The 1,151,278-nt window shown below is 29.9% G+C and overlaps 4 protein-coding genes across 8 annotated transcripts; 1 reads left to right on the top strand and 3 right to left on the bottom strand.

Moving 5' to 3' along the window:
- Positions 1-34,256: 34,256 nt before the first annotated feature.
- LOC142321285 (atrial natriuretic peptide receptor 1) lies at positions 34,257-285,822 on the top strand. The gene is made up of 23 exons (XM_075359283.1): positions 34,257-34,508; positions 134,231-134,396; positions 154,527-154,604; positions 208,302-208,458; positions 210,737-210,856; positions 214,138-214,247; positions 225,755-225,943; positions 227,275-227,410; positions 236,431-236,667; positions 245,168-245,252; positions 247,298-247,415; positions 250,099-250,206; positions 252,263-252,340; positions 257,691-257,867; positions 262,313-262,472; positions 268,321-268,479; positions 270,742-270,910; positions 271,120-271,266; positions 272,925-273,048; positions 275,522-275,590; positions 276,620-276,794; positions 283,494-283,592; positions 285,581-285,822. The coding sequence occupies exons 1-23, from the start codon at positions 34,297-34,299 to the stop codon at positions 285,820-285,822; spliced, it is 3,315 nt and encodes a 1,104-aa protein (XP_075215398.1). The 5' UTR covers positions 34,257-34,296.
- On the bottom strand, positions 283,379-343,018 carry Gcn5 (Gcn5 acetyltransferase). Of its 5 annotated transcripts, none has more exons than XR_012755824.1 (16): positions 342,917-343,011; positions 342,017-342,345; positions 336,817-336,962; positions 335,479-335,616; positions 333,909-334,042; positions 331,470-331,661; positions 329,721-329,830; positions 325,428-325,560; positions 323,057-323,186; positions 321,421-321,635; positions 316,473-316,693; positions 308,823-308,983; positions 303,788-304,012; positions 298,107-298,197; positions 294,516-294,769; positions 283,379-283,583 (listed from the first exon to the last, which is right to left on the bottom strand). XR_012755824.1 is itself a non-coding variant. In XM_075361371.1 (15 exons), exons 2-15 carry the CDS (start codon positions 342,339-342,341, stop codon positions 294,573-294,575), a joined length of 2,418 nt encoding a protein of 805 aa, XP_075217486.1. In that variant the 5' UTR covers positions 342,342-342,345; positions 342,959-343,018; the 3' UTR covers positions 292,327-294,572. The 5 variants fall into 5 exon arrangements, 3 of the variants coding, with proteins under 3 accessions (XP_075217486.1, XP_075217485.1, XP_075217487.1); XR_012755823.1 differs by lacking the exon at positions 283,379-283,583 and adding an exon at positions 286,843-288,573; XM_075361371.1 differs by lacking the exon at positions 283,379-283,583 and having other exon boundaries at positions 292,327-294,769; positions 342,959-343,018.
- Positions 343,019-358,975: 15,957 nt separating this feature from the next.
- On the bottom strand, positions 358,976-393,050 carry Rab19 (RAS oncogene family member Rab19). Its single transcript, XM_075359072.1, has 5 exons — positions 392,738-393,050; positions 382,493-382,577; positions 372,916-373,014; positions 372,142-372,299; positions 358,976-359,319 (listed from the first exon to the last, which is right to left on the bottom strand). The coding sequence occupies exons 1-5, from the start codon at positions 392,951-392,953 to the stop codon at positions 359,215-359,217; spliced, it is 663 nt and encodes a 220-aa protein (XP_075215187.1). The 5' UTR covers positions 392,954-393,050; the 3' UTR covers positions 358,976-359,214.
- Positions 393,051-410,704: 17,654 nt separating this feature from the next.
- On the bottom strand, positions 410,705-1,073,104 carry LOC142322365 (pikachurin-like). Its single transcript, XM_075361369.1, has 12 exons — positions 1,072,992-1,073,104; positions 927,541-927,816; positions 745,633-745,834; positions 675,530-675,674; positions 532,280-532,469; positions 488,287-488,423; positions 438,114-438,337; positions 431,035-431,263; positions 424,179-424,426; positions 420,897-421,130; positions 417,571-417,674; positions 410,705-411,705 (listed from the first exon to the last, which is right to left on the bottom strand). Exons 1-12 carry the CDS (start codon positions 1,073,050-1,073,052, stop codon positions 411,566-411,568), a joined length of 2,190 nt encoding a protein of 729 aa, XP_075217484.1. The 5' UTR covers positions 1,073,053-1,073,104; the 3' UTR covers positions 410,705-411,565.
- Positions 1,073,105-1,151,278: the final 78,174 nt, after the last annotated feature.

Below are 1,151,278 nucleotides of genomic sequence, written 5' to 3'. Positions count from 1 at the left end.
CATACAAAGGAAAAGTGGAAAGGGTAAAAAGTTGGTAAAAGACTTTAAAGTTTTTATCCTTCCCAGTTTTTTAAAGGATGAAGCTATTGAACGGAAATGTAGAATGTAATACATTGTGATCAAACATACGGAATGGAGGATGATATTAAAGGAAATTGATAAGTTATGATTAAATATACAAAATATCTGGTGTCACACTAAAATAATGATTTTAGTACAAATAAAATTAAACGTTTTGTACATAGAATAAAAATAAAAATATTAGCACTAGTAATATTCTAGAAAGAAAATGGTATAAGATATTCTACAGTAAAATGTAATACTACAATCAATAAATAACGTGGGTCTATTGTATATAAATTATCATAAAGTACATACATATATGTAGATAAGCAACCCTTCCGACTGCATACAAATAGGCAATTTAAAAAAGAAAAACGGTTAAAAGGAACTTTATATTAAAGTGAAGTGATTTTACTCGATGGGGGACAAAACAATAACAGTGAATTTTACTATAATGTAGTCAAAATAGAATTAAATAAACACTAGAAAAGCAAATAGACAATTTCATCATAGTGCAGATGAAATTACTTATTAGCCTAAGAAAAATCCGTGAATTATTGGTGATAAATACACAATAAACTGCCATATTACGAACAGTGTAAAAATGAAACATAGTTGTTTTTATTCATCAATAGTTCATAGTAAAATAATCATATTTAGATATAATATTATATTAATAACAATTATAATGTAGGATTGTAATGTATAAATATATGTTATTCTTATTTATTTATAATTTATTAGTAATTTTTTTTTGATATTAGCTTTTAAAAAAATAAATTACGAAGGTTATCTATCTTGAAAACGAATAGGTACGATCAATTTGCCGGCCTCCGTTGCGCCGAGTAGTAGCGTCTCGGCCTTTCATCCGGGGGTCCCACGTTCGAATCCTGGTCAAAGATAGCATTTTTACACAGGCTAATTAATTTTATTTGATCTGATTTTTATTGTTATGCTTTTCACGTAACGAGAGTGTCTCCCTTTAATATCGGCCAAAACTGATCGTATTATTTTACCTGTATACGGATATCAAAAAACGCAAACTTACAAATAAATATTTAGTTGAATTCAAAATGAGAGAATAAAATTTAAGCGTAAAAACGAATAAAACAAGAATAAATAAAGCAATTAATAAAAATAATTATTAAAAAAAAAATAATAAAACTGGAACCGGCATCAAAATTGCGCTAAAAAGTAAGACATAATTTCGTCCAATACTTAATTCCTTTTATACTTTTTTAGAATCGACGACATGATCATACTCGTGTAGTATGGACCTATAGATGACATATTTAAAAATACATAAGAATCTGCAAACGGAAAAGCTATCAAAGCACATAAATATAAACTCCATTGGTGTAATGTCGGTACTGGTTTTTATGAAATATACATATATAGTATTACAGTACAAATTTATATTATATCTAGAAATTAATTCTGTAGAAATTAATTCGGGGGCAGGCGCCGATTCAGAAAAGGGGTATTTTCTGTTTCTCCCCCTACAATGGTTTCTTTACGTTACGTATTACATTAATCAGTGGGTATTTGGAGGTATTTGCAGAGATTATATATATAATATAACCAAACTTAGTCTACACTCACTTCGCTCGCTAACCTTCGCTTACTAGTAAAGGTTAGCGAGCGAAGTGACCGTAGGTTAAGTTTGGTTAGATATTTATAATTTTAAGCATATGGGATATACTGGATCCGTCTGAGGTACATTGACACAAGATTGAATAAAAGCGAGAGTAGAAATAAAAAAATACGTTAGCGAGCGTTAAGTTTGCTTAGAATTTTATAGTTTGTCTGCAAATACCCACTGATTTAGAAGAAAAAATATAAAAGGTAACGAAATAAAACCATTGTGGCGGAAAACAGAAAAGGCTCCAAAAAAATGTCTAAGGAATTAAGTATTTGAAGGAAATTATTTCTAAATTTTTAGCGAATTTTGATGTCGGTTCCATTTATTAAAAAAAAAAAATTATTTCATAATTTTCTGTGTCTGATTAATAATAGTAAGTAATTCGGCGGAATTAATGTGCTCAACATCACGGTAACTCCGTGAAAAGCAGCTGCGTCGATTGCAAAAAGATTTATTTCAATCGAATTAATAGGAAAAAAGTTATGCGCGATCAAAAATAAAAACAAATATACGGGTCAAATATAAAATTTATTACCTTCTTTTTTGAAGTAAATTAAAAAGTTTTGTCCGGTATAAAAATTAAATAAAATTTTACTCCTAACAAAATTCGATTTTGTGCGGATGATATTTAAGCGATAACTTTTTTCTGTAAGTGTAGAAGATCAAAACTAACATATAAATAAAATTATTAGTTCTACGAAAATTTAATACTCATTTTAATCAATTATTCATCACTTATAACTACGATCAATCTCAAACAAAAGAAGGATTACAAGTAATAATGCAATGCACCTACTTTAATACGTGCTGATTACGGTAATTAAATCTGATATAAAAAGTATGTAAATAAATGGAAGCTAAAATCAAGAAAATAGTGATTTAATAAATAATAAAAGGAACTTTAAATCAAAATATTTTAGCCAAATTATATTTAAAATATATTCATATCGATGTATGTTATTTATTATATAGGCTGTAAACATATATAATTAAATTATTTATTACAATTAAGTATTTATTTAATCATTCATATACATAAAATGTAAATTATTTATAATGTAATTTTAACAATGTATGCGTGTGCAAAAATATAAATATATATGTTGAAAGGACTAGTCACCAATAACGTTACCTGGAAACTTTGGATTAATCCACTCGATTATCTTTATAAACAGAATTCAACATTATAATCTATTTTAATTTTTCAAATTTTGGAATAATACTCGTAATAATAACAAGAACTTATATTTCATTTTTTATACCACGTAAATAAAATCTACATTTTAAAATTAGGTAGATTTTTTTTATTATTTAAAATCTATACCGAATTTAGATAAAAAGTTATTTTTAGTTATACCTAAATGTAACGAGTAAATAATTTGCAGCTTCCTTGTAACTTTAATAATAACAAAACGTGAACAGAAAATTGGTTTCAATTAAAAAATAAAAAAAAATCGTTTTTGTGGTAATTAATAGCTATAATTGTATGGAATTAAGTCGACATATATCACTTAAATTCCAAGAGTTTGGTCCGGTAGCGGGCCGACTAAAAAAATTTATAATTGCATGTATAATAATAATGATGTCTTGAAAATGTCGACGTTTTTAGTGCCTTCACTATTGTACTAGATACGATACAGTTGCTCTACCTTTGACATCTGATGATAAACGTTTCATCATACAGAATTCAGAAAAAGCCAGTTTCCTATATATATTTACTTCTTATAATTGGGTTCTGGAGTCACGTAAAAAAAAAATCGATTCCCAACAAATCTCTTTTGGTGTATGTTTTCAAAGGTTTCTTTAATTTCAAAGGTTTACAGCGGGTGTTTGTTTTAAAGCATAACTGAAAAACTGAAACCCAATGTAAAAAAAAAAATAATATAATATATTTAATGCGATTAGTTAAAAATATTACAATTTTTGTGCAAAATAATATTAACATCAAAATTTTTAAAAATAAATGTTGAAAGTCTCCTCCCTACTTTCATCAATGCAAGTCTTATCCTTTTTTTTCATATTCCGTGCAATCTTTAAAAGTGTATTCTTCCCATTTCTCATAATTCTTAAGTTATGTTGGCTTTCCGTTCTTCAATCTTGTATGGATTATTTCTTAATACACAACTTTTTAGATATCCCTAGAGAAAAAAATCATCAGGAGAAAAATCAGGTGACCTAGCTGTCTACAAGCCAGTAGATACTACTCTTCCACTAAAGAAATTTCTCAAAAGGTCCATTGTTACTCTTGCCATGCAGCCCCAACTTGTTGAAATTACGAATCTCTCTCATTTAATTCCAGATTTTTAATAAATTCCGTTACAATTTCTTGTTAGACGTCTGCGTGAAGAGTGTTTTCAAAGAATATGGGGCCAATTATTACCGCCTCGAAATTGTACACCAAACACCAAATGGATGATATGAGGATTGCAGGAATTCCAGTAGCGATCATTTCGACTACTAACGTAACCATTCAAAATAAATTAAGCAACATCTGTAAAAAGTACATTATCCAACACTTTAATGCTCTCCAAAAAAAAAACTGATTAAACCACGACAGTAATGAAGCAAGCAGCATAATCAAATACGTGTAATCATGTGATACATGAATTTGGTATGTCTTTAAGTTAGGAAGCCGGGCTCTGTTTTCAAAGCACTATAGTCCTTTTTGTTGCGCAAATTTTTCGTTATGATTTGTTAGGTGTGTTTAAAAAGCTTACTGTACTTCTGCCAATGTTTCGTCATTAAGTAGTGAACGTTTCAGGTTGTCTCTGATTGCAAACAGAACCAATATTTCTTTATCAAACGATGAATTGAAGATTTATTTAACTGCATTATTGCCCAGGAACTGCAACTGAAAAGCTTCTTGGTTCAAAGCAATGGATTTAATTGTTACATAATTTTCTACAATAAAAACCCATTCTTCCGTATTAAAAACGGTTTCTCCTTAATAAAAAACACAAACAAAAATAACTAACTGTTCACAAAAAAGAAATAGAAAATTATATTAGCTGATTATAAAACAACATTTTTCCCGTCTTATTAGGTAATGCTGCCAACTTCTTCATCCGAAATTATTGTATTAACTTTTCTAAAAAGTATTTTGCATCGGTTGCGTTTTAAAACAAACAACCAGTAAATACATATATATATATAAAGTTTATCATTCTGCGTATTTGTACAATGTAATCAGATAGCCTACACAAATACTGTAAATTTTTGTATTATTATTATTATTTTTGTAATATTTATGAAAATATTTATCACCATAGCCTCTAATTATTGAAACACTTTTATATTATTCATTATCCGTTTTCATTACTGAGGAAAGAGTATATTTCTTCATTCAACTTTTTGGTCCTACAACTTCCAAATCACTTCTTTTTTTTTAGAAAATATTGTAGGAATGACAATGCTGAAGATATTTTTTTTTTTAAATTTGACATTTTCAATGATACTAAACGAATGATATCTGCGTGAAATACCTAAAATCTTAATACTATAGGATATTTCCTGTTTTTTCTTTCCTTTTTTTAATATAAATATATATTTCAGTTAAAAATTAGTGATAAAATGAATTTAAAACTCTAAATATTTACATCTTTTTATTTAAATCCTTCACTCAGTTTTTAATCTGATTTTAAAGTCGTATAATCGCCGGTATTTTACAAAATATTTTAATCATATTTTTTGTTAATAGTTATCACAAAAATTATATTTATGTTGTTTATTGCTATCAATAAATAAGAAAGGTTTACCTAACAAGTCCATTTAAATATTAATAGTAGTCGAAGGAACTATTATTTTGGTGATATACCGCTTAAATCAATTAAATAATATTATATATATATATATATATATATATATAAATGTATAAATTTTAAAAGAAATAAAATATATATAAATATATTAGTTTCATTTTCTGCTGAAGTTGTTGGCGATAAAAATATAGGCTACTTAATTTACATTATACAGTTAATAATAATTTAAGCCTATCTTATATTTAGCGAAGTTGAGCGTTGGGAAGAAACACATTAATCTTATTCATTTCTGCACCAGTGAGTATCAGTTATATCGATTATTCCCCGATCTAAGCTACTTAAAAAACCTACATAAACTACCACAACTTATTCATGTCTTATACATACGACGTTAGTTCATGGATTTCAGTGCAAAATTTAATTTTCTTTAAAAAATTATAGTAAATAAACATTTTTCTTCTGCTTACAAAATCGATCGACTAAAAGGATATATTTCATTAAAACTTTAATTTTATCATGAAAAAAAATACAATCAAAAGTAAAGTTGCTACTTTCCTTTTTGTTTTGTTATTTGCTAGATTTTCCGATGAAAATCACACATTAAAACTTAGATTTATTTTACATCCTTTTTCTGTGTAAGTTTTCCTAAACCCGTTAATTCTTCACTATTTCTATTTATCTGTATAATTTACCGAATAGTTCAATAAAGACTATTAACATATTTTTAAATTGTTTCAGTATCATAATTATTCTTCTTGAATCTTATTTAACTAACTTTTATTTCATTTAGAATATGAAAATTAAAATTTACATCGGTTACAAATTTCTAATAGGTTAATTAAACGCGTTTTAAATATTTCAAAACAGAATTTTCAAATTTTTGGGATATAGTTGGATCATATTCTCAAAGCGTCTTTTTTTATCGTTAAAAATATATTTTAGTTTTGTAAGTAAATTTATGAGGTTCTAATCAATAAAAAATATATGTATATCGCATAAAATATTTAGATTAATTATAAATATTATTTTACTTTTAAAAATACCAGCTGCAAATTACTACTGATTTCTTGCTTCCAGTAGTTGTAATTTTTTTTTATCATTAACTTAATGAGATATATTTATGAATTATTGGTTTTTTACGGGTATAAGGATTGGTTTATTAAATGTTAACGTTGATTACTTAATTTATTTAAATAAAATAGGTTCTGTAGATCTCCAATTATTCACTTATTCTGGAAATGTAAATTTGAATAAACTTTGATGTTACAGTAAATTACATAAATAATTAACAATGAATCTATAATAAAACTTTTATTTTATTACGAACATATTTTTTTCTTTAAATCCGTACAGCTAGCTTGTTATAAATACTATTGAAATGAATGGCAAAAGTCATAAAATACTATAAAAACATATAATTTTACGAAGAAATTTATGAAAAGGTGAATTATTCGTAGTAACCAGATATTATTGACGATTGGAATTTTACAGAATCTAATGAATGTATGATGTTTAATATTCTTTATTAATTAACCATAATAATAGTAATTACATAATTGTATTAGATAATTACATAACTATATAAAACAATTATACATATTATTAATTTGTAAATAGTAAGCAAAACTTATTTATTTATTCAATATATTATTTATTTATTTTATTTATTGTAATGTTAATATACATTATCAAATAATTTAAGGATGTTGAAAATAAAAGTGATTATGTATTTTCTTCTATCTTTTTTTCATTTAATCTATTTAATCTAAAAATAAGAATAAATTAAAATTGACTGATCTGAGGTTTTTCACACAATGTTGTTATTTTGATCGATTGATTCTTTTAACTCCAATGATTTTAAAGATCTTGTTTCAAAATCCGATTGAAAGTTGAATCTTTTATTAGGGTAATGAGTAAAGACGAATTGTAATCTGTAGTCTATAAATCGCCCGGTTGAACGGTTTGTTAACTAGAAGGTGGTCAGGAACAGTATCAAGATACCATTAGCGTTAAATGTAACAGCTTAGTCAAGCCTCAAACCTCTCACCCAAGATGGTACATTCTTAACTATCTGGCCGTTCCGATTAAAAAGATAAACGTAATAAAATTATTGTCGTTATTTATAAAAGCGACAATCTTTGAAATGAATGTGACGTCAGTGGTTCTGAGTAGTGTAAACATCACTTAAAACAACTTAAGAATAAATATTTTCAGCCAAGTATGATCTTAAAACCAGACTGTTTTGGATTAATAAGCTATTAGGAATATATTCATGGATTACCAGTTACAAACAGATTTTCAAACGGATATTTTAATATAATTTCTTTTGCAAGTCAAACTCATACCAATTACTTACAATCTTCAAAAAATATATATATTTTTTTCTTATTTTCAGTATATGAAAAAAAAAACATTTCATACAAAATAACATACTGGCATGAATCGCAGATTAATAATGTTACTGAAAACAAAAAAATAAAAGTCACCTTATTATCACAAAAATCAATCAAAGAAAACGCAATTTCAAAATGTATTGAAAACCAATAAAGACTGATGAAACATCTCAAACCAACTCTCTCTCACTAAAATAATACAACTTTTAGAATCGTAAATCACGGACCACTAAATACAGCAATGTCAAGAGAAGTTCACGATGATAAACTCAATACTGTAAAATCACATATAATTCGGAACGAAGTTAAATTGAAAATAAGCGAAAAAAAGATTGGGCTATAATATAAATAAATTTCTAATCTTGTTGCCAACAAATCAGAAAATCGATTGAAATGAGAACTATGTATTAGTATTATTAACTAATATTTTTTATAACTTTATTTAAATTAAATATTAATTTCAAAATCGATCAATTATAATGGAGAATCACAACGAAACATAATTTGTAGTACACCTTTTTTATTTAATGAGGAGATTTAATTATTAGCCGGCCTCCGCGGCGCGAGTGGTAGCATCTCGACCTTTCATCCGGAAGTCCCGGGTTCGAATCCCGGTCAAGCATAGCATTTTCGCACACGCTAAAAATCATTCATCTCATCCTCTGAAGCAATACCTAACGGTGGTCCCGGAGGTTTAAAAAAATTATTTAAAATTAATTAAAAAAACTTTTTATTTTCAATTAAAATTAAATTTCAAAATTTTTAAATTCATATAGACTATCGTATCAGTTAATCAAACATTAATAAAAGAAACTACAGTAGCTGTTTAAAATGGCGATACTCATTCAAAATAAAGCAGCCAGGCGTTTTTTCATCGATTAATGGACTCTCAAAGACGTCAGGTTTCTGACGAATACTTTCAATTCCATTTAGAAAGTTTGTGCGCAGTTCTATGGTATCCACGGGGTATCGTATACAAGTGTCTTTAAATGGCCCAATAAGAAAACGTCAGGAGGATTGAGATCGGAAGATCTTGCAAGCCATGCTACTGGTCTCCTCAAGCAATCCATCCATCTGTTTGGATATCCATTAGGCGATCTCGAACTTGTAACCTGTAACGAGCCGGAGCCTATTCAGCATGGACCACATTTTGTTGCGAAAAACAGTTTTATGTTATCACTGCCCGGAAAACAAAATATGAAATATAAATACAAAACCTAATAGAATAACAAAAATTAAAACGAAATAAAAACTTAAGTAGAAATTTAAAAACAAAATCAAAAAAAAAACTAAAATAACAAAAAACATAAAATAAAAAACTTTAGTAAAAAACATAAATAAAAAACACAAACTAAAATATATAACTAATGTACAAAAAAAAGTTGGAAAAACTATTAAAAAGTATGTACTCCGGAGAAACAAAAACAGCTGCTCCAAAACTTTATTGCCCAGGATTTGACGAAAATTCCTGGACAATTTAAATTTACGACGCAAGGTCACATAACACATGCATTCCACAAAAAGGTGGCGCACAGTCAAGTGGCAGTTGCGTCGTATGCATATTACGTATATGCATATTATGTCCTATCCAACATCGGCAGAGGACCACTTCCTCACGACGAATTTTCATGTATGAGGAGTCCCTTGGTAACACACAACCCTTAATGTGCCGGAGTTTGTTATCTACTGTAGTCGTCCAGTCATCTTGCCACTTTGTGCGAAGAGTGAGCTTCACATAATTAATAAAGCGGATGTAGATTACGAGTGGATGATGAATATAAAGAGAGAGAAAATTTGAAAACTGGAGAACGTGTACACAAATTAAGGTCAGAAGAATTATATCAAACCAAAGGGCGATTAAATGGTTGCCAATAAAAATCAAATAAACGAAATGATGATCAACTCCGACTTAAAAAGAATATTGTCCGATAATATCGGAGAAGTAATGAATTAAAAGATGAGAATTTTTTGCAATTTATTAAAGATCGGGCTTCTATGCCTCAGTGTATATGTTGTTCTTGTGAGGGTCTATTTTTCAATCACTCTATAGTTAACTTTAATGTAGATAAAATGAAACTAGAAAATCCAAAAATAATACGATTATAAATTATAAATTTATTAATATTAAATAATCAGATGTTTCACAAACTCTGTTACATATACACATACGTAATAATTCCTATTAAATTACATATACACATTTTTTAAAGTACATAGAATTTTATTTCATTAATAACTTATGATTTGTTTTTTTATTATTGAATAATTATTTATTGTAAAAGTATTTTTACAATCGCGGGTTAATAATTATTAACAAATCTAAAACATCCAATTAAAAAAATAAATAAATAAAAAAAAAAGGAGATGAAATCTGATTCAAAACGATGATATGCCTTCCCCTTACACGAGTACATCCAAACATTTCATTGATTAAAATTTCATTTGGCTATAACTCTGGAACCAACGAAAATAAGTACCACTTATGATATATCGTTGAATAACTTTCAGTGAGGTCTTATTACTGCAGTTAAGAAAAAGTCCAAAATCCAAAATCTTTTTTGGACACTTTTGGTTCAGTCGATTGCAAACAAAAGGAGGTGCACAACTAGATGTTAACAACAGTCCTAAATCAAAAATTTCAACATACTGCGGCTAATCGTTTTTGAGTTATGCGAGATACTTAAGTACATACATAAACAAATATATATACATATGTACGTACAGACGTCACGCCGAAACTAGTCAAAATAGATTCAGGGATGGTAAAAATGGATAATTTACGTTTAAATCTGAAAACCGAAATTATTCGCTATCACAATACTTCCTTTCCTTCGTAGAAGGAAGTAATAAAAAATAAAATAAGTATAAAAATAAAATTCAAGTTTAGTATACTGTTTTAAAAGTATATATTTTTTTTTTTAAATACAAGAGAAAATTGTTTGAAAAGGAAAAACAGTGCATCAAGAGCAATGGTAATGCCATTGCTATACATACCCAAGATTTTAATTTTAATTTTTTTAAATACGTCGTAAAAATTCAATTTTAGGGTTGATAATTAAAAATTAATTATTTTATTACTCAATGTCTTACTTTTTATTTTATGATAATTTAACTAATACAAATATATTACCATAATTCGGTAATATTGTAATTTATAGTTGAATACTACCAAAAGAAAAAAATTCATTAGTACAAAAATACACGCATTTAAAATAATATATAATAATAACGCAAATAAAACTGCGCGTTTTGAATTGGTGAAATTATAACTTTCTGAAGTGGTCAATAAACAATAAAACTTTGTGGTGGTTTTATCTCTCTTACCCCTCATCTATTTCTTCTTCTCTACTGTTACTTTCTATTCCCTTGCGTTTTATTTTTTTTAGGAGTTACTGTTATACTAAAAGAAAAATTTATATTATGAGCCTGAAATTTAATTATAGGAAAATTTACTTAATTATACGTAGAATACACGATAATTTAAAAAAAATGTAATTAAAACTTTTAACCATAACACAACAGAGTCGTTTAAAAAGTAAAAGGAAATTTTACTTAATTAAAAGAAAAACACTACAGAATGTTTCCCGGAAATAATAAATAAAAAATGTTAAAAAAGTTATATAAGTTAAGTTATTCCTCCCGGAATAGTTTTTTTTTTCAACCATTTCTTGTTGTACGTTTACAGAGAATCTTAATTAAATATTTATAATGAATTTAAAGTGTTATTTTCTTTATTTAAAAATTAATAATTTAGAATTAATATAATGATAATACCAAATAAGTTAAACATTTAAAGAATTGGATATTTTATTTACAGTTCACCCACTAATAAGGAAATTTAAATAACTCAATTATTATCATAAAAAGAATTTCCATTAAAAATTGATCATTTTGAAGGACATTGATTGTAGGTACAATAATTAAGGATGATTAGCAATTTTACGTAAAAGAATGACGTTTTCACAATTGAAATAAGTAATGAAACAATGTTTCTATACGAAAAACACACAGATATACGTACTTACGCGCACACACCTACAGAGGACTACTCGTCTCAAAGCGCTCTATATCCTTTTTACTTCAATTTTCAGCTAAATTCAATTTCCAGAACTTTTTTTTATAACTGTAAGCTTTCGCTTAACCTACTAGTAACATAAGGTCTGTGTCCAAAAGTTCGTTTACAAATTCAATTTTCTATAGTGAAACAAATAATTTTTATATTCAAAGAATATTTGGCGCATCATCAATTACGTTAAATTCGCAGAAAGTTGTAATTGAATTTAAAAAGTAATAAATAAGGTGTTTTTGTATGCAAATAAATAAATTCAATAAACAGGTGAGTTACAAAATATTAACTAAAACAAACCAAATAAAGATATATTTAATACGAAATGCAATTACAACGGAATAACGAAGAAGTTAAGTTCATTTAAAGATTGCATGAAGGAATCATTTGTTACATAATTAAAAACTTCAATTTCAGTAAAATGAAATTCATTATTAAACCTCAATATACGCGATACGAAACATAGACAATTCAATAATTCATCCGTACTAATAACAAAATGGAATTTCGTAATTTAAATACAGCAATTTAATTTGATGCAAATCATAATTAGTGCCAGTATGAATATTTCTTCAGTATATTAATATAACTTCATGAAGAAAATATTGCGTAATTACAATATGAACTGTTAAAACATTACATTCAATTACGCACGCGCGCGCGTGTGTGCTAGTTTGTGTTTGCACCAACCAGAAGCGTCAAAGAAATTGAGGATGTTATAATGATGCGCCGTGATCTTTCTGAACTTAGTTGGAGATTTAAACAATTTTTTACAAAGGACGAGTATAACAATTCATTTGTTCCTAGTAGGCTAGACATGTAGCAAGATCATAACATTAGAGAGACGTTTTGCAGCTAAGATCATTTTTCTAATATTTAAATTTGAAAAAATATTTCCAGAAATAATTATTTATTAACATCCAGTATTTAATTGCTGTATAGTTAATATAATTATTTAATCTACCTTTACAATATACATGAACTAATTCTCATATTTTTACAAATAAATTATTACAATTATATATATATATATTGTCGCCGAAGGACTTCGACGGCACGTAATTCATAACCTTGTGGTGGCCCTGAAAAGAGCCGTTTTTTGCGTTAGCTCTGAGAAGAGCTGTTGGCTCGGGAAGCTGGTCTCTGGAGAAGTCTGAGAGTTGCGGCACGGCCATTGAAGTGTGAGCGGGCTTTATCTCAGCGGCAGTTTGGTCTCCACTACAGCGTGGCAGTGATGGCCCCCAGAGCCCCGTAGTGTCGGCCGTCCTTCGCCGGCCCGGCAGAGGCGGTTCTCCCCGAGCGATTCCACACTGAGCCGGCTCCTGCTGATGAGTCCGCCGGGGCCAGCGCGATTTAAGCCCAGCGTACTGGAGCTGAAGCGGGAAGATAGCGTCCGCGTCCAGCGGCTACCTCCGGTGGAGATGTTTGCATCCGCCGGGGAACTTCTTTCTGTCTTCTTCGTCTTCTCCAGGTGATAGTGGACGATGAATTGGAAATTCTCTTTCGTGCACGTTCTTTTATTGGGCCTGAGAGTGGTGGGGCTACTGCGCCGCTATGGTGGGAGAAATGCGCGGTGGTAATGATGCTTGAATTAGCGCATCCGTATACTGTCCGCAAGCTCGCATCTGAGTTGCCATTGTGTTCGCCCGCCGATATTAAATTAAACATATATGTGGTAACAATATATATATACACACACACACACACACAAATAATTTTCTTGCTAATACCAAGTCTTTTTGGATGACATGAAATGCGTTCGTTACAATAAGTGCAGGGGCTATATGAGGATGAGAGTTACAGAACGTACCCATTTGACATCTTACTGATATTATATTCTACAGTGCTGAGCTTAGTTATCCTATTTCACTCTTTATTTTGTGAATAACCACACTCAGAGACCGAAACTCCAAAACTGTTCTTTCCGGATTACAATATACATATGCAAGCACGAAAACCCTTGTGACCGAAAAAAGAGAAATCAACTTTTCGTTTATATTAGTAATAAAGAAATGAATTAAAACAATTATGAAAGAGAAATTCATTCAAACGAAGATGTTTGATTATAATAATTATTATCGGAATAGAAGTACTTACAGATCTCAAAACAAAAAACAAAAAATGTTCTGAGCAAAGTTAAATTAAATTAAAACGTATTTTTATTATAGCTAAAGAAAAGCTAGCCTATAACACGAATCGCACTTTTTTACAGAATTATTACATATTAATTTGAATAATGATAATTTTTTTAGAAATTAAGTACAATAAAAATACTACGGAAAAAACACTTAAAAAAACACAAAAGATTTCTAATAACTTATATTATAAAAAAAAAAAAAATGAAATATCGGACAATAAGGATTCAGAACTAAACAATTCAAAATTATATTGTAAATGTACAAATAGTATAATTCCTAAAACTTATGTTTTACGTACTAACTTACTCTGTTCTTCACGAAACAGTTTTTACACACAGACAGAGTTATTACCAGTTAACTTTATATATATATATATATATATATATATATATATATATATATATATATATGCTTCACGAAGAAACGGGAAAAACCTTTTAACGTACTCCACAATGAAAATAAAGAAAAAATTCATATAAAAACATGGCTCCGGAAATGCTTCCTTTTCGAGCTGTAGCGAGCGAAACGTAAACTTATTAAACTTTAATAAGTAGTGGTCGCCGGCCTCCGTGGCGCAAGTGGTAACGCCTCGGCCTATCATCCGTAGATCCCGGGTTCGAATCCCGGTCAGGCATGACATTCTCACAAACGCTACAAATCATTCATCTCATCCTCTGAAGCAATACCTAACGGTGGACCAGGAGGTTACATATATATACACACACACACACACACGCGCACACACACACACACACACACACACACACACACACACACACACACACAAATACATAGTGTTCAGATTCAAATCATTTCTTCTTTATTAATTAAATGAACCGCTTTCTTCTCACTCCTCAATATATGAAATTCACCATATCTTTTGGTACTCCGGGTCGGATACTGCATAAAATTGCAAGAATCCTCATTTACAACTTATATAACTAGAGAACACAACAGCCAGTTCTACACTATCGTAATATTTTCAATTTACTGTACATATTTTACATTATTAACATCCATTATTACTATTAATATGAAAAGGGAACAATTCATTAGACAAAGAGAACTAATAAAGGCCGCCGTAACCAGGATTCACACATTCATTCATAAGTATGATCCCTCATTAGGTGATATTCATATTTTAGAAACCTTACTGAATTGCGGAGTAAGTATGACATTATTCAATCAGAAATTGAACTAATATTTAACGATGAGACTTTAGATTCAGATCGTATATTAGTCGAAGATTTATGTAATACAGAATGTAAATTGCAACATTTAATTAATAGCCAGAAGAAATCTAGTTAAGAAGTTAGTTTAATTATATCGATTAAACAAACACAATTACAGCCTATAAATTTACTTATATTTGAAGGTAACGTGTTAGAACGGCAGCATTATTTTAAAATATTTATTGATTCGGTACATAGCAGAGATGACTTATCTAACATCCAAAAATTACATTATGTACATTCTTCTTTAAAAAATGAAGTCTTAGCTATTAAAAGATCTCCCGACAACAAAGGAAAATTATGTTATAGTTCTGGATTTGTTAGAATCATGATTTCACAACAAATAAAACTGTATCTCATAATGCTAATTGCATCATAACGTCACATTCTATAAAAAGAAATCAGTTGATAATTTATCCAAATTTAAGTATTACTCATGTGTCGATTAGACTCGAATCAATGCAACTTCCTGTCAACATATATGAATTTAATGACGTCCAATTTCTAACACCCAAGCTGGATTATAACAGTTAAGATTAAGAGATGAGAAATTATCAAATTAAAGGTTTCCCACCTTTAACTACTTTATCGAGCTTCTTAATTCCAGACAGCTTTAGTAAATACTAACTCATTCACTTCAAACAAGCAAATAAATACAGAAAATGTAACCAAAGATCGTTATAAAAATACAACCAAACCTTTAACTAAACGCTTTAATTTAAATCATAATAAACAATATAAAAACTGTTAATTATTATGCTAAATTTACCTTTAATCAATGTTCGTTCTGTAACTCAAATCTTTTATATAGGTGTAAGGAATTTTTAAACTTGTCCACTGAAGATCGTAAAGTCTATCAGGAAAATAATTGTCGTTGTAATTGTCTGCGTAAAGGCCACTAAATTAATCAGTTATTCAAGAAATCGATGTTAGATTTGTGCTAAAAAAGACAATGATTCTAAATTAGAAAGTAATAACTCTGAAATTAATACTAATTATCCAAAAACCAGTCAGAAAATCTGGTAGAGTTCATTCATATATATCACGTGTTGGCAATGTAATGAAGCAAAACATAATCGAAGGAAAGTTAAAAGAACATGATCCATGCTATTCTGGGCATCAACAAATCCGGGTGACACAACAAAAGTTGAATTTCGAAAGACAGTTGGTTACTGAGAAACCACTACCTAAACAAACAATTTTACAATAAAATTTTTTACATCAAACAATTTTACAATAGTAATAAACAATATTCACAATATTCTAAGAATAAACAGAATCATTCAAATATCAATAATAATCATAACTATCTATCGCAACAAGGTAAACAGTACTTAGCTCACCTAAGTTATCTCATGAAAATATTCCTCAAACGAAGCATAAGCATATACGGTATTTCAAAAGGGAACCTTTTCACAACCGTTAAAAAACGATTTGACTTTACAAAAAACCTACAGATGCCAACGAATCTTAACATTAATATAAATTTAAATGCATCTTGCTGACAAGAGGAACAGAATATATGGAAATATAATATTAAGAAAGAAATGTTTAAAATAATTCGAAACGAGAATATTGTAATGAAAAATTAAAATCATTATAGGAAAACTTTGAAAAGAACGAATTCCAGAGATTTCTGCCAGACTCAGGACATCAGAAAATCTCAAAAGGGATTCAGGACATCAAAAAGGGATTCTTAGCGTTCTTTCGTCAAAGAGAAACAAAATTAGGATCCTTGGAGAGTTGTATATAGAGTTCTACGGCATAAGCGTAAGAAAAATATTCTGCTGTTGGCTCTCTCAACCCACCAGGGTGTTGTTTCTAACAAAAGATGAGATTTTAAATATTCTACTGAATGATTTATTGCCGGATGATGTTGTGACTAATGAAACCTCGTATCATCTGTGAGTCCGAGAGGAAGTTGTTGTTTAGCGTTCGCATGATTTATGTACGGAATTTACAGTGGCAGAGGTACATCAGGTAACTTACAAATCTGGTAGGAATAAAGCAACCGGGTTTCGATGGAATCACGGTGGAGGTCGTCAGAATTTGTATTGGTACATAACTAAATTTTTTAATAGGTTATTTCCCTGTTTGCTGTAAACAGGTGTTCTAAATTGTTGTTCAAAAGTGGTGGCAGAGACCTCACTGCGAGATCCTCTTATAGGCCTTTAACTCTCCTGCCAACTATTGGAAACGTTTTTGAGAAGGTTCAGTATCTTCGAATTACTGATAGATTGTTGATGGAAGCAGAAGCACGTAAAATGTTATTGTTAAGGTTATGAACACTGTTTCTATAACTGGGTTTGTGTATGTCTTAGTATCTTTTTGGACATATCAGGACTTTTAATAATTATTGGTATTCCTGCCCTACTTCAGCTGCAGAAGCGTGATTGTAAACAAAATGACTTGAATGTGTTACATAGTTATTTCAGCAGTCGAGACGTCGTTCTTCTATATGGCATCTCAGAAGTAGGAAAAATTCTATCTAAAGGTTGTCCGCAGGGTAGTATTTTAGAACCCTAGCTCTGGGTTGTTGAATTCGATTTTTTTAAGGGACCACAGGATACCACGTCATCGTGTACGCAGATGATGGAGTTTTGCTGATTAATGAAGATTAGAGGAATGAGATCGAAGCAGCTCAGGCTTGCAATATACTCCAATCATAGAGTTTGCAACATAAGATGGTGTTTAGCTCACAGAAAACAACGATGATGTTGCTTAAGGGCAGACTAGCTGTTACACGACGATCTCGGGTATCAATAGCAGGTCGTTTAATTAGGGATGTCTCACTGCAGAAGTATCCAGTTGTTATCCTTGAAAAAATCTTCAATTCAAGGATCACTTTCAATATGCTGCCAAAAAGGCTTGTTCTGCTTTCTTCCGTGTCAGAGAGCAGTTCACCCCGATTGGGGGCTTAATTTCGGAACCGTGTGTGTGTTCTATACATGGGGGTATGCGAAGCTATAATATTGGCTTGTGTACGGCATGTAAGGCCATTGATAATGTGCGCCATGCTTTATCTACCCCAGGTACGAAGCTGAACGTAAAGAATTAGCTAAAGGGTTCGGGAGTATCAATTCTGCTTTTGATCTGCAAGGGAATTTGAACATAGTTGCTGGTTTCCTTACATTCTTAGCCCTGCGGAGGATAGCAAAGGAGGTCTGATGTTGTTAGAGATGTAAAGATAGAATAGCAACACAAGTGGCTAGGGGCCCGCCTGGGTACTTACTTCACCAAGATAGGCGTTTTGGTATCGAGCTCCGGTTAGCATCGATGTTAAGAAGAGAATGGATGGTGGAAAACACTGTGATGGAGATGCGGTATGGAAGGGTGTACTCATTGAACCTCGTTCCTGAAAGCGGATCATAGCAGAGAGAGAGATAGGATTTGTTTTTATTAGAAACTTATTAAATTTGTGAATCTTTTCTTAATTTTTAAGTAAATAAAGAGGACTTTGAGTAAACTGGATTGTACTACAAAATTGTTGTTGTTGCGATCAACAATCGTTTGGGCGGTATGAGGATAATATTCATGGTGTTTTTAAGGCTCAATCAAGTAATGATTTGGGTGCATAGTCTAATTAAAGTTAGATACTGGAAGAGTTTTTGTGTGAAACCTTCGGTGTTAGAGGAAGGGGGGATCGTGCTTCAAGAAACCGGTTAATTTGATAGTTGAGGGTTGTAAGTTATAGTAGGTAGTCATGGTTGGAAGAGGCCACACGAAAGCGATAATAAGTAGCCAAACCATAAGCCATAATAAGAGCCAAACTTATGACTGCGCTCTGTGATCAAGTTTAAAGGGTGTAAAAGACGACCTCCGGTCAGGATACTGCATTAAATGGATCTAAATACTTGAATTTCTTTACAAAAGAAGGAATTGGAAAAGTGGTAAGAAAGAAAAGAAAAATTCACGATCCGATTCTAAAGGAAGAATTTATAAATTTAGAAAAAAGAAGGGAGAAAACTAATCATCTTTTGATAAAAGAAGATTAAAATTTTACAGAAATTATAATGGAAAACAGTAGATTATCAAAACAAGTAATTAACATTATTGAAAACAGAAAAACTAAAACCAAATGGTTTCAACAAATCGAAAAGGATCTTAAATGGCTTAAGATATCAAAAGAATATATACTAGACAGATGACTTTTCAGAACCTAGATTTCAGAAGTTAAGCTTTCAGAGGAAAAGTACATTTTAAAAACCTATTTTCTCGAAATAAATTACATTAAATTCACATATCGCATCTGCTACCTTCCTGTTTAAAAAGAAAATAAGGTTTGATTCAATATAGCGAATCCAAGATGGCGGACAATCACTTCAAATACACCATAAGGTAATAATTTTGTAACTATGTAGATATGCACTTGTCCCAATCTTTTATTATCCCTCAGTTCTGAAATATGAAGCCTAAATCACTTTGTATGTATTTTTAAATACAATTAGGTAACTTTTTGTAACAGGAAAATTAATTATATATCAAACAGTATGTAGTAGTATTCTTTTCTACCAAATCCGGTCGATTAAGTGGAAAAGAGGACAAACAGATTTCAACTTTACAAGTCCTAATAAATAAATGAGGTTGTCATCAATCAATCTCTCTCGCTCACGCTCTCTCTCTCTCTCTCTTTCTCTCTCTCTCTCTCGTTGTATATGTGTGAACACATTCGTTCGTTGATAGTAGGAAAAATAAGCTACAGTTAATGACATTCTTTCCACACATTTTTTTTCCTAATGTCAGTCGAAATACTGCGAGAATTTTATCAAAATTAAGTCATAACGGAAATTATGTAGAATGAATATGTTTCTCTGCGGTGGATGAAAACATTTTGGATCTCACATAATAAAAAAATTCTAAATTAAAAATTCCATTACACTGTATTTTTAGAATTACTAGCGTACATTAGTATTTATATGCCAAACACTTGTCACATGCGCAATACATATACGAGTACTAAGAGACTCAGTTCGTTAAACCGAATACAAAATGAAGAAATGTAATAATTACAGAAATACCAATTACATTCAAATTTAATTTTCAGTTCCCGTTATCTGTTGAACTTCATTTATCTCTTGTTAATACTTTATGTATCTAAAATAATAGTAAAGTAGCATAATAAATCATAAATGTTGTATAATTAATAATAATTGTACCGTAGTTTAAGTTTCTGAAATATGGCAGTAAAGCATTACCGCTCTAGGTAGCTTTAGTAATTAATTAGCGGTTTTAGTAGCTGATATTTCATAATTACTAACTAGATACGTACGACAGATATAATTTTAAATACACCTTTATGAAAGTGTAAACTATTTATAGACGTATTTAAGTATATTTTGTACATTCCCGTGTTGTAAAATTATTATTAGACGATAGAACTAATTTGTTTCAATATAATTTTGTTTAACTATAAGATACATTATTTGCTAGAATATTTTCAAAAAATATTTGAATCTTCAAAAAAAACCACATTGATTTTAAAGAGTAATTTTCCAGTTTTGGGCCAAATTTCAAAATTTGTTTTATTTAAAATGTATTAAATTTTAACAAGGATAATCTTCAATTTTTTCTTCCTTGTTTGAAGTACAGGATGTTTTGTGATACCGAAAAATTTAGGTTTTCAGATTACAACGGAAACATTCATTTTGACCATCCTGGATCCATTTTGACTAGTTTCAGCGTGACATCTATACGTACGTATGTATCTCTCATAACTCAAAAACGATTAGGATGTTGAAATTTTCTATTTAGGACTGTTGTAACATTAGTTGCGCACCTTCCCTTTTGATTGCATTCGATTGAACCAAACGTGTCAAAAAAGGCCAAAATCATATGTGGTACTTATTTTCATTGGTTCCAAAATTATAACCAAATAAAATTTTAATTAATGAAAATGTTTGGATATTACAAGGCGAAGACACATCGGTTCGAATCAGACTTCATCTCCTTTTTTTAGCTTTTTTTTTTTTTTAATTTAATTATATTGATTTATTCATAATTTTTTTCTCTCTTATATAAACACACCTAAGGCAACCAGTCCGGCAATCAAGTACCGCTCGATCACCTCAGGTGTTTTGGCAGCAACCTGCTGTCCCTATCTAGCCACCTGTAGGGCCATCCCAGCGGGGTCTCCCTAGCGTCATCAGGACACGCCGACCTCCTCTTCTGTACAGCCAGCCCATCCGTCAACTAGAAACCCCTTCCCGTCTATAACCTACGAAGCACCGATAATAATTAACCTCTGATTGTAAAACCTTTTCACGATACATAATTCAATAGTAACAAGAAAAAATATCAGAAGTTATTAATAAAATACAATTTTATGTATTTTTCATGTAATTTAATAGGTGTACAAGGAAGTCATGTGCTGTTGGCTTCTTTTTTTTACGTGAACACGAAACAACTAGACAAAAGAAAGAAAAAAAAATAAACAAACTATTAATGAATTTACAAAATGAATTCATAATATTAAAAAATCAATGATTTACTGTTTTATTCGTTAAATATTTAATTTTTCACAAGTAGAATAAAAAAAAAAAAAAGAATTGTTACTACGTTCCTATTCTAAAATATCGCTTTCGCATCATGAGACAAAGAACAAAACTAATATTTAGGAAATATAACAATAAAAATTTATCAAAATTGAACATAGTAAATATTCCGGGATATCTTCATTTTTTATAAACTCCTACAAAGATTATTTCGATGAAGTGATATTTTGATGTACAATAGCAAAATTGGGTCAGTGAAGAAGGCTCAGGACACTACTTCACCGCATTCTCCCTACAATGTCTAGTATGAAATGCTTGTTATTCCTAAGATCTTAAGAATGTCATTTCGTTTTTGGGCGTGGTCTGGATCACTTATCAGGTCATCCAGAACACTTTTCGGTTATTATGGCCTCTAACAGACTAATTGTACTTTTAAACATTCTTATATAAAATTACTGAAACTTTAACGGTATGCAATTTTTTGTATGATTTTTTAGCGCTATAGTAAAGCCCATCGGGCTGGTCTAGCGGTGATCTCATCATCGCAAATCAGCTGATTTCAAAGTCGAAAGTTCTAAGGTTCAAGTTCTAGTAAAGGCAGTTACTTTTATATGGATTTGAATACTAGATCGTGGATACGGTGAACTTTGTTGGTTGGGTTTTTTTTCGCTGTTGCAGTGAAATACCACTTATGTACCCCCCCACAACTGGGATGTGTGTCGAACTCGCATGATAGTTCGGCTAGATGTTAATATTAAGAGACTATGTAAGCCCGCACCCTACCGACTAAAACTCCTACTTCACCGTTCCTCACCACCCGGGGCCGGTTTTGCAATTAAGTATAGTACAACCCCGAGTGCGCCAAAGGAGAGAGAATCAGGAGTCCCACAGCTTCACCACCGCCACCCACCCACCCGCGCAAGCACGTACAGAAGACAGCTCCACTGAGGGCTGTACCCCACCCCCCACCCACTATTGATTACATATTGATATGTAATCAATAGCACTGAGACTATTGATTACACCTCTGACTGCGCATTACGATCTATAACTGCAATTGTACTCACCTTAAAATTGATACTCACATATTTGTATATCACTGGACACCTCAGTTTGGATACTAGTACTGTCGTCACTTGCTCAGAGGTTAGAGGAGTCACCCCGCTTCAACACCACCACCCATCTGTATAAACACAGACGAACGTCAGCTCCACGAGAGGCTGTTCTTTGGTGGTTGAGTTTCACTTAACCACACATCTCAGGAATGGTCGACCTGGGACTGTACAAGACTACACTTCACTTACATTCATACAAATCATCCTCATTCATCCTCTGAAGTAATGCCTTACGGTGGTTTCGGAGGCTAAACAAAAAAAAAAAAAAAAAAAAAATATATATATAAAAATAAGAATAAAAGTCATTTACAAAAACTAAGATTACAAAAACTATATTTCTAAAGTAACTGTAAACGCAGGCCTGAATGAGGAGGTAAACATAAATCTAGGTTTCAGAAAAATTAAATAATATAAAAAAAATAGATAACTATTTATTTTAAAGATAATTTTAAATGTAAAATACTCGTTTGCAGTGTAGATAAGAATATATCACGTCCCGACATACGAACGTGACTATATCGTAACATTCCGCTTTAGAACTTACACACTCATTTGAACTGATAGGTTACAATACAAGAAAGAAATAAAAAAAAGAAATGTTAAAAATAGTCGTAAAAGAGTATACCAATACTAGAGAGCGCATCACTTTATTTGCATAAAAATAATGTAAATACAAATTAAATAAAAAATATCAAGAATATAAACAAATGTTTAGCAGTAAAAACACAAAACTCCAACAATAATTTATTATTTAAACTAATTTATAAATTATTTTCTGTTATAACAGTAAATTATGCAAAGACTGTAATGGTGCCCATTGAAGCACAAGTGCGAAGTAAGTAATGAGGCGAGCCTTGGCGACTGTCGTAAACTTCGCAAGATTGCATTAATGGCTATTATAGAGAGTTGCATACCGTATTTTTTTACGGCTGAGAAAATATCGGCATTATTGATTTAAATCAATGATAGAATAGATCGTTTAAGAATAGTTTTTTTTATTTTTTCAAAAAATACATTAAACAACACATTTCTGTGCAACAGTTAATTCATTTATAGGTTATAGGTCATAAGTTATGCCTTTTCTTTAATATCGATCGGTGCTAAAGACATTTCTTCCTCATAATCCGTCAAAATTAATAAAAGGATAACCAGTGTAATATAGAAACTTAGTTATCTATCGGTGTACTTTAAAATTAACTTCTGCTTGCTAACTAATAAATCAGATTAAAATGAAAGTAAAAAACCTGCTGAAAACATTAAACAATACTCGCTTCTGATTGATCAGTGGATGAAAAGAGTAGGCTTTTGATTGGTTGAACCTCTGTATCAAAATGATCCTCATTAGGATGCAACTTTCAGCCGCGTAATTCAAACATAATACAGCCGTAGAAAAAAAAATTCTTAACACATTTGACAAAAATATCTCATCAAATGAATTTATACAGAAGGCATATATCTAATATATTATTTAATTACGCAACAATTAGCTGCAATTTTTAAGACTGCAAATTACTAATGACAGGTTCTGTGGTTAAAAATTTCCATTACTTTGAAAATGAGACGTTTGATTTTTAATATTTGTAGAATATTATACATGATGGATGATAAATATACCAAGTGTTTCTGGCTGGCTATACTTTTTCGGATTCTACTTGCAAACTAAACAAAAAATATCCTTACGAAAAATATTAATTTCTCCTTCGTTCTCCCCCTGTCCGCCATTTTGTTATTTTTAAATAAACATTTATATCTCAAGTTCGGATACATTAATCACATTAATATTTGGTAAGCGTCTTGGTAATAAAGTTTTAAAATTATCAAAAATCAGGAATTAAAATACCTTTGCAAATTACAAAATGGCGGCCATGTTTATTTTTCAATCCGTTATATCTCCGTAAATATTATTTTTATCAAAATTTATATTTTTATATTTCTAAAATAATAAGCGTTTTATTTAAAAAAAAAAAAAACATTTTATTTTTTAAAATTGGATAACAAATAATTGAGTTACGGAAAAAAATTGATGTTGTAATTTTGTGTCATAATTATTAGGTCTATTATTGTGAGAAAATTATTACTTAATTTGATACTAATTTATAATACTAGAATTAATAATAAATAAAAACAATTCATATTTAATCGAATTAAACGTAAAAAGGAGAACACGAAAACAGACACAAAATTACAACATTAACCTGTGCTGCGAAACATAAGGTTAAATGGAAAGACAAGGCATAATTAATTTAAGATGTACATATTTACAAAAAACTAGGCAAGTTAGATCGAAGCAAAGAAAAACATAATTTTTAGAAAAAACTTGGACTTATAAAAATTTAAATTTTCAAAAGTTTTGGGAAAGTAAAAATGTCTTGGGAACACATAAAACCACCAGTGCGTCCAGTAGGCTTGTCATCGTTCACACTTCTGTGGGATTTGTTGAAGATGAATAATTAATATTTCAAGCAGGTTATGTATATGGTGATAACCACAGGCAAATGAATGCCGCAAATTTCGAACCATAGATAAGAGAGAAAATTAATCCAAGATTCTGAACAAGAAAGTGTTATTATGGACAACGTCACGTACCATGTAAAGCAAGTAAATAAAGTACCAGTTAAGTCATCTTAAAAAGAAAACATGATCAACTATTTAAGGCAAGATGAGAAACTGGGGAAAATTGACCTAGTTCAGTCGACGAAACAATTCCCGCCACAAGAGAATGAAAACAAAGTTGATAAACTACTGCTCCCGCATGGTCGTTCCGTAATTCGAATCCCCCCTCCTTACACGTGCGAATTAAATCTCACGACGTTAGCTTGGACAAAAATTAAAAGATACATCAAATCTAGTAACACAATCGGTGACATATCATTAACCAGACTGGGAGAATTAATAACCGAAGGTAATGAAAGTGTCACCCCTTAGTACTAGTCATCATAGTGTAAAAATGTCATCAAATTTGAAGATTAGTGTTGGACTTAAGATGGTATTCGGGAAGATGCGGTCGACAAAGTTATCATAATTCTAATTGATTATGATATTACTGAAGACCAATCGGAGAACAGTGATGAAAAATCGGTTGAAGGTGACTTGGAGGAAGAGGAAAGCAGTGAAGATGAAGTTCTAGTGGTTCCGTTAAGTGTATAAGAAGTTCAGAAAATCTTGACTTTATACCATGCACAGTACTTTTTGAATCTTATGAAATACTGTACGGGTATTGATGATTTCAAGTGATAAAATTAGTGCCGTAAGATTTAAACGTGCGCATACGTTTACTGTTCATGCATTCAACAGGTGTGAGTTAGCCAAAAAAATCCGAATTTGTGTGAAAAATGTGTAATGCAGTGTGTTAGATGAAGGGATGTGTTGAAGAAATAAATGATAAACTCAAAATTGTGTACAAAGAATTATTTTAAATACTGTATATCCAGGAAATGGAGTACTAAATTGGCTGTGTTATTATGAGTTACTCGCGAAATGTTAGTAAAAAAATAAATTCTACTATTATGAAATAAATTCTAATATCAGAAACCATTAGTATACGATAAGAAAAAATTTGTTTTTATCTTACATTAATAATGAAATTATAATTCGGGTAAACAGTAAAAATGTGTGATTATATTTATAAGTCAATGTTTTTAAAACTAATTTAATCTGTTTACCGAGAGACAGAAAATTATATCAATCGCTTTCACTGTAATATTATTTTTCGTACGGCTTATCAGTACAGCTAGCAATTTTTATAACTTTAAACATGTTAGCGTAACTGCAGTATTAAATCACAAATTTCAGCAATATTTAAAATTTATTTATTAATTTAAAACCAAAATCAATTAAGTTATATAAAAGAAAAAAAAATGTAAAAAAAAAATAAATTTCTAAAATAATCTTTTTTTCAATCTGAAATATCAAATTAGTATACACTGATAATAAAATTTGTATAAAAACTCTGATGTGGGCACCACATGACTTCCTTGCACGTTTATTAAATTACATAAACACATTTTAAAAAAATTAAAAGTACGTAAAATTTTATTTGATTAATAATTTCTGATATATTTTATGTTGTTATTATTAAATTATTATTTAACGTTTTTTTTTTTCAATTAGAGGTTAAAAACTACGAGTATTAATGAATCAATAAATATATATAATTTTTTTTTCTCAATAACAATTATAATTACAATCGGCTTTCCTGCGTAGCCATAAGTAAGTTTCCTGATAAAAGCACGTGATAAGGGGGTCCTTAATGAACCCCCAAAATAAGTAATACTTAATAAATAGTTGCAAATAAATTTTAAGTGCAATAAATCACTCATAAATCACAAAACATTAATTTCAGCACCACATAGTTTACAAGACCAAACATTAATAACAAAGAATAAAAAGAAGTAAAAAAGAAATTACATACGACACCACTAAACTTGACGGTGTTAGATTCGAAACTGTTACGTAGACCTTAAGTCGAGTACATGGGCAAGTCTCAAACGTCGGACGTCCCTGCTGTTATCGAGTAGATTAATTGCAAAGTGATTTACATGATTCCCAAGCTTCTGCAGGTATTTGACACTGCGGAGTTGTGCAATCCCACGAACAGATGGGAACTCCAGATAATCATGAATTTCATCATTTCGCGTGAACCATGGCGCTTCGGTAACCGCTCTCGCTACTTTGTTCTGGAATCTTTGTATAATTTCCACATTACTAGTACTAGCCGTTCCCCACAATTCTATACCGTACGTCCAAACTGGGTGCAAGATAGCCTTATAAATTAAGATCTTGTTGGATTGCGTGAGGCCTGAATTCCTCCGTAGCCAATGAAGTTCCCTGTATCTTGCGTTCAGCTGTTTCCTCTTCATCCTCATGTGACACTTCCAGGTCAAACGCCGATCCAGGTGAAGTCCCAGGTACAGCACAGTTTCAGTTTGCGAGATCAAGACACCATCCAAGTACACACCGGGACAATCACCCCTCCGCATGGCGAATGTGACATGCCTCGACTTACCTTGATTAACCTTAGTCTTCCACTTTACTGCCACGCGCAGACACGGTCTAGCGCCATTTGTAAGTCCTGCTTCGTTAACGGTCAAGATAGCAATGTCATTGGCAAACGTGGCGACGATGCAATCACTTAAGGCCGGAATGTACGCAGCAAATATGGAATACAACACAGGGCCCAGCACAGATCCCAGAGAGACACCCTACCCAAACTCAAACAATCTTGAAAACTCGTCATTACATTTCACCTGAACGAAACGCCCCTCAAGATAATTCCAAAAGATTAGGAAGTAGGGTTGAGGAAGTTGTAGCTTTAACTTCTACAGCAAGCCAGGTATCCATACCTTATCAAAGGCCTGTTGGATCTCTCCAACACAGACCTAAGGCTGTGCAGTAGTAGCTTCTCAAACAATAGGTAAGATTGGTAACAGGCTAATTGATCTGTAAGAAGAAACTTTCTATGTAGGCTTCCGTAGTTTCAAGATCATCAACACGTGCGACACCTTCCATTCCGCTGGGAAGCAAGACGTCCGCGGAGGGCAGTAAACCACGGACAGCCTAATAGACCCCAACCAGTCTGTAATTTCAATCGGGGTTGCCTGAATCTGGTTAGTACAGAAGTCCGGAAGTTGGTGATACCGCAGAGAACTCCGAACCAGAATCGCAGTTTCTCCATGGGCCCTCCCATCTGGATGGGCCCATTTGAAATAAAGACATGTTTTACTTCAATCAATATATTTAAATGAAAACAAAGTTAAAAAAAAGATGATGTCTGATTCGAATCGATGTGCCTTCCACTTATAAGATCCAAATATTTCACTAATTATAATTTTCTTTTGCTATAACTCTACAACCAATCAAAATAAGTACTAAAAATATATTGTTGAAACGCCTTCAATGAGAGCTTATTACTGCAGTTAAGAAAAAGTCCAAAATCCAATTTTTTTTTATTTTGGGCTTTTTTGGATACATTTGATTCAGTGAAATGCAATCAAAAAGGGAGGTGCACAACTATATGTTACAGCAGCCCTAAATCCAACATTTAAACATCCGCGGCTAATCGTTTTTTATACATATCGTATGTATCTAAAACCGAAATTTAAAAACCGATATTTTTCGCGATCACAATACTTCCTTTACTTCGTACAACGAAGTAAAAATTGATAATAGATGCCATAATTGACGTGTTTCATAATCAAAAAACACATCATTTGTGTAGCAATACAATATCAATGTGGGAGTAAAATAACATTATAAAGCAAAAAAAATATCTTTTTGAACGTAGTATGCTAATTTTATCACTTATCAGTGACTAGTAACTATCACGTACCAGAACGAAATATATAAAATCACTGAATTAGTTTGAACTATCAAATCGCGAATTACGATAAAGTAATTTTCTATTCAATATGTTTGATAAATAATAAGTTCATTTATTTATTTTTTTTCTAAAAATAAATTCTCTAACTAGTTAACAGGAAAAAAAGTTTTTATTAAAAAAATATATTAATTAACTGATTAATTAATTGTTTAATATTCTGTCGCTTTTCTTGTAGTCCTTTTCTTTCCTAAATCTTCATTAAATTTGTCACTTGCTTTGAAGTCAAACTTAATTTCAAAGAACTGTATATAGTATAACAATCAGCTACCTCTTCCATATTGCAGGCTGAAATTATTTTTTAAATAAACTATTCCAAAAATTAGAACTAAAAATAAATTTATTTTTAAAGACAATTTTATATTATTTACAATAATTTTGACACCAAGCTGACAGAGCTCACACATGAGATAACAGCAGAAATATATATATATTTACACAACAGTAGAAATATGTAAACATCTATTTAATTATAAAAAAAAACCTTCCTGTTGATAAAGAAAGCGATTTAAATAAAAGGAATGAAAATAGTGTTATTTAAAATTAAAGTAAACTATTATTTTCCACTCTTCTTACGTACTGTATAATAATTATAAATGATATAACTTTACATTTGAAAGAAGTAAATATTCTTCGGAAAAGTGTTTACTGGTAAAAATCTTGTGTTAAAAAGTAGATGATTATTTTAAAGTAACAAAAAATAAATTTTAGTTTATAAAAGATCTTGATTTTTGAAGCTATTTTCTAGACAATGAATGAACAGAATTTTGTCATAGGCAGGATACCAGCCAACAAATAACCTCCATAAATCAAAACAGATAAACGTTCTATCATATATCAACAGATAAAACAAAAGTAATGGCCTTTAGAGGGAAGCAGTGAATACGATCAAAGATTGTTTGGAAAAGTAATGTTCAATACATTTAAAAATAATGTTGAAAATATTTTTTTTAAAGTTTTTACAAAAATTACGTTTTTAAAAATAAAAAAATGGTGTTTAATATTTGCCTTCAACTACCCCTTTAGGATAGATATGGATATATACAATCGCCGCCAAGTAACGGCAAGCTTGGAGTGGCAACGATTACTACCCAACGTAAAAACATGTTCCTCGATCTTAGTAATCCCCCTTCCCAAATAACTATTCTATTTTTAACAAAGAATGCAACAATTTTGAAATGAAATACAGTCGCCAAATTTTGTTTTTACTGTACATTGTAAAATTTAATAACCAATGACAAAATATTTATTTCTTTTTCCCGTTTAGTCCCCGGTAATTACCATTCAGATAATACTTCAGAGGATGAATGAGGATGATTATGTATGAGTGTAAATGAAGTGTAGTCTTGTACAGTCTCAGTTCGACCATTCCTGAGATGTGTGGTTAATTGAAACCCAACCGCCAAAGAACACCGGTATCCGCGATCTAGTATTTGTATCCGCCTTTACTAGGATTTGAACGTTGAACGAAATCTCGACTTTGAAATTAGCTGATTTGCGAAGACGCGTTCACCTTTAGACAAACCCGGTGGTGGGTTAACTTTAATTACTTACTGGAAAATTAATTATCCGTTTTTCCTCAGCTAGAAAGCCCTCCTCGCTATCATCACTATCTTCATTGTAATTGTCAATAATATCACTGTCACTACAGTGATAATATTAAAGATTAAAGATACTAAAAATTCATGGCTCCAGTATTCAACTTCGATTTTAACATTTTCACAGTAAGGTTTCCATTGTTCGTGGCTCGTGGAATTTATTTTACCCTCACACATTTTTCTGCACTTCTGACAACTTAAACGTTGTGTTATGGCTCGCAACATGTCGTTTTACCTCTGAACATACAATCTGGATTGTATTTAAATCAGGATGGTAAGGGGAAGCCGCAGAACTTTCCGACAATTCCGAAGAAATTTTTTTGTCTTTCCGTGGATGCCCACTCTTTCCGACATTCATCAAATCGGTATCGTATTTTTTACTTTTGTTCGACTTGTCTGTTTTGCATCGCTTAAAACCTAATTCTTTCAAAATTCTTTTTACGAACATTTTGGCCCCTCGGATCGAAGTTCTATTTTTTTCTTTTCTTAGGCTTTAAACCTGAGTCTTAGAAATGCCACAGGCAGCTGCAGTTCTCTCTTTACACTTCTGTATAGCAATTAAATGCTTGTCATTTTTTAATTTTCCTACAGCTAAAGATACTTTCTTGATGATGTATGAAATGTATGATTGATGATGTATGTTCTTCGTGTAAGATATCATACAACGTGTATGAAATCATACACGTTGTTTACAATTTCGGGCGCCTGTTTTCAAAGTTTTTTACCTTTCACAACAGACTTAAATTCAACCATAACTATTCGCACGTGAACGAACTACTTTAAAAGGTTTGATCCGTAAACCACGATAAAAACCTTTTACAAAAAATTGTATTGTAGATTGACTATGAAACAAAATACACACAAAAGAACCGTACCGAGAGGCAGAACCACAGCATTTTAATTTATGTATATGGAAAGGCAAAAGAGAAACAAAAATAAAATATAATAAAATTAAAATAACTGTTTTGTATTTAAAACAAGATGTAACTTTCTTAATACTGTAAACACGTAAAAATACGTTGCTTCGTAAACACCAGTTGCATCATATTTATGCTAGTAAGAGACTAATCACGGTGTGCTAATGCTTCAGACAATAGAATAGCAGCGATGGGGGCTGATCATCCAAGCTCGCCGTTACGTAGCGGGTACTGAACAAGGTGAACAGATTTTAATGATTACGAGTAGTTATAAATTACAACCTGAAGAAAATGTTCTGTAAGAAAACGTAATTAAAATTAAATGAGTTACTACTGGCTGCTCTCATACTGACTTACAATTATAGGCACAGAGAAAAAAATACGTTGCAGGCAACAGAAATGAGATTTCTTCAGGCTGTTAAAGAATTAGTAGGTGAGATATGCTTAAAAGAGAGGGTGTTTGAGCAGAAATAAGAATTTTGATCTTAATTGATAAAATTTTTAATCATACAGAAAAGTAGAAAGAAGATATGGAACGAATGACATATTGAAGGATCCCTCTTAAAGCTATGAAATAAAAACCAAAAGGTATTAGGAATGTACTCGTATACTATCCTTATCAAAGGTGAATGAAATAAATTCCATAAATTTAAGGTGTGGGCTGGAATAAACATGAATCCCTAACTATGGACGAAGGCAAAGGCCACGAAAAATAGGGAAACTTTTAAAAGAAATTGATAAAATTGAAAATTCTGTGGCTGTTAATGAAAAAAAATTTAAACTACTTTGCAAACTTATTAATTTATTAACGTAGCGTCACAATTAAAATGAAATATTATACGGCTAACCAAAACATTAATATCCTTTTTTAAAACCTCATACTTAAATATTAACCAGAAATTAAAATCGGAATATATCAAATTAAAAGTCGTCGAAGAAGAAAATCAGATACCTTAGCCACAGCTGTAAAAGAAAAAAATACATAGTTGGTTTTAGAAAAGATACGAACTAATTGCTTAAACTTCACGCCTCTTACATGTCATTAATTTCTAATTACATGTAAAATATGTAAAAATGTTATCTAATACCAATAATTTTTTTGTAGGTTTTGAAGTTAATAATTATTATTTATTGATTTTTTTTTATATTAAGCATTTTTTGTTCGGCAAAAAAGATGAAAAATAAATTGCTGATCTGTTTTAAAGAAAAAATAATGCAAATACCACAGGAAAAATATACAAACAAAGTAACAAAAAAAGATTTTACTTCAGCATTAATTCTTTTAAACCGCAGTTTATAATCTTAAAGGTGTTGCAACATTTAAATTAAAAACGTAAAACGCTGTCAATACGTACCAGCAAAATTTAGGATAATAAAATAAATACATTACACCATTTTAAATTATAAAGAGGAGAGGTCAAGTTAAAAATATGATTTCACCTTGAGGAAAGATAAAGTAAAACAAGCATGATAGGAGACAAATTAATTATGATAGCAGGAGGAATGACGTCAACTGCATAGCAACAAGCAAATTTAACTGATTAAAACGAAAAGATATATTTAAGTTTTTATGCAAATCCCAGTAAATTAAACCTACCAATACACCAAATTAAATTTATCGCGTATTCTGATGTATTATATTTCAACAGAGGAATATATTAAAATATATACAGAATATATCGCTAACCGTCCAGTCAAATGTGAAATCAAGTGGGTTTCAATTATCCACCATCCCTCAGGAGTGATCGACCTGAACCTGAATCTGTTCCAGACTACATGTTTACCGGTGTATTTACACGACATCTGCAGCTACGTCAGGCCTGATAAGCCGGTAGTAGTAATTATATTTGCACACATGCACACATACACACACAGAGAGAGAGAGAGAGAGAGAGAGAGAGAGAGAGAGAGAGACCTGGCAGTAATTGGAAAACTTATATATATATGGTTATAATCTGATACGAAAATACAAATTACCGACATCAGGCTTCAATTTTATTAGATAAAAAAAACAAAAAAACATTAGATTGTAAGTTTAAAAAGAGTTGTTAACTTTATAACTGAGAAATGGTTTAAATTTTAAACTTCATGAAAATAGCTAAAAAAAAACAGTATAGTATCACTGAATGCCAGATTTAAAAAAATTAAATTATAAATGTTGAATTAAAAACATTTTATTTTATTTTTTAAATTCCTAAGACACACCTACTGAAACAGATAAACATTATTGTTAAGATCAAATTTTTTCTGAAGAAAATAAACCGGCTAGATTATAAAATATGCCATTAATATGGTATAGTTATATATAGTATATTTTTTTTTTTATAGTTATAAACTTTTTAAGATCATCGATATGGTTTTAATACTGGCTTTAGCATTAGAAATTATGGATCAATCAACAAGTGAGGATGCGCGCGCATTTATGAAGGCAACACACTCTAGTTTTGCGGCGGCAGTACATCAACAGAAACAGCATCCAAAACATCGCTTCTCGTCGGGGGCGGCACATGGCGTTGCTGCTATGGCTCGGCTTCGTCGTGTCCGCCGCGGCGTCAACCACCGTAACAAAAGTCTACAAAGTAGGTGTCTTAATGGCATCCCGACTCGACTCCCCTTTTGATTTGGAACGATGTGGTCCCGCCGTTGATATTGCGCTTGAAGAAGTCAATGAAAAGTTTCTTTCCGTTCATAGTGTATCTTTAGAAAAAGTTCAAGCGAGGTAAGATGTTTAAACTTTAGTTATACTATAAAATAAGAATTTATTACCCTTTACTAAACTTTAGTTTATCACGAAACTTTGGAAGAAAGTTTTCATTATGTTAGTTACCACTGAAACTTAAAATATTATCAAATAACTAAATGCAAATAAGTGTTTGGGAATATAATAGTGATTTGTAACAAAACTTAAGTAAATAAACAAGAATTTTTCGCGTAACTTCAACCAAGTAGATCAATAATCTTAATTTACAACACATTCATTTTTTTCTAAAATAATATATTATAGGAGAAAATGTATTTAAGCGATTATTAAAACAAATTCAGTTTATGTAAAGTCAGAATAGCTTAATAAAATTAGTTACAAAATTGTATAAATTATATTATGCGTGTACCCGTAAAATTATAATAATAAGCACATATAAATCATAAGTAGTTATTAATCAATTTCATAATTTAAAAAAGAAAAAAGAAGTTAACGTTGTAATTAATAAACACATAAAAAAGAAGCTAAAAAGATACTGTATGACTTCTCCGAGTTTGAATAATAAAAATTAAACCAAACGAATAAATATATTTTTTTAGAGGTGAAGAATAAATTTTAAGAAACGTTTTTGTAAGACTTTTCATAAATAGTTAAGTGCAAAAAATGTAAGTAAAGTTTTCTCTAAATCTAACCCCTCTTCAATAAAAGCTAAAATAAGAAAAAGTAACTTTGCTGCATTTTAGGTCCGATGATAATTTAAAAAAAAAAAAATTATATACTTTTCTTGATGTCTCTATATATTAAGTATAAACTTAATAAAAAAAAAAAAAAATTAAAACGGAAGGAAGGTAGAGCAAAAGAACAAAAAAAGAATATATATCAATTTTAAGAAGTAGAGGTTATCTTTTTGAATATTTTTACTTTCTTGAACGAAATAAAGGAAGTATTGTGAGCGCAAAAAATTTCGGTTTTCAGATTTCAACGAAATTATACTTTTTGACTATCCCTGAATCCATTTTGACTAATTTCGACGTGACGTCTGTACGTACGAATGTATCTGGCATAACTCAAAACGATTATCCATAGGATGTTGAAACTTTGGGTTTTGACTGTTGTAAAATCAAGTTGTGCACCTCCCCTTTTGATTGCAATCGACTGAACTAAAAGTGTCCAAAAAAGCCCAAAATCCAAAACCTTTTTCTTAACTGTAGTAGTAAGTCCTCATTGAGATCTTTTCAACGATATATCTTAAGTGGTACTAATTTTCATTGGTTCCAGAGTTATAGCCTAATGAAATTTTCATTACTGAAATATTTGGATCTTACAATGCGAAGGCACATCAGTTCGATTCAGACATCATCTCCTTTTTTTTAATTTAAATATACTCGTATTGGTTTATTAACAATTATTAACCGCTGATTGTAAAAAAAATCTTTAGGATAAATAATAATTCAATAATAACAATTAAAAAAAATTTGAAAAGATATCAGAAGTTATTAATGAAATAAAATTTGATGTACTTTTCATTAAAAAAAAATGTTTATATGTAATTTTAATAGGCGTACATGGAAGTCATGTGGTGTTCACATCAATTTTTTTATTATATATGCGTTGTAGGTAATAAATTTTTTTTCATAAAAATGTTCTCTAAACGGCCTCTGAAGAAAATGAAATCTGTTTTTTTCGCGATCTCTCCTTAATGATTTTTGAAAAATATGAATTTGATTAATATAACCAACGCCCCAAGTATTGAAATACTTGAGCCAAATTTGAAGAAAATCGGCTTGATCGATCCTGCGATATAAGGCCAAAAACAGTGCAACACATACGTACACACATAAATACATACATAAGTAAACAAATACATTGGTTTTTGTTGTCTTGATGAACTAGATCCTATAACTAGTTCGATCCAAAAACGTAAAACTTAACTGACACTATAAAACGTAGATTTGCAAAAAAAACCCGATACCCATTTTTGAAATGATTTTCATACTTTCCCTTTAATATTCCAGCTCTTTAACACTGAAGCTAGTTTCGCCGGGAAAGTAATAAAGATAAAATCAACCTAAAATGTTTATTTTAGTAAAATACAATTGAAAAAAGTAAAAATTAAGCGCTGAGGAATTTTTAGCATACTATAAAAATAGGAAAATGTTCTAATTGTTTTATTTCTAAGTCTTACTGTCGTCCAAATGCATTGTTTTCTATGATTATGTTTTTATTTTGAAGAGTAATCGCCTCTGGTGAACCCGTAATGCATTTCTTTGTGATATCAGTGGAGTCTTTGTTTTAGTGAAAAATTATTAGAATTACACGTACGATTTAAAGTTGTTGTTATCTGTTTATTGTTACTACTGCGAATAACTGAATCTTTGTAAGCATAATGATATTTATCCGGAAGTCCAAATGTTAAGAAAAAGAAAAACTGATGTGGACACCATATGACTTCCTTGTACGCCTATTAAATTATATATACACTTTTTTTTTTAATGAAAAGTACATACAATCTTGTTTCATTAATATCTTCTGTTTTTTTTTTTATATTGTTATTACTGAATTATTATTTATTGTAAAACTTTTTTTACAATCAGAGGTTAATAATTATTATTATTACATCAATAAATTTTAATTAAAAAAAAGGAGATGAAGTCAGATTCGAACCGATGTGTCTCCTTACTCTCAAGATGCTCCCCTTGTATCTCCGACCACTTAAATATAAATTTTCTATATATAAAATATAGAAATATATGAACTTAACGGTGGAATATTGTATTGTCACTCGACTTACATCCGTGTGTAAAATTTCACCATTGTATGAAGTCGGGAAATGAGTTTAATTTAAAATTTTATAAATCAAATAGATTTCGAACTACCACTCTGAATAATTTTTGTTATGCAAGAAAGGGATTTCTGTGTTAAAAATTGGAAACGAGAATATCTTATAAAATCTATTATATTTTACGTCTAATTTTTCATTAAACTTTGTTTTTATAATAAATCATGAATGAATAAATCGGAAAATAAAACAGAGGCGGAAAGCTTTATTTGAAATTTTACGAAATATTCCTACAAAAGTACGTGTAAACTGAATGTTCTATTATTTAATTATACGTTCTACGCTGACTATTTAAATGCATTATGAGCGATAAAATAATATTTTTTAATAGCCAATAAAGGAAAATTCCACCGTAAATATTTTGTAATAAATGATAAGGAATTTTTTTATTAAATTTGCAAATGATAATTTTTGTTTTCTTGCGCGAGTTTTGTAGCAGCAAATTTAACCATATTTTTATGTGACATAGTATCGATCGTATTTCTAATTATTATAAATATTTCCTTACATTTGATTTGATAGTAGCCTGTCAAAGGCTACTATCTAAACTGATAATTATACAACAACAAAAAAACCTGACAACTGCTATTGTCTGAAAAATAGTTCAAAAACTCGAATAGTGTGAATGGAAAAACGGTTAATTTAGGACAAGAAAAAAAAGAGCATATTTCCTTTGGCGCATTTTTTCAGGCGCAAGATAAATTAATGATTAGTAAAATAGAGTACGTTACTTTGTAGTTTTTCTATAAAATATACAGAGAGAAAATATTTAGTATTACAACTCCATGTCATATTTTAGTAGAAAAAGTTTGGGAAATGAAATAAGATCACTTTTTTATCTCTAATATGATACCGCTTCGTTAGGATGAAACTCATCGGCGAAGAATTAAACGTAATTATTAGAAAATAGTCCCAAACTAATTTTTATTTATTTATTTTTGCCAGAGAAAGTAAGAAAAATCGTAAGTCAGTCCAACGACATTACCGAATGTAAAAGAGTCTACGAAAGAATAATTTGCTATTATATATTTTACAAGAAAAAGAAATTTAAATAAATTTCACAATATTACCTCCTTGGAAATTTATTCAACAATCTAAATTTTCTTGGAAATGTTTCAGTAACTTATTAATTAAAAATACTTTTTTTGAATAATGAAAAATGTCAAAGAATAACATAAAGTTAAAATTGAAGTACTTTTTTTTAATAATGAAAAATTTCAACGAAAAACATAAAATTAAAATTGAAGTTTCATAATTTCATGTGAATGCGATATAAAAACAATAATCCAGAACTATTTTAAAGTAAAAGAGATGAAAAAAAAAAATTAATTAAAATTAACGTAAGAGAATGTTTTTAAATGGAAATTTGATGAAAATTATTATGAATTTTTCATTGAAATAAACAGGATAAAGAAAAAGTAAAAATGTTATAAACATTTAATTAAACCTTTTCTATATGTCAGCAAACTAATTTATTCTAGAAACTCTAATGCCTTGATTAAACTTCGACTTTCGATTTAATAGTTAGTCACTTGTTTTCTTAAAAAGTAGAGCTAGTGAAATATTAATTACAGAATAAAGATTCCATGTTAATACTATTTTTTATCGTCTCAATATTCTCTTTCCTCTTACAACAATGATTTCAGCATTTTTCAGATGGCCTTAACTGAAATTCTACTGTGAAATATATTATCTCTTTTGTTTTATTCCTTTGTCTAATACGGTAGTTATTTATTTTTACAAATTTTGCAATTTCTTTGCCTTTGAAGTCGTTTACCTGTCCTTATTGTTCATAGTTACATATTTTACTAATGTTTTATCAACTAGACAGACCGTTTTGTCCAATTTTATTTTTTTTTAATTTGCTTCCGTCATTCACTAAAGCCAAAAGAGTATAAAAACATTTAATTACAATAAAAGTAGCTGTTGTAATATTGCTCGTATTCCTGGAATTTCTGCAACTCCAGAATACGAGATACTAATGTGTTTCTGTAATGATCCTGGGATACTAATGCGTACAGTAATGATCATAGATTCAAAAAGACTTTGAACAGGATGATTATGTGTTTATAAAATATGAATAAAACGACAAAGTAGAAAATATTCAGTTTCCATAAAGATCACCTCTCAGGTGGTCATTTCCAGATGATCAAAATGTTATTCAATTTATCTTGCCCATGGTCTGGAAGGAAAAAAGCGCATACATAAAAATCCTGAATTCGGTAAAGGAATAGTTATAATTGTAAATTAACGTAGAAATTATACTTTTGCAGCAACAACTAGATGTGCAATAATTATCAATGTTTCTCGAAAAATGAAATTTGCAAAAACTGCGGAAAGGCAATTTTGCTAAACTTTGAAGATTCAAAAATTTAAGCCGAGACAAGAGGAAAATATTTGTGAAAATTCCTGATCTCCAACAACACATATTTTTTGCAAAAAATTGATTTTTTCTGTTATTTTCGATGGTTTAAACGCTAAATAATTGATATACTCAGGAGGTCTTATAGGAACGTAAGCGACGTATATGAATTTTTTACTGAATAAAATAAAAGACTCTTACTACGAGAACGTAGGAATTAAGATTAGCTTTTAAATACTTCAATGAAGATAACAAACTACGTATCATTAGTCAGATACGCGAACATGAGACATTTGAGAAGATTTTCGTTTATTAATGTAATATATTATGAGAGTGTATTCCAGAATAAAAAAAAAAGAAGAAATAGTCATTACAACTCAATGTTTTTACTGGCGAATGATTACTTTTCACTTACGTACTATGTCGCAAAGTTATCAGTTTACCGAAACCTTACACGTTATATGTACGGTAATGATTCCAGAGTCAAAAAGACTATTTGAGTAGGATTATGTTCATAAAAGTTTAAATAGAACGACAAAGTAGAAAAGATCCGGTTTCCATAGACAGAATCTCTCAGGGACCACTTCCAAATGATCAAAAAATTCAATCTTTCCAGAAACAATTCTTCACCCAAAATAAAAAACACAGTTGAAGAAATACGACAGGTATACAAAACATTGCATAAATGGTGCTGCACCAGACAATAATTAATTGAATTATTGTTAAAACCATCTAAAAGATACTTTACTTATTCAGACGAATTTACTACTTTGTAGGAAGAAGCCAAACCAACATGATGTCAATCGGAGAATATCTTTTTCAAAATGTGTAAAGTTTCAGGCTTTAAAATAAATAAACAGAAATGCAAAATTTTCTCAAAACCTTGTTAGGAAAATTTGTTATGAGGAATAATGAAACCTGATTGATTTTTAAGTGCCCAAATACGTCTCTACGAAATGGCATAGAAAACAGTTAAAGAAATTTTTTAAAACTATGTTATGGAAAGAAAAGGTTTTCAAAAAATTAATTCTCTTATTCACACTGTGTATTTCCTGTTTTTAAAAGTCTTATAAATGTTTAAAAATTTTAAAAGAATAACTTTGATGCAATAAAAACTTTACGATGAAATTTATGCAAAGACATAAATGGAATTACGCATTGATGAAGGGCGTTCAAGATTTCTGTTGTCAAATCCCCGCCACAATTTAAGTTTTAAAACGGCATTTAAGAGCTTGGTTAAAATGCTTTTTATTTTTATCTTTGAGTACTTTTTTTTGTTTCTATTTTAGGAAGTCACTAATTCACTAGCACAAGGTTAAGTTGCTGTAGACAAATCATAAGATTCGCTTTTAGTAACTATACATGCAGCTTATATTCGCAAACCTATTCATTAATTACAAAGATTGGCATAAATCAATTTATTTTCTCCACTATCTAAATCCCAAAAATTTGTCATGATATAGATATTTCCGAAGAAAACATATTTCCTTCGGGGAAGAAAGTGGTGATATTGAAAAGATGGGTTGTTTCCTAAATTAATGTAACGGTAAAAGATTATTGTTAATACATATACGCTTTTATATACAGCGTGTCCCATATAAAACGCGACCCATCAAACACTCATCCATGAAATTTCAAAAGTCAAGCTTACTCCCCTACTCGTTACTGAAATGGACTCGTCCAATATCTGAACATCGCGGCGACGCAGTAGAACACTACCGATAGTAACAACAATGCAATCATAACGTTCAGTGTATTGCTAGAGACAAGATGGTGTTTTCACTAGATGAACGTGTTTTCATTGTCGAGTCGTACTTCAGTACGAAATCAACGGTTGCAGTGCAAGATTTGTTTCGCCATAAGTACCCAGATAAACCAGCTCCAAGTACCAGATAAACAAAACATCAGTATTAAGGTTAGTTGCAAAATTTAGAGACCGGTTCTGTTAATAACGAGGAACACAAAAGATTTGCGTCAGCGTTGAATTCAGATACAGTCACTGAAATCAAAGACCGATCACAGATGAAGCACGGGTTCATTCGGACGGATACCTAAACAGCCAAAACAGTAGAATTTGGAGCGCTGAAAATTCCCACGTTTATCACGAAAAACAATTACACCCGCAGAAGTCGGGCGTGTGGTGCGCGATACCGCGGAAGAAAATAATCGGTCCTATTTTTTTCGAGTACACCATTAATGCAGAACTATATCAGGATATTTTATTTCAGTTCATCGCACCCTTGGAAGAGGAAGACAGACACTGCTGGCTACAACATGACGATGCGACATCGCACTACGCAGGTTCAACTTCTTATTTCGTCGAGGAATTCTTTGGTGTTATCGGTCGAGGCTTGTGGCCACCAAGATCTTCAGATTTGACTAAGACGGATTTTTTCTACGGGGTTACCTCAAAGAAAAAGCCTACAGCAACAAACCACGAACACTTGAACAATTGAAAGTCAATATTGAACAAGCTGTATTAAATATCCAGGCACAAACTTTGAAAAAAGTTGCAAGAAACGCTGTAAAAAGAATTGAATTGAAGCTTGTATTCAAGAGGATGGCAGCCACTTCCAACATTTACTCTAAATGTAAGGTAATGGATGGTAATAATAAAAATTGCATTTACATTTACACATGTCTTTTATTATTTCAATACCTACCAATATAAGGTTGGGTTGCGTTTTATATGGGACACTGTATATATGAGGCATATTCATAAAGAGCCGTCGGCTTATATATAAATATTAGCGGGTCTGAACACAGTTTCTAGCATGTAGGGTCATATATCGGCTATTTACGAAGCCGCTGCAGTTGTTTTGATTTCGTAGTCGTTTGCCTGCCGGTGAATGCAGATCGCAATGTCCGCGACAACCGTTTTTGAAGTACGCGTTGTGATTTGATTTTTGTGTGCAAACGGGTCTTCAGCTGTTGAAATTCTTCGGGAATTGTGCCTAGTGAAAGAAAGGTTAGACAATGGTGTCGAGACTTTAAAAATGGCCGCACAAATGTGCACGAAAAAGAGCGGAGTGGTAAGCCCAGTATTCAGACCGACGAAATCGTTGATAAAGTATCACCGAAAACTTCGATGTGATCGGCAACTGACGATTAGTGCTCTGACTGATGAATTTCCGCATGTTTGACGCACCTCTATTTAGACGACTGTCATAGAAAAGCTCGGATACCACAAATTGTGTGCAAGGTGGGTACCGAAAATGCTCACCGACCAACACAAAGAGCAAAGAATGTGCAAAGGACGAGCGTTTTTGGACCGCTATCGACAAGATGGAGACGATTTGTTTTCCCACATTCTTACGGGCGACGAGACGTGGATATCCTACACTAATACACTAACGCAGAATCGAAACAACAGTCGATGCAGTGGCCCCATTCAAGTCCCCCAAAACCGAAAAAGTTTAAGCAATCTCCGTACTCGAGTCAAAAAATGTTGGCTACCGTTTATTGGGACGAAAATGGCGTTATTTTGGTTGATTTCATGGTACGTGAATCGACAATTACAGCTTACGTGTACTGCGAAACCCGGCTCACCAAACCGAGATGTGCGATCCGAAATCGACAACGCGGGAAACTTTCCGTCCAGCGTTATCCTCCTACACGACCACGCGTGTCCTCACACCGCTGCCTTAACCAAGAAGTTTCAAGATTTTTGTTGGGAACCTTTTACCCACCCTCCATATATTCCCGACCTAGCACTTAGACTACTTCTTGCATTTGAAAACGTGGCTTGCTGGACGACGGTTTGAAAACAAGGAACTCAAGACTGCCGTTGTTAACTGGTTCAATTCCCAGGCCGCGAAGTTCTATGCAGAGGGGTTAAAGAAACTAGTGTAGCGTTACAAAAAGTTCTTAGAACTGATACCGATTATATTGAAAAGTGAAGTAGATATGTGTTAACTAAAACTAAGAAAAACCTTTTCTCACGAGTAAATTTTTTTAATGACCTAACGGTCCTTACTTTATGAATATGCCCATGTACATGGGCACACGTATGTTACACATATTAAAACATGTATAAACAAATATACTTTATACATTATTTTGTAATCATTTTGATTTATATAACTGTTAATACTGATAAAATTACAACCAAAATGTAAGTTTTTACATTCTAAAATATACTGATGTACGCTCTTCCCTCTAGTTTTTGATTTGGTTGTCAAGACGGTACTTACAGTATATAACTTGTTTTTTGTTCGCGTATTTTATTAATTTTACAGGGCTAGGCGGAAGTGATTTTCCTATGAATTTCTAGGTAACTGCTTGTCTTGTCAACTTGCTAGAGGGAATGAAGTGTAATAATCTTTTAATTGTTTTTAAAAATCCAATCCCATACGGGATTCAATCCTTCCGAAGGAAAGGCTTAGACGGTATTAATATAATACTTTTGGTAGTACTTTACGTTACATTAATCGGTTAATGAAAACGTATTTCTGAAAGTTGAGCGAATTACAAATGAGTTTTTAAAATTGTAACAATCTTAAATTATACTAAAAATGTTCATTTCTAAGAGCTTAAATTTTAATTCAAATCAATTTTATCAATAACTTGTTTTTACATAGATAATCAATCGATCAATCACTTCTTAAATAAAATAATGGTTTCTATTACTTTCTCTAGATGTTCAATAATGTTTTGTTTCTACCATTTTGTGTTACTTTATTAAAATATTTCTTAAAATATCTTAAAGCTAATATGAATTTTAGATTAAAAAGTGTTATAAAAATTTTGTTTGGTCAATATTAATTTTTTACCATTAATAATATTAACATACCAGCTTACAATAATATAATTATTAGTTGCAACACTATATTATTTTAGTTCTAAGAAACATGTTATATTACGAAATTAATTAAGAAACTTTGTGAAGATAAACGATTTTACCTAAATGGAAATAGAGAGGAAAACTAGCTCTGTTTTCTTAAAATTAACCTTGAAGTATAGATGAGATTTTAACAAATTAATCAGTATCAATTTTCTTTTAGAAAACAGTAATAAATTAAGTAATAAAGTTTCAGGTTTAAAATAAATTAACTCCGAAACTGCGTATTCTTATAATTGTGCTTAGGCAGTACAGGATAAATTGTTCTTTATTTATTTGTTTATTCAACTGCCAAATGTTCAGTAAATTCTTTCCTTGTATCTTGATTAGTTATTATTGATGAATTAGTTTATTTATTTTCAATCTATACCCAAAAAAATTATTATTATTATTATTTTAAGGAATTTAATAATAATTGAAGATCTTTCTCTCGCTTAGTATTTCCAAGTTCATGTTGGGCAACTGTTTTTCTGGTTCTGTCAGAAAAATTATGTTTGTGATTTACATAATTGCAGGCCGATTCGTTTTTATCATATCTTCTAAATTATTTTAAAAATTTATGCATACAGACATAATTTTTTTTTTGCTATTTCATAATGTACTCACAAAATTTCAATACAGTTTGTTTTTTTAGAAAAGTATTTCCACTACTTCTAAACTTATAGAAAATATTTTAAACAGCAGTAATTAAAACATATTTCATTACTCTCTAAAACATTTAACTTATTTACATACATATTACTAGAAGAACACAGTTAATATGATATTAAAAGAGTTGCATACGACTGATCAAACTCATGTGTACCCAACCGTAAATAGTTAAAGTTACATTTATAGATAAGGGCATCAACATAAAAAGTAATTCTATACGTCAAATTGTAAAAGACAGGGTACTTAAAAATTTACGCTATTTAGTTTGATCTTTGAGATCTTCCTGAATATCTCACTGATATCTTCATCAGAAAAAAGAACTCTTAATAATTAAATAATCCCAAGTTTAGCAGTTAAAAAAATGATTATTTCAGCTGATGATAGTATGAAACTTTTGTTTGATATAACAAATTCTCGTGGGACAAAAAACGGGTTTCGTTTGCAACACAATAAAACCGTATTGGTTGTTTTTTACAGCAAGTTAAACTACAAAGCTATCGAATAAGGAAATTGCCAGTAGATTATTGGGTACCGATATTAGTGTTGAAGGCGTTAATCATGATGTAATTAATAACATTAATCAACAAAGAAAATCTTCGCGAGCAATTAAAAAACTGGCAAAGTATTGTATGACATTTCCGACTACGCCGATCAAGTCGTGATCATCAAAACAACAGATTTTAGCAACAAAATTCTCACATTTCGAATAAAAAAAATTGTTGATTTTAGGGACTTCCTTGCTCTATAGAGAAAATTTAAGTCTATAAATAAATGATTCAACAAATAAAAAGTAATGATCCGTAATAAATAATATCCCCAATAAATATTAGTCACCAATAAAAAAAAAGAGTTGTTCAAAAATATTGAAAAAGTATAACTTTTATGAAAGTATTGAAAAATACTTCCTCAAATTTTGGGTCCGGAATATAATACAAGTGCCAAAGCTACTTTAATTTTAATAACTGTTTAAGTGATGAAGATTACAAAAATAACTTTTTTAACAAAAATTAAAAAAATTACAAGGGAAAAAACAAAAAAGAAAACAGAATATATATATATATATTTTTTTTTTAAAGTGGGGAATAAATTAAAAAAAAAAACTAAAAATAATATATAGGTTTAGCCTAACAAATTTATTTAGGTAAAGTTTTCTGTAAATCTAACATCCCCTTTATTGAGTCTAAAAAAATAAAAAGAAAATTATCCAAAACCTTTCTACATTTAAGGTTAGGGATAAATTAATTTTAAAAAAATTGTAGACATATCATGTTAATACTATATATGAAGAATTAACTTTCAAAGAATGTTTGAAAAGTATTTAATCCGAAGGGAGGTAAAGCAGAAAAACAAAAAAAAACATTTAAAATTTAAGGTGATGAGTTGACTTATAGCGAAAAAAATTTCTTTGAACTATTTATATACTCGTAAACATGGTAACAAATTTATTTTAATAAAGTTTTTTCTAAAATGTCTCCGAAAAAATAGATTTTTTTTTTGGTGACATTCCCCCTTAAAGACTTTTGAAAAAAATTAATATGAATAATGCTTTAAATAATGTATATATATGTATATATTATCTGTAATATATATATATATATATATATATATTTATTTATTTATTTATTGTTAGTATGTATAAATATTTGAGTCAAATTTGAGGAAAATCGGTTTGGTTAATTCTGGGGTAAAAGACCAAATACAGTGCAAAACACTACGGTACATTTATATGTTTTTCTTTTGTCTAGCTGAACTAGCTGAATACCTTAAACTTAGAAGATTTGGCAATATCCCGATACCTCATTTTTGACATGATCGCTATACTTTCCCCTTTAATATAGCTATTCTAGCTATATTATCCGAGAAAGTAAAATTTTAACTCTTTCTTTTGAATATATATTAACATCTATTTTTATGATATATTTGTATTTACCTACTTCGATCACGCTACAAGAAAATATTTCTTTTGTGTAAGAAAATTTTTTCGCATATCACATTTTAGAACTTCAATTAACCGAGAAAATAGCATTATTATATTTCTGAATAATTTCAATTAAAAGATCTAACCATTAAATTAGAATCTAACAAATTGTTTAGTAGATTAAATAATAATTTCTTACTCACTCTCTAAAGATTAGTATTTTTACACTTGTGAACGTTTTCCTATCTGCAACATACAAGACAGTTGAATTATTTATTTAGTCTCGTTATAGATCAAAATAATTCAGCCTACGAGAAGGATCTTATTAGGCTTCAAAATCTAATTTTAATAAATTATCTAAGTATTTAATAACTAGTAATTCGATTTAATGAATAGCTCAAAAATTATTTCAGCTACATTTTTAACAAAGGTCACTGAAACTTTTATTACTTATTCTAAAACTTCCCGATGAGTTAGAAATCTAAAACTTAAAAAGTAAAATCTAAAAAAGTAAAAAAAAAACGACTTTGATTCTTAGACTAACAATCTAAGTAGTTTAAATGAAGGAGTTAAAAAGGATCTCCGAAGAAGAACCTTGAATCTTGGAATCTTGAAACCCAGCGGTGATGTTCCTTTTCAACAGGGAGTAACTGGTAAAAAAGAGATTTTTTCATCCTTACTTCTGAAAGGGGGGCAACAAAACAATTTTTTTTTTAAATGCGTATCATGCACGCCTCAGATGAGGTATATTGGTAATATTTAAAATTATTCTTTAATATTTATTCCGAGAAGAATAAGAAAATTTTCTACAAGTTAAGGAATTTATTTTAAAACCATACAGAAAATGATTACATACTATTACGTTATATTCCGTTATTTCTTTGTATGTTCTGAGTCTTATAGCGATAGAATCTTGAAATTCACCACAGATGATACAGCTATTATTCTACAGATATATATCTAAGGTTTTCCCTTTAAAACATCTTGGTAACTGTAAAGGTAAATGAATAAAAATGAACTTCATTATGGACGTAGATATTTCTCATATGTTAAATTAAAATTAAAAATTCATTGCTGATGCTGATTATGAAATTCTATGTAAAAACATTTTGGCAATTCTCTTTAAACCACGTTCGGAGGGTGAGTTTTCTACTTCTAATTTATATTCTATAGTGTGAGAAACATTTAAACGGAAAAATACGTTAATAACAACTTAACTTTGCATAATAAAACGTATCCGTTCTCAGACTGAATTTCAAACCGACTAACCATTCGTTCTCAAAGTGGGCAATAACGCACCCTTGTGGGCGTTGGAGACTTCTGGGGGGACGATAGAAGGCGCACAGAAAATTGGGGGCATTCAGATGGTCTAGGAAGGCGATGGCACATTAAAAAAAAGCAAAAATTATAAACCTCTGATACTTCAAACCAAAATTAAATACCTACTATACCAGTGCAAAAAATTAAAGGGACACCTATATTTATGATAAAATTATTGTATTCAAACTACTTTAACTTTGCAATAAAGAGGCTTAGAGAAACGAATAAAAACAAAAATTAAATCTTGAACAGTCTACGTTTTGACTGTATACGTCAGATTTCAAAAATAATCAAATTTTTAAAAAAATCAGTGAGATAAGTTTTAAAACTTTGAAAGTGTTTCTTCGTGTTTGATACAGCACATGGGGGAAACGAAATTTTTTCAGTTAACTGCATTAAAATCGTTTGAAAGCTTAAGACTTCAGCTTTATTTCTTTCTTTTGTATGTCATTCTACGATTTTTCTGAACCGAAATATTCCACATTAAAGAGAAAAGCCCACTTATGTGTTTAACGCTGCAAATTTCCCGATCTAAGCAACATATTGATACAAATAAATATGGATTATTATCCTTGAACAATGAAAACTTGCTTGTTTACTGCCAACACTTGCACCTCCACGGTGATTTCAAATAACGATTCCAGGCCATTTTAAATACGGTCAAACCAGATTGGGTGTTGGATCTTTATAAATTTCAGCACAGTAGGATCATTGCAGTAGGAATTATCCATTCTGACCATCCCTGAATCCATTTTGACTAGTTTCGGCCTGACGTCTGTACATACGTACGTACCTCGCATAACTCAAAAACGATTAGCAGAATGTTGAAATTTTGGATTTAGGACTGCTGTAACATCTAGTCGTGCATCTCCCCTTTTGATTGCAATCGACCGGACCAAAGGTGTCCAAAAAAGCCCAAAATCCAAAAAATCTGGTTTTTGGACTTTTATAACTGCATTAATAAACCCTGATTGAGAACTTTTCAACGATATATCGTAAGTGGTACTTATTTTCACTCCTTTAAGAGTTATAGCCAAATAAAATTTTAATTAGTGAAATAGTTGGGATCTTACAAAAGGAAGGCATATCGGTTATAATACAATTTTATCTCCTTTAAAATAGATTTTAAATTATTATTGTACTTCTTATTTTTTTCAATTTTTATTCAAAATCTTTTGCGTGTTTTTTGTCGCAAATTTTCGGACGATCATAACCATGAAAAACGTGTCTATTTTTTAATTTATTTTGTTTGATTTAGAATTCAATACAATATTTTCCGATCTCCATGGTTGAGAAGTTAAGGTGGTGTCTCGGCTTTTTGTGCCACATTTTCGTGCTGGCATTTCCCAGGTTCGAATCCCGGTCAGGCATGGCGTCTTTTTATAAGCTACAAATTTCAACCGGACTAATAATGATGATAGCTGTCGATGCCCGCTCTTTAATAAAAAAATAAAAGTAAAACAATTATTATTATTATTACTTTATTCTTAATTAAAAAATTAAAAATAGTCGTAAGACAATTTTTAAATAAAATGTGACAATACATCAATAAATATGAAAGCTTCTCAAAAATGTTAATACACGTTTTTAAAAAGTAAATATTATTATAAGATAAATGGTAGATAAATTATACAAAAACAATAAAATCAGGATGTAGACTATAGCGTACACAAGCATATAAAATTGAAATGTTTGTCTTATGTACCCAGTATTTAGAAAACCTTTGAGCATAAATTAATTCCAAAATTGGTTTTTAAATTAATTAAAAATATTTTCCGTATAATTATGATCCACGTATCTTGGAGAACTATTTAGAAGAAAAAATTACGACGGAAGAGAAATGACAGCATGATAAAACACTAGTTGACAGGAAAATCTTGTTTAATTGATTATAAATAAATCTAAATGAAAAACAATCACTATTACGCGGTCAGTTCAAAATCTTTCCTAAGCCACGTAAAACTCAAAAATCCTCAATATAGATAAATAAAACGTAAATATTTACTAAAAAAAAAGCAAAGAGAACAGTTCCTTTCTATGATGATGTATTTTGTTTTATGCGTAATTAATTAAGATACAAAAACGAACAAAGCAGAAAAACGTATTCTAAAGTAAGGATTAATTATAGATGAACTATATGAGAAATGCATTATTGCAATCTGTTTGAAAAGATCCTGTGTTTAATTCAATGATAATTTCACTTGAAGACAAGGAAATTTGGAGAATGAAATGGAAAATCGAGTATAAGACAAAGTACAAGGATTGAAAATGAAATGCTTAATGCAACAGACAGTTCATATTTGTTTCACTCGTATATAATAGTAAAGAAACAAATAGTAGTAAATTAACAGTAAAATCGTACAAATGGAATGAAAAGAAAAAATATTGAGGAAAAGTTTTATAAAAATAATAAAACTGTTGCAACATAAAAAGTAAAAGGGTAAAAGAAATCTGGAGAAAAAAGAGAAAGTAATTTAGTATGAGGGAGTTTAATACTGGTTGCGAATGCGAAACTTTCCAAGTTTGATTATACCCTGAATTCAGAACTTTAAATTTATTTCTGATTTGAATACAAGTAGGTATACTGTGTATATATACATACTTTCTACATAGCTTTATTGTATGCCAACAAAGAAACAAAAATTTAAAAACTTTATAATTCATTAAGAATTGATTTATGAATAATACAGAATATAAAATTTGCTAATTCACAATGCAGAAATTTTTAATCTACTTTTGTATTATTTATTCTATTTTATTAAATCATCTTCAAATTATATAATAAGATTTAAGTAACAAAACGTTAACGTACATTTTAATGAATAGACTTTTTCTTAAAATATATTTTGTTAAGATGTAATTTTTTCTATAATTCTTTTGAAATTGTGTAATTGCATTATTTAACGAAAAATTATAAGATTATTATTGCAAATCATACAATCATTTTAATGACTTATTTACTAACACTCAAAAGATACGAAGGGGTTATTTCAAAAAATTTTCTCAACCTCCAGTTTTATAAAATATGTTGTGTTCCGAATAGCGTGTTGCTCCATGACGTATGACATTTTACCATAACGATCTAAATGTTTTTTGTACAACACAGTAAGAATACGGTAATGTTTTTAGATTGTGTATTCGCGAAATAGGCATCAATAGATCTATCTCTTTGGTATGTGTGGAACAACGGTATGTGAATAAAATATAGTGACCGATAATGGTCCCGATAAAAGTACTGGAGAGAATTTAAAAAAACTAATCGTGCCAATATTAATAAAACTATTTTTACGATGATTATTATTAAAGATATCATAATTAAATTTTCGCATCGTTCAAGAATAAATCATTTAATAAATGAAAACTATTATAAATAGATTATTAAAATAAATTTAAATTATTTACGGGATCCTTAAAATATGTAATTCCGAATTAGAAATTGAAAAAAAATAAAAAAAGCTGCCAACATAGTTGTTGCTTACACAAACTACTTAATAAAATATTTATAATTTTATTTAAATATTCAGTACTAGCGGCAACGGTCGACACCAAGTAATATAATTTCACAAAAACAAATTTCGCTTGTACGGTAGGCAACTGGTGTAGCCGCGAGTCTTAACACACCAGATATTGAGTCAATCGGGCGATCGAGTTCCAAACCCAGCCAGACCGAGTTACTTTTTTACACTTTAAATATTAATTATCACTTTAATCGTTATTCCAGCGGTCTCGGGAGGTAAAAAAAATAATAAATAAAAAATTAAATAAAAAAATCATTTATTTAATTTTACCGCTCACCTGTGACGTCACAACATAGCAGTAGTTTAAAGCATTTATTGGAGCAGGGGTGCGATTTAGAAAAATTTTTTTTTTGTAAATTGTTATTTTCCATCGTTAACAAACGTGCCTAAGAAAAATATGACCTTAATTAGGCGAAATCTCGACCTTAATATGACCTTAGTTAGACAAGATACTGACGGTGACCTTGCTCTACAGCCTCACCCCCTTTTAAGTTGAAAATTTAATGGCATCAATGTATAAAAATACAGAAAAAATTTGACCAAGTTTGGTCAAAATCGGCCCAGTAGCTCGAGAATATATAAGGTGATTTAGACTCCAACACCGAATTAATTCATTAGAAAACGTTGTAAAGAATGTAGCGCGAATTGGCATTTAATATGAAAATAATAGTTAAATACCTATGGAGTAAAATCTAAACCTCTAGATTAAACAGATATAGATTAAAGTTTAAATATTCTTTGTGGATTCATTTAACAATTTCCTAATTAAATTAGAAAAAAATATAAAATATAAAATTAAAAATAATAAATTACTATGAACATAATCTACGAAAAAAAGATACAGTTTTATTATACATTTACTTAGTGAACTGACTGAATTAAAAATAAAAATAGATAGAATTAATCGTTAAACTCGAGACTATACTTCTATAATGAATTAACTGAACCCAATCGTGACTTCTAAATACACATCATTAAATACTGATATTATCTAAGTTGCTTTTCAATAATTTTTGTGGTTTTTTTTTTATTAGTTTTCCCCTCCGATATCTTGAAAAAAAAAATTTATTTCACAATAAATTATGTTCAAACATTGCATTCTATTTCCTTTATCTTACTTATAAATTAACTTTTCAGTTCCGTTTTAAAACTCAATTTATTTAATTATGTAAAGGGATTTTAAAAATCGAGCGCAAAAAATTGACCGATTGTGCTGTCGACGTTGATTTTTTATTTTGGTACTTACGTATTAACGCCACCGCAGCTACGGCTTTATTTAAAAACAAAGTAGTCAATCGGATTTCGGTGGAAAATGGGCCGATATAGAGTTTAATATAGATTCTCTTTATTAATTTTAATAAATGGTTATTTATATTTATAAATATAATTTAATCAAACTTAACCTACGCTCGCTTCGCTCGCTAACCTTGACTAATTAACACCGTAATTTTTTGAGTATTTATTTAATAAATTCAGTAATTATTGCAATTGTTTATTATTTAAATAATCAAAACACTCTGTTAATTAGTCAAGGTTAGCGAGCGAAGCGAGCGTAGGTTAAATTTGGTTAAATTATATTTATAAATATAAATAACCATTTATTAAAATTTATAAAGAGAATGTTCATTTTCCACGGAAATCCGATTGACTACTTGTTTTCAAATAAAGCTGTAGCTGCGATGGCGTTAACACATAAGTACCTTTAATTTTCAAGCGCCATTTGTTTTCGATGGTTTATGACAAATCATGAAATACCTATACTCCTCAACAAATTTTACGAATCTTTTATCGGTATATAGAACCTAGCTACGTATCCTGTACTTCGCCATATTTATGGTATAAATAATAGGCCAAACTAATGCACATTTCACAGTTTGGTTAAAAAATTTGTTGTATTTTTTTTCTCTAATTTATGTAGAAACAATTAATAAAAAAATATGCAAGAATTCAAAAAAAATATTGATGCTATAAATGCAAGTGAAATAGACATTCACATCGGAAATAGACATTTCCGATGTTCGTTTATAAAATTTGGGTCTTTATTCAATAACAACATGGCGAATTTTGCGTAAAAATATTTTTGGTGCTTTTTCTTTTTACGACCACCCACCACTTTTTTCACATAAAAAATTCTTAATATAGCATGTTTTATAATAATTGATGAAAAAAATTAAAGAAAACACACTAACGTGCTGTTTTATATCAGTCATTTTAAGCATTCTCCATATTAACATATTAAAAAAACAAATACTGAATTTATTATTTAAAAAATCAAAACGTTACTGTTAATCAGTCGAAGTTAGCAAGCGAAGCAAACGTAGGTTAAGTTTGGTTAGAGAACGCTTGCAATGCGAGTTGATTACTGGGCCACTAACGGTGGAGAGTATCGAGAGCCGTATGTTGGCGAATAAAGTAAAATTCCGTACTATATCTGATTTTATTACACGAGTCCTTCAACAGGATAGGACTGCTGGGGCAACCGGCGGATGAGGGACACCCTGCTGAGCTGCTATTCGTTTGTGCATGCACAGATGGAAGCAGTGATGAGGCACGGAGACTCTCTCGTCCTCTTGTAGAGAAGACCGTAGTCCCGGCGGGAGTGCTCTTTTGAGTGTTCTAGTTAGAGCCAAATAAGGCATTAAGACCGAGTCCCGGCTCCTAGGGTGTAGGATCAGTAATGACATAGTCGGTCCTGGTAACCCTACTCTAAGAGTTAGAGGTAGGCATTAACAGTTAAGATCCAGCCGGCTTATAAAAGGACACCCTCCGATTGTGTTATTCTTCACTGTGGAATCCTATTCGAGAAAGAGGGGAGGAAAAGAAGTTTGGTTAGATATATTTAAAATTATAAGCAATAGTTGTTATATTTGTAATATGTAAAATATATGTTAATATGTTTAAAATAAACGGTATAAAATGGCATGTTAATGTGTTTTCTCTAATGTTTTATTTGGCAATTACTGTTAAGACATGTTATATTAAGTAATTTTCATGTGAAAAAATGCAAAAAAAGTGGGGGGCGTAAAATAAAAAAATCTGATGTGGACACCATAAAATGTTATTTCATTAATAACTTTTGATTTTTTAAATATTTTTTTTGTCGTTATTATTGAATGATTATTTATCGTAATATTTTTTTTTACAATCAGAAGTTAATAATTATTAATATCAATATATTTAAACTAAAAGAAAGAAGAAAAAAAGTAAAATAAAAAGGAAAAGAAGTCAGATTCGAACCGATGTGCCTTCCTCTTGTAGGATCCAAAAATTTCATTAAGTAAAATTTTATTTCTCTGTAGCTCTGGAACTAATGAAAATAAGTACCATTTATGATATATCGTTCGAAAGCTCTCAATGTGAGGGCTTATTACTGCAGTTAAGAAAAAATCCAAAATTCAAATTTGTTTAGATTTTCAGCTTTTTTTGAACACTTTTGGTCTAGTCAATTGGAATCAAAAGGGGAGTTGCACAACTAAATGTTACAACAGTCCTAAATACAAAATTTCAACATTCTAAGGCTAATTATTTTTTTAATTATGCGAGATACATACATACAGACGTCACGCCGAAACTATTATTTCCGTTTAAATCTGAAAACCGAAATTTTTCGCGATCATAATACTTCCTTTACTTCATACAAGGAAGTAAAAAGTACCAAATTTGTTGTACATCCGTTTACGATTCAACTATCTTAAGTATTAAAACCACGGTACCAATCATGCGTCAACGGTTGGCCGACTAGATTCTACAGCATTTCGAAGTGGATTCAAATTTTCATCAAAAAACTATCTTTTCAGATGAAGCTCCTTTTTGACTTAATTGCTTTGTAAACGAACAAAATTTCCTTATCTGGGATGATTCCCATCCAAAAATGATTGAAAAGCAACCATTATATACGAAACTTAAAAAAAAAAATGTTCAAATGCAGTTTCAATAGATGATGAACGCTAACGTGATAGCAAATGCAGCCTGAGATGAAATAAAGAGAAATACGATAAAATTAACGACCTGAATGTAACATAAGAAGGACAAAAAAAAAACGACGAAAAATTGTCAAAACAATAGTATAAATAAACAATTAAAATTTACTTAATTTATTTAATTTATATAACTTTTTTGTTTACAATAACAATTGTATCAATAAACAATTTGTAAAAATAATTGTACTATTTAGACCAAATATTTAAAATTTCTTGTAATCAAAAAAAGGGGGGAAATTGGTTCTGTGGTATCTAAAACGTGAGTTAAATCCTTTTGATTGAAATCTCTCTAAATATCTATAAAAATAAAAAAAACTCTGAAACATGCACGAAATTGGTTATGCGCTTAATAAAAAATTATGTTTTGAAGTACTGTACTGTCTTATGCTATGCATACGTAAACATAAATTTACTCACACACACAATCATTGAATTACTCTTCAATAATACTTTTCACTATTAGAACGATCATGTAGTTAATAAATACACTGAAAGATATGTAAAGTATTTACACAAATAACTACTCGAGTACCGAGCAGCAAATATAAATATATTAAACATAAAACGAAACACTGCCAAACACAAAAGGCACGTAACTGGCCTTCACATAACTGGCTAGTTCTGTCCCGCTCGGACAAATTCGGTTCTCCCGAAGTTACCCGAATGATCGTATCACAACAAACCTTACCGATCATGCTTACCCACCTGACTTCCTTCCTGACTCGGCTCCCAGAATTTGCACGAATGAATGTTATCAATACCCATCCAAAAGTGCGTGGTGCGTCTAGAGAAGATTTTACTACAAAAAATGATTTCAGAATACAGATGAATAGGAACTTTTAGAAAACTATAAATTAAAACGTTATTCAATGTCCACACCTAATTTTTATAAATATAATATTAAAAACTGCTTACCAATATTATTCGATTTCCTCAAACGTTTTTTAATAATAATTTAGAATAAAAATAAATAAAAAATATAAAATTCACATAATAAAATTAGAGACATAACGATCGATAAAAATTAAGATAAACATTGTGTAAATGTTAGTTATAAGGTATATAAATAATTATGTACGTCCGTTTTGTAGAAGTATCAAAATTATTATGTTAGTTGTTAAAACGAGGCTCGGCTGATAAATTTTGCACACTAGCGTGCTACACGCAAAAAAGCGGTTAAAAAAGCGCGCAGTGATCGAATTTTTAAGAGTAGAAAATGTGAATCCTACGAATATTTTTCATCGTTTAAATGTCAAAATTCTATAAACACATGATCCGAATGAACCAATCACGGCTAAACAAACAGATTTTTGATAAACTCTTGAACTACAAATATAAAGGTGGCTAAGTTAAACATAGCAAACAATTTTTAACGAATTTTTGTAGTTAATTTATGAAGGCTAAAAATCATATTTCCAAACTTCTTACAAAAATTAAACTATTTTTTACTCAAGAAGAAATAAAATTTATTAATTTATATACATAATTTTGTTTGATAATTTACCTACGAAAAAGCAAACTTTTAGAGAATAATGCAATTAAAATGAGAAAAACGTTTGGAGCGAAAATATTACATTTTTGATGGAAATAAAAAATTGTAACATCTTCATTAAATGATAATAGATTATCTAACCTTTTTACTTATTTCAATTCCTACAAATATTTTAATCGTAATATTCAACCAAAAATTAATAAAAACTGACATCAAATGTCATTTGGCATATTAGTTTTAAATAACTTTTCTTTTATGAATTTTTCTAAGAAGAATTATTAATTAAAAAATAAAGAAGAAAATAATTTCCTCAAAAGTGCAAAAGATTGGACGTTGGTACATTATAAATAAAATTTAATATATCAGTCTAAGTCAAAGGACTGTTTCAGAAATATACGAGTAATAAATTTTCTGTTTGAATTTCTATATCGATCACAAGAATATTGTGTTTACATCATAATATTACTAAGTCGTGTAGAATAGAGAAATCTGTGGACAACACATGACTTCCACGTATGACTATTAAATTACATGCATACATTTTTTTTTTTTAATCATTAAACTTTTTTTACAATCAGAGATTAATAATTATTAATAAATCAATACATTTAAAAAAAAGTTAAAAAAATATGAAGTTGATTCGAACCAATGTGCTCCTACCCTTTGTAAGATCCAAATATTAATTAAAATGTTATTTGGCTATAACTTTGGAACCAAAGAAAATAAGTACCACTTATGACATATCGTTGAAAAGCTCTCAAAGAGGGCTTATTAATGCATTTAGAGAAGTACAAAAAACAGATTTTGGGATTTTCTGCCTTTTTTGAACACTTTTGGTCCAATCAATTGCAATCAAAAGGGGAGGTGCACAACTAGATGTTACAGCAGTCCTAAATCCAAAATTTCAACATCCTGCGGCTAATTGTTTTTAAGTTATGCGAGATACATACGTACGTACAGACGTCACACCGAAACTAGTCAAAATGGATTCAGGGATGGTCAAAATGGATATTTCCGTTGAAATCTGAAAACCTAAATATTTCGCGATCACAATACTTCCTTTACTTCGTACAAGAAAGTAAAAAATACTGGTTTTTCCATTCCAAATATAAAATGCACTTGTCGAACACATAATAAAATTGCACTTTATCTTCAAACTAAACAAGATAGTGCTAAACTCAATTAAAAAATCACATAAAAAAGGAAAATCAATTTATTAGTCTCTTAAAAAAAAAATATCAGAATTTTATAGTTAACGGAAAGCAAATTAAACAATTACATTATATAGAATTCAATTAAATTTAACAAAACTGCAATCTAATAAATAAAGTTCATCTGAGATAGACATACACATATATAGTGTGATTCATTGTCAATTCAACAGAATAGATGTACTGATATTAAATGGAGACGTTAAAATGTAACGTGCAAGAGAATTACAACAGAACATGCAATGAATAGATTATAAAATGAAACACTTATAACGTCACAGTAGAACGTTACAGTTTGACATAACGTGCTTATCAACTTCAGGTCTCCAATATTGAACTAACATTTGAAACTACTTATGAATTTAACACTTCAAACAACAAAATCATTCACAAGTGTTAATGTAGTCATAAATGGAGATATCAAATCTATCAATTATAATAAGTGAAAGGATCTGTAGACGCACGTTCACCTAATATTTTCATCCCTAATCTATTAAAGAAATAATAATTTAAATTCAAATAATACTTTCTTAAATACATTATAAGTGATCAATATCGCCCAAAAAATTAAAAATCTGGATTTCTATCATACGTGTTCTGGTGTATTAAAATTTCTGTCACTTTTGTTTGTTTTTCATTAAACTACTTAACTACTACTACAAAGAAAAATTTACTTCTGTGACGGTGTTTTTACGTTTTGTACTTTTTACATGCTACTAGTGAAGCTACTTTTCTTTCGAAAATAATTTTAAAAATCTTATAAGGACATCACAAGACTTCATTGTAAACCAATTAAATTAAATATACACATTTTTTTCTGCACTTTAATTAAACTTATTTCATTTGAAAGTCAGATACGATCCTCCAATTTTTTAATAAAGTGGACAGTTAGATAATTGCATTGTGGTGAACACCACATTGCATCACATTTTTTTGAGGTATCCTTATCACCATTTTATATTAATGTATATATTAATTTAGTTTCACTTCGCTCAAGGAATTATGTGGTGTAAGTGAGAACGTGTCGGTTCCGTAACCATGCACACATCGGTTCGAATCTGACTATATATACATACATTTTTTTTTAAACCAATTTTTCTTTTTTAATTAAATATATTGAATTATTAAAAATTATTAACCTCAGTAAAAATGTTTGAATTAAAATGAAAATTACATAAAATTTTATTTCACTAATAACTTCTGATTCTTTTTCATATATTTTTTCAATCGAAGGTTAACAGTTATTAATAAATTAATACGTTTAAATTTAAAAAAAAAAGTTAAAAAAAGGAAATGAAGTCGGATTCAAACCGATGTGCCTTCCCCTTGCAAGATCCAAATATTTCATTGATTAAAATTTTATTTCGCTTTAACTCTGGAACCAATGAAAATAAATTACGTCAAATTAAAAATAAAAGTGGCACACTTATATAATTGAAAATCTCTCAATGAGAACTTATTACTGCAGTTAAAATAAATAAAAAATTGGGCTTTTTTGGACACTTTTGGTCCAGTCGATTGCAATCAGAAGGGGAGGTGCACAATTATATATTACAACAGTCCTAAATCCAAAATTTCAATATTCTATAGCTAATCATTTTTTATGTTAAACGAGATACATACGTACGTATGTACAGAGGTCATACCGAAACTAGTCAAAATATACAAAGGGATGGTCAAGATGGATATTTCCGTTGAAATCTGAAAACCGAGACTTTTTGTAATTACAATACTTCCTTTACTACGTATAAAGTAAAAAGTGTGACCGGTGAAGCATACTCGACAGTTCAGCGGTACAGAACATTACTGCCACTGCTATGTTTCACCGACATAGTATATTCGACGGCTCCTTGTTTTACATTTTTCTTCTTTTCACATTTATTGTTTTTGTTTTATCACACTTTCTATTTTAGCGTATAATGTTCTAAATGTGTGAGAAAATAAAGATGTAATATCACTGCTTCTACGAAGTACAGTGATAGCAAGAAATTTCGATTTTCAGAAAGGAAATATCCATTTTGACCATCTCCGAATCCATTTTGACTAGTTTCGGCGTGACGTCTGTACTTACTTACCTATGTACCTCGTATAATCAAAAACGATTAGCCGTAGAATGTTGAAATTTTGGATTTAGGACTGTTCTAACATCTAGTTGTGTGCCACCCATTTTGATTGCAATCGAATGAACCAAAAAGTCCAACAAATTTTGGATTTTTTCTCAACTGCAGTAATAAGCTCTTATTGAGAGTTTTTCAACGAAATATCATAAACAGTACTTATTTTCATTGGTTCCAGACTTAAAAGCCACATAAAATCTTAATTAATGAAATATTTGGATCTTACAAGGGGAAGGCACATCGGTTCGGATCAGACTTCATCTTTTTTTTTTTTAACTTTTTCTTAATTAAAATGTATTAATTTATTAATAATATTAACCTCCAATTATTAATCTTTCATATTCTGTGATATAACGGCGTTTTTAATAAACAATTTTCAAAAGAATTAAAACATAACGTACAGGTTTTATTTTTACATAACATTATATTAATTACTTAAGAAAACAAAAAATTGAAAATAAATAAACGAACCTTCACACGGAAATGTTGGATACAAAAGGGTTTAGAAAGAGCTACAAAGAACAGAGTCGCTCTATTTACCAGACTCTTTAAACTGACAAAAAAACGTCGCTGCCGTAAACATGAGAGTGGTTAGTATATTTTCGAAGAACGAATGGCGCTGGAGCTAATAAGTACATAACGTGTCATATAAACAAAGACATGCTACAACAAAGACGTTAATAATTTTAAATAAAAGTAAAATTTCTAAAACTTTTATTTGTTTTTAGATGACCTGACTTATAAAAATTTAATAAGAATTAAATTATCTATAGATTTAAAGAGAAAGAGAATAAATAATTCTCTTTCTAGTAATTTAACAATAAATATACGCCAAAAAATTGTTTAAAAAATGTCTTTTTATTTCGGAAAAAAAAATTTCTGGAGCAGCACCCTCGCCAATTTTAGCTACGAGCCGTCATTGTGTATTTATATATATATATATATATATATATATATATATATATATATATAAGATATAAAATAGTGTATGTAACAAAATTAGTTTCGATCATTTCTTCTTAAAACAAAACATGAAAGCATTTTAAAGGTATAAAGCACATTAAAGATAGGTAGTAAAGAATGATCGGCTTCACTTAAATATTGCTCAAATCCATTACTACTTCCGATGACTCAACGTTTTACTATGCACACAATAACGTAGTAATATAATCCAATTTTAATATAACAATTTATTAAAGATCAATTTAGTAAATATACATGTAGATATTAAATATTTCAATCACTGTTATTTAGTAATGAAAGAAAATATATCTATCTAAAAACAAGAAAGTAATACTAATGTAATAACAAGTAATATTACAGGGTTATTATAAAAAAATGGTGCGGTTTCAGTAATTCATAGGAAGATTGTAGGGAAATTTCTAGGTGTTATATTGGTATCCCTGAAAGCCTCCAACCCAAAAGTTTGTTTATCAGCAGTTGTAACCACAACGTCAGTTCTTATATTGTTGTTGCCGTGAGTTTAGTGAGTTACTATGTTCTCGGATAAAGACAAAGCAAAATGTGTTTTATTGATATCTGAATTAAAATCCGTAACTTTAGTTCAACGTGCGTTACGACGTGAATTCGGAGGAGATCCACCAGACAAAAATAACATAACACGTTGGTTCAAACAATTCGAAGAATCTGGATCGGTTAAGAAACAGAAATCAGCCGGCAGACCAAGTGTACCAGACGAAACGGTTCAACTAATTAGATAATCTCGGCAGTTAGAAGTCTGGGAAGTCCATCTCCCGTCGAAGCGTCGAATTAGGTATTCCAAAATCAACAGTTCACAAATTTTTACATAAAAAACTGAAATTACACGCTTATAAAATCCAGAATTGAAACCCGATGATGGTGTAAAACGTTACAATTTCGCTGTTGAAATGTTGGACAGAATAAGTGAAAACGAATCATTTTTAGATATTAAATTTTACAGACGAAGCTACATTCCATGTGAATGGATGTGTTAACAGACACAATTCACGAATATGGGGCTCTGGAAACCCACACGCAATTATTGAGAAACAACGCGATTCGCCTAAAGTTAATGTTTGGTGTGGCGTGATGAAAAATCGTGTAATAGGGCCTTTCTCCTTCACTGAATAAACAATTAATGGAGTTGTGTATCTTGACATGTTAACCAATTATTGCTTTCCTCAGCCGGATGAACTCGAAAACATTCATCGACTTAATTTCCAACAAGATGGTGCTCCCCCGCACTTCAATGCATCGGTCACGGACGCTTTGAACGAAAAATTTGGAGATCGATAGATAGGCCGGCAAGGACCCATACTTTCGCCTCCAAGGAGTCCAGACCTGACACCTTGCGACTTTTTCTTGTGGGGGTACATCAAAAGCGTTGTTTATACACAAAAAATTCGCGAACTAAACCACTTAAAAAACAGGATTAATGAAGCAATGACAAAAATTAACGAAGAAATGTTAACCAATGTTTGGAGAGAATTTGAGTATCGTTTGGACATTTGTCGAGCGACTAAGAGCGCACATATTGAAATTTATTAATTATGTAAAAAAATGTTTGAGACGACAAATTTGAAAAATAAAAAACATAAACTGTAAGTAATTCTGTTTTAATTTAAACCATCTTCAAAACGATAAACCATTATTTTACGATAACCCTGTATTATAGAACAGCTATCACTAGTGAAGCAGTTAGATGTAACGACTAATCATAGGCTCTCGTCGATAAATTCTTTCTCATTCCCAGTAATGTGTACCTTAGGTGGTTAACATAGTAAAGGTTCAGGTTTATTTTTTATTTTACGCCTAATGTCATCTGTTCTTTCCTCAGCATGGTTTATAGAACAAATAAACTAAATTTTTATCGGAATACAATTAAAAATTGTCTTTTTGTAATCAATAAATAAGATCTGAGTAAAGACAGAGATAAATTTAAAAAAGTAATTCGAGAATAAGTTTCCAGAGAGAAAGAAAAACAAGGGTATAAACCTGAATAGATGGACGGAAGAAAGGCGACAACAACATTGCAAAAGAATAAAAACCTTTTGGGAAAAGAAAAAGAAGTCAGAAACTATGCAAACGTGATTTGTAGTGGTCGGAACGAAAAGTAAGAAAAATACAAGTTATGTTAGAATATTTTTAAATCAGATGTTTACGATAAGAATAAAACCTATCCACAATTTAAATGTGATGTTTAAACTGGAAGAAATTGACAGGACAGAAATTTATCAGGGCAATAATGAATCTTTCGGTACTTATTTAATAAAAATATTAATTTAATACTTTAAATATAATGTTGTACATTATATTTTGCAAACAAAAAAAAAAAATTCTTAACTTTTCTAACAATTCTTCTGTAGTAAAGGGGTAAATTAAAAAAATATAGGAACAAAATTTACTAATATTTCAACCCGTTAAATAAATAAACAAAAGCCATTCTACATGTTTACGGTCCAACAGAATATATTTTGTATCTAATATCTATGTTTTTACCCACGTATACATATAAACATTTATGGATATTTACTATAAATTTTCATTAAATTTCCATATTATTATTCAAATCCATGTAAAATGTATATTTAATGGGCGTATAATAAAACCATATAATATTAAAGCGAAGTAATAACAGAGAAATTGATAAGTTCAACTGTAAAATTTCCATTTATTGCGCAAATAACATAACATTTAGAGATATCGAAATTAACTCAGAGACCATTGTTTCTAGTCGTGCAATACAATCCAATTTTATTACGGTAAAAAGATTAATATTGTACTCATAAATTACCAAATGATAAAAAATATAAATCGGCCAATTGACTTAATTATTCAATTAAGTGAGTCGATGAACTTCATATTAAAAAAACGTGATGTGGACACCACATGACTACCTTGTACGCCAGTTAAATTACATATACACATATGTATTTTTTTTTATTTTTATTATTTTTTTTTTTTTTATGAAAAGTACATAAAATTTCATTTCATTAATAACTTCTGAAATGTTTTCATTTTTTTTTTTTTTTTAATACAGGGTCATTCACGGGAACCGGATGTTTTTTAAAATAATCATAAAAAATTGAATATTTACTTTAAAAAAGTTTTATTGGTAATGGAAACACTTGTTAAATCAAAGCATTTGTTACTTACTCATGAACGAAAAATTATGTCCAGCAAGTGATGTCCATTTTGGGCAATACATTGTTGTAGCCTTTCACGGTAACTGACCTCAATTCTTTGCAGCATGTCTACATCAATCTACGTGACGTGATGACGAATTGCGATCTTTACGTCCTCAAATGTACGCAGTTTATTGCCGTACACACGCGATTTCAGAAACCCCCACAGAAAAAAATCACAACTACTCAAGTCGGGGGACCGAGGGGGCCAAGGAATGTCGCCGAATCTGGAAACGATCCGTCCCGGAAATAAGTTGGGGAGAACAGCCATCGTTGCCCTCGCTGTGTGCGCTGTAGCTCCATCCTGCTGGAATAACACATTTTGAAAATCGATTCCCCGATTTCGTAACTCAGGGATGGAAAACGTATTCAAAATCGCAATGTAACGATCAGCTGTTACAGTTACGGCAGTCTCATTTTCTTAAAAAAAATATGGTCCAATAACACCGACCTTTCCTATTGCACACCAGACAGTCACCTTTGGGCTATGAAGTGGTCTCTCGTGAAGCTGATGTGGGTTTCTTTCTTCCCGATACCGGCAATTCTGTTTGTTGACGAAGATGAAAATGGGCTTCGTCACTCATTAACAATAACAAATTTACATTTTCTTCAAAAATGGTAAGCATTTGTCGACAAAATTGTAATCGCTGCGTGAAATCTTGCTCGTTTAACTGCTTGCTGCACGACGACTATCTTGTAAGGATGGAAATGCAGGTCTGTACGCAGAATTCGTCTTACCGTACTTGTGCTCATTTGAAGCGCTGCTGAATGCCTCTGAATAGAGCGGCGTGGGCTTCTGACAATGGCTTCCCTTACTCGTTCGATGTTCTTCGGAATGCTAGCAGTTCGTCGGGGACCCGGTGGTTTTTTCTTCAATATTGAACCGCTTGTTCGAAGTCGCAATATTGTGTTACGAGAAGGGACACTTGCATTACGATGGATATTAAACTGACGGCGGAAATCTCGCTGAACAGCAGTTACGGATTCGTCATTTCGCACAAAACTGTCATACGCGTACAGGCGTTGGTCTAGCGTCCACGGCTCCTTCTCAACGACTAAAATGTAAATGCTATGAACAAAAGAAACGTCAGACACCAGCCACGTGCCCCTCCCACCAAGTACAACCCACTTCAAAAACATCCGGTTCCCGTGAATGATCCTGTATTATTGAATTATTATTCATAATAAAAGTTTTTTTTTTAAATCAGAGGTTAATAATTATTATTAAATCAATATATTTAAATAGAAAAAAAAGTAAAAACAAAAGGAAATGAAGTCAGATTCAACCCGATATGCCATCCCCTTGCAAGATCTTGCAAATATTTCATTGATTAAAATTTTATTTGGCTATAACTCTGGAACCAATGAAAATAACTACCACTTATGATATATCGTTGAAAAGCTCTCAATGAAGGCTTATTACTGCAGTTAAGAAAAAGTACAAAACCAATTTTTTTTTTTATTTTGGCCTTTATTGGTTCAGTTGATTGCAATAAAAAGGGGAGGGGCACAACTAGATGTTACAACTCCTAAATCAAAAATTTCAACATCCTACGGCAAATCGTTTTTGTTATGCGAGATACATACGTACTACAGACGTCACGCCGAACCTAGAAAAAATGGTTTCAGGGGCAATAAAAATGGATATACCTACTGAAATCTGAAAACCGAAATTTTTCGCGATTACAATACTTTCTTGTACACAAGGAACTAAAAATCGAATGTATGATATATTCATTTTACATCTGAAAGATCTAAACTTTATAATTTAGTTTAACAACCTACGTACATTCCTAATGCGGACCGCCGATCGAATGCTCATACAGGCGCGTATTTATGTTATATATATGGTGGAATTTATGTATGTGATTGAACTTTTTTATTATCACGAAAGAGATGAATTATAGAAGTTCTGCATGAATTCATTCAATTGAAAACTAATTTTACTCCAGTAAAATTAATAAGTGTACTAAAGTTCTAAAATAAGTAGATAATATGCGTACTGATCGTCAATAAGTAATGTTAACATATGGAAATTAAATGGCAATTAACTTTTTACTTCCTTGTACGAAGTAAAGGAAGTATTGTGATCGCGAAAAATCTCGGTTTTCAAATTTCAACGGAAATATCCATTTTGACCATCCCTGAATACAATTTGACGATTTTCGGCGTGACGTCTTTATGTATGTACGTACGTATCTTGCATAACTCAAAAACGATTAGCCGTAGGATTTTAAAATTTTGGATTTAAGACTGCTGTAACATCTAGTTGTGCACCTCCCCTTTTGATTGCAATCGACTGGACCAAAAGTGTCCGAAAAAGTTCAAAATCCAAATGATCTGGATTTTGGACTTTTTCTTAATTGCAGTAATAATCCCTAACTGAGAGCTTTTCAACGATATATCATAAGTGGTAGTTATTTTCATTGGTTCCAGAGTTATACCAAACTGAAATTTTAATTAATGAGATATTTGGATCATAAAAGAGGAAGGCACGTCGGGTGGAATCAGACTTCATCTCCTTTTTTTAACTTTTTTTTTTTTAATTTCGACATATTGATTTATTAATAATTGTTAATCTCTGATTGTAAATAAAATTTACGATAAATAATAATTCAATAGTAATAAAAAAATATGAAAAAATAAAAGAAGTTATTAATGAAAAAAAATGTAATGTAGTTTTCATGTAAAACAAATGTGGATATGTAATTTAATACGCGTTTTTTTTTTCAATAAAAAAAATCTGATTTTTTTATAATAAAAAATATTTTCTTATGTAAAATAGATAAATTTGTAAAAAAACGAAGTGGGCATTTAATCGATCCAGTGAATCGATTGGTAAAAAGACACAATTATACAATGAAGTAATTTGAATTTTTTTACTTCATTGGATGGAAAGCCAAAGTGCGTTGTTTACTTCCAAATCCTCTCCGATAAATGCATGAAGCCATCAAAATTAAGTCGACATTTGAAAACTAAACATCCGGACCACAAAAGCAAACACTTGGAATTTCTTGAAAGAAACTGATAAACTTTGAGAAAACTTCTATTTGTAAATCAATACATACTGATAAAAGTACACTTGAAGCATTTTATCTAGTATTAAGAGTAATTATGATGTCAAAACCTGATACAATGGGAGAAAATTTCTGTGGCGGACTACTAGCGTCTCGGTCTTTTATCTGGAGGTCCCGGGTTCGAATTCCTGTTAGGCATGGCACCTTTCATACGCTAAAAATGTCCATTTCCATTTCCCAGCACAAGCTTCAAGCTTATATGGTGATATCACCAAGCAAAATAAGACAAAAAATCTCATACGGCCTCCTACAATTGACATGGTCAGTGTTTTAATAGGTGTTTGGAAGAAATCAATTTTAAAAAGCTAATCGATTAATCGATGACATGGCTGCTGATGTTCATGATCAGATAATTCAGCAAGTGAGTTCAAGTGAATTTTTTAGTATTAAGTTTGACGAATCAACAGATCTGGCAAACATTTCTCAGATCTTATGTTTTGTGAGATATGAATGCGATAGGGACAGATCAATCTAAAAGAATATGATGTTTTGTAAATCAATATCTCATGCAATTTGATATTGTATTTTTGATGTTTTTTATAAAGCTAGTAAAAACTATTAACAGAGTGGATAAAATATATTGCAGTAAGTCTTGATGGTGCAAAGGCAATAACAGGAAAGAACATGGATTTTTGAAAAAAATTAAAAGACCGTCCTATACCAAAGGCGGAATCATACGGATACTACTTCCTTCACAGACATGCTCTTGCCACAAAAAAAAGCCGGAAAATCTCAAAAAAATTCTTTGTAGAGCTGTAAAAATGATTAATTTTATCAAAAGTTGAGTATTAGCAGAATAGGCTGTTTATTAAACTATTCCATGAAATGAGCGAAAAGAAAAAATTTCTTCCATAAAAAAGTCAGAGTTATCGCGGGAGAAAGTGTTATGCCGGTCACTGAAACTGCAAGATGAATTAAAATATTTCAGGATAAACAAAGGCCAATTTCAATGTGTAACAGAATAATGAGTACATGCTTCTGCTGGCTTGCTTAGCTGAATATTTTCGCATTTAAACGACCTGAATGTGAATTTACAAGGATGTGATAAAAATGTTTATTAATGACAAAGTTCAAGCTTTCATTAAAAAGCTTCATATCTGGATTATTCACCTTCAAAACAAAAATCTTGGTATATTTTCATTCACTCCCGTAAACATTGAGAAAAATTTGGATGAAGAAGACACTATTATTCACCACAATTTGGATATCATGAAGATGTATTTGCGTGAGCTAAGAATTCAGTTAGCGGAGTATTTCCCGGAAGATAAAAATGATTTCTCGAAGAGATTGGTATTGAATTTAATTAGTGAAAACGTTGTTGCAGCTGCTAAGTTACCAGTTCAGATTCACGACCACCTCATCGACAATTCACATTTGAAGAATTAAGGCACATTTTAGCTTCCTCGTCAAAGTGAATATAGAAATTTACGCCTACGGCTGCGTCAAAAACAAAATATAGGAATCGTCATTTATCACTTGAAAAGAATTTGCTTTTGAGTGTTTCTAACATAGATCCACGTATAGGGAAGTTTTTAAATGAAAAACAAAAGTAAACATCTCATTAATTTATTTTCTTTACATGTATACTTATAAATAAGTAAAATATTTATAATAATAAATAATTTTTTTCTCATAAAAATGATTTCATTACTGTTTACGTGTAAAGTTGTAGGCTAATTCCGGACCCTCCAGGTTGAGAAACGCTGATATAGAGGAAGGTGTAAGGCTCGAATATACCAAAACAGATTACTAAGAATACAGATTGAAATAAATAGCAGTTCTGTGAACAACAGAGATCGTTAATTTCGTTCTAAATTTAACAAATCTGGCTCTAGAGAATTTGCTACCGGAATTGAACCCAATTAACTGTGAAAAGAACAACCGGTGCTGTTAAGTATTAATATTATATTTTGTTCAAATTTAAATTACTGTAATGGTAGCTTGATTGTTGTAGTTCCATTTCTCGCCGCTAGGGCTCACCTTACCCGTTCACCCCCTCTATGGTGGACACTCGGTTGTAGGCACACGACGCAGGATGATATGTATTAGTTCTGTTATATTCAATGTATACAGCTACTCGATTTATTATTTGTATTAATTATATTCAATGTATTACAACTACTCGATATATTATTTGTATTATTTATATTCAATGTGTTACTATTCGATGTACTATTAAATTGGAATACAATTGGAACAATCAAAGCTACCAGATCTATCTAATCAAAAATGTTTCTTTTCAATCAGTCAATAAATAGTGCATAAACTTAATATGGATTCGTTTCTAATTATTCAAACTTCACATATTCAACAGGTGCCAAATATAATCATATTGTGTTATCAGTAACGTACGCTCTATTTCCAAACATTACTAATTGATGACTGTCGAGGAAGTACTTTCACTATATCCCCACGTTTTTTATATATTTTTTTATTAATTTTTTTTGTTGTATTTATTACATTTTTTTTTTTGTAAATAAGATGCCCGAAAGAAATTATTTTTCAAAGACAGTTGATTAAAAACTAACGTAAGAATAAGTACAAGTTTTAACAGAATACTGTAAAAGTCACAATGTTGAACTTTATACCAGAAGAAAAGCCTCAAATGAGGGATAGCCTAAGAAGCAAACATGTGGCTTATAAATGGAGTAAAATGTGAAAAAGTGATGTATCTGACGCGTACCTATTGAATGTCAGACCGGAAATGGAGTTCGACATCAATAGCAGGTCGCACCAGGAATAAAAATGATCCCACTCGCTGACTCTGCAGTGGGATCTTTTGGCGGAGATTACTAATCATATGCCTTACCACTTCTTCCGTTCTCTGTCAATTAAGGTAACAACCTACACCATTGGAAAATTTCAAGGAAATTTTGTGAAAGATTATTAAATTTTGAGAAAAATTATTACACACGCGTCTTTTACCCTGATATTATGAAATCACGCAGGAAAATTGTTTAAAAGCCAGTAAACTAAACTGCGTCACATAGAAATTAACTGTTGAACTGCAAAGACTTAACGATAAAACGATAAAAACAAGGCCTTTCCACTCTTTGTCGGAAATTTTCAGGTTTAAAGATCACTAGAAATCAGGAAGTAATGCAGACTGGTATGAAAAATGAATTATCAGGTGAATGATGACAAAAAAAATTGTGAACAATCAAGTTCACAATGAAAATTAATAGCATGTTTTGATAATGTTAAAAAAATTAACCAATGGAAAAACAAAACAAAAAAAGATAATAAAATAAAACATAGTTTCACAAAATCAAACATAACGAATGAATGTATTTTTTTAATCCTTTTATATTTGTAAACATTAAAAAATCTTGGTTATTTGTTTCTCTCATAAAATAATTTTTAACATATTAATATGCGTCTTTTATTACTGACTTTAAGTGATTAACGAAATTAGAAAAAAAATACAAAAATATATTTGATTAGATATAAAAAATTATTTTTTAAAAAAGCTTTTATTTAACTAATATTAATATTAACCTTTATAAAAAAGGAAACAAATTAGAAAAACCCTTTAAAAAGTAAAAAATAAGAATTAAATCAAATGGAGAATTTTAAACAAAAAAGTATAATATATTAACAAATATAAAAATGCACTGAAAAGAAAAAAATAAATTATATAAATATCTAATAAATAACCATTAAATAAAATATGAATAAATGTAATAATTATTCAATTTAAAAATTAAAAGTAATGAAAATATTTAGTTAAAAAAAAGCATGGCGCAGTTTTTATAACAATTTTTTCGAATAAGTATTTATAGACATTTGCTGTATTTTAAAATATATTTTTTGTTTAATGAGGATGTTTAGTATGGGGTTGTTTATTTAATGAGGTTAAAGTATATGTATATACTTTATTTATCTGTAAACTCAAGTTTTAATTCTCTGATGGTTCAAATTTGTACCGAGATGACTTTTGAGGATTAATAAGATTAAAAATAAAAATTATATTTAGAAATCTTGCACAAAGGTATTACATTTTGACGGTAATCTGAAAAATTATTAATTATTATCATTATTATAATTGTAATCGTAATTATGAATTCGTTAAATAAAAATTCATAATTAAATAAAATGAAACGTTTAGAGGAAAGAGTGCGTTCAATTTGGCTTAGATTACAAGCAGAATTCGAAGATGAACTTCAGCTATGTGAGAACACGTACAAAGAAAGCGAGTGGGTGGATTTTCCCATATTGTTACTTATAGCCAGTCAGTTTCAACTGGAGAGGTTCCAGCAGACCTTTCCGCCTCCTCGCGTCGTTATTTAAAATGAAAATGAAGATTAATTGTTGTAAAAATAAATGTTGTATTGTTTTAAATAAATTATAAAAATTGCGCTATGATTTTATTTAACTAAATATTTTCATTACTTTTAATTTTAAAATTGAATAATTATTATATTTATTAATTTTTTATTTATTAGATATTTATATAATTTATTTTTTACTTTTCAGTGCATTTTTATATTTGTTAATATATTATATTTTTTTTGTTTAAAATTCTCAATTTGATTTAATCTTATTTTTTACTTTTTAGACGATTTTTCTAATTTGTTTCCTTTTTTATTAATGTTAATATTAATATTAGTTAAATAAAAGCTTTTTTAAAAAATAATTCTTTAAATGTAATCAAATATATTTTTGTAATTTTTTTTTGTATTTTTTTAAGACTAAAAAAAAAAGCAAAAATATTTATTTTTACACATCGAAGTTACATACTTTTACCAAATTTCAATCATTTTCATACGATAGTTCATGAGAAATGAAAATTTTCAACTAAATGCATGAATTTAGCGTAGGGGAAGCGCGAGGAGTCGTGGGGGATGGATCATATCAAATTCCGACACCGTAGTGCTGTATTTTCATCAAAGTTACATATGTGTACCAAATTTCATTGATTTTCATAGGATAGATCAAAAGATATAGCAGTTGCAAGATTTGATTATTCATAAAGAGTGTTAAATAAAAGCTTTTAATTTTGTTCGCTTTTTACGTTATTAGATAAGTTATTAGACAGTAGCTATTCTAGTGAAGTTATAATAAGAAATTCATTTATGCAATTTGATGTAGTAAAGGGTAACATGCATCGCTCCTTGTAGTAGGTTTGTAACGAGGTAAATTTTCCGGAAGGAAAACTTAATACTTTTTTCATACCGAAGAGATAGTCTCATATGATATCGTTAAATGACTTTAAGGAAGAAAGAACTCTATATTTTATGAACACGGGGAAATTTCCGCATATAAAAAAATTATATCTATAAAACATAGCTTTAATAACAATTGTACTGTTTCTTTTTTTCATATATCGAAATAAAATAAAATTCAAGGTTACCAGGAAGCCTTCCGTAAACAAAATACTAATAAGAAAAGTTTTCAAAGAATAACAAAAGAAGGTGATATAAATAAAGAATAGGATCTTATCTTCCCAGTTTAGAAATATTTCCACTAGATAAGCTAGAGTTGTAACATATGTTTAAAAGTTTTCTGAAAGTTGAGATTCTACTCTCTTGAGAAACCCAGCACGTATCATATTTATTCTTATTTTTTTCTTCGATATACTCTTTCCATTTATATATATAACGGAACAAATATCTAAAAATTGTTGTTTTTTGAAAATTCATACAGTAAATACAAAAAAAAAACAGCAAATAATAAAAAATACAATAGGTTAATAATTAGAAAGATTACCAAATTATAAAAAAAAAAAAAATCATCAATTAAGTTTTAAGTTAGGTTCTGTTTTTCATTCAAGAATAGTTAATAACAAAGAATGATCCTTTCGTTTAGCATTATTTGTTCTGCAAATCAGAAATTTACATGATAAATTTTGTATAAATTAAAAGATTTTTAAAAATTTCAAATAGAATTTTTGCTACAAAATCATGTTTATAAATATACATTAGTGTTTTCTGATAAAATAGTGTGTACATTATTGTACGGAAAAAAGCTTTGAATAATACATGTTTACGATACTACACCAATATAGCTTTTACAATGTACAATGTATCCAAAAAAATTACAATAAAATTTTAAACCGTACGGTAAGAGTCTCGCAGATATCATTTCTTCCGCTCAAAAAACAAAAATTTCTGTAATATAAATTACTGTTTTTAATAGAACGATACTGATATCAAAAAAGGTAAGACAATACACTTCTATTATCAAAATCTTTTATTAATTTAGAATTTGTTTTTAAAAAAATACATGTTAAATATATGTAATATACAATAATAGATAATAAACAATGTTTAAGCGTTCCATATAATAAGCAAAAAATAGAAAAAAAATATTAGAAAACTCTTACCGACCCGATTTCATTTATTAAACAACGAATAATTATTATAAGAATTGTATTATTTCTGTAAATGTGATATGTATTACATATAAATAAAATCGGGCCGGTAAGAGCTTTGTAACAAATTTTCTTTTTTTGCTTAGTGTATGGAACGCTTAAAGATTGTTTATTATCTATTACAGTAAATCTATTGTTTATTACATATATTTAACATGTTTTTTAAAAATAATTCTAAAGTAATAACTGATTTTGATAATACTTGAAGAAATGTAGTGATTCACCTTTTTTGATATCAGTATCGTTTTGTCAAAAACAGTTTTATTTATATTAAATAAACGTTTGTTTTTTGAGCGGAAGAAATTATATCTGCCAAACGTTTACTGTACGGTTTACAATTTCATTGTAATTTTTTTGGTTATCACTGCCTTTTGTTAGATTATTTTTTATTTTTTTTTTATGAATTACTGATTGTTAGCTTATGAATTTATCATTAAAATTATTGCCTTTCTAGAACAAACAAATTGAATTTCACGGCGAATTTTTTTTGTTGATAGATATATCATTCACTTCATACCATACTTTTCCTTTTTTAATAAAACTAGTATAATAACCTTAACGAATCGAAGATCCGTAATGATATTTCCTTTTTCCTGTTTTGCCTCCGGGAATTACCGTCATGTATTACTTCAAAGGAAGAATGAGGATGATATGTATTAGTGTATAATAAAGTGTAATTGTTTGGTTAGCTGGCTGGCATCTCTCCCACCACCACCCCATTCGGTCGCCCTAGAGCATAGACCAAATGTCCGTGCCAAGAAACGGCTATTGTGCCTCTAAATAAAGTGTAGTCTTGTACAGTCTCAGGTCGACCACTTCTGAGATAATAATAATAATAATAATAAAAAGTGTTCTGCCCAAAGGCAGGTTTTCACATGGCCGCCCTCCATTCTGCTCGATTCTGTGTCATCCGTTTCATTTTATAGTAGCTCCTTCCCTTTTTATATTGTCTATCATTTTCATTCGTCTCAGACCTCTTGCTTTCCTGCCGGTTACAAATCCTTCCAATGCCGCCACCTACAGGCAGTCACGTCTCAGCCAGTGTCCCAACCAACTGCATTTTCTTCTTTTATTAATTTCAATAATCGCCCTCTCTTCTACTCTACGAATCACCTCCTCATTCCAAACTCTCACCGTCCAGCTGATCTTTTCCATCCTCCTCCAAACCCACATTTCAAAGGCCTCCAATCTTTTCTCCTCTCCCTTCCTAATAGTCCAAGTCTCTGCCCCATAAAGGGCCACAATCCACATAAAGCATTTCGCAAGTTTTTTCCTTAGTCGCAGATCTAGTTTGCTACATAGAACTCTCCTCATTTTGCTGAATGCTTCCTTTGCTCTAGCAATTCGTACTTTAACTTCCTGATTACACTTCATATCTTCCTTAATGATGCACCCCAGGTACTTAAAGGATGCCGCTTGCTCAACTTTATTTCCCCCAATCCTAATCGTTGCTCTTTTGGTTGATGTGCTAATTATCATGCTTTTTGTCTTCTTTGTATTTATCTTCATCCCATGCTCGTCGCAGATTTGATTTGTTTTTCTCAACATTTCATTCATCATGTACTCACTCTCTGCCAACACTGCCATGTCATCAGCGAACCTAACGCACTCTATCCTCCAATATTTACACCCTTATTACCAATTAGACTCTTTTCAATTATCGCTTCTAGGTAACAGTTGAACAGAGTCGGTGACATGTAACATCCTTGCCGCACCCCTCTCCCAAGTCTGCTTTCCTCCGATAACTCATTCCCAATCTTTATTTTTACCTTCTGTGACAAGTATAAATTTCTTATTAATCTCCTTTCTCTTCAAGCGACTCCTTTTTCCTTTAAGATTACCTTCCCTTGATGCCTTGTTTCCTTCCCCCTTCTATTCCCCGAACTGCACTTCCCCAATTGATCTCTCTAGTCTTCCATAAAGTCTTCCATTCAACACTCTTAGTAGTATCTTAGCTGCATGCGATGTAAGGCCTATATTCCTCACATTTCAACTAGGTCTTTTTGATTGGGACCATAATAGTAGTCACGAAATCTTCCGGCAAATCACCACTCTCATATATCAAATTACACAGGTTTGTGATATCTCTAATACCCCTTTCCCCTAAACCATTCCATAGCTCAGCCAGTACTTCATCGACTCCACATGCTTTCCTGTTCATTTCCTTTAAGCCTTTTTCTACCTCTCCATCCATAATGTAACAACCTTTCTCCTCCTCACACACTTCCGATTCATCTTCAATTCCTAGGATTTCTGGTCTCTTATCTACTTCGTAAAATCATTCCACAAATCGTTTCCAACTACCTAGAACCTCGTTCTTCCCATCAACCACCTCCCCATCTTCTGTCAGTATTTCCATTCTAGTTTTACCTTTTCCTTTTTTAAATACCAGTTCCATAACTACTCTATACATCTCTTCAAACTTCCCTACCGTCTACAATTTCTGAATATCTTGCCGCGCCCTTTCTATCTTTCTTCTTAATTCATTGTTTAGTTTCCTGTTCATCTTCTTACCCTCTTCTGTTCTGATCTTCTACTTTCTTCTCTGATCCATTTTATCCAGCATCACCTCTGTAACGTACTCTTTCTTTATCCTCTTAGTCTGCTTTTTACCCCCAGCATGTTTGAAGGCATTTATTAGATCCTCCTTCATATATATCCATCTCGTGTTTGGGTCTGTCTTCTTGCCTTCTCCCTCTATTTATCAAATAATTCTCCTTTAGCCTTTCCCTTTTGTCTCCATCTTTCAGTACTTCCCTATTTAACCTCTCTACTCTTTTCCCTTTGTTCAATCTTTTCATCCTCACCCGTAACTCTCCCACCGCAAGATTATGGACCAAATCTATATATCTGCACCTAGATACGCTTTTGAATTTTTTAAACAATTCTATACCTGTTTTCTATCATAAAGTAATCTATCTGGTACCTCTCTCCATTTATTCTTGATGTCCATGTGTATCGGCGGCTCTTGTCGGCTTGGAATAGTGTATTACCAATTACCAATGAGTTCGCCTTATAGAAATCCATCATTCTTGCCCCTCTTGCATTTCTTATACTTAACCCAAAGCCTCCCACAACATTTCTCTCCGATCCTTCTCCTACCATTGCATTCCAATCTCCCATCACTATAATGCAAGCTCCTCTCCTTTCCCCATCTCTCAGTTCCTGAAACTTATTATAGCATTCTTCAATCTCGTCATCTTGATGCTGGTTTGTTGGCATATAAACGTTTATTATCACTAGATCTTTTCCTTTGCCCTTCAATCTCAACAACATTCTTTCATCGACATATCTTACTACTATCTTTCTACACTGTTTGTCATCTGTGGGCTCAGAAAAATTCCCACTCCATATTCACCACTCCTTTCTCGGCCTGAGTAAAAGATTTTGTACCCTCCACTCTGTAACTCCCCCCTTCCTTTCCACCTCACCTCACTCAAACCCAGCACATCCAACCAATTCTTTTCCATTTTTCTTTTTGCATTCTCTAGCTTTCCTGCTTTAAGTAACGCCAAAAGTTCCAATTCTAATTTTATCTGCACGTCCCCTGCCGGAGGACCGATTGAGGGGAGGCTTCAACTCCGGATTCTTTATCATTGAAGACCATCATGTGTGTTCCTGGGTAATAGGTGGTAGTTTCCCGTTGCTTTCCACCTAGGCGTATGGTTGCCCAACCATATTAATAGGCCGCCCCTAACATGAGGTACAGACAACCCTAACCTGGAGAACAGACACTGCCTTACCAGTGAGCAAATAGCAATCACTGGAGACCCTCACTATGTTTAGCCCATGGACCAACATGGTTTACCAGGGTGTGGCCGGCTACAATCCTTTAGCCTTCTTGGAGCCAAAAGTGAGAGTTGGCTGCATGTAGGAACCAGTCCTGCATGACCATCTTGAGATGTGATCTCCATGCATAGCAAAGGTGCTATCCCTCCATGCAACCCATACACACCAACTTCTGAGATGTATGGTTAATTGAAACCCAATCTCCAAAGAGCACCGGTATCCATAATCAAATCCGTGATGTAATATTGTACTTAATACTTTGTGACGGTAACCCTCGATTTTTATCGTTAAATTCGATTTTACCAATCGAATTCATTTATGTTTTATTTATTCCTTTTTTAATAATATTAGTATAATCTCTTGTAAAAATAATACTAAAATGAAGAATCGTTTCTGAACTTTGTAAAGACATGGGTGCAGTACATTCTGACCCTGTAGAAGAAGACAGCTTTCTTTGGCAGTTTCGACCGCTACGCCTCCTCTCCGTACCGAGCCCTTATGGGTTTTATCGAAGATCATCTTCAGATCAGCATTACTATTCTCTTGCGAGGCAAGATGATAATCACGGGGGAAATTGTTGCAACGTGTTTATGAATTAAAGAGATGAAATCGCCATTTTTCTAGAAGAGGAAAACCGACGAAGTTTTCTACTTGACTTCTAGGAGCCAAGAAGTTTTGAGATGGTTTATTTGAGATGCAATTGAGCTACTAGGTCGACATATTCGAGAAATTAAATAACTTGAATCTTTTGCTCCAAGGAGCAATACACATATATGTATTGCTCCTGTTGTCACACATATGTTAGATATGAGTGATAAAGTTAATGTTTTTTATGGAAAACTGGAATTGTAAAGCAAAAATTTAAAGCAAAAAAAACCTAGAAATGTTTGCAAATGTGGATGATGTGTTAAAACTTACAAGGATGAAGAAAAACAAGTGAAAGTTGTTTTAGTAACCAATGAAAATCATTTAGCCATGCTGGCGAAGAATTTTAAAAAGTATTTTCTTGCTGACGACAATTTGGTAGCAAGTTACGAGTGGGTTAGGGATCCGTTTCAAAATACTCCCGAAGGGCTCTCAACTGCTGAGGAAGAACTTTTCATAGACATCACGATAAATGGCGAAATCCAAAGACAATTTAGTAATAAATCACTCTTTGAATTTTGGGCACGGGGGGATGATGAATTTTCTGCACTGAAAACAAGAGCAATTTTGTATACTATTACCATTTTCAACATCCTACCTTTGCGAACCGGATTTTCTGCGGTGGCTGCTTTGAAGAAAAAATATAGGTCTCAGCTAAATACAGAAAAAGAACTCGGTGTCTATTTCTAATATTAAACCTTCCTTCGAGAAACTTTACTCTGCAAGACAGGCCCAAGAGAGTCACTAATAATTATTAAATTTGTTTTTAATTTAGTATTTAGTAATTAGTAAAATAACCGCTAGCCGTTATATATAAACTTCTTTACTAATTTACTCTTTAAAAACTAATTTACTAATTAGTAAACTCTTTACTAATTTCAATAAATATTTTTTTTGTTATATTTTGTGAAGAAAGTTACTTTAGTAATTCGTTGAAAGAAATTTTCTAATAGGGGTCGATTTTAAAAGAAAAAAATTTTCTACGTTTACTATTAAAAGATATTTTTACTTCTCTTTATTTGAAATAAATACTGGATTGCCATTTCGTAGTAATCTGTAATCTTAGGGAATTCTATAATTAAAAGTTTTTTCAAGCAAAAACTGAAAAAAAATTTACTTTTAAACAAAATAATTCGTTTTTATTACTTTTGAGAAACACAAAAAAGTAAATTTTATGTTTGTCGCGCTTTTTTCAAATAAAGGAAAAGTTTTCGTATTGGGCTTTTATATTTTCAATAAAAATAAAATACTTTTAACAAAATATCTTACTTTAAAAAAAAAAAACCACTGTAGTTTAAGACATAATACAGTTTATTGATTCTTTTTTAAATTTCGATTTTTGTATTCATGCCAAATTGTGTGTTAGTAAGTTGTTGGCAGTTGCTTTATTTCATAGCACTGCACCAAATACTTTTAATACACTGTTTAGTAAAATCGGTTTTATTTATGATATTTTATTTTCTAATCCGTGTCTTTGGCAATGATGAAAATACATTTCTTTTTTTATTAAAACATTTCTGGTAAATGGATGATTGTCTAAACAAATATATATTTTTTTGTAGTACGTATAAATAATAATATTGTAACGTACAAAATAATAATTTTGTACGGCTGTATAAATAACCGTCTTGATCGTTATCATCTGCTATATAAACCTCATGAAGTACTACGTAATAACTATGATGTACAGTATTTCAACAAGAAATTATCACTCATGAAAGTTTATCAAAGGATAAACATGTAGATGCGCAGTAGTACTATCTGAAGGTAACATATCAGGTAGCATGAAGCAAACATATCCGTAGGGTGTCTGAAGATGTGTTGGCACTGCTAACAGTAAAGGGATTTTGTACGGTCAGGACCAAATTTATTCCCACCTGCGCATCAACTGAGCTTTCTAAACTTTTATGAGTATAATATATTCATGACCGTTCTACCTATGGATCGACTCAGGAAATTCTTTTCTTGTGCAGGAACTGAAGAACTAGCCTAACAGCTGAAATGTCCTTTGGTAAAGCCACCATGTAAAGTTAATGTAGCTAACTTTAAAACGAATATGCTTTATATAAATTATATATACATTACTTCTTCATACAATATACACTGCTATATTTAGTTCCTGTTGAACAATATTATTATGCTTTTCAAAGTTTTCTAAACATTACCTAAAACTTTTGTCTGAAATAAGTTTTGATATGACCATCCCTTACGGCAAGGGATGACCAAAATGTTGCTGGAGTTGTAAGATGGGGCTTGTCGTATGCTAAATATGTGAAACTTTTTTCCCATATTGAGTAAATTTGAAGTTTTTCTTAACTTTAAGGTGGAAATCTTTTTTATCTCCTACTTTCTTTCTTTTTTCTGTTTGGCCTCCGGGAATTACCGATCAGATAATACTTCAAAATGTGGATGAGATGTATGAGTGTAAATGAAATGTGGTCTTGTACAGTCTCAGTTCGTCCATTCCTGAGATATGTAGTTAATTGAGGATGAATGAGGATGATATGTATGATTGTAAATGAAGTTTAGTCTTGTACATTCTCAGTACGACTATTCCTGAAAGGTGTGGCTAATTAAAACCCAACCACCGAAGAACACCGGTACCCACAATCTAGTATTCAAATCCTTGTAAAACTAACTGACTTTACTAGGAAGAACGCTGGAACTCTCGACTCCAAATCAGCTGATTTAGGAAAACGCATTCGCCACTAGACCAACCCGGTGGGTTATTATCCCCTATTACATAGCACCGGTGAAATCTACCTCCGTCTTTTGGCGTGCCAAAAGGGATTTTTTAATTGTGTAAGAAGATGGGTGTGTGTGTGCGTGCGTGCGTGCGCGCATATACGAGGTGTGTGAGAAAAGTAGTGAGATTGGTAACGCAGCGATCTGGCAACGCAGTGGCTACCGGTCTGTGCTAGACGTGTATGTTCATCCCTTCCACATGTTCAGTACAAGTTTCAACTCCGTTCAGCCAACACACTATTTTTGACAGCGCCATCAATGAAGTTGTGTTTTTTATTGTGTGTTACAAAAATGGAGCATCGGAATTTAGAGAAACGTTGTGCAATCAAGTTTTGTGTTAAACTTGGGGAATCCGCGAGTTTGATCTTTGAAAAATTGAAGCAGGCCCATGGAGAACATTGCTTATCAAGAGCACAAGTTTTCCGCTGGCACAAATCATTTTTGGGAGGCCGAGAACACGTTGAAGATCAACCTCGCTCAAGGAGACCTTCAACTTCAAAATCTGACGAAAACATTGAGCGTGTGAGGGTTCTGGTGAGATCAGAACGTCGTTTAACAATAAGGATGATGAGTGAACACAGTTAAATTTAAACACTTTCACAGTACATCAAATTTTGCCAGACGATTTGGACATGCGAAAGCTTCGTGCGAAATTGGTGCCGAAAAACCTCACAACGGAACAGAAGGACGATCGAAGAAACGTGTGCGTTGATCTTCTTGAGAGGATTGACAATGACCAAGAATTCTTCAATCGTGTGATCACAGGTGATGAATCCTGGATATCTGAGTACAATTCTGAAAAAAAGCGGCAAAGCGAAGAGTGGCACACTCCGAAATAAAAACAAATCTCCTCGACCGAAAAAATATCGAATGAGCAAATCAAAGATCAAAACCATGTTGATTTTCTTTTTTGACAGTAGCAATATCGTGCATAAAGAATTTTTTCCTCCAGGACAAACTGTCAACCAAGTATTTTCCAAGGGTGACCTAGAAAGGCTCAGGAAAAGAGTGATTCGCGTGAGACCAGACACTGTAGACAAGTGGATGCTTCATCATGACAATGCCCCGTGATACACGGTCATTTCCATCAGAGAATTTTTGACCTCAAAACGCATTCCTACGGTTCCTTGTTTCAAACATAATCCAGTCTTTTTTTCCTGTATTGTTTTTATTATATACCAGAGCTGACAATAAAGAAACGAACTGCTTTATTTTAAAAAGGATTTATTTGGAAATTAACATACTATTTTAGATTATATCCTTTAAAGTACTTAATGCACTATTACCGCATTTTCGGAGACTTTTTTTTTTACAATTGGTAAGCTTCCTGGAGCATCCATCTGTGTATACAGAATAGGTTTTTCGAAAGAATTTTCCTTAATCTCTTGGACTGTTTATAAAAAAATCAGCCTTCTCCAGGCTGAATTTAAATTTAAAAAGAATAGGAATTGATTTTAGAAAGTAAAAGTATTGAAAAATAACAGTTGTAATGTACTTTGCAAAAAATCGAATAAGTACACGAGAACGTACAGCTCCATCAATTGTTCCACTTGTTTCTTTCTCATTGCCTATCACAAACTCTCCATTACCGTTAAATAAGATTTTTATTCTATAATATACAACAGAAAAATGAAGGTAACATATCCCAGGCTTCTGAGTAACTTTGTCGCACTATTTTTTCGGTCGAGATGGTAATTTTTAAACCGTTGCAACGATTGTGTTCTAGTTTCTACGTTGACAAAGTATAGCTATGTCTCCGTTACGGTATTTTTAAAAACATTTCCCTTGTTATTACACTTATCTAAACGTCTCAACAAGCAAAATACTTTGATTATATTTCTTAGTTAGTAGCTGTGGAATACACTTTCCCGTAATGCGAAACATTTACAGTTTTTAGGTCGACATCAACACAAAGTTTCCATTTTTTCTGAATTTCACAGGGAATTGGGCAACAACTTTCCTGATAATAGCGCGTAAATTGTTGGTTGTCGTTTACAATGTAGTCGTGTAGAAATGAATATAGTACAGCTAGCTGACGTGCGTATGTTTGTGTTTATTATTCCTCCTGCATTCTACCGGTCCAGCAATCCGTCCCCACCCAACGCGTCAACCGAACTTACTAAATTTTGGAAACATGTTTTTCTAGATTTAGGAGATTTATTCTTTCTTAACGAGTGAAGGCTTGAATCCTAAACTGAATTTTTAAATATTTATATTTGTTTTAGTATTTATTTGATCTCGTTTTATGATTTCTCCCGATATTTTCATATAACTTAAAATGTTAACTCTCCATCACTGATAAAAGTTGAAAATTATTTTACCCTAATAACTTCTTCATATTTAAAGAAAAATAATAAACCGATAATAATTAATTATAATTGGATAATCTAAATTATTTATATTATATTATAATATAATTAATTTATATTCGAATAGCACAAGCGAAACGAGCCTTCAGTAAGAAATATAATTTGTTTACATCAAAAATTAATTTAAATGTCAGGAAAAGATTTTTGAAAGTGTATGTTTGGAGTGTCGCTTTATATGGAAGTGAAACTTGGACGATCGGAGTATCTGAGAAGAAAAGATTAAAAGCTTTTGAAATGCGGTGCTATAGGAGAATGTTAAAAATCAGACGGGTGGATAACGTGACAAATGAAGAGGTATTACGGCAAATAGATGAAGAAAGAAGCATTTGGAAAAATATAGTTAAAAGAAGAGACAGACTTATAGGCCACATACTAAGGCATCCTGGAATAGTCGCTTTAATTTTGGAAGGACAGGTAGAAGGGAAAAATTGTGTAGGCAGGCCACGTTTGGAATATGTAAAACAAATTGTTAGGGATGTAGGATGTAGAGGGTATACTGAAATGAAACGACTAGCACTAGATAGGGAATCTTGGAGAGCTGCATCAAACCAGTCAAATGACTGAAGACAAAAAAAAAAAGATAATCTAAAAAGATAATAACTTTCTTCCTACTGACCAATCTGTCACTGTCAGCGAAGCTTCTCATATTAAAAAATGAGGTATTCCTATTATAAAATACAGATGAAAATATTATATATTATTTGAGTAAATAATAGTTTTTTTTTTTTAATTTTTAGGCAATTAAGTTTATTCCTAATACAAAGGTATATGTAAAAAATACACACTGAAATTTTTGTACCTTAAAACACAATAGCCAATCAATTATATAAATTTATAAAAATAGTATTTTTTTTAGGAGTTCGGATTTATATATTAATTTTTTTAAATGTAATTTTTTTTATTTTTCGTAAAATGATAAATTTTTAACTTTTCGAGCTGTTAAAACTTTTAAGACTTAGTGTCTTTTTAACTTTTGAGATTTTCTTAATATTTGAAGACTTGAGTCCTAAAAATAAACTTTTTAATACTTCTATTTTGTTTTAATATGTCTTTGTTCGTTTTTTTTTTGTTTTCATTTTATTATTTTTAAATGAATAAAATTAACTTCGATAAGATTATTTCAAAATACAGAAATCCATTATTTCTACAATCATAATGTTTTTTTTTTATCTTTTTTAATTGAAATTTCTGTAACGGATAAGTCAGTAATTAAATTTTATAATTTTAAGCCTCACCATTTCCAAGGTAAAAAATGAAATATATAGTAAACACATTTAAAAAATATGCTTTCAACTCTAGGTACTTTTTGATAAAGGTGTTTATAAAAGGATAAATTTAAAAAATGTGGAAATTGCATCATATAGATCATACAGTAGTACGTTCTTTGTGTAATCTATTTTTTATAGAACTATTACAGCATAAAAGCTAGAGAAACAAAAACTGTTCCTCTAAAATGATCCTAACGAATTTTAGATCGGGCATTTTTCAGGCACGAGGATATGTATAATGTTTCTAAGGTCGTTACACTGAATATGTATGTAATGAATAAAAAAAATATATATATAAGCTGTTACTGTGTTAATGGATATATAAATGACATATGATTACGTGCTTAGAGAATTACTGTCGACGGCTTTACAGGAAAAAAGGAAAGATAAATACAATTGACCAAAATCTTTATAAAAACGAAAGTAGGTTTCTCCGAGTATTTCAATGCTATTTACAACCTATATTACAACCAATTTGTAACGGTAGGGATTGTAGTATCATCATTTTGTTTATAGTAGTGATTACGGAATCAGTAAAAAGAGGAAGGAAAGAAAAGTAAAGTAAGAAGTACGGGGTGTAGTAAAAAATAAAGGTTACAGAATGCTTAATGTTTATTGTGAAAAGATTGCAACAACGAGTATAAACGTAATACATGAAGAAAAGAGGAAGACACGGTAATTTTCAGTAAGAGAGTAAAACTTAAGCTACAACATGCAGTGTCAAATTCTAGGAAATGATAAGAAGATAGAATAGAATGTTAGTTATAGTAAGGAGCAAGAAAAATAACGGAAATGTACACAAGATATATTCACATCATTTCTGTATGACACGAAGCATGGGTTACAAAAGGACAGGAAGAAAGTGAGCTAAGTTATAGAAACTAAATTGCTTAGATGCACGATATATAAGAGAAACATAAAGAGAATCGTGGAATGTAATATAAACTTAAACCCTGACAAAATACAGAAAATACGTCGGATAAGGTATTCAGAGAACGAACGACTATGGTGGCATGAGTACGTTAAAAGAATGAAGGGAGAAGGAAGAGTAGTATTTAAAATGGTGTATAGGGAGATAAATAGGAAATCAAGAGAAAAACCCAGAAGTAGTAGGCTTGACAAAGTTAGGAATTTACTTAAGCAGGAAAAATAGAAAGAGTTACAGAGGGAATATGGTGGAGGAACAGAGTAAGATAGATGATCCATAATCTATCTAATGACCCAGCAGGATACTGGTTAAGCGGAAAAGAGTTTTTGAAACTTTATTTTTTGAATATATATTTTTTTCTTTTTTATTAATATTTTAAACCAATTTTCGATCAAGTTTTTTATGTAACTTGAATGTCAAATTATACGTAATTATTACCTGTTTCTGTAATAATTTTTTTTTTAAAGAAAATTGTTTTGTTAATGGAGTTACAAATCGTAAAATTTAAAACAAATAAACAAATTAAGATTTTATGAGTATTTAAACGTATATTTATTTCATCAGGATTCATACAACAAAACAAAATAAATGTTTTTCCATGAAAATTTAAATAACAATTAATAAAACTAAAGAAAGATTAAAAATAAAGGTCATTTAAAAACATTTCTAAATGACTTGTTGTAATTATTTAACTTCATAATAAATAAGAACATTTTTTTAAAATAAATTGTTTAGAAATTTAAAAGATTCATTCAGAAAAACGTTTTGCATTCTCCCGCGCAATAATATTCATTGCAAAACCAGTGATCATAAGAACTGAGATACTACAAAAAATAAAATAATCTAATTATACTTGAAATAAATTTAAAAAATCGAGAATATCCTATAAAATTTGTTAAAAAGAAACTCCAAACTCAGAAATAATTGATGATATTGAGAGGAAAAACCATGTAAATAAAATAATTAGGAATATGTAATGGAATTAAATAGCACGTCGCTTTCATTTTCAATTAAATAACAGTTTAGAAGGAAAAAACACTAAAGATTCACTTAAACGTCGGAATAATTGATACAAGTAAAATTAAGTGATAAATTTAAATTAAATCAAAATAAAAAGTCGTAAAAACCAAATAAAACGCATAGAGATTTTAATTACATACATTTATTTCCTAATTAGTTGAAACGAAAGCAGCAACTTAATACAAACATTAAAAAACGAAAAAATGACAAGAATGCAAATTACATTCTACAAAGAAACAAAAAAAAAATCATTAATTTAAATAAAACAAAAAACACTTTCCCCGTTTGAATCTATTAAACGGAAAATCATGTGGACACCATATGAATTCCTTGTGTGCATATTAAATTACATTACACAATTTTTTTTTTTTTTTTTTTTAATGAAAAGTACATAAAATTTTATTTCATTTATAATTTCTGATATATTTTCTTCTTTTTTTTTTCATTGTTATTATTGAATTATTATTCATCGTAAAAATATTTTTTTACATTTATAAATAAATCAATATATTTAAAATAAAAAAAAAAAGGAGATGAAGTGTGATTTGATCCGATGTAAGATACAAATAGTTAATTAATTAGAATCTTATTTGGCTAAGTCTCTGGAACCAATGAAAATAACTACCACTTATGATAAGCTCTCAATCAGAGCTTATTACTGCAGTTAAGAAAAAGTCCAAAATCCAAATTATTTTGGAATTTGGGTTTGTTTGGACACTTTTGGTCTAGTCGATTGCAATCTAAAGGGGAGTTGCAAAAAAAACTAGATGTTACAACCGTCCTAAATCCAAAATTTCAACATTCAACGGCTAATCGTTTTTGAGTTATGCGAGATAGGTAAGTACGTACAGACGTTACGCCAAAACTAGTCAAAAGAGATTCAGGGATGGTTAAAATGGATATTTCCGTTGAAATCAGAAAACAGAAATTTTTTGCGATTACAACACTTCCTTGTTCTCGTTCAAGGAAGTAAAAAATCACAATCAAAGATATCATATGTTTAAAAAACACAGTGACTGAACGATAGGCATTAATAATCCCTTATCATAGTTATTAATAGTTATTACATAACTCGGTAGTACGATTTAAAAAAACTAACATAACAAACAGCGACAGAATGAATGAACTTATAAACGATAAAATTACGGTTTAACTGCAGGACTCAGTAACTGTGATACTCGCATCGACCACTTGTACCTTACCGAACGTAAATATTTGACTAGAATATGTATTATCCCAGTTTAGTATTCACGGTCAATTTTTTCTTTTGTAGATCTTTCCTAAAAATTTCAGAAAAATCCTTTTACCCCATTTTATGACGAAACCCTTAATTAAAATTACTCCATGAAAATTCTTTTGACAATAGTAAGAACAAATCGTCCACAATAAATTTTTACAACTAACTTTAAAAAATAATAAAATCGTTGCATAATGCCTGAAGGTAGAAGCACTAATGCAATATTAAAGATCAATACCTAATCAAAGGGATATTATTCCTATTAACGAAACAGTAGTACTTTTTTGTACATAGTGTAAAATTTTTGATATCTTGGACAATTTCATTTCCATAGTATGATCAAATTGATTTCGACTGTAACAAAATCAAACCACATTGTTTCACTTTGAAAAATCTAATAATAGGATAGGCTCATCACTGTTGTTACGTAATTAATGCCTAAGAATACTATTCCTACACAATAGTATAGGTTGAGGGTTTTTTAATTCAGAATGAGTTTATAGGATGCAAGATTGAGCTACCAAATCATTGTTTTCTATAGTAAGAGTGAACTTTGTTTAGTAAATGTAAATTATTTACTTACTTACGTTCGCAATTACAGGCCGACGCCCAATATTAAAATTGCCTTTTTTTGAGAAAGGTGAATGTGAAAAGTGAATTTTGTATGAAAGGATAATTTCGTAGTATATAAATGTATTATTATTAACATAAAAATTACACGCACCAAAAATCAAGTTGATACCTTGATTTGTTCCCGAAAAATAAAAAAAGTAGTAAATTTCATTGTTACTCATTTTTAACCATTTAAACGCGAAATTTCAAAAAATTATTTCTTAGTGTGCACCGATAACGTACGAAAAACGTGTGTATAAATTTTCATCAATTTATCTGCAGTAGTTTTTGCTGGGCGTTTATTATGAATGACTCATGTTGCTATTTTTATATATATATATGTTACTTATTTATAAACTAAAACGCATAAATGCTGTAAACTTTTAGGATTTGGTTTTGTACTCAAAAAACCTTTCCGGTTTTAATTTACATCCTGCGAAAATATTATTAATAAATATTTATAGACGAAAACTAATCTTGTGATACAACTTATGTAAGTACTTGATATATATGAAGGGTAACGAACCCATATTTCTACTTTCTCTTCGTTTCTACTACCTACAACTTGCTGAAGAAAAATGAAGAGAAGCACGTCACTCAATTATTTGTCATTCTTCCAATGATTTCGTTTCGTGACTAACTGATTTCTTTTGTAAGATACAATTTTAAATCATCTAAGTTTCCATCCAGGAAGAAATTCCATTCTGTTTCCTTTTTCACACTTCAGTGCGAGCTGTTAAATATTTTAAATGTTAATTGTGTCGTTTCTTTACAATTTTTATTTTTTATACGCTGTAACATAATGCGGATGAAATTAATTCAAAGTATTTATCGTTCGTAAAATAAATAAATAAGGGTTTTGCTAATCTCAAAACATAATTATATAGGTCGCATAAAGAATTACAAAAAGAAACTGTTATTATTTCATTTATCTGAAATGATATAGAAAAAAAAAGGAAAAATTGATCCAAGTCTTAAAAGTATGTTTTAAAATTTAATGTAAAAAGTATGTATATAAATATAAAAAAATCATTGTTTTTACGATTATGTGATAGTAATAAATAAATAAAATCAATACACATTACAACAACAAAAATAGAGGCGGTATTTCAGTACGTTTGATTTTTACTTCCTTGTACTTAGTAAAAAAAAAAAATATTGTGATCGCGAAAAAATTCGGTTTTTAGATTTTAACGGAAATATCCATTTTGACCATCCCTAAATCCATTCGACTTGTTTCGGCGTGATGTCTATACGTACGTACGTATCTCGCATAACTACAAAACGATTAGACGTAGGACGGTGAAATTCTGGATTTAGGACTGCTGTATTATCTAGTTCTGCACCTCATCTTTTGATTCCAATCGACTGGACCAAAAGTGTCCAAAAAAGCCCAAATTAAAAAAAATGGATTTATGACTTTTTTTTAACTGCAGTAATAAGCTCTCATTAAGCGTTTTTCAACGATATATCATAAGTGGTACTTATTTTCATCGGTTTCAGAGTTATAGCCAAATAAAATTTTAATTAATGAAATATTTGAATCTTATAAAAAAATATGAAATAAAATTTTATATATTTTTCAATTAAAAAAACTGTGTATATGTAATTTAATAGGCGTACAAATAAGGTATGTGGTGTCCACGTCAGATTTTTTACAATCAGGATTCAGAAAACAAGCTTAATTACTATTTTTTTAAAACTCGAAATTTTCTGTAATTCAACCTTGAAAGAGTGATGATGAAAGGTATAAAATTTTGAACAATAATTGGAAATTTTCCCCATTTCCGATTATACTAAACGGAATATTCAGTGGATTTGGGCTTGCAAATACTCTTTAAATAAATACCTAAAAACCAATTTCGGGTTTTTTGAATTTCAATTTTTTTAAGGAGTGCGACGGTGTATGGCACACGGCTCAACCAACATAGCCACTCCCATTGTTTCTTTATGTACGACGCGACTGGCTGTACCTGCCTCCGGTTACTTGACCAAAAAACATTAAAAAGAAATTAACCAAGACGGCAAAACATATAACCATATAGAGCGGGCGAAGCCGCGACTGAGATGCTAATATGTATATATATATATATATATATATATATATATATTTGTACACAACGAACAGAATAAAGATGGCACTTGTAGGGCTGAGAATCAATAATATTTTTGTGGTATAAACTTACTAATGTATAATTATTTTCTCCTTCGTCAAAAGAGAACGGAAAACAGTACACTCCCCACTTTTTCCGTATATTGTTTTTCTTAAAAAACAAGAATAACATAGAAACGAGAAGTGGTTATGCGTTTTCAGGAAAATTTTATTCATATCAGTCAAATTTATACCTTTATGATTTAAACAGTTACGGCTTCTAACACACAAATGTATATTTATAAGATTACTAGCAGACCCGGCAATGCTTCGCTATTGCTAGATTTGAGTATATCTACAGATTAAATGAACACAATTGAAAGTTTGATAAAACATTAACAAAATGAACATTACGGAACTTCACAAAATTTAACCTTTCCCTTTTACCCTTTCTCCTTTCCCGTTATCCTTTTACCCATTTTCATGTTTACCATATTCCCTTTCCATTTCCATTTCCCCTTTCTCAGCGCGTAAATCGGTTCAGTAGTTTTTTAGTCTATAGTGAACACATATATGGGAAATATTTAAATGGAATCGTAAAATATTTAGCATAGCGTGTGTTGCTTTAACGTCCAACCGATAGTGCTGTTTTACAAAAAAAGTATGTTTTTACCTGTCACAGGTGTGACATCTTAGGTGTATAAATAATAGGTATATAAAACACGCGCGTATTCGAATGCAACGTTATGTCAAAATTTCAAAGCAATCGGTGAAGAACTTTCGGAGATTTTACGATTTTGAACAAACGAACATTTATTTACATTTTTACTTCTATAGATTAATGCCTATAATACAATATTATAATAAACATAACATGAAAAATACTGTACAGTGAAGTTAAAGAATTCCGATTTACCACAATCTTTGTAAATTCCAGTGGTGGTTGCTTCAACGGTTTATAACAAAGTTCGACACTTCTATACGCAACAAATAATAAGCAAAGCTGTTCCTCGAAGAACCCTACACTGCTTCTAGAATAGTTTTCTAATTTATCGTTAAAGAAATTATTTTCTAAAGCAAAAACAAATTAACAACCCAAATGCTTGATCAAATCTCTGAGAGATTACGTGCGGGTAGGACGACATTGTCTGAAGGAGAATTTGAGTTTATGTATACCTGAAATTTTTTATTTCCGTGAGTAGATCCCCGTTTTTTAAACCCATCCCTTTCTTTATTCTTCACTCCTTTTTCTTCATTTTTTGATTATGTATGCGGTGCTAACAGATTTGACCCTCTTTCATCCTTTTACTAAGACCTGAAGAATAAGGCGTCTTTAGTAAGATCAAGTGGAGAGACCCCCTGTGTTCCCCCCATGAGGGACCCCCCCATGTGCCCAAAGGGCACATTCAATGTGCCCCTTGGATAAAATAGGACTCCCGTACACTTCTAAAATACAAAATTCTAATAACGCAGTTTTCTAATGAAGATAAAAAACAATGATAAAGATTAGATTATATTTATAAACTTTTGTTTAGATTAATAATTTTGATTATTATGTATAATTACTTCTAGTACATTCAAAACAATTTAATTATGTAAGTTACTACATCTAGTGCCACACAATAATAATTTTCTGTAACAAACTTTACTTTATTTGTTTTATATTAATAATTTTTAATAATGAAGAGAAACTAAGTTAATTACAAAAGTTGTATCAGTTACAGTAAAAAAAATTATAAAAATGAAAAAATCGAATGTTAATTACAATTTATAATTAAACTCGGATAAGAACGTTGTAATGTTTGACGAGAGTAAACAGCACACACAGATCATTGAAATAAACCTTTAATTTAGAATCTAGGTTCCGCTTGTTGTGTACACAGAACTTAAAAACGGAAAGAAACTCGTGGTGACATAATAGCTAAAGTACAGTCTCTATACCGTGCTAAAAGAAAAATAAATAAATAAAAAATGTAATCAACTACACAATAAATAATTCTCTGATATATTACATCCTAACCCGCTACAGTTTTCTGTATGAAAATGTCAAAATTTAAATGATAATTAAAACAATTTTATGATGATAAATAAAGTTGTTTTCAAAAACAAAATTTATAACTGCGTCTGTAAAATATCAAAGAGCTATTGACATCAAATAAGAAAAAAGTCTTGGGTCAACGTAAATTATTTATATCTTAAAAAGGAATATTTAAATTATTAATACTACGCATTAAGCTATAGAGTACACATAAGTTTTAATAAATTACTCGCGAAATTGTATTAGTGGTTACTGCAGCAACATTCAAATAATAATTCAAAATTAAACAATGGCATTCAACTTGAGTAATAGCTGCCCCTTATTCTGCATCCTTACTGTCTGTAAAGAGTACAAGGATAAATAATACCTCATAGAACTAAATAATTCACGTCACAATAGATGTCCCAAACAATAAAACCGTAAATATAATTCCGCTTTACTTTATATAAAAATTCAATCCTCTGAGTCAATGACGTTATATACTTTTGTTTTTAATGAATTAGTTTGTAATACTCTGTATATATGCGCAAAAAATTAAAAAAAAAAAATGTTTATAATACAACCAACCTTACATACAAAAAAAAGAATGTACTTTCCATTGATTTTTTTCTAATGAACTAAGCCGAGTTTTATAACCAATGCTGTGTAAACTCTATCCAATCAGTTCTGTAAAAATGGTATCTGGTGTTCGTATATAAACAATATGCAGTCAATAAAGAGGGACTTACTGTTATATGTTGGACAATAAACAAACCTTAATTGTTACATTAGGTATACGAATAATTGTTTATAGGCTACAACGCTGGCTTAATAAGCACAGTCTCATTCCGAACGCCTAGTTCGTGTACATATGCTTCACCCAACATATTTTACAGAGTGAGAGTAATAAAATTAAAAGCTGGCAACGCAGTTGTGGCACTTTCCTGTCACGCGCCCTAGAGCCGTTTCCGGGAAAACCCTACTACAGTGGGTTGTTTCTGATGCACGGCTCACACACACATAAAAACACAACTTAATTTAGAATAATTATCGTTTTATTTAAATATAATATTTTTTGTTTGTTTAATTCAATGATTCTAACTAAAGCGCGCCCGCATACATATTTAATTCGCGCGGGTGTAGTGGTACTAGCGGCGACGGCCACCAATAACTAAACTAATGTAATCTTACAACTGACATAAAAGAAATTTCGCTTATACGGTCGGCAGACTGGTGTAACGGCGAGTCTTAACGCATCAGGTACCGAGTCAATCGGCAGATCATGTTCGAGACCCAGCCAGACCGTGTTAGATTTTTACACTTTAAATTTATTCATTTATTTAATTCTACCGCTCACCTGTGACGTCACAACGTAGCAGGTAACTACAGCAGAATTTTTTAAGGTGGAAGTATGATTTTGCAAAAATGTATTTTTTGCAAATATCGTTATTTTTTTTAATTTTAACAAATGCGCCTAAGAAAAATATGATCATAATTAGGTAAAATTTCGAGATACTGAGGGTGATCTTGTTCTACAGCCTCACCCCCTTGACCTTTTAAGTTTAAAATTTAATGACATCAATTCCCCATATTTAGAAGTAATCTGACCGTGTTTGGTCAAAATCGGTCCAGCAATACTGCAGATATAAGACGATTTAGAGGCCATCACCGAATATACACATGTACATTAACGTAAAATTTCCATCCGGTTTTTTTGGGTTCTTTAGGTGTCAAAACGTCATGATCCGGTGAAAACCGCATACGCCCAGATTGGACCGATTACAATATTTTTCCTTCTAGAGCTACAGCGGTATCTAGACGGGAAAGTAACTAGATCGGCGACGGTTGAGGATAGACGTTTTTCAAACTAAAAACTTAAAAGATATACAAATAAATAAATTTAAAAAAAAAAAATATTTAATTCAACTAAACATTAATTAGGAATAACTAAAAAACGAGTGTTTCTTACAGAACAAACAATGTCGGTACCCTTGTCACTGACAAGGATTTATTGGTACAACGTAACTATCATTAATCCTTCAACATAATTCCAATCGAAGTATAAAGTTAGGTTAAAAGCATCTATCATAAAACTACAAAACCAAACTGTACATCAAGACCTAGTGAACATCTCTTTATATATGTTCGGGTATGATAGAAATTTATTACAAGATTACAAAGATACTATAAACCTTAAACCTATCAACAAATATCCCCTCGTGTAAAAAAATTAAGGAAGTATATATAACCTTTATTAAATACTATGATCGAAAAATTTCTTCAATAAATTTTAAAAGATATCGGTAATAAAATTGTTGAACCGTTATTGATAAAATAACTGTCTCAACCGTTTAATCCCTGTACATTTTTAAAGACAAATAAATAAATTTAACGATGCTAAAGATTAGTATATGTAGTTTAAAATGAACTAGTGAAAATTCTTTAACAAGGATTCAAGGATTTGAATTTACAGGAACACAAAAAATAAAACCAAATTCGTTAAAATAGATTCAAGGCTCTATTGAAACGCGAAATAAAAATAAAATTTTAAAACCCCGATGTTGGTAGTATACAATACAAGGCGGTCAAGCAGCACTGATAATAAATGTACCATCGGTTACGTTTGAAATCGATATATTAAAATGTTACACTTTTTAGAACTTGCACTACTGTACGCGATATACATATACTATACGCAAAATATTAATTACAGCATTTTATCGTTAACATCTCGTAAAATGCGAGACAAGAAAATAAAAGAAAGTGGAGATGAAACTGAAAACAGAATAAGTAAATACTGGATGTTTGTTTTTAAACGCAACCCAAGTAAAATATTTTTTAGGAAAGTAATACAATAATTTGGGATAAAGAGGTTAACCTTTTGTTGTTTTATAATCAAATGATATATTTTTATTTTTCTTTTTTGCGAACAATTAGATATTTATCGTTACCTGTGTTTTTTTATTAAGAAGAAATGGTTTTGAACACGAAAGCAAGGATATTTATTGTGGAAGATTTTTTAACTAAATCTCTTGTCTTATGCCAAAAAGCTTTTCAATTGCAGTTCCCGGGTAAGAATGTACCAAATACATCTTAAATTCACCGTTTGATAAAGAAATATAGAGGGACTGATTCTGTTTGCAATTAGAGGCATAGTCGGAAATGCATATTATTACGAAAACCTGCACAAAAAAGGGAATAACTCTGTATAGGGTGCCTTTAATGCTACCCGACTACATAACATAAAACCATAGAGAATTCACGTATCACAGGAATTACACCCGCTTGATATGCTGCTTGATCTGCTATTGTCAGTGGTTTAATCAGTTTGTTCGGAGCGGATTAAAGTTTTGGATAATTTTTTTTTTTACGAATGAGGCTTGGTTCATTTGAGCGGTTACGTTATAGTCGGAATGATCGCTACTGGAGCTCTGGTGCAATTAGTTCAAAATACGTCAGTATGAAAGGAAAGCATCGAAGGAATTACATTATCTGCAATCAGATTCCTAATAAAACCATCACACGTTGAAGTTCAAATTCCATTAACAACGGTTCATAAAGTTTTGCGTAAAAGATTTTAGTTGTATCCTAAAATCAGACTATCGCAAGAAATAAAACCGTTTTATATAGAAAACGTTTCTAGTTCGTTTTTCAAATTTTAAACAAAATTAATGAAAACGAATCGGAAAGTACTTTTTACGTTAATGAAGGTGCTATTAACGAATATGGGGATGTGAAAATCAAAATGCAATTTTTGATATAGTTCACATCAGATCAAAAGTTAATGTTTTCATGCAGTTCAATGAAAAATAGGATAACTAGGGCTTTGTTCTTTGCCGCAAAGATATTTTAATGGAAATTTTTATTTTCATATGTTAAATGAATTTTCGAATCAAAAATGTACATCTAATTTAATTTCAACAAGATAGTGCAACCTTACGTTATGAGGAGTGTCATGAGGAGCTATACAAATATTTATATATGTATAATTAATCGCAACTAAAAGTCCATAAAAAATCATACATACGATTGTAAACAGATAATCGATAGTATTTATCGCCAAATTAACTACATCAGATACTTAATTTGCCGGTAAGGCGGATTTTCATTTTTTAATAATTTATTAAATAGATCAGCGGTAACCGTGTTTGAGAAATAGAGAAATTTGAAAATATAAAATAAAATTAATAATAATTTACGCTTAAAAATTAAATAAAATAATTTGTAAATCAATTGACAACGGAGTGCTTCTAGTGGGAGAGAGTCGTGGAAGGAGCCGGGTGCAGCCTTCCGACGCACCGCCATTGGTCCTCCGCTCTGCACTACAATTTTATTGCTGAATGTTAACTAATAATCCCTTTCTTTTATTAATAAAATTAAATAAATAAAATTAATAATTTAAAAGACTGCCCAAAAAGGAGTGTAATGTTTTAGAATGTTAGGTATGTGCGTTTGTTCCACGGCAGCAGCTCAACTTGACTTAGATGAATTACCCCGCGTTGGAATCTTTTCGTTTACGGAAGTTTCATAGAATATATAAATATGTGTATAAATATATTTATTACATATAAGTATATATATTTATAAAAATATTTATGTAGCAGTGGAGATTTTCCGGTTGAAGCATAAACTTTACTGAATTGAATTAATGAACTGTGAGCCTGTGTAACTGTGTTTGAACTGAATTATTCGAATCAATTGAATGAAAAAAATTACAAAAATAATGGAATTACATTTACGTTATATAAAATACAGTAGTATTAAATAAATTTAAAAAAAAATCCTATTTAATAATAATGGGCTTCCCGTGGGGACAGCGTGAAAGGCTAGAGGGTGAGGTTCATGCGAGGCTAGACCAATCATCTCCAAACGAACTCCCCGGGTTGGTCTAGTGGTTAACGCGTCTTCCCAAATCAGCTAATTTGGAAGTCGAGAGTTACAGCGTTCAAGTCCTAGTAAAGCCAGTTATTTTTACACGGATTTGAATACTAGATCGTGGATACCGGTGTTCTTTGGTGGTTGGGTTTCAATTAATCACACATCTCAGGAATGGTCGAACTGAGAATGTACAAGACCACATTTCATTTACACTCATACATATCATCCTCATTCATCCTCTGAAGTATTATCTAAACGGTAGTTACCGGAGGCTAAACAGGAAAAAGAAAAAGAAAGACCAATCATCTCCAATAACTGGTAACAAACGGGGTACCGCCAGGGCACTGTTTTGGGAGGTGTAGTGGGTTGTTCTTATAATATCTCTGCAAACAAACGTCGGACTTTCAAAATTCCAACGGGGTATCTGCTAGTAAATTACGATGGAACCAACCCGTAACAAAAGAGCAATCTTCTTTCAGTCGTATTTTTTAATTTTTAATATTTATACTTAATGTTTTTGTTTTTTTTTTTTTTTTTTTGACAATGAGTGAATCGTCTTTATACAGTCGTTAAAAATAATCTATCAAATGTTCCCGAAAATAAGCAAAAAGTGTAAAGCAATGAAATTTTTATGATGCTCGTAGGGACTGAAGATGGCACGGTTGCAAATGGATCGTCAATAAACCCATATTTAACTATTATTTTTAATTGCAGCGAAGAAACGAAGCACGGGCACAAGTGGCCTAAGAAATACATAGTAAAATAAACACGGACGCACACAACGATGGGGAAAAATCCATTTAACAAATTGTATTAATATTACTACTTATACAACTTTTCAAATAAAGATATCGAAATGACAAAAAATAATAAGAGAATGGAAAATTACATCATTCATTAATAATTCATAAAATAATATGTAAAATTATAATATTCTAGTCGTGATTCTTTTTATGCTTACTGTTATACATGAATGGGTAATATACGTATATACATATCATTTAACACAAACGTTTTAGTTATCAAACTCTTTTTTTTAAATAATACGTTAATCTGTCAAACTGAAATATAAATGTAACGATAAAATATCTGTAATCTTCTCATAAAATTGCTAAGAAACTAAGATAATAAAATCCAGATTGTACATTATTATAAATAAATACGATTCATTATAAAAAGCTCTCTACGATTAATGATATATAAAAAACAAATACAATTTTTTATTAAAAAGTTACATATAATACTTCTGCATTTCATTAAAAGTTTTAACCCTGTAGAAATTTAAAAACTATATCTGTGCATTATATATTTTTATTTATTTTCAAAAGTTATTACAAAATAAATGTTATAAGTGTGAAGAGCAAGTGTCAGTTTGGTTTTTATTTCATATTTTATTGGATTTAAGTCAATATAATATGAAATGACACATATATCGCCTAAAGCTAGTAGGTTTCTACACTTCAGTTAACATTCAATGAAGCAGAAACATATTTCTAACGCACTGATAACGAAACTCTACCCTTAAAAATACACTTACAATCTCGACGCAACCGTACTAATGTCTAAACTACGGTTTCAAATAATCCGTAACATGGAGATGTGAATGCCACATTAATCGCTGTATTTCAAAAAAATTATTTATTTTCTAGAGTCTCATTTTTCAGTCGGTAAATGACAATAATTTTATTCTGACATTGACAAAAAATATTGAACGGCAGTAAGTGACGCACGTAAGTAATATGTGTGGTAAGCGCATAAACATATTGGTGTATAAATGTTGGCTACCGTAACCGTAAATCCTGATACGTACGTAATAGGTTTTATAAGATCTGTAATTTAGTTGCATACACTGTATCTACGTAAAACTTACGGTACAAAAATATACATCTTGCTTTCGATCTCCATATGAAACATAAAATTCAAAAATTTACCGAAATCTAAATCTAGATGTATCTACACATTAAAACGATTCAATCTGTTTTCATATTTTTGAGAGATTTCTTAAGTTATCACCTCTTAATATTCTGGTTTTTTTTTTTCTTTTTTTCGCTTTGACCACTGTTACAGTATTAAAAAATTATTTAACTTAAACCTTAAAGTTAATCGACAAAAGTATTAAAATTTTCTTTGAAAGTTTAACTTTAAAGTTAAAAAGTATAAAAAAAATATAGACTTTATTTTATTAAAATTATAAAACTGAAATTAAAAAAGCGTTAACGTATTTACGTAAAATTACTTCGCAAATATGATAAAATTATTTTTTAAATATATAACAAAAACCATACGCAGACCAATATTTGTATCATCGAAGATTCTTTTCATCTTATGCAATTTAAGATGACAGCATTTACTTTTTCAGTGCGTACAGAGTAAATCGAGTACCGCTTGATATGGAAGGTTACCGTAGAGAAATTATATTAGACAGCTGAACTCAATGGTTTAATAAAAATATCATTAATGGCATACAAAAGTCTAGAATAGTGTTTACAAATTGATTTGCAAAGACAATAACTGTAATTTAAGTTACACAAAATACACTAAAGGAAAATAATTGAAACTACAAGTAGAATAATAGGGCAACTATCTCAAATAAATTGAAAATCGTTTTTAGTCAAACGCTACTTGAGAACTAATCGCAAAATTACTTATTAAACACGACAGTTTTAGGAAATCTACGTAATAAAGAGAAATTAGATAGTAGGAAAAATTACTTTATCAAAAGTAAAGCAAACACTTCATTGTTGAACAACAAAAGAGGAACGATATCCAATAAAGCCTAAGATTTAATTTCGTTAAAAATCATTTTCTTTCTTTTTCCTGTTTAGCCTCCGGTAACTACCGTTTAGATAATACTTCGAAGGATGAATGAGGATGATATGTATGAGTGTGAATGAAGTGTAGTCTTGTACATTCTCAGTTCGACCATACCTGAGATGTGTGGTTAATTGAAACCCAACCACCAAAGAACATCGGTATCCACGATCTAGTATTCAAATCCGTGTAAAAATAGCTGGCTTTACTAGGACTTGAACGCTGGAACTCTCGACTTCCAAATCAGCTGATTTGGGAAGAAGCGTCCGGGTTGGTCTAGTGGTAAACGATCAAAATCATTTTATGAATCATAAAACATCACTATACGATTATCCCTTCACTTAAAAACTTTGATCATGAGCGACATACATTTCTTTGATAAATGAAAGATTCATGCTGTCTTTATCTTTCTTTTACCTAACCAATCTTTAAAAAAGGTGTATATAAATCGTGGTAGCTAATCAGAATGGAGGTGTAGACGGTTTAGACGCAATGTTTTTATATTAGATTTTAACTTCTGCTGGATTTGCCTACAAAGAAAACTTATTTGTATGCATCTTTAATTTTTTTTCATTTTAAAATCTCGACTAAAAATGCTTATTTAAATAAATAGTATTTAAAAGCACTTAAATACTTCTTTACTATTGAAAGCAGTATTTAAATACTTGTTTAAATACTGCTTTGAAAATAGAATTTTTTTCTTTATATTTTTACAAATTTTGTTTGAAAATTTTTCTTCTCCAGTGCATACCGATGACGATTGTTTAACAATCGAAATAGGCATGTATGTTTAAATTGTAAGTATTTTTTTTTTTTTTTTGTAAACATTTTCGGGAGAGTACAATCTTCTTAAACAATTTATGAGTATTTCAATAACCGTTTTGCACAGCTCTCTATATTATTATACTATTTCTCCATTAAAAAAATTGTTTTTCATTGAAAGTTTTTGATACATTAGTATCACAGCCAATCTGACTGACACGAGAAATTCTTATCGGATTCTTATTCTAGATTAAAAAACGACACCAAAACAGTACAACTGCTAATATAACATTTTATTACTCGTACAAACGAATTAATGTTATTTCAGTGTTTATATTACATAATTTTATAAAAAATTATAAATTTTCAAAAGAAAAGCTTATCAAATAAATCGATGTTGAGCTTACTAATTTATGATAATACACTATTTTTTAGTCGCAACAACTCCTTGTACAGATGCTTGTAAGTATTTTGTTTGTTAAAAATCAATTTGTCCTTGTATTTCTTTGTTTTAAGTAGGTAGGATATGGCAAGTCTGATAATGTCAAATTTATTAGAAAAAAAATTTAATTCGATTCAGTCAACCAATACGATTTTAACCATATAATAACAATCATACCATTGTAAGATATCAAATTCCTACCAGACAGCAACTAAGAAAAAGGTAAATGTTCTTCCAGTAATGCTTTTTCGTTCTATTAAAAAAAAAAAAAAAAACAGATTGCATTTATTATTTAAGAGTCCATAAAAATCTGCTAACTAATTGCCTATAATTTAAAGTAATTAAATCAAACAGAATAGAAGTCAAGCAGTTTTGTATAGAATTGGTTACTCAGTTAATCTGGTTAATATTAATCATGAAACATTGAGACGGTTAAAATAAAGTCAACCAATAAGAATTCAAGAAAATATTCTCGATTTATCATTTCTAAATCAACATCAGATTCGCTTCATCTCCACAGATCCATCTGTGGAAGTGACCACAATCCAAATTTGGTTGACAAGAAAGTAATTTCGGCTTTTTAGCGTGAAATAAAACGCTTACATTATACAAAGAATGAACTTTAATCAATTATTATACATTTTCCATTTTGTATGATAACCTTTTGCTATTTTTCTGGCTAACTTCATGAATCCACGCTGATAGAACGTCTGATCCTTATCAGCAAAATATGAACCAAATGGATTTCTGGTCCATATAAATTAAATATTATATAAATTGGTAGGTAATTATGGTACTTTTTCATAAGCTTAACCAAACGTTACGTAATATTATTTGTTATTGGCAGTAGCCACTAACTAAAATTTGGATGAAGCCAGCTCTAAAAATGATATCTTGCCACTATTCAGTTCAGAAAGATCCTGTACTGTTAACACGTTAATTTGCTGAGTAACTGCTGAAAAATTTGTTTCATTCAGATATATTACGTGTAACGGCTATATTTAAAAAAAACACACTGAGGACAAATTAATAAATTCTTTATACCGTCAAGTGTATTTTAATATTTTCTCCACTGCTCAGAGGATACCAAAATTTATTACTTACTTAATTCTGGAAATATTAATGTACGTACCACATTTTTATAATTTTGTGAAATTTTTGGTAAAAGTCATATATCATTTTTTCCCCTAATTTGTCTTAAAATGTTTTAATTTTGGATTGTTTTTTTTTTTAATTTTTCGATATACTACCGTAACATAATGATTTAAAAGCATCAATTTTTTTTACTCATTGTTTAGTAAACAATTTAGCTTTCGTAATGCACTACCATCTCTATTTCTGAATTAAAAAATTCTAAGTTATCCGATATATGTACGCTGGGTGAATTAAAATAACGGCTACAGATTACTAATACGCAGCTAAAACCGCTCCAGAAAATTAATAACCATTTCCAAACTAAGAATTTCATATCAACTTTACAAGGCAAGTGAGGAGTGCAGAAATTTCTTGTTGTTCTCTTTATTGAGTGGAATAAACTTATGAACATAAGTATGCCAAGCTCACCGAAATGCAGCTAATGCACACGTGATATCTTCTCTATTCACCACAGGAACCGGCTAAATAATGAATTTTATTACAACGAAGAAAAATAACTCGTACTAATGCCACTGTATCTCAGAAACATTGTAGACGTCACAACTATACGAAAAATGTCGTAGTGTAAAACAGAAAATTATTGTATTCTTTTCTGTGGGAAAGAATATGTGTTATACACTACATTTTTTTAAGTAGAGAAAATTATTTGAAATGTACGAGGCATGTTTTTAAATTGAAATTCCGCTGCTGCTACGCTGCGGTCGGCATTCCATACATGCGCACTGTGTACCCGCATTTGTTGGCAAGCCACACACGCCATTACGGAAATATTAGACTGTGTTTACGTTTGTTTGCGGGTATTTAAAATGCTTTCGCTGATCGAGAATCCCGCCAACTGGGAAATACAGATCAGTGAAGTGATTATGAGCGATGGAACGGTACGAAAATGGGTTACAGCTTTTAAAGATGGCCGCCAGAACGTTCATGATGAGGAACGGAATGGACGACCTTCTATCATTACTGAAAATTTGGTGCAGAAAGTTGACGAAAAAGTGAGAGAGAACAGACGCTTAACGATTTCTTCGCTATCTGAAGAGTTTCTTCAAGTTTCAAAAAATGTTGTCTATGAAACTGTGACCGAACGCTTAAATTATCGATGATGTTAGTGTCAAAGCGACCGTGTTGTAGTAGTTATTAAGTCAGGCGGCAGACTTCGACGACGATGGTGTTCAAAAGCTTGTTGCACAATGCCTTAATATTGGTGGCACTTATGTAGAAAAATAGATCAACGTACAGGATTTCACGCAAAAATATAATTGTTAAGAATAATTTACTTGTTTTTTTTTGGTTTTTTTTACTTCAAAACAGTACTTGCATTAAAAACATGCCTAGTATTTTAAATTATTTAAAGAAGGTAAAAATCAGGAAATTAAACATTATGAAGGAAATCCAAAATTAAAATAATTTACGAACTGAACAAAATAAACAGGATAAAAATAAAAATAATCATATTCAGGTTACTAACTGTGCAATTACCGATTGTATTAAAAATACATAAGAACCCCATTATTAATTATATCACAGCAGTAAAGTTTATATTATCCTTTAATTATTTGTAAATAAAGAACACATACTAAATAATTGACGTTGTAACGAAGTAACTTCTCTAGTGAAACTTAAACTTAAATAAGACAGCCATTAACAATATCCCCCTGTGTAACTTAATTAAAGTTTATCTAAACATTTTGCAAATTCTTCCTTAATCTAAAACGTAACAAACATTCTTGTCAGTCGAATTATTCTCTACGTTTAAAACTTTATAACCGTAGGCTACATCTATCCATTTAACAGATAATATTATTAAATTGCTTATAAATAAACTAAGATGTTTCTACAATCACGGTAAATTAAGTCTTGAGACTTAGTAATACATTATATACGATATGTAGTAATTAAGTTTAAACGGTAAGTAAAATGAATCCGTACTTGGTAATTAATTTTGATATATACAAAAAAAATAATGAAATTCAAATATTAAAAGGAAAAAATTTTGCTGAAGTTTCCCGATATAAGGCCAATAACGTAGTAGAAAACCAATAACGTCTTCAGTTACGTTTTTTAAATAAAGCAACATGTATGAACATCTTCCATCCCTTCAAAACACCACCACCATTCATTTCTCAACCGCCTAATGCCGAGTACGATTCAGAGATCAGGAATGGATGAAGGATAACATAAATCCTCCAAAACCTTAGTGGATAAAGGGGACCCAACAACCAAATACTGGATCGTTTGTTCCACCACTATCGGTTAACGACAAATATATTTTATTAAGCGACAAAAGTTTCTGGTCTGGAATGAAAATCTTAGAAAATATTAAAAATTTCAAAAGTTTTGATGGATGTAAGCAGTGTAAAGAAAAAAAAGAAAAAAACGTATGCAAATCTTTGGTTTTAATGAGAAGCTTCATTAACCCGCTTGTTGTGATAAAGGAGAAAATGTTTCCATCCTTACAACAATGATTAATGGAACAATAATTTTTAAAAATCAAATCGATAAAGTGAAAGTTATAAATTCAGTTATAAATCAAAGGGTTGAGATGCTGTTATTAAATGAATTCATAAATAATGTTGATTTCGTTTTCCAAAAATTTAAATATAACATTTCCTAACAAAAATTACATCAAACTTTCTCTCAACCATCTTGAAAGAAATCGCCTAGTAATTCTTAATATTTATTCGCTAAGTAATCGGTCTAAAACTCATAATGTATAGTTAAACCCATTGAATAAATGTATAATTTATGGATACTCACCTTCACTAAACCGGTTGAACTTTCAGGCCCTAAACAAGGATTGCATCTCCTTTTGACGGTACCGTTTACATACTTCTCGGTTAAATTGAAAAATCTTTTAGGTGGGTTTTTATTTTTTAGATAATTCACGTTTGGCATCATATTTTTGCGATTAATTCCCATATTTTAAACGGATAAGGAATTTATTTTAAAGGCTATTAGGAAGACAATTAATATTCTTCTATTTAGAAGGGCGCTAATTGCAGATTATTAATAACCGTTTTAAATAATTTTGACTCATTTACAGGTGCCAGAAATTTTTACGAGTGTCATTGATCCATTATGGATTCCATAATGGATTGATTATTCGTGCGTAATTCATCCAAATTGGATGAATTATGGATCATTCTCACTAATAGTACTTGCAAGTTAACTGATACAGTTTCTTATGGTTCATTTTTCAGCCATATCAAGTTTCAGCCACAGTTTCCAGAAATCAGTTCTAAAATACGTCATATGTTTCTAAAAGGATATTATTATCTTTCGATAAACTAAAGCAGGTTTTTTTTTCTTAAATTATTCAAATGTATACTTAAATATACTCTCGTGTGTGTGCGTGTGTGTGTGTGTGTGTGTGTGTGTGTGTGTGTGTGTGTGTGTGTGTGTGTGTGTGTGTGTGTGTGTGTGTGTGTGTGTGTGTGTGTGTGTGTGTGTGTGTGTGTGTGTGTGTGTGTGTGTGTGTGTGTGTGTGTGTGTGTTAATATGTAAGTTTTATTACCATTTTTTCGAAGAAAAGTACGGTATTACTTTCGATCGCACAGTGTGATTGGAAGGTGAAATTGAATTTTCTTTACGTTTTTAATTATAAGTACGAAAAAATCACTCATGTACAAAATCTTGTGGCTCTAAAATTTCCAAAATTACTCAATAAATTTCACTGAAATTTAGATATACTGTACTGGCATACCTGCAGCGTGCATGTGAAAATTTGATGAAGATTAGTCGAGTCGTTCCTGAATTACGCTAAATTTAAGGTCGACAACATGCATTTTGGTTACGTTGACAGTGTAGTTGTGTATTTTTCATACGCGCTTTCCAATGAGTCACGGTCATGAGGAGAGCGAGTTGAAACTTGATACTTGTGTGTATGGTCTTCAGCTTAATCCAACTTATGTAGTGCGTTATACTCTAAAAATCGGAACGTTTTATACTGCAAAAGGTGAGACCGTCGGAAAAGAGTGAGGGAAAAGTCAGTCTTCTTGTGCAGAATGCGCAAGAGTTTTTTTTTATAATCTAATTTATCCTATCTCTTTTTCCTTATTATAGTTTGAAATTTATCTTTTTGTTTTATTTTTATAACGTGTTTGTTATTTGTAGTTACGCATTTTAAAATCCAGTATCAAATAAGAAATTCATCGGTCAGTCAATCACCAACTTTAGAAATATTTCATTTTTTAATAGGAATCCCCGTTCCATTTTTGTTTTCTTTTTTTACATTTCCAGTAATCTTCTCACACAATCCTATCTATCTTCTTAATAATCCATTTAGGTTTATAGCATTGTAGTAAATAATAATAAAACTTATATAAAATTTAGTCAAGTCATATTATAGGTAAACAATTTTTCACGAAACACAAAAGTAGTGTCCACCGTTCATAAAGCTAATAACATTATAGTAAATAGTTACTACAAAAAAATAAACCTTAGTATGTATTCACGAATGTCTTCTGAGCCAATAGTTTGAATGATATATTGTCAAAAACAAAGATAATTATTATTATATATTTATTTTAAAAGATTGGTCATAAAATATCAAATATCTTTTAGGAAGAGAAACAATTTCTAATTTTTTTTATATAAAAAATTAAATGAGACTGAAAGTTCATTGTAAATAGATTACCTCCGAAATAATACGTACTAAAATATTTATACATTCCTTCGGAACAAACGGGAAAAATATTGCAATTATAATATATAAGTATATACAAAAAAAAAAAACAGAGCCATATTTAATAAAAATAATATTTCAATAAATTAGGTTATTATAAATAATCATACTAAATAATAATATGTTCATGTGCGCCTATGTAGTGTTATTCTATTTATAAAAAACGCATTATCTTTGTCAAGTTGTTGAAAAATTCATCAGTTTAAACGGTGAAAATGACCTGGAAATTTTTGTAAGACTTCTTTAATATTCCGTGACCTTGAAGAAAATTAATTTAATCTCATTTACATTAATTTACATAAGAAGAATAAAAAGTAAATAATAATAATAATATTTTCCTTGAGCAAATAACACTATTGTCTTTATTTAGGCGATAAAAAAAAGAAGTGGACAAAAGTAGTGAATAAATTATATTTTACTTATTAATAATTTTATGGAAAAAAAATCCGTATAAATTACATTAATTTTTCTGTATTTTAATTGTTTGTTGTATTATACCAATGATACATCAATATTTATTGTTACCAAAACGTAAAGAATCCGGCTCTATATAAACCTCTGTTGTTTTTCATCCTTGTACGTATTCCTTGTATTGTAATCGCGGAAAATTTCGGTATTCAGATTTCAACAAAAATATCCATTTTGAACATCCCTGAATCCGGCGTGACGTCTGTACGTACTCGCGTAACTCAAAAATGATTAGCCGTAGGAAATTGAAATTTTGGATTTAGGACTGTTGTAACACCTAGTTGTGCACCTCCCCTTTTGTACTAAAACTATCTAAAAATGCCCAAAATCCAAAACTTTTTCTTAACTGCAGTAATAAGCCCTCATTAAGAGCTTTTCAACGATATATAAGTGGTACTTATTTTCATTAGTTCCAGAGTTATAACCAAGTAATTAATGAAATATTGGATCTTACAAGGGGAAATCACATCGGTTCAAATCCGACTTCATTTCCTTTTTTTAATTTAAAAATATTGATTTATTAATAATTATTAACCTCTGATTATAAAGTATGTTTTACAATAAATAATAATCCAATAATAACAATAAAAATAAAAATATATAAGAAAAAAAAATCAGAAATTATTAGTGAAATAAAATTTTATGCACTTTTAAAAATGTGTGTATGTTACTTAACAGGCGTAGAAGGAAGTCATGTAGTGTCCACATCAGATTTTTTCAGTTTCTGTAAGTTTGTGTACCGATTTTATTCAATTTTATAACTTCTGTTTAACAAAATATAATATATAAAGTTTGGAAAACAGTTACTGATTTTAAGTTACTTATGAAAAATTTAACAAATAAATGTTTAAATTCTACTACGAAAATAGCCATATAGGTATACAAGAAAAGTATATTTTTTAAAGATAACTCTCAATGTACACTGCGACACAAATTAAATTTTTAATAATTATAAAAACTTGTAAAAAATTTTAGTCAAAAATTTCGGTATTCATGATGTAGGTGATCATTGCTGTAGTTGGATAGTTCTTAGATGGTGCCACTGAAAGGCTATACTGAAATAAGAAATAAAATAAAATTATAAACCAAACTTAACCTCCGTTCGCTTCGCTCGCTAAACAGTGTAAGTTAAATAAATGACTCGATGCGACGAAACCCAATGTAATGAATGTTAATCAAATAAAAAAGAAATTTAGAAAAAAACTCTTGCGCAGTTCTTCGCAAGTAGACCGATTTTTCACTACCGACGCGCTTACTATTTCGCAGTCAGAAAAGCACAAATTTTCAGAGTACAATGTTTAACCTCAAATGAGGTTATGTTCTGCTGTCGACCTTTGATTGAGTTTAACTGAAGAACGACTCAACCAATCGTCATCAAATTCTGATATGCACAACTTCAAATATTCTACTTCAGCATATCTACTAGTAGTCTTGTAGTTTTTTTGAGCCACAAATTTTATACTCATATTTTAGACACAATTTTTAGATTTATATATATAAAAGAAATCACTTCTTTTTAAATGTGAATGGTATTTTCGTATTCCTCATACCCCAAAACGTTAAGACAGTTCAGTTTCTCCACCCCCCCCCCCCCACCAGTCCCACCGTGCGCCGAAAGTAATTAGGTACTTTTCTTCGAAAAGTTGCTAAAAAAAAAATTATAAAAAATTTTTCGATCTTCAATTTTGAAAATGCTCATCATAAAAAAATACAAATAACAACGTTGGTGAACCTTTTTATTATAATAATAACGTTTAAGGGCAAATGGTTAAATTATAATTATATATAAGATCTTAATTACTTTTTTAACTATTTATTTGAATGGTTCTGTATAAAAGGGAAAATAATTGTACCAGAATGTTCTAAAATGATTTATTTAACCAGTAAATTACTGTCACTAATTCAGTCCTGCGTTATAGAGTATCCTTTAGTGTGTCAAAATATTCTTAACGACAATACCTACGCCATTTGTAACAAAAATAAGACGTAGTTAAAACTTCTAGAGCAGATTTGATTACAAAAAATTAAAAATGAATAGATTCAAACACCATACACATATTACAATAAAGTAAACTGTTTGCATACTGAAAAACCTTCGTTTAAGAAAATAATTAGAAAACTTTCAGTCGTGAAATTGAAATCTCATACTTAGGAGTCAAATTAATTTTGTAATTTTTTCGGGACCAAATACCAGCATTAAATAGCATATGATAAACGCCTCACCACTCGGCGTTTACTCTTAGAGCTGGCGTGCAGATACCCTATCCCGGTGTTGTCACAGAAAATATTCTTTCTGTGCACGGCTCCTACCTTGGATAATGAGCGTGGCCTTTAATAATTACGTATGGTATCGCGTAATTAACTTGGGAATAAAAATATTTTAACTTTACAGAGCTACACCGAAAAATTAAATAATTAATTAAATTTTTGAGAGCTGAAAATTATTTGAAAGATCTTGTATAAAACTGAAAAATTTTTTTCTTTTAAATTTTACTCCTTTTCTTTTAGAGCATGATTTAATAATAAACTCAATGATTTCCTTGATAACAAATATTAAACTCCTTGATTAAAATTTAAACTGAACTAACACCTATCCAACATTATAGAGTAAACTTAAAAAAATTTTTTTTTTTTTTTCAATTTTATTTAGAGATTTGAAATTAAAAATCCATGTTGCGGATGTAATACCATGAGGTAATATTTTTTTCTTTTTGCACAGAGTTTCTTTAAAGTCTCTAAATACTGATGTCCAAATTAAGGTATATTTATCTTTTTTTATGAACCAAAACTACTTTCCAAAAGCCTTCTAAATGTCCTGGTCTCACAATTTGATATCAATATTTAAATTTTTTACAAAAATTTGCGTTAAATATAAACGAAGATAAGTGTTTGTGATTAACGATTTCAGTAAAAGGCATAATAATTTCTGGAAGAGCTTTAAAAAATACATAAAAGAAAACAACGAAACGTGGAAGGCACGTTACATGAGATCGTATGTTAAGAAAGAAAATAAACTTCTAAAAATAGGACTTGATTATTTCGACTTTCTTTAAAAGGTAAATATTATTTAATGCTTAAAAATAAATTACACATAATTTAGTTTATTACAAGTTGTGACAGTTGCTGTAAAATTTGTGCAGAATCCAAACTCTAATACCGATATATCTGACCATTTCTTAATAGCAGCCAACAGTACGAACTGAAACGATGATCCACGAGACCCTATAAAAGAAGTTCACGTAAATCTTAACCTATTTTAAACACAAATTGCTTCAAAAGAAATAAGTTATTCAATCTAAAAAAAGATTCTTCAAGATCGAGTTTATTTTATGTTTCACAGAGTATATATATATATATATATATATATATATATATATATATATATAGGCTACTATCAAAGAACCTTCACTATGTCAGTGGATAAATTTAATAGATATTCATTTTGCAGTCATAAACATAAAAAAATATATCTCCTATATAGGATAAGAATATGAAGCTATAAAATTTACAATCGCAAACTTCATTTGTTACACGCATTTTACAGTTCTATACATAAACCGAGATAACAAGGAGAGATTCACATAAAAAAAGGATATCGTATGATAATCTACATGATTTAATACCGACCTTGGATTCAGTGTCATTTTTCTGAAGTAATAATTCAGATCTGTATATATGATGCTTAATAATAATTGTTTTTATATAAATTGCTAAATATACTATAATGTTAACCATAAAACGCTGCAGTATATTAAAATTAATCTTAACTACTTAATTTCTTTTATTATATTTCTCAGTTCAAAAAAGATTTCAAGTGAAATTTTATATTATCCGCTTGAGTATAATTTTTAACTTCCTAATATTTATAATAAATACAAAAGGAAACTACACTAACCCTTTGGATTTTTAAAAAAATGTTCATGTTTTGAGATGTCCAAAATTACTAAAATGTATGTTTTAAAATCCACAAACATATTATTCTAATTAAAATAATGAAAATATCTGATGTGGACACCACATGACTTCCTTGTATGCCTATTACATTACAAATACACATTTCATTTTAAATGAAAAGTAAATAAACTTTTATTTCATTAATAAATTATGATATTTTTTGATACAATTTTTTTTTATTGTTATCATTGAATTATTATTTATTGTAAAACTTTTTTACAATCAGTGGTTAATAATTATTAATAAGACAATATATTTAAATTAAAAAAAAAAAAAAAAGTTAAAAAAGGAGATGAAGTCGGATTCGAAGCGATATGCCTTCCCCTTGTAAGATCTAAATATTTCATTTATTACAATTTTATTTGGTTATAACTTTGGAACAAATGAAAATAAGTACAACTTATGATATCGTTTTGATCCAATCGATTGCAATCAAAAGGGGAAGTGTAGAACCAGATGTTTTAGAACAATTCTAAATCCAAAATTTCAACACCTTATGCCTAATCCTTTTTGAGTTATGCGAGACACGTACGTACAGAAGTCACGCTTCTAGTCAAAATGGATTCAGGAATGATCAAAATGACTATTTCAAAACGAAATTTTTTGCGATCACAATACTTCCTTTACTTCGTACAAGGAAGTAAATACGTTATATACACGTGGATCAGAAAACTTAAACAAATACATGCGTTATTAATTTATGAAAAACTCTAAGGCATTTTTCTTTTAGAGTACATAACATAGCCCATCGAGTTGGTCTAGTGGTGAACGCGTCTTCCCAGATGACTTGGAAGTCGAGAGTTCCAGCGTTCAAGTCCTAGTAAAGACAGATACTTTTGAACGGATTTCAGTACTAGATCGTGGATACCGGTCTTCTTTGATGGTTGGGTTTCAATTAACCACACACCTCAGGTATGGTCGAACTGAGACTGTACAAGACTACAACACTTCATTTACACTCATACATATCATCCTCATTCATTCTCTGAAATAATAGCTGAACGGTAATTCCCAGAGGCTAAAGAGGAAAAAGAAAGAGTACATAACATAATTACTGCGAATATTGTTTAAAAAAAGCAACTACTTAAAATAAAGCAAACTACTGATGCAAGTTTGTTACATAACTTTGTATTCACATTCAATTTTATAAAAAAAGTTATTTTTCCGCACCGATGAATAAAAGTAGTATCTCACTTGAAATACTGTAGAATACAATTACTAATCCCATGTAGTATTACAGCATCCCTAGCGACAAAATAGAACGCTACTAAATCATGAAAAAATCAATTACTCCGGAGAAATACAAAATTCAGCGTATGATTGCGTTTATTGAAAATATAATTTATTTATTTGTTCTAACGGCTGTATATTCTTAATTGTGTTGACGAGGTAAACTAACTTAATATCCAAGTAAAAAGGATAGTAACTAATTTATAAATAAATGAAGAAATTGGCTTGTGTTTAAAAATACAACCGAGACTGTCATTAGTTATCTTGTACAAACACTATTCTGCATAAAACTGATGAAAAGACGATTAATTCTTTCTACAAACAAATTTCAATGAAAATTATATCTGTATTCATCAAATAATACTGTAAACTATATATATATATATAAAAATAAATACAAATTGGTACGTAACTACGATAGTAAATATAAATATATAAAAAATATTCAATTTGAAAAACAAATTACAAATATTCAAATGAATAAACAATACAAATAAATTAATAGTTGAAAAAATAAATTAGAGTAATTTGTAAGCACATCATTTGTTCAGTCCAAACAAAAATTGTATAATCAAATAAATAAATAAATCTTTTCCTCTTATCAGTAAATCACGTAATACAAGGAATATAATATAAGGAATCGGTAGGTATGTTACTGCTTAGATAAAATAATAAAGTCAAGCTTTCTCATATTTGCCAGAATAGCTTTATGAAAAATTGCGAGTTTTAAAATCTTAATTACAGCAGCCTCACAACAGCGGAAAACAAAGTGTAATCGCTAACTCTGAGCTGTATGCCCCTTAAGAAATTGTATGACTCGTAAAAGCATCACTACTTGTTTTCATAGTTTACCTCCGTATCATATCATAACTTATGGAGTAGTTTTTTTATGCTTATTTGAAACAGAAGTTTCATTAAGAAAATAAATAATTCCGCAAAATGAAAGAAATAAAGTATTGTTATTAGTAGGCTTGTTTTAATATTTTTTCATATGAAAGAAACAAAAATATATAGCGCCGTTTTAGCAAGGTGCTTTCCCGTCTACTTTTTTTTCACCCTTCCTCTCAAGACCGGACCCGCATTTCTGCATAACTCAGCCTTGGGAGGTGCCATTGCCTCTAACTGCTGGGACGGTCACGATGGGCCCGGTTATGCCGTTCCCGGCAGAACCACCTGAACAGCCGGGACTCGGTCCTTTGAATCGCCTGGCCTCTAGTTGGAGGACCCCCAAGGAGGGTCCACCTAACGGGACCCCCCCTACCGAATCTATGTCCCATAACCGAACAATATTCGGTTATATTACCCATCCTACCGAACCTATGTCTGCCAAAATGAACACGTCTTCTTACACACGTCTCGAACTGCAAATCCAGAAGTTCCCAAAAATCTTCGACTTCTTCGGCTGTTTTTTTTTTCTTCATAATACAGATTACAGATCATACCCCAATTTCTCCTTCCATGTAGCATCGCCGCAATAATACTTTCCGGTGAAACCATCCTTATTCTTTCCAGAATCTTTTCCTGTCTTCAACCCATCTTTCACACTGAAAAAAAAATGGTGTGTTCTATTGTATCGCAATGCAGGAATCGATCCTCCTCCTCTTCCTGCTAAATAAATATTTATTATAGCAATCATGACCTGATAGGAACAGTGTAACCTCAAAGAATAACACCCCATATTCCCTCGTCAGTCACGGTTTCAGAGAAGGGATAAGCCTTCTTGTCCATTCCGCGTGCGGACCCCCGACCGCACCCCCTCTGCCATTTCTCTATTAACTCAGTGCGTGTCTGGCTCTTCCCTTTTCCATTCTTTCTTCAGCCGCTTCTTCTGCCAACAATTCTAGTGGTGGGATTGCAGGTATTACCATAATGGCTGCAGTAGAAACCGTCCTGTACGCGCATGTCACTCCAATGGCTAAGGACCTCTGTAAACTCTCCAATCGGCGAAGCGGTATTTTTTTCTGCGGTGCTCTTCTCCAGACCGGGACCGCATAGAGTATGACGGACCTCACGACCGACGCCAACCCTACATATCAGTCTGGAAACAAAAATATATAGCGGAGCCGTTCTAGCAAGGCGTTTTCCCGTCTACGTACAACCACATATCTACTCCTCTTCGCAAGCGCTTTGCTATAACTGCTGGGCTATACTTTAATAATCACAAGAAATACGGAAACTGCGAGGACAAAACGAGCACTCTGATAAAAAAAAGTTACAAACATCCGAGATAAGATATCTACGGATTTCTTTGACTATAACATCGTAAAAACTTTTCCGACAGATACATTTATATTAACAATATAAAATATCATTATGATATTTTATATTGTTAACCGATGAGAACAATGTAAAATATCATAGATATTGGACGCATCAATCCCTCGGTAGAGTTTAGTATGATACGTTAACGAGTCATTAGAGCTCAATATGATATTAATTAAAAATATAAATACATAAAAATAAGCAGCGAAAAATTAAATAGATCGATAAAATAACTGCAACATAAATCACAATTCACAAAGCATTAATGAAATCATTTGAGTTCATATTTATTATCTATGTACGTTAAAATGAAACGCAGAAAATTCAAGATTTCTTAATATATTTAATTAATATTTAAAACCACAATCCGTGATATTTTTGGTAAAACAAAATCTTTAAATTTTATTCACAGACACTGGTTCGAAGATTTTTTTTAACGGTTCGGCAGTTTATTAAAAATGGGAATTGAAGGCTCTTTCTTTAAACCGAAGTTTTGTGCAAGTTACACGAAAACATTTCTATCATCTGAAATAGAGATGAATACGATTATTGTTTTAAGAATAAGTGACTATTGTTTTTAGCAAAGATTACATATTTAAAAATATATCAGAATAATTTAATATTTTTAATTTATTAAAAATCATTCAACACGATTCATAACTACGGGCACCAAACAAAGGTGTGACACCGCATTTTAGTGATAAAAAAAGTCGTTCAGACATTTTCACAGAATATAAAAAGTAAAAATAATAATATGACGTTTAATGAAAATGTCATATTTCAATAACGGTTCGATGTAAAGCTCAAGTGTTTTTATTCAGATGCTGCAGATTACAATTAATTATGCAGTGATAAGGAACTCTACAAGATAGTTCCACATTCTACATTCTTAGCCGCGGAATACATATAACAATTAGAAATTAACACATCAGACACTGAGAGTTAACAAAAGGGATAATTACAAGTTTAAAAAATGTGGCAACGATGTTTCTGAACTTTCCAGCCAATTTCATTAATATTAGAAATTAATCTCTTTTTACTTCCTTGTACGAAGTAAAGGAAATTTTGTGATTGCGAAAAATGTCGTCGGTTTTCAGTTTCAACGGAAATATCCATTTTGACAATCCCTGAATCGATTTTGACTACTTTCGGCTTGACGTTGTACGTACGTATGTATCTCACATAAATCAAAAACGATTAGCGGCAGTATGCTGAAATTTCGGATTTACGTCTGCTGTAACTTCTAGTTGTGCAACTCCCCTTTTAATTGCAATCGACTGGACCAAAAGTATCCAAAAAAGACCAAAATCAAAAAAATGTCGATTTGGACTCAGCAGTAATAAGCCCTCACTGAGAGCTTTTCTATCATAAGTGGTACTTATTTTCATTGGTTCCAGAGTTACAGCCAAATAAAATCTTAATTATCGAATTCAACTTCATTTCCTTTTTTTAATTTAAATATATTGATTAATTAATAAATATTAACCTCAAATTGAAAAAAATCAGAAGTTATTAGTAAAATAAAACCTTATATACTTTTCATTTTAATTCAAAAATTTTTACAGAGATTAATATTTATTAATAAATCAATATATTTAATTTTTAAAAAATGTTAAAAAATATATCTATTTGAAGTCGGATTTGAACCGATGTGTGCTTAATTACGGATCCGACACGTTCTCACTTGCACCACATAACTACTTGAGCGATGTGAAACAAAATTAATATAAAGTGCTGATACGGACACCACAAAAGAAATGTGATGCAATGTGGTGTACATCACAATTGCAAACTGCAATTGTGCAACTGTCCACTTTATTAAAGAATTGGAGGATCGTATCTCACTTTCAAATGAAATAAGTTTAAATGAAGTGCAGCAAAAAATGGGTGTATGTAATTTAATAGGCGTACAAGGAAGTCATGTGGTGTCCACATCAGATTTTTTATTTATTGTTATCTTTTTATGACTTGAAGCAATGGAGTGAATGTGTTCCAGCGTACTGTATTACAAAAGAAGGGAAATATTAATTTGTTTTACATTATCTGCCTCAATATTTGTCATGGGTGTAACTGACATAAATCACCTAGGTACAAGAAACACAGGCGAAAATGCTTTTACTGACAGTATTTATGTTTTTATACAATCAGCATCTGTCGAAAGGAGAGTAAAGTACCACTTTTAGATCTGAATTTTACCCGCGATTCTTTAAGCTTATCGTTCCGATATGCAACTGTTCGAGAGATAACCTCACAATCACAAGACATCTAGAAATATCCTCACAAGGGAAAATGAGGATAGTCGTTTACTGGCCTAGCATGTTTGTTACTCTTCCACCGGCTTCATAATTTTTTATTTAACCTGCGATTCATTTTAGGACACCTTCAACTATTGGTTATTTATACCAAAAAAAACCTTTCTTGTGAAAAGAAAAAAAAATTTTAAGTTGCATAATTAACTGTTAATTACCAGAGATATATCTAAAGTAAATTTCTCTCCTTAAGGTTGGCGAACCTGTGTCGTTCATGAACACCGCTAGTAATGTACACACTGCATTGTTGTCTATAAGTTGTCGCGTTGTCGTATCTTTGATGACGTGTGAGTTATTACGGTATAAAATGAACAGGAAAATCGATGTTGCCGCCGACTGTGAAATACGTGGGGTCATACGTTTTTGAAACCAGAAAAACGTTAAGCCAGCTGAAATTCATAGACAGTTGGTTGCTGTGTACGGTGATAATGTAATGAATGAATGGAACGTCGGAAAATGGTGTGAAAGATTTAGAAATAACAGATATATATGTACGATGAAGAACGTTCGGGGAGGCGCTCAATAATCACCGAGGACTTGCTGAAACGCGTCGATGATGAAATCAAAAAAGATCGTTTCTCAACGATTTTTGACCTGGCCCTTCTTTTACCGGATTTTTCAAGAGCTGTTATCGGTCGTATTGTTCACGACCATTTAGGCTTCAGAAAAGTTTGTGCACGTTGCGTACCGTACGTCTTAACGGAATGTCACAAAAAACCGAATGGAATCTACTTTGGAATTTTTGATGCGCTACACAGAAAAGAATGATGAGTTCCTTAATTCAACTGTTACCGGCGATGAAACATGGGTTTCGTATTTACACGTCAGAGAGAAAACGGTATTCAAGTGAATGGCGTCATCCTTAATCACCAACCAGACCGACAAAGGTCTTGCCACATTTGGACGCAAACTGATGGCCACAGTATTTTTTGGGGTGGGTTTGGCATGCTGCTGATTGATTTCATGCCTTGGCACGACTATAAACGCAGAAGCTTATTGCGAAACGTTAAGTAAGTTACGATGCGCCGTTCAAAATCGGCTAACCGACGGCGACGTTCTGCTGCACGATAACGCACCTCCGTCTGTTGTGGGTCCGACACGTGATTTACTAAGAACATTTGGATAGGTAATTTACGATCACCCACCAACTTAGGTACATAGTCCGGAGTTACCTCCATCTGATTACCATTTGTTTGGGAAATTAAAAGAATTTTTGAATGGTAAGCAGTTAGCGGTTGGCGATGAACTTAAAAATGCTATTAATCAGTGGCTAAATAAACTGGCGTCAGAAGAATACGACTAGGATAAATTGGAGCTGGTGTATCGTTACGATAAGTGTCTTAATTCACGTGGCGATTATATAAAGAAGTAGTATAAGGTATGTAGTTTAAGAATAGAAAATATTTATACAGTTTTCAGAATAATTTTTTTTACAACGAAACAGTCTTTTCTTTATTGATAACCTCTCGTAACCATAAAATTATTAAAAACTTAAATCTTCTATAAATATAAAGAAGAATATTTGTATGTCCGTTTGCCTTTATACAGATGTACAGTTTTATTCTGATCGTGATAAAATTTTGCCCACTAACAGTTCCAAGCAACAGTTAAATTGTTATATACATTTCATCTAACCTCTTAAGCAAAATTTTATCATACAGCTTTGCGGCATTTTGCAAATATCTCGAAAATGGTGGAGAAATTGGCTAAAGTACAGCGGTGGTCTGAAAGCCCGAAACAATTACTACAAAGTGTAATTTGCCTGTCTCTGATAGCGTTCTTATTTCCAAAATTATTAACAATCAAAGTTTAAAATTGGTACACAACCGTTTTATTCTTTACTCCGTTTTAAGTTTGAGTCACCATTTCATCTGCTAGGATGAAGAAGGAGTTCTCACCCGTTTTTCACCACATGATCCGGTCTCACTTGTTCAGTGTTAGTAACACCTTTGCATCATACGCCTTCTTCCCCACACCCGCACCCTGACCCCTTCCACCACCCTATTCCCGCACGTTTACGCCGGAGCGTAGATTCACGTTCGGTTCGAGCGTAGATACGCTCGGTTCAAAATCGAGTTCAACCTTCGAGAAATATTTTAGGTATCAAATCAGTTTTTTATTATCACTCTGCAATCGACTACCTGAATTTGAAACATATTCAAATGGATAACACGATTAAAATATGTAACCACTGCAACACCTAAAATAAAAAAATAAATTATGAAATTCCTGGACTTTGTTGTGCCGGGGGCAAAGTAATTTTTTGAGAAATTTCAACATCCAATTGATTTCATTAAAGATTAATTTTGGCCACACATTATTTATCAAAACATTTTTATTTATCAAATAAGTGGTGAATAGCGATAACTCTGACAGCAACAATAGCCCACACATAATTACTAAAAAAAAATTATTTTTAATTTTTGTATATCTACTACGAGGGTTCTTATATAAAGATCCTCTGATCAAAAAACTTACCGTGAATAAATTCCATATTAACGAATTCTGGATATTTTCAAAAGCTTCTTCTATTTCCAAACTTAATTCATAAAGTTTATAAAATAATTCCATCCTAAAAACGGTTTGTTTAGAAGTAAAGTAATCTAATTCAACCTTTTATAAAGTCAGTACTAAATAGAAAACAGCTACCATCAATTTTCTAACCTTTAGCGACGACTCCAAAACTGGACTTTAAAATAAGGATTAAAAATGAATCACTTTTTACTTTTAGCCTGTTAAAAACCCTACATCATATTTTTTTTTGAATCAGACTTTTTAAAAGATGTTTTTTATTGTGTACTTTTAGTTACATTTATTTATATTATTTTATTTATATATAAAAACTAACAAACATTTTATCATGAATAAAACCCGTTCCAATAAATACCGTTCGAAAAGTTTCCTTGAACTAAATTGTTTTAAACGTTTTGATTTAATACTTTGAATATTATAATATTTTCAAATAATATAGCGCCAAAAAAACCAGTGTTAAGCAATGATGATAATGATGATAAAATATAAAAATTAATCTTAGGTGGGAGATAATAAATTTCTCGTTTAAAAAATGTTTTTTTAATTTCTCTGTAAAATAAACAGTTGGACCACCAAAGGAATTCCTCAACTAAATAATAAAAAGAATAATCTTAGAAATCGATCCGTTTCTAGAACCAAACTAAAAAGAATATACGTTGTGAATATAAATAACCCTTAATTCTAATTTTGTATCAATTTAATGGACCACAAGGATATTAAACTGAATAAGTGTGTTATACTTTAAATGCGCTCATGATGTTTTCCTAATTGGTTTCCACCATTTGATGCAAACCAGCATTGCTATTCGTTGTAGTTCTGTAATAAAAATAAGGTTAAATAAATTAATAATATATGTTAGTAAAATTAGAAAACCTGAACAACGAAAATACATTTCCGTAATGTAAAAATAATCCAATAAATTAATTAATCCGAATAATGATACTGATGCGTATTTATGCATCACTCTGATGTGAATTTGCACATCAGCAGTTAACACGCCTACAAAAAAAAATTATGCTTACACTAAGCATTTTTCTAACGATACTGTGTTAGTTTAAGAACTACAACCCTAATGTATATTTTCTATGTTTAATTAAAAGTAAATAAAATAACACAGAGGCTTTTCCGATACTATTTTATTTCTCGCTAATATCTCATGTGTTTATTTTTTTTTTTTTGTTTTGAGTCTAAGTAGAAAACAATGTATTTAGAAATTAATACAACAGCCAAATTAATTTAATTTTGAGTGATAAAGTAAATGGAATTTGCCGATAAGTCTCATAATGGACACCCACCGGGTAGTAGCGTTTCATAAATTCCGGCATATTAACATTATTATTTATTTATTCATAAATAAAATTAATTTTTCGCAAATGAAAAGGAATATGTATTTAATACGATAAAATATTCATTAATTTTTTTTAAATTAATTAAACGGGCCATTCTGAAATAAGCTTTCCATATCAAACTTACTTTTTTTACATCAATTCTTAACAGTAAAATTTTACTGTTACTTTATAAAAACTACTTTCAGTTACTTTCCTTATAAAAATTCGAAACAGTAAATATATTTTCCTCATTAAATATTAATGTAATTACATCTGTTTCGTGCTGTAAAATTTTATTCCTTTTTTGTATGTGTGTGTGTGTGTGTGTGTGTGTGTTTAACCTCCGGGACCACCGTTAGGTATTGATTCAGAAGATGAGATGAATGATCTGTAGCGTGTGAAAATGCCATGCCTGACCGGGACTCGAACCCGGGACCTCCGGGTTTATTTATTCCTAAACTAACATAACCTAATTGAACCTATTTATTTTCGCTAATAAATGTTTAATTAAACGTCCCCATTAAATACAAAAAAAAAAAAAAAAAAAAAAACAGTCGATTAAAAACAATAATACCATTTCAAAAGTACTATATATTTTAGGAAATTCAAAATGGAGAAAATAAGTGAGAAAATAATGAAAATAAAAAAATATTTTTTCTTATCAATAAATACAAATGAATCTTGATTTCTATTGAATCCTTAAAGTTTAGCATTTCAGGACTGAATTTTTTTTTTGAGTTAGGAATAATTTTTATATTTTATTAATAAAAATATACGGCTGGTACTTCAATTAAGAGTGTTTTTATTTTTCAACAATAGAAAAGCTTACTCTCCTCGGATGAAATACACTCATTCAAGAACTGAGCTTAATTTAGCAAACACAATCGTAAAAATTAATCTGGCAAGCTATGCAGAAAAGGGAGATGCAGGTAGATCAGCTCTTTCAGAGTCCATCTGAGATTCAACATCCGATTCTGGTTAACCGTACAAAATCGATGCTAAATTTCTTCTTTTTTCGACCTCCGAAGCAATACCCGGGTATTGCTTCAGAGGATGAGATGAATTATTTGTAGCGTGGTGTGTAAAAATGCCATACCTGACCGGGATTCGAACCCGGGACCTCTGGATGAAAGGCCGAGACGCTACCACTCGTGCCACGGAGGCCGGCAACTGAGTTGCTTTTACCTAACAGTAAATATAAATCACATGGAAACAAACTGACGTTCAACTCATTGAAAAAACTGAGTCCGTACGAAAAAAAGTTATCACTATAATTTTTATTATTATTAAAAGCTTTTATTTAACTCGCTTTAGGAATAATCAAAGCTTACAACTGCTATATCTTTTGATCTATCGTGTGAAAATCAATGAAATTTGGTACACGTATGTAACTTCGATGACAATACAGCACTACGGTGTCGGAACTTTATATGACCACCCCCACGCCCCCACGCGCTACCCCTACGCTAAATTCATGCATTTAGTTGAAAATTTTCATTTCTCATGAACTACCGTATGAAAATGATTGAAATTTGGTACAAGTATGTTAACTTCGATTGTAAAAATAAATATATTTACTTTTTTTTAGTCTTAAAAAAATACAAAAAAATTACAAAAATATATTTGATTACATATAAAAAATTAATTTTTTAAAAAAGCTTTTATTTAACTAATATTAATATTACCATTAATAAAAAAAGGAAACAAATTAGAAAACCCATCTAAAAAGTAAAAAATAAAAATTAAATCAAATTGAGAATTTTAAACAAAAAAATATAATATATTAACAAATATAAAAATGCACTGAAAAGTAAAAAAATTAATTATATAAATATGTAATAAGTAACCAATAAATAAAATATAAATAAATGTAATAATTATTAAATTTTAAAATTAAAAAAAATGAAAATATTTAGTTAAAATAAAACCGTAGCGTAGTTTTTATAACAATCTTTTCCAAGAAGTATTTATAAACATTTGCTGTATTTTAAAATAATTTTTTTGTTTAATGAGGTTGTTTAGTATATGTATACGTATACTTTATTTATCTGTAATAAAATAACTCAAGTTTTAATTCTTTGATGGTTCAAATTTGCACCGAGATGATCCTTAAAGGGTTAATAAGATGAAAAAATAAAAATTAAATTTAGAAATCTTGCACAAAGTTACATTTTTTTTATTACATTTTGACGGTAATCTGAAAAATTATTAATTATTATCATTATTATAATTGTAATCTTAATTATGAATTCATTAAATAAAAATTTATAATTAATTAAAATGAAACTTTTAGCGAAAAGAGTGCGTTCAGTTTGGCTTAGATTGCAAGCAGAATTCGAAGATGAACTTCCAACTATGTGAGAACAGGTACAAAGAAAGCGAGTGGGTGCATTTTCCCAGATTGTTACTAGTAGCTAGTCAGTCTCAACTGGAGAGGTTCCAGCAGACCTTTCCGCCTCCTCGCGTCGTTATTGAAAATGAAAATGAAGATTAATTGTTGTAAAAATAAATGTTGTGTTGTTTTAAATAAATTATAAAAACTGTGTCTCGCTTTTATTTAACTAAATATTTTCATTACTTTTAATTTCAAAATTTAATAATTATTATATTTATTTTTTATTTATTGGTTATTTATTAGATATGTATATAATTTATTTTTTACTTTTCAGTGCATTTTTATATTTGTTAATATATTATATTTTTTTGTTTAAAATTCTCAATTTGATTTAATTCTTATTTTTTACTTTTTAGAGGGTTTTTTCTAATTTGTTTCCTTTTTTTATTAATGTTAATATCAGTTAAATAAAAGCTTTTTAAAAAATATTTTTCCCTATAATAGAACAGCGATTTAATAGCCTCTTCCACATAGGTCTCTAATCACCTTCATGCTTTTGAACTTTCAAGTGGAAGGCTCGATTTTAGGATTTTGGCCCGGCTTTGTATATTTCCTACGCTACAAAATCTCAAATGAGATTTTGTATCATATTCTCAATGCGAGTGGTTTTGTGATGCACTACAAAACCTTTAGAGATTGAAGAAAAAAAACAATTATGGTAAAATAATTTTAAAAACATCGTTCGTACGGCCAATTTATATGTTCACAGTAATATTTCATTTTTAAGGAAAGACTTAATCTACATATTTAAGAGTTAGGTCAAAGCTCTCTCTCTTTCTACAATCTGTATATTCCCAACCCGATTCCTGCGGAAATTCCACAGATAATCCAGGTCACCTGGGATTATTTTTAAGTTTGGAAAATTTGTAATTTTGATTAGTTTTATTTTTGGTAATCCCAAGATAAAAACACGGTTCCCTGAGCTATAAGAATTGGTCATATCTTATAATGTTATACAATTAAATCAAAAAGTTTCATTATAGTTTTTAATAACTTTTCTGGAAAGTTTAATTGTCGAAACTGTACTTATGCGTTATACGGAACCCATACTGAAATCCAGTTGCTTTTTCGTTTTATTTGTTCTAGTAAATCTGCATCATTTATCTATTAGTTTATTATTTATGATATGAATTTGGAAGTATAAGATAATAATTATACATAATGTTAATCAGATGAGGTTAGCGAGTGAAACGGGCGTAGGTTATGTTGATATACGGGCGCGATTCGTCATTACACAGAATCGCAAGATAATTTGCAAGATAATCTAAGCAAACATAACCTACCCTCAATTCGCTCGATAACCTTGTCTTATAACGTTAAGAATAAAAATAATAAATAACAAGTTATACGTATATGTCGCAGAAAAATTATGTAAACGGAGATTTGATCAAATCCCTAAGGTAGATGATCAATTCACGGTAGATGTTGAAATTACAACTTTGTGGGGTGATTTCTCTAAAGAACTTAACATAACAATTAAGTTAAGTGATTAAGTTATAAGTTTTTTTCATTTAATTTCGAATAAATAATTTGTGTTTCAATGACTATTGTTGTATTACCTACTATACATTTAATAATGCATGGTTTACTAAATAAATACTTTTAATATCTAAACAATATTATTTCATCTTTTTACTAAAACAGTAAGGGATTTGATCAAATCACTTATTTTCTTTAGGGAAATCACCCCACAGAGTTGTAATTTTAACAGCTTCCATGTTAAATTTTCTTCATTTCCCTGCGACATATATAAGCTAAGCTTTACCGTGTCGAGTTGCGTACAAAGGTTACGTATAATTATTATCATATACTTCTAAATTCATACCGTAAATATACTAAAACAAGTAAAATGCAATAGACAATTGGATTTCAGTAGAAGTCCCGTATAACCGATAAGTATCTTTGAAACTACTGAGGTTCAAGAACTGCCAAATAAACAATTCAAAATTCAGTAAAAATAAACATTCTATTAAAAGTAAAGTAGAAGTTATTGTGATGTTTTGAAACAAAAAACGAAATTGGAAACACAAGTCAATGTAGAATGTAAGGTGGATGCCAAAAAATACATACATATTTTTAACTATAACAAATAAATAACAGAGCTCGATGTAAAATGCATTGTTCTACAACAGAAAGATGTACATTAATTTGTTATTCCACCATTATCTGTTTCAATCTTTTTTATAACAATAATGTAAAAATCGAGATGCAAAAGCCACCATTTATAATTGATTTTTCTGAAAGTAATGATGTTCATTATACAACCAGTTCCTCTAGTAAGCTATAAATGCATTACTTTTAGGTTATGTTTGTGGGTGTTCAAAAGCTTACATGCAACAGTACAATTGGCTTAGGTAAGAAGCCACGAGAAAATCATTTCGATCACATTTTTTCTAGAAAGTATAGCATAAAATGTTTGTAATTCTTGAGATTAATACAGTGTTTTCAAAAATGATTCACAAATCAACTCAAATCGGTTAAAAGTGATATCGTTATACGAATAGTATACTTATTGTAATAAAAAAACATGCAACATAACTTAAATTCAACCGAATACTTATTAAAAATTGACAGTCGTCATTTGTATGTATTTTCCAGTTATTTCTAGGGAATAATCAAAAAACTTAGATTTCAGATCGGTAATAATCTAAATTAAAATTACGATTTTATATTCATAAACCAAACTTACGTTCGGGTAACAGGTAATTCAAATTAACAATATCCAAGGCCTCTGGCAAAAGTGGTAGAGTCTCGGCCTTTCATTCGGAGGTCGCGGGTTCGAATCCTGGTCTGGCATGACATTTTCACACGCTACTTGTAATCCATCTCATCCTCTGAAGCAATATCTAACGGTGAAAAAAAAAACAATATATATATATATATATATATACAATAAAAACAAGATAATATCGGTTAAAAAATACAAATATTCAAGTAATTAATGGGTTGTTCCTTAAAAAGGTTTTCATTACATATAAATACAAATATAAACCGCACTTGCTCGAATCTAAGCCGGACTTTTCGCTCTTTTTAATATCCAAAAAATCGAGTGCAGCTTAGACTGAACTTTTTTTTTTAATTCGAAAAAGGTGTATTACAGATATTCTTTTATCCTCTTAGTCTTTTGTTTTTCGATTACTTAAGTATCGAAAACCATTATGATTAACATTTAGAAAAGTTTACAATTGAAAATAAAAATTTCCTTTTCCAAAGTTAATAATTTTTTTTCACTGAAAATTTGCAGTTTTAACTTGTTTTATTAGTCAGGTACTTTTTGAGAATGCCGTTAGTGCAAGGAAGGGACAACAATTAGTCCTTTCACTTAGTTAAGAGGTTAGCGATCCTTTAATAATTATTTTAATAATGAACTGGAAATATCATTGCCTGTGGTAAACTTCAGTAGGTATTTAGTCTATCTAATAACTTGGTTTGTGTGTACTTATCTATTTCCATTTTTTGATATTTGATTTTTTACATACTGCATTTTTTCGTCCATATTTTTATCAATTTTATCACCGCCGTACTTGTACTAGCAATGGCATCAAGAAGAGTTCACTACGAAGCCAGTAAAAAAGGAAGGCGAATTTATACGGAGTTCAAGAAAACGAGATCAGAACAGCTGCCAGAAAGTTCAAAATTGAAGAAACAGATACTCGTCGGTGGCATAAACAACATGATTTGATTTTTACTTGCAAATTTTCGAAAAAGGGTTTCACAGAACCAAAAACAGGAATATTATCTCTAGTAGAAGATTATGTTGCTCAATTTATAAAAAATTGTAGACCTATAGCACTGCCAGTAACAATACATATGTTATAAGTGAAGGTAAGAGAAACCATTGATAGGTTTAAAATTACAATGTATCAAGAGTGTGGTGTAGAAAAACTATGAAAAGGGAGGATTTTTCTCGTAAGTGGAGAAATTCAATCTACCAGAAAATTCCAGAAGATTTTGAAGATAAGCTCGTTCAATTTCAGTACATATTACACACATGAATTTAAGAATATTGAAAATGCGGATGAAGTTCCCGTCTATTTTGATTTACCGTAAATCTATACAGTAACTTCAGTAAGTGAAAAGAAGTTAAAATAGTTAATAAAGGATACGAAAAACAACGTGTCACTGTAATGGAATGTATTACGACAGACAGCCAGAAATTACCGCCATTTTTAATATTAAATAGGAAAATAATTGTCCAAAAATGAGAAAATTCCCAATGAAACGAAAATGTGTGCTCACAAGAATAGTCGGATGACTTCCGAAATTATGGAAGACTGGGTAAATGCCGTGTAGAACATAAGACCAGGAAGTGTTTTAAGGACATTTAGCAGATTCACTGAAAAATAGATTAAAGAAGGAAAATTACGACTCGGTGATAATCCCGGCGGTATGACCAGCCAATTACAGTCACTAGCTGCCTGCACTACGTAGCCTTTTAAAGAGCACGTAAAAAATGAATAAGAAAAGTGGTTTCATTCAGCAAATCATCTTCTAATTTCTGCCGAAGAAATAAAGGCCAATTATTTAACAATAGTTGAATGAGTTTCTATGTCTGGAATAAAATCCCGAATTAAATATCTCACTCACAAAAAATGTAGTATCATAATTTTATGGATGGAAGAAGACGACTTAAAAGACGGTAACAGAGAGTAGTGATAGTGAAAGTAAGTGTTTGATTATAATTAATATTATTCAATTTAAATTATATATATTTTTTTTTTGTTTAACCTCCGGGTCCGCAGTCAAGCAATTCCTTCCGCAGAGGATGAGATGAATGTTTTGTAGCAAGTGTGAAAAATGCCATGCCTGACCGGGATTCAAACCCAGGACTTCCGGGTGAAAGGCCGAGACGCTACCATTCGCGCCACGGAGGCCGGCAACCTAAATTATCTATATGGAATTATTTTTCGGGAGCGGCTTAGATTCGAGCTAATTTAGCATATGTACTTCTTTTTTTATGTTTTGATAAATCTGATAAAAAAATTATAAATATAATTTCTAGTCATTAATAATATCACTACCAACTTGATGCGAGAGCGTAAATTATGAATTGCTTCACAACGAAAAGTGGCACAATAATTTTTGTTTTAAAACGATCTATTTCAATTTTTCCGAGCAAGAAGCAAACATTTATGGCTGCGCGCTGTTAATTAAGGTACGCCTTGTAAATAAACAAGAAGCAGGCTATAAACAGCTTTTACAAAAAAATTTACAGAGGTCAGACATAATCGTTCCAGATGACGCCGCTTGAAAAAAGAAACTGACATGAAAAAAGTCGCTTGACGTTCTCCTAGCGGGACAACCGCGTTACTACGGAAACTACGGCTAATGTAACTCGATTCCGGTTATTTTCGGGTACCCTCACGTATTCAACTCACAGAAGAAAAGTAAAACACTTTACTTTCTTCACATCCCATTTTATTGGTTGCTTATTATATTAATAATAAAATAATTATTATATTTAATAATTAGGAATGGTTAAGATCGTTTTCGGAGGAGATATGATTTAAATTTAGGTTGCCTTACAGTTATTATAAATCAATATTTAAGATTTAAGAATTAATTAACTATAAATTTTCATATAATAATAAAATTATAGAGTATGTTCAGATCATAACGATAAATAAAAAATAAATAAATTTTATTAAATTTAATAAAAATTTTATAAATTTTAATTTATAATTTTAATAAATTTTACTTTATAAAAATTTAAATTGTTAATTTTTATAAATTTTATTAGTACAGTTATGTACTATTAAAAATTAAACAGGAGCGAATCTCGGTTTAAAAAAAAACACTGTACGGATCTCGGTTGAAATAAAGTAACTTAATTTGGACCGATTCCCAAATGTAATTGAATTACTAATTGGTAATTTTTAATACTAATAAAAATCGTAAATTTTAAAATATTTTCACTTACATCTCTTATTTTGCCTGTAAAATAGGTATACTCAAAACTGCAATCACATTATGAACGTTTAGAATCAATTACTGTACTCTTATTACCGTAACGGTACTTCATTATACTTCACAAATCATCAATTTCCTTCACAATCGACGAACAGACTTGTTATCCGGAAATTATTTAGCACATCTATATGTATTTCCCAACAAAGTTTAAGCAAAGCTTTAATACTCTGAAGTTCCGTTATAAAATTTTCTGAGTACTCGTCTATTTGCGTGCGTGCTACTTTAAACTATAAAACTTGTTTATTTGTTTGTTGTAATGGAAAAGTATTTTAAAATAACATCGTTACAAGTTTCGTGATATTTCATTAGAAGGATATTATTGAACAGTAATAGTAAAATTACTATTACAACGATTAAATATTATATGCGGTCAAATTTTAGGATATATCTCGGAGATAGACCAACAAATTTTCATAAAGCATACTGCCGTTAGGCAGGCGAAACCTCCAACGTAACAAAAATAAAATTTTACATAAGGGGAAAACGCTAACCAAATTACTACAGTAGAAGTGTTTATCCGCTCGCGGTCTCCCGTACTAGTCAGTATTTTTTTTTCACATTTTTTAAATGAGAGATGGATTAAATGTTAAGTAACAGCAGCGGTTGATTGGTAAAAAGTAACCGATAGTACCACTCACTACGGGCGAGACGTAGGCGTCTTACGAGACAGACTACGAGCGGTTTGACAACGTCTTCTTTTTTTTTTGTACAATGTAGATATGAAGCGACGTTTTATGGAATTTCACATATGTTAAATAATTTTTTAACTGTTAAAATAAATAAAACATTAAAAATGACTATATTACATCAATTTACTGTAACTACAACATAGTTTATACGTTTATACTATTAAATAGCATAGTACTATTTAAGAATGCTGAACTACAACAGAGTGCGTTGCCCGATTAAATCCTATAGGGCACATTCAAACAACATTATTTAAATTTATTATACGAAATTTCAGTTCACTTATTGTACTGAATATTTTTATTATTTAAATGATATCTATGCTAATGTTTTAATATATGTTTATAAAATTTATAATACCAAAAATTATAGCATCGGATTTAACGTACTTTTATAATTCACAAACTAACAAACAAGTAACTTGGAAATAAACAAACGAAATATATTTTTATCATATTTTCATCTAAAAATAATCTATAATTAAATTGAATAAATTATATACTTATTTTTATAAATAAATTTATTATTTAAACACACACCCCCACGTTTAAAGAAGACTTCATAAAATTAAGGAATATAAGAACAACAGAAAATAAATGGAAACAATCATAAAACAAAACAAATAAAGACACAACCATATATTTTTACAAAGAACAATTATTCTAAAACAAATTCGGTAGATACGTTGTAAATAAAAAAATCACCAGAACGTCGATATGTCGTCATACAATACAAAGTAAGTGGTGGACGACAAACAGCCATCATCACAAACGGAATGGGCTAATAAAAATTTATGAACCCGGTTAACATCACAATGTAATAAAGGTCGGAAAAATGTAAAATTAAGTTTTAAATGCAATCTCGTGGCGGAGGGATAGCAATTTTGTCTTTCATCCAGAAGTTTCAGGGTTTGCGAAACCACGTTAATCATAACATTTTTCATACGCTAGGTTAATTTATTTTCCCGATAATGTAAAATAAAATAATAAATAACTGTATAAGTGTATCAAAACACATTCTGTCAACCTTAAACTTCTACATAGTTTCATTTTTATCCGAATTTATTTTCAAAATTTATGATTTTTATCTTTTACAAAAAAAGATTATTTAGGAGCAACTATGACTTTATGGTCCAAACTATATGGAATTTTTTGTTAAATACATCTTTTTTTTAACAAAAATAGCAACAGGTGAGAGACTAATTAATACAATAAATTGAAATTGTATGACGTTCAAGTCGGCACCTCTTACTTTGTTAGCATGTCGACTACTTGCTGCTCGTTTTAATAAGAATTATTATTAACTGTAAATAATATTAGCTGTATGCTATAATAAGACGTCGAAACTAAATATTTTTAAGCTATATTAACTTATATTATCTTTTTGATAAGAATTTCAATTAATATAACCTCTTCTTGTTTGTTTCAAAGTATCGGCTTCGCTCAAACCTGTGCCGCGAAAAAACAGCGTGCAGTGATAAAATGTATATTTTCTGACAGACTGAAATTCACTAGCGGATTTTAAAATATGAGGATGAAAATTACATAGTCGAGGAAATTTTTGTAAATGGATTAAGTAGTTTAAATCGAGAAGAACAATTGTCACCGATTTTCATCGTAGCGGAAAACCGGTACAGGTTTCGACTGATGCTTAGCAAAATCGCATTAATGATCTTATCCACAAGGACAGACCAATAAAAATTTGGGAAACCGCTTAAATTTGTCGTGAAGATATCACCTATCTTCCATTCCATTAATCATGAAAAGCTGAATTATAACAAAATGTTCTAAGTTGGATTCCAACTTACAGACACAACATAGTAGACCCAACTTACAGACACTCGAATTCACATTTGTATGAAATTTACAACGCTTTAAATCGCGTAACAACTTATGAAACTTCAACTCATCCTTTTGAACGGAATTTAAACTGTTAAGTATAATTGGACTGTTTAAGTATCCATAACTCTAATGGTAACGCTGCAACTGGATGTAGTAGCAGTGGTACTAGTATTTTAAGATCAGTGACGGGTCGCGAATAGGCACTGTAGAACTGCTGTAACCCTATCTTCACTTGATTGTCGATAATATTTAATATAACGAGTCCTTTTTTTCTTTAATTCTTTCTGTATACTTGTAAATATATAATCCTTAGCTTAATGTCGGTAGCCATCACCCAGTTTATGAAAAAGATACAAAACTCTTTGTATGAAAGTGTGTGTTCTACAGTTCCAAAGGCTTAGTGTTTGGCTATTGTGCGCATGCGCACATAGGAAGCTGCACCGAGGCTGCGAGGGGAAGAGAGCACTGTCGCTCCAGCAGTGCCGACCCTTGCGTGCTGGTGGAAGGTATTTTTTTTTTACTCCGCTGTGTATGGAACGTTCCCTGTTCGTTACCTTTTCTACCTTTTCTTTTAGTCGGTGGAAGGAATATGAGAGCGGTTTAGTTGTTTTTTCAGTAGTGATCTGAAAATGGCGGAAAGCAAGGGCTCTTTGATTACCAAATCTTTCCAAAAACACGCTGGGGAGGGCGAAAAAAAGGGTAATTAGTAAAAACTAATTATGTATTTGTTTCTGTGTACGTAGAAATTTAAATTATGTACACAATTTATTTATTATTTTACCATTGGACTACATCGTTTTGAGTGGACATTTTATTAAGTTATTATCTAATAACACTAAACAATTTTATCTGTATTGATATTTTATTACTTATTCGGTTAAACCGCGTACCATATTCTTGAATGCAATAAAGTGTAGATTATTATCCTGCTTCCCGCTATTCTATTTGATTCATTTTTTTCGGTTCTTTTATTTTACATAAAACTTTAACCGTGGCCTTGAAAAGGCCCAAAAGAAAATATTCTGGAGCAGCACCCCCGTTAATTTTAGCTACAAGCCGCCATTGTTTACGTTTAATATTGCGAACATTCTGATTAAAGAAATTATAATAATACATTTTTGTGATTATTTCCAAAACTAAGAGATTAATTTTAACCAAACTTAATATGTTTCAGCAGTGTTTATGTTTATTCAACAGCTTATTACTTTTCAACTTACGTAAGTAATAGAAATTTCAAAGAAAATTCCATATAAAAGACAGAAATAAGTACATATTGTATATCAAAACAGTTTATTTTCATTTAATGGTTGTTCATTATGTATCATGCGGTACTGTATAACGTTAAATATTTTTCATCCTGACTTTAAACAGAAAGTTCAAATTTTTTTATTTTGTAAATTAAACATATAAATGTTATTTATTACATAATTGAATTTCTTCTTTTTTCAGCTACCCTACATGTTCCGGTGACAGAGCGCCTGGTTTAGCGGCCGACATGCATTTCCAAGATGATGTCATTGCGTTTATAGGTCCCGCATGTGCGTTTGCGTTGGAACCAGTCGCACGTCTGGCAGCATACTGGAATCGTCCAATAATAACTGGAATGGGTGATCAGGTAAAATATTAATTATCTATTTTACTTATTTTATTAATTAATCAACTAATCTGGAGGCGATACTTGCGATAAAACGTCAACAAATGCCGTAAAATTTTTCAGCAACATGTTTGATTAAAGAACCAAGAAGAATAAAAAGCAAATTTCAGGAAAAGTAAAAGGATATTTAGGGCCAGAAAAATGTCCAACAAAGATGTTTTGAAAATCTTAATTTACTTCATCATTATGTTTTTTAAACAGAAATTCGTATTCAAGAATGAATTGAAATAATCTATTCATACAAATTTTCATGTAATCGAAGTTATAATATTATTTATATACTAGCGGACACGACAGACGTTGTCTTGACGCGGCATTATTCTGTAATAAATGCACACACATAAATATAAGTAACTTAATTAAGTTAAAATTAGCAGGAATGTGTTCTAAATTTCATTAAAATAACTATTAGTATGATATTATCAATTTGTGTATTATTGTAATGGGTTTATTGATTAATTATGTGTACTATGGTTAATATTTATTTTCACTAAATATTGAGATGTCCGATGAAAATTGAATTAAAAAATCGAAACGTCGTAAAATTAATAATCAGTGTAATTAATAAATTTTCATCCACATTACTACTAATCTTCACTTAACATCATTCTAAAAAAGTACCTCCTACATATTTCTTTTTTTATTTAATAATTTTGATGTTTCATAACCATGTAACAGCGTAATTAATCAATCAATAAAAAAATTAAAGCGCTGTAAAAAAGCAACGTAGTTAAAATTTTAGTAGAAATTTTTATCATTTTTCTCATTCTTTATTTTAACATCTATTTTACCAAATTTTATATAATTGTAAATTAAAAATAATTTTAGAAAACTTTTTATAAAATTAATCAGCTAAAACATTATAAATTCAATTTTTTAAATATACTTTAAACTATATTATAAGTAACTTATATTTTAATTTTATATATGTTATAATTTATTTTACAAACTTAAATTTTTATTTTTAAAGAGCCGTTCAATACTTCATAAGTTGCAAAGAATCAAATGAGAACTGGCAATTTAAACTTGTAGGTTGTTGATTGTTATTGAATTTACGTGTATACATAATTAAAATTCATGAAAAATCATGTAAAATACTCACTTCAATACTGCACTTTACAAATCTGCATAATGTACATTTTTAATTAAACTTTAAAACGTTATTTCAATAAATAATAATATAATATAATATTCTCAATAAGCGCGCAATTCTAAAAGACTCGGCAATGCTTCGCTATTGCTAGATCTGAGTATACATACAGATTAAATGACAACAATTGAAAGTTTCATAAAACCTTAAAAAACTGAACATTAGCAATTTAACTAAATTTAACCTTTCACTTTATAAAAGTCAGAATGTAAACAAATCCAATTGGCAAAACAACAGCACTACCTATCGGATTTAATTCACACCACTCTCTAATCACAGTATTCGGTGAAAAATAATTTTTTAACGAAAAGTGTTGTAGCTGCAAAATCATTACAATTAATACTGAACATTAAGAAACTTACAAAACATTACGGAACCTTATAAAATTTCACCTTTAACTTTATAAAATTCAAAATGTAAATAAATCCAATTGTCAGAACAGCACTACCTATCGGATTTAATTCAAACTATTCTCTAAATACGAATTTTAATGTAAGAACAACACTAAGCTACGACGCAAGTAACTGATATGCGAAAAAGCAACAAAATAAAAAAAATTCCTAGAATCCGATCGCAGCACCACCTACTGGGTTTGACTGATAAACCAAAAATTTAAAAAAATCTTCTAAAACGCGATCGCAGCTCTGCCTACCGGACCCAATTGTGAACCTTAACCATCCCAAGATCAACAACACATAAATAAATTAAAAAAACATTTTCACTTCAATACTGTACCTTACAAATTTGCACAATGTATATTTTTTAATTGCACTTTAAAACGTTATTTCAATAGATAATAATATAATATTTCTCAATACGCGCACAATTCTAAACGCATCGCAGTGCTGCCTACTTGTTACTTAATCAGTTGTGATTTTGTTTACATTGGCAACGGCCATACGGGCTCTTTGTGATTGGTCGTTGTGTTTGACAGCGGCCATCTTGCATTGATCTGATTGGTTTTCCTTTGTGTGCATTTCCATCTGATTTATTAGCTTCTTATTTATTAAAAAACTGTTTTCTCGCGATTTTTTGTAACACAATAATAACACAAAATTACGAAATATTTTTCTCAATTTGATCGCAGCACCAAGTGTCGGGACAAACTAAAATTAAAATAGAATATTATTGAATATTCGATACTGAGATGGTAGTGCAGTCGGCCGGATCCAATGTAAAACATTCCAAAATCAACAACAACTTATAAATAAAAAATTAATTAAAAAAAACATTTTCCATTGTACCAAATTGTGAATCTAAATCATTCTCGAATCCCCTTGAACACACACACACAAAGAATTTCATCAAAATCAGTCCAGCCGTTTAGGAGGAGTTCACTTTCATACACACGCACACAAAAAAAATATATATAAAGATATATATATATAAAGATATATATATATATATATCCAAAATAATTATAACTTAATTGTAAACCGTACGGTAAGAGTCTCGCAGATATCATTTCTTCCAATCAAAAAAAATTTATGTAATATAAATAAAACTGTTTTTAAAAAAAAAGATTCTGGTAACAAAAAAGGTAAGTCACTACATTTCTATTATCAAAATCTGTTATTAATTTAGAAAAAAATTGTTTCATCTTCCGTACTTTCATTTACATAAGAGCATTTACTATTAAAACAAGCTGTAATATATTTTCTTTTAAATTTTATAATTTCAAGTACATTATCAAGTTTTTGTACGCTACCTAGTACAATAACGTACTGTTATCTAGCGGCGTGATTCGTAAAGTCACCTTAAAAAAATGACATATTCGAGTCCCACGGTTCTTCAAACAGAAAAAAACGCGTCTAACAAAATTCGAGATATTTTTTGAAAGTATTCTTTATTAAAAATCTAATTGAACTGAAATGTAATTTTATCATGCTTATTTTTTTATTTTTTTCCCTCATTTTCATTTCACTTTTAAGTTAGGTTATGTTTAGTACTGTAAACGTAGTTCGTTGACTTCGCCGTCTGCGGACTCTTACCGGCGAAGTTCTAAGGAACTCCGTGATATATATATATATATATATATTTTTTTCTTTTTTTACTAAAACCAAATATAATATTAATTATCGTCTTACCACACAGTTAGGATAAATGTATGTTTCGCCGCATCAAGGTATCAACTTCTTCAGAGAATGAGAATTATCCACATTAAGTTTCCTTAGTCTTACATACAAAAAACACACAACATCACACAAAAATACTACACAGTAAGTGTATATTTACATTAAGAACGCTAGAAAATTGCCTCTTATTCAGTCTAAGTTTAGGCCCGAACCTATGTAAGATGATAATAAAAATTATATATGTGTTTTAATAATAAATATAAAATATATATATATATATATACACCATACAATAAAATAAAAAAAAAAAGCCGATCAAAAAATTAATCTATACAAAAGAACATGTCGTGAGTGCTTCATAATCAACGCCCAGAAAAAACTACTGCAAATAAATTTATGAAAATTTGTATACACGTTTTTCTTACAATGAAAAATTACACTAAGAAAGAAAGGACTTTTTGAAATTCCGAGTTTGAAGGATTAAAATAGATTTTTGAATTTTTTAGAACCCCGGCTACTTTTGTAATGTCTCGGTAACAAATGAAGATATAAATTTGATTTTTGATTATGTAATCTTAATGTGAATATCTAAAAATAATTTTCAACATTTTTCAGAATTCGTCCTTGAAAGGGGTAACAAAAGGTAAAAATATTTTAAACAATGACTGCAAATTTCCCCAATTCCTACATTAGTAAAGGAGGTATTCACTAGATTTGGGCTTGTAAATTACTATTCACGTAAATGTCGTTAAACCATTTTCGATTTTTTAATGGATGAGTCGGGTGGCTCAACCAAACAACCACTGCCACTGTTATTGAATGTACGACGCGACTGGCTCCACCTGTCTTCGATTACTCGACTAAAAAATACAAAATAAAAAAAAATTGACCTCGACGGGAAACGCAAGTAAACATACTGCGCGGGCGAAGCTGTGATGGGAAAGCTAGTATATAAATAAAGTCGAATTATACACAATAAATACATTTTTAAATTGAATAAGCGAGTTTAATTTTGTTTAAAGTATTTTACGTTTTAACTAATTAAATATTTGACAGAGATAATGATTCGAAAACTTAAAAGGTTAAAAATTTTAAAGATTTGAAGATTTTAAAACGGTTGGTTAACTTATTTGGTAGAAAGTGTCGTATTAAATAACTTCATATTATTGCCAACCTCTGTGGCGTAATGGCACGGGTTCCAATACTGAATTAACTTAACAAAATTTCAAAATAGTAGTTGTTTCAATAAATAAAAAAATAAAAACATGTGTCCTAATTATTTAAATAATATTTTAATTAGTTTTGAAATTAATTTCCGTTTAAAAAAATAATGCAAGCAGATAAATGGTAAAGGAAGCATTTTCGGGCATATATTTATATGAAATTTTTGGCTAATTTAGTATCCCAAATTTATGACATTTACTATTTATACGTTCTGTATGTATGTAACTAAACAAGAAACGAGATTCAACGCGAATCCAGACGCATCAGTTGTTTAAACACGTGCATTATTCATATGTGCGGATTGCTGATAAATCTAATTAATAAGCAACCATTAGATGCGAAAAATAAATTGGATCTTGCATATTTACATGGAATAATTTCTCATACAGATTGTTTTGACACATCTTTCAATACATCATGTGCAGCCTGTATAAAAATTTAATCGTTTTGTAAAATTTATAAAATAATATTTTATAATTGGTTTTTTTAATTTCATTAATAGATATTCATAATAATGAATATGACAAAAAGTTATATAAATAAAAAATTAATGAAAGCACTGAATTTCAATCACGAATTATTACAAACATAAAACCGATTATTAACTATTAAACTACGCATAATTATTTAGTTATACAATTTTCCCAAAATATAAAGAATTTATCATCCCATTAATATGATATTTAACTATTAAATCATATTGTTATTAATAATTTCAAGTTATACACATTTACACATAAATGACCTTTTTCCCGTAGATTCAAACATAATAAATAAAGGTTCTATTCACCAAATTTAGTAAAAAGAAATTTATGAAAGCTGCAGAATTTGCTAATTATCGGAATACTACATAAATAAGTCTTTTAGTGATTTTTTAATCACAGTCTTTTAAACCGATCCCTCTAGTAAAGGAAACTTAATATTTCTCATCTCGTATTAAATTGGAAAATGTAATTTGATTATTAATTATGTGAGATAATGGAAATTCTGGATATATATACTTTTAATCTGGATAAAAATTATTTGTTAGCTTTATTTATTAGGGTAACGTGGTCTCTAAAAAATATCTAAAAATCTGAAATTTGTTTTCATCAAATAACAAGCCTGATAAGAAATAAGTTTTAAAATTAATTACCATTTATGAGTTTTAAGCAGTAATGTTAAATGTTGACGATGGTTTTAGTGTTTTAATAATCATTTCATACTAACGATAAAAATTTTAGAATGAACTTATTTCTATTACCAATAGAAATTTGATAAAGTAGATAAATCAAAAAGAAAAAACCCCGTTTTCGTACTTTAGAACCTAATTCTTCTACACGTTCAAGGTGAAATACGAAAAAAATTAAAAATATGATTTGTTCAATCCCTAACAAAATATTTTTTTCCTCAACAAGCTCCCACAGTTTTGGAATTTTTTAAAAAACTATAGAATTACCACCAATTTTTCAAATTATATTTTACCCGGGGATGGTTAGTTTTAAAAAGTAAAATATTCCTACTGATAAAGTTAAGTACAAAAATGCATACAACAAATAAATAAACACACCAATTTACATCCCGAATGAAGTAACATAACAAAAAGCTTAAATGATTAACTCCCGAATAGGGACAACGTAACGTATATTAACTCGGCAAAACATAATTAGCCGGCTTATTGACTTTCAAGCAGCTGTTCCCAATTGAAGAAATATAGACTTTTTCCTTTTTTTAACCTCCGGGACCAACATTAGATATTGCTTAGAGGATGAGATGAATGACAAGTAGCGTGTGAAAATGTCATGCCTGACTGGGATTGGAACCCGGGACCTCTGAATGAAAGGCCGAGACGCTACCAATCGCGCCACGGAGGCCGGCAAAGAAATATGATCTAGATTACCAATAGAGAACATTACAGTATATTCTTTTTGTTAAACTGGCTATAAAAGGTGTATTTTTCTTCACTTTTTTTTTTTTTTTAAAGAAAAATACGAATAATCTTGTACGTTATCAAATTTGTAATAGGAATATAAAATAAGACCAATCTAAACTCTTAATCGTTAATATAAAACAATTACACATCAAAACCATCGTCAACAGTACGTTTTCGTTTCTCCCCCGCCCCAAAAATTTGCAAGTTTTTCACCTGGAAATAACTCAAAAGAGCAGGAAATACTGAGATTAACCACAACCAGGTTGGAGAAATAATTCGATATAACCATTTATATTATCATTTTTATAACCATTTATATCAATTTTTTTATAATATAACCTAATCAAACTTAACCTACGCTCGCTAACCTCGACTAAGTAATAGTAATGTTTTAATTATTTAAATAATAAGTAATTGCAATAATTACTGAATTTGTTATTTAAATACTCAGAATATTACTGTTAATTAGTCAAGGTTAGCGAGCGTAGATTAAGTTTGGTTAGAATAAAATAAATGTTCATAAAGACGATAATATAAATAGTTATATCGTGTTATTGGGTTATTTCTCCAACCTGGTTATTGTTATATCAATATGTCTTGCTGTTTTGAGTTATTTCGTGTGAAATCTTGCAACTATTAGGGGAGGGGAGAAACAAGAACGTACCTCGTCAATATATAACATTACTGTCAACCTTATAATTACGAGGGATATCTCTAAAGTAAAGACCGCTGGGAAATTTCTCTCAAGGTTGGCGAACCTGTGCCGTGCATGGCAACACTAGTAATGTACACATTGCATTGTTGTCTGTAAGTTGTCGCACTTCAATAACTTTGATTATGTGAGTTATTACGGTATAAAATGAACAGGAAAATCGATGTTGCCGCGGACTGTGAAACACGTGGAGTCATACGTTTCTGAAACCAGAAAACCGTTAAGCAAGATGAAATTCATGATTGCTGTGTACGGTGATAATGTAATAAATTAATGAAACGACCGAAAATGGTGTGAAAGGTTTAGAAATATCAGAATTAATATGTACGATGAAAAACGTTCGGGGAGACCTTCAATAATCACCGAGGACTTCTTGAAACGCATCGATGATGAAATCAAAAAAGATCGTATCTCAACGATTTCCGACCTGACTCTTCATTTTCCAGATCTTTCAAGAGCTGTTGTCGGTCGCATTGTTCATGACCATTTAGGCTTCAGAAAAGTTTGTGCACGTTGGGTACCGCACGTCGTAACGGAATGTCACAAAAAATCCGAATGAGATCTGCTTTGGAATTTTTGATACGCTACACAGAAAAAGTTGATAAGTTCCTTAATTCAATTGTTACCGGCGATGAGACATGGATTTCGTATTACACGTCAGAGAGAAAACTGCATTCAAGTGAATGGCGTCATCCTCAATCACCAACCAGACCGACAAAGGTCAAGCCACAGCCATTTGGACGCAAACTGATGGGCATAGTTTTTTGGGATGGGTTTGGCATGCTGCTGATTTCTTTCATGCCACGTGGAACGACTATGAACGCAGAAACCTATTGCGAAACTTTAAGTAAGTTACGATGCACCGTTCAAAATCGACTAACCGACGGCGATGTTCTGCTGCACGTTAACACACCTCCACATGTTGTGGGTCCGACAAATGATTTACTAAGAACATTTGGATGATTAATTTACGATCACCCACCATACAGTCCAGACTTAGCTCTTTCTGATAACCATTTGTTTGGGAAATTGAAAGAAGTTCTTTGCGGTTAGCAATTGGTGGGTGACGATGAACTTAAAAATGCTGTTAATCAGTGGCTAAATGGACTGGCAGCAGACGAATACGACGAAGGTATGTTGAAGCTGGTTTATCGCTACGATAAATGTCTTAATTCGCGTGGCGATTATACAGAGAAGTAGTATAAAGTATGTATTTAAGGTAAACAAAAAATACTTATAGAATAAATTTTTTACAACGAAACGGTCTTTACTTAGAGATAACCTCTTGTAAATGGTAATTAATTTCAATATTATTATTGTATCGTAAAACTTTACAGATTGCTCAGGCTTGTTATTTTATGAAAACAAATTTTTGTACTAGCGCGCACATTCTTTGATCAACCGACTTCATTTTTTGTTAAATTGTTCATGCTTCAATAATGACATTTTAATTTTTATTTGTTTTAAGAATTACTTAATCGAGTTACTAATGCCAGCTACTGAGCGCTGAAACAAAATTAAATGCTGGTTGTCTACCTGTGTTAATGTGTTTTGGCGACAGAATAATGTCGTGCAAACTCTACGGGAAATTTCCTAAATTCTGCAGCATTTTTTTTTTTTACTTGTATTACTTCACCACAGAAGCTTAAACAGAAACTTGTGCATGGGAATATGTAAATAAAATTTTGAAGCGTGAAAAAACCATGCCTGACCAGAATTCGAACCAGACACCCCCCGGATGAAGCCCGAGATGCTGCCAGTCCGTCAAGGAGATAACTGTTAGATTAAATTTTTTAATGATTTTCTTAAAAATTTTCTGGCATTTATATTTTCCTTAATATTTTCTAACAAATATTAATAATATTTGTTATATCCGTGGCGGAGTGGTAGCGTCTCAACCTTTCATACGGGGTCCTGGGTTCGAATCACGGTTAGGTACGGCATTTTTCATCTGCTCCAAAAGTCCATTTCCATACTCCCAAGCGGAAGCTTCTGTGGTGAATTAATTCATCAAGCAAAAAAAAAGGATTAGTAATAAAGTTATCTTTTATTTTTTTAAATAAGTACAATCCAATATATTCATGAAGCATTAGCTTCAATAAGTGAAAATTTAAATCAAGGCAGAGGTGATGGTCGTATAACAAATAAGGATCCTTTCTTCTCTCCGCAATACATATTGAACACTTAATTTTAAAAAAAAAATCTTTATTTCAAACACTAATTTATCCCCATCGTTGTAATGGTTACTGTGCGCATTTTTACATCCTTGTACGAAGTAAAGTATTGTGATCGCGAAAAATTTCGTTTTTCAGATTTCAACGAAAATATTCTTTTTTACCATCCCTGAATCCACTTGAACTAGTTTCGGCGTGAGGTCTGTACGTACGTACGTATTTATCTCGCATAACTCAAAAACGATTAGCAGTAGAATGTTGAAATTTTGGATTTAGGACTGCTGTAACATCTAGTTGTGCACCTCCCTTTTTGATTGCAATTGCCTGAACCAAAAGTGTCCAAAAAAATCTAAAATCCAATAGAATCTGGATTATGGACTTTTTCTTAAGTGCAGTACCGTTTTTCAACGATATATCATAAGAAATACTTATTTTCATTGGTTGTAGAGGTATAATCAAATAAAGTTTTAATGGAATATTTGAATTTTACAAGGGGAAGACACATCGGTTTGAATCAGACTTCATCTCCTTTTTTTTTTAATTTATTAATTTATTAATTAACCTCTAACTGTTAGGATAAATAATAATTCAATAATAACAATAAAAAAAAATTCACAAGTTATTAATAAAAGAAAATTTTATGTACTTTTAATTTTAAAAGAATATATATATGTATTTTAATAGGCATACAAGAAAGTCATCTGGTGTCCACATCAGATTTTTTTCGAAAATGAGGAAAGCTGGAAAATGAGATGCTGTAATAAAAAATGATGAACGCTATCCAGCTATGATTCGAGATTTTTTGTTTCTAAATGTTAATAGACTTGGCTATGTCAAACAATGCTGTGGAACTATCTGATTGGTACTGTTTCTCGAACATAATATAATGTTATAAGGTTAAAAAAAAATTGTTAATATTACACATATTTTCTATTTTATTGCAATTATACGTTTAGCGCTGAAAATGAAAGATACATTACTGTTATCACTGCCACCTAAATATTGCACTGATTATAAACTAATCTTCGTACCCAACATTTCAACCCGATTTTCCTTCTGAAAAAAATTAATGGAACTTGTTTCTTTGTATACTTTACACACCTTTATTAGTAATCCTCTCCTTTAAGAAATAAACTGCCGGATTAATCTATTGGTAAAATCGTCGTTAAAAATCAGTTGATTTTTGAAGATTTTTTGAAGGTTCTTAAAATCAATTCATAGTAAACGTTGCTTTTATACGGATTTGAATATTAGACAGTGGATGCCAACGTACTTAATTATTGGGGTTGAATTAACGGCATGAGTCTGTACAAGACTAAACCTCATTTACATGTCATAAATAACATCCTCATCACATTGCGCCAAATTTTATTGTTTATTAGCTGAACAGTTTGCAACGTACGTATTAGGAATAAAAAAAAGAAATAGATTTTTTCAACAAAAAAAAACCAAATTCATATCTTACTTCCAATCATAGGCGACTTTTCCACCGCTGCAAAAACTAGTAAATTTAAAAATACCAAAAAAGATTGGACCGATTAACTATTAAGCTATGTCAGTATTATATTTTAAAAATCAAGCACATTTATTAAATTACATTAATAAAATAGAAACCAGGTCGGTTATATTTATTTATAACTATGTTTAAATTAATGAAGTATTTATTACTGGAATAAATCCTCAATATATTTTTTAACAGTAAAATGAAGATAACACATTGAAGAAATAAAAAGTAATTTTATAGTAAAATATTATCACGAATAACAAAGTTAACAAAAACCTTAAATGGTATCTACAATCTGTATCTAAAGATATTAATCTAAGCGACATTTCAGTTAAATATTATTAGTGTGCTCAAAAGTAGCGTAACATTTACTTTTATAACTTAACACATCACCCCTCTGTTTATATCACAATTTTCATCAATTCCTTTTAACAACTGTAATATTAAGAGTAAGTATAATCCAAAAAATAAAAACTGAACTAATCAAGAGAATAAGAATATTGTAAAACTGATCAAAAAGATTGTCACATAAATACGTCAGTCACGTAGAAACAATTCGTTACGTACCCAACGGAAATTCTATGTCACCCAAAACCACTAATGGATTTTTTAGAAAACGAATTATTTTACTTTCTCGGTATCATAGCTCTAGAGCGATGCTAGAAGAAGAAAAATTTTAACACTGAGCCGTAGCCTCCACAAGATTTAAAAAAGGATTTTTTTGTAGGCGAACATTTTGGTGTTAGAACATTTTTATAGCAGCATGCATTACCGTCGATTTATAAAAAAATAATAAATTAATTAACGATTGTAATTCTTTTGTAATCAACAAAATCCTGATATTTCCAAATTTTATAAGCGACGTCTATGTTATAAAATTGTTTTTTTTATTACTTTGAGTAACGGTCACCGTGACGTATTTTGGGGTTAGAAAATTGAGAAACTTCCTTTATCAATAATGATGCAGAACGCTCATTTATGTAAAACTTTTGCCAGATTTTTTTTAAATTTGTTAAAAATAGTTTATTTTTCAAGTGTTCAATCATAAGAATTAAGTTGTCATACTCCCTCAATTTTTTTATAGATGGGGTACTGAATGATCATGCTGTTTTTAATCTTTCATGAAGTTTTTTGTACCCGACCTGTAAAAGAGGCATGTACTATCCCGTAATAGGCAGTGTGGATTGGAAGTTTAAATGGTTTTGATGTTTTTAAATTAAATTTACGCTTCTATTGGGATTGCCTAGAATGAAAAGTTTTTTTTTTACAAATAATTTTCTTAGCGTCTAATGAATGATTGTTTAACAATCGAATTGGCCCTCTACGTTTAAATTTTAAGAAAAGTTTTTGTAAACAGTTTATAGAGCAAATTCATTCCAATTATGAAAATATTTTGTACATCAAACTTTATTAATGTGTTGATGAATATATATATTACTCACTAGTATGTATTAAAAAAATGTAATGTTTCGTTTCAAAACGAAACATACGTACGCTAAATTTATATTTAAACAGCTTTTGAACCGCTTTTATAGCAAATTTCTTAAAAAAATTGTCTTACAATTTTTGTAAATATATAAATATCAAATCGATTAATTTTCGTTTACCGCTGTATTTCTGTATTTACGGACTCAAAATTAAAATGATATCTACACAAGATCTGCCAGATAAATTCCTTCAGTTCCTTCATAAATACACAAACAAGGATTTCAATCTTTTTCTATTACGTAAGTTTGCACGGACCTTCCACTATAACCCTAATTTTCGATAATAAAGAGCGGTTCCTTCTCCTCCTTTCTTGAATATCGTTAGATTACAACCCTGCCTAATTTATTTATATTTATCCTTATTACCATGAAATATTTATTTAAATAATGCATCCATTTTTAATGCGATATTTTTTCACGTACTTCATAATTCGCCAATCAGTCCCACCTGGTCCTTGACCCTTGGTGTTCATCCGCTCTTTAATTAATTTTCCCGTTGTTATCACAGTTTTATTATCATAATATCTACAGACCATCTAATCAAGAAAACCGTTCCCATTTTCATTTATAACTCATTTCTCTACCAAACAGAACAGCTCTACCAGAATCCAACATCCAATTTAGATCAGTACAATTTTATAATGCTACCGGTTCATATATATATTTATTCATTTATACATTTCACACTAACTTGACTCTTCTGATTCTAAATTACTTACTAAATGACCTTTGTAGATTCAAAAGAGCCTACACGCGTCCAGAACAATGTAGTTTACTCTAGTTTACACCTAAACACACGCTAACACAAAAACGAAAATAATGAATCTGATTTTTTTTTTAAATTAAAAAGGTTATATACATTAAAACTCTTTACTCAACCTCTTTCTTTAAAGAATGGAGTGTATTAAGTACGAAGCAAAAATAGTGAACATAATATTAAATTTGATATCTTCGTTTCAAGTATAAACCTCTTAGATATTCCTTCCTTTAACATAAAGCCGTACGTCTGATCCATTACGATATGAAAGATGTTTCATATTGTAAGATTCTAAATAAAAGCGCTATTCTACTTCTAATGTTACACCACTCAAATATCTTAATTTTAAAAGAGGTAAACAAGACATATATAAAAAGAGAAATAGACTTTAACGTGATACTTAAAATATACAACAACAATAGCAATACAAAAGAAGAGACGTATTTCCTTGAATCAGAAGAACAATATCATACATTACTACATGAAAATCCTGATAACAAAAATAAATATCAACGCAGTCTGGAATAGCTGAAAAAAGTTTAATTTTGTTTAATTTTGAAAAAGAAAGACAGTTGAAACAAATATATTCCAATCCTGAAATACGCGTTCTAACAATATGAATGATGCTGTTCTTGGTAAACTGTAACGTACACAAAGTCGAGAAGGATTTCTCAGATTTAAAATAATTTCACATGAGAGAACGGCTGTAATTTTATAAAGAGGAGTGGTATAAAGTTGAAGCAGCGTATAGCAGTATGCTATTTTTTCTACAAATAAAAACTGGAAATCGCCATGAATCGGTAAATTAATAATGGAAACCTACGGTATTTACCATCGAAGGTGGTTTAAAAATTTCTGCAAACTTTGTATCAACGTTGACTGCCGAGAAAAATTCCAGCTGGAAGAAGCATTAATTGTTCCGATATTTAAGAAGGGAAGCAGGCATTATTAAAAAATTATCGAGGAATCAGTCATATTAAATGTAAAACATACAACACACGCTAAAGTGCTAAAGAACGGATGGGCTTTAAGAAAGGAAAATCGTAAATGGATGATTTTCTTTAAAAATAATATATAGAGAGAACACAACTGTGCCACATAACTATTGTTTGTTAACTTTGTAAAAGCTTTAGATGGAGTGGACAGGAAAAATTTACGAAAAATATTATGTAAATATCCATAAACATATAATACAATATCTTAAATTACATCTTTGATGCAACAGAAATCTGTGTTGTTACCGAGACAGAGGAGATTTTATCAGAAATTACAAACATTTTATTACGACGCAGCTTGTTTTCTATACTTCACAAAATAAATTTTTCAGTACCGTATGACAGTGAATAATCGACTGCACGTAATAGTTACAAATTTCAGGAGGAATAAAGTTTCAGTTATAATAGTCATATATGACAACCAGATTGCGACAGACCATGAATACACTTTACAAAGAGCTACGTAAGAATGATAATATTTAAGTACAATTTTGATTTACCTGTCTCAAAAGCAATGGGATATAAGGATTTTCCACCATTCCTTATAAATTAATGTCGAATAATTTGCCGATCCAATGCGTAAATAGATTCATGATTTTGAGTAATGAGAAATTACATTCACAAAATTGGATATAAATTTCGGAATTGAACAATTCAGTAGGATGCATGGAATCAAATAACAAACACTACGAAATAACGTGAGGAACAACAGATTAAAAAAATTTTACAACACTATAGGTATTGCTGCTAAATTGTAAGGAGGCTAACTTTAAAGGCAGAAAGCAAATTCAGGTGACAGAAATGAGATTCCTAAGATTAATGCTCGACATTATTCGAACAGATTGGTTAAGAAATTATTATACAAGGAAATATTTATGTAAACTCAAAAAAGGATGTTAAAAATAGAAAAATTTATTTAGAACATATGTTCTAATAAGACCAAGGAGAAAAAGAAAAGAGAAGTTACGCCATACAGGTGACACTTAATAGATGCCGGTACAGTAAAAACAATAAATCTTTTAAATATAATGAAATGATTAGAAAGCTTTTTCTTCCTAACAGAACCGATAATTTGTTTCACTGTATAAAACACAGTCGATATCTCGTTTAGCGATAGCGGACTACTGTACGCGCGATTAAATTTTAATCAAATCTATAAATATTGGGACGATCCAAACGAATTGGTGGATAGAATGTATACGCTTGTGAGTGAATACGATGCCGGAAACACAACTGTTTCAAATGAAATTATATCCATAATTGATGAATTGAAAAAAGGTTGAATTTGAATAGAGTATTTGTTTTGAAGTTTATGAAAGATGCAATTACGTTGCTTAAGTTGTAAACTATATAGCTGATGAGATATATAGCCGATTACAAAGATCTTATGAAAGCTACCATCACTACATATGTATAACAAAATAAAATGCAAGATTAAATCAATTATCACAGAAATGATTCCCTAAAACGAAATAACGAAATTAAAAGATATTCATCAAAAATAATATAATACTTTTTTCCACTACTGCTTTTTATTCCACCAATCATGTTTCATTGATAAATTTATTGCATTTTGTTGCTTTATATGAAATATTTTGGGGGTGGGAATTCCCATCACTTAATTTAGGTACATTAAAAATTCATTAACCCTGAAAATGTTGTAAAAGATAGCAATCTTTTATAACAAAAAAAAAAAATGTAGTTTAAAGTGTAGTTATAAATGTCGTTTATTGTAAAAATGTAGTGAAAAAATTACTTTATATGAAATATTTTGGTGGTCGGAATTCCGGCAACCAAATTTATATATATTAAAGAATCAATAAGACTGAAAATTTTGTCGTTAAATGTAATGTTTTTTGTAAAAAAAGTAATGAAAAAATTACTTTATATGAAATATTTTGGTCAATCGAATCTGAGGGGCGAAATTAGATACATTAAAGAATCATTAACCCTGAATGTTGTTAAAGATTGTTGTTCTGGCCAATGAGTGGATGCATAGTTTATTCATAAAAATCTTTAACAACAATAAAATATTAATTTTACATTAACTTTTTAATATAGATGTTTAAAAATGTCTGAAATGGAAGTTAAAATTAAGAAATGGATTAATTTTTTTTTTATTTTCTCAAATATGTTACCGAACAAAGCGCGGTTTTAGATTTAAAAATAAATTCATCTGATTATCCATATGAAGATTTACGGGGTGGATAAAATGTTAATGTATAGTATGTTTATAGAATTTAAAAAATAATGTGAATAATGTGAAGATGAATCTATAAGTATACCGTAGGTGTTGTTGATTTAAACATTAAAATTGAAACCGAAGAAAATTTCAAGCCCAACACAACAACAGCATATTTTTAACCTCGGGGGCCGCAGTTAAGCATTACTGTACAGAGGATGAGAGATGAATGATTTGTAGCGTGTATGAAAAATGCCATGCCTGACCGAGATTCGAACCCGGGACCTCCGGGTGAAAGGCTGTTGTTTTGAAACAACAGCATATTGCTTATTAATATGGCAACGCAGTCGTGTATTCACCATTAACCGATAAAGTAGTAAAAGAAGAACAGTCGATTAGGATTGTTTTTTCTGCTGCTGTAAATCGAAAAGATTGTAAGGGATCAAAGGCCAACTTAACCCGAAAATAATTAACATTATTGTACGATTATATTTTTTAACACGCATACGCTATTGTTGCTTCTGTACAAGAAAATATTTAGTAAAATTTAAAATATATATAAAATAAAAAAAAGTGGGAGATAATATATGTATATAGTAGCGATATGAAAATTAACCGCATTCGCCATCGGAGTTGTGTTCAAGCTGCCGCTGTGCAGCGGCTCACACGATCACGTACCAATCCCCTAAGCGATCACCTGGTTAAAGGATTCAGACCGAAACTATTTTATGCCTTTCGATCGCCGCACTCTTTCATCGGCCGCTCTGCGATTCATTCAGCGTTTAATAAAACGCTTATTTATTTTAATTTTTTTAGATAAATAAGATTAGATAAATAATTTTTAATTAATAAAAAATTATAGGTTCGAACACTGCAACCTACCGAATTGGTCTAGTGGTGAACGCATCTTCCCAAATCAGCTGATTTGGAAGTCGAGTGTTCCAGCATTCAAGTCCTAGTAAAGTCAGTTATTTTTACAAGGATTTGAATACTAGATCGTGGATACCGGTGTTCTTTGGTGGTTGGGTTTTAATTAACCATACACCTAAGGAATGGTCGAACTGAGACTGCACAAGATTACACACTTCATTTACACTCATACATATCATCCCCATTCATCCTCCGTACCTGAACGGTAATTCCCGGAGGCTAAACAGGAAAAAGAAAAGAAAAGCTGAACACTCTTTGCGATCCGAGACAGAGTACTCGAAACGACACGTTGTGTCATGTGCGCTCTACCACATCTAATACAACAAATTGTCGATTTTAACAAACATATTGATGTTATGTTTATTACAGCTGTATACAATGCGAGGAATCCCCAACTAATGATGATGACATCATCAACAAGCTATAGTATGTTATAATAAAATAAGTTAAATAACAAACTATGACTACTGGGCAGAACGTCAGGATATATTTTCCATGAAGAATATTCGTTCCTGTTAAATTTACGTAGCAAAAGAGTGGATTTACTGAAAAAAACAGTAAAAGAGTAGTTCAAATAAATTGGTATCCCTTGGACGCGCCAGCTTTCTCTGAGAGTAAGGATAGCTGAGGTTAAAGGTCATTTTGACGTACTCGGATTTTCATACTACTGTCAGGCTATGTACACATTTCCAGATTAACCACAGATATGGGAATTAATCCTAGCATTCTGTTCTGACAAGAGGATGGGATAATTGTACATTGTAGAACATTCAACTGCATCATTTATAGGTAACACATTGCAGCTAGTATACACAATAGTACACTTTAACATTATTCTTTCAATCTAACAACAATTATCGGTTAAATTCAAACTTTTTCTTTTTACACAAATATATATAATCTGTTCCCTCAAAACAATAAATAGATGGTTAAATATTTATACCTAACTTCAAGAGGAAAAAATCCAACAATAGTTAACGCCTCTATATTCCATATATTCTAACTGGCAGCAGAGCTGCTAATAACAGCTTCCAATGGATGATAATGAAATGAATTTGTAGCGTGGAAAAAAGTTGTACGTCTGACCGAGACACGAAACCAGAACCTCCAGATAAAATACATAGACGCTACTATTTCGCCTATGAGATCGGCAAACCTAATTAAGATATACATTTTTTATATTACTTTATTATACATTAGAAAAATAATATGCTTTTGCAAAAACCTTAGTTTTATTTTTTTTATACTCCTCTAGTAAGTGTTTTTGATTATATATCTGAAAATCGTATGAACAATACCATTTTTTTATAGAATTAGATTATGCAATAGTAACAAAAATAAAATTTAATTTCGTAATATTACTTCTGGTGTTAAAAATAATACAAGCGATTCGTAATTGACATGATACTAGTGGATCCTATATTTTTATTACTTTTTCAACAAAATTTACAGAAACACGTTAAGATATTGTAATATTATCCACTGAAGATTATTTCCTCACGCATTTTAAATGTGCTTATATTTTGAAATTAATTATTTTTTATAGATAAAGTTCACTAGCTGTATTTAATCTTATCCGAATGTTACAAAAGATGACTTAGAACATTATGTAGTTAGGGGGTAATTTTATTTTATTCCTGATTATTATTTTTCCTGAAATTGTTTTATCATTTTTACTTGATCATTTTATGAAATTATTCTTCAAAAAAACTGAAAAATTACTCTTTTGACTACATTTATCCATTGTTTAACATTACCCTTATCCAAAACACGCAAAAAATTAAAGATACTAACTGTCTTATGTAATTTAAAACTTTTTTTTCTTAAAATTTATCTTTTTTTTGTAATGAACGGATATGTTTAAAGCGCAATTAACTTTTTTCCATGCAGGCAATTTATAGTAAGTTAAGCCAAAAAAAAAAAACATGATCATATAAACTGTAGTCTGACCCAGTAGGTTACAGTAAACGTTATTTCTTGACTTTTATAGTACGCTTTTATTATCTCCATAGCAGTTTACGGAGCAATTATTTTTTAAATGAAATACCTCAAAATCCCCGACGAAATAATGGTTATATTTTATTACTGCATACGTTTTGCTTATTCAGCTAATCAAAACGAACGAGGTAATTTTTTTTTTAATTTTACTAGTAAAAATAACTTTTACTGAAAGAATTATTTGGTATACAGCTGATAACTGGTAAACCATTGACTGAAAAACGTCAAAACTGGAAAAGAAAAATGAGAAAATATTAATTAATAGGGTACGTTTTCGAATCCATTTACGCGTTTCACACGGACGCAAACTCTTATTACCTTTTGATAAAAGGTAGTCAAAATAAAGTATATTTATAAGTATTTTGTAAATTTCTTCATAATCTTACTCATTAATTTACGTGGATTAATAGAAAATTAAATGAGAAATAAAGTAAGACTACTCAATATTGGTTTTAAACTCAATTGGTTTTAAACTCATCTGCTATCATACTGTGCATCTGATAGAACCCAAGTTACATTTTTTTTTGCCGGCCTCCGTGGCGCGAGTAGTAGCTTAACGCCTTTCATCTGAAGGTCCCGGGTTCGAATCCCGGTCAGGCATGGCAGTTTCACACGCTACAAAAATTATCATTCATCTCATCCTCTGAAGTAATACCTAACAGTGGTCCCTGAGGTTAAAAAAAGTTATATTTTTTAATTCAGAATATGAAGCTGACTACAAATTTATTTTTATCTAATAAAAAAATAAAGTTTTTGTAATAAATATTAGACGCCCGAAACTGTAAAAAACTGTAAACATATTTAAGCCTAAGTTTATGGATGTTAGGAATGAATTCCTAATTTTGAAATTATTCTTTAAAATTTATGCAATTTTTAAATCAATTATTTACCAAAAACTGCTTTTGCATGTATTGCATATCTTCTATGTAAAAATGTTTGTCCAGTTCTACTATAATTTATTGCTTACAGATGTATCTTATTGCGCACGCAGCCCCCATCGGAAGGACAATTATCCGTGACGTCTGGTATACTGGGGCGACTTAACCGATGGAAAAATGATTCATCGAACGTAAGTAATATTAATAACAGTTTTAAATTATTATATATTTTCACTAAGTATTTACATTGTCTTATATAAAAATAATTTTTAATTTAAATACTACTGACACATTAGACTATTGTAATTCAATCTTTTCCTAATTTATCTTTTGTGTGTATGAGAAGTAGTAACAGCAAAACATGATTTCTGATTTTTATGAAAATTTTGGTATGAGGTTCTTTGATATTTAGCTAAACGACGTGTAAGTAATAAGTCTTAAATATTCCTTTCATAGCGGCTACGAGAGCTGCTGAGAAGAACCCTGATTGCTGATCCTGATTCAGTGAGCACTGTCTGATGAGTCCTCTTTGCGCACGTATGCTTCTATTTTTTTTTTTTTTTATACACCGTAGCTAAAACGATTAAATAATTAAAAAAACCTTCATAAGAATTTTGTTAAATTATCTTTCAGGCAGTCGTAGTCAGAGCCAAAGATTGTTTACGATAATGTTAATACCATGATTTTTAGCAATTTTTACACAACCGATTAGGAACAAAAATTCTGTTTTGTATTTCATTCGAAATGTTTTATTTATTAATTCAATTACGTTGTGAAGCTTAATTTTTTAAATTCAGTGTAAACTAAACTTACAAATTTGAAAACTGAATTTAACTAGTATGTGTAAACTTGTTAATATCAAATTTATATTAAAAATAGATATCATAAAATATTGTAACAAGATCGGTATAAAGGACCTGAGTAACGGATTCCTGCCAATTAACACGAAAGTAGTAGAAAATATAATAATAGGAAAAATCCAGAAAGGAGCTAAAAGAAACCCTTTTACTTAAGCTTACAGGGCCGTTTAACAATCGTCCTTTGTAATACTGTCCCCTGACACACCTAAATAGATGTTGTTCAATGAAAAGGGGTTACCGGACCAGGGTAGGAATCTCATGGGAAAATGTGAGGGCGGGCGGACGATCATTCTCGCGTTTCGAGTTGGGTCTGGTCTTGCAGGTAAAGGGGATAGGAATATAAATATTCCGATGAAGACCAGTTGACGGTCAGTCTGCAAGAGTTATAAGCGAAGGGTTATTCTGCGAGGAGGAGCGAATTTTTAATGCGTACACGTTCGATGCGATTAAGGTGTCATCACAAGTAATTTTAGTGTGGACAGTACATGAAAACAAATGGTTCGGTGAGTTACTGTTAGACTATAAGTGAAAGAGATAATGTACTAAATTTCATTTATAAATTGTTACGGTAGTTTTATTGGTGAACAGCAAAGGTATTTGGAGTGAAAGAACTTTATACTTGTCTTATCTATTGTAACACTGTTGTCAATACAAGACTAGTGGTTAAAAGTGTTAAGATTAGCTGTCATGCTAAAGTCTTTCGTCAATGGGACTGAATTCTGGTTTTCAATATTTAACTACCTGTAAATAAGTCCCGAGGATTACTTTAAATTCTGTTTTGTATGTGATCACTGTTTATTATTATTATTATTGTGGTTGCGATTACTACTTTTATTATTTGTTTATTACTGTCTATTTAATAATAATAATTATTATTATCATTATAATTATTGATTTGTCGTGTTTTACTTGTGTTTTTAAACAAACATATTGTAATTACACAACCATTTTCAATTGTCAATCTCTCAATATCCTGATCGAGCCGCGAACGAACACGCAATAATATCTTTTCTAGTTAAATCAAACTTGAAAGAAAAAGGACGTATGGTTATACGTGAAATATAATAAAATCATAAAATATATATATGCATATTGTAAAATCATTTATGCTGAAAAACATGCTCGTAGATAAGATAAATTAGAAAACAAGATTACGCTCAAAATTCTTTTACAAAACTTTTCCTTTAAAACTAAAACTTCATGGCAATTTTGATTTTTAAAAAAAGACCCCCCTGAATCACTAGTCTCCATTTTTTTTTTTTTTTTATTATAAAATTATACTACTTTTGAATCACTCTACATATACGACTACAGTTTTCACCAAGACTAATGAATGAATTATTACGTCATACCTGATCGAGAACATTTATGTTTTTTATTACATTATGTAAAGATTATCTTTTACTTTACTTGTATTACGCAAATAAAATTTTCATAGGATACATTAATCTCCGTAAAATAAATTCAATGCATTATTATATTAATTACTGAACATATAGTACACATTTAGGCATGTAAAATCAAAAGACTGAAGAGTGAATAAAGATTTTTTTCATTGCAGTCCTGTAGAAGCATTTAAACACACTATCTAACGTAGTTTTCAATACACTTGAAATCTGTAACTGTACAGTAAAAAAAAAGAGAGAATTTTAAATTCTGTTACTACTCGCATAAATGAAAGTGTGGAATTAGAGGTATGTTTGTTAGAGCAAGATTTTCTAACAGAATAAATACTGACATTATTAAATAGAGATTAAAGTGGTTTATCTAGTATACAATTCTTATCCTATGAATGATTAAGTACACACGCATGCGCATGTATACAGAATATATGTATATCAATGCGCGCACATACAAACGCAATTTTTTTTGTTGAGAAAACTGCAATTTTATGGAAATAATATTTGTTAAAATTCAGAAAATTTTAATTCGTGGTTTATTCCAACTATATTAAATCTAAAAATAAATAAATTTTATAAGAAAGTATGCGGTTTTTTTCTTTTTAGTCGATTTAACTTTAGTATTCAGATAACAAACAGGAGTCACTTCATCCACAGCTGAACTATAATAAGGGAAAAAGTTCAATCTGCTTAAGTGGCTTCGATTTTCTACGCAATAAGCCTAACTTCCACCTTTCTATTTATAGCTTCTTTTATCAAGGAATAAAAATAAATCGAGTAAAACAATACAAGTAGCCTTCAGTATATAATAGAGTAAATTTTATGAAAATTAAGTAAAGAAAAAACCATTAAAAAAAACCGTAATACATTAAAGTAACTATATATACATGTTATATATATAAATACGTTTTCCCAAAACATCTTTCTAAAAAGTATATATTACGTTCTCATATAATTATTATTATTTTACTTTGGGTCATTCGATTGGTGTGATATTATTGCCAGTTTCTTTTTTCTTCTCTGTTAAATATTTAAATATTAACACATTTAATACATCCAGTCTCTTCCTTCTTCCAAAGCTTTCTACCCTGTTCACATCCCTCTATTACAGAATTAACTAAATTTGTACGTTTAATATGTGTAATGCTAAATTAGTTTGTTGCATTACAAAATTTTGCCCTAAATTTTTATTTTTTCCACTTAGTCCTTTACAACTTTCATCGATCCATTTAATCTTCAACAAATTCCTGTTGTCAAATAGAGAAAATATTTTACAACTGAGATATTTTTTCTTCTCAGCTTTACAGTTATCAATATTTACTTCTATAAAGTTTGACATCCCAAGCAAACATTTCTAAGATTTTTTTCCTAACTCTCTTTTGTAATAGAACGATTTTACAGTAGAAGACTGTAAAATCGTTCTATGGTTACGAAAGAGCATTACGAGCATTAAATATGTATTTTTTTATAAATTTTATATTTTAAATGCTTCGTTTTAGAAATTTGAGTTAAGTTATAAATAATATCTTTAAAGGTAGAAAGGTACCTTTTTTTCGAATAACTACCTGAAATTACTTGCTCGATTGAATTTTAGAATCCCATAGAATTTTTTGGAATAAAGATTTCGTCTTGGAGTAAGATAAAGATACAAAGGTATGCAAAGGTAGGTATGCAAAGGCTTTACATATTCTTTGACTATTTCATTTATAAAAATAATAATTTATTTTTTCATATTTCAATTAAATTATGGATAAATATTTCTGCAATGTTTCAAAAACTTTTGTATTTTAAAATAGCTTTTATTCCAATATCTATTACGATAATTTTATAGAAATAAATTTAGAAGTTAGCAGTATTTAGATTTCGAACGCCTGCTTTTTTATTTACGTAATCTAACAATTTGTCAAAATACAAAAGAAAATTCCTTAAATATTTCTTTTTGGCCGGTTGAATTTTATTATATCCTATCAAGTTTTATTCTTCTTCTTTGTATACGAATCTAATATATACTGAATTTTCACGATCACCCTGGTTCTCTTGGGAAATAATGGACGCGTTTCTTGTTGCCTTCCTCAAACTAAACTCCGCCCACTACCATTGACTTGACCATTCTTCCGCCACTGCGCGTGAGGGATATGTAAAATTATTTACTGGCGGCCGATACTCGCCAGGTCACAGTGTCCTGTACAGCTTACACCATTTTATAGGTGCATTATCCATCTCCTTCTGATAATAACCCACCAGATCTCAGACACTATCGCTGCCTGTCCACCACTGCTTGTTCAAAATATCTCTATTCGCAGTTAACCAAAACATCTGATAGCCGTTCCCCTATCCGCAGCTCAAGGAATCGCCCTAATGTTTACAATTTATGCTCCTAATTCTTAGGGCAGGGATTAAGTTCAATAACTTTTAAATAAACGTCTCATTTTTCGGTTTAGTTAAATTATGGCTGTAAAGATAATCGACATTTTGGAATTTTATATCACAATTTTTTTTCTATATTTACTTAAATAAATACGAATATTTTCAAAAATCTTTCTAATTTGTTTGACTATTTCATGAACTTTATTATTGTTTTCATTTGGATTTGATATTTGAAAGAAAATTGTATGAAACGATTTAAATATATATATTCTGATTATTTGTATATTAGTTATATATTAGATGATAATTTCGAATAACTACCTGAAATTACTTGCTCGATTGAATTTTAGAATCCCATAGAATTTTTTGGAATAAAGATTTCGTCTTGGAGTAAGATAAAGATACAAAGGTATGCAAAGGTAGGTATGCAAAGGCTTTACATATTCTAAACGTGGCCTGCCTACACAATTTTTCCTTCTACCTGTCCTTCCAATATTAAAGCGACTATTCCAGGATGCCTTAGTATGTGGCCTATAAGTCTGTCTCTTCTTTTAGCTATATTTTTCCAAATGCTTCTTTCTTCATCTATTTGCCGCAACACCTCTTCATTTGTCACTTCATCCAGCCATCTGATTTAGCACCATTTCAAAAGCTTCTAATCTTTTCTTCTCAGATACTCCGATCGTCCAAGTTGCACTTCCATATAAAGCGACACTCCAAACATATACTTTCAAAAATCTATTCCTGACATTTAAATTAATTTTTGATGTAAACAAATTATATTTCTGACTGAAGGCTCGTTTCGCCTGTGCTATTCGGCATTTTATATCGCTCCTGCTTCGTCCATCTTTAGTAATTCTACTTCCCAAATAACAAAATTCTACCTTCGTAATCTTTTCTCCTCCTATTTTCACATTCAGTGGTCCATCTTTGTTATTTCTACTATATTTCATTACTTTCGTTTTGTTCTTGTTTATTTTCATGCGGTAGTTCTTGCGTAGAACTTCATCCGTGCCGTTCATTGTTTCTTCTAAATCCTTTTTACTCTCAGCTAGAATTACAATATCATCAGAAAATCGTAGCATCTTTATCTTTTGACCTTGTACTGTTACTCCGGATCTAAATTGTTCTTTAACATCATTAACTGCTAGTTCTATTAAAAGATTAAAAAATAACGGTGATAGGGAACATCCATGTCGGACTCCCTTTCTTATTACAGCTTCTTTCTTATGTTTTTTCAATTATTACTGTTGCTGTTTGGTTCCTACTGTATATTATGGTAACCATGCTGTAATGGTATATCATGGTTAGCTTCATCACCAACATGTGAAAATTTCTTAACATTTGATTTTATGATTGAAATTTTAATTTCATATTGTTTTTTTGTTTTTTTTTCACTGCGAATTCTTTGAAAATATCTCCACAACTTTACCCTTTACACATTACTCTATTAGATTAAATTAACTGAATATCTAAATCATATAGCCCAAAAATCTAGACTAGTTACAGGAATTTACTACAAATTTACTCCTGTTGAACTTTCTTTCGAATTCAAAATTATCAATTCTTACGTGAACCTACCTTTCTTCCAATATTTTTGTACATCAAATCTCTACAATACATATAAATATTTTTTTAGGATTTCTTTCTTATTACATCTGCGTATGATAAATAGCAGGGTTTTTTTATAAAATTGCTTTTATACCAGTCTGCATTTAATATCTTCCTTATGTTAATTGTCTATTTTGATTTATTAGTTATAATTTAAGATTTAATTACTTTCTATCATATTCCAGTATCCCTACTTACATTCTTGATGTTTTAAACTTTATTTTCCTCCTAGCAGAGAATTCACGCCACTAAGTGTTTCTTCTAGCTTATTTTTATCTTTAATTATAAAATAACAATACTGTTTGTGAACTATTAAATCTGTACTTTATATTCTTGTATTGTTACTCCTTTTGTTCAGAATCCTCTATTAACTCTTCTTGTATTGATTCTTCTTCTATATAGAAGTTAAAAAGGAAGAAGGACAGATTACATCCTTCCACACTTCTTTTTGTATTTGAGCTTGCCTTTCTTCTTATAAAAAGGCTGCAAAAACTTCCTTCGATGGTGAGGAAATTAGATTTTGTCATTTCAATCGATCTTTACATCCGGACTCTCTCGAGGAAAAAAATATGTTTCTTTAGTATTTAAACAACTTTATATCCTATTTCCATGCTTATGCTAATTTAAGTACATACGCGATTAATAAATTTCTACAAATATTTTCTGTTATTTTATTAAACTTTTGTAAATTTTTATTCGCGCTGTTAAGTACTTTAAAGTCTTTGCTTTTTCAAAAGATTATTTTTTTGTAAGAAAATAATTTAAAATTTTATATATATATAATCCTATGTTTATTATTTTACCTATCGAATTAAAATGAACTAATCCGTTGTTATTAACATCTGGTGACATACGAGTATATACAAAGTACGGTATGTATATCATATCTGATATGCTCTGTATATCATATTTTCTTAGTGGCGAATATCCTAAAATATGAAAATAACATGGAACTTGTTTTACATTCCACATCCTGAACGCTATTGGAAAATTTTTAATCGGTTACTGCGTATATAGTAGAGGTAATCTTCCTTTTTATTTCAAGTACTATACAATTTTTTTGCTACCGTATAAGAAAAGAACTGGTCATTACCGTCTAACTCGAGATTTATTATACCTTTTTTTTTCCCTCTACTCCCCTGGGCCGGACCGACTTGGTGGTATTACGCCACCCAGGGGAGTGTTCGTTACTCTAATTAACCCTCCCCACCTACCGGCATGGCAGGTCGGGCTAACCGGTGGCTCTTTTGAGGTTTCTTTCATTTTTGTCCTTTATGGCACCACACCATATCTCAATGCCGTGGTGTGGCCCACGGATCTTTTGTTATTTTTTATTCCTACCAAACACACCCAAGGAGTCCTCAGCAGATCATTGAAACTAGCACACCTCAGCATGCTGGCTCTCACTGTTGAGGCTGTCCACCCCACCTAACAAACTAGTACCCCATATTTCTTTCATCTATGCTCTTTTGCTTTAAAACTGTTCTTATGTAATCAGCAACCTTTTTCCATTTTACCTCACTATCAAGCATATAATCAACTGTTTCCTTCGGCGTTTTCCCTCTAATACCTGCATACTGCCTTAACTCCTGCCATTTGTGGCACCTGAAAATGGTATGCTCAACATCATCTTGTTCTACACAGTACATACACATAGGCTGATCTCATTTGGCAATTTTATGAAGATATGCATTGAAACAACCATGCCCTGTTTAAAATTGTGTAACATAATAATCTATTTCACCGTGACGCCTACTTGTCCATATTAATATGTCAGGTATTAATAATCTAGTCCAATTAGCTACCCCTGCATCCAGCCATCTTTGCTGCCATAAGTTATATATCTCTTCTTTTACTTCATTATCTGTTCTTTCTTTCTTTCTTTTTCCTGTTTAGCCTCCGGTAACTACCGTTTAGATAATACTTCAGAGGATGAATGAGGATGATATGTATGAGTGTGAATGAAGTGTAGTCAGTCTTGTACATTCTCAGTTCGACCATACCTGAGATGTGTGGTTAATTGAAACCCAACCACCAAAGAACACCTGTATCCACGATCTAGTATTCAAGTCCGTGTAAAAATAGCTGGCTTTACTAGGACTTGAACGCTGTAACTCTCGACTTCCAAATCAGCTGATTTGGGAAGACGCGATAACCACTAGACCAACCCGGTGGGTTATTCATTATCTGTTCTGCCTAAGTATTTCTCAACTCTGTATTATACCTGTCAAGCGCTATCTAATTTTTATAGTAAAACAGATGTTGGTAGGCATTGATGAAGATCATAACCAGTAGCGGCTCGTAGTTAAAATTAGTGGGGATGCTACACCAGAAAATCTTTTTCTGGGCCTTCTCAAGGCCATGGTTACAGTTTTCTGTAAAATAAAAAAACCGAAAGAATTAATAAAATAGAATAGCGCGAAGCCGGATAATAATTAACTGTACACTTTATCACATTCAAAAATATGGTACACGGAATATGATATTCGGTTTAACCGAAGAAATAATAAAATATAAATACACAAAATATTTTTTAGTATTAATAGGTAAAAATAAACTGTCCGTTTAAAACACTATAGTCTAACGGTACTTAATTTAAATTTCTATATACACAAACAAATACATAATTAGTTTTTATTAATTATCTTCTTTTTCGCCCTTCCAGCGTATTTTTGGACAGATTTGGCAATCAAAGAGTCCTTGCTTTCCGCCAACTTCTGATCGCTACTGAAAAAACAACTAAACCGCTTTCATATTCCTTCCACCCAATAAAATAGAAAAGGGAACGAACAAGGTACGTTTGATACGCACGCAGAGTAAAAAAATCTACGTTCCACCAGCACGCCAGGGTTGGCACTGCGGGAGCGGCAGTGCTCTCTCTCCCTCGCAGAAACGCGTGCAGCTTCTTATGTGCGCATGTGCACAACAGCCAAAGACCGGGTCGCTGGAACTCTGATGCGCACAGTTATATACACAGATTTTTGTATCTTTTCCATAAACTGGGGGATGGCTACTAACATTAAGCTTAAGGATTATATTTTGTACAATTATAAAGAAAGAATTAGAGAAAAAAAGGATTCATCATATCAAATGTTGTCGATAATATCAAGTGGAAATAGAGGGTACTGCAGTTCCACAGTGCCTATACGCGATCCGCCACTGGTCATTACTGTCTTCTACTCAATATTTTATACAAAATTATTGATGAAATCAACATTAAGCTTAAAAAAATTAAATAGATGAGAAGAGTTTTTAAATAGTTATAATACATTAGTTTATAAGTTCCTTTAACATTTCAACAATAATAATGTTTTCATCATGACTAATTTTAGAGACGTTTTATATGTTTATACAGATTGTAACATAACTACAAATTGTTCATGAAATAATAGACAAGTGAGGAACAGTAAATAATATTACTGTTTAATATTACAATATTAGGCATATTGATGTACTAAAACATTTAAAACTAAGTCATTTAAAACGGACTTTCTTAAATGAGATGAAACTGACTACATATATATATATATATATATATATATATACACACACACACACAAACAAATGTGGGCACAAACACACACACACAATGACAACATTTTTAAATTATACATTAAATCTCAATTCTTTGAAGTGATCTCAAATAAAAAATCAGAACGTATTTTTTTTAATTTTGCCCAGAATTAAAAAAACTTAAGTTTAAAAGTAAAACTGGAAAAATATTGTTTCTTGTGAGTTCTTAAAGTTGGTTTAATTTTTTTTTGTGAAAAAAAATGTTATTTTTAATTCTGTTTTCGTTAAAGAGTAGTTAAGATAAAAACATAGCTCGGTTGAAAAATCCGTTTCCAAGAAACAGGAAGGTTAGAAACCTGCAGCTTGACAAAATAAAAAAGAGATATTGAGAAACGAGGTAAACGCGTGGAAAACAGCTTAGATTACATGGAATGTAGTTTATATATATATATATATATATATATATATATATATATATATATATATATATATATATATATAGTATATATATACTAAAATAATATACGTACGTATAATAATATACGTAAATAGTATATATACACTATATATATACACTATTTACGTCAAGCTGCTTTCCATATCATTTCCTAACTTTCGCATGAAGAACTTTAAATGTCACTGTGTTATCAGGTTACGTATCATTACGCACTGTGTTATCAGGTTACGTATCATTAAGCTACATTAATCCAGTCTTTATCATTGATACAGAAAAAATCTTCAAATTGTCGATGTTGACTAAATAGTTTTTTGTTAATAAAATTATCTATTAAAATTATTTGGGATAAGTTAATCTCCATAATAACTTTCTTCATAAAATAAACAAAAGCAATCATTAAAATCAGTCGATTTGATGAATAGAAAGGTTTAACAAACGTTAAATGCAGGTCGAATTGACAACTTTAATTTTTTTAAATCTGTTAAAAACTGAAGATATTCTCGTTCGATTCCACACCTACTTTTTACTTCCTTGTACGAAGTAAAGGAATTATTTGATCGCGAAAAATTTCGGCTTTCAGATTTCAACGGAAATATCCATTTTGACCATCCCTGAATACATTTTGACTAGTTTTGGCGTGACGTCTGTACGTTCGTACGTACGTATCTCGCGTAACTCAAAAACGATTAGTCGTAGATGTTGAAATTTTGAATTTAGCAGTGCTGTAACCTCTAGTTGTGCACCTCACCTTTTGACCCCAATCGACTGGACTAAACGTGTCCAAAATAAATAAAAAATAAAATTTTGCACTTTTTTTTCTTAACTACAGTAATACGCCCTCATTGAGAGATTTTCGACGATAAATCATAAGTGGTATTTATTTTCATTGGTTTCAGAGTTACAGCCAAATAAAATTTTAATTAATGATATATTTGGATCTTACAAGACGAAGGCACATCGGTTCGAATCCAACTTCATTTCCTTTTTTTAACTTTTTTTTTTTTTAATTTAAACATATTGATTTATTAATAACTATTAACCTCAGATTGAAAAAAAAAATATGAAAAAAATGAGAAGTTATTAGTGAAATAAATTTTTTTGTATTTTAATTTTAATTCAGACATTTTTACAAATTTTTAATAAATCAATATATCTAAATTACAAAATAAAAAAAATATATATATGTATATGTCACATTCGAACCGGTGTGCGCATGGTACGGATACGACATGTTCTCATACCACATAACTACTTGAGCGACGTGAGACAAAATTAAAATATAAAATGCAACGTCACATGGAGGGTGTCTTTTCCAATGGGGTCAGGATGACACGGACACCATAAAAAAAAAGTGATGCAATGTGGTGTCCACCTCAATGCAATTCTGTAACTGTCCACTTTCTTAAAGAATTGGAGGATAGTATCTCACTTTTAAATAAAATAAGTTTAAATGAAGTGCAGAAAAAAATGTGTATAGGGCAATTTAATAGGCGTACAAGGAAGTCACGTGGTATCCACATCAGATTTTTTTCATTATTGTGAAGCGGATTATAAGTTTAAGCTTCTAACTAATCCTCAAAGATATAATGCGACCAGAAAAATATTTTATTTAGATGATATACATTTCCGTTATTATAAATCATGACGCAATCGCTTATAATGAAATTAAATCGACAACAAATATCAATAATTAATAAAATGTTTTCGAAAATGAATACTCTTTAAAATTATTTGCACCATTTAATTTTGAATTAATTATTGTATCTCATTAACATCAAATGACATAAATAGCTAAACGTAGCTTATATAACAGTATTTTCCGTCCATCCAAATAAACTAATAATAAATTTATACTCAATTTAACTTTTTTTTTAAATACTCAGCCATTCCCAATTAAAGGAAAAATCATCAATTACAAATATTAAAGTACAAAATTTTAGATTAGATAAAACCAATAGCTACTATTAAATGATGAGAATGTATTATCAGCAATTTTGAAAATATAATCAAATGAACTCAACGTTAATAATTACTATAAAAAATAGTATCCTCTTTTTGGTAAGAGTAATCACCTTGTATAACGCTGGCGACTAGATAGTTTTAATTTTCATATAGTACTTCTGGATAAACCAGTCACGGTTCAAAAGTAATGATAATTTTAATATACACCCAAAATTGTTTTTAAAATTTCACATTATTTCAAGGTGTAGTCAACTTTAACAATATAGTTTACCACTAATTTTTGGTAAGCGAAATTGTTAGAGGTTAACTTAAAAATGTTTAAGTTAATTATCTTTTTCATAAAAAAGGATGGTGCGTGGGTTTGTTTGTTTGTCGTATGACCTCACATTTTTATTTTAGCTGCTATTGACGCAAAGCAGACCAATGGTGGTGTGCCGGGTGACTCTCTCCGATTCTCTCTCAGTCGCTCTCTCCCATAAGAAGCAGTCCGTTATCAATTAATTTATAGATTACAAATTATTTCTTAGAAATTTCATTTCTAAGCGTAGATTACTTTTATTTGTATTTTTATTTACTTATTGTAATTCATTCATTTTATTTATTTAATTTTATTAATAAAAGAAAGGGATTATTAATTAATATTTAAAAAAAAAGGGATTCTTTATTTAGCAGGAGCAAATCGTTGGCGCGCATTCAGCCGGCGCATCACGTGGTCCGCTCTGCGCCAACAGCAGCAGCAGCTGGACTTGCAACTAACACAGCCTCACACGAAGACACACAAGACTAAACGGAATCAGAAGGCGTCCCCAAGCCAACTCCCTGTTATCAGTAATGCTAGCGTTAAACATTATATTTCTATTAAAACCTATTAAGTTCTATATCCTCTCACTCCTTAAGTCTATTGTAATGTAAAAAAAAACCAAAATGTTCCGAAAAATATTCTCTACACAGTAATATATCTTTTTTAAAGATATTTTTATAAAATACTTAATATTCTCATAAATTTGAGGATAAACACGTATCGAAGATCCAGAGGCAGAGCCCCCTGGTTAGACGGTCCAGAGTGCGCAGCGAGCCCAGACCAGCTAGTATTTAAAAAGTAATGGATTATTGTCGGCCGACTGGTAGGTAGCGTCTCGGCCTGTCATCCGGAGGTCCCGGGTTCGAATTTCGGTCGGGTATGGCATTTTCACACGCTACAAATCATCCATCTCATCCTCTGAATCAATACCTAATTGTGGATCCGGAGGTTAAAAAAAAGTAACTGACTACTATTTACAACACAATATTCTTCACTGAATTGAATTTTTTTTTTTTTTTGTTTAAAAACTACCCTATTAATTTTTTTGGGTGACAATAGAAGGATTAGTTTTCAATCATTTTCAGTTGTGACCATTATATTCGGCTATTTTCTTAATAGGCATATGGATGAAGAAAACCCAACTAACAAGGAACGTATCGTCTTGTCCAACTGATAAATTAGAATTAATACGATCTTTTAAAATTTAGAAAATTATTTTCGAATAATTATTTTAAGTAAATGAAATTAAACAGTAATTCACAAAGTTAAATATTATATTACCAAAAAGTAATTTCAACATTCTTCTGTACGGTGCGAAATTCTCTTTTTCAAGGATAAAAAAGAACCTGTCTGTTTCAAAAAAAAAAAATTATTAACAATTATTAAGGTTTAATAATACAAAGAACCCTTACTACAATTATTTACATATACCTTACTATATTAGAAATTATTAAGGGATAATAATACATACAACCCTTACTATTAACATTTACATATAGTTTACTATATACAACAGTTTACTATGTACATAAAAAAATAACTGAATTTACCTATTACTTATTTTAAATTTTACATGACAAGTTTTCTTTTTTTATTTAATATTAAGCTGTGGAAGAGTAGCAGATTAATACAAAAAATACAAAACTTTATTTTACACATTTACCAAGTTACGAAACAAAAAACTCCCAAAAGAAAAACCCAAATAAAACCCAGAGAAGAGAATTAAGGATCCTAGTTCCTAACTAGGAGATAAGCTCTAAAGTAAGTAGGATTAATAAGCTGATAAAAATGCTTCACTTACCGGATTAAGAACTTAAAAGTTGTGTAGGACTTAATGAAAATACTAAATTTTATAAAATTAGAAAAAAAAATTTTTTAAGACTATTCCGAATAAATCATTCCATTTTAACTTTCATAAAATAAATTTGTGTTATTTAAAAAAATATATAGAATTATATTCTTGCTGCAGTTTTTTTAATATATTTAATCCTTATTTATTTTAAAAGAGAAAATTATGTCATTATATAATTGGGTTAAGACGTGAAATCCCACAAATTTAACAGATTAAGAAGTAGCAAGTCGTTAAGTGAGTGAGAGAGAGAGAGAGAGAGAGAAAGAGAATTAGTAAGAAAGAGAAGAAAAGTTTTTCTAATGTAAATTATTCTAAAAAGACCGCGTAAAATCATTACACTAAACAAATTATTTTTTTGACTTCCACAGTAATATTTTTAGGTATTACAACTGTTTAGACAGTGCAGAAATTTTTAAATAAGCAATTTCATAAGGTACATAATTTGAAATAATTGGAAAATTTCGGAATATTCTTTACCATACGTTGAAATAAAGTAGACTAAACGTTTATTTTTCGTACTGTACACAATGGGAGTCAAATAGGGTGTGATGACTAATCGAGGTGAAAAAACTTTGGGTGGTAAAGACTATATTTAAAGATGATCTTTTTCTTTCTGATTAAACTTCACTTAACGAGATATTTATCATTAATTCTTAGCCGGTTTCCTATTTATATGTAATACACACAAACTCTTTTTGTACTTCTTGATATGTCTTATTATACACGTTACTTTTTTTTATTTTATGAAGATTTCTTTCTTATTCCGTTATAATTACTGACGATAATTATTTAAAATTCCAAATACGCATTTATTTATTTTTGTTTTTACTATTTATAAACGATTATCGAGTCTGATTTTAGTTACTTTATAAAAAAACTTTTTACACACAAAAATGTTGAATTTATTAATCTTTTACTAAAATTATACTTGCAAGTAAGAAAATTATGTAAAACCGATTCTGACGTTGGAATATTGCAAAGTTTGAATCGGAGCGAAAAGATCAGGCCAATCAGCCAAAATCATATAGAACGAATAAGATAACTGGACTGAAATCACAACCGTTCTATAGACACGATAGATTTTCACGTGCAGAGAAATGAGATCGCTTTTTTACTCTAGTTAATAACATAAAATGATATTAAATATATTTTTAAATTTCAACAACTTATTTTTTAGAAAAACTTACCTCTCCAAACTAAGTTACCTTAGGGTAAAAAAGACAGTTAAAAAAGGACGGTAAATTGAATTATGTATTCCGAACAGTGAATAAAATTTAATAATGTTAAAAACTTTAATAAATATCTTATATCCTAATTCCTTACGAAGACATCCTCATAATAACATTTTTTTGATCAATTCAAAAAATAAATTTCTTATACATATTTACACCCGATAATAAAAATTAACAAAAGAACTTTTTAACATTTATTAAAACCCATGATTTTTCAAAATTTTTGTCGTTACAAGATAAACTTTGAGGTTCCGTCACAACCCGATGGGGGCCTGAACAGGCCAAGCTAGGGGTGGAATCTGCTTCCACGTCACTACGGGTGTAACGTGAGGTAATGCCGCAAGGTGATGCCAGTTACCCCCGGGGTGGTTAAGAATGATAAAAAAAAAAAAAAAAAGGTTCCGTCACAAAAAAAATTAGTATTACTGTTCCTCAAAAAGTGTTAATTTTGAAAAAAAATCTGTTTTTAACTTTTACGATAATCCGCTACAATTAATTTTTTTTTATATCGAGCGTAAATTTGAGGTCAATTGGGAAGGAAAAATTGTGATTCCCATTTTTATTTTTCTTAGGTGGTAGATTTAAAAAAATCAACATATGGTTGTCTGAATGGCAACCAAAGCTTTCCATCGACTTTCCAGATTCTGATATAAGAATCTAAATGCCGAGGTAACACCTGGAACTTAAAATCATGGTAATTTTACTGAATGTAGATTTAGTTTCAAGCTTTTTACTTTAGGAAAAACAGGTAAACTATGATTTATCTTTAAAGTTATATTGTGCATTAAGAGAGGTGCAATCGTGCACAACTTTTCTTAATTTTAATAAAACATTTTTACAAATCGTATGAATTATTTTTTTTATTGTTCATCTTTGATATTTTTATGGTTATTTCTTCTTATAAAGATGTGTAATATTTTCAAACCAAAACCTATTGATTTGGGAACAGAAATATGAACTTTGGAACAATATTAAATAATTTACAGAAAATTTAAATTTACTGAAAATTCAGTAAAGTAAAATCGTATTTCATTTCAAATCGTCCAATGTTTGAATTTTTAATAGGCAATCGGATCTATTAAGGTGATAAAACCAAGACTGAGTTAGTGGGTTATTACATTGACAAAATAAATTTAATTTTAAACAAAAATTAATGACAGTAGTACATATAAATTCTCAAGCAGACAATATGAAATTCCATTAAAATTACACGATTACTATTAGAATGTTTACTCACTGTTAAACTTATAGAAAAATTTAATGTAAATTTTCTTACTGTGGAAAATGTTTAAAAATACTAAAACATGAATAACGAACGGAAATACTAAAAATTGTAAAATTATACACAATAAATTATCCTCGGTATTCCCTATAGGATAAACGATTGTAATATATTCAAAAGAAAATAAAACATCCTTTAAAGGTTTAACATAATAACCAATAATCCCATTTATATGCTAATTTTACACGTGAATAACTCGCATCGTTTTCAAACTTCAAGAGCTTATGCGATCTTTTTAACATTTTAATTTTTTGACTCCCAACATTATTTGAATTAAATAATTTATCTCGTAGATTGTTTACGTAACTATATTTTACACGTCTATATGTACACACAAAAAATACATATTTTTTTAGGGATAAAAAGTAATTCTATCCTCTTATCTTGAGGATGGATATCGCCATGCGGGTGAGTGTGTGTGAGCGTGCGCGCGCGCTAATAAATCTGTTACAACTGTGACGCGTACAAGTATAATGTAACAAAGGTACAAGAAGTATAACACAAAGTTGCTTAGTTAATGAGTAATGATATTCAGTACACAGCCCTGTGAAGAACAGAGTAAAATTGCCACCTACGTGGTTGAATGGTATAACCACGTTTCAGTTACTGTAACGTTTGAAGAGAATCTCGTTTGAGTTATTATAAACTCCTGGATTTCACATTTGCGCGATCGATTTTGCTTAAAAACTCGTTCGACTGAAATGTAATAAAAAAAAGTACTTTTCTTTAGGTTTTTGAAGAAATTTCGTTGGATTAAATAAAAGTCAACTACAGAATAGTAATCGGGAAACAGGATTGAGAAATTGGTAGATAAATTAAATTAGGTACTGCCTTTAAAGTAAAAATGAAGTAGGTACAGGCCTCCGTGGCACGAGTGGTAGCGTCTCGGCCTTTCATCCGGAGGTCACGGGTTCGAATCCCGATTAGGCATGGTATTTTCACACGCTAGAAAAATTGTCATTCATCTCATCCTCTGAAACAATACCTAATGGTAGTCCCGGAGGTTTAAAAAAACGGTATCGCTCTATCTCGATCTGTTTATTTTTCATGCATAAAGATAAGTGCTATCTCTACCATCTCGACGTAAACCGACATGATTTTTCATTTCCAAATTGTAATTCGCTCATTTTATCTTTCCCGATGAAGTTGAAGCTATTAATAAATTGTTTTATAATAATAAATTCGGCAATTATAATTTTATGGATTACACATTTGCGCAATCGATTTTGCTTCAAAACTCAAAAGTAATTTCCTCTAGGTTTAGGTTTTTGAAAAAATTTCAGTAATTAAAAGAAATCTTAGAGGAAGGCAGAAATCCGATTAGGTACAAAAATAAGACCACCTAAAGTTTTCCTAAAATTATTTTGCGATTTTATTTTATCGGAGAAGATAAAGCTCAATAAATTCAGCACAATAAGTTTTCTCGTTTAGTACGATCAAAATCAATAAGGTATAATTCATAACTAGATTATAATAGATGCCCAAAGATAGTGTGTGTGTGTGTGTGTGTGTATATATATATATATATATATATATATATATATATATATACTAGCAGACCCGACAGACGTTGTCCTGACGCGGCATTATTCTGTAATAAATGCACACACAAATATAAGTAACTTAAAGTTAAAATTAGCAGTAATGTGTTCTAAATTTCATTAAAATGACTATTAGTATGATATTATCAGTTTGTTTGTATTATTGTAATGGGTTTATTGATTAATTATGTGTAGCATGGTTAATATTTATTTTCACTAAATATTGAGATGTCCGATGAAAATTGAATTAAAAAATCGAAACATCGAAAAGTTAATAATTAGTGTAATTAATAAATTTTCATCCACATTACTACTAATTTTCACTTATCATTCTAAAAAAGTACCTCCTACATATTTTTTTTTTTTATTTAATAATTTTGATGTTTCATAACCATGTAACAGCGTAATTAATCAATCAATAAAAAAATTAAAGCGCTGTAAAAAAGCAACGTAGTTAAAATTTTAGTAGAAATTTTTATCATTTTTCTCATTCTTTATTTTAACATCAATTTTACCAAATTTTAGATAATTGTAAATTAAAAATAATTTTAGAAAACTTTTTATAAAATTAATCGGCTAAAACATTATAAATTCAACTTTTTAAATATACTTTAAACTATATTATAAGTACCTGCTATTTTAATTTTATAAATGTTATAATTTATTTTACAAACTTAAATTTTTATTTTCAAAGAACAGTTCAATACTTCATAAGTTGCATAGAATCAAATGTGAACTGAAAATTTAAATTTGTAGGTTAAGTTGATTGTTATTGAATGCACGTGTATACATCATTAAAATTCATGTAAAATACTCACTTCAATACTGCACCTTACAAATTTGCACAATATACATTTTTTAATTAAACTTTAAAACGTTACTTCAATAAATAATAATATAATATAATATTCTCAATAAGCGCGCAATTCTAGCAGACTCGGCAATGCTTCGCTATTGCTAGATCTGAGTATACATACAGATTAAATGACAACAATTGAAAGTTTCATAAAACCTTAAAAAACTGAACATTAGCAATTTAACTAAATTTAACCTTTCACTTTATAAAAGTCAAAATGTAAATAAATCCAAATAGCAAAACAACACCACTACCTATCGGATTTAATTCACACCACTTTAAATCACAGTATTCGGTGGAAAATAATTTTTTAACGAAAAGTGTTGTGGCTGCAAAATCATTACAATTAATACTGAGCATTAAGAAACTTACAAAACATTACGGAACCTTATAAAATTTCACCTTTAACTTTATAAAATTCAGAATGTAAATAAATCCAATTGTCAGAACAGCACTACCTATCGGATTTAATTCAAACTATTCTCTAAATACGAATTTTAATGTAAGAACAACACTAAGCTACGACGCAAGTAACTGATATGCGAAAAAGCAACAAAATAAAAAAAAAATTCCTAGAATCCGATCGCAGCACCAACTACCGGGTTTAACTGATAAACCATAAATTTAAAAAAACGTCTAAAACGCGATCGCAGCTCTGCCTACCGGGCCCAATTGTGAAGCTTAACCTTCCCAAGATCAACAACACATAAATAAATTAAAAAAACATTTTCACTTCAATACTGTATCTTACAAATTTGCACAATGTATATTTTTTAATTACACTTTAAAACGTTATTTCAATAAATAATAATAAAATATTTCTCAATACGCGCACAATTCTAAACGCATCGCAGTGCTGCCTACTTGTTACTTAATCAGTTGTGATTTTGTTTACATTGCCAACGGCCATACGGGCTTTTTTTGATTGGTCGTTGTGTTTGACAGCGGCCATCTTGCATTGATCTGATTGGTTTTCCTTTGTGTGCATTTTCATCTGATTTATTAGCTTCTTATTTATTAAAAAACTGTTTTCTCGCGATTTTTTGTAACAAATAATAACACAAAATTACGAAATATTTTTCTCAATTTGATCGCAGCACCAACTGTCGGGACAAACTAAAATTAAAATAGAATATTATTGAATATTCGATACTGCGATGGTAGTGCAGTCTGCCGGACCCAATGTAAAACATTCCAAAATCAACAACTACTTATAAATAAAAAATTAAAACATTTTCCAGTGGACCACATTGTGAATCTAAATTATTCTCGTATCCCCTTGAACACACACACAAAATTTCATCAAAATCAGTCCAGCCGTTTAGGAGGAGTTCACTTTCATACACACGCACACAAGAAATATATATATAAAGATATATAGCATGGAATTAGAATCTTTAATGGTTAGTAGATTACTTGTAAAAACATTTTCCGAACGTTTTCATATTGATTCTTTTGTAACAATTCTTATGAAGCAATTTTGTAACAAATAATAAAGAAATAAAAAATCGATGTGTGCATTTAAAAAAAAAAAATTTTTTTTTTTTAAATATGTATTATCCTTTCTGTTCTTTATCTTTTAATCCCAACAAATTTAGTTAAACTAAGATTAGACCATCTCTTTTATACAGCATGTCCCACGAAGAAAAGAGGACACAAAAGGAATAAAAAGAGGAAAAAAAGAACTTTCAGGACATGTTCTACTAGTGAGAATAATGAAAAATGTTCAGATAAACAGGTCTGGAAATTTGTTTTGTTTTGATTTCGGCCGGATTTCAGCTCTTCTAATAAAAAGAAGCGATTTTGTAATTTTGGGACCCAAATTAAGGAGTAAGGTTGACGGTTTCTTATGTAATTTGAGTTGGAAAATAGGATAAAACAGGTCTAAAAACTGTAACTTGAATAGTTTTCAAGATATTTGACGTAAAACACAATGTTGCGTGTCAAATAACAAGTCTTTTTTTTAAGTTTGTGGTACAACAGCTTTGTTAAATAACTAATAAATGCGGAAGATTTACGAATAAAACTTGTAGAGGATTTAATTTTGAGAAAATTTATATAAATACAGCCAATAGTAGATAAAAACTTTTAAAAAATCGTTTTTTTTATTGAAGCAAAACAGACGAAAAATGCTATTATTCTTGCTGAACCTAATAAAAAAATAATTTTTTTTAAACATTCTTCGTTGAATCAGTATTTACGAACGAAAGAGTCATTTAATACGCGTTCCTCTTCTGTTGAAAGCCAAGTAAATCATCCGATTAACGGTGAACACCGTATGATTCAGCATATTCAGCGTAGTCCAGATACTAGAACAAGGCGAATTTCATGTCGCACTGCTTTGTCAGAAAATAAAAGAGTGGCGCATTGTACGAAAAGAAATCTTTATCCTTTCCACGTGCCGAAGGTTAAAAATTTGCAGTCAACAGACTACCCCCAGCGGTTAAACCTTTGTCGTTGGTCTTTAGACAACGCCGATAAGGTAAATTCAATTTTATTTACTGATGAGGCCACTTTTACGAGAAATTAAGTCTTCGATTCTAAAAATAGTCGTTTATGAAGCGAAGACTGTGGGAACTAGTTTCCAACAAAGATTTCTCATTAATGTTTGATGCGGTATTATCGTCAAAATTCTGAGACCGTTTGTTTTCAATGAAAACCTTACGGGAGATGTATACGTTCATTTTTTTGAAAACTAATATGCCGGCTCTTTTGGAGGATGTACCTTTACAAACCAGATCGCAAATGATTTTCCAGCACGATGGTGCAACGCCACATTTTTTTTTTAGTAGCTAAAAAAAATTGAATGCTAATTTCTTAAATTGTATTGAAAGTGATGGACCAATCAATAGGCCATCACGATCACCTTACTTCATTTGGAAGCCACATAAAAACGACAGTACACCGACAAAGAAGAGTTACACCGTAAAGAATAGTTACTAATTAAAATACGAAATGCTATTGAATTTATATGAACGATCCTGAGATAATTCGGAAAGCCGCGAGAAACATTTTACATCGGGCAGAGGGCTGTGTGTACATTGTGAAGGAGGAAATTTCGAATAATTACTGTAAATGAGGTTTGTTATTCTGTTATCATTTATCATTTCATATATATTTTTTGTTTTGCTATATTAAGAAAAATGTTTATCAAGTACAAAAAGAATAATAGGATTTTCTGTCTATTTTTCGTTTGTTTTGCTTCAATAAAAAACCTATTTTTGAAAGTTTTTATTTTGAAACAAAACGTTTCCAGATCTACATTTATATGAACCTTTTTCATCATTTTCACCAGTAGAACATGTCCTGAAAGTTTTTTTTCTGTTTCTTCGTGCGACATCCTATTGTAAACTTTATCTTCAGTTTTACAATCTATGCGTCCCTCTATTATCAAATTAAATAGACTTAAGTGTGTTAAATACACCTTCCTAGTTCGTCTATACAAGATTCTGCCACAAATTTTCTCCTCTTTAATTTTCTTAAGACCTCTTTACTTCGAAGTTTACCGTACCATTGACCCGTTCATATTTATAAACTATAATATAAAATTACTACCTCCTAATAATATAATTAACGGTATATAATGGAACTACTGTTTCAAACATGAAAGTTCTATTTTTTCTACCGTATAATATCTAAACTAAAAAAAAAACCATTCGACAAAATTTAAGTAAATATATATTACAGTTTGTTCGGAACTTTGCAACTACTAATGAAAAAAAACAATTAAATTTTTTTTCAGTATTTACGCAAGTCATCTTTGAAAAACTAAATGGATTTGTGATTTCCTACATAAAAATATTGTTTGCCAATTACAGAAAAAAAAATACTATGAACGGTTTACATTAATAATTTACGTAGATAAAAGTTATAATTTACATAAAACCACGACCACAATTTAATTTTGTTTTTCTTCCAGTAGAACATTCATATTTCCTTATTACTGTACGTAGTAATTTAGCTGATATCACAGTTACCGAATTAATAAAAAATCTGATAAATTACAATCATAAACAACTATGACGAATTTGAAGAGATTGGTTGCATCTAACCTAATAATTCACAACAGGCTTTCTGACGTGTTTTGTATTTAGTAAATAAAACGAACTAGATTTTAAACCAAGTATCTCGTCCATTTAAATTCATAAAATTTTTATACATGCTAGTTTTAAAGGATTTTTTTAAATTCACGGAAGCAGAAAGTATTTTATTAAATTTAGTTGGAGACTTTAAAACTAGTAATGAAAAATTCTTATCCAATCTTTTACGTAGGTCGTCTTTGAAGTCAAATGATATTTCCAATTTCCGTTATAAAAATTAAGCTTTACATGACGTATTCTCTCATATTTTTTTCAAAATATTTCAACACGATTTCATATTCTGAGTTTCAAAATTTAAAAAAGATCGTTATTTCCGTTTCGAAGATCCAAAACGAAATTGTTAAATATTTCGTTAAATAACTTTTAATACATACTTGTACCAATACGTAAAAATAAGAAAAAATGCGAAAGAAATTACGTACACCGAAAGGGTTTTTATCAACCTACATATTTTTTTTTTAATTAGATAAAACTATCAATTTTGTTCAATATGATACACACAATTATAACCCATAAATCCATAGTAACTTTAAAAATTACTAAGTACAATATGTTAAATTATCTTACGGCTTTTAAAAACAAGTAGGGTAAATGCCGTAGCGTAACGGTTAAAAATAACTGAACAGAAGACAAAAGACATACACGAAAATCCCTTAACTTTCAAGAACAACAGACATTTCATGCTGCGCATACTATGTAAAGGAATGGATGAAGTGGTTTCCGATTCCTTCATCACTAAGCTAAATGGACACTCTCCGAACCTTAAAATACCTTCACTGTAGATATTACTACAATAAACGGATCTGTGAAAACTTTGTCTCTCAAATTAAATATTGTATTATTTTAATTAATGTGTGGGTTATTTATAAATTTTTGTTTTCCTCATTTTTACATTATTGAAGGATTTTAGAATTTATTGCATTCATTCATATATTTGTATTTCTCTTTTTAAACTATACTATGCTTCTGCCTCAATCACCGAACAAGTTACGATTTATGCTCATAGTCCCTTAAAATCATGTTACAATTTATTTTTAAGCATATTACACTTTGGTATATATTTTTTTATTTTTGTTATAAATTTGTCTTATATGTGACATCCTTCATGTTATATATTTTTTTGGATTTTGTATCGGGCAATAAACCAATTGTATTCTATTATATATTATATTATTCTAGGGATGAGGTGAATAATAAACGTTATTTTCTTCAGAGAAATCACCGACTTTAAAAAAACTGATGTAATTGAACAAATTGAGATATATATATATATATATAACCCGCCGTGTTAGTTTAGTGGTTAAATTCATCATCACAAAATTAGCAGATTTTCGAGAGTTCTAACGTTCAAGTCTTTGCGTGGCAGTTGCTTTTATACGCATCTGATTGCAAGATACCGGTGTTCTATGGTGGGTTGCTTTCAATTTACCACACTTGTCAGGAGTGGTCAAATTAAGTCTGTTTCAGACTTCATGTTTACCGACACGTTTAAACGTGCTTTGCACTATATCTGCAGCTACGTCAGGCCTGGTAAGCTCCGCCCCAAAACCGCGATCGCGAATAGGTATCACCATTTTGTAAGTTCCCATTTCCTTTCCTTTCAAGAAAGAAGAAAGAGGGAATGAGCCCAGCAGCCATCAGCCCAGCAGTCACCTGCCCAGCAGCCACTGACAGCACGGAAGAACGAAGAAACCTGCACTTTCCCCCGTTCAGCCCTTTGGGGCCTCGGGAATTTTAAGGTTAACGGTATGTAACTTCGGTTACTACCAATTCTCGGAAAGTGCAGGCCAAAGAAGAATGAAGAGGTCATCGGAAGAAGAAGAGGGAGAAGAAGAAGATGAAGAAGAAGGAAGACCCTCTACTCGCCGCAACATCACGGACTGGAGTCCGGAACAGAGCCCAGCAGAGATGCGTCCTGGAAGGCAGCCATAACAGAAGTGGATGAAGAACTTCTACACAACCTCTCCTTTTTAAAAAAACTTACAAGTTAGATAAAATAAACCAGCAACTGCGACTCCTCCGGAGTAGGGGTCACATTGCTCCCTCCTTATAGTTAGTGCTCCGTTGTGGCGTATTCCTGCTAGCCTATTAAGCGTTAGCACCGAAAGGACTTCAGTGGACGGTCTGAAGGGAAATTACGTCGGGAGGACAGGCTCTATAAGCCTAGCCTTCCGCGGTAGGCCCATAAAATGGGTTCGATAACGCTGGTTCAACAACGGATTGGAATGCAACTAAATCCGTCTTAAAATCACTAAATAAAAAAAAAACAAAACTTAAAAATTAGACCCGCCATTTAAAATAACCCTTTTAAAAAAAACAAGCCCGATTAGAATCATCCAGCAGCAAGGACTCTGTCCAGGTTCTGCGATAAGTAGGGAGAAATAAACTCCCGCCAACTTTGCATTCCATTCCATTCCCTGGTAAGCTGGTAGCAGTAACTGCATTTGCTTACAGACACACCCAGAAAACTGGCAGTAGCTGGAAAATTGGTCGGAGGAAAAAAATATATATATTTAATGGATCGTAAAAGAAAATATCAGAAAGGAAGAAAACGGCATTTGTGTCAGGAAGTAAAAATTCTAACTTAGTTAACGAGAACCTCGCCACACGAGTAAAAAAAATCTTGCAAAATCCTATATATATATATATGTGTGTGTGTGTGTGTGTGTGTGTGTGTGTGTGTGTGTGTGTGTGTGTGTGTGTGTGTGTGTGTGTGTGTGTGTGTGTGTGTGTGTGTGTGTGTGTGTGTGTGTGTGTGTGTGTGTGTGTGTGTGTGTGTGTGTGTGTGTGTGTGTGTGTGTGTGTGTGTGTGTGTGTGTGTGTGTGTGTGTGTGTAGAGTTACTCAGGAGGGAAGGTAAATAATTTGGGAACTGATTCTAGAGCTTGAAACAATGAAAAAGGTTTACACAAACATTTGTCCAAAACGCTTTAATATCGAGTTACAACTAGCAAAAAATTTCACCTGGATTTCTGTTTCCCCGGTGAAATGAAATCATACTGAAATTTTTAAAGCGTCACATAAGTAGTAACTATTGACCTGAAAAATCAAAAAAACAGGTTTCAGAATTGTTCTCCCTTAATTTTTATGATATCAAACGTAAAACAGAAAAAATATGTGACGAGAATTACGTTTTTTTTAGTTTTAAATGTTAAATGACTAATAAATGCTTAAATTTATTATCAAACCTTGTAGAGAATATCATTCTGGAAATAACTGATGTAAAGTTAATGAAAAACAAAAAAAGAAAACTTTTTTTTAGTAAAAACAAAACAGAACGAAAAAACAGAATTCATTTTTATTTTTCAAATAATAGTAATTAAAATCAAGAATAATATTTTTTTTTTAAATTAAAAATATTGGTATGTTTATTTTGATAAATCGTAAAAGAAAATATCAGAAAGGAAGAAAACGGCATTTGTGTCAGGAAGTAAAAATTCTAACTTAGTTTAGTTAACGAAAACCTAGCCACATGTGTAAAAAATATCTTGCAAAATCCTACCGCCTTAACCGAGAAAACTGGATGAGGAGTACTAACATTAAAAAAAAAATTAAATTACCTTTACAAGTAGATCGGATTTTCAATACAACAAAAATTAATGATTGAATTACGGTATATGATAATCTCGGTGTTAATCTAAACGAGGATGCTGCTGCTCTGTTCAAAATGTATGAAATATAGTAAAATATAAACATCTTTATAATGATTTTTCTATACTGTAACGGTACATTTAAGTTGATTAATTTATGATTAATAAACGCAACTTGCTATTATTTCATAATAACAATGTACATTTATATATTATAGAAATTTTAAAACAAAACGTTAATAATGGATGAACTATAAAAAAAATATATCAAATATCTTTTAATACGATAATTTTATAAAAATAACAATGATAATAAAAAAAAAAAAATAAGAGTTAATATTGAGAATAAAAAACAATTTGATAGGTCTATTTATTACAAGACGGTATTATACTAACAAGATTACGCATCGCTGTCAGATATATATAGATAAGTTTAGTTCATCAAACAGCCGGTAGACTATTTTCCATTGCAATTATATAGATAATATGATTATATAACACACAAATAATTTCACAGAGCATGTACGAGTATTAAATCACACATATAATAGAATTACATCCGTTCTGAAACTGTCTGTTTTGACGGCTTCAAAAACTAAATATTATTACCGTACACTGTAGTTAACATTAATACGATATTGTCAGTCAATTTGAAAACTGGTAGAAGGAAAAATAAATAAATCCCCTTTCAGCAACTACGATCGGTTAATCCATCTGTCACAAGTTGTATCAAAACGAATGAAATTTCTGAAGGGATTTCGATACAGAAAACTGATTAATTAGATTATATGTCACAGGAATTTAAATACTACGATATTATAACCAAATTGAACAAGTTATGTACGAATTAACGCATTTACAGAGTTACCGCAGTAGAGAGATTACGGTATTCATAACCAGTTCTAATACAATATACCGAGTTAAAAATAAATCTATTATAAAATTAATTACTAAAATTACATTTTAGTTTGACACCACTTCTGAAGTAAACTAATCTCCGCCGTTACTGTCTAATTTCATATTTAATTAAACTTTTAACTCTTTTATGAGGCTAGTTTTAAAGACGAACTATTTTCAAGTTTTATCTAACTACGTTAATAAATATACTATATCTCTCTTTCTCATATACCTAACTTTTTCACATATAAAACTAAATCAAAACAACTATAATAAAATGTTAAAAATGTATTACCTCTAGAAAATATTACAAATAACATTAGATTTACGAACGTATACATTCCAAAAACTTTCGTGCAATCTGAATCTTATTTGTTGAAAAGCACGATTAAACGTGAAAATGATTTAAAATTATTATACATCAAACTATTAACTTTTATAGTAATGGAATTATTTTTTTTCAAATTAAATTCGAAACTAATTATCGGAACCTTCTTCGTGTAATTATCAGTAGCTCTGATGTAAATGACGTTAATCAATGTAATTGTCGGTTGACACGCATTGATGAACACAATAAACAGGAAAGTGTAAAATTAAACTGCAACGATCGGATTAAATACTTCATTAGACAGAACTGGTCGTAGATACGCCCACGGGTTCAAGGAACAGATACTATATTCTACAACAGAATTTAAACATTTTCCAAATTATATCATAGAATCGAGACGCATGCAAAAATAATTAACTACAGCGAGGAATTTTTCACATAGCACATAAAAATGATTTCGTACGTATTAGAATAATATAAAATTTACACACACTAATTAAACGAAGATAATATGTTAATTGAATACAACGCGGATTTTGTTTGCAGATTTTCCTTAAGGTCCTTAAGATTGTCCTAAGGTAAACTGACATTAACCTCGTTTCTGGAGGAAAAACAACTTATTTCATTTATCTGACATGGAAAACGTAAAATAATATATCGCTAGTAATATACTATTAATAGATATTGTTTACCATTCTAGATAAAGATACCCCGATTTCTTAATATATTCTCGGTAAGGTGGGTCTCCACAACCTGAAAACGTTTTAAAAAACCACTTTAAATATATATTTTATCCAATTAAGCGTTCCTTCTGCGAGTATATCGTCTCTTTTGCACTACCCAACTCTTTCTTTTATCTTTGATTTCTTCTACCCCGACATGTTTAGTGAGATTTGAATAAACAACAAATGATTTCATGCAAAAGGTGTAGGAAACTGTACAGTTACTGCGTACTGCGTTTTTGATATTTTTAATACGTGGTTAGGCCACCTTAACCTACGAAGCCATCGGAAATGTTTTTCTTATCTGATAAAATTTATGAATCCTTTAAGTCACGCAATCCTAAAGGATGTCACGTTGTCCAAAAACGATATTAAATATCAAACGCGATTCATTTTTTGTATTTAATATACTCCTTAACATTATTTCCTGTGTTTGTATTAAACTAATTGATATGATGAACATTAAAAGATTTATCTTTTATCTTATAATTAGTTTTTATATTTATAATTTATTTGATGTATAACGTATTTTTATGTACTTATAACAATCAAGATTAATTATTTAAAATGATTTTTTTTAAGTACGATGGATCGAAGAGACTCCAACAAAGTTATAACGTACAAAACAGGAAGAAATTAGTAACAATTAATTGTCACAGAGTTAAGCTGTTAAACGTATTTATCTTTTTTTACATTTATCTGAAGTCTGATAAATATAAATATCTCCTATCTATTAACAATGTAAATATTCTTTTTCTGATATCGAGATAGCAGCATTTTATAAAATTAAACGAAAGTTTTACGACAAAAAATAATATATAAATACTTATCTATATTGTAAAGACGAAATAAAAAAGGACTGCCTTACTGAAATTTGACCGTGAAACGAAGAAATTAAATTAGGTAGTACTGGGAAATATCAATTAAGCACAACAAACCAAGAGTAAGTTCCCCTCTGGAGACAAAAGCTGTCTCCTCAGAGCCGGATGGAGTAGTTATTAAGAAAAGAAAGCAGGAAGAAGTTTACTTAAAACTTTGTAACAAAAAGAACTTGTCACCAGTAACGTAGGATACAATTTAATTTGAAACAGTATCCGTTTTCATTATTTCTTAATAATAGCCAACTCAAAGATACAACAGTATATACTTTTTATTTTTATTATTTTCTTCCCATATCAATGAATTTAAATTATTTTAAACAGATAATTATCAACTAAAAAATATGTATTACACAAACATTAAACATGAAAAAACTAAATTCAGAATAAAAAAGAACCACATTAAAAAGTAAAAATTATTTTCAACCTTTTTAGGTTTTAATCTAAAATTGGTACTGAATTAAAAACAATTTACCAACCCTTAAACTAAAAAACTCGATTTTATTTATTTATTAATCTTTCTATTTTATTTTTCTAATATAGATGAGCTTAAAAAAAAATCTTTTTTTTTATATAGGGATACAAAGCTTATACCTTGATAAAAATTGACACCATTATATAAAGAGGAAGAGAGTTTTGTTTGTTCGGGTTAAACAAAAACCTACCCCGATCAATCGTAACCAAATTTTTACCCATATTTTTTGGCATAAATGAGAAGGTTTTTAGATATATTTCATCTCCAAAAATTAAAATATATATATATATATACATATTTAGTTGTGGAGATTTGCTGGTTGAAGACAAACTTTAATGAACTGAAATAGTGAACTGTAAGTGTCTATCACTATGTAAGCTGGTTTTGAATTGAATAATTATGAATTTCTAAAAAGCAATTCTAGATTTTTAAAATTCCGAGTTTCAAGGGTTAAAATTGATTTTTGAATATTTTTCGAAACCTATTATTTTTTTTAATTTCTCGGTAACAAATGAAGAATCGACTTGATTTTTAGCAAGTGCAGTGTTCATATCAATAAACCAATTTCTAGATTTTTGAAATTAGACCTTGAAAGGGGATGAAGAAAAGTAAAAAATTTTGAAAATTTTCCAATTCCAGTAAACGACATATTCAGCAGATTTAGACTTCCAAATACTCTTCAGATAATATTTAAAAACAATTTTTTGATTTTTTTAATTCCGATTTTTTTAAGGGGTGCGAAAGTATACGGGGCTGTGGCTCAACCAACACAGCCAATGCCACCGTTACTACACCTGTGACTGACTGCACTTGCCTCCGGTTACTTGTCTAAAAAACATAAAATAAAAAGACTGACCGTCATGGCAAACGCAAGAAACTACATAACGCTGGCGAAGCTGCGATGGGGAGCTTGTGTGTGTGTGTGTGTGTGGGGGGGGGGGAGCGCGCTCTCGTTATAGTGAAAGACCGATATCTGGCAAATTTCGATATTCTCCGGTGAATGTCGACACATAACAAATACGTCGGTGAAAGACGGAAATATTTGCTTATGCGGACCTTCGGAGGTATATGTCGACAAACACAGATAAGCTCTGGTGGGGTCAACTAGAAATTAAAAAAAAAAAAAAAAAAATCACCCAATACCAATGTTAAAGGTAAATAGGATTACGAAAAATCCTAAAAAACGGAAGTTTGAATTTTAGCCACACAACAATGCTCGCTAACCTCGTCTAATTAACGATAAATTTACAAATTATACATGTTATTTTCTAGCATTGGAGTTAATCAAATTCACCACATTTATAAAAAGATTTAACCAAATTTTCAGCATTTTATAAATTGAAGGGGCCGATCAGGTTATACAGAATAAGTTAACTGTATGAACGAACAATAACGATACAAATAAACGGTCAGATGGTTGGCGCTTTGTTCAGTTTTGTTATAAAAATATTTTTGTTTAACTTTCACCAACAGTGCGTGCCAAATGCGGTGATTTGATTAATTGTCTCTAGTGTTGGAGAATAACATATATAAATTGCATATTTGACAATAATTAGATGAGGTTAGCGAGCATAGTTGTTTAGGGATTTTTGTAATCTATTTACCTTAAAAATTGGTATTGGGTGATTTTTTTTTTAATTTCTAGTTATAGTTTTGACCCCCACCAGAGCAGCTTATCTGTGTTTGTTGACATATACCTCCGAAGGTCCGAATCTATTATAATATAAGCAAATATTTCGATCTTTCACCGACGAATTTCGTATGTGTCGAAATTCAACGGAAAATATTGACAATCTCTAATTTCGGTTTTGCACGGGAACATTTATAAATATGTATAAGGGAAAATAAAGAAACAGAATAAGAGAATAAATATAATACTACTTATACTACTTAAGAGGAGCTTGTTTTTCTTTTTAGCCTCCGTAAGGTATTACTTCAAAGGATGAATGAGGATGATACATATGAATGTAAATGAACTGTAGTCTTGCACAGTCAAGGTCGAGCATTCCTGAGACGATTGGTCAATTGAAACCCAACCGCATGAGACGATTGGTCAATTGAAACCCAACCGCATGATCTAATACTCAAATCCGTATAAAAGTAACTGCCTTTTCTAGGATTAGAACCTTAGAACACTCGACTTCGAAATCAGCTGATTTGCGATGACATGTTCACCACTAGACCAACCCAATGGGATCTACTTAATATGAGTTAAGGCTCTTTGAAATGAAGGAATGTTTATAATTATTTTAACCTTAAGTTTCTTAAATAATTTTCTTTCAGTTTTTACGAAAAAAATTATTTCGAAAATCAGAATACATCGAATTATGTAACTATGTGACAACAGGTTATTACTAAGTAATAATGACAAAGATTAAAAGCAAATAAATAGTTTAAAATTTCTTCCGGTAAGTTATCCGGGGAAAAATTGCTGCAAGACAAAACAGGAACTTCCACAACAAAGAAAAGCAAAGCATAGAAATCGTTAATTTGGTAATTATGTTTTTAACATACAAAAGAATTATATAGGAAGTAAAATCTTCCCTTTTTTTACTTCCTTGTACGAATTAAAGGAAGTATTATGATCGCGAAAAATTTCGGTTTTCAAATTTCAACGGAAATATCCATTCTGACCATCAGTGAATCCAGTTTGACTAGTTTCGGCGTGACGTCTGTACGTACGAATGGATCTGTATGTACGTACATATGTATCACGCGTAACTCAAAAACGATTAGCCGTAGTGGGTTGAAATTTTGGATTTAGGACTATTAAAACATCTAGTTGTGCACCTCCTTTTTTTATTGCAATCGACTGAACCAAAAGTATCCAAAAAAATCCCAAAATGTTTGGATTTTGGACTTTTCTTACCTACAGTAATAAGCCCTCATTGAGAGCGTTTCAAAGATATATCATAAGTGGTACTTATTTTTATTGGTTCCAGAGTTATAGCAACATGAAAGTTTAATTAATGAAATATTTGGATCTTATAAGGGAAGGCACATCGTTTCGAATCAAACTTCATCTCCTTTTTTTTAATTTAAATATATTGATTTATTAATAATTTATTAACCCGCGATTGTAAAAAAAAACTTTTTACAATAAATAATTATTCAATAATAAAAAAAATGAAAAAAAATCAGATGGTATTAGAGAAATAAAATTTTATGTACTTTTAACAACGTGTATATGTAATTTAATAGGCATTATTACATATGTGTATATGTAATAGATTTGATGAAACATATTATTATTTAATGTTAATTGAAAATTATCATTTAGAATCGTATTATTTTTGGATTTTCTAGTTTAATTTCTGTTTAATCGTATTTAATTATTGTGGAATTTCTGTTTAATCTTATCTACAATAAATTTAAAAACAGACCCTCACAAGAACAACATATACATTGAGGCATATATGCCCGATCTGAATAAATTTCAAGATATTCTTATTTTAGTTCATTACTCTTCTGATTTTTGTCGGATAATATTATCCCTAAGTCGGAGTTGATCATCATTTCGTTATTTGTTTTTTGTTGCCGATCATTTAATCACTGTTTGGTTTGATATAATTCTTCTGATCTTAATTTGTGTACACGTTCTATAGTTTTCAAACTTTCTCTCTCTTTATATTCATCATCCTCTCTTAATTTCTTTATTCTTTCTTTGTTTGCAACATTTTCTTCCTGTTTATTTTTTTTGGTTTGCAACATCTTTTTTCCTTTTTTCATTTCCTTTTTTTAACTTTTTTTTTAATTTAAGTATATTGATTAATTAATAATTTAAAAAATAATAATAATTAAAATTAACCTCAGATTGTAAAAAATCTTTTACAATAAATAATAATTCAATAAAAATAAAAATTAAAATTAAAAATAAAAACATTAAAAAAATCAGAAGTTATTAGTGAAAGAACATTTTATGTACTTCTAAAAATGTGTGTATGTAATTTAATGGCAGTAGAAGTAAGTTGGTGTCCACATCAGATTTTTTAATTTGTTAAAAATTAATAGCGATAAAAATGGTCAAGAAAAATGACAAAATTCATTAAACTTTATTGAAGTTAGTTTTTTAAAAGAATTTAATAATTTGAACTTGGTAAAACTAATTAAATTGACAGCTTTTATTCATCGAAAAGCAAATTCTTAGTGTGTCACATTCCAAAGATCACTCATGCATATTATTGAATGATAAAATGTTTAAATAATATTATAAATGAATGATACAACGCGTAACTTACATAATGTAACCACATAAAAACAAAGAACCTTTCTCAAACTTTATTATCCGAATAGAGACCTGGTCCCATTACTAAAATATTTAATCAATACCGCAACACAGAAACTTTTTTGATTAAGCTCTATTGTGAGGATAGGAAAAAGTTGATTACATTCTTAGAGAAGAGGGAATATAATTAAAGGATATCGTTTCCATAACTTATGCTTCAATTTAGAAGTTTTTTTAACCGTATATTCCTTACAACAAATAAGGTAAAGATATATGAATCGCGTATATTTAATCTTAAAAACATAATAATAATTTATTCTTTATTTTTTAATTCACTTACACCACCCCTACAGTGAACCCTTACAACCCTGAAAGGAACTGAAGATGCAAGGAAGCAAGAGAAACAAAGGGAGGTCGGGATGAACACAGAACAGTTAAATAAACCTTTGTATTCTGTGTACGCAACATTATATAATGATGTGCAAAGTAGAAATAAAATTAGACTTAATGAAAGATTTAATGAACTAAACTTTGACGTGTACAGTGTATTAAAATCCGTAAATATACCCAAAAAATTAAATGTTTCATATCATAAAAAACCAATGTGATGTTTTTCATAAATAAATGAAAAACCACTAAAATAATTAATATTTGTGGAATCTTACTCATATCGACTTCCTTCATTCTACCTCGGTTATAGGCAATTTTGTGTTTGCACTGAGTTTTAGGAGTTAGTCACTAAATATTAAACACGACAGTATGTACGTTTTCGACGAGTACGTACCTTGTAAATATTTTACAAGCATAAAAAACAACAAAAGTTTTGCTTGTTTTGCAATGTGGAAATTTTTTTTATAAATTAATTCACTATAAAAAATAAATAAAATATTTAAATAAATAAATAAATATTTTATAGCGTATGAAAGAAACTGTCGTGCTCTAACCGAATTTGAACCCGGGACCTCTAGATTAAAGATCGAAACGGTACCACTGTGCCACGGAGATTGGCGGGTATTTAGAACTGGGTGTTCAGAAGGTCATAATAGCATTTTGGCAGGTTCTAAACAAAGATACAACTATTCTTTTCACAGTTTTGTTCCACTACATTTAACAATGATTTTATAACAGTTTTTGTTTTTTTATTTAAAAAATATTGTAGTTTTTATTCGATCATATTTCATAACAGATCGTACCTTTTTAGTTGATTTACACTGGAAGTATAATACGCAATATTTTTCTTTTGTTTTATTTAGTCAAAACTAATTTCCTAAAAACTGTGGTTTGGAAAAATGATTTGAGTATGTTACTTGTACAACCAAAACGTTTGGAAGCAAATAGATGATATATATATATATATATATATATATATATATATATATATAAGTTACGTCTAAAACACAGGTACCCATTCCCGACATAACAAGCATCCCAGATTAGATCTAATTAGAATAGTGAGAAGTGAAGTGGTTCCAGTTACTATCTTCATTGAGCCAAATATAATGTTCCATATCAATATGCGAAGCCCACTGAAATGCAAGTGTTCAACTCTACACGAGACACCTCAGAGCTGGCTGAAATTCATCGACGAATAAGTAATGTGTACGGTGAAACTTCAATGAGTGACAGCAAAGTGCGACAATTGTGCAGGAACTTTAAAGCAGGACGTACAGATGTTCATGATGCAGACGATCAGGGAAGGAAGCGAGTGTCAACCGATGATCTTATTGAGCGAGTGGATGAGACAATTCAATAAAATCGTAGGTTCACAATTTCTGTATTGAGTAATTCGTTTTTCCTGAAATTTCAAGGTCAGCTCTCTCCACCATTGTGAGTGAGAGACTTCAGTACCGCAAACTGTGTGCGAGATGAGTTCCCAAGATGCTGTCCGACCATCACAAAACAATGAGAATGGACACCTTCCTAACGTTTATCCAGCGCTACCACAATGAAGGAGAAGATTTTTTGAACAAAATTGTCACAGGGGACGAGGCATAGGTCCATTTCGAAACTGAAGAAACAAAAGAACAATCCAAACAGTGGATGCATTCTCATTCTCCCAGTAAACCAAAGAAGTTCAAGCCAACCTTTTGCAACAGAAAGCGTATGGCTACTGTGTTCTGGGACCGGAATGGAGTTCTCTTGGTGGAATTCATGGAACGTGGCACGACCATCACTGCAGCCTCATACTGCATGACTCTTCAACGTCTACGAAGGGCAATTCAGAATAAGCGGAGAGGAATGTTGTCATCAAGCATTGTCTTTCTCCATGACAATGCTCGGCCGCACACTGCAGCTGTAACATTGAAGCTCCTGCAGCGTTTTTGTTGGGAAGTGTTTTATCACCCACCGTACAGCCCGGACTTGGCTCCATCCAATTTTCACCTCTTTGCTCACATGAAACGCTGGCTAGGAGGACAACATTTTGGCACAGACATCGAGCTGCAGACCAGCGTAGAAACATGGCTGAAAACACAGGCGGCTCCGTTCTCTGACGGGGGTATTGGAAAGTTGGTACCACGCTACGACAAATGTCAAAATCGGAGTGGCGACTATGTAGAGAAATAGCGTAACTATGTAAGTACTTGTTACAAATAAAAAATTTTTATTTTCACTGTGGTTATTTCGTGACCGATCGGACCTTGAAAAAAAATAACCCTCGTATTTATATGCCTAAAATTCAGTTTAATTAGCAGATTATACTTTTATCATTTTCTTTTGCTCAAATAATCTTTCTATCTTTTAAATATTCTCTGGCTATTAAAATATTTTGATTAGTTTAAAAGTCTTTCCATATGATTCTACAGTAACAATCTGATTTTTTTAAATTAACTATACTGAATAATATATATTTTTTTTTTAATTAAGAAATTTCCATATAATATACTTTTTATGAAAAAAATTCTTTAGTGGCTTTAAGATTCTTTCAGAAGAAAAGGTGCACCAAAATAAAATTGGCAGCCATCATTTCAAAATAAGCTTTACGCTGAAATACGAGGAATATCCCATTCATGCAGATTTTACCTTCTAACACAAATGTACGTTAACGTTTCTATGAAAGTATAATCTGTATATGTGTTTGTATGTATGTGCATGTGTGTGTGTGTGTGTGTGTGTGTGTGTGTGTGCATGTGCCATTTTAAAATAGTGCTCTTTTGAAATCTCCTTTACAATTCAGTTCTCAATCTGTTCAATGGGAGAATATATATGATATGAATATATGAAAACCCAACGAGAATGTGCAGTAATATTTTCCAAGCAGTTTCGCATATACGAGTATTCTCTATCCGATTCCAAGGATGTAAATTTAAATATTGGGATTCAGAATTATACGGCAGAATAACTATTCTTAATGTAAAAATTATAAAATTTCTATAAATAATAAAACAAATTTAAATACCACACCAAAAAAAAAATGTACCAATTCATTTTTAAATTTTTATGAATCCAGCGCCTTAAAAGAAACAACTGCCATCGACTTAGTAATCTTTAATTTGGTGAAAACTTTCAAAATGTTCACATTTAAAGGAGAAATGTGCAAGTTTTAATTTTTAGGACATATTATCATTATTATTATTAACAGTTTTTGTTTTAATTCTGTTTAAAATTTCGAAAGATCTAATAAAACCTACTCATATGAAAAACTGTTTGAAAGAAACGTAGAAGTAAAAATATTTTTAAAAATGCAACTAAATTACGTAAATACAACTGAGCACGAACTTTTTTATACATTCTATTACTTTTTGCAGCACCAAGATAAAAAAAAGAAAACAAATATGACGTAAATAACTGCTATGGAATATGGAATATGGAAAAAATGGCTCTTTGAATTACAGGAGTATGTATTATTTATTCCCTCTAGATTTTCCAACTAATTTCTTGAATTTTCGCTTGCATAATATTAGATTTACATCATGTTGCAAGATTTACTCTATGAAAATTCAATACTAAGTAATGATACAAAAAAATATCTACGAGTAGTCTACGTGGACCATGTATTTTTTTCTTTTGAAAAATTCTTCCATTATTACGAATAATAGCAGGGAGAAACAAACAATCCTGCCACCAGATGACCGTTCTTTAAAAAAATAAAAGAATCTTTTACAGAATCCACCCGCAATCCGCATTTTTCGATTTTTACAAGTTTTTTAATATTTTTTATGGTTTCAGTCGTGAATCTGGCATTTTTAAGGAATTTTTTCCAGTTACATCCTGACCCCCGTAGGGGAAGACACTCCCTCGTGACGATTCCGGACGCCACACCATCCCCTTCGTTACTAGTTTTAATGGGCTTTACCGGAGGTCGTCTTTTAGACCCTCTAAAACTAACAACATATCACGGTCATCAGTTGGCCTCTGTGTACATGCCAACGGTGCAAATTCCTCGGCAGACATACCTCAGTGTATTTACCCAACTTACTATCGCCTTGGTTTCTTCCACCCACGACCACTTACCAAACTTAAAATTATCAAATTTCTAAAGTTCTTAACACATCCATTCTTATCCTAATTTTGAATATCTCAGCTACCTCGGGTTCGATACGAAAATGCCTACCTTAGCGAAGTAGGCTCACAGGCGGGCCCCAATCCAATCGGGATGCTACTCTAACTATGTATCCGTAACAACATCAGATACACTCGCCATCCTCCATAGGGTTAATAATTTGAGAAAGCCAGCAACTTTGTTCCATTCCCTTTCGGTTTTCCAATTAACTTGCAGATCAAAACCAGAACTGATCCTCGCAAGCTCTCTAAATACTTCGGTCCATTCAGCTTCGTACCAAAGATGGACAGATCTGGCGACAAGCATGTAAGAAAGGCACACATCATCGATGACCCTACAATCCGGATAAAAACCTGAATTAATCAAACCAAACCTGGCCAAACTATCTAAAAAAGAATTTTCAGAAAGAAACTGTAATATGCAGATTGGGGGAAATCCATTTAACAACCTGCATCCTACTCACATTAAAAAAATACGATTCGTGTAACAGCTTTCGGACGATTCAGTCCATATGAGCTGCCATAGATGGAAATCTTGTTCGTCTATTTCTTTTATGCGCCCAAAGATAAGTTGGCCTACCTTCTTGGTATCGTAACGTAATTGGCGCTATCATATAAGCACCAATCACAGATAACAATAAGAGAAGCTGGGGTCTCGACAAAATATCCCTACAATTCTCCCTCAATCGATGAACTCAGACAGATGCAGCATACAGCATTATAGCTTCGACTAAACCCTTATACAGAACACCATGGTTCTAAAATTAATCCCCAAATCGGGGTGAACACTTCTCCAAAAACTGAAGAAAGCATTACAAACCTTTTTTGGCGTTATATTAAAACTACTCCTTTAACCGAACATTCTCATCAAGGATAACACGTAGATACATCTGCAGCGGGACATACCTTATTAGATGACCTGCTATCGAAACACGAGGTCGTCGTGTAACGGTCAGTTTGCCCTTGAGAAACAACATCGTTGTTTTCTCTGGGCTGAACACCATCTTACGTTGCAAACTTAACAACTGGAGTTATCTTGCAAGCTTCGACTGCCTTGAATTCCATCTCATACTTCGAATCTCCTATAACCAGCAAAAGCCCATCATCCGCATAAGAGATGACGCAGCATATACTGGGTGACCTCAACCACACCAATGAATCGAATTCAAAACCCAGAGCAGAGAGTCTGCGATGCTAAATTTAATATTACTTCTACATTTTATATCGTATAAAATAAGGTGCCTATTATTCTTCGCAAAGTGGAGACCATTGAAGTCACCAACTCATATAGCATACACAGGCACTCGACTACAACATAAAATGTATAAGTATTATTAGATTTCACATCGCATACTAACTTACTGTATTCTGAAAAATGGCCTGTAAGAAAAGAAAGAAAAGCTTGTTTAACGATTTTTTGTTCGTTTCTCATGAACACGAGATGTATAAATGTAAAATGTGTATAATTAGTAGTCGGGTTTTTTTATTTTTAATAATTATTCTATTTAGGGTTTTTTTTTTTTATTTTGTTTCCATAACTTTACTATTCATAATATTAATAACGCAATAGTTGCAGAATGGGTAATTAAAAATAAGAAAACCACAAAATCTCACAGTTCAATTAAAAAAGACAATTCAGAAAACCAATATCGCCACCCAATTTCTTTCACAACTCACTCAGACTCAGACAACTCACTCGTCACAAACTTTCAGATTCTACAAGAAACAGAATTAACAAAACAAACCTATACTACACACAGCCACAACTAGCTAATAAAAAAAAAACGATTACACGATCACATACAAATAACAATATTAATAATAATGATAATTCAATATAGTAATTGCAGAATGAATAATTATAGTATTAATAAAGACAGCTTAAATAATCATAATTTTGATTGATATTTCCCGCTAACATGAATGTTAGCGCTAACATGAAGTAATGTATTACGCCCAGTAAAGGAGACAAGAAAGCTCTTTACTTCGCACCTTTCCTAGAAAGTTTTGCAAAGGATGATCGTTATTCTCGGGACTGGTAATTCTACTGTTGGGAGTGATTTTTTTGTTAAAGAAAGAGGAGGAGGTTTTTTTTTTGTTAAAGAGGTGGAGGAACCCCATAAACGGGCGCCACATCAGTGTCGAGCTCGCTAACAGCTTCCGCAAGATGTTATTAAATGCGTATGTGTTTCTGCGCACTGCGATTAAACTTCCACCCCTCCTGGAAACCGCTTATGTGGCATTACTTCATTACTGTTGGGAATGACTAGTCTGTCTCTTATGACATCCAACATTTTTCTTTTCATGGAAATCAACATATAAACAGTTATAAAATAGGCTACAGTCAAAAAATTAATGTGTTGTTGAACTGTATTTGGATATTGTATGTGGAATTATATAAACGTAGAAGTCCATAACCGTATTGTCTGCTGTAAACAATTTAAAATAAGTCATAAGCTAAACCGAAAATTGCACAGCCATTTTAAGGTGTAACAAATAAATCATTTAAAATTTACTAAGGAAAGTGAGGAGTAAAGTGGTTTCCTGTTACCTTTTCTATGGAATTAAGTACAGTGTAGCATATTCCCATACCAATCTCACTGAACTCCAGATTATATTCAGCTGTACTGATGACACCCTTCATTCACTATGTCTAGTGTCTTAAATTTTGTTGATTATTTTATATAAAAATAGACTAAGCTGTTAAATTATAATAATAAAAAAATATCAATTGCAATTTTTTCATATTCTTAGAAAAAAACATTATTTATTCTCATATAGCCTTCGTATTATAAATAAAATTAAACTCTTCATATCTTTTTAATTTATTTTTAAAGTTAAGTATACTTTAATCCAATTTTAAAGTTACGTGATTCAGTGAATATGTCACTTCTGGTTTCATTGAGTTTCTAAATTGCTACCGTGGTTTGAAGAATTTTTATCTAATTTTTCAGTTGATAATGTTTATTAATAAATCGTTAAAGTTAAAATCATAATACTAAATAATCAAAGCCTAAATTTATCGATGGTATTATAATTTATTTTAATACTTATATGAGAAACGTTAAGAAAAATGTATATTTTTTAATTTAAAGCCTAGTTTGCTTTTATGGTAATATTTTTCTAAATCTTATCCTTTTGTTGCTTACATTTTGAACTTATGTCTGCCTTTTCGTATGCATTAATGTGTATATGTATACTATGTGTGTATGTGTGTATATCTCTCTCTCGCTCTCTCTCTCTCTCTCTCTCTCTCTCTGTCTGTGCGTGCGTTGTGTGCGCGCCCTCGAGAGAGAGAGAGAGAGAGTGAAGTGAAAAAAGGATATGTGCGCGCGAGCACTCTCTTTCGCTGTTTCGCTCTCAGTTCAGAACTTAACTTTTGTGTTGTGCTAAATAAAAAAAGACGACAATTTATTTTTACACAAAATATTAAAATAAGAAAGAATGGGTTTTGTTATTTAAACGATGTTTCCTTTCTACATTTGTTTCTCAATTTTTATCTTCGTAGACCTGACTAAAAAGGAGATTCTCTTTGCTTTTCTGAGCGTATTTTGCATAATTTTACAATGAAAGTATTTTTTTTTAATCAACCTACAAGTAGAATTACGAAGAAATAAAGATTAAATTTACATGGATGCAAATGTTAGAATAGTTTTATTCTATAAAAATAAAATTGTATTAATATTATCATTAAAAATTGTTTCAATAGAAAGTATTTCTTTTTTATAATAGTAATAAATTTTTTCCTATAATTAAGCTTATTTAGGCATAATTTCTCACAGTTGTAACTTTTTATTAATAAATACACCAGGAAGACACTATTCTTAGGTGGTATGTTCGTTTCTTTAACGCTCTTGTCCAGAACGTCTGAACTGATTTTAATTAAATAGATATGAAAATCGTTATCTAATTTCGAAAGTAATATTGGGTATTTCATGGTTTAAATAAAACAAAATAATAATGAATTATTCGTTAACAAATTTGGTTCCCTTTCTGATAAGAAAATACGCATTATAATATATAAGAACGATTGTAAGATAATTATAATTTTCAACTTTATCAGTGGGAAAAGCTGTAAAGTTTAAATACATAAAAATACATTTACTTTACTGAGACGATACAATAAATGTAAAGAATGGAATTATTTCACAACAGAAAAGGGTAAAATAGTTTGCTGCTTTTAAGTATTTTTCAGCGTTTCTTATAGGTGCAATATTTTTAGAGCAATTAAGATACAATACAAACTAATCAGAGTAATTTCTCTTCAAGTAATAATATTTATAATACAAGCAAACCTTTTGAACAAAATAAATATGTCATCATTACAGCTGAATATAACATGCAGTTTAGCGAGATTGATTAGGTAGTATGCTACACTGTGTTTAATTCCATGAAAAAAGGTAACAGGAAACCACTTCACTCCTCACTTTCCTTGGTAAATCTTAAATGATTTATTTGTTACACCTTAGAATAGCTGTATAATTTTCGGTTTAGCTTCATTTCACATTGTTCACAGCAGCCAATACGGTTATGGTATTATATAATTCCACATAAAATATCCAAATACAGTAGAACTTCAACAACATATCGTTATCAATGTTTCGTCTGTAGCTTATTTTATAAATGTTTACATGTTGATTTTCGTGAAAAGAAAAATGTTGGATGTCATAAGAGACAGATTAGTCACTCCCAACAGTAGAATGACCAGTCCCAAAAATAACGATCATCCTTTGCAAAACTTTCTACAAAAGTTGCGAAGTAAAGAGCTTTCTTGTTGTCTCCTTTACTGGGATTAATATATTACTTCATATCAGCGGAAAATATCAATCATTATTTATACTTACGATATACAAAAAATATCATTACTCGCATAATAAGTCGTTATGGAGGTGGGAATCACATTCAATCCTCAAAACTTAAATAAAAGGATTGTTACACTACTAAAAGTAAACGGCTACAAAATGTTAAAGGTTTTACTAAAATTTTCTTAGTTTAGAAAATAAGCAAGATTGTAAGTGAGAAAATATTTTTCAGCTTTACTTTCGAGGGAGGAGTTATACCTTAAAGTAACGGAAAAGTTTAGGAACACAGTTTACTTCTACTTTTTATTCTTTAATGGTGCTTAGTAACTTGTTTCACTGAACGGAAAAAAGAAAGATGAAAACTTTGTTGCAGAAATAAGGTGTATTACTAGTACGTATTTACTACACGTACTTTAAGAAGTAATATTTTTGCATGAACACATTTTTCCAGATTTTAGATTGTATAAATCTTTATTGCAATTTTAGACGATTCAGGTGATTTATCTAACTATCGTTTTAAAATACTAGTTTTCTTGATTTAATGTACAAAATGTCCCGTAAGTTTCAATACATAGAAAAATAAAATATGTTTTATGAATTCCAATTTTATTTATATATTATGCTCTATATAACTACCACTGTTTTGAAAACACACTTCGATGCGTGTCTACTAACGAAGAACAAGTAACCTCATAAGTTTCCATACATAGGAAAAAAAGACTTTTTATTAAAGCCATATATCAGGAAGAGATATAAAACAAAAATCATCTAAAGAAACGTATCACTAACGCCAATACAAGCATATCTCTGAGTATGAGACACCTTGTAGTTATGTTAACGTGTAACTTGTTCAGAGGCATGTTGTATGATTATAATTGCATAAAAGAGTTTCTAGAACACTTTTTTTAACAGTATTTTTCTGTAATGTGATTATAATATAGAGTGGTAATCCTGAAAGTAATGGCTGAAAATTAATAGTGCCTGGGACTTTCGTGTTGGAACTTTTAACACTCTACAGAACGGGAATAGGTCATTTCCCGATTTGTTACTGGAGGGGGGCATGAGTGTTGCGTAGTATTTCCAAGACGAACCGCCAATTTCATGATCGGTGTAACTTTAAACCACTGATGAAACATTAAAGTACACGCAAAACCTGACTGCTCGTAAGTTGAAAGCCGTGATTTTTTAGGTGTCCTGTTGTTCGATTTCAATTTAACGGTTACTCACTAGCGAAACGTAAAACGTTCTGGATATTGCACAACGCTGTTTAAAGTTGGCTACGGCGATAGTTGATTAGACCGTTGTGTCATTCTCCAAAAACTCTTCTACATTCTGTAAAGTATTAAAAGATTTCTATACGATTTTTCAAACGGCCTTCCTAAAGTGACATGTTCCTATGTGGCTCGTATTAAAGTGCAACCAAATCGTCCAGCCTTTGATGCGATATTCTTCAACCAGCATGTTAATCAACAGTGAGAACCGAGTTTACAACAGAGTACGTGTAGTAAATACGTACTAGTAATATACACCTTATTTCTGCAACACCGTTTTCATCTTACGTCTTTCCGCTCAGTTAAACATGTTACTAAGCACCATTAAAGAAAAAAATAGACGTAAACTATGTTCCTAAACTTTTCCGTTACTTTAAGGTATAACTCCTACCTCGAAAGTAAAGCTGAAAAATATTTTCTTACTTACGACCTTGCTTATTTTCTAAACTAAGAAAATTTTAGTAAAACCATTAACATTTTGTAGCCGTTTACTTTTAGTAGTGTAACAATCCTTTTACTTAAGTTTTAAGGACTGAATATGGTTCCCACCTCCACGACTTATTAAAAAAATAGACTTATTATAAAAAATTTGAAAAAGTTAAGTTTTGAAATACTCGAAAAACAGGAAACAAAAACTCCAGCTATTAGCGAAGACTTTTTAGGCTAGTAAAAAAATATTCAATTGTATTACTTCATATATATTTTCTTTACAACAATTAACTACTTATTTAACAAATTAAAAGTCAGGGGTAAGTAACTGTATTTAATTTCAACACTCCTACTCGTATACTATTCCGTTAACATAAGCCCGTACGATACTTTTAAAATAAAAATTAATGATCAAGAAACCACATGATTAGTTCAAAACAAATTTTTTGCATGCACAAAAACTTTGAAAACGTGACGTTAGATTGTTACGTTAATATATTTTGTAAACATTATTAAATAAAATGTATAATTTTCATATAGAACACTGATTATTTACTACATTACTATCAATTTTTCGTCGCTTCATTATAGAACAAACAATTTTCAGGTTATCACAAACCATTTACAGCACCCCCTGCCCAAAAAACTACCCCGTAACTTCCAGCATGATAAAATGTTACAATTGTCTTACTAAATTTAAATATTACTTAAATTTTATTCAATATGAACCACTCGTACTTAACGCGTTCTTGTCGAGTGCCTCCATGACAGTATATATCATTAACAACGGTACTGATACTGAAAATTCAGTTTTCTATTGATCCATTACATTACTTCCTCAACTGTGTGAAGATTCTCTCCCTCCCTCTTTCTCTCTGTAATTAAAACATAAAAAACGTCCGCCTCCTCTCTTGCAATCACACGGCCGCGTTCACACACACACACGCGTACGTACTAATATATATATATATATATATATACAACACACAAAATAACACGTTCATATAAAAAAGTTTCATAGAAAATTAAAATGTCGTCCTTCTTCTGTTATTCTTTATTTTTACGTTTCTAGAGAAAATTGAATGAAATAGAAGGTAATAATAAAAAAAGTAATAATAAACTTTTGTAAATTTAATAAAGAAACTACTGTAAAAAGCAGGCTGTACGCAATATTTGTATGTTATATAAAGTATATTAACTGCGATTTATTTATGTTTTCCATAGTTATTACTATTTAATATATAAATATTTATTTATTTACTCTAATCTGTACTTCTAGAGCAAAAGTAAACCAAAATAAAATTAATCGCAATATAACATTACCAACGGTAGGTAAATCTATGAATAAACATTAAAATTTCCATTCCTCCAACTATCTCGTCTGTATTTTTCGATATTAGACTATTATTTAAACCTAATAAAATTAACAGAAACAAACCGTATTTGAGGTGAAGAAAATATTCGTTACAAAAAAACTTAGCTATATTCTTTTACCTGCATGTTTTTCAAACACTAGACTGTGAAAAACCTATCTGTGACAACGCCCACACATTTCCAAGATTAAAAAAAAAACTATGCCTTATCGTTTAAAAGATTATCTCTTAAAATAAGATTATTTAATTTCTGTTAAGAAATTAAATTTTTTAGGCCTCATTAAGTAGATGACTAATTTAACTTTTTTTTTAATTTGGAAATTTTGTAAAATATTATATTATTAGTACAATTAAATGTTCATTACGACATATAATTTTAATCTTACAATTTATATGTTGCACAATTTCTATTTAAATTTACATGTAAACCCAAATAAATATACACATAAAACAAGCGCACAAAAAATCCAGGGCACATCTGCAACCATGCAAAATAGAAATAATGGTATATGTTCGTCAACAAATAGAACGGTATTACGTATGACCACAAAAAATCCAGCCCAACACGTTTATGAAGTAAAACATAATATATATATATATATATACACACACACAGAGAGAGAGAGAGAGAGAGAGAGAGAGAGAGAGAGAGAGAGAGAGAGAGTTAGAGATTGGGTGGGGAGGAAGATGTGTGTATCACGAAGTTCTCCCAGGACTTTCACGACCTGTTCTACTCGTGAAAATAATGGAAAAAGTTCATAAACGTATGTTCTAAAATGCTTCGTTTGCAAGTTACGGTTAGTGAAAGATTTTGCTCAGTTTTCAACTACCGCGAGATGAAATGAGGTCGTAGTGAAATGTTTAAAACGTTAAGAAGCAGGATTAGAGATTTCTTATGGTCTCTGGCCTGAAAAATCGAATAAAACAAGTCCCAGAACCATAACCCACCTCTACTTGGTCACGTGGTGGACGCGTCTTCCCAAATCAGCTGATTTATAAATCGAGAATTCAAGCGTTCAAGTCCTTGTAAAGTCAGTATTTTTTTACGGATTTGAATACTAGATAGTGGATACCGGTGTGATTGGAGTTTCAATTAACCACACATCTCAGGAATGGTCGAACTGAGACTGTACAAGACTACATTTCATTTACACTCATAATATCGTCCTCTACATTAATACCTGAACGGTAATTCCCGGAGGCTAAACAGTAAAAAGAAAAAAGGTCCCAGAACCATATCTGCAGTAGTTTTGACAAATCTGGGGTGAAAAACTAATAAACTGGAGGTAAAAAACCCCTTATATTTTAGGGCATTTCTGATTATTTATTCATATATTTCATATATATATATATATATATATATATATATATATATATAAGGACTTTTCCTTTACTTCTTTTTATAAAGACTTTTTTTGGTGAGTTTCTGTATATCTTTCACCAACAGTTCGTATTTGTCTAATCGCATTCATTGTCTCTTTTCCCTTCCTGAAAGCTGTTCTACAACTTTAAAACCATATACTTGATATTTTTTACGTAATTTTCCGTTCAGAATTTCCAAAAATAAATTTTCTTTGAATGCAAATTAAAATATTGTCTACTGATATTGATAATTAACAATAAACTTGGTAAAGACTGTAACCATGATTATTTTGATGAAAATTTCTTGAGTTTTTTCTAGAGTTTGTTTTTTTCTTTTTAAGAAATTAAATTTCCCATTTTAATATAATTTCCGATATGTAAGTCAACTCCTTCTTTATTAATTATACTTTTGCTTCCAAAATAGGCCGGAAATTACTGCAAATTTATCTAACTTTGTTTTTAATCCATGTTAATATCAGATTTTTGTTTCTATTAAGATTTTGATATGAATAATATTTAAACATATATATATATACATATGTTTAAATATTATTCACAACATCGCGTTCGTCATAGTAACATACTATATTTTTTTAAGAAAGCACTTTTTTATAGATAAAGTAATTAGAAAATAAATAATATTTTTAAGGGGTAAAATACCATCAATTTTCTTTAATAGAGTAATTCTATAAATTGACCTTATTGGTAATGCATAATTACGTTTTATTTTATTTTTCTGAGTTAATAAATTTTAGACAATGATGAGAAATATAAGTAATCTTTAACAACTCCTTTGATAAGATTAATGTACTTACAAGTGATATAGTAGTCTAAAAAAAAGGGATTAAATTTTCAAAAAAAAAAAAAATAATAAATTTTAATTAATTTTTAAAAATTACCGTAAGAAATTCATGATTTTGACAAGTATGAAAATTTATTTTAGAGGTAAATAAATATAAATTTACTTCTAAAATAAATTACCGTAAGTGAAATATAAAACAAAATAAACTTAATCAATAAATATATCTGTATGATAAATGTAATTGTATAATACGTATAAATTGTTTTAAAAATAAAGAGTTACTATTAATTAAAAATGTTTCAAAAAACATCGTGATCTTTTTTCCAAAAGATAAAAAAACACAAACGCAACAAACCTTGAAAGAAAATACAGTTGTTTATTTCTTTTCACTGGACATTTCCATTTGTAACAATCAAGTGAAGAGAAAAAATAAACTAATAATGAATCAAAGTCAGATGAATCTACTAGAGTGATGCAAAAAAAAAAGAATAAAATAAAAGTCTTGTTTACGAAGATGAACGCTTTAATTTATTCTACTTCACCTATACTTAACGTATAATTCAAAATAACAAATAATTTTTCAATCAATATTCAGTCCTACTTTCTTTATTTCTTTTCTTTTTATAAAAAAAAAAAAAATAAAGAATTAGCATAACTAATTCATTATTAACTTATAATCAATTATAAATAAACAGATTTCCATTTAAAATTTGTTCAGTTTCTCTTAATCCTTTTAATCAAACATACGAGGTTTGATTAAAACCTGTTTTCTTATAAAAATGTGTTCGTATAAAACGCATTTCAAAAATCGGATTAACTATATTGAAAAAATATTTTTTTTTTATAATTTATCTGAGCTAAGCGCTTATCATTATAAGAAATTTTACTGGTTTCAACCGAATTAATCAATAAAAAATAAAAGTAATTTTTTTTTCTTTTTTATTCGTAAAAGGTATAATTAATTCCATGACACGTGTTCATTATGGAATAACTTAATGGGAGACACAAATCACTACTGAAAATATCGGACTTACAAGAAAAAACCAGGAATGGAATGGTTTCTAATGATCTTTTTCATTAACTCTTCCCAGACAAAGATATCATGGAAAATTATAAGTATTTTTATTTCACTTATAATGTCAAATCACAAGCTATTTTCAATAGAAAAAATTATTACATAATTACACATTAATAATTAATCGAGATCATTAATTCATAATTCAATGAAGTAAAAAATCAACAGTAATAGAGGTAATGCGCACAACAGACTCCACTAAACTAACGATTAACAATTTTATTAATGTATTTTTTAATTGTAAATAAAACATTATAAGAAATTGGTCGTTATAATAAAAACATAATGCAGCGCACTTTAAATAATTTTTAATGTGAAATATGTAGCCTACCATAAAATCAAAATAATTATAAAACATATCTTAACTAAGAACAGAATTCACATATCATTAATTTCTATTTCTTTTGATAAAGGATTTAAAACAAACCAAATTACTATGATTTTCAATAATTTACTTGTCTGGAGGGAAACAATAAACTAGAGCTGGGGGAATGGTACGCCTCTAGTTTGTTTTTAAGGGCAACGGGAGCCCAGGTGTTGTCCAACCACGCGAATTTGTACCAATATTTGTTTCGTTTCCACTTGTCAGTTGATGAACTGTGCGTCTGTGGGGAGGTCCAGTCGAAGGAACACATGATGTGTTCAACTGCCCAGCTCTTGGAGGGGCCAGAACTCAGGCCACCCTGGAACTTAGTGGTCAATTGGCCACTCATAAGCGGCGAGTCAATGTGGTGTGAGCCGCACTGTCGGACCGTGTGGGAGTTCCTTGATGCCGTTGCTTTGTTCAACCGGCATCAGTAGTTTAAGGGATATAAAACTCCTACCGCTAGCCGTAGAACCTAACTTCGAGAAATGGCTGGCCATCGGTCAAATGTAGCTCCAAGCGCTATAATATGGTGGACAGGTACTTGCTGGTATTCAGTGACCTAGGCGTGGCAGCAAATTGCTGTCCTTGGCAGAATAAATTTTTATTTATTGACAAGACATATATTTTAGTATGTAGACGGGGTGCGCCTGCCTACCCATTTTAATAATAAATGACAAGTGAGCGATGGGACATGCAAGCGAGTGGTGTAGGGCACCATGCACTTAGGTAAGCTCTAGGAGCTAATTAGGATATTGGTCGCTAAACCGTTTTGAGGAACAGTCACCGTTTGTGGTACGGACATTCAGTCTTATGCTTTAGGGCGACCAAATGGGGTGGTGGTGGGATAAATTCCAAACAAACCTAGCCTAGTAAAAAGCTGCTAGCCTAAAAACCCCACGAGAGCGTAAGATGACAATAATTTTAATTACTAAATATCAGACAACTTTAATTCGTTTCTTTGATATAAGTATAGTAGTTAGGTTAATGCAGTTATATTAGATTTCTCAAGTAATACGTTATATTGGTTCTGTGGTAGGTGATAAAAATTTGATAAATCAAATTTATTTATTATCTATCTATTTTGCCAGTATTTTTTGAGCGATAAATATTTGATGTCAAAATCTGTTATATGCCCACAACACTTCCATTAGTTAGTTAGTTCTTAGATGGAGCCACTGAAACGCTATACTGAAAATAAATAAATAAAACTATAAATGTAATCTAACCAAACTTAACCAACACTCACTTCGCTCGCTAACCTTGACTAACAAACCAGGTTAGCGAGCGAAGCAAGCATAGGTTAAGTATGATTAGATTATATTTTTATTTTCTTATTTCAATACAGCGTTTTGTGAGCATATAACTACAGAAGTTTTGTAGACATATAACACATTTTGACCATATTAAATTATTCAAATTTATAAAATTATATAATAATAAGTAAATAAAAGTACAAACGTAAAATAAAAATTAAAATAATCTAAGCTTAGAAATTATAACAAAGAATGTTAATAATAAAGCATTTATATATAAAATAGAATGTGGCTTCGATAATTGTGATAAATTTTACGTAGGTATGACTAATAGGACATTTAAAAAGAAATTTCAAGAACATACACAAGCATATGAATACAGAAAAGAAATCTAGTTATGCAGATCACATACATGAAACATCATTTTCAAAATTAAAAGATATGAGCAATAATAGAAATAAACAATAATAAATCTATAACCAGAACTCTTTAAAAATACATATAATATAAAATAATTATATTATAAATGAACAAGGAAATTTTGATAATGATGAATGTATCAGGGAAGTAATAAAATTTATTTAAATAATTTACTTAAATTCATAATTAAATTATGGCCGTAGATGGGAGCATAGTGAGCATTTTGTTGGTAATCAAGTCAAAACCTGGAGCTTTAAATGAGTTTTGCTCCTTCATCATCATCATCATTAGCACCTCCCTAGTGAGAAGGCTGTTATTTATTTGATTCAGCTATTTAATAGCATCCTTCAAATGTAAAGTATCCCAAAAAAGTGATAGTCCCTTATGGTCAGAATTAGATGAGAGACAAGTTATTCCTGACCACCAGTTTGGCAGCAGCGATCACTCTACCATTGAAAAGATACACAGAATTATTCATGTTATCATCAAATGCTTAGAGAAGTTTTTGTTCTGCTGAGTTTCTAGATGTCCAGCAAGCATTTTATGAGGTCTGGGCTACCTGGTCTGCTATACGAACTAAAAGCAAGTCTATGTCAACCATTATATCTCTGATACTGCATAGTTACTTGGACACTTGCCTTTCCCAGATTAAATATAAGGAGTTACTAATTTCTTTGTCACCAACTCGGATGTTCCCAGAGCTCAGCGTTGGGGCCTACCCTCTACTCTGTCTTCACTACGGAATTCCTGTTATAGAAGATACCACCTATTGCATTGTTTGCCAATGTCACAACAATGATGATCTAGCTCAACCCTCAGCAACATGGCAGTCAGGATTAAACCTTGTAACTAAGTAGTTGAAGAAATGGAAAAACATGTGAATCAAGCAAAGTCGGCTCATGTGACTATCTCAATGAGAAGGAGTGACTTCCCAGGAATCCAGTTAGATGGAGTTACATCCTGCGTGTTGAGAGTGTACATTATTAAGGAAGCAGATTGATATCAAATTTAAGGAGCTGTACTGGCGTTAATAGGCATAAAATCGGAACTGTCCACTTTTAACAAACTGCTACTGTACAAAGTGATTATAAAATCAATTTACAAACATGAAATCTGGAACAGCAAGTGCCAGCAATGTAGAGACTATTCAGCACGATAAATTTGTGAAATGTAACCGTTATGGTAATGCAGACATTCAGAATGCTGAAATTGATCAGTACTGGGGTTACTGTGTGTTCAAGAAGAAGTCAATCGATTAGCAACCAGATAAAAAATAACATTTAATAACTAAGTGAATCGTTTAACAGTTAACCTCTTGGACAATGGCGAAGATGTTAGATGGTTACAGCTGCTACATGTATTAGACTAACTAGGAACCTAACAGTGATAATCTGGAAGACGCTTCTACTCTTGAGTTGTGTAACATCTAAGTATTTATTTTAATGTTTATGATTGCTTATGTTTTAGGTATCATACAATAAACTAATAGACAATTTTCATTTTAATATTACAGTAATGTAACAAAATTACACCATGTGGATGTTTATTTTAATATTTTTAATATACAGTTTAATTAAATAATTCAATCATGACAGAATAAAGATCCCATGAAAGTACTTTCATGATAAAATTAAGTTGTCTTATCTCAATATTCTGAACTAGGTGGTATATATTAATAGTTCTTTTATATATATATATATATATATATATATATTTGTTAAAGACAAATATAGAAGATTTCTAAATACATTTTTAAACTTATGCACATAAGTTTTTCTCTTTGCAGGTAATGTTTAAAGACAAGGGAGAGTATCCAACTTTAACAAGGATGTCTTATTGTCAATGCAGATTAAAACTAGTATTTTCCAGTATATTTCGTCAATTTAAATGGAAACATGTTGCCCTAATATTAGACAGATCAGATCTCTTCTCATTAACTGTTGGTAAGTTATCAATTGATTTAATTTTTTTATTAAATATTTTTGAATATTCAGAGTTGAAGATTCTTTTATCAACTTAAAAAAATTTTTGTCTTATGGCAGTTTTCATAGTGACAAATGAAAAAGCATCCAAGATACAATATATATTAGTCTGAATTTTTTATTTCTTTGAGAAAAGACGTTATTCAGTATATAGCTAGTTCCTGACGTAGACAGAATAAAAACGTTACTTTTAACTCTGAATACCCCCTGGATTTTTTTAACATCATGGTATGCTCATACGTTACAGTATATTCAGCTCACTGAAGGTAATAGGAAGCCACTTCATGTCTTACATTCCATTATATGAAAACATATATGAATGTTCTTGAAAACAGCTAGACCATTTTCACGAATGACTTGAATCGTGGCTCAAATTGTTTATAATCTGTGTTTATAACCCCCAACATACAACCTTTTACTGGTTAAGTGTTAGCTTTACATTAGTAGGTTAGAGATAGTTTTTGTATTAGATTCTACATAATTTTATTATTTTTTGTTGTTAATATCTTTATAATTATTTTTTGTTTAGTTTAAAATTAGATAAGTCTGAAATATTAATTATTTAATATTTATTTATAAAATTATTTCATTAAATGCAGGCAACTTAAGATCCTGAAAACATAAATTTAGTTTCCAAATCTATTAATTTTACCTCATTTTAAAGTGAATAATATCAAACTAAAAACCACAACTACTTCTTTTTGTATCTCCTTCTGTAAAGCCTATGATCTTTTTATTGTTTTAACATAAATTAAATCAGCGTTTGGGTTCAAACAATGTAATACTATGAGTAATTAACTTACTCGTAATATTAATTAGTTATTGAATAGATGAATTTAAAATAACGTTAAACATTAATTTTTAACCAGAGCATAACATTTATATCATAAAAATAACATTTAATATCATAAGGTCTAAATCTATAGATTAAGGTTAGGAGGTTTAATATATAGGTAATAGAAATCTAGAACACAGATCACTGAAGCATAGGTTTTTAGAATATAAAAATTAACAAACTATTAAATTTAATAAATAATTTTACAGTAAAACAAAGATGATAATTTTCAATTAGATTTAGTAAAATTTATTTCATAAGTTACAGAGGTATTTTACCAGCATAAAAAATAAAAATTCTGAAATAAATATATAACATGAAGGGTTAAAGTACATTTAACATATCAGTTGCTAAAGTTAAACAATTAGTTTACATCAGCTGTTTCCAACCTGGGGTCCAGAGTGAGCCTCAAGAAATCCGCAAGAGCAACAAAATAAAAAATTCAAAAATAAAAAATAATATCAATAAGAAGTAAAATAAGCTATAAAATTATTTTAAACGTCAGTTTATCACGTTCTCAGATTATAAAAATATTTTTAGTTCTGCTACAAGAATTTCCAGCCTCAGAACTGACAAAAGAATATTTTGTTAGCAATAGTAACAACCTACTTCCTACAATTTTAACTACTTTGGCAGAGTTTGTTTGTACTTTGTAGCAACTTGCCACTATTTCAAATGTTTTCTTTTTAGTGTGGTTGGTTCAGATTTGCATTCATCATTCTTTTGTAAGTTCAAAACATGGTACTTGTGATTTAAAGTTAACTTTGCTTTGAACAGTATGGATCACTGGTTGAAATCAGGTTTGCTATATCACCCAAAGAATGACGACAGCAATTCATGTACCGCTTCAAATTAAAAATACAGTTAAAGAAATGCCAAAAGTATTTTGATAACTACTTGGAATTTGGATTCACAGTATTAGATAAAGGCAAAGAGCAGAATCCATAATGGGTTATTTGCAGTGAAGTTATATCAAATGAGTCACTGAAATCTTTAAAACTGTGGTGGCATTTACAAACTAAACATAGCTACTGCGCAAATAAAAATGCCCTAATATTTTTAAAATAGGTTTCCATAATTTATTAAATGATTGCAAGAAATTTTTGCATTAAGTTCAAACAATGAAATGACTATTCTAGCTTCCTATGAAGTTGCTCATATATTGCCTAAAAAAGGACAACCACGTACAATAACATAAGTGCTAATTCTTTCCACAGTGAAGAGATAACAACTATCATTTGTTGAAAATTGTACACAGAAAACGTCTTCAATATTGCCTATTGTCTTCAATAGGGAAATATTTTGCAGATTTAATTTATAATCAATATAAATAACCTAACAACTAACAGATAAAAATAAAAAATAAAAGAAATTTAATATGCTTTTAATACAATACTGTTATAGGTAAAAATCTAGAAAATGGTCTACGAAAATTTGGTGTGTTGAAATTCGTCCGTGAACTTGATGGTAACGAAGAAGAAGATTTAGAAAAATACCTAAGAGATGCAAGCATGTATGCCAGGGGTTAGTATAAACTTGAAAATTAAATACATTAAATAAAATCAGAATAACTGTTACACCACAACTTGTAAAAAAAAATAGGGCATTATTATATTTAAATAACATTAACATCAAAGTAAAACAAATTAAGGCATGAAAGTATAACGTTTGCCTATTGGTAACACTGAAACAGAATACAGTTTCAGAAAAAAGAATGTCTATACCCTAGATTTTAAATGACTACATTCTCAAATTCTACCTCATACTGGTAGTGCTGCCAACTTTTATTCATTGTTTGAGAACTGATTCCAAGTTTGGCTTATTATTTTTCATTTGTTATAAATTTCAGTGCTGTAGGATTATTGCAACATTAAAGCCTAAATGGGTTGTGTATATAATATACAAGCCAATGAAAAAATATGTATATATAAATAAGAAAAATAATAATATTTTTTTTTAAATTAGTGTATAGGTTAATAATTAATTAATAACCAGGTTAATCTTTAAGTATACATTTTTTTTTTGCGTCTTCAGTCATTTGACTGGTTTAATGCAGCTCGCCAAGATTCCCTATCTAGTGCTAGTCGTTTCATTTCAGTATACCCTCTACATCCTACATCCCTAACAATTTGTTTTACATATTCTAAACGTTGCCTGCCTACACAATTTTTTCCTTCTACCTGTCCCTCCAATATTAAAGAGACTATTCCAAGATGCCTTTATATGTGGCCTATAAGTCTGTCTCTTCTTTTAGCTATATTTTTCCAAATGCTTCTTTCTTCATCTATTTGCCACAACACCTCTTTATTTGTCACTTTATCCACCAATTTGATTTTTAACATTCTCCTATAGCACCACATTTCAAAAGCTTCTAATATTTTCTTCTCAGATACTCTGATCGTCCAAGTTTCACTTTCATATTAAGCTACACTCCAAACGTATACTTTCAAAAATCTTTTCCTGACGTTTAAATTAATTTTTCATGTAAACAAATTGTATTTCTGACTGAAGGCTCGTTTCACCTGTACTATTCGGCATTTTATGTCGCTTCTGCTTCGTCCATCTTTAGTAATTCTACTTCCAAATAACAAAATTCTTCTACCTCCATAATCTTTTCTCCTCCTATTTTCACATTCAGTGGTCCATCTTTGTTATTTCTACTACATTTCATTACTTTCGTTTTCTTCTTGTTTATTTTCATGCGGTAGTTCTTGTTTCTGACTTCATCCATACCATTCATTGTTTCCTCTAAATCCTTTTTAATCTCAGCTAGAATTACTATATCATCAGCAAATCGTAGCATCTTTATCTTTTCACCTTGTACTGTTACTCTGAATCTAAATTGTTCTTTAACATCATTAACTGCTAGTTCCATGTAAAGATTAAAAGGCAACGGGGATAAGGAACATCCTTGTTGGACTCCCTTTCTTATTACGGCTTTTTTCTTATGTTCTTCAATTGTTACTGTTGCTGTTTGGTTCCTGTACATGTTAGCAATTGTTCTTCTATCTCTGTATTTGAACCCTAATTTTTTTTAAATGTTGAACATTTTATTCCAGTCTACGTTATCAAATGCCTTTTCTAGGTCTATAAATGCCAAGTATGTTGGTTTGTTTTTCTTTAATCTTCTTTCTACTATTAATCTGAGGCCTAAAATTGCTTCCCTTGTCCCTATACTTTTCCTGAAACCAAATTGGTCTTCTCCTAACACTTCTTCCACTCTCCTCTATAATAGAATTATAGTTAAGATTTTTTATGCATGACTAGTTATACTAATTGTTCTGTATTCTTCACATTTATCTCCTCCTGCTTTCTTTGGTATCACTATAACACTTTTTTTGAAGTCTGACTGACCTTCCCCATTTTCATAAATATTACACACCAGTTTGTATAATCTATCAATCGCTTCCTCACCTGCACTGCGCAATAATTCTACAGGTATACCATCTATTCCAGGAGCCTTTCTGCCATTCAAATCTTTTAATGCTCTTTTAAATTCAGATCTCAGTATTGTTTCTCCCATTTCATTCTCTTCAACTAACTCTTCTTCCTCTGTAACACCATTTTCTAATTCATTTCCACTATATAACTCTTCAATATGTTCCACCCACCTATCGACTTTATCTTTCGTTTTATAAATCTGTGTACCATCTTTATTTAACACATTATTGGATTTTAATTTATGTACCCCAAAATTTTCCTTAACTTTCATGTATGCTCCGTCTATTTTACCGATGTTCATTTCTCTTTCCACTTCCGAACACTTTTCTTTAATCCACTCTTCTTTCACCAGTTTGCACTTCTTGTTTATAATATTTCTTAATTGTCGTAGTTCCTTTTACTTTCTTCATCACTAGCATTCTTATATTTTTTATGTTCATCCATCAGCTGCAATATATCATCTGAAACCCAAGGTTTTCTACCAGTTCTCTTTGTTCCACCTAAGTTCGCTTCTGCTGATTTAAGAATTTCCTTTTTAACATTCTCCCATTCTTCTTCTATTGACCTTATCTTTACTACTCAGACCTCCTGCGATGGCCTTCTCAAAAATCTTCTTTACCTCCTTTTCCTCAAGCTTCTCTAAATTCCACCGATTCATCTGACACGTTTTCTTCAGGCTTTTAAACCTCAGTATTTAAGTATATAAATATTAAAAATGTTGTGAATAGTTTATGCAGTAGTACCTTATGGCATTAATACTATAATTTTTTTTTTAATTTATAGGAATTTAGGTATTTTTGGTTCAACAAGAACTGACCAAGCTTTCAAAATATATAATGTAGGATCATTTTTACACAATTCACCAAACAATAATTTAGATTTCAACATACAATTTCTTTTAACATGAATCCATTTAAAACCATTATTTAATGTAAACAATATTTTAAATAATGAAAATGTGAAATTACACTTGGGTCCCGGACAAGATAGTAAATCATCTTGCTCTATTCATAAGGTAGATCATCCTTTACACCACCTACTGCTTTTCCTTATCTTTGATTCCTTCTTTCCTATCATATGTTGTTCTGCGGATGTAGATATAAAGAATGAACCTATATATTTAAAATATATTAATATTTTTGACTCTTGAATATTTAATGTTTTTGAAAACAAATTCACTAAATAGTTAAACTGGAATTCGTATTATTATTACTTACTCATTAACAAATTCCAAGTAATTACAGATGAAAATACCTGTCAGATGAATCAGGCAGTAAAAATCAGTAATACAATGCAGTAATGAAATATATATAATAAAAAATAATTATTATGGACAAAAACTGTTCATGTTTGCTTATTTTCAGTTGTCATCTTAAGTGTAAGAGGAGTTCTAGTAAGAAAATTTATGTTAGCTGCTCACACGCTTGGGATGACTAGAGGTGACTGGACATTTCTAGATGTTGAAATAGTACAGGTAATTAATTATAATTCATTAAATCTATCAAATTATGTTTCACTATTTTGATATAATTAACACATCATACCATAATAAAGAAGATTTTCCTAATTTAGCAGTTATGAAATATTTTTATAAAAACTTTTCAATTGTTTAAGAAGAATGCCTGATCAACTAGTAAGCAGCTAGTTGGAATAGCAAATTAATGATTTTTGTTCTATTAACCAGTTCCATATCTGATTTCTAGGAAGTATCTAGAATTTTACTTCATGTAATGATAAAAACTGAAAACAGATATATCACCGAAAACAAATATAAATAAATAGTTCAAAGAATACTTTACAAAAAACCAATTAAGACAGATTAAAAACAAAGAAAAATAATTACAACAGTACAAATGCACCTCTGAATATTTATATTGTTATTCTTATCTCTAATATCAAACTAAATTTATCATATTAAAACCAAATAAATTTTTTAAAAAATCAGAAAGCGCTTAGAAATGATTACAACCAAATGTTTATGTAAATTTTACTGAACAAAAATAGACATCCATTTTTAAAATAAAATAATTAAAGATATCAATTAGAAAATAATTTTACAAATTAGATTACTGAAAATAAATTCTTTAACAAAATATTGGAAACAGTAATACTCTTGGATTGAAACTTTAGATATCGCACTCAACCATATAAGGCTTTGAAACTGATTGGCATAACATAACAATTACCATATAGCAGATATTGTAAGCAACAAATAATGAAAAACTTTTAAGAACTATCAGTAGGATCCTGGGACTTAATGAACTGAACAGAATGCAATATGAATTAAACTAAAATAAAGACAATTATAAAAGGAAAAACAAAAATTATATCAGATAGAACCCAAACCTCATATGATATCGCAGTTACATTCTGGAAATAGTGACATACATAAATTGGATTTCCCTATTAAAAAACATGTATTTGATAGATCAGATTGTAACTCTACTACGCAAATTTCTTACAATAATATTAAAACATTTAAATTTACTGAAAAACATGTTAGTACTAAGATTTTTTCTTAACTGGTAATACATTACTTAAATAATTATACTTTCAAAGTTTATAAAATATAGCCAACTAGAAAAAAGTTTATTCAGCTGAAATTTTAAGTTTCCAATATTACCAATTTGGAATTTAACTTTTCCTTGAAAAAATGCACAAGGGTCATTCAATAGCTTAAATTAAATTGACAAATGACTACATGAAAATTATTACTTCCTCAATGACAATGAAACTAATACTATTTTTCAACATAATTCCTGACTACATTTAATCCAGTAACATAACTAATGTGTACAATGACCCCCTTGCAACTAAATAGATGCGCCCATACACTCACATTCTTTAACTTAACCACCTTCCTTCTAATAATCGATGTAATAGACTGTACATTGTACAATTCAAACATCATTTGTATGAGTAAGATATGTAGAGGTTATTTGGGACTATTTATTCTTCAATTCACACTTATCTACAACCAATTACTGAAATATGCAAAGCAAATCAACATTTTAAATACCAAACATAATTACAGAAAAAAATATATATTTGATAAAATGACTAAACTTATATACTTTTTGAGATAAAAAACACTAACTTTTCAAAAGATTTTTTCTTTTTTTTTTGGTGATACACTTCATTTACAATCGGTTTCATATTTATTTACATTCAAAAACATAAATAAATGTATTGAAAAATTAATGATACAAATGAAAACACCCAGAGATACTGCTTGTAAAATACAGACACCAATAGTTTAAACAACTTCCCTTTATAACGAGTAGTAACAACAAAACATACAAAAATAATCATAATGAAAAAAAAAAACAAGAAAAATATCAGACTACAATAGGAAACAAAATATTAAGAGTCTAAAAAACAAATTACCTCAAGAAATAAACTCAACACAACACAGGGCCTGGAGTACTTACAAGTATGATAGGATATATCATCCTGGTGGGGGCAGCAGGTCATCCAGTTTCATCTAGGTCATCCGGTTTCAAATCATGGTTTTTTCTTACTGTGAGAAGCATGTCATTGATGAGGTTGTCGAGGGCACAATGATAGTCCATTGGAAAATTGAGTAGACCTTGCCTGCGCATGAGATACAATTAAATTTTAACAGTAATTACAAAAACAAAAGCGTAAAAAGATAATAATTTTTGAAAGAAATTTTATAATAACAGAAGTTAATGTAAGAATAAACAAACATTAAGAGATCAGTATTCACTAGCTTTTAATAATAGTGCATTTTTGTGAAAATTTTATTTTACTTTTGCCCCTTCACAACAATCACCTAACATACGTAAAAAAATGAAACATGACACAAACACGATTCTAATCCTGCCAAAGAAAGCCAATTAAAAATAAACCAATGGCAATACACATACATCTTCTCATATCGCATATTACATTTATGTTTCACTGCCACCAAACATTCAATAACTAACTAATCAGAATGCCGTATTTTCCTAACCAATCACATGTACAAATACGACTGACCAATCAAAAAGTCACTACTCCACACTACTCAGAACTTAAAGGAACTGACCAATTATTTAATCCAGTAACATAGCCGTATTTTCCTAACAATCACATGTACAAATACGACTGACCAATCAGAAAGTCACTACTCCACACTACTCAGAACTTAAAGAAACTGACCAATTATTAAGCAGTAAATTCCAACCAATCATAATCCCTGTTTTTATCCTTAATCATAATTTCCTGTAAATTATCCTTTCCAATTGAAATAATAAAATTCTGACCGATAATATACGTACCATCCCTGAATGCTGCTAACACTACATTGTATACAATCACAAAACTTTACATTTCATCAGATACAAAGACTGAAAACCACCCAGACAACAATTAACCATCGCCAAACAAAAATAGAGAATCGTCACCACCATTTTTTTTTTTTTATCTGATAAGCATAACAAAAATATTTGTTAACCAATCCAAATCCATTTATATAAATATATACAGAGTGTTTCTAAAATGGAGGGTTGGCTATACTTTTTTGAATTCTACTTCTAAAAGTAAACAAAGAATATCCTTATGAAAAATGGCAATTTCTCCTTCGTTCTCACCCGTCCACCACTTTGTTATTTTTATACAAAAATTCATATCTCAAATTCGGGTAGACGAATCACATTAATATTTGGTAAGCGTCTTGGTAATAAAGTTTTAAAACTAGAAAAAAATCATGAATTAAATACCTTTGCAAATTACAAAATGGCGGCCATGTTTATTTTTCAATCCGTTATCTCAGTAAATATTAGTTTTATCAAAATTTATGTTATTTGCTAAAATATTAAGCCTTTTATTTTGAACAAAATGACATTTTATCTTTTAAAATCGGTTAAAAAATAGCCGAATTATGGAAGAAAATTGATGTTCTAATTTTGTCTGTTTTCATGTCCTCCACTTTACGTTCATTTTTATTAAATATTAATTATTTGTATTTATTGTTAATTCTAGTATTGTAAATTAGTTTATAAATTAAGTAATAATTTTCTCACAATAATATTTAATATTAAATAATAATAAAACAATTGATATTAATTTTTCACTTTTGAATAATTTTACTCAGCAACTATTACTGTTGATCATGTTAACAATGTAAAAATTCCTTCCACTGAAATTCCTTCCTTCAACTGAAATGGTGTTCAAAGGAATCACAACCATATCTGGAACGACAAGAATCCTCATGGTACCTTCCAAAGTAGCCATCAACAAAAAGTTTCCCTGAACATATGGCAGGTATTTTCAATGACTTATCTTTTGGGTCCTGTTATTCTACAAAATCGTTTAAATGGAGAAAATTATTTTGCTCATTTAACCAAACATTTTCCACATTTTTTGGAAGACCTACCTCTACAATTAAGAGGAAATATGTGGTTTCACCACGATGGAGCTCCACACATTTTAGTCTGTTGGTATCAGATTTCCTGAATGAAACTTTCCATTAAAAATGGATAGGCTGCGGTGGGCCAGTGCCCTGGCCTGTTCGATCACCTGACTTAAACCCTCTTGACTTCTATTTGTGGGAACATTTGAAACATATTATTATTTATTCAACTCAAAATTGAGGATCTTCAATAAAGCATGCAAAATGAATTTCAAGAAATTAGGAATACTCCAGGAATTTTTGAACAGTTAAGACAATCTCTCAGAAAAAGACCGGAGACTAGTGTAATTTCTAATGGTAGACACTTTGAAGATCTCTAATAACTATTAACACTTGTTAACTGTTCATTTACACCTAATGTACTACAATAATTAACGTAAGATTATCACAGGTAGTGGTTTTATTTTTTAAATTATTATTTAATTTGATACTAATTTACAATACTAGAATTAACAATAAATAAAAATTAATATTTAATCAAACTGAACGTAAAGTGGAGGGACTGAAAAGACACAAAATTAAAAGATCAATTTTCTGCCATAACTCAGCTTTTGTTAACAGATTTTAAAAAAAAATGTCATTTTGTTCAAAATAAAAGACTTAATATTTTAGCAAATAACATAAATTTTTATAAAACTAATATTTACGGAGATAACGGATTGAAAAATAAAAATGGCCACCATTTTGTAATTTGCAAAGGTATTTAACTCATGATTTTTTCTAATTTTAAAACTTCATTACCAAGACGCTTACAAAGTATTAATGTGATTCTTCTATCCGAATTTCAGATATGAATTTTTATATAAAAATAACAAAATGGCGAACACTGGGAGAACGAAGAAGAAATCGCCATTTTTCCTAAGGAAAGTATCGCGGGAGTCGGCGGTTGAGGCCTTTGCGAATAGACGTCGACGGAGTTAGGGTGGTGGAACAGCGCCGAGCAAAATACCTTGGTGTGTAGATTGATTGGTCGGAGCTATTCACCGCCCATTTGCAAGAGGCGACTAAGAAGTGTGAGCAGGTGATCGCGTCATTGGGATGGATGATGACGACCCAAAAAGGACCGAAGGCGAGCAAACGAAAGATGTTCATGACTGGTCGCGTTATTTTGCCTAATGTACGCGGTCCCAGTTTGGATTGAGGACTTGAACAGGAAGCGGAATGTGAAACGGCTGTCCTCCTTGCAACGGATAGCGGCAATCAAGGTGACCGCTGCACAGAGAACGGTGTCAGGAGTAGCGCTCGAGGTCATGCGGGAATTCCCCCGGTTAAACTTCGTGATAAAGAACTTATTAGGATGCAGGAGGGAACACCTAGAGGAGATGCATGCAGACTACTGGAAGAGGAGTGGCAAAATATATAGGATGCCTCTTACAAGGGTGCGTGCACCCGCTGTCTGATACCACGCATCTCCCCGTGGCTACGGAGGAAGCACGGAGAGGTGACGTACTGTTACACAATTCCTCTCGGGTCACGGGGAGTTCGGCACGTATCTTTACAAATTTAGGGGACGAGACACACCACACTGTGTATACTGTAGCTCATTGCACTGCACAGCCCAGCGGCTGCAACGGGAAAAAGTATCTAACCTTGTCACAGGCATCCTGAAAACCAAGATGGAGGAGTATGCTGAATGACAACACTGGCAACGTTACTCACAAAGTTCGTTATTTGGCGAATGGCTTGCAGTATAGGATTAGATGTTTTGCTATGGTTACCTTACTTTTGATTGTTATAATGTATTTTATTGTTTGTGTGAAAGGAAATCTTGGACTGGTCGCCCCGGTTTTCGGACAACGAAACGTGGAACCGTGTAGGGCCAGGGGACAGCCGTATTGCTGAGGATGTCTTAGTTTTAACCACACGCAAGAGTGGATAAAGTCGGGGCGTTCGATGAAGCATTAGGGACCTAAAGGTTTGCGACGAGGGTGCGCTTAACGGGGGGGGGGGGGGAGTATGCGTGGAGAGCATACCCGAACCTTGTGTAGAAGTAGGATGGGAGGGTAGCCGCCCTCTTGCGGAGGAATTTTCAGGCCCTCCAGAAACGGAAGGTGAGAACGTTCCGGTGATGTAAGGAAGACCCCGATGGGGTGGCCTGCTAGGACCCCAAGTTAGGGTGGGTTTTAGTTACCGCCACGACTCATAGGTGTGGCGGCAACTAGGTATAGGTTTCACTCAAAAGAATAGCAAATGTATTTTCACGGAATTGAGAATTTAATTTACAAATTTATAGTTCATTCATATTTTTTTTACAAGTCGAAGAAACCCACGGCATATAGTGGTGTTTAATTTGTATTGTACAAAACGGAAACGTTTAAGTTGGTCGAAACACGGGATCACGTCACTAAAACGTAAATGTCGCAGATTTTACACAATGATACGACGGGATATTTACTTTTTACTAAAGAATCTCGAGAGGCACAAAATAAACGCTGAAAATTTTGCATTCATCCCGCAAACACAATCCGACTGAGTAATCACTAGTCTCTGTATGTTTATTAAACAGGATTGAGATATATAGTCGCTTGATGATCGATACGTAACAACTCAAATATAATAACGAAACTTATTATCTTATTAAAAAACTTGCTTTATAACATTTTGAAAATAATTTTGGACTTTCGTTTTGCAACTACATGAAATTTTAATAAATGAATTTGTTTTCCGTCTTAAATTATGAACCGAATTTTTATCACAATTTATCCGATTTAATAATCATTAAATGTATATAGAGTATCTTTTTGAATCGACTGCCTTTCAAAACCACCTCCAACATGTTTAGCGGGAATTCAACTTATCAATCATAAAATAAAACGGCAGTGTCAATACTCGCACTAAAAATTTCAACAGTTTCCAAATTTTTATGCATCTGTCCTTGAGAATAAGAACATTAATGTAATTTAGTAAACTGTTGGTTGAAACTTCCACCAGTTTACGATGAAAGCCTTTTGTTCTGGCCGATTTAAAAAATTCAATCCGCTTATAAAATATTTACGGTTAGTATACTATTATCATATCGTTTTAATATACTGTCGGTTTTACAACTTCAGAAAATCTTATTATAGCACACTGTTCTTCCACATGCGTTAATGTAAAGTACGAACTTACTGTAACAATATGTCTTCATGTTTTCAGGATTAGGATTACAAAGCTGAATTCAATATTTCTAAGTATTACAGATACAGTACTTTATTTTATTTAGATACTAAAAAAAAAATTATGTAAAAGTTGAATCTTATGCAAAATTTTTATATTATTCATTATTTTCCAGCATTATAATAATATAAGATTTATATATCATGTTTCATTATTTTTGTACACGTGCCAAATAAATATGTAGTACTAATCCAAATCCAAAAAGAATTATTATATCTACACAAACAAAATAGGCTTAAAGCCAAAATAAAACTGGCACGTAATACACATTAGCATTAATGTACATATTTAATGTGTAACGCTAACTTAAAATTACAGCAATTTAGTTTTGTTACACAAAAATAACCCAATGCTGCAGAAAAAATTCACGGTATATTCATACAACAAAAAAATAAAAAGATAACTAAATTAGTTAAAATTATTAAACTATACCGTGTAAAATGTATAGAAAATTAAAACAGTATTAACTAAACAAATAACTTTTTAACTTTAATTAATAGAAGAAATATAAAACAGATGAGCTAGACTACATTCAAACAGTAAAATAATAATAAAAAAGCTGATAACTGTGGGTTGTTTCTAATGCACGGCTTACACACACAATTTAATTTCAATTATTTATAATTTTATTTAAATTTAATACTTTTCCGTATAATTAATTCAATGATTCTAACTAACGCGCACCACATACCGTATTTAATTCTAGCGGCGACGGACAACATTAACTAAACTAATGTAATTTCACAACTTAAGCCTCGCACCCGGTGTAGCCGCTAGGCTTGACACACTAGGTACAGAGTCATGCAGGCGATTGAGTTCAAGACCCAGCCAGACTAGAGTTACTTTTTTAAACTTTACATATTATTCATTTATTTAATACTACCTATGACGTCACAACATAGCAGAAGTTTAGAGCATTTTTTGGTGTGGGAGTGGGATTTTGAAAAAAAAGTTTTTTGAAAATATTTTTATTTTTTAATTGTTAAGACCTTAATTATGCAAAATCTCCAGATATTGTGGGTGACTTTGCTGTACAGCCTCACCACCCCCTTGACCTTTTAAGATGAAAATTTAATGGTAACAACGCCCCATATATACAAGTAATCTGACCAAGTTTGGTCAACATCAATCTAGTAGTTCTGGAGATATTAGGTGATTTAGAGGCAAACACTGAACACATACACACATATGCATACATATGAACATTAACATCTGGAGAACTTCCATCTGGTTTTTTGGGTTCCTTAGATGTCAAAACGTCAAGATCCAGTGAAAACTGCATATGCTGAAACTGGACCGATTACAATACTATAGTTCTGCTTTAGTTCTAGAGCTATAGTTCTGCTTTAGCACTATCAAGATGGGAAAGTAAAAATTAGATAACAAAATAGAAAATCCAAAGAAAATAAAATATACCTATTTTAAATTAAAAAAATAGTAACAATTATTTTTATGAAAAATAATGTAAAGATAACTATCAGTTAAAAAAAAATGTTAATATAAAATTTAATTAAAATTGCATAACTAAAACGTACAAAACTGACAATTAATGAGTACACTATTGCTTTATATAACTTTTAACCTTCTAATCCTTCACAACGCAAACCTTAATCCACATATTTCTTAACATCCTTTACTACTGTAATTTAAGAATGATATAAAATCATGAATTACAACTTATTATTTTCTAACAAGAAAACAAAGCCGAGTAATAAATTACAGATGAATTAGAATCAAGGATTAAGATAAATTAATAGTTCTGTGAACAATAGATCTTGCCCATTTTGTATTGAATTTAACAATTTGAATTCTACAACAGATCTGAATTAATGAAGTGAAAATTAAAGTACAAAATAAACTGATAATCATAAGTTATTAAAGATTAGGCCAGTATCAAAAATAATCTTTAGTATTTCCAGTATTGTTAAGGACTATTTTGAACAGATGTCACTAATTTATGAGTATTGAGGTGGTTACTAAATTCCTATGTACTTTTATATCTTTAAAAATTTATTTTTGTACTTTTCAAATGTACTTAAATACATGGCATACCAAAAATAGACAACAAACTTAATACTTAGAAAATACATAGAATGAATATCAACCAGGCAGTGATTTGGTGAGTAAGGACTAATAATCGGTGCTCTTCAAAATATATGAAATTGCTATCAAATTAAAATGGATAATTTTGTAAAAAAAAAAATAATAATAATTCTGTTAATTAGTACGGAATATTACAACTAAAAGTAATATAAATAGAAACACAATAACTAGACCATAAACACACAAAATGCCAAAGTGTATTTAGGAGTTAAAACAGGACATTGTTTTGTTAAACCAATTACAAAGCTGAAATTGAAGAAGAAAATATTTAAAAATAATAACAATGATATAGCAGTATTAAACATAACTAACTATAACCACAGGTCTAGCATCTCTTTGATACTGGTGGTTTCACTAGCTACAACATAACACGAGAATCATCATGAAAATAAATAGATGTGAAGGAAGGATAAATGCCAAATTTGAGTTAAATAAATCCATTTCATGTAACACCACAGTTAATATTAATTTGTTTCCCTTTCTAAGACTACTTGACTGCTTATGGTATAAAGTACAAGTTAATTCCACTAAACAGCAAATTTGATATGTACAAGACTATTAAAAATGTTTACTAAATCTTAAGATTAGTATTACTAGTTAATTGTTTTTACATCAAAGATATTCATAGCTCGGTTTATAAACGGGATCTAGCCGTAAGTTTTGAAAACATCAGAACTTATCAGACTTCAACATCTAACTTCCTTAATAGGAAGTTGAAAAACTGCAATAAATACTTATGCTTAAAGTGACGCCCTAAAAAAATTGTACAGGTGATACAAAAAAAAATAGGATAAGGAGTGGTAATGTATAGATACTGTCAGCTATATGAAAACATCTGTTTGCATATTGCTCACATACTACCACAGATGTTGTTAGAGGTTTCAAATGAGAAATTTTAACCCTTTCTTGGATTGCTGCACATATCTATCCCTGAGCAACTAACACGTTTAAAAAGCTGAAAGAAAATCTGGCTGGAAAACCACTATATTACGGTTAATGAGGTTTAAATACTGGTGGTTAAGATGGTAACCCTTCAGGCAGGGAGCATGTGAATGTCATGCACAAATGTCAAGTTGTATGTATCGGCGGGTGGACATGACAGTCTCGCAGCGCGCAGTGCTTGCTTTAAAACTTAATAACACTGCCATCTCGTAATTTTTTTTGATCAACTGGCTCTGTGTTATCACGAGGCTTCGTTCTTCCCCTCCGTGTTTTTATAACTGCATGGGATCGCATATAGGTAATGAAATACGATTTTGTTCTACGAAGTTGAATGCTCTTCTTTCAGTCAGTTGCATCAGCTGTGAGTAAATGAAAATGGCCGGGTCAAGCATGTTGCGTAATCTTACATCGAAACACATTATTGAAAGTTTAGATGAGACGTGTGACAGTAACATTAGAATATTTGATAGTGGTAGTGAATTTGACAGTGACGAAAGTGATGAAGATTTTGTGACAGAAAATCGTAATGAAAATAAAGAGGATTCTGAACAAGAGTAGTGGCGATAGTGATGACGATATTGATATACAAGTGAAGCCTACAAAAAAAGACATAGATTGGTGATGGGAAAAAGTGGATGATTCTTCTGCTGAAAATTTGGTTTAAATTGGTGTAATAGTTTTGAAGCTATCATTTTTTACTTTTAGTACTGTAATACTGCTGCTGGTTGGGCATTTAAATTACCGGCAGTAGGGTAGGGCTTTAAAAATTTAAATACCAGCTTGAAGGGTTAAGATAGCAGAAGAGAATCTTTTATGTTGCAAGAATCAAGAAACTTTTCCCGGCTAAGCAAATAAATTGAAGTTCACTGTAACAGTTGAAAAGGAAATAAAGTTATGTTGTTTAAGATATTATAATTGGGTCACTTAAAAAAAAGTGAGGCAAAAAACACTTAAAAGAATTTTCTGGCTTTTATAACTCTGCTTCCTGAATCCACTTTAATTTAATTTAATTTTAAAAGAGACACCTCCATACAACAATTTTTTGAGATAGATTTTATTAAATTAGTTCAGTTTTTTGTAAAATGAAAGAATAGAAATATTCAAATCTGTATAATTAGCAACCGATGAAAAAGGAATTTTGATAAAATAAGGTAAAATGTTATTAACTGAAAATATAAAAGAAATAAATACGTGTGGTTAATTTAAATCTTACTAATAATTTGCAAAATGGAAAATCAAGGTCCACATGATACAGTTTTTGAAGTTGTAAATATTAAAATAAATAAATAACAATTATTTATTCTTATAATTTGTATAACTGCAAACAAATTCATAATTTTTATTCATATACTTTTTACTTTCAGGGACCATATTGGGGAGATCATGACTGGGAAGAAGGTGATGAATATGACAGTATAGCAAGAACAGCTTATGAAGCTTTACTAAGAGTTTCACTACTTCAACCATCTAATCCTAAATTTCAGGATTTTGCAGTAAAAGTGCGTCAGCGCGCTAAACAAGATTATAATTACACATTCTCTCAAAGGGAAGAAGTATGTAAATATCTCCCTTTTTTTTACTGCTTCCTGGAAAAACAGGATAGCTAAAGATATAACAATTTGTATTAGCAATGAATTGTAACTGTTGCATTACATGCGTAAAATATTTATTTATTTTCTTTTTAGCGTTTATAAGTTTTCCTGAAAGAATCTGTGTACTGAAATCACTGCCATGAGCATGTTTTTAGGGGCTTCAGAGAGAATTCCATACTTTGATGATTTATAAAATCGTTATTTTCAATGAATAAAATAACTTTAGTTGAATCCTAAATAGATTATAATAAAACAATGTATTTGTCCATTACATTATTTTCTCTGCAACTCATACTGAAATTTATTAAACAAGAATTATATAAAATGCTAAATAAAACTTATTTCTTTAAATAAATCCTACAAAAAAGGTAAAAAAATAAGTAAACACATTATTTATATTGTACATAATAAAAAAATATATATATTCTGCAAGTAATTAAAAAAAAAACACTTGAGGTACGAAAATAAAATCCAATCTGTTAATTTATTTAGAATACCATCTTTTTAAACAAACCATTCATGGTTTTTAAATTAACAATAAACAATAATTCAACATTTAACAGCAAAAGTTATTATTGCATTTTATTTTTTAAACAGAAAATAAATCAAATTGTAATCTTTGGCAAACAAATATTTATAAACCATTTTAATAAAATTAGTTAAAAAAAATAATAAATAAATAAATAAAATAGTATTATGCTTTTACTGTCACTTTAATTATTAAGTCATTTACATGGTTTCCCATCAATCTATTTAAAATACAAATTCTTTATTTTTTTTTTTTAATATATCCATTATTACTGTAATAATTTTTGTTTAAATTATACTAACTAAAAAATTTAAATAAGAAAGTGATATACTTTGACTATTATTTTTTCATATAATATATTTAGTAATTTTAAATATTAGCATTTAGTTTAACCTTTTCCAATTCTATTTTTGTATTAATAGAGTATTCTATGATGATGCACTGATGTAGGTTTATCATGGTTTCCCATGATCCACTTATGTAAATGCTGTGGCAATTCCTTTTTTATTATGTGGAATAACCTAACCATTCCTGACATGATGTACAGATATAAAAATTTACTGATCTGAATAAAATTATTTACAAAGTATTTAAAATTAATTAAATTACTTAAATATTAACATAAATGCAATCTTGAATCTTTTTTTTTTTTAATACTTTGATCCAATTTTTTAGTTATGGTGTACCTAAGTGACATGAATTAATTTCAGCAATATTATAATTACTTTAATAAAGATGAAAGTTCCAAATTTCTTTTGTGTAGGTTAACTTCTTTGTAGGTGCCTTTTATGATGGAGTTTATTTGTTGGGAATGGCATTAAATGAAACTCTAAGTGAAGGAAAAGATATAAGAGATGGTGTAGCTATAACACGGCGTATGTGGAGCCGTAATTTTCATGGTAAGTACAACATAGTTACATAATATGTAAACAACGTAATATAAAAAATACATAATTTAATAATCACGTTTACAATTACAATTATATATTACATTACTCAATTATTAAGAGTAAACATTTTATCCAAAATTTATAGCAGAAATTTATTTAATAATATCCCTGATTTAGCCGAATTATATTTAATTACATAATGTGCATAACCGGTTTTAAAAATTAAGGCACCAAAAAATGTTGGAACTGAAAAATAACATGAGAACAAGATTATAATAGTTAATAATAATATTGATAACTATTATAATATTGTCAATAAAATTCTATTTAATTCAGATATGTGTAGTTCTGAATTACTCTGTGTATAGACAGAGTAATTCAGGAGGAAAGGGAAATAATTTTGAAACTGATTTTAGAGATGAAATAAGGAAAAAATTTCATTCAAACATATCCCTAAAAACACTCTGTTTTCAAGTTACGGCTAGTAAAAGAAATCACCTGGTTTTCCTCCAGTGAAATGCGGTTATTCTGAAATTTTAAAGGCATTATATAAGGAGTAAACTTGACAGTTTCTTAATATTTATGCTTAATATTTTCATTTGTTACACCAAAAGTATGCTACAGAAATATAACTGAATTCCCATTAGAATTTCCCCTTACTACTTTTCTCTTCCAATCAAGATTTACCCGCTTTTACTTTATCACAAAATGCATTTACTGCCATCAAAACAATTTTTAATGTAGTTCTCTTTACATAATTTCAAAGCTAATTCTTTTAGAATTTTACTTCATGTTTTTACATGAAGTAAAAACATGTAATACATTTCATGTACTCATGAATTAAAGAGCAAGGTGTTTTCTTTATTCCCAAAAAAATATGTAATATTGTGTCATATATGGTTAGGCATTTGGCTTTCTGTGCAGAAAGCACATAGTTCAAGACATGTCCAAACCAAACATATTTTAATGCTAATGGATCCTTGATACTGTCTCCTGACCACTATATCATGTTTGGGTTTTAATTAACGGAAGATACTGATGAGATATGCAGAATGTAATAAAATACAAGCACTCACAAACAAGGGATGTAGCTATCTATGCCAGAAATTAACAAGTTGTGCCAAATATCTAAACTTCTGGAGAGTAATATGAATCAATCACTAAAACCCAAAGGAAAATATTTTCTACCATTCAGTTCATATAACAATTCTTCAATCTTTTCTTAAATGATTGGGTTACACGTTTATCAAGTGGCTGTAATACCATGTCCCAGGAAAGATAACTTGGTTACCTACCATTATTATCTTCTTCTAATAACTTTGAACTGTTAATTCTAAAAACTATCCGTAGCAAGCATATATAGTTTTCATTCCAATGGTTGAGATCTCCATTCCCTAGCATACTTAATTAATCCTGAACCACCAGATTACCAATCAATTCTACTTTGTATATTCTCAAACTCCCAAAAAAACTTCATTCTTATACTGCAATCCTTCTTCCAAGTATAAAACATAATAGTAATACTTTTCCTTTAACCAATATTTCCATAATCAGAGAACATCTTTGCTTTTTTTACACACTTCTGTACAAATTTAAATAAGGAAAAGTTTAGTAACTTTCCAACGTTCAACTTGTAGGAAATTATTTATAATCTTAACTCGACTGATGATTTTTAAATATGTTAAACATATTAAACTACTACTTTTGGAAAATGTATCTTGCAGCCATTAAATGCGACCCTCTTATTTATGTTAAAAATAACTCAGACCTTCCAATTCACTGAAAGTTTCTGTTTTTTATATATATTCATTCACATCAAATAAACAATGACAGTTTAGAAATGTGACATCATTTAATAATCTTACATTTAAACATGGATACAAAATGGACATATATTAACATTTTTTAACCTACAAATAATGATAATTATCTGAAGTGACTTCACTGAAAGACGGTTTTTGCTATTCAAGAACATTAACAATGAAACTTTAAACATGACTTTGACATGAATATTAAACAACTTTTTACTCTTGTATGGACTTTTCCAGTTTCCACCCCCAGTATTCACTAGTTTAAGTGTGTTTAATTTTGTTGAATAGTTTTGATTAACAATAATTAGTTTGAATATACATTCTTTAAAAGAAAATTTATCTATCTATATATATATATATATATATATTATAAGAATCATATTCTTGCTTTATTCTTGCTTTAATTATCATATTCTTCTGTACTAATATACAAATTACGTTTATTTGATCACCCTAAGTACAGAATAATAAATAAAATAGGATGACACTTACCTTAATTAATTTTAATATTTGCCTGTATAATGTAATAAGGTAAGTGTCACCCTACTTTATTTATTATTCTGTACTTAGGTTGATAAAATAAAAATAATATATATATATATATATAATAATAATATATAATATATATATATATATATATAATAATATATATATATATATAATAATATATATATATATATAATCCTCCTCTATGAATCATGAGACCTTGCCGTTGGTGAGGGGGCTTGAGTGCTCAGGGATACAGAGTAGCTGGACCGAAGGTGCAACCATATCGGAGAGGTATCTGTTGAGAGCCAGACTAAGGAATGATTCCTGAAAGAGGGCAGCAGCTCTTTCAGTAGTTGTTAGGGGCGTGAGTCAGGACGACTTAAACGGCCGTATCAACATCACTCAGTCCTCGTACTGAGTACTGCGCAGCTGAAAGCAATGGAAAACTACAGCTGCTTTTTTTCCAAGAAAATGTGGCTCTGCATTTTCACATAGCAATAATGGAGGCGCCTTCCTTGGTAAAATATTCCGGAGGTAAAATAGTCCCCCGTTCGGATCTCCGGGTGGGGACTACTAAGGAAGGGGTCACCAGAAAATTAAAAAATAACATTCTACGAGTCGGAGCGTGGAATGTTAGAAGCTTAAAAAAGGTTGGTAGGCTAGAAAATTTAAAAAGGGAAATGGGTAGGACAAATGTGGATATAGTAGGAATTAGTGAGGTTCGGTGGGAAGAGGAAGGCGACTTTTGGTCAGGTGATTTTAGAGTAATTAACTCAGCGTCAAATAATGGGCAGGCAGGAGTAGGTTTCGTGATGAACAAGAAGATAGGGAGGAGAGTGGAGTATTTCAAAACGCATAGCGATAGAATCATTGTAATAAGGATAAAATCAAAACCTAAACCGACAACGATTGTTAACGTCTATATGCCTACAAGCGCCCATGATGATGATGAGGTAGAGTGTGTATACGAAGAGATTGATGAAGCAATTAAACACGTAAAAGGAGATGAAAATTTAATAATAGTTGGAGATTGGAATGCAAGCATTGGAAAAGGCAAGGAAGGAAATATAGTGGGTGAATACGGGCTGGGCAAAAGCAATGAAAGAGGGGACCGACTTATAGAATTTTGCACGAAGTATAATTTAGTAATTGCCAACACCCAATTTAAAAATCATAATAGAAGAATATACACTTGGAAAAAGCCAGGCGATACTGGAAGGTATCAGATAGATTATATCATGGTTAAGCAAAGATTTAGAAATCAACTCGTTGACTGCAAAACTTACCCTGGAGCAGACATTGATAGCGACCATAATTTGGTGATAATGAAATGTAGATTGGGGTTTAAAAACCTGAAGAAAAGGTGTCAGATGAATCGGTGGAATTTAGAGAAGCTTGAGGAAGAGGAGGTAAAGAAGATTTTTGAGGAGGACATCGCAAGAGGTCTGAGTAAAAAAGATAAGGTAGAAAATGTAGAAGAAGAATGGGAGAATGTTAAAAAGGAAATTCTTAAATCAGCAGAAGCAAACATAGGCGGAATAAAGAGAACCGGTAGAAAACCTTGGGTTTCAGACGATATATTGCAGCTGATGGATGAACGTAGAAAATATAAGAATGCTAGTGATGAAGAAAGTAAAAGGAACTATCGGAAATTAAGAAATGCTATAAACAGGAAGTGCAAACTGGTGAATGAAGAGTGGATTAAAGAAAAGTGTTCAGAAGTGGAAAGAGAAATGAACATTGGTAAAATAGACGGAGCATACAGGAAAGTTAAGGAAAATTTTGGGGTACATAAATTAAAATCTAATAATGTGTTAAACAAAGATGGTACACCAATATATAATACGAAAGGTAAAGTCGATAGATGGGTGGAATATATTGAAGAGTTATACGGAGGAAATGAATTAGAAAATGGTGTTATAGAGGAAGAAGAGGAAGTTGAGGAGGATGAAATGGGAGAAACAATACTGAGATCTGAATTTAAGAGAGCATTAAAAGATTTAAATGGCAGAAAGGCTCCTGGAATAGACGGAATACCTGTAGAATTACTGCGCAGTGCAGGTGAGGAAGCGATTGATAGATTATACAAACTGGTGTGTAATATTTATGAAAATGGGGAATTTCCATCAGACTTCAAAAAAAGTGTTATAGTTATGATACCAAAGAAAGCAGGGGCAGATAAATGTGAAGAATACAGAACAATTAGTTTAACTAGTCATGCATCAAAAATCTTAACTAGAATTCTATACAGAAGAATTGAGAGGAGAGTGGAAGAAGTGTTAGGAGAAGACCAATTTGGTTTCAGGAAAAGTATAGGGACAAGGGAAGCAATTTTAGGCCTCAGATTAATAGTAGAAGGAAGATTAAAGAAAAACAAACCAACATACTTGGCGTTTATAGACCTAGAAAAGGCTTTCGATAACGTAGACTGGAATAAAATGTTCAGCATTTTAAAAAAATTAGGGTTCAAATACAGAGATAGAAGAACAATTGCTAACATGTACAGGAACCAAACAGCAACAATAACAATTGAAGAACATAAGAAAGAAGCCCTAATAAGAAAGGGAGTCCGACAAGGATGTTCCCTATCTCCGTTACTTTTTAATCTTTACATGGAACTAGCAGTTAATGATGTTAAAGAACAATTTAGATTCGGAGTAACAGTACAAGGTGAAAATATAAAGATGCTACGATTTGCTGATGATATAGTAATTCTAGCCGAGAGTAAAAAGGATTTAGAAGAAACAATGAACGGCATAGATGAAGTCCTACGCAAGAACTATCGCATGAAAATAAACAAGAACAAAACCAAAGTAATGAAATGTAGTAGAAATAACAAAGATGGACCGCTGAATGTGAAAATAGGAGGAGAAAAGATTATCGAGGTAGAAGAATTTTGTTATTTGGGAAGTAAAATTACTAAAGATGGACGAAGCAGGAGCGATATAAAATGCCGAATAGCACAAGCTAAACGAGCCTTCAGTAAGAAATATAATTTGTTTACATCAAAAATGAATTTAAATGTCAGGAAAAGATTTTTGAAAGTGTATGTTTGGAGTGTCGCTTTATATGGAAGTGAAACTTGGACAATCGGAGTATCTGAGAAGAAAAGATTAGAAGCTTTTGAAATGTGGTGCTATAGGAGAATGTTAAAAATCAGATGGGTGGATAAAGTGACAAATGAAGAGGTATTGCGGCAAATAGATGAAGAAAGAAGCATTTGGAAAAATATAGTTAAAAGAAGAGACAGACTTATAGGCCACATACTAAGGCATCCTGGAATAGTCGCTTTAATATTGGAAGGACAGGTAGAAGGGAAAAATTGTGTAGGCAGGCCACGTTTGGAGTATGTAAAACAAATTGTTGGGGATGTAGGATGTAGAGGGTATACTGAAATGAAACGACTAGCACTAGATAGGGAATCTTGGAGAGCTGCATCAAACCAGTCAAATGACTGAAGACAAAAAAAAAAAATTTATATATATATATTGCTTGATAGATGGATTTTTTAAAAATAATAATATATTTTATACACCTCACGTATACATATGAGGGTAAGTCAATTATTATCTCCAATTTAGTTATATTCTTGTTTATGTTGGTAGTACTGTTGTGTTGCATAGATGATGCATGCGTGGTTTAATTGTTGTTATGTCTGTGCAAGTTTGATGCTACTAGGTTACTTCCATTATCGCTGCCCTGCCGTTAACCATGGCTGCTCCGCTTTCTGTTTGCACCAAAGAAGAGCAATGTTCAGCGATCCGTTTTTTGTGGTCAGAAGATGTATCAGAGGCCAAAATTCATCAGAAGACTTTCGGTACAGTACGGAAACAGTGTGTTGCCACAACGAAGTGTCTATGAATGGATTGAAAAATTAAAAAATGTCATACAAGTGTTACGCACGACGAGAGAGCCAGATGACCATTTACCGCCACAAATGAGGAAAACATTGCGTGTGCACGTGACATGGTTTTCGTAGACAGACAAGTAACTATCGATGAAGTGGAACATTGTCTCCAAATTAGTCACGATTCTGCCTACGAAATCATCCACAACAGACTTTGGTTTCATAAAGTCTGTGCAAGATGGGTCCCAAAACTACTCACACAGTTGCATAAACAAACGCGCTTGGACATCTGCCAAAAACATTTGGATCGCTATGGTAACAAACGGGACATCTTCTTAGACAGAATCATCACTGGTCACAAAACATGAATCCATCATTACAAGCCAGAGAGTAAATGGCAGAGTATGGAATTGAAACATCCAAATTCACCCTGCAAAAAAAAGTTCAAGACCCAACCATCTGCAGGAAAAACTGATGCTTATGGCTTTTTGGGACTCACAGCCCAGTACTAGAACAGTATGAGGAAAGGGGCACAACAATAAACAATGTGCATTACAGTGAGATGCTTTCTGACAAAGTGAAGTCTGCAATTTGAAGCAAACACTGAGGACTGCTGTCGAAAGGTGTTGTGTTGTTGCACGACAATGCCCATCCACATACTGCTGCCCACACTGCTGAAACGCTCCAGAAACTCAACTTTGAAGTACTGGCTCATCTTCCGTATAGTCCTGATCTTACCCCTTCTGACTACCACTTGTTTGGTCCACTCAAAGAGGCATTAAGGGGCCGTCGATTTACCTCGGATGAAACAGTGAAAGAAGCGGTGCATTCCTGGCTCACAGCTCAGCTGAAAACCTTTTTTTATGAGAGCATGAGGAAGCTTGTGCAACGATGGACAAGTGCATTGAAATGCAAGGGTACGATGTTGAAAAATGATGTACATGTAAGTTTCCTATTTGAATTGCAATAAAATTTATAACTACATTCCGGATAATAATTGACTTATCCTCATATATATATATATATATACACAAGGGACATTCAATAATTAAAAAGCTAAACTGATGTAGTAAAAAACCTGTATTTTTACAAAATGAGACTTTTACTACTTCTCAATATAATACCCACCAATATTAATACACTTGTCCCAACCATGAACTAGTTTTTTTATACCTGATGCAAAGAAGTCTTTCTCTTCTTGTTTGAGCCACTTTCCCACAAATTCTTTGATCTCCTCATTGTTGCTGAACTTTTTTCCATGCAATGCCTCCTAGAGTGGTCCAAACAAATGAAAATCTGAGGGAGCCAAATCTGGACTGTAGGGAAGAGGTAGTATCTCGCAATGCATTTTTGTGAGTGTGAACATTGTCATGTAGCAATATCATGCCTTTTCTTTGAGGTCCACAATGTTTTTCTCTCATTGCTGGCTTTACTTTTTTCATCAGCATTCTGAGTAGTATACACTGTTTATTGTATGCTGATTTTCCAAATAATCACAAAAGACGACAGCTTGGGCATCCCAAAAGACAGTCGTCAACATGACTTTTCCCGCTGATGCTTGCATTCTGAATTTCTTTCGTACAGGTGAGCTGGTGTGCTTCCATTCCATGCTTTGTCTTTTGGACTCTGGTTCAAAATGGTGAACCCAAGTTTCATCATATGTTAAAATATTGATTAGAAAAGGGTAACATTCCCTTTCATAGCATTCTTTCAAGTCTGAACATATTTTCAGTCTTGCTTCCTTGTGTTGTTGCGTTAACTCTTTTGGGACCCACCTTGCACTTCTTTTGTTGTACTTGAGCTTGTTACTGATAATGTTATGAACTGTGCCAACACTTATTGCAGCTGTTTTTGCTATATGTTCAACTATAATACATCAAGTCTTCACAAATAATGTTGTCAAGCGGGTTTCAAGCAAAGGTGTCAGTCAAAGTCACTGAGGTTCAACCATTTTTTAACTGTTCTACCAATTATAAAAATTTCCGCAGTTCATACAACTTTTACCATACTGTAAAATCATTCGAGAAAAGATTTTAGCTGGTTTTTCATCTTCAGAAAGCAAAAAAACAGATCAATGAATGTTGTTCAAGTAATGTGGAAACTTCAAACAGATACGCCATCGTTAAATGAAATATTGAGGTTATAAACAATACATTTTTTATCTATCGGCTGTTCTAAGCTCATCCCAGTGATGCCAACCTAAAGTCAAAGTACAAAATTCCTCCTACAAACTGTTTCATTTCTACATCAATTTGTCTCTTTCATTATTTAATGTCCACCATACTCAAATACATACTTTAATACATACACTTATTGTATTTTAGACAATAAAAGCTTCTTAAATAATAATAATAATAATAATACTGTAAGTATTTAGTCTGAGATAGCTAATTTCTCTTATTATTAATTAAAAGTGTGAAATTATTATTTCACAGTTATAATTCATAGCTACAGTAGCCTGTTTATAAAAATTAAAGGTAAACAATTATAGAAGCTCATTTTTTCAGTTTAATAATATACTTTTCAAGAAGTTTAAAAAAAACAACCATCAGGTGAGGTGAAGGAGTTCTTCACCTTTTAGTGAAGTTAACTTAGCCTGCTAATTGCCATATCTTTCACTACCTGAATAGTTACGAACAGTTACCTTTTTATAATTAGTGTAATGAATTTGTCCTAATAAAAAGTAGCTCTTCTAATGCTGATCATAACAATAATAAAAACTGTCATCTGAAAATATATTTTATGAAATTAATGTTTCTGTTTAAACACTGATACACAGTAATAAAATTAAATTACAATCAGACAAAAATTGAAGGTTTTTAAATTTTAAATTTAAAATAAATATTAAAGAAGGTAATAAAAAAATGATTAATTTATTTTAGGTATAACTGGTCATGTACGAATTGATGAAAATGGTGAAAGAGATGCAGATTATGCTGTATTAGATTTAGACCCAATAACAGGAAGATTTGAGGTTATTGCACATTATTATGGTATGAGACGTATTTATAGTCCGGTTCCAGGTAAACGAATTCATTGGCCAGGAGGAAAAAATGGTCCACCAGCAGATGTACCACCATGTGGATTTATGGCAAATGATCCATCATGTGCTGCTAATGGTAAGAGTTGAAAACAAATAATTAGCATTACCAGGCAAACTCGATTGTATTTTACTTTATAAAATTCTCTAATCATGACTGAAGATGAAAAATAGATTATCAGGAATTTGCTCACTTAACAATGTATTATTTTATCTGACTAAGTACATTATTATTGTTATTATTATTTTCATCGAGTACTCATTTTCCTCCTAGCTGAAAGGAAGTAGTTTCCATAATACTTAAGCTAATGTACTTTTCAAAATGTATAGCTTATTGGAATTTATATAACACATGATGGTAGTATTAGCAGGGTTCTTAAATCCTTCTTTAAGTAAATAAATAATTTTCTGATTGTGTGTAAAATTATCCAGCTTCACATAACTAGTGTGCACTAAAGCTTACACTGAAAGCGAATACTATTTTACAGAGTCATTTCTCTTAAAGCAATTATTTTTAAATCCTAAATAAATCAATAATAATCCAAAACAACTCAAATATAGTTTTCATTGTAAAAAATAATAAACATTGACAGATCTGCTAAAATTCTACTGTTGTTTACATGTTTATAATCACTTTTTATCAGTGTTTTAATCACTGATAAAAAGTAAGCCTCAAATCATATATCATTTGAATACTTACAAATTTCATGTATTCAAAATAATACATGAAAAATGTTTTATGACCTACTGGAAACATAAAAATTAGTAAAAAAATTGTCCAAAATTTATACACCAGTACTATTAACAAAAAATTATTTAGTTTATTATATGCTAAATGATGTAACTCAACCACTTAATAAGACTGCACACTCATACATTAATCCTTACTACACTGACTGAGAAGTCTAATGGGACTAGTGTCAACTAAGTTGGACTTTGTTTACAGATGAAACGCAATTTTTACACATCAAAATAATGTACTTTCATATTTATGTGCAATGATTTATATGCAATGGACACTAGTTTCATCTAATTAATATTCTAAATTCACCAGAAATTCTAATGATTTTTCCTGTTAGTAATGTTTCATTGACTTTTTGTTAAGAAGAAAATCAATAAGCCAATAAAAATCAATGGAAAACCAGTACAATGAAATTTTAGAAAAATATTTTCGTAAAACCAGCTTTTTTACAAAATCAAATTTTATATAACATGTAATTCTTATTGTGTTTTAACACTGATTTCAAATATGTAAGTAGTTTTTTTTTCTAGCGAAAGTAGATGAATATCTGAGCACAAAATATGCCGCATTTTATAGCCTAAATTGAAAAAATGGTCTAAATTGTTTCTGAAACCTAATAATTAAATAAGATTGTTAGTTGCCATACAGCACAACCAACATGACCAAGCAACAGATAAAATAACTAACTTTTAATTTTAAAAAAAAATGATTTTCAGAACTCTTTTACATGAGTACGTGTAACAAAATTTTAGCTAAAAATGACAACACTAACTATTAGAACCACATACATCCCTACATCATAATCAATTACATTAAAGTTAGGACAGCCAGGTCACATCCTGGGGAGTTCAAATTAGATGAGGACAATAATAGCGATATCAATATAGGTGAGAAAGAATGAGGGGAGGTCAAATGAGGACCAGTTTATATTAGATGAAAGGGTTTACATTTAAATTTACTGATTTAGATTTTGACTTTTCTAAGAATCTATCTAGGAAGTTTATACTTAGTTATAGACTTAGATTCTTACATCGCACGCACACGCGCGCGCGCGCACACACATACACACTGAATTTTTTTATTAAATATTTAAGATAAAATGCATATTTTTTATTAGAGAATTAAATTTTTAAATTGCCATTCTAAAAAGACAAGCAATTTCTAATAGTCTCCTATCATGGGATAGCCTATGAGATCTAATTACCTTAATACGGAACAAGTACACGTAATTCTTACAACCATTAATTTGCTTACTATATACTACCTCACTGAAACAAATAATTTAATAATAAATTTATAACATTCAACCTTCGGTAACAAATTTAATTTGAATATTTCTTAATTAATTAATATTAATCACATCAGGTTTAAATGTTGATTACAAAATATAATGAATAAAAAATAGAAAGTTAAAAAAATAACCGAGTTTTACAATACAACGCTTAACATATGTTTGTGGAATATTAAGTGTGAAGAATGGTTAAAATTTAATTTAATAAATCAAATTAAAAAGTAAAGTTATAAAATTAAAAAAAATTAAAAAATGAGAAATATGAAAGTAACTAGATCAATTCACAATGAAGAAATATTTAAGGACTTATCCCCATGGCTAAAAAGTAAGTACTATAATGACTTTACAGAATAAATGATAACAAAATTAAAAATTAAAATCGGGTGAACTTAACTAAAAAATATTAATAATTAACTGTTGTAAATAATTAGCTTAATTTGCTGGTATAAATTGATTTATGTTTACCGTTGTATGCAGAAATTATTTTTAAATAGGTTAAAGTTCAATAAATCCTTTTTTAAGATGTGTTTCTCATTTAATAAAATGATAACTTTCAATTATGAAGGGTGCCTCACATTTATATACCATCTCTGCTTTTTTTAGTTACCCAGCCCACCAGACTGACCAAGTAGTTAACTCATCCTCGCAAATCGGTTGTTTCAAAGTCGAAGGTTGTAAGCTGCAAAACGTAGTAAAAGTTGGTTGTTTTTATATGAATTTCAATACTAGACAGTGGATACAATGTACTATGGTGGTAGGGATTCAATTAACCATACGTCTCAATAATGGTCAGCCTGAGTCTTCACAAAACTATGCCTCAATTGTAATCATAAATATCATCCTCATCTCATTGGGTCACAGGGCAGGGGTTTCTTATTGTTCACTACTTGAATAGACTCCAATGTACAAAAAGTTAGTTAAAAAAAAAGTAATCCTTAAATTGTGCCTGTTCATTCTCCTATCTTTCTTAGAAAAAAAATAATAAATAACAAAATTATACAAAACGGTTATTTTAAAATATTTAATACAAAACTGCATATCAAGTTAAATATGCAGTCAATTAATTTAATGTAAAAGTAGAAAAACAACTTATAAAAGGATATCTGTTCATTAATTGATCGAATTAAAAACTAAATTATCATATCAAAAGTTTAATTTGTGTGCTGGTATTAGTAAAGAGAAAATTATTAATGAAAAAAAAATTAAAAGTAATATGGGACTTTCAACAGAGCCAAAATCTATAGTGTGTGTGTATATATATAAATTAGAATCTATATGAACTTAATCAAATCATTATGCAAAGTGTAAATTCTTATTTCTCAATTAAATTTATCTAATAATTTAATCACATTAAAAATAATAGCCAAGTTATGAGAAAATACATTTTACGTAGAATTCCATTTTGTTTGCATAACAAAAAGCTGTTTATCATTTATTTTCAAATTAAAAAATTTTTTTTAAAATGTCAACAAAAAATCAAAGGAATTTCTACAGATTTGAATACTAGACAATGTTCTTTAGTGGTTGGGGTTCAATTAATCACACACCTCAAGAATGATCAGTCTGAGTCTGTACAAGACCACACCTCATTTACATGTCATACATACAAAGTCATTCACGGGAACCGGATGTTTTTGAAGTGGGTTGTACTCGGGCGTTCGTGGTGGGAGGGGCACGTGGCTGGTGTCTGACGTTTCCTTTGTTCATAGCATTTACATTTTAGTCGTTGAGATGGAGCCGTGGACGCTAGACCAACGCCTGTACGGGTATGACAGTTTTGTGCGAAATGACGAATCCGTAACTGCTGTTCAGCGAGATTTCCGCCGTCAGTTTAATATCCGTCGTATGCAAGTGTCCCTTTTCGTAACACAATATTGAGATGGGTAAACAACCTTCGAACAAGCTGTTCAATATTGAAGAAAAATCCACCAGGTCCCCGACGAACTGCTAGCACTCCGGAGAACATCAAACGAGTAAGGGAAGCCGTTGTCAGAAGCCCACGCCGCTCAATTCAAAGGCATTCAGCAGCGCTTCAAATGAGCACAAGTACGGTAAGACGAATTCTGCAAACAGACCTGCATTTCCATCCTTACAAGATAGCCGTCGTGCAGCAGTTAAACGAGCAAGATTTCACGCAGCAATTACAATTTTGTCGACAAATGCTTACAGTTTTTGAAGAAAATGAAAATTTGTTATTGTTAATGAGTGACGAAGCCCCCATTTTCATGTGAGTGGCTTCATCAACAAACAGAATTGCCGGTATTGGGAAGAAAGAAACCCACATCGGCTTCACGAGAGACCACTTCATAGGCCAGAGGTGACTGTCTGTGTGCAATAGGAAAGGTCGGTGTTATTGGACCGTATTTTTTTGAAGAAAATGACGCTGCCGTAACTGTAACAGCTGATCGTTACAGTTACGAAACCGGGGAATCGATTTTCAAAATGTGTTATTCCAGCAGGATGGAGCTACAGCGCACACAGCGAGGGCAACGATGGCTGTTCTCCGTAACTTGTTTCCGGGACAGATAGTTTCCAGATTCGGCGACATTCCTTGGCCCCCTCGGTCCCCCGACTTGAGTAGTTGTGATTTTTTTCTGTGGGGGTTACTGAAATCGGGTGTGTACGGCAATAAACCGCGTACACTGGAGGACCTAAAGATCGCAATTCGTCATCGCTTCACCCAGATTGATGTAGACATGCTGCAAAGAATTGAGGCTAGTTACCGTGAAGAAAGGCTACAGCAATGTATTGCTCAAAATGGACATCACTTGCTGGACATAATTTTTCATTCATGAGTAAGTAACAAATGCTTTGATTTAACAAGTGTTTCAGTACCAATAAAACTTTTTTAAAGTAAATATTCAATTTTTTATGATTATTTTAAAAACATCCGGTTCCCATGAATGACCCTGTATATCACCCTCATCTCACTGCGCTCTGGGGGGATTGCTTATCGCTCACTAGTTAAACAGATAGCAACATACATACCAGGAGAAAAAAATAAATAAAAACAGTATTACAAAAATATTATAATGTATTAAGATTATAATTGCTTTTAAAGTTTTTTAGTAAGAATTTAGGTCCCACTTTACTCCTTGCTTGTCAGCCCTTTCATACATAATTTTTAATGAAAGCCACAACTTGAAATAAGAGGTAAATGTATATCAGGAATTATAAAAAAATTATAATATCCTTCAGGTGGGGCCCCCGTTTTTGGTGGCTACAGACAGTTCCTCTTCATCACCCAGAAACATAATTTAAAATAGTCATACCAAACTTGCAAATTTGGAAAGGAAGTACTTGCACGTTCGTTTTAAAATGAAAATTTCATATTTTACACCTCTCAAGTATGCACGCTAACAATTCTATCAAGTTTAAAGTATTAAATGTTTGGCATGCAATATTTTTATTACACTCTATTCACTTGATGAGCTATACTGTTGTAATCAAACCAGATGGCGTTGTAGAACTATCCTTACGTCAAACACAGTATTTGAACATATGTTGAACATAGCTCTTTTTTTGCTTTATGTAGTAAGTTCAGCTGTGTAGTAAGAAATAAAGTTAAGTGATACCATAAGCTTACTAAGTATTAAAAAGAATTGAGCATTATCTATGAATTTTTACTGTCAGTTGAACATAGAAAGATGTAAATCAAAAGGATTGATTAAATAAATGAGAAAGTTACACTCAGATTAACCTATTAAAAGAATTAAGGGTAGATAATCCTGAAGACTTTAAAAATTACTTGAGAATAGAAAGTGCTGATTTTGATGATGTGAACATCCCATTTTACACATTGATTGTTCTACCTTCTTAAATTCTTTTCGAAAACTGCCATGTATTGTCTGAACTTATTTCACAACAAAATTTTCATCTGTTTTATCATATAATTTGTTTAACCTGCTAGAATGGTCTGGTAATAAAAGTTGTCATAGTAAATTAGCTAATTTTGAAGTCGAAATTCCCAGGTTTGAATCCTAGTAAAGGTAGTTAGTTGCTTTTATTCAGATTTCAATATTACATCATGGAGTGTTCTTTCATGGTTGGGTTTCAATTAACCAAACATCTCAGGTTTGGTCAGGCCTGAGGCTGTACAAGACTATACCTCACTTACATATCACAAATAAGGGGCTGTCTATGGGCCCTGAATCCAGAAAGCTGCATAGGATATCTGGAAACTTTCAGAATATTTATAAGTAAACATGGTTGTGTTCACATGTACATATGTGTATGTGTGAAGATTTGCGCCTGCATGGACCATGCAGGCGCAAATCAATTAATACATTCATTAATTGATAATTTATCAATTAATACAATTTGATTGTTTTTCAGTTATACCCAAAAAATAAAATTATATATTTACAGAATTTTAATGAATTCAATATAACAGCTTTCTCATTAGTTTCAAACAATTAATAGCTCCAGTTATCATAAACTCATAAATTTAATGACAATACAGAGAGTAAAATCTACAACTCTCATCTTTTATTACGACCTCCTGCAACAACAAATTTTGGTTTCAGGTAAATAGCACAAATTGAATAATTTCATAACTGATAGGTTTTTGTTATTAACATGAAATAAAAAATTGAAGAATTTCATTTTGTAAGTGGTAAACTATTGAAATATACTCCACACTTCCTAAACACTAATTTACAGATACTTTACATGAAAATGAAAAAGTGGAAATACTAAACAACATGCCAACATAACTACATGTATTTTCTTTTACTTTTACAATTAAAAAATCAAACTGTTAATAAGTTAAATGATCACCACAAAAAAAATGTTCTTCTCGACGACAACTATAGAAATGTAAAAAATCCATCCTGTTACTTCCTTTAATGTATTAAATTTTAAGTCAAATTTCATATATACATATACATACAAAACAGTAATTGGTTTTGTATTGGTGAATTATTAACATACAGAAGTTCTTATTTTTCCTTATCAGAAACTTAAATGTGGAAGTAAGAAAGGCAGTTTTAAATTTGGTTAATCTTTCTGTTACCTGAATTCTTATACCTATAACCTTATTGGAAAAAAAATTTTCTTTATCGATTGAGATATTATGTTATCAGCACTAATACCATGATTGGTCAAAGTTTGGTACATTGCAAATGATCAGAATTATTTAATCTTGTGATTTATTACAAAATGAGTTATTTTGATTGGTTGAGATTTGGTGAGTCATAAACCTACTTTCAATTTTAAATATAATATTCTTTCACATAAATTAATGAAATACTTTTATTTTGGCAACTTTGTGTTTTTATGAAAATTAATATAATGCTATGGTAAACTGTAAAAATGTTATTAAATGAATATCATAAATTACATTACTGTTACTGTGGAATATATGTAAGTGATTTACATTTTAATAATTAGTTTATATTGTTATATACACAAATATCTGCAAACATTGTTTCTCATACTTTAGCAGAATTTTTAATATTAACAAAGTTAGGTATGACTACAAGTAAGTATAATATTAACCCACCGGGTTGGTCTAGTGGTGAACGCGTCTTCCCAAATCAGCTGATTTGGAAGCCGAGAGTTCCAGCGTTCAAGTCCTAGTAAAGCCAGTTATTTTTACACGGATTTGAATACTAGATCATGGATACCGGTATTCTTTGGTGGTTGGGTTTCAATTAGCCACACCTTTCAGGAATAGTCGTACTGAGAATGTACAAGACTAAACTTCATTTACAATCATACATATCATCCTCATTCATCCTCTGAAGTATTATCTAAACGGTAGTTACCAGAGGCTAAACAGGAAAAAGAGAGAAAGAGAGAAGTATAATATTAATTTCTTTTATAATTTAATATAAAATAATAAAGTTAACTCTCAAACAAATATACACTGGAACTATTTTACTTTTTCTATTTATTCTTAACTTCAGTTCTTTAAATTTTTCAACCACATCAAGATTCAAGGCCAGTGAGTGGGGCAGAATTAGAGCATAAATCTAATTCCAACATAAAATTACTGTTTGTTTAACATTTTATGGTCAGGAGAGTAAACCAGAACAATAACCAATCTGATAAAATTTAAATACACAAACTAATTTTAAATTTAATTTAAATTGCTACTAATTATAGATTCTGTCTTTCCTCACAGTAGATTTTTTTCTAAATGTTTTAAATAAACATTAATAAATTAGTCAGACTCTGCAGCTGTTACAAAATTTACTGCAGAGGAACTAACATACAATAAGTTCTTTACTAACTTCCACGATATCCTGTCAAGTATGATTTCATTCTCATTACATAAATTTTAAGATAATTCCTCAAACAGGTTCTTCTACAGAACTTCAAGAATTCCGTCCCCAAAGAATAAATAAATACAATTCTTTAAACATAAATTGTGTAATTGATACTGGTATAGATTTAATAATACAACCTATAAAAATTGAGGGCCATATATCACCATAATGAGTTTTACAGTTGAATTTTACAACAGCAGCCTAGTTAATTCTTATAGTTAAAATAATGCAAAAACATAATTTTTTTTAATAAGTTTGACATTTTTAATTTCAGAAGCACATATGATGGCAACTTACGGGTTGGCAGCCTTCAGTATATTTGTAACTCTAGCAATAATGCTGATTTTTATAGTAAATAAGTAAGTATTAACAAATATTAGTTAAATTATAAATATCCCAGAATGCTGATAAAAATATTTATGCAAAGAGATGTTGTGTAGATGTGAGACCAATAGGCAAAATCATAGAAAAAAGTGCCTAAACATGTTTAACACTAGAATATCATAAATAATTGAAATAAAAAATTATTAGGTTTTTAAAAAAGCAGATAAAATAACAAACAAATAACGTAATGTAATGTAATTTTATTAGGAAAATTTTGTGAAAGTTTGCTAAAGATTATATAAATTTTTAAACACACTATATTTTTAAATAAGTTAAGTTGTCATTTTAAAATTTTTAATCTTCTTTATTACTTAAAAAGCTGAAATCGAGAATGCTATTTTACACGAGTCAAATTTATGAACTGATTACCAACTTGTATGACAAAGAAACAATTAAGCGTTTAATAGTTCCAAAAAAGTCAAGAGAAATGCAGCTGCAGCTGGATAAACAATAACTTTTCTACAAAAAATTAAAATGGACTGAAACTAATGAATGTTCATTTTTTTTAACATTCCTAAGGATAAAAGATGACCTAGTACTGTGAGTGACTTAGGTTCCTTTGGGAATTCTTTATCTATTAATAATTATAAAAGGAAAATGGATTTATTTTTAGCGAAATTATATTCAAAATAACTCTATTTACCTATTTAATTGTGAGATTATTTGTGATTTTATTTAATACACTAGATTTTATGGATAAGAGTTGTATCTTAGAAAGATTTCACTTGAAATGAGATTTTTGGTGGAAGAAAGATTGCTTTGAGTAATCAAATACACAGTACAAGAGGCTTTATTTCTTAAGAACTATTAAAAAATACCAATAGGCCAATAATTATAATTTATATGGATGAGACTTTATTACAAGGTTCACATCTATTCCTCTAAGTAAGAGGAGGAAGAAGGTATGGTAGCTTTTATTTCAATTTGTAACGGTTCCTGATTAATTAGTCATGCTTATAGGGGTTACATGGGTTTTATTCTTATGGGACAGACAATTGACATTCTAGTCATTATATAGAGGATTATCATAACAGAATAACCTCTAATAATCACTCAAAGGGACTTCATAAAAAATTTTCCAAAACCTACCTTCTCAGAATACTAATAAACAACATTCAATTTTCAGAAAATAAAATCCATTAATTTTAATACATCCAAATGGGAAGTGCTGAATTGAATTTGGTTGAAAAATATTCTATTTACTGAATCGTGCTAAAAAATTAAGTTATCATTTAATAAAATCAGCAGAGGGCAGCAAACAGTGCAGCTATAAAGTAGGCAAAGTTTTTAATGAATATGGTCATTCCTTCATTTGTCTTGAGTTTAATCCCATAGAATACATAGATTGAGTTAAAAAATAGGTTGGTATAAATAATATTCCTTGAAATAAAGAAAATGTGGAAAGACTGTCACATTTGAACATTTTCTTCAATTATTGCAGGAAGGTAAAAGAAAAAGTATAAAATTAATGAAGAATCCATCAAGACAAACTGAAGAAACTATGGATGATCTTTGCGATCTATTTGTAACTGAATTAGCTCTGAATGGTTCTGTTAAAATAAGCTTTTAAAAGATGAATGTGACCAAAATTGGTAAAAGAATTTCAAATACTACACCAATTTAGGCAATCAGCATCATAACCAGAATGAAACACATACTTTAAAATTATATTTTTATAACAGATATATTTTTAATTTGCATAAATTAACTGTAATTCAAGTACTACTATTCAAAAATCTATTTACAATAGCAGCAATACAGCATAAAAATTTTGTAGGAAAAAAATTAATATAGATCTGTGTAAGAAACATTATATAATTTATGTTAAATAACTAATTTATTATGCAATGATTTAATTGAAATTATAATGTTAATTTCATATCAACCTAAAATTCTTTCCATGCTAATTGTTTTGTAAATGACAATCTTAATAGTTTCTGAAGTACATTTTATCCTAAAAAAAGAGACTGTATACCAAACATATGCAAATGAACTAATGAATGCCTTACTTAAATTTCAGACACATGCGCATGGCAGCAGATTTAAATAATATGTCTTGGAGAGTAAGAACAGAAGAAGTCTTATTGGAAATTGGAAAGCCATTTTCATCAAGACTTGCACTACAAAAAAATTTTGAGGTAATCATTAAAGTAAATGCAAACAGAGCAACTAAGTAAACTCAGATAAAGTATTAAACGCTAAGCCTATTCAAATAAAAGTTCCAAGAAAATATCTAATTCAGAAAATCAATAACTGAAAAATTGAAATTGATAATCACTCTGCCAAAACTCTGAATTACAATCTTTGATTCAACACCTACCTACTACCTACTACCTACTACCTACTACCTCAACACCTACCTCGCTGCTAATGCAGCACCACTCACTGAACATATGACAATACTATACAAATAAATAAGGGAAATTTGGCAATAAATATTATGAAGTTAGTAAAAATACTGTATTTGAAAATTTGGTTCAATTTATTATTTCAAACATTTGGTTTTAAATTATACAATCTCATCACTAATCATGTGAAATGTGGCTTATAATATCTGATTATGATATCAGCAATAATTTTTATACATTTTTTTTTTAACTATTGGAAATATTATCTCAAGGCATCACTGGCTGTTCTAATGTAAAAAAATATTATTGTCCTATTCTCTCAAATACACATAAGGTAAGGTTTACTTATTAAATTGTTTTTTTAATTTTTTATTTTTTGTAAATGATGTTCCTGAAAATAATAGAATAAACAATAATAATAAAAGATTGGTCTTCCAATCTTCCATGTCTCTACATATATAAAAATATGTTTTGCTTAAATAGAAATAATTACTCCTGCAACCGTAAGCAAGATCTGTTATTACTTTTTAAAAATGATTAAATAGTTAATCAACTACACATTCAAGTAATTATATAATAGATAGTATTGTTACTGGTAATACTGAAAATTGATGAATTTACAAAACTATTTTATTAAAGTGTTTAAAATTAATTAATCTTGTAATTATACATGTACTTTTCCTCAGAATCTTATACTTAATTTATTATAATTAATGTTCATATAACTACTATACTTTCAATTAACTATACCAAAATCTTCAGTAGCCAAACACAACCACGTACAGTTTTTAAGCACCATAAATTGTAATAAAGAATTTTCCATTAAAGGTACTACTTACCATAAGTAGCTTAATACCATGTACATTTCAATTTTAAAAACACACAATATCAATTTAATTACTCTTACCTTTTCTAGATGTCATTATTTTTTAAAGTCTTCCAAATTAAACTCTCTCCATTAATCTCTGTGACAAAGTAATAGCATTTCACTCTGAAGGTCTTATGTTAAAATCCTAGTCAGGCAATGAAATTTGTAGGATATGTACATTACAAAATTTCCATTCAATATCCTCATTGAATTTTGTACAAGCACTGACCATATGTGGTGAATTAATCATCGCCCTAAAAGAAAAAAAAATTATATATTTTATATATTATTCTGTCATATGCTGCATGTTCTTCTGCACAATTAAAATTGATAACCATGTTTTGCTGGTAAAAAATCCAGCTTCTTCAACATTGGCTGAAATCACATGCTTTAACTAACAATTAACTGGCCATAATATTTCTAAATCACCACACATCTGAAATCATTAATTGTTACCTTTCTAACCAGTCTCTAGCAACTTGTTTTCTGCTTGTTGCTTCACTGTGAAAGCAAGTGAGTAAAACAAATATGACATATGTAGTCTGACAATTACATTTCAGGCAAATCCAGCCCTCCCCTCCCTAACAGAATTCATTGTTAAAGAATAGGTTTTAATTTACATATGAAGCCTCTGCATAATTATTTGTGTATATAATTATTTAATAAGTTGCCTAAAATAATAAATTTTACTTATTAACTTTCACAATTTGCTTTATTATTAACTTTTATGTGTTTTTAATAACATTTTTCACAGTATGTAAGTGCCACTATGTTGGAAAATTGATATGGGGGTATTAAGTGTTTGTAATAGAACATGTTATAACAGATATATTACTACTTTCCAAACAAGACCAATATTATTTCTGCAGTGGTACAGTATATGTTAAATCATAAGTAAAATGGTAACAAGTCAAAAAATATTACACGTGTTATTAATAAAAAGTGTGTAAATAAAGAATACTCAACATGGTACAAACCATCATAAAAGTCTAACCCAGAAACCTTTGTAATATTCAAAATAAATAAGAAAAAATTATCTAAAACTAGCTCCCCATTGCAGCTTCACTCACACTATATGGTTACTTGATGTCATTTTTTGGAAATATTTTTTATTTTAAAATTTTGAATGATATTATAAACATAAATGAACTTGTACTGTCGAGTACTGTAAAACATTAAAAAGAATAATTTTTAATATAATAAATATAGAATTCAATATCAACTGAAGATGAAGGATACTGCGAAAACCGGTTATTGGAAATTAATAAGGTAAGTTTAACTTTTCTAATTACTGTGTTTTTATGGTTATATTTCATTTTTCTTATAATATTAAATACATAAATAAATAAATAACAAAATATATATATATATATATATCATTCAATAAGGTATAAAGTGGAAGGTTATACTAGAACACCTTTAATTCAACACAGCAAAATGGCTAACACCAATTCCAAATCCCTTTTACTTCTCCAATGATAAAGAATGCCCCTTGCAGCTAAACAGGAAAATGTTAATTACTAAATAATAATAATATGAAAATTTACATAATTTTAAATAATATTTCTTATTATTGTTTATTTTAATCAGTCTGGTTCAAAGCAGGGTCTGGACATGTGCGCAGCAGAACGATTAGCTTACCGACGAACATCAGTTGAATCTAATTCTTCTCTTTTGCCAGCACAAGTATTCACCACAATAGGAATTTATAAGGTAAGTTTGTTGTTTTTTTTTAATATGAGGCTATATATATCAATTAATTGATTTACATAATATTTCAAATGTCTCTTGATATTCTAGCAGTTTTACTGAACTGGGGTCCATAAGCAGTTGCATCCCTTGTTACACCTCTAAGGAATGTAGCTGCACCTTGTTATATCCATGAATCACCAAGCCAGGATACTTTTATTAATTATAACCCAACAAAAATATAATGACTGACAGTATTAAGGAACTGATAGCTTTAAAACATCCAATTTTAAACCGATTGTAAACACTAACAGTCTGTGATACCCCCAAACCATATGTAGATCTATGTAAATGATTTTTTAAGAAATAAAAAAATTGATCAAACAATTTTACATTCTCTTAGGAAATTCTGAACACAGTATAATTTTACAATTTGTTCAATTTTTTTTATGTTGATAATTGCACATGCTGTATGGTCTCAAAAATAACCAGTATGAAAAAAGGAATATGAATTGAAAATATTTTTTTCCTTTAACAAAAATTAGCTTGTATAATTATTGTATTTGAATAAATTTAAAAAAAGATCAAAGTTAAAATGAACCTATGCATCAAATTAGTATAAATTTGAATCTGGCTTCAAATATAAATACAATAAATGCAAATCTACTTATATTTGGAGTAAACTTCTCTCTTCTTTCACTTTGTGGTTTCAATTTTAACAAGTTAATAATTTCATTTTGGAGGTATTTATGAGAAACCATAAGAGACATAAGTATGTTGCAATTTTTTTTTTAAATGCACCAGTGGAAATCCTGAAAACATTTTTTATTTTATCTATCTGTCTATTGTATTTTATACATTATTAATAAAAAATAATTTAGTGAACTCAGTTTGTGTTTCCATCGCATTTGACTCAATCTCTTATTTTTTTTGTTTTTTTTTAATTTGTGGGTTGATCCTAGTAAAGGGTTCACTTTGAAAATTCCTCTACCACCAGATATCCAAAACTTATACAGATCTATATAAAAAATATGACTAGAATGAAAAAATAACTCCAGTTTGGAATATTTGGAAGATTTTCAACAAAATTTTACACTGTGGATTTTACTACTACCTCTAATTATCTATAACTTTATTATGTCTTAACCCACTTGCAAAATTTAAAATTTTTGTCCATAAAATTTCTAAGTAGACCACTGTAACTAAATGATATAGTCAACATAAGATGTTATTATTCATTTTGGTACTTCTTTTATGTTATGCTAATATGTATAATGATAAAAAATTAATTTCAGAAAATGACCACTAAAAATTAACAACCATCTCATGCCAAACTTACAAAGAAAAGTGAGTAGTGAACTATATTCCCATTATTTTGTCTGCAGAGCTGAATAAAACCTTGTACATCAGTATGTCATGTTCAAAAAATGAAATTCAGGTGACTTTCAGCCCTACAAGTTAACACCTTCATTATTTTCACCACAGTAATAAACTGTCTAATGAACATTATTATTCTCAGAGAAAGCAAATTTTATTGTTGTTTCTTTTCCCTCTGCTTTAAATGCAGCCATAAACAACACTGCCATAAGAAATGCAATGTTACAACCATAAGAAACACCGCAAAAAAAAATACAAGTGAAGCAATAAATTTTTGTTTTACTCTTTTGGAATTAAGACTGTAAGTAAGGAAATTTTGGGCTAAATCTGATAAAGGTTTTAGAAAAACATTCATTATCATTCTAACAAATATGAAATGTATTTGAGTTTTATAAAAAATATGCCTTTTTTGGATTCAGCCCTATATCTGCATGAAATTAAAATAACAAATAAATCTGTTTAAATCTATACTTGACGGTTTGTATCTAACTACAAATAAACTCAAGGCATTTTATTTTAAGTAATGCAATGTAAATATGGTATGTTAGCAAATACTTATTGAGCAAACACAATAAATTTAAATCTTTGTGGAGGAAACAAGTATTTTATTATATATTTATGTATCAATGGTGGTTTTCATTAATACACAAATATCAATTCTATTATTTATAAATTAATTAAGTTTGTATATTATATATTTCAGGGAAGCAGAGTTGCAATTAAAAAAATAGTAAAAAAGAAAGTTGATATTAACAAGAGATTACTATGGGAAATAAAGCAGGTAAAATTACTACAATAAATAGTGCTGTTAGTACTGAATACAAAATAATTATAATAAATTATTTTAATAGTACATAAGTCTTAAGCATGCATAGATTATAACAAGGCATATTCATAAAGGGCTGTCGGCTTACAATTAAATATTAGCAGGTATGAGCACAGTTTCACATATGCAGAGCTGTCATCTATTTACCAGCTATTTAAGAAGCCACTGAAGCTGTTTTGATTCAATAGTCATTTGCCTGCTGGTGATTGCAGATCACAATGTCCATGATAATATTTTCTCCCGCTAGTTGTGAAGTGCACGCTGTGATTCGATATTTGTGTGCAACAAGATTTTCAGTTCCTGAAATTCATCGGGAATTGTACCTAGTGTATGGACCTACAGTAATGAGTAAAGGAAAGGTTAGACATTGATGTTGAGACTTTAAAAATGGCTGCACAAATGTGCATGATGAAGAACAGAATGGCAGGTCCAGTTTTCAGACGATTTCGTTGAAAAAGTGAACCAAAAACTGCGATGTGATTGGCAATTGATGTAGTATTCTGGCTGATGAATTTCCGCATGTTGGATGCACCTTTATTTACTATTTGCACGATTGTCACAGCAAAGCTCGGATATCACAAATTGTATGGGCACAGAAAATGCTCAACAACCAACACAACGAGCAAAGAATGTGCAGTGGACAAGTATTTTTGAACCGCTATCAAGAAGATTGAGATGATTTGTTTTCCTACATTGTTACAGGTGACTAGACGTGGATATCCTACCCCAACGCAGAATTGAAACAACAGTCAATGCAGTGGCACCAATCAAGTTCCACAAAACCAAAAAAGTTTAAATAATCTCTGTACTTGAGTCGAAAAATGTTGGCTACCGATTTTTGAGAAGAAAAGGGCGTCATTTTAGTTGATTTCATGAAACGTAGATCAACAATTATGGCTGACATGTACTATGAAATGCTCACCAAACTGAGACGTGTAATCCAAAACTGACGACGCAGGAAACTGTCGTCTAGCTTAATGCTCCTTCAAGACAACACACATCCTCACATTGCTACCTTAACCAAAAAGAAGATTCAAGATTTCATTGGGAACTTTTTGACCACCCTCCACATAGTCCCGACCTTGCACCTAGCGACTACTTCCTCTTCTTACACTTGAAAAAGTGGCTTGGTGGGCAACGGTTTGAAAACAACGAGGAACTCAAGACTACCGTTGTCAACTGGTTCAATTCCTAGGTTGCGAACTTCTATGCAGAGGGGTTAAAGAAACTGATACAGCTTTACGAAAAGTACTTAGAACTGAATGGCGATTATGTGGAAAACTTAAGTAGATATGTGTTAAACTAAAACTGTAAGAAAAACCTCACGACTTTTTTTTTTAATGAACAAACAGCCCTACTTTATGAATATGCCTCGTACCTAGTTCTTAAATTTAAAGGCTAGCAGGGCAGTGTTTTTTTTCAGAAAATAATTAAAAATGAGTCATTAATCAAACATTTTAACAATATTATAAAAATAATTAATTAGTGACATCAGTGAACACATGCAAGGGCCTAGAACTTTGGATAAACTTAGAGAATATTAACCAGGAAACAATACAGACTTTCCACTCAAAGGTGAGAACAAAACTGTCAACATTTCAAATTGCATTGGAATTACCATTCACTATGTCGAGTCACTTAATAACAATGCCAATGGAGCCATGAATCTACAAAATAAGTTTATTTAACTTATGCATCACTAAGACTGTTTTACTAGTGAAAATATAGAGCTTGTTTAAATAACTTATACGTACTAGCATTTATGAATATTTGTATGTAGTTAAATCTAGCTAAATTGGTAAAAAAAAAATTATTAAATAAACAACTAAGTCAGCCAAACTTATGCCAGTTAAGATGTGGACAAAGTGATGAATTTTCTGCAACATAGGGAAGCTTGCTGAAGAGAATTCAAAGTGCTTTATACCCAAACATCATGGGGTCTATGATGCAGACCAAATTAATGTGGTACATGCACGGTACTCATGACGTTGGTCAAGATTGTCCATACGAAGATGGCAGAAGTGCAGTTTGTGAATAATACTCCCTTGAGAATGTGTTCAAATTAAAGCAAGTCCGGCCCCAAGGTGGAAGTAACTTATAAAAATTGATGGATTTAACCTTAATACAGGTTACCAGTTTTAAATACTCTTAGGGACTTTTTTTTTTTTTTTTTTAGTTAAATATTAAAATTTGTTTAATATCACAAATCCCAGAAACTAATTCTTTTCTATTTGCAATAGCAGCCTTATTAAAATTAAAGTTTCAAATATAGTTTACCATTCCACATAAAAAGTTTTCAAGTTTTTAAATAAACCTAATAAAAAGTTGTTGCTAGGAATTCCTAATTACAATCTATTAGATCCAACCACTTTCTTCCAACAGATTATGAAATTATGTGATCTAAAATTTGATCTTTTGAATTTCTATTTCAAAAGAAAAGAAAGGAATTTTTCCACACCATTGGTATATTTATTACAATCAAATTTTCAAGAAAACTGATATTTATAACATACCAAATTAAAATAAAAAAATCATTAAAAGAAAAATTATGAACTAATTTTTTTTTTTACATCAGAAATTGAGATAAAATGGGTAATTAATGAAATATTTTTCCCTAAACTAGACAGACCTCCTGTATCAAGATACAGTAAAACAGCAAAATAAGTTTCAATCAATTGAATGTCTGAGTAGGAAATTTATATTACCATTTACAAAATGTAATTTACATCATTATCCTCTATCAATATTATCACTAATTCAATCCTGGAAACCAATCATTATAATTAGAGATATGATACACACTCTAAAAATAACCAGCAAAGTTAAAAAAACTCACAAAGTCATGTAACTTCAGTATGATGTAATGAAAAAAAAACCTAATATGATTACCAGATGAGTAAATCGTGGTGATTAAAGTGGTAACTAAATCATTACGGTAAGCGAAAAATTGAAAACAACTCAATTTTTCTAATTTTGATAACCAAATAATTTCCAAAACTTCTTTTAATTATTAACAAACTTTCTGAATAATAAGTAACAATTCATTCATGGAGGCAAGTAATGCTGTTAGTTGGAACAAGTATTCAATAAAAAAGCATTTTCATACAGTTATAGTTGTCACGTAAAACATAAATTCAATTACATGTTTATTGGGAGATCAAAATTACATAGTCTTGTAAATAAAGATTATATCATGAAACGATCATTAATTTTGTGTAACAAGTTCCTTATGCTAAAAACTAAGTTTTAAATAAAATTTTAATGAAATAATAGAAAAAATGTAGATTAATGAATTTACTAATTACAAATTATATTTTTATTACCTTTTATTTGTAGAAGTTTAAAGTTATTATTTGCTAAATACTGTTTAAAAACTAAATCTTCACATTTCCCATGCAAGTGATAATTTAACTATGAATAATATAAAAAAGTTACTATCAAGATGCAAATAAATCACCAAGTGTGTGGTCCTCGTAGACGTTGTTATATATTGTGACTGTAATGAGAAATAATCCTCTTTAAGATAATCGTTTATCCTATTTTAAGAGTAGAGTGTTATTAACTACACATATGCAAACTGTCGGAAAACAAACACAGTAAATTCAGTTCTTTTAAACTATTGAATCATATTAATGTGAAAATAATATACTAAAAAAATAATTAGTTAAAAACCTATAGAAGGATTGTAATAATTATGCAATTAAGAAACTGGTAATTTATTTGAACCATTAGTGTAACCCAAGATCAAAAAATGAAAACCATTTTACTACCCCTTAAATATAACTTTCAATTTTTATTTTACATCCAATTACAACCCACACCCTTATGAGTTTCAGAAATAATCATTTATGTTGTAGAATTATCAGGTTAATGATATCAAGATTACATGATTTCCTAAGAAAAAATAAATTTAAAATGTAATGAAACTTTATTATAAACATGCGCACGTGCATGTACACACACACATACACATCTTATTTTCAGTCATAAGACCTGAATTTGACATAAATGTCAAAACAGTTGAAAATGGGATGGTGAAATCCTCACTCTTTTCAAAACTAACAGAAAATCAAGGATTATTGTGTAATTTCACACCACAATGTCTTTTGTTTGGGGGGCTAAAACGGTAAATGGTGAAGTTTAATGTAATTTAATCTGACAGTTTATTACACAGTAAAACAAAACTATCAAGAATGTTAGTTTTAGCTAGATGGTACTACCTGTTATAATGCTGATGAAATTCAAAAATGCCGAAATATAAACAATTTTGGTTATTGCTTTGTTTTGAATGAGCAAAAAATTTATGGCACAAAGATCTCTAAATCTTATAATATCAGATTTTTTCTTTTGGAATTTTTAAAAAGATAGAGATTTTCAAAACAATCCTCATATTCTTCATGGACTACCGTTTGAAAAACTACCATTAAAAAACTGGAAACTAAGCATAAATATTCATATATCAAAAAATAACAATAACCTAAATCTAAGTCAACTAAAAACACGTACAACATGAATTGAAATTAAAGGATATAAAATCTTAATGTTCCTGTAATCAGGATTTATATAGTGAAAAAATAGGTTATAGATATACATCAAAATTTGAGTTGCATCCTTTTTTAAACATTCTCATTTTAATATCTTATCTAGCTAGATATTAAATTACTCTGTAATCAAATGAATATTCTTAGCCAATATTTTAAACTTTAATACATTTTTGGCCAAAATTACTTCAAACCAAAACTTCTGTTTTGATTTCTAAATACTTTTGTAAAAGTTCAAGAAAAGTTAATAATTTTAATTAAGTTTCTATCCAGCAATAGACAACTAGAAACTTTGTCGATGATATTCATGTCAATAGCAATACGCTTAATAAATAAAATTTACATTATTAGGGGCTACAAAAAATCTAAAAATGTTAAGAATTAATAAAGAGCTGATCTAAAAAATAATAATAGAATAACCTCTTTTAAAACGCTGTACTTTAAATTTATTTACAAAGTTTGAGATAATTAATTTTACGTCAGTAAATTATTTTTTTATGCTGAAGAAGCATTAACCAATGATGGCATTTTTTTTCAAAAATGAGGTATGCAAATTACCATGTGCTTTCACAGTTATCAATCAAATTAAAACTTGATTTTAAAGTAAAAAAAAATTGGATATTAATAAATTGGATAAATTAATACTAAGTTTGCTTAGATTTATAACAAATATATATTTATATGATACATAGTTTATAAGTTACTTAAATTTATTAGCAATTTTTTTATCTATAACAATCAATTATTTATATTTGTTATTTAAGGTTAGAGATGTAACACATGAAAACACAGTAAGATTTATTGGTGCATGCATAGAATGCCCAACAGTATTAATATTAACAGAGTATTGTCCGAGGGGAAGTCTTAAAGACGTTTTAGAAAATGAAGCAATTCGCCTTGACTGGAACTTTCGTATGTCATTAATACACGATATAGTTAAGGTAATGAATTAATTTTATTCTTTATAATAATTAAAAATAAAATAGTAAAGACAAAAAAATTCAGTTTTGTTTTTGTTAAAATGTACTTTCAAAAATGTAATGTGATATGTTAATTTTAATAAACAAAAATTATATTATTCATTTATAATTTAAAACATGACAGTTTCATATTACACTTGCTCAACCTACAAGTACTGTTTTAACTAAAGTACAACATAATAAAAGTATCAGAAACAAACAAAGACAGATATTATAACTCGAACGTTTTTTGTTTAAAAAAAAGTCAGTTCTTTTATCATTCAGTACCTAAACTGTTTATTTTAAAAATTAACATTTTTAAGAATAACGTTTATAATTTAAAAATGTCACTTCAAGTTGTTATGTCAATATCCCAGTTTGTCCCAGTGGATATCACATATCTTATTTGTAGTGAGATTTATCATCTCACAATTCTATCTCACTTTATTACCTGGTTAAAAATCTAATAAGATTATTTAGTCTTGACTCAAAAAAAAAGAAACAAGATTTTGGAACCAAAATCTTTCATTGGATATAGTGAATGGAATAGTACTAGGAGATTGATAAAATTATTGGAACTTTCCTAATAATCCCAACCAACTGTAATTAAGAGCAATCTATGATCTAGAAAAAGATCGAAATACAATCCTAATCTTCCCTTAAAATAAAGTATGGTTCAAGTACAGTATAACACAGTTCAAATAAAAAAAGATAGGTAGTATTCTTCAGCAGGACATGCTAGGCCAAACTGAGAAGTGAAGGATAAGGGAAGGACAAATCAGTTAGTATGCTTAATGTAATTTTTTTTTTTTCATGTAAAACTGAATCCTCAAGCCAAACTTCTGCATTTATTTCTCAGTTAGTGAATGTTTATGCCTTCTCTTCATATTTATCTTTTTAGTTATATCATAACTTTTTTAAAAAGAACTAATTCGAAATTGAAATTGCTTTGTATAATGAATGGTATCTGAAACCATTCTCCAGATAAAGAATGAATCATTCCATTACAAAATATCTTGAAATATGAATATCTCCATAGAACTAATTTCTTTAAAATACTATCAACTACATTAAAATCACAAAATAAAATGATGCTTATATTCTATTTGTTATCTTTTACAAATATAAAGTAGAATATGTCTGTTTGTCTTTTATACAAATCTACAATTTTATTCCAATTGTGATGAAATTTAGCAAACTAACAGTTCCAAAAAAGAGAAAAATTGTTACCTACATTTAATTTTAAAAAGGATACCCCCACCCCCTTTTTCAATCCTCTTAAGCAAAAGTTTAACATGCAGCTTTTTGCGAATATCTCAAAATCAGTGAGGAAATCAACAAAAGTGGAGGAAATTTTCTGAAACCTCATAAAATTTGCTACAAAGTATATTTTACCTGGCTTTGATGGCATTCTTAGTTCCAAAGTTATTAACAATTAAAGCTGGTAAACAACTGTTTACCAATGACACTCAAAGGTGTTACGATTAGTGACACCTTTGCATCTTAATAAATATAAAAGTCATTGTAATGTATGTTGACGGTAATGTATGTAAGTGTTTGTTTTACATGTCATCGTAAATTATATGACCGATTCCAACCAAACTTGGGACAATATTAAATACTAACTAAGCAAAAATAATGTAGGTATAAGACATCCCTACTACAACCGCTCAGGAAGGGTGAGGGGTGAAAACTTTAAAACACTACAAAAGGTTAAAATTCTGGATCATTTGGTAATATTGTAGAATATTTTTGAACATTGGAAATTTGTGTAACTTCCTGTTATACAAATATATAACAATATTGTAATGTTGTAAATGTTTCTACAACATTTTGAAGCATTCTAAATTCTGTAACATTATATAACATACTTTAACTGATTTTTGTACAACATTCTGGTGTATTCCTGCAATAGAGAAGAATTCAAAAGTTCTTTAACAATATAAAAGGAGGTGTGAGATGTCAGTTACTTCAGTTTGAACTTAATATCGAAGGGCGAGGTATAAAACTATTTTCTTGAGTTGTATGAAACAACTTCAATGAGTGAATTCAGATCATAATGTTAAGTGAAATTTCCAAAATATTATCATTGAGAAGTGTATAAACGTTAACGTAGTGATTTGACGATGTCTAAAAGGAAAGTTAACATTCATCACTCAGATTCAACTGACAGCAAAGAACGCAAAGTTTTTGCAAACAGACAAAATCAATGACAGTAATAACTTCAGGCTTGCAGAAAGTTAGTGACAAGTTACATAAAAAAGAAATGGAAGGACCTATAAACAAATTATGATTCCTAACAATGCTGGGTATATAAGGTAGTTAAGATACATATTTTAGTTATTAAAAATAATGGCTACACCAATGAGGTTTCTGGAAAAAAGTAAATAACCTCACAAGTCAAAGCTACTTAGAAGAAATTGATATAAGACATCAGGACAGAGATAACACTTCTTTTTTACAGATTGTTAACCTAAAATTTAATTAAATGAATTATAAAAGTCCTTATTTTAAGATAAGAACTAAGTTTTTTTTTTGTAAAGTATACAGTAGTAGAAGAATCCTTTTTACATTGTACTTGTAATAACTGCATTACAGTCTCATTTCTGACTATCTTATCTTATGATTACTACAGAAATTACATTAATGATAACTAAATATATGATTTCTATTGAAATGACTTTAGTAAATCAAAAAAAGAAGAAAACTGAACATCTTTAGTCAATCATTACATACCAAACAATAAAAAAGGAGAAAAGCATTACTGAATATCAATATTAATATGAAATTAGCAAGCACTGAGTTCACAGTTAGCAATTAGGTAAGCAAATTCATAGCTAGTTCAAAAAATTCTTAAAGTCTATTCCACTTATATTTTGAATTGAAATAATCACTCCATTCAGTTATTGGACCTACATCTTTTAGCTTACTAAAACTGCACAGCTCAGCACATTTCATTAATCATTCAATACTCTTTTAATTAACTTTTTTTTTTCAATATTAAAAAGTTTATAATTAGAATCAACTGTAGGTATTCAATGTGTTTGAATATACATGTTGATCTCTTTTTAGAACTTAATGTAACAGGAAAATAAAATGTTTGATGATTTTCTAATTTTAACAGTCTAGTATGATGATATTATACAAGAAATTAATTTTTTGTTATGAATGTTTTACTTTATAAACTGATGAAAATATTGCTTTCTGTATCTCACACATCATCATAAAACTGCTCTAAAAATGAAATTAATAAATGAATTATATGAAAAAAATTTATTTCTTTTCTACCACAACTGAGTTTTTCAGTTCCTCATAAATTAGTTTTTACTAGCAGACATGATTCAGAGGAGTATTGGATTCTCCTATATTCACTGATGATCAGAGGCAGTAATATTATTTACATTGTAATTTGACAACAATCAATCAGATTAGTTACTTACTATCAAATACTCTAGATTTTTAAGGTGCAGATTAACATTTACAAAAAAAACCACTTTCATCACCAGTTTTAAACAGCTACTCTCACTTAGTTTTGTAATAAATAGATCCCATATTTCAATTATTAGTCCTATATTTCTTATCACTGATGTCATCTTGTTATATCATGAGAAAATACAATAGACAACATATACAGACTTCTGTGTGTTACAGTAAGAATAATAATTTTGCTTAGTCCTAAAATGTACATAACTGATTAAATGTTGAATATTTATAAATCTGTGAAGTCATACCATATATTTATGAATGCAAAATTACAAAAGTTCAAGCAAATGCTTTCATTTCTGTATTTGCAACAAAAGGATAAATTAAATAAAATTACCTTTTCCCAATTCATTTTCAATTTTTAACTAAATGACTCCTGATCAATGGAAGATGGTTCTGTATGCATAACTATTTCTGGCATCTTACCTTTTTTACCATTTCTCAATTGAAATTAATTTATTTCACTAAAAAGCAACTAATACATTTAGTTTTAATTTTTTTTAAAAATCAGTTTATTTCTTGTAAATGAAAATTACTTTTTCATTTAGAAAATGTTTCAACATTTAATACAATTCTATTGTTCTTCTGACTAAAAGACATCATTGTTTATGATCATATAAAAAAATTATGAGACAAAAAACTGGATTCTCATATCACGTTCTCATTACCACCAGGGCATATGAGTTTTAAAGAAGAAAGGTAAAAATGTCATATTTTTTAGTAGAAAATAGATCATATTTATAAACATCAGTTTAACATACAGTGTCATTTTGATAACAACAAAAGAAATAAAATTAAATAACTAAACTTGACAGAGTTGTAAGTGCTTTTCATTCTGACTTCATATTAATAAGATGCTTTTGTATTTGTTTTGCATATACGTGAGCATAAATGTGTAGTAAGTTTAGTTACTAAACTGAAAGTAAACTTTTCTGTTTAACTAGGGTATGTCATTTCTACATGGCTGTGAAGTAGCTGTCCATGGTAAACTACGCTCTGGAAATTGTCTTATAGATAGTAGATTTGTATTAAAATTATCTGATTTTGGTCTTCAAACATTAACAACTCCATCAGAAATTATAAAAGATAATACATTTTATACAAGTAAGTAAAAAAATCCATAAAATAAAAATACTTATAAATAATTGTAAATGTACTTGTCTGCAGCAAAAATAACTGAAAAAATTGATCACTAACTGCAGTTAAGTTTTATTTACCATAAGAAAAAATGTAGCCTGGATAAAGAAAATAAAAAAGGGAAGGAATAAATTAACTATAAAATTAAGAAAACTTACAATAATTGTTAGTTCCAACACCAAACATTATGAGAAAACTCAGTAAAAAATATATTACAATGAACTCGTACGAGGGTTATTTTTTTTCAAGGTCCAATCGGTCACAAAATTAAAACCACAGTGAAAATAAAAATTTTTTTATTTGTAACAAGTACTTACATAGTTACGCTATTTCTCTACACAGTCGCCACTTCGATTTAGACAATTGTTGTAGTGTGGTACCAACTTTCCAATACCCTCGTCATAGAACGGAGCCGCCTGTGTTTTCAGCCATGTTTCTACGCTGGTCTGCAGCTCGATATCTGTGCCAAAATGTTGTCCTCCTAGCCAGCGTTTCATGTGAGCAAAGAGGTGAAAATTGGATGGAGCCAAGTCCGGGCTGTACGGTGGGTGATAAAACACTTCCCAACAAAAATGCTGCAGGAGCTTCTTTGTTACAACTGCAGTATGCGGCCGAGCATTGTCATGGAGAAAGGCAATGCCTGATGACAACATTCCTCTCCGTTTATTCTGAATTGCCCTTCGTAGACATTGAATCGTCACGGCTGCAGTGATGGTCGTGCCACGTTCCATGAATTGCACCAAGAGAATTCCATTCCGGTCTCTAAACACAGTAGCCATACGCTTTCTGTTGGAGAAGGTTCGCTTGAACTTCTTTGGTTTACTGGGAGAATGAGAATGCATCCACTGTTTGGATTGTTCTTTTGTTTCTTCAGTTTCCAAATGGACCTATGTCTCAACCCATGTGACAATTTTGTTCAAAAAATCTTCTCCGTCATTGTGGTAGCGCTGGAGAAACGTTAGGGAGGCGTCCATTCTCATTGTTTTGTGATGGTTTGACAGCATCTTGGGAACCCATTTCGCACACAGTTTGCGGTACTGAAGTCTATCAGTACCGTACTCATTCACAATGGTGTAGAGAGCTGACCTTGAAATTTCAGGAAACGAATCACTCAATAAAGAAATTGTGAACAGACCATTTTCTCGAATTGCCTCATCCACTCGCTCAACGAGATCATCGGTTGACACTCGCTTCCTTCCCTGACCGCCTGCATCATGAACATCTGTACATCCTGCTTTAAAGTTCCTGTACCAATGTCGCACTTTGCTGTCACTCATTGAAGTTTCACCGTACACATTACTTAATCGTCGATGAATTTCAGCCGCATTACACCCCTCAGCCTGAAGAAATCGAATTACCGCACGCAGTTCATACTTGGTGGGAGATGCTATTGTTGTAGACATGTTTACGTGCTAGCTGCGTGTTCAAAACTAAACGAAGTGACGCGACCTTTTACACGGATAGTAAAAGTATATCTAGTATATCTTTTACACGGATTTGGATACTAGATCGTGGATACCGGTGTTCTTTGGTGGTTGGGTTTCAATTAACCACACATCTCAGAAATGGTCGAACTGAGAATGTACAAGACTACACTTCATTTACACTCATACATATCATCCTCTAAACGTATTATCTAAACGGTAGTTACCGGAGGCTAAACAGGAAAAAGAAAAAAGATACGCTACGCAACACATATGCGCAAAGGTTTATCCGATTTTTGAACGGGTTTTTATTTCGCGACCGATCGGACCTTGAAAAAAATTAACCCTCGTATGTGAGGATCAGTGACCAGGAAAAAATTATAAATTCAGTTCCATATAAAATCATTATTCTAACCTAAAAATAAGATAAGTGAAATAATATATATATATATATATATATATATATATATATATATATATATATATATATATATATATATATATATATATACTACGTATTTAGTTATAGTTTGCTCAAAATATACAGAAAAATAAAATAAACCTTTTTAAAAAATATATCTGACTTAAAAGAGAACTGCACTAAAAACTAAAAAATATTTCCTTCAGTTCATTTTTAAACATAGAATACCACAAGTTGAAATTTCAACAAAAGGATTTAATTAAGAATTGAAATTAGTTATTTGTTATTGTTTTTTTAAAGGAAAGAAGAAAATGGTAGACTGCGAAAATACGTCAGCAAAGGATCTGTAGTAGAACTTCTCCATTATTGTTTTTAGTATGTCTTTGGAGTATATTTTCACATACACAGTATGCCTGAAAAGTCTCAAACTAAATCAAATAAAAATATAAATTTAAAGATAAACGAATTTACTCACATCAGCCCTCTACACAGAACCCTTCTCTAGTTAAAACACTCGTTGCGCGCCGGTAGAGCCCGTCAAACCTCTGGAGAAATCACATTGTGGGATCGCCTTCAAATGCTCGGTGCAAGCTCTTTAGATGGCCGGAATGTCGTCCAAAAAAAGTCTGCTGGGGCCAAGTCTGATAAATAGAGCGGGTGGGATAAGACGGTGATTTGATTTGGGGCGTAATAACATGTTAATACTGTTGCCATGTGTGCCCAGGCATTGTCGTGCAAGACAGTCCTACTGCCCGGTTCCCCGTACTCGGACCAGATTTGACGATTGCGATGGATATGGCGTTTCATTACTTCCAAACAGAATTCACGGTTTGACTAGTTGGTACAGTTTGGCCAATTACAAGTGCACTCTCGCAACATTTTCGTCATGAACAGCTGCTGACGGCTTCCCGCTTCGTTTGTCGTCAACAAACGACTCTACCGTCTTAAACCGCTTCCACTACGTGTCTGTTGTAGTACGAAATGCAGCTTATCACCGAATGCTTGCTCTATCATAGAATAAGTTTCAACGGAAGATGTTTTAAGTCGAACACAAAATTTTATCGTGCTTCTGTCCCATGTCGCGAGCTCGTACAAGGTCACATGAACAAAAGGTACGAGACCGAATATAACTCGTGACTGGAGTGACAAAACGTGATAAAATTTTGTACACACTCGTCAGACATCTTACTACATAGTTCCTTGGCTGTCCGAAAGATGGCGCAACGGTGATCAAAAATATATTCAAATAAAAATGTACGTAGACAATTAAATTTTCATTAAAAAAATCTTTCAATTAAGTTATATGAAAATATTTACAATCAGTCACCAAAGTAACTTCAACAAAATAAAACACTTATTCCATTTTGGTGAAAAATAAAATTTGAACACATTTAAAAAATTTTAAATGAACATGGAATTTAAAACATTTTGCTTCTTTAAATTGGTTAATAACAATAAAGGTTCTGAGTAATTTTAGATTCTCTGACATCTCACTTGTATTAAAAATAATATGCATATTATATATAACAGATTTTAAAATATTTATGCACATATAGAAAAGCAGCTACTTATTATATCTATGTACATATCCATCTAAGAATCATGTTCTAACTCGCCTTCTTCAAAGACTTGTCCTTGAACAAGTTTTCAGAGTATAGAAAAATGGGAAGTCATATTACTGTTTAGGATCAGTAAACACGACTGATGTAAGAATGATAATCAGAAAGTTAAATTTTCATGCATTTATAAATGTATTAATCACCTTTGCTAATTTATTAAAAATTAAACTATAAGAATTCCTTTTATATAAAAAAAAATTGTGCCTTTTTACACTCTAGCAATGAGCCATAAATAATAATTAATAGAATAACCTGAATTTTCCGCAACTTGAGTGATGATCTATTTATCAAATTTTCAATTAAGATCTTTAAAAATTAACCTTTTTTTTATTGATTTTTGTAAACTTAGAATGTTATTTTAACTTTTATGAGCTTTAATTTTATACTCTATTTGTTTTAGTTTACAATCAGCATTTTCAGACATACTTTACAAAAAATACTGAAATCTCATATTCAAAAAAGCAAAAAATTGGGCTACCTTAATAGTTAATACGTATGCTTTTGAAAATTATGTCACTCTTTTACACATCACAATAAAGATAATTTTTTATGGGATAATAATTTTATAAAACAACTTTTAAAGTATTTTCTAATAACTATACTAATCTCATGTTCGTGATGTTTTACTGCTTAAATTAGAAGATTTAAATATATTTTTAGAAATAAAAATCCATTGGTAAATACGTAGTTGCAAAACTACTATTTGTTTGTTTTGAATTATAAACTTTATAAATATTACAAATTTTATTACTCTAATTCTTGCTTCTATAATTAGAAAATTAAAAAATCACACAAAACCTACCTAATTTGAATGAATGGGTGGCTCCCCATTCATTCAAATTTCCAGAATCTTATGGGGGTAGTCAACCCAAATTTTTTTTTTTAATTCTTTCACTGATCTGGCCTGAAAATGAACTAGAATATAAATGGAAATTATGCTACAAAAAATTCTTATCCATATATGATTTACAATCTCTAAAATTGCGGGTGGGGATAAATAATCGGCATTTACGAGAACCGCTTTATCTCAGATCTGATTTATCATAGAACCTAATTCTTTAACCAAAATAAACAGAAAGTTTTGCTCTGTGATATATAGACAGTTTTTGTTTGCCAGTTTTCACTATGTCAGAAAAACGTATTGCGAAAATTAACAAAAATAATAATGTTTCCTTGATATTTTATTTAATCTAAGCAATTGTTTTTTAATTCATCAAAATATCATACATACAAGTTTAGTTATAACGTTTAATCCTGGAAAAACTAAAAAACATTTTTAGGACACAGCTGTTAAATTCAGCTTCAACCATCATGAATTTCTGAAAGTTCTAATTTTTGAAGATCAGACAACCGTATACTAACATTTTCTACGCTAATGTCACCTGTACTTACATGAGAAGGATCCTGGCATTGGTTCATTATATTATCGCAGGAGCTACGAGGACAACTAGATTTTTTGTCAAACGTTTTCGTTCATAATTTGAATGGCCATCATTTTCGTCATCTTACATTTTGCTTTTGTGAAGCACATTTTGACGATCCAATATTAAAATTTACTTTATACACTAAGAAACTAATAAAATAAAAATTATAACAAATATCAACAAAAAAGAAAAGCAAATTTTGAACCAATAACTAATGGCCAAATACATAACCTAAATACTACAATCACATGTGAACAATGTTTAAAAATGGCGCGTTATTTATCCCAAATAACTACACAACGTCAAAAAAGAACAGTAATTAATGATGCAATGTAAATAATTGTCACAAATCCAGAAAATCGAAAAATCCAGAAGTATTTGTCAAACTATTATACACAGTAAACCCAAGTATACGACACAAACAAATTAACTATACTAATCAAAATGTAGTGCTATCAGGCGGAAAAAAAATTGTACTATTGTTCATTTAGAGTCCTAAATGAACTACTTATCATTATTGAATGCCGAGAAATAAATGTTTAAAAATAGACAACTCTTTGTTTAAAAAGAAGAAACTTCATCTAGCACTGACCTATAAAATATATTTTTATAATATTTAGGGTTAAAATATAGAAAAAATAATTATATCACATTAAAAAGCACATTTTAAAGAATCAAAAGCTGAAATGTTTTTTTCTAATCAAAATTTGAGTTATCTACCCCCTTAATTATTGTGAACTAAATCTGCTAAAAAGAAGACATTTACCCTTAATCACTTTCTGATGCAATGTCTTTATTTTTGATAGAATATCATTCAAACCAAATGTACATCAAAACCAAAAAAATTGCAAATAAAAATTGTAAAAGGTAATAAATTTTTACAATGTAATCGAAGAGAGTTTTTCATTTTTTTTTTTCTCCTGATAGAATTGCTATGGGTAGCTCCCGAACTCCTGCCACATACAAGTATACCTGGTAATCCAGCAACTCAAAAAGGAGATGTTTATAGTTTCGCAATAATTTTAGAAGAAATTGTTATGAGACGAGGTCCATTTGAAATAGCAAGACAGAATCATACAATTCAAGGTAAGTTTTCCTTCCTTTACTCAAATTTATGAATTGAGCAATTGCTAAAAGAAAATGTGGACAAGCATTCCACAAAAATCAACCACAAGTTCTTAAAAGCTATCATAATATTTTACCTATTATGATACGATATTACCTTTATATTGTCTTTTATGTTGCTTTGTATAAAATTTCCTTCAATATTGTTTTGGTTTATTTTAATTTAAATTTTCTAATTAAACAGTGTTTTTACATGAAAACAAATATGCAATTTTTTTTTAATAATTTTTTACAAAAGTATCCTCCAAGATAAATTGCTGAGTGAGCAATTAGTGTTAGTAAGATGCAGATTGGTTTAATGTACTACCTTAATTTACTAATGGGCAAATCCTCAAATTCTCTCACGATCTCTACATAACTGGATAAGGGATCCTTATGGCATAAAATGCAATTAAGTGTTCAATATTGAAGCATACACCAGCACTGCAGAATGAGATGTTGGGAACTGAATAAAACCATGGTATATTTGTACGACTATAATCGTGATGATAGGGATGTTTATTTTACTCAAGTCAGATAACCGAACCAGCCTCTGTGGTGCAACTGGTAGTGTCTTAGCCTTTCACCCAGAGGTTCCAGGTTCAAATCCCGGTCAAGCATTCCATTTTCACACACGCTACAAATCACTCCTCTCATTCTCTGAAGCAATACCTAATGGTGGTCCCAGAGGTTAAACAAGAAAAAAGTTTTAAAAAATAACTGAATTTGATAATAGTTTTACAACTGCTGTATATTATTTAATCAATAGTTTTTATTACTTATAAAAACGAACTTATTACAAATCCACAATTATTATGCAAGTTTTGCAATTCTTACATTGTTATAACTCAAATATTACATTGTACTTACTTAAAGAAAGATACATTGTTCAATTTTGGATCTTTTGTTTTACAAAACACATACTTCTGCATGAGTTTTACTCACAAATTTATTTTCAATTTACAGGTATTCACAATCAGTTGTGGTTTTTTAATGAAATAAAAACTGGTCATTTTATTCAAAATACAAAATCAGAACACTTCTACTACATTGGTTTAAATTTAAAATGTAATCTTATCCCTACTCTTACACTTACATCTACACATGCACAGATGTAAGTGTGTGTGTTTCATTTTATTTAGTTCTACCAGTTCTAAGATTCATTTAGTGGCGCCAGTTTATGCTTCAAATTTACCAATTCCAATATACGGGATCCTTTATCCAGTTATATAGAGATCAGTGAATTCTCTTCATTGTCCTTCAACAATGGACCGACACCATATACATTTATATGGTGTCAGTATACATTTATATGGTATCATATACATTTGGTAGCATATACATTTATATGGTATCCAGTATCGCTTGATATTGGATGCAGTTAAGCGAGGCAACAACTTTCTCGATGGACAGTTCTACTTGTGAACTTATACAGAGATTACCATAAAAATTACAATTAGGAGTTGAGATGAGGTTAATCATCTCAATTTGAGATGAGGTTAAGCTAACAATAACATCACCTAATAATAACTTCACGAAGTTAATCTCAATTTAAATTTCATTGGGTAAATTGAGATTTAACCAAATTTCATTAATTAATGAAATTGATTATTGGAAAAACATAAAAGTTTCAAATAAAGTAATTTTATTAAATAATCAAAGAAAACAGGAAAAATATATTTTGATACATATTTATTATTATTAATTAATTATCAACACATAGAAATAAGCCAAAACATATTACAAAACTAACTTCTCTTTATTTGTACTTCAAAATAAACAATGAACAACAACACATAATTCTTTTACATTGATCTGGCTAATTCATTCATAAAATTCATAAACTAATCTGTGATTATAGAATGCCCATTTCAAAACATTATTATTATTATTATTATTACTTCAATTATTTTACTTATCACAAATTTTATTCCTTATTACAGCCTTTTGTTTACTTTTACTGCATTATAACAATAATTCCTACCAAGAAGGACTTTATAATCAATGCTAAATTTACTTTAAATAATTTCTTTTTTTACTATCTATGAGAACCATTTTATTAAACATGGCTTTGGTCATTAGCATCTTACCCTAAATTTATACTACATTTCTAATCTTGACAGCACTTATGGTGCTGATGCAAAACAATTAGCCTGTAGGGGTTGCACTTATATTTTTATTCAAACCTATAATGGTATTTTGTTTATTTAACTAAACGAAATATATTTAACATCTTGTTAACAGAAATTGTAGAACGAGTACAAGCTAAAGAGAACCCACCATTCAGGCCAGATATTAGTGGTAGAGACTGTCCAGATGACCTACTTGATCTTATGGAAAGGTGCTGGACAGATAGTCCTGAAGAAAGACCTTCTTTTGAAGTAATTAGAGGAATTATACACCGCATAATGAAGTGAGTATTGAAATAATTTATAGAAGTTATTAAACTTCCAGTAAACTGCAATAACATTTAAAAATAGTAAAAATGTAGAATGTAGATATAATTAATACTTTAAAAACATTAAATTCTAATAGTCTAATATACTGCAACAGGGACATAACAGAGAGAAAACCTGGTAAATATAACTATAAAATAATGGAATATTTTTGTATTTTTCTTAGGGGCTACTGTGAGAACTTGATGGATGATTTATTACGACGAATGGAACAATATGCGAATAATCTAGAAGCTTTAGTTGAACAAAAAACAGAGCAACTAAGTTTGGAGAAAAGAAGATCAGAAGAATTACTCTACCAAGTTCTACCAAGGTATGACATACAACACAGTTTAATATAGTTTACACTCTCAGTTCAAAAAATATACTCTCTTGAAGTTTTAACTAATATAAAAACATACAATCCAACAATGTTTATAATTGTACATTTTAAACTTTCACAGTTCAATTACAAACAATCAATTTAAAATACAATATTACATAATTGAGATCCTAGGTAAGACAGGAAACTGAATCTCCTACAAATTATGGATCTAGAATACCTGGAAAATCTCAGGTAGTAGCATTCCAGAGATTGAAAGTAAAAATGTTATTTCTACTTTGAATGTTAGTTATTGAACTCCTCATTTAATAAACTGAATAATACCATCAACACTCATAGATTTTAATAAAATTTAAACAATGTTGGATATAGTGTCATTGAATGAAGTTGAAATTTATTAAGGGCCAAATGATCGTAAAAGTTCAAGCCAATTAAAATCTGCATTTGATGATCATCATAACTATAAGAACAAAAAATAGAGTGCAGGAGTAGAAAAACTCAATGTTTTTATTAGGTATTAAAAAATTAATTTGTTAAAAACTTTGCAACCAATTAAAAGAAAAGTCAGAAAAAACTCATATTAAACATAAAAATACTCTAAAATGTGTTTGTTATATGTTATCTTTGGCAATATCATAGATATTTGTGTTTCCTTTTAATAATGACATTCTGGGATTGGGTACAAAAATATTTTGTATATGTTAAAACATACAGCTGAAATCAATACTGCTTTTTTTGAAAGAAGCTTCAGGTATTTAAACATAGAATATTAATTGTAATAATAGTAATATCCTAACCTCAAAAATTGCAAAATTCATTATATCCATACACAGACCAAAATACTAATAATTTAAGTATATTATCAGATTATCCTACATAATTAAAAATATTTTTTACCAACTAGACTTGCTTATAGTAACTTTGAAATTACTTATGATTCTCTGTAACAGTTGTTTATAACTATTATGGAGAACAGTATTTAAGAGTAAATTTTCACAAAATCTAATAATCTGTTGAGTAAAACATATACTCTACAATATTTGTAAAAATTATGTATATGTCCATCATTAAGAAAAAAAGTATTTTAATATTTTGTTATGCTTCACAATAAAATTGGTTTTAAACAGATTCAGTTTTCTTAAAGTTTGTTTTAATATGCACATGTAAAAATTTTATTCTTGTTACTCTAGTAATGAGATAGATAACAAGAACAAATGCCAAAGGTATAACTAATGAACAAATGCCAGACTTTACTAAAAATAAATAAATAATTCCCATTCCATTATTTATTCCTTTTTATTCTAAGCTAATCTGTTAATCTTTAAATGTGAAAGCTTATTGTAATAGTATCTTCCAATTCATAATCAATATTCTCAATGCCTGCTTTTGTTAATTAGGCTCTTCGTTAATTCCTATATATGTACAAAGAAATTACATACTTTTGTATTATTATTTACTAAAGTCAAATGTAGGAAAATTTTACCCAAGAGTATGGCATCATTTTTCACTTAATAAAAAAAGGAATGAAAAAATTATTTCTTAAAAAAAAATACTGCTGTAGTTTCCAACTGTTCTCTGCTTGATTCTTACAGATACCAAAATATATTTTTTTTTCTTGCTTTTTAAATTTGCTTAATATAACTTTGCAGGCCAGTTGCACAGCAGTTGATGGCTGGTGAAATGGTTCAACCAGAACAATTTGAGTGTGTCACTGTATATTTTAGTGATATTGTCGGATTTACAGCATTGTGTGCAAACAGCACACCCATGCAAGTAAGTATAACTTTTATTAATTATCTAAAAAGCAATACCAATCTTTTTTTTTGTTCAGTAACATAAGTTTAGAATGTTATTTATTCTATTTTTCAAAAATTTAAATATTTAATTAAAATTTTCATCCTCATATTGTTTGATTATTTCTGGAGGTTTATTTGGGTTACATAAAAACATTTAGGATGCAATATAGTTTGTTACCATATTTATGCCTAATTTAATATCAGCGGACAAACATGGTAGCAACTCAGATGTGAGCTGGTGCACAGTATACGTACGCGCTGATACAGCATCACTACTGCTGCACAGTTCTTCCACCATAGTGGCGCTGCAGGCCTACCACTCTCAGGCTCCAATAAAAGAGCTTGAATTTTCAATTCATTGTAGACCACCATCTGGAGAATACCAAGAAGAAGAAGATGGAAGAAGACAGAAGTTCCCTGGCCATTACAATGTGGGACCTCCTGCAGCAGGCCTGGCTGGCCCGCTGCTGGACGCGGACACTAGCTACCTTCCCGCTCCAGTTTGCCAAGCTTCAATTGCCCTGGCTGGTGGACTCAGCAGCAGAAGCTGGCCTAGCATGGGATTGCTCAGGGTGAACTGCCTCGGCCACGCCTGCAAAGGACGACCGATGCCGACCCAGCACTCCAGGGCTCTGGGGGCCACCACTGCCATACTGTAATGGCGACCCAACTGCCACTGAGAGGAAGCCCGGTCTGACTTCAATGGACAAGCCACAACTCCCTGACTTCGCCGGAGACCAGCTCTTTTCAAGAGCTAACGCAAAAAACAGCCCTTTTCAGGGCCACCACAAGGTTATGAATTACAAGTCGTCAAAGCCATTCGATGACAGCAGCCCTTCTCAGGGCTACCATAAGGTTAGTAATTACAATGAGCTGTTGAAGCCAATTGACAACAAAAACGGCTTTTTTCAGGGCTACCATAAGGTTAGTAAGTTCCAGGTGCCAGCAAAGCCATTCGGTGACAGGTTAAAGAGTCAGTAGGGTCTTAATTGTCACTCTTCTTTAGTATATCAATGTTGTATGTACATTTATTATGTTTAACTTTGTTAAGGCATGGTCCTATTGCATGTATTTGTGAAATATGTATTTGGTAGCGATGTTTTGATTTGCAGATGCAAATTATTGTGTCTGATGACTATGCAGTCTTTAATGTTTTTTTTTTACGTTGCAAGTTGTACACACTGACTTATTAATATTATCTGTCACTTTAAACCAGGCGCACTATCTGTTTTTAGAAGTGTAATTCATGACTACTTTAACACACCCACAAATTTGACTTGGTTTGTTATTTAAAAAGTTAGCTTTACATAATTTTCTTCAGTGAGAAAATAACATATTTAAATATTACATTGTAACTTAAACTGATAGATTTTTAACAAATCTTCATTATACATGTTATGCAAAATTCTTGACAGAATTACTATATATATAGTAATTCTGTCAAGAAGTAGACTCATTAAGATTAATGAGTCTTAAAATGTAACAAAAGTACTAAGTCTCTAAAAGTAACAGAAATTAGTATTTTAATTCTTTATCTTTTTATGACTATATCCTAATTTGACCCCACTTAAAGAAAATAAATAAAATTTGATGAAATCTATTTGAGAAGTAATTATTGTAGAGAATTTTGTTTCAATAATAATGAGCAATTTGACTAAACAAGTAAAAACTATGTTAATAAATGTTTTCCAAAGGAAGGTCATGACTTTTTATGGGTCATGAAGGCTTCCTAATAAAAGACTTTTCTTATTCATTTTATTAAGGAGTATAAAGTATTATTTTTTAAAAATAAACTGACCAAATTCTAATTCAACATTGTTTTTTACTAATGCCAAAATGTTAGCTATGTAGAGAAATCTTCTATCACTACAAGCCTAATTTAGTCACATGAATACTTAAGGCTAGACTAGGATGATTACTAATGAATTCTACGTATGTATAGATGGAAATATGTTGATATAAAAAGAAGCAAAAATAATTACATTTATATTCTTTTTTGTTTAAATTAAAAAATAATTTTAAAATCTTTCAAAATAACTAAAACTAGTCAAAAATTGCTATTGGTGAAAAAAATAATAACCATCCATTATTAATTACGTAGTTTTTAAATTGGTACATATTAATTCCTACTGCGAATTTCAAATGTTGTCAAAATTAGTCAACAAATTGGCCCCAGCTTGAACATCCAAAATATCAGTTCTCAGAAATAGATAGTGCTAAATCAATTTCATAACTAATTATTAACAATGTTTTATTAAAGTATTTGTGATGAGATTTAACAACTTTAGAAAATCTTTTAATATATTCACTGGCACAAAATACTGGCTAATATCATGAAAAAGTAAAAAAAAAAAAAAAAACTGATTTACAGTCATGTTGTTTTGATGCTGTCTTTAAAAACTACGGGAAAAAATTATGAGAGATTTAAATGTACATTTTTTCTTTTACAGGTAGTGGATTTGCTCAATGATTTGTATAGTACCTTTGATAGAGTGATAGGATTTTATGATGTTTATAAGGTAAGTGTTTTGCTTTGCAATAATATTTTTATACATACACAATACATTTAATAATTTGAGCAAAAAAAAATTATAACTTTTGTGATGAGGTAAGGGAAATTTCACTAATGTATGTTAATGATTATGGCAAAGAGAAGCCCTTATAGCACAGCAGCTTGTGTGACCATGGTAATTTATTATCATAACTCACTGCAGATGAAATTCACTCAATAATATCAAAAGTATTTTTAGTATCAAAAATACTAACTATGAAGTATTGTGGTTATTCATTTCATTACTTCTATTTTGCATTACAAAATGAACTTAGCAGTAAGAGTAATGTTCTACTGTATGGGATAATAATGATCAATGTAAAACAAAATAAAATCTGATTACAACTGATAAGAGAATTACTCAAATTACAGATCATGAATATCTGTGAAACTTAATTTTTATTCTATCTATTACGTTACCTTTTTTTTTTAAAAAAAAAAACACTTCTACAAGTTACCTTGTTTCTGCATGGAGCTTATGTATTTATAACATTAATATTTGTAAAAAAAGGTGCTTCTATTTAGATAATAAGCAATAAACATACCTCAAATAAATTGATTAATAGATTAATTTCCACTCTTTTAGAAAACAGGTTATTTTTCAGCAGTCAACTAATAACAAGATGAACTTATAATTAATTAGAGAATGTCTCTGTAAACATTTTAAGCTGTTATGACAGAGCTTGAGTAGCTATCACAGCATCTACAATCACATTTTTCAACATTAAGTTACCAATAAAAATCTAACATCTTTATGTGTAAGTAGAAGTGTTTATGAATAAAAACTCATGAAAAGAGTAAAAAATGGAAAAACTGCAATTGCTAAGCTCTAACTTTTACTCCTTCAGTCAATCTTTTGATATCTTCTGATTTTTTTTATAACAAGTTAATATTTATTTGAGTCACTTATTTTCTTTTCACATGTGGCCAGTAAATCTTAATGTTTGGTACTTAGATACTGAAGTAAATACATATTGAACAAATATCATTTTAATAGGTAGAAACAATTGGAGACGCATACATGGTAGTATCTGGTTTACCAGAAAGAAATGGTGACAATCATGCAAGAGAAATTTCTTTAATGGCATTAGCAATCCTTGATGCAGTGCATTCTTTTAGTATACAACACCGTCCTGATGCTCAGTTGAAAGTCCGAATTGGAATACATTCAGGTAATTTTGATTAATATTTGTCATTTAACTAACATGTTTTTTTTTTACCCACCACATTACAGTGCTTATGCAATCTAACAACAAACAGAGAAGAATAACTAAATAACAGAGTAGCATGACAGGCCCAAGAAGCCTAGACAAGAAATGTTTATATTTATGCAGTTGTATAAGCATCCATTATATGTAAATTTATTAAGAGTTAGTGTTATTTAGAGATAACACTAATTATAGCAGTAACTAAAAGGCAAAAAATTTATTGTAGATGCAAATTATTTACAGAGGCAATCAGAAAGTTCTTGGTCTGACAAGAGATGGCACAAATAACTGATATTTAACAATTACCATCCTCTAGATGGCAAGCTAATTACAGATATGTTTAGTTTGTTTGTAGCAACCAACTTGTTTGAACAGGTTGTTGTCAAAGTACTTTGTTTTAATACAAAAAGAGGTTAGACTTGTCTAACCCTATTCAATGAAAAGGGTTTTTCATTGAAATTTTCTATTTTCTCCCTTTTGTTTTCAATGATAAAAAGTGGACTGATGAATTTAAACATGGTCATACCTCTATTCAAGATGAAGAATGCTCGGGAAGCCCAAAAACTGCTATCACTGATGAAATAGTCATAAAATCAACAATACCATATAAGATGATTGCTGACTAAAAGTATGTGAGCTTTCTGACATAACAAACATCTCTAGGTTTGTAGACCATATCCTCTACATTTAGTACAATGTTTTAGGTATGAAAAACCTCTCTGCTCAATGACTGCCATGTTTGATAGTTGACCAAAAATATATTCACCTGAACACTTCACAAGGGTCTTTAGATTTATTTAAACGCGATTTCACAGTTTATTTGATTTTTTTGTAACAGTGGGTGAAACATGGATTCACCATTGCACATCACAGACCAAACAGTGGTAAAAACAGATGAAGTGTCCCAAATAAAGCAAAATTGGTTCCCTCTACAGGAAAAGTTATTGCTATGATTTTTTAAGATTCTTCTGCTATGATGCTTGGAGACTATCTGAAAAAATGGAGGACATCACTGGAGAGTATTATACTTCACTGCTGGACTGAATTAAGGTGCTATTCAGGCTAAATGTCTTTATCATCTGACAAAAATAAACAGTGTTCTTCACCATGATAATGCAACTGCACACACGTTTCAGGTCGATACTGTAAAAGTCCATGACCTACACTTCAAAGCACTTCCACATCTACAATATTTGCTGGATTGGCTTTCGATGATTACTTCCTCTTACCAAACCTGAAGAAATGGCTCACTGGATGAAAATTCTCTTTGAGACACCAGCTTATTTTGCAGAGTTGGGCAAATCACATTATACTGAGGGTATTAAAAAGTTGGAAAGCCACTGGTCTACAATGCAGTGAATATATTGAAAAATAAAATTTTTGAAAAATCTTTTTTTTTTGTCAGGCCAAGAAATTTCCAAAGAATATGGAAATCACTACTGCACCCGGTCGTGTATATATAAGATTTTTCCGTTCAGTCTGTTGGACACAAATCTTAACTGATTCTGACAAAACTTAGTGGGGTGATGTAAACCTATTGGGAATACAGCCCTATTAGTTTTCAAGTGAATCGGTTTTCAGGACCCAGAGTTACAGCTTAAAACGACTGAGTTTTTATTTGGATCTTCTCCATTATGACATTAGTGAAATAAATCGTGCACTTAAGCTAATGTTTGTATGAAAACTACAGCTCTATTTAAGTAATCAGTTATAACTAATTATTTTAAAATGCATTGTTATAGAAATTATTTTTAAAATTACATCAATAATACTAACAAAATACGCAGAACATCTAGCTTAATACAAGAGTTCAATTTAAAAGAGGCACAATCACTTAATTTAGTTTATAAATAATAGTTTATTGGCACATAATAATTTACAGAAAGTGTTGAAAATTATGTCCTCCACTTCTATGCACTTGTCAATATCTTTGATAATGTTCCTGGTTACTATTCTTAGCTGTACTCTTTTATTTCCTGATTGGCTTTGGTAATGTTTGCAAGGTGTATGGATTGCTCCTATAAACAATTTCTTTTAACCCACAGAAAGAAGTCTGGACTAGTCAGATCAGGGGACTTGGTGGACATAATTCTTCAGAAATGATTCTTCCACCAAAAAAATACTGTAGCATCTCCATAGTAGAGTGAGCTGTATGGTAAATGAGGCTGTCCTGTTGCATTCAAACTCATGCTCATGCAGTAAGGCTATGATCTGATTTTTTGGTAGATTGCAACATCCATAGCTTTTTTAAAAAACAAGGGTTTTATTATTCATCGCCTTGAAACTGCATACCTTTTTTTTGGAATAGGGGAGATTGAAAGAAAATATGTGGGTTTTCAGTACCCCAAGTCCGGTAGTTCTAAACGCAGTCGTCTTAAACGTTGAGCCATTATGTCGGCGGTTTCTTCCATTATGTTATATGTCGTGCCTGTTTGGAAGGATGCAGTTGGTATACAGAGGAACTGAGTCAGACTAAGAGAGAATTCATCAAAGAGCCTTGTTAGGTGTGGTGGCAGCATATTGGACAGCTTCTTATGATGCAGTATATATACTGGCCAGGACTTCCTCCACAGACCTTTTTGGTTCTTGAGCGTGCCCATAAGTATGAAGGCTGAAGTTAGAAATGAAACACTAAGAGTATGGCAAAACAGATGGGACTTGGGTGTCAAGGCTGGATGGAAGAAGAGATTAATTCCTGATTTAAGTGTATGGTATAATAGGTTTGGTGAGACAAGTTTTTACTTAATGCAAATGTTATCTGGTCATGGTAATTTTGAAGTGTATTTATATGGAATTTGGGAGGAGGGAGTCACCTGACTGTATGTATTGTGGTGAATGGGACTCAGTTGAGAACACCTTCTTAAAGTGTGAGGAATGGATTGAACAACGTAGTCGGGCTGGTATTGCAAATCTGGAGCCGAAGGATATAGTCCCATATATGCTGATGTCGCAGACTAGCTGGAGGAATACTCGAGGGAGGTGCTTCGATGCAAAGATACGGAAGGTAGAAGAAGAGGGTTGGGTGGACAGCCCCAATCGGGAGAGCTGGCATGCCGAGGTGTGCTGGTTCTGATGATCGATTGAGGACTCCAAGAGAGACTAGGTTAGGGGATACAAACTAAAAAACCCGATACTGGTGGGGGAATCCAGTAATGGAGTACCCCCATTAGAGTGGTCAATAAAGAATGAAAAGATCCAACCAGGGGGGCTGAGCTGGCATGCCAGACTTACTGCCGGTAGATGGGGAGGCCCCTTAGAGTAAAGGACACTCCTCTGGGCTGAGTTTTACTTAACTGTATGTCCGACCTGGGGGAGTAGGTAAAAAAAAAGGTCCGGTAGTTCTGACTATTAACATAAACACCAAGGTGAGAACCACACTTCTTCTGTGAAGAACATAATCTAAAATGTCAATGTTACCTCTAATGAAGTTCTTGAACCATTGACAACAATGAACAGTTTTAGCATTATCAGCATTAGTTAGCTCATGGAAAACCTGCATTAAATATGGATAACATTCAGCACTCTCCTTACTGTAGTGTGGGCTGAACCTAGTGAAATGTTCTTTTCCTGGCTTAGTCTTCACAAAGCTTTATGAGGAGATCTTTTAACTGTCATTTTAATGTCCTGTAAAGCATGCAACATTAAAACTGACCTTTGTCAGGCACGTTTCTGATCTAACACCAACTATGTTTCACAAATTTTTTTAACGAACTATTGAATAACACCTTTCACTGGTACTTTCTTTTCAAATTTCTCCCTGAACCTTTACCGACACACAACAGAAATTCCATCTCTAAATAAGTTTCCATTACAAATATATATTCTTCAACAGTTAACTGCAATTTAACAAATAACACATGATTACGCAACCTTGTTCAAAAATCAATGCTTTGCAAAGAATACTCAAATGTGCAGGTAATAAACAGTCCTCTTCACTTCAGCTTGAGGTGTACCAACATCTAACACATTATTTTACTCATCTCACATCATATATGCATTTTAGCAAAAATATGCATTTAGCATAAACTACAGAGTGATAAGGCCTCTTTTATGTTGAACACTCTTTATTTTGTATTTAAAACAAAAAAAAAGTAGTAAATATTTTAGAAAAGGTTTGGTAAAATGTAATTTCAGTAAGACTGTACGTGCTGCAATCTCACATATTTGATCTATACTTAAATGAAGTAGTTTTCATGAAAGCATCAGTTTAAGTATATGATTTAATTCAGTGGTGACAGATAATGGAGAAGAGTTCCTTTATTCCCCCCCCCCAACCAAGTAATCAAATATAATGCTGAAATTTTCTTTGAAAAGTCTGCAAAAAAAAAAGACTTACATAAAAAAGTAATTTTCACTATAGTACTTCAGTTTTGCAATAATCCAAAATGTGATCTGGTTTGAAAGAAAGGGGTTGGTGTCCAAAAATCAGTTTTGAAGTTTCAATTGATTTGAACATAAGATGAAATAAAAAAATAACATAGAAAGCACTATATTCAAAAATCATTAGAATACTTCAACACACTTTCTTTCTTAACCAAAACCAGAAATCTGCCCTTCTGATTCACTTACTGTAACAGAGTTTTTTCAATTTAATATTTTAAAATATTTTTCTGTTTTGATGATCTCTTAGAGCAGGGTAATGAACCTGAATTAAATTTTTGATGAATTAGATAAAATTAAAGGAATAAGAAAAAAAATATGTATTAAAAGTTAGTTTAATTTGATGGCAAAAAATATTGTGTAAATTAAAATTTGGGAGATAAATAACAAAATGGATTGAAGTATATTTAGTAAATGTTTTTAATTTTATTTGTGAAGTATATTTAATATCAAATTAACACGAAATCGCTGTTGCATGAATCCATACTTCATTACCTGAGCTGCAGGTCTTGAAAAAAATCTGCAGAATTTCAAATTGATCAACTCTGTAAATTAATATTATAAAAAAAAAATATTTGTTCTCTTCAACGTTATTAGAAGAGAATAATAAATAAAGAATGAGTCAAAAATATTCAGTTAATTTGAGATTTAAAATGACCTGGTCTAGTTAACTCATCATCACAAATCAGTTGTTTAACAGCTGATTTTCAAAGTTAAATGCTCTGAGGTTCAAATATTAGAAAAAGTTAGTTACTTTTATGTGGATTTGAATATTAGATGGTGGATATTGGTGTACTTTGATGGCTGGGGTTCAATTAACCACATGCCTCATGAATGTCGACCTGAGTCTGTACAAGACAACTCGTTTACATGTCTTGCATATCATCCTCATCTGATTGGGCCATGGCAAGGGGTTGCTTATTGTTTGCTAGTTGAATGTACGCATTAGGAAAATAGAAATGAATAATTTGAGATTTCACTTTGACAGTCAAAGAGAAATATTAAATTTATCAACAAAAATAAATGTTTCAGTGAAAAAAAACTGTAAATTTCAACTGATATTTGACAAATTTCATTAAGAGAGCTAAGATCTTACTAAGAAAAATTGATTTGCATAAACCATTTCTTTGGTATAATCAGAAAAATAAGATAATTGCAAAAAAATAAAATTAATTAGAATACATATCACTTACTGTTTTCTTTTTTGCAACTTTCATTAAATGATTTCTTCATAACAGATTTTTAATAGTAAATTAGTTCACTTATGACTTAAGTCCTGTCTGTTCTAGTTTCTTTCCATTTCTTTCTCAGTCTGCCCAACTTCTTCTTCCAACTGGTCTACGTTTAAGAGCCTAAGGGGATATACTATCCTTTCTATATGTTCCTTCCATCTTTATACCGCAAAATCTTCTCAACTGCAATTTCCCCTCTATCAAATCATCTCTTATCAGGCTACTTCTAAGTTTGTCTCGTAGAGTCGCACTTTTCACCAGTCATAAAAACCTCATTTCAGTGACCTCAACTCTTCTTAAACTCTCTTCCTCAGAACCCATATCTTACTACCGTACAAAAGAACCAGCATTACCACCACATATTACTACCTGAGCTGAGTATCTCTTGGGGTTTCCTGTCTACAAATTCTGTTAATAAACCCATACACTGACTGAAACTTACTAATTTTTCATAAAATCTCTTATGTAATAAATTAGTTAAAACCATAATTAAAAACTTAAACTAACATAATTGTTGAAATAGAAGTTTACTATTTTGATTGTTGAAATAAAGTTATTCATTTGTTGCTAATGTAATCTACAGGTAAATAATGAAAGTACGTTTTATTATCATTTTTATAAGATTTTAAAATGAAAAGTATAAAAATTGTAATTATTATAGTAGTGACATGGGAATATCACTAGCAATAATGAAATCCTACAGTAATTTTCACAAAAAGTAACTGAGTAGCTTCTCAGTTAAATTTATTATTTCCTTAAGCTACACCATGTCCAGATTTTAATTTTTCATTAATTATACCTTCACACTTGATTTTATGGTCTAAATTTGAAAGTGTGAGGGTTTAATTAATTTTAATTTTCCACTATTGATTTTTAAAATAGAGATGTTTTTAAAAAAAATAAAATAAGTGTTTATTTTTCATGGTACTCGTTTGTCATGCAATTTAAATGAATATTTATATATTATACTTTCCTATATGTTAGGATGAAATTTATTCAATTAGTTATTAAAAATCAGTTGTTATTCTTCATGAAACGTTGAATTTAACAGGACCAGTATGTGCAGGAGTTGTAGGACAGAAGATGCCACATTACTGTTTATTTGGAGATACTGTGAATACCGCATCCCGAATGGAATCATCTGGTGAACGTAAGTAAATAAAAAAGAAAAAATATACTCATGCTTTATAACAAATCGACACATTAATAAACAATGTTCAGTAAATCATAAATGTATTGAAAAAGACACATCATTAATTTTTCTGTTTATGTAGATAAACAATCATAATCATTTTTGTTACATTCAACTAATCAATTATGTTGCATGTGAGATGAAGATGGAAAAGAGTTGCAATATTGTTTCATTTGAACACTTAAAATCAAGTAAAAAATACTGAACACTTAATTGCCCATTTAACAAAAGTTATTGTGTCAAACCTAAACAACTACATTTCAACTTCAATTTTTTGGTTTTTACAATAATTTTCTCAACAACTACACGAAATATGGTTCTGGGACCTATTTTTTTCAATTTTTCAGGTCACAAAATTTATAGGACCACCAAATTTGCATCATAACTTGTGCTCTGTGAAATTCAGTGTAGCCACATATTACTGGTGGATCAGAAATCCGGATAAAATCTTTCATTAGCTGTAACTCATACAAAGCGTTTTAGAACCTTTTCATTTAAAACTTTTTTCTTAAACTTTAGATATAGAATCATTTCCCCAGAGATTGCTGTGCAATCAGAATCACCCAGTATAAGTGCTTGAAACATGCACATGGCCAACTGCTAATCCCAGTAACATACATTAAATGTTCCTATACATAGCCAGAAAGTTGATGAGTGGATTAGAAGGTATATTTTCATACTAAGAAAAAATTAATTGTTAACTAGAATATAACTTGCAAACAACAAATAAGAAAGTACAGTTCCTATACAGCAAGGCTGCATGACAAAACATCAAAGCTTTCCTGGTTTACATGTTATCTGGAAGGTTAATTTTGCAAGGATGTGGCTTCTCAGAATCCAACTTCTCAGGGTCTCTAATTTCTTATTGAAACTCCTAAAATTCACTATTTATTAAATGTTTCATTTAAGCTAATTAAGGGTAAACATTCAATGCTATATGACAAACCTCCTGTGTGAGACACATTCAAAGATATTCTCCACATGCAGTTGCTCTAATGAATCAAGAGCTCATATATGTAGTTTGTCATTTCCCATAAGATAAATGATTTATTGAATAAAAAATATATAATAAAAATCAGAAGACATTCAACGTCTGAGGTCATAAAGCTAAAAAAAAAAAAAAAAAAAAAAAAATGAATTAACAAAATTGTTTTCTAAGCACCAGTGAATTTGGTTTCTACAGAACTTATCAGGGCAATTATTTCAACACAACTCTTGATACATTCTACTATTTCTTTATAATTTATAATATTCTTTATAGCAATAATAAATGTACAATTATTGCCAACTACAAGCACCAGAAGGAATCATTTAAATATTTAACAATCAAGTGTATGGTGGGCACTTCATGAGGCACAGTTGTACTCGTTCAATGTAACACAGGTACAAGACTTATTACCGCAAGATCATAATAAAAGGAACATATTCTGCCAATGGTTAACTAAAAATGAGTATGAAATTGCAATTCCTTCATTGTATTCTGGTAACTGATGAATCATGCTTCACAAGAAATGAAATAGTAAATTTTTGTAACACCCATATATAGGTGGATGAAAACCCACATGAGACCGATTTATAGCAAACATTTTCAGTTAATGTATGGTTTGGCGTTCTAAGTGATAATCTGATCTGTCCATATGGTTCATGCATGATGAGGCACACCTTCATTTTTCTAACAATGTGAATGATAATTTAAATAATATAAAAGGTAAATAATGGAAATGTAATTTAGAGTTTCAACTTTGATATCTAAGATCCCACATTTCTATAGATCAAAATTAACAAATGATTAACTTTTTAATTTTATTTCAGATGGAGATTAATAATTATGTTGGTTCTAGTGATTTAGTATTTATACTAAAGTTTGGATTTTGGATTTCTATGATTTAGAAAAATTTATTTTAAAGAAAAGATTATTATTCAAAATTAATATAATTTTGTTTCAGCACTTCGAATTCACATAAGTAATACAACAAGAGAAATATTAGAAAAATTTGGAACATTTCAGATAGAACTACGAGGTGAAGTTGAATTAAAAGGAAAAGGAAAGGTCATAACATATTGGTTACTGGGTTGTTCAGAGAGCGATCCAAGGCCTACTTCACCAGTACCAGTGAGTGATACTACTGAAACAAACCCATACCCGCTAATATTTCCAGAATTAAGTGTTGGTACTGCAATGAAATAAATAATTTAATGTTAACTATTAATGTAAGCGTTTATATTTATTTTTTCAACCTTCTATTTAAAAAAAAAGAAAACTGAATGTTATCCTAACTGAACAAAACCAAGCTTATCATTCAAGTGTTTAAAAACATTCTTCAGATGGATGGTATCCATGAAGTGCTTGAAAATAAATGTTTTTTTTTTTTTATGCTAACTACAAAATATTTAAAAAGAAAGTATAAAACCCAACAAAATCTGTGAACAGGAAGAATGTAGCATTTCTATTTCATCTGATGAATCATAATTTTATATAAATATGCATACACAAATGCATATGCTACTTATTTATTATTTGTAGCATTTAGTTAAAATATCACTTGCAGGTTTTGAATTTCTAAATGCATTTATTACAAAGGAGACCAGTGAGGAAGAAGATGAAAACAGTTGTATACATCATAATGGGATACAATTTTGCAATTTACTAGACAGCGATCATTATTATTATTATTATTAGAGAAAAATGTAAGCATGAATCTTAATTTTTAAGATTATAAGATTTGACCATTAAGTGATGATCATTAAGTGTACAATTACATTAAGTCTTAGTCTCTGGTATGCACTACCAAAATTATTGCAAATAAAATATTTATTAGTTACGTAAGAGCCATTTATTTATGTTATTCTGACAAGTTATGTTTTATTCAACTGATGTGATTATTATTATTAACTTAATTTGTAACCTGCTATTATTTCAGAAAAAAAAAATGTTATTCTTAATAAAACAATTTTCAAACAATATGGTAAAAAGTCTCTAAATTTAAAAATAAAATAAACATAGTAAACTCTCGATTATTCGTGGTATTGGCTAGCACAAAATTCATGAATAATCCACTAATACTGAAGGAAATTTGTAATGAAAATGTTTATTCGTAATACAAACGCTTTGTTATATTTAATATTAAATTTTATTAACTTTTAACTACAATAAACATTATAAACAAGGAATGAACAAAACTGAACTGACATTAAATTGTGAAAATTATGTAAGTGAATACAGTAATATGGTACCTTATTTCAAAAGCAAAACTAAATTTATAAACAAAGAAACCTTTTTTAAACTTTTTTGAAATAATCTGTTAATTGCTTTTGTTTTTTTACTTCAAATGATTTTGTTTTATTTTTGATTGAAGTTTGGTAGCATTAGTTTGTCGGCCAGCGATGAGTCATTTTGTTGTTCCAAATAATCCAATAGTACATTGGAGTATAAGAGTGCTGTTTCATATGCAATCTTAGGCAGCAGTTTTCTCTTCTTTTTCTTCATCACTGTCTTCCTTACCTTCAGACCCCTCTTTGGTTCTGCTAATGATTTCTTCATCGATTAAGTACTCACACATTGATTCATTTACGTCAAATTTCAACCCTCAGAAACATAATTTTCTTCCACATCCTCCCCTCTGGCTACTGATTTTGGTAAATTTGTCAAATCAGGTACACAAGACACAGACTAAGTCACTGATTCCATCTGTTCGTTAAAACTTTGAAAACCCTCCACATTTGGCATAATTTTCCTCCATGATTTCATGAGAGTAGAAGGTGTAACTGAATCCCAGGCAACAGATATACCATAAATGGCATCTAGAATGGTGTAGTTTTTCCAAAAACTTTTGAGCTTTACAACCTTCTTCAATTTTTCTTCTTAAAAGCTCAGTTCTATATTTCTGCTTCATGACTTCTATAATACCTTGGTCCGTGGGCTGTATAATACTAGTAACACTGGGCAATAAACATTTTACAAGAATTGAACCATCTTCGGTTGTAAGAACACTTTCTCCTGGGTGTGATGTGCATTACTGATAATCAGTACAGCATTTTATGACAAGCCTTTAGAGCTGAGATATTCTTTAATGTGGGAACAAAATGTTTTTTAAACCAATTTTCAAAGATATTCATATCCATCCACACTTTTCTTTGGTTATAATAATGAACAGGAAGGTTTTCCGCTCTCAAACCTTTGTAGGACTGTGGTTTTTCTGACTTCCCTATGACAGTCAGTTTTAGTTTATGCTCCCTGAAACATTGTTACACACAAGACTTTCTTTGCTGGACTTGTATCCTGGTGCTTGCCATTCAAATTTATGGCAAGGCTTTCCATAAGAGTCCAATTTCATCGCACTATAAATTTGTTCTGGCAAAGCCAATTTTTCAATAAAAATTTTGAACTTGCAGCAGCTTGTTAAACACTGCTAAGTTTCTCACCATAAATTCCTATTTCTATTATACCATGATGTTTGAATCTTGTCAGCCAACCAGATGATGGATCAAAATCATCCTTGAAGCTATATGCACTGAAGAAAAATTTTTCTTTCTTGGCAATAATAAGGCCAGATATAGGGTTGCCTGCAGATCAAACCTGTGAACCCACTCTAGTAACGCTTTATCAAGATCTTCAGAAGTTGATGTCTTCATTGTCTTCCTTTTCATCATACTGGAAAAGCTGTAAGATGTTGTAAAAGATAGTAGTTTATTTTTTTGTTTTAAAATATCCCGAACAGTGGTTTCACCTATTCTGTATTTAATGGAATATGGAATACACTTGTTTTCCCATAGCACCTTTGTCAACTTTTTCTATTATTTCTAATTAATGATGGATTGTTAAAAACATCTTCTTTGGTTTTGTAGCCATCACAAAAAAAAACAATTAAATATTCACTGTACAGTAAAACCACACATGACAGATGACAAGCTGACGAACAGAGACAGAGAACAGACAGATCTGTTTAAAAAAAAAAGAGAGACTAAAGATGATAAGCAAAACACACAAAAATTAATGACAGGAAGTTGTGAAACAAAAAGCAATATGTATATGAATACAGTTCTAAAACAAATGATACAATGGACTAACACAATGATTTACAGATGAGTAATACACTATGCAGTCCTACACTATATTATAGTACTACCAAATAAAATGTGCTATCGATAAAGCCAGTATGTGTCACGTAAAGCCAGTACGTGTTGACAATACTAATACTAAATGTTATTTTACTCCACATTTTTTGTGACATTTTATTATATATTCATGTTATTTTTTTCATATACTACTGTAAATTTTCAATATTTGAAATCTCTCGCAAACAATCAAGAGTTTGCTGTAATTACATGTGATATAATTAATAATCAGTTTTTATGAAAATAATAATCATATAATAATAAAATATTATATAAATTGTTTATAACCTGATGGTTCCACAACATCTGGGCAATGTTGTTCAAGGAATAGCATCTTAAGAAATTGAAGGATATGAAGTATCCTCATTTAATAAATACAGATCATAAAAAATTAACTTTATTAATATTTTCTGAAAAATCATGAACATTTTTGGAATAAAAGGTATCATGTGACATTTCTGATATTTGACACTTTTTATTAAAATCTTTATATTTTATTTGTAATTTTGTAGTACTGTAAAAATTACAATGAATAAAAAAGAAAGCTTCAATTTATAATAATTATCACAAATGAAAACGCTTACTTATAGTTTTATCTCATGAAGCATTTGGTAGGAAAAAATAGTTTTGTATTATATTAAAGCTTGTTTTTTTTTTATGATATTCTTGTAACCTTGAATTTACACAAAACCTGAAGAACTATAGGAAAAGTACAAGTACAAAAAATTTTCTTCTGATAATTTTTATAAAAAGTGACAACTTTGGCTTTAATTAAAAAACAGAAACTTTTTTAACTGAATCATGTGTTTTAACAACAGGGTGCATAATCATAATAATATAATTTTAATGAACAACAAAAAAGAGACAGGATTGTGAAGGAAGCAAGAATTTATGTTGAACCAGGCGATATTGACCATTTGTTAGAAAAGAGAACAATTTTTTTGTGTAGGCACAAAACAGCATATACCACATACATCTCTCTATACAACTGTTTTAACAGTTATTTTTTAACAGCTCTCACTGATGCATTCTAATGTGACATGAAATATCTTTCATAAAAAAAATCTGATATTTGTAGATAGAGCATAATAATTACATTTTTTAAAGGTAAGGAAAGCTTTAAGTAATCTTGCAGGATCATTTTGCAGGCGTATGCAGGATTAACCTTTCAGAAAACTGACACTACGCTGACATTGTAGCTTGTGATGAAGCTAGTCAGCATTTAAAAATGTTAAAAAATCTTTACTATTTGAAAGATTAAAAAACCTTTCAAATGTTAAATTATGTACAACCTTACGGCGGTTTCGAAGGCCAACAGAAAAAGAAAGGAAGAGATATATAAGAATTCTGACAACAATTTTCTTTTAACGATAAGTATACCAAAATATCTACTCATCAAAAATGTAGAAATCTAAACAGCAAATTCACAACTTTTAAAGTAGAATGTTGCCTACATTCTGCTAAACTTGGCTAGCTCTTGTGCAAATTCTATGAAAATAAAATAACTTAATCAAAATCATTAATATAATGATTGTTAACAATTTTTTTTTTTTTCGAAAGAAATGAATGCCACATATTTTACTTATACACAGAACAGAACTGTAGTAAGGAATGTTAAACAATCAGGGAAGAATATATTTAATGATTTTTGTTGATGATGCAATGATCTTTTACTGAAAGTACGCAAGATCAATTTGATAAATGCAACAGGAAAATGAAATCGCACTATTTGGGAATAACTAAAGGAAAAATATAACTAGGTAGAGGTAAGTTTATGAAATGATGTTACTTTGGACGGTAAAACTTTACAGAAGATGAACAAATTTACTTTAATGCATACGTTTGAAAAGATGAAGGAATGGATTAAGAGATCACAAGCAGGTTGGAAAAAAAGTAATTTTCCACAGCATAAAACATCCCTAGTGGGGTAGATTAAACCACATGCAAAATTACAAATGTGCTTTTTGTTCCTAGAATTACTTATGCAGCAGATATAGATATGTTTTCTTTCTTTTCTGTTTAACCTCCAGAACCACCATAAGGTATTACTTCAGAGGATGATATTTTTGAATGTAAATGAAGTATAGTCTTGTACAGTCTCGGGTCGACCATTCCTGAAATTAAGTTAACTGAAACCCAATCAACAAAGAAAAATGATATCCACGATCTAGTATTCAAATATGTATAAAAGTAACTGCCTTTACAAGGATTTGAACCTTAGAACTCTTGATTTTAAAATCAACTGATTTGTGATGACAAGTTCACCATTAGACCAACCTGGTAGGCTAGAAATGTCTGTGAGTGAGTAAAATAGGTTCCAATAGGAAAAATTTCTGAGATCAGTACAAGGCAAATCAAGAAGGGATACAATGATAAACTGTGGAATAGAAATACACTGAATATAAGTATTAAAAAAATATACAGAAAAGTAGATTACGATGGATAACAGGATTGAAATTGTGACAGAAATGAAAAATGTAAAACCCACTAAAACAGAGGAAGAGATATGATAAAAATAAAGGTTATAAGTTTTTTTTTGAGCATATATACTGAAGAATATCCAAAGAGATGTCTAAATAACAAAAAAATTAAACAAAGCCACAGGACAGATCAACTAAAAAGATCAGTGAATTTTAACAAAACCCAAAAAGGAAATAAAAATGTTACATATTGTTATAAAAAAACACATTAAAAAAATAAACTGACTACACAGTTCTAGGAATTTCTTGTCATGCAGCTTTTTTCTGATGAACAGCTTACACACACAACTTAATTAAAAATATTTAACATAATATTTTTTTGTTTATTTAATTCAATGATTGTAACTAAAGCATGTAAGCATACTGTATTTCATTCGTACAAGTGTGGCGTTACTAACAGCAACATATACTTTTTTTACACGAAATATTATCCATTTAATTTTACTGCTCATCTGTGATGTTACAACATAGCAGATGACTACACCAGCTGTACATCAGTGGTACACTAGTGCTCTTTGTGAAGAGAAGAAGGGATTACTAATGACATACTATAACTACTTAGCCACTAGTTTATTTAAAAGCATTTTTTTGAGGTGTGTGTGATTTTGTAAAATTTTTTTTTGAAATATTATTTTTAATTGTTAACAAATGTGCATAAGAAAAATAGGACCTTAATTAGGCAAAATCTTGAGATACTGAGGGTGACCTTGCTGAAAACTTAATGGCATCAATGCCCCATATATAAAAGTAATCTGACCAAGTTTGGTAAAAATCAGTCGAGCAGTTCTGGAGATATAAGGTGATTTAGGGTGTGAAACTGTACACACACATGTACGTATGAACATCCTGAAAATTTCCATCTGGTTTTTTTGGTTTTAGGTGTCAAAACATAAAGATCCAGTGAAAATCGCCCAAACTGGGCTGATTACAAAACTTTCACTTATAAAGCTGTAGGGATAGATGGGAAAGAAAAAGGAAAAAAAAATTAAGTAGCGACATATAAAGATACAACATAAAATTTTAGTGGTTATAAAGGAACTCTATGAAAAAACCAAGATTATGAAAAAGTAAGATAATACAAGACATTACCATTCATATTGCTATTGCTTTATATTTGTAGTTAAATATAGACAATCAAAAATATACAGTATAAACATTATTTTTACAATAATAAATCAATTTCACAATATAGAATACATAAATACTCTTAATAAATAACCACATGCATACTTTCACTCACAAAACTGTACACAAGAAATGGTAATGATTAAGAAAAATGCAATACTTATGAATACACAGTCGAATAAAAGAGAAAATAAACAAATACCCTTCTTCTTTTTACTAATTCACAGTTACAGACACTTTAAGTTCATTTCCATTAATAATAACTTTTAATTACAATATTTTCTATATTTTTCTTTTACACATGAACACACTAACAAAACATCATTAACTTACTTAATTATGTAAACTAATATGAAGTATTAGTTTTTCTATGCATTAAATAAGAACGGATTCTATATGCATAATAAACTAATATAATTTACATCACAAATAAAAATAAAACAAGCACAGCAATTGATAATACTTCTCAAATTATGGATATGTATGAGTTATGACTGATGGTAAGGAAATGGTAGAATTATACAAATTCTATTGAATTATTTGACTGAAGCAGTTTTTACAAAAGAAAAAACTTTTCTTTAAAGAGTGTTATTATATGAATCAATTGATGGGAAAATAAATTATATACTATATTAAATATATTTCTTTGCTATATAGATATTGAGTTTATACTTTTTACACAGTGTAAAAGCATTGTTTTTACATTCTCAGACTTTTATCTACAGCTGTTAAACACTGTGAAGCAGTTATATTCTTTTCAAACAATTGACTGACATTATCATCAATTTCAATGGAAATTCTTAATTTTCTTCTCTCTCCTTTTTCCATTTTTATATTGAATGAATTATGAATATACTGTAATAGTGTTTTTACAGCATATATTTCAATAAATAAATGTCCTATATCTTTACTACATAAAACATTTGTTTTTTTTTAAAGTGGCCAAAAAATGAAATAAACAACATAAACAGAATACTTTTTTAATTTAATTTACCATCAACTATTACAGGTATTTTTCAAATAAACTGAAACATTTAATAGTATAGAAAAGAATAAGCTTTTATGCTCAAATGTAACAGTATAAAACACAATTTCTGAACACAATAATTCACAAGATGTAACTCTTCAAGGACAAGTTTTTTCTTTTGTAATACATACTATACTATTAGTTATTTTATTGAATGCTTCTGAGGAAGTATGCCCCAACCTTGCAACAAATCTTTGTTCTACCAAAGACAGGCCCCAGAACACCTCTTTAATTCTATCTAGGCTTTTTATAGCAGCGGATGACGACTTTAGAGAGAGAGAGAGATAGACTTTGGGCAAATATACTTCAACCTACATTATAATAATCATTTTTTATTTTTTTTTTTAAATTCTTTAATATTATCAACAATTTTATGAGTTATAAATTGATGTGGTAGTAAAGCATTCAAACAAGTGGAATTATATGCAATAAAAAAATAAAACAAAAACAAATTTTCTCCGTAACAACACACAATTAAAACATACAATTTTTTATACATAAAAACTCACAAATTCTGTTCTAAAGAGTGTTCACCTACCCTGCATGTGAATAAGTCACATACCTTAGCCTCAGAAGTAACATGTCACCTAAATGAAAGTTGTAATTAATGAGATCATTATTATTATTCATTGTCAGTCTAGGTGGGAATTATATATGTGACCACAATCTTATTTAATTAGTATAGAATAAAATTCTTCTTTGTTCATATCAGTTTTAATAAAACAGAAATGTTACAATGAGAACACATTGTATTAAAATTTATGAAAAATTTCTTTTTAGTTCTTAACCTGTAAGAGTAATCACAATGTGAACAATCAGATGGTTAAGAAGAGACAATCCAGCAACAGGCAAGAAAACTGGAAGGCTTCTTTATAGATATTACCACTGAACAGTTTCAAAATGAATTTATGAAATTTTCATTAAATACTATTAATCTTGAATAATTTACACTAACGATAAGAAAGCGTAAATAGAACTATAATTACACTCTTTAAAAAATAAAAAATAAATATATATGTACATATATACATTCTACAATATATAAATGATACATAAGAGAAACTCCATGTAAAAAAAAAAATTTAACTCTAAGTAACTTTAAAATATACCTATATGCAAAGTGAAATTTTGTACCTTGTAGTTACAAAAAAATTTCATTACTATAACATAATGAAATTTAATCTACTCTGGCTATTTCATGTCCCATAAACCTAATTCTTTCATCTTCGTCTGGAAATATCTATCAAGTAAATTGGCACACGCATAATATTCAGTATCTGGTGAATTATAAAGACGACAATTTGTAAAGATGCGATTCATATCAGCTATAAATAATCTTCTAGTAGTATAATAACCAGCTTTCAACCGCTGTCCCATTGTTTTTAAATCTGTAAAAAGAGAAAGCAAACAAAAATTTATAAATATATTCAAAAAAATTTTATACTATCAATTAATATGAGGTTTCTCTGTACATTTCCTAACTATTTAAATAAAAGATGTGCTGCTTACAAAAGAGGATATGCAGCTTTGTGGCCTCCAAAGCAATCTCCTCCATTTTGAATACATTGCTCCCAATGTTTAACTATCCTTTGAAACATTTGAGATACTGTGCTCATCAGCAGGAAAATTTCCTTTACAGATTTAATCAACTTTATTAACGCTATATCAACTGCATAAGGATATAGAACAACTGTTATCTAATGTTTTGCAGAAACTGACTGATTAATAACAATTTGTGTGTGGGTGCACTGTCATCATGGCCTTTTTTCCAATAATCTCAAAAAGTTTCAATACTTCAAGAGAGTATTCCTTAATCTAAGGTTTGCCTTCTGGAAGATATTCATGATGAAAAATGCCCTCACATTCAAAAAGAAGATGTCAGCATGACTTTAATGTTGACCTCATTTATCTTGCTTTTTGGTTGTGGGGATCCTTTTGACACCCTTGTGATTACTGAGCTTTTATTTTAACATCATATTCATTTACTCAAGTCTCATCTGCAGTCATTTATCTTTTTGCTCATCAGTCAAAAGGTGAGGCACAAATTTTGCTGTACTGCAACTCATGCTAAATTTTGCAAAATGAAATTATAATACAGTTTTTGAAATGTTATTTCCTCAGTACCGCACTGTGCAGATAAATAACAAAACAAATGAATTCGTTAAATTTTGCAACATTTTCATCAGTTTTGGATACTGAAGATTGGCCTGAACAAAGATCATATTCAGTTTACGTTTGACAATCTTTGAAACATTCATACATTTGGATCCAGCTTGAAGCCTCTCATTCACAATGCCTGTGTAACATTTCAAATGTCTCAGTAAAAGATTTTCTGAGTTTAATAAAAGCTTCACATAATTTTTTGCTCATGAAAATCATTCATTTAAATACAATAAAAATTCCACGGCACGCATAACAGTTATTGATACAAAAAGATGTAGAATGATGACAAAAAAAATTAGTGTGGTTTTTACTGGGTGGCAGTATATTATACATCTATAGAAAAATTTAATAAGTTCAAGAAATTTATGGACAAACTTCTTACATATGATATATGATATTGCAGAAGTTTTCAAATTAACAAATATAATTTAATCTACTTGACATTTACAGGTAGGTAGCTGCACCTACTACCCAAACAATGTGAATCCATTGGTTACAGAATAATAATAATAATAATGAATACCACCTATCTCTGACATGTTTGGGTTATCAGGATCAGAATATTTTATAGTAGAATATCAATTGCAAGTTTGGATGATCAGAAATGCAACTTTTGGATAACTGATCTGAAACCAGTAGTTGTTATACCACAAGTGGTATAACAAGGTATAAAAGAAGCACTTATGTGTAATGTAGAAGGTTGACTTAAAATATAACACTAAAAGCCATAGTGGAACAATAAAAATCAACATTTTATATTCTTATATCAATTTAGTTCTAAAAACACATTTTGTTATTAAAAGAATACCCATGTCTGCATTGCAAATACAGTGCAATTTTTAAAATCATACCCTACTTTTAATAATGTATATTACATACAGAATGATCACAACTGAATGTTGTCTTCACAATAATTCTACCTACACAAATAGCTATTAATTTCCAGCAGTTAGATCTGTCATCCAACTTTTGCAGTTCTTTCTTGTGAACTTATATATCTTTCTTATGTTTCTTTCTTGATTAACTTATGCATCTATATAAATTAATCTTTTAATTAAAATACAGATGGGAACATATACCTAGCTGAAAAGTATGTTTCTTTTAGTTTGAACATTAATAAAAGAGAAAGAAACTATAAATTTAAATTAAGTTTTTACTCATAATAGCCCAAAGAAACTAGCAATTTTCAAGCAAATTTAGAGTCACAAGCAAATATAAAGAAATTTCAGAGCACAAATGGTATTAAACTAATCAAAATTTATTAACACCAAAGTATCAAGAAAATGTTTCTGTGGCCAGAAATGTGGAAACTTTGAAAACATTAACTTACATTTTCTTATTGATAAACAGAATAGGAGTTGTAGACATTTGAAGTTATTACAAACAGAAATTTAGGTATCAGATTTATACAGATCCTCAATGACAAATTTAAAGAAGGCTTGCGATATTAAACAAGAATGATGTAGCAACCAGAAATGAGTATTCAGCATTAAACTGCAATAGTATTACAATTTATCCTATGCAACAAACTGCTGACCTAATGGAGCCCTGTAATAAATCTGTGTAATATTAATAAATAGCCACTTGATCAGAAATAAGTAACATTAATTACATTAATATTTTTTTGAAATTTTACCTATGTTACAATGTATTCCATAATGCTGTATTGTTTTAAGCTTTCAAGCTTTATCTCTGCCTTGAATTCATTTTTAGCCAACTTTTGTCATTTGTAAAGTTTGTGCTTGAATAACTACCTAGTCCTGAAATAGGGACCCTTTCACTTGTGCACTTTTGAATCATTCTCATTGTATCATATCATAAGTATTGTTCTAAATACTAAATATTAAATCTTCTGCTCAACCTCTTGTGAATTATTTTATTTATTTTTTATTGTAGTGATAGTTTAAATCTAACTATTTAATACGAAGTTTGTATTTATTGTAATCCTCAATTAAATTCATCTTTTTACTAAGTTAATGAAAATAAATTATTTCCAGGCAATTAGAATCAAACATAATGTCAAACGTAAAGTCAATTTGGGTCCAGTAAGGTTGGGATGAAATTGTTTCTTATCGAATAGGCATACTATTAAATAGACTTACTTGACTATAATTGGATTTAATTGACTTAAATAGATTGTTTACAATCCATTTCACTTCCTATTTTCTTTAATTTCAACTTTATAATACAAACAATAAAACAAAATGGTTTTTGCACAAAACCGTGCACAAAGCTTTTAACTTTGTATTATAAAAGTTTCTGTTTTATTACAAAGCCAAACTGTTTTATTTCAAACAGTACAATGTTTGAAAATCAGATTTTTTTATGATTTCATATTTTCCTGCTCTATTAGAGGCTACTCAACCAAGGTTTTACTATAAGTAACGTAGATAAATTAAAGTAAAACAACATCTATCTAATTTTTTCAATGTTCTCATTTAACAAATGTTGAAAACTAGCAGTTACCACCTGCCAACTGCTAAAAGAAAAATTTAATGATGTAAAAGAAAACTATTTTATTGATTATCACTTAGAAAAAATTCAGTATTAACTTAAACTTACCCATGGGATATTTGATGCAATCATAATAATCATGAACTTCATTTTTATCAACTGGTTCAACAAAAGGCCAAGCTAAAGAATGATTTCGAATCTGAAAATTGAAAAACAAATCTGACAATTTATAACAATTATTAACTTCAAAGAATTGTAGAATAGTTAAAAAAAACGGCAGTTCACAAAAATGAGAAAGTAAACTGCAACCAACATAAAATCATCATGGGTAATTTTTATTTTAATTTTCAAAATTTCAAATAAAACCTTCAGTCACCTGAATGTTACATGTTTATAATACACTGTAAAAATTGTGATAAAAGATAGGAAAAGCACTGCAGACGGATAACTGGATGTTCAAACTGCCTATTTTAGAAAAATATATATGATGAATCCACATCATAACAAAGTAATAATAGCAAAATATTTTGGAGACAAAACTTAATTATCTACATAATGTAATAGTAATTATTATTATTATTATTATTATTATTCAAATTAAAATTCTATACTTTCTGATAAATAAAAATAAAATTTGAAATTATTAAAATGGAGAATAACTATATAACAAAACTGTAATACGCTAAAACAAAATATAGTTAAAAAAAAAAAAAATAGTTAAAACTTCCCAAATTAATACCAAGAATCAATTTTCACGGGATCCTGCATCTTAAATTGGTATTTTTTTTCTGGGTGTAGAACAACTTGAAAAACAAAAAAAAATTGTACTTAATGCTATAATTACATTAAAATCAACTTTTTTTTTAATTTTAGAATTAAAAATTAAACAATTTCATAAATTTGTGTTTTTATAATCTTGAATTTTATTATGTAAAAACACGCAACTTTACTGCCCAATTAATTTGTTAAGTTCAACTTATCTGTTTACTGTTTTGGTGGTTTAAGTTTCATTTAATATTAAATTTAATTTAGCACAGTGATTGATATGTTGATGAATTATTTGAGTACTAGGCAGTGAAGTTGCATGTTCATTCCATAACAAAATTAAAGATTATAAAAAAAGTAACAAATTTGGCAATTTCTAAGTTGTTAAAAAACAACTGATTTTTTAAATTATAGTAATTATAGAATTAAATACCAACTGAAGATGCAGAATACTGTGAAAATCAATTCTTGGTATTGTTCTGAGAGGATCTGATGGTCTGGATTGGATAGTGATTACGAATAAGAAAAAAAACACATAAAACAGCACATCAGCATTATTTGAAGTTTGTTTAATTTATAATTATACTAGAAACACATGAAGAGAAGACTTAACTGAGAATAATTATTACATTCACAAAATATAAAAAAAAAAAAACAGGAATTCATACATATAATTTTAACTCACAGTACGAAAACACATAGCACGATGAGCCTTACCGAGCACAACATTTCACTTAAAAAAATAATCTAATTCTAGCTTTTCTGACAATACAGAAACAGCCGTGAGCAGAAAGTAAAACATTAAATAAGGTCTTTAGAAAACTAAAATCTTGTAAAGAGTTTGACGCGATGATATATTGACAACAAAAGAACAATGAACACAGCACCGAAGCTAACACACCCAACACACACAGAGAGCAGACATGGCGACCTTGGGTTATGTTGTTTATAACACCATTCACTGATTTATTGACAAACCCTAGTCCATTAACATGAAATCAGCAAAACTGTGGTTTCTCGAACAACGTTGTGACAACATAATTATTTTTTACATGTGTAAGAAATCTTATCTGAAGCTGGGATGCATTCTTGAAATATATGAAAATGGTGTTAAAGGAATAATACTATAGTTCAATACTTACATATGTAGCAGAGATGTAGGTTAGGAAAAAAATGGACATCAGAAAGGGTGCAGGCAAAATATAATCACTAGGGGTAATGCGAGAATTACAAGGATGAAAAATAAGGAACAAAAGCTTCAAAAATATAGCAGAGGAAAATATTTTACAAGAACAAAGACTGAGGACGAGATAGTTTGGACATATAAAGAGAATGGACTCACAGGAGAATCTTAAGATGGAACAGCCATAAAGGAAGGCAAATGATAGAATTTGGTTGAAGGAAATGGAGGAGTAAATGTAGAATAGAGTAGGCTTATGTTCAAGCAGACCCAGCTAGTAGCTTGAAAGTGCAAAAGATGATGATACTTCCTAAATGGATAAAGTATGCTAAATGATTTCTAAGAAATGTAGCTAGCTACAAAATACGATACCATTGACTAGATCATGTTGTCTTAAGTTTACAACAGATGAGAGATCTTAGGAACAAAATACTTTGCAAGGTTAAAACTGGAACCTTAATGCAAAATAGCAAGTTCCCAGAAGGGAAATTTTATTGCGTTTAAATATAGATTGTAATTAGCAGAAAATTATGTCTCACACCAGAATAAAAATCATTAATTCTTGAACTAATCAGGGCATTGCAGACAAAATAGTTAGAAAGAGTATAAGTTTAAAAAGATATGTTTTAGAATTAAATAACTGATCTGACAACAAAAATAAACTGAAAATAATAAAAATACAGACGTTTCCAAACAGTTGGCCCACTGGTTAATTGGGGCAGCCAGTTTTATGGGGCAATTCTTTAAAGAACAAAGACAAAATGAGATTTTACACTGAAAAGTACTTTGTTTATTCAGTCCATAATGCCACTTATTCGAGCCAACATCCGATGTATATTTCTTAATAAAAACAAATACAGACCAGCAGTGAACAATAAACTTTGTGGTTCTCAGAATTATGCCGTTAGATAATGGTGCGGGGTAGAGGCAGTAAACATTCAGACTAATAAACTGCAGTAATGATGCTTCAGTCCAATAATCATAACAAATAACAAATTTAATCAATCAAATGTTAATCACACTAACAAACATAATTATCACAAAAGAGAAGTTTGTCATTGCACATGACATCACCCACAATGTGAACGATGTTTAACAAATCTATTCTTAATCATGGTTTCTACAAATTTCAATGAGTCATACCTGCTGAAAGCACTATCTCCTTTGCAATTTACATTTAGTTGTCTTTCTATTGTATACCTTGAATCTTCATATTTTCATACTTCTTTGAGTGTTTTTATTTCATGAGTGTGAATAACTAAATTTTACCAACAAAGGATGTACTATAACACACTTTTTTGTTTTTGTCTGGTTGTTTTGTTACCTGCGGTCATAATTTTTTATTTTTTTATTTCCAGTTATTTCACTCACTTTGTTACATTTTTATTCATAAAACATTTGTAGGCTTATGCGAAGGCTTCTATCAATGTCTTTAAACTAGTTCAATTTCTGTTGTCAATCTAACTGTTAATAGTTAATTAAAATTGTGATTAAAATGTGTAACAATATGACATTGGATAAATGAATAAAGCTTCTTGACAAAATAAATACGTATCCACCTAACTTAAGCCAGCATAAACTATTGGAACTAACCGGTGTACCAAAAAGTATGATAGCTCAAATCTGATCCAAGAAAATAAAATATGCCAAGAATGGGCTTTAAAAGCTCATGGAATATCTCAGAAAAGAAAATGTGATGGAAAAGACCCTTGTTGAGGGAAGCTTTGAATGAACGGTTTGCCACTGTAAATTTGAAAGGTGTTAGTGTCAGTGGTCCAATGCTTAAAAACAAGGTGATAAATGCTTAAATGCAGAAGAAGATTATGCTAAAAACTTTAATCATAATAAATTTAAAGTAATGGATGACTTATCACATTGGAAAATGAGAAATCAGATAAAATACAAGAAGGTTCATGGGGAAAAATTGAGAGCTACTACAGGAAATGCTGTTTCATGGAAATCTATAAAACTCCCTGAAATTCTCCAGAATTTTTCTGCCGATGACATTTACAATGCCAAAATGAAATGAGACTATATTATCATGCTACACCGAACAGGTCCTTGTGCTACAAATATGAAGTGTCTGGATCCAAAAAATCTAAGGACCATGTTACTGTGCTTTGTTATGCTAATATATTGGGAAGTGACAAACGAAAAGTCATTGTTATTGGGAAGGCTGCTGAGAGTCTTGTTGTTTTAAGTGACTTAGAATGAACAGTTTGCTGCTAGTATATTACATTTCTAATAAAAAGGCTTAGATGATGAGTGCAATCTTTTCAGAATGGCTTAGCAATTGCGATGTCAAGTTGCAGAAAAAATTAAGAAAAATCATACTACTAAATGACAATTGCTAATCTGCGACCAAATTGTTTAAAAAACATTACTATTGAATTTTTACTGTCCAATACAATGAGCCTCATCCAACCACTGCACATGGGAGTTATATAAAAGCAATTCAGTTCGTAGCCAACAGTTGGGGAGATGTAAGTAAAATGACAATAAAAAATTGTTTTGCCCATTGTAGTTTTTCTAACCCTGAAGAAGATTCAGAAAATATGCAGGAAGGTGATTGTAACATGTCACTGCAGCAAGTTGAAAATATCAAGAATTTGTGCAGATTGACAAAACTATTGAATGTGTACAAAATGAAGAATGTGACATCCCTACTGTGAAAAACTCCAGCTCACATGCAGCACAATGAATGAAGCCAGTGACAATGAAAATGAACCAGAAACATGACAAGTTACGATTCAAGATGCAAAAAAATTAAAACAGTTTTTTATGCAGGAAACGAAGGCAGTTCTCAATTAGAGTTGAAAATCTGTGCAAATTTCATTGACATAGTATGTTAGTAAAATCAAAACACCAGTGCAAGTTGGATGAATTTTTTTAAAGAAAATAAATGAGACTTTTATGTTGTGGATACAGGACTATCTATTCTATTTAAACATTTAACACAAAAAATATTTAATTTTTTTTGAGATCTGAAGGGAATATAAGATAACGATTGGTCATTTCCTTTCAGTTAGTTTCATTACTATATGCAGCCTACTTAAACAATACAGTGCATATTTTTAACAGTAGGCTACATGAACAGGTATTTTGAACTTAAATTTTTGCGACTATAGTATACTATAACTCGTGTATACATCAGTAGAGCTTGCATGTAGAATATGTGTGGGTGTTATGTTTAATGCAATACAGTATCATATACAGTAAAATTTATGAATTTGTTTTTTAGGGCCAGCCATCTAATTATGCCAAAATAATCCAGCTCTGTTGTGTCCCAATAAACCAGAATCGACTGTACCATTCTTTTTAAACTGTCAAAAAGTGTTTAAATTAATAAAACATTTGAAGATATGATCTCAAAAATATAATACTTAAAAATAAATTAATTATTTCTACTCAGATGTTACTTATTTAAAAACATAGATATTTTTTGAATAATAAAAGGTGATTTGTAACATCTACATAGCTTTCTATATGGTGTAGTGGTCATACAGTGATGTTCTGAAGTAATGAATATTTTAATATTGATATAAGTAAACAAAAACACAAACAAAGGTTAACAATGATAAATTTTACAGAAAAGTTCTTTAATATCAAATTTAAAAAAATAAATTTAAAAATAGTTAACACAGTTCACAAAATATACTATAGCCAGTAACCAAATTTCTATACAACCTGCCCAAAAACTACCTGCAAACATCACATCATATTGATAAGACAATACCAGTTACACGTTTAATTTTTTTAGAGCACTGTTCTATCACAATTTAAATGATTTTCTTCTGACTTACATAAAATATAATTTTAAAAAATTAGAGCGTAAAAAACTTACACTACTTAAAACATTCTTAAACGCTTTAAACAATGTATCAGGATCACTAGTCTCTTCAGTAACTTTTGATACACGTGTCGTCCTAGCAGCTGGTCTCCATCCAGTTTCCCTAATTCCAGGAATACTCTCAATTGGAATAGAACGTACACCTTCACGGAAACATGTTAATCCTGGGTGTACTTTTTGCACTTCTTGTTTCCTTTGTTCTGCCAAACGTTTAATTATCTGTTAACATAAAAAAAAAAACATTTTACACACAATTGCTATATAACAGAATTCACACTTTTTTCTCAAACAAAAAATGAAGGAAATTTCTGTTTGTATTAAGTTCAATAACAAGTTCATGAACTGCAGTTCATTTTAACATTAAAATACAATGTTTTGTTAATAAACAATGAAATTACATTTTTCTGAACAAAAGAATCTTGAGATGAAATGCTGCTATGTCAAAACTGACTTGGGAGTGCTCCAAATCTGTGTTACAGATTACTCTTGCTCATAGTTAGCTCGCTCCAACATAACATCAGCCGAAGAAAAAATGTTTATTTCCTCCTTTATAACATCAGCAGAAGCAGAGAAGATATTTTATGTGTATCACACAAAATAAAAAATGTGTATCACACAATACCTTTATTCCTTGTATGACTTGGTTGATGTTTACATAAAAATGAATGCTATAACACGAAAACCAGCTAAAATAACTGCACTGAAAGAAGTTTACAGTACTGTAATGGATAGTAAAATAAAACTAAACATTTATATGTACTTGTAAGGAAAATTTCCACGAACTCAAAATAATTGTTACAGCACACTTCATTAAGTAACTGCCATGATGTAACAGTGCACTCACAAAGCTCTAACTCTTATACTTTTCCATTTACATAACTTTCACTTTCTGCCAAATCAAAACAACACTACTGTCTTCACCATCCAAGCAAAAGCCACTCCAATAACAAGAAATGCCACCTATAAAGGAGAAATGCTTTGCTGTCTCTAATGGAATTGTTATAAAATAAATACTTGGTAGTATCAGAAAAATGCCAGACTAACCCTAAAAAAATTAATCTGCTTACCCCTTTTACAAGTGCCTGTCATCCTCTTTAAAATAGTCTCTTTGGGAGTGTATATGCCAATTCCAGCATTTCCGTTCCTCAAAAGTATGATGAAATTGTTTTCTTAGAAGCTATCAAGCACTGCCTGAAATTCTTTATTGATGTCGTCTACAATGTTAAAGAAGCAACCTTAAAACTTCAATTTTAGATTGGTAAACAAACAAAGTCATAGGGGGCTACATCCAGTGAATACAGAGGATATGGCATGACATCCATGTTGAACGTTATCAAAAATTGTGTAGTTTTGAGAGAGATGTGTGCAGGTGCATTTCATGGTACACCAGCCAATTTTGTTTTCCCACAATTCTGTTCTTTCCATCACACATTTTCGTTCAAGTGTATCATATCATCACAAAATGTTAAAAGAAATTCTCTTTGAACAATATTTTGGATATCAAAGAACACAAGCATTCACTTTGTTGTGCTTCTGACCTGTTATGCCTTTTTTGATCTCAGTGGATATAGGCTCTTGACTGCAGGCACTGTAATAATATACACCATCCCACTAATTTTGGTCAAGTAAACAAGAGCTGAGGGGCAAATTTTACAGCACCATGATGCATGTTTAAATTTTCAGTTAAAATTTCTAAGCCGCTCCCATATGCAATAATACCAACCATGTCATACAATTTGGTGATTATTCAGCAACATCCTAATGGATGAGTTCTCAAATTTTTTCCTAGAGGAAGATAGCCCAAAAAACCATTGTCTTCAAATGATATTTAGTGGCCTTGAAATGAGCAAACCATACAAAAACCCTATGTTAAACCAAATGAATCCTCTTTAAAAGCCTGATGAACTATTTCAAAAGTCTCAGAAGCTGATTAACCAGTTTCACATAAAATTTCATGAAGACACTGTTCAAATTAATCGCCCATTACAAAAAAAAAAAATAACATAAGGTGATAAAATTTTTTCTCTAAAATAGTGTTTCTCAACCAGGGGGTCATGACCCTGATGGGGGTTGTGGTGATATGAAAGGGAGGTCATGAAATTAGTCTACAACTTTACACATAAACATACTGAAAGCATTTTGTTACAAAAAAAAGTTATTATAAACATTTTACTTACATTTATCAGTAAACCTGTAAGGAAAATAAATTAATAAGATAGTTGTGTTTGATCATTTAAAAGTTTCTTCATATGTGGATCTACGTTAGAAACATACAAAAGCAAATCGTTTTCAAGTGATAAAAGACAATTCTTATATTTAACTTTTAGTATAACCAAAGACAAAAAGAAAAACCCTTTTCACAGAAGTAAAACATGGTGAAAGTATTAATATTTTCAATGCTTTTGTGTCTAAATTTCCATATTACTTCGACAAGCAAGCCAAAACATATCTAAGTTTTCAGATGTGAATTGTAGTTGTAATGTTTTATTGGCAGACATTTAGATGAGCTGGTCATGAATCTTAACTGGTAACTTAGCAGCTGGAACATCATTTTCACTAAATGGATTCAGTACCCACCTCTTTGAGAAATCATTTTTATCTTCTGAGAAATATTCCGCCAACTGAATTTTTAGTTCATGCAACTGCATCTTTATGCTATCCAAATTGTGGTGAATAATAGTTGTATTCATCCAATTTTTTTTTCTTATATATAATCAGAAGTGAATGGAAACATATCATAATTTTTGCTTTGAAGGCAAATAATCCAGATATTAATCTTCTTAATAAACTTTGTCTGCAATTAATAAAATGTTTTATCGTGTCCTTGTAAATTCACATTCAAATCGTTAAAAATGCAAAAATAAATCAGCAAAGTAAACCAACAACAACATAACTCATTATTCTGTAAAAAAACATTGAGAATGGTGTTTGTTTAACCTGGAAAAATATTATTTATTTATCTATTCCTTAATAATAAGGAAAAGAAAATATTTTTTTTCTTTTTGCCCATTTCATTGCATAGTTTAGCAAACAGCCTATTCTGTAATGGTAAACGTTTAATAAAATTAACCATTTTTACAGCTTTACAAAGAATTTGAGATTTTCCAGCATACTTTTTACAGCAAGACAATGTATGTGAAGAAAGCAGCACATCCATTCCGCCCATGGTATAAGACGATCTTATAATTTTCTCAGAAATCCACTGTTCTTTACTGTTATTGCCTTTGCACAATCACTATATACTGTAATATATTTTTTCAATCTATCTTATAGTTTTTAGTATATTCATAAAAAACATCAAAAAACACTGTCCTGTTGCATGACCAGATATTGATTTGCAAAACAACACATTTTCTTTGATTGATCTATCCCTATTGCATTCATAGCTCACAAAACATAAGAACTGAGAAATTCACTTGAACTTACTTGCTGAATTATCTGATCACAAACATTGGCAGTCATGTCATTGATTCGCTCTGATACTGTGTCGACAGAAAGCGGAATTTTTTTCAATTATTTTGCTTTTTCCACATCTATTAAAACACTGACCATAATGATAGCAGCAGGCAATACGAGATTGTACAGGGTTTGGTCATCTTAGCTCTCTTAATGCTATAAGATAAGATGCTTCAAGTGTATTTTTACTGGTACGGCTTGATTTACATATAAAAGCTTGGGGGTCACAAGATATTCATTATAGTCATATATTATTACTTTTTAAAGGTAGGGAGCTAAAAATGTTGATAATCACTGCTCTAGAACAAGCAGGTAAGATATTATGATGCAATTCAAACAACCTGATAGAGTAGGCTTGGAAGCAATGATCTCCAGCATTCTGTACAGTAATGACAAAGTGCAGTCTGAGTACAATCTGGGAATATTCTGATACCACCATGTATGATTGATTTTATTTTCTTAATTACTCACATTGTTTATTCTATAATGCATTAATTACACCACAGAGTAGATCAGATAACTGAAGGCCAGATAAATTGGACTTTAGTGTTTATACCAAGGTATATAACAATAATCAATATCATAGAATATTGATTAACTAAAGAAAAAAATTGGCAAGAAATGATGATATATTCTTTCATGCTCATCTCTGTAATGAACTATCCAGAAAACATACTAACAACTAGTTGTCAGAAGTGAAATTAATAAAAAATAAATACTCTACATTATGTTACAAAAATGGTTTACTTTTTGTAATTCCATAACAGAACAACATAAGACTATTTCTCTTTTTTTTTAAAAAAAACCTAAGACATGTTCTTGCATAAAATTCAATAAAGAAAATAATATAAATGAATAAAAATTATGCAGTTGTAGCTGTAAGCAATGGAGCTGTTAATCTGCTCACCACAAATTACGAAGTGAATTTTTTTTAACATGCATGCCACACAAATTTTAAAAAAATTAACAAATTCTTTAATATCTAGTAAAGGTGGGCATTTATGTTTTTTCTGCCAAACGACAACAAACATAATCTGTTAATGTTTGTGACTCATGTTTATTTTACAATACTAAATTGCTTGTTTTTTGTGTTTAAAAACAAGTTACATTTTAATATTTTTCTGAATGCATCGACTGCAGTATGTTTTGGTTGATGCAGTAAATACTATAAATATAAAAACTTGTTGTAAGATTTAACAGTTTTATAAACTTTTTATTCTGTACTTTAATATTACAATATTTTCATAAATATGATTTATTTGCTTTTTGAGACTGTTCAATCTTAAATTGATAGAATGACAATTTGCTGGGCAAATGACCTGTTTTCATCAAACATCAAATGGTTTATTCACTTTATCAGTTTTCAATAACTTAACCTTCATAGGAGTAAGTTGACAGTTCTGTTTAGTGATTCAACGTGTGTTTGCTAAGCAGTAGAAAAAACAGTTTGTACCTAAGTGAAACAATAGTTCATTTTTTCTGAGAAACAGCAGTTAGTCAAACTGTTTGATATTTTCCAACATATCTCTAATATCTAGTAGATTAAAAATAATTCCTTTAAATACTTTATTACCTCTTTTTGTTGTCTAACAACAGCGCACAACTCTGTGTAAACAATTTTATCATTTAACTGACAATGCATAAGCACAGCACCTTCATAATCCTTAATATAACCTTTGTAAACAGCTCTATTAAGTTTGATATCTTTAGTAAATCCTTGCTTTTGAAAATAACCTGAATAAAAACAAGTTATTAACATTAATTTTAATGGCAGGAAGCATATTTTTAAAAATACAATTAAATTCACTTAAATTTAACATATAGTAATAAATGTTCAGTTAAAAATTAATTACAGACATTTACATTATAGGTTATATGAAGCATATTCATAAAGTAAGGGCCATTGACTTATATTTATTAACGAGTCTGAACACAGTAATGGTCTAATGGTGAACTCATTGCAAATCAGCTGATTTCGAAGTCAAGAGTTCTAAAATTCAAATTTTAGTAAAGGGAATCACTTTGGGATACTGGTGTTCTTTGGTGGTTGGGTTTCAAATATCCACATATCTCAGGAATGGTTGACCTGAGAACAAACCTACACTTCATTTACATTCATACATATCATCCTCATTCATCTTCTGAAGCAACAGCTTACGATGATTCCAGAAGCTAAACAGAAAAAGAAAGAAAGGGTCTGAACACAGTTTCAGGCATGCACGGACATCTATTGGCTATTTATGAAGCCATTGGAGTTGTTTTTTTTTTATTCAGTAGTCGTTTGCCTGTTTGTGAATGCAGATCGCAATGTCCACAACAATCATTTCTCCCACTAGTTGTGAAGTTCATGCTATGATTAGATTTCTGTGTGCAAAAGGATCTTCAGCTGCTGAAATTCATCAGGAGTTGTGTCTAGTCTATGGACCTACAGTAACGAGTGAAGGAAAGGTTAGACAATGGTGTCAAGACTTTAAGAATGGCCGCACAAATATATACAATGAAGAACGGAGGGGGCAGGCCCAGTATTCACACTGACAAAATCGTTGAACAAATGAACCGAAAACTGCAATGTGATTGGTGATTGACAGTTAGTGCTTTGGCTGATGAATTTCCACATGCTGGACGTAGACGCACCTCTATCTACATGATAAGAGTTTTTGGACTGCTATCAACAAGATGGAGATGATTTGTTTCCCACATTGTTATGGATAATGAGACGTGGATATCCTACACCAACGCAGAATTGAAACAATAGTCAATGCAGTGGCACCATTCAAGTTCCACAAAACCAGAAAAGTTTAAGCAATCTCTGTACACGAGTCAAAAAATGTTGCTACCATTTTTTTGGATTAAAAGGGCGCCATTTTGGTTGATTTCATGAAACATGGATCAACAATTACAGCTGATGTGTAATGTGAAACACCCACCAAACTGAGACGTGCGATCCAAAATCTACAGCGTGGGAAACTGTCGTCCGGCATAATCCTCCTTCACGACAACATGGGTCCTCACACTGCTGCCTTAACCAAGAAGATTCAAGATTTTCATTGGGAACTTTTTGATCACCCTCCATGTAGTCCCAACCTTGCACCTAGCAACTACTTCCTCTTCTTGCATTTGAAACATTGGCTTGGTGGTCAATGGTTTGAAAACAATGAAGAACTCAAGACTGCTATTGTCAACTGGTTCAATTTCCAGGGCAAACTTTTATGCAAAGGGGTTAAAGAACTGGTGCAGCATTACAAAAAGTGCTTATAACTGAGTGATTATGTAGAAAAGTGAAACGGATATGTAGTAAACTAAAACTGTAAGAAACCTTTTCTTACAAGTTAATTTTTTTAATGTCCAAACGACCCTTAATGCCTCGTAAAATGTATAACACAGATTACACTAATAAGAAAACAAATGTTTAAAGTTAAACTGTTTTAATGATGAACTTTTCTTGATTCCAACATTTTTTAAAAGTAAAAATTTTTTTCTTGGTACTCTAAAATAACATGTAGTCTATGTTATTTAACATCATGAGTTAGTATATTTTACTAACCCTTTAAAAATGGAATCTTTGAGACTTAATTTTATATTCGAGGTAGATATAATACATAATTAATATAATAGTTTATTAGATATTATTAATATGAACTGCTATATAATAGGCTTAACTCTTAACTATTGTCAGGTCAATTTTGACCCTACAAAGAATATTTTCATTCTTATTACAGTGACTATTTCTAATATGGTAATTCTTTTTCTCACCATAATCAGGGATATCTCAAAAGGTTAATTAAAAATTTCATACATGCTAAAGCTTATTTATTTAAACTGTACAAATATTTTGGCCCATCAGTGATCCAGTGATAACAAGAATATTACGTTTTTAAATTGTTTTAATCGTGAAATCACTTAAATTACAAATTTCTTGTGTTTCTGATAAAATTTGCATTTACTAAATCTTGGTGAATCTCATAAGAATAGTAAAATAACTGAATGAAAATGAAACTACAGGTTATTTTAATCAATTCAAAAATGATTTGAGTGAGCATGTTCAATATTATTTCATCAATGAACAAGACACAGTGAGAAAGTAAGTTCCTGAGAAGAAATTGAAAATGAAGCTTTGTTTAAGGAAAAATATTGATATTAAATAAAATTTTACAAATTTTCTATGAAAATGGCTGCTTTTGTTTTACTTTTCCTAATTTTTTTAAAACTTTTTCATTTAGTTTTAAATTTAATTTAGATTTTCTGTTTTACATTACAAATTTACAAATCTCATAAATGGTGTTAAGACATTTATCACTTGTTTTAATTTTTTGATTAAAATAAAAAAAAAGAAAATATTTTAATTATCGTTTTTGTTCCACATGTCGCCATTTACGCTTTGACTTAAAATGGTAGATCCATGTTTTGTCTCAGTGATGATTCTGTCAAAGAAGACATCACTTACTACAATAAGCAAAATTTTGTTGATGGATATTCAAGCATTTGCTTATACAGCATTATGAATTGATTTGTACAAACTTTATGAAAGTAAGTTACATCTATTGAGGATGATTTCATAAGCAGAACCATGACTAATTTATAGGCCACTTGCCATTTCATCAATAGTCTTGAATATCTTTAACATAGTTCAAAACCATGACACATATGTGCTTAATGTTGTAATCAGTTATAACGTAGACAGGCATAAAGCATCTTCTTCAGGTAACCACTTCAGGTAATCGCTTCTGTAACCAATTTTTAATTTTTCAATCCACTCATGGACATTCATTTATGGTAAAACAATGTTCCCATATTTTTTAAGTCTAATGGATTTCAGCCCTTGATATACCAACAGATTACTAAAAATGGATTTCTAAATGCTACTCTTTTTTTGTGAAAACAGAAAATGAAGTGACCATGGTTAATGCCACATTAACCAACATACATTTGTAATAATGTAACGATCAACTTCAACTCTCTGCAGAAATAAAGCATACCATCTTCATACAAAAATGGCAGTATTGTTAAAAGAAACACGAATGCAAATTCATTATGGATAATTGCTTATATCCTTGCATAAGCTTTTCAAAGATTACATAGATTATTCATTTATTAAAATATTGTAAAATGAAAAATATTTTACATAACATAAAATATCAAGTGAAATTATGTTTTTCTTGTACAGAATAGGTGACCTTAGAAAATGTTTTTACAAAATAACAAATTACTATTAAAACATATTACTCCAGTAGCATGTTATTGTAAGTGAAACAAATCTTAAATTAGAATTCTAGCAAAAACTATAAGAACTTAAATTTTTGGGTCAGATATGATCTGGCTACAGAATTACCATAATAAGTTTTACAATAACATAATAATAACACATTAAAGTGTTAATACAGCCACAGCTGAGTCAACATTTAGTTTTTAACTGTAAATTAAAACCAAAACATTAACTAGTCACTTATACTGTTTTCTAATAAATATCATTCAAACAAACATTGAAAAGTCATAAATTCAGATATAACTAGGATTGAACTTCAGTATAGATAATATTAAAATATCAATATAGAACTGACAACATACATAAGACCTTACCTTTTGAACAAATCAATAAAAAGTAAAAAAAAGGAACCCAAAATTAGGAATCAGGAAAGGTATAATCAGACATTACAAGGAAATTAGGATTATTAAAATTGGAATCGTATCTTCTTACTGAAAACCATAGTAAACATATATAATAAAATATAAATAATAGAATTTTAAATAAAAATAAACTATATTCAATCACAAAAAACCAATTTTGTGAGTGAAATGGGTATTTAACACACAAATTATTACTATAAATGATATGTATATTTTTTAGCATCCTCATAATTACTATATGTTTACAAATATGTTTGAGATTACAAAAAAAAAAAAAAATTAAAAGTCTAATACATGAAATGTATTAATTTCAAAAACACCTTCTATCAAATTTTAATAACTAAATAGTTCTTTCAGAGTATCAGCAAAATATGAAAAAAGTTTGTTGTGCAAACATTACATTATCAAACTTTCTAGATGACTACAATATTACTTAGGTTTCAAGAAACAAACTCCAAGCTACTTTCTGTCTTTACAGATTGCTGCTACATCTAAAAACCAATCGCAATAATATGAAAATGAAATACCATCTTAAAACATGTTATCAGGTGAAAAAGTAACTAACTTTAAAGGAATTACTGATTTTCAAATCTATAAACAGCCATAACAAAGATGTTATGTCAGGTAGGTATATATATGGTATCTTAATTTCATTTTTGAACGCAAGATTTTTTTCAATTAGTGTAGTATTTTTGAGTAAAACAAAATTAGGCAAAAAATCTAATTCAATAAAAAAAATTCCAGCAAAAATGTTGTTCAGACTACCAAGAAGTTTGAATTTATATTCATCATTTATAAACCATAGTAAATACAATGAATATAATTCCATTATTGTAATTTTGATCTGATTATTCTTTTTATCCTAAACAATTTTTAGTACTGAATTTGTTTTTTTACATAAACCTAAACTAATTTTAATTTAATAATTCTTGTCCAAATATCTGTTAGTTACCTGAACAAGGCTGTTTTGAAGGTCACAAAAGATGCTTTCATAAGGATAATATTCTGTTTGGTAAAGCCAACTAAAACCTACTAATTTTCTCCTCTTACTCTTTATATACAAATCAAAATGTGGGCACTGTTTGCATGTATATATATATATATATATATATATATATATATATATATATATATATATTAATACTCGCTGAAAACTCAAGAACCATTCGGTCAATCTGAATGATTATTTTTCCAATGCATTTGTTCCCATGTATTGAAATTTGGGGATGATTACAAAATGAAAAATTATTTAGGTTACCTCATAATTAGGTGAATAGTAAACCATAAACAGACACAACTTGAATCTTGTAGTGTTACTTTTCACAATTACTGTTTAGGACATTAATTCATGTCCTTTAAGAAATAGTTATTGTTATAAAATCAAAACAATCTAAACTTCATTAATTAACAGGATGAATGAGGATGCCCAATTAATTGGCCTCCTAGGTCCACAGGTTTAAACTTCTTGATTAATGCTTGTAGGAACATATAAAAGAAATAGTTTATAAAATAACAGAAAGTTCAAGGAAATCATTAATCAACAGAATTTTGAAAGCATTTGACCATTTTAAGAAAATCCAAGATACTAATAGAAGCTATGATATTTTAAGTTGGACTAGCTTGCAAACAGTGTCTTTAAAATAGGCTAAATTAAACAATTTTAAGTATTAGTAATTAAGATTTTTATTAAGTTTAATCAATTTTTTGTTCAAATTTGATTTTTGAAATGTTACATTTTTTTATTGTATCACTTTGCTAAAACTGAAAGTCTACAAATTGTATAGTTAATTTTTTAAGTTAACTGGCACTTTAAACACTATTTCTTCCAAACATGAAAAGTTTTTTTTTTATAGTGTTGAGTTTTATTTGTTCAATAATAATTCAGATAAAATTTTGAACTCAATTTTTTTTTTAATTCAAATCAAATTAGAGTTAAAACAACATACTTTATAATTGGGTTCCAGAGAAATGAAACATAGAATTAATTAATTCTTAAGAAGAGATTCAGGAAAAATGTTTTGGAGATAAAACTAGAAAACAACATTTTGAACTCATATTTGCATAAGATTTCTTTATTTTGACCTACAGAATGCATTGCTGAAGTATCCAGTTTCCTCATAGGGCATCCAGAATAAAACAGTCAAGCAAACTTAACAATTTTTTTAAGGGAAGGTTGGTAATATTGACACTTAGATAGAAAAGAGACTCCCACAACTGATAGCAATTTAATGACAAAGTAGCAACAGACTGCTCAACAATGTGAGTTGTGGTAGAGTTTTCTGTAACAGTAATTACACAATATTCATTCTGTGGTCATTTTAACATTCCATTTCAGGCTGAAAAAACAAAAAAAATGAATTTGTATGGAATTTTTTATCACCTACTTGTACAGTGTAAAAGAAACCACTGGTGCATACCACAGAACAGCACCTAACACTGACATAGGAAGGCAACACAGACTTTTCACTGCTCAACCACAAAAAATGTTGCTGCCCTGAGTTTACAATAGCAATATAAAAACTCAGCCAAGGATTAGAACTTTTACTTGATTAAATTGTAATAATGATGTCAGATCAAAATGACTAGAAAGAACATGATCTTCTCTGAGAAGAACTTGATAGAATCAAGTAAGAGACAAAACCCATTACCATTTATTAAGCAAAGTGAAAATATAAAAATATTTTTTTAAAGATTTTTTCAAGATTTGATTCAATCTTTATTTTTCCTTCAGCTTTATTGCATCATCTTCACACAAACATTTGGTATAGTGTAAAAAAAAAATGGCAATATTACAGTGACTCCTGCTTAAATGCAAAATTATAAAACAAATTCCTAATATCAGATCTAGCGTCAATATATAACTGATCTAAAATCTGTATGGTTCAGGAAAATAGGACAATATCCCATACTGTCATAGCAATCCCTATGGCTGTTAAGAAATTGTTTTCAAGTCAAGTAATTTCCAGGAAAGGATATATTCTATGGAATATTGGAAGATTTCATATTCCATCACATTTTCCAACCCTGTTAATATATAACTACTATTCTCTTTGTGATTACCTTAATACTGAAGTATATATTAAGAAGTTAAGAGTGAAAACTCAAGGTTATAACACAAAAAAAAATGGTAGAAGCAGTAATATAACACCTGCCTAACAGATTAGAACAATGTAATCTAAGAAAATTTTACTCATATGCTTTTTAAAAAATTGAAGATGAAATAAGTACTCAAATTGTATTAAATTAACTATTTCTATACGACAACAAGAATAAAAGGATTATACCTAAAAAAAGATTGCTCTTGAAACAAATTTTCATAATTATCAAATTTTTTATTTATTTGTTAGTGTTTGTGCCATGTATTTAATTTATTTGTAAAACTGTCATAATAATAATTTTGAATGTTTTAAGTATCTGTGTTTGCTGATACTATAAGTTACCACTTACGTTAAAGTTGGAACTATTTGTAGGTCAATTTGCAAGAAAGCTTCCACTTATTCAATTTTTTCAGTGAAAATAAGTAATATATTAACAAACAAATATTTAACATAAAAACTTTAAATAATTTTGTTTAAAAGTAAGTCATAAAAATACTTACCAATAGCATCTTCATCTGCAAATGTGAGCAAATGAAATATATTTTTACGAACATGATAATCTTTAAGATGATTCATAAGATGTGTCCCATAACCTTTAACTTGCAGTACAGAACTGATGACACAGAATACTATTTCTGTAAAACCTTGTGTAGCAAAAGTTCGAAAACATATTCCTCCAATAGGCCGTTTATCTTTTAACAAAACTAATGTCTTATGTTCTCTGAAAAAAAATCATAATAGTGAATGAATAAATACATTTTAAGTAGCCAAATTTATTTTATAGTCACACAATTTTAATATCAAAATAAACAATATGCTGAAGTAAAATTGCCTAAAATTGTAAAATAAAAAGTTTAAAAAATCTATGTTTCATAAGTTTAAAGTCAATATATTTCTATCAATTTGCATAAATTACTTTTTACGATTGCTTTGTTTGATGATGAAATGAAAACTGTACATTATCCAAAAAGTCTTTCCATGATTACAAAAAACTATTACAGTTACAGCTGTGCGGTTTGTGACAAAAGAAAGAAAAAAATTATTAATTTTTTTTATATTGGTTTGTTGCAGGTAGAGGTCACTGTGATCAGTTTTTTATAAAATGGCATCAATCCAGGAGAAAGCACCATGTGTGTTGTGGTATCACAAGTCGAAATTACCGATTACTGTGCAGCGAAATTTTAGAAGGGAATATGGATGACCAGCACCTGATAGCAAAAGTAACGTTGCATAGTATGCAGATTTTAAAGAGAACCCACCGGGTTGGTCTAGTGGTGAACGCGTCTTCCCAAATCAGCTGATTTGGAAGTCGAGAGTTCCAGCGTTCAAGTCCTAGTAAAGCCAGCTATTTTTACACGGAATTGAATACTAGATCGTGGATACCGGTGTTCTTTGGTGGTTGGGTTTCAATTAACCACACATCTCAGATATGGTTGAACTGAGAATGTACAAGACTACACTTCATTCACACTCATACATATTATTCTCATTCATCCTCTGAAGTATTATCTAAACGGTAGTTACTGGAGGCTAAACAGGAAAAAGAAAGATTTTAGGGAGTATGGAAGTGTAGTCGACCTTCCTCGAATAGGGTGACCATCCATTAGTGAAGAGAAGGTTGAGTTGTGCAGCAAGCATTTCTACATAGCCTCAACAAATCTACCAGTCATGCATCTCATGAACTAGGGATTACCAGAAACTAAGGTTGCACTCATATAAAGTTCAGATATTGCAACATCTACAGTCAGATGATTGCCCTCATTGTGCTGCCTTTGCGACCAAGATTTTTCAACAGATTGGTAATGACAATAAGTACTTGCAGCATATGTGTTTTATAAACGAGGCTACTTTCAACACCTCAGGGAAAGAAAACAGGCATAATATGAGAATATGGAGCTCAGAAAATCTGTATTTTACCAGGGAAAAAATTAAGAGATATCCCCTAAAGTGAATGTGTGGTGCAGTTTGATGCACAACAGAATCATTGGTCCCTTCTTTTTCAATGAGCAATCAATAACAGCTAACATTTACCTGGATATGCTGCAACACTTTACTACATCTGAACCAACTGACTTGTGACCTTGGGTGGTTTTCCAGCAGGATGGCGCACTACCACATTTGGGATTACTAGTTCAAGATTTTCTGAATGAATCATTTCATGGCAGATGGACTGGATGCAACGGTCCCACTTCCTGGTCACCATGATCACCAGACATAACTCCCTTAGACGTTTTCCTCTGGGATTATGTTAAGAACAGAGTCTATGCAACACCTACACCTGATCTGGACACATTGAGAAGAGAATAACTAAAGCTGTTGCTAGTGTTACCAAAGAAATGTTGTCTAACGCATAGTATGAAATTGATTTTATTGGTTAGACATTCTACAAGTAACAAAAGGCGCACATGTTGAAGTTTACTGACATGGTAAGAAAACTTGATAATTTTTTTTCTTTTTCCACAAACTGCACAGCTGTAATTGTAATAGCTTTTTGTAATCATGGAAAGACTTTATGGACATCCTGTATTCTTGATAATATTAAGTAAGTAAATGATATTTAACAATAAGTTATCAGATCACTGAGCAAAATTTTACCATCCACAATTTACAGGAAAACTCAGGCAGAAAAACAAAGATGATTTATAGCAGATATGACAACTTCTACATTGTTAATGCAGTCAAAGTTATGAAGGTTACATATGCTCAGCAATCATTATAAGCTTGAAATTTATGTTCTAATCTCAGAACAAATTACTCTTAAAAAAACAACAATTAAGAGGTTTTTTAAGAGTGTTTCAATCTTGAAGGATAATCAGATAAGTTCAAAGGATGCAAGGCAAATAAGAAAGAAAGAAAGGAGATAAAACATGTATACTACATAAAGAAAAAAAAATATCTGAAATTAAAATTACAAAAGAAACAAATAAATGACAAAACAATTTTTATGCAATTTTGATATATGAAGGCAAACATAACTAACAATAATATATTAAAAAATTATGAAAATAAATTTGCTGAATTTTGCTTATGTGTATCAATAATAATAATAAAAGATAACATAAAAGAGAAAATATGTGTCCTAGTTTGAGAATGCCTAATTAATTTAGGCAATACATTAATAAATATTTAAGCACATCATGTTAATAATTGTTTATTAGATAACCAAACAATTGCAAGCAATCCGATATGAAGCTTAAGTGAATCTTGAAAGTGGCACAACCATTGTTTAGAATAACAAGCATTCTGCACCAAGCCAACTAAGAAAAGTGGGGAATAGTGTTTTCTGTTGATGTCTTCTTTGCCATTCTGAATATTCTGTTGTCTATCAGTATGACAAGCCCATCGAACTGCAGACGACATTCAGTCCTACAAGAAAATATTCACTCCAATCAGCATAAGCCATATTGCAATAACATAAACCATTGTTTATAATAATTTATATTTTATTGCTCATATTTTTATAACATAAGAGAATACCATCATTAGTCTTACAGAAAGCATCTCTGACTAGTGTTTCTTATACCCGAGATTTTTATGTGTCAGTCATAAAAGAAGACAAATACTGTGGAATAAAAAAGTAATGTAAAGGGGGACACTATTAATTAAAAATCAATGACTTCATTATGAATTAAAATTAGAAGTACAAATTTTTAATTAATATGAAGCATAAATTTTTAATTAAAAAAAAAAATGCAATAAAACAATTGTATAAAGAAATTCACAAACATTTAAAGAAATTTGATATATCAAAACACAATCAAGGTTTAAATAGGCAATAAATAAATAAAATAATCAGCTCTGGTGTTATCAAATAATAATTTTGATTTTATCAAAATATAAATAAGTTAAACTGATTTTCAGAGTGAAAATATTTAAAGTGATAAGTTTTATTTATTTACAAGAAACTGGAAATAACTTTTTATGTACAATTATATCAAACTGTTAATTAAGGTGAAAACAAGTATGAAACAGTAATAATTAATCTTGCTTTAAACCAATAGCAACCTTCTGAAAAAAATTAATAAAATTCTGGCAAAAGATCAGCAATATAAAAGACAAACAATATGGAAGATATAGCAAGCATTCAATGACAATGCTACGAGGTATACACAAGTAAAAACAGCATAATCATTCTAAAAGTGAATCAACATTGATGAAAAGTAGCATTCTGATGACAGGTAAAGAATAGCATGCAAGGGAGATGCTAGCAATTTTTTTTTATTTCCATTATTCTGTACATTATGAATGTAATTCAGAAGACAATAGTTAATACTAAAAGAAGCTCTCCTCTGTTCATGGTGATCACTGCACGACCAAATAAACAGAGATCATGAAATTGTAAACTCCATCAAGACAATACTGTCTATTTCTTGCATCAAATCCAAAACTTTTAAACTAAACACGTAATTTTTCAGATTTGCTAATGTACCCTATTCTTAAACTGTGATTCTTCATTACTCCTAACCTGAAAGTGCGCCTAAAGAGTTTTTATTTCAGAGCTTTGTGTTATGATAGTCACTTGGTAAAACTATCTGTTAAATTTCTACTGCGAGGTTAACAAAAAGTAATTTATAGACAAGAAAATTTGATTTAATGTTGCTTTAGAGAGGTTTTATAATTATTTAAAGCTAATCAAACAATGAGGTGAAAGTATGTTGCTTATAAGCAATAATTTTATAACACATCTGGAAACTAACAGCAAAAACATGATGATAAGAAGATATGAGCAGGATTGGTTCTTAAAAGGATTTTAAGAACCAATCCTTGTACAAGGTTTGACAGAATAATTGTTGTAACAGTCAAGCAGTATCATCTATCTGGTGATCTAGTTATAATCATGTAAATAACATTGTTTGTAAAATTAATGTATGCATAAACCTCAACCTAACAGAGCTGATTGTAGCAATTGCTAAACACTGTAGATCGTCATGTGAACTTTATAAAAATTTAAAGCTGTATTAATATTAAATTTTATGTGAAAATCAGCAAAACTGCTACTGAAATATTGGAGTTGTTAACAGTGGCATTTGTTAACAGTTAATTTAAACGCTCTGAAAAGTTCAAGAGTCTTTTGAGTATCATAATATATTCAAAGATAGACGAAGTGTGAATAAATATTCAAGAACTGGGCAACTAAACTTGTTCACCGGGCAACTAAATCTACTTGTTCACAAATTTATGGTTTCTGCCTGTCTCATAATTAAAGACCTATACTGAAAGGACAAAGATTATCTGACATTATTGATTCCAGCAAAATGTACAATGATTGCTGGAAAGAAGTTTCATATCTGGTCCTAGAAATTGGAACATCAACTAAACCAGTGTAAGATATACAAAAGAAGAAGATTGCAGCCAATAATATAAAGTTCCAAATACATAATTTTAACATGTCAATTGCAGAAATTAAATTGCCATTAATTAAAATTCTGAAAACTTATTTATACTTACGGATCAAATAATAATCTGGATATATATTCCATAGGCATGCGAGGAAGATGATGTGAAAACACACTTTGCAACTCCATTAACCACAACATTGTCTTTTTTGATACTTTTTGTGTTAAAGAGTTACCAATAAGATGGAATTCAATAATCTTACCAGCCTCTTGCTCTTTTACACATTCATCTCTTGGTTTTCTTAAATGACTGTCTTGAAATACAACCTCAAAGAAAAAGATTAAGAGAATAGGTATTAATAAAGCCAAAAACCTCACAAAGTAAAATAAACAAAATATAATTGTACTCAAAACACCAAATAAATAACAAAAAAAAAAAATACAATTTTCAGTTAAATTTTTTTTGCTTAGTTAATTTTAATTAGTTACTCACAGCTAATGTGAAGGTGAATAAAATATTTCCTGGAATTTTTCTTTAAATTTCAATTAATCAATAAGAAAATTTTTAAGTCACTTTTCTACATAATTTCATAATTTAGACACAACTTTCCATTGAATTTTCTATTTTCCACAGCTCACTGTTGAGCCAAAAATGTTTTGTCCCAATGAAATAATTGATATTTGAAAGGATTTTTCTTCAAATTGTATTTGGACTCTTCTAAGAAATGTTAAAGGTTTAATACCTTCATTGTGAGAACTTTGATAATGAATAATAATGCATTGTATATTGAGGTGAGGGTATCACTTCTTCACTCAATGCTATTAATAAAATGTGAGACTCACACGACGAGCACAGGAGAGGATCACACTGCAATCGGTTCACTGTATGAGCCAATCGGTTTGAATTAGTCACATTGCAATTGGTTTACTACATGAACCACTGTATGAAAATTCCAGTTTATTTGATCCACCCTCATTTATTCATATTCCTACATGCTCAAAATGTTAGAAATGCTTTCCAAATGTTATAATTTAGAACGAAATGTATGCTAAGAAAAAAGTATTTTTTAAATATATTATTCTGGGACAAGTTGCATCTCCTTTGAAACACATCTTCTTTTTTCAATATACTTACCATAGACCTCATTGCATTTATTGAAACTGGAATGAGTTCTTTATTTATGCTACCAGAAGTCTTCTGTCTAGTCTCTTACTCATGTCAACCACCACTGCTTGGATTTAGTCAACATCACATAAAGTTTTTAAAGCCATATTTTCGTTCAACTTCATAAACAAGAAATAGTTGTTTCATATAAGGTCTGGACTTAGCAAAGGATGGACTGACCAAAACATCCTTTAAAAAGTCTACAATAATTTCTGTCTAACACTAGCACTATGTATGCACATTATTCACAGTTGTGAATGACTCTTCTCTGTTTTGCATTATCTGCTGCATTTTTTTATAGTCTTATACCAAAGAATCAGCTTTCAAAATGTCATGGTACTGCATTTCAATAGCAGTTTCTTTTTTTACTCAAAGGACACAAATGACAGTTTATCAAGCACTTGGCAAGATCTAACCTAAAATAATCATTTTAAAATAGAAAGAGCAAGCAAAACAATGCTGCCGATTGAGAATGTAGTAAATGCTAGACACCTGCTGAATATTAAACCCAGTACCAGCTGAAAAGATGTTAATCATCATAATCAATATAAAAATAAAAAAAATTGTAATAATAGCAACTTACATTAGCATTTTGTACATTCTGAGGATCATTAATAGTAGCTATTATTTCAGCAACAGTCTCATTTGGTATAGGATCCACTGGCTCTGTTATATCTACACGCTTTCTTTTTGGCTCAGGAGATCTTTTATCACTAAAATAAAGAATAACCAATTACAAATAAAAGTCATCAAATGGAGATCTGGTAGCATTATTCATAATCAAGATGAATACTTACAGACACCACAAAAGTTTTGGCTGGGCAAGACTTTTCATCAGTAAAGCTTGGGTCTCTGTTGAAGTGATTCTTTAGAAATTTATAAGAGTGAATATTTGAGCTGATTAATGAAAAATCATTGATCAGTAATACCCTGCTCTTATTCTGGACAAAGATACTCCGATCTACCAACAAATTCCAAGAGGGATAGACAAAAAGCCTGGAGGAGACTTGAAACATTTTTATGGATAAGCTTATTTTGCAATCCCTATATAAATAGATCATCTTTTTTTCTAATCACCCCTTTACCATAACTCTGGTCCCTTGCTTATCTGGGCATTAAAAGTTTTTGTCAAATACCCAGTGGATTCAAGCCAAGGATATTGGGACTAACAGAATTAGTGTGCCCCTGGTATATGTAGTTTGATAGGGAAAACTCTTTCCATGCAGCCATAGAGGAATTAGAAAACCAGATAAGAAATATATGCATTTTACAAAATAAACAAAAGGTCAATTGATAATAATAATGAAATAACTGGCAAAAAAAGGTTGTACAGAATATAAATGTTAATTAACTGAACTTATTTAAAATTTCAGATATTTGATTAATAAACAATTTACAAAAAAAAGAAAAGAAAACTGTAATATCTATTGTTAGTTAAACATTAGATTCAATATTAAATATGTATATTTTTAGGTTCAATATATTATATTTTCAATATTGTATATTATTTCAGCACTCGAGATCTTCCAGTCCTTACACCATTAGGAGCTCAAAATGTTTAATTATAAATAACAATAAAAAAAAGTTGGCAACGTAACTGCTCAAATTTCTCTGCATGAAAAAGTGGAACTGTATTTAAAAAACTGGTTTTTCAAACATTTAAAAATTTTCCCTTATAGATGTTTTCAGTTTAACTATTACTAAAAAAAAAAAAAATAATTTAAATATGTACTATTTAAACATTACATATTTTTTTAAGAAAGGTTTTTAACTGCCTAACCAAAAAATTGAAAAAATCTGCAAATCTCCCCTCACCACTTGGAAAATTTGTGCAAAAATTTAGTATGATGATGAATGTCCCATACATAAATACCTATTGACCAAATCTGAACAAAATCTGTTTATCCAGTCTGAAGATACTTAGCAAAAAGCAGTGCGACAAACATATATACTTAAATCATGAAAAATGTTTTCGGTCTTAATGTTTCTTAGGATATGAAATGCTGTGATTGTTAAAAACCCAGTAGGTAGTTTTTTGACTGATACCGTAGCTTCCCTTATAAATAGCTGTATGTATAGCCAGAAAAATAAAGTCTTGACTAATTATATTAAATAATACAGTATTAATATTAATTACAGTTAACACAAAAATTATAATTTAAAGAAATAGCATCTAATTATACAGTAAGTATATTAAAATTTTATGTTTTCAGACTTTATATTAGAAATGTAAAATAACTAACTATAACTAAATATTTTGAAATTTCAAACTATAGTTTGAAATTTCTCTTATTGTAAGTTAATTATTAAGAGAAATTTCGACTGTTACAGTTTATGTAACTGACAATTTACTTAAATCAGAATAATTTTAGGAAAACTGTTAAATTACTAATTTGACAACAGTTAGTTATGCATTGTTCATCAGTTTATGTTTGAATTTAAATTTGCAAACATAATGCTTTTCTAATTGTTTTATTATTATTATTTTATTGCGATTATTTTCACCTCCAACTATTTTATAATTTATTTTTAATAAAAGTTATAATTAAAAATCATGAGTGAAAATAAGTTAAGAACAAAAGACATCTCTCCAACAGTGAGTTCTGTTTCTTTATTCTACCTGCTGGTGGTTAATTTAATTAAAATTGAAATTGATAATCAATAAAATAAGAATGGAATTTATGTTTGTATTATTAAATACATTATACCTAAATATACATATAAGATGGTTCAGGGGTAAAGGAGAAAGTTTAAAAAAAAATCATTATAATACATCTTTATTACGATATAGATTCTGAGCCCTATTTCACACGTACAACATACATCATTTGATTGTACATATCACTTTAAACAATGTACAAAGGTACAGTATTAGAAGATCAACTCTAACATAATTTTTGTAAAAATGAATGACTGAATTTAAACTAAAACAAGATATATAAAATATAACACACCCATCAATGGTTCGTGGTTTTTTTCTGATTCCTGGACTAAGATTAACAGTTGTGAAACCTCCAGAAGAATTTTTATCACCAACTGGTACATTTACTTTTTCAAACTCACCAACACGACGTACAGCTGGAGAACCTAAAGTAAAAATTTACTTTCCTTAATAAACTTATTATAAAATTATAAGAATCTTACTACAAATACTTTTACATTTATGAATAAATCTAATAAGCAATATGTTAAAAATGATAAAATTACTCATTTAAATTTTTTTTTTTGTTTTGATATGTTGCAGCAGTACTATTTAGTTAAAATATTAAATACAGGAACAGTTTTCTTTTTATATATATTGGTAAATGGCTGAGTATTTGCTAATATATTTTTTATCCTTTTTAAAATTTTTTTTATTATCTTCATTAACCTTTTGCAGAGAGCTCTGCTTTTTCATAACAGATTTTTATTATAAAGACCTATTTGTTTTTTTTTGTTTTTTTGGCACATAACGAAGGTTTGTTATTAGCATCCAAAATCAATGATTTTATAACATATAAAATGATTTTGTAACAACATGCAATACATATAACAGTATATAAACTAAATTAAAATTAACAAACAAACAGCACAATAATACAGGAAAATATGAAAAGTTAAAGCACAATATAAAACACTTAAAAAACAATTATTAATTAATTATACTATTATTAAATAATTGAAAACAGATGTCTGACTTTTAAGAAATAACAAGGTATTCGATGACATCCTCAGATTGTTTCCTACACTATCTCAGATGATAGCTCCTAATTTAAATTTTCGATACAATGTTGCATAACAGACGCAATTCACAAGGATATGGTGTAAAAATTCCACCTTGGACTACAAATTAATTAATAAACATGATAAAACTGACCCTCAAAAACACTAAGTCAAAGGTAAATTTCACAGATGAGCTCTTGGAACCAATTGAGATCAAAAAAGGACTGTGCCAAGGCGATGGGCTCTCACTGCTATTATTCAGCTGTGCTCTAGAAATGGTAATGAGAGAATAGCTCAAAAAATGACCCTAAAAAGTAAAAATAGGTCAAAAAATCAAAACAAACTGTCTTGGTTTTGCCGACAACTTGGCACTGCTAGCAACAATACTGACAAAGCTATATCACAGATATTAGAAATTCAAAAGATGGCAAATAAAATTGGCCTCAAAAAAACACAACACACAATTAAAAGTAATCATAAAGAATAATAAAATCAAAATAGTAAACTAATTTAAATATTTAATAGGTTGTAATAATAACAAACAACCTAAACAAAAAACCTTGACACAAATAAGAAGAAATAAACTAGCTACAGCTTAAAAATTAATCCTGAACACTTACAATAAAAAATGCTTATCAATAAGCACAAAATTAAGACACAACACAGTTACAAAACTCGAAGCTACTTATGCAGTACAAACACTCTTCCAACTGAATGAACACTCAAAGGCAGACAGACTCCATAATATTGGAAAAACTTGCATGAATAAAAAGTACCAGAAAGATGGGTACAGTGGATTGTGCCCAATAAAGTCGAGTACAAAGTTAAGAACCCATCACTGATACTATATGTAAGAGGAGTCTAGGATTCTTTGGACACATCTTAAGGATGCAAGATTCAAGACTTTTGAAATCACTAGTACAGTACAATCTCGACTTGAAAAACACCAAGACAGGATGCAGATGGATCAGATAAATAAGAGAAGATCTGAAGGAAATTGGCCTTATACCAGAATACACCACAGATAAGATAAAATTAAACAAGGAAATTAAGAACAAAAACACTTGCTTCACAATTACAACACGAACATGTTCAAGATTAGAAAGGGCAAAAAGATCAGAATGTATGAAAATGTACTGGGAGGACAGCAAGGCCCAAACAGTCCCATCGAAGAGACTTGAATAATGGACTGAATAAAGTGATCCATGCAGTCATAAAAGATAATAATAAAAAAAAGAGAAACATATTATTGTTTTCCATTTCTAATGAACAATATTTTTATGAAAATATTGAGTTGCACATTATTAATAGCACATTATAAACTATTAGTATACTATTAATATAAATTACATATTTACATTAAAACTTCATTAAAATCTCTCTTCCTGTCACTGTTATCCCTTCCATTCATTAATTAATTTTTCTTGTAAATAGAAGCTACTATTAAGTAATCTTGTAAGTTTTAAAAATGATATTAACTGATTTTTTAACATTGCTTTCACAGAGTACTTAATGCATTATGTTTAAAATTCTCTAAAATGGGATTTTTATATACATATCCTTAACATCATACAAAACAGAAATGACAACATGACTTCACTCTGAAATTCAAGGAACTCCACCAAACCATCTATGACAAAAGGGGGCCTGGGAATATCTCTTGGCGAAGAAATTCCAGGCCTTCATCACTGCTTATGCTTCTATTCTTCATTACAGCGACCTCTCTGTCTAATTTTTTCATCACTAAAAATTCAAAACCCTGATTTTTTTTATCCACACTAATCCACTCTCAATATTTCATTTAACTATATTTTTACCTCCAGATAGTAACTCACTAATTCAGTTGATTTGAAGGAATTTTTTTCTCTGCCACCGAAATTTTCATTATCCTTAGAGACATTAGGGAAAATCTTTTCCAAAATAATAATAATAATAATTGTACTTATTGACTTATTACAATATAATTTGACATTCCTAGGCCTTTTGAATTTCTTAACTGCATCCAGGACCACAAAATCTTTCTACAATGTTTCCAAATCACATCCCTTACCAAAAATCACATCCCTTTTATAAAAATTTCTCTCTCAGGATTTAATTAGATCACTAGGGTCTGATGTTATGTTATCTAGAAATAAAACCATGTACAGAAAAACCTTTAGATTTACAATAATCTCAAAAATTAAAGCATAAAATGTTTCTCAAAGCAATTTTGGAAAATTACATGGTCCACTTAGTTCCTTTTTGTATATAATAATTTAAAATAACTAGCAGCTGGGACATAGTGTTCCTCTCTGTTTGGTCAGACTCACCGTCTATTTTTTAACAAAATGCATAATTTTTTTACAAGAATTCTAGTGTTTTTGTTAACAAACAATATCAAAAGATATCAGTTTTGTCAGCATCTTGGTATGATCTAGTAGATTTTTAAATGACATTAATTTCTGAAACTGTTTATAAAGTTAAATAACTAATTCCTTATTTGTATCCAATCCAGAAATAGGAATCTTTTATGCACTTTGGGTTAAAAGTACCAAAGAAACTTTCAATTTCTTACAGTTTTTTAAGCTGTTAAAAACAGTCCAGCAGTTCCCAAGTTGTGTATTCCTTCCAAGAAAAAGGTTTTCAGTTAGTTGCAAAGCCACTTTTCCACCGCTTCTTGCATGTCTAAGTCTGTGGAAAATCGATAACCTCTTAAAGCCTACTTGGGTGTCCCATACAGCTGAAAGTTGGATGGAGCAAGATCTGGACTGTAGGGAGGGTGTTCCAGTACCTCAAAATTCAACTGTTGAAGGTTTGATCAGTTTGGCAAGCCATATATGGGCGGGTATTGTAATACAATAGATTTATTTTCTTTCTTAATAACAGAAACTTTCTTCAACAATAGATTTACGAAAGCTGAGCTCATTGTGGATGATTTGATGAGCAGAACCATGACTGATGTTCAAAGAAGATTCTACCACATCGATGGTAACTCACCTATTTGCCACAACCATCTCTCGAGTTTGCTGAATTTTTTTGTCCGTGGTGAAGGTTGGCAGGCATCTGCTCCCTATTCATGCATAACACTAATCCAGGCCCTTTTAAACTTCTCAATCCATGAAAAAATACTTTTACATGATAAAGCACTGTCTCCACCCAAAGTCTACAATGAATTTCAGCTCCTTTCATACCTTCTGACCAGAGAAATCAGATCAATAATCATTGTTCCTTCTAGGTACAACTATTGCTAGTGGTAATATTAACACTATAATAGCCAGAAGGTAGATTGACGAGATAGAGATCAAATTTCGCACATGTGACCACAAGTTGTATCAACTTTAAGCATGCATGCACAGGAGTATGACAACCTTGAAGATGCATTATGGTGAAAGCATAAATAATTTTTTACTCACCCTCGTCATAAAAGCCAAGGTCTTTTCAACTGAAATTGTGTGTTACACTTTTCCTTATCACATTCAGACACTTTTATAACAATCAGTTTTCACAAAAATATAGATTTGCCAACAAACAGACAGGTAAATTTTAAATTCCCAAATAATCCTCACCTTTGTTTTCAAGAGTAGCTTGCACAAAGCTGGGAGGTGTTTGTTTAAAATCAGGATCCCATATTGGAGAGTTAGGTGCATACACTTCTTCCTCCACCATGGAGAGAAATCTGTAAAAAAACAGAATAGTAAAATAATCTGTAATAAAAAATGCACTAATAAACCAACATCAGTAAAAAAGGGAGTTTCACTGGAGAAAAAAATAATTAGCAATAAAAAACATTACTTTAAGGATTAACTGTTAACATTTCATTTCCTGTCATATGGAGTCGGCTAATGCTAATTCCAAAGCTTTTTAAATCAAGTTAAAACAAATTAATTGGAAATAAAAATTATTTTAATTATATTGAGGGAGGATAACATAATGATATATCCTAGTTAATAGTCTAACTGATCATTTTCTATGACAATTCCAAATGTTTAAAACATTTAAACCACTCTTTCATTTATGAAATCCCAACAGTATCAGTTGCTAAATTCTACAAATCAGATTAGCCTGGGCATCACTGAGGTTTTGGCAAAACTAATTGCAGTAGCATAGCTGAGCATGATATTTTTGAACATTATAAGATGAAATTTTTTTGCTATTAAGTTGATCAAATGCTAGTACAGTTGAACACTTGTCTTTTTGATCCTGTTATTTTAACTAATAGATTTTAAACCTTTAGTAGCTACATTGATTCCTAGATAAATAAATTCATTAAGGGGTTTGATTAACATTTCTGATTTATGAAGCATGCAGTTTTACTTTACTAAAACTAAAAAATTATGATAATTTTGTTTGTAAACTGTAACAAATTGGTAATATGAGGATAAGTTACTATACTGCATGACTTAACCAATAAAATTATGTTTTGTATAAAACTGAATATTGCAAAAGCTGTAATTGAAACCAGCTTTTTCTGAAAATGAGACAAATTAATCCACACTATCTTGCTTGAAACTACATACACAACAATTATTTTTTAGTTCACGAACATAAGAATATACAGAAGTCTGGGTAAGAGAACATTTTTGTTTGTGCAAGTTAATAACCTCTTCTTTTTTTCATTAAACTGACTACCTCTTACTTTTCATGTCTATGAACTGAGAAATAAGTTCATAAAACCACTTAACCGTCAATTGCCAACAACTTAATGTCAACTTAAAGAAGAAATATAAGTTTTAACACTTTATGGGAAAAAATTTAAGTAATCTGCACTATTACTTCCTAACAAGTTGGAATAAAATGTACATCCGACACATTCCAATGCATTAAAAATGACATAGATATTTTATTATTGTCAATGAAAATGTTATATAATTGCATCAAGCAGCTTTAAATTCAATTTATTTATAAAATCACATCTCATCACCTTTATTTTATCTTTTACTCAATGCTTGTTCTTTAGCTTTCCAATTACCTAATATGTATATTTTTTTAACCGCACCTTCATCACCTCAGATGGTAAAAATAAAATTAGAATTCATAAAATATAATTTAAAACAATACTGGTCTTACCGCTACTTTACTGGTTTTATTATTATTACTTTAAATATATTTAAAATCCTGACAGTCAGAATCCAAATAAATTGCAATAAGGTCTATAATATTTTAATAACCACCCTATATGTTTTAGTTTTACCATGTCAGTTGATGAAGGATAACCTTCAAAACAGTTGTGCAACTGAAAAAACTTAACAACAAACAGATAAAATAAAAATTATGTTTCTACATAAATTTTAATACATTATTATTAATCTACTTACTTTGGGAAATGGACAAGAATAAGGGCTTTTTTTTCAGGAGGAAGACGATCTTTTTCACTATGACATCTATCCATTAACTGCTGACGCACAGTACGAAATACAGCACGAAGCAATGTGCGCCCAAACACAAGTGTTGTTTCAAAGTGAGGCAGAGAATCACAAAATACTGGTACATGACAGAATACAAGCCACCTAACAAACAATAAAAAAAAACAATTTTTTTTAGATGACAAAAATATAAAAAAGAAAAGAATAAATTAATTGTTTAGAGCTACAATTATTTTTAAATTAAATAATCACACTAACTTCATGCAAAACAGATAAAAATATTTAAACTGTAACAGAATTCATTAAACTAATCAGTTCTTAAGTGTAACATAGGATCTTTAAGAATCTGAAGAATCATCCTTATAAAGTATCAAATATGAAATACGATTATTACAATAATATCAGATAGACAATTCCAAAGTTGAAACTATATCATAAATTTCAATAACTAAAAACTGACAAAATAATAAATGGTATTTTTGTTAAAATAAACACAGACTTAACGTCATGGCATTTCACACTGTGATGCATCAATGTTAAAAAGTTAAAATAAAAACATTTCTTGTTTTTTTACACAATCACTAAATAATACTACTATATTATAATATATAACAATAAGTACTTTTTTGCAACTTGTCCGCCTCCTACTGTCATATAAATTTAATAGATACAATTAAAATAAAATGATAAATTACTTAAAACTATTAGTTTATTTTTCAAACTTATGCTAAAATAGATAAATATTTTTTTCTATTCAGTTATATTGCTTTTTGATTTTATCTCTATTATTTCTTTTAATTGCTTTCCAGGTGCTTTTTTTAACAATTTTTTTTTTTGTTAAAATTTTTCCTTAATTGTGCTGTTAACTGATTTATACAACTTAATATATGCATTGTTTCAGTCTATTCTAGCATAGGCTGCATTGTCACCATTTTAGTTTAAAAGTTTAATATGAAAGAAAATTAAGATAGATAGAGCAAGACTCTACCACTTGAAAACTGGCATCAGACTTCCTGAACACAGGCAAGTTAGAATGATCTGGCTGGCTCTCATAACCCTCTTCCCAATCTGGTAAATATTACGGAAATTGACCTCTTTTTGCTCTAATGAGGATGAAAGTACAAGACAGTGCAGTGGATTGCCCCCTTAGTGCTTTCCCAGGCAAAGGATTGGTTCCAGTGTGATTAGACCACTTTCCCTTTTGAGGCAGATTATATGAGGGTGAATCAATTTGAAGACAAATGGTGCTGCTGAGGAAAGTTGGCATTACTACAGTATACTTCCATCTATCAAACAACTCCATACTAAACTTCAGATCGATTCATAATTAGTTTTTATTTGACAGCCAATTTCATTAAACATATTTGGTGTTTTTGATACAATGGAAAAAGAACAATATCGATTCATAATTTGCTTTTTACTTTTGGATGGAAAAATGTGCGAAGAAATAAAAGTGAAGTTAGATTCTGTCTATAGAGACTCTTCACCATCTATAACGACTGTGAGATATTGGTTTAATGAATTTAAACGCAGCCATACATCTGTTTTTGTTGAGGAGTGCCCAGGTTGCCCAGTGGATGTGGTTACTGAGGAAATCGTTGAAAAGATCCATGGCATGATTCTTGCTGATCGCCGAAGTGCACAAAATAGCAGAGACCACAAGTGTGTCGTACAGAACAGTAATAAACATTTTACATGATAAGTTAAGAATGAGAAAGCTGCTGGCCCAATGGGTGCCCCGATTGCTCACTTCAGACAAGTGGATACGGCTGTCAACGTCACAGCAGTGTTTGGACCTCTTTAAGCAAAATCCGCAGGAGTTTTTACATCGAGTCGTCACCATTGATGAAACCTGGATTCATTACAATATTCCAGAGACCAAACAACAATCAAAAGAATGGGATTTTCTACGCGAATCTTCTCCAAACAAGGTCAAGACAGTCCCATCAGCTGGAGAGATCATGGCTACAATATTTTGGGATGTAAGGGAATAAAACAACAAAACTAAATTTTTAAGAAATGAAAAAAGTTACTTACATAATCTGAAAGTTTATTTTAAGGAATATCATTATGTATCACTGACAGAATAACAATAAAATGATAAGAGATAATGTGCATATAAGAATAGAAGAAATCATCAGTAAAAAGAAGATTAAAAGTAACCATATTAAACAGTTGATATATATAAATAGAAAAGATTATCAAGTACAACAAATACGACAAGTAAGAAGAGGAATGAATAGGGATAATATGGAGAGAAAGGAAATGTAAGGAATGCAGAGAATAAAAGAAAACAAAGATATGTTAAGGTATCCCCATAACATAATTTTCTTAGGAATTGGCCACATAGTTGGAGAGATTAGAACGTTTCTTTGTAAGTTAAATAATTACCTGGTGTAATTAACTTTATAAGCAGATACTTCTTCAGAAGAAACTACTTGTCGTCTGGCACTAGGAGTTTCAAAATTCCAGTGATTTAAACAATGAAGGAACATTTTAGCTAGTTCATACATCATCTGCCATTCCTATTTAAAAAAATTATGTAAATACAAATTCATAATAAACAAACAATAATCAACAATCATAAAAAATACACTGTGTCGTATGGACACTTTCTATAATACATAATGAAAGATGACTGGTGATACAAAATAAACACTTATAAGGGTAGGCAATTAGCCTGTAATGGAGTTTATTGATGCCCTTTTTCAGAATAATAGAAGGAAGATTTAAATAGCTGCTATTTTGTCACACTTTATTTGTTACCGTAGATAAACATTTTTTTTTCTTTCCTGGAATATCTCTCTTTTTATAAGATTGTTGAATTTACAGTGTATGATGTTACAAGTTACCTGATGTTACCTGATCAAATCCAACAAATTAAATACTTTAATTAATATAAATTCTACCCAAGAAAATAAAACTGGCCAGTTTAGTTCTTCAAAATGTACACAAACAGACATTACTGATCAAATTACACAATAAGGTACCACCTACCAACTTCAGAAGACTAAATAGGTATACATAAATAATGTATCAATATTATTACTGAAATGAGAGATGTAAAATAATTAAGTATTATCAATATTTACTTATTCAAAGGAAGTGGTGAATGTAAAGAGAATTTTAGGATGAAATTATCAGAAAGAAACTACATTTCACAATAACTGAACAAGTACATTATGTTTACTGTAATAGTAGGAACAACTGCTAGAATAAGTCCAAAGGAATAAGACAGATAACATCACAAACTGAACTATCATATACAGTGATTTCACCTGCAATTTATAGGTTAAAACTTTATAAATATAAATTCCATCCAAGAACTCTACTGGCAGTAGACCAAATCAGTAGTTACTATACAGAAAATTTAGTTGCTATAAATTTGCAATTTATTTACTTAAATAAATGTATCATATTAGATTACTGGTAAAAACTATAATGGTGTAAGCAGAAACTTGTTATTTAATATTATAAATGCAGTATTACAACTTCATCTGTGGCAATTTTCAGTATCATTGCCGAGAGTATAAGACTAGCAAGGGGCAAAGCAAAAGGGAAAATACTGAAAAAACATAAACAGCAACTTAACCAGTTAAATGCATAACCTGCATTTTTTCAAAGCATAGATAGAATTTTCAGAAAACCAAGGTAATTTTGATATTGTCTATTTAAGCTGCCTCAGAGCAGTCAACATTTATACTAAAAAATATCAAACATGCCAGGTTCTGTGCATCTATGCAAAGCCTAAATCTTATTTAGAAACAAGATATTTTAATCTGAAGAAATTATGTGCATGGGACTTAGGCCATTACTGTCCAAAGTTCAAGTAAGTTACATACTAATTGAAAAGCAATTTCATGTGCAATTAAAAAATAAATGCATGCAATGTACTGGTGAATGAAATGCATATAAATTAATCAAAATTATTTGTATCACTAATTTAATGAATTATACTTACAGCTTGAGCAACATTACTAAATTTATAAAGTACAAAATTAGTAACAGCTTTTGCAATGCTTGGCCTTTCAAATGGAGGCTGCCTTAATGGTCCTTCAATAACTGGTTTTGTCATTTCAATAATACATCGACGTAATAACTGAAACAAACAAAAATTACAACTATTAACTAATACTGTAATATAAAATATATAAGTATTTATAAGTACACCTTAAAATATGTGTAACAAACATAATTTGTTTAATGAACATAATTTTTCAATGCTTGGAAAAGTTTAATATTAAAGACAAGATAAATTATTAATGGATCACTGTCACTGCCTAAATTTTAGTAATAGTACTGTTAATAGGCAATGATACAAAATCCAGAATGCTCTACAAAGCAACAGTTTCTTGCTTTAAATACCTGTTAGATAGACAAGTTTAGGATGTATATTCTGATCTTTAGCACCACCATTACAAACTCCAGATCATAAAAACTATGAAACTAACTGATAAAAGTCACTCATCAAAAATCCTGGAGTACATTTTAAATAGTGATCCCACAGCAGTTGAAAACATTTATAATATGCAATTAGATAAACATATTGAAACATAATATTTAACACATTGAAACATGCAATTAAAAGAATCTTCATTACAGCAATTAACTATACATAATCTGAAGAGATCTTTGAAAATCATTACACAGTGTTAATGAAATGGAGTACTGTAGAAAGTTAGCTTTTATTTTATAATAACAAAAATACAATAACACAAAATTTAAATGGAGTTTTCAATGTGAAATGTTCTAATTTGTATAGCATGGTGAATTATGTTGGTACTACCAGAACACAAAAAAATTACAAACTAACGCATTAAAAAATTACCAAAGATTCCTCAGAAAGAACATTTATTGTACAAGAAAATACGCCATTAATACAAGCAAAAAAAAAAAAAAAAACCATATGAAAACAGCTAATTTAAAAGATCCTTAATAACAAAATCATCTACAAACAATAAATTAGACCAACAATTAAAATGAAAAACACTTGAAGAAACAAAACCAAAAGAAAAAAGGAAAGTCCAATCATGAAGAAAATGGAAAAAATGGAGTATATAGAAGTTTAAAGAAACTAGCACTAATTTACTGAAAGGAACCAAGGATGATTTTGTCACCAGATTTAAGTGCCATTTACCACACTGTTCTTAAAAACTATAACTAGTAAGCAATAATAAAAGTATAAGTAATAATAATAAAAAAGCAATTATGTCATTTCAATAATAATAATAATTTAATTAATGTGATCTAACATGAGTGAAATTTACCAAATAACATTTACCACACTGTCTTTAATTACCTTAAATAGATAATAAAAAACATGTTTAGTATCTGCATCTTCTTCTCTATGCATACCCATATATATATTTTCAACATCTACTATCATACCAAGTAGTCTATTAATTTCTTCATCAGGTAAATTTTTTACATGTGATATGTGAAGGGCTGAAAAATAAAATAGAAAATCATGTTAACCAAACATGACAACTCTTAATGAATTACATATAATCATAAAATTTATCGGTTCTTTAAACTTTAAAATTTATTAAAATAAATTTTAAACACATAATACTGAATGTTGCATTAAAAACCGGCTCGAGATTCTACTATACCATACACAAGCATATTCTAATTATTAAAGTTTTCATTTAAACATTTTGAATTGGTTTCAAGATTGAAATTATTTTATTATTATTGTTAACCTATTTTGTTTCATAATTTGTATTAACAAAGATGTTATTTATTTTATTTTACAATTAAAAATAATAAAAACTAACTATAATTATTTTTAATAATTATTATATTTTATAATATAATAATTATTATTTAACACAATTAATTTACTTATGCCAAAAACTGTGTTCATTAGTCACATCAATCCAATGACTCACACTGCAACTAACATTTTGACTACCCTTTGTAAATAGTAATATTATATTATAATATAATTATTAAAATTCATTTTTATTAACAATCTTATTTTCTTTAAATTATGGTAAGTTTGAACAAATATGCATCAGTATAGTACAAGTTCATAATGACAGTAATATTGTTAATAATAAATTAAACCAACTACTAGCACTTAAAACACTTGAAAAAATTAGTCCAATCCATGAAAGCAAATTAACCAACCAAAAAATAAAATACACAAAGTAAAAAGAAATTAGCGTAATTTACTGAAAGGATTTAAGATGATTTTGACACTAAATTCAATTTATGTGATCTCACATGAGAGTGAGATTTACCAAATAACATTTACCATATTGTTATTAAAAAATATAATAGTAAGCATTAATAATATGAATAAAAAATTCATATAAATTTGACATTTTTAGTCTTGTTAAGGCACATTAATTATTTGAACTCAGAACTTTAAAGATTATGTTCAAAAAATACTCTCTCATCAATGATACATATTTCTACATGTCATACATAGTTTTCAAGCATTGTAAAAGGCAAGGAAGGAAATATAGAGGGTGAATATGGGCTGGACAAAAAGAATGAAAGAGAGCACTGACTGAGAGTTTTGCAAGATGTATAATTTAGTAATTGCCAACAAGTTTAAAAATCATAACAGAAGAATATACACACAGAAAAAGCCAGGTGATACTGCAAGATATCAGATAGATTATATCATAGTTAAGCAAAGATTTAGAAATCAACTCGTCGACATCAAACCTTACCCAGGAGCAGACATTGATAGCAATCATAATTTAGTGTTAATGAAATGTAGATTAGGGTTTAAAAACCTGAAGAAAAAGTGTAAGATGAATCGGTGGAATTTACAAAGGTAGAAAATGTAGAATGTTAAAAAGGAAATTCTTAAATCAGCAGAAGCAAACTTAGGCGGAACAAAGAGAACTGGTAGAAAACCTTGAATTTCAGATGATATATTGCAACTGATGGATAAACATAGAAAATATAAGAATGCTAGTGATGAAGAAAGTAAAAGGAACTATTAACAATTAAGAAATACTATAAACAGATAGTGCAAACTAGCGAAAGAAGAGTGGATTAAAGAAAAGTGTTCAGAAGTGGAAAGAGAATGAACATTGGTAAAACAGACGGAGCATACAGGAAAGTTAAGGAAAATTTTGGGGTACATAAATCAAAATCTAATAATGTGTTAAACCAAGATGGTACACTGATATATAACACAAAAGGCAAAGTCGATAGCTGGGTGGAATATATTGAAGAGTTATATGAGGGAAATTAATTCGAAAATGGTGTTATAAAGGAAGAAGAGGAAGTCAAAGAGGATGAAGGGGGAGAAAAAATACTGAGATCTGAATTTAAGAGAGCATTAAAAGATTTGAATGGCAGAAAGGCTCCTGGAATAGAGAGAATATCTGTAGAATTAGTGCGCAGTGTAGAATTAGGAAGCGATTGACAGATTATACAAACTGGTGTGTAGTATTTATGAAAAAGGGGAAGATCTGTCAGACTTCAAAAAGAGTGTTATAGTCATGATACCAAAAAAAGCAAGAGTAGATAAATGTAAATAATGCAGAACAATTAGCTTAACTAGCCATGCATCAAAAATCTTAACTAGAATTCTCTGCAGAAGAATTGAGAGGAGAGTGGAAGAAGTGTTAGGAGAAGACCAATTTGGTTTCAGGAAAAGTATAGGGACAAGGAAAGCAATTTTAGCACTCAGATTAATAGTAGAAGAAAGATTAAAAAAACAAACCAACATACTTGGTATTTATATACCTAGAAAAGGCATTCGATAACATAGACTGGAATAAAATGTTCAATATTTTTAAAAATTAAGGTTCAAATACAGTAATAGAAGAACAATTGCTAACACTTACAGGAACCAAACAGCAAGAGTAATAATTGAAGAACATAAGAAAGAAGTCGTAATAAGAACGGCAGTTTGACAAGGATGTTCCCTACCCCTGTTACTTTTTAATCTTTACATAAAACTAGCAATTAATGATGTTAAAGAACAATTTAGATATGCAGTAACAGTATAAGATGAAAAGATAAAGATGCTACGATTTGCTGATGATATAGTAATTCTAGCTGAGAGTAAAAAGACTTTATAAGGAACAATGAACAAGAACAAGAACTACCGCATGAAAATAAACAAGAACAAAACGAAAGTAATGAAATGTAGTAGAAATAACAAAGATGGACCGCTGAATGTGAAAATAGGAGGAGAAAAGATTATGGAGGTAGAAGAATTTTGTTATTTGGGAAGTAAAATTACTAAAGATGGACGAAGCAGGAGCGATATAAAATGCCGAATAGCACAAGCTAAACGAGCCTTCAGTAAGAAATATAATTTGTTTACATCAAAAATTAATTTAAATGTCAGGAAAAGATTTTTGAAAGTGGATGTTTGGAGTGTCGCTTTATATGGAAGTGAAACTTGGACAATCGGAGTATCTGAGAAGAAAAGATTAGAAGCTTTTGAAATGTGGTGCAATAGGAGAATGTTAAAAATCAGATGGGTGGCAAATGAAGAGGTGTTGCGGCAAATCAATAAAGAAAAAAGCATTTGGAAGAGTATAATTAGAAGAAGAGACAGACTTATAGGCCACATATTAAGGCTACCTGGAATATAATATTGGAGGGACAGGTAGAAGGAAAAAATTGTGTAGGCAGGCAACATTTGGAGTATGTAAAACAAATTGTTAAGGATGTACTGAAATGAAACGACTAGCACTAAATAGGAAATCTTGGAGAACTGCATCAAACGACTGAAGACAAAAAAAAACGCCATACCACGTTAAGAAACATCTTCCTAAGTCTTCTTTTCAGATGCTTCCGATCTCACATCAAATAACATTCTTTAACTCCTAGTGATTAAACAAGTTTTTTTAAATCATTCATTTCATCAAGCCCTCAATGATAAAAATTACAGAGTGAGATAATTCTTTCAAATGGGCCATCCATAGCTGTTTATAAAAGGTCCTTTCTCCTATAACATCACATACACAGGCTAACATGCCTTCATGTGGGGCAAGTGACCCCAACTTGATGAAAATAACTGTATATCTTAAGTTACACCTCTATGCCATCAGCAGTTCAAAAGCAATATTTTTTTTTTTTGTCTTCAGTCATTTGACTGGTTTGATGCAGCTCTCCAAGATTCCCTATCTAGTGCTAGTCGTTTCATTTCAGTATACCCTCTACATCCTACATCCCTAACAATTTGTTTTACATACTCCAAGTGTGGCCTGCCTACACAATTTTTCCCTTCTACCTGTCCTTCCAATATTAAAGCAACTATTCCAGGATGCCTTAGTATGTGGCCTATAAGTCTGTCTCTTCTTTTAACTATATTTTTCCAAATGCTTCTTTCTTCATCTATTTGCCGCAATACCTCTTCATTTGTCACTTTATCCACCCATCTGATTTTTAACATTCTCCTATAGCACCACATTTCAAAAGCTTCTAATCTTTTCTTCTCAGATACTCCGATTGTCCAAGTTTCACTTCCATATAAAGCGACACTCCAAACATACACTTTCAAAAATCTTTTCCTGAGATTTAAATTAATTTTTGATGTAAATAAATTATATTTCTTACTGAAGGCTCGTTTAGCTTGTGCTATTCGGCATTTTATATCGCTCCTGCTTCGTCCATCTTTAGTAATTTTACTTCCCAAATAACAAAATTCTTCTACCTCCATAATCTTTTCTCCTCCTATTTTCACATTCAGTGGTCCATCTTTGTTATTTCTACTACATTTCATTACTTTTGTTTTGTTCTTGTTTATTTTCATGCAATAGTTCTTGCGTAGGACTTCATCTATGCCGTTCATTGTTTCTTCTAAATCCTTTTTACTCTCGGCTAGAATTACTATATCATCAGCAAATCGTAGCATCTTTATCTTTTCACCTTGTACTGTTACTCCGAATCTAAATTGTTCTTTAACATCATTAACTGCTAGTTCCATGTAAAGATTAAAAAGTAACGGAGATAGGGAACATCCTTGTCGGACTCCCTTTCTTATTAGGGCTTCTTTCTTATGTTCTTCAATTGTTATTGTTGCTGTTTGGTTCCTGTTCCAAAAGCAATATAGTAATACAGAATGTTATCATACAAATGAATGAACAAGAATGTTATCATACAAAACCTGTGAGTGATAGAAAAATTCTGACCGATTTTTTGAATTCAGCATAAACGGTTACATAAGGAACACAATTAACTTAATTTTGCCAAAAAACTGTGTTTATTAGTGGTATTGTTCCAATGATTCCCGCTGCAACTAATATTTTGACTAACCCTTGTAAATACTAAAAAACACACTTGTACAAAATTCAATTTGATGAAATTATTATACATATCAAATACAGATTTTCCTTCCACAAATTAACATTTATTGATGTGTTTACTCAAACTTGTTTCACAAGTAATGATAATCAGTAAGAATCTTCAATCACATTCACAACTCCAAATGATCAGCAATGGTGATGTGAAAATGAATAGGATAAAGACAACAAAAAAAGATTACATAGAAAATACAAAATCTAAGCACTACTTACAAAGTTGATGTGTACAACTGTGACATGGATCAGCAAATGTGGCGATCGGTCCATCTGTCTTATTTGCCCTTTGGGCTGGAGAAACTTTCCAACCACTGCATTTGCATCCTTCAGTCTGACAAGCAGAATATATGGCCAATTTTAATAACTTCTTATTCTGACTCCAACTATACACTTGCTGTTTTCTCTGTTGAACTCGCTGTAAATTACTTTGTCGAAGCAACTGATCAGCAGCAAGTGAGTTAACTGGTCCATCTTCATTTTGCTCACCAGCTCCTGCAGCAGCGCTGCTAGTACTACTTGTACTTTGATTACCGTCAGACATTATTCTAGAATAAACAACAAAAAATGTATCAACTTTGATAAATTGACATGACACCAACAAAACAAAATACCAAAACACCATAAAAATCATAATCAATAAATAAAACATAGCTACATAATTATAACAGAACTCACATTTATAGTTGTTATTTTTCACAATAGAAAATTACAATATTAATAAAGTAAATTATGTTACCAATTTGTCGGGGAACAAATACAATTTTATCATAACTCAAAAAAATCTCTTAATGAAAAATTATACTATATCAATGAATGATATTGGTTTTATTTATTCTTCACTTACTTTTCAAATTATTTTTAATTAGTAACCTCCTGATTTACTTCAAAAAATTATACTATTGAATAATTTAATACGATATTATTATGCTTGGTTAAATTACTACACACATAACCTAACATTCTATTCCTGTTTAAGTCAACATAAATCTAATAGATTCATGATTTGTTATTTATGTATTCAGAAAGCTTTCTGTAATTACATTTGATTAATAATATTAAATATTTTAAATCACATTTTCAATAAAATTAATAAAAAACTAAAATGCAAATAACTACCTTACAAACACAAATCACAATACAGAAATAGTAACATACTACCGTTACGGACAAGCGTACCGTTTGGTACCCTTAGTACGAGTGTAGCATCATCTGTGATTCACTCATGCATTGTGGGAATAAAAACGAATGATTTGATTATTTGTATTTTCACACACGTAGGTTTATAAGTGCATAAAAAATGGTAAAATGTATCTTAGGGAAACAAAAATTAGTTTAATTACAATAAATTAAATTTTCATGTAAAAAATGAAGTGACATGTTCCTTATTTTTAAAACATTTAATACCTTTAATCCGCAAATCTATTCAAATTAACTAATTGTATGATTTAACGATTTTTTTAATTTTAAAATATGCTGCCTGAGAAATAATAAAGTTGACATTTCCTAAACTCTGATGCAACTTTTTGGGTCTATTTATTTAATCGAGAGTTCTAACTTTGTAACGTGCTGGCCGATAATTTTTTTAACGTTTATTGTATATCAGAGGGATGTTTAAAATTATGACTGTTTACGCTACTTCGGATGGCCCGAAAATTACGTATTTCAAAACAAGTAGACTGATTTTCTTGAAGAAACCTGCTTTTACCTCATTGGGATTACCTGACAATACCTTTGTACGATATATAAAACAACAATATATTAAACGTAATATATTAAATTATTAATATAACAATATATTAAACGTTTAACACTGAATCAAAACATCGTTTTGGATATTTAACACTATGCATGTTCGTCTACATGCTGTGGCATATGCACTGTATGTACTGGGTCTTTGATAATTGTGACCCCCAAAATCTAAATTTTCAAAGAAAGTTATCTAAAGGAAATTTAAGGCACGGGTATTAAATATGTTGATTCTGTTAATATTACTTGGTTCAATCCATAGGAAAAATATAAATGTTTAAGAATTTTTAGCCATTTAGCTGATCTTGGTAAAAGTTAACATTTTGATTTTCCATGTATTCTGCCAAAATTTACCACTTTTATCCACAATGAACTTTAAACTTAACCTTCAATTGTATAAGTTCAAAACTGTTGCACTGTATTGCAAACATTGGTTCAGCATTTCCATTCTTCAGCTGAAATCACTTCACACAATAAAAACATGCATTTACAAAAACCAGCCTTATTTGGCTTAAACATAGGTACTGTAATTCAATGATAGTAACAGTCTCTGCCAAAATTAATTAATTTAAAACACACTGACAACCAACAATAAACCTATTTTTAATTTAATTCTTAGATTGAAATTACTGTCACCCAAATTCTTTTTAATCAAAACCTGACCCTTTCCCTCTGAACCTTCCTAATATTGTATTAGAACAAACATGAAAATCTTTAAAAAATTTATGCAAAACCAAGTTTCAGCCAAACATATTAAATCAAAAGATAATAGTTTTATATTTATATGTATATTTTTAATCCATCAACAATTTAATTGCTAATTATGCTTTTAAATTTTGTCCTCAACAATTTATCACCACCTTACTTTCTCAGCATTTTGATCCTATGCTTTTAATCCTTTCCAATAATCTTTGAGATAAATATTTCTCCCAGTTTCTTTCTTTTACCCTGTATCAGTTTTATCTGTTTACTTCATCAATAACGTATGATGTGTTTTATATATGTGTAAGTGAATTCAGTGCAAGCCCTTTCTACCAATTCTTTTGACCTCTACACCTAAATTACGAGGCAAGTCAATTATTATCCGCAATGTAGTTATAAATTTTATTGATAAACAAATAGGAAACATGTACATCATTTTTCAACATAGTCCCCTTGCATTTCAACGCACTTGGTCCATCATTGCATAAGCTTCCTGATGCCCTCATAAAAGAAGGTTTTCGGTTGAGCTGCGAGCCAAGAATTCGTTTCTTTCGCTGTTTCATCTGAGGTAAATCGACGGCCTCTTAACACCTCTTTGAGTGGACCAAACAAGTGGTAGTCAAAAGGGACAACCCACCGGGTTGGTCTAGTTGTGAACGCGTCTTCCCAAATCAGCTGATTTGGAAGTCGAGAGTTCCAGCGTTCAAGTCCTAGTAAAGCCAGCTATTTTTACACAGACTTGAATAGTAGATCGTGGATACCGGTGTTCTTTGGTGGTTGGGTTTCAATTAACCACACGTCTCAGGTATGGTCGAACTGAGAATGTACAAGACTACACTTCATTCACACTCATACATATCATCCTCATTCATCCTCTGAAGTATTAGCTAAACGGTAGTTACCAGAGGCTAAACAGGAAAAAGAAAGAAAAGTCAAAAGGGGCAAGATCAGGACTATATGGATGAGTTGGTACTTAAAAATTGAGTTTCTGGAGAGTTCAGCAGTATGTGGACATCATTGTCGTGTAACAACACAACACCTTTTGACAGCAGTCCTCGGCGTTTGCTTCAAATTGCAGGCTTTAGCTTGGCAGTAAGCATCTCACTGTAAAGCACACTGTTTATTGTCCTGCCCCTTTCATCATAGTGTTCCAGTACTGGGCCTTGTGAGTCCCAAAAACTGTAAGCATCAGTTTTCCTGCAGACGGTTGGGTCTTTAACTTTTTTTTACAGGGCTAATTTGGATGTTTCCATTCCATACTCTGCCGTTTACTCTCCGGCTCATAATGATGGATCCATGTTTCATCACCAGTGATGATTCTGTCTAAGATGTCCTGTTCGTTACCATAGCGATCCAAATGTTTTTGGCAGATGTCCAAGTGTGTTTGTTTATGCAACTGTGTGAGTAGTTTTGGGACCCATCTTGCACAGACTTTATAAAACCCAAGTCTGTTGTGGATGATTTCATAGACAGAACCGTGACTAATTTGCAGACTATGTGCCACTTCATCGACAGTTACTCGTCTCTCAAAGAAAACCATGTCACGTGCACGCTCAATGTTTTCCTCATTTGTGGCAGTAAACGGTCGTGCAGCTCCTTCGTTGTGCGTAACATTTGTGCGACCATTTTTGAATTTTTCAATCCATTTGTAGACACTCCATTGCGGCAAAAAACTATTCCCGTACTGTACTGAAAGTCTTCGATGAATTTCGGCCCCTGATACACCTTCCGACCACAAAAAATGGATCGCTGAATGTTGCTCTTCTTGGTGCAAACAAAAAGCGGAGCAGCCATGGTTAATGGCAGGGCAGCGATAATGGAACTAACCTAGCAGCATCAAACCTGCACAGACATTACAACAATTAAACCATGGACGTGTCATCTATGTAACACAACAGTACTATCAACATAAACAAAAATATAAATAAATTGCGTATAATAATTGACTTACCCTTGTATTTTTACATCTTTATCTCACAGATAGCTAATCTATATTTATTCCATTGTATATAATTTCTTAACACCAAAGAAACCAGGCAAACTTTGTTCATATTCTTTACTGGGATCTATTTTTATAATATTATCAATATCATACTTTCTTATGTCTGACAATATATAATTTAAAATATTTAACGTTTCACCTCTCAAATTTTGAAAATTATTTCTCCCTTTAAACCATGTACAATAATGTTATTTGTTGGTTCAGTGTAACCTTTCTTGGTTTTCTCAAGCTGTTTTACTTCATACACCTCTTTTTTTAGGAATCCTATCTCTATCTAACAGTGCCATCTATTTTATTTTAAAAAATATCAGTTAATTCAGAATTACATCTAATTTTTCACCCATGTAAAAACCGGCTTTTATTAAAGTAATAAATTGTTTACAACTACTTAAATACGTTTCGTAACTAAACCCTTCCAACAAACAAGCTACATAATCTATAATAAACCAACCTAATATATCCTGCATTTCTTTTAAATTAACAAAATTCCTTTTCCTTTCAACATATAATCATTTTGATCTGAGATTTTTTAATCACTGATTCAACAACCATACTACTACCTACCTAACTCATTCAAACCATTTTTACCTACAGAAATGATAAATATTTTATTAAGCCAAGTTAATTAAACATACTTTCACATTATCTCGCCTCAATTTCATAAAAACTATAATTATAAAACTTACACTTATTGCAGATCCCTAATTGAAGAAAAAAATGTCATTAGCAACTTTGGTATCAGAACAAATTACTAGTCATAAAGATAAAAGAAAATGTCTTTGTTTTAAAAACATTTGTCGTGAAATGTAGATACGCTTTTTGTTGCAAAAATTTTGTATTTTTAAAATAATATCATCCTCAACTGTTATACACTGTGTATTAACATACTGCTTAACTCAATTACAGTTATTTTTCTAAATTATAGGTTTCTGTTTTTAGTTATTCGTGTGTTTATTTTGAAATATTTCTTTCTTAGAATATTTGACTATAGTTTATCAGCAGATTTACCATCATAGACTGACTTTTTGAAATTTGAAAATATCCATGTGTTGTTATATATTTATTTTTTTGAACATTTTTTAATAATACTGATAATGTATTTAATGACTATAATTTTTTTTTAAATTTCATTAGATCTGAGACATTGAGATATCACTAGTTAAAAAATCATTGTTGTTAAATTCACCAATCCAATTTATCTGGTTTATCATCTTGCAGAGAGTAAACCATAGTTATTCTTATTTTAATCCATTTACAGATATCAAGAATTCTATTTAACAATAAGTAAAAACTATTCCAAGCTACAACCACCTCACATGTTCCACATCAAAGATTAAAATATAAAAATTGCTTTATGAAAAAACAAATGAGTATTTTACTTTCTGAATCTATCAATAATCAGTTATGTATTACAAAGGTATATAGTAAAACAGTTAATTACCAAGAACTGAAGAAATTAGTAAAACTGTAATATCAATAATAATTTATAAAAACCACTTACCAACAACTTTTTATATATGTTCAAGTACTTTCGGATACCAAATCCATCTTCAGAAACTATAAAACTTTTATATTATTCTTAAAATAAAAAAACTAAAACTCACTCATCATATCCAAGTCGTTATGTAAAATGTAAAAATGTTTAACAGTAGACATGTTTTAAAAAATTATGTCAACTTAGTGTTCAGTCATAATAAAACGGTGGAAATTAATTAATAAATAGATTTTTTTATTTTAAGAATAATATAAAAGTTTTTTGAGTTCCTGAAGATGGATGGTATCTGAAAGTACTTGAACACGTATAAAAGGTTGTTGGTAAGTGGATTTTTTAAATTATTATTACTGTATAATCATATCAACAGCCCATATTTGATAAAATTATGGTAATATCAATCTTTTAATGCAAGCAGACTAAATAGTACAAACTAGCTCATGTCACACTACTGACACTCTGGTTTCAGTGTTTCAACAGTTTCACTGAATCTGCATTTGGCCATCACCCATAATAAAAAAAAATTACTTACATTCTTACAAAACTTTTTTTGAAAAAAGACAGCTATTTTTTTTAAAAAAGTGTAGACATAATTTAAAAGCAAAATCAAAACTTCTGCAGCTTTTAATGTTGTTTAAAATATATTTTAATGTTGTTCTAAAATATTAATTCTGAAATATGTTAAGCATATTAATATAATTTTGAAATATTATCCAACAATGACAAATGATCGTAATCACAAACCAAAATTACATTATTAAAGGATGATAACATTCATCCAAGATATTAAATATTCTACACAAGTTTCACAGTAGACACGGAACATTTCTGAATAACCCAAAACTGATCTGTTCAGGAAAATCAGATTATATGAATTTCCAACCAATCAGACTATCAAACCTTTTCAATCAATCACAATAATGAAAATTTTTAACTAATTGGAAAACACAATATTTACACCAATCATAGCATGGAAAGGAACTAACCACTCAAAACTTTCATTTTATTTACTTGCGTCCATTCTAATTCTATCCTATATTATTCCTATATTAAAGAGAACATTTTGGAATTATGTGGTCCTTTTTATATGATAGTTTTTTTTTTTAAGTTGAAGTGGTCTTAAGTTATGTGATCTTTTCAATACAATTTTGCTAAAAATACCAGTTTTGTAGAATGCTGAAAGAGAAAAGTTGGATTAAATCTAACCAATAGATACTCTATCCTGACAGAATAAGGCAGAATATTCTTAAATCATATATGGTGTTGCCAGTTTTAACATTAACTGCAATTTCCATCTGCTGACAACTCAGCCAAAGTTTACAATAACAATTATGCTGTCTATTCCACTCATATTCTCTAAGAACAAGTAAAATAATGCAGGCTAGTGAACAGCCAAGTTTTTTTAATGTTCTGTTAGCACAGTACTTAGTGGCCATTTTGCTGAACACTATAGTTCTTTACTGGCTCAATAGGACTGTCATTGTATTTTGAATTACTCCTGATTTCACATACTCTCTATTCTTAATTAAGAATTAAGTTATTGCAAAAACTATACAATATATAACATTACATTAAAATAACTAATGCTGCATTTTGTGTATAATTTCTTTCAACAGTTGAAAGTAATATGTAGATATACTAGATGAGTGGAGTTAGTTCAATATGCTGTTGTAAAATCCACTTTTAAACCTAAAACTAAGTTTGAAATTATACACATTAAAATACACAAAAGGGTAGTGATATTTACTCATTTTATTTATAAAGGCACATACAATTTTTAATACACACTCATAAAACTATACAAATACAGGATAAAATTAATAACAAAATAAATACATCTACTTCCTTTTCAGGCAGTATATAACTTAAAATCTACACTGTCAAGATAAACTTTTAAGTATAAAGTTAAATTAAAACAAGAATAAAATAGTTCTTCTCTATGGCTAAATAATAATTTTTAATAGATTTATCACTTTAAATATCAACTACCATATAACAAACAGTTTATCACAAACGTATGAGATTCAAGAGTAAAAAAAGAAGGCAATTGTGATTTTTTTTTATTACAGTTTAATGTAAAAAGGCATTCTGATTGTTAAAAAATGCATTTAGTACATGTATAATAGGTGTTAAGAATACAGCTAGATCCATGTTTGGGTAATAAAAAACATTTTTATGTTGACAGGTAGCTTGACTTTCAAATATCTGATAATTTTAAATTAAATATTTTATTTAAATTTTAAACAACTGTTTGAATATTTTCTTCCATTTATTTTAACTTTTATATCATACATAAAATTTGTTTTAATATACAGATTTGTGATGTGTAAAAACAGGAGTGATTTTATACAACAATGATATGTTTATTGATATAAACACTGATATGTTTAAAATGTATAATGTTAAACAGTAAATTTATTTATTATAACCATTAAAATGTCTACCAGAATATACTTTACAAACGTTCCTGGATTCTTAAATTGACAACCCTTAATTTTTATCAGTATAACAGATTTTTATACAATTAAAAATACATGTAATAACACTGTTTCCACAAACCAAAGATATTACATCTTTAAAAACACCTCAAAAAGTTACTTTTTGATAATTAATACTAGAAACCAGATTGAGAGACCAACCTACAAGTCAGCTGACATGAATACATATTTATTGTAAAGACTGTTAACAAACGATGCAAAATTAAAGTTTTAAATTAGACTGCAGTAGAAATTAATGATTTAAGCTGGTATTAAACAATTTGGATTAACAGATTATCAATCAATCAAAGTCAGTAGTACTTTAACTGTAATTTTATTTATAGTTGACTAAAAGTGCTGTGGTTTATAATTTATAATAGTGGAATAAAACAATAAAAAGCAAGGCATGAGTAAACAAGGTATAAGTAAAACTTTGGCAATCCTAATAAGAGAAAACTCAAAATTTTTCTAACTTTGAGAAGAAGACCAATGGTCATTATTAAACGTTTAATTTCATGAATGTAGATTGTATCTTGCTTCAGAAGATATGTATAAACAAATTTACATAAAACATGAATTTTTTCAATCTCAATTCTCTCAGAGTATACAACTTTTATGAAGTACTGTGTTGCAGATCATCAAATGTTTTCATGACTCTTTCAGTTCTCAGAAGTCTGCCAACAGACTTGTTGCCAACAGATGTTTGTTGAACATACAATTTTATAAAAATGCACATTTTGGGTAAATTTGCATCATAGCAATTTAAATTTAAGACCCGAACTGAAAATTAATATTTTGTAAATATAGAATTTATCACAATTTTTAACAATACAAGAAAATTTTAAAGCATACTTTTCAAAATCTATTGACCTACAAAAAGAAAAAACTGTTTTTTTAATAAAAAAAATCCCATTTAATTATTCAATTTAAAAAAAATACTTTGGTTTTCAAAAATGTGTGTATATCAACAGGTGAACTTAACAGCTTGAAGAATATATTTTTGGCATCAGGTATGAAAACATCTTTCATTAAAATATTTCTCATGAAAATCATCTTTATGAATTACAAATCAATAGATGGAAATTTTATATTGTATAAGACTATTTTCTACATTTTCAACAAACAATTTAATTTATTTAAAGGAAACCTATAGGAATTATAGCAAGTTATACTTAAGAAGTACCACATTTTTTGTTTGTTTCCAGTTAGTGTGATTTCAATACTCCAGAACCTTGCTAAAACACTTACACAAAAATTACTGTTTAAGATATTTTAATAGCCAAATTTCTGCTGACCATTTAAATATTAAAAAAATAAAAATTTTTTGATGAATTTGTTTCAATGTGTGTGTGTGTGTGTGTGCGTGTGTGGGAATGGTTAAAAAATATTACTGTACTGACTAGTTAAAGTAGGGGATTTTTTCTGTACCGAACTATGTTTTAGCTATTTTGTAATAGTGCAAAAATGCTTTTGTAATTTCAATCAATAATAAGATAGAAAAAAGAATTTTCATTGAAACTACTGGCATTCTTGGCTGTCTGTCAAAAAAATAATGGTTTCTTTATAAGTATATAAAATAGAACAAATCTTATACTTATCTGTACAGCTGTTTCAATGATAAGTGACTAAAATGTTCTTTATAGTAACTTTTTTCTTATCCAGCCATTGTTTGAAACTGACATCAAAAAAACATTTAAAAAATTTAAAAACCCATTCAAACAATGTATAAAAAACTATTCTACTAGCTTCAAATAATAATTATTTAATTTCTCATTATGGAATGTTATAGGAAAGATGCAAAAAAATAATATACATTTTAAGCATTATTTGCCATAATTCCTATAGAATTTTTTAAACACACTAAAATTCAATAATGCAAAAAAGAAAAATGGTTTTAATACAGCAGAAAACTCAATTTTTTCATCAAGTAGAAGATAAGTAAAATAAGCTATTCTTCTATAAGAAATATTATAATCTAAATGGATTCTTAAGCAAAATGTACTGTTTAGAATTTTAAAAACTGCAGTATATGTACACCAATGACTACAAAAAAATCCATGAATCATCTATACATTTCTCTTGACTTTTAAAATGTTACTTACCACTAATTGTTAAAACTACATTTTTCTTTTTTTTCTGTTTAGCCTCTGGGAATTACCGTTCAAGTATTACTTCAGAGGATGAATGAGGATGATATGTATGAGTGTAAATGAAGTTCTAAGTCTTGTACAGTCTCAGTTCGACTATTCCTGAGATGTGTGGTTAATTGAAATCCAACCACCAAAGGACACCAGTATCCACAATCTAGTATTCAAATCTGTATAAAAATAACTGTCTTTACTAGGACTTGAAAGTTGGAACTCTCGACTTCCAAATCAGCTGATTTGGGAAGATCAGTTCACCACTAGACCAACCCAGTGGGTTGTGAAAATTATATCGAGGCAGCGTTAAAGAATACATGTTCTAGTCAAATGTTAAACAATAGTACTTATTCCTTCATACTTAAAAGTATAATTATCAAGTAATAACTAACAAACAAGTAATAACTAACTAACTAAAAAAACATTACTAAGATTTTGCAATTTTAATCCAGAGACCTTTATCACAGTATATAAACATAAGTTAATTATGATAATGTAAACTTTTTATAAATTAAATATTCTTCATCTTTAAAAAAAAAAAGCAAAGTAATTAATTCATATTCGGTATTAAAATACTAACAGTAATTTGTCATTTTTCAATCGGTAAAAGCCAGTAATATAGAGCGGTTAGCCACTCTTGAACCCTGAGCATTTATGATGTAAATTGAATTCTACAAACGTAATGTATTTGCATAAATATGTATTCTTTGTACTTTAAAATTTAGTTTTATCTGAATAACCAAAATAATAAGATTTTTTTCAGAAATATAAGTAGCTCATAAGAAAAAAAAAAATTCTTCACTAGAAAATAAAGCTTCAATGTTATATAATTATATACTTGAAGTCAAAGTTATATACTGAAGAGAATAATTAAATTACTTATTATTACAGGAGCAAACTCAGTAAGAAATCTGAAATTGAGATAAAAAGCCCAGACTGTACTACAACAAATTTGAACAATATTTTTGTAATTAAATGGAACTAGTTATAATATAAATATAATGTATTCTGGATGAAAAGAATAAAATCTATTACATGGTTTAATATAAAATTATATTGAAAGTTAATATACAACCTTTCAAATACCATTTTTAATAACTGTTTCTTAATTCTAGATAACATGCATACATAAACAAAAATTAATTGGTTATAAAATAAGAAAATATAATTAAAGAAAAAATTAAACTAAATAATAAACATACAAATCTATGCGTATAATTAATACTGGAATTAGATTAATAAAAGTATCTTTTTCAAAATAAAACTAAAATTATTAATATTAAAGCTTTTAATTTCAGAAAAATGATTAAATGTAATTGATCACATATTGTCAAAACATCTACTGTCAAGAAAATCATGCAAGAAAACTTATAAATAATTAAACTAAATATGTAAATTTTTAATAGTATATTAATAATTAATATACACATTTTAGCTACTCAGAGATGACATAAAAAGTAGAAAAAATCATCTACCTATATAACAAGTAGCTACACACATAGTGTATTTTGTGCATTGAAACGGATTCCAAGTTTCTTTAGTCAACAAACAACAAATCTCCCTATGTGTCATGGTTGTTCTATGAGAAATTATAATATATTCTCAGAGAAATTAATATTATACTGAAATAAGTGAAGTGAAGGAGTACGGTGTCTTTCTGTAGTTCAACGCTTGGAGAAAAAGGAAAGCAAATACAGTACGACCCTGCATAATGTGGCCATCTGGAGACAAATGTTATACCTGAGTTATAGGCTAATCGCATTATTTCAAAGATAAAGTGATAAACAAAAAAAAATCAATGCCAACTGAGTTAATATCGTAAGAAAATAAAAATATTAGTTAAAAAATGAGAATATTATGGGATAAAATAAAAATATAGTAAAGAGTATTGTGCACAATTTACACTTCTGTAGCTGGATTTTATTTTCACATTTTTTTTGCAAAGTAAATTGTTTTTTTCTTTTTACAGTAATTGTACAGTCTTTTAAGCACTTTCCCTTACAGCCTAATTATAAATACAGTACTATAGTAACACATATGAATTCAAAATATTGTAAAGTTATGTATAGTTCCACTTTATTAGAACACATTATTATACTAACACAACACACACATATGGATGTATTTTTTTTATAGCTATATGTAATCTTACAAAGCTATTAGCGTATTTATTTATTCTGTTCAATTTATTACTAAACACATGTGTAATTAAAATGCATTCTGTATACCTACAAAAAAATAGAAACTTTTCTCAATATCTGATAACAGTTCTCTTTTGGGAGACATCTTACATCTGTGTTATAACCTTCTCCACATTATAGCAAGGTTGTACTGTATGTTAATAATAATTACAAGTTCAGGTTCCATAATCTTGAATAGTAACATCCAGATGTAGTAGTACTGCTCAAATAACAAGTGTTTGGCTTTCTTCAAGCCATCTTCTAGCATTATAATTGTTAATAATGCTAACATGAGCAGAAAAGTGATGATGTGCTCTATTAACCCTTAATAACATTTTAATAGCAATGGAAGATATATGAAGACAGTGAGTGGGTACGTTTAACTTTAAATGATTTAAGTCACACTTACGGCATCCTCAATGCTCATTTTTTACTCAACCAAAATACTGGAGGATTCATTCTTCTAAGGAAATACTGAACATCAAAATGAGTAGGAAAAAAATCTTTTTATAAGTGAATAATAGTGATAAATAGCTAACTTTTAAACAATTTTTACAACAAACCTTTCATAGAGGGATGCAATTACTGTAAAACTTTCATTACAAGATGTCATATCTGATATAGCCAGTGTATCAAATAATAAAAATACAATGAAGTACCGAAATGGTAGACAAAATTATTTTTAGCGATATAATACAAAACAATTGTCAAAAATTAACTTCTTAATAGCATAACATTCATATTCATAGAAATTCTGACCTTAACTTATTTTTAGAATGAAAAACAAACTGATAAAAAATATAAAAACTTATTACAATAATTTACTTAAAACATACAGGAATACGAAAATATTTTTATAAAAAACAAACTTACAGCAGATATTTATCACTGGAAATCCATAATGCTACCAACTCATTTACAATTTACTCCTGATAATTATTTTAATACAGTAAAAGTATTTTAATTCTTGGGTAAAAATTACCAAAGGATAGGAAGTATTTCCTACAGTGAAAATCAATTGAATAATATTAAATTATAAAATATCTTTTACATGGGCTCTAGACAGCAACATGATCTTCCTATCTAAGATCAGTACATTTATTGGGATGAATATGAGAAAAACAGCTCACTACATACTATAATTTCCAAAAAAAAAGAAATTGCATTCCTGTGACAAATATTTCAATGCATCTCTTTACAACCACTGAAAATCTTAGAGCTTTAAGGAAGCAGCAGTTTGTAAAATAAAAAAAGTGTTTGTACAAAAATAAAAAAGTCCTTGTAAAATAATAAATGGTAGAAAAGGTGAAGCAAAAAACAGTTGATACCTTGTAAGGTATAACAAGTGAAGAGTTCAAAAATTGTTTGGAGCAATGAAAACAAAGTTTGGATAAGTACTGGATATAATGGAGAGTTCTGTGAAGGTGATCGGGTTTTCAAAATGTAAAAATAAATACTCTTAGTAAGGAATAAGTATTAACATGTGAAACAATGTTTTATGAACAACAGTTAAATTATACATGATATGTTTACTTTTATAATTACGGTTTCTATTTTGAAATTAATGTAACTGTAGTAACAGTTAAGCAATCATGTACATTAAGTAATACTGACATAAATGTAAAGCCTATCTCATAACTGGAAGAAGCAATATCGTTTAACACAGATTGTATCTCAATAATATATAAAACACTGAGTATTCGAATACAATGTAACCATAACCATAATAGTTGTAAACAAATACATGTGCATTAGCCACTCTCAAAGATGACATAATCATTCATTCTAACGAAAGGATTGAAATAGGAAGCATGAAAGGATTTATGCCAGGCATATTTAAGAAAGAGAAGATTGAAGATGTTTCCTGTTAACCATTACACTGAGCTAAATAAGTAATCATAGAGGAAATCCAAAACTAATGGGAATTGTATTACGGTGAAGGTAAGGTAGTAGTTATGTTTCTTCACTGGAAGAGTGTAGGTGAAACCCTTCTGAGTCAGTAAGGAGGCAATGTCATCCTGACAGCCACTACAGAAGCACAATGAATTTTTAATGTAGTTATTTCTTGATCTCTGGAAACAGATGGCTGAAAATCGTGAACAAAGTGCAGTCAACAAATATTATTTTATTTCAGGAAAAGACGCAGTGGAAACACTTGAAATGATTCAGAAAGCTACAAAGAATCTGCGATGAGCAAAAACTCAAGTTTATGAGTGGTTTTCATGCTTTAAACAAGGAGAAATGTTGATTGAAGGTCATCAGCTATCAGGAGATCTAAAGTATTCAAAGTGATGAGATTATAAAAAAAATCATGACACCATTGGTGAAGATCATTTACGAATCAACAATTTTACCTGGAAGTTCTCAAAAGACAGGATGTTTCTGAATGGAAAAAACAACCAGAATTTGAGCAAACAGGTGACTGGTTTTTCCATCACAATAACATACCCCCACTGACACCACACTCACTCTACAGCAGTTGTTGATGAGAAATGGAATGACCTCCTTGTCCCATCCTTCTTATTTGCTTGATATTGCACATTGTGACTTCTTTTTATTTTCAAGAATGAAAAGAGATCTCAGGGGAAAGTAATTTGGCGTAATAGAAAAGGGAAGCAAAAAAGAGTTACCTTGAAAGTCAAAACAAATGAAGAGTCTAAAAATTGTTTAGAGCAATGGAAACAAACTTTGGATAAGTTTATTGGATGTAATGGGAGTACTTTGAAGGTGATCAGATTTTCAAAATGTAAAAATAAATATACTATTTAAAAAAAATAATTTCTGTTATTTTTGGGTACTCCCTCATATATAATCATGCAAAGCCTACTAATTCTTTGGTGAATTTAGCCCTACAACTGAGTGAAGATTTTTCCACTTTGTTTACCACAGATGATTGGCTGTATAATGAACATCATTAATATCATAGAAAGCAACTCAAGAGCAATGAGGCAACAAATTATTCATAAACAAAGAATAATTTACAAGCATTTAAAATGAATTATTTAAAATCTATAAATTACATTTTCTCCCTTTTACTCTGAAAAGTAGTACTACTTTGTAGTAGTAGTAGTACTGTAATTGAGCAATGAACATCTGTAGGTAAGCAATTAAGTTAAAATAATATAATAAAATAAACTCTAAAAAAAAGTTTTTCTTATTAACATTGATTAAATTAATATTTCCATTTGAATGAATTCCATAACCAAGTATTTTTTACGATATAATAATGCAATAAAATTATCTATGCTTACTGTACCTAACACCTAAATTAGTAATTATTATGATAATTTTACTAATTTTTGGATATTATAATTTTTCTAATTTCTATTATTATTATAATTTTTAATTTATTATTATTATTATTTACTAATTATAAAAAACTTGTTTCTTAAAATACTTTCTGTAATATTACAATGCTGGTGATAATACATTATTTTCAATCTTTTTTGATAACCAAATTCCTCACAAACAGTAAATAAAACTAAGTGTATTTTAATATTTTTTCAGAGCTAAAATGATTGTTTAAAATTACTTTAAAAAAATATTTGAACTGAATTTTAAATCTTTTTCATAATATTTTTTTCACATAGTATTTTTTACAGTTTGTAACAGAAGTAGTAAAAATTTAATTCTGTACATGCTTAAAAATTTAATTTTATAAAAATAAATTACTTCAACAGTTATTTAATAACAACATTACATACTAAACAAGAAACTGCAATTTACACAATTTTAATATGATGATAAACTACTTATTTACTAATTATAATTTTTAATATCTAAATAATAATTTTTACAGTCAATGTTCAAAACTAAATTTATAAAAAACAGAAATACACATTCTATATGTTATGGCCACATGTTTTCTTTTCTTGTACAGCAATGATTTTTAAAATCATTGGATCACGTAATGGCATATTCAGTATGCTTTTTGTTTTAACGCAATGTAGTAAAGTAAATCACAAAGTAATAAGATTACAACTGAACTCAGTTGTGAATAACGCATAGAAATGAAAGAAAAAAATTTCATTCGGATTGGTGCATCTGTGATCTCAAAAATGTGGAAAAATAAAGAAGCTTGACATATGCTATGTGCAAGCATGTGTTGAAGGATTAATGCATTTACTAATGATGATGTACTTTCACTAGTATGTTCCAGTATATACAATAAAATAATTAGAACTATGAATACAAAGTTCAATGTCTTTATAGCAGAAAATATTGCTGGAGTTGAATAAAATAAATACAAACATAAAATAAATAAATTGTGTATAAATTAAAAAAAAAAAAAAAAAAAAATATATATATATATATATATACTATATAGAGAAAATAATACTAAACATAATGTAAATTGTATATATAATAATAATAATATATATAAGATACATCTGACTAATTATAGAGTATTTTAAAAATTAGTGATGCTTTACTTATATATAAATATATTAAATATTACACAATAGTAAAATAAAAAAAAATAGCAAATTTTACTATTATATTAATATTGTTACTTATGATATACTGAAAGTTGTTACAACTAATGTTGAAGGCACAAACGGTTTCAATAGAGATGTGGTTTTGAATGGTGTTATTGTAAAGAGATTCATTTATTAGCTTTGGTGATGGAACACAATGCATTATAATTAAATGTAGCCCTGTTTTAAGTTTCTATCAACCAGTACCACATCCACTGCATCTTTTAATCGTTTTCCCATCTCCTAATTTGACAGTATCTTCCTGTGTGTTATCAGCATAAATAGTATGATCATGCCGTCTCTGAAATTAAAAATGTTTCATTTGATTATATCATTATGAAAAAAGCTGACAACACGGTTGTAGGACTTTCCCTTCACATGACTTTTCTGATACACAGCTTACACACACAATTAAAAATATTTTTGTCATTTTATTTAAATAAAATATTTTTTGTTTATTTAATTCAATGATTCTAACTTCAGCACGCATACATATCGTATTTCATTCGCACAGGTGTGAAGGTACTAGTGGCCACTTTAAATACTTTTTTACACTTTAAATATTTTATTCATTTATTTCATTCTGCTGCTCACCTGTAACGTCACAACAGAGCAGATGACTACAGCACTGTATGTCAGTGCTACACTAACGCTCCTTGTGGTGAGAGGGGGGTACTATTGATGCAGTATATCCATTTAGCCACTAGTTTATTTAGAGAATTTAGAATTTTTTGGGGTGGGGGTGCAATCTTGTAAAAATCTTTTTTGGAAATATATTTTTAAATTGTTAACAAATGAACCTAAAAAAAATAAGACCTTAATTAGGTGAAATCTTGAGATACTGGGTCTTTGCTCTACAGCTTCACTCCCTTGTTCGGTGACACCGAACATACAAATGTACATCCAGAAAATTTCCATCCGGTTTTTGAGTTTTTTGGGTTCCTTAGGTGTCAAAACATAAAGATCCAGTGAAAACCGCATACGCCCAAATCAGACCAATTACAATACTTTCCCTTCTAAAGCTATAGGTCTGCTATAGGACAAGATGGGAAAGTAAAAGTGTTTATATATGTGACCATTTCTATGTAAAATCAAAGTGGCTTCTGCCTGTGCTTACTGCTTGAGTAATAACAGTTAAATTCATAGTTAACAGCAACTATTTAACAATTTCCTGCCTCTAACAATAGTTATTTTCATACATCAACAAAATCCAAAAGAAAAACAACAAAAATTTCATTTGGTAATAACTGTTTCTCATACAGAACACCACTTTTAATCCAATGCCAAAAATATGTAACAGCACTTTTTTTTTCAATTTTTCTATGACTACATTGAATGTTTTAATTCAGCAAAGTGGGAACTAAAAGGTGCAGTAAAAAATTATTTTTCCACACTGGCATGAGTAATTTAAAATTGAACATTCACTTTATTTTAAAGAAGCAGAAACATTTTATGTAAATATAACTCAGTAAACATACAGGATGAATGTCTTGTAATCACATGTTTTTTTGCTGTTGATGTTATATGTTCATTGTTATTTAACATGAATTAGTTATCCAGTCAAATAAATGGTAATAAAAAACAAGTAAAGTAGTCACATAAAGATCAGTAACTGTCATTATAGAAATGTGTTATATATTACAATGTTTATTATTTGTACAATAAGTAGATAAATATATAAATACATAACTGGCAAGAATTTTATGCCAAGATAAATATGTATGAGGTCATTTTTGTTGGTGTATTTTTCCATGACTTCTGAATTTTTAAATTAAACCTGTATTATAAGAGTAGGTAAAAAACAAAAAAAATCCAACGTATGGTATAATGGTTAACAGCCACGTTAAATTGAAACAAAAGTTATGGAAACAAACAATAAGATTAAAGCACAGAATAACATCCTTGTAATTGTATTCTATTCTGTTGAAATGTCAGTGATACTTTGTTGAACTGTATGAAATGTGGTATACTGGGTTTAGCTTATAAGTGATTTGCTGACATTATACTTTCTTTGGTTGTCCAGTGCACAATTAAACAACATTAATAAGGAATATCCATTGTCTATGTATTACAACAATTTTATAAAAAAAAATCTAACTTTACGATTAAAATGATTTTAAATGAATTAAATTTTTTCCTGTAATAAAATGAATTATTATTATTAAACATGGCTCATTTAAATGACAACATTTTTCCTCTACATTATTCACAGATGTAATAAGAATACTGAGTACCAAATATCAGGATACAACTGTATTAACACCAAAGACACCTGCATGTAATTTTTACAAGAAAATGAACATTTCTTTACTTAAAAGATATTGGTTATTCACCCAGACTTACAAAATTAATCCACTGATATTTATTCATAAACATCATATGTTGTAATAGCAATTTACAAACTATTTAAATGAACTATCAATAATAATTGAAAGTACCTGAGCAACCTTAACATAAAAAATAATAGTAAAGCCAATAAACTTATTCTACTCTGAAATGAAAATAATTCCATGAAAATGAATTGACGGTCTAGTGAAAAAATGTAATATATTATTATAACAAACTAAAAACATCATAAGATCAAAATAATTACCCTCACACATTTAAAGCTTTTAAATAAGTTAAAATTTAGTGATCCATAATAAACTGAAGTCACAGAAACTACTGAATAGTGAAACTAGTGTGGTGCATATGGTTCCAATTTAAAATTTGTATCAATTTATTTTTCAATTCTTCGATTTAGGTTAGGAAAGTGTAAAATTAAGGTAAGATCAGATTTTGTCAATAATAAAACTAAAAAAACACTTGGGTCAATCCATTTGAAGTGACCCAAGGGTGGTTGCTTGACCAATTAAAAAAAAAAAATTAAACTTACCCACTTGTTTTCTAAATGTCTCAGGACCTTGAAATTATTTAAAAATTTTTTGTTTAAGCAGTTTATCTGTGGCAGCTAGTTTTTTTTTTTACAGTGCACACACCTACTACTTTTGTAATTGTAAGGGTTTATGGGAAAAATCATAACTAAAAAACTATTGGTCGTGGAAGGATGAAACAAAAACAGTTTATTCATATTTTCTGAAGGTAAAAGATTGGTCCAGTGGTTCATTACTTATCTCTCTTCTTTCTATGAGAAAATTACCAATAAATTTGAACATGAAAAAAGAGTTAAATTTCACTTTGGGTAATTTTTTTCAAGAGGCAGGGATGGCATACACAGTTTGAATTATTTTTTTATGTTAGTAATTTTACCATAAATAATATTAATGATATATTTACACCTAAATTTTTATGAATTTTTGGAAACTAATTTTTTTTTTAAATTCAAATTTTGGTTTCAAATAACTCTGATGGAGCTGGTGATAAAAATCTCAATTTGCACAACTTATAGTGCTTTTGTAATGTTTATGGGAAATAAAAAGGTTTCTTGTGTATTGTACTAATAAAAAAGTTATAACCTCTCAAAAATCATGAAAAACCTGCTAAAAGCGATACCTTCTTGACTCACTAAATAAGTGCTCCAAGGTTTTCTTGTTTTTTGGCAGGTTAATATTTTTATACTTATTACTATAGTTGAAATAGACTTGTTTGAAACATTCAACTGCAGTGTTCATGTTATAACAGATGTTTGAAGTCATTTCCAGTTGTCAGGGAAATTCATGCTGCAACATACTCATTTATGCTTGTTGCATCATTTAGCTTGGAAGTTACAGACTTGTAAGTCCGACATTAGTTAGTCAGACATTTTTACTAAGTATCTCAAATTTCATCCTGTGTTTGGAAGTGTTTATTAAATAAATAAGTTTTACTTAATATTATATTTGCACATTTTAAAATTAGTTAAATTTACATTATTTTCAAGTAATTTTTCATAAAACAACGGAATAACAGTGTTCCATAGGAATTTACATGAATACAAACATGAAAATTTGTGAATTTAGTGATGAAAAACCAACAACTTATTTTTTACATGTTAATTCAGATGTCGTAGTGTTTGTAAATATCATTAAAAAAATGTTTTTGTCAAAATTCAGTCACCTGTATGGACAGTTCTGTTGTGACCCTCTGAGAACTCATAAAAAAAAAACAGTTAAGAAAAACTTAAGACAAATAACAATAGAGCAAGCTCTTAAAGAACACATTTTTCCAAATTTAAATTTAGTTCCTGGAAAGCCCTCCTCTATGAATCATGAGACCATTGGTGAGGGGGCTTGAGTGCTCAGGGATACAGAGTAGCTGGACCGAAGGTGCAACCATATCGGAGAGGTATCTGTTGAGAGCCAGACTAAGGAATGATTCCTGAAAGAGGAAGTTGTCTTTCAGTAGTAGTTAGGGGCGTGAGTCAGAATGACTTAAACGGCCATATCAACATCACTCAGTCCTCTGAGTACTGCGCAGCTGAAAGCAATGGAAAACTACAGCTGCTTTTTTTCCAAGAAAATGTAGCTCTCTGCATTTTCATATAGCAATGATAGAGGCGCCTTCCTTGGTAAAATATTCCGGAGGTAAACTAGTCCCCCGTTCGGATCTCCGGGTGGGGACTACTAAGGAAGGGGTCACCAGAAAATTAAAAAATAACATTCTACGAGTCGGAGCGTGGAACGTTAGAAGTTTAAAAAAGGTTGGTAGGCTAGAAAATTTAAAAAGGGAAATGGATAGGATAAATGTGGATGTAGTAGGAATTAGTGAGGTTCGGTGGGAAGAGGAAGGGGACTTTTGGTCAGGTGATTTTAGAATAATTAACTCAGCTTCAAATAATGGGCAGGCAGGAGTAGGTTTCATAATGAACAAGAAGATAGGGAAGAGAGTAGAGTATTTCAAAACGCATAGCGATAGAATCATTGTAATAAGGATAAAATCAAAACCTAAACCGACAACGATTGTTAACGTCTATATGCCTACAAGTGCCCATGATGATGATGAGGTAGAGTGTGTATACGAAGAGATTGATGAAGCAATTAAACACGTAAAAGGAGATGAAAATTTAATAATAGTTGGAGATTGGAATGCAAGCATTGGAAAAGACAAGGAAGGAAATATAGTGGGTGAATACGGGCTGGGCAAAAGGAATGAAAGAGGGGACCGACTTATAGAGTTTTGCACGAAGTATAATTTAGTAATTGCCAACACCCAATTTAAAAATCATAATAGAAGAATATACATTTGGAAAAAGCCAGGCGATACTGCAAGGTATCAGATAGATTATATCATGGTTAAGCAAAGATTAGAAATCAACTCGTTGACTGCAAAACTTACCCTGGAGCAGACATTGATAGCGACCATAATTTGGTGATAATGAAATGTAGATTGGGGTTTAAAAACCTGAAGAAAAGGTGTCAGATGAATCGGTGGAATTTAGAGAAGCTTGAGGAAGAGGAGGTAAAGAAGATTTTTGAAGAGGACATCGCAAGAGGTCTGAGTAAAAAAGATAAGGTAGAAAATGTAGAAGAAGAATGGGAGAATGTTAAAAAGGAAATACTTAAATCAGCAGAAGCCAACTTAGGCGGAATAAAGAGAACTGGTAGAAAACCTTGGGTTTCAGACGATATATTGCAGCTGATGGATGAACGTAGAAAATATAAGAATGCTAGTGATGAAGAAAGTAAAAGGAACTATCGGCAATTAAGAAATGCTATAAACAGGAAGTGCAAACTGGCGAAAGAAGAGTGGATTAAAGAAAAGTGTTCAGAAGTGGAAAGAGAAATGAACATTGGTAAAATAGACGGAGCATACAGGAAAGTTAAGGAAAATTTTGGGGTACATAAATTAAAATCTAATAATGTGTTAAACAAAGATGGTACACCAATATATAATACGAAAGTAAAGTCGATAGCTGGGTGGAATATATTGAAGAGTTATACGGAGGAAATGAATTAGAAAATGGTGTTATAGAGAAAGAAGAGGAAGTTGAGGAGGATGAAATGGGAGAAACAATAGTGAGATCTGAATTTAAGAGAGCATTAAAAGATTTAAATGGCAGAAAGGCTCCTGGAATAGAGAGAATATCTGTAGAATTAGTGCGCAGTGTAGAATTAGGAAGCGATTGACAGATTATACAAACTGGTGTGTAGTATTTATGAAAAAGGGGAAGATCTGTCAGACTTCAAAAAGAGTGTTATAGTCATGATACCAAAAAAAGCAGGAGTAGATAAATGTAAAGAATGCAGAACAATTAGCTTAACTAGCCATGCATCAAAAATCTTAACTAGAATTCTCTGCAGAAGAATTGAGAGGAGAGTGGAAGAAGTGTTAGGAGAAGACCAATTTGGTTTCAGGAAAACTATAGGGGCAAGGAAAGCAATTTTAGGCCTCAGATTAATAGTAGAAGGAAGATTAAAGAAAAACAAACCAACATACTTGGCGTTTATAGACCTAGAAAAGGCATTCGATAACGTAGACTGGAATAAAATGTTCAGCATTTTAAAAAAATTAGGGTTCAAATACAGAGATAGAAGAAGAATTGCTAACATGTACAGGAACCAAACAGTAACAGTAATAATTGAAGAACATAAGAAAGAAGCCGTAATAAGAAAGAGAGTCTGACAAGGATGTTCCCTATCTCCGTTACTTTTTAATCTTTACATGGAACTAGCAGTTAATGATGTTAAAGAATAATTTGGATTCGGAGTAACAGTACAAGGTGAAAAGATGCTACGATTTGCTGATGATATAGTAATTCTAGCCGAGAGTAAAAAGGATTTAGAAGAAACAATGAACGGCATAGATGAAGTCCTACGCAAGAACTATCGCATGAAAATAAACAAGAACAAAACAAAAGTAATGAAATGTTGTAGAAATAACAAAAATGGACCACTGAATGTGAAAATAGGAGGAGAAAAGATTATGGAGGTAGAAGAATTTTGTTATTTGGGAAGTAAAATTACTAAAGATGGACGAAGCAGGAGCGATATAAAATGCCGAATAGCACAAGCTAAACGAGCCTTCAGTAAGAAATATAATTTATTTACATCAAAAATTAATTTAAATCTCAGGAAAAGATTTTTGAAAGTGTATGTTTGGAGTGTCGCTTTATATGGAAGTGAAACTTGGACAATCGGAGTATCTGAGAAGAAAAGATAGAAGCTTTTGAAATGTGGTGCTGTAGGAGAATGTTAAAAATCAGATGGGTGGATAAAGTGACAAATGAAGAGGTATTGCGACAAATAGATGAAGAAAGAAGCATTTGGAAAAATATAGTTAAAAGAAGAGACAGACTTATAGGCCACATACTAAGGCATCCTGGAATAGTCACTTTAATATTGGAAGAACAGGTAGAAGGAAAAAATTGTGTAGGCAGGCCACGTTTGGAATATGTAAAACAAATTGTTAGGGATGTAGGATGTAGAGGGTATACTGAAATGAAATGACTAGCACTAGATAGGGAATTTTGGAGAGCTGCATCAAACCAGTCAAATGACTGAAGACAAAAAAAAGGAATGCCTCTTTGTATTAACTGTTCCAAAAGTATTTTTTCTCAGCAGAATAAAGAAATATATGAATGTGAAGACCAAGGACAATATATTGACCCACATCACAATATTGAACAATTGGATGGCGCTTGTAGCATTTTGGGTGTATCACCTCCATCAAAATTGAAAAAATTAAGCATGGATCAGAGACCATCAGCAATAAAATTAAAAATACATACAGTATCTGAAAAATTAAATAAGAATCTTGAATTGTGTTTTGACTCAAAAGTTTCGGAAATGAAAATCCTTCTCAATCTTCTTCACATAAATATGACGATCTTACTAAAAGAAAAATTTTCTTACTTTTAAAGAAGGTTAAAATTACGGTTAAATTAAATTAAGATTAAAATTATCAGTCTACTTCCCCAATCTTGGACCAAATCTAAAATATCAAAGTTCAATATGTCTGAGCATTTGGTTAGACTTACTAGAGAATTAGTTAATGAGCAAGGCATTCTAGTGCAGTTAGGCAAGACAAAAGAGGAATTAGTAGTAACAACACAATTAAAAAGTTGAGTTATTTTATGAAGATAAAAAGAATTGTGTGAATGGTAAAAAGAATTGTGTTGATGGTGTCAAAGTGCATAAGCAAAAGCATCTTGTTCTGATAAAAGTAAATGAATTGTATGTCTCCTTTAGAGTTTTCACTTTTAAAGGAGACATACAATTCAGTTTTCCTCCTCAGTTTTGAGGAAAAAATTGGAAGATCAAAGTTCTGTGAACTCCATTCAAAATGGTGTATCTTGGCTGGTGCATCCGGGACTCATACAGTTTGTGTCTATCCTCACTACCAGAACATCAAACTCATAATTGATGGTCCCATACTTAATGTTGACCATAAGGACTTAGTAGACATCTTTGTTTGTGACAAGGACAACTACAGCTGTATGATGAATGTGTGCACCAAATGTCCATCAAGGTAAACAGGCAGTGTTTGAAGTGCTCAACTTTTCTGAAGCGTATGATGTGTTGCCAGATACAATAATGTATAAACAATGGGTAACAGCTGATAGGGCAGAAATGATTACTGTTCCTCAGACCAAAATTGAGTTTTTCGAATCATTAATGGAAAAATTGGAAATGCTGAAAACTTACCATTTTGTGTCAAAATCTCAGCTTTTTCAAGAAGAAAAAAATAAAATTATGTGAAGAATATTTGGTTTGGCAGAGTTTGCAGAAAACTTTTCATTTCTTGTTCAAGATGAGATATAAACCTTCCATTGGGTCAACAGCCAAGCCACAGTTCACCTTTTGTGCTCTATTTGATGTATTACAACACAAGAGTGTATTTTAAGTGATCACTTGAAGCATGATACAGCAACATTTTATTGCTTTTAAAATCTTTTAACAGACCGTATCAAGGAAGTATATAAGAACATTAAAAAACTCATCTATTTTAGTGATGGTGCTTCAAGTTAGTATAAAAATAAAAAGAATTTTGCTAATTTGTGCAGACACAAAAAAGACTTCGACCTTGAAGCCGAATGGCACTTCTTTGGATCACTCCATAGGAAAAACAACTGTGATGGTGTGGGAGGACAAAACGAGAGGTGGCAAAGGCATGCCTGCAAGGGCATTAAACAATTGTTTCTGGCAAAGGCAAGCCTGCAAAGGCCATTAAACAATTGTTTCTGGCAAAGGCAAGCCTGCAAAGGCCATTAAACAATTGTTTCTGGCAAAGGCAAGCCTGCAAAGGCCATTAAACAATTGTTTCTGTTTAGAATCTGACTAGATACTAAAATGTTGATGAAATATAATCATTTTGTAATCACAAGCCGCTAAAAGCTTAAATTCCGCTCTAATTTATTTTTTCTTCGATAGTGTTTACAAAAATAAACAAATATAAAAAAAATGAATTTTTAAAAAAATATGTAAGCTACTCATTGAAATCTCAGTTTGGGTAAGTTTTACAAGCATTTTTGAATCAAAATTGTATTAGGTTACTGGTATTGGTTAAGTTATCATTAAATTATGACCTATCATTAGTAATTTAAAAAAAAACTATTTTAAAAATATTGAAAATGTCAACTTCAACATATAGACTAAATATAAAAAAATGTAAAGTGCAAAGAAGACAAGAAACTCTCAGAGCACTTAGATAGTGAGTTAAAATGGTATCGCTTTTAACAGGTTTTCATGTTTTTTGAGAGGTTATAACTTTTTTATTAGTACAATACACAAGAAACCTTTTTATTTGCCTTTTTATTAAAACACTGTAAGTTGTGCAAATTGAGATTTTTATCACCAGCCACATCAGAGTTATTTGAAACCAAAATTTGAATTTAAAAAAAAATTAGTTTCCAAAAATTCATAAAAATTCAGATGTAAATATATCATTAATATTATTTATGGTAAAATTACTAACATAAAAAAATAATTCAAACTGTGTATGCCATCCCTATCTCTTGAAAAAAATAACCCCAAGTGAAATTTCACTCTTTTTTCATGTTCAAATTTATTGGTAATTTTCTCATAGAAAGAAGAGAGATAAGTAATGAACCACTGGACCAATCTTTTACCTTGAGAAAATATGAATAAACTGTTTTTGTTTCATCCTTCCACGACCAATAGTTTTTTAGTTATGATTTTTTCCATAAACCCTTACAATCACAAAAGTAGGTATGCGCACCGTAACAAAAATGGCCGCCCATGGCCAACTGCTTAAATAAAAAATTTATAAAAAACAGTTTTATGGTCCTGAGGCATGCAGAAAACAAGTAGGTAAGTTTCAATTTTTTTTTTGAATTGGTCAGGCAACCAGCTTATGGTTTTTGGGACAACTGAAATGTATTGACCCACTTGAGTTTTACGGATCACATATAACATTTTTCCATTAATACTGTTAGTTTTCTTTATTCTCATGAAAGACAGTATAACATTTACTGAACTCTTGTATGAAATGAATAACCACTATTAATCAATTTTTAATGTTTTCATAGTACAATAATAAAATAATTTGGGTAATGTATAAACTAAGGTATCCACTATACATTTTTTCATATTTATAGTTTGCCTTTTTTCATGATCAGCTCTTCAAATGATACTATTCATTAATGGACTAACCCATTTCATTGAATGATATCAAACAATAAAGTTAAAATCAATAATGAAACAATCTAACAGGCAAAATATTCTATTAATGTATGTTTTTGATCAAATGTTGCTGATTTTTCTGGCCAGAAAACCAGCATCATCTCATATTATTCAGAATATTAAGAATATTAAGAAGAATACTAATAGATATTAAGAATTAGTATTCTTAATACTCACCTCACTATTATTATGAACAACTAACTTTAAAAATGTGAATAAATTTCTTTTGTGACAGAATTTAGTCTTAGCAGAGCTTAGAATTATGTTACATAATTCTAAGAATTTAATATTACCATAAATTCAGAATTTTTCTTTAAACTTAATATTAATATTTTTAAAATTACTTAACACAATATTACAAATATAGAAAATAATATGAGGTTCTAGAAAAATATTAAAATAATAAGCAAACATATTGTAAAATTACTAAATATAAAAATAATTATACATTTATCCATGAACATGTCGAATTCAATCATAAATTGATAAATCTCCGCTACACCTACCCGAACTTAAAAATCTTAAATGGCAATGCCGTTTAAATCTTAAATGACATTTAATTATATTAATTGGCAACTGGAAAAAAATAATGAATTTTGGTGAAAAAAGAATTAAAATCTGTCCACCCATTTGCTTGGTAGGTGCATAAAACCATTTTGGGTAGTACTTTTTTAAATTTCAGTCCAACAGAAATAACTACAAAATTTTGTGATATTATTTCTTAAACCATTTGAAATAATCATAATATCTGGATTAAAACTATGAAGATTATTTTTTAAATTACAAATAAAAAATTGCGCCCTTAAATGTTTTCTAAATTTTCAAGGGTTGAAAACTTACTTTTTTGAAATAAGATGATGTAGCTTGTGACACCTCATTGGAAGGCCCTTTGGATGACAAGTAATTTGGTACAATTAAAATAAAAAATTGGTTCACTGGTATTGAAGTTATGATTAAAAATGTGTGTTTTTGTAGGTTATGTTGAAATACAGTGTTACTGACCCAAAACATTAGGTCTGAAATATGCAAAAATGGGTTTTAGATTTCTCCAGCATTGAAAAAATGTACCAGTAAGCACAGCATTATAACATCAGTTAAACATACAAAAAACCAATAATAAGGTACCTACTTCTTTGCTGGCAACATGTTGAAAAATTGATTACCTTGTTATAACAGGTTATATATAATCTTCTGCCAATTATTAAGAACTTAGTTTCTATGATAAAGTTTTGCAAATTGTTTTCTTTCATGTTTTATGTAATTAGTGGCAAAAAGTATTTATTGTATTTATTTTATCATCATGTTTTATTTAAATGTTGTGTTCTTTAGTTAAAATTGGCATTTGGTTTGTGTTATTGTTCTACCATTTGGCCTTTCATTTTTTGTCTTTAGTAAACTTGTCTTCCTAAAATGACTTACGATCTGGAAGAAAGGACTGAACTAATCTTTATATACAGAACACAAAATAAATATGCTAGAAGTACTGCCCAAGCGTTTAATGAATGGCATCCAAATACAAATTTCACACTCTTACATTGTAAAACTTGTAAAAAAATTCCAGAAACAGGTCTGTCATGAATAAGAAACATGCAGGACAAAAGGTTTAAGAAGAATTAACTTTGGTTGAAATCTTGGGAAATGTGATAGCAAATTCTCAGAACTCAATTCGTAAAATATCCCGTGAAACTGGGGTTTCTTATGATTCTGTTTTCACTACATTAAAATTGAATACATTTTTCCATAGAAAATTCAAATGCATCAAGAACTGAATGAGGATAATGCTGATAGAAGGATAGAATTCTGTGACACGATAACACACAATACATGCCTACTCTGACTGGAATTCAAATCCTAACATTCTGAATAGTTACTAATAGTATGTTATGAAAAGGTCAGCACATTAACTTTAATTTTTTTGACACTTTTTTCTAAATGTGTATTATCAAGAAAACAAGTTTTCAACTTCTTAAGACAGAGACTGGATAGTACACTAAACATTTGACTACTCTTTATAAAGTTTTTATTATTTAACCTATTGGATTACTCTTTTATTAAATAAAATATCAGGATGGGAATAAGTTTTAAATTTTATGAAGCAGTAAAAAGTAAACTAAAACTTTTTTGAGGTGTTTTTATAAATTGTGTATTGTGATTTTGAGTATGTTATAAACAAAATACCTGGTGGTATGTTACTCCATTTTACTCATGCATGTTTCAAGACTTCCTCTTATAATATGACAAATTATTTTTAATATTATTTTATAATTATATATTATTTTTATATGTTAGGGCAGCAGCACTGAATGTGTTAGGACAGCATAACTGAGTAGCAAATGGGATTTACATAAATCTATTTAATTAAATGGATTAGAAGTTTTTACTCTTAGAATGATAATAATTTTCAATCCATTTGTACAGAAAAAGTTAAAATTTAAACTATGCAAATGCTAACAAAGTTCAGTGATGACAATGCTGTTAGTTTTTTACGGGACTTCATTTTTCTTACAAAACTTGTTTTGAGAAGATTAATCATTTTATACAAAACACTATGCTGATATACATACTTTCAGCTCAGTAGCAAGGCACATGAAGGCATTTTCTATGTTTGTGTTTTCTTTAGCTGAAGTTTCCATTACATACAAAATTTCTGGTATGTATTCACACATCGCTTCTGCTTCTGCAAATTCAACTTCTCGCAAAGGTTCTAAATCACATTTATTCCCTAAAACAAAATTTACAAGGAATAATAACAACAACGACACAATTAACAAAACATTAATATTATGGTTATATTATTAAATATGATGCTCAAAAATGGTATAAGAGAAAAATGGTACATGTAAGAGAATAATCCTTATATTAACAGGAAGTATGATCTTTCTTAATAACAATCATCCAATTGCTTGGCACACACACACACACACAACTAGTGAATTTTTAATCCAATGTGTGTTTGGGCAAAACCCACAGAACATATATAAAGAAAATAAGTGGATCACAAGAAAGGGTCCATACAGGGATTATGAACTGAGATCCACTCCTTTGTGAAGCATTCAGAGGAGTGCTTCAAGCTCTCTTGAGGTAATGGGTGACTATTCCAATATTCTAGTATCATGGTTTCTTTCTACTCAGAAAGATAAAGAATATTATTGATATATTCACCTCTCTTCTGAGTAGAAAGAGACTGGTTTTACAAAAATGAACAATAGTGTAATTTATTAGATTCAACAATAATAATGATAAGTAATTTACATTAAAAAAATAGCTAAAAATATTAAAATATAATTGCTTATTTTTGTAAGTTTAAATTTGAATAAAGCTGAAATTATGTTACTTACCAACAAGTACCAGCATTACATTAGATGCGGTATATCTTCTAACTTCCTCGATCCATCTTTGAAGACCAAGGAATGATGATCTTTTTGTGATATCATATACTAACAAAAAAATAAAGTATTTTAAATTAAAATATTAAAAAAATTCAAGGCTCCTAATTAAAAATATTTTTTTATATAACACTATTGTTTAAATGTGTAATCTGATGTACAATTATACTAAAATAGTATAATCTTTATACTAAAATATACTAAAATGAATTACTCACAATGTTATAGGTGCTCTTGCTGATTTACAATTTAATTATTTCTTTTTCTTTCTAAACACGTATTAGACAACATGCCTGCAACTCTATCCATACCTCTAAACTAATCCATTCTTGGGCTAACTACGCCTCTTCTCACTATACATTTATAGTTTAATAGCTGATTAAAAATGCTTTTTAGATTGATAAATATAATGTATCCTACAACTACCTCTGTTACTATTTTTCTTTGTCATTCTGAAAATACTATACGTTAACTTCTTTCACCATGAATATCAACTTTATGATTTTCATCTAAATGACTGTATTCCACCACTGACCAAATCTATTTAAAAGATATGGTAAGCAGATTTGTTTTATACAAAGCACGACCTTTACTTATAATAATAAAATGTGTACTTTTTAATTATTTGCATTACCTATTTCTAAAATGTATTAAAATTATTTAAAAAATAATGTCATTCAATAATTAAAATGAAAGATCATGGCAGAAAAATTATTATTAATTTAATGACAACGAAACTAATGGTATTTATCAAAAAAAATACTCAAAAAGTATTCGAGTATTGAAATACTTGAAGGTAATTTTTTTTCTCAAAAAATTACCTTCTGTTAAAAATTGTTTTTTAAGTTCCACACAAATGAGAATTTAGGTATCTGTGATTTTAAGTAGATTCCCTCAGATCCCAACTTGAAGCACTTTTCTGTGTTTCAAGGTGCATGCTCTGCACCTGGAGTACACTTTTCTGTGATAATTCAGCTTATCATTGATAATGATATGGGTAGAAACTATACTTGCGTTAAAAATTTCAACAATTTTTGAAATTTTTATGGATCTGCCTTGCAAAAAATGATTATTAATGTGATTTTGAAAGCATCAGTTGATACTTTCAAGGGTATTCCATTATGATGAAAATCAGTGACACTTGTTCAGCCTGATTTGAACTGTTCAATATGCTTATAAAAAAGATTTACATAGTTTTATTATAGTAACATCTACAAGTGAATTTCAGCAAGTTATATACCTTCAGAAAATAAAATTCTTATACTAGGAGGCTGTTATTCCAAGGTACACGTTTCAAGTTAAGTTGATATTTTGAAACAAACAGAGGAGGTTATAATAATGAAAACTCATTTTAAACAGCTAATATTTTCCATTTCAGGGGTGCCAACTTGAACATCGGGCAGTTTCAGTTTATATCTATTGAATAGTTTTTTCACTGTTGCCATTTGTCTCTTTTATTATTGTTACGTTCCATTTCTAGCTGTTGGGTACTGCTATCTAGTGGGTACTAGAGCTAACCGGCAAGCTAGGATCATACGATCATTCTACATCAGAATACCGCGAGGAGTGGTTATGATGGTCTAGGTGACCTTCATTTGAAGTTAGAATCCTGTACAGTATGGTCACGTTTTTCGTTTCAGTCTGGATGGAAGCTTAGGCTTAGTGTTACTTGATAATGTTCAAGTATATATATTAGTTGTAATTCTTGATAATTTTCAAGTAAATTTATGTGTAAAAAGAAATTAAAAACAACGATTCTCAAGAACAACAAGGCGTTTTACTTTATTTATCATCATCATCATCATCAACAACAAAAATACAGTCCACCCTCGCTCTAAAATCTACGCATTTGTTCATGGTCCTCTGTCGCCAGATTAAGGGGCTGGACAGTCAAGTTGTCGAATCGAGGAACAAGATTCAACGCAGGGTTTGTAAGGTCAAATCATCAAGTCACCGGATCAAGTGGTATTTATAATTCAAGCTGTATTTATACATTCAAAGGTGCAATTAACATTGGTGAACTATTTAAAATGAAATATTTCAATGGTTTGCAACATACAGTTAACAGCGGCAGGTTAGTTTGGTACTATAACAGCGGCAGGTATACGTTGTGGGCCTTCAAGACTGGTTTTTGGCCTTCAAGCTTCACTAGTCAGAGCTTGTTAGTTCATGTTACATATTGGTTCGTTTTGACCTGAAGGAAGGTCTAAGCCAGCATATGAAATTGTATCGAATACACGTTTTAGTTATCTGGTTCATTCAACTTTAATCATAGACAATAATCTAACCATACTACATAAGATTCAACCTTGTTTATCTGTACTAGTATTACCTTATGATAATTTAATTTCTAATCGATTTGACTTTCTGTTAATATTATAATTCCAGTAAAAATAGAATTTAAGGATTTAATTAAGAAATGAGGTATTATTAAAAAGCAGCATAGCTAAACTAAAAACATTCATTGACAATTTCAAGTCTGAATCAGACGATTATGACATGTTCACTATTAAATTCAACAAACTATTAGAATACGAAAAAACATTTTTTAAAGTTCAATCTGAAATAGAATTGCATAAATATGCACAGACAAGGACTTAGAAGTCAGGGACCTGTATGATAATATTTTTGATAAAATCAAATTAAAACATAAAAAACTAGAAAATAGTTTCAACATTTCAGAAGTAACTGATGCATTTAAAATGATTAATAAACCCAATCCAATTACATTAAAACCTATACAAAGGTTCACATCACATCACAGTGATGTGAGAGCTTGGCATAAATTTTTTTATCTTTTTAATAGTTTAGTCTACAACCGAGAAGAATTTTTTTATACTGAAAAATTTTACTATCTTACAAATTTCTTAAAAGGTAACACACACTTGATGTAAAAAAAAATTTATCAGTAACATCTGAAAATTATGCAACTGCAATAAAATTACTTAAAGCTCATTATGACAACAAACGACTAATTGTAGCCAAAGGAATTGCAATAGAAATTATTAATCTAAAACCATTATTAAAAAGGGAAAATTCTGAAAATTTATCTAAATTCATTGATCAAATTAATAAAAATATGAATGCATTGAAGATTTTAAATATTGATTATTTAGAATTTATTATAATACAATTAATTACTTAAAATTTAAATTTGAATACTTTAAGAGACTGGGAACAAACATTAGAGGCTAATGAATTCCCTAAGTTAGAACAACTTATTTCTTTCTTAGAATCTAAGTGTAAATTGCTTGAATCCACCGACATAATTCAATGTAATGAAAAGGTATAGCCATCTAATATAGGCTTTAGTAGCAAAGAATATGATTATTTAAAACCTAGTTCTAGTAAAAATGTATTTTATGTAAATAATTCTAATAATTTTATGTGCACATTATGTAAAACTGGCAACCATAAATTATACCAATGTGATAAATTTTTATATTATAATGTTAATGAAAGGAAAAATTTTGTATTTCAAGAAAAATTATGTCGTAATTGTTTACGTAAACAGTATATTGCGAAAGATTGCCAAAGCAATCGTGAATGTAAAAAATGCTCATGAAGGCATCATACACTAATTCATTTAGATAAAACACTGCAAGAGCCAGCAATTAAATCTTCCAAGCCGAATCAAGCTCCTCCAGCTAATAGTTCATATTGTACTTTAAAATCAGAACCTAACAAGTCTGTTTTACTTGCAGCAGCTGCAGTTAACGTCAAGGATAAACAAGGTAATTTCATTCAAACCAGGGTCTTCTAACTTGATTCCATTCGATTATCTCATTTTGTACTGAAATGTTTACTGCTAAACTTGGGCTTCAAACCAAATCTGTTTTAATGCCGATTTCAGGTATTAGTAATGTTGTTACTAAGTCTAAGTTAAGTGTTGATTTAAATATTAATTCTAGGTATGAAAACTTTAATTTTAATTTGAAATGTCATATACTGCCATCTATTACACGTTTGTTACCTAATCATTTTATAAACGTAACCGACTGGAAAATTCCTTATCACCTTTTTCTTGTCAATCCTAATTTTAACGTTCCTGGGCAAGTCAATATTCTTATAGGCGCTCAATATTATCTTTCTTTGCTTAAGTCTATCCAATTAACTCATAATTCTAATAATACCATACTTCAAGAAACTCGTCTTGGTTTCATAGTCTCTGGTCAAATCCCTACTAAATCTAGTAAACTGAAAAATAATTCAGATTCAGTATCACTTTTTTTTAGCAATGAATAACATTCCTCTCAAATAGAGTCATTTTGGAGATGTCATTTTAGAGTAATTTTGATCTCATCTTTGATGAGATCGTTTACTGACCAAAGAGGAATCTTTCTGCAAAAAACATTTCGTTGAAAACACCTTTCTTGATGACCAAGGCAGATTTGTAATATCTCTTCCTCGTAAGGAAAACTATGATTTAGGACAGTTCAGGAGTCCAAGGTTGGAGCTGAACGCGGCTCTTATGTTATCTCGTCTGATGGAAGATATTCGTCGCAAATAGAGTATGCGAAATACAAGAGTTAACTAAGGAATGCTTATGGAAGCACATTCCTTCAAGGGACAACCGCGCAGACATCTTATCACATGGTTGTATGCCGGACGCATTAACTTTGTTACAACTTTGGTGGAATGATCTGTTGTTTCTGAAGCAAGATGAGGACGCCTGGCCATCCAATCAGAAACTTTAGAACTCTCACAACCATTTTCTTCGTTCGTACGAACATTAAACGTATTTTCATAGTGTCATTGTTTCATTTATAATTTAAAAAATAAAAACAATTGTACATTGTCAGATCTTTCACTGGAAGAAAACAATTCCACATTGGAAATACTTATCCGTCATGGTGGGCGGTGTACTCCATCAAATCCTGGACATTTTTTAACCTTCACTCCATTAGCTTCCTTACCTGATCCTGATTTCTCAGGCATCAATGTAAATAAGCTTACTAGGTGGCAGCTTATACAAAAAAATATTAAAAGATTTTTGGAAAACATGGTCTAATGACTACTTACATTCCTTGTAGCAGAGAAACAAGAGTAAAATTTCAAATAATAACATTTGTGTTGGCAATGTAGTTATAATTAAAGAAAGTAATCTTCCTCCACTGATGTGGAAATTAGGAATTGTTGAAGTGTATCCAGGTAACGATGGACTAGTTAGATTAGTTGGTGTGAAAACCAATAATACCATAATAGAAAGAACTATTAACAAATTGATTGTTCTTCCAAATTTAAATGATTGCAATGATCTGAGTCATTCAGAATGTAATCATGATGTTTGTTTAATGTCATCTTAATGTAATTGTTATTTCTAATTTATTTGTTTACAATCCTTGCTTGCATCAAAATTAGATTGTTGAGATAACTTTAATTTTCAACCTTAAAAGTTTATGTAATTATTCTATATATTATTCATTTGTATCAAGTTTTGTGTTGTGATGCATTATAGAATTATTATTGGCAGGCGGTGTGTTACGTCCCACTTCTAGCCATAGAGTGCTGCTATCTAGCGGGTACTAGAGCTCGCCGCCAAGCTAGGATCATACGATCGTTCTACATCAGAATACTGTGAGGAGCGGTTATGATGGTCCAGGTGACCTTCATTCGAAGTTAGAATCCCGTACAGTATGGTCATGTTTTTCATTTCAGTCCGGATGGACGCTTAGGCTTAGTGTTACTTGATAATGTTCAAGTAAATTTATGTGTAAAAAGAAATTAAACAACGATTCATCAAGAACAACAAGGCATTGTTTTATTTTATTATAATCATCATCTAACAACAAAAGTACAGTCCACCCTCGCTCTAAAATCTACCGTATTTGTCCAATTATTAATTATTGAAAGTATCATCTATGAAAAAAATCTCTTTTACTGTAATTTTTTCTTACTCTTAAGATTTTTTATCACTTTTATTTTTGTAATTATTGCTAAATATTTAGTATAATGGAAACAAAATCATTAAAATAATTACTAATTAATTTTCTATGTTTTTAAAGATTTCTTCCCCCAAAATGATCTAGTTTTCCATTTTTTCAGTTCTTAATTTCTTTTAAATAACTCTCTTTTATAACATGTTTCTATTTCTATAGTCTGATCTCCGATATTTTATATAACTTCAAAACAAATTTTCATGAGAATTTTATGTAAAAATGATTCTGTTAAAAAAACAATGTTACGCTATAATGCTGTTCAGTTTTTATTTGTTTATATAAACAAATACTTTAGACCTAAATTATTTCAACAATTAATTTATGTTAATTAAAAAAAATAATAAAATAATATTAATAAACATTTCAATTTCTTGCAATATCTCTTATAATTTTTTAGAGATCCCAATGGTGGTGGATATCTTTAACTTGAATTCCCTGAACGTACAAAAATATAACTGTTATATCTTAAGAAATTATTCTTGCTTAAACTTTGGAAGAATTATAAGAAAATTAATTTTTTATCTTTCTATATAGTTTTTAACTGACTAAATGAAATTTGAAATTCAACTCCACTGAGTTTAATCAGAATTATTATGTAATTAAAAGAAAATATATATAACTCAGAGACAATTCTTTTTATTTGTGTTGGTAAACTATTTTACATTAACATTTTAGTTATTAAAAAATTGGAAAGACTTACTTCTATAATGCTATTAATCATATCTTCTGTTTTTTCTAATATGATAAGGACAAAAAAAATATTACATAGAGGACAGAGTATGTAAATATATACTAAGAAAAACATAAGTAAATGAAAACTGGTAAAATGCTACAAATAAGTGAAAAGTTACTCCACAACTCTGAATATGTAGAATTTTCAGTCAATATTCTCACACATCACTTTCTTACATAATGGGCATAATGTAATCCAATTCACAGTTTTAATGTAAGTCCTAGAAGTAATGAGCTAATTTTTCTATTATTTCACTTGAAACGATTTATCTACAGATTATAGTTTTACTCCATATTGAAGATAAAAAGTAAATAAAAGCATTCTTTGAAATTTAAATAAATGATCAATTTTCTGAAATTTCATAGGGCATAGATCAAACATGGATAGGTTTACAAAATAAATGTACAATGTAATGGTTTTGAATTTTTTTTTCTACACAGAAATGCAGTAAAAGTGAGATTTGGTGTTAAATAAAATTTAAGTTTGATAAATATTGAAAAATTATTTTCTTTTTAAAAGAAATATGCATGGCATATTTTAAATCCTATAAAAAAAACATTGAATGTTCTCCATTTAAAGGTTACATGTTTTTCTTGTAGTTCTACATATCCCAGGCACCTTTGGTTCATCACATATATATATATATATATAAAAGTAAAACTAACCCTTACTTCTTTATAATAACCAATACAGCATGATTTAATGAAATTAAGAGGATTTTATGAGATACTGTCTCCTCAACACCTGCTCTTACAAAATTGAAGCAGCAGTTCCTTGCTTAGACTAGGCAAAATTAAAATTTTTTTTTATTCATAACAGAATTTGTGTAAATGTTTAAATATACTTAAATAAAATTAATAAGCCAATACATCATTAAAAAATTACAAGTCTACAATATACACAAACAAAGAATGCATATGAATTTATCATTATGCATGAAGAATACAATTTTTGGTTTAACACATTGTCTTAATAGGAGAAAATTTTCAGGGTATATAAAGATCTGTTCTTTGGCCAGTTCTGCAGGGATCCTTTGATTTTGAGACTGGGAAGAAAGGAATTTTGGTTTTCACAACTTGCACGTAATTTTGTTTGCACCAGTTAGTTTATAGTAAATTTTAACATGGAGGACAAAAACAAACATTTTTGACATATTTTACTTTTTTTATCTCAGTAAAGGTAAGAAAGTTGCTGAAGGCTCACAAAGAAATATGTGAACTTTATGGTGTTGATTGCCTAACAGAATTTAAAAAATTCCATTCTGGAAATTTTTCACTCAAAGATGACCAACATTCTGGTTGACCTACTGAAGTTGATGAAGACCAAATCAAAGCCGTAATTGAATCAGATCATCATATAACTAGGTGAGGATTGCAAAGAGGTTAAATGTATTGCACACAACAATTGAAAACCACATTACATGTCCTTGACTCATTAAGACGCTTCATCTTTGGGTTCCACATGAATTCAAAGAGCTTTATTTCATACAACAAATCAACATTTGTGATATGCATCTCAATCACAATGAAGTCGACTATTTTTTGAAATCAATCATCATCGGTGATAAAAATGGATTGTCTACAATAACAACAATCAAAAAGTGATCATGATCCAAGTATGATGAACCAGACCAAGCTACAGTGAAAGCTGAACTGCATCAAAAAGAGATCATGCTGTCAATTTAAAGGTAAGATGTGTATTTTGAGCTGCTGTAAATGAACCAAATGATCAATTCAGATGTTACAAGCAATCACAGAAAAGTGACCAGAATTACTAAACTGCAAAGGAATCATGTTCCACCAAGATAATACAAGGCCTCACACATCTTTGGTAACTCGTGGAAATTACTGAAACTTGATTGGGAAGTGATGTCTCAGCCACCATATAACCCTGATCTTACACCATCAGATTACCATTTATTTCAAAGTTTGCAAAACTTTTTTAACAGTAAAACTTTCACTAATGATGATTACCTGAAATCGCATTTGGTCCAGTTTTTTGCTAAGAACCATAAATTCTATAAGCCTGGAATCATGAAATAGCCAGAAATATGGCAAAAGGTTATTGGACAAAATGGAAAATATATAACTTATAAAAGTTCATTCTATGTATGAAAAAAAAAATGTTTTATTTCAGATTACAAAACTGAAATTAGTCTCTTGTCAATTTAATAGTTCATCACAATATAATTTTATATAAAAATTTTCAAAAAAATAAATAATTATAAAATAAAAATAATGGTAAAAATAATTTTTCAAATTTACAGACAAATGCACACTGTACAATTTGACTCTGATATATAATGGTCTAATTCATGGACAGTGGGTAGATTGTAGTTACCAGATTATCAGGTTTGTTACAGATGGAAGTGCTCATTTCTTTGAAGATCACTTCAATTACAATGGAATATTGTTTCTAGAATGTATATGGAGGTAACAATGTGAATCTTAAATGTTGGACCAACTTATGTAAATTCTTCTTCTTCCTGAACAACAAACAGAGATAATGCTTTTGAATTATTTAATTTCATTCAGTTGGTAGCGTTATTGGTTGATCAAACTGGGGTAAAAGATATCCAACCTCTTCATAACAACATCTCCACACTTCTACCTTGCCAAGAAATTGTTGATATTATTTATTCATTAAAAGGTTCATAACGCTTTATTCAGCAAAACATATTGCTTACGACCCATAAAGGATAACAAGTATCTTGAGTGTAATCTGTATTAACAAGAAGAGCTAATCAAGTGCTGTTCACTTTGTAACATAAAATCAACCTTATTAATTAATACATACACCAAAGCATGAATAATACGATAATTATTTTTTAAATGAACTATAAAGTATATAACTTTACCTATAATAACACCATTTGCTGATCTATAATAACTTTGAGTAATAGTACGAAATCTTTCCTGTCCAGCTGTATCCCAAATTTGTAACTGTATGGAAAGAATAAAAACAAAATTTTATTACGTTTAAATTTACAAAAAATAATTTAAACAAAACATATAACTTTTTCTAAATCAATTTTTTATTGAATAGCAGAGCATGAGAAGAATGGTTGTTTAATAATGTATGTGAATTACTTTGCATCTAATGGTTAAATAGTTACATTGTTATTTATGAATAGCAATGATAACAACATTGCTTAACAAAATTTAATCTAAAAATGAACACTTTTCATTCTTTTGCTAATATATTTTTGAAAAAGTAATAAATAAAAGACAAACACAACAAACTTAACTGACAACAGCAGTAAATGATTTTATATTAAAAATGTTTTGATTGCTCTGACAACTGTAACAAAACAATAAACAAAAGTAAATAAAATCATAAAAATAAAAGTACTGCAGTAACAGGTGAATTACACACATTTTTTTCTGCTGGTGACTAAACTGCTTAACTGCATTTCAATATCTGCACTCCACTTTCTCAGGGTAAATCAAGGTTGCATTTTTTGTTTATTTATTGGTTGGTGTGTATTAGATGACGTTTTTACAAAAATCTAATCATTGTTTTGTTATAAATTACATTTTTCCACTTTCTATCAATAAAATACTGAAATGTAACTCAAAGGAAACATTCCAAAACAATTTTTTTTTTTTGAAGGAAATGGGAGTATGACTGTGATAAACAACTTTTTAGTGTGGTATTTACTCTAAAATATTTTAATGAAACTGTTTTTTTTTTCAACTCAAAGATAGAGCAACATGAGGTGGCCGTAGAAATAAAATTAGACTATCACTAATGGTTACTAGGGTAAAAAAAAGATGTGAAAATTAACTCTACACTACCTGCTGCTTCCAGTTATACAGAAAATCCTAACTATAAAAAACAACATTGTCATAAAATTAAAAAACAAACACCTACATTTTTTTTTTTAAATTCATTTATTTCAAAGGCAAAGAGTTACATTTATTAGAAAGGCATCGAATATAAAAGAAAAAAAAAATTATGCTAAGATCTAATGTTTACAAAATCGGACTGCAGTTCATTAGTTACTGGATTTTGAAAAAAAATGAATACATAAAAATTCTGCAGACAAAAATTGCCACAAAACTGTAAAACTGTTTCCACAAGGAAATGGAAGAGTTAAAAAGATTATTTGAAATTTGAAAATAGTAAGCTACAGGATAGCAATACTTAATAATATTGTTTAAGTAACTTATATATGGAATATTTATTATTGTAATATAATCTATCAGCATTTTGAGATGCTATGAATTAAAAAACAATAAAATCTTTGACGTTAAATTGCATACTTATGCATGTAGGTTAGTATCAATTTTTACTATATAACACACAATTGCTTAATTTATGAGTGCAAAATGAAATCTAGTATGGTAGCTTGAATAATAAGTAATTTGTTTCTACTAAAATTGAAAAAAAAAATCAGTTGGGTTAAAGATTTGATAAAAACATTGAGTAGTGAGATTCATTACCATTTTACTAAAGTATATTTTTTAGGTCATCAAAAATTAATATCATCATAAGTATTATGAAAAACTTAAAACATCCTTAGAAATAACACTTTCATAAATCTATTGACTGTTTTTAAAACAACTTCATGAAAAAGAAGGTTATCAATTCATGTATGTACATCTTCAGGTGAAATTCATGGTCAAACAGCCCACCCTTGATGACATGTTTACTTTGTATAGAAGTTTGGTGGCATCATAGCAGCTTCTTTCATTTAACATCACTTAAAGGTTTTTTAAACCAAAAATTACATGGTAACACAGATTATTTGGATTTACTTAGTACTGGATTGATATACTGCCTGAAAAAATTATAGTAAAGAATTTTATTGCAAAACTTCATGGTAATTAATTTTAAATCTCAGGAAAAAACTGCGCACATTCACACATTCCACACTGTCTAAGCTCATGCTCAACAGTAGTTAAATCATGTCATCTTTTGGATTCTTTTTCTTATTTTTATTAAGATGCAGATTTTTCATCTTTTGTGTTTCTTTCTAACAGGCTTTTTAATAACAACTCTACTTACATTTCAAGTAAAAATTAAATTAAACAATTATATACAAAATAATTAAAAATAATAATAAAAACAACTTCAAAATAAGAGAAAAAATATATATTTTGTTAAAGCTTAACTTTTTGAAGTTGACAAATTATGTTTTAAAGTTACTGGTATCCATCCATTTGATTTTAATTACATGAAATATTTGGTTGCATTGTTTAATATTTAAAACAATATTTTCTTTTTTATAACAAGTACACAGATAAATAGGTCAACAACAGAATTATATAAATTCATCCCAACACTGGTAACTCAAATTCTATTCAAAATGTAACTATTAATAGAAATGCTCAAATGTTAAACAGACTACGCTACTTTAAATAATAATGCAAACAATAACATTTGCATTTGTGTTATCTCATCAATAATGTATGTATGATATGCAAATTCATCTACCAACCAAGGTCAATGCAGGAAAAAAATAATAAAATAAAAAATTGAATATTGTAATAGAATTTTTTCTGTTATTAAAAAATATGGAATTCACCTTGTACAATGAATTATTATATAATTACTGATCAGGAATTCCTGAAGCTTAACTGGAATTCTGATTAAGGGTTTTTAAGTTCAAATGAACTTTAGGAAGTGGTGGAGGGAAGCTCCAACCCTGTGTGAATAAAATAATCCAAAGTTAATAAAATGGGTTATCAAATCAATTAAGGATTAAATCTGCTACATATATATCCACCAGAGGATGACATTATAAGTAAAAAGGTTGACATTAAAGTAATTAATATAAGTTTTAGATTTTAAGCAGATTTCGGTGGAGAGTAGTTTCTATTTTTTCAACACAGAAACCTTAAAAATGAACTATTATAGAATAACTGAATCCTGCTAAATACTATTCTATATTAATACTATCAGACATTACAGCTTATATTTTCAGTGTTTAATATACAAATAATACTTCGCTGACAATGTAGGTCAACTGAGCTTAGAATGCAATAAAATGTTTTCCTAATTTCTGCTATTATTATGTTAATCGAAATGAATTTTTAGTTACTGTGTTTAGCTCTGTTATTTTGTGAATGTAATTCTTATACTCAACAAAAGAGACTAAGGCACTACTGAATGTATAGAGGGTATTCAATATTAATTTGTAAATGTAGCACAGTTTGTAAATGTAATAGCATGATAACCCATTTTTATAATTAAAAAATAAAATGAAATTTATTTACCTTTTTTTAAATAAATAATTTACAGAATAAAACAGATTTATAACATTTCCTTTATTGATTTACCTTTTTAAGCATAATTAAAATATCAAACATGATGGGTTATCCCACAACTGTTTCTTGAGACTACTAAACTGATTTTCACAAACCAAAAATCAAAATATAGTTTCATTGCTAGGTAAATTGTTATATGCTGGCTAGCGAGCGCTATACTTGCTCAGTCTTTATTTATTTTTTTATTACTTTTACTCTTTGGTTGTTAAAATTATGTGTTAATATTTTTTTTTATAAATGTGCAACAAACAAATGAGTCATCATCTTTTCTAATCATGTTGAAGTATTGTTTAATGTATTTAAGATTCCTTTATTCAGTCACATATCAGTGCTGCGCTTAAAAGCAACTATATTTGGTATATAATTTTCAATATAATTAAGTATTTTTCAAGCAAGCAGGCCTCGTTGCATTATTTATTCTTTTTAAGTTTATATTTTTTTTAATTAAGAGCTTCATTTAGCACTTTATACTGTTTATTTTTCTCTATATATTTTAACTTAAAAGGTTTTAAATGTTCATTATATTACAAAATGTATTATAAAAATAATTTGTATAATTTAAATGATTTTATTTTTTTGTAAAAAATACAAATGGGAGTGGGTGTTTTTAGGTACTAATGAGACTAGGTGCTTAAAAAAAAATCATTACGATAAAGAAAATTTCACTTTTTCTCTAAAAGTAGCAGGAAAGAAATACATAATTACATAATGTATTTATTACTAACAAGCATAAACTAAGTTACTTTTTTCTGAAAAATATCATTTTATAATTATTAAAGCAAACTGCAAAGTAACTAAAATCAACAAAAATACACCTTAAAGGCTTAAGCTTGGGATAAAGCTTTAGGGTGAGCAGAGCACATAACAGTGCAATGGTACTGATATTACATTGTTCATTCAAATGGTTCTTGATTTGATACCTAGTGTCACTGAACAGCAAAAGACACCTTGAGTATTAGAAGCCTTGAAAAAGATTACTGAGTAAGCTGAATCTTAGTGGTTGATAAAATGAGTGTCCAAATTAATAGACTGGGGCTGAAAATTGTCATAAAGTCTACGGAGATACTGGATATGACGGAGTATAAATCTAGGCAAGTTTTTAAAAGGCATAATTGGCTTCCTATTCAGCGGCTAGTCGGGGACCAGTTCGAGATGCTCAATGTTTTGATGAAGCAATTGATTTTCTCTGATTGAGTTTCTTTCTTCAAATAAGTTTATTAAAAAGTGTATTTATATTCAACTATTTCAAAATAAATTTTTATATTAATGACTTCAATCAGTTAGACTTACAGAATTACAGTTAAACTTCAATTATATCTGAAGTGAAAATTCAGATTCTACAAATAAGATAAAAAATTCTACTTCTATTTACTTAAAATATTTCACTATGCCAATTACCATTAATTTTGTTCATAAGGACTCACATAAAGATCTTACACAGGCATGAAGGTAATCTATAGAAATTTAAAACTAACATCAAACTACACTAAATAAAATTTAATTTTTTCTTTACAAAAAAAAACAACAAATTTTTCTTTTTCTGTGGTTGGTACTACAGCTCTTTATTAGTCTTTTTCTCCTCTATAATAGTTATCTACACTATTCTTTAAACCCCAATGATGGAGACAACTCTGCACCACTCCTCTTCTCAATTACATAATTAAATCCTCCTTCCCTTTACCTAACCAAATTTTCTTGATCTGATGCATCCTTCTTCTGTTAAATAACCACTTCCTGGACGATTATTTTAGATAATCCATCAGTATACTATCTTTCAAATGTCCAAGACAGTGAATCCTTTAGAAGCGCAACAATATCTTCTACATTTATTAGATTGTTGAATTCAAAATGTCACATTATTTTCCACTCATCTCCTTAATTCAAATATCTTTTTAAAACACTGATGCATCCTGCCTTATAAATAACTAACAATTCTTTTCTTTTAAATAATTATTCAAAAACAATTATAACTAAGGAAATAACAGCAAAAAATAAAGGCTATAAAATCACCAAACATTTTCATATAAGTAAATATATTAATGGATTAAAAAAATTATTTTTACAAGGAAGTGATACTACCTTTTCTGATATTGGTTACATCAACAAAGTTAAGTACATTAACTACCTGCTTTGTGTAACAGTGATTTTAAAAATGAAAAAGTATTGAATAGAACTATTTCAACAGAAGGAATCACAGGCAATGTTCTACTAAGCTCATTATAACCAAAAATTCAGCTTAAAATATCTTAATTCTTTGTTTGAAGAGATTAGAATGAAAAGATTTAAAGTTTGAGCCAAAGAATGCTTGAAATACAATATTTAGTGATCAAGTGATTAAATTAATAAAGACACAAAATAATAAAATAGAAAATGTTAAGAAAAATTCTAATTATGAGAAAAATTTGATGTTAAAATGGAAGGGCTACATAATGGGCTAAAATATAACAGAAATGAGTGTCTAACTTGGTTTACTTATATACACAGCTGTATTAGCTAAATAGATTATATACAACATTAGTGGTGCAAATTAAGATACTTTCAAGATTCAATCTAATCTAAAAAGTTTACTATTTTGCTAGTAATTAGGTTTGATATTCCTGATGAGAATAAGCTAAAGAAACTGAATGAACCTTGTACTGCTGTTTGTGATCTATATAACATGTTCAAAACTCGTAGTGGGGATACTTTATAGGAAATAATGTAACTGAAAATGAGATGTTGGTGCTTTTTAATGGATGTTATAATTTTAAAACGTTCAGCCTTCCAAAACAAACAAAATATGGTTTCAAACAGATTTATAATTTGAAGATTTAAAATATATCATACATTTATAATGGCATAAATTTGGATTAAACTGGGCTTAATCAAGAAAGGCATCGTTGAACTGAGTTGTTAGTAGACTTGCAAATCTAGCACCAAGTAAAATATTCTAATAAGAATAACTATTATATATCAATAGAATTAGCATATGTTACAAAACAAAACATGAAAATGGGCGGGGGGGGGGGTAAATAATTCTACTAGTTAGTTCCAAATAAAAAATATACATTTACTTCTTGGTTTATGCATTGTGCATTCTTTTTTTTTCTTGTCTTCAGTCATTTCACTGGTTTGAAGCAGGTCTCCAAGATTCCCTATCTAGTGCTAATCGTTTCATTTCAGTATACACTCTACATCCTACATCCCTAACAATTTGTTTTACATATTCCAGACGTGGCCTGCCTACACAATTTTTTCCTTCTACCTGTCCTTCCAATATTAAAGCGACTATTCCAGGATGCCTTAGTATGTGGCCTATAAGTCTGTCTCTTCTTTTAACTATATTTTTCCAAATGCTTCTTTCTTCATCTATTTGCCGCAATACCTCTTCATTTGTCACTTTATCCACCCATCTGATTTTTAACATTCTCCTATAGTACCACAATTCAAAAGGTTCTAATCTTTTCTTCTCAGATACTCCGATCATCCAAGTTTCACTTCCATATAAAGTAACACTCCAAACATATACTTTCAAAAATCTTTTCCTGACATTTAAATTAATTTTTGATGTAAACAAATTATATTTCTTACTGAAGGCTCGTTTCGCTTGTGCTATTCAGCATTAAATATCGCTCCTGCTTCGTCCAACTTTAATAATTCTACTTCCCAAATAACGAAATTCTTCTACCTCCATAATCTTTTCTCCTCCTATTTTCACATTCAGTGGTCCATCTTTGCTATTTCTACTACATTTCATTACTTTTGTTCTTGTTTATTTTCATGCGATAGTTCTTGCGTAGGACTTCATCTATGTCATTCATTGTTTCTTCTAAATCCTTTTTACTCTCGGCTAGAATTACTATATCATCAGCAAATCGTAGCATCTTTATCTTTTCACCTTGTACTGTTACTCCGAATCTAAATTGTTCTTTAACATCATTAACTGCTAGTTCCATGTAAAGATTAAGAAGTAACGGAGATAGGGAACATCCTTGTCGGACTCACTTTCTTATTACGGCTTCTTTCTTATGTTCTTCAATTATTACTGTTGCTGTTTGGTTCCTGTACATGTTAGCAATTGTTCTTCTATCTCTGTATTTGAACCCTAATTTTTTTAAAATGCAGAAAATTTTATTCCAGTCTACGTTATCGAATGCCTTTTCTAGGTCTATAAACGCCAAGTATGTTGGTTTGTTTTTCTTTAATCTTCCTTCTACTATTAATCTGAGGCCTAAAATTGCTTCCCTTGTCCCTATACTTTTCCTGAAACCAAATTGGTCTTCTAACACTTCTTCCACTCTCCTCTCAATTCTTCTGTATAGAATTCTAGTTAAGATTTTTTATGCATGACTAGTTAAACTAATTGTTCTGTATTTTTCACATTTATCTGCCCCTGCTTTCTTTGGCATCATGACTATAACACTTTTATTGAAGTCTGATGGAAATTGCCCTTTTTCATAAATATTACATACCAGTTTGTATAATCTATCAATCGCTTCCTCACCTGCACTGCGCAGTAATTCTACAGGTATTCCGTCTATTCCAGGAGCCTTTCTGCCATTTAAATCTTTTAATGCTCTCTTCAATTCAGATCTCACTATTGTTTCTCCCATTTCATCCTCCTCAACTTTGCGCATTCAGAAATTATATATTTAAAGTCATATTTGGCAAAGAACTTAGTTAAAAAGAATAATGAGAAATGAAAAGGTAATGTGGAAAGGTAAAGGAAAGGGGCAGCAATAGAAATGCAATATGTAGTCCATTTTTGGAAAGAAACGCATTAAGAATTGATTTTTCCACTGAAAAATCATTATTATTTTCTTTTAAATAACTACAATAAAATGTTTACTAAAATAAATTATGCAGAAAAATTATTATAATGGAAAGATGTTATTATCTACTTTTCATAAGGATTTATTGAAATTAAATTTACAACTTTACTAAAGTTAAACACTTAGTGTTTATTTAATTTTGGTAAAAATATTTTATAAAATTTTGGCAAATAAGCATTATCTTAAAGGAAGTAAAATATATTTATACAACTTTATTTTAATTATTGTTTTTTTTTTTTTTTAAATAACGTCTATTAGTATTAGAATAAAATAATAATACATTTAGTAATTGTAATTAAAATTATCATAGCCAAATTTGCAATTTATCAAACACACAAGATGAGCCAAAAAGTATTTTATATGATAACAATATAAGAAAGAGCATAGATACTGTAAAAAAGATATGTTAAAATTATTCACAGAAATAAAATGTTTCCAGCACTATCAGGAATAAGACGTAGAGAGTGCTGATCACTAGTTACATGATAAATTATTATGAGATGAAAGATCTGTTCTCTTCTGACAAAGAAAAACAAGAAAACAACCTATCAAAAATCAAGTTCAAAATATCAAAAGGATGTATATAAAACATCTGTACTAATTCTATAAAGAATGTGAAATGAAAATGGTGTTAGGTTAAGTTTTATTTGATATTTATTATATAGAGAGAACTAAACTTATAATTATTTACAAAATGAAAATATTTTAATGTAAGTGTTATGAATATTCATTAGTAAAATGGTTAAAAAATAAGAGAAGGGAAGAAATAACAAAAATTTTCAGAAAATACAAAATTAAGAAAAAAAAATTGAAACTAAGTCTATTATACAAAACAAAACTTTTTACAGCGGTTATAATTTTTTTTAATAACTAAACTGAAAATAATGTTTTAAATAATTAGAATAGTTTTTAATCTAAAAATTTAACCTTGACAAAATTATTACAATAGAATTGAGACTTAACATCAATACAAACTTATAATGATACTTCATAAATTAAAAGGTAAGTAAGAATTTTAACAAGATTTAAAATTTTATTATAAAAATGACTTAAACTTCTTAATTAGCAAATTTTTATGAACTAAAAACAAATATTTAAAGGTTAATCAAAATTTTTGTTATTTTATATAAAAAAAAATAAATTCTATTAATGATGTTTTATATTAATGGCTCATCAAGACAAACATATTTGTTTAATGTACAGCTCACAAATGTGTAATAAATATGTTGAAAGAACCGAATAATTATCTCTCATAAAATCTTTTAGAAGCTCAACTTTCACGTATTTGAAAGCAAATGTGGCAAATTAAATTTAATATTGTGTAAAATATGGGTAAAAAATTAGCATAATCCTAATAAAAATAAATTTAATAGTCATGTTAGTAGCTGGAAGAATTTAATGGATAAAACAAATTATTTATGGTCCCAGGGACCACTAATCACCAGTTTTCTACAAAAGTTGCATGTCAACATTTCAGAGATAAAAGCTTCTGTCAGCAATTAATTAGTTTATAAAGAGTACCATTCAGTCCAATTTTAATCATCATAACTCAGAGAAGATCTATTTTTAGTCTTAATTTATAAATAAGGCATGTTATAAATAACAACAATAGTTGATACATACATTACTTAAACAGTTTTATTACAAAAATTCAGTATAATATCAACTGAAGATCAATATTAATGAATATTGAAATTACAATTACCTAGAAAGTAATTTACAAAGTCACATAACAAAATTTTAATAATCTTGCAGTGAAATTATAGAACTTTCATACTGGGCAGCATATGTTCTCATAAACAAAAATAAACTCAATTAATTAAATTTTATTATTGAACTGATAGCTATTTTTTTTATTTTATTTAATTTAACAAAATTCAAAAAATTTGTATGTTCCAATTCAAAACAATTTTCTTCAAAATTACAGAAGCCAATATTCTAAATTCTATCCATCCAAAGATCTATTGAATTAATAAATATAAAAACGGAATATCTAATAATGTTACATCGCATAATTACCTTTACTTTTTTACCATCAACTGAAACAGTTTTCATAGAAAAGTCAACACCTATAGTATTTCCATGACGTTCAACAAATGTTCCAGATTTAAATCTTTGAACAACGCAAGTTTTACCAGCACCACAATCCCCAATTAGAACAATTTTAAAGAGAAAGTCAAAAGTATCATCGTTTGAGTTAGAATTAACTAAACCATCACCACTACGCCTATACATCTCAGAATACAACAGAAAACATAAAATTAAAGCTGTAATTAAGTCTCACTATTTCAACATAACCTACAGTTCAGTCGGATCGAAAATTGAGCTAAAATCAAACCTCAAAATAACAGCTGATTAAGCTACGCTTAATTTACTGTTTTGCATACACCGAATAACGGCAAACCATTGAACTAATGATGATATTTATTGTTTCTATTAATGATAAAAAAATAAAAATTTAATCTATCTCATAAAATCAAATAACAAAAACCAATTAAAACAATTAAATTTCATATTTTTAATGATTTATTTCTTTCATAATTAATAAAAGAATCAAAAAAATTTAATTGGTTTTTCAAAACCAGTTATGTACAAGCGTTTCTTTTTATTTTGTATGTAGTGGTGTGACTGCTGAATAATGTTCGTTATTTCAATTGAATCGTTGATTACAATATGTACTAGTTGATTGCGATGTACTAATTTTTTTAACCACTGTTAAAAAAATTAAAAAACAAGTAAAAGTTCTAAAAGAATGTGAAACACTGTTCCAGAGTGATATTTTCTTGAATTATGAATTCATTTCATTAAACTTTTTTAATGGCTGACCCAAGAGTGAAGTGTTCTTTTATATAACAAAATTTGCAGAATACAGGCTACATTATCTTTTATAAGAATACTATTTCGATCTAAACTATGAAAATAGAAAGGATTGGATATTTGTGCGTTAACCAGCACAGAGATTATTTTACATAATTTTCTTATCATATATTTTTTATTTATTTCATGCAAAAATAATGGGTATTGTGGGTGATTGTAATAAGATTTTCATTTCTGTCATGTATTCCAATTCTTAAAAGATGTAAGTTAAGGAAAGATAATAGGACTATGCAGTATGCACTATATATTGCATGTATAACAAGAAAGACAGATACAATCAAAAAGTATATTAGAACTGAAGCTAGTTTGTTCATTTACTGTGTACCATCAAAAGTGTTTTTTATGTATGAAATAATACTTCTGTATAGAAGATAGAGAGACATAGTTAAAGTATAATGTAGCTTTCACACTTTATAAATAAATGACTTACTAAATGTATGCAGCGATATCATTAGGTTATGCTATAGTGAATAACTACAGTATTAACAGCTGAGAATGACCTCAAAAATATTTGAAAATACTTTTGAAGTGTAAAAATCAATTGTTTGGTTTATCATAAAGAATTTATAGTTTTATATAATTTATATAATTACAGTATTTGGGAGTCACAAATCTTTTATTTATAGGCTTGTGTAAAGGATTTTTCATAAAAATAAATAACAATAATTTGTTTATTGTAAAAAAACTTACAAGAACAATTATTGTAAAAATTGGTGTCTAAAATAAAGCAATTTTTTTTTAGATCTTTAATTATATATACATATATATTTATTTTTCTTGGGAAACAAATCCAGTAACCTTAAATTGAGCATAACTCAGGAATGACTCAATCAATCTTTATACAATTTTCACAAACAACTTCAGATACACTACTACAGCATATCTAAATTTAAATAAATTGATCCAGTAGTTTAGTTTGGGAGATTTTTGAGCCACAAATATATATATGATATAAGACAACTACATTTTAAGTGAATCATATTTTCGTACTCCTCAAACCTCAAAATGTAAAGAAAATTCATTTTCACCCCCCAATCCTACCACACAATTGAAAGTAATACTGTATCTTTCTTCAAAAATTCTGTAAAAATAAACCAATGATAAAAGCGTTTTTAATGTAGGTCACCTTAAGCCAGTATTCTAGTTTGATGACTAAAATTAAGTCCTTGGATTAATTTCTACAGAAGCAGTTTATGGCTTAAATAAATGCTTTGAATGAGTAAGAAAGTAATTTTTTCTTAGAACTATAAATTCATCTAATTCCTATTATCATGGCTGATAATTTGATAAGCATTTTAGTTTTATGCCTTGAAAATTGAACAATCTCTACAAAAAGGATTTGGACTGTAGAAGAGAAAATTCAAATAAACCAATAACTTATAAATTTCTTATTGATTGGAATCAGGAAATATTGTAAACATTTTATGTTGCATTTTCACATACAAATTTTTTAACACTGCAGTATTTCCCCAAATACCTGAAACAGTTTTTATGTTCTATTTCTTATTATGATTCGAATGATCCTTCATATAAATGAATTTTTTTTGTTGTAAATATTGATTCAAACAGTTGAAAAGATTAAAATAAAAGTATAAAACAAATTATCTCTTAATACCATTAAGTTAAACACAACTCTTCTTAAATGCAATAATGGAATTACTGATTACTCAAAATATTCATTATTAGAAAGATAAGCTGTTCACAAATGACCAAAATTTTTATTTTATGTTTCATCGGTTATTTTATGATGTTATTATCCCTATTTATCTTATTCAAGTGGTGACCATGGATATTATTAATCTAGAAAAACTTTTAATAAAAAATAAATTAAAAACTGTTTTTTATTAATTGAAGGTGCCATGTCATGTATTAAAGACTCAAGAAAGAAGGATTGAATTTGTCACAGGTGGTTTAGCTGTATACACATTATAACCCCTATTAATGAACAGTTACTGTGACTCCCAAATTACAATACTGCACAAAATTATTCTGCAGTTTATGCTATGCACTTGATAAAAGTCAAAATTACTGTACTGAAAATTTATCAACAAATGCACGTTTTAAGTATAAGAAGCTATTTGGTTTTTTACTAAAATGCCAAATTTTTATTTAACAAACATTTTTACTTACTGCAAAAGGCTTAAAGAAACCTTCATTTTAATTATAACAAGTTACAGTTTTTGTATTTTTGACATAAAATTAAAAAAATCACTTTTTTTTAAAATAAAAGTTATCATCTTTAAAATAGAGTAACGATGGTCTTGTTTCCTGGTTTTTGATTTTTCTTTATACCTTCTAATCTTAACTTCTTATGACATTCTCATATTTTACAGTCATCATATAAATTATTAATAACAAAGGTAATTTGCATTAACATGGTAAAACATTACCATGTTTTATATGTTTTCATCAGAAAACTTTCATTCTTTCCTATTGAGATGTTTTCAAAACTACCTTATTTAATGCGACTGATTTGGTCACCAACACATCATCAAATATTTACATAACATTTCTAATAATAATAAAAATTATTCACTAATACTTACTTATTCCTGCAGTTAATTCTTTAATAATATAAATCAGCAAAGTCATATGATGGTTGGTGGGTTAACTAAACAGCCTATTTTCAAGGTACTAACTGTTTTTTTTTCACTAATCCTTACATCAGCTGTCCCACAAAATCTATTTGACCTAACACCATCTAAGTTTATTGGTAATTTAAAATGAAGTAGCAGATTTAGATGATGTTACTACACTTACTCAGTTATAAACCATGTCTTTCCACCCTCAAAATATTTACAACTGGAATTGACCAATTCTTTATAATTGCATCAATCATTGGATTAATGCATTAGTTGTGCAAAGTATAAAAGAGTATTAAAAGTAAGCAAATATTGAAAACATTTGTTTGAATACTTGATGATATCTTTTCTCTTAACACTGCTTTTACTTCCTGAAATTTGGTTTAATTTTTTGATTTTGTTGTGTTACTGTAGATACATTATTACAAGTAATAATCAAATGTTGATTGTACTTCCTGTTTAATTCTTTAAAATACAGATTTTCTTCTAGTTACTTTAAACAATTTTTTTGAAAATGCTCGTTCATTGTTTTGTCATTTGTCATATTAGCACAACAGTCATGTCTGTGCTAATAGTGACCAATCTCTTGAGATCAGGATCATCTCATGCCCATGTTACTCATTTGTGTTTGCTTCATTGCTGTTTCATAACAAACATTTCTTTAAACAATGTTAAATCTCTAATAAGTTTTTTTAAACAAAAAGCAAAGTTTGAAATTTGTGTAGTGTTCCACATAGATATTTCCCTATCACAACTGCTAATTCCAATAGAAGTACCAATTATAGGGATTTTTAAAACTAACTTGTACAAATTAGAAAGAATGAACTAGCTGTGATTAATTATGAAGAATGATGACAGTATCTCAGAAGGGGTTGGTTGGATTTCTAAGTTTACTAACTTAAATGTCCTAGTTATAAGAACTTATGAACTAAACAGAACAGCTGTTAAGGAACTGTCATATCATGCACAGTTTTTTCCTTGAAGTGTAAAAAAAATTACAGATAAAGTGTTTTTACAACAACATTTTTAAACATAGAATACATTACAGTTATAAAAAATAAACATAATATTTTATTGAAAAAGTGTTTATAAGCATACTTTTAATAATGTTTTATTACTTGTATTAACACATTAATTATTTATTAATGATTTTTTACACACTTGCTTTATATACACATTAATAATATTAGTGATCAAATTACTTTTGTGTATAAGATGTGAAGATAATTTACCAATTGTCAAGAAATGTTGCAGCTGATTTGGTAATTTGGCAAAGAATCATCAACAGAAATGATACTTAACATTTTCTTGTTTAAAATACTAGAAGAAGCTAATAGTAATCCAGTTCTGTCAGAAAAGAATGAGCTCCTGCCATCCACTCAAATATCCTACTCATAACAGATAAATACTGGATTACACAATATTTTATTTATAAAATATTTACAATATTTTATTTATATTTTCACAATATTTTATTATATTGTGAAGAGTTGCAGGAATAATATTTTCTCTAATTTGTATTAGAGATAAACCCTATCAATCGTAAATAATTGAAACTAAAATATCCCTACTTTGTTTTATACAACACTTCTTGCAATGTTAATTTGAAATTTAATCACATATTTTATTTACATTGTATTTTTACATCATAAGTTGAGGTTTTGAAGTTGAAAAAATAGTCAAGTGTTATTTTGGTTTTTGTTTCATTACAAGGAAAATTTAACAGAGTATAAACAAATTTTTTACTCTGATTGGGTCATAATAAAACATTATATAGTTCATGTCTGGAATAAATAGAAATGGTACTCCATTGGAACTGTCTCAGCATTTGATTAATGGATCAAGGAAACTGTGGTAAAACCTTGATGAGAACAGCATCGCAATATATACAGTTAATTATACCATAAAAAATAAATGTGATTAAAGTCCATATTTATTATTTAAAATAAAATCACATGAAATAAGGTAAATACATGAAGATATTAAAAAACAGAATAAACCACAATTCAGAAAGTGTTAATAAAAATTATTTTACTACATATTTACTTGTACTTGTCATATGGAGATGCAGAAATTCCATTTTTTAAGTGTTTAATTAGTTTTATTTAGAAATTTATCTACAAAGTAACATTACTTCTATAAAATAATTGATTTTATTTAATTTAAATGGATTGGTGGAAAGATTTCTTAAGAGGTTTAATAATTTATTAAAAATTTGGCAATGGAAGAAAAATACCCTTTCTAATAACATTATGTAGAGTTACAGGAAAGCAGGTCTGTTGTCTAAATTGATAATATTGATACTGATAATTTTTAAAAAATAAGTCACTGTTTCTGCATGCACATTCGTAAATATAAACACATGAATAAGTAAGCAAGTTTAATTTTGTAGATTCCAATGGCAGTAATTTGCATTTGCTTTTGAGCCCTTTTTCAAACCCCTGCACTTAGCTCCTTTGGAGGTGCTTCGGGAAATTTAAAGCTTTATAGGGTTCTTAGGCTGTAATTTACCTGCTATTAGGTTTGAAATTTAAGGCTGTCTAGAAGTCCCAATAGAATTTAAAAAAAAATGTATGTCACTTTTTTGTGGTACTTTTTAACAGAATACCTTCTACAATAATGTGTTTTATGTGATTATTTTTTAAGAAAATTTATCAGCATAAAAAAAGAGAAATTTCACGTCATGATTTAGAACCCTAAAAATGTAATATAATTAATAAAAAGGAATAATTTAAAAAAAAAACCTATAACAAGAAAATTAAAAAAGGAATAAATTACAGTAAATGGTATTAAATAAATGAACCAATCTATTTTTTTTTTTAAATAAATTTCTAATTACACCAACATTCAGTTTATAATACTCAAAATTATTATACACAAAATTACATATAAAACTAATATTAACTAATACACACTGTACATAAGATGATATGTCTGAAGCGAATTTATGAGAATGAGTTTATTTAATTGTTTCATTATTGTGCTTGGTGGAAATAATAAATTGTGTATTATTTAGAGGAATAACAATAATAATAATTTATGTGCCATTTTATACTAACGTGTAATGATGATTCAATTAAAGATAAATTTAGGATAATTAAGATTTTAAATTAATTACAAGTTCTCTTTAATTAATTAAATCTATTAAATGATTAGTTATAAATAAATGCCTTCACTATTTAAAAATATGGCAATTAATATAATTTTTTGTTTTTTTTATATGTTTTTACAATGTAATTAATTTGTTTTTTTATATGACATAATTAAATGTTAAAATAGTTTCAACTGCATTTTTAAGATTAATTGTATAATGTTTAACAGAAATCTATTTTTTAAACAAAATCAAAAATTCCAGTAATATTTCTTAATAAAAACAATTAAACAATCAACTTTAAAAAGTTCACAAAAATATGTATCAATAATACTAATATTAAAATTAATTCTAAAGTGGATAAATTATTTTCATCGGTCTCATGTGAACGTCTGATAATGTGTCTTGTGAAAAATAAAACAGGTAAAAAATGCGCATCACTAAGTCACATTTGAATGTGTTTTAGGGCAAGAATTTGTAATTCTTATAATGAAACTAAGTTCAACGTAACAGAAAACAAAACATTTATAGACTGTATTTTAATTTTAATTTAAAAAAACCGTTTGCAATTCTTTATAAATTTATCTTACTTAATGTCTAAGATATTACACAGTCATTTGTTTTCTAGATTGCTAGTTCAACTGTCCATCAAACATTTTCTTATAACTTGGTAACATCATGCAATTTTTACAAAATACTAGTTCATAATGGTGTTTTTTTTTTACATATATTTCATTTGCCTTTGTAGCACATATTAAGATGTTTGTTGTATAGGCCCAACTGGCACAGCATTGCACAAACAAATATATATAGTTTAAAGTAAAGTTTACAATTTCTTAACCTTTCAGTCAATGTCTTTTTCACCTAAGTTGCAATAAATTTATAAAAATTAGTTATTTATTTGTAAAAAAAACAATTATTAATTAATTATTATCATTAATTTCTTATGATATATTACTCATAACAACTGTTAAGAGTAAATAATTACATGAATAAAATTAAATTGTGTATGACATATCGGCTAGGTTAGCATATGGTTGTGAGTGTTCTTGCAAAGTGGGACTTGTCCCTCACTTTGCAAGAACACTCACAACCATCTTTTCGTGCCGATTTGGCTTGTATCAGGTATACATTTTTCTGATTGATTTTAATTTTGTCTTTTCATATTATTAGAGCTAATTAATATTACATTCACAATATTTGAAGGTGGTTTATATTTAAACTGTGTTTGGCATTTTTAATTTTATTTTTATAAAACAATTTTATACAATTACTTACTTCAAGTTGTATAACTAAAAGCAGTATTATATATAACATATATTTAACACAAAAAACTCTATATTATTATACATATATTTTTATTAAACAGTTTTAATTAAAAAGAAAAAGTATGTTTTTTGTCTGAGTACAAAATGTTTTGTACATTATGCTTAATGATCTTATCACTGGCTGAATATAGATTAATCCTATCATATCCATCCTACTTAATATTTTAATTGAGGCTTAAAACTTTAAAACCATTAATTTTACTACAGGTTTAATTAAGGATATTAACAATTTTATGTTGGTATAAATGCTTTGTATGCAATGCAATGGATTATTTATTTATTATTAAATAAATCTTTTAATATATTTTTCAAATTACAATTCTATTTTGTAGTACTAAAATAAAATAAAAATATTTAATCAAGTTATATGATGAATATCTTATTACATTTAAATAATTTAATTTATCATTTAAATAAATATAATTTAATTAATAATAATAATTAATGTCCTTGTTAGACAGTAAATAACAACCCTTGCAATCTGTCTTCACCTGGAATATCTTAAGTAATAGCATCCTAATAACTGAAAAATGAAGTGTATTAAAATATGACTGGTCATAAGCATGTTAAATAAACTGGTTCTCATAGATCATTAAAGTTAAAAAGTGAAGTTACAGTATCACTGAATGCTGCTAGATAACTATTGTTAAACTTGTACATACTCAACTGGAAAATTGTTAAGCATGAGTATGAAGACTTTAACTTGAGTTTTCAATTAGTTCAGCTGATTTTTTATTATAGTTATGAAGTATATAATCCAAATTTGTTCCAATATTGATCTCAATGGTGGAAAAAATGATATATGTTTCCACTACTCATGAGTTCCTTAACTGTATTGAAAACAACAAGCATTTTTGATTTGTCATAAATCGTAATGAATAATGTTTTTGGTGATATTCCTCTATAAAGTAATACAGAATAATTTTTAACACTTTCCTTAACATTCTATTGCAATATGATATTTCTGTTATAATATGATATTTTGGGAATTCTGGTTATGATTATAGAAAAATCTTCCACATTCAATAAATTGTTTTCAAAATTTTCTTTCCTTTAATATTATTATAAAAGAAAACAATATTGTTTAATGTCTCAAGAGTAACAACAGTTTGTTTAACTAATAATTCCTAAACCTTTCACACAAAGGGACTGTAACTGTACTGATGTAATAAAAATAGTACAATGGAATTTCCACCAAAGAACAAATTTTAAAAATTGCTTATGAAGGTGTCTAGGAGAAAAATGATGAAGTCTCAAAACTGAAACAAATCAAATTTTGTTGCCCTCTGATATTAAATTTGTGGTACTAATAAACAAGCTTAGTTGTCTGATTAAAGTAATAATAGTCCAGATTTGTTCAGTATTTGTGAAATGCTATAAAAAAAATTGCCACAAAAAAAGGTAACAAATATCCTTTTCCTCAAACCAGACAGCAGAACTGTTTTTGTATAATTCAGCATAATACTTTGGTATGCAAGAAGGGACTGTATTATGTTTCCTTCTTATTCTTAAACAATCGACTCATTTAAAAGATATTCTTTCCTATTTATTTAAATTAAATTAAAAAACTTTCTATCAATAAGTTTTTAAATAATGGTAAAATAACTATTTTCTGTGTCTACAAATAATTACCAAATTAAATTATTATTCTTTATTTGTTTACTTATTTTATTTACTTTATATCATAATATATTTACTGTTCATCTATTATTATTTAATGGCCCAGAGTTTATCACAGTTTATCTAGATCTATACAAGAAAATGATTGGGCAGTTCCTTTATTATCCATGGAATAGCATGGCTACTTTTATTCCTTATGATTTTTATAATATACTATTACTTTAGATTGGATTAAAATATTTACTATTAAATACAGAGAAAGAATGATAAATGCCTGCTCAAAAGTGAAAAAAATAATGAATATCTAATTTATATTAGTAAAGATGTCTTCACAAACTGCAGTTAGTTATTATCAAGTTGATACTTTCTTAAATAAATTAATTTTATTTGTTAAATTTCATTTCAGCTGTTTTGGTTTTTTTATCAGATTAAAAGCTTGCAGTGTATTAAAAAAGTCTACAGTCCACTAGCACAGTCTTATTGTCTTTCAATACTGTGATATAACCGACATAACTTCTTATTTTAAATTATCTGTATTGAACTTTTTATTATGAACACAAAAAAACTTAATTTAATTATTAAAATAATTAATTTCCTAAATTTTCTTAATTGAGCAGAAAAATATATCTTTATTTGTAAATTTATAAACTGCATGTAAAATTCTACAGTGTTTCATGCAAAGTAAATCTCTATGTAAAAATTTATCATTTAAGTTTTTGTTATGATAAATTTTACCTAAATTATTTTATTAGTGAGTGAATAATTAGGTTTAACTGGAAATAATATTTTTCTTATGTGTGAATTTAAAAAAAAATTGGCTATGCTGTTCGTATTTTTTTTTTATTCATTTTGTTTAAATTTAGAAATTTAATTAATAGAATGTCTGTTAGTCAGTCTTATGGTTAATATATTCCAAAAAAGTACATGTTAATATTTTGTACTCTGAAAATGTTGACCAATGAAATGTGGAGATTGGTCATTTTCAACCATAAAATATGGCTTTTATTTATTTATTATTACCTTTTTTTTTGTAAATAGTTTTGTGATAAAAACTGTTACATTAAATATTTCAATAAAATAATAATAATAGTAATACAATAAAATAACTTGATATGCATGAACTTATAAATTTTATTCTTATTGACTTTTAAAATTAAAAAAAAAATTGCCTTACTAAAATCATTGTTACTTGGAAACTCATGTTTGTTCTGATCATGTTACAGTGACTGACTTTCAGTGAAAAGGTTCAGTAAAAGGTTTTACCTTTTTCCTTTGTTAGCCATGTAATTACCAAATAACTATTATGTAACTTAATGTATATGAATAAATTCTAGAAAATAACAAATTTAAATAGATGTTCAATGATGAGCTACATGGTTCTAAAGATAGCAACCTCATCCTTTATCCATTATATTCAATGTCCTTTATAACAGATCTATTAATAATATTCACAGCTGTGTATCTAAAAATTAGCTTTTGTCTCACCTCATCTACTACGTGGTAAAAAGGTTATGTTGCAAATAATATTTTTTATATTACTTATCAATTTTCTTATCATATTTTGAACAGTTAACATTTAAGTAAATTTAACCTCAAAAGTAAATGTATATTTAAAAAAAAAAACAAGTTATTAGAAGAATCAATATCAAGACATTGCAGTCATTAGAAATGACAGCTGTTTTTAGTAATTACAGTAATTGCAAATGGTTTAAGCTAATAATTATTTTATACTAAATTTTAATGCAAATTTTACTAATATACTTCAATTGTTGGGATTTAATTAAGGGCACTATCTTAGGAATGATGATTAGCTTAAAACCCAATAAAATCAGCTGCCAAACTCTATCAAGGCTAACTGACTTCTGTGAGGCAGTAAAGTCATTAAGAAATAATTTTTAAAAAAGTGTATTTTATATACATATTGAAATGCATAAAATAAATTAAATTGTAAATTGTTAAAAGATTATATAAAAAGTTACTTGATCATTTTGTAATAAATATAACATTATAAATTAATTATTTTTTAAAATCAATACTTTAAATTTGGGTTTTAATATTTCAGTGTAAGTGATATACTATATATTATAATGTGTTACATGTATTACAAATAACTATATTACAAAATTTATGTATGTAGGTTTTTTATGATCTTTTAAAATAATTTTAATTTTAAAATAAAACCAATTTCATTATAACAGTGTAGTTCATTTCTTTTTAACTTACAGCTAAAAATGTATTATTTTAAAACATTTGTTTGATTTTTTCCCATATTAAAGGAAATTAATTATAATCTATTATAACAAGTTCATTTATTTGAAAATTCTCCAATTTATATGTAGGTTGACGAATGATATGTGAAATTCATAATTTATTCTACAATAATATCATTTTTTATATTTATTATAATTACCATTATTAATGTAAGTTTTTATAAATTTAGAAATAATTTATTTACAATCTAATACCAAATAATAATATAACTTATATTTAATATTTTCCATGTAATTATTTATATTTACATGAAAGTGATTTTTGGCCTAAGTCTATTATATTTTCTGGATGTACAGCATGTGTATTTTATCACCAACTTGCAATGTGACTATTTATGTATTGAGTATCTCTATTCTAGATATAAGCAACAGTCCATGATGGTAATTTTCATTGCTATAATCTTGTGCTGTATTTTTATAACAATACATTTTCTTAATGGTACCATTTTAATTGCTTTGAAATACATTCCTTTTTAATTTTCCCAGATAGATAAAAATATAATTTATTGTAAACTAATTTATAATATTAACTGATTGAAGTTGAAAAAAAAAATACAGGAACATAAATTTATTTTAATAATAGATGGTATATATGAATGGCATAAATATAATATATAGTGCTATAACATCTAACGTACACCAAATTTCATTCTTTTTTGATAAAGTGTATAATAAAATTCTTTTTAATTTCATTACAATGATTTATGTATGAAGAAAAAAATAATTGTTGAGAATGAAAAAAAAAATTGAATTACACTTAAATAACCAAATACAACATATACTTCTGCCTGGGGAAGTTTTCAACTCCATCCTTCATAGTTTATTACATACAGTATATCAAAAACTACCATCTCAGAAATTTAAAGGCTATAAAGTTTGTTTAAACTAAAAAACAAAAACTGCATAAATTTCATCATCAATATTACATTGAGATTTCTTCAAAATGTAATCAGAAAAATAAAAGGGTTGTGAATTAAAAAAAAAAGCCAATAAGTTAAATGCTAAATTTAATTGATTATTATAGATTTTTTTCTTAACTAAGCATAGTCCAATTTTTCAATTTTAATTTTTAGGGTAACTATATGTAATTGACAATTTTTAATTATCCAACCTGTCTTTTATTATTTGCTGGAAAATCCTTTCCAAATTACTGAATCATCTTTTGCTACATTAGTGTTTACTAGACTGCATTTTTTTTTGTATATGTTTATACTGTTATCTATAACCTTTTCTTTAATGCAGCAGTCTGTACGATTATTTACCACTGATAAGAACAAATATTATGAACTGTATCCAGATTTTTTTTTTTTTGTTAAATTTCATCGATAGATTAATTTATTAATTACATTACAACATTATTTTCAACTATTGTTATTTTATACTTCCAGCCCTTCTGTTGCTAGGCTTGAGATGTTTAGTTGTGAAACCATTTTGTTATAAGAAGATTGTTTTACTTAGACTCAACTAAGGTTCCAGAAACTGGTGGTAGTTCTGGAAAAACTAACAACAATTTTCAGCATATGAGAGAATAATGTATTTTATATCTGTAAATAAAAAAAATATTAATCTTACCAGTTTTACTATATTTATACTAATCAGGATATGAAATTAGTTTTAATCAACTTTGTGTTAGCTTTTTACCTTCAGCATAAAAACTAAATAAGCATTTTAGCTGTTAAATAGTTATAATTAGTAGTTACAACAAGATTAGTAAAATTAACAACACACAACCTTAATTCAAAACAGAACTACAAAGCATAAAATAAAACAACAGTTGTAAAAAAATCTAAAATCTAAAAAATAATTCAGTTTTACTAAGAATAATTTTACTATATATTTTCTAAATTGTTACATATATAGTTTTATTTTTGAATTTTATTTTTTTATTTTATCTAGTTTTGAAACTAGGTTATTTTATTTTAATAGTTGTTTAGCACATTTTGTTTTTTCAGTATTATTAATTAAGTTTAATTACCTTAATATGTTTAATCTTTTCTGTTATCAAGTTTTAATTTAATGTTCTGGATTAAATAACAAAAAATCTAAAGCCTTACACTGAAAAATTAATAAGATTAAAAAAAATTTTCTTTCACATACAGAACAAGTTTCTTAATGTTCCTAAGCTGATTAATTGTTCCCTACAACATCCAGTTGTTCCCTTGTTACATACAAGTAGTTGGCTTACCAGTATTTCACTCACACTAAGTGAAAAGAATGATATATTCCTTTTGAAAAAATTTCCCACATAAATATGTTTTTGAATTTAGTAAAAAAAGCTGAATGATATGAATTAATTACATTTTATAGTGGATGACAAATCATTTAATAATTATTATATTGATAATTTTATATTTGATAATTTTTAATGGCTTAAACGTTGATAAATTTTAAAAACATCTACTTATTAATTTAACTATGTGATAGGTATTACACCTAGTTTTAAGTACTAATGATAACAAGAGATGCATCATCTGGTATTTTATATATATATGTAACACCAGATTGTATATATATATATATATATATATATATATATGTTGTTTTATAAATGTAACTAAACCATTAAAACAGTTTGATAAACTAGTAAAAAGTATAATAAATTCCTCCATATTATTTCTTATCAAGGTGTTACATTTAATCATAGTTAGAATATAACTATTTATAATTCTATTTATGTATTATATATTAAAACCTCTGTTAACTGTTATATAAAGAGGAGGAGATCCCTTTACTAGTAGGTAACAAATTGGCAGCAATAAAAAACAACTTTTGAAGTTGTAAGTTGGCAGTGTATTGTTATTATCAAGCAGATTTATCCCACTCTGTATTAAACATTTGTTTATAGATATTCTAACAACATAAACTGATAAATGATAGAAGTAAAAGTAATGTAAATGATATACTATAAGTATGAAACAAAATATACTATTACCAACCGAATAATGTCTAAATATCATAGCAAACTACAGCCAATTTTACAAACTTTAAATTATCTTAATTTTAAATTATTAATTATATTTGGAGTATAGAATAAAAAAAAAAATAATAATCAGTGTAAATACAATACTGGTGGAGAAGCATAATGTTTATACAATAACATTACATTTTAACTATTGAGATTAAAATTTTTACATTGAGTAGATAATCATTTTGGTTAAACAATATGATTATTGTTGACAGAGGTTTGGTTAATTTAGGTTTTGCTGTTTCATTAACTAATTTACTTTCTCTAATATTATTTTAATAAAATTAAAAAAAAAACAACTTCATTTGTTTAAGGTTACCAAATAATTTCATTCTTTTCATTTTTTTCATTTTAGGTTTTGAGAAGTAAATAATTTCATAGATGAAGTTATTTTGTCTTTTATCTTTGTTATGTTATTTTTATCTTTTGTAACTCAATAAAAAAAACTTGAAATATTTATACATTCTATTTTTTTTTTTATAACTTACGACCAAGTAGACTACATTTTCTCTCTAATCATGTTATTTTCCTCTAACAAAACATGTTTCAAGTACAGCAATACTTAATAATTTATAAACTCACTCATAAAGAAAATATGACACATTTTAAATAAAAAAAACTATTTATCATACTACTATAATATACGTTAATAAAACAATTTAATAAGTGAAATGAATAATATGGCAAAAAAGAGCATTTTAGGTAATAAATAATATACATAACTACAAGAGAGCATTAAACTATAATAAGAATGTGTATTAAAAATTATCAATCTTTATCAACAAATGATTGGTGTTTATATTGTTTGAATATTTATTATAACCTATTAAAATTGACTAATATTCAGGTTTTAATTATAATTTATTTGAAATAAATAGATTCTAATAATTAAAATCATTAGACAATAACATTTTTATCATAATTTATTTTACTATATATTACTTCTGAGATACATTTTAATACCTTTACACTAGAAACAGTACTATATAATATTCATTTAAACTAAAAATTTCCCTCTGAGTTTTTAATTTATTCTTAAATATTAAATCTATTCAATGTTAGCTTAAATATACAGTCCCTAAAAAAAACTGTTATGATAGTAACAATAATTTTTTTTTTATTTTAGTGAAACTCTATAATTTGTCATATTTGGAAACAGTGAGGGTGTAAAATTAATTATAGGGCAGCAAAATATAATAAATGTATACTTATACAGAATATATTAATTCTATTCAAAATAAATAGATAATTTCTTATTATTCTACTTATAGGTATTATAATTTCAGTGCTTATTTACAAATAAAAAATAAACAAAACCGGTTCATAAAATACTGCAACTGAACTTTATTAAATTTAATATTTCAAAAAAATATTTAGTTTTAAAAAACTAATTTTTTGGTCATTTTTCTCGTTGATTTGTAACAACTAGATTATATACTGTCTTAAAAATATACTTATTTAACACATGCTCAACATAATATAAATTATTTCTTCTGAGAGCATGCTATTTAATTATTACTTAAAAAATCATGACATCATTAAACAATTTATATAGCAAATAACATTCATTAAATTTCTATCCATATTAATGCCACATTCACTAAATATTTTAACATTATATCTAATAGATATAAAACATCCCATTTAAAATCCAATTTTCAATGGTTTCAGTTTTTTTTTATTTGAGATTATTATATTTGTTAACGTTCACTCTAGCTTATGTACAATGAATTATTTGTTCTACACTTCTTTATGTTTAAAAATTTATTAAATATAAGCAACACTAGATCATAGGTTTACACCATTATAAAATAGTGATGTTAATAAATTAATTGCTGTTGAACAATTGTTAATGAAATCATCACTTTTTATTTTAGTATCATTATAATTCAACACATTCATAATACATTTTTACATATGTTATTATAATGAATATTAAGCAAACATTTCAAGAAATTTAATATGTTCACGAATGCAGTAATTCATTTAAACTCAGTCTGCCTTAATTTGCTTTCTTTATCCAAGAGGATGTGGGAGAAATGGTGTAGAAGGTCACGGTTAGATCTGGGTAAGGCTGTGGTTGGTCAGTTTCAGATATAAGTAGTTTGAGCAGTTTTTCATTGACTAAATTGCCACATTCTTCTCAATGGAATTTACTGCAACTGAGACTTTATTTGGTGGTGTGATCAATTAAGAAAAAAAAAGTTGTAATGTATCCTAATGCCATTAAAATAAGTATAGAAAAACTGGTTTATAAGTGGCACAAATAGAATCAATGATTAATTCAAAATATATTTATAAACTAGCAACTAGGAGACTGGGATTATCATCAATAATAAATGTTAATAACTTAACTCCAAGGAATTTCAACGCCTATTTATTTTTCTACAAATAAAAAAAAATAAAACATTAAAAATTTTAACATGCTGTATTTATTTTTTTAATCAATTGTATCAAAGTTTTGGAAATTAACTGGAGATGGAGCTCTTTCTAAGTGAAGAAATTATAGAATATGACAAATTATTGAGTGACTGTATATCAGGGTTGATCTGTATTAATATATGTATAGTAATTTATAAAGGCATAAATATAATTTAGAAGCAAAAAAGCATTGCTTGTCATTTTAATGACTGTATATTTTAAAATAAGATAAAAAGTTTTTGAGAACTTAAAGAAACACATTAATTAAAGTTAGCAGCAAAGTGATTCCTCTTATTGTACTTTATTTTGACAATGAAATTAGTTGAGTCTTAGTTTTTTGAAAAAAAAAAACATATAAAGAGGAGATAAAATTTAATTTAAATTCTATTAAAATAAATCACCAAGTATAGAATATTGTGATAAAACATATCTTAATTTTTACATGAAAGTACCTTTCAGTATTATTTCCTCAGTCATGATTGAAATAATTCTGTTATTTACAGAAATCAATCATAACTGAGCATGTGGGATCCCGTGAAAGTACTTTCATGGAAAAATTAAGCTAAGATACCTCTTATTTCAATGTTCTGTACTAGGTGGTTTATTTTAATAGATTTAAAAATAATATAACAGTGCAGAGGAATAATATGAATCTTAAAAAGATTTATTTCAGTAAAGTAATAGAGATTTATTTATAAAACTGAAGCCTTTTATAACATAATAAATTCTTATATGTAACTAAGATACAAACCTACTATCATTCACTATTCTATATATTTATCTTACAAAACAGAAGATTAAAAATATAAAATTGTTAATTAGTAGTCCCTGATGTAAATTTCTGAAGTACTGTTAGGATAATCAAAGATCAATTAAAATTACTGCTTTGTTACTCCTGTTCTTAATGGATATGTAATTCTTACAGTAACTTTTTTGAATGGGTATTAAAATGATATAGTGAATGTCAACTGTTCTGATTTATGATATAGTCAACAACAGACAGAAAAAGGAAAGGTAAAATAAATTATGTTTACTGCAGGATTAGCGATATTTTTATTTTTGAATAGGTGGCGCACATTATAGGAAAAAATTAGTATACAAATAGCTATTATATATAATCTGCTTATATACACGTAAATAAGCTGACATGATTCTTTTTGATATTTTTTGTGAATTTTTTATTACATTCCAATAAACATTATTAATGAAATATTGTGCTGATTTTAAAAAATAATTTGGGATGTTTAAGAAAACTTAATTCTAGGTATAATTTTTTAAAAAAGAAAGAAGTTGGTATTAGAAAACTAATGACTTTACATTTTTTAGTTCTTTTTATGGCAAAATATACATTCTATTCATGCTTACTTCATACATACATTTCATACTCATTTTTATTAACACATCTAGTGCATTACTTCGTGAGAAAATGAATAATTATTAATTTCGTTCTTAACTAATTATAATAATATATAGAACAAAAGATGTAACAGTCATCCTAAAGATTTCTTTACTATAGGTATAATAAGAAAGATCTACAAAGAGGTGGGAATCACATATAAGTGTACAAACGCGTTACTAGAACAATGCCACAATACACCCGAGCTGTTTTTATATATTTTTTAAATTTTATTTACAAAATGTCTCACTGAAAGTTTTTAAAAGTCTATTGATGATGGCACTTTTGTTTACTAGCCTACCCGCAATGGTCGGAAGCCTCAGGTGACCAAGAAAGTTGAACATGATGATCTGAATCCAAAATTAGGTCAGAAATACAACCATGTACACCTCTGTGATACTTATGATGTGTTGCTAATTCTAAATCTTCCATGCCACCTGGAAAAATAATTAAAATAGCTAAAGTACATTAGTCACTCTTATAAAAATATAAATACTATTTTGTTTGAATTAAATTCTAAAATGAATCTAAAGATATACATGACCTTACGATAAAAAGAAACTAGGTATCAATTATGTATTTCTAAACGTAATGTGGTTGATTAGAAGTTCAAAAATAGGAAAGGAAAGTAATTTTTTTTTTTATAATTTCCTTTTCAGGAAAGGTTATGGTTAAATGAAAGAAAGTAAAAAAAATCCACTAGAAAATGAACAACCAATAAAAAGTTACTTAAGATTTATTTTTTAAGGAAGAATTATGATAAAATTTTATGGTAATATTATTAATAAAAGTTTATTATTTAAACTTTCAAAATTATTAACTTTAACTTTTAATATTTTTGCAAATTTAAACAAACTAAAAAAGTTTTGAAAAGTAAAAAAAAATTGTTATTTCTAAAATTTGATTAGCTCCTTCATCCTTGATATTGCCCCCAAAGTTTTTTTTTTTTTTGGGTTGCTTGCACTACTACTATACCTAGGAAGATTTTTAAAAAAAATTGGTTAAAAAATATGCATCAAACAAAAAGGTAGCTTTTTTGAATTTTTGGGAAGGGGAATTTAAAAAAAAATGATAAGAAGCATGCACACATGTACTCAGCTTAATATAAAGTGGGGTTACGTTGCAAAATTTTTAGAAAATAAACCCCCAAACTTCCTCCACTCCCTGGAGAATATTGACCCAAACGTTTACCAACAAATTGCCCCATATACATGAGTCTCTGTACAAAATCTCATCAAAATCAGTTTATCCAGTTAAAAGTTATTAAGCTTCAAACATGCAAAACATATGCATATCTACGCATGTATGCCCCATTTTTGTCTTTTGGGTTTCCTGGCCCATCAAACTTGGAGAAATGCAAAAAAAACCCATTCCGCATTTTTTTTCTGATTACCATACTTTCCATCTTGTAGCATAGCTCTACAGCTATGATTCCAGAAAAGTAAAAAAATATATTAAAAAAATTATTTGGTAAATAAACTATTGGGGGCCATAATAATACTGAAACATAATAAGACAAGTTTATTTAAAAAAGCTATTATTACAAAAATATAATAGTTTAGAACGTCTAATGAAAATTATTTGAGCATATGTTTTTTATTATTAATTAAAGACTTATGTGTGAGAATATAATATGTAAGATCTGTAGTTTAGAAGAGCACTAAACATGATCAGGACTCACACCTAAAACATTTTGGATGAAAGTCAAAGACACTACCACTGTTATTTGTTCATGTTGAAAAACATGCAGATAATTACTGTTTATATTATTTATAAATTCACTGATTGAGTGGAATATTACATTTCAGATTGGAATGTGTGTAGGTAGTAATTTTTGAATAATGATGACAACTTAGTGCTTTATTAAAATACTTACAAGCGCAACAGTAAGATTTGATTTTTGTTGAAAACAAAACCTATTTGATCATTTTATGAAAAGTTACGATCTAATGAAACATTGAAAGATTCACGTTCTGAGGGATAGAAATATTTTCATTACCATTAATTTGAAATATTACCCCACACAACAAGCAATATTAGTACCAATAAACAGTACACTTTATGTTTGATCATGAAAGCATATATATCATTTCTTATTTTTAACTAGTTGTCCATATGCAGATTAATTCTTCTTCTTGACTATTATTTTCTTTCTCAAGGATACATTTTAATTCAGTTAATAATGTAGTGTTAAAGAATGAACTTAAACATATGATATAATATAAAATTAATATGAACACTTGCATAATATCAATGTAAAATATCTACACTTAGATTCTAATAAAAAAGTTAATAATACAAAAAGTAAACATTATCTAATAATACTGAATATTGTACTTTTATTGATGAATCCAGCTAGTCCCTCTATGGTGCAATGAATTAGGCTCTACATTTCCAACCTTCGTTACTTTGCAAGGAATAGATTGGTCATTTATACCTCCTTCATCCCCACACTTTGGCGGATTACGGGAAAGCGAGATAAACAGTGTTAAAGATAATCTTAATCATAACATAGAACAAACTGTCCTTAATTTCAAGGAACTATCTACCATGCTTACACAAAGTAAAGCTATCTTAAACTCATGCCAACTATATACTGGATATTTTGATTTAAGGGGTCTATAACCACTGTGTCCCAGACACTTCCTTATTGGATTCCTCTGACTACAATTCCTAATCCTGATATCATTGAGACTTATGCTAATCGCTTAGGCTGTTGGCAATTAATTAAAAAATGAATGCAGTTTATATTGAATATTTGGTCTAAGGCTTACTTACATCATTCTCAACAACATAATAAATTGCAAACTACTAAAAAAAACTTATGTGATGGAGATTTAGTTTTAATACTAGGTGAACCTTACAATGGATATATGGCTTGATAACAAAAACATTTATGGGATCAGACAGCCTAGCACATGTAGATGTAAAAACTACAAATGGAATAATTTGTGGACCAATAAACAAACTATGTTTATTACATTGAAGAATTTTTGAAGTTCTATGGTGTCTATATAACATGTAATTCTTATCTGAGGTCACTTATTCATCCTAGACACTCAACTCTACAAGAGAAGCATTACATAATTGTCCATTATACATTAAATCTTCTTTTCTCTCTCACATGATTTGCTTATTAGCAAGTTTTGCCAGCTTTACCATGACTTGGCTACATAAGAAATCCAACTAGACAATGTATTTGTGATTTATTACCCTTAATAATGACTTACTTATGTAATGAACTTGTCTAGGCATGTATAAAGGGTTTCAGCATCTTTACAAGATCTACTTTGTGAGAAGTCCATTATGCATTGTATCTTCTAGTATCTCCCAAGTGATTTGCTTATTAGGAAGTTGGCTAGCTTTATTGCGACTTGCCTAAATAAAAATCCATGCAGACAAATATATTTGTGGTTTATTGCCCTTAGTAGTGACTGACTTATACAATGTTCACATCTAGGCATGTGTTAGAGTTTCGACATCCTAGAAAGTGGCTAACTTTACCTTTAATAACAATTTGTTTATATAATAAAATCTGTTGTAATGTGTAACAATTTCTTATCAAGATATGTATGTGTTCATGGGCCTCAATGCTATTTTACATTATTCAACTATCAATTTCAAGGTTATGTTTACTTTCGAAGTTACTTACGCCATATACTTATTCAAGCTCATATTTATGTTTATTCAACACTTATTCTATTCAATCAACCATTTCTATTCAAGGCTTGAATATTCCACAGCCTTATTCAATCAAAAATTATGCTAGTCAGAGCTTTTTTATGCTATTCCTCACATATTCGGAAGGTTATTCTACCTATTTAAGACTCTACAAACTGACAATTACACATCAATTAATTCAGAATTGATCTCATGCAAGAATTATTTGTTCTAAGCATTCATTCTAATTAGGATTTGCTAATTGAAATACTTTACTAATATGAAAATTGTTACTCAAAAATTATTGTGAACTGGTGCTTTACTATTACTTGTGAATATGTTCAATTATTATTTGTTATATTTATAAACAGTTAAATAATCGTATGATTTTTGGCAGGCAGTATGTTCGATCATGGAAACATTGTATCATTTCTTCTTTCTAACTAGTTTTTATATGTAATTAGTTCTTCTTCTTGACTGTTACTTTTTTTCTCAAGAAGACATTGTTGTTCAATTAATAATCTATTGTTAAATAGTGAACTTAAACGTAAGATGAAGTATAAAATTAATATGAATATTTACATAGTCATTCTAATTATCTACATTTAGATCCCCTCTATGAATTGAGAGGCAATGAATTAGCTTTTCAGTACACTGAGAGGCAAGATTTGCACACATTAGTTTGTGACCTAAGAATAAACAGTAGTAAAAATTAAGGAACAAAGCTGTAACAAGACTCAACTGCATTCAGCTCTGTTTGTTTGACTGGTGATTTCCAGTGAATTAGACAGAATTCACTTTGTCATTTATTGAAAAAAAATCTTGACAAACAGCTATTTAAATAGAATAAAAGAAAAAGATTCTTAAAAGCTGTAGGTTGGTGTATTAATTTTGTATGGAAGGATATGTAATTGATGAGAGGAGTGTACTAGGGAAACACATGATGTGTGAGTTATGAGTTTCCCTTGTATTATGACAGTATGATACTCAAACAACTTGCAAACAAAACATACCTTTAATCTGTCGTAACACAACATCCAGATGACCTGGGCACAGGAGAACCCACCCTGAACTCACTGTTCCTAAACCACAGTCTTTGTGCTATCCTAAGTGAGAAGGCATTACTGACCCATGTGTAAAAAAAACTGTCATTTGACATATTAGGTGATTTGAAGTTACCTACATGCTACTTGAGACTTTCAGTTACCTATGATGCCCTGATTAGTTTTTGGCATAGATGAACAGCTGTTTGAAGCTTGTTAATTTGTGGTCAGACGCTCCAGATTGGCAGGCTATTAACCAACCTCCACTACAGCAGTTCCAATCAAGAAAAGGTTCAAGACAAATAAAAGGTGGTCATGACTGAGAATAAAAACTAGCAATAAATACACTCCTAAAAATGTAACTGCCTTTTTTAGGCACTTACACTTCTAGTTTTGGCCATTTTCTGAGGTCCCACCACTGGTGAATCCATTCTTCAACTCATAGATGAATGTTTGAACAAGACATTTAAGGACAATTTATGCAGTCTTTTTGTGAACTGGGTTGGAAGCAAGGACCACCAATTCCCTCCTCCAGCTGATAAGGTTAAGAATCCTTCAATAGCACTCTATCTGGATACTGAAGAGCTGGGATACTGTAAAAATGGAAAGTGTACGTAATAGTTTTAAAAAACTGGAATTTCAAATCCGCTGGACAGATACGAGGATGATGGTTTGTGGAACAGCAACTCTACTTTTAGTGAAGCTGAAGTAGTCTCATCACATTCGTTTGATAGCAGCAGTACAGATGAGAGAGAATATTCCAATATGGATAACTAATTGTAAGGCTGTGTGTTTTTATATGTATAAATAATAACACTAATTTCAACATTTATCTTGCAACCAAAACAATAGAATGTTGTATTATAGGGATTTATTTTGTTTCTTTCCAGGTTAATAAAAAATGACAGCCTGTCTGCCTAGAAATCATATACAGAACAACAAAAAATTTGATCAAAAAATATTAGTAGAATAATAAAATGCATTGCTTGATAAGTGTCCAACGTATATGAAAATAAATTGTTTTTCTTATTCAAAGATTTTTTTTTTTAAATTCTCAATTTTCTTGTAGGCTACGAAAATATTTTGCAAAATGGTCGCACCCTAATTTGATGGGATATTTTACAAAAAGTGTGACCATTATGCAGTAAAATGCGGTATTTATTTATTTTCTATAGAAAAAGAGGATTGGGTCTCATGTTCAAATCCTAGCAAGGGTAATTTTTCAGTGTGTTATTTCATTTTCCTCATTAAAATATGTATAAACTCTTCTTTTGCTTGATTAAAATATAAATGCTGTCCTCCAAAATTATTTTCACTATGTAATATTACGTAATATTGTATTATGTAATATTACATATTATTTATGTATTGAACTTACATATTATATGTATTATGTACTATAAATATTGATTAAAAACAATTACAAATGACTATTGAATCAAGACTGAATATTCTTGCTACAATGTATACAATAACTGTGAGTGACAGTAGTGTGAAATCATAAATCAACAACAAATTTTAAAGTAAAGAGAAAGATATCATTTGAATTTATTCTAGTTTTGTAGTGTACATTAAATGCTTAAGTACAAAATAACATACCAATGTAAAGTCCAGTGTTGGTGTTTAGTTGCTTCAATTTTCCTGGTGATCTGTTTGAAACTGTTTGGCCATTATCTACTGTTAGCCAACCTTCCTGGCCACTCCTAAAACATTAAAATTAGTAAATATATACAATTAAATTAAAAAAATGATCAAATATTTACTATATAACTTTGCTAGAATAATAAAATAAAATAATTGTGAAGTTATAAATCATCTGAAGCCAGGGATGTTGAAAGAGATTGAGATAATCTTTGAAAATGCAATTGAGATGAAGTTTGCAAGTATGCAACTTAGCTACATCTGTATGACCAACATTTAGTGTGAAAGTGAAATGGAAAAGTAATTTATTTGAAGCATAAAAATTATAACATAGCTTTTTAATTAAATAAAATAATTAGTCTAAAAATTTCTGTACAACTATTTATAAAATTTAATTTTGTAAAATTGTTTTGTTTCTGTAATGTACAATTGTTGAATTTTTCAGATAGTTATCAATTTGAGATATATTACTTATGTTTGGATATTAATGATTATTGATTGTTGTTAATGATGTTATTGTAAACATTACTGCATTACTGATTGTGATTTGAATAATAGTTTAATAATGATTTGAATAATACTTTAATTTATTATATAAATTGAAGTAAGATTTTTCATCTTATATTCTGTTCTTGTAACCAGATTAGCTGAATACAAACGAATAATGTAATTCATGATATTATGATCATTAAAAAATTAATTTTTTTATGTTGAATATCTCTCTCTTTGTAAAAATAACAACTAAATACATAAATAGAACTCACAAAATGAGAGATACATCTTTTGACCCTTACAGATCATTTTGATTTTTAGATTCATCTAGTTTCAGGTTTTGGTCTATTTCAAGGTACAGATGTGACCAGATGTAATTATTTTGCATTCTTATATACAAAATGGGCTTTCTTAATGTAATGGTAAAAATGAAATATAAAAAATGAGGAAAACTTAAGAATGTGGTAGTTGATAATAAGATATGAGTAAAACCAAACATTTGAGTTTTAAATAACTGTAGTTTTTAATTTAAATAGCAGTTATAATATTTATTAATTTGTAATTAGAAATTGAGTGAGAGTAATCCAGAAAATAGTTTATTTCTTAATTGCATTAAACAATTTTTGTTATATTATTTTGCAACTGGAAATAATAGAATGCAACTGATAATAATAAGTTAGAAAATATTTTCAGTAACTTAAGTGACAAGTGAAAAAAACAATTATTTCAGTGTATAAAACTCCAACCTCCTACTATCAGTGGTAACCAGTGTATTTTAATTAAACATCAAACGTGAAATACTTACACCCACAGATATGTAGAAAATTGTTAGTTATGATCACATTCAAGAAAAAGAGTTGAATTTTTAAAAAATTATTCTTTGTATTTCATAATTTAGAAGTATGTGTGATTATACTAATCAGCCAAGTGGATTACATATATCTCAATTTAAATTTTTTTCATCATTTATTTTGCTTTCTTAAATTATTATGAATACATTATTTTGGTTCTTGAAGTTGTAGAATTCAACAAATTGGAAAACAAGATGAGATTTTTCTAATTTAGGAAAAAAGAAAAGAAAGAATTTTTGTAAAATAAAAAAATTCTATATTGCACTTACGTGTTACTCCTACCCAAATTGGAAAAACTAAACATTTATTTAAAAGAATGAAGAAAAAAGTGATTGTGGCTAATGATACTGACTAATGGTGATGAATCGTGTGACTAATGGTGACTCTTACTTTACAATAATGGTGTGAAACCAAACTAAAATTTATTATTTAGTTTGTAAGTAAATAAAATAGTTACAAAGTTTATTAAAGGTTTGTATTCAATAATGAGTTGTTATTTATGGGTTTCAAATAATTACTGTTCATAATTTAGAAGCAGTAAACGATTTTTTTGATACAAGTTATGGAATTCATAAAATTAGAATATAACTAAGATTCTTTTCTCTAATTCATGTAAAAAATATATTTTTTTGGTATAGAAGTTTTTTTCATTACTACTTATGCTATCCAATCTGTCTCATTGCTTTACTAAATGAATAATTTAGACCATCAGTTTCTAGAGAATACAGAACTATGATAAAATTCAACTACGCTGTAATATCTTTTGTATATTCTATTCTTATTTAAGATAGTGTGGAACTAGCTAATCAGCCAACTGGTGACTGAAAACCATAGACAAGACATATCAGTCTGAATTTTGTTGTAGAAAAAAAATTTTTTTCTTTTTATTGTTACATTCTGTCCACTATCTATGTCAAAATAGTGTTTTCATGTTGTCATTGGAATAAAAAAGAATGTAGATGACAAATAAACACCATAATTTCACAATACTCAAAATTCCTACCTTCAACCAGTGATTGAAACAGATCTTATTCTACTTAAAAACCAAACATTTATTCTATACAACATTATATATTTATATTAATCTCTTTAAAATAAATGGGGAGATATGATAAAATTCAATTGATTAATAGAATTTTAGGAAATTATACACATTTATAGATCTTTTGAAATTATCATGGAACTGTATGTAAGATTATGTATGTAATAAAAAGTTATTGAAAAATAAAACAGAAGATAACAATATGAGTACAATTAAATTATGATATAGAATGAATTACAACAGAAAAATATGTACATGTGAATCAAACAAAATATAGTAATAAAAAAAATCTACAACATGCAAATAAACTATAACAGAGAAAAGATAAACAATTACATTTATAACAATAATTAAAAAAGATCCAAAAAAAAAGTTGATACTTCTTCAGTGTAACCTCTACTGAAAGCCAACAAAGAGGACTCAGTATAATTTTATATTTAGGAAAACAGAAAACTTTTACCTTGAGATTGAAATGGGTTTATGAAAAGAGTGCAGTTATTAAAATGTTTTACAGTACATTTTATGGCAAGTAATAATGTTTCTGTAAATAACACTATGTAGTAATGTAAAAACCAAAAGGTTTTGAAACAGATGATTTAGATGTAAATATGGATGTAAAGTTTATAAAGTGAGACTGGAAATCAATAATTTTACTGAGAATAATAAAAGGAATGTGAATAATTTCAAAATGTATCTTGCTTTTAATGGTTTATCATTAAAAATTTGCCTTATCAAATGTTTGTATCTAGTTTATTTAAAAAATTGTTTAAATAATTTAACAAACAGTTATCCATTTTTAAAGCAGTAGATGATAAATGGCTGATAATCATATAAATTAGAAAATAAGATTTTTTTGACAAATTTAAAGCATATAAATTCTTTAAAGAAATGTACATTACCTGACAGCTTTCATTCTATGCCAGTGTCCATCATTTATTCTTGAAGAATTTGATATTATGTAGGCCTCACCACTACCCAAATTAAAACGAAGATGCAGAAATCCATCTTTTATTCCAATTGCTAAGAAATCACTAGTTGGCAAATTTAGCTCTCTCCTTCCAGTCCAAAGAAGTAAGCCCGAAGAAGAATTGGTACGGAATCTCATGTTAATACTAACTTTATCGCTTACTATCCTGTTAAAAACAAAAATTCATTATTAAATATTTCTCTGTATTAGAATAAATTATGAATCAAGTATTGTCAGTTGCAATTGCTTACTGATAGGATATAATTTTTTGAAATCAAAATCACAATTCTTATTCACTTATTTCTTTCAGTTACCTTAACAAATAAAAAATTTGAAGACTGCATGTTATACTAAAAATTATACATTGAGAATATCTCTGTTGCTTTCTGTCAAGTCATATATCCATTTACACCCATGAAATGGGGTGTCCCTATAAAACATGCATCTCATTTTTTAAATAGATTACAGAAAATAAAATATGTACCAAGACATTCTGTACAGTACTAAAATTCAATAAAACAATTTAAAAACAGCAATACAGTAATGAGATTTAAAAATGTTAATAATTAAAACAGCAGCTTACTAAATTTTCAAGTAGTATAAGCAAATCTTTATTATAGTTTTAGTAAGTTACTATAGCATATTTTTTCCTAAGTTATTGTAAGTAATTATTGTAGTTTTGTTGAACATTAAATTGCTGTATTTAAATTCTTCACAGTTATTGTTATCGGCGCTGATTTTAAATTTAATTTTTATATAAAAGTGAAAATTTCAAATTATTTCCAAAACCTATTGAATTTTACTACATAATGAACATACAACTTCAAATACCTGAGAAACCACATGAGTCTTTAAAGGAAATGAAGTTGTAATCTACACTACTTGTGATATCAATAATACCACTATTTCCAGTTTTATTTACCATCTCTACCATTCTTACTTTGTTACAACAAATCATCATCAATCACTTCACATTCCATATGAAGTTTTATAATTTGTTTTTTAAACAGTATTTTTTACAAGTCATCTTGGCTGTATAATAAATCTTTAATCAGTAACTAAATTGTAAAATGAGTAAAGTTTGACTCAGAATCTTCATGATGAAGATACTGTACTCATCGGTAAATATTGTGTTGCTAACCTTCATGTAATGGTTATATATTCAGTTATACTGAAATTTAATTTATAAACATGCACTATTACTTAACTACCTTCAATCTACAAAATTGGTAGACTTAGAATTTCCTTTTTTTACTATATTTTGCTGCTCTTTCAGCTGAAATTCATTAGAGGAATATTAAGTCATTTATTTATCCTTTTCCATACAACATCTTATTAGTTACAAAACCAAATTTCTTTCAGCAAGGTTTGAACTTGTTCCTGTAAATTAGCCATTGCTTTTACAAAGTCTAAGTAGTGTAATAAAAAAATTAATTAAAAATCTAACTTACTTTAGTAACTGATATTAAATAAATACTAAAAATGTGTATTCTTTTTTTAACTTAAAAAGAAAATCTGAGATATGAGAGAAAAAACAATTTCATATTTATTGTACTTTTTTATTTAACTTGTTCTATGCACTGTATCACGGTTGCTGACAAAATTCTGACCATTCGGAATGGTCAGAATTTTGTCAGCAATATTTAACCTACATCCAGATGAGATAGAAGGCTAAAATTTTGCACAAATGCTTGTTGTCAATGACAGTGCATTATGATAACAAAACATTAAAAAAAAAAACTATTTTCACAGAAAATTTGTTGTTAGCAAATAACGGAAATTCACACAACTGTGCATGCATATGAAAGACTTTGATGCAGAGTGTCAGTTGGCTGTGCTTGCTGCTACACAAGAAAATGAATAGTCTATAATGTGAAGATTGGTTATATATGGATAGCTGTCAACTAGTGTCAGCGAATCACTGCTCTTAGATTTATGCACAAATGTATTTGTCAGTTATTTATTTTGTTACATCATATATTATATTTCAATATAACACATTCTGAAATATGTTATATTTCAGAAGAAATCCATCTACAATTATTTACAATTGTGAGGTAACTCTACACAATTGTATATAATTTATTAACACATTTCTCTGAGAAGTTTCATAATAATACAGTCTAATTATGATAGTAATTTTTTTTAATCTAGGTGAGTCTAAAAAGTATTAAATAAAAAAAAAAATTAAATACACTTTTATTTAATAAATGAAAAAATTTCATTATTTGGAAATTATTTAATTAAAGTATAAATTGTTTAGAACATTTTTCCAATACAAACATATTTAAAGATGCAGTAAAAAAAGAAAAATAATTTCACTTTCATATTAAATCAAGAATAAATGTTTATTATAAACTCTTTGATTAAATTCAAATAACATTTTATATTGATAATGATGATCTATAAATCTGTTTATAGATTTATTTATTCAGCTACATTTATATATCTGTCAGCTACATTTAATTATAATAATGCATATTGAATATAAATTTATTCAAAATGTAATGGAATTTTGTATCACGAATAATAAAAGCATGGGGCACCCTTCATTGTATTATTTTGTATTTTATAATCATTTCACTGATAATTTGCTATGTAATACAATGAAGGGTGCCCATGCTTTAATTTCTAAATAGTGAAATCTCTGTACTTTTTTGTATTTTTTTTGTTAGTTAAATAAAAGCGTATTTAACATTTTTTAATTTTTACTTGTGAAATATTTTTTCAGGTAGATCATACACGCTGACTAGAATCCTTCATTTGGAAAGTGTTGATTATTGCTAATCTAATTAATTGTGTTAAAAGTATTAAACATCCTCTGAAACATTCCTTATTCATTCCTACGAACAACTGGCAGGAATTTTGTTAAATTATTCAAAGCAAGAATCTTAAGAAGGAAGTTATTTTTGGTCATAACAAAGATACAACTTTTTGAAGTGAACCAAATTTTATGACTCAATCAGAACAGAAAAGACTTTTTTATATATAGTCACAAAGTAATCTTGTATTTTGCTATTGTCTTTACATGTATCTATACTTACATACAAAAGGTACTAAGTTCAGTTCATGAATAAGCTTTTTATAATTTTAATTCAGTTCATAATAATAGTTTTTTATTCATCATTCAGCTAACATTATATTTTCTTTAAATTATTTTAAACAAATTTAATATGTAAATTAAAAAGATAATAATCACTTATATTTAAAATACCTTCTGACAATATCTGGATCTGTGTAATGAAGGAATGTAGATCCTGAAAAAGTAGCTATAGGTGATGGTATGAAAGCAGCACTTTGGGCACAGTGACGTTCACACTGACATTTATAAGCTTCATAATGTGGTACACATTGTGCGTGGTCTCCACATGGTCGAGCCACACAAGGGTGAGGGCAGTTGTCAACATTAACACCTGCCAAAGCTTCTGCTAAGATTCCTAATGGTTGATTATTTATAACAACCTAAAAATAACAGAAATAAATAAAAATATAGAATAGTAATAGTAATCAGTAAAATAAATGAAATTACATTACATTTTTATTTTGTAATAGATCTACTAATGGCTGAAACTTAGTTTGTTATATATTTTTTAGAACTTTTACTTGAATTAAATATTATGCTATAATGCAAATTCAGTAATATCTATGAGCTATAGATGTGAAGAAAAAATCTGATATGGACAACATATGACTTCCTTGTATGCCTATTAAATTACATTTACACATTTGTTTAAAATTAAAAGTACATAAAATTTTATTTCATTAAAACCTTTTTATATTTTTTCATACTTTTTTTTATTATTGATTTAATTATTCATCATAATTTTTTTTACAATGAAAGGTTAATAATTATCAATAAATCAATATATTTAAATTAAAAAAAAAGTTAAAAAAAATGAAGTCTGATTCGGACTGATGTGTCTTCCCCTTGTAAGATCAAATATTTCATTAATTAAAATTTTATTTGGTTATAACTCTGGAAGCAATGAAAATAAGTACCACTTATGGTATATTGTTGAAAAGCTCTCAATGAGGGCTTATTACTGCAGTTAAAAAAATTTAAAATTCCAAAATTGTTTTGATTTTGGGCTTTTTTTGGACACTTTTGGTTCAGTTGATTGCAGTCAAGGAGAGATAAACAACTAGATGTTAGAACAGTCCTAAATCCAAAATTTCAACATTCTACGGCTAATCGTTTTTGAGTTATGCAAGATACATACATACATACATATGCTTGTACAGACATTGCTGAAACCAGTCAAAATGGATTCAGGGACGGTCAAAATGGATATTTCGTTGAAATCTGGAAACCAAAATGTTTTACAATCACAACATTTCCTTTACTTTGTACAAGGAAGTAAAAAGAGTGAAATGATCTTCCACAGATCAGAATTACATATTGAAGGATATCAAATTATATATTGATTAATTAAAAAAAAAGAAATTAAAAATTACAGAATTCTGCTTTCTATTCCACAACTTAATGTATGACTAAAACTAATTGGATAATTTTCTCAAGAAATACTTTCTTGATCATATTGCGTTTAGTAATTAGTCAAAATTTCATCTTAGTGGAAAATTTAACACACATAATGTCCATATCTGGGAGTCAGAAAATTTTCAAGAATCTTACAATGTGAAGGGTTCCATAAAGTATCTTGTGTATGTGGCTCCACTACCTACTGATCTACCACAGGTATATGAGGTCTCAGGCCTCACATGTGACACAGATTTGAAGCAGATGTTGTTTCTATTATTCTAGGAATGCTAATAAAGTGTGGGATTAACTCTCCTATCAGTTGGATGTGTGCTGCAATGTGAGTTGCTCATATTGAACACTAGTAGCGAAAAAATTTTGAGTTACTCTTTCATTTTATTTTTGAGTCATTACTGTAAGTCAAAGTTAAGAAGTGTTAAATAATTTTAAAACAGAGATGTTCTTTTTACTTCCTTGTATTAAGTAAAGGAAGTATTGTGATTGTAAAAAAATTTTGTTTTCAGATTTCAACAGAAATATTCATTTTGACCATTCCAGAATCCATTTTGATTAGTTTCGGTGTGACATAAGTACATATGTATGTATTTTGCATACCTCAAAAGTGATCAACATACTACAGCTAATCATTTTGATCCAAAAAATTTGGATTTTGGACTTTTTCTTAACTGCAGTAATAAGCCCTCATTGAGAGCTTCTCAATGATATATCATAAGTTGTATTTATTTTCACTGATTCCAGAGTTAAAGCTAAATAAAATTTAATTAATGAAATATTTGGATCTTACAAGGGAAGGCACATCGGTTTGAATCAGACTTCATCTCCTTTTTTTTATTTATTTTGTAACTTTTTTTTAGTTTAAATATATTGATTTAATTATTAACCCATGATTGTAAAAAAAATTTCCAATAAATAATATTTAATAATAATAAAAAAAAACTATGAAAAAATCAGAAGTTATAAGTGAGATAAAATTTTATGTACTTTTAAAAAATATGTGTATGCAATTTAATAGGCATTATTACATACGTGAATATGTGATAGATTTGGTGAAACATCTGATTATTTAATATTAATTGAAAATTATAATTTAGAATCGTATTATTTATGAATTTTCAAGTTCAATTTTATTTAATTATTCAACAATTTCTGTCTAATTTTATCTACATTAAAGTTAACTTTAAGAGTGACTGAAAACTAGACCCTCACAAGAACAACATATTCACTGAGACAAACATGCCTGATCTTTAATAAATTGCAAAAAATTCTTATCTTTTAGTTCATGACTCCTCTGATATTGTCAGATAATATTCTTCCTAAGTCGAAGTTGATCATCATTTCATTTATTTGTTTTTTGTTGCCAATCACTTAATCGCTCTTTGTTTTGATATAACTCATCTGATATTAATTTGTGTACATAATCTCTAGTTTTCAAATTTTCTCGCTTTATATTCATCAACCTCTGTTTTAAAATTTTCTTCCTCTTTATATTTATCATTTTCTCTTAATTTTTTTATTATTCCCTTGTTCTTAACATTTTCCTCCCCTTTCATCTTATTGTCGTTTTTTTGAGATATATTACTTCAACTTATCTTTCTTTTTTCTATATGATTGTTTCTTTTTCATTTTTGATTATTTACCAAATAATCCAATAATAGAAACTGAATAATTTACACTGTAAGGTCAAAATTAACATTTGTAACCAGTATACAAGAGTTCATTCACTAAATGGAATAGTTTAATTTTTATTAACTTTATTTATAAGACACACCAGAAATCTAAAACTTTTGTTAATCAGTGACTCATGAAGATACAAATAATAATATTAGTAATAAAGGAACTTTTACTTTATCCTAATATTTCAAGTAAGATTGTTGAATTAATAATTATATAAATATTTGATGTTAATAAAAACTAATATTTCAGCAGTTGTGTTACTGTCCACTTTATTAAAAATTGGAGGATCTTATCTCACTTTCAAATGAAATAAGTTTAAATGAAGTGCAGCAAAACATGTGTATATGTAATTTAATAGGCTTACAAGGAAGTCATGTAGTGTCCACATCAGATTTTTTGTACAAATACCATCTAAAAGGAAACGGGAGCTACCAGGAGAGCAAAAGTCTACTGAAGAGACTGGAGGCAGAGATGATTCAAGGATCAGGATCTGCCTCAGAATAACCATATGATGATGATGAAATGAAATGAAGTAAATATTATATCGTATCTTATGAGAAAATGTACAGAACACAGATCATAAATCCTTTTCTATCATGACGAAAATATTTTTTGAGAAAAAAGTATGTAAAAAATTACATTCAGCAATGCTTGATTGTATTTCTGCTTAAAAATTTGTTTCTGTGTCAGCTCAGTTACATCCAAAAAAAATAGTTTGATGTAAAAAAATGAAAAAAAGTTTTTTACTATGTTAAACGTAATCGTTTTTCAAATACATTAAAAAATGCTACAATTATAAGCTTTTAAAATACTGATTAAAACTATTAAAAATTCTAAAAAAATCTCACAAAATATGAAGATTGTTCATCAAAAGGATCTTTTAGAGTTAATTATGCATGCTCTTTTTGGTGACATTTTTTTTGGAATTTTCCATTTCCATTAAAGGAAAATGTGTATTATTAACTATAAAAGAGGCTTTAGAAAGAAGAATTTCCATGTACTTTGAAGTGTTTAATTTTTTATAATTTTGGTATTATCATATAAGATGAAAAATATTTACACTTTATGAAAGACAGTGGAATATCCTAATTGAGCAAGGTAAGTCAACTAGTTTAATCTTGTTTCTCTGCCAGGCTGCTGGTCGATTGGAGTGTTTTACTACTGTATTTAGCGAGTGGCAGGAGTTTAACAGGTGGATTGCGACAAATTATTTGTGAATATACATTTTTGTGGTCATTTAGATCACTGGATTTCATTGTTGCAGGCCATGTGACTATTAATTAGATAATAATACTAATATTTAATACAAAATGTGTCATTACTATATATTTAAAACTAATAAATGAAATTAAATTACATTGAAAATTTCAACTCGAAAATATCTAAAATTCAAAATTTATTCTAATTCCCGGGCGTACTGTATTAAGTTGTACGGAAATATAATTCCTTAACTCGAACAAAAATCCTATAAGTCGAAGTAAAAAACTTGATTAGTTTATTACAAAATATAAAAAAACCGAGTTTAACATTAGTTTTCAGTTCAGAAACATGAAACAAGCATGATTCACTTCCGTTACTACGGAGTAACAAAAAAGGAAAAATCATCATAAGTAGAGTAGGGAAGCGAAATCTTATACATCAGGCGTCAGTATTCATCGGAACTCGTTTGTCATTAGAAGACACTTTTATAAAGGGCATTGACCGACACGGTCAAATATATCTTTATAACCGTCTCAGCTTGTAGCATAGTTTTCGTATGTCTTATTCTGTTTTAGAGAGGTTTAAAAACAACAATCAAAATTTACCTATCAGTGGACCAAATTTACATGAAAAAGCCGAGTACTTTGCGAGACAGTTCAATTATACGGACTTCAAAGCTAGTGTTGGTTGGCTTAATAAGTTTAGATAGGCATAGAAAAATTCTTAAAAATGTTCGTGGTGAAAGTGCCAGTTTAAATGAAGAAGTTTGTAACACGTCGATAAACAGTGCGCTAAAAGAAATTATGAGCATATACAACGAATCGAACATTTTTAACGCTGGCGAAACTGGACTGTTTTACAAATGTTTACCTGACAAACTTTAAGTTTTAAAGGTGATAAATGCCATGGTTAGAAACAAAATAAAGACGCGTTACAGTTCTTTTAGGTGCGAACAAGTTGGGGACAGGAAAGCTGAAATCTCTACATTGGTAAACCAAAAAATCCCCGTTGTTTCGCTAACGTTAAATCTTTGTCTATTCGTTACGAAGCCAATAGAAAAGCGTAGTTACTAGTAAAATCTTCGAAAAGTGCTTATTCAAATCAGATCATTATTATCATTCGAAAAATAGAAAGATTGTTCTATTTATTGCCAACTGCCCCGCACATTCAAAATCGTTTCCTCAGGAATTGTTAACGATAAAATGCGTTTTTTCCACCAAATGTTACCTCCAAACTCCAATCAATGGATTAAGGCATTATACAAAATTTTAAGCAAATTTATAATATTTATTAGCCTACATTTTATTTAGTATCTTCCGCGGTAATGAATACTCTTCAGGTAAGTTAAATTTAACTTACTAACTACATACATACGTACTAACCAGAAGTATACATTGTATACTGTATTTATAATGATGAATCATGTCGTGTAATAATATTGCTGTGAGGTAATAAGAATGGATATAGAAAAAATGCAATATTTTCTTAAATAGTGCTATACATTTTACGTGAGTGAATTTACAGTTGTAGTAATTTCGTAATATGTATGTTTCTCTAACTCGAATTTCCCGTAAGTTGATTTTTTTTTTTATTCCTTCGAATATTTGAGTTATAGGAATTCCACTCTATTTATATACATTGGTACATTAAACTGATATATTTAATTAAATTAATTAACCACTGAAATAACTTTATTTACTGCCATATTACTCTAGCAACAACAGGCATACACCCAATGAAAGATGAGTTGAGTTACTTAATGATAGATGGATTTTGTAGCATATGAAATGTGTGAATCTGGCTGCGGTTTGAATCTAGGACCTTCTGGATAAATGGCAACAACGCTACTACTCAGCTTGGAGTACCGCAGAATCAATTCTGTAGATGATGCAAATATAATAAATTAGAAACAACAATGCATTCTGCTGAATTTAGCCACTGAAATTTTACTTTCTCAAATCGGTGGTGGTTGATTTTATAAGTATGTATTTCTTTTATAAGAAATTTAAAATCTGAAATAACAGCTCATAAAATAATAAAATTCATTCATTCATTTTTTAAAAACTTTAAAAAAATCAAAGATGGTGGGTGAAAAAATGTCTTAATTTTTAATTATTGAAAGATTGAAGAAGACTGATAAATAAAGGCTAAACAAAGTTTGCTGTGAGTCACAGTTTTGGATAATGTACTCATATTATGTTTTGTCTTGTAGCATGTAGTTGTAATAAATGTTGACCTATGATTGATTTGTTCTTGGTTTACACAATCCATATTTAAAGTAAATGTGATTCACAAAGGTTTTGAGTAAGTATGTCAAAAGGAAGCAAAATACACTTAAATATAAGTTTGGAGGAATAAATTCTGTTGCATACTATTGTAGAATAGAATAAAGTTTTAATATTGACAAAAATATATGTATTTTTAATGCTGATGATAATGCAATTATTATCACTAAGTTAAAAGAATCCTGCTTTCTTGTTTGCTTAGGGGATACATAAGCATACCTCCCTACTGTAAGCCAGTATCAATTAATATTATTTATATAACAATATATTACTTAAATACAGGATGTATTTAAGATATTATTAAAATAATATATTAGATTTATTAACATTATACAACTAATATTTTATTTTTATTATAGCTTTAGTAACTAGATAAATTATTAATACATAAATAAATCTAAATAAGTCTTTACCTTCTGAATACATCCAACAAATGATGTTCTAACACGCACTTTAGGTGAAACCATGTCAAAATTTGGAACACCACCTATGTATAGATTAAGTGGAAGAGATAACTGTGTGAAAGCACCAGGTGCAAGAATTTGATTTGGAGGATGTCTATCTACTTGAAGAACAGCTAATCGACCACTCCGAGATAATCGCAGTTCATGCCAATCACCCATAGTCACTGGTTCACTACTTCTGCAATTATAAGTTTAAATAAATAACGATATTATTCTAAATTTTACAACTTATAATAATTTTATGTTAAGTTTTTGAAACTAATCATTACATAGTTTATTTATTTTTATTAGTATTTATAGTTATGTACATCATAGTTTTAAAAGCCTGAAAAAACCAAAAGACAGAAAGATCCTTTCTGTACTATTCATTTAAAATATTTTATCATTAAAATGACATAAAATGGAATTTGAATTACTTGTAAGTTTACAGTAATATTTCTATTCATATTCCAAAGATAAATAAAAAAATACAGAATCACTGTTTTTGTATAAATTCAATGTAAATTCTGAGGTGGTGACTTCATATACCAGTAAAACAATTAAACCAGCCTATTCTAGAAATGGATAACATTTTTGAAGTAAGGTTTCATTTTCTAAAATTTTAGGTATAATCCTAGAAACATGGGTGAAGGCTATTCCAAAATAAACTTTTAACTGGTTCTTAAAAAAAAAAACCAGTTGCCATAGCAACATGGTATTACGTGTCTGATATTACATAATATCAGTAGTCATTAACAGTTTTGTTACATGTGAATCTATAATTCATTCTATTCTGTAATGGTAAAGAAGTGATCAGTGAAACATGGAACCTGATGTAGTCTCTCCCACCAGCAGTGAAATTAATGACATTTTTAATTTTTTCATGTAGAAGTACATTGATGATTCTGAGAGTACTTAACAATTGTGTCATATTTAAATGAGAGAGAATTCTGTAAGATTGGTGCCAAAACTTCAGATGGACATTGCAGTGTTTTAAGACCAATAAAATTATGGAACCTTATAAGGCTAGTGCTTTATTATGAAAGATTGAAGAAATTTCAGAGGGTATCCCAAAACATACCACAGTGGTGTTTATAAAAAGTTATTTTTCTTTTGCATGACAATGTGCAGCTCTGTTCTACATTGTAAAATGGTTACTTATACTGTTATATACATGCAAAGAATTTTACTGTTATACATGGAAGAATTTTTCTGTTCCCCATAAAAGCATTCTTCATCAAGATGAAAGCCCACCTAGTAACCCAGTGCTATAAAATCAATGAGATGCTTTACTTTTAAAATCATAACTAATTATTTATTACCTAACTTAAATAACATATATATATAAATCTGTGTTTTCAGTAAAAAAAAAAAGAACGTTACCAGAATTTGGATATAATATCAGTTTTATTCACACAAGTAATTGTAAATATCTGCTTTTTACTGATAATAATATCAATTATGAAATAAAAATTGCCTAAAGCTTTTTAAAGTTAATTTCATTTATATTAAATCAATGGGCAAGTATTATCTACATTGGATCAATTGCTCTTTTGTAATAAATAACAAGGTACCTCAACCTGAAATCAGTGCTTTGTGAAGTTGTGAATCATAAATCACCAATCGCAATAAAAGTGGGTAGAACTGTATCAAAGTGCTACATAATGTGTCTGATAATGTAAAATGAAATAAGAATAAATGATTTTGGTTATAATATCAGACTGAGTAAAACAAACAAACAAACAAAGTACTCTGTAGGAAATATTGCATGCAATTCATTGTACTAGATGTGATGTTACAAATTAAGTTAACAAATATTAAATGCAAGTTAGATACTTATAATTAGTAAATAAATTAAATGCTATTTTGCAATTATTGTGTTATACGACTGAAATTGTAATAATCTAATGAGTCTGCTGATATACTGAACATTCCATTTCAATATGACTAATTAGAAAATTAATTTTGTAGTTGATATATAATGTCAAATTATTCTATTGCTGCAACTGAATTTTCTTTAGTATGCGGAAGTACGGCATAGGAGTGCAAAACTCTACCCTAATTAAAATATTAAACTCATTTGCTGCTGTCATATTACTAATAAAATCATGATAATTTATTGCTTATACTCATGGCTTATTCTAATTAGTTAGAAGTTTACTAGATCAAGCCCTAAACATTCTTTAGACATTTATAAATTCAAAATATTATGGTGATAAATGACCTGTGAATCTTTACATTGAAGATGTAAATTTCAAAGCTAATATTCCAGCTGAAAATTCATGTTTCTTCTTAATCAAAGATCTACCAGCTGCCAGATTTCCAGTTTACATTTTAATCATCTACAAATGTCTAATAGGAAGGGATAATACTGTTTCCTGTTCCTTTAATAACACAACTGACTATGTTTAATACATTTCAGTTTAGAAATTACCTTAAAGAAAATACCAGTATTTTAATAAAACAGATTGTTTCTAAGTTTGTAGTTATTACTCTTAAAAACAGGAGCAAGTTAGTACAGATGTTTGGTATCAATATGCTCTGTTAACATCAACAAAAATGGGGTTTAAGAATTTTTTTGTTTGTTTAATGTTATATTTTGGCAGACATATAAGTAATATTTTCTTAATTTTAATAAAATGTTAAATTATTTCTGACAGATGTTTTTATTATTTTCTTACATTTAGATTTTTAAGTGTATAAAAATTCCTTTTTTTTATTAACATTTGTAATCTCAATTTCAACCAATTTGCATTGGTGGGATTGACTGTAGGCAATAAAAAATAACGAGGGAAATAAAAAACCAATTTCAGGAAATAAAAAAAAAGAGATTAGAAATTCTATAAAATAGTTAATACCACTTGGTACTGTTATCTTCTGAATTTTTAATTATTACTATTATCTGGTAATCCACACTCTTAAGTTAAATGAAAAAAAATTATGATAAGATTTTAATACACACAAGGTGTATTTATTAAATAAAGTTATTGTGTTTCTACCTCTTAAAGAAAGTAGTGAGAGCTGATTGTGAACTTTTTGGCAGAGACCTTGGACATGTCTGAATCTATATGACAAACATACAGACACTTTTGGGTGTTCAGTTAATTATGAGTCATCATGTAGTACAGTAGTATTTTCTGAGTGTAGCAGAATAATATTAAGTTTAGAAGTTGAATAACTGGGAGATGGCTAAAAAAATAATGTAGCCAATGGGGTCGAAGCGCAGAACTGTGCAGGGCCAGGGAATAGCCCTTTTGCTGAGGTTGTCTTGGCCCAGTCACACGCAAGAGTGACTGGGTCAGGATGCTCTGATGAAGCATTAAGGACCCTCGAGGTTTGAGGGGTGGGCACATGAGGGTAGGGGGGTATGCATGGGGGTATACTCAGACTCCGACTAAGAGTAGGGACAGGGAGGGTAGCCCTCCTGGGGAGAGGCATTACAGCATCCAGAAGCGAAGGGTGTGTTGCTTCAGAGAACCAGGAGGGACCCCGTTGGGAAGGTCTAATGGGTGGACAATGCTGACGGGTGGTGTCTAGACATCACTGCATCACATAAGGTCAACCAAGGCAATGTCTTCTAGGTGGTTACCGGTTGACCTTGTGAGGTTAAAAAAAAGGTTTAGAAATTGAATAATTTGAAATTTTTGGTAAAACTGAATGAAACACCAATGAAAAATTTTCAAATGTTTATTGGAGGTTATGGTGAAAACTGTGTCTTGGGCATGTGTATTTGTGTGGTACAAAAGTTTCAGTGAAGGACATCAGAACATGGAGACAAAGAATGTCCTGGATGATCTCCCACTTCAAAAACTGAAAGAAATGTAGAAAAAATTAGCCAGATGGTAGGTAAAAAATTAGCTAGTGTTAGATGAAGCCATGAATGTCAACAAATACACTATGTGGAAAATTTTGATGAGGATCTCAACATGAAAAACGCTTTTGGCAAGATGGTCCCAAGGTTTCTCACAAAAGAAGAAAAGATTGCTGAAAGGATGTATGTGCTATCATGCTAAAGCAACTTGATGCTGATTTAAATTATTTAAAAAAAATCACATTCTTGACAAAAGCTGGAACATCCAGTATGATTCTGAGACAAAACAATTATCAGTGAATGGGCTCATTGTGTTTTTTGATGTCAAGGACATATTTTTGGAAGAATGGATTCCATTTGGCACAATGGTGAATCACCATTATTATAAAGGAGTTTTGAAAAAGCTGAAAGAATCAGAAAAAATTAAAAAAGTGAAAAAAATGTTTCATTCTTCATCAGGACAGTATGTTTGCTCAAGCAGCATTTTATGTGAAGCAGTTTTTGACCAAAAAAACATTACTTCATTGGAAGATCCACTATATTTACCAGATTTGGTACCATGAAACTCTTTTGTTTTTCCTATGAATCTTTGTTTAAAGGAACACATTTTAAATCAGTTGATGCAGTAAAGAACAAATCAGAAGATGTGCTAAAGCAGCTGACAGAATCTCATTTGCTGCATGCCTTCAACTAGTGGAAAACAAAATTACATCAACTGTCAGTAAATAAATAAACGAAGCTGAGCTACTGTATCAGTCTTATTATTTAATTGATATATATATATATATATCTCACCCCCCACTCTATCACTACACACACACACACACACACACACACACACACACACACACACACACACACACACACACACACACACACACACACACACACACACACACACATACACATGCATACACACATACACACATAGACACAGACACACAGACACAGACACACAGACACAGACACACAGACACACAGACACAGACACAGACACACACACAGACACACACACACACACACACAGACACACATACAGACACACACACACACACACACACATACACATGCATACACATGCATACACACACACACACAGACACACACACACACACACAGAGAGACACACACACACAGACACACACACACAGAGACACACATACACAGACACACACACACAGACACACAGACACAGACACACAGACACACAGACACACAGACACAGACACACAGACACAGACACGCAGACACAGTCACACAGACACAGACACACAGACACAGACACACAGACACAGACACACAGACACAAACACTCAGACACAGACACACAGACACAGACACACAGACACAGACACACAAACACAGACACACAGACACAGACACACAGACACAGACACAGACACAGACACACACACAGAGACACACACACAGACACAGACACACAGACACAAACACACAGACACAGACACACAGACACACACACACAGACACACACACACAGACACAGACACAGACACACAGACACAGACACAGACACACAGACACAGACACACACACAGAGACACACACACAGACACACACACACACAGACACACACAGAGACACACATGCACAGACACACACACAGACACAGACACACGGACACGGACACGGACATGCACACGCACACACACACTCTCACACACACACACACTCTCACACACACACACACACACACATACACACACACACACACACACACACACAAATATATACATATACTTCGGTAACAAACAATCATCCTTTCATATTGCATTTATATGATAATAAGCAATACACTGATTACATTCCACAAGAGGTAAGTAATTGTTAGTATTGTGTATCACACTATTTAACATTAGTGTTGTTCATACTTAACAAATTATAATATACATAAACGTAAACAGAAGCACAGGGAGTGGTTAATTTAAATTTGTAATGAAATTTAACTTAATTTTATTTTTTATTTTACATGGTAATTGAAAGGCCAAAACCAAATTCACCATGAATTTAATTTAAATCATTCTTAGAGATAACATTGTACAGTTAACAATCATTCATGAGTTGTAATTTTTGAATTCAAATTCTTTGTAACTTATGACATACAAGGACGACTGCTTCAACCATTTAATAAATCATAACTTTTAGTTCTTTAATGTTATGAGGACAAATACAGAGTATATTCTGTTTTTAAATCATCAAAAGAAATTACATACGCTCATTTAGTATGTGTAATGATTTTGCTGGCCAAAGCAGTTCTTGTGAAGCAGTAATCAATATTCTTTTATTATGAATTGTAGTGTCCTATTCTACTGAAACCATGTGTATCATTATGGAGAAAAGTTTGAATCGTGCATAGTGTTTTGAAGTTTACCTATGGCCAAGATTATATGTTTAGAAAAATACGGCTCTTAATTCCTTTTGACAATCTGCACACTACACGTCCTTTTTTCATTGGATAATAATTGTTGATGTAAAATACAAGGAATTTCTACAACCAAATAGCCAAAATTCTGTTTGCTAGTTGAATAATTAAGATGAAAATGGTCTCATCAAATGTCCAAAAATCTTTTAGAAAGTTTTTTGTATTATATTTTGCTAAAAACTGTTCAACAAAAATAAAACACGTGTTTTCAATTCCTAGACCATCTGAATCTGGTAAAGATGAAAATTTAAATTTATTTCACTTAAGGTCAAGAAGATTCTACTCAAAGTAGGTTGAGAAAAGTCTAATCACACAATTAGTGACATGTTACTGAGCAAAAAGCTCTAGATTATGTAAAAATGTATGATGTAAAAATGCCAACAGATTTGGCATTATGACATTTTTTTATTTGATTCTTCTTACTCTATAGTGAACTCTTTAAAATAATCAACATATGTCTTTATAGCAAAATCAGATCATTACACTTAATTAAAAGTGACAATAAAATTCTTGTTCTTGTCTCACAACCATACAATCATTGTTTTTATAAAATTCTCATAGCAAAATATAAAATAGTACTTCAAAAGAGTTTAGTTCAGAAAATTGGACTGGGTTGAGTTAAGGAATCTATTATTGGAACCACAGGTATTTGAAGGACCTTAGCTTAAATTCAATTCAATTCAATGTTAACTTTTGCTTACGAAAAAACAAATTTTTATTTGCTGTTAAGTTAATATTCTCATTCTGTAAGCAGGAAAAAATTATACTGAATTTGAATTTAACATAAAAGTTTACCTTAATGTAGCTGCTCCAGTTCCAAGGTCAAAGGTAAATTCTAAGTGTCCTTCATTCATGTAAACTGCAATAAAGTCACCCATTCCATCAGAACGATGACCATTGTAAAGAATTACTCCATCTTGATTGGTAGGTTTTAAAACAATTATAAGATCAAGCCATGATAATGCAGAACCAGCAAGACCTGGGTATCTTAAATAACTTGAACCATTAAAAGATGGTACCTGAAAAATAATTAAAAAAAAAAAAACAAAAAAATTAAAAGAAGCTTTATTTAAAATTGTACTTTTAAGCTTTACAACAAATTATCTAAAACAAATAGCAAATATAATGATGAAAGATTGTTTTTATCAAACTAAATATTGCAACTTTCATTAGCAGTATCTTATTATTTTATCCAATCATTAAAGATAAATCTCATGCTTTCTTTGTTTCTAGTGTTTTGATAAACTTGTAGTTGATGTAGTAATGGGATCGGTGAATAATTCTTGCTATAATAGCAAAAACTGCCCCTATTGATAATACATAATGAAAATGAGCCACAACGAACGATTTTTGGTTTTATTTCATATCTCTTAAGCATTCAATTTTATTTTAGTATTTGTTAGTTGCTTCTAAATAAATTTTTCAATACTAAAACTAATAAAATGCTACCTTCTCTATCATAAGTCAAAAAAGACTAAAATCTGGCTCTACTCACAATCAAGTACATACTTGATTGTACATACTTATAGATTACTTTGATGGTTTAAAATATTGCGTTAATATACTAAAACACTGATCAAAAAAGTTAGAAAAAAGTTTTGTTTAAAAGCGAAATGTTAATTCTTTTCAATAAAACTATTATGTGTAAGTAGTAAAATATTAATTTCATGATTGTTACAGGTGGTAGTATTTTTAGAATTACCCTGATAGTTGGAAGTGCAACTGTTGTATTTGCAACTTATTGTCCTATTTAAATCTTTTATTTACTGGACAGATGGTAGACAATGACATATTGCACCGTGACACAGAAAGTGATGTTATTAATATAAATTATTGTCACTGCTTTTTTATTTACATAGGAGAGAATATCAATCATATATTGAACAATATACGAGGTTAGTAAATAAAGTAATGAGACTGGTTCAAAAAAACTTTTTATTTACAATTTAATTATACATGGACTCCATCACCTTCAAAATAGTTCTCTTGGGAAGCCATGCAACACTTCAAATGGTTTTCCCACTCTTCATAGAAGTATTGGAACTCAGAAACCAGAATATCCTTCAGATGGTTGGTTACATTTTTTAAATTATTCTGCTGTTCCAAAATGGTGTCCTTTGAGGTATTTTTTTAAAGTCGGGAACAGGAAAAAGTCACAGGGACTTAAGTCAGGTGAATAAAGTTGAGGAACTACAGGAATGTTTTTTTTGCCAAAAACTCATTAATTGAGAGTGCAGTGTGACAGGTACATTGTCATGATGCAGCATCATGAATCAAATCAAAATAATGCTAATTTGTTTCTTTGATAGCAATGGCATTGTCCATAAGGAGTTTTTGCCTACAGGACAGACTGTAAATCAATATGTTTACTGAGAAATTATTGAAGACTGCAAAAAAGAGTTGCTTGCATTGCCCGATTGTGTTTATTGACTTTAAGTCAGCATTCGACTGCATCCAGTGGCCTGCTCTGTGGAATGCACTGAAAGCCGAATATGTACCCCAGGAAACATTCACCTATTCCAAGCATCATACAATGGGTCATCCAGCTGTGTTCGAATCCGAAACGAATTATCCGATGCATTTTCCATTCAAAAAGCAGTTCACCAGGGGAATGTCATCTCTACACTGCTGTCCAATATTGTAATTGATGCTATAATGAGAAGAGCATTTGCAGGAAGGCATGGAGTGCAATATGATAAGGATCACTATCTAACTGACCTGTTGTTTATAGATGACAGCACCATATTTGCTAACAGTAATGCCGATGCCATAGATATTTTGTATGATAACTCTAGTACAGCAGAGTCCTTCAGACTGATGATCAGTGTTGACAAAACGAAGATACTAACAACTGACAGCTCACAGTTCATTGTTTATCTTGGAGGAGCTCAGATCAAACAAGTCCAAGAATTCAAATATTTCAGATCACTGGTTCAAGAAAAGAAAGTGGCATCTACAGATGAAATCCACCCCAGGATTGGCCAGGCAGCTACAGCTTTTGCCTCACTAAAATAGTGCCTACGGAATTGGGCAAACATTACCATCCAGACAAAATTCTACCTCTTCCACACACTTATCATCCCAATTCTCCGCTATGAATCAGAAACTTGGACCCTCCTCCAAACTTGAACCGGCTAGAGTTTTTCCAAATGTGATGCCTGTGCCAGATCATACAGATCTCACTTTATGACCATATTCGAAATTGAAGTCATCAGATCCAGATGTGGGCTGCAACTAACAGTTGAAGAGCAGATCCAAACGTGTAGGCTGAAATGGTTTGGTCATGTGTGCTGGATGGACCTGCATTGCTTGTTGCACAGACTCCTCTGCAGGCAACGTTCTACTCAGTGGAAAATTCAAAGATCTGCACCAAAGAAAACTTGGAAAAAACAAGTTGAAAATGACCTGAGAAATCAGTGAATTGACTTCGACCAGGCCAGGAACATCGCCATAGATGTAAAGCATGGAAAAGTGTTATGAGCAAAGTTTGGAATCCTATGGCACCTACAGTAACATATTGGTTGCATGGCCAGCTGCCCCCTCCAGTTGCCAGCTAGGGATCAAAGAAGAAGAAGATGTGTGTATATCTCTCAAAGTTTCATCTCTTTTCAATGAAGTTTTGAAATAAAACATTACTCTTTAAATATAAGCTCATGTTTATTTTCTATAATATTTCAATAGAAAAAAAAACATATTTAAGCAATTTACTGGTGTGGAAGAAAATGAAAGTGATCTTAAAATGTCATGCAAAATTAAACTTCAATCTCTCAAACCAGAATGTCTCGTATTACAGGTAAGTCATTCATTCTTTCAGCAATGGGAAAAATAAATTCTTGCAGGTTTGGTTAAAAACGAGGCAACTCTTGTAAGAACATTCATTTGTCAAACAGCACAATTTCAAGGAAAATTAAAGATATGGTCTGTAACATTAAGGACCGACTTATTCAAGCTACTCAGTGTTTGAATTTTGATATCTAAAATGTACCAATTTTAATTTTAAATAATTTTAAATTTAATTTTTAAATAATTTTTTAAAATCAACTACATGTAATATTTAAAGGTGAAAATTGTAAAAAAATTTACCCAGTTTCGAGATGATTTTTGCCTTATGTTAAGCTTCTTCAGAGACTTCTGCTGACGTTTCAAAATTTATCGAAGAGGATTGGTGTGGGGTAGAATACCGATTGAATATATTATTTGAAAGACTGGTGAGAAATGCCACAATTCAAGATTTATTCATGACTGGACTCTTCAGTCTGAAGATTCTCATATTGAAAATTCAGACTGGAATTTATCTTTCTCAAATTGGGCTGGGGGGAATTATTACTATACTGAAAGATTTTGGTAGATTTGTACCTTTCTGGTGCTAAAACTGAATCATTTATTTTAAAATGGGGAGGAGCAAGGACAGATTTCATGTTGTGTTGACTGTTGTTTTATACTAAACAGAAGGGTGGTAAATGGGTATATAATAAAAGTAATTTATGATTACAAATGCAAAAAAAGGATAGCTGATTGATATTAATTGAAATCTGTAATTGGAATTAATTGCAGATTTCCTATCCACTGTTTTAATATATACTAATTGACTTCACACAAGAATTGATATTGATATCTTTTATTTGGATAACATTTTAATTACTTGTATTTCTGCCTAGCAAGTAACAGATTTCAGTATGAATATATTTGATGTTTTATATTACTTTCATTCTTTCCTGAATAAATGACAGATTCTGACAAAATTTATGAATTAAAAGGTTATTATTATTATGTTTTTCTAACTGCAATATTTTTATAATATTAATCCAGAGAATCTGAACGAATTTTTATTTTAAAAAAGTGGGATATAAGTTCTTACAAATGGGATCCCAACTGCAGGATTGTTTTTAATTTATCCATTGTGTACTGTTCTTCCACTTGTAATTATTTATTTTATTTTAATGAGAATCTTTGTGAAACTAAAATTACATTAAAAAGAGACAATTGTTTGTGAACATAGAAAAAAGATTACAAAGAAAAATTACAGGTGTACAACTGTTTTTTTTTTGTCAGCAGAAAAAAATTATGAAACTCAGTGGAGAAAATTGAAGCCAAACTCTAAACTGAAATACATTTATGTAGTAAACAATAAAAAGATTAGAATAAAATAAACCAAAATATGAATAAAAATAAATAATAAGGGAAGACTGAATAAGTGAACAAGTTATGAGACAATTTATGAGTTTTTGGAATAAATTATGCAACTTTTATAATTAATATCTGTGAGTAGCATAATTTCTTATTTGTGAAGTCACAATGCATTTGATGTGTTAAATTTTAAGCCTGCCAACATTGAATGTGTTGTTAATTTGAGCCCGACAACAGTTGGGTGTAAGGAGACAGAACTTGTGAGAAATACAAATTTAATAATTAGTGTTCATAATGATCTATTATATTAACAACTATAATAAAAGTCAAGAATATCCAGGGACTTACATAATGGAAGACAAACAAATTCTGAAAAACATCATTATTACAGTTTGAGGTTGGTGTATCTACTGTGGGAGAATTAACAAGATAAAAGTATATTTGAATCTTAATCCATGTGTAAACTTTAAAAAAAGGTGGAATAGTACAATATTCCATGAAAAAATACACATAGTTCAGTAATGCAAAGATCAAAATAAAAAACAAATTCACATAAATATGGATCTGGAAATGCTCTTTGTTTTCCAGTTACAGTAACAAAAATTTTCCTTAAATTTATTCACCAAACTTATTATATATAATATATATATATATATATATATATATATATATATATATATATATAACACTATGTAATATATTATTTAAGATTAATACCACATCAGGTTAAAAGTACTATTTTAGACAATGTTATTGAAGAGAGATATTAATTGTGTTTTCCTTTCCTTTTATTAGTTTATACAGCATATGCAAGATACAAACACGTATGCTTATATAACATGAACTACTAAATATTTTGTAATTACTTTATGTAGTATATGAAAAATAATTGTAAATATTAACAGAATTCTAAAAGTAGTTTTTTGTAATTCATTAAAATAAAAACAAATAGAATACTATATTTAAAAAAGGCAAAGAATATTTCTGTGGGTGTAATTATTTGGACAATATTAGTGATCTTAAGTGTAATTTTACTTAGAAAATTTAAAAAAAGAGGTTAATGAGGCTCATCTCTTATAATACTCAACAAGTTTTTTTTTTAAATTTTAAAATTAAAATACAGGATTTAAGTTTGGTGTAAATAAATATTAAAAAAAAAAAACTTAAAATTACTTATTAAATTTATCTTAAAATCTGTAGAGTATTTTTTAAAATTAGTTATTACATATGAAGTCAATAAAAAACTAAGTTAAAACATATCTAATTAAATATTTTTCAGAAAAAACATAAAAGAAATGTATTATGACTTATAACACTTACTTTATAAGACATTTTCATTGGCTTTTCTTAATAATACAATTTTTTACAATAGGAAAATTAACTATTAACAATTGACAGACTGTTACAAAATGTAATATTATAATTTTATTATGCAGAAAACATAATATATCATGATAAAAAATAAAATAAATTGTTTAATGAAAGAAGTAATAGAAATAATTGGATGAAAGTTAATTAAGAAGTATTAAATTAATATGTTGAAATTTAAAAATGTTTATTACTGCATCCAATATTAATACTGTAATAATTTTTTTAAATAGTACATTATTTAAAATAAAGAAATTATTTTATATATGTATTAATGGAATTAGTTATAGTAATATATTAGTTTAAAAACTGATACTCAAGTAACATCAGGTATGATAAATAAAAGAAATAAAAGAGTTGATCCCCCATTCATACTTTCTGAAAGTATTATTAGTTCCCCAAAAAATTATACGGCTAAAAGATTTGATATGGTATTTTTCAATTTCATTATAGATTTGCCTGGGGATTAGTGAACCAAGTTGTTATTAAATGCGATAACGTTTAAATAGTATACAATCAATTTTATTTAATCAGTTTAACCTATTTATTTAAAATATAAAGAAGGGTTATGTAAACTCTCTATTGAAACAACAACTAATGGAAAATACAAAAGTAGAGAATAGGGAAAAGGTAGAATGGTACAGTGTGTATGTGGAGCAATATAAATGGTTATTGGTCCGATAAAGCGGCAGAACAAAGGGGAAGCATTACTCAGAGCTCATCCATTATCCGCACACACATACACACATACTTGTGTACACCGACCTAAGCCCCCTTTCCCATAGGTTTTGAGCATAATCCCCAGTAATGTGTAAGCCCAATAAAATCACCTACACCAGGTTCTACCTGCTCATACAAATACAGGTGTACACATACCACATGCACAGCAGGAACTAATGTGAAATTCATTTAATGAAAAAAGAAATACTGTTCCAGTATTATATATTTTAAAAATACTTTACTTAAAATCAGTGTGATTATTTCATTTTGATTTCTTTACCACTTTTACGTTCATAACTTTATTGTTTTTATTATTTAATTGTAACCATTGTATTGAATCTGACTTCACTAAAAAAAAAAAAAAAACAATTACTTAAAAATTACATTAAAATGGAAATCAGTGGGATTACTTCATCACTGTTAACTATATTATTAAGGTATTATTATCTGAATAATAACTTAACTGCTTTGTTAACTAACTTTAACAAACTAATCTAACAAATTTAATCAATTTTTAACTATTATAACTCATGGGTGACTTAATTCTTTCATATCAATGAAACTATTCCTCCAAAGATATTTCAGAATTGTGAATAGTAATTAACACCTCCTTCAATGGTAATACAATATTATAGTTAATGACATCTTGAAAAGGTAAACGAACTCCATCAATATGTAATAAAATATTGTTATCAATTTATTAGTAAGTTAGTTTGTTTAATACATAATATTGTTCAAGAGTGATGAATTTTTGGTTTTTATTTGTTATGTGTGATTAAATTTACATGTTGTGGTTAATAGCTTTATGTTACCTTACATCTAAATTTGATGAAAACAATATACTTAATGAACAACATAAATAATTTAATATATTTTATCACTATACAGTATTGATATTTTGTTAACTTTTTAAGGTAGATATCTGTAACAGCAGTTCTATTGGTAGTTCATTAAAGGATTTTGTTGATAGTTGGCTGTGAAAGGTTTCTGGAATAATAATTCTATTAATTTTAAAGTGAGTACATTTTAATAATTCTAAACTGTTTTCATATGACATTATTTTTTCCAACAATTGATAAGAAGTTACTATACATTTTTAAAATATATAAATTTTATGATATTATTTATTTTTAATTATAATATTTTGTATTTTTTGAGTTGTTAATTAAGATCACTTTCATTGATGTTGCTGTCTATGGTTGGTAAAATATTTGAAAGTGTGGTGCATAAATTTACAAATTTATGCAGTTAACATGACTTTTCGTAGCAAAACCAGTTCAATTTGAATCTGGGAAATGGAACAAATTGATCTGTGGTATACTCAATAGAGATTAGGAAAAGACATCATTAATGCTTTTTGGTAATTTTTCTGTACATTTCTGGACCTGGTGCCTGCAATAATTTTACAACTTTCATTATTGGGTTGCATAGTTAAGGATAAAGTAATTATAAAAATTACACTACTAACATAATTTTAAAAATAGGGAAATAATCTTAGAGAATGATGTCTTCACGGTGTGAAAGTTACTTACTATGAGATGTCTGAAGATTATTGTATTAATGTGTTTGCTTTGGTTTTTTCTGATTGGAATTTTTTTAAAATTATACCTTCCTGTGGATAGTAAGCAGTGTGGATTTGCTAATAATTCACTGCTGCTAGTAGGGGGGGGGGGATTGTAGGAGGAGATTGTGTTTTATGAAAATGAGGCCAGAAGAATATAGAAGTATACTCTATAAACTGAAGTTTAATACTGTACTTATAATAATGATTGATGCTCAATTTATGTGGAAATTGTTCTTAAGAAGATTTTTTTTTTAATCTGATTATGCAATTTCTTGGAATTATTCACACTGTGTTACAGAACTATTGAACTATTGATTAAGGTGCTGAATAATTTTCTCTGAAAAAAATCTTTGAAAGAAAGATTTCCATGTAATTTGAACATGAATATTAATAATCTAAAAAAATATTTTATTAATATATTATTTAAAAAATAATAATGTTTTGTCATGTATGAAAGTAACTAAAATCTAAATGTAAACAATTCTTCTGTTCGGTGCAACAATTTTCAATTAAAGTTTCAGTAAAGAAAAAATTTCTCTTACTTCATTGCAAAAAAAAACTGTTATCTAATTTCATTTTGCTATTATTAAATTGATAATTTATTAATTTTTTTAAATAGGCAATACTAGTGTTTTATAAGCAAACATTTGCTTTTATATGAATCATTTTTATTAGTGAGGTGACATTAGTCAAGCGTACAACCAAAACTAGAACCTGTGGTATATGATACCAAATAAGTTACAAAGACAAATTATTTCCTTTCTTGTATGTAAATTTAAAATTATATTTTTTAAAGAACTTTGTGGAATGCAATCCAAAAGTTTTTAATTACAAATTGTAAGTATTATCTTCACAAAGTACTAATAATAATGTGAAAATTGAATTGCTTGTAAAGAATTAATACACAATTTTTTGTTTTGTGAAGAATTCATATGCATTTTTGTAAAACTAAATATTTTTATAATGTGTAACATTTTTATAAAATGTAAGTGTTGTGTTAAGAAGTGAGATTTTCACTATTGCATGTTACCTGTGTCTGAGCATTAATCTATTTATATTAGTGCTTTCAGTTTGTTTGTTTAGTTGTCTTTGAAAATAATTGGAAGATATAAAAAAAAATATTCAAATGGAATTGAAGAGAAGGAACTTATTTTAAAAGTTTCTCTATAATATATATATATATATATATATATATATATATATATATATATATATATATATATATATGTCTAATTTTATAGTTTATATGTAAGCAGTGATTAAAATAATATGATTTAAAAAAAAAAAAAACGATAATAAAGATAAAATTAAAACTTTAATTGTCTTCCTTGCCTTAATTGCTAAATTGATAAATGTGTATGTCAAAAGATTTCTAGAAGAAACTTTTTTCCTAATTTTTATTAATGAAAATTTTTGTCTGTAGTACTCTTACTGTTTACCAAGTCCCATTCTGAACAAACCTTTTTAATCATCAACATTTTTTCTTGGTACTTTCTATTTAGTTCTTTTAACATATTTTTGTTTAATCAATCTTTTGGTATTTAGTCATAAAAGTTTCAAATTTAGAGCAAATTAGATGAGAAGTTTTCATACTTATGAATAGATGCGCAAATTTTATTTTACATATAAATAATTATATAATAAAATGAATCTTCTTAGATTTCATTTAGTTCTTATGCTTATTAAATTACAATATTATTACTGGTTGGTAATTATAATTTAGAACTAGAACAAGTTTAAAAAAACTGATGATAATCTGCACCAATACTTTAATTTAGAAACTTTAACCAAATGCCATGTCAAATGTTCTAATGTCATGATTATTTATTTGATTTTATGTTGTCATTAATATTGCATAATCATCCAAAGAACAAATTCCAGCAATTATATTATAATTTTTATTAAAGAAACATTGATGTTGGTTTAAAATATAAGATTAAAATGTGTGATGTAACTGCCAGAATACTATATTCAATTAGTTTATAGAGTGAAGGATAAAGAAATGTTGCGTTTGTGTGAGTGAGTTAGTCATGATTCTGCTGAATCACGCCCCATGTATCAATGCCGATTCACAGTGTGGCCATATCTAATAAACACACTATCATCATTACTCATATTTTAGTCACCATGTAATTAGATAGTAATCATGTAATCAGATGTTTATATAATGTTATGTCTTTTCAGTTCTATTAAAACCCTTGATCTTTTCATGTGTTACCACTTCTGGAACATAATTTAGTTATTATCTTAGACAATGTCCCTTATCATTCATGTAAAACGGAAACAATTCCTGTTGTGTCTTGGAAAAAGAATGATATCAAAGTATGGTTTAGTTCAAAAGGAGTAATTTTTGAAGAGGATGAATAAGGTCCAATTACTGCAAAGGTTTTCACATATTAGAAGTAATTTTAATAATGTATATGAAATTCAAGAGTTAACAAGATCAAAACTATGCTTCGATTACCTATCATTGTAAACTCAACCCAACTAAATTAATTTGGGCATAAATTAAAAGTTATGTAATGTCAGAATATATTACTTTTAAAATATCTTATGTTAAAAATCTCTGCTTAAAAGCCATTTATAAAACAGGCTAGCAGGAATGGAAAAACTGTATAAAACAATAATTTGCAGAACCAAATTATTGGGAATTGGATAATATAATACAAAACAAAATTGGGCCACTCATTGTATCTCTTGATACTGACAGGACTACGGATTTTTCGCATTCAGATGATTAAAACTGAATTGAATTTATTATTTGTTTGTCACAGAAATTTAATCTAAGATATTAGTCAACTTTTACTGGCAGTGGACAATTGACCATTTCATAATTCTAAAAAACTCAAGGAAACTATGCAGCAATAAACAATTTTAATGAATAAAATACTCATGGATGTGTCGAACAAGATAAGGTAATATTTATTGATCATTTAATATGTCTTAATTTATTAAAATTTAAAATATATGCATAATTTCTGTAAAATATAAGAGCATGTGGTTACTGAATATTAACATCGCATAGTTTCTTTAATATGCATCAGGATTTACAGGAGTTGCTTGTGAATCGGCTGCCTGAACACTTGTACAAGCAGTTTGTTTACTTGAACACTATAAGCTAACTGAATTAGGTATAGTCTATTGGAACCACAACCAAATGGTTACAAGCTAACTGACATTAAAGTCAGGCTATTTCTAAAAATTATCTAGCCATTCTGAAAAATAATAAGAATACCTTGCTACAGTAATATTTTTTTCTGAAAAACATAAGACTATATTAAAGTACTCATATTTCAGCTAGCAAAAACCACCAACTTTATTAGATATTTAGCTTTTCCAGTGTTATGTTTACTTTATTCGTAACAAGAACTCGAATCATAAATCAGATATCATTCTTTCAAAAAACTGTGATTGTTATCCTCTTATCTAGGCTAATAAGTCCGGGTCTAGCCTGGACAGTACTGGTTTTTTAGAAGTAATTTTAGTATATAAAACCATTATACCCCTGTCTGGGGTTGCAAAAATGTCTGGGGTTTGAGAATTTTATGAATGACAAGGATTTTTTATATTCAACATTGTGTTTGCGTTCAACCATTCTCTTATGGTCATGCATCTCTCAGCTGACCTTGAAGCAAGTGCTGACAGAGGCATGGCTACCGGTTTTGCCGCAACGTTTTGCTTAGTCATTTGGTAACACAACAAGGGCAATGTGTTTATGTTGCTTTTGTGTGTAAAGTAACTCGTCTATATGTTTTTGATTGTTTTATCTCTATTTGTTTTTGGTCTCATCATTTAGGAATGGGCAAAAGAAAGTGTGTCTTCAATGTTAACCTACAACAGGGATACAAATTTTTGAAATTGTGTAATGACAGTAACAGTGAACGTGTTTATTGCACACTATGTACTGGAGCATTTTCTGTTGTATATAAAGGAAAGGGTGATATTGAAGATCATGTGAAAACAGCTAAACATAGAAGTGCTATTAATGCTACTGCTTCAGCAAACATAAGAGATTTTTTTAAAGCCATGATGGGAATAACAATAACAGTGATCTGGAGTGTGCTGCTAAAGAAGCTACATTTTCATCCCACACTGCTAGACACGAACACAGTTTCAAAACATCAGACTGCACATCTAAACTGGTTAAAAAGTTATATGACCCAAAATTTTCATCTGCTAGAACCAAAACCGTGGCTATTATTGTTAATATTATTTTGTTATTTATATTTAATAATGTGTTGCTTTCTTTGGAAAACATTAATTACGTAAAAACGTAACGAGGATAGCTCAAACAGAAGTGAAGTAAAACTTATTCCGATTGTTGTAAGATATGTCACTTTGGAGGTGGGAATTCAAGTTAAACTTTTAAATTTTGATGAAATGTCAGGTGAAACTGTTCAAATTTTGACTCAGTATCTTTTGCAGTGTGTGAAAAAATACAAACTTGAAGAAAAGTTGATTTGTTATACTATTGATAACACTAACAGTAACTTTGGTGATGTGAAGAGAAAAGGGGATGAAAATGTGTTCAGAAAAGTTCAAATGATTTAGATAGACCTATTTTGCTGGCCTCCATGGCATGAGTGGTAGTGTCTCGGCCTTTCATCCGAAGGTCCTGGGTTTGAATCTCCCAGTCAGGCATGGCATTTTCACACGCTACGAAAATTGTCATTCATCTCATCCTCTGAAGTAAATACCTAACGTTATTCCCGGAGGTTAAAAAAAAAGATAGACCTGTTTAAGGAATTGCTTGATGTTCAGCCCACACTGTACATAATTCAGTACAATCAGCATGTGATTCTCTACCCCTGGACATAGAAGTTATTGTTATAAAAATTTATAATTATTTTCACATACATACAGTAAGAGTAATGAAACTTAAAGAGTTCTGTGAATTTGAGGGAACAGATTATAAAAAAGTATTATCTCATAGCAACACAAATTTCCTTAGTTTGTTACCTGCAATAGAAAGAATCCTTTCCATTTTTATGGCCTAAAATCATACTTCTTTCTTATCTTGTGACAAATGCCCAGAATTATTATTTGATTTTTTTTTAAATCTAGAAGTGAACTGTTTTTTAAATTTTTATATGGTACTCTATAGTTATTTAATAATGTAGTTCTGAAATTGGAAGCTAATTCTATCACAGCAACAGAAGCATTTCAAACATATTCTGAATTAATTTGTCAACTTCAGGAAAGCAAAATCCACAAATTTATACCATCTTCTGCCAAAGAACTGCTATGCACTCTAAAAGAAAATAATGATGTTTAGGAAAAAAATTCTTCTCAAGAGTAAACAATTTTTATAATTCTAGTATCCAATATTTAGAGTTACGGAGAACAAATTTTGATAAAGTTAGTAAGTTTCAGTAGATAAATTTACAAACTGAAATTGCCTGATCTGATTTTGAAGAGAGTACACACGTTGTTAATTAAATTATAAAAGATTTCATAAATATTGATGATCTATTTAATGAATGTACATTGTTGAACCAGGTAATTCAAAACCAAAGGGTAGGTTGTGGTTCAAGTTCTGAAAAAGTACCAGATACTATTGAAGAGAAGTGGAAAACAATTTTGAAGGTGTTTCAAAAGACTGATATTTCATGTTGCAATATTTCTAAAATGGTTGAGTTTGCGATGTCTTTGCCTGGGACATCTGTTCCAGTTGCGAGAGTTTTTTCAATTACAGGGACTATTTGGTCTGTAGAAAGAGGTAGACTTTCAGTATCTACCGTTAAATATCTGTTAAATGTTAAAATTAATTCAGAACTTTCTTGTTGTGAATTTTATGATTTAATTAAAACAAACCATTTCTGAAAAAAAGTCATGTCTAGTGAAAAAAACAACTGAATAAATAATGTTTAATGTTTCAGTGAACTGTTAAGTCTTTTAAGTAATTTAAAAAATATGTCCTGGGTTGGACCCAAAAAAATATGTTAAGCCTACTACTGTTATGCACACTATACATTAAAAGCAAAGAGAAAAAAAGCCATTTACAATGGACAAAAACACAATTGCCAATTGTTAATTAGTATTATTTTGCCTGTTTTATTATTTAAAATTAGTCACTGGCAAAGAAATAAATGATATTGCTAATGTCATTTAAAAGTTTTCTTAAATTTATAATGATGCAAATAAAAAATGTTAAAAATATGGCCCCAATATAATTTAAATTTTTTAACATTTTTCTACATACTTCATTAACAATCTATTTATTGGTTTACAAATATTAAGGTATTATTTTTTGATAATTTTTAATAAAATAATATTTGCTCTTTTAAATTTTTAAAAAGAGTGATATTTCTAACAGAAATTATATAGTTATTGGCATCAGTAGTGCAAAAACCTTTTAAAAATATATGAGATATGAGTATATTTATTATTAACAGTAAAAACGTAACAGTAATGTCAATAGATGTTGTGCTGTGCAACATTATTAACTGTAAAACAGGATTGCAGTATGTGCAATATTTAATGCAAGTACTCATTTAACCAGTCAGGTGGAAGAAAAATAATTATATTTATATAAAAACTGCTTTTAATTTTTTTTCTGAAATTTTTAATTTAACAGAAATTATAGTTTTTACATAAAATGTTTGTCAAGTTGCTATTTAACAGTTTTAATTGCTTACTGATTTTTCATAGAGTAATGTTAATTGAATGTCATTTTATGTGTTTAGTCAACCAAATATATGGTATTGAGAGAATTTTTATTTTATTTACTGAACCTTTAGATGATGTGATATGCTACTGACCTGGATTACGTAATTTATTTAACAAAAAAAGGGAAATTTAGTTTCCCAAATGATACAGTCCCATGTGTAAACAGAAATATTCACACTGGGAACAATGCTGCAATGCACTAGTTTTCAAAATAATATAACAATTGAATTCTTCATCAACATTTCTCTTCAATTTTTCAACTAAATGTATTAAACTCTACTAAATTACAATATCCATTCATTTGTCCATTTGTATGTGTTTTGTTTCATTGTTTTTGTATGTTTTCCAATTCTGTCAGAAGTAGTAGAATGGTTAAAAAGTGAGTCTCTTTTTTGGTGAATTTTCATTAGTTTATTTGATAACTCAAAGGTGCTGACTGGGGAAATTTTTCTATATCTTACCTTTCTGAATTCTAAAAGTAAGTGTAAAAAATGTTCAACCTACATGTCTAAGAAAAATTCCAAAAAAATTCTAAAAATAGTTGTGGCACTCAAATGACCAAAAAATAATTTCATATATGTAATTTTTAATAGTATGTACTTTATCAGTTTAAATTTAGATATTAATAGAATATCAGATAAATGATTCTACAGTCAAGAGTTCTAAGGTCCAATTCCTAGTAAAGGCAGTTACTTTTATACGGATTTAAATACTAGATCATGTATAATGGTGTTCTTCGGTGGTTGGGTTTAAATTAATCATGAAGATTTTCCTAGTGGCTTCAGGAGCACCAAAAACTTTTTTTTTCTGTTGCTATGAATTGTGGACGATGGAATCGTATGCTTGGCGCTGATCTGGTACTAATCTAGAAAGGTTAATATTTATGTACTCTTGATATTAAAAGAATTTCGGAACATTATATCATTGAGGTTTTCGTTATTTTATTCATTACTAACTGGTATTAATAAGCCGAAATCACAAAATTACTTTTCACGAAGAGTTACAACCTTGTCTTCAATTTCAATAAGACGTCTATTGAAAAATAACTTGGGAGCGGCTAGCCATAAGAAAGGTATATGAGAATTTAGCGGCACCTAACGGATTATTTACTTTATTTACACATAATAATAAATTATTTTTCATCTTAATATTAGTCTATGACCCTCCGGATTACATAATAAAGCTACTGTTAAAATTTGGTAGTGATTAGTTTATCAATTCCTGAGAATTTTGCAAACATACAAACAATCGTTTCCTCTTCATATGCTAGAGAAATCAATGATTTTCATTCTGTAGTCACTTGCAATGGTTGACAGAGTGAGATGTCAATTCTACTACTAAATATTAACTACATTTCAGTAATGTGCTGTTACGAAGTGGTATGTTAGATTAGAATCAATGAAGAAGATTTTGGGTAACCAGCTCCTCATTTTCTTAATTATCATAGAATAACATCATTCGATATACCATTAAAAATAAAAAAATGGTTATATTTTATAAAACCCTGACCCTAAAAATTTGATTTTTATACATTTGTCTATCTTTTAATTGTTTTGACCCAACAACTTGAATTTGTGTGTGCGCGCATATATTAAAAAAAATTAATGTTCTTTTTATGAATGAGGTTAGCATAATCTTTTATGTTTTAGAGGGTCAGATAATATATATATCTACCTTAAAAAGTTGTGTATTTATTTTTTCCTACACCACATTCTTGAAATTATTTTGTTCTAAATAAGCTGTTATCAGAATGGAAAAACTTTTTAAATCTTGTCAGAATGTTAAGGGCAATAAATCTTCATCCGTAATGATTGATTTGATTTACATTTACCACTTATTATCTCAAATTACACTACTAACATTTCATTATTTCAAATTATCTATTGGAAATTACTTTTCTCTAACAAATTGTAATCAGAGTACTGATTACAAGTAGTAAAAGTGCGTCTACAGAAGTACAAGTACAGAAGTACTTGTACTTCTAGAAGTAAAAGTACAAGTAGTGAAGATTGAAAAAGTACATCTACAGAGTAGATGTACTTTTTCAATCTTCACTACTGAAAAAGTACATCTACAGAGTAGATGTACTTTTTCAATCTTCAGTGGTAGGCATAAATTACTTTTTATTTACTAAATACTTTTAAGGATTAATTCTTTTATTTTAAATAACCCAAAATATTTTCATTGCAGATATATTTATACAGCTTAATAAAGAGTATTTCAGCACAAGATTGAGTTTATGCTAATTTTAAAACTGGTAGAAGTTCAGCGAAAACCAAATTTTTAAAATTATTTTTGTTTTGATAAGATAATAAATGAGAATTATAAATAAGTAATAATAAAGTAAGATCATAATTATATTAATAATTTTTTTTAGACACATGCTAAGAATATCTTGGAAGGATAAGGTATCAAACATCAAGGTACTGGAGAGTATAAATAAACAACTTGAGGTTACATCTGCAGTACAAGCAGGGAAATTAAAATATCTAGGTCAAATAACGAGGAGAGAGAAGTTCGAGTTGCTCCAGTTGATCATACAGGGGAAGATAGCGGGCAAATGTAACGTTGGGAGGCACAGAATTTCATGTCTGCGCAATCTGAGGGAATGGTTCAGCATAACGTCCACTGAACTGTTTCGAGCTGTCTACTCAAAGGTCAAAATAGCGATGATGATTGCAAATCTCTTTGAAGGAGATGCCACTTGAAGAAGAAGAAGAAGAAAAATTTTTAAATGCCATACAGAAGTTCAGAAATTTCAATTGACATCAGTAAATTAAATAAAGAGAATTTTATTTTTTTTTTTTACTAGTTCCTTAATTTGATTCATCCATAATTAAGTTGCAGTTGTTGCAGGATTGTAGCTCCGTTTAAATGAAAAACACTGTGTAATTAATTATTTAGGCAATATTAAAAAAATAAATAAAATAAAATACATAAATAAAAATTCAATAATAGGAAAAGGTAGTATGCATTATTATTTTATTGATTTGACAAAAAGAATTTAATCGTAAAAAAAACGTAATTTGCATTTAATATCTATGTTCCCAACTTTTTTTTTTAATAGCAGAGACATCAGTTTGTAATACATTTTATAATCCCTCTCTCACTTTCTCTTCACCCTTCTTTCTTCACTGTTTCTCTTCTCAATAAAAATTTCCATTAGAATGGAAAACATACAATCAGTTTCATATATTTTTTTTATCAGTAACCTAACTGATCAGCATATAGCACGCTACTGTCAACAACATGGCATGCCACGTTTGAGTATTTCTAATTCATGCACGCAATATACGGCATAATATATACGCGCACGCGTACATACACACACACAAACAATACATGTTATATCTTATCACACGAAACATTCAACTAATAACGTGACTACACGATCATGGATCGTATTTATGTTTATGCACTTTTCATATTACAATTTTTAAATTAAAAAAAAAAAATATGTATATATTTAAAAAAAAATCTAGACTTTATTAACGTCTTTGAAAAGTTGTATACAGAATGATAATAAATTATTCAGCGCATTTTAAGTGTTAATAAAAAAGTAACAAAGCAATGTACTTGAATGCTTTAGTGTTGAACGAGCATTTCAGACAGTTTTGTTTACAACACTTATTAACTTCAAACAAATTCTACATGAGCACCTCCTTTTGTGGCGCGTAATTTGTCTAGACGATATTCCATTTCATGCTACGCATTACGCGAAGAATATCTAGAGTCTTACTATTAATTACACTTTCGATTTTTCTTTTTAGTTTATTGATGTCAACAACCATCATTCCATACAGTCTGTCTTTGACAAATCCCCAAAGAAAGAAATCGAGTGGCATAAAGTCAGATTTACTAACATGTAAATCCCAGTGTGATGGTGCGCCGTATTGTTGGAAGGAAACGTTGGGTTGCCGATATTCAATTTGGGGTACTCCAAACTTCAGTAACATGCATAGATAATTAGCGCTAGTAGTTGGCACGGCGAAGAATGGTCTGATGACTTCATAAGTAGTCAATGCACCCAAACGTTAATTTTCGGGCTATCCCGTTGTGTTTGTCGAACGGCATGAGGGTTCTCGCAACAATAAATCCGACAATTACGAGGTTAACGTGACCAAAAACAAGGAAAGTGGTTCGTCAGAGGAGATTACTTTTTCTAAAAATTCTTCGTTCATTTTCCAAGAATGTCAACGGCAAAATTGTAGGCGTGATTTATTGTCATCTTCAATTACATGCATCAGTTGAATTTTCTATTCATGAAGTTTTAGGCTCTTGGGTAGAACCTTCACAGTTTCAGATTACGGTATTCCCAGTTCTAAACTCCCACGAGTCGGTTTATCCAAGTTCTATGAAAAGTTTCTGTCTTTGATCTCCAATTTCCTCGGAGACGGGAAGTCTGTCACCACTTTTTATGTGTCCTGCACTTCCTTTATCATTAAACTACGGATACCAGAATCTAATAAAGTCTTTTTTAGGAAGATCAAGGCCGTACTCTGAACGAAAACGTCTACGAACAGTAATAACAGATCTGCTTTCATGTAACCATAGTACGCATACGGTACGCGTACTCCTTCACGGTAATCAATGTTTAACCGACGATCCTCCGTATCATTACATCGCACCGGTGTGTTCATTCAAACCCATCGGTTTGGTTTAGTGGTGAACGCGTCTTCCCAAATCAGCTGATTTGGAAGTCGAGAGTTCCAGCGTTCAAGTCCTAGTAAAAGTCAGTTATTTTTACATGGATTTGAATACTAGATCGTGGATACCGGTGTTCTTTGGTGGTTGGATTTCAATTAACCACAATTTTAAGGAATGGTCGACTGAAACTGAGACTGTACAAGACTACACTTCATTTATACTCATACATATCCTCATTCATCCTCTGAAGAATTTTCTGAACGGTAATTACAGGAGGCTAAACAGGAAAAATAAAGAAAAGAGAAGGTGTGTTCATTCAAGGTCATCAGTAACTCTAGTACCTACATTAATGTCTGAAACAAAAAAACGCGCGCTACAGTGCCTTGTTCATTTCTTATTAACCCCTAAAATGCGCTGAATAATTTGTGTTCTTCTTGTATATATATATATATATATATATATATATTGTCGTGTGTTCGCGGCTCGATCATGATACTGAGAGACTGACAATTTCGAATTGTTTACGAGGGTAAGTCAATTATTATCCGCAATGTAGTATAAATTTTATTTCAATACAAGTAGGAAACTTACATTTACATCATTTTTCAACACAGTCCCGTTGCACTTGGTCCATCGTTGCACAAGCTTCCTGATGTCCTCAAGAAAAAAATTGTTTTTGGTTGAGCTGCGAGCCAGGAATGCACCGCTTCTTTCACTGTTTCATCCGAGGTAAATCGATGGCCCCTTAATGCCTCTTTGAGTGGACCAATCAAGTGGTAGTCAGAAGGGGCAAGATCAGGACTATACGGAGGATGAGCCAGTACTTAAAATTTAAGTTTCTGGAGCGTTTCAGCAGTATGTGGACGGCCATTATCGTACAACATCGCAACACCTTTCGACAGCAGTCCTCGGCGTTTGCTTCGAATTGCAGGGTTCAGCTTGGTAGTAAGCATCTCACTGTAACGCGTACTGTTTATTGTCGTGCCCCTTTCCTCATAATGAACCAGTACTGGGCCTTGTGAGTCCCAAAAACCGTAAGCATCAGTTTTTCTGCGGATGGTTGGGTCTTAAACCTTTTTTTGGAAGGGCAAATTTGGATGTTTCCATTTCATACTCTGCCGTTTACTCTCCAGCTCGTAATGATGGATGCATGTTTCGTCACCACTAATGTCTCTGTCTAAGAAGATGTTCCGTTCGTTACCATAGCGATCCAAATGTTTTTGGCAGATGTCCAAGCGCGTTTGTTTATGCGACTGTGTGAGTTGTTTTGGGACCCATCTTGCACAGAATTTATGAAACCAAGTCTGTTGTGGATGATTTCGTAGGCAGAACCGTGACTAATTTGCAGACGATGTGCCACTTCACCGATAGTTTTCTCGTCTGTCTAAGAAAACCATGTCACGTGCACGCTCAATGTTTTCCTCATTTGTGGCGGTTAACGGTCGGTCATTTGCGGCGGTAAATCTATTAATACTTGAAAATAAAATTTTCAAGTATTAATAGATTTTTATTTATAAAGACCTAAAGAATTCATGAGTTGTAGTTTATTGTAGAACAAATTTTGAAAAACCCATTGAACGTTTTATTAGTCAGTTCAGCAGTTTTCATGTTGTGCGTAGAAAAATATAATAGAAAAAAATTGATAGGGAAAAACTGATTGAGAGCCCCATGAAAAATTATTAAATATTATTAAATCCACCGTACCTTGGATATGGGTTGTAAGAAAGACGTCTATTTTCTCTTCAATTTTTTTAAAAATGTCAGTATTTTTCAAGTTAGATTTAAGGAATTGGAACCTCGGATACCAAATTTGTATATATATAAGCACGCATACTTTTTTTATTAAAAATATTTTTTTAAAATGAAAATTTAAATGGTATTTTACAATTATATTTTGTATTTCAGTTCCTATATAAATTTATTTATTATTATTTTAAATTACTTTTTCCGTTCATTATTCGGCAGAAAAATTTAGTTTACAGAATGAATTATGTAACACAGCGTTAAGAAAAGAAAATGAATTTACATCAAAATAATTTTAGTCACAAAACAAAGTAAAATTAAAATATAAACATTCTATGAATATTAAATACCTTAAGATAAAATTAAAACTTTACATTAGGATGGAGGAAAAAAAAACTTATATAAGATTTTGCAAAGCTATTAAAGAAGTGTGGAGAGGGGGTAACCGTAGTAATTAGTTTGTTCAAGTCTTTCGTAATTATTACTGCATACAATTCTAAGTAATTACGTAACTTTTATAATTACATATTTTCATCAAAATATAAAGTTTGGATTTATTTAAAAAATAAATTGTTTAACAGTTTTTATTAAAATATATTTTAAGGAAACAGATGAAATAAACCTACATCCTTACCAGTAGCTGTTATACATTTACTCGCTTCGCTCGCAAAATCCGTCCGAATGTATAAACCTTCAAACTACTTCTATTTAAGCTCAAAAGAAGTAATTGTAGAGTCGAGTCCTCTAAGCATCATTTACATATTAGCCGATCTAGAGATATTCAATGTTTTTGTTTTGTGGGACTGTATAATACATACATAAATTTTCATAATTTTTTCCGATTATTACACGATTTCCAAGTTGGGGAGCAAATGTTTCCGATTTCTTTCCGAACAGTTACATATTTAAGTTAGGCTATATTTATTACGATTTTTTATAGATTTACTAAAAAAAAAAAAAATCGTTTCATTACGTACTCTTATAACTCAATAAGTATAATGTATTTTTTGGTCTGTTAATGTGTTATTTTCTATTCAGATTCTCTAACGTTACAATATTTTTGATTATTGTTATTTTCAATACTTGATCTAACACTAAATCAACTTGACGGTCTAGAAATACATCCCGTTTTTTTCGGGGTATGTATGACATGAGACTGTATCAGTAACGCAGGTACTTTCATTTGAAATTTCGTTCCAAAGAAATTTTCTCGTTCGGAAGATAGACGGTTTATTATATTTTAACGATAACTGATATCCGTTCTGTTCTCCAGTTTATCATACATTCTGTCCTGGTAATTAAATATTTAATGACTAAAGATGCATTCACTGCTCGAATAGCAGGTAAAGCTTCCTATAGACCCTTTTCTTTTGTTTTGCTGCTTAGCCTTCGAATTACCGTTTAGGTATTACTTCAGAGGATGATATGTATGAATGCATATGAAGTGTAGTTTTGTGCAAACTCATCGACTATATCTGAGATGTGTGGTTAATTAAAACCCAACCACAAAGAACACCGGTATCCACGATTTAGTATTCAAATCCGAATAAAAGTAACTTTGCTTTACTAGGACTTGAACGCTGGAACTCTCGATTTCCAAATCAGCTGATTTGGGAAGACGCGTTTACCACTAGACCAACCTGGTGGGTTTCCAATGGACCCTAAATCAACAAAGCTACACTACGTATTGAAAAACTTTTTAAATGTTAATGAATCAATGATGCGGACACGCGGTTATTTGACTAAAGGAAGAATTATTACTAACTTATTTTAACTGGAACTTTTGGCATTTATTTGTTTGTTTGTATGTTAGCGATGTAATAATGGCTAAATGCAGTTTCAGAATTTTTTAATATATGATTAGTGTTTTAAATGAAACTTTACTTTTCAAAATGACAGCCACTGTAAATCATAGACGAGGTGGGGATGTAAGAAAAAAAGTGTGAAGGGGAAGTTTCCATCGCCTAGGCACCGCTGCTGAAACTAAACACATGATATCCCCTTCACTCAAGACTCAATCTTGAGTACCGCGTATTCTTCCTTGGACATTTCAGACAGTTTTTCAGTTCTCGCATCATAAATAACTACATAGCGCTCTTTGTACCTTCATCCTCTTTTGGTGTGAAGAAGGTGATCGTAGCAGTAGCATATTACCACTTCCAACGCTATTATGCTTCTTTTGCATAGGATCACACATTCTCCCTCACCCTAAATCCTTAAAAAAAAAAAAAAAAAAAAAAAAAAAAAATACCTAAAATAATTTTTATAAATAGCTGTCATCTTATTATCCGTTATTTTCAGCCTTTCTCTTATTGGTTACTATTTTACGTTTTACTCCATATTTAAGCGTTTGTTTTTGAAGCCGTTCTCCCACTAAAATGAAGCAGCAAACTTTTCTCAATATTCTCACAAACAAATTTCTCAAACTTCGTTTACTATTAAACGCATAATTTTACGTTAATTTTCCGTAAATTTATTTTTTATCGTTATCTTCTCTAACAATTAAGTTATCTTATTTTCAATTAAGTAAATGAGTTTTAAGTTTTTAATAATTGACTGATAAAGCGATGTCCTGTTTAAATGAACATTATAGTACTTTGTCTGTTTATGACTGGTGAAGTTAAATTTCGTAGTAAATTTTCTTTCTAATATGTGGAACGACTTATGTGTGTAAGGTTTTGAATGGTTTTTTTACAGTTCTGTTCCAATATGATGATTAGTATATCTATTGGCGAGATCCCAGAGTGTTACCCCTCATTAACTAGACGGGTGCTATTTCTATATTCTTTTTTGTAAATATTATCGTTGATGAATGCATATTTATTATATACATTAGTGGTTCCCAAAGTATGCGTGTCGGCTTCCCGGGGAGCCAGACTTTTTAACGGTGGGGGGGGGGGGGCACGAAATATTACATAATTTTCATAATTCTATTTCCATTTTCAATTCAATGTCAAAGGATGCGACTTCTAGCGAAGCTGATGCAAACCACTTAGTTACTTTACGGAAACCTCTGGGAAAGATTACTAGTTGACGCAACGCAGTATATCGATTGTTTTTGTAGTTTCTTAAATTTTCTGGTACTTCATATTCGTATATAAATAAATAGATGTTGGTTTTGCCCGTTTTTAGTGAAGAAATAGTTTTCGCAAATTATATCAACTGAATATTATTATGAACAAATCAAGTAAGTTTTTGAAATAACTTTTCCGTATACATTTTAAAAAATGAATCCGTTTTTACTAAACAGCAAAATGATCAAGAGTGAAAAAAATTAAGAAATCATTTTGCTCTCTTTGCACAGTGGTGGTAAGAGTGTGAAAAATAAAAAAAATGAAGGCGGCTGTTTGGATTTTGGTTTTACGTCGACAGAAGGTAAAGAGAGACTATGACTTTCATACAACAGTACCAGGACAACAGTAACAGGAAAACTTTCATACACAGTACACTTGTACTGTGTATGAAAGTTTTGGCACCGAAGTGAATGTTAATAAGTTGTAATGCCATTTAGAAACCACTTTTCCCAGCGTGGTTAGTGAATGTTTCAGCAAGAAGCTAAAAGAGTTAAATCAACAAAAGGGTAGTTTTTATAAGGCATCGAAAGCAAACAATACTTTACTAGCCATCTTACAACGTAGGTTGTAGAGATTATTAAATTAAAATAATTTTTAATAAAATGTATTATTAGTTAATATTATAAACACTAAAGTAACAGAAGAATAAGTTAAATTATTTTAAGGAGATAAATTATTACTAGATGAAAATATATTATTATAAATTACATTACTATTTTAATCGTATATTTATACTGTAAGAAGTAACAATAAAACAAAATGTTTGTATATTATAACAGATAGTAAATATAGAAAATAACAAACTAGAAACTTTTCTGAGTCCCATATTTTTAAAATAGAAAAGTACGTTAGTAAGTTTTGTCATAATTTTAGTATATATTTTTTACTGCCTTTAAAATTGCAGGAATATTTCAATTACTTATTTCTACATCATAATCTTTTACTGTTAAAGGAAGTGTGCTTACAATAAAGAATAAAAACAAAGGAAAAGTATAAAGACAAAGGAAACTAGTGAAAGTGATATTGCTTTTAAATCAAATTACCTTGTATGCAGATCTGGGAATGTTTAACTTCCTAACCTTGTTGGAAAGAAACACGATTTAACAAATTCCTCAGTTTTGCAATGTTTTAATAAAAAAAATTAACTTACGTTTATAAAATTTTTTCTCAACTGAATTTGAAATAAATTCAATAAGGACTGAATAAAAAATGACAAACTTGAAATGATATTAAACGTTTTTAATACTAATTTAGAATTTTTATATTCAAAGATATCAAATTTAATAAATTAAATTTTAGATAAAATTTGAACAATTTAAAAAAATGCAGAATCTTTAATATTTATTTTTTTGTTATGAAAGAGCGGGTATCAACAGCTTTAGTCGTTATTTCGGTGAAATTGGTAGCGAATGAAAAGACGCCATTCCTGATCGGGATTCGAATCCGGGACCTCCCCGCGAAAATGCAGAATTAATCGACTTTTTTTTAGCCTCCGGGACCACTGTCAGGTATTGCTTCAGAGGATGTAATGAAATGAAAATTTTGGTAGAATTAACCGACTTAACACTATGGAAAATTGAAACTGTTTTCATTCTCTTTGATAAATAACCAGTACGACAAAAATAAACTAAAATATTTATTTTTAGTTCAGAAAAATGTATTCAATATTTTGTTTTTAAAAATAATCTGTAAATTTTGAAGCTTCCAGGAACACAATTTTTGTTGTACACAAAAATCGACATTTCTTTGAATAGAATTAGGAATATAAAATCTTGTTATTAAAAGATCTAACGTAAAAACTTTACGTGAAAAAATAAAAATAAACGTTTTCATAAAAATAAAACCGACTAAAGAACCTCTTTTAAATGTAAAATGTAATAATACTTTTTTCTAACCTTTAAATTTTATAACTTTTTAATTTTATAACTTTTTAATTTTATAACTAATTAGATAACTTGATTAACATTTATTTGGTGTCAATTTATAAATTCGAAACTTTAAGAAGAGTTGAGGAAGTTTAATAGACTCATTTTTTATTGCGGTTTTCTAAATCGGTTTAGTATTACAATTTTTTTTAATTCCTTATTTTTATTAAAAATATGGGTAAACCTCGAAACAATTCAATTTGAGAAAAGAAATGAAAAGCTAAAGACATTACGTCTTGATAAAATTAGGAAAAGGAATTTAAGGAAATGATATAGAGACTTCTACTGGGTGTTGGTAAAGGTTCTTTCAAAAGGTGAAAATTTATTTATTTTTACTCTGATTTCTATAAATAATTCTCCTGAATTTGTGAGAAGGTATTTTGAATATCAAAATAACATTATGGTATAAAGATTCGATACGAAGCAATGATCTCACCAAAAAAAGACATTTATTTTTAAATCGTCTACACGGACAATATAATTTTTCGTATGAATTTATCTGAAAAAACCTACATAAATACATCAGAGAAATTTCATAAAAGATTAAAAAAATAATCATTGCATTTATAATATTTATCAGTTTTCTGATAAATAGTAATTGATCCTAAATAGTTCGGTTTCATCATAACTAACTTTTGTGGCAAATCACTGAAATATAATTTCCCTATCCTTAGAGAACTCTAAAGTATAATAATAACCACATTGTCAATATAGAAGTCACTAGGTCAAATCTCAGACAATTAGGTCTGACAATTAGAAGTCACTAGGTCCAGACAATTCAGAGTTTATACCCAAATAATCGCCAAAACATTCACGCAAAACTTTCAAACAATTATTTTCGAACAAAATTTTCCTTGATTGCATCGATGTTTTATAAGCAACTGAGTTCAACAAATCAAACAAGTGGGCGGTTATTTTTTTTGTCATTATTATCATACTTTCTCGTTTTAAATGAATATCGTGTAAATAACCATACAGTTACCAAATGCGACTGCCGCTTGACTGAGCACCACTTCTTGTGGACTGAGTATGCTCTGCGGCCTTACGTCGCAAATTTCAATTGCCGAAGGGCATTCGACGCGTCCTAGGAAATTACAAGAATGTACTAAACCGATAATTGCTACTTCTAAAAAAATTTATACACTTAATAAGATTTCACCTGTCGAAGTTTTGATATTATTTTGTTATTCACGTTTTATGTATTATCATAACTGTTGCGTTTCTTTTACTATTTCAATTTTTTTCCTATTATTATCTTAATTTTCATCATAGTTTAATTAATATTAATATTACCCAAAACTAGTATATACTACTATTACTATTACTACTTAGTAATATTTGTAAGTACTTAGTACTAAGTAAATACTACTAGTAATACTACTCAGTATTTTAGTAATATTTTAATATCCGAGAAGAAGCATCTTATTATTTTGACTCGGGCGATGATAATGCGAGAGCATTTTTCGCACCCCCCCCAAAAAAAATACAATAATTACCGGTCTAATTGATAAATTTCTCTTAAATAAAGTTAGTTAAAAAAAATAAAATAGTAATCAACTTTGTTAAGTTAATATTTTACATGATATATGCTTTATCTATAAAATATAATAATGAAGTTAAAATCAAACTTAATTAGACTTTAAGGAATGTATCTTTTTCATTTTCCTGAAAGGTAAAAATATAATAAAATTTATAAAAATCAGTAAGAAGATAAAGAAATACAAATTCAAATAGGAAAGAAATTATAAGAAATTTTCTTTGCTTTGACAGAAACCAAAAGTATCCTAACGAAAAAAATTTATTTAATACGGGTATTTAATAAAAAGCTGGAATTTAATTATTTTTATTAGAAATACACATGTTTACAATGAATGAATTAATAAAAGTTAATTATTAATTAAATTCCTTTATTAAAAAATCATCCTTTATTAAAAAAGGATAAGATGAATGATTTGTAGCATATGTGAAAATGCCTGACCGGAATTCGAACCCAGGACCTCCGAATGAAAACCCGAGACGCTACCACTCGCGCCACGGAGGCCGGCTGATAAAATCTTACTTTTCTTTTATAACAACAGTCGTAGGAATATGGATACTAATAAATATTTGTACCAACCTTGACCACAAACAATATGAAAATTGAACCTTACTGAGATTCATTTCTGTATGCAGAAAATTTTTACTTATCTTTTAATAAGTAAAAAAAAAAAAAAATACTGAATTTTTAATTAGTGTTAACATGGTTGTATACCTATCAGTTAATATAATAATAATAATAAACAAAATGGGGATATTTATCCAATGAAAGAATCAACCAAAAAAAAGAAAAAAAGGGCATTGTTAAAAAACTCGATCCTTTAGTACTACGTAACTTCTGAATTAAAACTAACTTCCCAAATGAGTCCTACGGGAACTTTTCAATGGACATTCTAAAAAATTTATTAACGAAATTTGTCTCAACAAACGACATAGTATCTTCCAAGACGTTATTATTTTCTTAGTAAACCCTGAATTCACTGATGTTGATATCCCTCGGGTGTACTATAAGGGCTGAAAATTTTTAGGGTAAAGTTTTATAAACCATACCATTAACTGGACCCCTCCAATAGAATGAAGGGAGTAATGTAGGTTCAACAAAACATGAGGGGAAGAAATCCTCTAAACCATAGCCGGTTGAAAATCCCGTAAACTGAGGGATTACAAACGACTTTCTGTAAATGGAAACATGATTCAATGAAAGCCGAAAATTTATTGAGAAAAACTGTATTACACTTTTTTCATTCATTTTTATGTTGTTAGATGCAACTTTCAATTTCTTTCGATTATGCTCTAATTTCATAATTTCAATAAGTCTTCTATATCCTATATTTTTGATTACTTTAAAAATTTTAATATCCGTCACTACACCTTTTTATCTTTTAAACTTCCCTTCATTTCAAAATTAATTACTCCAGAATACTTTTTTGTAATAAAAATTTGTCACAGGTTTCTGCTTTTTTTAATATAATTGAAGCGTACCCGATTAATTTTTTTTAACCACGTCGCAAAAAAATTATAAAATTTTAAATTCAATTTAAACACCAAAGTGGTGTTAGTGAGTAGAAGAAGTAACTAATTTCATCTAATAATAACTATTAATAATAGTGGCAGTATTAATGATATCCCAATTTATAAATCTATAATATGAATTATTATTTTAATTTTCTTCTGTGATCGTGCAAGAAAAACTTAATAGTCGGTTACACGCGAGGCACGGCTGATCTGATACGAACTGGCGTAGTGTTAATGTATTCAACAGTTTTATCTGCTTAACATCATTCTTCGAGTAACTTTGAGTAAGAGCTTCATAAAAGATTTAATATATATATATTTTTTTTTTCAGAGCGATTATTCATACTTCCAATAGTGTGTAACTTTTCTTGACGAGACAACTACATTAGTTGGATTTCTTCTGAAATTTTAGAAAAGAAGGGAGAATTTTTCTTTTCCCTTACATTTAATACTTTTTTTTAAACTTATTAAAGGAATGTAAGAATACTGTTTTAATATAAAAAAAGATAATTAAATGTTTTAAACTAATACTTTTGGGATTTCATCGTTAGAAATTCGTCCTTTTAAACAATAACATTTTAAATGATAAAATTTAATTAGCATTCCATGCAGAAACATTGTTTTTAGTGTTTATAAATTTAAATTATAAACGGTAAAAAGATAAAATAACAATGTTTGAAGTAAAATAAAAAAAAATTAAATCAATACCACAATAAACTAGGCGTGTCCAGTTTCAGGTTAAATAATGGAATTGTGTTTTAATTAAAATACATTTTTAAAATTTTTCTTTGATCAATCGGCATTATTGATAAAATTATATTATAAATATAATACCATTATACTGAATTAAGATTTTACCTTAATTATATTATAATATAATAATCCGGGTGTTATTGATAGTACTCATAAAATATTGAAAGAGTAACATTTGGTATAATAAAAAGAGTCACTGCATTCTTTAAAAAAACATTTATTTTGATTAAATATCCGATGGCCAGTATGTGGGTTGCATCCCAGAGATGACATTAGGCGCATATTGGTAATGCAATTCAAATGAAGGCCCCAAACTTATTAGATATTTTATGATCTCGGGTATTTCGCCGATGTGCACTGAAGCTAGGAATAACTTTGATTCGACGCCTGAACATTCAGCCATACTTCTTACCTTCTTACTTTCTTATTAGCATAGTAGTAGTTAAAAAATCTGATGTGGACATTACACGACTTCCTTGTACGCCTATTAAATTACACATCATATCTTCTTTAAAAATGAAATGTACATAAAATTCACTTTCATTAATAACTTTTGATTTTTTTTCATATCTTTACTTCCTTGTACGAAGTAAAGGAAGTATCGTGATCGTGAAAGATTTCGGTTTTTAGATTTCAACGGAAGTATCCATTTTGACCATCCCTGAATCCATTTGGACTAGTTTCGGCGTGACCTCTGTATGTACGTAAGAATGTATCTCGCATAACTCAAAAACGATTAGTCGTAGAATCTTGAAATTTAGGATTTAGGATTGTTGTAATATCTAGTTATGCATCCTCCGTTTGATTGCAATCAGCTGGACCAAACGTATCCAAGAAAGCCCAAAATCCAAATCTTTTGGATTTTTGACTTTTTCTTAACTGCAGTAATTAGCTCTCATTGAGAGATTTTCAATGATATGTCATAAGTGGTACTAATTTTCGTTGGTTCTTGAGTTATGCCAAATAAAATTTAAATTAATGAAATATTTGGATCTTACAAGGGGAAGGCACATTAGTTTTATGTTTATTTTTTTAATTTAAATATATTGATTTATTAAAACCTATTAACCTCCGATTGTAAAAAAAAATTACGATAAATAATAATTTAATAATAAGAATAAAAAAAATAAAAAATGAAAAAATATCAGAAGTACCGTTTATAATATATTGTTGAAAAGCTCTCAATGAGGGCTTATTACTGCAGTTACGAAAAAGTCAAAAATCTAAATTTTTTTAGATTTTGGGCTTTTTTGGACATTTTTGATCCAGTTGATTGCAATCAAAAGGTGAGGTGCATAACTAGAAGTTACAACAGTCCTAAATCGAAAATTTCAACATCCTACGGCTAGTCGTTTTTGAGTTATGCGTGATACATACGTACATACGTACAGACGTCACGCCGAAACCAGTAAAAATGGATTCAGGGATGGTCAAAATAGATATTTCCGTTGAAATTAGAAGACCGAAATTTTTCGCGATCACAACATTTCCTTTACTTCGTACAAGGAAGTAAAAAGAACAAACCGCCTGTCCTATACAATAACAGGACCAACTGGGGCTTCCAGCAGAGCTGGATTGAAGACAAACTAAGTGTGTCTTTCGTTTGAAAGGTATGATATAGAAAATGCGAGGCATTATCTTTATCAAACCGCAATCCAGCGTGAGGCTGTTTGGGGGTCAACACCAGAAAGTAGACTATAAAGGTCAGGGAGGTTATGTATCTTATTCAACCAAGAAGAGACTTAGAAAGAGATGGCTATATTACAGAAGGCCTGAAGAAAGAACATTTTTGAACAGGGTTGCTCGTAGAGTAAAACGGCTGCTGAGGTTTGTTAAAAACGAGACATTTAGAAACTTTCTTGAGAATCTCATCCCTTCGCAAAAGGATGATTACTCACTATGAAAGGCCACGAAGGACTTCAATATACCACCAATCGTTTCCACCTTTGAATACGTTGGATGGGTCGTGGACTCGAAGCGACAGTGAGAAAGCTGAAGTATTCGCAAAGCATCTTGAGAAGATCTTTCAGCTGTTTGACATCCGAAGGGCTGGTAAGGAAGAAATAATTGAATTTTTGAGTAGTCCAATTTCTATGAGTCTTTATATGAAACCTTTTTCGTTAGTAAAGTTTATGCGAATAATCAGGAGAGGTGGGAATTCAAAGAAAGCTACCGGGTACGACTTGATAACTAATAAAGTGCTTTCTATGCTTCTGTTTAAGGCCATACAGTATATAACACATATCTTTAATGGCATTTTGCAAACTACGAGCTTCTCGACGGAATGGAAAGTGTCGCAGATGGTGTGGTCCCAAACTGGATAAGCCGACCGATGATTCATACAGGCCGATAAGCCTGTATGAAAAAATTTTCAAGTAAATATTACTCCACTTAAATATGGTTATTTCATATTAAAAATAACTGTTATGTTTTTTATGAGATATATATTTATTTATTTTTGCTCAATAACAATTATCTATTCTATCGACAGTGTCTGAAAAACTACTTCTTTTGAGGCTATGGCTGATCTTGGAGGAAGGACGTATTATCCCTGACCATCAGTTCGGTTTCAGATGTGATCACTCAACAATCGAACATACGCATAAGATGATTTTCAACGTTAACATTACTGAAATTCTATTTTACAGAATAAAGGAAGAAGTGTGATTAACAATTATATTTTACAAAACTCACGCGTAACAAGTTCGCATTGTAAAAGACTTGTAAGTTGTTTTAATAATATTAGATTATTTTTAGTAAAATGATTAAAGTTATCATATATAATTAGTTAAGAATAAGTGTAAGATATAAAAAAAAAATCTGTAATATCGGTTACAACCTGCTATGTCTTCTAATAGAAAAAAGTGGGAATACATCTCCGAAAAAATGTCCATATCTATGGAAAAACCTGTCTTTTTTTGTAATTCAAATACAAAACTTAAATACAGTACTTAAATAAATATTATTAGTAAAATAAATAGTAAATTTAAATATAGAATTTCCTGTGTCAGTTATTAAAAAAAATTAAAACTAAGAAGTTTTCTTTAAAATAGATAGAAGAATGTTTGTTTTTTAAAAGAGAAGATTAAATAAAATGTACATCAGAACGATGTATAAATATTGTTAAACTTTTATGCCAACATTAATAATGTTTTTTATTTTGAGACTGTTATATCTGATGAATTATTTTGGTATCCTTTTGAAATTTCAGACATCAAATTTCAGGTAAATAAACCACGTATAGTGCTTAGAAGGCGTAAACCTCCTCACTGGACAAGCTATCTGAGTAAATATCTCATTTAATTATTTGAGCATGGTTAAGTTTAGTTTTAAATAATTTTATAATTATTTGATTATAAATAATTCTTTTTTCATAATAATTATTTTACAAAAATAAAACACAGTTTTGGAGAATTTTTGACAAATTGAAAGAACGGATGAATGAAAAAGATAAAAAATAAACGATTTCAAAGAGTGCAGTGAAGTAGTATGGAAAAAAAACTGAATTTGAAACGAGTTCAACTGAGAAAAAAAACGAAGTTTTCTTCTAAAAAAACAAAAAAAAAAAAAAATAATAAAACAAACTAAAAGCAACTCGGAAGACAGCGAAAAGCAAGCAGAACAGGACTACAGGGAAGAGTCAAGTACGAGGTGGGGGATGTCAGTTACAGTTTTCTATTACAGGCAAAAACCTCTTTGCCTTCACTCTGTCACAAACCCAACATTGTTACGTGCAGCATGCAAACTCATGCCACCTACTCCTTACCATCTAGGAAAAATAACGTGAAAAGTAACAGTGTTTGGAAATTCAGATACAAACAGGGGATACCTTGTTTGGTTAAAAAAAATTATACCTTTATTATGACCGAAACTTTTTTTTCAACTAAAACCCGAATGAAGCTAAAAGAGAAGTATAAATATAAATCTACATTACAATAACTAAGTTTAAAACTTAATTAGAACTTTCCCCTTGTTATCAATTTATCTTTACTATTATTATTATTTTCAGTGCTAACTGTTTTCAATATCCACGCAGGCAGGATGAAAAATATGAAGCAGACATCGGTTAGCAAATTGATATAGAACTTCTGTACAATCGTATTATATCTTTTCCAATGATTTTAAAGCTTAATAACAAGGTTGAAAAGCAACTTTTTATTATCACGTTCTGCTTATCCTTTTGAATGCATTTTAACAAGAAAGATGAGTTTGATGAAATAATAAGTTAAAAATTTCCAGGAATCTAAATTGAAACAATGAAATATTAACAATGACAACAAACAACAATAATAAAAATAACAATAAATTAAATGGACTTCTATTTCCCCCAAAAAAATTTGTTAATCTATATTTAATTTATTGAATTAATAAAATTATCTTTCAATAAACTGAAGAAAAAGTTAGTTTTTTTTTCAATATAACTCAAACTTACGCAGTTGTCAAACGCACAAAACCATTTTAAAATTATGGCCTATTAACTGTCTCATCTTTTCTCAATGTTTTAGACAATTTAAGCGTTTCGTGAGAAATGGCATTCCAATTATCAAAAAATTTTCAAGTAAATATTACTCCACCTAAATATGGTTATTTCATATTAAAAATAACTGTTATGTTTTTTATGAGTTAAATAAGAAAATATATATATTTATTTATTTTTGCTCAATAACAATTATAATTACAATCGGCTCTCCTGCGGAGCCATAAGTAAGTTTCCTGACTAAAGTACGCGATAAAAAAGTCCTTAAGGAACTACCAAAATAAATAATACACAATAAACAGTTGCAAGCAAACTTAAAGTCAAATATGAAATTTCAAGCTCAGTCAATAATCACAAACCATTAATTTCAGCACCATATAGTCCACAAAAAACATTAATAACAAATAAAAAAGAAAAAGAAAGAGAAGTAACAAGAAATTAGATACGACACCACTAAACTTGACGGTGTTAGATTCCAAACTGTTACGCAGACCCTAAGTCGAGTACATGGGCTCGTTTCAACTGTCGGACGTCTCTGCTGTTATCGATAGATTAATTGGAAAGTGGTTCACATGATTCTCAAGCCTCTGCAGGTATTTGACATTGCGCTGTTGTGCAATCTCACGAACCGATGGGAGCTCCAGATAATCCTGAATCTCATCATTCCGCGTGAACCACAGAGCTTTGTCAATTACTCTCGCTACTTTGTTCTGAAATAGTTGTATAATTTTCATATTACTAGTACTAGCCGTTCCCCACAATTCTACACCGTACGTCCAGATTGGGCGCAGGATAGTCTTGTAAATTAAGATCTTGTTGGATAACGTGAGGCCTGAGTTCCTCCGTAGCAGACGTAGCAGCTTGTACCTTGCGTTTAGCTGTTTCCTCTTCATCCTCAAGTGATACTTCCAGGACAGACGCCGATTCAGGTGTAGTCCCAGATACTGCACAGTCTCCGTTTGCGGGATCAAAACACCATTGAAGTACACACCGGGACAGTCACCTCTTCGCATGGGAAATGTGACGTGCCTCGACTTACCTTGATTAACCTTAATCCTCCACTTTTTCTGCTACACGCAGACACGATCTAGCGCTATTTATAGGTTCTGCGAGGCTAGGCCAGGATTTTCGCTTACAGCCAGGATAGCAGTGTCATCAGGGAACGTGGCGATGATGCAATCATCCAGGACCGCAATGTCCGCAGCGAATACGGAATACAACACAGGGCCCAAGACAGAGCCCTGAGGGACATCCGACCCGATCACAAAGAATTTGAAAACTCGTCATTACATTTCACCTGAGCAAAATGCCCCTCAAGATAATTCTGCAAGACTAGGAAGTAGGGTTGAGGAAGTTGTAGCTTTAACTTGTAGAGCAAGCCTTAACCTAACCTTATCAAAGGCCTGTTGGATGTCTAAGAACGCCGCCGATCAGAATTTCTGCTTCTCCAGACACACACTGATGAATCTGCTGAGTCTATGGGATTGTTCAATTGTGGAATGGCCACATCTAAACCCAAACTGATGGACCGGAATTATCTCCGTACTCTCCAACACTGGCCTAAGCCTGTGAAGTAGTAGCTTCTCAAACAATTTAGATAAGACCGGTAACAGGCTAATTGGTTTGCAAGAAGAAACTTCCTGTGCAAGCTTCCCTGCACCGAGTGAAAACGGGTGCATGGTCAGTTTCTCTTCGATCCAATCCTGGTAAGAAACCCAATAGAGTAGAAAAAGTAACGATAATGTAATAGTAATAACGATAGCTGCTCATTACAATCCCGGATCAGTGCATCGCAGTTTATCATTTTTATCGAGATTTTCAATTCGTATTTTATACTGGTCTGAAGAAGTATTTAATTATAGTTTTTTAAATTGATAGTAAAAATTTATCCTGGACTAGTAATAATTTTTTATTGTTACTCAAATTTTGTTACTCAGTTTATAACAATATTATTAATTTTAACATCTTATAAAAATAACCATTCCTAACTAGATATTATGTGAAAAATCTTAGATAATCAAATAACGCCCAATGTGAGAAAATTAGGCGTGGTTATTTTGAGAAAATAATAAATAAATAATAATTGGTTAATAAGATATACATTGATAAATTTAAATGTGTTTAATATGGTTATACGTTAAATTATCAAAAGTTTTGTACGTGCTAAGGAAAAGGGTACTATTATCGTATGAATGAAATATCACAGCGAAATAACAAAAACGTAATTGGATAAAAAAGAGATAAATATTAAAAATTAAAATAACACGATTGCCAAAAAAAAACACATTGTTGACAAACGTTGCTCTTTAATATAGGATAATTGCTAATGTAAGATAATTAAAGAGCGTGCTATATACAATAAAAATTTGTAATTATATAATTATTTTGTAAATATTATAATTATTTTTTCAAATTTTTTAAATTATTTAAATGTTGAATATACATATTTGTGTAGTCTATGACATGCCCGGTAACGTAAGGATTCTAACATGTGGTTATACATCTAAATCAGTTCAGCCGTTGAGCTGCTACGGTGGAACGAACGAACGGACGGACAGACAGACAGGCAGGTAGGATGAAAGACAGACAGCAGACAGAAAAACAAACATACACCCTAAATACATTACATTCCGTTTTGGGCGGCTGTGTAAAAAAATGACTATATTCGATGTTTTACCGCTATTAAGATGCGAATTATAAAAATTAATTACTAATTTTAGCTTAAAAATAATATAAAGCTATTATGGTAGCAACTATTATAGTAGCAATAGTTGGACACTAAATTACTTGAATCGATAATTCAGAATAACTAATTGAAAGTATGGTTTTCATTTCAAAATATTTCTCTTTTGAAAATAATAAATAAAAACAAGCGTAATATAAATCACAAATATGCAGTATGTTCTATCTTACCAAGTTAAAAATAAAGTTTAATTTATGTAGCTTACGTAAAGTAGTATTCATTAACAAATTTTATTAAATGAGCAAGATAAATATTCCGATAAAAGTATTTTAGCGTGCTTTATTAAACATAAATTAGATTGAAGAAAGATGGTATAATAAACTTCGCGAACATGAAAAAGATAAGAAACTTCTCATATTACATAAATAATATTTTTGTGTGTAAGATTTATATTAAGATATTAATCTAATATTAATAAAAATGATACTTAAACTGCCTTTTTGAAGAGGATATTAATGCGCCCTAAATCAATTTTAGATGAACAATGAGAAATTGATCCACATGTACTCTTATATCCTGCAAATGATTTTCCTACAAAATTGAAAAATTTTGTGGAATTTCTATTAAGGTTCTAGGAACTATTAAAAAAAAAACTCTTAAATAAACTCGTGACGAATAAATAGAGATTGAACTGACTGATGGAATAATTCAAATTTTTCGGTTTATAAACATCAAAAAGCAGATATTGAGCAGTTTTATTTAACGTTCAATCGGCTCACAAAATTATTAATGATGTATCCTTACTGGAGTAATAAAGCTGATCGTGTATTAAATTGTTCCCTGTGAATAATTTATAAAATTATCTTAAAATATTAATCGGTTGGAAATTACGTTCAATCTGTAAACTTTCTTTACAGAGCAATTTTTATTGAGTTTTATACTCAATAAAATTTTCAATTAAAAAAATTTATTCTCAATTAAAAAAAACTTTCTGCATAATTTTTTGAGTAAAAACTTTTAAAAGAAAATCTTTCGGTATAAATTTTATCCATTAATTCATAAAGGGATTATATTAAACTGTTTAAGTATTTAAGTGTTTTTAAGAAGAAAATTTTATCGGTCGATAAAGTACTTAAAATAAAATTTCCGACTGCTATAAATTTAATTACAGCAATCATATTTAAAAATAAAATTCTGTTTCAACTCTTAGCAAAAGTATTTATGTACCGATATGTTTATTTGAACTAGTAGTATAATTACAATTTGTACATAGTTCCATGATTTAATTTGACATAATTGTGGAAAAATGATTGTAAAATTTCCATTAATTTTTTAACTGGTCTTAATCTTGACTTTTACAGTTCTAAACAATGAAACAATGGTGTCACATGTACGAGTTTTGTACTTTATTTTGAGCTAGCAAAAAGCGAAGGTAGTATTTTCTAACAGATGGCCTAGATAAAACAGAAGAATAAAAGGACTAATTAATGCATAAAACTCAGTTTTTTCTGCCAAGGAATTCATTAGATAAAATTGTTTAAAAACAAGCCAATTCTTTTGTATTCTACTCTATACTCTTTGCAGATGAAATTTTTTTATTTTTTTCCTACATCCCCGAGCCGGACATCCAATTAAGTATACTCGACTCGAGGACGTGTCCTTTCCGGATCTTTTAATTGCATGCCTCCAATCTCCGACGGAAGAAACCGTCGCCCTGGCTATGCCGTACCCAGCCCCCCCGCCGGAGACTGGGTCTCGATCTTTTCTTTTGCCAGCCTCAAACCGACGGCGCAGGAGCCGAAGCCACCAAAGCGTATCCGGGAACCCATACCGCCGGCCGGGTCTCGGTCTTTTCATTAATTCACACCTAACGGACCCCAGGAGTACCCGCTCCATCACGGGAACCTACACACCAGGGCATGTGAGCCCTCAGGAACGGGGCTGTCCGCTCAGCCATGCTATAAACTAAAACCCTCAGAATCCCAGTCGTCTTGCATCATCTTCTTTTATTCTGAGGACTGCTCTTGCAAATATTGCAAAATTATGCCAGTTTCCGGACATAGCCAAGAGCCACTCCGAGAGCTGCTCCGGTCGGGTATGCATCAGTCCTGCATTTAACGATATTCCTCCCATCGTCTGCACACGAAAATAGTGTGTTTGGCTTCGTCAACTGCAGTAACAGCAGATGGGTGACTCTCTCCCCAAATCTATGCAGGTATTGTTTAAACGCACCATGTCCCGACATGAGTTGCGTTGTGTGGTAATCTAATTCACCATGAGAGCGATCTAGCCAAGCATTCAGGTCCGGGATAATTCTTCTGGTCCATGCGGCCACTGCTGAACCCGCCCATGCCACCTTCCATTGTTCCAGTATTATAGAATTGGCCTCATCCTTGACTACACCGGACGCCCTTAGTTTTCGTCCTTTAATCTGCAGTTCTATCGGGGGCTCCGAAGAAAGCACAGTGCATCATACGATAAGGTTCTGTACCCCGAAACTACGCCCAGTAGCGACTTCCTGTGAGTGCTAGTTAATTTTCTTCTGTTGCGCTTGATATAAACCGCATCGGCCCATACCGGGGTGGCGTAAAACAGAGACGACGTTATCACCGAGGTGATAAGTCGCTTCTTCGATGTACGTGGAATTCCTTGTCCCGCAAAGAGACCTCGCAAGGCACGGATTGTTGTTTCTACTCTGTCGCAGATTATGGCCACATGACTGGAGTATTTGAAGTATTTATCCAGTAACACCCCTAGATATTTAGCACTTTCCACCTCGATAATTGCCTCTCCTCTCAGGCGCAGATTTAATCTTCTGTGTATCCTCCTACCAGTGAAGAGGATACTCTTGCATTTGGAAGGAGAGACTTCCAAACTGTTGTTGACGAGCCATTCATTCACTAATTCTAAAGTAACATTTCCCTTGTCCACCACTTCATCTAAGGTACTGGCCTCCACTAGCAGCGAGATGTCGTCCGCGTATCCTACGACATTTACCCTCGGCGGAAATTGAAGTCGGAAAATTTCATCATAGAAGATGTTCCAAAGTAGGGGTCCGAGTACAGACCCCTGCCGGACTCCACCGAAGATCTGATGGCTTACTACACCATCTACCGTATTAATTTCAGTCCGCCTCTCGGATAGATAGCTGGCTACTTGCGTCACTACGTACTCACTTATATTCATTCTTTGAAGTGCCCTCAATATAGCTGGCCAAGGTACCGAACCGAAAGCGTTCCTTATACCCAGGAGTATCATTAGTGGGATACGCCTGGTTCTCCAAATCCCAGCCCTCACCGCAGCAGCCCATGAAACGACTTTGTTGATGGCATTAATAGTTGACCGCCCCCGCCTAAATCCAAACTGATTCTCATGGAGGAGGTTGTTGATATCCAGCTCCTCAATTAGTCTATTAGCGATGAGCCTCTCCACGACTTTGCCCATATTATTAATGAGACTTATAGGGCGATATTCAAGAGCCCCTGAAACTGACTGTTGTTTGGGCAAGAAAACAGTTCTTGACGCTTTCCAGCAAGCAGGAAAAAAGCAATGCTGGACCCCATAACTCGTAATATCTGTCATCTCCCACGGGATGACGGACATCAGACCCTTTATGACTGCAGCTGGCACACCATCGGGTCCTGGATTCTTTTTATTTTTTAGTCTTTTAACCGCAGTCGCCACTTCATCCTGGGTGAACCTGCCGCGTTCACCAGGTATTAGCTCCGTGATGCCCATATCAACCCGCGGGAAAAGCGCTTCCATGTGTGTGTCGTGTAGCTTCTATCTTATTAAGAACGAGCAATCATCTTCCCAGTCTCTTCATGACTACCTGGTACGCCCGTCCCCAGGGGTCAGCATCTAGTTCACTGCATAGCTCCCTCCACTTCTGCCTTTTTGCATGCTTAATCTTGAAGTTTAACTGTTTTCTTGCTGCTCGGTATTGTGTAATCGCCGTGTTCAGGTCTCGATCAGCTCCATATATTTTCGTTCTAAGTCTCTGCTCGCGTCTCTTCATGTATTGCAGAACCCTGCGTTGATCCGCAATATCGGAGGACCACCAATAGACAGGGCGATGTCTGGTAGCTCTTTCGGGGAGCCTGGCCAGCTCAGTAATCATGATCTGTTGTAATGTATCTGGAGTGATCGGTCTGCCATCCGTCATTTTTGCAGCAACTTTGCGAACAACGGTCTCTAACTGACGTTTTGAAAGTCTAAAGCATAGATGTTGATTTCTAATAAGAGTCTCAGTGTCAAGGATTTCAACAGAAACAGCCAAATGATCACTCGCAGTCTCGACCTGCAAAACCTGGATGCTCATCATTTCCAGTGGAAATCTACTGTCGATCAATACCAGATCCAGGATAGAGGAATGCCCGCGAGCGTAAAAAGTGGGCGACCCATCATTGATGCACACAAGCCCAGTAGTTCTTCTAGCACTAGTCCTCTGTTGTTCAAGGACCCAGCCCCAGCCGCTACGGTACGGCAATTGAAGTCACCCACAACAATTGTCCTGTTTGGGGCGTTCATGACCATCCTCTACAGTCCGAGCAGTCTGGCCTCGTACTCTGCGAGCGTCATATTCGGGCTTATATAGACCCCCAAACAATATAAAGTTAAGAGTTCTATCGCAACGATTCCTTTAGTCTTCAAATATAAGCTATAGTCCCAGTTTCCAGTAATTTTCTTGATAGCCACCTCCCCAGCAGTATCTGGCATCCATCGAGACCCAGCCGCAGAGTAAGGCTCAGTGGCAACATCAAAGTTGTACTCTCCAGTGTTAGCTGTCTCCTCCACCAAGTCATGGGAGAGGAAGCTTCGATGGTTATTGGTTAATAAGACTCTAGGCATCGCGCTTCATGCCGTATTCAGTGCCCCCGATGCGGTGATTTATAATATTACGATTTATAAGACCATAATTATAATATTACAATCATTTTAAAATAAAAAGTTATTTCAGTCAAAATTTTTTATTTCAAAAAAGATCTTATCTTTATTTTGATAAGCTTAGTAAGAAAACTATAGGTACAAAAAAGGAACAAGTCGGGTTAAGTAATATTTGTAAAGAAAAATGTCATTTGTGATTATATATTTTACATCATTACGATCTGGAATAAATTTCACAAGAACATTATTAGCTAGAATGTTGATTTATAAGCAGCAGTCCATAATAGTAGCTGTAATGTAAATGTATCGTTTCAATACTTTCCTTTTTTAACATTCCAGAAACAACAATATTGGGTGAGGATAATGAGAAAAAATTAGTTTACGAGTTATCTCTATTAAAAAAAATATCGTTTTTCTTCATATTTTTGAAGTAAAATGTCAGAAATGAAATATATATCATAAGATAAGTATACAGTTAAATATATATAAATATAAATACTAATATACTAAATACTGTATAATAAATATATTAATACGATAAGTATTATGGTATAAGGACAAGGGAAGTAATTTTAGCGCTCAGATTAATAGTAGATGGAAGATTAAAGAAAAACAAACCAATATACTTGGCATTTGTAGACCTGGAAAAGGCGTTCGATAACGTAGACTAGAATAAAATGTTCAGCATTTTAAAAAACGACGGTTCAAATACAGAGATAGAAGAACAATTGCTGACATTTACAGGAACCAAACAGCAACAGTAATAATTGAAGAACATAAGAAAGAAGAAGGCGTAATAAAAACGGAGTCCGACACGGATGTTCCCTATCTCCGTTACTTTTTAATCTTTACATAGAACTAGCAGTTAATGATGTAAAAGAAAAATTTAGATCCGGAGTAACACTATAAGGTGAAAAGATAAGATACTACGATTTGCTGATGATATAGTAATTCTAGCCGAGAGTAAAAAACATTTAAAAGAAACAAAGAACGGCGTGGATGAAGTCCTACGCAAGAACTACCGCAAAATTAAACAAGAACAAAACAAAAGTAATGAAATTTAGTAGAAATAACGAAGATGGATCACTGAATGTGAAAGTAGGAGGAGAAAAGATTATGGAGGTAGAAGAATTTTGTTATTTGGGAAGTAGAATTACTAAAGATGGACGAAGCAGGAGCGATATAAAATGCCGAATAACACAGGCGAAACGAGCCTTCAGTCAGAAATATAATTTGTTTACATAAAAAATTAATTTAAACGTCAGGAAAAGATTTTTGAAAGTATATGTTTGGAGCGTAGCTTTATACGGTAGTGAAACTTGGACGGTCGGAGTACCTGAAAAGAAAATATTAGAAGCTTTTGAAATGTGGTGCTACAGCAGAATGCTAAAAATCAAATGGGTGGATAAAGTGACAAATGAAGACGTGTTGTGGCAAACTGATGAAGAAAGAAGCATTTGGAAAAATATAGTTAAAAGAAGAGACAGACTTATAGGCCACATACTAAGTCATCTTGGAATAGTCGTTTTAATATTGGAAGGACAGGTAGAAGGAAAAAATTGTGCAGGCAGGCAACGTTTGAAATACGTAAAACCAATTGTTAGGGATGTAGGATGAAGGGGATATACTGAAATGAAACGACTAGCCGTTTCATTTCATAGGAAATCTTGGAAAGCTGCATCAAACCAGTCAAATGACTGAAGACAAAAAAAGTATATAGTATGAGATATCAGCGTATGTTGAATTAAATTTGTAGATAACTTCTTAATAAGTTCATACAATTTATGACATAAATTCTCTAATAAAAATAAACGTAAGAAAATAATTTAAAAAATGTACGAGGATTCATTGTTTACAATTCTTACTGTTAGGTTTGTTTTTCACTTATTTATTAACCTTTTTATTTAATAATAGTAATTATCTGAGAAAAAAACTCATCTGAGCTATGAGTAAACTCATAGCTCAGATGAGTTAACTTAAAGGCGTTTGTTCTTGGGGACGGTCCCTCTTTGCATTCATGATATTAAATGTGTCTCCTAATTAGTGCTAAAGAGTAAGGGATATCAGAAACTGACCAGAGATCAAAACCAGTTAAAAAGCAACATCTACAATAAAAATATTGAATCATATCAAAATATAAAAAGTAATGATTAGAAATTGGATAATTTAATAAAAATTGATTGGTTTTTAAAATGAGATCATATTTTATTTTTTATCGTTATCATGCTTTTTGTATCGAACATAAAATTCCAAAAAAGAAGAAAATAATAATGAGGCGTCTTAGTGTTAAAAGTTAAAAACTAATTTCTCTGATTAATCGATTCAAATTAGTAACAAAAAATAAAATTGTTAGATAACAGGCTGTATTATATAGTGAAAATATTTTTTTTCTTTTGAAATTCCAAAATATAAATTTAGATAAGCTACTAGGTAAAGAAAACTCCCGAATAATGAAGTATTCCGGTCGACTGATAAAATTTGCCCGATTTTGAAACTTTTATTGTATTTCTGTATCTCGAAATGTTTGGTTTCTGGAAAATTTTTTGTAAATGAATTCTTCGTTTCAAACCGTTTAATCTAAATATTGTTTTGTCTTTTTCATAATAAAATAAATTTAAAATACAATAAATAACATATAAATGGGTTTGACAATATTATTTCCTTTATTCAAACTTTTCGTTGATTGTACTATCGATTTTATTTAGTAACACTGAATTTTACAACATGAACTAATTGCCGACCATTATTCTAGTACAATAGCTTTCAAAATAACCAACTATAGATGGACGTTAATAAAAGGTAATAAATGTATCTAGATGTCAATACATTAATTTCGAAGTACTATCATTAATGTTGATAAATATGAATTTGTTGCGGCATATAAAAAATGTACTACTATAACATTAATTTTTATTTGTTAATATATGAATACATTTCTGAATTTTATCTACAAATGTTTTCATCTAATTAAATGTTTTAACTATATTTCTAACAATTAAAAAAAATCTGATGTGGACAACACATGATTTCCTTGTACGCTATTACATTTACATATTTTTCTTTAAAATGAAAAGTACATAAACTTTTAATTCATCAAAAAGTTCTGAAACTTTTCATATTTTTCTTTTTTGTTATTGAATTATTATTTATTCATCGTAGAAATTTTTTATGAGAGGTTAATTATTAAAAAAATCAAAATATGCAAATTAAAAAAAAATTAAAAAAATGGAGATGTAATCGATTCAGACTGATGTGGCTTCCCCTTGTAAGATCTAAATATTTCACTAATAAAAATCTCATTTGGCTATAACTCTGAAAGCAATGAAAATAAGTACCAATTATGATATATCGTTGAAAAACTCTCAATGAGGAGATATTACTACAGTTAAGAAAAATCCAAAATCTAAATTCTTGTGGCTTTTGGGCTTTTTTAGACACTTTTGGTTCAGTCAATTGCAATCAAACGGGGAGGTGCACAACTAGATATTCCAACGGTCCTAAATTCAAAATTTCAACATCCTACAGCTAATCGTTTTTGAGTTATGTGAGATAAATACATACGTACATACATACATACATACGTACGTACAGACGTCACGCCGAAACCGAAACTAGTCAAAATAGACTCAGGGATAGTCAAACTGGATATTTCCATTGAAATCTGGAAACGGGAATTTTTGCGATCATAATACTTCCTTTACTTTTTACAAGGAAGTAAAAAAAAATTGCCTTAGTTAAATCACGATCATCGAAAACTTCAAAACAGCACATCGGCATTAAGGCAAACGGTTCTTTAATTTGTGCTTATTATATTACAAAATTAATTTTAAAATAAGCTGGATTAAAAATTAAGAAGTAATAATTCTCCTTTAGATTTCGGCATTTTTAAGTCGAAGTCAACTAAGACTTAATTTAATGTTGATTTAAAAAGGATAAATTTAAAAACGAATAGAAAACAAATATTTGTTTGCTTTTTTTACATTCGGTTTGTCCTATGTGAAACCATAAATAAATCGTACGATCAACAATTACATGGAGAAGCATCTAGTGATACTTAAATACCTACGAGTATGAATAATTAAACAGCACATAAAGAAGTTACAATAAAATAAATGGAAAGTACAACACGTAAACAAAGTAGTAACTGGAGAATGCTATAAAACAATGAAACAGTTGATAAATGAGATAACTCAGGTATATAAAATCATCCAATCGCTGGGTATATTATCATCGAATTTAACATGACATTGTCCTAGTCGAGAAACTTATCACATTTCCATCAGCTCTCATGTCCCAGGTGAAACACGTAGAGTTTTTGAGTTGTCTAATATCCCCGTTCTTATCTTACAAGTTCACGGCAATATGGTTCACATGTGTATTTAGTCCAGACATATATTTTGAGCCTAGACGTTTAATTTCTTACCGAATGTATGGTATTCCTAGATACTCGTGGATCACATTATTCCTTATGAATCACGGCGGTTCCTTTATGTTCCACAGTACTTAGTTCTGAGACCGCTAGATGACCTCGATGTTGCTATTACAAGTTTTGACCCATAACTGGCTTTAAAAATACTTTATATAACGATAGCTTATTGATGGAGCCAACCGAGATTCCCTGCCTAGTAACCGATACATCTGCTTGAAGTTGATGTTTAGTTGCTTTCTTCTCTTTCTTATGTGATCTCTCCATCTCATACAACGAGCCTGGTGCAAACCTAGGTAACGTACACTGTTGGTTTGAAGAATTCAAAATTTAAAAAAATTGAATGCAGTTTTCTTGAAATTGGTTTTTAAAAATTAATTTCATTTTATCTTTTTTAAATTTAATTTTCATTTAAGATATGGGTAGGTTTATAAAAAATACTCCTCGTATGAAAAACACACTTCGAAAAAAATACCAGACAATGGAAACTACTTTTTGATTAAAAAAAAAATGAAATGCAGAGAAATGACATAAATAGAGGCTGTTAAGCGTGAGACAAGACGCTTTGAGATTTGAAAATTTTAGTTAATTTTTTACGGTAAGCTTTCTAACTACATTTCTTGAAGTTTTTCAATTTTAAGGAAAAAAAATTAACTTCAAATCATCTGTATGGAAAATCTTCCTTTAAATATGTCTTTCGCTTAGTTATCTCGGAAATATCTACAACATGACCATAAGGAAAACCTCTTTACAAAATAAAAAAAACAAGAACGATAGAAATCGAACCATTTGATGTAGATTAAGGGTTAAACATTCGTAAATACATAAAAAAAACATACAAATCGAATTGGAAACCTCCTATTCTGATGTCGGCTGATAGTTCATTGTCTTTAAAAGTCTACGTTTATGGTACGGTAAGATTATTAGAGTTGTTAGAAAATATAAATTATCTCATTATTTAAAAAAAATAAAACTGTAAAGCTACAATAAAGTAAAAATAAATCTACAAAGAATAATTAAATTAATGTTACTAAAATTTATCATAATTTCCATAGAATTAAAAATCCATATGATATATCTTTTTTTCTATTGATCTATAGAAATCAATAGAAAAAGAGATATGGGATGAATTTTCATTAAGTCTAACTCTGTTACTATTACTCAAATCCCTCATCCAATTTGAAAAAACTAATAAAATCAACCGCGCTCTAATATCCATGCTATAACGGGAAATTTCAAGATTATATGTTAAATAACTACTGACTTTTTTCATTCAAATAGTTGTCATCTCAAATATCTTACTTACACAGATAAAAACCGTATTTTAACATACGAGTGTATATATAATTATGTACATTAAAAAGGAAAAAAGTTGTATATATTAGTATATATACTACCACATGATAATTACTTAGTAAATACAGTTTGAATACATATGAAGAGTATGATTATTAAAGAATCAAGTTTGAATTTAAGAAAGAAAATGTAAATAAATATTTTAATTTAAATTTTACAAAAGATTTAAAGATTTGTAGTTATTAAAAAATATAACTGATTTGTAAAAAATTCGTATAGTACTTGCAAAAATTTCAAACATGTATTCTCTCAAAAAGCTTTCGAACGTTATTGACAATTTTAATCATTTTGTTATAATAATCTAATTAAATGCTTTTTTTTTTTGTCTTCAGTCATTTAACTGGTTTGATGCAGCTCTCCAAGATTCCCTATCTAGTGCTAGTCATTTCATTTCGGTATACCCCCTACATCCCACATCCTTAACAATTTGTTTTACATATTAAACGTTGCCTGCCTGCACAATTTTTTCCTTCAACCGGATCCTCTATTACAACGACTATTCCAGAATGCCTTAATATGTGGCCTATAAGTCTGTCTCTTCTTTTAACTATATTTTTCCAAATGCTTCTTTCTTCATTAGTTCTTGCGGTATTTCTTGCGTAGGACTTCATCCATGCAGTTCATTGTTCCTTCTAAATCCTTTTTACTCTCAGCTAGAATTACTATATCATCAGCAAATCGTAGCATCTTTATCTTTTCACCTTATACTGTTACTCCGAATCTAAATTTTTCTTTTACATGATTAACTGCTAGTTCTATGTAAAGATTAAAAAGTAACGGGGATAGGGAACATCCGTGTCGGACTCACTTTCTTATTACGGCTTCTTTCTTATGTTCTTCAATGTTATATAGTAGTATATCTTTTTGTCTTACTAATCGGTTTATTTACAATCGGTTCCAATTAAGAAACCACAAGTGAATTGCATTACAAAAAGCAGGTGAAGAGGATTTTCCAGGGAACACCCTCAATAAAACGTACATATATATATATATATATATATATATATGTAAATAAATTACATATACATAAAAAGTCTATATAAACTTGCGTTAAGTGAGATCACAAAGATTCAAGACAAGAAAAATCTAGTGAAAAAACAAACCAGAAAAGAATTCACAAAATTATTAAACAATAGATAGAGATAAAATAGTAGCGTAACAAGTCCACCGAAAGAAATAGAAGGGTGCTAGGCTCCTCACTAAGGCATACTAAAGACGTTTATTACATGTCTGACACCGAATCAGTTCAAGTGTTACTTAGGTCCCGTATCCCGAATCCAGCAACTGTTGGCATTCAGTCGCCGGACATCTTCACTGTAGTCTAGGAGATTAACTGCTGGAAAGTTCATATGACTGTCTAATCACTGTCTGTAACTTAATCCGAACCGTTTGATCTAGTCAAGAACAAAAGGAAATCCAAGGTAGTTGTCAATTTCCTCATTCCGAGCAAAACACGGTGCTTCTGCAGCGGTTCTCGCCAACTTGTTTTAAAAACGTATAACCTCAATTTTAGTTTTGTACGTCATGCCTCATAGCTGTGTATGTCATGTATTCAAACCGGTTTTAGAACCATCTTGTATATCAAAAATCTATTGGACAAAAGTTGCGAGTTCCTACCTAACAACCAATAAAACCTCTTATACTTGGTGTTAGATTGCTTCCTTTTGTATTTCACATGGTACTTTTTCTTAAGCGACGAGTATAATATAATATTTTTATATAAATATATAGCAACTCATGGCCAAATATCACAAAAATTATTGAAAAATTCTTTGAAGTTCTTAAAATTATATTTTTAAAATAAAATTCCTTAAAAAACAGTTTGTACGATTTTGATAAATTTTGAATTTATTTTTCCTTGCACGTAGTTTTTTAATTTTATATAACTTTCAGAGAATAATTAAAAAAAAAATTAGTGTTTTTTTTTGAAAAACATTTTATGATGTTTTCTTTATGAGAGGTTTTTTAGATAATGATTTTACTAAGAACGTGAAAAAATATATTTATAGAAAATATACAGTTTTGTTAATATGAAATTATTCATTTTTCAATAGCTCCATAAATAGGATACATATCTAAAACACACACACACACACACACACACACACACACACACACACACACACACACACACACACACACACACACACACACACAAATACTGTTTAAGAAACGTTTATATAATAAAAATTGCGCATTTGAAAAATGATATAGAAGATAAATTTATATTAATTATCGAGGAGTATAGTAATAGTAAGACGATTATTATTATTAAAAATAAAAAAAATTAATATCCATAATGGAAATATAAACTTTAGTAGTTACGTGATTAATCTATAAAATTATATAGAAAATATGACGTTGATTTTGTAGTAATTATAAAATTAAAAAGAAAAACCATCTTCCGCATGTAAGTTACGAGAACTTAACTTTTTTTATTGAAAAAATAAAAATAAAACGTTATTATAATAACTTAAGAATAATGTAGGTTATCTTACTTGTAAATCAAGACGTGTCTCACAAAGATCTCCAGTAAATCCTAGTGGACATAGACAAATAGCGGATTCACCAGATGTCAAGCATTTACCGCCATGTTGACACGGTACTTTACTGCATTCGTCAGCAGAACATTCCTCTGTAAAACAAATAATAATAAAAAAAACTTATTTTAAAATCTTTCACTTATATTTATTTCGTTGACATTCAATTTATAAAATAAAATAATTTATTAACTTAGGTAAAATTAATCTAAAAAAAATTAAAATTCTACACGTTTTTTTTTTTTAGATGAGAAAATAGGTTATCATTTATATTAAAATCTTTGTAATATTTTTTAAAATGGAAAATCAGATGATAGTGCAAAAGAGATAAATACGTGCCAACTGACATAGATTTACTAACTGAATCAGAAATTACGTGACTTGCATGTTTATCTGAGTCTTCAAACAAATGAACTCTAAATTATCAGTCGTTTTGTTTTAGATTTCCTCTACATACCATATTTATGTATATATGTATATATACTAGGATATTAAATTATTGGTTAAAATAAAGTGTTAACTACTTAACCTTTCATCATTTTTCATATATAAAATAGTATTACAAAATAATTAGTTAAGTAATTCAGTAACAAAACATGTTTATTAATTATTATTTACTAGCAGACCCGGCAGTGCTTCGCTATTGCTAGATTTCAGTATTTATATATATATATATATATATATATATATATATATATATATATATATAATTGAAAGTTTGATAATACATTAACAAAATGAACATTACGGAACTTCACAAAATTTAACCTGTCCCTTTCACCCTTTCTCCCCTTTCCCATTTTCCCTTTCCTATTATCATTTTTACTACATTCCCTTTCGATCATTTCCTCCTTTCCCTTTCCTTCCTCTATTTCTTCTTCTCATATTTCCTTTGCCTCTTTTCTTCTTTTCCCTTTCATTTCCTTTTTTTATTTCTTCTATTTTCCCCTTCTTCTTTTTCTACCTTCTTCCCTACTATCTTTTCGATTTTTCCCTCTTTTCCTCTTTCCCTTTTCCAATTTTTCCCTTTCTCCCTTTTTCTTCGCGCGTAAATCGGTCCAATAGTTTTTTAGTCTATAACGGACACACATATTAGTATAGCGTGTGTTGCTTTTACGTCCAACATGCTGTTTTGTTTAAAAAAAACATGTTTTTACCTGTCACAGGTGGGACATCTTAGGTATATAAAAACACGGGCGTATTCGAATGCAACGTTCTGTCAAAATTTCAAAACAATCGGTGAAGAACTGTCGGAGACTTAAGATTTTGAACAAACGAACATTTACATTTTTGTTTACACAGATTATCTATTACAGATAAATAATACGGATATCTGTTGTAAAGATTTAAATTAAATAAAATTACATTTTTAATATTGTGAGTGATAAAACTTTTTTAAAAGTTTTGTAATAATAACACTTTATTTTATTTTATAATAACAAAACAAGTTTTTATAATAATGCTACTTTGGGAAGCTACGGAACGTTAAAATTAATTAGAAAATTTTACTTAGGTCCTTAATGAAAAATTTTCTTAAAAAAATTGTAGTTTGGTGATGAATTTTTATCTCTTAGCCAGATAAAACACCTTGTCATGTGATCTACATGATAAAAAATATGGCTATGGATCTAGTTGCAAGAAGATTTTATCGACTATATCTGGATTTAATTTCTGGAACTATACACTGGTTGATTAATTCAAGGAATCTAACAATACGATGTTTTCTAAACATTTATTTATAATAATTATTGCTTTAATTGAAAAAAATACCTTTATAAAATGTTTCTAAATTAAATGCTACCTGAGTTACGATAAAAAGTTTATTATTACCTAGAATTACAAAACAAAAATTGTTATATAATATAAAATTTATTTTAAAAGAACAACTGAAAAGAACTGTTATAACTTTTTAATAAAAAACAATAAGAAATTGCTTGTATGAAATTAATTGCTGAATGCGTACACGATAAATAATACAATTCCTTCATTCTCTGTATTGTCTCAATCAGAAAAGATTTGCTTTCAAAATACACGGAATATCAAAGATTCATTGAAAAACTCAACTAAATATGGTTTTTTAATTACACGCTATTTAATATTTGTAATAAATAAATATTGGTGAAGCAGTCCACCACACGCGGTCTATCCGGAGGGGACAGTGAATGTAAAATTGATGTGGGCCGGACTGACTATGCTTTAGTGGTTGATTCGGCAGTTGGGGACTGCGAGGTGGTCTAAATCATTTGCAAGTCCGTACCGCAAGCGATATAAAATAGACAGGAACGACTAGTCTGCTTTTGTGGGCCCTCCGGTCGGCTAGGAAACATTCTACGGCGTTCCGTGAAGTATATATGTAGGTGGGTGGAGAAGAAACATTATGTGTGTCTTTCACGAGTGCCATCGGCATCGTCGTTAAAGAGCAAGAGACCACCCGTGGGTTCGCCGACAAAATGGTGGTGGTTAGGGCAGAAGGTAAGACCTGCGCTAACCTCCTTCAATCCGTCAAGGGGGCAGTGTCACCGGATGAGGTCTAGGCCCTCCCCGTACGAAAGGGGCAGGGGGAAGACCTACATCATCGAGTGCGAATTGATGCGGTGGTATAGTGCGGCTGAACAACTGTTCAAGGACATCCCCGAAAAGGTAGAGGGTACCGCTACGGCTCTGACGGGAAGAGGCGGCCACGTTGTCGTTAAAGACGTGGACGTACTCGCTATGAAGGACGTGTTCCTAAAGGAATTTCGTCAGGTTACAGAGGAGTCTCACTAGATGTACTATCCATACGGTCGGCATTTAGGGCAACGCAAGTGGTCACCTTGGCGGACAAGCTTCTGTTCGATGGGCGAATACGAATCGGGTGGGTGGCCTACTGGGTGATTAGGCGCACCTTTGATGACTTATGTTTTCGGTGCTTTAAGGCCACAGGGCCAAATTGCGTCTTGGACCAGATCGTAGCGGCCGCTGCTTTATCTGTGGTGAGCCTGGTCGCTTGTGAAAGGAATGTATGCAGGAACCTCGGTGTCACACATACAAATTACGTGGACATGCGCCTGAAGGCCGGGGATATAAGGCGATTTCTCCCACGACATGAATTCGCTGGAGTTTGCACAACCAACCTGCGGTGTCTGTAGGGGACAGCCCCATCCGGTTAGAGTGGGGGGCTCCGGCGTCCCACCGCCAATAATCGGGTGGGGACTCCTTTGCAGACTCCGTTGGAGGGAATACAAGACCGTAGTTCCGGTGGGGATCCCTCCGGGAGTTCTCCATTAGAGGCAGGGGGTCAACACAGAGTCCCGGCAGGAAAATCCCTTGGGGTTCCTCCGCTAGGCATGGCAAGACCGAGTACCAGCTATCTGGGTGGAGCCTAGCGCCCTACCGAGATAGTGAAATTACAGACGAAAAAAATTATAGGATTCATTTATTTTTATTTTTTAATTAAATTTCCTTTGTTGGGATTTCATTATTTTGTTGAGGCTCCTACTTATGGTTCAATAATTTTTGTTTGTATTATACTTAAGCTTGGGGGTTATGGATTTATTAGTTGTTTGGGTTATATTTATTATTTTTTGTTTAATTATGGCAATTTGTTTGTTAGAATTTGTTTATTTACTTAGTTTGTTATTGGAATATTTCTTATATTCAGAGAGATTTAAGGATGTTATTTGCTTATTCTTCTGTCTGTCGAATGAGTTTAGTTAATTGTAGTTTATTTTCTATAACTGGGTTAGGTTAATACAGAATAATCAAAACTCAATTTAAAACAATTTTTCTGTAGTATTTGAAATTTAATAACGCGCTTCAATATAATGACAAAATATTGAAAATGATCTTATTCTACTCCCGACCATTTTTCTTATAAACCTATACATATAACTTTATTTCATTACAGAATTAATATTAAAAAAATATATATATGGAAAAAATTAACTTAAAATAAGTACCCTTTTGAAACCTTAAAAACTATTAATCTTTTTACGTTCATAAATTGCAAAACAATTCTTAAAATATATTACCTATTAACTGAATAGTAAATATATTTTTTTAATATTCTTTCCCAGTTTGAGAGTTTTAGGACAATGAATTTCAAATTATCCACTATTTTTCACGAAACAGAATTTTTAAACAGAAAATAATTATTTTAAAAATTTAATAAAAATGACATTTTCAGTTTTATAAAATTAATATTAATGAAAAACGATTTTTTTATTTATAGAAAAAAGTGATTACTTCGCATCAGATCGCAAAAAATACAAGCAAAGAACAATATTCACATTTGTGTTTTTATGATGTAAAAAGAAAGAAATGATTAACTGCATATCGAGTTACAAAACAGCGGTCCAAAACGAAATCCATGTAATCTATGATGTTATGTGATGTTACTAATTACTCTTTCCTCCCTGTAGCAATTATGTAGCAGTTATTTTAAAAGGATTTTTTAAAATTATATTTTCTCTTGCATTATAAAAATGGTAGTCATTTTTAATTTTTGTCCAGCCTTTCTTATTCAGCTTATCAAAAAAAGAAAACACTACTTTTGACTACTTAGAAATAATCATAACTTTTTTTATTTCTATTGAAAAATGAAAATCCACATCCTAAGGCACACAAATAGAGAAAGGATAATGGAGAAATAGTTAGTTAAATGAGACAGTTTATGGACCATATTTATGGAATTTTTCACACGAATGTAAAGTACGATTATAAATAAATTTAAAAATATTTTTTTTAAATTTAATGTTTGAGAAATAAACTGAACTATCCACAATTTTTTACCGTTCTACGTTCTATATCTGAACTAAATATAAGAGAAAGACAAAAATAAAGAAATGTGATATGGTTGGCAGTAAAAGAACAAGTAGAATGAAAAGTAACAGTAACCGCCCAAGGCGGTAAAGTAATGATGCGTAAATTATTGTTAGTGGTGTTATTATGTAGGTAGAGAATATTCGAAATCTAATAAAACTTTTGAGTGTTCGAACTTGTTGCTTGAAAACCATATCAGTCTGATATATGTATAAATGTACGACAAAAATAATGAAATGCGATAAAAATGATGAAATGTATCAACGCATATTAAAATAAGGTTAAAAAATGTACCAGATATTTAGAAATTTTGTTATTTAATAATGAAAACGATGTTTAATGTATATAATACGTGTTTAATATATGAAATATTGATTAACACAGGAAAAATATGTTACACATCACTAGTGCGAAACGATGGAAATAAAATAAAAAATATATTTTTTTATGACTGCTATTGGAGAAGGATTTGTATCTGGGAATTCTATTTGTTTTTGTCGTAGTAACTCGTGCACTATTTTCAAAAAAAATAGTTACTAAACTATTCCTTTTAATCACAAATATATTAATAATGGTATAATAATTTAAATAAAACAAAATTCAGATGGTAAACGCTCTATTCTTTCGAGTAAGAAATAAACGCTTAATTTAAATCTATATTGATCCAAGGAGAATAGAATTTATTAAAATATTTTTTTTCTATATACTGTTTTATTTACAATCAGTTTCCCAAATAACGAAACTATAAGTAAATCGTATTATTTAGTAAAAATAACGTAAAATAGACATATCCATTGATATACCTCCTAAGACTATATATAAAAGTCTGAACAAAGAATAGTATAATTAAAAGTTCAATAAATAAAATGTAACTAAAAATCCATACAAAATCCATAAATCAAGTAATGAAACAGAGCAAAAAGGATAAATTGTAAAATTTAAATTGTTAATAAAACAATGAAAGTGCAATATTCACCGCACAACAGTCTCAAGATCCAATACATGCAACTTTTTAGTCGTCTCACATGTTCACTATTATCCAACAGGTTTAACAGCCAGATGTTTTTTATGCGTGTTAAGGTTAAGTTTATACTTTATACGGTCAATTTCTTCACGAATAGATGGCATTACTAAGTAACCTTGGTCTTCATGAACCATGGCGCCTCCGATATGTTCCTCAACACATTTTTCTGGAACCTCTGAATGATGTCAATATTGCTAATGCTTGCCGTTCCCCAGTTATATCCCGTAGTCCCATATCGACTTTAAAGACGTCTTATACAACAACAGTTTGTTATTTAACGACAACACGGATCTCCTTACAAGTAATCAATTCAACAACCTAAGTTTTATATTTAATTGCTTTCTTTTTTCTCTCATGTGATTTTTCCATGTTAGGCAGCGGTCCAAATGAAGTCCTAGGTATCATACGTTATCCGAATAAGGGATGTGAACGCCATCTAGGCAGACCCTCTCCTTAAATGTCACATGGCTTGACTTTGCAGTATTAACATATACCTTTCATTTAGCTAACCGTTCACTGAGAATGTTAACTCCGATTGCAGTTTCTCTGTCGCTACTGTTGAGTTAGTGTCAAGAGCCATAATCACCGTTTCGTCAGCAAAGGATGCAAGAGTGATATTTATTGTGCTAGGAAGATCAGCAGAATATATTGAATACAAAACCGGTTCCAAGACTGAACCCTACGGAGCTCCCGATTTCGTATCAAAAAAGCATGCTAACACTTGGCCACATTTAACCTGTAAGAACCGTCCATCAAGATAATTGCATTACACCAAATAATGTGGTTCTGACAGGCTCATCTTAACCTTCTACAGTAGATCAGGCAACCAAACCTTATCGAAACTTGATGGATATCCAAAAATACCTCCGAGCAGTATCCTTCCTTTTTAAACAACCACTGATAACATCAACAATTTTATGAATTGGTTCAATGCTGGAGTGCCTACTCTGGAAACCAAATTAATACCTCCGGATGAAAGGCCGAGACGCTACCACTTGCGCCTCGGAGGCCAGCTACGAGCATACCTGTTCTATCTTAACAGAAGACAGAACAGCATAGCCTGCTGAAAGATAGAATTGTCTCCTGTATAATTGCTACCTTCTCCGAAATCTGCTAGTGACAATAAAATTCATTACTTCTCTTGGATAGTCTTTTTTGACCCCATGCTTCCCCTGTGCCTTCTTGACCCCATGCTTCCCGTCGGAAGTCAAACGCCAAGTTGCCTCCTGTACAATCAAGTTCAATCGCCGGGTCGCATCAGCGGTGTCATCTGGGCATTTCAAAGTAACAGCTCTTAAATTAAAAGATTTTTTGAAAATTTGTTGAGGAATAATATTGCCAAAACAACTTGTAATTATAGACGACATCTTATATAAAAAAATCACAATTGGTCTAATTTTTCTACATGTAAAGAATAAAGTTTCGAATTTAATCATTAATTATGAAACTAATTGTCGTTTTAGGGTGGTTAAATGTGATATATTTATTTATTCTACGTGTAATATTTATTTTCTTAAATTTTAATTTCCAAGGTTTTCAAAGGAGTAAAAATTTCTTCCGATGATGGAGTGTAAGGTTTGAAACCAGTTAAATCAAGATCATAAAAACGAAATCGGATGACAAAATAAGAAAGATCAAAATTTAAGTTATCAATTACATAAGATCTGGATGCAATAATAAAAATAGGATACAATAATAAAAAAAAAGAAAAAGAAATTCGAAATAGATTAAATAAAAATGATTAAAAACGGATTTAATAAAAGAATAATAATAAAAATTTTTGTAAAAAAGTTTAGTATGAGAAATGGTTATGAACATAACACAACTATTAATTGTTTATTAGAAATAATCATGGAAAAACAAACAAATGCGATTGAAATAAAAAATATAAAATTATTTAATTAACCTATCAATCAAGTAGTGTAATTAATATGTACAAGTCATTTAAAATAAATTGAGTTTAAATCACTAGAAATGCTATAGAGAATAATTTGAAGCGAAAAATAAAAAAAACACACACAGAACTTATGTAATTAAGTTAATAAGTTAAGTTTTAATACTGATAATAGATTATAGACATAATTGCATTACTTGTCAAAATTTACATAGCAAAACACGTACGAGTAGATTGGTACTAATAATACTTTAATTGGTGAATTGGATTGTGTACCGCTAAAAGATGTCGTAGGTAGTGGTAGCAAGTAGCCAATTGTCTCCAGCAATACATCATCCTCCACCCTCCTGAACACACACACACACACACACACACACACACACACACACACACACACACACACACACACACACACACACAGAGAGAGAGAGAGAGAGAGAGAGAGAGAGAGAGAGAGAGAGAGAGAGAGAGAGAGAGAGAGAGAGAGAGAGAGAGAGAGAGAGAGAGAGAGAGAGAGAGAGAGAGAGAGAGAGAGAGAGAGAGAGAGAGAGAGAGAGAGAGAGAGAGAGAGAGAGAGAGAGAGAGAGAGAGAGAGAGAGAGAGAGAGAGAGAGAGAGAGAGAGAGAGAGAGAGAGAGAGAGAGAGAGAGAGAGAGAGAGAGAGAGAGAGAGAGAGAGAGAGAGAGAGAGATGTAACGTTAATACTTTCATATACTTGTAATTATTCAATAATATTAAATGATTAGTTTAAAATCTATTAACTGTATATCTTTATTTTAAAAACATTTGGCAATCTAAAACAATTTAGTTTTTCTACAATTACTCAGTAATTAACTAATTTAGTTAGAGATATCGTTGTGGCCTTAAAATACTCATCAGATCAGGTTATATAGATAATCAGCATGTACCGACTACACTCACTCAATTATTGGTGTTTTAAGGAGATATAGCTTTTCTCATACTCAAAGCCTTACCTCAGTGACATTCAAATTGATATACCTGAGCGATTAAATAAGACATAATTCATTTGTTTTTAAAATACTCACCAGGTCAAGCACCATAAAATAAGCCTACACCGATAAACGTTTAGAGGGAACATACACATTTCCTCACTCTTAAGAATATACTCAAACCGCCGTATTTCAGCAAATAATTAAGATAAAGAATTCGTTTGGATCTTAAAACATTTATCATATCAAGCCGCATTAAATGAACTCACACCGACTTTGATCATTCAATTTCTAAGAATATTTTGAGGGAACGTTAATTAATAAGAAAGCATACATACATGCACTCTTACTAGTTTAACGGACTGAGAAATGACAGAAATTGTGTTACTTTAAGGGTTGATGCACAGGTAATGTTGTCTGGAAGGAAGTCTTATGAATCATAAAGTAAATTATCTATTATAACTTAAGCTAATTTATTTACCGAGCAGTAAGGGTTCCCTAATGTAATTTTATAATTTTTCGTTAAAATAAAATACTCTCAAGAAAGTTTTGTAAAAAAATCGTATGCTTCAAAATCTGTTTCAAACTTCTGTTTCGAAATTGGTTATTTAAAAAACATTTTTCGTAATTAAATGGTATTAATTAATTAAATGATTTTTAGTTATTCATAATGGCCAAGGCAAAAAACGTTTACTACATACACATGTTTTTTAAAATACTCTTTTAATCTAAGAGTATTCATTTACTGAAGATACTATTTTAAAGAGTAAAACGAGTTCACGTTGAAGTTTGAAACGCGTATAAGACGTTTTTTAAAAATAATTTTACTGAAATTTTTATATTAATGTAAAATTATATTTTTATAATTAATTTAGATTAAGAAAATATACACAAACAGAAGATAATCGCATCACGTCCTTTCACTTATTAAAAACCAAATGTTTTACTGTTAAGACAGCATCATTAATCATATTGTTTTTCTATCTAAAAACACATAAAATGTGGAAAACTCAATAATAATTAAGACTATAATTAGTGGTAGTTGACCATAGTTAAAAAATTGATGAGGTGTTTTTTTTTTAAACTGAATTAATATATTTTTATTTATTATTACGCTTTGAGCATTCACACTTTACTTATATATATATATATAAATGAGAATATTACGATAATGAAAAAATAATTCAAGTTAATTTGAAAACCATTATTAACTGTGGGGGGGGGGGGTGAAGGAGGCGTTATAAAATTATTTAACAAAATTTTAATATTTTAAAATTATTATTAAAAGTAACAAAAAATATATACAGTGAAACCTCTACAAAACGGAACCTTCAAAAAACGGAAACCTCCTCAAAACGTACGGTTTCCCAAGTCCCGACATATTTTTATAAAAATTAATCTCTTCAAGACGAAAAACTTCGCAATACGGAAACGGAAAGGAAACATAGATTTTACTTTTAATTTTACGCATTAATCTTGTTCCATAAGAATTATAATCAAAGTAGCAAATTATAAATCCAGTAGAAATGATTATTATTATTATAATACAGTACTGTAACTGTTGTTTATCTAACACTCAACTTTCAGGTGAGGTTAAAGATGTAGACATAAAAAATAGTTATCGACTAGAAAAATAAAATTAAAGAAATAACCGTAGGTTACGAATCAAAAAAATATTAGTAATTGCGATGAAACCGGTTTATTTTTACAAGCTTTACCGAACAATACACTGCGTTTCAAAAATGAAAAGTGTATTGGAAGCAAACAATTTAAAGAAAGACTGTTCGGTGTGCGATTTTGAGGATGGCTCGTTGCTTAAACTATTTTTTATTGGTGATAGGTAAATCTTGGAAGCCTCGCTGTTTCAAAAATGTCGTTCAGTTACCTCTGAAACGGTACGCAAATAAAAAGTCTTAGATGACGTCTAACATAATAGAAAAATGGCGATATAATTTAAATGAAAAAAATGGTTAGTGAAAATAGAAATATTACACTGTTTTTAGACAATGCCTCGAGTCACCCTCATGGAAATTATTCTAACATAAAACTTGTGTTCTTTTCACAAAACACAACTAGTGTAACTCAACAGATGGATCAAAGGATTATTAAATCATACAAAAATCATTATCGGAAACACATTCTGCATTCGCTAGTCGCCAACATGGATTCACGCTCAACTGTTCAAGAACTGACGCATAAGTGATCTGGATGCATCGTACAAACAAACTACAAATAACTGTGTTAAAAATGTGTTTAAAGAAGCTGGTTTCTGCTCGGAAACCCATAATGATTATGTTCCCGATACATGTTCTTTGCGCAGTACAACAATATTGCGTGAAGTTGGATTTCTGTTCCATAGAAAGTGGTCAAACATCGGCTCATGCTGAAGACTACGTGGAAGAAGGATTTCAGACTGCAGATGAAATTATTTGCTCTGAAACTAGCAAGATTAACCAAAGTTCAGAAGAAGGACACGGTGTGGACACGCGGAAAACAAAATTAACGGTACAAATTAACAATTAACAGTACAAGATTAACAATAAACAAATTAATCATTGGGAAGAATTCGAAATTCGTATTAAAAGATGATTTGCGACAGAATTTGTTAATCGCTAGAATATATTATTGAAAACGAAAGTTCCAAGAGTAAATTATTAAAACAGAAAACTGTACCTGACTATTTTAGAAAATGATTTCATTTTAGAATTCGTGTTAGATCATGTTGTATTTTAGGCTAAGTGAATTTTTTCTATTTACTTGTATTACCGAAGTGTATAAATGATTGAAAATGAAAGTTTCAAAGGTAAGTTATTGAAACAAAACTGAACTTGTTTATTTTAGAAAATGATTTTATTTTATTTTTAGGCTAAGTATATGTCTTCTAATTAACCGTAACTTAAATGAAAAATTACTTAACTTATAAAACTATAAAACACCCTCTTTTAGTGTAACTGAGCAATTTTTGAAAATTACTGGTTAATGTTCTCTATATGCAGTATATAATTTCCGGATAATTCCAAACGTTTATCCTTATCTAACTTTATTTTACATTTGTATAATTCATAGTAAAGGAGCTCATGATAAATTAGCTCGATTTTTAAAAACTCTGCAAGACGGAAACCTTTTCAAAACGGAATTCTTACTCGGTCCCGTCATATTCCGGTTTGGGTAGGTTTTATTGTATAAAAAAATAAAATTGGCTAAATGTAGAGTAAGAAATTGTTGATTTTACAAAATTAAAAAAAAAAAAAATTATATATGATCTAAAAATTTTCGTCTACACGTAACACTCGATTTATGCCAATATGAAATATTTTTTTAACTCCTCGCGTAGTCATTTTCAAACTAGAAAATCTAGACATTGAAAATCGTATGATTTCTTCTTTTCTTTCAGTGCTAATAAAAATTATTGATTGTTTATTATTACAAAGTGAAATATTAATAAAAAAAATCCATTTATAAAATAAAGTTTATCTCAGTCTAGAAACAAGTGGCTTCTGAAGAATAACTAAACCTTTCCCAAATCATACAAAAAAATAAATCTTCTCTAAGTTATGCATAATAAAACCATACAAATATCGCGTTTTTACAATGAACCTACACTATTTAATGCTGCTCTAATAATCGCTTATACGAGTAAGTTATTTTCTTTCCTTACAGATTAGACTAGGTAACATCTAATTTATTTACAGTTCTCGTTCAGTGGTTATTATAAATTTAACCTCTAATGATTGGTAATAAAAATTCCTAGAAGTAATTTGAATTGATGGATTACAGGAAAAATAAAATTATATCATGCTATGTACATCTGATTAATTCTATTTTCGGAAACTAAATTGCTACATGTTTTAAAACATAGTATTTCCAAGAATTGTAATCTCAATGTATAAAATACCTAAAATAATCTAATTATTGTAGGAATAATTATAATTTAAAATTATAATTTAATTTTCCTTCTACAACATTTCATTGTCGATGAAAAACCGATTACTTGCTTTGAAAATTAAACCATTTTGGCAGCACTTGCTGCAAGAACCACTACGTTGTAGAATAATAATTCATAACTAGCTACATATTAGCAGGTAGAATACAGAACAAAGTTTTATTGTACTGTTCAAGAGTAAAAGGAAACATTTTTTATTTGTTTTGTGGCAAAGTCTTTCTGTGGTGTAGGTGGCTATATATCTCTTTAAATTAATTTTTTAATATTTTCTTTTTTTGTGTAAGGGCCTATATTTTTTATTTATCCTTTTTGCGTTCGCATGCGGTCCAACTCATGACCATGCTCGTTATATTCACTTTCTATTTCTTTCCTACCTCGCTGAAAAAAAATGTAATACACTTTTTGCTCGGTTTTGCAACTCTACGTTTTGATGTCGAATTATTTCGTTTCTGTATGCCTGTTAAATGTAAATAATACGTTTTTCCTTTACGGATAATTTTAAAGTGAATTTCACAGTATAATTTTTATCCTGTGTACTTAAAGTATTGAAATTCTACTTTGTTCTTCATTTATTTATTCTTTAATAAATAAAAAAAAAAATCTAATTCCTGATCACGCATGGATACAAATATACTCCTTTCAAACAAATATCTATAAATTTTATAATAGCATATTTAATAAACTGAATGTTCATAAAACAATGAAACAGTAAACTAAAATTTTTTTATTATTATATATTTTTAAATGAACAATTCCTGCTAGAGATTTTGTTATCCAAAAATAATGAGAAAAATAAGAAAAACTTATAAAAAAAAAATTGGTTTGTGTGGAACTACGTTTCGCACGAGATTTGAGCGTGACAACGTCTTGCAAAAACCGACAATGTCGCGACCTTTCGTCGACCTTTGATTGTAATGTCGCAAAAAAAAACTTATTATCCTTATGAAGTAAACACATGTTTTTTGAGAAACTGGCGTTGGGCTAGATGAAAATACCAATTAATTAAATTCATCCATGATTTGGATGCTTTAAAAAATTACTTGTTTAAACAAACAAATTGAATCGAAGTGATTGTTTAATTAGCTAATGAAACACGTTAATATTCCATTTTTCATTTCATTTAATAATAATAATAATTAATATTAATAATTTTTGCAAGTTTAAATTGAATGATTTGTTCAAAAATAATTATGAACAATTTGTTATAGAAATAAACTTTAATCAAATCAATGTTGATAAAGTGTCAATTTAAAACGATGAAATTGAAATCATAAATCAAATTCATGAAATTGCTGTTTTTGAAAAGCCCGCCAAAACCTGCTTGACATGATAGTATATTCCATTGCACGACGGTTAGGCGGTTCAACTTGTCATTAAAACTTCTAAATATTTTTAAAACTCGTGTTAAGTAAATCGAAATTCTGGTTAAAAAACATTAATATTCAATTTTTAAATATTATTTATAGTTTTTGGAAGCTTAACTTAAATAATTTGTCTAAATATAATCATGAATAATTAATTATAGAAATAAACTGAAATCAAATCGAGTGGAAGAGAGATAGATGCGGCACAAACTGAACGCTTAGGCCGATCGTATTGAAATAATCTAATTATCTCTCTTGCTCGTGCCGCGCTCTCGCTCGTATTCTCGGCTCAGGCGGAACGGGACAATGAGTCATGCTTTTTCGTGCGTGCTGCCGGCGTTCATCGATTTATAAGACGTTGCCACGTCAAAAATATTAAACTTAAGCGAGAAATCAGACCCAAATCTTTTAGTACATTAATAAGTATGTAGACCAACCGAGCTACAAAGATAATCTTAATGATTACTATAATTAAATGTATGTAATATCCAAATGCGGGTCTGTAGTACGCTATGGCATCTACTACACTGCTCATACCATCACTCAGCGACTTCTTACACCAGCAGCCATAGTAGCGTATTTCAAAAGTCATATCAATTAATTTGCATTGATTTGAACTGTATCTAATTATGACATCATATTATAGTAACGAAATATGTTCTGGTAATTTGCTATTACAAATAAAATTATCATTTTATTCAAGAGGTATATGAAGTAATTTATTTCTTGAATGTATGTTTTTCAAATATGTTAAACTAAGATTTTGCTATAAATAAACAGAACCAATGAGGTAATACTAAAGTATATGAAATAAGTTGTTTGTTTATTATAGGCTATAATGTTCTGATTTTCTAGGACGTGGTGCAGCTATCTACGAAAATTATTTCTAAATATTACGTACTCACCAATAACTAATATTCTTTAGAGCTTTGTAGGCCTAAAAAAACGACTAAATAAAATATTAAATAGTATAAAAAAAAACGCATTAATAAATAAAAGTGTTAGAGAAACGTGAGCAAAAGTAATATAATTATAATTATTATTAAATGTATTCCAACAAAAATTATGAATACAACAGAGTTATTAAGTTCGTACTACAATAAAATAAAATTAATTAAAACGCTAATTCGTACTGTATTTTATAAACGTAAAACATAAAATGATTTAATACAAAATAATTTATATAATAGCTTAGATAAATATATAAATACACTAGATAAAATAAATAACAGGTGAAATAAATAATTAACTATTAAACGACGAATTTAGCTAAATAAATAATAGCAAAAATAAATGAATATGGTAGAATAAACAATGTAGAAAAATAAAAATAATTATAGATACAAATCTGTATCATTTTGAGGTCTTACTTTTGTTGTAACCAGTAGCATGTGTTCCGCATGCCGGGTTATAGGAATGGTGTAGAGGAAGCAAGTAGGCAGCTTGTAGGGGGGACCCGCCTTTAGATTTTACATACAGTATAGTAATTTAGTTTAAAAGTTTTGCACGTTTCTTTAATTATAGTACATTAAAAATTAACATTTAACAAAAAAATAAAAAATAAATAAATGAAAATACTACATTTTGAAATCTGTGCCAACTTAAAAAATAAATAAATACCAAAACTTATTACTTAAACTTGGCTCTGAGTACAAAACTAAGTTTACAAAAAAAAATATTTATTTATTTTTGTGGATTTAAAATTTTTGTTTTGTTATCTTTTTTTAATGTATATTATTTTAATTTATTTAGTTTTATATTACTTAATACTTGGGTCCTACAAAAAAACAAAAAACTACCAGTTTGGAAAATAAAAGCTGTTCGCAAAAAACGAACAATGCAAAAAAATTACGTCTAGATAAAAATTAAAAAAAAAAAAAAAACAATCTAGAGAAATTAAATCAAGCAACTGCTTTCGAACTTTTCAGCTGAGGTTGTATAGAATGAAGAAATGTTAATTACTTTCAACATTAGTTCGGCACCCACCCAATTTATTGATATTTTACATAAAATTTTTAATATTAGAATGATTTCAGGCTACATATTATTACTCTGTACCATTTCTATATTAAGTAATGATGACAAATATCATTAGGGTAATTTTTGGTTTTTTCCTTTTTTTTCCCTTGCCTCCCAGGGCGGGATCCGCATTTAAGCATAAACACGGCCCTGGGAGGTGCCATTGCCTCTAACCACAGGGAAGGAGGCAGAAGGAGCCACTCCCGGCTATGTCGTTCCCAGCGGCTCCAATCCAGTAGCCAGGACTCGGTCCTTTGAATCTGGCTTCTAACGGGGACTCCCCCAGGGGATGCACCCTTGCTGGGATTCGATCTTTTCAGCTTGGGGAGTCAGGAGTCCCCTGCTTCCTCACCATCACCCATCCGAGCAGGCCCAGATGAAGAATGACTCCACAGAGGGCTGTCCCTCATCCCCTCGTTCACGAACTTTCTGAACACTCCCTGCTATGTATTGCGAGATCAGCGTGTACCAATGCTCGCTCGTCAGCATCTTGTCTATGATGTTCTCCACACTCAGCGGCCCCCACCCGCCGTTCATACCTGACGGTCGTGATTCCACCTGCCGCATTCGTAGATCACTTGCTCAGGGATGTCCCATCGTCTGCCCTCCTATTCCCAAACAGGTATGTTTTAAAAGCTTCATGGCCGATCAGGAATTGCGTGAGCATGTTGCTCAGCTCACTAAACTTCCTCCCGAACCGCGGTCTTACGTCCCTGATGAGTTGGTGGGTACATTGCCCTTTACCGGCAGCGTCCCACCGACCCTGCTATTCTGCGATCACCGCCTCAAACGAGTCCTTCCGATCATCTCCGTTGTAGATCCTTACTCTGTATCGAGCCAACTGCTGCAGTGGGATAACACCCGCAACAACCATGAATGCCTCTATGGACACGGAACTATACGTCTCACGTATAATTTTTCGTTTAAAAAATCTTCCACTAACGTTGTTATCTAGAAGAAGTTAAAATCGGAACCAACTATAAAATAAAATAATCATTGAATTAAAAGAATTTGATAAAAAAAGAGGATTAAATAACTATAATAAAAAGTGCGGTGGTCGAATGGAAACTTTCTTTTTTTTGAAGCCGGTTAAAAATTATTTTTTAAATTTAAGTGTTAAGAGATTTTAATTTAATTTTTAATTACAAAGGTTATTTGTCTACAAAAATAGTTCAATAAAATACTTTCCTTTGTTATTTTCAACCTAATCTTGAAGAACTCAGTTAATGTATAGTATTGTAACCCTTTGAAATACTGCCTGGTCATACCCTTTGAATGAAGGCACTTAATAGAAATAAACACGTAAAACTTTGTTAATGAATTTGAAGTTGTTCGCAAGAACATTAAATGAGGTAGAATTCTGTTACTGAGTTTAATAAATCTGTGGTTCTGAAAGTAGACAATTCTAGTTAAATTATTAAATTGAAAACTAAATTAAAGTTTATTTATTAAGTTTAATGAAAAATTAACTACTCAGTTTAATCTAGTCTTGAAATTGATGTTAGTATATAAATCTATTCTTTCAAAGTATATGTGTATGAGTGCGTGCACGTGCGTTTGTATACGCGTGGATGCGTTTGTCAGCTGCTTTAAACAGTCTCCTACATGTGTTTTTGGTTGCAAGAGAGTTATTTAGGAATAGAGAACAGATGCTTAGTAAGTAAATTTGGCAGTGAATTTCTTATACAGAATTCTCAGTTATTATAAATCAAAACCAGAGTTCTGCCAACTGCAGAGTAATTCACGTTCAATTAACAAGTGCTAACAAACTCATAACAATACTCCACCCCCTCGTTATGAAACCAAATGGACTCTTCCTTCCAATTGCAACTTAAAACTTCTTCTGTAACTGTTTCGTTCTATTGTGAAAAGAGATAAAAAATGAGACACGATAAAGAAGAGGAAAAGAAGGATGGAGATAATAAAAAAGATGCAAAAGAACAGTATTAGATTATCATGAGATAAGATTTTCAATTACTGTTTAAGAAAGAGAAGGAGATTAATGCTAGAATTCTTTTACCGAATAAAATAAAAAAAATATATAAAAATTGTGAGTCTGTAGGAAATAAAATAAACCCTTGTTATATAACATTAACAAAAAATAGAGATTGAAAAACTGGAGAAAAAACCAATGTTAGTAAATACATTTAAAAAATTTATCTACACGGTTATTGCTTTTAATTAAACGGTGAATTATTTTTATTTCTCAATAACTTAAACTAGTTTGCTTTTGTTTAGTTTCATTGAATTTTGTATAAATTGAACCACATAACTTATCGTGTGAAATAAATTCCAGTTTCTAAAACTGCTAATTGAAATCTAAACTGCTCAAGAATTTCCTTGAATATAGTATAAAAAAAATTTGGCATTTAAATCTAAGAAAACATAATAAAGTATAAAAACTATTTTTCTGAACGTCCGTTATAGTGTAAAGGTTATATTTTTATTTATTTAATTAAAAATAAAAAAATAACTAAAAATAAATTAAATAGGGAACATAAATTATTGAGATTTATGAATAAATAAAAATATTTTTGAGCATTTTTTAAATTCTCTTCTTCCAATTTAATTGCTAAAAATCCAAAATTGTTTCTTATTGCTAATGCTCTAGTGAAAAATGGACCGAAAAATATAAAATAACATAAAAATAAAATAAAATAATATGATATTTTATTACTTTATCGGATTTTAATTTGCCAGTAGCATCCAATTCCCTGTATGCATTTATGGCTATTTTGTAAATTAAATGAAATTTCTTTCTCTTTTTGTGTACGCATAATGAACATACATTTTTATTTAAGGTTACTAGCCCATATTTCAAATCAATTTTCTTAAATTATTTAAGTTAAAGAAATAAAAAAAGATCTTAAAAATAACGAAATTTTCAAGGGTGCTTCTTAGGATATAAGTTATCATTTATTTATCTCATTTCTGAAAAGTATACTGCGGTCCACGAGCTAAATTTTTAAATCCAATTTCCAGTACACGTTCATCAAAAAGCTATAAAATTGTGTAAGAGTTATGATGTATTAGATCTCTGTTATCATCAGAAGCATGTAGAGCAGAAAGTTACAATCACAGTACAACTTTCATTACTTTACAAATTTAAAAAGAATTTGTGGATCACTTCGAAGCTAGTACTTCAAATCATGGTAACCTTTGGTTTTGTGAACTTGTGTTTGAGCAACTGAGACAAAACACTTTGTAACAACGCAGTTTTATGTTTGAATAATCTATTAAAATTCTTTGGAGAGAGATTCAAGACACAAATCGATTCAGAAATCTCTTATAATTCAACAACGATCTTTGTAAAACGCATTAAAAACGTTTCAAGATTTTCATCATTTGTAATTTTGAAAGGCTGGCTTATCTTGGTCACTCTTCAAATGGTATTTCCCCTTGATTGAAATGCAAAAACCACGCTTAGATCTATGTTTAACTTAAAGCTTCCTATTTAAAAACATTTTAAAACATTACTATTGTTTCAGTAGCCGTTTTTCCTGAGTGGAAACAAAATTTAACACAGATTCTCAGCTCTTTATAATAACCTATTAGAAAAATATTAAAACACCTTTAATAAGAACCAAGAAAAATCGGTATGGAACCTCTTATAAACGATACAGAGAAATATCACTTAGCAGACTGAAAATAACGTAAGCTTGCTATCTCTAACGATGGAATTCGCAATAACGTTCAGATTAGGCGCCATGTAAATATTCGGTTATTATTTTTTTTATCTCTTCTTATTATAAAATTGATTTCAGGTGAAGAATATACATGAAATTAGTGCAGCTAGTTTTCCTATAAAAGAAAGTTCCAGTTTAATCCGGCATGACATTTTTCAAACACTTCAAAAAAATGTCACTCCAAATTTCCATTCATAAGCTTAAAGTTTATGTGATGAAATAATCGTCTACCAAACAAAATATACTTTTGAAAGTAAATTAAAAACGTTTTTATTTAAAGTGGGATTATAAGAAAATAAAAAAAAAAAACTAAAAGAATGGTTAATGTATACGTAACCAATTCACTTTAAACTTTTATGAAACGAAAACAAAGTCGCTAAGTAACTAAAAGAATTTTCACATTAAGGATGTATAACGCCAAAGTCAGATGTTACCATTAGCCTCAATATCTTATTCATTTATCTTTTTCTGTTTAAATGTTTACTGGTTAATATGGATTTCCATAACAGTCTTTTTTCTGAAATATTCTAAACCTGATGTTTGATTCAAAATAGTACATATTAGTAATATTTAATACATCAATTGAACTCTCATTTCCTTTACACAAGTCGTAAAAACACACTGAATCCAATTTGATTATGATTGAGCGATTGTCGAGCAGATTATTTAACCTGTTCTCTGTGCCTAAATGTGCTATCTTATTATGAAAAGCTAACCTGTAATTTACAGGAATAACACTTATCTAATAATAGTTTTAGAAATCAACAATGCAATAGTCTGGAGTAAAAAGCATCATAAAAAAGTCAGAAATCTGTAATCGAATCCGAAAAAATTACGAATTGTTATCTTTAAAATAAAATAATTAGATTAAATATATTTAGAAATAAAAAAAACGTTAAAAAATTAAAACAATTTGTACTACGATAAAAAATCCATTTTACATTTAAGAATCACGTAAACGAAGGGATCGATATTTATGAAAATTGAAATTTTTAAGATATTCCGAAATCAAATAATATTTACTAATTCAATATATGGTTTTACTCAGTTCCGATTTCCAATTCTTTCACAAAAAAATTTATAGTTACTAAATTTGATTGTATTATAAATTACGTATTCGAATAGATTTTCATATTTATTCATTTATTATACGATTTTTCTATCACGATAGATATGATGTATTTTATAATTTCTAAAACTATTTTTCATACATTACATAATAATACCTCTTTAATATATATTCAGCAAAATTTTGTTTATCATTCATCACTTTTTAAGAATTTTATTTAAAAGGAGAAAATTCTTGAGTTACATAAAAAACAAAAGATATTTTTGAAATGAAAACCACAAAACATAACTTTTCTATCGTGGTTAAAAAAAAAAAATATTTATTAGTTATATATGGTACTGTACAAATGGTTTAAATGACATTTAATAAAATGTTAATTGATTATTATTATTATTTTAAAATATTTCGATGAAGAGAGTAAATAATTAATTTTTAATGACTGAAAAAAATATTAAATATTTAACCATAAGAAAATATAAACCATATAAAATCTCTTAATATTCAGTTCATTTACTTCAAATAGAATTTTCGTCACGAAAAACAATTTCATCTATGTTCGTTCAACTTAGAGCTTAAATATAAATAAATCTACAAACAAGATTGTTTGTATATACCCTTATATACAAACAACACATACTGTACTCATACATCCTGCACCCGCGCGCGCGCGCGCGAACACACACACACACATACACACAAACACACACACACTTGGATAATGCAAAGATAGATTTGCAGAATAATGTGTTTTCACACGGACAATTGTGTTCGTGCTTAGAGATTTAGAAAACCGTACAAGAATATCAGGAATTTTGTTTCCCTAGTCACGTACAATAAAACAGTAGCTGACATAACACTAACATCTACAACTGATTTAATAAAAAAAAAAAATACAATAGAGCGCTCACACACACACACACACACACACACACACACACATATATATATATATATATATATAAAGATTACCATAAGAAAATCATTATTAGAAAATTTAGCGTTTATTAGTAAATAGTAGAAAAGAAATTCATTGTACTAATTTAAGTCAGTAACGTGGAATAATAGTTCTGTTAGAATTTTATCTAATCAGCTAAACGGAAAATAATTTTCTTTAGTTCAAATTTTACTAGAGGAACTTCCCAGTTTTTTCGGGTACCAGCTTTTATTACCTCAGAAGTAATATTTAAAAAGTATTTTCTAGGCTATATCTTTTAATTGATTTGCTAGAAATGGATCCCCAGTAATAAAAAAGAAGAAAATATTCTTCAAAAGGTCACGGTCCATAAATAAAAATTAAAAAATCAAAGAAGTTTAAAATTCTGTTAGATTTAATTTTTGACCTAAGAAATTTCATTAAATTGTGTTTCAATTGAATCATAGGAAAATATTTGGGGTAAATCGAAGAGAATAGAGAGACCCATATCAAATTTTTTAAGATTTTTAAGAAAGTTTTAAATAATTTCAAAAAAAATTTAATTGATTTTGAGATGGACACAGCTTTCATATAAGTAATTTATTTCAAATTAAAAGAAACATTCTTACAAAAGTTTTTTCTAACAAGAGCTGTTTAATGTTTATTCTTTTTAATTTTTTAAAAATACAGGAGATTATACTACATTTCCAGTTGGTTCCTAATTATCTCTTCCCCGCCATATTACATCAAGGATACACTAGCTCTATAAATTACCCGCACCTAACATGGACATAGAATCGATGTAACGAACAATAAACTATACTATGAACAAAAGACCGTATCCAAAGAATAACTTTAAAGACTCTTTCAGGCAGCATTTGGCTATCCCTCACTTTACCTCTTTGAAGATCGGAAATTTTTATCCCTAAATCGCAGCAGCACAATAAACTATTTTGCATTAATCTGCTTACAAACACCAGAATGCATAAAGTCACTACCACTGAAGTACAAAACCTGAAGTAATGCTTTAAAAATATTATTAATATATTAGAGCTTCCAATACCGCGTTTTCTCTTTTTAAACTAAGTGCAATGTAGATCAATAAAATGTCTGATTCCTGTTCAACTGGAGACCCGGTTATCGTTAGTTCTTCTTATGTTGATTTTACTGTTAAAATTATAAATTATATTGCAACTCGTTATAAAACGTTAACAAAAGAAAAACAGATTTTCGTCTCACAAAAGTCGTATAAAAGATTTTAATAAAATCTCTTTAATTAAATTCGTCGTTTCATAAGAGAGTCCTCAGCTTAAGGATGCGTTTTGAAAAGTACGCGTCTGTTACGGAAAACTTAAGAAGGCGGTTAAATGCAAGTAAGATGAAAATAAAATAAATATTTTGCAGGGAGTCTATGTTAACGTTGAAATAAATCAAAATAAAGGTCACTTGATGAAAAAAAAATGTAAAACCTGAATTTAAACATTTTTTCTTGGAAATATTAATTTTTACATATTACGGTTAAGACATAATATTGTAAACAAGAGATTAATATTAACAATTAAAAAACACAACTGCCAAGAAAAAAAAACAAAAAACATACCTGACAAACATTGCTCTTTAATATAGGATAGAGCGTGCGGGTGACAGTTTTTTATATAGTATAATTTTATTTTCAAATTCTTTAAATTTATTTAACATATATCATCACTAAATCTATGAAAATAGTTTTAACTAAGAATATACTTTCACACTGATTTCTAGTAACAGATGTAGGTTTGTAAACAGTACATTTGTATGCTGTGCAACGTTAAATAAGGCCCATTTATGAGTACATTAGTTAATTTTTATTCTGGTTTGGTTCCATCGTGATTTTACATTATACTAGTAAATACCTAGTTTCAATTTTGAAAATCAGAAGATTGGTTGCGAAGATATACAGATCGAGATGGTACCTGAAGCATGCTAAAGTTAGCCTTCAACCGGCTAAGAAATACCACGTTGAATTTTGAAAGTCGAACGATTGTTTGACCTCCAAAAACAGCTTCCCAGGGGCACCTCGTTTGTTACCAGTTGATGATGACGATTGGCCTAGCCTGGCACGAGGTACTCCTATCACTCGTCACTCTAGTCTCACACGCAGTCCCCACGGGAAGTCCATTATTGTTAAACAAAACTTTTTAAATTTGTTTAATATTATTTTATTTAAAGTAAAATTAATCCTATTAGTTTTGTAATATTATTAGTTCGATTGATTCGAATCATTCAGTTTAAACCAAGCTACAGTAAAGGTAGTATTTTTGTACGGATTTGAATACTAGATCGTGGATACCGGTGTTCTTTGGTGGTTGGGTTTTAATTAACCACACATCTTAGAAATGGTCGACTTAGGCTGTATAAGACTACACTTCACTTACACTCATACATATCATCCTCATTCATCCTCTGAAGTAATACCTGACGGTGATTCTCGAAGGCTAAACAGAAAAAAACAAATAAAAAATAAAACACAGTGATAGAGGCTCGTAGTTCACAGTCCATTAATTCAGTTCATTAAAGTTTATGCTTAAACCGGAAAATTTCCATATATTTATATTGCTTATGAAACTTTCGGTAACGTAAGGATTCCAACGCGAGGTCATATATGAAAATCAATTCAGACGTTGAGCTGCTATGGTGGAATAAACATACACCTTCAATACATTACACTCCTTTTTAGGCAGCCGTGTAAAAACGTACCTGATAATAACATTCGATTATCAAAATTATTATTTCTACAGATTATTAGAAATCATGCTTATAAACATTTCTTCTGAAATGCGTAAATATTAAAACTACTCCTAAATAATCTACAAAGTACTATAATCTAATAAAGAATTGAAATTGTTTAGAAAATTAAAGAGCTTAGAAATTGTAATTCCTACGGAATTACATGGCATATGGTAATGTCTTAACTTAATTATAATTCGTTCAGAACACCGTCAAAGAATACATTTTTATGAGAAAATATATCCTGGGCGAACGAATTCTAGTAAAAATAATTTTTTAAAACGTTAATATACTGTGATAAAATGTATTTTTAAAAATAAACAAATAAAAATGTTATCAAAATGATGGGATTAAAAGTATTTTGTGATCTGAAAAAAACTTATTGTAATAATTTCTTTCAGAAGTTCCTATGGACCATTTTTGTTCAACATTTGAGCGAATTGACACGTTTTTTGAACTTTTCTATTCAATAATATGTTGTATTATATTTCACAAAGCTTTCATATCATCCAATGCTTACAATGTATCTCCAGCCAATATTATACTCTATTCATTCCTTGACGGATTAGAATTCAGTCTGTCTTTTTAATATCTAACAGTACATATTCAATTTTTAATGCTATACTAATATTGACGCATCTCTTTTCTAGAGGAAACGTTTTTTAGGAGAAAAAATTTAGCGAATAATTTCTGCAACATTAGAACTGACTGGTATATTGTAAATCGTGAAATTGATCATCATTACGAAGTTGGTAATAATTCTATTTAAAACTCCGACATTTTAAATTGATCCTCCTAATGAATAAGAAAGATCCCTCTAATTAAGTAAAAGGAATAAATTTTTTTCCAACAATTACCGCAAGAAGAATATTAAAATAATCAGATCGTCAAATACAAGTTTTCTGAAAATTATAAATAAATTGGAATCTTCCTAATATACTCTATTCAAATATAATCTTTATTCGATAAAATTGATTAAGTAAAAATTGAAAAACTATTATAATTAATTAAACAAATTTGTTTGTCAAAACATTTTAAAGCGCTTTAGTATAAAAATGGCAAAAACCCGATGCAAAGTGCTGTTTTCTTAATTGTTTAGGAAGATATATAAAGTGATTATTTCCGACGGAAAGAAATTCATTAATTAGTGGCTTTACGCCATTTGTCCCATTATTTATTACGGATGAAAAACATTTATAATATGTGAAGAACAAATGATATTAGTAAAAGCTTATTTCTGAAAGTGATGATGTTCATTATACTGTATAATGAACATCATTACTTTCAGAAATAAGTTACGGTAAATAGCATAAAAGTGGTGCTAGGGTGATTGAATATCAGGTATATTTTGAAAGGCTATAGTATATCAATTTTTTAAAGACAGTGAAAAATTACTTCAATTTTATTTTCATTAGTCTGGCACCGGATCTTATTATTCTTGAAAACGGTAAAGTCATCTTTGAGAGTGAATGGTGTCTCGAATATGATTACGTAGAATATTTGTTTTATTTTTTTGGTTCAAATATATATACAAAAAAATTCGATGTGTATATGATATCATGTATTTTATACCTTGATTGCCTTCATTTACTATAGTTACACCAAGGAAAGATTACAAACAAATGGCAGTAAAATATAGTTGATCATAACGCGATTAATTAAGAAAGGGCCAGCAGCAAAGGACTAATTTTCAGTGTAGAGCAGGCGGTACATAGAGGGATAATGGTAGACTTGTTTTAAAGAACATTTACTGGTAATCTGTTCCATACGTACATACAAGTAGCATGTAAAGCAAGATGTAGAGGCAGCAAAGTATTCAAATAGATGTTGGTATGCAGATTAGTACTTTAGTATTACGTACTATCTAGTTTTCACTTTCTATATATATATATAACAGCTATAGCTTTATAGAAGGGAAAGTGTGGTGATCGGTCAAAATTGGGTATATCCGGTTTTCACCGAATTTTGACGAATTGACCCAAACAGCCGAAAAATGGCAAGGAAATTTCCACGACAAAATGTACGTACGTATTGGCGTGCAAATCGTCTTATATCTCCAAAACTACTGAACCGATTTTCACCAAACTTGGCTATAATTTTCTATAGTAGGGGCATTGATGCTACTAAATTTTCAATTCAAAAGAGCGGGGGTTACAGGGGGAAAATGAAATCGTCTCCAAATTTTGCATAATTGTTTTATTTTTTTGGACAATTTTGTGTAATATTAATATACAACTTTTATAAAAAAACACTTTTTTGATAAATTTTACTCCCCTCCTAAAAGTGGTTTTAATTTTTAAGAGTTGTAGAAGGCAGGTGATTTTCATTACAATTTTTTTAAAAATAATTTTGTGAACAATTATAAAAAAAATACTTTTTGTGTAAAAACTTGTTTGCTAAATTGCACTCCCACTCCAAAAAATAGTAATATTTTGAAATGTAAATGGCAAATACAAAGATTCTCTTGTGTTACAGTTTTTTCTATTAGGATCTCGTTGGATCCACAAATTTGTTCCCAATGAAAGTGGGGTCTTAACCTAGCCACCTCCCCTTACACACACACACCGCATTCCACTTAGCGGCCGGATTGCTGTTGTAGTCATCCGCTATGTTGTGACGTCACAAGAGAGCGGTAGAATTAAATAAATGATTAATATTTAAAGTGTAAACATTTATTTAAAGCGGCCCCTAGTACCGCCACATTCCCGCGAACGTAATACGGTATGCACACGCGATTTAGTTAGAGTCATTGAATTAAATAAACAAAAAATATTGTATTTAAATAAAATGATAAATATTTTAAATTAAGTTGTGTGTGTAAGCCGTGCAGAGAAAAAAGCTACGTGACGGGAAAGTCCTACAACTGTGTTGTCAGCTTTATGTATTTACGGTTAAGGTAGGTTGAGTTTGTTATATATATAATTTCAAGAACGTCTTTTTGTATGTTTCCTTACTACCGCTGACATGAGTCATGTTGCTTTCTGCTAAATACCTCCCCTCCCTATTGCCTTTTCGCACAGTCAGTGCCCCTCATTTTGCAAATGTCGTCTGTCAAGGCACATCGTCTCTCTCGTCGTGTGATTTATTGTTCTGTTTGGTGCTGTACATTCACCGTTTTGTTGTGATGAGCAACATACTGTTGACATGGGATTAGCACAAAACGGATGAAGAGAAAACTACACAGAAAACTTATGTTATTGGCCACTAAGAAATGCATTAATGGGCATGTATTATTGTATTTGTAAGGAATACCCATTTTGGAAATGTAACGTTAAATCGTGTTAGAAAAATATATGTCTTCGTGTTGAAACGTGGTTGAACATACCAAAATATCATTAATTACAGCAGAGCGCTTTTTGTATTGTTGGTCTGAAGAACTAACTTCGGTTAAATGGTATGCGAAACTATTGTTTCGCATACCATTTAACCGTATACCATTATACTATTTAACATACCTTATTAGGTATGTTTGATAAAACTGTTTTACCGGTTAAACAGTCGGTTGTTACCGACTGGAATAATTATGCGCGAGAAGTGTGCGTATTTTTGGTTGAAAAGAAAAACATTGGAAAAATCGGAGGTGTAGGTTATACAGTAGAAATAGACGAAAGTTTATTTTCAAAACGTAAAAGCAATGCCGGGCGAATTATGACACAACATTGGGTATTCGGTAGATTGTACCGAGAAACGGGTGCCTGTTTCTTAATGAAAATTCTTGACAGTGCAAAAACCCTCATGGAACAAATACAGCTACAAATCGAACCACGTAATACCATTTATCATATTACTGGAAAGGTTATCAATCAGACTAACTAGAAAAAGCGGCGGTTTGCTCTTTCCACTGTAAATCGTAAATTCAAGTTTATCAAACCAGAATTTGGAGTAACTTAACAGGAAGAACGTATGTGGGGGGTTGGTAAAATTGCGTAATAAAAACACAGGGAAACAGTCTGTCATCATATGGAATAATATTTAGAGGAATACATGTGGCGAACGGAGTTGGCTGCGTCCGACGCCGACATTGCTGACTTTCGGGCATTACTACAATAGACGTGTCAATTGTAACTGTTTTTAAATCTTACATATATGAATAAAGGTATTTTTTCCTTACATTACATATGCATGTTTTATTTATTTCCCCTCAAAAACAGCGTAAAAACTAGGTAGTCCGTTTGATATTAAAATGACTATTAAACTATTCAATGGATGAGAATTAATCCGCTACTCTACGAAAATATCAGCTTAGCTTACTACATTTGTTAAAATAAAAGTTGTAATTTTTCTTGGAGCGACTGTAGTAATATCACGTAATCCAATTCTATGGGGCGTACTGAGGGGGATGCTATATTAATTCTATAAAAACTGGTAAAGGGGTGGGAAATATTGATAAATAAAAAGTAGTAATTATTCAAAAGGTTTATATTTAATGAGAACTTTAATCTGATGAGGTTTCAGCTTACAAAAAAAAAATTGTAATACAATTATTAGAACAAAACAGTTTTTGAAAAATACACCGTCATTAAAAATTAGCGTTCCATAAATTTTCAAACTTTTTATTGTTTCAGTTGTATCGTTCATTTTTATAGGCGTATATATCAATGTTATCAACCCCATTAATAACTGGCCTTTTCTCATTTTCATTATTTCTTTTTATTTTATCTCCCTACCATCCCCTTTCTATATCCCTTGACTAGTAATCTTATCTGTAAAACCCTTTGTTGTATTATCACTCGTGGTTGATTATTACAAGCCAAATGTCAGCCAGGAAAGATACTTTGGATTCCATTATTAATTTAATTTAAAACTTCCTCTAAAAACATAATAATATTATACCGTATTTTTTTAGTATAATACTTTGAAGTATGCAAGAATAAAAATATTTTTGAATTTATAATTATTTTGCTTGCCAGACTTAAAAATTGATATTCTAGCTTAGTGTATTTGGCCTTCCAGAATTAAAACGTGAATCACCACAGGAACTTAAGTCCGGTCTTTGATTTCGAGAGAACATTCTTCAATTTTTCAATCTGATCATTAATTTAATTAGGCTACTTACTACTATCTGAGTTAAATTCAAATTTAAATTCTATAACTTTAATTTATAACAAACCTTCCATATTTTACTTCCTTGTACAAAGTAAAGGAAGTATTGTGATCGCGAAAAATTTTGGTTTTCAGATTTCAACGGAAATATCCATTTTGACCACCCTTGAATCAATTTTGATTAATTTCGGTGTGACGTATATATGTACGTACGTATGTATCTCGCATAACTCAAAAACGATTAACCGTTGGATGTTGAAATTTTGGATTTTATAACATCTCTAGTTGTGCACCTCCCCTTTTGATTCTTATCAATTAAACCAAAAAGGTCCAAAAAACCAAAATCGAAACAAATTTGGACTTTTGACTTTTTTTAACTGTAGTAATAAGCCCTCATTGAGAGCTTTTCAACGTTATATCATAAGTGGTACTTATTTTCATTGGTTACAGAGTTACGGCCAAATAAAATTTTAATTAATGAAATATTTGAATATTTCAAGGGAAAGGCACATCGGTTCGAATTAGACTTAATTTCCTTTTTTTTAATTTAAATTAACCTCTGATGGTAAAAAAAAATTACAATGAGAGGTTAATAATTATTAATAAATCAATATATTTAAATTACAAAAAAAAAAATTAAAAAAAGGAGATGAAGTGTGATTCGAACCAATGTGCCTTCCCCTAAGACCCAAATATTTCATTAATTAAAATTTTATTTGGTTATAATTCTGGAACCAACGAAAATAACTACCACTTATGATATATCGTTGAAAAACTCTCAATGAGGTCGTATTACTGGAGTTAAGAAAAAGTCCAAAAATGTTTTTTTTTGATTTTGGGGTTTTTTGACACTTTTTGTTCAGTCGATTGCAATCAAAAGGGAAAGTGCACAACTAGTTATTACAACAGTCCTAAATAAAAAAAATTCAAGATCCTACGGCTAATAGTCTTTGAGTTATGCGAGTACATACGTACAGACGTCACGCCAAAACTAGTTAAAGTGCATTCAGGGACGGTCAAATGGATGTTTCCGTTGAAATCTGGAAATCGAAATTTTTCACAATCACAACTCTTTTTTAATTCGTACAAGGAAGTAAAAACCGTCTTTATTACTGTTATAAATTCATTGTTCAAATCAATTGTCAATTAATGTTATTTATTGTTTAAACCAATAACAATATTATTGTTACAATAAAATAATCTAGCGCTTCTAAAAAATCCACGGAAATTCATCTTTTCTTTCAAAAGCAACCAATTATTATTTCTCAAAGCATCCGTTACTTTTCTTAAAATTATAATTTTACAATTTTCAGTAGATAATTTTAAATATTAGTTCTAATTAAGAGGTCTGATGGAACATTTTATTCATGTATTTTTATAAATATTTTAACATGTATTTCGCCAATTTATTGTCATCTCTCTCTCTTATTCGTACATGGTGCGTGGACTAAACGCTTGATCAAGAAGGTTAAGCCGTGGGTCCTGAGGGAATTTGGTGAGCTCGGTTACGAGCTCACACAGTTCCTGACAGGCCACGGCTGTTTCCGCCAATATCTCCACAAGTTCAAGAGAGTGGATGATAACGCTTGTCCATATTGGGGAGACCTGAATGACATGGAAACAATGGAACACACTGTTGTGTTCCACTGTTGGGAATCCTTGCGGCGTAATTAGACATCTGGGTCTTCTCTCACACAGTGAATATAATAGAGAAGATGCTTTACAAGAGGAATCATGGAATTCCATCTCCCGTTTGGTGACCTGTATTATTAGGAGTAATGAGTCAGATGCAAGGACAGAATAGCCTGAGAAAGTCTTAAGTATTCCAGCTTCTAGGTGAAGAATTGGATCAGAGAGCGAGGGGGGCGGACAGCCTCCTGCGGAGTCGTTGTTCATTCGCGTTTGCGCGGATGGGCTACGGTGATGATGCACGAGGACTCTCGAACCCCTGAGCTTGAAGGCAACCCCCGCAGCTGAGAGTTCTTCATTGTGGCCCGGCCCCGTTGGGGAAAAGTGGTGAGATAGGAGTTAGTCGGTAGGGTGCAGGTATACATACGCTCTTAACAACATCTATCGGAACCTGTGCGTGTTTGACACTGCCCCATTTATGGGGCGTGCGTAAATACCATTTCTCCGGCTCTTCAGTAACAAACAGAAAAAAAATCTTAAATTCAGTACGCCATTGGGGTTTTAAATTTTAATGATTTGATTACTTTTAATTAAAATTGATCCATTAGATTTTGAAATACATATACGAAATGATTTTGAAAATCGATTCTAGTTAAAAAATTTAATACAAAATCTTAGAAATCGTATTCTACAGTGTTTCTTGAGATGCTGCCGATATTTCGCTATCTGTTACCAAATGTAGCCATTAGAATAATACAAAAATTAATAACCCGTTGTATATTTCTCTTATAATGAAATATTTTAATTAAATCTCGCGGGTTTATACAAAATTTGTTTGATGACAGAAGAAAATTAATAAATTTAAAATCTGGGACCACCTTACCTCCTTGTTTGTAGAGGTGAAAATTGGAAATTATGCAGTCTGACAATTTTATGCCTGTTTTCATGCATCATATTTGCATTTCCTTTTCAGAATTTCAGTCATATCGCAGCTGATTAATCGATTTGAATAATTAAATGAGGTGTAATTTTGTTCACAGTAAAAGAGTTTATTTAAATAAAACAATTTTTTTAAATTATATTATTCGATTTAACTAATATTTACCATTATTAATTTACTGATTAATTGTAACTTTACTTTTAAATTAATTTTACTAATCTTTTTATTAATTTACTAAATTGGTTTTTAATTTTATTTATTTGTTTAACTAGCATTTTTTTAATAATAGCAACTGTTAATGATAAAAAATGTAAATAGTCGCCATTTGCCGGCCTCCGTGGCGCGAGTGGTAGCATCTTGGCTTATCATCCGGAGGTCCCGGATTCGAATCCCGATCAGGCATGGCATTTTCACACGCTACAAAAAAATTTCATTCAAGCAACACCTAACGGTGTTTCTGGAGATAAAAAAAGGAGCCGCCATTTTGGAATTGCTAAAGTTAACATTTCAAACCTATTTATTTTATAAAAGATGTTGGAAACATATATACAGAATTTCATTAATCAGTATATCAGTCCAATCTTGATATACATTCTTATATTTTTTATTGAAAAATACAAAGTGGGGAACAGAAGGAAAGTAAAACGACACAAAGAGTTTATTTAAATGAAGATTTTTGTTTATTTTGTTAATGTGAATCAATCTCTGAAGTTTAGCTTACACCTGTCAGGTCATCCCAATTAGCTATTGCAGGCGAAAAGTGGTGGATAGAGAGAAAATGAAGTGAGATACGGGATTTGTCCGCAAGAACTTCTTTGTTTCCTTCGGTGTCCTGAATCAGTTGCTTAAGTCGGGTCAAAATTTGCTGAAACATTATCTCTGGGAAAAAATAAAACAAAAAAAAAAAATTGTGGAGAAAAAAAAAATATATATATATATAAATATGTAGGTGATTCCAAATTGCACGGCAGTCTCTCGGGAAACGATTCTATACCCATAAATAAGAAAAACGTTCATATAAATATAGGTCAGAAAACGGTTCGTTAGCGAGTTTCGGCTCCAGAAATACTTAACCCTACTTTCTGTTCTCTCTGTGAAATTAAACCATTCTAAAATTCTTGGGGTACAAATTGAGAGATAAATTTTAAGAAATCGAATATAAGTGGTCCCAGATCTCTATCTCACTTAGGTTTTACGAAAAACGGGGTAAAACACGAAAACGTTTTGTCGGAAAATAGATTTTTTAGATTTGGAAAAAAATAACTTTGTTAATTTACCAATAAAGAAATTTTGCCAATAATTTACCCATTGTTAATTTACCCATAAACTGAAATTTGTATTTTTTAATTTATTTTTCCAATAATTGAATGCCACTAATGCACCATAAAACGATTTTTGTGAGCATTTTCAAAAATTTATGTTGAGTTAATCCGTAGATGGTAATCGAAGTACTGCTATAGCAGCAATGGAAATAAAAATATTTATTTTGTTTAAAAACATTGTTTAATTCAATATACCCAAAATTTTCCGCTGTATTATAATCTTAAAAAGAAATTCAGAAAGTGAATCAGATATTAAGGCTCGAAAATGAAAATGACACAACAAAAAGAAACAGGAGTATTTTCTGATGCAGAAAATACTGGATTGCCTGTGGAATTAAATAGGAAAATTCAAGTTTCTGATGGCTGTCTCTTCCAAGATTTTACAAGAAATATAATTTTAAGAGTCCTATTCTATCTGTAGGCTATTTACGTATGTAACGTATACCTAGTCTAATTTAATTGTTACTTTTATTGTTTGGAAAACTAATAAATAAAATTAAAAAAATTATTATTTATTTTATAAATAAATACAAAATAAGAACCACCGTAAACAGAGGGAATGAAACGATTTTAACCTTAGAAAAAAAATTCTGGACAGAACTGACGTTCCCCGGTTTGAATGATTAAATGCAAAGAAAAATATCTGACGTATTAATTCAACGATAAATATGTAGGTAGAAGGAGAGCGACTGTTTAATCATGCCATACTTATAGATAACGATAAAACATCAGTATTCCCCTGTCTTATAATAACTAACCACTTTTTGAAAACATGCTACAGTACTAAGAATCAAGCATAGTGTAAACAATGAGTAAAGGAAAATATTCTTTTTATTACAATAACAATTTCTAGAGAAATTTAAAATCTTAAAATAAAAGGGGTATACACACTCTGATAATGTCGTAAAATAGGGGTGTAAATGAAGTGTAATTACATTATCATTTTAACAGAATTCAAGGAATTGTAAAAATGTTCCTACAACCCAATAAATTCGACTTATTTGAATTTGAATCGGACAATTTTTACAAAATCTTGTAGTGTATTCAATTTTGATTAATAAATAAAAATGAAATGGGTTAAATTTATGAAATAAATTACATTACAAACAAGTAAAAAATTTAATTCATATTTTGGTATTATCAAATTCCTAGAAAGTGTTTACATGAGGGATACCTCACTCGATCGCGAGGATTATAACATCTGTTTGTTAAAATGACATATATAACCAAAATATATTTACGTGCATGTTTGTAACATAGGAGAAATCAGGTCCAATAAGCAATTAGGTTTAACACTGTAATTCACAATGCAATCTCGGTAGCGGTGATTGAGGTCAAAACTGAATTATGTCGAGTAAATATTAGTTAACAGATGTAGTAGTTACCGGCATGGAAATGCAGATACAATTGACATTATACCATTAAAGTGGACAAATATGTATTCACATTAAACAATTATTTTGGAAATTACAACCTAATGTGTTAGTTCTCTAAATACAATATACGTTTGTGATATTAAACATAATAATATTATGTTCATTTTCACAGGATAAAATTAAACACATATGTAACAAACTTTACAGCTGCAAATTAATCGCGTTCATATTTGAAAAACCTTTCATCCATTTTTTATTCATCTAAATTAATTTTTTGAAACTAGTTCCTTATTAGATAACAGGAAAGGTGTTAACATTATTATTTTTTAAGTAAAAATTTAAAAAGCAAAGATAGATTTAAATAAACTATTTCACATGTATTAAACTAAGAAATAAATTATTTTACTACGTAAATATAATAAATATTCTTTCGTAGTATTAGACCACTAATCTTAAAAAATTCATTTGTTACATTATATAATCAAAACATAAGATAGCTTTATCAAGTCCATTCGGATATAATTTTGACATTTGAGAAATTGACATTTAAACATCACTTTCAGGTAGTTTTTACTAGAGTACAGAACTCATTTAGGAAAGTTGTAAATTGAGAGGAAATAGAGGATTGAATTTCTTTTCCATAAGAGCATCTTAACATAACTTTTGTGAACTGGTACTTTTCTTATAGCTCAATCCAATTGGGCTGGTTAACTAAATTTGGTAATTATATTAGGATTTTATGTCGGGTGCAAAAGTTTATCAGGATGTAAAAAACTATCAGGAAGTGTACTAACTCACCTGAAGGCGTTAAAAAAAAATGTCGTTTTTACGATGAAGAGGTCAAAACTAAGTAAAATATGGTAGTTGCAAGAGTTATAGAATAAAATATGATTGAATCATAGCAGGGATTGAAGAAGGATCATAGCAGGGATTGAATATTGTTATTATTGATCGTTTTACGTATCATCTCACATCATCCATTTCTTAGAGATTGTTTAAACGTAGGTGACGAAGAACTACCATTGACGTAGGTGTTGACATGAAAAGGAAAATTCTGTCACTGTTTTGAGAATATGAGAACTGTTCGTATTCCATTTAGGTTATATGGCAATAGTGTGAAAAATATCTGCAGTGCTATTTTGATCTGTTATTTCTTTAAATATGAATATTTTTTAGAAAAGAGAAAAATAAAATTTGTTTCTTCCCGCTATGCTTCCTGGAGTTTAAAGAAGATATAATAATATGAAAAAAATTATTTAAAAAACTATAAAGAAAAAGGTTTTTTGAATTTTTGCCACATAAAATTACTTTAAAACCATAATAATTGTTTAAATTGTAGTAGAATTCAGAAAAAAGCATTATTAGAATTAACAAGGTAAATTAAATACACAAATGAATAAAATACTGAATAAACATTAATTATTTATCGTTATGCTACACCTGCAAATTTATTGCGTATAAACACAATCTATTATAATGTGCTGATCGTGCGTATTGTTGATATGTGTTATCATACAACAATTTGGTATTACGATTTAATATCAAGTTAATTTTTGTATTATTCTAACATAAAAGTAAAATAAGTTTTCTTCTATCTTCATAAATAAAAATGTAAATGTTCGTTTGTTCAAAATTTTAAATCTCCGAAAGTTCTTCATCGATTGCTTTGAAATATTGACACAACATTACATTCGAATACGCGCGTGTTTTTATATACCTAAGATTTCACACCTGTGTCAGGTTAAAGCATGCTTTTTTCAAAACAGCTCTATCTGTTGGACGTAAAAGCAACACACACTATACTAAATATTTTACGATTCCATCTCAATGTTTCCGATATGTGTGTCCGCTATAGATTAAAAAACTACTGGACCGATTTACGCGCGGGAAAAAAAGGGAGAAAGGGAAAAACCCGAAAAAGGAAATAGGGAAAAATCAAATCGAAAAAGGTAAAAGGGAAGAAGGGGAAAATGGAATAAGAAAAAAGGGAAAACTGGGAAAACAGGGAAAAGGAAACACGGAAAAAGGAAATGGAAAGGGGAAAGGGAAAAAATAAAAGGGAAAGAGGAAGGGGGAAAGGGAATTAAGGGCAAGATAAATGGGGGAAGGTAAGGGAAAGCGGGGAAAGGGAACGTGAATAGAGTAAGTAAATTACCTTTCCATACTGTACCTACTCTCCCTCTTTTGTCAATATGTATCATAAATTCATTTGTCTAGATCGTGAGAAAGGTAAAATAACTGAAGATGAGAAGGATATAAAAAAGCGGCCGTTAGGCGATAAGAAGCTCATAACTGATAACGGAAAGAAGTGTGAGAGTACGGCAGGAGGGAATCTATGTTACTTATATGGTACGGGCCTCTTACGAGCTTGGAAAAAATTTAATTATTTATTTTTTATTATTATTTATTTCATCAAAAATCTTAACTAGAATTTTATACAGAAGAATTGAGAGGAGAGTGGAAGAAGTGTTAGGAGAAGACCAATTTGGTTTCAGGAAAAGTATAGGGACAAGGGAAGCAATTTTAGGCCTCAGATTAATAGTAGAAGGAAGATTAAAGAAAAACAAACCAACATACTTGGCGTTTATAGACCTAGAAAAGGCTTTCGATAACGTAGATTGGAATAAAATGTTCAGCATTTTAAAAAAATTAGGGTTCAAATACAGAGATAGAAGAACAATTGCTAACATGTACAGGAACCAAACAGCAACAATAACAATTGAAGAACATAAGAAAGAAGCCCTAATAAGAAAGGGAGTCCGACAAGGATGTTCCTTATCTCCGTTACTTTTTAATCTTTACATGGAACTAGCAGTTAATGATGTTAAAGAACAATTTAGATTCGGAGTAACAGTACAAGGTGAAAAGATAAAGATGCTACGATTTGCTGATGATATAGTAATTCTAGCCGAGAGTAAAAAGGATTTAGAAGAAACAATGAACGGCATAGATGAAGTCCTACGCAAGAACTATCGCATGAAAATAAACAAGAACAAAACAAAAGTAATGAAATGTAGTAGAAATAACAATGATGGACCACTGAATGTGAAAATAGGAGGAGAAAAGATTATGGAGGTAGAAGAATTTTGTTATTTGGGAAGTAAAATTACTAAAGATGGACGAAGCAGGAGCGATATAAAATGCCGAATAGCACAAGCTAAACGAGCCTTCAGTAAGAAATATAATTTGTTTACATCAAAAATTAATTTAAATCTCAGGAAAAGATTTTTGAAAGTGTATGTTTGGAGTGTCGCTTTATATGGAAGTGAAACTTGGACAATCGGAGTATCTGAGAAGAAAAGATTAGAAGCTTTTGAAATGTGGTGCTATAGGAGAATGTTAAAAATCAGATGGGTGGATAAAGTGACAAATGAAGAGGTATTGCGGCAAATAGATGAAGAAAGAAGCATTTGGAAGAATATAGTTAAAAGAAGAGACAGACTTATAGGCCACATACTAAGGCATCCTGGAATAGTCGCTTTAATATTGGAAGGACAGGTAGAAGGGAAAAATTGTGTAGGCAGGCCACGTTTGGAGTATGTAAAACAAATTTTTGGGGATGTAGGATGTAGAGGGTATACTGAAATGAAACGACTAGCACTAGATAGGGAATCTTGGAGAGCTGCATCAAACCAGTCAAATGACTGAAGACAAAAAAAAAAAAAAAAAAAAAATTTATTTTATATATATATATATATATATAATGTGTCTGAAAGTAGTAAATATTAAAATAACCTTTATTTTAGTATTTAGTTATTTTTTATAAAATAGAATCACACCTTATTTGTAAGTCTCATTAATTAGAATAAATACCAAAAAGATTATCTATCAGTAATTATTACTGTCTATAGTTGGAATAATTTTTTTTGAGCAAATTATTTTTACAATCGGGCGCCAAAAGGATTGTGATCACAAATAAAACTTTCGGCAAAGAGTAACGCGTCAGGAGACCAACCTGAGATATCCAACTTCAAATACAATATTAATAATATGCATCACATCTCATGATACAAAGGAAGCAATAACAAAAACAAAGATAACAGATAATAAAGTCGGAAAGTATTATAATCATCCAAGTAAAGTCACAAATATTAGTCAGATAAAACAAAAGTCACAAAACAATAAGACACCGAATTCTCAACAGAGAGTCAGAACCGCCGATTTATAGTCAACCACCAGCTTTAGCATATATCAAATTTCAGTATAGATATTTTACGTTTAAACTATCTTATATAATAACCTGTCTTACCCCACAGGTTATTCACTCCAACGCTCATCCATGCCCTCAAAGATCAGTACGTGTAGACTTCTCAGTAGTCTTACTTCCTGTCTGTTGTCAAGTAGACTCAGCGCCAGATGATTAACATGCTTGTCCAGTTTAGATATGTAGTCCCTACTACACAAAGCATCTCAAGATACCCGTGCACCCCATCGTACCTAGCAACCACGGAGCCCCTGATACTATCCTGAGCATCCTGTTTTGAAACCGTTGGATAATTTCGACGTTACTATTAATAGTAGTTAATCCCCCGTACTTGTGTAGAATATCTCCGTATTAGTTTCAGGAAACCCTTATACAGCAACAATTTATTCGTCAAGTACAAATGAGACAGTATATTAAGGAGCCAGTACATTCGTGCAAGTTTAGCATTTGGTTGTTACCTCTTCTGTTTGACGTGATCCTTAAAGGGTAATATTGACGATCTAGATGTAGCCCTAGGTATCGTACCTTGTCTGCGTCAGGGATCGTACCTCCTTGTACAGTTGAAACGGAGGGAAATTACTCCTCCTCATAATACATGTCACGTAACTTGATTTGGCAGGATTGACTTTCACCCTCCATGTAAGAATCCATGCGCTGATAAGATCAAGTGTAAATTGCAGTTTGCCCGAGGCAAGGTCGGGTTCACCAACTTTGGTCACGATGCAACTTTGACATTTTCTTTACTGGTAAGTGTGTATCTGCAGTGTATATTAAATATAGAAATGGATCTGAAACTCAACCTTGCGGAACTCCCGATAAATTATCTATGCAGATATAATTTCTGGTAATAGTTGACTGTACAAATGTTGTAATAATGAGCGATTACCTTTTTAAAAAATGAGGATGTACTAAAGATTAAATTAATTTCTGATGGTGACGATGAGTTAGAAAAATAAAATTGTGTGAAAAACATTAAACAACAGAGAAACATAATAATAACACAATAACTTTTTACTTTTAACTGATCAATATCCTCTTATGAGCCTAGAGAGCTTGAAAATGATAAAAATATACCGTTACAGGAATACTTAAAAAGTGGTAGTATATTTATATTAAAAAATAAATTTAAAAAACACGATTTTAGAATTAGATATGAGAAATGAAAGAAAGAAAAAAACGAATAAATTTAAAATGATGGAATGAATTGTTTGGATTTGAATTCAGGATGATTGAACTGTTGAAGACAGTTGAAGAATGAAATAAAAAAAAGAAGAGAATAAAGGCAGTAGAAGGTGAGAATAGATTGGGTTTTTGCCTTGGAAAGAAATAAAAATAAAGAAGAGATAGAGCATAGATCTGTTCCCTGATAGAATAGTATTAGGATGACATTTTTATAGATTCTAAAGTAAATCGACCTACTTATCCCGTAACCTCAAAACACAAAATAATCTTGCAATACTCTGAAAATAGAAAAACTACAACGTACTCGTATATAATCCATCTGATACTTATCTAAATACTTTTTAAACGCTATTTGCATCTTGATATTTCGATCTACCTATCCGTGACTACAATTACTAAATCATTTAGCAATGCTCTTTATTCTTCAATCATAATTATTATTGATATTACATCTAATATTTCACAAAATTTCATCTTTGCCTATTATTTTTATTATTATTATTCCTAGTAATATATTCATTCCATTTTATTAATTCCTACTGAATAGTAATCAAGATCAATAAATATCGTTTAGTCTATAGATTATTGTTTCAGCGAAATCAACAAGATAGGACTGTAGAAACTTAGTTGGGAATTGCAAATATTCTGGTATTGAATTCGAATCAGCAAATGTTAGTTTAGTCAAACCTCTATGTCTTATACTTAATTACTTACAGGGTTGTTTCAAATTATTTAAATGTTACTGTCATTATATTTCTGATTACCTTAAGGGGGTCAAAGCCACAAACTTATTACAACGGTAAGTTCCGAAGCACAAGTGTTATGTAAATCAAGGCTGAAAGACAAACAAACTTACTTCAATGAGAAGGGTCCGGCAGTAAATAGTTACAAAGAGAAGGAGATACAGGAAATTAGCTAACAGATCTTAAGACTGTGCGACCAATAAGCAATTTAGTAAGATCATTCCAGAGGCAAATTTATATTATCGACAATTAAAAGTAATATTAATAGCTAATTTAATGTTAAATGAGAAATGATATTTTGGGTATCCCGTTAAATTACTGATGAGAAAATAATTACCAAATATTTATTAAAATAAAAGAAAACACCGTAGTCTTTGGATGAAAGATAAACAGAGTAAACTTTATAAAAATAAACCAGAACCGATATAGTAAAAATAAAAAATTAGATTTAAAGGGGAAAATTATATTTAAAAAAAAAGAAAACAAAATTACTTGAACGATTTTGACGCTATTAATTATTTTGTGCATAAGTAATACGTTGTAAGTACTTTGCTTAAGTTATACGTACAGCAAATTACAGATTCATTTATAACTTATGGACTTTTTCGTACTTTTTCTCAAATAACATTATTTATTCTATCCGTTCTGGCCTGACAATTCAGAAATAAATATATAGGTTCATACATTGCAACAACAAGGATAAAGCTTGTACGGGTCCTAATTCAACAAAGCTGCTCAAGAAATCCAGAGAATTTTTCATTATTACATCAGTCAACTAAATAACAAATTAACCTGATTATTTTGAATTGATTGGTCAGTTTTCGGGATCAGGAGGAGACCTTTTAGTTCTTCAAACAATTTTAATTAAAAATATCAGGAAGCAGTTCTGAACACACTTTCGGAAAAAAAATTGCGAAATAATCTATCTATCAGAATAACATGCTTCTTCTTAATTTATTATTTTTACCATAGAGTATTGATTTTCGGTAATAAATTGAGGCTCGCTAATAAAGTAATAAGTTTTCGAAAACGTTTTTACAAAAACATTGTCAAATTTTGTTTATATATATATATATTAACAATATTTGTACCAATTATATTTTACCATAAACCTGATTTCGTTTCAAAAAAATAAAATATTTTAAATATAAAACCAAAAGTAAGTTTGTTTGTCTGTCTATTTTTGTTTGAATGGTCTTGCATCACGCGAGAAAAACGGAACGATTGATTTTAAATTTGCAGGATATATTCTCATTATCTCAGGCAAGATTTTAAGTTATAAACCGCTTTTAAGTCGCATTAGCCCTAGCCCGCTTAGGGGTCAATCTGTCAATTAAAGATATTTATTAAACAAGAAAAAAGATAATAATTAAAAATTACATTAATTTCTGTCACCATGGTAACAGAAATAAGTTGTGTAGTTATTCTCGTCAAAGGTATTATACTATAGTTACTATTATTCTATCTTTAATTTAGTTTCTTTTTCAGGTTACTATAAAGCCTGAATATTTGAATTCATATTTATTAGTATTATTCTCACAACCATGAGGATAAAGAACACTTCGGGGAACCTGGTCAAACGGAATTAGCAATTGAAGCGAGCTCTGCGGCCCCAGGAGACCTCCGAGAGAACCTCGGAGTCGGCCCAGGCGTTCGCCTGCCGAGTCCAAGAGCCAAGAGGGCCCAGGAGCTCTCAGAGGGCTGAGCACAGCCCTTTGGTTAGACGGTCGAACGAGCAAGCCCCGACCAACTAGTTAAATATAAAAATATAATCGTATGAAATAAACGGAAGTACTTAAATCATAAATATCAAAACATTTAAAAATATTCAACGTAAATCAAAATTATCATTGGTTAACTAACTATTATCATAAAATAAATCCTCAAATCCGTATGGGTATACCACACACGGGTATTTATTAGCTTCCGGGACCACCATTAGGTATTGACTTCAAAGGAAGAGATGAAACGGCAATTTTGTAGCGTGTGAAAAAAATGCCATGTCTGATACCCGGACTCGAACCCGAGATCTTCGGATCAAAAGCCGAGATGCTACTACTCGTACCATGGAGGCCGATACGTTAAAGAATCTTAAGTTTGGGTATACATTAAACAACTCAAGCCAAAACAACCCCACATACAGTTACTTCGGAGATTCCAGCCGAATTTAATTTAAATTTTCAAAAACTCACGCTGACCTGATACATACAAAACACGTTAATAAAAAGAGGTTGAACATATCTTTAAAAAAATCCAAGAAGAAATGTAATCCTTCGTCATTAAATATCATACTTAAGAAAAGACTTGAAAATAATTTAGATCCAAAAGCTATAAATCCCGTTGCTACAGTAAAACATTTTAGCTATAACTTCATTTTTAGAATTTATTTAAAAAAATAATAAAACGACAGGTTGATTCATAAAGATCAAAGAAATACCAACAGATATTTTTTCAATCGAAACATAAAATATTTACCACATTTATTTAGTTTTCTTCGAATTGATTGTAGATACACTGCAGCAAAAAAAAGTATGTGTATACTGTAAATCGATAATAGTCTCAATAAAACAAGACAGTTATTTTTCCTTAAAAATAAATGTTCATACTTACTTTACTTGAGTTAATTATGTTTCTATGACACGTATCGTATAAAATAATTGATATTTATTATAAATTTTATTAAATCGTAGTAAAATTCTTCAGATCAGATTGCAAAATCTAATAAAATAAGTAATGAAACAACCTTTAATTTTATATTTTTTAAAACGATATAAAATAATATAACTATCATCTAAAATTAAATTAATTTTAGCTTAAAATCGGCAAATCAAAAATTTTGAGCAAATTAAATTAAAAATTTATGAATTTTTTTAATTTATTATAATTAATAATGATGAAACATACTCAGAAGCATTACAGTTTACATTACCGAAGTATATTTATTAACACTTAGAAATTGTTGATAGTTGTAATAAGGGCTTAACTGAGTTTTAGATCAGTCATACGTGTATGTTGTATTATATAAAAAATCTATATGTACTACAAATTGAAGGAGACTAATAATGTAATTATACAAAAAGCTTACCGATATCAAAACCTTTAACTGCATCTCCGGCTGGTGCAAGAGCAAAACTATACACATGGTCATTAACTTGAAGATGACGTACACATCCTTTCAATCCTCTTTCTGTTGGTAACTTTTCAGCAAGTCCTGAAGTATTTCCGCGACCGCCAATAAATACTGGTTCTCTGAATGTTATACGCGAAAACAATCCCTGAAAAAAAAGATAAAATAATAATAACATATTGTTGAACAGTCATTATCGGGGAAAAAAATATTAAAATAAAAATTGAATTTCAGTTTATTTTGAAAACAAAATTTTCTACACAAAAAATAAAGATTTGCATAAAAACAAAAATATTTCATAAAAAGAATTTGCCTGTATTTAAAATGGCTGGAAATGATCGCTATGGTACTATTATAGTTAATACGTAACAAGAACATCAATAATGACAATAATATCAGTCGCTGATAAACGAATATGAAAATTTTCTGTCTTGAATAAAGTTCTCTGAAATTAAAAAAAAAAGACCATCTAAAAAATCATATTATTTTAAGCATAGTTCTATAAAAAAAAAAAAAAAAAATCATAAAATTCAGTAAAAATATAAATAGATTCCCTTTTGTAAATCCTACATATCTGAATGCCATTAAAAAAAGTTGACAACACAGTTGTAGGACTTTCCCGCCACGAAGCTTTTTCTGACTCACGCCTAACACACAACTTGATTTAAAATATTTATCATTTTATTTAAATATAATATTTTTTGTATATTTAATTTAATGATTCTAACTTACTTACTTTCTTCTGTTTAGCCATTGGGAATCACCGTTCAGGTGTTACTTCAGAGGATGAATGAGGATGATATGTATGAGTGTAGTCTTGTACAGTCTCAGTTCGACCGTTCCTTAGATGTGTGGTTAATTGAAACCCAACCACCAAAGAACACCGGTATCCACGATCTAGACTTCAAATTCGTATAAAAATAACTGACTTTACTAGGACTTGAACGTTTGGAATCAGCTGATTTGGGAAGACGCGTTCACCACGAGACCAATCCGGTGGGTTAATGATTTTAACTATATTGCGCGCGCATACCGTATTTCATTCGCGCAGTTGTGGCGGTACTAGCGGCCGCTTTAAATACTATTTTACATTTTAAATGTTATTCATTTATTTAATTCTTTCGCTCACCACCAACCACGTTACAAACCACGTTGGTGCCGTAGGCTAAACAGAAAAAGAAAGAAATACGACTACAGCAGCTGTACGTCAGTGCTACACTAGCGCTCCTTGTGATGAGAGATGGGTACTAATGAGACACTAAAACCCCTTAGCGATTAGATTATTTGGAGAATTTTTTGAGGTGGAGTGCGATTTTGCAAAAAAAAGTTTTTTAAATATTATAATTTTTAATTGTTAAAAAATGTACCTAAGAAAAATAAGAGCTTAATCAGGCGAAATCTCGAGATACTGAGGGTGACCTTGCTGTACAGCCTCACTCCCTTCACCTTTTAAGTTGAAATTTTATTAGCATCAATGCTTCATACATAGAAGTAATCTGACCAAGTCAAAATCGGTCGAGTAGTTCTTGAGATATATTGTGATTTAGAGGCCAACATCCCGAACCCACACACGTATATACGAAGATCCGGAAAATTTCCATCCGGTTTTTTGGATTCCTTAGGTATCAAAACGTAAATATCCGGTGAAAACCGCATATACCCAAACTGTACCTATTACCGTACTTTACCTTATACCAGGGGTCGGCAACCTTTTGAGTCAGAAGAGTCAAAAATTACAATTTACAAAATTTCAGAGTTTTTAAAGAGCCACAAAATTTTTTCGAAAATAGGTTTATTAAATAACAATTTATAGGTACTTACACTTATAATTATTATTTTAACTCTAATTTTTAAATAATAAAAGATATAAAATAGATAAATAATAAAATAGGTAATTTATTAAATATATATTTTAATAAAAACATTTTCGCGGTAATATCCAACAGTAGTACTTTGTTTATTTTTTGACAATTCTTATTGACTTCAAAAAAGTAGTTAGGTATCTTATTTGGAAAAAAATATGTATAATATGCATTTTAAAAATATAATACTTATAATGTTACCTATCTTTACTTCGGTTTTTTATTATTATATATATGTACATACATAACTTTGAGAAAATAATTCGCTTCTAACTCTTTTACTTGAAACAACAAACTATACGTCACAGCCAAAGCACTGGTGAAGACGCCAAATTGTCTTGCGTCGAAAGCGAATTAAAACCTACATAGAAACATCCGACGACGGCGTCATTCGAGAGCTTCTGACGGACTGACGACAGTGACGAGGCGTGTCACGGAGGAGGGGTGCGGTGAAAAGCGAGTACAAGTGGCAAAGCGATAGAATCGGTGCCTAATCCTCGTTAATCGATTCAGAACGATTTTTAAATGTTTTATTTTGATAAAATAAATAATATTTGCGTATGGAACTAAAGAACCGCAGCTTCACATCCAAAGAGCCGCATGTGGCTCGCGAGCCGCAGGTTGACGACCCCTGCCTTATACAGCTATAGCAAGCTGTAGCCTGCAAGTTGTATTTTCTTGCTACAGCTCTGCTATAGCAAGAAGCGGGAAAGTAAAAATAATGGCTTAAATGAAAACAAACTTTAAGAAAAGATGGTAAATGATATTTTTAAACCGACCTGGCATATTAATGTAATTTAAAATAAACTGTATTAATTGAACTTTATATACCAGCAATCCGATGAATATAATAAATGATAATTGAAGCGCTAGAAAGCAAATGGAGTGACACTGAAAAAATAACTAAAATAAAAAAAAAAACAGAATTTTTAGAATGTATAAATATTTGTAGAGACGGGATTATATGCATCATAAAAAGCTTGAAATATGCATGAAAAATGATTAAAATATGCATGAAAGATGTCAAAATATGCAAATTTAAATAATAAAAAAATTTTTAGTTTTTATATTTAAAAATCGGCATAAAATTAATAATTAGTTGAATAACATATCGATAAATACGATAATTAATAATTTTTAACATTTTGTTAGTTTTGTAAACGTAAACAATCAGGTACTGTTCCAAATGTTCGGTGGTAAGATTGTGTCTTCGATCACTCAAAATATCTTTATAAGTGGAAAAGGATCGTTCCACATCCACTAAGGTAACTGGGCAGTATTTTAATTTAGTCACTGTTATCACTTACAAAAGTTCACCCATCCCATTAATAAAACTATCAATTTGATACAAAGGTTCAAAGCCTGGGTTATTGTTCAAAATGTTTTCAAATTTTTTTTTTACGTTTACTCGGCAATACCTGTGGCAATGTGGAGTTCATTTAGCCATTTAGCGGATTTTATTCATTAACTGAATAGATTCAGTCAACGCCAAACTTTGAGTTTCAAGATTTTTAATACTCACAGGTATGTGGGAAAAATTAGTACTAATCAAAGATATGTTTTTTTTTTATACCAGAATCGTTAAATGCTTCCTTGGACAGAAGATTCAGGAAATATTTTTTTAATACCCTCATTCACAAATCTGGCGATCATAGAGTGATTTGCCTTTTCAAGGTCTTTGCAGGCCATCAAATAGGAAGAAAGGTCTAGTTTTAATGCACGGACAATTTAATTCGCAATGTAACGGCTACAGGTGTCGGTAGTTTCGTCAACTGAAATCCAAATAATGCTATCCTTGAGTTTATTGAGTATTTCTTCCAGAATATATAGGTAAATTGTTGAGATGCAATTTTTATGCAATGAAGTTTCGTCTAGTATATTTTGATTCAAGCAATATTTTCTTAGAAAATTTTTAGGTAGGATTTGTAAGTTTGCGAAGAGAAATATTACTTGTAAGCAATGCTTCACATAAATCCATGCTAATTTTGTTTACCTTTTAAAGTGAAATCACTGCTACTTGCCGCTGTTATAAATTGTTGTCGTGGGTCTTTCTTTTGCAATCCTGCGATATGAAGACTTGTCCTGACAAGCTGATCTATTTGAAACTTTTCTGTGCACGAAATATTTTTCTCGCAAACTCGACAATATAAAACATTCCCGTCGTATGTAAATGTTTCAGGATAGTGAGCTATCTACGAAGAGACACTTTTTTTCGGCAGGCATGGTACACATTAAACTTTGCAGAAATAAAAAAAAATTAAACTGATTCAGTGAGCGCATCAACATGCGAATTTAATTGCCTAGTGGGAGGAGTGTTGGAGTAGGCGTGCGCGACGCAAAAGGGTATCGTCCGTCCTTGTCTCACATTAGTCTGTGTTTTACTTGGACTCATAATAATATTACGCGCGGCTGCTAAGTGCGTTCTAAGAGCCGCGTTGCTAGTAGGTTTGGCCGACTACAACGTAAGATTTCATTTATTAATTAGGTACCCTACCGAAAATATTGTAAATATAGCAAAAATATGCATCATCAGTAGATTTTAAAGAAAATATGCGATAACCGGTTAGAATGGGTTTAATATGCAAATGCATATAATCCGGTTTCTAAATATTTGCATAGATAATATGTATTTTAAATTTAAAAACAAGTTATATGAACACCACGGGTTAGCGATGGGATCACCAATTTCAGCCAGCCTAGTAAACGTAACTATAGAATATTTAAAAAATAAAGTATTAGAAAAATTAAATGAAAATGAAATCGATGAATTATTTTAAGATGATTACATTCCGAGATGATATCGCCGAAATCAACTCTGCCATAATTTTATAAAAAATTTCCAAAAAGATATCGCCTTGCAACGTGGGCAAGCAATGTTTTAATGTCCAGTAATGGTAACATTGTCTCCCTTGGTATAATTGACAGTGGACTGAAAACACATCTAAACCTGTGTGGACTAAAAGAAAGTGGACCAAAAGTAGTCGTGGACAAAAATACCAGTGGACGTTAAAAAAAATGGACAAACAAAACGGTGGACTTTGGGTTTTTGTGGACCTCAGCGTAAGTCGACCTTACCGTGTGGACCAAACGTCCGCTAATCATTTCATTGATATTCTCCTATTTTTAATTTCCCGGCGAATATAGCAAAAATAACTGTATTAAGGAGAAAATATTGGGATTAAGTCAGAAATGAGGTGACGGTTTTTTTTGCTAATCTAAGTTTTAGGGTACAGCTAGTTTGTCTAGACCAAAAAAAAAAAAAAAAATCCATTTATTTTTTATATAAGTATATATACTTTACTTTTATTTTTAGTTATTTTTATATAAGTATGTGCGTCGAACTGCTTTTGGCCTTATATCTCTGGATTGACTGAATCGATTTTTTTCATATTTGGGACTTAAATAATTTTATATACGGAGAATTAATCGCATTATCTTCTTTTCAAAATTCGTTAAGAGGTGGGGAATATCACGATAAAAACAATTTCGATTTCCTTTTGAGAAAACTTTATTAAAGAAAATTTGTTACGTACAATGCATATCTAAATAATCCAACAAATCTTTTTTTTTTAAAATCAATCCCCACTTATTAAAATTGAAATATATATATTTTGTTCTTTTGCTGCATCACCCTTTGGTTAAAATATTTTCCAAAGTTGTTTTGAAAATTTGTTCTTCATATATAGAACTATTAAGAAATGTGTACAATGTTTAAAAAATATATAGATTCTGAACCTTAAATGCAGAAAGGTTTTTTAAATTTAAATTTTCTTATTTTAACCTTTACTAAAGGGAGTGTTATATGTAGAGAAAAATTTTATTGAGAAAATTTATTAAGCTTAATCTGTGTATGAATATTTTTAGAAAAGTCTATCTTAATAAATCTTTTCTCCACCTTTAAAATATATATTTTCTGTTTTTTGGCTCTATCTTTTTTTTAATTTTTATTACTAATCGCTGGGAAATTTTTTACAGTACTTAGCCAGATTTTTTTTAAGTTATAAAACAGAAGACTACTTTTATTTTTACTGACGGTTTTTCCAATCCCTTTGAAAAATCGAAGCCCACATTATCGCATGAGATTAAAAAAATAATAATAGAAAGTTTAATACCCTAATACAGAAGCCATAGTATTAAAATTTATGATGTAATAAAAACTATTCTGAGGTTATATTAAAAAAAAAAAAGGTATTAAATCTCATACATGCTCTCCCATACATACGCATATACAAATATATAAGTTTACACACAGAATCTTGCAAAGTAATTATTTTTTTTTAGAGCTTTCAATTCTTTAAACAATAATTCAAAGTTAGGGTAATTATTTCATCGATAAAGATATTTATATTTCGTTGAATTATTCTTGAACGACTCACCTTTTTCAACTTAAAACATAATATTTTAATAAAATAATGTGCAAAACGATGTAAAAATAAATAAATAAAATATGGAAAGTTTTCAGAAGTTAGAAAGTAGAATATAATAGGATGTAGGAGGAAAAATAGGAAAAGAATACAAGGAATATAAGAAATGAAAGCTTACAATTAATATTCTAAGGTGTGAAAAACCTACCATTGATTTAGATGAAAATTCATAAGAAATGAAAGGAAACATTATAAAAATTATCTTTATAAAATTCTTGAAAGTTTAGTATACAAGATTCAGTGAGTAAGAAAAGATAAAGTAAAAAAAAGTTTGAAAGAGAAATTAAGAGAAATGATTCTAACCGAAATGAGAAGATTTATTAACAAGCCTGGAATTTAATGCACAGTGAAGAATACTAAATAAAGTAGGTAACAATGTTTAGGCATGTTAAACGAATGAATGAAAAATGGAAAAAATAATGTCGTGGTGGAAGTAAAGGGAAGAGAGAACAGGAGTAGATCCTGGAAGAGATAACGAGTAGAATGACGAAGGATGTGTACATATTGAACTGGAAAGTTGTCTGAAGAAAGTTTTGAGAAAGAAGGATGAGTGAGTGATCTCTTTGATTTTTTGCCCAGCTCAATAATTAATAAAGGATAATTTAAATTTCAATTTGTCACTAACATTGGTATAGTGGTTAAAACTACTAATTATGATAGTAGAATACAAATTTAATCCCCGATGGAAATGAAGAATTTAACTAAAGAGATAATAAATATGTATTTTCATAAACTTGGAAGGAAAACGGAAATTTAGAAAAAAAATTAAGCTTCATCATTGAAGTCTGTAGTAAATCAGGATGAAAAGAAAGAAAATGAATGTGTACGGGTTTACATTTCTTTACATCATCGGATGTACTTTTATATATATATATATATATATATATAAGCATCCTCGTCGCAATTTCACCCGGTCTATATAGTTTCTTGCGTTTCCCGTCGCGGTCAATTTTTTATTTTATTTTATGTTTTTTTGTCAAGTAACCGGAGGCAGGTGTGTGCAGCCAGTCACGTCACACATACCGTAACAGTGAAAGTGGCCGCCTTGGTTAAGCTCCCGCGCCTGTCATGCTCCTTAAAAAATCAAAATTCAACTAAACCCAAAAATAGTTTTTAGATATTTATCTGAAGAGTATTTGCAAACCCAGATCTACTGAATATCTCGTTTAGTATAGTCGGAAAGTTTACAATCATCGTTCAAAGTCTTTTTACCTTTTTTCTTCATTCCTTTCAAGGTCAAATTTCAGAAAATTTCGAAACTGGATTTATATATTCACATGAATACACAAACCAAATATTAAATTGATATCTTCATTTTTGCTTCCTTGTACGAAATAAAGGAAGTATTGTGAAAAATTAATTAATTAAATTAAGAAAATATTGTGAAAACTGAAAAAATTCGATTTTAAGATTTCAACGGAAATATCCATTTTAACCATCCTTGAATTCATTTTTACTAGCTTCGGTGTGACGTTTGTATGTACGTATGTATGTATCTCGCATAACTCAAAAACGATTAGCCGTAGGATGTCGAAATTTCTGATTTAGGACTGTTGTAACATCTAATTGTGCACCTCCTCTTTTGATTGCAATCGACTGAACCAAATGTGTCCAAAAAAGCCCAAAATCCAACAAATTAGGATTTTGGAGTTTTTCTTAACTGCCGTAATAAGCCCTCATTGAGAGTTTTTCAACGATATATCATAAGTAGTATTTATTTTCATTGGTTCCAGAGATATAGAGACAAATAAAGTTTTAGATGATATATTTGGATCTTACAAGGGGAAGGCACATCAGTTCGAATCAGATTTCATCTCCTTTTATTTAAGCTTTTTTTTTAATTTACATATATTGATTTATTAATAATTATTAACTTCTGATGGCAAAAAAATTACGATAAATAATAATAATAATAATAATAAAAAAAAATATGAGAAGTTATTAATGAAATAAAATTTTATGTACTTTTCATTTTAAAAATATGTGTATATGTAATTTAATAGGCGTACAAGGAAGTCATGTGTTCACATCACATTTTTTTTTACCGAAAAATTAAAAAAAAATAGCTGTGTTTCAATCTAAATTCAAAAATTAATTTTAATTCTTTCAACTCAAAATTTGTAATGCCTATTGTAGTGCCTATTGTAGTGCCTATGTAGACTTACCAAAAATGTTTCTTCTTTTGTAAAAGACTAACTCTTTTTTACTCTGATTTTCTTACAATTCTTGGCTTTGATCAGATAGACTTGATAAGAATATTACTTCGAAAGCTCTTGTAATAGTGGTAATCTGCTGTAAGGATTTTTATTCAAAAGAGATACGTATATAGAACACAATGCAAAAGTTTATCTGCATTGTAACTACACACTGAATAGGTGACGTGAATACAGGCTTTCAAACAATTTCATGTTTAAATTTTTTATACAATTTCTTCATCAAAATTTTATCATAAAAGTCTACACTTTGCAACTTTTAATAAATGAACTCTATAGTGTATCCATCTACATACCTTTTACAAAATGAAATAAGATTACATATTCTGTTTTACATCAGTTAACGTTGCATAGATCATAATTCCGTTTATATCAATGCGTTGTAATCTACATCGATGGTTTTTCATGTTTTATTCCACATTCCACTTATAATTTCAAATCGATAAAAAAACCTTCAATAGATAAGTATTCACACAGATAACAGACAAAACTATAAAATTTCTATACGTTTGTTTTTATTAGGGAAATATGTTTTTAAGTAACAATATTTTGCAATAACACTACTAGAACCGCACTGAATCGGGCTATTAAACTGTGCAAAGATAGATTCGTTACTCTTACTCCTTCGCAAAGCCTCAAGAAATAACTTTATAATCTCATTATTTTTATTCATATATTTTTTTTGTTAGACGATTAATTCACATACGAGATCAAGGTTTGTGCATGTAAATGTGATAAGAAATATTTTTAGTTTATGAAAACTTAATTATATAAAAGAAAAATGCAATGATATAAATAATTGTTATGTCGATCGGTTGTGAAATTTATTCGTTCAAAATTATTAACTTTTTTTAAAGGTATCCCAGATAAATTTATACTTACCATATTTTTTTTAATTTTATCGTATAATTTTTTGTAAGAACTGAACCAAATTTTATAAAAAAGTTTTTTAAAAGATTTACTTAAAAACGTTTTCATTGTCTTTCCGCATTAAAATTAACATCAAATGACTTCACTCTAAGATCAGTAGGGCCAGTTATTAATAAAAACAACCGAATATAATTTTGAAATAAACTACTTAAAGAGATTTTATCATAGAAATTTGATTGTCGTCCAAAAGTAAATATTTTTTCATTAATATCATTCTCAACCTTCATGGATAAAAGCATTTTTTTTTACCAGTAACAGTACTTTTTGATTTTCCTCTTAAACGCTCTTCCGTCTTCTTATTTTAAATCAATTCTACTATTTTGCATTATAGCTGCAACTAAACTTGTATTTGTTTTATTAAATTCATTTTTGAAAAACAATATTGTTCATTTAGTATATTTGTTTATATTTCATTATTTGAAATATACTCGTTGAAATATACGAGGGTTATTATTTTTTCAAGGTTCGATCGTCACAAAATTAAAACCACAGAGAAAATAAAAAGTTTTTTATTTGTAACAAGTACTTACATAGTTACCCTATTTTTCTACATAGTCGCCACTCCGATTTAGAAATTTGTCGTAGCGTGGTACCAACTTTCCAATACCCTCGTCATAGAACGGAGCCGCCTGTGTTTTCAGCCGTGTTTCTACGCTGGTCTGCAGATCGATGTCTGTGCCAAAATGTTATCCTCCTAGCCAGCGTTTCATGTGAGCAAAGATGTGAAATCGGATGGAGCCAAGTCCGGGCTATATGGTGGGTGAATAAGAATAAGCGGAGAGGAATGTTGTCATCAGGAATTGTCTTTCTCCATGACAATGCTCGGCCGCACACTGTATTCTCGTATTCTTCCTTTTTTAACCAATCATAAGGTGAGAGTAATTCTTATCATTATCAGGCACGAAATTCCAACCAATCATATTCTTTCTTTTTTAACCAATCATAAGGTGAGAGTAATTCTTATCATTATCAGGCACGAAATTCCAACCAATCATATTCTTTCTTTTTTAACCAATCATAAGGTGAGAGTAATTCTTATCATTATCAGACACGAAATTCCACCCAATCATATTCTTTCTTTTTTAACCAATCATAAGGTGAGAATAATTCTTATAATTATCAGGCACGAAATTCCACCCAATCATATTCGTTCTTTTTTAACCAATCATAAGGTGAGAATAATTCTTATCATTATCAGGCACGAAATTCCACCCAATCATATTCTTTCTTTTTTAACCAATCATAAGGTGAGAGTAATTCTTATCATTATCAGGCACGAAATTCCAGCCAATCATATTCTTTCTTTTTTAACCAATCATAAGGTGAGAATAATTCTTATCATTATCAGGCACGAAATTCCACCCAATCATATTCTTTCTTTTTTAACCAATCATAAGGTGAGAGTAATTCTTATCATTATCGGGCATAAAATTTCAACCAATAGTATTCTTTGTTTTTTACCCAATCATAAGGTGAGAGTAATTCTTATCATTATCGGTCGTAAAATTTCAAACAAATCGTATTCTTTGTTTTTTAACCAATCATAAGGTGAAAGTAATTCTTATCATTATCAGGCACGAAATTCCAACCAATCTTATTCGTTGTTTTTTAACCAACCATAAGGTGAGAATAATTCTTATTATTATCAGGCCCGAAATTCCAACCAATCGAATACTTTGTTTTTTACCCAATCATAAGGTGATAGTAATTCTTATCATTATCAGACACAAAATTCCAACCAATCATATTCGTTGTTTTTTAACCAATCATAAGGTGAGTGTAATTCTTATCATCATCATCATCATGAATGAAATTCGCACACTGCGCTGTAACAAAGAAGCTCCTGCAGCGTTTTCGTTGGGAAGTGTTTGATCACCCATCATCCACCCCGGACTTGGCTCCATCCGATTTTCACATCTTTGCTCACAAAAACGCTGGCTAGGAGGATAACATTTTGGTACAGACATCGATCTGCAGACCAGCGTAGAAACACGGCTGAAAACACAGGCGGCTCCGTTCTATGACAAGGGTATTGGAAAGTTGGTACCACGCTACGACAAATGTATAAATTGGAGTGGCGACTATATAGAGATATAGCGTAACTATGTAAGTACTTGTAACAAATAAAAATTTTTTTATTTTCTCTGTGGTTTTAATTTCGTGACCGATCGGAACTTGAAAAAAAATAACCCTCGTACAATATAATTTTTGACTATATTAAGGTGTGAAAATCTCTTTCCCAATTTCAGCTGGAATAATGCAGTGGTACTAGAGTTACCGTTGAAGGTTTTAAGAACAATTAAAAGTCGCTTTTTTATATAAGAAAAAAGCTCGTTTAACGTTAAAAATTTATTTTAATAGCTTAAAAAGTCAATAAGCTTGCATCCGATAAGTTATGACAAGAAAGCTGTTTTTAATATAATAATTAACAAAGAATAAAATAATAACTTTTAATATACTTCATAATACAAGTTTAATGATAATATTACAAAATAATAACACACAGAATCAATAATATACCATCTTATAAATAAAATTATATCTTTTAAATGTTAATTAAAAATGAAAATATGTGATGTTAACACCACATGACTTCCTTGTACGCTTATTAAATTACATATACACATTTTTTAAAAGTGAAAAGTACATAAAAGTTTATTTCATTAATAACTTCTGATATTTTCCACATTTTTTTAAAATTGTTATTATTGAATTATTATTTATCGTAATTTTTTTTTTACAATCAAAGGTTAATAATTATTAATAAATCAATATATTTAAATTAAAAAAAAAGTTAAAAAAAGGGGATGAAGGCTGATTTGAATCGATATGCCTTTCCCTTATAACATCCAAATATTTCATTAACTAGAATTTTATTTGGCTATAATTCTAGAACCAATGAAAATAAGTACACTTATAATATATTGATGAAAATCTCGCAATGAAGGCTTGTTATTGCAGTTAAGAAAAAGTCTATAATCCTAATTTTTTTAATTTTGTGCTTTTTAGATGGACACTTTTTAAATTGGACACTTTTAGATCAGTCGATTACAATCAGGTGCACGACTAAATGTTACAAGAGTCCGAAATAAAAAATTTCAACAGCCTACGGCTAATTGTTTTTGAGTTATGCGAGAAACATATGTACGTACAGACCTCACGCCGAAAATAGTCAAAATGGATTCAGGGATAGTCAAAATGGATATTTTCGTTGAAATCTGAAAACCGAAATTTTTTGCGATCGCAATACTTCCTTTACTTCGTACAAGGAAGTAAAAAAGGCGATATTGTGATTAAAGGAAGAAAAGTAAAGTATTATATATTAGAAGGTAAAGAATATTATTATTTACAGATTAAAATGAAAAAAAAAACAAAAAACATAATAAACAGCATATCAAAAGAAGACGAACAAGGTAAATATTTAAGAAGACAATGAACTTTACTACTGTTAAAGAGTTTAATTCATACAAATCTATGAAATAGAAATAAATTCTTAAAAAAAGTCTACTGAATGAAATTATTGATAATGATAGAAGAATGTGGAAGGCTAAAAAAAAGGATAAATCTTTTAAAACGTCTTCTTTTTGAAAATGAAATACATTTCTTTTCTAAATATTAAACCAAAAATTTAGCTTAATGTTCGATTTAATAATTATATTATTATTTGAAATTTATATTCAGCACTATCTAAAAACATAAGAATTAAAGAATGTTGGAACATTCGATTTAAAAATTTTTTCTCCTAAGTGAGATTAATTTCTGTAAGATTATGACAACACCTCAAAATTATTATGGTTGTTTCACATTTGATAAAACCAATTTTAAAAAGTTTCAGCTCGATCTAAAAACTTTTTCCTAAAAATCATTCTATCATTATACACCTCATTAGAAACAACGCCATTTTATTTAACAATATTTCATGTTATTTCAGATTCAGAATGAAGAATACCTAATTAATAAATCGATAATCTATATTATACTGTATCGACTAATATTGAATCATGTTTTTACTTCCTTGTACGAAGTAAAGGAAGTATTGTGATCGCAAAAAATTTCGGTTTGCAGATATCAATAGAAATATCCATTTTGACCATTCCTGAATCCATTTTGAATAGTTTCGGCGTGACGTCTGTACGTACATATGTATCATTAGCATAACTCAAAAACGATTAGCCGTATAATGTTGAAATTTGGGATTTAGGACTGTTGTAACATCTAGTTGTGCATTTTCCCTTTTCATTGCAATCGACTGGACCAGAAGTGTTCATAGAAGCCCAAAATCCAAATGAGAATTTTGGCCTTTTTCATAACTGCAGTAATAAGCCCTCATTGAGAACTTTTCAACAATAAGTGGTACTTATTTTCATTGGTTCCTGTGTTATAGATAAATAAAGTTTTAATTAATGAAATATTTGGATTTTATAAGGGGAAGGAACATCGGTTCAAATCCGATTTCATCTCCTTTTTTAAAATTTTTTAATTTAAATATACTGATTTATTAATTATTAACCTCTGATTGTAAAAAAAAAAATACAATAAATAATAATTCACTAATAACAATACAAAAAAAAAAAAAAAAAAAAAATAGAAAAAAATATCAGTTATTAATGAAATAAAATTTTATGTACTTTTCATTAAAAAAAAAAAAAATATTTATATGCAATTTAGTAGGCGTCTAAGGAAGTCAGTTTATCAGAATTTTGAATGTTATATTGGTTGTGTATTAAAACAGATAAAAGTATTTTTATTGAATCACTAATTAGTTTATATATATATATATATATATATATATATATATATATATATATATATATATATATATATATATATATATTATTTAAACAAACTTAAGGTTGGAGATAGAATAGAAGATAACATGTTATCAGTTTATTAGGTGGCTGATTTTAATGGTTGGGTGAATGATTTATTCTCAATACTGAGTTAATCTGCTACATATTCTCCTGGTACGAAGATCTGTAAAATATATTTATAAGAAGGATATGTGAAGAAGAGAAAGTATCTGCAAAATAATATCGAATTAAAAATCGAGAGTGGTGCAAAATTTAAAAGGTAAATGATCAAAGATCCCGGGTTAACAAACAAAAAGATTATTTGGGAATCTTTCCTATTTGAAGCAGAAATATTTGTAAACGATTCATCAATTGATACTAATATTCGATCGCAGCATTAATTTTCGTTATTCGTGTAACTAACGAACAATTTATATAAATGTCATTATTCCATGAATATTTGTTTTGAAATTACTTTCTCTCACATCAGCTGACAGTTAGATAGTCTGTATTTTCAGACCGACCAGCCCGAAACAAAGCCGTCAGATAAACCCGAACAGCCAAATATTCGTATTTTTATATTAAAAAACATATGACTAAAGTGGTATAGGATTTCATAGGGAAGTAGTTAGTGAAAATGAAAGAAGTGGGAAAATCACTGACTTCGTAGTTGAATAGTAGCACCTCAGTCTTTCATTTGTAAGGTTCTCGGTTCGATTTCAAGTGACATTTCTTATTTTTCACAGGTTATAAAAATTAATTTTTTTAAATATAAATTTTACATTTTGGTTACATAAAATGTAATCAGGTCTATGCCTGGTTACAGGCATTATTTACTGAATAAATAATTAGAAATATTAAGAAAATAAATTATTGATATCAGTAATTCTGCTGTAGTTAAGATTTGATAATAAATTGAATTAAGATTGATTAAGATTATAGTAGTGTACCTTAAATAAACTTAGCAAAATTTAAATTTGTGTGTAATTTAAACTAAACTACCGTGTACAAACTAAATTTAAAGTAGAATACATACTCTAAATTTTACCGTTAACATTTACTGTAGTTTAATTTTTATTGAAAATTAAAAATTTGTTTCTACAACTTATTTATTTAATATCGTTAAAGTGAATTAAAATTAAGTTTTTCATCTAAAATGTATTAGATTATATTTTAATGATAATTAAATGCAAATCTCGTAAATCTATTTCTTGAAAAATTTAATACAGTTTCATTTTTCATTTTTTTTATTTATCATTTTACTTTTATGAAACAATAATATAGCAATCTCAAAACAGTTCCGCTAAACGAGTTTTACTGTTAAGTTTATACAGAACTGTGGTCGGTTAAATAATGACAATTAATTTTTAAACACAATAAAACAGTTGAAAATGTAACTTTGATGAAAACCATTAACGGAATCAAGTGGCGAAACCCATTAAAATGTATTTTAATCCGCTTAATTGGAATGTTTAATGGACTGTAATTAAACTTCTATATCCATAGAAGTATTAACAAACTCTGTTATCATTTCGAATGATATTCAGTGCCCAGTGCCACTCCTAAATGTATACATGTATGCACTAGTTTAATATTAGAAAATATAATACAGATGGCCGTAATTAAACTTGACGTTTAAAACCTCTCTGATAATTTTATTTTACGTAAATTCTTGTTTTATATATTATCCAGTGTATTTGATGGTTAAATTTCTAAAACAATGAGATATAAAAACACATTGGTTTTATGGAAGATTTTTGACAAAATGAATTCCTGATTTATTGAATTAGATCATTTTAAATAATTAAAAAAAAAATTAATATGCCCTCATAAAAGTCGCAGTATTGAAAAGAAAAAGAAAAGCTGACAACGGTACATCTGAACTTACCTGATATCTTCATGAAATTAAAAATTAACTCCTTCATTAAAAAGAATTCTTACAACATTTAAAAAAAACTTCTTCTACAGAAATAATAATAATTAAAAGAATCTTCGAGAATTATTTGTTAAGCTATAATAAAAAAAATTACAATCAACTATAATTGCAAAAATACAATCAACTACCATAAAGACAGGATCTGTATTAATATATTTTATTAAAATGTTTCAAACGATAGCAAATTGGAGTATTTAAAAAAATAACAAACGTTTTAACCCTTTGCGATAAGATTGAATTGAAAAAACTTTTCAGCTTGATTCAGTTTAATCTTGTGAAAAAATTATCAAATAATTTTCGGTTGGATAGGTTAAAGCAATTTAAGTTAAAAAAAAACTATAAATTTCCAATTTTTAACTGGGTGCCTTTTTTTTAATCGTGTTTATTACTACTGATATCAATTATATATTATTTTAAACACTAAAAATTTACAAGAAATTTCTTTGCGATACTATCCCGTCAATCATTCAACCGATAAAACTATAATTAACCATGTAAAAAAGCTGATATTACCAAATTAAAAAAAAAAAATTATGTGTTCGTAAATTTTGTAATATCAAACCTAAAGGTTACCAAACGAAAGAACAATAACAATTTTTAATGCATGCGAGGACTAAAGTATTAAGAAAAGCTTAAATTTAAAATAAAATAAAAATAAGAAAAAAATAGAAAAAATAAACTAAAATTTGTGAAGTACAGTGGTAACAATTTTTATTTGTGTGAAATCTGGACTTTAAGAGTTAAAGATCTGATCATAATATAAGCAAACGAGACGTCTTTCTGACTAACCTAAGCCATATTGGATGAATGAATAAAATTAAAACTTAAGATTTACTAAATATTTGGATTAAATTTCTTCTAGTAATAAAGTTAATACGTTCAAAAAAATATAGGATGTACATTTTAGTAAGGATAAAAGAATTTCCTAAATTTCTTTGTTTTTTCAAGTAATGATATATTAATGGAAAATTAATTTTAACCGAACAACGAAATATTTTTATTTGATTTCACAACGAAGGAGATTATAAATTCAAACGCATATTTTTAATGCTTGTCCGGGCATATATTTTTACCAACTGCACCAACGGGATGAAGTATTGGGCAAAAAATTCCGATCTAGGCAGTACAAAATATTTATTGCTTTTAGAATAGCTTTTGCATTGAATACGGGCCTGAGATTACATGATAATTAACGCATTCTCTTAACAAATATGTTTTTATCGGTTCTTTCGTTTCGTAAAATTTTACTCATACTCTCATATAATAGTCAACCGATTTGTACACTCTTCAGGCGTTTTATTACAAATACTTTTATAAATCAATAATAAATAGTGTGATCTTTGTTCTTGAGTCTCATATGAAAGGTGTTTCTGGGTAGAATCATGTGTCTACATTTCATTCAAATTACGTTTCTGTTGACAACTTACGTTTCATGCATTCCTGATTTTAGTCAGCTTCTGCTAACGTACGATATCGGTTTTGTTTTGTGTGGTTTACTAGCATTAAGTGCTGTGTTTGTTAGCCCAATGGAAATTTTTAGCTTATGGTAAAATGTGGTGCCTGACCGGAGATGATTCGAACCCGGAACCTCCAGATGAAAGACTGAGTCGCTACCACTCCGCCACAGAAATCGGATTTTTGACGCCAAATCTTATGCATCCTTTTCCTTAGATCTTTATGTCGTTTTGGAAGAGCTTGTTAATGTTTTTTCTCTTACGAATAGTCCCATTTGTAGGCCTGTCCATATTTGTACTTTGAAGAAGTTACAAAACTAAAAAGAATAGAATAAAAATTATTGAAAAAAAAAATGAGTCGATAAAGGAAAAAAAAAATTTTCCACTTCTTCATTACAATTTTTGAAATCGGCGCCCAATTTTATAATAAGCCTGAAGTCGTAATTTAAATAAATTTCGTAATCTGTATTTCATGTATCCGTAATTCACTTAAAATTTGGTGTCCGTCTTAAAAAATAACTTTCAAACATTGTGTTGAGAGCATAGTGGAAACATTATTTATTTCCTTCTTCGCACTCTAAAAAGGTATCGTGCACAAACATGAATTCAGTTAGCCGACGAATTTTAAAATGTAATATTTAGTGTAAGTGTATAATTTCACTGAGAAATATTTTTATAAAATTGATTTTTCATTAAAAAAAAAAAAAAACAAAAACATGTCCTCTGTTAGCATAAAAAGGATATTAACAGATGGGTGAGAAAAATATTAAATAATTAAGCTTGTAATTGAATTTAAAATTACCAAAGAATTTATAGGTGTTTTAATCGGTACATTTTATTTTAAATCTCTCATATTTTAAGATAAACTCCTTTTGAAAAATTATCGGCCGAATAAATATGGAAGTTAACAAACGTGTAAGATCTTAATTAATTAAGTACATAGCTGGATTTTAATTATTCAGAAATTTTCAGGAATTGATTTATTTAAATCTAATTTTTAACTTCATCTGCGCATTAACGTGCGCGTTAAATGCGCATTAACGTCTGTTATCTACGCGCAACGTCCGTTATGCGTGGATGCATCGACAAATGCGTCTGTCGGATGCATCGACAGAGCTACAAGCGTCAAATACGATATGAAATTCTTGGAAAAAAATTTACTTTGTTTTATTAAAAAAAATTATTATAATTGTTCTGAGATTGTTGTAATGAGAAAATCTCCTGTGAAGAGGAGGCTTTGGCCGAAAGTTCATTGTTCAGAAAGATATTTTCATATTCCTTACAACTTCGTGGATAGGTGAGGTTGTTTTTTTTAAGAATCCTATAAGAAAGCCGAGATTTGTTAAACGGCTATATTTATTGTACAGCTAATCCATCCGTTATTGATTTGGCGGCTGTTTTGTATCCAGTGATTCAATAATAAGGTTAATCTTGAAATGTCTAGTCCATAAATCCGGTCTCCTAAATTAAAAAATAAAAAAAAATACGAGGTTTGACTGAAATGTAATTCACAGTCGATTTTAACTAATAAAGGGAAAAAAAGAAATAATTAAACGGAAAAAAAGAATAAAAGTAAAAATTTTGCTAAAAAACTTACATTTGTTTTTTTACGAATTGATCATTCACAGCTACCGCTTTGAAACAACTCTTTTATACTGTCAATAAAAAATGTTGCCGGTCTTTTTTTGATCCAAGATCTCACTTCGTCCGTCACTTCCTCATTGCATCCTCTTCATTGCTTCCCTTCATTGAAAAAGGATATTAATCCTTTAATTAACGGAAAAAGTGAAAATCGAAGGACCCCAAATCTGGTGAATTTGAAGAGTTGGAATAAGTCCAAATTTCAATTTTCTGTGAAATTTCTTGGCTCCCACTTCGAACACTTTTAAGCTAGCCCAGATATGCAATAATATGTCCTGCTTGTTCTTTCGATACAGTCATATATTTTAGTATGTAGACGGAGTGTGCCTACCCGTTTTAGTAATATATGTCAAGTGAGCGGTGGGACACGCAAGCGAATGGTGTAGGGCACCACGCTTCTTCCGCTCACGCAGTTAAGTAAGCTCTAGGAGCTAATTAGGATATTGGTCCCTAAACCGTTTTGAGGAACAGTAGCCGTTTGTGGTACGGACATTCGGTCTTATGGTTTAGGGCGAACGAATGGAACGGTGGTGGGAGAAATGACAGGGAAACCAATTACAACTACGAGATTCATCCTCAATACTCATTTTACCGGTTTCTGATGCACGAAACTTTATTGCTCATTTACTTACACTTCTTCGATTAACAGTTTCATCAGCATGAACGGCTGTTAGAAAAGGGTGAATGTCACTAGGTTTACTTTTTTTGCTGTTAAAAATTCAGTCACTGCAAGTTGTTTTAGACGCGTTTACATAGCAAGCGAATTTGACTCCATAACAATCGTGACTGATAAAAGATAAGAGGACGTGGGCTAACGAGTTTTGGAATGTTAGCAGTAACGAAGTGAAACTACAAGATGGTTGCATCTATCACTTTGCGCTACATATTGTTCTCCTGCTACTTTTCAGTGTTCCTTATATTTTAGCCGCCCCTCGTATATTTTGCACTAACATATCAATAATAATTAACATAATAAAAATAATAAAGGATGAAAAAAAAGAAAGAATAAAGAAAAAAAGAAAGGGTCATAAAAAGAAAGAATAAGGTAACAGATAGTTATTAAATAGATAGAATATAAAACAGAGTGATTGAAAACGTAATGGAAATATTCTTGGAATATGTTCTAATAATCAAATCAAAAAAGCTTTTTATAAAGAAAAAATTTGAAAAGTCTTCGTCTTGTTATTCTATATCCTAAAAGCTTTTATTAAAATTTTAGCTTTAAGGTGCAATTAGTTTTTCAAATTATGCTTACTTTACGCTATAGATTGGCATAAACATTTTATGCTGAATAAGATTTTATGCCATAAAATTTGGATAACTGCTAATTGAATCTTAACTACTTAGTGGAAAATACAGATAAGGTGGTTAAACTCTATAATATTAATAATTTACCAATAAAAAATGCCAGTTTATATTAAAAAAAAAAAAAAACAATTTTAAATTTATTAAATAAGAAACGTAAACACACTCACACTTCTGTCTTGGATATTTAGAAATTCCAGAAACAATGATTAAAAAATTGAATATATACACTATTAGCAATATTTTACAAAGTTTTAAGTAAATTTTTGTCATTTACGTAACACTGTAGTTATAATAATATAAAAATATAATAACAGTAACTATGTTTATGATATAATGTATATATTGCGAGGATAAGAAATTTCACGAATGATACAGTTTAATTAGAAAATAAACTGCAGTTGAATGAATTGTACTGCAGTTGTATGAATCGTATTAATAATTTAAAATTACTGAACTAAGATCGTTTTAAGGTGTTTAAAATAGGAGAAAAAGTAATGAGTACAGTAAAAATTCTGTATCATGCATATTCAAGATAAATCATAAGCTATTTAGAAAATGATAGCATACTTTAACTAATAAAACAAAGGGAGATAAATGAAAATAATAGCCCATGAATATTTAGAAGATCCTTAATAAAGAATGAAACCGTCGCAGTAGTTTAAATGAACGAGTCACTTTTTCATGTGTCTTAACTATGCAGATATAACATTCAGAAGAGCTTAATAATTATTGAAATATATGCACACGTTTATATTGTTATAGATTATTTCTTATAAGTTTTATGGGGCTAGTAAAGGTAAAAATAGGTATTTTAACAGTAAAAAATGTATAAATAAAAATAAAAAGGTTACTGTTCTTTAAGCTGACTAATTTTATGTACATAACTAAAATGTTTTGTTTATATATAATATAAAGTCATTCTAACGTTTTCAAAATCATTAGTAAGAGGGAAGACCTATTATTATCAAGTGAGCAGCGTACTTGCCTCTTTTTACAACAATGGAAGCAACAGGTTGTGTGTTATTACAAACCGCTCTCTAAACTCCACAACATGTTGAAGCTGTTTGCACCCTTTAGGCCCCCACTTAATAAGAAATAAAATCAACTACGATAGATTATAATAAAATGTATACATCTTTTTTTCACTAAAGAAAAAACGTAAAACAATCTTAAATAATCAGAAGAAATTTTAATAATTATTGTATTCTAAAATTCGTATATAATTAAAAGTATTATCCACAGGCACCAGCAGCAAAAATTTATATAAATAAAATTAGCTTTGTTTTATAAAAAAAATGTTCCCAGAGTTATTTTTCTAGTTTTTCTGAATGTAATGACGTATGTAGTATATAAATACAAATATCCATTCTTTAAATAAAAATGTTTTTATATGATTACAGTGTAGCTGATACTATTGATACTTTCTTTCTTTTTCCTGTTTAGCCTCCGGTAACTACCGTTTAGATAATTCTTCAGAGGATGAATGAGTATGATATGTATGAGTGTAAATGAAGTGTAGTCTTGTACATTCTCAGTTCGACCATTCCTGAGATGTGTGGTTAATTGAAAACCCAACCACCAAAGAACACCGGTATCCACGATCTAGTACTCAAATCCATGTAAAAATATCTGGCTTTACTAGGACTTGAACGCTGTAACTCTCGACTTCCAAATCAGCTGATTTGGGAAGACGCGTTAACCACTAGACCAACCCGGTGGGTTGATACTATTGATACTAAAATGATAGAATTTGTTGGAATTGTTTTTCCGCGATTTAAAAAGGTATTATAAAAGATCTTGAAAATGGTGTTTTCTTTTCTTTTCTTTTCTAATTTAAATAGCATAGAAATATTTTTTAACAATTTTTTTTTTGTGAATTACCTTAAATCTATCATATCACATAATTCAAAATGACGACTTCATTATTGATTCTAAAAAGTTTTTAAAACAAAATCTACTTGTATTTATGCTTGAAACCTTAATAATAAATTTTTATAAAATTTTATATTTATTTTGGATAGATGTAAAACTACTACGTAGACAGCTTTTATCATGGCTGTAATTTCTATATTTGTTTTACTTCCTTGTACGAAGTAAAGGAATTTAGACTAGTTTCGGTGTACATACATACGTACATATGTATCTCGTATAACTCGAAAACGTAGAATTTTGTATTTAGGACTGTTGTAACATTTAGTTGCACCTCTCTTTTTGACTGCAATCGACCAGGCCAAAATGTGTATACAGTCGTACTTCTAAATAAAGCAGTTTTAATTTTGAAACATTTGAATTTTGGATTTTTTCTTAACTGCAGTAATAAGCCCTCGTTGAGAGCTTTTCAACGATATATCTCATAAATAGTATTTATTTTCATTGGTTCCAGAGTTACATCCAAATTTTAATTACTGAAATATTTGAATATTATAAGGGGAAGGTACATCGGGTCGAATGCGACTTCATACATATATTTCTTTTTAACTTTTTTTTTTAATTTAAATATATTGATTTATTAATAATTATTAATCTCTGATTGTAAAAGATTTTGTAACAATAAATAGTACTTCTATAATAACAATAAAAAAAAAAAAAAAATGAAAAGGAGGTTAGAAGTTATTACTGAAATAAAATTTTATGTACTTTTCGTTTTAATTCAAAAATCTTTACAGAGGTTAACTATTATTAATAAATCAATATATTTAAATTGAAAAAAAAGTTAAAAAAATATATGTATAAGAAGCCGGACTAGAACCGATGTGTCCATGGTTACGGATTCGAAATGTTCTCACTTACACCACATATCTACCTGAGCGACGTGAAACAAAATTAATATATAAACTGATGCAAAATGCTAAGGAAATTTTTAGGACCATTTTACTGATGAACTGGAGGATCGTATCTCACTTTCAAATGAAATAAGTTTGAATGAAGTGCAGCAAAAAATATGTGTGTGTAACTTAATAGGCGTACAAGGAAGTCATGTACTGTCCACATTAGATTATTTGTTTTTATTAACATGTATACTAAATTTCATGCTGAAAGCCATAAGAGTAATGATTTCATATCCTGTCAAAGCAATGCTATTTTAAATAATTACAAAAAAGTCTTATTAACATAATACATATATATGCTGGAGAAATAATTAAAAAAATTAAATTATATTTAGAAAAGAAATGGTCATTAGAAATAATTATGTGAACTGACACATAATTTTTCACATTTTTTATGTGAAATAATTATGCATGATCTGACGCTTTCTTGCTTTAAGGTTATTGATAAAAGTTAGTAGTGAATTGCACAGTGTTTTATGCTACTTCTGACTAAGGTAAGGTTCCCCTGTTCACTGGTACAGTTTGTAATATGTAGGAAAAAGAAAATTTGCGCCATTTTGTCTTGTTTCATTTACGTGTAATATGTTAATGGTTAACATTCTTTTTAAAGCTAAAAAAGAACTTAAATACTGGATTTATTGAACGATAAAATTCGGAAGTTACAAGTAAACTTTGTAGAAAACGTTTTGACCTTAAAAATAGATTGAAAGATATGCGGCTACTTGTATGCTTTTTTGAGTGTTCATCTTTCTCTTTTTTTATATTAGTTTTTATTTTTTCTTAAAGTAGTTTGTGTGTTTGTGTTATTTATTTCATATTAGAGAAGATAGCTGTTGTTTTAAATTTACTGTTTTATGTTACTTTATGTATAAATTTGTACGTTATGTGTTAAATACAATAAATAAATATTTAGTTTGATAATGTACTTTAATAATTTAGACTCCTTAGACGGACAAAGCTATTGATTTTGTGTTTATTAATTGAAGATTAAAATCATTGTAATCATTACTTGATTGCAATAATTAAATGTGTTTTCAATTTAATTAATTTTAATTTAGTTGTAATACTCAATGGTTATTTTTAAATTAATTGTAATGATTTAATAAACATTTATCTATTTATTTATATGTACAATAAGGCATTAAAATGTGTATGTAGAACTGTTAACTGTTCTATCTTCTTTATAGAATACCGTAAGGTATTCTTTCAAGTATCCTTTGTAGAGTTAGGCATCAGGCATAAGGTTAAGTTCATATATTTCAGAATATCTAATCATAGAATCTATGTTTGTACCAATTTTAATTTAATTCTAAAAAACTGCTTGACCGATACGAATGATTTTTCAGAAAATTGTTTCATTAAATTTTGAGAAGAAAAATTTTAGGTGTAAACTTTTCAAATTATCTTAATTATTAGATGAGCAGTAAAACTTTAACAAAAAATGTGTCGTATTTAGTAATGTCATTATTCGTGTAATAATATTTTGAGTCGATGATTAAATCACTTTCTGTTAGAAATTTATTATTTTTTCTACTTCTGTCTTGTCCGTCTGTCTTGTCAACTCTTGTCTTGTTAACTCTTGAGTTGCTGTCTACATCGAGGAAGTTTTGTAGTAGGTAATCCATGTTCTTAAATGAAATTTAGAAACAAAAAAAAAAAAAGATCGGTTGAACTGTTATTGAGATACAGTTATTTAATTAAAAGTTATATTGTACCACGAAATTCGTAGATAGCCGAGAGACAAAAAATTCCGTATTGAGAGGTATTTGTACTGTTGTATATATATATATATATATATATATATATATATATATATATAATTAAAGTTACGTTTGTAGATAATTTACAACAGGTGATTTATCAAAATAAAGTTACTTTTTTTTAGATAAATTGAAAATAAATTTTATACAACGGTAATAAATTTTATACTGCTTTGACTCAAAACTAAAATATAATTACTAAAATGCGTTTTATTTTGTAGTTTTTCTTTTCCGTACAACATTAAAGCAAGAGTAGAGTTTTTTTGCTTCAGTGCTCTAGTTATTTCAATTTGTACCCATTGCCTCCATCTCTTAACAAAAATTTCAAGATAAATCTATCTTAAGAGTTATAAAAATTTTTGTTACTGAAACCTTAGGAATTTCAATGATTTTTTACGTGAAATACTAATCAGTCGATCAAAAAAGTAAAACAAAAACAAATTTTTGGCAGATATTCGCTCTGAATGCCGTTAAAGTAAATTATACAGCAAAGAAATAAATTCATACTTTTTAAAGATTTATTTTATTTATATGTTCGAAACAAGATTCATGCGATTATAAATAAAACGATCAGAATTATATAAAATTCTACAAAAATCTTTTTTAAATTTAAAATCCTTTTCCCTATTTTTTTTGGAGAATAAATAATTATTTATTATTTTATTACTTATTTTAAAATATCATCATTTTTTATTTTTATCACATGATTATTACTTAATCCGCGCTTCCCAAAAAAGCGCGGATTAAGGAAAATTAAATCTTAAAAAATAATCATATGAAACATTTTTCCTTTGAAGACGAATATAAAAAAAAATAAGTGAAATAGTGAAAAGCTTATGTGAAATGTAAAAAGAAATTTGATTTGGTCACCACATGACTTCCTTTTACGCCTATTAAATTACATATACACATTTTTTTAAAATGAAAAATACATGCAATTTTATTTCATTAATTTCTGATATTTTTTCATGTTTTTTTTTTTTTAATTGTTGTTATTGAATTATTATTTATTGTAATTTTTTTTTATAATCGGAGGTTAATAGTTATTAATAAATCGATTTATTTAAATTAAAAAAAATGTAAAAAAAAGGAGATGAAGTCGGATTTGAACCGATATGTTTTCCTTTCCCTTGTAAAATCCAAATACAGTATTTCATTGATTAAAATTTTATTTGGCTTTTACTCTGGAACCAGTAAAAATAAGAACCATTTATGATATATCTTTGAAAATAAAGACTTATTACTGTAGTTAAGAAAAGTCCAAAATCCAAATGTTTTAGGTTTTGGGCTATTTTGGAAACTTTTGATCTAGTTGATTGCAATCAAAAGGGAAGATGCACAACTAGATATTACAACAGTCCTAACTCCAAAATCTCAACATCTAACAACTAATAGTTTTTGAGTTATGCAGATACATAATACGTACGTACGTACAGACATCACGCCGAAACTAGTCAAAATGGATTCAGGAATGATCAAAATGGATATTTCCGTTGAAATCCGAAAACCGTAATTTTTCGCGATCACAATACTTCCTTTACTTCTTTCAAGGAAGTAAGAATATAAAAAAAGTTATGAATAAATATTTATTAGTAATTAATTATTCTTAATTTTCAATCTTATAAGGATATTTTGCAATAGAAAATTCAGACATTAAGCTTACTATTTTGTATTAATTTAATAGAAAAGAGGGAAACATCTCTAGTCAGTTCTACAGATATACAGAATCCAAAATGGGGATGGTGGAAAGAAAAATAAGGAAAACTGATATATGAAAAAGGAGGGAAGAATTATCATTTGAAAAACCGAAGTATAAAACCAAGAGGCCAGCTTAAAAGATACCTAGAAGGCTCTCTTCTGGCATCAAGCATTCATTTATATTATAAACCTTCGGAAAATCTAGATATTATTACTCATGATTGGTCAGCTCATTATGATCAACGATTGATTAATCTGAATATATGCTAAAGCAAAACCTTTATAAAAATTAAAGCATTACATAAGAATAGAATTAGGCGTTCTATAAAAACACCCTCTTTTTAAAAGGTCCTATGAAATTGATCTACGTCTTGATGAAACGTAATTTTACATCTAAAATTGTGAGGCATCAGGATTTATTTAAATAAACTATCATCTGTTTAACCAGACCAATCTTTGCTAGAGGAGTGAGTGATCTTTAAAATATGGTTTTAAAGCAAAATTCTCTACATATTCTGTATAAAATACTAAAAAATTAAATAGTCTGACGATATAAAAATAATTTTATATATTTTTAAATATTATATATACCTGCAATTCCAAAAAAGCTGATTTCTAAATCAGAAAAGCTGATAATATACTTATCAAAGTTTTAATTATTAAAAAGGTTAATTTTTATGACGATTAGAGGATAAAATATATGATTTATTTAAAATTATTCTTGATGATATAAGTAAGATGATTAAGATACTAATTTTTAATAAGAAAAATTCTTCCATAAAATAAGTAACGAGGATAGATTAATGTAACATTTATTTTTATTTAGTATGCAATGTTGAGCAATGAATGAAAAATAAATTACGTAATACAACATTTTAATACCGAGTTTACGTTATAAAATATTAAAATTTGATATATGGAAACTTTTGTTTAATAATTTAAAAAGGTGATGAGAGGTTGCTGGTGTGTAAGCGTGTTGCAGAACGTGAACTTCAGGAGCTTGGTAATAAGCAAACAGGTTCAATCTCAAGTACAAACCATATATCACTTCTTTGACTAGGAAAGACTAAATATCTGCTTTACTCTCTCTTGCTCTTTTTAATATTTCCTTCTCCCTTTCACACCCACTCATTCATTCACTTACTTTTTTCACTCCCTTCATAGTATGACCTCTTAGCTTGCTTGCTGCTCACCACTTAGGGGAAAAAGTTATTTTTTAGTTAATATTCCTTATTCTATGCGTATCTGAGTTCAAAAAAAAATTATACGTTAACACTGCAGTCATACCTTGTTTATAATAAGTATTATGATAAAAACAGAATGAAAAATTTATATCTCGGTACGCATACACTCGCGCGCGGATGCGTGGGCACAAAAATGCCAGTAATTCATATTTTAAACAGATTGTTTGAGTATGAATAAATATATATTCCACATGTATAAACATATTTCTTCTTACTAAGTAGAGAAAAAAAAAATTATATATATATATATTTTTTTTTTTTTACTGTAAATATTATATGCTACTCTTTATGTTAAGTAGGTAGGTGTACTAATTTTTTGATCAGTCTTTCTTAATAGTTATGAAACAAGTAAAATATTTGAGTTAGCCTATAAGCAGCACCTAATCAAGAGTTAAATGTTCTGAGAATAATGATGTCAGTTATACAGCCGATTGCTGGGGTAAAAAAAAATGAAAATGTTTCTTTGAAGGCTGAATATCACCTATACTTTAGACTGCTATAATATTATTATAATAATATATCCAACTTTAGTAAAAATGATTACGAGAAATCAATATGCCTAATACGAGTTATAAGAGACTGATAAAAATTTTTATACCGTTTTTGTTTAAGATTTTTGTTCATATCATGTACATTTAAGATTTTTGTTCATATACATTAATTTGGTTATCAAAAGAATACATATTTTTAAATATATAACTTGTAAGTATTATTATTACTATTTTTAAAGTTATTGTTTTAATAAAGGATCAACTAATGGCTTTTAAATTATTGGATTGATCCTTTGGAGCATCACTACTTCATCACATATATTAAGAATAAACAAAAATAATTTAAAACGTAGAGGAAGGAAACAGTTGTCTTCCAGTTATTTAATATAGATAACTCAGTTTTTTTTAACATTATTTTGGTTTTCATATTTAAAACAACTACTGGTAAATCTCTAGGTAATATTATATCTTAAAGTAAAATAAAATTAAAAACCTTTGTTCCTAGTTTAGAGTGTAATTACATAAAAGCGACTATTGTATTCTATTATAGTCATTTTTAAAAATAAATAAATTTTTCATGTAGCAAAAACCACTCCAAACGAAAATTTTGCGGACTTATCACGATAAAAATGAAACACCACAATGAGAATTAGTATAATATCAAAAATAATTTTTGTGCTAAAGTGATACTAGGTAAGAAAAATCAGCTGTTAAAAAAAAGTGTCTGATTTATCAGAGAAGAAATTCTGATTGAAATAGAACAATGAAATGATGATCTAGAAAGTTAAATTTATAAGGAAAAGAGCTGCAGGATCTTTTAGGTAAAGAATTTGAGCTGTCATACTTTCAACTACTTTATTTTTTCATCTCTTTGTGGAAAATTGCGTCCACTATATGTACATTTTATATCCTTTTTATTATTCCACGAGAAGTTTTATGTCCTTTTTTACTTTCTCTATGACTTGTTTTCCTTCATATTTTTTCCTATTTCTTTGAAATTCCTTTTATCTACTTTCGTGAAATTTCATGATGTAGAGTATTTCATTTCTCTGCTTTTTAAATATTTCTATATTGTTCTCCGTCTCGGTCTTATTAGTATTCTAAAATTTCTAAAAAAAAAAATTACTGGAGAAAAAATAGTTTTAATTTTATTTTAAATTAGTTTTTTGAAAAAAAAACAGTTATCAAAAACTGGTAGGTTAATTTAGAAATGCAAGGAAATGTAGAATACAGAAGTAAAAATAAGAAAGGTACAATATAAATAAATACAAATGGCTAGAATACAGAAAATATAAAGAGTTTGATGATAATAATGATGCGTAAAAAAAAGAGCCCAGATAAGTCAGGAATTGAAAATGCATCAAACCTGTCAATTTTTTCTAATTATTTTTCTACAAAACCCGATTTTTTTTTTAATTTTGAGTGTATGGCATCATAGAAATCAGTGGAACACTTCAATGGAACAGGCCCAAACAGCTTGTTTTCTATTCAAATTAGGTACGTCCCAGTCGGTCCTGTTGTTATGAAGGATAGACGATTTATTCTTTTATATCACCAATGTACTAAAGGTAGGCAAAACACGTGAATGGTCAGACGCTGAATCGTAGCTTTTCCTAACTTCAATGTACAACGACGAAATGTCTGAACTGATGTAAAGTCCAAAAACTCTGGGATCTTTGTCTTCAATATTTGATCTCAATCCTACAGGAAGCTACTTGGCGCCTGACACCCGAGATTGGGCATGACGGGCGGAGAGGCATGGACTACTCAAGGGAAGTGATGGATCTTATTGCTACTAAAAGCAGAAGGCAATGTTACAGGAGACTTATGGATAGAACATATTTAAACGGGCTGCTCATAGGTGGAAAATACTTTATTTCTTTTTCCTTTTTAGCCTCCGTGAATTACCATTCAGGTATTACTTCAGAGGATGAATGAGGATGATATGTATGAATGTAAATGAAGTGTAGTCTTGTACAGTCTCAGTTCGACCATTCCTGAGATGTGTGGTTAATTGAAACCCAAATACCAAAGAACAGCGGTATCCACAATCTAGTATTCAAATCTGTATAAAAGTAACTGCCTTTACTAGGACTTGAACGCTAGAACTCTCGACTTCCAAATCAGCTGATTTGGGAAGACGCGTTCACCACTAGACCAACCCGGTAGGTTAGGTTGAAAAGACTGCTTAAGTCTATTGAAAATGAGATATTTATAGATTATCTTGAGAATCTTTTCCCTTTGCGTAACAGATAGCTACTCTGTATGGAAAGAAGTTTCATCGGCCTCCACTTTCGTTTCCTCCTTTGAAGACGTCAAATGGGTCATGGGCTTGGAATGACGGAGAAAAGGTTGGTCAGTCTGGCGCTTACTCCAAGAAGGTCTTGCAGCCACTTGATATACAGAGGGTTGGTGAAGAGGATATCCTTGAGCAGACTGATTCCTTTGAGTCTTCCTGTTAATCCTTTTTTCAACAGAGGTTCTGCAAGTAATCGGGTAGTAAAAGGATTCAAAGAAGATCCCAGGCTTTGACAATTACTAACAAAATGTTACTTATGCTCCATTTCAAAGCCATCCTGTATGTAATGCACCTCTTTAATGGAATTCTGCGCACAACGTGCTTCCCGATGAAGTGGAAAGTTTCACAAATTGTTATAGTCCTGAAAACCGGTAAATGATTTATTTTCGTACAGGCTGATAAGGCTATTACCTATTCTGTCCAATATATTAAAGGAACTGTTTATTCGGAGGCTGCGGCCTATTTTACTCCAAGGTCATGTAATTCTTGATCTTCAGTTCCACTTCCGAAGTGGTGCGACGCAATCATCGAGTAAAACGCTTGTTAACGTTATCAGCAAGTGTCTTGAAGAGAAATGTTACTGTTTGGCTGTCTTTTTGGATGTCCAGCAGGCCTTTGACAAGGTTTGACTGTCTGGCCTGCTATATAAGTTAAAAAAAAGCCTGCTTCAACCGCATTACTTGGCTTTGCATAGCTACCTGGACAGGTGTTTTTCCCAGGTGAAGTGTAATCAGGAGTTGTCTATGTTCTTTGATACTAAGTCGGGTGTTACTAGGGCTTGTTTTTGGGATCTGTTATACATTCCTTTTTCACTGCGGACGTTCCAACTCCAGACCATATCACTGTTCCTTTGTTTGCTGATGACGCGGATATCCGGCTGTTGACGTTGACGCAATTCTAACTTCTAGTAAACTACAATCTGAGTAGACTAAACCAACGAGTGGCTGGCTAAATGGAAAATAAAGGTTAATCAAGCAAAGTCGAGTCATGTGACATTCACAGTAAGGAAAGGGAAGTGTGTCCATTTCGATGGCATTTTTGTACATTATGCTGAAACTATGTAGGTTTTCTGGATCGTCGTTTGACGTGGAAGATCCATGTAAGGGAAAAAAGAAAACAACTAAACAATAAGTTAAAGGAAATATACGAGTTGCTGTGCTGGGGATCTCAGCTATCATTATCTAATAAGTACCTGTTGTACACATTGATTCTGAAACCGATTTGGACCTGTGGGATCCAATAGCTCAAAAGTAAACATAATGAATGTTTATTTGTTTTTTTGTTTGTCTCGTATGGGTTTCTATATCATTCATTCGATCGTGATGAAACTTTAGTGAGTTGTTGTGCGCACGCACACAAAGGTTTATGAATTAGTTTGGACCCGCTAGATGGCGCTGGGGTTGAGATATTTCGAAAAATTGTATTTATGGTCCGATTTGGCTCATATTCAGAATATATATTAGTTACGTGAAAAGAAATATTTTTCCAAAAAATGGAAATAGGTAAATAGGAAGAAAGGGGAAAGGGGAAAAGGGAAGAAGGAAAGAAGGAAGAAGGAAAAAAGGGAATATGGGAAGAAGAGGAAAAGGAAATGTTAAATTTTGTGAGTTCGGTAATGTTCAGATTTTAATGTTTTGTCAGTTTTCATTTGTGTTCATTTAATCTATATATATATATATATATACACGATATCTGCATATACTCAAATCTAGCAATGGCGAAGCATTGTCGGGTCAGCTAGTGTATATGTATATATATATATACAACACTAGATTTATTTAAAAAAGTAATTTGTTTGGTGTCTCTTATACACGTACATTACGTTCGTAACAGTCGAATGAGGCTGTAACAAATATTGCAAAGCAACAAATAATGTATTCATTTCTATCGTGAAACAATGCAATATATACAACATCCCTATTTAGTAGATAGATAAACAATTTAAATTAATAATAAACAAGAGTGAAATAATTGAATACAAGTTGTCTAATTAATCAAAAACAAATAATTAAACAATAACAATATTCTCAAGTTGATAATTCAATAATTCTGGAACACGCAAATGTTCAACTGCTGTTATGTAAACAATGCATTATTAAAAGATAAAAAATATTGAAACAATAGAATATGTATTCACAATAGAAGTTTTTTTTCCACAATTAATTTCATATGATTGTATAATAGCCTAAAATCTCATATTTTATTTATAATTATATGAATACAAATAATATGATACATATTTATATTCAATTTTCGTACGTGAATTGTCGAACACCAACGTATGAGTAGGTATAAAATTTAGTTAATGAATGATACAAAAACTACTATATTTATTTCCAGTGAGGTATCCAGCGAGAATACATTTTGTTGACCTAACAAAGGATAAAAGAAACAGACAAATAACTCCCACTGGATTTCATCATGGGATAAAATTATACGACTATCCTGTACGTTTAGTTGTTTGCTGTTAACATTAATCAAAGGACTCCGGTCGATCACCTGGTGTAGTAAAATTTTATACATTTTAGTATGTATAGATACATAAACCACATACATACATTCTCCATCCGTCTTTGTCCACATGAATTATGTTATTCGCAACTACTGTATAAAGATGTTGTTAAATTTATGATTCTTACTCTAAGAAATATATGTTACGTACGCCAGTGGAAGGAAAGAATTACTGCTATAGTTGATGAACTGTTGGAGGGTTTTGTTCCTATAATGGATATTAAAAATCCAGATCAAAATCTAGATATTTATGTATGGAAAGATAAAAATAATAAAACAGTCTAAGTACCTTGGATAACCTATAGAAGTAATGATAAAAAAAGCCCTAAGAAATCGGGCAAACAAATCGAAATTGGTTTGTAATCTAAGGTAAAATATCTACCTATATAAATGCAAAATTAAGGCATTTGAATACTGTGATTAAGTAACAAAAGAGTTCTGAAGGAAAATATTTAGTTCTATAAGGTGCAATACATGTAAAATATATAAACTCCGCCCACACAAAATTCTATACGAAATTTAAAGAAATATCAGAAATACTATACGAAAGGAAATTAGGTTTTATAGATCACATTTTAAGGATAATTGATAATAGAATTCCCAAGAGAATCCTCCTCTTTTGTCTAGGAAGAAAAAATAAAAGTGTGTGTTAGGATAAAGTTAAGAAAAACTTATACAAAACAGTCAAATAGAAATTCCATACTTAAAAAATCGGCTATAAATCAAGAAAAAATTAAAAGAAATTTCTGGAAGGAGGTTTTTCTACGAAAAAACTCTAAAAAATATAACAGAAGAATTCAGGAAAAAGACCATTAAGAGACTTAAAAATGTTGGCAGGAAAGAAAGGAAAATGAAGCTAAGAAAAGTCTTGACATGACCCACAATTGGCCAAAACGAAATAAATAAAATATTTAATTTTCTTCAGTTTTATGATTAAAATAGTTACTTTAATTCTACATCATTCACAACTTTGAATTTTTTGTTATTAATGATTTTTTATCCTTATGAAGTCACTCACTGTTGATTGAGATTTAATAAAAAAATTTTTTATACAAAGTATTCGTAAGAACATGCTGACGCGAGCATTATGTGTTTCGTCTTGAAAAAACTAATCCATTGAACTTAACTCTCCTCTGAACTCTCACCTACTGAATTTAAGACAGTCTGCTAATAATTATTTAAAATAGGTTAATTGCTATTTTAATAAGTCAACAAGCTTCCTTGCATATTATTTTATTTTTTCTATAAATATTCCTTATTTAATAGAAGTTAAATGGCATTTATTGACTTTTGTCAGCGCTATTAATAAAGAAGTGCAAACTTTGTTACATTAACATTAAAAAAAAGTATAAATAAAATAAAATCTTAATTAAAGTAAAAAACAAAAACAAAATGAAAACAGAATAAAAAATAGAAAACAGCACGCTTTATAAATGATGTTGAAACTTATACATTAAAAAGTAAAATAAATTAATGATAGATTAAAAAGAAACTTATAAAAATGTATAATTCCCGTTAAACTCTTCTACAAACATAGGATTTCAACTTAGATAATCCGTCATTTTTTTATCATATTATAATTACTAATGGATAGAAGTATTTAGTATATTTTAAAAATAAAAATAAACTAATGAGGTAGTAGTTATATGCAATATACTGTTCGAAAAATCTCTACTCTATGTCGGGTGATGTTAACTGTCTTCACAAATGAGTAGTAATTAAGCCCCTTTTTTATTGGCGGTTAGATTTGATATTAAGTGCAGTGAAAGAGGAAAAGGGATTATTGAAAGAAATATTTTTTATGAAGGATGAAGTTTTATATTAGTAATTTAAAACGATTAACGTGAATAAAACTTTTGGCCGTGTCATTTAACAACTGATTTCATGAAACTATCTTTTTATTTCAGGTCTAGGTTGATTCTTTAATTTAAAAATATTTTCGACATAACTCCATCCTCAATTATCTATTTTAGCTACTGTAATTTACGTATTTATCTATATTTATTTATTTAGAATATGATCTTTATAATACAAATGATAAAGGTTAATAATATTAAAAGCGTGCATAACAACAAAACTTGGCCAAAAATTATGTTGTGAAAGCATATTATGTTATACTGAGAAATACCATATAGTGTCAACAAACAGAAATCATAAGCTAATGTTGAATTTAACTCTTTATTCACGACTAACTCTTTATTCAAGTTGCCATAAATATATTCTTAGCACACGTCTCTATGTTACGTAGCGAACAATTTAATGAAAAGCACTACGATCACATTTTGGATTAGATCCCTACTCAATTATTAACGTGCACCAACTAACATAATCTAGGCTCTATTTTGTCCTGTAGATGAAGATTTTTTTTAACAATTTCAACGAAATTTAAATCCATAAAACTTTATTTTAGGTCGATTAGCGTATCTTGAGTCAAAAATTTTGAGAACAGTAACAGTATCACCAGGAAGCAATGCTAATTCTTAGATGCTAATTGTTGAACTTGACTTAAAGGCGGATTTTGGAAGAAAATGTGTGTTCCTTACCCTGGTATGGAATCGATTACACTAATAAAAGATAAGAACATTTTTTAAAATACTCTTCTATCAGCGTCTTTGTAGTTTGGGTTGAATTGTATGGTTGAGTATTCGGAGCTAGGAAGTGGAGTAATGGAATAATTTTCAAATATTTTCAATACTGTTTGCGACTAAGCGTCTAGATTCTTCATAGGGATGAGTTCAAGCAGACTGGAGCATAATATTGAGACTGATGCGAACAAAAGGCTACCTAGTATAAAAGGTTCATTCACAACTTCTGATGCTTCCCAAATAGTGCTACAAAGTTTGGAATTATATTTTTTCGAGATTTTATTTTAAAAAAAAAATGCTCTTTTGGTATTTTCTGAACAATGTAGTCCTATTTACAGCTACTCTGAGAACCGATAAGGGAGTTTTATTTTAACTAATTTAATTAAAAATTATCCAGAATATTGTGTTCCTCAACGGTAAAGACTAAAAATAGAAAAAATTCAACATTTCTTATCTAAAATTTGGTAAACAATTTACAATACATGACAACAGAATCGTCTGATCCTTGAAATATTATATTATGTGTTCTCTTAAGAATGATGATTTTAACAACCCTTAAGATTTTCTTTTAAGTTATAACCACATCTATCTATCTATCTAAGTGGTTATAATCAAGGGATCACCAAATAAATAGACTTTTATAGGAAGTACGTAATAAAATAGGAAAAAAAAAGTAGTTTGGGGATCTGGAATCTGTCTTAAGTAATATGGTCTCTATTTGTGCGTGTGTCAAATTGTGTGTAATTTTTTTTCCCGTTTATATAGCAGCTACAGCAAAGCTGTACATAGAAGGGAAAGTATGGTGATCGGTCAAAATCATAGGATAGGTATATCCGATTTTCACCGAATCTTGACGAATTGACCCTAATGACCCCAGAAAACCGAAAAATGGTATCGAAATTTCCGCGACAAAATGTGCGTACTTATATATGTACTTGTAGTTGTGTTGGCGTGTATAGCTTTGTGTCTGCAGAATTACTTGACCGATTTTCACCAAACTTGTCTATAATATTTCTGTAGTAGAAGCATTGATGTTATTATATTTTAAATTCAAAAGGTCGTGGGTGGGTGATACAGGGAAGAAAAACGAAATCGTGTCCAGATTTTGCACGATTAAGGTTATATTTTTTGATATTTTTGTGAATATTAATGAAGTAAACAACTCTTGTAAAAAAGCTTTTTTGCTAAATTTCACCCCCATCCCTAAATATGATTTTCGGTGTTGGCCTATAAATCAACTTATTTATCCACAACTACTTGACCGATTTTAACCGAACTTGGTCAGATTACTTCTATGTATGGGGCATTGATGCCATTAAAGTTTCAATTAAAAGGGTCAGTGAGTGGGGGATACAAGGGGGGGGGGAAACAAAATTGTCTCTAGATTTTGCATAATTTAGATTTTATATATATATATATATATATATATATTTATTTTTAATTTTGTGAATATTAACAAAGTAAACAACTTTTGAAAAAAAAAACGTTTTGCTAAATTTCACCCCATCTCTAAGAATTGTTTTAATTTGAAGAGTTATAGAAGGCAGTACAAGGGGTGATTTTTATTGCATTTTTCTTAAAAATATTTTTGTGAACAATTATAAAAAAAATTTTTGCTAAATTGCACCCCCACTTAAAAAAAAAAATAATAATTTTGGAACGTTGTAGAAGGCACTACAGTGGGTCTTTATTGTTGCAGTCTTTAATATTAGCATCTTGTTTGATCTAGAAATTTGTTCCCCATCAAAGTGGGGTCTTAACCCAGCCCTTCCCCTAACACACCCCATCATATCCCACTTAGCGGCCGGACTACTGCTGTAGCCTTCTGTTATGTTGTGACGTAACAGGTGAGTAGTAGGATTAAATAAATGAATAATATTTTAAGTGTAAAAATTTGTTTAAAGTGGCCATTAGTACCGGCACACTTGGGCAAATGAAATACAGTATGTGCGCGCGCTTTAGTTAGAACCATTGAATTAAATAAACAAAAATATTGTATTTAAATAAAATTATAAATATTTTCAATTAATTTGTGTATGTAAGCCGTGTATCAGAAAAACTCCGCGTGACGGGAAAGTCCTACAATTGTGTTGTCAGCTTTTTTGTGACCGATACAGAGTTATTTTTATGGAGTTTTGTTATATTTAACTTTAAGTTATTATTTACACCCTCCGACAGATATTTTTGTTTAAATAATTGCGAATATTATGCTCTAAAGCGTTTTTAATTTGAAAAACGTCTTTTTTTAATAATTTTTTGATAAATATTTATAGATTTTCCATGTTTATCAAGAAATTATTATTACATTACAATTAATGTAAAAAGTATTTTTATCTTAACTATATAAATCGTTATAGAAAAAGTACTTTTTTTCATGATGAATGTTAAGGTTTTTTTATATTACAAAAAATAACTATTTTCCAATAATTTTACTAAAAATATTTATTAAGTAAATCGAATATCTAAAAAAACAAAATATTCAATACAAAAAAAAAATATATAAAAATTTTACCGAAATATTTAAGATTTTTTTTAAATCAAAAAAGAAAAAGTAGTAGAAAAACTTTAATTAACAAGCAAGTACTTGGAATAATAAATAAATAATAATCGTATTCAAATATTTTTCAATTGTAGTGATTGTTTTTGAGAGCAAATAATACTTGTACCTTCTTTAAAAATTAAAAGTTTTCAAATTCAACGTACGATCTTTTGCATGTAATCAATTACCAATAGATAAAATTAATTATATAATAAATTTCTAAAAGAAAAATAGTATTTATTATTATTATTTATTATTATTAATAGTATTATTCAAAATTGATCTGTGAAAGGTTTAAGCAAAAAAAAACTTTATGTTAATGTGAACTTTAATCGTGATTGGTTATGAAGAAAGAAAAGGGTTTAAATATTTCTGATATGTGGATATGAAGAATAATAATGACATAAAAATTAATTGGTGAAATGAGAAATGGCTAAAAAAGAATAAGTGAGGATGAAAATTCGGTGAAAATGATGAAGGAAGAGGAAAACATCTGGAATCGGAAATTTTTTACGCAGAAATCGTTTTTAGTATAGGATTATAGAATTAAAAGTGAAAGAAAAATGAGAAGAAGAAGATCGATTAAAGCAGACTAAGAAAATACAAAGGCGTTATAAAGAAATGAAGAAAGACCGAGAAAAATAAAGAGTAAAGATTTTTCCATTAATTTTTCTACAAGGGAAACTAATATATAAAATAGTTTTATTATTTTTATTCACAAATAATTAAAATTTCCAATAAATCATAAAATTTCTAACGGGTGTTTATATAATATATACATTGCTTTCATATAATGAGCAAACTTTGGATTTCTTTTGCTGTTATCGAATATTTCGTTTGACAGAAGACCAAGAAAGGTGGATTCCGAACATATAGTTTTTATGCAATAAATTGTGTAGATTAAATCAAGTTAAATCAATAATAAAACAATAAATCTTTAAAACTACAACAATCCAATTAAAGCTGAAGAAATCACAGATTTGAAGATATTATTTTAACATAAATTTTTCATCTATTCATATCAATTCTCAGTTAGTCTACTACGTGAGTTTTATTGCTGACTTTAAAAAAAGAGATTTAGTTTAAATTACTGTCAATTAAAGGATGCTTAAGTACTACCATTTACTCATTTAGAAATCTTACCTATATCGTACATTATGCAGGTATTCGTTAATGGAAGACAAGTTATAAACGATCACTAATTTACATAAATAATCTGAAATCAGGTTACCCGTACAAACACAGACACGTATACACTACACAAATTTACATAAATACATATATGACAAGCAGTCTATTAGAATCATTTGAGTTTCGCACAATTTATGCACTACGGTAAATTAATGTATATGTTGCGTCATGAGTCTTGTAATGAAGATATTTCCTATATTTTACAATTGAATTTATTAGCTTTTTCAAAGCTATCTATATTTTACAATTGAATTTATTAGCTTTTTCAAAGCTATCTCGGGTAAAACTGTCAGATACTGGTACCAGTTAAAATGTGTATGCATATAAATAATTTTTCTTTATAATTATGTCAGTAATTACAGAATTATAATAAAAATAAATTCAGAGCACAAAAAGTAGATGAAGAAAACAGAGAAAAGGAAAAACTAATTTAATCCAGAAATAAAAGATTTATATTTAATTTACTAAGCATTTGGCACCGTTGGTATTAATAAAATTGTATAAATTAAATTTCCACTAACCAATAATTTAAAAAGTGTAAATCCTAGTACTTTTGGAGCTGTTACTCCATCTTCAAGGATTTTCTAAAAGGTGTTAATTTAAATTTAAATCAATAATCGTTTTTAAATTAAACTGTTATGTTCATAATATTCAGTCGTTAAGAATAAAATTAATTCGTACGGCAATAAGACAGTAACTTCATGTTTGTAAGATATTTCCGACTAAGATAGTCGGAAACATCTTATCAATAATATCTTACATCAATAATAATAAATGTTTCTTTATTCATTTCTCAAAACCAAAAACATGCAAATTTGTTGAGAATAATGAGAAAAAATTGTTCAAAGATTAATAGAATATATTTTTACACCTCTTTTGCTCATTTTACATGAATTATAACAGGTTTAAAATGTAATTAAAATATCGTATTATTTTCAGATTTATTTTTTTAATTTTAGTAACGTTTAACAGTTCATAAAATTGGCCCACTTTTTATTTGCTGCGGTACTTCATTTACAATCGGTTTCATATTTGTTTACTATCGAAAACATAAATAAATGGATTAACAAAAATATTGTCATGAATGAAGAGTACCTAAACATACTCCTCGTGAAATACCTACACCATAGTTTACATTACTTTACTTCATAACAAGTTTATTTACCTTTCACGTAAAATTCTATAGCCCGTAAAATCCATCGTAACGCAGCATAACCCAGTTCAAGTGCTGTCTCTTTAGACTTCTAATATCTCTACTGTTGTCCAACAGATTCACGGGTTGGTGGTTCACGTGTTCATTTAGTTTAGATATGTTTTTCGTATTTACACGTTGGATTTCCTCATAGATCCAACGTAAGTGCACGATATCCTTAGATATTTGTGGTCTAATAGTTTCTTACAATTCATGATGCTTTTTTAAGATCATGAGCACAGTGTTTTGAATCCTTTAGATGATCTCTACGTTGCCGTAACACAATGTTCTCTTAGTCGTTTGCCGTAGATTCACGTTGGTTTTATGAACCAACAATAATTACATAACAATAATTTTTTTTTTTTTTTTGCGGAGGGAGGTGGAAATGCATATCAGCAGACTACCAACTAAAACCACCCCACTTTCAACCAGGACTCGACCCGGAACCGTTTAACACATTACTTCCGGTCGAGTCCTCCTATACTAGCCTGATTAGCTGCTACCTAATTTTCAGGACTACCCAGGTCAATTTTTTTGGCCCTGAGAATGTTGCCGACGAATCGGCAGCATATACTTTCCCAGCTGCTAAGGTCACGGAGCATCATAGCAACCACGTTGTGGGGACTCAGTGCTCCGAGATCCGCCTCTAGTGTCCCTCGATCTGCCGCCCACCAAGCACATTTGAAAAAGGTGTGCTCAGAGTCGTCTGGTACACCCGGGCCACTACAGGCAAACGGGGGACGGCGATTTCCCTATGATATGGAGGTAAGCGCGGAAGTACCCATGACCCGTTAAAAATTGGGTCATGTAGTACTCCACCTCTCCTTGCCGTCGCTCCGTCCACGGTCTGACCAGAGGGATAAGCCTTGGGGTCCATCGTCCTCTGGTCTCGTGGTCCCAGGTCTCTTGCCATGCGAGGAACGGGCCAGTGCGTTCCTCGTTGGCAATGGTCACCCGGTCTTCGCCTGCCCGTCGCCTCCTGTAGATCACCTGGCGCTCCCTTGCTAAAGTAGCAATGGGTATGACGCCGGCGACCACAAGTACTGCAGGCTCGGAGACAGTCCGATACGCGGAAGCGACTCGCAAGGTGCGTTGCACCTGTGCGAGCCGCTTCCGGTTTCTCGCAATTCTTAATGCCTGGGCCCACACTTCCGACCCGTATAACAGGATGGAATTCACCGTGGACATCAGCAATCGCCGTCTGTTGGTCTTCGGTCCGCCGACATTCGCCATAAGCCGGCTGTGGGTAGTTACGGCTCTCACAGCTTTGTCGGCGGCTGTACGAAGCTGCTCAGCAAAACTGAGTTTCCGGTCAATCATCATACCGAGGTACTTTGCGGCCGGCTTGGTCTCTACAACCTCTACCCAGATCCAGAGGGAGAGAAGGGTATCTATACGCTTCTTCGTGAGAACTACGATCTCCGTTTTGCTGAGGGCTAGAGACAATCCATGATCGTCCAGCCAGGCACCGACTCTGTACATGGCTCGACTGAGCCTCAGTTGGGTGCGCTTTACGTCGCGGTCTGCGACAAGTAGCGCAACGTCGTCAAAGGAGAAACAATAAGTACATTACCTTAAAATTAGTGCTTATTTGCTTTCTCTTTTGTTACTGTGACGATCCAGTTTTATTCCCGGATACCGTACCGTATTCATATGTGGGTTGTAATTATCCAGGTGGATATATAGACAATCATTTCTTCTCATCGTAAACGTTCCATGAAGTGACTTAGCTGGATTTATCTTTGTTTTCCACTTACACAGCCAATCGTGGACAAGATCCAATGCAAACTGTCGTTCACTCGAAGCCAAAGTTGCAACGTCATCAACGCTAAAATAGCCCCATGTCATTCGCAAACAATGCGATTGTGACGATTGGCACGAAGTGCGATTGACTGGGAAGATCCGCAGTGTAGATTAGATCCAATACTAAACCTTGGAATTCCTGTTTCCTTGAAAACTTGGAATTCCTGAATGAGTATCGATAAAGCTAAATAACTCCTGATTATTTCTAGTGAAAAGCGCCCTTCCAGGTAGGTAATTTCATAATAGAAAATCAAACATAATACCAAATAAAGTAAAACGGTACTACCAAACAAGATAGAGGCTCGACTTTTAACTTATAAAAAAGACTAGGTGGACTTCTTAGCTGGTTTCAAAGTCATAACTATTTGGAATAGTTTCCATTTTAACGGGAAGCAAGTTGTGCCTAGAATTGCATTAAATAGGTGAGTTATGTACAGTACTCCCGAAAGTGGTAACACTAAGAATATTCTACTGGTGATTAAGTCAAAGCCCGGAGCTTGTTTTGAATTTCACATTCCTTTATATTCCTCCGATATTTTTACAGATGAGAAAGATTTCATTAGGAGACTTCCAATGATAGGAAAATAGTATAATAGTGAAAATTAAATAGTCCAATTCTAGGGAATTGAACTATTTAAGAATTCAACAATTTCCTCTCACTATCTCATCTCATGAGTTGAAAGGGTTTGCACAGGTGAGCAGCAAATAATTCGCCTTTTTCTGTCACTGCAAGACTACCAGTTTTATGACTTCAATGGCGCTGATGAAAGAGGAGGTCGTTTGAATGTTCTTGTTTCTTTCCATAAGGAACAATCATCTTTGCCAAGAGGGAATTGATTTTTAACATAGCCTCCGGTATTATTGCTATTTCCTCCAAATTCTCCTTTTATCAGCAATATGCTCCATAACCTTCCTACGGTATTCTGTGCCTTTTCTCCCCTCATGTCTCTCCTTGGGTGTTGAAAACCATGCCACTTTATGCATGATTGACGTCAAACGTTTGGTCGCATCATCTACAGCGATTGCGCACTTTATTGGAACAGCCGGAGTTAGCCTTTCTTCAATACAGCTCCCGTCGGTTCTACTAGGTGATTGATCAGGGAACTCCTCTTCTTTACGACCACTGTGTTTACAGTCAACTCTACAGCAAATGGTTGGACGTACAGACAAAGTTATTTTTCATGTCAGCGTAGAAGAAGTAATAGAATGGGTAACTCCCATAGATATATAAAAATCAAATGAGTCAGAAAGGTTAGTTGCATCTAAAGGATAAACTGGTTTCAATCTTGAGATAACATTGAGCCATAGCCTTGTGATACACACCTTCAAGGTCCTACCGCGAATAATTATTAGTCTAGAACCCCAGACCCCGGTGTAAGTGTTTCGTATTACAGTCACCTAAAAAAGCGGCAGCGTAGTGTATAGAAGTACTCAGAATACATGTCACCATTGATCACGTAAGGGGGGGGGGGGGGTCAGTGTCCACTTTCTTAAATAAAAGTAGTTTTTTCCCTGAGAAAGTTAAATTAAACTTTTACTTGTCTACTTACTTAAGTAGAAGTTTAATTTACCTTTTTTTTTTTTTAAAAAAAAGAAAAAGAATAAAAATTTTATTTGAAGAGCAAAGGTCATTAAAAAGACTGACATTACAAAAATATAATGATAAATTTAAAATTATACTAATTTTCGCACTTTTTAAAATATCAAATCATGTATAATTTAGATTCTTTAAATATTCTTTTCACATTATGAATTTTTTATTTTTCAAAATCAATTTTATGTTTTTTATCTTTCATGTTTTCGTACGCAATAACGTAACCCTTACTGAATTGATGAACATGTAAGAATATTTTGAGAATTTCCTACTGTCGCCAGTGAATTTATGAATGGATACAAGTGTAGATGAAAAATGGAATGAAAGAAATGGATACAAATATACTCGTAGAAGGAAAGTCGAATAAAGGAAAATGGAAGAACAAAGTATTGTGATATTTTAGCATTAAATAAAGTAATCTTGAGAACAGCTATTCTTGATAGATAGTAGGAAATGTGGAATAATAGAAACAGAGAGCTAAACTAAAGAAGACTTTTAGATAATAAAGGATGAAGAAATGTTAAAAAACGAGTCGTGGAAGAGTCTATCAATGAACAGATAAAAGTTTCCGTAAGAATATTTATACAAATTAAAAAACGGATAATTAAAAAAAAAAAAAATAACAGAGGGAATTAAGTGTGATATTAAGAAATTTTTAATATTGGTTTTAAAATTTTATAATATAAAAACAAAAATGAAAATGCTACTCGAATCCGCAAAATTGAAATAAACTTTCTTAATTCATTTTATTCTTCTAAACAAAATAAAATGTATTTCTTGATTCACTTTTGCAATGTTTGTTTGTAAGTTGTCATTACGATCGTTTTATAATAGTTTTGAACTAGAAAATTTCACTTAAAGTTAAAACTATAAAGAGAAGTCTTACGATGAGATCTAAAAAGTAGTTTTGCTGAGAGTTAAATAGCTGGTATTAGTTGAAAGAAAGTATTTATATATATATATAAAATTAAAACTACATCGAACTATCTTTAAGAATGGGAAATTGAGGTAAAGAAAAGTTAAACGGAGTTTTCTATAGAGGAGTATTTAAAGAGATGACTTTTAAAAATAGAAATAATGGATTTATTCTGTATAGTGCCTAAGCTCAAGATTTAAATTATTACCACTTGATATTGTTCAATAAAGAACTCACTGAATAAGATATCTTGTAATAGTAGAATTAATGTTTGTAGTAAATGAAAACATGCACTTGTAAAAAAATTGCATCAATAGATAATTTACGATATTTTAATAAAATTAAAAATTGAGTTTCTATTTTAAATTGGATTTGATCTAAAAAAAACCCTTAAAAAAAATTAAAATAACCATGTTTAAACTACGAAAGTGGTTCAACAAGAAACAAAAATTTAGTCAGAGTTTAAGGTAAATTTATCTTTAAATAATTTATCAACTTATTATACTTCTAGAATAATAAAATACTTAAAAAGATAAGTTTTGTCAGGCAAATATACATACTATGTTTGCTCTCAGTAAATAATTATTTTGTTTATTTTTAAGGATTCTCCTTTATAAATTATCTTAAATTAGACGAAATCCTTATTTGTTTTCTTAATTAAAATTGTGTCATATAATTTTGAATTATCGTAATTTGATTTGTTTACTCACAGTACCAGATCTGTGTTTATTTAACGTATTATTTTTTGTCGTTTGTAAGTTAGAGATCTTTGATCTTCTAGAGGTAGATATTATCGAAAGACGGATTCGGTGAATATTTTGTTAACTGGTATGAGTAGGTTCAATCTGTAAATCTTATAAATGTAGAAAAATAATTTAAATGAACGGTTATCTACCTGTTTATCAAGTACTTATTAGTACTATTCTGATGTTAATATCAATGCTTAGTATGAATAAGGATGCCTTAAAAAACGAACGGTTTTCTACCTTTTAAACTCTAATTTTTTTTTAAATTTAGTTCTTAAAACAGTCACTATAAGGTATAACCATTTTCATTGGAATTCTTATAATCTTTAGATTGAAAATGGTAAAGTTTAAAAAAATACACTTTCCAGTATTTTGTATTTTAAAGATTATTTAAAGGCGTAAGCCATTCAATGAACACTTTATTCATATCGCTTATTGTACAAAAAACATACTAGGTTCAAGTCCTTAAGATCCATTAGATTATACACTTGAGTGTCCTAGACTCAAGTATACTAATACTCTTAAATTGCAGCGGTTCTCAAATTGTGGTATACGCCTACCACTGGTACGTAGAGCTTCTCAATGTGATACGCAAAGAGAAAAATACAAAAGAAAAAAACTGTTGTAATTCAAAAAATACAAAATATAGTATTATAATACAAAATTTATTAGTAAAATAGGTGTTTATTATTATTATTATTATTATTATTATTATTATTATTATTATTATTATTATTAGTATTTATTAAGTATTATTAATACAGCGGAGAGATAATCAATTCTAAAACATTTTTTTACATTACATTAAAAAGAATATTTTAACAAGCATTTCCTTTTCCCTTAATTTGAGGAAATTATTTGGATATAGTGACAATAAAAATATGAGTTATTCGGCGAGTAAAATCGCACACTTAACTCTGAACGGGTTCTTACATGCCATAGTGCACATACAACGACTTGTCTGTCTCATCCATTCACCGCATCACACATGCACGAAAGAGGTTCTTAATGGCCGTTAGTTATTGAAAGGTTGTCCTTCAGAAGTTATGCGAATCGGTCGTGATTATTCTACAGACAGACGGATACAGTTGCTTCCAGTATTTATTTTACATACTCTGAGATAGTTTGGATTTGAAAATATTGTTATTCTGTTACATTTTCATTTGATAAAATTCAAGTGGTAATGTTGACACAGCTAATGCAGGCTCTCACTCCTGAGGCTGTCCACCCCACCTAACAAACTAGTACCCTATATTTCTTTTATCTATGTTATTTTTTTTAACAGTTTTAAAGCAAAAGAACATAGATGAAAGAAATATGGGGTACTAGTTTGTTAGGTGGGGTGGACAGCCTCAGCAGTGAGAGCCGCATGCTGAGGTGTGCTGGTTTCAATGATCTGTTGAGGACTCCTTGGGTGTGTTTGGTAGGAATAAAAAATATCAAAAGATCCATGGGACACACCACGGCATTGAAGTATGGTGTGGTGTCATAAAGGACAAAAAATTAAAGAAACCTCAAAAGAGCCACCGGTTAGCCCGACCGGCCATGCCGGTATATTGCCGGTAGGTGGGGAGGGCTAATTAGAGTAACGGACACTCCCCTGGGTGGCGTAATACCATCAAGTTGGTCCGGCCCAGGGGAGTAGAGGAAAAAAAAAATGTTGACATACGTATCTCGAAAGGGACTTTTATTTTATAAACATATCTATTTATATTCTTTGCTTGGATTAATTCGGTTTAATTTTATTGTCGTAAAATATAAATCGACATGGAAAGGTGACTTATTAAGCAATTATAGACAAAAAATCGTCGGTTAAAACCCCTGAACCATCGAGCTCTACTTCAAAATCAAAATTTTTGAGACAAAATCTTTTTTCTACTAAAATATGAAAATTACTGTAAGATAATATGATCCTGAGTACATTAATACTTGATTTACTGTTACAGATGTAAAAAAGCCACAAACTCAATGTTAATCCGCTTTGAAGTTCTTTCAAAGTAAACCAGCAAACACTCTAATGTAATGACATCTTATTACTAAACACTCAATGTTAGAAAACAAACTTAAGGATTATTTTGTTCGAAAATTGTCGGAGATAAAATTAACAAAGAAAATTATGTCGTGTTTTATTGAAAGTACTCAAAAAACAGTTAAGGCATCTTTCTTAGTGAGATTAACAAAGTGTAGAAAATCTCATACAATCGGTGAATAGCTGTTGTAACCTGCTGTGAAAAATATGGTGACTTGTACATTGGATGTATCGTCAACTAAACTGTTATATATGATACCACTGTAAAATGATACTGAATACGCAGAATCAAAAGAATGCCATTAAAAATTTAAGAGAACTTAAGTCAAGTCAAAAATAGTGATCTTTTTGTTACACAACTCGGTGAGATCACAGAAGTAAGAAATTATGTTCAATAAAAAAGCTATTTTTAAAAGTTTTTATTTACTTTTTATTTGCTGTGTTTACATTAATTTTTTCAAAATTAAATTCTCTATAATTTTGGTTACAAAATCTTTCACATTTGTTAGTTATTTAAGAAAGTTACTGTATTACAAACCCCAAAAAAAAACTTGTTTTCGACACCGAATTTTGTGTTTTATGTCAGATATCTTAAAAACTGCTGGAGTTGCAGTTGTGGAGATCTGTTTTATGTTATTTCTCAGGTCAAATTACAAAAGAAACCAACAATATTTTGCCTTAATTTGGGTCCCAGAAATTGTAGTAGAGCCTCTTTTTATTAGAATAGCTGAAGTCAGGTTGAAATCTTTCGCTAGTCGTAACTCAAAAACAAAGCGTTTCCAGAACCACATTTATATGAATGTTTTTCATTATTTTCACCAGTAGAACATGTCCTGAAAGTTTTCCGTTTCTTCGTGGAACACTCTGTATATATGCAAGTGATTCAAAAGGAAAGGGAAATAATCTGGAAACTGATTCTAGAACTTGAAATAAATAAAAACGTAATTAAAACGTAATGAAATAAAATGAATGATTGTTGAAAAAAAATTCAATAACATACGTCCGAAAATGCTTTGTTATCGAGTTACGCTAGCGAAATATTTCGCGAAGAATTCAGTTCCCCCGGCGAAATTTCAATATATTAATGATAAACTTGATTGTTTCTTATCATTTTAACCTGAAAAATCGAACAAAACAGGTCCCAGAAATGTATTCACCGTAGTTTTCATTATATCCAATGTAAAACAGAAAAATTCGGTGAACAACTTTTTTTAGGTTTGAAGTTCAATAAATTTGTTAAATGACTAGTAAATGAGTAAATTTTACCATTAAAACGTGTAGAAAATTTTATTATAGAAAAATTATTTAATAAAGTCTGAAAAATGAAAAAAAATCAAATTTTATTAATAACAACAAAAAATTCTTCTGAATTTGTAAAAATTAAAAACAGCTGTATTTAGTATAATAAATTTAGACTTAATTTTAGAAAAATTAAAATATTTTTAGTTTAGTTTAAAAAAATAATCGCTGTGGTTTATACTCTAATAATTAAACGACTGCTTAAAAAGGAGTGTAATGTATTTAGGGTATATGTATGTATGTTTGTACGACCGTTACAGCTCAACGGATGAACCGATTTAAATAAATGTATGACCCCGGATTGGAATCCTTACATTACCGGGAGTGTCACAGACATATATAAATATATACCGGGACATATATATATATACAGAGTGATTTTTTAGTCCTGTTACACAATTTTAAATGTAATTTAAGAAAGGTAAATTTAGGTGGAATAAAAAAATGTATTTGTTACTTACAAAAAAGATTTAATAAAAAGCTATAACTTACATAATTGTTAAAGAATATGCTCAAAATGTCCACCCCTTGCGGTTATACACGCACGTACTCTTTTTGGCATATTAGCAGAAACCTTTTTAAGAGTTGCATTGGAAATATTTGCGATTAAGTCTGTAATATTGACTTTAAATTCATCAACATTGTGAGGATTGTTTTTGAGGGCCTGGGACTTAATATAGCGCCACAAAAAGTAGTTAGGAGATGTGAGGTCTGGGGACCTTGGAGGCCATAAGCCCTTACTTATTATTCGATCATCAAAGACTCTTGCAGAAAATCCATGGTTTCTCGAGACGTGTGGTATGTAGCGCGGTCTTGATGAAATCAGCAATACCGTTCTTGAGGTTCCAGGAGGGACACAAATTGGCGCACAATATTCCTGTATACTTCACCATTTACTGTCTGTTCGAAAAATATGGGTCCGACTATATGGGACGAGATATCGCACACCACATACAATTTTTTTTCAGGATGCAAAGATTTGTCTTGTAAAGCGTTAGGATTTTCAACCGCCCAAATTCGACAGTTTTGAATGTTCACGTAACCATCGAGATGGACCCAAGCTTCATCACTAAAGAATACTGTGTTTAAAAAAATATCATTACGAGAGACCTCATTTATGAGAGACCTAAACCAACCAATCGCTTGTTTAAATCTGGAAGCTGAAGCTCTTGGACTAATCGTACGCGATACGGATACAATTTACATTTTTTTTGCAGCTTTCTGAACATTCGAATATGACAAACTGACTTGGGTGGAAAGTTTTCGTAAACTTTTCCGTGGATAATTGAGCAATCTTGTTTTCACATTCTCTACAACGTCATCTGTCAAGCGAGTTGTCGACCACTACCTTTTTGTGTCGCAAACATTACCCGTCTCTCGAAATCGGTTTGCTAGCCTAGAAATTGACATTTTTTCTGGCGAAGGAACAGCAACAAATTCAATTTGAAATGATTCTTTTTACACTCGCATACGATTTCGTAGCAAAATATTGTTCAAGAATGAAAACTCATTGTTCTATGGTAAAAGACATTCTGTTCGTAACACGATCAGAAACGGCACAAAAGTTTACACAGCTCACAGTGTGAGTTAACTCACACTGCCGTATCTATACCGGTTGAGTAGCGCAACCAACTTCGTGTCACAAAACAAAATTTCCAGAAAAAAATTACCAGACATTAACAATTGGGTAACAGGACTAAAAAATCACTCTGAATATATAAATGTTTAAATAGATTTAAAAAATTTGAAAGAAATTTTACTGTATAGAAATACTATACAAAAAATTGTCACCCACACGTTCTTCAATAATCCTGTGTTAGTAATTATCCTATATTAAAGAGTAATGTTTTTTGGCAGTGGTATTTTTTAAATTTTAATATTTATCTCTTTTGCTGATGGAAAGGAAGTAAAACAAAATTATTTAATGTCCAATAGACGTCTTTAAACATAAATATAATTTTCTGCATTACAGCAATTTTTTTCCACTATTCTTCTTATTTCTTATGCTGTTCTTCAGGTACCGTAAATTCTGTAGAACATTTTTAACCTCAACATAATTATTATAATAGATTGTACATCTCAGTTAGCTGCTTCTTATATCCCCATAATTATATTCTAGTTACGTTTGCCTATTACACATAATTCTTTACCAGATTAACTAAACTTGGATGTCTTAATAAATGGCTTGCAAACCCAATTTTTTATCAATACACTCTGCAGTAAATTTTTCTCCTTTGTTTTTTCCTCTGTTAAATTTGATTTTTATTAACCCACCTAATTTTCTACATCCTCTCGCAATACCTCATTATAAGCTTCTGTTACTTTTTTTGATTTTTCTATCATCCATGTTTCACTATTATAATTACATGTTATGTATAAAACAAAAAAAAAAAAAACTTTCTAATCCTTAATTGCAGTAGTGAAAGATGAAATGTTTATTTTCTTTGTATACCTTAACGGTCAACTAGTCTTAATTAACTATCTTTTGGATATCAAACCAAAACCACTACATTCTAAAAAAATTAATATATTGTTTTAAACAGAATAAAAATAAAGTCATTTTAAGAGGAGATTTCAAAAAATAATATTGTTTTTAACGATTCTTTTTTCTTCAATTGTAAGAGGTTTGACCCATGAAAAAATAAAAAAAATGAATTTATTATATATATATTTCGTAACACATCAGTTTGAAATTATATGATAATGAATTTGAATTCTACATAAAAGTAAAAAAGAATTATTTATAGATAAATAAGACAATTTATAATATACAACCAAATAATTTAAATGTTAAAATTAATCACATTAAAACTAATTTTGAAATATAATTTTACAAAATACAACTTATCTTTGTGTAAATCCATAATAATTTTCATCCGTTTTCTCCTTACAAATACATATCACGTACACGTTTAATACGGGAATTCAAATTTGAAATTACTGCTAAGAATTTTAACAATGGTTACCTCTTACAAGAAATTAAGGTAGAACTTAATAATAGAGCCAGTTTTCGTTGAAAACCGTAAGCTTAATATGTTTGAAAGTTACTCTGAATATAATTAAGTACAGCGTTTGGTATTACCACAAATACATATAAACAATTGTATCTATATGTATATACGAGGTGCATATTTATAAATCAGTCACCTACAAATACATCAACCACTTAGTGAATGTCAGACACGTTTAAACAAGTGTTTTAGACAACTATTAAATGTTAAATACACTTTAGATAAATTAACTGTACACATTATTTAATATAATTGATGAAAACATTAATTTTAACAATTTTTAAAATTCTTTTGACATAAAATTTAACTTTTCTAATGCTACTAAAATACCAAAAATATTTTAATTGCGCAACTTTTACGTTTATAATTTATAAAAATAAATATTTAAAAAAAATTAGTAATGACGATTTCATTTAAGATTTCAATTGCAGCCAGAAATAAATTAAATAAATAAAAATCATCCAAAATGTGCAATAATAATAGAATTTATAAACGTTTTATTTTTATGAAAAAATAAGGATCTTACAACTTGTATATTAAAAAAAAATCCTATAAATTTCTAAGGACAGAAAATGAATGTATATAATTTACTTCCAGCATAAAGAAACAAGATCGTGAAATTTAGAAAAAAAAAAAGCAACCAATCATCCACTAAAATTAAGTTTCAGATTATGAAAGCATAAGAAGCAGCATTGAACAGCTATTCAGATAAAAAAAAATATTTGTTTGGATAAATCGTTAGTTATTATGTTATTTCTACACTAAATCGTTGAAGTTGTAAGCAAGAAAATCCCAACACCTTTTGCATTGATGATCGCTGAGGTACTGATAACAAACAGCCTTAGAGATTCGAGATTCTGAGTACTTGTGCTAGTTATCAGATCTACAAAATTCTGATAATGGCTGACTGTGTAATGTTTCAATTTAACCCGGATAGATTAGAGATGGCAATACAAGCACTCCATAAATCCGACAACGCAGTTGTACATTGTGAACGACTAATTACGTCAAGTAGACAAGATTTCATCAGTTCTTTTAGCATAACGTAAAACAATATTCTTTTTATCTTCACCACATCATACAACGGTAACAACTTTCTTTATTGATATACAGACCAAATTAAAATTTTCTAATAAAAAAATGACATGCCTACAATGTTTTTCGGTTGACGTTTTACAAAATATGTTATGTTAAAGTTTTTCAACAACTTTCTTAAAAAAAAAATCCTTAAATTGACATTTTATTAATGCTTATTTAAGAAAAGAATTATAATTTATCTCAATTAGCTAAAACGTTTATAAATTTCTTCCCCTGTAACCAGATCTAAATCATTTTTCATCCAGAAGTTGGATTCTTCATCATTCCGCTCAGTTATATTACATTAAAGAGAGGAATTGTTGCTGTTGGTTGAAAATTATTTCCCTAATTCAAATTTTGATATTTATAGATATCTCATGTATTTATAAAAGACAGCAGTGGCTTACTGCACAGTTTAAAAAAGCAGAAATTTTAAGAAAAGAATATTCTGAAAAGATTTTCAAGTATAGGTTAAACCAGTGATTTCCAAACTGTACCCCAGGGAGCCGCGGCCTCTTCACAGGGGTGCCGAGAAATACTGTAAAAGCTTCATAATTAATTAAACCAAGACATTTATAATTATTAATTTAATGTTAACAAAGTAAAAAAAATAATGAAGATACACGAATTTTATTTATTTTTATCTCTACTTACGAGTAGTCATACTTTTACTTAGGATAGGGCACTTTGGAAAAATTGAAAATTGAAAAAGGGTGCCACGACTCGGGAACCACTGGGTTAAACTAATATCATGAAATTTTGTATATTAGCCTTTTTTTGGGCTTGATGATATCACCACATAAGCTTAAAGCTTGTGGTAGGGATATAGAAGTGGAATTTTGTAGCGTATGAAAAATGTCATGCCTGACCGGAATTCGAACCAAGGAACTCCGGATGAAAGACCGAACCGCTACCGAGACGCTCTATTAGAAACTGATAACTGTTTCAACTTATCGACTAATAAATATGTTTTTATTTTTATTCAGATGATAAACTGTTTTAATGGAAAAAGTTTCCATTCTTAACGGATAATTAGGAAGAGAATAACAACAACAAACTCACTTTAAAAAAAATGAGTTGTGTTATTCTTTTTAATCCGTTAATTTTTAACATGTTACTGTAATCACCTGACATGAAATATTTTATATTAATCTTCTCTAAAACATTAAGAGTGTAGAAATAGTTTCTAATATTTATCATAAAGATTCTCTGTTAGTTTTCAATATATATACTCGTGTGGTATGTGTGTGTGTGTTTGCGTGCGTGCGTAAGCATGCGCACGCGTCTGTGGATACAGTACAACTACGTTTTATGACACTCTGAGACCAGAGTATTTGAAACACGAGAGTATTAAATTTGTAGTAACATTTTCCTCTTTCAACAAATAATATTAAAACGTTCTTTGTTACTTTTCTTATGATAAGAAAATAATAATTCGCACTGGTGGTTATAATAATAGTAATTTTTAACTTTGTTACTCAGGAAAGAATTTATTTTTTTACAAATACTCTAAGCATATGCCCATAAAGTTTGAAGGCAACGTTAGTTACGAATTCAGAAAGTTGTAAACAATGTGACATTATTATATTATCCAGTCGTATATTATGTGAGAAATTCTTTATATTTATTAAAAAACCGAACTAAATAATCGATGGCGTATGCATTATAACCAACTAAATAGTTAAACACATCCTTGTGCAGGCCAGAACGATCGATGAAGTTAAAAACAAGCCAAACGCTGCATTAGAGACAGTTGGTAGATGGCTCATTGATAGGGGATTGCAGCTTTCGATTGAAAAATGTAAATACATTAAATTCACTGGAAAACGTGTATTACAGCCAGTAGATATATTGAGGAAGTAACAGTATTAAAATATCTTGGAGTCACCTTACAGAAAAACTGCAGATTTACTGAGCAGGTACTAAGTGTCTGTCAGAATGCGGAGAAACTGACTAAATGCCTAAATATAATTTTGTCAAAGCAGAGCGCTCCTCGGGCATCAAAAAGAAGAGTTTTAGCGACAACCGTAGTGTCAACAATGATGTATGCCGTGCCGGCATGGAGTTGTGCTCTCACTATTAGCAGAAATAGAGACAGGTTGAAGAGAGCACACAGGGGGATACTACTGGGAGTAGAATCTGCCTATAAAACTATTTCTTACGAGGCCCTCTGTGTGCCATCTCTGGAGAGATGGGCGGAGGCTGGAGTGGCTGGATGGACAAGAACCTTAATTCCAAAATTAACAGGATGGATAAACAGGCGGCATGGAGAAACTGACTATTGGATCACCCAGTTCCTGACGGGACATGGGTATTTCAATGGTTATCTCCATAAGGTGGGAAGAAGGAATGAACCCACGTGCATGTACTGCGAACAGGACGATGATTCTGAGCATACGGTTTTAGTATGTAATAAATAGATAAGACTAAGACACTGGAAAAACGCAGAAGGAAACCATGGATTTCATGCTCAGCAGTAAGGAGAACTGGAGGAAGGTCGCTGATTATATAAAGACAGTACTAAAACAGAAGAATGAAGATGAAAGAAGTACGGGTTTCTAGTATGTTAGGTCGGGTGGACAGCCTCAGCGGTGAGAGCCAGCATGCTTAGATGTGCTGGTTTCAATGATCCGCTGAGGACTCCTTGGGGTGTGCTGTAGGCACAATAGAGTATTATGAAAGTTCCGGGGATCACATCACGACTTGTAGGTATGATGTGGTTCCATAGAGGACATAATAGAGAATAAAAAATCTCAAAAGAGCCACCGGTAGGCCTGACCTGCCATGCCGGTATATAGCCGGTAGGCGGGGAGGGCCTATTAGAGTAACGGACACTCCCCTGGGCGGCGTAATACCATCATCGTAATACCTGGTCCGGCCCAGGGGAGTAGAGAAAAAAAAATAGTTAAACACAATATATAATGAAACGAAAAATCAAACATCAAACAAATATTAAAATAATAGGTAGATTTTTTATAAAAATACTTTCGGAAATGCTGCAGCTTACAATTATAATAATAGAAATTTATATTATAACAATTACATAAAATAATAAATGTGTTCTATTTATAGAAGTACATCTTAATTATTAATCTTTTTTTAGCTGTATCATATCATTGCTTTTCATACGTCTACCGCTGGTTGTAGTAAGAGATGTAGCACACTAGAAAGATGCAAGAAGTCCATTTTTCATATATTATATGAAAGTTGCTTTTATTTATTTAAAGTAGTTAAAAAATTAAATAAAAAATTTATATTATGAAATTACAAAAATCTATTATAATATGCGATATTTGTATCCAGTATATTACAACATTCTGTTGTTTATTTATTGATTAAAAAGTGATATAATAATAAAAAAAAAACCTATTCAAGTTATAGGAATAAATTACATAAAATATTTTTGATAGCTGCCCCAGTAAGTAATCTTGAACTCTGCCATCGATTTCTCTGTCGTACGAACAATCCAAGCTTACGTAAGCAAATTTTCAGTTATTTTACATACCCGTCTCTTTGCTAGTATAAGCAACCGTAAGCGTTTCAGTGGCACTGATTTACATAAATTATATTAAATTTTGTTCGTTTATATTAAATCTAGTTTTACATTATCGTATTAAACATTTTAAATGTTTTTGTTTAAAATTATAAGAAATTGTAAGTATGTAACCTAGAATCGATTTGTAGATTCACAATTGACCCATCGGGTTGGTCTAGTGGTTAACGCGTCTTCCCAAATCAGCTGATTTGGAAAGTCGAGAGTTACAGCGTTCAAATCCTAGTAAAGCCAGTTATTTTTACACGGATTTGAATACTAGATCGTGGATACCGGTGTTCTTTGGTGGTTGGGTTTCAATTAACCACACATCTGAGGAACGGTCGAACTGAGAATGTACAAGACTACACTTCATTTTACACTCATACATATCATCCTCATTCATCCTCTGAAGAATTATCTAAACGGTAGTTACCGGAGGCTAAACAGGAAAAAGAAAGATTCATAATTGTTGCTTTAGAAAATCTTCAAGCTTATAAATAGAATAAAAATATCATTTTTTTACATTATAATGTTAAACATTTAAAATTTTTTTGTTTAAAATTAGACGAAATGGTAAGTATGCAATATAGAATCGATTTATGGATTCATAATTATTGCTTTACAAATTCTGTCTCAGTCTTTCTTATGGTTGTGACGCATAAAAAGCATAAAAGATACCAATCAGGAATGGTTGAAATGAGTTCATCTTTACAATGCAAATAACAGAATGATGGTGTCGAAGAAATGCTATCAAATAAATTTGCATCATAAATATCATTTATACGAGTATAATAAATAGTTGATAAATAATCATTAAAAGTTAAAATTATACTAGAATTATACTTTACAGTTTTACAAAAATAAGATTATTATAATCACAATTCACAACTTTTAGTTCAGTTTACGTGGACCATCGTTCTTTCTAAAAACTTATGTAGTAGAAACTCAGTTACACATTTTGATGAGCAGAAGTGTAAAACATAATTGGTTTACTGAAACGAACTGAATAAAATTCGGTTTAGTAAAACGAATTAGTTCAGTGAAGTCAACCATTACATGGGTATAGCAACAAAAAGGAATATTTTAATTTTTTTTTTTAGTAAAATATTTTTGGAAGACACATTTTAACGTTATGACGTAAAAGTAAGCAAAGTATAGAAATACTAGTAAAGCTCTTTTTTTTCATTTAACGTCCGGGACCACCGTTAGGTATTGCTTCAGAAAATGAGATGGATGATTTGTATGTAACGTGTGAAAATGCCATGCCTGACCAGGATTCGAACCCGGGACCTCCGGATGAAAGGCCGAGACGCTCTACACTCGCACCATGGAGGCTGGCATAGCTCTATTTAAATTAAAAAATTAGTAAGATTACGATTGATGTTAAAAATAAATATAAGAACTTTTCTACAAATCTTAGAAAAAATGAGCTTGTTCAGAAGTTTAAAGGATGATTGCAAACGGGAGGGAAGGGATTATTCAGATGTTTAATTGGGCTGCAGAAGATGAAAATCTTTAGAGATTAAGAAAGAAAATTAAAATAACAAAACAATAACCTAGTAATTAGTCGTTGGTTTAGCAAGTTGAGATTAGATAATTTCCTATAACTGGAAGAATCACAGAAATGAATCATACCACATTAAGTAACCGCTAAGTAATCATCAGAAGCTCATTTATTTACGGAAAATTAAACAAACATTCAATTAAAATTTTATTTAGAATAAAACATAGTTTTTTTGTTCCTTAAAGACCTGTAAGATAGATATCGTAACCAAATAGGTAATAGTTAATTTATTTTATTTTATAGTTGAACTGTAACTTAAAGGTCAAGTAACTAGTCGCAACAGAATACAGTGCATTCATTCTCATGAAATTAACGTTTCGTACCATTCATGCAATTGAAAATGAGAAATGAAAGAATTCTCTATTGACTTCTACATTAAATTGGTTACATTGTTGAACACAGTCTGCCAGACCCATTTAAATTCAGGTAGCAATCAGACCTACAAAAAGAAATCTTTTTCTATATTCACCACCATCGTAATTGTACAATAAAGAACATTATTTTAATAAAAATCAACTTTGACTAATGTTTAGTTGTGACCAGGTTGTGAGAAAGATTAATATAAATAATGAATGCAACAATTCATATACTACTTTTTGTTTCGAAACAATACCCTCTGTCCATATATATATATATATATATATATAAAATTTTAAATTTTATCACTAAATTATTTCGTCTTTATTCGTTAAGTAAAAAATATTATCACATTATAATCTCTTATATTAAAGAAAATGTCCTGACAGATTTACTGGTTTTGTTGGTTGTACGTTTTACAACGTACAACCAACACTATTATAGGTATTGAGATTTTCAGGGTACCTTCGTATCTTTAAGTAGGAAAGGATTTTGCGAAATTTTGATTTTAAGGAGTTCAAATCGATAAAAAGCTAAATTTTGTGTTAACAACGCTATATGTTGGACGTAAAAGCAACATACGCTATACTAAATATGTTACGATTCCATTGCAATGTTTCCGATATGTGTGTCTTAACCTAAAAAACTACTGGACCGATTTACGCACGGGGAAAATGGGAGGATGGGAAAAATCGGAAAAGAGAAATAGGGTATAATCGAAAAAGGTAAAAGGGAAGAAGGTAAAAAGAGAAGAAGGGGAAAGGGAAGAAGGGGAAAATGGAAAAAAGGGAAAACGGGAAAAGGAAATGGAAAGGGAAAAGAGAAAAAAGAGGCAAGAGGAAGGGGAAAGGGGAGTAAGAGAAGGATAAACGGGAGAAGGAAAGGGAAACGGGAGAAAACGGGAAGGGAGAGCGAAGCGAGCCATGACCCTCTAATCGTGACGGGAAGCGCAAGTAACCATAGAGCACGGGGGAAGCCGCGATGGGGATGCTAGATTTGGGATTGTAATACATTTTTTGTTTATCTTTATTGGACTTTTATATTGAACTATTTTAATTCATTTATAAAATGGATTCTTCAATTTTCTTATTTCCTTTTTTTTGTTTTCCTTTATTTAAATTTTGGGCTTTTTATTCATTGTTTATCGTATATTCCTTCAGTATTTTTCATAAAAATTTTTATTTACCGTTTTATCAGGTTTTAATGAAAATCGAAATATAATGATTAAATATTTTTTATATATAAAAAAAAAAAAGTTTGCTATTAAAAAAGCATTGGGAGTGAAGCTACATCTATATTGTGGGCGAAGTCGCGACAGGGTAAGATAGTCTTTTAATAAAATTACAATTGTACTTTTATTTTATGCACAAACTCCTGAATGTATGCAAAAAGCTGAGCATTAAAGTTACAGGAAAGAAGAGTGTTATCGACGGAAAATAACGCACTTACACATATTTTCAGTAATACAAACAATTTCAAAGTAATTTCTGATATTCTACACTCAAATTTTCCATCTCATTATTTATTACATTTTTATATAAAATATTTTTATTTTTTTTAATTTTATATGTTTATAGCATAATTAATACACTTTATACAAAAAAAACTCGATTGTTTTCCTATAAAGAACAAACGCAAAATGGGACAATAATTAGTAAACAGAAGAAAAAATCCGTACTGTAGCCGACGGGAAACATGAAACTCGTTACTCTACCGCACCACACGTATACTGTTTAGGTAAAAACCATTTCCACTTTTTTTATCCCGTTACTATTAACGAGAGTTAAGTATAAAAATGACTATAAATTACATATTATATTACACACAGGCCTACATAATAAATTATAAATGCATTACTTATAAATTACTTTTATACTTTTAATTCAGTAATTTATTCATTAAGCTACGTTGTTTTACAAAATGAATGTCACCTTGTTTAGAAGCAATAAGTTTAATTATTTTCTTATATTTAAATATATAATGCACAATATTCTTTGGGTATTTAAATTATAATAAAAAATTGTTTAAATAATACGATTCGTTTATATTAACAATTAATGTATTTCTAAATAATACTGTGATAAAAACACTAAAGTAATTCTAGTAGGCTGCAGTAACGTGTCATTTCATTAAAACAAAAAACAAAAAAATCAAACAAACAGAAACAGATCTAACAAAGCCCATTAGGTAATATGATTCATTTAATATCGTTGGAACGCACAATTATTGAACCCCGCAACACACTTCACCATAACTACCTCTTTCACAATAAGTACCGAGCTTCACATCACTGCATTTTTTTATCCATATACTGACTAAAATAGGACAAAATTGAACTAATACATCATGACTGAAATTTAATTATTTAACTAATACTCGGTTTTATTTTTACTAAAAATCAACCTAACGGAATAAACTTCTCCTCTGAATATTTAATATATTCTGTACCATTTTGTAGTGTATATTATTAGTAAAATTGCAAATTTAAACAGTTTTAAAGTAAAATATTTAAAAAAAGATATAATTGAACATTTTTAGAGTAGGGAGAAAAAATTTTTTATTTTCAAATGCATTAGAAAAATATTTGTAATACTTACTATTGCAACAATAAAAAAAAAAAATAAATAAATTAAATAATCAAGGTAAAATTTGATATTTAATAAAATAATCAACAAATAGAAAAAAAAATCTTAAAATTAATTATATAATTAATTTCTATTTATGCATTTGAGTATTTTCACTGGTTTCAGTAAAGGTTATTTAATTGCAAATTCAATGTTATATGTAAAGCAAATAATAGTATTTGATATGTTGCTAATGTGAAAATGTGATTTCAATACTCATACAAAGAGATATAAGAGCAAAATATATAAATCAAATATTAAAGCTATATAGAATTAATTGTAAAGTATTATATTTACTGTAAAGCACATCAAAGTATGTTATTTTAAATTAAATAAGTTAGTCGGGCTTGTTTATATATTCTATTGTTAGTGCATCGACTACATGCGATTGTATATAATATTAGTATAACATAAAGTCGAATGATATGCTTTGTTGTTTTAATTTGTTTATCAAATCAGTCTATTTGTACAAATTTATATTATAAAACTTTTTTACTAACATCACTTATAAACATGACATGATTTAGAAATTTCTTTGTAGAAACGTGTCAAAAAAAAAAAAAAAATGTAAATTTTATCCTATAATTGCTATATAATGTTAGTAAAAATATTGAAATATTTTTACAAAAAAAAGAGAATTTTTTCGTAAAATTTACTACACTTCAAAAAATATTGATTGGATGATGATAGATGCAAATAAAAATTTATAAAACCGTGAGATAATACTTACTCTAAGGAGGTGTCGATAACATAAATTATCTAATAACTTTTTTTTACCTATTTTCGATTAAGGGACTATTTTAACCCAGAGCGGGTTAAAATAGTTCCTTAGCCGAAAAAAAGGTTAAATTACATGAAGATAATTGTATAAATCTCAGTTCTTACCTTTTCATTTTTAAATGTATTTCGTCGTATATATTATGAAAAACAAAATATCAGCCATAATTATACTACAAAAATAATATTTACTTGTAAAATTTTAACTACAAATAAATTAAATAGGAAACTCAAAAAAAAATTCACAAAAATTTTAAGATTACTTATAATTTTGAGAATGACAAACGTTTTTAAGGTGGAAATTTCTTTTTTTTTAGTGATTTGGTTAGAATTATTGACTAATATTTTTTACGTTAATTTTTTCTAGGTTTTTGAATGTAAACCCACCGGGTTGGTTTAGAAGTGAACACGTCTTCCAAAATCAACAGATTTGGAAGTCGAGAGTTCCATCGTTTAAGTCCTAGTAAAGGCAGTTACTTTTATATGGATTTGAATACTAGATCCTAGATACCGGTGTTCTTTGATGATTAGGTTTCAATTAACCACACACCTCAGGAATGGTCAAACTGCGACTGCACAAGACAACACTTCATTTACATTCATACATATCATCCTCTGAAGCAATACCTGAACGGTAATTCCCGGAGGGGAAACAGGAAAAAGAAAAGATTTTTGAATGTGAACCTAGATAAGTTTAAACTATTTCGATTATTAAATTATCAGATGATTATTTTTTGAACGTATTCGAATTATCTGGTTTATTTCAGTAACCTTTTAACAAAGATTTTTATGTTTATTTAAAAATAAGGTAATTAAATCTCTAGAAGTTTACATTCGAAAGTAACGTTTGATTGCTATATTACTTTTATAGAAGAACTAGCGGACCCGACAGACGTTGTCCTGACGCGGCATTATTCTGTAATAAATGCACACACATAAATATAAGTAACTTAAAAATTAGCAGAAATGTGTTCTAAATTTCATTAAAATGACTATTAGTATGATATTATCAGTTTGTGATTGTTGTATTATTGTAATGGGTTTATTGATTAATTATGTGTAGTATAGTTAATATTTATTTTCACTAAATATTGAGATGTCCGATGAAAATTGAATTAAAAAATCGAAACGTCGTAAAATTAATAATTAGTGTAATTAATAAATTTTCATCCACATTACTACTAATTTTCACTTAACATCATTCTAAAAAAGTACCTCCTAACAGCTTAATTAATCAATTAATAAAAAAATTAAAGCACTGCAAAAAAGCAACGTAGTTATAATTTTAGTAGACATTTTTATCATTTTTCTCATTCTTTATTTAACATCTATTTTACCAAATTTTAGATAATTGTGAATTAAAAATAATTTTAGAAAACTTAATATAAAATTAATCAGCTAAAACATTATAAATTCAACTTTTTAAGTATACTTTAAACTATATTATAAGTAACTTATATTTTAATTTTATAAATGTTATAATTTATTTTACAAACTTAAATTTTTATTTTCAAAGAGCCGTTCAATACTTCATAAGTTGCATAGAATCAAATGAGAACTGACAATTTAAATTTGTAGGTTAAGTTGATTGTTATTGAATGCACGTGTATACATAATTAAAATTCATGAAAAATCATGTAAAATACTCACTTCAATACTGCACTTTACAAATTTGCACAATGTACATTTTTAATTAAACTTTAAAACGTTATTTCAATAAATAATAATATAATATAATATTCTCAATAAGCGCGCAATTCTAGCAGACTCAGCAATGCTTCGCTATTGCTAGATCTGAGTATACATACAGATTAAATGACAACAATTGAAAGTTTCATAAAACCTTAAAAAACTAAACATTAGCAATTTAACAAATTTTAACCTTTCACTTTATAAAAGTCAGAATGTAAATAAATCCAAATGGCAAAACAACAGCACTACCTATCGGATTTAATTCACACCACTCTCTAATCACAGTATTCAGTGGAAAATAATTTTTTAACGAAAAGTGGCTGCAAAATCATTACAATTAATACTGAACATTAAGAAACTTACAAAACATTACGGAACCTCATAAAATTTCACCTTTAACTTTATAAAATTAAGAATTTAAATAAATCCAATTGTCAGAACAGCACTACCTATCAGATTTAATTCAAACTATTCTCTAAATACGAATTTTAACGTAAGCACAACACTAAGCTACGACGCAAGTAACTGATATGCGAAAAAGCAACAAAATAAAAAACTTCCTAGAATCCGATCGAAGCACCAACTACCGGGTTTGACTGATAAACCAAAAATTAAAAATAAAACTTCTAAAACGCGATCGCAGCTCTGCCTACCGGACCCACACGCTGCCTACCGGACCCAATTGTGAACCTTAACCATTCCAAGATCAACAACACATAAATAAATTTTAAAAAAAATTTCACTCAATACTGTACCTTACAAATTTGCACAATGTATATTTTTTAATTACACTTTAAAACGTTATTTCAATAAATAATAATATAATATTTCTCAATACGCGCACAATTCTAAACGCGATCGCAGTGCTGCCTACTTGTTACTTAATCAGTTGTGATTTTGTTTACATTGGCAACGGCCATACGGGCTCTTTGTGATTGGTCGTTGTGTTTGACAGCGGTATCTTGCATTGATCTGATTGGTTTTCCTTTGTTTACATTTCCATCTGATTTATTAGTCTCTTATTTATTAAAAAACTGTTTTCTCGCGATTTTTTGTAACACAATAATAACACAAAATTACGAAATATTTTTCTCAATTTGATCGCAGCACCAACTGTCGGAACAAATTAAAATTAAAATAGAATATTATTGAATATTCGATACTGCAATGGTAGTGCAGTCTTTCGGATCCAATGTAAAACATTCCAAAATCAACAACTACTTAAAAATAAAAAATTAATTAAAAAAACATTTTCCAGTGGACCAAATTGTGAATCTAAATCATTCTCGAATCCCCTTGAACTCACACACAAAATTTCATCAAAATCAGTCCAGCCGGGAGTTCACTTTCATACACACGCACACAAGAAATATATATATATATATATATATATATATATATATAAAGATATCTCACTTTACTTGGAAATCTGGGTCAAGGAAGCTTGATAAAAGAATTATTATTTTTGACCAGGCAGACTTATAATTGAGTTAGAGGAAGTAAATATGAGAAAGGAGTGTTGTAATTTTTTTTTAGTATTTATATAAATATTATATGTTTTGATTTATTATATATTAGTTAAAAAAATATGGTAAATAAAAGTGTGATTTTTAGCCTGTAAGGAATTATTACAAGAATGGCTACAAATAGCTTGGATTATGAGATCGCTGATGCATATTGCCTAAATTGAGACCCTATCAAAAAATTAATAGAATAAAAATATAAATGGAAATTAGGAACATAATAGTCACTTTATATTGCTTTTATATTAGACTATTCTTATTAGATTGTTGGTTTAGATTAGTTATAGAATTATTTATAAAGGAAAAAAACAATCGAAGGACAAATTATTTTTACAATAACCTTTCTACTAATCTGTGAATTTCTATTTTATCACTAATATCAATTTCCAAAAATTAGAATATATCAAATTATCCCGATCCACAATTTAACTATCTTTAAACGAATTCAAATCTACACTCACAAGAAATGCAAGAATAAATTATTATAAATACACACCTATCAATTTTTTTTAATCATTATCGTTTTAATGGTTATGGTTCAATAGGACCACATTTCTAATAATAAATATTTTTTTTGGGAAATGTTATTTTTGAAAATTAAAAAAGTCTGCTTTCATAAGCTGTGTAAGACAGTAAATTTTAATTAAAAACAAGCATTATTACTATTATTAGGCAGAGATATGGTTTTGAAAATACAATTATAGGCATTTTAAGATAAAAAAAAACCACCTTATGCTGGTAATCTTGGATTGTTACATTTTAATATTTGTCAGTGATTATTTTTATTAATGGATTATTAATATCGATTAAAAAAACAAAAATCTAAATGAAGCAGTATGTAATAATGATTTAGTTTACAAGTAAAATCTAAGTAATAGTTAATAATTTTATAAGTTAATTTAATTAATTTTTAGAAGTTATTTTTTTGGCAAAATATCATTTCCAATTTTTAATTATTCTAATGATTTTTATTCAAAATGATAATGAAATATATTTTAAGGATGGAAAAATACAGTTGACTCATCAGTATTACACAATTAAAATTCATCCGTTTTCTTTATAAATAAGATAAAACAATTAAAAATGAATAAATAGATTAAATGAGATGAAAAATTGACTATTGATAAACAAAATAGATAAAGTAGTACAGGAAATTTACTATTATAATAATAAAAAAATATATATATTCCTAACATGGAAATATAAATGTGCTTTTAGAAATTGAAAATAAAATTTAATAAACTAAGTTTCTCCAACATACACAACGGTAGGTAATTTACGTAATATGATATACTTCGAATCATATCAGCCTTTGAAATAAGATTATTTGTAATTTAGTTATGGGTCGAAGTGTAGAAGAGAAGGTAAAGGATAAAGATAAAGATAGGTACAAAGCGACATAAGAGAAGTATGTGCAAAAGAGAAAGACTGAAGGGTGAAAGAAAGAGAGCACGTGTGAGAAATGGTGAGGTAAAAAGTTGGACGGAGTGAGAAACAGAGATGTGTAAGCGAATGTATAGGAGGAGTTCTGATAACAGTCTGAAGGAGGCGGATATGAAGAGAGTAAATCTCCAGTAAACCAACCTTCACCTACCTCCAGTACACTATACCTTCACTGCTACCTTCTCCCGTGTTTTCCCACCCCTAATGCTTTACCATTTTGTATACTCATTCCCCTTAAATTTCCTACCAACCTACTCAGATTGTAGGGCTTCTAATATTCTGCATTAGTAAAGGTCCACACTGCATACAGATCGACTACGACTTAGTGTCAAACGTGCTCTTTGTGATTGACTAAATTCAAATAAAGTGAACCTAATTTAGAAAAACACGTTTTATGAAAATCAAAAATATCTGTGTTTAATCTGATAATGAACGATTCATTTAAAATAAACTGTAAATTAGAAATTAAATAATACATTTTTCTTTTTTCAAAAATTCAGATTTTCAGATGTAATTGTGTTTATGTATAATTGCGAGTAAATGCATGCATGTATTTTTACTTTTGGATTTATAAAAAGCATACAATCAAACGCATATTATTGTCTGAATACAAAAAAAAATTTCTGAGAATGTAGAACATCAACAAATATTTTTGCTGCAGTGTTTAATTTACAATCAGTTTCAATTTACAAGAATCATAAGTAAATTTGAATACCAAAAAAAGACGTGAAAAAAGAGGGGTTTCCATTGAAATCCTTCAAAGAACTGTGTGTGTATACATTTGCATGCAGATGTATACACATATCTTATATAGTATACTAAACATAAATAAAAACATACAAAAATAAGTCCAAAGAACATTGATCAAGTTCAGAACATAAAAAGCAAAGAAAAACACTAAAAAAGAGTCTTATCAATCACACAAAGAAACAATGAAACTAATCAAAGAACCAATAAAAGTAAGTAGTAAAATGAAATGAAGAATCTTGATGATGCACAATACCTTAGGGCAGATGAACAATCTAAAATCTTGGAGAACTTACAGATCTAATATATGACGTCGCTTTAAGCGCCTAACGTCTTCATTGTTATCCAGGAAATTAACAGCGAGCCAGTTCATGTGTTTGTTCATTCTCATTTTATATTTCTTACTGATTCATCGACCTCCTCTCAAATGGTTGGCAATCCCAAATCATTGCATATTTCAGAGTTTTTCATAAACCATGGTGGTTCTGATATATTTTTCAGTATTTTGTTCTGGAATCATTGTGCAACTTTGATGATATTCTTGTTTGTTGTACCCCACAACTGTATTTCGTAGGTCCAAATTGGTATCAGGACCGCTGAGTACAGAATTTGCTAGTCACATAATAATAGTTGTGGCCCCCTACCTAGCAACTAGTACACCTCCCTGAACTTAATGTTAAGCTGCGTCCTTTTCTCCCTGATATGACTCCTCCACGCCATGCAGTGACGCAGATGCAGTCCTAGGTATCATATTTTGTTAAAATACGGTTTGTAAACTCCATTAATTTGAACTTGCAGGCAGTTAGCCTCCTGATCACAAACATAACATGCATAGACTTAGCTGGATTAACCTTCGTCATCATCTGTTGATGATACAAATTGCATTGTATTTGCAGTTTGCTTATTAGTTGATTTATAGTAAAGTAATATTGTTTTCTGTTCAACGTGTTGACTCATAAAATTAAATCTTATAACAATGTTTTGAATTTTTGTCTATAAGAGTTGAAGCTATCTTTATACACGGTTGATTATCTTAGTAAGTATGCTTACTGTACTGATGTTTTAAGTATGTCTTCTGTTAAATGCTTAATAAAGTCAATCTGTAACATTCTGAAGAGCTATATATTCTGCTTCTGTACTTGATATTGTTACAACTGATGGTTTCTTTGGCTTCCAAAATATGTAATTCATTTTTATAATAAATCCACTTATGTTTTTTCCATTCTTTTTTCTTTTGCAAAATCAGTATCAACAAAAACATTTAAATTAAAAATTAATGGTCTATAACATTTCTTAAACTTTTGTTTGTAATTTATTAGATGTTCAGATATTTAAGTTTATATTATAAATATTATTTAAAAAAAAGAGTGGGCCTACTACCCAGCATAATGTACATAAGGCATTCCATTAATCTGTGATGTGATATGTTATTTATATTACTATCATTTTCTTTTGAGAAACATTTGTGTTCCAAAATAAAATTTTTATTTTTTATGATAATTGTTTGATGAAGCATTCAATTCATTGTAAGCGAGATAATTTTGGTGACGGTTTGACTCAAATTCGGATTAGGATACAAATTCTGATTGACTTGAAAATTCGGACTCTTATTCAGCCACAGATTCCATATCCTGAATTAGTGGCGCATTGGCAATCCCAGATAATCGTCTAATTCAGTGTTTTTCACAAACCTCGGCGCTTTTATCATATTTCTCAATAGTTTTTTCTGGAATCCTTTTACTACTTCGATGTTACTCTTGCTTGTCTTACTTCACAGTGTGATTACGTAGATCCAAATCGGTTTCAGGAGAGCTTAGTACAACACTGTTTGTTAGACATTGATAATTGTGATCCTCTGCCTAGCAATTAGTACATCTCTCTGAACCTAGTGTTAAGCTTCGTCCTTTTCTTTCTGACATGAATTCATCACGTCAGAGGACGATCCACATGCAGTCCTAGGAATTGCACACTGTTAGCATGCAGGATGAATACGCCATTAAAATTGAAATCGCGGACAGTCACTCCTTTTTATCGCATACGTAACATGCAAAGACTTAGCAAGACTAACCTTCATCTTCCATCTAGCTAGACACTCAATAATTAGATCCAATAAAGTTTGTAGTTTAGCAGAAGGTACGATAGAGTCAACATCTACAAGCAGGATTGCCATGTCATCCGCAAACGATGCAAGGAAGCATAAAAGCATTTTATTTGTTATCAAGGAACATTTATAATGAAAAATAAAATTAATAAATAAAACTATTTAATTAAACATAAACTATTTTTTTTATTATTAATATTATGACATCGAACAATTTTCTGCATTTATGAAGGAGAAAGCCTAATATAGATACTTTTATAATTATTTCGCAATTTGATTGCAGAGTTGGTTTTTTAAAAAGTTAATCGTAAAATTATTTTTAATAATAATTTAAATAATTGATTAATAAAAAATAAGCGATTTTTTTAAATTTAGTTTGTTTTAATTTAATTTGAAAACTTTGAAGAAAATACGTTTAAATTGACAACCACGCTTCCATTGAAATGTGAATTTTCATATAAAATAGGATTTCTTCCTAAGAAGTTTCAAAAAGGTAAAAATTGTCATATAAAATTATAAAGCAGTTGTAAAAATTATATCTGATTACAATATAAAAGTTAATTATTAAATTAATTTATATAAAAATATGTACACAGGACTTCCTACCGTAGAAGCAGGTGAACTAGCATAATGTTTAATGGGACCAAGAAAAAATTCCTCATTACTGAAAGTGTCATTTTTTTTTTTAAACTTAGAAAGCCATAAGCTGAATTTCTTAGCGTGTTATGGTGAACTAAATTTTGTAAAATTTTCTATACTGTTCAAGCTAGAGCAGTGATAAATCTAAACCGTTTTAGTTTTATTACCAGAAATGTAGTACAAGTACCTTGCTTTGTATTCATGCCAAACAATCTACAGACATTAACTTTTTCCTTTATATTTTTTTGTTTTCTGAACCATGTATTTTAACAATATTTTAATATTATGGTACGGTATGTACGAGTTTCATAATTTCAAAAAGCAACGGTATGGTAAAAAGGTTGTGAAGGAAAGAAGAATCTACATTAAAATTGCTGTTAGAAAAGAGTACAGTCACTTCACGTAGGGATAATACTTATAACAGATCTTGTAATTGCCTGTACAGCTCTTTCGCTGCCTAGGACTGTGTCTCTTAACGAAGTGCGTAACATTGAATGGTACTACTAAGAGAAGAGGCGAAAAACAGGATACATTTTTATGCATAATTTTCTGTAATTTGTATTCGCTTTCTTCAAATAAAGTGAAACCCTCAGATACACCGAAACGAATGACACACACACACACACACACACACACATATATATATATATATATATATATAAAAGTATATATGTACAATGTATGTTCATTTCAGTGTATCCGAGTGTGAGTAAGGGCATATCTAAGTATATCTATACACTTTTTTATCAAAATTTACTATATTTGGGTTTAATTGACTTAAAACATTTGAAAAATAATGGTACATGCGGCCGAGTGGCCAATTTTTTAACCATGAGCAATAATTTTCCACAAATATAAAATTATAGCACCCAAGAGAATATTAATGTAAGACCTATATACTTTTTGATTTTCACGCTAAATTATATCACAATTTGATAGCGTAATGGTTTAAATAATTGTTAAATAAGACCAAAATTAAGTGTCATCATATAGAAGGGAAAGTACGGTGATCAGTCAAAATTGGACATATCCGGTTTTTCATCGAATCTTGATGAATTAACCCCCTACGAAGCTCAGATTACCCCAAAAGTGGAATCGAAATTTCCGCGACAATATGTGCGTACGTATGTATGTATGTATGTTGGTGTGTAAATCGCCTTATATCTCCATAATTACTCAACCGATTTTGAGCAAACTTGGTCAGATTACTTCTATATATGGTTATAAGTTTTTATAATTCAATAATTCTATATATAAGTTTTCAATTCAAAAGCTCAGTGGGTGGGGGTTACAGGGGGAAAAACAAAATCGTTTACAGATTTTTGCATAATTAAGGTTATATTCTTTTTTTATAATTTTGTGAATATTAATAAAAAACTTTTGTAAAAAACTTTTTACTAAATTTCACCCCTACCCTAAAAATGGTTTTAATTTTGAAGAGCTGTTGAAGGCAGTACAAGGGGTGTTTTCGTTGCATTTAAAAAAAATATTTTTGTTAACAACTGTAGAAAAAAAAATGTTTTGCTTAAAACATTTTTTGGTAAATTGCACCCCAACTCAAAAAAATAGTAATAATTTTGAAACGTTGTAGAGTGGGTCTTTTTCGTTGCAATTATTCTTTTTAGCATCTCGTTGGATCCACAAATTTGTTCTCCATTAATGTGGGATTTTAACGCAGCCTTCCATCTTACACATTCTATATCTCACTTAGCGGCCGGACTACTGCTGTAGTCGACTGCTATGTTGTGACTTCACAGGTGAGCGGGTGAATAAAATAAATGAATAATATTCAAAGGGGCCGCTAGTATCGCCACCCCTGGCAATAAAATACGGTATGCACGCGCACTTTAGTTAGAATCATTGAATTAAATAAACAAAAAATATTGTATTTAAATAAAATTATAAATATTTTAAATTAAGTTGTGTATGTAAGTCACGCATCAGAAAAAAGCCGCCTGGTGGGAAAGTCATACAACTGTATTCTCAGCTTTTTTATTTAAGCTACTACCATGTTTATTATACAGATTCTAATTTTAGATTACAAAAAAAATGAATGAAATGTAATAAAATTTGAATAATCAAAATAATTAATGTAAGTAATAAATGATGAATTTCATGACTATATTAGAAAAAAAATTCAATAAATACAAAGATAATCAGAGAAATGAATAAGGTGAATACTGGTGTATAAAACTAGTATATTCCTGTAATTTAAAAACAAAAATAAAAAAAAGGTCTAAAGGAGAAATAAGGTACTGTACTAACATAAAACTGTAGTCTTTATAATTCGAAGGAAGTTAAAAAGGGGGTGGAAATATATTAACGAATCAGAAGTTTCTTGTTCATTGAACCTAGTAACTACATCGTGTAAAAAATCAGTAACTTAAAATATTTTAATAAATATCTTTTTAAAGTACAAAATTTATGTGCTGCACTCTACATGATAACGGATCAACTTGAAATTCCAGCATATCATAACAATAGTAGTTATATGTTACTGCTGTTAGAAAACTTGAGCATTTTTTTTATCTGTACTATATATATATATATATATATATATATATATATATATATAATATTATTCATATACATTATACACATACATTGTACACATACATTGTACATATTAAGGATTGAGTCAAAATGAATTATTCTAAGTTTATATGATTGCGCGAGTCGTAGCGTCTCGACCTTTCATCCGGAGGTCCCGGAATCGAATCCCGGTCAGGCATAGTATTTTCACCCGTTATATTTGTCATTCATCTGATCCTCTGAAGTAATACGATTGTCTATAGAATTATATTAAATTTATTCATTGTTATTAAGGGTATTCCAAGTGTATTATTATGTTCTATTTTTGTTTAAAGTAAATTTTTGTTTTAAATAAAATTATTTTGTTTAAAGAATGAGCAAATTTTCAATACAGTAATTTTTAAAAGAATTTTAAATAATCAATAGAAAAGCAATCCTTACACGCACGATTAAATATCTGGAAATTTTTTTAATGTTTTACTCATTAAGTCAGATGCATAATATGATTATAGATAAGTAAATAATTAAAAAAATTTAAGATCATAAAAATGCAATTTTTAGCTTTAATCTTCGAGAAAACTTTTAATTTTATTCAAATTTTAGGAAAGTACGACAAAATTTGATATCAGATGATATACTTTGAATAAAACTGTGTTATTCCATCTGAAAGTACAATAATTAGAATCTGTGGCTAAAATGCTGATATTCCAGGCTCAATTAAAAGTTTGGACGCAATTTTTGAAAAATTATACATTATAAACTCGGCATACGATAATCTGATACGAATTTCTCTTACTGCATATAAATAAATATAGGATGGCATGAAAAAAGACGGAGTCAATTTACTTCCCAAATCATAAATAATAAAGAACGTAAGAGGGACCTTTATTTTAACTGTTTATTATTTGTCGAAAATTCCATTAAGACACTCCCTCATGACTTACAAATATCAAAAAGATTAAGAGATGAAACGTGTCGGGTGGGAGGTGAATATGAACAATGACATTTCGTAGTCTACCAATATTTCTGCCCGTACCTAAAAAATATCTCGTTATTTATTCATTTCCCTCACGAAGCGATTTTAGCTCAGCTATCATTCAACTATTGGGCATCATTTAATTTTTCACTTCACTTCAAAATCAGTTTTCATTACCAACAGTTTGCGAATCGTGTGAGTGAAAAATAATCGAGTGGGTAAAGGAGGCGATTGTTTAAAAGTATGTTAAACAAAAATTTTGATATGTTCATAATTTGGCAATAAATACAAGGACAATAAATACAAATTATTCAATGAAATTCAAGAGTATTCATTGAAATATTCATGCATTTCCAAGCCATATGGGTGCGCACTACCCTACACTATAAAGTTTATTTTTAATCCCAACTGCTCTTAGTTAGGAAGGGGAAGTTAATGAAATACAAAAGACTTCTCTAAGCGTAATCAGTCAAGTAGCATATCTGAATAAAATTTACATAAAAGTAAATTAAATTTAATAATCTTCTTTTTCAATTTAAATAAATTAAAGAAAACTAGAAACAGCTAAGTTAATTGAATGAAATTAAAATTTAATTAGCTTAAAATTAAATAGATATTGATTTAATTAAAATGATAGTATTACTAAATTCCTTATTAAACTTGGTTTTTTATTCGACTAATCATCGTTGACATAACTTAAATTTGTTTTTTAAGTAAAGAATTTGCTGTTTCAAAAGAAGATACTTGAATTGAGTAATTTACAACGTCCCTAATTGAAACACTGGACGATTCAATTGTTTTCAAAGGACGAGATTCATTTTGAATACAAGACTCGTAAAAAAAAAAATCTTAATTAAATAAATAGTACTTTGAATTCAATAAAGAGTTTATTTTACTGAGTAGACTACGAGTTACCGTTAAGGTATGTAGAATAATCATTTAGACTAATTATCTTAATACAGGTCTAATAAAAAACAATGATAATGGTTAGTTAAGGAATGTAAGTAATTTGTGAATATAAAGAGACTTCCGAGTGGTCTTGACTTTTGTTAGGTTATTTTCAGAGCCGGCCTCCGTGGCGTGAGTGGTAGCGTCTCGGCCTTACATCCGGAGGTCCCGGGTTCGAATCCCGGTCAGGCATGGCATTTTCACACACGCTACAAATCATTCATTCTCATCCTCTGAAGCAATGTCTAACGATGGACCCGGAGGTTAAACAAAAAAAAGGTTATTTTCAAGGTCTGAGTGACAATATGTATATATATATATATATATAAATAATTTACTTTTATATAAAATATTTATATAAAAATGTGAAAATAGGAGGAGAAAAGATTATGGAGGTAGAAGAATTTTGTTATTTGGGAAGTAAAATTACTAAAGATGGACGAAGCAGGAGCGATATAAAATGCCGAATAGCACAAGCTAAACGAGCCTTCAGTAAGAAATATAATTTGTTTACATCAAAAATTAATTTAAATGTCAGGAAAAGATTTTTGAAAGTGTATGTTTGGAGTGTCGCTTTATATGGAAGTGAAACTTGGACGATCGGAGTATCTGAGAAGAAAAGATTAGAAGCTTTTGAAATGTGGTGCTATAGGAGAATGTTAAAAATCAGATGGGTGGATAAAGTGACAAATGAAGAGGTATTGCGGCAAATAGATGAAGAAAGAAGCATTTGGAAAAAATATAGTTAAAAGAAGAGACAGACTTATAGGCCACATACTAAGGCATCCTGGAATAGTCACTTTAATATTGGAAGGACAGGTAGAAGGAAAAAATTGTGTAGGCAGGCCACATTTGGAGTATGTAAAACAAATTGTTGGGGATGTAGGATGTAGAGGGTATACTGAAATGAAACGACTAGCACTAGATAGGGAATCTTGGAGAGCTGCATCAAACCAGTCAAATGACTGAAGACAAAAAAAAAAAAAAATAAATAAAATATTAATCCGAAACGCAGCAACAAACAGCTTCTAACTAGTCTTAACAGTCTCTAATTAAAGCGCGCGCGGATACGGTATTTAATTCCCGCGGATGTGGCGGTACTAGTGGTGACGGTCGGCACTAACTAAACTAATGTAATTTCGCTTGCACGGTCGGTAGACTGGTGTAGCAGCGAGGCTTAACGTATCAGATACCGAATCAACCGGGCGATCGAGTTCAACACAAAGCTAAATCGATTTCCTTTTCTACACTTTAAATACAGGGTGTCCCATATAAAACGCAACCCAACCTTATATTGGTAGGTTGGGTTGCTATAGTTTACTATTGAAATAATAAAAAGGCATGTGTAAATGTAAATTTTTATTATTACCATCCATTACCTTACATTTAGAGTGGCCGCCATCTTCTTGAATACAAGCTTCAATTCTTTTTACAGCGTTTCTTGCAACTTTTTTCAAAGTTTGTGGTTGGATATTTAATACAGCTTGTTCAATATTGAGTTTCAATTGTTCAAGTGTTCGTGGTTAGTTGCTGTAAGCTTTTTCTTTGAGGAAACCCCGTAGAAAAAATCCGCCGCAGTCAAATCTGGAGATCTTGGTGGCCACAAGCCTCGACCGATAACACGATTACCAAAGAATTCCTCAACGAAATCAGAAGTAGAACCTGCGTAGTGCGATGTCGCACCGTCATGTTGTAGCCAGCAGTGTCTGTCTTCCTCTTCCAAGAGTGCGATGAACTGAAATGAAATATCCTGATATCGTTCTGCATTAATGGTGTACTCGAAAAAAATAGAACCGATTATTTTCGATATCGCGCACCACACGCCCAACTTCTGCGGGTGTAATTGTTTTTCGTGATAAACGTGGGGATTTTCAGCGCTCCAAATTCTACTGTTTTGGCTGTTTACGTAGCCATCCGAATGAAACCGTGCTTCATCTGTGAAAAATAACGAATCCATAACATTAATTCCCTCACGCAGAAATCGACGGAACCGTTGACAATATTGTAGCCGTTTTTCTTTGTCGGGCTCAAGAAGTCGATGAACCGTTTGAATGCGATAAGGTCGTAATTGTAATCCTTTGGTCGCCCGATGAACAGCTGATTTAGACAAATTAATTTCAACAGACAAACGTCTAATCGATTCATTTGGTGAGGCGAGTAATCGATCTTTGATTTCAGTGACTGTATTTGTATTCAACACTGACGCAGATCTTTTGTGTTCCTTGTTATTAACAGAACCGGTCTCTCTAAATTTTGCGACTAACCTTAATACTGATGTTTTGTTAGGAGCTGGTTTATCTGGGTACTTATGGCGAAACAAATCTTGCACTGCAACCGCTGATTTCGTACTGAAGTACGACTCAACAATGAAAACACGTTCATCTAGCGAAAACACCATCTTGTCTCTAGCAATACGCTGAACGTTATAATTGCATTGTTTTACTATCGGTAGTGTTCTACTGCGTCGCCGCGATGTTCTGATGTTGGACGAGTCCATTTCAGTAACGAGTAGGGGAGTAAGTTTGACTTTTGAAATTTCATGGATGAGTGATTGATGGGTTGCGTTTTGTATGAGACATCCTGTATTATTTATTTATTTAATTTTATCGCTCACCTGTGACGTCACATGGTAATAGTTTAGAGACATTTTTGGAGTGAGGGTGCGATTTTGCATAAGTATTTTGCAAATATTATTATTTTGTAATTGTTAAAAAATGTGCTTAAGAAAAATATGACCTTAATTAGGCGAAATCACGAGATAGTGAGGGTGACCTTGCTCTACAGCCTCACCTCCAGACCTTTTAAGTTGATAACTAATGGCATCAATGTCCCATTTATAGAAGTAATCTGACCAAGTTTGATAAAAATCGGTCCAGTAATTCTAAAAGTATAACCGAGATTATAGGCCGACACCGAATAATACACACACGTACATATGAACATTAATATCCGGAAAATTTCCGTCCGGTTTTTTGGGTTCCTTAGGTGTTAAAACGTCAAGATCCGGTGAAAACCGGATATGCTTTAATTGGACCGATTACAATACTTTCCTTTCTACAACCATAGCTCTAGAAGCTAAGTAAAAGGTGTATTATTCATTAAAGATATATTACTCTCGAAAAAAAAATAAAAAATATATTTCAGAAAGAAATTAATGAATCATGGAAAGCAACAGAATATAATTAAGCAATAATTATAAGGCTTGTTAAAAAGGGTCCATTTATTTAATAACTTAAATTTTATTATAATTAAATTGAATTATCATTATAGATAATTTTGTTATACCTCATAGCGTAAATGTTGCCGCGATAAGTAAGATACGTAATTCATGTAAAATCCATATTTTGACTCATGAGATTGATTTTGGATAATTTTTTTGTTTGTTTCGAATCCACCCATTTAGAGATAGATACATTAGATCAAGTTATTTCCGCGTGCAGCATATATTGTTCTTTACTCTTCTTCCAGTATTTTTTCATTCTTTCTGAGGTGGCTTTCTTCCTTTTTTCTGTCATCTTGGAGCCCCTTTTGGCTGAGAATTCTTGAAACGTTACCGATTTTGTTTTTCAGTGACGATCTCATCTTTTTTCTATCGGTGATATTTTCGTGAATATTTACATCTTTCAAGTCTTCTTGAGTGTGTTTGAACCAGTTTTTCTCTTCATAAAAAGTCAAAAATTTGTTTAACCAATCTGTTTTAGTTCATATTTTTGATGTGACGACAGAACCTGATCACTTTTTTCCTCATCGTGTCGAAGAGTAGTTCAATTTTCCTGTATAGCTCTTTATTTGATCTCAGTTTTGTTTCGTTGTTTTTTGGGATTTCGGCCTGAGAATTTTTCTGATTGTTTTCATTTCTTTCTTTTTCAATTCTTTAAAGTTTCCCTCTGCTGTTTAATGTTTGGGCTTCTGCCTGGGTACAGAGGTTCTGTTTTATTACTGTTCTTTACTGTCTTAGTTTGGAGTTCTAGGAAAGTGATCTTTTGTTGAATATATTTTTGGTCAGGTGGAATACTAGTTCCTAGTATTTCTTTTTCTACTTTTTATTTTCCATAGATTTATTTTCAGACGCTTTTCAGCTTATCCGTTCTCTTAGATATCTGAAGTGGTCTAATTTTTCAATCTTGTATTGTCTATTCTGAATCATTTATACATAAAGATTTTTTTACGAACTATAATTTACCCAGAGTACGACGTAAAATTAATGGAAAATAAATAAAAATCTTTTAACTGCGATTTAAACCTATTATAGCAAATTTATATTCTATACAATTTGTTTGTACATAAGCGAGTGAGAGGGTAGGATGAAGAAAGAAGACCGTTTCTTTTTTTGTCCAGCATACGAAAAAAAATTAATGGTTTGACTTTTAAACGCTAAAACAGACGACTCCATTTGCATTTTAATTACATAATTGCTTTCTCAATCGATATTTCACTTTAACTTTATTGCTAACCCTGTTTAATATAATAGAGAGCATCCTATCTTGAATCTACCCTCTAGATAAAAAAAAAAAATAAACAAAGAGAACCTTTATTATTGTTTGTATTAATAATATTACAATATATTCATACGGATAGACAAAAAGATAATTACACATGCAAGAGAATGGATTTAAAATTTTTAAATGTTTATTTTTTATTTTAAACAACAAATAAATAAAACGTTAATCGATGAAATTAATAGTATTAAATTAACAATGATAGTTTTTGTAGATTAAACCACCATTAAGACTTATCTATACGTAACACTTTAAGTTTTGTGTGGTCAATTTAAACGGTCCGGTAAAACATAAAAAAGTTTACATTTAATGTTTCGCTTGGTGTATTCCCTTCAGTTTTACTACATTTTACTTAAAAATTGGAACAGTGTATAAAACATTTATATTAGTGGTATTTTTTATTATGGCTCATTAAAAAAAATAATAATGCTACAAAGTGTAGTAGAAGGTGGTTGCTGAAACCGGGAAAATTAATCTCATGTTAATTTGCTGAGCCGGTGTTCTGCCAGAACACGTACACTTCTTTATTTTTTAAAGCTCTACGATTTATTAAAAAGAAGAGTTAATTTTTTTAGCTAAAATGTCTTTTGTTGCATTGGATCTTCATTTTGACAACTTCTATCTAAACCGCATAAAATTTACGATTATTTTTCTGAAACAATAATCTGCTGAATTTATTTTCTATCAACATAGATAACTCTGCAATATAAGTCAATAAATACAATTTTAAAAAATCAAACATCTTGGTGACAAAATATAAAATGCAGAATACTAATTAAATAATTTATAGCATATACGAAATAAATTTAAGAGAAACTAGTTAAAACAATTCGTACTGTCCGCGTACTACATGAGATGTGATTCAAGACCAGAGAACAGGTCAGGCAAGGCGGAATGGAAGTTTGTGTATCCGAAAATGTTAACTAAAGTTTTACACAAAACTGTACCGTAGGCAAACACTTCTTTATGTAGACGGGACATCTTAATTCAGTTCAGATAAATTTCCGTTTTTCTGTCTATAAGCAACGTTTTACCAGATATGTTTCAACTGATCTGGGGAAAAAGTAAAATAAAGCGTTATTTATAAATAAATTTTTATTTGAATATCAGATTCTTTTACTTCTAATTTTTTTTTGTGATAGAAGCAACTGTTTAAAAAAGTTATCGTTAATTTTTCAGAGAAAATGGTAATTCTATTTTTGACTGCACCAAGATTATAAAGTGTAAAGGCTCTTTTAGAATTAGTGTTTAAAAGTAATAAAATTTACACACAGATGAATCTTTTCTAAATTCAGTAAATTAAAATATATTATCATTACCTTGGATAAGTTTTTCTAAAAATATTTTATTTTTTCTTTAATATTATATAAAACGAGGGATATATTTATATAATACTAATTAATTCCATGTTTGTGACATAAGCCTTTTTTCATTCTGACGCAAGCCTTTATTTATTAATGAAAATAATATCGAAGTAAGATGGAATTTCCAAAAAAAATTATAACGGGTGTAGTTGGAAAAATTATTGAAATTAAAATTTAAAAAAACGATATTTTAAAAAATAGTAAAGAAGGTGTGCAATATTTATGAAAAAGGGGAAGTTCCGTCAGTTAAAAAAAAAGTGTTATAGTCATGATACCAGAGAAAGCAGGAGTAGATAAATGTGAAAAATACAGAACAATTAGTTTAACTAGTCATGCATCAAAAATCTTAACTAGAATTCTATAAAGAAGAATTGAGAGGAGAGTGGAAGAAGTGTTAGGCGAAGACCAATTTGGTTTCAGGAAAAGTATAGGGACAAGGGAAGCAATTTTAGCACTCAGATTAATAGTATTAGGAAGATTAAAGAAAAAGAAACCAACATACTTGGCATTTATAGACCTAGAAAAGGCATTCGATAACGTAGACTGGAATAAAATGTTCAGCATTTAAAAAAAATTAAGGTTCAAATACAGAAATAGAAGAACAATTCCTAACATTTACAGAAACCAAACAGCAACAGTAATAATTGAAGAACTTAATAAAGAAGCCGTAATACGAGTACGACAAGGATGTTCCCTATCCCCATTACTTTTTAATTTTTACATAGAACTAGCAGTTAATGATGTTAAAGAACAATTTAGATTCGGAGTAACAGTACAAGGTGAAAAGATAAAGATGCTACGATTTGCTGATGATATAGTAATTCTAGCCGAGAGTAAAAAGGATTTAGAAGAAACAATGAACGGCATAGATGAAGTCCTACGCAAGAACTATCGCATGAAAATAAACAAGAACAAAACAAAAGTAATGAAATGTAGTAGAAATAACAAAGATGGACCACTGAATGTGTAAATAGGAACAGAAAAGATTATGGAGGTAGAGGAATTTTGTTATTTGAGAAGTAGAATTACTAAAAACGGACGAAGCAGGAGCGATATAAAATGCCGAATAGCACAGGCGAAACGAGCCTTCAGTCAGAAATATAATTTGTTTACATCAAAAATTAACTTAAATGCCAGGAAAAGATTGTTGAAAGTATATGGTTGAAGTGTTGCGTTACATGGAAGTGAAACTTGAACGATTGGAGTACCTGAGAAGAAAAGATTGGAAGCTTTTGAAATGTGGTGCTATAGGAGAATGTTAAAAATCAGATGGGTGGATAAAGTGACAAATGAAGAGGTGATGCGGAAAACAGATGAAGAAAGAAACATTTGGAAAAATATAGCTAAAAGAAGGGACAGACGTATAGGCCACATATTAAGGCATCCTGGAATAGTCGCTTTAATATTGGAGGGATAGGTAGAAGGAAAAAATTGTGTAGGCAGGCACGTTTGGAATATGTAAAACAAATTGTTAGGGATGTAGGATGAAGGGGGTATACCGAAATGAAACGCCTAGCACTAGATAGGGAATCTTGGAGAGCTGCATCAAACCAGTCAAATGACTGAAGATAAAAAAAAGAATATAATAAGTGTTTGAAATTGACTACTATGCAGTCTACATCAACTAAAAATGCTTAAGAAACATCTATTTATGTACCTAATGCCAGAAAGTTTACTTCTACATTATCAAACTTTCCTTTCTAACGCAACTATTTCTAAATTACTCACGTTTAGAAGTTTCTCATGATAATTTTAATTGGATAATTTCATTATTAAATAAATTATACTGGAAATTATATGTACTGAAAAGAATTTCAATTTATTAATTTAAAATATACTCAATTTAGAAAAAGAAAAAAAATATAATTCATGGTTAAAAATTTAGTTGTAAAAGCTGTAAAATTATCTAAAAAATCACCAGGAGCGTGTTTTAAGCTTGTAAACTAAAAAAAAGTATGTATTTTTCATTTTAATGCTAAATCTAAAAAGTAAAAAAGTATTGAATGATACAAAATCTCCATTGAATTCTCTACGGAGAATAACTACGTATTAAGAACATTACGAGTATATCTATTCACTCGGAAAGAAATGATTTTGGTATAAACAATATTAGATATTATTACATGAATAGTTATGTACTCCCCTGAAGCATATATGGTGTAAACAATATGCAAACTGTTTCTCGACAGCAGGGAATACTTTATTACATTTATACTTTGCCATGAGGCAAAATGTAATGCAACCGATATTAATCATGTGAGTTGTACTAGTAATTTTTACCGAAATTTTCTTTCTTTCATAGTGTGATAATTTTGATTACTGTGGAATCCAGAATAAAATTAGATAATAAATTATAAGTGCTTCTTTGGCTTATTACCAACTGCATTTTTACATGGCATGCTGATAAGTACATTCATTTCAGTGAATCGCTGAATCTACCATTCATAACTGAATTGTTTTATCTTCTTACCTTAATAATGTCACCTTAATATGTGAAAAAAATCATTTTCAAAAATGGTTTAACCATTTTCAAGAACAAAAGTCAGCTTGTGCTAGGCTTACGAGGAAAATGAAGAGTGAAACGTGGTTTCTTCAAGGTTCTTTCTTAATTGAAAAAAATATAGACATCCATAAAAAGCAAGGTTCAAAGAATCTACGTAATATTCTGCTCTGTGTCACACTTGTTATATAAAGACTGGTTTTAAAATGAACATTGCAGATCTTTACTTTCAAAGAAAACGACACAGGCTAGTATCCACGAACTTCAAACGCTTTACAAATGTCACAGCCACAAGAAAAATCGAGTGGGATAAAATAAAGCAGTAAGTTTACTACTTTTTATGGAAGAAGTTTACTCCCATTTCTGAGAAAAAATGTATTATATTCAATGTCTCCATTCAGAAGCAGATGTAATGTAAGTGTGTATTTTGAACGGGTTGTTATAAAATATTCAGAATTTGAAACTCGGTCAAATGAAGTCATTTCGATCAATTTTAATCGTAGCCAAAAATTTAAAGCTTTATAAACTAAAAAAGTATTTTATTTTTCAATAATTTTCTGATAATTGTCTGAATTTATTACAAATAAACGAAAATTATTTTTTCTCGTATAAAAAACACATATTCAAGTATAAATAACAAAATTAAAAAAAAAAAAATTATTATAAATTATTTTTATAACTTAATTAAATTTGCTTGTTAACGAAATACAAATAAATAATTTTTTTTTCCAATAATTTGTTGATATTTTCTTGTACTAAAAATATGCCAAAATTATTCGAAGAATTTTATTTAAATTCAGTATTAAACTTTTTTTAAAGTATTGATTGGCAAAGTGCGTTTTAAGTAGATTTCATAAGAAAGCGACCTATTGTAATGGGTTCTATGATTAGAATTCCAAAAAATTTCAACATATATTCGCGTTTTACATCCCCTAGACCCCAAATCCATTGTCAGTTCAAAAGTTTATATATATATTTCACTTTCTTGTGTACACGATAACTGCGGTAATTTTGCGCCAATCACTTTCAAAATGATAGATAAAATATAACGACCCAAAATCTCAGTCAAGTTCGTTAATGGGAAAAATCGGACCATGGGAGTGGAAATGGGGGGCTTTTTCGAAAAAATAAAATATTGCTATAACTTTCTTATTAAGTTAATTATCGAATTCACTTAAAGTTTCTGCAATTTTTTGGATATGGACCTAAAACTTATCTAAGTAAAATATTTTGATCACCAACTATTGGCCTAGGAGGTATAAAAAATGGGGTTTTGAAGACAAAAAAATATCGAATCTATTTAATGTCCTCTAAACATTACTTAAAACTTTTGTCTAAAACAATTTTTGATATGACCAACTCTTACGGCAAGGGATGACTAAAGTGTTGCTGGAATTATAAGATAGGGGTAGTCGTATGCTAAATATGTGAAACTTTTTTCACATGGAACCATTGTCGTATTGAGTAAATTTGAAGTTTTTCTTAACTTTAAGGTGGAAATCTTTTTTATCTCCTACTTAGCACCGGTGAAATCTACCTCCGCCTTCCGGCGTGCCGCAAGAAATTTTTTTATGTTCATTGCAAGTTTAATAATCTAATATGGAAGATTTTTCGGATAGTAATATATGTTAAGCTCAATTGGTCAATACGCTTTGCCAATATAAAGATTAGGCTTTTATTTTTTAGATTAATGTTTTCGGTTTGAAAAATTTAACAATTTATATCTTTTTAAAATTAATCTTATTTGTGTACCTATGAATTAATCTTTTCTTTTGAACTAATTTATGTAGACAAAATAAATTCAACCCATCAATTACAAATTTTAGTAATGATTTGTTGCTTTTTCTACAAAAATAATAATGATAAATTTAACAAAGTATAGGTAAGAATTTTTTTTATATCTTAAAAAATTAAAACTACTTAAGATTTATGTTTTTAATACATAAAAATAGCCGGCCTCCTTGGTGCGGAGATTCCTGGTTCGAGTCCCGATCAGGCACGGTATTTTCACACACACTACATAAATCGTTTAATACATCATGTGTAACAGTGGTTACACAGGATCCGTTTAACATCCTGTGTTAAAGCAGTGGGTAGTGGCACTGCTTTATGTTAAAAAGGGGAAAAAAGCAATACTTTAATATTTTTATGATTTTAGTAATAACTTTTTTTTTTTTTTAAAGAAGAATAATGATACATTTAATAAAATGTATAAGAATATTTTTTTATGCATTAAAAGATTAAAACTAGTTATGATTTAAATTTTTAATACATAAAATGAAAAAAAAAGTTATTTTTTAATATTTTATGACAACACTGTTAGGAAGTTTTGCACACTTTCTTTTTTTGTAATTTTCAACACCAAAATCAAAAAAATGATTGATTTGGTGCTCCATCATTGGAACAGTCAATGACGATACAATCATCCCACAGATTTCATCCAGTTTAAAATCCTTCTCACTGGGGGACTGTAATTTACATACGATTAAAAGTGGTTGTAAAAAAAATTTTAATTAATAAATAAAATAATACTTCATTTTTAGAAAAAATAATATTTAAGTTTTTAACTAATTATGCAATATAATTATTTGTACAAAACTAGATGGAACAGAAGTATGGATTTATTTTTTATTTAATATTTATTCTCCTATTCTCTTTAAATGATGGATTTTAATACGATTTACATTTTATGATTTTAGAATTTTATTGAAATTGGTTTTTTACTGTTTTGTTGAAATATTTAAAATTTCTTTATAATTTTTGCATTTTTTCTGTATTGAAAGTGCACTTATGTACAACGGTTATGCTATACTTCAAATATATAGTGAAGCAATGAATGTAGGTAGTATTTATTCCATATTTTTTTTTTTACATTTATTGTTAATTTTATAAATTTGTCTATTATTTACAATGTTTGATTATAAATTAAACAGTTTTTTTATAATATTTTTTCAAACAAAAAAACATAAATAACCAGAAGTGAACAAAAAAAAAACCGCAACCTGAAAAATCAACAAATAATATAAAACAGAATTATCACTACCAAAAAATAAATAAAAAAAATATATGCAGATACCAGAAAAAAATATTACAATTCAGATTTCGATGTAGAAGATCAGTTGCTTTAAACTATTAAAAAAATTACAAAAAGCTACGTTTTTACTAAAAAAAAATATGAATTGTTAATTTATCGAAAGATTTATGTTTATTTATATTTGGCCCCACAAATGCATGAATAGAATTTACAACAAAAACAAAATGACACATCCTGGCTTTACTCTTAGCTCCACCAGTTCTTTCTAAACTGAAATGATTACTATATCTTGTATTTATTAAGATCTTTTCTTAAATTATAACAATATTAATAAGTAATTAAGGTAACTTAATTTATTCAGTTTAATTTTTATTATTCACTAATTAAGACTTATCTAAATAATTACAATAAGAAAAAATTAAACTTTGTTACAACCAAAATAGAATATTCCACTCGATCAAATCGAGTATTGGCACTTTGTATCAAATTTTATAACTTTTTAAAGCAGTTATCTCAGACCATACGTGTAATATGAAGGAGAAATAAAAAAACATCTTATGTAAATGTGAACAAATGCATAAAAGTATTTGTTTTTCGATTAAATTGAAGAAAAAAAATATATACAGAAAGAAACATTTTTAAATAGTAAAATAGAAATTATTTTATACAAGCGTTTGTTTAATTTAAAAATTTTCAACGTTTTGTGAAAATTTGAAAGCTTAAAAATATACAAAGAAAAGAAAAAATATTGGACAAAATAATTAATGTAAAAAACATTATGCGATATAAATATGGCCTACGCTAAAAGCTCTTCAGAAGTCGTACTAGAAGAAAAAATTATCTTTAAAGAGTAAAATCACTAAGTTTAGAACAAAGTTCACATTTGTTTGTAAAACAATTACGTTATGTAACACTAAGATAATTCTAATCTTAACTACCGAACGGTAGAGATTCTTATTAGTTTTAATATAGAATTTTTTTCTTTCACAATTCTTTTCGCAATATGTTTTTGACTGAAATTATGAAAAATTTTACTTTAAAACTTAAATGTAAAAAAATTCTACCTTTTAGTGACAGCCGAAATAAAAATAATATAAAAAAAAATTAGATCCTGTTCTTAAATGTAATTAAAATTGAATGTTTTACTCAATCTGTTTCTTTCAATTTAAATAACAGAAAATCAGACAAGGGAATTTCTTATGCATAATATTTCGTAGTTTTCCTATATTTTCTATTAATAAATTTAAAGAAGAGTAGTACAGAATAATTCAGAAGAAACAAACTTTAATGCGATGTAATAGTCAATTTTTTTCTATCACGATGTTAATTAAATATAATTTAAAAACAATTTATTTGATAATAAGCACTTTTTATGAAAAGTCTTTTCATTATTTTAATCTAATATTTTTATTTTATATAACGTACAAACAAGCTTATTTAGGTCTAACATTTGATTTTTCGCAGGCAGGAGAATGTCACCTAAATCCGTCAGCTGCTGAAATTTTAACAGTTGATTTCTTCTTAGTCTCTAAATTACAGAATATTTTGTTAGTTTATTTGATAAAATTGATTGAACAATTTTTATAAATTGATATATACTATTCTTCTTCTCTTTCTTAAGGTGTCATTTTTTTCTAAGGTCAACATGACTATCAACAACCTGTTAACCGTGGCTCTAAAATGTCCCTTAACGAGTAGTTAAACCACTCCAAGTTTTCTGTGCTCATTCTTCTACATTATTCTGTCTATATTCCCTAATATTTTGCCTGGAATAATTATGTGCAATATCTGACATCTGTTTCCTCTCACAATATAACGTAAAAATGATAATTTCCTCGCTTTAAGTTCGATGACCGATGACCAAAAACCTTTCCTTATCAAGTCTACGTAAAATCTCTTCATTTGTAATTCTAACAATAAATGATATTCGAAGTTTGTATTAACATATCTCAAACCCATCATATTATTAATTATCACTTTAGTTAGGGCAAAAGTCTCAAATCTATACAATAACTCAGAAAAATCTGTTATTGAAAAAATTATTTTTTATACTCTTTTCAAAATATAATTTCGTTTTCATACGTTCTTCTTTTTGAAGCTATTCATTGATTAATGAAAGAGCCATAATGGCTCTTTCATTAGTGAATGGTATAGTAGTAATTAATTTTATTAAAGGGAATTTTTTTAACAGGTATCTGAATAATTTTTCAATCGATTTGTATTCGTTTAGTTAACTGATTTTACTAAATATTTACTCTTATTATTTTATTAAATAATATTATATTATTTCATGAAAAGAAAAATGTTATTCCTATCAATTGTTTTGTTATTCAAGATAAAAGTAAACCAGTGTTAGAAATTTAAAATGTTTATGATTCCTCATATTTTTACAAAAAAATATATATCCGCAATAAAATAAAATATAAGAATTGAAAAATGTAAAATTTTAAACATTATCTCATAAAAACAATCTTATAATGATAACGTAATAAATTTTGTGAATTTCGACAAATAAATTCTAGTAAAATGTACTATTAGTCTTGTTAGATGGTAATACATTTCATTTATGCATCGATAATATATCCAGGTCAAGAAATTTTACACTAAAATAGATTGCGTCAATAAATTTAAATCAATCGAAAAAAAAATGAAGATTTATTTTAAAAAAGTGTAAAAAGACACACACACAGTGAATTCTTGATAAGTTTTATAATGATTAATGAATATTCATTGTCAGCCTTTAGGAATTATAAGGGAAAAGTTTCTACTTCACTTGTAATAGGGAATAGGGACAATTTACTTGAACTGTATTATAAGTTACTCTCATTTATTTTCTCCACCTTTTTCCTCTTTTACATAATTTTCTCCTTCTCTATTTTCTCTTTGAATCTTTGATACTCAATCAACATGCAAGTGTAAAATTCCCATTTAATGCACAAGAGGATGCATAATTTTGTTTTATGATTAAAAAATCTAAATATTTTGTGATTTTAGCCATTCCGCTTCGAAGTAGGATACTTCAGTTAGTATGAATGCAAAGTATAAAGTTGATTAGGTGTTAATGACAACGCGACATTTTCTTAACTTTGCAATCTGAATTTTATAACATTTCTCCTATGTATGTGCTTGTGTGCGCGCGCGGACGCGCGATTGTATCGAATAATGGATTTGTATAAATTCACATAAATTTTCTCCAACTCCAAACAGTTTATCGGCTTCTTTCTCAAATACATTTAGGTCTATCAAAAATAATCTAAGCAGATCAATATATTTTGAAACGTTTAGTTAAGATTATGAAAGCAATATAATTATGGCACGGATTAAATTTGATACAAAACAACTCTTTATAAAAAAAGTGCGTGTGTGTGCGTGCACACGCGCGCGCAAACACACACACACACACACACACACACACACACACACACACACAAAACCCTTTATGTAAAAATACGTGCAATAAACGGTAAGTGTGTAATGCAAGTTGTTAAAAAAACCACTTTAATTACCATATTTCATAAATAATTATCATACCATAAATAAGACTTAACAACCACATAAACTATCTAGCTGTTAACCTGTTAAACAATAGAGAAGATGTAAGGCGATTAGAGCGAGTACATGCATTGGACCTAGGAACCTAATAGTAATACTCAGGTCGAGACCTCTCTTCTTAAGTGGTGAATCATCAAAGTATTTATGTTTATATTTATGAATTTATGCTTTAATGTTATTTATTCCTATGTTACTGTTTTTATTTTTTTATGGTTTTATTCTTCGTACGAAACTCGTTTATAATTTGGTTATTGAGGTGAAATTTATTAATGGTTACTAACCTAACGATTGTAAATAAAATTTGAGATAAAAAGTACCGAATTTCACTAAACATAAAAAAATAAAACTGAAGCTTAAACTAATAGATCATCTTATAAAGTAGTTAAATATTTATCATATTTTAATTCTAATTAACTAAAGGCAGCGTTTAACGATACGAGAAAAATGTATTAATTGTTAACATCATATGTTCCCATCTTTTTTATAAAGCAGATAAAACATATAAGGTAAAACAGATACTAATAAGAATTACTTTCTTTTATAGTAATGATGTTTATGATGATAGAACTGTGATAAACATAACAGTTTCATTTGTGCAACTAAATATTGCCTGTATCTCGATGGGTTTGGCATGCTGGTACACAACTGTATTCGACTTTAACAAACATTGTTCATTTCATAGCGAGGCGTCAGGGAATCACTTTAGTTTTATTTTTCCATAATATACAGTTTTTGGAAATACTTTTTATTTTTTAATATTGCCATATCATTCTCTTTAATTACTAATAGTGTATTACGTCAGATCGTTCACAACCGTTCAGTTATGCCTCCTCGTAAAATATACCTCCTGTTAATCCTATATAACTCGTTAAGATTTATTTTATAATACTACAAGATGTTATCTATAATAATACTACAAATAGATATATATCTATTTATTAAATAATAGCTAGTTTTACCATCTTAAAAGGTATACATTTAAAAAATACTATATAATAAACGCCGATTTCGAAGGTAGGTAGCGTTTATTACACACATTTATCAAGCGAATATTTCACTTTTATAACCGGCACCTCAACTAGTTTTAGAAAATATACATTTGTAAATTTATTTAAAGGTTTTTAATAAATTATACATAAATAATAATAATTCCTTTACAAGGAATTGGTGAGAATAAATAATTAATACTAGACAAATAGTGGTAACAGTTTAATTATTAAAATCATCTTACAACAATTAATTGTGAATCAATTCGTAGTCTAAAAAAAATTTTTCAAATTACTAAAATAAAAATTACGTTAGGAAAAAAAATGATGAGAATGAAGTTAAAAAATATATGGCAGACGGTATCGAAGAGTATTTCACAAGAAGAGAGTAAAGAGATGATTGAAGTGAAAAAGGATGGGAAATGTGAAAGGAAAACTTAGGAAACTCAATGCGCGGAATAGAAAGTAATAACAAAACATTGCTAAAATTGAAGGAATGAAATCGCAGTGGCCAGGGAGTTCTGCACTAATTGTATAGCCGAGTATGAATGCATGCATGGATGAATAAAAAACATTCAATACGATGAGGAAAAAAGTATTACAGTAGATTGATGGTTAGTGAAGTTCCTCATACCGATGTTGAAAAATTCAGCGAGTGATTATTTAAATATTTACACACTTTTTTATATTCCCACTGGTATTCTCATACCCTGAAATTAATAGAATGAAAACAGGTATGTCCAGTTTTTCCTTCAATGAGTATTTTTTATTTGAAAATTTTCTATTTATTTAAAAGAATTTTTGCGTTTATTATTGTCTTTCTAGTTAAACTGAATATACTATTGAATATCAAAATGCCTTGTACCCCCAATATGAAGAAAATATAACAGCTATTTGACATATGTTATTATACTGATATATGTTATTGTACTTCTCAGAGGAATTAATTGTATAATGAAAATCACTCTTAGACATAGAAACTAGTAAATAACGACTAATTACTCTTATAATTTAATGATTTCCGTTATAGCGCTAAAAAGACTGAAAAAAGTAGACTTGAAAAAAAGACTGAAAAACAATAAATATTATTAAAAATGTTTCTGTCGAGAAATATTGCAATTTATTCAATGTACAGAATGTACAACGTATACGCTTCGGGGAAATTTCATAATCAACGGCAAATAAAATATATAAATTCATATATGAAACGTACGTATAACCGTAATGTGAATTTTAGTGTATAAAATATTACACAAATAACTATTTTAAATAAACAAACATAACGAAAATTGTTTAAAAATAAGAAATTGAACATGATAAAAGAATTGAGATATATACAGAGTGTATCACAAAGTTCTCCCGGGACTTTCACAACCTATTCTACTTTTAAAAATAATGGAAAAAATTCATATAAAAATATATCCTAAATTCCTTCGTTTGAGAGTTACGGCTAGTGGAATATTTCGCTCGGATTTCAGCAATCCTGATGAAATGTGGTCGTACTGTGATTTTTTGGACGTTAATTAGGAAGCAAAATTAGTAATTTCTTATGGAATTGATCTAAAAAATGGAATTAAATAGGTCCCAGAACTGTATCGGAGTAGTTTTTGAGACATTTTGGATGAAAAGCAATAAATTGGTATAAAAAACCCCCTGTTTTTTTATGTTTAACGTACAAAAACATTGTTAAATGAAACTCATTAAAAAATTGAAATAAAATATGTAGAAAATTTGAAAAAATTGTGTAAGTTAAGTTGAATAAAAAAGAAAAATTAGAAAACATTTGAATTTCACTTAGAAACAGTAAATTACTACATTTGTCAGAAAAGTGCTTATTTAATTCAAACAAAAACAAATTTTTGGTGATGTGAATAATTTGGAAAAAAAATTTACTGTTAAAAACTGCTTGTTAAAAAATTAAAATTAGGTGAAAATTATCCAACAGCTGTAAAAAAAAAAAAATTAAATAATAATTAGTTAGTAATTTATTATTAATGACAGGAATACAATAAATTATTTGAAAAATTATTATTTCACAGGCAATAAAATAACAACAGCTGATCAACAATGAGGAATCCTGTATTAATGTTTAAATCATTCTGTAAGGTACATTAAGAACATCGGATGCTGTGAACTTCACTGTTATTAGCGAAGGTCTTCTGTGAATTTTAGATTGAACGTGATCGGTTCGCCATTGAAGTAATGCCGTATTTATTTACAACAGAGGAATTTATTGTCCATTTTGGGTGTGTTTAATGGTAATGCTACAGCTACTGCAGTAGAAAATGAAATATGTTTTCCGAATCGCAGGATTTCAGATCCCAAAACAATTAGTGCGATTTTTCGCAATATTCGGTAAACAGGTTCACTACCTACCAGCTACGAATAACCTGTCCAACACGACGCTGTTATTTACGAAATTTATTGTCGATGTAGTCCAGCGAAGTCAAGTTTTATTATGTTTGATTCTTACATAAGCAGCCTGTTCAACAACCAGATTCTGGACAAGGTCCGCTTCGCTAGGAGTTCGGCAACTGTTGGAATAAAAATCGACAATTCTACAAGTATGTTATGTTTACTCATGAGACAAATTTCACTCGAGATGGCGTCATAGTTACGGAATGAGCATACATGGGCAGAAGTAAATTCTCATGAAACGGTGGAAGCAATTTTCAACACCTATTTAGCGTCAATGTATGGTGCGGCCTTCTTGACAATCAGTTACTTGGACCGTTTATGTTACCTGACCGCTTAAATGCTGAGGTCTACTTGCACTTTTTCAAGAAGAATTGCTGCAGCTTCTTGAAGTTGTTCTAACGCTAAGACGCACAATATACTTCCAGTAAAATGGCACGTCTCGCCACTGCTCTTGTATCGTTTCCAGTCACTTAAATAAACCATCATTTCGCTGAGAAATGGATTATTGGTGGAGGTCAACATTCCTGGACATCAACATCTCCTGATATAGCATATTTAGATTTTTGTGTCTGGGGATGGATTAAAAATATTGTATATAAAACAAAAAATATATTCTCGTGAAAAATTAGCTGTTCTCATTATGGATGTGGCTGAGTAACTTAAGGACAGCCCTGAAGAACTAAAAAGAGCAAAAAAAGCAGTACGGAAGCGTGCTATGAAATGAATTAAAAATAGCAGGTTCATTTTTGAACGTTTATTATAAACTGGTACATATAATGCACTTTGGTCTAGTGTACTGTTTCTAGATAAAATTCGAGTTTTTCTAACTTCTTTTGTTTAATTAAACTTATCTTACACCACTTCGTTCAAAATTAAATACCCCACAAGTTTTGTTTAAAAGTTTTATGTGTTTAATACCCATATAACAACGACGTACAATAAATAAGACGTAATAAGACGTACAATAAACAACGTCATTGTACGTCAAACATAAAAAAAACAGGGATTTTACTCTAATTTATTGGTTTTTCATCCCAGATTTCTCAAAAACTACAGCAGATACGGTATTGGAACCTACATTATTCGATTTTACAGGTAAAAATTCATAAGAAATCACTAATTATGTTACTTAATTAACGCCCTAAAAAGTTTAGTACAACCTCATTTCACCGGAGTAGCTGAAATCTGAGCGAAATTTTCATAAACTGTAACTCGCAAACGAACCAATTTAGGATATATGTTTATGTAAACTTTTTCGATTATTTCTACGAATAGAATATAACCTATTCTATTGGGACTTATTCTTTTGGGACTTTTTTAACCAGAAAGTCCCAAAAGAACTTCATGATACACTCTGTATATGGATACAGACCCTATCCAGAAGATAAAACCTTTAAGTAAGGAACATAAAGCTTTCAACTTAAAAACAATGTTAGTTCATGATCTGATTTCCTTTTTAACAATTCTGAAATTTTTGAAAATGTAAGGATAAACTTTTCAAATTATGTCATAAAGGTGAATTTTTAAAGCATAAAATGGACTTCTCACTTTGATCAGCTTTTTAACCTGGCTTTATATGACTTTCTACTTTGATGTTTTCTATAATAAATATCTGCTGCTTAATAAAGTTCTTTTTATCATTACCAATGGGAGATCAAGGTTAAAACTTATTTTTGTTATTACTTTTTTATTTAAGCTAATTTTTTTTTTTTTTACGAAATGTGTTTGATGTGAATAATAAAACTGCTTTTACGTTTGTTGTATTAAAGTCAACATATTTTTCTTTTGATAGAAATATATCTAAAGTAAAATAACGTTATTTATGTATTTTTAATGTACTTTATTGAATAGTTAAAAGTGATATATAACGGTAAAGTAATACATACTAACGAATATAATTTTTTTTCTTTATTCTATGTGTATGTGAGTATAAAATTTGTTTATGTACATTAAAATCGATTTTTCAGAAACAAAGAAAATAATCATTCTATGAAAAATATAATAATAAACATAAATACTGAAATTCGAAGAATAAATTGTTTAAAAATGTTTTAAATTAATATTTAATAAAATCATGACGTACAACAAAGAATATTAATTTTAGTTATCTAGTAATAACTGTATGATAATACAGGAGATACTTGCTCTGCATCAGTTTTCAGTGTTCTTTAATATTTCAAGCATCAGGGAATATGAAGGTCAACTAATACGACATACGAGTAACGAGTATATTGCATCACGGAACCCTGAGCTTGGTTTTAATATCGTAAAAGAATGTTTGCCACGGTTCGGTTACGAATGATTCATCAATTAAAGTACTGTTGTTGATTCTTTGATATTCGTTTTAATTTTTAAAAACCAATTACTAAGTTAAGACAAACATTCTTTCATTTCAAATTTTATAAATCATAGTGGATAATATATTTGCACATATCTAGAAAAATATTGCAGTGTAAACCTAAAATGAATTATTTGGGTTATTCATTTATTTTCTGGTTTTATATAAAAAAAGCATAAGCATTTATGGTAATGAAGCGCATCGTATTTACCGTAAGTATTCGAATCAGCAAGAAGTAATTTAATTACTTTTTATTAACAGGTTTAAATTAAAAGCCTTTTACTTTAAGATGCATTTGTAATTAAATAAAACCTTTCTATAAATTTCCTGAACATGTTAAGTAACATTTCCTTTATTTTAAATTATTTAGAATTATATATTGCCACCTGTTTTTTTATAAACGATTATAATTTTGTTTTTTGGATAATTGTTGAATCTCAGTGCTCTTTATTGGTTTCTATTTTTACTTACTCTTGTATGAAGTAAAGGAAGTATTGTAATCGCGAAAATTCCAGTTTTCAGAATTCAACGGAAATATTCATTTTGACTATCCCTGAACCATTTTGACTAATTTTCTCGTGACGTCTGTACGAGAGTACGTATGTGCGTGCATAACTGCAAAATGATTAGACGTAGGATGCTGAAATTTTTGATTTAGGACTGTTGTAACATCTAATTGTGCACCTCTCCTATTGATTGCAATCGACTAGATCAAAAGTGTCCAAAAAAGCACAAAACATTTGGATTTTTAACTTTTCTTAACTGCAGTAATAAGCCTTCATTGAGAGATTTTCAACGATATATCATAAGTGGTACTTATTTTCATTGGTTCCGAGTTATAGCCAAATAAATGTTTAATTAATGAAACATTTGGATCTTATAAGGGGAAGGCACATCGGTTCAAATCCGACTTCATCTTCTTTTTTTTAAACTTTTTTTTAATTTAACTATATTGATTTATTTATAATTATTAACTTCTGTTTGTAAAAAAAGAATTACAATACATAAAAATTCAATAATCACAAAAAAAATAATAAAAAAATATCAGAAGTTATTAATGAAATAAAATTGTATGTACTTTTCATTTAAAAAAAAAAAAGTATATGTTGTATAATAGGCGTACAAGGAAGTCATGTGGAATCTACATCATTTTTAAAATTATGATTTGAAAAAAATTAAGTACGCAAATTTCTACTATTATCAAATGACCGGGGCCGTGATACCTAATCAGATTTAAGAGTGAGAAAGTATTAAAATGTTTCTGCTTAATCAGCTGAATACTAAAATAAACCATAAAATGCAAATACACAAGTAAAGCGGAACGTAAGATTTTATTATGTCGTAACATATTCACTGCTTAAGGTGTGTTTAACACTTTTATTACCTATATAATGGATTGTCTTTGTTCCTGCATAATCTGAAAAATTTTAAATAATTTTACTAGCTATTTTACGGCTGAGACTTTTCAATACAAATGTTTTAGAATAATAAAAAAAAGAGCATTAGTGTTAAATATATTTTACTGATATAAATTAAAACCCTAACACACGTAAAATGTAACAAACCAACTACACATGAAACCAAAGAAAATCATCAGAAAAAAACAAAAGATCGTTGGACTGTACAAATCTAATTATTTTAACCGCATAACGTTTAACATTAGAAAACGAACAGATCAAAGCAGCTTTGAAAAAAGACTTCTATTACGGATTGGAAACTCATATATTTTTCATCCGGGTTCAAATCCCAGTCAGGTATGCAATTTTTCAAACGTCACAAGATTTTAATTTCATATTACTACGCACAGGATTTGAGGTTATGTGGTGAATTAATTATCAAGCAAAATATGTATTATATATATATATATATATATATATATAATGAAAAGTTAAGACAATTCCACAGTAACGAAGAACTTCAACTATTTAGGTAAATATTTCTTTAATATAAAGGTATGATTCACCAACGTTTCAACAAACTTTTATTCATAGATAAAAGAAATCACCACATTCACACACAAACAATATGAAATAAATAAATATATACTCAAAAACTATATTCTAAATGAATTGAAATCCAACACACTATTTATCGTTCAACACACTATTTACACGTTCTTTGTAAGATCTGCTTAACCGAACAAAACACGATAATAATATTTTCTTTTCGAGTTAGAACAACAGCAGCACTGATTACTGAAAAAGGGCGCAAGACCAAGTGCGTTTTAAAAACACTAAAGTTTGAATAGGTTTGTCGTTAAAAAAGTTCATAATTTTAAATATTTTTGATCACCGACTACCATTAGCAATAACGTAGGAAATCGCAAATAATAAATTATTAAGAGACAGTTTTCATTATGACGAAACTTCTTAAAAATTAATATTGTCATGAATTGATAACATAAATATTTTTAAATTAAAAAATTTACTCAGAAAAATATCAAAGGGAGACAAATAAACCGTTCGATATAAAAGAATGAGAAAAGAAGAAAAATATAAAAGAGAAAATTACAAACTTTTCATTCTACATTTTTTCTTAATAATATATATAAGTGGATGTGTGTTTGAACGAGTTTGTGTATGTGTGTGCACGCGCGCGTGTCCGACCACCGTACGCGTAAAAAAAAAATCAATGTATAAAAAGAATACTTTTTAAAGTTATGAAAAGTCTTATGTTTTTTTAATTCTAGGAAAGATTCTTTAAAGTTACCTTATTTAGTTTTTTAGAAGACTATATATTTTTACTCACTAAATTCAAAGAAAAAACAGTGTCTTGGAAACGTTTTTAAAAATTAGGATACATTTAATCCTGATCCGAGGCACTCTGTATGACATAATAGTAGTTTTTTGTGTTAGTAAAACAAAACAAATGTTACCAACCATCTCTCTGATAACAGTTGGAAGTTATTTTCATCCTGTTAAAATGTAACTTAAAGACAAACAGACTGGCCCGTACAGTAAAATGTTAAAAGTCTTATAAAGCTTCTATTCATAAATTTACGAGGTGTGTTACTCGTTAACCCTATGATAAAAACTTAAACTGAACCACTCGAATAAAATCAGAATTAAAGAAAGATAATAAGCTTGCAACTCAATATATCAGAGTAAGCCGTAGTGGGAACACTTTAAAATAAATATACCAGGGAGAAAATGTGCTTTAGTGAAAATTTATTTAACTGAATTTTAAAAACTATGTATATTCCATAGTATTATTTTCTAATAAGCTATAAACAACTCACAGGTCATATTTTCATAAACTAAAGGGAGTTTCATTTCTTTTTATATTACATCATTCATCAGTATCCTTCTTTCAATACCTAATTTTTTCAAATAAACACATAAGTGTTGAGGATTTTAGGTTAAGATAATTAATTCCTTAGATATAAGGTATTATATAAATGAAATATTATCCATACGATTATCTAATTAATTTTTGTCTTACTGGATCTTAAAACTTTAAGAGATAACAAAAATTGGATTAGTCGTAATTTTTTTGATCGTAGCAACACATATTTTATTGTTACTTGGCGTTTCATGCAGTTACTGGATGAAAAAAATAGTCCCCAGCCAGAACTATAAACAGGACCATCCCTATGAAACTACATAAACATCTCTAGGCAGTAGTAATTAACAGAAGTTCTATCATCTTTAAAACGGATCTTACGAACGTAAGTAAAAAATTAAAAAAAAGAATTTGAGAAGGAAGAACAAAGAAAACGTAAGGATAAAAATAAAGATGCAGATTAGATAAAGAAAGAAAAGAATGAGATTAAAAAAATCCCTTTCGGCACGCCGGATGGCGAAGGTAGATTTCACCGTACCATGTTGGGCACTTTCTATCATGTTACTTGTGTTATTGGTTATGTTTAGTGTAAGATTGGGTAATATATATATTATGCTTCTTCCATTTGTTGTAGTTTTAAGGATCCTATCTATTTTGTTACTGATGTTTTGTATAATTACTCTTTGTCATATGTTTATTGGAATTTGTTGCTACATATATTATACATAAGTGATATGCTGTTGCATCCTGACCGATGAAGCTTACTGTCAGAAATGCTTCATAGGTAGGTGCAGACGTATTAATAAGGGACGAGGGCCCCTACACTTTATACTTTGCAATGAAGATTTCATGTATTGTATTGTATCATGTTTATTGATTTTTTATCATGTTTATTGTTTCTTATAAGTTGTATTGTGCTTGTTGGCGAGTAATTAGGATTTACTCTCTGGACTGGTCTAGGTACCCAGCATTGTTTATTAATGTTGCTGTTGTTTTTTTATTATTTATATCATCATTACATTGTACTGTTATTATATTGTTTTATTGTGCTACATATGTTAGTACAAAAAAAAAGAAAAACGAAAGACACCATTTATAGTGCAAACTCATTACTACATGTGTTGTAGTATGACCTACTAATGTATTATTGTAAATATGTATAATAAATTTAATGTATTTAATAATTGTATTTCATCCATATTGTAATGTTAAGTGAATTGGTTGTATGTATACTGAATTGTGTTGGAAAATAAATCTTGCTACAAATAAGTGAGTGCTATACCTCATCTCACATCTCACTGAAGGGCAATGACATATATCTTCGATTGACAGGAGCTAATAAATCTATAATGTGTGGATGTCAAACTCCACTAATGTGAATTTGAAAAAAAAATTCGGGGGAACTGGTGAAAAAGATTCTGTCGCCAGGGGGTCGAATCGTAGACACGTGCAAGGTCAGGGAAGCAGCCTCTTTGCTGAGGACGTTCGGGTCCAGTAGATGGCTGGCTGGAACAGGACGTTATGATGACGCATTGAGGTCCCTCTAGGTTTGTGAGGTGGGCGCGCGATTCAGGGGGACATGTGTAGTGTGCATACCCGGTCCCAGACTAGGTGATAAGGAAGGGAAGGGTAGCCTTCTTGGGGAGGGTCACTATGGGAACCGGAAGGGATGTCGTGATGCTCAATGATCTAATAGGTACTCTGTCGGGAGATCAGCTTCAAGCTACACTAAGGGTGGCTAGTCTTCAGCCACGTCATTAGGGACCGACCGAAGTAACGCCTTCTAGGCGGTTACCGGTTGCTCTCAAGTGGTTAAATAAAATAAAAAAAAGAAGATTTCACTGGTGTTAAGTAGGGGATAAAAAAGATTTCCACTTTAAAGTTGAGAAAAATTTCAGATTTACTTAATACGATATTCGTTGCATGTGAAAAAAGTTTCACATGTTTAGCATACGAAGAGCCCATCTTCTTACAATTTCAGCAATATTTTGTTTATCACTTGGAAGGATGAAGGTTTGGTCATATCAAAAATTGTTTGCACAGAATATTTAGGTAATATTTCGAGGACTAACGATCACTTTAAACCGATTCGATATTTTGTCTATAAGGGAGGTATGATTTTTTTTTGTCTTCAAAACCCCATCTTTTCCACTCCCTGGGCCAATGGTGATTTAAAAAAACTTTACTTACATAGCTTTAAGGCCCTTATCCACAGAATAGTAGGAACTTTAAACGAATTCGATATTTTACATAATAAGAAAGTTATAGTGATATTTTGTTTTTTATAAAAAGCCCCCCATTTCCACCTCCATGGTCCGATTTTTCCCATTACCGAACTCGACCGAGATTTAGGGTCGATATATTTTATTATCAATTTGAAAGTGATTGGCGCAAAATTACGGCAGTTATCGTGTCCACAAGAAAGCGAAATACATATATAAATTTTCTATGTAATATACATTATATGTATAAACTTTTGAGCTAACGTTTTGGGGTAGGGATGTGAAACGCTAAGATATGTCCAGAATGTAAGTTTTCCAGAAGTCAAATCATGGTATCCATTACAATAGGTAATTTTCTTATGAAATCTAACTAAAATAAAAGAAAGAGTTAGATAGCAAAAGAGACGATCTAGCAAAAAATGTCAAACCAAACGAAAAATCATCCAAAGATAAACCTTAGGACCTATTCAGTTAGTCTGCACCCATTCCGCTCATTGTCCACTGAGGTACTTCACCAGCAGTTTGAAGAACGAGCATATTTTGCTTCATTTTAGGATATGTAAACCGTATTACCAGCCAACAATTTTGAATTGACCAGCTCAGATATACGTAAGCTGCATGTAAAGATACACGGAAGCGAGGCTTAAATTTCTTTAAAAAATACAGTTAATCATTCCCAAAATTGATTACTGTGTGCGAAAATGTGAAAATATATAGCTAAATAGCAATAATGAAAATCTTGTACCGATCTGTACAAGATCGGTATATAAAAAAAGCAGGAACTAGAGTTATTAGAACGATAAGAGTTTGGTTAGTGTTAAATTTTACAAAATCAAATATCAAGCGAATTTAAAACCTTCCTTTCCTAAATATTGTCAGTAGTTACGTACAAACCAAATAAACAAAGTTCTTGAAAATGTTTGAAAAATCAACTTCAATAAGCTTATTTTTAGGTAAAAGTTATAAAAAAAAAATTATATTCATGTAGACTGCTTTCGCTTTGTGTTAAGCTTCTTCAAAAATCTTTAAAAAGAGAGGGTATTTCAGTCAATTTTTTACAAAGCAGTACATCATGGACACCAGCGTTTAAAACTTTAACTGAAGTCCTGGAAATCAGACTTATTTCAGAATTAATGTTTTTAAATATATAGTTATTTACGAAAAACTATTTATTATATGACTTTTACCTGGAAGTAAATGGAAGGCCTTACAATCTTGAAATCACACGGTGTGGATCTAAAATAGATCAAGTGATTCAGAATATATCTCATGTTAGTATTTTCAAGTAAGCAAGATTAAATTGTACTAGAAAAAAGGCACCGCGAAAATTTTACATGGTTTATGTTTCATTACAGATGATTTAATTAAATGTTTTTGGCGACCGTAACTAAATAACGTTCATGAATTTAGCGTATTAACAACAACAAAATGTTTTACAACGAAAGCTTCGAAATCTTGAACATTTTAACTGTTTCTTGTGTTGTGATTTTTTTACACAGCTCTAACCCCAATGTTTTCCTTTTTTAAAAGGAAAATATGGTAATATAATTTTCTATTCCAAAACACAAATATAACTTTTGATAAATCGTTCATATAAAAAGTATATAAATCGTTTGAACGAATGAATCGTTTGTGCGCTGCGCGCAGCCATCCGGCGCACCACGTGGTCCGCTCTGCGCCAGTAGCAGCTAAAATAAAAATGTGAGCACTTAAATAAATCAAACAAACCCACTCACCATTCTTTATTATGGGAAATATAAAATTGTAAAACACTTTCATATATTTATTTCAACCAAAACCTCTCCTTTGGCAAAAAAAGGAATAACATTTGAAAAAAAAATTCTGTTTGTAATAATTTTGGAATTTTAAAGAGGGTTTCCATTCGAATAATAAATATAAAACCCAAAAATAAGCTAGGTAATTCAACTAATTACATTTTAAATGTATTGCATATTCCATTTGCGTGTATTAATTTCTAGAGTTGTGAGTTTATATACAAAAGTTGTTGGAACACTATTTCTGTCTCTTTTCAAAATGAAAATTCATGTTACGGTAATTTTTTTGTTCAATATGAAAAAAGATTTTTTTCATACAAAATGAATTATAATAATTCTTCAGCTATTTTAGTTAATAACTAAATAACTAATAACTAAATAGAAAGAAAATTACAATAAGCATGTCGATCAATAGAAAATCAAGGGATATCTATGGGATGGTTACACACACACACACACACACTTATACATGTATTATTATAGGCTATGAAAATATAGATTTCAATTAAACATTAACTCAGAAAACACAATCAACCGGACCCGGTTCGAAACTTAGCCGCTCCACATTTTTTTTCACTTTAAATATCTATCGGTTTTCTTTCATAAAATAAATAATATGAGGACGTTATCGAACGAATTTGTACTTAAATCATTTAACTAAAAAAAAAGAACAAAAATGCCATAGTTGGATATGCATTATAATTTTATTTCATATTATAGCTTGTGAAAAATACATAAAAAAGAGAAAAGGTTTTTCTGTTGTCACTGTTTTAAAATTATAACAACAGGGAAAAATCAATATTATTTTTCTAATGTAAATATGGATTTATTCAACTCAGTTCAGATATAAAAGTCACATTAAATTGGATTAAAATGAAACTAATGGGAATGAATGTACGTACGTATTTTTTTTTTTTCAGTTAGAACAAAAAAATAAAATTAATCTGCTAAAATTATTTTTTCTTACGATAAAAAATTTGTTATATAGTACTACAAAATTTTAGGTGAAGAAGATTCGATCTGAAATAATATAGTTCTAAATATTTTGAAGTCTATAGATTTATTATAAGTTTATAATCTTCTGTCACATATTTGCTACATACTGCTATTTATCCGTAAAATTATAAAATAATTTGTTTAATAATACTCGAATTGTTTAATAATTTTCAAAACAAGAAGGCGTTAATATATTGACATAGTTTAAGGAAATAAACTTATCTGAAAGTAAATTAAAAAAAAGACTTAAGGTAAAAAAAAGTGTTGTTGAAATTATAGTACAAAACAATTTTATTTAAAAAAATCACCAACAAAGGTAAAATCTTAAAATATTTTATTAAAAGAAGGAAAACACTTCATGTTAGCGATAAGACGGTAAAACCGTATACTCGCTATCTCTCTACAACGTTATCTAACTTTCATAGAGCACATACTCTCTTAAGTACTCTACAAACAGTCTGTATGTCTGGATTGTGTGTATATAGTTTTAGGCAGATATATTTTTTTGTGAATAAGTAGCGGCAATAAGATAAGATTTTCATTAATATGAAACTAATTTGATTTATACGATTAAAAAGGGCTTTAAAATTACAAAAAAAGTATATATATTAACAGTTATTACGAGGGGGTTACAAATAAATTGAGGAATCATTTTTTAACAAAATTTCGAGATCAGTACGTGTATGAAACAAATTTTAACACCGTAATACAAAATTTAATTATTCTTTTTTTTTACCTAATACATTAAGAGTTCTACTATTACGCCTAAAATTTATTCATGACACGAAATTTTTTTGAAGATCGGTTATTCTTTTGTCAAATGAAATAAATAATAAAAAAGCGTACGGTCTATTTTATCTCTACTTTGACTATCACCAGTATCGTGCATTCTCATACCACTTTTACAAGAAAATTATAACAGGGTATTTCATATTTAGCAAGACGTGCAATATCTCAATACTTTACAAAAGGCCGACGTTTGTTTTTTTTAATATGTTATCATTCTGCCAACCACCTTGGTGGAGTGATGGAATTTGTACATTCCATCTGGAATCCGTGCGCTGAATCCCAATGAGGAATTAGCTAATTAAAAAAAAAAAAAAGGAAAAGGAAATTATTTTCTATGATGGTCGGATGGTTAAGCAGGAAAACTTCATGGTAATTTCCTTTCCCAGAAAAAAAGAATTGATATTTTTAATAAAGTTTCACTAAAAGTCGAGTTTTTTCTTTGCCTATCCCCGCCGAATATCACTGAGATAAAAGCATTGAATCAAAGCCGTAGTTGTAGAACTAATGCTGAATAAAGTTTGGCATGGAATGAATTTCATTTATTATTTGCCGTATAATCAAGGGCCTGTCACATTGAATCGAAACGACAGCTCTGCGAAAGATTAAAAAAAAACTTACTTGAAATTGATACTACAGTGTAACCCGTAACGCGGTTATCGGGGGACTTACGTCACACCGCGTTATAGGCTTACCGCGATTTCGAGAAGTAAATTTTAAATCGCAAAGGGATCAATTAAAAAAATAGACAAAAAACAAGAAATTATGGTTTAATAGGAAAAGCCAATGCAATATAATGTGTACTTACATAGAAACAAGTTTAAGTGCTGAAGATAAGATATTTTTTCTTTGAATGTAAATTATTTTTTAAAATAAAAAAGTTATTGTTTTTTGTTTCGGGGTTGTATGTTTCTTCTTTATAATATTTGACTACATACTGTAAATGCAATAAATGACGATCATCACTATCACTCTGTTACTCCATCCATGTTATTACACTATTCATATTTTCCAGAACGCCTTTTATTGAGGGTGTTGACCTCCCTGTAACAGCGACCTCTGCAACACCTTCCTCTTCTTTCTCCGACAAATTATCGTTAGGTTGTAGAATGGAATTTACAATTTCTTCGTCGGTCATGTAATGAGCAACGGGTGTTTGATTGTCTTCTTGAACCCACTCATTGAGATCACTTACAGACGATTCTTACCCGGTTGAATTTGACAATTCTAGTTCGTCAGTAAAAATATGAACATTTCCTGTTTCAATGTCTTCTGTATTACTCTGTGACAATACCGACCAACAATTTTTAATTGCATTAGAATTTATGTTACTCCATGCTGTTCCAGCGCTGTACACAACACTTTTTAATGACACAGTTTTAAGAAATTTTGTTACTTGTAATTCTGATTAACGATAGCTGTCATAGATCTCATCGGTAATAAGCTTTAAATGTCCGAATAATTCCTCGGTCTAATGGTTGGATCAAAGATGTTGTATTCTCGGATAAAAAAATTGCGATTATTTTCCCATCTTTAGATTTCAGCAAGTCAGTAGGCGGATGAGCAGGGCAAATGTCAAGAAATAATAAAGCATTTTCTTCCGATTTTCGAACTCGTAAATAATTTTTAACACAAGGCACAAATTCGTCGTTAAACCACGTTAAAAATATATTGCACGTCATTCAAGCATTTTTACTATTTTTAAAAATAACCAGTAATGAATTCATATTAACGTGTTTGATGCAACGTGGGCTGGCATACTTGCCGATGAGCAACGGCTTCAGTTTATGATTTCCTGACTTATTGGTACACAAAAGAAAAGTTACCTTTTATTTGTTCATTTTCATACCAGACTTATTTGGTGCCCGCTTCGCATCTAACGTTTTTGTCGGCAATAGTTTATAATAAAAAGCAGTTTCATCGCAATTATACAAATTTTCGTCACTGAAGTTGTTCTCTTGTATACCTGATTATAGTTTGTGAAAAATGTTCGGCTGCCGTCGCATCTGCTGAACGAGATTGTCCTTCGATATTTACTTGGCCTATGCCATGATGGATTTTTCATCACGATAACCAACCACTAAGCGCTGAATTCTTCTCCATTGTTAATTTGTTCGTGAAAATATTACCTGATAGCGGCACTCCTTTACTCCGTTTTTGCAAAATCAAAGGTACATACTTTCATTTACAACAATAACATACCCGAGTCTAACCTTTTTGCGATCAAGTCCGACTGTTTCATCGACCGAATCGATAAAAGAAGGTAATTTATCTTCTTCCTTCACCCAACCACGCCTTTAGGGACACCGAATTCCCAGGATAAACTGGCTTTCGAACGACCTGCCTTAACCTTTTCAATAATTTATAATTTTTCCTTTACAGAATACGTTTTTTGTTTAGACGACATGTTAGGCAAATACGAACGAAAACAAACGCAACGAAATCTAATAAATTAACCAACGTAATAAAACTTAACGATTCTGGTAAACACAGTAAAATCAGCTCGGAATAAATCACAATACGTAATAACATTCAGATACCGTATACTGTGCCTTGCGCAGGCAACACATTGATGGTCTTATCACTGTTACAGGAAATGAGTCATATGCAGCGTAATAATTTCTTCTATTACTGTATTAGAATCGTAGTTTAGTTTTATTGAATCGTGTTTTTAGGAATTCCAAGGCTTTAAAATTGGTCGTGACTAATTGACAGGTGTTATATTAGAAGCGTATTGTTGACAATTTCAAATGATTTATGGTGGGTTTTACACCGATATCGAGTACAGTGGTAGAGTGACTAGCATTTCTTCATCCTATTTTATTCTTTCAGATATTTTTTGGGGGACAGGTTATAATCCGCGTTATATCTGTATCCGCGGTATATCGAGCCGCGTTGTAGTAAGCTGTAGTGTATATGAATATTCATGTCAACTGGTATTGTATCGTGAATAATCTTTATACACTTTTAAAGGATTAATCCCTTTTTGAATTACTCAGTACTTTCACGAAAATAGTACACAATAATGTAGGCAATAAAATTCAAAAATAAAATAATCTTTTTTTTAATAATATAAGAACTGGTTGAAATTGATAAAGAGTTTGAAAAACTATGTTGTACAAAATAATACACATTTTTAATCGGTTTTTATTAAACAATTCATTAATTGATTTTGAAAAATTCAATTTATAATTTTTAGTAATTTTAACAAAATTAAATAATAATTGTAGGTACTAAAACATGTACAAAATTAAAGTATAATTGATAATAAAAAAATTAAAATCAATAATATTTTTGTAAAAATTATATTAAAATCATATTTACTAGCTTTAAAAATTTAGTTTTAAAATACTAGTCTTTGTATAAATGTATATATGTTTTCATAATAGGTGAGTTGATTTAATGCATTGTGATTTAAAATAAAAAGTTTTGCTTGAAATATCAAATATATAAAGAACGAAAAAATAACATAAAAAAAGTAAATTAGTATTTAAAAAATTATGGTTATTAAAAGACTGAATAAAAGTAATACTTTTGTCAAACACAGAAGAAATTAAAAAATATATTTTCATTACTTACGTTTATATTGTTGCATTTACGGTGATAAACCAAGTAAAATTAAAAAGTAATAAAATTTATACAACCGGAAAGCCAAACAGTAAAGTAACAAAACACTTACAGTGAAATAATTACAATAAAACGAGAAAATCTGAATAATTAAGTACTGAATTTAACTTGATTGCTACGTTTTGCATAGCTTGTACTGCTAAAAATAATCTAAAAAAGTATTTTTATATGGATAATACCATACATTTCTAGTTCTTCCTTTATTGTTATTTGAATAAAAAGGAAAATATCAAGTTTTTAACAAATTTTTATTTCCGTTATTCAAAATAATTTTTAATTTTCATATAAAATATTAATTTCAGGCAGTTACCTACTTTTACCGACTTTTCGAAGAAAAATATAATATAACTTTAGGTTGCATGGTGAGTGGGAAGATGAAAATGGATTTTCTCTGCATTTTGAGATATGAGGACTACCAAAATACCATTTACTTAAAATCGGGTATGTATAAAATTTTATGGCTCGAAAATCTCCAAAACTACCACATAAACTGCATTGAAATTTGGATCCTGTAGTAATTTATCTGAAGCTGTACGTGTGAAAATTTGATAAATTTGGTTGAGTTCCGCTCAATTTAAGGCTGGATAAATTTAGGTTATGTTGATTGTTTAGTGGTGTATTTTTCTTATGTAAGGAGTCACAGATTTGGTCCCGGCGTAGTGCCAAGGCCTTTGATAAGAAGAAGAACCTAAATAAGGTATCTGCTCTGTAGAGGAGAACTGCGATACGAATTTTGTCTGCATATAAGACGGTATCAAAAAACTCAGTAGAAGTAATAGCGAGAATACCCCCAGTTAGGTTTAGGGTTCTGATGCTCCGACGACTTAACTGTGGGATACCTCGAAGTGAAGCTAAAAGACAGATGCTTTAAGAGTGGCAGGCACAGTGGGAAACATCAGACACTGGAGGCTGGACCAGAAGAATAATTCCCCAAGTCAGTATATGGATAAACAGGAGGTACGAAGAAGTGAGCTTCCATCTTACACAACTTTTAACTGGACACGGTGAGTTTGGAGCCTACCTCCATCGTTTTGGCAGGCGGATGACTCCAATACTATCGATACTGTAACGAAATTGACTCGGTAGAGCACTCGATATACGGATGTAATAAATGGGACGAGATTGGGCACTCATTTGGGATAAGTAAATTGCATCCGGAAAACACGCTACAGTACATGCTAAAAGGAAAGCATGAATGGGATAACGTAGCCTCTATGGTAACCAAAATAATTCAAATCAAGGAGAGATACGCTAGGGAATGGGATGGGGACAGATACTGGAGGCAGGGAAATATAAGGGAAGTCCTGTTCATGAGAAGGCGGTTCGCTGAGGTCGACTGCTGTTGATGATTGACCGGGGACCCCTTGAGTTCGGGGAAAATTGAAAGGACCGGAGACGCGGCTAGATCCCCTCCTTGGAGGGGAACTGGTTTGAGGTAAGGCACAAAGAAAAAACCGAGTCCCGACCTACTGGGTGAGCTACCCCCGCAGAGCACGGCATCGCCGGACCCCTGTGGGGTCCTGGGAAGTTAGAGGCCAGGAAACCATTGAGGATGCGCAATGCTTAACTGCTGGACCATCCTCAGTAATCTTGGGGGGGAAAAAAGGGATCACAGAGGTGAATGAGTTGAAAATTGCTTTGTTAATCCTTTTTTTATTGAAGTGCCTTTTTGAAGTGTAACTATTTCTTATGGATCTTAGGTTTTTTTTTGGTAAAATGTTAGATTAGAATGAATTGATACTTTTTCAAAGGGAAATAAAATAACGAAAAGTCAGTCTTCTGGACAAAACTGCGCAAGAATTTTTAAAATGACTTTTTAAAATGTTCACGTAACTTTCATAAACGAAACACATCTTAAAAAAAAGATCTGGAAACATTAAGAAATCAAAATCAAGGTGAAAGGATTAAACAAATAAAAGTAAAAATTTAACTCAATTTGTTATTAAAAACGGTAATATTTTTGTATCCAATCGTCAAGAATTAAAGTAAGGATAAAATTGATTCTAAGTTCATTGAAGATTCATCATAATATCCTAAAACGAATTATCCTTATCTTACGGTTTTGGGTTCTAATCCCATTCAAGGTGGGAATTTTTCATACACTAGGAACTTCATTCAAAAAAAAAAAATATTCTGACGTTGACCTATAGTTAATTTGAAAGGGTAAATTGCTGAAATATTATTAAATCTTTCAATTAATTTCAAGTCCAACATATTGTAGTACGGTAACATAAATCAAAATAATATAACCGTTATAAATTAAACCTAAAATTATTTTGTTCCAAAAATGATTATGTATTTTGAGCCAAAGTTCAGCATAAATACTTTTACATACGTCTAAATGCAGTTTATTTTTCGTCACGTAATGATAAAAATGTAATTTTTTATCACAGTGTAACAAGACCGGTATAACGGATCTGTGTATTCGATTCCTGATAATTAAAAATACTGAAATAGAAATATAATAATGAGAGAAATCCAGAAAGATAACAGATCCATTTAACAATAGTCCTTTGTAATACTGTCCACTGACACATCTAAACAGATGTTTCGTGAGAAGAGTTACCCAACCAAATCTTGGAATCTCATGGGAAAATGTGAGGGCGGACGATCATTCTCACGCTTCGAGTTGGTTCTAATCCTGCAGGTAAAGAGTATTGGTTTTCCCCGGAGTATAAATACTCCGAGGAAGACCAATTGAAATAAGTTCTGCGAGAAGTCAGTCTGTGAGGAGAATCTATGAGAGATTTCTGCGAGAGAGTTCTAAGCGAGGAGATGTTATGCGAGTTTGAAGCGAGAGTATTCTGCGCGGAGATCAGTGAAGGAGCGAATTTCAAGGGTATACAAGTTCGACGAGATTAAGGTGACGTCACAAGCGATTTCAATACATGAAAAGTGGTTCGGTGAGTTACTGTTAACTATAAGTGAAAGAGAAAATGCACTAAATTATATTCATAAATTAATAGGGTAGTTTTATACGTGAACAGAAAAGATATATGTGATGAAAGAACTTTATACTTGTCTTATTTATTGTACTGTTGTTGTTAATGCAATAGTAGTGATAAAAAGTGTTAAGACTAGCGGTCATGCTAATGTCTTTTGTCAATGGAGTTGAATTCTGGCTTTCAATATTTAACTACCTGTAAATAAATCCTGACGATTACTTTAAATTCTGTTTTGTATGTAATCACTGTTTATTATTATTATTATTGACATTTATTATTTTATTTTTTTTTATTTATTTTTTATTTTTTGAGGTTTTTAGGGGCATCGACTACTTTGGTCATTAGCTCCATCCCACTCCAAAAAAAAAAAAAAAAAAAAGGTTCAATAATTCACATTCTCATGAAAAAAATGTTCAAAATATCACATTCTTCTATAATTTCAAATCCAAAAATTACATGCGTGGCCGAAGGAAGAATCTCACCATTTCGTCTCATAGTAAGTCTGCGACAATGTGTCACTCCCTGACTAGACATTTCCTGCACTATTTCTTCTTCAGTACAATTAAGAAGATCATACTTTATTATTATTATTGTGGTTACTATGATTATAATTTTTTTATTATTGCCTTCATTATTATTATTATTGTCTGCTGTTGTCATTATTATTATTTTTATTATTCTGATTATTATTGTGGGTTGATTATTATTGTCGTTTATTATTCTTATTGTCATTGTTATTGTTGATTTGTCTTATTTAATTTAAGTTTTTAAATTAATAAATTGTAATGATATAAATATATTAAATTGTCAATCTCTCAATATCCTGATCGAGCTACGAACACGCGATAATATATACAAAAATGTAGTTTTTTCTTTTATAAATAGTTCATCGATTTCATTACAAAGTAAAAAAATATTTCTAATATAAAAAAAAAAATATATATAAATATAAATGACATACATATTAAGATAAATGTGAATGTAAAAACGTGATAGGTAAGCCATATATGAATTCTCCTCAAGTTAAAATCGTTTTTAACATTGAATAGTGTATATCAGTTTGTATAAAAGTTCGTTTACTGAAGGAGCAATAACGTGGAATCAGTCGTCGATATATATGTGTATATTAAGAAAACGAATTAAGATTCAGTACTTATTGACTTGTGTATGACTATAAGCTATCACACATTACAAACTTTTAATCTTTTACATTATTGAATATTTTATATGAATAGTACATGTCGAATAATAATATCTTATATCTTTCAAATATTATTACATACAGATCAATGGAGTGTTATAAGCTAGCTTTTGACTGTAAAGCATTTCATTTTATTGCTTTCTTGAAAAATTACAAAAAAGGAAGAAAAAAATACTTACTTCAGAAAGAAAATGATGTAAACGTTATGAAATATTAACATATAAAAAGAAAAAAATGTTTTACTAATTTTAATATTTTATTCTTATAAATATCATATCATCTCATGTAATCTTGAACTAAAGCAATATTTCATATTAATTTTCCTTTACTGACAAGGTGCAGTGTATAGCATCCATTTTTTCAAACCTGAAAAGGAATGCATTGCTCTGTGGTTTTTTTATCCTTTACTCCACCGCATGGTTGTGATGTAAGTAAAGAGTCAGAAGAAGAAATGGTTCAAATTAAAATTGTTAAAAGGTGTAAATGAAAAATGTCAATGAAAAGTTAAAAGTCTATTGAATTCTGAAGATGTAGGATGCCGATATAAAATATAACTATATCATAAAATTAAACAGATAGCTTATTATGTCCTATTTTCCCTAACGTCCTGACAAAAATTCTTCTTGCTCTTTATAGCTGTAGGAAGCTACCTTCGAGAAACGGCTGGCCATCGGTCAAATATAGCTCCAAGCGCTATAATATGGTGGACAGGTACTTGCTGGCATTCAGTGACCTAGGCAGCAAATTGCTGTCCTCGACAGAATAAATTTTAATTTATTGACAAGTCATATATTTTAGTATGCAGAAGGGGTGCGCCTACCCATTTTAGTAATATATGATGACAATTGAGCGGTGGGACACGCAAGCGAGTGGTGTAGGGCACCACGCTTATTCCGCTCACGCAGTTAGGTAAGCTCTAGGAGCTAATTAGGATAATGTTCGCTAAACCGTTTTGGGGCACAGTAGCCGTTTGCGGCACGAACATTCGGTCTTATGTTTAGAGCGACCGAATGGGATGATGGTGGGGGAAATGCCAGATAATTGCTCTACATAGTTTTGAAATGATTTTTATGATTAACTTTGGTCTTATGTCAAGTCATCTTCAACTATTACAGTTACAAGATCTAACATATATTTTATATAAATTAATAATATACAAATCATAATCTGCCTTCTTCTTTAAATAGTTTTCTTTCTTTTGAATTTTTCGATTCACAAATCCTTCTAGAACTTCCATTAACATATTTTAAATTAGAAAACGTGTTCTGTCCTTTCTCGGTATGTGACCTAATCAGCTTTTCTTCTTCTTTATTACCTTGCCGTTATAGCTGGATCAGACGGAATAATTAATAAGTTCGGTTAGATACATACACCAAATTAAATATTCTGGCATGACTAAGGATTTCCCTTTGAAAGATGTTACGATGTTCTGAGGTAAGTTTTTAATTTTGAGAGAAAAAGGAATTTTTCTACCATGTATAAATATAATCTATTCAACATAAACCTGTGGTTATAATATACAGCTCCAATTCTGGTTAAACATAACCAACTTTGCTGAAGGATTGTTGGCGAGATGGATGCTTTCTAACCGAAGAAAACCTTGAAGGTATGATCTGGTTATTGTTATTAATATTGGTTTTCAGACATTCTGTAAGCAGATAATATTTTCTTAACATCTATCTCTTTTGATGCCACTACGTTATTTGAATTATGTGGGCTAGGTTAAATTAACCCGTACGTTGAGAATCAATCCAGGTGTTGAAATCTTGGAACGTATAATGTCAGTGCATTCTTTGCGCTACCTAGTGGGTATTGCCTGCCTGAGACATATCCGATCAGAACAGTATGTACGTATTTTTCAATGACTTGTATTATTAAGTATTTTTTTCATTAGGCTTATTAATAAGCCTAATATATGAAGAGCGGTTCAAGAAAACTATGTTGCTAAATACGAGTATCTTCTAAAACGAGATACTGTGCAATTAATTTCCTACTTAGGAAATTCAGAATTTTGTTGATTGTGGTGGAGCTTGGATAGTCTGTTAATCGTGAGAAGTACACCTGGAGTAGTTTAACACAATTTATTAGTAGAACCTCCCAAACTAGACAGATTGAGGTCTACTATTCAAACTATGAAGTACATTATAGAAGCGTTTGTTCATTAGTGAATCAGTCTCTTTGGTGAGCAGAGTGATAGTGCCGATTGTAATGCTGAAATAACCCGCAATTCGGTGAGTTTGACATGTTAATAATCTAAGCGGAAAAGTGAGAAAGACAATAACGGGTTATCATAACAATCCTCATTTTACTGACACGGGATGATTATTAATTGTGAGATTGAAAATTCAATTTCGGGAGTAAACGGTGTCTCATGACAGGTCGCTTACAACTTTTATAGTAATGACACTTAATATAAATATATCATTTTAATTCCGTCTGGTCTTACTATAGTTTCGGTTTTATGATAGTCGGTGTGGTTTAATTTCATTCCAGACACAGAAGTAAAAATAAAACTACATTGAAGCGATTTACAGATTCATTAAACAAATTTTGAAGGAAAATAATAAACATTTCTAATGTAGTGAGTATTTTTCTTTATAAATTTTAAATAGTTTTTACACTATATTTTAATTTTATATAAATATATAAATAATAATTATGTACATTTAAAATAAAAGTAATATACGGCAACAAAATGAGGAAAAATACGTTTTTCGTTGAAAAGTTTAACCAATTTTTATCAAAGGATTATGGGACGATGGTATGAACAATATAGGTACTACAATATTTAAAATGAAACAAAGAAAGGATGACAAAGAGGAAAATACCGAGGTAGACAGAGAAAGTAGAGGTTGAACATGATTAAACAACATACACGTAGACGTGCATGGTATTACTGATTGCAATCAAGCTGCATTAAACGATCATGAAACTGGAAAAACCACATAAAAGATAATTCTTTCGGTAATCTTTTTTCATTTTATCTACTTTATTCACGAATAAAATTACTTAATTACTGGAAAAATGGTAAATTTTTTATTTAATATTCAAGTTATTTATAAAATTTCAAATAATTATACGTAATTATATTTTTGTGATAAAAAAAAAAACATGAATTAAGAAAAAACCCATTTTGTGAAAAATAAAGTGGATTTTATTAATACTTTAGCCGTAATATTTTTATAATTACATGTTTAATTGAAAAGGAAGTAAAGTACTGAAAGAAAGTATTAAATATAAATAGTGCACAAATTTGTGTTTATTATTATTTTTATAAAATGTAGATCCATATCCAAAGGTTATTAATTAATAGAGATGTAAATTATTTAATTATATAAAAAGAGAAATTGTAACAAAAATGATCTAACAAAATAAAACATAATAAAGCAGTAACAAAAAAAAGTCACTATGAAAAAAGTAACACTAATAAGGTCATTGTAAACTATTACAATGATCTTATTAGATTACGACAGCACATCTATCTAAAGAGAAAATAAATTTCATTATAATTAATTTCATTATGAAAGAGTATGAAGAACGAAAAAAATAATTTTTTTTTTAAGATTGATATTTCTACTCTGGAAAACCCTGAATGGACTTAAAAAATTCTAAATTTCCACTTGTAACTATGTCACTCATATTTGTATTTATTTTTGGGTTTCAGAAGGGAATAGAACTTCGACTTTATTCAAAAGTTCAAAACCTGTTGAAACAGCTTATTTTGTGATAATAGACATTTGACTGTTTATTGTGCAGTCACCGGATAAAAAGAAGCAAAGCCGCAGCAAAGAGCAGTAGTTCCTAAAAATAATATCAAGGATGGAATTTTTAATTGCTGGCACTTTCAATTCTAAGCTGAACGAATTGTATTCTCAAAACAGAAATGGAAAAGAAGAAATAAAAGGTAAGGAAAATAGATGGCAACGAGAAGGTCGTTTTATCAGTGGAATACTGTAGTAGATGACCAAATATCACTATTCGTAGGAAGTTCTCTCTGGTTTCCTTAGAGAGAGATTCGCTCTAAGTACCGAAAGCCTTTCTAGCCGAAAACCCACGGAGATCAGGGAATCTTTAACCAAGATGAGAGCAGTATAATATTGTTCACTGATTTTGCTTTAATTACTTAAAAATATGCTTTTTAAGTCAATAAATTTCCTTTTTATTTCAACAGATTTTTAAATTGTGTTTTTAAGCCTGTTTATTTATGTAAAAAGAAATAAAAGTAGTAATTACTTATTTATTAAATTCGTTCATACAAACATATAGGATAATTAATAAATTAATAGACAAGTAAATAAAATATTATGTAGAAATTTTAGTAAAATATAATGTTAAATCAGTAAAATAATAAACAAAATAATTTTTGAAAATACAATTACATTAAAAAAAAAAATTTAGATCTAAGTTTTGTAAAACTAATTAAAAATTGTCCTAATTAATAAAGGTTTAAATATCAGGTAATGAGTTAAGCAGTGGAATAAGTTAAATAACAATTAATAACTTTTAAGTTACTTAAGCTCTGTTAAGTTATAGTGACGATTAATTTCTAGCAATAAGTTAGAGAAAACATTTAGGCAAACAGTAATAAATTAAATTATCAAAATTTTATATATATAAATGTTTGTATGTTTGTTTGTACCTTATTTGTTCCTATACCATCCATCCTATTTCGATGAAACTTTGGTGAGTTATTGTGCGCATGTCCACGAAGGTTTCTGAATTAATTTGGACCCGCTAGGTTGCGCTGGAGTCGAGATATTTTGAAAAATTGTTTATGCTCCGATTTGGCTTATATTCAAAATTTATATTAGTTAGTGAAAATAAATATTTTTGCAAAAAAAAAAAAATGGACCTGCTAGGTTCGAGATATTTCGAAAAATGTATATATGGTCCGATTTGGCTCATATTCAGAATATGTGTTACTTACATGGAATGAAATACCTCTGCAAAAAATGGAGCCGTTAGATGGCGGTGCTGGGGTTGAGATATTTGGAAAAATTGCATTTGTGGTCCGATTTGGCTCATATTCAGAATATGTATTAGTTGCGTGAAAAGAAATATTTTGATAAAAATGGAAATAGGGAGAAAGGGAAAAAGAGAAGTAGAGAAAAAGGGAAGATTGGAAGAAGGAAAAAAGAGAAAGGTTAAAAATTTGCAAAGTTCCGTAATGTTCAGTTTTTTAATGTTTTATCAAACTTTCAATTGCGTTCATTTAATATATATATATATATACACATATATACATACACAGAATGTATAGCAAAGTTCACTCCGGACTTTCATAACCTATTGTACTAATGAAAAGTACACTTAAATGTAGTCCTAAATTGCTTCGTTTGCGAGTTACGGTTTATGAAAGATTTTGCTTGGTTTTCAGCTACCCTGGTGAAATGAGGTCGTAATGAAATTTTTAGGTTATTAATTAAAGGAAAGAATTAGTGATCTTATGTTTTTTGACCAGAAAAATTGAATAAAATAGTTGCAGAAACGCATTTGCAGTAGTTTTTGAGAAATCTGCAGTGAAATTAAGAAATTGGAGTAAACACCCTTGCTTTTTATGTTTGACGTACAATAACTTTCTTAAATGGGTAATAAACACATAAAACTTTTAAACAGAACGTGTAGAGAATTTCATTTTGAACAAAATGTTATAAGATAAGTTGAATAAAACAAAGAAAAGTTAGAAAAATTCGAATTTCATTTAGAAACAGTACACTAGACCAAAGTACATTGTACGTATCAGTTTATATTTGTTTTGTTGAGTCTCCTCCAAATCACTGAATGCGAAAAAGAATTTCGCTGAAAATGAAAAAGGAGTCTCTATTTCTTACCTTTAAGTTTTCCAACTAATATAATTGGATTTTTAAATCAAATACCTTAATATTTTAAATGACATAATATTATATATATCATTACTCTGCAATTACATAATTCTAAACAATAACGAAGAAAGTATGTGCATTCTTATGAAGTCAACCCAATTTTTTGTTTAAAAAATCTTTTACATAAATTAAGTTGAATAATTTAAAATAGTTTTAAATTAATTTATTTGTTAAAAGTAAATATTGAACCTACTTGTATATATGGAAAAACAACATACAGGATAAAACTGAGTACCTCCACATTGTTTAAATCTTTTAGTAATCAACTTTCAAGTTGATCTAAACCAAAATATCTACATTATTTCAATAAATAAATTGAATAAATGTATGTATTTTTAAATAAGACAGATTAAATGAACTTATAAGCAATAAAGAAATGTTCTAGATCAGAAATTACTGTAGAGTAGAATTACAAATTCTACTCTAATATTGAATTTAAAATAATTTTTTTTATTATTTTTTTATTTTGTTTTTTAATTGGTATGTATTCAGTTCTTCTTAAATAGAGACGAAAGAATGAGACATTATTAATGAAAATAAATTTCTAATTTTTACTTCCTTGTACGAAGTAAAGGAAGTAGTGTGATCGCGAGAAATTTCGGCTTTCAGATTTCAACGGAAATATCCATTTTGACCATCCCTGAATCCATTTTTACTAGTTGGCGTGACGTCTGTACGTACGTACGTACGTATGTATCTCGCATAACTCAAAAACGATTAGCCTAGGATGTTGTAATTTTGGATTTAGGACTATTGTAACATCTCTACTGTTGTAACATCTCACTTCTCCTTTTGATTGCTATCGACTGGGTCGAAAATGTGAATACAGTCAGACCTCTAAATAAAGGGGGGTTTCAATTTGAAACATTTGAATTTTGGACTTTTTCTTAACTGCAGTAATAAGCGTTCCCTGAGAGCTTTTCAACGATATATCATAAGTGGTACTTTCATTACTTTTCATTGGTTTCAGAATTATAGCCAAATAAAACTTTAATTAATGAAATATTTGGATCTTAAAAGGGGAAGGCACACTGGTTCGAATTCGAGTTAATCTTCTTTTTTTTAATTTAAATATATTGATTTACTAATAATTATTAACCTCTGATTGTAAAAAAAATACAATAAATAATAATTCAATAACAATAAAAAATATGAAAAAATATCATAAGTTATTAATGAAATAAGATTTTATGTACTTTTCAAATTAAAAAAGAATATGTATATGTAATTTAATATGGGTACAAGAAAGTCATGTGGTGTCCACATCAGATTTTTAATTTTTATTAAATTAATATTCTTTTAAACCCTTGTTTTTAATTTAATAACTTTTTTAATAAGTATTCGTATTATTTTTTAAACAATTTCTTATTATCTAATTTATACCACAACGTTTACCTTTTAATTAAGCAATTAATTATGCTACATTCAAATTCAAAATATTATATTTAACTTCTTTTTTTTTTAATTAGTTAGTATATGCTCGACATTTTTGCAATTGAGATGAATCGTTTGATACATTTCATAAAAATTGTGCTAACGTTCTATATTTCAATTTATATGTTTGGCACACAACAAATGTCAAACTCATTCACTGATCTTCAGCTGAAATTAATTACAGATGAGGATGTCTTATAAACACAAAAAGAAAATTGATGTAATTTTGTGTTTGTTTTCATGTCCTCCGCTTTACATTCAATTCGATTAAATATTAATTGTTTTTATTTATTGTTAATTCTAGTATTGTAAATTGGTATCAAATAAAGTAATAATTTTCTCACAATAATAGGCCTAATAATTATCACACAAAATTACATCAATTTTCTCCCATAACTCGACTATTTGTAAAACAACTTAAAAAAATAAAATGTCATTTTGTTCAAAATAACAGGCTTAATATTTTAGTGAATAACATAGATTTTGATAAAACTGATATTTATGGAGGTGTAACGGATTGAAAAACAAACGTGGTAGCCATTTTGTAATTTGGGAAGATTTTTTGAAAATTCTGAAATTTTATTACAAAAACGTTTACCAAATATTAATGTGATTACTCTATCCGAACTTGAGATAAAAATTTTTATATAAAACTTATAAAAATGGTGGACAGGGGGAGAACGAAGGAGAAATTGCCATTTTTCCTAAGGATATTTTTTGTTTAGTTTTACAAGTGGAATCCGAAAATGTATAGCCAGCTCACCATTTTAGAAATACTCTGTGTCTGTATATATATATATATATATATATATATATATGTTTAATATATGCGTATACATAAATAAAAATACATTTGCGTATTAGCCATTGGGAAATTTATAAGGCAGTGTTAGGTTTTAACATACATTCAGTATTCCATTCACTTATTTAAATGTTTGTTGCTGTTCAAATACAATCAGTAAAGCCCATCAGTGAGAGGAACAGAGGGGGTGGTGTGGTGACCGGAATCGCTACAAAGTGGGTGTCTTCCCCTAAGGGTTTAGGATGTACAAATGCAATACAGAAAACTTATTTGTTGGAATAAGCTGTTAGTATTGCCAACTTATGAAATAAACTATTTCAAAAAAAACAATTGGATAAAATTACTTTTTAGTTACCTTTAAACATGTCTAATAAATTGTTTTATTTATCTGTTTTTTATTTGATTTAAGTTTATTTTCTTTGCTCTTGGTTGGTTACTTTTTAAAGCTTGTTTAGGTTAAAAAATGAATTCTTTTGTTTAGTAACATCGAACATTTTTTAAAATTTAAAGCCCAATTAAATTATCCTATATTTTGATACGTCTTGTTTTTAATAAAACGGGTAAAGACGCGACAATGTAACGTCTTATCGGCCTGCTTCCTGTGCTCTCTGAGGTCTTTGAAAAGTCCTTTTTGAAAAGATGAAGCAGTTTGAGGACGATCAAATTCCGGCTCTTCAGTTTGGGTTTAGGGAGCAACTTGCTGCTGTGGAGCAGGCGAACAGGATTGTTAACGTTATAAATCATGATCTAGACTAGAGACAGTACTGTTTAGCGGTTTTTCTCGATGTCAGTCAGGCTTTTGACAAGGTTTGACATCTAGAGTACTCTATAAACTCGAAAAAGGTTTTACCGCATGTTTTCTACGTAATGCTGAAATCTTACCGGTGTTTTCAGGTTAAACATGAAGAGGTATTGACGGATTTGTTCCTTATACGATCAGGAATACCTCAAGGAAGTGTTCTCGGACCCATCTTGTATGTCTGTTTACGGCTAGTTAGCCGTAAACAGAACATATGGTATCTATGCAGAACTATGGTATCTGCTGTAATTGACAAGTTTGTCAATTACGGCAGATACCATAGTTACAACGTTTTCTGACGATACTGCAATTCTTAATGTGTACGAGGATCCGGCTAATGCGTCTCGTTTCATTCAAGATTATATCACCCTCCTCGAATTGTGGCTTACATGTTGGAAAATAAAAATAAACGAAACAGAATCAAAGCACGTCACGTTCACTCTTCGTAAGGAACACTGTCCTCCTGTTTCTATCTTCAACATTCCGATTCCGAGATCTCAAATAAATAAATATTTAGGTTTTCACCTTAACCAATGACTTGCTTGGGCGAAAAATATCAAATCTAAGCGGAAACAGTTGAATCTCAAGTTTAAAACATGACTGGCTGATAGGACATATATCTCGGGTTTCAGTAGAAAGTAAATTATTGATTTATGGATGGGTTTTGAAGCCTGTTTGGATTTACGGGCTTGAATTGTGGGGTACAGCGTGCAACTCCAGTAATGAAATACTTGAACGTTACCAGACAAAAAGATTGCGAAAAATACCCATCTTACATCTAAACATACCCATCTTCATATATATTGATCTTAAGTTGCGAACCGTTCGGCAGGAAATTTCTCTGGTCAGCCTACGTTATGAGAAAGTCGTTTGGCTCGGCACCCGAATTATTTGGCGATCAATTTATTGGATAACACGTTCAGTGATTTTTCAATATTGCTGAGGAACAATATTCATGGTTGGCATTATCGTTTCAATCAGGTGACTTCTTTATGGTCTGGTTGAACGGAGTGCTCTTCTATTTCATTTATTTGATTTCGCAGTTATCGTTAATTCACCAGCCGCTGTCTCTGTGACTATTTAATGTTAGTTCAACTATAGTTCTTATTTGCTTAATGTTCAATTATCTTGCTGAACAGATTTTAAAGTTGCTGTTTTGTTAAAGTTTATTTATTTATTTTTTTTATTATAAACTTCAAAATCCTTACGTTTATATTTGGTTCTGGGAACTTTATTCATACTCGAAATTAAATAATGTCAAGTTTTGTTTAAAACTTTTACGTGTTATTATTATCCGTTTAACAAAGTTATTTTACGCCAAACATATAACATTTTTTTGACCCCAATTTATTGACTTTTAAATAAAGTTGTGAGATCTAATTTTTTCAATTTTTTAGAAGTTCATATAAAATCTCTAAATTTACCGGTTAATTCTGGTTCCAAGAATTACAGTTTGGCTTTGTTTAAAAAGGCGCAGAAATAAGGGCGTAATCTTTTCCAGTCAGCACTCGCTAACGAAGCACTGCAAACCTATGTTTATATGAACTTTTTTTTTATATTTTCGTCAGTAGAACATGTCCTAAATTTTGTTACATTCTTCGTAAATCATTATATATATATATATATATATATATATATATATATATATATGTAATTTTTTCTTAAGGAAGAATGTTTTAAAAAACAATCTTTATTTATTTACACTAATAATTAAACAAATAGATAAGACTTTTATTATGTGTATTAATTATTAATTATACAATGTTTAGCGTATCTGCTAAATTAATATAAAACAACTTTATAGATATACATGTTAACGTGGCGAGATCTACTACAGAACTAACGAAGCTAAAGGCTTCAACGTAATAATAATTCTAAGAAACAGTTGATTATTAGAAACACATTTCATCATTAATGTTTATGTCAGCTAAATACTATGCTCTAACTTGCATAATGAAATATTTAATAATACATTTAGATTTTATAATTAAACAATTCAATAACACTTCTTAGCTTGGGCTATTTCTTAATAACGAATAAATATTTATTTATTTCTATTAGTTTTAATTTTTTTTAGTGATATCCAGATGTCAAAAAAATTAAATTCAATTACTTGTTACTACAGTACTTGTTTATTGATATTTAAAAATAAATTAAATAACAATTTTTTGAATATGAGGGATATATTGTACAGATAGATCAATCTGCTTTTATTTTGCTTGTCGTGGATGAATAAAGAAATATTAATAACGAGAAATAAAAGAGAAAGGAAACGAAAATTGACATTTTATTAAATTTAAATGTCAAAAAGTACAGAAAGTCATTTCTGTATGTATTGTAAGTTATTGAACTTTTTCGCAAATATCTGAAAGGAATTTAATATATGTTTCATATATATTAAAACTTCCAAAGAAAAAAAATTGAACCAAGATGACCTTTTTCTACTGAGCGTACTACTAACCGAGAAATTAAAACTAAACAGTAAGTTTATTTTTTGTATATACAGTGAATTTGAAGTAAGGAAAATTTTGACAATTTTATAAAGAAACCATTATAGAATTTTCTGTAAATAATGATAATCTCAATTAACAGTTAGCAATTGCGTTAAATAAATAAAGTACTGATATTTACCAATAATTAAGATACATATGTATGATACTTTGATAAAAAAATTTAGTTACTCAATTTACAAGTAGGAATTAATTATAATAAATTGAATGATAATTAGAAGTAATTAAACACGAATTAATACTATTCCTTTTTTAAAAAGAAAAAAAATATTATGTTTCTTTTACTTAAAAAAAAATTGTTTTACCACAAACAATTTTCTTAAGCAACTCCCGTAACAAAATCAATCCATAATAATAGTTATAACTAAGCATAAGGCAATAAATACTTATAAAAGTTCACTAGAAAAAATATTTCTACCAACATTTAATAGTCTACAAAACAAACAAAAAATAAAAACCAATAAACAAAGAAATGGTCAATAATAGAAAAATAATCAAGTGATAGCTAGTCGAACAAAAAACAAAACCACTTGTAGATGTAGACAAACAAATAGTAAAATAAATAAATAAACAAAATTAATATCAGTAGGTTTGGCGATAGTAACTGTCTTTTCTTTATCCTGTTTATCGTCCGGGAATTACCGTTCAGATATTAGTTCAGAGGATGAATGAGGATGATATGCATGAGTGTAAATAAAGTGTAGTCTTGCACAGTCTCAGTTCGACCGTTCCAGTGATGTGTGGTTAATTGGAACCCAACCACCAAAGAAACCGGTATCTACGATGTAGTATTCAAATCCGTATAAAATTAATTGTCTTTACTAGGATTTGAACGCTGGAACTCTCGACTTCCAAATCAGCTGATTTGAAAAGACGCGTTCACCACTAGACCAACCCGGTGGGTTTTGGCGGTAGTAACTGCAAACTGTCATTCAGTAGCTCCCAAGTCAAACACATGAAGACGTTTCAACCTTTGGACTTCCTCGCTGAAATCAAACTGAATGATCGGTAAGTGGTTGACGTGATTTTCTAAATATTGTTGGTATTTAACAGCGTGGTGTCTCACAACCTCACTAACCGTTGGAAGCACGGAATGAAATTCATGAATATGAATTTCATTCATGAATTTCATTCATGGTGGAGTGAACCTTGGCGCCTCTGCAGTTGTTCTCGTTACCTTATTTTGGAAGCGTTTTATGATACTATTACTTTACTATTACTTGCTGTTCCCCAAAACTCAACGCCATAAGTCAGGATTGGTCGTAAGATGACTGTAAATCAGAACTTTATTGGACAACGTGAGGTATGGATTTCTTCCTAGCAGCCAACGTAGCTCCTTATAATTCACCTTTTGTTGTTTACTTTTCATTCTCACGTGTGACACTTCCAGGTTAAACGCCGATCTAAGTGAAGTCCAAGGTATCGCATACTCTCTATTTTTTGGGATCAAGACACCATAAACTTGGTGTCATATTCGTGTTCACACTGGGACAGTCACCCCTTCTCATGGCGAATGGAACGTGCTTTGATTTATTCTGCTTAACTTTAATCCTCCATTTTTTCTGCTATGCGCAGACAAAATTCAATGCCGTTTGCAGCATCCGCAAGGCTGATTCAGGGTCTTCGTTAATCGGAAGGATCATCGGAAAATGTGACGATGATCTTCCTAGGTTGGAATGTCCGCAATTAATATTGAATATAGCACAGGATCTAGTACAGAAACCTGAGGGACAACCAACTTAAATGTCGAAGAGTTTTGATAATTCATCATTACATTTTACCTGATAGAAACGTCCCTCAAGATAATTTTTAAGACAAGGAAGTAGAGATGAGGAAGTTTTAATTTATAGAGCTAACCAGCAAACCATACCTTGTCAAAGGCTTGTTGGATATCTAAGAATGCCGCTGAGCGGAATTTGTTTTCCTCCAGACATCGAATAATGACACTGACGATTCTATGGGATTTTTCGATGGTGGAGTGACCGTACCTGAACCCAAAATGATGGCCCGGAATTACCTCCCCACCCTTCAAATCTGGCTTAATCCTACGAAGTAACAACTTTTCAAATAATTTAAATATGACCAGTAAGAGTCTAGCTGGCCTGTAAGAAGAAACCTCGTGTACAGGATTCCCTGGTTTCAAATTACTACAACCTGAGATACCTTCCATTCCGCTGGGAAGTAAGACGTCCGAAATACAGCGTTAAAGAGATTCTTAATGTACGTGATGACTCTAAGGGGCAGCATAAAAAGCATTTTGTGCGTCACTAAATCAAAACCCGGGGCTTTCTTTAGTCGTCTTTTCTGTTTGATTAACTTCAGTAACTTCCTTGTTGAGGTCGGTTTAATCGGAAAGCTGACTGGTATTGGGCTCTCTAAGAGGTTTTTAATATTCTAGTCACTAGGATCCTCTTCATCGTGAGGTTGAAAACTTTCGCATAAGTGTGAAGCAAACAGATCGGCTTTCCCATAGTCATTCTTTACCCATGATTCAGTCCCTGTAGTGCAGGTAGCGTTGTTGTGGATCATCGTAGCCCCTTCGTGGCCTTCCATAAGGTGCATCCGTCTCTATTCAGGTTAGAAAGATTTCCGACAAAATTCTTGAATGTTTCGTTTCTGATAGTCTTAAATAACCTCCTCCACTTCCATGCAGTTCTATTAAGTGTTCTGTCTTCTGATCTCTTGAATTGCTGCAAAATTTCTCTGAGACGCCGTTTTGAGCCAATTAGATTTATCACTTCTCTCGGATCGGTATGTCTCTGATCGAATGTACTTCCTCTGGTGCAGATCGCCATGCCATCTTCCTGCATGACTGATGTTAGAAAGTACGTTGCGTAGTCAATATCCTCAGCGGTATCGAGCGGAAATTATTCAATCAGTTTCTTCTAGATCCAGTCCTGATAAGAGATCCAATCTGACGATTCGTATGCAGGATTGGCCTCCTCTTCTTCCTCAACAGCATCGTACTCACTGAAAGTAAAACGGGAGAGTGGTCCGACGTCGATTCATAGCTGTTTTGTACCAAAGTGTACGTAAATCATATACCTTAAGGGATAAAAAAAGTCAAGTAAATCTGGGATCTTTGTTAGGTCCGTAGGCCTTATGTCGGCTGAAACCCCGTTATTACGTCTAGGCGTAGATTTTTAGCACATCTCCTCAACATCCTTCTTCTGCTAATTATCAACCGCGAACCCCACAATGGGTCTTTCGCGTACCAGTCCCCTCCAGCGATAAACCTGGAATCTAGTGTTGAAAAATATTCGGAGAATTACTCGTTAGTTATAGTATATGAAAAACTAAAATAATAATAGTAAAATTTTTTTCATATAATATTGGTTGGTTGGTTTGCTTGGCATTTCTTCCGCCACCACCCCATTTCGTCGCCCTAAAGCATACGACCAAATGTCTGTAACGGCTACTAAGCCTCGAACAGTTTAGCGACCAGTATCCTAAATAGCTCCTACAGGTTACCTAACAGCGTGAGCGGACTAAGCGCGGTGCCATACACCACCGGTCCCAACCGCTCACTTGTCATTTATTTGCTAAAATGGGTAGGTCCACCCCGTCAACTACTAAAAATATATATGAAAACCATAAATTAAAATTTATTTCGTCGAGACAGCAATTCGCTGCAACGCTAGGTGGCTGAATGCCAGCAAGTACCTGTCCACCACATTAAAGCGCTTAGAGCCTTAATTGGCTGGTGGTCAGCTTCTCCACAGGCTTTAGGTTAGCTTCCCATAACAATGCGGTAAGATTCTTTCCCTTAAGTAAACTACGGATACCGGTTGAACAAAGCAACCGCATCTCGGAACTCCCACACGGTCTGACAGTGCGGCTCTCGCCACATTGACTCACCGCTTGTGAGTGGCCAATTTTCCCTTGACCTCTAAGTTCCAGGGTGGCCCGGTCTCTGGTCCTCAAAGAGCAGGGTAGTCAAACATCAAATGTTCATTTGACTGGACCACCCCGCACATGCACAGCTCATCAGCTGTCAGGCGGAACCGAAACAGTTATTGGTTTAAATTAACATGGTTGGTGAGCACCTGGGCACCCGTTGTCCATACAAACGAGCTTCAGGCATACCATCCCCCCAGATCCTGTATAAATTTATACAAGGATCTTCCTTTAGTCGTGGTGTGCCATTCCAGCTGCCATGCATTCATCGCGAAGCTGTGCAGTCTCTTCCGCAGACGGGAGATGGGCAACTGAAATTTATATCCGGTATATTGTGATCACCGTTCCGCTCCGTTACCGGCTCCCGGCTCGAAAGCGCATCCCAAATAATGAAGAGGTCTCCCGACCTCTTCACATGGCTACCCGAATTTTCACCACAAAATCGATTGGGAAAGCCTTTCCCAATACGATGGCAGCGTCGTAGGAGGTTGTTATAGTATTAGCTTAAATGAAGATTATTTTTTTTGACCAATTATTTAAATTAAATAGCCATAGACTAAGGAAATCCTGGACCAGTTTAAAGTCGCCACTCTATAACAAATTTACATTTACACAATATATTGTTTTTTTTTTTTAATCTGAAAGATTTTTAATATTTCAAGTTAAATAAAACATTCTAAACTTATTTCAGATAGTTTGCCTGAGAAAGTTTGAAAACAAAGTACTGTAAAATTAAAACTTGGAATTAATACATCCGTTATTTGTTTAAAGAAGAAACAAGAAAAGAAATTAAGAAACAGAAAAAAATAAGAACGATAGAAAAAATTATTTGACTTCTTTATTGCGAGGACAGCAACAAGTTGAAAGACCAGACAAACCCTAATCCGAACAATAAAAACCACCCATTACAATGAAAAATAATGGAATGTTTATAACAGTGCAACACAAAGGATAACAATTTTTTTTTTTAAAATGATAATTCAGAAAGGATAAAAGATATCCAATATTTGCATACAATAAGACCGTAGTTTACTTTTCGATAAAAATAATTCAGATAGCCATGTAAAAAAAAAAAACAATTTTAACCAGGAACTTAAATATTTAATAAAATTAAGTAGATAAACACAAAGTTAATTTATTTTTATATCTCTTTTAGTGATTTGCTTTGTACATGCTCACGCCAGCGTACAGAAATGCGTGAATGAAAATTTTGATTAGTAGTTGTCCTTTATTTTAATTCTTGAAATTAGTCGTTCATAACAGATTTTATTTTAAACATTGTTTAAAGAGATCTACATTAAAAGCTGAATATAATTAATTCACGGCTTCTCCCTAATTTTTTCAAAATTGCTATGTTGTGTTTAGCAGTATATGATCATTTGGGAAAATAAAAAGAGAAAACTGTATTACTAATTGTAATGCACCTTGTGACACCTCTTCCTCTAAAACCACTCTTTATGTATATTTCAAATTTTCATGATGAAAAATATAAAAAAAATCCATTGCTTTGTATTTATATACTGGAGAAAATGCTACTTATAATAATCCTTAAATATTAGGATAAAATTTTCATCAAAATAATAATCTCATTTGTAGTCGTGGCTTAAAAGAAACTACCTCCGAATTTTACCCGATTTTCAATAAAAATAGTATAGTAAACATCATAATTGTACTTTCACCTATGCTGGAGATAATACACAAATAAATTTCAACACATTACCTACAGATATTCCCCCACAAGATATATAAATACAAATTACATTAACATAATTGAATAAACCAGATCGTTTAAAAATATAATGAACAAATAAAATAATTCCATCATTATACAGGCTCTATATATATGGAATATATATACAAGGTGTGTAAATAAAGTAATGATACTAGATTTTTTGGCAGCCGAAGTGGCAACATAGTAAAGATACTAGTAAACATGTGGTTATATAACAGCTGATTTATATTAGGTATTAATATTTTTAGTCTATTTTTCCACGTGAGACGTAAACAAACTTTTCGTGAAACGAGTATTTATTGTGCGTTACAAAAATAAGTGATACTAATTATGAACAATGTTGGGCAATCAAGTTTTGTGTTAAATTCGGTGAAAATGCTACTAAAACGTTTACAGAATTGTTAAGGGCGTATGGAGATGACCTTCTGTTATGTGCCCAAGTTTTTAGGTGGTTTAAAGCATTTTCAGACGACCAGGAATCAGTTGCGGACGATCCACGCTCTGGAAGACCGTTAACGTCAAAAAGTGATGACAATGTTGAGAGAATCAGAGACGTTTTTGGAGTTTATGTCAACAGGACAGACTTTAAATCAATGTGTTTACCAACAAATTCTTGAAAGACTGCGGAAAAGAGTTGCCGCGTGAGACCAGCCAACAAAGACAACTGGATGCTGCATCATGACAATACTCCTTGTCACACTACACTCTCAATTAATGAGTTTTTGGTAAAGAAAAACATTCTGTAGTTCCTCAACCACCTGACTTGAGTCCCTGCGAGTTTTTCCTGATCCCGACTTTAAAAAAAACTCCTCAAAGGACACCATTTTGGAACAGTAGAAAACACTAAAAAAAAATGTAAACGACCATCTGAAGGATGTTCCAGTTTCTGACTTCCAATACTGCTATAAAGAGTGGAAAAACCATTAGAAGCATTGCATGGCTTCCCAAGGAAACTATTATGAAGATGATAGAGTCCATATATAATTGGATTGTAAATAAAACGTTTTTCTGAACCAGTCTCATATCTTTATTTACAGACCTCGTGTATATATTTATATAAAGCATATATACAATATAATATAATATTAAATAGTTTCTGTATGTATATAATATACGTATATAAAGAGTGATTACAAATGTTTCATCGGACTTCAAAAATCTATATTTAAAAGAGTAGTACACATAAAATAATGAATGATGCATGAAAATAAACAGAAACTGTCCAAGGTTTAGGATAGGTTTAAAGTGGTCGCCGACAGGTAGCAGCAGAAGCTCAGTTTCCAAAATGGCGTCTATGCAACATAAATCATTTTGTATCTCGTAGTGGAGAAATACTTATCAGTTGTTACCTTACCGCGTTTATTCCGGAGACGGTTTGAAACAGAACCACCAGGCCACCAAGCATTCTACGATATTATCGACAGTTTAAAGACACTGGTTGTTTGTGCAAAGGTAAAAGCATCGGACAGCCAACCGTTTCAGATGAAACACTGGAGAGAATCAGGGCGAGTTTCGCTTGTAACCCAAATAAGTCAACTCAACGAGCTAGGAATGAACTCGATATTCCACAACCAACTGCTTGGAAGATTTAGTGAATTCGATTACGACTGAAACCGTACCGTATAAAGTTATTACAAAAGTTACAATAAAATGACCTTAACAAACGATATAAATTTTGCAATGATATGCAGGAGCTATGGAGTATGACGGTTTCGCTAACCGTCTGGTGTTTAGTGACGAGGCGACATTTCGCTTGAATGAAAAGGTGAACCGCCATAACGTCAATATATGGGGGGGTACAGAACAACCTAATTTTGTAAAACGTGAACGTAATACTGCAAAACTTAATGTTTATGGCGCAATTTGTAAAATAAAGGTGTACGGACCGTTTTTATTCTCGGAGAATACAGTGACGGTTATTTTATACCTCGATATGATGTAGTTATGTTTTTTTCATCAATTGAAAGACGACTCCAATAAATTTGTATTTCAACAAGATGAGGCTCCGCCTCACTGGCATGCTGAAGTATGATGTTTCCTGAAAAAAGAAATCCCGCGCTGCTAGATCGGGCAATGTGTAGAATGATAACTTAGCGCTCTTAAAATGACTTCCTAGATCTCCTGATTTCACGATTTGTGACTTTTTCCTTTGGGGGTATGTTAAAGTCTGTGAACGTCCCACCACACCCAATAACTTATGCTGAGCTACAGAAACGCATTGCAGCTGCATATATGACCCTCAATAAGGATGTGTTAACGCGTGTGTGGGCTGAACTGGAATACCGCATAAATGTGTCGTGTGACGAATGGAGGTTATATCGATCATTTACGAAGGTATGACTGAAAATTTGACAGGTGCTGTTTATTTTCTGTTTTATTTTATGTGTACTACTTTTTTAAATACAGATTTTTAAAATCCGATGAATCATTTGTAATCATCTTATGTGTGTGAGTGTATATATATATATATATATATATATATACATGGAATATATGAAAAAACTTAATAAATACGGAAAAATTAACTTAATTTTTATATAAAAATATAAATACAAAAAAAAGTACTTAAAAGACCTGATATTATATAAATATATATATATATATATATATATATATATATATATATATATATATATATTACAATATATACGTGTGTTTTTAAACACAATTTTTTGACTAAAAATAAATACACGTATTCCCAACTGGAATTCACGATAACTTCAGCTAAAATCAACAATAATATCAACAACTGTAGTTGCTGAGATGAGAAACTACGCAAGCGTAAATGCTAACTTTATGGAGTAAATAAATAAAAATTATATATTTTAAAGCTTGTTGAGTTTTTAAAACGTATGTTTTCTGTAATAATAAAAAAAAACTATTTATTCTCATTAAAAACAAAATAATGATGAGCCTGTTCCGGTAATGTGCATTGTTGGGACATACAAATAAATAAATGATTATAAAATTTAAAAAAAAATAAATAAATCAAAATCCTGTTTCATCTACAATATTTAAAAAATTATTTATGGAAATAAAATCTAATGAATTTATTTTTAGGAATTCATCAAAGTAAACTATGAACTAAGTTATAAAAATATTTAAAAATTTTTGAGAACCCAAGTTAAAAAATAATTACAGTTTTTTTAGGAAAAATATAAATGCAGTATTTGATAAACAGGGCAAAATATAAGAAGATAAACTTGAAGATGTAGAAGAAATCTTGTTGATAATTCAGTTTGTTATGAAAGTTATCCAAATTTTTGAAGAGTTTAAATAATATGGACTCGTTTTTTAATTATTTGTTTTACTTTAAGTACTCATATTCTTATTAATTTATAGATCTTTCCTCACTTTACTTCTCAGTGAGAACTAAGACAATTTTACAATGAGCCAGTTGGTTTCTACAATTCTTAAAAAAAATAAAATATTACTAATTTTTTTTTTATAATATTAATTTTTCTTCCGTTTATTTAGCTGTGTCCTTAAAGGACAACACAGCAAGTAGTACTGGTCGCCGACCTATCATAACTTAATCAAGAGTCTATGCCTCTTTCGTAACATATTTCATACACGAGCTGTGTGTCATATGTCACTATCATATTTTTTCTTTTTAATTTAACTTTTTTTTTCCATAAGGGGAGGAAAAAGCTCTGCCAGCCGCCGCCAGGCCCGCTCTGATGGCAAGTGTGGGGGCTCTCATCTGCTAAAAAACCTCCTCCTCTAGTCACGTAGGGGACAGACCTAATCCACATGGTACGTGCACAGCCCCTGCGCAATCACCCGGGCGCTCTTCTCCGAATTAGAATAGCCAGAGCGACGTCCCCATGGGATCATCGGCGAACGACGACTCCGAGGAGCCCCGCCGCCCAACCACTAAGGCTGGCCGCCCACAGTTGTCCGGCATCAGTCGCTCCGCTGCAGGTTAACTGCAGTCTATCAGACTGCCTGCCCATTTCCACGGCTGCCTTGTTTCGAATTATGGCGAGACCACAGTCGTTAGTCTCGTCCAAGTATCTCTGTCACCAACATCACACTTATGACATTTCCCATGTTTACTGCGCCGTGTCCCATCATGGTGGCCCACGCCATGATGAGCCATGTTTAACTTTACCTAATTCATTTAAGCGTAACCTTTTAATAAACATTTTACGTAAGTTAATAAACTTTTCTGTGTAAATATCAGGGAAAAACAAATCTAGCAAAAATAAAATTATTCTAAAACTTCGGCAGGTTTCTTCCGTTGAAGAATTTTTAAGGTTATATTTTTTTACATTTGTTGATCTTATATAATTTTTTGGATAAAAGAATATAGTAAAAATTAACCGTTCAAAAAATTTGACTTTTTTGTAAAGTTCCTCATCTTGATCGTGCAATTACAATGAAATAATGCATTTAAATAATAAGGATTTTATAAAGTACCAACCTGAACCATATCTTTTACTGCTTTCTTAAATTCTTAGTCAAAGCAAGCGCACGCGCATACGTTTGCGGATTATAATGATGGAATGAGCATTCAAGCATAATATATCCGTGTAATAATACAACAGTGTACATTGGGTAAATAATGCTGTATTATGTATATATAACTACAATGTCAATTTGTTTACTGCCGGTTATATTAGTATACACAAGTGTACGTAAACTAACAATTATCATGCGATTGTATGTGATCATGTGTACATACGAGTACGTGATTTATTTTGTAAATATCATAATTTGTTTATGTAAATTAGAACATATTTTTCATAATTTATTATACTGCATTTTGTAAACCGAAAATTTTTTAGTAAAGGTCATATTGATGAAAATTAAGTAATTTATTTGTAACTTAAAAACTAATTAATATTTATGAATAAAACTATATGATATAAACTGCACAGAAATCGACACAATTTTGAGTTAAAAGACCAAAACGTTAATTCATTTTTTCTGATTTTTTTATTAAATATAATATATTTAAGTGATTTTTAATTGTCATTATTAAAATAATAATTATTACTATATTTTCTGCTAAGATAATTATAGTCTCAATGTTGAATACTGTTTATCTTTCTTAGCTCTTTTATCACATGTTGACGCGTTTCAGAACCACTCCGATGTCAAAACTTGTTGTACTGGTGATTTTTATTATTCTAATTTATAATTTTAATATTCGACCTCGTGGTTGATTTATAAAATTCCATGTAATGAAAGAAATAAGATTAAATAATTTGTGAAAATCATATAAGAACTTAACCGTTGACTGAACTCCAGATCAGTTTACAAACTAATATTATTGGATAACAATACACTTATTAACTTATTTAAATGCGGTCTATAATGAAATATATGATAATACTATGTATATCATTAATGAAAAATCATGTAATTGATAGCTTAAGGGATTAATATTACTGGAAAAACAATGAAAACGATTTTTCATTCAATTTCCGTTAATACTGGTTTTTTATTTTATATATTTACTATTCTAAAACAAAGATGAAAAGGTGTATGAAATGAAAACCCAAAAAAAAAGGTTTAAAGAATTACTGTGGAAAGTATTGTTACTGAACCACTAAGAAATAAATTATTGGGTTCAACTATTGCCCGTAAGACAAAGCGCCGACTTATCATTTTCAAGTGAAATTTACTACACATCAAACTGGAGTGAAATATTTAATTACATTTTTATATACAAATATTCTTCAATAGTGTTTTTATTGACATTATTAAATAAATTCCCTAACTTATTTTCATCAATATGAATAAAGCAATTGTGTATCATTTTTAAAATGATTACTCCTGACTGAAATAACTATTATTTACAAAAAAAAAACCTGTTTACACGAAAAAAGCCTAAAGTTGGAGTGGACAATTATAAAAATATTAGTTATTAAAATGTTAATACGAAATCATTTTAGGATAACTGCTTTGTACGTTTCAAAATAATGTAAAGACGAAGTTGATTAATATTTAGTGGAAAAAGAGCAGTTTTTTAGTTTTTCATCTATTTTTGAAGATAAATTTCAGTATAAAATTATGAAATTGCTTAGGATAAAAGAAAAATGACAATGCAACTAAAAGAGACCACCTTAATTATTTAGTGTTATTATCAAGTTTTAAACTCGTCGGAAAATATAAAATTATTGAAATAAATTAATTACAATGATACCATTTTGGGGAGAAGTATAGCGTTTTGGCCAGGGTTCGAACCCCGATCCGGCATGGTATTTTTCATATAGTACTAATTCAATTTCCATATTTTCACGATACAAGTTTTCAAAAGCTACTGTATTGAATTATTTAATTAAGAAAAAAATTATATTAAATTTAACTATTAAAGCATTTTTTTGTAAACAGATTCATAAAGTTTGAAAAATACATTTTTTATTTACTGTAATGACGATTTCATCGTCAATTGATCAAAAATTCATAAATCTTGTACTAAATTCATCGTAAATTTAAATATGATTGTTATGTTCCATCAACATATATATGGGGACCCACCAAGTTGGTCTAGTGGCGAACGCGTCTTCCCAAATCAGCTGATATGGAAGTCGAGAGTTCCAGCGTTCAAGTCCTAGTAAAACCAGCTATTTTTACACCGATTTGAATACTAGATCGTGGATACCGGTGTTTTTTGGTGGTTGGGTTTCAATTAACCACACATCTCAGGTATGGTCGAACTGAGAATGTACAAGACTACACTTCATTCACACTCATACATATCATCCTCATTCATCCTCTGAAGTATTATCTAAAGGGGAGTTACCAGAGGCTAAACAGGAAAAGAAAGAAAGAAAGAAAAGAACATATATATGGGAGGCCAGATACGAGATAAAGTCAGTACAAAAAATGGCATATCTATTCTAAAGCATAACAATCATCGATATCAGATTAATAAAGAGTCGAGGAATGAAGTGAACGGTCACTTTATTATCTTAAAAATCTTATTATAAGATATTGAGGGAGTACAAGTAAATATTATATTTCAGAGTGGAGTACATATATAGACGTAATAAATATTTAATACTGATGACATACTTAACATTTAATGAAAGGCTTCAAAGCAAAACGGTATAATGTGATTTTATTTGAAAGGAAATCAGTTTCATCGTGCCAGGAGAATTTGTCATCTAATAAAACACTGAGAAAATTCACACAATGTACGACACAGATACTATCGCTATCATGGGAATTACATTCGTGCAATTAGCATTGTTAAGTCTACATGAGAAGTACAATGGAACGGTTTTATCCGTATTTGAAAATAGTTACAATATAGTCAGCGAATTAATACAAGAAAGTATAACTTTGTACTAACATAGATATGGTAACGCTTAGATTCTGTTAATCTGTTTTTATAAGGTTTTATAATAGAAATTTAAATTTCTATTAATTGATGATTGATGTATTTTGTTTGATAAGTTTTGGTAAAAATATTTTCATCGAGATTTGCAAATAAACAAAAATTGTTATTTTATTTTCTCAGATTTTAAAACGGCTATTACATAACTTTTTAGAAAACAAATTCTCCGTAATTATGATTCTACTAAAACTATAAATAAATAAACAAATAAAATTATAAATTGTAAATATCACAGATTTTTTTTTTAATAAACAAAAATAACACCTAATTCTTAAAAAATAAAATTTAAAATCACCAAATATGTTACAAATTTTTCAGCTTGAAATTGTTTCACGGATTTTCTATCATTGTTAAAACTCTATCTATGATATCTCAGAGTATCCAATCAGAAATAAGCACTGAACATAACGTGATTTGCTATTTTATTTCTATTGTTACAAATATCGGATACGGAATTCTGTTGCCGTCATAAGTGGATCCATTCCCGTTCTTTTGCCATGACTACCGCCGTTACGGCTAGTGAACGAGATATAACAGGATTGCTTAAGATATAGATGGAGCTGTTCTTTGTTATGGGTGTGTCTTCATCAGAGTAAGTAAACAGACAAAAAATAGATAGTTTCCTGTTTGCATATTAGAAAACGTATTCTTGTACTGGTGTGAGAGTAGCGATACTAAAATACTGAACGAGTTTTTTAATATATCTTTGTATACAAAATAAAAGCCTGTATAAGAAATATATATCTTATATTTAGGTTGTTTTCATTTTCCAGACTTTTGTTGGAGCAAGTAAGTATAATTATTGAGTAAGTAACTGTGTAATACCGCGGCAAGCCGACCCCGGGCCTATCACTCAAGATGATGGGGGTGAATGTGGAGAAGGAAAAGTAACAATCTCGTTAAAAAATCAGGGTCCATCTGGATCCTGATAGTAGCACTCTGTTAGGAATGAACATAGGGTTACTAAAAGAAAATGGTCAACAGCCCAAAGGTGGATAAGAAAGATATTCCCCTTGGGAAGACACGTTGGGAGATAACCCGAATAAAATCTTGGGTGGGTATAGCTCTGTGAGCTATAGTGAAAGAACTCTGCCCGGTAAAATAAGGTTGGGCGTCGTATTACGGCTCTACTCAGAAAAAGGAAATTTGTTACAAAACTAAACAAGCTTCTGAATGGGACTGGAATAACGGAAAATATAAGCAGAAATATCAAAGGATAAAGACAATACAAAAAAAAAAATATATAAGATAAACGCAGTAACTTGGAACGGGCAGACGATGCTGAAGGCAGATAAAATGACAGAAAATTGCGACGAAATAAATACAATTTATTGATGTATTATCTAACGGGAGATTAGATGAAGAGGAAGCGGCAAAATAAACAAAAAGGATTATAGCTTGTAGTATACGGGGAATGGAGTAAGAACGGGCTTTTTTATTATAATTCTTATCCTGCCTTTTTTTATTATCCTGCCTTCATGGTGACTGCTGAAATTAGACTCTGGATATAGAAATGAGAGAACCGAGAAGAATAGATAGATCCAGAATTTGATGACTGCAGGACATGACAGGAGATTTTTGGAGCATGGGTGTTGTGAATTGAGAGGAATTGAGATTAGAGACGATTGGAAAAAATTGCAGTGCAGGCCAAGCAAGTTCAACGTCGAAAAGTAGAACCAGATAAAAAGAAAGAAAAAAGTATCGTTATAACCATTTTATACTAGTTTATTTCATTATGACGTAAAGCTTTATCAGGGTTATTTTATAATTAACTATTGGACAGAGAGGGGTACGTAAAATTGCAATCTAGTTTAATGATTTATTAAGTATCTTACATTGACAGTTCTGTGCGCATCAAACATAAAATTGATGAATATTATATCTAATGAATATTAATCAAGCATTTCTGTAGTTTTTAATATGTTTAAACTCAATGATAACTAGAAATTTACATTATTCAATTATTTTTTAATTTGAATGAATAAACAATAAATCGAACATCTGAAAGTTCCTCTCCTGCAAAAAATAAACAGACGTGGTCTGGCATTATATTCAGTTTCCAAAAAAAAAAAAAAATAATTAAATAAATTTATAAAAAGTATATCTGTTATTGAAAAATAAAAAAAACCGATACGAATATTTATTTTAAAGAAAAATAAATAAACGAAATATTACATTAATTTTTTTTAAAATTCAGCTTCTTTAGATGTATTGAATTCAAATTAAAGTATATTTATAATAAGAAAAAAAATCAAATATTTCATGAAGTTGGAGTATTGAGGGTTTGAGGTTAATAAAAAGTTTGAGTAGCATTTTAGACGTCTGCAATGGGTAAAAGTTTATTTATAAATAAATTTTAAAAAAATAAATAAAGATTTGCGCTAAATGAAAAAAAACAAAACTAAAATTGATTTAATAATATTTGAAAAATATATATTTCTTTTAAATAAAAAATCAGAGTACTAAAATTATATCAAGCTATTGCGTTCAAATATCAGCTACACTCAATGTATATTATTTATAAAAAGGAAAAAAATCAGTATCAGCTTTAAGTTCTTATTTTCAAGAGTTATCAACAAGAAATCCTGTCATTTTTTGTTATTTTTCTTTCTAAATAAAACTACTGACACAATATTATTTGCTTAATATTCTCTTCTAAATACGAATCAAGATTAAATAATTTTTTCGGCTGAAGTTGCTTTTCATGTTTACAAAAGTATGAATAAATAAATTTATGAATAAAAAGAATCAATCTTTACATTACTTTTTTTTTTGAAAGCTAATGTTTCAAATATTAGTTTGATGAACTCTAAAAAGTATCTTTATTTCTTTGTTGAGAAACGGTCTCTGGAAGTAAACTTTCATTGTATTCTACGCCGAGACGAAGCAAGAATTCTTTTAACGTGGTACTAATAATTTAATTAGTACCGCAGACTACAGAAAAGTTGGATTATTTATTACCTTTTTACTATGTAAGCTATTATTCCTAATTTTTAGCGGTGCTATATAATTATTAATAAATTAGTAAGAATAATTCCACAAGAATAAACACAAAATTTCCATATTCAGTTTCAAAAATACAAACACAAATATAAATTTAAATAATATAAATATAAATAAATAATATAACTAATAATAAATATAAATTAATAAAAATTTATTATTAATAAGTAATATAAATTTTAATTAAAAGGGAATTACATGTAAGTTCAGAAAAATATTCATCTCGCTATTACATACTAGTGAAGAGTCGATGATGTTCTTTCGGTTTGTTCTCGATAACTGCGAAAACTACTGAACTAGTCATTACGAAATTTTAACTGTAGCTTTCTTATGATATCCGAAATGTTTCTCACAGTTCAAATCTCAAAAGTTTTACTACTGTATGAATCATAAAAAAGAAACCGTATAAATAAATAAACTACAACTTCTATTACTAAATTTAATGTGCCTACGTGAATATCGATTCAAACAATTATTATGAGTTTTACTAAATTTACTGTCATTTTCTAATCCGGCGTCGGTTTGCGTGAACTCATCCTCACGCGAGGAAAGTAGCACTCAGCATAATTTTATATCCTGAACTAAGAATTAACTTAAATGGCTTCAGGATAAGCCATACATATATTATTATACATATATTTTCGTAATGTCTAGCTCAGCAAGATCACACACAGATTGAAAGAAAGAATTTCACGAGAAATATATTTCTTATATTAATCATATTTCTTATATGAATCAATATTAATTATATAAATAAATTATAAATATTAATCATATTAATTATATGAATAAATAGATCCAAATTTGAATGTAATACCGCGGCAAGCCGGTCTCGACCCCGGGGCTATCACTCAAGATGATGGGGGAATGTGGAAGGGAAATGTAACAGTCTCGTTAAAAAAACAGGATCCATCTGGCTCCGGAGAGTAGCACCCTATTAGGAATCTACATAGGGTTACTAAAAGAAAATGGGTTAACGGTAAAAAATGGGTTAAAGATTAAAAGGTAAAGAAAATGGGTATGCTAAAGTTAATGGAATTTACGATCAAAGACAATGTGAATCTACGTTAGAGAGTTATGAAAAACTTGAAGAGCAATGATACGCTTGGCTCAAAATCGAGTTTACCTTTGTAAAATATTTTATAAGTTGTAAATAGTGATAACTTTGATAGCAAAAGCCCACATGTAATTACTAAAAATGTATTTCCAATTTTTTACGTTCTATATGAGTATAAAACGACAAATAAACTAGCATCCTCGTGTTGTGGGATGCTAGTTTATTTTGTAAAAGTATTTTTTAGAATAATTTTTAAATAACTATATCATGACTACGTTAATAAAATGTGACAAATCAAGGAGGGGAATAGGGAACCAATATTAATTATATGAACAAATACACCGAATTTGAAAAAAAATATATTATAAACAAATAAAAAAAAGGCTGATTGGTATAAACAACGAAAGATTTCATTCAGAATTAGAAAAAAATAAATTATTTTAGGGGTTTAGGAAAAGAAAGGTTTTGTTAGAAGAACACGGCAGAAAAAGAAGAAAGGAAAAATCGAGGCGATTAGAAACTTTTATTAATCGAGTTTGTTGAAAACTATGTAGTTAAATAAATGTTCTCAGAGAAGATTTGGAAGGTGAAGATACTGGAGTTTTAGCACTAATGACTGAAACTAATGATGTTTAATGATTTTCACCATTTGCATCACACTTGTAATAAAACTATTTTAACCTCTCTCACAAGAATTGCTATATTTAACCAACTACCAACATTTCACTCTAAGCAAGAGTAACCAAAAAATAAAGGAAAATAATTAAGGTGATCGGTAACATATCTATGTTAGGAACTGGGAGTTGATTTCATAGCAAATGGTATTTTTTACCCGAGATGAATCAGGAACTGGTAGTAGTGTCAATAATTATTCCATGAAATAAGAAATGGAAATGAACACCTAAATCAGGTTATGAGGAATCCTAAAGGAGTAATTTTCTATATCTAACTAGGTTTATCATTTGGAATCCAAGTGTAGAATTAGTAAATATTCAGAGCAATATGATACAAAATAGACTGGAAAATATGTGTAAATGACTTTAAACAATATTTGGACTGTAAAGACAAATTTTGTTTCTAGAAAGAAGTGTGAAATCTTAGACGAGATGGAGAAATAAAATTTAAACATTTCTGATATCAATGAGATAAAGCGTACAGTTCGATCATATCAAAAAAATGTGTAAGAAAGAAGGCCGAAGTCGATTACGGAAGCGAGACAAAAGAAAAATCGGAATAGGAGAAGATTAGTGGTTAATAAGGGTGTATACGAATATTACAGAAATGAAAATAGGAAAACGTTGACCGAAGTTAAAGCATGCTTCAGTATAGGAAGAGGTTTTAAAAATGGCTATGGAGTTCCGACATATTAATGGCTTAAAGGGGAAGAAGAAGGAGATAATTTCCGAAATAAAGAGATCTTAAAGACGAAGAGGAGAGAGAAAAAAATAGTTTTAGAATCTTAAGAGATGAATGGTCGACCCGTATATTAAGAAATATGAGTTTATTTAATTTAACTGTAGAAGAAAACCAAAACAAGAATATATAACTACATAACAAACTTACGATATACAAATAGTAAATACGTTGAGGTCAACATTTTACAGAATAAAATCAAAATAGTCAAATGTTTGATGAAAACAAAGAAAAAATTGGAAAAATATGAATTTTTAACATTAATATCACATATTCTATTAAATATATTTCAGATTATTCTTCCAAGAGCAGACTAAAATATAAATAAAGAATTTTTATCAGCCTTCTGAAACTCCTTCTATACACCTCTTTTCTTAATTGTCTGCGTTTAGTATAAATCCAAAAGTGTCTGCACTATTTCCCTGTTTTATTTGAAATCGCAAAATGTTTTCTACGGAAATTGGAGAAAAAAAAGTTAAGACTAAAGAAAAATTCATAAAATATTTGACAATCGTTATTGAAATGGGAATTATTATAAATTACGTTTGATTATTGCATGATCAAGAAGATGAAAATAAAAAAACAAAAAAAATCTATACAAAAATCGGGTCTCAACGTTATTAATTGTTTTAAAATTTCCAAATAATTTTTATAATGTACATTACCAAATTATATTAGGATAATAATCGTTTAAAAAGGATTAAACCATAACATTATGATAATTCCATTTAAATAAGTTTTTTTTTTTTTAAATGCAGTCTTTATTACTCGTAAATGTCGTCAGACCTTATTGTTGAGCAGTGTAGCGTAATCTTGTTTTAGTGTAGCTATAATAATATGAAATATAATGTACCATAAAAACGACATTTTATTATTCATAAACTGATAGACGCAGTTGTTTGTGTAATAAATAATTTCTGTAAAGTAAAAAAAAAAAATATTATTTAAATAGAATAAATTCATCATAAAATTACCTTAGATCTTCCTTGAACATGTTTTCCTGCATTTAACTGTAACCAAGCATCCCATCTATGTCTGTACAAAGTAAGTTTGTTCCATTGATTCAACCTAACTGTTTCTTCAGATCTTACTACACCAACTCCAGAACCACAGTCAAATCTGTAAATTAAAATTAGAAACATAAATTTACTTGTTTTTTAAATAAAATATTATTATAACGGCAATAAAACATTAAAGAGTTTAAATAAATGTTAGTTAATAGATTTAGAATATAAATACTGTCTCAAAATCAGGAAAATTAGAGAAACATTAAAGTAGTGAAAAAATTATTAAAAAAAAGAAACATTTTTACTATATTACTTAATCCAGATAACGTACTGTAACTATCAACCTGTAGTCAATAGTAACTTGTCTGATTCTATGAAGTTCCACTCCTTTCTTTGTTTTAACTAGTAATCTTTTAAATTCAATATCAGTTAAGTTCTACCATTTACAAAATCCTAAATTATTTGATTCATTTATTCTATCTGCATAATAAAGGGTGGAGTAGAAGAAACTCATGTTTTTCACTACTGAAAAACTTCAGTTGTTTTAATTGTAGAAAAAAGTTTTACATTAAATAATAATAATATCTTTATTGCACTTTTGAAATCAACATACCTTAATTAGGTTCGTAAAATAATGTCAGTAAGATGACGTCCTTTTTGCCCGACCTAAATTCGGAGCCTCTCCTCAAAGCTTTGCAGGCCTTTTCCAACATTTAATTCAACACAGCATCAATTTTTGGAAGAATACAAATTTTAATGTATTCGATTGTGAATTGCTTGCTCACATAAACGCTTGATTTCAGATAGTCCTATAAAAAGAAATCGAATCACAAATCGATAGATCGGGAGATCATGAGGGGCCAAGTAATATCGCCCAATCGTGAAATGACATGTCCAGGTAAAATTTATCGAACTAATTCAATCGATGCTCTCACCGTGTGAGCTGTGGCACCATCCTGTTGGAACCACATTTTTGTTATGTTCACCCCGATGCCTTTCCAGTTCTGGACGCCGGAAGTTGTTTAACATGTCGATGTAGCGCGCTGATGTCACTGTAACTGCGGTTCCCCCTCATCAAGAGAGTAAAGACCAACAATCCTTGTCTTGTTGACACAGCATCACACTGTTACTTTTGAGCTGTAGAGAGGTTTTTGTTGTAGTTCACGAGGATTCTTCGACTCCCAGTACCGACAATTAACAATTAATATATTAACATAGCCATCCAGATGGAAATGGAATTCGTCACTCATCATTATTGTTTGCATTTTACGTAAGAATGGCGTCCATTATGCCACAGAATATTTTGCGTTGCACAAAATCCCTTTCAGTTAGCTGCTGGACGATCATTATTTTGTACGAGTAAAATTTGAGATCACCGTGTAAGTTGCGATGAAATGAACGATGTGACATACACAGCGTTCCAGCCTGTTACCTAGTAGATCGTTTCGGACTAGCAAGAACTGTCCTTCTCACTCTATCTACGTTTTCCGGAGTTTGGACTGAACGGAGAATGGTCAGGTGATTTTTTCTTCATTATAAATCCAGCACTTCAAAATACCTCAACCCATAGAAATATGGCTTATCGATCTAGAATTGCACCTCGACGTTCGACATTAAAATTTTGATGGAAAAGACATTGAACTGTGACCAAGGAACCATCGTTTCTAAAACAACTGCTCGACAGCAAACACACGATGTTCTACGCTCCATAGCGACTGAAACTGCGCAGTCTGAGTTGTCCGCCAGAGGTCGCAGAAGGACTAGTGAGTACTAGCCCTTCGCCTACGGTACTCAACGGTGAGTACCGTTGAGTACTAGCGGTTTAAAAACATATGTTACCTCTCCTCTATCTCTATGTATTTATTTTTCCAAACAAATTTCATCCTCTAATTACAATTTTGTTAAAAAATTAATTATAATTCATATTGTATAAGAATCTGCCACAAAATTTCTAATTTTCCCATCTGTCTTAAAACTTCTTACATTTGTTCTTTAACAAAGTGTTTAATTAAAAAAAAAATCTTTTAAAGACATACTTCAGTGTAAGATTCTTTTTATTGTAATATAGTTTGCTATTTTAAAGATAACTACATTCAATTCAGTTATTTTAAAATACTTATCTTTAATTTCTAGATTTATATTCGATACCACCAATACTTATTCTCTCTGTAAAACTTTCCTTCTTGAGTATTTTGCTTCGTTTCGTTTTTTTTACTCTCTAGCTTTAACATCAAATTTCTTTTTGTAAAATAATTTTTATTTTATTTGTGATTTTAATTTATCGTTTACATTAATAAATATTTCAATCATTATAATTATTATTTTTCTTAGTTTTATTTTTATTTTGTAATATTTCATTACTTTCATGTTTAGTAGTCATAAGAAAGGAAATTAATCATTAAACAAAACTTAATTCATGGTTTACGAGTATAAAATGTGTACTAAAAATTAACGTAATAAAAATTTGATTTCAGCTCCGATAATTTAAACCGTTAAGTTTCAGTTTAAGGTTTTTTAAGATTTTTATTAATTAAGACTGTTAAGGAAAGGTTTTAAGAGCGAGAAAATTGATAAATATTATGGAATAATTTCATCAGAGTGAAAACTAGTAAAAAACGATAACAGATAAAATTATATAAGGTCTAAAAAATAATAAAACTAACTTAAAGAAGGAATCAAAAAAGTTAAAAACGTTGTTTTAAAATATTTAAAAATATTGTTTTTGTGCGTTTCTTAATTTTTAAAGTCTATTTTGTTTTTACTTCGTTTTTAAGAACGTGTTGGCCTAAAATAAAATTCGGTAGTTGGAAAATTAGCTAATAATTACAAGAAACATAAAAGGCGAGACTATGTCTTAAAAATAAAATAATAAAAAATTAGAATATAAAGATTAAAAAAATCCGAGATACGACTTTAGTAATTACTACAGATTACAAATAAAAAATTTGAGAAAAAAAATTTTTTATTCACTTTTTTAAGAGTTTTGCGTGAAAATTTATTAAATGCAAGAATGAGGTCTGGCTAAGCTATATTGGTATATTAATATATAGCAGTCATGATAATATAAAAGTGAAAAATATCTTCTTTATCATGCAATTACTGATTAAAACATTTTGCATCATTAAAAAAAAAATGATACCGGCATTTAGGAAAAATTGACGGTTGTAAAAGCCACCTCCTTATTTCTGTTCAAGACGGGTTAAAATAATGCATCGTTATTGTCATTAAAATACTTCTATCATCCAGTCAATGGGGAAAAAAAGTATTTTTTTGAAGAAAATTAGTAGAGTTTAGGGAAGCATATGGAGTTGTAGATTAGGGTAAGTATAACTTGTTTACATGCGACTGTAAAAAAGTTTTGCAACTGGACCAAATGGCATCCGTTCAAAGGTGGTGAAAATCGGTTTTTCAACTTTTTAGGCCAAGGTAAACTTTCTAGGAAAAAAAATTGTGTGTAAAAGTTGTAAAATCATAAGATGATTTTCAGCCCAGAGAAAACCACAATGATGGTCGATTAAAGGCCGATTGGTTGTTTCCCGACGAATCGGGGTTCGGATGGCTGTCTCCCCATTCGGTACGTTACGACTCAAAAAAATATCTGGCTGTTATCCTTGATGAGAATTTTCAGTTCAAGGAACATCTACAGCACGTAGAAAAAAAGGCCGCTGTTGCTTTTTACGGAATCCCTAGTGTCATTCATCCCGATTGGAGGTTGAATTATCTTACCATGCGTATCCTTTACAAAGGTCTCAGCGAATCTATTATTCTGTACGCTGCGCCTGTCTGAGCTCACCGCATGGCTTTTAGGTATTGCGCGGACATTTTTCTGAGGGCCCAGCGACTCCTCTTGCTGGCTGTTATAGGCGGTTACAGAACAGTCTCGCGGGAGGCAGTCTGTGTTATCGCCGAAGTCAAACCAATAGATTTCTTGGATAATGAGCGTAAGAACGCTACATTTCTTACGTAAATAACGTACTGACTTCAGAACTAAAGCAGGAGATTGAAGACGGGGCCTTGATTCTTGGCAGGCCAGGTGGGACGAATCCCCCACAGGTCCGCTACACGCATGGTATATTTCCTATAGTGTCTAATTTAGGTGCAATTAGATGGGTCTCCCCCAATCGGTATATCACAGAGTTTCTCTACGGGCATGGTGCCTATCGGGCGAGTTTGGCTAGGTTTCGTTTGGTGGATTCGAGTCAATGCCCGGATTGCAGGACTGATGATACAGTGGATCACGTCCTCTACATCTGTTCCCGAAACGAGGTTGGACGTTCACGAATGTTAGGGAATTTGAGAGAATACATTCCTTTCTGGATCTCCGTATAAACTGGATGATCCGCGAGGAGTAGTCTGTAGTGGCTGATTTTCTTCGTTCCCTTGCGGTGTGTAGGTCTGCAGAGGGAGTTTATCGAGGAACTCGATCGTGTTAGGATCTCGGTTGGCTAGGGTTTCTGCTTAGGCATTGGATTGGTTGGAGGTAGGCGCATTGGCATCGTGCCACGGTTATATTGGTATTGTTTCTGATTCGATTTGTGGCTCCCGCTGTCGGGGTATGGTACCCATGCGACCATGCTTCTCTCCCCGGTGGCGGTCCTGATCGTGACTTGGTAATGCTACGTGAGACACTATGATAGGTGGTGAGGGGTTTGTTCCTGGCTCCTGCGCGGACCGGAATGAAGTTGCGTTAGCCTTGATACGTGGCAAAAAACGGTCGACTTATTTGGGTGTAGGTCTGAATTTCTATGCTGCGTAAAACACAATTTTGATTAGTATCAGTGTAGCACTGATTTAACTTTAAACTCGTTCGTTTTATGAGGCATTCACAGTCACGAACGCTGTTGTCAAATCTGTACTAGGCGCTGGGTTCGTGCTTCCGCGGTTTCGGATAGTTACTCTGAGGGCATCATGTTAAATTGGATGTGATGATGTCCGTTTGAGGCCTACGTGAAGGCAAAACTTTATATGTATTTACTGATGAAAATGTCTGCCGAGGTATTTACATCTGTAGCAGCCCGACCGAGGCCTGGCTGATGACTGTGAGATGCAATCAGTTATCGGAAGTCTAAAGTTATAGCTTGATCGGAAGTCTAAAGACGACTTCCGATAAAGTCCCTCAGGGCTTGGAACGGAGGGGGTGGTGTGGCGACCGGTAACGTCACAAGGTGGGTGTCTTCCCCCTACGGGGTTGGGATATGGGCATCTGCAGCACTTATAATCTAAGTTCTTAAACACTAAATTTGGTTAATTAGTAATTGCAAGAAAAATCGAAAAACTGTTTAAAATTTCCGTTTTTGCAAGGAAAATATTTATTGCAAAAGTAACTTTTTTACTATTTTTATTATTTTGGAAGTTAACCCTTGGAATTCCAAATTCAATGAGTGGTTATACAAGAAAATTGGTTAATTCGTTGTTAAGATATTGTAATGTGTTTATAAAAAGACTCTTCAGACAACTGTAATTATTTTGGTTTTTAAAACCTTTTTCGTGTCAATTTCAAGTGCAATCTATTACTCACAGTTTGTACTTTCAAATGGTGAAAAGTTTTAGACCAAAATGCAATGTATAACTTGTTAAAACTTCTTTGAAAAATGAGCAAAGTAGAGCATGCTCACGCGGTAGTCGTGAATGCGGAAAAGGTTCGCGGCAGTTACGCGTAAATAACGCTGAATTCGTAACTTCAGATCGGCGAAGTGCGAAAAAATCACTCAATCTCGCAAATTTTAGGCGGATCGAGACCATTAATTTTTAGCAAAAAATCCCTATTGACTGGACTACCTGTATATTATTTATATTTAAAAACAGCTAACGTGTGATCAATAATTATTTTACTAGTTTCTTCTTATTATATAAATTACGATTTAAAAATAAAATAATTATATCTTCAAATAATAAAAAGTTTTACGTCAGAAAGTAGCAGCCATTATTTTTTTGCAATAAAATCTTTTCTTTCAGTGACTGAAGTAAAGGAATTGATATTCTTTTTTTGATCTCATTATATTTTTAAAACAATTAGTCGATATAACTAAATTTTCTGTGCCTGAAGTTATAAATTTGTGTAATAATTATATAAATATATACATAAATTAATTTAACAATATATTTATAGGTATAATTAATAAAATACAGTAATAACGAAACAATAAATAAACGGACGCTCATACCGTATTTCATTTGTGCGGGTGTGGCGGTTCTAGTGCTCACTTTAAATATTATTCATTTATTTAACTCTACCGCTCACCTATGACGTCACACTATAACAGACGACTACAGCAGTATTCGACCGCTAAGTGGGATGTGGGGTGTGTATGAGCCAAAGTGGAGTCTTTGGGGTCACTTTTGATGGGAAACAAATTTGTGGATTCAACAAGATGCTAAAAGAAAAAAAACTGCAACGAAAAAGACTCACTGCACTGCCTTCTACAACGTTTCAAAATTATTACTATTTTTTTGAATGAGGATGCAATTTAGCAAAAAAAACAATTTTTACACAAAAGATTTTTTTTTTATAGTTGTTCACAGAAGTATTTAAACAAAAAATGCATTGAAAATCACTCGATGTACTGCATTCTCTTCAAAATTAAAACCATTTTTCGGGTTGGGGATGAAATTTAGCATAAACCTTTTTTTAAAAAAGTTATTTATTAAGATTTACAAAATTGTCAAAAAAATATAATCTTAATTATCCAAATTCTGTAGACGATTTCATTTTTCCCTCTATATCCCCACCCATGACCTTTTGAATTGAATATTTAATAGCATCAATGCTCCTAATATAGAAATATTATAGCAAATTTGATGAAAATCGGTCAAGTAGTTCTGGAGATATAAGGCGATTACATACATAATACCTACGACCCACACATACCTACGCACATTTTGTAGCGGAAATTTCGATGTTATTTTTCGGTTTTCTGGGGTCCTTAGGGGTCAACTCGTCAAGATTCTGTGAAAACTAGATTTTGACGATTTGACCCAATTTTGACCGATCCCCATACTTTCCCATCTATATAAATGTAGCTGCTATATAGACGGGAAAATAAACAGATTCTAATACTGTATATATAAGCACAGAGCTCATAGGGTATCGAAAAGTAGACTACTTGCGACAACCGTAGTCTCATCGATTTTGTATGCGGTTCCTGCAGGGTGGCCCGCAATGACTATTAACAGGAACAAGGACAGATTAAAAAAGATACACAGGAGGGTATTGCTTGGAGTAGCATCCGCTTACAGAACGGTCTCGTATGAGGCCCTCTGTGTGCTTTCTGGTGTGCCCCCTATTGATCTCATTGCTAGACACAGGGTTGAGAGGTTTTTAGGACGTGTGGATAATGAAGTCAGACAAGATATTAATAATATATGGCAGGAAAGATGGCTGCAGGCTGGGGTAACCAGATGGACCAGATCCTTGATTTCTGATATAGTTAAATGAACAGGCAGACGCCACGGAGAAATAGATTACCACGTCACACAGTTTTTAACTGGCCATGGGTGCTTTAATGAATACCTCCACAAAGTTGGCAAAAGAGATCAACCTACGTGAATGTATTGTAACGAACGTGACGATGTAGAGCATACTTTCCTCAATTGCCAAAAATGGCAAATGCTAAGATACAATGCTGGTATTGATGGAAAGACTCCGAGAGAGATAATAGATCATATGCTCAGTAGGGTAGAGAATTGGAGAAAGGTTGTAGAGTTCATAAGGTGAGTTCTTAAACAAAGAATTATAGATGAAAGGAATATGGGTTTTTAGATTGTAGTTTGGGTGGACAGCCTCAGCGGTGAGAGCCAGCATGCTGAGGTGTGCTGGTTTCTATGAGCCGCTGAGGACTCCTTGGGTTGACTCTTAGGTTCTCTTAACTAAGTTAAAAAAGGGAAAAAATCTCAAAAGAGCCAACCGGTTGGCCTGACCTGCCATTCCGGTATATAGCCGGTAGGTGGGGAGGGCCTATTAGAGTAACAGACACTCCCCTGGGTGGCGTAATACCATCAAGTCGGTCCGGCCCAGGGGAGTAGAGAAGTATAAAAAAAAAAAAAAAAAAAAAAAAATATTGTATATATAAAGCTATTAAAAAGGATAAATATTTATTGAGCAATTGACCATAATGATTGAAAATTTTATTTAAATAAAATTATTTAATAAAAACATCCTTTGTTATATGTATTTATGATTTAGAAAATATAAAATCAAAGAAAATAATTAGTATTTTTTTTAAAAGAATTTTTTTGTGTATTTATTTTTTCAGTCTGATAAACGGTTAGGTATAGGTAATTATACATTTAAAAAATGTTTCTTTAATCATTATAATTATATATTTTTAAGGATTTTTTATTATAATTATAATCTTGATGTGAATTTATATAATAATATGTTCTGCAACATTGCGTGGTAATAATGACAATATAATTGGCTCTGTAACTAATTAATACTGCTTATAATTATATTAGACTATATATATAAAATTGTTTTTAAAGCTTACATTTCCTCTTTCCGACAATTAATAAGCAAAGATTAATTAATGTGTAATGATAAGGGTGATTGAAACTAGAGATAGGAATAATTAAATTATTCTCAAGTGTTTCCGATTCAATAATTTTTATCAGCACTGAAACAAATTTCTTCTACTTGTGTATCTTTTGTAAAATATTCTGAATAATAATTTTTATTTTTATTGATATTATTTGCCCAGTAAGTAGTAGTATAAACGTGTTGGAAAAGGTATCGATTTAATAAACGAAAATAAGTAAATATACATTTGCACATCTGATATATATTATATTGTATCTGAGATACAATATTTATAGTTTACATTGAATGAGAATATCAATAATTAGATTTCAATTCGTTACAAATGTTACGTTTCTAACAACTGTAAGAAAAACACTAGTGTAACGACGTTGTGACACATGTAAAAAAGTTCAATAATGTTGTGCACAATTTCATTATTTAGACCTCACCGCTTTATAGAGAATAACTTTTCTTTAGTTTAATTAACAGCACCAGCTTAAGAACTATTTTCTTAAAACCGCTTTCCCACTTTTAAGACGCTATCGCATCATTATTACAAGAATATTATATTCGGAAGTAAATACGTTCAATTCAAGACAGCGCATGTTTACTAACTTATCTACCCTACAAGACTGCTATGTAACTATCCAACTAACAAGTAATAAATCAAGAGTACTGCATCATACCTTTTCTTACTTTTCCAAGAAAAGTTGGGTAAATAAAGAAAAAACTCTGGTAGAAATATGTATAACATAATACAAACCAAATTTGCAATTGATATTGTTAGAATGTTTCATAGTGAATACTAATTAAATTAAACAAAAAAATTTCACTGTCTAGTTAAATCTATTTCATAAAATTTTCATATAAATATATTTTTAATACTACTTGATAATTAAACTTTTAATTAGAAATCAAAAGGGTTTGGTTACCATAAATTAAAAAATGTTTCACCCCTTACAATGTTAAAAGGTAAGTAAAATTCTAACAATGGGAAACCGCAGATAAAAGTCTATTTTTAATTAGTCATATCAAAACAAAAGAGTTACGAACAGATTAATTATTTTAAAGAACAGGAAGAAGAAAAAAATATGATCTCTTCTTAGGGGATTACTTATCCTGGGAATATTTAGAGGGACTTAAACTAAAAGTAGTGGCTTAGATTAAACCCTGAATTAATATTTTAATAGCGTTTGAAATTTTTTCCCTGTTTTAATTACCAAATATTCGGTGCCTTTCATTGTACAAAACAATAAGTTTTAAAAATTATGAATAAAATTGTAAATTTAAAAAAAAAATGTTACGAAATTAATTTCTTTAAAAAAAAAATGATTCTTGAATTATTTAGGTTTTTACTTCCTTGTACGAAGCAAACATGCAATTACAGTTCCTTGAAATGTATGTATACATGCATATGTATCTCGCATAACTCAAAAACAATTAGTCGTAGGATGTTGAAATTTTGGATTTAGGACAGTTGGAACATATAATTGTGCACCTCCCCTTTCGATTGCAATCGAATTTAAAATTAAAATTTTAATTAATGAAATAATTTGGATCTTAAAGGGAAGGCACATCAGATCAGACTTCATCGCAGTTTGTTTCTTTTTTTTATATTTTTTTAATTTAAATATATTGATTTAGTAATTATTAACCCGTTATTGTAAGAAAAATTTTACAATAAATAATAATTCCAAGGTAATAAAAAAAAATGAAAAAAATTATTAATGAAATAAAATTTTATGTACTTCTAAAAATGTGTAAATGTAAATTAATAGGAAATACATATGTGTATATGCAATAGATTGTTGAAACATCGGATTATTTAATATTGATTGAAAATTATAATTTAGAATCGTTTTATTTTTGGATTTTCTAGTTAAATTTCTGCTTAATTTTATGTAATTATTTTGGAATTTTTGTTTAATTTTACCAACATTAAAGTTAACTACATTTAAAACTACAGGGTGTCCCATATAAAACGCAACCCATCAATCACTCATCCATGAAATTTCAAAAGTCATGCTTACTCCCCTACTTGTTACTGAAATGGACTCGTCCAACATCTGAACATCGCAGCGACGCAGTTGAACACTACCGATAGTAACAACAATGCAATCATAACGTTCAGTGTATTGCTAGAGACAAGATGGTGTTTTCGCTAGATGAACGTGTTTTCATTGTTGAGTCGTACTTCAGTACGAAATCAGTGGTTGCAGTGAAAGATTTGTTTCGCCATAAGTACCCAGATAAACCAGCTCCTAACAAAACATCAGTATTAAGGTTAGTCGCAAAATTTAGAGAGACCGGTTCTGTTAATAACAAGGAATACAAAAGATCTGCGTCAGTGTTGAATACAGATACAGTCACTGAAATCAAAGACCGATTACTCGCCTCGCCAAATAAATCGATCAGACGTTTGTCTGCTGAAATTAATTTGTCTAAATCTACTGTTTATCGGGCGAGCAAACAATTACAATTACGACCTTATCGCATTCAAACGGTTCATCAACATCTTGAGCCCGACAAAGAAAAACGGCTACAATATTGTGAACGGTTCCGTCGATTTCTGCGTGAGGGAATTAATGTTATGGATTCGTTATTTTTCACAGATGAAGCACGGTTTCATTTGGATGGCTACGTAAACAGCAAAAACAGTAGAATTTGCAGTGCTGAAAATCCCTACGTTTATCACGAAAAACAATTACACCCGCAGAAGTTGGGCGTATGGTGCGCGATATCGCGGAAGAAAATAATCGGTCCTATTTTTTTCTAGTACAACATTAATGAAGAACGATATCAGGATATTTTATTTCAGTTCATTGCACTCTTGGAAGATAGACACTGCTGGCTACAACATGACGGTTCGACATCGCACTACGCAGGTTCAATTTCTGATTTCGTTGAGAAATTCTTTGGTAATCGTGTTATCGGTCGAGGCTTGTGGCCACAAGATCTCCAGATTTGACTGCGGCGGATTTTTTTCTACGGGGTTTCCTCAAAGAAAAAGCCTACAGCAACAAACCACGAACACTTGAACAATTGAAAGTCAATATTGAACAAGCTGTATTAAATATCCAGCCACAAACTTTGAAAAAAAACTCTGTATATTACTTTATTAAACTTAACTATGCATTTTGCATAATTCAAAAACGATTAGCCGTAGCATGTTGACATTATGGATTTGTAACAAGACTGTTGTAACATCTAGTTGCGCCCCCTTCCCCTTTTATTTCAATCGACTGAACCAAAAGTGTCCAAAAAAGCCCAAAGGATTTTGGATTTTTTCTTAACTACATTAAATAGTTCTCAGTGAGAGCTTTTCAACGATATATCATAAGTGGTGCTTATTTTCACTAGTTCCCGAGTTATATCCAAAAAACGTTTTAATTAATGAAACATTTGGATGTTACAAGGAAAAGCACATCGGTTGGAATCAGCTTTTATTTTTTTTTTAATTTAAATATATTGTTTTATTAATAATTACTAACCCGTTATTGTAAAAAAAATTACAATAAATAATTATTCAATAATAACAATAAAAAAAAGAAATTGAAAAACAAATCAGAAGTTATTAGTGAAATAAAATTTTATGTACTTTTAGAAACGTGTATCTGTAATTTAATAGGCATTATTACATATGCCTATTGTATGAAATAGATTTGTTGAAACATCTGATTATTTAATATTAATTGAAAATTATCAGTTATAATCGTATTATTTTTGGATTTTCTTGTTTAATTTTAACTATTCTGGAATTTTTGTTTAATTTTATCTACATTAAAGTTGACTACAAAGTGACTGAAAAATAGATTCTCACAAGAACAATATATATACTGAGGCAAACACGCCAGATCTTTAATAATTTGCAAAAAAGTCTTCTTTTTTAGTGCATTACTTCTCTGATATTTTGTCAAACAATATTCTCCCTAAGTCGGAGTTGATCATCATTTCATTTATTTGTTTTTTGTTGTCAATCATTTAATCGCTCTTTGGTTTGATATAATTCTTCTGATCTTAATTTGTGTACACGTTCTCTAGTTTTCAAATTTTCTGTCTCTGCATTTATCATCCTTTATTATTCGTTTTATTCTTTCATTGGTCTTAACCTTTTCTTCCTCTTTATATTTACCTCATTTTCTCTTAATCTTTTTATTCTTTCTTAGTTTTAAAATTTCTTTCTCTTTACATTTTCATTTTCTCTTTAATTTTTTTATTCTTCTCTTGTTCTTATCATCTTCTTCCTCTTCATCTTCATCGTTTTGTGGTTTGTTGAGATATATTTCTTCATGTTATCTTTCTTTTTCGTTATTGTTTTTTTAATATTTTTGATTATTCGCCAAATAGTCCAATAATAAAAACTAAATATTTTACACCGTTAGGTCAAAATTAACATTTGTAACCAGTACAGAGGAGTTAACTAAACGTAATAGTTTAATTATTATTAACTTTTGTTTGTATTTACGACACACCAGAAATTTTTAACTTTTGTTTTTAGCAATTGTGTAACTGTCCACTTTATTAAAGAATTGAAGGATAATTTATTTACTTTTATCTATAAAATAATTACTTGTGATAATATAATTACGTGTTGGTATATAAAACGTATATGCACTTAATATACATTCAAAAGGAAAGGGAAATAATTTTGGAACTGATTTTAGAGCTTGAAATACGGAAAACACTTATACAAACATAGGTCTGAAAACGTTTTGTTACCGAGTTACGGTTAGCGAAAAAATTCGCACAGATTACAGTCTCCCCGGGAAATAAGTTCATCAGAAATTTTTAAGGCGTTATGTAAGGTAGTAAACTTGATTGTTTTTTATGATTTTTGACCTAAAAATCGAATAAAACAGGTTCCAGAATTGTATCTCCCGTAATTTTCATGACATCTGACGTAAAACAGAAAATTACGGTGACGAAAAACAAGTTGTTTTAGGATTGAAGTACAGTAGCATTCTTAAATGACTAATAAATCGGTAAATTTAATTATGAAAAGTTGTGGGAAATTTACTTCTGAGAAAATTGACGAGCCTGAACGTCCTCAACCTTAATCTTTTTCAAATTGAAGTATGTTGAAAAATATGTTATATAATTAATAAAAGTACAAGTTTCAATAGTCGGAGGAGTGAAATTACTTAGTATTCTTCCTCAGAATCTGTAATGGCAGTAGAGTTGTTATCAACTGTTTTGGGCAACTCCATCATGTAGTCAGGATACAGTGAAGCAAGACTGGACCATAAATGATGTACTCGGGTCTTGTAGTCCCTGTATTTTCTTTTGAAAAAGAACTCTGCGAGATGCCCGTGCAAATGGTGCTTACAATTTCCTACCGAGCAACGTTTGAATGCACTTCTCGCCACGCACGCTCGATTGTCTGTGAGCTCCTGTGTCCGGATGTATAAAATTATATTTGCGATTCATCGCTAAATGTTGCTAGCCCTCGTGTTGCAAACAATTATATGTCTTCCAGCAATATCTAACAATTATTGTACCAGGAAGAATATACTTTTGTATGATAGGCAATAAGGTGGCGTGTGTGATAGCTGGTGATACCTCTACAAGGTATTATATTGTTAAAAGTAAAAATTGTTAAAATTGATTTGGGAAAAATGATCTGAAACATAATTTGGATTTACAGGGTGTACAAAAAAGGAATATTGGTACTTATCGGTTATACGAGACCCCTACTGAAATCTAATTGTTTGCGTATATAAAAATAAAATCACCTATATTTATAAGTTATTGTATATAATTTTTATTTTTAACGTTAATCAGATGAGGTTAGCGAGCGTAGGTTATGTTTTGATTAGATTATGTTGATTATGTTTCGTGTAATGACGTATCGCGTACTATATCAATATGATCTTTCTTTCTTTTTCCTGTTTAGCCTCCGGTAACTACCGTTTAGATAATACTTCAGAGGATGAATGAGGATGATATGTATGAGTGTGAATGAAGTGTAGTCTTGAACATTCTCAGTTCGACCATACCTGAGATGTGTGGTTAATTGAAACCCAACCACCAAAGAACACCGGTATCCACGATCTAGTATTCAAGTCCGTGTAAAAATAGCTGGCTTTACTAGGACTTGAACGGTGGAACTCTCGACTTCCAAATCAGCTGATTTGGGAAGACGCGTTCACCACTAGACCAACCCGGTGGGTATATCAATATAACCTAACCAAACATAACCTACGTCCGCTTCGCTCGCTAACGTATTCTAATTAACGTTACATAAACAAATTATATACATATTTTGCCTATTTAGGTGGCCAGTAGACAGCTTCATTGTATCCTGACTGTATGATGGAACTCCATCATACTCCATCTGTAATGGCAGTATCAGTTGATAACAACGCTACTGACATTACTGACTCTGAGAAAGAATACTAAGGTATTTCACTCTTCCGACTTTTGAAACTTGTACTTTTATTAAATATGTAACATATTTTTCAACATACTTCAATTTGAAAAAGATTAAGGTTGAGGACGTTTAGGCTCACAATTATCTTCTTTTTTTTTTAAACAGGAAGGTGGACATGTGGTACTTGATTTTAATGTAATATGTAAAATATTACGAAAAAACGATGGCGGAAACCGTTTCTCAATTAATACCTTCGTTTTTTATTTACAAGCAATCAAAATTTGCAAAAAGAATAAAATTCGTGCTAGTAATAAAACAGGTACAATGCCTCGCAGTAACTTTTTCTACTTTCTTATTATTATCTTAAGAATTACAACAACAATAAATTTTAAAGTCGTTAATTAGTGTTTGGGCTATTAATTCCAACATTATCTGTTTAATGTTTGTTATTTGATTTAATAAGAAATATAATTTATTATGGGGCGATTTACTTCGTTTTATTACTACCGGGACTTTTCACTTCTGCAACTTTGATTGTTTATAAATCGAAAAAGATGGCATTATCGAGAAACGTTTTTCACCATCGTTTTTCTCGTTAAATTTTACATTTTATATTAACATCATGATTCAGATACCTTCCTATACAAAAATATTTGATGATTCAATTTGGCCGATCCAAGATGATGGACAAAAATTTCAAACACGCCATAAAATAATAATTTTTTGACTATGTAGATCCGAAATTCTTTCTGTCTCCAAGTATCCCCCAGTTTGAAATAAAAAGTAAGTTTTATACTTTAATATCACTCTGTATACGAACAGTATTTGAAGATATTTTTCAGCATTGCTTTGTTACAGAGTGAATATATGTATATATAAATATTAGTTTTTTATTAATTGAGCCAGATTCTTTCTGACACTCATAGAATTTTTACCCAAAAATCAAGAAAATTAGAGAGAAAACTACGATTAAAAAAAATTTCGCATTTTATATAACTTTTGCTCCAGATTGTTATCAGCCTCTCTATTCGTTTATCTATTTTTTAGTTTTGTTATTCTTATAATTATACTATGCTCCTTGACACTTGAGCTGCATTTTTGTACTCTATATAGCGTTGATTTTAATATGGCAAACTTTTAAGGGTCTAAATTGAAGGAGTATCGAATTTTTTGTGCTTTTAATGATATTATTTCCTTTGAAGCTCTTTTTATTATCAAGTTACGTCCTGTTTTTATCTCTGTAAAAAAATTACTGAATTTAATTAAAATGGAAATAATTTTCTACAGTAGTTATTTAAATAAAATAAGTACTTTTTTTAAACAAAATATAAAAAATTATAAAAGTTCAAAAATACAAACTAATCATCTTTTTTATGAAATAAAATGAATTTCAGTTAAAAAATAGATAGAATAGTTTTCAATTTTCATATATTGTATTCTGAAGTAAATATTAATTAAATAATAATGGTTATTATATGAATATTTTCAATGTAAAACTTTTGCTTTTATAAAAAAAGTTACGTACAAACTTCTTTTTTTAAAATGAAATTTACAGTTCTGAGTTGGGAAATGTTTTAAGGGATGAGTATTCCATTATTACTTGGATACAATACCAACAAATAAAAACCGGTAAAATTATTTAATTAATTTTCAATATTGTTGATATAACGATTTAGAGTGCACGATATTATCTAAAGTACTGTATTGTATTTTTCTATCTCCAACTTTAAAAATTAGATAGAAAATTAATGAAGGGTTTGGATGAAAAAAAATCAAACAAATAAAAAATTATAAAACAAGGATTTCCATAATTTTTCATCGATTACTGACCACACTGAGAAAACATGATAATGTATTTTACAACTTTGCTTTGGCAATAAATTAACCTAAGTATTAAATAATTTTTTGTAACATCAATTAGTTGTTAATTACATTGATCTACTACCTGAAAACCAAATTTTCTGTTTTCGGTTTCCAACTTGAACTTAAAATTGAAAGAGATAATAAAATTTTCTAAGTATTTGGGACGGTTGGTATTAATACAACTGTATAAATTAAAGTTCCACTTACCAACAACTTTAAAATATATTTCCAAGTACTTTCGGAGTTGCTACTCCATAATCAGAGATTTCTTATAAGATGTTAATTCAAAAGTATAATTATATTTAAATTAAAATTGTTACGTTCAAAATAGTCGGTCGTCAAGAAATAAAAAATAATTTGTACTCGATAAGACTGTAACGTCATATCCGTAAGATGTTTATGACTATTATGAAATATAAATGAAATAGTACCAACCTATTAATAATTAATTATTGTATAATTTGTTTATATAGGATATCATTATCGAATTTGACTTGTTCGCTCATTAATTTATTGTTATTCAAATATATATGAAATTTTTCTAATATGCTGGTTTTATATTAATTATTAATCTATTCTAATATTTTAACATATTCGTTAGGGTAATAATTATGTCCAGTTTCTAAAATGCGTTTAGCGAAATTAGATTTTTCTTTATTATTTTTAATTATACAATTAATATGTTCTCTAATTCTTACGGCGAATGAAGGATTTGTTATTTCAATATATCTTAAGTGACGGTTTTCATATAGTCTTCATTTATAGTTTTCATCACAGTTTCTTAATTGCGAAATATTTTTTTTCAATTATTTTACAGAAATCTGGGGTTGAAAAACTCCAGAAAAAAATTTTCTTGTGCAGCACCCCCACTAATTTTTAGCTACGAGACACTATTGATTATCACAACATATATGTACAACACTTCTTAAAGATGCGATATTAAAATAATTGCTATATGTTGATGATTAGATAATACTATAGGAAAACAAAGTAAATTCTTTTTTTGTTTTTTGCTGTAGAATAAAAATTTACAATCGGTTTCTCCTGTCGAAACCATAAGTAAATAATTTGTTAAAATATCACATGAGAGGGGGCCATCAATGATGACCCTCACGAAAATAGACGGTAAAAAATTGTAATAACAGAAACGTCCATGTTAATAGACATAACCATAGTAATAACCAAAATACAATAAACACTCATTATGTCAAAAACACTATCATCACTGGGGTTTATAACTTGTCCAATCTATGGACCACATGTGTCCAACACATTCAGCTCGTAAGCAATGTTTTTTTAACAGAATTAAAATTTTAAAAATAAATTTTTGTAATACATACTCGTATTAACAACGCATTTCAACATTATGTACAATCAAAGTTTTTCAAATTTATAAAAGTGCTTTATTAAATGAGAAAACAAACTGTGACTAACTATAAGAAAATAAAACAATTAGATCATTAAAAATTTAAATAATGTGACATCTCTAACAGAAAGAGTAAAGATATTAATAAAGGTTTATCAAGTTCCAGAATATTGATAGAGTTTAAGAAATAAAGTAAGAGTCGAAACGTATTTAATACTTCGACGGTACGAACTCTTCGGTATTCAAACGAAATTTGGAAGAACCCACAATAAGATGATAGCTGATTCCAATCTATTAAAAAGTATTCTGGAGAAGTATGCAATGATATATATTAATAAACACGCTCATTAAAAAAAAAAAAACAACAAAAAAAAGTTCTGTCAAACAGAAAGTTAATAACCGTAGAAGTCGAACATTGTAACACTTTAGGTCCCGATAGATTTCGAGTAATATTATATCAGTATATTTCAATTTGGAAATAAAATTACGGAAAGTCTTTGAGGAGGGGGAATTTGGAAAATATTTGACACACTAAGTCGGTTCTCAATGAAAACTAATTTATGTAGTGCTTACATTTTTCAGTTATTAAACTAATATGTTTTCTTTCCCTAACTAGTTAATTCATTGTCATATGTACCACTCTAATGAAAGTTTTTAGTTTTGAACTGCGTACACAAAAATCCCTTGGTCTGGGAATGATGGATTATTCTTCCAAGTTTATTTCTTATAATTTGTTGATTTGATTTTAAAATTAATAAAAATGGTAGAATCTAATTTTGAAGTTTTTATCGTATTTTTGTTATTACGACCGTGGGTATGGTTACACTTTTTTGTAATGATGAAGATGAATGGATAAAATGATTAGTGAAGAAATATCAGATCCTTGCCAGGAGGAGAACTCGAGATCTGTTATGCTAATGAATAAAATTTGACAAAAGACTTGTTTCGATGTAATACGAAATTTATTGCAGTACGGTATAGATCTGAAACATTATTTAAATGCAAACAAAATGTGAAAACAATATCAGATTAATTAAATACTGAATCTGTTCAATACTAGTCCAAGTAGCGTCTTTGCATGTGCTATCTTTAATGGCTGAAGATGGAAAATGAAAAAATCATACCGGTTATAAAATTACCTTTTTCTTCTTTAAATGAAGAAAAAGATAAATACTTTGCAGATGTTGCTTTCTGTGTAAACTGATTTTTAATCTTGCGTGAAGATTTTTTTTTTTAGAAAGACAACTCTATAGTTCACGTATAAAATTAGTTGTTTGAATAAGATTCATCAGTAATCTTGTTAAAAATAATTTTTTTTGAAGACCTAATAAGAATGCACAGTAATGTAAATAGTGATTTTATTTTTTGTTTATAAGACTATTTTAAATTGTTTTCATTTTATAATATTTTGTAATATAATACATTTTTAATTCAAATTGTGAGATTATTACTGTTTTCTATTATCTTAAAAAAAAGTAATAAATTTAACACTCTAAATGAAAAGTAAAGAACAAACCATTCAGAAGTGTGGTTTATCTTATTTTTATGCTGGTATGTATTTGGTGCTGATATTTGATCAATTTTATCTATTTCTAATAATAAAAAACGGTTCTTCATTATAATGTTTTGTCTGAAATTTTATTAGTTATTAAATATTATAACTAAATTATTCTCTAAATTGTTTAAAAATTATTGTTCTACAGGGCTTTCATTGATCTTTTAAAGTGATAATTTATAATAAATAAAAAGTTATTGTGTTTCATCACGCTATTCTATAAATTTATTAAAAAAAAATCTATGCAAATTACATCATATCCTCGTTTTTTTTTTTTAAAGCTAAAATGAATTTGTGTATATCAATGATCAATGCATGATCAATGCATTTACAATATATATTAATAAAAATATTTAATACATATAATTCCAGTTATAAAAAAAACTTACACAAACGAGTTAAAAACAACAACCAAAACAAAAATTTATCTATTTTTAAACGAAATAAAGGCATGTGGACTTTTAATAAACTGTTATTTAGTTCTCATGCATTTGTATTTTTTTCGTGGTTGTGATATCAACAGATGACTATTAAAACAACTAATATTAAGCCATGTTTAAAGTTTATTTCCAAAATAATGGTTAACTTTGAAACAACTGAAATACTCTCTACAAAACGTTGTTTACAAGGGTAAACAACCCTTGTAAACCCTGTAACCCTGTTTACGAGCCAAGGGTCTCGTAAATACCTGATATATGTTTTGTTGGTTACGTATTTACAAAAAGTAAATACGTGAGGAAAATTGTTTAGTTATTCCAAAATTAACTTAGTACTATTCAGTATAGAGTTTAATAATTTAAAGTAACTAAATTTTTGTCAATTATAACCTTTTATAATCGATACATAAATCAAACAATATACATCGATTATACAGTAAAAAATTGATGCTAAATTGTGTTCATTCTTAGAATTAGGAAATTTAATACTAAAATTATTATTTACTTATACGGTTAAAAAAAAGTTCTTTTTAGTTAATATATAGTAGAAATAACTAATATTATCTTCCAATACAGTTCACTTTAGGTATAAATTAAGTCAAAACGCCACGAAAAAGTAAAAATAAACTGGTAGAGAATATATTATACACTAAGGTGTCTAATGGTATTATACACTAGTAGGTACACTACTAGTAGGTATTATACACTATTAGGTATTACTTAAATGGTATTATACATTAATAGGTAATGTATTATGCACTAACAGGTGTTTGCATGGAATTGTCAAAAGCTCAATGACCAAAATTTAGCATAAAGGTACAAAGTCGATATCATTTTAGATACTTTCCTAAGTATATTTGAATGAAAGAGACTAAATACGGTGCAGTTGTTCAAGTTTTTGGTTGTTATTAATATTATATTTTAATAAAACGCATCGAGAGAGCTTTTGGGTAGTGAAAAAAAATCTTCACTATTCAATACTAATAAATGAAAAAAAGGAAGAGACATTGAAAATAAAGGGCGTAAGGTTTGGAGCAATTTCAACTCCCGCCACCGGTAAAGAAAGAACCGTTACCTAATTTTTTGTGAACTTGAAACAAGAAGAAAACAATAGGAAGATGTTCAGAATGAAATACGTCGCCAACTATAGTGTTAGGTTTGAAACGCTCGAAAATCTCCTGGGATAGTACAATTTATGCTTGTCAGCAATACGGTTATACTAAGGACAATTCCATGCCGCCATACTACTGCGTGAAATGCACGGGCGGCCATAGAAAAGCTGATCGTCAAAAGACTGATAAAAACACTCCTGCGACTTGTGTGTTATGCCATCTGGATCATCCCGCTAACCACAAAGGACGTAGAGTGTATAAATAATTCTCCAAAGAAAGTAGAAACAGAAAATGAATTACGCACCGAAACTTAATCCTAAGGAGCCTCTGGGTACGTAGGATAGGTTATTTTATTTAGACCATATTAATTTCCCATCTCTGGGACATAGAGCAGCTAGGGATTTAATTACCCGTACCGACAACCACTTCATTTGTTCCAATGTTCAACCCCGGTCGTTTGCTGAAGCAGTAATGCAAAATAACCACGGTGATAATATTACAACAAATAAATTTGAGAAGCTGACGGCTAACATTAAATCCTGGTGCAAGAGATAGGTAAGCTAATAGATCTATTTACAAAGGTGATTTTCAAGGTCTGTTAATGAGGAAGTATTTGAAACAGGAAAATCAAGGACATTATGAGTTGGAAAAAGCAACTGAAGATAGTAATCTTCACAGAATTATTAGATGTCATCCTTGTTTTCGAAACTCATTCTATTGATCGCAACTATCTGAATAGTCGAGGTTATTCAGTGTACACTACTAACCATCCAGATGGTAGGGAACACAGAGATTCTGGTAAAAAATGAACTAAGGCATAATCACTCCCACCGTTCAGCACTGTTCACATCCAAACCTCAGTCGAGATAGTAGGCTGGCTTAGGAATTTAAGGTTATCATCAATTTACTGTTCCCCTCATCTTGCGGTCGGATGATATATTTTATGAGTACTTTGACACATTGGGTTGCTGATTCAATTGGAGAGGCGACTGGATGCGAAACATGTTTGTTGGGGATTTATAGCTATTGAGAATTTACTTAAGAATAAAGATAACTTAAGTTATATCTAGTTTACAGCCAACTTATTGGTCATCAGATTCAACAAAACTTCCTGGCCTATTGGACTTTTACATTAGTTTGGGAGTGTCCTCCTTTTACAATGATGTGAGGAGTAACTATGATTCAACGTCCCACCACTCACCTATTGTCGTAACTGTTAGTACTATGGTTATAAAAAAGAATTCCTCAATCCTTTATAATAATAGGACTAACTGGGATCCTATTGATGCTGGGTAGATGATGAGGGTACCTATAAATGTACTACTGAATTGCACAGATGATATCGATGATGCACACAACAACTGACCTCAATCATGCAGGAGGCGGTAAGGCGCTCTATATAAGGGGCGAAAGAGCAGAGATTATCCAAGGGATATGATGGACCTTATCCCTAAAAGAAGGATTAGAAGGAGATGTTAATGCTTCAGGAGACTTGAAAATAGAACGCTGTGAACAGAACTACTGGCAGATTAAAGAAACTGCTAAAGTCAATCAAAAATGAGTCATTCAAGGATTACGTTGAAAATGTATCCGCTCTTAGCACAAATTATTACTCCTTGTGAAAGGTCACAAACAGGTCACATTTCAACTTTAAGAACATCGAATGAATGGACTTGTAATGACAGCCACAAGGCCGAGTTGTATGCTGCGCACTCGAGTAGGGTTTTCCAGCCATATGAGATACAGGAAGCTGGTGAGGAGGAAGTTACTGATTTTTTGGGTAGCCTGATTACATTGTGTCTTCCTATAAGACCCTTCTCATCTGCAGAGATGTGACAAGAATTCAGGAGAATATAGAATTTAAAAAAGGACCCAAGATGTACGATTTAAAAAGATCCAGGATTTAAAAAAACAATATTTAAAAGGGATTGGGATAAATGCCCAATTCATGGCGTTCTCTTTTCAAATCTTTCAACAGATATTTTCTTCCCTCATAATCCCTAAAACCTCTTCATTTCTTAGTCTGTCATTCCATGTTATAATCTTTATTTTGGTATAAGCACATTAACTTTTATCTACTTTTTACTCTAATTTCCTTTAAAATTTTTTATCCATTTCCCTTTATCTTTCTTAAAGATTCATGTTTCCACTCCATATATTACGAACATTTTTTCTTGATTCCAATGATATATTTCTCTCTGTTAGCAATCCTGGGTATTTCAGAATGTCGCTTTTCCATTGTAAATTCTATTTATCTTATAAATATATCTTCAGTCAACGTATTTATGCTTTCTAAGTATATAAATGATGTCAGCCTTTTTAGTTTCTTTCCCTTAAAGCTAATATTCAAAACTATCTTCTTGATCCATAATTAAAACACCTGTTTTAATATTAATTTACTTCTAAACTCGTACCTTGGCGTTACAACTCTTTTGATTATTGTTTGCATTTCTTCATCTGTTTCTGTGACCACAAAACGGATTACTCCTTTACTCTTCCTTACCACAATAAATATTTGAATTTTTTTATTTATTGAATTTGATTAAAACTTTCAGTCAATTTATTTGTTATTCAGGAATCAATTCCTGGTTTTTCTGTTGTCGTACGTATGTGTTTTACTTCCCAAAATTATTCCTTTAATTTTTTTTCAATTACTCCCATTTTTATAATTATTATTTTTTTTAAATTCCATCACTGATGATTCAGTAATGAATAAAGGGAGATAAAGAAAATTAATTTAAAACTTAGTCTTAACCATAAACTAACTAATTTTTTTATTTCTTGTGAGGAAGAGGTACCATTGTCAAATGGTTTTTTTTTCATGACTTTGATCGATATAAAATAAATTACAATAAAACAATATTTCTATAAAACTTCATAAAAATGTTTTTTTATTTATTATTTTTTAATTAATAAATTTATCTGAATACAATCAGTAACTGCTTTTTTATAAAAATGAAGGAAGAATTTCTAATTAAAGACTTTTAAAAAGAGTATCATAATTTTTTATGCGTGCTATGAATCCAGTGGAATTTTACTATACCCTAAAACTTCTCCATTTTGTTTAATATAAAAATCTACATTTTAAGAAAATAATACAACTTCTCATGTTGTAACTGTATCTAATGTAAAAAAAAAAAAAAAAAAAAAAAAAAATTAGGTTCACTTTGTTTAAGTCATATTCACAAAACTGTGTGTGAGGGGGCGTATGAGTAAATATCAACATTTCATTTTAATCAGTTTATTTTCACTATGTTTAAATGTTAATTTTAGAGGAAAATTATTTGTGCTAATTCTTTGTCAAATGTAATCCACATAGTAATTTCAAGAAAGATGACCAGTGTTACACTGGCAAAGAGTATTTATTACTTGTGGGGCAGTATACAGTTTTACTCTTTCTTAAATTTATTAGAAGTTTTAATAATACTTATACACTATGTTCAAAGCTGAAATATCTGTTATAATACTGATCACAGAAAAAATTTGTTAATTTTTGATCGAATAACATATGAAAATGTACGTGTATAAATGAATAATTTTATTTTTAATGTAGTGTTATTTTAATAATGTTAGTTGTGGAATCAAGGATGAGTAAACATTAACTCTGTAACTGGAACAGTCTGATATTCAATTAGTTACTAAGAGAGAAAGTAAATTCAAATGTACAATAGTATGTATATATACGAGTATAAACAAACACGCGTTCAAAATCTTCCCTATCTCTTCTAACACTTAGAATGTAGGAGGAACCGCATTTGCATCGAGAAAGAGGGCCCAGTTCGCTAATAATGTTTCCCACTCGACCCTCAAATTGACTTTTACACCTCTAGACCAAAACCCTTTCTGCACTTTACGAACAGTGGTGATGCCCACAGAACGAGGCCAGCTAGTCTAACTAACTAACTAACTATAACTACTAACTTGTGTTTCTGTTTCTCTATTAACTGAACACTGTTTGAACAAACTACTTGCACACCTGTTCGCTCTTGTGTAAACCTGCTATACACATCTTCTACTTGCATTAATCTACTAACAATGTTTTAATATAATTTTCGTGCTTTGTTGTTTTATCTTCTAAAATTATTTGACCAGAAATTATTAGAGCTTAAATTTTCAAGAAATAGTTACGTTAATAAGATAAAATTTCACAAGGAAGTGAATGTAATTATGTAAATGAAATTCTGAATGTTATGAATTAAATCGTTAAAATTCACCCGATAATTTTACATATGTTAGAAATTAATACATTATAATCGTAAGAAAATTGACACGAGAGAAATAAATCATTTCTAAAAATGATTAATGTTTAAAAAAATAACGGCCATCTTATTCCAAACTGAACTATGAAAAAAAAAAGATTCCAATTCCTTTTTCAGTGAGCCATTTGAATGTTGACTACTAGAATACTAAGTCCAACAAAATTCATGACATATTAACCTCAGACGCGACACTTTTATTCTATTCACCGCATGGACTTGCCGCATAATAAAAAAACATAATCATTTTTTATTGGTGCTATTTGGATCTTAGATACTTTACAAATGATTCATCCATAAAAAGAGTGGAAAGATAGGCTAGAGAAAAACATTATTATGTTACTTTTTACGGAAAACAATGAATTATATCATGTCTCTATGGAGCATAGGATGTATACGTATGTTTTATCTTGAGAATTTGCCGCAATACTGCGCGTTAAAAGTTAAAAGCCCACTGTTACAGTTCACTGTTCAGCATTTTGTCTTTCCCAGGAGTATGACAAAGATTGTTCTTCATTGCAGTTTTATGTATACTGCATTCCACTGTGCGCATATAGCACAGTGGAATGCTGTTTGTCTCATATTAACATTAAAACAATGATCTACTGGTGACTATTGTTCATTAATCGAAATTCCTTTTCAAATTTTTATTTTTATTATCCTTTTTTATTTAAAATAGTTCTTTCTGTTTATAAGTTTAAAGATAGCAATTCCTCGTACAAAGTGTTACATTTAAAAAGTAATTCCATTAAAAAAATACATAATATATAAGAAAATGACTAACATTGGCAGTAATTGTTAACAACATTTTTTAAGTAGTTACATTGTGAGAGTATCACAAAACCGTTATCATTCTTTCATAAAACGTTTTGGGAGCAGATAAAATAATAATAATAATAATAATACTATACTAATTTCAAACAGTGGAACAAGAAAAAATACAAACAGGACCCATAAATGTAAGTAGAGCAATATTTCAAGGGGACGCCCTGAGCCGGCTCTGGTTCTGTTTGGCTATCAACCCGCTTTCAAGCATGCTAAAGGTGGAAAGATACAGTTACAATATAAAATCGCGAGCAGGAGATTACAAACCAGCACACCTATTCTATATGGTCGATTTAAAGATTTATGGAGGAACTGAACATCAGCTGCAGCAGCTGCTCAAACTTGTCGAAATGTTCAGCGAAGACATTAAAATGGAGCTAGGAATAAGTAAATGCAAGATAAACGCCATTGTGAAGGGGAAGTTCCACCAGGCGCAGAATTACGATCTGCAGGCCCACGGTAGAACGGTAATAGATTCAAATTTTGATAAAACTAATATTTACGGAGATATAACGGTTTGAAAAATAAACATGGCTGCCATTTCGTAATATGTGAAGGTATTTAATTCCTGATTTTTGCTAATTTTAAAGCTTTTTTACCAAGACGGTTACCAAATATTAATGTGATTCTACTATCTGAACTTGAGATATAAATTTCTATATAAAAATAACAAAATGGCGGATAGCGAAGAACGAAGGAGAAATCGCCATTTTTCCTAAGGATATTTTTTTGTTAATTTTACAAGTAGAATCCGAAAAAGTATAGTCAGCCCACCATTTTAGAAACACTCTATATAGTTTAATCGCAATGTTTAAATTTCCTTGTCTTATTTTAAAAAATATTAAGAACCGAAAATGCATTGTTTAGAAGTAGTTTTTGGAAAAATAAATTAAGAACTTTTTTATTTTTTAAGAATGCAGTATTATTAGCTATCAACAATTAAAATTCATGTTTTATTTAAACAGTCTTCTGTTTTTCAAAATTGCAACAAAATTTCAGTGCTTTAGTGCTTCAGTGTAGTAGTGACAGTTCTAAAAAGACTTTTCAGTTCAAAACCCATATAAGACTGTCAAACTTTCTCCCTAATTTAAGAGCAAAGAATTTCAGGGTTCATTTTGGAGCAGAAATCAGGAGAAAAAAAATTTTTTGTAAGTTGTAACTCGAAAGCAAAGTGTTTCTAGACTTTAATTTATATGTACTTTTTTCTTACTTTTACTTCTAGGATACGTTCTGAAATTATTTTCGTTCCTTTGTGAAACACTCTATGGAATCAAATCTTCCGAAATTTTTTATTTTTTAATAATGAAACAAACAATAACCAAAGATAAATTATTGCATTTGGTGGCGCAACGTTTTTATATGAGTATGGAGTGAGTCTTTGGAATGAAAAGGCTTCAAAATGATTCGTTTAAAAGTTAAAAAAGGTTGTTTTTCTTGAAGGTTCAAAAAATCGAGCTTAAAAATTAAAAAAATTAAAAGTAAAACTTAAAAATTTAAAGTACAACAGGTTTGTACTTTATATCCCAATTTTTTTCGACACCATTTATTGCTCTATATTAAATAAAAAAGCTACTGTGTTAGCGAATTTAGAAAATTACATATCAACGTGTAAACTGTTATTTTATAAACAAGGGATGCAATTATCTACAGTTTTGGATTAAATAAAGTGAATATTTCTGTGAGGTTTGAATTACCAAACAGTACATGGAAATGATGTGGGTTAATTAAAGTAATACCGGGACACTATTTATTAAGAAAATTATTTTGTTTTAATGATAATTATTTACTAAATAATTTCATATAATTTTCTTTTTAACCAAGCTATCCCTCTTTCGATTTAAATATGTTTCTCTAAACATTCTTATTCCGTTTCGGTAAACCTTCTGGTCGAATAACAGCATTTGAAGGTGCCATTGATTGTATTATAAAGAACAGGCTGTTAAACGGACCTTCTACTCTAAGAAAATGATCCCTTTTAGTTCCTTCTATATTCTTCTTTTCGTTATTATTTTCTCTTTCTTTCTTTTTAACTGGAAAAATCCTGGTTACCCTGGCATGTTGTACTGGTCATGTTATTATATAAAGGATACTAGAAAACTGTTGTCTGCAATTTTTTTCATTAAAATACAAATTATGGAAGCATTTACGATATGATAATTCTTCCAGGTAGAGATACTTTGTTTCAAGTTTTCTTATTTTTAAGATTTCTGTTTCATAGTTTTATTTTACAATTTTCTACGGTTTTCCAGATTTTTGTGTCATGAATTGAAACCGTCTTCTTAAGGTTTATATTATTTCTTAGTACGCATAATTTTATACAGTTATTTATAAATCGGTTATAAAAACTGAAATATTTACTTATATACAAAAGATAAACTATTTTTTAATGATTATCTGCAAATAACTCTTTTTTATATGTATAAAATAATGGGGTTAAAAGAAAAGAAATTTTGTGAAAAGAACCGATTTCTTTTTAATATTTCTATACCGAAAAAAATGAACAAACTTTTGGATAACTTGACTTCTGAGCTAGTGCTAGTTTGGCTGGAATATGAACCTCATTTGACGAACCTCAGTTTTCAAAGCGAATCTAATTTTATAAAATCGAATAAAAAACATCGGCAATTATCAATTCAAGGCACATTTTAAGGAAGTTTGCCTCAAACGTTACAGATTTTATATTTTACAAAAAAATTGTTTTCTGAGTTAGGGTGGAATGGAAACTTAAAAGAAGGTTCCAATTCTATATCTTCAATAGATAAGGAATTAAGTAAGTTTTCTTGTAGGTTTTCCGAGAAAAACAGCACTTTAAAAAATGTTGAAAATTACATTTAAAAAAAGGTTCCGAACAATACAAAATCGATAAAATGGGCCAAATAAACCAACCGAAATAACCATGCTTATCCTTTTATACAATAACATTATTTGATGTAGAAAGTGGATTATTTTTATTGTCACACGCGATGCAACGTTTTGTTTTTTCTTTTGTAAATATACATTTTATTATTCTGTAATGGTTTACAATTTGTTATAGACAGCTGCTGATATCCTCAATACTAATAATACTTTTCAAATAAGCATGAGAATTCTTACCCGTTTTTATTTCTTCAAAACATTTTATGAAAATCAGTTATTGAATAATAATTAATTATTAATTAATAACAACTAATTAGTAATGATAAATAATTGTTTATTAGCCTGTGAGAAATGTAGAGAATGATTAAAATTCTCTACATAGAATAAAATCTTTCAGATAAAAGGAGGACATTCTTCCACTCCGTGACGGAGGTGGTTAAGTGGTGAGTTCTATTTAATAATATTAAAACTATGTTGAACATATGAATGTAAATTTCTACAAACATAACGGTAGAAACAATTCACAAGTCACACCAAAAAAATTACAAAGCTCTCGTTAAAATAACAAGCACCCTATGTCAGGCCCACTAATGAAAGTTAGGAGGGAAGTAATTTCCTATCGCATTCTTCATCGAGTCAAAGGTAAGCTTGAATATCAGTATGTCAAAACTATGGAAATGATACTCAGAAGTAAAAGTGATACTTTCATTCGATTTACTATAGAGAATAAAATGACTGTATAGTCAAAATTATTACTGTAAGAGACATCAACTCTTGTTGGTAACTATCCTATTTCAGGTTTATTTGCTTCAAATCTATAAGAAAGATTGAGATAGACGGTGTATTGCAACAAACTACTGAAACATTTCTGTAATAGAATAATGCATTATAGATGTATTTTTTCGGCTTCAACTCAGCGAAGAAAAATAAATAGTATAAATAATTAATTCAATCTATTAAATGTTATTTTATATATTGTATTAAGTTAACATATTTTATAAATTATTTTTTCTACGGCTGTATTATTACGTTTGAATTACGCGGCTGGAACCATTATCATAATGAGAATCGTTATGAAACAGATTTTCATAATGAAATTTTCAAATGAAATGTCAATATACATTTACGTACCGAAGTAAATAGGGAAATAAGTTTTCGAACCGTTTTGTTTTTTAATTTCAGCAATCAATATTAAATAATTTTTTTTTATAAAGATAGTTATTAATATTTTGTTTTCGTTTTAACTATAAGACTTAACGAAATTTTTACTTAAATACTAAGGCCAACTTCTCTACCGTAATGGTAATATGGATTTCATCTGTAAACTTACAGGTTCGTATCAACACCAGGATTAGCATTTATAATAATTTGAAAAATTCCATTTACTATTAAGAACTTGTGAACGTATGTCATCGTCTTTTGTCTGGAAAAAATTAATGAGTAATAAATAATTTTTGTATATATTAGTGAATATATAATTCCTCAAATACAAATAAATCCATTCAAAACGAAATTATGTACCGAAAAAAATTATATATCGATAACAATAATGAGAGTTCTTCAAAGCCAGTTGCATTCCAATAGGTTATTATTTTTGTAGCCATATTTATATACATATTAAAATATTCAAAGTATGTTATTTACGAGTATATAACATACATTAATATTCATATTAAAGTATAAATATTATATAGAAATAAATAGGACAAATAATGAGGAAATCATTGGATCGATTGGCAGTTTTATAATGCTATTTTTTGATTCCATCACTGAAAAAGGAATTTCTTAAGAAGTATTACATAAAATAACATAAATGGTTTTCTTTTGTAAATCAAGAAAGCAGCAAGAAGATTCTACTCTGGGATAAAATTTCCAGACATACATTTTTAGGTTTCATTTTCTTTTATGAATCGCACAGTAACCATTTATTTTTATAATAGTACGTGTCTGTAAAACATGTTTACACACCAAACATACTTTATATATTTATATATAATTAATATGAATGTTTAGTTATGAATATACGACTACAACAACGACAGGGAGAATAAAATAAAATTAATAACCATAATTTGCTTTGGTACTTCTACAAGATGAACGATAAGCAAATAGGTTTTTTAATAAAAGCTTCGTAAGTAAAAATGGAATAAAATTAAGAACGCATACATATATATATATATATATATATATATATATATATTCTATTTCTAAACTGACAGCAACAATAGCGTAAAAGAAGGGTGAAGCTATTTGACTTGCTTGAAAGACTTGAGTGTAAAGTCGCGTACAATTTAAAACTCATTACAGAGCCTAGCGTTTAATTACAATTCCAAGGGAAGCAAATTAATGGGTACTTGAAGTGGGGAGTCCAAGTCAGACTGAACTCCAAGCAATCAAACTTCATAAGGAGGGTGATACGAGGTTTGTTGTTGTAGGCTGGGTGCATTCATTATTAGCGTACAGAGTTTATATCCTGCAATGGGTTTGCTGAGTCCGAATCAAATTAAAGGTAAATATGGAAGTGGAATAAAATTTTATATTTAAAGTATTTTAATAAATCAAATGACAACGGGTTTATGTAATCTGTAATTCGAATATACAGCAAAACATATTCGCTAAATAAGCAACCATTAGTTTCTGTCACAATCTACCACAAAACTTCGGAACTGATTTTCACCTAACTATCCCTTGTTTCCTTTGTGACAATATTAGATAAACTTTTGACAGTAATAGAAGTTGTTTCATGCCGTGCACGAATGTAACAAATATAACTTTTATAAATTAAAGCGAGACAATATTAACAAACTTTTATCTTCCTTTTCAAAATTGCAACAAATTAAACCATTTTCAGCTTTTGTAACAGAGGAAATTATTTTTGTAAAACTAACACAATGAACGTACAAATTTATTACGAACACGAATAATAAAACTTGTGAGGAATGAGCTGTGTTAAATACTTATCAAATATAATGAGAAGAGAAAAGTGCTTATGAACCATTAAAAAAGAAGAAAGTATAAAACTAAATACATTTTCGGTTTTTTCATAACCATTCAATATATAACAACTAAAAGTCAATAAATATAAATATAGAAACAGAACTTAAAATAAATTAATTATTAAGCATGAATAGAAATATAAATAAAAACATAATAAATGAATCAAGCAAAAGTAAAGCAATACTTACAACCATTATATAAAACATGATATTTTAATGTATTTTTAGACACATTATGTCTACCAATTTTTACAAATCCCACTGATATATATATATATATATATGTGAAAGAAACCTATGTTTTATTTCTTAACCGTATTTTTAAGTAATTGTTGACCGAGCGCAACGAGGTCTTACACTACATCTCGACCTTTTGGTATTTCGTTTATCTGATTATTTGTAGGATTTTTACGAAAATTTATTATAACATTCCTTACTATTATGTGGAACAGGTCGGTGTATGTGCAATGAGTTTTCATAGGACTTTAATTTCAAAATCCTGGTTAGTTACCAGTTGTGAAGAGCTTCTCATTCACAGTCATTGCCTGACGAATATTCATAAAACACACTATTTTGAAAAAAAAAAACTAATTTTATTGTTTACTTTTTTTACACAATAATTTCTAGAACGTAGAAGTACAAAAAAAAAATTGTGGTATAATGAAAATACAACCTCAAAAATCAATTTACTGATGTCTGTTGTCCCTGAAAACTGTGGTTACAACTCACCTAATACAGAGGGATAATTTCTGACCCAGAATAAACCTTACACAATCAATTAAAATATAAAATTCCGTTTTTGACTTTGTTTTTTATTTTGGTTTATTAAATAAATTTCTTTATAAAGCTTAATTATTTTTAAGTAGACTTAATAAGAAAGCTACCTATTGTAATGGGTACCATGATTCAACTTCCAGAAAATTTCGACATATTTTCGCGTTTCACCAAACCCCAAACCCCAAAATCACCGTCAGTTCAAAAGTTTATATATATATAAATATATATATATATATATATTTATTTATTTATTTCAATTTCTTGTGGACACGATAACTGCCGTAATTTTAGTCAATCATTTTCGAATTGATGCATAAAATATAACGACCTAAAATCTCGGACGAGTTCGTTAATGGGCAAAATTGGAGCGTGGGGGTGAAAATGGGGGAGGGGGCTTTTTCAAAAAAACAAAATATCACTATGACTTTTTTATTAATTAAAATATCGAATTCGTTTCGTTTAAAGTTTCCTTCTATTGTTTGGATAAGGGCCTAAAACTTATCTAAGTAAAGCTTTTTGATATTACCAACCATTGGCCTGGGGGGTGGAAAAAATTGGGTTTCTAAGAAAAAAATATCATACCTCCCTTAATAGGCACAGAATCGGTTTAAAGTCGGTCGTTAGTCCTCTAATCATTACCTAAAACGTTTGTCTGAAAACATTTTTGCGGCAAGGGGTGACCAAAATGGTCCTGGAATTGTAAGAAGATGGAGTTTGTCGTATGCTTAACATGTGAAACTTTTTTCACATGCAACCATTACTACCTCCGCCTTCCGGCATGCCGAAAGGAATATTTTCATTTAGTTTAAAATAAACATGGTTTACCGTTCACAGTATTTCTTTACTGTTAATTTTTTTTAATATTTAATATTTATGTATGAATATTAGTTTTTGTTTTTATTTTTACCTATTTACATTTATTCCTCTGTATGTACTGATTGATCATGGCTTTTTAGCAATCGAAATGTATCATCTGTTTTTACATCGTCATTCTTTTAAAATTGTTTTTGGGCGTTTTTATTTTTAGTTTCTTTATTATAATACAACTTATTTAATTATTGTATATATATATATATATATATATATACATATAATAATAATAATAATAATGTTTCATAATATTGGATTTTTTGTTTCAAAATGAAAGACAATATTTATTAATTGGAACTTTTATAAAAGGACTTTACTTTGTCAGATTAGGTCATTCATTTTTTTCTTTTATTTAACCTCTGGAACCATTGTTAAGTATTGCTTCACCGGATGAGATGATTGATTTTGTAGCGTTTTATTTATTTTTTTTTTTAGCCGGTCTCCGTGGCGCGAGTGGTAGCATCTCGGCCTTTCATCCGGAGGTCCAGGGTTCGAATCCCGGTCAGGAATGGCATTTTCACATGCTAAAAAAGTCATTCATTTCATTCTCTGAAGCAATATCTAACGGTAGTCCAAGAGGTTAAAAAAAAGAAATCGTCATTCCATTCTTAGGTAACAGAAATAAAACTTCAAATCACCCTGAAGATTAAGATAATCTTTCCAGCTCTTAGTAGATTTTATTCTATCAAATATAAACAAATGGAGTCCACAAGATGATCGTAATCAAATGTTTTTAAGGGTAAATGTAAAAAAAATCCCATGAAATTAAAATGCAATGAAGATGAAAGAAAATTTGTGTCTTGTTCATGGATCGTATCTTAGACCTTTAAAATTCTATCAATGAAAGTGGTATGAAATCTAAAACACTTTTATTTTAATATTAAACTATTTATGAGTGTCCATTCGGAAACTAGCATTATTTCACTTAATTTATGGCTTAAATTAAGCCATAAATAAAATAAGCCAAATACAAAATTTATTTTATATATTATATTTTATATTGCATGTCAGGATTCTAACTGTTGTATTGTAGAAGCTAAAATTCTCAGCTATTTTATTAAATATGATGCCTATGACGATACGAACATATTCTTTATGTAGAATAATTAAAATAAATAAGCATTAAAAAAAAAATTATAAAGGTATATAATTACGCATTGCAAGTTTTTGGAATATAAGAGATATAATCATTATGTGATGTTCTGCCTGGGGACAGTTTCCTTACGCTACTGCTGTCTCCATCCATTTACGTCACAAACCTTCTCCTTTTTCCTCTTGTCGTTTCTAATCTTTCCCTCATTGATTAACTTCATCCTTATTCTTCCTTGCTTCTTTTCTCCTTCTACTGAACCTTCTAATGCAGTTGTCAAGATTTCACTAGTTTCATCATACAGTTTCCTTTTCTTTTGAGTACTTCCCGCATAATTATTCTTTCTTCTGTTTCTATTATTTAGTTCTGTAAAAAATTTTCTCTTCCTCACTTTATCCGTCCATCTTACTTTCTCTATCCTTCTCTGTTTCCATATCTCAAAATTCTGAATCCAGTCCATTTTTTCCCTCTTTCTCATCGTACATGCTTCACTTCCATACAACAGGATCACCGTACAATTGACTAAAATCTTCCTTAACTCTAAATCGATACTTTTACTACATAGTATTAATTTGTTCTCCGTACTGAATGATTCCTTTACCATCTCTACCTTTCTAGTTATTTCCATAGTGCTCTTCCATTCCTGTCGTCATAGACCCCAAATATTTCTTTATAATTTATTTTTAACAATGCATACTTTCATTCCATACTCTTTTATTCCTTCATACTCTTTTATCCCTGTTTATCTTACATATAATTTTTTAATTAACCTTATGTACTTCCATTCAAATTTTTTTTCTCCTTAAAAACAGATATATACATGTATTATTTACCGAATTATATGTAATAGTCATTACAAAAGAAAAAGGAAAATGAAACTTACTTATTTTCTGTTCTGTATTTATATTGAACTAAATTAAATATTTGAAAATTGTTCAAACAGATTAAAAAAAAAAAATAAAATTTGAAATAAAAAAAAAAATACAATTGGGCTGTGTAATTTTTTACTTTTTTTACGAAATTAAATGAATAAATTTTTACGAATAGAGAAAAGCTTTTTCCCATATGTAATACCAATCAATAAAACAAATACAATCAACTGTTTGTACAATGAATTGCTATAAAAAAGAAGAAAAAAGATATAAATACTGGTGTATATAAAACAGTTTTAACAGCCAGGTTAACTAAAGTATAGTATATTTACACAATTTATTATTTGTTTATTTTTATTATTAACAGGTAAGTGGTTATAATTTTGTAAATATTTAAAAAAATTATTTTATCTAAATTTAAGGTAGAAAGTCATTATGTATCAAAAACGTGGAGAATTCTATTTATTAAGTGATAAATAATAAAATTAAAATTATATTACAAGTGATGGACAACCAAAGTTAAGATGGGCTTCATTAACAAACTCCCAAGAGTAAATTATTTTATTCATGAAGAAAAAGGTCAATTTGTATCAAAAACACATAAAAAAGATTAAAAAGAAATTCTTAAAAATATTTATGTAAATAGTAACAGAATGCTTGCCTCTGTGGCTGAATAGATAGATCCCAAATTCCGTACGGAGGTCGCGGGTTCGATTCTCGGTCAAGCTTGGCAGTTTTTCTTACGCTAACCAATTTCGATTAAGCTAATGACCAATAGCTGTTGTGCTCGCTCTTCCAAAAAAAAAAAAAATCGTTTCATCATAGTACTGACCAAGGAAAATAAGAGTGGAAAAAACAGAGGGGTAGAATTAGTTGTGAAACTGAACGATTTCAGAATAATTAAGTTGATAAAGACAGATATTAAAAAGTCTTTTGACTATTAGAAAAATTAAAATGTATGGCAAGTCTTGCAGAGATGTACTGGTTTAGTGATTGTTTATTTAACAACTGGTGAATGTACAACTGATATATTGGTTACCTTACGAATAGAAGGGTACATAAAAAATAGAACGCTTGGTAGATGTAAATTGACTAAGGATTTAGGATGCTGCAAAAACGTCGATTTAAAGGATTAACATAAAAACCGAATAATGAATAATATCAAACTATTCAGTCAAAGAACTAAAGATCTGAGAAAACACTTCTTATTTAATATTCTGGTTAAAAAATAACATTCGAATAGAAAATATAGGTAGAAACCATTACCGATCAGTAATAATCCGGTGCGTGTGTATTTTAAACTAATAATTAGCTGATATTGAAGAAAGAGAATTTATTTTTATGTTAACAAATTTCTGATACGTTAGCAGTTTAACAGATTTAAAGTTGTAAAATGAAACTAAAAACACCTAATAGACTGGGATAATTTAATTTAATTTATTGTGGGGTACAGCGTGCAACTCCAGTATTGACGTACTTGAACGCTTCCAAACAAAAACACTGGGGAAAATGTTCAACATACCCCGGTAAATTATAATAGCCTCATATATCTAAATTGCGAACCGTTCGACAGGAAATCTCTCTGGTCAGCCTACGGTATCAAAATCGTTTGGATAAGCACCCGAATTATTTGGCGGTCAATTTATTAGATAACACGATCAGTGATTTTTCAAGATTGCCGAGGAACAATATTCTTGGTTTGCCTTATCGCTTCAATTAGGTGACATTATGGAGTGCTCATCTATTCCATTATTAAGTCACAAGCCGGGTCTGTTGCAACTTAATGTTAATTCAAATATATCTTATTTAAATCTCATTAAAACATCAATATAACTTAGAATTTTGGTTCTAAAAAATATAACTTAAATTAAAAAACCTTAACACTGAGAATAAAAAAAAATTTTTTCACAAGTAAGTTTTTTACCCGCTTGTGACTAAGTAGGTTGAAGAAAATAATTCATACAAGTCTATAATATTGCTAAGCGATGTTTATACAGTGATACACAGAGGTGAATATTATGAATAATTATTAAGTTTATAACGAGAAACCGAATTTAAATTATTACATGTAAATCCTTATTAACTCATAACATTTTTATTTTCTTAAAAAGGCAGTTAGTCCACCAGACTAAACCTATCGGGTTAGTCTAGTGGTAAATGCGTCTTCTCAAATCAGGTGATTTGGAAGTCGACAGTTCAACTCCTAGTAAAGGCAGTTAGTTTCTTTTATTTGGATTTGAGAATTAGATCGTGGATACCGGTGTTCTTTGGAGGTCAAGTTTCAACTGTACAAGACTACACTTCATTTACAGTCGTACATATCATCCTCATCCTCTGAAGTAATACCTGAACGGTAATTCCCAGAGGCTAAACAGAAAAAAGAAAGCCCACCAAACTGGTCTAGTAGTTATCTCGCCATCGAAAAATCAGCTGTTTAAGAGCTGATTCTCGAAGTCGAAGATTCTGAAGTTCGAATTCTAGTAAAAATTAACTGCTTTTTACGGATTTGAATATTAGATATTACTATGAATTTTTACTATTGAATACTACGTATACTTTGGTGGTTAGGGTTCAATTAACCATATGTCTCAGGAATGGTTGGCCTGAGCCTGTACATGACTATACCTTATTTACATGTCATACATATCATGTTCATCTCATTGAGCCGTGAGGGGGGTTGTTTATTGTTCACTAGTTGAACACATTGCAACGTACACATTAGGAAAAAACTAGTCAGTTGATGTTATTGCAGTAGTTCTTTTATGGAGATAGAAAGACACTTAATATGTAATCGAAAAGTGTTTGTTTTGAATTACGTCTGTTCATTTAGTATATTTTAGATGGTGTTTGTATAATCACTAATCTTGGAGTAAGATTTTTGTTAGCGTGTGAGTTTTTTTGATTTAGGTTATGAAATAATTGGAAAGTGTTTGTTATAGAAAGCTTACACACGAAAGCTCGTACACTCAAATTCTGTTTGAAGTTACGTATTGTTTGTCCGATGGAGAAACTTCTGCAGTTGATATAGTTCAGTGTATATTCAAAAATGAATATACTTTTTTTACTATCGATTATGTTTTTTGGATGTAAAATATTTTCTACTTTTTACTCTTTTAAAGACTACATCACACCCAGGTGTTTTTTTATTTTTATTTTTCAAGCTCTTTTCTCTGGAAATTTATGTAAAATTTAGTGTGATACACTTTTTGTTTTGATATTTAATTTTATTTTTATAATTTTTATCAGAATTTTTTTGAATAGGAGTGATTAAATTTGGGTGCCTTTATAACTTTTTAATACATTATGAAATATTTCACGTTTTTACCCATTACAGTTATTTAGGTAGATAAATTTTAAAAGTAATTTAAAGTAAATTTTTGAATATACGGTATTAAATTATCAATATTAACTGAAATATTAATTAAATATTTTGTATAAAAATATAAAAAAATATTAAATATAAATATAAATATAAAATATAAATATTTCGTAAAAAAGTAATGTTGATGATAATAGGTAAGAAGAGAGTTCAGAAAAATTGAATCTACAGAATGGTTTATAAAAATGTTTCTTGTTAATTAATTTACAGTAAGAACATTAGAGCTTATAGCACTTGTACTGCTAATAAAGCCGAAGTAAAGTAGACGCTAAACTAAAAATATAGACTTCTAACGTTGAAAATAATATTCTTTTTATCTTTCGTAAATTTTATTTTTATTACACAGAAAATTATAAAGATTAAAAATTCCATTATTATGGTGTTTATATTGAACATTAAATCTTGTTGATATCTCAAACTTACAGTTACTTTAAACAAGAACAGTTTTTAAACACTTCCCCTATCTTACGTTTACATTCACCTAATATTGTATGCAGAAAATATAAATAATTTACATTCAAAATTTTCTTTTAAAAAAATATTAATTTTTTTTAAAGAAGTTCATACACAAAAAAGATTTTTTATTACAAATATTCTGAAATCATTAATTTTTATTAATTAGAACTTGAAAATGATCTGTCTGGGAGAAACAGAGAATTAAGTAAAAAATATTTTTAATTCTCATTTATTTCTTATCAAAGAGATACTTATTCTCAATTATTGCTTTTGCGCTTCAAAGAGATTACAATTCTTTTAACGTCTATTCGTACAAAGGTTTTAAGTTATTAATTAATGCCAAAAAAATTAAGTTAAATTATAGTTACTAAAATACTCTTATTATACTTAGTAAAATAAGTATAATAAGAACGAAATATTTTTCTAAAAAAAAAGTTATAAAAAGTCTAAATCCGTAAAAGTCAATGTTGCAAAGATTTTTTTAAACAACCTTTTAGCTGATCTTAAAAAAAGGGGTTCTTAATTAAACCCTCTTTATTACTTTTTAACATATATACTCATACTTTACTAAACAGATTGAGTTTGATGATATTTATTTTTTGTAATACAAGTTCTCTTTAGCTAGTCACATTTTCTTAAATTCTTTCTGGATATTATAAGTTAATTTTTGTTTTTAACAAACGTTACATCGTCAGTGTGGGTGATTTGAAAATATTTTTCGCTTAACTATAAACGGATTTTTATAATAATTTATAATGACTAGTTCCCCATCGCAGCTTCGCCCGCGATATATGGTTACTTGCGTTTCCCGTAGCAGTCAATCTTTTTATTTTATGTTTTTTAGTCAAGTAACTGGAGGCAGGTACAGCCAGTCAATCACACATACAGTATCGTTGGCAATGGCTGTGTTGGTTAAGCCACAGCACCGTATACCTTCGCGCCCGTTGAAAGAACCAGAATTAAAAAAAAATCAAATGATTTTTAAATATTTATCTGAAGTTTATTTGCAAGCCTAAAGCTACCGAGTATCTCGTTTATTATAGTTGGGATTGGGAAAATTTCAATCATTGTTCAAAATTTTTTTACCTTTCTTCATCCCTTTTCAAGAACGATTTTCAAAAATCTAGAATTGGTATATTGACATGTTCAAAAAAACTAGAAATTATGTATATCGACATGAAGATTACCCTCACCAAAAATTAGGTTGATTTCTTCATTGGTGATCGAGAAATTGAAAAAATACAGATTTAAAAAAAAATTCAAAAATCAATTTAACCCTTGAAACTCGGAATTTCAAAAAATATAGAAATTGGTTTATAAATATTCATAATCATTCGGTTAAAAAGCCAGCTCACACAGTGATAATACTCACAGTTCATAATTCATTAATTCGGTTCATTAAAGTTTGTGCTTCAACCGGAAAATTTCCGCTATTACATATATATATTTTTCAAAAAAACCTTTTCAGTTATGCAAAGAAACATGAGTACAAATTTGGTTGCTACTGTTAGGGTAGTTTTTTGTTTATCCCGAACAAACAAAAACCCTCTTCCTCTTTATATAATATATTAGATAAATAACCTATAAACTCAAATTTTTAAATTATTTTCGAGATAAAATTTAAGTAAAATAGTTAGAAAACATAAAGTAAAAAATAATTTATTCAAGACAAAAACCAGCACAAAGACAAAACTTAACTTAAAATATATGAAAGAAAATATGCATAATAAAAGACGTAAACAAAACCACTTTTTATCTTTCTTTTTCTGTTCCTTTTCTCTTTATCTATACCAGCAGAAAGTAAAACTTTGTCCGCTGATGTCACCAGTAGTCAAGACAATCAATCAATGACTTTTATTTATTACGTTGCACACAAAACAATAAGATCTTTTTTGAATTCATTGTTCTAACAACTATTTACATTTCAAATATAATTAGCAAAGAGTTCAACTATTTTGATAAAAAAAATTGAATTTTTCCTATATTTAAATAAAATAAAGTGTAAATAACAAATATTTTTGTTTACTTTTAATAAAACTAATTAGAAATATGCCAAAAATTAACAAAAAAATATTAAAAAATCGCCAATGAATTGCACAATTTAATCGGCACCGGTCAAGTTAGGCAATCTATTTTGGAATAAAAAATTCAAAATTTAGTTATTTCTTTATCGACATATTAAAAAAAAAGAGATATATAAAATTTAATGTTATTATCTTTTTTTATTAAACATAAAATCACTTGTTTGACTGTATTTAAATCTTATAATTTTAATTTTTGAACCTAAGATGCTCTACAAAGTAAAGCAATAACCAAAATGTTTAATATAATTATCATAGGATTAAAAATATACTTTTTGCTTTTTGAAATGTTTTTGAATTTTTGAATATTTGAAGAGTAATACGTCAAGTTTTTTTACTAATTAATATAATCAATAAAATTGATTTTAAATAAATTGAAATCGCAATTAAAAAAAAAAAAAAATTGAATTGGACGCTTCTCCATTAGGAGAGATATTTTAGTGATTTTATTGTTTAAGAAAATACATTTTGAGAATTAAAAATTTGAAATTGCAAAAATGTTTTATTTTTATTTTTTGAGCTGCCATACTGAAAGGGAAACATTAGGGTAAAATTAATTTTTGTGAAGATAATTATTAAGTGGTGATATAAATTAAAAAAAAATAATTTTTAAAATTGTTTAAACATACTAAAGTACAATAATTCTAAATAAATAAAGTTGTAGTGTTCTAGGAAGGCGGGTGAACACTTGTCAAATTCTTTTTCAAGAAATACTAAAGAGTAAGGGGTTATCAAAAAATTAAAATCTTTACTTCTGAAATGCAACTGTAACTTGCGAGCTGATTTTAAATTAAAAATAAATTTAAAAAAAATATTTTTTGTTACTACAGACGATTGCTGAGGGATGGACAAAAACATTTTATGTTAGTTTGAAGGTCTAATGATTTAGAAAATATAGATGCAAAGAAACTTTCACTAACTTCTTTTCTGAAGTAAGATGTAGCTAAAATACACACACACACGCACACACACACACACACACACACATACACACAAACATATATATATATATATATATATATATATATAATGCAGAAAATACTTTTTTGAGGAAGGAAAAAAATAATAATTTTTGAGAATTTGTAATCTTTAAAAAAAAACAACTCAACTTCTATAAAAAAACCTTTTGTTAAAATGATCCAGTAAAGATTTGAAATTCTATTTCAGCCAAAACAACCACCACATTTTACAATTTTTGCAAAAATATAATACATTCTTTCTTCCCGAAGGTAGTACCTGTTTACAAAGTTTGAAGAAAATCGGTGTACGTGGTTCAGATATTTAGATAAAATATAGGCCAACATATGTACAAGTATCTGATTGACAAAAATAGATTTTTTGGACTTGGGAGCATTTGATTAAAATTTTTTTTCGTAGATTATTTACAATTTATTTAAATCGATTTTTTTTTGTTAAAGACTTAAATGTCTCTTTAAGACACAAAACTTGAAAAAAAGATTAATAAAATTTTTTTTTTTTTTACCATCTATATTATTTCCTGTTAACTGCTGTAACTGCATGAAGTAACATATATCGCTAGAGCCGGGAAAGTAAAATCACATAAAAAGTGAAAGCTAATTCAGAAGTTTTACAGATTAAATGAACGGTAATTTAAAATAAATATACCTCTAAACCATTTATCAATCATCCTATCGAAACGTCTTGAAATGAAATATTATTTAAATTATTATTTTTAATGCTTTTAGCAAGGGAAACTGGAAGAAATTATCAAGCTTTTCACTTATAAAAGCAGTCTGCCTTCGGACGAAGGCTAAAGATGGGTATATAATTATTTTGCGATCGGATTTATTTATTCAGAAACTATATTGATTTTTATAAATTATGTTTATTTTTATTATTTGCTAACGTATCTTTTAATAAATGTATTTTATATACAGCTGTCTACCTGTTTAAAACCCTCAAATACTTAATTTTTTTTGTAGTCTGGGATTTCTAAAAAAAAAAAATTATTTGATTATATTATTGTGTTATAAATGTCTCAAATTTGTATGACCTATCCAGTAATTGTATATACAAATATACCCACTTACTATAGAAGTTCAGTTGTTACTTCACAGCTATTAACGACATTTTTCTGTATCAATTTTCTTATTTTGTTCAAGAAATTTTCTTCGTTTTTGCAATTATTGGGAATAGTTTTTGTGCCGGCATTATTTTTATACGCTCATTAATGTTTTAAAAATTAGTAAAACTAAACTATGAAAATAATATAAACTACTTAAAAAGATCTAAAAATAAACGGATATTAAAAAAACTATATAAAAATTTAAACATTACACTTTAATTTTTTCAAAATTTCTATTTTAAATTTCGGTAGAAAATTATGATTTTGTAAGTTGCAGGTAGTCATTTTTAATTTTGTGTTGATTTCTGGAAATAGAAAGTTAAAGAATAAAAAACTTTTTTATAAAGTTTTTTTAATTAAAACTGTGTTATTTTTAAAGTTATTACTTTTTTGCCTGCTAACTTAAACTTTTTATTATTGTCCATTTTTCATATAGCTAATAAAAAAGGGGGGATATTATTAAACTTTATCTCAGATTTAGATGTGGAATTTTTTCATTTATGAAAAAATTCTTATTTTATCGAAATAAAAAAAGAATATTATTTGTCTAAGTTTTTACTGTTGTAATTAATAATGTAGAACTTATTAGTAATCTTTAATACATTGTAACATATACACATTGTATGTATATTACAATGTATTAAAGGTGTTACACTGTTACATGTTGAATATGTGGGGAGGACAGCGACAAACTACAGGAGACCCTCCAATGATGACCCTCAAGAGAACAAACAGTAAAAGATTACAATAACAGAGACGTCACTGTTAATAAACGTGCGTATAGTAACAACTAAGATCCAATAAACACTCATTATGTCAAAAGCACTATCGTCAATGGGTTCTATAACTTCCAATCTCACACATGTGCCCAACACATTCGGCTGGCATGTGATGTTTTTTTATCAAACAGAAGATAAGCACTGGTAGATAAACGAATGAAAACAGCGTTAAACAGTAATAGCGTTAAAATAATAGAAATAATCGTTAAAACAATAGTAACAAGAAATAGTACCGGTGGTGGGAGGGAAACAGGAAAAAAGAGTATCTTCTACGACTATAACTAAGGTCCTACACATTAACCCGTCTAATGCCATAACCGTTGTCTAGCAGGTTCAAAGCAAAGGGATTTATATATCTGTTTAGCCTACCATTACGTATCTATTTACTCTATTTAGAATTGAAATGGCCAATATCATCCCGAATATATCAGATCCTAGGTTTCATGACCTGAGGATCAGGTTATGAATTCTCAGGTCTATTACAGGAATTCTGAAAGAAATGTACTAATTCTTGACAAAACAAGGCGGTTGGGTCATTTTCCTCAATAACTTGTTTTGTGACCTTGGGATCACATTAATATCGTTGTCACTAGTTACCAAAGCTGAATCCCATTCGTCCATGGCGTTTTCAAAAAGGTCTACGTAGAAGGACCTTGTTAGAGAGGGAAAACTGAGAACACTCTAATAATTAGTCAATACATACGCTTGACTTTCTGATCAATCTATTTATTCTTGTTACATATATATTGCCATCATATTGGCAATATATGTTCTTGCCATTCAGCGACGCACAAGCACCATCACCTGACATTATGATAAATGGTCGAGTTATGCCGAAGTGTACAAGTTTTAAGTATCTTGGTTCTATATTGAATCAAAGAGGCGGCTGTGAGCAAGATGTGAATCATCGAATCACCGTGGCATGGTTGAAGTGCCAATTGAACAGAAGTTTAAGATTTACGTAATTTTCTTAATTACTGATTACATGTTTTCTGCCTGCACCTGAAATTTATTTTTAGAGGTTATAGAAAAATTGAAATTTGAAAAAATATTGCCAAACTGATTTTATTAACAATTTATTTATTTATTACTCATTATTTATTTATTTATTTATTGGATTCTCATTTTTTTAATAATGATTCAATTATTGCAATTTTTTTTACATTATTTATTCTTTAAAATTAATTGAGCTTGTATTTCATTTTACATATTAGAGCAATATTTACGTAAAAATAAAAAATAAAAACTTGTAAATAATTAAAATATTAAAATTAAAATATTACTGAAAATAAAATGAAAATAATAATAGTAATAATAGTTATATGAAAGAAGGCCAGAAAAGGTACTACATAACCAACTGGATTGATCTAGTGGTGAACGCGTCTTCCCAAATCAGCTGATTTGGAAGTTGAAAATTCCAGCGTTCAAGTCCTAGTAAAGTTAGTTACTTTTTACGGATTTGAATACTAGATCGTGGATATCAGTGTTCTTTGATGGTTGGGTTTCAATTAACCACACATGTCAGGAATAGTCGAACTGAGACTGTAAAAGACTACACTTCACTTAACACTCATCCTCATTCATCCTCTGAAGTAATACCTGAACGGTAATTTCCGGAGGCTAAACAGGAAAAGAAAGGATACTACATGGGAAACACAGGAATATCAACCAAAGACACCCACATAGAAACAGGTCAATCGTAAAAATGATTCAAAAGGGAGAATTCTCTCCTGAAATAGAAGGATTCCTACTAGAAATTTAGGACCAAGTCATCTTCACAAGAAATTATCAGAAATTTTGAAAGACTCCACAATCCAGGCCAATCCAACACAATCCAACACTGAAACAATAGACCAAACTACCGTAGGATGTAAGATGCTGGCAGGCATACATTACACAGAAAGGCATGATTACAAAAATTATTCACAACTTAGTTACAATAGAAACTCCGTACTACAAAACATCCCAAAATCAATCCTAGAGGATGAAACAGCAAAACTATACTGGAACAGGACATTAATCACCGACAAAACTGTTATTGGGTATAGACCGGGCATTACGTTAATCGATAAGAAGAATTTAAACACTTATTTCATAGAAGACAAGGAAATTTCAAAAGATATAAAGTTAAAGGAAGAAATAAAGGATCTCTGGAAACAAAATCAGGTAACTATAGGATTAATAATTATATCTGCAACAGGAATCACCATAAGAAACTTTAAAGGCTACCTAAACAAAATTCAAATTCTTGAACATTGGTACTACAATCTGAAAGTGTTAAAAACATGCAAATAAAAAAATAGTCAGTTTCTAAACAATCAATAATCAATCATAATTGGGTGTCCCGTCATGATGGATACCTTCCGGGTATGAGATCAGGAATGGAAGATAATAATATTAAGTACAATAATCTATATAAATAAATAATGTAATATATATATATATATATATATATATATATATATATATATTTATTAACTAATGAATTTTATTCTTCAATAAGGAAATTTTTTAAAATCAAATTTTTTAAAAATTTTTATGGTTTTCACATTTTTTAACGTCTGGTAACCCAAATAATCATGGTTCTGATTGAAATCAAATTTATAACTAATTATTGATTCTTTAAATTTTCTTTGATTAATTTTTTATAAATAGTTTTGCACTAACAAAAAAAAAAATTAATAACAGATATATTGATGTTAGAAAAGTACTCTAAAATAAAAAAATACTTCTGTCAAACATACGTGATTTAAAAATGGAGGAAAGTAATAGCTAAATAAAACATCAGCAAACTTCTGAAATTATTATTTTTCATCAGTAAAAAAATAAAAAAAATAACACCACAAAGAGAATGCCTGAAGGGCTTTTTTATCGTTTATTGGGTACATTGATTTTTTGATTATTTGTAGATGAAACATATTTTTTGTGATTAATTTTTTATTTATGTTAACAAATTCTTTGTAACTAATAATGATGACATTTTAACAACAGAGATTTTCATAACCGGTTCTGAAGCAATCTCTTTGTTGTCTGTGCAGTAATTGTTTAGCAGCGATCAGTGTTTCACAATCATAAAAAAAGCAGAAGGAAAAGTTACCAGGACTATTCATTTATTTTATTTTTGCTTTATAAATAGAAAATTTCTTACAACAAATTTATTCGACTTATTTATTAAAATAGAGGTAATGTATAGAAATTTTGTATTGTATATATATCGGGTGATCATTTGAAAAGTTACCACATTTATTATTCAACAGCTATCAGTCCCATCGTATATCTGCTTGCAAGCATGTATACAATTTTCGGGGCGAACCTTTTTAAAATTATTTTCAAAGTGATAACCCATCCTCTCTACTACACCTACCCCACCTCAAAAATATTAAATGGCAATGGTAACATTTAATTACATTAATTGACAACCTGAAATAAATAATGAATTATGGTGAAAAGACAGTTAAAATCCGGCCACTCCTTCGCTCAGTAGGCGTGATAAACCATTTGGTAGTAATTTTGTTTAAATTTCAGTCCAAAACAAATGACTAAAAAATTACGTGATATTCTTAAACTATTTGATATAATCATAGTCTGTGGATTAAAACAGTGAATTTTTTTTTTTAAATTACCAACACAATATTTCGCCCGCCCTTAAATATTTTCTAAATTTACAAGGATTGAAAACTTATTTTTTTTTTTTTAGAATAAGACGATGTAGCTTATGACAACTCATTAGAAGGTCCTTTGAATGATAAGTAATTTGGTACAAATACAATAAAAGTTGGTTCGCTGGTATTGAAGTTATTATTAAAAATCGTTTTTAATCAGGTTATTTTGGGATATAGTGTTGCTGACTCAAAGCATTAGGCTTGTAATCGTCCTTTCTTGTTCAACATATGGGTTTTAAGTTTCTCCAGCATTGATAAAACGTACCAGTAAACACAGCATTATAACATCAGTTAAACAAACGAAAAACAGATAATAAGTTACCTACTTTGCCGGTAACATGTTGAAAAACTGATTACCAGCTAAACTTAATTATTAAATAAACACTAATTTATAAATGAAAATTATTAATAAAAAATAAAGCTTAAATCATTCATCAGTTAATTTTGTTATGAAGGTTTTTAACAATAAGAGTTCTTAAGAAGTTATAAATGAAATACATTTTTTTAACCTCAATAAAATAAAAGTACCGATTTTTATATCATTTATTCAAAATGATCCCCGTTTTTCTATAAAAAATAATAAAGTATTTGTTAAAATTCAAATCTTACTTTTATTAATGTCTCTTTAGTTACATCCCTACATGTTCTTACAATTTTATTTTTCAAATCTTATATGTTAGCACTAATTTCTTTATAAATTATTGATTTTAAAATTTAATAAATGAGCAAACGAAATTTGAAAATGATGTATTATTATTCAAACAAATATTAAACAGTAATTTTGATTACTGTTAAACTGCTTCATACTTATGAATATAACAATTGAGATCTTCATGACGTGACGGATAACGTTAACATTATTTTACCTTTTGACGATCAATCGTTATATTTACAATTTTTGAAGTTACAATTTAAAATTCAAGTTACTATAATTAATGATATATGAAGTAAATAATTATAACACATAAATGTTCCTGAGGATGGATTACTAATCTGAAAGCGCTCGAACATACTATTAAACATTGTTGGTAAGTGGAGACTATTATATAAATAAATTATATATCAATACCAACGGGCCATGATTAATAAAATTAATATATATATATCGGTTTATCTGTGAATATTTGATGTAACCTGATTTTATATATATATATATCTGAATATTATTTCGCACAAGTCTGTTAAATTTATTTAGGAAAATTCAACAATTATTGCAATCAACTTTTCCATATCCAGGATCGACATATACTATAATTATTTATATCCCAAAAATTTAATTTTTTACGTACAAATTAAAATTTTTAATATCTAATCATTATTTTTGTATTTTTAAATTTTAGTTGCTTTCTGTATTCTTTTTATATAAATCAATGCAACATTTTCTTAAAATGATAATGTACCAGTAAACTGAATTAGAATTAATTTTCAGAATGAATTTTTACTGAAAAAATTAATCTGTCTCTAAATATGTTTAAACATTTTTCTTATAGTAGTTTATCTAGACCTATAGAAAAAATACTTCAGGTCAAATGGAATAACCTTATGTAAACTAAGAACCCAAAGAATGTATTGAAATGATAGAAGAGTATGTAAAGCATTTTATCTAAATTATAAAAAGATTATGAAAATAAAGAATTTTCAGAATGGTTTGATCTAGGAAGAGGAGTAAAACAAGGCCTATCACTAAACAAATGTAATATGTATAAGGAAGATTAAAAATTTCCTCTGGAGGGAGACGAAGTAATTAGTATAGAAGGATCGGGAATTAACAGTCTTAAGAATGAGAGTATATAAGTATGAGAATGACTTGTTTATTTATTAGATAAAGAACAGGAAATTTAACTAATTATTTCCAAGTTAAAGATATTATAACAGGATATTCTATGAAAATTTATATTGGAAAAAAAAGTAATGTAATTAGAAGAAAATAATCAATGAATGACTGCACAAAAGAAGAAAGAACTGAACAAGTAACCGTAAAGATACTTAAATAAAATGTTAATAGAAAATTGCGAAAGTAATGACGAAATAAAATACACTAGCATTTAATAAAATAAAAGAATTTTTACATAAAAAGATGGAATTGCAATTGAAGAAGCTACTGAGAAGTATTTTTTTATAAGTAATTTTTTATAAGAATTTAATTAATTTTTTAAAGTAATTAAAAATTTAAAGTTATTTTTTATAAGTATCTTTTTTATAAGAAATAAGAAGTATTTTTTTTGAAGTCTTATTTCAATACGGATAAAAAAAATTATACTAAGAAAAAAAGGTGGAAGGTATCTGAATTACGGGGGAAGAGGAAATCGGGGAAGATAAGTGGACAGAGAAAGTGAGAAATTAAGCAATAATGAGGAGAGTAAACGAAAATAGAAGCTTAATCAAAACATTTTAGAGTAGGAAACCCAGTTGGGTTTCCTACACTATATCCATATGTATACTATATACATAGATATATATATATACTCTATATCTATATCTATATTGCCAGTTGGCAAGGATATGAGAGGAAAATGGTTGATTAACTAGAAGGTGTAAAAAAAGAGAGGCCGGGATAAGGATAAAAAGCATAGACGAAATAAAAGTAAATGGGTGCTATCAGGATCTTAAAAGTTTAGCATGAAATAGAAGAGAAAGGATATGAACATGGTGCATGGGACTAGCCTCAGGGCAGATAACCATTGAATCTTATACTCGACTACAATTACAAATGTTAAAATTAAAATCATAAAGAATTCCGATCATTAGCAACTTATTTTTATAAGTACGTAGAGGATAAAATTACGTGATAAAAAAGTACTATATATTTTTTTAAATACAGTGATATTTATTCCAGTAATAAATTTTTTGACAAAAATCATTTTAAAATCTCAAGAAAACATATATTATTTTTAAATTAAGCAGGTATTTATTATTTAGTTTTATTGCATAGAGAATATTAAAAAAAAAAACTTGTGAACTCAAATAAGAAATAATTTAAAAAATTTGTACAGAATTCACGATTCCTGATGTAAATAACCTATAAAACTAAATACATTCAATACTATATAAATTTAAAGGAGGAACATATATTGAAGATGTAGTGAAATTTGCATTATAAAGAATTATAGCGAAGTGGAATTGAAATTTATTTGGTTTGGAATTAATGAAATTTGGTTTCAAGTGATTTTTTATATCAATAAAACACATTTTCTTTCAAATAATCTACAGTAGTACTTCAAGACATATATAACCTTTTTTTTACCTTGAATAATAATAATAATAATAAAAATATAAACCTAATTTAGTAGTCTTTCACTTAACACGATACCATAATTCTATATTACTAGTAAAAATCGATAAATTTCAAGGGCGAATTGGAAAGTTCAAGGATCATTTCTTAACAACATATTTTTATAATTTAGTTTATAAATAATATATTTTCATTATTTATTGAAGAAACAAAATTTTAATCACAATTTAAGAATAGTATGTAACAATATAACAAAATAATGAAAATAATAATAATTTTAGTTCAAATATAAAGATTCATTAGGCCGATGTAAATAGTTAGTTCAGTATATTTATCGAACTTTAAGGCAGATATCAATCATAAATTTACATAATTAACAGGTCTATTACTGAATTGAAAGGAGAACATGTAATATTTTACGTTATATTTGTTTTAATAAATATTTTATAATAGCAGACCCGGTAATGCTCCGCTATGGATAGATTTGAGTATATATATACAGATTAAATGAACACAATTGAAAGTTTGATAAAACATTAACAAAATGAACATTACGGAACTTCACAAAATTTAACCTTTCACTTTTTCCCTTTGGCACCTTCCCCATTTCCCCTTCCGTATTCCCCATTCCCTTTCAATCCCCCTTCCCCTTTCTTCATGTTTTCCGTTTTCATTTTTATTATAATTCCTTTCCCCCATTTTCATATTTTCATCCTTCTTCCCTTCTTCCCTCATTTCTCTTTACCTTATTTCCTCTTTTCTTTTTTCCTTTACCCTTTCAATTTCCTTTTCCAATTTTCCTTTTCCACGTTTCCCCCCTTTTTTTTTTCTTTTTTCATTTTCCCCTTCTTCCCTTTTTATGTTCTTCGCTTTTAGCTTTTTCGATTTTTCTCTTTCTACCACTTATGATATAACGTTGAAACCCCCTCAATGAGGGCTTATTATTGCAGTTAAGAAAAAATCCAAATTACAAAAATTAGTATTTTATTGTGACTATGTGACTATTGTGATTATGGATAGGATAAATGTGGATGTAGTAGTGTTTAAAAAAAAAAAGTATTTTATTAGCTTTTTTAAATTAGAATTATATATATATATATATATATATATATATATATATATATATATATCATATTATTATATATATAAATTTATAAAGTAAAATAATAATAATATAGTAATTTAAAAAGTAAAAGTCTTACAGTAATTTAAATGTTAAAACCAAAGAAAGAATAAAAAGATTAAAGAGAATGATGAATATAAAGAGAGAAAATTTGAAAACTAGAGAACGTGTACACAAATTAAGAACAAAAGAATTATATCAAACCAAAGAGCGATTAAATGATTGACAACAAAAAACAAATAAACTTAATAATGATCAGCTCCGACTTACGGAGAATATTGTCCAACATCAGAGGAATAATGAACTAAAATTGATCAGAATTTTGTAATTTATTAATGTATTCTTCAATGGATATGTTGTTCTTGTGAGGGTCTATTTTTCAGTCACTCTGTTAACTTTAATCAAGATAAAATTAAACAGATATTCCAGAATAATTAAATAAAATTAAACAGAAATTAAAGTAGAAAATTCAATAATAATACGTATCGAAATTATAATTTTCAAATAATATTAATAATCAGATGTTTCACTAACTCTATTACATATACGCATATGGAATAGTGCCTATTAAATACATTTACCCATTTTTATGTGTACATAAAAATGTGTACACACATTTATGTACTTATGAATTATGTACTTATTCATAATAAGTAAATAAAATTTTATTTCGCTAATACCTTCTAATTTTTTTTACAATTAGACGTTAAATCATTATAATTAAATTAAAAAAAAAAAAAAAGTTAATAAAAAAGGAGATGAAGTTTGATTCGAACCGATGTGCCTTCCCCTTATAGATCCAAATATTTCATTAATTAAAATTTTATTTGGCTATAATTCTGAAACCAATGAAAATAAGTACCACTTATGATATATCATTGAAAAGCTCTCAATAAGAGCTAAATACTGCAGTTAAGGAAAAGTCCAAAACCCAATTTTTTTTATTTTGGGCTTTTTTGAACACCTAAGGTTCTGTCTATTACAGTCAAAAGGGAAGGTGCCCAATTATATGTTACAACAGTCTTAAATCCAAAATTTCAAGCTACTACGGCTAATCGTTTTGAGTTATGCGAGATACATACGTACGACGTCACGTCGAAACTAATAAAAATGGATTCAGCGATGATCAAATTGGATATTTCCGTTGAAATCTGAAAACGGAAATTTTTCTTGATCACAGTACTTCCTTTACTTTGTACAAGGACATAAAAAAATAAATTAAAAACCAATAAAAATATTATAATATTTAAAACTTTTACTGAAATGGACCAAGTAATGAAGTGCTATCTTTGTAGTAATTTAGTATTAGTATAATTTTTTTTTCAGACAACTGTAAATCTTTAAATATTTTGATTCTGAACATAATTTGTTTTCAATATTTTCAATACAATCAATATTTTAACGCTTCCAAGTAAGCGTTTATTTCCCAGAAAAAAATTCAACGAAAAGCTCTCTGAAATGACGAAAAAACCCACACGGTTATTTAATTGATCAAAAATATATATTAAAAATTAATGCAGAAATATAACTAAGTGCCTACAGAAATTCCTGAAAATTTATTTACTCTAAAACACCATCTGGCCTAAAGAAATAGATCTTACATTTTTTTCATTATAAAAATGTGTGATCCTTACTTTTCATTGTTTGGAAAAAATTAAGAAGGGTAATTTTTCTAGAAAAAGATAGATTTTTTTCTAGAAAAAGATATAAAGATTTATTTTTCAGGTTCTGATTCATATTTTCTTATTTCTTTTTTATTAATTCATCTGCATTCAGTTTTAAAATAAATAATTGTTATACGTTATTGCTATTATTCAATAGTTAATCCATTGATAAATGTCAATCATTTCTCAATTAAAAATTTTTTTTGTAATATACCACAATAGGGGTTTAACGTCACGTGACTAACACAGTTTTTTCCTTTATCATGTCCCTAAGCTTGAACAGCTATTATCGAAGTAAAAAGCATCCCATGTCAAGCTTATAAGGAAAGTGAGGTGTGAAATCATTTCCTGTTGATCTCTTTACTTAACCAGATATACTGATGCACATAGGGAGACAAAACTCATCGAAACGCAGATCTTCAGTTCTACTACCAATTCACTTATTACTGTTCACTACAGAACTAGTTGCAGGCCAGACATCATTGTTTTTTTTTTTTTTACCTGCTCCCCTGAGCCGGACTCACAGTTAAGTATAATACAGCCCAGAGGAGAATCTTTTAATTCTAACGGGCCTTCCCGCCCACCAACTGAACATCCGGCAAGGCAGATCGGCCTGCCGGTAGGATCTTTTACTTTATGCCTGCCTCTGACCCCCACCGAGGAGACTCCAGATCCAGCAATGCCGCAACCTTCACCATCCACCTCAGGGGGTGGGTCTCGGTCTTTTGAGTGTCTTATGGATTATTTGAGTGCAAATGGGGCATCATTAGTTTCAGAGAAAGTAACGGTGTCCCCACTTGAAGCATATTTAGTTCTGGGGTAATTTACTTCATTACTTTCAGGGAACGCAACTATGATTAATACTTTTGTACTTCAGGTGCATTATACGTTACAACAGTTAAAAAGTTTGGGATAAGTAGATAAGGAAACGGATCAATTTAATTATTAAATAATAATAATTATTAACCTTAATTATTAAATAATCTATTCTAGATCGTTTATATCGTTCTATTTATTTTATTAGTTTTTAAACAAGAATAAATTTTTTATGTATTTAAAACATTTAGTAAGCCATAAAACGAATCTGTTAAAATAAAAATAAAAAAATTGTTAGGTGTATTGTAGCTAATTAACGGTAAAAAAAGTAAATATTATATATCGGTGAACGAGCCAATAAAATCATCAATAAATATTTATGATAAAATTATTTAATTATTTGTTTAGGTTTTATTGCAATTTGAAATATCGAGCTTTTATCAACTCTGTTTCAATGAACACAGTAAATGTAAATTTTTTTTTCACAATATGGTACGATAAATTTAATTTTCAGTAGGTTGAATGACTGTTATTTAGTTATTATTTAATATAAATTCTATACGGCAGATTAAACATTTTCAAATGTTGTTACCTCAGTAACTTAATGGTGAATAATTTTTCATTTACATGCAGGCAGAGATTTTTAAAAATTACTTTAAAATGAAAGAAAATAAGCTCTTTCATTTAGGTACCGAATCTCTCCTACATCGGTTTCAAAAAGACGAGTATATAAACAAATACGTTTGAAATACACAGTCGATGAGATTTTCTTAAAGTATTTATACATGCTGTAAAAGTAAAGAGCATGCTTTTATGTACAGTGAAACGCACCACACTGTATATATATATATATATATATATATATATATATATATATATTCATATTTTCACTTTGTAAAGCTCCACTATAAAGGGGTAAAAATTTCGCTGAATTAATTATTCAACTTGCAAAAATATACTTTTGTCTTATATATTAATAAACCTGATTTTAATTAGTCCCATTTTATTAATAACAAAATTCTGTAACTAAATCATTTCAATAAACATTATTATAGTTGCACGTAATAGTTTAGCATAACAAATATTTTTTACTGAAAAGTAAATTAGAAAAAATTAGGAATTAAAAGAAGTAATAAAAATAATAATTTTTTGAGTATCCTTCTGTCACCCCTTCCATCCGCCATGAAGATACCTACTCTACACAAGGAAGCGGATAAAACCTAACTAATGGCTAGAATTCGTGCAGCAGAACAGTAAAATCCTTGGTATAATCTAACCTAGCATAGTCAAAGAAAATATCAAAAATATTTCATAAAATACAATCATCTTTAAATAGCATTAAGTCAAAGAACTAGCATCAAAGTCTGCATTTAGTGTAAAAATAATATCTGATTTTAAGTATCATCTTTATCTTACTAAAAAAACAGCTTCCCTGAGCTGCATCAAACCGAAAATAATCTGACTACACGACATACCTAATCAAACAAATGTTAATGGCAAAGCACAACCAATGGGAAAGATGAAAATATCCCCAAAAAAAGTATAAGGCAAAAACTTAGGTTCGCAGATCAAACTCTGCGGAACGTTGTTCCTTCAAGTCGTACTGTGGAAAATTTCAGTGAACTATTGTCTGGAATAATAATAATAATAATTGACGATTTCCGCTCTTTCATAGAAAAAAAAGTGTATAATCTAACTTTAATGACGTATTAGATGAAATACCGGATATTTGTTCGGTGTGTTCCAGACAAATACAATGTACTTGTCCATTTCTATTACCCGGAGTAGAAAAGTTTTGTATTACATTTTTCTTCTTTTAATTCTTGTGCTTTGTTTTCTCAGTTTATATATTCCCAGAAATTAATTGTAAATTAAGTATTTGTATCTTTGGATAGAACTGACAAAGTCAGTTCTATCCAAAGACAACTTTAACTGACTCCCTTAAAAGAAAAAAAAAACATACTTAATAATGATTTTTTAATATATTATTTGGTTTTAATTTTCATCGTTTGAAATATTTAGATAAAATTTAATTATCAATAATTTTAGTATATCAATAAAAAGACTGTTTTATTGGATGGTTTTCTAATGTTCAAAATCTTATATAGGTCAAATTTAGTAATTGAAATTTGACACACATCCCATTATCCAATCGAGCTGAAATTTTGTACACAGCTTTGGTTCTGATGACAATATAATATAGCATATTTAATAACATTTTAAATTCAATACGGCGGATATTGTGAAGACATATTTCTTTGTATACATAGAGATAAAAATCATATGTTTTGGTAACTAAGAGTTTGTTGTAGAGCGAAACGATTTTGTTACGATTTTTTTTTTGTCTTCAGTTATTTGACTGGTTTGATGCAGCCCTCCAAGATTCCCTATCTAGTGCTAGTCGTTTCATTTCACTATACCCTCTACATCCTATATCCCTAACAATTTGTTTTACATATTCCAAACGTGGCCTGCCTACACAATTTTTTCCTTCTACCTGTCCTTCCTATATTAAAGCGACTATTACAGGATGCCTTAGTATGTGGCCTATAAGTCTGTCTCTTCTTTTAACTATATTTTTCCAAATGCTTCTTTCTTCATCTATTTGCCGCAATACCTCTTCATTTGTCACTTTATCCACTCATCTGATTTTTATCATTCTCCTATAGCACCACATTTAAAAAGCTTCTAATCTTTTCTTCTCAGATACTCCGATCGACCAAGTTTAACTTCCATATAAAGCGACACTCCAAACATACACTTTCAAAAATCTTTTCCTGACATTTAAATTAATTTTTGATGTAAACAAATTATATTTCTTACTGAAGGCTCGTTTCGCTTGTGCTATTCGGCATTTTATATCGCTCCTGCTTCGTCCATCTTTAGTAATTCTACTTCCCAAATAACAAAATTCTTCTACCTCCATAATATTTTCTCCTCCTATTTTCACATTCAGTGGTCCATCTTTGTTATTTCTACTATAATTCATTACTTTTGTTTTGTTCTTGTTTATTTTCTTGCGATAGTTCTTGCGTAGGACTTTATCTATGCCGTTCATTGTTTCTTCTAAATACTTTTTACTCTGGGCTAGAATTACTATATCATCAGCAAATCGTCTGTTACGTATCGTTTGTTACGATAACAAAATGTATTTTTTACTATAACCTATCGTTATTGATCTTTTATTCTAAGTTATCTGATTTTGTTACGACGATCTGTTATCGTCGTAACGATGTTAGTTTGATTTTGAACCGATTTGTTATCGCAACTAAATTAATTTTGTTACTATAACAAAATCATTTGTCATCTTGTCTTTTGTTAATTTAACAAAATCATTTTTCAGTGGAAAAACAATGGTTTCGGTTTTTTTTTTAGAAAAGTCGTGTAATAACGCAGCCCTAGTAGAAAAGAATGAGAAAAAATTATAAACCAATGTGAATGAATTGATGACATTTGAATGAACAAGTGCGGGCGGAAGACTATACAGTAAAAAATACTACCGAAGAATTTGAATAGGTGTTCTGTGAGAATCCGTAAAGATAAAGATGTGAACATAAATTAAAACGATTAGACAAATAGAATACTGAAGAATTCGAGTAGGTGTTCTGTGAGAATTAATAAAGGTAAAAATGTTAACGTAAATTAAAATGATTAGACAAAGTAATATTTTATAAGCGCACAATGGTTTTCTTTTTACAAATGTTGAAAATTATTTTATCTTATAATCACTGAAAAATTATTTTCTACTTTTTAGAGAAATTTATTATCACAATAGACATTGCGGCAGAATGCAGGAAAAGTTCTATCTTTATTTACATTGATACAACATTAGTGTAAATTTTCATGTAAACTTAAAATAATTATCTAAAAATAATAAAATAATCTGATGTAAATAATAATAATAATAATATTATTATTATTATTATTATTATTATTATTATTATTATTATTATTATTATTATTATTATTACTATAATATTATTAATAACAATACAGAAAATAAAAATATAAAACTGAAATACAATCAAATCTACATAAAAACTGAATAATAAAGATTTATTACTAGGCGAGAAAGCTATTATAAAGAAAAATGAGACAAAAACTAAGGTAATGAAATATGACATAAAGTAGAATAATGAAGAATCAAATATTAAGATGCGGGAAACAACAGAAGTGAGAGAATTTTGTTTTTATATTAGAAAGTTATACAAAGTAATGCATATTTAAAAAGTAGACTGGCACAAGAAGATATTTTATGCAAAAATGAACCCTGCTGGTATCAATTGTCGACCTCAAAATTATAAAAAAAACTCTGAAGTATTTTTTTCAGAGTGTAATGCTACCGCTTTAAAAAGTGAATTATACACAACAGGAGAAACAGAAAGGAAAATATTAGCCTTTGAAATGTAATGACATAGTTAAATGTCATGTTGAAATTGGTTTGAACACAACAATGAATTACCAATTAAATGGGTTCATAAAAATTTGAAATTAAGAGACCTTAAGACGAACGAAAATAAATTTATGGCAAATTTTTTTAACGAGATTAAGAGATTTAAGTTCTGTTAATTTGGTTGTAAGGATATGTAGAAGGTAAAAAATTGTAGTACAAAAAGACAAACATTGGAGTATATAATGTAGATAACTCAGGAAATATATTGTATGAAATATGTTAAGAGTCAAATAATTAGTGTAAAACATAAAAGAATAACTACAGATAACAAATGAATTGATTTCATGTAATAATAATTTTAATTATATAAATGTAAAAGTTAGTTTCTTTTATACTGATCTGAATACTTGACAATGGGTACGGGTTTGGTGGTTTTTTTTTTATTTATCCTCCCGGACCACCGTTAGGTATTACTTCAGAGGATGAGATGAATGATTTGTAGCATGTGTGAAAATGCCATGCCTGACCGAGCGGGATTCGAACCCGGGACCTCTGGATGAAAGGCTGAGACGCTACCACTCGCGCCACGGAAGCCGGCACCACGGTTTTGTAGTTGGGGTTTAATTAACCACACGTCTTAGAAATGGTCTGTCTGAGTCTGTACAAGAGTACATATCATACATTATATTCTCATCTCATTGAACCGTGTGAAGGAATAGCTCACGCTTCACTAGTTGAACAAATTGCAACGTACACATTAGGAAAAAAATAATAAAGATTTAATGAAGAAATGAGTGCGTAAAGAGGTACGTACAGATTTTATGACTTGATAAAAACTAAAAGCAGAATAAAAAGAAAGAAGTTGTACTTTAAAGTTTTGGAAACAAGAGAGAAGAATCAAAGTTTAGGTAAATATACGTATACGGAAATAACTAACCGTATGATTTTACAGATATGAATGATTTTAACTCGTGAAATGTTTTCAATAGCTCATCTTAAAAATCAGCTTTAAACAGTTTACATCAAAACCAATTAAGCAAACTGTATTATACTTATTGTAATAGAGACCTTAGCAAACTGAACTTAAATTTACTGGAATAGAGATACCTTAGAAACTAGTTTTATACACGCTCTAGGAAAAGCGCAACAACAAATTAATTGGGATTTCAAACTTCCTAACTATATTTCATTAGAAGAACTTTGTATAAGCATAGCAACGTAATTTCATATTTGAAGTATATACTCAAAATAAACTCATTTACAGACTTGTAATTATCACGATTTAATTATTAAGGAACATTTTAAAATCTTTCAGTGTTACTTTCCGTCGTAATGGCTCATAGATTATCTCATATGAATAATTATTTAGCCATTTTTGAGCTATTCTTCCTGTATTTAGTGAAAGACCGTTGAATTTTCACCAGTCCAAGAACATATTAAGGTCTGCAATGGCCCATACATTTATTGCCACTCTGACTCTCTGTAACACTCAACATTATCTATAAAAAAATAAGTAATGCGAATTTAGTAAAAAAATTAAAATTGTATTTACTATTTTTAAACCAACCATGTTTGAAAAAGGAGAGCGAAACTTCTTTTCGTAATTTTAAAAAGAAATTTACTAAGGGGATTTCTTTTAAAGTGGATTTTATTACAGTATTTTCATATGAAACCTTACTTTACAAAGCATGACCCAGTGAGTAAAAGAAAAGCCTTCAAAAAAGGAATTTTGATGGGTTTTAATTATTTAAATATTGTATTCTTCTATTAAGTAAATTCTTCTTGAGTAAATGCAAAAAATATTTTCAAGAAGAAAAAAATCTCTATAAAAGATATTTTAAGTATAAGTAATTCTGATTTAAAAATTCTACTAAGTTTTATAAAAATCATTTCCAAAGTTCTTGAGAGGTAGTTGAATAGAGACAAATCACTATAAAGAGATCAGTTGCTTCAGATTTGCTCAAAAATACTAAAAATAATATTTGAAGAAACCACCTGATTAAACAACAAAGTTTTTATACTTATTTTCTAAATAAAGCCCATTTTGTATATCTGGTAAAAAAGAAATCTGAAAGTAAGTGTTTTTATAAATTAATTTTCAGCATTAAAACAACCATAGTTTAACTGTACATATATTTATATGTATATGCCTAAATTTACATATACGCGCTTACATTGTCATAATGAAGACTACATAAAATTAAAATTAAATTTCAATGATCATAAATTCCCATAAAATTCAAATACGAAATTTCATTTGAATAATTTATTTATTTCTATTAAGCAAGTTCCATTCCAGGACGTAATTTAATTTACTTTCATCGCCAACAACTCTAGAATTTACAACATAAAGAAACAAAGGAATTTTTCATTTTTTCTGACTCTGTGAAATGATACATGACAAATTTTCCCATATTACATAGTCCGAAGTTTATATGTAACTATCCATTATTAAATTAAAAGTTTAGTGAACGATCTGTACCACGTTTAAATTACAATGATAAAGATTGTAAATTACGCATTATTATTCTGAGTTCAAATTAGCGGTAGTAAAACAATAATTTATGAACTATTCAAAGAGCGTGAAAATTACATTGAAAGCTAATTGTTTCCAGTGTTTAATTAATTTTGTACAATAGGGATTGATTAAGTTCTGTAATATCATTATTTTTTCACAACAGAATAGAGTTTATAGCCGCTTTCATATTACAACAATGTTCTTTGTAAAGTGGGTATTGTTTCAGAATTTTTATATAAAAAATTGCACAAATATTAACAAACTGTTTAAACTAGTATTAGTATTTTTTTTTTTTTTTTTTTTTTTTTTTTTAACAAACTGATAAGAGATGCTTATATTTTAGAAACAGTATGATATCGTTAGGCTATCGAAATCATTAACAAAGAAAATGCTTCCTTAGAAGTGGTAAAGAGATTTAAAAGCTAATAAATCGACAAGTTCTTATAATTTACCGACATCAGTGGCAAAACAGTGTTGCAAAAACATTTTTGAAATTTTGTGTCATCTAAGTGCTGATTTGTGCTGATATTATTTTCCTCCAATTATTTACTTAGCTGTAATTTTTTTTAAATGAAAAATACTATTGTTTAATAACATTAATTTAACTAATGACGTCATGACAGTATCACACACTTTTCGAAGAAATAATCTCAGTTTGTTCTTCATTTAATGCTATTCTCACTTTCTCTGTTAAGGAAGTGAATACTCGTAAATACTGCACGGAAAAGCTTGATTGCATGAACTGCTGGATGCTATGACCGCCCACTAACTACTAATCAGTTAATCCGTGTACTAATAAGAATGATTTCCAGATAATTTTCATACCTTCCTTAATTTCCATTCTAAGCTTAAATATTATTCAGTTGTTTATTACAATACTGTAAAAAATGAATATTTAAAATTTTTTTTGTGTATATTTTATCTACAATAAAACTGCAAGTAATAATGCAATAGTAAACAACTAACGAATTTTAAAATAAATAGATTAAATTTCTTCCATATAGATATGCTTATGTGCTTACAAGCCTCAGAATAATTTATAAAGCAAATACATAAAAAAAACAAAATTGTTTCAATGAGAGAAATGATTTATTTAATTTTTGACGAAGGGGAGTATTTTTAGTTTTTTTTCAAGGCAATGGAAAAAATAACGTCAATCTCCCTTTCCAATTTTCTATTTCTTTTTATCATCCACCTTCTAATATTAAAGGTGACATGAGTTTTTTTTTCAGTTTAATCTTATATGCATAGAGTAGGCTATATTCTTATATTTGATACAGTATATTTTCAGTTATTCAACAACTTACGTCAGTTGATTATAAGATAAACACATCATAATAATGTCATGAGTGTTACCTAACTGCAAAAATATGGAATACACATTGCATTTATTAATGGGATGTAAGCTGTATTATTTATATATGTACATAAAGAAATACCAATATACAATTTACATAAAAGTTAATTCCAGTAACATTTTATATATTCTTAAAAGTACTAGTTTTTAAAGGGGAGTCAATAAAATTAAATGTGTTTCTTAGCCATTGATTTTAATATTTGACTCTTATATCTATTAATATAATCTGATAAATATAATAAACAAATTTTTCATAAAGTAATTAATGTCACCCATCCATAATAACGATAAAAACATTATTTATTAGAATACCGATTACATAATTAATAATAAACTCATTTTATTCCTTTTAATAAATTAAATTTTGAAGGTAGAAAGCTAATAATATATCACGTTGCTTTTGAGTTTACTTATAATTATTTAATATTATCTTTAATTAATCAAAAATATTTAAAATTAAAAAAAAAATTAACAATAATTTATTTTTGAATATTGTACATTCAAGTTACGTGGAATAAAATAAACGTGGTTACCGGTTTAGAAACGAGGTAAATCGAGATCGTGGTTTATCATCGATTTATTCTGGTTGCTTAAGGAAAAAACAATAAAGGATTTATTTAAGGGAAACATAAATAAAAAACAGATAGAAATCCTATATTGACATATCCCGATGATACAGTATTAATTGTTGAAGATTAAGATTCCTCAAAGAATTAATTAATGAATATAAATTTAACTGAAGTAAGTATCAAACAAATTAAACTGGAAATAAATAAAAGAAGAATAAAAATAGGTAGGAAGAGTTTGTCTGGAATGAAGAAAATACAAAATATAGGTTAAAAAAACACAGAATATCGGAAAGTAATAATGAAAGAAAAAAATAATGATTATTATTATTAGCCAGCCTCCGTGGCGCGAATGGTAGCGCATTTGTCTTTCATCTGGAGGTCTCGGGTTCGAATCCCGATCAGGCATGGCATTTTAATATGATACATTGGCATCCATCTCATCCTCTGAAGCAATAATACCTAACGGTGGTCCCGGAGGTTAAAGAAAAAAAAAAGAAAAAAAGAGGGTCGATTAGATGTAATGTTTTGTAGAGAATAGTAACATTGAAGTATGTTAATAGCTAATTAGAATTAAGATATATCAGGCTAACATACCCTCAATTCGTTTTTTATGATTAAATGTCATGAGTTTTAACAAAGGCTTAACTAAAGAAAATGACGTTATTTAAAAAAAAAAAAAAATAGATAATTAGGAATAGAAACAGAGAAAACTGAAAAAAAAAAAAAAATAAAAGATTACAGATTATTTAAATGGGAAATAGAAGAAAGATCAAGTAGAACGAGGTACGTGAATAAAGCAGAAAAAAATTAAACATCTACATATCCTCGAGTATAAAAATTATTAGTAGAGGAAAATATGGCTTGATGGAGAAGTGGATTTATAAAATGAATTCAATAAATGGAAGAATGACTGGGCTGAGATTAATGGAGCTTAATCATTACATCGCCCTAAGGTTTGTATGTACCGGGTAAGAAATAATTTGTTTTTTAAAGGTTACTAAAAAAAGTAAAATATTTTATAACAAAAAAAAAAATTATTTCTGCTACTTAATTTATAATCGTCTCTTAAATTTTCTCGACTTAGTTATAAAAAATAAAATATAACATAATATATAATAATTCATTTTATACATAATAATAAAAAAACATAAAATATAAAAATATGTTATTAAAATATCTCGACTTAGTTTTAAAAAAGTTATAAAAATATAATTAAAAAAAAAATCAACAAAAACTGTGAATTTCAATTTTAGTGAGGAATACGGTAACGTTATAATATACATGTTTAATTTTACCTTCGTCGCTGTTATGGTAGATAAGAAAATGGGAAGTATTGCTATCGGCTCCAAAAAATGAACCCTTCCCCCCAGAATTTTACAGGGTGTCCCATATAAAACACAACCCATCAATCACTCATCCGTGAAATTTCAAAAGTCAAGCTTACTCCCCTACTCGTTACTGAAATAGACTCGTCCAACATCTGAACATCGCGGCGACGCAGTAGAACTCTACCGATAATAACAACAATGCAATCATAACGTTCAGTGTATTGCTAGAGACAAGATGGTGTTTTCGCTAGATGAACGTGTTTTCATTGTCGAGTCGTACTTCAGTACAAAATCAGTGGTTGCAGTGCAAGATTTGTTTCGCCATAAGTACCCAGATAAACCAGCTCCTAACAAAACATCAGTATTAAGGTTAGTTACAAAATTTAGAGAGACCGGTTCTGTTAATAACAAGGAACGCAAAAGATCTGCGTCAGTGTTGAATACAGATACAGTCACTGAAATCAAAGACCGATTACTCGCCTCGCCAAATAAATCGATCAGACGTTTGTCTGCTGAAATTAATTTGCCTAAATCGACTGTTCATCGGGCGACCAAACAATTACAATTACGGCCTTATCGCATTCAAACGGTTCATCGACTTCTTGAGCCCGACAAAGAAAAACGGCTACAATATTGTCATTTGGATGGCTACGTAAACAGTCAAAACAGTAGAATTTGGAGTGCTGAAAATCCCTACGTTTATCACGAAAAACAATTACACCCGCAGAAGTTGGGCGTGTGGTGCGCGATATCGCGGAAGAAAATAATCGGTCCTATTTTTATCGAGTACACCGTTAATGCAGAACGATATCAGGATATTTTATTTCAGTTCATTGCACTCTTGGAAGATAGACACTGCTGGCTACAACTTGACGGTGCGACATCGCACTACGCAGGTTCAACTTCTGATTTCGTTGAGGAATTCTTTGGTAATCGTGTTATCGGTCGAGCTTTGTGGCCACCAAGATCTCCAGATTTGACTGCGGCGGATTTTTTTCTACTGGGTTACCTCAAAGAAAAAGCCTACAGCAACAAACCACGAACAATTGAAAGTCAATATTGAACAAGCTGTATTAAATATCCAGCCACAAACTTTGAAAAAAGTTGCAAGAAACGCTGTAAAAAGAATTGAAGCTTGTATTCAAGAAGATGGCGGCCACTTCCAACATTTACTAAAAATGTAAGGTAATAGATGGTAATAATAAAAATTACATTTACATTTACACATGTCTTTTATTATTTCAATACCTACCAATATAAGGTTGGGTTGCGTTTTATATAGGACACGCTGTATTTATTGAGTTTTAAGTTTCAATGAGTTCAAAAAATTCATATTTTAGTGAAAATTTACTGAAATCTTAAATTACTGTCTATGAACGGGTTTATCTTTTTAGTTTTTCGTCTCACAAAAGTTTCACTTAATAATTATCCAATTTGATGTGTATTTAGATTTTACTTTGTCTATTAGAATTTTATGAAAATTGTATGATGAATTCATACATACTGAGAGATTTTATAATTCGAAGATGGGACTACTTAAAAGTTTTGCTCTTATTTTATTTTTTAGCTTGTAACAGAAAATACACTAATGAATTGTGCAATTAGATAATAATGAAAAATAATTAAAAATGATCCACAAAATTTTGCAACCATAAAAATGTAATCTTTACAAATTCTTATTCCTTATGTGTTTAATTTTTTAACTTACATTACTCTAAGTGAGCTGAAGGTATGCTCCTGTCTTAGTCAACCAGACAGTCAGCTGGCTTTGGCGGGACGGGCGAGCGGGGTTTGTTGTATCTATCTAACCATAAAATGCAAACACAAAGACTAGTACAATACATTATTTTTAACCTCCGGGACCACCGTTAGGTATTACTTCAGAGGATGAGATGAATGATCTGTAGCGTGTGTGAAAATGCCCTGCCTGACCGGGATTCAAACCCGGGACCTCCGGATGAAAGGCCGTGACGATACAACTCGCGCCACGGAAGCCGGCCAGTACAATAAATTGGCCAGTACAACAGACACGGCAGACGAGGGGCAAACTTTCAGCTCGCGTATTGTAATTATCATCAAAATTCTCCATTTCTACACCGTACATTTTTTAATTTTTTACGTTTTTGTGAAATGTTTCATTATAAATAAATAGCATATATTTATTACTATTAAATTTTAACTTACAGAATGAAGACATTTCTATAGGTTAAGAATATTATTCGAAATAATTTTACTATATTAAAGGCTCTCCCAATAATTATATTTAAATTCTACTAAGCTAATAAAAACACTCACTGATTTTTAATTTAGCATCAATTTAAAAAAAAAATAACTTTAAAAAGAATTTTAAAGTACGTTATACGCATTTGATTAACATTTATAGTTTTATTTTTATGTAAAATATAAGTAGATATAAAAAACGATTCCTATATGAAATAGATAAAAAAATAATTTAGTGAAACGATGTAATCAGACTTATTTATCGTGAACTAAGTTTCTATGGAATGTAGAAATTATAATCTTTTTTAATTAAAATATTTATACTAGATTTTTTATTTTTCAGCAAATTATCTGATTAATTACGTTATATATTACTTAAAATATTAATACTATCAAAGTATGAGGACGTAATAAAAATAACCTTTAATTATTTTTATGGAAAATAAAGTTTCTCATTTAACAAATCTTTCACTCGTGAGAACGTGTTACTGTATTTTAAAATATTTACCACAGGACAAACAAAGGTACTTTCTTCTATAAAATAAAAATAGTTTCATTGAAATATCTAAAGAGTAAGGCTTGGTGTACAAATAAACTCTTTTTTTATCGTTTAAAAAACGTATTACATGTTAATCCTGAGAAATTACTTTGAGTGACAATTTTACATATTTAAATATATTCTATATTTTATATATATTTCATTATTTTTATATATATTTTTCATTATTTATTAAAAGAAAAAAATACTGATGTGGGCATCACAAGGATTCCTTGTACGCCTATTAAATTACACATACACATTTTAAAAGTACATAAAATTTTATTTCACTAATAACTTGTTTCTTTTTAATATTATTTTTTATTTTATTGTCATTATTGAATTATTATTTATTGTAAAATTTGTTTTACGATGAAAGGTTAATAATTGTTAATAAATCAATAAAAAGAGAAAGTTAAAAAAAATGAAATGAAATTGGATTTGGATCGATGCGCCTCCCTTTGTATGATCCAAACATTTCATTAATTAAAATATTATTTTGTTAAAACTCTGGAACCAATGAAAATAAATACTACTTATGGATATATCGTTGAAAAACTCTCAATGAGGGCTCGTTATTGCATTTAAGAAAAAGTGCAAAATCCAAATTTTTTCATTTCGGGCTTTTTAGGACATTTTTGGTCAAGTGCATGCAATCAAAAGGAGAGGTACAACTAGATATTACAACAGACCTAAATCTAAAATTTCAACATCCTAATCGTTTTTGAATTAAACGAGATACATATGCACATACGTACGTACAGACGTCACGCCAAAACTAGTCAAAATGAATTCAGGGTTGCTCAAAATGGATATTTCCGTTGAAATCTGAAAACCGAAATTTTTTTCCTTTACTTCGTAAAAGGAAGTAAAAATTGAATTGGGTCATTATATTTTTAAAATATTTTTTTTACAAAAAATACATTTTTTAAAATTAATATTAATTCTAAAAACGGTACAGATAACTCATTTTGCATTGAATTAAACAAACTGACCGCTACAACGAAACAGAATAGATAAAGCTAAACGAAAATAACGTACAAAACGGAATTCTTAGTTGTGATTGATTACCGAAGGAAACCTGAATGAAGTCATGAACAATGAATGTAACTAATGAATGTTGAGGAAACAGTTTTACTATATTTCTAACTTTCTCTTTTGTAATATATTTTTCAAAGGAAAACTCTAAAATATACGTCTTTTTCGAAAACTATCATAAGAGAATTTATTTCATTGTGTACGGAGAGGGAAAATGCTGTACAACAGTAGGAAAAGAAACTTAGAACAAAAATTAGTTTTAAAAATAGAGTAAAATGAAAACGAATGAAGTATCTAAATCGTAAATACTTAATGAGAGATTGAAAAAGGAGTATGATGTCAGAAATGAAAAATCAAACGTAATTTAATCAGCGACGCAGTAACTTCTTTTATTGCATTTCTCATCCCTTAATCCCCTCTTTAAGAACAGCAGCCGCCATGGAAAATTTTATGAAAAATTATTAAAGATAAATCGTTTTGTCTAATAGGAAAAACATTTTTATTATTTTTTTTAACCTTCGGGACCACCGTAAGGTATTGCTTCAGAGTATGAGGTGAATGACAGTTTTTGTAGCGTGTGAAAATGCCGTACCTGACCGGGATTCGAACCCGGGACCTCCAGATGAAAGGCCGAGACGCTATCACTTAGGAAAGACTTATTGCAAAATTTCATGAAAATCAGAATAAGCGTTTTGTTGTAATTGCGTAACTAATACACAGCCGGCCTCGGTTTTTGATTTGGAGGTCCCGGGTTCGAATCCCGGTCGGACATGACATTTTCACACGCTACAATCATTCACTTCATCCTCTGAAGCAATACGTAACTGTAGTCCCGGAGGTTAAACAAAAAAGAAACAACTAATACACATATAAACAAAGTACCAAAAATTTGATTTGAATTAGAACCTCCTTTCTCCGTATATTTTTTAACGAAAGATTTTAAACGGAACAGCAGAAAACAACTTATTAGTTTGGTCTAAAATATTTGATCTGCCTTTAGGTATCTATTGTTAAACAGCTAGATAATTATTTTATTTAAGAAATTTAATAAAAATACAGCATACATCTTACCTGAATTCGACAAATCCCTGGTATAAAAGAAGAGCCATAAAATCTCCAGCGAGGTCATCTCTTTCACCAGTTAGGAATAGTATACCATCCCATGCTTCAGGACGAAATTCTAATTCTAGTTGGACATGTTTATATGCAGCTCTCAAAGCAGGAAATGCTAACCACCCTTGACCCGAAAACAACGGTGATCTTACTTCAACTTCTGAAAAAAAATAAAAAAATAATTTCTCATTAGTTAAGTGAAAAAACATTTATTGACACATGCTTAGTTTTTAAACTTCAAATACTCGTAAATATACACATATACAGATCTACCAATTAGCAGTGATGATCAAATAGGTCCTTAATTTTTATAACTGATGTATGTATGTATGTATAGATATGTAGAAAGTAAATTCAATGGGTAATAGAGATTTAAAATTTCATTACTTAACAGAAATATATGTTTATTTTTAAAAGATGAACATCTCAATTGGCAAATAAAATGACAATTCGATAGAGAAAAGGTTGTCCTTCAGTTTGTGTTTTAATGTACGATTTATAATATCCCAATAGGTAGGTGTTCATTTTCTTAAATAATCATCTCAAAAATACTAAATACTAAATTTTAATAATTAAATGATTCTTAATTATAATTATTTTAGAAGATGAAAGATTCTTGAAGGGATGACATGTTAGAATCTCTTTGATGGAGATGTGTGCGAAAGGGTGAAAGCATCGACCTCGTTTCCAAAAGCGTAAGAGATGAGTGTAAGTTAATGTTTGTCTCTGTGAAATTGTTCTTAATTTTCTTTGTTGAATTAAAAAAATATTGTCATTGCAATCAACAATTTAAGAGGTATGAGAATGGAATCTTAGATGTTTATGGTAGATTCAATTTAATTTATATTTGTTACCGCAGTCTAGCTTTAAAGTTTATTTAATGAATGCTTATTTTGTGTCCTTCGGTGTTAGAATGAGGCGCGGAAATAGCACTTCTGGGAAACGGTTAAATAGTTGAGAGGGCTACAAATTAGAATAGGTGACCCAAAATTGTTTGCAGGAGCCTACAGCGAAGGCGTTTACTAAGTTGAGTTAAAACACCGATCGAAATGTCTACTTAGGCATTTATATCAGCCATCTAACGGAGGCCGAACTGATGACTGTGATATGTAATCATATTTAGAAGACGACTTCTGGTAAAGCCTATGTGGACTACGAACGAAGTGGATGGAATGGCCATCGAAATCGTCATAAGGTTTTCAAATTTGCTGATTTAATGCAGTTTTCCTATATCCAAAATTATCTCCTGCATTGCTTATTAAAATTTGCACCACATTTTTTTTTTTTTTTTTTTTGTATAGCTGAAGAAATCCTTTTATTACATGATAAAAATAATTTTAAATATCTTGAGTTCAAAATTTTCACTTTTGTGTTTGATATCAAAATGTATCTAGAATTAGTATTTGAAATTAAATTTAACTTTTTCCCTGTATAATACAATATACAATAGGTGAAAAGAGATTTATCTTATTTTATTTGGATACAAAACATTTTTAATGCTTCTAAAAATGATTTTAGAAATAATTAAATAACTGTATTTTTACCTTATAATCCTCTGTGACATTGTGATATTATTTTTAAGACAATAAAATTTAAGATTTTGATTGACCGTCGTGCGTAACCCATAGATGACTCGTAGACTTCATAGGTAAGCTTTAGTTGTCATCATAGTTACGCACGACAGTTAATCAAAATTTTAAATTTTTTCTTAAAAAAATATAATGTCACAGAGGATTATCAGGTAAAAAGACAGTTATTTAATTATTTCACATATCTTAAGGTTTATTCGTCGTGGGTTTTTTAGAATTTTTAATGCTATTTTTATTTTAATTATATATCTAACTTATATATATATATATATATATATATATATATATATATATATATATATATATAGATATATACATGTATATCCACAGTATGTATTCACAGTTTGGTCTATTACAATTAGATAAAGCGGCTTAATTTGATAAAAATTACAATAAAACTTTATTTTTAAAAAAAATTCATTTAAAATATCTCTTTGAACAGTCATCAAATAAATAATGAAAAAAGGCATTTATTTCACTATTGGATCATAAAATAGAATATATGCGTCACAAATCAAAGTGAAATCAAAATGAAACTAAAAAAACATCCAGGTCTGTATGAAGTCTACTACATAAATAATACGATATTGCAGTCAGAAAGTCGATTGGATGCTTAATAATACAATATAGACAGTACTCTAAAGTTATAGCTTTACACAACTTTCTAGTGTACGCAAGAAAAATTATTTAATTATAAATGAATTAACTAATGATATAATAATTGAATTTGAATTTGAATTGTGGTAATACATTTATAGTTTGTGATAAAAATAATTTATTAGAAGTCTACTGATCCGTAAGTACTTAATACCGCATGTGATTACGGTAATAACTTTTTAAAGTAATGATAGTAAAAAAAGTAATATTTTATCGGTACCTTTTGTAAATTGAAGGCTATGTATTTTTTCTATTAAGAAATGACTAATTTAAAATAAGTAATTAGAATAGCTGCTAGTCAACAATTATTGAACAATAGTTGGAACGGAACGCAAGGATAACACATAATATAATATCCCGCGCATTAATCTAAGAACCTTTAGCCTCCGAGAATCACCGGTGGTTATTACTTCAGAGGATGATATGTATGAATGTAAGTGAAGTGTAGTCTTGGTCAGTCTTATGTAGAGCATTTCTGAGATGTGTGGTTAATTGAAACCCAACCACCAAAGAACACCGGTATCCACGATCTAGTATTCAAATCCGTATAAAGGTAATTACTAGCATTTGAACATTGGAACTATCGACGTCGAAATCAGCTGATTTGTGAAGAAGCATTTACCACTATACCAACCCGGTAGGTTTAATCGAAGAACCTGGATAAAGATCTTTACTGTGGGTCTTTCTTATTATCGAGCGGGTATTTGCTTATTAAATATTGGTTACATGTTTTTTTGCTTAATTATTAGACTGATTAAAATACAGTTTATAATTTATTAAGATTACAAAAAAATGTTTACGTTTATAAAATTATCGGAATGAATTATATTTTTTTTCTGAAATTATTAAAAATTGACAAAATTTTTAAACGAACAATTTTAAGTTAAAAAATGCATTATTCGATATATATATTGTTTTAGATAAATTAGAACTAAAAAAAATATCATAATATAATAATAATACATAGGCTATAGAAAGAAAATTAAATTTAAATTAAAAACGTTTTCATGTGGGACAATTAAATCATATACATTTCTTTAAAGTAAATTAATAAACAGCTTTGCTTTGTTAACTGTATTATTTATTCTTTATATAATTTTACTTAGAGTATCAGAAAATTAGTATTTCTTTTAAAATTTTAATTATCTTTTTTGATGTTTTAAAATAAAGGCTTTACAAATTAACAACATTTACCTTGTAGCTAACGGCATTTCAATTCACTTTTTGTTAATATATTATAATGTGCAGTATTTTGGCGCATAAGAAATTAAAAAAAAAAAACATTGGTTTTTCAATGATGAAATCTATAGTACGCAGAATATGTATTCTGTTTATTTATTCATACGTTAATTAAAAAAAAAAAATAAACAGATTAACTTTTCAAAAGTTCAACTAATTTAATCCCATTTCACTACTTTTTTATAAGGATAGTAAAAAAATGAAATCCAGGAATCGAACTCAGGATTAATTAATGAAAATCCAGTACTGTAATCACTTTCTCTTACCTTACATATTGGACCTAGTAATTTATTTAGTAGGGTGAAGGACAAATATTTTATGTACTAAGTTTATAACTGTGTAATAAATGAACTCTTTCGCTTAATAATAGCATTAATTTATATTTATTAGTAGTTTGTTTGCTGGTTTTGTTTGGGAAGCAAGTTGGTAGTTTTAACTCACCCTCATCTTAACCTTGTACAATTTACCATTACTTCCTTGCATTTGTGTACTGTAGTATAAATTTCATGCTCGGAAATTGTAAGAGTTTATAGAGATTTATTTACGTAAAATATTACATTAAACATTATAGAATAAAAAAATATATGAGAGAAAATTTGTGTAACAGATATACTAAATATAAAGTAAATATCTCCTTTTTCTCGAAAAAAAAAAAATATTTATTTCAATATATGATTTGTAATAGAAAACTAAATTATGAGAAATAAATTTGAGCAATTTTTTTTGTCTTCAGTCATTTGACTGGTTTGATGCAGCTCTCCAAGATCCCTTATCTAGTGCTAGTCGTTTCATTTCGGTATACCCCCTACATCCTACATCCGTAACAATTTGTTTTACATATTCCAAACGTGGCCTGCCTACACAATTTTTTCCTTCTACCTGTCCTTCCAATATTAAAGCGACTATTCCAGAATGCCTTAGTATGTGGCCTATAAGTCTGTCTCTTCTTTTAACTATATTTTTCCAAATGCTTCTTTCTTCATCTATTTGCTGCAATACCTCTTCATTTGTCACTTTATCCACCTGTCTTATTTTTAACATTCTCCTATAGCACCACATTTTAAAAGCTTCTAATCTTTTCTTCTCAGATACTCCGATCGTCCAAGTTTCACTTCCATATAAAGCGACACTCCAAACATACACTTTCAAAAATCTTTTCCTGACATTTAAATTAATTTTTGATGTAAACAAATTATATTTCTTACTGAAGGCTCGTTTCGCTTGTGCTATTCGGCGTTTTATATCGCACCTGCTTCGTCCATCTTTAGTAATTCTACTTCCCAAATAACAAAATTCTTCTACCTCCATAATCTTTTCTCCTCCTATTTTCACATTCAGTGGTCCATCTTTGTTATTTCTAATACATTTCATTACTTTTGTTTTGTTCTTGTTTATTTTCTTGCGATAGTTCTTGCGTAGGACTTCATCTATGCCATTCATTGTTTCTTCTAAATCCTTTTTACTCTCGGCAAGAATTACTATATCATCAGCAAATCGTAGCATCTTTATCTTTTCACCTTGTACTGTTACTCCGAATCTAAATTGTTCTGAGCTATAAATTTGAGCTATAATTGCAATGAATATTTTTTCCAATATTTGAAATGATTGCTAATAAAAAAATTGTATTAATCACAATTACACGTGTATTTAAATTCCCGAAGTTTATTAAAGGACGAAAGACAAGCAACAAAATGATTTTCCGTAAAGGAAACGCTTTTATTAAAAATCTTAAAAAGACAAATAAAAAACAGTAGTTGAAAAACATATATTACTTTAATCTTCTAATGACGTTTTTCAAAGAGTACAAAACCGAGAATATTAAAGAAAATTACTTCCATCATGAGAATCGTACAATACTGAATCGTCAATTTTCATCTTAAAAACGAATTAATTTTTTTTTAAATAACAGATTAATGTCATTCTAAATTCTATGATGATTAAAATTTTTTCCCTTAAGTTGTATATTGAAGAGTAAAAAAAAGTGAAAGTTCCAGAAAATCTTTTTTCAAATAAACACCATATTCAAACATATTTTTAAAATTCTATCATTTCTTGTAATAATCAACTTTAAAATAATGAAAGTTTCATTTAATATGGATCAGTATTTCTTAAATTTTATAATAGCAGCCAGAAAAAAAAGTAGAAATGATCTCAATGAGATAAGATCGTTTAATTTTAAAACTTACAAAAAAGAATTTTTTTTCGTCGGAGGAAGGGAAACTTTCAATAGGCACCTTATGGTCTCGTACTTTATAATAGTGTGGGACTCTCCCTTGTAGGCCTAGCCACTAAAACCCCTCCCCATCTACAACACGGGATGCCGGGCGGATGTTATGGTATTATCAGAGCACCCCATGTATCTTGTCCTCATCCGTACCTCTATTACTGAACCGACTCCTCAAACTTATCGGGATCTTGCGGTTTTTTTTTAACCTCATCTTGGGACCCGAGGTCTGTCCCAAGGGAGATTTAGAGGTAGTTAGTTATTCACCTATGGACATCTTCCAATTGGTTTAAACGATCTAAACCAACATCATGGACACTGACACTGACACTGACGGCTCTACGATCGTTGGGTCTGTAGAATAGTCCCAATAATGTGCTCTAGGGTAAGTTCACCGGATTCTCTCCTACATCCTTCCCTATGTTGCAAGAACCGATTGCACACGAACATTGTGTGTTCTACGGTATCCTGCTTCATGCAATAATTGCATTCCGCAGACACATGTAACCGGACACTGAAAAATGTATTTTAACTTTTCTTGATTTTAGTAAGCTCGAAAAGTTTTACTTAAAATCTTAGGGATGTATTTACTCAAAACGGTAGAAGCAGATTGTTGATCAATGTTATTCTGGTGACTAAGTTTAATATTAAAAACTAAAAAACCATTTGGAAAAAGATTTAGATTCTTAAAGTTTTAGAATACCTAAACATCCGACCCCAGAATTGCGTAAAAATTTCTGTAAAACCCATAAACCAGGCTGATAAACACAGAAAATAAGCTATCATTTTAATTCTACGAATCAGACCTTTTTAAGAAAAATATTTGAAAGTAATTAAAACTTTATTAAGATAAATTTCATCATTATTTCATAAGTTCTATCGTAAATTATAAAACTGATTGTTTCTTTGTGTTTAATTTTCACAGTATTATCAGAATACTCTTTAGTCGAAAATTGGAGTCAAAATTAAATTTAAAAAATAAATTAATTAAGTATTTTATTTAATTAATAGACTATAATGTTTTGTTTTAAAACGTAAAAAGTTCATTCAACCATATCACAAAATGAACGAATGAATAAATTAAGTAGAAACAACGATAACATTAGAAAAGGTGGGAGGTGGAAAACGAAAGAAATGAAAAGGATAAAGAAGCAATATGTAATAGAAAATGTAGCGAATATAATAATACTCGTACGGTAAAACAAAACAAAGCATCGCACAATGACGTGATATCAGGGTCCCAAGTTAATCATCAACGAAGTGAACAGGTGAAGCAATTCGCTTAGTAGGGACGTTGCACCTGCGTTCGTTCAGCTAATATCTTTGCGTCAGTGTAGTACCTACCCATCGTGTAATTGCACCACATAACAATGTAAGCCTTTTGCTTCGTTTATATTGCACACAGCTGTATTAAATTAAACGTTCAATAACCACGTATCCCTTTTAGTCAATTGCACTATATTCACTACTTTGAAAAGGTTAGGTAAAAGGGATATAACGTGTAGAGAAAAAGAGAGAATGAGTACGTGAGATTAAGAGAGAAAGAGAGAGAGATATCGAGAAAGAGAGTGAAGAAAAGGGAAGAAGGGGGAAAATAACTGTAATAAAATAAAACAAGGATAAAGTTAATAAAAGTAACAATAATTTTAAGAAAATAGATTTGGTTTAAAATATTACTATTTCTAAAAAAATTTCAATGGATCAATAAATTTCATTTACAATTATTTTAAAATAAAGCTTTAACCACTTTTTTGTATTCAATTAATTAAATTAAACCCGATTCAAATGATTTAATTACATAGATATAAAATTTAATAATTGGCTTCAGTACTGGATCATGAAGTACAGTTACACGAATTATGCAAAATTGCATAGGTGGCTAAAGAGTTCCTTTCCAGCAGTAACATGAATTTATTTTACAAGCAGATTTTTTATTCTCTATTATTATTTGCTAATCCAGTTTGTTGCTTGAGATCGTAAAAATAGAAAAATTTTATTATACGTCAACTTAGTTGTTAAAAACATACCAATATACTATCTCATGTATACTTGAGTTATGATATTTCTAACCAATGAGACTAAGGAGTTCCAAGAAATAATAGTAGTGTTTGGAGGAAGAATAATTATGAATGAAATGAAAATAAACGTGAGGTAATATGAAGGATAAAAGATAAATAAGACACTACAATCAAGATAAAGGAAGAAGATACAAGTTGAAAAGCACGCATCTCTGAAAAGTATAATAATGGAGAGTGAAGTAGAGATCGACAAGACAAAATGGTAAAGGAACCCTTATCAAAGACAATTAATAATATACATAGATAAAATGAAGCTGTGAAAAAAGTAATAAAATGCTATGTTTGGAATGTTGTGTTGTTTCTTTTTTTTTGAATGATTATATTATTTTTGGGAGTCTATCTCGTTTCAGTTATCTTTCTTTCTTTTTCTGTTTAGCCTCCGGAACCACCGCAAGGAATTACTTCAGAAAATAAAAAGGATGATATGTATGAATGTAAATAAACTGTAGTCTTGTATAGTCTCAGGTTAATTGAAATATCATGTCAGGTTAATTGAAATACAACCAACAAAGAACACCGACATCCATGATTTAATATTCAGATCCGTATTAAAGTAACTGCCTTTATTGGGATTTGAATTTTAAAAAATTCGACTTCAAAATTAGATGATTTGTGACGACCAGTTCACCATTAGACCAACCCGGTGGATCTCGTTTCAGCTATCTTTCTTTTTTCCGTTTAGCTTTCGGAACCACCGTAAGATATTACTTCAGAGAATGAATGAGGATGATACGTATGACTGTAAATGTAGTGTAGTCTTGTACAGTCTCAGTTTGACCATTCCTGAGATGTGTGGTTAGTTCAAATCCAACAACCAAAAAACACCGGTATCCACGATCTAGTATTCAATTTTGTCTCAGCTGTCTTTCTTTTTCCGGTTTTAGCCTCTGGGAATTACCGTTCAGATATTACTCCAGAGATATGTATGAGTGTAAATGAAGTGTAGTCTTGTACAGTCTCAGTTCGACCATTCCTGAATGCCTTTACTAGGACTTGAACGCTGAAACTCTCGATGTTTCAGCTATCTGGAAGAAGACAAAGTCACTCCAAAGTGCACAAAGTGCACAAAAATTAATCGTCGGAATTATTTCGTAAATAACTTTTGGTTTATTCTTTATTTATTAACAAGAACTTGGAAGATGATTCTTTAATGTTTGATTTCATTTTACAAATAATTCTGTTCTAATAATTTTTGATAGATTCATATTTCATATGTCTTGTATTAGAAATCGATAAGAAAATTCCCGAAATTAAATTTTTAATTAAAAATGTGTTTGGAAATTTTTAATTTGAGAAACCCATTAAGAATTTTTCAAATTCTTAAAATTCTTTTGTTTGAACATATTCTAAGTAGCTAACTTTTTACTTACTAATAGATTTTTCATAAGCACATTATTATTCTTAACATTAAAATAAATGTTAATTTAAGATAATTCAAATTAAAGTAAAGTTAATTTTAATTAAGATTAATTAAAATTTATAAAACACAATTAAAATAAAAATAAATCTTAACTAATAAAAATGTTTTATAATAAAAACCTATGTTTTTTTGAAAATCATTAAAAGAATAAAATAATTCATAAGTTTTCTTTAAATATTAAATTTATCAGGAAATTACAACGATAAGTAAGTTTTTTATAATTTTTTTTTTTTTTTTTTGGTTTTAATTAGTTGTCGATTTCATAAAATTAAGATTTAATAAAGAACAGAAAAAAAATATAATTTATTTTCATTTTAGTTAATTTAAATATTTTTTCTTTTTTTAACCTCTAGGACTGCTGTTAGAGGATGAGATGAATTAAAATTTTTGTAGTTGTGAAAATGCCATGCCTGACCGGGACCTCAGGTTCGATGCCTGATCGAACCTGGGACCTCCGGATGAAAGGCCGAGACGTTACCACTCGCGCCACGGAGGCCGGCAAAGTTTTTAAAATATATCATAAACAAACGTTACGCCTTTCCTTATTAATATGATCGTATATTGTCATTCATTAACAATAAAGCAGAAATTATATTAGTTTCAATCATTTTTAATTAACTTGTACAAAAAATTTTAATTCATAAATTTGCTACAAACGTCTATACAATTTGTTTATATAATACAATCTTTATAAATAAAATAATACTCTTTTCTACTGAAACCTATTTCACACCTAACTTCTTTTATTCTGTTATACTTTTGTAAAGTAAATTAATTTCCGGCATTATAAACTTAAAATAAGAAATTAATTTATTATAAATTGATTATGGCCTATATAAAATAATGTCTTACTAAAACCAATTTAAAAAAATGTATATCAGCACTAATATAAACAATAAATTAATTCTATAATAAAATTATTTTATCCAAATTTTTTAATCATAAAATTATTAAATAAATAATTTTTCAGTTGAATATTTTCATTAAGTTATTGTGATGAAAATAATCTTTTAGAAATAATTAAATATTTTTATTCTAAACTGACTTATCAATTTAAAAAAGTGAGTTTTTGAAATTTCTGTATAATTAGAGTTTTTATTAATTAATTTCTGTAATTAAAATAAAAATTTTGATTCTAAAATATAAAATGATTAATATTTTATTTTGGATGTGCTGCGACCTGTAAAACGATACCTTGCGAATGTTAGAAAATCTGATGTGGACACCACATGACATCCTTCTACGTCTATTAAATTACATTTTTTTTTTGTTTAAATGAAAAGTACATAAAATTTTATTTCACTAATAACTTCTGATTTTTTCATATTTTTATTGTTATTGTTGAATTATTATTTGTTGCAATTTTATTTTACAATTAGGGGTTAATACATATTAATAAACAATATATTTAAATTAAAAAAAAAAAAAATTAAAAAAACGAAATTAAGTCGTATTCGAATCGATGTGCCTTCTCTTTTCTTAAGATCCAAATATCTCATTAATTAAAATTTTATTTTGCTATAATTCTTGAACCAATGAAAATAAGTATCATATATAGTTAAAAAAATCTCAATAAGGACTTTTACTGCAGTTAAGAAAAAGTCCACAATCCACATTTTTAGGAATTTGGATTTTTTTGGACGTTTTTGGTCAAGTCAACTGTAATCAAATGAGGAGGTGCACAACTCCTCCTTACAACTGTAAGATGTTACAACAGTCTTAAATCCAAAATTTCAACATTCTACTGCTAATCGTTTTTGAGTTATGCAAGATACGTCTGGGATGATCAAAATGGATATTTTCGTTGAAATCTGAAAACCGAAATTCTTTGCGACTACAATATTTCCTTGTACTAAAAATTATACATTTCGCATATAATTTATATAATTATTATTTATTTATTTTTCGTATATTTTTTAAATTATAAATTTTATAAATGAGTTTTTAAATTTGAATATCTACCTATATATTCAAAAAATTGTAGTTTTACTTAGATTCACAAATAAAAAAAAAGATAAAATTCTGTTTCAATAACTAATAAAAATAATTATTACAAACAAGAAAAATTATTTATTATTAATAGTTTAAAAATTTCAGGTTATTTTTAGAGGACTAGATCTCAATCGATAAGTCGATATGATAACTGGTATACTGACTAACCAGTTCAGATTTTTATGGAAGTATAATGAAAAATTCTTTTAACCACTTTTGAATTATAGTAATTGGTTTAAATATTTATTTCAAGATTTCTATCCCACTTTTAAATTGATTATTTAACCTTTGTTAATATACGAAGCAGGAAGTTAGGTTCTCAGAAAAAAGAAGTACTAACAAAAAGGTTAGAGTAGAAATAAGACACTTTTGAATTTTTTACCACAAGGACTGACGTTGTAATAGATAACACTATAAAAAAAGCAACTGCAGGTGTTACTAGTAACGCAGATACTTTACATCCGACACATTCAGAAGAAAGACTGGGACAAATCTAATTTAGAAAAATTAATTTTGCTTTTCCATATGTATATATTTTAATTTAGCCTCTCCGAATCATAATTTGAAATTAAATAAATAATAATTTTGAATAATGTACACAATTAAGAAAACTGTGATGAACCGATACCTGATTGATACCTAGGAGACATATTGAAACATTACCAGTTTAGAAGTATAATCAACAGGTTAACATGATGTTCCAATAAAATTAACTGTTATTAACTGTGTTAAGCTTAACTGTTACTGAAGTAAAGTGAATGATACGTTACGCTAAAAAAAGTTTATAAAAATTATAATTAAAGAAATATCCCCGCCCATGAAGGGTAAGGTAACGTTTAATAATATGTCTGTAAAGTTTCAGAAGAGGATATTTATTAGAGTTAAATTCAAAAAGGTTGTTAAATGTTGGTCCTCTTATTTAACAATGAAGGTTTGCATCACTATAATAAAGTAAGTTTTCCAATTATTTAATTCCTGTTTGTTGCAGATGTTTTAAAAACTATTGTTTCTAAGTAATTAATTTTGTAATTGGTTTCTAAGCAATGCAAGGGTAAAAAAATTTCTCTGCTATTCTACATTTATAACTAAACAAGTTATGTTTTATACTAGTTTTATAGTATTCTTTTAGTTCGCCCTACGTATCCCAGATTGCAATTATTGTTTTTTTCAAATCAATTTATAAATTCTCATTCTGTTGACTGATTATCATTAGCGTTAATTACTTTGAAGTTTGATTTTTTATATTGTTGTTGTGTATTCAACCATATATGAATGGCGTTCTTAAAGTTCTCAGTTTGACAAAGACAATACAAGATTTTTCAGAAATATTTTCTAAAAGTTTTTGAAAATATTTTAAAATTTATCTTGCAATTCCATAAATTAGTCCAACAACGATTCAACTTTTTAGTACCTGACCTTCGTAGGGGGAAAACACCCTCTGCCATCCCCTCCGGTCTTAACTCTTATAGGCTTTACCGGAGGTCATCTTCAAAACCTCGGCTTTTAGTGCAATAAGATTTGTCCATTTCTGCAAAATATGCGATTGTCTCAGGTTTGACTTCATAATTTGAAGTGATCTTTTTTTAGCCAGACAAGAATATTCGGTTTAGAGATAATTACTGGGAGTCAAATCCGGCGAAGGTCATCGAAACGTAAGTCATGGAGTATTGCAGCAACAACCCTAAACGTAAGTGCAGGCGCATTAACATGATGAAAAGCACTTTCGTTTTGTTCAGATTTTCACGTTTTGTCTGAATAGCATGCTTCAATTTTTCCGATAGGAAAGGGTAATATTCTCCCTAGGTTGTCCTGGCTTTTTCCAGGTATGAGCACACACTGCGAGAATCCCAAAACCCTAGCCGTAATTTTTTCCTTGCAGATGATATTGTTTTCGCTTTCTTTGGAGCACTTTCCCCTGCTCCAGCCCACTGTTTGGACTCTATTGAATAGTAAATGAAGCATTCAATTGCTGTTATAGAACAATAAAACTCGAAAGAATTCAGTAGAAGTCGAGAAAAATCAGCGGAATAGCGTTTAAATATAGCATTGAATTGTTCAGACAAATACGGTTTTGGTCGACTGTTAAGAAACCCGTTACCTACCTACCTGAGAGCTTTTTCATATAAACCATTGATTCCCAAAATGGTCCAGGTGGACCCCCAGGGATCCACGGGAGACTCGACGGGGGTCTACGTTGGCGTGACAAAAAAATGGGGGTTCACAATTCGTAAGCGGGGGTGCACGGAAATTCATCTGGTTTCGATAGTGAAGAACTAAAATGTTGGCTTGACTTTGCGTATCAATCTAGGCAGATACTTTTTTGAGAAGCTCAGGGACTGTTATTGGTAAAAACTTGCATATTCCATATTCAGTACAACGAACGTGTCGAGACTTGCAAAGCGCCGCCGTCCGCAACGCTTGTTCAGACGTGCAAAGGGACGAAATACGACTTGTGGTGTGTGTGCTAGCAATCTTGCATGAACTTCTTTGATTCTTCACTAATATAAAGGTAGAATGCCTTGATGAGGATATTCAGACATACGTTCAACATTTAATTGCCCTGGATGATGACTTCAAAATCAGATTTGAAGATATTCTGACGATGGAAATACTACCATGGATCATAAATCCATTTGATGAAACGGAAGTGGAGAATGTGATACTCGAGCTTAGCACTAATGAGGAGATAAAGGTGAAATTTAAAAGAGGGTATCAAACATTTTGGCTGCAGGCAGAAATACCAGAAAAATATCCTGGACTGTGGGGAATTGCGAGAAAGCTTTTGATAGCGTTTCCCTCGTCATATCTTGTCGAAAAAAGTATTAGTGTCGTTAAAAAACTTTTATCAAAAAAAAAGAGCAGATTCAATATCACAGAACGGGGAGATTTGCGCTTATTCCTAACAAAACTGAAGGCAAATATTGATAATTTGCTGTCAATCCATCAAGTACATCCCTCCCATTAAAATTGTAACTATTTTGTGATTGTCATTGTAGAAGTTACATTACGTTATTAATGCTTAATTTTAATTATATTACGACAATTTTATTATATTATATTGCAATACGATAACAATAATAATTAATAGTGTAATGATTACATATTTGAATAAATGCAACACAAAAAAATTTACTATTTTTCTTTTGCTTTTTACCACTCTGAATGGGATGTTTTCTAAATAAAATAAGTGAGAATCGATTGCTTTCTTGTTCTGTGAGTAGATGTCAAAAATGTAAAGTTGGATGGAAGCATTTTTTTTTTGATTGGCCAACTTTACTTTTTTGACATCCACTCACAGCACAGTCAATCAAAAATTAACCAATCAATTCTCATTTTTTTCGGAAGCTGTTAGTTCGTGGAACTAAGCCGTAACGCAAATTTTCATAGTTAGATCTAATCTTCACATTTTCCGTCGACTGGAAATATGGTAGAAATGTAGCTACAGGGTGTCCACCGGAACCAGCAAAATTTAGAAAGTTCTATGAGAAAAATAAGTTTGGGAACCTCTGATATAAACGATTTTTGTGAAACGTAGGGAGCACGGTTTATCGAGATGTTTGGCTATAGGGATGACATCAAGCTCGCGTACCTTGTCAGCTATCATTTAACAAGACGGTTTATCGAGATGTTTGTCTGTAGGAAGTCATCAAGCTCGCGTACCTTCAGTCCGCTATCATTTAATATGTCACTGTGAATTGTTGTGACAATTTCTCCGGTCGTAGCGGTTTTTGGGCGTCCCGAGCTTTCATTTTCTTGAATGGATGTCGACCGGGTTTAAATTCAGCAGCTCACGTTTTTAGCATCAAAAATGAAGGGAATGAACTATTTAAAGCGAAATCTAACCTTTTGTATGTCCATTGCGGTTAAATATTTTATAACGAAGTACTTTATAACAGCTCGATCTTCAGTTTTATCCATTTTTCATAAAATTTTTAAATTTTTTTCCTTTACTCGATCGTAACAACAAGCAACTAAACGCACACGTCTGAAACTTCACTTAACTCCAAATAAACTATCATACTTAACAAATATAATAATCTTTGGGTCATACTTGTGCCATCCCTTTCAGACCGAGAACATTCCAAACGACAATAGTACTTCTGATATATCTCAAAAATTATATTTCAGTTATATCAGGAATACATTTCAGAGTATATAGGTAAATGATTAGAAATTTCAATATGCATTTTTTACCCAGTCCTTCTCTTTATTATTCTGTGCTACATATTTGCTATTTTTATTGAAAGTTCAATAAAAGAGCCGTTTCTGTATGCTATTCCTGTTCTTTTACTAAAATCATTGAACTCATCCTAAATAGAATTAATTTCCCTACAATAAAATTCACGATCAACTGGCACCCGGTTTTTTCTGTATATCATACCATTCAAAGCTGTCATTTTATGTTCAATAGCATAAAAAGAATTGTCGGTTATATACTTATTAGACTGAGAAGTTTGCTGGTATATGTCATTCCCAATTTATGTTTGTTTAAATTTTAAACAAAAATTATTGCATACTGTATCTTTTCCAATGTACGATTTTCAATCTACAAAGGACCAATAGTTTTTACGGTACTTATAATAAAAATCCACCACTTATTGACGATTAAAAGCACATTTGATATATAGGTCTTAATAAAAAATCAAGGAAAAAATATTGCAGACTAAATATAAAATTTTTAATACTACTAAATTTTAAAACGTTAACCGTGCCATCAGTGAATTAAGTTGTAAGTTATGTTTAAAACAGTAAGAAAATAATAAATACAAAAACATTTGGTGATGAATAGTTAAGAATACCTTCTCTGTAGGAAAAATTCTTACATCATGCAGGTTATACAAATTTTTATCTAGCTTTTTTATGATCGTTATACTTATTAAATGAATATTCACAATATGAGTTCTAGTAAGAAGTAAAAAGTAATTGATTGACAATGAACGTAGGTCACACTCATGGCGCTTCCCTATAAATAAATTTCAAATAAAGACTGGAAATTACCTCGGTTGATTAAAATCATAATCACCATTATATTAATAGAAAATGTGTTTAGAAATTCGAAATTATACAGTGCATTATCCTTGTAACTAAATATTTTTATTAAAATACTGCTTGAACTTAAGGTTAAGAAATTTGGGCACTTTCATATTAGGATGCACCTTTACATAGTAAGTCAAATTTTAAATAAAATTTGAATTATTACGTATCTGTCACGGCTTATTGGCTACTAATAAGAATTTCTGTTTTTCTATATAAAATTAATATGATAAAATGGTCTTGTTAAAAATATTGGTTTTTTTTTTTGGAACGATACACTATTTTTATTTGTAGAGGGAACAAAAGTAATTAAACAAACAATAAAAGTTCAAATGAAATTCAAATAATAAATTTAACTCTTCTTGCGTTGTGCTAATATAATAAAATAATCTCTGTTGTTAGCAAGTGTATAAAAATATCACTTGTAATAAATGGTTAAATGAAAAAAAGCAATTAAAGTATTAAAAAAAAAAAAATTAAAATATGTAAAATAAAAATGTGTACATGAGTGAAACTTTTAAGTGGATATTAAAACGTGTGACACAATTACTCAATGTCATTCTCATCTGCAGAGGCAATCAAGTCAGAAGCAGACTCTATTTCTTTCACATAGCTATAACTCTGTGTCCATTATGTCCAGAAGGGAAATGGAGGTAATTAATGATGAGTAAGTTTACTTTAAACTTGAACAGTTTTACTGGTTTAGCTATAGTCTTCCTTTCAATAACTCCACTGTAAAACGTACTCTAACATATTCGTTTAACAAATGTTGATTAAAGCAATAAAATAAAAGTAGGATTTATTGAATAACTTTATTTTTATTAATAACTCTAAATTGAGAACAACGTAAATTTATACGATTTTTAATTTTTCCTACAATATATTTATATTATTTTAACTGATATACATTTTAATTTTAAATGAATTTATGAAATATTAGTTTGTAGAAGAATTCTTAAATGTATAATATTCAAAGAAATACTTAAAACCACTCATTTATGTAGTATTATCAAAAAAAGCTAATAACACAATTTTACGACTTTCCCGCCACGCGGCTTTTTTCTGAGGCACGGCTTACACACACGTAAATACTCAACTAACTTAAAATATTTATTATTTTATTTAAATACAATTTTTATTTAATTCAATCATCCTAACTAAAGCACGCGCGCATACTGTATTTTATTTGCACGGATGTGGAGGTAATAGCGGCCACATTAAAATACTTTTTTTACACTTTAAATATTAATTTATTTAATTATACCGCTCACTGTGACGTCACAACATAGAAGACGACTACAGCAGCTGTACGTCAGTGATACACTAGCCCTCCTTGCGGTGAGAGAGGGTACTAGTAACCCACTATACAAACGTAGCCACCCATTTAGTGAATTTTTTGGGATGGGATGCGATTTTGAAAAAAAAATTCGGAAATATTATTTATTAATTGTTAACAAAAGAAAAATAGACTTTAATTAGACGAAATCTCGAGATACTGAGGGTGACCTTGCTCTGTAGCCTCACTCCCTTCATCTTTTAAGTTGAAAGTTTTATGACATGACATCAATGTCCCGTATATAGAAGTAATCTGTCCAAGTTTGGTCAAAATCGATTCAGTAATTCTGGATATAAAGGTGGATTTCTGAACACCGAATAAACACACATACGAACATCCGGAAAATTTCCATCCGGTTTTTTGGGTTCCTTAAGTGTCAAAACGTAAAGATCCGGTGAAAACCGCATATGCCCAAATTGGGACGATCATCATACTTTCCCTTTATAGTTAGTTTAGCTCTGCTACAGCGCTAGGCGGGAAAATTGGGAAAGAATTCTTGGCAAACAAGCCAAGAATATGTCTTCATTTATTTTACATTTTTTTTTTAATTTTTTATATGCAAAATACAAACATACTTGAAAGTACTTAAGAGCCGAGACAAATATATTATAGTTTAAACGTTCAGTAACGTTAAAGTCTGCCTTAAAAAAGAGAAAACGGTATACATCAGCTAAAGAACTTTTATTTTTAAAGATAAATTATAATTATGAATAATCTATTCTTTTGTGTTAATTTGTAATGAACCTGTAAATTTAATTATTTCTCATTGAACAATTTTAGTTTTATTTTTATGTTATTTGCATTGAGATGATTAACAATATGTATTAAAAAAATGTCATGATGAAAGATATAGAAGATTTTGAGTAAACACTTGATGATTCGGTAATATAGTGTTATTATTCAGTTTGACAGAAAAAGAAATGAAGGAAACATTTCAAATTTCGTCATGGAAGAGACTGGAGAAAACTAAGTGGATAGACAGATTGAAAAATTGAAAAAATGAAAAAAAAAACAAACAGTAATTAGAAGATTGAAGAGGGAAAATAAAGAGTTAATTAGAACAATTCAAAATAAAAAATCTAGCGAAATTGGACGTGAGAATAATGAAAGGTTGATTAAAATTATGTTGAAAGATTAATAGATTCTCTACAGAAGATAGAACGGAAAACATTAAAAGTTATAAATGACGTAAAACTATTAAAGCTCTTAGAAACTTAAAATTTCTTTAAAATATAAGAAAATGGAAAGGAGGAAGGATTTGTCTCACGGTCGATAATCACATGATGTTGACGCTGACATCATGTCTAAGTTTTGAATTATTATTATTATTAGAGAAAACGATATATTTTAATTATAGTTTTATATTTTTAAGGAATTTATTAGAAGCTACATCAATCATTTAATGAAAAACCTAATAATTTAGTGTAAACTGTAAACCAATCACATCCTTATTTACAATCAATTTCCATTCATATCTATCCTTAAATTTTTTAACTCCATCTTCCACCTTGTTTTAGTTCTGTCAAAGTTTTTTTACCTTTTATTTAAGCAATACGGACTTGCAGATCGGCAACTATTCCTTTTTAACGTACGACAAAACCACCACAGTTTCTTGCTTTTAATTTGTTAATCGTTATTCATTATCTACATATTATTACCTTAATTTAATCTCAAGAAGTCTTACTATTTTATCAAGACTTTTTTTTTTCTTAGAGCCTGACTTACTACTCAGTACGCCATAGGATACCAATATACTTCTACGTTCACTCGGAAGAATTGAATTAGATTGTGTTATTTTTAAAAATGGATATACCAATTTTAGGTGTGAATTCTGTTTCAAGACAGTTTGTTTACAACCGTTTTAGTCATGGATCCTGGTAGACATACAAATGGAATCAAATGTGCACACAAAAATAATTTAACTTTAAATAATGAAGAAAAAACAATAACAATCAATTACATAAAATATACTCGTATATTTGAAATATGCTAATATAAAATAAAGTGTTTTATTTTAATCGCCTTGGCGATTTTCTCGTAAACTAAGCAAAATACAAAAAAATTACTTAAAAAAGTTACTCAGATTGGGGTAGGACATCTCATAGTGACCTTTGGTTTAACCTTGAACTTGACCTTGAAAAATATCTTAGTTTCAAGGTTAATAAATTTTTTTTCAAAAGGAATTGTCTGTTTTTGATAATTCCCACCATTTTTGACCCCACCAATGAAAAAAGTAGAAAATTTTACATTGAAATATGCAATTACACATATAGACCTTTTTTAACGGTAATACGGCTAACCATCAAAGATAGTGTTATACGAGTTACACGTTTTTGAAGGTCATATAATACTCCTGGAATATTTATATTCCCTCATTTATCTCGAAAACTATGGTAGAGAATAATAATAACTTTACATTATCGTATAACACTATCTCTGATGATTAGCCTTCAAAAAATATCCAAGGTCATATGTATGACTACATATTTCAATGTAAAATTTTATGTTTTTTAGTGAGGTCAAAAATAGGTCATTCCATCTGAAAAAATCGTGTTAACCTTGAAATAGGGTTAAGGTGAAATTCAAGGTCACCCACCATGAAGTGTCCCTTTTTTGTTTAAGTAATTTTTTTGTATTGTGCGTATCTTGCGAGAAAATCTTGGGGAGATTAAAATGAAACATAACGTTTATATCGATAAAAATCCCATATATATATAAAAAAAAAATATTATATATTGAGAAAACTGTAGAAATAATTCGAGCATAGGAATACCGATATTTTCTTTTTTTATGTATTTTAATTATTTCCACTTTACCTTAGTGAAAACCATCTTATTTAACGTAGCAATAAATTCGGATGAATAAGAATTTAATAAATGTATAAACAATGTGTTATTCATGCGAAAGCGCTCTTGCAAACGTAAGTAGACACCGACTTAAAACTTATACACGTTCAGTAAAAATATAAGCGGTATAAAAAGTAATATAATATCAGGATGTTTAATTTTTTTTAATACCAGGTATTTTTTATTATTTACTTACTGGAAGGCAGTGATTATTAAGAAAATTTTTAATAAAAAGACTGTAATTTTCTTAATTATAAGTTGTGACAAACTAGCCTTTCATAACATAAAATTAATCCCTCTATGATAAATTAAATTTTGTTTAGATAATAATTTTTAGTAAATTATTAAAATAAATAATATAAACTTCAAAAAATTAAAAGTTTTACTGAAATCTTTAATATTTATCAATAAAAGTATTCTTAGATAAAACCAGCAGATAGTAAAAGGAATATTATTAAACATTCAATAAAACATTATTGTTTTATATTTAAGTCATCTTTTAATATTAATAACAAACTTTTTTTATTATTATTCGTAAAGAGGCAATATTCTTTGATTTAAGATTTTCATATAATTCCTTAGCTTTTCTTGCAGATAGAAATAAAAATGAAATAAGTAAGGGAAATTCTTTTCTTGAGCGACTATTTACAAGAAAAAGAAATGAGAAAGATAAAAGATTTTGTTAACCTTTAACAGGACAGGAATATAAATATTTGACAGGAAACCAAATTAAAACTTTTTCTGTAAATGTGAGTTTATTTATGTACTCGTATATATTAAATAAAACAGTTTTAAATATTATTCATCTAATTAATCAAAAAAGATTTGTCTGATTACCTTTGCATCTTAAACCATGAAATGTAATCTAATGATTTTATAAAAAAAAATTACATAAATCTTTCATACATTTCAGCGTTTTGATATTTATATTTAGCTTTTACTTAATAAAGATTTCAATGGAAAACTTAAGATAGAAATATACATATTCCTAATCAAGGCAGCATTGGTTTACGTTTGGTAGATTTTATTTAATTCATTTCCCTATATACTTTTCTATTATTTTCAGGGTCAGATTTCTTATCTTTTGCGTTTATTGCAAGCAAATATTTTTCATTGGATTCATTCGTTTTTTTAGCAGTTTTTTCATTAATCCTACAAATATAGTTAATAAAACAAAATTATTTATTCATTCAAAGTTATTATTTATTCATTTTTACTTCCTTGTATGAAGTATTGTGATGGCGAAAAATTTCGGTTCCCAGATTTTAACGGAAATATCCATTTTGACCATCCCTGTATCCATTTTGACTAGTTTCGGCGTGACGTCTATACGTATGTATGTATGTATCTCGCATAACCGCAAAACCGATTAGCCGTAGGAAGTTGAAATTTTGGATTTAGGACTGTTCTAACATCTAGTTACGCACCTCCCCTTTTGATTGCAATCGACTACACCAAAAGTATCCTAAAAACCCCAAAATCCTAAACATAAAATGGAATTTGGTCTTTTCCTTAACTGCAGTAATAAGCCCTTATTGAGAGCTTTTCAGAAATATATCATAAGCGGTACTTATTTTCATTGGTTTCGGAGTTATAGCCAAATAAAATTTTAATTAATGAAATATTTGGTCTTACAAGAGGAAGGCACATCGGTTCGAATCGGACTTCATCTCCTACTTTTTTTTTTTAACTTTTTTTTAATTGAAATATATTGATTTGTTAATAATTATTAACCTCTCATTGTAAAAAGATTTTACGATGAATAATAATAATAATTCAATAATTACAAAATATAATGTAATGAAAAATTATCAGAAGCTTTTAATGAAATAGAATTTTATGTACTTTTCATTTTAAAAAAATGTAAATATATTTTAATAGGCGTACAAGAAAGTCATGTGTTGTCCACATCAGATTTTTCATCTGGCTTTAGCTGGATAAAGTTGAAATTTTAAGATTTGAATATTGTTACGTTTTATCTTTCATTGAATTTTTTAAGTCAGTTTTTTTTTAAGTATTCTTATTTTAGAAATCATCGTAATGACTGCTATTTGTTTTATAATCTTTAATATTCGTTACAAATACTGGCTCTAAGTTGTGATAGTAGAAATAGTAAGAACTGCAAGCAAGTATTACTATATCAAAAATAAAACAAAACATTTTATAAAAAATATTTAATCTAAAAATTTCATTAAAAAAATTACAGAAACAATATTTTTTTCTTTCCCTTTTTTTAAACAAATAGGAGAAGGTTCTCAATTCAATTCGAATCCGGGTTTGAATCCCGGTCGGACATGGCATTTTACATACGCTACAAAACATTCCATTTCCATATCCCACGCACGAGATTTAAGTTTATATGGTGTTATCATCAAGCCGAAAAAAAAATTTCCAGTATGAATGAATTTTCCACAATAGAAATAATTCATCCACAGTAAGCCGAATATCCAGTAGTCAATTCACCTTATTTATGAACTCTTTTCATTTTTGATTAAATTGTTTAAATAACTAAAGAAATGTGTATAAATAAATTAATCTTTCTTGATTTATTTTGGTTGGTAATAGTCTTTAAAATTTTTTGTTTAAAAAGTGTAATTTTAGTACTCCATATTAATTACATATTACATTTTATAATAATATTAGTACACCTAAAATTGAAACTTATGTGAAAAATTATTCCTCAAACATGTCGTTAGGTAAAAAAAAAAGAAAAAAAAGAAATAAAAAATGAATTTATTTATACTTGTAAAAGTTTTTGAAACACTTTTTTCATAAGGATAAAACTTTAAGTATATTAAAAAAAAATCACTATTTGATTTTAAAGTTTCATATTTATGATTACAAAATAAAAAATATAAATTATATAAAATCTAGTAGCTATTAGGTCCATTAATCGGATACTTTTAAACAGAGAAAGGAAAATTATATTGGTTCTTAAATTTCATAGTGACGAGATTTATAATGCAGCAGTAATGAATGCCCAAGAAAAGAGGATAGAAACTGTAAAGATGCGACTGTAAAGACTATTGGCTGTGTGTTCTTTAATGGAAAAGTATAATAACAGACAGTACTTCAAATTGCCAAGAACAATGGGAAAAATTAAATAACACAAAGATATTATGACCTCATAAAAAGGATGAATATTCGTTAGCTAATGAGGATTCCGATATCTTCTGAGAAAAGGAAAAAATTGGGTTTGATGTTTCAGTATCATGTTTCAAAGAAACAAATCACTATTATCGTTCCTAGAAACAAATTCCAATAGAAGAAACAAATTCCTAGAGAAATAAAATCGATCCTTACACTTTTAACATTTTTCTTTTACCTTATTAACATATTTTTTTTTATAAATTTTACTTTTTTAATAAGTATTTTTTGGTGGGACTATTAAAAAAAATTAATATACAGAATTATTGATAACAAACTCAAAGGACCTTTTTTCAGAACGTTAAATGATGATACTGAAGTATCTTTATAACATTATATTTATTATCGATTGATTAAAATAAATAATATCCCATTGCTGATTTACACAGAACATTTACTCATAAAAAAATGTTACTTTTTAAAATAACATTATTATTTTTATAAAATCAATAGAAAATATAAAATAAAATGAAAAGAACAATATAAACATAACCATTTGATTTGTTTCAACCATTGATTGTACAGTCAAGCTCAATGTCATTTCGGTAATAGTATCGATGAGAAAGGAAAAGAACTATCAGCAAACTCATTCAATCATGACTTTCTTGCGTAAAATATTCATGTAAGATGCATTCAGCTGTACTCGACGAAATCAATTTGATAAAAATTGGATTAATTTTTCATTATAGAGAAATATTTATATAACAATGAATTATTTATAATTTATAATTTTTTTTAATAATTTATAATTTTATTTGTTTGTAATCAATTTTTCTTATATTATTAATATACATTATTACAACGTGTTATATGCTATTACATAAAAAAAAAAAAAACTTTATATTCTATTATTAATAAACTTTCCGTATCAGGACGAGTAAAACCGTTTGTAAAATTAATGTTAATTAATTAATTAAATAACCAAATTATGTCAAAACTATTAATTTTTAAATACGAAACTACACGATAAGTAAACGTAAACAGATGCTTGACCTCTCTCTTTTTCTGTTTAGCCTCTGGAACCACCGTAAGGTATTATTTCAGAGGATGATGTGTATGAATGTAAATTAAGTGTAACCTTGTACAGTCTCAGGTCGGCCAATCCTGAGATGTATGAATAATTAAAACCCGACCACCAAGGAACACCAGTATCCACTATATAGTATTCAAATCTCTATAAAAGATTCTGCCTTTATTAAGGTTTAAATCTTAAAACTTTCGACTTTGAAATCAGTTGATTTGCGATGACAAGTTAACCACTAGACCAGCCCAGTGGGTTAAATGCTTGACCTCCCTTTCTCTTTTTACTGTTTTAGCCTCCGGAACCACCTTAAGGTATTACTTCAGAAAATGAATGAAGATAATTTGTATGAATGTAAATGACGTGTAGTCTTGTACAGTCTCAGGTTTATCATTCCTGAGATGAGTGGTTAATTGAAACCCAATAGAACAACGGTTGAACCTGTGGTTTTTTTGATAACGCATAGCCATCTATTAAAGATATTTTAATGCTTTTTTTAACTACTTTTTAAAATTTTTTCCTTTACGATAAGGTTATTTATCGAAAAAAAGATAAATCGGTTAAAAACTCCCATATTATGGGTACTAGTTATTGGATGAAGGAAAATTAATAGTTGCGAGCTCTTTTTATTCTATTAATATCCTGAAACTTCTTCTTCTTTTCGAATTTAATATTATAAAAAGAAAAGTAGGATAAAAGTTGTAAATAAATTCTTTTCATTAGTAAAATACTAGTTGCAGAGGCGTGCCGTAGGCACATCCTCTGAGCAGGTTCTCTGACGAGCGGCATCTCGGAATGACAGTATTAGGTGTCCAAAATTGATTAACTCTTGTGTAAATTTTTTTTTTTTTTGAATGATGAATTTGAAATTTAATTCTAGAAATTGATACTAACGAATCGGTATTTTCCGATAGTGATCGGTACATTCCGCTGCCTACTTTTAGGTTATAGTTCACCATTTTACGAAGAAATTCTGATGCGGAAATCGCATGACTTCCTTGTACGCCTATTAAATTACACATGCACATTTTTTTGCTGCACTTCTATTGCTAAAATATTAGTTACTGACATCAAATATTTATACAGTTATTAATTCAAGCATCTTACCTGAAATATTAGGATAAAGTAAAAGTCTTTATTACTCTTTAAATAAATGTGTATCTTAATATCTATCTAATACTATATTTTTTAAATTATTATGATGTAACCATCAACAAAATAAAAACAAAAACGAATAATCTGAGGTTTCACCAAATCTGATGTGGACACACATGACTTACTTGTACGCCAATTAAATTACACGAGTATATACACATTTTGTAAAACGAAAAGTACATAAAATTTTATTTCATTAATAACTTCTGATATTTTATCATATTTTTTTATTGTTATTGTTGAATTATTATTTATTTCAAAACATTTTTACAATCAGAGGTAAGTAATTATGAATAAATCAATATATTTAAATTAAAAAACAAAATGTGAAAAAAATGAGATGAAGTCTGTTTCGTACCGATATGCCTTCCCTTTATAAGCTCCAAATATGTCATTAATTAAAATTCCATTTGGCTATAACTTTGCAAGCAATGAAAATAAGTACCAGTAATGATATATCGTTGAAAAGCTGTCAATAAGGATTTATTACTGCAGTTAAGAAAAAGTCCAAAATATAATTTTTTGGGGATTTTGGGCTTTTTTGGACATTTTGGTTCAGTCGATTGCAATAAAAAAGGTAGGTGCACAAGAAGATGTTACAATAATCCTAAATTCAAAATTTCAACATCCTGCAGCTAACCGTTTTTGAGTTATGTTAGATACGCCCGTATCTAACATAACATACATACATACGTACCTACAAACGTCACACCGAAACTAGTCAAAATGGATTCAGGGATGGTCAAAGTGGATATTCCGTTGAAATCTGAAATTTTTGCGATCACAATACTTCGTACAAGGAAGTAAAAAACAATCACATAAAAAAAAAATATTATTAATATATATTTCTTATATATATGCGATATATCGACGTATAATAGTATAACAAGTGGACCTGACCACCACTAGACAAGACTAACGAATCGAAGTTTTCCGTTAGTTATAAGTACATTCCGGAGCTAAGCTAAGGGGGATGGACACACACACATACACACACACACACACACACACACACACACACACACACACACACACACAGACACACATACAAATGCCCTTTAGTAGGGTAGGATTTTTTAAAAAAACTTACGATCAATCAAAATTATTCTTTTTTTTTTTTATAATTTATTGTACATACGGTCATCAAGTTCAAAGTAATTTACGAACGGTTTAAATAAATAATCCATTTTAGAAGGTTTATTTAACGAATAAGTATAAATAAATTAAGAGATAGGGAGACGAATTTGGTATGATACGGGTGGATGGAATTACTTGGGTTGAAGAGAAGTGAGGTTTGAACTACCGAGAGGAAAGTTGTGCGTACCTGTCTAGCAAACATCGATTTTGCAATTAACCCAGGACAGACCGGTCGTCTTGTACTACGTCACACCTTGAATTGCTAATATGACTTAGCTACATATTTTGTTTAACACCGGAGCGATATAGATAATTGTAAAAGTAATAGAAATAGTAGAGCAGTACCTGTACCAGACAGTTTTACTGTGTCTAACATTAATATTCAGTACGTAATGAAGCTCTCTATTTAAACGGCTCTTGAGTACGTAACGTTGTAAGTATAATGAACTCATTTAATATTAGGTTCGTACAGAAGTAATAATGTATGTGCATTAAAAGGTATGAACTTAAGTTTAGAACTACAAATTCAAGTGAGAAGAAATAGATGAAAATAATTCATGTTTACTGAAAGCAATTAACCTAAAATTATCATCATTAAAAAATTATTAATATTCGAGAAGTTCTGAAAATAAAACAACTTTTATTTCAAAATTAAATGTGCTAAGATTTTTTCCTGGTTAAGAATTTATGTAATTGAAAACAACAGTCTATTTATAAAAACTAAAATTTTCTAATTTTTTTTATACGTCTATAAAAAACTGTCTCTCTTTTGTATTTGTACAGATTTAAAAATTTAAATCTTTTAGTAAACAATAAAATATAAAGTTATATTTATTTTCAACATTATTAGTTAGAAAATAAGATCTTCAAAAACTGTTTTATATTTATTATAAATTCAAAACTAGATTGCTACTTTGATTGTTAGACAATAATAATCATTACATGTAGAGAAAATATATACATCATAATAAATAATTATAATAATAATAGTAATAATAAAAAATTGAAGTTTCTTAAACATTCTCACATGTTATGCGTTTTATAAAAAAAAATGTTTTCTTTTTATCCAATACATTTTGACTTGTTTTTACATTTTTACTTTCTTGTACGAAGTAAAGGACGTATTGTGACCTCGAAAAATTTCAGTTTCTAGATTTCAACGGAAATATCCATTTTGACCATCCCTGAATACATTCTGACTAGTTTCGGCGTGACGTCTATACGTACGTATGTGCGTATGTATCTCGCATAACTCAAAAATGATTAGCAGTAGGATGTTGAAATTTTGGATTTAGGACTGTTGTAACATCTAGTTGTGTACCTCCCCTTTTTATTGTAATCGACTGGACTCAAAGTGTCCAAAAAAGCCCAAAATCCCAAAAACTTTAATTTTGGTCTTTTCCTTAACTGGAGTAATAAGACCTCATTAAGAGCTTTTCAATGATATATGATGATAAGTAGTACTTATTTTCATCGGTACCAGAGTTATAAGCAAATAAAATGTTAATTAATGAAATATTTGGATTTTACAAGAGGACTGCACCTTTTTTTAACTGTTTTTATTTTTTAAGTTAAATATATTGATTTTTTAATAATTATTAACCACTGATTGTAAAAAAAGTTTTGCAATAAATAATAATTCAATAAAAAAATAACGAAAAAAATATCAGAAGTTAGTAATGAAATAAAATGTTATGTACTTTTCATTTTCGAAAAATGTATTGATGCATTTCAATAGGCGTAAAAGGAAGTCACGTAGTGTCCACCTCACATTTTTATGTATATCTTGAGTTTATCAAATAGAAAATCACCAAATTTATATTGATTTTTCCCTTCAGAAGAAATAGATTAGAAATATCATAAATACGAATAACTTTTAAAAATGCCTTTGAATCTTACGTCCCTAATAAATGATCACTTTAGCAGTAGAAAATGAATCCGCTACATGGATATCACAATGTGAAATATATGTGGATACAGTTCCTTAATATCAAAGTATAACTTTAAATAATTAACTCTGTTATGTGAAAACAAATTATTTCAAAACACATTTCACATTTATAGACATTAAAACAAATGATACGTCATTAAGTAATCATGATATTTATGGAAGCAAACAGTTATACTCGTTTTACAAGATAATAATGTGACATAGCATTGTAACGAAATGTTTCGTACCTAGGGAAACAGATCTGTGAAAAAAGAGTATAAAGGCATCGTTGAATAATTCGTCTGCGTTAGGTTACTTTTATTAGGGAAGCAATCAATATGCTATTAAACTCAAGCGTAAGGCAAGTTTAAACATTTTGAATTACTTAACTACGGAGTATAAAATTATTCGATGTCTAAGTCAAACTATTATCAGTCCGACTGTTTGGGATGTGTAACAAGTGTGAATTAAAATTTTAAGGAAGTTTATGATTTTGATAAAAATCATTTTTCAATTTGGAAGTCATTCTGGTAGAAATTTTAAAGACAAAATTTTCATTTTTTTAAAAAGCTCAAACTCAAATTATCCAGCTGCATTAAATACATGGCTCCTGGTTCCCTGCATCTCCCTTATCCTTTTGATATCCCTTTTGATAACCTTTGATAATCCTTTTGATATCCTTTTGATAACATTACTTAGTAAATGTTACAAATATTTATATACCATGCGACCGAATCGAATTTTAAAACTTTTTTATCACCAATCCTGTGTTAACAATAATTGACAACAACACACTTATGAATACATAAGTATTATGTATTAAAAAAATTATTATGTGTTAAAAAATTTAGCCCCTCATATTTTGCAATTTTTGTCGGTTTTTCATGACGCCTGAATCTAAAAAGTAAAAAGGGATTTTTAATAATTTTTCTCTTGACGCAGTATATAAATGCTATAAAATCAATACGACATTAATATTGTCAAGTTATGAAATAATATTATCTGAATATAAAATATATGATAGCAATAAATTCACTACGGTACACTTATTGATTGTTTCCTAAGTTATCTGATCTAACCAAGATCAGATAAACGTATCTAGCGTACAATGCTAATAAATATTTAAATTAAATAATTCATCAAAGTATTATAATATAATCCATAAATTCATAACAATTTCTGTACTAAAGAAACTGAAATTTGATAATGTAACAATAGTTTGAGAAGTTTTTATTTTATTAAACAGTAACTTTGTGCTTATTATTATTTTTAAATATACGTTAAAAATTCTGTAATTGTAAATAAGATCACCAACCATACTTTTCCATTTTGTTATAGGTGATATATAAATAAAAAAATAACGATATCCTGTCACATTCTATAAAATAAAATTACGTATATATTTATAAAATAAATATTAGCAATAAATTGATTATGGTCCAAGCATTGTTCATTTACAATCAATAAATACATAACACTCATTATAAATGGTGTTTAAACAATAATATTTTAAGCACGACTTCTCTGATAATTATTATTTTAAGCATTATTATTATTTAAAAAAATTATTATTTATTTTAATAAATTTTACGTAAATAAAAGACGGGGCACATACGTAAATGTCAGTCTGTTGACAGTCGCTTGGTAATGCAGACTAGTTAAATTGAAGGTTTTAAATTGTACCTCACATGTTATAAATAGTGATGGAATAATATTTTTAACAAACTGTATAAAATAATATGAAATGAAATATATTATTTCTAAGACTTAAAAAATAAATGAAAAACAAGAGATAAATATTAAAAATTAAATAACTCGACTGCCCGAAAAATATTGTAACAAACATTGCTATTTAATATAGAATAATTACTAATATAAGATAATGAAAGAGAGTGCGGGTGAAAATTTTGTATATATTATTTGCGATCATGTGTATATATGCGTAATTATATTTCCTATGAGACTCCCAGTAACTTAAGGATTTCAACGCAGGGACATACATCTAAATCAGTTTAGCCGTTTAGCTACTACGACGGAACAAACATACATAATAGATACAATACTAAATGCATTATACTTCTTTTTCAGCAGTCGTGTAATAAGGTCCATTTCTGTGAATATCGGTTCATTTTTGTTCTGGTTTGGTTCCATCGTGATTTTGTATTATACTAGCAAATTTCCTGTCTAAATTTTTAAAATCGGAAGATTGGTTGCGAAGATATAACAACATTTCCGAATAACTGCGATCTGTTAGATCGAGAGTGTACCTGATGCGTGGAAAAGTTAGCCTTTAACTTACTAACAAATACGTTTGAAATTTTGAAAATCAACAATTTTGCAGAGATATTATAACAGTATCCCAATGCAACTTCCAAAGCAAGCCCTAGGGGCAGCCCGGTTTGTTACCAGTTGATGGTGATGATTGATCGAGCCTCGCATCACCTCACCACCCTAGCCTAACACACACACACGTGTGTGTGTTCTGTTTCTTTTGTTACAGATACTCACAACAGCCACCTCAACAAAAAAAAAAATGGTCCCCCCTAACCCTTCCAGGACACACGTGTGTCTGGAGATTAAGATTATGATATGTAGTAAAAAACCTGCTTCTTGCTTCTTCCACGAAGGCGATCGCCGCCCCATACCAGCGATCGCGAATAGGTATCATCAAAAATTGTAAGTTCCCTATTCCCTTTCCTTTCAAGAAAGAAGAGGGAATGAGCGCAGCAGCCACCTGCCCAGCGGCCACTGACTGAACAGAAGAACGAAGAAAAAAGAAACCTGCACTTTTCCCCGTTCAGTCCTTCGGGGCCACGGGAATTTCAAGGTTCATGGCATTAACTTCGGTTACTGCAAATTCTCGGAAAGTGCAGGCCAAAGAAAAACGAAGAGGTCATCGGAAGGAAAAAAAGAAGAAGAAGATAGAAGACTGTCTACGCGACCCAACGTCCCGGACGGGAGTCCGAGAAAGAGCCCAGCAGAGATGCGTCCTGAAGGGCAGCCAACAAAGTGGTGAAGAGCTTCTACTCAAACTTTCCCTTAAAATTTACAATTAAATTAGTTTAAATCAGCAATTGCGACTCCTCCGGAGAAGGGGGCGCATTGCTCCCTCCATATAGTTAGTGCCCCGTTGTGGCGTATTCCTGCTAGCCTATGTAGCGTTAGCACCGAAAGGACTTCAGTAGACGGTCTGAAGGGGAATTAGTTGGGGAGGACAGGTTTTCAAAAGCCTAGCCTTCCGCGGTTGGCCCATGAAATGGGTTCGATAACGCTGGTTTAACAACGGACTGGAATGCAATTAAATCCGTCCTTAAAATCAAAATATAAAATAAAGACAAAAATTGAAAAATTAGACCCGTCATATAAAGTAAACCTTTAAAAACACGCCCGATAGAATTACCCAGCAGCAAGGGACACTTTCCAGGCTCTGCAATCCAAATGGAGAATTTGCAAACTCCCGCCAACTTTGCATTCCATTGCATTCCTCACACGCAGTACCCACGGGAAGCCCGTTATTGTTAAACAGTAATTGTTTTAATTTATTTAATATTATTTTATTTTACCTAAGGTAATTTAATTCTATTATTTTTGTCCTATTCTTTCAATTGATTCGAATCATTCATCTCAACTCCCATAAAGGAAGACAACCAAGTTGTGACGATTCCGGTCGTCACCCCCCCCCCCCCATTCAAGCTCTGATGGACTTTAACAAAGGTCGTCTTTAGACCCTCTAACTGATTACACCTCACAGTAATTAGCCGGGCCTCGGTTGGGATGCCACCGATGCAAATGCCTCGGTAGACATTTACATCAATGATTTTAACTCAACCTTCGCTGTAGGCCTCTTCTGGACATCTTGACTGTCCTATATAGTTGCCTTCGAATCATTTAGTCCAAACCCAGCTCATACAGTTATAGACACTCATAGTTCACAGTTAATTAATTCAATTCATTAAATTTTATGCTTCAACGTCTAGCCACGGGACTCTGCCCCCTGGACCCTCGATGCGTTCGTATCCTTATGTTTGTATGAATATTAGTTTACAAAAATATTTTAAGAAAAGAAATATTAGTATGTAGAGAATATTTTTCTGAACATTTAAGTGTTTCTATATTTAAAATCGGCTTAAATAGTGAGTACATGTAGAATTTAATAGTTTTTAATGCAATATAATGTTTACCGATTTCCATATTGATAACAGGGAATTGGCTTGGGGTCGCCATCTTCTTTGTTTATCCTTATGTTTGTTCGTGTGAAAGTTGTTTTAGTTTCCAGTCCAGCTGTTGTTATTGGTGCAGAGCGGACTACGTGATACGCCGGCCGGAGATGAGCCTTCCAGTTGCTCCCGCTAACTAAAGAATCCTTTTTTTTACTGCTAAATATTAACTAATAATACCTTTCTTTAATTACTAAAATTAAATTAAGTAAATAAGATTAATTATTGTTAATATATAAAAAAAAATATAAATATAAAATGTAAATTTATAAAAAATTAATTAAACATTTTTAGAAACACACGACGAAAAAATACTTAAAAGACGTGAAATAATTAGATAACTGTAATTTTACGTTGATGACCGTCGTGCGTGATCCGTAGACTGCATAGATAAGCTTTAGTTATCAGCATAGTCACGCACGATGGTTAATAAAAATCTTAAATTTTATTATTTTAAAAACAATATCAAAATGTCACAGAGGCATATAAAGTAAAAATACAGTTATATAATTATTTCATTTTTTTAGGGTTTATCGTAGTGGGTTTTAAAAATTTTTAACTTTATTTTTTACTTTTTAAAATTAGTAGGCCCGTGTCCTACAGTGGGACTTTTATAGGCTGATGATAATAATTAAAATTGAGTATACTTGACCGATGTAAATTATTTAATAATCCACACAATGATGTGGCCTTCCTGGAGTTAGAAAGACGTGGAAAAATTCAAAAGCCGTTTTGAAGAAACATATCTAAACTACTACAGCATATCTAAATCAACTGCAGCGCCTCCTGACAACTTATAAGTGTAAAACTAATCTAAGAATCTGCTCTGAGGTGATACATATGTAATGGAAAAAATCGCATCAGAATCGGTCCAGCCGTTTTAGAGAAATAAATCTACTGCAGCGCCTCCTGGTGGTCTATAACCGTAAAACATGTCTAAGAACCTGCACTGAAGTGATACCTAAGTAATCCAAATAAACTGCATCGAAATCACTTTTGAAATCGAAATCATTTTTGAGGAAAATGGTAACAGAGATACACACACAACCTCTTACTCCAAACGCATATACCGTCTCCGTTCCGTCGTGGTTAAAAATAATCTACGCTTAAAAATTAAATTAAATTATCTGTAAATTAATTGAATACGGACTGCTTCTGGCACGAGAGAGTCGCCCGGTGCACCACAATTGATCCGCTATGCGTAAATAGCAGTTGAAATAAAAATGTGAGCATATATAACAAACAAACTTATGCACCATCCTTTTTTATGGAGAGTGATAATTCAAAAGTGATCAAGAATATTAAAAATAATTCTTGTTTTACCTATCTTTCAAATGAAACCGATTGAGTAATTATAATCAATTATATAAAAATAATTTTTAATTTTAATTTTTATCATTTAAAAAACAGTATTATTATAATCTAAAGTAATTTTGTTTAAATTTTATGCTTTCTAAAAAAAAAGATCCATTGTATCTTATTACTTTATTTTATATTTTCATAAAAGACTAAAAAAAAACAACGTTATATTCCTCAGGTAGAGTACCGTATTCTTCAGAATTTTATTTTAAATACATCACAATATTATTTAAATATTCTCGTCTAGATAACATATTTAACAATAAATTATAATGAAATGTTAACATTTAAAAATATGCGATACGTACATAATTAATGCTTACAAATATTTTTTACACATAAAAAAGGAAAGAGGTGTAGGATGATAAATTTCTATACAAATTGTTTTTCTTATATTTTCGTTAATCTTTTTTTTTAAGCTAAAAATACACACTACTAATTATGAATTTGTTAATATACTATTATCAATTCCTTACAAAAGTATTAATTATTCTTCAATTATTCATGCAAATTCAAGTGAAGCACGTACTTAATCAAATTAAGTAATTACTTAATACTTCCATTGATTAAGTAATCACTAAATACGTCCATTAGTTCCTACTAAAAAACCACTTTGTATCTATATTCATGACAGATGAGCCTCGACTTGTGAGTTCTTACTTGTGTAAATGTTATTATATTTCGCCATATATGTATAAGCTAGGTGCGATACTCACCCTTCAACGTGAGAAAAGGGTACATTAGTGTGACTTATCTTAGGATTTCTTTGCATAGTGAAATGTGTTAACTACGTGTATAAGACGGGCGAGGCGCGATCATATCCTGTGGTACTGTCATGAAGAGCGTCTTCGTACCTTTATTCTTTCCCTCTCACCCGCCCGAAATGCACACTTAAAATTATCAATGTATGATCTAAGATTAAACACCCACCCCACTACACGAAGCTACATCGGTGTATACACAGAAACGTGATTGATCTACCTACAACCGAAAGATGAGTAAACACTAGCCTATGTGTGCTCTTCGTAAAATTATCGTAAATTGTTATTTATAAAGCGTAAAAAATCCCCAAACGTCTTCGCGAGTCTAACTTGTTCAAGTTATGTTTCTGACATAAAAACACGACTGAACGGGAGGTACCTGTTCAAATTCATGTGTTTTCTTCATACTCTTGATAAATGTAAACATATCCTGTCATTTTCTTATTTCTTATTTTTTAATAATGAACCAGCTGAGCTAAAGTATTATTAAGCAATTAATAACTTATGATTTCACTTTCTTTTAAACTGGGAACTAAACACTTTAGTAATCTGTTCTAACTATAACATATATTTTTGAATAACTTCAGTATGAAACTATGATGATTTAAAATATTAACTAATTTAATTTAATTTTTAAAGTAAATAAAGGAAGTGTAAATTATCCATAGTTTATTTGTCCGGCAATTACTTAGCGTTTGCTATCACCACAACCAACGTGTTACACCGCGGGTGGAATGTCTGTACAGTACCCTCTGGAAATCAATTTAAAATTCATTTCAAAGACAAAAGTAGTTCTAAGTGTGACATTTGTTACTCTTACTACAGAAATGAGAATTTATTAACAACGTATCTGTAGCAAAAAATTAATCTTTTTTTATTGTTGAGAAATTTTTTAGTTATATTAGGTTGATGAATTATATAATAATTAGAATTTAGTAATTAATCAGTCCTATATGTTCCTTTCTCAAACCAAAATCAGAATTATATAACATATTCGTTTTTGTTTTATATATTTAAGAAAAATAAACAACCGCTATATCGCTCAGTTTTAGAAGAGGTGGTTTCTATGAATACTGCATGAACTGCGTACTTTTGTTTGTAATCGCTGAAACTTCTTTGCGCGCGCGCGCGCACACACACACACACACACTTGCAAACGGAAATATCAGTTTTGACCATCCCTGAATCCATTTTGATTAGTTTCGGCGTCTGTACGTATGTACGTAGTATGAACGAATGTATCTCGCGTAACTCAAAAATGATTTGTGGTAAGACAATTTGGATTTAGGACTGTTGTACCACGGACTGTGCACCTCCCTTATGATTGCAATCGAGTGGACTAAAAGTGGCCAAAAAAGCCCAAAATCCAAAAACTTTTGATTTTTTACTTTTTCTTAATTGCAATAATAAGTCCTTATTGATCTTTTCAGCGATATAATAATATATATATATAATATAAGTGATATTATTTTCACTGATTCCACAGTTATAACCAAACAAAAGTTTAATTAATGAAACATCTGGATCTTACAAGGGGCAGGCACATCAGTTCAAATCAGACTTCATCTTTTTTTTAACTTCAAATATATTGATTTATTAATAATTATTAACTTCTGATTCTAAAAAAAAGTTTTACGAAAAATAATAACAATAAAAAAAAAATATGAAAGAAAGTTATTAATGAAATAAAATGTTATATACTTTTCACTTTAAAAAAAATGTGTATGTAATTTAATAGGCGTACAAGGAAGTCATGTGGTGTCCACATCAGATATTTTGTTAATATCTTAAATATACCTGGGAAAGGAAAAAGAAGTCATAATATTATCACATGTAGGTAAACATTTGTTATTAAAACTAAATTACACGAATTTAAGAAAAAATAAATTAATATATTTAACAATAAAAATCACACTCTCTCTCCTTTATATTATCCTATGATTAGTTTATTTAATAAAATAAATGAAAAAAGAAATTATAAGTAGAAAATATACTATTTAGAGCTGTTTTCTGAGGGCTTAGAACCTGAGGCAGAAGGATTTGGCGAATCCTTTAAGGCCGACCGTACTTCCAAATAGCAGTCTAGTACGGATACCACTAGCTTATAAAGAAAGTGAACGGCACTTATCTCTTTACTTAACGGATTACTTTAAACATGCCTTATTCTATGTTGAAAGATAAAAAAAAAAATAAACTGCATGAAAAATAATTAACTCATCTAATTCATTTATTTATACTTCATAAAAAAATAGTGATTGGGTTTAAGCGTAACTGTAGTGGATTCATTGAAGTAAATTAACCTAAAAAAAATTTGTTAAATAAAAAAAAATTATATTAATTTTTATAAAACTCAAGTCGTATGTTCGACTTCTCAACACAGCGTAAATATATGTATAATTAAAAATATATTGAAGAATCTTTTACGGAAACAGAACGAAAAATAAATTCACTTGTATAATTACTTATAACGAAAATAGTAAAAATAACCTCAGAAAAAAAAATTACAATAATTTTACTTTTATAATTGATAAATTTTTAAATTATTTCTTTTACCGTTGAAAACATTTTTAATGATTAATGACAACTGACAAACCAATCGCGGATTTCATTTTTCATTTTATTATTGTTTGTTTAAACCGTTCGCGAGAGTGCTTTGTTTTGTTAAAATAACCGTTTAATATATAAAAACTTTTCCAAAATTGTTAAATTATAAAATTAATATTGTGTGAAATTTTAAACAAACAGTTATTCATTGCACAAATTAAAAAAAAAATATATTGTCTGCGCTTAAGTGGAAGGAATTTGTTAAAAATCTTAGGATTGGATGCACTTCCTGATGGTCTTTTATTGGATAAGGCCAGCAACTGATTATGGAAATGAACGGTTACCAGAGTTTTTAAACCCTCAAAAAAATTATTAAATCTGAAAGTTATTTAATAAAAATAAATAATTATTTATATCGATAACGAAAAAAATAATTTCTACTATATTCTTAAAATTTTAAATTTTCTATAAGCAAATATATGTATAAGAACAAATTCTATTAATAAAAGCAAACAGTTATATCAGAGACAGGTGGCTTTGATGTTACTATCATCCCACGCAATCAAGATTTAATTACTGTTCTACAATCATCGATAAAGTATATTATTTATTTATTAATTTGGGGGAATGAAATCCTTAACCGTAACGCAAAATTAGTCTTATTCACCAATCGAATCCATGAAATGAAATCCAACTACTTTTAATACCCTACAATTACTACTACAGAGCGGTGATGTTAACTGAATACTGTATTTTATATAAATTTACTATAATAACTCTGATTTTGTTTTTGGTTTATTAATTATATTTGGATTTTTGAGGTAATAGAATTGCAGCTGCTACTGAAAATGAGAAACGTATGCGTAACTCTTAACAACTGTTTCAGTGAATTGGTCGGAAGGAGGGAAATAGAGACAGTTTAAGCACGGGTAATATCGGTGAACTGGCGATGACGGGAGGGACGTTGCAATAAAACTAAACGAAGGAAGGAAGAAGCCAGCGACAGCTGCCAGGCCGAGTGAAGGCGGACTTCCCTCGATAGAGACTTTTCATACTCATTCCGCAAAATTAAATCAAGAATTGTGTCAGCTTCCTTAGAAAATAAACTCTCCTATAATTTTCTCTCTTTATCATTCTTCTTATTTTTCATCTTCTATTTAGACAAGGATTATTTCTACTGCCTACTACAGGTTGTTAAGCTGGAAATAATCTTAATATAATATTAAAAATGAGAAATAAATGTATACTAAAATTTTGTGTTCAAAACAAAATGGAAAAAATAATTAAAAATGAAGGTAAAAACTGAGTATTTCATTTCATCTATTATATCAATAGTAACCAAAAATTTAATTAAAAAGAAAAACAAAGACTTTTGTTTGTAAAAGCAGCAGATTTATATTAATAAATTTTCTTATTTTTTAATCAATTTAGAAAAGGACAGATACTCAAATTCAGCAGGAAATAAATTTTGTTATATGAAAGTATTAATCTTAATCAAAAATTTCGATAACCTTTAGTTTTTTAAAGATCTGGTAATGGAGTAATAAATTTATTTCACTAAATAAAAGATTAATAAAGAAATAAATAGATAGTAAAGATAAAAGGAATGGGTCCTTTTATGAGTTTATCATCATCAAAGCCTGGTACTAATAATAATAATAATAATAATAATAATAATAATAACAATAATAATACAAACCCTGAAGTCATTCTGATATTCAAGATATTTTCGAACAGTACTTAAACAAACTTAACAGATAAAAACCTTGTTTTCCAAAAATATTATTAATCCGATAGAATAAAAAAATAATACTTTTCAGTTCTTTTAATTTCCAATTGTTTTTAAAGTCTGCGTCCAATTAATTATTTATTAATGGTTTAGTTAGAATTTATTGAACTGAGAAAGTATTCGTATTTTATGTTTTTTTATGGTTATTATAATCGATTTTATATATAAAAGATTATTTTATTCCCGTTTTGTAAAATGGCAAAATAAATCGTTAAAAATTAGTTTTTATTTTAATTGATTTATTTAAAAATTATTTTTTTTATCGACTTTCGAAGAAAAGTACAGTATTACTTTGGGTCACATGTTGATAGTGGTGGAGGAGAAAATTAACGTTTTATACGTTTTGAGATACAGGAGTACGAAAATATCTATCTATCTATATATATATATATATATATATATATATGTTTATAAAACAGGTAAAAAAAAACCCTTGATCTCCAAAAATATTTAAACAGAGGCCTATATACGAGGCTTATTCATAAAGTAATATAAAGGCTTATATTTAAATATTAAAGAGTCTGAACACAGTTTCACGCAAGCAGGCCATCTATCGGCTATTTACGAAGCCACTGCAGTTGCTGTTTTGATTAAGTAGTCGCCTGTAGTAGTCACCTGTCGGTGAATGCAGATCGCAATGTCCGCGACAACCGTCTCTCCCGCCAGTTGTGAAATGCGCGGTTTGATTCGATTTTTGCATGCAAAAAGATTTTCAGCTGCTGAAATTCATCGGGAGTTGTGCCCAGTGTACGGACCTACAGTAATGAGTGAAGGAAAGGTTAGGTAATAGTGTCGAGACTTTAAAATTTTTTTTTAATGACCAAACGACCCTTACTTTATGAATATGTCGCGTATATATATATATATATATAATGTATAAAACCCTATGCATAAAATGTTGTGGCTCAAAAGTCTCTAAAACTATATGATAAATTTCATGAAATTTAGATATGCTGTAGCAGTGTATCTGAAGTTGTGCATGTGAAAATTTGATGAAAATTGGTTGAGTCGTTCTTGAATTACGCTCAATTTAAGGTCAAAAAAAGATTTGAGATTATGTTGACTATGTAGTGGTGTACTTTAAATACGCGCTTATTCAGCGAGTCACAGTGGTGAGTGAGTTGGAACTTGATGCTTGAATTTAGGGTCTACGGGTTAATCATGCAAATGTTGTACTTCAAAAATCAGTGACTGTGAAATACAGACGTCAGGAACGAAAAGTCGGTCTTCTTGAGCAGAACTGTACAAGTTTTTTTTTTTAAATAGTGAATGGTAATATTGTGCAAGAAATTTTTTTTTAATTCTGTGAACATTTTCTGTAAATGCGAATATTGTGTGAAAAAAGATAAGGATTTTTACATAATAACAAAGAAACTCATTAAACTTTTACAAACCGTTTATAAGCAATTCAGTTGTAAATGGTGGAAAAGTTAATATCTTAAAAAGCTATGCGAACTAGGCTTTTGTAATCGGCTTAGGTTAGTTTAACATTTAACATCAATTTTTTTTTAAATTTCAAATATCCTATTGATTGAAATTCCCATACTTTTTATATTACATATGGCTTCTTGTTAGCTTTAGGTTGAAAAAAGTAGACAGTATGTACAATTTCAATCTTTTGAAAAATGGAATTAGTTTATTTTAAAGGATTAAATTCTTTATAACATTATTATTACATGAATAGACATGTAAACTATACGTGTTACATGTATAAATGTAACACGTATATTTATTTAAACATGTAACGCTTGTTATGTGTTTCGTGTATAAATCACGTAACACCTAAGTACGGTATAAGTGTATCATACCATGTTACAATGTATATCCATGCATTGAATGAATAAGTGTATGCTTTAAAGATGTGAAAAATACATTCGATCGTGTAAAATAGATTAAACTATGGAAACATTAAAAAGTAAAAAAAAAGAACAGATGGAAGTAGCTTAATTAAAGAGTTATACTTGAATCAGAAAATAGTTATGAAATAGAAGGAGGTACAAAAAACGAGGGTTTGGTATGGGAAGGAGTTGGTAAAAAATAATGGTTGACCTTTATTTATATGTTTGGAGATACGTTAAAAAACTCTAGAAGATGATGAAGGGATTAGCGCAGGTGGAAGAAATGTTTTTTTTAAATCAGCAAATGACATATTTATTTTAGGAGATGAAACGCAACCTATTGAACGTATAATTTCATGATTAGAAGATATTTTGAGAGAATATAGCGTGGAAATGAATGTTAAGAAAACAAAAGTAATGAGGATAGGAGACAATAACACAACAAATTGTATATAAAAGAAATAAAAACTGAACAAGTGAAACAGTACGGATACTTGGACACTATGCTTAACAGAAGAATAAGAATAGCTTAAGTAGAATTTATTGAAAACAGTTACTATATACAAAGAAGATGAAATTAGATTCGTGAAATTTTCTTGTAAATTGTTACGTATGGAGTGTTATTCATCACGGATGTAAAAAAATAGACATTAAGAAAACTGGAAAAAGAAAGACTGTAGGTATTTTAAATGTAAGCAGGAAGGAGATAAAGAGGGTTAAATGAACAGCTAGAGTGAGAAACAGAAGAATAAAGAGCAGAGTGGACAGCAAAAGAAGTTTAACTAAAACAATCCGTAATAATCATTCCGTAAATTGGATGGAATATATCAGAAGAATAGTAAGGAAGAGAAAGCTTGATTATAAAATTAAAAAAAATGGTTAGTATAATGTGCAAAGAAGAAAGCTCTGGAAAGATTAAAAGTTATTGAAGACTTATAAGGAAACTAGCATCCCCAACCCGTGTTCTTCTTTATATGTTTATTTGTGTTTCCGGTCGTGGTCAACTTTGTTTTACTTTATATTCTTTAGTCGAGTAACCGGAGGCAGGTGCAGCCAGTCGCGTCGCACATACAGTGGCAGTGTTTGTGTTGGTTGACTGCCACGCTATACATCGTCGTAACCCTTAAAAAATCGAAATTAAAAAAAAAAGCGAAAATGTTTTTTAGATATTTATCTGAAGACTGTTTGCTCAAATCTACTGAATATGGGGAAAATTTGCAATCATTATTAAACAGTTTTAATTTTTAAAAAAATCGAAATTGGTGATTAGATATTCAAATGAAAATTACAAAACCAAAAATCAAGTTGACATCTCCATTTGTTACCGAAAAATTAAAAAAAAAAATTCATGTTTCAAAAAAATAATAAAAAAGTCCATTTTAACACTTTAAATTAAAAAAAAATTCTTTCTTAGTGCGCACTTATACCATAAAAAAAAGAACATGTATACAAATTTTCATAATGGATGAATGCGTCGTAGCCACGTTCGCCGATGACACTGCTATTCTGGCCGTTAACGAAGACCCTCGCCTAGGCTCGCAGGACCTACAAGTGGCACTAGACCGTGTCTGCGTGAAGCAGAAGTGGATTAAGGTTAATCAAGATAAATCTCGAGGCACGTCACATTTGCCATGCGAAGGGGTGACTGTTCCGGTGTGTGCTTCGATGGTGTTTTGATCCCGTAAACGGAGACTGAGCTGTATCTGGGATCGTCGTTTGACCTGGAAGTGTCACGTGAGGATGAAGAGGAAACAGTGAACGCAAGGTACAGGGAACTTCATTGGATGCTACGGAGGAACTCAGGCCTCACATTATCCAACAAGATCTTAATTTACAAGGCTATCCTTTGCCCAATCTGGACGTACGGTGTAGAATTGTAGGGAACGGTTAGTAATAGTAATGTGGAAATTATACAACGATTCCAGAACAAAGTAGCGAGAGTAATTGCAGAAGCGCCATGGTTCACGCGGAATGATGAGATTCACGATTATCTGTAGCTCCAGTCGGTTCGTGAGATTGCATAACAGCGCAGTGTCAAATAACTACAGAGGCTTGAGAATCATGTAAACCACTTTGCAATTAATCTACTAGATAACAGCAGGGACGTCCGACGGTTGAGAGGTGCCCATGTACTCGACTTAGGATCTGCCTAGCAGTTTGGAATCTAACACCGTCAAGTTTGTACCTAATTTCTTGTTACTTCTTTGTTTTTATTATTTTTTTCTTTTTCTATTTTTTTCTTTTTATTATTTGTTATTAATTTTTATTTTGTGGACTATATGGTGCTGAAATTAATGTCTTGTGATTTATGACTGAGCTTGAAATTTCATATTGGACTTTAAGTTTACTTGCAACTATTTATTGTGTATTACTTATTTTACGGGTTCCTTAAGAACTCCCTTATCACGTGCTTTTGTCAGAAAACTTACTTATGACTCCGCAGGAGAGCCGATTGTAATTATAATTGTTAGTGAGCAAAAAAGATAATTTCATAAATTTATCTTCAGTAATTTTTTTTGGGCGTTGATTACGAATAACTTACGACATGTTATTTTATCGTTTATAGATAAGAGTCATCAAGACCTATAAAGTCTAACTGGAATTATCACGTTTTGGGAACGAATATAATGATACCATTTGATGTAGTTTGACACCAAGAAAAATTAGCACCTAAATAAAAACTTCTTCTTCTAGTGTATACAAGAAAAATAAAACAGTAATTCCATATATATATATATATATATATATATATATATATATATATATATATATATATATATATATATTAACTTAAATAATCAATATAAATACAATTTTACAAATTGTTTTCAGAGCAAAGTGTGGTATTAAACTAGAGAAATTGATAAAATGAAATTTTTATAAAAACTAAAGGAGAAAATAGCAGTAGACGTATTTTTTTCTGCTTAACTATTCTTTGCTGGAGTTAAGGTAGATCAATATCATAAAAAAACATCAAAATAATCTCGAGTAAAAATAGCCCTTTATGTATTATATATGTAGCCTATATATAACTCATAGTGAAAAATTACTTTTCACTGTAGGAACTTAGTAGTTTTTATTTTATTATACTTTTTTATTAATAATAGTGGTCATAAATATCGATTTTTGAATTACTACATTACAAGAAGTATTAGATCTCTGTTGCTCAATAAAACATATGATATATATATAACCATTATTAATGGTGAATGTTGCAAGATTTATTGAAACGGTGTAGTACTACTTGTATACAATAGCACGTGTTTTGTTTGAGAAGGATTTGACCATTCCATATTCTATACTGAATGTCATATGTACTGTAAATTATTGATTACTGTAATATTTGCATCATCAAGGTGATTAAGCATAGTAGTTAATTTCTGATTTAATAGATACATTTCAAATAATCTATGCTCATTAACTAAATCGTGTATGTGACTAAATATTTATTAGGAATTAATTTGAAAAAGTAATAATCTAAGTAAAAATTATAAAGTGATTAAAAAAACGATTATTTCCAACGGATTATTTAATGAAGAATAACTATATCTATACTATTATATAAAGAGCAAAAGGCTTTTTGTTTGTTTGTGATAAACAACAAAAACTACTCGATCGATAGCAATCAAATATTTACCCGTGTTTCTTGGCATAAATGGGAAAGCTTTTACATATATTTCATTTCTAAAAATATATATTTGTATGTAGTAGTAGAGATTTGCCAGTTGAAGCACAAACTTTAATGAATTGAATTAATGAACTGTGAACTTTGAGTCTGTATCACTGTGTAGCTGGGTTTAAACTGAATGATTCGAATGAATAATATTAAAAAAATAATAGAATTAATTTTATGTTAAATAAAATAATATTAAATAAATTTAAAAACAATTCTGTTTAACAATAATGGGCTTCTCTGTGGGTGTTCAGGCAGGGAAATTGGGTCTCCCCTAGAAAATTGGTAATGACGAGCGAAGCGAGCTCTGCGGCTATGAAGTAGGCCTCGGGAGGCCCCGAGGAGCCCATAGTTGGCTCCCGGATTCGCTCGAGGGTCCAAGTTCTGGCTAAACTGGCCGTCTAGTAATTAAATAAATTTTAGACGTAATAAAATTTATATAAAAACTATATTTTTTATAAAAAAATAATCAGTAAAATTGTTTTTTAGGATAGTAAATACAAACATGAAAGTTACAAATTCAATTAGGAAAATTTTATACATAAAATTAATAATAAAATATAACTTGAATAAAGCACTGCAACTGCTTAGTTGCAGTTGCATTGCAACTAAGCAGTTGCATGTTTAATGCATTTTATATGCATGTTTAGTGCATATAAAATATACATTAAACATGTATATGTTATAATGGTAAATCTAATTTTTTTAAAACGTCTACCGTAGTTTGGGGCTGGTTGAACAATTTACAGCTCAATTGGATGGATGAATACTTTCAATTCCAACAAAATTCTAGTGAAGGAAGAAGATCTTCCTTTAAGAACTGCGTACTGTTATCAAACGGCTTAATTCCTAGTGATAAATACAGTATTAGGATAGCACACATTCAAGCTGATCAGTACGAACGGATTAGTAAGTAATAAGGTGTTCCGATCTGAGAAAAAAACTGTGGACTCTCAAGGGATTGTGGATGGAATGAATATCCAATACCCAGTAGTGGGTGTAGGTCAATACCCAGTGGGGATTTATATCAAAGGGTAGATCGATCGACATTTTTCACCACATTTTCTTTATCACTGATCTTTTTTTTTTCACCATTATCGATTCAGAAGGTGTATGTATGACTCTTTCCTAGGTCTTCCGCATGGTGTTATCTCTGGTCGGAGGACTGCCTATGAATTGATTCAGGGAATCCGTTTCCTGATCTACAAAGTAACGCCGGGATAAAAAAGCGGAGGTATCTTATCCTTTTTAAAATATATTTATAAAAAAACTATTATGAAAAAAGGGTTTAATTTAAAAAGAAAGATGTTTTACTTCTAATTTGCTCAAACATTAAATTGTTACCATAAAAGAAAACAATAAGGTGAATTTTTACAAAATAAAGGGTCTGAGGCAATAAGAAAATCCATTATTATTTAGTATTTAATTAGAAAAAACAATAAAGAGAAAAAAATTGAAACTACAATAATTTAAAAAAAAGAGGATTAAATCTAAAATTTGGCTACGTCGTTCTTCTAGGTGAAAATAAAAAGGACTTAAAAGGATTATTGAACGATTTGAACTCATTTATGCGAATGAAACTAAATTTATAATAAATGGTAGTAAATACAAATAATAAAACATAAAATTAAAGGACATCTAAAGGTATAGATAAAAAATATAACAAAATTATATATTTACAATAAAAGTTAAAAGATATTTTCATTTAAAAAACGAAAATGAAAAATATGAATTCAAGGAGGAAGTTATAAAAATCAGATTTTGAAGGAAAAGTATTTCATTCCCTCTAGAATACTAGAATAGTTTAGAAATCGGTAAAGTATTAAAAAAATTATTTCTCATATGTAAATGGGAATTACCGACTTACTCCTCAATAATTCTTCTAATTTCTGAATTACTAAAACACTGAAATCTTATATAGAAATACGTAACGAGGGTTATCGGAAAATTAAATTATTCTGATAAACAACCGCTAAATGTTAAAATAAAAATCTGATGTCGACACCACATGACTTCCTTGTACGCCTATTAAATTACATATACACATTTTTTTAAATACATAAAATTTTATTTCATTAATAACTTCTGATATTTTTTCTTTTTTTTAATGTTGTTATTAAATTATTTTTTATTGTAAAATTTTTGTTACAATCAGATGTTAATAATTATTAATAAATCAATATTTTAAAATTAAAAAAAAAGAGTTAAAAAAAAAAGAAGAGATGTAGTCTGATTCGAACCGATGTGCCTTCCTCTCATAAGATCCAAATATTTCATTAATTAAAATTTCATTTGGCTATAACTTTGGAACCAATGAAAATAAGTACCACTTATATATAATATATCGTTGAAAAGTTCTCAATGAGGGCTTATTACTGCAGTTAAGAAAACGTCCAAAATCCAAATTGTTTTGGATTTTAGGCTTTTTAGGACACTTTCGGTTCAGTCGATTGAAATCAAAAGGGGAGGTGCACAACTAGATGTTACAACTGTCCTAAATCAAAAATTTCAACATCCTACTGCTAATCGTTTTTGAGTTATGCGAGATACATACGCCCATACGTACCTATAGACGTCACGCTAAACAATCACAAAAGGATTTTTAAAAAAATATTTAAAAATTTTAATTTTCTGGTGGTTGAATTTTTATTTTTATTTCTTTAATAGTATGTATTTGTAACATATTACTAATTGCATAGATGAAATAATGTATGATTTGATCTTTTTTAAGAATATTTTATAGGAGAAAGAACTAGTTGAGTTCTAACTTCACCTTTTAAAACAATCAACCCCTTTGTCCGTCTGTCTACCTTTCTTTTTCTTTTCCCCTCTTTCTCTTTTCATCTTTCTGAGTTATTGTTATAAACTTATTTAAATAATCTGTCTTCATTTATTTTACAATGTCTTTTTTTTAATTAAAAATTTTAATAAGAAATAATTTTAATAAAATAATTTTTTCCCTTTGCTTTGAATTTGGTTGACAACGGTAATGACAATAGACAATTGTAAAGATTTCATGTGGTAAAGACCTTAGTGATGGTCGTTGAAATACTCTATTTCCATATATTTTTCTGGTTTTTTCTTTACTATTATTTTTAACAAATTTTGTTTACTATTGTTTTAACGCTGTTAATGTTTGTTTATTGATCTTTAAACTGTTCGCTTATTACCGTTTAATTCTGTTTTTATTCGTTCGTTTATCTACCTGTATTTATCTTCTATTTAATAAAAAAAATCGCGTGTGAACTAAATGTGAAGACATGGTCCATAGATTGGAAAAGTTATAGAACCCAGTGATAATAATGCTTTTGACATAATGAGTATCTATTGGATTTTACTCGTTTCTATAAGTTTGTTTATTAGCATGGAATCTTTTTTTACTTGATGAAATTCATTAAAGAAACTCTTACCGCTTGTGCATGAAATAGAAAATGTAATTTTTGTATCTTGTATGAAAAATACCATGCCTGACCGGGATTTGAACCCGGAGCCTCCAGATGATAGGCTGCGACGTTACCTCTTAGGCCACGGAGGCCGGAATTTATATTATTATCTTTTACAGTTTTTCTTTCATGGGCTCTCCGTCACCGGCCCTCTCTCATTAAACATTTTTAACATATTATTTACTTTTGGTTCCGTCAGGAGAAACCGATTGTAAATTTTCTGTTCTTCAGAAAAAAAAATTAGAAGAACATTAAATGATAACATCGCTAGGGGAAACAAATCATCAAAGATGTATGTTTACTTATGCATATGTGTTTTTTAATATACATACGCGCACGAACTACGCATAACACGTAGGTAGAAGTTGGTATATTATTTTTTTTCTCCCTAACAAAATATTTCAAGTTTCTAATCCAATCCATATTTCTTAACCCATAACGTTCATGAATATTTTACTACAGAAATTTGGTAAACGACGCACTAAAATATTCAATGTTGACAAAAAAAAAATCGTTCAACATCAGAAATTCACTGAAAATCCATTTCCAGTGCTATTTTAACAACCTACATTTTCACTGAATTATTTCTTTTTTAACCAACGTTGGAGTTTTGTTTTTTTTCGTTACCTACAACTTGTAATAAAACTACGCTAATATATTTTTTAAACTAATTAAAACATTCTATAAAACATTATATTATTCTGTGAAGATATGGTAATAAGTGTAGCAAACGATTTATTTTCAAATAAAAATTAGCTACTATTAATAATTTCTTACTGTTTAAAATTCCATAGAATATGAAAATATTTATTAATTTTACAATTTGTTAAACTAACAATTTTTAGTACAAATCAAGATCAGTTTATGAAACATTTATTGGAGTAGATATACGTACAGTGTGTTTTGTTACATGGAAAATAATTTTTTTACAGTAAGATTTTAATTTATGTCAAGAATACTAGATATTAGCCTCCTAATGAAAAAATCATTAATTAAAAAAAAAAACAAAAAAACAACATAATAAAAAAATAAACAAATAAAGTAAAATTTACTATTTTTTTGAGATGAAAAAAAATTATCATCCTGTTCCATAAGAGACTACCTTCCATAGGAGACTATAGTTTTAAGTAACCTGGCATTAAACAAAAGTCATTCTCAAAAATTGTTTAGTGATTCAATAGATATTAATAATTACTCTTTTAGATACATACTAATAATAATAATAATAATACTACGCCTTTACTAGGAAATGTGAGCTGGGATATGGTTTCACATGCATTCAGCTCAGTATGCCATTATGTTAAGATCTATGAAAATCCAAATGATATTCAACCTTAAACTTACATCTTTATTGGTTAAATAATATGCATCATAAATCTGAAAGGAAACATTTCTGATAAGTGTTTTTTGAACCTCAACAGCATTTCATAGCGATAGATTGCAGGAAATGCTTGGAAAAATATTGTCAAGCAACAAAATTAATGTTCCCCTTTCTATGTAAAAGAAAGCAGATTATCAGATTGCGCAAAACAATTATTTTGTAAGTAACTTACACACAAAGAAAAAACATTTAGTAAGATAGAGAAAATTGATAATAACTGGCAGAAAAATTTGCCCGGAATTACAGGTATATATTTATATATATATATATATATATATATATATATATATATATATAAAAATAAAAAAAAATAAATAAATATATATATCGTATATTTATTTAAAAAATTTGGTATCATAGGTTATCAACTCATCGATGCAGTAGATGAATATTGTAACATTAATGTTGTTGAAGTTAAAACAGCCTAACTTTTCTTAACTGGTATATTTAATAAGATATACCCACAGTAATGCTAAAAGCAGAGGGAAAAATAATAGAGTTAAGAATAATAGATTTTTGGGAAAAAGGGTGAAGTAAGTGGATAAAAGAGATTCAGATTAGAGATCATTAATAAGCCATGACTTCTTATTACTTTTCTTCTGAGTAAGGTATCCATTTAATACGTAAAGAATGAGAATACTAAAATCATATTATCTACAGAGCAACTAAAATATATTTCTTATCCAACAGCCTGGAAAACTGTAAGCCGGAATTATGGAATTATATTGGTTAAAATTATACTTTAAATATTTACCAAAAAAACGAATTAATTTCCATTGATTAATATCAACTCATAAAAAATTATAATTTACGTAATGCGTTTAAATTTGATTATTTAAGAAAGAGGTAAAAATCACCTATTGAAGCGCTTAACTGTTTGGTAATGAACAGATTATTTCTGTTTGCTGGTTCTCAAACGGTGCCTGCTATCGATCTGAACATGTTCGATATATATACTTTGATTAGTAAGCGCGGGATTCTTATATTCATCAAAGACTGTTTGTGCTACTACAGCAAGTTTTCAATCTTTTTTTTTTTAATGTATAAAATACGTTTAAAAAATAATAAAGCCACCATCGAATAAAATAGATCTTAAAAAAATCCTTTTCCAATTCATTAATATCAGTTTTTTTGGATCAGCCCTTAATTAAAAATAAATTACCAACAGCTTATTAACTCATAATCTGGCGCTGAATTCAAAATGTCAAAATCTAAAGAGGAATATTAAAAAAGAATAAATTTTATTTGTGGTAACATTACTTGTTTCATTATTCTAAGGAAATAATATTCGTGTAACATTGAATTATAGTGATCTTCATACCAAACTTCAAGAAAATAAGTGTACAAACATGATTAAGTAAAATAATATGTATTCTAAGATTCTAGACCCCTCTTTATTATAATTTATTAGTAATTATCTAATATTTGTTAAAGTTATATTTAGTAATTTGCTAAATATTGTTAAAAGCCGATTAAAAGGGAAAATTGAGGCAAATTTGGGAGAAGACCAGTTCGGTTTCAGATTCGAGAAGGGAGCTGGAGAGGAGATACTAGGACTGGGAGTATTATTGGAGAGAAGAATTGGGGTTAATAGTAAGTAGCCTTTTTGACTTTTGTAGACTTAGAAAAAGTCTTTGACAAGGTGGAATGGGAATTGCTATATCAAACAATGAGGGAAATAAAGCTAGACTGGAGGAATGGAAGATTAATTCTGAATCTGTAAAAAATCCAGAAAACGGAAATTGAAATCAACGGTTTAAAGAAAGAGGCCAAAATAAGAACGGAAGTCAGGCAAGGTTGCCCACTATCACCGTTTCTGTTTAATTTATTTATTAAAAAAGCTAATGTAGAAATGAAAGAAAAAACAAAAGGAATCAGAATTAATGGAAAATCCATACATTTCATCAGCTTTGCAGATGATATTGTGTTACTGGCGGAATCAGCAACAGGGATGGAGATTATATTAGAAACATTATCTACAGTACTAACAAAACTTAAACCGAAAATTAATAAGAAGATAAAGATTATGATTGTAGGAAAAACAAAGGAAGGTACAAAGGTTGATATTAAATAAGACGGTACAATTGTAGAGAAGGTTGACAGGTTTTGTTATTTGGGAAGCATCGTCACTAGCGTTAATAAACGTGCCACAGAAGTAAAAAGAAGAATAGCGCTGGCAAAACGGGCTTTCCAGGATAAAAAAATATTACTGACTGATAATCATTTGAGTATGAAAATAAGAAAACAGTTTGCTAAAACTTATGTCTGGAGTGTTCTAACTGATAGGTGTGAAACATGGACGCTTGGGGAAGAAGAAGAATGGAAGCAATTGAAATGTGGATTTGGAGGAGAATAACAAGAACAAGCTGGCTGATCACGTGTTAGCAGAAGTGCGTGAGAAGAGGTCCTTGCTAAATGTTATACGAATAAGAAGAGCATAGGACGTGTAATACGACATGACCAGTTCTTGACGAATATATTTGAGAGCAAGGTTTTGGGTAAAAAACCTAGAGGCAGACTGAGAGCAACCATCATCAATAATGTTAAAGAGATTGTTGTTAAATTGAGATTAATGTTAAAGAAGAACAGGTTCATATAATGACTTGAAGACAGAAGTGGAGATGAGAGTGACTTAGCTAAATCGACAAGGCGTAACTTTTAGTGAATGATTATGATCTAACATTTTTTCATCTGAATATTTAAAATGTTTTTATTAAAAAGCAAGTTTCTTGCTGTTATACCTTTTGAAACCGGGTGTTTTTATATGTGTGATTAGTTAGGAAGAGTGTTAGTTTTATTTTATAATAAAATTAAACTAACACTTTTAAATTAAATAAACTTATAAACCAAATAAAACACATAAAATGCAATAAAAAGGAAAGATATATATATATATATATATATATATATACTTCAAAAAAATAAATTTTCGTTTAATTTAATTTTAAAAATAATTGAAGATAAGCGACAAGATAAGGTACGATAAATATTAATAGGCTGTTTATATATAATTTTGTGAAGAATTAAAAAGTTGATATGATTAGAATTAACGTCATTATCTTCTTTTTTTAACTTTTAATACGTTTTAATATAGTTTCAAAAATCTTCTACTTAAATTCTCTAGAAGAAACTTTATTTAAAGAAATGTTATTTAAAAAATAATTACAAATCATAAAATCTGATGCGTTAAATAAGAAGTAAGGAATTTAAAAAAATTAAAATTGGTTGAATTAAGAAATTTCTATCTTAAAAAAAAACCTTTTAATAAAATTTTGTTGCGTTTTAATATATCTTCATTTACTTAAAAGAAAAAACTTAGATTGCAGTTTAATATAAGAATTAAACTTTTTTTAGATTACAAGAAATTTAAAGAAACAGTATGGATTACAATAAATAAGTTAGTTTAAAATAAAAACATAAAAAAAAGTTTTTTAATATAAAAAGTTACAAAATTTCCAGAAGAGAAGCAAATAGTAGCGGCGTATGATTAGTTTGAATTCAGCAATAACAAGCGTATGGTAAGAAAATGAGATGTAATGTTTTTCACGTGCCTTGAATTCAACATTTCAGAGTAAAGTATATTTACAGTAGCGAACTTTAATAGCCACTTCAGTAACTAAGCACGTCATCGTTTATGCATGTAGATAGGTTGCCTGACCCCACATTTTCCTTTGATTCCTAATTTTCTTCCTGCTTTCATTGTCGGTCTCTCTTTCTTCAGAGTTATACATAATATCCGTGTATTATGTATAATGAAACGTGGTGTCTTTTGTTTATATGTTATTATCATTCATGTTAGTTTCATTATAATGTTATAAGTTAAGAAAAAAATGTTTTTATCATTTTAGCGTACATACAGTAGTAATAAATGTAAAAAGCATTCAAGTTTTATAAACGAACACCTTATTAGCGACAATACACTGCGTCGTCATCGTTTTTCATCTCTAAATATTGCAAAACGATTTATATTTATAAACTAGGTTCCCGTCTAGCTTTTCCGTGCTATATGGTTACTTGCGTTTCCTGTAGTAGTCAAACTTTTAATTTTATATTTACCGGAGGCAAGTGTAACCAGTCATACATAAAATTACGGTGGCAGTGGTTATAGTGGTTGGCCACAGCACCGTATACCTGAATATTTATCTGAAAACTATTTGCAAACCCAAACCTAATGAATATCTCGTTTATAATATCGGGATTGAAAAATTTACAATCATTGTTCAAAACGTTTTTTACCTTTCTTCATCCTCTTTCAAGGTCGAATTTGAAAAATCTAGAAATTTATTTGTTGATTTTTTTTTTTTTTTTGAGATTTTTCAATATGAAATATATCCAAAAACCATCTCAGCTATGCCAAGAAACATGGGTAAAAATTTAATCGCGAAAGATCGAGTAGTTTTTTCGTTTATCCTAACAACAAAAAACTGTTTAACAAACCTCTTTAAACCAAACCGAACAAAAAATCACTTCCTCTTTATCCTATAATAGTATAAATAACTAATGTATATCTTCCATCTACTGCTTACTAAATAACAATAGCGTTTTATGTACTCATACTTAAAAGAGAAATTAACTGTAGGTGAATTGTGACCACAAAGACAGAATATTTTAAAATGTGTTTTTTGTTCTAGGAAAGGGATTTGCTACCGTAATATATATACTTCTGAAAAATTGACCTGTTAGTGAGGACATATTCCTTGTTCCATTACCAGAGTGGGAGTAATTCTACAGGACAGGTTACAAAGTTTCTCTTAGAATTCCTTTTTCCCTTCCGTATAAAATTAAAAAGACATGACTGACTCCCTGAAATACAGCTTGCCTTTTCTTCTATTCTAATTGTAGCTACTTGATTTTTATATAAATTATAAATAACTCTTCTTTCTCTTTATTTCAATCTCACTTTCTTAAAATCTTAAACATGCTGTCTTATTATAAATTTAAAATTCTTTTATCAAAATCTACAAATATCAAGTAGCTGGCTGTACTTTCTTCAAAAAGAATATTATTAATATTACATTACGGATTAAACGTAAAATTTGTATAATAAAAATTTAAAAGAAATATTTTATATATATATATATATTCATATATATATATGTGTGTGTGTGTGTGGGGGGGGGATGTTGAGTTTTTCTTGTTAATTTTATCCATTTATATTCTTGGATAAATTAAATCGATGATTAAAGGAATACAACCCCAAAAACACCCAACGAAAATTCATTATCTTACAAATTGTTGTAATAAAATTCAATGTTTATGAAGATTAAAGATAATTTTGTCTGATGAATTAATTCACCATAAAAGCTTATATAAATATACTTATACATGTGAAAATGGATATTTTATTACATTTCTTGGTTATTAATTATTATATTTTTATTATTAATATTGTATGTAATTGTTATAGAAAATTCCCATCACAAAGTTATCCTTCAGAAAAATTATTGTATTTTTTGAAAATGATTTTACGTTAACTTCCAATTTTATTCCATGAAATGTATTCTATTTTATAATTTTTATTGGTTTAAATATTGTTCCTTTGACTCATTTTAAAAACAAATATATCCAGTTAATTCAACGTTTATAGAGTAAAATTTCTATAAAATTATTTATTTGAAGCAGATAATTATTTTAGTAATGTACAGTAAAATGGTTATTATTGTAATAAATGTAGTTTAATAATGTTATATGGTTTTAATATGTGCAAAACCTTTCTAACAATGCGTATTTCATTGTGCTTCGTTATAAAGCGCGAGGGAATTTATATTGTTTTTGTTATCGTTAAAACATTGGGGAAGTTGAACAGTTCGGATGGTCAGCCGGCAGGCAGACTAGCAGGCTTGATGCACATGCTTAAGCTTGTTCTCGAGAAACCACCACAAAATAAGGTTTAATTGCTGGGCTTCCGGTGGTGAACGGAGCACAGCGAACGCTCTTTCTATCTACCTCTACCGTTCTCTCTTTGTCTGTTTCAGTTTAATGAGAAGATAGATGAGCACTTGGGAAGCTCACATCCGGGCGGCGGCGTATCGAGGGCCCGTAACTCCTACCCGGTTTGACCACCATTCTACCCGCGCCCAAGATCTCACCCGACCGTTTTCTAGCCTGTCTATTTCTAAAGAGTATTTGCAAACAACACGCTATCTATTGAGCTTACCGTTTACCGGTTAGCTACTATCTCCAATTACTTTTTCTTCATCGCAAGTCGTTTACGCTTACTTACTCGTGTAGTTTAAATTGATGTTCCGCCACGCGGACTAAACGTAAGTGATTTTTTTTCTGTTTTAAAAGTGTATTTTTAAGAGATCATTTCCTCTTTATTAATGTACTTTTTCATTGTTAAAAAGAGAACTTAGTATTTAGGCAACATTTAAAAATATTATTTTACCTAAAAATAAAGAACCATTGCACACATTTTCTGAATAACATAAATCAGTAACAAATGTTATTCTGCTCGGTACATAATAACACATTATATTTTAGATCATTTAAAAAACGGATAGCTATGCTACTTCACGGTTATAAAAAGGTAATTCTCCGATATATGCCTGGATGAATCCATAGAAATTAAGGTAAAACCCCAGAGCAATTTCGCAAAATATACAATTAGTTATAAAATAAAAAATAGAGGAGATTAAATGCCCATATCACTAAAATAAAATATAAATTCATGTAATAAAATTAAAGTTAATATGTGAAAAGATGGATTATGTAAAATAACTACAAAATAAATTAAAATTCAGAGAGCGTTAATAGATTATTTTTGATATTCTGTGGATAACGTATTGTACACTTCATGAAAAATTCCTCAGCTTTATTTATCAGAGCAATCAAAGCTTGGAATATTCAAAGTTAAACCTTGTTCCTTGTTAAACCTTGTTCAAAGTTAAGCCTTGTTGTTAAACGAGGCTGAAATAAATTTTAAAAAACTCAGTTTAAAAATAATAATGTAAACTGAGACAGTAAAAAAATAATTACATAATTTCATATAAAAAAATAAAAACTTATGCGGTAACAACTAACGACGTATTAATATATAATAATCACTCTTAACGCTGTTTATAGTATTTTTACTTTACAAGGAATATTAACAGTAGTATACAACTACTGAAAAGGAACATTGAATTTTTCTATCTTTTTCAAATATGAATATTTGCTTAATACGTCAACATACTTATATATTGTATAAAAATGATAAATATTAAGATATAAACAAATTTAATGAATAAAGTTTTAAAATCATTCGAAGTCAGTCCAATGTTATTATAACAAGCTGTGAGGCTGTTGAAGCGTAGACAATGATTGCACACCAATCGGGTTGGTCTAGTGGTGAACGCGTCTTTCCAAATCAGCTGATTTGGAAGTCGAGAGTTCCAGCGTTCAAGTCCTAGTAAAGTCAGTTATTTTTACACGGATTTGAATACTAGATCGTGGATATCGAAGTTCTTTGGTGGCTTGGTTTCAATTAACCACACATCTCAGGAATGGTCTAACTGAAACTGTACAAGACTGCACTTCATTTACATTCATACACATCATCCTCATTCATCCTCTGAAGTATTATCTGAAAGGTAATTACCGGAGGCTAAACAGGAAAAAGAAAAGACAATGATTGCACAGAATTCCAGTATATTTGACTGTGTTGTTATCCAGGACGTAAAGATATGCAATAAAGTAGGTGATCAGAATGTATTGGGAGAAAGGCGGGAATTAGAAGCATGGCAAAGCCAAAGAGTGCAGGTAATTTTACGTAAATCCGATTTCAATAGAACTCCAATTGTAAACCTACCCTTCTCTGTCAACAGATTTCCATACGTCACCAGTCATATTTCCTCCCAACGTGGACGGGGATTGCCCAAACAAAAAAAACTTTCACTAACAATAAAATATAGGCATTCGTATGAAACGTTATGTATATGTCGTAGGCAAATTGAGAAATCAGGCTTAATGTAAAGAGACTACAACGTTTTGCAATGCGCCGGAAAATTGGAAAATGATCTAGAAATTTCTGATCAGCCTGATATTTTTCAGCTTATTGTAATGAGCCCGTATAAATTTAGGCTAATTAGAAAATGTGCAATTGTTTGCACATTTTTCTTCCAAGTTAGTAGGTATTTGCAGAATAACTATAAATATAATTTAATCAAACTTAACGTACACTTGTTTCACTCGCTAACCTTCGCCCGCTAACCAAGGTTTATTGAACAATGTTCAAGTTTGGATTTCCAAGTTGGATTTCAAAATTAATTACACGATACAAGTCTTGCAGTACTAAAATTTCAGCTACAGACAAGATTATATATACATACATACATACAGATTACATAACTCAGAACCATAAATACAATACAAGAATACAGTGATAAAATTGAAAATGAAATTAAGCTTCTAGATAAAATTGAAAGAAAAATAATGATACAAAAAAATAAAGATGATAAAAATTAATAAAAATATGCAACTTTTATAGACATCGATTCCACTCAGAATCACAGGCCAATCAGTTAAAAAAATATACCAATACCATCTTCGACGAATTTTAAATTTACAATATGTCAAGGTAATAAATTTACTAGACGAATTATTTTTCCCCTGGTATATGAAAAGGCTATTTATTAGTTTTTTATTATAATATTTGATTATAACTTAAAAATACACAGTTGTAATCATTTAAACTTAAATGCAATGAAAAATAGATGTAATTTTACCAAAAAAAGATACCTTTACAAAAAATTACAGGTAACATTTTATTAATCACTTTAGATAATTGATAAACGAAACCATGTGAGTCAATAGAAGAAGAATTCCTACTAAAAGATTTGTCTGCTAATATCAGTAAGTAATAATTGATATCTTTATTTATTTATTGATACCAAAGTAAGATATAATTTTATAAAAATACAAATTTACTATACGTAATTGAATTTTTATAATTCTTTAATACACTTGTCGTTTTTAATTTACTGTTAATGAAAATGTAAAATTCATGAACCAATTAGCTTGTACTTCTAATCTATTAAAGTTAACTAAATGAAGAGAACATGTCCAGCAAACAACTCACAGACCCTTTGTTTACATAGTCATGGTAAAGAGATTTCAGTTTAGTACAATCCAGTTAAAAAAGTATATAGCATGAAGTTTATTAAAAGCTACCTCAACTGAAGTAGCTTTAATTAATTGGGTAACGAAAGACTTTTACAGAGATTATATAAGAGTGTTATAAATTAAATAGTTTCTTTTGTATTTCTAAATTACATTTTCAGTTGTATTAATAATATTATTTCAAAAAACCAATGGCGTTCTTTAACACACTGTTTTTTTTTTACAAGATATGAAAAGAATTATCCAAATTGAAAAAAACTTATAACAAAATTATTTTTTTATATATAATAATAATTCAATTGTATGTCCTGCAACATCTAAATAGATTAAAACTTTATTGAAATCAGGACGTATTAAAGATACAGAAATAGAACAGAAATAGCAGGTGTGTTATTCCACGAAGAACAAAATGAATTATTCTAGTATTTACCGGGAGAAATCAAAAGAAATCGTGGAGGAACTTTGCTCAGAATAACATTACTAAGAATAAAATTAATCAATAAAAAAGAAAAATAGTTAAAGCAGGATTTAATGATTGCCAATTATTATAATTATATGAAATAATAGTGATAGAACCATAATCTGCTATTATAGAACCATAATCTATATTTTAAAAAAATATTTCTTTATTATTCATTATTTTATAATTTCATAAATCTACCGGGTTGGTCTAGTAGTAAACTTGTCGTAAATCAGCTGATTTCAAAGTCAAATTCTCAGATTTAAATCCTAATAAAGGTAGTTGCTTTTATTAGGATTTGAATGTCAGATCGTTGATATCGGTGTTCTTTGGTGGTTGCGTTTCAAAAAGTAACTATACGTCTCAGGAGTGGTAGGCCTGAAATTATTCAAGACATTTATCGGTACAATTACATTACACTAAGTCTCGAATGACTGGAATTGTTGATGCGACTATAAATAAAAGCATTAAAAAAATAATACAAAATAAATTTACTTGTATATTTTTTGTCTTTGCAATAATTAAACACCGGTGATTATATTTACAAAGAATAACAGTTAATATTTTAAAATAAAAACTATACATATAATCAGCTTTGGAATTTTAAAATTAACGCAATTATACAGAGTTTAAATTTTAAATCAAAAATGATGTTAGAAGTACAGAAATTAAAATAATTTTATCTAACAAATTGCACCCAAAAACTTTTCAATTTAAAAAGAAAAATTGTATAAAATAAAGTTCCACTTACGAAGCACTTTAAAAATATATATACGAGTATTTTCGGAGCCGTTACTCCATCATCAGGGTTTTCCCAAAAGGTGTTAATTCAAATGTATAATTGTATTTAAATTAAAATTGTTACGTTCATATTGATAGGTTGTCAAGAAATGAAATTAAATTATACGTCAATAAGACCGTCATGTTTGTAAGATGTTTGCGACTATTATCTATAGTCGACCAGATAATATATATATATATATATATATATATATATATACTAGATAATGACGTTACGGTCTTATTGGCGTACAATTTAATTTTATTTCTTAACAACAGACTATTATGAATGTAACAATTTTATGTACAATTATATATTTAAATTTGATTAACATCTTTTGGGAAATCTCTGATGGTGGAGTAACGGCTCCAAAAATACTCGGATATATACTTTTAAAATTGTTGCTAGTGGAACTACATTTTATACAATTGTGTTATGCAATTGTATAAAATGTAGTTCCACTAGCACTAATATTAATATTCCACTACTAATATTAAATGCTTAATAAATTAAATAAATGAAAAAAACTGTTTTGTTTACAACCGTTTTGAAAAAGAAATTAAATGAGTAAAATATTCAGATTCCACATAATAATATAGGTCACATTAGCTAAGTGATTTCTTCTCTAATTCACAGATTATAAAAAAAAATTGTCTTCTAACGTTTCCGTGAAAGGAACAAGGGAACCGTGTAAAAGCTTTGATTAGAACAGAATTACAAAATATAAAATTATAAATAAAAAATACAAAAGATTGTTGTGATATTAACAAATAAAAATAATTATTTTATGAAATAATAGATAAGTAGTTATGTGGATCTCTGTGGCGGAGTGTTAGCGTCTCGCCCTTTCATCCGGAAGTCCCGGGTTCAAACCTGATTGGCATGGAATTTTTCATACACTATAAAATTTCATTCATATTACAGGTACAAGCTTCAAAGCTTCTGTGTAATTTCATCAACCAAAAAAATCAAATAAATAAAATTTATACAAAATAAGGAGTTCTGAAAACTAAAGCGAGAGAAGCTAGAGATTGGGATAGAGTGTGATTCAGGACCCAGATCAGTAAGAGGACTGAAGATCACCAGCAAGGAATCAGAGTTCCATACACAAGACCTGAGACTTAGACGAAGACTGAGACTTAGGGACCCCTGGACCCTAAAGGCACCTTCTGGGCCCGCGCAATGCTTTAACTGCAGGACCGACCCAGCTAGACTCGCACGGTACACCGTGCGAGTCACCGTGAAAATCCGTCAGTAGTGCAAATATCAAATTCCGACACCGTAGTGCTGTATTGTCATTGAAGTTACATACGTGAACCAAATTTCATTGATTTTCATAAGATAGTTGATGAGAAATAAAAATTTTAAGCAACATGCATGAATTTAGCGTAGTGGTAGAGCGTGCGGGGTGGGGGTGGGTCATATCAAAATGCCGACACTGTGGCATTGTATTGTCATCAAATTTACATAGGTGAATCAAATTTCATTAATTTTCATACGATAGATCAAAAGATATAGCAGTTGCAAGATTTGATTATAACTAAAGCAAGTTAAATAAAAGCTTATAATAAAAAGTAATTTAGGAAAATCTTATTCTTATCTAAGAATTGAAAAAAAATCTCTTAAAATATTTATATGCATTAAAACACTTAAGATGGCGAAATATGGAAAATAGGGTATGAAAAAAGAAATGGAGGCCTTTAACATATGGCGTCGCAAGAGGATGGATAAAAATTGGTTGAATTAATAAAGTACAAAGCAAAGAATTTTTATTTTAGCAGGAAAAGAGAGACATTTGCGGTAGAGTTTTATAAGAAGATGAAATATGTTGATAGACTATGTATTGAGGATATTTTAACTTAGATGGTTGCGTTACTTTGGTAACAGAAAGACCTATGGGAACAAAAACTATTGAGAAAGATAAAAATTGGCTTACATAAAATATATAAATAAGGATAGAAGATATAAGGATAAAAAGGGTGGTAGTTAAAAATTAAGAAAATTATGCTCAGAAAGAAAAAAGTTCTAAAGAAATCTTAAGAATAAAGTATTACTCGTTTTGTAATTACCCCTTCTCATTTACATCAAATGCGTAGTAATTTCTGTGTCATAGTAGAATTCTTTAATTAGATCAGATGAACAATTTTAGTATTCTTGTGTTCTGTGTTTTCTTGTCTTCCTACTGAGAATAACACTCTTTACGTCTTAACCCTTCATATTAATTCTTTGAGAATTGTTAATAAAGTTATTAACTGCATAAAAAATACACCCTCATTAAAATACAAAGATATAAAAAAAATATATATATAAAAGTTTGATTATAAATAAACTCATAAATAAAACTGAAGTATTTTCCTAACTACATAAAGATAATTTATTAATTTTAATGTAAACGTTGAACATTTAGACTGACTGAAATCAGTGCTACCATTTTAACTGTCTTATTGATAAATAAAATCATTAGTATATAAAACTCGAATAACATTCTGGCTTTTTTCATCCAGTGAATGAACGTAGGTATTTTCTTACTGTTTAAATAATTAATAATAATACATCGAATTTCAGCAATTATTTAAGTTACTAAATTGTTTTTATTTTTACTTCCTGTGCAAAGTAAAGGAAGAATTTTAATCGCAAAAAGCTTCGGTTTTCAGATTAAACGGAAATATCCATTTTGACCATCCCTGAATTCATTTTGACTAGTTTCGGCGTGATTTCTGTAAGTACGTATGTATCTCGCATAATTCAAGAACGATTAGTCATAGAATGTTGAAATTTTTTGATTTAGGACTGTCGTAACATCTAGTTAGACACGTCCCATTTTGATTGAAATCGATTTGACCAAAAATGTCCAAAAAAGGCGAAAATCAAAAAAAAAGAAAATTGGATTTTGAACTTTTTCTTAATTGCAGTAATCAGCTCTCATTGAGAACCTTTTAACGATATATCATAAGTGGTACTTATTTTCATTGGTTGCAGAGTTAAAGCCAAATAAAATTTAAATTAATGAAATATTTGGATCCTGCAAGGGGAAGGCACATCAGTTCGAATCCGACTTCATTTCCTTTTTTTTTTTAACTTCATTAAATTTAAATAATTGATTTATTAATAATTATTTAACCTGTGACAAAAAAAAATTGAAAAGAAATCAGAGGTTAATTTAATTCGCTTAAAATGCACTTTTAATTTTAATTCAAAATTTTTTACAGAGATTAATAATTATTATAATAAATCAATATATTAAATTAAAAAAAGTTAAAAAAGAATATATGTATACGAACCGATGTGTGCATGGTTATGGATCCGACACGTTCTCACTTAACCACATAACTACTTGAGCAACGTGAAACAAAACTAATATAAAATACTGATACGGACACCACAAAAAAGTAATGGATGTTGTGTTCATCACAACACAATTGCATAACTGTCCACTTTATTATAGAATTGGAGGATTGTATCTCCCTTTAAAATGAAATAAGTTTAAATGAAGTGCATAAAAAAAATATGTATATGTAATTTAATAGGCGTACTAGGAAGTCATGTGGTGTTTACATCAGATCGTTGCAATAATGAATCACATTCTTTAATTCACAGACTATTATTAGACAATTCACGTTTTAGTTTTTTAAGTAGAATTCTGTGTTTGATTTTTGCTAGTTAACCCTAGAATGGTACGTATACGCCTATTAGACGTAGTTCAGTAGTTGAACAGCCGCCATTTTGGTTTGGAGGAGAATAATACCCCTGCCTTCTAGATATACTACACCTGACTCTCCATTGGAGGATTAATGTACTTCAAACCTCAGAAGTGTTCACATCAAGGTCAGTGCATTTTTTCTAACAAATCCTACCACGCCTCTCAGGCGTGTTGGTACTATTCTTGATGTATTTTTTTTTTTGCTAAATATAGCAAGCTATAATGCTTACATTATTTATTTGCACAATTTTTTTATGTTAAATAATGGTGACAAGAAGCCTTTGTCAAGATTTCACTTCCTCATGAAATTGGCCGATCAACTGTCAATTCCGTGGATGATGGAGAGACTGAAACAGTCACACATGCCTCACAACCTACGAAGCATCATAAAAGATTGTCTCGGTGTGACGGATGCACCTGTTGAAATACAAGCGGCATCAAAATCTGAAAAAAGGCAGTATTGTACGTACTGTTCTTATAAGAAGAAAAGAATGAGTAAAATGACCTGCTGCAACTGCAGAAAGCCAGTGTGTGGCGAACATTGTTTCAACATTTGCCAAGTTTGTAAAAAATAATAAATTTATGACCAATTTTTGTTTAAATCTCATTAAAGTGTTTTTTAAATACCTCATCCTTTCATTTAAACATTTTTACCTGCTTGAAAAAATTCCTGGGAATCGAATTCAAATTTATTTTCTATAATGATGTTTTCTTACTTGCAGTTTTGTTTAATATTTTAATTCTAAGAACAGTTTTTCATTCTATGATATGTAGTAAGTAACAAATAGAAGAAGATTTAACATTTATTGACATTTACAGAATTTAAAATATTTATTATACCATTTTTTGGCACTTTTCAGGGCTGTACGTCTCTAAGACGTATAGGTACCATTCACTATTGTTGTGTATAGGTACTATTCTAGGGTTAATAAAGCCAATTTTTGCTTAGTTTTTAACCCATTTAAAAATGGCAGTTTTGCCATTTTTCAAGTGGCGAAACGAATAACTTGTTTAAAAAAAATAATTGTGCATAGTGATGTCTGTTTTTTAGGTATTATCTATCGTAACACAACCGTGCAATTGTATTGTACAGGCATTCTTATATAAAAACCAAGTTCTTCCCGAAAATAATACAATTATACACAAGAATTAAAATTAACACATGTTAACATTATTCGATTATTATTATGATTATTAGTTTATTATAATAATAGAAGTAACAAATAAACTGGTTTTACATTACCTTCTTCACTCAGTCAATTATACTTAAACCACCAGCAGGTGATATTCAGTTATACCTGTTTATATCTTCTCTCCACTTATCACTGGTTGTATGATAAACAGCTAATACGATTAATTTTAAAAAGAAACAGCCATAAAAATGAAACTGGTTCACATTGTGTACAAAAATAACGTAACCCACTCCTTTAAATAAAGAAATGAGAATTGGCGGGTACGGAGATGCTCAAAATGGGGAAAAATAGAAAATAGTTCAGTTATTAGTTTTTTAAATTAAAATAAAAAACCTATTAAAAATTAGCATTTTTTCTTTTCTCGCTACACTCGTATTTCTAATCCTTTTATCATATCATTATGAAATATATGAATACCATTATATAATTAATCGCTCGAAAAATATAGTTAAATTTACATTTTAATTATTCAGTTATAAATAGAAAAAAATAGAGTAAAACTAGTTAGAACCTTTATTGATTTGTGGCGAAGAGGAAGTAAAGCTCTAGAAAAAATAGCTTTTATTGATAAAAATCTTCAAAGAATATAAGAAAGAATCTTCAAAGAATATATTCTAAGTTATAGATTTTTATTGCTTAAATTCAAGGGATATATTTTCCAACAGGGTTTTGAATATAATAAATTGTATATACATATATGTTATGGGTTGTGTATGTGTGTTTCTGTGTAAGTATTTTGTATATATATATATATATCTACGTGGAAGTCACACTAACAAATAAGGTACAATGACCATATTTTTATATTAGTGTTGAATTATTTAGGATCGAGGGTCCCATAAGATATCTATAGGAAGAATGGGGGAAATAAGAAAAGGAAGGGAAATAGGGGAATGTGAATGATTGCCAACAAGGGGAGCATTTGATGCGTAAGGGAAGCAAGACTGATGTAATCTAGAAGCTATAGTAAGGTAGAGTCTAGAGAAGCCATAGAAGAGAACTTTCCTTTAGCTATTTTGTGAAAACAAAGAGAAAGAGAGAACTAACTCTCTTCCGCATACTGTACCCCTACATACGAGTAGGTTGTATCTACTGTTGTACTTTGCTAACAACTATCTTTTCTTATACAACAAACAGGGTTTAACTTTAAACAAAACGGAAGATGAACTTTCATTATTAATAAGTTCACAAACTTTATGAATAGATAATTAAAAAGAAATAATAATAATAATACAAAATAAGCTGAAGTAAATCACTTAAGTGTTTTATAATTTATTTCATTCTCTTATCGCATGGTTTAATCAATTCAATTAAGTCTATTGTTTTACTTTAAAACAAATTTTTATCGATAGTTTCAATGATTTTATTGTGTTTATCTACCAATAGTTTATTAAGTAGTTATATTTTAGTAAATATAATTAATTAGAGGAAAATAAATAATATATTTTTTAAAATTAACTACTGTATTGTCTAATGTAAACATAAATTTAATTATTTCCAGAATAATTAGTTTTACCTAGTTAAGATGGTCCCCTTCAAAGGGGATTCCTTTGAAGAATAGTTACATCCTTTCTTGTAAAGGTATTTGTGAAAAAAAAATAAAGAAGCAAGAAGTGAAAGGAATGCACTTTTCACACGTAATTGTCACTTGGATGAAAACTTTATTATTGTACAAGTCTATTATCATCGTCTGTTAGTTAATTTCGTTTACCTTTTTAAAAACTTTTAATTGAAATTAAAAAGTTTAAATCTACAGAGTGTTTCGTAAGTTTCCATACATAGAAAAATAAAAGTTTTTCTATGAAAACTATTTTTATTTGTATAATATGCTGTACATAACTACCATAGTTTTGAAAACCCATTTTAATGCGTTTTCTTTACTGCTGAAGAACAGTTAACCCCATAAGTTTCCAGACATAGGAAAGATAAACATTTTTTATGAAGGCCTGGTGTATCAGGAAAAGATATAAAACCTAAATAATCTCAAGGAATGTATCACCAACGTCATTACAAGCCTGCTCTAGCTGTGCTTAGAACAGTTTACGATTATTTTTGTTTTGTGTTGAACTACCATTGGCATTGTTTTCTGATTTGACTTTATATGTGTATTTAAATGTTTTGTGTAGATTTAATTATACGTTCTGTTTAAATTTCCTGTGCGTGGAAACTTATGGTGCACCCAGTGTAATGTAACTGCATCTTAAGTGCTAAAATTTGTTATAGTATTTAAGAAGAATAACGAGTAGAATTACGCTAAAAAAATGGTTGCCAAAAATGGTTGCCAAGGCGCCACCTTGGCAACCTTCTTAGAAATTGTATAATTTTAATTTTTTTAAACTGACGTCAAAAGTAAAGATAATTAAGTTAACGTTTTAACCTTTCATAAATCGTTTTCCACTCTCAATTTAGAGCTGTTTAAATGACAGCTCTAAAATGTTTAGGTTTTTTCTTAAGTAAAGCAAATAGATGTATATCTGATTTTATACACGTTTAAAAACAGTCCATTAAAATAAGCCAATTTTGATATAATAGAATTTGATATAGTAAAATTTTATTTAATTATGCTTTTATTAATGAAGTTATTCATAAAAATTATGTCACTTTTAAAATAATTGTTACCTTTTTTTTTTAAATTTCGTCTTTATTAAAATAGTCAAACAATGAACAAAGGGCAAAGTTTGAAAGTTCATCGAATATATTGTATTTCATAAAAAAGTAGCATTCACTATTTGAACCAGTCATAAAAAGTTTATGAAAAACATATTCTTGAAAAATAAAGTTTTATATAATAAAAAAAAAGCTGGCAAAGTATTTCATGACTTTCTCGGATATTAATAATAAAAATTACTTAGAATTAAAAAACAAAAAAAAAATGTATTTTTTTTGGAAGAGGGGAATATATTTTAAGAAAACGTTTTCTATATATATATATATATATAACAAATTTGTTTCAGTAAAGTTTTCTTTAAGTCTAATATCTTCTTCAAAAAAAGCTAAAATAAGAAAAAGAAAACTTTTAAAGACCGTTTTCCATTTTAGTTCCAAAGTCTACAATATGAAAAAAATTATAGAACTTACAGAAATAATTATACACGTTTCTTGATAGCTCTCTATATGAAGCCTACTTGTTTTAATTAGGCTAATTGATAAGCTTTATTGAATGAAATAATTATGATAATTATTACCACTACTATTAGTAACGAACTAATTGTGAATTATAGTTAATATCCAAGGGTATATAATGTATTATTAAAATCAGTAAAATCTGTAAGTTCCTTGGTAGTTTAGTAAGATAATATTATTTATTATTGCCGATATGATGTAAATTTGAATAAATTCATGGAATAAAATAAAACTTTGGAAAAAAATTAAAATTTAAGTACTGTGTATCCCTCATTCATTTCATTAATAATTAATTCATCTCATTATAATTTCCCAGTTTAAAGAATTTTGTTTTTATATACAAATAGCTTCTATTTTAATTAATTTGATTTTTTAATTTTATTACCAGTACAAAAGAATTATTAAGGACTAGAATAAATTCGGTTTAATCAAGAACCTGTTAACAAAAAGTAACAATAAATTATTAAAGTTTTAATCGCACAAAAGAAAAAGAAAAAAATTGAATATACGCAAACAGTACTATTTTATCCGTCAAAATTTATTGATTATAAAAAATAGACAAAATGTTTAAAGCTAATAAAAATGAAGAAGGATTATTTTTTACATGAAATGTTTTTTTAAACTTTCTCAAGTAAAAATATATTAAAAAAATAATAATTAGATGTAGTGTTTAACATAACAAATATCGTTAACTTTCTAGAATCATTTACTTTATATCAAATGAACTATTATTTCATTTATAAAAGGGAACGGAATTTAAAACTTCTAAACACGCAACAATTTTTTCATTTAGGTTATCTTAAATTTTAATTATTATATTTTCGCATTTAAATTTTTGTATTATTATTTAAACGTGTTATATCAAAGACAACGGGTTAACCAAAATTAAATTTTCTATGAATTGGAAAGTGAATTTCTTAGCAGGTTTAGATACTAAACCAAGGTTTGAAAACAAAGATCTGGATATGTAAAATACATAGAAAGGAAACGGTGCTAAGCATATATAAAAATTCTTCCATTCTTATTAGATTAAAAAAAAAATATAAGAAATAAATTGGCAATAAAAAACAGATTGATGTATTAAAAACTGTGAAAATTTTACTTTTTTTAATTTCAAATGATTGCCGAGTTAATTGAATGCTTTTTTAAAAATATATAAATATATTTTATTTTGTTAGTATTTGAAGTATTTTACTAAGAAAAAAAATACTTCAAATTTATACGATTTAAAAAGCCCGCTAAATTGGAAATTTTTTGACACACTTAAATTTCAAAACGGAAAAATATGTTTATCTGAAAAAATCATTCTTTTTGCTGAATTTCTTTATTTACTTACAATGAGCTTCTACAATGAAGCTATAAGTAAGTCGCACGATTGACCATCACTTGAAAGAGGACCATTCAATGATAACCCTCAAGTAATACTAAAAAAATAGTATAACATAAATAATATAACATTTGATAGTGCCTTTGAATGTCCATTCGACATTAACTTTAAAAGAACAAAATAAATAACAACTTTAAATAGAAAAGTAAGCGAAACAGTAACTTTGAAACGGCCAAGAAACAATAAACGTGAGCACCAAGCCGCCAAACCGGATCATCATAACGGGCCATTAACAAAATCAAGCAAATGGAGCCCTTTTAGCCTTCTAACGTCCTCCCTGTTGTGTAGTAGATTCAAAGCGAGATGATTAATATGCTTATCCAACCTGGACGTATACCTCGAAACTAGACGTTCAACTTCCTCTCGAACGTATAGAATGCCTACGTAATAGTCGATCTCAGCATTTCTCGCGAACCACGGCACGTGGATTCTGTTCCGCAGTAGATTGTTCTGAAACCGTTGAATGACCTCCACGATGCTGTTACTAGCCGTTTCCCAGAGCTCAATCCCGTATGTCCACATCGGTTTCAAAAAAGTCTTGTAGAACAGAACCTTGTTGGACAAAGAAAGTTATGATCTTATATCCAACAACCAGTCATCTCAATCAACCTCTTCTTAAGCATAATCAAACAACTTTCTCTTCTTCCTAACATTCCCTCCACGTCAAACGGGGATCAAGGTAAATGCAAAGGTACCGTACCGTACTGACTTGAGGTATACTGACACCGTATAACTGAACTGCAAGGCAATCTTTCTTCCTCATCGTGAACGTCACGTGGCTGGACTTCGCCGGATTAACCTTTATCCTCCATGTACGCAACCAAACACTGATGGCATCCATTGCCAATTGCAATTTCTCCGAGGCAGTAGCCGCGCTATTGTTAACTGCCAAGATCGCCGTGTCATCCGCATACGACGTAACCGTGACATTGGCTGGAGTAAAGAAGGTCAGAAGTGTAGGTCAGGAACAGATCTGGCCCCAGAAATGAGCCCTGTGGAAGAGTTATTGTCGGAAAACGCTGACATCTCTTGATTGTAATTAACGCGCGAGAAGCAACCTGCGTAGGATTAAAAAGTACGGTTGTGGTAGGCACCATTTGAATTGAAATGAAAATCTGGTATCCAAACTTTCAAATGCTTGCTATGCACCCAAAAAGGCCGCCAAAAATACTCTTTCTCTTCCAGACACGTGACAATAACACCAGTAATTGTATGAGCTTGTTCCACAGTCGAGTGACCACCCCTAAAGCCGAATTGTCGGTCGGGTGTCATTCCTTCACTTTCCAACAGTGGCCACAATCTGTGTAGGAACAGCTTCTCAAAGATCTTGGATATAATCGGTAGCAGGCTTATAGGCCTATACGAATACACCTTCTGCGAAGGCTTCCCAGGTTTCTAGATTATCGTTATTTGCGACACCTTCCATTCCGAAGGATAGTGAGTTGTCTGAATTATCGCATTAAATAGGTCCCGTATATAGGAAACAGTCCTAGATGGTAGTGAAGATATCATCTTTACAAAGAAATCATTTTGTGCAAATTTATTTTCCTCCTATTCAAAAAGAATACGGTTCACTGCATATTAGATATTCAAAACAGAAATTTAATTTGTTTTCATTTTTCATTTATGGTATTAAGAATATCTGAAATATACATATATTTTATTAATTATTATTATTCTTCATATAAAAACTACCTACAAGTTATTTCTGGGTTAAATATAAAGTTTTAATACCGATAAACAAGAACGAAAAAAGCAAAAATTAAAAAAAAAATTTAATTATACTAACGGGCTTAATATTCATGAAATTATTATTCTGATTTGAAAATCGTTAAGGATTTTAATGAAGATTCAATAAGACCGGAAAAAAAATATGCATTACAAAAGTTTTCATCTATATGACGTTCTCAAATCAACGTAATCAACTAACAGATATACACACTCGTATATGTTTTTCTGATCACGGCAAGCAATCAAAACTTGTTTTATTTTATAGTGCTTTGATTAGAATATAATTTATTAACATTAGATTAATGAACTTGTATCATCTAAGTGCTCATAAAAGCACACAGATAGAATTTAATTACTTATCATACATCATAAGATAAAAATTATACAAAAAATGTAAACTTTAAATACCTGTAAAATATTATAGAAATCTAATTAAACAATGAAAATGATTCAATGAATATTTTACCAAATTTTACTGATTCAGAAACAAATAGTTATAACTAGGTAAGTAATTTTCATAAATTACAAAACTTAATGTAACTCAAAAATAAGAATTTGGTCAGAGTTTCAATACAAAATAATTTTTATAGAAATTATTCGTAAAAGTGAATTGATTTAAGATGCAAGAATAAAAATCAAAATTCACTGAATCACTAAACAACATAACATAGTTTGATGTTTATCACTAAATAACATTAATGGTCAATGCAACACTTCTCTACGGCGTTCCATCGTGGAAGAGAGCCATGGCCGTGGGGTGCAACAGGAGAATCCTACAGGGAGTAAGCGCCGCACGGCCCTGAAGGTAGCATCAGCATATGCCTTGGTGTCGACAGAGGCGGTGCTGGTGATCTCGGGGCAGTCACCTCTAAAGCAGCAGGCAGAGGCTCGAGTGTTGGGCCACCGGGGAGTTCCCAAGCGGGACACACAAGTGGCCCTGTTCCGGGATTGGCAAGCTAGGTGGGATGCGTCCACCTCCCTTGGTGGACGACCGTCTTATCGTGGGTCGGTCGGAGGTTTGGTGAGCTGAACTACTGGCTCACGCAATTCCTGACCGGCCATGGGGTCTTCCGCGCCTACCTGTGTGGTAAGAGGAGGACGACCCATACTGCGCTTACTGCGGCGACCTGGATACCCCAGAACACGTGGTGTCCTGGTGCCCGCAGTGGGTTGATTACCGCCTAGGCGCTCGGCGATTACCGGACCGCTCACCGTAGAGAATATCATCGCTAAACTTCAAAAACGTTGCTAAACTTCAAGAACTTTGATACAATCGCAGGGTTCGTGGCGAGGGTTCTTCAGGAGAAGGATCGGGAGGCTAGGGGATGAGGGACAGCCCTCTGCGGAGCTGCCGTTCGCTCGTGCTTGCACGAGTGGGCGGTAGCGATGAGACATGGGAACTCTCGCACTCCCAAGCGAAAAAGACCGAGTCCCGGTGGGGATGCCCCACTCGGGGTGTCCCCGTTAGAGGCATTGGTATAAAGACCGAGTCCCGGCTTCCGGAGTGGGGACCCAGGGACGGCATAGCCGGGCCTGGGTAGATCCTACTCTGGGGGTTTGAGGCGGGCGCAAAGTGAAATTAATCCGGCGGGACGAGAGATAGGGACCCGTTAGAGTAAAGGACACTTCCCTGGGTTGTGTAATACTTAACTGCAGGATCCGGTCCGGGGGAGAAGAAGAAGAAGTGTATGACTTAATTTTAACTTCCTAATGGATGGTTGTAAAATCTATAACTCATGGAAATTGTAGGAGTGAATGTTAGTGTGTTCTGCGTTATTCTTTAATTTCCTTTTTCTCATCTAATTTTTCCTTCCTCTTTCTTATCACTTCATTTTCCAATTTTATCTTCATCTTTCTACTTATTCTTTTACGTTTTATCCTTATTCTTTTTCTCCCTCCTCCACTTTCTTCGTTAACATCTCCTTTTTTACAGCTACTTCACATGAAGTAGGCTTTAGAGTATTTCTGATTTAAGGTTTTCTGTTTTTTTTCAAATTGACCGAGTCAACAAACTTTAGTTTTCCTATGAGGTTTTAATCTTTTGCCGTCTCTTAAACATAATCTTTTTAATCTTTCTCTGTGTTCATCTGTGATTTTCCTGTTGTGTCTTCTTCCGTCGTGAGCCACTTTAAAATTTTTTAAACTCATGCACTTTTTCTTGGAAATTTCCTTCTTTAAAATTTCTAAGAAATAGGAAAATTAAATATTAAATAAGAATATAAAATATTTCTAAATAAGAAATGTTATTTCATACAGGAGATCCTTCCCTATCTCTAGAAGATTTTCTTTTGAGATTGTCAAAGAAATTGAAAATCTTTCTTGTCAATCCTTCTTCATTAGTTCTCTTTAAGCGATTGTAAAACATTATTTTCTGTTTTTTATTCTGTCAATATTTTTCAAATGTTGCTCCTCAGCTTAAAATATTTTTAATATTTTACATTTCGCCAATATTTTTCTTCCTTTTTCTTCTTTTACAAAATATTCCCTAGATATTCCTTGATTATTCGATGTAAAGGTTTCTGCCACGTAAAGATTTTCAGGTTTTATATCCCTGTTGTAATGTCTGAATTTCTCATTGTAAGAAATCGATTTTTTTGTTATAAAGATTTTTCGTTAGTTGAAAACCCATTTCCATTTTATTAATGTTTCTATTGTTGCACGTTTTCATTTAAATCAAAATAAGAATTAAACTATTTTTTCTAAACAAAACCAAAGGATTTATTAAAACAATAAATTTTCTATGTTTATGTGTCGTTTAAGGATCTCTTTGGTTCTCGTTTCTGTAAATGAGCATACATATCTTTGTAGTCTAAATATAAGTTTTCCGAACTAGGAAGTCGATGTATATTAGATTTTATGTAGGACATAATATATATATATATATATATATATATATATTACTAACAATAAAGAAGCCGGATCCTGAACGTGATCTACTATTTTAGCAGACTATATGTAGTCTACTAATTTAGGGTTAGATTTAATTTTAGGGTTGAAAATACAGTATCGAATTACTAAAATAATATTCCATTATTATTATAATTATTGACACATATTAATAAGTCAAATTTAGTTTTGTTTTTAATCGTAATTTTTACATTTCAACTGTTCTCCTATTACCTATATTAATACATGGCATATAACAATTAATATTTAAAGAAAAATACTATTGACTTAAGATAAATATTAGTATTATTACTATTAATTAAATATTAAAAACTAAGCTCAAAGAATAACTTAACGCGTACAAAAACTATCTGGCTGTTAACCTTTTGGATAATAATGAAGAAGTGATCCGATTGAAGATGATGCATGTTTAGGATCTAGAAGCTGTTGTGCGATGAATATCATTGTCCTTTACTTCTTGAGGCTTTGCTGATAATTGTATATGAATTAGTTTGGTAATACGAATTCTTTTACTTCTTTGTTAATGAATTATGAATTTTTTATAAGTTTAATTATTTCGTGATTTTGACTTTGTTTTTTTTATATCAAAGACCAGTATTTATTTGTTATATGTCTTCTTTGTTTCTCAACAAAGAAGAAGAAAAGCATTTGTTATACGCAATTGCTTTTCTATTTTTTAATCATTTAATTTTATTGTTGTCTAAGGTAAGTTACGTTACTTTGTTCTTAATTGTCACTCAATGTGTCCTTTAATACGCTTAATTATATTTTTATTCGTTATACTTTATTATTGCATTGTACTTTGTTTAAACCTTAATATTGTCTTGGGCGGTATCCCTTTAACGTCATTATTACTCTGTCCACTTTACTCACAATTTAATTATTCAGGAAATTGTAAACAAAGCAGTTAAACAAAAAGAAAAGAAAATGAAATAACGTTCACTGATAGAATTTTTTCGTTTCAAATAACGGAAATTATTTGATATTTATATTCAGTCTTGATTGTTCAAGTAATAATGAAAAAGTTTTATCACTTAATTACTAGTCGATTATATACTTTAAAAGTGGCCAAAGAAGTGTTATTGATAACCATATTTTGGGTCAATCAATTGATGTTTGAATTCCATCTCTGAACTCTGAAATCGTACGTAGATATGTTTATTGAAGGAGAAAGTTAAGTCACGTTAGAAAGAATGAACTCATTAGAAAGATAATACTCTGAAGTATTATCTAAACGGTAGTTACCGGAGGCTAAACAGGAAAAAGAAAGAAAGAATGGATGAAAATAACAAAAGAGAATATTAATATAAGTGAATAAGTAACATAAGAGATTAGTAATATAAGCATTGTACAGTTAACTCAATAATTCATACCTGTTATGTAATACTACCGCTGATGAGTTATATAAACTTAAACAACATTAAAATGATATATTTATTTAATTTATGATTATATTTATTTGTCATGTAGAATCTACTACAATTAATATACGTCAGAACACATTTAAGCTTAAAAAAAGAAGAATTTCCCATATTTTTAAATAAAATGTGTAGATGGTCTAATATAGCACTTCCCTAGTATATTAAAATTTTACCAGTTACCTATATTTTATATTCATCGAGTATTACACTACACAAAAGCCAAATGCACTAAATTTTATTCCCCACCCGTACTCATCTGACCAGGAACAAACAGTGTGTGTTCCAACTGCAGGGCTCACAAAACCTCATCATTCAAAGCCACTTCCTCTTAACATCGTTATTTATCTATAAAATAAACTAACAGCGGCTATCAATAAGTAGATTCAATAAAGCGTTGTAAAGCAGTTACGTTTTAGATATAATTAAAAACAAATAAAATTTAATAACGTATTCCTTGATAAATTAATAATGATTTGAATTAATTATATCTGGTTTAAGTAGTTCATGCAATTTCTAAAGTATATTCTAGTTTGTTATTAATATTATTGTCTTCTGATATATATGTATATATGCACAAATTTTCATAACTTATGGGAGAGTTTAAATAACTTTTCATCCGTTAAATATAAAGAAATTAAACAAATTAAACTTAATGAACGCTCCTACCATGATACGATTTAATTTTTAGTATGACACCACACGCCCATGGCCCCAAAAGGATTACTGAAAAACTTTTTTGAAAATAGTATACTTATGACACATCATTTTAAAAAGTACTGAAAAACATTTTTTACATCATCGGGCTATTATAACCCTAAAAAAATGATAATAATTTTTCAAAATTAGTTCAAATGGTGGCTTATAGATCACCTCAAGTAATAGCATCATAACGAAAAATAAATCATTTATGATAGAAGCATTTGCTAAATTTCATTTTTTTAGTGTTTTACTGTATTGTAGTATAAGAAGTACTTTAGATTACTTTTGGAACAACTTTTAAAAAACATAATTTTAGTTAAGGTGGTCATAGCCCAATGTTATTTAGTCAAATTTTGTTTTCGAACTTACGCTTTAAAATGTGTCACAACCCTAACCTATCCATTTATAATTTTTTCGTTGTTCCCATGAAGACCCTCCTGAATGCTTAAGGTGTGATAATAATTTAGTGAATAAAAAAAAATCGTTTTGGAGATAGAAGCATTTATTAAGTTCCATTTTTCTATGTTTGACAATTAAAAGTTATTTAAGAAATATATATGAAAAATTATTTTCCGTTGACATACTTTATAAATACTATATATTTATTTTTATAAATTAATCGTATCAGATACACTTAGAAATCCATGTGTTAATAAACAAAATTACGCAAATAAAATGGTTTTTCAAGAAACTGGGTAAAAAAATATCTTATTGAAAACGACAAAAAAACGTCAAATGAGTATATTTAATTTTATCTGAGAACCGTTTTTTTGTCTTCAATCATTTGACTGGTTTGATGCAGCTCTCCAAGATTACCTATCTAGTACCAATCGTTTCATTTCGGTATACTCCCGACATCCTACATCCCTAAGAATTTGTTTTACATATTCCAAACGTTGCCTGACCGCGCAATTTTTCCCTTCTACCTCTCCCTCAATTATTAAAGCGACTATTCCAGGACACCTTAATATGTGGCCTATTAGTCTGCCTCTTTAACTTGTCACGCAGCAATTTTCCTTTCATATTAAATGCCTACTTATTTCTTGATGTTCTTGTTTTAATTTTTACTGTGCATGTCAGGTTAACTATTACAAAGCTCTCAAGGTTTACCTGTCAAATTTTAATGTTTTAGGTTACCCGAAAATGGTTTTTCTAATATAGCAGGTAGAAGAACCGTAGGTCGTTTTAATAATAATAATAAATAGTCCAGCCGCGAAGTATTTAGGCGTGTGGCTGGACAAGAACCGATCCTTTACTATACATGTTGAGGAGGCGGCGAGAAAGGGTGAAAATGTGGTGTAGGAGCTGAGCAACATGATGAGAAACAAGGGCGATCCTCAGCCGGGTAAGAGGAAATTGTTGGCCAGTGTATACTCTTCTGTGGTGTTATATGGAGTTCCTGTATGGCTGGGAGCGTTGTCGAGGGCAAGGAACGTGAGGCGTTTGGTTATGCAATAACGTAGGTTGAACATACGTGTCATCGCAGGGTATCGAACGATCAGCGCCGAGGCGGTTATTCGGTAATTCGGTTATAGCTGGAGTACCGCCCATAGACTTACAAGCGCAAATGAGAGCTGCAATAGTGAATGGAGGGGACAGAAAGGAGGCAATTGACGGTCTCTACATGGCTTGGCGTGACAGATGGCGAGATTCAGACAAAAGAAGGTGGACCTATGGGCTCATACGAGACGTCAGGAACTGGGTGGAGCGAAAGCATGGTAATACAGGCTATGAATTCACCCAGTTCCTGTCTGGACATGGATGTTTTCGAGACTACCTGTACAGGATGGGCAGATGCCATACAAGTCGCTGTCACGATTGCGGCGGACTGGGTACAGCAGAGCACGTAGTATTTTTTTGCCCTAGATGGCGCAACTTCCGCGTAGTGCTCGAGGGTCAGGGTGTGGAGGGGGCCAACAATATAATCGAGGTAATGCTCAGCAATGGCTACAAGTGGGAGTGTGTCTCGACTACGATCGCATCAATGATACAAGAGAAGGCCAATGAAGAGAGGCGATGGCAGGCTGAGTTGGTGCAAATCTATGGAGGCTTGGAGTTCGATGACGGGTGATCAAGGGAGGCCAGTTTCTGGGGTTGGGCGTAGGGGGCTCCTCGGAGTCGTCGCTCGTCGATCGCCCCCTGGGGACGCCTTCCGGTCACATGGATTCGGATAGTGGAGTGCCTGGGTGATCATGAAGGGGCTTTACATACCATATGGCTTAGATCCGGCCCCTGCATGGTAGAAGGGGAGGTTTTTTAGCTGGTGAGAGCCCCGCACTGCCGTCAGTGCGGGCCTGATGGCGGGTGGCAGAGCATTTCCCTCCGCTACGGAAAGAAAAAAAAAAAAAAATAATAATAATAATAATTATTATTATTATTATAAGTAATATTTTTCATAAATTCTGTTGTGATATTAAAAACCTCATCGTGTAATGGATTAATATATATTATTCAAGTATCATTCCCAGACCCAATTATAATTAAAGCCACAATGGAAAATAGAAATTTAAATGCACTGATGGAAAAGCTAGTCATGAGATGAATAGATGATAATCCAGGTATATTATGCAATATGCAAATATGGGTATACAAGTGAGCGGTTAATATTATGTAGCTGCAGGTGAGGACAGTGACCGAGAGGGTCCTTCAGAAATGTTATAATGATAAATGTTATCTATGTACAACTGTTGAATAATATAGAATAAACAGTTCTTAATAAGAATAGTAGTAAGTACGATAAAAAACTAAAAAAAATAAGTAATAATAAATTACACTGAATATGACAATTATCTATAAAGAAATTATTCATATATACAAATGTGAATAGTTAAAAAGTTTACATTGGTAAAACTGAAATTGAGAGAATATAAATTTACCTCAAATTGAATAATGTTGTATAAAAAAAAAATCATAGAAAATGTAATATTTCAAATAGAAAAAGCTGTCTGTACAAGCGAATTTATTAAATGAAATCCACTAAATTATTATTTATTACTTTTATTTAACATAAATGTTATAGTATTAAAATAACTGAGTTATGTCTCGGAATGTCACATCAACCGCAAGCGTTTTAAAAGTTTCTACTACCTCTATATTTATATACTGCAAAAATATATTAAAAATTAAATAAATCTTTATTGAAGTATAATAATAAGGTAAATAAATTGATAATAATTTCAATTCTGTTAAAAACGTAAAAAAAAGTTAGAAATATTTTTGGTACTATCTAATATATACTTTTAACATTATACTGGCAATTATACGATAGCTTAAGCTGATTTTTTAAATTAATAAATATTTTTGCCTGTTTTTTTTCAGATTTATATTTTTAAATAAGAAGCGTCTCAAAGAAATCGGTTTAAGATCTCAAAAAGCAACTTTATAGTTAGTTAGTTTTTTGGTTTTCATCGATTTCGATGAAAACCAATTATGATTGGAAATTAAGAAGCATATTATTTGTTATATTAAATTTATTTATTAATAACCACTAAGGTGGTTATAATTGGTTTATAAAAGGTGGTTTTAATATATTTGTAAGGATGCTTTTATAAAACTTGTTTAAGAAGAAAATTTTAAAATTAATGTAAAATTAAAAAAAAAAATTTAAAAATTTTTCAACTAAATTTAAAAATGTATATTATTAAATTTTACTTAAGCTATATTTACTTAAAATAAATTTTTTTATTATAAAATGTTTTAACCTGTTGTATTTATTTCAAGGATTATGAACTTACTGTGAAAAAGTATGACTAGGTTCATAATGATCATGAAAACAATCTACGTACAATAATTGTAATACTAATCATTTCTAATGGTGGATGGATAAATTGACCTAATATCTTTTTACATAATCTCATGTGGACACCACATGACATCCTTGTACGCCTATTAAATTACATATACACATTTTTTTTTAAATGAAAAGTACATCAAATTTTATTTCATTAATAACTTCTGATATTTTTTCATATTTTTCTTTTTATTTATTTTTTGTTGTTATTGAATTATTATTTGTCATAAAACCTTTTTACAATCTAACGTTAATAATTATTAATAAATCAATATATTGAAATTAAAAAAAAAAAGTTAAAAAAAAGGAGATTAAGTCTGATTCAAACCGATGTGCCTTCCTCTTGTAAGATCCAAATTTTCATTAATTAAAATTTTATTTGTCTATAACTCTGGTACCATTGAAAATAAGTGCCACTTATGATATATCGTTGAAAATCTCTCAATGAGAGCTTATTGCTGAAGAAAAAGCCAAAATCCAAATTTTTTTTTTCGGATCTTGAGCTATTTTGGACACTTTTCAGTCGATTGCAATCAAAAGGCAAGGTGCACAACTAGATGTTACAACAGTTCTATATTAAAAATTCCATCATCCTACGGCTAATCGTTTTTGAGTTATGTGAGATATATACGTATATACGTACGTACAGAAGTCACGCCGAAATTAGTCAAAATGGATACAATGATGGTCAAAATGGATACTTCCGTTGAAATCTACAATGCGAGGTTTTTCAAGATCACAATATTTCCTTTACTTCGTACAAGGAAGTAAAAATAATATACATAAATGGCAGAGGATAATTCCAAGAATAATAAGAATACCATGAGAGACTTACACGAGAAAATGAGGAGCGAAGTGATTCTTTCAATGAGGCGCATGTACTTGTATTTTACTTATTATCATGGAAAGTCTACAGAAATGCAGGTGATATTTTCAGATCTAGTCTAATAATTTACATTTTTTCCAAGGAGATCGGCCGTGTCTGTGTACCAATACTCCCATAGAAAACAATCCCTATTAGTGCCATTTGTACCTCTGATACTTTATATGTATCGCAACTATAAGAGTGGGAAATGTATGAATTACAATTTTCACGCAGTATCTATGTTATGTTACAAGGTGTTACAAAATAGGTGTATGCTTTTTTGTTAACCATAATTGTAATTGGTGACTCGCGCCGACCTCCTTGGTGCGAGTGGTAGCGTCTCGACCTTTCATCGGGAGGTTCCGGGTTCCAACCCCGATCAGGCGTAGGATTTTTCATACGCTGAATTTTCCATATCCCACGCACAAGCTTCAAGATTATGTGGTGATGTCATCAAGAAAAAAAAGGTGTATCATTTAATATAGTAATAATAATAATAATGCATGGAATTATAATAATAATAATGCTTGGAAAAAGCCTACCGATACTGCAAGGTATCAGGTAGATTATATCATGCATAGTTAAGCAAATATTTAGAAATCAATCCGTCGACTGTAAAGCATATCCAGGAGCAAAATTGATAGCGACCATAATGTATAATGGATAAGCGTAGAAAATATAAGAATGCTAGTGAGGAAGAAGGTAAAAGGACCTACTGACAATTAAGAAATAATATAAACAGGGAGTGAAAATTAGCGAAAGAAGAGTGGATTAAAGAACAGTTTTCAGAAGTGGAAAGATAGAAATGATCATTGGTAAAAGAGGAGAGTACAGGCAAGTTAACGAGAATTTTGTGGTACATAAGTTAAAATCTAATAATGTGTTAAATAAAGATGGTACACCGATTTCTAATATGAAAGAAAAGGTTGATAGGTGGGTGGAATAGAGAAATAGCTGCGCAGTGCAGGTGAGGAGCGATTCCACAAACTGGTGTATAATATTTACGAAAAAGGGAAAGTTCCGGCAGACTTCAAAAAGAGTGTTACTGTCATGATACCAAAGAAAGCAGGAGCAGGTAAATGTGATGAATACAGAATCACGTTAAACTACTCATGCATCTAAAATTTTAACTAGAATTCTGTGCAGAAGAATTGAGAGGAGAATGGAAGAAGTGTTAGGAGAAGACAAATTTGGTTTCAGGAAAAGTATAGGGACAAAGGAAGCAATTTTAGCGCTTAGATTAATAGCAGAAGGAAGATTAAAGATAATAAAAACAACATACATGACATTTATAGACTGAGAAAAGGCATTTGATAACGTAGGCTGGAATTAAATGTTCACAATTTTAAAACAAATTTAGGGGTTTAGGGTTCAAGACACAGATAGAAGAATAATTGCTAACATTTATGGGAACCAAACTTCAACATTAATAATCGAAGAGCATAAGAAAAAAGCAGTAATAAATAAGAAGCCAGACAAGGATGTTCCCTATCCCCGTTACTTTTTAATCTTTAATAGCAGTTAAGAGTATTAAAGAACAGTTAAGATCCGGAAAACAGTGCAAGATAAAGACGTAAAGATGCTACGATTTGCTGATGATTTAGAAATTCTAGCTGAGAGTAAAAAAGATTTAGAAGAAACAATCAGTGGCATAAATGAAGTCCTACGCAAGAACTACCACATGAAAATAAACAAGAACAAAAGAAAAGTAATGAAATATAGTAGAAATAATGTAGATGAACCACTCAATATAAAAATAGGACGAGAAAAGACTATGTAGAATTCTGAAGAATGTAGGTAGAAGAATTCTGTTATTTTGGAAGTAGAATTACTGAAAATGGACGAAGCAGGAACAATATAAAATGGCGAATACCACAGGCGAAACGAGCTTTCAGTCGGAAATATAATTTGCTTACATCAAAAATCAATTTAAACATCAGAAAAGCATTTTTTAAAGTATATGTTTGGAGCGTAGCTTTATATGGAAATGAACCTTGGATGATCGGAGTACCAGAGAAGAAAAGATTAGAAGGTTTTGAAATGTGGTGCTATAGGAGAATGTTAAAAATCGGATGGGTGGATAACGTGACGAATGATGAAGTGTTGCGGTAAATCAATGAAAAAAGAAAATTAGGAAAAATATACAGACTTATAGGCCACCTATTAAGGCATCCTGGAATAGGCGCTTTGATATTGTAGGGACAGGTAGATGGGAAAAATTGTGCAGGCAGGCAATGTTTGGAATATGTAAAACAAATTGTTAGGGATGTAGGAAGTAGGAGATATACCAAAATCAAACGACTGGCACTTGATAGGGAATCTTGGAGAGCTGCATCAAACCAGTCAAATTACTGAAGACAAAAAAAAGCAGTACTAATTTAAAGATTTTTCTTTTTAACTGGTTATTACGAAAATTTTTAATAATTTTTCCTAATTTTGTAATCTTTATAGCAACGTTTTTCAATTAATATTCCAGTAAATTGGTTAATTAAAATCCGAACTTTTTAACGTTGTTTTTGATAGTATGAGAGATAAAACAGTATTGTACAATTAAAGATTTAAAAAAAATATTTATTTAAACATGACTTTTAGCAATATCTACTCATTCGCGCTGTATTGCGTATTGTTTAATCGTTATCTTTCATTTCTGTAGCACTGTAATATCAGTGATTTTAATGATTGAATATAATTAATTGTGTTAGGAATAAATATTAATTGTAATATATACAGTAACCGGAAATATTTAGGTCAAAAAATGACAAAACTATGAAAAAATACGAAAATTTTTGTTTTTCAAATTGAAATTGTTTACCTTTTTTAATAACTTCATTAAAATTTTGTTAAGTTTATGAAAAAAGATTTAGGAAATAAATATCACCTTTGTTTGGTTACTGTTAGATGCGAATTAGGGTTAAAATACGTTTATAAATATTTATCAGGAGAAATAAGTATTTAGAACAACGGCAGGAAAAAAGAGAAATCAATAAAAAGCACGGCGTAATTTTTAAATAATTACAGTCGCATGATCAGTTAATAAGATTTTTAAATCTTTATAGGTTTTTTTCTGAAAATTTATTTCAAATAAGCTTTTAATTGATACGCATTTAATTAGATTTTAATTGTTTGGAAGGCGGTATATCTGTAAATTTTGAATTGTCGTGAACAGTTACGCGAAGAAACAGATAAATATGTCAACACTTATTAAGTTTAGAAGAACATAGTTTTAATTAATGTTATGGTATCCTTTCTTCAGAAATGACATACAATAATATCATTTCTTCAGCAACTTCAAAAGTTAAAATATGTAGGATTATAATGTATACCCCTCCAAAAATGAATCAATATATATAAAAATTAATAAAATTAATTTAATAAAAAATTAACAACCTAAAAGATTAATATTTAAATGATTAAAACTTATCAAAATATAATACACTACAAAATTTAGAAGTTTTAAGTATTTTCCTGTAATTTGGTAATGAATAACTATTAAATTTCCCAACGACTCAATATTAAAAAAAATTAAACCGCTAAGAATGAACAATTATTTTGATCAATTAAGACAATAATTAAACTAGCCGATAGTTTCCCGTAGCGATTAACATATCCCCAGGGTTAACATCTTGGAATTCACACGCTAAAACCGCAACTAATACTAGCTCGATCTACCGCAGTCATTAATGGGGATAAAACAATTATTACCACTTACTGAACTCACTAACTAAACCTCAAACGCTTCATCGATTTAGATAGCCATAACAAACTTTGAAATTACATTATTCAGATCCTTACTAACATTATACTAATTTATTAATTAAATAAAGTGTCCAATTTTTTTTAAACATTAAGTAACGGTTTTTAATTTTGAAACGTTTCTCAAAGAAGAAATGTTTTACCCTGGAAACATCCCACCTTACTAAACGGCATTTGAATGTGTGTCTGTGTGCGCATTCCCCATGGCTTAGCACCGGAATATTCCATCTAGCGGAGAATCTTGATTCGTAAGTACGTGACTCGTGGTGGTCAGGTGTATATATTTTATATTATTATATATCGATATCAATATTATTATATATATATATATATATATATATATATTGTATGATATATATATATATATCGAAGTTTTGGGAAAATTGAGTACTTTTAAACCGGTTCCGAATTTTTAGACGCAAATATCTCGAAAACGGTCGGTCCTAGCGCTCTGAAATTTTTTTATCCCTCACAACGATACCTCATTCGCTCCCACTGGTACCCGTCGGATGATAATGTTTTCAGGTGCCCCCCGGTGCACTTGAAATATTATCAGAAATTGTGGAGGGAGTGCAATGGGGTCCCCCGTAATATCTCGGTAACCGCTCGTCCGATTTTCACGATTCAAACAGCAAATGTATCAGCAGGTCAAGCACTAATTTTTTAATGCATCGGGTACACTCTTGATTGAACGGATCTTGGTTATCCGGAAATTAAATCGTTTAGCCCTATGGTTTTATTGGACTCATCCACCGTAAAACGAACGATCCGATTTTTGGCTAAATATGCTCAAACTTGTGCGCTAGCGCAGCTGTAAAGTATAAATTTATGAAGACTAAAAAGTAGAGAATAAAAAAATATCTAAAAAAAATTTTAAAACACCACTCTTAAATTAAACGCGCTAAAATGTAAATGATAATTTTAGGACGGTATCTCAGAATGGATTTGACATTAAGCTTTGATGGTGATATTTAAGGTTGTGAAATTCGCTTCAAATTAAAAATTTGATGTTTCTGCCAATTTTTTCTTATGTGTGTTTGAACCTCACTCTTTAGTCCATTCGTAATAAAAAAATCGCAAAAACATCAAATGTTTAATTTGAAGCTATGACTTTTATATAATCTTACATATAACTAACAAAATTTGTTGTCAAATCCATTCTGAGATTCTGTCCTAAAATTATATTTTGCATTTTAGTGTGTTTAATTTCAGAGTGGTGTTTTAAACATTTTATTTAGATATTTTTTATTTACTTAGCTGATTGTTTTTCTTCATAAAATAATGATCTATAACCAAAAAGTAGGCACCGGAATGTACCGATTACTAGCGGAAAATCCCGATTCGTTAGTATCAATTTCTAGAGTTAAATTTCTAATTTAACTTTCGTTATATCAATTTTCATCATTCAAAAAAAAAAATATTTTTACACAAGAGGTAATTAATTTTGCACACCTAATAATCCCATTTCGAGACGCCGACCCCCAGGGCAACTCGCCTGGAGGGCCTAGCTGCAGAGGCGTGACGTAGGCACGCCCTGCAGCTAGTAATTTACTAATATCAGCTAATAAATTTGATTAGCTGTAGATGATTTGATATTGCTGAAGAATGTTTTTAATTTACTAATATTTTGTCTCTTTATTACCCCTAGCATTACTTAGCTCATATAGATTACAATTTTCACGGAAAACTAAAGTGAAAAATTTTGTACAATTTTCAATGTTCTAGCACCTAAAGAAAAGGATTTACAAGTTTTGTTTTGGATAGAAAATGATATTTTGTCATCATTTTTTGTTTATTTTTATTCATAATCCTAACGATATATAGGATTTTAATTTTTTTCGTTTATCCAAAACGTCTAATTTACTAAAATTATTAACATAATGTTAAAAAGCTGTTCGCTTCAAAATTCACTTAGCTAGGTTAAGTGGTTTAAGCTGTACGTTCATGAGTCAGTAATGACTGTTACATTTATATTTAAAAGATTATTAAATATTGTAAAGAAAATGCCGTACAATGTTTACTTCCTTGTTCAAAGTAAAGGAATATTGTGAAATTTTGTGAAAAATTTCGGTTTTCAGATTTTAACGGAAATATCCATTTTGACCATCCCTGAATCCATTTTATTATTTCTATCTAAATCAATTTATATTCTAAGATAACAACTCTCATTAATGACTTAATAACATATCTTCTGGCGATAAGTCATAAATCTTCCCACCAAGAATTAAATATCGAACGAGGCTTCTTCTAACTGGTTACTAGATCTTAAAGTTTTATTCATCTGTTTTTATTATATAGGTTGTGTTATATTTATCCTCTCTCTGAGAAGAATTTGGTTATCATAAAGTAAATAATCATTGTTACTTAAAATAATAACTGAAAAAAAGATATCGTGTAGATTGCTCATCTGACTTACATGATACATTTTCTTAGAAATTATCACAACTTTTCTTATTTCATCACTTTTTATTTTACTTTATTTTATTCACTTCACTTTCACTTTTATTTAATTTACTAAAGTAATATTTATTAACGCTTTTCGATGGCTAATTATTTTTTTATTATTTAACGCCTTCAATCTACTGTTATTTCATGTATTCGTATTTTTAAATTATTAATTTATGGAATTTAATAATTTCTATCTTTATTTTAAACAATATCTTTAATGTAAACTTTTGTACACTTTATGATGCTGCTCTAATCAAGCTTTTATCATAATTTCCCTTGATCAAAATTTCCCTGGCAAATATAGTAGTATATAGGACTACTTTTTATCAGTGTAATAATCTGCCTTTCCTGCCATGTTGTTTACATTGTACTATTACGTACCAATCAATAATTATAATATATATATATATATATATATATATATATATATATATATATATATAATATACATACTTTTTTATGTACTTGTGCATGCGTGTATATATATATAAAGACAATAATTTGATGACATATATAGAGGTAATTGCCACCTGCATTTCCTATCGCTAATTCCTGGAAAGCATTACACTAAAGAATGCAATTCAGATGTAGCCTTTGTCTTTAACAAAGAATAATTTCTTTAGTCTCTAAATACGTATCGGCGTGTACGTTTCTCTCAAACTCGTTCGTTAAATTAATGTCCTGTTTTATAAATTATTAGCATATACGCGTAATGATGTAAAACTATTTAAGCGAATATTAAACTATTTACGCAATAAATTATTAACAGTTAAAAGGATATTAATAGTAATAATTCGATTGTATATAAAAAAGTTAGGTTTTTAAAAACAAAACTTGTTGATTTGCCAACTTAACTTATATCTATAATTCATTGTGAGAAAGTGGTTGAAATTTCAAATTAAGGGGAAATATCAGTAATGTTCATTATCATTTCAACTCTTCTGATAGAATGTTTACAAAACAGTAATTTCTAAACTGTTTAAAACAGAATTAATTATAATAGAAAAAATGTTGCTGCGTTATTACTTGGAATTATTTTGAAATCTGTTTATGTATTTAAAGAGCTTTAATAAAAACCATCTCTAAAGAATTTTTTAAATTCTGGATTTTAATTTTTTTTAATTTTATTTATTTATTTAACAAGCTGACTTTATGTACAGTATTTATTTACAATAATTACTACTATACTTTGCATTTGTAATGCATCTAAATAAGAAAATTATTAAAAGGGATGAAAAGTAAGATATAATCTGGCTGCTGAGTCGTCCCATTGCATTACACAACATCCGGGAGAATGTTCTCGAGAAACCTCTTTCCCCGAGCAACAGATTAGACCAAGTCATCTTAACTCGGCTAAGGATTGGACACCCTAGACTTAACCACGCTCATCTACTTGGCTCTCCTCAGAAGATCTGTGGGGCTTGCAAGGTCAAATGGTCCGTGCACCATCTGCTCCTTGATTACCCAATCTTTGGAACCATCCGACAAAACTTACACCTGGATTCAAATATGAAATTTCTACTAAACCGGAAAGAAGGTAAAACGTCTGTTGCGGTTCCTCTTCCACAGTGGAATGAATAATATAATTTAATGGTTTTTGTCTGATTTATGTATTTATTTGTTGTTTATGTTTATTCTTTATTGTTCCTGTTTCTTTATTTTATTTTGTTGATTATCATTATATAGTGTTACTTTAGTCTCTAATGACTGTAATTATTGACGCGACTGTAAATAAAAGGATTAAAATAAGATATAATCTATTTATTTAATCGCCCATAAAATTTAAATGAAATAATAATGTTTAAAGTGATAATTATAATTAATAGTAGTAATAGTAACGGTAATACAGAAATTATAGTTCTTTCAAAATCATCTATAAAATGTGGACAAAAATTACTCTACTCGTGCACATATGTGCGGGTTTCTTTTGTTGGTTGTATTGGAAAATTCATAAAGGAAAGAGAACGATGTATACAAACAGTATAAAAGAGTATTACAAATACAGAATTTTAAAGTGGACACACGCAATATCTGTGGTAACATATTGTCTATATAGTGCAGAAGAAGGACAGATGTATTGGAAAAACTTATATAACATAAAGTAACACAAAAGATTGAAGATAAAACAAGAAAACAATCTTTACTTGTATTATACATACAGATTCAAGCCAACAGTTGTCCGCACATACAACAAAATCATAAGCTTTTGTCTGATTATCTTTAAATGTAACAATCTCTCAAAAAACCAGTTATTTATTTAATATAGTAAAATATTAATATTTTTGTAAGACCTATAATGTCACTAACAGTAAAAAATAGATGAGAGATGATTTGTTTATTATTCTTTTTATTTGGCCCATTGTTTTTTTTCTTTGACCATATTAAATAAATTATGTTTCAATGTTGATTCAATGTTCAATGTTAATGCATTGAAGATTGAATATAATTATAATTTTTTGTATTGACCTGATACGAATAATAATGAATGCATTCATGATTTATATATGAATTAAAATGTTATGATAACAGAATGATTTAATCTATTTTTAAATAGCCGTCGTCGGTTTCTCTTGTTATTGGAGTACTAGTATATCTAATGAACTGCTCATCCCACTTAAAGGTATACTATAATAAAAAATAAAATCTACAAAATATATGAGGAATCTTCAAAACTTCTTTCTTTTTATCAGTTCTTTCTGTTTAAAACAGCAGTCATATGAAAAAGTTTATTGTTTTTTGTTGACAACTATCACGAAGTTACAACATGACCGGGATCGCATTTTTTTTCCTATACATCCAATGAAACAACTGTGCAATTTAATAAAGTGTATGTGACAGCTTAATACTTAAAAACGTCCGTTACTACGTATCAAATACTTTGATTTTGTTTCTAAAGTGATCATATTAGTATCGATTGAATGTTCATTATTTCTGCATCTTTTTAATGCTCAAAAAAATTATCAAAAGTACTTTAAGATTCAAATTTACAAATAATAAATTTAATAATTTCCTGACATTATTATAAATGTCAGGAAAAGATTTTTGAAAGTATATGTTTTGAGCGTAGATTTATATGGAAGTGAAACTTGGACGATCGGAGTACCTGAGAAGAAAAGATTAGAAGATTTTGAAATGTGTTGCTATAGGAGAATGTTAAAAAAATCAGATGGGTGGATAAAGTGACAAATAAAGAGCGGGTGTTGTGGCAAATTGATGAAGAAAGAAGCATTTACAAAAATGCAGTTAAAAGAAGAGACAGACTTATAGGCCACATACTAAGGCATCCTGGAATAGTCGCTTTAATATTGGAAGGACAGGTAGAAGGGAAAAATTGTGTAGGCAGGCCACGTTTGGAATATGTAAAACAAATTGTTAGGAATGTAGGATGTAGAGGGTATACTGAAATGAAACGACTAGCACTAGATAGGGAATCTTGGAGAGCTGCATCAAACCAGTCAAATGACTGAAGACAAAAAGAAAATAAATAAATTTATCTGTTAATACGTTAATTATTTTATAACATAAGCTGTGTTGTATTCAAACTCTCTTAGAATAATGTGGTTATCAAAATTTAATCATTGTCACCTAAAATAGTAATTGGAAAAAAGATATCGTGTAGATTCCTTATCAGCTAATTATTATAGCTGACAAAGGTAAAACCTATCTGAATGATGTTATCCTAAGAAACGAAATATGGTGTTTTTGCAGGCTAAACGTTTGTCATCTAAGTGAAAATTAATATCACTTTCTTAGAAACCGAAACTTCGTTAGAAGAAGAGTAAAGAAAATGTTATGTTGGAAATGTTTATTTTACTATTTGCTAAGGGAGATGCAATTTAAACGAATAATTTAATGTGAATACTTTAATTAAGTAAATGTAATTATGATATAAAAATTATGTTTACATTAACAAAAGAAACAGATTTAAAGGATGTTACAGGATTAAAGTATCAAACAAAATTTAATAATTTTATTTGTCATTCATCTTTTTCAGGGAAACAATAATCATAGTTAAATAAATAAAAAATTTAGATATGTGTGACATCGGAATCTTTATGTACTGCATTACTTTATTTACAACTACTTACTAGATGGGATATTGAATGCAATTCCAAGTTATAAAACTTTTATAAGAAGAATAACCATAGTCCACAACAATAGAATATTACAGTGGAATAGAATGGAATAATAACTTTTAAGGTCCGTTTAGCTAAAGCGCAGTATTACTGACCAATAAATGCTCGTGACTTCGTCATCATGTTTCAGTTAGTCTCTAATATCCATTGCAATTAATTACATAAAGCAGAACTATATCATTAAGACTTTTGTCAAGTCTGTTTTGTTTTATATATACATATATGTTTCAATATATATATTACAAATATTTCAATTATTTTATTATTATATATTACATTTTTTTATATATATATCAGTTATTTAATATTATCTAATTTATTAATTTTTTAAGAATTATTTTTTTATTGAAAAGATGAAGTGAGTGTATTTTGCATGGCTGATTGAGAATCAAAACTAAAACGTTGCCAGAACGTTATGAAAAGCGGAGAGCCTGCCACGGATATTGGAGAGTAATAGAAATATATTTCTGCTTATAATATTTTCTGATGTATAAAGTAGAAAGTTTGTTTGTTCTGGCATCAGGCAAGAACCAACTGTTCGATTGCTCTTAAATTTGCAGGTTACAATTGTGTTATCCCAGGAAAGGTTTTTAAGCCGTAGAACTAAGTCCCTCGGATGGTGAAGTTGTGAATTAAAGATATTCATTAAAGAAAAAAAAGAATAATCCTTTTACTTCATTATTATATTTCTGTCACCATGGCAACAAAAATAAGTTGTGAAATTTCCCTTATTAAAGGTGTGTGTAGTTTAGTTACGTGGGTTGGTCTAGTTTTTAACTTGTCATTACAAATCAGCTGATTTCGAAGTCGAGAGTTCTAAGGTTCAAATCATAGTATAAGCAATTACATTTACAATTACACGTCTCAGGAATGTTCGACCTGAATCTGTACAAGACTACACTTCATTTACATTCATACGTATCATCCTCTGAAATAATACCTTACGGTGTTCCGAAGGGTAACCAAAAAAAAAAAGAATTACTACTATTCTGTCTTTTGTAATTTAATTTCTTTTTCAGGTTTCTATAAAGCCCGAATACTTCAATTCTTATTTATCCGTATTATTCTCACGACCATGAGGGTAGCGAACTCTACGGAAGGGGCAAAGCCCTCTGATTAAACGGAAATGGCGAGCGAAGCGAGCTCTGAGGCCCTGGGGTAGGCTTCGTTTCCCTGGGGAGCCCTTGGGTCGGTTCCGGGGTTCGCCTGGTCCGACTGGAGTTCCTGGGGACCAGATTGGCGTAGTCCAGTTTGGCCAGCTCAGTCCGTCGGCTAGTATTACAAATGTACGTTAGCGCATGTATTTTATACATAAAGTAATATATCTATAGGATGTGCCTATAATGTATCCCCATATATGAATATGTGGATCTTCATTATTATAATAAAACTTCTTTGCAGAAAGCAATGTCATTGCACATATAGAAGCGTTTCTATTTTGTCAAATAAACAAAAGAAAGAAACGCTTGAGAATCGCTCAGCGGTATAACTGCAGAATAACATCATTCATCACCAAAATTTTTTTACGTCGGTCAACTAGCAATATAAGCAGAAACGTATATTTGATATTTGAGAGATTTTGTGGTCCTCAGGAACAACGCTTCTTTAGAAGTCTGCTAATAAGCTATAGGTTTAAACTTATCTTCTCCATCAGATAAAAGACTATTTTAAAACAAAATAATGATTGTACTAACTTTAACATATATTTTGGATTTTTGTTTTATACGATTGAAATCTTGATTTGTTCGTATACTTATTAATTTTTTAATGTTAATACTTAAAAGTTTTACAATTCTCAATTTAATTAAAATTAGTTAATCCCTTACTTGATTTGAATTTATCATTAATAAATCAAAATTTATTCACCTTTCCAAAACTGAAATTTTATTTTAAAATAATTTTCATAGCTTTAATAAAATGTAATCTTTTTTATCACTTTTAATAAGTTGAAGGTTTACTAACTTCAAATATTTTAATCAAGTTTTGCTTTTATTATAAAAAAAAAACTAATTAAAATCTTGGAACGAACAATCAGTTCAAAAAAGAAATTGAGAAGTTACATAACATTGATGTTACAAAACATAATAAATTAAATGAAGATTAAAGAACAGAAACCAGAAAGTGTTTAAATTACATTATAAGTTCTACATAAGCTATAGAAAGTGATAGATTGAAAACTTTCAGATTTCTTCATTTATAATTTATTTTTTTACTATAATTATATTTTCACGACCCTTCAATTAGAATTCAAATAAAAAAAATCAGAATCAAATTTAAGTAAAAATTCAAGTGAACAATGGATGTATATTTGATTACTAAGCCACTTAACTGAAGTACATAATCCATCCATTTATTGTTTTTTAAAATAAATTTTCGCTTGCAATTCAACTTTACCTTTCTTACAACTGTAAATAAATATTTTTAAAGACTTTCTAATTCAGATTACATAAAATTTATGAATAAATATAAGTACTTTAAAACTTAATGAAAATATTTAAGGATAAAAACGATAACGTTGATTTTTTAGTAATATGGGAATACGTATCCCAGTAATTATCGTGAGAATTAATTTTTTTTTTCAATCCATAGAGGATAATATAAAACTTATAAATACTTAATCATTTAAATGCTATCAAGTTTTCTAAATAAAGTAATCGCTTTATTACAATGTAACAAAATCTTGTTACATTGTGAATCATGTTTAATTTAATTACTAATTTATTAGAGAATAAATGAAAAGTAATTATAAAATAGGAAAAGCGTTTAAAATTACGAAACTGATTTATTACATTTCCGTAATAAATAATAATCCATTTTAAATACAATATGTTTAAATATATATATATATATATAATTTTAATATCTATTAAGTTATTTTAGTGTTAAATTTGTAAAAGAAAAATTAAAATTAAAGATTGTTTAATTTTGAATTAAGCAATTTATAATTTTATAATTAATTCGTAATTAAACACATACCAAGTATTTATAATAGAAGGTATCAGTATTTAATTTTTAAATAATAAAATGAAGATGTCTTCACACGGAACGAGGTTTACGAATACCTACAGCGTTCAACTATTGTGGAGGTTGTGAAACAGTACAGTATTACATACCAACGACGTTTAAATAATTACCTCAACCACCGATCAATCAAACTGCTTGATTGTGAGAACGTCCGAAAGTTGAAACGTTTCTCGTGCAAGATAATGGAATACTGTATGACAGATACAATTTTTGTCACCGATATTATTATTATTCTTTTGTTTTTTCTTTACTATTTTTTTAATTGTTATTTGTTACATTGTTCTTGTTATTATCTACATTGTTATATGTCTTTCGTCTCGTTAACAGCATTTGTTGAGCTTAATTATATACTTGTGTACATACGAATTTATTGATTATTTATTATTTATTGATTTTATTGATTATTTGTTTTAAAAATAAACCATCTCGCTGTTAACTTATTGGATAATAAAGAGAATGTGAGAACCCACCAGATTGGTCTAATGGGGAGCTTGTCATCGCAAATCAAATCAGCTGATTTTGAAGTCGAGAGTACTACTGTTAAAATCCTTGCAAAGGCAAGAATAACATTTTTACGGATTTGAATACTAGGTAGTGGATACCAGTATTCTTTGGTGGTTGGGATTCAATTAACTACACATCTCAGGAATGGTCGACCTGAGACTGTACAAGACTTCACTTCATTTAAATTCATACATATCATCCTCATTCATCCTCTGATGAAAGGTAGTTCCGGAGGCTAAAGAGAAAAAAAGATAATAACTCTGAAGTAAAAGGTTACATATATATATTTGTTGTTGTTTATATTTTAATGTCGAAGTTTTACAAAGTAGAATTATAAACGAGTGTTCCGGTCTAAAGTTATAAAAATATATTACATTTGATATTTAAAAATTAAATTATCTATTTAAAAATTAAAGAGATAAAACATTTCATTTAATAGAACGTAATAGTATTAAAAATACTTATCTTATAAAAACAAAATTTATAAATAAATATGAATAATTCACATTTTATGACATAAGTTAAGCTTATAATAAATTATAATATAAAAAAAAATAAAATTTAATATTATATTGTAATACAATACGAATAGGATAAGGCAGCTTACACTTTAATATCAACGCATCATTTTATATTTAAATGACTTGAAAATAATAACGTTATATTTAATAATTAAAGATCCCATGTTTATTCTAATATAAATGAGGTCATGGTTTTAAATAAACTTTTATTCAAAATCAGTAAAAGATCTTTAATAATTAAAAATAAATTATTGTTTTTATTTTTAAGTAAAGTATCTATTTTTGAAACCGAATGAATTATCCAATTTTAAGGGTTTGTAAATGGGTAAAACTCACCAAATTACAAAATAGTACATTTCATTATATTTTTGAACAATCTAATGTTTTAGGTAGATTTCATAAGAAAGCTACGTATTGGAATGGATACGATGATTCGACTTCCGGAAAATTCGACATATCTTCGGGTTTCACATCCCCAGTCCCCAAAACCACCGTCAGCTCAAAAGTTTATATATATATTTCACTTTATTGTGGACACGATAACTGCCGTAATTTTTCCAGATCAAGCAAACAATTACTTTTTTAAACAATTAATCACACGCCTCAGGAATATTCTATCTGAGATTGTAAGAGACTACACTTCATTTACATTCATAAATATCATCCTCTGAAGTAATACCTTACGGTGGTTCCGGAAACTAGACAGAAAAAAAAATGAGGAGGGACGACTGAATCTTTACACTGTTGTCAGATAAATTTGTCCTTTTCTTTGTTTCATTGTTGTGTTGATTATTTATCTATTTTTATTTTATTCGTTACTTGTTGATTGATGCGTACTTTGTTACACATTTTGTGTGCATTTTTAACTATACTATGCTTTGTTTAGACTTTTATACTGTATATAGTCTTGGGAGGTATATCATTGGATATGTCTATTTTGCTTTATAATACGATTTATTTACGATTTCGTCCTTTGGAAAACTGATTGCAAATAAAACAGTATAAAAAAGAATTGTTTATTTTTTCTGAATATTCCTTTATTGATCATTTTTGTTCACACGAAGTGAATCAATATGTATTCTTGTATGTAAAAACTTTGCTTACTGATAACTTTAGTTGTTTTTTGTTTATCCTTAAGTATTCATGTGATTATTATTATTATAAGATTTACTTATGGTTTCACAATGGGAACCGATTGTAAAGAAACTAATAGTGGAAAAAAGTAGTAAAATTACTCATCGCATTAATTGTACAGCTGTTAAAACTAATTTTGATGCGCACATGATACTTCAGTGTTTCATAATCAATCTTTGTGTGCTATTTTTAAATCTTTTTTAAAGATATGGTCGTTGCTGTTATTACACTATGACACTATGCATTACTAAAATTAAGTGTATTCTAATTGCTGATTTTCCCCCCATTTTTGACATTTTAAGAACAGTCTATAATTTAGAAAAAAGAAAACAGGAAAAATAATTCAGTGTAAATTAATCAATCATCAATTTATTATTAAACAAATTAGCATCAATTTACTCAAAATATTAGAAAGTGGAGATGGTGCATATAGTGTTTGGTATATAATGTGAAGAAACGGGTAGTAATTTCTTGATTTACATTCACTATCTCAGCCTTTGGTATAAATATGATACGTGTAATATACCTGCATTACAAGGGGCAGGTAACTCTTATTCAAGAGCTGTGTTCTCTGAAATTAATGATTTTCATAATACAACTAGTCCCTCTAGTGAACACAATAAAGTTGTCACTGAGATTTGAATATATCCTTTAATTCAGTGATTCGTCAAACAAATTTGAAACTTCACTATTTAGCATAGTGAAGAAGGCCATACAAACAATTTTACTTTTCATTTGTCTTAATAAGCCTTGCCTAACATGAATTAATTCTTAGAAATGCCAGCAATTCATAAAATTGATTATGGTTACGGTTGTAGGAATAATGTACATATATATATATATATATATTATTTCTCACCCGCTAAAAAACCTTCCCCTCTTATCATGGTGAGGCCGGATCTAAACCATGTGGTATGTACACAGCCCTTGAATGATCACCCGGACATTCTACTATCAGAATCTAGATGACCGGAAGGCGTCCCAGCGAACGATCGACGAGCGGCGACTCCGAGGAACCCTCGCTGACCACCCGTCACGAGAAGTTGGTCCTCCTTGATATCGCGTCATCGAACTGCATGTCTCTAGCGATCCGCATCTCCTCAGTGTGTTGTCGCCTCTCCTGATTGGCTCTTCTCTCCTATCATTGTTGCGATCGTAGTCGAGACACATTCCCATTTTTCGCTATAGCTGAGCATCACCTTGATTATACTGTTTCTCCCCTCGCAGACTGTTCCTCGAGCACTATACTCTTAAGTCGCGCTGCTATCTCTCTTTTTTCCTGTTTAGCCTCCGGTAACTACCGTTTAGATAATACTTCAGAGGATGAATGAGGATGATATGTATGAGTGTAAATGAAGTGTCCATCTAGAACAAAAGAACACCACATTCTCTGCTGTATCCAGCCCAGTCATCGCAGCGATAATTGTCGATTAAAACAATTGTCGATGACAGCAACTTGTATTGTTACTGCCTATCCTGTACAGATATTCCCGGAAACAACAATATTGTAGGGAAGATATTGTAATGTTATTACAGAACCCTAAAACATCATTTTTGATTGATACCTAGCTTCAATATGTTTCAAATAATTTTGATTTTTTTTGCAAAAATTACCGTTCATAAAGTTTTTTTTTCAAATTGCCATGTTTATTTATACAATTGGGATGAATCGTTTTTTTTTTGTTATTTTATGAAAATGTTTTAGAACTATGGGGGTCTAAAACCATTTCAACCAAACATATTTTTATCTGATCCTAACAACATAATTTATGAAAAGTTTAAACAAATTATGTTTTAATAGTTTTTGGTCAATGATAAAAAAAAGCATGCATAAAACTTCAAATTTTTATAATGAAGTATAAAATTATTTAAAACAATCAAATTATTTTAATATTTTATTTTATCTTACTTTCAATAAAATTCAAAAATCTGAATTAGAAATTCAATAAACATGAAGATGCATACTTGATTGTATGCATACATTTCTGTTTTTTTTTTTTCTTACAGGAATGTTTTAATCTACAATCATTCATTAATTTGATTTAATACCTTGTGTATCACAGGTATATTCAGACGGGTTTTAAAAAAAAATTAAAAAATTCTAACTCTCCCTTTTTTTTAAGGTCCTTTTTTTCTTTTTAATTAATTCTTTAATTTATAATAGCATCAGCAATTTAAAAGTCATTAGTGTCTTATCAGTATAATATAACACTACCGGTAAATTTGCTGTCTTGAAAAACTGAGGCCGACCACTCCTGAGACGTGTAGTTAATTGAAACCCAACCACCAAAGAACACCGATATCCACAATATAGTATTCAAATCTCAATAAAAGCAACTACCTTTATTAGGATTTGAACCTGAGAACTCTCGACTTACAAATCAAGCGGATTTACGACGACAAGTTTACCACTAGACCAACCAGGTAGTGGGTCTCTTTTAATCTTAATTTTATTGTTTAAAGTACACGTACTCAAACTACTGTCCTATGCGCCTTTCATAAGTTCCTTAACTTTTCCATATTATCGTTATTTTATAACCAAAATGTAAGAACACGGTTTTAATCAATTTTATTTTTATTTTTTAAAATTTTTAATTGTGTAATTTGGTTGTGGTTCTGATGTAAGCTTTACTCCGATTTCCCTTTTCCCTTCATCCATTCTTGCAATTATTACTGGTTCATTTACTCTTCAGCATTGCATGTGGAGATTTTTATAAGTGGAATAGAATACATACTCGTTCCTGACATGACCTATATAACCTATAATTGCGTATAACTTTGAACAAAATATCTATTTATTTACGATTTTTTTTTATCATTTAATTAAAATAAAAATGATTTTTATTAAAAAAAAAATATTTTTCTCGAACACCGTAATAATCTTAACAATTAATTGAAATACTAATTTTAACAGTAATTTAAAATCCAAAAAGATTAAAATGACATTGTAAACCGTACGGTAAGAGTCTCGCAGACATCATTTCTTCCGCTCAAGAAACAAAAATTTCTGTAATATAAATAAAATTATTTTTAACAAAACGATACTGATATCAAATAAGGTAAGACACTACATTTCTATTACCAAAATCTGTTATTAATTTAGAATTTTGTTTAAGAAAAAAATACATGTTAAATATATGTGATAGACAATAGATATACAATAATAAATAATTAACAATGTTTAAGCATTCCATGCAATAAGCAAAAAATAGAAAAATTCATTACAAAACTCTTACCCGATTTCATTTATTAAACAACGTATAATCATAAGAATTGTTTTATTTCTGTAAATGTATTACATATAAATGAAATCGAGCAGGTAAGAGTTTTGTAATGAATTTTCCTTTTTTTGCTTATTATATGGAACGCTTAAACATTGTTTATTACCTATTTATTATTGTGTACTTACAGTTTATTATATATATTTAACATGTATTTCTGTTTAAAGAAAATTCTATTAATAACAGATTTTGATAATAGAAATGTAATGTCTTACCTTATTGTTATCAGTATCGTTTTGTTAAAAATAGTTTTATTTATATTACAGAAATTTTTGTTTTTTGAGCGGAAGAAGTGATATCTGTGACACGCTTACCGTATGGTATACAATTTCATTGTAATTTTTTTTTATATCACTGCGTTTTGTTAGATTATTCATTTTATGAATTACTCATTGTTATCTTATGGATTTATTATTAAAATTTATTGACTTAGAACTAACAAATTGAATTTCACACCCAATTTTTTATTTATAGTCATATCATTCACTTCATACAATATTTTTCCTTTTTTAATGAGAATAGTGTAATGACCTTTATGAATCAAAAATCCTTGATGTAATATTGCAATTATTACTTTGTAAGTGTAACCCTCGGCCGGACTCCGTGGCGCGAATGGTAGCGTCTCGGTATTTCATCAAGTCCCGGGTTCGAATCCTGGTCGGGCATGGCACACACGCTACAAATCATTCATTTCATCCTCTGATGCAATGCCTAACGAGGGTCCTGAGGTTAAAAAAGCAAAAAGAATATGTAACCCTAGATTTATATCGTTAAATTCAATTTTACCAATCGAATTTATATGTTTTATTTTTCCTTTTTTTAATAAAACTACTATAATATCTTGTAAACTAATACTTTCATTATTTTTTTTTAAGAAGTGGTGGGAATTAAAAAAAAATTTTATCTTCAGTGTTTTCATTTACGTAACAGCATTTACTATTAAAACAGGCTGTAGTATATTTTCTTTTAAATTTTATTATTTCAAGTACATTATCAAGGTTTTGTACGCTATCTAGTTCTGCTATCTAGCGATAAGATTCGTAAAGTCACCTTAAAAAATTAGTAAAATGATATATTCGAGTCCCGCGGTTTATAAAATGAAAAAAAAAGTTTTCTAACAAAATTCAAGGTATTTTTTGAAAGTATTCTTTATTACTAATATAATTTAACTGAAGTATAATGTTCTCACGTTTATTTGTCTATTTCCCTGTTTTTTCATTGTTAGGTTAGGTTGTGTTTAGAACTGTAAACGTAACCCACCGGCTTAGTCTAATGCTGAACGCGTCTTCCCAAATCAGGTGATTTGGAAGTCGAGAGTTCCAGCGTTCAAGATCTAGTAAAGTCAGTTTTTACACGAATTTGAATACTAGATCGTGGATACCGGTGTTCTTCGATGGTTGGGTTTCAATTAACCACACATCTCAGGAATAGTCGAACTAAGACTGTACAAGACTATACTTCATTTACATTCATACATATCATCTTCATTCATCCTCTGAAGTATTATCTGAAAAGTAATTACTGGTGGCTAAACAGGAAAAGAAAGAAAGAACTGTAAAAGTAATTCGTTGACTTCGTCGCCTGTTTCCGACGAAGTTCTAATGAACTCTGTGATAATGTCCGCAGCATTATTAATTTTTCACGAAATTGGTAAGTATATTTAGTTAGTTAAGAACAGCTCGTTTTTCAACTAATTACTTTTTGTATGAAATCAAGTAAAACTATGTTTAGTATACGTAGTATTATTTTATAGTTGGACCAACAATAAAGTTTGTTAAACTTCATAGTGGAATAGTTAGAACACGTTGATTATTAAGTACCCAACTACTTAGCTAATTCCTTCTCTAAGTACAAATATATCATACCGAGTTTACGATCTTATAACCATTATTCTGTAAGAGTGATGAATTATTATCCTGTTTCTTATGACTTTTACTAAATTAAATGTAGTAGTTATTATTTTATGATCTGCGGGAATACTTAATCATTATCCTTACAATATAGATAATAACTAATAGAATAATTAAATATTTTTGGCAATTAAAATATTTTTATACGGTAAAATTTATGCGAAATTTATTTTTTACAATTAAACATCTAATGATGACTTATAGTATTGCTGGATTTAAAAGAGAAAATTACATCTACATTAATTTAATTTATCATAGTGATTGTTGATTCTCCGGTAAAGAGTAAGTTTAAAAAATTACTCATTAATAATATAAATACCCGTTTAAAAAAAATGACAGTGAGTCCTTAAGACTCACTGTCTACAAGGACTGCATTCAAATTTTTATTTCTTACAATTTACGTAAATGAAATAAATCAATTTTATATAGAAATTTATAAATTCAATAAAAATAAGTAAATAAAACAACAAATTATAATATCATAAAAATTAAATGGCATAATTATACTCATATTACCGTACAGGTGTACTGTAAACCTGTAGCCAAATTTAGATAAATCTAGAATTCAGTCTACTAATACTACGAGATAGGTTTTTAACTATGTACTTAAAAACAATTTAAGGATAACGAATCAACTGTTAACAAACAAGGGTGGACCAAAAGTGTCCAAAAAAGCTCAAAAACCAAACAAAAATTTGGATTTTGAACTTTTTCTTAACTGCAGTAATAATCCCTCCTTGAGAACTTTTCAATGATATATCATAAGTGGTTCCAGAGTTATAGCCAAATAAAATTTTAATTAATGAAATATTTGAATCTTACAAGAAGAAGGCACATCGGTTTGAATCAGACTTCATCTCTCTTTTTAAACTTTTTTTTTTTTTTAATTTATATATATTGATTTATTAATAATTATTAACCTGTCATAGTAAAAACAGTTTTACGATTTATAATAATTCAATAATAACAATAAAAAAAATATATATATGAAAAAATATCAGACGTTTTTAACGAAATAAAATGTTATGCTTTTCATTTAAAAAAAATGTGCATATGTAATTTAATTGGTATCAAAGAAGTCATGTGGTGTCCACATCTATTTTTTTTATGAAAGCATCAATTAATTTATTCATAGTTTATTAATTGTAAGTAATGCAGACAAGGAATATAATTGTTGTGCTTTGATAATAATAAACATATTATTTTAAAAAATTGGTTTAGTAGTAAACGAGTCTACAGTAAAATATCGTTAAATTAATTAAATTAAAGCTAAAATTTAAGGAATATAAAATTTCTATTTCACCTTTATAAATAATTTATTAATTCCTTTTCAGACAATACCAGCTGATGTGTAACAGTACAGACGTGTTTTTCTTCTGGCTCTTAAGTTTTTGTTCAACGGCGAGTCATCGAATGTAGGCAACAACATATTACCTCCTGTGAACCCTACCCTATCAAGCACCGGAATACGCGGGTTAAAATGTTCGGATAGAGACACTAGAAAACCGGCGCGGCGTAAGTTGATTACAGATGTCATTGTCGACAACATGAGTGACGCATCAGAAACAGAAAATGAAGGTGACATTTCAGACTTTAGTAAGGCAAACCGTCCCTGCCACGCAGTACCTCGCTTACAAATCGAAATAGTCAGTTGGCAGACCAATGAAGTTCCTGTGGCGAAAAAACGAATACATTATACAGAACCTACTACCCGTTCAATAAGCCGGTCAATGTAGTTTTACAGTTCCTACATCTAACTACTTGTCTTCTTGAAAACATTGCGGACAATGAAGATTTTCAAGCGAAAAGACTGAAGCCAGAGCTTATTTTTGTGACTGGCGTTAACTCCATAACTGAATTGAAGGGTTATTAGCACGCTTATTTCCTAATAATAATGTTACGAAATACACTTTGACAACAATAAGATCGGGCCACACGGTAAAAGTTCTACCGGTGGACGTTAAAACGTATAAATATCATTAGGTCAAAAATGCTTAAGGACAACTGATATCATTGTCACATGGCATTGTCATGTTTAAGCTTGTAAAAATACATACAAGCAAGGGCATACAAGGGCATATAGAGTGGTCATGCGAAGCATGCATCACTTAGACAAAACGGTAGTCATTGATGAATTGACTAAATTAGGCCACGAGGTAAGAAATGTTGTTAACGTTGTCCATCCTCAAACGAAGGACCGCTGCCACTTTATTTCGTAGATTTAGGGCCGAAGTCTTATAATAAGGAAGTTCTTAACGTGAAATCTCTGAATTATACAATTGTACGCTATGAGGCTCTGCCCATGTCAAAAAGGAAGTGGTCCAATGCAAACGTTGCCAACGCTTTGGACATACCAAAAATCAATGCAATCGCCCACACTGTTGTGTAAAATGTGGTGCAGATCATGCGACTATAAACTGTTCTAAGGCACACAGGTCCAGCTTCCTGCGTTAACTGCGGCGACTAACACCCAGCGAGTTACAAAGGGTGTAAAATTTATCAACAATACAAGACTAAGGTCTATCCATCCAAACCCGCCCTATCTCTCAGAGTTACAACTACTACCAATCCGAATGAAAATAGTTCTAATGCTACTGTCAATAACAACCCTCCGCGTGCCAAAGGAGGAGCTGTGTGGGTAACTGACTCGAGTGTAGTTATAGTATTAATGATAACAATAATACCGATTTTGTTAACAGGCTGGATATTTCTGGTCCTATCTACGCTGAGAAAGTTACAATGTGTCGACCCTCTGATATCAATGATAATGAATATAAAAATAGCTTGAATACCTTCTGTCCTTTCTACGCTTATGGTCAGAAAACTACTGATAACCAGAATTTTCATGAACTCATGCATATCGTAGACCATATATTTCAAAGATTTCAACGAATGATGGGAATTTCGATGGACAGGATGTTCGGAATTTTCCTGAGTCATCCTGAGAAAAAATGAACAACTTTCAGATTAGCAATCTGGAATGGTAACGGATTATCTGATGAGAAACTAGTCGCAAACCACTGGGTCTGTGGATAGTTAATGTTGGTTCAAGTAGATCTTATTTACTTATTGTTCAGTTATCTTACTGAACAGATTGTATCTTACTATCTTACGACAGATTGTAAAGTTGCTGTGACGTTATAATTATTTTTCAAACATAAATAAATGAAATGATTAATCAGATAAAGAAGAAAATAAGTTTTAATTGTAAAATATTTTAAACTGATCTATAATATACAATTTCTTCTATATACTGTATAAAAGTTATAAAAAAATTATTCCACAATTTTATTATTTAACTTTGTGTTTGACAATTTTATTCAATTCACGATTTTAAATTAAAACGCAATAAACTTATTTATCTTAACACAAAGATTGATACTGAGGAATAAATTGCATATCAAATTAAAAAAAAAAAAAAAAGATTACATCACTGGATTTTCTCGAAATACAGTAAAATATTTTTAATTAAAAATAAAAAAAAAACTTTGGTTTTTACTATTAAAAATCCTAAAATTTGTTTATAAAATTGTATGTGATGTGTGTGTGCCCACATATACGTCCATTATTCTGTCTTTGGCTTATTAAACCACAAATGGTTTAACAATCTACAATAATGAAATTTGGTGCGACAGTTTTTTACGAAAGGAGTATTAATTACATTCGATATTTTTTTTTTATTAGATTGATCCGGTTGAGTGACAGTAGATGTGTATTATATTTAAACCATTAAAATTTATTCGTTTTAGCTTTTATTAAAAAAATAATATTGGCAGAAATACAATCGAAAAACATAATTTGTTTTGAAAAAATATTTCATAAACCCCTCCTTCACTTGAAATTTTATTAGGATGGGAAAAATTTTTTAAACTGGTAACACAGTGTTAGAAATAATAAATCTCCACTGCCTAAAAAGATACGTTTTCCAAAATGTTTAATTTAACTAATGTTTTTTGTTTTTTTTATCAATGAAGCATAATTTAAGAAAGTAGAAAATAAGGGTATACCTTTACCAATGAGCCCGAAGGTAATTTCTAAAACCCTATTTTGAAAAACGAATATAAGAATCAAGTTGTTAAAAATACGGGACTAAGACCTCTTTTTTATTTTTGATAACTTACAACAGAATTAACTGTTATGAATTTTTACAACTTTTCATTAATTTAGAAAATGAGTTCAGTGATTTTTTTCCATTTAGTAAATAAATAGGTAAATAAAAATAAAGTTGTGCGACTGAAATTAATTTTTAATTATATCTCCTAGAAGGGTGAAATTCACGTGCTATGCAACTGCCAGAAAAGTACAGAAATATCTTGGTTTTTCTTTTTTTTTTTTAATGCTTTTTTTATTAACTGTCGCATCAACAATTACAGTCATTAGCAACTAAAGTAACTCTAGTGTTAAATCATCTAGTGTTAAAAACACAAAAATCATAAACAATAAAGAAATAGAAACAATAAAGAATAAACATAGACAAGTAACAACAACAAATACAAACTAAAATAGATAAATTAGACAAAAATCACAAATTGTATTCTTCATTCCAGTGTAGAAGAGGAACCGCATCAGACGTTTTATACCTTCTTTCCGGTTTAGTAGAAATTCCATATTTGAACCCAGGTCTAAGTTTTTTCGGTTGGTTTCAAAGTCTGGGCAATCAGAGAGCAGATAGTGCACGAACCATGTGACCTTGCAAGCCTCACACATCTGAGGAGGAGAGCCAAATAGATGAGCGTGGGTAACCCTGGTGTGGTCCAATCTTTAACCGAATTAAGATGACTTGGTCTCTTTTGTTGCTCGAGGAAAGAGGTTTCTCGAGCACATTCTCCCGGATGTTATGTAATGCCGTGGGAGAACTCAGCAACCAGAACCTATTCCACTCAGCGCGCAATTTTACACGGACTGATCTCATGAAGTCTCTCTCACATGTCGATTGTACTCGGATGCCATTTATTGCAGCTCTCTTGGCCCTCATTGGCCCGTTTATTCCCGAAGATGCCACAATGGCAAGACACCCATACCAGTATCACAGTCTTATTTATCCTTCAAAGGATATCATGAATAATCTTGACGATGGATTCAGAACGTCTGCAGCTCAAGCTCTGAAGTACACTCCTAGAGTCAGTAATTACTAGGAAACTGTCATCACTACGGGTTTCAATAAATTTCAAGGTGGAGTAAACTGCATAGGCCTTGCAAAAAAACACAGAAGGACAGGCATTAAGCTTATATAATATCTCGCTGTCTGGGGGTACAATAGAACAGCCACATCCGTCGGCCGAGACAGAGCCATCTGTGCAGATGAGAATGTACCCTTTCTACTTCTTAGCCATGCTGTTAAATTGGTCTCTAGCAGGCTGGAAACCTGGGTCCCGTTTACGACTTCCAGATTGTAAGTGTACGATCACTGGAGAGACTTTTTTTAATCAAATAGTAAAGTTTTATTTTAGGAGGATAAAAAATTAATTTTAAAATAATAAATAAGTACCATTTTAAATAGTTTAAAAAAGTTCAATTTTTAAAACCTATCTAAACATTTTACGGTAATTTTTTTATTTATCCATTTTCGTTAAGTGTGATGTGTCAATTATTTAAAAAATAAATTAACTTTTTGTGAACGGTCACAAATTTTTTATAGGAACAATAGGAAGAGGGCGAGAATGAAAAACATTCACCATATTTTTAAAACAATCAAAATAAATTTAACATTCAAAATTGAATTCGGTTTAGCTTAAGACCTGCGTGGATTCTTCATAAAATCTTTTAAATATTTCCTAGGACTTTTAAATATTTCCTTAGGAATATTTCCTAAGGTTTCTTAGAGACTGAACTGTAATAAGTGAATAAGTTGTAGCAATTTATTGCATCTGTACATATCTAGATTTGCAGACGTTAATTTTTATACCATTAGGTTTCGTTAAAAACGTCCAACATGCAGATTTATATTTCTTGTAAGTCCCCTAAGAGAAACAACTGTGCTAAATAAATGCAAAATATAAAGTCCATTTTGTTTAGAATTATCAGTCAGTTAACTGAAAAAATTCTACTTTACAGTTCTTTCTGTTGAGTTTTACTTTTTTAACTTCGACACATTTACTACATTTTACATCTCAAATGATGTTTTATATATTCGAAACTTTAAACAGACCTCAATTATCAAATTAACCAAATTTTATTAAATTAATACATTGCCGAGCAAACTAAATCGTTTATTAAAATCACAAATTTACTCAATTCACAGTCATCTTTTAAGATTTCTTCATTTCGAATTTCATCGTCTGATTTAATTTAAAAAATTCTCCTTAACACCTTTAAATGTTTCTTTAAAAGGTCTCTTTTCCTCTTTTTTTCTCGTTACTGTAAAATACAATATTCTGTATAAATATTTTCAAGATGTTTTTCTAATTCTTAGTTCGTAAACTGATAATACAATAGTAGACTTTTTCGCTGAAAGCTCTCCTTGCTTTTGCCACTGCTTTTATTTCTGCGTTACTTCATCCATTCTTTAAAACTTCCTGACATAAAGAAAAAACTCAATTCTAGCATTATTTTTCTTTTATTTTATTGCCACATTTCCTAAAATCTTAAATAATTTTTTTATCTATTTTTCAACTGAATTTATCTATTAGTAATAAAATACAGATCATGCTGTTCAGTATTTCTTTTGTCATTTTTTATTTCAGCCAAAACATCTAAAGAAATATAAACCAAAATATAATTCACAAATATGAGGATTTTATTTTAGTTTCACAACCGATTAGACTTCTGAATTCATGAAAAATTCTTCTTCTCGAATAACATGTGAAATAAAATTATAAATTAATAGTGAATTGTACTGAGAAAAGTAATGGTAAGCGTTAAAAGTACAATCACAGAAGTCAGTTAAATTTAAATGATCACGCCCTCACACAGACGGGTAATCGTGTAGACAATGAAACTTAAGTAGATACACAATAACATCGAGATATAAAATTATTGTTTAATAAGCCCAGATGGCACTGGAACAAAACACCATCGAGTTTAAAACAACAGTACTTCCAACAAATATCTCACATATGAATCCTGTAGTCCTCACATACACATTCATTCTGACTGTACTTCATATTTTCTGCTATAAAACAACCACAAAAATTTTATGATTGGAACATAAATAAAAATGTTTAATTCCTACTTCATGGCTGTATGAATAATGGGAATAAACCGTTATTTGGTCAGTCATTTTAAGAAATATTTTTACTTACCGGGAATACACTTTTAAAGAGAATTCATAGCAAGAAAACTGAAGTAAAGAAAAGCTTCACTTAAAGTTTTTTTAGAATTATGGGATGGGAAGATAGAAAGGAATAATAAGTAGTACTTCCTCTTTTATATACTACGTATAAATACACAATACTATTTCTTTAAACTACAAACTAGCACGAATAAAAGGAAAGAATGAAAAAAAGAAAGCTCTTGTTACTTGTTATCATGTGCAACAAACTGATGTGCACGCGTGTGTGTGTCTAATGTAAGTGTATTTTGTGGTGGAGGTTTTTAGAATAAGCCGGTTGAAGCAGAAACGTTGTGAAAAAGGGTTTAGATAAGCGGCAAGCATATCCATTAGCGTTAGCTTCAATGTGCGAGCTATGGTAATCGCCTTGCAACACTGTGGTGCACAACTAGCCACACCACCGATCAACGATAACCCATCCAGTCGACCAACAAACCTTCTCAACTAACTAAATCAGCCAATTACCATCTATTCTACTAAAGAATTAAACAGAGTATTATAATATACGATCTTCTTTTGGTTATTTTATTTATCTTTTCTGCTTTCATGCATAATTAAACAATAACTTGTATCATGAACTATTCTGATTATATTTTTATTGTTATCTGATTAATTTTATATTTATTTATTTAAATTACTGACTGATTTTTTTATATTAAAGATCTGAAATAAAGAAATAATAGGGCCAACATAAATAAACGTACATATAGCTATTGATAACTCGTAAATTATCTCAAAGAATCACCGGAAAGACTATATAAATTATGCTAGTAATAAAAAACAAGTAGAAAAAGGAAATTACGAGATATCTTATGATGAGATCAGTATAGTCCGAATATAAATATATATTTATAAATATTTTATAACTAGCTCTGTTACCCAGCATTGTCCGGGCTTTGCGAAAGTTGTCAGGAGGCTTCATTTAAATATTTATATTTTTTGTGCGTATATAAGAGGAGACTGATGGAAGGGTTAGTAGACGGCATACTGACAACAATTTTATTTATCTCTAAGCTTTTATTTTAAAGCTTAACAACTACATTTTCTGTTTGTTAGTTCCCAGCACAGACAAATAAATTATTTGGGTTGCCGGCTCTAAAGCAAGCTACACATAATCGGCTGTGCGAAAAACACGGACATTTCAAGTTAATTCCTGCAATACAAACTGATTATCCCTGTGCTTTGTTGATGATATAGTGAATGCAAGCCGGATGGGAAACTACAATCGTTTGAATTCAAAAGGAATATTTGTGACACTGGATATCAAAGAAATGTAAGGGATAAATACTCTTCTCTCCCGGATTGTTCTACTATTAGAAAATAATTTTTTCCATACTCTTCGATTTTTATAATAATGACTTTATCATTTTCTTGTAATATTTTTATAAACTTAATCGGAAAATTTGAGGTTGCTTAGACGCTACACAGAGCAAGAGAAAAGGGAGAGTGGGTAATTTTTCAAAATGAAAGGTTGGTAACAATTATTCCATTTGTTCGGAACAGTTTTCAAAATTTTATTAAGATTGGAAAAAATTCTATATCTGTATAAAAGACAATTGGACTCTCAAACATTGTTTCTTATACGAAGTCTGTTCGGAAAATAACCGAACACTTGTAATTACGCGCTAACGGAGATATATAGTAACGTGTGGTTGGCGGAATTGTGTTTTGCATAAACTCCTCTTTAACCACATGTTATTGAATTGTTGATATCTCGTTTAGTTTTCGTGTTATTGCTATTTGAGTGCAACGTGTTTAAGTCTTAGTAGTGAATTTTGCAATGTATGATTTTTTGATGATTGAACTTTTGTATTAATGTCGTAGCCGTAAACCCAGCTTTCATCTCCCGGTTACTGTCCTTTGCATAAATGTTTATGTGTTTCATCGTCATCGGCTTGTTCAAGAAGTTACCGACAAACGTTCACTCGATGTTCTTTCTGCTTTTCGGTCATTAAACGAGAATAATATCGAGATTCTAACTTCCTCTGCAAGTTCTCTGAACTGTAATCGACGATTTTCACGCACCAGATCATTAATTTTCTGAACGTGGATGTCGTCAGTTGAAGTCGAAGACCTTCCTGATCCAGAGTCATCTTCGATTGATTGACGACCAGTTTTAAATCTTGAAAACCATTCGTAACATTGCGTACCAACCAGAACATCACTTCTGTAAGCTTGTTTCAAAAGTTAAAACGTTTTTGTCAAATTTTTCCCCAGTTTCACGCAAAATTTTACGTTGCATCGTTTCTCCCGAAAATCGTAGATTACAAAAGTCGCTACTAACACTCAAACACGTTCCATTAAAATAACAATAACACGAAAATAAAACGAGTTATCAAAAAGTCTTTGAAGTAAAAGACCAAATATTAACGAAAAATCTTAGTGTTGTAATTATTTTTTTACTTTTTGGAATGATTTTCTGCTTTCGGTTTAATTGTTTAAAAAGCTGTTTTAAACTATTTTAGACTTTATTTTTAATTTAAATATTTGCAGGTCTAAAATAATGACTAACGTATAAATAAAGCTGTTTTGCAAGTGAAAACCTGCGTTTTCATAAAAAATAATAACAGAATACAAATTAATAACATAAGACTACTGCCCATCTTGAGCTTTATCTTTGAATGCGGAGATATATTTTTTTTAAATATAAAAGTGGCCAAATAATTACATCACAACAATTTAATAAGTAGTGGATATGATGAAATTTTTTTCCAAAAAGTTTTCATTATGTTATTTTGGAAAAACACTGGTGCCACCAAAGAAACTTCATTGAAAAAATAATCAAGAAACTCGGTCTATTTGGTTGCAAAAAATAAATTAGAACATACTAAAAAAAATATGGATCGATTTAAGAAATTCCAGTTTTTAATCTATTAGAAATTGAAAATCTTTTTTGAATTCTTTTTCTTAATAATAAATAAAATAAAATAACGTATTACTATTCATTAAAATGTTTAATATTTAGTAAATTTTTCAGATTTTTACTCTTAACGTTTTACTAATTCTATGATAAATTTTTAATGGTTCCATAAATAATTATTGTAATTATTTAATCACAACAATTTTTTTCTATTAATCTTTTAAATGAAGGTTAATTTTTCTAAAATACTTAAGTAAATATTTAAATATCATAATTTTGTAAAGTACTAATTATAAGTAACATTACATAATTAAAATTATTTTATACTGTATAATAATACAATTATACTATCATTGAATAGACGACCTAATTAATAAATGCACAGGTTATTTTTTAATTACAAATTTTGGTACAGTATTTTCAGCTTAAGTCAAGCATCAAGAATTTTTTTAAATTAGTAATCAAGTGTAGTTAATTTATATCTTTCATTTAAGAAAAGTAATATGGTACATAAAAACATTTCTGCATTAAATAAATAGAATTACTGATTTTTTGTTAATCTTGGTTTAGAATTCTACATTACATTAAATAATTGGTAGAAACACAAAAGAAAAGAGAAAAATGTCAAAGTAAAATAATTTTATTTTAACGGCACGCTAATGACTAGAGTTTTAAAGAAGTTCAAGACAATTTATTTTTAATAATTCTAAACTTTAATCGGAGAAAACTTTCTTTAACATCTCTTTTGACGAAAAAGTTGAAAATTGTATAAAATTGGAAATTCTATAAGAAAAGTACTTATAGTATTTGAAATGTAAGACGAAACAACTTTTTTTATTCTTAACTAATTTTTTTTAACCTTTTTCCTTTTTGTAACATATTCCTAAAAAAAAGAATAACCTTTGTAATAAATTATACATTACAATACAATTAAAGTTAAAAAAAAAATGATTATAAACAAACACGTGAACCAGTTAGTTACATCCAATAAAAAATACAGTAACATTTTCTATCGTTAAGTTTTATAATTCATTGTTAAAAATGTAACGAGGGTGTTTTGTTACCAAGTAACTAATGACATTAAGACTTAAAAGTTGAGAATAAAGTTACAAACAAAACACTTTTAACAAACTTCTCCAGTTAATTCGATGACTGAAGTTAAGTCGATAGATAGGCGGCCTCTCTTGTTCCGCTATTTCGTAAACTATTCAACGCAAGATCTATTTTAATTCTACAAGAAATACTATTTTATTTCTATTCTATTTCTCTTTTCTATATTTCTATTTTAGATCTATTCAAAAAACTATTAAGCGTTAGCTTGCAATTAATCATAACATTGGCTCGAAAATAAAATTTAAATATTTAAACAAATAATTAATGATTTATCACATAAAAAAAATCAGTCTAATTTTACCCGAAATCGAATTACGTAGACTAGAATAACTTACAGAAGTTATACGTCGTTACATTAAACAGTATTGCTGATTTTTTTAGATTAGCAAATTTCTTAAATTCACCCAAATTATAACAGTTTATAATTGAATAGAAATTAAAAAAAAACAAAAACTTCTTTTTATTCTTTTTTAAGTTTTTACGTTTTTTCTTTTTTTTAATTTTATGAACAAAACTAACTGTATTGTATAATATATGTATTTAAATTAGTTAATTAACAGCTTAAGTTTTTGTGAATTCTTTTGTCTGTTGCTATTATTCGGGTATTATATATTAATTATTTAAAATAATAAGGATTAAGTTACAATAATAATGATCAATAATTTAATAGTTACAAGATTAAAGAAAAACTTAATCCTTTAAAAATTTCTAGATAGTGAAACTCCTTTAAAATAATAATATTTTAATATGTGTTTTGTGATTTTTCACGTTAAAAAGCGGGATTATAAATAATTATAAAATTATGGTTTATTGGTGAATAGTAAGTACATATTATATAAACATATACTGAGAACAATGAAAATAAAAGCTTGTGTTTAAGAAAGTCGAGACCGCATTACTACCAAACCTGAAAACATTTACACCCATCTAATAGTACAAGATAGTACGTCTTAACTAGAATTCTGTAAAGAAGAATTGAGAGGAGAGTAGAAGAAGTATTAGGAGAAGACTCATTTGGTTTCAGGAAAAATATAGGAACAAGGGAAGCAATTTTAGCGCTCAGATTAATAGTAGAAGGAATATTAAAGAAATATAAACCAATATACTTGGCATTTATGGACTCAGAAAAGGCATTCGATAATGTAGACTGGAATAAAATGTTCAAAATTTAAAAAAAAATGATGGTTCAAGTACAGAGATAGAAGAACAATTGCTAACATTTACAGGAACCAAACAGGAAAAGTAACAATTGAAGAATACAAGAAAGAAGCCGTAATAAAAATGGGAGTCCGACAAGGATGTTCTCTATTCCTGTTACTTTTTAATCTTTACATAGAACTTAAAGAATACATAGAATTTACATAGTATTACATAGAATACATAGAATACATAGAATTTACATAATCTTTACATAGAACTTTAATCTTTACATAGAACTTTACATAGCAGTTTATGATGTTAAAGACCAATTTAGATCCAGAGTAACAGTACTAGGTGAAAAGATAAAGATGCTACGATTTGCTGATGATATAATAATTCTAGCTGAAAGTGAAAAAGATTTAGAAGAAACAATGAACATGCGGTAGTTCTTACCGCATGAAAAAAAAAGAACAAAACGAAAGTAATGAAATGTAGTAGAAATAATGTAGACGAACCACCACTGAATATAAAAACAGGAAGAGAAAAGATTATGGAGGTAGAAGAATTTTGCTATTTGGGAAGTAGAATTGCTAAAGGTGGACGAAGCAGGAACGATAAAAAATGGGGAATAACACAGGCGCAGTCAGAAACATAAATTGTTGGCATCAAAAATTATTTTAAACGTCAGAAAAAGATTTTTGAAAGTATATTTGGAGCGTAGATTTATATGGAAGTGAAACTTGGACGATCGGAGTACCTGAGAAGAAAATATTAGAAGATTTTGAAATGTGGTGCTATAGGAGAATGTTAAAAATCAGATGGGTGGATAAAGTGACAAATAAAGAGCGGGTGTTGTGGCAAATTGATGAAGAAAGAAGCATTTACAAAAATGCAGTTAAAAGAAGAAACAGACTTACAGGCCACATATTAAGGCATCCTGGAACAGTCGCTTTAATATTGGAGGGACAGGTTATAGGGAAAAATTGTGCAGGCAGGCAACGTTTGCATTATGTAAAACAAATTGTTAAGAATGTAAGATGTAGGGGGTATACCGAAATGAAACGATTGTCACTAGATAGGGAATCTTGGAGAGCTGAGTCAAACTAGTCAAATGACTGAAGACAAAAAAAAATAATACAACGATAATAACCGTTGTTTTATACACATTTTATTTTGTTACCGTTTTCATGTTTTATTACTTATAATTCATTGTTACGTAATTAGTACTAATAATTCAATAAAAAAAGAATGCAAAATAAGAATTTTAATTTAGGTGAATTTTTTAAATAAAAAATTAATTCGTTCTTGAATGTATGTTGTATACGTAATAACACAAAATTAAATGTGAAATTATTATTGTATAATTCTCTTTTGTACGATTGTTTTCATTGTTTATTGAACAATTATTATTAACACTTACTTGATATTTGCATTATATGTCCAATTCCTGTGCAAGTTCTCTATCTTCTTTGTCTTCATCGAATCAGTTACTTTCACTATAACTGTCTAGATGTATGACAAATTTATCTATCCTTTCGTCGATTAGCGATTCTATCTTCTTATACTGAGTTTTTGAGTTTTAGCTTTTTTTATATGTTGGCAATATGATTTCCAATCATCCTTATTCATTTCATTAATTTTTTCTCGGCTAATTTTTTAACATCTGATATTAAAAACGTTGTGTTATTTCTAACAGCTTATCTTTTCAGAGCCGACCATACCTTCTCAATTGAATTTAAATCGGGATGGTAAGGACACAGGATCTGGAACTCGTGTTTTTTAAATAGTTCATCAAAATGGTAATTTATTTTTGAATTTCTATGTAATGTAATTATGTTATACAATTGTGGTTTTAACACTGTTTTACTTAAACGGAACATTGTTCTTTTAAAACCAGTTAATCGTGCCACTTTTCCTATAATTTGAATTTGGAGGCTTCTTTAGAAGTGAACTGTAGTATAGTGCTTTATTGATAACAACCACTGGCTGTAGAGGGGAGACCAAGAATTAATTATTCAGATGCCCACTTTATGAAATTGTTGTTCTCGAAACTATAGTGATCAACGTTTTTGAAACTTGTTTTCCAAGTTAACATCGCGTTCGGAATGAACCCCATTTCTTCTCCAACGTGGATTATGATTAACCGATCACCTTTATTTATCGGTACTTTTACTCTAGCAACAATATTTTTTGAAGAGTGGGACGTTAATATATACGAGTCTTCCAAGTAAACAATTGAAGAATTTTCTTTCCTGCAAATGGTCATTTTTCTTAATATAACCTCTTCCACTGGATGTCTACTTTCACAATCAAAAGTTTCCCATTGTTACCAGTTTTACACAACTTAAACCCTAATTCTTTCAGGATAGTTGCTAGTTTAATTCTAGAACCTTAAAATTGAATTCTCTTTTGAAGTTCTTCACGTAGTTCATATAATGTAGGCAGTTCCTTATGTTTTGCTGAAACTGTTCGTCTTACAATGCCTTGATTAAAACTGTCTAATCCACTAACTTGTTTTGAACGTTTTTTATACTTTTTTGCTGTCCTGGATGAACACGTCTGTGATACCCACACAGTGATCCCCACACTTGAAAACCCACAACCTGCAACGGGGTTTTCTTCACATTTCAGTATGCGTATTAAATGTTTGACATCTTCTAATTTTCCTAATTTTATAACTTCTTTCTTCATAAAATCGTATGAATTATAAAATATTTCAATATCTTGACTATAGACCTTTTATTTTTAACTAAGGATTTAAATTCTGTCATTACAAAGAAAAAAATTAATTTACAAAAAACGGAAAGAACATACGAATTCATTAATACGCACTAGACATTAACATGCCACACATAACAGAAGGAAACAACTATACCAATGGTATCGGGACATGCCTAGAATTTAAATGAGACAGTTTACTGAAAATGAAAACTAAACATTAGTGTTGAATACTAGTAAAAGTGAAAAAAATTACCCAGCTATTCTATGAATATATACAAAATGACTAAGCTGTTAATAAATTATTATAATTTGTAGGGTATAGACCTATTATTTTATGATGATGTTTAATACTATTTTCATCATCATCGATATTAATATCCATTACAATTGCGTATAAATACACCACAAATTAAATAATTCTATAACCTTTATTCCTAGAAAGTGGTCATTCATTTATGACTCACTTGATGGTTGGAGTGTAATAATAATTTATTAATACAAATATAAATAATTCGTTTTTGTAAGAAATGTACCGTAAGAAATATTTATAAATATTTTTAAAGAAATTATTATCTGGAATTAAACTGATAAATTTTAATTGTGGAAATTTTTTTCTCTGTCGACTTTTATTCTTTTAAAGATAATTATTTCCTACTGGATTTTATAAATGGATTATAAATATAGTAAAAAATTACATTTAATAAAATTAATAAATGTATGGCAAAGATGGTGCCTGAATTTCCCAGGCATTGCACAGAAATCTTAATTTAACACTCTGCCCCACCAGTTAATACAATTAAAGACTATCCTTATTGGCTTATTTTTTATCTAATTTCGAAAAAAAATAATTTAAAAAAGTTTTAAAATAACAGATAAAAAGAAAAATATTTTTCAAAAAAAGCAGATGTCAACCCTATGCTGATAGATTCGATTCTAATGTACCACAAAAAAGTTAAATACAGCAGTTATAAAAACAAAGAAAGTTTAATACATTAAATATAGCCTGTTTATAAATTCTATTCTGTTTATTCTATTGTAAATGTAAAATACATATAAAAAATTGGTGAAAAATTTCGAAAAGAATCTAATTTTTTTTTAGGATATATGATAAAAATCCCCCGGTTATTAAGTTAAGTCTCATGATGGAAAACACAATCGCAAATTAATTCTGACCGGATGTAATAGCAAATTTTAAACATTAAATATAAATTAAAATAAAAAAATTCTGGGAAGTTGACGACTGCACCGAGCATGTTATATTATAGTCTTCGTAGTTATAAAAGTTTGATCTTTACGATATCTGCTACTTTTCTTTCATAAAGTATATTTTAATTTTCAATCATTATCAAGTTAGTATTATTTACAAGCTAAAACTTTTCGTACTACATTCATACTCCTTCCGGAATTGTACCGTAAATATTTAGCATAACATCAGGAAAAACAGAGGGAATTATTGGGATAAAAAACCTGACGCATTTAGTTTGGTTAGAAAATCAATTATTAGATTAATATTTTCACAATTCCTCCTTAACTAGCCAACTGATTGGTCAGTGGTTATTTTCATCGAGATATTAAATCTGTATTTGATTTCTTGTGTAATTTAAAAGTAAAATTTGTTTGTATATTTTTTAAATTTTATATCTCATCCACTCTCAGTCTTTTTTTATAAAACTCTACTTAAAAAAAAATCTAGTAGTAAGTTTTCTAGTATTATTCATAGTTGTATGTAGGTATAAAAATAATATCTCTGTTAAAAATATTAAACTAAATATATTTAAGAGTTAAAAAATGTAAATAAAATATTTAATAATAATAATAATAAGTATTACTTGTCTTCTAATTTTTGTAATCTCAAGGCTGAAAATATATGAACTTCAAAAATGGTAAAGATTATTTTCAAAAGGCTTTATTAGTTTTTAAATCATTGTCACTTATAATAGAGAAAAAGAAAAACACATTACTTATAAAAATCACGGCGAATGTTTTCAAGTTACATGGTTATGAACATACGAGATTGTTTACGGAATACCTTTCTCTCAAAATATTTTTAAAATGTTTTACAATAATGAAATTTCCTAGGAAAAAAAATAAGAAAAATAATTAAAAATGGATATTAAATATTATAATACAGGAAAGTTACATTATATTGCGCTACTTACGTTAAAGTAAACATACACAATATTGACAAAAAGTGGTTAATATTGACCAAAAATGGTTTATTTTATAACATAAATAAACTATATGCTCCATTAAGCATTATAAATACTTATATATGAGCATAATGACTGAAACCTACAAGCTTAACGATTCAAGTAAAGAAAGAAACGGCCTCTTCATGTGTCGACTGTATGTTTACAAAGCTCTTCAAAAGTTCGCTCAGAGTACGTCCGACTTCTAAAAACGATTAAAAGTGCTGACTAACCTTTTAATCTGATTGATTTTTCTCTAATAAAGTCTTCATTAAATATCATATTAAATAATTAAACAAATAAATTTAAATGTCTATTCTCCTAACGCTTGCCAATTTTTAATTTCATACGTGAAAAATTTTAATACAATTTTTTTTAATGTTATAATAACATTCAGATTTCTTAGTAAAAGATCCAGATAACAAGGGGTATCCGGAATCGTTTATATGAACCATTTTTCATTATTTTGATGAAAAGAATACGCTTGCAAAGTTTGGCAGAAATTTCCTTAAACGCCTATATATTTAAAATAAAATATTATTTAAATTCAAATAAAAATTAGCTGAATATATGGTTAATACTTCAAAAATAATAAGATTATAATATTATGAATAACAGAAAAATAATTCCAATGAAAGAATATTTGGTAAAGCTGTTTTAGCACCATCGATATTGTAGTTATTTCATAGAGATAAAAATTAAATTTTGTTATCTCAAAACTCTTAATAATTACTAGAAAATTAGACATATATACCAATCATTCATCTCAACTTTTATAAATTACATATTTTAGAATTTATTATTAAATTTCAGTTAAAAGTAACATTTACTAATAATTTCATCCAATTTTCTCCTTCAGAGATTACGAAAATTTTCCTTCTATAAATTCCACAGGAATTAAATTTAACAATTTCATTCCGGAGCAAAATAATTAATTATTTCCAAAAGAATATCATCCATTTTTTCTGTTTAGCCTCCGGAACCACCGTAAGGTATTACTTCAGAAGATGAATGAGAATGATATGCATGAATCTAAATGAAGTCTTGCACACTCTCAGGTCGACCATTCCTGAGATGTATGGTTAATTGAAAACCAACCATCAAGGAACACCGGTATTCATGTTCTAATCTTGAGAACTTCAGGATTATCAGCTGATTTTCGACAATGAGATTACCACTAGACAAACCCGGTGGTTTATAATTAATATTACTAAAGCAAACAATTTAGGAAAAGTTAATGGAAATTATTTTTGTACGCCGTATTATACGTTAAATATATACATTAAACACATATGCAGGAAAACCACTTTTAACAGATTAATATGTTCAAGTAATATATTAACAGGTAATATATGTTAAAAAGGGGAATCGTTTAATTTAATCTATATAAATAAAAATGTAAATGTTCGTTTGTTCAAAATCTTAAATATCCGAAAGTTCTTCACCGATTGCTGCGAATTTTTGACACAACGTTGCATTCAAATACGCGTGTTTTTATAAACATAATATTTATATAGGAAGATGTCACACCCGTGACAGGTAAAAACATGTTTTTTTTTAAAAACAGCGCTATCTGTTAGACGTAAAAGCAACATACGCTATACTATTTATATTTTTCGATTCCATTTCAATGTTTCCAATATGTGTGTCCGCTGTAGACTAAACTACTGAACCGGTTTATGCGCGGGGATAAAGGGAGAAAGGGAAAATCGGAAAAGGGAAATAAGGACAAATCGGAAAAAGGAAAAGGGAAGAAGAGGAAAATGGAAAAAAGGAGACAAGGGAAAACGGGGGAAAGTAAAAACGGGAAAAGGAAATGGAAACAGAAAAGAAGAAAAAGAAAAGGGGAAATAGAAAAGGAAAAGAAAATAGGGGAAAGAAAAATAATGGAATGGAAGGGGGAATAGAGAAATAGAAATATAGTGCTGGATAAGGGGAAGGAATTACACTAAAAATTAAAATGAGAAAAGGAAAGGGGAAAAGGAAATGGGGATATGGAAAGGGGAAGTGGAATGAGTAAGGGGGAAAAAGGAAAAAGGGTAAAAGGGAAAGTTTAAATTCTGTAAAGTTCCCTAATATATATATATATATATATATATATATATATATATATATTCATATCTAGCAATAGCGAAGAACTGCCGGGTCTGTTAGTTTTAAATAAAATGGTATTTTGATTTTTAATAGTATGCCTGACATTTTTTTATAAATGGTGAAGGAAATACAAGTCAATCAATTACGATATAATAACGTGAAAACACATTTCTTGTGATCATTTTAGCAAAGTATAAAAGTAAGATAACTTTTTTTTTTAGCATGGAAAATTAAGAATTTTAAATTTATTTTCTATATTATTTACTGAGACTAATCAATGATCAATAAGCGGACATTTCTATATCTTGAAAACTCTCTCACACTTTCTAAAAAGGCTTACATAAGATATAATCAAATAAAATCGATCTTTATATCCGGGATGTACCATGTTTTAAAAAATAAAGTGACAATTGTTCAAAATTGATCAAGTACACCTATTTTTCAAAGCTGAAATTTATGTAATTCTAATATTTTATACCTTCTAGTTTGTAAACAAATCAAATCTCAAAAGAATCACAACTTGGATTTAACGCTAGCTCAGACACCGGTAATTTATAGTGGAGTTTTAAAAGTAGTTCCAACAGTACTATATTTCTGACGGGAATATACATCGCCATTGCAGGTATTTATTAATGATGACAAGTTTAAAGTTCTATTAATACGAATCAAAGGAAAAAATATCTTTGAACCGGTTTTATTTCAGATAATTTGATATGATCACTCCAAGAGAATTTATTGCTTTACCCCATAATTAAAATTTTTTAGAAAGTTAAATTACATTTTACTTAGGAGACATAAAATTTGCTTACGGAAAAATTAAATTTACAAAAGACAATATTTATAATTTTTATATAGTAATCAAAACTATTTCAAATATTTACATTCAAATATGTCGAATATTCTCGTAGTAATGTAAAACTTAATTGAAATCTTGAAATCGATTTGTTTTTTAAAGGCTATAATTATTTATCAGGGTTTTAACTTATTATAATCATTAAAATCACTTACTGACATTATAATATCTCCTTTGAATATTGTATCCTTCGTACCTGCTTAAGTTATACGTAAATGTTATGTTAAGTTATTCGTAAATTTTCACAATAAATTACATCATAAATTAAAATAATTGCAACTGAAATGTGTATATTTAATGCACGTGATGAGAGTAGAATCATCAGAAATCTTTTTATTTAAAAATATCTATTTCATATCTATTAGTCTGTAATATTAATAATAATTAAAATATTTTACGTCTGCAATATATATAAAATGTTGAATTTTAAAAAAGAAAGAAAGAATTTACTACAATAAATGGGTGTAGAATTTTATATTTAATAAATCAAAACACTATCTGAAACGAAGCGGCACTTAAACTATGGTGATTAATAGAAATTGTATCTTCAACAATATATACCATATATAATATAATTTAGAAGCATCGTTTTTCTATTTTTAGAAGCATAAATAAAAAGCTCAATACCAAAAGCTGCTGGAACTAACCTTACAATTTATTCCATACTAAATAATAAACTGGATATTAATTGGTACCAATATTCTTATGATTGTATATTTTTTTGTTTTTTGTTACAAAAACAAAAATATTATTGTGTAATAAAGTAGTTTATTTACCAACCAGTCAATGAATAGATGGAAGGAAATGGTAAAATCGTCAAATATCCACTTTGGGATAAGGGACGGACGAGATCTGAAATTAAAATGAATATGTTTTTTAACCAACTTCAAAAAAAAAAATCCCTTTCGGCACGCCGGAAGGGGGAGGTAGATTTTACCGGTGCTAATAGGGGATAAAAATGATTTCCAACTTAAAGTTAAGAAAAATTTTAAATATACTCAATAAGACAATGGTTGCATGTGAAAAAACGTTTTACATGTTTAGCATAAGACAAGCTATCTTCTTGCCCATCTTCTTACTATCTCAGCAACATTTTGGTCATTCCTTGCACTAAGGATTGGCCACATCAAAAATTGTTTCAGACAAAAATTTTAGGTAATGTTTAGTGCACTAACAACCACTTTAAACCGATTCGATACTCTGCCTATTAAGGGATCTCTTTTGTCTTCGAAACCCCGTTTTTTCCACCCCCTGGGCCAGTGGTAGGTGACATCAAAAAAATTTACTTAGATACGTTTTAGGCCCTTATCCAAAAAAATAGTAGGAACTTTAAGCGAATTCGATATTTTTCTTAATAAGAAAGTTATAGCGATATATTTTTTTTTTTTCGTAAAAGCACTCCTATTTCCATTCCCATGCTCCGATTTTGCCCAATAACGAACCCCCGGCGGAGATATTGGATCGTTATATTTTTATGTATTAATTTAAAAGTAATTGGCGCAAAATTACGGAAGTTATATATATATATATATATATAAACTATTGAACTGATGGTGGTTTTCAGGTATGCGGAATATGAAACGCGAAGATAGGTCGAAGTTTTCCGAAAATCTAATCATGGTACCCATTACAATAGGTAGTTTTCTTATGAAATCTACCTAAAAAAGATTCCTTGAGTAATTTTATGCTGTTGAAACTTTCTTAGACTAAATACGTTGAATTTAATGGTTATTTTTTTAATTTTTTAGAAGTTAGTTTGATTCTCCCTACTAGATTTTTCTATATAACATAAGTGGGAAATTTTGAAAAGAAAAATTACACGATCACCTAAAGTATTTGAATATATTTATAATTTATTATTTTAATCACTTGTATAAGATTGTTAAAATACATTGCAGACTACAAGTCAAAAATATTAAAAGTACCTTAATACAAAGACAGTTGGAAGAATAAATTAACTGCGCATTAAATAATTTTGAGCATACCATACTAAAGGACATGCTATATAATAATTAATTAACTTATTTCTTTATACTTATTGTATTATTGTATTTGTAGTCCAGGCGGTATCTGTTTTGGGTTGGACTTTTTCTATATGATCACTAATTTTTGCTTTAATGCCTCCAGAATATCATCAGAAATGATTATTTCGTTACGCGCCAGTTGAAAAAGGTGTGCTTAAATTTTTATATAACAAAATGTAAAAAAAAATCGCAAAAATATTCATTTTTACAATATTTCCCTAATAATTCGATAACTTTTTATTTTAGAGAAAATACCGACAGAGAAAAGAGTTTTGTTATTAAATTTTACACACATCATCGGTTAGAAATCGAAAAATACGTAATTATTGAAGCAAAAATAGCAATAACTGCCGAAAAAACAAGATTTTTTCTGAACCTTTTTCAAGTATTTATATTATTCGTAGGACCTTCAGATTTTGCATCAAAAAACCTTTTGATATAACAAAGCAACATACCAAATTTCAAAAAAATCGGTCTGTCAGATTTTGCACAATAATTTTGCAATCCAGATTTTAAAAAAAAAAGAGCGATTTTTCCATATTGTGTAGAGCCTGAAAAAAAGTTTCAAATATACTTGAAAATTTAATTATATATATATCACTCAAACTTTCAAATGCATTTTGAAAAATTTAAATCGGTTAATTAGGAGAGCTTAGGGAATTTTTCACATACTTGCAATTTTTTGCTTTTAAACAAATTGAATATCTTCATGAATTTCTATCTAAATTAATTAAAAAAAAAAAAAAACCCCAAAAAAAACAGCTTACTAGTACTCGGTAAGACGCTTCTTTTTTTAAAAGAAATTCGATTCGTTAATTATCTTCGAAGATATAACCGATCAAATTTGATTGCCATTGGGCAACTTTTGAAATAAATTAATAGACCGATATTTAGCAATAATTCCCGTTTGCCAGTAAGATAGTTGAACATTTAGCTAATAATACATCGATTTAAAAAACAAAAAATAATTTTGTGCAATTCTGTTAAAATCGCAAGTATGTTTGAAAAATTCCCTAGGCTTTCCTAATTAACCCATTTCAATTTTTCAAAATGCATTTAAAATTTGAACTGCTCTTTTATATGAGATTTAATTTTCAAGTATCTAGAGACTTTATTTTAGGCTCTACACAATATAGAAATATCGCGTTTTTTAAAAATCTGGATTGCAAAATTATTGTGAAAAAACTCTCAGATCGATTTTGTTGCAATTTGGCGTGTTGCTTTATCATATCAAACATTTATTTGAGGCAAAGTATGAAGGCACTATATATAATATAAGTACTCGAAAAAATACCTAAAAAAATCTTGTTTTTTTTCATTTTTTTTTGACAGTTATTGCTATTTTTGCACTAATAATAACGTATTTTTCTATTTGCAACGAATGATACTAAGCGTGACATTTAAGAATAAAACTTTCTTCTCCCTTGATCTTTTCTCTAAAATGAACAGTTATGTAGAGAAATAGGAGAAAAAATGTAATTTTTGCGATTTTTTTACATTTGTTATTAATAAAATGTTAAGCATACCTTTTTCAACTGGCGCATAACGATATTTTTAAGGATATCCTGAAAGCTTTAAAGCAAAAGTTAGCGATTGTATAGAAAATGTCCAAATATACCCATTTTCAAACAGATACCGCCTGGACTATTATCAAAATAAGGTTTTAAACCTTTTAACGATCTTGAAAACGGCAGTTATTCTTTTTTTTGTTTATAGACCTATCATTATTTGTAATAAAAATAATAATAAAACTGATTTTTATAATCGCATTTAGAAATAAAAATTAAATATTTAATTATGTCATAATTAAAAAAAAAAAAAATTATCTTTTTAGAAAGTTATTTTATATCAGTTTTATTTTTTTCTATTGTACCAACTGGTTTGAAATCTACAAAAAAAGGAAAAAAACACACTACAGAAAGGTTATTCGTTAACGCTGAAAAAAGAGTATTCAGTTTCAGAAAGAATAAAAACAACACTAAGTAAGAGTAATATAAGAAAGTCTTATAACACCTTCGAATTTTTTTCATTATACAGGTTTCATATTTATTACATATAATGTATAAGTATGATATAAATATAATGACGAAAAATAATCATTTTCTGTTTGTATAAGATGGAAGAAAAAGTAATATGTTGAAAGTAAAGGAACGGTTGGTTGTAACAAGTAACAACCAAGAAAGTTAACTAGACTATTTTTTTATGGCTTCCTAGAATACCAGGTGATTTAAAGGCTTCTTCGATCGGTGTACACTTCTTTCATTGTTTTTGGTAAACTCGTTGAACTAGAGTTAACCCTTCTAGCTTAGTTTGTAAACACTCTATTTAATACAAAGCAGCTTCCCGGCTTTATAAACATAAATAATCTCCCCAACTACTCATTATATTAAAATTTTAACAATTTCTTTAAAATTTTGACAATAAATAAGCAAAACCTAATTTCAGGAAAATATAAGCCGATTAGATTCAAACAGTCGGATATTTTTTATTGTTTATTTTTATAAAAGAAACCAATCAATCATTGATTCTCAAACTTTTTCGTCCACCGCCCACATTGAGAATAAAAAATATTCTAGTGCGCTCCCAAATTATTAAACTTGCCATCTGTTAAAAGTAATAATCGCAGTTGCAGTTTTTAAGATGCGCTCAAAAAAAGCAATTAAAATTATTGTTTTTAAACGTGTCATATCCTATTTCTGAGTTGAAACCTACATTTTAAATGAGAGCAAATAAAACGTATATTTAATCATAGTTGGAAGTATTTTTATTAAGATTGTTTTCTCTTTAAAGTGGAAAATTTCGGTTCAGAAAAATTGTAGACACATACAAAATAAAATTAAAGCTAAAGTCTTAAGTTATTAAACGATTTTAATTCAGTTTACTGAAAAAATCCGTTTCCCCCATGCCCTCGATTAAACACAAAGTAAAACTTTCAAATTTTTATGACTTTTTTCTCACTGGTTTATTTTTTTTGTAATTTGATAATTTCTGAAATGTGACGTATACTGTCAAATAGTAGAGTATTCAAGCTTTAATTTTTTATTCGTCTTTCTAAGCCTCTTGGTTACAAAGTTAAAGCAGTTTGAATAAAATCATCCCTTGGATTTTTTCCCGTAATTTTTTATACTAAGGTAGTAGGTATTAAATTTTAATTTTAAATACCAGAAAAACATAATTTTTGCCTTTTTTTAATCAGACATCGCCTTCCTAGACCGCCTGAACGCCTCCAATTTTCTATTGGCCTGGCATTCACCGCCCCCCCCCCTGAAGGTCTCCAGTGCCCACAAGGGGGAGTTATCGCCCACTTTGAGAACGAATGCAATAAATGGTTTTCTTCGGGAAATATTAAATTTTGTGTTAATTTTTTAGCATAATACGATGGTTGTAGGTGACCAAACACCAGAAAAAGATCCTTCACGGGAATAGTACAGTTATTTTCAAGAAAATAAACACGCTATGCTATTCTTAATACTGAAAAGTGAGAAAGGAGCCGGATTTTCATTAAATTCTACACTGAACAGAACATTCTGCTAAATGTAATAAATATACTGCAAATCACTACGTCAATTTTACCAAATATAAGTAATAACTTGCAAGCGATACGATAATTCTTTCCAACATACGGAATAGCTATATATAGAGCATCATTAAACTCAGATAAAGGAAATACGATTAATATTGCTTGATTTTTAGATGTTTTAAATACGTCATTATTTATATTTTTACACAAGAGGTAATCAATTTTGTACATCTAATAATCCTATTCCGAGACATCTTGCGTCTCCCGCGGGCAACCCGCCCGGAGGACCGGGCTTAGCTAGTAACAATATAAATTACAAATCTATGCATTCCATTCAGTAGGAAAAAATGCACTGTAAGCAGGCACACACTAGAAGAAATTAGTAGCCAGATTCATTGACTACTTATTAATATTAATTAAAAGTTAATAAATAATTTTGTATATTTTTTATTTAGAACATAAATATTACAAAATATATTTACCTTCGTTTAAAAATTAAATAAACTAACCCGGTATATTGATTATTGAATTTTTCTACGTTTTGGGAATTACACAAGAACTGATTTATATTTCTGGAAAAAACGATTTTAATAAAACTTAGAGACTCTTGTTTTCAGATTTGTATGCTTATTACAAAAATTGTGTTTGCTTATCTTTATTCTTTTTAAGAGAAATTTAATTACTTAATCTAGGTAAAACAGAATATTTTGATGGTGTATGAATCTTTATGCTATATTTAATACGTTTATATTTAAGTAAACATTAACAAATGTCTTCTGCATACGTTTCTCAAGAAAAGTGCTAACATTTAACTTGATTTAATATAACTTATCAATGTTGCAAACGCTTTTTTATAACGATTCACTGTTTTATTTTCTAAATAAATTGAGACAGTGTATATAACAATGCATTAATTCATAAAATGTTATTCATTTATTTATCTATTTATTAATTAGTAATTTTATTAAGATTTATTTTCTTGTAAAAACCATTCGTTTTCAAGTTAACAAACAAGTTAATACGTCTATTATTTAATGTATGTAGTTACAGTATGTTTAGATATTAACGCCGATAATAAACATATATTGAAGAACTGTATTACAAACTAGCTACGTAATATTCCATAGTAGTTTGCCGATTTAGTGCATTATGTATGTACTTTATAAAAAAAACAAAAATAAAATAAAAACTCAATACTATCTTTAATTAAATCATTTTATAAATTATCTTTTTAATCTACATAAGAAAACTTAATGATGGAGGTGTTAAAGCAGGCTACGATAGAGTTGCCTACTGCAAGCGAGCGGCCTTTCTTTCTTTCCGTACTGAAGATATTACAAACCCTACGGTTTATTTTATTTTTTATTTTATTTATATTTCTATGTAAACTTCTCATGCCGTATATTATTTTATTCTCTTTGTAAATATAACTTATACGAAAATAAATAACTTGTTAATAACAATAACGATAAAAAAATATTTTATGGACATTAATATTTTACCAATTAAAACCAAGGTTATTTTATCTTGTGTCTGTAAAGTATATATTTATTTATTTCCTTTTTTTTTAATAAATAGCGAAGTTACTGTTAAACATGGATTGTTGCATTGATACTATGTAATCCAGATAACATGATAGTCATTCTCTTGTTTTTCTTCTTTTTTTGTTTTGTTAGTTGAATCAAAGGACGAGTCAAATACGTGAGAAAATCAAAGCTCAATGTTGTCTTGTATTTTCTAATAATTTTCCCTAGTTAGAACCGATTAAACTAGTCCTACTATGTGCATTTAGTAAAATCAATCGTTTTGCTTTCTCGCTATTTGGATAAAATATACCGTTTGTTACCTAATAATTTTGTTTTGATTTCTTCTTTTCAGGATATTCCTAATTAATTTTAATTGGTTTGATAAACATATATATATATATTATATATATTTACTCTGTGACTAATAGATATTATTGGTGTTCTACAATAGTTTCCTTGAAAATCATAACTAATTAATTTTCTTTTGCATACTCCTTCCGTTAAAGAGTTTTATAAAATCGTATTATAATTTATTATTTTTATCCTCGGTTAAAATAAATAACTTTTAGATTAATCATTTCAATATAAACGACTGATATTTAGTAGTTTCACCTTTTTACATCCTGTTTTTCGTAATATTTTTAGCGCAGTGCAAATAATTTATCGCATTTATTTATTATTTATTTTTTACCTTTTCTTGAACTGCTTTTAAATAATAATTTCTAATTTTATAACATTATTTCTTAAATTAAATTTATATATAATGATACTCATTTAATATAAGAGCTTTGTTTAAAAAACCTATTTAGAAAATTCATGATTCTGTTCGTCATCAGTGCATAGAAATTATGTTATTGTTGAGTTACGTAACAGAATTATCATTGTATTTCTGGATGAAATAATCGCGTAAACACACATACACATGTGTATATGTACATACACTCAGCAGCAACAGCAACTCTGCTCTTTTTCTGTATTCATATTATACTTTCAGAAGGAAAGGAAAACGGAGTGATTATTAACAAATTAAATCAATGTAATCAATCATTTATCAAAATATGTATCAATGTAATTATACTATTTATCAATGTAATTAAACAATATAACACATTAAATTATTTTAATATGCTGTTTTGAATTTCCATTCTATATAGCATGTATTAAAAGGAGAGAAATTTGGCAATGGGAATTTGGTTTTAAAACTATAAATCTTCATTTTTAAATATAAAAGAGTGAAAGAACGCAAACAAATAGATAACATGAAGCAGATTTAAAAAAAAAATTATTTCCAATCTTCAAAAGTGAATGATATTTGACAAGCCAGCGATACTAAGATGTCATTTAGTCATGTAGTAGGTTAAGAAAACTTGGAAAAAAGAGAATTAGTGAGGTACCTGAGTCGATGACAAGACAAGCCTTTTAATTTTTGAAATTTATATAGTGTACTTTAGGTGTATTAAATGTTGTTGTTGTTCAGCGGATATCGGGAATGTGCGAAGGGTTGGCCTTGTTATAGAACTTCTGGAAATAATTTAATTATCAACTAAGAGTAAGATAGTTTCACCAGGAGTACACTTTCTAGTAGCCAGCAGTTAAAATGAATCAAGATGTAAGAAGAAATTCTTTTTTATTTGCTGATGGCCAATTTGCAGTACATTTTCACAATTATACCTCTTATAATAGTATAAACAATTATCAAAGAAATTCTCTTCTGCCGGTTAGGATACAAAATTCTTTCTAAAGTTATCCTTAACAAATTATAGGAATATATGGATTCACAAATTGGAGAGTATCAAGGTGGATTCCGGAAAGGGAGATCTAGCGCAGAACAGATTTTTGACCTGAAAACAGTCATCAGGTAATATAATTTGTCTAACAAGAGAATAGTGATCACCTTTGTAGATTTATAAAAAGCCTATGATTTGATCGACTGGAAAATACTGTTTAACGTTCTAAAAAAATTTGGGACAGACCCAAAACTAATACAAATCATTAACCTTTTCAGATCAGGAAGCCAGTAAAGTGGCTCTGTGCGGTGACAGTTTTAAAACGCTGTTACAAAAACATTTTATATGGGATCTAAGTCGGTTATATTTTTTTATATTCACAAAGAAATCAGTTTTATTATACAATTTGAACTATAGTTATACGAATTAAAATGTTTTATTTGGACAAGAAAGAATATGACCATTTTTTTCTCAGAAATGTGCTTGTGTGTGTGTGTGTGACTGGTGTATTATAATTGCTATGAGGGTTACGGATTTATTTATTATTTACAAAACTAGCTTATTATATCAGCAACATAACGATGTATTGAAACACATAATAAGTTATGTTATACGGCACACACAAAAAAAAAAGGAATTTGTGGTCATAAATGTGTCACTTTTATTTGAGGCCTAATAAATCTTTTCTGACAAAAGATATCGGCATCAATGAAACGCATACCGATTCGTAATGAATAACAGTATACAGTAAAAATAGTTTTTTGTCAATCCGAATAGCCTTTTAAGTGGAGGGGATTTTTATAAAACGTAGTTTTTACTGAATCTCTTTCTTTATACTAACATATGTTACTTTATTGTGTGAGTGAGTACGAGTGAACTGCAGTAAGTAACTTACTATCGCAAACCGGCGTTCCGTTGGTAATATATTATTTCATTATTTTTTTCAAAATTACATCGGTTTTTTTTATTCAGTGCGATTTTTTTCACATATTGGGCGTTTTTTTTAAATTTGTGATTTTTTTTTATTTGCCGTAATTTTTTTTTTATCGAGACAATGAATGACGAACAGATTAGGTTTGCTCTTGACGAAGAACTTTCAGATTATGACGAAAATGACAGTGACGACCTTGAGGGCTTGGATGACATCAAAAATACTGAAATTAGGAGTAACGTTTTTGCGGAACCGCATCTCCTGAATTTTAGTAGCGACGATGATGATCCAGGTCATTCGATTAGTGATACTGACACGGAACAGAAAATAAATGTAGCCGGTTCAGTTCTACATCCACATGCTGAAGGAAACGGTAATATATTTCATGAAATCCATTATCGTTCTCCAGTGCAGTTGGATGTTGAAATGCAACCAGCTGTTGAATTTCCTCTCCAAGATGAGGAACTTGACACGGCGGAGTTACAAGAAAATCCAACTGACCGGGCCCAAAATGACGAAACAGTTACAGATGACGAAGGTTACGAGTTGGAAGGTCGTCTGCCGGTTCTTGGAAATCCCTGGTTAGTTTGTACTGATAGGTGTAAATATGACACACTAAACAGTTTGCCTTTTACGGCTCCGGAACCAGGTGCATTTGTAAAGAATCCCGACCTTTTGGCTAAATCCGCTCCTCATAAGAGAGGTCGGCCTAAGAAGCGTCGTAGGAATTTACACAATGTGCCTGAATATATTCCTGATCCCCGTATTCATGGGCAGACGCCGTTTGCCGTATCTATGTTGTTTTTTGGGGCTATCCTTGAAAAAGTAACATCACAAACTAATTTGTATTTTCAAAGCCGTAGACCTGATAGGCCATTACCTAAGGACAGAATTCAAGGTGACGTTAGTCTTGCCCAGATGAAACGTTTCTTTGCAATCATCCTGGAAATGGGTCATACTGTAAGACACACTTTACAAGAATACTGGTCGACTGACGAGGTTTCCCATTTCGCTTGGTTTGGGAATACATTACCGAGAACTGTCTTTCTTCATATTTTGAAGTATTTACACTTCACTAACCAGGATCCACCGATAGAATCAGAAATGCAAACTGGTAACTATGACCGTCTCTGGAGAGTACGCGAAATATTTTAAATTGCTAGTCAGAAATCTCGTGAACTCTGTAATCCACGACAACAAATTGTAGTTGATGAGGTTTTATGCGCCTACAAGGGTAGAGTCTTGTTTCGGCAGTATATACCTAGTAAACGAAAGCGCTTTGGGATAAAGGTTTACAGACTTTTCGATAATTCTGGGTACACATTCGATATGAATGTATATCTCGGGAGACAACGAGAGGAACAAAATGTAAACGAAAAAATTACTGAACGTACAGTTATCGATCTAATTGCAGGTTATGAAAATTGTGGATATCATTTGTATATGGAAAATTTTTTTTCATCCCTGCAATTATATCGACGACTGAAAGATGTGGGAATTCTAGCTTGTGGAACAGCTCGATCCAATCGTGCTGGAATGCCAGCTGAATTCACACGAAACAGACGTAAACAATTAGGTTTGACCAGACACCGGTTAGCCTGTCGTACGACACTGGATGGAATATCTTGTATTCTATTCAATGACAAGCGAATGGTAACACTATTGCAATGGTCTTCTATTCATGGGCCTGCTGAAGAGGGTAAATACAGTGTAACAATTCACGGTACAGAAAATGTCGTGAGACCTGTAATGATTGTAGATTACAATAATTATATGGGGGCTGTTGATCAATCTTATCTTCTGTCTTCAAGCTATTACTTACATAGGCGCATGACAAAATGGAAGAAAAAACATTTTTTCCACATTTTTGACATGCTCTTTTTCCACATTTTTGATATGCTTCTTGTCAATGCTTATACGGCTTACAATAAATAATAAATAATACGGCAATAAGATGGAGAAGAACCAATCCTTCTGATGGTTTCGAAATGAGGTTTTGAAAGGGCTTGTTTCATCATCTCCTACGAGATTTTCTGCACGAGGATCTTATGTAAGAAATCGTGAATTTTTACGTCTTGAAAGTTGTGAAGCAAGACATTTTCCTAAACGTGAGGGAACAAACAGTTTTAGACAATGCGTTGTGTGCTCGGCAAACGGCATTCGCGTAAGATCAGTCTGGAGGTGTGTGGCTTGTGAGGTACCACTCTGTTTAGATGGATGCTTTCTCGTGTATCACACACGCCAAAATATCACCAACTAGGGGTAAGAGCTTTTTATTAATAAATTTATTACTTCATTTTATTTGTTTAGGTTATTTATTATTTTTCATCTATTTCATTCTTTTGTTTTTTTGGGGAATCTCCCATATTGCGATTTATATGTTGGTGTAAAAACTAGTGCGCGCTCGTAATTTCTTATTTTATATATTATATATATATAATATATATTACGATTTTATATACATAGTAACATAAAAAATAACTGTTGTTTGTACCGAATAGCTTGTAATTACTGGGGTAATTATTATGCGTTTCATGAACTCTATTGCCCCCCCCCCCCCCCGTGGCGTGTAACAGCAATACTCTGTTGTAAAAAAAGTTTTTTTACGTAATAAATGCTCTAAGGAAGTCTTATAATTTTTAAAATAAATTTTACATTATATGTAACGCTAAGAAAAAATAAATAACTATAAAAATTTCTCGAAACTGATATGCTAATTAATCTGTAATTTATGACACGGGTTTTTCATCATATTTTGCCCAACTTTCAACCGATTTGCTTGAAAGTATTTTTTTTTTAATCAGCAAACTATGTTTCATAAACACAAATCAAAAAAAAAAAAATTTCGCTAATAAAAAACGCGGTAGAAATGCGCAAAAAAAATTCTGCAATTAAATTATCGTAATTTTTGTACGGTTTCAATTTTTTTGTTGTTACAGGCATAAAAAATATCCAATCGTAAGGTTTTTTTTTTGTCAGAATCTGTTAAATCTCGTTAATATACTGTAATTTTTTGAAAATTTTTTCACAAGAGGGTAGCATAAGACTATGAAGAGAGGCAATCAGATACCAACTATTTTTGCGGAGCGCTAAGAAGCGCGGAGCATTGTGATGGGAAAAGGTTTTAAGCAGATTCTTTATCACTTACACAAACTTCAAATTTACTCTATACGACAATGGCTGCACATGAAAAAAGTTTCACATGTTTAGCATACGGCAAGCCCATTTTCTTACAATTCCAGCCAAATTTTGGTCCCTTGCAGTAAGGGTTGGTCATATCAAAACTTGTTTCAGACAAAATTTTTAGGTAATCTTTAGAGGACTAATCACCTTTTTAAACCGATTCGATACTCTGCTTATTAAGAAAGGTATGATTTTTTGTCTTCAAAACTCCATTTTTTCCATCCCCTGGGCCAATGGTTGGTGATATTAAAAAACTTTACTTAGATAAATTTTAGGTCCTTATCCAAAGAATAGTAGGAACTTTAAACGAATTCGATAATTTACTTAATAAGAAAATTATAGCGATATTTTGTTTTTTTCGAGAAAGCGCCCCTATTTCCAACCCATGCACCGATTTGGTCCAATATCAAACTCAACCGAGATTTTGGTTGTTATATTTTATATATCAATTTGAAAGTGATTGGCGAAAAATTACGGCAATTATCGTGTCCATAAGAAAGTGAAATAGTTATATAAACGTTTAAACTGACTGGTTTTGGGGTCTGCGAGATGAGAAACGCGAAGATAAGTCGACATTTTCTGGAAGCTGAGTCATGGTACCCTTACAATAGGTAGCTTTCTTATGAAATCTACCTAAAACTAGCCAGAGGTTAACTATTCTATGTGGTTCTACAGTTATCAGTGTTGGAAAAAGAGGTACTAATTCAAAATTACTTTATTTGAAATTAAAATCTCACGTTAACGGGCTTGTTCAGTGCTGATTATATTTGATTACGATGATGTTGTCTCACTAATCGATAACATGAATTTTGAAAATACCAAAAGCTAAATTTTAGTTGGTCTTATAATAATTTATATAAAATATTTTATTTATTTTATCTTGCTAAAACGATCATGAATTTGATAAAGAAAATTTTAATGAGCAATATGATATAAATAAAATGACAAGTAAAAGACTCTTTCTGGGACTCGAACACGAGATCATCTAATTTTAAACTTAAACCATTTGTTTTATCGTTAAACTAATGAATCTATCAAATAATAAATTTTTAATTTAAAAATTCTCAGAATAATGATTTCTTTATTCTTGTTAGAAAAAAAGTTTTAAATTGATGCTTAGTAGATAAAATAAACGAAAATAACTATTAAATTTGAATTTTATCATATATAACAGTTAAAAAGAATTATTAAAAAGATAACTCGTCAGGAAAATTAAATTGATGTCCAATAAAACTAGCGCAGTAGAAACCAATATTAGACTAATCCTAACAATTCAATAGACCTATCGGATACATTCATCTTTATAATAGTTACAGTAATGTTAAATGAAGCTAAAAGATTTACTCCAATAGCTGTATTATACTGTATTTTAATTACACTGGGAAAATTTACGGAAGGAGACTCAGTTAAGATACACAAGGATAAGGATATACTGTAGAAAATTGGCTGTTCAATTTTACACAACTACTGTTGCAATATAAATAAGCTGATAGCCTGAAGGCAAACTTCAACAAAGCTTTATACTGCAAACTTAATGGTGCACGTTATAAGCAACTGTGGTAAGATAAGCTGAACTAAAACTTAAAAGAAATCAATAACGAGTTCATGGGCCATTAACAAAACAAGGAACTTTCAGTTATTTGTATATCTTTCTCATGATTATTCGATAAAAATCAATATGTACAGTACATGTATTAAATGTGAAGAATCCTATCAAAAATTTGATTTACCAAATAAAAATCTAAATTAAAATGAAAATTTTAAATAAATATGTATATATTAGGATATTTTGAGAAAGAAAAAACTGGCAACGATGTTGTTGAATTTTAATTACATTTATTTAGAGCTTAAAATTTATTATTCTCTGTAACTAAGTTGAGTATTTATTTTTATTATTAATTAAACCATCATAAACATTTTTTTAAATGCTGTGTTACCAAGCATTACCTACTCTTCTCTTCATAATAAGGCGGAGTTTTTTGTAAATTTGGGAACGAGGTAAGGAAATTTAACGTAATGAGTGAGCTAACACAAATGCAAAGAAAGAAGTCTCTTCTAAAGTTATATACCTGAGACTTTCACTACTATAAATTTTATTACAGTAAGAACTACAATTTTTAAGTCGGCTTACAATTACTAATAATTGACGTAAATATCTAAATTGGGGAAAACAAGTTTATAATACTAACAATATCCTTTTGTATTCACTTCATGATTATGTAGAGATATGTTAAAGAAAAAATCCTATTCTTTATTACTGAAATAAATCGTTTAAAGTACCTTCTTTCTTTTTCTGTTTAGCCTCCAGAACGACCATAACGTATTACTTCAAAGGATGAATGAGAATGATATGTATGAATGTAAATGAAGTGTAGTTTTGTACAGTCTCAGGTCGACCATTACTAAGATGTATGGTTAATTGAAACACAACCACAAAAGAACACCGGAATCCAAGATTTAGTATTCAAATCTGTTTCAGCTATCTTTCTGTTTCCTGTTTATTACTTCACAGGATGATATGTATGATTGTAAATGTAGTCTTTTACAGTCTCAGTTCGACCATTCCTGAGATGTGGGGTTTATTGAAACCCAACCACAAAAGAAAACCGGTATCCACGATCTAGTATTCAAATCCGTATAAAAGTAACTTCCTTTACTAGGATTTGAACCTTAGAACTCTTGACTTTAAAGTTAACTTTAAAGAACCCTTGAATTTAAAGTACCTGTCTAACATGGATCTACTCCTTGGTGATACTCAGCGTAGTTTTTACCAGTTGTAAAGTTGTAGTTCCCAAGGTTGTAAAATATCATCATCCTTAAATGACATTGATTATGTCAGATATCTATGAGAGAAAATGGTTTGAAATCTTTTTGGCTAGTCTTTTAGGAGGTGTAGATAATTATTTATTTATTAATTGGTACATACCAGAATAAATCCACTTACAGTGCACTAATATGCAAGTGGAATATTTTACCGTATGAAAAATGCCATGTTCGATCGGGATTAAAATCCGGGGATGAAAGGGCGAGACGCTACCCTCCGCCGTAGTCGGCGGATATTCTTGACTTAGTTAGGAAAGTTGTGGCATTCGTGGAACTGGAGAACTAGTCTCCAGTTCTTTGAGGTAAAAAACTGGAGACTAGTTCAAGTTTTTATATGTTCATTATAAGCCTAAGAGCTGTAGTGCTTCAGGGGAACCGGCTCCCTTTTACAATACATAAATACTCACTGTATTATCAGAAGAAAAATTATATCTTTATTTTTTTTTAAATAAACGTTTTATTTTTTCTAGAACTTCTTTTCAAAAAGCAATAAATTTTGCATCAAATTTATTTTCTTTCATAGTGTAGACGAAAATATTAAAAATTAATAAATTATAAATCTATTATAAATCTCAGAGCGCCGACTCTATTGATCATAATAATTTATCCCATTTCTGTTACATTACAATAAATATTTCATATGGAAAAATATACTTAATTTTTCAAAAAGTTTTATAACAAATTTTTTATTTGGAATGTATTTTTAATGCGTGTGTGACACGAAAGGTAGTGTCTTGGTCTTTCATCTGGAGGTCCCGGGTTCGAAAGCCCGTCAGTCATTGCATTTTTCATACGCTACAAAAACTAAATTTCATATTTCTACGCACAAGCTTCGAGTTTTTGTAGTGAATTTCATCAATATAAAAAATAAAAAAAAAAATAAAAAGTAAACTACTTTATTTTTTGTGTAAATTTATTTTGTTACTTCATTTTTAAAATACCAAAATTTCAGTTCTTTAAACTTATCCACTAACATTTTTGTAAATTATACAACTATTCGCATCTTCTGATAATGGAAAAATTTCATTCTAATTAAATTAGTATTTTTATGTTGCAGAATAACCAAACGATAACTACTACAAATATTAAAGAATCATATAAATTATTTCTCAAGATGTAGCTGCAAAAGAACCGCATAAATTACTCAGTAATTTATGTGAAAAAATTTACAATTCATTCTTATTATTTTAAATACAGATTAGGAGTGGGAAGATCATGTAATTTGAAAAAAAACTAATTTTCTAATAGAAATCTTCTACGGGATAACAATTCTAATCGAGACAATTTATTTTACTTTCAGTATGATATATTGATAGTAAATATCCATATAGTCTATGTCGATATACTGATTAATAAAAAGTGAAATGACTAAAATTGATAGATCCCTTAATGAAAACATAGTTAATTTTGACAAAGATATGACAAAGATATAATTTTATGCAAAGATATGACACTTTCTGAATCAAATTAAAAAATTAAATTTAAAATCTCTCCATAATATATAGGAAAATAAAAAAAAGTTATACCATTAGGATATATCAGGGGAAAGTGGAACTGAACGTAAAAGATTTGATATAGATATCTATTTAAATGACAGTCCTATATTTATGACCTGATTGTCATAAATGACACTTTGACAATCATACATTAACACTTCAAACATTAGGTGTCACCACAGTTCTGCGTTAGCCTATATTGATTGCAAGATTGACAATATTAAACCTTATTGAAGACTATCCCGCAATTCCAAAATCTATCAGAAATGAACCTTTTAAAAAAATTATCTCAGTCAGCATTCTTTTAAAGGTTTAGTCAGAGTATATCCCACAATTATTTAATTCGTTAATTACGGAACTAGAAAAGCCTATAAAACGTACAACTGTCAGTTTTTGAAACTGACTGTTAGCTTATACTGCCAGCTATACTCGAGTTAACTAAAAGTAAAAGCCACAATAAGGTTGTGAGTATTGGATGAGATCATATGATATTCCTTTTCCTTCTCCTTAACTAGTAATAAATGTATAATTTACATAACATGTATAAAGTATACATATATATATATATATATATATATATATATATGTATACATAATATGTATAATTTTAACAATTATACTCTTTTTGAATTTTTTTTTCTGAAACTAAAAACTTTCATAAATTAATTGTTTTTCTATCTTATTAAAATAGATATGCTAAAATTAATTTTACATAAAAATCAGTTCAATTTTTTTTTTTTTTGATAAAATCTTTATTTGTTAGAGGTAATAAAAATATCAAATTATGAAATTAGGTCTAAAATAAATTGCCATATATATGGATAAATACGATTAGTTAGATCCTACATAAACCATGTTCCGTTTCCAATGAATATACTCATATTTTTCTTTCGTTATATTTTTTTTATACTTATTTGCCTAAAATAATTTGTTGCATCACAAGAATCGCCTTAAGTTTAGATTAAAAAAGGGACAAACTATTTAAAATATTTCATATTTAAGTTAAAAATTAATGTAAAAACTCATTTTAAACGATTAATATTAAAAAAGTGAAGTAATATTATTTATTTATGCTACGCGTATATATTAGAGGATAAATTTAGGTAATTAAAATGTAATCTGCCAGAATGGATTACTGTAATTTTTTTTGTAAAATTAATTGAAGTTTTTCTTTAGAGGAATATCCGTAACAAATAGTGACCAACCATCTTTGACCTATTTGTCATTAAAATGTTCTATGACGTAATAAATTCGAAGAGGAGGTTGAACCAGGATGGAGGACTCGTTAATTATCGACAACACTCATATTCTACTTCATAATTTTATCAGTGAATATTGTAAAAACTATTAATGCTTATTTAAAGTGTAACCTGATGATTTAAACAGGATTTCACTAATAAAATTATTTAAAAAAAAGACATTTTTACAGAAAAGGTGCTCAAAATCTTTTGATGAAAAGTTAAAAAAAAAAAAATTATTGAAGTTAAATTTCAATTATGAGGAAACCGTATTCCAGGTCGTATAGAGCTAATTATCTGGTTTTCTCTTTTTTATGTTTCGTCACGGCATGTTATACATTGATATTACACTTATGAGAGGAAGAAGCGAAAACTGTTTCTGACAGAAAATGGGTTTTATATAAAAAGAGAGATACTTTATTTTAATAAAAGCATGTTTTAAAAACACGGATAAAAGCTAGAAACGTGAAAAAGATTTTCTAAATGATGAATATAATTTTATACTCAAAAATCCTTAACGGTTTAGTTTTAATTTATTCAAATAATAAACACTATATTAAAACGCTAAATAAATTAAAACCAATCACTGGTGATAACACAAAAGCGTGTGTCAGATAAACGACATGAAAATAAAATAAAATCCCGAATTTCGATAATCCGAATGTTTTTTTTTTTATTTTGAAATGATTTTTTATAATCATTTAGTGATTTAGTGATTTTATAAATCACAATTTAAAATATTATTATATATTGCTGAATTTAATAGTTAATATGTAATATAAAACTAAATTTGATAAAAATTATATTTAGTTGCAGATAATAAGAAATGTTAAATAAGTCAAAAATCCTTGAAAGAAAATATTACGACGAGGAAGTGTAGAGTCACTTGTGAGACATAATGTGATTTCAACTTTCAACCCGTATATTAAATGAACGATCGACGATCGGAAACGACGTAAAATTACAACAAATTCTACTGCTCCTACAGATTCGAAAGAGAACTAGTGAAGTCATTCAATAAATTACAAGAAAAAATCTGATGTGGATTCCACATGACTTCTTTGTACGCCAATTAAATTATATATACACATTTTTAAAATGAACAGTACATAATATTTTATTTCATTAATAACTTCTGATATTTCTTCACTTTTTTTATTGTTATTATTGAATTATTACTTTTATTGTATACATTTTTTTTAAATTCAGAGGTTAATAATTAATGGAAAGAGTGTAGGTTCCTCGTCAAGGCACAGAAAAATTTTCATTACGCTTCTGATATTGAACCGGCTTAAGAGTCACTCAGATTTTTCCAAGTTCAGCACATGTTGGCTTTTCAGTCGCTGAACAACTTGGCTGTTATCTAGGACATTAACCGCCAAAAACCCACATGATTATCTAAACGCTATCTATAATTTGAACCGAACCGTCTGACCTCTTCGTGAACATTAGCTAATAGAAGGTTGTCATGAATTTCTTCGTTCCGTGCGAACCAGGCCAACTTATGGATTTCGCCAACTTATTTTTGAAATATAGTATAATTTCAATGTTTCTCTTTCTCATCGTACTCCATAGCTCTATTCATACATCTAAATCGTTTTAGAATCACCTTTTATATTAAAAGTTGCACATGTAAGCAAACGCATTGTCTATCTTAATGAGTTTGTTTACAGTTTGGAACTAGTACAAAACTATTAAACTGGTTAATTGTAGGCTTTAAATACTGTAAATTTTGTTCGTAATAGAAATATTTATTCATTATTTAATAACGTTGGACTTAAATTACTCTTAATAAATCGCTAAATAGCATATACTGACCTGACCGTATGTGCTAATTCGAAAAACACAATAGTCCAAAACGGTTGATTTTGGTTTGAACTGGCAATGTAATTTATTTTATTCACGTATAAATATTTTTCTAACAGAGTATATTAGCGATTTAATTCAAAATAATGCAACTTTTCAATCTTCTTTATACGTGTATAAAATATCTAGTAATGTAGTTTTTAGACGTATTTTTCTTTTTTTTTTGCAACGCAAACACATTTTAGTAAGAGTGCGTTGATGCAAGGATTTAAAACATATATATAGGATTTATAAGACAAATTAAATTACGTCCGGAAGAAGTAGAGATTATACGGGACATGATAAAACTTGAATGGTTATTGCTACTGTTTGGGTCTTTCAGCTTTTTCACAAAGAACAGAGCACAGCAGGGTAGTTTTCGTTCGCACGAGTTGGTCCGAACTATTAGTAATTCTTCCCAATCCGCTTGCTGCGACGGATATAACTCCCTCATATCATTTTATATATCCTACAACATACTGCGTATTTCTCAACCCCTTTTTCTGCTTTCCTTTCCGTTTACATCCCGACCATGAAATTCTTCCCTTCACTTCATTCACATAACGTTCTAATGTCCATTCTGTCGTAGTCTAGGTTATACGAGTATTACAGGTTTCTTACAATTTTTTTTTCATTTTTAGTATATGTTAACCTGTCTGAACCAATTTTATCAACATCGTTCTACAATTCAATAAGATTTTATAACAGAAATATGTGTTGTAAAATACATTTTTTATAGGAAAACCTTTTTTCATCATATCATTTCCTAAGAAGATTAAATCTAAGAATCGATAGTAAATTATATTCAATCAATCAGTTATTATTTTCTATTACACGACTGATTTCGTTAATAAAATTGTTAAATTTAAACAAAATTGTTGATTAGGTAATAAAATTGTGCTAATATTGAAACTAATACGTTAAAACATACGAAACTGAATGTACTCATTTATCAATCTTAAAAAGTATGTTACTATTACAACATTAAAACGGCAGAAAAATGTAAAAAAATGTAATTAGAAGTAAAATTTGTTTCTCTTATTTAATGAAAATTTTACTTATTTCATTATTTAAAAGAATTTTCCAGTTGTTCTCACTCTTTGAAAGTTTAATTTGAGAAGTAAAATATAAATAATACTGCAATATAAATAACTGTACTAAATGCTTTATCTAGATATACTGAAAGGAAAAAGTAGCAGCTATAATGAAGTTTCTGAAATTTACTCGTGCATTAGCATGAAGCTTTAAAATATTTTAAATAAAAATTCTAATCTCCTCTAACGACTGAGATTAAAAAAATAATTTAAGCATACACTTAATCTGTTTCATAACTAATATATGTAAACAGATATAAATTGTACATATTAATATACAGTAAAAATAATATTCTAGGTTTATTTAATAAACCAGTAAAAAATGTAAAATATTAATGCTAAGTTTATTTTATGTTCAGATATTCTATTGTAAAATTTAATCAATTAAATGTACTTAAAATTTTATTATATAATTTTTTTCAATGTAACTAACTCTTAGTATAGATATTTTTAAGAATAAAAAGTACTCGAAGTCAGACTTATTATGTACAAGTTCTAGTAAAGACAGTTACTTTTACACGGATTTGAATACTAGATCGTAGATACGTTGTTCTTTGGTGATTGGGTTTCAATTAACCACACATCTCAGGAATGGTTGAACTGACACTGTACTTGGCTACACTTCATACATATCATACTCATTAATGCTATAAAGTAATACCTGAACGGTAATTCCCGGATTCTAGACAGGAAACAAGAAAAATACTTTTTATGTAAAATTAAGAATTTCCCTCTTCCTTCTTCAATGTGGCAAATATAGTACTGAGTTTCATGTATGCCAAATCCATTTAAATTCAGAAGAAATTTGATTCTATAAGTGATATGTACCATAGATGCTATAGATGTGTAGAAGCCATAAGAAATACTGTGAGAAATAATGTATTAAATACAGTTTTTCCAATATGAAAAAAAAAAAAATTTACCCTTTAAGAGCGCAAAATATGTAAAACTGTTCCGACTTGGTGTAACTTCACTGATAGAAGATATATTTTTTAAATTAAAGAAATAGCTAGACAGATAAAAGTTAGAAATATTTAAATCATGTTTTTTGTTACGAATGGGGATGTCTTTGTAATTAAAAAAAAAATGTAACTGTTTTATTTCGAACATTATTTTTATTATTATTATTATTGTTATTTATTTCAAATGTAAAAAAACTGCACGTGTACAATTTAAATTTTCTTTTTAAATAAAATAATGATTAAAAAAAATACATTTACCATTATACATTATTATAAAATAAATTAAATTCCCGTAACAGACAAACCTTATCTGTAGGTTTAAACGTTCGTAAGATAAATGGAAAATTAAAAACCAAACGCTTAAAATATACATCCATACATACAAAACTTTTGCAACTTAAGATATCAGTTCTTTATTTATTCTAGTGTTTAATAATAATAATAATAATAATAATAATAATAACAATAATCGCATTTTTAAACATTGGACTATATTTGATTATACGTAGATTAACGAAAAATATTATTAAGGAGTCAGTTAAATTTAGACATTTTAAAATTTGAGACTTAGCAGTTATAATAAATATACTGTATTTTAGCTGTAAATAATTTATTAGTGCACTATAATCAATTTTGAATCAATGAAATACAATGTACACTGTTACAGCAAATCACGATACAAAATGTACCCTTGAATGCACTTTCTAACGGTTAGGAACGGTACAATTCCAGTAATTATAAGGTGGGGGTAGTTTGATTTATTCCCCCATCACAATACCACAATCAGTTGGCCCATCAAAAAGGGGAGAATAGACCTTTTAGGTTGCAGGGTCGCGATAATGGTGTTTGTCTAATTGCTTGGAAGTGTCATACCTTCCTGCAGTAGAAAGGGAATAGGGAGAACCGCATGGGGGTGGAAGTGGTCTAATCTTTAATGTCTTCTTGCAACGTGTCGGTGAAGGATAGAAGGAAAGGGAAGGAGCAGATGAAGGATGAAAATGCTTGCTCGCCGTCAAGCATGTTGTAATGTCAAAATAATGGAGCATGACGTGGTTTTAGAGGGTACCAGGTGTACGCTGCCCATAACGCAGATTGTGTTCGTATCTTTCCAGCGCTCAACACTAATCATCTCACGTTTTCCTCTTTTACTATCTTGCTTATTCTACAATTTTACGGATGATAGAAAAAGGGAATAAGAGAAATTTCAGTCAAATCTCTCTTTCTACTTTCGTATCCATCTCAGTTCTTCTCTCTCCCTCAATTCATCGTAAAATTTCACCTTCCATCGCATTCGTTTTCAACTCAATATCATTTTTAATAGTTGCAAGCGTGCGTATGGCACGACGTACGAAAAAATATCAAAATGAATAAAATATCCCGTCAAGAATTTCAAACTACAGGTACTCTCAGTCCCATTGAATGTTAAATATACCAGTTCCGAAGAATTATTTATAGCATTATATGAATTAATAAAAATTTAATAGATTTTTATGATAGTCCGATAACTAACTAAAGTTCAATACAATGGCTAAAATAAATTTATTTTATAAAATCTATGTCGTAGAAGTACAAAACGTTCTTAATATTTTCATACAATTTAAAATGTTTGTAAATTTGCTAATAATACTGATGACAACTATATTAAAAATATTTAAAAAATCTAATTTATCTATTGATCAGAAAAATTATAAAATTTCTATAAAATTAACCATGTCCTAAAGTATTTGTACCATACAAAATTCAGTGGATTAAAAGTGCAGATTCAAATCTTGGTTTCTGTTCTGTTAATACTATTCACCCGATAATTGTTTTTCAGTAAATGTTTGAATCCACGCATTAAGAATAACTGCTGAGGTTAATGGAAGAACAAGCATTCCGATACCGTCGTTAAAGAATTCAGTAGAGATTTGTTTATTGTCCACTAATATTACCCATTAATATTTCTGTAAGTTAAACATAAATTTTGAAAATATTGGAGGGGTTGAGATACTCCACAAACAGATAGGCCTGAAACCAGTTGAACTTCAAGAAATAAAAAACTTGTAACAAAAAAAGTCCTTAAATGTCGACTAGAAATATTTCTGTTAGGTTGGAAATAACCTAACAGGTTATTTCCAACCTAAATAAACCTCGTAATTGGTTTACGAAAGATTATAAAGGGACTGATAGAAGTATGATTAGAAGATTCACTACATACAGTGAAAATATTTTGACAAAAGCGTAGAATTTTGTGAGGAGTTTATTATTAAATTAATGTGCCTGTAGACCATACTATTGTGTAATTATTAGTGATTAGTAACGACTTAAAGAAGTGTTTTTAAAATTGAATTAAACAAAAGAAATAGTGTTAGTGTCATCATCTCGAACTTGGAATTAATCTTTCTATTTACTTTGAGCAATTTTTGCTTAAATTATCGATCAATATTTACTAGGTAACACGGCAAGATTTCTTGGCATGTCATCAGGGGACTACAAAAACATATAGAGTACATTTTGGAATTTCTAAGGCGCTACACATTTCAGTTATCAAATTTTCAATTGACTATCACATTCCTAACGTAGCTTTAAGCTATTCTATCAAAAAACTTTCTTGATGCTAAGCAATTCGTGACAAACGAAGAATCAGTGAAAGCAGTCAAACGTTGTATAAATAGAATAAAGTAAAGGAATATAACAAAGGTATTTTAAATCTACTGAATAGCTACGAAAAATGTATCAGTATTTTGAATTATTTTTTTTTGTTTCAGTCATTTGGCTGGTTTGATGCAGCTCTCCAAGATTCCCTATCTAGAGCCTGGGATGATTTATGTAGGGATGTACATCCTACATCCCTAACAATTTGTTTTACATATTCCAAATGTTGCCTACCTGCACAATTTTTCCCATCTACCTGTCCCTCAAATATCAAAGCGACTATTCCAGGATGCCTTAATAAGTAGCTTATAAGTCTGTATATTTTCCAAATGTTTCGCTTTTCATTAATTTGCCGCAACAAATCTTCATTTTCCACTTTATCCACCCATCTGATTTTTAACATTCTGATTTAGCACCCACAATTCAAAAGCTTCTAATCTTTTCTTTTCAGGTACTCCGATCGTCCAACTTTCCTTTCCATATAAAGCCTACGATTCAAAAATATACTTTAAAAAATATTTTCCCGACGTTTAAATTAATTTTTGATGTAAGTAAATTATATTACTGACTGAAAGCTCGTTTCGCCTGTGCTATTCGGCAATTTATATCGTTCCTGCTTCGTTCATCTTTAGGAATTCTACTTTCCAAACAACAAAATTCTTTTATCTTCACTTCTTACTTTTATATTCACTAGTCCATCTACATTATTTCTACTACATTTCATACTTCCGTTATGTTCTTGTTTATTTTCATGCGGTAGTTCTTGGAAATGACTTCATTCATGCCATTCATTGTTATAAAATCTGTGTCGTAGAAGTAACAAAATATTTTTAATATTTTCATACAATTTAAAATGTTTGTAAATTTCCTAATAATATTGAATTATGTATAAATTGTATAGAATAATATTTAATATACGAATATATGATTTTAACAACGAATATTTAATTTTAATATTTTATAATAATTTTGCTGAATTATCATTAAAGAAGGAAAAAAGCTTTTTAACAAAATGGAAAATTTCTTTAGAAATAATAGATGTTTGCTTGTCATTAAAAATTGCTACTAACTGAGCTAGCATGGGAATTAGTTAAAAACTGTTCGTATTATGCTCAAGAATTTTTTTTACCGTATTATAATTTTGAAAAGAAAATTTATTATTTTAAGCATATTAATTATTTTTGATAAGAAAATTTAATGAAATTTGTTTATTTCTTATAAATAAAAAATAAAGATTTACCTATTAAGAAGGCTGATAATAGTGGTTTTGGGTGTTTTTATTTACAGGTAACTGTCATTATACTAATGAAAATTTCAGTTCTTTAAAATAATGGATCATGAAAAATTTTTTTTCTGATATATGATATTTTTTTATTATTAGTAAATAATATGTATAAATAACGAACAAAAAATATGAACAATAATGTAAATCACAAACCGAAATCGATTAATCGGTTATTATAAACGATTATTGAATAGAACCGAAATTTATTAATTTTTTTTCCTAATGTGAACGTGGCAATCTGTTCAACTAGCTAAATCCCCCCCCCATCCTCTTCGCGGACTAATGCGATGAGGATGACATATATGACATGTGAACGAGGTGTGGTCTTGAGAGTTTCAGACCGATCATTCCCGAAATTTGTAGTTAGGTTAATTGAACTTCAAACTAAAGTAAACCGGTATCCACTGTTTAGTATTTAAATCCGTGTAATAGCAACTAACTTTTACTAGGATTTGAACCTCAGAATCTTCGATTTCGAATATCAACCGATAAAATTCGTTACTTAAAGTAAATAACATGAACTAAACCCAGTTTTGGATTATTAATCAATCATCTTAGTAGTTACAAAGGGGACCGTAAATATGAACTATTATGAAATATCAATATTTATAATTTAAGATATGTAATTTTAAAATAAAGAAAATTAGAAATAAAAATAAAGAAAAAATGACTTATTTTTTTAAATTTATTATGGTTGTCTTATTTATATTATATTTTTGGTATCAAGAGTTTGTTAACCAATTCGACGCTATTTTCATTCCTTTATATTCTGTGTTATTTTTTTCCTTGCTTAAATTTATATATTCTAGACCCTCACTCATCTTGAAACGATTTTGTTTTCTGATGACCCCCAGTTGAACAAACACCAGCTGAAGATTCAACCACAGAACAACTTTACCACTATAATATTTTACCTAACAGAAACTACCATTGCAACAAGAATTAAATTAAAAAAAGAAGGGAAAATAATTTCTCGGATTAAATGTACATCTATAATTTTACATTGTTTTCAACCATGCGCTACTCAAAATCTGTCTGACATCTCCTAATTTACCTATCCATTATGACACCTACTTTACAGTGGTGTAGTTCTAAAAAAAAAGAGAAGTAGTCGGTTAGTTAACAAGTGGTCAGTATAGCCGGTAATACAGAATTCTTATCGGCTTTGGATAATTTTTGATACAGGATACTTTGAATCATCTGGAAACAAATTATAATAAATACGATGTAGTTACTTTAAAAATTAGTTTCTAAATAATCAAAGAAAAAATATATCTTTAAATAACGATAAGAGACGAATATCTAATAAGCTTTTTTTTTTAAAAAATAATATAAAGAATAAAGTTTAATTTTTTAAAAATATGAGACATTTAAACATTTATTTTGTTTAATTAAAAAAAATATATTTACGTATCAGTTTTTATTTAGAAAGATCTTTTACGTTATCCTGTATTATATGAGGAAAATAGAATTAATTATAATGTAAGCTAGTTTTAATTAGAAAACAGATTATGCATTGTAAATACAATTTTCAGAGAGGTTTACTTAAAATTTAAACATAGATGGGTTTCTGACTGTTAAATTATTATCATCATCAGTAGAAACTGCGGATAACTAAAAGAGGAAATAAATAAATGTATAAAAAATTTATACATTTATTTATTTCGATTTACGAAACACTATAAAAATTAAATTGTAATGGAAACAGCTGTTGTCATTACAGACATTTTTAAAAGAAAGTAAATATTTGGCTTAAAAACATTTGAATCACTAATTCAAACGTACCACTACATCTTAATACACGTTCCTTAATTATTTGGGTAGATGGAACTTGTCCCGGGTTCGAATCCCGGTCAGGCATGGTATTTTCACACACGCTACAAATCATTCACCTCATACTCAGAATCAATACCTAACGGTGAACCCGGAGATTAAAAAAAATAATTACTTATCTGCAATAACTTGATTCTTTGTCAACGGATTTTTACAAATGAGGCGTCATTTTGTTCAAAATAAAATGCTTAATAAATTTAAAAAAAAAAAATTTGAACAAACAAATAATTACAAAGATATTGAAAATTTTAAAATTAAGATGGCCGCCATTTTGGAATTTTTTAAGGTGACGTTTTCAAAGTTTTTATTTTGTTTTAAGACACTGGTTTTAGGTTTGTCAAATTTAATTAGAGTAGGTTTACCCGTTCCTAAGAAACAATTTCTTTTGTTGAAAATCACAAAATAGCGTCCAGAAGGAAAACAAAGGGAAGTAGGACTTGGTCGATGCGAATTTTTTTGCTCATTTTTGTCCTGAATCAGTTCCTGAAGTTAGGCAAATTCGTCCCGGAACACTCAGTATATTAATAAATTTAAAAAAAAATTGTCAGTATATATATATATATATATATATATATAAAACAAGTCAGTAAATGTATATGCAATTTTTATATTGAATAACATAATTTTATGCATTAATTACATACGTTAAATTATAATAATAATAATCAAATGACTTTGAATGATTAATAATAATTTTTTTTTTTTGTTTTATGGATAATCTACACAGAGAAAATACGTATAATGACGTTTATATGTATAAATATAAAAGTAATGAAGTTTATCTATTTTCTTGCTTTGGCCTTTAGATTTAACACAATAATTTTAAATCTAAAGGATTATCAACATAATAAGTACCGTTTTATGGTAATTAAATTAAATTGTAATGCCAAAACATTCTATAGCGATAATTTGAAATTAATGAGAGATTGTTATGCAGCTACGGACGTTAGAGTTGCATACGTATTGGGCGTAGTACATTTGTGTATATTTACAGTAGAATACGTATTGTAGAGTTAAACAGAACTGTACGGGATTAAAGCTAGCTATACCCGGTGGTAATTCATCAAATGGTGTGTGATGTTGGTATGTGTAGTGTTGCATTTTCACAAATTCCATCCATTAACAAATCAAACCGCTTTAAAGGGGCAGAGGACACTATGATATACTATAGCGCATACAGAACGGCAGAATGTGTAAGCGAATGAAGAACGAGGATAATGTACGGGATAGGGGAGGTAAATATATATATGTATTGTTCTATGCTTTAGGCTAGGTATATAATGCAGAAAGAGGTGATGCGGTGAAGGGGCTAACAGAATGCATCAGGACAGGTGGATTTGATACTTTAACGATTAAAATATAACGACAAGAGATTCAACTTGACATTTAACTGTACGTTTGATTAATAGCATTGAAATATTGAAAAGAATAGAGTTGTAAAAAAGGAAGTGTATATAGTATGAAGTGCTAATGGTTGTTTACCCTTCAAATAAGTATATTAATAAAATGATTAATTATTATTTTGTTGAAATATTTTGCCTTATTTTGTATATATTACAAAATAATATATGGAAAATTATGCGGTAATATTCTATTTGTTATTTAATATTTATTAGATCGATCGATGAAAAACTATAATGTTTAATTTAAAACATATTTCGATTTAGAAAAGAAATAATTTCTGGGCTTGAATTTATTTTGAATAAATAAATTCACCAGAATAACACAGATTAGTATTTATAACACAAATTTTCTGAAATCCGAATTATTGAGAAGTAATAATAATAGTACTAATAAAAAAATAGAGATCAAGAAAGTTTGGAACGAAAATGAAGTAAAAATAGTACTCATAGTAATATCAATTATAGGACTTAACATTAACAATTATAGGACCCAAAACATTCAACCAGGCTCTAGAAATAATCAGGATCACGAACCATATCTACGGCACAATTCAAAAAATCCCTTTCGGCATGCCGAAAGGCGGTGGTAGATTTCACCGGTGCTAAGTAGAGGATAAATAAGATTTCCAACTTAAAATTAACAAAAAATTCAAATTTACTCAATACGACAATGGTTGCATGTGAAAAAACATTCATATATTTAGCATATGACAGACCCATCTTCTAACAATACCATCAATATTTTGGTCATCCCTTGCCGTAAGGGTTAGTCATATCAAAAATTGTTTCAAACAAGAATTTTAGGTAAAGTTTAGAGGACTAATGACGATTTTAATCCGATTCGATACTGTGCCTATTAAGGGAGGTATGATTTTTTTTGTCTTCAAAACCACATTTTTTCCACCCCCCGGGCCAATGGTTGGTGATATCAAGAAACTACTAGATAGGTTTTAGGCCCTTATTAAAAGAATAGTAGGAACTTTAAACGAATTCAATATTTTACTTAATAAGAAATTTATAGCGATATTTTGTTTTTTATAAAAAGTCCCTCATTTCAACCCCCGTGGTTCGATTTTACCCATTAACAAACCCGACCGAAATTTTTGGTCGTTATATTTTATGTATCAATTTGAAAGTGATTGGAGAAAAATTACGGCAGTTATCGTGTCCACAAGAAAGTGAAATATATAAATATCTAAAGTTTTGGGGTCAGGTGGATGGGAAACGCGAAGATATGTCGAAATTTTCCGGAAATCGAATCATGGTACCTATTACAATAGGTAGCAGTCTTATAAAATCTACAAAAAAAAATCGGTCATACAAAGCACGTGCAAAACTGTCAGATAGTTCTTAAATCAATAAATGGAAAATCTGTCTAACCGATAAATGCTGTAAATAGTTATATATAACAAGAGCAAAAATGTAATATAATAACGTAATGGAATTCAGCCGGATTTTAATTTTAACACTATATATATATATATATATACACACACAGTAAAACCAGAAACTTTACAAATTGCAAACCATTAATTAGACTTGGCTATATCCCGTCTTCTCAATGTGTTGAGAAAATTGTGTTAAATATAAATTTGGGAGTGTAAATACTTTCGAAAGTATTTACACTCCCGAAAGTGTAAATACTTTCGAGAGTCTGCAGTAATAATAATAATATGAGAATTAGAGATATCTGGGTATCATTTAAAACTGATAAATAAATGAATTAATCTAACTGGTATATTAGATAGATCACCATATTATAAGATTAATTATGAAATAAAACGTAGGTATGATCCATGTCCTTTTAAATTTAAACATTTGAAATAATGGTAATCTAGACATTAATTATAAAAATTACTATTTATTTATACTGCAATTCAGAAGACAGTATTAAAAATTATTTTGAGCACATATACGTTGCACGGAATGCATATATCAGATATATATATTTTTTAAAATTAGATTTAAAGGATTTTTTACGGGAATGTATGTAGGTATAGTACATATTTAATAATTATTATAGGTGATCTATTTTATAAGTAAAGCAAAAAATTATGCCGTTTTCATAAAACATATCTGTTCGAGTAACTTTTTTGGCAGTATTTAATTAACACTCTCACTACATAATTATAACAATAAAAACCAATGAACGGGAGAAATAATGAATTTATAATTTACAGTATAGTTTATTATAAATTACAATTCTTTGAAAAATGTTTTTAACACCAACAAAAAATCAGTTTGAAGAAACATTGGACGGCCTGATTTCCTGCTCGGTAAGAAATTCAATTGGAAATAAATAACAGTATATTAAAGGAAATGAAATGTAAAAGAAAGGATGATGTTAATGAATTAAATATTAAGGTAGCGGAACAAATTAAATTAAGATTGGTAGAATTTTAATATTTAGGTCATGAAATTTACAAGATATTTACTTGTACTGGTTAGGCAGTCTGGTACAAGCAAGGAGAAAATGTTTCATGCAGATAAGAAAGCTGGTAGTATCATATAATGATCTATGAATTACAAATAAACCCTTTTTAAATACTTGTGTGATATTGCTGTTTGATAAAGAAATAAAAAGGCGGAATATTTTTCCAAATTATGATTGCTGTCAAAGAAAGAAACATTAAGAGGTGTCTGTTGTACGTCAAATGCTTTATTACGTGTTGTAGTAATAGAAAAAACTATGAGAAACAATATATTTTACGCTGTTTCTCCTATTTTAACAAAATAAATTTATCCCTGTCTGCGTGTAAGGTCAGAAACAATTGCTACCTAGATTTCGCGCTTCATCGATAGTATATAATTTTTAAACCTTATGTCGAAAGGTTCATACAGTTAAATTTTATTAATATTTTTATACCATTATTTTTTTCGGTAGAAGGAAGTATCAAATACAAAATAAGGCTGGATACTCATGTGAACTGGCTCGTAGTTAACCTCCACCATGATAGTGAGGGCGTTCGGTTCCTAAAGCGGCTACACATATTGGATTTGTGAGCTCTTCGAAAATTGGGTGAATCAGTTACATTGGACGACATAATGTCTCACCAAAATTTTTCGATTTGTTTCGCCTTTTAGTTTTATTTTTATAATTTTTTATTTTAACTATTTGTGCCATTAATTGTAAAAAAATACTTTTTGGTGTTTTCTTTTTACGTTTTGCATTTGATAAATGTTTTCTGGACTCATCAGAGAAAATTATACTTATAATATCAGTATAATAATCAAATGAAATAAGGGTAAATTATATTACAATGAATATTATAAATGTTTACACGTGTATGCATTTATCATTCTTGAGAGATTTTAATACTGACTTTTGTTTGGTTGTCATATCTATTGTAATCATGTTTACTTATGGTTCCAGCTAACTGAGAATGATTGTAAACATAAATAGCTGGCTTTCTCCGGAAGAAACAGTTCCGTACATGTTGACAGGAAGAACGGAATGGGACAAGGTAGTACACCTAGCAACTAGAATCCTGAAAACTAAAGCGAGAGAAGCTAGAGAATGGGATAGAGCCTGATTCAGGATCCAGATCAGTAAGAGGACTGAAGATCACCACCAAAGAATCATAGTTTCATACACAAGACCTGAGACTCAGGCGAAGAAAGTGACTTGAAGGCGGAGGGGGGAAGGACAGTCCCCTGTGGAGCCGTCGTGCGTCTGCACTTGTGCGGATGGGCGACGGTGATGAAGCACGGGGACTCTAGACCCCTGGACCCTAAAGGCACCTCCTGGGCCCGTGCAATGCTTAAACTGCAGGACCGATCCCGGAGGAAGACAAAATGTGAGATGTGAGTTTTAGTCGGTAGGGTGCGGGTACACATAGGCTCTTAACATCTAGCCCCCCAACCCGTGCGAGTCCGATACTCCCCCATTTATGCGTAAATGGAATTTCTTAGACTCATCTATAACAAAAACAGAAAAAAAAATTTAAATAGCTTTACCGCATTTAAAGCAGCGTTTAAATTTTAGTAACGTCAATCTCTTTCTACCTACATTTTCTACTACTAAAATAATGAAATGACTAAAACGTACATTGCAACCTAGCGTACTATGGTTTTTAGATTTTATTGTTCATTAGTAAAGGGAAAAATTAAAATTAAAAATTATAAAATTATTAAACTATAAATTATAAATAATGTTTTTTTTTATGTTTTATTTTGAAATATGTATGTTACTTCTTGATCGGAAAGTAAAAAAGGAGGAAATTTTCTAAAAATGTATTACTATCAGGAAAATAAGCTTTAAATTGTAACTCCAGCATCATAGGTATTTTTTATAGGTATCATATTATAATAATAAAAAAATATCAGGACAGAAATTCTAAGGCAAAATAGTTTATTTTATTCGTTTATGTTGTAAAAGCATTAATATAAATACACTACCAAATATTCAATAGATGAATGGCTAGTGTATATATTTTGAGAAAAATTGTTTGTAAAAAAAAGTTATTGTATTTTAATAAAACGTTTGTTGTGAAGGTTGCTTATAAAGGAAAACTTATTAAGCAAAAATGTGTTACTTTTATGTACCGGGATAAAAATGTCAACATCCACAAATAAATAAGTAAACAAACGAACTAAAAGATATGAGTTGTTTTAGTATTTACACCAAAGAGAGAAGGAATTTTAAATTACAACAATTACATCCCACTGTTTCATATGGTAATTGAAAAGTAGAATGAATGTTGTATGTAGTTTAAAGCAAATGGGGAATGGGGTTGTATTTTGAAGTTTACAGTAAATTCGAGGTGTGAAATGTTGTGCACAAAGTAGTAACTACGCATATTCATGAGCCATACGTGGCGTAGAGTAACATGAAAGTAACCGTCACCACCGAACGGCTGACCGAAACAACTGTCAGGTTTTGATTTTCTAATTTTTATCAGAAAATATTTCTTTTTAAATTTCATTTAAAACTAGCTGGAACTTGCTTAAAAATAGCAGTTATGTAAAAATTCCTATTACAAACCCTTGTTATTTAATTCAGTCATAGAAAAGTTTTAGAAACTTTAAAATTAAGAGAGTAAAATACTACTGTTACTTATAAAGTAACATCTTGCTTTGCTTTTCACTTTCTCAGATTTATTTACATTTCATTTTATTTTCCATTAAAATTTTGAATAAATTTATTACAAGTTTTGATTCCACTGAAAAATTAATTAATTTTAATTGATGGTATTCTTTATTTTTTATAAATTTATTTATATATCTTGTTTTAAAATAATTTACTTAGCTTCAAAATCCATAAAATAGAGTTTCATTTAAATATTATACAATATATCTTATACCAAAAACTAGAGTTTTAAAATATATTCACACAAATTTCGTGGTGTAATTTCTTTAACAAGTCCTTTCTTTAACAAAAAAAAATTATAAAATGGAAGGAATTAATGATTAACAATTTAAAATAAAGTTTATTAGACGAAAAAATAAAATTAGTTTAATAAACAATCTAAAAAAAAATGAGTTAAAATAGTTTGTATAAAATTATTTAATTTTCTTTTAAATGCAATTTAATTAAATCGGTAAATAAATACTAATATTTCGAATTAACAAACGAATTGTATTCATAATTACAAATCAAAACAAATTGATACTGATAATAGGAAAAATAAAATTACTACATATCTCATTTATTGTAACAAAAATACCTTTTATTATCCAAAAAATTAGATTTAAATTTTAAATTTATAACATTAAATATCTGACTTTCATAATTCCGTATGGGAAAAGATATACGTATTTACTTTTGAAAACTTAAATTTGAGAAGAAATCACATAGTTTCTCAGTTAGATTTATAATATTCATCAAGTATCACTTAAAAATATATATTTCTTAAATAATCGTAAATCGGACAAACCAGAAGGATATATTTAGTGTTTTCTGAGATTAGATTATATGTAATGCATTCAAAGAGAGACACACCGTGTGATACTACTAATTTAAATGTATTTAGCCTATCTGAGTAAACACAATTGCGAGATTCTACGAAAAAAACATAAGTGATAATTTTTTACTGAAATTCTCTCTTAAGTGTTATATTACAATAATGAAAATATAAAGGATAAGTAAATGACCTATAATCTCATTCAGTGCTTTTATTAAATTATTGTTTTTGATAAATAATAATTATTCACCAAGACATTTAAGTATTAATCTAATTTTTTTTTTGTTTAGTAAATAATAAATAACAAAGCATAAATCACTTGTTAAAAGAATATTAACTGCAAAAACTTAATTAAAATGTTTCTAAATTTCATTTGGTTTTTATGTATTTCAATTTATAATTTGTAATAATATATTTATAAATCTTTCCTTATATATACATTAAAAAAAGTATTCTATATTCACGGAACGCATTGATGGGATCCATTTAATCAGAAATTTGTAAAAACTTGGATCTGGAAACACTTTTTTTTGAGCTACAGCTTGTGAAAAATTTCACTTTGATTTCTACTGAGAATTTGAAATTAAATTGAAATTTAAAATTCTTCCTGCACGCAATGTTAGGAAAATTAGTGGATTTATGAGTTATTTTATAAAACTACAAAGGATGAAAAGTTTCATTCATTCATTCGTAGTGTTTTGCCATTAGGGCAGGTCCTGTCACGGTTGCTGTTCTCCACCTTATTCTATCTTTTGCTAACATTTTTGTTTCTGCATATTTTCCCTTTTCCATAATTCCGTCAATCATTTGAAATCTATTTCTTCCTCTTACTTTCCTTCCGTTTCCTAAACCTTCTATCGAATCCACTAACAAACATCTACTTCTCATACAATGTCCTAGCCGGTTCCTTTTCCTATATTCAATCACACTTAGCATTTTCCTGTTCTCTCCTATTCTTCTAAGTTTCATAATAGTTTTTAATAAATTCTGAAAAATCGCTTTCTTCGGTCTGACGTAAAATACTTTATTAAATTAAAAAAACAAAATAAAAACGAAATAGATTCTTGAAAAAAAATTATTTCTAAATTCATTTTTTCTGTAGTTTATTTATAATCAATTTCATATTTATTTAAAAGCGAAACCATAAGTAAACTGACTGATAAATAACGAAGCGAACGAAGAGTAATAATGACAAGAATAAGGAGAAATACTTCGTGAAATACCGACACTAACGTTTACATTACTTTTCTTCATAATGAGTATTTACCAACACAAGCGTTATAACAAAACATAAAAATAATCACAATAAAAAAAAAAAAAAAAAATAGCAGATTATAATAGGAAATAAATTATTAAATAAGTTCAGCAAACAAGTGATGTAAATAAATAAATTTAAAACCAACAACAGAGAACAGAAAAATTCATAATTTAATAATATCAGTCGAGATCATTAATATCAGCACGATTGACCACACCACAATAGTTCGACCAATAAAAATAAAAAATAAAAATTGAAAAAAATTGTAATTCTCAAATTGTTCTCATTGGCGGCTGAGTTCTCTCTCGTATTAGATACATAAAATTAATATAAATCCAATACAAAAGTATAAGAATCCAATATAGAAGTATGAGAATGTAAATCCAAAACAAAAGAGTAGGTTACCAGTAATAATTGACATTTAAGTTCTAAAAATCCATCGCTTCGCAGCATAATCTAGGTCCTGCACGTGCCAACTCTTTAGACGTTTAATATCTCTTCTTTTTTCCTACAGATGTAACGCTAGTGGTTCATGCGCTCATTTTGTATGCCACGCTTACAGGTTGAACTTTCTCACAAATGTACGTTTTCCTTAGGTATTTGTGGATCTCATCGTTCCTTACAAACGCTTCTGTTTAGATCCTAAGCGCTTTGTTTTATTTGGATGATTTCGAAGTTGTTATTCGATGTTTCCCATAGCTGTACACCGTAATTCCAGATTAGTTTTATGAAGTAGAGTAGTAATTTATTTGATAGAGATAAAGGAGCTCTCCTTCTCAGCAACCAGTAAATTCGCTTAAATTCAATGTCCAATTGCTTTCCCTTCCCTTTTATGTGATTTCTCCACGTTAAACAACGAACCAGTGCAATCACAGATATCTTATGTGTGTGTGGAATGTAAATATTATCCAGGTGGACAATTATTTCTCCTTACTATAAACGTTACATAATGTGACTTAGCCGGATTTATCTTCATTTTTCATTTACATAGTCATTCTTTGTCAAAATCCAGTGTTGACTGTAGTTTACTCGAGACCAACGTTGCATCATCGTTAACCGCCAAGATAGCCATGTCATCTAAAAATGTTTGATATTAATAATCTCAATTGTAAACAAATAAGTTTATAAAATTCGTCTTTTACTTAAAACAAAATGTGTAAAAACGAGAAAAAAATATGGATTCTAATGAAAAGGAAATTAATAATTTTTCAGTTTGATTAACAAATACAACCAATAATTTTCTGAATGATTTAGGTATTGAAAATTCTATAACAGTATTTATGAACAAACCTAAAATGATTGAATTTTTAAACTAGCCGTAACTCGATAAAAAGGCTTTCAGCCCGTTTTTAAAATAAAATATTTGCTCAAGTGTGTTCCAGAAATTCACTTTACTACCATTACCACTGCTGGAAATTATTTTTATTACAATTTCATGCTCCTTCATCATTATTTTTTCTGAGTAATTCATGTTATATCCCGTAAAATGAAAATGAAATAAAATATGAAGCTTGATTTTAAAATCAGATATCCCATTTAAAAAAATAAATGAACATAGAATGATAAAGCATAGGTTAGTTGTCATTTTGATATATATATATATAAATCACTAAATAAAAATGTTGACGCTTTTATTAAAGGAAAATATCTACCCGATTTTCAGTATACTTTTCTATCAGTTTATGTTTTAGATCATGCAGTTATCTGGAAAATTGAAAAAATCAGCTACTTTTTCCTTTATTACTAGTGGTATGATCTACAAAGACTTTTTAAACATAAGGTAGGCCTACCTGTAAATAATTCTTAAAACAATCAATTTTACAACTAATTATCATCAAATTGCAGTAAATTTCCACTGCATAAAATACATGATTCTTAAACCAAAGTCACCTTACGTTTTAAGGAATTTATACATTTTTATTTCGTTGTTATAAGTTATTAAAATAAAGTTTGTAATAAAAAATTAAACAAATAAGCATAAAATTGAGTTATATTTAATTTATTAAATTGAATATTACGGATATGATTAGGTAAAATTAATACAATGATTCCCTTAATGATTTCACAAAGGACGCCGAAGGGCTGGCTAAATGTGATAAGGTCGTTATTAGGTCTTATCGGAAAATGTCGTCGCATTAGTCTACGTGTATGTTACTAGCACATGTAATATTCTATCAGTTCACAAATATGGTTGTTATAATATTGTATTACAAAATTTTGAACCGAGCTAATTAATTAATCACAGATTATACAAATACAAATAAAATTTCAAATTTAATATTGTAAAAATTATTATATATGATATATAAATTAACGGGATCTTTCGTATAACAATAGTAAACGGCTCGTTTTACTTTTCTCTGATTCGTGGGTAAATGAAAAGTTTTTTTTATCATATCTGTATTTTAAAAATTCGTGAAATTCACAGATGCTAAAAAAATGATATCTCGTGGTTTATTGATGTCGCAACAACGATTATCGAATTCCAGTCGACCTAAAATAGGAACCAAAAATCGTACTTTTCATTTAAAACCATTTATTATTGATAATGAATACTCCTTTTTATTTTAAATTTAATTTCTTGCGCTTAATGACGACATTTTTGAAGTTCATACAGCATCTCTTTTATATTTTGTATTCTTTCCTTTTTCCTGTTTATCTTCCGGGAATCACCGTCAGGTATTACTTCAGAGGATAAATGAGGATGATATGTAAGAGTGTAAGTGCAATGTAGTAAAGTTTCAGATCCACCGTTTCTGAAATGTGTAGTTAATTGAAACTCAACCACCAAAGAAGACCGGTATCCGCGATCTAGTATTCAAATCCTTACAAAAGGAAACTGGCTTTTACTAGGACTTGAACGCTGGAACTATCGACTTCGAAGGATACTCACTTCTGGAAAAATTAATCTGAACATATATGGCACACAATCTATATGAACATATCAGATTATATATTAAAGAAAAACTTTAGTTGTGATTAAATTGCTTACAAAACGGAAATGTAACAGATATACTTTTTTTTTTTTTTTTTTTTAATTAACTTCAATAAAAAAAGAAGGTTTTACGTTTATCATCATTTAAATCTTCCAAGATCTAGATCAGAAAATCAACGGATTTCGAAGTCGAGAGTTCTAAGTTCAAATCCTAGTAAAGGCAGTTATTTTTATATGGATTTGAATACTTGATCGTGGATACCGATGTTCTTTGGTCGTTGGGTTTCAATTAACTACACATCTCAGGAACGGTCGACCTAAGAATTTACAAGATTACACTTCATTTACATTCATACAAATTATCCTCATTCATCCTTTGAAGTAATACCTTCAAAAGAGAGATTTTCCAAGAAGACTACGTTAGTTGTAAATGATATAAAAAATGTGACTGAAATCGTTGCTGGTGCTGGAACTAAACCTAAAAAAGGATATTAAAAAACCTATAAAAGTTGGTAAAAAAAATTCCAACTTTAGTCGTAATCGATATTCAGTTGGTAGTATTTGTTTGAAGATATTTTTCATTTTATTTTTTGTCAATGTTGCTTAGTATTGGATTACTTCTGTATAGCTGTACATAACGAGATGTCATTCTGATATTTTAAGTATTTTCATTCTAAAAAAATAATTAGCTGATATATTTACTGTAAAAAAGATAATTTCCATGCTCGAGAATGCCGTAGCTTATGCTTTGTATTATTCTCTCTACGTTTTTATTTTGCTACATTTCTTTTGTAATTTTTATCAAGATGCAGATTAACTCATTTGTATTTTTTGCAAACAGATTTTTTTCATTAAGGGTAGCGTTTTTTATCAGTCTATAACATTTTAATTTTTTAATTTTTTATTTGTTCATAAAATTATTAACAAAAATAAAATAAAATAAAACTTTTTAAATAAAATTTAAAGTAAATTAAAAAATTTTTAAATTCACTTGTATATCTCCATTTTCTGGAGTCCCCGCTAAATTAAAGATTAATTTTTGTTGGGTTTTATTTCTTTTAAACTTTTTGTCAACTTCAATAACTGGAAATTTAATGAAGAGTTTAAAAGTATAATTCTTTAGTTAATAGGTTTTCTAAATTAGCTTTGGTGTTTTATATTCATCAAACTTTTATTTTCTTTGATTCATTTTTTTATAATTAAAATATTTTTACATGTTGATAGGCTGATATCATAATTACGGTTATACCACTAAAGTAATTTTGTTACCTTAAAGAGATATATCCTTTGATAAAAAAAAAAAAATCATGAGAGAAAACAGCTTTACAAAAAATATTTCTTTATCATTATTTTCTTTTTGAAATGATTCAAGAGATAAGTAATCTTAAATACATTTAGTCTAAAAGATGGCATCAAACTGTTTTTATTTGATATTTCTTTCACTCACTGAAGATCTTTTAGAGGTTTATTAAAAACTTTTAAATTTCTTAAAATAAATCTATTCAGCAGATATTGCTTTTAAGTAAATAAACTTTCTAAAATTAACATCCGGAATATTGAACTTATTTCTCATATAGACCGTAACTTAATAAGTAAAAGATCATTAATGATGAAATTGAGATCACACGTTATCATTAGGTGTGTGATAAACTGAAATTGTTTATCCTTTCATTGCTAATAATTACGTTGAGTAAATATAAAACTTGAAATATATTTAAATTAAATAAAAATTCCCAAAATTAAACCAAAATTATTTCCCGGAACATACCCGGATTTACAGAGAGTTTTTTCCATCCTACTCCCCGGGCCGGATCCACAACAAAGCAAAGCACAGCCCACGGGGTTTTTTACTCAAACGGGCCTCCCCGTCCGTCGGCCATAAGTCTAGTCCGACAGATCAGCCCGCCAGTTAGATCTTTTCATTGCCTGCCTCTAACCCCTAGGGCGGGGTATCAAAGCGCGACTATGCCGTTCCTGGACTCCACTCCAGAAGCCGGAACTCGGTCTTGACACCAATTCTTATAGTGAGACCACCCTGTGCAGGGCACTCACACCGGATCTTGTCTTTTTCGCGAAGATATGAGAGAGTACCAGTGCCCCATAACTCTGATTTATAGAGAGTTAGGTATATACTACTCAACTGATTATTTAAAAATTATCTGGGCAATCCTTTGTTTAGTGATATTGGTTTAGATGAATAATCTGAGCCTCACCAAGTAGTACCGTAATCTGTCTGTCGGAATTTCATTGATGATATTAATAAAGGTTTTGCAATTGAATGTTCCTATATAATCCACTCCATGGGGGGAATAAAGATAGATATTTGAAGAAAATTAGTACAGTTTAGGTAAGTAAACTGTACTAAATGAATTTTGGACTCTCCGTCTAAAATTCGGGGAGATAGAGCGATTTTTTTTGCACTCCGCCGATATGAAGTTACGAATTCAGCTTGATTCGTTCGCGACTATTGCGAACCGGTTCCCCCTCTACGAATACCGCGCGAGCACAATCAATTTTTCGCTCATTTTTTCGAAGAAGTTTTACATTAATTTATGGTCAAAAATTTTCACCGTTTGAAAGTACACGTTTTAAAGAATAGACTGCACCTGAAATGGACATGAAAAAATTCTTAAAAGCCAAAATAATTTTAGTTGCCTGAAGACTCTTTTTATAAACAAATTAAAATATCTCAGCAACGAATAAACTAATTTTCTTGTATAACCATTCATTGAATTTAAAATTTTCTGAAGTAACTTTTAGAATAATAAAGAAAATAAAAAGGTTATTTTTGAAACAAATATTGGCTTTGAAAAACCACCTATTTTTAACGTTTTTTCGGTATTTTTTGCTGTAATTAATTAACGAAATTCAATCTTTAAGGGCTTAAATTGTAGGTGCTGCAAATGCCTACAACTTTTATTCAAAATCTTTTGCCTAGGAAGTTGTACCTTGGCCTACACATTGAAAAATCAATTTTCATCACCTTTGAACGGTCGTCATTTTGTCCAGCTAGCGAAAATTTCGTCCAGTCACATATAAACAATATATACATGCCCTAATCTACAACTTCGCGTACTTCCCTAAACTCTACTAATTTTTTAGCAAAAAATCCATATTGACTGGAGTAAGTTTATTTTAGTAGTTTATACCTATAAGTAGTATCATTTGTTGAATATAAATCTACGAATGCCGGTCTTGTTTTTAACTTTATCTGTACTCCTTCTTGAGTGCTAGAGGTATGTGCGAATCTAGATAATTTCTACCTTCTCCAAAGCCATTTTGTATTAAAAAAATAATATCAGAATAATTTTTAAAGCATTAAAATTTTATAAAAATTAACACAAAATCAATCTTATGTTTAAGAATTTCATATTTAAAATAAGGATTTAAAACCATCAAAACTATTCGGCCGTTTGAAGAAAAAATATATATTTTTTTTTAAATGCTTATAACTCCATTTTTATCTTCTGGTAAGAGATTGCAAAGTTTTCTATCTTGGTAATTTTTATAAGTTATTATAACAGATTAATTAAAAGATTAATTTACAGCGTTTTGAACAAAGGACGATTATTATGAATTAATAAATTTTTGTACTTTGTTGTATTTGTAATATTTTTTCCACTAGTAAGCCGGGTAAATTTTCCATTATTATGTTGGCTACACTGTTTAAACTTAAGTATTAGTTGGTAAACCAAGAACTGTTCGTTCATCTTAGAGGATTTTGCTTAGTTTCCTCGGGCAATATATGATGAAGGTCTTAGCTGTTAGTTAATTAATTAATTATTAGTTAATATCTCCTCGATTAACTCAGCAATAGCATGGTTAAAAATTTATTTATGTGACAATCTTCTCTAATGTACAAGTAAGAACAAAAATACAGTCAAGTAATTTTGAACTATATCAAACAATACCATTACTATTAATTTTTCATTTCGAATGAAACTGCCTTTTACCGTTTAACAGCTGTATTTAATAAAAAAATTGATGGTTTTTTGGTTTTTAAAAATTATTAAATGATTAGTTTGATTTATAAAATCCACATAATAGTTTGTTAGATTATGTGTTAGATTTATTTTAATAACTTTCATCTCAGGTATATATTTATTGAACATCTCAGGTATATATATTTGTTGAGATATTTTAACTATGAATAGGAAGTGAATGCAACTGGCAGTTAAAAAAAGAATCAGATACTTGCTGAAAATTTAACGGCAAGTTTGAGTTTTAGAAGGCAGAATAGCCTAATTCAACATAATTGTTAAAAGTGAATATGAAAAAGCATACAATTTGAAAATAAAAATATTCTACGCTTAAAATAACAATTGGATTATAAACGATCTAACACATCAACATAAATATTGTTACAGGAAATAAAGAAAGAAAATAGTTTATTCCTTATTACTATTTAACAAGGACAAAATTTTTTTAATAAAGTTTACCAATAGTAAGCATGAAACTAAGATAGAATAAAGATACTAAAAATAAATTTATTAAAGTATCTGAAAAATTACAGTCTTTATTGTTTAAACAGATGTTTCAGTGTAAACAGGGTTAAGATTAGTTAAACAGCATTTAAAATGTAAGTCATCTTTACTGCCGTGCAAATAATATAAACAAAGGTGGTCTATAAAAAAACTTTTACTCCAAACAATTATAGAATGTTAACACGTTTCAATAAAATGGTTTTTCTTTGCCTTACTTTTTTTGTATCATAACCTTGTATGAAAACCTCATTAGAACTACTTATCTCCAAATGATTGTATATAGCCAATTAATTTAGGCACACGCTCCCTTTACAACTTGAAACAATTAAAATATTTTTGTAAAGATTTTTCGCTGATGTTAACCTCAAAATGTATGTAGCACGAATTTATATACACTACAGCTTGGTAAACGTAAGAAAATATCTGAGCTTGGGAAATTATATTTTCGTCAATTTAATAGGAATAAAGTTTAATATAAAATTAAGATCTGTTCTTTTCTATTTAGTTTTATTAGAAAATAATCTAAAGAAGAATTTTAAGGTTCACATGTTATTTTATGAACATAAAAAGCACAAATATAATGATTTTTTTGAACATGGGAATTTCAAATTCCATTACATAAAATTTAATATAATAATATTATTATTATGTTACATAACTAAATAAATATTTATTAATCAACATATTACGATTGTTAATCACCTTCAGAAGACTTTGAGGTTAAAGTATACAAGTATATAAATTCGTAAGAAAAAGTAAAAAAAAAAATAAAAGCTAACAATGATAATAAATATAAACGTGGTTGGCAGTCTCAATTGGAGATTTCAGATGTTTTAAGCTTCATTAAAATTTTTTATTGATATTACAAACGACAATAATCATTATAATATGAATTTGCAAACTGGAAAATACTATTTATTTGTACTTATAAAAAAAGTAATTTTTTTAAGAATAACTGACTTTATTAATAGTAATCTGTAATGGCAAGTATCTGCTATGTATTCTTACATTTAGATTTACGTCATAATATTATTATATCATATGGTAATTAATTGTAAATCTTTTTAATATAAGATTAGAAAATTAATTTTTGTTTAATAAACTTCTAATTACGAAAAAATTAATTATTTTTAATTTTCTTAGATATAAAAAAAATCGTTAGAATCAGAAAATGAATAATTGATAACAAGTGGTAGTTTACCTAATACAGCTATAGTATACAGATTTCAACCATAATCCAAATCAAACCTAGCGGTTAAATTCATAGAAGGTATACTGAAGTCCGTATCCGACCACAGTTTCCCCTCAACTTGGCCGAAGGATTGCGGAAAACCCACTCTCACTCCATTTCACAAGATATAAGGAAATCAATGTCGCTTTTCCTTAATCCACCACTGAAATGTGCAAATGAATTGGTTCGGTTGGAATGTCTCATCTAAGTATAATGTTTATTAACTTCATATAGTCTTTTATTAAATAATAACAATAAACTAATGAGAACAGCAACGAAGATGATATTATTTTTGTTCTAACTGGTTCTCTACCGAAATTTCGCATTAAAATATTTTATGTTAACCTTACGTTTGAAACATTTATATCAAAATTTAATATTAATTTTCCTTTAATTTTAAATTTAGGATTTAATTAAAAAAAAAAAAAACTAAGGATTTAAGAAAGAATAGCATAGAAAAAGTAATAATAGAAGATTAAAACCAATGACATTTTTCATATAAATGCAATCTTATTCAAATAAAACCAAAATATAAAATCTGATGTGGACACCACGTGACTTCCTTGTACGCCTATTAAATTACATTTATAAATTTTTTTAAATATAAAGTACAATGGGAGGTTAATAATTATTAATAAATCAGTATAGATAAACTAAAAAAAAAAAAAAAAAAAAAAAAAAAAAAAAAAAAAAAAAAAAAAAAATTTCATTAATTAAAATTTTATTTCGCTATAACTCTGATACCAATGAAAATAAATAAGCACCACTTATGATATATCGTTGAAAGCTCACAATGAGAGCTCATTACTGCAGTTAAGATAAAGTCCAAAATCAAATTTTTTTTGATTTTGGGTTTTTTTGGACAGTTTTGGTTCAGTTTATTGTAATCAAAAAGGAAGGTGGGCAACTAATGTTACAACAGTCCTAAATAGGAAATTTTTTTATTCTAATCGTTGTTGAGTTATGAGAGATACATACGTACGTATAGATGTCACGCTGAAACTAGTCAAAATGGATTCAGGATGGTCAAAATGGATGTTTCCGTTGAAATCTGAAAACCGAAATTTTTTGTGATCGATATACTTCCTTTACTTCGTACAAGGAAGTAACAAAGCTTTGTGAAGAGAAAACATGACTTTTTCTTTGACGGAATTTAAGAAATTGAGCTATAAACCGAAGTAAAAATAATAAATGAAAATAATGTTAATTGACTAAACTGCCGATCGTAATTAACTGTTTAATTTTACCCGTCATCAGAAGTAATGTTTATTTACAGAGATATCTTTATAATTACTTCTAGGAACAGCAAACACACTAAATGTGTAAATAATATTTCTATGGGGAAGGTACTTACACTTAATGTATCAAATTCTTTTTGTAGTAATAAAAAACAAATTTATCTAATATCAAAGTAACATTACTTTTATGATATAATCATATGGCTGTTACCTTATAATAGCAAATTAAGGAGAAAGGCATGACAGTGTGTAGTAGTAAGAGAACATTCTAAGACAAACGATAGGCCTAAGCATGTAGTGGAAAAAGAATGAATGAATCAGCTGCGGTAAAGGTAATGTGTAAATGTTTAGAAGTAGGTCGCGTCAGGATTGGCAAGAAGACAACATAATCAGTATCTAGTACCCGTGGCTTGGTGACGGAAAATTCCCCTCCGGATTACTGCACCTATACATCTTTGCCTAATAGAGACAGCAGCTGCCATTTTGAAACGATAGATTCTATGAAAAGTTGTTACAAAAATATCATGCCTAATAACTTACAATACTGCAAAATTTCAAAGAAATTGGCACGCGTTCGGGTTTAACTGGGTTAGAAAGTACATAAATAAAAATATGAATTGTTAACTAGTCAATTTAAAACAGGACCTCTCTCCACTCAGACAATTAATGCTTTATATTAATGCATCGTTATGATAAAAGCTATCTCGTATTTTCATGTTCATAATAAATTCCATTAAATCCCATATTGTGCTTATTTTTACTTCCTAAAAATTGAAACTAATTTTGTACGTAGTCATAAATTTTTTATCTTGATAATAGCAAAATAAATGTTATTTTATTCAGAAATGTAACGAAAATATTGAAGAAATAATGTTATTTTGTAGTAAAGATAAAAAGAAGTGTTTGTCTTATTTGATAACTTACACCAATTTTTTCTTTTTCTTTTCTTTTGCTTGATGGATTTGTTTCATCCCGTAACTCGAACCATGTTCGTAGGAATATGAAAATGTAAATTCTGTAGCATATAAAAAATCTAATGTATAACCAGGGGATTTGAACCCGCAGCCGAGACGCCTCCCGATGATTTCCGGGTAAAAGCCCGAGACGCTACCACTTCGCCATGGAGATCAGTAGATCAATTTTCACATTATTAAAATATTCTCTTTCATTCCTTAATAAAATTTTTTTAAGGTAATATTTAACATATTTTTACACTTGAAACTAATGATTGTAAAAACCACAATGAGATGAGGGTGATATGTATGACACGTAAATGAGGTGCAGTCCTGTACAGATTCAGGTTGATCGTTCCTGAAACGTGTGGCTAATTGAACCCCAACCACCAAAGTACTCCAGTATCCATCGTCTAATATTCAAATCCTGGCAAAAATACCTAACTTTTACTAGGATTTGAACATCAGAACCTTCGACTTCAAAAATTAGCTATAAAATAACCGATTTATGACGACGAATTAACCATTAAACCAATACGGTGGTCTCATTTTATTTCATTAAGATTTTTACCAAAATATTAAAAAATAAATTAAATCCTATACTTTTTCTAGGACTACTTTTCTTGCATTGGATAGAGTCATAAAACACTTTTGATAATATTTAACATATTAATTTAGTATTAATTTAAAATACATCCGCTCCACCGTTTGTTACTTCCTTGAACAAAATAAACGAAGTATTGTGATAGCAAAAATTGTCGGTTTCCAGATTTCAACGGAAATATCAATTTTGATCATCCCTGAAATCCATTTTGACTAATTTCGGCGTGACGTCTGTACGTACGTAGTATATATGATTAGCCGCCATAGGATGTTAAATTTTGGATTTAGGATTGTTGTAACATCTAATTGTGCACCTTCCCTTTTGCTTAAAATCGACTGAACCAAAACTGTCCAAAAAAGCCCAAAATCCCCCAAAAAATTATTTTGGACTTTTTCTTAACTGCAGTAATAAGCTCTCATTGAGAGCGTTTAAAAGATATATCATAAGTGGTACTTATTTCCATAGGTTCCAGAGTTATAGCCAAATAAAGTTTTAATCAATGAAATATTTGGAGGCACATCGGTTCGAATCATACTTTATCTCCATACTTTTTTTTTTGGTTTAAATATACTGATTTATTAATAATTACTAACTTCGCATTGTAAAAAAAATACTATGAATAATAATTCAATAACAACAAAAAATAAATATGAAAATATCAGAAGTTATTAATGAAATAAAATTTTATGCAATGTTCATTTAAAAAAAAATTGTAAATGTAATTTAGTAGGTGTACAAGGAAGTCATGTGTTGTCCACGTCAGAATTTTTTTTTCATTTATCCTTTTAATATTTTTACAACTGAAGCTAATTGAACGTGACTCATTATTCAAATATAATATCTCGTAGACAGTAAGTTAGGAAAAGTTAGTTGACTAAAGGCGGTTAAGTTTCATGTATCGATTAGTTTAGTAGAGTCTACGACTCTATGCATTTTTTGTTAAACAGTTAAAATTGAATACTTTGTTCTATTAAAGGAAAAATTACGGTTCAGATTTTTAGAAATTAATATTTTTACAAATTCTCTAACGACCATTACGGTGATTATATTCAAACGTTGGTTGTAAACTGCACGCTATACACTACCTTGCGCAATTAAACTTTAATCAAGTTGCTTCACTATTCTTTCCAGTTGTCATTTGCATTAGTGTAATTTCTTTTGTTTCTTTAAATGTTATACTAACAAATAACAATTAAAAATAATGGTGAATCGTATACACTACCTTCACAAAAAATAAAATAATTACACACACACCCACGAGCATACTCCTATATTAAATATAATAACACAGAAATATTAAGTTAAATAAGATAAAAGATCTAATTTTGTATCGTTCTTTATGAACTAAAACTAGACTAAATGTAAATACAACGGATTTTCAATAGATTATAAAACCAGTTACGCAATTTTTAATATTATATTATTTTTCCGCTACTTTTATGAGCGAAGAGATGTCTTGTTATAACTCAAAACTTTAAGAGTTCTGTCTATTTATGTAACCCGGTCTCAGTCAACTAATTCTACGATATTTTTTAAAAATTTGCAATAAGATAGCAAAATTAAGCTGAAAGTAGATGAAAAATTTTCAGTTTAAAAGTGGAGGCTCATATTTTTTAAAGAAGGTTGTATGAAAGATGCTGTAAGGGTAAGTTTCCTTCACATATTCACCGATGTCGTCAAATCGTAAGTCAAGTATAGTGCCTTTTTCAGAGGTGGTCACCCACCGCTTTCAATTTTTTTTTTTTTAACCACTCAGGGGCAGCCGGTAACTGCCTATAAAACGTTGTCTCGACTGGCCCCAAGTGACGCGGCGGCGACTAACCACCCACCCGTCTTGTCCTTACCTTTGGATCACCTCTTTCAATCTTTCTTTCTTTTTCATGTTTAACCTCCAGTAATTACCTTTCAGTTATTTCTTCGGAGGATGAATGAGAATGATATGTATGAGTGTAAATGAAGTGTAGTCTTGTACAGTCTCAGGTCGACCATTCCTGAGATGTGTGGTTAATTGAAACCCAACCACCAAAGAAAACCGGTATCCACGATCTAGTATTCAAATTCGTGTAAAAATAACTAATAGGACTTGAGGTCTCGTCTTCCAAATCAGCTGATTTGGGAAGAGTTCTTTCAATTTGTCTCTCTTTAAATACACCTTTCTCTGTTTTTTGTTTAACCTCCGGGATCACCGTTAGGTACTGCTTCAGAGGATGAGATGAATGATTTGCAGCGTGTGTGAAAATGTTATGCCTGACCGGGATTCTAACCCGGGACCTCCGGATGAAAGGCTCGTTAACTACACCTAACATAATTAATTTTTCCAGGTTTTAATCCATCTTTATCTTATGTTCGTCTCAGAGACTCTTCTATTATTGATGAGCACTGGACCGTTTTGAAAACGATATTTCATGCCTGATCTTGTGTTTGATAAACATTTATATTTTATCATGTTAATAAACTTATTTTTTTTCGTTTTATTCCTACGATAACTTACGAAAAAACACCGTAAAATATACCGGTAAAAAAATGTATGATATCTTTTTTACAAAGTATCTTAATCCCTGGTCATTGATAATTATTAATTAATTACAAGTATGTTAAATTAAAAGTAAAATTATTTCTTTCAATTACATCAATTGAAACTATTAAATACTCAAGAACGTCATCAGTAGCATCTTCAAAGAGTACTCCTCTTATATTTTTAACATGATTATATTTTCTTATCCATATCTCATTTTCCATTTTCGAAAATTACTTTTCAAATAATTTAATTAAATCTCAGTTTTAAAGTTCAAAGGAAACATTGTAATAAGTAGTAGCATATTTGTTTACCCAAACCCGTATTAATTCCATAGTATTTATATCATAGTTATACGGTCGTCGGTGATTAATAAAAATTGCCGACAAACATTTACAGTAAACCATTGTCATCATGCCATACCAGGTCATTTATTCAGTTCACGTTTTGTTTTATGATTCATTAACTGGTATTTTCAACAAAGAATTTACACTTCAATGTGAAAGAATAAGTCTTCTAATACTAAAGAAAGATTTTTGCGTATTACAGGGAGAAGTAGATAAACCATGGCTCATATTCCAAAAGTTACATAGATAATATATAACAAAACTTCGGTATTATGAGTTTTGTTAAAGATAAGAAAATAATTTATGAAAAATTATTACTAATATTTTCTTTACCTTAAAAGTTGTTAAATTTTAGTTATATTTTAAATACATTAAGTAATTTTGTAAATAACGAACGTATTGGTGTAACAATGGCTGGAGGATATATATGTGCATATATCATAAGGGCAAAATTGAATATGCAGAATGAAACTAACCAACATACATGAGTGTTCGGGTATTAAACTTCTGGGTCAAACTACAGTAACAACAATACTAGTAGTAAAGTTTTACTGCTGTTACAAGACTAAAATCTGTGTAACTCAGCGTAAAATAGTAAATGCCTTTCTCTACTTAAACCTTCATTACCATTACATATAAAATATAATATACGATTACCGCCAACGTAAATTCTATTTCTTCAGATATATAAAAATAATATCTATTCCTTCGTGTTAGTAAAAAATTACGTAAACATTTTTTAATATTCATTTTTTATGTAAAAAAAGGTTTAATATTATAAATACCAGTGCTGAAACTAAACATAAAAGCTTTGGCTTTTCATGATAATACAGTAACAGTAATAATTTTTTTGAAAAAATTGCGAGCCAAATTTCTCACAAGTATTAATTTTAATACTTTTTTATAGGATTGATATTTCTTTCTTTTTTCCTGTTTAGCCTCCGTTCAAGTATTACTTCAGAGGATGAATGTGTATTATATGTAAGAGTGTAAATGAAGTGTAGTCTTGTACAATCTCAGTTCGACTATTCCTGAGATGTGTGGTTAATTTAAACCCAACCACCAAAGAACACCGGTATCCACGATCTAGTATTCAAATCCGTAAAAAATTAACTGCATTTACTAGGAATTGAAGGCTGGAACTCCCGACTTTCAAATCAGCTGATTTGGGAAGACATGTTCACCACTACATTAACCTGACCCGGTGGGTTGTAGGATTCATATTTAAAAAATATTTTAACAACTGTGTATTTATTTTTACAGGAACAACAGGATGATGCCCAGAAACATGGTAATGAATTAAAATAGTGTGTTCGGATTTTGAATCCGGAATCTCCAAATGAAAGAAAGAGATGCTTGAGACTGCCAAAGAAATCAGAAATAAGATAATTTACCAAAAATTGAAAAATAAAATGTTTCCCCTATATATTTTAATAATACTGAATCTCAATGACGGAATGAGAAAAATTTGTTAATAAAATTTAAATACTGAGTGGAATGGCCTGGAAGTTTTCAAACACCTATCGATAGTTTTAAAAAAAATATGGAAGAAAAATCTATTTTTTCTCCATTATAATATTTCACATAATTTCTTGGTATTTACAAAATAATATAAGGTAGAGTAAAATGTTTAAATTAAATTTAGAGAATGTTGAAAATGTTTAAACAAAAAAGTTATATTTGAATTCGGGAATCATTTTGGTGTTAAAATTTTATAATGAAAAACTTTCCTTTTTTAAAAAGGAATCATATAATTCTAATCGTAGCCACTACCCTTTAATATGAACACTACCCTTTCATTACTCACCCGTTTTCTATCCCGACTTCACACTTTAACAAAATCAAACAATGTGTATAGATAAATAACTTAATCATTATCAAACTTAAAGGTTTTTACGCCTAAATTTCCAAGTTATTAACCCAAATAGACTCAACACGAAGTAACATACACCCATACAAATAAATATAAACAAAGAAAATTTACCCTCCCATTTATACCGCTTCTCAACCTTTCATTGAATTCTGAGCCCAAACTAAAAAGAGTGGAAAGATGATTTTTGCCTCAATAACATAGTTTTTCCGGGTTATTAAGTTATAAACTGTAACTATTGGAAAGTTAAAAAATCGTTTGCTCCATTTTAATATTAAATGCAGCAGTTTTACTACAAAGATTGACACTCTCTTTAGAGCTCAAAAAAGTTTAAATAATTGGTTGAAATAATTGCAACCATCACATACGGATATTCAGGCAGAGAGAAGTAGCCATGAAACAAGAATATCCTCTACACGACAACGAAAAAAATTCCGACCAGAAGAACAGATGAAGAATAAGAAGATCGTCCAAAACTCTGGTTCCATCACTTAACCCCCCACTAAGTGACAGTGAACTGTCTATAACCTTCGCATACATCTCTCTGCAGTGAGGTTGTATTACACACTTCACAAAACTAGAGTTCCTACCAGGCACACCTTGCTAAACCGAAAGATAATAGGACCGAACAGCGTTCACAGAACGGCCGGAATCGCGTTGGGAGAAAGGACGTATTATTTGCAACTGTCTCAAAACCTAACCCTACAGTTTTTCAGATCATCTACCTAAAAAAGGATAAGAACCCAATTCCACCACCCATGCGAAAAAGAGAGTTCTCCTTTTAGAACTCTCAACGTCGAAATCAACTGATTTGCGATGATGATTTAACTACTAGCCCAACCCGGTGGGTTACTGACCAAACCCCTAGACTTGTTAATGTTACCAATAAGTGCCTTTAGGAGAAGAGTTACTGCTCGGTAGGTTTTCTAGACCATTACGATAATAGTCTTCTAAAAGCTAGGGCAGGTTATTTTCTGAAAAAAATTAAATAATCGTTTCCCGTAAGGCAAAATAAATGGTCCAATCATATGCTTGTCAATAATACCACCAAACATTAACAGAAAACCGGTGTTGAAAACTGTTTTTTACTGTGGTACGTGCATTTCCAAAATCCCAGTAATGTTTATTTCGCAAGTTATTAACTCCACCTCTCGTAAATGTTGCCTTATCAGCGAATAAAATAGACCTTACTTTATGACTGATTTCTTGAAGCCAGTAACAAAACGTTAGACGCAATGCAAAGTCGCCATGCAGTAAATTTTGAACCTTCTAATAGCGGTACGGGTAGAAATTTTAAGTATTCGCCATAATGCGATTTGAAATTCATCTAGTACTAAGCCCCGGGATACTTTGAACTAGGTATATCACGTTCTCCACGCTAGCGACACGATTTGTTCTTGTCTTTCAACAGAATAAGAACGTGTAGAAAAAAAACCAGTTGTGAGTAAACAATGGAAAACTGAAACAAAGGTTTTATGATTTGGAATCCTTCTATTAGAAAATCTTTCTTGAGATTACATTTTTGCAGCCAACGAGTTACCATTGCAATTACAATAAATAAAAATTATGTCAGCATATTCCTCATTTGAAAACTGAAAATGAATTTTGAGAACGCGGAACACAAACACCTCAACTTTATACACACTGCACAATTGACTATACTTTTTAAAAGAGTACAAAAAGCTATTAATATTCTGCAGAAAATCGTGACTGCTGATCAGCTGTTAAAATACCAACTTATGAGATGAAAAAAAAAAAACATTTATTTTACCATTAATTTTTTTTCTTTTCAATGTTTGTGGATAAAGTTATTAAACTAGTATTTCATGTTACTTCTTTTCTGTTGGTCTTATTTTTGTTTAATGATTTTATTAAATGACATTTGTTAAATAATTTTGTTTATAGATATTCTTTCTGTTTAAAAATTAATGTATTTTTTCAGCCACGTTTCGGATATTTTGATGTTAATAAAATTAATTTTTGTGACTTGGCTTTATTTTTTAGTTGCGTTTGTTTGCATCATTTTGTTCAGAATTAAATTCTCTACAAGTTTTGTTTAAAAATTTTACTTATTTATTATCTAGGTAACAAAGTTATTGCACATAAAACATAAAAAAAAACGCGGTCTTCACCACAATGTTTTGCGTTCTAGCCCCCTCTCTCTTTTCTCTCTTTTTCCTGTTTAACCTCCGGTAACTACCGTTTAGATAATTCTTCAGAGGATGAATGAGGATGATATGTATGAGTGTAAATGAAGTGTAGTTTTGTACATTCTCAGTTCGACCATTCCTGAGATGTATGGTTAATTGAAACCCAACCGCCAAAGAACACCGGTATCCACGATCTAGTATTCAAATCCGTGTAAAAATAACTGGCTTTACTAGGACTTGAACGCTGTAACTCTCGGCTTCCAAATCAGCTGATTTGGGAAGACGCGTTAACCACTAGACCAACCCGATGGGTTTTTGCGTTCTAGCCCGGTTTTCTCAAAGTCCACTGCAGATAGAGTTCTGAAACCTATTTTATTCAATTTGTTAGGTCAAAAACCATAAGAAACAATCAAGCTTATTTCTTAATTTGGGTTCCTAGAAATGTCAGTATGGCTTTATTTTACTCTTTTTCCAGGAATCAGAGTGAAAGTTTTCTTCAGCCGTAACTCACTGACGAAGTGTTTCCGGACTTTCCGGACCTATGTTTATGTGAACTTTTTTCTTTATTTTTACTGGTAGAAGAACTCAGTCCTGAAATTCTTTCCTTTTTTTTCGTGAAAAATTCTGTATATTACATACTCAAATATACATACGTATAAAATCTAAAAATAGCAAGTGCATTAAATCAAACAATAATACTCAAACATATTACGCACAGATGTAATATATATTAATTTGAATTAAGTAGAATTAAGAGATAACTTAGAAATAAATTAATAATTGAGAAAACCGTAACAATAATAATGTTCGTTTAGGAAAGTATTACTAGACTTTTCATTGATAACTGGTAAATTTGGTTATTTTTTTGTACTGCAAAAGTAATTATTCCCAATAAAGAAGACAACAAATTCAATTAAAAAAAAGTCTAATAAGACTTTGCCATGCAAGTATACATACATATAAATTGCATCGATTATAACGTGCTATGATATAAGAAAACCGGATTAATTTCAGACCACTGAACTGAAAAATTACTATTTTAAATATCGAGACAAAAGTACGAGTGGTGATTTCCGTCACTGACTTACGTCACTGCTTTAACCTTTTTGATATAAATACATACATATATATATATGCTTAAAAATAAATACTATACTGAAAAATTGGTATAGTATTACCATGTATAATCTATACATACAACTACACAAAAATGTAAGCTAACTAAACAGTTTCATAGTTGATTTATGAAACCCAGGATTTAAACTACATAAGTACAGTCTAGAGGGAACTTCAAAATTCCAAAATGAATACATCTTTATGTGCACATATTTAATAACATTAAATAAATAACTTAAAATTGCCTTAAATTTTAGTGTTTCTAGTAATAACTGTCTGGAGTATTCGGTCTCGATAAAGCCTTTGATTAACTCATGATTACTGTGCTAAAGAAAAAATTTAACAAATAATTTATCAAAATTATCAATATAGCCATACATTAAATGAACACAAGGAGTAGCCGCAACATTGCCAGCTGACTGAATTAAATTTATGCAGTATCAAAAAATTACTTATCAGAGAGAGGAGCTTATAATTCATGCGTTTTCAAATGTTACACAAATTATAAAAATTAAAACGGTATTACGTCACAACAAACAAATATTACATAATTCATTGTAATCATTTTTTCTAGTGTGTTATTATTTTATTAATTATATATTATGTTGACATTTTGTATTCACATTATTTCGTAAACATATTTTTAATTACTTAATACAATAAACCATATTTTGTGAAGTCAACTTGTTCATTTCTATTATTATTATTATACAATTAATCACTCTGTACTATTACAACTCTTCTATGCGATATGACAGTCTAAACAATTGGGCTGGGCTTTAACCAGTTTGCATGACTCGAAGTTAAAATATTTAAAAAGATTTTATTGTTTTATATTACGTATTTTACAAATTCAGCATTAAGTTCAAAGATAGTCACTGATATTTATAGTAAGTTTTAAAAATGAATGTAAGTTGATTTAAATTACGGTTTTACATAATTTTTGTAATAAATATTGTTTTAAATCGAGGCAATAGGTAATTTCTACCAGGGTTTTTTTGAAGAGAAATTACATTTGGATTTTTATAGTTGTAATGTAAGCTTTGAGTTCAGTATGCAAGTATACATATTTAATTACTTAACACTCAAAAAATACTAATAAAAGTTTATTCATAAGCATTGCATAAATAATATATTTGCAACACTTATTAGTAAATACGGCAATAATGAGACCTGCGGAAGTAAGGGTTGACTGAGTCCAGGGTTATGTTTGTTTTTATGGACAATAATCCTACTGTAAAACAAATATTAAGTTAACTATAATCAAATCAGAACGAAACTGCTTTTTTTAAGAGTAGTTTCGTTCTTGCGTATATTGAATGCGCAAGAGGAAAAGAGTAATAAGAATAAGACAAATAATTATATGAACAGAAAGCAAAAGCATACGTTTACTGTTACCCAAACAAAGCAAAGTTTACTGCAAACAAAGCACAAATGAGCCTACACTAATCATCATCATCATCACCATGATAGTGGTATTTTGCCTGCCTGGCACCACTGTTGTTTCCAACTGAGGAACTGTCTAACTGAGGAACAGAAAATTTTGAAGCATATCCAGATAAAAGATACCATTTACGATTGCTTCCTGAAAGGAGAACGGGCCGTAAGTTTTTCTTTTCTTAGGGCACAAAAACACTGACCTTAGGGCTACAATGAATGTGCTGCAAAATTTCATGAGGGTTTTGTTATCACATTTTCGTCAGTTATGGGGTTTTATTTTTCCACTGATGTGAAACGTTGACTCCTCAATAAAACTTACATTATCTATAATTGTATCATTGTCTACAATTCTATCCATTATTTCCGCACAAAACTGCAGTCGAACAACTTTGTCGTCATCTGTAACGTGTTAAACCATAGTTATTTTGTTCGGCTTGAAGTGAAATTGTTTATGTATAACGGCCAAACATTTGTTTGTTGAATGCCAGTCACGTGATGCATGACGAGTTGATTTCTTTGAACTACATGCAGAACTTTTACTGAGTAGTTCCACAGCAGCTTCAGGGATGCGTAGGCGCTGTGTTGCGTTTTTGTATGTTTAACAGAGCAACCTGTCTCAACGAAGATTTGGAGCCCCAAGAATAAATTGTGTGCCACCTAGGAAGCTTCCTGCCGTACTTTCTACAAAAATTACGTTGACCTGCAGTTGCTGACTGCAAATCGTGAAACCAAAACACACAGCGAGCACGTTCCGCATCAGTGTCAACAACACTGGTGTCAGCGCTGGTGGCCGAATTAAGTAGTAATGAACTATTGAACACATCAAAACTTGACGTGTTTTGCTATGAAATGAGACTTTAAACGAATCTGTAAGTTATCAAACCAAATTTTTATATTGTGAGGTACTTTTTGAATTACCCGAATATTTCATTAGATCTGAAGTTAACTGTTTTATCTTTACATGTGATAACAAATCTTGGCAGGACATTTTCGGCATTTGTGTTGACCGTTCACAGCATTTATTATGTTTTCATTAATATTTTTTTTTTATTTTAGCTACAGAAAGGTTGATTGTGATCTAAAAAACACTGACAACAAGGTTGTTACACTTTCTTGGCATTGGTTATTTATTCTTATATAATAGAAAAATAATGGTTCATGAAAAGAATTTAAAACCCGTTAATAATAATTAATAATCGATTATAATTATAAACGAAAATAATAATAATAAAAAAATTGATTTTTGGGGAAAGGGAGAATATGAGGGAAAATTTTTTTTATGGTAATATAAGCATGTACGATGTGATGTAGTGAGTATAATATATAAAGTGGGATCACGTTTGCAAAATTTTGAAAAGATTGACCCTAAAGAAACTATTTACCCCACCCCCTGAAGATATTGAACCCAAACGTTTACCAATAAATTGCCCCATTTACACGAGTCTCTGTGCCAGACTTCATCAAAATCAGTTTACCCAGTCATTAAGCTTCAAGCACGCCAACACACGTACACATACGTACATATGTACAAATGAACATTACCCCCCACACTTTTTTTGTTGTTTTTTTGAGGTCACTGGATCAAAGTCGAGAAATTCAAAAAATCCATCCTCCATTTTTTCATTGATTACCATATTTTCCTTCTTACAGCATAATTCAATAGTTATGATACAAGGAAAGTAAAAAAGTAGGTTAAGGAGTAATATGCAAACTATTTTTTGTAGCTGACATGCCTACAATTCTATTCTTTCACTCATTTTTTTTTCACTTAATAGTTTTCTGCCCTCAGGAAAAATTTAATTCTTGCCATTATTTTATGATCAATTATTTTAACCGAAATTCTAATTAGACATGTCGGGAAAAGTTGTATGATGATTTTTATATTCAAAAAAAGTTTTGAAAATCCTACTTCATAAAATAAAGAGAAACTATTGAATAGTACTTTAGAAGATTTATTCATGAATTCACACTTTTCTTATCAATTACATTTAATTTACAAATTAAATGCCAATCAACAATCCGGAGCAAGCGCACAGCAACTCTCTCTCGCTATTTACTTCAATTCATTAACTGGCCTATTATGTTACTCACTCACCACATGAATAGAGATTTCCCATGAGCATAATGTATTATCATTCATAATTCAGGAAATAAATTGAAAGCCGTACTGATAACCGATTGATAGATTCACAGACCGGCTTACTCTGTTACTTAGTTAAGATTAAAACAGAATCAATTTATATACTTAGCGATTCATATGAATCACTCATATGCATTCACATCCTTTTATTATTATTATTAAAATAATAATAATAATAAGTGAATACATTAATTTAATAAATCCTTATATATAGTAAAATAAATATAATTGAAAAACTAACCGTCTTCACAGGTAGGTCCGGCACGGCCGAGTGGACACTGGCAGCGTTGAGTACCTTGATCTGTGGTACAAACACCTCCAGCGACACAATCTAAAAGACAAGGAGCAGCTGTTGGGTGCCGAACACCTTCTGTTGTAGGAACCTTCTGTTCTAAATTAGGACCTTGTGACGTAGTACCAGGATCTAATTCGGCCGAAAATGATGCATCTTTTTGATAAAGGATATCTTCTTCTTCTAAATCATCGCGAAGCATAGGTTCCATAGTTGTATTTAATTCTGTAAAAAAGAAATATTTGTATAAATTTATATACCCGAAAAATAATTATATTATTTAAAAGAGCATTCAGGTTTTATTAACTTTGAAGAATATGTGGCAACCCGTATGGAAAGATTGTGTGCGAAGAATTCATCAGGTTTTAAATGTTTATATGATCGGATGAACAGAAATATCCAATTAAAATTAATTGTAAGTTTCAGTGGTAACTGAAAAAAGTTTAAAAATATTCCACCTAAATAAAAATAAAGGAAACACTAGTTAATAAACAAAAAATCAATTTATAAAGATTCTTTTTTAGTCATAAGTTAAAGAACGAAAAATAAATTATATTACAATAATTTAATTTAATTCTGAAGATTTTGTTAAAAATGAATTTGATGAAGTTACATAGCTATAGATATATTAAACAATCTAAATTCTTTTATATTTATATCTACTGAATTCCCGAAACCTTACTAGAGAAGAACAAAGAATTAAAGATACACCATTTAACGTAATATAATTGTATAAGCATACATTGTAAAATGTTCTCGTACTCTTCTGCTGTTCAAATATCCACAAGTATATATATATACATATACGAGGGCAAGTCAATTATTATCCGCAATGTAGTTATAAATTTTATTGCAATTCAAATAGGAAACTTACATGTACATCATTTTTCATTATAGTACCCTTGCATTTTAACGCACTTGGTTCATCGTTGCACAAGCTTCCTGATGGCCTCATAAAAGAATGTTTTCGGTTGAGCTACGAACCAGGAATGCACCGCTTCTTTCATTGTTTCGTCCGAAATAAATCGACGGCCCTTAATGCCACTTTGTGAGGAACAAACAAGTGGAGTATATAAATGTATAAACCTTTGAGCTGACGGTGGTTTTGGGGACTGGGGGATGCGAAACGCGAAAGTATGTCGAAATTTTCCGGAAGTTGAATCATGATACCCATTAGAATAGGTAGCTTTCTTATGAAACTACTTAAAAAAAGTAGAAATTACTGAAATATACGCAAGAAAATATTATGTGTTTACCTGTATTCCTGGAAGTACATTCCAAAAGTCAGTATTTTTCTTAACAAGATATACAAAAACTTACTACTATTTATGTAAAATATGTTTATTAACAAATAACGTTTTAATAACAGAATTTATTTAAATAATTTTCCTTTCCCGTCTAGCGCTGTAGCGGAGATTTAGATGTAGAAGAGAAAATATTATAATCGGTCCAATTTGGGTATATGCGGTTTTCACCGGATGTTAACATTTTAACACTTAAGGAAACTGGAAATTTTTCAAATGTTCGTATGTACGTGTATATTTGTTTATGTTTTCACACCTTACATATATCCAGAAATACTGGACCGATTTTCACCTAACTTGGTCGATTACTTCTGTATATGGAATATTGATGCCATTAAATTTTCAACTAAAAAGGTCAAGGGGTGAGGCTGAAAAGTAAAGGATAGGGATTTTTTTTCACCATCAGTATCTCAAGATTTCGCTAATTAAGGTCTTATTTTTCTTAGGAACATTTTTTAACAATTAAAAAATAATATTTTCAAATCTTTTTTTGCAAAATTGCACCTACAACCCAAAAAAAGTTCTAAACTAATGACTTGTGGGTATACTGCGACAATATTACCCCCTATCGCCACAAGAAGCGCTAGTGTAACACTGACGTACAACTGTAGAAATATATTATATTGAAATAAAATGATAAATATTTTAAAATAAGTTGTGTGTGTAAGCCTGTTTCAGAAAAAAGCCGCGTGATGGGAAAGTTCTACTTCTAAGTTCTAAAAGTACAACTGTGTTTTCAACTTTTTTCTTATTTATGAGATAATCAATTTCGAATTTTTTATCATTTAAAAAATAAAAAAATGAGATATTTCGTAAGTAATGTTTTTCATTTTACACGATCCATTTTATTTAATACCGTGTTAAGTTATTTACGTAACTCATAAATTTAATAAACATCAGAATAAATAACTGCCTATCTGGAATAGTATAGTCGCTCCATGTTCGCATGGATTCCAGTATAGACAACGTATTTCGTATTTGTCTGCGTACCTTTTTCATCGGTAGTAGGTATACGCTTTACCCCACCGGGCTTATCTAGTGGTGAACGCGTCTTTGTAAATCAGCTGATTTCGAAGTCGAGAGTTTCAAAATTCAAATCCTAGTAAAGGCAGTTACTTTTATACGGATTTGAATACTAGATCGTGGATACCGGTGTTCTTTGGTGGTTGGGTTTCAATTAACCAAACATCTCAGAAATGGTCGAACCGAGACTGAACACGACTAAACTTCATTTACACACATACATATCATCTTCTGAAGTAATACCTGACGGTGATTTCCGGAGGCTAAACAGGAAAAAAAATACGTAATACGCTGAGTACAGTGAAACACCCGACCTCTGTATTGTTTGATAGATATTATTGTTGAAAGGCAACCTTTTTACTTTGACACGTATTACAGAAACAATATAAAAAAGTACAGTAATTTTTATAGTTCATGTAGGTACCAAGAGTGAAAAGAAATTGCAAGTCTTGCTTGTTATTTTCCTTTCTACCAGATCATATTTACGTATTGAAATACTAAAACGTTTGGATTTGTCAGATTTAAAATCTTCTACCTACAGATGTAAAAGCCAACACAAATGCATCCATTATTGTTATTAAAAAATATTTTGTTTTTCAATTTTTTTTTGTTCATAAGCTTAATAATCAGTATGTGCGAATTACAATTTAGTATGTACGAGGAAATAAAACTGGACGATAATCTTTCATTTACGATCTTCATAAAATTAACAAAAAAAGAAAGTTAAATGAGGGGAATAAATGTTCTGCGGCTTTTGTTATAAGTAGAAGAAACTGAAAAGAAATGGTAAGAAAATTCAGTTATATTACTTATTTTAATTATTCAGCTAAAATATCCATTTTACGGCAATACAATAGGTTGCTAATTATAATATTTTGTTGAGTAGATAAGGCTAAAGAAAATTAAAGAATTTAAAAAAAAGAGTATTATTATTATTATAACTTAGAGCAATAAATTATATAGCTAGTATTTTATGTGGTTCAATTGATCATCACATTGATATATTCATAAAATCTTTCTAAAATACCGTAATAATTATTATTAATAGTTATATTTTTAGAAATTAGCGATCTTTTCCCCTTTAAGTTTATTAAAACAACAAATTACAATACTAAAAAAATTACTTTCATGTGAACAAATTTAAAAACCGATTTCTGATTTCTATTTACGTTGCTTTAATAAAAAAAATTCATACCAGATTAAAAAACAAATATTATATGTATTTATATGCGTGGCGATTTATATGGCGTAAACTTATTGTTTGAATAGAATGGGAGCATAATATTTAGTTATAGAGCGGAAGGATATATTGTTAAAATATTAATCAGTTAGTAGTCGAACGCATCAAAACACTACCTGTTGAATGTATAAATAAAACAAAATAAATAATTAACTTATTAAATATTTATCATCGATATGTTATTTAACAAAATATAACAGAAGTATCAAATTAATTTATAACATATTTCGAACACATGTACAAATAAGATATTCTGGTAAACGAGTAAGAGAATTTTGTTAATTAAGTATGCGAACTGTCACACATATATACACTCATACAAATAAAATGAAAGCAAAAGTTGAGTGTGCATTAGATATGGCGCTGAAGAGCCGGTAATAAATATGCAGAATGTACTACGGGAAATGTGGATTAGGCGGAGTGGTAAGCAGATGGTAGGTAGAATTTCAACGGTACTATCAGGGTACATAGGAGGCAAGGCGAATAAAGCAGATCTACGTCATTTGTCAGAGTTCAAGGACCGGTAGCTGAAAGAGCCCTCTTTGTCTCCAAGAGTCATTCCCGTCATCCTAATGGAATGGATGCACGAACCGACCTACAATTCCCTACCCTTCCGTACTTCTAAATCCTCAACACCTAACCCATTCATAACCCAACCTACTACCGCTAACAAAATGGAAGACATTCTCAGAAATGTTACATTCCACGCACAGTTAAATTTAATCAAAACGAAATGAAATTGTTTTGAAACACATTTTAATTCTATTAAATAAATAAAAACAAATTTAATTAATTTTAATATATTTCACTTTCTTGCTCGTCTTTTTTATCATTTATCATCGGTAATAAACAATATAAACATTTTACAGCTTCAAATCTCATAAAAAAACTATTAAGGATAACAAGTAGTGTTCATCGTGTGATACGACTTTAATTTAATACAACAGTATTATACGAATCAAAATTAGCATGAAAATCATTTAAAAGAGAGTGGAATTTTACCTCAGTATGTTTTATACAAAAAAAAACTCCTCATAATTATTTTTTTTAAATTTCTATCTATTCAAAAACATATTATAAAGAGCTACCTATTATTTTGTCGTAAAATTGATGTTTTGAGTAAAGAATTGAAATAAAATTTATTAAAAAAATCACTAACGTTAAAAAAAATTCACAAAAATATACTGTTTGAAAGCAAGATCATGCATGATCTTAGAATATACTTGTGTATGTGTGTGCACGCGAGCGTAAAACAAGAATAAAACCGTATAAGTATTTATTTTAATATTTTACACGGTTTAACTAGATGGCTTAGCTATAATCTCAAAATATTTAATTACGTAATCAAAGATGCAAGAGAAACCAATGAGTTATTATTTGTTTACATCTTTCCTGTAATACTTATTAAACATGCAAATTAGAAAAAAATCACTAAATTATGAAGTCAAACCTAAAGTTGAAAAAAAGAGATTTTATGAAATAATTTCCGAACTGTTAAATGAAAAGAGAAAAAATATCTTTATATTTGAATAATACTCTAGTATTAAGTAATACAAATTACTTATACTTGTACATAATTTTAATTTTCATTAGTAATACGCCTAGCTTATCTCAAAAACTGTTTATAAAATTCTCATTGCCAGCATAATGTAAAGTAGATAATTTTTTTCTAATGCGCTGGAAGGCAGTTAAATGTAGTTTCTGGTAGACAATTGTAATTGATAGCTAAACCCTGGAATAAGTGAGTCGTAGTCAACGAGATAAGTTGTTGTACCTTATTTTTATGTACTAAGAGGCAAACTTGCGGTGTCACCATAGTAACGAAATAACCATCAATTATATGTAACTAATATCAGTGTTGCTCTCCACCCACAAGCGTTAATCACATCATAATTATGTGATTAATAACTAAAGGTATAAACTATTTACATGATATATAACCATTCTGATTAAGAAATGAAAAGTAATATCTTTTGTAGGCAAGATGAATAATGTACGCGACAATCGTTGTTATTTTTTAGCAAATCTATAGAAGTTAACTTTTATAAGAAATAAATATAGCTGTCGCAATGAATCCTGAAGCCTGAACTATGATGGAAAGTACGGTGCCCATTATCAAAAATGAAAACATTCAGTTAAGTTTTCACGCGCAGAAGCAAATTATTGCTTACTTGTAAATATTCTGTATTATTTCATGTTTCTGCATGTTATTGTAGACTACCTTTAAGTATTTTCTAATTCTGGTGTTTATAATTTATAAATGATTAAATATTTTGGCATTATAAAAAAAATGTTATAGTATATTTTTATAAGCTTTTATTTAACTTGCATTAGTTATAATCAAATCTTGCAACTGCTATATCTTTTGATCTATCGTATGAAAATCAATGAAATTTGGTACACGTATGTAACTTCGACGACAATACAGCACTACGGTGTCGGAATTTGATATGACCCACCCCCACGACCCCACACGCTACCCCTACGGTAAATTCATGCATTTAGTTGAAAAATTTCATTTCTCATGAACCATCGTATGAAAATGATTGAAATTTGGTACACGTGTGTAACTTCGATGTGTAAAAATGAATAGTTTTACTTTTTAGTTTTAATAAACAAACAAACTTGAACAAACAATAATATTCAGATATAAATATTACTAAGAATATTTTTTTGGATGTAAACATTTTATTGTTCATTAAGACTAAAAAGTAAAAAAAAAACGAAAAAACAAAAAAAAGACAATGTAAAAATATTATTACAAAAATTTGTAAGGATTTACATTTAAATAAAAAGTTTAAATAAATGTTTAATATTTTTAAATAAAAGGAAAAGTGTCAATGTGTCCCTATTTGGTAATGAAGTAAATATTATGCTAAAATGATAGTAGAATGATTCGAATTGCCGTGGCTCCAAGCGTCAAGATTGGTTGTGCCATCTGTACCTAGTGATACAGAAAAAATAAGGGTGAATTTTAAAATTAGTATGCATCGTGCTGATGACCCATTTTATAGACTCTTTACCAAAGTAGCATTTGCTGAAGACCAGCTCATAAAAACGATAATGACATTCTAATCAGAGTGTCATAATGTTACAAATATTGTATTTACGATGAGTATTACAAAAGTGGTGTGTTTTCAAATTTGAAAAGAATCTATGAAAGCGTTTTTTCAAATTTATGAAAGCGCAGAGTAATCATAAAAAGGTTTTCTTAAAAATCAAACATATGTATAGCTATTGAAAATATTATATATTGACAGGAAACATATGTATAGCTATTTTTTTACATCGTTTCATTACTATAAATTAAAAATTTAATATGTATTAATACAATTTAAAATTATTCTTTTATTTCTGTACAATTTCATATTTCCATATCATTTTAAAAATATTTGTAACAAATTTTATTAAATTCCAATATTTGTTATCTATTAATTTTGATGTAAGTAGTGCATTTGGGACCATACTTTTAAGTTTATTTTTGGTTCTTATTTATTAATTTATTATATATATATATATGTATTATGTACTTAACAGAACGATACAGACAATTATCAAGTCGTGGAGACATACTTCTGTTCTTTTTTTTTTCAACGAATTAATAGTGTGATTAAATATAAAATCAACTAATCATTTGCCACTTGAAAAGTTTATAGGCGTGTAGAAAACACATGACAGTACAAATATCTTAACCTACCAGGTTGGTCAAGGGATGAACGCGTCTTCTTAAATCAGCTGATTTAGAAGTCGAGAGTTCCAGCGTTGAAGTCCTAGTAAAGTAGTTATTTTTACACGGATTTGAATACTAGATCGTGGATACCGGTGTTCTTTGGTGGTTGGGTTTCAATTAACCGCACATCTCAGGAACGGTCGAACTGAGATTATCTATGTAAGACTAAACTTCATTTACACTCATACATATCCTCATTTATGCTCTGAAGTATTATCTGAACGGTAATTACCGGAGGCTAAACAGCAAAAAAGTACAAAGGTCTTAAGATTAGAGTTAATAAAAAGACTTATAGTTTGTAGACATGATGACAATGACCTTCAATGTATGGAAAGGAAGCTTGGGAGAAAGGAAGGAAAAGTCCCTGCGCTGCTGTTTATCTAGCTCTCAACAAAAATAAAGTGCTCGGAAGTGCATCCTTTTGGGATAATAGAATATAACGGGTGTCCGAAAAAGAACTCTGGGGTTTCAAGAACGAATGTAGGTTTTATTTTGCTTACTAAATAGTGTTTTGTGCTTAAGAAACTACAATTAAGTTTCAGTTTACACATTTTCCGTTAGAAAGAAGCTCTGTTTGACTATTGCACAGGCTAAGCTGTTATGACCCCGGGCTTCTGTATCATGTTTTTGCTACAAGAGATAGCATAGTCCGTGTACTGGCTTGCAGAAACGGAATCAGTGGTTGTCTACAAAGAAATTATATGCTAGTCTCATAGAAACAAAGAAATTTTCCGAGTGACAAAAGCAAACGAAAGTGTGAGAATTGGAAACCGAAAAGTTTAGAAAGGACAATAACGAGGGTTGGTTTATAAAAATGCCAAAAACAAGAATCCGACATCTTTCCAATGAAGTCCAAAACTTCCAGTTCCTAGTATTAGTCGTCGACTAAACATTCCGAACAGTAGTTGATGTTGTTTTCAAGTGAAAGAAACTTGGTGCATATAAACTGCAATTATTCCATGACATTAAACCTAAAAATAAGCCACAAAAAGTTCAATTTGTAACAATGTTAGACGTCTTTTCTACTGATGAAAACAACTTGAAACGCATTTCATTTTCTGATGAAGTAACATTCCATGTTCACAATGCTCAATCACTACAGTTGTCGAATTGTATTATTGGTGAAATTCGTCTGCAACTCTAAAAATTAATGTCTGGTTTGTATCAACCGTAATCGAATTTTTGGTAAGACAAAACCACCTGACAATTACGACACCAGATATGACGGGCATCGTTTACTCGCATGTTACAGAACTTTGAGTTTCCGCAGATTAAATATATGGAAGGCTTAATTTCCCAACAGATTGAAGCTCCTTCTCAACATGCAGAAATTGTGAGGACTTGCGCTCAACGACAGGTTGCAATAAAGCTGGATAAGCAATAAAGCTCCCATCGTTTGGCTGCTGGTATCCCTACTTGACCCATGAATTTTTTCTTTTGTGGCTAAATAAAGGACATCGTATCTCAAGAAAATATCCAATCTCCTGACCATCTACGCCAAAGAATAACAGAAGCTACGGAAGAGATTTCTTCATACATGCTAGCCAGAGTGTGGAATACGCTATACACCTTATTCCACCCACGATAATATTATCGTTTGAGCATCTACAGAGCTGCAAACAGTGCTAAAATTGGAATGGACAAGACTAAATGGACAAGGAGTGGCAATGGGACCAATCTTCAACAGGGCGATGGACTCATCGCCTTATAACGCAGATTGACCTTTGAGTCAATCATAAGTTCGGAGAACTGAACTATTGGTTGACCCAACTACTGAAAGGACATGGTGTGTTCAGGGCGTACTTATACGGAAGAAAAAGGGCAAAAAATGACGTCTGCCGTTACTGTGGAGAAACAGACCCCCCCAGAACATGTCATGTTCGACTGTCAGCAGTGGGAAGACAAGCGTCGTCGGTGCAAATAACCGGACCTTTAGCAGCTGATACTTTAATTAAAACCATGCTGAACAACGAGGAGGATTTTAAAGCCACTGCAGGGCTTACTACACAAATCCTGCAGCAGGCATGGAGAACGACATGGCGAGGGGTGAGGGATAGCCCTACAGACAATAACACACACTGTAGAGAAGGGCGATTCCAAACCCCTTGCAGGAAAGAAAAGACCCAGACCCGCCACAGCGCTCTCTAGGAACCGTATGTGGTAAAGGCATGAGGCATAAAGATCGAGACCCGGCCTTTGAGGTGAGGCTCATGAACGACATAGTCGGGATTGGGACCTCATTTCAAAGGTTAGCGGCAGGCAAAAATAAAAGATACTAACCGGCGAGCTGACCTGTCGTACCGGACGTACTGTCCGTCGTGCGGACGGGAAGGCCCGTTTCAGTTAAAAGGACAACCTCCTGAGCTATGCTGCTTAATCCTGCAGTAGGATTTTTAAAAAACAGGTAGGAGGAAAAAAAACAGTGCTAAAATTGAGTTGAATTAAAAGATAAAAAGTCGTTATATTTTTAATAATACACCTACGTTTGTAATTCTAAATGTAAATTTAACTTAAAACGGCGGAGTTCATTTTTGAACATCCGGTAATTCAGTTGATTTTTTAATGAAACATTTATTTAAAATTATCTTACAAAAACAATGAAACTTATATCAGTGACTTACAGGTGGAAAGACGTATTGTCATACGTATAACCCTTTATAGTAAGAAATAGTTGAACATTGTTCTGACAATTTATAATTTATATAAAATAAATTAGCTATTTAATTTAAACTAATAGCAGTGCTTCCCGAAAGCAAATTTAAACAAAAAATGTACAATAAAATGAAGTATATTGTTTGAGTAATACAGTATTATTTATTTACTTTTACGATAAATAAGTTAAATAAACACTAAGGATTGTTATATAAAAATTGGATTTGTTTTATAAAAATATATTTTAAAAAAAAGAAACTTAATTCTTCGGTTACGTGTTATGGTTTATATGTAAGAGTTCAATAAAACTTTCAATTTTTAGTATCTTAATAACTTATCAGACAATATAAATTGATTATTGAAAATTAATAAAAAGAATATAAAAAATATAAATAGCGTGCTTAAATTTTAATCATTTAAAGGAAAGGAAAGTGTCGATAAATTCTATTAGATTAAAAGGATTTGATAAGACGTAATGGAAATGAACTCCGTGTCTTATCGAGCGTTCTTTCTTATCGTATTCTTAAGTCTTTCCAATACACTCTATCTTTTGAATTCACAAAGTATTTTTAATATTTTCTTTCAGACATGGTAATAAATAATTGATATTTTTATAAAGGAAGAGTACTCATAAAAATTCTAATAAGTAAAAAATCGATCGAATAAAACGAAAAAGCTATAACTACATATATTAAAAAAAAAGAATGAAAAACTGGAAATATACAGTAAGAAAGAAAGAGAGAGTTAAAGGAATGGTTCGGTGAGTTATCTCAGCTATCCCTTTACTAGATATCAAGTCAAGAAGATTTATAGCGGCCAATAACATTCCCCTTTGTATTCATTCTTGCAAGACACGTGTTAACAAAGCCCACAGTGCATCTTGAATACTAAGATCGTCAGCAACACTTTGTTTCTACTCTAAGAAACCTCTCTTTACTATTTCCTCGTCACCAAAATGGGTCATCAACAATATTTAACGGAACTGCATGAAAATATCAAACGAATTTTAAAATTACGAAAATATAAACTGTACTTTCTCAGACTGATAATTTAAGAGATTTATTACGTTGCTAATACATAAGGCATTCCTGCAACAAAAAAACCTGGTAACGTACAATTCATTTTTGATACAACATTATTACATCGAATTTTACTTGGCGGATAGAGAATTATCAGGTTTTTGTTACAAATAGCATAAAATATTACAGTTAAATTACAATAACATAATTATGTTACATCACGTGTACTTAAGATCATTTTTTCTAAAAATTATATATCTCACTTCTAATTTCTCTATTTCTTGCAACTAAAACATCAGCTATCTACCAACAAGCATAATTGATTTCAATTCCATTAAAAGGTCAAACCTCAACATGAAATAGTAAGTAAATCGATTGCTAATCTATCACCATGGGCAGTAGATAAACACCTCTATTATCCTTTCCTAGGTTAGCAACAGAAAAAAAAATACGGCCGTAAATATTTTCCTAAATCCCTACTTCTCAAATTTAATTGTAATAAAGAAAAGGGACATAAAACAGAGTCAGAAATATTTTTGTCTTTGATGTTTTATTGAAATCTGTATGTATGTGTATATATAAGTTTTTGATAGAAATTATAAACTAATTGTTTAACCCAATAGTTTTTAATTTGACATGAGGTTTCATATGAGCTGTTTGTGAGAGAATAAACAAACAAAAAAATTGTTATTTTAGTAGATCTCTGTTTTAATAAAATGAAAATATAAAAGGAGACCAGGAAAAATTAGTGAACTGTAATATATGGAATAGAAGGAAACTAATGTTTACTGACGTACGCATTCGTCTAAAAGTTTTATTAGTTTGAAAGTTTTATATGATAGTTTCTTCTGCTTGCATGTTATGACAGTTAGTAATAATTAATTTTAACTGTAATTAATTATGGTGATCCTTTCAAATAGATTAATTTTTTTTATTTATTCAAAATTTAATTTTTCTACCACCGCCAAAAGAGGTAATTTTTTAAGAAAGTTTGATGTAGAATTGTTAATTCTGAAGTATAATTTTTCTAAATGCTCTTAGAAGAAAAACTTGTTATAGTTTATATGAAATTAAAATCTGTTCCGATTGGCTTTTTTTCTTTTAACTCCTTTAAACAGCAAGAAACGAGTCATTTATATTTTATGGAACAGTGGGAAATACATAATTTATGATACAAGTTTTATTGAAATGATATGAAATGATATTTTTTTACTTACACCAAAATTAGGGCAGAAAATCACTTTTTTTGTAATTTTCTACACATGTAATTAAATTATCTGTTATTATTTAAATGAATTCTTAATAGAATAATGTTAAAAATGTAGACTGTAATTTATTGTATTATTTTTCTACTAATTAGCTCAAACTCCAGTACCTAATATTTCAAAACATTTTTGAATTATTAAAAATTATGAAGATTCGTTTTCAAATTACATGAATTTTTTTTGTTAAAAGGACATTTAAACACTGTTTAAATGTCATGTCATGTCATTTAAACACTATTTAAATGTCATGTCATGTCATTTAAAGACTGTTGTGTAAAAACACAAACAACATTTTTCAAGAAATTACCGTTAGAATTGTTATTAAAACTGCCCGTTCTATAAATGGTTTAATCAAATAATAACTAATTTTATAATATTTTCTATTTATCTTGTTTTTTTTTAAATTTAATTATGGGTTTCATAAACCTTTCTTCTAAGACATTTTCCACAGATATTCGTGATGCTAAAAAAATATATTAAAAAGGTATCGCTAAATAGCCTTTGAAGGTCTTTCAAAGAAAAATTCTATCTAATTTGAAAGGGAAGAATGTATAATAAATTTTATTAATTTAGAAATAACTATAATAATTTAATGAAGAGTTGTTTCTATAAAATTTATACTTAAGAAAGATAATATTAAAAGAGTAAATAAATTGTTTAAAATAAAAAAAAAACAAAAAAAGCATTTTGAAGGCTAAGGAAACAGGAATTATAAATAAAATTCGGTTTAAGCAAAGTGAAAAAGGATAAAGGAAATTTACTAAAGAAAGGAAGAATAATTTATCTTTTACAGATGACGAAAAAAACGAACAGATTCAAGAGATAAAAGCATTATGTAAAACTTCTTTTGAAAAGGAAAGTGAGTATAAACGAGAGTGTTGAAAACAGTAGAGAGATGAAATTGCTTAACGGAAAATAGTATGAGGAAAAGACCAATAGAAAACATTTTTTTTTTTTTCACTGAATGCTATCACTGAATTTCGTAATAATACATTCAGTTTTGAATCTATTTACCATAAAGAAAAAAAAATTGAAAAATTTCAATCATTGGAAGAGTAAATGCTACGTATTTAATCCTATAGTAACTGGGAAAAGTAATAGGTAAACTTTAGCACGTATTTTCTAATGGATTGTAAATTAATTCTCATAGTATTAACTTCACGTGAAATAACAGTGCAATTATTAATCCTGTTAAATTCATGCTTCAACCACTATCAAAAATTTAACGTATTTTTTATTTTTACTGGAAATATCTTAAATTCAAATTTTTATATATACACATACATTTTTCATATTAAAATATATCAAGTTATAAACAGATTGACAGGTAAAATATATAGGTAGTTCTCATAATGAACTGAACATAAAATAAAATCATAAGTAAGATAAAAATATAAAATAAATGATAAAATAAAAAGAAGAATATTTAAGAGGTAGATGTGAACTAAAGGAAATTTGAAAACCAATACCCTAAGTGATCGAAAAATTGGAAGCAGGTAGAGCCTAAAGAAGTTTATATACATATATATATTAAGGAAGAAAGGGATGCCAAAAAAAGACTGATTACGTGAGACAGATAGATGGCGACATGATATAACAGGAGGGAGAAAATTGGATGAGGGTAAAGAAAAGGAAGAAGTGTACTCAAACAAACCAATCGAAATAACGAAATGAAAAATGGATTGGTAAATAATACTACATGTAACAAGAAAAAACTATTTAGGGTTGGAAAAACTGGAAGAATCCATTATTTTTTGAAAGAAATAAAAGAATTGAACGTAACTGTTCACTCTGTAAAAATGTAATTTTGTTAACACTATCTTCTTCTTCAACAGAAAGCAATAAAAAGTTATATTTTGTTCTAACAGTACCAAGCTTGACTATTTTGAAAAATTCATGAAAATTCATATTTTGAAAAACCTTTCCCCATTTTTTACAAAACATTTACCAGGTTTTTATTTCGTAGGATTGTTGAATGACATTCTGACACTAATTTACAAGTGGAAATTTGATTCGAACCCGAAATCTCCAGACTCCTACAAAGGATGTTAATCAGATCTGTTTTTAAACTACACAACCTGATATAATGATATATCTATGGAATATTTGTCACTACGAGATATAGTATTCAATTAGTATAATCTATATTTAAAGAAAAAATTTCATTTCTAGTTGAAATGAAATCTGCTGATTGTAGCTAAAGGAACTTGGACACTAAAAGGAATGATAAAAACATTGGAAATAGGGATGAAAGAATATGAAATGATAATAAATATGATGAAAACGAAATTTATGAAAGTGAATGAGAGGGAATATATGGATGTTGTAACAGCAGAAGGAAAAATTGAAGTAAAAAAATAAATATATCTCGAGAAAGTACTTACTAAAGACTGGAGGAGTAAAAAGAGATTAAGACGATCATTGCAATGACAAAGGAAGCCTTTTGGTAGAAAGAAAAACTTTCTCTGCAACAACATGGTTCTGAACCTGAGGAAGAGATTTAAATGTCTTTGAAGTATACTTTTGTACGGTAGTGAAACATAGACGCTGGGGAAAAAGGAAAAAAAATAGGATGAGGATATTGAGATGTAGGTTTGAAGGAAGATGAAGAATATAAAATAAGTGGACAAAGTAACGTAATGATATTAAGAAAAGTAAATGAAGATAGAACAATATTGGAGGCTATCTGAAGGAGAAATGGAAACATAGATCGGACATATAATTACGGGGAAAACTATAATAAATATAGTTCTTAAAAGCTCCGTTGAAAATTAAAAGAAGAAGAGTAAGGAAGAGGCTTAAGTTAATAAATGACATAAAGAGTAATGAAGGTTAAATAGTTCGGGTGATTCTGGAGGAAAAGAGATAATTTTGGAACTGATTTTAGAACTTGAAAGAAGGAAAAAATTTCATATAAATATTTCTCTAAAACGCTTTTGTTATCAACGGTTAGCGGAAAATATCACTCGGACTTCAGTTTTCCCGGTGAAATGAGACCATACTGACATTTTTAAGGCATTATGTAATGAGTAATCTTGATGGTTTTTTTTGTTTTTTGACCTGAAAAATAAAATAAAGCAGGTCCCAAAACTGTAACTTCCGTAACTTTCATGATATCCAACATAAAACAGAAAAATTCGGTGACAAAGACATTTTGGTTTGAAGTACAGTAACTTTGCTAAATATCCAATAAATGCGTACATGTTATTTCAAAACTTGTAGAGAATTTAATTCTGAGAAAATTAGTGCAATAAACTTTACGAACAAACTAATCAACGTTTATTATAAAAAAAAAATAAAAATAACAGAACGAATCTTAATTGAAAAATGTTACGAATTTGTAAAAATTGAAATCAGTTCTTTTTAATACAATAGATTTAGACCTCTGAAAAATGAGGTTGGCAACACTTACTATATGTTTCGAAATTAATATGAATATTACTCATTGCTGACATAAAATTGTTGTTTCGTGTTAATAATAAACGTTAACTAATTTACTCGTAGTTGTTTTAGACATAATTTTGATTATTTTTATTTTTATTTTTAAAAGAGTTAACATATGTAGTGATTTTATATTTGTAGTTTTCTAAACTGCACTTACGTTTTTCTAGTTGAATCTTAGTTAAAAAGTGAAAAAGGCTGAAAAGAAATCCACTACATATCATGATGTGAAGCGTGCAGACATTGCGACACTAGTTTAAATTATATTTTTTGATGAGTACCGGTAAGTGAATGATTCTTATTTGAATGAAGATATTGATGGTACTTATTTACAAATGTTGGAAAGATGGTTAATATCTCAATTTTAAGAGAAGGGTGCTATGAGAGGTGTCTATATAGAGTAAGGTAGAACTCAAGCTTGTTTTGCTCTTCCATTGTTTGATTTCCTAAATGAACAATTTATAGATCGCTAGATCGGCAGTGGTTTACGAGCATTATCAGCTTCATTGTAATGACCATCAAGAAGCTCTGTTATTTCCACTCCCGAAAAATCATTGTAGAAAATAATTCACGGCTTACATATTTTAATGTACTTATGTATTAAATGAAGACATTTTTTATTTTCAATTGATTTTATTTCCCTTTTTTCTTTTTTACATTTTTTCCTTCTTCCCTTTTACCTTTTTTGATTTTTCCCTATTTACTTTTTCCGATTTTTTCCTTTCTCCCTTTTCCCCGCGCGTAAATCCGTCCAGTAGTTTTTTAGTCTACAGCGGACACACATATCAGAAACACTTAAACGGAATCGTAAAATATTTAGTATATTGTGTGTTGCTTTTACATCCAACAGATAGTTTATCAAAAAAGCATCACAGGTGTGACATCTTAGGTATATAAATAGTAGGAATATAAAAACACGAGCGTATGCGAATGCAACGTTGTGTCATAATTTCAAAGCAATCTGTGAAGATATTTCGGAGATTTAAGATTTTGAACAAACGAATATTTACATTTATTTATATAGATATATACTCGTATCTGCTTAATTTAATTTTCTCATTTAATTTATGTATTGTATATTTCTTGCGTAAAAAATTACACGAAAAATAATATTCAGAATAAAATACCGAAAAGTTGATATTCTTGCGATATTAACTGTGCGAGAATTTTTTCCAGTTAATTTTCCTTTAAAAAAATTACATTTAATAAACTGCAAACTTTTTAAAATATAAAATTAAAAATAAATATAGAGTTAAAATGTTACAAACCCTACATTTCAATCAAAATAATTCATTTTAAATACAAAGAATAATTATACAGAATCAATTTAAATAATTTAATATTGATTTAGTAACAAAACCGTATCTAAATTGTAATTTTATTCAGATATTTTATTATTTTATGAAATATATTCATTATTTATAATTCCTGGATAATGTATCATTAAAGTATTAGCCCTTGTTATTTTAATTAAATAACCTAAATTAGAATTTAAATACGTTAATAGCGTAACAAACGAATTGTATTATTTATATTATTCAAATCTTATTAATTATTCAATCATATTATCTCGGAGAATTCAGACTTATATCGATAAACGATTCAATATAACGTATATTGTTTCTCTTGAGTACTAATTCACGAGTGCTGCAATATTTCTTCTGAATTGACTACACTTGGGAACTGAAGAAATGGCACGTCGGCGACAGAGTGATGCCTTCACCATTGCAAGAAGTAACCAATTGTATACAATATTAACTGAACGTCACGTAAACGTCATTCAAGCAGAAATTAACAGCATTCCTTATCCTCGGCAATTCTTCAGCTCAGGTCAGTAAATAATAGACGGATATAAACGATTTCCAGTTTTTCATTGAATAATATTCCACTTTTTCCATTGAATCGATACATTGAAAAAGAATCTGCATTAAAATTAATGAGAAGAAATAAAGAATTTTAAATTTTTAAATAACGTAATAATTTAATATCAAATAATAATTAAATTAAAATAGACTGTTTACAAATATATAAAATTGTTAAAAATATTACATTAGAAATAAATGAAAATATTGTTTTTGTCTTCAGTCGTTTGACATCTCACTCTATTCCATTTTGTGTCGTGACTTAGTTTAGACTTATTCGTTCTATAAATTTAATTATAAGTTTCATATATTTTAATTTATGTCCCCTTTTTAATTTTATAATCAGATTTATATATCCTTATCCCTAAACGCAGTCAATCAGCTTTTATTCTATCTAGGAGAAAATATTCTGCCACTGTTTCGGACTACTCAAATTCTCTTTAAAATTTCTTCATCTTTTATTTATTAAGTTAACTTATTATTCAATATGAAACACTCCATCATAGCCTCTTTTTTCAGTTCTCTGACTTTTGTGGTAGACTTTTCACTATCATATAAAGCTGCAATGATCCAGTCGGGTTGAAGTAGTGTGTATAACATGTTCAATAACAGAAAGGAGCGCATCATTTGTTCTTCACTTTTATTTTACTTTACATTGTACGTTTCAGTCTTTCTTATATCATTGATATATATAAGGCAAGTGAGGTACAAGTAGCAGTATTTAGAATTTCTTTCTCTTAAAGTAATCATGTTATTTCTATAACCAGTCTCTGACGACGAAATAAGGTCATAAGTAAAGCCGAATATCGCTTGCGCTTCAGTGGGTTTGATATACTGATTTGTAAAAGTGTATTTAGTTCAGAGAATAAAAGGAAAACCCATTGATTCCTTGATTAAAATAATTTTCCTGTTATTTATTCTTTAAAATAGCATTCTTTAGTAGGGACTTGTGATTAATTTCAAGTCGGTTCCTACATTTTAATCCCGTTGGTTATAATATTTAACATAAATGTAAAGTTCTAAGCAACATATAAATACATTAAATAATTATTTTAGTAAATTTAATGATTTATACTGAATAAATTACATTGCGTAAAAACTTCTTAAAAAATTAAATTCACGATTAAAAAGTTAAAAAAATTAACTTGAACTATTAGGTAAAAAAATCAGTGCTTAAAAATAACACATAAACATTAAATCTATATTACTACTATTATCATTATGAAATGACATTAAACATTATTACAATAAGGAAATCATTATTCCAAATTCTGTTCAACGTAATACGATTTCACGGGTCATAAGGCGAGTATTGAAACTCTGAATGCGTGAAGAGCAGTAGTTATCGTTGAGTACCCAATGACTGATCGAAATGAAATCATGCATGCATGTCTACGTGACTACGTAACTTTGTGTCAGATATGTAGTTTCTTAACTAACGACCTTTACAATTCATTGTTATTTTAACGAGTGACTGATGAAGTTACAGGGATAGTTATTTCAAAACTCATAAAATTAGATCGATTAAGTTTACCTCAACTGGTTTAATTTCAATGGAACTTTTGTAAAAATTTATTTTAAACTATATTATTATTACCACTAAGCTTTGACATACAGTTCATGAAATTTCTGTGATGTGAAAGTTTAAAAAAAAAATTACCAGTTTCATTTAAAAGAGAAAGGAAAATAAGTAAAGTAACATTTTTATCTGCCTATTAGAAGGGTGGTAGCAATGACTTCTCGTTATTTTCCATAATCATACAAAGTACATGTGTGCTTTAAATTGTGATTGATTGTTTAGTTCTCTGCAACTAAGATATAACATTGACGGATTTGATTTCGGGAATACTTCAAATGAAATATCGGTAAGCGAGGGGGTAAGGGACAGCTCCGTACGGAGCTGCCGTTTGCCTCTGCTTGCACGTGGTGATGAAGTGCGGAGACTCTCGAGCCCCTCAGCTAAAAGACTGAGTCCTGGCGGGGCAGTCCCTACGGGGTTGTCCCCAGTAGAGGCAAAGCACAAAGGACCGAGTATCAGTTGCTGTGAGATGAAGGCACGGTATAGCCGGACCTGGAGTTTCCCTCAACTGGCGGCTAGAGGCGAAGGCACCTCCCGGAACCGTGTTCATGCTTTATTGGGGTTCTGTTTTCGGAAGGCAGGGTTAAAAAACTAAAAAAAAGATATAACATTAATTTATAATGACTCAGGTGTCTGTTTGCATTATGAAACCTTTACAGGTTTCACCCATCTGAAAAGCGAAAACGTTTACCTGATTTCATTGAATGATAACAAAGAAATAAACAGAAAAAATTATTTATAAATTTTATTTTTTGGGCGAAAAACATTTTTGTTATCATCATCCGAAAACAAAAATATGAAATATAAAAACAAAATATAAAATCTAATAAAACAACAACAAAAATTAAAACAAAATAAAAGCTTAAAGTAAAAATGTAAAAAAAAAATTAAAACTTTAACTAAAATATTTTAACAAAAAAAATAAAAAAACTTAAACTAAATTTTTTTTTGATTTCATCAGTTTCTATCCACTCTCCCTGGAGCCAGACCCGAAACCAAACATGAACACAGCTCCAGGGGGTGCCATCGTCTCAAACTGCCTACTCGAGAACTGACATTCCCCTAGACAGCCGGGACTCTAATGAGGGGAACTCGCAGAGAACCCCCATCGGGACTCCGGTCTTGACGCCACGCCTCAAATGAGGAACCCCAAAGGGATCCCCCTCCCGGAAACGGTTTTCTTTACCCCCTCATCGAAGTTCGATCGGAACACAAAAGGGAATCCCTGTCCAATCACTGGCAGCGGGATACGGCTCACCCCTCCTAGACAGGTCTGTCCCAAACAAACTAAAATATTAAACACAAACACATACAACTATTGTAAAAAAAAATTAACACTGTCAAAAATATGTAAAATACTAACACTCTGGAAATATGAAAAGACTTGTTCCAAAACTTCTTTATTATTGCCCGGGATTTGATTAAAACTCCTGGGCAATTTAAAATTACAAACATTTCCTGAAAGAACATACATAGGTGGTGTTGATTCTTTATTGTATATCGTGAGATCAAACATAAAATTTATAAGGTTGATTCACCACGGAGGATATGAACCCGAATAAATTAGAGAAATAGAAAAGGTGCGTTAAAATTTACAAGGTGCAGGAAACGTCGGGTACGAATACCCACAGGTACAGTATAAGGTGGATGGTTCTAATATCTTCAAAAATAAGGATTTCCAAAGACTACGTCAAAGACCGGGTGATTTGGTTGTCCTTTAAGATGGATAAATAAGATGCTAAAACTTGGTCCCGTCTATCCCAAAGTGATGTCTCACCGCATTCAACAAGATATATAATTTTAAAAAAATGACAGACCAAGTGTTGATATTATATTTACTGATTGTACGATGGTAGAAAATTTTAAAAATTGATTCAAATTAGAGTAGGAACTTACAATGTGAGACTGTAACCAGAGCAGAGTTAGTTTCGGATGACATCAGGCGTTTCACTGTGGATGAGGTAGTCTCTACGGCACGCAGGCTCAGTAGCGGAGCCCGGGGCCTGATGAGGTACCAGCTGAGGTGATAAAGGACGTAGCCACTCGGCTGGTCGCGGACCTTATGACCGGCCTTTTGTTCTCCGAGTGATCCCAGTGGAATGGAAGAGAGCGAGGCTGGTTTTAATTAAGAAGCCGGGTAGGTCAGTCGAGAAGCCTGCGGCGTACCGTCCGATTTGTCTGCTTAACACAGAAGGAAAACGTTTTGAACGATTACTACTCTCGAGGCTTGAAGAAGAGATCGTGGTCAGCGGCGGCCTTGCTTATAGTCAGTACGGCTTCCGTCAGGGCAAGTCGACTATTGATGCGGTCTGCAAGTATCATTAAGGAGATATTGAGCGGCACCCGTAGAACTATGAAGTCGCGGGTCTCATATTATTCGATATGAGAAACGCGCTCAACACGTTGCCGTGGGGCCTTATAACAGAAGCCTTGGAGAGGAGGAGAGTCAGTGACTATTTAAGGAGAATTCTTTACGACTATCTCAGTGAGAGGGAGATAGAATATGATTCGAACGGTAACGTGGTAACAAGAGTGCTGACCGCGGGCGTGCCGCAAGGTTCTGTTCTTGGGCCTTCATTATGGAACTTGGCCTACGACCCGGCTTGTTGGTAGAGTAGATGGGAGGGTTCCCAAAAAGGGCGATGGACAAGAAGACTGCTGCCTAGCGTCCATAATTGGGTGGATAGATGGTTGGTGGAGTTGGACTTCTATCTTACACAGTTTTTTAGCGGACACGGCTGTTTTAACTCCTATCTGTTTGAGAGGGGGTGGAGAGACACTCCTGAGTGCGTGTATTGCTCGGCAGCAGTCGATTCTGCCGAGCACACATTTTTTGTGTGCCCTAGATGGGAGCTTCTGAGAATGCAGGTAATCCAAAAGTGGGTCCCATCTCCCCGGACAATATCGGAGAGTCAATTTTAAGAAGCGAGACGTCCTGGGCTGTCGTGGCCACGTTTATCAGGGCAGTAGTGAAAAATAAAACCGAGGAGGCAAGGTTTTAATGATAATTACCAATAAGGTTGACGGAAATAGAAATATTTTGAGTCGCAGACTGCTATTGAAGTCGCGATATATCGACGTGTTCGTAAGGGGCCTACACATCTCGAAGTAATGCCACGGGGTGATTCCGGGATGCGTAGGATTACTCCAAAGGGGGTGGTATAAATCGGTAGTCTGTTGATGGCGGTTGGATTAGACCATCAGCAGGAGTCCGACACTTCGTGCGTAAATGCATTTCCACCTCCGTCCCAAAAAAAAGGTACTTACAATATTTTTCTGCATTATTTAGTATTACTTAAAATGAAAAACCACGACTATATTTGTCTCTAATAAATATTTAAAGAAAGACCTGAGTCCAGAAATCTTATCTAGCAATTATGAAGAAATATTATTACTCAACTACAATGAGTTTAGTGTTTTGAATAGTATTCTCATTTTTTTATGTTATTTGTTCCCTGTAACTCCAGAACGTCTGAACCGATTTTTATATTATGTGTACTGAAAAATGTTTTCCAATCTCGCAAATAATATTGAATGTAATATGGTTTGAAGAAAACAAAATGTAGGCGGTTGACGACATTTAATTCAATCAGAAGAGAGTTTTGTTTGGAATACATTATTTCCATATAAAATAAAATTTTATGAGATGATTTCAGAAAAATATATGTAAAAATATGTATTTTAGGGTTCCACGACCAATATTAAGAAAGAAAGACAGATAAATAAAATAAATAATTTATGAGAAAATAACTATGAAAATATTATCTTATGCAGAGTAAAAATAGAGCAGTACATAGTTTAAAGTAAATACGAAAATTTATATAGACAAGTTAAAACTTCTACTAAAATGTGTAAAAAACTTTTTACAAATAAAATATCATGAAATATTTAATAAGAATTGAGAATATTGAATTTTTTTTAAAATCATAAACAAGGTAATTAACTCTTCTTCTTTACGGTATTTTTTTTAAATATTCGGTAAACCAGTAAGTGACAATGGGTAGGCAAATAGAATAAAAATGCATCAGATAAGAAAAGTATTTAGAATTTGTGAAGCTCCTACAGCTATTTTGGAAGAGATCAATTCTACAGAAACATTGTTTTATTTATCTAATAAATAAATGAATAAACTCTTTAAACAGATTTGATAATTTAATTTAATAATGATCGACTTTAGTAACGAATTTTGAGGTAGTAGTTTTTTACTTCCTTGTACTAAGTAAAGAAAGTAGTTGATCGCGAAAAAGTCTGGTTTTTAGATTTCAACCGAAATATCCAGTTTGACCATCCCTGAATCCATCTCGACTTATTACAGCGTGACGTTTGTACCTACTTATATGTCTCGCATAGCTCAAAATTAGCCGTAGAATATTGAAATTTTGGATTTAGGACAGTAGTAAAATCGCGCCTCAGTGACGCGAGTGGTAGCGTCTCTGCCTTTAATCCGGTGATCCCGGATTCAAATTCCGGACAGGCATGGCATTTTCGTACGCTAAAAATCATTCATTTCATCTTCTAAAGCAATAAAAAATAATATAGTTGTGTGACTCCGCCTTTTGATTGTAATTGACTGACCCAAAAGTGTCCAAAAAAGCCAAAAATCCAAAAAAAAAAAATTTTTGTACTTTTTCTTAACTGCAGTAATCAGTCTCTCAGCTTTTCTACTCTATAAGTAGTACTTATTTTCATTGGTTCCAAAGTTTTAGCCAAATAAAATTTCAATTAATGAAATATTTAGATCTTACAAGGGGAAGGCATATCAATTCGAACAGACTTCACCACCTAATTTTTTTAAACTTTTTTTTTAAATTTAAATGTATTGATTTATTAATAATTATTAATATCTGATTGTAAAAAAAATTACAATAAACAATAATTCTATAATAAAAAAAAAAAAATATGAAAATAAAAACATGTAATATACAATATAAATATATAAAAACCTAACGTGGACAACACATGACTTCCTTGTATGCCTATTAAATTGAATTTACACAGTTTTTTAAAATGAAAAGTACATATAATTTTATTTCATTAAAAACTTCTCATTTTGTTTTTGTATTATTGAATTATTATTCATCGTAATTTTTTTTTGCAATGAAAGGTTAATAAATATTAACAACTTAATATATTTAAATTAAAAAAAAGGAGAGGAAATCTCATTCGAACCGATGTACCTTCCCGTTAGAACCAAATATTTCATTAATTAAAATTTTATTTAGCTATAACTCTGGAGCCAATGAAAATAAGTACAACTTATGATATATCGTTAAAAAGCTCTCAATGAAGGCTTATTACTGCAGTTAAGAGAAAGTCCAAAATTCAATTTTTTTTTGGACACTTTTGGTTCAGTCGATTGCAAAAGGAGAGGCGCACAACTAATGTTACACCAGTCCTAAATCTAATGTTTCAACATCCTATGGCTAATCGTTTTTTAGTAATGCAAGATACATACTTACGTAGGTACAGACGGTGCGCCGAAGCTAATAAAAATTGATACACGGATGGTCAAAATGGATATTTCCGTTGAAATCTGGAAACCGAAACTTTTCACGCTCACAATACTTTCTTTTCTTCGTACAAGAAAGTAAAAAATATATGTTATTTTTTAGGCGTCAAAGTCATGTAGTGTCTGCATCAGACTTTTTCTTCGAATTTTACAGTTAGTGTAAATTGTAATGTTAGCAAATCTATTTAAAATATTTAATTTGTATAATAAAACATTAAAATAAATAAAAGCAAAAAATTGAGAGATAAAATATATAGTCTTTCTTCCAATTTTTCTTCAAGTTTAAATTTTTAAAAATTGGTCTTAAATCGAAAACGAAGTATGCCATAGCCACAACTAAGTTTATGATTTTTAATTTAGTGCCGATTGAAAAAAATTGAAATTAAAAAAATGAAAAACTGATTATTTTTTAGAGATATTTTTAAATCGACTGAATAGTATATTAAATTTATTTTACTAAAGAAAGAAATTTATTTTCACATTTTAGTAGCCGAAACTACTGGTGGGTTTAAAACTAGATACACCAGTACTGGTGTTTATCTTTGGTTCACGCCAACTAGGTTTTTTTTATACATCTGTGGTTTCCCCGCCACCAGGAGCTGGACACACATTTAAGCATAAACTCAGCTGTGGGGGTGGGGTGCCTTAGCCTCAAACTACCTCACCGGGTAACTTTAACCCACCGGGTTGGTCTAGTGGTTAACGCGTCTTCCCAAATCAGCTGATTTGGAAGTCGAGAGTTACAGCGTTCCAAGTCCTAGTAAACCCAGTTATTTTTACACGGATTTGAATACTAGATCGTGGATACCGGTGTTCTTTGGTGGTTGGGTTTCAATTAACCACACATCTCAGGAATGGTCGAACTGAGAATGTACAAGACTACACTTCATTTACACTCATACATATCATCCTCATTCATCCTCTGAAGAATTATCTAAACGGTAGTTACCGGAGGCTAAACAGGAAAAAGAAAGCCTCAAACTACCTCACAAGGGCATCCCTAATGCCCCTTATGGCATTAAGGCCCCTTATTAACTACCCCTAATGGCATCTCAAAGGAGTGCCCACCCGATCATTGAATGTGGGAAACCGAAGCCTCCCAGCCGTCCCGCGTGGAGCTGTCCCTCAAAGACATCATGACGTTACTGCGAAGCAGATAGACCCGTCTTTCATCCTCGACATCCAGGTGCGTGACCGCATCAAGGCTCTTGGTTACTATTTTTACGTATATGTTTGGCCTTATAACACGTAAAACAATGGCCACTTCTGTCTGCGCCATTATAGAACTTGGTCCTGTGGCCTGAACTCCAGCACCTAAAGCAAAGTTCGTCGGAGGCACGCCGCGTCACCCGACAGGCCACCCACTCAATGTGCCAACAGGCCCATCAGACAGCACTTGGTCGACAAGGAAGGGCGGCACTGCTAATGTTACTACTTGTGCTGACCCGTAAGCCAGCCGCATTGATAAATCATCTATAGTGACCGACGCACCAGTTATTTTACGAATTTCCCTTAGAAACTCATCCTGCGTCGTGAGAGCATCCACGTCCTTAACAAGGACGTGGACCCTCCTACCACCCCTTCCAGCCAGGGCCGTAGAAGCACCCTCCACGTTTTCGGCGATATCTCTACTGAACTGTTCGGCCCCACCACCATCGGCTCGCACTCGGAGGTGAAGATTTACCCTCTGGCCCTTCCGTACAGAGAGGACCTTCACTAAGCGGCGGAGATCAACGTCGGATCTCCGCGCCGCCCTGACCACCACCGTGGTGGTCGGTGGCCCCGCTTGTCGCTTCCTGCTTTGCGGCATCAATGTTGTAGACGGACGCAACAAATGAACAAAATGCCGCGCTTTCCTACCCGCCTACACGTATACTCCTACTGGTTAAGTTAGTTTTAACACACCACTACTAAATGTATACTGAGTTTCTCTAAGATGAATAATTCTTAATTCATGTATGTGGATTATTAGTTACTTAAGTTTTTATTCGTACATTTATATAAAAAATGAAGACAAAAGGGCTTTTATGAAAAGCCCTGACTTCTGAAATTTTTCAACTTTGACATACGAAAAGCATTGCACTATCACACAATATATGCAAAACAAAGCAATAATAATGACACAAATAAGTGTGATAATATCGTTTTTATCAATTATATAATTTTGAATTTAAATAATTGTTCATTTATGATTTCTAGTAGAAACTTATTACAAGCCCAACCAGCAGAGGATCTTCTACCGAAAAATTGTCAAAATAAGGCGTGAAAATTCAAGAAATCATACATATGGGTAGAAATAAGAACTCTCTCCTCTTTTCCTAAAATCGGTTAAATAAGTAAATAGTTAAACATTAGGCATAATTTTAATTTTAAGAAGTGGAAGTATTACGGAATGTAAGTAAGAGTTGATGGTGTAATGTATAACATATTATAAAAAGTTATACCGATGTTTTAACTCTAATATATATACACAGTTTATTTTTTTGTGAAGAAATAGTATCTTACTCGGTAATTTAAATATAAATTGGTCTTCTTAATAGTACATTTATAATGTCAGTTTTATCGTTCAAAACGCTTGCGTAAGAAAAGCTAGAAGTGGGTAGCCCACATAAATTGTAAGCGGCTGGGCTCTATGTAAATGATATCACCCAATGAATGTTTATTTGGCCATTATTCTCTCATAGCAAAGCCGTATAGTTCGGCTCACGTACCCTCCCTTCCATTCATTCTGTTCCCTTTCTCCAAAATTTCTTTTTTTACATTCTATCATTGCTTTTCTTTATATGTTAGATTTAACTCCAATTACCGGTTTTTTTTTTTTTTTTTTTTTTTTTTTTTTTAGGGTAAAGATCAGGTACATATGGTTCTATTTTAAACCGATAAACTGCAATAATTTCTGAGGACTAAAGGCTTATCAATAAATAAATAATTATATAAATTGTTTATGCAGTGTATCACGAAGTTCTCCCGGGACTTGCATAACCTACTCTACTCGTGAAAATAATGGAAAATGTTTATATGAACATATTTCCTAAACTTCTTCATTTGTGAGTTACTGTCATTTTGTTATTTTATTGCCAACTTTGAAATAATTTTTAAAGTAATTTATTGTACTTCTGTCAATAATAAAAAAGATTAAATAATTTTTATTTTACAATTGTGTAATATAATTTTTTATTTTTATTATTTTATCAGGAGTTTTTAACAGTAAATTTTGTTTTTACAAATTTTTCACATCACCAAAAAAGGATTTGGTCTTTTTAACATAAATAAGTACTTTTCTGACAAATGTAGTAATGTATTGTTTTTAAATAAAATTCAAATTTGTCTAACTTATCTTACACCATTTTGTTCAGAATTAAATTTTTTATAAGTTTTAATTAAAAGTTTACGAGTTTATTACCCATTTAACAAATTTTTGTTCGTCAAACATAAAAAAGGTGTTTTTAACCCTTTTTATTAGTTTTCACCCCAGACTTCTCAAAACTACTCCAGATACGATTCAGGGACCTTTTCGATTTTTCAAGTGAACAACCATAAGAGATCACTAATTGTACCTCTTAATTAACATTCTAAAAATATCAGTACTACCTCATTTCCTCGCGGTTACTGAAATCTGAGAGAATTCTTTCACTAGCCGTAAATCGCAAACGAAGAATTTTAGGACATGTTTATTCTATTATTTTCTCCATTATTTCCATTAATAGAATAGATTATGAAAGTCCGGAAGAACTTCTTCATACATTCTGTATATACGTACAAAATAAGCTTTGCTAAACCATAACGTAATTAAAATTGGAAGAAAAATCTTTCATGAAAAACGTTCAATAACGCTTAAAAGAAACGTAATAATGTAAAATTAGTAGCACAGTTAGATTATTGACTTGGTCATCATCAGTATATAAACAGGAATTTTCTTCTTTTTTTTTTCGTTTAACCTCCGGATCCACTATTAGGCATTTCTTCAGAGGATGAAATGAATGATTTGTAGCTTGTGTAAATGCCATGCCTGACCGGGATTCGAACCGGATGATAAAAATAAAAAGGAATTAATAAAGGTTAACGTAACTTAGAAAAAAAAAAAAAAATTAAATACAAAAATATATACAGAAATTTATTTTAAGTGTGCCACCATTGGAATCTCATACACAATAAAAACTACAAAGAAGTTTAATTAGAGAACGTTTCCTAGAGCTCATTTAATATGTCATATTGGTATGTTTGAAAGTCTATCATTTTTTCACTATGGCAGTTAAATTAATTTTTTATGGAAATCTCCAAGTTTAATAACATTTGGATTCACTTAAAATTAACATTTGTATATTAATAATACAACATAATTAAACAATTAAATAAATGGAAATCAAGCACATAAATATAAAATTAAATGCGAAAATGGATAAGTAAATAAGAGAAGGAATTACAGCATTAACAATTTTGTATTTTAAGAAGAATGAGAAGAGATCAAGAGAGATACCGAGGAAAAGTTTGCTAAATAAAGTTAAAAAGGATATTTATTATAAGTTGTGAAGTGGAAGTAGAAAAAACTATGGAAAAAAATAACGAACAGTAGAAATGATTCACCGTATGACGAAAAATAGTGGCGAAGAGGAAAAAGAAGAAGAAATAGATATAAAGTAGAAGTGGTTATACTAACAAAAACTAAAACTTGACTCTATCTTTACATATATATATATATATGTACACACACAAATATTATATTACTTTATACATATTAAATAAAAATAAGCTATTACAAAAACTTTATAGATTAAAAAATATATCTCTGGGACATCCGAAGGTGAAAGTATGAAGTCAAAGTTACTTAAAATGATCTAACAAGTCACAATCTTCACTTAGCCTAATTTTCTCGTTCATTTAATTTCATTATTATTGTTTATTATAAATTATTTTTTTAATATATTTATCTTAAGTTACATTTTTGAATTTGTGTTTATTTGTAATGGTAGTTTAATCATAGAAATGCTTATCTAGTTCTAGATTTCTATTTTTTAATGATTCTTGAGGGTTTCTCCTTCATATTTAAAAAAACAGCTGAAAACAGTTTTAGAACTTTCACGACACGAGGCTTTTTTCTGATGCACGGCTTACACACTTATACACGCACATCTTAATTAAAAATATTTATACTTTTATTTAAATGTAATATTTCTTGTTTGTTTAATTTAATGATTCTAACTAAAGAGCACGCGCATACCGTATTTAATTCGCACGGATGTGGCGTTACTAGCGGCCACTTTAGATACTTTTTACACTAAATATTCTATCTTTCTTTTTTTTTCCTGTTTAACCTGGGAAATACCATTCATATATTACTTTAGAGGATGAATGAGGATGATATGTATGAGTGGAAATGAAGTGTAGTCTTGTACAGTCTCAGTTCGACCATTCCTGAGATGGGTGGTTAATTGAAATCCAACCACCAAAGAACAACGGTATTCAAGATCTCGTATTCAAATCCGTATAAAAATAACTGACTTTACTAGGAGTTGAACTCTGGAACTCTCGACTTCCAAATCAGCTTATTTGGGAAGACGCGTTCACCACTAGACCAACCCGGTGGGTCACATTAAGTATTATTCATTTATTTAATTCTACCACTGACCTGTGCTGAAGTTGCAATGACCTGACCTGTGGTGTTTTTCTATTTTCACAGAAAAACAAAGAAGGATGACTACAGTAGCTGTACGTCAGTGCTACACAAGGACTCCTTGTGGTGAGAAGTCGTAATAATGACACACTGTACCCATTAAGCCACTAGTTTATTTAGAACTTTTTTTGGGGAGGGGGTGCGATTTTGCAAAAAAATGTTGTTTAAAATATTATTTTTTAATTAGTAACAAACGTGCTTATGAAAATAATACCTTAATTAGGCGGAATCTCGACCTTGTTCTACAGCCTCACCCCCTTGACTTGGAAAATTTAATGGCATTAATGCCTCATATATACACCAAGTTATATATGTAGACCATATATTAGAGAGAGATTACCATACTCTTTACGTTCTATAGCTATAGCTCTGCTATAGCAATAGGCGAGAAAATAAAAGTATATAAGTACATATTTTCAGTTATCTACAGATTAGATGAATAATAATTTTTAATTTTACGTTTATAAGACTTTAAAATTTTTAACATGAACAACTTAGATATAATGGTTTTTGGTAAAATTTTCATAATCGGTCTGTTACAATTTCTTTATCGGTAATAATATTTTGGTCTATTACAGAACATAAACAAAAAAAAAAACACATACCGCTAACATTGTAAACAATAGATGTGTACAGAAGATAAAACAATTTTAATACTGTAATTCATAAGGTTTATTTTTCATATCTTAAACGGTTATAACTGGTGGTTTTAAAAGGATAATTATGTTATCTTCATTACAAACTATAATTTAACAGTATTATAAATCTCATATGTAATCAATATAGAGTACAGTTTAAAAAACTAACCCATTAAAATATAAAATAACAAGAAAATCTTGATAAAAAATGGAATTTTATTAAAAGAAATTTCTAAAAAATAATAGATAGATTAAACGATTAAATTAAATTAATTATACACTTGGTTGATTATGATTATTAACATTCAGAAATCAGAAGGAGGAAAAATGATCAATAAGGATAGAGGAGGATAAAGAAATGCTTTTTAAGAACATTAATTTGAATGACGAAGGCTAATTTTCCGCATCAAATACGTTACAAAAGATCGTTAAAATGCACTTGAATTTAAGATCTTTAGATTCTTCTGGATTAACATTTTGATAATCTCCTTCTATTAAAAATAAATATAAATGTACCCACCGGGTTGGTCTAGTGGTAAACTTGTCGTCATACATCATCTGATTTCGAAGTCGAAGTTCTCAAGTTCAAATCCTAATAAATATTCGGATATGAATATTAGATCGCGGATACCGGTTGAATTTACCTAGTTCTTTGGCGGTTGAGTTTCAATTAAACACACATCTCAGAAATGGTCGACCTGAGACTGTACATGATTCCACTTCACTTATACTCATACATATCATCCTCATTCATCCTTTGAAGTAATAACTAATGGTAATTCCCGGAGGTTAAACAGGAAAAAAAGAAGAATATTGTAGTAAAACTATACATATATCCATTTTTAAAGCTTAAAAGTATAAAGTAGTCAATCATGCTGTGAGTTGCCCAAGCGGAAATCAAAAGATTAATTTCAACTCTTCCTTTTTTGTTTGAATGAATAACAAAATATTAATTTTCTATTTTAGTTTTACTTAATTAATATAGATAAATTTATTTAGTATTGACTTATAATCATTCTAATTGCTCATTTTCTTTGTTTTTAACATTATCGATAAAATACCTCTCATCTCTTTAATCTTATAATTATTTTGATAAATTTTAAAACACGGTATGTTAATATTATGAAATCATAATATTAATATACCGTGTTTAATATACTAATTCGTAGACGCGATCGTAATGCATGTAAAGTTTCCACAAAAAACTTGCAGCTGAGAAATATATAAACAAAACTACTATTAAAATATTTTTTGATAAAAAAATAATTTATAGAATGTGTGATTTTATATAATGAATGATGAAATTTCATAATAATTCAGCTTTTAATCCGTTTTTATCGAACATTTTACTGCTAGAAAGAGGGAACTCGAGTTTCACGCGGTTGCCGCTAGGTAGCACCGGAACATCATTAACTTCAGTGTTAGAGAAAATGGCGACTCCAGAATAAAAATAATTTGGGTTCTACGCTTCGCGCAGAGTGAGTCCGTAATTACTGTACAGCGTGATTTCCGTTGTGAATACGGTGCTGAATCTCCTACCGCTTAGAGCATTAGGCGATGGTATAGACAATTTAAAGACACGGGTTAAGCATGTAAGGGAAAATTACGCGGACGACTCCCTGTGTTAGACGAAGATGTGGAGCGCATCCGTCAGATTTTCTCACGAAAATCAACTCGCCGTGCCCGTAGAGAACTAAATATTCGCAGAATGTCTTTCTGGTGTGTTAAGCGCCAACGTTTGCTTATGAAACCGTGCAGGATTCAGTTACTGCAATCTCTTTATGAAACTGACAAACAACGAAGTGTGGTGTTTTATAAATTTCTCCTAGCATGGTAGTAGGAGATGACAATTTTGTAACACGCTTATTGTTTAGTGACGAGGCTACTTTTAATTTAAATGGGAAGGCAAATCTCCATAATGCCAGAATGTGGGTACGGAGAAGCCACATGAATTTGCACAGGGAAAAGATGTACGGTCCCTTTCTTTTCTTAGTGAACACTGTTATGGGAAAAACGTATCTCGCTATGCTTGAAAATTAGCTTTTCCCTCAGAGGCCGATTTAGGAAGATTTATTTTCCAGCAAGATGGAGCACTACCACACTGGAGTCTGTAAGTTTGAAAATTTTTGAAAGATATGATTAATCAACGATGGATCACCCGAATGGGACTTAACGATTCAACTTTATTTAACTGACCTCCAAGATCGGCAGCCCTTTCTGTGTCCGATTTTTACTTTTCGGGTTTTGTAAAAGATTCTGTGTCTGCACTTCCCCTACCAGTTACAACGGTTGAACAGCAAAATCGCATAACAAGAGCCGCGGAAGCAGTGAATAGAGAAACGCTTGCTAAGGTGTGGGACGAATTCGACTACCGTGTTGACGTATGCCGTGCATCCCAAGGGGGGCATATTGAGTACGTATGATTTGCTATGTAAAAAGCTTTATGAATACACCTTTAATACAAAATTAATCTTAAGTTTTTATATTCAGTGTTTTTCAAAATATAAATAATTCAAACCGGATTATTCTTTTTGAAAAACGCTTACGTGTATATATATATGTGTGTGTGTGTGTGTGCGTGTGTGTGTGTGTGCACGAGAGGCAATTCATCGTCGACCACCAACTGAAGAAGAAGTTGGAAGAAGAAGAAGTTGCCTGGCCAGCTCAACGTGGGACCTCCCTGCGGATACCAACATCCCCGCCGGAGCAGCAGGCCTGGCCGGCCCGTCGAGGGAGCCGCTGGACGCGGACGCTACCTTCCCGCTCCAGCTCCAGCTGGCCGGGCTCAGCAGCAAGAGCCAGCCTAGCGTGGGAACGCTCGGGGAGAACCGCCTCGGCCATGCCAGCGATGGACGACCGAGGCCGACCCGACACTGCGGGGCCCTGGGGGCTACCACTGCCACTGAGGGAAAGCCCGGCTGGACTTCAATGGAGAAACCGCAACACCCTGAATTCGTCCAGAGACCACCTTCTAGACTAAACAGCTCTTTTCTGAGCTAACGCTAAAAAATGGCCATTTTCAGGGCCACCTCAAGGTTATAAATTACGTGACGTCGAAGCCATTCGACGACTATATATATATATATAAATATAGATTTTTTTTTTAATGATCTAGTTTTGACAGTGAACAACAGTATGTCGGATTAGCGTAAAGGTTAGCGCTTGCTTCTGATGGAAGAGGTAGTTGGTTATAGACCTGGTCAAAAAATTGTTTATGTTTTAAGGTTCACAACTCTTTGAAACCATCTGCAAATACAATTCTGTTATTGTTCTAATTAAAAATACATTCCTGTAACCTGGACTGCTAACTTAAAAACATCGTGTTTTTAAGGTTCACTGATAACACAAAATCGGGTTGCATACATGCAACCTGATTTTGAATCGTTGAATCGACTGCAAAGCTGCAGTTATTATTTGGAGACTTGCGAATTCTATCAACCAGAAATGAATAATCAAAATAATGGCTGAAATAACGTGAAAAAATTTTTTTTCACTGTTTCTTTAGACCGTAGTGCTTTTAGTGCACCTTAGATAGAAGAGGTGAGTTGACAGAGTTGCCTTCTATTACCGTAATACAGTCAATACCACTGAAACGGTCACTGTTTTCTATGTAGAAAGGGTGGTCATTTACTCAAGGACTGCAAGCAGAACCTTACATGCTTATTCTACAATTCACATGGCCATGCGCCCGGGGATCGTGGATGTAAGATGGCTACATTGGCGTCTGGAACTGGTTAGTAGGAGCATCATGGTATCTCTGACGAAAAACCTCGTGAGGGGGAGGGAGGTTTCGGTCTCCCGCTTTCGATGATCGGGTGGGGACTCCCTTACAATACCGTTGGGGGGAAAGTAAGACCTAGTCCCGGTGGAGGATCATTTCAGGGGTTCTCTATTAGAGCCAAGGCATAAAGAGCGAGTTCTCGTGGTGGGTCATTTGGGGTCCCCTTATTAGAGGATGGCGCCTGAAAGACGAAGTCCCGGCTCTGTCTGGCGAGAACGTTGTTCCCGACGAGGTAGTTTGAGGCTATGGATTTTGATTTAATTTTGCTTGATCATGATTTATATTGTCTGTCGTTGGATGCATTTTCTTGGCGTAATGTTATTACTATGTATTGTTTTTTCGGTGACGTATTGCATTGTGGTATATGAATGTGTGTGTGGGCGCATCACCCTCTTTCCTGAAGTAATGCTTCTTTAAGCAATTTTAGGAAGGGCGTGTAGCCAGGGTTGTAGGTTTAGTCGGTAGTGCGCAAGGTCACAAATGCATTTAACAACATCTTTGGGAACCTGTTAGCGACCCCGTCACTGCTATATGGCGTCTGTAATATGGATTCCCCACCATTACAAAAAAAAGTTGAGGCTATGTCACTCCTTGGAGCCGAGTCTGTATTTAGTTGTGGATCCGATTCCGGGGAGCGGGTAAAAAATAAATAAATAAATTCAGTCAATACTTATGATCAGGACTGAATATTGATAAGGTTTCCGTGATTTAGTATACTGATAATCTAATACCGTTGTGTGACACTATATTCAGTTCTGGAAAGAAAGGATAATAATTCACTTTTTGTTGTTTCAAATTTTTATGTTTCAAAACTTCATAATTGCAACATCGCGTTGTAAAATTCATAATTTGTATGTGTGAGCGTGCGCGCGCACGTGAAATCATTATGATTTGACAAATCAAAAAAGAGAAAAGTATATTTTCCTTTGTCCTTAATATGATTACGTTACAGTATAGTTTGTAATATGATTGGTTAAAGAAATGTTTTTTATCCAAAGTAGACTGCTTTATTATCGAATATCATTAATCTTTTAAATACGCTAATGGTCTTTCTAAATTTTAAATGCGTTTATGAAAGTTTTAGTGAACTTTTAATGGAATTGTTATATTATACGTAACATTTATTTTAATGAAAATTTACTTACGTTGTCAGCTGTGATGAATAAAGGAAAAGTTTATTTTTTAATAAATAAATAAATTAAGTTCTTTTGTGACTAGTCTAATAAACAGCTATTTTATTTTTTTAAATTTGTACAAATTATTTTGCTATTGAAACAATTTTAATTAATATACTTAATTATTAGAAGAATTTAATTTTTACGATGAACAGAATAAAATTAATATAATAACTTTGAAAGTAGTTTATTTAATTATAATTATTTCGTAATGAGTGAAAATGTTTTGCTTTACTTACATTGTTTTTTTAGCAAAGAAATAATAAAATATAGAAGTTTTTAGTTCAAATGTATTTAATTATTTTTTTACGATATTAAAAAATGAATTTTAATGATATTTAAATGAAACTGGTAGTGTGATTTGTTATTTAAATAATTCAATTATGATTATTATATTCTAGAAATTACTTAACGCTATATAAAACGTACACTAAATCTTCTTGCGTTCTTTTTTTGCCCATTATTTGTGTTGGATTAAACGGAGAAATTTGAGAGGTCTATAAATTTGTTCTGATACTAACAGGGAATTGAATGTGAATATATTACATATGAAAGAATATCGTGGCTGAATAGGACTCGTACCCAGAATAATCAAGATAAAAGACGAACACGTTGTTCCTCTACTAAAATGTCAGAATAGTAGTACCAGTAGTAGTTTTAATAATCTTTAAAATAATAATTGTTGAAATATAATGAGTTATATGTGTTGAAAAACAGGTTTGCTATAAAGCCAATATTTACTCTGAATTTAATATTATGATGAAAATAACGTGTGGTTAGGAGAGATAAATAAAATAAATTCCCGATATGTCAAGAAACTATAAGACTATATTTAAGTTGTTTCATTGCAAGTTTGTCGTCGCTTGGGAGTTACATGACGTGTAACTTTAATTCAACTGATTCTAAGTTATTTCTTAAGTTTTTGGCTTATAAACTTTGAACAAATTTTATTAACAAAATTAAATTCTTATAAATTTATACAGAATTTATTAAAAATTTCCCTAACTCACGACTTTCTCATACATTCAGAAATACTATAAATATTTATATATATTATTGTTTAATTTTTTTCGTTTTATCAACGCTACTGGGTGTTCCTGATTTTAATAATTTAAAGAGCTATTACAGTGTAGGAGAAAAAATTACATTCTAGGGGAGAACGTTTATTTTCTTAAATTTTAATTTTCTTGGTTGTTAAATATTTTTTTCGTCTATAATTGAACTTTCAATTACTGAATAACGCCCAATTACAGCTGCGACACTTTTTGGTTCCTTGTACGATGTAAAGGAAGTATTATGATTGCGAAAAGTTTCGGTTTACAGATACCAGCGGAAATATCCATTTTGACCATCTCTGAATTGTTTGAGCCAAAAATATTCAAAAAATCTCAGTCAAAAAAATTCGATTTTGGACTTTTTTTTAATTACAGAAATAAGCCCTTACTGAGAGATTTTCAACGATGTATCAAAGTGGTACTTATTTTCATTGGTTACATTTATAAAAAAATAAGGTTTTAATTAATGAAATATTTGGATCTTAAAAGGGGAAGGACATCGGTTCGAATCAGACTTCATCTCTTTTTCTTAATTTATATATATACTTTATATTGATTTTTTAATTACTAACTTCTATTTGTAAAAAAATATCTACGATCAATAAAAATTTAATAACAGTAAAAAAAATATATGTGATAAATTATTAATGAAATAAAATGCTATGTACTTTTTCATTTAAAAAATATATATATATATATCTACAATTTAATACGCGAAATCAAGTGCACAAGGAAATCATATGGTGTCCACATCAGATTTGTTTTTTATGAAAGCCTAACCGGTATTCAAATTCAGAATATTTCTGATGAATGGCAGGTCACTACCACTAAACTTGCCCCAAACTCCGTGGTGCCAGAATAATGCATTAGCAATAATAACTAAATTAACAAGATAACCATTTAACCTATGTAATAAATCACAAGAGTCAAATATGTTGACGTTAAAATTGTAGGTAGGGGAAAATGAGAAATTTCCATTCTGCATAACTAGTAATAGAACCGTAAGTGAGTATATATAGTAGTTGAGAAAAGTTAATAGATTTCAAAGTATCTAAGTTCATGCTTGTGAATTAAGTAAATGATTATTTTTTAGACGAATGAAAGTAAATTAAACATTTTAAAAAAACTTGCAAAAATGTTTCCTCTTTAACTAAAGATATTTTCCCTTGTGATTCTACTCCAGTTAATCTTACTTAATCTTGCTGGCGGTTTATTTGAATAGAAAAAAATTTAATGTGGTTAGAAATTCAGCAGCTACGTTAGAATTTTATAAATCCAAAATTCTGTAAATAAATGTTATAAAAATCTATCTGTTAGGTGACATAATTATCGCAGTTGTAAATGCACTGACAAAAACAAAGTCTATTTTAAAAAAGATTGTATGTTTTTGAAATCTAAAACAGATCAAGATTATTAAGAAGGATGAGGAATGAAGTGATTTCTCATCACTGCAGCAAACATACTGCACCACATCAGTATGCCAAAACTATTAAAATGTTGATATAAGAACCACCACTCAGAATTACTGTTTTTGAGACTGACGAAGTTTCTGTATAATTTCATTCAAGATAGTAAAGGTTTTATTTGTAGAGATCAAGTTGATGAGCATTTTAATAATCTTGGCACGCTTATGTGCAACAGCAATTAGACGCAATGAAAAAAAGAACAAGAAAATAACGAAATTTGTCATTATTCCTTATTCCCTGAAGTGGATTTTTTCCTCTTTTTAACACCCCGTGGCAACCAGTCCCCGTCGTTAGATACACAGTCACCTCAGGGTGTCGTAGCAGCAGTCTTTTCCCTCCCTAACTTACCCTTTCTGGGGGCTTTCCCAAACTGGGTCCCTCCAGCCTTAGGAACCAGCCCCGACTTCCTCTTCTGGACAGCCGACACGCTCCTCCGCTGGAGAGCTACCCTCCCCGGCCCTACTCTACAAGGTCAAGACGTGCGTTGCAAACGTCCTTTGCTGTCCGTGACCCTCTCACACCTCGAGAGTTCTTTATACTATCATCGGGGAACTTAGACGCCCCCACTCTTGTGTTTGGGCGGGCCAAAAACACCCTAGGCGTAGAGGGTACCTCCCTGACCATACACATCACCACGCTTCGACCCTAGACTTCCTGAATTCTTTTGAAGTCTTCCTCGTCTGAAGTCTTTCCCTTGAAGGGGATTGTATAAAAATATCTATACAATTATTCAGGGCATTTTCATTCTAAGGTCAACACACCTTCAGCTGGTCAGCTCTTATATGTTACTTTATTGACAAGATCTTTTTTTCGTCACAATTTGCTAGTTTACAATCGGTTCCAAATAAGAAACGGCAAGTATTACAAAAAGCAAATGATGAGGGGTTTCCAATGGATAAATGTTTCTCAATGAAATTCATAAAGAGTTTTATAAAGGGTTTGTCAATGAAATGTATATATACATTAAAGAAATAAATTAAATACGTACATACATACATGTATAAAATTGATATATATATATATATAAACAGACTCGCACTGAATAAGACCATATAAGTGCAATTGTTCATGAAGTTATAATAAAAAACAAACAAAAATTATTTATATCATTTAATGATAGACAAAGACAAAAAATAGTAATACGAGTATAACAAACTCATGGAAATAAATGGAAAGGCTTCTCATCAAGGTACGCAAAGATTTTCATCACATGTATGGTACTGAATCAGCTTCAATTACTCGGATTCCTCCTAAGTCCGGCATACGTAGGCTTTCAGTTAACGGACATCCTTGCTATTGTCTAGAAGATTAACTCTTACAAAGGTCAGGTGATTATCTAACCGCTGCCTATAATTTGAACAGAACCGTTTGACCTCTTCGCGAACATAAGGTAATTCAAAAAAGAGACAAGGTTGAGTTGTTATAGAGACATTTGTTGTTATATAAATTTCTAAAAGGCAGCTATTTCACAAATCAAATAAATTTAGCTTTTTTATGGTAATATAGACAATAAAAATTAATAAATAAAATTCCGTTACGAGGAATCCAAGCAGAAACCAAAAATGTTAATTTGGAATGTGTTTTATTACCACCCAAAACTTTCTCAAATAATCTGGATCTACCTTGTGTCGTCATTATGTTCTAATAATACAGTACCTAATTAGTAAAGATCATCCATCTTCTGCGATAAAACTTTTGAGAAAATTAATTAATTCAAAATTAGAAATTCCAATAGTCTAATGTACCTTTTTTTGTTGTACTTAACCCTACCAAAACTCAAACAGTATTCAAATTAAATTACAAGTAATTAACCTTTTTTAATAATAGGTAATTAAATCGAAATATAATATAAATTTAAGTAATATTTTATAATAATGTGAACTGTAATTGGCAAACACAATATGTATTTAATGTGTAGTTTAATAAAGCTTGATAAAGTTAGAAGTCTGTAAATTAATTTAAGACAACCGAACTGTGCATTACCAAGTAAACTATTCTGGATACGGTTCCTGTGGTTGCTGCCATTATAAACTAAATGCTATAATATAAACAAATAAGTCACAAATTTGATTACCAAAACTGTAACACATACTTGCATATAACATAAGTACCGATCCACATATACGCAAAACAAACGCTTTAACCGATGTGCACGCGTGTTAACACATAACCGCACATTCATCTACTCCAACAATTCCCGACTTACACTTTAATCTCAATCGATTATTTCTATCGTGTTGAAGTTCGAAAGCATTCACAAATTAAATAACTTTAGCTTTTTTTATGGTAATATAGACAATAAAGATTAATAAATAAAATTATGTTACGATGAATCCAAGCAGAAACTAAAAAGGTTAATTTGGAATGTATTGTATTATCACCCAAAACTTTCTCAAATAATCTGGACCTACCTTGTTGAAGTTCGAAAGCAAATTTGATAATTTATCTTACTATATTTATTGTAAAAATATGGAATTTCATGAAATAAAAAAAAAATTATCAATAGGAAAAATACTTACAAGTAAAAAGATACTAGAGGCACGTCTGTCGGTGAATTTATCTCGCTTTATAATAAATTTCAATAAAATTTATCTCTTAAAAATATTATTTTCTTAATATAGTGCCAACTCCATTTTTATAAAGCACAGCTTCGGGTATAAATAAAATAAGATAAATAGTAAAATATAAATCAAAACTGACAATGTAATCTTAAGACAGTATCGTGCAGAGATAAATACAATTACTATATACATATATATATATATATATATATATATATATACATCTTATTTTCAGAACAAGTATTTAAATAATTAATCTTTCTTAGACTAATCAAATTTTACTGAAAAAAAAATTCTAATTGTATTTAAAAACTATGTTGTATATAATTAACTATAATTGACTATAATTGTATATAAAAATATAATATTGTTAGTAAAGATTGAAGGACTATATTTAACAATGGTAATGCCACAAAGGTTTTTATGGCATAGATTAAAAGAAAGTAAAATCATTTTTCAAAAATGTTACGATCGTTGGTGAATCCTAAAATAAAATTGGAAAATAATGGTAAATATAATTCCAGTTACGGAGTAAAAAAGATACGTTTCAAGAGCCGTGTAGAACGTAGATAAATACAGAAAGAACGAGTAGCTTTTAGAAAATAATATGAAGAGACCAAAGACTAAATGAGATTTTTGAGGTGGTTAAGTAAGTATGAAAGAAAAAGTAACGATGAAATACTGTAAATAAAAACAAATATAAAAATCCAACTGACGGTTTACCTTCTAGATAAATGTAAGCTTAATTTTTTGATTAGAAAACAGGAATTAACTCACAGTATCAACCCACACTAATCAACCAACAATAATGTTTTTTCCGTCTCTTTATACATATAAATTTTTATAATGTAAAAGGTTAAAAGCGCACGGTTAATAAAAAATAGTGCAGAAATTTTGTTATTATAATATTAAATATGTAGTACAGAATGGATTAGAATTTTTTTTTAAATAAAATATTCTCTTTTCCCAGTCAGGTAATAAAAATATATAAAGGAAAACTTAATATTTATAATAAAATAAAAAAATTTCTTTTTTCTGAAAATCGTGTGCTCATATTAACGGTACGTATTTTTGTCAAAAGAGTTTCAAGCCCACTGAATTTACTTTCAAAACAAATTAAATTACATTTTATAAATATGTTAATACGAGGGCGTGCGCTGTGTGCAAGCTTTTCTTTTTTAAAAAAAAAAAAGAATTGTAATGATTGTAACATAAAATGAAAGAATTTAAAACATTTTCCCCTTTCGTAAACTAAACCGCACCATATACAACAGAAAAAAAATTAATAAAGTGAAATATCTATGAGAAATATTAAAATAAATGATTTTACTATAAATTTTTTAACTGTACAAAACAGCACTGAAAGAAAATATAAAATCGTGAGAAGTATTTTTAACAAAGTGTAAAACTAACATTTTTGAAATGGAATAATATGAAAAATTAATATCCTTTAAAATGTTTTTCTAACACCATAATTACTCAATTAATCAATACAATTAATCAATTGTAATTCATTAAAATAATTCTACGTATAACAATATAGAATTTAATAAATTGTTTTTTTTTTTATTTAATTTTTTAATTCATACATAGAAATAAGAATAGAAGAGTTATTTATGATTTGTTAAATAATAAGGTAGCAGTTACATGTGATGAAGAGGATTCCGAAAAGAATATAAGAATGCATTCTGTCATCGTTGCTTTACTTGGAGAAAAACAATACAGAAACTAAATTAAAATTACGGGAATAGAGTAACTTAACTACTCAAAAAAAAAATAATAAAATTGTTAAGATTGGTTTTTAACATTATCCTTCAGTTAGAAATCAAAATTGAGTTAAAAAATTTTTCAAAAGGCATGGATTTAGTGGTAAAATAGAAATTTGGTCTAAAAATAAATAAAAATAAAAGAAAATAAGAAAATTTGGTAGAAAGGAGAATAATTAGGAAAATTAAATATTTTAGCAGGAAAAAAAAACAGAAATAAAAAAATTTATAATATAGGTAGTAAATTTACAAAGGGTTGCATTATAAAGAAATTCCAACATCAAACGAAGATTGATAAAAGCAAGGAGAGCTTTTACGCGAAAAAAAAATCTGGTAGAATCATATACAGATTTAAGATATAGACAGGAATTCTTGAAAATATTTCTGTGGAGTGCGGCATTGTTTGGTAGCAAAACATGGGGTACAGAAAAAGATAAAAGGAAAAGTAAATAGGCTTTCGTGATGCGTTACAGAAGGATGACGAAAATATTTTCGGTCGATTAGATTCAAAACAGAGAAATCTAATAAAGAACGGGAAAGGAAAACAATACTAAGCAAAATGTTATTAAGAGAGATGAATTAGAATGATGAGTCGTGTATTACGACATCCCGATTTATTTAATTTGTTGATGTAGGAACGTGGGAAAGATAAGAATTGAAGAGGAACTCAAAAAGTAAAATTAATGACCCACATAATTAAGGATAGGGGGTACTTCAAATAGGTTGATTCTAAAGGATACAACATTTAAATTCGAAATTATTGCGCGATTAAAATTTTTTCTTATCTGCAGGTCTTCTTTTCTCGTCTTTATTACGAAACGTAATCTCGTTTATCTACTTATTTATAACTGTACCTATTAAAGGTTTACAGGATAGATATGATTATACTCATAAGCTAATTCGCAGAATAAAATTTCTGATTATATTAACGTAGCTTTAAATATTTAGGAGAAAATATCACACATGAGCTCGAAGAAAAAATAAACTGGAAAGAAAAAACATAAAAGCTCAAAAAGTACCACCAAAACAACATGTAACAAAAGATGCATCTCAATGGATGCTAAACTCAAAAGTTACAAATCTAATCAGACCTATAATATCATATGGAAGCGAAACACTCTTCAAACTGAGATCCAACATTTCCTACTCAGTAGAGGTGCAAAGAATAGAATGAAGAATTCTAAGAAAATGCATAAATAAAAAACGACTTACTGATGAGGAAGGATGGAGACTCATATCAAACTAAGAGATACATAAAGACGTAGAAACAGCTCTAGACTACTTTAGAAAAAAAGAACCTCCTTCTTTGCTCACATAATAAGAACAGAACCGAACAGGTTTGTCGGAAACTGGTCGAGAATTACTGGAAAATGTCCAAAACATCGACCTTTCTTTTTTCTGTTTAGTCTTCTCCAGTAATTACCCTTCAGATAATGCTTCAGATGATGAATGAGGATGATGTGTATGAGTGTAAATGAAGAGTAAGTCTTGCACAGTCTCAGTTCGACCATTCCTGAGATGTGTGGTTAATTGAAATCCAACCACCAGAGAACACCGGTATGCACAGTCTAGTATTCCAATCAGTGTAAAAAATAACTGACTTTACTAGGATATGAACTCTGGAACTCTCGACTACCAAATCAGCTGATTTGGAAAGTCGAGTTCACCACTATACCCGGTAGGTTCCAAAACATCGACCTGGATAACAGAAATTAAACAAGATATGCAAGAACTAGAAATCACAGTAGAAGATTTACGAAACACAACTGGCAATATAAAAATACTAAAGAAGCAAACTTCAGATTTAAAATTAAGGAAAAGAAAACAACAACGAGGGTTTGTTCAGAAGAACTCGAAAATGCAAGATCTGACAGAATGAAGAAGTATTGGGAAGCAATCAAGAAGAAAATTAAAAAGAAAAGACGAACCAGAGGACTAAAGTGATCGGCTCTGACCTCAAAATCTTCAAAAAAATAAATAGTTTCAAGTGAATGGACCCTATATTTCTCTGCTGCCAGGTAAATTCGCAAAGATGTGAATCCATTTAATTCATGAGACCTCGCAATTTGTTTATTTCTTATCTTTCCTGTTTTCTGTAAATTTTCAACGATTTAAATATGATAACCCGCTTTTAAGGAAGTGAATTTAATAGTTTATGGGAAGATGGTTGAACCTGCTTTACCTCTAAGTTTCATCGACTAAATTTGATATACTGTTTAACAATGAGTGAAAATATCTCTTGATACAATAGTAATATGTTTGGCATTTCTCGAAATTTTACCAAGTACTCATAATGCCCACTGTTCGTTAATTTATTACTTCTATGATATTTTCGTATAACAAATTACCGTTATCGATTATAGTTATACCATCTGCTCCTCCATTTACCACTGGATTTGTACGCTACGAATTTTCTTTTCACTTCGGCATCTTCTTTTGTTGCATACCCGCTTTTCACATCACAAGTCGTGATTTAGCTCATTCGTGTGCTTATTATGAACAATATATTTTCGCAGTATAAATCTATTAGTGGAAGCAGAATCATGAAACAAGTTTCATAGGCCAAATAAAAAAACATTATTGCACTGCAGAATGGGAAATTGTATTAGTCTTAAATATTATAAACGATGCAACCTTTACTTTTTTTCTTCAGTCATTTGATTGGTTTGATGCAGCTCTCCAAGATTCCCTATCTAGTACGATTCGTTTCATTTCGGTATAACTCATACGTCCTACATTCCTAACTACTTTGTTTTACATATTCCAAACTTTGCACCGGTTCTAAATTTCAAACAGTTGTCCATCTTCCGCCTGCGGAGGAGGCTTTACAGCCTCGCTATGGAAGCATGGCAGCAAGAATGGCACGCCACGACTAAGGGAAGGTCCTTGTATAAGTTTATTCAGGATCTGGGGGGATAGTATGCCTTTCCTTCGTTTTTAAGGACAACGGGAGTCCAAATGCTCTCCAACCATGTAAATTTAAATCAATATTTGTTTCGGTTTCGTCTACCAGCTGATGAGCTGTGCATCTGCGGGGAGGTCCAGTCGAGCAAACACATGATCTTCGACTGCCCAGCACTTGGGGGGGCTAGAACTCAGACCATCCTGGAAGTTAGAGGTCAAGGGGAAAATTGGCCACTCACAAGCGGCTAGTCAATGTAGCGAGAATTGCATTGTCGGACCGTGTGGGAGTTCCTTGATGCGGTTGCTTTGTTCAACCGACATCAGTTGTATAGATAAAGGAAAAGACTCCTACCGCTCTAACCGAGAAATATGGCTGTAGAAAGCTAACCGAGAGATATGGCTGGCTACCAGCCAGATTAAGGCTCTAAGCGCTTTATTGGTAGATAGGTACTTGCTGGCATTCAGCGGTTTAGGCGTGGCAGCGAATGCCAGCAAAACCAATCTTCTTTTAACTATATTTATCCAAATGCTTCTTTCTTCATCAATTTGTCGCAACACCTCTTCATTTGTCACTTTATCCACCCATCTGACTTTTAGCATTCTCCTATATCACCAGTTTTCCAAAGCTTCTAATCTTTTTCTCTCAGGTACTCCGATCGTCCAAGTTTCACTTCCAAATAAAGCTACGCTCCCAACATATACTTTCAAAAATGTTTTCCTGACTTTTAAATTAATTTTTTATGTAAACAAATTATATTTCTGAATAAAGGCTTGTTTAAACCTTTTCTTAATAACTGAATAATATAGCTGAATATTAAAAAAAAATTATATTGACCGGGAGAAAACAAAAAAATACTCAATTATGTAACGGAATAAATAATGAAAATTACCATCTATTAGCATTATATTTTTAATAATTAATTTTGTAGTAAAAGTTTTATTTTATTATAGATAATAGTCCTTTCATCATTTGATCTGAAGAACTAAAAATAATTTGTTTAAAACCATACTGAACGATCCAGAAATCAACTAAAGGGATTTTCGCACCGAGTTGAAACGGAAATGAGAAGCCGGAAAAGAGAAACAAGTTTATACGAATGTTTACTAGTAGAACGATTAAACCCATCGCCTTATGTTTGGATTCTCTACCAAGCAGTCTTGTTCAGAAAGTTCAACCAACAATACCACAAAAAAAAAAGTATCAATGGTGACAAAAATGAAACATTTTGACTTTTTTGATTCCTACTCAACAGCCAATGGAAAGCGTCAAATAAGACGCATCCAAACTAATCTGCTTGTTTCACTTACAATAAAATTTGATTGCTTCGCTTATCCTTATGTTATTTTAGTTAAGTATAGTTGTATTTCATTTTATGTAAATTCCCTTACGAGAAGGATTTAAATTTTTTCAATATGCTCTTTTTGAGAAAATCTTATATAAAGGTTTGCTGAATAAAAAAAAAAAAAACAAACAGTTTTATCTTCAAATAAAAATTTTTGACAATTCATAATCCCATCTCTAAAATATAATTGTAATATTATAATAATAATAATAGTAATAAAAATAATTAAATAGAAGTGTTAAAATAAATTTCTCATGCGATACATTACGTACTCATTAATTTACCGAATGTCTGTAGTCGTTATTTTCCGCCTAGAACACGTACAAGAACTGAAGCGGCACTCGTCTCATCAATTTAGCACCGTTTCTCGTAATTGTTCAGGTATGTAGTGTATTTACTGTGCATTATGTCCAACAGGTCGTTGTTTTATTAAAACGGTCGCTCTTAAATAGTTCTAAACAATGTTTCCATGTCTATGTAATTAAGAATAATTAATTTTGTAAAATATTATGTTGGTAAAAATCTCTTAGTGTTTAAATTTTAAAAATAAAGATACGAAAGCTTTATTGATTAAATCTACTATATTATCGTGTTACTATATTTTCGTGTTTTATACGGCTAAGTAATACTATAGCATTTCTAATTTCCTAATTTTTTTTTTTAATTCCTTAATTAATGTGTATGTTTGTGTTTAAGTCTTTGTGTATGATTTTATAAAAAAGCCAAATATTTGGTTTTTTATCAATCGAAAGTTTCAACAGCGTTTATTAAATTTTTTTCTGTTTTTTAAACCTCCGGGACCACCGTTAGGTATTGCTTCAGACGATGCAGCATTTATTTATTATTTGCAGTAATTAAACAGAAATATGATATTAATTAATTAATTTATTCATCAAGTTTAATAACCATTCCCTACAAGGGTTACTAAAGAAAATCGGATGAAAATTGATTTCCCGTTACCTATTTACTGTGGTGAATATGTAATTGAATATGTCATAAGTACGCCGTATACGCCGTAAGTAATATTTAATATGTACGCTAAGCCCACCAAAATGCAAAGGATATTAACTTCTAATAACACTTTCACTGTGTTCATCCTAGCGGCTGGATGTTTAATGAACATTTTTACTTTCACATATACTAATTCTGATTAGTATCCCTTGTACTTAACACCAGTGAAAATAAAAACGTTGACGTATCTTTTTTTTGTAGGAAAAATGCATTATGTATTGTATACTTTCTGGAAAATGCAGAAAAACGGTTCGGTGTAAAATTAAGAAGCTTAGTTTATGTGAGTACTATTGAGTAAACTTAAATACCAGATAAAAGACCCACCGGGTTGGTCTAGTGGTGAACGCGACTTCCAAATCAGCTGATTTGGAAGTCGAGAGTTCCAGCGTCAGTTATTTTTACACGGATTTGAATACTAGATCCGTGGATACCGGTGTTCTTTGGTGGTTGGGTTTCAGTTAACCACATATCGCAGGAATGGTCAAACTATACTGAACAAGACTTTACACTTCATTTACACTCATACATATCATCCTCATTCATCCTCTGAAGTGTTATCTGAACGATAGTTACCGGAGGCTAAAACAGGAAAAAAAAGAGGGAAAATACCAGATAAGAGTATAGAGTTACAAGAAATCCTTACACAACATTTTATTATGTAATAAGAAGTATATCTAGAAAGATGTAATCATATAAGTTATTAATTAAATTATACTTAAACCAATTTTATTTTTAATATTAGGTAAATTGTTTAAAAAGTATTTGTTTTCTTTGTTAACATATTAACTTAAAAACCTTTTTTTCATTACTCTACTTTTTACATTACTCTACTTGATTATGTATAGAAAATATATATATATATATATATATTATATACCATGTAGAAAGTAAATCAAGAAATTACTTGATTTAGATCTGGAGTGCGGTAAAATTTCAACTTACAACATTAAGGCAGGAATAAATTTTAAAGAAAAAAGATTAAATACATAATGTTTGGTAGAAATTTTTTAAATGTTAGTCGTTTGCAAAATATTTAATTAGATTTTGTGTTATCTAAAGGAGTACTACAGAATATATTTGAATAAAGTCAAGCTTGTATATAACCAATTTAACAAATCAATAATTAACTTACTTTTTATTTTCCTTTAAAATAAACCAATTTTTATATATCAGAAGGAAGATAATTTTCAACTTTTACTGTATTTCTGGAAGAGGGGTTAATTTTTAAATTGCATTTAAATATCTCAAAAATTCTGTAAATTCGTTGCAATATTTTTTTTCTTTAATATCTTTACCGTTTGTTAAGTATATTTAATTATAGATTAGAGATCGTGAACAGGTACATATATATACACAAACATTTTTTTACTTGTTTATTTTGTAGAATTTAGGCAAATTTTAAAAATCATATCATCGGTGCTAAAAACAAACATTTTCTATATGACTTAATGGATAGGATAGACATTTGCAAAACGAACAAGAATTCTAAGTCTACAGTAGTCGACCACCGTGGCGCGAGTGATAGCGTCTCGGCCTTTCATCCGGAGGTCCCAGGTTCGAATCCCGGTGGATGGGCATTTTCACACGCTACAAAAATTTTAATTCATCTCATCCTCTGAAGTAATATCTAACAATGGTCTCGGAAGTTACAAAAAGTCTACTTAATAAAAAAAAAAATAGTGCAGCGGTTTCGTATTTTCATCTTCATGATTCTAATATATTTCTGTACGTAAAATGTTAAACTTCCTTTAATGTAAGTGATATTCAGCTCTACAATAGATATTATCACTGTTTACAATAGAAACTAATTACTTAATAGATATTTATACTTTCAGAAGAGAAAACTCTAAAATAATTTATACTGTATATTAGAAGATTTAAATGAATGTCAAGTATTATACAAAAAAAGCAAAAATTAAGGCATCTGGGGACGAATCGTGGTTGCCGTGTAGGATCAGGGAGGCAGCCCTATTACCTAGGATGTTCTGGCTCGCTCACATTCAAGAGTGGAAGGGTCGGATGGTTCCGACCCTCCCACTCTGATGGCATGGGGGACCCCTCAAGGTTTGAGAGGGCCGCGGGGACAGCAAAGGATTTGTGAAAAGCGCATATCTGGAGCTGGATAGAATAGTGACAGGAAGGGTAGCTCTCCAGCAGAGGGGTTCATTGGCTGTCCAGAAGGGCGGTCAGCGTTCTTCAATGAAGCTAGAGAGACTCCGACGGGACGCTCACAGGACCGGGCAAGACAGAGGGGCAGTCAACTGCCACGACACTATCAACATCACTGCGCATAGTGATGTTGATCACTAACGGCGGAGGCCAGTGATGGTGTGTTGGGGGGGGGGGGGGTTAACAAAGGTATTATATAAATCAATAAATAATAATTACCTTATATCCAGTTAAATCAAATATTATAGCGAAACATAAATAAAGAAAAAACAATTCACAGTGAAACAATAAAAAAATCAATACATATTTTATGCATGAATAGAAGTACTTTTTTCTTTCCTACATTGATGTCAATCTGATTTCCCGTATTATCTGAATGATTAATAATAATAATAATAATAAATCATTAGACGTCAAATAAGAATATTATTTAAAGTAAAATATAAAAATTACAAAAAAATTAGATATTTTAAATGGTTTTATTTTGTAATACAAAAAATAAGTTGTTTTTTGATTAAACTAGTAATAGATAAAATCGAAAAATAACGACAAAATTTTTACGGTTATGAGATTTTATATTATATATTGTAAAGGTATAAAATCAACTAAAAAACCATTACTGTTGACGTAAATTTTATTTTCATGATTTGAATTCTGAATAGGTTTGTAAACTCAATATTTCAAGACTAAAAAGTTGTGAGGTTCTCCATATTCAATAAATTTTTTTCCTTATACAAACGCAAGAAGAATAAATATATGGTACGTTTATTTATATGGAAGTGCATAAGAACAGGCAGGCCTTATACTGAGGTCTGTTTTCTCATATTATAGTGAGGCTACAGTTACTACATGTGAATAGTAAGGTGCATACATATTTATACCTACAAATGTACATATACCAAAATGGTGATAGTAATAAAGTATTGTTACGTAAAATATAATATTTTTTTAAAGGTAGCATATGCTATTTAAAAATAATGTAGCTATATATATTGGATAATAGGGCTTCAAAAATGTAGCTTATAGATAGATATCCACGTAAATGTTTTGTACTGCTTGATATGCAAGTGTATGCATCCGTATTAGAAGTAGAATAATTTAATTTTTCTACAAAAATAAATAAATCTTATTATGTAAAAAAATATCTTAATTTATACAACAAAAAAATCATAATTATCTCAAAAAAATTATACTTAAATTTTCATAAATACCTACATTTGTCTCGAAAGCAATGATAAATAGAAGGAAGTTTTATTAAACTTAGTTTGATATAGATTTTGAACAGGTGACGTAGATTATTAATTCTATTGTACTAAGTTGAATAACTACAAATTCTATATTATATTTTCAATAATAATTAAATTGACGTTTTGACGTTAAAGTGCTGTGAACCTTATTCATAAATTCAACATACATTAAAATTAATATTTTGACCTTACAAACGTGTCGTATTATACATCGTCTTCAATGCTATACTTCGATCAATTATGAAACTAAATGGAAAATAGCTTCAATACCATGACTCAGGGCAATCGAAACTCTATTATCAGAATCATCCTCATTAATACGGATCGAGTCATTTCAACGAAATATGACACCATTACAAGAACCATTTCATATTATATTACGATATAATATATATATAAACAATGCTAAATGTAAAATTGTTGTTTTCTGTCTGTTTTAACCACAGTAAATCAGTTTATCTGTTAACACCTAGAATCCTTGCGGATCATTATCTGATATATGCAATACTTAAATCTGGCGTAAAGATACCACCACATTGTGATATTGTATGAATGAGGGCTAGCAATTGACCACGCGGTTAAGTATACGGTATAAGTGTGATGTTTTAGTATGCGGTTGTCTGCTAATAGTATATTAGCAAAATAATAGTATATTATTTTTACCTATGACTTTTATTTGCGAATACTGTTCAACCCTAAAGGATACACACACTTTTACGTATGTATTATATCTTATTTTCATTTTATTTAATTATTTATTTTACGAAAATTTATTATAATTTTCAATTTATGTCTTTTTAATTCTAAATCATTTTAATAAAATTTTACTTTTTATCTATTTTTGCGTTTCTATTCTACTGCAATTTTTTTTTAATAACACTGAAAAATAACAATTTCAGTATGAAAAATTTAAGTGTATTTTTACTGCATAAATATTTGATGATAAAAAATTTGCTTTTTGTTGAGAATTTAATTTATATTATCATTATTTTTCTATTTATTTTGCAAATAAAAATCTATTTTTATTCAGTTACAACATCAATTATTGAATATTATTTACGTATTTATATATATAGGCAGTTCTATAGATATCAACCCAACGGGTTGGTCTAGTGGTTAACGCGTCTTCCCAAATCAGTTGATTTGGAAGTCGAGAGTTACAGCGTTCAAGTCCTAGTAAAACCAGTTATTTTTACACGGATTTGAATACTAGATCGTGAATACCGGTGTTCTTTGGTGGTTGGGTTTCAATTAACCCACATATCTCAGGAATGGTCGAACTGAGAATGTTCAAGTCTACACTTCATTTACACTCATACATATCATCCTCATTCATCCTCTGAAGAATTATCTAAACGGTAGTTACCTGAGGCTAAACAGGAAAAAGAAAGAAAGAAAATTAAGTTCTATAGATATAAATTTATCTCTACATATTTAGATAATCTATACGATTGTCTAAAGAAGAATTATTTTTATTCGTTTGATTAATAAAAGTTAATATGATTTTTACTCTGAACAGCTAATTAATGACGCATTTTTCATTTTATATTATTTATTAAATAACTATATAAAATTATTAATTTTTAAAATATACACAAAAAATAAATAGAAATACGAAATACGAAATCTATATATTTATTTAATATCGATTTTTTTTTTTTCAGTTTATGATTTTTATAAAACGTTCTAAGCGAAACAAACAACCCGCATAGAATATACCTAACTGAAGCGGTTGTGTCTTCATCATTGATGCATTAAGAAAAGCGTTTATAAATAAATAATATACTAAATTGGAGATTGTTTACTAATAACAAAATACTTTGTTTGTAAGGAAAATTTGGAATAGTGTGTTAAATGAAGGTGAGGGTTTGAAGCTGTGTTCAGTGCTGTGGTACGGATAGGTTTTTTTAATAATTATAGTGAGTTTTTATTGATTATTTCCTGGCGACTTCAGTTGAGTTGAAAGATTGGTTTCGACTACCGAGGTTCTCGGCGATCTGTTGCTTCCATGTGAAATCACAGATGAGATGTTCTCCGAGTATTTTCATTCCTTGGGTCCCCCCTTCATTTCAGGGGTTGTCTGAAATATAAAACCCGTCCACTGGGGCCCTACGGCCTCACAGACGGATTTCCCACTTACTGGCCCACTGATGTAATCAATGCTTCTGACCTCTTGGATTTCTTTGTTAGTTAGGAAGTTGGTTCTAGATTGGTAGATTAAAGTGCTCGAGGAAGGTATCAGGATTTAATTTGGTGACTGGTAAAGTGTTGTCTACGTTGTCTAGAAAGCCATCTTTATAGATGGATTATATAAAGCCATCTTGGAGATGGCTTTATATAATCAATTTATTCGGTGCGTACTTCGTAACACATGGTTCCCCTTGGAATGCTCAGTATCGCAAGTTGCAATGGTTTTAAAACCGAATAAATCTGCAAATGACTTTGTCATTTTACATGCATAAAAGATTGCTTCCTATCCTTACAAATATCTTTGAAAGGGTGTTCACCATTTGGTTTCAGAAGCGGCCATTCGTCTACTGAGCAAACATACAGAATTGTTAGTATGTTGAGAGTGTGCCTACAAAAAAAGGAATACTATTTGGCAGCTTTCCTTGACGCTCAGCAAGGATTTCCGGTCTCCTTTTCAAACTGAAGTCAAGCCTACCACAACCGGTCTATATTGTGTTAAACAGTTACTAAGATGGACGGTTTTCTTCAAGTCAAATATAACCATAATTGTTTGTCTGCATTGTTTGTCAGGAGTTTCACAGAGTTCTGTTTTAGGTCCGAATCTATATTTGATATATTCTACAAACCTTCTCTGTACGTAGGATGTCACAGTTGCGTTCTTTGCAAATGACAAATCGATTTTGGTGGTAAATGGTAAACCCGTTCTTGCCGGGCAAACTGCAAGCTGCACTTAACCATATCAAGGAATTGCTGCGTAGATGGAAGGTAAAAGTCAATCCTGCCAAATCGAGTAACGTGATATTTACCATTATGAGGTAAATTGGTCTCCGGTTCAACTGGAGAATACTCTCATTCCTGACGTGGACACGGTACCTAGGGTAATATATAAATCGTCGATTGAACTGGAAGGATCACATCACAGAAAAGAGGAGACAACCGATTGCTAAACTGCACGAACGAGCTGGCTCTTTACTAGATGATTTCATTTGTCCTTGGGAAATTAATTGTTGCTGCATAAGGTTTTCCTGAAATTAAGTGAAAGTACGGGTGGAAAAGTACGGTACTACTTGTAAGATTAACATTAAAATCATCCAATGGTTTGAACACAAGGTGCTCAGGATGATATCAGGAGCTCCATGGTTTGCTAGGAACAATGAGGTGCTACGATGAGGTGAACGATATTATGGGGCGCCAGGTATTCATGAGGAGATACAAAGGATCAATAAATACATATCTAAGCTGGACAAGCATGTGAATCATCTGGCGCTGAATCTACTTGACAATGGAGAGGAAGTAAGATGATTGAGAAGGCCACATGGATGATCATTGCAGTACATGACCCGTGGCCTATTTCTTGTTTTGTGACTTCCATTATTTATTTATCTCTATCTCAATTTAATATTTGTGACTTTATTTGGATGATTTTTTTTATTCTTTCACTTTATTATTTGTTATCTTTTACCTTTATTTTCTGTTATCTTTGTTTTTTTTAAAGTTATTCCTTGATTGCGTCATAAAAGGTTATACTTATTATTAAAATTGTATTTGAGGTGGGCTATATTTGGATGGTCTACTGACGTGTTACTCTTAGTCAAAAATTTTACTTATGGAACCGTAAGTAAAATGTGATCAATTGTTGTATTCCTTAAATTGCTGTATGGAACGTAATAAGTTTTTTTTGTAACATATCTTCAAATGTTACAAACTGTGATAGTTTAATAGTTTCAAATGTATTGAAACTGAGATAACTAAGTTTAGATTTATCGATAACGAATGTCACATCAGATTATCCGTTAAAATGTGAGCAATACAAATAAAAATCCGTACAAAAATTAAAAGAATAAAAAGTGAAACTAAACATCAAGATTTAAATAAAAAATTTCATCAGTTTAGAATGAGAGAAAATACTTGATAATCGATATGGAACAAGGGATTCTTTTTATTCTCTTTTCTCTCTTTATTATTTAAAATAAAATATAAATTAAATTGAGGCAGTAAGGAAACGAATTAAATACTATAAAAAATACGACATGTTTCATGAATATAATATTTAAATTCTCTAATTTAAATATAAATTGAAATATAGGACAAGACGATATGGAATTCCTCTCGACCAACTCTCTACGCAGATCTTTTTCGTGGCATACTTCATTTTATTAGTTTATTTTATAAGACATTTTACTATGTGTAGTATAGCATAATATAATATATAAGTAAAGTACAGTAGAGTGTAGGAAAATACAGATACAATGGTAATTTAAAAAAAAAAATAATATTTCATTAATTTACCTCGATTCTATAATTTCATATTGAGATAACTTATTTCAGCCTAATTTATCAACATTTGTGATAATAAGGTTACATACCTAACACGAAGGATTTTATTATCTTTCTTTTTTCTTTTCTTCTTATATAAGTACATATGTATATGTATAGTGTTAATAAAATATAGGAGCCTTTACATAACTTTTCAATAGATTAAAATAGAAAAATTAAATTTAGCAGATGGTCCTGCCTCAAAACGACCAATTTTTTGTCATGAGTCCATGACATGATTGGTACACTTACAGTTTTACTTTATTGGAAATTATTACTTCCTAAGTGACAAAAAAAATTCAATGAAATAATCATTTTTGTATTAGAATGATGAATTGCAGTAGAACATAACATGTTTTATTTATGTAAATTTAAATGGAAATGTATGATTAGATGATATTGAATTTGGCAGTCGACCGTTTTTTTTTTTGTTTTTTTTTCCTTTTTAGCCTCCGAGAATCACCGTCAGGTATTATTTCAGAGGATGAATAAGGATGATATTTATGAGTGTAAGTCTTCACTTACACTCGTAGTAGTCTTGTACAGTCTCAGATTGACCATTTCTGAAATGTGTGGTTAACTGTACCCAATCACCAAAGAATATCTGTATCCACGATCTAGTATTCAAATCCGTATAAAAGTAATTGCTTTTACTAGGATTTGAAAATTGGAACTCTCGACTTCGAAATCAGCTGATATGCGAAGACGCGTCCACCGCTAGACAAACCTGGTGGGTTGGTAGACGAGCCGTTTTTTCCCTCCTCTCTCACGAATCGGATTCCACAGTGAAGCATAACACAATCCGGTGGAGTGTCCTTTTACTCTAATAAGCCGGCTGGATCTTAACTAATAATTTCTGCCTCTACTCCCAGAGTAGGGTTACCAGGCCCGACTATGTCGTTCTTGTTCCCCCACCCTAGAGCCGTGACTCGGTAGACGAGCGGTTACCTTTACTGAACGATGCTGATAATTTATTAATATATTTGGGTATGGAATAAAAATCTATAAACAAAATTAATAAATTATAAAATACAACCAATTAATAAGATTTTAAGGTTAAGAAACCTACTTGTAGTACCTGCGTAGATTAGAATAATAGATTCTAATCAATACGAAATCGAGGTAAAAAGAGAAAACTTCTATTCTGTCATTTTTTGATTTCCGAGATTAAATTAATTAAATAATTAATTACGTTTTTTACAAAAGCAAACGATAAAAGAATATGTTTTATAAAATATTTTTGTCTTAATTATAAACACAGCTGAATGGTGATCTTAGGTATCTCAAATGGCATTTAAACTAATTAATGAAGACATCGAAACTTCATTAAAGAAATTTTTAGAATTGTAATTCAATCTTCTTAGGAGAGACATAAAAGATTTCTTACTCTCTCTTTCACGCTCACTCCCATGCGATTGACTTTTTCTTTACATCAGCTTATATGATATTCTGAGATGAAATCACAGGCGCTACTTGTCAGTTAACTTTAATAATCCTGCAGATGTGTTCACATGTAATCTGTTATTTTCTGTCGATTAAAAGTGATGATAAATGATTCAAATACGGATTACAGCAACTGTCTTATTTATTTGATCATAATAATACAATTGAATGTTTCAAATTTAGCTTAAAACATTAAAATGATGAGAATATGCAATATAAATCAAGTGTAGATGCATCGATAATTTATGCTTTTATTCCTTCAGAGTTATTAGGATTTATTTGATTACATATTTAAAATAAAAAGTTCTTTTAAATTCAACAAATAGACAATGCTGATTTATTACGAAACCGAATTCCCTTTTATAAATTTATGCATAAATATATTACTTAACTTAGGACGTATGTATATCAAGAATGAATTGCTAAGTCTTATTATTTTAAATTTTATTAATACATTTTTTTAACTTAATATTGTATAAAAAAAAAAATTATTAATTTTACGTATAGAAAGTTAATGTTGATATCAAAAAGGGAATTAGTTTGATTCAAACTTGGTAGAGAAAATTTTGTTTCAATTAATATTCAAGTAATAGGATTCATTTCGAAAACAATGACGAGTTGGGTAGACTAATGGAAAGCCTCACCCTATAAAATTCAATTTACGCCCAAAAGGAAGGGACTTTCAGATTCAATACAGATCTTCATTAAAGATTCATGCAGAATAAACTGGATATCTTCACTGAAAATATCAGCTTGCAGAAATTCTATTTAATCATTTTCTTTGAAGAAAGGGAGAAAAAAGTAAAAAAAGGATACTATTAAAGTGCATTAAAAGAAAAGATAAAATAGTGTCATAAGAAGAGAGTTAAAGCGGTAAAATATTGATATTTTATTTCTTTTTTTATCGTGTCGAAAATGTCGCTGAACTAAGCGTGATATGAACAGAGAACTGTTATATGAAATAGTTAGCTACGCTTTCTCGTCATCACCGTCGTTTACAGATTTGCATAAAGTAATGGCCCTTATCGAATCGAAGCTTTATAGTCAACGTGGGTGACGTGTTCATGGTGGAGTGGATCAGTTCCGTCGGTTCTTTTAAAAATTTTAAACTCGACCTCACCCCACACAGCACTACTCTTCTTCCGTCACTAATAATATCCTTGTTTTTTTTAACTTTAAGAACGAAGAATAATTTCCTTTTTCCTTCATAAATTTACAGCTTTGCTCGTTCATCCGGAATTTATTTTTGTATCTTTAAAAAAAAATCTTTGTTAATATAAAAAATATTTTACTTAAATTCTATTTTAGTGACTTCATAATTCCAGGTGATTATAAAATTAATAAATTTTAAAATGGTTGAAACAATTTCATCAAGGTTTTAAATAAAAAAAGGAATTTAATAATATACGGAAATATTAGTGGCGACTTCCGAATCACCTAATTGAAATCCCGTACCTATTCTTTATTGTTACGCTCACTAAAAATAAAAAAATGATTTGACCAAATACAAAGTATAGTTTTAAATGAAATTTATTATTTGCAGAAGAAATTATTAATTTATGTCTTATTTTAAATAATCTATTTTATTTTATTTAATTTAAAGGTGGCAATTGAAACATGAAACTAGTACCATAGGTTTTTATTTTATTTACATGCTTCAAAATGACTTACGAAAGAAACATATAACTTTAAAAAAAGACTCAAAGCATAAATTGCACTGTATATTGCATAAAAAATAATGATAATATTGCATAAATTGTAAAATTTTAAATAATTAATTAATGAAAGAAAATGAAACAAACAATTTTCAAAAAATAGGAAGAAATATGAATACAATTTGTACAAAAAAATAATGTATAAATGAAAGAAACATGCTTTGAACTTACAAACTTAGATTCACATACAGTTATAAAAGTTATCGTAGATTACTCAGCACATTTTACGTGTTATTAGAAAAAGTAACGCAATATACTTACTTCTATGCGTGTTTTACTGTTGAACAGGATATTTCACAGTTTTGTTTACAAAATTTATTGACTTCAAACAAATTCCATATGAGCACTTATGTGGCAAGTAAAATGTCTAGACGCCAGGGAATCGGTCCATCATGGCCAATTTAACGTTCATGAAATTGTTCATAGGTGGTCCCAACCCACTGGGTTGGTCTAGCGGTGAACGCGTCTTCCCAAATCAGCTGATTTGGAAGTCGAGAATTCCAGCCTTCAAGTCCTAGTAAAGTCAGTTATTTTTACAAGGATTTAAATACTAGATCGTGGATACCGGCGTTCTTTGGTGGCTGGGTTTCAATTAACCACACCACTCAGGAATGGTCAAAGTGAGACTGTAAAAGACTGCACTTCATTTACACTCATACATATCATCCTCTGAATTATTATCTGAAAGGTAATTACCGGAGGCTAAACAGGAAAACGAAAGAAAGAAATGTAGTTCCTATTATGTAAACACAATATGGTTATGCGAAATTTTGTTGGAAGCACACGTTGGGTTGGCGATGTTCAATTTGTAGAACTGCATATTGCTTTAACATATGTAGATAACTAGCACTAGGAACCGTTGGCTCGGTTCCTAGTAAGAAGAATGGTCCGATCACTTCATAAGCAGTCGACGCGCACCAAATGATAATTTTCGGGCTATCACGTTATGTTTGTCAAAGAGCATGAGGGTTCTCACTACCCCAAATCCGACAATTTCTGACGGTTAACGTGAGCAGAAGAAGTAAATTCGTCAGAGTAGATTAATTTTTCTAAAAACACATTATGTTCGTTTACTATCAGGAATATCCACGGAGAATTGTAACGATTTTTCTTATTCGATACACAGTCTCCAAGGAAACGGAAGGTCTGCCAACACCATTTTATGTACTACACTTTCTCTAACCTTAAACTGCTGATACCAATTTTTAATAGAGTTTTTATTAGGTGGATCATGGCCGTATTCTAATGAAAACGTCTTTTAAACAGTAATAAAAGATCCGTTTTCATGAAACCATAGTACGCATATTGCTTTCTCCTGCACGGTAGCCATTGTTCAACTGACAATCTCCTGTCGATACGTTACCCTGGCGTGTTCGTTCAAGGTTATCAGTAACTCTAGTACCTATACTAATGTTTAAAAAAACAACACGTGCTACATTGCTTCATGTCTTATAACTCCGAAAATGCTCTGTATAATTTATATTCACTCTTTATACAATCAACCACAGAAAACTCACAACACTTATCATAACCAGACGAAACCAACCTTTTGAGCCTTCGCATCGCCTTCTATCTTGTTCCTTTATTTTGATATGGCCTTCCTCCTTCATGTCCTTTCTAACAACCGAGTAGTTAAAATTTTCTCACGTCATGGACTAAAGCCGAAGTGAAAACATATTTTTTTTTTTATTCTTCGTAAATTTTTTTATGACTACTGCAGTGCATTATGAATTAAATTTTTTTAACAGCAACAATAACAAATGAATAAATAAGTAAAATAAAATGAAATAATAAAGAACATTTAATTTGATTCGATTGATTATCCAATATCTATACATCTGTCTTTTTAACTTCGTTAAGCAGAAAGTTCTTTATTTTTTGATTATCTATAATCATCAGTTGCACTTCTTTTCTAGTTTATCAGCTTTTGTCATCAGTTTTGGAAGCCTTCTCTTTTATTTTGATTTAATCAGTTTTTATCCCCTTCCCCCGTGGAGCCAGACCCAAAACCAGCATGAACACAGCTCCAGGGGGTGCCATCGCCTCAAACTGCTCTTAGTCGAGATCTGATGTTCCCCCAGACAGCCGGGTATCTGTCTTTAATTAGTCGCCATGCCTCTAATGTGGGGATCTCCTAGAGATCCCCCCACCGGGACTCCGGTCTTGATGCCAACTCTCAAATGAGGAACCGCAAAGGGATCCCCAACCGGAACAACGGTCTTACTTTGCACCCCTCAATCGAAACACTAAATCAGCACATCATGTATTTTAGTATAGACTATAAGCCTACTACCTATTCCGTGTAAGACATTTGAGAAGCTATTTTTTTGGAGACTGTCCTATTATTTAGCAAGAACATGTCATTACTGACTAACAGTTTGGCTTCCAAAGTGGAGAGACACGTAGGATTATTGATGTTATGATCAGCTGCTTGGAGGAGAAAAAGTATTACTCAGCGATCTTCTTGGATTCCAGTAGGCTTCTGACAAGATCTGGCTGCCTGGTCTGCTCCATAAGTTTCAGCGAGCCTGCCTCAACCATTCTCCTTAGTCCTGCTTAGATACCTGGATTGATGTTTTTCGCACGTCAGTATAATTAGGATTTGTTTGGGTTCTTTGAATCTGAGTCGGGTGTTCTCAATCTCAGTTTTGGGATCTGTTGTGTATTGTTTCACTACGTACCTTCCGACTCCGGACCATGTTAGTGACGTTCCATTTTCTGATGACACGGCGATCCTGGCTGTTGATGATGAACCAATTCAAGCTTCGGCTAAACTAATATTTGAGTTGGAACTAACGCTTGGCTAAGTGGAAAATAATGATCAATTTAAGGAAATCGAGTCATGTGATGTTCTCATTGAGGAAGGTGATGTCCACATGTCCACTTGAACGGAGTTGACATTCCGCATGCTGATCGTGTCCAGTACTTAGCTCAGCATGTGGATCATCATCTGACGTGGAGGGTTCATGTGAGGGAAACAGGAAACACCTGAACATTAAATTTTCAAATTTAAAGTTATATTGTTGTTAGGTAGGAGATCGGAGTTATCATTTATCTAACAAGCGGTTGTTGTACACAGTTATTCTGATGCTGAGTTGAACCTATGCATTCAATCTTGGAATACAATAAGCAACAGCAACATTGAAATTATTCGGTGATTCCAGAGAAAAATAATGAGGAGCAGGCATAAAGGCGCTCTGGTTCATGAGAATCAGAAATTTATGACTATTTGGCGTTACCCAACATTAGCGAAGAAATTCAAAGTTTGGGTTCGAAATAAAAAATGAGGCTAATCTATCTGACCATGAATCTTCTTTTATAGTAGCGAGGATGTTAGGCGGCTGAGACGACTCCATTTATTGCACCTGGGAGACTCTTGTGAAGTGCTTGGGCATCATCTCAATATTTTTTGGGAAGTAGTTGATTATGCTGATTTCACTGTTACTTTTATCTGTTTCTATTTTCTTGGTTATTTGTAGTAATGTGCTTTGACATTGCTATGTTTAATTTTACTTTTTATTGTGTTATTCGTGGTGTGTTCTTTAGACTTAATGTAATAGCTTTTCTTATATGCACTGTAAATGACTTTTGTAGGCATTTCCTGCAAGGCTTCGATGAAATCCTCTCTTCATGTAATTGTGGTAATCCAATTAACTTATTTTCCGTACAAGTTTAACTAATTGTAAATAGAATTGGAGGCAAAAAAAATGTTTTTAGAAATTATCAGCTGCAATTTATTGTTAAAAATTTCTTTTACTATTTAAAAATACTAAAAATTTACTTTGTAAATTCAGTAATATAGCTCATTATATTTATATTTAATTTATACCGGTAAAGACGGCTTTTACTTTTAACAACTGATAACCCGGTCTGTGAGTAGATTTGTTCAATTTTTCCTAAAAAGATTTTTTTCGATTTGACGTATTTAAAAAAATAAATAACAATAATTTAATTTCATAAAACATCAGAAAATATATTGTGGCTCTATTGTTTAGAAAATTTATTACTATTTATGTAATTATACTGATTATAATAATTAATATACGTTTTTTAATATAAGTTGAAGTAATCATTTTAATTATGAGTATCATATAATTGCTATATTACGTTAAAAATTAATAGTAGTAATAATAATAAATGTATTAATAATAATATAATATTTTAAAAAATGGAACCGACATTAAGATGCACGGATATAGAATTATAAGATTCCCACTGTCCCTACTGCTTATTATAGGAAATGTACATTGGTCTAAAAGGTTTAGGACGAGATATCTCGATTTTTGATGATTTTATTAAGGGTCCTACATAACTTGTGCAAAAACTCACATTACCTGCCCTACAGAAGACCATATAACATCATCTAACGTTATTCATACATATGAAATATCAAGATTCCCACTGACCCTAGCTACCAGCCGAGAGCGAAAATGTTTTTTTGTCAATTTTCAGACCGATTTTTTTGTGTCTATTTTCAAAAATATTTTTTGAACATCATGGTACCCCTGCGAAAAGCAGCTGCGTCGATTGAATCAGGATCTAATTCAATCGTATTAATAGGTGAAAAGTTAAGCGCGAACAAACAAAAAAATATACGGGTCGAATGCATAACCTCCTTTTCTGAAGTCGGTTGAAAAGCAATATTAAAATAAAATGAAAAATCTTGTTTAAGTGAATTTCATTCTGATTTTCTTTATTTAAATTTTAGATGAAGCAAAAGTCTATACTTCCTGTATTTTACCTTTGCTCTTACGAATTAATACTATATATCGACTCGTGATAGGCTAGAATCCGTATCACTTAAAATCACAAAAACATTAACTTGATTTGCCATTTATGACGATTAATCATTGTGACATCAAATTTTACCAAAAATAAATCATAAAACCTAAAATATTATGTGAAAGCTAAATAAATTAACAATGTAATAAGTAAATGTGTTATTTATTTATATATTTATTCCTCACGAATAATCTGGATGTCTCCAGATATTGCATGTAGCTTTCTGAATTCGGGACCGGTAGGTAGGCGCGTAGCTTGCTCGTGACGTGTAATCATGTAAAGAATCAGGTCGATCATACCTGAGACGTGCGGTTAATTGAAACCCAACCATCAAAGAATACCTCAACAATCTGGTATTTCAACAATCTAGTATTCAAATCCGAATAAAAGCAAAGTATTCAAATCCTTTATTAGGATTCGAACCTGAGAACTCTCAACTACGAAATTAGCTGATTTGCGGTGACAAGTTTATTAACTATAACAACCCGGCGGGTAAGTGTAATATGATTTAATAATATACAGATTGACAGAATGATCCAGAATGATCCTGATAAATCAATTGGAAAAAATTCAATCTTTTTAGATTCTGTTGTCTTCTGATACATGATATTATTTTATTTTTATTTTTACTTCTTTGTACGAACTAAAGAAAGTTTTGAAATCGCGAAAAATTTCGGTTTTCAGATTTCAACGGAAATATCTATTTTGACCATCCCTGAATTCATTTTGACCAGTTTCGGGGTGAAGTCTGAACATACTTACATATGTATCTCACATAACTCAAAAACGATTAGCCGTAGGATGTTGAAATTTTGGATTTAGGACTGTTGTAAGATCCAGTTCTGCACCTCCCTTTTTGATTTCAATCGACTGGACCAAAAGAGTCCAAAAAAGGGCCAAAATTAAAACAAATTTCGATTATGGACTTTTCCTTAACTGGAGTAATAAGCCCTCTTGAGAGCTTTTCAAGGATATATCATAAGTGGTGCTTATTTTCATTGGTTCCAGAGTTATGGCCAAATTAAATTTTAATTAATGAAATATTTCGATCTTAGAAGGAGAAGGCACATCGGTTTGAATCAGACTTCATATATATTTTTTTTTTAACTTTCTTTTTTAATTTAAATAAATTTATTTATTAATAATTATTAACCTCTGACTGTAAAACAAAATTACGATAAATAATAGTTCAATAATAACAAAAAAAAAAGAAAAAGACAAAATATCAGAAGTTATTAATGTAATAAAATTTTATGTACTTTTCATTTTAAAATAATGTGTATACGTAATTTAATAGGCGTACAAGGAAATGACGTGGTGCCCACATCAGATATTTTTTTCTAAATTATGAGTAGTCTCTTAAGATTAGCTGAATTTTTAAATTCAGCTAAATAACTGTATTACTATGAAATAATTTTAATTTTAAACAAAGCATAATTTCCTAACTGTACCAAATTATATTCATATTCTGTACATAGCCTATGGAAAGTCTGCCTTTATAACGATTACTTGAAATTCAATTCAGCAAGTATAAACAAATCACATTAAATAAAATTTCCATTTTATTTGATTACATATTAAAAATAATAAATAAATAATTCAACGGTGTAGATAATTAGTTATGGATGAACACAACTGGAAAATTAAATATTGACTTTACAATAATGACAATTTAATTCAAATCATTATTCATTTTTTTCGGTTAATTGGAATTAATCTTCTTTTTTACAAATAGTAACGTAAGGTTAAAAAATAACCATGATAAAAGGTACGATATTTAGTTTGTGTATCTGGTTTAAATCCCATTGTATCACTGCGCAATCCAAATACATAATAATTAAAATGTAATAATATATACAAATAACATACTTTAGTCATTTTATAGACTACTTAAATTTCATAGCAACATAATTTTTCTCATTTCTGAAATTTATTTTAAATTATAATAAATGATTATGAATACTCGCATTAATTCTGAAAAAAAAAATATATTATAATACTGATTCAGCAGTTAATATTTTAAAACTGACTAATTTTGAGGTAGCATAATTATCGTTATCCTTATACCAGCGTTCATAACAAATAAATACTGGTAATTTGGTGAACGAAATAATCATTAAATAACGCATTAAATGACACGTTTTTGTTATATTTTATTTAATTTTTCTAAAACATTTTTTGAGGGTGCATAGATTGGTGTGATTTGGGAGAAATTTTATATAATCTGTTGACTTTCTATTAAACAGTGTTGTAAAAGGGTTGAGTTGATGTTTATTCATAATACGGGTCCCATAGAAGGTTGACTTATAAGTTACACTAAAAACATGGAAGTTCATACGGGTTTATATATGCCTTCTAAACATATATTATTATATACATATATTAATTTTTAAAATACAAATAAAAAAAAACGTATTACTTGGTTTCAAAGTAACTAGTTGCAATTACTAGAGTAAAGAATCATATTTAAATATATAATTATTCGGTAAATTCTATACAAGAAAATTAAATTTTTATTTTAAAATTAAAATTAGATCTATTTTTCAGTGATAAATAAATAATGTTATTTTACAGACTTATAAACAAAATTTAATAAATTAAGTTTTACATTATTCTAAATATAAAATTATTGGAATGAAATATATTCTTGACAATTAAACCGTTAATGCAAGACAATAGAATACTTGTAATTTCAGTACAACCAGTTATTTGACAAGGATTACGGTTTCTTTTCGGCTTGGGCATGGGGATTACATCCCACCGTAATTCGGTCATATTGTAATGATTTCTAATCACACTCTTAAAGGTACAGAATGTTTATGGAGACAATGGAAAATAAATAAAAACATTTTTAAAAATTCCAAAAATCTATATTTTAAAAATTTGATCGGCTCCCCACACAATATTGCCCCAGTTTTTCATTTGGTGTTATTTACACTACTACTATGACTACGAAAAAATTCTGTTAAAAATGCGTAATAAACAAAAATGAAGTTTTTTTTTGAGTTTTGGAGAAGGGGAATTATTTTGAGGCAAAACTATTTTAGAAATTGTAAGATAAGCATTTACGAATGTACTGATTTTAATGTAAAGTTTGTAAAATTTTAAGAATATTGGTCCCAAAAAACTATTTACCTCACTCGCTGGAGTTTTTGATCTCAAAATTTTAACAACAAATTGCCCCATATACAAAGGTATCGGTACAAAATTTCATCGATAATGTCTGTGTATCCAGTCAAATGTTATTAAGCTTAAAATACGCCAACTCACGTACATATGTATGCAAATTACATAAATATGTATATACGTGTCCCTACGAACATTACCACCCACATTTTTTTTGGTTTTTTTTTTGGGTCCCAGAGTCATGAAATGTCGAGAAATGAAAGAAAAAACCGATACCCCATTTTTTTACTGATTACCGTACTTCTTGTAGCAAGGCTTTAGACAGCTATGATGTCAGGAAAGTAAAAATTCGGAAACTCTATGGTGTTTTTCCTTGTATTGCTTTTCACAGGAATGAATTTAAAAACAAAAATTGTGTATTTTTATGTCAGGAGATATAAAAATCAAATCTATAAATAAATAAGCTAATAAGAAAAACCATTGGCGAATATTTTTGGTAGAGGTAGTATTTAAAATATGTCATAATAAAAAAAAATAGTTTTACCTGTCAAAGAAAGAATTAGGATGTTTAATAATCACTGCAATTAATAAATAAATATGTAAGTTTCTAATATCTCTTTGAAATTAAAAGAAAATACTATTTTTATTAAATATAATCCGAAATTATAAAATACAATCCTTTTTTGATTTGTAATTTAATTTAATATTAAAAAAAAAATCATAAAAAATTGTTATTTAAATCTCAGTTCGTACTACGGATTTCTATACATGTTACATTTCAAATCAAGTTATCAGTTACTCTTTGACATATATAAAAATAAAGAAAAAACCTTACAAAACTCAGAATCGTATTCTTTTACTTCTTTAAAATTTCACCCATGCTAGACATTTCAAACGATTTTATAGAATGGACAAACTGAAGAGAATATACTAAGATGCTGTGAAATAAATAACGAGAAGAGTACTTCTTTGGACAAAGAGAAATATATATATAGCGAATACGTATAATATACGAACCAGGATCAAAAGATTTAGGTATATTTGCGTCTGTTGTAGCCTTCTTTTTTAAATATTAATTTTACTTATATTTAAATGAAAAAAAAAATCTAGTTTTATAATTATTTCTATTTGATTACATGTATTTTATAGAGTAAAATACACGTACATTTACGTGTAATTTAAATTTAAAGAAAATAATCCTAAAAAAAATATCATGGAAATTTTCTGTAAAATAGCAATTTTTTTTCCTTTCTGTCAAAAAATTTTTTTTTTTATTATTATTAGTTAGTCAAAAAATCAATCTGAAAAATCTGGATACATTCGCTTATTAATCATTATATATAGATTATCGTCATTAGATTAGATTCTATTCTTATGTGGCTGTGTCACATAAGAAAGAATCTAATGTTCAGGGAACATTAGTGAACTATTCTTTCTTAAAGAGAAATAATATTCATTGGTGTTCCATCCCAGTGGTGAATAGTATTACATATAAGAATGAATATAAATTGGACTTCGGTGTGATTGTCATTTTGGTACATAATGTGTATTTTCTTCAGAGAAGGAGGGAGTAGATAAGCACATTTGTTTTACAAAATAAGCCTGATATGCGATGATTATTACTGTAAAGTATAGCTGTACAGTTTTAGGAAGTGATTGATGTCTCAATAGATCTTCTACAACTGAAACATTAATGAATTTTAATATTATTATTATTATTAATTTTTAATAACATCAAGACATTATTTTTTGGCGCCAAAATACCCTATGAAATTATTGTAACAAAAATAAAAGTTATAATTTCGTTTTAACTATATAAGCCATTTTAGGTGAATTTAGTAATTATATTTTGCACTTTATACTACAATTTGATTAGAAAATTAAAGTAGAAAACATATTTTTCAAAACTAAAAACACATTTTTCGTTATTTAATAAAGAAAGAACCTTACGAAAAAATTTCGTAATTAGTGGTGAAAGAACATCGAGACATATTTTATTTAGTATAATATAAGCAAGATTTAAAAGGATATTGATTTTTTTTGTCTTCAATCAGCAGACTGGTTTGATCCAGCTCTCCAAGGTTCCCTATCTAATGCCAGTCGTTTCGTTTATGTATACTCCCTAAATTCTACATCCCTAACAATTTGTTTTACTTTATCCAAACACTGCCTGCTTGTACAATTTTACCGATCTACCTGTTCCTCCATCATCAAAGCGACTTCTTTTAACTGTTTTTCCAAATGCTTCTTTCTGCAATTAATTTACCGCAACACCTCTTTATTTGTCACTTTATCCACCTATCTGATTTTTGACAAAACCACATTTCAAAAGCTTCTAATCTTTTTTCTCAGGTACTCCGATCATCAAAGTTTCACTTCCATATAAAGCTACGCTCCAGACATACTATCAAAAATGTTTTCCTGACGTTTAAATTAATTTTTAATGTAAGCAAATTATATTTCTGACTGAAAGCTCGTTTCGCCTGTGCTATTCGGCATTTTATACCGCACTTGCATTCGTCCATCTTTAGTAATTCTACTTCCCAAATTACAAAATTCTTCTACCTCCATAATATTTTCTCTTCCTATTTTTATATTCAGTGGTCCATGTACATCATTACTATTACATTTCATTATTTTCGTTTTGTTCCTGTTTATTTTCATGAGATAGTTCTTTCGTAGGACTTCGTCATCCATGCTATTCATTGTTTCTTATAAATCTTTTTTACTCTCAGCTAGAATTACAATATCATCAGCAAATCGTAGCATCTTTATCTTTTCACCTTGCACTGTTACTCCGGTTCTAAGCTGTTCTTTAATATCATTAACTGGTATTTCTATGTAAAGATTAAAAAATAACGGGAATAAGGAACATCCTTATCGGACTCCCTTTTTTTATTACAGCTTCTTTCTTATATTCTTCGATTATTACTGTTGCAGTATCATTCCTGTAAATGTTAGCAATTGCTCTTCTATCTCTATACTTAAAGCCTAAATTTTTTAAAATGCTAAACATTTTATTCCCGTCTATGTTATTAAATACCTTCTCTAAAGTTGGTTTCTTTGAGTTTCTCTAAGTTTATGCCACGGATATTGATTTGTTTTTTTTAATCTTCCTTCTGCTATTAATTTGAGCGCTAAAATTGCTTCACTTGTCTCTATAATTTTCCTAAAACCAAACTGGTTTTCTCCTAACACTTCTTCGACTCTAGTCTTAATTCTTCTTCAGAATTCTAGTTAAGATTTTTGTTGTGTGCGTAGTTAAGCTAACTGTTATGTATTCTTCACATTTATCTGTTCCTGCTTTCTTTAGTGTCATGACAGTACACTTTTTTTGAAGTCTGACGGAACTTACTCTCTTTCGTAAATATTACACACCAGTCTGTGTAATGGATCTATCTCTTCCTTACCTACACTGCGCAGTAATTCTGTAGGTATCCCATCTATCCCAGAAGCTTTTCTGTCATTCAAATCTTTTAATGCTCTACTAAATTCAGATCTCAGTATTGTATCTCCCTTTTCATCTTCTTCAACTTCCTGTTCTTCCTCTATAACGCTAACTACTAATTCATTTTTTCCGTACAACTCTGCAATATATTCAACCCACATGTAAACCTTTTCTTTCGTATTATAAATTGGTGTACCATCTTTATTTAACACAATTAGATTTTAATTTATGTACAACAAAATTGTCCTTAACATTCCTGTATGCTTCATCTATTTTACCCATGATCATTTCTCTTTCTACTTCTGAACACTTTTTTTAATCCATTCTTCTTTCGCTAATTTTCACTTCCTGATTATAGTATTCCTTAATTGTCGATAGTTCCTTTTACCTTCTTCATCACTAGCATTCTTATACATTCTACGTTCATCCATCAGCTACAATATATCCTCCGATTTCAACGTTTTCTACCAGTTCTCTTTGTTCCACCTAAGTTCGCTTCTGCTGATTTAAGAATATCCATTTTAATATTCACCCATTTTTCTTCTATATTTTCTGCCTTGTTTTTTTTCTCAGACCTCTTGTGATGTCCTCCTCAAAAAGTTTCTATACCTCCTCTTCCTCAAACTTCTCTAAATTCCATCGATTCATCTGACACATTTTCTTCAGGTTTTTAAACCCCAGTCTACATTTTATTAACACTAATTTATGGTAGCTATCGATGTCTACTCCTGGATATGCTTTGCAGTCGACGAGTTGATTTCTAAATCTTTGCTTAACCATGATATAAACTATCTGATGTATAACCCCAAATATTGGCACAGAATTTTTTAGTCCTAAAAAATATAACCCACTTAAAAAAAAATTTAAAAACTAAGCACTGAAAATAAAATATAAATCATAAAGAATAAAACCTCTAACAAAAATTTACAGGCATTATAAACTTAAAGCCAATTTGACACCTTCAACTATCACCAGACTTATTCAATATGTACGTTCTTCTTTGTGATTTTTAAACTAGGTTTTGGCTATTACTAAATTATAGCCATTTGAGCAAAACTCAACAGATTGGTCTCCTCTTTCATTTCGTTTACCCAGCCCGTATTCACCCACTATATTTCCTATTTCCTTCCTTGCCTTTTCCGATGCTTGGATTTCAATCTCCAACTAATATTAAATTTTCATCCCCTTTCATGTGTTTAATTGCTTCGTCAATTTCTTCGTATACACACTCTACTTCATCATCATCATCATGACACTTGAAGTCATATAGACGTTAACAATCGCTGTCTGCTTAGGTTTTGATTTTATCCTTATCATAATGATTCTATCGCTAAGCTTTTTGAAATACTCTATTCTCTTCCCTATCTTCTTGTTCATTACGAAACCTACTTCTGCCTGGCCTTTATTTGACTTGAATTAATTATTCTAAAATCACCTGACCAAAAGTCGTTTTCCTCTTCCCACCGAAGCTCGCTAATTCTTACTACATCTACATTTAACCTATCCATTTTCTTCTTTAAACTTTACAACCTACCAACCTTTTTTAAACTTCTTCCACGCACCAACTCGTAGAATGTTTTAGTTTTCTGGTGACCCCTTCCTTAGTAGTCCCTACCAGGAGACCGAACGGGGAACTAGTTTACCTCCGGAATATTTTACCAAGGTAGGCCCATCTTTGTTACATGAAAATGCAGAGAGCTACATTTCTTGGGAAAAAAAACAGTCGTAGTTTTCCATTCATCCTGAACAACTACTGAAAGAGCTGCTGCCGCCCTCTTTCAGGAATTATTCCTTAGTTTGGCTCTCAATAGATACCTCTCCGATATGTTTGCACCTTCGGTCCAGCTACTCTGTATCACTGAGCACTCAAGCCCCCTTACCATCGGCAAGGTCTCATGATTCATAGAGGAGGGAGCTAAAAATAATAATTTGATGTTAAAAATAATAAAATTTGTAACGTCATTAATAAATATTACTTTCGCAATAGCAGAGCTGTAGCTTTAAAAAGGAAGTTATTGTAATCGGTCCAATTTGGGCATATGCGATTTTCGCCGGTTTATTACGTTTTGACACTTAAGGAACCCAAAAAACACAAACGCTGGATGGAAATATTCGCATGTACGTGCATGTGTTCAGTGTTTCACATCATATATCTCTAGAACTGCTCGAATGATTTGAATGAAACTGGGTCAGATTACTTATATATTTCAGGCATTTATGCCATTAAATTTCAACTTAAAAGGTCAAGGGACTGTAGATTAAGGTCACCCTCATTATCTCAAGATTTCGCCTAATTAAGGTTTTTTCTTAGGCACATTTCTTAACAATTAAAAAATAATATTTTCAAAAGTTTTTCAAAATTGCAAAAATGCTCTAAATAAACTAGTGGCTAAGTGGGTATAAAGTGTCGACCAGAGACTGACAAGACTACTCTTCATTTACATTCAAACATATCATTATTATCCTCTGAAGTAATACGTTGGCTCTGGAGGCTAAACAGAAAGAAGATAGTGGTCGGCCATTCTTGAGATGTGTGGTTAATTGAAACCCAACCATCAAAGAACATCGGTATCCACGATCTAGTATTCAAATCCTTATAAAAGTAACAACTGCCTTACTAGGATTTGAGCCTTAGAACTCTCGACTTCGATATCAGCTAATTTTGCGATGACCAGTTCACCATTAGACCAACCCGGTGTGTTGCTGTAGTCGTCTGTTGTTTTGTAATGTCACAAGTGAGCGGTAGAATTAAATAAATGAATAATATTTAAAGTATAAAAACGTATTTAAAGAGGCCACTAGTACCGCTAGTGGCCTCTTCCGCTAGTGAGAATTAAAACCGGTATGCGCGCGCGCTTTAGTTAGAAAGTTAAAATTAAATAGTTTAGATAGAATCATTAAATTAAATAAACAAAAAAATGATATTTAATTGAACTGATAAATATTTTTAATTGTGTGTGTGTGTGTTTAAGCCATGCATCAGAAAAAAGCCATGTGACGGGAAATTCCTACAACTGTGTCGTCAGTTTTGTTTTTCATTTCAATCCGTTTTATTTGGTAGTGGATATAAGGATTTAAAATAAAAACAAAAAAAACTATCTTAATGAAATTCAAAAAACCATTTTTTCGATATTTTTATTATTTTACTTTTTTCATTTTAGTTATTGCCAAAAAAAAACTATTTTTTTATTTACCCAAGCGGAAGAAATCATACGGTTATTTTCTCTAATTTGTAGATAAATATTTTATTTATTCTTTAAAATTCTAACAAAATTTACTAAATATTGACAATAGTTATAGGTAATGCGGCTGTTGGAAAATGAGGGAGTTCTTTATCTACCATTTCCAGTACACTATTCGTGTAAAATATTTCTACCTTTTTCAGTTGTGTTTCAATTGATATGTTCACTGCTTATTCAGAGTCGTACATTACAAACGCTACTTATATTATTGGTTCCATAATAATGCATAATGTACATATATTTAATAATTATTTAAATATTTTTATTGCAGAATTTTACTCTTCACACTCTCTTTTTATTTTACATTCTGATAAAAACTTTTTATATTGCTCGTAGATTATAAAGTATTTAAACACTCAGCGATTATTTAAAAAACTTATATATATATAATTTTAATCAAATGATAAATTTATATTAATAGTGTAAATGCATTCAAAAATATTACGCGTAATGGATAAATTTGTTTTATTGTAAACTACAGTAACGTTTGATTTGTTAAAAAAAAGATATAAAACAAAAAATGAGGTCTAAAATTGATTTGTTGGAAATGTGTCTCATCTAATGTTATTGAAAAATCAAAATCATCAAACTCCGATACTATGGCTGAGGTTTATGATATTTGATTCAAAAGTATTTTAAATTGTTGCCAATTATAAATTGAAATACATTAAGAGATAAATTATATTTTTCTTATAATGATGTAAGAGTAACTTAAATTAAACTTTTTATTTGTGCTTTTTAGCTCGCTATAGATACGCAAGAATCATAGAATCAAATCAATTCCTCTCAATAAAATATATAGTAAATGTAAAAAATCCAAGTAATATGTATACGAATGTGTAAATATAAAAAAAATTAGATGTGGACATCACATACCTTCCTTGTACGCCCATTAAATTACATATACACATTTTTTGCTGCACTTCATTTAATATTATTTCATTTTAAAATGAGATCGATCGTCCAATTCTTTAATAAAATGGACAGTTACATAATTGCATTGTGGTGGACACCACTTTGCATCACGTCTTTTTGTGTTATCCTTATCAGCATTTTATATTAGTTTGTATATTAATTTTGTTTCACGACGCTCAAGTAGTTATGTGGTGTAAGTGAGAACGTGTCAAATCCGTAACCATGGACACATCGGTTTGAAACCGACTTCATATAGGCCTACATGTTTTTTTTAAACTTTTTTTATTTTAAAATATTGTTTTATTAATATTATTAACCTCTATAAAAATATTTGAATTAAAATGAAAAGTACAAACATTTTTATTTCACTAATAAATTTGATTTTTTTCATATTTTTTTTTTTTTTAATCAGAGGTTCATAATTATTAATAAATCAATATATCTAAATTAAAAAAAAAAAAGTTAAAAAATTATATGAAGAATGTATTCGAACCGATGTGATTTCCCTTTGTAAGATCCATATATTTCATTAATTAAAATTTTATTCGGATATAACTCTGGAACCAATGAAAATAAGTTCCACTTATAACATCGTTGATTAGTTCTCAATGAGGGCTTACTACTGCAGTTAAGAAAAGTCCAAAATCAAATTTTGTTTTGGTTTTTGGGCTTTTTTGTACACTTTTGGTATAGTCAATTCCAATCAAAAGGGGAGGTGCAAAATTAAATGTTACAACAATCCTAAATCTAAAATTTCAAAATCCTACGGCTAATCATTTTTGAGTTATGACATACACATACGTACGTACACACGTCACGCCGAAACTAATTAAAATGGATTCAAGGATGGTCAAAATGGATATTTCCGTTGAAATTTTAAAACTGAAATTTTTGCGATCACAATACTTTTTTTACTTCGTACAAGGAAGTAAAACGGAAACACCAGTGTAAATAAAACATTGTTAGTTTTAGTTTGTGACATTAAAAATTGATATCTTTTTATAAATGAAATTCACGTTAAATTCTGCTCCTTGTGATTTTTATTTGCCAATAATTTTCCTTAAGTATACAATAATTATTTGAGAGGTTAAGCAAACAGAGAAGTTATAACAGGACTATTTCTTTTAAGTAAGTTATATATATCATCATACTGACTTGTTTATCGCATATATTATTAATTCTATCCACAGTTTGCGAAAGGGTAATTCTGTGGCTCGGGATTGAAGTACGGGGAGACGGTAGCGGCAGTGAGGAGAAGAGAAAATGTTGGGGTCGAACGGTGCAGGTACTGTTTAAAATACAAATGAGCTAGCGCACCCTCTCACAGTTCCTGCGTGACAGCAACCAACGAGTAGGTAAGTTTAGCGAGACACGACTGGCTGGGCTAAAGTGAGAAGAGTAACGTATAGAGAGTGTAGAGTAGTATAACGTAGGGTCGCCCGCCATATTTTAGCCGAGGCCTCTTCTTGCAGTTCACATAGACGCTCGACTCTGTTTGCTACCGTCGCCGACACCGAGCGATCGATATACCTACGTAGTAAAACCAATAAAGTTTAACTTCACCTACAACCTACGCAGTTCTTATTAACCTTCAAACGCCAAGTAACCATATTAAAACTCCTGCTAAATTAATTGAGAACCGCTATTTAATTATCAATCGTAAATTACTGAAAATCGATTATAAATGTCAAATAAATATTTCGTACTGAAATTAACCAAATTATAAATCGCAGAACTATACGATTAAATTACACGTTTCATAACTCCTACTTCCTTGGACCAGGTTAATGACAGGTCTATAAACAGTTGTTATGCAAATATTACAATTATAATTGCAAAAATTACGAAGTTACACTATTATCTTTATAATAAATCATTCATCATAGTGTTTGATTCCAAAAAGCGATGTTTCTGAAAGCAATTAGTTCTGAGAACTTGATTCATTTAACCCTCTTCAGTATTATTAAGTGTTTCCATATAAAGTTCATAATAATAATCAAGATTAAAAAATACGGTTGATAAATAAAAATCTTATAAGCATATTATTTTGAGATTAATAAAATATTTAAAACAACAAAAAAGTTAAAAAAAAAAAACCGGCTAAAGTGTAAAAGAAAATACCAGAAGTCTAAGAAAGCGTAGTAATTCATTTTGAAGTAAATTTTACAAATTAGGTAAATAATGAAATTAATTTATTAAAATTTTAAAAATATTATAAATATATAAACTCAACCGTCGATCATAATCGATTGTGAGAAACTCTTCAGTTCTAAAAATAAATTTAAATATTAATATTATTAATATGTTACCGTGGGTACTATTACTAACTAATGACTGTTGAGCTGATAATTCTATAATATTGCTATGAATTTTATTTTCATTTTTTTGTACTGAAAAAAGGACGTCGTTGTATAGTAATGAGAGAAACCTACCTAAGACAAACCTTAGGTTTGTCGTAAAATATAAAGAGTATAAACAAAACGCGTAACCGGTATACATCGCCGGTGGGCGATGTCAGGAATGAATGGATGAGTGACCACATGTTAGATATTTGGAGACGGTCCAAGTCACCACACCTTACCATTCATTATTTGTTTAAGAAAAATAGCAGCCACCAATTTGAAACGGAAAACTTTTATTAAATTATATTAAGTGAGTCAACTAAGATTTTGACCAACAAAAATAATGTTTTTTTTTTTTCATTTATTGATTCTTTAAAATATGTTATTTAATTTGATATAATTACATTTTATATATTTTAACACTAAATATTGGGAAAAAAAGAAGTATTTTACAGGTCGTTTTACTAGGTGATATTTCTTCTTTTTAATCGAAAAATTTGTTGGTATTTAAAAATTCTTTTCTCGGGTTTCCATAGGGATTAGAAGTAACGTTACGTCTCATTTTAAACCTTATTTTGTTTTCTTTTAGAATAAATATTTTCCATCTGATAGAGCATCATACTTTGAGCAGTAAAGTAATCTCTTTGTGTCGTGCAGTTTTGTTTACTTGACAACATTTTCACAATTATTTTTAGATTTTTAGATATTTTGGATTTGTGACAAATTATTTACATTTTAATATAAATTACTGGTTTTTATGTTACATTGTGCTGTTATTTGGGATAAATAAGGTGCCGCTTTTAGAGGCGAGCATACTTATTGTGACTCTGATGGTAGTATTTATGTTATGTATTGGTTGCTGGTAAAGATATTTGCTTTTCTTTTTTAGGTAGATTTCATAAGAAAGCACCTATTGTAATAGTGAAAATGATTCGACTTCCGGAAATTTTCGATATATCTTCGCGTTTCACATTCCCCAAACCCCAAAACCACTGTTAACTCAAATGTTAACAGTATATATATATATATATATATATATATACATTTTACTTTCTTGTGGACATGACAACTGCCATAATTTTGTGGCAATCACTTTCAAATTGTTCCTTAAAACTAACTCATCCGACAATCTCGGTTGAGTTTATTAACGGCCAAAATCTGACAATCAAAATATCGCTAAAGCTTTCTTATTAAGTAAAATATCAAATTCATTTAAAGTTCCTCCTATTCTTACATTTTAATTTTTGAGTTTATTAATCGCAAATCCCTTCAGAATCAAATACATTACAACTAAATTGAAACAATTAATACATAAATAATTATGCTGAATTATTAATATTCATAGTAACAATAAAAAGGACTAATTTCAAACAGTTAAACCATTTTTTTATTTATTAAATAATTATTAAGTTCTGAGTGTTGTATTTTTTAAACTGTGTTTCTTCTGAACTGCTTTATTAATACAGAAAGTGGTTTTGTGCGTCTACTAATATTTTAAATAAATATTTGCATTACTTTCCCGCCTAGCGCTATATTAAAGCTGTAGCTAGAGAAAGGAAATCTGTCCAATTTGGGCATTTGCTGTTTTCACCATATCTTTATGTTTTGACAACTAAGGAACCTAAAAAAACGGAGGGAAATTTACCGGATATTCGTATGTACGTGTGTACGTTCGGTGTTGGTTGCTGAACACTAAATCACCTTATATTTCCAGAACTACACTTCTGATTTTGACTAAACTTGGGCAAATTACTTGAATAAACGGGGCAATGATGCCACTAAATGTTCAACTTAAAAGATCAATGGGGTGAGGCTGTACAGCAAGGTTACCCTCAGTATTTTGAGATTTTGCCTAAATAAGATCTTATTTCTTTTAGGCACATTTGTTAACAAAAAATAATATTTCCAAAAAAAACTTTTTCAAAATCGTTTCAAAATCGCACCCTCGCCCCAAATAATGCTCTAAATAAACTACTGGATATAGTGTATCATTAGTACCCCGTCTCACTACAAGGAGCGGTAATGTAACACTGACGTACAGCTGGTGTAGTCGTCTTCTACGCTGTAACGTCACAGGTGAGCGGCAGAATTAAATAAATGAATTATATTTAAAGTGTAAAAATTTATTTAAAGTGGCCCCTCGTACCGCTACACCCACGCAAATGATACGGTAAGCACGCGCGCGCTTTATTTAAAATCATTGAATTAAATCAACAAAAAATATTATATTTAAATAAAATTATAAATATTTTAAATTAAGTTGTGTGTGTAAGCCATGCATAAAAAAAAGGCCACATGATAGGAAAGTTCTACAACGTGTTGTCAACTTTTTTAAAAAATTAACAGTCTTTAAAGTTGTGGGATAATATTTATTTATTATAATTTTGATCATTTTTTTTTCTTGCAGGAACGACCCCGGAGGAGGAGAAACGGTGAGATAGGAGTTTTAGTCGGTAGGGTGCGGGTACACATAGGCTCTTAACATCTAGCCCCCCAACCCGTGCGAGTCCGACACTCTCCCATTTATGGGGGGTGCGTAAATGACATTTCTCAGACTCATCTATAAAAAAAAAAGTTTTTATTTGTATTCTTTCACTTATGATTAAAATCTTTAAAACTTAAAACGAATTTATTTACTTATTGGTATTTTTTATAAAGCAAGATTTATTATTTTTCCTATAATTTTTTACTTTTATAAAGAATGCAAGTTTTTCAAGAGAAAGAAACTAGAATTTATGAAAGTGACTAGGTTTTTATTTTTATATCCAGTTAATATTCGTGTCAATTTACTGTTTAAAGAAATAATTTATTTTCCTAATGTGTATGTTGCAATCTGTTCAACTTTCTTTCTTTTCCTGTTTAGCCTCCGGTAGATACCATTTAGATAATACTTCAGAGGATGAATGAGGATGATATGTATGAGTGTAGTCTTATACAGTCTCAGTTCGACCATTCCTGAGATGTGTGGTTAATTGAAACCCAACCACCAAAGAACACCGGTATCCACGATCTAGTATTCAAGCAATCTGTTCAACTAGTGAACAATAAGCAAACCCCCCTCGTCCAATGAGATGAGGGTGATATGTAGATGAGTGGTAGTCGTGTACAGACTCAGGCCGATATTTCTGAGACATGTAGTTAATTGAACCCCAACCACCGAAACAAGTAAACCCGGTATCCATTATCTAGTATTCAAATCCTTATGAAAGCAACTAGCTTCGACTTCGAAAATAAGCTGTTAAACAACATATTTGAAACGATAAGTTTCCAATTTGTTTCTTCACCGGGCTGGTCTAGTAGACCAGCTTTTTTTTTTTTTTTTTTTTTTTTTTTTTTTTTTTTTTCCCTACTCCCCCGGGCCGGTTATCCAATTAAGTATACGCAGCCCGAGGGAGTGTCCTTTTACTCTAAGGGGGCCCCACCCACCGGCTGTATGTCCGGCACGGCAGTTTGGCCCCCCCGGTCGGATCTTTTCTTTTATTATTGCCTGCCTCAAATTCCCAGGACCAGGACCGAGTCCGGCAATGCCGTCCCCAGCCCCAGCCCCAGGAACCGGGTCTCGGTCTTGTACTTTGCCTGCCTCTAACCCCGCTGAACACCGGCATGGCCCGACTATGTCGTTCCCAACCGCGGCCAGCAGGGCCGGGACTCGGTCTTGAATTTTATTACCCCATTATTAATGTTAAAATCCACTCCTTCTTCCCTCATCATCCTTTATCCTTATTACTTGGGTCACGAAAGACTCAAATTTGTGCCAGTTGTTCTTATTGGCAGTCAGGAACGATAGCATATCTAAAGCAGTCAAAACCTGTATCCCGTAGCGCCATCTCAAGGGTAACCATCTGGGGCATGTGAATAAGGTATGTTCCACTGTGTCCTCCTCAACACAATACATGCATGTTGAGGAGTCTCGACGTCCGAATCGATGTAGGTAATGTTCGAAGTTTCCATGTCCTGTCATGGCCTGTGTGGTATAAAAGCTCATTTCACCATGTTTTCTTTTAATCCATATACGGATGTCAGGAACCATTCTTCTTGTCCAAGAGGCAGTCACGCATCTATCCCATCTCTCCTGCCACTTATCATATATAATTTCGTTGGCCTCTCTCTTGTCCATGCCGTGAAAACGTAGCCATCGCTCAAGGACCAAGAGTTCTATAGGTGGGACCGATGCCAACACGCACGCTGCCTCATATGAGATGGTGCGGTATGCGCTTATAACCCCAATCAACATCCTCCTGTGCACACTCTGAATGCGTCTGACATTTTTTTGATGTTCATAGCTCTATGCCAAATCGGGGCGGCGTATAACAAGGTGGAAGTCAATGCAGAAGCAATAATCTTTCGTTTGGAAGCTTTCGGCGCAGCTGTTCTTGACATAAGGCCCAGCAAAGATTTCAGTAACCCCTCAGATTGCCCACATTTATTGGCTATGTGGGAGCTGAAGGTCAGCGACTTGTCGATAATTACTCCTAGATATTTAGTGTGTTGTACTCTCCGTATATTATATCCGCCTATTTTGAGGTCTAGGTTGCGTATGTTTCTTCTGCCTGCTAATATGTTATACTCACATTTTTCCAGGGACAGGGTCAGACCGACACTTGTCAGCCACTCGTGAATGGCACCCAGGGCAATGTTCGCAATAAATTCTAAGTCATCTACAGCTCTGGCCCCGACAAGAACGGCCAGATCGTCAGCATACGCCACTAATTCGGCGCCTACAGGCATTTGTAGTCTCAGTATATTGTCAAACACTATGATCCATAATAATGGGCCAAGAACCGACCCCTGAGGAACACCGCCCAATATCTGGTGCCTGATATTTCCGTCGAGTGTTTCAACCACAGTCCACCTGTGTGACCAGCTTAAACCATGTAGACCAGCTCCATAGTAGACCAGCTTAAACAATGCTAAAGAAACAATGATATAGAAATAAGCAACAAAATTATAATTATAAATTATTCGTAATTAAATATTTTAATAAGAAATAGTGATATTGAAATATTATTAGTTACAAACATAATTTAGAGTTATAAGTTCTTTTTTTAATAATTTAAAAATAACACTAAAAAATTTTAAGGTTAAATGCCAGAATACAAGAAATAAAAATGAAATATAAAGGAAAATAAAAAAAATCAAATATCCAAATCAAATTACTTCACATATTTAAAAAAAAAAAAATATATATATATATATATATATTTTATTACAAGTAAAATAAAATATATAAAAATATGATACATTTTAAAAAATTTGCTTAAATATTTTTTTTTTTTCTCATATATATTTATTTTATATACATTATTAAATGAATATAAAAAATTAAAATAAGGAAAACCGGGTCAACAGATTTACAATATTTAAGTATGATTAATCCTTTTGTAGCGTGATTAAAAAATAGATGAAAGCGGTACAATGTGTTGAAAAGAGTTGTACTGATTTATAAAAAACAAAAAAAAATTCCAAGCGATTATTTTAGACTGATTTCATCTCATTTTTTAAATAATATTAATTACCTTAAAAAAAACCCAGATATTATCTGCATAATGAAGCAGCAGGAAAAATAGTCAATATTATTCAGGTATATTTATAGTAAGTTACAGTTCATTTCCTGCTTGTTCACGTGCTTCTTCCTATTAAACATCAGCGAAGTTAATGATGAGCATGAAGGGTGTTTTATCTCTGTGGAATTGCAAAATAAAGGAAAAAAGATAAGGAGAGAAGCGCTCCTACTATCCTGCTACTAGTATAATAGGGTGTTTTATACATAAAGTATCATCAGGGATAACTAAGGTTAATTGAATGAACGGCTAATTAAAACATTACTACCGATATATATATATATATATATATAGATTTTTTACCCACAGATCGTAAAATTAGTTAAATATATAAATAACGGATGTTTTAATTTCCCCAGGCGTTTTTCTCGTATACTACGCACTATACAAAATAATGAAGTAAACAGTAGTTACTCGGAGTGGAGGGGACACCTCACTATGATCTTAGATTTGACTAGGAACTTGAGCTTGACCGTTATTTCAAGATTAACACGATATTTTTCAAATGGAATGACCTATTTTTCACTTTATCAAGAGCGGAAAATTTTACACTGGAATATGTGGTCACACATACTACCTTAGAACTATTTTGAAGGTCATACGGCTAATCATATACGAGTGCTGGATTCTTTTCGTAGATATTTACAGTGTTTCTATGCTGTAAGAAGAGTAATGCTATCTGGTACTGTCTACGAAATTTAGCAAGTTGTGTTAATTTGCTAAATTAAGTTTACAATTTAAGTTTTAGTTTTGTAGTTTTCTAGTCACTGAAGGGACAAAATAGAGAAATTCCTAAAACCTTTGCCACCATAACAATAAGTTGCAAAATATTTTTATGAACTTAGTTATTTTTTATTTATTATATTCATATATTTTTTCAAAACGTAAAGATTATTTACAGTTACATTAATTTATTACAAAAAGAAAGATATCAGTTCATAAGTACATTTTTCTATTGTCAAAAAAATCTATTTGTGGCTAAGGACGCTAAAGGAGGTAAAACAACTTTCTTGTTTTAGTACACTATAATTAGAAATTACGACCTTTCTTTTTTGTTAAAACTTTTCTGAACGAAAGGCTTCAAAGTTGACAAAATTAACTTAGTCTTTTAGCACTTCATTGTTAAGTTTAGTTTCATGTTAAGTACTATATGTCTTTTAGGAGCTCAGAAAATACCTAAGTTCAGAGAGAAAGTAACTAAATAACGTTAAATAAAATTATTTTTCTCCTTCTCAAGCAATTAATTAACAAAAACTTTAAATTGTTTTGTTTTAAAATAATAGTAAAAAAAGTATGAATAATTACGAGAATATAAATTTTTTAAGCTATTTATTTACTTTTTATAACAGATTCATGTCAAAAATACAGTAACTTTTCCTTTTTGTGTGATGAATAGTATGAATATTTTAATCTTTTAAATTTCCCAATCCTTATCGGGATATGTATCCAGAATATTTTAATGAAATCGGGGACGCATTCTGATCCGATAAATTCTGTCTACAGAGTACTGCAGATATGCACTATTCCTTTAGAACTTTCAAAAACGAATATTGTAGGTCATTGAGGAAATATAAATTAAATGCAATGTAAGTTCTAAATATTTTTGTATTTAATTTTACGAAAAATAAATAAATAATCTGGTTTTTTTTTGTTAAACTGAAAAGATCTCAGATTTTTTTTTGTTAAACTGAAAAGATCTCAGAATTTTAAAAGATAAAATTTATAAAGATATAATATTTTTAATTTACCAAAAAATTTCTTATGTTATTACTCTTATACTATAAGAAAAGTATACTTTCTTAAATGAGGATCCGGTGTTAAACTTAGGTTTGTAATAAATTAACTCAATTCCCATTTTATCTTTTATTTTCTTAAATTAAGTGTTAAAGTATTACTGAACTCAAATTCATTTTTTTTTTTTTTTTGTCTTCAGTCATTTGACTGGTTTGATGCAGCTCTCCAAGATTCCCTATCTAGTGCTAGTCGTTTCATTTCAGTATACCCTCTACATCCTACATCCCCAACAATTTGTTTTACATACTCCAAACGTGGCCTGCCTACACAATTTTTCCCTTCTACCTGTCCTTCCAATATTAAAGCGACTATTCCAGGATGCCTTAGTATGTGGCCTATAAGTCTGTTTCTTCTTTTAACTATATTTTTCCAAATGCTACTTTCTTCATCTATTTGCCGCAATACCTCTTCATTTGTCACTTTATCCACCCATCTGATTTTTAACATTCTCCTATAGCACCACATTTCAAAAGCTTCTAATCTTTTCTTCTCAGATACTCCGATTGTCCAAGTTTCACTTCCATATAAAGCGACACTCCAAACATACACTTTCAAAAATCTTTTCCTGACATTTAAATTCATTTTTGATGTAAACAAATTATATTTCTTACTGAAGGCTCGTTTAGCTTGTGCTATTCGGCATTTTATATCGCTCCTGCTTCGTCCATCTTTAGTAATTTTACTTCCCAAATAACAAAATTCTTCTACCTCCATAATCTTTTCTCCTCCTATTTTCACATTCAGTGGTCCATCATTGTTATTTCTACTACATTTCATTACTTTTGTTTTGTTCTTGTTTATTTTCATGCAATAGTTTTTGCGTAGGACTTCATCTATGCCGTTCATTGTTTCTTCTAAATCTTTTTTACTCTCGGCTAGAATTACTATATCATCAGCAAATCGTAGCATCTTTATCTTTTCACCTTGTACTGTTACTCCGAATCTAAATTGTTCTTTAACATCATTAACTGCTAGTTCCATGTAAAGATTAAAAAGTAACGGCGATAGGGAACATCCTTGTCGGACTCCCTTTCTTATTAGGGCTTCTTTCTTATGTTCTTCAATTGTTATTGTTGCTGTTTGGTTCCTGTACATGTTAGCAATTGTTCTTCTATCTCTGTATTTGAACCCTAATTTTTTTAAAATGCTGAACATTTTATTCCAGTCTACGTTATCGAAAGCCTTTTCTAGGTCTATAAACGCCAAGTATGTTGGTTTGTTTTTCTTTAATCTTCCTTCTACTATTAATCTGAGGCCTAAAATTGCTTCCCTTGTCCCTATACTTTTCCTGAAACCAAATTGGTCTTCTCCTAACACTTCTTCCACTCTCCTCTCAATTCTTCTGTATAAAATTCTAGTTAAGATTTTTGATGCATGACTAGTTAAACTAATTGTTCTGTATTCTTCACATTTATCTGCCCCTGCTTTCTTTGGTATCATAACTATAACACTTTTTTTGAAGTCTGATGGAAATTCCCCATTTTCATAAATATTACACACCAGTTTGTATAATCTATCAATCGCTTCCTCACCTGCACTGCGCAGTAATTCTACAGGTATTCCGTCTATTCCAGGAGCCTTTCTGCCATTTAAATCTTTTAATGCTCTCTTAAATTCAGATCTCAGTATTGTTTCTCCCATTTCATCCTCCTCAACTTCCTTTTCTTCCTCTATAACACCATTTTCTAATTCATTTCCTCCATATAACTCTTCAATATATTCCACCCATCTATCGACTTTACCTTTCGTATTATATATTGGTGTACCATCTTTGTTTAACACATTATTACATTTTAATTTATGTACCCCAAAATTTTCCTTAACTTTCCTGTATGCTCCGTCTATTTTACCAATGTTCATTTCTCTTTCCACTTCTGAACACTTTTCTTTAATCCACTCTTCTTTTGCCAGTTTGCACTTCCTGTTTATAGCATTTCTTAATTGCCGATAGTTCCTTTTACTTTCTTCATCACTAGCATTCTTATATTTTCTACGTTCATCCATCAGCTGCAATATATCGTCTGAAACCCAAGGTTTTCTACCAGTTCTCTTTATTCCGCCTAAGTTTGCTTCTGCTGATTTAAGAATTTCCTTTTTAACATTCTCCCATTCTTCTTCTACATTTTCTACCTTATCTTTTTTACTCAGACCTCTTGCGATGTCCTCCTCAAAAATCTTCTTTACCTCCTCTTCCTCAAGCTTCTCTAAATTCCACCGATTCATCTGACACCTTTTCTTCAGGTTTTTAAACCCCAATCTACATTTCATTATCACCAAATTATGGTCGCTATCAATGTCTGCTCCAGGGTAAGTTTTGCAGTCAACGAGTTGATTTCTAAATCTTTGCTTAACCATGATATAATCTATCTGATACCTTGCAGTATCGCCTGGCTTTTTCCAAGTGTATATTCTTCTATTATGATTTTTAAATTGGGTGTTGGCAATTACTAAATTATACTTTGTGCAAAACTCTATAAGTCGGTCCCCTCTTTCATTCCTTTTGCCCAGCCCGTATTCACCCACTATATTTCCTTCCTTGCCTTTTCCAATGCTTGCATTCCAATCTCCAACTATTATTAAATTTTCATCTCCTTTTACGTGTTTAATTGCTTCATCAATCTCTTCGTATACACACTCTACCTCATCATCATCATGGGCGCTTGTAGGCATATAAACGTTAACAATCGTTGTCGGTTTAGGTTTTGATTTTATCCTTATTACAATGATTCTATCGCTATGCGTTTTGAAATACTCCACTCTCCTCCCTATCTTCTTGTTCATCACGAAACCTACTCCTGCCTGCCCATTATTTGACGCTGAGTTAATTACTCTAAAATCACCTGACCAAAAGTCGCCTTCCTCTTCCCACCGAACCTCACTAATTCCTACTATATCCACATTCACCCTATCCATTTCCCTTTTTAAATTTTCTAGCCTACCAACCTTTTTTAAGCTTCTAACATTCCACGCTCCGACTCGTAGAATGTTATTTTTTAATTTTCTGGTGACCCCTTCCTTAGTAGTCCCCACCCGGAGATCCGAACGGGGGACTATTTTACCTCCGGAATATTTTACCAAGGAAGGCGCCTCCATTATTGTTATGTGAAAATGCAGAGCCACATTTTCTTGGAAAAAAAAAGCAGCTGTAGTTTTCCATTGCTTTCAGCTGCGCAGTACTCAGAGGACTGAGTGATGTTGATACGGCCGTTTAAGTCGTCCTGACTCACGCCCCTAACAACTACTGAAAGAGCTGCTGCCCTCTTTCAGGAATCATTCCTTAGTCTGGCTCTCAACAGATACCTCTCCGATATGGTTGCACCTTCGGTCCAGCTACTCTGTATCCCTGAGCACTCAAGCCCCCTCACCAACGGCAAGGTCTCATGATTCATAGAGGAGGCAAATTCATATATATTTATAATTTTTTTTTTTTTTTTTTTTTTTTTTTTTTTTTTTTTTTTTATTACAAATTATATATCTTAGATATCTTATTAGATATCTTGTCTTATTACAAATTCATATATATTTATAATTTTTTTTTTTGTTTGGTGATGTAATTTATTCAACCACCAGTGAATAATCAACATATTTCTACGTATTTTACATATATTAATTATATTCCTCATAATTTTAAAACAACTAGCACAAATAACAATGTGTCCATAAAACATGATGGTAAATTTGCATCAATCTACATTGTAAACATCTAACTGTTACTTACGTGTTTGTTCAGCGCTATATAATCAAAGTGGATGGCAATTATAACTAATGCATGTTAGAACTAAATTTTTTCTAAATTATATTTAAAAAGCGTTTTATAATATCTGTCTTGTTGCTAAAATAAAGAAAATTATCTCAATTTTACCAGTATTTTTTTTTTAACTAAACGTAACGTCCAAAACGAATTTAACTTAATGTTATTTTAAATTTCAAAAAAATAGAATACTATCTCATTCTAATTAAAATTTGTAAAGCAACTATAGGAAATATTTTTTTTAATTAACATTTTTTTTAAATGTTAACTTTCCCTCCTCAGAAAGGAATTCTGATGGAATTATTTTTTATTTAAATGCCCATAATGGTTCAAAAATTATAATTACCAAAACTTTTATAAATGTAATTTAAATCTTAAAAGAACTTTCCTAATAATCTCTTCTGTATTGTTATAATTAATTCAGTTTTGGATGCTGACCCTATCGTTGCTTCTACTAGACTACAAACTATTTAGGATCTAGTTAACGACTGGCTAGCTAGATAGAAGATGATGTTTAATCCGGCTAAGAATACGCATGGAGGTCGTTGTTATAACAACTACCAAGAGAAGATCGACTTTGAAAATGGTCCTTGAGAGTCAGACGGTAATTTCGAAGGCTGCTATAAAGTATCTCGGTGTATGGGTGGATGCGGGAGGTTACGCTTTGGCACTCACGTTATGGAGACATGCCAAAAGGCAGAAAAGTGAGGCGGCTTGTTTGCTACCCAATAACGGGAGACCCAGCCAACAGAGGAGGAGACGTCTGTCTGGTGTCGTGTCCTCTGAACTACTATATGGTGCCGAAGTCTGGGGAGGAGTCACCAAATATGGTAAGTACAGGGATGCTCTCGAAACGATACAAAGAAGAAGCTGCCTCCGAATCACAGCAGCGTACCGCACGGTTTCCCACTAGGCAGCGGACATCTTAGCGGAAATATTACCGGTAGACTTCGAGATTTTTCGTAGGAAGAGGATGAAAAAAACAAGGTGCTCTAACAGTCGCTGAAAAAAGAAGATTGGCCAGTTCCATCATGGAGGATTTGAGAAGGGAATGGCAGAGGCGGTGGGATGACTGAGAGGGGTCGATGGACGTACCGCATGATCAGGGAACTGGAGAGTTGGTGCGGGCGTACCCATAGCTCGCTGGATTACTGTTTTACACAGTTTCTGGCGGGTCATGGGGGGTTTTAAATAGTACCTTTATAGGTTTGGACTTGACTATTCCCCATGTTATCCGGTTTGTGAGACTGTGGATGAGACAGCATACCACGATTTTTTCAGCTGTCCCAGATTCGAGAACGATAGGAGTGAAGCACTGCATGTAGTAAGCAGACGAGATATGTTTTCATCTGAGGAAGTGCAACGGATCATGCTTGAGAATGTAAATAATTGGATGGCCGTAGCCATGTTGGCCAGAAAGGTAATGCAGGAGCTGACATCTGGGAGGAGTCCCGCACGGGCAGGTGAAGAAGGGGTCGTCTAAGGGGCGTTTGGGAGGAGTGGCTTTTGGCTTAACGCCTAGGGGGTCCTCCGTACGTGTGGTATCACCTGGATGTGATGAGGTCGGGGACACTCTTCTTATGCGTCCGATGGTGGTCTGTCGTAGTGGTATGTGGTAATTATGCTATATGTCAGTGACTGTTTATGAATACGTGTGTTTTTGATGAATGTATCTATGATACGGTTGTGTTCGCGCGTGCGTGTGTGTGCATGGAGTATGACTGTTGTGTTGCTTTTGTATGCTAAAGTATGTTTTGACGAATGTGGTTGTTCTTAAGGAGATGGAGGTGTAGTGCTGCGTGTAGTTTGCGGTTGCTGTTGTGTTTTGTTGCGTGTCTGTACGATTTTGCCTTATGTGATCTTGTTCATTTGTGTGACCTTCTGCGTGATGTTTGATTGCGTGTGTGGGCGTATTATTACTCCATTCCTGATGAAATGCACACCAGATGTACCGTCTTGCAGAACCACCTGACACTCCTTCAGCGCTCATAAACGGGGTTCCTCCACTTCTTTAACAAAAAAAAAACCTACATATATTAAGTTTGAAATGAGGAGGGTGGTATCTATTCGCAAGTTCAACTTGCAGGGTTATCATACCGCACGCCAAGAGCGTGCGATATGTAAGACTGCATTTTGATCGCTGTCTGACGTGGAGGAGTCATATGAGGGGAAAAAGGACGCAGCTTAACATAAAATTAGGGAGATGTACTGGTTGCTAGGCAGAGGGTTGCAATTATTATTATCTAACAAGCAACTTGTACACTCAGCGGTCCAGAAACAGATTTCGACCTAGGGGATCCAACTGTACGATAAGAGAGTAAGATCAAACTTGTACAGCAATTGCAGTAAACAATGTTGGTAAATGAAACAGAAGCGCGTGGATTGCCAAAAACTCTGAAATACATAATTACCTGAAATTGCTAACCGTTCGAGAGGAGATACGGCGACTAGTTAAGATATACAAAATGAGATTCAACAAACACGTGAAATGGCTCGCGCTTAACTTTCTGGACAACGGCGAGGAGATTAGGCACCTAAAACGACTGTATATATTTGATCTGTAAATTCTACGTGATTTCAGGTGAGTCAGCTTTCATAGGAATCGTATATCATCAAAATTCTTCTTTTCATTTCGCCACTATTTTTGTTAGTTCTTTGATTTGTTTCACTGTTTCTTTGTTGGATTAGTTATTTTTTGTGATGATATTTGATACCTTAACATTAATATAATTGTGATAATTGTTACTACATTTTGAAGGTCTCTGGTTTTCCGATAACCGTATTTCGTTGTCATAAAAATTTCAATATACGTAAATATTTTAAAGAATTTATATTCTTTTTTGGAATTTTGCAATCTTTTTAAATCATTCTTTTTTTGTCTGATTTTTTATCTTTTTTAATTATTTATTTAGCTTTATTACCTACAAAAGTAATTACTCGTTAAAAAAAAATATCCTTACAAATTCCTCTTATCATACTACATAACTTCACTTGATATATATTCTGGTACATGTCTTTTAATATTAATAACAAAGTAAAAGAAAGAGACTACCAAGAAATTAGGTACGACACCACTAAAGTTGACGGTGTTAGATTCCAAACTGTTACGCAGATCCTAAGTCGAGTACATGGCCTCGTTTCAACCGTCGGACGTCTCTGCTATTATTGAGTAGATTAATTGGAAAGTGATTTACATGATTCTCAAGCCTCTGCAGGTATTTTAAATTGCGCTGTTATGCAATCTCACGAACCGATGGGAGTTCCAGATAATCCTGAATCTCATCATTCCGTATGAACTACGGAGCTTCGGCAATTACCCTCGCTACTTTGTTCTAAAATCGATTTATAATTTCCATATTACTAGTACTAGCCGTTACCCACAGTTCTACAACGTACGTCCAGATTGGGCGCAGGATAGCCTTGTAAATTAATATTTTGTTGGATAACGTGAAGTCTGAGTTCATCCGTAGCAGCCAATAAAGTTTCCTGTACCTTGCGTTTAGCTGTTTCCTCTTCATCCTCACGTGACACTTCCAGATCAAACGCCGATCCAGGTGAAGTCCCAGATACCGCACAGTTTTTGTTTTCGTGATCAGAACACCATCGAAGGACACACTGGGACAGTCACCTCTCTGCATGGCAAATAAGACGTGCCTCGACTTACCTTGATTAACCGTAATCCTCTACTTCTTCTGCTACACGCACACACGATCCAGCGCCATTTGTAGGGTCTGCGAGGCTAGGCCAGGGTTTTCGTTAACGGCCAGGATAGCAGTGTCATCAGCGAACGTGGCGACGATGCAATCATCCAGGACCGGATTGTCCGCAGCGAATATAGAATACAACACAGAGCCCTGAGGGACACCTGATCCAATCTCAAAGAACCTTGAAAACTCGTCATTACATTTCACCTGAGCAAAACGCCCCTCAAGATAATTCCACAAGACTAGGAATTAGGGTTGAGGAAGTTGTAGCTTTAACTTGTAGAGTAAGCCAGGTATCCATACCTTATCATACCTTTAATATTATTTACTTGGATTGAATGTTTATAAAAAGTAATGTGTTCGTACACAAGTATTCTCGTATTAATTTTTTTTTTAATTGACGGTTTATGTAATTAGCTATTTAATGTATAATGAGTTTAATTACTGGTCAAATTATATTGTCTGTCAAGATTTTTACACAATTCCTAAATGACTGTTCAATCCTTACTCTAATAACATCTTAATATTTTTAATTTAATTTTATAATAATTTTTCCCATTAAACCATTAAAATTAAAATTTATATTTAACATATAATTTATATGTAATAATAGATATGCTTTTGATAATCTATGGTATAAGATACAAATTCAGCCAAATCTTGGTTGATAATCATGTCGACAGGTGATTAACTCTTTAATAAAATATGTATAAAAATTAAGATAATTTAGGCACACTTAATTTGTGTATTGCACGTAAAATAATAAATAAATAAATAAACCTAATAGTTGGTTCAATATAACTGGAAATTAAAAAAAAAAAGTAATACATATAATTAGATAATTAAAAGTAATAAAACATATAATTAGATTATAAAAAAGTCGGTGTTTTGTAAAATTCACTCAAATTTACTTCAGTATATTTGAAGTTAACATACCTATAAACATACACATGTAATAAAAACATGTTCATGTTTTAATTACATATGTAGATGTAGACTTATTTGTTTCCGAAATTTCATTTATTAATATTTTCAATTAAAATGTTGATTTAAAATAAATCCTCTTTCAAAAATATATTTTCATTTAATTTTTGTTTACAATTATATTTAAATATCAAATTAAAAGAGTGTGGGAGGAACACGGAGAAAACGAGAGATCAAAGAGTTCATTACAATTATGCTAAATAAGGGATTTAAAAGATATCAAAGGTTCCAATGATCATTAAATAACACTCTTTGTAAAAGTTAATAATGAATTAAAACAGAAAAAAAAAATTCTTGGAAATATATATACGTATTTTTAAAAAAATAAATCTAAAAAGTAAATTTATGCTTTTGAAATAAAAACAGTTATTTAATTAATAACTAAATAATATTCTATTTTACGATATTAATATTGATCAGTAAGTAATTATGATGTATTTAATTAGTAAAAGAAAAATTTATTTTTAGAACATCGAGAATGATTTAGTCTGAAAAAGAATTATAATTAACAAAAATATTTTTTCTAATTCTTTATTAGAGTAAATGGTTAGCAAGTAGAAATTTGGGTTCTCTCAATATATATATACACAGAGTGTTAAGCTTAAAAGAGGCCTCGTCACTTATTTTAATCTATAAATAATAGTTTATTGGCAAACACATACATAATAATTTATAGGTGTAGAAAATTATTTCCTTCCAATTTTATGCACTTTTAAACACGTTTTACCATGTTTCTGGCCATTCTTCAATTCCTGCAAGGTGTATAGATTGCTCCTATAAAAATTCATTTTAAATAACCTCACAGAAAGAAGTCTGGACTAGTCAGATTAGGGGATCTTTGTGGGTCATATCCTTTAGAAATTAATTTTTTTTTCTGAACAGAAAAACCTGTAGCATCTTCATAGTAAAGCTAGCTCTATGGCAAATGGCGCTGTCCTGTTCCAACCAGCAGCCAAGTTCATCCTCTTGTAGTAAGGCTATTAATTTTTTTGGATTTCTTGGTAGGCGGTAGCATACACAGTTAAAAGAAAAAAAATAAATAAGGGTCATAACATTCATCCCCTTGAAACAGTACACAATACGCTTATTTTTTGTGGTTTAGGGAAGATTAAAAAAAATGCGGGTTTTCAATGCCTCAGGTTTTAATAGTTTTGACTATTAACGTACCAATCAAGGTGAAACATTGTTTCATCTGTGAAGCACTTGCTCTATGTTGCTATTGTTGCCTCTAATGAAGTTCTTGAACCACTGACAGTAGCGAATTCTTTTAATATAATTAATATTAGTTACCTCCTGCAAAACCTTGCATTCGATATGGATAACATTTCAGCTTTTTCCTAACTGCAGTTTGGGTTGAACCCAGTAAGCCGAAATTTTTCTCGGCTTAATCTCAACAAAGATTTATGAGGTGATCTTATAACTGCCACTTTAATGTCCTGTATGTTATGTGTCGGGCACGTTCTGGTCTAACTTCGAACCTGTTTCAAGAAACCTTTCAAATTACTTTTGAATAACACTTTTCATTGGTTCTTTTTTTTTAAATTTCTCCTTGAAAACTTTCGCTAACACACAGCATGAGATTTCGTCTGTAAATAAGTTTTCATCAACGCATTTTAACAAACAACCACACGATTACACAAACTTGTTCAAAAGCCAATGATCGACACAGCCTAGCAATACTCAAATGTGAAGGCATTAAACAGTCCTCTCCACTGCAGCTCCAACCAACATCTTCCTCATTACTTCACCCATTTAACAACACTATATGCATTTTAACAAAAATATTCACTTAGTACAAACTACTGAGTGGTGGGGCCTCTTTTAAATTGAACACTCTGTCTGTCACTCACTCTCACTCTCTCTCTCTCTCTCTCTCTCTCTCTCTCTCTATATATATATATATATATATATATATATATATATATATATATATATAAATTGCCAAAAAGAATATAATTATATAAAATTACAATAATCGGTTAAAGCAAGAATTGAAAAAGGCCCATTTTTTGCATTACTTTTAATAAAACCTCTTTATAAAAAAAAAAATTATAGTAATAATAAAATCAGAAGTAATTCTAGTTTTTTATTTTATTAGATTTTATATACAAATATATATATACAGGTTAGTGACAGCCTTAATTGTAAAATGGTTCATCCAATTTTATGATTTATTCAGAAGTAGTATCAGTGAATTCAGCTAATTAAGGAAATTTATTTCAATCCATATCATTTATTTATTAACTGTAGATAAGAAATAAAATAAATTTACGTAGAAGAAAGATCAATTATATAAGCTGTATTAAAATGGTTACAGAAAATAGAGCATTCAATATACTGTAATAAATTATCCCATGAACACAATTAAAGTAGATATTTTTCAACCCCTCCACCTTGTAAGTGTAACATATATATATTTATGATTTATACAGAGTGATTTACGAAGAATGTAACAAACTTTAAGAAAGGACAACTATTGCTGAAAATAAAAAAGAAAATTCATGTAAACACAGACTGGAAAACACTTGGTTAGCTAGTGTCGGCTGGCGAAATATTTCGCCCTGATATCTATTCTTTCGATAAAATTAAGCGAGACTATAATTCTTGCGACCATAAGTAAAGAATAAATTTCAATTTTGTGGTTTTATATGAAATCTGATCTGAAAAATTGAAAGAGCTAGATCCCGCAACTGTATTTTTATAATTTTTTTTAAAATTAGGGGTAAAAAACAAAAGACTGGTGTCGAGTAGTTTATTTTATGTTTAGTGTACTTAATGTTTAACACTTTATTAAATGGTAATAAATATATAAACATTTTAAAGAAAATTTGTAGAGAATTTGGTTCTGAGTAAAATGGTATGAATAAAGTCCAGAGAAACTAATAAAGAATTTATTACTTTAGAAGAATATACAATCAAAATAAAAAATAAAAAAATAAATCAATTTATTAATCATCTTTAAAGCTAATTAAAAATTAATTTTATCTGAATTTGTATGAAATAATTTATTTCGAAAGTTAGCATTATTAATAGCTAATTCCAACAATTAGTCTTTGTATTACATTTGAACACGTCTCTTTTCTGTTTATATTTCGGAACCACCGTAAGGTATTACTTCAGAGGATAATATGTATGAATGTAAATGAAGTGTAGTCTTCTACAGTCTCAGGTCGACCATTCCTGAGATGTGTGGTTTACCGAAACCCAACCAAAAAGAACACCGGTATTCACGATCTAGTATTTAAATCCATATAAAAGTAACTGCCTTTACTAGGATTTGAACCTTAGAACTCTCGACTTCGAAATCAGCTGATTTGCGATGACGAGTTTAACCACTAGACCAACCCGGTGGGTTATATATCTTAACGGCAATAAACATTTATAAAAGTAAATAGAATATTGCATGTATTTCATTATTTAATATGGTTTATACATTTTCCAATGTGGAATACGCAGAGACCATTTTTGTTTATAGGTTTTGCAATGAAAAATCATGAGCTGCACATCAAGAATATCATCTAAGATTTCCGATTAGAAGGATGTCAGGAAGTAAAATCTTTGCTTCTTTATTTCGGTACGTACGTGGTTTCCATTGTCGTTTTCTTCAGATACAGCTTAACAGTAAGAACATGCTGTTCAATCCACGCTAATGAAATGCTCCTAAACCTGTGAATATGTACTCTTTCTTTCTTTATTTTTACTAGGAAAACATGTCCTGAAAGTATGATACATTTCTTGAATCATTCTTTTTATGGTAAACATGACTGAATACAATAGACTACAGTTCAAAATCACATTCAATCATTTACCATTTCAGTTACACAATTTCAACGTTTACATGTTCTAAATTACACTTTCTTAATAAACAATTATATATTACTATTTTTTTATGTTTGAGCAACATGTCCTTTGTTAAACTAATAAATACTGAATGAATAAGTTTGATATTCGAAATCACTTATCCTGTATTTGTGTAAACAAATACATAATTTTCTAGGATTAATGTTGGATGACTGATCAAGTAGAATAAATAAACAACATAGCATTATGTTAGAAACTACTTTATAGAAAGCGTATTATCACAATATGCTTTCTATTAATTACTTCATTTAACGGAATGGAAAGCAATCACATCATAACACTATCAGCGAAAACAAATTTGGAACATGGAATCAGGAAAATGCTGAATAAATTAAAAATGAAATATAATAAAAAAATTATACAAAATTATTATAAAAAAGCGAAATTAATTACAATGAAAAAAACCCATATTAAAAACAATCAAATGAGAAAAAAAAGTTAAATAAGGAAAACACTCTTAACGTTTGTTTTAAACAACGTTACTGAATACCACTTCCACAATATGCATTGAACGAAAATATTAACCATTCGTTACAGTGCAGCTTTAACTTCATTAGTTTCGCCTGTATTTTATGAGATAGCTGTGTTTTGTTTTCAAAAGTTGAAATCTGAAAGATTTTGTTAACTTCAAAAGGACGTAGTTTTATTAAATAATATTTCTTCAGTTATTTGTAATCACGATCTTTATTAAATTTTATTATTTTAAAATGAGAGAGAATGCAAAATAAAAAAAAACACTTTAAATCGTTTGTTTTTATTTTATTTTTTATACTTTTTTATTTTTACTTTTTTCAATTTTTTTACGAAAAAAGTAAAAGTTTGCAACAAAATGTATTTATTTTCATAAAACTGATTACAATTAAAAATTTTTTTCATTTATCTACAAAAGGTTTTTTTTTAAAAATTATGTTTTACTTGTTATAAATAAATGAATTAGTTTACTCAAAAGTGTTCTTAAATGAGGTTTTTACAAAATAAAAAAATAAACAAAATAAAAGTACCTTGTTACATTTTATCCTATTATCATTTTTGAAGAACAAAATCCTAATTAAATTTGTTATTAAATTCACCTATATACTCAAATAAATTTCTCTTTGATGTTACAAAAGTTTGAATAGAGCATTTCATAATTTAAAGATAAGAAAAAGTAGTCTTCATTTTAACATTTATCACAGATAATAAGTAAATATATAATTTAAATAATGTAATTACTAATATTTACATAATTTATATTTAAAAATTAATAAGCTGAATGGAAATAATTTTAGCTTGGTTATGACTGTGTCTACAAATAACAATTTTCTGCTCTCTCGTCGAGGTAAGTACTGGTTGTTTTATTCATTTTTCCTTGAAATTAAACCAAATACACAAATTAGGATCATTTATACCTAACAAAAAAGTATTGAATTTATATTCATTACAGAAATTCAACTGTAGAATTTTTTTAAATTTTTTTAAAAGAAATAGTTGAATATACTCAGTAGATGTAATTAAAATTTAGTGTGGAAAAACGTTTAGAGATAGTGGTAAAATAAATTCCTTTCCACAAAACGTGGTACATTGAGTTTACCTAAATTTTACAATCTATGTAGCAGTTGTTTGATGGTAGCACGTGTAAAATATGTGATGTCAAGTTACATTATAGTTTGCTTTCTCTGAGAGTAATGATGCTGACTATGCAGAAGATCATAAATAATTCAGCGCATTTTAGGTGTTAGTGAAAAAATAATAAAGCAATATTGCTTATTTTGTTGTAGAACAGGGCACTTCAAACAGTTTTGTTTACTACTTATTTACTTAAAACAAATTCATATTTGTGGAGCGTAAAGTGTCTAGACGATGTTCAGTTTCATACCACACATTTCGAAGAATCACTGGTGGAGTTTATAACTTTAATTATATCTTCGATTCTTCTTTTTAATTCAATTATGTAGACAATATTCGTTGTGTATACAATATTCTTAGGTATAACATGTAGGTAGTCCCAGACATGTACAAGCTAGTGTGGTGGTACGCCATCTTGTTAAAGTAAACTTCCGATGTTCAATTTGCGGTATTGCTTACTCCTGTAACTTGTCTAGGTAACAAGCGCTAGGAGCTGACTCTGAAAAGAAGAATTAGGTCCGATCTCTACATTAACAGACAACGCATACCAAACATTAATTTTCGTGGTATCACGTTGTGTTCGTCGAATGGCATGAGGGTTCTCGCTACCCCAAATCCGAAGATTATGTCGGTTAACGTGACCAGGAACATGGAAGGTAACTTCCCAGAGAAGATTAATTTTTCAAAAACGCATCAACTTCGTTCACTTTCACGAAATCACGGCGTGATTTATCGTTATCATCAATTGCATTCAACAATTGCGTTTTGTTTGCATGAAGTTTTAGGCGCTTGAATAGAACTTTTATAATTGTTGATATCGGTATTCTCAGTTCTATACTCGATGGATGAGTCGATTTACTCGGACTCCTCTAAATAGTCTTCTTTCTTACTCGATCTATAATTTCTTCGGAGATGGTAGGTCCGCCTGCATCTTTTGTGTTTATGCTTCCTGTATCCTTAAACTGCTGATACCAATGTTTGATACTCTTTATTATAAGGATCACGGTCGGAGTGTAAGCGAAAATATCTAAAGTACTAATAACACTTATACGCTTTCATGAAACCATACACATTGTTTTCTCCTGCATAGTTTCATAGCTCAACTGACGATCCACTGTTGTTACATCATACCGGCTTAATCATTCAAGGTTATCCAGTAATTCTAGTATCTACATTAATGTTTGAAAAAATCAACTTGCGCTACATTACTTTGTTCATTTTTTATTATACCTAAAACTGCGCTAAATAATTTATTTTCATTTGGTATATTCTTGTTATGAACAAAATAGATGTAACTCTGAAGAATACCATTTACATTTCAGCAATTTTGTTGGGCTGGTACGCTCGTATAATCGATTCAGCGAAGGAGACAACAGAAACCACTTCATACTAACCTCTTCTTAGTAAGCCTGGCATGGGACGATTTTATTTTTTGGATTCACTTGACCATTCTTTAGAGGCGATCATTTTCAGTGAAGTAACCTACAATTATTATAGTTATACAAACCTATCATACTACATAAACAAAAATGATTCGTTAGATAATAATTTATATGATTCTGATAAAACTTCATTTATTTTAAATTCCCAGAAAAAACTTACAAACACAACGTCGGTCACAATCCAGCATTCTAGTTGAAACTTAACAATATTTCAAATAAAATTTTAAATAAGTAAATAATAGCGTAAATAAGATAAAATAAAGCATAGCAATAAAAGATTACAACATTTACGTCATTTGATGATCGTAGTTGATCCGTAGATTAAAACGCCGCATGTGTATTATCATGAGATCTATTAAACTTTAGGTGGTTAAAATATCAAAACCAAACTACAAATAAATAATGGAGTAATAAATACATAGTGTTCACTGTGAAATTCACATTTTAACATTACACTTAATTAGGTCTCGTCTTCAGTTTATCGAGTGTGAAATTTTTACCAAGAGTCAATCATCCGTCTCTCCTTTACTATCCTTAGCCTTGGGTCAAAGTAAATCCTTTCCGTTCTATCATCTAACTTATATTAATCTCCCTTTTAGCTCTACGCCTTCCTTTTTGTAACCTTCAGTCAGTCTTCACTTCCAAGTTTCTCATATGTTGTCTGTGGTATCCAAACCAGTCGGATGTCTAAATCACCTTAGCTTAGCATTGTCTATTTTTTGAGGTCGTAAATAGCCCAAATGCAATGTTAAAGGTACGTATAAAAGTATTATTATTAGGAAACTTATCGGTTTACCGTACGGCTTGTATAAGCTGGACTTTATCTGAAGTGTGTCACGTAGTTGATTGGACTGAATGATTGGTTTTATTTTTTTTGGCTGATGATATCACCAAGTAAGCTTGGAGCTTGTACGTGGGATATGGAAATGAAATTTTTTTATCGTAGTGCAAAATTGCACTAAAAAGTTAAAAAATATTTTTTTTTAATGAAATATCAAAATATAAATTTTTAAATTAATTTTGAAATTTTTTTTGTGCCAAATTAAGAATCAAAAGTATATGAAGCTTTTTTGTTTGTAATTTGGTATTTTTTAAAAACAAACAGTGTTTCCTTAAGATGGTTTTTTGGTTCTCTTTTTTTTTAAGTTACGTTTAGCCACGTTCAGATTACGTTAATCTCATTTTTAATAAGTAAATGCTAAAATATTTTCGACTTTTGTTATCTGAAGAATCAGACTTCTGTGAACATTTTAGGTTAAGATCCATCTAAAATTTCAGCTAAGTTGAATACAAGTTTATATTGTGTATTTCATAAAATTCAGTTTCTAGTACGTGAAGGTTCACGGACAGACATCAATTAAATTAGTATGGTAATTTATTATAATCTTTAACCTATGATATCATTAAAAAATCAGTTACATAATGGAAAGTAAAATAAAAATATGTATTCTAGAAGCAATAAATAAATATATACATGTTTATATATATATATATATACATATATAATATGTATATAAACGTATTATAAGACGTTTGGAATATACTGCTCATTAATTTTTTTATATGAATAATATTGGTAAGGGAGTATCAAGTTAAACCCAATAGATGTACTTTATCCGCTGTATAACGATGGGAAGCGAACGGAATGAGATTTCAGATGAAGTACCGATTAGGATCGAAAAGAAAGGGGCATTATTTTCCTTCTTCTACCCACTACTTCCACTTACCTAAGGGGTAAAAAAAAAGTGGAAGTGGGGTAAAGATAAGGCTTTATTTACATCTTTCTTCTCTCTATTACCTGTACGCCCACACTTTACCGCCTATTCATGAGTCTTTCTCTCACCACTCTATATATATACTTTTACGAAACTCTCTTAATCTTAAATCCGTTCCTATATTCTTTTTTTTAGATTTCAGAAATTCAATTACTGTTTCTATTGCTTTATTTAAAAAAATAATAATAACGTAAAATGAATATAAAGGAAAGTTAAACTTTAGTAATATTTTGTTTTCTGATTTCATCCAGTTAAAAATAAAATGAATAAATATCCTTTTTAAGTTAATTTAATAAATAAATATTCAAATCTCCAGTGTAATGTAAATACTAAAGGTCATGTTTTAAAAGATAATTTTTTATTAATGAGGAACAAGTATGGAGAATTCTATTCAGTGAAAGGACTCTAGTTTCTAGCAAATAATTTTAAGTCGAGTTAATTAGCAATTAATTTTCTGAAAATTTTTTAATGTGTATTACCACTACCTGATATTATCCGGCGTGCTTTCAGGCACAGTTATTTATCATTTATTACAAGAAAAAAAAGCGATGCTAAAATATAAGAAAAAAAAAAGAGTTCGTATAAAAATCATCGGTTTGATTTATTTAAACTCTTTATTGCTGCTGTATTTTCTGAACATTTTTAAACTCGATCCTCATTAATTAAACTACAAATTAATTTGTTTCCTCCTTAAGAAGATGGTATCACCGTCAGAAATTTAATAATTTTATTTAAAAATATGTTTATCCCTAAAGATATTTCAAAATTGTTTACTCAGTCTGTAAATAAAAGAGATTTAAAAAACTAGGAATGTAATAAGGATTAATAATCTCACAAATGAATAATATTATTTAATTCTACTTAAAATTTTAACTTATGAAGTAGGTTCAAATTAAAAATAAAACACATTCTAAAACTTATTAATATTATATTTCTCTTCGTGTTACAATAGATGAAAAGTAAAGTCGAATTGCACAGCATTAATTTTTATTTTCTAGAAAGCGTTGGGAAGAAAGCAAAAAAAAGGAATCAACAACATGATGGAAATAAGAAAAAAGCAAAAAAGATAAGATATGTATCTACATCGGAAATGCAGTAATATATAAAATTTTTTATTCCTTATTTTTATACTAATTTTTTCTTTTTATTATCAAAACTTGATGGCTTAAAATTGTTAACTTGTAATAAGCTTTTCTCAACTAGGGTAAAGATACTCCTTACGGAATTTTCGGCGAAATGTGTGTGTGTGTATATATATATATATATATATATGAGAATAATAAGTCCCTGGATTAGTCCATAGTCAAAGCCATACAAACAAATATCAAGGATGAAGTAACTTAAACAGGTTTTAAGTACGAATCCATTAAAATTTTGGTAAAATCATATCTGAGAAGTGATCAAGAATTTTTAGAAAAGTCTAATCTACAGAAAAAAATTATTTATCATTAAAAGAATCTCCTTAAAATTTTAACCAGAGAAGTACTTCCAGGTTGACATACGTAGATATATATTTGATTAATAAAAAATGGTAGATAATTTGGTTAATTTAATTATTTTTAATTTGGTTCTGGTTAATTTTTAGAAAAGTCTGAGTAATAGAAAAAAAATGCTTTACACTTAGAAGGACCGACTTACAATTCTAACCAGAAAAGTCCTTCCAAGTTGACCTATACACACACACACACAACTGGTTAATAGAGAATATTATTTTTAAGAATATGATGCGACACCCAAGTAAGTCATAGGCTTTTGAAAATTCATCTATGAGGGATTTACAGTTTTCATCTTTCTTATTACCAGAAATCCCTTTACTCTTCCAGTCTTCTTTGCAAATATTTTGCCTGTTTCTTTTTACTTATGCATCGCTTAACAGGAAAAATAACTACTTTTAAGTACGTGAAATCATTACCTTTTTCTCATTAGCCTAAGCTTAATATAGAGAGGCAGAAGTAGCACCTTTTTTTTTTTTGATGAACGAGAGGAGCATGTTTGTATTTAAAGTACCTGGTTCAATAGAAGTTCTATTAGAGTAGTCTTTCTTAATCAAACGTACTTGTATTGGCTATCTGATAGACATAAAAAACAACAATACTTTGTAAAAACTTCTTGAAGACCCTAGCAATAAATCTATCACTTTTAAATCTCCACAAATTTCCCACTGATACTGTACATATTTAACTTCATTTAGTTTGGTAGCCAAGTTTTCATAATTTTCTTTCATTTTCACTAAATGAGCTAAAGGAATAGATGGTTTTTTCATTTCCATTATGAAGCAAAACTGCTTTTAGTCTGTATTTATATGAATAAAAAAATTCTCCCGCTCAGAAGGTGTATGTTCCATAATAAGTTCATTCATTGAACTATCAATACTATGACAGACGCGTAGCGATCTTTCTGTTTTTAAAACTTAAAAATGCTATATTTCGCAACGTGAAATACTTGGTAATGTAAAATACTTGAGTTTTTCATGAACAGATTCCGCTCGTCAAGTCTAGAACCAAGAAGTTCAACTTTCTGTTTTGACAAATCCAAGTCACGTATAAACCATTTAATTCGTTTTGAGTTATTAAACGAGGCTTACTGGTAGTGAGTAAAAACTTACTCACTAGTAGTGGTCTCAGCAAGTTGTCAATCCGATCCTGATGAAGAATAAGAATAATCGGGATACGTAACGTTTTCCAAGTTTAAAGTTTCAATCGGCACCGGTAATTACTGGCTATGGTTTGCTTGGCATTTTTCCACCCCATTCCGTCGCCCTAAAGTGTAAGACCGAATGTCTGTACTACAAACGGCTATTGAGCCTCAAACAGTTTAGTGACCTAACATTTAGTATCCTAACATAGCTTCTAGAGCTTACCTCACAGCGTGAGCGGACTAAGCGCGGTGCCATACACCACCGGCTTACGTGTCCCAACCGCACACTTGTCATATATTTACTAAAATGGGTAGACGCACCTCGTCAACTACTAAAAATATATATGACATCCATAATAAAATTTATTTCGTCTAGGCAGCAATTCGCTGCCACACCTAGATTGCTGAATGCCAGCAAATTCCATGACCTCCATTTTATAGTGCTTGGAACCATAATAATCGGCTGGTAGTCAGCCATACTCAGGATTACCATTCCACGGCAATGCGGTAAAATTCTTTCCCTTTAGCAAACTATGGATGCCGGTTGAAAAATCAACCACATCTAGGAACTTCCACACGAGAATGCGGCTCTCGCCACATTGACTCGCCGCTTGTAAGTGGCCAGTTTTTCCCTTGACCTCTAAGTTCCAGGGTGCCCTGGTCTCTGGCTCCGCATGCAAGAGAAGGGCAGTCAAACATCAGGTGTTCATTTGACTGGACTTCCCCGCAGACACATAGCTCATCAGCTGCCAGGCGGAACCGAAACATATATTGGTTCAAATTACCGGCTATGAGAAATGGTTCTTAATGCTAAAGGCAAAATTTTATACTCAATTTTGCCCTTTTGCTTCTATGAATACGCCTCTGTTTTAATAATCCAGAAGTAGCAATCACTTACATTGTCAGGAGGTTATGTTCTCACCTCATGTCCTCACCTGGGAAGAGCAAAAGGCATAAAATTTTTATTTCCATGCATCCACTGCATTATATTTACGAAACAACTCACAAAGCAAAGAGGAGCTAAACGTTTATCTTATCTCCAACTTGGCACTAAAAATATAATAAGTAGGGTTTTTAACTTCCTGAGATATAAATCTATTCAATGACTTTAAAATAAATCATCCACATACAAACTTATCCGCTGGATATTTGCAACATCGACGACTAGAACTTGTCATTTTACGTAAAATAAAGTATTACAAAATCCCTAAAAGACACTTACCGTATGCAAGAAGACAGTATGCAAGACAGAATCAAACTAAACTTTAAAGAAACATAACAGATACTTTAAAGGATCGTAGAATGCGGTGGGAATATCCTGTAAAACCATATTAAACAATTTTAGGTAAGTCAAAACACAGGTAGAAAGGTTAAAATTTACTCAAAAATGGGGCGTGGTAGGACATTTTTGAGGATAGATAGTTTAGTAACTAGTAAACTGAAACGTAAAAAGAGATTATCATTAATGTTACAAAAATCATGTCAACTGGTGTTTTTTTCATTTAAAAAATTGCAAATTCAAATTTACTGAATTTAAAATTTCAATGAATTATACATATATTGTGAATAAAATTGAATCTACATTGAAATTTTTAAGTTTCATGGAAGTAAAATGATGCTATTTAATTCAACAGGTGATATTAAAGATTTAAAACGGTAAGAAAATTTAACAACCGGAGAACTATAATTTATTGTAAGTGGAAGCATACAGGCCCTGATCTGAATATGCATGGTATTGACTACACAAAAGTTGGAGTCACTAACAGACGACGACGTTTGAAGTAACTTAGAAGAGGGTGTACCCGGTGGACGATCTATTTCTCTGGTTATAGTACTAGGAATTATAAGTGGTAGTGTAGAAGTGCGAAAGAGATAGAGAAAGGAACACAGAAAGGGGTTGATAGGATGAAGAAGGAAGCTTGCCAATAAAATACCGCTTACCCTCTCACGGCCGTCCCACGGTACAACAACCGTTCTACAGCTCTGTATGGTCCGCTGGTACTTTGCCCATTGCATCTACTCACTATAAACGCTATATATTCAATGCAAACTATTCAATTCAATTTAACTCTCTCTGTGTCGCTCACGATCGAGTAATACCTTTCAACCTTATACTCGTTTATGTTTGAAATCAATAAAACTGATAATTTATAACTTAATAGAATTTAAATTGAAATTAATTTAAGTAATAATGTAAAATATAATACGGAATATTTTGAAGTAAACAGATCCAAAATAAAACTATAAAGTTTAATCTAATTATAATAGAAAAACATACTTTTTTCATTGCATTAATTTTTTAATACAAACACGACCGGTTCTTCATAGGATAACAAAAATTTTTAATTTTCATTAAAATTCAAAAGAATGAAGAATAGTAAACCGTTATTACAATAAAACAATAAAAACATCATTTATAAACCAATTAAATTAAAAATCAGTTCAAAAATTAAACAATCATCAGTACTCATCATGAAATTAGTTCAAATATAAATGTAAAAGTAAAACGCTGAAAAAAAAATAAAAAAAACAAAATCACAATTTAAGAAAATAATAAAAACCATTTAAGAAAATAATAAAAATCTGCCCTGAGGTAGATAATCCCCACGTCCGGAACACAACATCTATGTTCCACGTCCAGGGCGGCAACAGCTGTACCTTTGTACATCACATATAGCTGGCTAACGGGGTTCCGAGTAAATTCCTCGGTTATGCTTTGTTAAGTTTGACCTGGTTCCAACTTCAGGTCACTAAACGGACTGGATTTTTGGCTACCTGCAGGAAATGGAATAACAAACGATTTTGGAAATGGATTTATACCACTCTTAGAGCTGGCGATGTGGCGGCCAGGGTCAATGTTATTGCAGGTGTAACGGAGACCCTTCCGTTGTCCACATGCCCCCTGCGATGGCAAGCATGTAGCAATGGTGCCCATGTATGTCGGTGCATGGGAGCTCTGAAAGCTTCGGTGAGTAAGAGCCTGGAGTCAGTGCAGAGACTGCGCATCCGCTCTCTGCCAGGACATATGCCGGTTCCACCGGAGTACCGGATCGGACCTCCAAGGTTAGTAGCCCTGGAGTGGGGGTGTACCCCGGCGGCTAGCCTTGCTACAGAAGGGATCAATGTTCATGAATTTTCCTGAACCAACTAACGTGGCAGAGGGTGCACGTAAACACCCTCGTTTAGAAACCGCCGATTCGCCACAAGCGAAGAGGAAAAAAAGTAAGGAGAGTGATAAGATTAGAAAAGATGCTGATAAAATCAGTAAAGATTTAAGAAAAGCTTTGTTTGGAAATAATGTTCCCAAACCAAGATTTTTGGTCATTACAAAAGAGAATGGTAACTTCCAAAAGTTAAGTCCATTCTTAATTGCTAGAGAGATTACAAATTGTGCTGGTAGTCCTGTCAAGGAAATCCGTAAGACGTTTAACGGATTACATGTCGAAACTATAAACGACATGCAAAGCCAGAAAGTCCAGGCGTTGAAGAAGATCGGTGAATTTGCGGTTACTGTCCAACCGCATAGTACACTTAATTCATCTAGAGTTGTTGTTTGCCGTGATCTTCTTAACTGTACTGAAGAAGAAATACTGCAGGAAATGTCTAGTCAGGGAGTGACACATTGTCGCAGACTTTCTATGAGACGAAATGGTGAGATTCTTCCTTCGGCCTCTCATGTTTTGACATTCAATAGGCCAAGTCTTCCTGAAAAGGTACGAGCTGGCATCCATCGGCTTGATGTACGGGCATTTATTCCGCAGCCGATGAGATGTTTTAGATGTCAACGTTTCGGACACACTGCAGCTAGATGTGAAGCGCAGGAAATTTGTATATGCGGAATGAAGATACATGAGGGTGATCCATGTAAAGACCCTCCAGTCTGCATTAATTGTAAAGGGCACCATAACTGTCGATCCAGGAACTGCCCAGTATACAAATCAGAAACAGCCATTCAGGAGGTTAAAACGCTTCAAAAAGTCAGCTACCCTGAAGCGAAGAAGATTGTAAACCTACGTACACCTAGACCATCGACTACATACGCAGAAGCAGCTGCTGCTCCCCCCACAACTAAAATCAACGTGGAGCAGTTGCTTAATACGATGGCACCAAGTCTCGCGACAATGATAGAAAGAATCATTGATTCCAAGATCGAGTCGACTCATCAGATACAACAAAGTAAACATGAGAAGGCTCATTCCCGGACTGACGTCGCCGACAGAAGACCCGTACCAGCGCAGTTTAAAAAACCGGCAAAATCTTCGATTATAACTCCAGCAATAGACGTAATGAAGAAAAATCTTGATTTATCCGACAAAGATCTAAAGATCACCCCGACGACGAGTCATATAGCTAAGGATACTGTGAGTACAGGAAAAATCTGCGTCAACCAAAATGGAGGTGCAAGTAACTATCGAAAAAGCATCAGACACAGACGATATTAAAACCGTACCTACAGAGGCCCCAAAAGCTCAGAGAACAACTGTGGCGAGAGCATCTGTATCAGCCGGCCCAAGCACAGCCTTAGACATTGAATCAAGTTCATCAGCCGCCGAAAGTGCATCGGTTGCAAGTTTAGACTCAATTGCAACGATGCTCACAGCACCATTGAAGCTTTCATCACCTGATGTAAGCCGGCGAACGTCATTGGCGTCAGAAAGAGAAGACGATGCCATGTCCGAAGCCTCAGACACTCTGTCGTCGGAAATTGAGGCCGTTCGCAGAATGGAAAAACGTAAGAAAGGATGGCCGAAAGGAAAGCCTAGGCGGTAATTTGTTGGATTTTAAATTAGAAGATTGAAATTTTGATCACTTATTTTCTTCATGGAAATATGAATTAAAGAACCTTTTTTTTATTTTTTTTTTTGAAGTGGGATGGGGCTAATGACTAAAGTAGTCGATGCCCCTAAAAACCTCAAAAAAAAAAAAATAAAAAAATAAAAAAATAAAAATAAAAACCATTTATTTTTGTACTTATTCAAACTCTGTTTTATTCATCTCAATTGGGTATACTACACTAAGCCAGTCCTTCGATTTTATTTCAGCTTAGACTGCACTTAGATTTCATACATACGCGCGCGCACACACACAGACACACACACCCACACCCAACACACACACACACTTATACAAATATATATTAGTATATTAGCAGACTGTTTTGTGAGAACAAGTGTTGTTTTTTGCTTTTATAATATTGTTTTGTTTTCTATATATACATTAATTAAAAAATCATTGCTTTTGTTGATTAAATAATAATTGAGGAATCTATTTAACATTTTCAATTACACCTTAACATATTATTATCAATATTATTTTATTTTATTTTTATTTAACTTTAAGTTATTTTTATTTTTGAAATTAAAAAGTTACATGATAATGTTTGTTATGATAAAAAAGTCTGATATGGAAACCATTTGACTTCCTTGTACGCCTATTAAATTACATATACATTTTTTTTTTATTACACTTTATTTAAACTTATTTCATTTGAAAGTGATTCTTCAATTCTTTAATAAAGTGGAAAATACCGCAATTGCATTGTGGTAGACACCACATTGCATCACATTTTTTGTGGTGTCCGTATCAGTATTTTCTATTAGCCTATATATGAATTTTGTTTCACGTAGCTCAAGTAGTTCGGTGGTGTAAGTGAGAAAGTGTCGGTCCGGAACCATGCACATATCGGTTCGAATCCGACTTCATATACATATAATTGTATATACATTTTAACTTTGTTTTTTAATTTAATTTTATTAATTTTTTAATAATTATTAACCTCTGTAAAAACTTTTGAATTAAAATGAAAAGTACATAAAATTTTATTTCATTAATAACATCCGATTTTTTTCATTTTTTTTATTGTTATTATTGAATTGTTATTATTTATTGTAAAACTGTTTTTACAATCAGAGATTAATAAATTACTAAAAAATCAATATATCTAAATTAAAAAAAAAAGTTAAAAAAATGTATATGAACACGGATTCGAGCCGACGTGCCTTACCTTGTAAGAACCAAATATTTCATTAATTAAACTTTTATTGGCTAGAACTCTGGAATCAATGATAATAAGTACCACTTATGATATATCGTTGAAAATCTGTCAATGAGGGCTTATTACTGCAGTTAAGAAAAAGTCAAAAATCCAAATTTTTGGATTTTGAGCTTCAGTTTTTGTAAATTGCCTAGAAATAATAAAAACATTTGAAATAATTATATAAAAATAATCGCGTTTAAATTTAATCGAAATTTTAAAATAAGCTTTTTTGGAAATTCATGTTTACGGTAGTTAGGTTTTAAGGTTTGACGGACTTCTATCGTATACAATGCTAACGTTAGGAACTATTTTCAAAAACTATTCAACCTATGTCTTCTAAATTTTTAAAGCAGTTTTATTAGGGATATTTAGATATGCTTAATAAATTAAGTGAAAAGATATGGTACTGGACTTGAGAAAAAACACATGAGAACACCATATGACTTCCTTGTACGCCTATTACATTTACACAATGTCAATTACACACAAACTCACACACATTGTTTTAAAATGAAAAGTTCATAAGATTTTATTTCATTAATAACTTCTGAAATTTTTCAATTTTTTATTGTTATTATTGAATTATTATTTATTGTAATTCTTTTTTACAATCAGTGGTTAATAATTATTATATATCAATATACTTAAATTAATAAAAGAGTTAAAAAAGGAGATAAAGTCCGATTCGAACCGATGTGCCTTCCTCTTGTAACATCTAAATATTTCATCAATTAAGATTTTATTTGGCTGTAACTCTGGAAGCAATGAAAATGAGTACCATTTATGATATATCGTTGAATAGCTCTAAACGATGCATTTATGAAAAAGGTACAAAATCCAATTTTTTTTTATTTTGGGCTTTATTGAACACTTTTGGTCCAGTCGATTGCAATCAAAAGGGGAGGTGCACAACTAGATGTTACAACAGTCCTAAATCCAAAATTTCAAAATCCTACGTCTAATCGTTTTTCAGTTACGCGAGATACGTACATATATGCGTACCTACGTACGTACAGATGTCACGCAGAAACCAGTCAAAATGGATTCAGGGATGGTAAAAATGTATATTTCTGTTGAATTCTGAAAACGCGATCACAATACTTAAAGAAGTCTTGAAATAAAAATATTTCAAACAGCACTTTTCAGTGCTATATTTTAAATCGGCCCTTATTAGAGCCATATATATTTAAGCGTGGGGCAACAACTCGTTATTTATCGTATATTCCTTCTATATATTTAATAAAAAAATTTATTTACTGTTTTATCAGGATTTAAGGAAAATCTGAAAGCAATATTTTTGATTAAATAATCTTTATATATAAATAAATAAATTTTTTATTTACAAAATTATTGCTGGTGAAGCCGCGAAGAGGGATCGTGTATGTTATAAGATGATATTCCAGCCATAAAATTCAGTTAATTATCTTGAACGAACAAAAAATAACAATAAACTACTGCTCATTACACAAATGAATGTATTTTTACTTCGTTGTACAAAGTAAAGCAAGTATTATAATTGCGAAAAATTTTGGTTTTCAGATTTCAACGGAAAGAAACAATTTGACCTGAATCAATTTTCACTAGTTTCCGCGTGACGTCTGTACGAACGTACGTACTTATCTCGCATAACCCAAATATGATTAGCAGTAGGATGTTGAAATTTAGGATTTAGGTCCGTTGTAACATCAAATTGTGCACCTCCTCTTTTGACTGCAATTGACTCGACAAAAAGTGTCCAAAAAATCCAAATTTTTTGGATTTTGGACTCTTTTCTAAACGCAGTAATAAGCCCTCATTGAGAGCTTTTCAACGATATATCATGGGTACTTATTTTCATTGGTTCCAGTGGTATAGCCAAACAAAATTTTAATTAATGAAATATTTTGATGTTACAAGGGGAAGGCACAGTGGTTCAAAACAGACTTCATCTCCTGTTCTGCATGTATATATATATATATATATATATATATATATATAAAATGATATATTAATTATTATTAACCTCTGATTGTAAAAAAAAAAAAAATAATTAATAATATTTCAGTAAAAAATATGAAAAAAATCCGAAGTTATTAGTGAAATAAAATTTTATACACTTATAAAAATCTATATGTGAAATTCAATAGGCTTACAGGGAGGTCATGTAGTGTCCACATCAGATTTTTATTTTTATTTTGTTGTAGTGATTTATGTTAACCTTTAATTGTAGGAAATCTTAAAGTTTTTTTTTTATTTATAACTTTTATAACAACGTCGAAGTTTGAATAAAATAAAATATGAATGTGATATATGACTTTAGGAAAATCTTGAACTTCGTTAATATCTTTTTTTAAGTTTTATTGAACATAGTAATTCTTTCTTTTTTCCCTGATTGATAACTTTAAATTTTTCATTTTCATTTTACACTTTCAAGATATTGATTTAATAAATCCGCAAGACATATCTAAATGACTCGCCTTATTACTTTCAATAAATCATGGAGTAATAAAATTCAAAATTGACATCGGTGGATTTTTTCGTCATTAAATAATATTTATGTTCAACATTCACCCTTATAAAACAGTATATTGCTTTTTTTTTACGGTTATGAGTTATGGAATGAAATATTTAATAAAATGCAAAGCAAAATTCAATTTCAGGTTTTGTGATTTTTTTTTACTATGAATTATTAAAGAACATGAAGAATAATTTAAAGAACATAAAGAAAATTTTATTTTTACTATCTTTTTTTTAGAATTTTCATTATATTTCTTTTGATGAAAACATAAAAATTCTTTCATTATATGATTTTTTTACATAGGCTTTATATATATATATATATATATTTTTTTATAATAACATGAATATTAAAGATGTAACGAATACATAATGAAAATAAAATAACCTGAATTTTTAATTTTTTTTCAATAAAAAAAAAATCGCAGTATGTTGTAGACTATAAAATATTCAAAGATATTGCATTTAATTTTTTTATTCTCTTTTACTCATTACTAGAATCGTAAATTAAAAATGGTATTGAAAGTTGGGTTTATGAGGAAGTAACCTTATAATTTCCGTTTATTACTGAAATCTAATAAGAACGTTTGTATACAGAGTCCATAAAAACACACGTTGTTGCCTAGGTGATTATGCTATTATGAAAATGCTATCAGTATGGGAATTTTACCACAGGTACAATAACTGATATGAAGTTTTACCGAAAAACGGGTAAGGCGATTCCCGGATTTTCCATTTTATTAATTTTTGTCTTATATCAATAAACGGTATTTTACATTAAAGTGCCGAAATTTACTTAAAATATCTTCTAAGGGAATTATACGAGATATTAGTTTTTGCCTGATAAAACTTTGCTAAATTGAGTTCCTCTAACATCTAGTGAAGCCAACGCAGCAAAAATCTGTAGAAACTGCATTCTAAAATTCTTTATTAAATTCGTTATCAAGAATCGATTTAAAAATATTTTTTGTATTTAATAATAAATTTTATCGATAATAAGCAACATTAATGAAGCATTAATATTTAAAAACTAATCAGGTATTTAAAATAAAAATCTTAGACGGGTGAAAGCGGGAAAGTTATGAAAATCTGTCGGCATTTTTTGTTTAGATTTCTTATGTAATACTGAGCTCTTATGTAAAATTCAGTGTTATTCATAGTACGGCGAATACAAAATTGCATAATTATGCTAGTTAAAAGGGACGTCAAGCAGAGGAAATATTTTTATTTATTCCCTTGGTGTGTTTCATTTACTGAGAAATGCACATTTCTTACATCCTACAAGGAAGTATTAAAATCGCGAAAAATTTGGGCTTACAGATTTCAACAGAAATATCCATTATCACCATCCTGAATCCATTTTAACTAATTTCGGCGTGATGTCTGTACGTACGTACGTGTCTCGCGTAACTCAAAAACGATTAGCCGTAAAATTTTGAAATTTAAGATTTAGGACTGTTGTAACATTTAGTTGTGCACCTTCCCCTTTGTTTGCAATTGACTTGACCAAAAATGTCCAAAAAAGTCCAAAATTCAAAAACATCTGGATTTTGCACTTTTTCTTACTTGCGGTAATAAGCCCTAATTGAGAGCTTTTCAACGATGTATCATGTGGCACTTATTTTCATTGGTTCCAGAGTTATAGCCAAATAAAATTTTAATTAATGAAATATTTGAATCTTACAAGAAGACACATCGGTTCTAATCCGACTTCATATTCTTTTTTTAACTTTTTTTTAATTTAAATATATTGATTTATTAATAATTAATAACCTCTGATTGTAAAAAAAATTACAATAATTATTTATTTAATAAAACCAATAAAAAAAAAAAAATATGAAAAAATCGAAAGTTGTTAGTGAAATAAAATTTTATGTACTTGTAATTTAAAAAATAATGTATATATGGAATTTAATAGACGTACTAGGAAGTCATGTGGTGTCCACATCAGATTATTTTTGTTTTTAATTGCCTTCTTTATATTTTGTAAAAACGACTGTTTTTAAATTTAAATAAACGATGAAAACAATTGGAAATTATTTTTTAATAATTAAATTAATTTACTAAAACAGGATAATAATCAATAAAATTTATATAAGATCAAATTAACACTGCAGTTTTATTTAATTTAGACGTAAATTAAAATAGATTTTGTATTAAAATCTCTTCATACTGAATAATTTTATTTTATTAACAAACTAAAAGAGAATTAATGTTTATCTTTTATTAATAAAGTTAACTGCTGTCACTACATGATGAATCATTCTATAAGTAAATAATATATTGCTCTACGACATTATCTAATGTACATTCATTTTAAATAATGCATTTTCAATATTCTTCAACACGGTTACAATATGGTCCCCACTTAGAAGTTTACACTGTTTCAAACTTATCTCGTAGATATTTCTCGATGGATTATCAACATTATGACTGCCGTTTAACTTCCCGCCATTCTTCAATAGGGTTTAATTGCGGATGAACTGTAGCAAGTATTGAATGGTCCACGTGCTTCTAAAATTTCATCATTTTTGTATGTAAGCTACTATTTTGATTTTGTCTTTTTTTTTATCTGATCCTACATCTCGGGTTTCAACATCAAGTATGAACACGGAATTTTGCGATTACTCAACAATTCTTGCATTTCTGTTTTTCTGGAATTAGAATTTGCAGAGGAATTTACTACTACGTTGTGATAAGGAACACTGTCAAGAACGACTACTGAATTATCTGGTAGGTTTGCAATGCGATTTTCTTCGACCCATCTTTTGAAATTTGAGAAATTCATATCATCATGGTAATCCAAAATTTACGGTCCCATTTAAAAATAAATAAAGAGTTTGAAACAAAAACAGCTTCGCCATTAGCATTCAAAGTAATCAGTCGGTTTCCTTTCGAAACTGGTTTATGATATCCTTCATTACTCCCGTCTGATTATTTTACTCCCGCCTAATCTACTTTTAAATTGCGACATTTTGTATTAAATCACTTGTAAATTAAGCTTACAGATTAAAAACCATATATATATACGACTATCAATTGATTGCAGCTGTTGTAAACAATTGTAAAAGAAAAAATTAAAATGGAAATTTTACATATAAAATGAGACATTATTGATACGTAAATTGCCCTATGTTGAAAGAGCTAGAGCTACTGTCATGCTATTTGTACTTAGTGTACTAATTTAATTGACATCTTTTTTACTTTTTTTTATTTTGAACCATTTCTCAAGATATTTTTTCAGTTATATTTTAAATTATTATACATCCATGTTAATTATTAAATTTCTACGATCTAGAGATTTATTTAAACTATTTTTAATGTTATTTTGATGATTATATCTAATAAAAAAAATTTTTACATTTCGGATTATTCTAATGTAAGTTGGTAACAGTAATTAAAGAAGTTTTTATTTAATATTAATTTATAGAGACCGGGTTATAGGCAACATAAAAAGCTTGGAATTTGCATGAAAAGTGTCAAAATATACAACGTGTCAAAAAAATAGTAATTTTTAGTTTGTTTTTTTTTTAATTTCAAAATCAGCATACAATTAGTAAGTAGTTAAACAACATATAATTAACAATTATTTAACATTTTGTTATTTTTGTAAAGATAAACAGAGGTACTGTTCTGCGGCTGCTAAGTGCGCTCTAAGATCCGTGCAGCTTATAGGTTTGGTCGGCTACAACGTGATTTTATTTATTAACAAGGTAGCCTACCGAAAACTATTGTAAATATAACGAAAATAAGATTCATCACTAGATTTTAAGGAAAATATGCAATAACCGGTGAGAATGGTAAGTATTATATGCAAATGCATATAATTCGGTCTATATGCATCTATTATAAAGTTTAATCTTTTAGTAATAATACAATAACAATTTTGTGCAATATCAGATGAAATAAATGTTTTGACAATAAATAATAATCAAATAACTTTGACAGAATGTCAAAATATAAGTTACACTGACTCATGTTACATAAAATAATCTAGACTATAAATATATCTAGAATTTTTATAAATAAAAAGAAATCACTTTAACTTTAATAACACTTTTATTGGAACACACTGAAGTAACAAAAAGAAAAAAAAATGGTTTTTCGTATATATATGCGCGCGCGCGCGCGCGCGCGTGTGTGTTACTATTGCACTATTCAAAACTTCTCACATATAAATATTCATATAATATGCGTATAAATTTAATACAATAAGTATATAGGAGGAAATATAATTTTAAAAAGAAATAAAAGTAAATATATAAACGTAATACTCAGTATAAGGTATTGTGTTCAGTATTTTATCGAAAATTACAAAAATGTAATACATCATTATAAAGCAAGTAATAATAAATGTATGAAGACAAGTCACATACATACATATATATATATATATATATATATATATATATATATATATATATATATATATATATATATATATTAGTATATGCCAGGGCAAAAAAGTAAATAATTCTGATACAAGCACTAAACAATTTACACAAATTCAGTTGTAAAATTAATAGTAATAGTACGGATAGAGAAGGAGTTACAGCAATAATGGTACTAGAATTAATATCAGAAGTTCATCTCTGTCCAATTCACATGACAGGCTGTACAAAACTAATCAAAGCGAATATTGACTTAATAGTAAATATAAGCCGATACAAAAGCATACAGAGGGTAAGAAAACATGTGAATTTCTGTTTATATATGCGACTATATTATGCAAATGGTAGTTAATGTGTTTAAATTATTTTAAAATTTAAAATAACACTATTTAAATTTCGTTTAAGGAATTGTAAAGGAAGATTTAATAAATAAATAAAATTAGAAGATAATTAAAAAATATAAAATAATTTCTATTACCATGAAATAAAATTTATTTATTTTAATTTCACTTAAATTAATTATTTTATTCAAATATATTAAACCATATCAAACTGTTGGATCCTTTTCTTCAATAGATAACATTTTCTATAACTGAATGTACAAGCCCAGATTTTACTTTAGAAAATTTTATCTCATAAAAATTGCTCAACATTGCAATTGCATTGTTACTATTTACTTTTCTCTTTTTATTTAATTTATCTCACTTTCCTAAATACATTTTTTTTTTTTACACTTATTCTATGTTAATTTCGTAAATTTATTTTTCCTTTTATTAATTTCATCTCTCAGATTTTTTTTTTAACTTTGTTACATGTTTCACTTTAACGTTTTATTGTTTACAGAATTAATTTACTTAAGTTTAAAGGTCAAACTTATAGTTACTTATTTGTACAATTTATTTACTGTGATATACAAAAGTTTACTGTTAATATACTTAATTCTATAATGCTGATTTTTTTCTTTCAAAAGAATCAGAATCATTGGGTCGTTATCGACACTTAATTCAAGCAGGTAATAATGCCTCAACATTTAATAAATAAAAATAAAAATAAAAACAGAGAGAATTACGGATAAAAATGATTTTGTAGCTGATCGGAAGTCATAATAAAAGATTTTGTATGTGACGATTGTACACAGATATTTTTATATAGTTACAGAAATATAACTAAAATGTGAATGTGAAATGTAAATGTAATGTATGTGTAAGTAAGGGATTGCGTTTACTGTACGGTGTGATAGTACAATCAATCAAACGATGAACCCAAAGAGATCACCTACAGCGAGACAAGCTGATCGATTCGCCGACTCGGTGGTGAACTAACTAGGAACCATGCCTGAATGGGATCCTTATGATTTCCGAGGAATTTTAAAGGAAGAGAATGATAAATTACTCCCAGGAACGGTTCCAGCCTATAGGAAAGTTTACTGGTGGTCGGGGAAAATATCGGATTTAAGATCTGAGACAACACGAAGTAGAATACATTGGCAACGGGAGAAGAAGAGGGCGAAGGACTCATTGAGGAACTCAAATCTGCCTGCGTACAGATTGACAAGAGGCAGATTGTGTGCGGAGATTAAAAATGCGAAGGGGGAGGCCTGGAGAAATATAGTAGATGACCTGGATGTGGACCCGTGGAGGAGGGCTTACAGAGTTGTAATGAAAAGGTTTAGTAAACCACCCACCCGATTATTTAGAGCTCAGACCTTAGCGACACTAACGCTATTCTAGATTACAGAACCCTAATTTATCGAGATACCCATCTCACAAGAGAGGAGATTTACAATAGACGAGTTAAGAGGGGCTGAAATGCACATCAGTTTGAAGAAAAGCCCAGGGCCAGATTGCGTAGCGGGCATTCTTATCAAGAAACTTGCGGAGAAGTACCCATGGAGTGTCTTAGAGGCAGTGAATAAAGCTCTGGTAAAGGGAAGTTTCCCAAAGGCTTGGAAAGAAATCAGATTGGTCTTGAATCCTAACCAGAGTGATGGTGGTCAGGAGTCCTCATACAGACCGATCTACATACTGAACTCCAAGAGAAAAGTCTGCGAGAGGATGGAAACGAAATATTAAATGATGAGATTCAAGAAATTGGGGGCCTGTCTCAACAACAATACGGATTTGTTAGAGAAAAACTGACGATGGATGCGATCAACAGAATGATGTGCTGGGCAAAAAGCGGGTCTGAGGGTACGAGGAGAACCAGAAAGATTCCGCTTGTCGTCTTGCTAGACGTTCAAAACGCTTTTGGAAGCGTTCCCTAGGTGTTCGAAAAGAAACCTATTAGACGTAGGGGCTTAAGCAATTACCTTTAGGCCTGTGCTATCTACATGATAGGAAAATAATTTTGCCTACGTAGGACGGGAAGGTTCGGTTTTAGATGGGGGGTGGAGTTCCACAGGGTTCTGTTCTGGGCCCCATTCTTTGGAAAGTGATTTTTTATGACCTTTTGAGACAAGAACTTCATGGGGACCGCATCTTAATAGCTTATGCTGACATCTAGCCCTTCTTACAGCGAGGCATACAGAAGAAGAGGTAGAAACAGACGCAAATGTCTCTATTGCAAAAATAAGCAGATGGCTCAAAGAGATAGGCATGTGGCTAGCTTCTTAAAAAGCAGCTAACCTACCGATTGTGGGCAGACGGAAGTTAGCGGAGATAAGAATCATAGTTGACGGACTTTGAGTACATACTTCAGGGCAAATGAAATCCTTAGGTGTCTGGATAGATAGATCCGGCCTGTTCAGCACTCACATCAAGGAGGCTTCAAACAAAATAGAAAAAAATCATTGGCGTATTAGGCAGGATAATGAGTAACAGAAAGGGGCCAGGTTATTGCAAAAGGAAGTTTATTCTAGCAGCGGCTACCTCAATCCTCCTATATACGATATCGGTTTAGGCATCAGCACTTGAAAAGAAAAGAAACTTACAGGAACTGGCCTCGCTGCAGAAGAGGGGGCCATTAGGATTGCAGCAGCATACCGCACTATCTCAGGGCCATTGGTTGAAGTCACTAAGGGTGTTCCTCCTATACATTTACGAGCCAGCCAACTCAAGAGAATATATGGTGGTATGAGAAGGACGAGGCTATGACATTGTTGACACGTAAGTGGCAAAAATACTGGGACAGCTGGGAAAAAGGACGATGGACAACAAGACTCATACCATATAGACCTGGATTAGAAGACATGGTGAAATTAGGTTTCTTTTTGACGCAACTGCTCTACGGGCATGGCGGATTTAATACCTACCTACACAGATTTAAGAGAAAATACTTCCTCCTGTGTGTGTAATGCGAAAATCTATATACCTGTGAACATATCTTTTACAGGTGCATACGCTGGATACAGACAAAGGAGAGGCTAGGACATCTTGCGGAACCTGTTAGCGAGCTCAACACTTCGCCCATAAACGGGGTTCCTCCAACTCATCGACAAAAAAAATAAATATTACTCTTACATCCAAAATTCCCAATAAATGTCATATATTTTAACTCTGATCTGTAAAAATGTTATCGTTTACTATATTACCGTTATATTATCGTTAACATATTACCTATTTCCTCTTTCGTCTTTTTCAGAACTTTCGTAGTTACCTACTTAGTCAGAACGAATTATATATATTTATATACATATAAAATTATATAATTAAAGGTTGTTTAACTTTATCTCTTCTTTTTATTGCGTAATAAAAATGAAAATATATAAAATCAAATGATTGTAATATTTAGTGTTTGCGTTTTTTATGAAGAAAAATAATGGTAATATTTATTAAACGGTTGTTTTGTAATGACTGTTTTCATTCTCTTTTTTCAATTTTACGTTAAAAACATTTAGTTTAGCTCATAATAAATATTAAAAACACCTTATTTTTCTATTTATCACACAATTTATCCTTTTTCATTGCTTTTTTCATTTCTTCACTGGTGGTTTTCGGTAGGTTTTTAAACGTCATTGCATTTTTACTTAGGAAATGAAGATCTCCTTTGATTTAATTCATCCTTGGTATTTGCCTGATGTGATGGACAGGCTCTAATTAGAGAAGGACGATGGGATTTGTATTTACTATTCGATTGCCTTGACTAAATTACAGCCTAAGTGTAGAGGGCTAATTAGGCAAATTCGGGTTTTTTAAAGCAATATAAAACATAGCAGTGGGATCCGAATAAAAATAAAAGATATTTACGTATTAGTAATTTAATCTTTTTAAGGCCTCATAAAGCACACAGAGATTTACACCAAATAATGGAAATTTAAAAGAAAAACGATTAAGATATTAGAGTAAAAATTAAATAAAATGTTTTCTTTTTTCTTTTAACTTAAGAAGCATGTTCCGTTTTTTATAAAATATAATTACAAAATATTCTGTGATATAATTAACTTGATGTGCAGGGTTATCTAGTTAGTACAATGATTTTAGAAAGTTGCTGTGCAGTATGCTTTAGAATAATGTGGTGGATTCTATTGTTTCAGCATTAGGCTGGTTGTCCTGAGGGTTCATTGGGCGTTGCTCAGTAATAAATCAAGATGTCAGTTGTTAAGTTGTAACTGAACATGCTTCGTTTAGTTTCGTGTTGTTTCCTTTATCGGAATCAATAGTTGCGAGTAACGTAATGGTTCATTAGGTAGAGAAACACATTTTCTCTTGAATTCGTCTTTCGCGAAGGTGAAAAGTATACTGATTTAGTGAAGCACAAATTTTATGAAAAGTTTTCAAATACTCCTTTTCCTACGGTAATATATTTGGAACTTTTATCGAAAAATTTCGGGTAACAGGGTCTGTTGAAGACGCTAATCAAAGAGGAAGACCATCTAAACTAAACGAACAGTAGCTGCTTGATACTTTAGATGCTATGGCCAAATGTTCATCAAAGTCAATGCGAACATAGTACAACAGGAAAATATCGGATTTGCTACCATAAAATATGGATTTACATCGGATTTGCTTTCTTACACATAAAGTTGTAAGAAAAGAACTGAAACTTTTCCCATATAAAATAATATACGTTCAAGAACTGAAACCTACAAATCATGCCAAAAGTCTAAATTATTGTCTAAATAATAGTTTAAACGTTTTATTGACCAAAATCCGTAGGTATCCTGGACATTACGTTTTTTTACAGATGAAACCACGTTTAATCTGGGAGGATATATTAATTCACGAAATAGGATGTGGTCAACAACTAACCCCGGACAATCTAAAATGTCCGTAAAATTATACGGACAATCTATACACGAAGTGAAATTAGAATCTGTTAGTATAACGCTCGGTGTAAATAGAACAAACACTGTGAATCCAATATTTTTTTGAAAATATAGTTAATAGTGATTATTATGGTGCTGTTTTAACAAAGGCCATTATCAATTTACGAAGTGAAAATTAATCACGGTTGATTCCAATAAGATGGCGCCGTAGCCCACCCAGCTAATAGGTCAATCACTTTTTTAAGAAATGTCTTTGATGAACGAATCATTTCGAGGAGTTTGCGGCCTGCACGATGACCCGATGTAACTTTCCCAAATTACTTTCTATGGAGGCAGCGAAATAAACAGTATGTCGGAACAGGCCGCACACGATTGAAAAACTAAAAACTACAATAATGGCAAACGTTCGAGATAATCCACTACATCAGCTGGTTAAAGTGTACGAAAATAAATTGAAATGTGAGCAGTATTGTATTTGTGTTGGAAGAGGTCATTTCTAACACCTTTTATAAACTATTCCAATTATTGTAATATCTGTTTCTAAAAAATAATGGAATAAAGATACAAAGTAATAATTAAGAAAGTTTCGTCATCATACTGCAACTGTTTGTACAGTACGTACTGTACTTTTATTCTCTTTCTCTTTCTCAATATATCTCTCTCACACTCACATATAGCTTGGCTCTCCTATATTTCTCAATATATTTTCAAAATATAAATTGTGTGTATGCTCACACACACGCGCGCGCCCGTACACACACAAATGTATTTCTTTTAATTACCCAAATGATTAGTATAATTAAAGGAATGTATTCCTTCTGCTGAAAGTAAAGTAAAGAAACTAACAGCAAGTACATCTAATGATATAAATTGTAATTAAACTGTGTTTAAGCGCTGTATTACTTATTTCAATTTAGATCAGATGTTCTCTTTCTCTCTACACTACAGCTCTACTTTTACCCGCATCTTCTTGGTTTTCATCCAACAAAGTGAACAACAAAACGGCGTCGAAATGTCGTTTATTACAGACTCCATTAAAAGTTTAAGTCGCAATTTAAATTTTACTCCAAAGTACTTATGAACTTACATAATAATTTATCGCGAACATTCACACAAAACACACACGCGCACACGCATGCACGCACACACACACACACTCACAACAAAGTATTACCGACATGTATTTTTTATTGCAAGAGCAAAAGATTGTTACATTAATCCCAGAAATTATATTCAAATCAAAGATTATAATTAAGGATAGAATACCTTTATTATACATACACTAATGTAATCAGAAAGAATTCCTTGAAAAAATTTTATATTTTTATTAACATCGGCTATTATAAGAAACTAAAACAAGAAAAATTATAAATATTTTTCGAGTAATATTATTTATATTTTCTCTAAAAGGGGAAATGACTGAAATCTTGTTTAGGTCACTTACAATCGATAGGTTATATCATTAAAGATTAAAAATAATACCCTGCTTCCAAAAAAAAACTGCTACGTTTGTTATTTTCTGAGATATCATTTATTTCAAAAAATATGTAAGATATCTATTGTCTCATGATCTATTAGCTCATAAAATAGATGAAATATCGTTTTATTATAACTCAGATACATTTGCTACGTATCTGAGTTTTTCTTATCGCCGTGACACATGCAAATTATCTGAAAACCAATGAATCGGTGTATAAAAATTAATAAGTGTTGCTTTATTTAAGATTAATGATCTTCATTATGAGTAATTTCGCGATGAACAGATGGAGGCTGTTATGTTGCTTATACGACTGAATATTATCTGTATATCATATTTTTCTTATAATTGTAACGCATCTAAACCATGTGAAAGTTAATAATAATTAATAAAAATTGCTTAATGTAAGAGTAATAAATTTTCACTATACGACTTCCCATTTGATGAACACAGTAAATTTTTTACTTGTAGGATTAAACAGAATCTAAAATTTAAAAGTAATGACATAATAAAATGTAACAGCATATTCAGACAAGTGAAAAAAGCAATAACCATTTAATTCTTTTATTTTCCGAACTAGGACGGGTATGAAATTATTTATTTAAGAAAGAGTGTATCATCTTCGAAAGTGAGCTTTGTCTCATATTATTTCACCTATAAACTATTGGTTATAGCTTTAACAAACAAATAGTGTATTTTTTTATAAATAAAAAAATTTTATTAGAAAATATGAGCCTGAATTAAAGTAAAATCATTTATTTAGATTAAATTACTTATAATTGGTGGGTATACTTTGAAAAATAATATAAATATATATTTAAAAATATATCTATATTTCCGTATGCCCAAACGTTCCCGTTTATTTTCATCATCAGTCTTTAATACATTGGAAATCTTTTGAACAATGCAACATTTAAAAATTTTAACTTTGAATTATGTTACAAATCTAAGAACAGAATGATTAGTTTTTCTTACTTATTTCGGGTTATTAATTTAGACTGATTTTTACCTCATTCGGTTTTTCTAATTTTTATAGTTACTCATGTAACAATCTCTTTGTATTGTATAAGAAATAAAATTACTTATTCAATATAGATAAATGAAATCTATAATTTATTACGAAGAATTTTAATATAGCAACTTACGAAATTACTTTTACCCAAATTGAAATAAGGAAGGATTATTCTTGAAGGAGTAGGAGTTATTTATAAGAACTTTTAATACAGTTTAGGATCCGTTATTGTCTTTGTAGTTTAAATAAATTTTAAAAATGAATTTTGGTGTAAAATTCTATTTATTTTAATTTATTTAAAAATATTATTATTATTCCTAATGTGAATGTTGTAATCTGTTCAAGTAATGAATAATACGAATGTAATTGGGTGATGGGGTGGGGGTCCACCCCATCTCCCAATTACATGAGAATGACGCATATGACATGTAAATGAGCTGTACTCTTGTACATATTCAGGCCGACCATTCCTAAGACATATAGTTAATTGAACCCCAATCATCAAAGTACAAAGATATCCATTGTCTAGTATTAAATCCGTAGCAACTATCTTTTACTAGGATTCCTGGCTTAGAACCTTTGACTTCGAAAATCAGCTGTTAAACAAGGGATTTACGGCAAGTCCAGCCGGTGGGCAGAATTTTAAAATGATAAAAATTTAAAAAATAATAATTTCCACTTTTAGCTATATTTTTTATTTAAAAACAATGGTTAAAATTAAAAAAATTAAACAATGTTAATAAATTATTTGATGGTCTATTTTCATTAAACAAAAAACAATAATTAAAATTATTTTCAACGGGATATAAACCCTTGACGATGATCCCTTGCATGTTATAAATTCAATATTTAACTCAAACTTACGTATTTCATAAGTGAGCAGTGCAATTCAGATACCCTACATTTTAAGGATAAATAAAATATTAGATCTAACTTACTAATTATCGATTTAGCATCACCAACACCAGTTAATCAATCTTATTTGAAGATTGAAACCACGTTTGGGCAGAGATATCGTAAGCCGTATCTAGTTAAAATATATATCCTCGTTTATCCAAATGAATTAACTTTTAATCCTTGATAGAGGGCTATCATTAGGCAGTGACCTCACCGCAGCGTTTTTCATTCATTTTAATTATTCGATATCAGATTCACTTTTATTTTATAATTATAGTTCTGAATTAATTTTAACTAAATAAAAAGAAAATAAATTATCTATTATATAATAATACTTTGGTACCATGTTAACAGAAAATAGCAAAACCGAAATTGAAACAATAATAAGAGTAGTAGTAATGGCTAAGGAAGCATTTAACATAACGAAATAGTTAATATATAGAAAATGGAGTAATATTTGAGGAACAGTCAAATGGAGTAATTTGAGAAAATGGAGTAATATTTGAGGAACAGAGTAATTTTTGAGGAAAAGTGTTACGTTTGTACTTTTATTTAGATATGAAACATGGTCCGTAAGAGAAAAGAAATAAAAATATGGTGTCATCTGAAATATGGTTATGGAAAAGAATGAAAAGATTAAATGGACAGTTAAAGCACTAAATAAATAAGTAATAAGGATATTTAACTAAAAGAAAAACCAGGAAAGAGTAAAAATTAAAAGCGAAATAAAAGAAAATGGCATGTTAAACATGAATAGGGAATAGAGGAAAATAGAGATGAACATGATGTAAGACACCTGGTCGGAGAAAATAATCATATGATGATGAAAATTACCTAAAATAAGTTACAGTTGTTATGGAATGACATAAATTTATTTGTTGTAAATACAAAAAACTAACAACACAGTTGTAGGACTTTCCCATCACGCGGATTTTTTCTGATGCAAGGCTAACACACACACAACTTAAGTTATAATACTTATCATTTTATTTAAACGCAATAGTTTTTGTTTATTTAATTCAATGACTAACTAAAGTGCGCGCGCAAATTCTGCTTCATTAGCGCGGGTGTGTGGTATTGGCGGCCACTTTAAATATTATTTATTCATTTAATTCTACCGGTCGCCTGTGACGTAACATAGCAGACGACTACAGCAGCTGCACGTCAGTGTTACACCAGCGCACCTTATGGTAAGAGGGAGTACTAATGATGCACTATACTGACTTAGCCACTACTTTATTTAGAGAATTTTTTGAGGTGGGGGATGCGATTGCAAAAAAAAAATTGCAAATATTATTTTTTAATTGTTAACAAATTTGCTTAAGAAAAATAAGACCTTAATTAGGCGAAATCTCGAGGTACTGAGAGAGACCTTACTCTACAGCCTCACCCCTTTGACCTTTTAAGTTGAAAATTTAATGGCTTCAATGCCCCATATATAGAGAAGTTTCTGACCAAGTTTGGTGAAATTCTATCGAGTAGTTCTGAAGATATAAGATGATTTAGGATGTGACATCAAACAAACATACGAGCATCCGGAAAATTTCCATCCAGATTCCTTAGGTGTCAAAACGTAAAGATCCGGTGAAAACCGCATACATGCCCAAATTGGACCGATTACAATACTTTCCCTTCTAAAGCTATAGCTCTGCTATAGTGTTACACAGGAAAGTAAAAATATGAATTTTGGAAAAATTTATATAAATCTGTTGACTGTAATAGGGTGGAATATTTGTATAAAAATTATTTTTATAATGAATTTATTATACTTTTTTTTTATCAACCTCCAATACCACAATGAATTTTAATGGTCAGTTAAAACCGTTAAAGAGAAGTAAAAATATACGACCATAAATTTATCCCATACGATCATACTATACGATTTTACACTATAACTTTAATAAATCATTTTATAAAAATTAAATTATACTTATTAAATGGATAACATTCCGTTTTATATATTTTATTAAGCTAATATTTCCTACAATCTATATCTATCTCTCTAATTTCTATCTCAGCCGACTTTCATGGGTGAGTATCTCTGTATTTCATGCGGAGGTCCCGGGTTCGAATCCCGGTTAGACAAGGCAGAATTTTATACGCTACCGATTTCAACAGGCTAATTTTCATTGCTGTTGATGCTCGTTCTTTCATAATCAAAAAATATCCTATTATACGCATAATTTATTCTCTGGATGAATTAATAAAATAAATTTGAAAATTTTGAAATCAGGATTTATATTATCAAGTAAATTTAGGCATAAAAATCATTTAATCATTTTATCCCACTCAAGTTTTTATAAAAAGTTTGTAAAAACTTTATATCCTCACTTTTTTAAAGAATGAGGATATGCACGACGTATTGTTGAAGGAACACAGCTACTTTCTTCAGAAACGTTTTTCGAAAAATTCCGTATGTGACTGTGTTTAATTTACTTTAAAAATGTATATTTATTTTATTACAAATGAACATAATATTTACACAGTGTATATCAATTTGCTTTACACTTTCTTGATTTTAAGAAAGTATTTTGATGAATCAAAATATCACAACTACCAAACTTTATTATTATGAAAAATTTAAAACAAAAATACTCTTTTGTTGATATTATTTATTAATAAATTCTTTCCTGAACAATTATAAATTTGTAATAAATAATTATTCACATAACGATATATCTATTAAAGTATCTATTTACAGCATAAATTTCACTACAAACGAATAATTAATTAATAATATGGTTACGTAGTTAAAATCGATTTAATTTCATGGTGATTAGTTCTGATGTAGTATATAAGATATAAATTGTTATGCAAATATGCAGCCTTTATATATATATATGTGTGTGTGTGTGTGTGTGTGTATAAGAATTATTGATGAATCCCATTGATTTGTACTTAGAATACCGCAATATCTGTTGTTGCACAACACTGGTCAGAGGGATTAGTTTATAAATTGGTCAGTGGAGATCCTGTTATATTATTACATTAATTCGATTTTCAATCACTTCTAATAGAATATTATGTTTATTATTACTACTCCAACATGCAAAAGATCATCATTTGCGTTAAAATAATGTACAATTGTAATAGTACTTAGTCAGAATGGTAAATTTAGTAAATCATTGAAATCAGCATATAATTTTGTTTATATTCAATCAGTTTAGTACCAGTGTATTCATCATTAACCTATTTCAAAAATGTATAGTAAACATTTCTGAATTCGAGTGAAAATACGACATATTTATACAGAGTGTTTTATACTTCATTAATAAAGCATTCATTAGCGGGTATCATATTCAAAAACTTCTTTAAGTATATTACACAAATTTTCTTTCATATAAATACAGATTTATAATTTAACATTTATTCGTTGAAAGATAAAAAAATACTGTAACAAGACCGGTATAACAGAACTGAGTAATGGATTCCCACCAATTAAGAAGAAAGTAATAGAAAATATAATAATGGGAGAAATCCAGGAAGGGGCTAAAAGAAAACCTTTTAGTAAAGGTAACAGGTTTCCTTTAACAATGTTCATTTGTAATACTGCCTACAGACACACCTAAGCAGATGTCGTTCCGTGAGAACAGTTATCCGACCCAGGTTAGGAATGCATGGGAACGAAAGGGCTCGCTCGATCGTTCTCACGCTCAACTGAGGTCTAGTCCTTCAGGTGAAGAAGGTAGGAGTATAAATACTTTGGGAATGAGCAGGTAAAGTCAATTCTGCGAGGTATCGATCGGCGACTCGTTATGATGCCAGTCTCCGGGATATGACTTCTACGAGATATCAGTCTGCGAAGAGATTCAGCGAGAGAATATTCTGCGAGGAGGTCAGTGAAGAAGTAAATTTCTAGTGAATTACGATCGAAACGATTAAGGTGACGTCACCACTAATTCCGATGTGGCCAGTACACGAGACAAGAAATCGTTCGATGAGTTACTGTAAGACCATAAGTGAAAGAGATAATGTACTAAATTTCATTCATAAATTGTTAGGGTACTTTTATTTGTGAGTAGCATAATTATTTGCGGTTAAATAACATTATACTTTTCTTATTTATTATACTATTGTTGTTAATGCATGACTAGTGGTTAAAAGTGTTAAGGCAAGCGGTCACCTAATGTCTTTTGTCAATGGGACTGAATCTTGCTTTCCATTATTTATCTACATGTGAATAAATCCTGACGATTACTTTAAAATCTGTTTTGTAAGTAATCACTGTATGTTATTATTATTAAAGTGTTTTTTGTTTTATATACGGACATCGACTTCTATGGTCATTAGCCCTTGTCACATTCTTTAAAAAAAGATTTGAATCACCATCAGGTTCGTTTATTATTATCTGTCATCAGGTACGATTATTATTTGTTTGCTGTTGCCATTATTGTCATTATTATTATTGATTTGTCTTGTTTTACTTATGTTTTTAAACCAATAAATTGTAATTTTATAAACATTCTTAATTGTCAATCTGTCAATATCCTGATCGAGCCGCGAACACGCGAAAATATAAATTAAAATCCTTTAAACAGAGTGATTCACAAAGAATGCAACAACTTTCATGTGATGTTCTTCTATTGGTGAAAATAGAGAAGAAATTTCAGACAAACTTAGGCTTCTTAAACGTTTTGTTAGCGAGTGTCAGCTGGCAAAAAAAATGTTACGTTTATTCAAAAAATAACTCTGTCCAAATTTTGTTCAACACTCTTATGTGTTTATTATCTATTTTTCCTCCTAATGTGTACGTTGCAATCTGATTAACTAATGAACAGTAAGCAACCACCTCTGGCCCAGTGAAATGAGGATGATATATGTGACACGTAAATGAGGTGTAGTTTTGTACAGATTCAGGCCGGCCATTCTTCAGATGTGTGGTTAATTGAATTCCAACCATCAAAGTATACCGGTATCCACTACCTAATTTTCAAATGCGTAACTAACTTTTAGAATGGTTTGTGCCTCAGAACCTTCCAGTTCGAAAATCAGCTGTTCAACAACTGATTTACGACGAGTTAATCACTAGACCAGCCCGTCATTACCAATTTAACATAATTATTTATAGCTAAACATAAATATTGTGTTTTTCTACCCCTAATCGTTGGTATTTTATCTCAGATTTTCCGAAAAGTATTAAAAATATTGATCTGGGATTTATGTTTTTCAATTTTTTACGATAGCTTTCACATAAAACGACTAAATTTGCCTCTTAATTTGAGTTCCAAAAATTACAGACTAACTTAATTTTACCGAAGGTGCAAAAAGTAAGTCGAAATTTTTGCAAGCCAACATTCTCTAACGAACCATTTACAAAAATCTGTTTATATGAAGTTTCTTCATTGTTTTTACTAGAAAAATATGTCCTTAAAATCTGTTACATTCTTCATAAATCAAAGTGTATAACAACATAAAACTTCAAATTCGTGTCAGCATAATTCTCATGAATTTTAACAGTTAATAGAAAATTTATTTTAACATGAATCAATTCTCATCAGTCATTCAGCAATGACAAATCATAGTGAAAAATGTAACAATGAAGAAAATCAATATTTAGAATCAATATTCTTTGTTGATATGATTTATCATTTTAGAAGATATAAAATTTATGAAATTTCTTCCCTGTTTTTAAAGAAATACGGTAAATTGTTAGGAGAATTGTTACATGTGAGTTAAATATTTCAAAAGTGACTGAATAATAATAATACTGTAACCAACATGAGAAATGACTAATTAATTATTAATTTCGCATTAATGACGATATTCATGAAATAGATGAATTGTATAAAAACTTATAACAATAGTACTGTTGAAAACATTCATATAAGATTGGTGTAACCGACCCGATTTTATGACCGTAACACATGAGCAAAATAGATTTTAACAAGGGGATACTGACAAGGGATCGGACTTCATGTTTGCAGAAAACCAAAACCATGCTATTTGTTTGAAAGGAATGAATTTTTGGAAACAGTTGTACTTTACAATGAGGCTAGGGATAAGTCTAAACATTATGTTTTAGGATGATGTTATATCAGCTGAGATTTAAGCGACAAAGCATAATTTTTATAATAATGATGAAATAGAGTACAATAAGAGTAGAGAAGAGTATAGTAAGTTTAGACAATGGAGTTATTCAGAAACGCGTCAACATATGATAAAAGAATTAAGTACTCAATCACAGTGTTCTTAGCAGAAAATGCAATAATTATTATTATCTTAATAACATGATCAAATAATTAAACTCTAAAATCAACCGGTAAAATAAGTTATCAGTGCTTAGTATTGTAAAAGTCTATTTTATGTATTTTTTAAAGCTATCGATGGTAATCAATAGCTAGATTTATAAATATAAATATAGAGTAAATATTCACAATAATGAAATAAAGAAACTGGTTTACAGAGAAAAGATGTACCTCTCTTCGTATTAACGCTAAAGACCATTGAAAAATTACGCCGAGAGTATGTATTGTATGGTAAACCCACTTTATAATTTAGACGTTGTCTTCTCAGGCTTCTTTTTGTTTAGGCCTCTCAAGAAGTAATTATGTGAGTTAAATTACGCATCAACGAAAATTAGAGTATGCAAAGCTGGCTAGACTCAAAATGATTTGTCTTATTGCTGGTACTAAAAAACTAATAGAGGTGTACTAGAATTATTTAATGGTCTAAGTTGTATTTAAACTTTATTTTAAAAGTAAATAAATTGTTAATTTACTGAAAAAACCATATTAACCAGTTTTTAATATTTTTTTGTCATTACGTAGCTTTCAAAAATCATTATTGAATAATTCGAAAGTAGTTCATTAAAGATAATTTTATTGGTGGTTATTTTTTAAAGTAAAAATAATCAAAAATATAATTTATCAAATTTTTGATAAATCATTAATTGCAATAAATACAGTTTTATATTGCATTTATGTATTAGATTCGAACCGTTTAAGTTGTTTAATTATTAACTTTACCTACTAAAGAAAAAACCTAATAATTAAATGGTACCACAATATACAGACTATATAATCTTTTGGAATAAATAACGTTGATCTACTTGCCTATTGTCATCAACCATTTGATAAATACTAACAGCACGCAGGAATATTGAACTTAAAAGTTACGTAACCGTTTACCTCAGTCTATTAAACTTGAATTTGTTTATTTCGTCTTACTTCCGAGGCTTTGAATTTGAATATATTACTTTGAGAGAAACATCATTTTAAAGATTTTGCGAAAGTAGAAAACTGTTAAAACAGTTAATTAATCGTAATCAAAGTCCTTTTATGATTACGTCACTGATATCGAAAATGATTACAAATAACACTTATCATCGATAAAACATCGACTTGTATATTTTTCGAATGAAACAATTATCTAACATTAAAAATGCATATTTTTGTCTTACCTTATTTTCTTTATCGCACTTTCAATGTAGCTTTCTTTAACAATTGTCAGAGAGACAAATGGAATGAGTCAGGTTGTTATGAATAGGTTGAAGGTATTCGTTAATATGTTTTTAAGCAGTCGATATCTCATGTAAACACTAGTGGCTATAATCTTTCAGTATGAACGGCTTTTCTTTGAAATACAACAGGATGAACATAATTATTCAGAGCATTTTAGAGCTTAATAAAAGATGAAGAAAGTAATGTAGTGCGAGTTGATTTCTTTCAAAAATTAGTGTAGCTAGTATTGTTACTGATGACCTTTAATGAACATGCTGGCGCAATGTAACGACAGGGAGGATCGTCAGTTGCACATGGCTACCGTGCCGGAGAAACTAATGTGTGTACTATGGTTTCATGAAAGCGGATCATTCATTATTGTTCGTCGATGTTTTAGTTTCGAGAACGCCCGTGATCCTCCTGATAAAGACTCTATTAAACGTCGGTATCACCAGTTTAAGGATGCAGGAAATTTGGTATAAAAAAAAGTGCTGTCAGAACTCTCGTATCCGAGGAGGTTGTGAATCGAATAAGAGAAACTTTTCAGAGAAGTCGGGTAAATCGATTTGTTTTGCGAGTTTAGAAATCCGAATACCGAAATCGACAGTTCTGAAGGTTCTACACAAGCGCCTAAAACTTCATGCATACAGAATCCAGTTTGAGCAAGCAACTCAAGATAACGATAAATCACGCCGTTAAAATTTTGCCATGGACATTCTTGATAAAAGTGAACGAAGATAATTGGTTCGTAGAAAAAATAATCTTTTTTGAAGATGCTACCTTCCATGTTTATGGTCACGTTAACCGTTATATTTTCGAATTTAGGACAGTGAGAATCCTCATGCCGTTCGACAAACACAACGTGATAGCCCGAAAATTAACGTTTGGTGTGCGCTGTCTGATTATGTAATGATGTCCAACAAGATAACGCATTATCATCAACAAAATGGGATAGACCAATTTCTTAACCATCCTTTTGATGTTACTCTACTGCATTTCTTTCATTGGGGGTTTGTCAAAGACAAAGTATACGCGACAAAACTTCTGTATATCAATGAACTAAAAAGAAGAATCGAAGGTGTAATTAATGTATTAACTCTAAATATTCTTCGCAATGTATGGCATGAAACCGAATATCATCTAGACACTTTACGCATCACAAAAGTTGCTTACGTGGAACTTGTTTAAAGTTAACAACAAACCTGTTTGAAATTCCCTGTTCATTAATAAAACATTTCATTTTAATAACACCTGAAATGCTCTGATTAATTTATGATCACTGTAGTATACATCGGTTCATAAATAAAACTATTTAAAATATAATGGAAATACATAAATTTTTTCGTAGAAAAAGCATTATTTCATAGATAAAAGCATAAAATCAATGCTTTTCAATATACCAGTTTATTTACATTTTAATTCTTTGTAAGGCTTTCTACCTTAAAATTTTGAGGGAGAGTTTAAAGAGAATTTGGATAAAATATTATTCATCAATCTTCATAAAATTTAACGTTTAATTTTTAAAAATAAAAGTATATCTCAAACTCACATTTGAAAAATTTGACATAAGCTATGTACTTTGTAATTCGGTATGGTTTCAGTACATTTGCATCAGTATGAATCGCTATCAAAGTATAAATAAAAATATATTTTTATACCCCTTAGAAATGACATACGGCTAATTATTTGATATAAAAAATTTGTTTAATTAAAATATTTAAAGTCAATTTATAATATTTTAAATGCTGAATTACATAAAGATTAAAGTAATTTATATGTGCATCTATACAAAGGAAAATATTTAATTTAAGTTCATAATAACTTCTACATTTAATAAATATTTACACTTCAATTTAATACAGCATTAATACTACGCGCGCGCGCGTGTGTGTGTGTGTGTGTGTGTGTGTGTGTGTGTGTGTGTTTAAGGTAGATTAAAGGGACTGACATAATTTGCTTTTAGTAGTAATACTCGTTATTGACTATGTATAATTCTCTACCATATAAGCCAATTTATTGTCCGTGTATCTGCTTCATAAGTGTCTGAATTGAATACAGTTCAGTAAATGTAGTAACAATATTGTATATCAATATCATTTGATATTTAGCTTAATAGATTATATTTGTTAATGTCTGCGCAATATTTAATGAAATCAAAGACAATAGCCTTTGTAGAACGAAATCAATTTAAAGGTAAACCAGAATGTTATCAGTGATATACCATCATCAAAAGACCATTACTCATATATATATATATATATATATATATATATATATATATATATATATAGCATGAAAAATAAATATTTGCTTATTAAAAAAAAAAGTTAAAATTAAAAAAATCAGTTACTCATTTAAAATGTATATTTTTGTCAAAAATGACCGGCTTTGTAACATTTATAAGTGTTATCATGTATAGTTGCAGTAGTTATAATCTGTTATTATTTATTATTATCATTGATTTATCTTTATATTTTATTTTTTAATTTTTTTTATCATTCATTTGCTCATTTCTTTATTTTCATAAATTTATAAAATAACATTTTATGTTAAAAGCAATACATATGCGTATTGCTTTTGTCAAATTAATTCCCTTTCTCATATTTAAACTGATTTTCAAAATCGATAGTTTACATAAAATAATTTAAGAAAAAAAATTAGTAGTCGTAGAAAGGTTTTTATTATATATATATATATATATATTATAATTTATATATATATGATTTAATAAAAGTATGAAGTATCATTTTAAAATGTATCACATTTATTAAAAATTTAAATAAAAAAATTGAAATACGTGCAGTAGTAAGTGAGAAAAGGGACGCGAATGGCAGAAAGAGAAGATAGAAAAATTAAATAAAAGATATGAGAAAAGTAAGAAAATAAGGAATATAAAAAGAAAATGAATACATGAAAAAATAAATAAATAATCATAAATAATAATTTTTTTTTTTCACTTTTATGAATTTAAATCTACTATCTAGTAAAGAAAGAAAACAAAACATATCAAAACACTGTAGCAGAGATTAATGTTATAAAAAAAATTGTGAAATAAGCAGTTGCAAAAAAGTATTGGCTTTTATGAATTAATCTAGTAATTGCTAGCGACTGCAGTTTAATTATTATAATTTTTAAATGAAGTTTAAATAAAATAATAAGTACACGGTTATATACGTTTTTGTTTTTTTTATTTAATGTCAATTATTTAAAGGTAAATTTTTATGAAACTATTTTAAAATAAAGAAATAATTAACCATTACTTTTGATTCATACAATAAGATACAAGAAATAAAACATAAAATACATAAAATAACAAAATAACATACTTTACTATATCAAATTTAATGTTTGGCAAAAAGTTCACTTTTTTTTTAATATGAACGTAATATTAAAAATTGCATTACTATTGCTATTTTTCCTTAAAACTATTTTTCTCTTTCTTTTTAAATATAAACATTAATTTTAAATATATTTAGTAATATTTTACAAAATACAATAACAAATTTTGAAAAAATTTAATAGTTTTGATGCCAAATAAAATAGACAAATGTTAATGAATTTTTTATCAAAATAATATATATTTGTGTGTATATGCTGTACATACCGAGTGTACACAATATAAAGTTCTGGGACGTATTCCCCGAACTTCAGGTACCGATTCAGGATACCGAAATAAGCTAAAATTTCATATCGATATAAGTTCTATTTTGCTTTGTTTTCTTTATGGGCACCATTTTGTGATATTCAACAAAAAAGTTATTTCTCAGTAACGGTTAACCTACTTAAATTAAATTTGACAAATTTAATACTAGTGTCTTATTTTTTTAAATAAAAGATTTTGAAAACATCACCTTCAAGAATTTAAAAATAGCGGTCATTTTAATTTTTTAATCTTCAATATGTTTGTAATATTCAAACAAATCATATTATTATTTGTTTGATCAAATTTCTACTTATTAAAAAATTTATTAAGCATTTTATTTTGGACAAAATGATATCTCATTTGTAAAAATCCGTTGACAAACGATCAAGTTATTCCAGAAAATTAACCCGGCAGTACGCTTGTGCATAATGGAAGTTGATAATTTTGTGCTTGTTTTTATTTCCTGCACTAAACGTAATAAAATTAATAATAAATAATAAAAGTAAATTAATAAAAATTATTAAACAAAATTATCATACAGTAGCAGTTGTGTTTGTTGTGCCACCGCGCACCAATTAAAATATCGAAATTTAAAAAAAATCAGAAAATGGTTTTTACATATTTATCTGAAGACTATTTGCAAGTCCCAATCTAGTCGGAAATGGGGAAAATTTGCAATCATTGTTATATATTGATATTTTTTATTTTTCTTCACCCTTGTCTACCTTGTCACCCGAGTCTAGAAATCGGTTTTTTGATATTTACATGAAAATTACACACACCAATAATCAAATTGACATCTTCATTTGTTACCGAGAAATTAAAAAAAGTAGTAATTTTCATTTTTACTCCATTTTTTAACTCTTTAAACTCGGGATTTCAAAAATTTTTTTCCTAGTGTGCACTTACACGGTAAGAAAAATATATATACAAATTTTTATGAATTTTTCTTCAGTGATTTTTACTGGGCGTTGATGAATGATCACTAAAGACAAGTTGCTTTGTAAGTATATACATACAGTTAGTATCAGGTTTCAAATTCTTCGATACTAGTTTTTATCACACTATTTTTTACAATATATGTTTTTTTTAATTTTTTCATAGCATTGTCAATTGAGGATAGGCTATGTTTTTTTTGTTACAATCTCTTTTCTTTTTTTTTTTTAGTATTTATTTATTTAAATATGATTTTGTTTTTTTTTGTGTGTTTATTTTTTTTAAATTCTTTTTCTATGAGTTTAATTTTTTTGATTGAATTTCTTGTTTTTTTATGTGTTTTGTTTTTTTAATTAGAGGTTGTGTCATTAAATAAGCAGTAGTTTAATTCAGATATTTATCTCTCTGCTAATCTAAAAACAGTAGTTAAAAAATAAATTATTTGTATAAAAAATGATCATCATGGCAATAATACAGAAAACGCGATGTTTAAGGATTAACATAATAACGTTCTACTAGTTTCATAAAACTGAATTCAGTAGTTTTTAAGCCAACTCATTCCAAACCCACCAACAATTCTAATGAGTTAAAATACATCTCGCACACGCAAAGCACGTATATATATATATATATATATATATATATATATATATATATAGACCACAGTTGTCACAAAACGTTTTTATGTACAAACATTTTGTGTTTTCTCAACACTTACTTCTCTTCATTTCTGCTCTGGATGTAGAGCGTACTTTGTTTATCTAAAAGCGCCTGATCATCATCACTGAGTTCGTTAGAACTTCGTCGGTAAGAGGCGACGAACTGCTGCAGTTCTAAACGTGACATAACCTAACAGTGAAATGAAAATGGCAAAAAAATAAATAAATATAATAAAATAAACGTGAAACCTGAAATTTCAGTTCAATTAGATTTGTAATAAAGAATACTTTCAAAAAATACCATAAATTCGTTAGAAAACGGTGTTTTTTCATTTGATATACCGCGGGACTCAAATATGTCATTTTATACATTTTTTAATGTACCTTTACGAATCGCGCCGCTAGATAACAATGCTTGATAGTACTAGGTAGCGAACAAAAACTTGATAATATAGTTGAAATAATAAAATTTCAAAAAAATATACTATAGCTTTTTTAATAGCAAATGCTGTTATGTAAATGAAAGTTTTTTAAACATTTTTTTTAAATTCCCATCACTTCTTTAAAAAAATAAAAGTATTAGTTTATAAGAGATTAAAAAAGGAATAAATAAAACAGAAATAAATTCGATTGGTAAAATCGTATTTAACGATAAAAATCGAGGATTACACTTGCAAAGTAATAAATGCAATTTACATCACGGATCTTTGATTGGTAAAGCTCATTATTCAAGCTTTATTAAAAATGGAAATATATTGTATGAAGTGAATAATGCAATATCAACAAAAAAAAAAATTGGCCGTGAAATTCAATTTCTTTGTTCTAGAAAGGCAATAAATTTTTATAATAAATCCATAAGATTACAATCAGTAATTCGTAAAAAAAATAAAAGAGTAATTTATCAAAACGCAATGGTATAAAAAAAAAATACAATAAAATTGTAAACCGTAAGGTAAGAGTCTCGCAGATATCATTTCTTCCCCTCAAAAATCAAAAATTTCTATAATATAAATAAAACTGTTTTTAACAAAACCATACTGATACCAAAAAAGGTATGAAAAAAAAAATACATGTTAAATATATGTAATAGACAATAGGTATACAAAAATAAATAATAAACAATGTTTAAGCGTTCCGTATAATAAGAAAAAAAAAATGTTACAAAACTCTTACCGGCCCGATTTCATTTATTAAACGAATAATACATATCACATTTACAATTCTTATGATTATTCATTATTTAAATACATGTATTTTTTTTTAAAGAAAATTTTAAATTAATAATAAATTTTGGTAATAGAAGTGTAGTGTCTTATCTTTTTTGATATCAGTATCGTTTTGTTAAAAATAGTTTTATTTATATTATAGAAATTTTTGTTTTTTGAGGGGAAGAAATGATATCTGCGAGACTCTTACCGTACGGTTTACAGTTTTATTGTTCATATATACATGGCGATTTTGCATTACACATTTCTCCGACGCAGGTCTCATATATATATATATATATATATATATATATATATATATATTTATTTATTTATTCGATCGACTTAGATTAAACATTCATACCAAAATGAAACAGTTAACACTATTTCATATTAAACATTTGTTTAAAAATAAACTGCTTTTTTTATAAATATACTACAGTTATATAGTATGTAGATTTAGAGCATGAAGTATACTACAGTTATGTAGTGTTGTATGAAGTATACTACAGTTATGTAGTGTTACGTAGTATGTACAGTTATGTTACGTAGTATAATACCACATAACATTGTTAAGTATATACTACTCTTATTATTACTTAACTACTTGTTTGTACGTATATAATCATAAGAAAAACGATTTCAGAACGTTTACACAATGAAAGAAAATGTTGGTAAAGAGAAAATAAGTGTTAAGGGGAAAGAATGATTGACGGGGGAAAACAAACCACTGCGTTGGTCTAGTGGTTAACGCGTCTTTCCAAATCAGCTGATTTGGAAGTCGAGAGTTACAGCGTTCAAGTCCTAGTAAAGCCAGTTATTTTTACACGGATTTGAATACTAAATCGTCGATACCGGTGTTCTTTGATGGTTGGGTTTCAATTAACCACACATCTCAGGAATGGTCGAACTGAGAATGTACAAGACTACACTTCATTTACACTCATACATATCATCTCCATTCATCCTCTGAAGAATTATCTAAACTGTAGTTACCGGAGGCTAAACAGGAAAAAAAAGAAGAAGAAGACGGGTGAAAAAAAATGTAATGCATAAAAATCATTCTTTTCTCCTTAACCTAAGATAGGATCACCGTTAGGTATTGCTTCAACGATTGAGATAAAATGACAATTTTGTAGCGTGTGAAAATGCTACGGCTGCCCTGGATTCGAACCCATGCATAACAACACCTGCGCCATTTTCATACAATCGAATTCACTGCTATTTTTATAATCTAGTGTGTCTATGTGTGTATGTATGTATGTATGAGTGTGTGTGTGTGTGTGTGTGTGTGTTGTGTTCGCGCCCGCATGCGTGCCGCTTGTATATATTTATATACTTTCATACGCATACTTATGTACAGTACGCATTATTTTTTACAGTTTGCATAGTACGTCGTGGGATCAGAACATTCATACCATGAAAAAATATTTTTTATTTTCTAACTACGAGTAAATATTGTTTAAAAATTCAAAAAGATTTCATTAAACTTTATTCGAACACTTTCTGAACAAAAATAATGTAATCACTTTATGTAGATTTTTTGGTATAATTTGTTTATAACACGAAACAATGTAATGTAATTTGTGTACAAAGTTATAATTTTATTTATAGTGAAATAATTATTTTCGTTTAAAAAGAAAAATCAAATGTTTTATAATTTGATCCTCTTCATCACTTTCTGTGGAAAAAATGTTTTCATGTAGGAGCAATGTTGGGAATAAAACTGTAAAAATACATATTCAAATCAACACACAAACAAACACACATACACACACACACGCGCGCGCGCGCGCGCGATTCTGAAAGCCGATTGATTTTTTAGCCTTCAATATACATCCCATATATGAATGATAATTTCTTTATACTGTATTTAACAGTTGATTTTTACCATTTCCGATTATTATCTGTAAACTTTATGGAAAAAATTATTGTTACATACGATTTGCTTTCATAGTACCTGTGATGGTAATATTTTATCGTGAAATAGTGTTTTATTATAATTACTGAATAAACTTAAAAAAGACAAGTCGTTATATGATTTTAGAATTTTACGCTTTTTTACGCAAATTTACCATTTAAAACAAATAAATAAAGGAAAGAAGTCTAAAATGAAATATCTAGACTTTCGATTTCTGTAAATCGTGCATATAAATTTCGATAAATCGGAATAAAACTTTAATATTATTTTCATAACAGTTGATTGTCAGTAGTTAAAATAAGTCACCGTTAAAAGAAAACGTCTTGTCTCTGAAAAGAATTATCTAAAAGTTTATACGCATAACTATAAAATTCATAATTAATCAATAATCCCTGATGATAGTGGAATAATCCGAAAACGATTGGATAGTCAAAACTCACAAATGTTGTAAGTAGATGCTTTATTTAAATATTTTTAAATTATTTTTCACAAAATATTTTTAAAAATTCTTTTTTTTACGCGTTCCGTCATTTTTCCAAACAATAAGAATATTTTCATAAAGATCTTTTACTAGAATAAAAAAAACGCTGACAACACAGTTCTAGGACTTTCCCGCCACGCGGCTTTTTTCTGATGCACACACAACTTAATTTAAAATATTTATAATTTTATTTAAGTATAATATTTTTTGTTTATTTAATTCAATGATTCTAACTAAAGTGCGCGCGCATACCGTATTTCATTCGCGCAGGTGTGGCGGTACTAGCGGCCATTTTAATTACTTTTTTACGCTTTAAATATTATTAATTATCCGTCGCGGCCTCCCCCACGCGATTCTTAAATTTTAACATATTTATTGAATGTTTTGGAGTGATGCTTTTGCTTATTATGTTGCTATGTTTAAAAGATGATGTCAGAAATAGATAATAGAATTCCTTCCGGAGATATATTAGATATTCCAGGGTAACGAAAAGGGGAACCAAAAGAGGGGCACTTCTACTACAGGAGCGTATATCAACTTATCAGAGCTTCTATATTAAGAACGAGGGAAACGTTGGACGAAAGAGAGCTTTTCAGGCTTCAATTGTTATTTATCAGCTAAAACTTAAGGATAACAAACACAGCGGGAGTCCATGCTAGAGGGTAAAGTTGCAACGGCTAGATATAACTTTACCGTCTAACATCAAAGCTTAGACGGTAAAGATTCTTTCTCAGAAAAAATGTTGTATTACTGAAAGCATTATCTTAGTAAAATGTATTAATATTCTGAATAGACTCCATTTTGAGTACCTGATTGCTGCATATCATAATATTATATTACATATAAATTTTGTACATTAATTTCTTTAAACTTTAAAAACTGACGAACGTTTTACATATACAACCATTTTCTATATAATTGATTTTTTTTTAAATAGGAATTTTCTTTTGGCAAATAAATTGTATTTTTTTCCATTTAAATTATTCAAAAATTTCTGTAATGGTTTATACTAATATCATTTTTGGATAAAAAAATTGTTCCATTTGCCGATTTAGCATTGAAATAAAAATAACAAAACAAAATTCAAATCGAGATATCTAATCCTTCGAACGTCGATTGGGTTGCTAGCGTTATCTCATCCTACAGCTTATTTACGAATGATTTTTTTTTTTTAATTTCCCAGGGTAGTTGTATTTACCACAATATATAATTCTCTAAAAATTCTGATGTTTAATATTTTTATTTTTGTACATTTGTTAAAATACAATGGTCTACACACGGTTACGTTTACGAAATAATATTCTCCAATTTTACCTAAAATACAATAAATTTAATTTTACTGGGAGAAAAAAAATAGTAAACTTTGTTTAGTTTAATATTTTATTGGTTTCTTTTTTAAGTTGACAGTCTCCAGGAAAATTTTAAACTGAAATAAAAAAATCAAATAAATTACGTATTTTAATTTCTAACTCTCTTCTTTATTTTTTAATTCTTGATTCCAAATCCCAACTGGCTGTTTTGTGTTGTTGTTTAGCTTTGAACCATGCTTATGAATGGTAGTTTCTTAAAATGTTTTTTTAAGTTGATTTTAGAGTGATATACATAAATGTTCACAGAGTCAGAATTGTAAGTATTATAAATAATCTTTTTATAACCGTTGTCCCCCAGAATTTCAAATAAATTTTAATTTGTTTCACTCTTCACTTGCTTGTAGAAAAGTGTTCAGCTCAAGTTATAATACTGGAGTAAGGATAAAAACATGAATTTTTATCTAATTAACTAGACTTTATTTCGAATAACTGATTGTTGCATAGCAGAATATTATATTATATTTAAATCATGCACATTAATTTTTTTAAATTCTACTAATTGATTAAACTTTAACACAGTCAAACATTGTCTAAATTTGTTTTAAATAGAAATTTGATCTGGTAACTGAAACTGTACAGTATGCATACGTAACTTTTTTTAATTTTTCTTCTATATTAAATTATTCTATCTATCTTAAAGACGAGTATATTTTTCATGCAAATTTATTATTGAAATAAAATTTAACGAAAATAAAATGAAATCACTTCATGTCAAGTTAACTGAATGTCACTTGATGGAAAGATGGAATTATCTATTACTAAATCACAATTTATAAATGACAGTTTATTAAAATTCTATTGGCTAGTTGAATTTTTTAATAGAATATCAATAACTAAAAATTTTATTGAATGATTTGTTTAGAAGTTTGGTAAAGATAAAAACTGGCTGAACAGATAGTCGAGTCGGATGGTAGCAAATATTTGATGACATCTTGATAAAATTCTTTTTCCACGAAAATTACAGAAATCAGTTTTTACTAGTTCCTAATTATTTTCTAATGTTTTATACAAAAAAAAAAACTGTATTCTGTTTTTCATATACCCATACTGTTGAATAATGAGGAAGAGGGTTTTTGTTTGTTCGGGATGAACAAAAAATTACCCGATCTTTGGCAATTAAATTTTTACCCATGTTTCTTAGCATAACTTAGAAGCTATACTATATACTAGAAGCTTACTAGCATAATAGAAGCTTTGACTATATTACATCTCGGAAAAAAAAATATACATTTAGTAGTAGAAGCCGGTTGAAGCACAAACTTTAATGAATTGAATTAATGAACTGTGAACACACAGTAGTTGAATTGAATGATTCGAAACTATCGAATGAATTATATTACATAATAATAGAATTAAATTTATATTAATTAAAGTAACGACTATTCTATTATGTAAAGAGGAAGAGGTTTTTGTTTATTTGGGATAAACAAAAAACTAATAGTGGCAAACATCTTACAAACATGACGTTATTGTCTTGCTGACGTACGAATTAATTTTATTCTTGACGACCGACTATTATAAACATAACAGTTTAATTTTAAAATCGATTATTGATTTGAATTTTAATCAACATCCCTGAAAATCCCTGAAGATGGAGTAACAGATCCGAAAGTACTAGGATTTACACTTTTTAAACTGTTGGTAAGTGGAAATTTAAGTTACACAAACAAAAAATTACCCAATCTTTGGCAACAAAATTTTTACCCATTTTCCTGGCATAACTGAGAGGATTTTTGGATACACTCGTATTTCATTTCGAAAAATCTCTAAAATATACACATTAAAATATATATATATACATTAAATATAAATTAAAAATTTCAATATAAATTAAAAATACAAAATTTAATCATTAGTTCATAATAATTATTTGTCATTGGTACATAATCATAGCTCATATAATTATTAGTTCATAAAAATAAGAGTAATACTGGTGTTTTAATTATGTTACACAATTATATTATTATATGTCTTTGCATAAATACAAAATTACAGAAAACATGTACACATAATTAAAATAATAAATAAAAAATACATATAAAAATAAATAATAAAAATAATAACCCCTTATATATCAGCAAAAACAAATAGTAGAAATAAATTATTACGCTTATATCATAAAGAATAAAAAAATAAATGTAACAATATATAGGTGTGAATATAAAAAATAACAGTTGAAGGTTACTCACCGAGGCAACTATAGCCATTATGATGTAACACATGCCCTTCTTTGCAATCACATTCGAACATACCATCATGGAGTTCATAGCACAGTTGCTCACAGGGGCTGTCGTGACCGCAACGACCTGTAACACAAGGAGTACCTTATTTCCATTTTATTCTTAACTCCATCCAACTCAATATGTACCTTTACAACGGTAAAGCTCCGTTGTGAATACATCAAATATGTAAAGCTCAACTTCATTCAACCAATCCATATGAAAATTATATACATCGATGATTTTTCACATAGTAATGGGAAAAAGAGACTTATGGTTAAATAAAACCACTACTTTTGCGTTTTATTCCTGTTTTTATATTTTCAAATCCAATTTTTTTAAATTAATTTTTCACTACATATATGAATAATATTATTAAATATTTTTTAAAAGAGGTTTTATAAACGATTGCGAAGAATACTGTGTTCGAAAAAAACAAAAAAAAATATAAAAAACTTTCTAAATTTATCATTTTCCCTTTTTCTTTATATCAATAATTTACCCATCATTACTGTTTATTTTTATTATCAGCTATTGTTGAAATATATGTCATATTTGTATTGTTGTTTCAATAATTATTTTCTATTGATTTCTATTTTCTTTTGTTAATGATGCTTGCGAAATATGACAAAAAGTTATTTCGTATAAGAAAAACTATAATTAAAAAAAATAGTTGTTTTTATCGAATGAAATTGTTTTGTGTAAAAAAATGTACTTATTCGTAGTTACTAAATAATATTTTCAATGAAAATTAGGTTACTTATGTATTAAACGCAAGAATTTTCTTCAATAATATTTTCTTTATTATAAATTTAAAAAAAAGAATTTTTCTACAACAAAAATCAAATCTTACGTGGACACAACAAGACTTCCTTTTACGCCTAATAAATTACACATTTTTAAAAGTACGAGAACATAAAATTTTATTTCATTAATAAATTCTGATTTTTTAAATTTTTTTTAATGTTATTATTGAATTCATTTTTTATTATAAAAATGTTTTTAAAATCAGAGTTTAATAATTATTAATATAATAATTGAATATATTTAAATTAAAAAAGAAAAAGGAAATGAAGTTGGATTCAAACCGATGTGCCTTCCCCTTGTAAGATCCATATATTTAATTAATTAGAATTTTATTTAGCTGTAAGTCTTGAACCAATGAAAATAAGTACCACTTACGGTATATCGTCGAAAAGCTCTCAATTATGGCTTATTACTGCATTTAAGAAGAAGTCCATAATCCAATTTTTTTGGATTTTCGGCCATTTTTCATACTTTTGGTCCACTCGATTGCAATTAAAAGGGGAGGTGCACAATTAGATATTACAACAGTGCTAAATCTAAAATTTCAACATCCTACGGCTAATCGTTTTTGAGTTATGCGAGATACGTACATACAGACGTCACGCCGAAACTAGTCAAATTAAATTCAGGGATGGTCAGAATGGATATTTCCTTTGAAATCTGAAAACTGAAATTTTTCGCAATTACATTACTTCCTTGTACTACAGTCAAAACGCTTTCTTTTTCGTAAATTATTTTAATGTACACATAATATAAACAAAGGTATTTTCGTTTACTTTTACGTTTACCCGATCTGGGGATACGTTGGATCAATAACTTTTTTGTGTTCTATGTATTTCATTTAGCCAGTACTGTTTCGTTCCGATCCTACTTTTCGGAGAATTGGATCTTACTTTAGTTTTGGTGTTATGGTTTTGGCGGTTTTGTGCATGAGCATATTTCTGTGATTTGGGGAGCCATTGATTTTTTCTGTTTGTAACCAATCTTAAACCAAATTTCTTCTTTCTTTTTCTGTTTAGCCTGAAACCATCGTACGGCATTACTTCAGAGGATGAATAAGGATGATATGTGTGAATGTAAATGAAATGTAATCTTGTACAGTTTCAGGTCGACCATTCCTGAGATGTGTGGTTAATTGAAGCCCAATCATCAAAGAACACCGGAATCCCCGATCTAGTATTCAAATCCGTATAAAAAAACGACAGTAAAGGCAAGGTTTTACTGCCTAGTAAAAGCAGTTGCTCTTACTAGGATTTGGACCTTAGAACTTTCGACTTCGAGATCAGCTGATTTGCGATGATGAGTTCAACAGTAGGTGAGTTGATTAAACCAATCTGGTTCAACTAAACAATATATTTTATTTTCAATTTTTTTATTTTTTACTCATTTTACTAAAATCTTATTTCATTCTAGCAAAGAAAATATACTAATTTAATATTTAAAAAAATCAAATTTTTGTCTTTCAAATTTCAGAGCACCTTATTTCATAAACTGAAATTAGAAAAAAATAAAAAAAATACATGGTAATTGAAAATATTAACGTTAAGAGATTACATAGAATCCTTTATTCTCTAGTAATTAATGATAAAAAATAAAGGAAAATTAATCGGTAACTTTCAAGTATTTTCTTTATACTTAACGTAGATCCGTTTGAAATAAAACATTTACAAATTTTCATACACGTCACTCAAACTATAACAAAAGAAAAATATTATTTAAGATTGATAAAATCTAAAAATATATCAAATATAAATATCAAGAAAATATTATTTAGTATTACTGTTTGGAGTTTTAATTTTTTCAAATTGTGAAATATTTTATTCAAAAATTTGAATAAAACCAACAATTTTATCCAGAGGTTTAATTAGTTTTTATTTAAATGTAATCGTCTATTAATTCCTCTTAAATGTAAAAAGGTTTATGACTGTAACGGATTCCTTAATAATGTGTAGTTTTTAAAAAAAAAATTCCAAACAACATGTATATATTCCTAGATCTGATAGGTTATTACCATCTCCAGTGCAATAATATGATTTAAAATAATGAACTGAAAAACAGGAATATGATCGTCTTTATAAAAAGAGTCAGAAATGCACCAAATTTTTATATTACGGAAAAGGAGTATAATAGACACAATATTATATATAACTGGAGAGGGGAAGCCGTTCTAGTATTTATTTAGTACCTTTAATGAATTTGGAAACGTAGATAAATCGAGGAAATTCTTTCAGCTGTATCCTTACTGTATTACTTCCCTCTTCCTACAACTAGGATTTTCTGAAAAAAATAATAGGGTATTTCTTTGAAATAGATAAACATCAGGAAGATATAGCTATATTAATATTTAAATTTACTATTTTCATCTCATTTTCGCCGTATTGCCTTCTGTATTTATAGAAGATAATCTTAGATAAGCAAAAGATACTCGTACAAAAGATGCCATATATGAGAAGAATAAAGAAAAAGCTAACACTTTTAGAATTAGATATCTATTTATAAGGAATAAATTGTGTGTGAAAATTGTAGAGGAAATATATATATAGTTTAGCTACGGTGATTTATACATTTGAGCAATGTGAATGATACAGGACGCCAAAAAAGTTTGAGAAGAAAGAATAGAAAAAAGGAAACCAAAGAACGGTCTATAGCAAGGTGGCAAATAACCTTGTTGCTAGAAGAGAGGAAAGGATTGACTTACTTGTACGTTAAGGAAAGAGTGAAGAAAAGCTCTTTTGCAAAACTTTTTCAGAGATAAGGAGTAAAGAAAAAATAAAATATATATTTTATTACTTCTTTAATCCGTCTCGCAATATTACAGTAAGGATTCCTTAAGGCTTTAGTATTACAGGTTGGATATTAATCTATTTAATAGCAAATAAAAGTGTACAAATATGATAATCCAAATCAAGTTTTCATGGATTCTTTTCTTATAAAAGAAAACCATATTACAAAAATTAATAGTATTAATAATATTTATTAAATTATAGTTAAATAATAAAAGAAAACAATTCTATTTAAACAACAACAACAACAACAATAATAATAACAAAGAATATCAGAAAAAGAGAAAATCGAAAAAATGTACTCTTGCAACAGAGCTGAAAGAAGTCTGGAAACAAAACTTAATAACAACAGTATCAATTATAATATCAGTCAAAGGCATAACAGCAAAAAACAATTACACGATATCTGAAAAAATTTGCTTGCTCAATACATATTCACACCAACATACAGAAAGCCATGCTACTAAAATAATTGCAATATTCAGGAGGTTCCTACAATAAAAGAACGTGTGACTTGGTACATACCCGCCCATGATCTGAATAACCACTACGGTGATTTTGAGGCTTCTCACTACGGTGAGAAACTTCAAAATGAATTAATACAAATAAATAATTATAAAACATGCTTTAAATGATAAATTCTAATCCCGTCAAATATAAATAAAAGAGTATTTAATATATTCATATGACTGTAATATTTATGTATAGAACGTAATAATAACATTTCATGGATGACTGCACCATATACCGACCAAAGAAGTAACATAATAAACTTCCTGTAATGCTTCAAACCTTCATTGAATTTCATAAGAAATATAGCAACATTATAACATTTCATTGAAATTCAAGAGAAGATTCTTTAAAGTTAATGCAGCAAAGGAATTTACGAAAGGACTTTTTTAACCTTTGACATAAATAATGATCGCCTATTATTTTTTTTAAATATAATTTTTACTCTAATTATTACAATTTACGTTTTCAAAACTGGATAATTATCATGGTATTGTAGATAGGACTAATCAGTATACTATTAGTAGAAATGTCATAGTGAATGCATTCATATAAAAAAAATAACGGAATTAAAAATAAATAAAATGAGAAAAAAATTAAATGCTTTTAAGAAAACTCTTTCATTGACAAAATAACTACTTAAAAACTGAATTAATAACCCTCTTATGCCTATTTTTCCAAAACTTCTACTGGGAGTTACATGGGTTCTTTATTGCTGGATGACCTTACTGATGTCAAAACTAGTAAAGGAAAAGTTAGTATGGAGGTTTATGGTCTGTAAAACAAAGTATCAATCAAACTTAAACTGAGAAGAGATGAAAAATGAGACATATTTAGCAGTATTTTCCATAAAAATAATTATATTAACATCATTACAACTTTTACGTGCAAATATAAAATTAGATTTAATAACATTTATAATTAGCCTAAGTAACTTATTGTAAATTAAACAAACAGATTAACGAACATTCTTGCTAAAACTGTCTAAGGTTATGTAAATTACAATTACAAATCAAAGAGTGATTTTAAAATTAACTGTATTTAATAAACAATAATTATTATTATTTAAGTAAATTATTAGTTGTTACAGCATCATTATTCCAATTCTTAAAATTTATTTGTAATTCTAATGTAATTTGTACTTCGTACAATAAAAAAAAATGTTTTATATATAAAATTATTATTAACCTGTAATTTTCTACTGAAATATATTCCTAGCAAATAATTATTATTTTTTATTATAACGACACAGCGACTTTATAATCTGTTCATAGAACAATAAGAAAATAAGATGTATTTGAATTAACAATAAGTTGCCACAGACCCAGCGGCTTGTGACTTAATGGAATAGATGAGCCCTCCGTACGGCCAGACCATAAAGTCACTTAATTGAAGCAATTGGTTTGCCTAAACCAAGAATATTGTTCGTTAGCACCTTTGAAAAATTACTGATCGTGTTATCTAACAAATTGACCGCCAGATAATTCGGGCACCAATCCAAACGATTTTGATACCGTACGCTAACCAGAGAGATTTCCTGCCGAACGGTTCGCAACTTAAGATTATATATAAGGCTATTACTTATGTACCAGGATATGTTGAGTATTTTCCGCAGTGTTTTTGTTTGGAATCGTTCAAGTATGTCAATGCTGGAATTGCGCGCTGTACTCCATAATTCAAGCTCAAAGTCCAAACAGGCCCCAAAACGGATTTGTAAATAAATAATTTACTATCTGCTGAAAGCCGAGATCTATGTTCTACCAGCCAGTACATGTGTTTAAACTTGAGATCAAAGACATCAAAGAAGACCGATTATATTTAGATGCTGGTTAACAAAGAACGAATTTAACATAAAATGTAACAAATATTAATTACTTTTTAAATAAAAGGCACACAATATATAGAAAACATTAAATATCATAATTTAAATTGTTTGTTAAAAAGACCTCGCTTATATAATTTTTTTTTTTATCTTTATTTTTTATGTTTTTGCTTGATATCGCTACAAAAGCTTGAAGCTTGTGCGTGGGATATGGAAGTGGAATTTTTTAGCGACTAAAAACTGCAATACCTGACCGGGATTCAAACACGGGATCTCCTGAAGAAAGGCTGAGACGTTACCACTTCCCCCACATAAATGCTGAAGATTTACTAGATAAGGATTTATTTGAAAGAAAGATTTCAAGTAAAGTAAATTAAAATGTACAGAAATGTAAACAATTTCCATAGTGTGTGTGTGTGTGCGTGTACATATATATATATATAATTTATTTCTCAAATTTTATTTTACATAATACAGCTTAGAAATACATTACAAACTTACATTACTTATACATTCCATATAAAATACATATGGCACGAGAAATTCGGTATTCCCTGTAGAATGTCCCTTGTTGAGGATTACCATAAAAATTAACATAACAAAAAAAAAACTTTAATTTAACGTAATTAATTTATTTGTGCTATCACCATTCAATATACATTTATTTTCTTACCTCAATAATTTTCTTCAAACATAATTTATTAATCGAACAACTATTTCTCTATATCATCTACTTCAAATAACCAGGATAATAATTTTACTCTAAATTAAATTTTGTTCGTACATTTTTGATTTCTTCTGGGAGTTAATTATATAATTTTAGTATTAAAAAGGTGTAGAAACTTTTATATAATTCATGTCTTGTTTTCGGCAGTATAAAAATGTCCTTTTCCCATGATTTTTTTTTTATATATTCTGCATTATTACTTCTAATATTTATACTTCTAATATAGAAAATCCTTAAAACTTATATACATATAAATAACTAAGAAGTAAACAATTACATTTCTTAAAAAGGGAAAAAGATTTAGTCAGTCAATCTTTATTTAAAATTATTCTATGTTTCAGAGCAAAATATACTGTTTGGTTATATATTTGCATTATGTGCTTCTCCTCAACATGACAGACCGTACGTTAACAATTGACTCGATTAGTACATGATACAACGTTTTTCATAACTTTGGAGTTAAAAAATTCATTAAAAAATAAAATTTATGAAACCTACATCTAATTTTTTAAATTTCTTTTTAAATCCACGTGATGATTACATCTAGAATCGTTCCTTAATTTTTTATCGTGTTAACCTCTGGTATTGTTGGACAAGCACGGTCTTTTTAACAAAATAAATTTAATTATGATATTTAGTGTTTTCTAAATAGTGTGGTGTGCCTTTTATTTCAAAATTAAGTAATTAATATTTGCTACATTTAATGTTAAATTTATTCTTTGCTAACCACCATCTAAATCTAATCGGTCTTCTTTGATGTTCTTTTTTAATTTTTTTTTTCACGTTCTATACTTCGTAATTACGCTTTGTAACAATTGCATTTGATTAATATATATTTTAACGGCAAATAAAAATTACTTCCCCATATTTTGCGGGAAAAGCTTTCTTTTATTTGTTTGCTAGGAATATATTTCAGTAGAAAATTTCTGGTTATTTTTTTTATTTATTTTTTTTTTGTCTACAGTCATTTGACTGGTTTGATGCTTCTGGTTAATAATAATTTTAAATATAAAACATTTTTTTTTTATTCTATGAAGTACAAATTACATTAGAATTACAGATAAATTTTAAGAATTGGAATAATGATGCAACAACTAATAATTTACTTTATTCTTTATTAAATACCATTAATTTTAAAAGCACTCTTTGATTTGTAACTGTAATTTACATAACTATAGACAGTTTTAGCAAGAATGTTCGTTAAGCAACTTAGGCAATAAGTAACTTAGGCTAATTATTAATGTTATTAAATCTAATTTAATATTTGCACGTAAAAGTTGTAATGATGATAATATAATTATTTTTATGGAAAATAGTGCTGAATATGTCTCATTTTTCATCTCTTCTCAGTTTAAGTCTGAGTGACACTTTGTTTTACAGGCCACTAACCGCCACACTAACTTTTCATTTAGTAGTGTTGTCATCAAAAAGGGCATCCAGCAATAATGAACCCATGTAACTCCCAAAAGAAGATTAGGAAAAAAAGGCATAAGAGGGTTATTAATTCAGTTTTTAAGTAGTTATTTTGTCAATGAAAGAGATTTTTTTAAAAACATTTATTTTTTTCTCATTTTATTTATTTTTAATTGTTATTTCTTCATATGAATGAATTTACTATGACTTTCTACTAATGGTATACTGATTGGTTCTACACACAATACCGTGGTAATTATTCAGTTTTGTAAACGTAAACTGTAAAAATTAGAATAAAAATTATGTTTTCAAAAAAATAATAGTCCATCATTATTTATGTCTAAAGTTAAAAAAGTCTTTTCGTAAGTTCCTTTACTGCATTAACATTAAAGAATCTATATAAATAAGTAGAAAATATTGTAATTTTCTATTAAGGAAGATACAACCTCCAACGTTCGATTACTAAAAATTCATCTTAAAGGAGCAAAATTAATTTTTTGCCTATTTTAGTTTATTATATCTGTTTTAATTGTGTAAATATTAAAGTTATATTTTCTCAAGTCGGGGCTGCCCCTTGCATGTATTTTCATTGAAGATAATAATAGTACATATAGTTTAGATTTGATTGTTTTATTATAATTCATTAAAATAAGATTATTAAGCAAAAATTGAAATAATTTTTTAAATTCTTATGTAATCCTGAAGACAAAAAATAGACATTAATGAAATAAATTAGCAAAAATTGAAATAATTAGTTTTTGCTTCAGTTTTGGATGAAACACAACACACAAAGATAATATGAAAATAAACACTAATATCGTAATTTACATGCATAGATTTATTTATAATTACAAGATATAGATGTTGATATTTAATTTTAAAAATATTAAAAAAATATATATTAAAAAAAAGTTGTGAAACAGTAGAACTTTTTTTCGTAATTTGAGAAAATAGAACCCTATTTTGATCAATGAATATCAAAATAATTCAATCTTTATAATGTTATTTTTTAAACCTCCACTATCTCAAAATATTACTACAAAAAAATGAAGTGTATAACGTTCTCTATTTAAAACTTATTTTTTATTCAATAAAAAAAAGGCTTTTGTGAAAAAAATTATTGCTTACCTTATTCTCATAGTTCAATAAAACCATAATAAAATAATTATTCAGACTGCTTCAGCAGTTCTTGAATTTTATAAATAAATAATTTTCTGAACAGCTAAGAATAAAAATAATTATATGATGGTTACCGTTTAACAGATAGAAATGAAATAAAAAGGTATAAGAAATATTGATTAAATAATTAAGGTTAATAATAGAAATAGGGTCAAGTGATAAAACTTAATTTAAAGTAACAAGTTTATTCTATATTTAATAACAGCAAATTTATAAATATATTAAAAAACTGTTTATTAAAAAGTAATAATTTTTAAGTATAAATAGGAATTTAAACTTTGAAGTTTTACTCCTTGATAAAATTTTTATTATGGCTGACATAAAAACAAGTTTCATAAAATATTTTTATTTCTTTAAATAGAGGTATTTTTTCTATTAATATCATAAGTCTCCAAAAAAGTCTTTTTACTTTTGTTTTAATTTTTTTTTAATATTATTTATCGCATCGTCGCTAAGTTCATTAGCTATCTTTATAAGTTCTTTTTATCTTTATAAATATACTACCATCATATGCATAGCTAAAAGGCTGTGGCTTTTCATCTTTTCTCTTCTGGGCAGAAAAAACATAATTATTAAGTACCTTCGGTTGTCTAATACTTTCCTTGTAGTTGCTTCTTATGTCTGGCAGAAAGAACACCAATGGAGTTTTTTTCCAATCGCTCCTTTACGAAAATATTTTCTTATTAGTACAGGTTAGACTGACCCGAAAAAAAACTATTTTATTCATAATTGGTTTTTTATACTAATTTATAATTTAGACTTTCCTGAATCGATTGATATAATACATTTAGTATATTTCTTAAGAGTTATATTTTTAATTTATTTTTAAAAAATTCCGTGCATGATATTTTTGTTTTTTTTTACTCCAATAGTGTAAATGTTTAGAATTGCATAACATCCCCTATGTAGATGATCAGATAACAAAAGTGGAATGTGCTGTACATATCCAAAAGAGGATGGGTGGTAGGCTCGGAAATTTTAAGTAAGAAATTAAAGGCGTTATATTGTTAGATGGTATTGTCATCGGCGGCCGGAATCGTTTGACAGACAAACCGATCAAAGTTATTACGGACATGGCTACAAGAAACAATGTAACAGACTTAAATTCTATGAAGAAAGCTGTGTAGCCCATTTAGTTTCACAAGATTTCCACCGATGATGAAGACTGATGTACCTTGTCATGATTTGTGTCCTAATGGTGCAAATTCAAGGTGTCAATATAAAAAAGCTAAACCCACTCGGGTTGGTCTAGTGGTGAACTCATCATCGCACATCAGCTGATTTCGATTTCGAGAGTTCTAAAGTTCAAATCCGTATAAAAGTAACTACTTTTATACGGATTTGAATGGTAGATCGTGGATATTGGTATTTTTTGGTGGTTGGGTTAACCATACATCTCAGGAATGGTCGACCTGAGACTGTACAGGACTATATTTCATTTACATTCATACATATCATCCTCACTCATTCTCTAAGTAATACCTTACGGTGGTTCCGCAGGCTAAACGGAAAAAAAAGAAAAAGAAAACTGCAGCAACTGATGATAAAAAACCATATCATCATAATAATAGCACGCCTAAGATTGTTATGCAATCAATAAAGCCTATTCTTTTCTAGCATGTAGCTAGCACTGATTTATTAAAAAAGTGTTTGCATGGAAAGATCCTGAAATGTAAAGAAAGTGTAAATAATGCGATATGGTCGCGTGTTCCCAAAAAGTTTTTTATTACGAGATCTACGTTGGAGTTTGGGGTGTTTGAAGCAATTGCTACTGTTAATAGTGGTAAATCGGGAAGTATGATGTACTGTCTTCATTGGGTATTACTCCGGATCGAAGAACTTTATAAAGTATGAAAAATTTGAACCAAGAGCACTTTAAAAATCCAGATAGGTAAGAAACTGAAATGGAACGGCAGGCTAAAAAAAAAATAAAATTGAGGAAAAGAAAACTGGATGAATATCTTGATGAATTACCAGCTTACGATCCTGGGATGTATTAATAGTAAGGGCATTTATATAATGTCAATCACTTCTATAACGGTAATTTTTTTATTTTTCGCCTTTTACCGTAAATTTATTTATTTTTTTTTGTGGTATAAGGAATACTTTATCAAAGACCGACTGTAAATTTTAACATGATCACCGATCATGTTGAAATTTTTTTCAATATTCTAGTTATAGTATACTGCATTCGTTAAATTATTATCAGCTTGATATTTGCGAATTAATATTTCAAAACAAATTCTGAACAACCACTAATTATACATCTTAAATTCCTTGTACGAAGTAAAGTATTGTGATCGCGAAATATTTCGGTTTTCAGATTTCAAAAGAAAGATTTATTTTGACCATCTCTGAATCCATTTTGACTAGTTTCGGCGTGACGTCTATACGTACGTACGTATCTCGCATTTCTCAAATACGATTAGCCCTAGGGCGTTGAAATTTTGAATTTAGGGCTGCTGTAACATCTAGTTGTGCACCACCCCTTTGGATTCAATAGACTGGACCAAAAGTGTATAAAAAAGGCCAAAATCCAAAAGATTTTGATTTTGGACTTCTTCTTAACTGCAGTAATAAGCCCTCAATGAGAAATTTTTAACGATGTATTATAAGTCGTACTTATTTTCATTGGTTCCAGAGTTACAGCCAAATAAAATATTAATTTTTGAAATATTTGGATCTTATAGGGGAAGACACATCGGTTTGAATCATACTTCATCTCCTTTTTTTAAAATTCTTTTTATTAATTTTAGTATATTGATATACGTACGTATAATAATTATTAACCTGATAGTAATAATAATAGTAATTCAATAATTAAAATTAAAAAAAAATAAAACATATCAGAAGTTATTAATAAAATAACATTTTATGTACTTCTCATTTAAAAAAAATATGTATATATAATTTAATAGACGTAGAAGGAAGTCATGTAGTGTTTTTTTCTCATGTCATGTCGTGTTACGTCATGTGGTGTTAAGTCAGATTTTTTTTTCAGGTCCAGTACAATATCTTTTAACTGAATTTATAAAGCATATCTAAAAGTCCCTAATAAAACTGCTGTAAAAATTAGGAATACGTAGGTTGAATAGTTTTTGAAAACATATTTCTAACTTTAGCATTGTACGTATATGATAGGAGTCCGTATCACCTTAAAACCTAACTACCGTAAATATGAATTTCCAAAAAAAGCAAATTTTAAAATTTCGATTAAGTTTAAACGCGATTATTTTTATATACATTTTTCAAATATTTTTATTATCTCTAGGCAATTTACAAAAATTGAAAAACATTTTTTCATTATTACACTTTAAATCATCGACAACCTTACAACAAAAATTCACCAATAAATTGTTCTTTTTATTGGTGTTCGATGTCAGCCGTTTTATCAACCTTAAGTCTTTCAACTGGAAGATAATATAGTTGAGAAAAAACAAGTAAAAAAAAAAAATAGAACATTTTTACACATATCACATTTGCCATAAGAAGAGGGGACTGTCCCAGTTACCTTTGAACAGTGTTTTGAACCCAAATTAGAGCGTGTAAGGTCATTTGGATTGCATTTAGATCGGCGTTTGACCTGAAAATATCACGTAAGGGAGAAAAGAAAACAACTGAACGCGAAGTATACTTATAACGAAGTATTCTTGAAAGGAACTGCATTGGCATGTGATTAAATCAATAAAATTTTTTATTAGGTGATACCTAATAATACTCTAAGTTGTCCTACCTCTAATCTGGACTTGTGGTGAAAAGATGTGGGGAAAACAAGGAAAAGTAACGTCGATATCATACAACGGAAAAGAGGACAATTGCGGAGGCATCATTGCTCACATGGATAGATGGGATTCAGGAATAGCTAGAGAGCTTTGTTCATGAGGTTGCGAAACAGTACAGTATTAATACCAACATTTAGAACATCATGGCAACCACCTAGCAATCAATCCAGTTGATAACAGTGAGGATGTTTGAAGCCTGAGACGTCTGTATGTTACAGAATTGAGGAATATTGGATGACAGAATGAGATTACTGTCACCGGTTACTTTTTTTACTATTATTTCTGTTAACTTTTTCACTCTTGTTAATTGTTAGTGTTACGCGTTTATCTTCTCACTAATGTCATTTGTTGAGCTTACTTGTGTATATAAGTGTTTATTTCTATCGATAATTTGGTTTATTGATTATTTATTTCTTTATCGTTTATTTGCGTGAACCACAAAGTGAATGCGGATATATTCTTGTACTTAAGAAGTTTAATTCTTCATAAAGTTAGTTACTTTTTTGTCTATCCTTAAGTATTGACTGAATTATTATGGGACTTCATTAAGAACCCCGTATAATGTGATTCTTATTATAAGATTTACTTGTGGTTCCACTATAGGAACTGATTGTAAATAAACTATTTGAGGTAAAAAATTAATGTTTACCATATTCCCACGCAAATGTATTTAGGTCTAATGTGGTAAATTAATTATAAAAAAAAGCTTGAATAAAAGAATTACTACTCAAACATATAAATCCACACAATAATTCTCATTAGAATACCAAAGATGGTTCTAGATAGCTGAAACTAATTGTTTTGAAAATTATTAAAAGAAAAAAATATCATTTTTTAATTTTAAGATTGTGGAAGATTTCTTTCATCGTGCCGACAAGTATCATTAATTTACCGTTGAGATAATAGATTTAAATTTAGCATAACTCCTTCAAAGTTATTCCTTTCCTTTATCATATATCCTATTAATAATATAAAGTTATTCGCATCTAGCCAAACTTTAATAACTCCAATTCAGTTTTGCAGAAATTTAACAATAGATTTATCCTTAACTGCTGCGAATTCACCAATGCCTTAAAGTACCTTATGTTACTATAAGACATTCTTAGAACGGTATACGGCAGCACTATTCTATGAATAGTTCAATAGATAGTTGAATTTGTAGAAGGAACTATGGAGATCAAACAGAAAAGCGGAAATATTAACGGATCTCTTTTGTAGAAACTTCTACTTTCCTTCACCATTGTTCTTTGTAAGTTAAGAATAAGTTCCCTCTATATGAGAGACACTTAATGAAATAATGTAAGCAACGGTATCTCAAACGTTAATATTTTATTGTATATGAGTCATGACTTTTAAACTACGTATTCACCGAAAGAGGTTTTGATAAAGTTTCCCTTTGTGGTACTAAAACTACATCACGTAGGATAGATTTTACTCAACTAAATTAAAACTTGTTCAATATAGTTTCGCATTATCAAATATTATTTTTGTAATAATAGTTATATATAAGTAAAAAAAATATATCCTATTTTTAGATATCTTATATAAAACATTAATTTACGATTAAACAAACAATGAAAAATCATCTTTTGTTCTTACGTCTACAGAGCCTAAATGTAGGAGTTTCTCTCATCTTATACCCTCATATCCTGATGTTTTGATTTACCACAGTAAACGCGGTTTTCCTTATTTCCCCACTGCTTTGATAGAAACTCACGTCAGTCTCACTGATGCGATACAATAAGTTTTGAATTAGATTAAATTGTTCTTATTTGTTCATCCAAATTCCCATCCTTTCCCATCCTTTTTCCCTGATCAATAAAACTAAAATTTTCCTTTCTTTTTTAATGATATTTTTTATGACTTACTCGTTTAAAATGATCCTAGAATAGCGCTCTTCAAGAAGAATAATGTTTAAAAATTAAACATGAAACTCTTTAGTAGAATACAATTTAATTTCAAAGGAAGATTCCGATTACTTCTTTCTGCTTTTAGATTTAAAGGTACAGGATCCATTTTAACATAAAACAAACAACTTCAATAAGTAAAAAATAAATTAGATAAAATTTTACAAAATATTTGTTGGTAAAATGTTGTAAAAATTACGAAGAAACCTTCAGAGCAAGACGGTCTGATTTTCATAGTACTTTTGAAATATGAAAGAGAATATGAACCTCATCTGATAAAGAAACATATAAAGGAAAGTTTTTCCATTAAATAATATGCAAACACATACAATATGCTTTGATGAAGACAGAACGCTTATAAAATCATAATTTTACTCATAAATTATTATAGCATCGTAATAATTTGGTTATCACCAATAAATGCAATTATGTGTTTTACTCGTATGTGAATTACGTAAGAAATTAATATTACAGTGGCGTAAAAACTCGACTTATGCTCTTGCCTGCTTTGTCTGAATTTTAATATGTGTATTAAAGGTAATTATGCGCATTTATTAGCTTTCAATCTTCATTGTAATATACGGTACTACATAAATTAGATTAAATGCACCTGATGAGGAAACATCATAAGACAAGAATGAACTAGGAAGAGGTATTTATATAAAGATAATTATAAATTTTATGAATCTAAAACAACTTTGAGAAGCTAGAAATTAAAAATGTAAACAAATGTTTCCGATTTATTCTTTTGGGATATATATTAATTAATATTTTTCAAACCAAGAATAAAAGTAAATAAAAATCTAAATAATTATTCACAGCAAATAATCCGGTTTATTAACGTAGCAACCCTTCCGAGTAATATAATTAGTCTTTTAAAACTACGTAACTAAACTCTATTTTTTATATACACAGCAACGTAAAAATTTCCAATTAATACAAAATTTAAAACGCTTAGTTTTCCACTGCCTTTCTGTTTGTGGGTTTATTTTTTATAGAAATTCACAAATAAAAAACTTATACGTGTATTAATGAAATTTTACACACATTTTTAAGCCGTGATAATTCACAAAAAAAAAAATAAATACCAAAAGTGGGTTATATTTACAAATACAAAAATGTGGTCTGGTGAATTTTTAAATCATTATTATTAACGTAAATATAATGTTTAATAAATTATATATTATTACAAAATATGTTAACTGTTTTAGTACTATTAAAATCATAATACATTTATTTACATAATATTTAAACAGTCAAAGTTCAGATGTAAATATGAAGAAAGATTTTCTTCAATTATTTCAATCAATGAGAAGTAAAACCCTTTTTTTTTCAAAGTGTTATTTCCTCTTTGTGTTTATAAGTTTTTAAAATTTGTTTCTAAGTTTTTCATGAACAAACATTTTACAGAAATTGACTATTTCTTTTAAACAAGAAATAATTTGGTAAATCAAGAATATTTAAGAAGGAATATTCTGAAAGCTTAAAAATATTTTTTTGTTAAATCTGATCATTATTAAAAAAAAAAAAATCATTTCTAATCCATATTTCAAACTTTAAGTAATTGATAACAATTATCTGTGTACTCATAACTATTTTTATGTGTAATCCACTCCTTAATTTTAATCTAATTAATCAGTAATTAAATTAAAAATTCACATTTCATCTAGAATTAAAATTCTTACATTAGGCTTGTCTTTTTTTTTAAATAAAAAAGCCCTGCCATATAAAGTAATTTATATTATAACATATTATTATACAAATAGTTTTTATATATTATTATATTATATTATATCAGTTAATATAATATGTATAATTTATCTAATTTATCGGGTTGGTCTAGTGTTAAAACTCGTAGTCTAAATCTTCTGATTTCAAAGTTGAGAGTTCTAAGGTAATCAAGTAATTTTATTTTATTCGTATTTGAACATTAAATCATAAATACCGCCGTAATTTGGTGGTTGGGTTTCAATTAACACATCTCAGGAATGGTCGGTCAGAATCAGTTCAAGACTACATGTTTACCGGAACATTCACACAGATATTGATGAGTCGCTAATAACTTAAATTGTTAATGCGACTATAAATAAAAATATTAAAAACAAACAATTACCTATTCCCGAATTTATTAGTCATAAAATTATAATTCCGGGAAATAAATTTTGGTGAAATATAAACTTTTTGCTTATAAACAGTGACCGTAATTCAAAGGGAAAAGCCAGAGACTTCTTGTCCATGGAAGTAAGTGAAATAACTATACTAAAAAATTATCACATTATTTTTTTAGATATAAAGTATATATGATCATTAATAAATAAACAAAAAAAAATTAATTGGATTTTAAAAATAAAATATTGTGAAAATTATAAAATAATAAAAATTTTGAAGTAAAATTCTATTAGAATTTGATAAATGTTACAGTAAATTCGAAAATTAGAAAACAATTAAAAAATTATTACAAATAATATTTAAATCTAAAACTTACAGCCGTTTTAATTTTTAAATAATAATCGTCACTAGATTAAATATATATATATATATCTTTTATTTATATAAAAATAGCTGCTATCAAAAAATTATTTAACATTAGACAATCACTATGAAGCTCTAACTTAAAAGTAGTGTAAAATACAACAATTTTCAAGAGAATTTAATTATGAAATTAAAATAAAATTTTTTTATTTTATTTTATAATTCCTCATATTCTATTGTTGATTACTGCCACTTGAAATTGCAATGTAACTTTACATTTTAAAGGATTTTTGTGCCGAATTTTTTTAATCTTTTTCTACTTTGTGAATATATTTCAATAACAGTCTCGCACAGTTATTTCTTAGCCAATTTTACAAGATTTATTTTTTTTGTAAGATGACGGTCATCGGCAGTTTGATAATTTTGCCCAATAGGATTGGAAATTTTTAGCGAATGTAAAATGCCATGCCTGACCAGGATTTAAACCCAGACCTTCGGGTGAAAGGCTAAAACGTACCACTCCGCCACGGAGACTAGCATTTATTATCTATCTATCTATATATATATATATATATATATATATACTAAAAATTATTTTCTATTCTGTAAACACCAATTTATATGAAATAAAAAATAACGCAATATACTTGTTTATTTTATACGTTTACAGTAAAAATTTATATTATAATAAATATTTATAAAATTTTATTATTCGTATTTGTATTATTCTTTAAGAAGAAGAAGAACTGTGAATATATAAGTAAATATAAATCATACCTAACTTGAATAAAATCTTACCGTGTTATATTACCAATGTGTTGTATATAAAATGTTAAAGGAAACTGAAGAAATACCTATAAAATAGGAACTGAAAAAATACAAACGGAAACATCAGGGAGCTGTCAAAACCTGTTGATATTGCCTCGAGCATGAAGTCTCAAGATGGCATCGGACAGGACATATAGTGTAGATATCTGGATGACATATAGCGTAGTGATGTTATGAGAAAGAAAATAAAAGCCAAAAAAGTGTCTGTATACTGACAGTGGAATAGCAACTGAAATATCTGATGGTAGAAAGATATGTTAGCAATAAAACAGCAAAATTTGTAGGAAACACCAGGTATAAAGTATGGCTAGATAAAGAAAGTACATGTATATAGAACACGGATACTACTGATTGCAAGCAACTACTGTGGTTTATTCTTCGTAGTAAATAAGTCAATTTTATGAGAAGTAAACTAAAACAAAAACTATTTGTAAATAAAATAAATCAAAATATTCATATTATATTTATTTTTTCTTGCATTTATTTTTTCATTATGATTAAAACACCAAGAAGTTTCTTAAAATTAGTAAATAATTGCAAAAAGATTTGAAAAAAAATGAAAAGAAATTTTCATTTACATTTTGGAAAATTAACCCTAAAAATCTTTCTTTTTCCTATCTCTTTAATAAAAAATCTATTTAGAATATCTCTGATTAATATATTAATAAAAATTAGATGTTAGCACAGGTATAGAAAAAGAAAAGGACATTTGAATTTAATAAAGAACCTTAATTTTGTTAGATGTAATTTTGACCAGTTAATAGCCTAAATGAACTGTTACTAGCCTAAAAACAATGAACTTGATCGCTACAAACAAGCAAGTAACGACTGCGTCTGAAACTTTTCAGCACATCTAAAGAAGTATACTAGTAGAAGTATTGGCAATTATCATAGTTATTTGGCTATAATTAGGTCATCTCTGTCAGGCGGAGAACTTTCAGAATGACCCTGGTATGACATTATGTCGTATTATGGGGTCGGGGTCGCATGAAATATATTTTTAATGGTTTGTTTCAATTGAGAAAAAAATTAGAAATGTTCTACGTCAGTATAAGAAAGTTTTAAAACTATTATTTTGAAGGAGTTAAGGATAGAAATGTGTCAAATTTAACCCTTGAAAAATCCAATTTTTTAAATGAATCCAACTTCAAAAGCAACAAAAGGATGTTAAATACTTAGGATTAGAGCTAAGCCCAGAATACCCGGTAAAGCCCTAAAAATGTAACCGGTAAAGAAAATTTTATTAAAGCTATAATTATTATAATTATATTTATAAGTAGAGAAGAGATAATGCACTGTAATTTAAATATTTTTTATTTAAAAATTTGTATTATTTTTCATTTCTATGTAGTAACAAAATAAACACTTTTTATTCATATGAAAACAACACACGTGTTTAGGGATGGTGAATAACAATTAGTTACCAAGATTAGTTTTTTATTTTTCCTGTTTAGCCTCCGGGAATTACCCTTCAGGTATTACTTCAGAGGATGAATGAGGATGTTATGTATGAGGGTAAATGAATTATATAGTCTTGTACAGTCTCAGTTCAACCATTCCAGAGATGTGTGATTAATTGAAACCCAACCACCAAAGAACACCGGTATCCACGATCTAGTATTCAAATCCGTATAAAAGTAACTGCCTTTACTAGGACTTGAACGCTGAAACTCTCGACTTCTAAATCAGGTGATTTGGGAAGAAACTTTCACCACTAGACCAACCCAGTGGGTTGGTCTAGATTGATTAGATTTAGTGAAATGTACTGTTTTACTTAGTTGCTTAGAATTTGCCACCAACAGACATATCTATAATTCACGATGTTTAATATTTTAAAGAACACAAATATTTGAAAAAATTACTTTTGTAACCTATAAGGTAAACTTCATGTGGATAATTTAGGTAACGCTAGAGGTGTACCTTATGGTGAGCATATCCTCTTTTTTGAGTTACAGGAAGATAGACAGTAAACAATAGCTATATACAAACATATATATTATAAAGATGTTTAATTTATTTGGCATACAAAATGTCTCTTATTAAATGATATATTATTTGGGTTTTACTTTCGTGAGGTAATGTAATTTACGGAAATGATATTTAAATGTACTTCAGAGTGAGCGAAAGTTGTGATTACTCAACACGTGAGGCATTGTTTATTAGATTTCGTGCCATTTGTATTTTCATTTTGTGCACAATTATACCTTTTCTACTAGCCCGTTTACTTATTTATTAGCTTTTGTTCCAGAAATATCACAAAATTATTAAGACTAATTATATCTTTAGATGTATGTCACCTGAATAATATTTATGTACTCTTTTGTGTTATTTGTTAACTTTTTTTAACAACAGCGAATTATGTCAGGTACATGAAATAGAAAGTTTACATTTTACAATAGAAAAGGTGTACTTTTTTTTTAACTATTAGTACTCCTTAATATTCTTCAGAATTTCAAGAGAAGAATTTTCAACAAAAATACATTTTCATAGACGAATAATCAAACAAGACGTAAGGAAAACTCATAAACAAATAACAATTTTTTACCTGTAAAAAATGATACTATTATATTGACATTTATAAAAAAAAATGTATAGTTATTGAAAAATATGAAATAACGTATTGGTACTCATAACAGGAATATAAGAAAGGATTCATATCTTGCATAGTAGGAAAAAAATAAACTTAAAAATCTGATGTGGACACTATATGACTTCTTTGTACGCCTGTTAAACTACATATACGCAATTTTTAAAATGAAAAGTACATAAAATTTCATTAATAACTTCTCATATTTTCCTTTTTATTGTTATTATTGAAATAATATTTATTGTAAAACTTTTTACAATAACAGGTTAAAAATTATTAATAAATCAATATATTTAAATTAATAAAAAAAAGTTAAAAAAAAGGAAATGAAGCCGGATTCGAACCGATGTTCCTTCCCCTTTTAAGATCCAAATATTTCATTAATTAAAATTTTATTTGGCTCTAACTCTGCAACAACTGAAAATAAGTGCCTTTTATGATATATCGTCGATTAATGTTGTTAAAAAAAGTTCAAAATACAAATTTTTTTTAATTTTGGGTTTTTTTAGACACTTTTGGTTCAGTCGATTGTAATCAAAAGGGGAGATGCACAACTAGATTTTACAACAGTCCTAAATCCAAAATTTCAAAATCCTATGGCTAATGGTTTTTGATTTTTGCTAGATACATACTACGTACGTACAGACATCACGTCCAAACTAGTAAAAATTGATATTTCCGTTCAAATATGAATCGATCACAATACTTCCTTTACTGTGTACAAGGAATTAAAAACAAAGTAAAAGTATATACTAAAAATTTAAATGATATATTTTTAAATTCTTTAATGTTTGACTATTTTTATTTGGCAGAAAATTAATAAGAAAAACCGACACCGTACTAAATAAACCTTTAATGGGTCCTGAATTCAAAAAACGAAAATTTAAAAAATAATTGAAAAAGTATTATTTATTGCTGTTTAGAGTGGTTTCTTTTCCTTTCTGTTTTATTTTTTTTTAAACCTAAATTTTTTTCTTGTACAATTATTTTAAAATTGGATTGGATACAAGCAAAGCTTTCTAATTTGCAACCAAGAAAGAGATTTAAAGATGAGAAATCTACAAATTGATAAAAAGAAAAAAGAAGTCCAAAGAAACAAGTAAAATGATTTTTATTGAACGTAAGTTTCTACTATCGGCAGAAGAGACATGCGCTTCTCGAAATTAGGTTTATAAGAATAAAACTGTCAATTAGATTTTGAAGTGAAATGTGTTACCTTTCAAATTATACTACTGTTTAATTTTTATATGTGTTTGATAACATTAAAATTTTATTTGTTTTTACTAAAAGTTTAATCTATGTTATAAAAAAGAAAAACCACTTAAGGGAAAACTACCCTTTAGTAAGTCAATTTTTTTTCCTTTCTGATGATAGATGGTCGGTCAGTCCTGTATTACTAAACTGGATTGTATTACAAAATAATATTAACTGCTGCTAGAAAGCAAGAGCAGAAAGGACTGAACTATCTTTAGAAAAATAAAAAATAAAAAAATAGGATATTATATCCTGAACACTATAATATTTTATGAAATTAAGTTTTTATATATATTTATAAAAATTAAAATAATTAGTAAAATTAAATTATTCTACCTTACGGTATAATACAGAATGATTTTGTTTATGCCTACATTAAAACGCTTTAAATATTTGTGCACGCAATTTAATTGAAAAAGATTTGAGGTTTTTTCTCTTGTTATCATAATACAACACAAAACGAAATATTTTGAAAAACTATTTCGGTTTATTTAAAACATCTTCATTGGATTTTCTAAACGTTATTTGGCAGATATAAGAATGCTACTGTCTTTATTTTCAAATAGAATTTCATTCTCTTCCAACAATGTTTTAACTTTGGGTAATATGTTTGTTGGGTTGACACAACTTACTTTATGATTACGTCGTGATAATTTTTCCAATTTAATTCGTTTCATTGCCGAGTTTCAATTTCCTCTTGAACACGGAATAGTTTATTTTCGTAAAAGGCAAGTAATCATATAACGGAGGCAAAGCCGCGACGGGGATGCATTTAATGTCATCGATTAAGACGTATTATCTTATGCATTAATCCGAAAGTTTGGGGATCTGTCTGTTTGTTTGCAACATCATCTCGTGAGAACCAACCGACCGATCGATTGCTTTCAAATCTTCAGGATGCCTTCGTGTTATCCCAGGAAAGGTGTTAAGTTATAAATTGTTGAGCCCTAGTTCCCTTGGGAGTTAAGATATTAAAGACATTATTTAAAGAAAAAAAAAATCATCCTTTTATATCATTACATTTTTCTTACTATGGCTACAGATATATAGAAATAAAATGTATAATTCTTCTTCCTTTAGTTAATGTTTGCAAAATATTTAGTATTCTCAGTCTTGATGATAACGAACGTCTGGCAAGACGGTCGGGCGAACAAAGCACGCCCTGATCAGCTAGTATATATATATATATATATATATATTATTGCTGAATGGCTTGGACGGCACGTGGCACTTAATAACCTTACGGTAGCCCTGAAAAAAGCCGTTTTTGTCGTCGATTGGTTTCGACAGCTCGTTGTAATTAATAAACTTATGGTAGCCCTGAGAAGGGCTGTTGTCATCGAATGCCTTCGACGGATCGTATTTCATAACGTTGTGGTGGCCCTGAAAAAGGCCGTTTTTTGTGTTAGCTCTAAGAGGAGCTGTTGGGTCCGGAAGCTGGTCTCCGGCGAAGTCGAGGAGTTGCGGCTCGTCCATTGAAGTCAGACCGGGCTTCTCCTCAGTGGCAGTTGGGTCCCATTACAGCGTGGGGTCCCAGAGCCCTGCAGTGTCGGGTCGGCGTCGGTCGTCTTTCGCCGGTGCGGTCGAGGCGGTTCTCCCGAGCGATCCCACGCTGGACCGGCTCCTGCTGCTTAGTCCGCCGGCCAGGACGATTGAAGCCCGGTGAGCTTCCGGCCAGGCCTGCTGCTCCGGCGGGATTGTTAGCATCCACTGGGAGGTCCCACGTTGAGGCGGCCAGGGAACTTCTGTCTTCTTCCATCTTCTTCTTCTTCTTGGTCTTCTCCAGGTGGTGGTCGACGATGAATTGAAAATTCACTCTCGTGCATGCTCTTTTATTGGAGCCTGAGAGTGGTGGGGCCAAATCGCCGCTATGGTGCGAGAACTGCGCGGTCATCTGCGTTGCGGGAGTGATGCTGTACCAGCGCATACGTATACTGTGCCAGCTCACATTTGAGTTGCTACCGTATTCGACTGCCGATATTAAGTTAGGCATTTATGTGGTAATATATATATATATATATATATATATATATATATATATATATATATATATGATAATCCTTATCTGATTACTGTAAACGGGCAATATATTTCTCTTAATTAAGAAAAAATTGTTCCTAACTGATAAAATTAATGTCCACTTTTAGAATTTTAATAATAGAAACTACTTCTGTACGAGTACTTTTAAACACGAAATCATTTACGTGCGGGAAAAGAAGTTGAAACGTAGTTAGTAGAAAGTACTTTCTAGTATTTAAAAAATTTTTTTTTTATTTGTTTTAGAAGAAAATAGGTTGTGGAAATAAAATCTCCCACGACATATTTTATTTTAATATTGAAGCGTTGGTATTAAGCTTCAAATTTATGGTAAAAAACATATCGTGTCTAATATAATTTCAGCATTGCAAACTGCAGTCTTTTAAAGGCTGTACGAGTTTAACAGTTTATAAGAGTATTATAACAAATAAATTATTCAAACTTTGTAATACATTCCATTCTATATGTACCTCGTTATAGAACAAAAATTGGAAAATTATGTTTGAAATTAGAAATACATCAGATGTATATAATGTTTAGTTAATGGTTTTCAGTTCTGTTAAAATGTTCCCCAATTAAATTCAAATGTTCAAGTTACATCATTTTTCATTAGGTATTGAAACAATTTTCTCTTAATTGCGAATTAGGCTCGACAAGCTCTTTGTTCTTATTGAACGATGAAATAGTTGTATTTGTGTACGTTGAAACGCAATCATTGTTACGGAGTCAGGCGGACAATTACCAAGAAACCATTGTTAATTGGAAACAAACAGCAAATGGCAAGCAAATGTTCAACCCATTCAGAAACTAATTTACTACAACAGGTTTGAACAAGAATACAATTTTCATTTGATTGATGTTTTACCCTCTAACTCAAAATCTTTAGCTCGTTAATAAATTTTTTTATATAGAAATATATATAATCATTAAAAAAATAAATATTTAACGATGTTGAAGTTTATCGCAATATAAGCATAATTTAAAATTCAATAATATTTTTAATTTTAGTTCAAAAGTTAAGTAAAATGGATTTAAATTTCAAGAATTACGCTCTCTCAACAACTAATCAAAAATAAGAAATTGTTAATTATTTCATTGCAAGGAACATTTGTATTTATTCTTTACTCACCATTCCAGTTAAAGAAAAAAAAAATACGTGGGCTTCACGTGACTTACTTAAATGCAATTAAATTACGTATACACATTTTTTAAAATGAAAAGTACATAACATTTTTTATTTCATTAATAACTTCTATTTTTTCACATATTTTTATTTTTTATTAAATTATTATTTATCGTATTTTTTTACAATCAGAGGTTAATAATAATAAATCAATATATTTAAATTAAAGAAAAAAAAGTTAAAAAAAGGAGATGAATTCTGATTTGAACCGATGTGCCTTCCTCTTGTAACATCCAAATATTTCATTAATAATAAGTTCCATTTATGATATATCGTTGAAAATCTCTCAATGAGGGCATATTACTGCAGTTAAAAATCTAAATGTTTCTGGGTTTTGGGCTTAATTAGACACTTTTGGTTCAGTCGATTGCAATCAAAATTGGGAGGTCACAACTAGATATTACAACAGTCCTAAATCCAAAATTTCAACATCCTAGGGCTAATCATTTTTTAGTTATGCGAAATACATACGTACGTACGTACAAACATAGGTACGTACAGATGTCACGCGGAAAACGTACGTTCAGACGTCACGCCGAAACTAGTTAAAATGGATTCAGGGATGGTCAAAATGAATATTTCCTTTGAAATCTGAAAACTAAAATTTTTCGCGATCGCAATACTTCTTTTACTTCGTACAAGGAAGTAAAAATATAATCCATTTTTTAGCTCAAGCATCAGTAAACTTGTTTTGTACAAAATATAGATTATGTTCAACTTAATCTCTTGAAAGTAACGGATTTTTGGAAATGTATGTTTAATGATGTTACGTTAGTCTCAGAATTATATGATTTATTAATATTAAACTTAAATTTTATTTATTTCATATATAATTAGGGTGCTACAGTTAACTGCTTCTCAAAAGACAAAGCATCTGCTGCTAACTTCATCAAATATTACTGTAAATTTTTTGAGCTAACATGAACATTTAATTAGATATTATTTTTTTAAATATGATTCTGGCTATATATTATTGGTATAATCCAAGCTAACTAACCAGATTAAATATCTCAGTTTTCCCTATCTAACAACATAAGGAATTTCTTAATTTAGCGAAATTATTAAACGGTTTAATAAATTTAAAACTGTCAACTTGTACTAGTTGTAATCGATATGACCTGAAATACAATCGTCGAGTTAACATACGCCAAACAGTCATATCAGTGATCACAAATTCTCGGCTAGCGCAGACGAGTGAACTCTCGGACTTCGCTGAAAAGTATCTTGTATTCACTTTTTTCTCTGAAATGCGAGGTCACACTCCGATTTTTCGAATTGTTTATTCAAGCGACGAATGTTCTTAGCCGATTGGGATCAATCCTTAAACGCTGTAGAAAACGCACGTTGAACCGTTATTAGCGACTGTTGCTAAATCGTAAAACACAAAACGCCTTCTCTTACATAGATGCTATGTTGTTTACGATTGGGATTAGCGTAGGTTTGAGCGCTATTATTGCAATCTGGCGGGTGGTATTTGAAACTCTAGGAAGTGCAGTTTTAAATGATGCAAATTTTATTCATGATCATGCGTAATTGTACAATTGTATAGCTTTGAAATCGGGTCATTTTTTTATATTCGCTGTATTAGAAGTCTTAGAATTATTTAAGAGGTCTCTTTTTTAAATAAATATTTTAAACAAAGGTAGCATGTTAAATTTTTATTTTTTAGCTCTTTTGAAACTTTATTCACCCAGTAAATTAAATAAATTAATACGTTTCACTAAGTAATCGCATCAATAGATAATCATAATCAGAACCGAAAACTAAGAATGCATACAAAATATGAAAATCAGAAAATGAGAATATACCAAACAACGAAATTGTAATTAAAATACCGTATTCGGCTGAATAATATGAACGGTAATAGATTGCACAGTACAGTAAATTTTAATTAGTTTTTATAAGTAATGAATCATAGCAATTAGCGAAATGGAAAATGGTTTTCAGAAGGGAAACACAAGGAGAAGTGGCACAAATATGCCAAATGCACACTGTTATCCCAACCATGACACATACATTGCCCTAACGTTGCCTGTCGTCCTCCCTTCGCCCCTCTTCGTGGTGCTGTCAGGACAAAGAACAATTATTGCCAACCCTCTCTGTCACTGACTAACCATTCTCTAGCAGCTTTCTCTCTTACTCTCTCACACTCTCTCACTCAATCTCTCTCTCTCTTTATCCTTACGAACGTGAGAAAAGCACTTTTGGTAGGCTACCACTACACTGCATTTGGCATCACCGCAAATAACTAACTGACTGACCTTCTACACTTATTACGAATTAAACCACGCCCTTTAAACATTACGCTTCATTAAACTAAAACGTGTGCTTTTAACTTGTTCAACGTTCATCAAAATAAATATACTTTTACCATAAAATTATTAGTTTCTGTATTACGGAATCATTAAAAACGTTTTATTAACAGAGTTATAATGAAGAAATTAAATTTACTATATTTATTTAAGTAATCCGTTACAACGTTTCACCGTTAATGAAGAAGACTTGAACAACTTAGTATTAATAATTAACTACTAAAGTAATTATAGGTTTTTATGAAAAATAAATTATATATTTTGAATTATACGATCTGAAGAAAGAAAATTTACAAAAATTCATTGATTGACAGCAAAAAAAAGTAATCTAATTTGTTGCTTTACTTTAACTATCCCAGTTTCTTCTTTTGGCTGTGACATATGTAAAATTATTAAGATCAAGAGATACTATGAAGCTTTGTTTTCTCTGACAGTAATGATATTCGCTATAGAGCAAGTCCATGTCTTGTATTAATTTTGTGGCTAAGTGTTACCAACATCTGAGTTAACTTTGTGCGCTGATGTTAAATATTAAATATCACAGAACAAAATAATGAGAAACCACTTTCCTTTGCGAGCCAAAAATTGGTTTACGTGAATTATCATCTAGTATACAAAAACTGAGCTTGTAACAGGAAGATAATAAAAGGTTGATAACGATATTCATGAATTTGTAAATAAATTAAAATTGTACTTATCCTTTATTAATGGAAATAAAAATTACTATTATTCTAACTTAATTTTAATAAAATATAAAAATAAAGATGTATATTTTATTCTTATAAAAAAAATATCGAAAGTTTTTTCCATAAATTATCGCTCTGCAAAAAATGTAAGAATCTAGAAAATGTTATAAACTACAAATTTTTATGTGTGGGTTTTGTTTTGTTAGTATACTTTTCTTACTGAAAAATGCCCCTTCCAAGCTATTTGCGCTTAATTGAGTATATATTTCTCACTGAAATATATTTGTTATTAATATGTTATAATTTTCCAAAAATGTTAATGTAATTGACTTTTCTAACATAAAGCATCTTGAACAGAATTGTTACAAGTTAAATAGTTCTGCAATATAACAAAAACGTACCTCTACAACCCATTGTCATTTCTTTTTGTTTAGCCTCCGGGAATTACCGATCAGGTATTACTGCAGAGGATGAATGAGGATGATATGTATGAGTGTAGTCTTGTACAGTCTTATTTCGACCATTCCTGAGATGTGTGATTAATTGAAACCAAACCATCAATGAACACCGGTATCCACGATCTAGTATTCAAATCCATATAAAAGTAACTAACTGCCTTTATTAGGACTTGAACGTTGGAACTGTCGACTTTCAAATCAGCTGATTCGGGAAAACGCATTCACCATTAGACCAACCGGCTGGCTTACCTTGACAACACAAATGATTCAAGCAATACAAAAAAAAAATGGGTGGGCAATTTATACCACATAAAGTAATATTTTTTTCTGTTGTAGACCTAGACTATATCAGTTGGGAGAATATCGCTGGAACAAACATGTACTTGCTTTTCACTCTTAATAATAAATATTAAAAAATCGACTCCCGAAAAAACTGATTGCTGACAAATACTGCTCTTTAATATAGGATTTATTCAAAATGTATTAATTGAAGAGCGTGCGGAAGACAATTTTGTATATATATATATATATTTCAAATTTTTAAAAATCTATTTAAACATATATATGTAGAGCCTGTGACATAACTGCCCTTTTAATTCGTCGTAATTCACGACCTCAGCAAGAAGACCAGGCGCAGGCGCCCTTGTCAACCGCAGAGGGCTGGATGGACATTCAAAATTTAACGATTTTTGTGCCCAAGACGAAGTTTATGCTTCGCAAGAGTGTGCAGACAAATTATCGTACAGTTTTACCTCCCATATTAAATATAATGGCAGTGTACGTATTTAATGAACTCTAACAGCCGAGTTAGAGTTCATAAGTACATAGGTATTTTGATTGATGAAAAGTTTTCTGTTAGCATTACACCAGGTAAGTAGCGGCGGACGCCGTCTGAGTGATGTACAAACTTAGGAGGATTGCTCGGAAAGATCATGGTTTGTCAGACCGTCAAATGTACATGGTACACCGAGGTGCCCTTCGAAAGCATGACCACTACGTGGCGCCCATTTGGGCGCATAGTTTGGATATGAATAAAGCACTTCTTCAAAATTTAAGAAGTACCCAGCGCAGAGCCTTAATTGTATACACTGGAGTTTTTAAAACAACCTCCTACGAGGCTACCACCTAATTGGGAAAGGCTCTCCCAATCGATTTAGTGGTGAAAGTTCGGGCAGCCATCTGGAGATTGCGAAAATTCTTAAAAAGCTTCAGATTACATCCACAGTTCTGGAAGACCAAATGATGATTCTTCAAATTTTCCAGTGATATTCGCTGCTTGAGTACTAAAAACGATGTTTCTTCAAAGTTGCAGAATATATGCGTGATGCTGGAAGACCAAAGATGATGATTCTTGAAAATTGCATGTAATGTCCGCGGTCGGAAGACCAAAAACTTATGATGAAATAATTTCCGCCTTGGTGAAGAACCTCGGTTAGGTTTAATTATTTATATAGTTGATTATTTGCAGATTCATTTGAATAAATAAAAAGCTTTACTTGATTTATAATATAAATTATTTTTATTATAGTCTTGATTATGTAATTCTCATTTACATATAGTAGAGGTTGTACGGTCCCTTTATGATATTATTACTACACCCCACTTGTCTTGTACCCCATCCACAACTCCACTGATCGCTCCACCCACAACTCAAACCCATCACAGTTTGCGGTTTTTTTTAAGTCCTTTGTATTTTTGTTTTTGGTTTTTCCACCTTTGGAACCGGAGCAGCTTTGATAGGAACACAACCCCAAAGGAGATACCGGAAGCTTCCTCACTCTCGCACTTCTTCAGCCATTAATCTGAGCAATGATTGCTACGAATCCAGTGTCTGGTACCTTATAACCGCGTATCTTGGCTGGTATTACCTCAATTAAAGCACAGGGCCGATGAGTCCGCGCCCATACACTTATAGGCAAGGTGGCCCGAATTCCAGCACCTAAAACACTTCTCTTCCTTCTTCCGTCTGGCGATAGTGCAGCTAACCTAACCAATACTGATTCTGCCCATGACATCGATATTTACGAGCAGCTCCACCTCTGATAATTGCCGAACACCGGCCTGAGTTATATTTTGGTGACCGGTTATCACAGCGACGTGACCGTCACCTGGGTTTTATCTCTGAGAGATCGAATGATACTTTCAAATATGTCACGAAACGTTGTCTCGACTTCCAGGTTATTCACATGAATAAAGAAAGGACTTCCTTTCAAACTTCCTTCGGAAGGTCACGTTCATTCAGTGCATGGTAGAATTAAGATATTTTGGTAGGATAAAGGAAGTTTCATTGATTAATACACATGGCAAATTATTCCAAAAATTGTCTGTTTTACTTTCCGATTAAATAATAATTTTAAAATTAAACTTATGTCTTTTATTGGATAGTCACACTTTCTTTCTGTCATTTCTTATAACGTCATATAAATTTAACACATACACTGTCTGTATGTGTGTGTGCGCGTGCGCGCGCGCGCGTTTATTTAATTTTATTTATTCCAGCAGGCAATTTACAAATAGAAAATACAGGTAGTTGTTTTACCAGAAAAATGAAGGTATTATTTATAAATACAAATTTATATTCCGAAAAAAATAAACTATAATTTATACCAAAATTTGCATTTATGGCTACTACTACTTCTACTGCTACTACTATATACTATTATTATTATTTTTATTACTACTACTACTTTATATTACTCTTACTAATATTATTATTATTACTACGCAATATCGATTTAATACCCTGTAACATGAGTACCTAACACCGTTGTTACACATTAATATTTGAAATGCAAATTGTTCAGAGTACATTATCCTTATTGATTTGTAATTTTGTTAGGAAGCCGCCATTGCTGTTGTAACAGCAGATTCTTATCAAGTAAAGTAACATAAACTTCTTAATTTTTAGAAAGTAAGCAAATCCAATAATGAACTTTAAATTCTGCTTAATGCTCTTATAAGATAAGTAAACGTTATGGTTTCGAAGAGATATTTGCTTCAAACTCATTGAGTTTCCTAATATAATATTAGCAAGTTTGTTATTTGTGTAAGCATAATTTGTATAATAAAGTCTCTTTTAATAATTTGATCATTAAATAATCTTTAATAAGGTTATTTGTGCATACACTTATATTAGTGTGTTATTTAATACACAAATTGATTTAACATCAGATTTAAAAAAAATAATAATAAAGATAACAGAGTTCACAGATGAACTCTGTTATCTTTTTTACTGATTTTATTTCTTTTAGATTTAACAAAAATAACATTAATAATAAGTGTTAAAAATTTACTATTTTGTATGCAAAATTTACTAAAACATTATCGTAATTAAAACTGAGAAAATAAAATACATTTTATCAAATTTTAGTTATCTATTTTATTTGTTCTTTCCATTATGTATTTCGGTCATTTTTCCTTTAACACAGAAGGTCAACTTCCATATCTTAAATTCCGATGAGAAAAATGTTTTTTTTAAAGTTTGATTATTTTCCTGCGGTTTCATAATCTAATATTCAAATGCGAAAGTTTGTTGGGTTCTGCCCGTTTGCAACAGGATCAAGAAAGAACCAAACTTACCGCTTTCAAACTTTCAGGATGTATTCGGGCTATTCCTGGGAAGGTTTCAAGCCTTCTCTAGATTTTGTATTATCTTCCCGGTATATAGATCCTAGCGCCCTTGGGGATTAAGTTGTGAATTTTTTTTCTTGGACGATGACCTATTACCGTTTTTGATTTCGTTTGTTGATGTAAAAATAATGGGTTATGAGTTTTAAAATGTACACGATTTTCAGCTTTCTATCTTAACCACTTTCCGAGATATTGGGTAATCTAAGGTAATAGAAAAGGGAATAAAAAGGGATATGTTCGTCTATAGCAGGGGCTTCTATGTTTTTCTTCTTTTTTTTATAGTGGTAAAGAAACCCCATATACGGGCGCCTAGGCAGTGTCGGGCTCGCTAACAGGTTCCGCAAGATATTGTTAGGTGCGTATGTGTTCCTGCGCACTACCGACTAAACCTCCACCACTGGTTATTCACCCCTCCTGAAAACTGCTCATGCAGTATTACTTCAGGAAGGGGGAAACGCCTGCTCACACAATCGAACACCGCAATCAAGGAACACTAATACAAAAATAAATACCAATGCAAGGAGCTTCTATGTTAAGAACGAGGGAAGTGAGGTTTTCAGGCTTTAATTGTTATTAATCGGTATTAAACACACAACCATGAGGATAACGTATACAGCGGGTGTCCAAGGGGCTCCGCTACATGGCTAGTTTATTTATATTTTAAGACAATTAAAATGTTTTTTCTTTAAATATTACCAAATTCAATTATTTTTGCCAATCCCAATTAAGGAATAAAATTATTTTAAAAATACGCTTATTTGTTTTAAGTTTTTATTTTAAAATCCTTCAGGCTTTTATAAAATATTATGAGTAGTGTAATAGGAGTCCTCCTCTATGAATCATGAGACCTTGCCGTTGGTGAGGGGGCTTGACTGCTCAGTGATACAGAGTAGCTGGACCGAAGGTGCAACCATATCGGAGAGGTATCTGTTGAGAGCCAGACTAAGGAATGATTCCTGAAAGAGGGCAGCAGCTCTTTCAGTAGTTGTTAGGGGCGTGAGTCAGGATGACTTAAACGGCCATATCAACATCACTCAGTCCTCTGAGTACTGCGCAGCTTAAAGCAATGGAAAACTACAGCTGCTTTTTTTTTCCAAGAAATGTAGCTCTCTGCATTTTCATATAGCAATGATGGAGGCGCCTTCCTTGGTAAAATATTCCGGAGATAAACTAGTACCCCGTTCGGATCTCCGGGTGGGGACTACTACGGAAGGGGTCACCAGAAAATAAAAAAAAATAACATTCTACGAGTCGGAGCGTGGAATGTTAGAAGTTTAAAAAAGGTTGGTAGGCTAGAAAATTTAAAAAGGGAAATGGATAGGACAAATGTAGATGTAGTAGGAATTAGTGAGGTTCGGTGGGAAGAGGAAGGCGACTTTGGTCAGGTGATTTTAGAATAATTAACTCAGCTTCAAATAATGGGCAGGCAGGAGTAGGTTTCATAATGAACAAGAAGATCGGGAAGAGAGTAGAGTATTTCAAAACGCATAGCGATAGAATCATTGTAATAAGGATAAAATCAAAACCTAAACCGACAACGATTGTTAACGTCTATATGCCTACAAGCGCCCATGATGATGATGAGGTAGAGTGTGTATACGAAGAGATTGATGAAGCAATTAAACACGTAAAGGGAGATGAAAATTTAATAATAGTTGGAGATTGGAATGCAAGCATTGGAAAAGGCAAGGAATGTAATATAGTGGGTGAATACGGCCTGGGCAAAAGGAATGAAAGAGGGGACCGACTTATAGAGTTTTGCACGAAGTATAAATTAGTAATTGTCAACACCCAATTTAAAAATTATAATAGAAGAATATACACTTGGAAAAAGCAAGGCGATACTGCAAGGTATCAGATAGATTATATCATGGTTAAGCAAAGATTTAGAAATCAACTCGTTGACTGCAAAACTTACCCTGGAGCAGACATTGATAGCGACCATAATTTGGTGATAATGAAATGTAGATTGGGGTTTAAAAACCTGAAGAAAAGGTGGCAGATGAATCGGTGGAATTTAGAGAAGCTTGAGGAAGAGGAGGTAAAGAAGATTTTTGAGGAGGACATCGCAAGAGGTCTGAGTAAAAAAGATAAAGTAGAAAATGTAGAAGAAAAATGGGAGAATGTTAAAAAGGAAATTCTTAAATCAGCAGAAGCAAACTTAGGCGGAATAAAGAGAACTGGCAGAAAACCTTGGGTTTCAGACGATATATTGCAGCTGATGGATGAACGTAGACAATATAAGAATGCTAGTGATGAAGAAAGTAAAAGGAACTATCGACAATTAAGAAATGCTATAAACAGGAAGTGCAAACTAGCGAAAGAAGAGTGGATTAAAGAAAAGTGTTCAGAAGTGGAAAGAGAAATGAACATTGGTTAAATAGACGGAGCATACAGGAAAGTTAACTAAATTTTGGGGTACATAAATTAAAATCTAATAATGTGTTAAACAAAGATGGTACACCAATATACCATCTGTATTATATATTTTGTATATAATACGAAAGGTAAAGTCGATAGATGGGTGGAATATATTGAAGAGTTATATGGAGGAATTGAATTAGAAAATAGTGTTATAGAGGAAGAAGAAGAGGATGAAGTGGGAGAAACAATACTGAGATCTGAATTTAAGAGAGCATTAAAAGATTTAAATGGCAGAAAGGCTTCCGGAATAGACAGAATACCTGTAGAATTACTGTGCAGTGCAGGTGAGGAAGCGATTGATAGATTATATAAACTGGTGTGTAATATTTATGAAAAAGGGGAAGTTCCGTCAGACTTCAAAAAAAGTGTTATAGTCATGATACCAAAGAAAGCAGGGGCAGATAAATGTGAAGAATACAGAACAATTAGTTTAACTAGTCATGCATAAAAAATCTTAACTAGAATTCTATACAGAAGAATTGAGAGGAGTGTGGAAGAAGTGTTAGGAGAAGACCAATTTTGTTTCAGGAAAATTATTGGGACAAGGGAAGCAATTTTAGGCCTCAGATTAATAGTAGAAGGAAGATTAAAGAAAAACAAATCAACATACTTGGCGTTTATAGACCTAGAAAAGGCATTCGATAACGTAGACTGGAATAAAATGTTCGGCATTTAAAAAAAATTACGGTTCAAATACAGAGATAGGAGAACAATTGCTAATATGTACAGGAACCAAACAGCAAAAGTAATAATTGAAGATTAATATGTTCCGATTCATTAAGTGCACTCGTTGCAATTCGGAACAAGAACACTAAGGATGTCCTAATTGCAAACATCCTGTCCATTTTATACGTACTAAAACAACGAGGACAGCGATGCGTATTTGTATGGACTCCGGGGCATGCTGGTATTACAGGTAATGAAATCGCAGACGAAGCTGCCAGAAAGGCAACAGTCTGCGATGATTTGGATGCATTTCCTGTAAGAGTGGCAGATGTTAAAAACCGTCTAACAAACATAGTAAGAAACAAGTGGAACGCTGAATGGAGGAGTTTAAATACAAAATTAAACTCGGTTAAAACTTCTCCTTATAAATGGAAAAGCGACTTTAAGTTGACTCGCCGTGAACAAGTAGCGGTGACCAGACTTAGAATCGGTCACACGCGATTAACAAATTTATATTTGTTAACCGGCGAAGTGAGACCAATGTGCGGTGTTTGTAATAAAACACTGAGAATCAATCATCTAATAGAAGAGTGTAGCATATATGAGGACCTCAGAAAGAGGTTCCGTCTTACAAATAATATTAGTGCTGATCTGGATAATGGAAATGAAGAAAATATAGTTGCATTTTTACACGCCAGTGGACTTCTTAAAAGTCTATAAAATGGAAGTTTAAAGCTGTGGTAAAAGATACTCTAAGCGGTAGTTTTATATGTACATATAAGGGAGTCTCGAAGCGTGGCACGTATAGTGACGGGAGGTAGCCCTCTTGCCTAGGCCATTTTGGCTCACCTGCATTCAAGAGCAGTGAGTCGGGGTGTGTCCGATGATGGCATGGGGGACCCTCAAGGGTGGATTGAGGGCGCGAGGCTATGGGTGTACGCCGTGCATGCCTATAGCCTGATATAAGAAGGATTCAACTGCCACGGCACCCTGGCACGACTGATATACTGCCCAACGGCGGTTCTGGTCGCCCCGAGGGTGCTTAAACAAACTATAAATGAGACTTCGTAGAAAAAAAGAAAGAAAGATATGGTATTGATAAGATTAATTTTAATTTTAAGTTCATGGTCTTTTGAGAACCTATCTCAAATTTTAATATTGGGGCCCTTTACACCCCGTAAGTGTTTGTGATTGTCCTTGTCTTTCATGTTTTAATGTTTATTGTGAAGTTTGTGTTTTTAAATAAAATGTAAGGGCCCTTTACACCCTTACATATGACGATCCTGATGGAGATAATAATTTCTTTTAAAGAATGTGACGAGGGCTAATGACCTTAGCAGTCGATGCCCGTAAAAATTAGAGAGAATTAGAGAGAGAGAGAGAGAATAATTGAAGAACATAAGAAAGAAGCCGTAATAAGAAAGGGAGTCCGACAAGGATGTTCCCTATCCCCGTTACTTTTTAATCTTTACATGGAACTAGCAGTTAATGATGTTAAAGAACAATTTAGATTCGGAGTAACAGTACAAGGTGAAATGATAAAGATGCTACGATTTGCTGATGATATAGTAATTCTAGGCGAGAGTAAAAAGTATTTAGAAGAAACAATGAATGGCATAGATGAAGTCCTACGCAAGAACTATCGCATGAAAATAAACAAGTACAAAACAAAAGTAATGAAATGTATTAACAATAACAAAGATGGACTACTGAATGTGACATTAGGAGGAGAAAAGATTATGGAGGTAGAAGAATTTTGTTATTTGGGATGTAGAATTACTAAAGATGGACGAAGCAGGAGCGATATAAAATGCCGGATAGCACAAGCGAAACGAGCCGTCAGTCAGAAATATAATTTGTTTACATCAAAAATTAATTTAAATGTCAGGAAAAATTTTTTGAAAGTATATGTTTGGAGTGTCGCTTTATATGGAAGTGAAGCTTGGACAATCGGAGTACCTGAAAGAAAAGATTAGATAATTTTGAAATGTGGTGCTATAGGAGATTGTTAAAAATCAGATGGGTGGATTAAGTGACAAATGAAGAGGTATTGCGGCAAATAGTTGAAGAAAGAAGCATTTGGAAAAATATAGTTAAAAGAAGAGACAGACTTATAGGCCACATACTAAGGCATCCTGGAATAGTCGCTTTAATATTGGAAGGACAGGTAGAAGGAAAACATTGTGTAGGCAGGCCACGTTTGGAATATGTAAAACAAAATGTTAGGGATGTAGGATGTAGAAGGTATACTGAAATGAAACGACTAGCACTAGATAGGGAATCTTGGAGAGCTGCATTAAACCAGTCAGATGACTGAAGACAAAAAAAAAGTAATAGTAGTAAATAGTAAAATTATATAGTAGTACTTGGCTGATAAAAATTATTTAAAGACACGAACAACAGCCTTATTTTATTGTTACATTCTCTTACATACTTCTGCAAGTATTTTTATAAAAGAAGATGAAATGAAAGTAGAATAAATCTCACAATTATCTGTAATTGAACCCTATACAACATATTTAGATGCCACCATAATAATCAATTCATTAATATAACACTAATATCATCATCCGTAATTCATACGAATAAAATTCTGTTTTAAATATAACACCATTTTAATTATCCAACAACATAAACCTGAGGACGACGAATTATCTTAAATCAATATTAAATGAAAACTAATTTTCCGAATGTAATATCACCCTGAATATAATAAAAGAACCCAGTTTTATTTAACGGTAGTCTTTTAAAAAAATTGTTGCTTTTAAGATATTGAAAAAAATCAATATTAAGGCAATTTAATATTAAAAATTATTTTATTCCAGATTAAACAAATACACTTTATTGATTTACGTATTCAACATAAATCAATAATACAAAAAAAAATCCCTTCAGAAATGTAGTACGAAAAAATATAAAATAAAAACTCTGGCAACAGAAATGAAATTATATTTTATTTGAAAAATATCTGTGAGTGAAGGTTGCAAATTGACACTACTTCCAAACACAAATTTCCTTAAACTTCTTTTATTAAAAATAAATATAATTCATCTTATTTACTATAGAAATGAAATTTTTGTTTAATTGTAGTAATTATTATTTTGTTAATATGTTTTTAATTTATAAAAAAAAAAATATGATGCTATTAAGTACAATTTAATTCCATAATTTTTTATTTATTAAATTATTAAAACTGTGATTAGGATGTATTTCACATTTATTTATTTTAAAATATTTAAACATTCGAAATACTAACAAAGAATATGTTTTACTGAAAAAAAAAAAATAATAATCAAAAGGAATGCTTCATTACTCTGAATTTTCTGTAAACTACTTTCTGTGTTTTTTCTATTTTTCAAAATGTTTTTTACATTTAATAATTCACTAAGGACACAAACAAGCTGACGTCCATTTACAACTCACCAACCACTACTTTTTTCTTTTATTTTTGATTAGAACCGAATTTTTTAGCGTTTTATATATAACTGTAGAAAAGCTTTTTTTTAAATTACAAGAGACAAACCAAATAAAATTTAAAGTAAAGAATATGCTAATAATAATAGGAGAAATAAACTAATGAAATGACAAAAAATTACGACGTTTTATAAAGAAAGAATTTAATTTTAATGTATTTATAAGTAAAAATACAATACATAAATTGCTTAGTTCGGAAAATATTCTACCCTACTCAAGGGCATTTGTATCTGTTCTGTCTGTGTGTGTGTCTGTCCCCCTTAGCTTAGCACCGGAATGTACCAACCACTTGCGGAAAATCTCAATTCGTTAGTACATGTCTCCTGTTCGTCAGGTGTATACTTGTTATATTAATCCTAGTAAAGGCAGTTACTTTTATACGGATTTGAATACTAGATCGTGGATACCGGAGTTCTTTGGTGGTTGGGTTTCAATTAACCACACATCTCGGGAATGATCGACCTGAGAGGTTAGAAGACTACACTTCTTTTAAATTCATGCATGTCAAATTCATTCATCCTTGAATTAATACCTTGCGAAGGTTCCGAAGGATAAACAGAAAAAAAGAGAGAGTGTATACTTGTTACATTATTATATATCGATATATGCAAAATATATATTAATAATATAATTTTTTATTTCCGTGATTGTTTTTCTTTATAAAATAATGAGCTTCAATAAAAAATTAGGTAACGGAATGTACCGATCACTAGCGGAAAATCCCGATTCATTAGTATCAATTTCTAGAGTTAAATTTCTAATTTAACTTTTATTATTGGTTTGCTTGGCATTTCTCCTGCCACCACTCCATTCGGTCCCTAAAGCATACGACCAAATGTCTGTGCCAAAAACGGCTTCTGAGCTTCGAACCGTTTAGCGACTAGTATCCTAAATAGCTCCTAGAGTTTACCTAACAGCATGAGCAGACTAAGCGCGGTGCTAACACCACCGGCTTACGTGTCCCAACTGCTCACTTGTCATATATTTGCTAAAATAAGTAGGCGCACACCGTCACTACTAAAAATATATATGATATCCATAAATTAAAATTTATTTCGTCGAGACAGCAATTCGCTGCCACACCTAGGTCACTGAATGCCAGCAAGTACCTGTCCACCATATTAAAGCGCTCAGAGCCTTAATTGGCTGGTGGTCAGCCATGTATATCTCTATATTAGCTTCTCACAGCAGTGCGGTAGGAGACTTTCCCCTAAGGTAAACTACTGATGTCGGTTGAACATAGCAACCGCATCAAGAAACTCCCACATGGTCCGGCAATGCGGGTCTCGCCACATTGACTCGCTGCTGAGTGGCGAATTTTCCACTTAACATCTAAGTTCCAGGGTGGCCCGGTCACTGTCCCCCACCCAAGAACAGGGCAGTCAAATATAAGGTGTTAATTTGACTGTACCTCCCTGCAGACGCACAGTTCATCAGCCCCAGGCGGAACCGAAAGAGATAATGGTTTACATTAACATGGTTGATGAGCACCTGGGCACCCGTTGCTCTTACAAATGACCTCGAGGCATACCATCCCCCAAGATCCTGTATAAATTTATACAAGAATCTTTCCTTATTCGTAGTGTGCCATTGCTGCCGTGCATCAATCGCGAGGCTCTGCAGCCTCTTCCACAGGCGGGAGATGGGTATCTGAACGAAATTTAGATCCGGTGCATTGTGATCACCGTTCCGCTCTGGTACTGGTCCGGCTTGAAACCGCATTCCAAATACCTCGGCCTCCCGACCTCTTCGCATTAGACATGACTGCCCGAATTTTCACAACTAAATCAATTGGGAGAGCCTTTACTAATACACTGGTAGCCTCGTAGGAGGTTATTTTAAAAACACCAGTGCATACAACTAAGGCTCTGCGATGAGCACTCCTTAAATTTTGAAGAACTGCTCTATTAATATCCAACCTATACGCTCAAACGGGCGCCTCATAAAGGCTCATGCTTTCGAAGACATCTCGGTACACCATGTACATTTGACCTCATACAACTTTCGTTATATCAATTTTCATCATTCAAATAAAAAATATTTTTACACAAGAGGTAATCAACTTTGGACACCTTATAATCCCATGTCGAGACGCCTCCCCCCAGGGCAACCCACCGGAGGGCCTAGCTGCGGAGGGCGTGCTTACAGCATGCCTCTGCACCTAATGTTACACGGAAATAAAAATCATACAAAAAATCATACGATACCAGTAAAATATAATATTCCAAATCTTTTTTTTAAATGTTTATTTCTGAAACATAAAACAGATATATATTATTTGATATTTTTTCGGGCGATAATTTTTCGTAAATTGTCTACACGTTTTAATAACTTTGATTTTCTGAACATCTTTACAGTTATGTTTGTAATAAAATTTATAAAAATATTAGTAGTGGGTTATCGAAAACACTTCAAATAGTAAAATATAGAACTATAACCAGAAATATGTGGTTGCCGTAAATTAATCTAGTTCCAAGATACTACTACTGTACCCACCAGGTTGGTCTAGTGGTGAACGCGTTTTCGTAAATCAGCTGATTTCGAAGTCGTGAATTCAAACGTTCAAATCCTAATAAAGGAGTTACTTTTATATAGAGTTGAATTCTAGATCGTGGTACCGGTGTTCTTTGGTAGTTGGGTTTCAGTTAACCAAACATCTCAGAAATGGTCGACCTGAGACTGTACAAGACTACAGTTCACTCAGTTACAAGACTACAGTTCATTCATACATATCATTCTCATTCATCGTCTGAAGTAATACCTGACGGTGTTCCCGGAGGCTAAACAGAAAAAAAGATGCTACTACTGAATAACATATATTCAAATTTCATTACGACATAACACCTACCTTTTAATCGTATTTAAATTACGTCTGTTTTGATCTATAATAACAGTTGCTTGTTACCGACTTCAAAGCTATTATAAACTAACTTTAAACATATTAATAAACTCATAGGATTAAATACGTATAAAAACAGTAAAAAATAAATCATCTTTATTTCTGAGGTGTTCTATCGCTTCTCGTACGTAACAAACATAATTTTAAGCGTGATTAGATTTATTCGGTACAATTTTATTTAAATAGATACGTATAAAATAAACTTTTTTTTTTTTAAATTGCCACTGAATATCTTATCTTTCACCTAAAATTGTAACGGTAAAAGCAAGACCAAGAGTCGATCAACAAAAATCTGAAATCTCACATGAGTATAATTTTGAAAGCGGATAATTATATATATGCTGAAATAATAATGCGTATTAATGAATAAATAATAAATGATTTTATCGATTGTGAATATTTTTCAAAATAATGAACTTGTTTATTTAAAATACAAATTCAAAACATATTTTTTAATATAAATTATATTTCAAATAGAATTGATTGAATAAAAGTAAAAAATGTATCTTTACTTTCATAAGCCGGGTATAAAAAAGGGGAAAATTTAGATTCACGTATTTTTGAGTTTTAAAATATATCTTGTATCTTAGAAATATTGGAATACCGGGCTTTGCGAAACTGGAGGGCTGATTCAGGTCATCCAAACGAAAGAAAGCTCTATCTAGAAAAATTACCTAGTAGCTTCTATCATTATCATTATTATTATTATTATCATGGCTTCATTATTATTATCATTTTCTATCTGTCGGCCATCTTGTGTATTGTAACATATTCCTTTCTTCATTTTTTTGTCATGTATTTAGGCTTCCGGCTGTTAGTCATCCTACACTTTGAATTGATCTTATCCTGTCTTTCTTGGGTGTCCCATATTTTCACCCCTTTCGGACAATAACAATAAATCCTCTGGGCATTTTAGATTCCGCAATTGAACATGATCCAACTACTGCCACTGATATTTTTCAAAACTTTTATTCAGTCCATATATACCAAGTTCTCTTCAAATCTCTGAGTTTCTCCTTTTGTCAATTCGTGTACAATCTGCCACTGATCTTCTTAAGAAACGCATTTCTGCCGCTTGAAATCTTGATTTACGTGCAGCCATCATTGACTACTTTTCGCTCTCAAAATGGCAAAAAGGAACTGTTATTACTCTGTAGAATTTTATTAAGAGTATCCTTCTTCAACTTATTTCCCAAGGTTATCTTTATGACACCATTTAAACGATTAAAATTCTCAACTTTCTCACATGTGTCTACCTCTCCTAAATAAAATATCCTACATCCTAAAAATTTTTTAACTGTTCACTTGCTCAATGTTTACATTCTCGAAAATCATTTTAGGTTCAACCGAGAATACATCTACGATCGAGATATGTGTCGTTGTTACGGCTAAGGAAAATATCTCGTAAATCAAGAAAATATCCGGTCACTCTTTTGACTATCTGCGCCGAAGAATAACTACAGCCGTGGAAGTGATTCCTACAGACGTACTTGTCAGAGGTAGAAATGAGGTGAATTATCAGTTTGACTTCTATAGGGCTATAAATGGTTGATGAAGTAAATAAAACCTTAGGAATTTCTATTTTCATGTAATAAAAACACACATTTGTAATTCTAATTGTAATAAAGCAAATTTAATTTAAAACCGCGGAATTTTTTCCCTGATATATATATATATACACACTCGTATATACAATCTAAATATTTATAAAAATAGAGTTAGTGATAAAAATTACTAAATCAAATATGCAAAGAATGAACGTTAAAAATTTACGAATTATACCCTAGTCGGTGATCTGCAGGTTATACTAAAATCAATGGACACCAAATAAAAATTGCATATACTTATTATGGACGTCTTTCTATAATGGTATTCTAGGAAATGAAGTTGCTTTAATAATAAGAAAATAACAGAGCGTATTGATTTTGTCTGTGTTATATGAAAGACATTTAATAGCTGTTGTTAGTGAAAACAAACAGAACAGAAATAGAAGTAATTTTAAATTATTTTTATTATTATAAAGGATAATTCATCCATTTCAAATTTCTTTCTGAAACGAATATATTTCGCTTAGTTGCCATAACGTTGATTCAGTCACACAAGACTAACGTCATACTAACTCTCTGACAGGTAAAAACAAATCGATTTATTTCAACTTTAACACAGTTCTAACTGTGAAACGATGAAAAATTGCACATTATATAGTGATCTTAGAATAAGGTTGAATTCATTGATTTATGTAAAGAAAGGAAAACAGGATAAATCCACATAACAATTCTGTAATATATTGATTTACTTGAAAGTAATAATTTTTTTACTATTCCTTTTTCTTTTTCTAAATATTTATATCTTATTCTAAATTTAGATTTTTACAATGGTAAGCGATACTTCCTTAAATAATAATAAAATATTTGAATTGCGATTCAATTATTATTAATCTTTAAATATAAATCTCAACTTTTACGTTTAAAATTGACTCTATTCGCTCATAATTTTTGTTTTTTAGGCAGTTAAACTCAAAAGCGTTTTTCGATTTTTATGAAACTTTTGAGCTATATAAAACAATGAATTTTTAACGATTTTTTATAGAATTCTTTGTTCCAAAATGGTGGCTGGTATCATTTTTATATAATTGCAAAGGAAAGGATGATGTGTACCAAAGAGGGGAAGTTTCCGTCACTAAGATATTACCGCTAACAGGACAAAAATTTAATTTGCCATGAACGCGACAATTAATTATTATGCTTCTTAAATTTGTTTTTTCTTTTTTTTTATATTCTTCCGTTATTGGATACAATGTTTTAATTTTTAAGATAATATTTTTTAAATAATTTGTTTGTTAAACGTTTGTTTATTAATGTAATTGAATAAATGTAATTTGTATTTAATTACTGTTTAAATGTAAATAATATTTTTTTCAATATTTAGAATGTATTTATTTAATAATAATAGTTTATAATAAAGGTGTATTTCTTTAAATCACTTCCTGTGATCAAATTCATGTATTTTTTAAGTTTTTTCATCTAACTGCTCTTCATATTTATTCATTTATTAAATAATATTTCTAATTGTTTGGAACTTAAGGTAATAATTCTATAGTTATAATTTATAAGTAAATGTACTTCTAAAACTGTATACGTCTTGTTCAAATAACGTTTTAACGAAATAATTTAGAAACTTTTTTTGAAATTATAATTGTAACGAATAATATTATAATAAAAATTATTATTAATGACTTGTTAATATAATTTTAATTATAATTTTATTAATTTTTAATTATTCAAAAAATCTAATGTAGACACCACATGACTTCCTTCTACTCCTATTAAATTACTTATACACAGTTTTTTAAAATGAAATGAACATAAAATTTTTATCATTAATAACTTCTGATATTTTTTCATATATTTTTTTTTTATTGATAATTATAAATAAATCAATATATTTAAGTTAAAAAAAAGAGATGAAGTCGGATTCAAACAGATTTCCATTCCCCTTGTAAGATCCAAATTTTTCATAATTAAAATTTTATTCGGTTATAACTGTGGAACCTATAAAAATAAGAACCACTTATGATATATCGTTGAAAAGCTTATGATATACCACTTATGACATATCGATGAGGGCTTATTACTGCAGTTAAGAAAAAGTCCAAAATCCAAATGTGTTTGAATTTGGACTTTTTTGACACTTTTGGTCGAGTCGATTGCAATCAATCGACCTCCCCATATCAAGGGGAAGTGTATAACTAGATGTTAGAACAGTCCTAAATCCAAAATCGCAACATCCTACAGCTAATCGTTTTTGAGTTATGCGAGATACATACATACGTACGTACGTACAGACGTCACGCCGAAACTAGTCAAAATGGATTCAGGGATAGTCAAAATGGATATTTCCTTTGAAATCTGAAAACCGAAATTTTTCGTGACCATAATACTTCATTTATTTACTTCATAATACTTCCTTGTTTTTTTACAAGGAAGTAAAAAAACACTTTATTACACATTTTAAAAATTTTTTTTCTGAATTACAAACTATTTGATACATTACAAAAAAATACAAATTTTCATCAAATTATCTTCAGTAGTTTTATTGGGCGTTGTTAAATCATTCAGTCTGTCAGTCAGGACAAGTTGCTTTATTACAGATGTACACACCAACTTCTAATGAAATTGAGATGGAAGCAAAGTTTACAAAGTACAAATTTTCTAAATTAACACCTTTCATACACAAAATGCGCAGACCCTTAAAGAGGTTCATGCCACGTTACTGATAAACTTCCAACTCGTGTTTTGTACAATTAAAAAGTCAACGAAAGAAAATAAGTATATTATTAGATTTTTACAGAACTATTTAAAAAAATCACAACACCTGTTTCGGTACTCAGTACTTTCCAGATGCTACAAACAGAATAATAAAGTTAAAAGAATACTGAAGCTATTTTAGCTCTTTTTTTCTTTAAACTCTTTTTCGGTACTGTGTACCAAAACAGTTTTTATCTTTTAAAATACTTTTCTGAAAATCTAATGACATATCTGTTTATTTTCTTTTGTTAATATATGGATTCTAATCATGTAATGGCGTCATCCATCGATTAATTCAAAAGCTGATTAAGATCTAATAAATTTTTCATAAAATGTTTCATCTTTAGATACTGTAAAGTTTTTGTTTAAATTCTGAGTTATTTAGCTAAATTAAAAATTATATATATATATTACTTAAATTAACATAATTAAATATCGCGATAAAAAAAAACAATTCTGTCTATAATAAATACTTAATAGGTGTCATTTAGGTGACTTGACATGAGATACAAGTCACTTCTAAAGCTAGCCTAATCTTTATCAAGATAATAAGCAGCACATGACAGATTTATTAAAAAGAGGTTTACTTTCTTCCCTTAGGTAAATATATTGTCGAAATGCAGGTAAAGGTTTAACTCTATAAATTACTCTTACATTTATTTATTGCACGACTTATTTGAATATTTAATACCATTACTCTCAGAGAAAGCAACTTTCATTATATCATTATTATATCTCATTGTTTTACAAAGTCACAGCAATAAAGAAGGCCAAGACGGATAGTATAATGAAACCAGTAAATCTATCCCTTTTATCTATAAAAAAAAACCAAATTTAATGCCTCTTTTTAATAGGGATGACTTTCTGAAGTATAATAATAAAATAGAACAAAGTCATATTATCCGATTAAGTTTCTCATCGTAAAATATTACACAGAAATTCATTAGATACAAATAAATCTTTCTCAAGTTAAGTAAAATAGATTAAGTAGGTACAAAAACAGTTGTGAAACATTATTTATAGTTACGAATAAAGCATAAAACAAATAGCTGGTAAGGAATTGGAGGAAATTTCTTAAAATGTTTATAGAGCATAAAATTAAATCAGTTAAAAAGTTTAAAATTATTAAGCTGAGTTCCTTACTTCTTTTGTATCTATTTATATTAAATAATTGTTTTCCTTTGTTTTATTAAAATAATTCTTTAAAAATTTATTTAACCTCGGGTTGCATAAGAAAGAAAACAACATTAAATAGATACTTAAATTAGTTATCATAAAACTAAGATTAAATATTAAATCACAATATTCTTTGGATAGTTTATAGAAAAATTATTTAAAAACCTTTTTGTAATTTATTTTTATCTCTGGGATAAAGATAGAATCCCTTTCTTTTCAAATAATAAGTTTAGGTATACTCTTTAAGATGTTGATAGGTTGAAACAATAAAAAAAAAAATTAACGTCTTAGTAAATTTTTATCTGTTAAGCTTCTGAAAAGGATATTAATCCGTTTCTATCTTGATAATCTTACTTATTAATTGAAGGATTATAAATATTTATCAATTTCAATTCTGTTTTAGATAAATCCTGTTCTCAATGAGACCTCATCTTTAAGCGAACGTTTTTTCACAAAAATTTAATAAAAATCAATTGTCCTCACAGGTAAGTTATAAATGATTGTATAAAACAAACCATAATTGTATGGCAAGTATTGTTTATGAAATGAAATCTAAAACCAATGAGACGTTTTAATGCGTGCTCGCGCGCGTACATATACACATATACTCACAAGTACAATACACACACACACACATATATATATATATATATATATATATATATATATATACGTTCAAATAAACAAAAGATAGTAAGGCAAAAAATTTAATTATAGGAATATAAAATTTTTTCTATTATATATGTTATAGCAGTTCAAAATATAAAAATTACATAATAAAAATTCTTTAGTAATATATACAGTATATACTCTTTAATTTTTAAGTTAAACATCAACCAGATGATGAAGTATGGTACGTTGGTTTATTGTTACATGCTCACATTTTTTTTACAGGGTGGAAGCAGTTCGTTATCATTCAATTTACAGATTATTTGATTTTTAAGTGTAGGTTTAAATTTTTATTTAACTAATATTATTATTTAATTACTGCTGATATAACAGAAATGTAAATTTACTTTGTTATTATTATAACAATTTAATTTAGTAGTATAATCCTTTAAATATTATTTATTCGGCTATTTTTATTTAAAAAATCTTATTTAAAAAAAATGGAATATTAAAACAAATTGTTAGGGATGTAGGATGTAGGTGGTATACCGAAATAAACGACTAGCACTAGAGAGGGAATCTTGGAGAGCTACATCAAACCAGTCAAATGACTGAAGACAAAAATAAAGTTTAAATAATAGTCTTTTATTTAAAATATACTATTCTTATTAATATTTAAATTAATTATTTAGATAATTATTATTCAAGCTTTTGGGATTGTTATTCGATTGTCTACTAAAATTAATGGAAATTATGTTTTTACTGGATTGATTATATATGATTCAAATCTATTTTTTTTATTAATAAATGAAAGGGATTATTAATATTTATCAGTAAAAAAAAGGATTATTTGTTTAGTGAATTATTTAAAAGTACGTTACACCAGGACTGTGGAAAAGTCCTGGTGTCTTAGTACATGGAGACAGCACAGGGAGCGGTGAGAGTCGACTGCGCGCAGCCGCCCGGCGCACCATGTGGTCCTATCTGCGCCAGTAACAGTAGCTGGCCTGGCAACTAACACAATTTCACAAAAACACATAATATAGAAATATTATATCTCTTTCAATAAAAAAGCATGATGCGTTGGTTTGTTTGCAATATGTGCTCACATTTTTATTTGAATGAAGCGCTACCGTTTGACAGTGAAAAAATTAACTAACAACTGTATAATAAATTGTAATGAGTACTATAAACAGCATGTTGTTTAGATTAACATTTATTATACTAATTTTTTTTTACATTTTTTAAAATAAAATTGTAAGCAATTTTTTTTGAAATTTTATAAAAATAAATCAGTACGAACCACCATGCTTCTTGATATGAACGATGTATACATGTAATACGTAAATGTATTAATCCTTTTAATTCATTATATTTCTGTCACCATGGCAATACAAATGTAATTAAGTAAAATGACAATTTTTTTTTCATTAATGAATATCTGTAAAATATTTATTATTCTCAAAAAAATGAGGATATGAACGCGTCGACTGTCCAGGAGGCGGAGCCCCCTAGCTAAACATAAGTCGTATGTCTAGCTATAAATTGATATTAGTTAGACTTAGTGCAGGTTATAAATAGATAACATATATACATTCATTAAATTCTTCTGTTAAAAATTATGTGTGTTTAAAATATTTTTCACGGAATGTAGACTAATTAATTAAAATAATATTTATTATTTTCTTAACACATTTATCTCTGTTGTTGAAAATTCACAATCACATACTGTATTATGAGTAAACATCAAAAAGCTTCTGGATATTATATTTTAAAGGTATACCATATATGTTCACGTATATTATTCATTTGAATATTTCATTACAACAATGCTTAAACCTATCTGCGTATATATTTTTTTTCTGAAAATTTCAGTTCTACATATCAAAGGTTTAAGTAGAGCCATTGTTTAGTACGGAAAACAATTCTGACCCCGTTTAGAAAAGAATGAGTGTTGAGTAGAACCGAAGCTTAGTTTTGTTCCCATTCCTGTCCTAAATTCGGGCTTCTGTTTCAGGACAGTAAGAATAGTAGACTGTACGCCCACACACAAAAAAAACTTAGCCAGCTGTTGTTCTCTTGACAGATAAACTGCCGTCGTTTACAAACTCCAGTAACCTTCCGTTGAACCTTTATTCGAAAAATGGCGACGGGTTTGTATATTTTCCAACCTAGCACTTCTTTTTTTTTTATTAAACGTTTTTCAATAAATAAAAAAAATCCTTAACATTTTTCAAGCTCTACGTCACCTGTGGATGTGATATAGTTTCGTTTGAAATCCGTATGGATAGTTAAAAAAATGTATTTTACTCTTTAAAAAAAAGAAACGTGCAAATGACAGTTGCAAAAAGATAAGTACTGAAACCTGTCAACTTAAAAAAAAAATTACATCAAAATAAAGTCTTTCTTTTTCAGTATATTCTTTCCAACGATACAACCAAGATACTTCGTATGATTTTTATTTTACCAGTATATTAAATAAATCTATCTTTATTACTATAATTTAATTTTTTTATTGGCTTTTATTTTATTTCCATCAATATAATATTATAATGAACATGTTTATAAAAAAAATTGAAAAAACTTATAATATAAACATAGAAATTTACCGGGAATTTTTTAAAATAATTAAAAAAAGGTTTTCTTTAATTTTCCGGGAACTGAACAAAAATTTTCATTCTAAATCGTAGATTACCTTCATTTACTGTTTATTAAAACTTTTTGTATACCATAATTAGAATAATTATTGTAAAACAAAGTAAATTTCTGTGAATTAAAAATAGAACCAACTATCTGATGGAATATCTAACTACATTTTAATTGGTAGGATACTCAATTCAACATAATCAGTGAACATAATGTAATTGTATTTTTTGTTCGAGTCTTCAATAATTTAACTGCTATGACGTACTACACCTTTTTATAATAATAATAATTTATTTATTTAACACCAATATTTGTGAACTTTTATGGTAAATATAAGTCTGGATGATTTGTTCTAGAATTTTCGAAACAGTAATAATCTTAAGAATAGGACGGAAGGTTTTATTAGAGGAAGACCGGATTTGGGGATAGGAGTAACTATTGCTGTTTTTCAAGAAATAGGAAAGTGACAAGATGAAAGGCTCCGGTTTAAGAGGGAGGTGAGAATGGGTGAATTCGTTGGACTGATGACCTTGACGATGAGGAAACATCGGGACCGCTTGCAGATTTATAATCAAGCTGACTGAAGGAAACGAACACGGTCTTCGCTAGAAATATGAAAAATATCTACGTCAGCACAATTCATGTTCCCCAGATCACAAGGCGGAGTTACATCATCCTCGGGTAACTTCAGATAAATTAATTGGTTGTAGTTTCTAAAAACAGTGCAGAGCAACTTGGGATCCATGACACTTTCTCCAACGACCAATGGTGCCATTAGAATCCTATTCGAAGTTCTTAAGGAGAAATACTTCCAAAAGTATGACGGTCTATTGACTTAATCCTCCTCACAATTCGCAGCGTTGTTTAGTTTATCTCGACGTATTAAACTTTTAACTTCCCTGCGTATGTTAAAGAATACCTCATAGTCCGATTGGAATCGAGTTTCTTAGAACTTACAATGAGCAGAGTTTTTCCTCTTAATCGTAATTTTTAGTTGAAAAGAAAATAAAGCCAGATATCTGGATGATTTGTTCTTATACAGAGGGACATTCTTATGAATAGAGTTCTTGATCACTTTTCAAAATTGATTATTGCAGCAGCTAGCGTTTTAACAAGGAGAACATTACTTCAGCTGTCAACAGAAATATTTGCGTAGAGGTATAAGAAGTTACCCTTTTTATAGTAGTAAGAATATTTATATGTTTTATACATTTAAAATATTTTAAGTTAATGTTTTGACGGTGGTTGGTGAACACCTGACCTTACTAGACCAGATGAGAAACTCGATGTCAAGTGAGCGTTCGACAGCAACAGATCCAGATGCAAAATATGGAAAGAGGTAGTATCAGTGGGATGAATATACAAGTTAACATTATCAACAAAATTACAAATTCATTTAATTTTACATTTAGGACAGGAGTCTGCATCAAGTGAAACAGTACGAGTTTCCCAAGAAATCACTGGCGAATTAAAATCTCCTAACATTAAGAAATCATATATAATAAAACTTAGATGCAATAAGAGTTGATGAAAAAAACTTTTCCATGGTCGTTGGGTGAACCAAAGATGAATAGTAATGGTTACCCACTAAAATATTATTTTTGTCTTGCCTAATTACTTCAACTCAGACAACTTCAGGAACAAGTCAAGATCACATATTCTTGACGAACTGATATCACTCCTTATTGCGATTAAAGAGCCGCTACCCCGCAAGACCGAATCATTCTATTTTCGATCGGCTCTGAATACAGTTACTGGTTAGGGAAAAAATTGTGGTAGCATGCTGCGCCCCAAGTGAGGTTACAATCAAAGCAATAAAACTAAAGATGCATGATATCACAGAGGCGCAATGTCCATCCTGTTTTGTCCTTAAACCACGGACGTTCTGATAAAATAAAAATTAAAGTGTATTTAGTTTTAGAATTTAAGTAAACTTTTTTAATTTAATGGATACTGACAGTTTTCATTTTTTCCAAATAATAACTTTTACTAGCAAATAAAACTATTAAAATATAACACAAACCAATATAAATATTCATTAATTAGTAATCACTTGTTAACTATTCAAATTTAGAATGTAAAAATACTGTTTTTTACGAAATGAGATTATTTTTCAGACTTTATAATATAGAAAATTCTCTCTTCTGCCTCTTGCCCCTCTTTAACATTCCTTTAAATTATCAACATAACAAATAATAAAAAATATACCTAATGGATTTAAAAATATTATTCTTTAAAACAGATTTAATTCTATATTTAGCAAAATTTTTTATACATATGCAGCATAATAAACTTAATAAAACTCATAAAACTTTATGTAATGTCCAAGAATATATGTAACAAGAAACGAATCTGAAGAGTGGTGAAACTGAAGCATTATGTAACATTGGTAAGATCGTAGTATTATATACGGCCGAATGCAACCATAGACCAGAGAGAAATAAAAAAACTTGAAAATATAGAAAAGAAAATTCAAGCGAAGTACTAAGACCCAGAAAAGCATATGGTTGAAACTATGAACAAACGATGAACTTTACCGAAAAGTAGACATACAGGTGCGATTAGGAAATATAGACTTGTCTTCTGCTGACACCTAATGAAAATGGCGATAAACAGAATAACTGAGGAAATTTTTGACCAAGGAAGCAATAAAAAGGCAATTAATATCAAGCGATTCAAAGAAGTCAAAAATGACCCAAAAGAAACAGATGAAACAGACCAAAAAAATTTTAAACATGTGGGTGAAGAAAAGAACAAGAACAGAATGGACCAGCGACGTTGAGAAAAACACTCACGCAAAATGGAAAAGTACGGGGAACAAATGAAAAGAGATTCTAATAAATAAAACTATTTTTTGTAATCCTACAAAAACCGATGTTAACTGAAAAAAGTAAATTTTTAAATAAATTATTTTATATATATTAACTAATAACTATTAAATATATTCACTAAATTGGGGCTTCATAATTATTCTTCACGTAAATATCTAAAAACTATTTTCAGGTTTTTTTGAATTTCGATATTTTATTGGATGCGACGTAAGACGCAACGGTTGCTCAACCAACGCAGCTAGTGTCACTATTATTGTATGTGCGACGTCACTGGCTACACCTGCGTCTCGTTATTTAACTAAAAATCATATAATGAAAAAGATAAAAAAAAAAAAAAAATGAGAAACGAAGTACAGTCATCCTGACTCCGTAGGGAAAGACCACCTCTTCCGTTCCGAGCCCTTATGGGCTTTATCGAACGTCATCATCGAAACCTCGGCTTTTGACATATTCCAGTCTACCACATTTTCCAGTCGGCCAGAATGCCACAAATGACATTCCACGAAGTACGGTCACCTACCTCCTTGTTGTTTGGCGGGTAACGTTAACAAAACGAGCAAAATACATTCCGTCCTTCGTACGGGTAAAAATTGACGTGGCCTGCTATAATTAATGTTTTTAAGATCCAGGCCGACTACTTTGTGACCCCCATTCTTCAGATCACTCAAGTTCCGGGTCCTGTACTGACCAAACCGTTGCTGTGAAGAAATTACAATACATTGATATTTTTTATTAACTGAATAAGCTTTAATATTTATTTATTTATTATTCTCACAAACATAAGTTTAACGAACATAAAAGGGTCCAAACAAGTGAGCCCAGACTTGTTAAATATCCCCTTATAGCAACCGGAAAAGCAAATAACCATATAGCATATATATATAATTTTATTCTATATAATAATTTTCGTCTCTGAAGAGAATATTCCATTATACTCGTATAATAAATAATATAAATAAAAATAAATAGATTCTTTTTGTATCGATCCCCTTCTTAAATTTAATAACTACAAAATAAATTAATAAAATTTACATAATAAGTCCTGAAACAATTATTAATGAAACAGTGCTATTGCTAAGAATCTTGGATTTATTTAATTTTAGCACCGTAAAGTAAATCTTCAATAATATATACACAGAAATTAATGGTTTATAGTTGATGAAACGATTTTCTTCTTTATTTACTTGAAATATATTTAATAAGAGAAGATACACAGAACTTTTATCTTAATTCTTTAAACATGTAGCCTAATAAAAGGGAATATAACACAGCTACAAACAAAACGCAATAAAAAATACAGTAACGAGAAAACCACGCCGACTGCTGTTAGGCTCATGTCATATCTATATTTATTAAGATTTTGAAGGAGTGGGAGTAAAGAGGATACAGTTGAAAAGAGTGAAATGATTGAACGACGGCCTCTTGAAATGAAACAGGAAGGAAGGGTGGACCTCTGGCTTCGGTCGTGAAAAGAGAATAGAAGGTAAAACAGAATGAAAGAAGAAGAAGAAGAAATAAAGAAAAGAGGCGAAACAAGTAATAATAAAAGAGATGATGGAGAATAGGAAGGGGTACGGTAACAGGTAAAGAGAAGTGTAGAGGAAAAATCAATGTTAGACGGGGGGAAGATCCCGACACACTCGTACACCACTCGCCTCAGGTGAAAATTCACAACAGCCACTCACTTCTTTTAAGCTCTGACTTAAACCGCCCGCATGACTTCACATTCACAACAGTTTTGTTACTCATTGAGCTTACTTCAAAACAACTCAGTTAACTTATTATAAAGCTAAATATAAGAGAACGCATGTTGTTTGGTTATACAAGTTAAACAGGTACAAATTAAACTTTATAAAATAAAAAATCGTCGGTCTATAAAATTTTGCAACTTTTTGAAAAATATCTATTTGAATTTAATTAAAGAATACATAAATAAATAAGGATTAGAAAAATTATAAAAATATTACATAGAGATTTACGTGATAAATTCTGTAAATTGATACTGATACTGCTCAGTATTTTTCTTGTACACTAAGGTACTTCCTTAGGATCTTATATTCTTTGGATAAAAAAATAAATGGAGTTTGTTGAAAAAGAGGGTTTCCGATTCTAACTCAAAAATATAATAAATTACTGAAGGATCTTGAATTTTCCTTTGATACAATAAAAGAATCCCATGTGTTTATATGTGTATATATATATACATATACTATTTACAGCTACTGATAAAGTTTGTAAGTTGACGAAAAATAATAATAAATTAATAATTATAAAGTAGTTAACAGAACATATTAAAATATTTTCATTCCGTTTTATAGTGGAGACAATTAGAATTAGGTTAAAAATAGGGTGTTTTTTTTTAATTTTCACAAAATTAAACAGCAAGCCGGCGTCCGTGGTGCGAGTGGTAGCGTCTCGGCCTTTCATCCGCAGGTCCCAGATTCTAATTACGGTCAGGTATGACGTTTTAACACACGCTACAAATCGTTTATCTCATCCTCTGAAACAACACCTAACTGTATTCCAGGCGGTTAAACAAAAAGAAAAAGATATTGCAAGGTTAAACAGCTGATTAGGAGCAAATATGGCTTTCGACATGCGATAAATAGCTATAAAGCTATCTTTAAAGAAATGACCTCCATGTTCCTATAAAGCGAGCGGTTAATCTTGAAACACAGACAGCTAATTACTATTATGTAGCGTTTAATTAAGATTATTTAATAGCGTAATCTGTACATTTCTATGGGATTTTGGGAATACTTTTCAGCATGCAGACATTCAACAATCATTATGTTAATAAAAACATTATTATTAATATTATTATATCATAAAAATCATGTTTATATTCAGTATCAAAAGGGTGTTGTCATTGTTCGGAAAATTTGTTTAATATTTCAAAACTTTTATGTTTACACAAGCTGAATTGAAGTAATCAATACAATTGTTTATACAATATTTTTTGCAGTCGTATTCTTATCAATGTAAAATTCTGCTTAAACAAATTTTAGTTTTGGTTTTTACGTAACTGATTCTAAACCTATCTCAAAATTCATTCTGTTATAGAAATTTGCACAGTTCAATAATCTTGCTTATCACCCAGAAGAAAACTCATTAATCAAAATCCGAAAAAAATGTTTATGCAAAAAGTGTTTCAATTTTTAATTCATATCAATCGTATTTTCGTGAATATTTTAGTGAAACACATTCAGAAAATAAGTCACAAAAAAGTATTCCTCTAAAAGAAGCGTAAGATTTAATGCTGCTGTCCTTCATTTGAAATGAAAAGAAAAAAATCCAAATTTTTTTTAATCTGGAACTTAAGTATTTGATATGTTTAAATACAAAATATAATGGGCTAACATACTAATTAGCACATATTAAGATTGGAATAATAATTATTAGACATAAAATTTTATTATTATTAGACAATCAGTTACGTCTTCTCTAATAATTTAATGAGGACTTAACTGATTATGATTCAATTTTGTACAGTACACGAAGCTAATTTAAAAAGAAAAGCATTGTTAGAAACTTACAAATAAATTTTAATTAAATGCAGGGTATAGTAATAAGGTTTACTACGAAAACTTATGTCACTTTTTTGTTGAATCCGGCTGTGGGGTACTTACAAGCGGAAGTATCATTGATATCGTACAGCGATTTGAAAACAAACTGCTGAGAAATCTAACAGAGACGCCATGGTTTCCGAGAAACCCTGACATACATGATTATTTGGAAGACCCGAGCGTACTACGGTTTGGTACTACGGTTCAGTACCAAATATAAAATAGGGCTTAAGCACGAGAACTAGCTCGTAGTTAACCTTTTGGATAATAGTAAGAACGTTCAAAGCCTAAATCGGCTGCACGTCTTGGATTTGTGAGTTTCTTCAAGATTTGGGTGAATCGGCTACATTGGGACATAACGCTTTCCCAAAATGATTCGTTTTTTTCACCATTTAGTTTTATTTATTACAATTTTTATTTTGTGTATTTGTCCTCGTTTGGTTTGTTTTTTGTGATCCTTTGTGTTGTAAGGAGCCCTGTCTTTGCATGTCATTATTTATTGTAATCAAATTAACCGGTTCCGACTAATTTGGATTGATTGTAATTATAAAAATATAAATAATTTTATTGGCAAAAAAAAAACTTCTCTAGGATATGAAAAATTGTAAAAATACGAACTTCAGTTAGATGTTGACCCCTGGAGAACTGTTTCAAGATTTTTATAAATGAAAAACTGTAAGATTTCACCTATTTTTAAAATTTCACTTATAGAAAACCTGTAATTATCTGTAACAAAACGCAACGTAGTAGGAACCTTTAAACTTTGGTAAACGAAAATGGCTTTCTCAGTGTAATAGAACAATCTTGATTTAAAATATTTTGTTCAACCAACTATGGAGTTCCTATAAAAAATACGAGCATTGTAAGTAATCTTTTTCAAAATAATTTTAAAATAAGTTTTCGTTAGTTTCCTTATTAAAAACATACGTATTCTAGTAAGTATAATAAAATGTTTGCTAATACATCAAGTCTAATTTGTTTCGAAATCTTCTGCATTATTTATGAAACAGTAAAAGATTTTATTAAATGTCTGATGTCTTGAATTTTATTTCACGCGAACTTGAAAATAAGTAATGACAATACTAAAATAAAATTCACTATAAAAAATGTCATTCCTGTAAATTATACATCTATCGCTTGTAGAAACTGATTATTTCAGCGACTCAAAAAAATTACTATATAAAAAAATCAGATTGTAAAGTAATAAAAAATCTCACGGGTTAACCCTTAGTTTTTATTCAACATCGATTTTTCAGGATAGAATTATGACAAACCTTCCTCAAATTTCGCTGAAAAAAGAATGATTTAGATCAGCCAAGTATTTCACAAGTTTTTTAAACAAATCGCTGCAAATATACGGAAATTCTGATTTTTATAAAATGTTATCAGTCACAACTCCAACTTCTCTTTATTTAATCAACAGTTTCAATTAAATAAGCATCCTTCATCATCTTCTAAATTCACCTGCGGGAGCCGTAAATAACAGAGCACGATTCAGTCAATGCTTTTAAAAACGATGAAGTGGATGAAACATAAAAGGACATAATAAAGACATAATGACGTAAAAGGACATAAAAGGATAAAAGGAAACATAAATGTACATATGGAAAAATGTACAAAGTATACAGTTAAATAGGAAAAGAGAGAGTATGGGGAAATATATGTTAGGTTCTTCAATATCCCAGGAAGTATTAAACAGTACTTTTAAAAATTTGTAACAGCCTTACTTTTAAAAGTCACAGACAACACATCTGCGGAGGTACTGAAGAATTCGGGAAAAACAACAAAAGAATAGTTGTTTAAGATCCAACGAATGTCGTGAAGAAGGAAAATTTCATGGGAACCAGAAATAATAAAATCCCTAAAAAAAAGGAAATGCGACAAATTGTGCATAAAGACAGTTGTTCTGTAATTTTACACAAATATTTCCTATATAGTCATGCTTCAAAGACTTTATTGAACTTAATGAAAAATAAATTAATGGGAAAATACAGTAAAATTTAGAAAGTTATCGGTTCTGAATTCAGGTCAGAAAAGCTATTTTTGCGCTGTGGCAGGTATTGAAGAGGAGAATCGAGGTTAATAGGAAGACATAGGTGATATCCGATGATTTGCAAACAGTTTTTGATAAATCCGATTCAGAAATTTTATTTCAGACAATAAGAAAATTCGGACTAAATTAGAGGAAAAGAATATTTTGAAAGTTACAAAAGACAGAAATTAATGTAAATGGTTATAAGAAAGAAAGGAGAGGGCTGGAACAAGGTTCTATTTTATCATCTTATTTATTTAACTTGTTGATAAGTATTCGGTTTGCTGGTGATAAAATTATAATCACAAACTCTCAGAAAAAAATGAACAAAAGGCTAGGAATGCTATCGAAAACTCTAAAAAAATTTTTATTGAAGATTAACAAAGAGGGAACGAAAAAAATAGTGTAAAAAAAAGATAAGGTAAAATCTCATATAATACATGAAAATATACTCTTTGACCGGGTTGAAAAATCTTTCTACATAAAGAGTGTCACGACTAACAAAAATAAATGTGGAGCAGAGATTAACAGAAGAATATCACTAGCTAAAAAATAAAAAGAACTGATTAACACATAGTTATATAACTTTGTAGTAAGGAAAACGTTCCGCAAAATTTTTGTACGGAGTATGTTAACTTACAAGTATGAAGCACTGACTGGGGAAAATGAAAAGAAAAACTTAGAAGCAATGGAATTGTGAATGTGAAGGATATTAAAAAAGATAACCTTGGTGTAAAATATAACGAAAATATTGCAGAAGTGAATGAAAACAGATCGGTTTTAATCTTGATTGATAAAAGAAAGAAAACATTATTTGGGCATTTTTTACACGATAACTAATTCTTAAATAAATGTATTTGAAGGAAAAGTGCTCGGAAATAAACCTATGAGAAGTTCCAGAGCTGCATTCTTCAAGAACGTCCAGGGGATGAAGGACTTCGCATCACACAACTGGTTGAAGATGACAGCATCGGAGAGAAATATGGCTACTTTGACGAGCCATACCTTATGAAGATAATGATGTTAAATTCAGTTTTTTAAACTAAATTTCCCTGGAAAATCCTGAGGTAATTAATAACAGAACATGACTTAGTTGATGATTATAATTAACGCTGTAAAGAAATTATGTAAGAGTAGATTTAAACTGAAATAATAGCTAGTACAATATTAAAATAATCAAAATTAATCTAGTTTGGTATGAAAAGAAAATATAATATGAACATAGAGTGATTCGAAATACTTCAAGTGCTGATTTGCGACATTAATAGAAGTACAAAAGAGTTCAATAAGCTTAGATTTTCAGTAACAGTAAACTAAATATTCACCCTGATGTAAGTTTCAGGGAAAAATAGAACAGAAATTCTTGGGATCCAAAATTAAGAAGAAATTTTTAACCTTTATATTATGATTGTTATTTTAAAACATTGAGTAAAACAGATTAAGAGGAATATTTTAATTATGTTAGGGGGAAACTTTAAAAGTTTTCCAGAAAATTTATGCAAATCCAAAAATAATTGAAGAAGAAATTTTTTTAAAGATTTTCTGAAAATTAACATTGTTAAATTTCCTACAAACAAAAATTAATTCCTTACAACATTTTTAGGGAATTTAATTGGAAGAAAATTAATTTACGTAAAGTTAATAGAAAATAAATACAAGTTCCAAATATTTAACTTTAATTTAAAACAAACTATGATAAAATGAGGTAAACACTTTAAAATTCTGAAATTTATAAAAAAATTTTCTTACCAGTAAAATAAAATAAAAATAATAAAAGTAAAAACCAAAACGTTAACTTGGAAACAAATTTAATTATCTAAGAAGTATTTTATTTATAAGTAGGCTATAACAACTGATCAATTTTGTGTATTGTATCGATTAATTATGATGGAAGCGGTTTTACGTGTTATTTTTGTGAAGAATTTAAAAACTAATTCAATCTACTATTATTCATATTGGGAGAGAACACAAATTTGTTAACATTCGGAGAGTTGATGAATATGCTATTAATTTACAGTAAAGCGAATATTAATGAATTGGAAGAGGTTCTAGAATACCGTACCAAATATCCAGATCAAATAATATCAAATCGTAAAATGTTTGAAGGTGTGGAGAGACGTCTTTGAGAAAATAATGAAACCAAAACTAATCGAAAACGGTTTGAAAGAAATGTAATACAATTTTCTTCTATTAAAAGCAACAAAAGGTTTTTTCTTCTAAAATTCCTTTTTTTGCTTTACAACGATTTTATCAAAAATTACTCGACATACAGTTCTGGATCCCTGCTTTACTCAATTATTAATCAGAAAACATAGAAAAGCTACAAAATTTTTTCCTCACTTTGGATATCTATTGTTTCAGTATAGAAAAATTTTATTCTGTAAGAAAAAAAATTTCGCTAACCTTAACCGAAAAAAAAAGCTTTTCCAGACAATTTTTTTATATTAATGCCTTTCATTAGCTCACAAAATATTTATATAGATATCACGGTAATATATATATATATATATGTAGACATAAGCGTTACTTTCTTGTATTGGTGATAAAAATATTAAACGATATACAGAAGTATATTGAAAGTAGAATTCATAATGGATGATGTTTTAAGCATAAATCTGAAACAATGCTTCAATATTAAGATTATTATCACTAAATCCATATCGAATCTAAACATATTTCATTAGCAGCGGTAATCTTCAGAAGACAAACAAAAATCCTGTTTATATTAGTTTTGTTCTCTATCAAAATTAAAGTTCTCTGCTTTCTCTTCAGAAACTGCGTAGAAACCACATAAAAATATATCAAAGAAATTTACGGTGCATTTACTACTATCAACCGATATCAATTTCGAGAACTATTATTATATACGTCCAATAGTAAAAAAAACTAATGGTACAGAAATATTAAGATAAATTTTTGCTACACTGTGATCTTTTCGTATAAGCAAACGAGTATCAAAAGATAGGCAATATATGACATCAACCAGTTATCTGATTTTCTTCCCTCTCTAAAGAGGGTGTTTTATACGTACCGAGATGGGGAACTTTGATAAACTTTTCCTTTGGTCTTCTCTTTATATTATATAAAAAGCGTTAAGATTAGAAGTGGAATATTACTCGAGGAAAAATACAATGAAAAACTTTTCTAGAAAAAGAAAATTAATCGAGTTTGATTAAGAAAAAACTTTGATACATAAATTCTTTTTATTAATTATAAACCACTCTTCATTATAAAATAATGTTAATCAGATCGATAGAGTAAACGATGCCAGTCTGGCACAAAAGTTGATTATCAATATTTTTATTGAACTTAAATTATGAAAATGGATAAATGAGTTATAAACGAGTACGTATTCACAATAATTAGTTTCTTGCACATTTTATCGTTTCAGGATTGTTTGTTTGCTTTAAAAATCTAATGAATAAAGACAAAAAAATAAATATAAATATTAAATTCTGTATTTTTTAACAGACTTCAAAAAAGAAGGTTATCGGTTCGACAATTTTTTTTAATGTATATTATGCATTATCTCATACGATAGTAAACCAATTTTGATAATTTTTTTTTAATAGAAAGACTATACTTTCGGAATGGTTCCATAATTCCATAAAAACCTTTACTAAATCCGATGATAATCTTAGGAAAAAAACAAAAAACCGTACTTCTCGATACCCTTAGCCGCTGACCAGTCGCACAGTACATTAGAAAAAGCTTTTATAAAATAATTTTAAAAAATAAATAAAAACATAATTCGATAAATAATAGTACTGAAAAGTTACAAATAATTATATTTTTATTTATTAACTAAAGTGAAAGTATTTCCAACAAGTAACTATTTTTGAAAAATTAAACAACTATTAATAACTGTGCAGCAGGGTCAGCAGATTACGATCAAATACACATGAAAATCCCTCACTTTACACAGTATTAAAACTAACAACTAGCGTTATCTATCTCTGTAGAACACTATTAAAATAAAAAATAAAAATAAAAACAATAAGCGTAAAACCACGGAATATTATGACAGAGAACGAATTAAAACCGGACAAAAGTTGACATCAGAATATTCTGACAAAGGTCCTAATCGTGCACATCGGCCATGTAGGAATATTCCATCAAACAAAGACTAGCAAGGCGTTTTAAATATATATATATATATATATATATATATATATATATTATATACAATACATACCAATAAAAAGTGTGAAATAAAATAATCTAAAAAATAAAAACCGACTTCAAAAAATAATAGTACCAAAATGTTATAAATAATTATATTTTTATATAAAGCAAAGGTATTTACAACAAATAACTACTTTTGAAGTCGATGGAGCCAACACAAATTGAATATAAACTTACGTAAATTTAGTACCTGAATCAACCGCCAGGCGGGTAAACGGGATTCCCACATGTAAAATGGGATCTCAAGAGCATATAAGAGAAAGCGTCTTACGATAATACCTCATCTTTAGTTCGCTAAGCGCATATATACTTTTTTTTTCTTAACCTCCGGGACCATCGTTAGGTATTGCTTCAGAGCATTCATTTCATCGATGAATGACAAATAGCGTGTGAAAATGCCATACCTGACCGGGATTCGAACCCGGGACTTCCGGATGAATGGCCGAGACGCTACCAATCGCGCCTCGGAGGCCAACCAAGGCATATATACTTGGTGATAATGTATGTACCTAAGTATAAGTATTCTTATATTATTATATGTATTCTTATTTAAGTATTCTTATATCATATTTTTCTATGTGGCATTTTATGTTTGTATTGTAAATTTCATTTTTTTGTAGTAAAACTTTGATTACCAATTTTTTATTGTTTTAAGTAGGATTTGTATTTATATAGGTTACAGGTGTTTTTGTTTTGTTTAACTTGTGTTGGCTGGCATCGACTTAAAAAATAGTTATTTATTGTAAATACTTTACAATTTATTTACTTTATTTTTTATTTACTTTAGTTAATAAATAAAAGTAAAATTATCTGAAACATTTCAGTACTATTATTTTTTGAAATCGGTTATTATTTTAAAAAACTTTTCTTTTTTTTAGTTTTAATTTTACTCATTGTTACCAATGATGTTTGAATAAAACAATTAAGAGTTTTATACCAAAGATTTTCAATTCTTTGCCAAATTTCCTATAAGCTATAATATTTAGAAAACAAAGAAATATAAGGTGCGTAAGTTAAAACGAAATCAAAAGTGAAAAATGTGTGGGATAAAATGGGAACAATAAAATTTAAAAGGTACAAAAATATAATTCAAATTTAGTATTCAAGGAAAACTAAAGGATATAGATGTACTGAATTAATCAGCAGAAGAGAAATTGGGGATTTAAAAGATTGAAAAATTTAAGTTAAATCGAAGTTTCAACCAGAATTAGAAATAAAATACAAGTTGATTTTATCATGAGTAGATAACATAATTACTTCTTAGTAAATAAAAATCACTTTATTTTATCAGAGTTAAGTAAAACTAACAAAATTGGGAAAAAATAAGATATTCATGAACTTAAAAAAAAATACCTGCATCTAATTTAGCTGTTAACCGCTTCGAAATAGACCCTTTATGGAAAAATACATCGCTCCCTAGCTCTTTTCCAAATCTGACATCGTTTGGGAAACTCTGTTCATTAAGCTTGCCTGCAGCATCTCTTGAGAATGACAATAAAGATTAAATAACGGATAGTGAGTCTTCAGCTCGGGCTTCATCTTGACAATGAGGAATAGGTAGAATTTGGGATAACTGTGGCGATTACAGGAAGGTGTAGAACACTTGCCATGTTGCAATGGATAAGGTTTACATGTTTTTTAAGGTATGTGGACGGAATCATTGTCAAGTGAAGCATCTAATTAACTTCCTTTCTTAGTTTAGGTGATTTTCATCAAATGTTATTGTCAGACATCTCATAACGATGCAGTAGGTTCTGGCGTTGATTTATAAACCTTGGGAAGGAATATTTTGTACAACGCTCAGCGAATATTAAACAAAAGTATTACACTTCCCCTTTTATTATCATAAATATACTGAAAATGATACTCAAAACACCTAGTCCAGACTGTTTATTAATTTCTTTAGGTCTCTGAATCGCTTCAATGGTCTTCCCTATAGATATCCGGTTTGACGAAAAATTTAATGTTTTTTTTTTTTTGCTATAAATTGCTTTTTGGTGAAATTTCAGGAGCGCCTGCTACATGATCACGGACATGTATGTAACATACATCGTGTTGTAAAAGGGGCGATGCCGTATGTTGAATTGTTAAGGTCACTGTTGCCGATGTTTCGTGCGAATGTTCTTGATGGGGTTCATGTATTTCTTGTAGGAGTAGCCAAAGGTTTGATCAGATCTTATTCAGTTATAGCCAAGTAAATACGAAATAAAAATAAATGAGAATGATAAAACAGGAACAATATATATTCTTATAAATCAATAACAATCTCACTGTCATCTCACTGAAAATGTTTTGACCATTTAAGATGCCAATATTGTAATCTGCTATATACACAATGAATAGAAATAAATTTAATTCATGAGAAAATTAATCCGATCTAAACAATAAAAATCTCTTTATTTTTTAACCACAGAAATTGGTCAACAGCATTGGAATACATAAGACGAAAGGAAACCACCGTGTTAAAGATCCAACGGATATTCCCAGGACAATCATAGCGGCAACGTTCAAGGTGATCACCAAAATGATAGTTAATGTTTATTAAGCGAATGTACAGAAGAAAAAGAAGTTCTATTTTAGTTTTTTGACATGCTGCATTGGTAATCATAATCTAAACAAGTGTTTATTTTTATAAAATGAAAATGATTTTTAACAATTTTATTGTTTTATTCATTAATTAATTATAATAATTATTTACTAAAATAACTGTAATAATTTTTAATAGAAAAACAAATTGTTTTGTGCGTTGGAATTTCTTTATACTGTTTATATGAATTTACTATTGTCTATGTTTATTTTTTTTACGTGTTGAATAAGATGGGTGAAAAATTAGAAATTAGAACATTTAAAACTAGTGAAGGACAAATTAAGCGTATTAAACACTGTTTATTAAAAAAAAAGAAAGATAATCATGGTGTTTTTGAAAATGACTCAACCAAATCTCAAGAACCAAAAACATAAGAATGGGAACATTTTACTCTAGAGGAAAACAATTAAATAAATGGAAATGGCAAAATGTTAAATGATATTAATAATCAATAAGTACGGTGTGGAACTGAAAAACTTCATATAAAGTAATATTGTACATATATATATATATATATATTTTAAGGTTTTTTGAATGACGTTAACTTATAGTATAAATTCAATTATTGGAGGATGAATTTTTAAAAGATAAAATATATATATAATCAAAATAATTCTGGAAGGTGAACGTAATTTTTAACTCCAAAAATGAAAGAAAAAAAAAATACTGTAAATACCGAAAATTAACAAAATAATAACAATAATAATTTATTAATAAAAAATATTAAGATGTACAATAATATTCTAATTAGTATTTGATAAGTCTTTAGAGTAGGATGGACTGTATTAACTGTTGAAAGAATGAGACAATGTTCTTTTAGGTAACTGAATTTAATTCCTAAACATACTAAATAACATAAGTCATATTAGACGACGAAATACATGACCGCTTCAGACGGATTCTTAACTCGAATGAATGTATGAACTGGCTGGCAGGCCAGCGCTAATACAAACTAGAGAGCAGCACTAGCTGGCTCAAACAAGGAACAGAACAGGATTTCAGATATAAAATGATCTGAAATAATCACTTTTTACGGTAAAAGTTTTTTTAAAACGAAAATATTTAAAGTAAGATATTTATTGGGAAGAATCGAGTTTTTAAGGAATGGCAGAAGTCTCAGCTATGACTTTCTTACTTGAAACATCATGGCCTCAAATTTTCAGACGATTTATTCATAAAAATAAATTTAATAAAAAAAGACATGCAACAAAATTTAAAAGTAATAAATAATTAAAACAAAATAATTAGATAAAAATTTGGAAGAGTAATCTGTCAGATTACAAAAACAAAACATTAAATAACAAATATAAGTTTGAGAAAGCATAAATTTAAAATAGATTAATTACACGATAATTTAAATAGAAAACGGTAATATTCATAATCATAATTTCTGTTATTATAAACCGATTAATTAATTAAGACAGAATTAAATAAGCGGTTTCAGGCTGTGAGCAACAATCACCAATGAACGTTCAGTCTGTAGCAATTTAATCTCCGGTATACACGTGACGAGCCATTAATAATATTGTCCGTTACAATTGAATATCAACGCTAATGATATAACAGAGCAACTCTACTGAATGCGTGTATTGACATTTTAATATAAATCATTCCATTATATTCAAAATATTTATTTATTTCTATGTATTCAAACAATATTATCTACCGACTAGTTTCAATAATGGAAAAGAGTTACCTGAAAACAACATTTTGAACGATAAATAAACTATTGTTTATTATTGATGTTTCCCCTCAAAAAAAAAAATACTATTAATGCGTTCAAAAATATTGAAATTTATCAATAAAAGATATTATAAAAATATCACCATCAGCTTGAACATAATAAATTCTGAAAAGACTTAACATTGTTGCTTCTTATTGTTTATATTTCTATTATTCAAATATTAATATTAAAAAAGTAGAAGTATTTATCTGAAAAATATTTTTGATTATATATTGGCGGTTATAAATAATATAAATTCTATAATTCTTAATATAATTCAATTTAAGATGAATAATTCTACATTAGGTTAGATATGATTAGAAATGAAGTAAAGTAATTTATTCAGAAATTAAAAGCTGGTAAAATTTTTTCCTAAATTTCTCCGTATTTGTGTTCCTAGATTTAAAACCTCTTCAGATGATAATTATGTTTTGCAATCCAATTGTTTTATAAGCTTCAAGCTTATATGGCGGTATCTAGTCAAAATATATAAAAAATTAAGACGAAAATTACTTTAATTCTTATGATCTTACCTACTTTTTAAAATTATTTATTATATTATTTGACGTAAAGTAAATTTTAACTATTAAAAAAATTGTAAAATTTCCAGTAATTCGAATCTGTACATAGATAATAAAATAAGAAAATTTAAATATGAAACGACACAGCCCCCTGTGGAGCCGTCGTGCGTTTGCACTTGTGCGGATGGGCGACGGTGATGAAGCACGGAAACTCTGGACCCCTGGATCCTAATGGCACCTCCTGGGGCCGTGCAATACTTAACTACAGGACTGGCCCCGGAAGAAGAGAAACAGTGAGGTAGGAGTTTTAGTTGGTAGGATCCGGGTATACATACGCTGCTATTATCAACATCTAGCCGAACCCGTGCGAGTCCGAGACTCCCCATTTATGGGGACTGCTTAAATGGCATCTCTCCGACTCATCGATAACAAAAAAAAAAAACCAAATGACGATATTTATTCAGATATCTATGTCTAGATAGATATCTGGACAAAAAATTAATTAAAAACAATTTTATTTTGTTTAATTATCACATTGTTGTATTTCTATATTACTATGCTTTTATTTTTAATATTTTGAAAGTTAAAAAATTGAATAATTATAATAATTTTCCACTCAAAAAAAAAGAAATTAATAATGTTTCAATAATGACAGACATTAGATCACACAACAAACAATTCTTGGTAAGAATGCTCTGCATATGGAGAAATAATTTACGATGTCCGCTTAAAATTCAATACTACACGTCTGCTATACATACCAAGAAAATTATGGGTTGGGAACTATTTAGAATTTTATCGTGTTACTGTTTCTGCAGGTTGACCACCAATAATTAAACTTTGTAGAAATATATAGCTTGATCATTATTTTTAAGCATATACAGTTACTACGTTTTTTAATATGAATAATACTAGCAACATTTCGCTTTATCAGGGATGATAATTCGAGTGAAAAAACCTGCATTGTTAATAACGAACGAAAACAGTTGAGAAAGTAAATAAATACTTTTGAAATAAAATATTAAATCATTAAAAATATTGAACAGACTTTAAGTTTTGCACAGAATTTCAATCGAAACATTGCAAAACAGTAAGACGATTTTTATTCTGAAGAAAAAACATATTTTGAAGTAAAAAAGTAAAGTTTTTTTAATTGGTATTTATTTTTAATAAAAATAAATAACTCTGAGTATTTATCAGTTATTTTCTTTTCTAACTTTTTTTTAAGCAGTATCAGCTGTCGCGTGTAATGTTGTTCCCATACGGTTGAAGAGCTTGTAAAAATAAACAAGAAACTATATGCAATTTATTACGATTTGAAGCTGCTTTTTAAAAGAAAATTTTTATAATGTATAAATTATGCAGATCTTGTTATTTAATAACAGTTTTTAAACAAAGGTTTATAAAGAAATCTTTAAAATTTATTATTCTAAAATTTTACTGTTTATTTTATTCTATTTTAATAGTCAGCGTGAGAACGATTTTGACGCACACGATTTTGACAGTAATATTAATAATAATAATTTTTTTTCCGAGAGATGTGGAAACGGAGTGTCAGGCTCCCATTGATGGTATTATCCAATCACCATCAGCAGACTTCCGAGTAAACCCCTATCCCTGCTTCCAGGACTCAAACCGTTTAACGCATTATTTCCGGCGATTCCTTCTATACCAGCATGAGAAGGCCGCTACCTAATTTTCAGGCTATCCAGATCACCCTTCTTGGTCTTGAGAATGCTGCCGACGAATCGGGCCACACTCTCCCAGCTGTTCAGGTTACGGAGCATCATCGCAACCACGTTGTGGAGGCTCAGTGCTTCGAAATACGCCTCTGGTTTTCCTCGATCTTCCGCCCACCGAGCACATATGAAAAAGGTGTGATCGGCGTCATCCCGTACACCGGGATAATGATAATAATAATAATTCCCTGAGGTAAATAATAATCACGTCCGGAACACACTATCAACTTTTCACGTCCAAGGCGGAAACAGCTGAATCTTCATACAATACATATAGCTGGCTGACGAGGCTCCGCGTATCTTCCTCGGAAATGTGAACCTTTCTGAGCTGACCTTCACTTCAAAAGGTGAAAGTCTGCAAAGTGTGGCTTACACCATATTTAAAGTTGATGAGTAGCGGCCATCGTCGATGTTATTGCAGGTGTAACGGAGACCTTTCCGTTGTCCACATGCCCCCTGCGATGGCCAGCATGTAGCGAAAGTGCTCATGTATGTGTCGGTACATGGGAGACCTGAAAGCTTCGGTGAGTTCTAACACCAGACCCTTGTCTGGTGTCAGTGCAGATATTGAGCATTAGTTCTCTGCCAGGACGTATGCCGGTTCCACCGGAGTACCGGATCGGATCTCCAAGGTTAGTAGCTCTGGAGTGGAGGTGTACCCCGGCGGCTAGCCTTGCTACTAATATGATGTTGAATATCGTTGATATCTGCAAGGGAGAAAAATGTCATGTCCGAGGCCTCAGACACTTTGTCATCAGAAGTAGAAGACGTAAGGCAAAAATGGAAAAGAGATGCAAGAAAAGAAAGTCTAGGAGGTAAAGAAATGAGATATGTTTTAGAGTCAAGATTATTGGTGATGGTATTTCAGTATTGAGTTTAAAATTAAGAATGAATTAACAGTTTTCAGTTTCATTCGAAAAGTGAAATAACTGCAGTGCTATTTTCTTTTTTCTTTTTATTTTGAAGTGGAAGAGCTAATGATCAAAGTAGTTGATGTCCCAAAACTTTAAAAAAAATTATTAATAATAATATAGCATTCTGATTATAAAGGAAGAAAGATTTTTAAGAAAAAAGTAGGCATTTGTTTATTTTTTATCACATATCTTACTTCATGCTCTAATAAGTGTTTATTTATTTGATAATAAAAGATAGATAATAAATATTCTAAAATTAAAAAAATGTTACGTCTGCCTGAAATATAACCTAGAATCTCGCGAAGAAAGAAAGAGACGTTATCGTTCCGCCAATTTTTTTTTAATTAAGGTACATACTCACCTGTATTTTTATAGTAAGGATTTGCATCGTTTTACATATATAATATTATAATTAGGTTGATAAGAAGGGCAGACTCTTGCAACAGAAACACCATAAATAACGTCCTACAGGTTGAAAGAAGTACGCATTAAGTGTAAAACTTCGTAACATGGACCATGTTTTTATTTAATCAAAAAAATTGAAAAATAGATCAAAAGATGGTTTAATAATAATAGGCTGGTTTTAAGACTGAAGTATCAGCAACAATCTCAAAAAATGTTTTCTGAATATATGTACCAGTATTTGTACGTACTGGCGTTATACGTAATTCTAATTAAACGTGGTGTTTGGAAGGAAAAGAGAGGAATCTTTTACAATTGGATAAGTACAAAGTTGCCTACCATTATAAAAAATAGTAATAAATAAAATGAAGCTAATAATATTAGGATTGGAAGCGATAATTTCGTGGGATACTTTCCAACAGATATATAACATGGAGAAAAAAAAAATTAGCAATTCTATTTTGATTCTGCTGTTAAAAGTAATGAAATTGAGGAAAAATGGTTAGAAAAGTATTAATAAAATATAAAATAAAAGATAAATAATTTTAAGTAATATGTCGCATATTTTACAAGTTCTATATGAAATATAAGAATGATAGTGATGAAGAAAGTAAAAGGAACGATCAATAATTAAGAAATATTATAAACAGGAAGTGCAAACTGGCAAAAGAAGAGTGGAAAGAGAAATGAACATTGGTAAAATAGACGGAGCATACAGAAAAGTTAAGGAAAATTTTGCGGTAATTAAATTAAAATCGAATAATGTGTTAAACAAAGATGGTACCCAGATTTATAATACGAAAAGCAAAGTCGATTGTGGGTAGAATATATTGAAGAGTTATACGGAGGAAATGAATTACAAAATGGTATTTTAGAGGAAGAAGAAGAAGCCGACCAGGATGAAAGGGGAGAAACAATACTGAGATCTAAATTTAAGAGATCATTAAAAGATTTGAATGGCAGAAAGGCTCCTCGAATAAACGGAATACCTGCAGAATTACTGCGTAATGCGGGTGAGGAAGCGATTGATAGATTATACAAACTAGTGTGTATTACGAACAAGGGAAAACTCCGTCAGACCTCAAAAACTGTTGTATTCATGATACCAAAGAAAGCAGGAGTAGATAAATGTGAAGAATACAGAAAATTAGCTTAACTAGCCATGCATCAAAAATCTTAACTAGAATTTTGTACAGAAAATTGAGAGGAGAGTGGAAGAAGTGTTAGGGGAAGACCAATTAGGTTTCAGAAAAAGTATAGGGACAAGGGAAGCAATTTTAGCGCTCAGATTAATAGTAGAAGGAAGATTAAGGAAAAGCAAATCAACATACATGGTATTTATACACCTAGAAAAGGCATTCGATAACATATACACTGGAATAAAATTTTCAGCATTTTAAAAAAATTAGGGTTCAAATACAGAGATAGAAGAACATTTGCTAACATTTACAGGAACCAAACAGCAACAATAATTATTGTTCTTCAACAATTGAAGAACATAAGAAAGAAGCCGTAATAAGAAAGGGAGTCCGATAAAGATGTTCGCTATCCCATTACTTTTTAATTTTTACATAGAACTAGCATTTAATGATGTTAAAGAATAATTTAGATTCGGAGTAGCAGTTCACGGTGAAAAGATAAAGATAATACGATTTGCTGATGATATAGTAATTCTAGCCGAGAGTAAAAAGGATTTAGAAGAAACAATGAATGGCATGGATGAAGTCCTACGCAAGAACTACCGCATGAAATTAAACAAGAACAAAACGAAAGTAATGAAAGGTAGTAGAAATAATGAAGATGGACCATTGAATGTGAAAATAGGAAAAGAAAAGATTATGGAGGTAAAAGAATTTTGTTATTTGGGAAGTAGAATTACTAAAGATGGACGAAGCAGGAGTGAATAAAATGCCGAATAGCACAGGCGAAAGGAGCTTTCAATCAGAAATATGATTTGTTTACATCAAAAATTAATTTAAACGTCAGGAAAAGATTTTTGAAAGTATATGTTTGGAGCGTAGCTTTATATGGAAGTGATACTTGGACGATCGGAGTACCTGAAAAGAAAAGATTAGAAGCTTTTGAAATTGTGGTGCTACAGAAGAATGTTAAAAATCATATGGGCGGATAAAGTGACAAATGAAGAGGTGTTGGGGCAAATCGATGAAGAAAAAAGCATTTGAAAAAATATATTAAAAGAAGAGACAGACTTATAGGCCACATATTACGGCATTCTGGAATAATCGCTGGACAGATAGAAGGAAAAGATTTTGCAGGCAGGCAACGTTTGGAATATATAAAACAAATTTTTAGGGATGTAGGATGTAGGTGATATATTTAAATGAAACAACTAGCACTAGATAGGGATTCTTGGAGAGCTGCATCAAACCAATCAAATGACTGAAGACAAAAAAAAATATGAAATACTAACTAGATATTATATACATAAATAATTTATTATTATCTGGGAAATTTAATATACAATCTTTTTGAAAATTATATTACTGTTTATCAGAAACATCCAGTTTTTGGTATCTTAAGTATTACGCAATGAAAAATCTTTCCTTAATATTGTATAACAAAATGGTTCATCAAATTTGAATTCATAAAAAAAATGTACATTAAAATGTTATAAGGATTTAAATAAGCGAGTACAGTAAACGTTATTGTTTATTCATTGTAATTAAGAAAATATTTTCTGACAAGATATGATTGAAAAATCCGTTTATTACACATCTATTAATTTATTCTTTTATTCTGTAATTTAACTTACTGTTCTAAATCATGTTTACGTCTAAGTTCAATAGCTTTTTAAGCTGTCAACACTTTTTTCCCATTTGAAAATCTTTATTTTTAATATCTTGTTGCTTTTTACCAGGGATCACTACTTATTTTATTTTATAAGATAACAAATTTTAAGTAAAACTAAAAAGCACGTAAAAAAATATTCATTTTAGAGAATTTAGAAGTGGGTTGTTTGGATATTCACTGGTCTCTAAATAAAAATTGTTTTTTTGAAAAAAATATTTTTAGTTATTTATTATCTTATTAAACAGTAGATAATTCTGGAAAACCTGTTGATAAATCACATAACATTTGTACAACTTCTATACTGTTATACAATCATGCCTCATTTATTAAAATAATAAAAATAACAATAATGAATGATGGGTGAATGCTCACATTCAAATTTAATCGGTTTTTACAATCGATTGATAATGAAAAATACAAATATAATGAATGGTAAATGAAAACATTTTAATATTGAATGAATACGGATAGAAATAATGATGAATGATGATAAAATCCAATAAAGTAATAAAATATATGAATCGTAAATCCTATGTGATTAAATAAATAAATATGGAAACTTAAATAAATACAACACACACACCACACATGCAAACATTTACATAGACAGATACACGTAGATATAAAAATATGTATGTATGCGTATTTATATATGTATATATTTAAAATAAATGTATGAGATAATGCGTCGATGTGAACTAATGCTGAAATGTTGAAATGAAAGCGGCTTAAAATCAGAATACAGAGCTAGAATTAAAATACCTATTGAGATTTACACGTAAAAGTACTAACAGCTTTTTTTATACTGTCCTTTGAAGGTATGTTTAGATGGGAATCTAACACGCTTTAACATTAACTGAGAAAAGATTTGGTCTTTGGATTTTAATGCACCTTTTTCGTCCATATTCAATTCGTAGCAACCTTTATTTTAATCATTCATACACTTTACTTTTCATTCTACCTCATACGTTTTCAATTACACTTTCAAATTCGTTTGAGAATATGAGTAGATGTGAAATTTAACTAATAAACATACAGATCAAATTTTACTTAGGATTACATATGTTTATTTTAAGAGACCTTTAGTATTATGAAAATTAAATTATTTTTAATTATTCATAATCCGTAGAACAATTAAAAGACTGTTATTTTTGTGTGAATGTGGAGGGGCTGAATATAAAATACACTTTCTTATAATTGGCAAATGAAAAGAGAAAGCCAAATGAAACAAATATAGAGTTAAATTACATTTTATTTGCTAAACACCTATATTCAAATTTCAACTTCACAAGAGCCTGAGAGGTTGTCTGGCCAAGTATTATCGGTGCCTTAGATTGTCGAACATGACATACTGTTTTAACTTCTTTATGTATTGCATAAAGTTTGCAGTTGATCCAGCTTCCAGTTGACAAGTGATAACACATGTTTAAAATTCTAGAAAACTGTCAAGAGAAATTTTTTGCAAAGGATGTGTTTGGAATTTTTTTACTGATTTTTTTTACTGTAGATCATAATAATGCATCCAAATTTAATTCTCCCTCAAAATATTGAAGAAGAACTTATTTCGCTTGTTACGGTAACATTTCAGAAGCTGTTCAAAATATTCCTTTCGTCGTTTATTCTTTTTATGAATTTGCGTGACACCTACCGAGAACAGATATTACGGTAATCCAGCCGTGCATTAATGAGTCCTACTCTTTCTTTCATTAGATTTATCTGGGTGTCTATGCGTTTTTGTATTGGAACGCTTATTTTGAATCTAATCATTCTCCTAATTTTTGTGTTTTTCATTAGTCACAAAAACTGTCGTCCACCGCAAAGTTCATCCCTAACATCGATTTACTGGCTTCTGATGCATACAATTTTATTAACCATCTACTAATAGAAGTTCTATAAACAGTTTCATTACTATAAACGGTGTTTAAACGATGACTACTTTCACTACCGCTAACATTTTCCAGTGTTAAAAATTCAATTACTGCACGTTATTTTAGAATAATAGAAAAGGAATGAAAGTACAAGATGGTATCCCAGCAGCTTTTTTCTAATTCTTGATTCTCCCGTTATGCTATTTACACATACACATGCGCGCGTGCACACACACACATAAATAGTTCTTATGACACGTTAGAAGTGTTTTAACATTTCATTTAATATAACTGCAACAATCTATCTATATAAATAAAAATGTAAATGTTAGTTAGTTCAAAATCTTAAATCTCCAAAAGTTCTTCAGCGATTGCTTTGAAATTTTGACACAACGTTGCATTCGAATACACGCCTGGTTTTATATACCTACTATTTATATATCTAAGATCTCACACCTGTAACAGGAAAAAAATTCTTTTTTTGTAAAAACAGCACTATCTGTTGGACGTTAAAGCAACACACGCTATACTAAATATTTTACGATTCCATTTCAATGTTTCCCGTACGTGTGTCCGCTATAAACTAAAAAGCTACTGGACTTATTTACGCGCACGAAAAAAGGGAGAAAAAAGGTAAAATTGGAAAAGGGAAATAGGGAAAAATCGCAAAGGAAAAAATCAATAGATAAAAGGGAAGAGGGTAAAAAGGAAAAAAGGGGAAAATGGAAAAAAGAAAAAAAGGGGAAAAGGAAAAACGGGAAAAGATAATTGAAAGGGGGAAAGAAGAAAGATGAAAAGATGAAAGAAGGAAGTGTAAAGCGACGATGAAATGAGGGAATGAGAAATGAGGAAGGAAATAGAAACAAGAGGAAGAAGAGGAAAGAAGAGGAAAGGTTCTTTTCAACACTGGATGCATCTAGTTCAAAATCTCAATGAAAAATGTTAAAAGTATTTCAAACTAATATTATTAATACGAGGTTTTATTACGAAGAGTACATGCTCTCTTGGAAATTTTGTTATTTACTTACAGATATGTAAGTAAAGATACAGATATGTGGATGAAATTATTCCCATCAAACCAGGTTCCATTTCATTGCAGACTGTACATGTACCTCGAAGATCTAGAGTGCCACAGACCCGCAACAAAAATTGTGACATAAGTTCAAAGTGTTAGAAAGGTAGGCTCGGGGTCTTCATGCTTCCGCGAATTAATTAGGATAGAGTAGTTTCAGAGGGCTACGTGGTAGTGTTTTTAGGTGTCCGAAGCCTTCGGAGAGAGCTAGGACAGGGCAGAATTACTGATGGGAATGTGTATCGAGCCTCTCGCAAAGTGGCATCTCACCGAGGCCGACTGATTGCTGTGGAATGTTAATCAGTTTGAGGGCTAGAAGATGTCCTCCGATTAAGCCAATCGTGACTATGAACGGAGTGGTGGTGTGGCAACCAGAAATGTCACAAGACAGGTTTTCTTTTCCTCTTGGGGGAATTGAGATGGAAATACGTTCACAAGAATGGGCAAAAGAGCCTTTCGAATGGTTGTCAGTAACTTACACTTCTCCAACCCAGTGCAGATGATCAAGGAGGAGATAGAGGGACATGGTCATAGGGTCAGGAGCATAGTGAATGCACGTAATAGAATAACCGTGGATCCCACATCGACTTATTTGTAAACCTGGAGCTCTAAGAAAACAATAAATATATTAACTTGAAAGTATGTAGTTAACTGCAGAGATTCATTTGAAATACCAAGAAAGCCACCAAATTTAGCAGATGGTATGTGCTACCACGAACGTATAAGCTGCATTTTTGTACAAAAAGTAATTTATTTGTGATTCTTCCGCTGCGTGAAGTGTTCGGAAGGCAATAGGAAAGCGGACTGTCGAAGAAAGGACAAAATCACTACAGCTATTTCTGCCCTGTGTTAATCAGACCACCCGGTCAACTACAAGGATTGCAGAGTATACAGGGAAATCCTAGATAGGAAATAAAGACTAGAGTGAATCGTAATTCTGCAAAAAATTCCCAAATCGAATCTATGAACTAGCGATCGTCTAGTTTTGCTACCCGTGCAGTCAATTTCCTTTCTCTAATTCGAGGAACAACTAGGAATTTGGGTTTCGATTCCAGTACTCTTCTCGGATAGTATGCTTTGACGGTTGGGTGTAGCTGTAAGTATAGTGTGAACAAACTGGAAAAGCTCTTCTCCAACATAGACTTTCCAATCAAGCAAATAGGAAGCCTAATAAGCTTAATCAGCAAAGTGATAGTGAAATTTTTTCTCGATCGCTTGGCTGACTAAACATCAACAAACATTATGTTTCACGATCCTTTGAAACAATTCTTTAAACCGTTCGGTTTCTAAAGATTATTACATGGAAAATCAATGGTCTAAATAGTTGACGGAAAAAATTAGAATTTCTGGCACTTGCCGAATCATTAGACATCATCCGAGACGCGCTTATATCAGAGATGCACTTCATTGACTGGAGTTACCTTCGGA

This window comes from Lycorma delicatula, chromosome 3 (assembly GCF_047948215.1).
Source record: "Lycorma delicatula isolate Av1 chromosome 3, ASM4794821v1, whole genome shotgun sequence".
Classification (NCBI taxonomy): Eukaryota; Metazoa; Arthropoda; class Insecta; order Hemiptera; family Fulgoridae; genus Lycorma; species Lycorma delicatula.
This window is presented reverse-complemented; position numbering and strand designations above follow the sequence as displayed.

Bases quoted from the DNA above. Each gene is read 5' to 3' on its own strand.
- LOC142321285 (XM_075359283.1), top strand. From the start codon at position 34,297: ATGGCGTTGCTGCTATGGCTCGGCTTCGTCGTGTCCGCCGCGGCGTCA. The intron at 154,605-208,301 runs GTAAGTAATATT...TTCTCTTTGCAG, and splicing joins GGAAAAATGATTCATCGAAC to GTAATGTTTAAAGACAAGGG. The intron at 262,473-268,320 runs GTAAGTAAAAAA...TTCTCCTGATAG, and splicing joins AGATAATACATTTTATACAA to AATTGCTATGGGTAGCTCCC.
- LOC142322365 (XM_075361369.1), bottom strand. From the start codon at position 1,073,052: ATGTTCGAATGTGATTGCAAAGAAGGGCATGTGTTACATCATAATGGC. The intron at 488,424-532,279 runs GTAAGCTTTTTG...TTTGTTTTACAG, and splicing joins AGTTAAAGGTTTTGATATCG to AGGAATGTTCTGCTGACGAA. The intron at 431,264-438,113 runs GTAAACTTTTAT...TTATAATTGCAG, and splicing joins ACTGGAGCAGCTACATTAAG to AAGTAGTGAACCAGTGACTA.
- Rab19 (XM_075359072.1), bottom strand. From the start codon at position 392,953: ATGTATAGGCGTAGTGGTGATGGTTTAGTTAATTCTAACTCAAACGAT. The intron at 373,015-382,492 runs GTAAAGTTATAT...TTTTTTTGTTAG, and splicing joins AGCAAATGGTGTTATTATAG to TATATGATATCACAAAAAGA. The intron at 372,300-372,915 runs GTAAGTAACATA...ATTTTGTTTTAG, and splicing joins TGTAATGCTGGTACTTGTTG to GGAATAAATGTGATTTAGAA.
- Gcn5 (XM_075361371.1), bottom strand. From the start codon at position 342,341: ATGTCTGACGGTAATCAAAGTACAAGTAGTACTAGCAGCGCTGCTGCA. The intron at 325,561-329,720 runs GTGAGGATTATT...TTTTTACTTTAG, and splicing joins AGCTACTCTTGAAAACAAAG to GTTCTCCAGCTGTACGTCGT. The intron at 321,636-323,056 runs GTAAGTTGCTAT...TTTTTCTTTGAG, and splicing joins AGAATGTACAAAATGCTAAT to GTTGTATTTCAAGACAGTCA.